Genomic DNA, 1,153,433 nt, shown 5'->3' with positions numbered 1-1,153,433 from the left:
GGCTTAAAGTCTTGCAACTGATTGGTTAAGTGTCCAGAGGTCACACTCGTAGCATACAGGTCAAACACAAATGGCCAGAACATAGCTTTTACATTAACTATTTCTTCGTTGCTTATCCCCTCAGAACTACCCCACAATCTAGTCAGTCCCTGCAACCTGCACCAGATTGCAACTTGCTGCAGCCAAGAAATTATTTTAGCACCACACATCATTCACAGTTCCCTCAATGCCTCTCGATTGTCAGTTAACTCAGCCATGGTCCATAGTCATAACCAGTATGTTAAAGGTTTAACTGAAGCCACATCACCAATTCTTTTAGTCCCTGGGTCAAAAAGCATGTGGCTGAGGGGTGTACTGGTCAGGACCGGGGTAAGAGCTCTAACATAATTATTCTCATGAACTGTAAATTTATGGGCATCAGCGTGACCTCAGATCTCGTCTCCTAAGAGCACAGTGCTTTGGGCTTTCCACAATAGACTTCTAGTGCAGGAGTTATTGATCACGTCTGGGCATACTTAAGGAATCACAATACCCCCAAATAATCAAAGCTCTTCACCCTCTCAAGTGGTTTGGGTGATTTTAACTACCCATGTTCTAAATGTGCCTTTTCCAAATACCATTAATTTTGTTTTATCTATGTTAAGTTCCAAGCCCCTAGATAGACAAAAAGCCAGGAATGTATCTAGTAGGTTTTGAAGGCCTATGGAGGGTCTTTGAAAAAAGTAGGGAGCAGTATTTCTTCCCATTCAAAACAAGCAAATCGCTTCTGCAGTCCATGAGTTTGTTGACCACCTCATTTATGTACAAGGTGAATAAGATAGGTGCTAAAACACACCCCTGGTGCACCACGCATTGGATAGGATGTCTTGCTGGTTAATTCTCCCTGCTTTCCCATGGGACCTGGATATAATTGCCCTCATGCAGTCTTCCTATCAGATTTACCAAGTTTTCAGGGGCTCTGATTCTTAGTAGAACTTTCCATAGGTTCTACTGGGGCACAAGATAAAACGCTTCTCTTAGGTAAACAAATGGTAGATGCAGTTCCTGATTTTTTTAGCAGCACGTATTTTCAATTAAGTGAAGACATGGTCACATGCTCGTTTTGGCATGGAAGCCCCCTTGATAAGATGACAAGATTTCATTATTATCCATTTTCATTATTATCCATCTAAACTTGCAGATTGTCCAAGAGTTGTCTAGCGAAGATTTTCTGTAAGATCTGGAAGATTGTCGATTCACCTGATTGGCCTATAATTTGATGGAATTGATGCATCTCCCTTCTTATAAACTATAATTATCTCAGCCCTCCTCTAAGTCTCAGGGATTTCACCCCCAGCAGCGATTGCGTTGCCTAGAAGATTAATGTACAGTTACGGGGCCCAAATTGAAGGCTATGTCTTATTCAAATCACCAGGTATTCGATGTGGGCCAGGAGCCTTTGTTGATTTTTAATCTATTGATGGCCATATAAGTATCATCATTAGTAAGGGGCACGTTACCTGTGCTGCGTGACTGCAGGATGACTCTTTTTGGGCGAAGGGCCTGTTAGAGCTCTCCCCGGTCTGTGGTAGTGGCAGCCATCTATGAGTGAGGGGACGGGTGGACAGTCTAGTCGCTGTTCTCAGGGCTCGGCCTGACCGCTAATCGGCATTTAAGCCAATGGGGAGATGGCCGCGCAGTTGAGGTGCTGTAAGTACCGGGGTGGTTTGTTACACTTACTATACTTTTTAGCTCTTATGTATGTTCTCCTTAATATTGAACCATTACCATACTCATCGCTCATCATGTGTGGCCTTTTTTATCTGCATTATTTATTATTGGTGCCTAACTATTTTAGTGGTCCTCTTTTTGCTTTTAGTAAGGGGCACGTTACCTGTGCCGCATGACTGCCAGATGACTCTTTTTGGGCGAAGGGCCTGTTACAGCTCTCCCCAGTCTGTGGCAGCGGCGGCCGTCTATGATGTAGGTGACGGGTAGGAGGTCTAGTTGCTGTTCTCAGGGCTTGGCCTGATCGATAATCTGCATTTAAGCCGATGGGGAGACGGCCACGCAGCGGACAGGAGCAGTGGCCACACCAGGTGCGCCTAAAGCAAGCCCGTCTGCAGCCGTCCGAGCCCGACCTGGCCCGGGGCCCAGACTTTCTGAAGCAGAATATCAAACCCCCACACCTCAAAAGTATTCCAGACAGGAGCTTTTAGATATTTTAGCTAGGAAGACCTATGAGGTATTTGATCATGTTGATCCCAACCGGATTAAGGGATGGAAGTGTGGGAAATGCAACTGGGAACCTAAAATAATGGGCCACAGAGACTGCCCAGCGGCTTAAGCAACAAGCTCCGAATCTGCAACTGAAGCCAGGAGATAAGAGCCTACAATACATCAAATATGCCCTGATTAACGCTTGCTCATTAAGCAAACATTGTGTGGAAATTAGGGAGATGATCCAAGCCTTTAATTTAGATTGCCTTTGTATTACAGAAACATTTGTTAGAGAGGACTCTAACCCCGATTTTCTGGCTGCCTCCCCCCCCCCCCCGATTACTTGTTTTCCAGGCTTGACAGGACTGGGAAGAAGGGAGGGGGTTTGGCATTAATTTTCAGGAATAATTTGTATTGTACACTTTCACCCATCAAGGCCAGCCCGGCCGTCTGCGAAGGGGGCTATTTTAAAAAAAGACAACAATATTCCATACTTTTTGAGGGTTTATTAATTTACCGCTCTCCATGCCCGAAAAATTCCTGGCCTGCTCTGATTGAGCCTATTGCCATGGCCCCCAAGGCACTAATATTGGGCGACTTTAATATTCATCTTGAGGATACAAAGGACTTAGCTACAGAGGAGTTTCTAAATCTGATGGTAAGCATGGACTGGGATGGAACAGACACATCCCCTACACATTATGCAGGACTTAAGCTAGATGCTATTTTTATTCAGCATGATAATTTTTGTAGACTAGATAACACTCCCCTGGAGTGGACAGATCACCATCTGCTGACCATCAAGGCTGCATACACATTGGCCCCCACTAATGTCTCTCCAACCCTCAAATTCTCTAGACAATGGCACAAGATTGAGGAGCAGAGCCTGGCTAGTGCCCTTAAGGCTGGCTGGGATCAGGCAAGAGAAACCATCACCTCAGAGTGGGAGGGTTTTGAGCGAGGGCTCAGAGCGGCCATCGATAGGTTGGCCCCCCTCGTTAAATTGGGCCCAAAGCCTGAGAGCACCATATCTTCCGCATGGTATTAGGAGGAACTAAAAAACGTACAGAGATTATACAGATGCCAGGAAAGGAGATGGAGATTCCACCAGAACCCGGAGGAGAGAGCCAAGTTAAGGGCTCTGCCCGAGAATTATAAACCAGCAATCAAAAAAGCTAAATCAGATTTCTTTACCGGCAAAATTAAAGAAGTGGACAATGATCCTAGAGAATTTTTTAAGGTGGTCCGCACCCTAACTTCTCCTCACTCCTCCCTGGCACTGGAGAACTCCTCAGACTTTTGTCAAAAGGTCACTGATGTCTTTAAGAATAAAATTATCCAGCTTCACACTAACTTCAAGCAGCCCCCCATGGAGCTGAGAGAGGAAGATCAAAGGACAGCTTTGGCCCTAGATTCTGGACCAATGTTTACCTGTTTCTCACCCTTGCAGGCGTTCAAAATTAAAGAATTATTGTGGGGAGTGAAATCAGGGTCGCCCAAGGACCCTTGATCTCCTAAGATCTTAAAATTAGTTCTTGATCTGGTTTCGACTGCCCTCGTACCAGTGTATCAAGAAATTCTGACGGAAGGGCATTTTCCTCCAGCATGGAAGGAATCCATTGTGATTCCTCTCACTAATAAACCGGGCGGTAACCCTAATGATTTAAAAAATCTACAACCCATTTCTCTACTCCCTGCCACAGCTAAAATTTTGGAGAAACACCTTAACACCAAATTGGCTGGTTTCCTTCAGACCAGTGGGGGCCTGGACCCATCTCAAAATGGGTTCCACAAAGCTCACGGAATCCGCTCTGGTCTCCTATGTGGATATCATTCAGAGGAGAGTACATCAGGGGGTAGGTGCTATCCTTGTACTTCAGGACCTTTCCGCAGCATTTTATACCATATCTCCACATTTGTTAGTACAACGTCTTTATCAAGCAGGTGTTAGAGATAAGGCCCTTGATATACTAAAGTCTTTCCTGGTGGACAGATCAATCACGGTCAGCTGCGGAGATTACAGGGCTCTTCTATTCCAACTTCCCTGCTGGGTTCCACAGGGATCCTCACTTAGCCCCACCTTGTTTAATTTGTATGTGGCCCCATCAGCCAGACTTTTCCACTCATTTGGATTTCAAGTGGTGTCTTATGCTGATGACACCTAGTTGATTATACTGGTCAACCAGAACTGGGAGGAGGTGGCAGATAGATTTCACACATGCATGAATGAAATTAACAATTGGATGAGCAATAATTGGTTGAAAATGAATGGAGAGAAGACTGAAAGTCTCCTCTTCGGCCTGGACACCAGTATATGGAGTTCTCGATGGTGGCCAACATCTTGTAATGAATGCCCAGTTCCAAGTTCCTCTGTAAGAAACCTTGGAGTTTTATTTGACAGAACTCTCTCCTTCGAGCATCAAATTAATCGAACTGTCAAATGCTGCTACTGGTGCTTGAAATTATTAAAGAAAAATGTCCCCTTTCTTCAAAAAGAACTCAAAATTTTGGTGACTTTAGCACTAGTTATTTCTAAGCTTGACTATTGCAATGCACTGATGCTTAATATCAAGAAGGTCTCTCTCAATAGACTGCAGTTGATTCAGAATGCTGCAGCTCGCTTAGTTTTGGATCTTCCACGTTTTTCATCGGTGAGCAGTAGCCTAAGACAGCTGCATTGGCTAGCTGGGGAAAAACAGATTACATTTAAAACACTCTGCCTTTCTTACAAGGCGCTTCATCAGGAAGGCTGTAAATATCTCAGCTCGGCCCTATGGCCGTATCAGCCGGGAAGTCAGCTCAGATCGTCGGCTCTGGAGCTCATATGTATACCTTGCTGCCGCAGGGCTAGATGGAGGGACAAAGCCATCTCTGTTACCTGGCTATTTTCAGACTAGGGTAGGCCTCCCTTTTCTTTGCTTCTTGTCCCCACTTTGACACTTTTCTTTTTAATAAAATTGGCATCTGGCCTCTCTCTTTACTCTGGTAAAGGGCCCCCTCTGACTTACTGTTAGTCATTAGCGCTTCGATGCTACGGCCGGAATGCGCTCCATAAATACTCTAAAGTACAATACAATACAATGATCGTTATGGGACCGAGGTGCAATTTCCATGTCTTTGAGTTCTGACCATATTCTAACATCTACCAAGATGCAATCAATAACACTACTGGTAGGATGACTCTTGACTGTGGACTGTCTGTCTAAGTCAGAATAAGTCTGTTATGCGTCCTTAAGCTCCTCCCAAACACCAGGGAAGTAAGCTGAAGAGCAGCATTGGAAGTGTAATGCTGGGCTTTACTTGACAAGTTGGGGCTACATCAGAGCTCATCCTCCTCCTCTGTCAGAGTGATAATTAGAGGAGATGGCTCAAATGAAATGTTACAGTCCCCTCCAATCACAATTTTAGACTGCTGTTGGTAAATGCCAATCCAATTATCTAAAATAGCCAATACAGGAGAGTCAGTACCAGAGGGGACAGACCTGACAAAAACATTAAGAACAGTCAGAATTAATCCTGTGTGAAAATTGAGCTGGATTCCCATTAAGTCAGGGAGATCAATTTTTAACTGCTTGTGGTACAGGCAATGGTATTTTTTTAGAAGATAGCTAAGTCCCCAATTGCTCTTCCTGTTTTCTTTGAAGCAATAGCTTAAATTCTATAGGTGGAGTAGCCATTAACAAAATCTTTACACACAGCCCACATATCCTGAAAAATACAGACTTCATTTTCATCAATAAATGCAAACCAACCAGGATCAGAGAGTTTTGAGTACATTTCTGCCAAATTCCAAGAGATCATAGACAATCCCTCTTGGACCTCAGTATCAATCTCATTTATACACCCAGCAGCCTCAACCTCATGCTGGCAGATGACATCTAGGTTGAGAATATCCTCTATCAGCTCTGGCTCTCGGCCACTTCCAGGGCATCAGAGGTGGAAAGAGTAATTGCAGAAGTAGCAGGAGCAGTGACACCCTTAACAGTATGCTCATAAGGGAGTCAGTCACCCGAGTTTAAATCAGTTCTTGGGTTGCATGGTTCAAACTCATGAGTTGCAGGTCTTGTTCTGACTTGGTGAACAGCCTGCTTCAGAGAGCATTGATGGGCAGAGGTATCTGGGCACAATGGTGGGGGAGAAAGTTTCAGCTGAATTCCAGAGGCAGTGGGACCATCTACGGGACTTTTGCGAAGCTCAAAGTTAATTAGGCAGTCTAGCAGCGATAGTTTATTTAGAGACACCATTATATATTCATAATTATTTGATCTATTGTTGCACCTCTTAACATAATCAATGTGAGATCGCACCACTGATGTACACCCATCCTTGACCCTAACACAATAGATTACTTTATCGGTTAGCGATTCGGTATCCTCATAAGCATTCCTATCCAACTTTGAAACTGAGGTTAAGTATACCAGACTCCAAGAGTGAATTTTATACTTAGAAGCAGGTGTCCTAGTTGGTTGTTTTGGTATGAAGATTGAGGTGCAGGAAAAATAATGTTAGTGTCTTGTCTTGCCCTAGATAGTCAGTATACGGATACTTGGGAATCAGATACTGGGATTTCATTCCTACACTCTTGTCTCCTCTATCACTAAAAGTCCTAACACTGACAGCGGTACTAGTGATTTGTAGACCAGAAAGTGATTTACAATTGGTTGATGGCCGGTACTGATCCCTACTGTAGGTGTTTATATTCATGGTGATGCTGTGATTGTCCCCAGATGAAGGTATGTTATTAGACGGGCAACAGCATGTGGTGTTAACAGTTCTACTATGACCCAAAATGCTCCCCTCTACTAGCATGGTGTCCAGGGTCAGCAGTTTATCCATTTTAGAGTGAAGAGAAGACCTAGATGGGAAGATGGGAGTAGCAGTTTCCGGCATGGGTGGAGCTGTAAACAAAGGTTCATTAATTGCAGGGGATAATGCTGTCATACCCTCCTCAACTGCCAGGGGAGAAAATCTATTAGTACAAGAGAGACTTGTAATGACGACAATGGTAGGGGACGGCGGCAAGTTTGAGGCATATTGTAAAGTACCTTCACCATGAGTTGGGGTTTCTCCCATTTCAAGGCCAGATTTAGCCTTAGCAGCATTCTTTTTAAACATTTCTGAGATTTTCCCTTGTGCTACAATACTTTTAGATGTCTTAGTATTTAATATGATTTCAACCTCCTCAATTAGGTGGTGAATAGCTTCCATTGTTCTTGTCCCACTGGCATTGTGACTCGTGCATACTCCCCCCTGCTCCCGGCTTTTTGGTCTCTCTAGCAGTTGTATTTGCTGTCTCTGGGGCTTTACTTTTCCCCATGCTGACAACAAAATTTTAATACAGAAGAAGTGAAATAGAATTGAAAATAAAATTAAAAAGGCTCTTCAAAAGTACTTACATTGTCCCAGAAAGGGTAGTTAGGGAGAAGGCATTGGAGGGTGGGCCTGCTCATGGCCTGGTCTTCTCTCGAGTGCAAGATGGGTGCGTCCTGGACTGTGGTGTGCTGTAGCAATTTTAAAGTGCTTTGGGAGTGTGGGTCCACCTCTTGGCAGCAGAGTCAGGTGTTGCAGAGGTGCCTGCTGGGGGAAGTAGTCCCATTCCTGCAGGTCAAGGCAGTCCAAAGGCACGTCCCATGCTGCGGTGTGCTGTAGCGCTTTTAAAGTGCTTTGGAAGCATGGCCCCACCCCCTTGGACTGGCAACAGGATCAGGTGCATCAAAGGCATCTGCTGGGGGATGTAGTCCCACCCCAGCAGGTCAAGGCAGTCAAAATGCACATCCTGAACTGAGTTGTGCTGTGGCATTTTAAAGTGCATTGGGAGCGTGGCCCCTCCTTCTTGGGCTGGCAGCAGAGTCAGGTGCAGCAAAGGGCCCTGCTTGGGGATGTAGTCCCACCCAAGCAGGTAAAGGCAGCCAAAATGCACTTCCTGTGCTGCGATGTGTTGTAGCACATTTGAAGCACCTTGGGAGTGTGGTCCCTCCTCCTCAACCTGGCAGCAGGTTCAGGTGCAGCAAATGGATCTACTGGGAGACACAGTCCCACCCCAGCAGGTCAAGGCAGTCGAAATGCATGTACTGTGCTGCGGTGTGCTGTACCACCTTTAAATCACTTTGTGAGTGTGGCCCCTTCTGCCTGGGCTCGGAGCAGGGTCAGATGCAGTAAAGGGGCCTGCTGGGGGATGTAGTCCAACCCCAGCAGATTAAGACAGTGAAAATGCTTGTCCCCAGGATGGTATATGTAGAAGTGTGTCAGTCCACCATTCACCATTGACAAGACACTATCCAACCACATAAATGCAGCGACCAAACTAGCAGCCCAAGAAAAATTAGTCAACCTTCCAATCTCACACCTGAATACCCTGCCCTCTATTCTGTTCCCCACGCTCGGTGCATGGATGCAGGTATAGATCAGGGTCAAGATCTATATGTAATCATGTCTCATGGTGCTGCTGTGCAACACACAATAGGCTACAGTAAACCTGCACACAATGTCTGTGGAGTAAACAACCACCACAGATCCCCCCAAGAGATCAAGATATCTGATTCATGACTGAAGGATCCCAAAAGTGCTTTCAATAATGACTCGGACATGTATGTGTGGCCTATTGTATTGTTGAGCAAGTGTGGTTGGAAGTCTGTAGGGTGTAAGGAAATGGGGAGAGATAGCATACCCAGAATCGCCTGCAACAAAAACAAGTGAAATGGGGTCTCTATTCTGAATGTACTACATCATGCATATATATATACAATAAGTGGGTGTCAGGGTAATGAGTGTGTATCCTGTTGTAGTGATCAATGAGGACATTTGAGATGCCACCCTCCAGATGCACATGTAGCCCCAATGTGAGTTGTTGTTACGTACCAATGAGCTACAAGTCACTGAAATCCCCAGCAAGCAAGTGATGTGCAAGAGGTGACTGAAGGAAGATGTAGCTGTTGTGTGTGCTTCCAGGAAAGGCAGCATACACATCAGAGAAGAAGCCTCTAGCAGCATAGACACCTTGAATGTTGATGGAGTGCCAGCGGTGTCTGTTGTGGAAAAGGTATTTGGAGGTTGAGGTGGCTAAAGTGCCATGAGGGTGCTGTCAATTGCACCTACCACACAAGGAAAGAGGGAAAAAGCATAAAATTCCCTTGTCACTACTTAACTTTCCACCAGTGACTGTGCAATGGTGTCAAACTGGTACACTCTTCTGTTTATGCATCCCAGACTTGATGCAAGCATAGAGGCTCTTAGACATGCATTTTTTGTGAGAACTGACCCTCTGGAAAGATCCAGTATCCTTGAAATGAGATGCAACATGTCTTGTGACATAGGCAAGGATATCCTAGGAGTGAACTGTTGGTGAAAACGCTCCTGCTTCCAGTCTGTAACAGTGTCAAGAAACACACCAGATGATAACCAGCATTTGGAAAACTGATTACTTTGACATCCAAAAGCCACTGATCATTTACTTGTGAACCATCTCTCTCCTCCTAAATAAATATGCCTCAAAATGATAGGTGAAGTGACAAACAAGTTCACTGAAATAGTGGGACAGAAAACGTTGTTTGGTAGGTGAGTTCTTTTCTTACCTGGCTAGCCCATATATGATTGGTTAGGACTGAAATGTGCTTCAGCTTTAGATGGCTGGTGGAGTTTAGATCAATCAATCCTTGCATTACCAGGTGAGGTGCAAGTGTTGTAAGCCTTGTTAGAAATTTAACAGGATGGCTTTTCAAAAACAGTTTACAAAATTAGTAGCTCTTTAAAAAAGGTTCCTTTATTTTCCAATATATTTCTACAGGTTTTTGGGGGCTCCATTATTTTTGTGATAGTGTGTTGCAGTGCCAGTGGCTGCCCATGTGTGGTACACATGCAATATCTAAGCTGGAGTATGCTTACTACTGTTTTAGGCTCCTTTTTTGGTCATAGTAATTTCAGAAGTGCATTTGTGAATGGTCTTACTCTTTTGTGGATGAATGTTTGGCCCTCCCTAAATCTCTCCTTATCCTTCCTTTAACCCTAACATACTCATCCCTAAGCGCCTCCCATGTTGTATGAATTATTCACTATTTTCCAGCAACTCTCCTAAATCCCTCCCACTTGTACTACAAAAACATATGCATACTTGTGTGAAGCTCTCTGCATAGAAAAGATCGGAGAGACAGAGACGTCCGCATGTTGATCTGTGAATAGCATTTAAAAAAATATGTTTTATTGATTTTATAAACAGACAAGAATACGTGCACAATAAGCTCAGACTTTCCCCGAACACCACATCATGATTCTCCTCCCCCTGCTTCCCTACAGCAGGCTACCAGCATCCCATCAGAACCCCATAAATTGTCTCAGATCAAGGTCCATGCATGGAACCATCTCTTTGATGACAGTATCAAGTTGGAGTCTCATCACTTGATATAATATCCAAACCATCTATGAGGCCGTGGTAAGACCTCCATTTCCCCCAGATTTTCTCAAATTTCCTGGGTGAGCCTCTGTTGTCATTTACCACCCTCTCTGCCTCTATGCAATGATTCACACCATCTCTCCACATCTCTCGTGAGAGCACTGCTCCCCCCTCAAAGGCTGGCCAGGTCCCTCTTGTCAACAACAAAGCCTAGCATACAGAACTGCAATTGCTTCCTCGGGGAGACCACATCATGAGGTATGCTTAGCACAATCAATTGAGGCATCCTGGGAATAACAGTACCCACCACCTCCTCCAATTCTTTAATGATGGACTCTCTATATTTTGTTGTCCCTGAACAGCTCCAAATAGTGTGCAGGAAGATACCCTCTTCCTCACCACAGCGAAGGCTCAACAGGCTTTCCACCCTTTATGGAGGTGGTACCTGTTGTAATAGGACCTATTCAGTATTTTGAACTGGATCAGGTGGAACTTTGCCCTGATGGCTACCTCTCTAGGATGCATCAACACAGCCTCCCAATCCACATTCTCTAGAAGGCCCACATCTGCCTCCCACTTCTCCCACAGCCTCCCCGGTGTATCAGGCATATTGCTTATGACTGTGGAGTACAGCCGGGAGACCACCTGATGGGTAAGTGTGTTGTTCAGCACCCAACTTTTAAATGGGGAATGGTCTAAAAGTCATCTCCCAAGAATACACCCCCCAGTGTTTCAATCCCAATTTGCTCCCAACCTCGGAAGCTTGTGAGTCTACCTATATTAGACAACTCTGTACCTCTCCAAATAGGATTAGCTTGAGTGAGTCTCCTCTTCCAGTTTATGGCAGTTGTAGCATTATCCCAGCCCACAGTGAGACCCTGGTTGGCCCGACAGTCGTCTTCTCACCTTTTTCCTTTCCAGTAGACATAGTGAATATGGGACGCTCCCTCCATGGCCATTCTCTCTTCCTATAGGTTGGCTCGGAGTAAGAGCTGTGACTTCAGTTATTAATCACCTGCAAATGTTTCACCCTGTGAGATGCTCTAACATCAAGGAGTGTAAGGCCACCATTATACGTAGATCTGTACAGAGTTTTCAGGTCTATTATCAGGGGACCCCAATCCAGAGAAGGGTGCACAGTGTTCTGTCTAATTTATTGTGAATAGCATTTTGTAGTATGTGAGAAGTACTATTGTACTACGAACACACTACACAGTGCCATTTGTGAATGTGCCCTTTTGTCTCAGAGCAATAGCTTATATAAAAAAACTAGAATAACACGGAAAGGTTGAAACTATTTTAAAAGCGATTTCTAATATAAGAAATTATCCTGGGGCTTCCCCGAAGAAAATGTATTTGAAGAATCAAGCCAAGGATGGATCATTCTGTAAGATGAATGAGATTGAACCTGATTTTATGCTTACTTGAGTTTTCCATTCTGCCATTGTGGTGTGATTATGTCACAGAGCGAGCAAAAGCAGGCCTTTGGGTTGCTCAGGACGACGTCACGGTGAATACAAAACAGTAACTACCTTAGTAGTCAACGTTCCAGATACTGCTTTAGGGGAGTAGACGAATAAATGCAATTAAAGAAAAAGGATCAAACTATTTAAAAGATGTTTACAATAATAATTGATCCTGTTTCTGAGAGCAAACTGACATGTATAATCAAACCAACTACCGATTAACTACCTACATAATCAAAGGGCAAGGGGTTGGCCCTAAAAAATGGGCTAACCATCCATACTTGCATATTTTGGATATTCACAACTGTTTTTTACGAAGCTACATACCAAGATGTACAATCAAACCTGTGACAATGTCAAACTAGAGCGAGGCTTTTGTAGTTGGGAATGGAAAAGAACACCCCATAGTTAATGGGGGTAGAAGAAGCAAATTGATTTCTTTCTGGTGACTATATTTTCTGACGTAAACGAAAAAGAAAGCTTAAATGTGCAAATGCATATTTGTACTGTATTTGCCCATGCAATTTTGTACACCAGTTTACAATTCTGCATACAGAAAATGTGCACATCTGTGTATTTATGGAAACTCTTATTGTCCTAGATTTCCTTGACTACTATAAGGATTCTTTGTGAAACCTATACAAGTTTGACGTCTACTCAAATATGGGATTTATACTGTGGGAGAAAATCTCTGTATTTTTAAATGACTATATATAAATCATGCTATTATGTTTTACCTTGCAATTTTCAATTCATACTACTACTAAATTTCAACACTTTCAGTCTGCTGGTATGGGAACTAATAAGTTTGCCTATTCAGGACATACCTAGGGTATGCCTGTTGAAATGCACTTAACAATTATCTTAACAACTGTAATTCATTCCAGGGTTCCTACTTTTTTTCTAAAAAGTTTTAATTGTTTAACTTGGATACCCAAGGTTTATAAGGAAGCACTACAAAGAAATAATTGTTATATGCACATGGCATATTATGTCACATGGAGCCAGGGAACTGTTTCCGCGCTAAATTCTGGAAAAACACATATATGCCAGGTTATGTCATGTTGAGGGACCTTCCTGGATTAAACGTCACTTTTTTTGTAACAACAGTGTAATTCACAATGCATCAGAATCTACCTATCAGAGCCACATGCCTGAATTTGTATGACTCACCTATTTTAGGAATGGCTTGAAAGTATGCCTTAAGCATGCTGTTTTCTCTTGTTCTGTCCAGCGAGAATGTCACGAGCATCACATTGCTTGATGATGTGAGACGCATCATGGGAAGATTCCAAGCCATTGGTGGTCCGCACCACCTGAAAGAAGTCAAGATCTGCTCTCATTGAATTTATCAGAGAACACAAATGCACACTAAGATACAAAAATTGACTTCCACACACAGTCTTAATACATCCAATACTCATACATTTATGGTGTACGAAGTTACAAACTTAACAGTTGCTAGAGCTTAAAATTTAGTGATGCCCCTCATGTCATAAAAGTTATCAGAAGTTGACCATTTAAGTTTTACGAAAGTAAAAGAGTGAAAACCACTGTAGAAAGCTGCACTGACACAATTTAAACATGCAACAGCTTGTATTTCAGAGTTCAACGTAGGTGCCTTTTGATTTAAGTCATGTTAGAAGAATAGAACTGATAAAATGTAGTTTAGACTCTAGACTAAGTGTGTAAAGCAAGGATATTGAATTGCTTATGATTAGTAAATTATTGATGAGTTTTAAAATGCATGCAAAGTAAGAAAAAATCACTTCTCTATTGTACTTGATGAAATGCTGTAACAAACTTTCCTACTTTGAAATGAAATGTATTATTCATACTAAAGAAATATTATTAATGTTGAATTTATTAGTTTGCATATAACACATTTTACTAAAACACTTAAATTGAATGCATTATTATGACTTTGTGTTAGCATAAGTGAGTCCTGCAGTGTTTGCATTTTGCAGTCATTTAAACGTGTTGAATCATTATTGTTTTCATAACGTGAAGTCTTCTTTCAGATTTTGTTCCCATGAGAAGCATAGTCCTCTTATAATAGACCCCATTGTTTAAATGTGGGAAGATGTATTCCTTTGCCTTGAAAACATTACATTGCAGGAACATGAATCGAGTTTGTATACATTTGTTTCAAACCTGTTTGGATTCACACGGAAGAGAGATGTTCCCATGACAGACTTGGAAAAGAAGTGAACTGTTTCAATTTGGATCCATACGATTAATTTCCATTGGACGATGCCTATTCAATGTGACATGAACTGATACCTTTGACAAATCAGAATGGTTTGTGAGTACTAAAATATTGATGGATTGTTGAACTTTGAGACAGTCTGAGCAGTCCCGAGTGGACCTTTGCAGTCTCCTGATGCTTGCTGATGATTGCTGATCCTGGCGATTTGCTGATGAAGATTCCCTGGGTGCTGTATCCCTAGAGAGGTATATTCCTCTCTGCCATTTTCCCTTTGAGATGCCCTTTGAAATTTAGTATTCCTTTTTAACTTTCCCATTCAGAAGACTCTTGACAGCTTCTGAGATGCTGATGTTTTCCCTTTTTACTTATCTTTTGGCTAACTAAGTTAGTGACCTGCAGTCCAAGATTTTTTCTTTCCAAATTATTTTTGTCCTTTTTATGGTTTTTGTCATTTGCCTGTACATGTATGTCCCCACACATGCTAGCCAATGATAAGGCCATGATAGGGCTATCCTTTTGGTCCAGAAATCCTATTTGAAATTCTGTTTAATTTTTATTGATGCATGATCAAACTAAGCAAAGATGTATATCTCTGTTGCCATTAATTCTTTTACTGTTCCGTATTGTGGCCAATGAATGGTTAGGTTTGTTAATGTTAGTGAGACTAAACTTCTTCTGTCGTTTTGGACAACCCTTGGTGATAATGTGTGTTTATAACTTTGTTTTGAGAATTATTTACATGACTTTGATTCTGAGCTTGTAATAAATCCCTTACTTTTATTTTTGATTGGAGTTTTCATTGTGTGGTCAAATAGGTCATACCGCCTAAATTAATAGTTGCCTGAATGTGGTTGTGATAGATGGTTCTACCACTCGCTATTGCTGGGTCAATATGTCTGTTGACCCCAGAAAGCATTTACTTCCTGAGAAGGATAAAAAACGCTGCTTCACAGTGTATCATTTGAATATGTGGTTCTGTTCTGATAAAAAGTGTGTGCGTTGTTTTTCTTCACTGCACATATATTGACAGATTTGAGATAGTCTACAGAAGAGGGCTTAATGCACGTTTGAACCAATAACAGAGGATTTGGAGGCAAAAAGTTAACAGTCGGTCAGCCATTCGTACCAGTAGTGTTTCTACTTTTTCTTCGATTTAATACATTTTCTATTCAATCTGGACAAATCATGGACACTTTTCACCCCAAATGATTTGAATTTCTTTTCTTGCAGTTTCTCTAAGGTGTCTTTCCACCTATGTTTTATCTTGGACTTCACCAATTAATAAATTGAAACTCCCTCCTGCCTGTCATTTTACAAATGAGTCAGTGCAATATTTTTTGTTTTTTTGTAGGGCTTACACCAATGTGCTGGGCTCTTGGGATGTGTGGCTGTATTAATTCCCTAAGAATATGCAAAAATGACACTAAGGCAGTTGTGGTGTTCACTGTGGTAAAAATTATTATGTTCACAAGGTCAATGCAGCAGAAGATCAAAGTCTATGTATATATCTCAGCACTGTGGTATTGAAGGCAGTATCCATTTAACAAATGTTGATGGGTTGGACTTATCAAAAGGCCACCAATGCCCAGTTATTTTAACATTTTGTGACTTTAGTTTTTATTGTTATGATATTGTTGATGAATGTTATCAGTCTGTCTTTTTAACAATTTGAATGTTACAATATGTAATTTATTTTTAATCTTTGTACTTATCCATGAATTGCTCAATTCGAACTGACAACAAATTTGGATTTGCATTTCTGATACAGGGAGATATTATGATATCCTGTTGATTGCCTAATACCATCACAAAAATGACTAAGGGATAACATTGGACCTAATTCACAAACATTTACTTTTCAATACACAAATAAAAATATATTTAAATAATTCAATTTCACAAAAACATTCAGGCCCTCATTACAACCCTGGCGGTAAATCCCGTTTTCTGCCGTGCAGAAGACCGCCAACATACCACTGCGGCCGCAGAATTCCGCTAAAGGTATCACAACCCACATCTCATAATCCGGCACAATACAGACACCCACACAAGTCCACCACACCAAAGGTCAGTGAAAAACTGGCGATACCAAAACCTCCACCGTCACGCCAACAAAAATACGCCCACAGTATCACGACCCACGAATCAACGCAGCGGTCAATCAACCACGGTAAACTATTGGCGGTACACACCGCTGCGCTCAAAATACACACACATATACAAAATACAACCACATTGGACAATTCGAAATACACACACCTGATACACATACACACACCACACACTCAATCCAATATAAAGCACACACCCACATCACCCACAAACCCTTACAACCAATAATTTGAAAGAAGGCCAGAGAGAGAGACTACCTAAAACAACACCAGCATCCACAGACACACAACACCATCACTTACACAACATCCACACACCTCAAACAACACACACCAACACATCCCCTCACACATCACAACCGACACCACCTCACAAATCACCCACACCACATCATGGCACCTCAAAGACACCCCAGGTTCTCTGAGGAGGAGCTCAGGGTCATGGTGGAGGAAATCGTCTGGGTAGAGCCACAGCTATTCGGATCATAGGTGCAGCAGACGTCCATTGCAAGGAAGATGGAGCTATGGCACAGAATTGTCGACAGAGTTAACGCAGTGGGACAGCATCCAAGAACACAGGATGACATCAGGAAGAGGTGGAACGACCTACGGGGGAAGGTACGTTCCGTGGTATCCAGACACCAGATTGCTGAACAGAGGACTGGCGGTGGACCCCCTCCTCTTCCCCCACAACAAACAACATGGGAGGAGCAAGTCTTGGCGATCATGCATCCTGAGGGCCTCGCAGGAGGACTGGACTCTGGTAAGCCATTTCTTACTTTATCCCCCCCACCCCACCCCACCTGCATGCCATCACATACCGCCACGTTTACCCTCACACCCATCACCCCAACAACCCACAGATACCCCACTAACACAACGCACACATCCCAAAACCAAGCCCTGCATGTAACACCAATGCATGGACACCCATCACCAAAGCATGTCCAGTAGAGAGACTCACTCATGCCCCAAAATCACCAATCACACACGGGCTACGACAGTAATGCAAGCACAGGAGTAGAGGGTCACTAATCCATTGCACAGGATGGCACACACAGATACAATAACTATGCATTTACACCCCAACAGGACCCCTACCCAACGTCACCAGACAGGAGGTTCCAGACATATCCAGTCCCCCCACAGAAGAGACCCACAGTGACGACAGCAGCTCTGCACGCCTGGATCAAGATGACCAGCCCGGCCCATCAGGGACCTCAGGACAGTCGGTTCCCCTGACACAGTCACAAACCACTACTGAACCTCCCCCCTCAGGAAACACCACCACAGCACCCACCCAGTGGGCCCATCCCTCTGTCCCCAGGACACATCAATCAGCAGTGTGTCCACCACTACAGGGAACCCAGGCAACCCCACTAACACAAGACAATCAGGGACCTGGGGGCAGTGGCAGTGGGCACACGGTTCAGGGGACAGACGCACAGCACAACAGGGAAGCTGGGAGGGCTGCTGTGCGTCAGGGGGAAGGACAAGCCCAGGGAACCGACACTCCACGAGGCACTCTCCAACATCATGGGGGCTTACCACCATTCCCAGGAGACCATGGGCACGGTACTGGCCAAGTTTCAGGAGACCCAGCGGCTACAGGAGGAACACTACCTGGGGATCAGGGAGGACTTGAAGTCCATCAACACCACCCTGGTCACCATTGCAGGGGTGCTGGCAGACCTTCTCAACACCAGGAGGGACACAGTGGCACACCAACGGGCCCCTGACACTAGCCTGGACTATGAGCAGCCCTCCACCTCCGCCGGCGCTAGAGGACAGAAGGCACCACCACAGGAGCAACAGGACACCAGCACCACACCCCCTGCAGATGGAGAACCACCCCGCAAACAGTCCCTGAGATCCAGGAACAAGACAGAGAACATTGCCAAGACCCCCGCCAGGAAATAAGACACCCCTGAATGTCACCCTTCTGTCCCACTATGTCACCCTGTCCACCTTAAACTGCCATTGCTCCACTTCCTATGCCCCTTTGTACAATGCACCTGTGAAACAAATAGACTGGACTCTGCCATGGACATTCCTCCTACATCACCCCAGCCCATTTTACAACCCCCTCCACTTATTTGAACAGAAATAAACACACTTCAATCACAAAACAATCTGGATTCGGTCGGTGCTTTCACAAATGTGTAATTGCAATATCTATGGAATATAGCAATGTCAATGTACTTGTTCACATACCAATGTAACACAGCTGTAGGCCAGCAGTAAGCATAGCAGAGGGCACAAAGTGGGACCCAGATCTGTGAAATGGAAAGTCAAAGTGACAAGTCAGGGTCCATACACTGAGTGGAAATGACAGACTTATGCTAGCTCCAACAATAGTATGAGATGTGGGAAGCAGTTACTTCTTCTTACCTGTGTCTCACTGGAAGTATTGCATGATGATGTTGTTTCGGCTGTCGATATCCTCTTCTTCTGCCTCCTCTTCTTTACTGTCAACAGGCTCCACAGCTGCCACAAGACCCCCATCTGGCCCACCCTCCTGCAGAAAAGGCACCTGGCGTCGCGAAGCCAGGTTGTGCAGCATACAGCAGGCAACAATGATCTGGCACACCTTCTTCGGTGAGTAGTATAGGGAGCCACCTGTCAGATGGAGGCACGGGAATCTGGCCTTCAGGAGGCCGAAGGTGGGTTCTATAATCCTCCTAGTTCACCCATGTGCCTCATTGTAGCGTTCCTCTGCCCAGCCCTTGTCCTGGGATTCCTCACTTGGGTCAGTAGCCATGACAGGTTGTGGTAACCAGAGTCACCTGCAAATGTCGAGGGACAACTGTTAGACACACACTAACCCTTAGGGACAACCCCATACCCAGACACCTATGTCAACTGTATTGGGATGGTGGCCTCACCTATTAGACACACACAGTGCCTCTGTAGTTGTGCCATCACATGAGGGATGCTGCTATTCCTCAAAATGTAAGCGTCATGCACTGAGCCAGGATACTAGGCATTCACATGGGAGATGTACTGGTCTGCCAAACACACTATCTGCACATTCATCAAATGGTAGCTTTTCTGGTTTCTGTACACCTGTTCATTCCTGCGGGGCGGGGACAAATGCCACATGTGTACCATCAATGGCACCAATGATGTTGGGGATATGTCCCAGGGCATAAAAGTGAACTTTCACTGTGGGCACATCCTCCACCTGAGGGAAAACGATGTAGCTGCGCATGTGTTTCAGCAGGGCAGATAACACTCTGGACAACACATTGGAGAACATTGGCTGGGACATCCCTGATGCCATGGCCACTGTTGTTTGAAAAGACCCACTGGCCAGGAAATGGAGTACAGACAGGACCCGTACTAGAGGGGGGATTCCTGTGGGATGGCAGATAGCTGAAATCAGGTCTGGCTCCAACTGGGCACACAGTTCCTGGATTGTTGCACAATCAAGCCTGTATGTGATTATGATGTGTCTCTCCTCCATTGTCGACAGGTCCACCAGGGGTCTGTACACCGGAGGATGCCGCCATCTCATCACCTGCCCCAGCAGACGTGCCCTATGGAGGAGAACAGCGAGCAGAGAGTCATCCAACACCGAGGTATCACAATGTGTTATTTGCAGAAAGGTATGTAATTCCCAAGGTCCGGGTATCTGTCTGTATTCCCAGCCTAGATAGGTGTGACGCAGTTTGTATCCATCCCATGTGGCCCCCCTGAAATGACGGCTGCCTGACTTGTAAGGTGGGTCAAGGGGAAATAAGGTAACTGCACTGGCATTGTACACCGTCGCGGTGGGCGGTCACAGACCGCGGCGCAATTCAGCATTGGTTAACATTGGGTCCTAAGGGTTCCAGGAGCCAAAGACGATGTACGCCGGCGGTGACGGTACGCACCGCCGTGGACGTGACCGTCATTTTCTGTCTGTTCACTCACTTGATACCTGACCTTCAACAGGAGAGGACCTACACTGCAAGTGCTGCTGTGACCTGTGTCTGGCAGCGACGATGGCTACAGTGTCTGGGAAAAGGGCCCCTGCCTTCACTTTGGAGGAGTTGGAGAAACTAGTGGATGGGGTCCTCCCCCAGTACACACAACTGTACGGTCCTCCAGACAAACAGGTGAGTACACTGTGATCATGCTGCGTGGGCAATGTCTGTTTTGAGTGGTGTGGATGGAAGATACATGGGGGGGGGGCTGAGGCCTGCATGTGCGGATGTTGAATGTATCTGCGTCAGGGCATGGGAGGGAACTGGTGGGCAATGAGTATGATGGTCCAGACGGGTGAGTAGTTTCCTTTCCCCCTGTACCATTCCTTTAGGTCAGCGACCACCAGAACAAGGGTATTTGACGTGCCATTGCCAAGGACGTCCAGACCCTGGGGGTCTACCATAGACAGAGCACCCACTGCCATAAAAGATGGGAGGACCTGCACAGCTGGAGCAAGAAGATGGCGGAGGCCCAGCTGGGGGTGGCCTCCCAACATGGAAGGGGTATCCGTCGTACCATGAACCCCCTGATGTACCGGATCCTGGTGGTGGCCTATCCAGAGTTGGATGGGCGCTTGAGGGCATAACAGCAGCCACAAGGGGGTGAGTACACTCTCATTCAGCTGACTCTGTGCACATAACAAGGTTTCTGGGTGGGGGAGGTGGGCAGTGGGTTCCCCTAGGCCAGGGCGAACTTGGTAGGCAAGGTCCCTTGTGAGGCAGGCTCTGTGGCACCACAACCCCACTAGTTGTAATAGCCATCTACACCTAGTCAGGCTCCTGTGACTTCCAGGTGTGCAGCAATTGGGCTTAGGCCTCGTACCCCATGGGCATGTGAATTTTCTAGGAACTGTTAGTGCATGGAGTAGTGCTGAGGGCTGCTACCTGTGTGTTGTGTCCACCGACGGTAGTGGTGTTGCATGCACTGAACATGTTTTTCTTCTGCCCCCCCCACCCTTTTTGTTGTCTCCCTGTTCTTGTGTGCAATAGCATCATCAGGCGGAGGAGCAGTGGCACCGGAGCAGGAGGGAGCTGCAACCCACGTGGCCCTGGAGGGTGAAGCAACGGAGTCTGAAGCCACCAGAGGGACAGAGGGCGAGGGGAGCTCCACGATGGGGACAGGAGCATACACCAGTGACAGCGACTCCTCCTCTGATGCGAGCTCCCTTGTAGTGGCGGGCACCTCTGTGCCCACCGCATCAACAGGTACAGCCGCCACTCCCCCTACCAGCACCGCCCTCCCAGCAGCCCCTCAGCGTGTGTCCCGTGCCCGCTCACCCAGGAGGGTGGGCATCTCCTTTGCCCCAGGCACCTCAGGCCCTCCCGCTGTCAGCCCTGCTGCCCTCAGTGAGGAGGCTATTGACCTCCTGAGATCCCTCACTGTTGGGCAATCTACCATTTTGAATGCCATCCAGGGTGTTGAGAGGCATTTGCAACAAACAAATCCATACCTGGAGGGCATTCATTCTGGGCAGGCGGCCCAACAGAGAGCATTTCAGGCTCTGGCCTCAGCACTGATGGCAGCCATTGTACCTGTTTCCAGCCTCCCCCCTCCAACTTCCACTACCCAGACCCTATCCTTTTGTCCTTGCATTCTTCCAGAGGTGGGGGGGGTGTATCTGTAATGTTGCTGCATGTGCTTGTGTGTATGTTGTGGGTGAGGGTGGGGGTGGGGGTATTGCATGTTGCATGTGTGTGTCACTCTCTTTTCCCTCCCCTGTGTTGTAGGTGCAGTACTCACGTGGTCGTCGACGGCGTCTGTCCTGCTCCTGATAGAGCAGGAGGAAGAGCAGCATAGGCAGTACGTGTAGTTCGGGCTCCATGGCATCCTGGTTCCTCGTTGGGTGTCGAGAAGTGAGTGGTTTCCCTTCTGTGTACTGTTTCCACTGTGCTTTTGAGAGCGTTGGTTCCGCCCTGGAAAAGGTGCCGGACAGGCCTGTTGTGACAGGGTGGGTGGTACTTTGTCCTCCACCTGTCTGCAGGCGGTGACCACCGCGGTGTTTGTTTCTACCGCAGTGGTGGTCGGAGTGTTAAAGTGTCTATGTTAGAGGTTTCCACCATGGTAGCGATTCAATTTTTTTTCCGCCGGCCTGTTGGCGGTATTACCGCTGCTTTAATACCGATCGCCAGGGTTGTAATGAGGGCCTAATTCTCTATCTATTTATTTTACCAGGTACCAAAAAAACTGATTACAGTAAGGCTATTGTTCCTAAATATTAATTGCTCCAGCAAGTACAAAAATTACAAGAGTGTTAATTCAACCTTTATCGTGTCAATCTATGCAACTGATCTGCAACAGCAGTGATATATTAACTTAAGCGCATGGACTTCCGGACCATGCTTCCCTCCAAATTTACAGAAGCTAACAGGTGGTATAAGCCACTGACGAGAGTTGTAGTGTAATCGTCAGATAAACACAAAAAGTCTTAGACTGAAAAGCCTATTATTGGGGGGAGGTCAAACCAGAGAAACATTCTCTTTTGTGAAAAGGGTGATTTATTTGGGAGCAAGATAAACTCACACAAACACCATCCATACACTTGGCCACAAAATCTAAACTGCCAGAAACAATGGTCTGTTGTCAATAACCATCTTACCTCTCTTCTATAGGCTACTCAGTCCCTAAAGCTCAACACCCCCTCACCCCCAGTATCAAATTTCAGATGCATGTATACAGTTACGTTTTTTGGGCTTGCTCATCTCCACTGTTTCTTCAGCATTTACTTCATTTTCACTGCCAACATTCCTCAAAGCCTGACCCACATGGCACTAACTGCATTCTGTTTCACTCTTTAATACACTCTCTATCCCCACTTTCTGCTCTTGACTTTCATTGTCTGAGCTCTCTTTACCTAGCACCAGAAACCAGAAAATTGAAAAATGGCCAGAGCCACCATGTCCTGTGTGACTTTGAGGCATTTAGGGACAAGAGATATGGCTAGTTATGGTTAACAGGAGTACACAAGAATGAGGGGAATGAGGAGCAGGAGAGTATTTTGACCTGAGATTGGAGATAGTTAGGAGTAGGAAAAAGTTGTTGGGGTTGCGAGAGTGTTTAAAAGGTGGCTGCTGGTCACCAGTTAGCTTCAACAACCATTCCTTTAGGAGGAGGACAATGGCTGAAGGCTACTATTTGGGTTCAGGACAGTGCATGCAGAAGGGGTTTTGCATATCCCAGCCAAAGTTTGTAGGTGGTTATGTTCATCCCAGGGAGTAACTAGGAGTCTTGTCAATGCTAGTGAGTCTTTTTATTGACATGGTCAGGGAGCTGAGGAGTCGGAAAAAAGAGGGTTGGACAAGCAGCCCTTCAATTTTGAACCAGGCCTGGGAACATGCAGGGAGACAATGATATGGATAATAACTGGGGTTGGATCAAGCTTTGGGGACCACTATCAACCCCACAGGAGTTGAAGATAGGCGGGTAAGACTTGAAGAAATGTTGATTCATGTGGAAGAGAACAGCCTGGACCAACTCTCCAGGTTGTAGTTGAAAAGATGCTCAAATGGGATTTCAGAGGGGACCAGTGCCAACAGGTTGAGGTCTTTTGTACTATTTATCCCAGAAGAGTTTGACAGTCACCAAGAAAACAAGCATACATTGACAGGGTGGTAAAGGAAGTCAACAATGATCTATTGAGCTTCTCTACAAATAGAAACATTAGAGTTGTGCAGTGAGTAGGCACTGTTAACAAAAGGTTATGTTGTTTAGCCATAATGGACTGTATATTAGGAAATAGTATGCACCTGGTGAAAGGAGGTCCCAGAGGGTTGATTGGAATAAACAGTGAGGTTATGGGGGAAAGAAAAAACACCTCAGGGGAATGGTTTTCTGACAGAGGGTAAAGAGAGCTTATACTAACACAGTGGGGCAGTGGCATCATGATCCCCCGCTTTAGCAGCTAAAGTGGGGCAGCAAAAGCGGGGAGGTGTTCTTGATGGGACTCTTCTGTCTGCAGCTCAGCAGACAAAGGCTCAGAAATTAGGTGAAAGGGTGAATGGTTAGTTTATTGAGTAGGTGAAACGAGTGATGTATAGGTGTGTGAATGAAAGGGGGGATAGGTGGGTGAAAGGGTGGATGGATGGTTGAATGAGTGAAACATGAATGTAAGGATAGATAAGTGAAAGAATGAATGGATTGGTGAAGAGGAGGGTGGATGAAAAGGTGGACGAAAGGGTGAATGGCTGGATAAGTGAAAGGGTGGATGGATCATGGCAAATGATGGATGGATTAGGGAAGGATGGATGGATGGGTGGAGTGAAAGGGTGGATAGATTGACAGAACGAAAGGGTGAATAGATATATTAGTAAAAATGGATGGATGAAGGGATGAGTGAAAAGGATAGATGCTGGGACGTCATGAACTCTCAGCTTTAGAAGCTTTGGAGGGATCTAGTTCTTGATGGGTCTCTTTTGTCTGCAACTTAGCAGACAAAAAGGAGTGAGTAAAAGATGGCTTCATGGATGTTAGAGTGAAAGGCTGGATGATGGGTGAGTGGACGGATAGATAAGTAGATTGATGGACAAATTACTTAAAGGATGAGTGAAAGGATGGATGGATGATGGAAGAAAGGATGGATGGATAACTGAAAGAATGGATGGATGAGTGTAAGGTAGGCTGGATGGATGAATCAGTGAAAGGGTGGATGGATTATGAGAGAAAGGATGAATAGAGTGAGTGAATGAAAGGATAGACGGACGAGTGAAAGGGAGGGTGGACGAATTGATGGATGAGATGAGTAAAAGGGAAGATGGACAGGAGGATGGGGGAGAGGATGGCTGGATGGAGTGGAAGAGTTGATGGATGGATGAGTAAAAAGGTGGCTGGATGAGGGAAAGGATGGATGGAGAGATGAGAGAAAGGATGGAAGAATAAAAGAATTGGTAAATGAGTGAAACGGAGGGTGGGTAGATGAAAAGGTGAATGATGGATGAGTGAAAGTAGGGATGAGTGAAAGGGAAGTTGGATGGATGAAAGGATGATTGGATGAGTGAAAGAATTGATGGATGAGTGAAAGGAAGGGTCAGTGGATGGACAGATGAGTGAAAGCATGGATGTATGAGTGAGTGGATGAATGGAAGAGTGAAAGGGTAAATGGATGGATAAGTGGTTGAGTGGAAGGATGAATGAAAGGATGGATGATTGTATAGGATGAGTGAAAGGGAGTATGGATGGATGGAAGTGCAAGGATCAAAGGAGTGAAAGTCTTGACAGATGTATGACAGAAAGGATGAATGCAGTCCCTGCTGGCGACTCTGCAAAGTGGCAGGGGAAGCAAAAACAACAACAAAAAAAGAAAATATATATATATATATTGAACTTACCTGGTCACCCCGCTGCTGCTGAGTCGCCGCCACCTCACTGCAAGGCACAGGCTCCCATCCTGTCCTGAGTCAATCATGACACTGCTCAGTGCAGAGTTATGATTGGCTGGAGCGCCCTGGCTGGGCGGGGAGTCATGGAGGATTTAGGGCCTCATGACGGGTTTGACGGTCATGAGACTGCCAAACTCATGGTGGCAGTTGGACCACCACACTCCTGGGGGTCTGACCACCAAATATGGCGGACAGACCGGCAGGAGATCACCACCAGGATCACAGATCCCACCTGGTTGGCGGCTGCTGAAGTCATAGTCAGCTATGGCGGCGCTGAGTTCAGCACCGCCGTGCTTATCATGACTTCCCTTTCCACCAGCCTTTTCATGATAAGGTCCCTGCCACAAAAAGGCTGGCAAACAGGCAGTACTGGGGTTCCCCTGCCATAGCAGACAGTGCGCATTCTGAGGGTGCTGGGGGTACCCTTTGTGCAATGGCATTGGCCTCAGCACCCTGTGGAGCCGAGGCCAAGGCCGCTTCACTTTTCCACCGGGCTGACTCATAGAAACCTCCTAATATGGAGGTTTCCGCGGGTCAGCCTGGTGGACACACTGTAATAGGGCCGGGGGGAGACCTCCAGCTTCATAGCAGTCTCCTCCTGCCAAACTCATAACGAGGCCCTAAGTTCTTGCACAGTCACATAAATAGCTAAGATGCATAAATTCAATAGGGCTCTAAAATTAATTATGAAAAATATTTAATGATACTGAGCATGTCTGGTTATCCAGAGGGACACTGCTAGCAATGTAGGGACAAGTCAGTGTGCATGTTGAAATATTTTCCCCTTTTTGGGAAACTAAGATAAACTTGAATTGATCTACACCACATCTTCCCTTTAAAAAAAAATATATACCTCCTTAAATTGAGTGGCTCTGCTTTTGCTAATAGATGCTTCTTGATACACACCTGAAATGTATTGGTAGGAATGAAGTAGACAGCAGAAGGTGAAGAGCTAGAAGCAGCCCTGTAGCATAGAGTATTTAATTTTTATTTTTAAATATGGCTCAGTTCATGTATTGGTTGTATGTGTGCTCCGTTGCAACAATGACAGAGTATACATACTGCTAATATGAAGGCCTGCCACCTGATTTAAATGCTGGGGCTTTCAGTTTTGCCAAGGCGGAGACCACTCCTTTTCCGCAGTGGCAAGCTTTTCCAATGGCCCTGGGGCAAGGGCTATGGGAAAAGTGGCTACATGTCCCCCCACCCAATTTGGATGAGCTCTAATGTCATCATTCATTACTGTTTATTTGCTGCCAGATAAAACTTGGTGGTAAGGAACAGTAAAATCATTATACTGCTCCCTCCACCATGGAAGAAAACTCCCATGATGAGGGGAGCATTATATTTATTCTTTTCAAAAAGAAAATTAAGTTTTGGGATTTTCCTTTTGAAAAAAAATGCCCACCGATGCAGCCCTGTAGCAGAGAGTAAAATGCATTCACAGGAACCATCAACACAGTGGTTCCTGGCAATGTTTTTATAAATGACTGCCAGCCTGCCTGATGGTCATTTTTAAATATGGCGGGCATTCTTTCCTCCAGGTCAACTGAGTAATTTGCTCTGTTGCCCTGTCGGACTCTCTGGCTGTCCACAGGATTTAAATCAGGCCCAAAGACTCTAAGATCCAGATGATGAGCAAATATGACATTGAAGAACAGTAGTGGTGGAATCGTTTTTCATTGTTTTATATTTACTGCAGCAAACATATTTAAAATAAAAACTACACAGTAGTAATTGTTTTCTTTTAATAGGGAGAAAAATAACATGATACCTGTAGTACCTGTTTTAGTATGTGTTTCTTTAAGCTGTGCCTTTAAATAGTTTGTTGTCACCATGTTCCAAATGTGTCAAAAGATTCCATGGAATCTTATGACAGGCAGTTGGTTGTCATGTGCTGGAAGGGATGGGAGAGTTACTGTCAGCTGGTGCTTCATGTCGTGGGTTCATCTACTCTGAGAAATAAAAGACACAAATAGTCTTTTACCTTTTTACTGTCTTGTGTCTCACTGTGATCATCGCTACATTTTTGGTACCAGGAGTGGGGTTAAGTTTTTCCTGAACCCACCGACAAAAGAATACTTCTTGCTTTGAGGAAAGAAACCGGCCCTGGGAAGCATTGGCTATCGGTGAGCCTAATTTTGTCTAAAATAGCAGGGCAGCTATTTTGTTTCCTTAAAAAAAAAAAAAAGCTGCTTTCCTTCAGTTTCTGAGTGTCTGAGGCCTCGTTGCCTAGCAACATGCTATTGCTTATCTCTGAACAAGCCTCTGAAGGATTCCACGTTGCCTAGTAACCCACTATTGTTTCTGTCTGAGTAAGCCTCTGAAGGATTCCAGAGTTTCCTTAGCAACAAGTGACAGCAGTCTTCTTGCTGGCAAGCTTCCCTAGCAACTAGTGACAGCAGCCTTACCTAACAACTACTGATGGCAGTCTTCTCATTGGAACAAAGCCTTTGAAGGATTCCACGGGTTGTTGGAGGATTTCTGGCAACCATTGTCAGATTGTGAAGATCCTTATTTATCCTCTGTGCTTTCACTCAATGGCTACAGTACAAGGAGCTGTACAAACACCTCCCTTTTTGCAGCAAGCTGGCAAACCTGAGATTAAATGGAAGGAATGGCTCCGGATTTTTGAGAACTACCTAATGGCCATTGATGCCACTAACTATTCACCTGCTAGGAAAATGGCGTTATTATTCAACCATTTAGGTGTTGCTGGACAAAGAGTATTTGACAATCTGCCAATTATCTCTAGGCCAGATGGTGATGAGGCTGCTTGGAATGTTTATTTGGAGGCAAAAACTTGTATGGGCAAACAATATACAGAAGAACCTAGCATTCTCTTGGAAAGACACAATTTTTTCAAAGCCAAGCAAGCCAGCGATGAGTTGGTGGAGGAGTTCCTTGCTACATTGAGGGTATTAGCGTCCAGATGTGAATTTGAAAATAATGTGGTTATCTACATCAGGGACCAATTTGTCTTCAACTATTATTCGAAGAAAGTCCAAGAACGTCTTTTGACCTGCAGAAACCCTACCTTATCAGAAACGATAGACATTGCTAGAGCCATAGAGAGATCCATCCTAACAACACAAGTACTTTCTGGTCAGAGTGCACATGGCAGCGGTAACCAGGAAGGTCTTTCTCCATTCAACCTAGTGGTTGACGACTCCTCTATTTGTGCAATCAACAAAGTTTTTAAAGGGAAGAGGGGTTCTGGTTCTGTGTGCTACAGATGTGGCTCAAGGAATCATTTAGGAAATTTTCCCTCATGTCCTGCACTAGGGAAAAAATGTTTACGATGTCGGAAAATTGGTCACTTCCTGGTAGTTTGTAAAAGTTCTTCCGGTAATGGTAACAAGATGATTAGTAACGTGAATGTTAATGACAATGATGATCATCTCCAAGACTGCCTTGATAGATTTTCTAATGTCTTGTTAACCATTGACATTCATGATTTGAATCATATCAATCTGGCTCCTGACAAGAAAATCAAAGGGCCTTTTTGTCACGCAACTATTGATTGGAAAATCTATTACTGTTATGGCAGATTCTGGGGCCCCTGTAATGATTTTAGGTGATGTGACATTTCGTAAGTATTGGCCTTCTGATACGTGTCTTATTTCACCTGATATAAATCCAAAAGCTTTTGGTGAACAAGATGTGGACTTATTAGGGTTTTTCATTTCAACTTTGGAATGTTTAGGGAGGAATGTCGTAACAAAAATTTACATTGCAGTTAAAGGTCTTGACATTGTTGGCTGGAAAGATTTAGCAAGACTCAGCATTCATCTGCGTCCTGGACACATTGAACCTATTGTTCTTGGTGATATGCCTGTTTGCTATTTATCATCAGACAGTGATATAGTGGATTCGTTATTGGGGACATTTCCAGCTGTTTTCAAGGATAACATTGGCAATGTAAAGGGGTTTGAGCGGGAAACATCCTTTTTTACTACTTTTTTTTCCCGAAAGTTGTGGTTAACGAAAGCGCAACAACGCTTTTTTAACCACGACTCCGTTTTTTTGTGCCTTAACTACGAATGTGTTGAACAACGAACATGCGTGGTTAAGGTACAAAGAAGGGAGTTGGTGAAGGTAAGTGGTGGGTTTAGTTTTTGGGGAGGGGGTGGGGGGTCAGGGGGTTTTAGGTTTTGGGGTGGGGCGTTTTTGGTTTTGGGGAGTGGGTGGGGGGGCAGGGTGTTTTAGGTTTTAGGGTGGGGTTGGGGGGGTGGGGCGTTTTTGGTTTTGGGGAGTGGGTGGGGGGTCAGGGGGTTTTAGGTTTTAGGGTGGGGTTGGGGGGGTGGGGCGTTTTTGGTTTTGTCGAGTGGGTAGGGGGTCAGGGGGTTTTAGGTTTTAGGGTGGGGTTGGAAGGGTGAGGCGTTTTTAGTTTTGGGGAGTGGGTGGGGGGGTTTTAGGTTTTGGGGTGGGGTTGGGGGGGTGGGGTGTTTTTGGTTTTGGGGAGTGGGTGGGGGTCAGGGGGTTTTAGGTTTTAGGGTGGGGTTGGGGGGTGGGGCGTTTTTGGTTTTGGGGAGTGGGTGGGGGGTCAGGGGGTTTTAGGTTTTGGGATGGGGTTGGGGGGGTGGGGTAAGGGATGTAGGGTGAATGGTGCCTATTGCTAATGATTTTATCAGGAATGCCTTTACAACGAAATATCGTTGTTAAGGCATTCGTGGTAAAATCATTAGTAGTAGCAACGAGGTCGGTGTTCCGACCTCGTTGTTAAGTCAGTAGTTGTTTTTTAATTTGTTGTTTCGTCGTACAATCGGTTTAAGCATGTGATTAAGTTAAAAAAAGATGCCGTATCCATCACACATAAAGTGAGGCCTGTTCCTTTAAGTGCCAGAGCTGATTTAAGAAAACTTTTAGACAAACTGGTTCAGGAGAAGGTTATTTCCCCTACTGATTCTTCGGAATGGGTTTCTCCAATTGTTTTGACCAAGAAACATTCTGGGGATTTAAGGTTATGCGTTGACCTCAGGTCGTTGAATCAAAATTTAATTGTAGACTGCCATTCTATTGCACATATACAGGAGATGGTGGCTAATGTGGGTAATGCAAAATACCTTTCCACAATAGATTTGCGCTCTGCCTATCACCAGGTACCTTTGAGTGAAGAGTCTCAGGCTTTGACTACGTTTGTGACACCATTTGGTGCCTATAAGCATTTAAGGTTGCCTTTTGGTCTTGCATCTGCTGCCAGTGTGTTTCAAAGACTTATGGATTCTTTGTTTGGCCATGAGACACAAATCCAGGCTTTCCAGGATGACATTCTGGTATTCACAGAAACTATTGAGGAACATGTTGCTAAGTTAGAAAAAGTTTTTAGTACTCTGATGAAGTGTGGCATGACAGTAAAGTTGAATAAATGCAAGTTTATGCTACAAGAAGTTGAGTATTTAGGCCATACTATCACTAGTGAGGGCATCAAGCCTGAGGCCTGCAATGTGACGGCTATTAAGTTGGCACCTCCCCCCACAGACAAAGACTCTCTCAAATCATTTCTTTGGTTGTGTGACTATTATGCACGTTTCGTGCCGGGTTATGCCATGTTAGTACAACCTTTGAGATCTTTGCTCAAAAAAGGGGTTAAATTTGAATGGTCCACACAAATTAACAAAGCTTTCGAAGAAATGAAGGAGTTCGTTATTAATGCACCCATGTTGCAGCCTTATCAGTCTCAGTATAAATCATTCATATCCGTTGATGCTAGTTCCAAGGGGCTGGGGACTGTTTTTGGACAGTGGGTTAATAATAAAGAGAACACAGTTGCATTTGCTTCTATGTCCCTCAGTGAAGCAGAGATGAAATACAGTACCATTGAACGAGAGGCTCTTGCATGTTCTTGGGTGGTGGAGGAATTCAAAACTTACGTTTGGGGTACATCATTTGAATTATTTACAGATCATAAGACTCTTGTTTTTCTTTGAAGTGGTAGTGGTTTGGGAAAAGCTTCTGCGAGGTTAGTTAGACTTCTGTCCAAATTACAAGAGTACAATTTTAAGATCAAGTATATACAAGGTGGAAAAAACTTCAGGGCAGACTGTTTATCCCGCTTACCTCTCAGGGAAGCTCACAGTGAGATTTGCAAAGAAAAAGAATGTGTTGTAGCTGTTGTTGATGTAATATCAAGCTCAGAAGGTATTATTTCTGAACAAGAGTGATTGGAGGCTATGGATAAGGATGAAGTATTAAAACAAGTATTACATTTCATAAATGTGGATTGGCCTCAAGATAAGTTACTTTCAGGGGATCTCAAATGTTTTGCACAAGTGGCATCTGAATTGTCGTGTGAAAATCAAATACGTATACGCAAAGATTTAATTGTACCACCTACTGCAATAAGGAAACGTTTGTGTTCGATGGCACATGAGGGACACTTAGGAATTTCAGCCACTGTTAAAAAACTTAAACAACATTTTTGGTGGCCAGGTATAGACAAAGCAGTTTCTCAATTTGTTGAACTTTGTCCTCAGTGTATTGCTTCGGACAAACATTGGGAAACTACACACAAACCTTTATTTCCTGTGGAGATGCCTGAATCTCCTTGGGTGAAGGTGGATTTAGACTACTCTGGTCCTTTCCTTTTTCTTCCGAGACAACAACGTTACCTTATTGTGCTAGTAGATTATTTTTCAAAATGGATCTATTACGATTTTATTGAATCACCTAGTACGAAAACAGCTATTGATTGTTTAAAGAAGACCTTTCAAATTGAGGGTTCTCCACGCTATATTGTCACAGACAATGGTATGCATTTTGTCTCAAAAGAAATGAATGAGTTTTTGACAGGTCTAGATATTTCACACATAAAAGTGGCTCTATATAGTCCATCTTCTAATGGCTTAGTAGAGTGGGCTAATCGGATACTGAAAGGAGGTATTCAGACTGCCTTTCATTGAACATTGACGTGGAAACTTTTCTAAAAGAAAAAATCTGGGCGTATGTAACAACTCCTCATTCCACAACAAATTTTTCTCCTTTCAGAGTGCTTCGAGGCAGAGATCCTAAATCTAAACTTATTCCTCAGTGGTTGAGATTAGCCCCTAATAGTAATGACATTGCTATAGATTGTGAGACTATTAGGAAGAATGCACTAGTTAAACAGATCAAACAGAAGGACTATTATGATAAAAAGAATAATGTTCGCGAAGTTAAAATAGAAGTAGGTAATTGGGTTTTAATTAAAAAACCCAACAAATGTTTAAAGGGGGGAACAAAGTTCATGTCCCCTGTGAAAGTACAAAAAGTTACAAAAACATCACTTTTGTTACAAGGGAAAGGGTGGTGGAACAGAGATAGTGTGGTTCTTATTTCTGATTTGCAGGCTCACATTTATCAACATGTTTGTAAAGCAAAACATCCAGAAGATTGTATGCTTTCCACTGATGTTTGTCTGGATTTTAAATGTGTTGATGATAATTCTGTTCTCTCACAACAAAATAATCAGCATCTCGCCAGTAGCGGTATTGCATGTAATCAAATGGCAGGAAAGTTACATGACACTCTGTGTTCAAGTACGAGATCCGTTGGTGTCCGTCAAGTAAAGGTGCCAAGCAAATTTAAAGACTTTGAATTGTATTAGCGAATTCTAAAGTTTTTGTATTACTATGTTTTAAGATTTGAATTGTGTTTTATTTGGTATTTTATCATTTTATTTTTTTATTAGCTTTTAAAGGGGGAAGGTGATGTAGTATGTAGTATCTGTTTTAGTATGTGTTTCTTTAAGCTGTGCCTTTAAATAGTTTGTTGTCACCATGTTCCAAATGTGTCATAAGATTCCATGGAATCTTATGACAGGCAGTTGGTTGTCAAGTGCTGGAAGGGATGGTAGAGTTACTGTCAGCTAGTGCTTCATGTCGTGGGTTCATCTACTCTGAGAAATAAAAGACACAAACAGTCTTTTACCTTTTTACTGTCTTGTGTCTCACTGTGATCATCGCTACAATACCATTCACTACCGGCTGGACATTTCCTTCCCATATCCTTCCCTATTAATTTTGTGTGCATTGGTTGAATGACTACGGCCTCTGAGGCAGTTGAATTATCAGAGATGATTAGACACAGTTGAGGTAATTAATGTGGTTTGGTTAAAGTCCATGGCTTGGGTTACATTTCATTGCATGATCCAAACCTATTTGGAAACTGTTATGACATGCAGTTACAAATAAAATGTTAGTACACCATCTGGATTAGATGTAAGAGAGATTGTATGTGTAAGGGTTCCTGATTGACAGTTTTTCCTTTGTGTTGCTGCTCATTTTAGATGCACTTGGGGAGGATTGACGATTAATTTACTCCAATACTTTAGTTTGTGTGTGGTTGTTTCAATACAGACACCACCACAGAATCAAAAATAAATATCCTTGGAATACAATTAAAAAATAAAAGCATGAGTACTGTTAAGGGTTAGAATTTTCATAGTGTTTTAAGACAATAGTAACAGGGAAATAGGCATGTAGGGCATGGTCTAGGAATGCTTATGTGGAACCTTCGGTTCCGAATGTGGAATAGTGGAAATTAGGAAGTAGAGCAGCATGCGGAAGCAAAGATCAAAGGTTGAAGGGTGGGAAACTAAAAACCAGCTGATGTCATGTTGCTCAAATGTGAATTAGCTTTAAAAACAAAAGACAGGAGGCATCTGGCAAAGCAGTAATAGTTGGTTTCATTAAACATTACGGCTGAGAGAGCGGTTACAGAACTGAGGTCTGAGGACTGTCTCGCAAAATACATCAGTTTGCAGTGAGGTTTATGTATTTCTCTGAGTACCATAAAGTAATCATAAACATTCCTTTTTTGTTTAAGAACGCAAACAGTTGTCATAGAGTCATAAATAAAGTTCTGATGACACATGCAAGTGGGCCTCGATCTTGCATTGACACAATGTGGGCCAGCGAGTACATATCCAGATAGCTGGCCAGATGGGTGTGTGATTCCTATTTGCGCTTTTGTCTGCTGGTTACATGTCACCCAACCTTTCACCTCTCAGAGCCTGCTTGACCATGGATCTAGTTGTTGGGGTTGACAGAGAGTTTACAACAGGGGACTCTAATAACAGTGATGCAACTTCGTTCATGAATATGAATGCTTTGAGTGTGCATCAACATTGATTACTCGAATATTAACATTCACCCCCAGTTGAATTTTCAACTACTCCATCAAACCCATACATCATGACAGTCACATTGTTGGGGGCTTGTTGTCCCACTTCCCTAGCTACTTGCATTCTACCCAATTTTAGGACTGGTATTTTACAGCAGGAAATCCCCACATGCACGAAACCACACAAAAACAGAAATATGATGAGAATGGGCAACAATGACATGCAAAAACAGGTCTGCCACCGGGGGAGCCAGGAGAACCTGTTTGTGAACCATTCCTGCTCAGAGGCACCTCTCTCTTCACTCATGCCTATTTGTAGTTGTTGCAATGCTAGGACGGCAAGAGTCAGAGTCATTGCCAGGTATGAATGTACAGCAAGATGCACCGATTTTCATGCATATGCCCCTCCATTGCGACGTCAAGTCTAACAAGTACCGATGTTGCATCACCGTGAGGCAAACGGCTCTCGGTTCTTCCTTGATTACATTAAGGCCGAGCACAGTGCTGTTCATCATTTTTAGCATTTCCCACTGGGTTATTTGCAACCAGTGGTTGTTCACTTTTGTCTGCAAGGTGAAGAAGGATATGGACCCTCCCAATAATACTTGTGCATTGGTGAACAGTCTAAATTCCTCTAGAATGCCTTGTACTGAGCCCAGCCAATATAATTAGCAGTTTTTTTCTCTTGAGTCTGATGCAACAGAGTTGTCTTCTTCATTAGTGGGTGTTTGTACAGTTCTGACAAATCTTCTCCTGAGATGACCAGAGTTGAGCCGTGTTTGGTGATGAGGGAGCAGAGGCCAAGCCATGCAGGGACGAATTGAGTGTATGCAAACTTGCCACATTGCCAGTAAGTGTCCATCAGTGTGGAGGTGCCCCCTTGCATGTCAGGATTGTGAAGGATTGTGCCACAGTTTTTATTTGTGCCCATCGGAATTGTTCTTTTGCCTCTGAAACATAAGGAATACAGCATGTGTTTCCGTACAGTTAGAGGTTGTCCCTTCCATTTTGTCCATGTATATCTATCTATCCCAGTGTCCCAGATCTCCTGTCACCTGGTATCTTTGCTGTTATTCAGCCCTCCCCTACAAAACCCATTTCCCTTCATATTATCAAGTTGGACGGCCCTGCACTGAAACTCCATGTCTGGGATCCACTTGTTGGTTATGAAGACAGCCCCAGATATGCAAGGGCCACCCTATGACAATGGATGGAGATAGGAATGGATGTGTTTGTGCACTGGTTAGGAGGTTTGCTTCCTCCAAGCATTTCTTCTCTGGCAATTCTTAGGGCAAACGGTATCCCCTCCTTATAGTTCCCTCTCTGCGCATCCTGTCTAGCTCAGTTTTGATATCACTAGGCTCGATAAGAAGGTACTGTGCTGTAGGATTGGTCTCCTAGCAGGTCAGAGTTATTACTACCCTATGGGGCAGTACTCAATTAAGTTGTATTTTGGCCCTACTCCTAAATAGGTATAGATGGAGAAGGTATGTTGCTTTTTCAGAGGCTACCTCTCACTGTAAGTAAAGCCTATCTGTACCTACTGCATGGAGTATCAGCGAACAGACGTAACATGACCCTGCTGATATCTGCAAACCTGCATTGGTTAGGTGCTGATACCAAGTCTTATGTAAAGGGTGCTGTGTAGTGCATGTGGAATGCTAGTGTTGTGTGCGGTGTAATTATAGGTGATGTGGGAGAGGTCCCTATGCACATGCGGTGACATTTTCTGAATAGAATCCATTAGACTATGCTGTTTCTTGGAAATGCATGGATGCGGGAGCACCCATAGTAAACAGAGGGTGTATAAATGCATGAAAACATATAACTTTTTATCCGTGGTCTTCTGGTAATGAGAGTTTCTTGGTTGTAAACAGTTTGGAAAAAAGTATTTGGAGAAGTGTGGAGTTCGGCATCCCATTGGGTGTACTGATGTGGAAAGTTCTAGGAGTGGGTTATAGCTCTTCATCCTATTGGGGGTACTGGTGCCGAATGTTTTTGGAGCAGTTTGTGGCTCTCGATCCTGTTGGGGGTACTGGTGCGGCCTTGGAGAAAGCAATGGTCTGCTGTAAAAGTGATGAACTTAGTGGCTTGACTGCAGACCTGCTGGACAAGAGATAGGTTTGGTTGTTATAAAAGAAAAAAACATTACAACTGTCCATATCACCAATTATTTCTAAGGAATTCTTGCATTTCTGTGATTTTAGTAAGGCACTGGAAGGTGGTCCCACTCGGGATACGTAGCTTTGGAAAAATGGGTTATTGTATATAAATGTATTGAATTTTTTATGGGTTGTTGACCACCCCTTTGTACCTAAGTATACATCTGTATGTATGTTTTACCAGGTGATTCTCATGAACATGTGGGTAAATTCAAATTTTTACTGGTGCTCTTTTAGCATCTCCAGCCCTCTAGTACCCTAATGTGTGCATGGGGGTGCCTTTGGTGTAGGCGGTGTTTTCAACCTACACGTTCGCGGGGGTTGTATAAACAGGAGGCATGTTGCACTGAACGTTGGTTGACGATCACAACGTGCCCTGAAGTCAACCCTCTACTGCCGGCATGTGGCATGCAACATGACTCTCCAAAGTTGCGCCAGGTGTCTTGACTACATCCTTTTCTAGAGGCTTCCTTTGGGCTAGTTTTTAGCTTCTTTTATTTTGTCTATGTACACTTCCCTAGACCATTCATGATCTGTTATCTTATTTTTTGTGAACCAGAGGGGTCAGAGAGTTTTCTGTGGCCTCCATGTTCCTCTGATTTGCGGTGTTCGAAATTGGGATTTTTGCTCCCTTCGGACATTGTGTGCGAGGCCTTGCATGCTAGCTGATTGCTAGGCATGATGAGAGGTTGACCATATTTCTGTGTTCTTATCTGCTCACAGCTATGATGGATCCATTGGACTCCCATTTCCCCGGCATCCACCTCTCCCTTGGACCATCTCTTATTTGGCTGCCACCAAAAGAGGGCCCCTAAGAAATAATACTTAAGGCAGCTACGCAGGAACTGCAACAAGAGAACAAAGTCAAGCTGCTTCAAAAAATAAAAACTTACAAGCACAGATAGTAACTTTAATTTATATATAACACGTCATTTGGGCAAACATGATAAAGGAAAGAGGCAAATGAACAGGGCAAAACTAATTATTGAATACTAGGTTTCAATACATCTGTTAAAAGAATTCTGGTTTCCAACACATAGTTAAAAGATAGTCAAATGGTATGGTGCAAAAACTTTACATATACATACACATACATAACAGAAGCAAAAGAAGCTGTATATATATACATGGACAAAACAACACCGAGAGGCAGAGGCAGAGGATGAGGACAAGGACGTGGAGCAGCAAATATACAAGAAGAACAAAATGGAGAAAGACGAGAAGGGGTCCAGGAAAAACAAAAGGCTACCCATTGCGCAACAAACAAAGTAATATTGAAAGAGAATGAGGACAAGGGTGAGGATAACCTTGTCATTAATCTATCCAAGCACAAACTCACACAGCAAGAACTAAGTCTACCTCGGAGGGGCCTAATATTCTGCCCTGAAAGACATTTTGACTATGTAGTATCTAGGATTTACCTTTATAAATGTATTCTCAAATTGAAGTTAGCGAAGTTCTTCTCTAAGATGGAGCAAAAAACAAGATTGGAACCCAATCAAATATATGACAACCTTGAACTAACTATTGAACAGAAAGCTGACCTGAAAAATGTGTTTGACTTAGCGCATAATCTACGAGGAGATGAACTTACAGAAACAAAAGTATTAACAGAACTAGTTAGCAACACAGAGGGCCATCACTATACCAAGTTTAAGCCAAAATCTAAATTTAACCCTAACTTGACACCGGGAAAGAAGATTGATACCTTTTATGAATTAGTGCTGACAGACTTAGAAAAAGTAAAAAATATGACACATATGAACCATAAGAAAAATGTAAGTTGTGGTGAGCGAAATGCACTGAAGAAACTGGTGGACAAGAAGTTAGAAATTAACCCAGCAGACAAGGGAGGGAATATTGTTATTATGAAGAAAAGTGACTACCTAGAAGAGGCCCTCAGGCAATTAAATGTAACCTCTAACTATTGTAAATTGTTTGGAAAATACTCTCAAAGACTTGACCATGGATCTATACAAGAGACTTCAGAGGTGGCATTCAGAAAGTCTGATAAACGATGATTAACAGATATTTTTAATGAATGAGAGTCCAGTCATTCCAACAATGTACTTTCTATCGAAAATACATAAAACATTAACCAAACCTCCAGGTAGACCTATTATATCTAGTTGTGGGTCTTTGCATGAAAATCTGTCACTATATGTGGACTACTTTCTTGCACCCATGGTGAGGAACTTAAGCTTATAAATAAAAGACACTGGAGAATTTCTGAGGTTGCTGAATGACATATCATGGCAAGAGGGCTACCTATTAGTCTCCATAGATGTAGTGTCCCTTTATACATCAATCCCACATACAGTTGGATTAAGAGCAGTAGACTATTTCCTGCAACAAAGAAGCCTTCATGAGCTAAAGCACGCGGAGATGCTTTTGGAGTTGGTAGAGCTATGTCTGAGGAACAATATTTTTATCTTTAATCACCAGATTTACTCTCAGACGTGTGGTACAGCCATGGGAGTTTCCTTCTCTCCAAGCTGCGTTAACCTCACCATGGGTTGGTAGGAGAAACATGTTGCTTCGAGAGAGGAAAATAATGTAAATGTGGAAAAAACTGTCATGTGGCTTTGTTACATAGATTACCTATTTCTGATTTGGAAAGGCTCAGAAGGACAATGCAGGGAATTTATTGACAGACTGAATGTAAATAACCTAGGTCCACAGTTTACACACAAAGTGAGCTGCACACTGATTGAATGTTTGGATGTGACAGTGTATATCAAGGAGAACAAAATACAGACAAAATTACTGTCAACACCAGAGCAGTACGCGCTCTACTGGCGACAAAAATGCAAAAACCCAGCACTCTCAAAACAACGTAATTTATGCATTGTGCTGATATGTTGTGGTTTAACCTTTTGCATTGCAGAATTCAATGCTGAAAACTTATTTTTAATATGCTTACAAATACTGTTCCTTTGCAATGTATTGCTGCAGCTTTTCAGAGTGTGTTAGGGTGTGGCCCCTTTCCAGGGCCTTCCAGAGACTTTCCCTGCAACATGCCTGGGCGTGGTTCTGGACTGGGCCAAGACTCTATAAAAGAGAGCCAGCCCAACTCCCAGTGCTCACTATTCAGAGGTCCCGGTGCAGAGCAGCAGCTTTTTCCTGAGCTCCTGTCCCGGCGGCCTATTTGGATCTTCCAGACTTCTGCCCTTCATCCTTCATTGGTGATCATTGTTCCAGCCGGTAAGACGGTGGTTGGACTGTCCCGACACCGTTATTGAGAATTTTCATATTCTTGTTTTAAATCTTAAATGAGTAACAGATTACTAGCGCACTACCATTTCTTGACATTTATATGGTAGTTTACAAATAGGCAAGACGCGCAATTTATTTCATAAAGGTTTGACTTTGTTATTCATTGCGTGCTACCATTTCTTGACATTGGCATGGTGGCATAAGAATCGGCAAGACGCGCGATTAGTTTAAACATTGTTGTCCATTGCGCGCTACTATTTCTTGACATTTACGTGATGTTTTATGAATTGGCAAGACACACAACTCGTTTCATGAGGATTTAACTTTGTTGTTCATTGCACGCTACCATTTCTTGACATTTACATGGTGGCTTAAGAATCGGCAAAAGAAGCGCGATTCGTTTCATTGTACTTTGATCTTGTTATTTATTGTGAGCTGTTATTTCTTGACATTTACATCGTGTTTTACGAATCGGCAAGACGCGCAATTCGATTAATGATGATTTGACTTTGATATTCATGGCATGCTACCATTTCTTGGTATTTTACATGGTGCCTCTCGAATCGGCAAGACGCACAATTCTCTCCTCGAGTTTAATTCATGTTGTTTATTGTATGCCACTTACTATATATATATATATATATATATATATATATATATATGTATATATATATATATATACATATATATATATATATATATATATATATATATATATATATATATATCTGTAATATGAGCAATTTGTGTTGAAACATTTTAAGAGTACACAGAAGACCAGAGTTTCTAGATGCAATATTGTATGGTCCTAGTATACATTCTCAAAACAGGATTTATATGACTGGTTTAAAATTTAGTCAGAATGTTTTTTCTGATTCTCATGTAAAGGAAAGTACTTGAATAAGAAAGTTTTCATTTAATTCATCTTGATTCCCCTACAGGTATCCGGCCATCTTGAAACTTATTCATTTTAAACTTAACTCTTTGATTGTTCATGTTTTCAGAGTGACTAGGTTTAGAATCATAGTCTAGTATTGATTTCAGGAGATATAATTTTTATATTGTGTGTTCTAACCTTTTTCTTACTACAGGTCTCCTTCCCAGCTGTTCCCTTCCTAATCCCCTCTTCCCCTCTTGAACTCTCTCAGTCTCTGTGATTTATCTATCAGAGTCTTGGAGCTGTTCAGTGGTGGACGTGTTGGGAACGTGCACAGACCCCGAGGATCTGGTGACTCTGACAGAATAGTGAGCCCACAAATTATTATCCTCCTGGCTTGTGTATGTTCTCAGCATGGCCACGCTAGACGAGTTAGTCAAGGCTATCACCCAGCTCCAAGTAGCGTTCAGGTTATCATATCTGTCTGGGGATGCAGCTACTTGGGCAATTCCTCTTGTGCGTAAAAATAGTCCCTTGTTGTATAACTGGAGAAATTTTGTTTGTGAATTTGAGAGAGTTTTTGATCATAGAACTGTAACACAGTCAGCAGATCGTGAATTATTAGATTTACGCCAAGGAAATCAAGACCTAGTGTCGTATTTAGCCAACTTTAACCGGCTGGTTGCCGAGACATCCTGGCCTGAAGAAAAACAAGCGGTCTTGTTTTACAAGGGACTCAAAGAAGTATTAAAAGATATCTTAGCGCAAATCGACCCACAACCTACATACTGTCAAGAATTAATAAATCTTGTCTTGAGACTTGATCTTCGTTTAGCAGAAAATAAAGGAACGCACAAAAAGATTGAAAAATATTCATGGCGCGTTCATGATAACAGAGACTCAAGAACTCCGAAAGAAAGAATGCCGGAACCGATGGAAATTGGAACCATCAGAAGACCTTTGACCAAAGATGAAAAGGACATACGCAGTAAAAATGGACAATGTCTTTATTGTGGGCAAAATGGTCATTGTCCAATCAAACCAAAGAACAAGCAAGGTCCAGTTCAGGAGGTCGCAGTCATTGCACCAGTCGAGTTGGAAAACTAAAACACCCGAGATGCAGAGAAGGGTTGCTCTTGGGTGTCACCGTGGACCCTTCACAATCTTGACATCTTAAACTGGAAATAAGAGTTCAGGTCAAGAAAAAAATCTATTTAAAAAAAGCTCTAGTCGATTCTGGGGCTACTGGGAACTTTGTTGATGTCCAATTGGTTCGTGCATGGGGGATCCCATGTATTGAAAAGAAGACCCCAGAAATCATCCAGGCAGTCGATGGAAAACTTTTGACTGGAGGTCCGGTAACTCTTCAGACTATCCCCTTTTCGATGATTTGTGAAAATAAGAATCAAAGAAAGAAACATAAAGAGAAAATCATCCTTGACGTGATTCATGCTCCTCCATATGGGATTATCCTCGGCTTGCCATGGATAACTCATCACAATCCGGAGATCAATTGGGCAGAACGAAAAATCGTGTTCTCATTTGCGCTATGTAACGAACAATGTCTCCAAAAGATTGAAGTACCAAAAGTTTGCAACTCTTACATAGCTACTGCCGCGGAGAAAGAAATTCAGCTGCCCAAACAGTATTCCTCTTACAAAGATGTATTTGATGAGAAAGGAGCAGAGACTCTACCTCCTCATAGATCTTATGACTGTCAAATTGATCTAGCTCCAGGTGCGATACTTCCCAACTGTCGTTTATATGCCCTGTCAGAACATGAAAATCAACATTTACAAAATACCTGGATCAATTTTTGGAGAATGGCTTCATTCGCCCCTCTAAGTCTCCTGCAGCTTCGCCTTTGTTTTTTGTTCCAAAAGCTAACAGAGAACTTCGAACTTGCATCGATTATAGGGGTTTGAACAAAGCCACCATCAAGAATAAATATCCTTTACCCTAATTCCGGTCTTATTGGAACAAGTAAAGAGAGCAAAAATCTACACGAAGCTTGACCTTCGAGGTGCTTATCATTTGGTCAGAATGAGAGAGCGTGACGAATGGAAAACAGCGTTCAAGACAAGATATGGCCATTTTGAATACACCGTCATGCCTTTTGGTCTGTGTAATGCTCCAGCAGCATTTCAATTTTTCTTGAATGACGTTCTTAGATAGTACCTCAACATATTTGCCATAGCCTACATCAATGACATTTTGATCTACTCAGACAATGAAAACAAACATGTCAAACATGTCAAGAAAATTCTTGCAGCCCTTCGAAAACACCATTTATATTGCAAACTAACCAAGTGTGAGTTTCATGTTACCACAGTTGAGTTTTTAGGGGTAATTCTTACCCCTCAAGGTATGGTGATGGCAGAAAAGAAAGTAAAAGCCGTATCTGATTGGCCCACCCCAAAGACTGTTTGTGATGTACAATGTTTCCTGTGGTTTGCAAATTTTTACCGGAGGTTCATAAATCATTTCTCCCAGACAGTGGCTCCAATCACTAAGCTACTAAGAAAGAAAGAAAAGTTTGTATGGTCCCCAGAAGCTGATCAGGCCTTCTCGACTTTGAAGGAAGCTTTCTCCACTGCCCCTGTCTTGACTCATCCTGATGCGAATCAACCTTTCATAGTGGAAGCTGATGCTTCAGATGTAGCAATAGGAGCCTTCCAATCACAACGAAATAAAGACACTGCTCAACTTCATCCTGTAGCTTATATGTCTCGGAAGTTGAACGAAGCCGAACAGAACTATGTCATTGCTGAAAAAGAGCTTCTGGCGATTTGTGACGCCTTTAAAGAATGGAGACATCATTTGTTGGGTGCCAAATACACTGTTACAGTATATACTGATCATCGTAATCTTCAAGTTCATGAGTTCCGCCCTGGGCAATTACGCTGGATGCTTTTTTTTGCCGAATTTGATTTTGTAATAACCTTCCGGCCTGGTAAAGATAATCGCAAGGCTGACGCCTTGTCCCGTCAAGAGTCTACCACGTTGCCTGCATTTCAAGCCTCCAGAGCTATCATTGCTCCTGACTAGGTTCTATGTATCATAAAAACTGAAGATTTCTTTGAAGAAATTCGCAACTCTTTCACTGTTGAAAAATGGCAAACATGGGCCCAAGCAGATCCCAAAAGGTCAATCAAGCAAAGTTGACCCTTTCATGACACTCGTTTGTTCGTACCCACTACCAAACTCCGCAAGATATTGTTTCATTGGTTGCATGTTATACCTACGGCAGGTCACCCAGATACTCCTAAAACTCTTGAACTGATCCAACACTACTTTTGGTGGCCTACCCTAACAAAAGATGTAAAAGCAATGGTAAACAACTGTGAAGTTTGTGCTCGCATTAAAACAAGTCATTCAAAACCAAAAGGGTTGTTACATCCACTTCCAACCCCAAGTCCTCCATGGGAGCACATTTCTTTAGACTTTTTTACCGGTCTGCCAGTGGTTTAACAGCATTCAGTAATTCTGGTGCTAGTAGATAGTCTCACGAAATATGGACATTTCATTGCCTGTAAAAAATGGCCCACTTCTAGTGAATTGGCAACTATTTTACTGAACAGAGTGGTTCGTTATCATGGACTGCCAAAGGTTTTCCTCTCCGATCGGGGTTCACAATTTTCCTCCAATTTCGGGAAGACATGGTGTAAAACACTCCAAGTGACATCTACGCTATCTACTAGTCACCATCCTCAAGCAGATGGTCAAACAGAGAGACTAAATCAGACTTTGAAACAGTACCTACGTGCCTACGCTGAAAAGGCACTTCATTCTTGGACATCTATGCTCTGCTTAGCTGAGTTAGCTTACAATAACTCATTCCACACTTCTATTGGCGTTACACCCTTTTTTGGTTTATTTGGCTATCATCATGACACCTTGCACATTACAATTCCTCAAGAAAGTTCTCTTACTCCAGCTGTGTCAGAAACCATTCAGCATTTACATCAAACCCAGAAACTGATTCAACAGCATTTAGAAAAAGCCAAACAAAAATATAAAAGGCATTATGACAAGAAACATTGTGAGGGACCGCAATATCAACCAGGTGACAAAGTGTGGCTTTCCACAAAACATATAGACTTCAAGAAGAAGCACATGTTTAACCCCAAATTCATAGGTCCTTATACTGTCCTTCAGCAAATCAATCCGGTGACCTATAAACTACAATTTCCCAGATCCTTACGGATTCATCCAGGGTTCCACACTTCCCTCTTGAAAAAGGCAGTCCAAAAGGTCCACCCTCATCCAACTCCTGTTCTAGTACAAGGGGAAGAAGAATACAAAGTCAAGAAAGTGTTGGATTCTAAACTGAGAGGGCGTAATCTATGGTACTTAATCTCATGGAAAGGTTATGGTTATGAAAGTAACTCATGGGATTCGGCATTCGATGTTCATGCTCCAGTACTTGTGAGATGCTTTCATCGTCTTAATCCAAGCAAACCAGGCCCTAGAGAGCGTCTGGGAGAGGGGAGCACTGTCAACACCAGAGCAGTACGCGCTCTACTGGCGACAAAAATGCAAAAACCCAGCACTCTCAAAACAACGTAATTTATGCATTGTGCTGATATGTTGTGGTTTAACCTTTTTCATTTCAGAGTTCAATCCTGAAAACTTATTTTTAATATGCTTACAAATACTGTTCCTTTGCAATGTATTGCTGCAGGTTTTCAGAGTGTGTTAGGGTGAGGCCCCTTTCCAGGGCCTTCCAGAGACTTTCCCTGCAACATGCCTGGGCGTGGTTCTGGGCTGGGCCAAGACTCTATAAAAGAGAGCCAGCCCAACTCCCAGTGTTCACTATTCAGAGGTCCTGGTGCAGAGCAGCAGCTTTTTCCTGAGCTCCTGTCCCGGCGGCCTATTTGGATCTTCCAGACTTCTGCCCTTCATCCTTCATTGGTGATCACTGTTCCAGCCGGTAAGACGGTGGTTGGCCTGTCCCGACACCGTTATTGAGAATTTTCATATTCTTGTTTTAATTCTTAAATGAGTTACAGATTACTTGTGCGCAACCATTTCTTGACATTTATATGGTAGTTTACAAATAGGCAAGACGCCTGATTTATTTCATAAAGGTTTGACTTTGTTATTCATTGCGTGCTACCATTTCTTGACATTGGCATGGTGGCTTACGAATCGGCAAGACTCGCGATTCGTTTAAACATTGTTGTCTATTGCGCGCTACTATTTCTTGACATTTACATGATGTTTTACGAATTGGCAAGATGCACAACTCGTTTCATGAGGATTTAACTTTGTTGTTCATGGGCGCTACCATTTCTTGACATTTACATGGTGGCTTAAGAATCTGCAAAAGAAGCGCGATTCGTTTCATTGTACTTTGATCTTGTTATTTATTGTGAGGTGTTATTTCTTGATATTTACATTGTGTTTTACGAATCGGCAAGACGCGCGATTCGAGTCAAATGATGATTTGACTTTGATATTCATGGCATGCTCCCATCATTTGGTATTTTACATGGTGCCTCTCGAATCGGCAAGACGCACAATTCTCTCCTCGAGTTTAAGTCATGTTGTTTATTGTATGCCACTATTCTAAGATATTTATTATGTAATATTCGAGTTGACGAGTTATGTGATTTGTTTCCTGAATCCATATTGTGTTATTCATGGTGCACAATCCTTTATGGTATTTACTATATATATATATATATATATCTGTAATTTGAGCAATTTGTGTTGAAACATTTTAAGAGTACACAGAAGACCAGAGTTTCTAGATGCAATATTGTATTGTCCTAGTATACATTCTCAAAACAGGATTTATATGACTGGTTTAAAATTTAGTCAGAATGTTTTTTCTGATTCTCATGTAAAGGAAAGTACTTGAATAAGAAAGTTTTCATTTAATTCATCTTGATTCCCCTACAGGTATCCGGCCATCTTGAAACTTATTCATTTTAAACTTAACTCTTTGATTGTTCATGTTTTCAGAGTGACTAGGTTTAGAATCATAGTCTAGTATTGATTTCAGGAGATATAATTTTCATATTGTGTGTTCTAACCTTTTTCTTACTACAGGTCTCCTTCCCAGCTGTTCCCTTCCTAATCCCCTCTTCCCCTCTTGAACTCTCTCAGTCTCTGTGATTTATCTATCAGAGTCTTGGAGCTGTTCAGTGGTGGACGTGTTGGGAACGTGCACAGACCCCGAGGATCTGGTGACTCTGACAGAATAGTGAGCCCACGAATTATTATCCTCCTGGCTTGTGTATGTTCTCAGCATGGCAACGCTAGACGAGTTAGTCAAGGCTATCACCCAGCTCCAAGCAGAGGTGGTATCATCCAAAGAATTGACAACTAGCTTAGCAGAGAGAGTGAGTCAGTTGCAAGATAAGGTAGAGAAGAAGGAACAAAGTCCCACAGGTGTGTCTTGGCCAGGTACTCCTTCTCAGGCTTCTGGAAGTAATCCGATTTCCCTAAATGTTCCTTCTGCAATTCCTTTAGCTCCCCCAGAACGTTTCTCAGGTGACCCTTTGAAAGCGCAATCGTTCCTGGTTCAAGTGGAACTACACTTCACCTGCAGACCAAATACTTTCCCCGATGCCCAGTCCAAAGTAGCTTTCTTGTTATCATATCTGTCTGGGGATGCAGCTACGTGGGCAATTCCTCTTGTGCGTAAAAATAGTCCTTGTTGTATAACTGGAGAAATTTTGTTTGTGAATTTGAGAGAGTTTTTGATCATAGAACTGTAACACAGTCAGCAGATCGTGAATTATTTGATTTACGCCAAGGAAATCAAGACCTAGTGTCGTATTTAGCCAACTTTAACCGGCTGGTTGCCGAGACATCCTGGCCTGAAGAAAAACAAGCGGTCTTGTTTTACAAGGGGCTCAAAGAAGAATTAAAAGATATCTAAGCTCAAATCGACCCACAACCTACAGACTGTCAAGAATTAATAAATCTTGTCGTGAGACTTGATCATCGTTTAGCAGAACGTAAAGGAACGTGCAAAAAGATTGAAAACTATTCATGGCACGTGCATGATAACAGAGACTCAAGAACTCCGAAAGAAAGAACGCCGGAACCGATGGAAATTGGAACCATCAGAAGACCTTTGACCAAAGATGAAAAGGACCTACGCAGGAAAAATGGACAATGTCTTTACTGTGGGCGAAAAGGTCATTTTGCCAAAGATTGTCCAATCAAACCAAAGAACAAGCAAGGTCCAGTTCAGAAGGTCGCAGTCATTGCACCAGTCGAGTTGGAAAACTAAAACACCCGAGATGCAGAGAAGGGTTGCTCTTGGGTGTCACCGTGGACCCTTCACAATCTAGACATCTTAAACTGGAAATAAGAGTTCAGGTCAAGAAAAAAATCTATTTGAAAAAAGCTCTAGTCGATTCTGGGGCTACTGGGAACTTTGTTGATGTCCAATTGGTTTGTGCATGGGGGATCCCATGTATTGAAAAGAAGACCCCAGAAATCATCCAGGCAGTCGATGGAAAACTTTTTACTGGAGGTCCGGTAACTCTTCAGACTATCCCCTTGTCGATGATTTGTGAAGATAAGAATCAAAGGAAGAAACATAAAGAGAAAATCATCCTTGACGTGATCCACGCTCCCCAATATGGGATTATCCTCGGCTTGCCATGGATAACTCATCACAATCCGGAGATCAATTGGGCAGAACGAAAAATCGTGTTCTCATCTGCGCTATGTAACAAACAATGTCTTCAAAAGATTGAAGTACCAAAAGTTTGCAACTCTTACATAGCTACTGCCGCGGAGAAAGAAATTCAGCTGCCCAAACAGTATTCCTCTTACAAAGATGTATTTGATGAGAAAGGAGCAGAGACTCTACCTCCTCATAGATCTTATGACTGTCAAATTGATCTAGCCCCAGATACGATACTTCCCAACTGTCGTTTATATGCCCTGTCAGAACATGAAAATCAACATTTACGAAAATACCTAGATCAATTTTTGGAGAATGGCTTCATTCGCCCCTCTAAGTCTCCTGCAGCTTCGCCTTTGTTTTTTGTTCCAAAAGCTAACGGAGAACTTCAAACTTGCATCGACTATAGGGGTTTGAACAAAGCCACCATCAAGAATAAATATCCTTTACCCCTAATTCCGGTCTTATTGGAACAAGTAAAGAGAGAAAAAATCTACACGAAGCTTGACCTTCGAGGTGCTTATCATTTGGTCAGAATGAGAGAGGGTGACGAATGGAAAACAGCGTTCAAGACAAGATATGGCCTTTTTGAATACACCGTCATGCCTTTTGGTCTGTGTAATGCTCCAGCAGCATTTCAATTTTTCTTGAATGACGTTCTTAGATAGTACCTCAACATATTTGCCATAGTCTACATCGATGACATTTTGATCTACTCAGACAATGAAAACAAACATGTCAAACATGTCAAGAAAATTCTTGCAGCCCTTCGAAAACACCATTTATATTGCAAACCAACTAAGTGTGAGTTTCATGTTACCACAGTTGAGTTTTTAGGGGTTATTCTTACCCCTCAAGGTATGGTGATGGCAGAAAAGAAAGTAAAAGCTGTATCTGATTGGCCCACCCCGAAGACTGTTCGTGATGTACAATGTTTCCTGGGGTTTGCAAATTTTTACCGGAGGTTCATAAATCATTTCTCCCAGACAGTGGCTCCAATCACTAAGCTACTAAGAAAGAAAGAAAAGTTTGTATGGTCCCCAGAAGCTGATCAGGCCTTCTCGACTTTGAAGGAAGCTTTCTGCACTGCCCCAGTCTTGACTCATCCTGATGCGAATCAACCTTTCATAGTGGAAGCTGATGATTCAGATGTAGCAATAGGAGCCTTCCTATCACAACGAAATAAAGACACTGGTCAACTTCATCCTGTAGCTTATATGTCTCGGAAGTTGAACAAAGCCGAACAGAACTATGTCATTGCTGAAAAAGAGCTTCTGGCGATTCGTGACGCCTTTAAAGAATGGAGACATCATTTTTTGGGTGCCAAATACACTGTTACAGTATATACTGATCATCGTGATCTTCAATTCATGAGTTCCGCCCTCGGCAATTACGCTGGATGCTTTTTTTTGCCAAATTTAATTTTGTAGTAACCTTCCGGCCTGGTAAAGATAATCGCAAGGCTGACGCCTTGTCCCGTCAAGAGTCTACCACGTTGCCTGCATTTCAAGCCTCCAGAGCTATCATTGCTCCTGACAAGGTTCTATGTATCATAAAAACTGAAGATTTATTTGAAGAAATTCACAACTCTTTCACTGTTGAAAAATGGCAAACATGGGCCCAAGCAGATCCCAAAAGGTCAATCAAGCAAGGTTTACCCTTTCATGACGCTCGTTTGTTCGTACCCACTACCAAACTTCGCAAGATAGTGTTTCATTGGTTGCATGTTAATCCTACGGCAGGTCACCCAGGTACTCCTAAAACTCTTGAACTGATCCAACGCTATTTTTGGTGGCCTACCCTAACAAAAGATGTAAAAGCAATGGTAAACAACTGTGAAGTTTGTGCTCGCATTAAAACAAGTCATTCAAAACCAAAAGGGTTGTTACATCCACTTCCAACCCCAAGTCCTCCATGGGAGCACATTTCTTTAGACTTTATTACCGGTCTGCCAGTGGTTCAACAGCATTCAGTAATTCTGGTGCTATTAGATAGTCTCACGAAATATGGACATTTCATTGCCTGTAAAAAATTGCCCACTTCTAGTGAATTGGCAACTATTTTACTGAACAGAGTGGTTTGTTATCATGGACTGCCAAAGGTTATCCTCTCCGATCGGGGTTCACAATTTTCCTCCAATTTCGGGAAGACATGGTGTAAAACACTCCAAGTGACATCTACGCTATCTACCAGTCACCATCCTCAAACAGATGGTCAAACGGAGAGACTAAATCAGACTTTGAAACTATACCTACGTGCCTACGCTGAAAAGGCACTTCATTCTTGGACATCTATGCTCTGGTTAGCTGAGTTAGCTTACAATAACTCATTCCACACTTCTATTGGCGTTACACCCTTTTTTGGTTTATTTGGCTATCATCCGGACACCTTGCCCATCACAATTCCTCAAGAAAATTCTCTTACTCCAGCTGTGTCAGAAACAATTCAGCATTTACATCAAACCCAGAAACTGATTCAACAGCATTTAGAAAAAGCCAAACAAAAATATAAATGGCATTATTACAAGAAACATTGTGAGGGACCGCAATATCAACCAGGTGACAAAGTGTGGCTTTCCACAAAACATATAGGGCCTGATTACAACTTTGGAGGAGGTGTTAATCCGTCCCAAATGTGACAGATTTACCACCAGACGTATTACGAGTTCCATAGGATATAATGGACTCGTAATACGTCTGGTGGTATATTCGTCACATTTGGGACGGATTAACACCTTCCTCCAAAGTTGTAATCAGGCCCATAGACTTCAAGAAGAAGCACATGTTTAACCCCAAATTCATAGGTCCTTATACTGTCCTTCAGCAAATCAATCCGGTGACCTATAAACTACAATTGCCCAGATCCTTACGGATTCATCCAGTGTTCCACACTTCCCTCTTGAAAAAGGCAGTCCAAAAGGTCCACCCTCATCCAGCTCCTGTTCTAGTACAAGGGGAAGAAGAATACGAAGTCAAGAAAGTGTTGGATTCTAAACTGAGAGGGTGTAATCTATGGTACTTAATCTCATGAAAGGTTATGGTCCTGAAAGTAACTCATGGGTTTCCGCATCCGATGTTCATGCTCCAGTACTTGTGAGACGCTTTCATCATCTTAATCCAAGCAAACCAGGCCCTAGAGCGCGTCTGGGAGAGGGGAGTACTGTTAACACCAGAGCAGTACGTGCTCTACTGGTGACAAAAATGTAAAAACCCAGCACTCTCAAAACAAGGTAATTTATGCATTGTGCTGATATGTTGTGGTTTAAACTTTTGCATTGCAGAGTTCAATCCTGAAAACTTATTTTTAATATGCTTTCAAATACTGTCCCTTTGCAATGTATTGCTGCAGGTTTTCAGAGTGTGTTAGGGTGTGGCCCCTTTCCAGGGCCTTCCAGAGACTTTCCCTGCAACATGCCTGGCCGTGGTTCTGGGCTGGGCCAAGACTCTATAAAAGAGAGCCAGCCCAACTCCCAGTGCTCACTATTCAGAGGTCCCGGTGCAGAGCAGCAGCTTTTTCCTGAGCTCCTGTCCCAGCGGCCTATTTGGATCTTCCAGACTTCTGCCCTTCATCCTTCATTGGTGATCATTGTTCCAGGTGGTAAGACGGTAAATGGACTGTCCCAACACCGTTATTGAGAATTTTCATATTCTTGTTTTAATTCTTAAATGAGTAACAGATTGCTTGCGCGCTACCATTTCTTGACATTTATATGGTAGTTTACAAATAGGCAAGACATGCGATTTATTTCATAAAGGTTTGACTTTGTTATTCATTGCGTGCTACCATTTCTTGACATTGGCATGGTGGTTTAACAATCGGCAAGACGCGCAATTCGTTTAAACATTGTTGTTCATTGCGTGCTACTATTTCTTGACATTTATGTGATGTTTTACGAATTGGCAAGACGCACAACTCGTTTCATGAGGATTTAACTTTGTTGTTCATTGTGCGCTACCATTTCTTGACATTTACATGGTGGCTTAAGAATCGGCAAAAGAAGCGCGATTCGTTTCATTGTATTTTGATCTTGTTATTTATTGGGAGCTGTTATTTCTTGACATTTACATCGTGTTTTAAGAATCGGCAAGACGCACGATTCGATTAATGATGATTTGACTTTGATATTCATGGCATGCTACCATTTCTTGGTATTTTACATGGTGCCATTCGAATCGGCAAGACGCACTATTCTCTACTCAAGTTTAATTAATGTTGTTTATTGTATGGCACTATTTTAAGATATTTATTATGTAATATTTGAGTTGACAAGTTATGTGATTTGTTTCCTGAATCCATATTGTGTTATTCATGGTGCACAATCCTTTATGGTATTTACTATATATATATATATATATATATATCTGTAATATGAGCAATTTGTGTTGAAACATTTTAAGAGCACACAGAAGGATGCAATATTGTATGGTCCTAGTATACATTCTCAAAACAGGATTTATATGACTGGTTTAAAATTTAGTCAGAATGTTTTTTCTGATTCTCATGTAAAGGAAAGTACTTGAATAAGAAAGTTTTCATTTAATTCATCTTGATTCCCCTACAGGTATCCGGCCATCTTGAAACGTATTCATTTTAAACTTAACTCTTTGATTGTTCATGTTTTCAGAGTGACTAGGTTTAGAATCATAGTCTAGTATTGATTTCAGGAGATATAATTTTCATATTGTGTGTTCTAACCTTTTTCTTACTACAGGTCTCCTTCCCAGCTGTTCCCTTCCTAATCCCCTCTTCCCCTCTTGAACTCTCTCAGTCTCTGTGATTTATCTATCAGAGTCTTGGAGCTGTTCAGTTGTGGTCGTGTTGGGAACGTGCACAGACCCTGAGGATCTGGTGACTCTGACAATTACACGGCATGACAACAGCAACCAATAGTGTGTTGCACGGGTCAAGTTTTTATCCTGGATCGTTAAAGAAAAGTATTCCCTATGGTGAGTTCATTAGGATGAAAAGAAACTGTTCTAATGTAAATCAAATGGAAATAAAGTTTAGGGAAACACAACAGAGGTTCCTCAAGAGAGGATGTAAATATCAGGATATAAAACAAGGGGAAAAAAGAGCAAGATCAATGACATGTGCACACACACTTACAATCAGACAAAACTCAGCTAAAGAGGTGGAAGACACAACCATTAGGCTGATTCTGACGCACAGCAAAGAGAATCATAAGATCATAAATATCTAAAACAAATATTGGACTGTGATAAAAAAATATCAGAATATTGGCTAGCTCATAGGGATGCGATCAGATGTGACCTATAGGAGGGCACCCTTGCTGAAGTATCATCTAGTAAAGAGCCACTTTGAGTTAAAAACATCAGACATTTGGTTACAGGAGTATAGCATCCATTTTAGGACATCTTAATTCCTCACTTCTCATCCCTACTTCACATCCCTGCTTCTCATCCATCATCCCTACTTCTCATCCATCATACATCCTCCCTACTTCTCATCCATCATCCCTACTTCTCTTCCATCATCCCTACTTCTCATCCCTGCAAATCATCCCTGCTTCTCCTCCATCATCCCTACTTCTCATCCATCATATATCATCCCTACTTTTCCTCCATCATCCCTGCTTCTCATCCATCCATCCATTATCCCTACTTCTCATCCATCATACATTATCCCTACATCTCCTCCATCATCCCTGGTTCTCATCCATTATACATCATTCCTTCTTCTTCTTCTAATCAATCATCCCTGCATCTCTTCCATCATCCCTGCTTCTCTTCCATCATCCCTACTTCTTCTCCATCATCCCTGCTTCTCTTCCATCATCCCTGCTTCTCATCCATCATCCCTGCTTCTCATCCATCATACATCATCCCTACTTCTCATCCATCATCCCTACTTCTTATCCATAATCCCTCCTTCTCTTCCATCATCCCTACTTCTCATCCATCATCCATGCTTCTCATCCATCATACATCATCCCTACTTCTCATCCATCATACATCATCCCTACTTCTCATCCATCATACATCATCCCTACTTCTCATCCATAATCCCTGCTTCTCTTCCATCATCCCTACTTCTCATCCCTCATCCCTGCTTCTCATCCCTACTTCTCATCCATTTTACATCATTCCTAATTCTCATGCCTCAGCCATCTTTCCTACTTCTCTTCCATCATCCCTACTTCTCATCCATCATACAGCACCTGTACTTCTCATCATCATCGCTACTTCTCTTCCATCATCCCTACTTCTCATCCCTGTGTCTCAACACTGCTTCTCATCCATCATCCCTACTTCTCATCCATCATCCCTACTTTTCCTCCATCATCCCTGCTTCTCATCTATCATACATCATCCGTACTTCTTATCCATCACCCCTGCTTGTCTTCCATCATCCCTACCTCTCATCCATCATCCATCATCCCTACTTCTCATCCATCATCCCTACTTCTTATCCATCATTCCTGCTTCTCTTAGATCATCCCTACTTCTCATCCATCATCCCTGCTTCTCATCCATCATACATCATCCCTACTTCTCATCCATCATACATCATCCCTACTTCTCATCCATTAACCATGCTTCTCTTCCAACATCCCTGCTTCTCGTACATCATCCCTGCTTCTCTTCCATCATCCTTACTCCTCATCCCTTATCCCTGCTTCTCATCCCTACTTTTCTTTCATAAGCTCTACTTTTCTCCCATCATCCCAACTTCTCTTCCATCATCCCTACTTCTCATCCTCATCCCTGCTTCTCATCCCTACTTCTCATCCATTTTACGTCATTCCTGATTCTCATGCCTCAGCCATCATCCCTACTTCTCTTCCATCGTCCCTACTTCTTATCCATTATACAGCATCCCTACTTCTCATCATCATCCCTACTTCTCTGCCATCCTCCCTACTTCTCATACCTGTGTCTCATCCCTGCTTCTCATCCATCATCCCTACTTCTCATCCATCATCCCTACTTCTCCTTCATCATCCCTGCTTCACATCTATCATACATCATCCCTTCTTCTTATCCATCATGCCTGCTTGTCGTCCATCATCCCTACTTCTCATCCATCATCCCTACTTCTTATCCAACATCCCTACTTCTTTTCCATCATCCCTAATTCTCATCCCTTACACATCATCCCTACTTCTCATCCCTCATCCCTGCTTCTCTTCTATCATCCCTTCTTCTCATCCATCATCCCTGCTTCTCTTCCATCATCCCTACTCCTTATCCCTGCTTCTCATCCCTGTTTCTCTTCCATCATCCCTACTTTTCTTCCATCATCCCCACTTCTCATCCATCATCCCTGCTTCTCATCCATCATCCCTACTTCTCATTCATCATACATCATCCCTACTTCTCATCCAATAACCATGCTTCTCTTCCAACATCCCTGCTTCACATACATCATCCCTGCTTCTCTTCCATCATCCCTACTCCTCATCCCTTATCCCTGCTTCTCATCCCTACTTCTCTTTCATCATCTCTACTTTTCTCCCAACATCCCAACTTCTCTTCCATCATCCCTACTTCTCATTCTCATCCCTGCATCTCATCCCTACTTCTCATCCATTTTACGTAATTCCTAATTCTCATGCCTCAGCCATCATCCCTACTTCTCTTCCATCGTCCCTACTTCTTATCCATCATACAGCATCCCTACTTCTCATCATCATCCCTACTTCTCTGCCATCATCCCTACTTCTCATACCTGTGTCTCATCCCTGCTTCTCATCCATCATCCCTACTTCTCATCCATCATCCCTACTTCTCATCCATCATCCCTACTTCTCCTTCATCATCCCTGCTTCACATCTATCTTACATCATCCCTTCTTCTTATCCATCATCCCTGCTTGTTGTCCATCATCCCTACTTCTCATCCATCATCCCTACTTCTTTTCCATCATCCCTAATTCTCATCCCTTACACATCATCCCTACTTCTCATCCCTCATCCCTGCTTCTCTTCTATCATCCCTTCTTCTCATCCATCATCCCTGTTTCTTTTCCATCATCCCTACTTTTCTTCCATCATCCCCACTTCTCTTCCATCATCCCTACTTCTCATCCCTCATCCCTGCTTCTCATCCATCTTCCATCATTCCTATTTCTCATGCCTCAGCCATCATCCCTATTCTTTTCATCCATCTTCCCATCCTCCTCATTCCTCATCCCTCAGTCATACCAACACATTTTCAGTTTTGTGAAACACACCTTCACAGTGATTGGTTTGGAACAGCCAATCAGAGTTATGAGAGAGAGCAGCAGTCTATTTCACTGAAAAACAGCCTTCTCATTGCATTTGCTGGGTGAAGATGGAGGAGAGAAAATGCAATTGTGTGTTTGTTTCCAGTGAATCCAAGGCTATATAACATTTCTTTTTATTTAACTAAGTGTTTTCCTGTTTACACAGGCCTCTGCAGAAAACTCTGCTGGTTTGCAAATACAAGGAGCCCACATCTTGGGCCATAAATCAGCTCCTGGAGAAAGGGTTATAGAGGTCATCTACAGTTCAACAGAAGTTCTGGTTTCAGTTTCATATGTAGAAAGAACATGTTTAAAATCAACTCTTGTGATAGTGCAATCCAATTCATCCAAACATTTTCTGGTTTAATTTTTATTTGTAACAAATAAAATGTTTAAATCTGAACCTGCTTTTTATTTGTAACAAATAAAATGTCTAAATCTGAGGCTGCTTTATCTCTGAGAGTTGTTGTTTTTGCTTTTCTGAAACCAGAAAGATTTTCAATTAACTGTATAACCCTTTCTCCAAGAGCTGATTTATGGCCCAAGCTGTGGGTTCCTTGTATTTCCCAAACCAGCAGAGCTTTCTGCAGAGGCCTGGGTAAACAGAAAAAAACACTTAATTAAATAAAATGAAATGTTGTGCAGCCTTAAATTCACTGGAAACAAACCCACAATTACATTTCCCCTCTTCTGTCTTCACCCAGCACATGCAATGAGAAGGCTGTTTTTGAGTGGAATAGAATGCAGGCCTCTCTCATAACTCTGATTGGCTGTTGCCAACCAATCAGTGTGAAGGTGTGTTTCAAAAAACTGGAAATGTGTTGGTATGACTGAGGGATGAGGAATGAGGAGCAGGGTTGATGGATGAGGAGTAGGGATGATGGCTGAGGCATGAGAAGTAGGAATGATGGAAGAAGGATGTGAAGTAGGGATGAGAAGCAGGGATGAGAAGTGGGAATGATGGAAGAGAAGTAGGGATGATGGAAGAGAAGTAGGGATGAGAAGCAAGAATGAGGGATGAGAAGCAGGGTTGATGGGTGAGAGGAAGGGATGATGTATGATGGATGAGATGTAGGGATGAAGGATGAGAAGTAGGGATGAAGGATGAGAAATAGGGATGATGGAAGAGAAGCAGGGATGATGGATGAGAAGTAGGGATGGCATATGATGATTGAGAAGTAGGGATGATGAATGAGAAGCAGGGATGATGGAAGAGAAGCAGGGATGATGGATGAGAAGTAGGGATGATGTATGAGAAGCAGAGATGAGAAGCAGGGATGAGAAGTAGGAATGATGGATGAGAAGCAGGGATGAGATGCAGGGATGAGAAGTAGAGATGATGGAAGAGAAGTATGGATGATGGAAGAGAAGTAGGGTTGATGGATGAGAAGTAGGGATGATGTATGATGGATGAGAAGTAGGGATAATGAATGAGGAGTAGGGATGATGGATGAGAAATGGGGATGATGTATGATGGATGAGAAGTAGGGATGATGGAAGAGAAACAGGGTTGATGGAAGAGAAGCAGGGATGATGGATGAGAAGTAAGGATTATGTATGATGGATGAGAAATAGGGCTAATGAATAAGGAGTAGGGATGATGGATGAGAAGTAGGGATGATGTATGATGGATGAGAAGTAGGAATGATGGAAGAGAAGCAGGGATGATGGATGAGAAGTAGGGATGATGGATCATGGATGAGAAGTAGGGATGATGGATGAGAAGCAGGGATGAGAAGTAGGGATGAGGAGTGAGGAATGAGGATGTCCTAAAATGGATGTCGTACAGGAGAGAAACAAAGGCTTTGTGCGATGCAACAAATGTAAGGCATGTCTAGTCAGTATCAACAAGAAGGATTTTTCTTGATTTTAAAGGAAAGAACATACCCATAGAGAAGAGGATAACATGTGACACTTAATTCGTTGTGTACATTATAGTGTGCCTATGCGGATAGTTGTATGTGGTCAGCACGATCAGCCCTCTGAAAAAATGGATACTAGAACACAGAAGAACAGTCCAAAATAAAGACATGAGCTATGCCGTAACCAAGCACCTGCAGTGTTATGATGGAGAAGATTGGTTTCACATGTGCTATTATAATGTAGCCTGTGTTATGAAACAAGAAAGAGGAGGGGATAGGATACTCAAACTGAGACATCTGGAGTCAAACATTATTATCAGACTCAAAACTGAGGTGCCATATGGATTAAATGGGGAAGAAGAAATGCACAGTCATCTATAGAAATTGAACAATCAGGGTATCAGCTGTAACAGCTAACTGTGTACTCAGGCTACAGATACAGTCGCATTGAGACAATTATGTAGCATAATAAGACCGAAATATGTACGCAGTGATAGGTTTACATAAAGAAAGGGAACTGTTTGGCAAATAGCAATGAGGTGGATGCTCAATGGTTATATCTAGACCGACAACCTCCCGATATATAGAAAGTAATAGTTATGAAAGAGACTTTCCTTCACGAGAATAATGAATGACAAGTCCCATATTGTGTGGAGGGGTATTGGATTTGTTAGAGTGAACTCTGAGTGATTTATATGGCACATTAAGGGGGCAATGGGTAAATCTCTGATGTAAATTAGAGTATAAACATGGTTAAGTCTCCATAGTGGGTAGAGGGACACTGGATTGTGACAGTGGGCCCGGATGATTAATTATAGCTATGGAGTAATCCAAAAGCAAAAAGGGATATACCCAGGGTCCCAATATGTTACAACAAGGTGGACAGGGGGAAGGTAGGGATACTATATCCGACTACTAATACCAGTGAAACAAACTACCCGAAGATGGGGGACCCCAAGATACCCATTGTTGATAACCGAATTTAATTTAGGGGGATACTACATCTGATATTGAACAATAATTGCAATAATTGCAACACTTAATAATATTGCAATAAGGCCAGGATATTAAATGAGAGGAGCATGTATCATCAGAATAGAAACCTCACTTCACATAAGGCTTATGGAAAGATGGATGAAAACTATAAGTACTTACGTTTGCTTTAAAAGGAACTGCTTGAAATATATTGCTCTACCCATGGTTTACCACAGTCTACTCATCACATATGATTGGAAAAAAATAGAACTGTTCTGTTAAACTGTGGGGAGATGAAATATGGGCCCTCATTACAACATTGGCGGTAAAAGCCGCTTACTGCCGTGCAGAAGACTGCCAACACACCGCCGCGGCTGCGGAAATCCACCACAGCTATTATGACCCACAGCACGGAATCCCCACAAAATTCAGACACTCACACAAGTCCGCCACACCAAAGGTCAGTGATAAACTGGCGAAAACAAAACCTCCACTGTCACGCCAACAGAAATACACCCACACTATCACGACACACGAATCCACGCGGCGGTCTTTCAAACGCGGTATTCCATTGGCCGTACACACCGCCGCGCTCAAAATACACACACATTTACAAAACACATCCACATTGGACAATTCAAAATACACACACCTGATACACATACACACACCACTCCCACACACCCAATACAATTTAAAACACACACCCACATCACCCACAAACCCTTACGACAACAAATCACGAACGAAGGCCAGAGAGAGACACCACCATCAACAACACTAGCATCCACAGGCACACAACACCATCACCCACATAACTTCCACGCACCGCATACTACACACCACTATATATATCAGCACACTTATCACCCCACACACCACCCCACACATCACTTACACCACCCCATGGCACAGCAAAGACACCCCAGGTTCTCGGAGGAGGAGCTCAGGGTCATGGTGGAGGAAATCGTCCGGGTAGAACCACAGCTATTCGGATCATAGATGGAGCTATGGCGAAGAATAGTGGACATGGTCAACGCAGTGGGACAGCACCCAATAAATAATCAGGAGGACATAAGGAAGAGGTGGAACGACCTACGGGGAAGATGCGTTCTGTGGTCTCAAGACACCACCTGGCGGTTCAGCAGACTGGTGGCGGACCCCCACCTCCTCCCCCACAACTAACAACATGGGAGGAGCAGGTCTTGGCGATTCTGCATCCTGAAGGCCTCGCAGGAGTATGTGGAGGAATGGACTCTGGTAAGTCAAATCTTAACTATTACATCCCCCACACTACCTTCATGCCAACACATACCCCCACCCTCACCATCACCCCCATCACTCTAACTCCTCACAGATGTCCCAACATCACAAACCACACATCCTAACACCAAGCCCTGCATGCAACAACAAAGCATGGACACCCATCACCAAAGCATGCCCACTGCACATACCCATACACCTCTCTAAACCATCATCACACGAGGTCCCACACAGGAATGCAAGCACTGGGGTACACAGTCACCCACCCATTGCACACCATGACACACACAGATGTAATAACCATCCTTTTATACCCCTGCAGGACCCCTACCCAACATCACCTGACAAGAGGGTCCACACATGTCCACACCACCAACAGAAGAGGCCCACAGTGATGACAGCACCTCTGTTCAACTGGATCTAGATGACCAGCCCGGCCCATCAGGGACCTCTGGACAGTCGGTTTCCCTGACACAGTCACAGGCTACTACAGAGCTTCCCCCCTCTGGAAACACCAGCACAGCACCAACCCAGCGGGCCCATACCTCCGTCCCCAGGACACGTCAATCAGCTGTGTGTCCACTACTACAGGGAACCCAGGCTAACCCACCACCCCAACAACAACAGGGACCTGGGGTCAATGGTAGTGGGCACACGGTCCAGGGGACGGAGGCCCAGGAACACAGGGGAACTGGGAGGGCTGCTGTGCGACAGGGGGCGGACAGGACCAGGGAACCCACTCTCCACAAGGCCCTCTCCTCCATCATGGGAGCCTACCACCACTCCCAGGAGACGATGGCAACTGTACTGGCCAAGTTTCAGGAGACCCAGCGCCTGCAGGAGGAACAGTACATGGGCTTCAGGGAGGAACTCAGAACCATGAACTCCACCCTGGGCACCAATGTAGGGGTGCTGAAGGAACTTGTGAACACCAGGAGGTACACTGTGGCAGTACAAGGGGCCTGACACTAGCCTGGACGATGAACTGCCCACCACCTCCTTGGCGCTAGTGGACAGGACGCCCCGCCACAGGACCACCACACCAGCACCCCACCCCCTGCAGAGGGAGAACCACCTCAGAAATGGTCCCTGAGATCCAGGAACAAGACAGAGAATGATGCCAAGAGCCCCGCCAAGAAATGAGACCACCCTGATTGTCATCCCACTGTCCCACTTTGTCACCCTGTCCATCCTTAAACTGCCCCAGCTCCACTTCCTATGCCCATATGGGCAATGCACCTGTGAAACTAATAGACTTGACTCTGCCATGGACATTCCTCCACCATCACCCCTCACCATTTTACTAACCCCTCCAATATTGAGCACTTAAATAAACACACATAAAGCACAAAACAATCTGGAGTCTGTCTGTGATTTCGGAATACTGTATTAGCAATAACTGTGTCAAAAAGCTTTTTCATTGGTAATGTCAACATACCTATGTCACACAGCTCTAGTCCATGAGGAATCAAAGCAGATGTCACACAGTGGGACCCACATCTGTGAAATCATAAGGGAAAGTGACAACTCAGTGACCACACACTGGGTGAAAACGACAGACAGTTGAGAGGCAGTAGTGTTTAAGTACATGTAGTAGGAAGGTCTGTATTCTTACCTGTGTGTCACTGGAAATATTGCTGGATTACTGAGTCCCTGTTGTCCATGTCTTCTTCCTCTGCTTCCTCGTCTTCACTGTCCACAGGCTCCACAGCTGCAACAACACCACTATCTAGAGCATCCTCCTGCAGAAAAGGCACCTGTCGTTGCAAAGCCAAGTTGTGAAGCATTCAGCAGGCTACAATGATCTGGCACACCTTCTTTGGTGAGTAGAATAGGGATCCACCTGCCATATGGAGGCACCTGAACCTGGCCTTCAGGAGGCCGAAGGTCTGCTCGATCACCCTCCTAGTTCGCCCATGGCCCTCATTGTAGCATTTCTCTGCCCTTGTCCTGGGATTCCTCACTGGGGTCAGTAGCCATGACAGGTTGGGGTAACCAGAGTGACCTGCAGATGGCGAGGGACAACTGTTAGACACACACTAACCTGGAGGGATATCCCCAGACCCACATAACCATTCCCACTGACTAGCTTCCAGGTGCTCACCTAATAGCTACACACGGTGCCTCTAGAGTTGACCCATCACATAAGGGATGCTGCTATTCTGCAGGATGTAGGCGTCATGCACTGAGCCAGGGAACATGGCATTCACATGGGAGATGTACTGGTCTGCCAAACATACCATCTGTACATTCATGGAATGATAACTCTTCCGGTTTCTGTACACCTGTTCACTCCTGTGGGGGGGGGGGGGGGAATCAAAGCCACATGTGTCCCATCAATGGCACCTATGATGTTGGGGATATGTCCCAGGGCATAGAAATCACCTTTCACTGTAGGCAAATCCTCCACCTCAGAGAAAACGATGTAGCTCCGCATGTGTTTCAGCCGGGCAGACAACACTCGGGACAACACGTTGGAAAACATAGGCTGGGACATCCCTGATGCTATGGCCACTGTTGTTTGAAATGACCCACTTGCAAGGAAATGGAGTACTGACAGCACCTGCACTTGAGGGGGGATTCCTGTGGGATGGTGGATAGCTGACATCAGGTCTGGCTCCAACTGGGTACACAGTTCCTGGATTGTGGCACGGTCAAGCCTGTATGTGATAATCACATGTCTTTCCTCAATTGTCGACAGGTCCACCAACGGTCGGTACACCGGAGGATGCCGCCATCTCCTCACATGTCCCAGCGGACGGTGCCTATGAAGGACAACAGTGAGCACAGAGTCAAACAACTCAGAGGTACGTACCCACAGCTTACACAGAACACCATTCATAATCTAAAAAGTGGTCTGTATGTGTGTTGAGTCTAGGCCTAGGTATGTGTGACGTAGTTGAAATTTTAGGCATGTGGGCCCCTGAAATCGCGGCTGCCTGACCTGTAAAGTGGGACAATGGGATGTGAGGTAACTGCGCTGGCGTTGCACACCGTCGCGGTAGGCGGTCGAAGACCGCGGCGCAATGCTGCATTGGTTAACATTGGACCCTATGGGTCCAAGGAGCCAATGACGATGTATGCCGGCGGTGACGGTACGCACTGCCGCAGACGTGACCGCCATTTTCTATCTGTTCAATCACTCGATACCTGATCTTGGACAGGAGAGGACCTACACTGAAAGTGCTGCTGTGACCTTGGTCTGGAAGAGACAATGGCTCGAGTGTCTGGGGAAAGGGCCCCTGCCTTCACATCGGAGGAGTTGGAGAAACTTGTGGACGGGGTCCTCCCCCAGTACACGCTACTCTACGGTCCTCCAGACAAACAGGTAAGTACACTGGGAGCATGCTGTATGGGCTATGCCTGTGTGGAGAGGGGTGGATGTAAGAAGGAAAGGGGAAGAGTGCGGCGTGCATGAAACGACGGCTTAGTGCATGTGCCACATGGCAAGGGTAGGAATGGGGGCCAATCACTTTGACGGTGCAGTTTGTAATAACTTTCTCTTCCCCCTGTACAAATCATGTAGGTCAGCGCCCACCAGAAAAAACATAATTGGCGCGCCATCGCCAAGGACGTCCGGACCCTGGGGGTCTACTACAGACGGAGCACCCACTGCCGGAAAAGATGGGAGGACATTCGCCGCTGGAGCAAGAAGACGGCGGAGGCTCAGCTGGGGATGGCCTCCCAACGTGGGAGGGGTGCCCGTCGCACCATGACCCCCCTGATGTTCAGGATCCTGGCAGTGGCGTACCCGGAGTTGGATGGGCCCTTGAGGGCATCACAGCAGCCACAAGGGGGTGAGTACACTCTCATTCTGCTGATTTTTCACGCAGTGGAGGGGTCTGGGTCGGGGAGGTGGGCTGTGGGTTTCCCCAGGCCAGGGCGAGTTCCGTAGGCGAGGTCTCTCCGTAAGGCAGGCCATATGGCACCCCACCTCTGTAGAGTGCCAAGTACACCTAGTCATGCCCCTGTGTCATCCATGTGTGCAGATGTCGTCCATAGCCTAGTAGGCCATTTCCCAGGAATTAAACAGTGGAGCCCAAGAGCACGGCGCAGTGCAGGGGGCTTCTGTGTCTGTCATGTCCGCCAACGGTAGCGGTAATGCATGCACTCAACATGTCTTTCTTCTGTCGTCCCCCCCCTTTTTGTGGTCTCCCTGTTCTTGTGTGCATTAGCATCATCAGGCGGGGGAGCAGTGGCACCGGAGCACGAGGGGGCTGCATCCCACATGGCCATGAAGGGCCATACTACGGAATCGGACTTCACCAGTGGGACGGAGGGCGAGGGGGGCTCCACGACAGGGACAGGAGCTGAGACCAGTGACACAGACTCGTCCTCTGATGGGAGCTCCCTTGTGGTGGTGGCAACATCTGTGCCCCCCCCATCCACAGGTACAGCACCACCCTCCCAGCAGCCCCTCAGCCTTCGCCCCGTGCCCGCTCATCCAGGAGGGTGGGCATCACCTTCGCCCCAGGCACATCAGGCCCTGCCCCAGTCACCCCTGCTGCCCTCAGTGAGAAGGCCATTGACCTCCTCAGGTCCCTCACTGTTGGGCAGTCTACCATTTTGAATGCCATCCAGGGTGTAGAAAGGCAGTTGCAACAGACCAATGCATTCCTGGAGGGCATTCATTCTGGTCAGGTGGCCCTTCAGCGAGCATTTCAGACTCTGGCCTCAGCACTGATGGCAGCCATTGTCCCTGTGTCTAGCCTCCCCCTCCAACTTCCTCCACCCAGACCCAATCCCCTGTACCTCAGCCTATCCCAAGCACACCTACAGACCAGCATGCACACACCTCAACACACAAGGGTAGCTCTGGCAAACATAAGCACCACACATCCCACAGGCACTCACGCAAGCATCACACACATGCAGACACACCAACATCCACTGCCCCCACTGTGTCCCCCTCCTCCTCGTCCCCCTCCTCCCTCCCTGTCTCGTCTACACTCACACCTGCATGCACTACCTCTACAGCCACTACTACCATCACTAGCACACCCACCACCACACCCCGCTCACGTGCAGTCACCACCCCCACTACCATTCACACGTCCCCTGTGTCCTCTCCCAGTGTGTCTGTGACGTCCCCTCCCAAGATACACAAACGCAGGCACACATCCACCCAACAGCCATCCACCTCACGACAGCTTCCAGCGCATGCACCTTCACCCAAAGTCAGCAAACGGACACCTCCTACAACCATAAACTCTTCCTCCACTCCCAAACCCCCTCCAGCTACCCGTCCCAGTGTGTCCAAAAAACCTTTCCTGTCCAACCTTGACCTCTTTCCCACACCTCCCCCACCCCGTCCGTCTCCTAGGGCCCGAACTAGCACCTCAGCCACAACATCTGTGGGACCAGTGGTGCCTGTAGTCACCGGAATCTGGAGTGCACCGGCCACCAGGGCAGCCAGTGTGGCACGGAGCCACAGCACAGACAGTCCCCCACCTCTGTCCCTGGCAGGATGAAGCACTCTGGGCACCATGCCCCCTCCAGAACCAGTGGAGAGATCCATCCACTACCTCTGTCCTTAGCAGGATGAAGCACTCTGGGCACCATGCCCCCTCCAGAATCAGTGGAGACATGCATCCACTACTTCTGTCCTTAGCAGGATGAAGCACTCAGGGCACCATGCCCCCTCCAGAACCAGTGGAGACTGTCATCCACTACCTCTGTCCTTAGCAGGATGAAGCACTTTGGGCACCATGCCACCTCCACCATGCCACCTCCAGAACCAGTGGAGAGATCCATCCACTACCTCTGTCCTTAGCAGGATGAAGCACTCTGGGCACCATGCCCCCTCCAGAACCAGTGGAGACAGTTATCCACTTGAGAGACTGTGGCTTTGCACTCCCCAGGATTGAACAGTGGGCAACCCACCCACTGTAGAGACTTGAGAGACTGTGGCTTTGCACTCCCCAGGATTGAACAGTGGGCAACCCACCCACTGTAGAGACTTGAGAGACTGCGGCTTTGCGCTCCCCAGGATTGAGCAGTGGGCAAGCCACCCGCTGTAGAGACTTGAGATACTGTGGCTTTGCACTCCCTAGGATGGAACAGTGGGCAACCCACCCATTGTAGAGACTTGAGAGACTGTGGCTTTGCACTCCCCAGGATTGACCAGTGGGCATGTGGCCCTCTCGTGGATTTGGCGTCGTGCACTCAACCGGCTGCGGTGCCCCCCCTTTCCCTCCCCCTGAGGTGGCTGTTTTCTTGCTCTCTGATGGCCCTGCAGTGTTCTCTCCGTCATGGTCGGGGATCTTGTGTGGGCCTCGCCCATACCGTGTGGGCCCAGTGTTCCACGGACTTAAATGGAGCACTACCTAGACTACTATGCTTGGTATATATTTTGTACATGGTGTATATTATTTATTTTTGCCTACTTGCTTTTAATATATTACAATGGTTACACTCACTTTCTATTGTCTTTGCATTTTTCCAGGGCGGTTGGGGGTGGAACTGTGATGTACCATGCTGTATTAGTGTGTGTGTTGTAGTGGGTGGGGGTGTTGCGTGTTGCGTGTGTGTGTGTCTGTTTTTTCCCTCCCATGTGTCGTAGGTGCAGTACTCACTGTGGTCTTCGCCGCCGGCGTTCTTGCTCCTGGTAGAGGAGCAGGAAGACAATCGCAGGGAGTATGTGAAGTTCTGGGTCCATGGCGTCCTCGTTCCTCGTGGGGTGTGTAGATGTGAGCGTTTTCCCTTCGAAGTCCTGTTTCTGCCGTGTTTTTATCCACGGTGAATCCGCCCCGAAAAGGTGGTGGATTGGCCTGTTGTGATACTGTGGGCGGTACATTGTCCTCCGCCTGTCTGTTGGCGGTGACCGCTGTGCTGTTTGTTTGTACCGCCGTGGCGGTCCGAGTGTTAAAGTGACTGTCTTTATTGGCGGTTTACGCCACGGTCGTAATTGCAAAATTTTTACCGCCGGCCTGTTGGCGGTCTTCGCCGCTTTAACATCGACCACCAGGGTTGTAATGACCACCATAATGTCTCTTAACATGTATTTGGCACCTTATTGGTGCTTTGTCAATTTATATTTTATATGTGTTTGTATTGCGTCTTAAAATGTACTATATTTCCCAGAATGCTTCATAATGGCATAGATTGGGAGGAGATATATATATATATAGGTAACATAGAAAATGCACTCACTTACTGTGATCAAAACCGTGGGAGTCGAAACGCGTTGGTGATGGTTCGCTCTGGTGACCATTAAATATGGATATAAAGTCTTTTGGAGTGTTGCATACCTATTTTGAAGAGAATATATATATATATATATATATATATATATAAATATATATTATTCTTTTTTAAATATATATATACATATATATATATACATATATATATATATATATAAATACACACACACACACATATATGTATATATATACACACACACACATATATACATATATCACTCAAACTAAAAAACTTCTACTTTCATCCACTCATACCCAGCGATACCACATATATCTCATGAAAAAACACAAAACAAAACCATACAGCCAAAAAGGTTACAAACACACTATACAATCAGGGTAATATAAGGTATTTTCATTTGTACAAAAACATAGATACTATCAACCATAAATATACCTTTAAATAGATTTGGCTACATCCTATGACAGTAAGGTTGGTTCTATGATCGTAATCCATCTGAATAGGATACTCTAGACAATATGACATATTACAGTATAGATTGTGATCCTTATATCCCCTGTAATGTGTCAACATGCTTTTCCGTGGGACCACCCAGGGGAGCTACCTTCTTCAGGCCACAAGGATTCAATGATGAACAGGGTCAGAGAGAGCAGCAACCCAGAGTTGAGACATAAAAAAAAATTGGATAATAGGGTAACCAAATACAACAACTTTGAAAAACCATATGAAAAAGCTCCTCGAAAAATGCCTCAAGGTGCCCCTATGGGAAAAAATACCAAACCAAAATGAACTAAGAAATGAGAACCTAAATCCTAAAGGGGTATCAGTGTACTACAAAGAGGGAAAATAATTATTTGGATCTGTGGTTCCCAGGTGCTACTTGGAGAAATTTGAGGGAAGAGGCAAATATATTGCCACATGGAGAGTCTGGAGCAAGTCCATAAACGTGTTGAAGTTTCCCCAAACTATGGGAATGGACCAGGATGGCTGGATGTTCTGGTAGATGCCTTCTACTTACTTGGTGCCATGTGGTATTTCGCAATCTGTCAGAACTCATGCATGCACTATGGCGGTTATGGAGCCTTCGCTAACCCAAACAAACGGGAAGCCTGGCTCCTGACACTGTAGGACAGCTTTGTTTCAGAACTAAAAGGGGGCCTCCATTTGGCTGGAGGCCATTAACTTTCTGTGGGCTCTATTGCTGCTGGGACTATGTGCCAAAAGGAACTCTCATCTCTGCTAGGTGTCCAGGAATGGGGACCTTTTGACCTTGTTATAGGAACCCATCCCATTTGACTGATGGGTGCAGGAACCTCAGTTCCTGCTGTAAAACAGAGGTTGGGGAGCCATTCTGCCCCCTCATCAGACTGCCCTCCCCCTGTGGTGAGGCTGAATAGCCCTACCCTTGGGGATCAGCAGCGTGGGCCTAGGCTCCCAAAGGCACTCTGGATAGCAGATTCTAGTGAGGATATCCAATTGACAGCTGCACAGCAATCCTCAGCTTCCTGAATGCAAGTAAAGGTTTAAGTGCCACATGTACGTAGCTTTTTTCTTGTTGCAAACGCCCCGATTCACAGAATCGGGTCATTTGAGACAAGAAAAAAACATTTTGGTATGTACAAACCCTATTTTTAGATTTGGTAATCAATTTACCGAATAGCAAAATAGGTTTGCGATACGCAATTAGGAAAGGATGTTGCCTACATAATTGCGAGTCGCAGTGCGATGTATGATTGTATTATGACAGTGAATGCGGTCACAAAACAATCACAGTTAGCTCCAATTTCAAACTGGTGCAAACCCATTTGCAAACGGGAAGGGGTCCGAATATTCTCATACTGCTTGCGATTCCCAATGTGAATGGCTGCACGCACTCACAGAGATGGTGGCCTGCTGGGGACAGCAGACCACCATGACTGTGACTGCTTTTAAATAATGCAGTGTTTTTTTTAAAGCAGCCCATTTTCCCTAAAGGAAAACAGGAAGTATTTTAAAAAACAAAAGCAAAAAGTTTTCTTTTCATTTTTTCAGAGCAAGCAGTGGTCCAGGGTGCAAGCTCTGTCTCTTGCTCTCCTTAATTTATGCCTTTCCTCTAAATCCTACCTAGATTGTCCCCTTCGTTCTGAGCTACTAGCTGTTCTATTTATTCGGGACCTGCCCTCAAGCTCACCTTCTGTTGTTTCCTCAGCTACCTGAGCATACGTTTTGGCTCCTCTCATGTCATTGGAACCTGGAGAAGTGCGACCCCTCTCCTGACCCCCACTTGTTATCTTACTGTTTGGAACTTCTATGAATCTCTCTGTCACTCGGGTGTATTCCTTGGAACCAGCGGGAGCATGTGTTCTCCATGCAGCTGAGGTTTGGTGGCATGAAAGCAACGGATGGGGGGGGGGTCAAACTTCGAGGGGCCTGTTAGTCTGTCATGTCTAGACCTGAAAGCTTGTTGTTCAGTATGTGCCCATTGGTCTCCCTCAACTGACAGACTAGTGTATCCTAATGTGGGATAGCAGGCATCAGGGAGAGCATCTCCATACTTACATATGGTGGGGTAAGTGCGGGCACCTTGCTTGCTGATTGTGGTTTAGTGTTATCAGCCGGGCTTCCTCAAAGATGGCCATAATTCTAGTAATGCTTCTCTTTTGTCCTTCTTTTGCCCTGTGTATTTTGTTCGTATGTGTGTTTTCATGTGCTCAATTACGTTGGTGTTGAAGCTTTCCTCTTTTGGCCAGGGGAACATGTATGCCTTATTGTGTGTGTGTGTGTAACCCATTGCAAACCTTGCTAAGCTTTTAAGCCTTTGTGGAGAACCACTTTTAAGCATGTTTTAGTGGTGTTTCAATGATAAATTTGGGTAGTATTTTAGGGCCTAGTTACTCTTTTAGCGTTTATGTTTTTAAGGGATCTCAAGTTATGCTCAACTAACAAACACAAATATCAATGCTTATGAAGGATCACAACCTAGGAACAAGTGCAATTGTTAACTCAAACAGAATGAGAATTGGCATCAAAATGGTGGGCCATACTTTGGTATCAAATAGTAATTTGTGAGAATCAGTAACACTGTCATAGCACATAAATCATCAACAAAACACAAAACTTGAGACAAAAAGTTAGATTAATTTACCAATGTGTCAGTATATTAAAACTACACCATTTCAACTGGCACAAAGACAAGCTGAGAAAGCAGAAAAGAAATAAACGGAACGGCTTTGTCAGAAATACCTTAGCCCGCTCCTAGTGCATGCTATCCTGTGGTCAGGGGAAGCTCTGTGCAGTACTCTGGACTTGGTGAGCCTGATAATCTCATCGATATCGGCTCCGGGTAAAGATAACAGCAATTTATGAGGAGAAAGAAATGAATAACTTCTACAACCATAGGTCCTTCCATATGCCTAACCTCCTGGATCCCAGTTGTTATTGCTCCCTAACAACTGACTCACATCCGATCCAGGGGTTCTGCATACCATCTGTGTCATGCTCAGAGGCCCAAGCGAACACAACTCTCATTACTTTCAGATACTAGCAGTATTAAGAAACCGGTACCACTGAGAAAATCAGTTTAGCCTAATAAAATTGAGGTGTGGGCCCTATCTAACACACGGAGTGTATGCGTATCATCTGTGGCATGCTCAGCGATCCAAGCGAAAGGCACCTCCTAAAACAGAGGTGCTGACCGTATATCACACCCAGGGCCTATGCTTACCATCTGTGTCGTGCCCAGCGATCCAAGGGATATGCAACCCAAGCAAAATTCAAAACACTTCAAACAAAATTCACCTTTCCTATCCATCAAAAAAGGTGATGGTTCGCATACACCAAATGCTAGAACTAAGGCTCTGATGTAGTCTCTTACCTTCTGATAGCAGCTTCAGGGCTGACTTCTGCCCCACAGATTCAGCAGAACTTTCAATCAATTGCGGCATCTGCTCATCTATCTTGATGCACAAATGTGAATCTGTCTGGGTGGAATCCCCTTCCTTCGGTCGCAGTCGGTCTGATGAATCAACCAGCTCCTATCTGGCTCACAAAAATGTTGCTTGGATGTGAATTTACCTTAAAAAACAAAAGACAATAGGTGTCTGGCAAAACAGGGACAGTTTTTTTAATTAAACATTGTGGCCGGGAAGGCAGCTACAGAACCCGGGTCTGACGACTGTCTTTCAATGTACATCAGTTTGCAGTGAGGTTTTATCCATTTCTCTGAATGCCATAAAGTAATATAAAACATTCCTTAATTGGTTAAGAATGCAAACAGATGTCATGGAGTCATAAATAAAGTTCTGATAACAAATGCAGGTGGCCTCGACCTTGCTGTTGCCCAGCTAGTATGTGTCCACATGTCCGGCCTGAGGGGTACGTGGTTGCTGCATGTGCTGTGTTCTGATTGACTACGTGTTCCTAACTACATGTGGAATCTAACTTTATGGTGTTTATGGGAATGCATGCACCCCTCTGACCATGTGTGTTTTATTGGGGTCGTTCTCCTGGGACCATCTGCGGGATTTGATGTAAGTTCCCTGTTTGCGCATTTGTCTGCCGGCTACGTGTCACCCCACCTGTGACCTGTTAGTTAATAACCCCAGGCCTAAGTCTCAGAGTCTGCCTGACCAGGTATCTAGTTGTCGGGGTTGACGGAGCGTTCTTGACAGGAGAATCTAACAATGGTGATGCAACTTCATTCATGCATATGAATGTATTGTTGTGTGCATCACAATATATCACAATAAAACCCCGGGTCTATGGCCAGAATGATTAAAGGCAGGAAGAGAAGAACAGAAAGCACTAACTAAAAACTGTGCCTATGACGTTGCCTAGCTTTAATAAAGAGATCCTCTTTGTAGGACAAATTCCCTCGCCTATCTAGAGGTGGCGTGCTTCATCATATGGAACCTCCTCGCCCCGTGATAACTAATCATGGTGAGGGGGAGCTAACCTCTGCCGGTCTCTAAAAATTCCCCTAGCCCTAAGGCTGTGAAAGAATCGCTGTGTGCATCGACATTAATTACAACAATATTAACAGTCACGTTTTCTTGTTTTGACTACCACTACCTGGAAACACAAGTGTATCTGTTTGACTACATTTGAAGCAGAACCCAGAGACTTTGGGAAGAGTCTGTCCTAGGTTGTACATTTGGGGTGTATCGTATGCAGAATGCAGTGTTGTTGATAGTAATCAGCAGGCATCTTTAAGGGCATCTTAAAATGGAGGTGGTATGAATAATTGTAGAATATAAGGCGATATTATAATTGGAGGCAGCTGGAATAAAGCACCTCCAGGGTTGATTGTCGTTACCTTATAGTATATTAAAAACTTGAAGTGTCTACAAAAGAAGTCTGCTTGTTTCATTGGCAAGAAATTGAAGCTTCAAAAAATGCTATATACAACTCCTGCTATCTACTCTGTCCATCCACATGATGAAACAGGTTAAGGGTAAAAATAACAATAGGTAGTGCACGTGATCTCATGGTTCTTTGCTGTACGAGGAACAGTGTGTGGAGGTTTGAGGAAGACATTGACTCAGTACTCGATTGGTTTGAGGCACATGATGTGTAGTTGGGCCTGATTAAATTAAATAATTGCACATACATAGCTGTGAGGCAACATGCTTAAGTGTCTCAACTGTATGCAAGAACAGCACACAGCAAGTCACAGTGCAAGAACATGCATGTTTCAGAGATTAATATCTGTGTCACGTGACCACATATTTACCGAATTGCAATATAGGTTTGTGTGTCGCAATTAGGAAGGAGTGTTCCCTACTTAATTGCGAGTCGCACTGCGATGTATGATTGTATTGTGACCATGAATGCGGTCACAAAACAATCGCAGTTAGCACCAATTTCAAATTGGTGTTAACACATTTGCAACCACATGACCATGGATACAAATTCAAAGTGTGAAAAAAGAGTTCAAGAGTCTCACCTGCTACTAAGAAGATCGTGCAGCCAGATCATTCATCATATGAAGCCCTACTGTACGACTGCTGCTGTGCTACAGGACAGAATTACCTGTGTATGCAGCTTCTGGTGCAAAGTGTCGAAACCGAAGAGTGGCCCCTGGCCATTTCGCTCCCATGCTCCCTCGAAACTCAGATGCACATGAAACACAGAGCATTTGAATGATGCCACATCCCGCCAAGCTCAATCTAATTGTGAATAAAAAATATAAACAAAACTATTGGCTGGACATACTTTGTATAAGGGAACACATATAATGAACAAGAGCAGTGATTGCTATTTGTGTGATGTTTAATTTGAATTTGCATAAATAAAAGGACTACTTTTTTTAAAAACACTACATAAAAACAGGAAGTAAAACTAGAAGATCTCTCAATCACATTATTGTCTAAGACAATCATGACTATATTGTTTAATCTAGAAACTTAAGCTGAGCCAACGGTGGGCAATGATGACTACTTAAGTAAAATTTGATAGTGATTGTCAGAATTGGGGAGTCTGAATGTAATCTATTGATCTGGAAATGTTTTTGTAGAAAAGATGAATCAGTGGTAGCCCTCAACAAATTTTAACAAAGCCCTGGTGTGGGAAGGTTGGAGGGTGGCTTTTGAGACATACTTAGACACAGTGGTTGGAGATGTATGTTGCAAAAGAAAAGTGGGCAATGCTGAAGCATAACCTGGGAGTTAAAGAGAAAAGGATTATTAAACCTCTCTACTATCTCATGGAAGAAGCAGGAAGAATGATGATGAGTTTGACATTTAGGATAAATCTGATGATGATTACAAGGATAATTATAGCATAAGTGAAGAATTTTGGAAAAAAAATAGACACTGCCATTAAGAACCAGTATTGTTTTATTGGTATGGTTATCTGGGTAGACTGTAGAGGAGTACATAGATGTTCTATGCACATTGGCTGTGATGTGCAAATTTAAGGACTTACATGAGGAGATCAGAAGGAAATCAGCTCATTAATAAGAAAGAATAATTAAAAAATGTAGAAAACATGTCTAGGTGTGAGAGAACCATCTATGGAAAAGGCAATTAATGTTACAAAATGAATGGTAATACATCATGATACTTGGCAGAATTAAACTCCAAAACAGTTTGAGAAGAAAGGACACTAAGGGGGTCATTATAAACATGGCGGTAAACGATGGTGAACAGAAGACCGTCATTGGCGGTGAACAGAAACCCGCCATATAAAGATGCCAAAAACAGAAACCGCCAACATTTCTGTTTCCACCAGCCACCGCCAGGGCCTTGTTGGCAGAAAGGCTGTACATCCCACCCCACCACCACAAAGCACACAAATCCCCCACCCTCCAAATAATGATGCAGAAATCACTGCAGCTGTTAGTGGATGATGAACGACCATTGGCGGTACAGACCGCCAAGGCCAGCAATGGGACCCAAAAGCAAGAAATGCACACATTGGCAAGTTTGAAACCCACACACCTGACACACACCCACAACACTATAAAACATGCACAGACACACCCCACGATCCTATGCAACGCCAATAGGATGAGCCAGACTGACAACACCACACGCAGACACTGAACCCTACAACACACAACTCACACTCCCAGCCACACAACAGCACCCTCACCAATATCCACACAACACAGCATCCACAACACACACCATGGCACCCCTTAAGCACCCACGCTTCACAGAAAGGGAGCTAAGAACAATGGTGGATGAGATACTCAAGGTCGAGACACAAATCTTCGGGGCACAGGTCCAGCACACACCCATCGCCAGGACGATGGAGTTATGGCAGACCATAGTGAACAAAGTCAACGCAGTGGGAAACCATCCAAGCACGAGGGACGACATCCGCAAGAAATGGAATGACCTGCGTGGGAAAGTGAGGTCCATGGCACTCAGGCACCACATTGCTGTCCAGAAGACTGGTGGAGGACCCCCACCTACACTCCCCGAATACCCCGACTGAGAGAAAAAGTTACTGCCCATCCTGCACCCTGAGGGCCTCAGTGGACTCACTGGAGGAATGGACTCGGGTAAGTCATCTACAATTACCCCATACCCACCACACCTTGAAAGCATGCACCACCTCACCCCGCCAACTACCACCAGGCGCACACCCCACCCTGGCCTCAATCACCACATCAAGTCACATTGCATGCCCACAAACCCACCAACAGGCCCCCATGCCTCCCCCCTGTGCACAGCTACCCACCCCTACAAGGTATCACAATGGCACTACACCACCCACAACGCACCACCACATCCTATGCAAAATGCAATGACAACCCCACAAAAGGTCCCAGCATGCCCAACGGGGGAATAAACAGCACAAATTAGGCCAGAGCTGTGCACCCTTATCCAAATTAGTAAATGTAACATACATGTCCATTCACCCACACAGGCACCGCCACCCATGCCACCCTGTCGGAAAGGACAAGGAGTATCAGCACCCCACATGGAGACAGAGGCACCACACAGGACAATGGAGAGGGAACTGTGGACACTGAGGAATACCCTCATCCGTCACACAGTCTTGGACTGTCATCCTCCAGCAGCCCCACCCAGGACACCACCCCTACCACCCAGCCACCAACATCAGCACATGCCAAATGACCCCACACCAGTGTATCCAGGCCACAGACTGGTGGAACACAAGTACAGAGGTCACAGTCTCCACCTACCAACAGGCAGGATGACGATGGCCCCAGTACAAGTGGTACCGCCAGGCCTGTACAGGGGACACAGGCACAGGGGGGCTAGGCCCGGTGGGAGGGCATCGGTGGCCCAGGGGAGGCCAAAGGATGGATGCTGCAGCCCAGGAGGTGATCTCAGAGGTCCTCGGAGCATGCCACCATATACAAGACAGGATGGGCCAGATCCTGGCCACCCTGGAGCAGAGTCAAAGGCTGCAGATAGCCCAACATCAAGAGATCATTGAGCAGTGGAAACAACTCAATGCCACCATGGACACTATTGCAGGGGTGCTGCAGCACCACAACCCAACCCAGCCTGAGACCTCCACAAACCAGGAAGCCCCTACCACTGCCCATTACACAGACCAGCCATCAACATCAGCAGCAGCAACTGGACTGGTGTCACTGTCTGAGGACACACAGGAGATCAGCACCCCTACCCGTACAGCCCAGCACCAGACACTCAAACGGTCCCTCAGACCCCGACATGGCACTGGAACACCTGCCAAGACCAAGGCACCCTCAAAGAAGTGACTTTGACCTAAACTTTCTCCCAAGTGTGCCACTGTGCCACCATCCTCACCCACCAATAGCAATCCAACAACTTGCAAGGTACAGACGGAACTATACCCACTGCCACCAATCGCTGAGACCATGTAGCCAGTATCGACATCCATCATCAGCCCACTCCCTATCACTGTAAAGAGCACCAATGCATCCCCGATAACTATTAAAACACATGTACACCAATTTCAATGTCCCCTGTCATTATGTTGATTCAATTGTAAGTGTGAATGCATTTGCCAGTAAATTTAAAAATGATACCTTTTTTGCTGGAATGGCACCCCATGCACAACATTGTGTGGAGTGACCAGAAATGTAAACCATGTGGTTATCATGTCATATGGCACCTGAAATTCATGTAACAGTGTCAATGGCTACAGACCCCCCACACCCATAGTGAATAAGTCAGACTGACATTATGCAGTGCAGACAACATCATTAGTGAACAGTACCTCATAGTCACTGGAAGTATAGTTGGATCAGTTGGTTCCTGGAGTGAACATCTTCCCGCTCTTCATCATCACCATCACTCTCATCCCCTCTCAGAGGAAGCTGGTCTGGATATAAGGCACCCTTCACCTCCAGTAGGGGGTTAATTTTCCTCACAGCCACGTTGTGCAGCATGCAGCAGGCCACCACTGTTCTATACACCTTCTCAGGGCCATAGCACAGGGATCCCCCAGAGAGATGGAGACAGCGGAATCTAGCCTTCGGGAGACCTATAGTGCGCTCTATCACTCCTCCTAGTACGTCCATGGGCCTCATTGTAATTCCTCTCAGCATTTGTTCTAGGATTCCACACTGGTGTCAGGAGCCAATGCATGTTGGGGTAGCCAGAATCACTTGCAAAAGTGGGTGAAACAGGACTGTAACTAACTACCCTCAGTTGTAGACAGCCTCAGCTATGTACAGAAAAAGTGTATTGTATGTTCATGGAGTGGAGGTTCTTCCTGTTTCTGTACACCTATTCACTTACACTTGGTGGGATGAGAGCTATGTGGGTGCCATCGATGGCACCTATCACATGGGGAATGTTGGCAAAGGCATAAAATTCTGACTTGATGACAGGTAGTTTAGCACTTTGGGGAAACTTCACATATGTCTGCAGGTTTTTGTACAAATGCATCCAGGAATCTGGACAGGATAAGGCAAAACATTGGCTGTGAAAACCCTGCACCCATGCCCACTGCCCGCGGCCAGGAAATGCAGTACAGAGAGCATCTGCACTTTAGTAGGGATGGCATGTTGATTCCGATTTGTTGGTCTCAGTAAAGGATCCAGTAATGCACAAGGTTCCTGGATAGTAGCACAAGTGAGTCTGTAATTGATAATGATGTGATGTTCCACCATGGTCTCTAAATCAACAAGAGGTCTGTACACAGATGGGGCCCTCCCTTGCCACATAGGTCTGTACCTAGGAGGAGTGGAGAACACATGTGAGGGGCACAAATTAATTTGCACAACCTGTTGTGTATTAAACACTTGTTTCCAACATGTAGGTTACACATAAGCATTGTAGGATGTACAACCGGAGTGACATGTCTTAACTGATACTTCTGGACTGTTGTGGTGAGTAAATAGTCATTTGGGCGTGCAAATGAGGGCTGGGGTCCATAGGGCCTGCATGGGGCCCGTGACCAAGACATATCTGCGTAGTACTTGCAAAATGGCAGCCCCCTGTCATCCAGATATGTAGCAAAAAGATGACGCAAATGTCGCGCTAAAAAAGCATAAATATGGGCCTGAGTGTGCTGCTGTGTCCTGACTCTGGTTACTCAAATGGCACGACTCACAGGAGAAAGGGCCTCGGCCTTCACCACAGAGGAGCTCGACAAGCTGGTGGACGGGGTCCTACCCCTGTATGACAAGTTATATGGGCGACCAGAGGTGCAGGTGAGTAGGCGGATGGGGTGCATGGATGTGTGTGATGGTGGTGGATGCCTGTGTGCATTTGTGCATGATTTGTCAGTGCACAGGCGTTGAATGTTTGACAATCAGCATGAGTGAGGTGGTGGAATGATGTTGTTAAGTGTCGTCCCATAGCCAGCGGTATCAAATGGGCATTGTCTGACCTCTGTTTTTCTTTTCTGTGTGTCCCCTACAGGTCAGTGACCATCAGAAGAGGGGACTCTGGCAGGCCATCGCCAGGGAGGTGCGGACCCTGGGGGTCTACAACTGGTGGAGCACCCACTGCAGGAAGCGGTGGGAGGACCTGTGGAGCTGGGCCAGGAAGACCTGCGAGGCCCAGCTGGGGAAGTCCTCCCAACGAGGAAGTGGTGCCCGTCGGGCCCTGACCCCCGCATTCTGGCTGTGGCATATCCAGACTTGGATGGGTGCTGGAAGGCTGCACAGCAGACACAAGGGGGTGAGTACAGAGACCCTTTTATGCCTCCTTGATGGATGTCTGAGGGTGCTGTAGTACATATGCTGACTAGTGGCAGGGACTCTGACTGGCGTGTTATAGCAATACAGCCACCATGGACAATTAGATGACATGGGGTAGGTCTGCAGTTCCTCAGGTCTTTCTGTAATGTGGAAGATGGTTGTATACTAGTGGCATAGGCATGACTATAGGTGTAGGTGCTGCATGTTGGTGGATTAGCTGGGTGGGAGTATGAGTGAACCAAATATGTACATCCATTCAGGTTTTAATATTTTTCTCTCCTGGTTTGCCTCCCGACCCCTGTACTCTTATGTTGTCTGTGTACATCAGCATTATTTGGCAAGGGAGCAGTGGCACCGGCGAGTGGGGATGCAGTGGCCCACGGTTGCAAGGAGGTAGAGTCTACCGACGCCAAGGGGACCAGTGGGTTGGAGGGCGAGGGGTGTACCACAGGGGAGGCAACTACCATTGGAGGTAGTGACTCTGATACCTCCTCCGATGGGAGCTCCCTGGTGGTGGTGGACCCTAGTGGGCCCACCCAATCTTTGACATCTTCTGCCACCACCAAACCATCCCCACCCTCCCAGTTGCACCCCACCCAGTTGCACATGCCCGCTTACCCAGAAGGGTCTCCTTCGCCCCAGGCACCTCATCCCCGGCCCCAGTCAGCCCTGCTGCCCTCACTGAGGAGGCTATTGACCTCCTGAGGACCATCTCTGTAGGGCAGACAACCATTGTGAATGCTATCCAGGGGCTAGCATCCCAGATGCAGCAGTGCAATGCATACCTGGAAGGCATTTACAGTGCCATGTCTGGCCTACAGAGATCTTTTCAGGATCTGGCCTCCTCTTTGATGGCAGCCAGTGTCCCTGGTCTTTACTTCCCCCCTCCAACTACCTTTACCCCTTCCAGCACCCCATACCCTTCACCCATCCCAAGCACACGTTCAGACAGCCATGCACACACCTCAACACACAAAAAACATACAGAGAAACACAAGCACCACACTTCCCACCACAGGTATACACACAGCCAACATACAAAGGCACACACAACAACATCCACTTCCACCACTGTGTCCACCTCTTCCACCTCCCTGTCCTTCTCCTCTACATGCACACTTACAAGCACTGCACCCTCATTCACTGTTGCTGACCCCATTCTTGCAGTCACCACAACATCAGACATCCAGTCATGCACCCCAGAGAGCACACCTGCACTCACCACAATGACTTTGAGTAACACTTGCAGCACACTCACCAAACTTTCAGACAACATCCATTTACACTGGCAGCCTGTCTTGTCCCTCTGTGTCCACCCCCCTCCTCCCATTACACTCAGACGTCCCCAGCCTCCCACCCAACACACATCCACCACACCTCAGCATACTTTACAGGCACCTGCATCCAGTCGCACACACCTACACCTCTTACAACCACTCCCTCTACCTCCACTCCCACACCTTCCTCCATGTCCACCCCGACTGCCCCATAAAAACTTTTCCTGTCCTGTGTAGACCTTTTTGAACCCACTGGCCCATCCTGTCTCGTCCCTAAACGTGCCCACCTCCTTGCCCTGTCCACTCCTTCCACGTCCAAGTCCGTCCCTGTCCACCCTTCCCATTCCCGTGCCCTTTCCCCAGTGAGCAAGAGGCCCCGTGCTGGCCCTGGTCCATCTGCCACCCCCTGGTCCAAGCCCGCTCCCCCACCTTCCAAGGCTAAACCAAAACCCCTTCCACCTCCCAAATGGAAGTCCAAACCCCCCCCTCCCAGACGTAAGTCCCCACCCCTGCCTCTGTTCTCTGAGGTTCCTGGCTGCCCCATTGATGTCCCTTTATGGTGGAGTACCATGTGCACATGCGGGATTCAAGTTCGGGCCATTTGGAGCCATCAGCCTTTTTGATTTGGACTGGCCAATGGCCTAATTTGGACAATCTGTTGTTACTGGAGCTGTAATAAATTTTGTGTGCCCAGTCTTGGTGTTGGCACACTCTGGATATGTGGTTCATCGTTTCATTGTGGGGGGGTGTTGTGCACATGTGTGTACTTTGGGCAAGTTGTCTTGGCCTTTTGTCAGGTAAGTACCTCTTGTTCAGGTGTGCATGGCTTGTGATATTGTGAGGGGTTCTGGGTGCGTTGCGGGGTGGGTGGAGTGGGTGGGTATGTAACTGTGCCCTTTCTTCCCTTGTTTAGTAGGTGCAGTACTTACCATCGTCATCTTCGTCGGCTGTCACGGTCGCAGAGGTTTATGGCAAGGAGCAGGACTGGCATGATTTCCAATTCTCTCTTCATGTCAGCTTCGGCGTGTTGTGTGTGCCTTTGGTGAGTGTTTCCTTTTATTTGGTTTGTTTCCGCCAGGCTTTGAGTGGTGGTGGTTCCCACCCCGGAACTGACAGCGGTCTAGTGCTTCATTATTTGTTGGGCGGGTAGGCTCTTTCTGTCGGCCTGTGGGCAGCCTCTTCCGTTGTTGTCGACACTCCACTGCAGGCGGTGAATGTTTTTCAGGCTGCATGTTTTTCATGTGCTTCTTTATTTGATGGTCCAGACCGCCAGCCTGTTGGCGGTAGTTACCGCCACCGCCGGCGGTGCGTTCTTTCCCGCCGTGTTCATAATGAGGGCCTAAGTATGACATTGAGAATACAGGTGTAGTACAATTAACAGGGATGCATAAAGTGAGGGAAAGTAAAAAGGAAAAGGAGCCATTAATTGTGATAAATGACAGTGTTACAGGTGTGGAACTATAAAACATTTAGGGCCTGATTTAGAGTTTGGTTGATGGGGTTAGTCTATCACAAACATGACGGATATCCTGTCCGCCGTATTACGATTTCATTACATCCTATAGACATCTTAATACAGTGGACAGGATATATGTCATGATTGTGATGGAGTAACCCGACCACCAAACTCTAAATCAGACCCTTAGTTACTTCAAGTGGCTGTCCAGCTACAAAAGCAAGGTGTAACAGATGCAAGAAAATGTGACATATTTTAACTGCTTGTTAGGGTGATTCAAGTAATGGTCAAGTGAGTGTCAACATGGTGCGAGCCAAAAAAGATAGTGAAAAGAGTAAGGATAATGATGGGGAAGTGGAAGTTATATGTGATGCGGATGAATGTGAAGAAGATGTGCATAGTGTTTTAGAATGTTACTGTGCTTCAAGTGTTCTGTGCACATACAAGGTGTATGAATAAAAATGTGTATGACTCATATTTGCCTTATACTTTAATCAGTAGAGATACATGGACATTACTCTGGAAGAGGGATCTTTTAAGTGCTGTTATCAATCCTGAATGGCGTTGAAGGGAATAATTACTCATAGTGGGATATTTTGCGATAGGGTTATCATACAAAGGTCAATGTACAACAAATAAGAACTAAGGGCCAGATGTAGCAAAGTTTTGCGAGTCGCTAATGGCCCAATTCGCTATTTGCGACATCGCAAAATCCGAAATGGGATGCAAAAATCCCATTTCCGAAATGCAAATAGCAACGCAACCCATTACCGACTCGCAAAAATTGTGACCTGATTTTGCGACCCGCAAATAGGAAGTCGCAAATTGCGAGTCGCAAACCATATGCAAAAGCCAGTTGCAAAAAGCCCATTTTGCACATTCAGATTACCACTGATTCAGAGCAGGTGGTAACCAGAACCAAAGTATAAAAGGGGACCCAGAATGCATCTGGGTGACTCAAAATGGCTGAACAGTAAGTAATAGGATGGAGGAGGGGAGTCCAGGCCACCCTGCAGAGGAGGAGGAGGCAGAGACAGGAGAGCATATACAGAGTCAGGCAGACACTATTTCAACAAACTGAGGAGGAGATATATGACAAATATAGACTGAGCAGTGCTGCAATCTTAGAATTAATTGAACTACTGAATCCTCAGCCTGAACGACAGACAATGCGCCGCAGCGCCATCCCTACACATGTGCAAGTGCTATGCTCACTGCACCTCTTGGCCTCGGGTAGCTATCAAGGGGTGATTGCTGTGGCAGGTGGGGTATCCCAAAGTGCACTCACGATTCTTCAGATCTTTCCTAGATGCCATACTCACACACATGTCCAGATATATATACCTTCCCAGGAATGAGGCAGAAGTTAACAGCACCAAGTTGGACTTCTACAGAATTGCCAACTTCCCCCATGTAATAGGGTGTGTGGACGGGACACATATACAAATTTGCCCGCCTGCAAATCTGGAATATGTGTTCCGCAACAGGCAATGTACCCACTCACTAAACATCCAGGTGGTATGTGACGCCCATAATGTCATTACTGACATTGTTGCTAAATATCCGGGGAGTACACATGACTCATACATATTCAGGCACAGTGGGATACACCAACGCCTAGAACGTGGGGAGTTTGGAGACGGATATCTATTAGGTATTGCTGACTACACCCTGAAGCCATACATACAGGTCACTGTGTAACCCTGTGATGTCCTGCTAAATTTTCCTTTTTTGTCAAACAGGTGACAGTGCATATGCCCTGAGACCATGGCTACTCACCCCATATCTAACACCTGGCAATCAGAATGAGAGGTGATATAACAGTGCACATCGGCGGACCAGAACTGTTGTGGAGCAGACCTTTGGATTTTTAAAGGCAAGATTCAGATACCTCCACAAAAGTGGAGGTGCACTCTAGTATGCCCCAGGAACAGCATGCAAGATCGTTGCCGCCTGTGCCATCCTAGACAACATTGCCACCAGACATGGGCTACATCTCACCCCTGAAGACACAGACACAGAGGATGAGGAGCAAGAGCTACCACAATGACAGCCTGGGTTTAGAAGCATCGCAAATTAGGGCAGACAGAGACGTAACCACGTTGCCACCCAATACTTTGGCAGGTACTTGGCAACCGTCACCACACTCACTAATGTCAGACACACATAGCTGAGTTATGTAGTGAAACAAACAAAACCTTTTTATTTCTAAACTATGTGGAACAAGAATATTGCTGTATGTCACAGTCTCAAATTGTCCATTTGCATTAAATTCATGTGCCTTATTTACAGTACAGTCTGGTGGCTCACACCCTCGTCCTAGTGCGGCCACCATGGCTCATCCCTGGTGGGTCCCCTGACCCCTGCTGTGCACTGCTACTCCGTAGCACACGGGACTCACTGGCAGACACACTACTAATGGTTGACCCCTCTTCGCTGTCATGAGGGGTCTTCCCTGTGCCCCTTGCAGCCTGCCTGCTCTCCATAAGGTCCACTGGATGGTTGATGCGGCCAAGTCCTCGCGCCACATCTCCTGCAAAGTGCCCAAGTTCCACCTGGAGGCTGACTGTACGTCTTGACAGGCCTGTTGTATTTGTGGCAAGGCGCCCAATAGATGCTGCCAGTCGATCAAAGCATGCAGCAGTGTGGCGCTCCCTGCGTCTTGCATGTGCTCTGTATGCCACAAGTTCAGTCACCAAATGTTGAATGGCCTGTGTCAAGTCCCCCAGATGTTCATTCATGGGGTTGAACTGACTGTCCACATTTGCCATCCCATGTGTCATTGTGCTCTGCAGTCCATTGAGGGTTCTTGTGATGGACCTTAATTGTCTGTTTTGCAGGCGCTGACCCTGAATGAGCGATGCCTCCAAAACCGCAAACTCTGCTTCTCCTACATCATCCTGGGGCAGCGACTGAACTCTGCGCCAGCATCTGCGCACTGGTCCAGCTGCTGGCTCTGTGCGCCTCTCTGTGGGGCTGGACCCTGGTGTTGTTTCTGCTGCACCCATGTCCTGCGGTTGATCTTCAATGGACCCTGGTGGTGTTCTGCTGGGCCCTGCAATGTCACCGGCAGCCTCCTGCAGTGGGTCTGGCCCGTGTTCCTCTCCCTGCCTTATGTTGCTGCTGGGGGTGTCTTGTGGGAGACCTGTGGGACATAGGAGATACACTGTCAGTCTCACACATCTGTTTTATGCCTCATAATAAACATTTGCCTATATTTGGACTACTGTACTACATTGCCCATAATGCACTATTCTAGAGGTTGCTAGACTGGAATGGAGCTAGTCTGGTGGTGCCTGCTGCTGTATACTGGGGTAGTGTGTATACTGCATTTGTGGGTGTCAAAGCATATCTCATGGTACTCACTTTTTGATGTCCCTGGCGCTGAACCGTCCAGTTCTCCCATGCCCAGTACGGCCTCTGGCTCCAGTGTCTGCTCCACCATGCTTTCCAGGGCTGTGGGTGGTGGGACGGTGGATGGGCCTCCTCTGGTGCCCCTCATCTCCCTCATGCGCTCCGCAACCCTCTCCTTGGTCTTGGAGCGCAGGTCATACCACCTTTTGCGGATTTCCTCGAGGGTGCAGTGGCTCACCCCTATGGCATTGATCTTCTCCTGTATCTGCTGCCATATTCTTTTCTTCTGAGTGTCTGGGACACTCATTGCTGCCTTTCCAAAAAGTTCATCATGATTCAGGCAGCATTCTTCTCTCAGAACCTCCAACTCCTTGTCAGAAAATTTCATTTTCCTCCTTCTGCCAGCACTGCCTGTCTCCTCCATGGTTGCTGCAGCTCCTCTCCCCTGGGTATGGCTCAGAAGTTTGAAATGGGTGTGGTCTTCCCTCCTCCCAGGTCTATTTGATGACTTCCTGGTTCTGATGTCATCACCAAGAGCCAGGAAGTGGGTTTCCAAACTGTTGTGCTGCACCTGCAGGCAATTTGCGAGTCAGTTGCATTTTGCGACACCCTTCTCACAAATTGCGACCTCGCTAAAAGCGAATGTCGCAAATTGATGTGCGACAGCTCCGCAACTCGCAAATTGGTATCGCAAGTCTTTCTTGCATTTGATTTTGCGAGTCGGAAATAGCGATTCGCATGGAGTCGCTATTTCCGATTTGCAACATTTTTCTTACCTACATCTGGCCCTATGTTATGAAAGGATGCAAGCTCTTCTAGAGCAAAAGGATCTTGCAACGTTTATGGATTGCCTTCATCACTGATCACCCAGAACAGGTGTTGGTAACTGTAGGTTTACAGCTCATTTAACTAGGTAAGACAATCTGCAAAGGTATTTAGCAAATAATAGAGATATTTAAAAATAATCAACCACTAAATTATATCAAAAGCTGGCACTTGGACCAGTGTGCACCTGGTTGGAAATGTTCTTTTAGCCTTAAAAATGTATTGAGGTAGGAGCTATATAGATATGTTTGACCTCCAACTCCTTGTCAGAAAATTTCATTTTCCTTCTTCTGCCAGCACTGCCTGTATCCTCCATGGTTTCTGCAGCTCCTCTCCCCTGGGTGTGGCTCAGCAGTTTGAAATGGGTGTGGTCCTCCCTCCTCCCTCTATTTGATGACTTCCTGGTTCTGATGTCATCACCAAGAGCCAGGAAGTGGGTTCCAAACTGTTGTGCTGCACCTGCAGGCAATTTGCGAGTCAGTCGCAATTTGCAACACCCTTCTCGCAAATTGCGATCTCGCTTTTAGCGAGGTCGCAAATTGCGGTGCAACACCTTTATGACTCGCAAATTGGTATCGCAAGTCTTTCTTGCATTTGATTTTGTGAGTTGGAAATTGTGATTCGCATGGAGTCGCTATTTCCGATTCACAAAACTTTTCTTACCTACATCTGGCCCTATGTTATGAAAGGGTGCAAGCTCTTCTAGAGCAAAAGGATCTGCAACATTTATGGATTGCCTTCATCACTAATCACCCAGAACAGGTGTTGGTAACTAGGTTTACAGCTCATATAACTAGGTAAGACAATCTGCAAAGGTATTTAGCAAATAATTGGGATATTTAAAAATAATCAACCACTAAATTATATCAAAAGCTGGCACTTGGACCAGTGTGCACCTGGTTGGAAATGTTCTTTTAGCCTTAAGAAATTTATTGAGGTAGGAGCTATATAGATATGTTTGACAATAAAGTTAAGGAGTCTATCAAATCATCTGAGTGGTTGAGTCCCATAGTCATAGCACGCAAACCGACTGAGAAGATAAGAATGTGTGTTAACTTACAACACATGAATGTATGCATAATGGTGAACCACTATCTACTTCCCAATATTAATGAGATATTAGCTGCGGTGAGCAATGGCAAAGTTTTGTCACCCCTGAATTTGCTGAATGCTTACCACCAGGTCATGCTGCATCTACAGTCAAGAGAGCTGACGTCTTTGATAACACTGCATAGTGCCTATCAGTCCATACTAATGCTAATAGCTTTGCATCTGCAATATTTCAATGTGTTATACAGTGGCTCTTGGTAAAACTAGAACAGGCGAAAATGTTACAAGAGAATGTTTTAGTAGGGGGATTTGACAAGAGAAGGATGACAGAGTTCTGCGTAAGTTTTGGAAATTGGGTTTCCGATTGACAGAGGTATGCACCCTGATCAAGCAAGAACCACAGTCCTCCTAGTCAGGGTAAGTCACAAACACATCCTAAAATAGCCTGTGCTCAACCTCTGGTAGCATGGCGCACAGCAGTCAGGCCTTGGAGGCAATGTCTAAAGTATTTGTGAAACACTTCATACAGTTTAACAGTAAAAACACCATACAAAAATATACCACACCTGGTTAGAAAAACAGAATTTAATTTAATAAATAAAACAAGACTAAAACAACAAACGTCCAAAAAGCAGAACTATGATTTAATGATTAAACTGTAAAAAGGTGCTTAGAAACAATAAGCGTCAACCAGCAAATTCTGGTGCTGCGAGCAGAGACAGTCAAAAGTTCAGGCTGACTGCAATGGAGCGCAGGCCAGCTACAGGGACCTTATTGGGTTCGGTGAACAAAAGTAGTTTAGTTCTGGTTGCGTCAATGTCAAAGATGCGAGGAGCAGACATAAACAATCCATCTGTGTTGATCCCCACGGTGGTGGCGATGATTTGAATCTTCCCAGGCAGTAGTGAAGATGTGCAAATTTTCTTCACACAACTGCGGTGATGTGTTGGGTCCGAGATGCAGCAGTTCTGAAGGCGATTCACTGACATTGAGCTGTGCTGGAGAGGAGATACATTGATTCGATCCCCACAAGGGGGCTGATGTGCTGGTTCCAATCCTTACGACAGGGGAATACACTGGTTACAGTCTGGGCAGCTCAATGATGCATCACTTCTGCTGCGGCAAACACCTTAAGCCCACTTCTAAGGTTCCAGGACTCCGGTGGCAACACTTGGAAGGGTAAACTCACAGATGGCAGCATGCAGGTGTAGATGTATGTGGGTTGATAGTTTCTTGTGTCCCAAAGATTTTGATCAGGAGACCAGTTAATAGGGCCTTGGAGTCACTCTGAGTTCTGGTCTGGAGAGATGCAGGTCCAGTCCTCTTCACTACCAGGCAGCAGGTCAGCACAGCAAAGCAGGAGTTCAGCAGGGTAGCAGTCCAGCAGAATGGCAGTACTTATATGAGCACAGCAGTTCTTCTCTCTAACAGAGTATACACAGGTCCAGAAGTGTACTACTTCATGGTGTCGGAGGTCCAGTACTTATACCCAGTTTGACTTTGAAGTGTGGGATACATTAAAGACATGCCTTTGAAGTGCACAGAGGTCCTGCCCTTTCTGCCAGGGCTCAAGACTCACTAAAAGAGGTAATTCAGCTCTTTGTGTGGGGACAGGAAACAGCCTATTCAGATGTAAGTGTGAGGCCTATTCAGGTGTAAGCGTGAGGCTGTGTCCAGCCCCTGCTTCCCATCCTGCCCAGGATGGCCCAACAGGATGGGGATTGCCCATCATGTTACACCTAATCTCCCATAGTGCGTGGCTGCCTAGGGGGAATACACAAAGCCCAGCTGTCACCTACCCGCAGACAAGTGACCAGAGACAGGCAAAAGGTGCCAAATATTTAAAGTGAGAAAATGACAACTTTCTAAAACTTGCAAAAAGAGCGGTTGATGGACGGAATGTAGACCAAATCAAACATTCACCCCAGTCACAGATCTGGGTTTGATCCATCAGCTTTTTTCCTCACCATGCCATTCCCGTTTGTACCCAGCCATATGCAAATCAGTCTTGACCCTGTTCCTCATGGGAACAGTCCAGCCCGAACTGCCAGGCCAGGCCCTTCCTGGACCAGAAACAAGCATCCTGGGACCAGTTTCGGGGTATCACCCCTCTTCTGGCAGGCTAGCTTGAATCTAGTGGCATAGTGTGCACAGGACCTACTTCTGGGCATACCCTTCCCACTTGAGGCGACAATTGCAAAAAGAACAGTCGATGGACGGAATGTAGACCAAATCAGACATTCACCCCCCAGTCACAGATCTGGGTCTAATCCATTAGTCTTTTGCTCATCCTGCCATTCCAGTTTGGACCAGCCATATGCAAATCAGTCTTGACCTTGTTCCCCATGGGAACAGTCCAACCTGAACTGCCAGGCCAGGTCCTCCCTGGACCAGAAGCAAGCATCCTGGGACCAGTTTTGGGGTATCACCCCTCTTCAGCCAGGCTTGCTTGAATCTGATGGCATAGTGAGCACAAGACTCACGTCTGGGCATACGCTTCCCACTTGGGGCGACAATTGCAAAAAGAACTGATGGACTGAATGTAGACCAAATCAAACATTCACCCCCAGTCACAGATCTGGGTTTAATCCATTAGTTTCTTTGCTCACCATGCCATTCATTTTGGAATGTCAGTTTTTAAAAGTGGCAGTTTCAAAATTACAATTTAAAACCCCACTTCATCATAAATTGTGATTCCAGAGACATCAAACTTGAAAAACGAATCTCTTCCAGATTGCACATTTGTGTAACAAGGTAATCCCAATGTTATCCTATGGAAGAGATAGACCTTGCAGTAGTGAAAACTGTCTTTGGGGAGTTTTTCACTACAAGGATAGGTGAAACTCAAACATACATGTCCTGCTTTTTAAATACATTGCACCATGCCCTCTGGATTGTCCAGGGCCTACCTTAGGGGTGACATATGTATAAAAAGGGAAGGTTTGGACCTGGCAACAGGGCTATTTTGCCACGTCGTCATGGCAGTATAAACTGCACACACAGCCTCTGCAATGGCAGGCCTGAGTCATGGTTAGGGGGCTGCTTAAGTGGATGGGATGTCGTGGATCCATTTTAGTTTGCGTGGGTATAGGAGTTTAGATTAGCTTCGGCATGCAGGCCTGTGCCCTTTTACCTAGATAAATATGATCTGTTTTATTATTCATTTGTATTCATTTTAGCAGTACTTGCAGTTCTTGCATGGTGTGAGAAATGTTTTTATTTTATAATCAGTTGCCATTCCGTGAATGAGTCATTAGGAGTAATGCATGTACTGGATTGTCATCATGTCCTTTTGCTTCACGTTAGACAAGAACAGAATGTGAGCATGTTAGACATTTTGTTATAATATTGCTGATACAAATTTGCGCACACAATCGAGCGCGTAGGTACATACCCACTTCAGGATGTCTGCACAAACAATGACATGGGCCTTTTAAAAACACTTTGTGAGACCAAGGCCATTAGAGGGGCTCAGCCCAGAATATTCCATCTATAGTGCACGTCACTTTGCAGCAGACCTCAGCCTTTGTGTCTCTACAAAGCATGACTGGAGGCTGACCTTGTCCTAAGATAATTGGTGTTGGGGCACTTCCCATGGACATGGCTTGGGCAGATGAGGTTTATGTACAGTACACAATACACTTTAGGGGGCAATTTGCATATTCATGTTTTTTGCAAAATGTTGGGATTGTTCATATTCACATCACTTATTTTCACAATTCTGGTTTTGGCTCATCGTTATCCTAATCATTTAAGCTCCTGCATTTTTTTCATAGAATGCAATTGGTTCAATAATTGTATTGAAAATTGTCATGCATTTTCTTTCCTGTCTGTGTGTGTGTATGAGACTCACTTCTAACGACATGAAAGGATGACTTGTTGCACTGCAATTTCCTCGAAAGGATTATACAGTCCATGTGCTAGGCTGCCAGAAATAACCTTCACCGTTTGAGTTTGGGTAGGGTGCTGCTAGAAAGCTGGAAAGGTTGGGCCGACAGTTGCCAACTGATGTAGGAGTGACTCAACCACTTATGAGCAGAGGTGCTGCTGCCCCCTAATCCAGCAGTCTTGTAGAGATACAAGAGTCCATACGACAGCACAATCACTGCTGCAGGCCCATAAGTAGCATTTAATTTACAGGTCCTAGGCAATGTAGTGCACTGTACTAGGGACTTGTAAGTAAATTAAATATGCCAATTTGGGATAAGCCAATATTAAATTGTTAAGGGGAGAAAGTACAAGCACTTTAGCACTAGTTAGCAGTGGGAAGGTGTAGGAAGGTGGCCTGATTTGTAGTGGGTACCTAAGGCACTTGCACCTTGTACCAGGTATCCCTTATTAGTGAAATGTAGGCACTGTTCTAGCAGCTTAGGCTGTCTAGAGGTATATGTAGCAGAGCAGCTTAGGCTAAACTAGGAGACATGCAAAGCTCATGCAATAACACTATAGTTGCACAGTACTTACACACAATAAAATACAATACTCAGTGTTACCAAAAATAAAGGTACTTTATTTTAGTGACACAAGGCCAAAAATATCTTAGAGGCAATGCTCCTTCTGGAGGTAAGTATTATACGAAATATATACACTAGAAACCAAAAGTAAGTACTCATAAAATAGTGCAAACATGAGAAAATAAAATAGATTGCAATGGGCCTAGCAACAAAAACCATATACTAAATAGTGGAATGTGAATATCGAATTCCTCCCTAGGCAGGTGTAGTGTGTAGAGGGGCGCTGGGAGTGTAGGAAAACACCAAAAGTAAATAAAGTACCCCACCCCAGAGCCCAGAAAAGCAAGAGTAAAGTACATCAAGTTTCGTCAGAACACACTACAAGTCGTGATAAAGGATTTTGCAATAACCAAGCAAAACTGCAAGCAACCAACAATGGATTCCTGGACCTGAAGACCTGTGGAGAGAGGAGACCAAGTCCAGAAGTCAGAGAAGAGTCCAGGAAGGACAGGAGCCCCTGCCAACCTAGAAGAAGGTGCAAAAGTGGATTCTCTGGTCAGAAGAAAAGTACAGAAGAGCACCAAAGAAGATGGCTGCAGATTCCTGCTCGGTGCAGGTGATGTCCCACGTCGAGTTGTTGGATGCAGGCTGTTTGCGTTGCTAGATTCCACTAGCAAGCCGTGGTTCAAGCAAGTACGCCGTTTGCGTTAAAAAGGAGCTGCCTGGACCCAAGAAGGACCTGGGGGTCTCAACTTGGACTGAGGAGACAAAGGGGGCTCTCAGCACTTCAGAGAGCCCTCAGAAGACCAGGCAGCACCCACGGGAGTCCCAGAACACTTGGTTAAAGAAGATGCAAAGTGCAGTTGTCGCACGACTACACAGGAAGGTCCCACGCAACCGGAGAACAACTCAGGGAGCCCTGCATCACAGGATGGAGTGCTGGGGACATGGGCTATGCTGTGGGTGAAGGATTCTTGGAAGAAGTGCACAGAAGCCTAAGGGCCTGCAGAAGATGCGGTACACAGGGGTACTGTCGCAACACGGGATGGCAAGCTCTTACCTCCACCAAATTTGGACAGCTGGACCTTTGGACAGTCGGGTCACTTCAGTCCACCACCTGTGTTCCAGGGAGCACGCTCGTCCTCAGGAGAGGAGTCCTAGAGTACTGGTTGTTGTTGCAGAAGGGTGCAGAAGGGTTGTTGTTGCAGTTACAGAGGTTCCTGGAGCAGTCTGCTGTTGATCCGACAGTCAGAAGCTAAAGCAAACGATGCGTAGGAATCCTGTAGGAATCTTGCAAACCAAATCTGAGGAAAAACCCAGAGGAGAGACCCCAAATAGCGCTGAGAGGGGATTGGCTACCTACCCAGGTCTCTGAAGTTACCTGCTAGCACTGACCACTTAGAGATCTCCTGAGGGTCCCCAAACCTAGGAATCCAAGATGGCTAATGCCAGGGACACACTAGAGGAGCTCTGGGCACTTCCCCTGGGGTGGTGATGGACAGGGGAGGAATCACTCCCCTTTCCTTTGTCCTGTTTCACACCAGAGCAGGGACTGCATAAACCAGTCTACACCACTGAACTGGTGTAGACTGGTTTATGCAAGGAGGGCACCGTTTGTGCCCTTCAAAGCATTTCCAGAGGCTCTGGGAGGCTTCCCCTCCCAAGCCTGTAATATTTATTTCTAAAGGGAGAGGGTGTAACACCCTCCTTTCAAAGGAAATGCATTGTTCTGCCTTCCTGGGGCTGGGCCTCTAAGTCCCCAGGAGAGCAGAAACCTGTCTGTGAGGTGGCAGCAGCTGGGGCTGCAGTGGCACCTCAGAGAGCTGGTTTGGAAGTACTGGGGGTCCATGGTGGAGCCCCCAGGGTGCATGTGATTGGCCAAACCAAAACCAGATTTGGATTGGGGGGACAATTCCATGATCTTAGACACCTCACATGGCCATGTTTGGAGTTACCATTTTGACGCTATATGTACGTATTGACATATATGTAGTGCACGCTTATAATGGTGTCCCCGCACTCACGAAGCATGGGGAATTGGCCCTGGACAACGTAGGGGCACATTTGCTAGTGCAAGGGTGCCCTTACACACAGTAACTTTGCACCTAGCCTTCAGTAAATTAAGGTTTAGACATATCGGCGACTTATAACTGCAGAAAAAATGGCTGTGAAATAGTGTGTGCACTATTTCACTCAAGCTGCAGTGGCAGTCCTGATGAAAGGTTTGCATGAGCTCCTTATGTGTGGCAAAAGAAATGCTGCAGCCCATAAGGATCTCCTGGAACCCCAATGCCCATGGTACCTAGGTACCATATACTAGGGACTTATAAGGGAGGGTCCAATGTGCCAATTAGGATTGGACTATGGAGTCACTAAAGTGTAGTGACAAATTTGGTAAGTAGAGAGAGTATAAGCACTGGAGTTCTGGTTAGCAGAACTTCAGTGACACAGTTCAGTATACTGACAACACACATAGGCCACAAACTATGAGTACTGGGGTCCTGGCTAGCAGCATCCCAGTGAGACAGGCAAAACACAACACTCTGACAAATAGGATTTTCACAATTTGCACTGGGGTCCTGGCTAGCAGGATCCCAGTGATAAAGTAAAAACACATTGATAAACACTCACAAACAGGCCACAAATGGAGGTAACCATGCTAGAAAGAGGCTACTTTCTCACAGAAAGTGAGTCCTAAAGTCAGCAAAAATGAGGTCAGAAAAATTGAAGACATAGGCAAAAGGTTGGGGGGAAGACCACCTTAAGGCTGTCTAGTCTACCAGTAAGGTCTTAAACATTCTAGAGGAGAGGATAGATGTCTTACTGACGGAATAGAAAAGTGCATGTTTTGATAAAGTAAGTGAAGTTGAGTATTTAGGACATATAAGCCCATATTTATACTTTTTTTGCGTCGCAAATGTGGTGCTAAAAAAGTATAAATATGGGCCATACTGTCAAGTGAAGGGATCAAACGAAGGTGAGAATTGCTAAGGGGAGTGATAAAAGTTCTAAAAGACAAAGGTCAGCTTTCCTTTCTTAGCCAAGCTGAGGTCATTGCCACATTCGTTGACCTTTTATCAAAGCGAAGTAGGCCACTGAGAATACTGATGAAAGGAGACATGTTTTTATGGTCAAATGAATCTGAGAGGAGGTTTAGTGACATCAGAGAGAGCACTTTCAGCACAGTAGAGTTGAAGCTGTACAATCCTAGTGATTAATTTGTCATTATCACTGCTAGTATTCGTGACTTGGGGGATGTACTGATGCAATCACAAAATTGGCAAGAGTAGGTTGCAGCATTCACTTTGAAAGGTCTCAAGGCAGCTGAGGTGAGATATTCAATTACAGAAAAGGATGCTGCAGCATACTATTGGGTTTTTCCGACATATTTATGCAGACCATCTTTTGAATTAAGGACTGATCACAAACTGTAGGTTGATTTGTCCACTTTTACAAAATGGTTTGTAACAATTTCTAAAGGTTGCTAGCTAGAGATGTGGGAATGAATAGTTACACGCTGGTTGTGCCAGAGTTTTCAGAGGATAAGATAGCTGCATGAAGAGCTAACTGGTTAGTAGTCCCAGAACGTCTATGAAATAGGATGATACCATTGTTTCAACAAGCATTGACAAAGACAATAGGTCTTGCCTACACAATTGTGTTTTAACCATGTTGTACACCAATGTGGCTGCTGTCAGCATGGCTAAAAGTTAGAGGTGTGGGGTGGGGGGCAGATTGGAGTGGGGTAGAGTGGAATAGGATAGATTGGGAGACAGTGGAGTGGGTTAGATTGACACAGAGTGGAGTGGAGGTAGAGTGGGGTAGAATGGAGTGGGTGGATAAGGGTAGACAGGAGTGGGGTAGATTGGAGTGGGGGAGTTGGGTAGATTAGCATAGTATACTGGGGTGGGTGAGATTAAATTGGGGTAGATTGGGGGAGTGAGGTAGACTGGGGTGGAGTGGGGTAGATTGGAGTGAAGTAGATTGGGGCAGGTTAGAGTGGGCTAAATTTGTGAGGGGTAGATTAGAGTGGGGTGAGGTGCATTGGAGTTGAGTGGGGTAGAGTGGAGTTGGATATATTGGTGTAGATTGGAGCAGAGTGGGGTAGATTCGGAAAATATACAGGTCAATGGATTGTAGTAGATAGGATTGTGGTAGATTGGAGTGGGGTAGATTGGAGTGGAGTAGATTAAAGTACATTGGATTGGGCAGATTGTATGGGATAGATTGGAGTAAGGTAGTTTCGGGTCGAGTGGGGGAGGGTAGATTGGAGTGGGGTGGATTTGAGTGAAGCAGGTTAGATTGCACTGGAGTGGGGTAGAGTTGAGTGGCATGTGGTAGCATAAAAGTGAAGTGGAGTAGAGTAGACTGGGTAGAGTAGAATGGAGTGCGGAAGCTTGTGGTAGAGTAGATTGGGTAGATTGGAATGGGTAGAGTAGAGTAGATTGTGCTAGACTGGATTGGGGTAGATTGGAGTGGGGTAGATTGGAGTGGGTGGAGCAGAATTGCATAGATTGGAGTAGTGTTGAGATTGAAGTGGAATGAAATAGGGAAGAGTATAGTGTAGTGGGGTAGATTAGGGTGGCATGGGATAGATTGGGTGGATTAGAGTACTGTAGATTGGAATGGAGTGAGGTAGACTGGAGTGGGGTAGGTTGAAGGGGGCTTATCTGAGTACGGTATTTTTGAGGGGGATAGGTTAAAGTGGAGTGGGGTAAATTGCAGTGGGGTAAATTGGAGTGGGGTAAATTGGACTGGAGTGGTGTAGATTGGAGTGGGGTAGAGAAGAGTGGTTTGAAGTGGGGTATAATGGGGCAGAGTAGACTGAACTGGAGTAGAGTGGAGTTGGGCAAAATGGGTGGAGTCAGGTGGGGTAGATTGGACTGGAGTTGAGTAGGGTGAATTAGGGTAGAGTAGGTTAGATTTGAATGGAGTGGGTTAGATTAGAAGGGAGAGGAGTAGATTTGGGTAGAGTAGAGTGGGATAGATTGGAGGCGTGGGGTAGACTGAAGTGGTGTGGGGAGATGGGGATGGTGTGGGATAGATTGGTATGAGGTGGGGTGGGGAGAGTGGGGTAGAGCGGGATAGATTGTAGTGAAGTGGGGTAGATTGTAGTGGGGTAGATCAGGGTAGGGTGGAGTGAGATATATTGGGGTAGATTGGAGCAAGGTAGAATGGTGTGGGGTAGATTGGGATGGTATGGATTAGATTGGTATGGCATGGAGTGGAGTAGTGGGGGGTAGACTAGAATAAAATGGGGTAGATTGGAGTGGAGTGGGGCAGATTGGGTTAGAGTGGAGTGAGATATATTGAAGTAGGTTGGAGAGGGGTAGATTAGAATTTAGTGGGGTAGATTGGAGTGGAGTAGGGTAGAGTGGAGTTATGTGGGTGATTGGGACGGAGAGGAGTAGATTGGAGCAGAGTGAGTTAGATTACAGTGGAGTTGGGGTAGAGTGTAGTGGGGTAGATTGGAGTGGGATAATATGAGTGGATTATGGTGAGGTAGATTTGAGTGAAGTGGGCTAGTGTGGAATGAGATAGATAGGAGTGGGGAAGTGGGGAAATATGCAGATTTCAGTGTAGTTGATTAGATTATAGTAGAGTAGATTGGAGCGGAGTTGGACAGAGTGGTTTGGGGTAGACTAATACTGGAATGTAGTAGATTAAATTTAGGCAGATTGGATGGGGTAGATTGGAGTTGAGTAGTTTGGGGTGGAGTGGGATAGTTTAGATTAGTAGATTAGAGTAAAGTGAGATGGGGTGGAGTGGGTTATATTAGAGAGGAGTGGGGTAGATTTGAGTGGCATGTGGTGTTTAGAGTGAAGTGGGGTGGGGTAGATTGGATAGAGTTGAATGGAGTGTTGTAGACTAGGGTGGAGTGGAGTGGGTTAGACTGGAGTGGGGTATATTGGGTAGAATGGAATGGAGTGCAGTAGATTTAGGTAGCGTGGTGTGGGGGTAGATTGGGTGGATTGGAGTGAGTAGACCGGAGCGGAGTAGATTGGGGTAGCATCAAGTGGGGTAGATTGGAGTAGAGTGGGGTAGAGTACAGTGATATAGATTAGGGAAGAGTGTGGAAGAGTGGAGTGTGTTAGAGTGGAGTGGAGTTTAATGGGATGGATTATGGTGGATCACAGAAGGGTGAATTGGAATGGAGTGGGGTAGATTGGAGTAGGGTAGATTTAAGAGGGATGACTGGAGTGAGCTAGTTTGGGGTGGGTTAGATTGGAGCGCAGTGGGGTAGATTGGAGTGGAGAGGGGCGGATTGGAGTGGGGTAAAGTGGGGTGGAGTAGATTTCAGGTGAGGGTGGAATGGTGTGAAGTGGGGTAGCTTGAAGTAGACTGGAGAGGAGTGGAGTACACTGGAATGGAGTAGATAGGAGTAGATTTGGGTGGTGTAGACTGTGGTGGGGCAGATTAGAGTAGGGTAGATTAGGGTAAAGTAGGGTGGGGTATGTTGGAGTGGAGTGGGTTGGACTGGAGTGGAGTGTAGGTGATTTGAGTAAAGTGTGGTAGATTGGAGTGAAGTAGATTGATGTGAATTGGAGTGGGCTTCTTTGGGTAAAGTGGAATGGAGTGTGGCAGATTGTGGTAGTGGAATAGGGCAGACCGGAATGGGGTAGATTGGGTAGAGTGGAATGGAGTGTGGTAGTTGGGGGTTGAATGGTGTGGGGCAGATTGGATGTACTAGAGTGTGTAGACTAGAGTGGTATATATTGGGGAAGAGTGGAGTCGGGTTGATTGGAGTGGAGTGGGCCAGAGTAGAGTTGGATAGATTGAAGAAGAGTGAGATAGACTAGGGAATAGTGAAAAACAGTGGAGTGGAGTGGGGTACACTGGAGGGTAGTGGGGTGGATTAGAGTAGGGTAAATTGGAATAGAGGGGGTAAATTGGAGTGGGGTAGATTGGAGTGGGAGGGATTGGAGCGGGGACAGATTGATGAGGGGTGATTGGAGTGTAGTACTTTGCAGTGGGTTATATTGAGTGGAGTTTGGTAGATTGGGGTGGAGGTGAGGTGGATTGGAGTGGAGTGAAGTGGGGTGGGGTACATTGCAGTGGATTTGAGTGAAGTGGGGTACAATAGGGTAGATTGGGGTGGAGAGGATGGGATAGGCTAGACTGGGGAGGGCCACATTGGAGTAGGGTAGATCAGGGTGACGTGGGGTACATCGAAGTGGGATGGGCTGGGTTAGAATGGAGTGGAGTGTGGTATATTTGAGTGGAGTGGAGTAGATTGGAGTGCAGTGGCATGGGGTAGAGTTGGGTAGAGTGGAGTGGAGTATGATAGATTGGAGTGGGGTAGATTGTGGTGGAGTGGGGTAGAATAGAGTGGAGAGGACCTGGATTGCTTACAGTGGAGTTTAGAGTTGAGTGGGGTAAACTGGAATGTAGAGGGGTAAATTGGACTATGGTAGAGTGGAGTTGAGGAGATTGGAGTGGATTTAGATAGATTGGAGTGGGTTCGATTTGGGCACATTGGAGTGCAGTAGATTGGGATAGATTGGCGTGGGTTAGATTGTAGTGGATTGTAGTGGAGTGGAGCAGACTGGGGTAGATAGAAGCAGTGTGGGGTAGGTTTGAGTGTAGTGTAGTAGATTGAAGTGGAGTTGGGTGGGGTCGATTGGGTTGGATTGAGTGGAGTGGAGTAGATTGGACTGGAGTAGTTTGGCATGGAGCGAAGTGGGGAAGATTAGAGTGATGTAGGATGTAATGGAAAGGGTTATATTAGATCATAGTAGAGTGAACTGGAGTAGAATGGGTTGTAGTGGGATAGACTGAGTAAAAGTGGGGTAGGTTGGGTTAGACTAGGGTAGATTGGATTAGACTGCAGTAGATTGGGTTAGAGTGGGGTAGATTGGAGTGGTGTGGGGTAGATTGAGGTGTGGTGAGTAAATTAGGGTGGGGTAGACTGGAATGAAGTGTGTGGAGTGGAGTGGGGCAGACAGGGTGGAGTGGAGTATGGTAGATTTGAGTGGAGTAGATTGAGGTAGATTGTAGCGAAGTGGAGTGGGATAGAGTGGGGTAGAGCGGAGTCAGGTGAGTAGTGTGAAGTTGAGGGGCGTACAGTGGAGTGGCTTGTTGTGGCATGGCGTGCGTGACATAGATTGGAGTGAAGAGTAGTTGAGTGAAATGGTGTGTCGCATAGAGTGACATGTTGTAGAGTGCAGTGGAGTCTCATAAAATGGAGTGGCGTAGCATAGAGTGGAAGGGCATAGAGTAAAGTGGCATGGTATGCAAGGTGTGGTAGCACAGTGCCCATAAAGAAACAGATTTTAATTGAAAAGACCATTACATTTACACCAAAATATGGTTTTACTGTACCCAAATGATAATGTGTGCATATGTCATCACCCATTGTATTGATGAGTTTTGATCGTATTCAAATATTTGTTTCCACCACACTTCAGAATTACAAAAAAAAGTGGGTTTTTTTGTACTAATTTAGTTATATTCTGAAATATCACCCCAGTTAATTTGTGTTGTTGTGTGCTTGAAAGAAAAAGAACAACCCTTCTTGACTTACATGGGTACTCAGGAGGATTTTCACATAAAATGTCTCACTTTGAAGTGAAAGAAAGAAATATAAAAGACAAGCTCCATGGAAGACAGAGCCTGATATTTGACCTCTGCCTTTGAATGCACTGCAAATGTGACAAGATAAGAACAAGATTTAAAGGCCTGTTTATAGAACGTGAGTTCATGGAACAATACAGTAAACATGGTCTAGGCAATGGGAGGGACGAACTGAACCCGGAGAGCCTAAATCGAATAAAGCCAACAAATAGAAAGTCCCAAAATGGGATTACCAAACCACAAAGCCAATGGTAATCAACAAGCTAAATGCATTCGTAGGTTTGCTTTCTGAAAGCCCCCAAGATGTCTTTAGTGCTCTGCCTGGTAGGCTGTGGCGTAAAAAGGGCCTGGAGGCATACCTGCTACAAAAAGAAGAACTCACATGGAGCGATTTGGTGATCAGTGGTGGATTGCAAGACTGAAAGATTAATCTGAAGGTGCATTACCTGCGCCTGAAGTAAGAAAATGCATATGGAGAAGGAGACACCACTTGTGCTAACAGGATTTCGCAAGCAGGATAGGCAAAATGTGGTATAGATATTTGTAGTCCATTCTTCAGTCCTGGTCTGAAAGCAAAATATGTGATTGTGAAGATGTATTATTTCTCCAAATAGTTCCAGATTGGTTTCAGCAAGGAAATCAAGCCAGTGAATGTGATTGGTTTTTGTGAGGAGATTTTCAGAAGGGAGGGATGTCCAGACAAAGTACTTACTGACAAAGATTCATAATTGTGTTTGAAAAATTTAAGACAGAGCATCGCTTATCACAAGACAGCACTTTAAACCTTGACAGAATAGATTGATGGGGATCATCAATGGGGTGTTAGGTGGTTGTGTGAAGCTGGCTGTGCAAAGTGGTTTGACTGAAGAATCTCTGTTTTTTACACAAGGAGAGGAAGTCAAACAAACATGCATAACGTCACAATAGGAGGTTAAAGGGCAAGAGGAGAAAATGCGGGTGAGAGATACAGAATGTGCAAACACTGGAACCATAGGAAAGAAAGGTGTGTTTAAATGGATGAAACCAAAGGTTGTAGAAAGGGTAGAGGGCAATCAGGTTATTGCAGAAAAAGGAAGAAAATATGAGTAGAGTGACTGTGCAGTAAGCTGGGACAGGTAGAATCGGGCAATGATAAAACCAAGACTGGAGATGTGAAAAGTCGAAGATGCCAAAGAGTCAGGAGATTGATAATATATGGCAATTATGTAATTAAAGTGTGAAGTTGAGTGGATTAGACATTATGGGGGTCATTACAACATTGGCTGTAAATGCCACTTACCGCCGTGCAGAAGACCGCCAACACACCGCCGCGGCAGCGGAATTCCGCCACAGCTATTACGACCCACAGCACGGAATCCGCCAAAATCCAGACACCCACACAAGTCCGCCACACCAAGGGTCAGTGATAAACTGGCGATAACAAAACCTCCACCGTGACCCCAACAGGAATACGCCCACACTATCACGACCCACGAATCCACGCGGCGGTCTTTCAACCGCGGTATTCCATTGGCGGTACACACCGCCGTGCTCAAAATACACACACACTTACAAAACACAACCACATAGGACAATTACAAATACACACACCTGATACACATACACACACCACTCCCACACACCCAATACAATATAAAACACACACCCACATCACCCACAAACCCTTACGACCACAATTGCGACTGAAGGCCAGAGAGAGACACCACCAACTACAAACTAGCATCCACGGGCACTCAACCATCACTCACACAACATCCACGCACAAAACACCACACACCCCTAAACATCACCCCACACCTCACAACACACACCACCCCACACATCACCCACACCACCCCATGGCACCGCAAAGACACCCCTGGTTTTCTGAGTAGGAGCTCAGGGTCATGGTGGAGGAAATCAACCCTGGTAGAGCCACAGCTATTCAGATCACAGGTGCAGCACACCACCATAGCTAGGGAGATGGAGCTATGGCGCAGAATCGTGGACAGGGTCAATGCAGTGGGACAGCACCCAAGAACACAGGATGACATCAGGAAGAGGTGGGACGACCTACGGGGAAGGTACGTTCCGTGGTGTCAAGACACCAGATTGCAGTTCAGAGGACTGGCGGCGGACCCACACCTCCTCCCCCAGAACTAACAACATGGGAGAAGCAGGTCTTGGCTATACTGCATCCTGAGGGCCTCACAGGAGTAGCTGGAGGAATGGACTCTGGTAAGGAAAATCTTTAAATACTTCATCCCCCACCCTACCTGCATGCTATCATATACCCCCACCCTCGCCCTCACCCCATCACTCCAACTCCTCACACATGTCTCACTATCACAAACCACACATCCCAACATCAAGCCCTGCATGCAACAACAAAGCATGGACACCCATCACCAATGCATGGCCACTACACATACCCACACACACCCCTAAACATTTAGCACACAAGGTCCTACACAAGAATGCAAGCACTGGGGTACAGGGTCACCCACCCATTGCACACCATGGCACACACAGATGCAATAATCATGCCTTTATACCCCTGCAGGACCGCTACCCAACGTCACCGGACAGGAGGTTCCAGACATGTCCACTCCACCCACAGAAGAGGCCCACAGTGATGACAGCAGCTCTGTCCAACTGGATCTAGATGACCAGCCCGGCCCATCTGGGACCTCGGGACAGTCAGTTCCCCTCACACTGGCACAAGCCACAACATAGCCTCCCCCCTCTGGAAACACCAGCACAGCACCCACCCAGTGGGCCCATACCTCTGTCCCCAGGACATTTCAAGCAGCAGTGTGTCCACCACTACAGGGAACCCAGGCTAACCCACCACCCCAACAACACCAGGGACCTGGGGGCAGTGGCAGTGGGCACACCGTTCAGGGGACAGAGGCACAGGAACACAGGGGATCTGGGAGGGCTGCTGTGCGACAGGGGGAGGACAGGCCCAGGGAACCCACTCTCCACGAGGTCCTCTCCAACATCATGGAAGCCTACCACCATTCCCAGGAGACGATGGCAACGGTACTGGCCAAGTTTCAGGAGACCCAGCGGCTGCAGGAGGAACAGTATTTGGGGTTCAGGGAGGAACTCAAATCCATCAATACTCCCCTGGGCACCATTGTAGGGGTGCTGAAGGAACTCGTCAACACCAGGAGGGACACTGTGGCACAACAAGGGCCCCCTGACACTAGCTTGGATGATGAACTGCCCACCACCTCCGCCGGTGCTAGTGGACAGGAGGCACCGCCACAGGACCACAACACCAGCACCCCACCCCCTGCAGATGAAGAACCACCCCGCAAGTGGTCCCTGAGATCCAGGACAAAGACAGAGAACAATGCCAAGACCCCCACCAAAAAATGAGACCAACGTGATTGTCATCCTTATGTCCCACTTTGTCACCCTGTCCATCCTTAAACAGCTCCACTTCCTATGCCCCTATGGACAATGCACCTGTGAGACTAAAAGACTGGACTCTGACATGGACATTCCTCCACCATCACCCCTGACCATTTTACAACCCCTCCACTATTTAGCACTTAAATAAACACCCTTAATTCACAAAACTATCTGGAGTCAGTCTGTGCTTTCGAAAATGTGTATTTGCAATAACTGTGGAAAACTGCTATATCCATTGTATTGTCAACATACCTATGTCACACAGCTCTAGTCCATGAGGAAACAAAGCATATGCCACACAGTGGGACCCACATCTGTGAAATTGAAAGGGAAAGTGACAACTCAGGGTCCATACACTGGGTGAAAGTGACAGACATATGAGAGGTAGAACAAGGGTATCAGATGTAGCAGGCAGTGATGTCTTCTTACCTGTGTCTCACTGGAAGTATTGATGAATCACTGTGTTTCTGATGTCGATATCCTCTTCATCTGCTTCCTCGTCTTCACTGTCCACAGGCTCCACAGCTGCCACAAGACCTCCATCTGGACCATCCTCCTGCAGAAAAGGCACCTGTCGTCGCAAAGCCAAGTTGGTAAGCATACAGCAGGCCACGATGATCTGGCACACCTTCTTTGGTGAGTAGAATAGGGAACCACCTGTCAGATGGAGGCACCTGAACCTGGCCTTCAGGAGGCCGAAGGCCCTCTCTATCACCCTCCTAGTTCGCCCATGGGCCTCATTGTAGCGTTCCTCTGCTCTTGTCCTGGGATTCCTCACTGGGGTCAGTAGCCATGACAGGTTGGGGTAACCAGAGTCACCTGCAAATGTCGAGGGAAATCTGTTAGACACACACTAACTCTTAGGGATATACCCAGACACCTAGTCACACTGTATAAGGTCTATGTTCTCACCTAATAGCCACACACGGTGCCTCTGGAGTTACCCCATCACATAAGGGATGCTGCTATTCCTCAGAATGTAAGCGTCATGCACTGAGCCAGGAAACTTGGCATTCACATGGGAGATGTACTGGTCGGCCAAACACACCATCTGCACATTCATCGAATGGTAACTCTTCCGGTTTCTGTACACCTGTTCACTCCTGTGGGGGGGACCAAGACCACATGTGTCCCATCAATGGCTTCAATAATGTTGGGGATATGTCCCAGCGCATAGAAGTCACCTTTCACTGTAGGCAAATCCTCCACCTGAGGGAAAACGATGTAGCTCTGCATGTGTTTCATCAGGGCAGACAACACTCTGGACAACACGTTGTAGAACATAGGCTGGGACATTCCTGATGCTATGGCCACTGTCATCTGAAAAGACCCACTTGCCAGGAAATGGAGTACTGACAGGACCTGCACTTGAGGGGGGATTCCTGTGGGATGGCGGATAGCTGACATCAGGTCTGGCTCCAACTGGGCACAAAGTTCCTGGATTGTGGCACGTCCAGTCTGTAGGTGACAATTACATGTCGCTCTTCCATTGTCGACAGGTCCACCAGTGGTCTGTACACCGGAGGATGCCGCCATCTCCTCACCTGCCCCAGCGGACGTGCTCTATGGAGGAAAACAGCGAGCAGAGAGTCAGCCAACACTGAGGTACGAAAACACAACTTTATTCCACAAATGTTTAAATCCGCTATGTGCCTGTCTTAGTGTGTATGCAAGGCCTAGATATGTGTGAGGCATTTAAAATTAATGCCATGTGGCCCCCTGAAATTTCGGTTTCCTGACCTGTAATGTGGGACAAGGGGATATGAGGTAACTGCGTTGGCATTGTACATCGTCGCGGTAGGCAGTCGAAGACCGCTGTGCAATCCTGAATTGTTTAACATTGGACCAAATGGGTCCCAGGAGCCAATGACGATGTATGCCGGCGGTGACGGTACGCACCGCCGCAGACATGACCGCCTTTTTCTCTCTGTTCACTCACTTGATGCCTGATCTTCGACAGGAGAAGACCTACACTGCAAGTGCTGCTGTGACCTCAGTATGGAAGAGACAATTGCTCATGTGTCTGGGGAAAGGGCCCCTGCCTTCAGCACGGAGGAGTTGGAGAAACTAGTGGATGGGGTCCTACCCCAGTACACGCTACTCTACGATCCTCCAGACAAATAGGTAAGTACACTGTGAGCATGCTGTATGGGCAATGCCTCTGTGGAGTGGTGTGGAGGGAAGATGTGGGGGGGAGAATGAGGCGTGCATGAAACGACGGTGAGTGGATGTGTGTCATGGCAAGGGTAGGGATGCGGGCCAATGACTGTGACGGTGCGGACAGTTAAATCTTCTCCTTTTCCCTGTACTATTCCTGTAGGTCAGTGCCCTCCAGAAGAAGGATATTTGGCGTGCCATTGCCAAGGAAGTCCGGACCCCGGGGGTCCACCACAGACAGAGCACCCACTGCCGGAAAAGATGGGAGGACATTCGCCGCTGGAGCAAGAAGACGGCGGAGGCCCAGCTGGGGATGGTGTCCCAACGTGGGAGGGGTGCCCATCGCACCATGACCCCCCTGATGTTTCGGATCTTGGTGGTGGCATATCCGGAGTTGGATGGGCGCTTGAGGGCATCACAGCAGCCACAAGGGGGTGAGTACACTCTCCATTCAGCTGATTCAGCGTGCGTTGGAGGTGTCTGGGTGGGGGAGGTGGGCTGTGGGTTCCCCTAGGCCAGGGCGTGTTTAGTAGGCAATGTCCCTTTGTAAGGCAGGCCATGTGGCACCCCCCCACCTGTGTTCAGAGGCAACTACACCTAGTCAGGCTCCTGTGACTTCCATGTGTGCAGCAATCTGGCATAGGCCTTGTAACCCATGTCCCTGTGATTAATTAGGGTACTCAAAGTGCACGGCGTAGTGCAGGGGGCTTCTGTGTCTGTAGTGTCAGCCGACTGTAGCGGTGTTGCATGCACTGAACATGTCTTTCTTCTGTCTTCCACACCCTTTTTGTGTTCTCCCTGTTCTTGTGTGCATTAGCATCATCAGGCGGAGGAGCTGTGCCACCGGAGCAGGAGGGAGCTGCATCCCACATGGCCCTGGAGGGCGACACAACTGAGTCTGAAGCCACTAGTGGGACGGAGAGCGAGGGGAGCTCCACGGCGGGGACGGGAGCTGAGACCAGCGACATCGACTCCTCTGATGGGAGCTCCCTTGCGGTTGCGGGCCCCTTTGTGCCCCCGCATCTACAGGTACAGCCGCCACCCCCACTACCAGCACCGCCCTCTCAGCAGCCCCTCAGCGTGTGCCTTGTGGCCGCTCACCCAGGAGGGTGGGCATCTGCTTCGCCCCAGGCACCTCAGCCCCTGCCCCTGTCAGCCCTGCTGCCCTCAGTGAGGAGGCCATTTACCTCCTCAGATCCCTCACTGTTGGGCAGTCTACCATTTCGAATGCCATCCAGGGTGTAGCGAGGCAGTTGCAACAGACCAATTCATACCTGGAGGGCATTCATTCTGGTCAGGCAGCCCAACAGCGAGCTTTTCAGACTCTGGCCTCAGCACTGATGGCAGCCATTGTCCCTGTGTCCAGCCTCCCCCTCCAACTTCCTCCACCCAGCCCCAATCCCCTGTACCTCTGCCTATCCCAAGCACACCATCAGACCAGCATGCACACTCCTCAACACACAAGTGAAGCTCTGGCAAACATAAGCACCATACATCCCACAGGCACACACATAAGCATCATACCCATGCACACATACCAATATCCACTGCCTCCACTGTGTCCCCCTCCTCCTCGTCTCCATCCTCCCTCCCTGTCTCGTCTCCACTCACACCTGCATGCACTACATCTTCATCCACTACGTCCATCACCAGCACACCCATCACTACACCCCGCTCACGTGCACTCACCACCCCCACTACCATACACACATCCCCTGTGTCCTCTCCCAGTGAGTCTGTGAGCCCACCTACCAAGGTACACAAACGCAGCCACACACCCACCCAACAGCCATCCACCTCACAACAGCCTCCAGCCCATGCACCTTCACCCAAATTCAGCAAACATGCACCTCCTACAACCACTACCTCTTCCTCCACTCCCAAACCCCCTACATCTACCCATCCCAGTGTGTTAAAAAAACTTTTCCTGTCCAACCATGACCTCTTCCCCTCACCTCCCCCACCCCTTCAGTCCCCTAGGGCCCGCCTTTCCAGGTCCCAACCCAGCACCTCAGCGACCACATCACCGGGAACAGTGGTGCCAGCAATAACCGGCTTCTGGAGTACGCCAAGCAGCAGGACAGCCAGTGTGCCAAGGAGCCAGACCACGGACAGTCCGCCACCTCAGAAGCATAAAAAGTTGGCCACTGCCCGGTGGGAGAAAGGCAACACATATGGCACCAAAGGCTCTCCCAGGAGTACAGTTGGGAGTGGGAAGACAGCTGTGCCACCATCCAAGGTGGGGAAGGGGCACAGAAAGAAAGGCAAGTCGCCACAAACCTGCACCGCGGACAAGACAGCCACCAGCACCGCTGCCAAGGACCCCGCGGCCACCAGCACCGCTGCCAAGGACCCCGCGGCCACCAGCACCGCTTCACAGGACACCGCTGCCACCAGCACCGCTTCACAGGACACCGCCGCTACCAGCACCCCTGCCAAGGACAGCGCTGCCACCAGCACCGCTGCCAAGGACACCGCCGCCACCAGCACCGCTGCCAAGGACACCGCCGCCACCAGCACCGCTTCACAGGACACAGCCGCCACCAGCACCACTGCCAAGGACACCGCCGCCACCAGCACCGCATCACAGGACACCGCCGCCACCAGCACCGCAGGCCAATGAGTGCAGAAAGCTCCGATGCTACTGAGTCTGCCACAAGCAGGTTGTAGCACTCTGGGCACAAAGCCCCCTCCAGAACCAGTGGAGAAAGACATCCACTACCTCTGTCCTTGGCAGGATGAAGCACTCTGGGCACAACGCCCCCTCCAGAACCAGTGGAGACTGTTATCCACTTGAGAGACTGTGGCTTTGCACTCCCCAGGATAAAGCAGTGGGCAATCCATCCACTGAAAAGACTGGTGAGACTGTGGCTTTGCACTCCCCCAGGATAAAGCAGTGGGAAACCCACCCACTGAAAAAACTTGTGAGACTGTGGCTTTACACTCCCCCAGGATAAAGCAGTGGGCAACCCACCCACTGAAAAGACTTGTGACACTGTGGGTTTGCACTCCCCAGGGTAAAGCAGTGGGCCAACCACCCACTGGAGAGACTTGTGAGACTGTGGCTTTGCACTCCCCAGGATAAAGCAGTGGGAAACCCACCCACTGGAGAGACTTGTGAGACTGTGGCTTTGCCCTCCCCAGCATACAGCAGTGGGCGTGGATCCCCTCGTGGATCTGGTGTCGTGCACTTATCCGGGTGAAGTGCCCCCCTTTCCCTTCCCCCTGAGGTGCCTGTTGTATTTCTATCTGATGCCCCTGCAGTGTTCTCTCCGTTTTGATCGGGTATTGAGTGTGGGCCTCGCCCATGCATTTTGGGCCCAGTTGTCCACGGACTTTAATGGTGCAATACCTGGACTTGTGTTCTTGGTGTATATATTTGTTTGTAGTGTATATATATTTTTGAGTACTGGATTTTAATAGATTACAAACGTTCAAATCATTTCCTGTTGTCTTTGCATTCTTCTGGGGGGTTTGGGGGGAAGTAACTGTAATGTATCAATATATATTAATGTTTGTGTTGTAGTGGGTGAGGGTGGGGGTGTGGGTGAGGGTGTTGCGTGTGTGTGTCACTCTTTTTTCCCTCCCCCCTCCCCTGCGTCGTAGGTGCAGTACTCACTGTGGTCGTCGCCGCCGGCGTTCGTGCTTCTGGTAGAGGATCAGGAAGACAAAGGCAGGGAGAATCTGGAGTTCCGGTTCCATGGTGTCCTGGTTCCTCGTGGGGTGTGTAGAGGTGAGCGTTTTCCCTCCCAATTCCTGTTTCCGCCGTGATTTGTTCGCGGTGAATCCGCCGCGGAAAAGGTGACGGATTGGCCTGTTGTAATACTGTGGGCGGAACATTGTCTTCCGCCTGTCTGTTGGCAGTTACCGCCACTGTGTTTGTTTGTACCGCCGTGGCCGTCGGAGTGTTAAAGTGGCTGTGTATGTTGGCGGTTTCCACCACGTCGTGATTCAATTTTTTTTACCACCAGCCTATTGGCGGTTTTACCGCCGCTTTAACACTGACCGCCAGGGTTGTAATGACCACATATGTCTATAACGTTTTTCTTTCATTAAAATTGTGCAGTTTTCAGTATTAGTTGTTCTCATAGTTTTGCGATTTCCATAGTTGTTATTTTTCACTGTGATTCCCTAGCACATTATACATATATTATAGTAAACATTTACAGTATTGAAAGCAGGACGTGCTATTGTCAGAATGTACTGTTATTGGTGGTAATTACTGATCTCATTCAAAGGAGTCTTAGAATTATGCAGTTATGAAGAATGCTATACTGTACGGTGATGATGGAACTATGAAGCAGCTGTGAGAAACCACCTCCAGGTTTGGTTGTCACCACCTTATGCAACGTTAAAATGTTATCTTTCATACAAAAGAAATATTTTTAATTACTGTTTTTGATTTATGGAGCCCAACCAGACATGGGAGGCATACCGAGTGCTTTACACATGACCACTTAACCTAGTACAAGAGATACATAAAGACAGGGGAGGGAGGAATGACTTTATATTAATTAAAGAACCTAGAATCTACACAGATCTATATGTGAGAAGGTTTCATGTCTACTAAATAGGCTGAATGTTTAAAACGTGATCAGGTCACATTGTCCATATCAATGTAGTCGTTGTTTGGAATATGCTAGCATTGGGTCAGAAACATACTAGATGTGTTTCGAGCTGTTTCCAAAAAGTAGTAAGAACCATGGGCTTTTTAAGGTTATAGGTAGAGAGTTTCATGTGGTAATGCCTGAAGAGAATAATTGTTTTCTTGATAACAAAGACTTAGGCCCTCATTGTGAACATGGTGGCAATCACCGCTCCGCCGGCGGTGGCGGTAACTTCCTCCAACAGCCTGGCGGTCAGGACTGCCAAATAATGTAGCACATGAGAAACAGGCAGCGGGATATAAACACACTGCCAGCATTGGAGTTCTGACGACGGAAGAGGCCGCCCAAAGACCGACGGAAAGGCCCCACCCACCCAACAAATAATGAAGCACAAGACTGCCGTCAGTTTCGGGGCGAGAACCACCGCCAGACAAAGTATGGCGGAAATGAACAATAGAAAAGGAAACACTCACCGTAGGCACACACAACACGCCGAAGCAGACATGGAGAGAGAGTTGCAAATAATGCCAGTCCTGCTCCTTGCAATATACCTCCACGACTGTGACCGCCAACGAAGATGACGATGGTAAGTACCGCTACCTAGTAAACAAGGGAAGAAATGGCACAGTTACATAACCACCCACCCCGCCCACCCCAACCACCCTGCAATGCACTTCCAACCCCTCACACCATCTCAAGCCATGCACACCAGAACAAGAGATACTTACCCGACACAAGGCAAATAAAACCTGCCCAAAGTACACACATGTGCACACCACCCCCCCACAATGAAATGATGAACCACGTCTCCATATTGTGCCAACAGCACCACTGGGCACACAAACTTTAATAGAACAGTCAAAAGTAATGTCCAAATAAGGCCAATGGCCAGTCCATGAGAAACAGCCTGAAGGGCCCAAATGGCTCCCACATTTGCACATTGTACTCCACCGTAAAGGGACATCAATCAGGCAGCCAGGCACCTCAGGGGCAGGGGTGGTGGAGGTGGGGACTTACGTCGGGGGGTGCTTGGGCTTACGCTTGGGAGGTGGAGGGGGTTTGGGTTTGCTCTTGGAATGTGAGGGAGCGGGCTTGGGCCAAGGGTAGCAGATGGAGCTGGGGCAGCACAGGGCTTCTTCCACTCTTGGGAAGAGGCACAGGAATGGGAAGGGGGGACTGGGGCAGGCTTAGACGAGGAAGGAGTAAACAGGGCAAGGAGATAGGCACGTTTAGGGTCAAGACGGGGTGGGCCAGTGGGTTCGAACAGGTCAACACTGGACAGGAAACGTTTTTTAGGGGCAGTTGGGGTGGACATGGAGGAAGGTGTGGGAGTGGAGGAAGAGGGAGTGCCTGTAACTGGTGTAGGTGTGCTGGACGTGGATGCAGGTGCCTGTACAGTATGCTGAGGTGTGGTGGATGTGTGTTGAGTGGGTGTCTGGGAACGTTTGAGTGTCTTGGGAGGAGGGGGGGTGGAGACAGTGGGACAAGACAGGCTGCGAGTGTAAATGGATGTTATCTGGGTGTCTGCAGGTCTGGTGAGTGTGCTGCATGTGTCAGTCAATGTCGTTGTGGTGAGTGCAGGTGTGGTGTCTGGGGTGCATGACTATATGTCTGATGTTGTGGTGATTGCAAGAATGGACCGGCAGCAGTGACTGAGAGTGCAGTGCCTATGGGTGTGCATTTTGAGGTGACAGACAGGGAGGCGGGAGAGGTGGATGCACTGGGGAAGTGGATGTTGTGTGTGCCTTTGTATCTTGGCTTTGTGTATACCAGTGGTGGGAAGTGTGGTGCTTGTGTTTCTCTGTGTGCTTCATGTATGTTGAGGTGTGTTCATGGCTGTCTGAATGTGTGCTTGGGATGGGTGAAGGGAGTGGGGTGTTGGAAGGGGCAGAGGTGGTTGGAGGGGGGATGGAAAGACCAGGGACACTGGCTGCCGTAAAAGAGGCTGAAAAGATCTCTGTAGGCCAGACATGACACGGTGAATGCCCTCCAGGTATGCATTGCACTGCTGCAGCTGGAATGCTAGCTCCTGGATGGCATTCACGATGGTTGTCTGCCTTACAGAGATGGTCCTCAGGAGGTCAATAGCCTCCTCGGTGAGGGCAGAAGGGCTGACTGGGGCAAGGGATGAGGTGCCTGGGACGAAGGAGATGCCCACCCTTCTGGGTGAGTGGACACGTGCAACTGGGTGGGGAGCAACTGGAAGGGCGGTGATGGTATGGGGGTGGCAGAAGATGACACAGAATGGGTGGGCCCACTAGGGTCCACCAGCACCAGGGAGCTCCCATCGGAGGAGGTATCAGAGTCACTACCTCCAGCGGTAGTTGCCTCCTCCGTGGTACTCCCCTCCCCCTCCAACACACTGGTCCCTTGGCGTCGATCGACTCTGCCTCCTTGGATCCGTGGGCATCTGCATCCCCACTCGCCGGTGCCACTGCTCCCTTGCCAGATGATGCTGAAATCTGTAAATACCTGGATGGATGTACATACTTGGTGCACACACACTCCCATCCAGCCTACACACCTACACACAGCACCTAAAACAATAGTCATGACTATGACCCTGACTAGTGGCCACTACCCCAGACTATAACATATTTCACACATGACACACGGACCTGATGAACTGTTAGACCTGCCCCTAATCATTCCTATGCTACATGGGGGACTGGACTGCTGGAAGACACCTGTCAGAGTGCCTGGCACTAGACACCATACATACTACAGCACCCAAACACATCTATCAATGTGGTATGAAACGGTGTGGGTACTCTCTCCCTTGGGGCTGCTGTTCTGCCTTCAAGCGCCCATCCAAATCTGGATATGCCACCACCAGAATGCAGCACATTAGAGGGGCCAGGGTCCGATGGGCACCTCTTCCTCATTGGGAGGCCTTCCCCAGCTGGGCCTCACAGGTCTTCCTGGCCCAGTGCCGCAGGTCCTCCCACCGCTTCCTACAGTGAGTGCTCTGCCGGTTGTAGACCCCCAGGGTCCGCACCTCCCTGGCGATGGCCTGCCAGAATCCCCTCCTCTGATGGGCGCTGACCTGTGTGGGACACACAGAGAAGAATGACAGACGTCAGGATATGCCCATTTGATACAGCTGACATACCGTCCCTTATGGGACGGACACTTCACAAGGTCATTTTACCACCCCACTCACAGTACTTGCCACACAATCTACGCCTGTGCAGTTACATATTGACCACACATGCATACAGGCATCCGCCACCATCACACACATCCATGCAAGGCAACCGCCAACTCACCTGCTAATCTGGTCGCCCATATAACATGGCATACAGGGGTAGGACTCCGTCCACCAACTTTTCCAGCTCCTTTGTGGTGAAGGCCGGGGCCCATTCCCCTGTGACTCATGCCATTGGAGTAACCAGAGTAAGGACACAACAGCACACTCAGTGGAGTAATTTCATGCACGGGATCCGGGAGTCAAGTGAAACTGGGCTGACAACATGGCGTACACTCCGCAGCGGTGTGCACAGTCACCCCGGGCGGCGATCATGATAGGCCCAGGTTCCCCATTGACAACCATGTAAACCAATGAAGGGGTGCACAGTGGTGAACACCGCCTTCCGCCATGACAACTACCACTAGCGGAATGAGGTAACTTCCACTCCTTCATATCTGGATGGCAGGAGGCTGCCATTTTGCTAGCACCACATACATATTTCCTGGTCAGGTGCCCCATTCAGGGCCTTCAGGTCACAGCCCTTTGTTGCCTGCCCACATGAGGGTCAATTCCTCACATCAGTCGAGAGGTGTCACTGCATACATGTCCCAAAACCTGTCCACCATACATCGCTTGTGTGTGTAACCAAAGTATTGTACACCAGTTATTCATACACAACATGTGGACCCATGTGGCGAGGGAGAGCCCCATCTGTGTACAGACCTCTTGTTGATTTGGAAACCATGGTGGAATGTCACATCATTGTCACCTACAGACTCAATCATGCAAAAATCCACGACCTCTGTGCTTTACTGGATCCTGTACTGAGACAGGCTAATCGGAATCAGCATGCCATCCCTACTGAAGTGCAAGTGCTCTCTGTACTCCATTTCTTGGCTACAGAGTCATTTCAGGTGACAGTGGGCATGGGTGCAGGGTTCTCACAGCTAATGTTTAGCGTCGTCCTGTCCAAATTCCTGGATGCAGTTGTGCAACACCTGCAGACATATGTTAAGTTTCCCCAAAGGGCTGAACTCCCTGCCATCAAGTCTGAATTCTATGCTTTTACTAACATTCCTCATGTTATAGGTGCCATTGATGGCACCCACATAGCTCTCATCCCCCAAGAGTGAATGAACAGGTGTACAGAAACAGAAAGAACTTCCACTCAATGAATATACAATTGGTGTTGACTGCTGACCAGTACATTTCACATGTAAATGCCATGTTTCCAGGATCAGTTCATGATTCCTTTGTCCTGAGGAACAGCAGTGTGCCACTCATGATGGAACAACTACAAGGGGACAGAGGTTGGCTCATAGGTGAGTGTGTATGACACTGGATCTGTACATAGCTGACAGCCAGGCTGTATGCAAGTAATGGCAGTTTGTTACAGTCCTGCTCCACCCACATTTGCAGGTGATTCTGGCTACCCCAACCTGCAATGGCTCCTGACACCTGTGAGAAATCCCAGGACAGATGCAGGGAGGAATTATAATGAGGCCCATGGATGTACTAGGAGGGTGATTGAGCACACTATAGGTCTCCTGAAGGCCAGATTTTGTTGCCTCCATCTCTCTGGGGGATCCCTGTGCTATGGCCCTGAGAAGGTGTGTAGAATAGTGGTGGCCTGCTGCATGCTGCACAACGTGGCTGTGAGGAGAGCTATCTCTGTACTAGAGGAGGAGGGTGCTGTACATCGAGACCTGCTACCTCTGAGAGGGGATGAGAGTGATGGTGAGGATGAAGAGGGGGAAGATGTCCACTCCAGGAACCAGCTGATCCAACTTTACTTCCAGTGACTATGAGGTACTGTTCACTGATGATGTTGTCTGCACTGCATAATGTTTGTCGACTCATTTGTTTGGGGATGTGGTGTCTGCAGTCATTGATCTGTTACCTGAAGAATAAGGTGCCATGTTCCATGGAAACAAACATGGTGTACATTTTGGTTTACTCCAGATGGTGTTGTGCGTGGGGTACCATTCCGGCAATAAAGGTATTAATTTGGAAATGACTGGCAAATGCATTCACAATTACAAGTGAATCTTCATAATGACAGGGGACATACGAATTGGTGTTAAAATGTTTTATTTGGTGTCACAAATGCATTGGTGCGCTGTGCGCTGTACAGTGATAGGGAGTGGGTACATGAGCTCAGCGATTGGTGGCAGTGGGTATTGGTCCATACATCCCTTGGAAGTTGTTAAGTTGCTATTGGCGGGTGAGGATGTTGGCACAGTGGCACACTTGGGAGACAGTTCAGGTCAAAGCCACTTCTTTGTGGGGGCCTTGGTCTTGGCAGGTGTTCCAGTGTCATATCTGGGTCTGAGGGACCGTTTGAGTGTCTGGTGCTGTGCTGCACAGGTAGGGGAGCTGGTCTCTTGTGTGTCCTCTGCCAGTGTCCCCAGTCCAGTTGCTATTGCTGATGTAGAGGGCAGGTCTGTGTCCTGAGCAGTGGTAGGGGCTTCCAGGTTTGTGGGGGTCTCAGGCTGGGTTGGGTAGTGGTGCTGCAGCACTTCTGCAATAGTGGCTATGGTGGCATTGAGTAGTTTCCACTGCTCCATGGTCTCTTGATGATGGGCTATCTGCAGCCTTTGACTCTGTTCCAGGGTGGCCAGGATCTGGCCCATCCTGTCTTGTGTATGGTGATATGCTCCCAGGACCTCAGAGATCACCTCCTGGGCTGCAGCATCCTTCCTTTGGCCTCCTACCTGGGCCACTGATGCCCTCCCACCGGGCCTAGCCCCCTGTGCCTGTGTCCCCTGCAAAAGTCTGTCAGTCCCACTAGCACTGGGGCCTTCATCATCCTGCCTCTTAGTAGGTGGTGACTCTGGCCTCTGTACTTGTGGTCCACCAGTCTGTGGCCTGGAGACACTGGTGTGGCCAAAGCTGATGTTGGTGGCTGGGTGGTAGGGGTGTCAATGGTATCCTGGGTGGGGCTGCTGGAGGGAGACAGTCCAAGACTGTGTAACAGGCCAGGGTAATCCTCACTGTCCATACTTCCCTCTCCAGTCTCCTGAGTGCGGCCTCTGTCTCCATGTGGGGCACTGGCACTCCTTGGCCTTTCAATCAGGGTGGCATGGGTGGTCGTGCCTGTGGGGGGAATGGACATGTATGTTACATGTACTAATTCGAATTAGGATGCACAACTCTTGCCTATTTTGTGCTGTTTATTCCCCTGTTGGGCCATGCAGGGACCTATTGTGGGGTTGTCCTAACATTTTGCATGGGATGTGGAGGTGCATTGTGGGTGCAGTAGTGCCATTGTGATTCCTTGCAGGGGTAGGAGGCTGTGCACAGGGGGATGGATGTGGGCCTGTTAGTGGGTTTGTGGGCATGCAGGGTGACTGGATGTAGTGATTGTGTCCTGGGTGGGGTAGTGGTCCTGGTGGTAGTTGGAGGGGTTGGGTGGTACCTGCATTACAGGTGTGGGGGGATACAAAGTAATTGTAGATGACTCACCCAAGTCCAGTCCTCCAGTGAGTCCAGTGAGGCCCTCAGGGTGCAGGATAGCCAGTACATTCTCCTCCCAGTCAGTGTATTCAGGGGTATAGGTGACGGTTCTTCCACAGTCTTCTGGACCGCAATGTTGTGTCTAGATGCCATAGACATCATCTTCCCACGCAGGTTGTTCCATCTCTTGCAGATGTCGTCCCTTGTGCGTGGATGGTTTCCCACTGAGTTGACCTTGTTTACTATAGTCTGCCATTACTAAATTTTTCTGGCGATGGGTGTGTGCTGGACCAGTGCCCTGAATATTTGTGCCTCGACAGTCAGTATTTTGTCCACCATTGTTCTTAGCTCCCTATCTGTGAAGTGGGGTGCTTAGGGGGTACCATGGTGTGTTTTGTGGGTGGGGTGTTGTAGGATTACTGGTGAGGGTGCTGCTTTGTGGTTGGGTGTGTGACTTGTGTGTTGTTGCGTTCAGTGTATGCGTGTTGTGTTGTCAATCTCAGTTGTCCTATTGGCGATGCAAAGGATTGTGGGGTGTTTGTGTGTGTGTTTTATAGTGTTGTGGATGTGTGTCAGGTGTGTGGGTTTCAAACTTGCCAATGTGTATATTTCTTGCTGTTGGGTCCACTTGCTGGCCGTGGCGGTCCGTACCGCAAATGGTCGTTTGACATCCACTATCCGCTGCTGTAATTTGTGCATCATTATTTGGAGGGTGGGGGATTTGTCTGCTTGACGGTGCGAGGTGGGGTGTGCAGCCTTTCCGCCTTCAAAGGCCCTGGCGGTGGCTGGAGGCAGCAGAAGTTTTTGGAGGTTTCTGGTTTTGGCATCATTATATGGCAGTGGTATTCACTGCCACTGGCAGGCTTCTGTTCACTGTTGCCACAGCGGTCGGCAGTGTTTCCCACCATGTTCATAATGACCACCTTAAGCTTGGGAACCACTAGCCGTAGTCTTTGTTTCACAAGCACTTAGATTCCCCCCAGGTGGTTAAAGGTGCTGCTAGATATGAAGGACAGTTGTCAAATATCATTTTAATGGTCAAAACACACAGTTTGAAACACATCCTAGATTTTTTAAGAAGCCAATGGAGGTCAATAAGAGCTGGAGTCACGCAGTCTTTTTCTTTACATTATGAACCAGTCTCACCGCTGAGTGAAAGACAACTTTAAATGGAGCCAGATGTAATTGGAGAACTCCATCTAGAAAGGTGTTACCAAAGTCTTGTCTATGACATGAAGTTTGCAGCTTGTTTCAGGATGGTTTATGTAAGGCCAATCTGTGTAGATCTAACATTAAAAACATCATATGGTCACCACTCATTCCTCTAAACAACCAAATTACTCAGTATTTAGGCTCTCTGTAAGACGGCTTCTAAAAAGCTAAGGGCTAATTCACGAAGATGGTGTTGGAGATGTGATGTTTCCTTGTGGGTTCATAGGTGTGGTAATGGTCTGCTCCATGGTATAATTTCAGTGGACAATATTGCCATGTTCTCAATCACTATGCATTTCATCGTTAAGGTATTTTTTATCTGTCTATACACTTTTTAAAATAGTTTACATTGTGACATGCCAAATGTCACAAACATCAAACAATGGGATGCTACTTTATTATTAAAGAAGTGTCAAAAATATAAAATAACACTGCATGCATTTGTAAACCACATATTTATCCATAGATGTCATGGTGTTGAAGAATAGCTGTCAGTTGTCACTCAATGTGATAGTAGTCCTTGTATTGACCTCAAGGAAATGAAAGGTCAAAGACCATTCGCCTGTGGAGAATACAGAACAGTTTTACGATGTACAATAGACAGGTTTGCTAAAGATTCCTGCATCTCATGAGAGGTTAACTGAACACCATTAGCTGTTATAACCTCCTAAGGAACTCCTTTGTGGAAAAATTCTTCTTTTAGAAAGTTGATTACACCTCGGTGGCTATTAAGCTTACACATTTCATCACCACCCAGTTAGACATATAGGCCCTCATTTTAACATTGGTGGTAAAAGCGGCCTATTGCCGTGGCGACGGCTGCCAAAAGACCGTTGCTGTGGCTACCATCCGTTCATCAAATTATGACCACAGCTGGATTTCCGCCACAAGATGGGTGGAAATCTGGCTGTGGCCATACTGCATTTGGTGGTAAGGTGGCACTGCTACCACGAGCAGCACCACGCCAGTAGACCTCCGCCAGCCGTATCATGACACATGATACGACCTGGCGGTGTCCTGCTGGTGGGTGCTGATGATGGTAGCAGCACCCCATCCCGTTCCCTGCCAGAAGACCACCTGGATGCAGGTAAATTGGGCTTCCAACAGGGGATGGTGTGGTGGGGGGGGGTTGTGTGCATGTGTGTATGCGTGGTGCGTGTCTGCGAGTGTGCATGAATGGGGAAGTGGGGGATCGGAGGGGGGAAGTGTGGATGGAGTGGAGGTGGTGAGTGTTTGGGGGTGTGGGTGAGCCTCCTACCAGTTACAGGGAAGGAATTCCCTGTCACTGGTAGGGCCTATCGCCATGGTTTTCGTGGCGCTGCGAACGCCACGAAAACCATGGCGGTGAGCAGGCTCCAAATGCCACCGGCGGTACTATTGTTATTGTTATCTCCGGCCCGGCGGCTGCTACCGCCATGGCGGTAGGAGCAGTAAAATGTCTCTATCACTCACCTTCAAATTAGAAAAAGGTATGAAAGTAGTTATATCAAAGAAATTATATTAATTAACAATATGACTTCTATATATATGTCTTCACCATAGGAGTAGTTGGGCACCATAAGTATGGAGTTTGCGAAGTAATCGTAGTAGATTGCGAAGTCCAGGAAGCTAAAACCACTATCTGGGCACTTTTGGATCTGTAGATTCTTTGGTCCTGAAGAAAGCCTATGACCCTTTTGGGCAAGAGGGGCTGAAACATGTCAACCTGTAATATGTAAAGGACACGTAATTAGTTCCTGTCATATTATATTTGTTTTTAAACATACCCTATCCCAGCCACAGTGAAGTTGGATTGTAGCTGAGTGATAGAGGCATTTTACATCAGTTTCTCCCTTTTACTGCACTTTTAAGTATTTTTGTTTATGGATCCCTAATAGTTTCCTGGACTTCTGTGGAAACCACGCCCTTAGCTAGGGGAGGGGGGATCCCCTTTGATGATGCTATTTAGCTATGAGTACACTGGAGTAATAATATACTTGTGGTAGAAAATAGCTGGTGAGGGTCTCTCAAAAGAAACTAGAGGGACTCCTTGGTGAATACTGGGGCAAGTAGTCACACTCCTGTTGATATTAAAACATTTAATACTATATCCTTGCTTCAGTATTAAATGATAATTTCTTGTATGAATTGACCTATGACGTAATGATGTGTTTTCATATTGCATGATTTTCATTAGTCAAAAAACAAACAAATCAACTCAACTCTAAAATGTGTAAGTTGCTAGTTCTTATTAAATGTATTCCTCATGTGACCTGGAGCTGGTTCCACCCCAAAAAGACGATGGGCCAGTGGAGGCCTGTGTTCTAGGGTAATAAACGTAGCTCTGATTAATTAAATGATTTCAGGGATATGTGTGTGACCTGCGCTGTTTAGCTTCAGCACTGGTAAGGTCAGTGGTCGAAGTTCATTTGAAAAAAAGTATGGGAACTGTGATGCTGCATGCAGTGTGGGCAGGGTGAGTTAGCATGGGGGTGGGGTCAAAGGCATGGTTGAAAAACAAATTATTCTGTAACATTTTCGTTTTTTCACCTTCAGGTAACTATATATAAAATAATGCATAGCTTAAATGAAAAAAAAATGTGAGTTAAGTTAAACAGTGGGAAATGCACTCTCTTACATTATGAAACCTCTATCAGTTAATGCACTGCAGAGTTGTTCTACCAGCGAGCCACAGAATTGGTTCCTTGTTGGTGCAGTGGAAAACAGTGACTTGTATATTTTTTGTGCTATGGAGACTGTGCCAGTAATCACTGTGAATATGTAAGTATTTAATTTAAACTCACTTTACACACAATATACAATAGGTTGCTATAAAATGTGTAAATAATTTTAAGAAAAAAGCACTTACAAAATATAGATTTGAATACTACCCAGACAGTACGCAGAGCAATTTTTTAATGTGTCCTTTAGAAGCACATACTTCAAAATTTAGCTGGAAACTCCCTTGTAAAACCACTCAAAAAGTCTGTGTCATCAGAAGTTTCAAGTGATTCCATCAATTAAAAACAGTACTGGCTTCCAAGCAGACTTTACATTTGCAGATTAACCAGTTGCACAAGGAAGGGAATACTTGTTTAGCTGTAGAGGTGAGCAAAGAATTCCACTCAGCCTGAAGAGTTTGCAGAGTTTTGCCCACTCCACAAAAAGTTCTGAAAAACTCTGCGAAGTGATGCTGAGTTTTTTTCCTTGAGCAGCCTGCCAATATTAAGTTGGCGAGTGCAATCAACAGTAATCAGTATGTTTGCGAGTTGGAGCAAGGTTTCTGAACATGGGTAGTCGTGGCAGGTCACTACCACCTGCATTGAGAAATCTGCCACTCATGTTGAGGAAGCTGCTGCTTAAGTAGGAAATCTACTCCACTGGCAGAAAGAAGTTAGGATCCTTTGGCACTCTGCTTTATGTCATTTGGACTCATTTTACAGCACGGGAGAAACTTCTGGAGCTGAAAAATTACCCAAACGGTGCTGCTTGCGGAACTTCACGTAGCACAGCACACTTTTTTCAGCACTTCACATTGTTCCCCATAGCAGAACTCTGCCCAGGCCTATTTCCTCCCCCTCATCCCTCCCTCGGTTTCACAGCACAGGAGACTCACTGCCTTACACTTCTGCTGAAGCATTTCAACTATTGACATTAACCGTACCAGGGCGGTTGTATTTCACAAAAAGTGGGGGAACTGTTTTCCTTATATTAAAAAAGTTTGAGCATGTTGTGCCCCTCAGATTCCACCAAGTAGGTCAATGGGTTAAGGAACTTGCTGCAGAGATGTGCAAGCAACCTGCACACTTTCGGTTCTAAGTTAAAATGCAAGCACAAGAAGAGATCTGTATGCAAAATAAATTATTCTCATTTGAGCAAATCAGAGGATTAACATGTTAGTTGCATAGATCTGTGTGATATTTGTAGGGCACAGGTTTGAAACGCTACAGGTCTCGTTTAGCATTAATCCTTCATTGAGTTGTCAGAACAAGTTCCTTTTAATGTGATACCCAGCGCGCCAAACTAGGTGAATGTGACAGAAAGAGTTACATAAAACAATGCATGATTTATAATCATTATTTCATGTATTCTCATTTACCTTTTGTGGATGCAAGGTATACACACATTCATACAACACCATTTTGGGAGCATGAGGATGAAACAAAACATTCATTCAGTGGCATAAAAAAGGCCCCCGCAACCCCTGCGAAGCGGGGTGAAGGGCGAGCTCAAGGGCACCCCCTTAGCACAGCACACTGCCCTGAGAGCTCCTGCATTAGTCCGGGGGGCTTTCATGTTCGTTGCGGGGGGCCACCAGTTTCGTCATGCCACTGCATTCATTATTCACAAGCTGTCTGTTCCTATTGCGGATACCATTTTTCAATAAAATCAGGTGTTATTATAAGTACTGAACCATAACAGGGTATTAATTACTTGCCAGGGCAATTATTGGTCATTACAGTCTAAGACCATTCAATATGCCTTGAGGACTTTGATATAAGTGTTGCCTGTAGTCATTGAAGTTCATAACTGTATATGTAATTTGGGCTATTTACTCCTTGAGGCCTTTAAGGTTTATTACAGGCATGAGCATGAATAACTGGGGTCTGTGTGCATGGCTGCCAATAGATCTCTGTGCATCCATACTGACATCGATCTGCCTGCATACCTTCATAAATGTGCTTTCTGTGTCACTGTGTGAATGGACATTGTGCATTAGAAATGCCGTACAAAATTCAGATTATAGTCTTCTGACAGTGTTTGCTTTGTTTCCATCTCATATTGAACAAGCATTTGCAATGCAATGGGTCTCACGTTAGATCGAGGCAGAGCGAGTAGCTTTGTAAATTCCTAACTCGACTTTTCTTGTTCCACAAACTGAAAATAAAAAGTAAAACAGATGACATAAGCAAGTCGATTCAAAGCTCCACTGTGTCAGTGAGAGACAGACAAAAGGAACAAGCGTTTGCAATGCAATGGGTCTCGTGCTTGCTCGAGTTATGGCTATTAGCGTTGTAAACTCCTAACCAGACTTTTCTTGCCACATAAAATGAAAATGAAAAGTAAAACAGTTTCACAAAACTAACCAGACTTTTCTTGCCACATAAAGTGAAAATGAAAAGTAAAACAGTTTCACATAAGCAAGACGATAGCCGCCATGAGCACAAAGCAGACACACAAAAGGAAACAGAATTTGGGCTCGTAGTGAAACATATCGGCAAAAGTGAAATTATACGTGTAACCGGCAAAAGTGCAATAATCCATGTTACCGGCAAAAGTGCAAATATCCATGTAAGAGGGTCGATGTTATGCAAAGTGCTCAGCTAGTGCCCAGAGAGATTGCACAGCCTACGTACTAAGAGAAAAAGTAGTCCAGAAACGCTGAAGCAGCGTATGTTTTCAGTAGTTGGCTGGTGCGCTCGAGGAGAGCTAAACACCGGAAAAGGCATGACGTATGCATGCCTTTTACTAATTAAATCAGGCAAATTTTAAAAGGCAAGCCCACAAACCGATCAACCTGATGGGCATAAAACGGGCGTGGTTACAAGCCCACAGAGATTACACCAGGGATAGGGCGCTTTGTGTTTGACCCAAAAAGAAGTTTGCTCACAGTCAAAGTTATCGGAAAAAGTGCAATTATCCATGTTACAGGGTCGATGGCCAAGGCGGTAACAAAACCGCCCTAAGGAGGGACAAACGTAAAGCAGTTACCAATGGAAATAAGGGATTTTTGAAAGGCAAGCCCATGAACGTGTGATAGTGATGGGCATGCAGTGGGCGTTGTTAAAAGCCCTGATACATACCAACACATCGAAAAAACAGAGCATGCACGCTGCTATGCTCGACGAAAAATTGCGAAATTTCTCACATTTCTTATTGGATAATACATTCAAATGCATACCTGGTAATGATTTTATTCTGAAGAGGAAGCAGGAAGTCATAAGCTGATAACCTATATGAAACACAGTTTCCCGTTGTGGCGCCGTTCATAGTGATTACGATGAGCCTTACAACGTGGTTTTGGGGAACTCTCAGTCTCCACTGATAAAATGACTTCTTTGGATTTATCAGACTTAACGTTCTGTTGTTACCTGGCCTTGCGTACAAGTCAAATGATATTGCTAGAACAAATCACATAAAAATCAATATAGTAGAGTGTGCTATCTAGAGTTTGCACATGAACAACATGACCATTGGTATAACATCAATACTGGTAAAACATAACAAGATATATTAGAAAATAAATGAAAAACTAGGCAACGCTATTTTAAGAACTTTTGTTTTTAATTTCATGTTACAAGTTTCAGACTATTGAACAATCAACCATAGACAGGTCCGGAGTATGTTAGCTGTGCCCTAAGGATTTGTAGAAAAAATGCCCCGAATGTAAATTTTTCATCACATTTTAATCCTTTTTTTTATAATAGCACTAGCAATACAAATAGTCTGTGTTGTAAAACTGGTCAAAAGGAGGATTTACACATGCATTTTCTCAGTGTATTCGGATACTTAGCAATACTTTTTCTTGCACTCATCCTATCAGTACGGGCTTGCTAAGGCCCACATTCTCACTTTTATTTGTCCTTCTGTTGTTTATATGTGTCACTCAAAACACCTAAATGGATGCACTCACCCATAGACAGCCCATCAGACCTTCTGAACTACCTGAAAGAAAAAGTTATCTTTCAAGCCTTGGCCCTCTCCCACCAGACTGGCTGTAATGCCCAGTTTGTTCTGTTCTGTTATGCAGATCTGTACAGTGCACTATCATCCAGGAGGTTATCCTTGTGCTGAGCAGGGATGAGCATAGCCAATGCTAAGGCCTAGTAGGACTACTCGAAAAGCCAGCGATTCAGCTTCTTGTGGAATTTAAGAAGTGAGGAGGAGTTTCTTATGTGTAGTGGCAGGTCAGTCCATGCCTTAAAAGCAAGAATATGAGATGGCTCAAACAGTGGATATGATTTTCTGTATGTGTAGGATGTGTGCGAGTAGGAGTCTAGATGAGATGAGGAGTCTGAAGGTTTGTGAAAGCAGATGTGATTGTTGAGATATGGTGGGCCAGTGTTATGTAGTGCCTTGAAAGTTTGGGTGAGGGGTTTGAATTGCGTTTGTGTAAGGGGAGTGAGTAGAGCTCCTTCAGGTATAGTGTGATGTGAGTGAGAAGTAGGAGGTTAAGAGCGATGATTCTGGCTGGCAAGTTCCGAGTGGTTCGCACCCTTCTGGTGAGTATTTTATTGATCCTGGCATACAGAATGTTTGGAAGGAATCATGTGTCCCCACATTTCAGAGTTCTTCACTGGCTCCCGATAAAGAAAAGGATTTTCTTTAGAACTCTTGCACTGGTTCACAGGGCTCTCCATCAGACTGGTGCAGGCTATCTCAGGGTAAGAATTAGTTTCTATGTCCCTTCAAGGTACCTTCGCTCAACCAATGTTTTCCTGGCCAGAATCCCTAGGATTTTGCACCCTAGGGCTGGAGGTAGGTTCTTCTCCTACTAGGGTCACTAGCATGGACCAAGCTTCCACTTGAGTTACGGGCTACTGCAAATACGTCTCTGTTCAGAAAGAAACTGAAAAAGAGGTTCTTTAATCAGGATTAACTATATTGGAATATATTGGGCAATGATGGCCAGTGTACAGAGTGCCTGGACACTCCTAAATAAGTGACCCTTCATGCATTCATTCATTCATAGTCCGGCACATTCAGGGCATGGAGTATGAGGTGGTGACAGCATTGACTATTATGGTCCATTTTGTTGTCGATGACAATCCCAAAGTTTTTGGCATGAGTGGTGGGAGTGGGTGTCAATTATAGTTCTTTTGGCCACCAGGTGGAGTCCCACAGTGAAGTGCTCTTCCAGAAGATCATACTTTTAGTGTTGTCAGTGTTGAGTGTCGGTCTTCATCAAGTTGGCATATCTGACAGCCACCTGGCGGCACATTACCTTGATTCAGAAAATGTAAAAGAGAAGCTAGAAGTTAGTGTTTGAGAAAGTTTTGTCCGCCTTACTATTCAGCCATATTTGTATGATGAGAAGCCCGGAGGTGTACTAAATTCTTTTTGAACCCTTCCACTTGGTATTTCAGTGAGGTGTCTTCTAATATTTTACTTAAAAAAGCAATTTGTTAATTCCTTCATTTAGAGAAGTTTGTCTTATGGCTAGAAACATTTTAGTGAGTTGTACATTGTCTTTTGTGTTTGCCTTCCCTTCTGTTTCTGTGTAGGTTGTTTTTTAACACTTCTTGGAAATATTTTCCCATAGTCTTTCTTTGTTTTGCACTTAATCAATGTGGGTGATGGTGGGTATTATTTCCTTGCATGCTACATAGTTAAAAAGACAGCTGACAACACAAAAGAGCATCCTTTATGTGGCTTCAAGATTCATCAAAGACAAAAGATGCATGGCTTGATCATTCAGATGTTTCCAGAGCTCCGCTTGTTCATGCTGCCGAATTGCATCGCCTTGAGAAACTGACAATACACTCTTTCTGTATGCTGAGCTTGTTTTTGTTGGTTGTAGGACTCTGTGGACTTCACCACTGCTAACCAGTGCTAAAGTGTTTGTGCTCCCTTCATAGAATATGATTTAACTGGCCTACCCATTCTTGGCCCATTCAATTTACTTGCAAGTCCCTAGTAAATTGTACTACATGCACCCTGGGCCTGTAAATTGAACCCTACTAGTGAGCCTTCTAAAGCATACAAAAAGTGATGGATGGAATGCTTGAATTAAACTAGGGCCGCAACCATCATTATTTTGCACACCATGCCACCTCAGTTTGCTCCCCAGCTATATGAAAATCAGTATTGACCCTGCTCCAGTCGGAACAGTCTAGACCGAACTGCCAAGCCAGGTCCTCTTTGAACTGGAACACAAGCAACCCAGGACTGACTTTGCCCTTATTATGGACTCATCAGCCGGGTATAGCTTGATTGCAGTGACACAGTGTGCACGGGACCCACGTCGAGCATAACCATCTCACACCACGTCGAGCATAACCATCTCACACCCTATTGGGCCTGAAGCACAGATAGTGTTACCCACTAATATAGCCATTTAAAACATGTCCCAGGCCTGCCACAGCAGCTTGTAATGCAGTTTCAATCTGACTTTTTGACCTATCAAAAAAGGTCTTTTGTCGGGCCTAAACCTTCCTTTTTAATATTTATGAGTCACCCTTAAGTTAGGCCCCAAAGGCTCATATGGCAGGGTGCACTGTATTAAAAAAGCAGGACATGTGCACTTTTCCATGTCCTGGCAAGATAAAACTCTGAAAATCATTTTTCGCTATTGAAAGATTTATCTGTCAAATAGTTAGCACTGGGTTCCCTTATTACATTTAATAAGTGATAATTTTGGATGTGGAACAGATAGAAATATGATGTTTAGGTTCAAATGAGTTATAATTTAAGATTCTCTTTAACAGTTACGTTCTATTTTGAATCATAATTCTGAAAATGCGACTTTTAGAAAGTTGACAATTTCTTCTACCAACCATTTGTGCCTTCTGCCAGTGTCCAGGTCACATGCCTTTGAATGGCTCTGCTGTTGGAGCCTGTTTTATGCTTCCAGACAGTAACACAAAGGGGGCTTAGGTGTGAACAGGGCAGGCTATGCGGACAGTATGACTGTACCAAGCCCTTTCTTACACTTCAAAGGTCTTTGCCTCCTATGCAAAAAAAGGAATCTGACCTCAGGCCTGCCCTGCCTTTTGTCACCCTAGACATTTTGGAGTATTAATAAGAGAAGGGTAAGAACTTTTCAGAGCCCCATGTGGGAGTAGAGGAGATAGCCCCTCACCCAAAGACTGGCACCAGCTATAAATATTAGACATTCAGAGACACTTTTCAGAACACTCCTGAACTTGTGAAATTTACAGAAGGAGGATTGCTCTGTTGCCACAGGACTGCCCTCCTGCTGCTTGATGACTGCTTTGCTCTCTGAGAAGGAAGACTGGATCTGTTTGCCTTCACCTCAAGATAATCATGGTAAATCAAATGGTCAGTTGGCTGACCTCCTGTAGGAGCTATAGGGATACTCAAGCTTCAAAGGCCTCCCAGCAGATCTGCTGCAAATGGACCTGCATGGACCTGCAAATCTGCTGCAACTAGACCTGGCTGGACCGGCAACTGGACTTGCCTGAGCCTTGCTGGCCTCTGCTGGAGGTACATCCCCAGATACTGAACCCTTGGCTGGTATTGCTCCTAAAAGAAAAGGTGAAAATTCAGAAGGTTTGGGCTCCACGTGATAGTGAACGGGCCTGTTCACGCTTAGAGTCTGCCACCCACAATGACTTCAAAAGTGAAGCTCCAGTGAGACCTGCTCTTTGAGATACAGCCTCCGACAACGTTAGGTAATGCGAGAGCTGCGCTTCGCACTACAGCAATGGCAGCCTGTGATGACCACCAATGTGAAGCTACAGCCATGACTGTTCACAATGCCTCATTGGCTCTTCACACTACAGCAATGACTGCCCCTGGTGCCCAACCTGCTCTTTGCACTATAGTGACGACCTACCGCAATGATCTACATGCTCCTCTCAGCCTCCTCCACAGCGAACAGTACTCTTTACTCTGGACTCAGATGGTAACTCTTCAGTAGGACTAACCTGGTTCCTGTGTTCAAACGACGCTCCATCGCGGTCAGCATGAACTTGTTTCTTTCTCCCTGTCTAGGGCGACGAGATGACAACGAGTAGCGATTTGAGCTTTTAGGCTCCATTTTCACTTAAATATTTTAAATTGCAGTATAGCCGGTTCTGCTGATTGTTTTTTTTCATTCTGGTATTGTTTTATTTATTAAAATGTGCTCTATTTTCGTAAATTTCTCTGCAATTTTTCTTGTGTTGAGTTTTCACTTTATTACTGTTTGTGTGCTTCATAAATACTTTACACGTTGCCTTTAGGTTTTGCCTCACTGCTTTTGTACCAAGCTACCAGAGGGTTAAGCACAGGTAAATTTAGTAACTTATGTGATTCACCCTCCTAAGGCTTGTTGTTGTTGCCTGAGTGATGCTTCTAACCCTCTCCACCAATAATCCAATTTCTCACACAAGCATTTTTTCTATTTTGTACCAATGACGATGGAACAACATATCAACAAAGACCCACCAAGAACTATCATTGTTCCACTTCAGGAAGGAATTAACCATCCACCTCTCCAAGAACCATCTCATAGACAAAAACCAAATCATTCAACATTCCCAGCATCCAACGTCACTGAAAGACTGACCATTCTACCTGCCAGCTTCCTGAGGGGGTGACCAGTGTTACTCACGTAGGTGTTGTCACAATTACAGATCATCACAATCAAAATGTCGGGAGAGGCAGAAGTCTGACACTATTGTCTTTTAACAAAAAGCTCCACATTCAGAAAGATAATAACAGTTTAGCTACAGCTCAGTACTAAGGCAATGTGCAACATGTTTTTATTCTCATTGTGATAGTTACAAGTTACAATACATAGTCGCTAGATTTGCGATATTTAAAAAAATATTGTTATCTAATACTATTAACAGGCTTTGATTTAAGCAAGTATTTCAGTAGACAACCTTCAACTGCTTTCTCAAAATGTGCTTCTATTAGAAATAGAGTCAGAGTTAGTTATCCTGTCTCATTGGCTTATAAAAACACACACTGGTTTGCCGAATAACTGATGTTTTTTTCACAAATACAATAATTGCAACGTGTATGTATTCTAATTTCCTCTATAAAACAAGGGTATTTCCTTTATGGCTCATGAAATGTCAGAGCTTTATAACCACAGAACCATAGTTTGTTTGAAGGGAATAATTTGTAATTGTGAAAAAAATCAATATGGATACCTTCATTTGCCCTTCCATGGAACACACCTATGTTGTTGACAAACCTATCTAAAAAAAATCAAAATCAAACAGATTACTTAAACTTTATGGAAAAAAGAGAACATTGTGTGCCCAATTCATGAAGGTACTTATGTGTTGTAAAGTTACGAGTGCGTAACGGAGAGCGTTTGCACTACTGGTACCAACAAACCTGGTGGGTGTTAGGCATAGGGGACAGGTGCAATAGATATTTTGCAGTCGCAAAGTCTGTTACTAACAAAATAACCGGGTTTGCAACTGCAGAAGCCCCTTGGACGAAACGTTTGTCTGATTTGTAAAAGGCCTTTTCTCACCCTATTCAAACTTCAAGTAGGTGGTGCTGTGACATTGATTTGGAGTGGAATGTAACAATAGTTTATGACCACAATTACGTCCAAAAACCATTGATTGGATACCAGCACCTCAAAGGGGGTGGTATCACATTGAGAAAGGGAAAGTTGTATCCTTAAGACATTGCCCCCTTTGGGAATTGTGATAACAGCATCATGAGGAAAACGCTGTGGTGCACACGACCAGTGTCTGCTCTTACCAATATCTTTCCTAACAGGAAACCATTAAAAAACAAGCATTTTTAATGTAATGGGTCTCGCGTTTGCTAGCGTTAGAGCTATTAACATTGTAAACTCCTAACCGGACTTTTCTTGCCACATAAATTGAAAATGAAAAGTAAAACAGTTTCACATAACTAACTGGACTTTTCTTGCCATATAAACTGAAAAGTAAAAGTTTCAGACACACAAAGAGAAATAAAAGTTCCCTCTCAGTGAAACCTATCGGCAAAAGTGCAATTATCTATGTAACTGGCAAAAGTGCAATTACCTATGTAACAGGATCGATGTCACACAAAACGCTTGATTACTGCCCAGCGAGATCGCGCTGCGAAAATAAGAGAAAAAGTAGTCCAGAAACCAGATGGAAAACATCGAGCCTTGTATGTTTTCAGTAGTTGGTCGATGCACTGCTTTCACTAATGAAAGCAAGCGGATTTTAAAAGGCAAGCCCACGAACCAATGATAGTGACTGACGTGCCATGTGCGTGGTTAGAAGCCCAAAGAGAGAATGCAGCAGGGGACGGAGCGCTTTGTGCTCGCCCCTAAAGATGACTTGGTTTAAAAGCTTGAAAAACTTCCTTGTGCGTCCAGCAGTTTCATTCAACAACAAAAATGATAACTGGTGATTAACGTTCCTACTGGTGAGAGATCGCTTTTTTATCTTGTGGTAGTTTTTGCTACTACAAAGCAGCACAGAGGGTTAATGTGCCTGCTGCAAAGAACGTGTGCTCTGCAGATCACAGAACTGAGTGTGAGTGAACTATGAGTAGCGCCATAAAAAAAGAAAAAATAGAATGCATGTCAGAGAGGGGCTATGGAGAGATGAGGTGCACTGTTGGAGAGAAATAGTGAAGGAGATAATGGAAAAGGTTTTTATTTTTTTTGGGGTGGTGCAAACAAGACTGGTGCATCCGGCGCTACCAGCATTAAAGCCCGCCATGGAAGAATGCTTACCTGTCCTTGATGACAACACTCTTGGAGGTCATGTGGCAGTCATGCACTGCAGCAAACAATTGCCACGTTCACTACCCTCCATTCATGTGCCTTGCTAACCACACATGCAGACTTAACCGTGCAACGGCTCCTGGGCAAGTCTGCAGCATCCCTGTGCCATGACACCAGTCAGTGTGTGCTATACATGCAGCAGATAACATATTCTGAAATCCCACCTAATTATTCAGATTTTTCTCTCCATTCCTTTCGGACTTGGATTTGTGGTTCCAGATACTTTTGAGTTACGGTTGTGACCTGAAGTGAATTCTGAGAAAATTTAATTGGCAACGTATCAATTTTATGATGGCTGCTTTGACTCAAAATGTTTCTTTTGAATTTAAAACGTTTAATACATTTGTGTTCAACTTTCGGACAGGATTTTCACGTTTATTTGTATCAGCCTTCCTTCCTCCAGCCTCACGAGATGTGTGGTGAAAAAAAAGAGGTTTACAGTCTCTGGTGGCAAATACGATGTCCATATTAATGAAATAATAAAAGAAAATGCTTACGCTAGATTAGAAAAAAACATGGCGCATTGGTGTACAGCCTCGCCTCTCCTATAGATCACATCAAAGAGCTATGCTGTACCTCCAGACCGTCTCCATTTATGTAGTAGCTATAAAAGGTAACAGCAAGAGGCGTAGTAGATTTGAATAACTGTTATACCTCACAGCGACTGTATTTCTTGTAATTCTTCTTTCTGTCTCTTGTCAACGCTGGGATTGTTAAACCTACTCAAGTAGGGAGTTACATTATGATCACGGACTCCAAGCCTGCAGAAATAGACATGCAGATTTGAACCGAGTACCTCAGCCAGTCCACCAGACAATGCAAGCACCCTAATTTGAATAGTAATAAGGAGCTGGGAGATTAAAAAACATGCTTCTTGCAGTATTTCGGACGGGACCTTTTGAAATTCTGACTATAGCAAGATTTCATGCAAGATTCCACAGGATCCTGTCTTGTCAGATTTTGGCTGCTGTTGTGTGAGACGCTTGTATTTAAGCCCTATCAAGTGTGAATTACTCAGTTTTCTTCACGAGATACGCAGTGTTTGCAGCGTGCCCTCCTTGGAAGGGGCTTTTTGACCTCTGTGCCTCCCAGCAAGCACTTCGTGACTCTCCACTCATGAGCTACATGGATATCGCACGTCGAACTCTTGAGAAAAATAAAATAAGCATTTGGAATGCAATAGTCTCATGTTTGCTCGAGTTAGAGCTCAGAGCAGCACTGATCGGCGAAGGGTCGGAATGTGCTGCTCCCTCCGTCCAGCTCTCCTCCCAGTGATTCTGCTGTGCCCCTTAAATGGTGACATGCTGCGAATGGGCAGTGGGAGAGACCAGCTGTTTCATGTTTCTCGGGTCCATTTGCGAGACATGTATCCAGCCGAGGATTTGTTTCTGAAATCCGGGATATGTTTTAGCTCATAAAAGCAGGAAGACATCTACCCGGATGTCAAACAAAAATAAAGCAAGCATTTGGAATGCAATAGTCTCGTGTTTGCTCGAGTTAGAGCTCATAGTGTTGTAAATTACTGACTGGACTTTTATTGCCACACAGACTGAAAATAACAAAAGGAAGAGAGTGAGGGTGAGCTGGCCCTGGAAAAGCCCCCCTCTGCTGTTGGTTTATGTTTACAAAGGGAGCTAGTGGGGAGGAGTAACTGAACAAGCACCCACACTGTTGAGGTGAAACAGGCAAATGCCAAAAAAAGTCCCTTACAAAAGAGATAAACAGGACATAGCGTAATTACACAGTATTTTGTGCTGCTCCCAAAGTGAAAAAAGGCAGGACAAAGAGGCAGAACTGACCACTAGCAAGCAAGGATTTTTGAAGGACACTGCAACTAACAAATGAAAATGCTGGAACTCACTCTATAGTATACTACAAAGTATACAGCAGGCCGAACGCTACCACTCGCCCTAAAAAAATAGTACCAGGCCCTTTAATGGAAATTGCCTGCTTCTAAAAATGTGTGCCGTTTCAGGAATGCAAATGGAGAGACAGCGGTCAGCTGAAAGTTGTAGGATTTCTTCACTGCATTTGTCACCGATCCCAGAGGGTTACAAATAGCACATCACTGATATGCAAATTAGAATAATACATCAGGCCACTAGAGACCTTCAGTTAAGGATTTAGAATATTTTCTTTGATAGAATGATTGTGCTTTTTATGCTAACCTGTAAATTTGTTTGTACCATTTGGGACTTCTAAGATGGCTTAAAGTTGTGCTAACCAAATTTTTTGTTTTTGTTTTGTTTCTTCACCTCAAGTACATAAACTGAATAATTTCAGATCCAATATGTCAGTTTATATATGCCATTGTTTACTTAACATGGATTTGATTGGGTCACTTCATCCCTTGTGTGCTTCAGATGGTTTGGAGCCGTCCGACGCCATCGTTGGAGTGTGCATTGGACGGCTACAAGCTGTTCTTGCACACACCTAAAGGGAAAGTGCTGGCGCTCCCCGTGGCCCACCTCCTAAACTCCCCCAACAGGGAGGCAGCAGAAGCATTTCCATTTCCACCCCAACCTTTTGGTGATCTGATGAAGTCAAAACCCATCGGGACCATTTTGGAAACCATTTGCTTCCAGTGCGGTGTGAAAAAGGTTATTTTTTTTCCTCTGAGGAAGGTCGGGGGCAGCCACAGAGGCATAGGGAAAAAGGAAAGGGTTTTTCTTTCCCCCAATGTCTCTTTGAAGTGCATTCCTGCTGCACAGTTGTCAATGGGGAGGAGATCGTGCAGCAGGAATGCCCACTAGACCACCAAGGATTTAGCATTTTTTAAGGTGATGATGCTATGGGGAGTGGTCCCCTGGCTAAAGGTTGTCAGTCATTTGGGGATGAATGTGCTGGCCATTCCTGACCCCCTTAGGGGAAGATCGGCCTTATATTTTTATGCCGCCAGTGGGCCACCAAGGATTTAGTAAATAAGCCATTTTGTTGTTTTGGGGAGTGGCTCCTTGGGCAAGGGTTGCTCCCCTTTTGGGATGAATGTTTTGACTGTTTCTGCTACCACTAGAACACCAGGGATTTATTTATATAGCAATTTTGTTGTTTTGGGGCAGTCCCTTGGGGAAGAGTTTCTCCCCTTGAGGGGGTGAATGTTTTGACATTTCTGCCCCCCCCCTTGGAACAGTTTGGCCATATATGTTTAGGTCCTTCTGCCCCCAAGGGGGGCTGAAGATACTAGACCACTAGAGATTTTTTTATGAAGGAAGTTTGTTGTTTTGGGGAGCGGCCCCTTGGGCAACGGTTTATCCCCTTTTGGGGGGTTATATGTTTTGGCCATGTCTGCCACCTTGGGGGAGACTGGCCCGATATTTAGGCTCATCGGACCCCTAAGGAAGTGCCTGTATGTGTGTGAGCTAGAGTTCAGTTGGTGGTCTTCATGTACTGGCGTTTGGCTGGCTGTGTGTGATGGGCATTTGGCTGTCGGTGTGTGTAGACTTGCTGTTGGCTGGTGGTGTGTGTAAACTTGAGCCTCCCTGGCAGTGTGTGTGGACTGGCGTTTGGCTGGTGGTGTGTGTGGACTTGCACCTGGCTGATGGTGTGTCTAGACTGGTGCTTGCCTGCCGGTGTGTGTGGACTAGTGCTTGCCTGACGGCATGAGTGGATTGGTGCTTGACTGGAGATGTGTGTGGACTGGTGCTTGGCTGGCGTGTGTGTGGACTGGTGCTTGCCTGGCGGTGTGTGTAGACTGGCATTTGGCTGATGGTGTGTGTTGAATGGCTTCTGGATGGCGATGTGTGTGGCTGGTATTTGGATGATGAATTGGCAGACTTCATTGTGTTTTATCATATTTACTGTTTTATTTCTTATCATCATTTGCTTTTGTGATCATAATGTTTTATTTCTCTTTCTTATTCTGGGGCAAAACTTTTGATATCCTTTGCTTTGACTCCTGCTTGTGGTTTCAAGAAGGGTAGATCTTCAGTATGTGATGTTGCATGTGTATGGTAAGAAAACCTTTTTGTACTGATTACTACAAATGAGTATCATTGCCTTGCATGAAGGCTTTTTTGGTAAGTGGTGTAATAATAGCAGCATATTTAGCTTCTGTTTTAAGGTGTGTGAGATTCTTCTTGGATTTGTGCATGATGTGTATTGTATTGTCTTGTGTGTAATTTTCTTTTGTTTTTCCTTTCTAGTGGGATATCATTGGTTTTTGCTATGTCTGTGCTGAGAGGGAGCAAGTGATCCTGAGTCTAGGTGTGTTTGGCGGAGTGAGTGGCATCATATTTGAGTATATAGGTGTTTGTGTGCTTTGTGTTGATTGATTCTTCCTTCCATAATACGATATGCCAGCAGTTTTACTTTCTGTTTGATAAAGCCACACTTTGTTTATTACTTATTTTACACAGCGTTGGTTATTGTTGACTTATTTGTTGTGTTACTTTTAGTAGTAAGGATTATGGCTAGCTGCAGGATTACCGCTCAGCAGGTTCTTGGTAGGCTTTTTAATTCTTCCTCTAACCCTGCATCTCAGGCAGAGTAGGAAGTCCAAGGTTTTGGCAGTGAATTTTCTGTCCGAGAGGTATCATCTAATGATGAAGCCACTCTCAGATTGGAGGAAGTGCCTGGCGTTGTAAGTGGAGTGGTGTGCCAATTGTGCAGCAAGCGGCTTCTGGATTGCAGCCTGGGGCTGAAAGGCTTCCCATTAGAAATGCTGAACTCTGGGTTTCCCCAAACATGGTGCAGCTGGTATTGCCTTCCTTTACTGGTGTCGCAGGGTGTAGAGTGAATACTGAAAACTTTTAGCCTATACATTTCTTTCAGTTGTTTATGGATGATGTATTTTTAGATGAGAATGTTGGCCACACTAATTGGTATGCTGAACATTATGTGATGGACAACAGTGCCAGACTGAAGCCCCTCTCCAGAGCTATGCATTGGCTCCCACAAATCTGGATGAGTTGAAAATGTTCTTGGGTTTATCTTTGTTTATGGGCTTGATAAGGAAGCCATAGCAGTCTTCATATTGGTCTACTAGTCCCTTGATGACAACAACTATATTTCCTGCAACCATGAATCATGATTGGTATTTGCTTCTGCTCTGAACGCTGCATTTTGTTGATAATGATTCCGGGCTGCCACATGATCACCCTGATTGTGACTGTCTTCTTAAGATACAGTTTGTCCTTGATCACTTTGTGGATTGATTTTCAGAGATCTATGTTACAGAGAAAGAAATAGTTGTGGATGAGTCTTTGGTACTGTTCATGGGCCATTTGGTAGACAGTACATTGCTAGCAAGAGGGCATGTCATGGAATTAAGATGTATCTGCTGCCTGAGAGTAGTACTGGATATGTCTAAAATTTCAGGGTGTACACTCGAAGGGATTCCACTATTGACCCCCCTAGTTGTCTGTCCACTTTTGGAGTTAGTGAGAAACTTATGTGGGCACTTGGTAGGGGACTTTTTAACAAAGTTCACCAATCCATTGTAACCACAAATATTTCCTGTAGGAAGTTGGCTCTGTATGCACTATTTCAAAGTAAAGAATAGTATGCACAGAGTACAAGGGTTCCCCTTAGAGGTAAAATAGTGGCAAAAAGAGATAATTCTAATGCTCTATTTTGTGGTAGTGTGGTTGAGCAGTAGGCTTATCAAAGGAGTAGTGTTAAGCATTTGTTGTACATTCACAAGCAATAAATGAGGAACACACACTCGGAGACAATTCCAGGCCAATAGGTTTTTGTATAGAAAAATATATTTTCTTAGTTTATTTTAAGAACCACAGGTTCAAGATTTACATGTAATACTTCAAATGAAAGGTATTGCAGGTAGGTACTTTAGGAACTTTGAATTAGCAAAATAGCATATACAGTTTTCACATAAATCACATATAGCTATTTTAAAACTAGACACAGTGCAATTTTCAACATTTCCTGGGGGGAGTAAGAGTTTGTTAGTTTTTGCAGGTAAGTAAACCACCTACGGGGTTCAAGTTTGGGTCCAAGGTAGCCCACCGTTGGGGGTTCAGAGCAATCCCAAAGTTACCACACCAGCAGCTCGGGGCCGGTCAGGTGCAGAGGTCAAAGTGGTGCCCAAAACGCATAGGCTTCAATGGAGAAGGGGTTGCCCTGGTTCCAGTCTGCCAGCAGGTAAGTACCCACGTCTTCGTAGGGCAGACCAGGGGGTTTTGTAGGGCACTGGGGGGGACACAAGTCCACACAGAAAGTACACCCTCAGCAGCACGGGGGCGGCCGGGTGCAGTGTGCAAACACGCGTCGGGTTTTCAATAGGTTTCAATGGGAGACCAAGGGGTCTCTTCAGCGATGCAGGCAGGCAAGGAGGGGGCTCCTCGGGGTAGCCACCACCTGGGCAAGGGAGATGGCCTCCTGGGGGTCACTCCTGCACTGGAGTTCGGATCCTTCAGGTCCTGGGGGCTACGGATGCAGTGTCCCTACCAGGCGTCGGGTTCTTAGAAGCAGGCAGTCGCGTTCAGGGGGAGCCTCAGGATTCCCTCTACAGGCGTTGCTGTGGGGGCTCAGGGGGGGCAACTCTGGCTACTCACAGTCTCGCAGTCACCGGGGAGTCCTCCCTGAAGTGTTTGTTCTCCACAAGTTGTGCCGGGGGCACCGGGTGGAGAGTAGCAAGTCTCACGCTTCCGGCGGGAAACGCAAGTTGTTTTAAAGTTGCTCCTTTGTTACAAAGTTGCAGTCTTGGGTGAACAGAGCCGCTGTCCTCAGGAGTTCTTGGTCCTTCTAGATGCAGGGCAGTCCTCTGGGGATTCAGAGGTCGCTGGTCCCTGGGGAGAGCGTCACTGGAGCAGTGTCTTTAGAAGTGGGGAGACAGGCCGGTAGAGCTGGGGCCAAAGCAGTTGGTGTCTCCGTCTTCACTGCAGGGTTTTTCAGCTTAGCAGTCCTCTTCTTCTTAGGTTGCAGGAATCTATCTTGCTGTGTTTTGGCTACACCCTCTTTGTGCCTTCTCCCTGAGGGGAGGGGGGCACATCCCTAATCCTATTGGGGGAATCCTCCATCTGCAAGATGGAGGATTTCTAAAAGTCAGAGTTACCTCAGCTCAGGACACCTTAGGGGCTGTCCTGACTGGCCAGTGACTCCTCCTTGTTTTTCTCATTATCTCTCCTGGACTTGCCACCAAAAGTGGGGGCTGTGTCCAGGGGGCGGGCATCTCCACTAGCTGGAGTGCCCTGGGGCATTGTAACACGAAGCCTGAGCCTTTGAAGCTCACTGCTAGGTGTTACAGTTCCTGCAGGGGGGAGGTGTGAAGCACCTCCACCCAGAGCAGGCTTTTGTTTCTGTCCTCAGAGAGCACAAAGGCCCTCACCACATGGGGTCAGAAACTTGCCTCTCAGCAGCAGGCTGGCACAAACCAGTCAGTCCTGCACTGAACAATTGGGTAAAATACAGGGGGTATCTCTAAGATGCCTTCTGTGTGCATTTTTTAATAAATCCAACACTGGCATCAGTGTGGGTTTATTATTCTGAGAAGTTTGATACCAAACTTCCCAGTATTCAGTGTAGCCATTATGGAGCTGTGGAGTTCGTTTTTTTGACAGACTCCCAGACCATATACTCTTATGGCTACCCTGCACTTACAATGTCCAAGGTTTTGCTTAGACACTGTAGGGGCATAGTGCTCATGCACCTATGCCCTCACCTGTGGTATAGTGCACCCTGCCTTAGGGCTGTAAGGCCTTCTAGAGGGGTGACTTACCTATGCCACAGGCAGTGTGAGGTTGGCATGGCACCCTGAGGGGAGTGCCATGCCGACTTAGTCATTTTCTACCCACCAGCACACACAAGCTGGCAAGCAGTGTGTCTGTGCTGAGTGAGGGGTCCATAGGGCGGCATAAGACATGCTGCAGCCCTTAGAGACCTTCCCTGGCATCAGGGCCCTTGGTACCAGGGGTACCAGTTACAAGGGACTTACCTGGGTGCCAGGGTTGTGCCAATTGTGGAGACAATGGTACATTTTAGGTGAAAGAACACTGGTGCTGGGGCCTGGTTAGCAGGGTCCCAGCACACTTCTCAGTCAAGTTAGCATCAGTATCAGGCAAAAAGTGGGGGGGTAACTGCAACAGGGAGCCATTTCTTTACATTTCCCAAAATAGCTTGTTTACAAAAATACTTGAGAGGGGACAGTGCATTGCCTTGTGTAGGGATGAACTTTTAGCTGTGAACTTTGCAGACAGGAGAGATGTTTATATGCTGACTACATCCATGATTAAAGTATTTCACCTGTGACTGATTGGGGTCTGGTTGCTGAAGTGCACAAACCAGTGAGCATTTTAGACTACGATGTGCACATGGGTGGTGTAGATAGAGTAGATCAGAGACTTCAACCTTACACAGCTGTCCGTAAGGCTTACATTTGGTATAAAAAGTTGGCTATCCATTTGTTCCATTTAACAACCTTCAATGTTTTTGTTGTATTTGAGTATTGTTCTCCAGATTCAAAACTGACATTTGTTTAGTGTCAGCAGTCTGTGATAGGCAGTCTTGATGTAGTGGAACAGGCAAGTGTTCCTAAATTTGGAGTAGTGGAGGATGTGGCTAAATTGAAAGATCACCACTTTCCAGATTACATTCCTCCCATGCCCCCCAAAAAACTATCCCTGTAGAGAGTCTGTGTTCGAAGAGGTGTGCAGAATGAGAATCATATGTACCTCCCAGAGTGTCCTTCTAATGCTGGGATATATGTGCCTGCATGTTTTAAATTGTACTGCAGGCAGCAGAGTTATTGGGATCAACCGTGAGCGTAAAAGTGAACTGACTGGTCTGTATGTTTTTATATTTTTTGTTCAGATTTCACAGATGCCATTGGTGTGATGCATTTAGTTAGAACTATTGTGTTTGTAATTATAGTTCTGCATCTGCTTCCAATTTGCTTGTGTTTTATTTTTTGTTAAGAAAAATGTGATGGTGGTGTGCGTGGACTAGTGTTTGGCTGGCGGTGAGTATAAACTGATGCATGACTGTCGGTGATCATGGACTGGTGCTTGGCTGGTGGTGTGCATAGATTGGTGCTTGGCTGGCAGTGTATGTGAACTGGAGCTTGACTGGTGGTGTGCATGTACTGGTGCTTGGCTGGTGGTGGTGTGTGTGTGAGCTGGTGCTTGGCTGGCGGTGTGCGTGAACTGGTGTTTGGCTGGCAGTGTGTGTGGAGTGGCGCTTGGCTGGTGGTGTGTGAGCTGATGCTTGGCTGGTGGTATGTGTGGACTGGAGCTTGGCTAGCTGTGTGCATGGACTGGCACTTTGCTGGTGGTGTGCATGGACTGGTGCTTGGCTGGTGGTGGTGTGTGTGTGAGCTGGTGCTTGGCTGGCGGTGTGCGTGAACTGGTGTTTGGCTGGCAGTGTGTGTGGAGTGGCGCTTGGCTGGTGGTGTGTGAGCTGATGCTTGGCTGGTGGTATGTGTGGACTGGAGCTTGGCTAGCTGTGTGCATGGACTGGCACTTTGCTGGTGGTGTGCATGGACTGGTGCTTGGCCGACAGTGTGTGAGTAATGGCTAGCTGCTGGTAACTACCATACTGCTAGCCACAAGCCTGACCACACACTCCATCAGCTGGTGTGATTGCTATACCATTCATGTGGGCATATGAAAGTGATGGGCCCTTGAATGGTGCTGTCTGTTGATGTGAGTTATGTAATGTGCTGGGCCCATGGCTGGCAGTGTGAATGGAAGTGTCACACAGGAATGTGTATGAATGGCCTGTAAAATGGTTGGTGTCTTGATGCACCTTTACAGTTCACAAGCTGTGAGTCATTGAACCTTTCACTCACCCTCATGTCAAATTCAACCAGTAAGCGTATGTGCTTGAGGAATAGATGGTTGTGAAATAATATTTGTCTTTTCCAGGTTGTACATTGTTTCTAGGGTAAATCTTCCAACTCTAGATATTTTCGTAAACTAGACACCCGGGGCAGTATGGGGTGGTGTGCTTCTCATGGATTTCCAATAAATATTCTTACCTATAATGCCCTGCAAACCTTAAAATGTGTCTAAAATTACACATTTACCTTGTAATTCTGTGCCAAATTCTTCCAGAATCAGATGGAAACCACACAGTTCCTACCACACAGGGTTCCCTACATGTCCCAATGAAAAAGCTGCCCACTTGTATGGCTGGGTCTAGTGCCCATGACAGGAACTGATCAAACTAACATCAATGAGAGTCCTTGCAAAGAGACCCTCCTTGACCTTGGCTTGATTTGTTCTGGTGCAGACACTAGCACTAGCCACACAAGTGAGGTACCACCACAGAAGCAAACCTTGGAAGGCATATGCTTGGTGCAATCCCACAGGGGAAGAGCTTGATGGAAGGTTGCACAGGATTACCGGCATACCTGTAAATGGCACGCCACACCATCTACGCCTTTCATATTCTGGTGACCGTGATATCGATAAAATGCACACAGCGCCGTCTGCTCTCTCATGAAGGCCTTTCATGTTTTGTTGACAAATTGATAGTTGTTGGTGCCCAAGCTACACTTTATCACTGTGTGCCTTTGTCCTCAGTGTTACAGGATGTGATGTTTCATTATATGTCTTTATATCCTGGTGGGCTCATGAATATATTTCAGGATCTGCCTAGGGTGCACTGGGAGAGTAATGTTTTTCATGACTGATGCAAAGGTGTAATGGTTCTTCTATTTGCACTCATTATGATGGTGGTGATTTGACAAGTGCCTGTTTGGCACAATATTACTGATTCATGTAGTTTTTGGTCTAATGATTTTTATGTAATACAGGTTATTTTTATATAACTTGTTGTAGACTCTCTTCTCGGTATGTATTTATTGTTCCATTGGTGTGAGTGCATAGTGCAAGTGCTTTACATATTGTCTCTGGATAATCCTGACTTCTTGTGCCAAGCTACCAAGGGGGTGCGCAGAGATTATCCTAGGTGGGTTGTTCTCTTGCCCTGACTAGAGTGGCGGTTCCTGCCTGGCTTAGGTGCCTAACTTAGCCAACCAGGAACCCCATTTCTAACAATACCCATTTTTCACTGCCTATTTCACTCTAAGAATTGGTCTTTAATCTGTACTCAATGAAAAATCATTATACGATGCAGCTCTTCTGGTTGCTCTGAGTGCCTTGGGTTCTTAGAGAACCTACAAACCCTATGTATCCCTGCAACCAGAATGGTCTAGCAGACGTTATGGTATATTGATCATTTCAATTGGCCATTGTGACAAAAATTACAGATGAAAATGTTGCCAAAAATGCCCGTCATTTTCTTACTCATTTTCAATATTTGTTTATTCAAAAGTTAATTTCTTTGTGGGAGCTACACATATGACCACATGCTGAATTTGGAATTTTGTCTAGTTTTCAGAAATATATACGTTTTCTGTATCAACCAGAGGTTTCACAATGGTTTTCACCACAAACTGGAGGTAGCTTCAGAGCACAAAAAATAGGGAAAATACGCTAAACCTGTGGTACAAGATTAGATTTTTTGATTGAGCTCTGCATGTTTCTTAAACCTGGGAAGATGGAGGCTTCAGTACAGTGAACTGTTTTTGGATGCCATTTTAGGGGGAAAAACAGACACTTTTATCGGGAGTACTTTTTCCCAGTTTTTTCCTCTCCAAAACTCAAAATTATGCTATATTTTGCCTATTTTCTTGGTCCCTCCAGGGAAACCCACAAACCCCGGAATCTTTAGAATGCCCAGGATGTTTGGAAATAAAAAAGCTAAGTTGACCTGGATTCCTTATCTAGAAATTTTTTATACATTCCTAAGTGCAAACTAACCCAAATATCCAAAAGAGGGCTCAGCATGGGTGAGGGGGGTTGGAGAGAGTTTGGGGGGGCTAGCAATGAAGGGATTAAGGAAGCTTGTGTTTGTGGCATGCAGTCTAGTGGGCTGTCACATACCTGCACTAGCAAGCCTGATCTGCCATAAAAAATGGGCCAATGCGCAGACGAGTTTTTGGTGTACCAAAGACCATGTCAGTCTGCACCCAGCCATGCTCAGATGGTGGCAGGGTTCATGGATTATGCCTGATTATCTAAGCATTATACTTTTTCTCAGTTGCGAGTCATCTGCTCCACAGCGTTTACAAGCTGTTACAACTCACTGGACCTTGGGTAGGGGAAAGGTAATTATAAGTTGTGTGATTTCTCCTTGTATCAAGGCAAGTAAGTGTGGCCCTAATGAGAATGGGGGGAAGTAATTAACCTCCACATGTTTAGGTTAAATTGTCATTCACTTGTTTGCCTTTATGCTGGGAATATCATGGCCTACTCAGTGGGAACTGGAGCCCCCACTAAACATATGTCTTGAAGAATTTGAGCCTCTTGCATTAGATGGGTTGAATACCTTAACACGTAAGGTAAAATCTGGATCTCTGATGACACAGAGCAAGTATTTCTCTTTTTCCTATATTCCTCAATTTGTTAAATTTCTCCGTTTTGGCTGTGGAAGTGACTTGCATTTGGAAGTATGTGAAAGTGATTTTGCCTACAAAAATTGAATGTCTTCCAATAGACACCTTCTCTTTGTCAATCAAATACTACCTCCTTTAAGGTGCTGGTAACTGATCAATGGTCTGCAACCACATTGATACACACAATTGTGACTCACATTTAGCAGTTGTCCCCCTTGTCATGCATATTTGTGATTCAGAATGGATCAGAAAAAACATTTGTGAGTCAGAAGCGCTTTTATGACTCACAAAATAGGTTGGGCACAAAAACAAAAGTAATTGTGTGGTTGGAAACCTGTGATTTCGCGAATCACATGTTTTCAAGTCGTGAAGTGGGTTTGGTCCTCATTGAGTTAACCAGACTCTCCGGTAAACTCCTCACTCTCTAGAAAATACTGTAATGGAACTCGATTTTGCACTGATGTAAATTTATCAAGTTTTATATACCTGTCCTTGAATGAATTAAGGATGTGTTTTATTACTTTCCCTATTTATTTATAATTTTTCTTATACATATTTATTACTAAATGTGCTATTACTTGATACTTTTATGGCTTGTTGAAAGTCGAATAAAGTCTGTTTGATGATGATGATGAGTTAACCAGATCTCAATCAGTCAGCTAACTAATCAATCAACCATTCAGTCAACCAACACATAGACCCTCATTATGACACTGACAGTAAATTCCACTTACAGCCCCACTGACGGCCACCAACATACCACCGAGGTGGCGGATATCTGTTCACCATATTATGACACACACACAGCAATCTGACAGAAATCAGCCACATACAGAAATCCGCCAGACCAAAGATCAGTGATAAAGTGGCAGTACCAAAACCCATACCGTTATGCCAACAAAACAACGTCCATCACATTATGACCCACGAATCACCACGGCGGTAAACCATTGGCGGTACATACCGCAGCAGTCAGAATGGACACCCACATCCAAAACAACACTACATTGGCCAATACCAAAAAACACACACCTGACATCCATACACACACCACACCCACACACCACTATAAAACATACACTCACATTACCCACAACCCCTTACGAATAACAATGGCCACCAGGAGACTGAGAAGAAGAGCACAGAGACAACTAGACACACATATGACTTACACCCATACACCCCTCACGCACTCCACATCACAAACCCCACCACATCATCCAACACACCCTCACCAACACACATCACACAACACCCATGGCACCACAAAGGCACCCCCGTTTAACTAAGGAGGAGTTAAGGTGCGTGGTTGAGGAAATTGTCAGAGAGAGCCTCAGCTCTTTGGAGCACAGGTACAGCATCTATAGCAAGGAAGATGGAGCTATGGCAGAGAATTGTGGACAGGGTCAATGCTGTGGTACAGCACCCAAGAACAAGGGACGATATCAGGAAGAGGTGGAACAACCTACGGGGGAAGGTACGTTTAATTGCAGCAAGACCTGAGCTCACCATACAGAGGACTGGCGGTGGACCCCCCACCTCCTCCCCCGCAGCTCACAGCATGGGAGGAGCAGGTACTGGCAATACTACATCCTGAGGGACTCGCTGGAGTTGCCGAAGGACTGGACACTGGTAAGTCAACAATTATAATTTATCACCTCCCATACCTGCATGCCATCTCACACCGTCACCCTCACTACCATCACTCCACCCCACACACTGCACCTACACATCTCACTAATCCCAATGCCAAGCCCTGCATGACATAACAATGCATGGACACCCCTCCCAGGCCTGCATGGACACCCTCACTAAAGCATGCACAGCATGGGGAAACTAACAATCCCACAACACATCCCCATACACAAACAAAGGTGGCAGGCAACAACAACCATAGAGGGAAAGCTAGGAAAGTACAAAGGTCATACACGTGAAGCATAATACATCATTTACAACCCCACTGGTACCCCAGCAAATGTCAGTGGAGAGGAGGTGCCACCACTATCCAGTCCCCCAACAGAAGAGGCCCCCAGTGATGACAGTAAATCTGGACTTCTGGATCTGGAGGACCTACCTGGCCCAACAGGGACCACTGGACAGCCGGTCACCCAAGCCCACTCACAGACCACCACAGTGCCTCCCCCATCAGGAACCAACATCACAGCGCCCACCCAGTGAACCCACACCACTGTCCCCAGGACACATCAATCAGCAGTGTGCCCACCTGTACAGGGACCCCAGCCCACACCTCCCCCCCAAGACAATCAGGGACCTGGTGTAAGTGCCAGTGTTCACACCCTTCAGGGCACAGAGGCACAGGCCAACAGGGACACTGGGGGGACTGCTGTGTGCCAGGGGGAGGACAGGACCAGGGAACCGACTCTCCAGGAGGCACTATGTGAGATCCCCAGGATACAATGGGCCAGATCCTAGACAAGGTGCAGGAGAACAGGTGGCTGCAGGAGGGACAGTGTCAGGGGATCAGGGAGGACTTGCAGGCCATTAACAACACCCTGATCTCCATAGCAGGGGTGCTGGCAGACATGGCCAACATCATGAGGGAGACAACAGCACACCAGCGGGCCCCTACCACTAGCCAGTCAACTGAACAGCCCTCCACTTCCGATGCCACTAGTGGCCAGGAGGCCCCGCCATAGGACCCACAGGCCACCAGTATCCCTCCTCCTGCAGAAAGTGAACGACCCCACAAACGTTTCCTGCGGCCCAGACAGAAGCCAGAGACACTTGTCAAGACCACCACCAGGAAATGGGACTCTCCTGATTGTCCCCCTTGTGTTCCACTCAGTCACCTTGTCCCCCATAAACTGCCATTGCTCCCCTTCCTATGTCCCCTTGGACACTGCCCCTGTGCTACAAACAGACTGGAACAATACCCTGGACCTTCCTATATCATCACCACATTCCATTGCACTTTCCCCTTAATTTCTTAGCACTATAATAAACACCCTTGGATAAAACTTGACTACTAGTATTTCACATATTGCAAATTTGTATTGTTTGAAACAGCTACATCCATTGTAAATGAACTGTACATAGTGAGAGCATTGAATGAATGACCTGTTGCTGGCTGTAGTGATCACATCAGGACATTGTTGTCATATCACCAACATCTGTAAAATGATAATCCATAGGTGACAGTAAGTAGAAGTAACAAGTGGGAAATGCCAGAATGCCACTGCCACACAGAATACAATAGTCATAGGAATGTGAAGTTGCACTGTCTCACCTGTGTGTCATTGGAAGTACTGACAGATCACTGATGTTCTGTTGTCCACATCCTCATCCTCTGCCTCCTCGTCCTCACTGTTCTCAGGGTCCACTGCTGCCACAGAGGCATCTCCAGTTTCTTCCTCCTGCCGAAAAGGTACATGGCATCTGAGGGCCAGGTTGTGCAACATGCAGCGTGCCACTACTGTCTGGCACCCCTTCTCGGGTGAGTAGCACAGGGATCCACCTGTCAGATGGAGGCACCTGAACCTGGCCTTCAGGAGGCCAAAGGTCCTCTCAATGATCCTTCTGGTTCGCCCATGTGCCTCATTATAACGTTCTTCAGCCCTTGTCCCGGCATTCCTCACAGGGGTCAGCAGCCATGATAGGTTTGGGTAGCCAGAGTCACCTGCAAGTATTGAGGGACAACACTTAGCCACACAATATCCTATTTGGCTAACATCAGAGGCATACACTAACATACACTGGGTGGGAAGGCACACCCTGTGCCTCTCTAGATGGGACATCACATTTGGGATGCTGCTATTCCTCAGGACAAAGGCATCATTCACTGACCCAGGATATTTAGCACTGACGTGGGAGATGTACTGGTTCACCAGGCACAGGATCTGCACATTTATGGAGTGGAAACTCTTACAATTCCTGTACACCTGTTCATTCTGCTGGGAAGGGACAAGCACAATATGTGTTCCGTCAGTCGCACCAATAATATTGGGGATATGTCCCATTGCGTATAATCCGGCCTTCACTGTGGCCAAATCTTCCACCTGGGGGAAAGCAATGTAGCTGCATATCTATTTTACCAGGGCAGACAACACTCTTGCCAGCACGATTGAGAACATTGGCTGTGACATTCCTGCTGCCAAGCCCACTGTCACTTGGAAAGGATCATTTTGCCAGGAAATGGAGCACTGATAGAACCTGCACAAGAGGGTGGATCCCAGTCAGATGACGGATAGATGAGATCAAGTCAGGCTCCAACTGGGCACACAGCTCTCTGATTGTGGCCCTGTCCAGTCTATAGGTGAGTATTATGTGCCTGTCCTCCAGTGTAGCTAGGTCCACCAGGGGTCTGTACACGGGGGTATGTCTCCATCTCCTATTCATCCGCAGCGGTAGGTATCTGAGGTGCGCAAGAGTGAGTAGGCTGTCACAAATTGAACAACTATACCACAACAGCAGTCTACATCGTGCAATCATGTATTGGGACAGTGTAATTTTCAAAGTATGTGCCTATTTATCCTGTGACACAGCAATTATCGATAGGCCTGTTCACCCCACCCTGAAATGGGGACCACTGGTCCTGTGTGGAGGGACAGGTGAAAGTGAGGTAATTCCGCCGACGTTGTGCATGGTGGTGGTAGGTGGTCGTGAACCGCTGTGCAAGTCCTCGGTCGATAATATTGGCCTTTATGGGGTACAGTAGCCAATGGGCATGTACGCCGGTGGTGACGGTATACACGGCCATGGAAGTTACAACCATTATCTCAATCATTCCTCACCTGTTTCCTGACCTTCAACAGGAGAAGACCTACACTGCATGTGCTGCTGTGACCTGTGTCTGGGACCTACCATGGCCCGTGTGACCGAGGAAAGGGCCCCAGCCTTCACTTCAGAGGAGTTGGAGCGACTGGTGAATGGGGTCCTACCTAGTACGGACTGTTGTATAGATCTCCAGACCAACAGGTGAGTACACTGTGGGCACGATGCATGTGGAACAGATACATGGGGATGTGTGTGAAAGTATTGTATAAGGGTGGATTATCTGTTGGTGGTGTACCTGTCGTGCGCTGGGCAATGTGTGTGTGTCAATGGTGAGGGAAACGGGCATGCTGGGCCATTTGTGTGACAGTCTGGTCTGTTAGTTTAATGGTGTTTTCCTGTCTTTATAGCTTCTGCAGGCCATCAAAAGAAGGGAATATGGTGTGCCATCACAAAGGAGTTGTGGTCCTAGGGGTCTATGGCAGACAGAGAACCTACTGTCGGAAACGGTGGGAGGACCTGAGACGCTGGGCAAGGAAGACCGCGGAGGCCCAGCTGGGGATGGCTGCTCAACAAGGAAGGGGTGCCCACTAACACTGTGTGTTAGTCGGTGCCCTTAAGGCCAGGCCAGACATTGCAGCGTGGGTCCTCTGAGGGGTAATGGTTGCATGGCAAATACAGGTAACCTCGCATGTTTGTAGTCACAACTAGGCAGAGCTGCGTGGGTCCCAGGTGTGATGCAGTTGGCCATTTCACTGGTAGTGCAATGCATAGTGTGTAGGCCTGTTCCCATGTGTGTGAGGGTGCTGTGTACGCCAACGGTGGTGTTGGTGCAGTTATTGAGCGAGTGTATCCTTTGTCTCTCTCCCCCCTTTCTTGTTTTGTTATCCTGTCCGTGTGTGCATTAGCATCATCTGGCATCGGAGCAGGGGCACAGGTGACAGAGGGAGCTGCATCCCACATGACCCTGGAGGCAGAGTCCACTGACGCCGAGGGAACAAGTGGGACGCAGGGCGAGGGGATCACCACAGCGGAGACTGGAGGGGACAACACAAACTCATATACATCCTCCGATGGGAGCTCCCTGGTGGTGACGGACACCTCTGTGACCACCCCAGCTGCAGGTACAGCCGCCACCCCCGTACCAGCACCGCCCTCCCAGTAGCCCCTCAGCGAGTTGCCCGTGCCCGCTCACCCATGAGGGTGGGCATCTCCTTTGTCCCAGGCACCTCAGGCCCTGCCCCAGTGAGCCAAGCTGCCCTAAGTGAGGAGGCTATTGACCTCCTGAGATCCATCTCTGTAGGGCTGTCAACCATTGTGAATGCCATCCAGGGGCTGGCATCCCAGATGCAGCAATGCAATGCATTCCTAGAGGGGTTCATGGTGGATTGGTGGCCCACCAGAGATCGATTCAGGCTCTGGCCTCCTCTCTACATCTACATCTACATCCACTATCAGCTTCACCACACCAAGCAGGGCACACACCTCACGAGCAGACACCTCCACAACAGGCATGCATGCGTCCCCTCTGTCCTCTCCCACCATGTCTGTCCCCCACTCCTAAAGGACACAAACGCAAGCACTCAGACACCCAACAACCATCCACCTCACATTAGCATACAGCCCATGCACCTGCACCCAAATTCAGCAAACATACACCTCCAATAACCACTCCCTCATCCTTCACTCCCATTACTCCTCCCTCCTCCCACCCCACGGTGCCTAAAAAGCTTTTTCTTTCCCAATTTGACCTCTTCCATCCCCCTCTCCCCGTCCTGCATGTATGGGCAGGGTACCAATGACACAGCCCAGCACCTCAGTCCACGAGGACAGTGGTGGCACCACCTACTCATGGTGGTAAGGATACCAAACCTACAACACTGAAGGGAAAGGATCCAGCACCACCAGGGAAGATAGGGAAGAGTCCTGCACCAGCTGTGAAGAACGGGAAGGGGCCTGCACCAGCTGTGAAGATTGAGAAGGAGCCTGCACCAGCTGTGAAGAAGGGGAAGGGGCCTGCACCAGCTGTGAAGAAGGGGAAGGAGCCTGCACCACCAGGCGGAGAGGGGAAGAGCCCATCCACCCCTGCCAGGAAGGTGAAGGGATCCCTGACCTATGGACAGGAGGAGACGAGGCACTCTACGCCAGCGGAAGCTGTCAGGCTAACACTGCCACCACCACCACCAGCTGACACTGGGCCCCCAATGCCAGCTGTGGATATGCAGCCATCAGTGAGTGCAGGGGCTGCCCAGAAGCCTCCTCCAACCACCACCACAATGCAGCCATCAGTGAGTGCAGGGGCTGCCCAGGAGCCTCCTCCCATCACCATCACAATGCAGTCGTCAGTGAGTGCAGGGGCTACAGCCTGTTGGCTGTATTACCCCCACTTTATCACCCACTGCCAGGGTCGTAATGAGGGCCATAGTTTTTATGAACTTTACTCAACAGAAAATTATTTTCTATTACAACACCTCATGGCTATTACAACTGCATGTTTAAAAAGAAATTGATGATGGTACAGTTAAAGGAGAAAGATTTGCATGGAAGCAGGGTCAGTGTAGCCTGTTCATGGATAGCAATTTCAGTCCCTTGGTTACAATGATAAAATTATCCACTGCTAATTATTGGGGTCTCACTGCAGACAGCAATAGCCATCTGATACAGACAGAATCATAAGCAATGCTTCTTAAAGTGGGCTTTTGGTCTGTCCCTTACTTATGATTGGATGACTTTCTCATCTTTCTCGAGTCCCTACTCTTGACATGATAGCATTTCTCCCTATTCATGTGTGTGTTCAGCCCCTGGAGCATTTAATTCTTGCTGTCATTTTTTATTGTTTCTATGTATTCTTCTACTTTATACATTAAGAAACTGGTTTTAGTTTTGTTTGAAAAATGATTTACAACTTAGCACTCCGTATAGGTCACACCTTACTAGTACCTCTCTCTCTTTCTAGGCTCTGAAGGCCATGCACGCTTAGTCCTTCACTCCCACAACCCTCTCTCTCTCTTCCTCTTTCTCTTGCCCCACCTCTTCTGTCTTGCTCTGTTGCCTACTGTCTCTGATACTGAGAACTGCTCTGACTCAGTGTCACACTCTCTTTCTCTTTCACCTCTTCCACCACTGACTTCTTCCTCCTACATTCTCTTCCTTCAAGTTTGTCTTCCCAGGGCACTCTTTCCCACCACTTGTCACTATTGGCTTTGCCAAATCAAAATGCTTTTAAAATTGCATTTGCCTTCTGCAAAGTGCATTTTCCATACCTCCATGTTGCATAAAACACCATAGTATGACGCAACATGTCATGAGGCTAAGTGGTGACTATTTTAGGAATATAAAAAATAATTTTCCAAGCTATCCAATATTTTTTTTCTAATAATTTGAAAATGGTTGCCATGTTATATGTACATGCAATGTGGCACCCTTCTTGAAAGAATATAATACCTCAGCGTTTAGGTCTAAGTAGGCCAAGACTAGTCTGAGATTATTTGTTTTCCTATCTGAAAGAAACCTAAGCTGGTAGTTTGGTCTAGACTGTTCCTATTCAAGTAGGACAAAGACTGATTTGCATAATACTGGTCTGCTTCTAGAGTATCATGGTGGGCAACAATCAAGTTACCTTTGATGATTGCCAGTGACGAAGATTAATTCAAGCATTTATTCCATTACTTTGTTGTTTGTGGCATAATTGTAAAAGCATTGGCAAAGTCAATAATAGCAAACTCAAAACACTGGCAAACTGAAACTGATTGGCTTTGCCTGTCTCTTATTTTACTGCAGTCTCCTGTAACTTTTGGGGGGAAATAATCTGATTCTGTCTTAACCTGCAAGTGTTGATTCAGACCACAGATGTTTCTTGTATAAACTTGGTGGTGTGCCTGGTCATGTCCTCCTACACCAAGGGACCCACAATGTATCATTTCCTAGTATTCTCAAGTTTCTAATGTGTCCTAAAGTTGTGCAGGTAGCCTCCATTAGAGAAACCAGTGACGCAAAAAAACAGGAGGAGTGGTCTCATTTGCTGAGGTGTGCCTAGGTGTGCCACCTCCAGTTTTGTAATCCAGATGCCTGCTGCCAATCGCAGAATGAGTGCAAGGGTAACACCACAAGAATTTAACTTACTTTGTTGTCTCTTGAAACTGCAAGGAAAGTCAGAACCACTCCAGCAGTAATGTAGACCCCATATCAGCACTGGATTACTACACAGTTTATCTTTCGTAATAGTAAGATATTTGCAAATTGTCACTAGTACTGCTACACATCTTTGACAGTGTTGCTATAATCTCTTTCATTTTAAAGATCTGGTATTTCAGTCATATAAGGCACATTCCACTAAGGCACACTGTAGAGACATATTTAGCAAACATAGGTACATGTCTATATGTTTAACATAGACTTCACTGTAAAAAAGGTGGCTTGGCAATTCCTTCAAACACTATTGATGTATCTACTATCAACATGCAGTTGAATCTTGACTCATTCATGATTACAGAGACATTTTAAAACAACTGTCTTGTGTTTACCTTACCTGATTTTACAGCCACGTCAAATTCTCCAGAACCTGAAGCTTTAATGACAACAAAAAATATGTCAGTATGCTAAATAGAACATACCAAAATACATAACTGAGGATTTTTAGTTGTAATTGAGATAATGTTACCAAAAAGTTCTGTGGTAATCACATCAAGATCATCTTCAAAGAACAGTGCTTCTGCAGAAGAATTCAGAGTCTGTGGCACATGCTTCCTGTCAAATTGTCTCTGCTTGAAGGTGGTAGATTCCTTAAGTGAACTGTAAATGTCTTCAGGTGCCAGGAATGTACTCCAGTAGTAAACTCTAACCCCATGCGGTTTTTCACTAAGGGAAAAAAGGTTGAGTTATTTAATTTGTGTGAACTAAGTTGCATCATGCGACTCTAATAACAACAAAAGCATGTACATGGTCTGCTGCTGATGCCACAAATAGCCTATGTTATGAACGTACATCAGAGCTAGTATAGCTTATTGCAAGAAAGTTCTAACATTGCAGAGACTCTTATTCTGCAGTACTAGGAGAGAGCAGAAGCTCGCTTGCTATCAGGGTCTGGCTATAGACATTTTTAGCAAGGAAGGACCTCACTAGGTGCTGCATCCACTATGCCACTATGCCGTATCATAAAGAGCATTGGAGGGGTGGAGTTACAGGACGTGATGTCACAGAACCGAGGAGCTACTGCGCTCCATATCCACTGCTGCCAGGTGCCCTCTGCTGAGTTGGCAGAGGCGGGAGAGGCCCTCCGTGCAGGTTTAGTTTACTCGGTCTGCTGTCTGAGGTGAGGCGCGCCCTTCCCATAACAGTCATAACAGTCCTCTCCCTAACAGGAGATGCGCATAAGTTTGGCAAGCACCAGCTCAGCAAGAATCAGCTCTCCATCAGCTCTGCAATCGTCTGTAGTCAGGTCTGGTTTTGGCTGCGTGAGTCCCTGCCCCACCTTGCCTCTCCTCACCTACTCTATTTTACCTTCCACCCGGCCGTCTTCCCCTCTGGGCCATCCATCATATAAACACTGCAAGGGGTGTTTCTCCTGAGTGTAGGGCTGTAGTCAGTCTCCACAGAGTGGGTGCCCAGCCTCCCTGCGGAACCGGCCCAGCTAGGTTTGGGTGCGGCTTGTCGGGTAGGCTGCTGTGCTGTGCTCAGCACCCCTCCAGAGCTCCTGTGCTGCTGTGACCTGTTCAGCTCCCTCTCCTGAACATCTGTGCTGTTAGGCTGCTGTTGTAGTGCTGTGCAGCCGTGGCCTATGAGGGGCACCCTATATTCACTCTGGAATTACTCTGGAACCACTCTGAGTTTAAGGAAGGGCCTGGCCAATTGCCGCCATTGATGCTTAATAATAATCATTACAGCCTCCAGCACAGCCACACCAAGCGGAACACTCTGAACAACTCGAGCAACCTGAGAAACCTGAGAAACTTGAGGAGTAGCTTCAAGAAAGGCTGGCGCTGGGGTTGAGGCATAGACATAGAAGCCTCATAGACAGCAGATTACAACAACTGCCTTGATTTTCTACTCCGGCTGGAAGGTCTCAAATATGGTCTTTGTGGCTCAAAGGCAGGTGGTTAGGCTACAAAGTCTATTGAGAACACAGGGAATACCAAGATACTAAGAAACCAAAAATCCTTCTAGCTATTGCAAGCATCCGACAGAGTTGGCTCATTGGTAATAAACAAAATGGTTAAGCCTAATGAGAGGAAGAACAATACCATTGGAACAGGGGCAATGGTGGGTGATGAGAGGCAGCAGAAGCAACTTGTCTCCCAGCGAAACATGGAAACGGGCAAGGGGAAGATATTCCTAAAGGCCATAACATCCACCATAGATGCAGAAGGCAATCAGCTCACAAAAAATTATTTACACAAGTACTTCACAAGAAGAAAGATGGAGGGCAGGGAATTAACCGGGACAGAGGTATTGAATCCTGAGGTGGTGGGGTCAGCATATCAGGAAGTGGCCAGGCATTATGCAGCCTCTGACGTAGTAGCCTAGAAGAGTCTGTAATTGCAGAGATGGTGGAGTTGGCAGACCAAGTGATGACCTTACAGAACACAAATATGCATGTTGCCAAGGCAGAGGGGCCTGAAATCCGAGAGATCTCTTAACACTTTATGATGGAGGCATAAATCCTGTAAACAATCTTATCAACAGAGTAAAGGAGTGCAATTTAAACCCTAACCCAAGAGCACAGAGTTCACATGCTGAGAATAGCAATCAGGGCAGCCAGGAATAAGTCCATAGTCCGAACTCAGCAGATCTGAGGCCTGCACCATAAGGATCAGGTCACAAGTTCATAATGGAGGCAATGGTACTTGATGTGCTCGACACCATATGACAGTTTGAGAAGAAATAAAGGGGAGCTGGGTTGCCCTTAAAAGTCTCAAAGCACATCGCTTCAACCATTACCCATCCCTGGGAGAAGGAAATGGGCATTGAGGAGGAACAAAGGATACCCCAAGGCACTAAATCAATAGACAACTATTCTCTAGACCTCAAAGCATTTGATGATGGCACTGCAGATCGCATTATTGCCACCATCAACTGTTCCTTACTGGCGGCTGTCAAGGCTCTTTCATAGCAGTCACACAAGTTTGAAGTTTAGGTAGAGTGTCTTGTCGCTGGAGAAGAAGATGGACAGTCTGAGTACTGAGGTTGATTACTGGTTTACTCAAAAACACAATGATCACAAAGTAAACCGTGCCATCATCAACAAGCTTACTACAGTACCAGGGCTATTGTCGTCATCATTAAATCATTGTAAAACTACATGCTTGGATTCCCCAATCAATGATAAATCTGCCATTCAACCCTGCAGGAGGGATCAGCACATGTAGACCATATGGACAAAAGCTTTACAGATAGCGGTGCCATAGAGAGGGCTCAATCTTTCAGGGTATTAAGCTCAGAGAAAAATTAGCATAGTCAACAGTTGGACCCATCCACACTGAACATGGAAGATGATGAACATGGTTATCACGAAAGTCAGTTCAAAGGGCCCGCAGAACAAGTTGAGGAAATCTAATATGAACCACAAGGAGGCAATTAAGCAAGTGGGTTGATCTCTAAAATGAAGAGGGGCAATGGCTTATTCTCACGCCGTCAAAAGAAAAAAATAAGAAAGGCTATGAAAAATAGCAGAAGACTAAGTCGCCACTCCACCACATCTCACACCACCCACACCACTCAGAAAGCGTGTCGCACTGCCATCAAATGCACTGATGGACAGATTGATAGCACTGGTTCCACAGCCTCAATGCTGTAATGGCCCCAAAACAATGGGAGATGATAATAACAGCCCTACACAAGGTCTTATCCATTAAAGAGCATAGGAAGCAATCAACACAAAATATGGGTAACCAGTGTACCATTTTCTCTGGAACTAAAGACTTCTGAGAGAGTAAAAAAAAACTGTTGCCTTACCATGGTTCACCACAGAATCTAGAAGAGTTGCTATAAGGAAGAAAAAGTAAAAAGTGCTAGGGAAGCAGATAAGAAATTGGTTTGGCAAATGAAACAGATACAAATAGAGAAGGAATGGTTATATATACATTCCCTGCTAGCACCAAGTAAGTCAAGCAAATTCTGGAATTACATCAACAACTTGGCAAGTAAGTAATTTGTCAAGCATGTGAGAAAGTAGCCTCTTCTTAGCATGGTTACCCCCACTTTTGGCCTGTTTGTGAGTGTGTGTCAGTGTGTTTTTACTGTGTCATCAGGAACCTGCTATCCAGAACCCCATTGCTCATAGATTAAAAACCTGTATGTCACTGTGTGTTGTGCCTGTCTCACTGGGATCCTGCTAGACAGGACCCCAGTGCTCATAGTTTGTGGCCTAATTTATGTGTTGTCAGTAGTGCTTGACTGTGTCACTGAGGCTCTGCTAATCAGAACCTCAGTACTTATGCTCTCTCTGCTTTTAAATGTGTCACTGTAGGCTAGTGACTCCATTTACCAATTTCAATTGGCATACTGGACCCACTTATAAGTCCCTAGTATATGGTACCTAGGTACCCAGGGCATTGGGGTTCCAGGAGATCCTTAGGGGCTGCAGCATTTCTTTTGCCACCCATAAGGAGCTCAGACAAACGCTTCCACAGGCCTGCCATGGCAGCCTGCATGAAATAATTCACACACTATTTCACAGCCATTTTCACTGCACTTAAGTAACTTTTAAGTCACCTATATGTCTAACCTTCATTTGATGAAGGTTAGGTGCAAAGTTACTAAGATGCCCCCACATAGTTCAGGGCCATTTCCCCAGACTTTGTGAGTGCTTGGACGCCATTACATATGTGCACTACATATAGGTCAATACCTATATGTAGCTTCACAATGGTATCTCCGAATGTGGCCATGTAAGGTGTCTAAGACCATGAAATTGTCCCCCCATTCCAAATCTGGTATTGGGGAGCAATTCCATGCATCCTGGGGGCTCCACCATGGACCCCCAGTACTGCCAAACCAGCTCTCTGAGGCTTGCACTGCAGCTACAGCTGCTGCCACCCCACAGACAGAGTTCTGCCTTCCTGGAGTCTGAGCAGCTCAGTCCCAGGAAGGCAGAACAAAGCATTTCCTCTGAGAGCAGGTGTTACACCCTCTCCCTTTGGAAATCGGTGTTACAGGCTGGGGGAGGTAGCCTCCCCCAGCCTCTGGAAATGCTTTGAAGTGCACAGATGGTGCCCTCCTTGCATAAGCCAGTCTACACCGGTTCAGGGACCCCATGTCTCCTTCTCTGGTGCAAAACTGGACAAAGGAAAGGGGAGTGACTACTCCCCTGTTCATCATCACCCTAGGAGTGGTGCCCAGAGCTCCTCCAGTGTGTCCCAGACTTCAGCCATCTTGCTTTGCAAGGTGTGGGGGCACTCTGGAGGGCTCTGAGTGGCCAGTGCCAGCAGCTGACGTCAGAGACCCCTCCTGATAGGTCCTTAAATGATAAGGTAGCCAGTCCCCCTCTCAGGGCTACTTAGGGTCTCTCCTGTGGGTTCTCTTCAGATTCTGCTTGCAAGTTTCCTTGAGGAATCCTCTGCAACTATGGCTTCATCCTCTGACCTTGGATCGACCGCAGCCTGCTCCAGGAACCGCTGTAACAGCAACAAAGTATCCACAAGGGATACTTTTCCTCTGCAACTTCAGCTCCAGCCAGCAACTGCAACAGTTTCCATGGTGTGCACGCTCTGAGGACTCCCTGTCTTCACCCTGTACCAGAAGACCTGAAGAAATCTCCAGTGGGGTAACGGAGTCACTCCCCTGCTCACGCAGGCACCTTCCAAGACGACGACCGGTACCTTTGGACTCCTCTCACAATGACGAGCATGCTCCTAAGGACACAGAGAGTGGACCCCATCGACATAGACTGTCCTGAGGTCCTGCTGACACAATTTGGAGGAGGTAAGGCCTTGCCTTCTCTGAGAGCGATGGTACCCCTGTATACTTCATCTTCTTCACCTCCTGAGGCCTCTGTGCACTATTTGCAAAATTCCTTCATGCACAGCCTGGCCCAGGTCCCCAGAACTTCATCCTGCGGCACTCAACTTGCTGAGTTTTTCTCCGGCAGCGTGGGACCTTCCTTTGTTGTGCTATACCAACCGTGTTTTGCAACTCCTTTGTCCCCATGTCCTGGGACTCCCGTGGGGGCTGTCTGGCACCCTGAGGGCTCTCTAAAGTGTTGAGAGACCCCTCTTCCTCCTCACACAGAGTTGAGGCCCCAGGTCCCTCATGGGTCCAGCCAGCGCCATTTTAATGCAAAACGCACTTTTGTCGTAACCAAGGCTTATTGGCAACTTCCAACACGAAATCATGTCTGCATACATCTTCACGTCGTGAGACATCCTTTGCATCATGCAGGTACCCGCTGGCATCTTCCTAGGGTGCATTCCTGCAGACTTCATCCAGCGGGGACTCTTCTTTTGCACCCTCTTCTGGGTTGGCAGTGGCTCCTGCCCTTCCTGGAACTTCTTTCAACTTCTGGACTTGGTCCTCTTTTTTTGCAGGTATTCAGGTCCAGGAATCCAGCAGTTATTGTTTGCAGATTTGGTTGGTTACTGCAAAATCCCAATCACGAGGTAATTGTGTCCTAAGGAAACTTGCAGTCCTTTACTCCTGCTTTTCCGGGCTCTGGGGTGGGGTAATTTACTTACCTTTTTCTGTATTCGTACTCTCCCAGCGATTCTGCACACACTACACTTGTCTAGGGGGGAATTTGTGATTCGCATTCCACTCTCTTAGTATATGGTTTCTGTTGCCCCGGACCTATTTTCTCCCATTGTATTCTATAGCATTTCCTATTGTTTGCACTAACTTATGTCTAATTACGTACCTTATTTTGGTGTCTAGTGTATATATTGTGTATAATACTTACCTCCAGGAGGAGCATTGCCTCTGAGATATTTTTGGTACTGTGTTACCCAAATAAACTACCTTTATTTTTTGTAACACTGAGTATTGTCTTTACTTGTGTATAAGTACTGTGTAACTATAAGTGGTATTGCATGAGCTTTGCATGCCTCCTACTTCAGCCCAAGCTGCTCTGCTATGGCTACCTCTATCAGCCTAAGCTGCTAGAACACTACTACTTCACTAATAAGGGATAACTGGACCTGGTATAAGGTGTAAGTACCCAAGGTACCCACTACAAACCAGGCCAACCTCCTACAAAAGACAATACAGTTTCAGCAGATAGGTGGTGCGCATATGTAACAACCTTATACTTTGACACAGATACACATAATACAGCAAAGTGCCTTCACAATGAAGTCTTGGATGACTTGAAAGGTGATCCAATATGCATCACTGAGCACGTGATATCAAGCATTCTTAAAGGCCTTAGGGCCGATGGGGCACCGGGTCCTAATGGGCTGCCAGGGAGCAATTTCATGGACGAATGGGCCTCTTGGACAGCACACGTGCATAGTTTAATTAAAGAGTGTGTTTTATCATCTATTATTCCAGAATCATGGAAAGGTTCCATCTTGTTTCAGATTCAAAGAAAGGGCACTTGTACTGCCCCTTAGAATTACAGATTAATTGCACTGCTTCATGGCAATGGAAAGACGTTTGCGAAGGTGCTGCTGCTGGAACTTGAGGCATGGATTTACGAAAGCAACATCATCCAGTATTATCAGACTGGATTCAGGCCAGAATCATAAACCATCGACAATGTGATTGCTCTCTCTTATTTGGTAATAAGGCTCCAGAAGCACGTATGCCCAGGTTCTATGCCTGCTTCATTGATTATAGCTCTGCTTTTTATTGTATTGATTGGAATATCCTCTGGGCCAAACTTGCTATGTGAGTCATTCCAAAGCCATTATTGGCAGCAATCACAGTTTTGTATAAGGACACATGGGTGAGAATTAGGATCTCCCACAGCCACGCAACTGAGAAAATACACATCAGTAAGGGGTTCAAGCAGGGTTGTGTCATTGCCCCATCTCTTTTCAATCTTTACACAGCAGCCCTGGGTGCATAGCAGTTGAAGGGTCGAATATTTCCACCCACATTAGCCCACAGTATTCTTCCTATATTGCAATATGCTGATGTTTTAGAAGTGCTCGATCTCACCCAAATTAGCTTAACAAGCGCTGGAAATACTCCATGCATATAACATCAAGAACGCCTTACACTAAATGCTCAAAAATCAAAAGGTTTGGTGTTCAGGGAAACGAGCAAACAAAGACAGCAAGAATGTCAGCTGGGCCCGCTCAAGCTAAGTACGATTGGTAAATACAATTACCTGAGGGTCTGGCTGTCGAACTCTGGAAACCCCACTTGGCATGCCGAAGCACAAACAGGAAAAGCCGCAACGACAGTTTATGCGCTATGTAATTTGCACTATGGCTTACATGGTGGAGGGCATCTTAAGAGTGACACGCGCCAAGATTTTACCTCTTGCAACTAACGGCCACCTGGCTTTTCCTGACATGTTCTTCAAGATTCTGGAATGCTGCCATACACCGGCATACAGAAAGATTTTTGGCATCCTTAGAGGGACGCAGCACACGTTGATTCGCCTGGAATTTGGGCTTGAAAATATGGACATCTTTTGAAAAAAAAAAATATAATCAAGTACCACCACAAGGTATCTAGGGCTACTCTGGGCGCACTGAGAGCTGCTCTAAGACCCACCTTTACTTGGTCACGATTTTTAGTTGCGGCTGCAATCACACTGAACGTGATCCTTGAGGCCACAGACAACACTCTTTTGACAATGGAAGCCTTAAAGAGGTGGCTACAAGCACAAGGCAAACGGTTATCAAGGGAACAGGACATTAGAAAAATCAAAGGTAGCCATTGATTAGAAGTCCTGGTTCAATCATATCATCCACTTACAACTATATTTCAAAGCTTCCCTGGGGAAATCAGCTTTAAGGAATATATCAATGATTCTGTTACCAACTATGCCCAAAACCGACTACAGGGTACATTGGAAAAATATTCCCAAAGCTACCAAAAACTGTCGACTATGTGGTACCTCTCCAGAATCTGCCATTCATATAATATGTTGTTGTCCTGCACTGCTCGCTCAGAGATGGATTTATCTTAAGACCGTTTTGCTACAAAATGGTATAAGAACATGCAATGAGGTGATGGCATTTATTTACTCAGCAGTGACTGTAAACGATCTGGCACAGACCAGTAAGTTCATGGCCATGGCTAGTTGGATCCTGCATGGTGCCATGGTGCCAGATTATTGACAATTAAAGGCCCTTGTTGTATGCTGACAGTTTTTATGCCTTACCACTGCCGACTACATGCACAATTAGGCATGTATTTTAAGGGGGCCTAAGTCCAGTAGAATATGATTTCAGTATTGCACCTTGCAGTAGCAGGCATGATTTGAAAATTAGTGTAGCAGCTACACCTGAATTTTAGCCAAAGGGTTTTCTTATCTTACAAATTGCACTTTAGGTAATGACCCTGTAAAACACAACCACTTTGGGACTTGCTTTTTAATTTACTATTGATTTTTGATACTACCGTTATCCTAACAAATGTATTTGCTGCCATCAGCAAATTACCTTTTGTCTTTGGGTTTTATTGACAGTCTTGTAATCTTTGCAGCTTTACAATGCTTGTCAATGCCATCATGCAAAGTCATCTTATGGAATTCAAGTTGTTAATGGATTATTGACATCTCTATGCAACGACGAACAATCTTTTATATTATTACTTGTGCTGTTCTAAACTGGTGCTGATGTTATTTCTGTTATCTTGCACATGTTCTGATCTTTTTGTAATGGTTTTAAGTAACTACATAATAAAAAATATTTAACTAGAAGCTATAGATATCTTTAGCTGTCTTCCACGTAACATGCCAGCATTACACAACATCACAATAACATGCATACATGTAGCAAGGGATTTTGAGTCAGTACTTTCAGCCATTGGCTAGTTTGAGTGAGCCCAAAGCGAGTTGACGACAACAGTAGCACACAGCCTCTTAGAGAAATTATGCATGAAGTTGATTGCTGAGTTTATGTTTGGCAAGACCTGTCTAAGAGGATACTACCTTAAATAGGGCCACATGCTAACTGTATTGGTTGGGCATGGCAGAGCATTGAGCCCGAAGTGAATTTCAAAAGGATTGAGCCCATCGAGAATTCCAAAAGAATTGTGCCCATAGATAATGTCAAATAAAGCAGCCTTTTAGTGGTGCGTCAAAGAATCAAGACGTTTGTGTCTGTGGTTTGTCAATGTTTGCTAAATAGTCTCTACATTAGCTTTTAGACCCATGTAAACATGACTGCCATGATTGCATGGCATCATTTTCATTTACTCCAACAAGATTAGAAAGTAGAGCATGCCTCTTCACTTCCAGGTGTACATGAGATGAGACATTGCAGCTTTCACCCACACCAGGTTGTTTGCACTGTCAGTGCACCACGTTGGGGCTGGAAGAACCCTGCAAGGCTCTAAATGCACCTGCACCCCAAATTCTCAAGGTAGGCTAGTGCCATTGTGAAAGCTGAAATAATTTCTAATAACTTTGCATTAGTTAATAGCTAAGAATTTACATGAATTAGGATAACATAGAAAAAATGGTGTGTCTTGGAGAGTGTGCCCACCTGAGTGGCCACCATTCACGTATGGCAATTAATAAAGAATTTACACGTATAGTTTAAATAATGTGCACATGTAGAATAAATTGTGTTAGTGGATCCTACTAATGTATTAATGTTATGTAGTTGCGTAAATATAGTAGGCATTGATTAATTCTGAGATTTTGGGCGTAGTCGACAGAACCTCATGTTAAGCTCCGTGGCATGAAATAAATGTTCATAAATGTTTTGTGAAAGCCAAAAATTAACATTGTCCATTGTTCACACGGTGCTGACCAAGTGATTTGTAAATGTCTTAAACTTTCTCATGAAAACTGCTTGCTGAAACATCCTGTACTAGAAGTTGATACTTTGTAGATTTGACGTGTGAGAAGAAGATGTTCCCAGGATTCAACAGTGGCTGCACTGAATGCAGCTAGGATTGCAACTAAAAAGTTGCCTGATGAAGCTAGTGATGGGAACGAGAGAAGAGGAGCCAATCATCGATATGTGAAAGACTGTCTAGTTTTATTTTAGATTCAGAATTTAGTATCCATTGATCCTCCTGGGAACGTACGATATTCTGACCAATGACAAAGTGACAAAATGCTTTATAGATTTTTAGTATATCCAGACTACACTTTGCAGTACGTGTCAGTCATTCTTTCATTTTAGTTTTGTTCAAGTCCCGTTCAAGTAGCTGAGCAGTTCCTGGTGTCTTCTCCTTCCTAACTTTAGCTTCATTGCTTAGTTGTTAATGCTGTGGATGCTGTTTCCTTAGTTCAATGTTTTCTAAGTTGGTTCAGTTAACTTAAGGCACAATCATGTCTGAGCCAATCACTTTCATTGTCATTTGCTGAAGCTAACCAGACGGATGTCCAACTGACAAAGTAATTGCAGCTTACTGATCTATTCAGGCGAGGTATACGAAATGTTATTACTTCTGTTGTAGATGTTGTTCTTTTCTTTTAGGTACCAACCACTATTTTGATAGAACCTTAGTTAGATGTTTTCCAAATTACTTTTGCATGAAGCCCAAACATGCTATTTTAACTGGAGGGTGACCAATGTGTTGACAAATGTTATTAACAAAGGATTGATTTTTTTCACCTGTTGAATCTAGATGTATGCTATCTCTGTTGTTGATAGCATTTATTTGTACTGTAACTATTGAATGTCTAATAATAAATGTTTTAGTTAAATTGAGGTTCTTCCACCGCTTTGGTCAGCCTGTGTTGTTTGTATATGGTTATCAATCAGTTTGAAATTAATTTATGTGATATTAGCATTTTTAACATAGGGAAATAAACTTTATAAATCCCCTAAAAGGCATGGTTATTCATGGCCGGATGGGTCATGGTTCGTAAAAATTATTGACTCAAAGCTTCTGATAATTGATTTGTTGCATGTTATATTGTTTTGATTGGTTTATGTATAAAGATTTTGTACATGATGGAATCACTCTAAGCACTGTCAAAAGGTCCATCGAACCTCTAACGCGTCCCTTTATAAATAAATGATCAGAGATCAAATAAGGTCAGACGCGCTCAAACTATCTGTAGGCTTCAGGGCTGCATCTCATGCACGAACTTCCGACCACATAAAGCAGTCTTTTAGTAGTACTTACGGGGTACTCCAGTTAACCACTGGAATTATGTGTCTTTAGCTATTTTCCCTGTCCTGTTGAATAGCACAAACTCAATTTTTACGATCTTGCTTGCAGTGTTAACCGTGTGTCTCTGATCTTAATTTATCCCATACTATAACAGACACATCAAGTGAGATTGGGTCAGCCCCTTGGGCATGACAGGAAGACTTTCATGTCTACCTTAGTGTCCTGCTCCTTATTCAACAGCTTTCCCCCCCATTTTTCTGCTTGCACCACCACTGGAGTATTCCTAATTTGTCTTGGATTCTGATTGAATGAGTTGCATTTGAGTGTAACAAAGAAATCTGAGGTGGCCATCAGTGCAGCAGCCCACAGGCGTGGTTGGCCATCATGGAATGCTTATTGTATATTTTTGCCCAATTGCCAAGTGTAAGAAATTGGGTTATAAATTAAGTGGGGTGGTAACCCCATCCAGGCAACAACCATAGTCCTTGTCAAAGTGAACCACAAAAGTCACTAAATCAACGGGTGCTTAACCTTCTGGTAATTTGGATCAAAAGCAGTCAGGTTTAAATTGGAGGCAATGTGCAAAATCTTAATACAGCTCACAAAAAAGTAATAAAGTGAAAACACCACAGAAGAGAAACCATAAAGAGGGGCATGACTAGTGGCCAATGTGGTGAGAAGAGACCTTGCAGGCTCCTGCCCCCAATCCCGTATCCCTGGCCATCCCGACATCCAAATAACCTCATTACCAAAAACCCCCCCAAACTCTCCTGACTGGACACCTCCCTACAGAAACTCCCTTAATGCCGGGGGGGGGGGGGAAACTGCAGTTTTGGCTGCTTGAAGCAGATCACCAGTGGAGATCCAAGATGGCGGCACCCAGGGTGGCCGTCCACATGGAGCCCCGGGATGCACCTGAACTGATTACAGAACAGAGGGACGGAGAGCTGAGCCGGATCCCTTGTGCTTTGTGAACCTGGAGACCCCAGCTAACATGGTGAACTCTGAAACTCAGCACTTACAAGCAGCAGGGGGCAAGTAACGGCCCACAAATATGGCCATGCGGCATCCACAGGGCATCATGATGAGAACCCCTCCCCCCAGGAGAGCAAGGTCGAGGGGCAACAATTCAAGTGCCCGCACTACAGCCATGCTACATGGGTTGTATGAGGTGAGCGGACTGGCTGTGCTTTCACAAACAGGGGGCAATATTTCTGTTTCTATGACAGGGCGGAAGGAGAAAAATCCACATTTGGTGAGAGGTACAACTCTCCTCTGGATATCTGGCACTATTGGGTGACTCCTCTGGCCCTGGGTGTCATAACCCCTGCATTAGCGAAGAAGCCAGGAATAAAGTGTAGTCTGCACCACCCACTGTGACACAATCATATTGAGGGAACTACCAGGCTTCTTGATGCCAGGAACTCGGCTACTGTAAGGAGGAAGAAATCACTGTTGCATGTGTGCAATGGGACAGGCCCCCCTTCACACACTCACAGCTGCCATCCATGACTGAGCTGGACCTTGGGGGCCCACCTGTACTACTGCTGCACCCTAAGTCTGGAAGCTCCCTGCAGGTGATCTGTGCCCAGTAGCACTACAGAGATAGTTCGTGCTGTGTGGCCCGGCTATTGCGATGACATTAAAGCATCCACTGGCAGACTCGGAAGAGGGCATACAGGAGCAGCAATACCACTGATCAAAGCAGAGAAGCACTAAGGGTGCCCCCCCACCGATTTAAAGAGGAGGGGCAACGGGCTCCCATGAGCCACTGAGCGACCCAGCACTGAAGACCTCACTGCACTCAGAAGCCCATTGTGAGGCACTTGTTGTTCTTTCAGAGCAGGGGCTACCAATGCGCTAGGAAAAGAAGATCCCCAATGCCAGCCAACGAAGCCCGAGGGCTGTCCCTTACTAACAATGAGAAAGGCGTAGAGGAAATGGGATTTAGATGCAAGCACCCTGGCGTGGGGAGAGACTGCCTTGAAAATACTAGTGTTACCTCCAGTAGAACCAGCCCTGGGACCCACCCTCCAGGACATCCTTCAGGCCATCACTGCTACCACAACAGAATTACTTTCATGGAAAATAAAGTATGTGTGCTGGAGCTCCGAGAAGAGGACAGTGAAAATAGATCGTGGAGGAACAACATACGAGTACTTGGTCTTCCAGAATGCATGGAAGGGAGGAATGCCCTGACTTTCCTGGAGAAATGGCTTCAAGAGAAGATGGCCCCAAAGGGCCTTTCCCCCTTGTATGCATTGGAGCAAGCCCACAGGGTCCCTACCCGATCACCAACTACAGGGGTGCCACCACATCCCACAGTGGCTAGACTTCTCAATTACTGGGACCTCAATCAAATAGTGACCTGTGCCACAGCAAAAGGAGACATTCTCATAGACAATCAGAAAGTAATGATTTTTCTGGACTGAACCAAAGCCATTCAAAAACAGTGAGCAGAATTCACAGAAGCTAAAAGACAACTTGCTCAACTAGGCCTTCATTATTCCATGCTGTTTCCCGATCGTTTACGTGTGGCGACCCTGGAAGGTGCGCATCTGGAAGTGTAGGACTAGTTAGATATGCAGGCACACACCAGCCCCAGCCGGGAGCGTCCCTGGGGGAGGCTTGACCATGAGAGAGGACAAAGAAGAAACTCAAGCAGAACCATTGGGGCTGCACCCCATCGGGTGCAGATGCCCACAGGGATCAGCAATGGGCAGTGGAGACTGTAGCAGTAATGAGCAGAGAAGGAGGGGGCATGCCTACTTTGATGGTGGCGGACGATGCTTGAGACTCTGCTCTCTCCGGTAATGACAGCTTATCTGGTCTATCAGACAATGAATTACCTAGGGTCACATCACGCATAGCAGATGATTTGTTTTAACACAAAGGGATGTGGCATAGTATTGTCCTATAACTACTACAGTTAGTTGCAGGGATTCCTTTACCTGATATGTTACCGGAAGAGTTAACTTTTCTCTGACCGACTATGATGATACACCTGTCACAGATAACGTAACGGGTCTGTTGCATACACACTGCTGCCAGTGGGTGGGGGTTGACTGGGAGGGGCATGACTTGCTTGCCACTGACACCCTCAATTAGACACTTTGTGGGTACTCCCACTACAACTTGGTTGAGATACGAATGTTTGAATGAGGGAAGTTGGCCTACTTGTCCTGGGGTGGGGGAATTTAGGGGGGGCTTGGGGATCAGGTTCTGATACATGTTTCCAGTATCAGAGGGTGGCCCCAGTCTCTATCACACAATCACATTATGGCAACCCTCATGACATATAACATCCTCACTTGGAACATCCAGTGGGTGCACTCTATAGCCAAGAAGTACAAAGTCTACTTGTATCTGCAGTATTGATGGGGGTGCAGATTGCGCTCCTTTAAGAAACACATTTAATTGCTAAGGAGTTATCTGTGCCATCTGTGCTGAGTTGGGCAATGCAGCACAGCTGGCGGGGATAGGTTTATTACATGACATGCTCAACTTAGGTGCGAGAAGTGCTAATTTGGATTCAGACAGGATTCCCTTTTCAGCACACTGGCTACGTGATTGACCTTGCTGGTTGGTATGTGGTTGTTACGGGGCGTCTTGATGGCCGAGACATTATCCTGGACAGCATATGTGGTCCCAATGTGGATCAAGTGCATTTCTTTGTGGAATTATCTTGTGTATTAGCCCCTCATTTGATAGGGTCATTTTGGGTAGGGATTATAACTGTGTAGCAGACTTGAACCTGTACCACTCTCACCCACCTCTTTGGGAAGTGCAGATCACAATAGTAGCTTGGACGTTTGCAAACTGGCAAGCAGAATGGGGACTAGTTGACTCCTGGCGACTTCACCATCTACGAAACCTTGATTACTCCTTGTTTACCAGCCTGCATGATCTCCACATGAGGCTGGATGCCCTTTGCTGCAGCCAGGATGTCCATGCACAGGTCCACACTGCTGAATACCTCTCCTTTAGCATTTCTGATCATAATCCCCTCCTGATGGAGCTAAAGTGGGTGCCCCTGTATACCGATCTGGCATCTGTGACTAGAGGCCCTGGAGGACCCTGTCTTCTGAGAAACAATAGGCGCAGGCATTAATCAATATTTTGAGGACAATACAGAGACCACTGCATCCCCTTTATCGGAATGGGATGCTTTTAAGGTAGTACTTAGGGTTAGGTACATCTCAGAAGAGGTGGGAATCTGGGAAACTCTTCTTCTGGAGACTTTGGATGCTGAAGGAATACTAAAAACATGTGAAATGGGCCACCTGGGCCACGCAGAATTGCAGCCTGACCTTAATGCAAAAGAAAAAGTGGCCAAAAGTTTGAACGATCGCACTGCTTTGATTACCGAAACTATATGGCACCAGCTAATGCAGAGAGAGACCACACCGGTCTCCTACTTGCATGGCTGGCTAAGTGAAGATTGGTAATTGTGGAGCTGGTCACAAAAGACGGCTCCAGGGTGTACCGCCAGGAAGATATGAACAACAAATTCAATGCGTATTACACTCAACTGTGTAGTAAGAGCGCGGGACCCCTTTTGGTGCAAATAGAAGCCTTCCTGGTCGCTTTGCATCTCCCAATACTTTCTCGAGAATGTGTGGAGGCCCGAGTGGACGAAATCACCACCCAAGAAGTCCGGGCCGCTATTAAGACCGTGGCTCAGAACACGACGCCTGGAACTGACCGGCTCCCCTTAGAGTTCTACGGCACATACACTGAGACTTTAGCCCCCAATATAACAGACATGTATAATGCTGCCAAAACAACAGGACTCTTCCAACAATCCACTCGCGAATCCCTGATAATATCCCTTTTAAAACTGGGGAAAGAGCCACATGGTAAACAAGCCTATTGGCTGCTAAAAATGTGAAACAGTGTTTATAAAATACTGAGCAAAATCCTGGCCACATGACTTATATCCCATATGTCCACTCTTATCCATTAGGACAAGGTGGACTTCATACCAGGCCATAATACAGCTCAACAATGCACGATTTTCGTAGCTGATACTTATGACAAAACAAGGGTGGCAATTTTAGTGGTGGACATGGAGAAAGCCCCTGATAGCCTGGAACGGCTCTTTCTTTATAGCATTGTGGTGCAGTTGGCGTTGGGCCAGGATGTCTTTGCTGCTCTACACAGATCCATCGGCTAGGGTCCGTGCCGAACGGACAATCTCAGAGATATATTGAGTAGGCAGGGTTGCCCCCTCTACTGTTTACCCTGGCTATGGAGAACTTGGCATCCTACGCCCGGATGGGAGCTGCGTATCAGGTCCCTGAGACGGAGGATCATATGTTTTACATCGCATTGTATGCAAATGACTTATTCCTCCTCTTCTGTGATGATCAGGATAACCTGAGGGACACTCCCACTATGTTGGAACACTTCGGATCCCTATTCAGACTCTGAGTTAACTGGTGCAAATAATGCTTGTTTCCTAGTAAGGCATCCAGAAACCCCCAGAGGAGTTGGGGTCCCTTTTCTGGGAACCCAGTCCCCTCCAATACCTAGAAGTCAACATATATCATGACTCAGCTGACCTGCTTGAAGGAAATATAGGAAAAGTTATTAGGTCCCTCTGGGCTAGTACTACCATTTGGGAGACACTACCGCTGTCTGTGGCGGGAAGAGTGGCGTTGTTGAAGATGGTGGATCTTCCCTGGCTACTATACTTCTTTGTGATGCTCCCAGTCTGGATCCCTAGGTCATATTTTGGGAACATTGACAAAGTAGTCACGAGTTTCCTTTGGGATTCAGGCCATAGGAAGGTAGCCTTAGCAGTTGGAAGGTAGCCTTAGCAATGTTTCAACGACCAATGACTGAGGGCGGTCTCTGACTTTGAAACCTACTATTTGGTGGCTCAATTGCAGTGGCTTATGCAATGAGTGGCAAGAAGACCCATACCGGGCAGGGACATACCTCTCGCTGCCCCTGGGATCGCTAGGCTGGCAAGGGCTCTTCTCAGTTTTCTGACCGCTGGAGCCGATGACACTGCTGAGTTTCAAGTTTTGCAATCATGCTGGGCAGGAAGCCTCCGTAAGTCATGAATACGGTCCCCATATTCCCCGGATATACAAATAGGATTTCTTGAGGAGCTACCCAATGGTGAAAATAGGGGTGGACTAACGACGTGGCGAGAGGCAGGGGTGACCACAGTAGGAACACTTTCAAGGATGAGGTGCTCCTCGCCTTCGAGGAGTTTCACCCCAGATGTGACCTATTCCGCTGCCACTTCCTTCTACACAGTGCACTCACTACAGCCATTTACAAGCACTGGAAGTCTGGATGGCAGAACCATAACAGGCAGTTGTTACCAGTATGTGCTGAATGCCTCGGGGACACATACAGTGGTCACCTCTCTATATAGATGATTACGAGGAGACATTACAGACCTGCTGACTTCCCTGAAAGACATTGGGAGACAGATCGTTACACGGCTATAGGAGACAGAGACTGGAAAGACATCTTGTACAACACGACAAAAGCATCTAGGGATGCAAGGTTCAAACCTATCAATCTGTATGTATTACATAGGTCATATATTACCTACAGGGAAGGTAAGCAGGTATTATCAATTGGCAGATGCGAAATGTGCCAGGTGTGGAGAAGGTGGGGCAGAGTTTCATCATATGTTTTGGGGTCGTCCTGTGTTATCCACCTTCTGGGGTGACATCACGGGGACAAGGTCTGCTATTATTGAGCGAGAGGTCCCATGTATAACGAAGTGCTGTTTCCTGGGCTGATTTCCTCACACAGCTAAGAATAAGGCTACTAGTTGCTTTCAATACCCAGCCTTAATTCTCATCAAGACGGACATAGCCTGGAGCTGGAAGTGCCCGAGAGGCCCCGCACGTCAATGTAGAGAATAGAGTTCAGTAAATGGTAAGGCTCTGAGATGCTAAGAGAGGATGGGGCCCTATTGACATGGCTCGGGCCTGGGAGACTCTGGTGGATTCTTTGAGTGACCCAGATGGTCAGCCATCTGACGACAGCTAAAGTGTCCCCTATGCTGTTCATATTATTTACACTGCAGAGGAAAACCTCTTACCTTCCAATGATTGTTTCACATGGATGATACCTTGGATTCCTACATACTGCGAACCACACATCACTATACACTGTTGAACGATTTCCCTTTAGAACATCACAACCATGGATGTTACTATTAAAGCAGTCCTACCATAGGACACACCACACGGGGGTATTCTATGGGGATTGTTTGTTATTTGATTAAGCCCACCCAGTACAGGATACTCATGCTAGCTACCTGCAACTGACCCTTTGTATGGGCTGCTACTACCGATAGATCCATGATGAGGGTGATCCTAGCAAATATTAGTTGTTATTGTACACGTTGATGCTTTCTATATAAATACTATGCAAAGTCCCATTCAGGATGTATTTGGCCAATTGAAAATGCAATAAAATCTGTTTAAAAAAAAAACACAAATAATGTACAAAATTAGAGTATATTTTAATAAATAAAAGGATACCAGAGTGAAAAAATGTAATCAGTAAAACAGGACATTTGCAATTTTAAAGTTTTAGGTAGAAAATAGCGCCTAAAATCAATAAGCGCTAGACCAATGGAAAGTCGGAAGTTCAAGCCAACTATAAGGGAGCATAGGCTAAAGAAAGGGACCAGGTGAGTCCCTTTGAAAAAATAACCTTCTCAAAGTCCAGCATAAAGAGATCTGTTTGTGGTGGCGGGGGCTGAGAGTAGCTACAACAGCGTCAAGGATGGCCATTGCTGTAGAGCGAAGGGCAGGCTGGGTGTCACTCAAAGTTTTTGCTGGAGCTTCTTGTTGGCGTTCATTGCAGGCTGTCATTGATGTAGAACAAAGCTCTGATCTCCTGTTGCTGGTCATCACTGGTGTTTGCTTTAGTGCGAAGAGTCTGGTTCATCAGAGCATCACATTGTTGGTTGTCACAGGCTGCAGAGCCTTGATGCAAATGGTAACATTTGCAGTCACGAACAGCCACAAACTTCAGGATTTCACCTTTCTTCTTAGGAGGAGCTCAAAGGATGTCATCCTGCCTTCTAGCTAGTAGCTAGTAGCTAGTAGTCAGGGTGAACCATCAGTGTTTCATGCAGGAGATAAACCTAGGTTTAGAACATAGAAAGAATGTGAAACAGTTCCCATGCTGAATAAAAACCATGCCTGTGTCAGTGTTATCACTCATAAAATGAATTCGTCTTTTTCTACCCTTACTCCAAGGTCATGGTCCCCTATCCGATTTAAAGGTAGGGAGAGCAACAGTATGCTAATGATAGCGCCATCGCTGACAGATTCCTCTGTAACCCTAACAGTGTACAACTATTGGAGGTTATCCTTATCCATCTGGCTTTCTCCCAATTAAAACTGGACTGTCTGATTTTTTTTTTTTTTTTTGCTGTCCATCACTCCCAGGTTTTATGAAGATAGACAGTAAAAATAAAACAAATTATCCCCACTGTATGGGATGAAACTCCCATGATTTGGCGGGTCATTTTTTATTATTCCCCAAAAAAACTCCCACTTTGGGAGTTTGTTTTTGAAAAAAATAAAACTATGTAAACGTTTGAGGCACAGACACCTGGTTTGATGGATCTATCCATCAAACTTTTACAACATTGGTAGTAATCGCCATGACGGCAAATCTTGCAATGTTAGGAGATGTCAGTGGTGTTAGGGAACATCTCTAGATTTGGGCGAGGGAATGTCCATTAGGGTGATGGAGTAATTTACTCTTTCACCCTGATGGACATTACTCCGTACTCCAAACTCTAAATCAGGCCCTACATTTTAGACTAAACTATTTGATACAAAACCACAGCCATTTTGTTGGGCCATAATCAATGATAAAACAAGTAGTGATGAAATTCCTTATGAATTTCTCTTCCATGGATCAAAATTTCCAATATGGGCCCCTCAAACAGGCATGGCATACCTATCCCCAACTGACTGATTGACTATTCACTTACTGAAGAGTTCCTTTTAGAGTTTTAGGGGACCGCCTGTCATGATGAATGCTCCAGAGTTCTTATAGCCAGTGAGAATAGGCAAAAATATGTTTACCCTAAATTGCGGTCCTGCAGTGTACAGATTCATTCACATGAATAGGGGGATCAATAAAGTATTTTCATGTTGCCTCTCTTACACATTTGACAGCATAACTTCTGCTTCCTCAGGGGATTTGAGTGTATGGATGGAACACAATTCACTTCTCTGTAAATTGCTACTTGGGGAACCCACCATGTGTAGCTTGATGTCACCACATTGAGAAGCTTCATGTCACCGCATGAGGAGGGGCTGGATGATGAACCATGTCATCTTGTTGAGTGAGGCCCTCATTGTTTTTTTTAAAAGAAACCACAATGTGTATTTTTTTCTTCTTTGGGTACAATTCTGCCTGTGAGGGTCTCAGTACTTCTTTGCTGTTTTGTGCCAGGTACTGTGGTGTGTCATAGTACTGAAAGTGTATTCTGACAAATAAAAGTTAGATTTTTCCTTTTCACTCACTCTTGTCTGAGTCGGAGCTGAAATACACATATTGAGGTATTCTGTTTCTGTGTGTTTCACCTATGTACACATATATCCATATGTTACCTCATCCATTTGGAAACTGATATGCTTTCACGGTCCTGACTCTTAACATTTTCAAGTATCAAGAATACAATAATTTTTTATTCTATATTTAAATGTTTTCATCAAACATGGATTAGAGCAACACCTATTTCAGGCTAAGTGACATATCGACAGACAAGCTTACCAAACTAATATAAACAAATCAGCAGGGAATTTGCAAATTGGGCCAAATATAAACAGAAGCAAGAAATCCTTGTTTGAAGCAGGAAAACATGCATCACAGAGTTGGACTATCCTTAGGCAAGAGGGAGCAGATTTACTATTTTTTCATGGAAAGTAACACAAGAACAACATCTGCTGCACTGCATTATGAAAGGGCGAAAACAGTACAAAACCATATCCATTATGGTGGGCCTTCTGCTGCTAACATCCCCGCGACTGTATGATAAATAGGCTGCCTTGAGTGATGCACAGCCATGCACCACTATGCAAAGGTATTTGCACTGTCTAGCATAGGATTTGCACTAGAAGCGTACGCATGTTTAGAGCCAAATGTGGTAGTAGGGAGCTCCTGATGCTTATTCCATCTTTATCATATCCCATCGCCTGCCAAAGCTTCCAGTAGAAATTCCTATGCATAACACCGTTTCAGAAAGATGCCGCGCATTGATTGTGAGTTGTGCTTTCAGCACACATGCAGTGCCTGTTTTTTTCAGTAATGAAAAACATTTGCTACTGATAACGCCGCTTCAAGTGGGTGTTAGTTTTTCGATGCATGGCCCGTTTTGGGTAATGTAGAAGATCAGATTTTGCCCCAAAATCTATGAGTATTTGTGGTGATCCACCCATATAATGCCCCAGTAATGCCTCCTTAATGCAAAGCGATGCAAAGGAGAACAAAGTGTTTTTTTTGTGCTGGTATAAAGCCACTTTTTCAGCCCAAAATACCTTTTGAGTTTGAAAGCAACTACCAATGTGTCTATTTGTATCACTTTGTGTCAATTTGTCATTAGCAAATTTGGGCAGAGGTGTCTCTCTTTTGGGATTCATATGACCCGCTGTATAAAATGTGCTTCCTTTTCTATGCATTTTACTCTTGACATATGGAAAACAGAATTCAGGCACAGCGCTATAATAAAGCCCAGAAGGCCGCCATTGAGCATATTTGGAATATGCAAGTAAAAGTGCATTAGTGACTTACCTGAATGCAGAAACAACAGTTTTCATGTAGTATTTCCCTAAGATTGAAGATTCATATAATTCTGCGAGCTGAATAATTAGAAAAGAAAACAGAAGATTTAAAGTTTAAAGTTTTTGTGAAACTTTCAAATCAAATGGAACACAACCCCATTTTATATAAAAAAATAAAGAGTAACAATTAATGAGCACAGAATATTAAAGTCACACAGGTTTAGTTTATAAACATACCTGATTACCTATTGCATATACATTTGTTTTATCACCCTTTCCTTAGCCTCTAGGTAACTGAGCTTTTTAGACAAATTCCGTGCAATAGTTCGTGTTAGGGAAATAATAAATAATATTACTACAGACCAATTAAGCCTTCTAACCTTCAGAGGTCGATACCTTGCGAACCATTACATTGGGTAATACTAGTAAGTTAGAAAGGCCATCAGCTGTGATATATTTGATATCAGGCGGTGTATAAAATCAAGACATTGATATTAATATAATAATTTATAGGAACTTATTTTAATGTATTGGTTGATCTGTTTTTAGTTGCGTGGCTTATGTTATGTCTATCTCCTAGAAAACCAAGAGTGCTAAAATTAAACATTTTCTTAATATGTATTACATTTAAATGATGAAAAATGGCAAAAAATATATTGCTGTAAAAATGCAGCTCTGACTGTCGATTAACCCGACATTCTCTTTACCGCCTGAGGGAAAAAAACAAGAAATCTTCAGGAGGTGGCTGTGCTTTCAACGCACAACACGCAAGGAGAACCACTTATTGGAAGAAACGCCTTCTGCACAGTGAGTGACTGTATGGGGAAGTGGCACGGTTTCAAGTGAAGAGTGAAAGAAAAGCTCCCAGAGCAAATAAAACGGGCAGCGTGCGGTAGAGGAGCACGCCCTGGTGTCATTTGTTCGGCGCTGGACGAGTCTGGCATTCCAACGCTTCACCTTGTGGGCGGGGCTGAAGAGACAAGGGATTGGAACCAGAGCAGCAGTCAGCAGCTGGCAATCACCTACAAAGAACCATCATAAAACATTTCACTTCCGCTGTTTTATGTCCTTGGTGGCGCAGTAGGTTGCTTTTTATTTTGCCTTTATGTCATCAGTAATGCATGCAGAGTGTGGGCAACACTTGGTGTGAAGCTTCACAGCCGAGTTTACTTGTCTTCGTCTGTCAGATGCCTTCTGACAGTGATGAGTTTTTGGATACCGAGGCATCTGCCTCATTACTCCATATTCATTTTGAGTTATTTTTTAGGCGCTGTTTCGATTTTCTTATTGGTGTGTGACACTTTGTCACAATTGAAGTTTGTTCACAAGGTCAGCACTGTGATGAGTCGCAGATAGCGGTCTAGCGGGTTTGCAGGATTCTCAGCAAGTTTTTTCCCAGAGTCTTGACTTTGTTTTTCAAGATGCCTTCTGGCAGTGATTTGTTTTGGATTCCTGCCTAGGCTGCAGCCTTCAGGCAGTGATGGGGTTTGGATGCCGAGTTGCTGTTTTCAGTTTCACAAGGTTAGCGCTGTGATGGGTCGCGGGTAGCGGTCAAATGGGTTTGCTGAAATGTCAGCAAGTTTCCTGATCAGTGGATTTTCTTTTTGATCCAATCCTTTGTAGAATGCCTCGTTGAGTTTACGGAGATGGTCATCCAGCATCTCAACGCTTAGGTCTCTGTGGAGGTCTGCTGTTCTTGCAAAGATAGGAGCACCTGCTGCGATCCGTAAGGCCTTGCTCTGCAGTCTCTGCAGGTCCTTCCGATACTGCGGGTAGCAGCCACTCCAAACTGGTGAAGCGTATGTCATTGTTGGTCGAATTATTGCAGTGATTGCACGTACCTTGCTCTGCATAGGCATTGACTTGGTCTTCAGGAGTGGGTACAATGCAGCCAGTTTTGTTGTTGCTTTCTGGCAAGTCATCTCTATGTGTTTCCTCCAGCTGAGTTTGTGATCCAGAGTCACCCCCAGATAGCAGCTGCTGTTTTCCCATTTAATCTCCTCTCCATTGAGTAGTATCTGGGGATGCTTCCTGTTCACCTTTTTGGTGAATAATGTCGCTGTAGTTTTGCTTGTGTTCAGGGTGATCTGCCAGTCGCTGTACCATTCGGAGAGTCTGCTGAGTGATCTCTTAAGGTTCTTAGCCACTTCTTTTTCGCTGAAGGATTGGGAGATGACTGCAACATCGTTGGCGTAAAGAGCAAGATCAGTCTTTTTTAAGTCCGTTGGGATATCGTTTGTGAATATGTTAAAGAGGAATGGTCCAAGAATTGATCCCTGAGGCACTCCAGCAAGAATAGGGCGTGATGTTGAACATTCTTCTCGTACCGCCACATGAAATGTCCGTTTTGACAAGTAGCTAGATAGCAGCTCTTCACAGCTGGACTGCTTACACTATTTATAACATGCAAGTGACATAAAGACACCATGGTGCTCTTTTGAGACTAACAATGGTGACAGCAATTTTGGATCCATTGAATAAACGTTTCCTGTGCTTCAGAGAATTCCTTTCTATGCAGTCATTATACTTACTTGCTGCAGCCAGAACCTTGCCACCAGGAGTTGTGAATTCCTTGTGCTTACATTGAGAATTATCGTGGACCTTGGTTTCAGAAAAATATTCTGAATAAGCATAAGAGACTAATGGCCGTATGTATGATCCCCTTTGCATTGCTTGTGCATCACACAATGTGGTGCAAGAGCAACACAAATGAAAAATGAGATTTACAAAGCCACGCACGGCCACCTTGCGTGGCTTCATAAATCTCAAGTAATGTAACACAGAGCAACTTCCTGCATTGCATTATTCTGCACCATAGAGGCGTTTCAATGGGTGTGCCCAGAAGCGTCCCGTGCTGGCTATGCCACTGGATTCAAGCTAGCCTGGCTGATGAGGGGTGGTACCCCATAACCAGTCCCAGAATGCTTGTTTCTGGTCCAGGGAGGACCTGGCCTAGCAGTTTGGGCTGGACTGTTCCCATTGGGAGCAGGGTCAAAAATGTTTGCATATGGCTGGGTCCAAACTGGAATGGCATGGTGAGCAAAAAAGCTATGGATTCAGGCTAAGGTCTATGACTGAGGGTGAATGTTTGATTTATTTACCATTCCATGCATTATCTGTACTTTTTGCATTTGTCCCCCTAAGTGTATGCCCAGACATGGGTCCCTTGCTCGCTATGCCGATAGATTTAAGCTAGCCTGGCTGATGAGGGGTCATACCTTGTAACTGGTCCCAGGATGCTTGTTTCTGATCCAGGGAGGACTTAGCCTGTTAGTTTCGGCCAGACTGTTTCCATGGGGGGCAGGGTCAAGACTGATCTTCGTATGGCTTTCTTCAAACTGGACAAAATGATGGATTTAGGCCTACTTCTGTGACTGGGGTGAATGTTTGATTTGTTCAGCATTCTGTCCATCAGCTGTTGTTTTTGCATGTGCTGTCCTAAGTGGAAAGGGTATGCCCAGATGTGGGTCCTGGGCTCGCTTTGCCACTGGATTCAAGCTAGCCTGGTTTATGAGGGGTTAAAACCCCAAACCATCCCAGGATGCTTGTTTTCTGTCCTGGGTGGACCTGGCCTGGTAATTCAGGCTGGACTGTTCCCAAGGAGAGCGGGGTCAAGACTGAGTTGCACATGGCTGGGGGCAGACTGGAATGGCATGGCAAGCAAAAAAACAATGGATTTAGGCCCAGATCTGTGACTGGGGGTTATTGTTTGATTTGTTCAGCATTCTGTCCATTATCTGTTCTTTTTGTATCTAGAAATCAGGCCCTTAGCTTTGATTCACACTTAGTATCGGAGTCATATTTCCAAGATTTACAAACCCCATTCATGGAGTCATCCTTCCAGGATTAAAAACTGTTTTGCACATATTCACTAGAAGATCTAATAAATCCTCTATTTTTACAGACTTTCTTTAAACCCTGAATCACATATGGCATTAACGTATTGTCAGTGTTGGAGAACTGAATGCATATTGTCACAACAGCCTAAAACTAACGATAATACTAATAGTGGTAATATCAATGAGTATTCCTTATGTTTCAGACAATGAACTATGTGTATTCAGAAGCATTCAAATCACAGACTTGAATTAAAACTTGCTGAAGGTAGTTGAAGATTCAAGAACAGGTATTAGAAACTTACCCTTTTGGCAGGGTCACCCAAGATTTTTGCATTCTCTTGCTGAACCTGTTTTTTGTTGGCCACAGAACTCTGCACTATAACCTGCCAACCTGGACAAAATGCCCCCTTGGTTAGGTAGAGGCTAGGAATTAGTTCCACCCACAGGCTGGCACTGGACATAAATGTGGCACTCCCAGCATCCTGCTCATAACACTTCTGGACCTGTTGAGAAATAGAAGAATGACTATCCTGCTGTCTAAAGAATCTGAAGAAAGACTTAAGTTGCTTGCCTTGAACCCAGGACCTCAGAGATGCCTGTAAGGATGAGTTGTCAACATCCTGTTTGGGTTACAGGCACTGAACAAGCACCAATAGGCTTTTTTCCAGTATTTCCAGCTGCCCAGGACCCTGCTGATGGGCTCTACTGGAGTGAGTCTTGGCCTCCAAGTGCAGTCCCCAAGGTTATTGAGCCTTGGCTGGTATCAAAGTGTACTCCTCCTAAAGCTTCCTGAAACCTGAGACTTAAGAAACTTTTTGCCAACTTTCGCTCTGAGAACTGATGGGGGACCAGTACAAACCTGTGAAGCCAATCTGACAAAGGTGCATCGCATCTGGGGAAAAGAATCAGGTTTCTCCTGCGTCATTATTCTGCGCAAAAACAAATCTGATTTAGCAGGACATCACGTAGTAGGCGTCCCGCCTTGGGGAGCCGTCTTCGGTTAGAGACTCAGCCTTTCCCTGCTAAAAGAATCCCCCCCAAAAAAATGACTACATCAGAAAGTAGAAACCTTCATTATGCAAAGACGTATGTATTTGGCTAGTGAGGAACCTTCTCTGGACGTGAAATTCAAATTTCTGCCATCAAAAGTCTGCACCATTATTGAAACCTCATACAGCAGCTATCAGGTGATGTGGAACCCTCTTTGCCTACACCCTGCAGCCTTTCCCTACAAGAAGAATCTAAATTCCAAAAAAGTGACTATGTCTGAAGGAAGAAATACTCATAGGCCGGAGATACAAAAAGTATTGATCCGGCAAGGGATCTTTTCTGGACGTGAAATAAAAATTTCTCCTGTCAAATGCCCACAACTTTATTGCGACCTCATCCAATAGCTATCTGATGTCTGGTGCCCTCTTTGACTACAGCCTCCAGCCTTTTCCCCCTGGAAGAATCTAAACTCCAAAAAAGTGATTAGGTCTGAAGGTAGAAATCTTCACTAGGCATAGACGTGAAAAGCATTTGACCAGCAACGGACCTTCACTGGACGTGAAAGTTAATTTTCTCCCTCCACAAGTGAACAGCTTCATTGAGACCCCATCCAGTGGCTATCTGATGACGAGGAGCCCTCTTTGACTACTGCCAGCAGCCTTTCCCACTTGAAGAATGCAACCTCCTAAAAAGTGACTAAGTTTGAAGGTAGAAATCTTTACTGGGAGAAGACACGAAAAATATTCAGCCAGTGAGGGACCTTCTCTGGACGTGAAATTAACATTTATTGCAGCAAAGGTCAACAGCTTCACCAAGGCCTTACCCAGCTGCTATATGATGGAATGAAGCACTCTTCAGACACAACCTGCTGCTTTGCCCGCTGAAGAGTTTTCACTTATATTCCAGAGACGAAGTCCAAAGGTAAAACTTTTCATTGGGTCCCAGGTCCCAGTATCTGACCAGCCTTCATCTTGTTCGACCATAACTTTTGACTTTGACCTGGTCTACCATGACCAGATAACTGCAGGTGGCACTTTGTGCTTTTTGGTGCTATTTTTATTTTCAAGCTTTAAAAAGTAATATCTCTGGTTCTACTTATTGGATTTTTCTAATTTTTATGTAATTTTATTTATTAAGAAATCTCTATTTCTCTATTATTCTGAATTGGTTAGGACTTTTCTTGTGCTTTGCTGTCCAACTAGAATAATTTTCAAATCATGTTTCAAGCTTACTTTAAATAAGTCATCTATCCTAACTGAATCCTGGTCAGAGCTTTAGTAAAATGTTTTGCAAAATTGCAGCTTTCTCAATGGATGCCCCGCACAACACACTTTGGCCTGACGAATAGCCATGAACTATCATTGCTTAAAAGAGAGCTTAATAGATGCATAAGGGCAGTACGCAAGGACTCAATTAACCCAGCACAGAGAGAAAAGATCCAATTAGTACGCAAGAGATGCAAACGTCTTTTTTTTTTAAACTGCAAGATTTGTATTCACAATGATTAGCCATCTTCTCATCAGTAAAAGCAAGGGACTTTGAAAAAATGTGGCATCTTGTCCATAAGGTGAATGGGGAGCAAAAACAAGAGGAGCTGTTTAATATCGCCATGGCTAACTAGTCAGCATATACATCTACATTATATGTTGACCAATCTTTTGTTCACAAGGCTTCTCAGCCGTCCCACTCTGATGAAATGCTTAGCCCTGCAAGCAGTCCTGTGATTCATTTTATGGACGAAATGGTCCAGGATGCCATGGCGGCAATTCACTCTGCAGGGGCCCCTCATCCCAGTGGCCTTCCTGTAAGCATTTTAAAGGCATAACTTGACAAATGGATTACCCTCTTATCACCCCTGTTTAATACCTGCCTTCAGAATGTGAGAGTTGGCGAGGATCTCCCCAGTTGTAGAACAGAACCATGCATGCAATTACCACGCATGCCTTTACAATGCGGAAATTAAAACTCATGCGTCATTACCATGCATGCACTTACAACAAAAGTATTTTACCACGCAAATGCCTTTACCACGCATGCCTTTACCATGAAAATTTTGATGTAACGGTATGGTTGATAAAGACATATACATAGTAAAAGGTAATTGATCAAGGCCGCAGAGTCGGCCGAAACACGTCGTGTTTGGAGTAAATCCCTGCTTCCATCTTCCTGCGTGAGCGTATTTCTTCCTTTGATTTGACATTATTGCCGTGTGTGCCACCGGTTGATGCTCCACCCTCCTAGGGTAGTGGGCCCGTTTGGAGCGGAGTACTGTTTGCAAATTTATTATATATATATATATATATATATATATATATATATATATATACATATATAGACACACACCTTGCCACCCACAAACCCTACCGACCCTAAACACTAGAAATTCCCTTGCCAACTAAAAACTAATACCTACCCTAAGCCCTCAACACTCCTTACCACTCCTCCAAAACCCATATCCACACTAAAACCTAAAACCCCTTACCAAGTCAAAACCCATACCTACCCTAAAACCTAAAAATGCCCTTACCACCACAAAATCCATAACCACCCTAAAGCCTAAAAATGCCCATACTACTCTAAAACCCACACCCACCCTAAAACATAAAAAACACTTACTACTACAGACCCATACCCAACCTCAAACCTAAAAAAAGCCCTTACCATCCAAAAACCTATACCCACCCAAAAACATAAAAAACCCTTACCACCCCAAAATCCATACCCACTCTAAAACCTAAAAATGCCCTTACACCCCAAAAACCATACCCACCCTAAACCCGAAAAATACCCTTCCCTTCCTAAATCCCATACCCACCCTAAAACCTAAAAATGCCTGTTACACCCCAAAACAATACCTACCCTAAAACCAAAAAATGAAATGCCCTTACCACCCCAAAACCCATACCCACCTTGAAACCTAAAAATGCCTTACATCCCAAAGCCCATACTCACCATAAACCCTAAACATACTCTTACTTTCCTAAATCCCATACCCACCCTAAAACCTAAAAATATCCTTTACATCCAAAACTCACACCCACCCTAAAACCTAAAAATGAAATGCCCTTAACACCCCAAAAAACCAATACCCACCTTAAAACCTAAAAATGCCCTTACCACCCAAAAATCCATACCCAGACTAAAAACTAAAAATTGCCATTACACCCCAAAGCCCATACCCACCCTAAACCCTAAAAATACTCTTACTTTCCTAAATCCCATACCCACTCTAAAACTTAAAAATGCAATTTACACCCAAAACTAACACCCACCCTAAAACCTAAAAATTAAGTGACCTTACCACCCCAAAAACCCATACCCACCTTGAAACCTAAAAATGCCCTTACCACCCCAAAACCCATACCCACCCTAAAACCTAAAAATTGCCATTGACACCCAATAACCATTACCCACCCTAAAAACCCTATATATGTATATACACACACACATATATTCACTGAAAAAACAAAGGTTACAGCGGTGTTATAGTTAGAAAATAGAATTTAACAACCTTAGAAATTAGCTGACAAAATTCATAGGTTACAGGGACATTATTGTTAGGTCCTGAATTTACTTCAACAAAACTAGAAAAAATCAGCAGTCATAGTTACCTGAGCTAACTATAACTTGTACCCATGTAATGCACTGCTTATGACATGAGACATTCCTCCACGATTATTGGATGCAATCAGGAGCCTTTATACAAATACATGGGTCAAAGTATGAATGTCCAGCAAGTGGGCCCACTCTGCCAAGATTTACATTAACCGTGGCCTTAAGCAAGGTTCTATTTTGGCCCATTTACTCTTCAACTTGTATCTTGCAGATTTGAATGACCACCTCAGCTTAGTAAACTGTTTCCCACCGAAACTTCAAGGGAAGAGGGTGCATACGTTACAATTTGCTGATGATACAGTACGTCTGGACCAAACTTCAATTGGTCTCCACAGAGCCTTGACATATCTGGCTGAATACTGTGAGTTAAACAAACTCAGTATCAACACATCAAAAACTAAGATCTGAATCTTTGATAAAAAGACAATCAAAATAGGAGTTTGGATTATAAATACCCAGAAAGATTGAAAGAGTACCTAACTTCAAGTACTTAGTAGTCTGCTTTAATGAACGCGGCCTTACAACTCTTCATATCAAAGCTCTGAAACTTCACCTAAGGCTATTACCTTCACCTTTCAGCGCCTTAGCCAAAAGCTTTCTGGACTGGATCTTACTACAAAGTCATTATAAGCAAATTGGTGCCCACATTTGCTTATGGAGCATTTATTTATTTAAATCCTATTACAAACTGGCATGACCGGACCCAATGTCAATGTTACAGGTGATTATTCAAGCTGCTGGGGTGGAGTGCACAAGCACAAATCTGTTTGGAGTTTAACCTGGCTTGTGAAAACTATGTTTAATCGAGCAGCTTTTTATCCATGTGCTCCAATTCGGCAATAGCTGAGCAGAGGTTGGAAAAAAGACTCTTGTGGGTCATCAGACAGGATCCAAAATCAGATCTCTACAAGCTCATCCAGGCAGCCACTGGCCAACTTGCTGCCAGAGATCTTTTGAAGACTGCACAGCCCCCGAAACGTCTTTCAAAGCTACTGATGTAGCAAGCTAGGCTTTCAACAGCTCAATATCACTTAAATATTATTATTATTATCATATATTAATGTCAAGAAGCATGCAGATCTGAAAACTGTTTTATATCAACCAGTACCTCTTCCAGTGTACTTATCACTCCCTATCATTTTTAAGTAAATTCACAACCTCTCCACTTGAGACTTGGCTTAATACCACTTAAAGCGTACAAGAACAGCCACCTGACTGGCACCTTGGATACTTCTTGCAGGGGCTGTGGTTTTAAACAGGATTCACTTTTACATGTTTTATGTTTGTGCCTCTTTTTATCTCTACTCATACACTGTTATCTCTTTCCAATGTTTAGGCAATTAAGCATCAGGGCCTGTAACACAGCTGTAATTCAATGTTTGAAAGGTGATTCATGACAATTAAAGCAAGATTTGTTGAGTTCATGGCGATTGCCTCATCTATGCTTACAAATGTTACACATTGAAAGTAAATTTAAGCATCCAATATTTATTTCACAAAGCAATAGGACCCTTGCCCAGTTTGACAAGCTTTTCCCTCGATAGCCTGCAGGTCCTATGGTCAGTTGGTTCACACTTTTCATAGGCCGTCTGCGACCTCTGGGCTGCTGCTCATATGAATGTTTGTCTTCTGCTGCTATTTTACATATTTTTAAATATTTTTAATTATTATTTTTTCATCTTTTGTGATATTTCTTATAAGTGGTATGGTACAGGTTTTTTAGGTTTGTGTGCATTCCTATGTTGTAATACTTGCTATGATTCTAATTAATTTTGCAATCTGAATAAAGGTTTGTCGCTGTATAACTGTTTGAGTCCTACGTGGATACTTTACACATTGGCTTCAAGTTAAGCCTGACTGTTTTGTACCGGGCTACCAGAGCCAGGTTTATTTAGTGACTTTAATGCTTCAATGAGCCAAAACTAACAGAACTGTCTGTTGCTTTGGATGTCTTTGAACAAGTTTGAGTCCAGCAGTAAAAAATGGAAAGGCAAGGTTATACTCTCTCCCATTCCCCTTCACCTCGTTATACTTCTGGCAAAATATATATTCTTTGCATGGTCGTCAATGGGCTCAGGGAATTGTGGATACTGTAATCATTAATATTGGATCCAGACTTCCCAGTTAGGTTAGTGGAAACTTGACAATTTACTTTGTTGGGAGAGTACATTACTTTTGTCACCTACAGCCAATGCTACACATTTTTCTTATTTGAATGTTTTCATTTATAGTTTTTTTTGCTGTTTCTAGTTGTCAGTACCTCTTCATATTTTAGCATAGAACAGAATGACATTGATAGAGACTTCTTATTTGCAGCGGAGAGCAAGGTTGAGGGATGCAGAGTCTATGTGATGGAAGCCTTGGGTTGACTGTGGACTTTGAGGGACCAGAGTGAAATTTATCAAGAATATGTAAAGGAAATCCTTCCGGTAACAATTTACATTTCACAGTGAAATTTTAGATAGCTTTCTTGAGCACGCTTTACCTCCAAGTGCCTTACCAAAGAGGGACACATACACACGGCATGTACAAGATTACACAAAGTAGGAACAAGGTATAGAATGAGATTATGGAAAATTAAATATTACAATTAGTACTAATAAGTGGGCTTCCAATCTTGGCCAGCCTGTAGCCATATTTTCACATTTAAAAAATTGATGAATAATTACCCAGGTGGTGCAAAATATACTATTAAAATTTTATATTCCTGGATTTAGGTCGTGAGATACTCTTTTCGCGTGGACTCATTGTACATTTGCATCTTTTTCAGATTTGTTTCTTTGTGGTTGTTTATTACATATGCAATTAGTCCTCCACTGTGGAGTAGAATGTAATTTGGCATGTCCAATAAAATATAGAACATTTATGCAATTTTCAAATTAAGAAAATATGGAACGATTATCTAAAAAAATGCTACTCTTTGTTGATAATGATTTTGATTAATACCTTCATAACTGCTAGGCTGTCTGTAGTATATACAGGCATATTGCCATCTTTTTGTTGTAAAATGCACAGCTAAATTATTTCAGTAATTTTCCACGCATGCATGTGCCATTTTTCAGAAAATATCTTTCAGCGTGACAAATTTGAGTAGAAATGAAAAGGACGTAGACCATCCCAAAGTGATAGCTTCTGTCAGGATCCCTCCATTTCCTACGCATCAGCCGAGGACACACCCAAGTTGCGAGACCCAGCGCGGTGTAGAGCAGCGGCGTACAGGAGGGTTCCAGCCGCAGGGGTCACAGGGGACGGCTGTCTAGAGCAGCCAAGGGGACCAGCCGTGTAGTCATCCATCTGCGGTACAGTGAGCAGCTGGTTGTTGCGAGCCTGTGCAACCTCGTTTTCAGGCTCCTAGTACCCGTGACTTCGTTGGACCTCTCCTGGACCCATCGCGAGTTGAACTAGAACAGTGCAATGGCCCACATTTTCATCTGTTGTGTGCATCGGTCTGTAGTTTGCTGTGAAGCCTAAATACCTTGCCTGATGCAGGATCGACAAGTGCTTTTACCGCTCACCTGTCCTCAATGATCTCTATAGAGCAAAGAGCATCGACAGTGAAGGTTGCCGCAAGCAGAATCTCAATGATTTGAGAGGGGGCAGAAGAGACAGAGAACCATCACAGATGATAATTATTATGTGCTGTCGAAGTTCTCTGGTATTCGATATGGATGTTGTTCGACAGGTGTTTAGCGTTTTCAGCTCACCAGCGGCAGGACTCCATTTCCCAGTGTCCCGGCCAGGAGGCCTGGGATGCTGGAAAAGGCGGAAAAAGGCGGAAAGCACATCGCAGCGCGGGTCGAGCTTAGCCATTTCAGATCACCAGTGGCAGTACTCCATTTCCCAGAGTCCCGGTCAGGAGGACAGGAATGCTGGAAAAGGTGGCAAGCACACCACTGCAAGACCCGTCTGTGCCCATCCACAGCCGGAAGAGGCTGGCTGGGCCACCCCTCTAACATTTGGTAAAGCAGGGTGAGTGACACCTCCAGTTATCCTCACTGGGATAAAGTGGAAGGGGGGTTGTTTTTCTCTCCTAAAGCCGTAACAAATCAGAGCATAAGAGAACTTTCTGGCATTCCGCAAGATGGTGCTAGGTGGGTCAGTAGGATGGGCAGGAAAAGGACTCTGCAGAATGGTGATCAAGCAGCAGGGGGTAACTCGACATTAGACTCCTTTCTAGCCCGCACGGTTGGAGTAGTATCAAAGAAGACAGTTTTGGCAGAAAAACAACTTTCAATGCAAATGACTGACTGGCTATGAGCATCAGCCCATGCAAAAGGTTCTAGGATTTCTGAAAATGAAGACTGTCTGCTAGTTGTGCCTCAGGTAGACCTGCCTAAGCCCCCCTGGCAGTAGTTGGAAATATTGAGGTGGAAGCTCCTCCAATAAAGAGAAAGAGGGCACTCTCCGACTACCCCCTTGTAGGAGGCTGGCCTGGCATATGGTGGGTACCTTGTGGTACTTACACATTGTGACTGGTTATTATTAGTAGAATAGAGGTGTTCTAGCAGCTTAGGCTGATAGAGGTAGCTATAGCAGAGCATATTATGCTGAACTAGGAGACATGCAAAGCTCCTACTATACCACTTATATCATACAGCACTATATCATAAGAAAACACAATACTCAGAGTTACTAAAAATAAAGGTACTGTATTTTAGTGACAATATGCCAAAAGTATCTCAGAGGATACACTCCCTTAGGGGGTAAGTAATATACACAAATTATATGCACACAAACCAAAATCAGGTAAGTAACAGTTAGTTAGAAAAGTAGTGCAAACAATGTAGAATCACAGTAGAATGCAATAGGGAGAAATAGGCCTAGGGGCAACACAAACCATATATTCCAAAAGTTGAATGCGAACCACGAGTGGACCCCAGGCCTAGTATGTTGTGTGTAGAGAGTGTTAGACCTGACAGCCTTTGGGTGGTCACCCCTAACTTTTTGCCTGCCTCCCTCCACTTTGTGGACTCTGTTTTCGCTGGCTTTTAGACTCTGCACTCCTTACCGCTGCTAACCAGTGCTAAAGTGCATATGCTCTCTCCCTTTAAACATGGTAACTTTGGATCATACCCAATTAGACTATTTAATTTACTTTTAAGTTTTAAGTCCCTAGTAATGTGCACTGTATGTGCCTAGGGCCTGTAGATTAAATGCTACTAGTGGGCGTGCAGCACTGGTTGTGCCACCCACTCAAGTAGCCCCTTTTAACTTGTCTCAGGCCTGCCATTGCAAGGCCTGTGTGTGCAGTTCCACTGTCACTTCCACTTGGCATTTAAAAGTACTTGCCAAGCCTAAACCTCCCCTTTCTCTACATATAAGTCACCGCTAATGTGTGCCCTAGGTAAGCCCTAGAGCAGGGTGCTGTGTGGGTAAAAGGCAGGACATGTACCTGTGTAGTTTTCATTTCCTGGTAGTGTAAAACTCCTAAATTAGTTTTTACACTACTGTGAGGCCTGCTCCCTTCATAGGCTAACATTGGGGCTGCCCTCATACATTCTGATCTGAAGGGAGTAGGAAGGTCATATTTAGTATAGCCAGAATGGTAATAAAAAATCCTGCTGACTGGTGAAGTTGGATTTAATATTACTATTTTAGAAATGCCACTTTTAGAAAGTGAGCATTTCTCTGCACTTAAATCTTTCTGTGCCTTACAATCCACGTCTGGCTAGGTTTAGTTGACAGCTCCTTGTGCATTCACTCAGACACACCCCAAACACAGGGTACTCAGCCTCACTTCCATACATCTGCATTTTGAATGGGTCTTCCTGGGCTGGGAGGGTGGAGGGTCTGCTCTGACACAAAGGACTGCCACACCCCCTACTGGGACCCTGGCAGACAGGATTGAACTGAAAGGGGACCTGGTGCACTTCTAAGCCACTCTTTGAAGTCATCCCCACTTCAAAGGCACATTTGGGTATAAAACAGGGCCTCTGCCCTACCACCTCAGCCACTTGCTGGAGAAGAAACCTGAACCAGAACCTGCACCCTGACAAGAAGAGCTGCCTGGCTGCCTAAAGGACTCTCCTGACTGCTTTCTACAGAGGACTGCTGCCTTGCTGTTGCCCTGCTGCCTTTCTGAACTCTTGCCCTGCTGCAGAAGTGCTCTCCAAGGGCTTGGATAGAGCTTGCCTCCTGTTCCCTGAAGTCTCAGGGCCAAAAAGACTTCTGTCTTTCAACTGGACTCCTTATGCGGAGAACAATTTGACGCACAGCTTGCTCTGCGGTGAAAAATTCACCGCACGCCGAACCGGAAAGACACCACTCGACCCCCGAGGAAAAGATCAACCAGGTACTTTGTGCTTGAAAGATACCTTGTTTGCTTTTTAAAGACTTAAGACACTTTATATCACTTTCCAGTGATATCTTTACAATTTCTTATTGCATCTTTTATCATTTTGACCTGCAAATATCCAGATAAATATTATATATTTTTCTAAACACTGTGTGGTGTATTTTTGTGATGCTATATTGTGTTATTGTATGATTTATTGCACAAATACTTTACACATTGCCTTCTAAGTTAAGCCTGACTGCTCAGTGCCAAGCTACCAGAGGGTGGGCACAGGATAATTTGGATTGTGTGTGACTTACCCTGACTAGAGTGAGGGTCCTTGCTTGGACAGGGGGTAACCTGACTGCCAACCAAAGACCCCATTTCTAACAGAGGGTCACTGGGAGTGTAAGAAACCACCAAGGGTGTCCAAGATACCCCACCCCAAAACCATGAAAAGTAGGAGTAAAGTTACCCTACTACCCCAGAAAGACAGTAAAGTCGAGAGAGGCGATTCTGCAAGGACAACTGACTGCAAAACACTGAAGATGGATTCCTGGACCTGAGGACCTCTAAAGGAAGGGGACCAAGTCCAAGAGTCACGCAAGTGTCAGGGGGCAGGAGCCCACTAAACCCCGGATGAAGATGCAAAAGGGCTGTCTCTGGGTGGAAGAAGCCAAAGATTCTGCAGTGAGGGAAGGTGCCAGGAACTTCTCCTTTGGTCAGAAAATGTCCCACGGCGTGCTGGAGGATGCAGAGTTGTTTCCACACAGAAAGACTACAAACAAGCCTTGCTAGCTGCAAGAGTTGTAGTTGAAGATTTTGGGTGCTGCTGGGGCCCAGGAAGGATCAGGAGGTCGCTCCTTGGAGGAGGAGACAGAGGAGGCGGCCTGAGCAGGCACTACGAAGATCTGAGGACAGCAGTCAACTCAGAGTCACAAAGGAGGGTCCCACGATGTCGGAGTCAAACTCAGCGAGTTGGGCAATGCAGGACAGAGTGCTGGGGACCTGGGCTAAGCTGTGCACGAAGGAAGTCTTGCAAAAGTGCACAGAAGCCCGAGCAGCTGCAGTTCACGTAGTACACAGGATTACGTCTGGCATAGGGAGGCAAGGACTTACCTCCACCAAATTTGGAAAGAAGGGCCACTGGACTGTGGGAGACACTTGGACCCAGCTCCTGTGTTCCAGGGACCATGCTCGTAAGGATGAGAGGGGACCCAGAGGACCTGTAATGCAGAAGTTTGGTGCCTGCGTTGGCAGGGGGAAGATTCCATCGACCCACAGGAGATTTCTTCTTGGCTTCCAGTGCAGGGTGAAGGCAGACAGCCCTCAGAGCATGCACCACCAGGAAACAGTCGAGAAAGCAGTCAGGATGAGGTGCTACAATGTTGCTGGTAGTCTTCTTGCTACTTTGTTGAGGTTATGCAGGTGTCCTGGAGCAGTCAGCGGTTGATCCTTGGCAGAAGTCGAAGAGGGAAGTGCAGAGGAACTCTTGTGAGCTCTTGCATTCGTTATCTGGTGAGATGCCCACAGGAGAGACCCTAAATAGCCCACAGAGGAGGATTGGCTACTGAGAAAGGTAAGCACCTATCAGGAGGGGTCTCTGACGTCACCTGCTGGCACTGGCCACTCAGAGCTGTCCATTGTACCCTCACACCTCTGCATACAAGATGGCAGAGGTCTGGGACACACTGGAGGAGCTGGGAGGTGCTGGTCAGGGGAGTGGTCACTCCCCTTCCCTTTGTCCAGTTTTGCACCAGAGCAGGGCTGGGGGATCCCTGAACCAGTGTAGACTGGCTTATGCAGAGAGGGCACCATCTGTGCCCTTCAAAGCATTTCCAGAGGCCAGGAGAGGCTACTCCTCCCAGGCCCTTCACACCTATTTCCAAAGGTAGAGGGTGTAACACCCTCTCTCAGAGGAAATCCTTTGTTCTGCCTTCCTGGGACCAGGCTGCACAGGCCCCAGGGGGAGAGAAACCTGTCTGAGGGATTGGCAGCAGCAGTAACTGCAGTGGAGACCCCGGAAAGTTAGTTTGGCAGTACCCGGGCTCTGTGGTGGAGACCTTAGGGATGCATGGAATTGTCCCCCCAATACCAGAATGGTATTGGGGTGACAATTCCATGATCCTAGACATGTTACATGGCCATGTTCGGAGTTACCATTGTGACGCTACATATAGGTATTGACCTATATGTAGTGCACGCATGTAATGGTGTCCCCGCACTCACAAAGTCTGGGTAATTTGCCCTGAATAATGTGGGGGCACTTTGGCTAGTGCCAGGGTGCCCACACACTAAGTAACTTTGCACCTATCCTTCACCAAGTGAGGGTTAGACATATAGGTGACTTATAAGTTACTAAAGTGCAGTGTAAAATGGCTGTGAAATAACATGGACCTTATTTCACTCAGGCTGCAGTGGCAGTCCAGTGCAAGAATTGTCTGAACTCCCTATGGGTGGCAAAAGAAATGCTGCAGCCCATAGGGATCTCCTGGAACCCCAAAACCCTGGGTACCTAGGTACCATATACCAGGGAATTATAAGGGTGTTCCAGTGTGCCAATCAGAATTGGTAAAATAAGTCACTAGCCTGCAGTGACAATTTTAAAAGCAGAGAGAGCATAAACACTGAGGTTCTGGTTAGCAGAGCCTCAGTGTTACAGTTAGGCACCACACAGGGAACACATATAGGCCACAAACTTATGAGCACTGGGGTCCTGGCTAGCAGGATCCCAGTGACACATATCAAACACACTGACAACATAGTGTTTCCACAAAGAGCACTGGGTCCCTGGCTAGCAGGATCCCAGTGAGACAGTAAAAACACCCTGACATACACTCACAAACAGGCCAAAAGTGGGGGTAACAAGGCTAGAAAGAGGCTACCTTCCTACACAACCCCCCCCCCACAACGAAGGACAATAAGGCTAACCTTGGCCAGTTGAGTCTTTATTGTCTAAGTGGTGATAATTGGAGAGTAGCTCTGCAATAGATAGGTTACTCCCTTTATCATCCACTAAATGGTTACTTCCCTGTGGGGATTTAACCACACTGTTTGAAGTTTTTTAGCTAGCCAACAATGTGAAGTTATATTCTCAGAGTTCCTATTAGTATGTTTAAGTTTAGAGCAGTGGGAATTGTCCACTGGACCTATATCAAATGATGAGAATGCCAGACAGGGATGCTGTCTCAGTAAAGCCATAACTGGGCAAAAACTATGTCCATATGGCTGTAAGAGAGAACAGGTTTGCTGTTTCTCTTGAGTTGGAGCAGGGCAGGGCTCCACACTAGGGCAGGGCTGCTGTCCTAAGTGTTGTGAGGCAGTGCAGGGTTGTTGCACTAAAGTTTCTCTGGGAGTGTTGGAGGGATGCTCCATGTCGACTAAAATGGTGCACATTTTCTCACCAATATTAGTTATCCCACAGAGAGGTACTTCTACCTCAGGGAGTACAGCTGTGTTAGCTGATGGATCCCTCAGTACAGGTGCCACCCCAGGAGAGGTTTCTCTTACCACAGGAATGGTATCCTGAATGGCAGGTGGGTAAGGGATACTTTGATGCACTTTTTCCATGTTGTTGGAGAGGGATCCTGAGATTTCAGGCCTTTTTCTCTGCTTTGCTTTTTCATTTCAGCTGAAATGAGAGGAAGCAATTCCTCAGGGATACCCAGCATTGGTGCATGGGTATTAAACTCTACCTCAGCCCAACCTGAGATCTCTAGGCCATTTCCTAAGAGACAGTCTACAGGTAAGCTAGGTGATACTACCACCTGCTTAGGGCCAGTAACTCCACCCCAACTAAACTGAATTATAGCTAAGGGAAGGAACTTAGTGCCAGATGTAGCAAACTTTTGCGAGTCACAAATGGCCCGATTCGCCATTTGCGACCCCGCAAAATCGGAAATGGGATGCAAAAATCCCATTTCCGACTCGCAAAATGCGATGCGAGCCGTTACTGACTCGCAAAATTTGTGACCCCATTTTGCGTCCCGCAAATAGGATGTCGCAATTTGCGAGTCGCAAACCATATGCAATAGCAACTCGCAAATTGCGACTAGTCGCAAAAAGCCCATTTTGCACTTCCAATTTACCACTAACTCAGAGCAGGTGGTAACCAGAACCAAAGTATAAAAGGAGACCCAGAAGGCATCTGGGTTACTCAAGATGGCGGAGATATACCTGATAGCAGTGAGGAGGAGAGCCCATGCCGCCCAGCAGAGGAGGAGGAGGAGCCAGAGACAGGAGAAGATATACAGAACAAGGCAGACACTCTTACAGCAAACTGAGGAGGAAATTTATGATAAATATAGACTTAGCAGCGCTACTATACTAGATTTAATAGAATTACTCAAACCACAGCTAGAACGCCAGACTGTGCGCGGCTGCGCCATCCGCCATCAGGGGGTCATTGCTGTGGCAGGTGGGGTATCCCAAAGTGCACTATCACGGTTCTTTAGGGCATTCCTAGATGCCTTGCTCACACACATGTCCCGATACATATACCTACCCAGGAATGAGGCAGAAATCAACAGCACCAAGTTGGAATTTTACAGGATTGCCAACTTCCCCCATGTCATAGGGTGTGTAGATGGGACACATATACAAATATGCCCTCCTGCAAATCTGGAATATCTGTTCCGCAATAGGAAGTGTACCCACTCACTCAATATTCAGGTGGTATGTGACGCCCATTGTATCATCACTGACATGGTTGCCCAATTTCCAGGCAGTACTCATGACTCCTACATTTTTAGGCACAGTGGGATACACCAACGCCTGGAACGTGGGGAGTTTGGAGACGGATACCTCCTAGGTAGAGCTGAATACACCTTGAATACATGCACACAGGTCAATGTGCAAACCACCCATGCCTTGCTAACTTTGTACGTTTTGTGCCAAACAGGTGACAGTGCATATGCACTACTTCCATGGATACTAACTCCATACTTAACACCCAGCAATGATTGCGAGAGGCGATACAACAGTGCACATAAGAGGACCAGGAACATGATAGAACGTACCTTTGGACTGCTGAAAGCAAGGTTCAGATGCCTCCACCGAAGTGGAGGTGCCCTCCAGTATACCCCAATAACAGCTTTCAAAATAGTTGTTGCATGCTCCTATACTGCACAACATTGCCACCCGACGTGGGCTACCTCTCTCCCCTGAAGACCCAGATTCTGAGGATGAAGAGCAAGAGCAACCACATCGCCATCATGGGGATAGGAGCATCGCAAATCAAGGCAGACTGAGACGGGAACACATTGCAAACCAATACTTTGGAAGGTACGTGCCAACTTTTACCATACTCACCAATGTAACACACCAAGAGTCCATGTGTTAATTGGAAAGAACAAGTGATTTAATAAGTGCAAATAACCAAACTATGTACAATAGGAACAGTTCAGGGGCTTCAATAGTCCACCTGGCATGGGACACATTGACATCATGTGCCCCAAACCCAAGGACAGTGTGGAGCTCACACCCTACGGCGGGCTCGGCCAGCCTGGCTGGTACTAGGGAGGTCAGCAGTGCTCTGCCTTGTGCCTCCACTACGTAGCACCCTGGTGTCACCGGCAGAGACACTGCTGACAGTGGAGCCCTCCTCACTGTCCTGTGGCGTGTCGCCTGTGCCCCTGGCCACCTGCCGTGCCTCCATGAGGTCCATTGCATGGCTGAGACGGCCAAGTCACCGTGGCACATCACCTGCAAAGTGGCCCATGTCCACCTGGAGGCTGACTGTGCGCCTAGACAGCTCTGTTGTGTTGACAGCCAGCCTAACTATAGAGGAGGCCATCCTGTCCAGGCGTTGCAGCAGCTGGCGGTCCCTGCGCCGTGCACTGTCACTCTGCTTTAGCAGTCCTGCCACTAGTTGGCGCATAGACAGTGCAAGGTTACCCATGTTGGTACCGATCACCTGCAACTCCAAATGTACCTGCTGCATACCGATGGCATGATTGCGTTCAAAGCGCCACAATACCCCACTAATCCTCCTTAATTGTTGGTTTTGCAGGCGCTGACCCCGTAGCAGTTGGGCCTCGGTTGGTGATGTGGAGGCATGCCCTGACTCTGCCTGCCACTCTGCTGTTGATATTCTACGTCGCCTGCGAAGCGATGGAGGCCCTGTATTGTCTGCCGTGGCACTCTGGCTCGTACCTGGTGCAGGCTCACACACCACTGTTGCAACAGGTGTTTCCTGAGAGGGCATGGTGTCGGTGGTGCAGGTAGCAGTGGTGGCTGGTCCTGTTGTCTCCTGTGTGTGCTGGCTGACCATTGGCCCCTGGCTGCTTGGGCTGGTGGGGGTGTCTTGTGGGAGACCTGTGGGACATAGGGAACACACTGTCAATGTCTACTATCTGTTATCAACTTCCTAATAAACTATTGCCTATGAACTGCCTACTTGACTACATTGCCCATAATGCATCATTCTGGTGTTTGCTACTCTAAAATGGAGCTATCTTGGTTGTGCATGCCCCTGTGTACAAGGTGGGTGGGGGTATGGCATTGATGAGGGTACATGAATGTCACATGGTACTCACCGGTTGATGGTCCTGGCTCAGAGGTGCCCAGATCTCCCATCCCGCTTACAGCCTCAGGCTCTAGGGTCTCTTCTACCCTTTCCTCCAGGGGTGTGGGTGGTGGTACCGTCGATGGTCCCCCTCCTGTGCCTCTCATCTCCCGGAGCCGCTCTGCCACCCTCTCCTTGGTCTGGGAGCGCAGGTCATACCACCTTTTCTTCAGTTCTTCCACACTCCGGTGGCTGACCCCCAGGGAGTTGACCTTGTCCTGGATCTCCTGCCAAATTATTTTCTTCTCTGTGTCTGGCACGGTAAGGGCTGCCCTGCCAAACAGCTCGTCATGGTGCTGACAGCACTCATCAGTCAGCACCTCCAACTCCTTTTCAGCAAACTTTAGCTTCCTTTTCGTAGGATTGTCAGCCATGGTTGCAGGAGCTCTGTTTGTTAGCTGTGCTGAAGTTGAAATGGGTGTGGTCCTCCCTCCTCCCAGGTATATTTGTAAACTTCCTGGCTGTGATGTCATCATCATGTGCCTGGAAGTGTTTTCCTGAGTGTTCTGAAGTGTTTTCCAGAGTGTTCTGCAGCACCTGCATTCAATTTTCAGCACAGTCGCTATTTGCGACGCACACTCGCAAATTGCGAGTCCGTTTTTTGCGCGGTCGCAAAAAGCGACCTCGCAAACAGTGGACTCGCTATCTGCGGTGCGACTCCGTGTGCGAGTCGCAAATTGTCCTCGCACTTTCTACCTGCATTGCAGTTAGCGACTCGCAAATTGCGAGTCGCAAATACTCGCAATTTGCGAGTCGCTATTTTTTACCTACCTACATCTGGTCCTTAGTGGATTTATGGACATCAATAATCTTATACTGTTGTCCAATGATGTGTTGTGTAGGAGACACTAGGTTTTCAGTCACCAAAGTGATACTGGCACCTGTTTCCCTGTAGGCCTGAGCCTCAACACCATTTATTGAAACTGTCTGCCTCTACTTATCCATTGTAAGGGGACAAGCAGCCAGTGTGGCAAGGCCAATGCCACTAGGTGTGTCAGAAACTCTCTTGGGACTGACTACCCCAGTTTCTATGATGGACCCAGAAGTGAACCCAACTAACCCCTTATTTTGACTGTTGCCAGCAGTCCCACCACTATTACCACTACTGCTAGGGGCACTAGAGTTTGATGTATTAGTGGTGGTAGGCTCAGGGGGTTTTCCTGGGCAGGACTTATCCCCTGGCCTATATCCTTTATTTTTACACACATAGCACCAAAGCTTTTTAATGTGTGTGGGTTGTGAAGAAGAGGAAGAAGTTGATTTATCCCCACCCCCTGAAGAGTGTTTAGTATTTGAAGAAGGATCTTTAGTTTTACCCTTATCCCCGTGATTATCCTGAGATTTCTCACCATCTTTCTTCTTGCCATCCTTGTCACCTCTTGTACGAACTTTTCTGTTCACTCTTGTTCTGACCCATTTCTCTGCCTTCTTTCCCAATTCTTGGGGAGAGGTCAGATCTGAGTCAACCAAGTACTGGTGCAACAAATCAGACACACAATTGTTCAAAATATGCTCTCTCAGGATCAGATTATACAGGCTTACATAGTCAGTCACCTTACTGCCTTGTAACCAACCCTCCAAGGCCTTCACTGAACAGTCTACAAAGTCTGTTCAGTCTTGAAAGGACTTTTTTCTGGTGTCTCTGAACTTAATCCTGTATTGTTCAGTGGTTAAGCCAAATCCATCCAAGAGTGCATCCTTCAAAACTTTGTAATTATTAGCATCACTTTCTCTGAAAGTAAGGAGCCTATCCCTACCCTTACCAGTGAATGATAGCCACAAGATAGCAGCTCACTGCTTTTGAGGGACCAACTGTACCATACAGGCCCTCTCAAGTGCAGCAAACCACTTGTTAATGTCATCCCCCTCCTTGTAAGGGGGGACTATCTTATGCAGATTTCTGAAATCTTGCTCTCTAACAGGATTGCTATCAGAAATACTGCTGCTGCCACCATGTGGAACCAACCCCAATCTCTGTCTTTCCCTCTCTACATCCAGGGATTCCCTGTCTAAGGCCAGCTGCTGCTGTTTGAGCTTCAGCCTGGCCTCTTCCAACCTCAGCTTTCTGAGTTCCCTTTCCATTAAGTAATCCTCAGGGTGGGAGGCTTGGGAATGTTTAGATACAGAGGAAATGTAGGAATTGGCAGAGCGAGACTTGTCCCTAACTGGCTGGACCCTAGTAACCTGGCCTTTAGGAGTGAAAGATGCCCTACTAATGTGTGACCCTCTCCCACTACCAGTGTCACTAGGAGGCCTGTCAGAGGGCAAGTCTTTGTAAGAACCCTCCCCAATGTCTTCAGGGAACTCCTCTGAGTCTGACTGGGTACCTTTCCCTCCTACCTCCTGTTTCTGTGATGGGCCAGACTGGTTCTGCTCACTTTATAGGAGAAGGTTAAAGAGAAAGGGCCAGATGTATCAAGCAATTTAGCACTCGCAAATGGTGCGAATTGCAAAAATCGTCCATTTGCGAGTGCAAAAACGTGGTCTGCGATGCATGAAAGGCATTCCCAGACCAAAAATTAGAAATCACAATTTTTGCGATTTTTTGCATGCGACCTGGTTTTTTGCGAGTCGCATTTTGCGATTCGGTATTTCCAGTAGGAAAATGCGAGGCGCAAAATGCGATTCGCAAAATCCAAGTCGCAAACAGATGCATAAAAAAATCGCAAATTGCGATTTTTCGCAGAATGGCGTTTTGCACATGCAAAATACCATGAACTGAAACCAGGTGGTAAACAGGTGCAACCTATATAAAGAGGCCCGCAATGCCTCAGACTCTTTTCCACAATGGCTGCTCTCTACGTCATGGCAAGGAGGATGAAGATCTTGGCAGGTTTCAGGAGAGGGAGGAGGAGACAGGAGCGCATTTTCAGAGTGCGCATAACTCTTTTTGACCTGACAGAGGAGGAAATATATGAGAGGTATAGGTTGAACTCAGCCATGATACTTGACCTGATAGCTGAGCTACAACCCATACTGCAGAGCGCAACACATAGGAGTCATAGCATACCCACCCATGTGCAGGTATTATGCTCCCTACACCTACTCGCCTCAGGGAGCTATCAAGGGGTCATAGCAGCAGCTGGAGGGGTCTCACAGAGTACCCTCTCCAGATTTTTTAATTCTTTCATCAACGCCATGCTGAGCAAACTACAACAGTACATCAGATTCCCCCACACCCCACAGGAAATACAGCAGACAAAAATAAAGTTTTACCAGATAGCACAGTTCCCCCTCGTCCTAGGTGCCATAGATGGCACACATGTGGCAATATGTCCACCATCAGCCACAGAGTATGTGTACCGAAACCATAAATACCAACATTCCATGAATATACAGGTGATATGCAATGCCTCCTATATCATAACTGATCTCGTGGCCAGGTACCCAGGGAGCACACATGATTCGTACATCTTTTGCCACAGCGTCATTCACACAAGACTGCTAGCTGGGGAGTTTGGTGAAGGACATCTACTAGGCAATGTCACTCTATACACTGGTGCATAGATGGTGAACCCATGTCAGATGGCACAGTTACTCATCACACCCTCTGTCCCTTCCCTTCCAGGTGACAGTGCCTACGCAGTGCACACCTACATGATGACGCCCTAACTCAATTCTACAACACCAGCTGAACGGAGATACAATGCAGCACACAGGGCAACCCGCAACGTGGTGGAGCGCACATTTGGACTACTGAAGAGTCGCTTCCGGTGCCTCCACAAAAGTGGAGGGGCAGTACAGTACAGTCCAGAGACGACATGTAGAATAGTGGCTACTTGTGCTATCGTGCACAACATAGCTACAACCAGAGGCATACCTGTGGAAATCAGTGATGCTGAATCAGATGAGGATGACGATCCCATAACACTTCTACAGCCAGCAGACAGGACCAGTGCAGCAGGGGGAAGGCAAAAGCGTGCCGACATCACACACAACCATTTCAGACGTGAGTATTAATGACACAAATCCACTGACAACTGTACCTGTAGTGATATAAATGTATTACCTTACGTCAGGTAATGTACGAGTGAGTAATAAATGAAACAGGTGATGTGACAAACGCAAAACAATAAATAATCAGAGTGATGCACTATTTCCTCATAGTGGCAACAGCAGTCTAATGGCAGCAGGAGTCATTTTATTCTACCACGCACACCACTCGGGTGCCCAGTTACGTCACTGGCACCTCTATTGTCACCTTCAGTGGCAGTGCTGTGCCTGGCACTGCGCCGTCTGGTGTCTGCTGCTGGTACAGCAACACTGCTGAGGCTGGAACTGTCCTCAGTGTCCCCCAGTGCTAGCTCACTTGGAGTGGCTGATCGTGGTCCCATGATGTGTTCGATCACATTTGTGATCTGAACAAGTCCTTGGACAACGTCCCGGCTGCTATGTGCAGCCTCCACTTGTGCAGCCACTATGCGACGGGCAATCAATGCAGTCGAATTTGCCATCCTGTTAGAGGACCGGAAGTAGCTGCCAAACATTGTCCGGAATCTGCGCTCCTGTCTGTGCCGGCTCACCCTCTCATGGCGCAGCTCCTGGCACAGTTCACGGACTGCACTTGTAAGGTCCCTGGTATCCTGTGAAGCCTGCATCTGTCCCTCACGCAGCTGTACATTATTACCATTGAGTGCGACAGGTTGGCGATGCAGACCCATCATGTTGCGGTTGTGTTTGCGCAGGTTTCGGTCTAAACCAAGGATCGGCTTATTTTGCAGACGCTGCTGCTGCAACATAGCAGCTTCAAGGCCCCTGAATAAGGAGGGACCCTCACCTGCCTCATGCTGTTGTGCCCGGGACTCCGTCGCAATCCTGCGTGGTGCTGTGGTTGGCTGACCCCTGCCCTCCGGAATCTGGCTGTGCCTGTCTGGTGCTGATAGTGTGCTTGGCCCTTCCTGCTGCTCATCAGAGTCGTTGCTGAGCTCTGGCAGTGGCAGTGTCCTGGACCTGCGTCAAACAGTCGACATGTGGAGGGACCCACTTGTGTTGGAATCTGAGGGCAGATGGGTGTCTGTCTCTCCTACACATGCAGATGGTGTGGCTTCTGGGCCTCACCCACCTGCAACAACAATATGCAGCATGTCAGTTCTGTAAACTGTAAACTTCGTACTTGTATAGCGCACTACTCACCCGTTAGGGTCTCAAGGCGCTGTACGCATACCGCTGTGGAACCCCTCCTGGCTTTTCCCTGTGAGGTGCCCACTCCTGGGCAACCTCCAAAGTGAAGCCAGGCATCCCAGCGCTGTTGGGGCCGTTGTGGAGATTAAGCAAGCTATTGCCCAGAGTTACAGAGTGGGGCCCATGAATTAGATTAGGCACCGATACGAGAATGATCAGGTCCGAGGAAATTGAGCCCAAGACCCGCCGAGGCGGGAATTGAACCCTGGTCCCGGGCCAGATTTCTGCATCAGGGTCTGCCGCTCTAACCATTGAGCCACACTTCTCCACTACTGTATGTTACATTATCTGTCAGACAATGGCAATAAAGGTACAGGTACTGCTCTACACGGTGTTGTGTGTGTTGTGTTACTTTGGGTGTCACTATACTTAATTACATTGTTGTGCTACTTTCAGTTCTAGGTTGTGGACTGCCACTCCCATAATGCATTGTTGTGCTGCTTCTAAGATGTGGACTGGACTACTTCACACACTGTTTCACATTACATGCTAATTCCTAAGGGGCTTTTGTGCATATACATAAACAATATACAGAATTCCTTAACCAATCATTAAGGCTCCAGCACTCCACGAAGGTTTCAAGGATTTATTATAAACAAAACAGGAACGCGTTTCGGCGTAACCGCCTTCTTCAACCTGCGGGCCGCCATTTTGGCACCCTTTATATATCCCTTGTGTTACCATGCATTTAAAGTAATATACTGCCTTTTCAAACATACTGACTTCTGTAATGTCATACATGTGAAAAAATATATATATGATACATATAGCAAAATAAATTAATGTAACGAAATAAGCCAGTGTATAGTGCTAAAACACAAAATGTTATTTACCAATCTAACTAAATCTTTATAAATCTGAGTAAATTAGAATTGATGACAAGGAAACTAATTACGTATAAATCTTAAAATAAATCTCCTAGGAGAGGCCAACCAGGTCCAATCAATAAGCATAGATGTTACATTAGACATTATTGCTATGAACAATCATGAATAAGTTAAATCTCATATATACTAGCAAAATCGTACAATGACTATATCTATGTAATGTATGTGTTTTAGTTGCTGTATTACTATACATTAATCAACCACATCAGCCTAAATGAATATATAACTCTTCACTGGAGTTCAATCCTCCTGGCTCTCTAGTATCTAATGCCAATATATATCTGGACTCTAATTTCCTCAGATGTTTTTCCCTATCTCCTCCACGGATGTCCTTTCTGATGCCATCTATTACACTATACTTGACATCTTCTACACGACCTCCATGAAACTCATGCATATGTCTGGCAACCGGATAAGTCTCATCTCTATTAACTATAGCCCTTAGGTGTTGTAAAATTCGTTTATGTACCTGAAGTTTTGTACTACCTACATATAGCTTGGGGCATGTGCATTTGAGAATATAGATTACGTAATCACTTTTGCAGTCATATCTGCCTTTGATGGTATGTATTCTTTTGTATGGGTATTCAATCGTTTTAATATTTTCCCCATTCTTACATGCTTTGCATTTAGTACATTTATAGAATCCATCCTGTGTCTTTAGCCAACTCATTTTCAAAGATTTCTCTAGTCTCACATCATTTTTGACCATTATTTTTTCACACTAATAAGTAACAGACCCATGATAACCTATAGAAAAGCAACATCGATGAGGGATATTTTGGTCAAAAATGATGTGAGACTAGAGAAATCTTTGAAAATGAGTTGGCTAAAGACACAGGATGGATTCTATAAATGTACTAAATGCAAAGCATGTAAGAATGGGGAAAATATTAAAACGATTGAATACCCATACAAAAGAATACATACCATCAAAGGCAGATATGACTGCAAAAGTGATTACGTAATCTATATTCTCAAATGCACATGCCCCAAGCTATATGTAGGTAGTACAAAACTTCAGGTACATAAACGAATTTTACAACACCTAAGGGCTATAGTTAATAGAGATGAGACTTATCCGGTTGCCAGACATATGCATGAGTTTCATGGAGGTCGTGTAGAAGATGTCAAGTATAGTGTAATAGATGGCATCAGAAAGGACATCCGTGGAGGAGATAGGGAAAAACATCTGAGGAAATTAGAGTCCAGATATATATTGGCATTAGATACTAGAGAGCCAGGAGGATTGAACTCCAGTGAAGAGTTATATATTCATTTAGGCTGATGTGGTTGATTAATGTATAGTAATACAGCAACTAAAACATATACATTACATAGATATAGTCATTGTACGATTTTGCTAGTATATATGAGATTTAACTTATTCATGATTGTTCATAGCAATAATGTCTAATGTAACATCTAGGCTTATTGATTGGACCTGGTTGGCCTCTCCAAGGAGATTTATTTTAAGATTTATACGTAATTAGTTTCCTTGTCATCAATTCTAATTTACTCAGATTTATAAAGATTTAGTTAGATTGGTAAATAACATTTTGTGTTTTAGCACTATACACTGGCTTATTTCGTTACATTAATTTATTTTGCTATATGTATCATATATATATTTTTTCACATGTATGACATTACAGAAGTCAGTATGTTTGAAAAGGCAGTGTATTACTTTAAATGCATGGTAACACAAGGGATATATAAAGGGTGCCAAAATGGCGGCCCGCAGGTTGAAGAAGGCGGTTACGCCGAAACGCGTTCCTGTTTTGTTTATAATAAATCCTTGAAACCTTCGTGGAGTGCTGGAGCCTTAATGATTGGTTAAGGAATTCTGTATATTTGAAAGACGAGGTGGCGTGCGTCCCACTCCAGCACCATTGACGATTAGGTGCAGAGAGTAACGCTGACCGGAGTGTTAATACATAAACAATATTGCACCTACCTTGGCTGGTACTCGGTGTGCCAGAGGTGTCGATGTCTGTGACCCCAGTCACAGCTTCAGGGAGGAGTGTGTACTCCACTAGGTCCTCCAATGGTCTTGATGGTGCCTCTGTTGGTGGACCGCCACCTGTACCCCTGGCCTCCGCAAGTCTCCTTGCCACCCTCTCCTTTGCACGGGACCGCAGGTCGTACCACCTTTTTTTGATCTCTTCGATGGAGCGCCGTGCCACTCCAATGGTGCAGATTTTGGACTGTATGTCCAGCCATAGTCTCCTCTTTTCACTCTCAGGCACCTGGAGTGAGCTTTTTCCAAACAGGGGGTCATGGCTCCTCACCACCTCCTCAGTTAGTACCTCAAGCTCCTGTTCGCTGAATTTCAGCTTGTGCTTCCTTTCAGCCTTCTCCTGTGCTTGGCCTGGGGTGTTCATCCTGGCTCAGGTGTTCTTGCTCCTTCTAAGTGCTGCTCAGTGTGGCTAGGCTGCTCTCTCTCAGGATGCTGGTTTGGATGTGGTACCTGAAACTGCCTGGGATGACTCATTTCCTGCTGGTGATACCATCAGGCTCCTCCAGGTGTGCATTCTCAAACTTTCTTGCAATTTGCGATTTTTTACCGAATCGCAAAAAAATCGCAATTTGCGATAATGCAATTTGCGATTCGGTAAATGGGCCTCGCAAACCACAAATAGCGATTTTTAAGAAATCGCTATTTCCGAATCGCAATTTTGTTACATGGCCAATTGCGACTCAGAAATAGCAATTTCTTAAAAATCGCTATTTGCGATTCGCAAGTGCCAGTTTTCATACATATGGCCCAAAGTATTTTGTAGGATTCTTACCAATGCTTAAAACTCTTTCTATGCAGAGACCCCTCAAACTTTTAAAGTATAAACTCTCATAGTTTGCTTGAACAATTTTAGGAGTGAGCTCTACTAAAGACATGATAGAAAAGGTTTAAGACAGAGAGAGAAAAAGTTTTAGAACTTTTGAAAGCACAGAGAAAAAACTTTTTCAAACTTTTTGAAAACTTTTTAAAAACTTTTCAGAAACTTTGTAGAAAGTGTTAGAGCAGAACAGTAAACTGTTTTGGTTCAATGTGCATATATTGAAATATTTGGTATATGTTTTTCTTATCAAAAGCACCAAATGACAAAGTGGTAAACCAGTTACAAGTACTTATCCCACTGCTGCACCACCAATGTAGGAGGCTGGCCTGGCTTATAGTGGGTACCTTGTGGTACTTACACCTTGTGCCAGGTCCAGTTATCCTTTATTAGTAGGTTAGAGGTGTTCTAGCAGCTTAGGCTGATAGAGGTAGCTATAGCAGAGCAGCTTAGGCTGAACTAGGAGACATGCAAAGCTCCTACTATACCACTGATATCATATAGTACTATATCATAAGAAAACACAATACTCAGAGTTACTAAAAATAAAGGTACTTTATTTTAGTGCCAATATGTCAAAAATATCTCAGAGGATACACTCCCTTAGGAGTTAAGTAATATACCCAAATTATATGCACACAAACCAAAATCAGGTAAGTAACAGTTAGAAAAGTAGTGCAAACAATGTAGAATCACAATAGAATGCAATAGGGCGAAATAGGCCTAGGGGCAACACAAACCATATACTCCAAAAGTGGAATGCGAATCACGAGTGGACCCCAGGCCTAGTGTAGTGTATAGAGGGTTGCTGGGACTGTAAGAAAACGCTAAGGGTGTCCAAGAGACCCCACCCCAAGACCCTGAAAAGTAGAAGTAAATTTACCCTACTACCCCAGAAAGACAGTAAAGTTGAGATAGAGATTCTGTAAGGACAACAACTGACTGCAAAACACTAAAGATGGATTCCTGGACCTGAGGACCTCTAAAGGAACGGAACCAAGTCCAAGAGTCACGCAAGTGTCCAGGGGGAGCAGGAGCCCACTAAACCCCAGAGGAAGGTGCAAAAGGGCTGCCTCTGGGTGGAATAAGCGAAAGATTCTGCAATGATGGAAGATGCCAGGAACTTCTCCTTTGGTCAGAAAATGTCCCACGGCGTACTGGAGGATGCAGAGTTGTTTTCACAGAGAAAGACAGCAAACAAGCCTTGCTAGCTGCAAGAGTCACGGTTGAGGATTTTGGGTGCTGCTGCGGCCCAGGAAGGACCAGGAGGTCGCCCCTTGGAGGAGGAGACAAAGGGGTGCTCAGCAGCTCAGAGAGCCCCTGCAGAATCAGGCAACACCCGCAGAAGTACCTGAATAGGCACTTAGAAGATCTGAGGACAGCAGTCGACTAAGAGTCAAAAAGGAGGGTCCCACGACGTCATAGTCCAACTCAACAAGTTGGGAAATGCAGGACGGAGTGCTGGGAACCTAGGCTAGTCTGTGCATGAAGGAAGTCTTGCAAAAGTGCACAGAAGCCCAAGCAGCTGCAGTTCACATAGTACACAGGATTACTGTCTGGCGTGGGGAGGCAGGGACTTACCTCCACCAAATTTGGACAGAAGGGCCACTGGACTGTGGGAGACACTTGAACCCAGCTCCTGTGTTCCAGGGACCACGCTCATCAGGATAAGAGGGGACCCTGAGGACCGGTGATGCAGACGTTTGGTGCCTGTTTTGGCAGGGTGAAGATTCCGTCGACCCATAGGAGATTTCTTCTTGGCTTCCAGTGCAGGGTGAAGGCAGACAGCCCTCAGAGCATGCACCACCAGGAAACAGTCGAGAAAGACGGCAGGATGAGGCGTTACCATGTTGCTGGTAGTCTTCTTGCTACTTTGTTGCGGTTATGCAGGTGTCCTGGAGCAGTCAGCGGTCGATCCTTGGCAGAAGTCGAAGAGGGAAGTGCAGAGGAACTCTGGTGAGCTCTTGCATTCATTATCTGGTGAGATGCCCACAGGAGAGACCCTAAAGAGCCCACAGAGGAGGATTGGCTACTGAGAAAGGTAAGCACCTATCAGGAGGGGTCTCTGATGTCACCTGCTGGCACTGGCCACTCAGAGCTGTCCATTGTGCCCTCACACCTCTGGCAGAGGTCTGGGACACACTGGAGGAGCATTGGGCACCTCCCCTGGGAGGTGCTGGTCTGGGGAGGGGTCACTCCCCTTTCCTTTGTCCAGTTTCGTGCCAGAGCAGGGCTGGGGGATCCCTGAACCGGTGTGGACTGGCTTATGCAGAGAGGGCACCATCTGTGCCCTTCAAAGCATTTCCAGGGGCCAGGAGAGGCTACTCCTCACAGGCCCTTCACACCTATTTCCAAAGGGAGAGGGTGTAACACCCTCTCTCAGAGGAAACCCTTTGCTCTGCCTTCTTGGGACCAGGCTGCCCAGGCCCCAGGGCGGCAAAAACCTGTCTGCGGGGTTGGCAGCAGCAGTAGCTGCAGTGGAGACCCCAGAAAGTTAGTTTTGCAGTACCCGGGCTCTGTGGTGGAGACCCGGGGATGAATGGAATTGTCCCCTCAATACCAGAATGGTATTGGGGTGACAATTCCATGATCCTAGACATGTTACATGGTCATATTCGGAGTTACCATTGTGACGCTACATTTAGGTATTGACCTATATGTAGTGCACGTGTGTAATGGAGTCCCCGCACTCACAAAGTCTGGGGAATTTGCCCTGAACAATGTGGGGGCACCATGGCTAGTGCCAGGGTGCCCACACACTAAGTAACTTTGCACCTAACCTTCACCAAGTGAGGGTTAGACATATAGGTGACTTATAAGTTACTTAAGTGTGTGTAAAATGGCTGTGAAATAACTTGGACGTTATTTCACTCAGGCTGCAGTGGCAGTCCTGTGTAAGAATTGTCTGAGCTCCCTATGGGTGGCAAAAGAAATGCTGCAGCCCATAGGGATCTCCTGGAACCCCAATACCCTGGGTACTTAGGTGCCATATACAAGGGAATTATAAGGGTGTTCCAGTGTGCCAATCAGAATTGGTAAAATTAGTCACTAGTCTGCAGTGACAATTTTAAAAGCAGAGAGAGCATAAACACTGAGGTTCTGGTTAGCAGAGCCTCAGTGATACAGTTAGGCACCTCACAGGGAACACATATAGGCCACAAACTTATGAGCACTGGGGTCCTGGCTAGCAGGATCCCAGTGACACATATCAAACACACTGACAACATAGGGTTTCCACTATGAGCACTGGGGCCCTGGCTAGCAGATCCCAGTGAGACAGTAAAAACACCCTGACATATACTCACAAACAGGCCAAAAGTGATGGTAACAAGGCTGGAAAGAGGCTGCCTTCCTACACACCTTGGCATAGCAGCCCTCCTAATAAAAAGAAAAAGCCTCTGAAAACAATCCGTGAAAAAAGCTAAAGTGGCTCTCCCTGACAAATTGAGCTGCTCTGGCATCCGGAGGGTTTCTGTACAGGTCAGAGTCAGGTCTACGGATTTGAAAATCTATTGGAGAAATTTAAGGAGGTGATTGAGGCCCATTTGTTGCCCCTAAAGGAAAAATTGCAGTCCTTGGAATCTGCAGTATCTTTGCTGCTTTCAAGGGGGGTCCTTTCTAGCCCAAGTATGTGGGTCTTTGGAGCTTAGGCGTCATGATTTCATCCCAGTGAAGGGGATCCTGACGGGGGCCATTTCAGTGGTGCAGGAGGGTGCTATCCAGCAGCCTGCATATCATCCCTATTCTAACACAGGCATCCTTCCTGTTACCCTTGTGACGTAGGCCCCAACAAATTCAATCAGTATGCCAGGGGAACCTGGTAGAAATGGTGTTGGGAGGAGATCTACAAGCAGGTCTGAAGGCGAAGCAGTGCAGATACATGAGCGGATGAGGGATCGAAATCTGGTTTTATGTAAGGGGCCCCCAATCACCTGATTGGAGCTTCCTCCTGACTATGCCCCTTATGTGGTAATCCTTACAAATGTACCACTGGTATCTTCAGGTGGAAGTGAATCAGCTGAAGAACAAGACAAGACATTAGTTGAGCAAAAACTGTGACTTTAACTGCAATGATTTAGTGGGCATTTTGTTTTGTAGACTGGTTGGGTGGGTGGGCCTCCAGGAAAAAGAAAGGAAAGGGGATTGTATTATAATAAACTGTAGATATCCAGGCCTGGTCCGCCGCTTAATACTGTCATGCTACGTTAACCCTCAGCCTCGTGAGAAGATTTGCCTGGCTCCCCTAGGCTTCTTTTATAGGCACAGCCGACCTTTAAATGCTTTTCTAGGTGGGTTTACCTCTGTTTAGTCTGAAAAATAGATTGACTGTGCTCTTGGACTTGTGGTTAAATGACTGACAGCCTGGACGGGTGATCTTGTCCATTCAGGAGGTAAATGACAAGGTGGTTCCCTTGGGGCCCTTGGCTATAAACTCAGGTCTAGGTGGGTTGAGAGAGGAGCCTCCTCTGTCTCTGTTAATTTCTTGGAGTGTGGTGATGTATGATGCCAAGCTACAAGAGACTTGGTCAGTAGGGGCTGTGGAATGGAATGGTTTTCAAAGTTTCGCCGTTCTGGCAGTATGGGTGCCCGGCCACCGCTCTACGGGGGTTTATTCACCTTGTTCCATATCTCCAAGATCTGTAGAGCATATCAGATTAAATTTAGCCATCGGGGAATCCTCATTATCTGGGTTGTGTTTCCAAACAAGTATAATATTTTCCTGGTAAACCTGTATAATGCAGTGTGGGATTCTGGATGCCAAATTATGGCCCTTTTTTCTGCTTTGCAGATATTGAAGGGAAGGTTGGAGTCCTGCTGTATGGAATTTCATGTGACTGTAGCTGGAGATTTTAATGCAAAGACATGCAGCTATCACACTGCTGGGAATCCTTGTGAGCAGGATCATAGTCTGTAGACAAAGGTTTTCAACCAGGTTCTAAGGGCAGGACCCTTATTAAGTGGCTGCAGAATCTGGGTTTGTTAAACATCTTTGACCTGGAAATTGCTTCTGACAAACTGGCCCCAAGCTTTGTGGGTAGAGGGTTTGGGTCCATAATTGATTATGTGTTTTTGTGTCCAGCCCAATGAGAAATTTGGTCCAAAGATAGAACATCAGTGATCACAAACCCCTTACGGTGTCCCTGAATTTTCCGTGCAACAAGTTGACATCACCAGGTGTTCAGCCAGTTTGCTTGAGAACAAAAGATCAGAGTCAAAAAATATGTTGGTGGCTGTTAGAAATGGGGTCTTTGGTTGGCAGTCAGGTTACCCCCTGTCCAAGCAATGACCCTCACTCTAGTCAGGGTAAAAGAGAATCATCCTCAGCTAACCCCTGATTACCCCCTTTGGTAGCTTGGCACGAGCAGTAGGCTTAACTTCAGAGTGTTAGGTGTAAAGTATTTGTACCAACACACACAGTAACTTAATGAAAACACTACAAAATGACACAACACAGGTTCTGAAAAATAGAAAATATTTATTTAAACAAAAAGAGTCTTCATGTAATTTTAAACACACACCAACACAGCATGAAAATGTAACTTTGGGTGCGTCAAAAAAAACCCGCACAGGCGAGAGTGTGTCAAAAAGGGCTTGCGATGCGTTGATTTCACTCACGAGCGAGACCTTGCGGTGTTTCTCCTTTTATCGGGTCGGAGTGTGTTGTGTCGATCTGGTCAGCACTCTCAGGTCCGGGCAGGCCTTGCGTTGTTTTTACACGCCCAGCGATACTTGCGTCAGAAATCGAGCCGCACAATGATCCAATGATCAATGAAAAGCACGCATTGCGGGTTGCGATCTCACCAGCCTCCGTCAGCGATGCTGTGCGTCATTTCTCCAGCCCCAGGCATCGATCTCCAAGTCGTGTTGCAGGCGAGCGTTGATTTTCAGCCACGAAGCCAACAGCGCGTCAATTTTTCAGCCGCAGATCGGAATTGCGTCAATCTTTTCCCCGCACGGCATTCTGTGAGTGGATTTCTTCCTCTTAGGCTGCCAGCTTCTCCTTTCAGGGTCCCAGGAATTCGATGGGCACCACTTGGCAGAGTAGGAATCTCTCCAGAGACTCCAGGTGCTGGCAGAGAGAAGTCTTTGCTGTCCCTGAGACTTCAAACAAAAGGAGGCATGTTCTAAATCAAGCCCTTGGAGATCTTCACAAGAAGGAAGGCAACACAAAGTCCAGTCTTTGTCCTCCAGGCAGAGGTTCCTCTTGGTTTTCAGAAGTGTTCTAAAGTCTGTGGTTTTGGGTGCCCTTATTATACCCATTTTGCCCTTTGAAGTAGGCCTACTTCCAAGAAAAGTCTCTCTTGTTTGTGAAATCCTGCCTTGCCCAGGCCAGGCCCCAGACACACACCAAGGGGTTGGAGACTGCATTGTGTGAGGACAGGCACAGCCCTTTCAGGTGTAAGTGACCACACGAAATGCAAGCTACACCCTAGCTCCCTTTGTGCCACTGTCTAATGAGAGGTGCAACCAGCCCAACTGTCAAACTGACCCAGGCAGGGAATCCACAAACAGACAGACACAGAAATGGTTTAAGCAAGAAAAAGCCCACTTTCTAAAAGTGGCATTTTCAAACACACAATCTTAAAATCAACTTTACTAAAAGATGTATTTTTAAATTGGGAGCTCAGAGACCCCAAACTCCACATGTCTAAGGGAATCTACACTTTAATCATATTTAAAGGCAGCCCCCATATTAACCTATGAGAGGGATAGGCCTTGCAACAGTGAAAACCAAATTTGGCAGTATTGCACTGTTAGGACATATAAACACATTAGTATGTGTCCTACCTTAACCATACACTGCACCCGGCCCATGGGCTACCTAGGGCCAACCTTAGGGGTGTCTTACATGTACGAAAAGGGATGGTTTAGGCCTGGCAAGTGGGTACACTTGCCAACTCAAATTTGCAGTTTAAAACTGCAAACACAGACACTGCAGTGGCAGGTTTGAGCCATGTTTACAGAGCTGCTAATATGGGTGGCACAACCAGGGCTGCAGACCCACTAGTAACTATTGATTTACAGGCCCTGGGCACCTCTAGTGCACTTTACTAGGGACTTACTAGTAAATCAAATATCCCAATCGTGGATAAACCAATCAACCATACAATTAATACAGCAAGCATGTGTACTTTAGCACTGGTTAGGACTGGTAAACTGCTCAGAGTTCAAAAGCCAACAGAAACAGGTCAGAAACAAATAGGAGGCAGGAGGCAAAAAGTTTGGGGATAACCCTGCAGAAGGGCAAATTCCAACAGTGGCAGGCCAACATCCCACAGGTAGTGGAAAGGGTGGTGACCCAAACTCTAAACCTGATAGTAGAGATTATCTTTACTCCTTTAATGGGGGAGGTGATGGAGGCTGCAGACAAAATAAATGGTTCCATATTGTGACTAAAAATGGAGAGGCCACTTTTATGATCGTTTATTAAATCCTGCCACAGTCAACATAAACTCTGAAGAGGGCACTGAAGATGGAGCCTAGAGATAAGGGTTATGTGAGTAGCATGGGGCCTCAGAATATGCTTGCTCTGAAGGAGAGAAAGCGGCATCTTAACCTGTTCTGTGCCTTGGACGAGGTGACCTCGTCCAAGGCACAGGGGAACTTGGGGGAGCGCTAGCGCGCCCCCCCGTGCACCCCCCTTCCTCCCCAAGGCGGGGATGGAAGGGGAAGACCTTCCCCTTCCACCCCCGACCCCCCCGGCAATCCGATGACGTCAGCGCGCGCACAGCGCGCCAACATCATCTAGTGTTGCTGGGCACGCTGGAAGCCATTTGCTTCCAGGGCGCGAGGAGGAAAGGTGAGTCCTTTCCATTTTTGGGGGGCGGGGACGGTGAAAACAGACACGGAGGGAAAGGAAAGGGTTTTTCCTTTCCCCCTGTGCCTGTTTTCACAAGATTCCTGCTCCACGATCGCGGGCAGGGGGGGGGGCCAAAACCACTAGACACCAGGGATTTTATTTTGGGTGTGTATTTTGGGGGCGACCCCTTTTTAGTATTTCGCCCCCCCTTGGGAGCAGATCGCCTTTTTGTCGGCGGATCTGCCCCCGGGGGTGGGGGGGGGCAAAATCCACTAGACACCAGGGATTTATTTTTATTGTAAAGTTTCTTTTGGGGGCGACCCCTTGGGCAAGGGTCGCCCCACTGGGGGGCTATTTTTTTTGTATTTGCCCCTCCCCCCCTGGGGGCAGATTGACAATTTTTGGGCTGATCTGCCCCCAAAGGGGGGGGGGGGCGAAATCCACTAGACACCAGGATTTTGTTTTTATTGTTTATTTTGGGGGCAACCCCTTGGGCAAGGGTTGCTCCCCTGGGGGGCTATTTTTGTTTTCTGTTTCTGCCCCCCGATGGCAGACCAGCCATTTTTTGGACGATCTGGCCCCCGGGGGGTGGAAGCACACTAGGCGCCAGGGATTGTGTGGTATGTGTGTGTGTGTGGTGTGTGTTTGGGGGCACCCCTTGGGCAACGGTCACCCCCCTAAAGTGGGGAAAGTTCTTATTGGCCATCCCTGCCCCTATTTTTGTAGGCCCATCTGCCCCCAAGGAGGGAAGAAACCACCAATACGGCAGGGATTTTTTTTTTTTTTTGTGTTGTGCTGGGGGTGCCCCCTTTGGGAAGGGTCGCCCCCTAAAGGGGGCACAGAGGTGTTGCCCATTTCTGCCCCCCTTGGGGGCAGATTGGCCAATTTTTTTACACCCATCTACCCCCGAGGGGGGCAGGATCCACTTAGGTACCAGGGACAACTTCTAAGTTCTTGGTGGTGGGGTGTTTGTCAACTGGCAAAGTATTTGTATTTGTGATTATAACAATGTATTTCTTCTTTTTCTTCTAGTTCAATGCTTTTGCTTCCTTTGCTGTGGATCTTTGCGGTTTTGGCAGTAGTTGTCCTGCGGTTTTCATAGTTGCATGTTTTAGGTGAGTGAAAGCAATTTACTCCAAAGGAGTATTGTTGACATGCATGAATGACATGTTTGTAGGTGGTGTACTAAATGCAGTATTGTGTGTTTGACATTGTCCTTAGATTTGAGCACAGTGATGTTTGTGTTGTCATATGTCTAATTTTCTTTTTTTTTTTCTTTTTAGTGGGATATCATTGGTAATTGCTGTGTCTGTGCAGAGTAGTTGCTTGGTGAGTAGCTTTTTCAGGCAAGTGAGTGGTATAGTTTTTTGTAGTACATAACTCTTTGTGATAAAGCTACACTTTGTTTATTATTTATTTTAGTGCTAGTTGTTGTTGGCAATCCATTTGTTGTTAGGATCATGGCTAGCTGCAAAGTGACCGCTCAGCAGGTTGTTCGCATGCTCTTTGAGTCGTCTTCAGACCATGATTACGACACTGACTCTGCATCTGAGGCAGAGGAGGAAGCAGGAGATTCTGGAAGTGAGTTTTCTGTCCGAGAGTATTCTTCTGATGAGGAAGCTACTCTCAGTGCAGATGAAGGGCCTGTGTTAGAGGAGGACATTGATGTGCCAAGAGTGCAGCAGCCTGCGGCTGAAGGGTTTCCCATTAGAAGACCTGACACCTGGATTGCCCCAAACATGGAGCAGCCACAGTTACCTGCATTTACTGGTCTCCCAGGGTGTAGAGTTAATACGGAAAACTTTTTGCCTGTCCATTTCTTTCACTTGTTTATGGACGATGTATTTTTGGAAGAGATTGTGGAGCAGACAAATGTGTATGCAGAGCAATATTTGCTGGACAACGCTGCCAGACTTAAGTCTCAGTCTAGAGCTACTCAGTGGGTTCCCACATAACTGGAAGAGATTAAAAGGTTTTTAGGTTTGTCTTTTTTTATGGGGTTGATCAGGAAGCCGTCACTGGCTTCTTATTGGTCTACTAGTCCCTTGATGGCAACTGCTATATTTCCTGCAACAATGACACGTAATCGGTATTTGCTTCTTCTTCGTATGCTGCATTTTGTAGACAATGCTTTAGCCTTGCCAAGAGATCACCCTGATTGTGACCGTCTTTTTAAGATTAGGCCTGTCCTTGATCATTTTGTAGATCGGTTTTCAGAGGTCTATGTTCCAGGCAAAGAGATAAGTTTGGACGAGTCTTTGGTCCTTTTCAAGGGGCGTTTAGTTTTTAAGCAGTACATTCCTAGTAAGAGGGCACGGTATGGGATTAAATTGTATCTGCTGTCTGAAAACAGTACAGGATATGTGTATAATTTCCGGGTTTACACTGGTAGGGATTCCAGTATTGACCCTCCTGGTTGTCTGGCCACTTTTGGAGTTATCGAAAAAATTGTGTGGGAACTTGCTAGACGGCTGTTTAACAAAGGTCACCATTTGCACGTAGATAATTTCTACACTGGAGTGCAGTTGTTCAAGGAGTTGTTTAGGGTGGACACTGTTGCTTGTGGCACAATCCGTTCTAACCGGAAAGGCTATCCAAGGGAGCTTGTCTGTAAAAAACTTGAGAGAGGACAGTGCAGTGCCTTGCAGAATAATGAGCTGCTAGCTCTGAAATTTTCAGAGAGGAGGGATGTGTACATGCTATCTACCATCCATGATGAGAGTACTTCCCCTGTGACTGTTTGGGGTCAGGTTGCGAAGTGCGCAAACCTGCGTGCATTTTGGACTACAATAGGCACATGGGTAGTGTTGATAGAGTAGATCAGAGGTAGGACCCTTACACTGCTCTTCGTAAGTCTAACGTGTGGTATAAAAAGTTGGCCCTACATTTATTTCATTTGGCAACTTTTAATGCTTTTATTGTGTTCAAGGATTGTTCACCTGAGTCAAGGATGACATTTGTTAAATTTCAGGAGTCAGTGATAGAAAGCCTTATTGGGGTGGAACGGGCAAGAGTTCCTAGAGTAGAAGTGGTGGAGGAAGTGGCTAGATTGAAAGATCGCCACTTTCCAGATCACATTCCTCCCACTCCCAAAAAAGACTTGCCCACAAAGAAATGTAGAGTATGTGCCCGGAGAGCAATCCGGAGGGAGAGCCGGATGTACTTCCCGAATGCCCTTCAAAGCCTGGGCTGTGTGTGCCCGGCTGTTTTAGAAGTTACCAGACTAGGAAAACATTATGGGAAATACCGTGAGCATAAACTGCCTGTTTTATATTTGCATATGTTCAGTTTCACGGTTGGCATTACTGTCATGTATTTAGTTAGAGCTTTTGTGTTTGTAGTTTTGTACTTATTTTATAATTAGTTAGTGGTTTCTTTGTTGTTTATAAACAAAAAAAAAGTGATGGCGTTGTGCGTGGGGTGGCGCTTGGCTGGCGGTGTGCGTGGGGTGGCGCTTGGCTGGCGGTGTGCTTGGGGTGGCGCTTGGATGGCGGTGTGCTTGGGGTGGCGCTTGGATGGCGGTTTGGGTGGTGTGGTGCTTGGCAGGCGGTGTGATTGGGGTGGTGCTTGGCTGGCGGTGTGCTTGGGGTGGCGCTTGGCTGGCGGTTTGGGTGGTGTGGTGCTTGGCTGGTGGTATGGGTGGTGTGGCGCTTGGCTGGCGGTGTGCCTGGGGTGGTGCTTGGCTGGCGGTGTGCGTGGGGTGGCACTTGGCTGGCGGTATGGGTGGTGTGGCGCTTGGCTGGCGGTGTGCTTAGGGTGGCGCTTGGCTGGCGGTGTGTGTGGGGTGGCGCTTGGCTGGCGGTATAGGTGGTGTGGCGCTTGGCTGGTGGTGTGCTTGGGGTGGAGCTTGGCTGGCGGTATGGGCGGGTTGGCGCTTGGCTAGCGGTGGCAGCCAAACGCCAGTCCACACACTCATCAGCTGGTGTGATTGCTGTATCAGGCATGTGGGTGTATGAAAGTGATGGGCCCTTGAGTGGCGCTGTCTGTCGATGCAAGTGTTGTAATGTGCTGGGCCCGCGGCTGGCGACGTGAATGGTCTTGTGCATGTCATGTATGAAAGGTGTGTGAATGGACTGTAAAGCGGTTAGTGCCTTGCCGTGGCTTTACAGCTCACGATCTGTGAGTCATTGGTTCAGTTTTTTGGCCTTTCAGTTATTCCCAGTGCATTTCACTTTTGTGAAATCTCTTGTTAATAAAATTTGATCTACTGAACCATCACTCACCCTTGTGCCAAATCCAACCAGTATGTGTGGTAAAAATTAAAAAACCTGCTCCACTGTAATCAGGCGTCTCAGCACACTTGTGACACGCTAGGTGTCTCAGGTGGGACTCCAATGATGAAGCATGCCACCAATTTGGTTGGTGGGTGAGGGGTCTTTTTCACGTAACCCAGGTGCGTTTCTTTTCACAATTTTAGTGTTTGGCACATCACAGACGTATGTGGACACATCAAAATGATATATTACAAAACTACCTGTGTTTGGGAGGGAGGGGGCACCTATGTTTTTGGTCCTGGGTGCGGCCTTCATCTAGGGAAACCTACCAAACCCAGAATTGTTTTTAAACTAGACACCCCAAGGAGTCCAGGGAGGTGTGGCTTGTGTGGATCCCCCAACATTTTCTTACCCAGACTCTTCTGCAAACCTCAAAATTTGCTTAACAAATTATATTTTCCTTACTTTCGTTTGTACGATCACCACTCCAGCACAAAATTCCTACTCCCCAGCGTTCCCCCTCAGTCTCCCAAGTAAAATGACACCTCACTTGTGTGGGTCCCCAAAGCAGAGGGAGCCTAAAGATGTATAAAAGAAGAATATGTGCTTATCAACTCGCTGTGCTATCCCCATAATCTCTACAAGTTTGTGGACTTTTTCTGTTGCAGGCACCAGGCCCACCCACACAAGTGAGGTATCATTTTTATCGGGAGACTTGGGGGAACGCTGGGTGGAAGGAAATTTGTGGCTCCTCTCAGATTCCAGAACTTTCTGTTACCGAAATGTGAGCAAAACATGTTTTTTTTAGCCAAATTTTGAGGTTTGCAAAGGATTCCCCTAGGTCTCTAGTTTTTAAAAATGCACAGGTTTGGTAGGTTGCCCTAGGTGCCGGCTGAGCTAGAGGCCAAAATCTACAGGTACGCCCTTTGCAAAAAACACCTCTGTTTTCTGTCAAAAAATGGGATGTGTCCACGTTGTGTTTTGGGGCATTTCCTGTTGCGGGTGCTAGGCCTACCTACACAAGTGAGGTGTCATTTTTATCGGGAGACTTGGCGGAACGCTGGGTGGGAGGAAATTCGTGGCTCCTCTCAGATTCCAGAACTTTCTGTCACCGAAATGTGAGGAAAATTTGTTTTTTTAGCCAAATATTGAGGTTTGCAAAGGATTCTGGGTAACAGAACCTGGTCAGAGCCCCACAAGTCACCCCATCTTGGATTCCCCTAGGTCTCTAGTTTTACAAAATGCACAGGTTTGGTAGGTTTCCTTAGGTGTCGGCTGAGCTACAGGCCAAAATCTACAGGTAGGCACTCTGCATAAAACACCTCTGTTTTCTGTCAAAAAATGGGATGTGTCCACGTTGTGTTTTGGGGTATTTCCTGTCGCAGGCGCTAGGCCTACCCACACAATTGAAGTGTCATTTTTATCAGGAGACTTGGGGGAACGCTGGGTGGAAGGAAATTTGTGGCTCCTCTCAGATTCCAGAACTTTCTGTCACTGAAATGTGAGGAAAACGTGTTTTTTTAACCAAATTCTGAGGTTTGCAAAGGATTCTGGGTAACAGAACCTGGTCAGAGCCCCACAAGTCACCCCATCTTGGATTCCCCTAGGTCTCTAGTTTTCACAAATGCACAGGTTTGGTAGGTTTCCCTAGGTGCCGGCTGAGCTAGAGGCCAAAATCTACAGGTAGGCACTTTGCAAAAAACACCTCTGTTTTCTGTCAAAAAATGGGATGTGTCCACGTTGTGTTTTGGGGCATTTCCTATCGCGGGCACTAGGCCTACCCACACAAGTGAGGTATCATTTTCATCGGGAGACTTGGGGCAACGGTGGGTGGAAGGAAATTTGTGGCTCCTCTCAGATTCCAGAACTTTCTGTCACCGAAATTTGAGGAAAATGCGTTTTTTTAGCCAAATTTTGAGGTTTGCAAAGGATTCGGAGTAACAGAAACTGGTCGGAGCCCCACAAGTCACCCCATCTTGGATTCCCCTAGGTCTCTAGTTTTCAAAAATGCACAGGTTTGGTAGGTTTCCCTAGGTGCCGGCTGAGCTAGAGGCCATAATCTACAGGTAGGCACTCTGCATAAAACACCTCTGTTTTCTGTCAAAAAATGGGATGTGTCCACGTTGTGTTTTGGGGCATTTCCTGTCGCTGGCGCTAGGCCTACCCACACAATTGAGGTGTCATGTTTATCAGGAGACTTGGGGGAACGGTGGGTGGAAGGAAATTTGTGGCTCCTCTCAGATTCCAGAACTTTCTGTCACTGAAATGTGCTGAAAACGTTTTTTTTTTGCCAAATTTTGAGGTTTGCAAAGGATTCTGGGTAACAGAACCTGGTCAGAGCCCCACAAGTCACCCCATATTGGATTCCCCTAGGTCTCTAGTTTTCACAAATACACAGGTTTGGTAGGTTTCCCTAGGTGCCGGCTGAGCTAGAGGCCAAAATCTACAGGTTGGCACTTTGCAAAAAACACCTCTGTTTTCTGTCAAAAAATGGGATGTGTCCACGTTGTGTTTTGGGGCATTTCCTATCGCGGGCACTAGGCCTACCCACACAAGTGAGGTATCATTTTCATCGGGAGACCTGGGGGAATGCTGGGTGGAAGGAAATTTGTGGCTCCTCTCAGATTCCAGGACTTTCTGTCACTGAAATGTGAGGAAAATGTGTTTTTTTAGCCAAATTTTGAGGTTTGCAAAGGATTCTGGGTAACAGAACCTGGCCAGAGCCCCTCAAGGCACCCCATCTTGGATTCCCTTAGGTCTCTAGTTTTCAAAAATGCACAGGTTTGGTAGGTTTCCCTAGGTGCTGGCTGAGCTAGAGGCCAAAATCTACAGGTAGGCACTTTGCAAAAAACACCTCTGTTTTCTGTCAAAAAATGGGATGTGTCCACGTTGTGTTTTGGGGCATTTCCTGTCGCTGGCGCTAGGCCTACCCACACAATTGAGGTGTCAATTTTATCAGGAGACTTGGGGGAACGCTGGGTGGAAGGAAATTTGTGGCTCCTCTCAGATTCCAGGACTTTCTGTCACTGAAATGTGAGGAAAACGTTTTTTTTTAGCCAAATTCTGAGGTTTGCAAAGGATTCTGGGTAACAGAACCTGGCCAGAGCCCCACAAGTCACCCCATTTTGGATTCCCCTAGGTCTCTAGTTTTCACAAATGCACAGGTTTGGTAGGTTGCCCTAGGTGCCGGGTGAGCTAGAGGCCAAAATCTACAGGTACGCCCTTTGCAAAAAACACCTCTGTTTTCCGTCAAAAAATGGGATGTGTCCACGTTGCGTTTTGGGGGCATTTCCTATCGCGGGCACTAGGCCTACCCACACAAGTGAGGTATCATTTTCATCGGGAGACTTGGGGCAACGGTGGGTGGAAGGAAATTCGTGGCTCCTCTCAGATTCCAGAACTTTCTCTCACCGAAATTTGAGGAAAATGCGTTTTTTTAGCCAAATTTTGAGGTTTGCAAAGGATTCGGAGTAACAGAAACTGGTCGGTGCCCCACAAGTCACCCCATCTTGGATTCCCCTAGGTCTCTAGTTTTAAAAAATGCACAGGTTTGGTAGGTTTCCCTAGGTGCCGGCTGAGCTACAGGCCATAATCTACAGGTAGGCACTCTGCATAAAACACCTCTGTTTTCTGTCTAAAAAAAATGGGATGTGTCCACGTTGTGTTTTGGGGCATTTCCTGTCGCGGGTGCTAGGCCTACCTACACAAGTGAGGTGTCATTTTTATCGGGAGACTTGGCGGAATGCTGGGTGGGAGGAAATTCGTGGCTCCTCTCAGATTCCAGAACTTTCTGTTACCGAAATGTGAGGAAAATGTGTTTTTTTAGCCAAATATTGAGGTTTGCAAAGGATTCTGGGTAACAGAACCTGGTCAGTGCCCCACAAGTCACCCCATCTTGGATTCCCTTAGGTCTCTAGTTTTAAAAAATGCACAGGTTTGGTAGGTTTCCTTAGGTGTCGGCTGAGCTACAGGCCAAAATCTTCAGGTAGGCACTCTGCATAAAACACCTCTGTTTTCTGTCAAAAAATGGGATGTGTCCACGTTGTGTTTTGGGGTATTTCCTGTCGCAGGCGCTAGGCCTACCCACACAATTGAAGTGTCATTTTTATCAGGAGACTTGGGGGAACGCTGGGTGGAAGGAAATTTGTGGCTCCTCTCAGATTCCAGAACTTTCTGTCACTGAAATGTGAGGAAAACGTGTTTTTTTAACCAAATTCTGAGGTTTGCAAAGGATTCTGGGTAACAGAACCTGGTCAGAGCCCCACAAGTCACCCCATCTTGGATTCCCCTAGGTCTCTAGTTTTCACAAATGCACAGGTTTGGTAGGTTTCCCTAGGTGCCGGCTGAGCTAGAGGCCAAAATCTACAGGTAGCCACTTTGCAAAAAACACCTCTGTTTTCTGTCAAAAAATGGGATGTGTCCACGTTGTGTTTTGGGGCATTTCCTATCGCGGGCACTAGGCCTACCCACACAAGTGAGGTATCATTGTTATCGGGAGACCTGGGGGAATGCTGGGTGGAAGGAAATTTGTGGCTCCTCTCAGATTCCAGAACTTTCTGTCACTGAAATGTGAGGAAAATGTGTTTTTTTAGCCAAATTTATGAGGTTTGCAAAGGATTCTGGGTAACAGAACCTCGTCAGAGCCCCACAAATCACCCCATCTTGGATTCCCCTAGGTCTCTAGTTTTCGAAAATGCACAGGTTTGGTAGGTTTCCCTAGGTGCCGGCTGAGCTACAGGCCAAAATCTACAGGTAGGCACTCTGCATAAAACACCTCTGTTTTCTGTCAAAAAATGGGATGTGTCCACGTTGTGTTTTGTGGCATTTCCTGTCGCTGGCGCTAGGCCTACCCACACAATTGAGGTGTCATTTTTATCAGGAGACTTGGGGGAACGCTGGGTGGAAGGAAATTTGTGTCTCCTCTCAGATTCCAGGACTTTCTGTCACTGAAATGTGAGGAAAATGTGTTTTTTTAGCCAAATTCTGAGGTTTGCAAAGGATTCTGGGTAACAGAACCTGGCCAGAGCCCCACAAGTCACCCCATCTTGGATTCCCCTAGGTCTCTAGTTTTCACAAATGCACAGGTTTGGTAGGTTTCCCTAGGTGCAGGGTGAGCTAGAGGCCAAAATCTACAGGTAGGCACTTTGCAAAAAACACCTCTGTTTTCTGTCAAAAAATGGGATGTGTACACGTTGCGTTTTGGGGCATTTCCTATCGCGGGCACTAGGCCTACCCACACAAGTGAGGTATCATTTTCATCGGGAGACTTGGGGCAACGGTGGGTGGAAGGAAATTTGTGGCTCCTCTCAGATTCCAGAACTTTCTGTCACTGAAATTTGAGGAAAATGCGTTTTTTTAGCCAAATTTTGAGGTTTGCAAAGGATTCGGAGTAACAGAAACTGGTCGGAGCCCCACAAGTCACCCCATCTTGGATTCCCCTAGGTCTCTAGTTTTCAAAAATGCACAGGTTTGGTAGGTTTCCCTAGGTGCCGGCTGAGCTACAGGCTATAATCTACAGGTAGGCACTCTGCATAAAACACCTCTGTTTTCTGTCTAAAAAAAATGGGATGTGTCCACGTTGTGTTTTGGGGCATTTCCTGTCGCTGGCGCTAGGCCTACCCACACAATTGAGGTGTCATTTTTATCAGGAGACTTGGGGGAACGGTGGGTGGAAGGAAATTTGTGGCTCCTCTCAGATTCCAGAACTTTCTGTCACTGAAATGTGATGAAAACGTTTTTTTTAGCCAAATTTTGAGGTTTGCAAAGGATTCTGGGTAACAGAACCTGGTCAGAGCCCCACAAGTCACCCCATATTGGATTCCCCTAGGTCTCTAGTTTTCACAAATGCACAGGTTTGGTAGGTTTCCCTATGTGCCGGCTGAGCTAGAGTCCAAAATCTACAGGTTGGCACTTTGCAAAAAACACCTCTGTTTTCTGTCAAAAAATGGGATGTGTCCACGTTGTGTTTTGGGGCATTTCCTATCGCGGGCACTAGGCCTACCCACACAAGTGAGGTATCATTGTTATCGGGAGACCTGTGGGAATGCTGGGTGGAAGGAAATTTGTGGCTCCTCTCAGATTCCAGAACTTTCTGTCACTGAAATGTGAGGAAAATGTGTTTTTTTATCCAAATTTTGAGGTTTGCAAAGGATTCTGGGTAACAGAACCTGGCCAGAGCCCCACAAGGCACCCCATCTTGGATTCCCTTAGGTCTCTGGTTTTCAAAAATGCACAGGTTTGGTAGGTTTCCCTAGTTGCTGGTTGAGCTAGAGACCAAAATCTACAGGTAGGCACTTTGCAAAAAACACCTCTGTTTTCTGTCAAAAAATGGGATGTGTCCACGTTGTGTTTTGGGGCATTTCCTGTTGCTGGCGCTAGGCCTACCCACACAATTGAGGTGTCAATTTTATCAGGAGACTTGGGGGAACGCTGGGTGGAAGGAAATTTGTGGCTCCTCTCAGATTCCAGAACTTTCTGTCACTGAAATGTGAGGAAAATGTGATTTTTAGCCAAATTCTGAGGTTTGCAAAGGATTCTGGGTAACAGAACCTGGTCAGAGCCCCACAAGTCACCCCATCTTGGATTCCCCTAGGTCGCTGGTTTTCAAAAATGCACAGGTTTGGTAGGTTGCCCTAGGTGCCGGCTGAGCTAGAGGCCAAAATCTACAGGTACGCCCTTTGCAAAAAACACCTCTGTTTTCTGTCAAAAAATGGGATGTGTCCACGTTGTGTTTTGGGGCATTTCCTGTCGCGGGTGCTAGGCCTACCTACACAAGTGAGGTGTCATTTTTATCGGGAGACTTGGCGGAACGCTGGGTGGGAGGAAATTCGTGGCTCCTCTTAGATTCCAGAACTTTCTGTCACCGAAATGTGAGGAAAATGTGTTTTTTTAGCCAAATATTGAGGTTTGCAAAGGATTCTGGGTAACAGAACCTTGTCAGAGCCCCACAAGTCACCCCATCTTGGATTCCCCTAGGTCTCTAGTTTTAAAAAATGCACAGGTTTGGTAGGTTTCTTTAGGTGTCGGCTGAGCTACAGGCCAAAATCTACAGGTAGGCACTCTGCATAAAACACCTCTGTTTTCTGTCAAAAAATGGGATGTGTCCACGTTGTGTTTTGGGGTATTTCCTGTCGCAGGCGCTAGGCCTACCCACACAATTGAAGTGTCATTTTTATCAGGAGACTTGGGGGAACGCTGGGTGGAAGGAAATTTGTGGCTCCTCTCAGATTCCAGAACTTTCTGTCACTGAAATGTGAGGAAAATGTGTTTTTTTAGCCTAATTCTGAGGTTTGCAAAGGATTCTGGGTAACAGAACCTCGTCAGAGCCCCACAAATCACCCCATCTTGGATTCCCCTAGGTCTCTAGTTTTCACAAATGCACAGGTTTGGTAGGTTTCCCTAGGTGCCGGCTGAGCTAGAGGCCAAAATCTACAGGTTGGCACTTTGCAAAAAACACCTCTGTTTTCTGTCAAAAAATGGGATGTGTCCACGTTGTGTTTTGGGGCATTTCCTATCGCGGGCACTAGGCCTACCCTCACAAGTGAGGTATCATTGTTATCGGGAGACCTGGGGGAATGCTGGGTGGAAGGAAATTTGTGGCTCCTCTCAGATTCCAGAACTTTCTGTCACTGAAATGTGAGGAAAATGTGTTTTTTTAGCCAAATTCTGAGGTTTGCAAAGGATTCTGGGTAACAGAACCTCGTCAGAGCCCCACAAATCACCCCATCTTGGATTCCCCTAGGTCTCTAGTTTTCGAAAATGCACAGGTTTGGTAGGTTTCCCTAGGTGCCGGCTGAGCTACAGGCCAAAATCTACAGGTAGGCACTCTGCATAAAACACCTCTGTTTTCTGTCAAAAAATGGGATGTGTCCACGTTGTGTTTTGGGGCATTTCCTGTCGCTGGCGCTAGGCCTACCCACACAATTGAGGTGTCATTTTTATCAGGAGACTTGGGGGAACGCTGGGTGGAAGGAAATTTGTGTCTCCTCTCAGATTCCAGGACTTTCTGTCACTGAAATGTGAGGAAAACATTTTTTTTTAGCCAAATTCTGAGGTTTGCAAAAGATTCTGGGTAACAGAACCTGGCCAGAGCCCCACAAGTCACCCCATTTTGGATTCCCCTAGGTCTCTAGTTTTCACAAATGCACAGGTTTGGTAGGTTGCCCTAGGTGCCGGGTGAGCTAGAGGCCAAAATCTACAGGTACGCCCTTTGCAAAAAACACCTCTGTTTTCTGTCAAAAAATGGGATGTGTCCACGTTGTGTTTTGGGGCATTTCCTGTCGCGGGTGCTAGGCCTACCTACACAAGTGAGGTGTCATTTTTATCGGGAGACTTGGCGGAACGCTGGGTGGGAGGAAATTCGTGGCTCCTCTCAGATTCCAGAACTTTCTGTCACCGAAATGTGAGGAAATTTTTTTTTTTAGCCAAATATTGAGGTTTGCAAAGGATTCTGGGTAACAGAACCTGGTCAGAGCCCCACAAGTCACCCCATCTTGGATTCCCCTAGGTCTCTAGTTTTAAAAAATGCACAGGTTTGGTAGGTTTCCTTAGGTGTCGGCTGAGCTACAGGCCAAAATCTACAGGTAGGCACTCTGCATAAAACACCTCTGTTTTCTGTCAAAAAATGGGATGTGTCCACGTTGTGTTTTGGGGTATTTCCTGTCGCAGGCGCTAGGCCTACCCACACAATTGAAGTGTCATTTTTATCAGGAGACTTGGGGGAACGCTGGGTGGAAGGAAATTTGTGGCTCCTCTCAGATTCCAGAACTTTCTGTCACTGAAATGTGAGGAAAACGTGTTTTTTTAACCAAATTCTGAGGTTTGCAAAGGATTCTGGGTAACAGAACCTGGTCAGAGCCCCACAAGTCACCCCATCTTGGATTCCCCTAGGTCTCTAGTTTTCACAAATGCACAGGTTTGGTAGGTTTCCCTAGGTGCTGGCTGAGCTAGAGGCCAAAATCTACAGGTAGGCACTTTGCAAAAAACACCTCTGTTTTCTGTCAAAAAATGGGATGTGTCCACGTTGTGTTTTGGGGAATTTCCTGTTGCTGGCGCTAGGCCTACCCACACAATTGAGGTGTCAATTTTATCAGGAGACTTGGGGGAACGCTGGGTGGAAGGAAATTTGTGGCTCCTCTCAGATTCCAGAACTTTCTGTCACTGAAATGTGAGGAAAATGTGATTTTTTAGCCAAATTCTGAGGTTTGCAAAGGATTCTGGGTAACAGAACCTGGTCAGAGCCCCACAAGTCACCCCATCTTGGATTCCCCTAGGTCGCTGGTTTTCAAAAATGCACAGGTTTGGTAGGTTGCCCTAGGTGCCGGCTGAGCTAGAGGCCAAAATCTACAGGTACGCCCTTTGCAAAAAACACCTCTGTTTTCTGTCAAAAAATGGGATGTGTCCACGTTGTGTTTTGGGGCATTTCCTGTCGCGGGTGCTAGGCCTACCTACACAAGTGAGGTGTCATTTTTATCGGGAGACTTGGCGGAACGCTGGGTGGGAGGAAATTCGTGGCTCCTCTCAGATTCCAGAACTTTCTGTCACCGAAATGTGAGGAAAATGTGTTTTTTTAGCCAAATATTGAGGTTTGCAAAGGATTCTGGGTACCAGAACCTTGTCAGAGCCCCACAAGTCACCCCATCTTGGATTCCCCTAGGTCTCTAGTTTTAAAAAATGCACAGGTTTGGTAGGTTTCTTTAGGTGTCGGCTGAGCTACAGGCCAAAATCTACAGGTAGGCACTCTGCATAAAACACCTCTGTTTTCTGTCAAAAAATGGGATGTGTCCACGTTGTGTTTTGGGGAATTTCCTGTCGCAGGCGCTAGGCCTACCCACACAATTGAAGTGTCATTTTTATCAGGAGACTTGGGGGAACGCTGGGTGGAAGGAAATTTGTGGCTCCTCTCAGATTCCAGAACTTTCTGTCACTGAAATGTGAGGAAAATGTGTTTTTTCAGCCTAATTCTGAGGTTTGCAAAGGATTCTGGGTAACAGAACCTCGTCAGAGCCCCACAAATCACCCCATCTTGGATTCCCCTAGGTCTCTAGTTTTCACAAATGCACAGGTTTGGTAGGTTTCCCTAGGTGCCGGCTGAGCTAGAGGCCAAAATCTACAGGTAGGCACTTTGCAAAAAACACCTGTTTTCTGTCAAAAAATGGGATGTGTCCACGTTGTGTTTTGGGGCATTTCCTATCGCGGGCACTAGGCCTACCCACACAAGTGAGGTATCATTGTTATCGGGAGACCTGGGGGAATGCTGGGTGGAAGGAAATTTGTGGCTCCTCTCAGATTCCAGAACTTTCTGTCACTGAAATGGGAGGAAAATGTGTTTTTTTAGCCAAATTCTGAGGTTTGCAAAGGATTCTGGGTAACAGAACCTCGTCAGAGCCCCACAAATCACCCCATCGTGGATTCCCCTAGGTCTCTAGTTTTCGAAAATGCACAGGTTTGGTAGGTTTCCCTAGGTGACGGGTGAGCTAGAGGCCAAAATCTACAGGTACGCCCTTTGCAAAAAACACCTCTGTTTTCTGTCAAAAAATGGGATGTGTCCACGTTGTGTTTTGGGGCATTTCCTGTCGCGGGTGCTAGGCCTACCTACACAAGTGAGGTGTCATTTTTATCGGGAGACTTGGCGGAACGCTGGGTGGGAGGAAATTCGTGGCTCCTCTCAGATTCCAGAACTTTCTGTCACCGAAATGTGAGGAAAATTTGTTTTTTTAGCCAAATATTGAGGTTTGCAAAGGATTCTGGGTATCAGAACCTGGTCAGAGCCCCACAAGTCACCCCATCTTGGATTCCCCTAGGTCTCTAGTTTTAAAAAATGCACAGGTTTGGTAGGTTTCCTTAGGTGTCGGCTGAGCTACAGGCCAAAATCTACAGGTAGGCACTCTGCATAAAACACCTCTGTTTTCTGTCAAAAAATGGGATGTGTCCACGTTGTGTTTTGGGGTATTTCCTGTCGCAGGCGCTAGGCCTACCCACACAATTGAAGTGTCATTTTTATCAGGAGACTTGGGGGAACGCTGGGTGGAAGGAAATTTGTGGCTCCTCTCAGATTCCAGAACTTTCTGTCACTGAAATGTGAGGAAAACGTGTTTTTTTAACCAAATTCTGAGGTTTGCAAAGGATTCTGGGTAACAGAACCTGGTCAGAGCCCCACAAGTCACCCCATCTTGGATTCCCCTAGGTCTCTAGTTTTCACAAATGCACAGGTTTGGTAGGTTTCCCTAGGTGCTGGCTGAGCTAGAGGCCAAAATCTACAGGTAGGCACTTTGCAAAAAACACCTCTGTTTTCTGTCAAAAAATGGGATGTGTCCACGTTGTGTTTTGGGGCATTTCCTGTTGCTGGCGCTAGGCCTACCCACACAATTGAGGTGTCAATTTTATCAGGAGACTTGGGGGAACGCTGGGTGGAAGGAAATTTGTGGCTCCTCTCAGATTCCAGAACTTTCTGTCACTGAAATGTGAGGAAAATGTGATTTTTTAGCCAAATTCTGAGGTTTGCAAAGGATTCTGGGTAACAGAACCTGGTCAGAGCCCCACAAGTCACCCCATCTTGGATTCCCCTAGGTCGCTGGTTTTCAAAAATGCACAGGTTTGGTAGGTTGCCCTAGGTGCCGACTGAGCTAGAGGCCAAAATCTACAGGTACGCCCTTTGCAAAAAACACCTCTGTTTTCTGTCAAAAAATGGGATGTGTCCACGTTGTGTTTTGGGGCATTTTCTGTCGCGGGCACTAGGCCTACCCACACAAGTGAGGTATCATTGTTATCGGGAGACCTGGGGGAATGCTGGGTGGAAGGAAATTTGTGGCTCCTCTCAGATTCCAGAACTTTCTGTCACTGAAATGTGAGGAAAATGTGTTTTTTTAGCCAAATTCTGAGGTTTGCAAAGGATTCTGGGTAACAGAACCTCGTCAGAGCCCCACAAATCACCCCATCTTGGATTCCCCTAGGTCTCTAGTTTTCGAAAATGCACAGGTTTGGTAGGTTTCCCTAGGTGCCGGCTGAGCTACAGGCCAAAATATACAGGTAGGCACTCTGCATAAAACACCTCTGTTTTCTGTCAAAAAATGGGATGTGTCCACGTTGTGTTTTGGGGCATTTCCTGTCGCTGGCGCTAGGCCTACCCACACAATTGAGGTGTCATTTTTATCAGGAGACTTGGGGGAACGCTGGGTGGAAGGAAATTTGTGTCTCCTCTCAGATTCCAGGACTTTCTGTCACTGAAATGTGAGGAAAACGTTTTTTTTTAGCCAAATTCTGAGGTTTGCAAAAGATTCTGGGTAACAGAACCTGGCCAGAGCCCCACAAGTCACCCCATCTTGGATTCCCCTAGGTCTCTAGTTTTCACAAATGCACAGGTTTGGTAGGTTGCCCTAGGTGCCGGGTGAGCTAGAGGCCAAAATCTACAGGTACGCCCTTTGCAAAAAACACCTCTGTTTTCTGTCAAAAAATGGGATGTGTCCACGTTGTGTTTTGGGGCATTTCCTGTCGCGGGTGCTAGGCCTACCTACACAAGTGAGGTGTCATTTTTATCGGGAGACTTGGCGGAACGCTGGGTGGGAGGAAATTCGTGGCTCCTCTCAGATTCCAGAACTTTCTGTCACCGAAATGTGAGGAAAATTTGTTTTTTTAGCCAAATATTGAGGTTTGCAAAGGATTCTGGGTAACAGAACCTGGTCAGAGCCCCACAAGTCACCCCATCTTGGATTCCCCTAGGTCTCTAGTTTTAAAAAATGCACAGGTTTGGTAGGTTTCCTTAGGTGTCGGCTGAGCTACAGGCCAAAATCTACAGGTAGGCACTCTGCATAAAACACCTCTGTTTTCTGTCAAAAAATGGGATGTGTCCACGTTGTGTTTTGGGGTATTTCCTGTCGCAGGCGCTAGGCCTACCCACACAATTGAAGTGTCATTTTTATCAGGAGACTTGGGGGAACGCTGGGTGGAAGGAAATTTGTGGCTCCTCTCAGATTCCAGAACTTTCTGTCACTGAAATGTGAGGAAAACGTGTTTTTTTAACCAAATTCTGAGGTTTGCAAAGGATTCTGGGTAACAGAACCTGGTCAGAGCCCCACAAGTCACCCCATCTTGGATTCCCCTAGGTCTCTAGTTTTCACAAATGCACAGGTTTGGTAGGTTTCCCTAGGTGCCGGCTGAGCTAGAGGCCAAAATCTACAGGTAGGCACTTTGCAAAAAACACCTCTGTTTTCTGTCAAATAATGGGATGTGTCCACGTTGTGTTTTGGGGCATTTCCTATCACGGGCACTAGGCCTACCCACACAAGTGAGGTATCATTGTTATCGGGAGACCTGGGGGAATGCTGGGTGGAAGGAAATTTGTGGCTCCTCTCAGATTCCAGAACTTTCTGTCACTGAAATGTGAGGAAAATGTGTTTTTTTAGCCAAATTCTGAGGTTTGCAAAGGATTCTGGGTAACAGAACCTCGTCAGAGCCCCACAAATCACCCCATCTTGGATTCCCCTAGGTCTCTAGTTTTCGAAAATGCACAGGTTTGGTAGGTTTCCCTAGGTGCCGGCTGAGCTACAGGCCAAAATCTACAGGTAGGCACTCTGCATAAAACACCTCTGTTTTCTGTCAAAAAATGGGATGTGTCCACGTTGTGTTTTGGGGTATTTCCTGTCGCAGGCGCTAGGCCTACCCACACAATTGAAGTGTCATTTTTATCAGGAGACTTGGGGGAACGCTGGGTGGAAGGAAATTTGTGGCTCCTCTCAGATTCCAGAACTTTCTGTCACTGAAATGTGAGGAAAATGTGTTTTTTTAGCCTAATTCTGAGGTTTGCAAAGGATTCTGGGTAACAGAACCTCGTCAGAGCCCCACAAATCACCCCATCTTGGATTCCCCTAGGTCTCTAGTTTTCACAAATGCACAGGTTTGGTAGGTTTCCCTAGGTGCCGGCTGAGCTAGAGGCCCAAAATCTACAGGTAGGCACTTTGCAAAAAACACCTCTGTTTTCTGTCAAAAAATGGGATGTGTCCACGTTGTGTTTTGGGGCATTTCCTATCGCGGGCCCTAGGCCTACCCACACAAGTGAGGTATCATTGTTATCGGGAGACCTGGGGGAATGCTGGGTGGAAGGAAATTTGTGGCTCCTCTCAGATTCCAGAACTTTCTGTCACTGAAATGTGAGGAAAAATGTGTTTTTTTTAGCCAAATTCTGAGGTTTGCAAAGGATTCTGGGTAACAGAACCTCGTCAGAGCCCCACAAATCACCCATCTTGGATTCCCCTAGGTCTCTAGTTTTCGAAAATGCACAGGTTTGGTAGGTTTCCCTAGGTGCCGGCTGAGCTACAGGCCAAAATCTACAGGTAGGCAACTCTGCATAAAACACCTCTGTTTTCTGTCAAAAAATGGGATGTGTCCACGTTGTGTTTTGGGGCATTTCCTATCGCTAGCGCTAGGCCTACCCACACAATTGAGGTGTCATTTTTATCAGGAGACTTGGGGGAACGCTGGGTGGAAGGAAATTTGTGTCTCCTCTCAGATTCCAGGACTTTCTGTCACTGAAATGTGAGGAAAACGTTTTTTTTTAGCCAAATTCTGAGGTTTGCAAAAGATTCTGGGTAACAGAACCTGGCCAGAGCCCCACAAGTCACCCCATTTTGGATTCCCCTAGGTCTCTAGTTTTCACAAATGCACAGGTTTGGTAGGTTGCCCTAGGTGCCGGGTGAGCTAGAGGCCAAAATCTACAGGTATGCCCTTTGCAAAAAACACCTCTGTTTTCTGTCAAAAAATGGGATGTGTCCACGTTGTGTGTTTTGGGGCATTTCCTGTCGCGGGTGCTAGGCCTACCTACACAAGTGAGGTGTCATTTTTATCGGGAGACTTGGCCGAACGCTGGGTGGGAGGAAATTCGTGGCGTCCTCTCAGATTCCAGAACTTTCTGTCACCGAAATGTGAGGAAAATTTGTTTTTTTAGCCAAATATTGAGGTTTGCAAAGGATTCTGGGTAACAGAACCTGGTCAGAGGCCCCACAAGTCACCCCATCTTGGATTCCCCTAGGTCTCTAGTTTTAAGAAATGCACAGGTTTGGTAGGTTTCCTTAGGTGTCGGCTGAGCTACAGGCCAAAATCTACAGGTAGGCACTCTGCATAAAACACCTCTGTTTTCTGTCAAAAAATGGGATGTGTCCACGTTGTGTTTTGGGGTATTTCCTGTCGCAGGCGCTAGGCCTACCCACACAATTGAAGGTGTCATTTTTATCAGGAGACTTGGGGGAACGCTGGGGTGGAAGGAAATTTGTGGCTCCTCTCAGATTCCAGAACTTTCTGTCACTGAAATGTGAGGAAAACGTTTTTTTTTTAGCCAAATTCTGAGGTTTGCAAAAGATTCTGGGTAACAGAACCTGGCCAGAGCCCCACAAGTCACCCCATCTTGGATTCCCCTAGGTCTCTAGTTTTCACAAATGCACAGGTTTGGTAGGTTGCCCTAGGTGCCGGGTGAGCTAGAGGCCAAAATCTACAGGTACGCCCTTTGCAAAAAACACCTCTGTTTTCTGTCAAAAAATGGGATGTGTCCACGTTGTGTTTTGGGGCATTTCCTGTCGCGGGTGCTAGGCCTACCTACACAAGTGAGGTGTCATTTTTATCGGGAGACTTGGCGGAACGCTGGGTGGGAGGAAATTCGTGGCTCCTCTCAGATTCCAGAACTTTCTGTCACCGAAATGTGAGGAAAATTTGTTTTTTTAGCCAAATATTGAGGTTTGCAAAGGATTCTGGGTAACAGAACCTGGTCAGAGCCCCACAAGTCACCCCATCTTGGATTCCCCTAGGTCTCTAGTTTTAAAAAATGCACAGGTTTGGTAGGTTTCCTTAGGTGTCGGCTGAGCTACAGGCCAAAATCTACAGGTAGGCACTCTGCATAAAACACCTCTGTTTTCTGTCAAAAAATGGGATGTGTCCACGTTGTGTTTTGGGGTATTTCCTGTCGCAGGCGCTAGGCCTACCCACACAATTGAAGTGTCATTTTTATCAGGAGACTTGGGGGAACGCTGGGTGGAAGGAAATTTGTGGCTCCTCTCAGATTCCAGAACTTTCTGTCACTGAAATGTGAGGAAAACGTGTTTTTTTAACCAAATTCTGAGGTTTGCAAAGGATTCTGGGTAACAGAACCTGGTCAGAGCCCCACAAGTCACCCCATCTTGGATTCCCCTAGGTCTCTAGTTTTCACAAATGCACAGGTTTGGTAGGTTTCCCTAGGTGCCGGCTGAGCTAGAGGCCAAAATCTACAGGTAGGCACTTTGCAAAAAACACCTCTGTTTTCTGTCAAATAATGGGATGTGTCCACGTTGTGTTTTGGGGCATTTCCTATCACGGGCACTAGGCCTACCCACACAAGTGAGGTATCATTGTTATCGGGAGACCTGGGGGAATGCTGGGTGGAAGGAAATTTGTGGCTCCTCTCAGATTCCAGAACTTTCTGTCACTGAAATGTGAGGAAAATGTGTTTTTTTAGCCAAATTCTGAGGTTTGCAAAGGATTCTGGGTAACAGAACCTCGTCAGAGCCCCACAAATCACCCCATCTTGGATTCCCCTAGGTCTCTAGTTTTCGAAAATGCACAGGTTTGGTAGGTTTCCCTAGGTGCCGGCTGAGCTACAGGCCAAAATCTACAGGTAGGCACTCTGCATAAAACACCTCTGTTTTCTGTCAAAAAATGGGATGTGTCCACGTTGTGTTTTGGGGTATTTCCTGTCGCAGGCGCTAGGCCTACCCACACAATTGAAGTGTCATTTTTATCAGGAGACTTGGGGGAACGCTGGGTGGAAGGAAATTTGTGGCTCCTCTCAGATTCCAGAACTTTCTGTCACTGAAATGTGAGGAAAATGTGTTTTTTTAGCCTAATTCTGAGGTTTGCAAAGGATTCTGGGTAACAGAACCTCGTCAGAGCCCCACAAATCACCCCATCTTGGATTCCCCTAGGTCTCTAGTTTTCACAAATGCACAGGTTTGGTAGGTTTCCCTAGGTGCCGGCTGAGCTAGAGGCCAAAATCTACAGGTAGGCACTTTGCAAAAAACACCTCTGTTTTCTGTCAAAAAATGGGATGTGTCCACGTTGTGTTTTGGGGCATTTCCTATCGCGGGCACTAGGCCTACCCACACAAGTGAGGTATCATTGTTATCGGGAGACCTGGGGGAATGCTGGGTGGAAGGAAATTTGTGGCTCCTCTCAGATTCCAGAACTTTCTGTCACTGAAATGTGAGGAAAATGTGTTTTTTTAGCCAAATTCTGAGGTTTGCAAAGGATTCTGGGTAACAGAACCTCGTCAGAGCCCCACAAATCACCCCATCTTGGATTCCCCTAGGTCTCTAGTTTTCGAAAATGCACAGGTTTGGTAGGTTTCCCTAGGTGCCGGCTGAGCTACAGGCCAAAATCTACAGGTAGGCACTCTGCATAAAACACCTCTGTTTTCTGTCAAAAAATGGGATGTGTCCACGTTGTGTTTTGGGGCATTTCCTGTCGCTAGCGCTAGGCCTACCCACACAATTGAGGTGTCATTTTTATCAGGAGACTTGGGGGAACGCTGGGTGGAAGGAAATTTGTGTCTCCTCTCAGATTCCAGGACTTTCTGTCACTGAAATGTGAGGAAAACGTTTTTTTTTAGCCAAATTCTGAGGTTTGCAAAAGATTCTGGGTAACAGAACCTGGCCAGAGCCCCACAAGTCACCCCATTTTGGATTCCCCTAGGTCTCTAGTTTTCACAAATGCACAGGTTTGGTAGGTTGCCCTAGGTGCCGGGTGAGCTAGAGGCCAAAATCTACAGGTACGCCCTTTGCAAAAAACACCTCTGTTTTCTGTCAAAAAATGGGATGTGTCCACGTTGTGTTTTGGGGCATTTCCTGTCGCGGGGTGCTAGGCCTACCTACACAAGTGAGGTGTCATTTTTATCGGGAGACTTGGCCGAACGCTGGGTGGGAGGAAATTCGTGGCTCCTCTCAGATTCCAGAACTTTCTGTCACCGAAATGTGAGGAAAATTTGTTTTTTTAGCCAAATATTGAGGTTTGCAAAGGATTCTGGGTAACAGAACCTGGTCAGAGCCCCACAAGTCACCCCATCTTGGATTCCCCTAGGTCTCTAGTTTTAAGAAATGCACAGGTTTGGTAGGTTTCCTTAGGTGTCGGCTGAGCTACAGGCCAAAATCTACAGGTAGGCACTCTGCATAAAACACCTCTGTTTTCTGTCAAAAAATGGGATGTGTCCACGTTGTGTTTTGGGGTATTTCCTGTCGCAGGCGCTAGGCCTACCCACACAATTGAAGTGTCATTTTTATCAGGAGACTTGGGGGAACGCTGGGTGGAAGGAAATTTGTGGCTCCTCTCAGATTCCAGAACTTTCTGTCACTGAAATGTGAGGAAAACTTGTTTTTTTAACCAAATTCTGAGGTTTGCAAAGGATTCTGGGTAACAGAACCTGGTCAGAGCCCCACAAGTCACCCCATCTTGGATTCCCCTAGGTCTCTAGTTTTCACAAACGCACAGGTTTGGTAGGTTTCCCTAGGTGCCGGCTGAGCTAGAGGCCAAAATCTACAGGTAGGCACTTTGCAAAAAACACCTCTGTTTTCTGTCAAATAATGGGATGTGTCCACGTTGTGTTTTGGGGCATTTCCTATCACGGGCACTAGGCCTACCCACACAAGTGAGGTATCATTGTTATCGGGAGACCTGGGGGAATGCTGGGTGGAAGGAAATTTGTGGCTCCTCTCAGATTCCAGAACTTTCTGTCACTGAAATGTGAGGAAAATGTGTTTTTTTAGCCAAATTCTGAGGTTTGCAAAGGATTCTGGGTAACAGAACCTCGTCAGAGCCCCACAAATCACCCCATCTTGGATTCCCCTAGGTCTCTAGTTTTCGAAAATGCACAGGTTTGGTAGGTTTCCCTAGGTGCCGGCTGAGCTACAGGCCAAAATCTACAGGTAGGCACTCTGCATAAAACACCTCTGTTTTCTGTCAAAAAATGGGATGTGTCCACGTTGTGTTTTGGGGCATTTCCTGTCGCTGGCGCTAGGCCTACCCACACAATTGAGGTGTCATTTTTATCAGGAGACTTGGGGGAACGCTGGGTGGAAGGAAATTTGTGTCTCCTCTCAGATTCCAGGACTTTCTGTCACTGAAATGTGAGGAAAACGTTTTTTTTTAGCCAAATTCTGAGGTTTGCAAAGGATTCTGGGTAACAGAACCTGGCCAGAGCCCCACAAGTCACCCCATCTTGGATTCCCCTAGGTCTCTAGTTTTCACAAATGCACAGGTTTGGTAGATTTCCCTAGGTGCCGGTTGAGCTAGAGGCCAAAATCTACAGGTAGGCACTTTGCAAAAAACACCTCTGTTTTCTGTCAAAAAATGGGATGTGTCCACGTTGCGATTTGGGGCATTTCCTATCGCGGGCACTAGGCCTACCCACACAAGTGAGGTATCATTTTCATCGGGAGACTTGGGGCAACGGTGGGTAGAAGGAAATTTGTGGCTCCTCTCAGATTCCAGAACTTTCTGTCACCGAAATTTGAGGAAAATGCATTTTTTTAGCCAAATTTTGAGGTTTGCAAAGGATTCGGAGTAACAGAAACTGGTCGGAGACCCACAAGTCACCCCATCTTGGATTCCCCTAGGTCTCTAGTTTTCAAAAATGCACAGGTTTGGTAGGTTTCCCTAGGTGCCGGCTGAGCTACAGGCCATAATCTACAGGTAGTCACTCTGCATAAAACCCCTCTGTTTTCTGTCTAAAAAAAATGGGATGTGTCCACGTTGTGTTTTGGGGCATTTCCTGTCGCTGGCGCTAGGCCTACCCACACAATTGAGGTGTCATTTTTATCAGGAGACTTGGGGGAACGGTGGGTGGAAGGACATTTGTGGCTCCTCTCAGATTCCAGAACTTTCTGTCACTGAAATGTGATGAAAACGTTTTATTTAGCCAAATTTTGAGGTTTGCAAAGGATTCTGGGTAACAGAACCTGGTCAGAGCCCCACAAGTCACCCCATATTGGATTCCCCTAGGTCTCTAGTTTTCGAAAATGCACAGGTTTGGTAGGTTTCCCTAGGTGCCGGCTGAGCTACAGGCCAAAATCTACAGGTAGGCACTCTGCATAAAACACCTCTGTTTTCTGTCAAAAAATGGGATGTGTCCACGTTGTGTTTTGGGGCATTTCCTGTCGCTGGCGCTAGGCCTACCCACACAATTGAGGTGTCATTTTTATCAGGAGACTTGGGGGAACGCTGGGTGGAAGGAAATTTGTGTCTCCTCTCAGATTCCAGGACTTTCTGTCACTGAAATGTGAGGAAAACTTTTTTTTTTAGCCAAATTCTGAGGTTTGCAAAGGATTCTGGGTAACAGAACCTGGCCAGAGCCCCACAAGTCACCCCATCTTGGATTCCCCTAGGTCTCTAGTTTTCACAAATGCACAGGTTTGGTAGATTTCCCTAGGTGCCGGGTGAGCTAGAGGCCAAAATCTACAGGTAGGCACCTTGCAAAAAACACCTCTGTTTTCTGTCAAAAAATGGGATGTGTCCACGTTGCGATTTGGGGCATTTCCTATCGCGGGCACTAGGCCTACCCACACAAGTGAGGTATCATTTTCATCGGGAGACTTGGGGCAACGGTGGGTAGAAGGAAATTTGTGGCTCCTCTCAGATTCCAGAACTTTCTGTCACCGAAATTTGAGGAAAATGCATTTTTTTAGCCAAATTTTGAGGTTTGCAAAGGATTCGGAGTAACAGAAACTGGTCGGAGACCCACAAGTCACCCCATCTTGGATTCCCCTAGGTCTCTAGTTTTCAAAAATGCACAGGTTTGGTAGGTTTCCCTAGGTGCCGGCTGAGCTACAGGCCATAATCTACAGGTAGGCACTCTGCATAAAACACCTCTATTTTCTGTCTAAAAAAAATGGGATGTGTCCACGTTGTGTTTTGGGGCATTTCCTGTCGCTGGCGCTAGGCCTACCCACACAATTGAGGTGTCATTTTTATCAGGAGACTTGGGGGAACGGTGGGTGGAAGGAAATTTGTGGCTCCTCTCAGATTCCAGAACTTTCAGTCACTGAAATGTGATGAAAACGTTTTTTTTAGCCAAATTTTGAGGTTTGCAAAGGATTCTGGGTAACAGAACCTGGTCAGAGCCCCACAAGTCACCCCATATTGGATTCCCCTAGGTCTCTAGTTTTCACAAATGCACAGGTTTGGTAGGTTTCCCTAGGTGCCGGCTGAGCTAGAGGCCAAAATCTACAGGTTGGCACTTTGCAAAAAACACCTCTGTTTTCTGTCAAAAAATGGGATGTGTCCACGTTGTGTTTTGGGGCATTTCCTATTGTGGGCACTAGGCCTACCCACACAATTGAGGTATCATTGTTATCGGGAGACCTGTGGGAATGCTGGGTGGAAGGAAATTTGTGGCTCCTCTCAGATTCCAGAACTTTCTGTCACTGAAATGTGAGGAAAATGTGTTTTTTTAGCCAAATTTTGAGGTTTGCAAAGGATTCTGGGTAACAGAACCTGGCCAGAGCCCCACAAGGCACCCCATCTTGGATTCCCTTAGGTCTTTAGTTTTCAAAAATGCACAGGTTTGGTAGGTTTCTCTAGGTGCCGGCTGAGCTAGAGGCCAAAATCTACAGGTAGGCACTTTGCAAAAAACACCTCTGTTTTCTGTCAAATAATGGGATGTGTCCACGTTGTGTTTTGGGGCATTTCCTATCACGGGCACTAGGCCTACCCACACAAGTGAGGTATCATTGTTATCGGGAGACCTGGGGGAATGCTGGGTGGAAGGAAATTTGTGGCTCCTCTCAGATTCCAGAACTTTCTGTCACTGAAATGTGAGGAAAATGTGTTTTTTTAGCCAAATTCTGAGGTTTGCAAAGGATTCTGGGTAACAGAACCTCGTCAGAGCCCCACAAATCACCCCATCTTGGATTCCCCTAGGTCTCTAGTTTTCGAAAATGCACAGGTTTGGTAGGTTTCCCTAGGTGCCCGGCTGAGCTACAGGCCAAAATCTACAGGTAGGCACTCTGCATAAAACACCTCTGTTTTCTGTCAAAAAATGGGATGTGTCCACGTTGTGTTTTGGGGCATTTCCTGTCGCTGGCGCTAGGCCTACCCACACAATTGAGGTGTCATTTTTATCAGGAGACTTGGGGGAACGCTGGGTGGAAGGAAATTTGTGTCTCCTCTCAGATTCCAGGACTTTCTGTCACTGAAATGTGAGGAAAACGTTTTTTTTTAGCCAAATTCTGAGGTTTGCAAAGGATTCTGGGTAACAGAACCTGGCCAGAGCCCCACAAGTCACCCCATCTTGGATTCCCCTAGGTCTCTAGTTTTCACAAATGCACAGGTTTGGTAGGTTTCCCTAGGTGCCGGGTGAGCTAGAGGCCAAAATCTACAGGAAGGAACTTTGCAAAAAACCCCTCTGTTTTCTGTCAAAAAATGGGATGTGTCCACGTTGCGATTTGGGGCATTTCCTATCGCGGGCACTAGGCCTACCCACACAAGTGAGGTATCATTTTCATCGGGAGACTTGGGGCAACGGTGGGTGGAAGGAAATTTGTGGCTCCTCTCAGATTCCAGAACTTTCTGTCACCGAAATTTGAGGAAAATGCATTTTTTTAGCCAAATTTTGAGGTTTGCAAAGGATTCGGAGTAACAGAAACTGGTCGGAGCCCCACAAGTCACCCCATCTTGGATTCCCCTAGGTCTCTAGTTTTCAAAAATGCACAGGTTTGGTAGGTTTCCCTAGGTGCCGGCTGAGCTACAGGCCATAATCTACAGGTAGGCACTCTGCATAAAACACCTCTGTTTTCTGTCTAAAAAAAATGGGATGTGTCCACGTTGTGTTTTGGGGCAATTCCTGTCGCTGCCGCTAGGCCTACCCACTCAATTGAGGTGTCATTTTTATCAGGAGACTTGGGGGAACGGTGGGTGGAAGGAAATTTGTGGCTCCTCTCAGATTCCAGAACTTTCTGTCACTGAAATGTGATGAAAACGTTTTTTTTAGCCAAATTTTGAGGTTTGCAAAGGATTCTGGGTAACAGAACCTGGTCAGAGCCCCACAAGTCACCCCATATTGGATTCCCCTAGGTCTCTAGTTTTCACAAATGCACAGGTTTGGTAGGTTTCCCTAGGTGCCGGCTGAGCTAGAGGCCAAAATCTACAGGTTGGCACTTTGCAAAAAACACCTCTGTTTTCTGTCAAAAAATGGGATGTGTCCACGTTGTGTTTTGGGGCATTTCCTGTCGCTGGCGCTAGGCCTACCCACACAATTGAGGTGTCATTTTTATCAGGAGACTTGGGGGAACGGTGGGTGGAAGGAAATTTGTGGCTCCTCTCAGATTCCAGAACTTTCTGTCACTGAAATGTGATGAAAACGTTTTTTTTAGCCAAATTTTGAGGTTTGCAAAGGATTCTGGGTAACAGAACCTGGTCAGAGCCCCACAAGTCACCCCATATTGGATTCCCCTAGGTCTCTAGTTTTCACAAATGCACAGGTTTGGTAGGTTTCCCTAGGTGCCGGCTGAGCTAGAGGCCAAAATCTACAGGTTGGCACTTTGCAAAAAACACCTCTGTTTTCTGTCAAAAAATGGGATGTGTCCACGTTGTGTTTTGGGGCATTTCCTATCGTGGGCACTAGGCCTACCCACACAATTGAGGTATCATTGTTATCGGGAGACCTGTGGGAATGCTGGGTGGAAGGAAATTTGTGGCTCCTCTCAGATTCCAGAACTTTCTGTCACTGAAATGTGAGGAAAATGTGTTTTTTTAGCCAAATTTTGAGGTTTGCAAAGGATTCTGGGTAACAGAACCTGGCCAGAGCCCCACAAGGCACCCCATCTTGGATTCCCTTAGGTCTTTAGTTTTCAAAAATGCACAGGTTTGGTAGGTTTCTCTAGGTGCCGGCTGAGCTAGAGGCCAAAATCTACAGGTAGGCACTTTGCAAAAAACACCTCTGTTTTCTGTCAAATAATGGGATGTGTCCACGTTGTGTTTTGGGGCATTTCCTATCACGGGCACTAGGCCTACCCACACAAGTGAGGTATCATTGTTATCGGGAGACCTGGGGGAATGCTGGGTGGAAGGAAATTTGTGGCTCCTCTCAGATTCCAGAACTTTCTGTCACTGAAATGTGAGGAAAATGTGTTTTTTTAGCCAAATTCTGAGGTTTGCAAAGGATTCTGGGTAACAGAACCTCGTCAGAGCCCCACAAATCACCCCATCTTGGATTCCCCTAGGTCTCTAGTTTTCGAAAATGCACAGGTTTGGTAGGTTTCCCTAGGTGCCGGCTGAGCTACAGGCCAAAATCTACAGGTAGGCACTCTGCATAAAACACCTCTGTTTTCTGTCAAAAAATGGGATGTGTCCACGTTGTGTTTTGGGGCATTTCCTGTCGCTGGCGCTAGGCCTACCCACACAATTGAGGTGTCATTTTTATCAGGAGACTTGGGGGAACGCTGGGTGGAAGGAAATTTGTGTCTCCTCTCAGATTCCAGGACTTTCTGTCACTGAAATGTGAGGAAAACGTTTTTTTTTAGCCAAATTCTGAGGTTTGCAAAGGATTCTGGGTAACAGAACCTGGCCAGAGCCCCACAAGTCACCCCATCTTGGATTCCCCTAGGTCTCTAGTTTTCACAAATGCACAGGTTTGGTAGGTTTCCCTAGGTGCCGGGTGAGCTAGAGGCCAAAATCTACAGGTAGGAACTTTGCAAAAAACCCCTCTGTTTTCTGTCAAAAAATGGGATGTGTCCACGTTGCGATTTGGGGCATTTCCTATCGCGGGCACTAGGCCTACCCACACAAGTGAGGTATCATTTTCATCGGGAGACTTGGGGCAACGGTGGGTGGAAGGAAATTTGTGGCTCCTCTCAGATTCCAGAACTTTCTGTCACCGAAATTTGAGGAAAATGCATTTTTTTAGACAAATTTTGAGGTTTGCAAAGGATTCGGAGTAACAGAAACTGGTCGGAGCCCCACAAGTCACCCCATCTTGGATTCCCCTAGGTCTCTAGTTTTCAAAAATGCACAGGTTTGGTAGGTTTCCCTAGGTGCCGGCTGAGCTACAGGCCATAATCTACAGGTAGGCACTCTGCATAAAACACCTCTGTTTTCTGTCTAAAAAAAATGGGATGTGTCAACGTTGTGTTTTGGGGCAATTCCTGTCGCTGCCGCTAGGCCTACCCACTCAATTGAGGTGTCATTTTTATCAGGAGACTTGGGGGAACGGTGGGTGGAAGGAAATTTGTGGCTCCTCTCAGATTCCAGAACTTTCTGTCACTGAAATGTGATGAAAACGTTTTTTTTAGCCAAATTTTGAGGTTTGCAAAGGATTCTGGGTAACAGAACCTGGTCAGAGCCCCACAAGTCACCCCATATTGGATTCCCCTAGGTCTCTAGTTTTCACAAATGCACAGGTTTGGTAGGTTTCCCTAGGTGCCGGCTGAGCTAGAGGCCAAAATCTACAGGTTGGCACTTTGCAAAAAACACCTCTGTTTTCTGTCAAAAAATGGGATGTGTCCACGTTGTGTTTTGGGGCATTTCCAATCGCGGGCACTAGGCCTACCCACACAATTGAGGTATCATTGTTATCGGGAGACCTGTGGGAATGCTGGGTGGAAGGAAATTTGTGGCTCCTCTCAGATTCCAGAACTTTCTGTCACTGAAATGTGAGGAAAATGTGTTTTTTTAGCCAAATTTTGAGGTTTGCAAAGGATTCTGGGTAACAGAACCTGGCCAGAGCCCCACAAGGCACCCCATCTTGGATTCCCTTAGGTCTTTAGTTTTCAAAAATGCACAGGTTTGGTAGGTTTCCCTAGGTGCTGGCTGAGCTAGAGGCCAAAATCTACAGGTAGGCACTTTGCAAAAAACACCTCTGTTTTCTGTCAAAAAATGGGATGTGTCCACGTTGTGTTTTGGGGCATTTCCTGTTGCTGGCGCTAGGCCTACCCACACAATTGAGGTGTCAATTTTATCAGGAGACTTGGGGGAACGCTGGGTGGAAGGAAATTTGTGGCTCCTCTCAGATTCCAGAACTTTCTGTCACTGAAATGTGAGGAAAATGTGTTTTTTTAGCCAAATTCTGAGGTTTGCAAAGGATTCTGGGTAACAGAACCTGGTCAGAGCCCCACAAGTCACCCCATCTTGGATTCCCCTAGGTCGCTAGTTTTCAAAAATGCACAGGTTTGGTAGGTTGCCCTAGGTGCCGGCTGAGCTACAGGCCAAAATCTACAGGTACGCCCTTTGCAAAAAACACCTCTGTTTTCTGTCAAAAAATGGGATGTGTCCACGTTGTGTTTTGGGGCATTTCCTGTCGCGGGTGCTAGGCCTACCTACACAAGTGAGGTGTCATTTTTATCGGGAGACTTGGCGGAACGCTGGGTGGGAGGAAATTCGTGGCTCCTCACAGATTCCAGAACTTCCTGTCACCGAAATGTGAGGAAAATGTGTTTTTTTAGCCAAATATTGAGGTTTGCAAAGGATTCTGGGTAACAGAACCTTGTCAGAGCCCCACAAGTCACCCCATCTTGGATTCCCCTAGGTCTCTAGTTTTAAAAAATGCACAGGTTTGGTAGGTTTCTTTAGGTGTCGGCTGAGCTACAGGCCAAAATCTACAGGTAGGCACTCTGCATAAAACACCTCTGTTTTCTGTCAAAAAATGGGATGTGTCCACGTTGTGTTTTGGGGTATTTCCTGTCGCAGGCGCTAGGCCTACCCACACAATTGAAGTGTCTTTTTTATCAGGAGACTTGGGGGAACGCTGGGTGGAAGGAAATTTGTGGCTCCTCTCAGATTCCAGAACTTTCTGTCACTGAAATGTGAGGAAAATGTGTTTTTTTAGCCAAATTCTGAGGTTTGCAAAGGATTCTGGGTAACAGAACCTGGCCAGAGCCCCACAAGTCACCCCATCTTGGATTCCCCTAGGTCTCTAGTTTTCACAAATGCACAGGTTTGGTAGGTTTCCCTAGGTGCCGGCTGAGCTAGAAGCCAAAATCTACTGGTAGGCACTTTGCAAAAAACACCTCTGTTTTCTGTCAAAAAATGGGATGTGTCCACGTTGTGTTTTGGGGCATTTCCTATTGCGGGCACTAGGCCAACCCACACAAGTGAGGTATCATTGTTATCGGGAGACCTGGGGGAATGCTAGGTGGAAGGAAATTTGTGGCTCCTCTCAGATTCCAGAACTTTCTGTCACTGAAATGTGAGGAAAATGTGTTTTTTTAGCCAAATTCTGAGGTTTGCAAAGGATTCTGGGTAACAGAACCTCGTCAGAGCCCCACAAATCACCCCATCTTGGATTCCCCTAGGTCTCTAGTTTTTGAAAATGCACAGGTTTGGTAGGTTTCCCTAGGTGCCGGCTGAGCTACAGGCCAAAATCTACAGGTAGGCACTCTGCATAAAACACCTCTGTTTTCTGTCAAAAAATGGGATATGTTCACGTTGTGTTTTGGGGCATTTCCTGTCGCTGGCGCTAGGCCTACCCACACAATTGAGGTGTCATTTTTATCAGGAGACTTGGGGGAACGCTGGGTGGAAGGAAATTTGTGTCTCCTCTCAGATTCCAGGACTTTCTGTCACTGAAATGTGAGGAAAACGTTTTTTTTTAGCCAAATTCTGAGGTTTGCAAAGGATTCTGGGTAACAGAACCTGGCCAGAGCCCCACAAGTCACCCCATCTTGGATTCCCCTAGGTCTCTAGTTTTCACAAATGCACAGGTTTGGTAGGTTTCCCTAGGTGCCGGGTGAGCTAGAGGCCAAAATCTACAGGTAGGAACTTTGCAAAAAACCCCTCTGTTTTCTGTCAAAAAATGGGATGTGTCCACGTTGCGATTTGGGGCATTTCCTATTGCGGGCACTAGGCCTACCCACACAAGTGAGGTATCATTTTCATCGGGAGACTTGGGGCAACGGTGGGTGGAAGGAAATTTGTGGCTCCTCTCAGATTCCAGAACTTTCTGTCACCGAAATTTGAGGAAAATGCATTTTTTTAGCCAAATTTTGAGGTTTGCAAAGGATTCGGAGTAACAGAAACTGGTCGGAGCCCCACAAGTCACCCCATCTTGGATTCCCCTAGGTCTCTAGTTTTCAAAAATGCACAGGTTTGGTAGGTTTCCCTAGGTGCCGGCTGAGCTACAGGCCATAATCTACAGGTAGGCACTCTGCATAAAACACCTCTGTTTTCTGTCTAAAAAAAATGGGATGTGTCCACGTTGTGTTTTGGGGCAATTCCTGTCGCTGGCGCTAGGCCTACCCACTCAATTGAGGTGTCATTTTTATCAGGAGACTTGGGGGAACGGTGGGTGGAAGGAAATTTGTGGCTCCTCTCAGATTCCAGAACTTTCTGTCACTGAAATGTGATGAAAACGTTTTTTTTAGCCAAATTTTGAGTTTTGCAAAGGATTCTGGGTAACAGAACCTGGTCAGAGCCCCACAAGTCACCCCATATTGGATTCCCCTAGGTCTCTAGTTTTCACAAATGCACAGGTTTGGTAGGTTTCCCTAGGTGCCGGCTGAGCTAGAGGCCAAAATCTACAGGTTGGCACTTTGCAAAAAACACCTCTGTTTTCTGTCAAAAAATGGGATGTGTCCACGTTGTGTTTTGGGGCATTTCCTATCGCGGGCACTAGGCCTACCCACACAATTGAGGTATCATTGTTATCGGGAGACCTGTGGGAATGCTGGGTGGAAGGAAATTTGTGGCTCCTCTCAGATTCCAGAACTTTCTGTCACTGAAATGTGAGGAAAATGTGTTTTTTTAGCCAAATTTTGAGGTTTGCAAAGGATTCTGGGTAACAGAACCTGGCCAGAGCCCCACAAGGCACCCCATCTTGGATTCCCTTAGGTCTTTAGTTTTCAAAAATGCACAGGTTTGGTAGGTTTCCCTAGGTGCTGGCTGAGCTAGAGGCCAAAATCTACAGGTAGGCACTTTGCAAAAAACACCTCTGTTTTCTGTCAAAAAATGGGATGTGTCCACGTTGTGTTTTGGGGCATTTCCTGTTGCTGGCGCTAGGCCAACCCACACAATTGAGGTTTCAATTTTATCAGGAGACTTGGGGGAACGCTGGGTGGAAGGAAATTTGTGGCTCCTCTCAGATTCCAGAACTTTCTGTCACTGAAATGTGAGGAAAATGTGTTTTTTTAGCCAAATTCTGAGGTTTGCAAAGGATTCTGGGTAACAGAACCTGGTCAGAGCCCCTCAAGTCACCCCATCTTGGATTCCCCTAGGTCGCTAGTTTTCAAAAATGCACAGGTTTGGTAGGTTGCCCTAGGTGCCGGCTGAGCTACAGGCCAAAATCTACAGGTACGCCCTTTGCAAAAAACACCTCTGTTTTCTGTCAAAAAATGGGATGTGTCCACGTTGTGTTTTGGGGCATTTCCTGTCGCGGGTGCTAGGCCTACCTACACAAGTGAGGTGTCATTTTTATCGGGAGACTTGGCGGAACGCTGGGTGGGAGGAAATTCGTGGCTCCTCACAGATTCCAGAACTTCCTGTCACCGAAATGTGAGGAAAATGTGTTTTTTTAGCCAAATATTGAGGTTTGCAAAGGATTCTGGGTAACAGAACCTTGTCAGAGCCCCACAAGTCACCCCATCTTGGATTCCCCTAGGTCTCTAGTTTTAAAAAATGCACAGGTTTGGTAGGTTTCTTTAGGTGTCGGCTGAGCTACAGGCCAAAATCTACAGGTAGGTACTCTGCATAAAACACCTCTGTTTTCTGTCAAAAAATGGGATGTGTCCACGTTGTGTTTTGGGGTATTTCCTGTCGCAGGCGCTAGGCCTACCCACACAATTGAAGTGTCTTTTTTATCAGGAGACTTGGGGGAACGCTGGGTGGAAGGAAATTTGTGGCTCCTCTCAGATTCCAGAACTTTCTGTCACTGAAATGTGAGGAAAATGTGTTTTTTTAGCCAAATTCTGAGGTTTGCAAAGGATTCTGGGTAACAGAACCTCGTCAGAGCCCCACAAATCACCCCATCTTGGATTCCCCTAGGTCTCTAGTTTTCACAAATGCACAGGTTTGGTAGGTTTCCCTAGGTGCCGGCTGAGCTAGAAGCCAAAATCTACTGGTAGGCACTTTGCAAAAAACACCTCTGTTTTCTGTCAAAAAATGGGATGTGTCCACGTTGTGTTTTGGGGCATTTCCTATTGCGGGCACTAGGCCAACCCACACAAGTGAGGTATCATTGTTATCGGGAGACCTGGGGGAATGCTAGGTGGAAGGAAATTTGTGGCTCCTCTCAGATTCCAGAACTTTCTGTCACTGAAATGTGAGGAAAATGTGTTTTTTTAGCCAAATTCTGAGGTTTGCAAAGGATTCTGGGTAACAGAACCTCGTCAGAGCCCCACAAATCACCCCATCTTGGATTCCCCTAGGTCTCTAGTTTTCGAAAATGCACAGGTTTGGTAGGTTTCCCTAGGTGCCGGCTGAGCTACAGGCCAAAATCTACAGGTAGGCACTCTGCATAAAACACCTCTGTTTTCTGTCAAAAAATGGGATGTGTCCACGTTGTGTTTTGGGGCATTTCCTGTCGCTGGCGCTAGGCCTACCCACACAATTGAGGTGTCATTTTTATCAGGAGACTTGGGGGAACGCTGGGTGGAAGGAAATTTGTGTCTCCTCTCAGATTCCAGGACTTTCTGTCACTGAAATGTGAGGAAAACGTTTTTTTTTAGCCAAATTCTGAGGTTTGCAAAGGATTCTGGGTAACAGAACCTGGCCAGAGCCCCACAAGTCACCCCATCTTGGATTCCCCTAGGTCTCTAGTTTTCACAAATGCACAGGTTTGGTAGGTTTCCCTAGGTGCCGGGTGAGCTAGAGGCCAAAATCTACAGGTAGGCACTTTGCAAAAAACACCTCTGTTTTCTGTCAAAAAATGGGATGTGTCCACGTTGCGTTTTGGGGCATTTCCTATCGCGGGCACTAGGCCTACCCACACAAGTGAGGTATCATTTTCATCGGGAGACTTGGGGCAACGGTGGGTGGAAGGAAATTTGTGGCTCCTCTCAGATTCCAGAACTTTCTGTCACCGAAATTTGAGGAAAATGCGTTTTTTTAGCCAAATTTTGAGGTTTGCAAAGGATTCTGGGTAACAGAACCTCGTCAGAGCCCCACAAATCACCCCATCTTGGATTCCCCTAGGTCTCTAGTTTTCGAAAATGCACAGGTTTGGTAGGTTTCCCTAGGTGCCGGCTGAGCTACAGGCCATAATCTACAGGTAGGCACTCCGCATAAAACACCTCTGTTTTCTGTCAAAAAATGGGATGTGTCCACGTTGTGTTTTGGGGCATTTCCTGTCGCTGGCGCTAGGCCTACCCACACAATTGAGGTGTCATTTTTATCAGGAGACTTGGGGGAATGGTGGGTGGAAGGAAATTTGTGGCTCCTCTCAGATTCCAGAACTTTCTGTCACTGAAATGTGATGAAAACGTTTTTTTTAGCCAAATTTTGAGGTTTGCAAAGGATTCTGGGTAACAGAACCTGGTCAGAGCCCCACAAGTCACCCCATATTGGATTCCCCTAGGTCTCTAGTTTTCACAAATGCACAGGTTTGGTAGGTTTCCCTAGGTGCCGGCTGAGCTAGAGGCCAAAATCTACAGGTTGGCACTTTGCAAAAAACACCTCTGTTTTCTGTCAAAAAATGGGATGTGTCCACGTTGTGTTTTGGGGCTTTTCCTATCGCGGGCACTAGGCCTACCCACACAAGTGAGGTATCATTGTTATCGGGAGACCTGGGGGAATGCTGGGTGGAAGAAAATTTGTGGCTCCTCTCAGATTCCAGAACTTTCTGTCACTGAAATGTGCTGAAAACGTTTTTTTTTAGCCAAATTTTGAGGTTTGCAAAGGATTCTGGGTAACAGTACCTGGTCAGAGCCCCACAAGTCACCCCATCTTGGATTCCCCTAGGTCTCTAGTTTTCGAAAATGCACAGGTTTGGTAGGTTTCCCTAGGTACCGGCTGAGCTACAGGCCAAAATCTACAGGTAGGCACTCTGCATAAAACACCTCTGTTTTCTGTCAAAAATGGGATGTGTCCACGTTGTGTTTTGGGGCATTTCCTGTTGCTGGCGCTAGGCCTACCCACACAATTGAGGTGTCAATTTTATCAGGAGACTTGGGGGAACGCTGGGTGGAAGGAAATTTGTGGCTCCTCTCAGATTCCAGAACTTTCTGTCACTGAAATGTGAGGAAAATGTGTTTTTTTAGCCAAATTCTGAGGTTTGCAAAGGATTCTGGCTAACAGAACCTGGCCAGAGCCCCACAAGTCACCCCATTTTGGATTCCCCTAGGTCTCTAGTTTTCACAAATGCACAGGTTTGGTAGGTTGGCCTAGGTGCCGGGTGAGCTAGAGGCCAAAATCTACAGGTACGCCCTTTGCAAAAAACACCTCTGTTTTCTGTCAAAAAATGGGATGTGTCCACGTTGTGTTTTGGGGCATTTCATGTCGCGGGTGCTAGGCCTACCTACACAAGTGAGGTGTCATTTTTATCGGGAGACTTGGCGGAACGCTGGGTGGGAGGAAATTCGTGGCTCCTCTCAGATTCCAGAACTTTCTGTCACCGAAATGTGAGGAAAATGTGTTTTTTTAGCCAAATATTGAGGTTTGCAAAGGATTCTGGGTAACAGAACCTGGTCAGAGCCCCACAAGTCACCCCATCTTGGATTCCCCTAGGTCTCTAGTTTTAAAAAATGCACAGGTTTGGTAGGTTTCCTTAGGTGTCGGCTGAGCTACAGGCCAAAATCTACAGGTAGGCACTCTGCATAAAACACCTCTGTTTTCTGTCAAAAAATGGGATGTGTCCACGTTGTGTTTTGGGGTATTTCCTGTCGCAGGCGCTAGGCCTACCCACACAATTGAAGTGTCATTTTTATCAGGAGACTTGGGGGAACGCTAGGTGGAAGGAAATTTGTGGCTCCTCTCAGATTCCAGAACTTTCTGTCACTGAAATGTGAGGAAAACGTGTTTTTTTAGCCAAATATTGAGGTTTGCAAAGGATTCTGGGTAACAGAACCTGGTCAGAGCCCCACAAGTCACCCCATCTTGGATTCCCCTAGGTCTCTAGTTTTCACAAATGCACAGGTTTGGTAGGTTTCCCTAGGTGCCGACTGAGCTAGAGGCCAAAATCTACAGGTAGGCACTTTGCAAAAAACACCTCTGTTTTCTGTCAAAAAATGGGATGTGTCCACGTTGTGTTTTGGGGCATTTCCTATCGCGGGCACTAGGCCTACCCACACAAGTGAGGTATCATTGTTATCGGGAGACCTGGGGGAATGCTGTGTGGAAGGAAATTTGTGTCTCCTCTCAGATTCCAGGACTTTCTGTCACTGAAATGTGAGGAAAACGTTTTTTTTTAGCCAAATTCTGAGGTTTGCAAAGGATTCTGGGTAACAGAACCTGGCCAGAGCCCCACAAGTCACCCCATCTTGGATTCCCCTAGGTCTCTAGTTTTCACAAATGCACAGGTTTGGTAGGTTTCCCTAGGTACCGGGTGAGCTAGAGGCCAAAATCTACAGGTAGGCCCTTTGCAAAAAACACCTCTGTTTTCTGTCAAAAAATGGGATGTGTCCACGTTGCGTTTTGGGGCATTTCCTATCGCGGGCACTAGGCCTACCCACACAAGTGAGGTATCATTTTCATCGGGAGACTTGGGGCAACGGTGGGTGGAAGGAAATTTGTGGCTCCTCTCAGATTCCAGAACTTTCTGTCACCGAAATTTGAGGAAAATGCGTTTTTTTAGCCAAATTTTGAGGTTTGCAAAGGATTCGGAGTAACAAAAACTGGTCGGAGCCCCACAAGTCACCCCATCTTGGATTCCCCTAGGTCTCTAGTTTTAAAAAATGCACAGGTTTGGTAGGTTTCCCTAGGTGCCGGCTGAGCTACAGGCCATAATCTACAGGTAGGCACTCTGCATAAAACACCTCTGTTTTCTGTCAAAAAATGGGATGTGTCCACGTTGTGTTTTGGGGCATTTCCTGTCGCTGGCGCTAGGCCTACCCACACAATTGAGGTGTCATTTTTATCAGGAGACTTGGGGGAACGGTGGGTGGAAGGAAATTTGTGGCTCCTCTCAGATTCCAGGACTTTCTGTCACTGAAATGGGAGGAAAACGTTTTTTTTTAGCCAAATTCTGAGGTTTGCAAAGGATTCTGGGTAACAGAACCTGGCCAGAACCCCACAAGTCACCCCATTTTGGATTCCCCTAGGTCTCTAGTTTTCACAAATGCACAGGTTTCGTAGGTTTCCCTAGGTACCGGGTGAGCTAGAGGCCAAAATCTACAGGTAGGCCCTTTGCAAAAAACACCTCTGTTTTCTGTCAAAAAATGGGATGTGTCCACGTTGCGTTTTGGGGCATTTCCTATCGCGGGCACTAGGCCTACCCACACAAGTGAGGTATCATTTTCATCGGGAGACTTGGGGCAACGGTGGGTGGAAGGAAATTTGTGGCTCCTCTCAGATTCCAGGACTTTCTGTCACTGAAATGTGAGGAAAACGTTTTTTTTTAGCCAAATTCTGAGGTTTGCAAAGGATTCTGGGTAACAGAACCTGGCCAGAGCCCCACAAGTCACCCCATCTTGGATTCCCCTAGGTCTCTAGTTTTCACAAATGCACAGGTTTGGTAGGTTTCCCTAGGTGCCGGGTGAGCTAGAGGCCAAAATCTACAGGTAGGCACTTTGCAAAAAACACCTCTGTTTTCTGTCAAAAAATGGGATGTGTCCACGTTGCGTTTTGGGGCATTTCCTATCGCGGGCACTAGGCCTACCCACACAAGTGAGGTATCATTTTCATCGGGAGACTTGGGGGAACGGTGGGTGGAAGGAAATTTGTGTCTCCTCTCAGATTCTAGAACTCTCTGTCACTGAAATGTGAGGAAAACGTTTTTTTTTAGCCAAATTCTGAGGTTTGCAAAGGATTCTGGGTAACAGAACCTGGCCAGAGCCCCACAAGTCACCCCATCTTGGATTCCCCTAGGTCTCTAGTTTTCAAAAATGCACAGGTTTGGTAGGTTTCCCTAGGTGCCGGCTGAGCTACAGGCCATAATCTACAGGTAGGCACTTTGCAAAAAACACCTCTGTTTTCTGTCAAAAAATGGGATGTGTCCACGTTGCGTTTTGGGGCATTTCCTATCGCGGGCACTAGGCCTACCCACACAAGTGAGGTATCATTTTCATCGGGAGACTTGGGGCAACGGTGGGTGGAAGGGAATTTGTGTCTCCTCTCAGATTCCAGGACTTTCTGTCACTGAAATGTGAGGAAAACTTTTTTTTTTAGCCAAATTCTGAGGTTTGCAAAGGATTCTGGGTAACAGAACCTGGCCAGAACCCCACAAGTCACCCCATTTTGGATTCCCCTAGGTCTCTAGTTTTCACAAATGCACAGGTTTGGTAGGTTTCCCTAGGTGCCGGGTGAGCTAAAGGCCAAAATCTACAGGTAGGCACTTTGCAAAAAACACCTCTGTTTTCTGTCAAAAAATGGGATGTGTCCACGTTGCGTTTTGGGGCATTTCCTATCGCGGGCACTAGGCCTACCCACACAAGTGAGGTATCATTTTCATCGGGAGACTTGGGGCAACGGTGGGTGGAAGGAAATTTGTGGCTCCTCTCAGATTCCAGGACTTTCTGTCACTGAAATGTGAGGAAAACGTTTTTTTTTAGCCAAATTCTGAGGTTTGCAAAGGATTCTGGGTAACAAAACCTGGCCAGAGCCCCACAAGTCACCCCATCTTGGATTCCCCTAGGTCTCTAGTTTTCAAAAATGCACAGGTTTGGTAGGTTTCCCTAGGTGCCGGGTGAGCTAGAGGCCATAATCTACAGGTAGGCACTTTGCAAAAAACACCTCTGTTTTCTGTCAAAAAATGGGATGTGTCCACGTTGCGTTTTGGGGCATTTCCTATCGCGGGCACTAGGCCTACCCACACAAGTGAGGTATCATTTTCATCGGGAGACTTGGGGCAACGGTGGGTGGAAGGAAATTTGTGGCTCCTCTCAGATTCCAGGACTTTCTGTCACTGAAATGTGAGGAAAACGTTTTTTTTTAGCCAAATTCTGAGGTTTGCAAAGGATTCTGGGTAACAGAACCTGGCCAGAGCCCCACAAGTCACCCCATCTTGGATTCCCCTAGGTCTCTAGTTTTCAAAAATGCACAGGTTTGGTAGGTTTCCCTAGGTGCCGGCTGAGCTACAGGCCATAATCTACAGGTAGGCACTTTGCAAAAAACACCTCTGTTTTCTGTCAAAAAATGGGATGTGTCCACGTTGCGTTTTGGGGCATTTCCTATCGCGGGCACTAGGCCTACCCACACAAGTGGGGTATCATTTTCATCGGTAGACTTGGGGCAACGGTGGGTGGAAGGAAATTTGTGTCTCCTCTCAGATTCCAGGACTTTCTGTCACTGAAATGTGAGGAAAACTTTTTTTTTTAGCCAAATTCTGAGGTTTGCAAAGGATTCTGGGTAACAGAACCTGGCCAGAACCCCACAAGTCACCCCATTTTGGATTCCCCTAGGTCTCCAGTTTTCACAAATGCACAGGTTTGGTAGGTTTCCCTAGGTGCCGGGTGAGCTAGAGGCCAAAATCTACAGGTAGGCACTTTGCAAAAAACACCTCTGTTTTCTGTCAAAAAATGGGATGTGTCCACGTTGCGTTTTGGGGCATTTCCTATCGCGGGCACTAGGCCTACCCACACAAGTGAGGTATCATTTTCATCGGGAGACTTGGGGCAACAGTGGGGGGAAGGAAATTTGTGGCTCCTCTCAGATTACAGGACTTTCTGTCACTGAAATGTGAGGAAAACGTTTTTTTTTAGCCAAATTCTGAGGTTTGCAAAGGATTCTGGGTAACAGAACCTGGCCAGAGCCCCACAAGTCACCCCATCTTGGATTCCCCTAGGTCTCTAGTTTTCACAAATGCACAGGTTTGGTAGGTTTCCCTAGGTGCCGGGTGAGCTAGAGGCCAAAATCTACAGGTAGGCACTTTGCAAAAAACACCTCTGTTTTCTGTCAAAAAATGGGATGTGTCCACGTTGCGTTTTGGGGCATTTCCTATCGCGGGCACTAGGCCTACCCACACAAATGAGGTATCATTTTCATCGGGAGACTTGGGGCAACGGTGGGTGGAAGGAAATTTGTGTCTCCTCTCAGATTCTAGAACTTTCTGTCACTGAAATGTGAGGAAAACGTTTTTTTTTAGACAAATTCTGAGGTTTGCAAAGGATTCTGGGTAACAGATTCTGGCCAGAGCCCCACAAGTCACCCCATCTTGGATTCCCCTAAGTCTCTAGTTTTCAAAAATGCACAGGTTTGGTAGGTTTCCCTAGGTGCCGGCTGAGCTACAGGCCATAATCTACAGGTAGGCACTCTGCATAAAACACCTCTGTTTTCTGTCAAAAAATGGGATGTGTCCACGTTGTGTTTTAGGGCATTTCCTGCCGCTGGCGCTAGGCCTACCCACACAATTGAGGTGTCATTTTTATCAGGAGACTTGGGGGAACGGTGGGTGGAAGGAAATTTGTGGCTCCTCTCAGATTCCAGAACTTTCTGTCACTGAAATGTGCTGAAAACGTTTTTTTTTAGCCAAATTTTGAGGTTTGCAAAGGATTCTGGGTAACAGAACCTGGTCAGAGCCCCACAAGTCACCCCATATTGGATTCCCCGAGGTCTCTAGTTTTCACAAATGCACAGGTTTGGTAGGTTTCCCTAGGTGCCGGCTGAGCTAGAGGCCAAAATCTACAGGTTGGCACTTTGCAAAAAACACCTCTGTTTTCTGTAAAAAAATGGGATGTGTTCACGTTGTGTTTTGGGGCATTTCCTATCGCGGGCACTAGGCCTAACCACACAAGAGAGGTATCATTGTTATCGGGAGACCTGGGGGAATGCTGGGTGGAAGGAAATTTGTGGCTCCTCTCAGATTCCAGAACTTTCTGTCACTGAAATGTGAGGAAAATGTGTTTTTTTAGCCAAATTTTGAGGTTTGCAAAGGATTCTGGGTAACAGAACCTGGCCAGAGCCCCACAAGGCACCCCATCTTGGATTCCCTTAGGTCTCTAGTTTTCAAAAATGCACAGGTTTGGTAGGTTTCCCTAGGTGCTGGCTGAGCTAGAGGCCAAAATCTACAGGTAGGCACTGATGTGTCCACGTTGTGTTTTGGGGCATTTCCTGTCGCTGGCGCTAGGCCTACCCACACAATTGAGGTGTCAATTTTATCAGGAGACTTGGGGGAACGCTGGGTGGAAGGAAATTTGTGGCTCCTCTCAGATTCCAGAACTTTCTGTCACTGAAATGTGAGGAAAATGTGTTTTTTTAGCCAAATTCTGAGGTTTGCAAAGGATTCTGGGTAACAGAACCTGGTCAGAGCCCCACAAGTCACCCCATCTTGGATTCCCCTAGGTCTCTAGTTTTCACAAATGCACAGGTTTGGTAGGTTTCCCTAGGTGCTGGCTGAGCTAGAGGTCAAAATCTACAGGTAGGCACTTTGCAAAAAACACCTCTGTTTTCTGTCAAAAAATGGGATGTGTCCACGTTGCGTTTTGGGGCATTTCCTATCGCGGGCACTAGGCCTACCCACACAAGTGAGGTATCATTTTCATCGGGAGACTTGGGGCAACGGTGGGTGGAAGGAAATTTGTGGCTCCTCTCAGATTCCAGAATTTTCTGTCACCGAAATTTGAGGAAAACGTTTTTTTTTAGCCAAATTCTGAGGTTTGCAAAGGATTCTGGGTAACAGAACCTGGCCAGAGCCCCACAAGTCACCCCATCTTGGATTCCCCTAGGTCTCTAGTTTTCAAAAATGCACAGGTTTGGTAGGTTTCCCTAGGTGCCGGCTGAGCTACAGGCCATAATCTACAGGTAGGCACTTTGCAAAAAACACCTCTGTTTTCTGTCAAAAAATGGGATGTGTCCACGTTGCGTTTTGGGGCATTTCCTATCGCGGGCACTAGGCCTACCCACACAAGTGGGGTATCATTTTCATCGGTAGACTTGGGGCAACGGTGGGTGGAAGGAAATTTGTGTCTCCTCTCAGATTCCAGGACTTTCTGTCACTGAAATGTGAGGAAAACTTTTTTTTTTAGCCAAATTCTGAGGTTTGCAAAGGATTCTGGGTAACAGATTCTGGCCAGAGCCCCACAAGTCACCCCATCTTGGATTCCCCTAGGTCTCTAGTTTTCAAAAATGCACAGGTTTGGTAGGTTTCCCTAGGTGCCGGGTGAGCTAGAGGCCAAGATCTACAGGTAGGCACTTTGCAAAAAACACCTCTGTTTTCTGTGAAAAAATGGGATGTGTCCACGTTGCGTTTTGGGGCATTTCCTATCGCGGGCACTAGGCCTACCCACACAAGTGAGTTATCATTTTCATCGGGAGACTTGGGGCAACGGTGGGTGAAAGGAAATTTGGGGCTCCTCTCAGATTACAGGACTTTCTGTCACTGAAATGTGAGGAAAACGTTTTTTTTTAGCCAAATTCTGAGGTTTGCAAAGGATTCTGGGTAACAGAACCTGGCCAGAGCCCCACAAGTCACCCCATCTTGGATTCCCCTAGGTCTCTAGTTTTCACAAATGCACAGGTTTGGTAGGTTTCCCTAGGTGCCGGATGAGCTAGAGGCCAAAATCTACAGGTAGGCACTTTGCAAAAAACACCTCTGTTTTCTGTCAAAAAATGGGATGTGTCCACGTTGCGTTTTGGGGCATTTCCTATCGCGGGCACTAGGCCTACCCACACAAATGAGGTATCATTTTCATCGGGAGACTTGGGGCAACGGTGGGTGGAAGGAAATTTGTGTCTCCTCTCAGATTCCAGAACTTTCTGTCACTGAAATGTGAGGAAAACGTTTTTTTTTAGCCAAATTCTGAGGTTTGCAAAGGATTCTGGGTATCAGAACCTGGCCAGAGCCCCACAAGTCACCCCATCTTGGATTCCCCTAGGTCTCTAGTTTTCACAAATGCACAGGTTTGGTAGGTTTCCCTAGGTGCCGAGTGAGCTAGAGGCCAAAATCTACAGGTAGGCACTTTGCAAAAAACACCTCTGTTTTCTGTCAAAAAATGGGATGTGTCCACGTTGTGTTTTAGGGCATTTCCTGTCGCTGGCGCTAGGCCTACCCACACAATTGAGGTGTCATTTTTATCAGGAGACTTGGGGGAACGGTGGGTGGAAGGAAATTTGTGGCTCCTCTCAGATTCCAGAACTTTCTGTCACTGAAATGTGCTGAAAACGTTTTTTTTTAGCCAAATTTTGAGGTTTGCAAAGGATTCTGGGTAACAGAACCTGGTCAGAGCCCCACAAGTCACCCCATATTGGATTCCCCGAGGTCTCTAGTTTTCACAAATGCACAGGTTTGGTAGGTTTCCCTAGGTGCCGGCTGAGCTAGAGGCCAAAATCTACAGGTTGGCACTTTGCAAAAAACACCTCTGTTTTCTGTAAAAAAATGGGATGTGTTCACGTTGTGTTTTGGGGCATTTCCTATCGCGGGCACTAGGCCTAACCACACAAGTGAGGTATCATTGTTATCGGGAGACCTGGGGGAATGCTGGGTGGAAGGAAATTTGTGGCTCCTCTCAGATTCCAGAACTTTCTGTCACTGAAATGTGAGGAAAATGTGTTTTTTTAGCCAAATTTTGAGGTTTGCAAAGGATTCTGGGTAACAGAACCTGGCCAGAGCCCCCACAAGGCACCCCATCTTGGATTCCCTTAGGTCTCTAGTTTTCAAAAATGCACAGGTTTGGTAGGTTTCCCTAGGTGCTGGCTGAGCTAGAGGCCAAAATCTACAGGTAGGCACTGATGTGTCCACGTTGTGTTTTGGGGCATTTCCTGTCGCTGGCGCTAGGCCTACCCACACAATTGAGGTGTCAATTTTATCAGGAGACTTGGGGGAACGCTGGGTGGAAGGAAATTTGTGGCTCCTCTCAGATTCCAGAACTTTCTGTCACTGAAATGTGAGGAAAATGTGTTTTTTTAGCCAAATTCTGAGGTTTGCAAAGGATTCTGGGTAACAGAACCTGGTCAGAGCCCCACAAGTCACCCCATCTTGGATTCCCCTAGGTCTCTAGTTTTCACAAATGCACAGGTTTGGTAGGTTTCCCTAGGTGCTGGCTGAGCTAGAGGTCAAAATCTACAGGTAGGCACTTTGCAAAAAACACCTCTGTTTTCTGTCAAAAAATGGGATGTGTCCACGTTGCGTTTTGGGGCATTTCCTATCGCGGGTACTAGGCCTACCCACACAAGTGAGGTATCATTTTCATCGGGAGACTTGGGGCAACGGTGGGTGGAAGGAAATTTGTGGCTCCTCTCAGATTCCAGAACTTTCTGTCACCGAAATTTGAGGAAAATGCGTTTTTTTAGCCAAATTTTGAGGTTTGCAAAGGATTCGGAGTAACAAAAACTGGTCGGAGCCCCACAAGTCACCCCATCTTGGATTCCCCTAGGTCTCTAGTTTTAAAAAATGCACAGGTTTGGTAGGTTTCCCTAGGTGCCGGCTGAGCTACAGGCCATAATCTACAGGTAGGCACTCTGCATAAAACACCTCTGTTTTCTGTCAAAAAATGGGATGTGTCCACGTTGTGTTTTGGGGCATTTTCTGTCGCTGGCGCTAGGCCTACCCACACAATTGAGGTGTCATTTTTATCAGGAGACTTGGGGGAACGGTGGGTGGAAGGAAATTTGGGGCTCCTCTCAGATTCCAGAACTTTCTGTCACTGAAATGTGATGAAAACGTTTTTTTTTAGCCAAATTTTGAGGTTTGCAAAGCATTCTGGGTAACAGACCCTGGTCAGAGCCCCACAAGTCACCCCATATTGGATTCCCCTAGGTCTCTAGTTTTCACAAATGCACAGGTTTGGTAGGTTTCCCTAGGTGCCGGCTGAGCTAGAGGCCAAAATCTACAGGTTGGCACTTTGCAAAAAACACCTCTGTTTTCTGTCAAAAAATGGGATGTGTCCACGTTGTGTTTTGGGGCATTTCCTATCGCGGGCACTAGGCCTACCCACACAAGTGAGGTATCATTGTTATCGGGAGACCTGGGGGAATGCTGGGTGGAAGGAAATTTGTGGCTCCTCTCAGATTCCAGAACTTTCTGTCACTGAAATGTGAGGAAAATTTGTTTTTTTAGCCAAATTTCGAGGTTTGCAAAGGATTCTGGGTAACAGAACCTGGCCAGAGCCCCACAAGGCACCCCATCTTGGATTCCCTTAGGTCTCTAGTTTTAAAAAATGCACAGGTTTGGTAGGTTTCCCTAGGTGCTGGCTGAGCTAGAGGCCAAAATCTACAGGTAGGCACTTTGCAAAAAACACCTCTGTTTTCTGTCAAAAAATGGGATGTGTCCACGTTGTGTTTTGGGGCATTTCCTGTTGCTGGCGCTAGGCCTACCCACACAATTGAGGTGTCAATTTTATCAGGAGACTTGGGGGAACGCTGGGTGGAAGGAAATTTGTGGCTCCTCTCAGATTCCAGGACTTTCTGTCACTGAAATGTGAGGAAAACGTTTTTTTTTAGCCAAATTCTGAGGTTTGCAAAGGATTCTGCGTAACAGAACCTGGCCAGAACCCCACAAGTCACCCCATTTTGGATTCCTCTAGGTCTCTAGTTTTCACAAATGCACAGATTTGGTAGGTTTCCCTAGGTACCGGGTGAGCTAGATGCCAAAATCTACAGGTAGGCCCTTTGCAAAAAACACCTCTGTTTTCTGTCAAAAAATGGGATGTGTCCACGTTGCGTTTTGGGGCATTTCCTATCGCGGGCACTAGGCCTACCCACACAAGTGAGGTATCATTTTCATCGGGAGACTTGGGGCAACGGTGGGTGGAAGGAAATTTGTGGCTCCTCTCAGATTCCAGGACTTTCTGTCACTGAAATGTGAGGAAAACGTTTTTTTTTAGCCAAATTCTGAGGTTTGCAAAGGATTCTGGGTAACAGAACCTGGCCAGAGCCCCACAAGTCACCCCATCTTGGATTCCCCTAGGTCTCTAGTTTTCACAAATGCACAGGTTTGGTAGGTTTCCCTAGGTGCCGGGTGAGCTAGAGGCCAAAATCTACAGGTAGGCACTTTGCAAAAAACACCTCTGTTTTCTGTCAAAAAATGGGATGTGTCCACGTTGCGTTTTGGGGCAGTTCCTATCGCGGGCACTAGGCCTACCCACACAAGTGAGGTATCATTTTCATCGGGAGACTTGGGGGAACGGTGGGTGGAAGGAAATTTGTGTCTCCTCTCAGATTCTAGAACTCTCTGTCACTGAAATGTGAGGAAAACGTTTTTTTTTAGCCAAATTCTGAGGTTTGCAAAGGATTCTGGGTAACAGAACCTGGCCAGAGCCCCACAAGTCACCCCATCTTGGATTCCCCTAGGTCTCTAGTTTTCAAAAATGCACAGGTTTGGTAGGTTTCCCTAGGTGCCGGCTGAGCTACAGGCCATAATCTACAGGTAGGCACTTTGCAAAAAACACCTCTGTTTTCTGTCAAAAAATGGGATGTGTCCACGTTGCGTTTTGGGGCATTTCCTATCGCGGGCACTAGGCCTACCCACACAAGTGAGGTATCATTTTCATCGGGAGACTTGGGGCAACGGTGGGTGGAAGGAAATTTGTGGCTCCTCTCAGATTCCAGGACTTTCTGTCACTGAAATGTGAGGAAAACGTATTTTTTTAGCCAAATTCTGAGGTTTGCAAAGGATTCTGGGTAACAGAAGCTGGGCAGAGCCCCACAAGTCACCCCATCTTGGATTCCCCTAGGTCTCTAGTTTTCAAAAATGCACAGGTTTGGTAGGTTTCCCTAGGTGCCGGGTGAGCTAGAGGCCATAATCTACAGGTAGGCACTTTGCAAAAAACACCTCTGTTTTCTGTCAAAAAATGGGATGTGTCCACGTTGCGTTTTGGGGCATTTCCTATCGCGGGCACTAGGCCTACCCACACAAGTGAGGTATCATTTTCATCGGGAGACTTGGGGCAACGGTGGGTGGAAGGAAATTTGTGGCTCCTCTCAGATTCCAGGACTTTCTGTCACTGAAATGTGAGGAAAACGTTTTTTTTAGCCAAATTCTGAGGTTTGCAGAGGATTCTGGGTAACAGAACCTGGCCAGAGCCCCACAAGTCACCCCATCTTGGATTCCCCTAGGTCTCTAGTTTTCAAAAATGCACAGGTTTGGTAGGTTTCCCTAGGTGCCGGCTGAGCTACAGGCCATAATCTACAGGTAGGCACTTTGCAAAAAACACCTCTGTTTTCTGTCAAAAAATGGGATGTGTCCACGTTGCGTTTTGGGGCATTTCCTATCGCGGGCACTAGGCCTACCCACACAAGTGAGGTATCATTTTCATCGGTAGACTTGGGGCAACGGTGGGTGGAAGGAAATTTGTGACTCCTCTCAGATTCCAGGACTTTCTGTCACTGAAATGTGAGGAAAACTTTTTTTTTTAGCCAAATTCTGAGGTTTGCAAAGGATTCTGGGTAACAGATCCTGGCCAGAACCCCACAAGTCACCCCATTTTGGATTCCCCTAGGTCTCCAGTTTTCACAAATGCACAGGTTTGGTAGGTTTCCCTAGGTGCCGGGTGAGCTAGAGGCCAAAATCTACAGGTAGGCACTTTGCAAAAAACACCTCTGTTTTCTGTCAAAAAATGGGATGTGTCCACGTTGCGTTTTGGGGCATTTCCTATCGCGGGCACTAGGCCTACCCACACAAGTGAGGTATCATTTTCATCGGGAGACTTGGGGCAAAAGTGGGTGGAAGGAAATTTGTGGCTCCTCTCAGATTCCAGGACTTTCTGTCACTGAAATGTGAGGAAAACGTTTTTTTTTTAGCCAAATTCTGAGGTTTGCAAAGGATTCTGGGTAACAGAACCTGGCCAGAGCCCCACAAGTCACCCCATCTTGGATTCCCCTAGGTCTCTAGTTTTCACAAATGCACAGGTTTGGTAGGTTTCCCTAGGTGCCGGGTGAGCTAGAGGCCAAAATCTACAGGTAGGCACTTTGCAAAAAACACCTCTGTTTTCTGTCAAAAAATGGGATGTGTCCACGTTGCGTTTTGGGGCATTTCCTATCGCGGGCACTAGGCCTACCCACACAAGTGAGGTATCATTTTCATCGGGAGACTTGGGGCAACGGTGGGTGGAAGGAAATTTGTGGCTCCTCTCAGATTACAGGACTTTCTGTCACTGAAATGTGAGGAAAACGTTTTTTTTTAGCCAAATTCTGAGGTTTGCAAAGGATTCTGGGTAACAGAACCTGGCCAGAGCCCCACAAGTCACCCCATCTTGGATTCCCCTAGGTCTCTAGTTTTCACAAATGCACAGGTTTGGTAGGTTTCCCTAGGTGCCGGGTGAGCTAGAGGCCAAAATCTACAGGTAGGCACTTTGCAAAAAACACCTCTGTTTTCTGTCAAAAAATGGGATGTGTCCACGTTGCGTTTTGGGGCATTTCCTATCGCGGGCACTAGGCCTACCCACACAAATGAGGTATCATTTTCATCGGGAGACTTGGGGCAACGGTGGGTGGAAGGAAATTTGTGTCTCCTCTCAGATTCCAGAACTTTCTGTCACTGAAATGTGAGGAAAAAGTTTTTTTTTAGCCAAATTCTGAGGTTTGCAAAGGATTCTGGGTAACAGATTCTGGCCAGAGCCCCACAAGTCACCCCATCTTGGATTCCCCTAAGTCTCTAGTTTTAAAAAATGCACAGGTTTGGTAGGTTTCCCTAGGTGCCGGCTGAGCTACAGGCCATAATCTACAGGTAGGCACTCTGCATAAAACACCTCTGTTTTCTGTCAAAAAATGGGATGTGTCCACGTTGTGTTTTAGGGCATTTCCTGTCGCTGGCGCTAGGCCTACCCACACAATTGAGGTGTCATTTTTATCAGGAGACTTGGGGGAACGGTGGGTGGAAGGAAATTTGTGGCTCCTCTCAGATTCCAGAACTTTCTGTCACTGAAATGTGCTGAAAACGTTTTTTTTTAGCCAAATTTTGAGGTTTGCAAAGGATTCTGGGTAACAGAACCTGGTCAGAGCCCCACAAGTCACCCCATATTGGATTCCCCGAGGTCTCTAGTTTTCACAAATGCACAGGTTTGGTAGGTTTCCCTAGGTGCCGGCTGAGCTAGAGGCCAAAATCTACAGGTTGGCACTTTGCAAAAAACATCTCTGTTTTCTGTAAAAAAATGGGATGTGTTCACGTTGTGTTTTGGGGCATTTCCTATCGCGGGCACTAGGCCTAACCACACAAGTGAGGTATCATTGTTATCGGGAGACCTGGGGGAATGCTGGGTGGAAGGAAATTTGTGGCTCCTCTCAGATTCCAGAACTTTCTGTCACTGAAATGTGAGGAAAATGTGTTTTTTTAGCCAAATTTTGAGGTTTGCAAAGGATTCTGGGTAACAGAACCTGGCCAGAGCCCCACAAGGCACCCCATCTTGGATTCCCTTAGGTCTCTAGTTTTCAAAAATGCACAGGTTTGGTAGGTTTCCCTAGGTGCTGGCTGAGCTAGAGGCCAAAATCTACAGGTAGGCACTGATGTGTCCACGTTGTGTTTTGGGGCATTTCCTGTCGCTGGCGCTAGGCCTACCCACACAATTGAGGTGTCAATTTTATCAGGGGACTTGGGGGAACGCTGGGTGGAAGGAAATTTGTGGCTCCTCTCAGATTCCAGAACTTTCTGTCACTGAAATGTGAGGAAAATGTGTTTTTTTAGCCAAATTCTGAGGTTTGCAAAGGATTCTGGGTAACAGAACCTGGTCAGAGCCCCACAAGTCACCCCATCTTGGATTCCCCTAGGTCTCTAGTTTTCACAAATGCACAGGTTTGGTAGGTTTCCCTAGGTGCTGGCTGAGCTAGAGGTCAAAATCTACAGGTTGGCACTTTGCAAAAAACACCTCTGTTTTCTGTCAAAAAATGGGATGTGTCCACGTTGCGTTTTGGGGCATTTCCTATCGCGGGTACTAGGCCTACCCACACAAGTGAGGTATCATTTTCATCGGGAGACTTGGGGCAACGGTGGGTGGAAGGAAATTTGTGGCTCCTCTCAGATTCCAGAACTTTCTGTCACCGAAATTTGAGGAAAATGCGTTTTTTTAGCCAAATTCTGAGGTTTGCAAAGGATTCTGGGTAACAGACCCTGGTCAGAGCCCCACAAGTCACCCCATATTGGATTCCCCTAGGTCTCTAGTTTTCACAAATGCACAGGTTTGGTAGGTTTCCCTAGGTGCCGGCTGAGCTAGAGGCCAAAATCTACAGGTTGGCACTTTGCAAAAAACACCTCTGTTTTCTGTCAAAAAATGGGATGTGTCCACGTTGTGTTTTGGGGCATTTCCTATCGCGGGCACTAGGCCTACCCACACAAGTGAGGTATCATTGTTATCAGAGACCTGGGGGAATGCTGGGTGGAAGGAAATTTGTGGCTCCTCTCAGATTCCAGAACTTTCTGTCACTGAAATGTGAGGAAAATTTGTTTTTTTAGCCAAATTTCGAGGTTTGCAAAGGATTCTGGCTAACAGAACCTGGCCAGAGCCCCACAAGGCACCCCATCTTGGATTCCCTTAGGTCTCTAGTTTTAAAAAATGCACAGGTTTGGTAGATTTCCCTAGGTGCTGGCTGAGCTAGAGGCCAAAATCTACAGGTAGGCACTTTGCAAAAAACACCTCTGTTTTCTGTCAAAAAATGGGATGTGTCCACGTTGCGTTTTGGGGCATTTCCTATCGCGGGCACTAGGCCTACCCACACAAGTGAGGTATCATTTTCATCGGGAGACTTGGGGGAACGGTGGGTGGAAGGAAATTTGTGTCTCCTCTCAGATTCTAGAACTCTCTGTCACTGAAATGTGAGGAAAACGTTTTTTTTTAGCCAAATTCTGAGGTTTGCAAAGGATTCTGGGTAACAGAACCTGGCCAGAGCCCCACAAGTCACCCCATCTTGGATTCCCCTAGGTCTCTAGTTTTCAAAAATGCACAGGTTTGGTAGGTTTCCCTAGGTGCCGGGTGAGCTAGAGGCCAAAATCTACAGGTAGGCACTTTGCAAAAAACACCTCTGTTTTCTGTCAAAAAATGGGATGTGTCCACGTTGCGTTTTGGGGCATTTCCTGTTGCTGGCGCTAGGCCTACCCACACAATTGAGGTGTCAATTTTATCACGAGACTTGGGGGAACGCTGGGTGGAAGGAAATTTGTGGCTCCTCTCAGATTCCAGGACTTTCTGTCACTGAAATGTGAGGAAAACGTTTTTTTTTAGCCAAATTCTGAGGTTTGCAAAGGATTCTGGGTAACAGAACCTGGCCAGAACCCCACAAGTCACCCCATTTTGGATTCCCCTAGGTCTCTAGTTTTCACAAATGCACAGATTTGGTAGGTTTCCCTAGGTACCGGGTGAGCTAGATGCCAAAATCTACAGGTAGGCCCTTTGCAAAAAACACCTCTGTTTTCTGTCAAAAAATGGGATGTGTCCACGTTGCGTTTTGGGGCATTTCCTATCGCGGGCACTAGGCCTACCCACACAAGTGAGGTATCATTTTCATCGGGAGACTTGGGGCAACGGTGGGTGGAAGGAAATTTGTGGCTCCTCTCAGATTCCAGGACTTTCTGTCACTGAAATGTGAGGAAAACGTTTTTTTTTAGCCAAATTCTGAGGTTTGCAAAGGATTCTGGGTAACAGAACCTGGCCAGAGCCCCACAAGTCACCCCATCTTGGATTCCCCTAGGTCTCTAGTTTTCACAAATGCACAGGTTTGGTAGGTTTCCCTAGGTGCCGGGTGAGCTAGAGGCCAAAATCTACAGGTAGGCACTTTGCAAAAAACACCTCTGTTTTCTGTCAAAAAATGGGATGTGTCCACGTTGCGTTTTGGGGCATTTCCTATCGCGGGCACTAGGCCTACCCACACAAGTGAGGTATCATTTTCATCGGGAGACTTGGGGGAACGGTGGGTGGAAGGAAATTTGTGTCTCCTCTCAGATTCTAGAACTCTCTGTCACTGAAATGTGAGGAAAACGTTTTTTTTTAGCCAAATTCTGAGGTTTGCAAAGGATTCTGGGTAACAGAACCTGGCCAGAGTCCCACAAGTCACCCCATCTTGGATTCCCCTAGGTCTCTAGTTTTCAAAAATGCACAGGTTTGGTAGGTTTCCGTAGGTGCCGGGTGAGCTAGAGGCCAAAATCTACAGGTAGGCACTTTGCAAAAAACACCTCTGTTTTCTGTCAAAAAATGGGATGTGTCCACGTTGCGTTTTGGGGCATTTCCTATCGCGGGCACTAGGCCTACCCACACAAGTGAGGTATCATTTTCATCGGGAGACTTGGGGGAACGGTGGGTGGTAGGAAATTTGTGTCTCCTCTCAGATTCTAGAACTCTCTGTCACTGAAATGTGAGGAAAACGTTTTTTTTTAGCCAAATTCTGAGGTTTGCAAAGGATTCTGGGTAACAGAACCTGGCCAGAGCCCCCACAAGTCACCCCATCTTGGATTCCCCTAGGTCTCTAGTTTTCAAAAATGCACAGGTTTGGTAGGTTTCCCTAGGTGCCGGCTGAGCTACAGGCCATAATCTACAGGTAGGCACTTTGCAAAAAACACCTCTGTTTTCTGTCAAAAAATGGGATGTGTCCACGTTGCGTTTTGGGGCATTTCCTATCGCGGGCACTAGGCCTACCCACACAAGTGAGGTATCATTTTCATCGGGAGACTTGGGGCAACGGTGGGTGGAAGTAAATTTGTGTCTCCTCTCAGATTCCAGGACTTTCTGTCACTGAAATGTGAGGAAAACTTTTTTTTTTAGCCAAATTCTGAGGTTTGCAAAGGATTCTGGGTAACAGAACCTGGCCAGACCCCACAAGTCACCCCATTTTGGATTCCCCTAGGTCTCTAGTTTTCACAAATGCACAGGTTTGGTAGGTTTCCCTAGGTGCCGGGTGAGCTAGAGGCCAAAATCTACAGGTAGGCACTTTGCAAAAAACACCTCTGTTTTCTGTCAAAAAATGGGATGTGTCCACGTTGCGTTTTGGGGCATTTCCTATCGCGGGCACTAGGCCTACCCACACAAGTGAGGTATCATTTTCATCGGGAGACTTGGGGCAACGGTGGGTGGAAGGAAATTTGTGGCTCCTCTCAGATTCCAGGACTTTCTGTCACTGAAATGTGAGGAAAACGTATTTCTTTAGCCAAATTCTGAGGTTTGCAAAGGATTCTGGGTAACAGAAGCTGGCCAGAGCCCCACAAGTCACCCCATCTTGGATTCCCCTAGGTCTCTAGTTTTCAAAAATGCACAGGTTTGGTAGGTTTCCCTAGGTGCCGGGTGAGCTAGAGGCCATAATCTACAGGTAGGCACTTTGCAAAAAACACCTCTGTTTTCTGTCAAAAAATGGGATGTGTCCAAGTTGCGTTTTGGGGCATTTCCTATCGCGGGCACTAGGCCTACCCACACAAGTGAGGTATCATTTTCATCGGGAGACTTGGGGCAACGGTGGGTGGAAGGAAATTTGTGGCTCCTCTCAGATTCCAGGACTTTCTGTCACTGAAATGTGAGGAAAACGTTTTTTTTTAGCCAAATTCTGAGGTTTGCAAAGGATTCTGGGTAACAGAACCTGGCCAGAGCCCCACAAGTCACCCCATCTTGGATTCCCCTAGGTCTCTAGTTTTCAAAAATGCACAGGTTTGGTAGGTTTCCCTAGGTGCCGGCTGAGCTACAGGCCATAATCTACAGGTAGGCACTTTGCAAAAAACACCTCTGTTTTCTGTCAAAAAATGGGATGTGTCCACGTTGCGTTTTGGGGCATTTCCTATCGCGGGCACTAGGCCTACCCACACAAGTGAGGTATCATTTTCATAGGTAGACTTGGGGCAACGGTGGGTGGAAGGACATTTGTGTCTCCTCTCAGATTCCAGGACTTTCTGTCACTGAAATGTGAGGAAAACTTTTTTTTTTAGCCAAATTCTGAGGTTTGCAAAGGATTCTGGGTAACAGAACCTGGCCAGAACCCCACAAGTCACCCCATTTTGGATTCCCCTAGGTCTCCAGTTTTCACAAATGCACAGGTTTGGTAGGTTTCCCTAGGTGCCGGGTGAGCTAGAGGCCAAAATCTACAGGTAGGCACTTTGCAAAAAACACCTCTGTTTTCTGTCAAAAAATGGGATGTGTCCACGTTGCGTTTTGGGGCATTTCCTATCGCGGGCACTAGGCCTACCCACACAAGTGAGGTATCATTTTCATCGGGAGACTTGGGGCAACGGTGGGTGGAAGGAAATGTGTGGCTCCTCTCAGATTCCAGGACTTTCTGTCACTGAAATGTGAGGAAAACGTTTTTTTTTAGCCAAATTCTGAGGTTTGCAAAGGATTCTGGGTAACAGAACCTGGCCAGAGCCCCACAAGTCACCCCATCTTGGATTCCCCTAGGTCTCTAGTTTTCACAAATGCACAGGTTTGGTAGGTTTCCCTAGGTGCCGGGTGAGCTAGAGGCCAAAATCTACAGGTAGGCACTTTGCAAAAAACACCTCTGTTTTCTGTCAAAAAATGGGATGTGTCCACGTTGCGTTTTGGGGCATTTCCTATCGCGGGCACTAGGCCTACCCACACAAATGAGGTATCATTTTCATCGGGAGACTTGGGGCAACGGTGGGTGGAAGGAAATTTGTGTCTCCTCTCAGATTCCAGAACTTTCTGTCACTGAAATGTGAGGAAAACGTTTTTTTTTAGCCAAATTCTGAGGTTTGCAAAGGATTCTGGGTAACAGAACCTGGCCAGAGCCCCACAAGTCACCCCATCTTGGATTCCCCTAAGTCTCTAGTTTTCAAAAATGCACAGGTTTGGTAGGTTTCCCTAGGTGCCGGCTGAGCTACAGGCCATAATCTACAGGTAGGCACTCTGCATAAAACACCTCTGTTTTCTGTCAAAAAATGGGATGTGTCCACGTTGTGTTTTAGGGCATTTCCTGTCGCTGGCGCTAGGCCTACCCACACAATTGAGGTGTAATTTTTATCAGGAGACTTGGGGGAACGGTGGGTGGAAGGAAATTTGTGGCTCCTCTCAGATTCCAGAACTTTCTGTCACTGAAATGTGCTGAAAACGTTTTTTTTTAGCCAAATTTTGAGGTTTGCAAAGGATTCTGGGTAACAGAACCTGGTCAGAGCCCCACAAGTCACCCCATATTGGATTCCCCGAGGTCTCTAGTTTTCACAAATGCACAGGTTTGGTAGGTTTCCCTAGGTGCCGGCTGAGCTAGAGGCCAAAATCTACAGGTTGGCACTTTGCAAAAAACACCTCTGTTTTCTGTCAAAAAATGGGATGTGTTCACGTTGTGTTTTGGGGCATTTCCTATCGCGGGCACTAGGCCTAACCACACAAGTGAGGTATCATTGTTATCGGGAGACCTGGGGGAATGCTGGGTGGAAGGAAATTTGTGGCTCCTCTCAGATTCCAGAACTTTCTGTCACTGAAATGTGAGGAAAATGTGTTTTTTTAGCCAAATTTTGAGGTTTGCAAAGGATTCTGGGTAACAGAACCTGGCCAGAGCCCCACAAGGCACCCCATCTTGGATTCCCTTAGGTCTCTAGTTTTAAAAAATGCACAGGTTTGGTAGGTTTCCCTAGGTGCTGGCTGAGCTAGAGGCCAAAATCTACAGGTAGGCACTGATGTGTCCACGTTGTGTTTTGGGGCATTTCCTGTCGCTGGCGCTAGGCCTACCCACACAATTGAGGTGTCAATTTTATCAGGAGACTTGGGGGAACGCTGGGTGGAAGGAAATTTGTGGCTCCTCTCAGATTCCAGAACTTTCTGTCACTGAAATGTGAGGAAAATGTGTTTTTTTAGCCAAATTCTGAGGTTTGCAAAGGATTCTGGGTAACAGAACCTGGTCAGAGCCCCACAAGTCACCCCATCTTGGATTCCCCTAGGTCTCTAGTTTTCACAAATGCACAGGTTTGGTAGGTTTCCCTAGGTGCTGGCTGAGCTAGAGGTCAAAATCTACAGGTAGGCACTTTGCAAAAAACACCTCTGTTTTCTGTCAAAAAATGGGATGTGTCCACGTTGTGTTTTGGGGCATGTCCTGTCGCGGGAGCTAGGCCTACCCACACAAGTGAGGTATCATTTTTATCAGGAGACATGGGGGAACTCTGGAGGGAAGGACATTTGGGGCTCCTCTCAATTTTCAGAACTTTCTGTCACAGAATGTGAGGAAAATGTGTTTTTTTAGCCAAATTTTGAGGTTTGCAAAGGGTTCTGGGTAACAGAACCTGGCCAGAGCCCCACAAGTCACCCCATCTTGGATTCCCCTAGGTACCTAGTTTTCACAAATGCACAGGTTTGGTAGGTTTCCCTAGGTGCCGGCTGAGCTAGAGGCCAAAATCTACAGGTAGGCACTTTGCAAAAAACACCTCTGTTTTCTGTCAAAAAATGGGATGTGTCCACGTTGTGTTTTGGGGCATTTCCTATCGCGGGCACTAGGCCTACCCACACAAGTGAGGTATCATTGTTATCGGGAGACTTGGGGGAACGGTGAGTGGAAGGAAATTTGTGGCTCCTCTCAGATTCCAGAACTTTCTGTCACTGAAATGTGAGGAAAATGTGTTTTTTTAGCTAAATTTTGAGGTTTGCAAACGATTCTGGGTAGCAGAAACTGGTCAGAGCCCCACAAGTCACCCCATCTTGGATTCCCTTAGGTCTCTAGTTTTCAAAAATGCACAGGTTTGGTAGGTTTCTCTAGGTGCTGGCTGAGCTAGAGGCCAAAATCTACAGGTAGGCACTTTGCAAAAAACACCTCTGTTTTCTGTCAAAAAATGGGATGTGTCCACGTTGTGTTTTGGGGCATTTCCTGTTGCGGGAGCTAGGGCTACTCACACAAGTAAGGTATCATTTTTATCGGGAGACATGGGGGAACGCTGGAGGGTAGGAAATTTGGGGCTCCTCTCAGATTTCAGAACTTTCTGTCACAGAATGTGAGGAAAATGTGTTTTTTTAGCCAAATTTTGAGGTTTGCAAAGGATGCGGAGTAACAGAACCTGGCCAGAGCCCCACAAGTCACCCCATCTTGGATTCCCTTAGGTCTCTAGTTTTCAGAAATGCACAGGTTTGGTAGGTTTCCCTAGGTGCTGGCTGAGCTAGAGGCCAAAATCTACAGGTAGGCACTTTGCAAAAAACACCTCTGTTTTCTGTCAAAAAATAGGATGTGTCCACGTTGCGTTTTGGGGCATTTCCTATCGCGGGCACTAGGCCTACCCACACAAGTGAGGTATCATTTTCATCGGGAGACTTGGGGCAACGGTGGGTGGAAGGAAATTTGTGGCTCCTCTCAGATTCCAGGACTTTCTGTCACTGAAATGTGAGGAAAACGTTTTTTTTTAGCCAAATTCTGAGGTTTGCAAAGGATTCTGGGTAACAGAACCTGGCCAGAGCCCCACAAGTCACCCCATCTTGGATTCCCCTAGGTCTCTAGTTTTCACAAATGCACAGGTTTGGTAGTTTTCCATAGGTGCCGGGTGAGCTAGAGGCCAAAATCTACAGGTAGGCACTTTGCAAAAAACACCTATGTTTTCTGTCAAAAAATGGGATGTGTCCACGTTGCGTTTTGGGGCATTTCCTATCGCGGGCACTAGGCCTACCCACACAAGTGAGGTATAATTTTCATCGGGAGACTTGGGGGAACAGTGGGTGGAAGGAAATTTGTGTCTCCTCTCAGATTCTAGAACTTTCTGTCACTGAAATGTGAGGAAAACGTTTTTTTTTAGCCAAATTCTGAGGTTTGCAAAGGATTCTGGGTAACAGAACCTGGCCAGAGCCCCACAAGTCACCCCATCTTGGATTCCCCTAGGTCTCTAGTTTTCAAAAATGCACAGGTTTGGTAGGTTTCCCTAGGTGCCGGCTGAGCTACAGGCCATAATCTACAGGTAGGCACTTTGCAAAAAACACCTCTGTTTTCTGTCAAAAAATGGGATGTGTCCACGTTGCGTTTTGGGGCATTTCCTATCGCGGGCACTAGGCCTACCCACACAAGTGAGGTGTCATTTTCATCGGGAGACTTGGGGCAACGGTGGGTGGCAGGAAATTTGTGTCTCCTCTCAGATTCCAGGACTTTCTGTCACTGAAATGTGAGGAAAACTTTTTTTTTAGCCAAATTCTGAGGTTTGCAAAGGATTCTGGGTAACAGAACCTGGCCAGAACCCCACAAGTCACCCCATTTTGGATTCCCCTAGGTCTCTAGTTTTCACAAATGCACAGGCTTGGTAGCTTTCCCTAGGTGCCGGGTGAGCTAGAGGCCAAAATCTACAGGTAGGCACTTTGCAAAAAACACCTCTGTTTTCTGTCAAAAAATGGGATGTGTCCACGTTGCGTTTTGGGGCATTTCCTATCGCGGGCACTAGGCCTACCCACACAAGTGAGGTATCATTTTCATCGGGAGACTTGGGGCAACGGTGGGTGGAAGGAAATTTGTGGCTCCTCTCAGATTCCAGGACTTTCTGTCACTGAAATGTGAGGAAAACGTTTTTTTTTAGCCAAATTCTGAGGTTTGCAAAGGATTCTGGGTAACAGAACCTGGCCAGAGCCCCACAAGCCACCCCATCTTGGATTCCCCTAGGTCTCTAGTTTTCAAAAATGCACAGGTTTGGTAGGTTTCCCTAGGTGCCGGCTGAGCTACAGGCCATAATCTACAGGTAGGCACTTTGCAAAAAACACCTCTGTTTTCTGTCAAAAAATGGGATGTGTCCACGTTGCGTTTTGGGGCATTTCCTATCGCGGGCACTAGGCCTACCCACACAAGTGAGGTATCATTTTCATCGGGAGACTTGGGGCAACGGTGGGTGGAAGGAAATTTGTGTCTCCTCTCAGATTCCAGAACTTTCTGTCACTGAAATGTGAGGAAAACGTTTTTTTTAGACAAATTCTGAGCTTTGCAAAGGATTCTGAGTAACAGAACCTGGCCAGAGCCCCACAAGTCACCCCATCTTGGATTCCCCTAGGTCTCTAGTTTTCAAAAATGCACAGGTTTGGTAGGTTTCCCTAGGTGCCGGCTGAGCTACAGGCCATAATCTACAGGTAGGCACTCTGCATAAAACACCTCTGTTTTCTGTAAAAAAATGGGATGTGTCCACGTTGCGTTTTGGGGCATTTCCTGTCGCTGGCGCTAGGCCTACCCACACAATTGAGGTGTCATTTTTATCAGGAGACTTGGGGGAACGGTGGGTGGAAGGAAATTTGTGGCTCCTCTCAGATTCCAGAACTTTCTGTCACTGAAATGTGCTGAAAACGTTTTTTTTTTGCCAAATTTTGAGGTTTGCAAAGGATTCTGGGTAACAGAACCTGGTCAGAGCCCCACAAGTCACCCCATATTGGATTCCCCGAGGTCTCTAGTTTTCACAAATGCACAGGTTTGGTAGGTTTCCCTAGGTGCCGGCTGAGCTAGAGGCCAAAATCTACAGGTTGGCACTTTGCAAAAAACACCTCTGTTTTCTGTCAAAAAATGGGATGTGTCCACGTTGCGTTTTGGGGCATTTCCTATCGCGGGCACTAGGCCTACCCACACAAGTGAGGTGTCATTTTCATCGGGAGACTTGGGGCAACGGTGGGTGGAAGGAAATTTGTGTCAACTCTCAGATTCCAGGACTTTCTGTCACTGAAATGTGAGGAAAACTTTTTTTTTAGCCAAATTCTGAGGTTTGCAAAGGATTCTGGGTAACAGAACCTGGCCAGAACCCCACAAGTCACCCCATTTTGGATTCCCCTAGGTCTCTAGTTTTCACAAATGCACAGGCTTGGTAGCTTTCCCTAGGTGCCGGGTGAGCTAGAGGCCAAAATCTACAGGTAGGCACTTTGCAAAAAACACCTCTGTTTTCTGTCAAAAAATGGGATGTGTCCACGTTGCGTTTTGGGGCATTTCCTATCGCGGGCACTAGGCCTACCCACACAAGTGAGGTATCATTTTCATCGGGAGACTGGGGGCAACGGTGGGTGGAAGGAAATTTGTGGCTCCTCTCAGATTCCAGGACTTTCTGTCACTGAAATGTGAGGAAAACGTTTTTTTTTAGCCAAATTCTGAGGTTTGCCAAGGATTCTGGTTAACAGAACCTGGCCAGAGCCCCACAAGCCACCCCATCTTGGATTCCCCTAGTTTTCAAAAATGCACAGGTTTGGTAGGTTTCCCTAGGTGCCGGCTGAGCTACAGGCCATAATCTACAGGTAGGCACTTTGCAAAAAACACCTCTGTTTTCTGTTAAAAAATGGGATGTGTCCACGTTGCGTTTTGGGGCATTTCCTATCGCGGGCACTAGGCCTACCCACACAAGTGAGGTATCATTTTCATCGGGAGACTTGGGGCAACGGTGGGTGGAAGGAAATTTGTGGCTCCTCTCAGATTCCAGGACTTTCTGTCACTGAAATGTGAGGAAAACGTTTTTTTTTAGCCAAATTCTGAGGTTTGCAAAGGATTCTGGGTAACAGAACCTGGCCAGAGCCCCACAAGCCACCCCATCTTGGATTCCCCTAGGTCTCTAGTTTTCAAAAATGCACAGGTTTGGTAGGTTTCCCTAGGTGCCGGCTGAGCTACAGGCCATAATCTACAGGTAGGCACTTTGCAAAAAACACCTCTGTTTTCTGTCAAAAAATGGGATGTGTCCACGTTGCGTTTTGGGGCATTTCCTATCGCGGGCACTAGGCCTACCCACACAAGTGAGGTATCATTTTCATCGGGAGACTTGGGGCAACGGTGGGTGGAAGGAAATTTGAGTCTCCTCTCAGATTCCAGAACTTTCTGTCACTGAAATGTGAGGAAAACGTTTTTTTTTAGACAAATTCTGAGGTTTGCAAAGGATTCTGGGTAACAGAACCTGGCCAGAGCCCCACAAGTCACCCCATCTTGGATTCCCCTAGGTCTCTAGTTTTCAAAAATGCACAGGTTTGGTAGGTTTCCCTAGGTGCCGGCTGAGCTACAGGCCATAATCTACAGGTAGGCACTCTGCATAAAACACCTCTGTTTTCTGTAAAAAAATGGGATGTGTCCACGTTGCGTTTTGGGGCATTTCCTGTCGCTGGCGCTAGGCCTACCCACACAATTGAGGTGTCATTTTTATCAGGAGACTTGGGGGAACGGTGGGTGGAAGGAAATTTGTGGCTCCTCTCAGATTCCAGAACTTTCTGTCACTGAAATGTGCTGAAAACGTTTTTTTTTAGCCAAATTTTGAGGTTTGCAAAGGATTCTGGGTAACAGAACCTGGTCAGAGCCCCACAAGTCACCCCATATTGGATTCCCCGAGGTCTCTAGTTTTCACAAATGCACAGGTTTGGTAGGTTTTCCTAGGTGCCGGCTGAGCTAGAGGCCAAAATCTACAGGTTGGCACTTTGCAAAAAACACCTCTGTTTTCTGTCAAAAAATGGGATGTGTTCATGTTGTGTTTTGGGGCATTTCCTATCGCGGGCACTAGGCCTAACCACACAAGTGAGGTATCATTGTTATCGGGAGACCTGGGGGAATGCTGGGTGGAAGGAAATTTGTGGCTCCTCTCAGATTCCAGAACTTTCTGTCACTGAAATGTGAGGAAAATGTGTTTTTTTAGCCAAATTTTGAGGTTTGCAAAGGATTCTGGGTAACAGAACCTGGCCAGAGCCCCACAAGGCACCCCATCTTGGATTCCCTTAGGTCTCTAGTTTTAAAAAATGCACAGGTTTGGTAGGTTTCCCTAGGTGCTGGCTGAGCTCGAGGCCAAAATCTACAGGTAGGCACTGATGTGTCCACGTTGTGTTTTGGGGCATTTCCTGTCGCTGGCGCTAGGCCTACCCACACAATTGAGGTGTCAATTTTATCAGGAGACTTGGGGGAACGCTGGGTGGAAGGAAATTTGTGGCTCCTCTCAGATTCCAGAACTTTCTGTCACTGAAATGTGAGGAAAATGTGTTTTTTTAGCCAAATTCTGAGGTTTGCAAAGGATTCTGGGTAACAGAACCTGGTCAGAGCCCCACAAGTCACCCCATCTTGGATTCCCCTAGGTCTCTAGTTTTCACAAATGCACAGGTTTGGTAGGTTTCCCTAGGTGCTGGCTGAGCTAGAGGTCAAAATCTACAGGTAGGCACTTTGCAAAAAACACCTGTTTTCTGTCAAAAAATGGGATGTGTCCACGTTGTGTTTTGGGGCATGTCCTGTCGCGGGAGCTAGTCCTACCCACACAAGTGAGGTATCATTTTTATCAGGAGACATGGGGGAACTCTGGAGGGAAGGACATTTGGGGCTCCTCTCAATTGTCAGAACTTTCTGTCACAAAATGTGAGGAAAATGTGTTTTTTTAGCCAAATTTTGAGGTTTGCAAAGGGTTCTGGGTAACAGAACCTGGCCAGAGCCCCACAAGTCACCCCATCTTGGATTCCCCTAGGTACCTAGTTTTCACAAATGCACAGGTTTGGTAGGTTTCCCTAGGTGCCGGCTGAGCTAGAGGCCAAAATCTACAGGTAGGCACTTTGCAAAAAACACCTCTGTTTTCTGTCAAAAAATGGGATGTGTCCACGTTGTGTTTTGGGGCATTTCCTATCGCGGGCACTAGGCCTACCCACACAAGTGAGGTATCATTGTTATCGGGAGACTTGGGGGAACGGTGGGTGGAAGGAAATTTGTGGCTCCTCTCAGATTCCAGAACTTTCTGTCACTGAAATGTGAGGAAAATTTGTTTTTTTAGCTAAATTTTGAGGTTTGCAAACGATTCTGGGTAGCAGAAACTGGTCAGAGCCCCACAAGTCACCCCATCTTGGATTCCCTTAGGTCTCTAGTTTTCAAAAATGCACAGGTTTGGTAGGTTTCTCTAGGTGCTGGCTGAGCTAGAGGCCAAAATCTACAGGTAGGCACTTTGCAAAAAACACCTCTGTTTTCTGTCAAAAAATGGGATGTGTCCACGTTGTGTTTTGGGGCATTTCCTGTCGCGGGAGCTAGGGCTACTCACACAAGTGAGGTATCATTTTTATCGGGAGACATGGGGGAACGCTGGAGGGTAGGAAATTTGGGGCTCCTCTCAGATTTCAGAACTTTCTGTCACAGAATGTGAGGAAAATGTGTTTTTTTAGCCAAATTTTGAGGTTTGCAAAGGATGCGGAGTAACAGAACCTGGCCAGAGCCCCACAAGTCACCCCATCTTGGATTCCCTTAGGTCTCTAGTTTTCAAAAATGCACAGGTTTGGTAGGTTTCCCTAGGTGCTGGCTGAGCTAGAGGCCAAAATCTACAGGTAGGCACTTTGCAAAAAACACCTCTGTTTTCTGTCAAAAAATAGGATGTGTCCATGTTGCGTTTTGGGGCATTTCCTATCGCGGGCACTAGGCCTACCCACACAAGTGAGGTATCATTTTCATCGGGAGACTTGGGGCAACGGTGGGTGGAAGGAAATTTGTGGCTCCTCTCAGATTCCAGGACTTTCTGTCACTGAAATGTGAGGAAAACATTTTTTTTTAGCCAAATTCTGAGGTTTGCAAAGGATTCTGGGTAACAGAACCTGGCCAGAGCCCCACAAGTCACCCCATCTTGGATTCCCCTAGGTCTCTACTTTTCACAAATGCACAGGTTTGGTAGGTTTCCCTAGGTGCCGGGTGAGGTAGAGGCCAAAATCTACAGGTAGGCACTTTGCAAAAAACACCTCTGTTTTCTGTCAAAAAATGGGATGTGTCCACGTTGCGTTTTGGGGCATTTCCTATCGCGGGCACTAGGCCTACCCACACAAGTGAGGTATAATTTTCATCGGGAGACTTGGGGGAACGGTGGGTGGAAGGAAATTTGTGTCTCCTCTCAGATTCTAGAACTTCCTGTCACTGAAATGTGAGGAAAACGTTTTTTTTTAGCCAAATTCTGAGGTTTGCAAAGGATTCTGGGTAACAGAACCTGGCCAGAGCCCCACAAGTCACCCCATCTTGGATTCCCCTAGGTCTCTAGTTTTCAAAAATGCACAGGTTTGGTAGGTTTCCCTAGGTGCCGGCTGAGCTACAGGCCATAATCTACAGGAAGGCACTTTGCAAAAAACACCTCTGTTTTCTGTCAAAAAATGGGATGTGTCCACGTTGCGTTTTGGGGCATTTCCTATCGCGGGCACTAGGCCTACCCACACAAGTGAGGTGTCATTTTCATCGGGAGACTTGGGGCAACGGTGGGTGGAAGGAAATTTGTGTCTCCTCTCAGATTCCAGGACTTTCTGTCACTGAAATGTGAGGAAAACTTTTTTTTTTAGCCAAATTCTGAGCTTTGCAAAGTATTCTGGGTAACAGAACCTGGCCAGAACCCCACAAGTCACCCCATTTTGGATTCCCCTAGGTCTCTAGTTTTCACAAATGCACAGGTTTGGTAGGTTTCCCTAGGTGCCGGGTGAGCTAGAGGCCAAAATCTACAGGTAGGCACTTTGCAAAAAACACCTCTGTTTTCTGTCAAAAAATGGGATGTGTCCACGTTGCGTTTTGGGGCATTTCCTATCGCGGGCACTAGGCCTACCCACACAAGTGAGGTATCATTTTCATCGGGAGACTTGGGGCAACGGTGGGTGGAAGGAAATTTGTGGCTCCTCTCAGATTCCAGGACTTTCTGTCACTGAAATGTGAGGAAAACGTTTTTTTTTAGCCAAATTCTGAGGTTTGCAAAGGATTCTGGGTAACAGAACCTGGCCAGAGCCCCACAAGCCACCCCATCTTGGATTCCCCTAGGTCTCTAGTTTTCAAAAATGCACAGGTTTGGTAGGTTTCCCTAGGTGCCGGCTGAGCTACAGGCCATAATCTACAGGTAGGCACTTTGCAAAAAACACCTCTGTTTTCTGTCAAAAAATGGGATGTGTCCACGTTGCGTTTTGGGGCATTTCCTATCGCGGGCACTAGGCCTACCCACACAAGTGAGGTATCATTTTCATCGGGAGACTTGGGGCAACGGTGGGTGGAAGGAAATTTGTGTCTCCTCTCAGATTCCAGGACTTTCTGTCACTGAAATGTGAGGAAAAGTTTTTTTTGTAGCCAAATTCTGAGGTTTGCAAAGGATTCTGGGTAACAGAACCTGGCCAGAACCCCACAATTCACCCCATTTTGGATTCCCCTAGGTCTCTAGTTTTCACAAATGCACAGGTTTGGTAGGTTTCCCTAGGTGCCGGGTGAGCTAGAGGCCAAAATCTACAGGTAGGCACTTTGCAAAAAACACCTCTGTTTTCTGTCAAAAAATGGGATGTGTCCACGTTGCGTTTTGGGGCATTTCCTATCGCGGGCACTAGGCCTACCCACACAAGTGAGGTATCATTTTCATCAGGAGACTTGGGGCAACGGTGGGTGGAAGGAAATTTGTGGCTCCTCTCAGATTCCAGGACTTTCTGTCACTGAAATGTGAGGAAAACGTTTTTTTTTAGCCAAATTCTGAGGTTTGCAAAGGATTCTGGGTAACAGAACCTGGCCAGAGCCCCACAAGTCACCCCATCTTGGATTCCCCTAGGTCTCTAGTTTTCACAAATGCACAGGTTTGGTAGGTTTCCCTAGGTGCCGGCTGAGCTAGAGGCCAAAATCTACAGGTAGGCACTTTGCAAAAAACACCTCTGTTTTCTGTCAAAAAATGGGATGTGTCCACGTTGTGTTTTGGGGCATTTCCTGTTGCTGGCGCTAGGCCTACCCACACAATTGAGGTGTCAATTTTATCAGGAGACTTGGGGGAACGCTGGGTGGAAGGAAATTTGTGGCTCCTCTCAGATTCCAGGACTTTCTGTCACTGAAATGTGAGGAAAACGTTTTTTTGTAGCCAAATTCTGAGGTTTGCAAAGGATTCTGGGTAACAGAACCTGGCCAGAACCCCACAAGTCACCCCATTTTGGATTCCCCTAGGTCTCTAGTTTTCACAAATGCACAGGTTTGGTAGGTTTCCCTAGGTGCCGGGTGAGCTAGAGGCCAAAATCTACAGGTAGGCACTTTGCAAAAAACACCTCTGTTTTCTGTCAAAAAATGGGATGTGTCCACGTTGCGTTTTGGGGCATTTCCTATCGCGGGCACTAGGCCTACCCACACAAGTGAGGTATCATTTTCATCGGTAGACTTGGGGCAACGGTGGGTGGAAGGAAATTTGTGGCTCCTCTCAGATTCTAGGACTTTCTGTCACTGAAATGTGAGGAAAACGTTTTTTTTTTGCCAAATTCTGAGGTTTGCAAAGGATTCTGGGTAACAGAACCTGGCCAGAGCCCCACAAGCCACCCCATCTTGGATTCCCCTAGGTCTCTAGTTTTCAAAAATGCACAGGTTTTGTAGGTTTCCCTAGGTGCCGGCTGAGCTACAGGCCATAATCTACAGGTAGGCACTTTGCAAAAAACACCTCTGTTTTCTGTCAAAAAATGGGATGTGTCCACGTTGCGTTTTGGGGCATTTCCTATCGCGGGCACTAGGCCTACCCACACAAGTGAGGTATCATTTTCATCGGGAGACTTGGGGCAACGGTGGGTGGAAGGAAATTTGTGTCTCCTCTCAGATTCCAGGACTTTCTGTCACTGAAATGTGAGGAAAACTTTTTTTTGTAGCCAAATTCTGAGGTTTGCAAAGGATTCTGGGTAACAGAACCTGGCCAGAACCCCACAATTCACCCCATTTTGGATTCCCCTAGGTCTCTAGTTTTCACAAATGCACAGGTTTGGTAGGTTTCCCTAGGTGCCGGGTGAGCTAGAGGCCAAAATCTACAGGTAGGCACTTTGCAAAAAGCACCTCTGTTTTCTGTCAAAAAATGGGATGTGTCCACGTTGCGTTTTGGGGCATTTCCTATCGCGGGCACTAGGCCTACCCACACAAGTGAGGTATCATTTTCATCGGGAGACTTGGGGCAACGGTGGGTGGAAGGAAATTTGTGGCTCCTCTCAGATTCCAGGACTTTCTGTCACTGAAATGTGAGGAAAACGTTTTTTTTTAGCCAAATTCTGAGGTTTGCAAAGGATTCTGGGTAACAGAACCTGGCCAGAGCCCCACAAGTCACCCCATCTTGGATTCCCCTAGGTCTCTAGTTTTCACAAATGCACAGGTTTGGTAGGTTTCCCTAGGTGCTGGCTGAGCTAGAGGCCAAAATCTACAGGTAGGCACTTTGCAAAAAACACCTCTGTTTTCTGTCAAAAAATGGGATGTGTCCACGTTGTGTTTTGGGGCATTTCCTGTTGCTGGCGCTAGGCCTACCCACACAATTGAGGTGTCAATTTTATCAGGAGACTTGGGGGAACGCTGGGTGGAAGGAAATTTGTGGCTCCTCTCAGATTCCAGGACTTTCTGTCACTGAAATGTGAGGAAAACGTTTTTTTTTAGCCAAATTCTGAGGTTTGCAAAGGATTCTGGGTAACAGAACCTGGCCAGAAACCCACAAGTCACCCCATTTTGGATTCCCCTAGGTCTCTAGTTTTCACAAATGCACAGGTTTGGTAGGTTTCCCTAGGTACCGGGTGAGCTAGAGGCCAAAATCTACAGGTAGGCCCTTTGCAAAAAACACATCTGTTTTCTGTCAAAAAATGGGATGTGTCCACGTTGCGTTTTGGGGCATTTCCTATCGCGGGCACTAGGCCTACCCACACAAGTGAGGTATCATTTTCATCGGGAGACTTGGGGCAACGGTGGGTGGAAGGAAATTTGTGGCTCCTCTCAGATTCCAGGACTTTCTGTCACTGAAATGTGAGGAAAACGTTTTTTTTTAGCCAAATTCTGAGGTTTGCAAAGGATTCTGGGTAACAGAACCTGGCCAGAGCCCCACAAGTCACCCCATCTTGGATTCCCCTAGGTCTCTAGTTTTCACAAATGCACAGGTTTGGTAGGTTTCCCTAGGTGCCGGGTGAGCTAGAGGCCAAAATCTACAGGTAGGCACTTTGCAAAAAACACCTCTGTTTTCTGTCAAAAAATGGGATGTGTCCACGTTGCGTTTTGTGGCATTTCCTATCGCGGGCACTAGGCCTACCCACACAGGTGAGGTATCATTTTCATCGGGAGACTTGGGGGAACGGTGGGTGGAAGGAAATTTGTGTCTCCTCTCAGATTCTAGAACTCTCTGTCACTGAAATGTGAGGAAAACGTTTTTTTTTAGCCAAATTCTGAGGTTTGCAAAGGATTCTGGGTAACAGAACCTGGCCAGAGCCCCACAAGTCACCCCATCTTGGATTCCCCTAGGTCTCTAGTTTTCAAAAATGCACAGGTTTGGTAGGTTTCCCTAGGTGCCGGCTGAGCTACAGGCCATAATCTACAGGTAGGCACTTTGCAAAAAACACCTCTGTTTTCTGTCAAAAAATGGGATGTGTCCACGTTGTGTTTTGGGGCATTTCCTATCGCGGGCACTAGGCCTACCCACACAAGTGAGGTATCATTTTCATCGGGAGACTTGGGGCAACGGTGGGTGGAAGGAAATTTGTGGCTCCTCTCAGATTCCAGGACTTTCTGTCACTGAAATGTGAGGAAAACGTTTTTTTTTAGCCAAATTCTGAGGTTTGCAAAGGATTCTGGGTAACAGAACCTGGCCAGAGCCCCACAAGTCACCCCATCTTGGATTCCCCTAGGTCTCTAGTTTTCAAAAATGCACAGGTTTGGTAGGTTTCCCTAGGTGCCGGGTGAGCTAGAGGCCAAAATCTACAGGTAGGCACTTTGCAAAAAACACCTCTGTTTTCTGTCAAAAAATGGGATGTGTCCACGTTGCGTTTTGTGGCATTTCCTATCGCGGGCACTAGGCCTACCCACACAGGTGAGGTATCATTTTCATCGGGAGACTTGGGGGAACGGTGGGTGGAAGGAAATTTGTGTCTCCTCTCAGATTCTAGAACTCTCTGTCACTGAAATGTGAGGAAAACGTTTTTTTTTAGCCAAATTCTGAGGTTTGCAAAGGATTCTGGGTAACAGAACCTGGCCAGAGCCCCACAAGTCACCCCATCTTGGATTCCCCTAGGTCTCTAGTTTTCAAAAATGCACAGGTTTGGTAGGTTTCCCTAGGTGCCGGGTGAGCTAGAGGCCATAATCTACAGGTAGGCACTTTGCAAAAAACACCTCTGTTTTCTGTCAAAAAATGGGATGTGTCCACGTTGCATTTTGGGGCATTTCCTATCGCGGGCACTAGGCCTACCCACACAAGTGAGGTATCATTTTCATCGGGAGACTTGGGGCAACGGTGGGTGGAAGGAAATTTGTGTCTCCTCTCAGATTCCAGGACTTTCTGTCACTGAAATGTGAGGAAAACTTTTTTTTTAGCCAAATTCTGAGGTTTGCAAAGGATTCTGGGTAACAGAACCTGGCCAGAACCCCACAAGTCACCCCATTTTGGATTCCCCTAGGTCTCCAGTTTTCACAAATGCACAGGTTTGGTAGGTTTCCCTAGGTGCCGGGTGAGCTAGAGGCCAAAATCTACAGGTAGGCACTTTGCAAAAAACACCTGTGTTTTCTGTCAAAAAATGGGATGTGTCCACGTTGCGTTTTGGGGCATTTCCTATCGCGGGCACTAGGCCTACCCACACAAGTGAGGTATCATTTTCATCGGGAGACTTGGGGCAACGGTGGGTGGAAGGAAATTTGTGGCTCCTCTCAGATTCCAGGACTTTCTGTCACTGAAATGTGAGGAAAACGTTTTTTTTTAGCCAAATTCTGAGGTTTGCAAAGGATTCTGGGTAACAGAACCTGGCCAGAGCCCCACAAGTCACCCCATCTTGGATTCCCCTAGGTCTCTAGTTTTCACAAATGCACAGGTTTGGTAGGTTTCCCTAGGTGCCGGGTGAGCTAGAGGCCAAAATCTACAGGTAGGCACTTTGCAAAAAACACCTCTGTTTTCTGTCAAAAAATGGGATGTGTCCACGTTGCGTTTTGGGGCATTTCCTAACGCGGGCACTAGGCCTACCCACACAAATGAGGTATAATTTTCATCGGGAGACTTGGGGCAACGGTGGGTGGAAGGAAATTTGTGTCTCCTCTCAGATTCCAGAACTTTCTGTCACTGAAATGTGAGGAAAACCTTTTTTTTTAGACAAATTCTGAGGTTTGCAAAGGATTCTGGGTAACAGAACCTGGCCAGAGCCCCACAAGTCACCCCATCTTGGATTCCCCTAAGTCTCTAGTTTTCAAAAATGCACAGGTTTGGTAGGTTTCCTTAGGTGCCGGCTGAGCTACAGGCCATAATCTACAGGTAGGCACTCTGCATAAAACACCTCTGTTTTCTGTCAAAAAATGGGATGTGTCCACGTTGTGTTTTAGGGCATTTCCTGTCGCTGGCGCTAGGCCTACCCACACAATTGAGGTGTCATTTTTATCAGGAGACTTGGGGGAACGGTGGGTGGAAGGAAATTTGTGGCTCCTCTCAGATTCCAGAACTTTCTGTCACTGAAATGTGCTGAAAACGTTTTTTTTTAGCCAAATTTTGAGGTTTGCAAAGGATTCTGGGTAACAGAACCTGGTCAGAGCCCCACAAGTCACCCCATATTGGATTCCCCGAGGTCTCTAGTTTTCACAAATGCACAGGTTTGGTAGGTTTCCCTAGGTGCCGGCTGAGCTAGAGGCCAAAATCTACAGGTTGGCACTTTGCAAAAAACACCTCTGTTTTCTGTCAAAAAATGGGATGTGTTCACGTTGTGTTTTGGGGCATTTCCTATCGCGGGCACTAGGCCTAACCACACAAGTGAGGTATCATTGTTATCGGGAGACCTGGGGGAATGCTGGGTGGAAGGAAATTTGTGGCTCCTCTCAGATTCCAGAACTTTCTGTCACTGAAATGTGAGGAAAATGTGTTTTTTTAGCCAAATTGTGAGGTTTGCAAAGGATTCTGGGTAACAGAACCTGGCCAGAGCCCCACAAGGCACCCCATCTTGGATTCCCTTAGGTCTCTAGTTTTAAAAAATGCACAGGTTTGGTAGGTTTCCCTAGGTGCTGGCTGAGCTAGAGGCCAAAATCTACAGGTAGGCACTGATGTGTCCACGTTGTGTTTTGGGGCATTTCCTGTCGCTGGCGCTAGGCCTACCCACACAATTGAGGTGTCAATTTTATCAGGAGACTTGGGGGAACGCTGGGTGGAAGGAAATTTGTGGCTCCTCTCAGATTCCAGAACTTTCTGTCACTGAAATGTGAGGAAAATGTGTTTTTTTAGCCAAATTTTGAGGTTTGCAAAGGATGCGGAGTAACAGAACCTGGCCAGAGCCCCACAAGTCACCCCATCTTGGATTCCCTTAGGTCTCTAGTTTTCAGAAATGCACAGGTTTGGTAGGTTTCCCTAGGTGCTGGCTGAGCTAGAGGCCAAAATCTACAGGTAGGCACTTTGCAAAAAACACCTCTGTTTTCTGTCAAAAAATAGGATGTGTCCACGTTGCGTTTTGGGGCATTTCCTATCGCGGGCACTAGGCCTACCCACACAAGTGAGGTATAATTTTCATCGGGAGACTTGGGGGAACGGTGGGTGGAAGGAAATTTGTGTCTCCTCTCAGATTCTAGAACTTTCTGTCACTGAAATGTGAGGAAAACGTTTTTTTTTAGCCAAATTCTGAGGTTTGCAAAGGATTCTGGGTAACAGAACCTGGCCAGAGCCCCACAAGTCACCCCATCTTGGATTCCCCTAGGTCTCTAGTTTTCAAAAATGCACAGGTTTGGTAGGTTTCCCTAGGTGCCGGCTGAGCTACAGGCCATAATCTACAGGTAGGCACTTTGCAAAAAACACCTCTGTTTTCTGTCAAAAAATGGGATGTGTCCACGTTGCGTTTTGGGGCATTTCCTATCGCGGGCACTAGGCCTACCCACACAAGTGAGGTATCATTTTCATCGGGAGACTTGGGGCAACGGTGGGTGGAAGGAAATTTGTGGCTCCTCTCAGATTCCAGGACTTTCTGTCACTGAAATGTGAGGAAAACGTTTTTTTTTAGCCAAATTCTGAGGTTTGCAAAGGATTCTGGGTAACAGAACCTGGCCAGAGCCCCACAAGTCACCCCATCTTGGATTCCCCTAGGTCTCTAGTTTTCACAAATGCACAGGTTTGGTAGGTTTCCCTAGGTGCCGGGTGAGCTAGAGGCCAAAATCTACAGGTAGGCACTTTGCAAAAAACACCTCTGTTTTCTGTCAAAAAATGGGATGTGTCCACGTTGCGTTTTGGGGCATTTCCTAACGCGGGCACTAGGCCTACCCACACAAATGAGGTATAATTTTCATCGGGAGACTTGGGGCAACGGTGGGTGGAAGGAAATTTGTGTCTCCTCTCAGATTCCAGAACTTTCTGTCACTGAAATGTGAGGAAAACCTTTTTTTTTAGACAAATTCTGAGGTTTGCAAAGGATTCTGGGTAACAGAACCTGGCCAGAGCCCCACAAGTCACCCCATCTTGGATTCCCCTAAGTCTCTAGTTTTCAAAAATGCACAGGTTTGGTAGGTTTCCCTAGGTGCCGGCTGAGCTACAGGCATAATCTACAGGTAGGCACTCTGCATAAAACACCTCTGTTTTCTGTCAAAAAATGGGATGTGTCCACGTTGTGTTTTAGGGCATTTCCTGTCGCTGGCGCTAGGCCTACCCACACAATTGAGGTGTCATTTTTATCAGGAGACTTGGGGGAACGGTGGGTGGAAGGAAATTTGTGGCTCCTCTCAGATTCCAGAACTTTCTGTCACTGAAATGTGCTGAAAACGTTTTTTTTTAGCCAAATTTTGAGGTTTGCAAAGGATTCTGGGTAACAGAACCTGGTCAGAGCCCCACAAGTCACCCCATATTGGATTCCCCGAGGTCTCTAGTTTTCACAAATGCACAGGTTTGGTAGGTTTCCCTAGGTGCCGGCTGAGCTAGAGGCCAAAATCTACAGGTTGGCACTTTGCAAAAAACACCTCTGTTTTCTGTCAAAAAATGGGATGTGTTCACGTTGTGTTTTGGGGCATTTCCTATCGCGGGCACTAGGCCTAACCACACAAGTGAGGTATCATTGTTATCGGGAGACCTGGGGGAATGCTGGGTGGAAGGAAATTTGTGGCTCCTCTCAGATTCCAGAACTTTCTGTCACTGAAATGTGAGGAAAATGTGTTTTTTTAGCCAAATAGTGAGGTTTGCAAAGGATTCTGGGTAACAGAACCTGGCCAGAGCCCCACAAGGCACCCCATCTTGGATTCCCTTAGGTCTCTAGTTTTAAAAAATGCACAAGTTTGGTAGGTTTCCCTAGGTGCTGGCTGAGCTAGAGGCCAAAATCTACAGGTAGGCACTGATGTGTCCACGTTGTGTTTTGGGGCATTTCCTGTCGCTGGCGCTAGGCCTACCCACACAATTGAGGTGTCAATTTTATCAGGAGACTTGGGGGAACGCTGGGTGGAAGGAAATTTGTGGCTCCTCTCAGATTCCAGAACTTTCTGTCACTGAAATGTGAGGAAAATGTGTTTTTTTAGCCAAATTCTGAGGTTTGCAAAGGATTCTGGGTAACAGAACCTGGTCAGAGCCCCACAAGTCACCCCATCTTGGATTCCCCTAGGTCTCTAGTTTTCACAAATGCACAGGTTTGGTAGGTTTCCCTAGGTGCTGGCTGAGCTAGAGGTCAAAATCTACAGGTAGGCACTTTGCAAAAAACACCTCTGTTTTCTGTCAAAAAATGGGATGTGTCCACGTTGTGTTTTGGGGCATGTCCTGTCGCGGGAGCTAGGCCTACCCACACAAGTGAGGTATCATTTTTATCAGGAGACATGGGGGAACTCTGGAGGGAAGGACATTTTGGGCTCCTCTCAATTTTCTGAACTTTCTGTCACAGAATGTGAGGAAAATGTGTTTTTTTAGCCAAAGTTTGAGGTTTGCAAAGGGTTCTGGGTAACAGAACCTGGCCAGAGCCCCACAAGTCACCCCATCTTGGATTCCCCTAGGTACCTAGTTTTCACAAATGCACAGGTTTGGTAGGTTTCCCTAGGTGCCGGCTGAGCTAGAGGCCAAAATCTACAGGTAGGCACTTTGCAAAAAACACCTCTGTTTTCTGTCAAAAAATGGGATGTGTCCACGTTGTGTTTTGGGGCATTTCCTATCGCGGGCACTAGGCCTACCCACACAAGTGAGGTATCATTGTTATCGGGAGACTTGGGGGAACGGTGAGTGGAAGGAAATTTGTGGCTCCTCTCAGATTCCAGAACTTTCTGTCACTGAAATGTGAGGAAAATGTGTTTTTTTAGCTAAATTTTGAGGTTTGCAAACGATTCTGGGTAGCAGAAACTGGTCAGAGCCCCACAAGTCACCCCATCTTGGATTCCCTTAGGTCTCTAGTTTTCAAAAATGCACAGGTTTGGTAGGTTTCTCTAGGTGCTGGCTGAGCTAGAGGCCAAAATCTACAGGTAGGCACTTTGCAAAAAACACCTCTGTTTTCTGTCAAAAAATGGGATGTGTCCACGTTGTGTTTTGGGGCATTTCCTGTTGCGGGAGCTAGGGCTACTCACACAAGTGAGGTATCATTTTTATCGGGAGACATGTGGGAACGCTGGAGGGTAGGAAATTTGGGGCTCCTCTCAGATTTCAGAACTTTCTGTCACAGAATGTGAGGAAAATGTGTTTTTTTAGCCAAATTTTGAGGTTTGCAAAGGATGCGGAGTAACAGAACCTGGCCAGAGCCCCACAAGTCACCCCATCTTGGATTCCCTTAGGTCTCTAGTTTTCAGAAATGCACAGGTTTGGTAGGTTTCCCTAGGTGCTGGCTGAGCTAGAGGCCAAAATCTACAGGTAGGCACTTTGCAAAAAACACCTCTGTTTTCTGTCAAAAAATAGGATGTGTCCACGTTGCGTTTTGGGGCATTTCCTATCGCGGGCACTAGGCCTACCCACACAAGTGAGGTATCATTTTCATCGGGAGACTTGGGGCAACGGTGGGTGGAAGGAAATTTGTGGCTCCTCTCAGATTCCAGGACTTTCTGTCACTGAAATGTGAGGAAAACGTTTTTTTTTAGCCAAATTCTGAGGTTTGCAAAGGATTCTGGGTAACAGAACCTGGCCAGAGCCCCACAAGTCACCCCATCTTGGATTCCCCTAGGTCTCTAGTTTTCACAAATGCACAGGTTTGGTAGTTTTCCATAGGTGCCGGGTGAGCTAGAGGCCAAAATCTACAGGTAGGCACTTTGCAAAAAACACCTCTGTTTTCTGTCAAAAAATGGGATGTGTCCACGTTGCGTTTTGGGGCATTTCCTATCGCGGGCACTAGGCCTACCCACACAAGTGAGGAATAATTTTCATCGGGAGACTTGGGGGAACGGTGGGTGGAAGGAAATTTGTGTCTCCTCTCAGATTCTAGAACTTTCTGTCACTGAAATGTGAGGAAAACGTTTTTTTTTAGCCAAATTCTGAGGTTTGCAAAGGATTCTGGGTAACAGAACCTGGCCAGAGCCCCACAAGTCACCCCATCTTGGATTCCCCTAGGTCTCTAGTTTTCAAAAATGCACAGGTTTGGTAGGTTTCCCTAGCTGCCGGCTGAGCTACAGGCCATAATCTACAGGTAGGCACTTTGCAAAAAACACCTCTGTTTTCTGTCAAAAAATGGGATGTGTCCACGTTGCGTTTTGGGGCATTTCCTATCGCGGGCACTAGGCCTACCCACACAAGTGAGGGGTCATTTTCATCGGGAGACTTGGGGCAACGGTGGGTGGAAGGAAATTTGTGTCTCCTCTCAGATTCCAGGTTTTTCTGTCACTGAAATGTGAGGAAAACTTTTTTTTTAGCCAAATTCTGAGGTTTGCAAAGGATTCTGGGTAACAGAACCTGGCCAGATCCCCACAAGTCACCCCATTTTGGATTCCCCTAGGTCTCTAGTTTTCACAAATGCACAGGCTTGGTAGGTTTCCCTAGGTGCCGGGTGAGCTAGAGGCCATAATCTACAGGTAGGCACTTTGCAAAAAACACCTCTGTTTTCTGTCAAAAAATGGGATGTGTCCACGTTGCATTTTGGGGCATTTCCTATCGCGGGCACTAGGCCTACCCACACAAGTGAGGTATCATTTTCATCGGGAGACTTGGGGCAACGGTGGGTGGAAGGAAATTTGTGTCTCCTCTCAGATTCCAGAACTTTCTGTCACTGAAATGTGAGGAAAACGTTTTTTTTTAGACAAATTCTGAGGTTTGCAAAGGATTCTGGGTAACAGAACCTGGCCAGAGCCCCACAAGTCACCCCATCTTGGATTCCCCTAGGTCTCTAGTTTTCAAAAATGCACAGGTTTGGTAGGTTTCCCTAGGTGCCGGCTGAGCTACAGGCCATAATCTACAGGTAGGCACTCTGCATAAAACACCTCTGTTTTCTGTCAAAAAATGGGATGTGTCCACGTTGTGTTTTAGGGCATTTCCTGTCGCTGGCGCTAGGCCTACCCACACAATTGAGGTGTCATTTTTATCAGGAGACTTGGGGGAACGGTGGGTGGAAGGAAATTTGTGGCTCCTCTCAGATTCCAGAACTTTCTGTCACTGAAATGTGCTGAAAACGTTTATTTTTAGCCAAATTTTGAGGTTTGCAAAGGATTCTGGGTAACAGAACCTGGTCAGAGCCCCACAAGTCACCCCATATTGGATTCCCCGAGGTCTCTAGTTTTCACAAATGCACAGGTTTGGTAGGTTTCCCTAGGTGCCGGCTGAGCTAGAGGCCAAAATCTACAGGTTGGCACTTTGCAAAAAACACCTCTGTTTTCTGTCAAAAAATGGGATGTGTTCACATTGTGTTTTGGGGCATTTCCTATCGCGGGCACTAGGCCTAACCACACAAGTGAGGTATCATTGTTATCGGGAGACCTGGGGGAATGCTGGGTGGAGGGAAATTTGTGACTCCTCTCTGATTCCAGAACTTTCTGTCACTGAAATGTGAGGAAAATGTGTTTTTTTAGCCAAATTTTGAGGTTTGCAAAGGATTCTGGGTAACAGAACCTGGCCAGAGCCCCACAAGGCACCCCATCTTGGATTCCCTTAGGTCTCTAGTTTTCAAAAATGCACAGGTTTGGTAGGTTTCCCTAGGTGCTGGCTGAGCTAGAGGCCAAAATCTACAGGTAGGCACTGATGTGTCCACGTTGTGTTTTGGGGCATTTCCTGTCGCTGGCACTAGGCCTACCCACACAATTGAGGTGTCAATTGTATCAGGAGACTTGGGGGAACGCTGGGTGGAAGGAAATTTGTGGCTCCTCTCAGATTCCAGAACTTTCTGTCACTGAAATGTGAGGAAAATGTGTTTTTTTAGCCAAATTCTGAGGTTTGCAAAGGATTCTGGGTAACAGAACCTGGTCAGAGCCCCACAAGTCCCCCCATCTTGGATTCCCCTAGGTCTCTAGTTTTCACAAATGCACAGGTTTGGTAGGTTTCCCTAGGTGCTGGCTGAGCTAGAGGTCAAAATCTACAGGTAGGCACTTTGCAAAAAACACCTCTGTTTTCTGTCAAAAAATGGGATGTGTCCACGTTGTGTTTTGGGGCATGTCCTGTCGCAGAAGCTAGGCCTACCCACACAAGTGAGGTATCATTTTTATCAGGAGACATGGGGGAACTCTGGAGGGAAGGACATTTGGGGCTCCTCTCAATTTTCAGAACTTTCTGTCACAAAATGTGAGGAAAATGTGTTTTTTTAGCCAAATTTTGAGGTTTGGAAAGGGTTCTGGGTAACAGAACCTGGCCAGAGCCCCACAAGTCACCCCATCTTGGATTCCCCTAGGTACCTAGTTTTCACAAATGCACAGGTTTGGTAGGTTTCCCTAGGTGCCGGCTGAGCTAGAGGCCAAAATCTACAGGTAGGCACTTTGCAAAAAACACCTCTGTTTTCTGTCAAAAAATGGGATGTGTCCACGTTGTGTTTTGGGGCATTTCCTATCGCGGGCACTAGGCCTACCCACACAAGTGAGGTATCATTGTTATCGGGAGACTTGGGGGAACGGTGGGTGGAAGTAAATTTGTGGCTCCTCTCAGATTCCAGAACTTTCTGTCACTGAAATGTGAGGAAAATTTGTTTTTTTAGCTAAATTTTGAGGTTTGCAAACGATTCTGGGTAGCAGAAACTGGTCAGAGCCCCACAAGTCACCCCATCTTGGATTCCCTTAGGTCTCTAGTTTTCAAAAATGCACAGGTTTGGTAGGTTTCTCTAGGTGCTGGCTGAGCTAGAGGCCAAAATCTACAGGTAGGCACTTTGCAAAAAACACCTCTGTTTTCTGTCAAAAAATGGGATGTGTCCACGTTGTGTTTTGGGGCATTTCCTGTCGCGGGAGCTAGGGCTACTCACACAAGTGAGGTATCATTTTTATCGGGAGACATGGGGGAACGCTGGAGGGTAGGAAATTTGGGGCTCCTCTCAGATTTCAGAACTTTCTGTCACAGAATGTGAGGAAAATGTGTTTTTTTAGCCAAATTTTGAGGTTTGCAAAGGATGCGGAGTAACAGAACCTGGCCAGAGCCCCACAAGTCACCCCATCTTGGATTCCCTTAGGTCTCTAGTTTTCAAAAATGCACAGGTTTGGTAGGTTTCCCTAGGTGCTGGCTGAGCTAGAGGCCAAAATCTACAGGTAGGCACTTTGCAAAAAACACCTCTGTTTTCTGTCAAAAAATAGGATGTGTCCACGTTGCGTTTTGGGGCATTTCCTATCGCGGGCACTAGGCCTACCCACACAAGTGAGGTATCATTTTCATCGGGAGACTTGGGGCAACGGTGGGTGGAAGGAAATTTGTGGCTCCTCTCAGATTCCAGGACTTTCTGTCACTGAAATGTGAGGAAAACGTTTTTTTTTAGCCAAATTCTGAGGTTTGCAAAGGATTCTGGGTAACAGAACCTGGCCAGAGCCCCACAAGTCACCCCATCTTGGATTCCCCTAGGTCTCTAGTTTTCACAAATGCACAGGTTTGGTAGGTTTCCCTAGGTGCCGGGTGAGGTAGAGGCCAAAATCTACAGGTAGGCACTTTGCAAAAAACACCTCTGTTTTCTGTCAAAAAATGGGATGTGTCCACGTTGCGTTTTGGGGCATTTCCTATCGCGGGCACTAGGCCTACCCACACAAGTGAGGTATAATTTTCATCGGGAGACTTGGGGGAACGGTGGGTGGAAGGAAATTTGTGTCTCCTCTCAGATTCTAGAACTTTCTGTCACTGAAATGTGAGGAAAACGTTTTTTTTTAGCCAAATTCTGAGGTTTGCAAAGGATTCTGGGTAACAGAACCTGGCCAGAGCCCCACAAGTCACCCCATCTTGGATTCCCCTAGGTCTCTAGTTTTCAAAAATGCACAGGTTTGGTAGGTTTCCCTAGGTGCCGGCTGAGCTACAGGCCATAATCTACAGGTAGGCACTTTGCAAAAAACACCTCTGTTTTCTGTCAAAAAATGGGATGTGTCCACGTTGCGTTTTGGGGCATTTCCTATCGCGGGCACTAGGCCTACCCACACAAGTGAGGTATCATTTTCATCGGGAGACTTGGGGCAACGGTGGGTGGAAGGAAATTTGTGGCTCCTCTCAGATTCTAGGACTTTCTGTCACTGAAATGTGAGGAAAATTTTTTTTTTTAGCCAAATTCTGAGGTTTGCAAAGGATTCTGGGTAACAGAACCTGGCCAGAGCCCCACAAGCCACCCCATCTTGGATTCCCCTAGGTCTCTAGTTTTCAAAAATGCACAGGTTTGGTAGGTTTCCCTAGGTTCCGGCTGAGCTAGAGGCCATAATCTACAGGTAGGCACTTTGCAAAAAACACCTCTGTTTTCTGTCAAAAAATGGGATGTGTCCACGTTGCGTTTTGGGGCATTTCCTATCGCGGGCACTAGGCCTACCCACACAAGTGAGGTATCATTTTCATCTGGAGACTTGGGGCAACGGTGGGTGGAAGGAAATTTGTGTCTCCTCTCAGATTCCAGGACTTTCTGTCACTGAAATGTGAGGAAAACTTTTTTTTTTATCCAAATTCTGAGGTTTGCAAAGGATTCTGGGTAACAGAACCTGGCCAGAACCCCACAATTCACCCCATTTTGGATTCCCCTAGGTCTCTAGTTTTCACAAATGCACAGGTTTGGTAGGTTTCCCTAGGTGCCGGGTGAGCTAGAGGCCAAAATCTACAGGTAGGCACTTTGCAAAAAACACCTCTGTTTTCTGTCAAAAAATGGGATGTGTCCACGTTGCGTTTTGGGGCATTTCCTATCGCGGGCACTAGGCCTACCCACACAAGTGAGGTATCATTTTCATCGGGAGACTTGGGGCAACGGTGGGTGGAAGGAAATTTGTGGCTCCTCTCAGATTCCAGGACTTTCTGTCACTGAAATGTGAGGAAAACGTTTTTTTTTAGCCAAATTCTGAGGTTTGCAAAGGATTCTGGGTAACAGAAAATGGCCAGAGCCCCACAAGTCACCCCATCTTGGATTCCCCTAGGTCTCTAGTTTTCACAAATGCACAGGTTTGGTAGGTTTCCCTAGGTGCCTGGTGAGCTAGAGGCCAAAATCTACAGGTAGGCACTTTGCAAAAAACACCTCTGTTTTCTGTCAAAAAATGGGATGTGTCCACGTTGCGTTTTGGGGCATTTCCTATCGCGGGCACTAGGCCTACCCACACAAGTGAGGTATCATTTTCATCGGGAGACTTGGGGCAACGGTGGGTGGAAGGAAATTTGTGGCTCCTCTCAGATTCCAGAACTTTCTGTCACTGAAATGTGCTGAAAACGTTTTTTTTTTAGCCAAATTTTGAGGTTTGCAAAGGATTCTGGGTAACAGAACCTGGGCAGAGCCCCACAAGTCACCCCATATTGGATTCCCCTAGGTCTCTAGTTTTCACAAATGCACAGGTTTGGTAGGTTTCCCTAGGTGCCGGCTGAGCTGGAGGCCAAAATCTACAGGTTGGCACTTTGCAAAAAACACCTCTGTTTTCTGTCAAAAAATGGGATGTGTCCACGTTGTGTTTTGGGGCATTTCCTATCGTGGGCACTAGGCCTACCCACACAAGTGAGGTATCATTGTTATCGGGAGACCTGGGGGAATGCTGGGTGGAAGGAAATTTGTGGCTCCTCTCAGATTCCAGAACTTTCTGTCACTGAAATGTGAGGAAAATGTGTTTTTTTAGCCAAATTTCGAGGTTTGCAAAGGATTCTGGGTAACAGAACCTGGCCAGAGCCCCACAAGGCACCCCATCTTGGATTCCCTTAGGTCTCTAGTTTTAAAAAATGCACAGGTTTGGTAGGTTTCCCTAGGTGCTGGCTGAGCTAGAGGCCAAAATCTACAGGTAGGCACTTTGCAAAAAACACCTCTGTTTTCTGTCAAAAAATGGGATGTGTCCACGTTGTGTTTTGGGGCATTTCCTGTTGCTGGCGTTAGGCCTACCCACGCAATTGAGGTGTCAATTTTATCAGGAGACTTGGGGGAACGCTGGGTGGAAGGAAATTTGTGGCTCCTCTCAGATTCCAGAACTTTCTGTCACTGAAATGTGAGGAAAATGTGTTTTTTTAGCCAAATTCTGAGGTTTGCAAAGGATTCTGGGTAACAGAACCTGGCCAGAACCCCACAAGTCACCCCATTTTGGATTCCCCTAGGTCTCTAGTTTTCACAAATGCACAGGTTTGGTAGGTTTCCCTAGGTACCGGGTGAGCTAGAGGCCAAAATCTACAGGTAGGCCCTTTGCAAAAAACACCTCTGTTTTCTGTCAAAAAATGGGATGTGTCCACGTTGCGTTTTGGGGCATTTCCTATCGCGGGCACTAGGCCTACCCACACAAGTGAGGTATCATTTTCATCGGGAGACTTGGGGCAACGGTGGGTGGAAGGAAATTTGTGTCTCCTCTCAGATTCCAGGACTTTCTGTCACTGAAATGTGAGGAAAACTTTTTTTTTTAGCCAAATTCTGAGGTTTGCAAAGGATTCTGGGTAACAGAACCTGGCCAGAACCCCACAATTCACCCCATTTTGGATTCCCCTAGGTCTCTAGTTTTCACAAATGCACAGGTTTTGGTAGGTTTCCCTAGGTGCCGGTTGAGCTAGAGGCCAAAATCTACAGGTAGGCACTTTGCTAAAAACACCTCTGTTTTCTGTCAAAAAATGGGATGTGTCCACGTTGCGTTTTGGGGCATTTCCTATCGCGGGCACTAGGCCTACCCACACAAGTGAGGTATCATTTTCATCGGGAGACTTGGGGCAACGGTGGGTGGAAGGAAATTTGTGGCTCCTCTCAGATTCCAGGACTTTCTGTCACTGAAATGTGAGGAAAACGTTTTTTTTTAGCCAAATTCTGAGGTTTGCAAAGGATTCTGGGTAACAGAAAATGGCCAGAGCCCCACAAGTCACCCCATCTTGGATTCCCCTAGGTCTCTAGTTTTCACAAATGCACAGGTTTGGTAGGTTTCCCTAGGTGCCTGGTGAGCTAGAGGCCAAAATCTACAGGTAGGCACTTTGCAAAAAACACCTCTGTTTTCTGTCAAAAAATGGGATGTGTCCACGTTGCGTTTTGGGGCATTTCCTATCGCGGGCACTAGGCCTACCCACACAAGTGAGGTATCATTTTCATCGGGAGACTTGGGGCAACAGTGGGTGGAAGGAAATTTGTGGCTCCTCTCAGATTCCAGAACTTTCTGTCACTGAAATGTGCTGAAAACGTTTTTTTTAGCCAAATTTTGAGGTTTGCAAAGGATTCTGGGTAACCGAACCTGGGCAGAGCCCCACAAGTCACCCCATATTGGATTCCCCTAGGTCTCTAGTTTTCACAAATGCACAGGTTTGGTAGGTTTCCCTAGGTGCCGGCTGAGCTAGAGGCCAAAATCTACAGGTTGGCACTTTGCAAAAAACACCTCTGTTTTCTGTAAAAAAATGGGATGTGTCCACGTTGTGTTTTGGGGCATTTCCTATCGCGGGCACTAGGCCTACCCACACAAGTGAGGTATCATTGTTATCGGGAGACCTGGGGGAATGCTGGGTGGAAGGAAATTTGTGGCTCCTCTCAGATTCCAGAACTTTCTGTCACTGAAATGTGAGGAAAATGTGTTTTTTTAGCCAAATTTCGAGGTTTGCAAAGGATTCTGGGTAACAGAACCTGGCCAGAGCCCCACAAGGCACCCCATCTTGGATTCCCTTAGGTCTCTAGTTTTAAAAAATGCACAGGTTTGGTAGGTTTCCCTAGGTGCTGGCTGAGCTAGAGGCCAAAATCTACAGGTAGGCACTTTGCAAAAAACACCTCTGTTTTCTGTCAAAAAATGGGATGTGTCCACGTTGTGTTTTGGGGCATTTCCTGTTGCTGGCGCTAGGCCTACCCACACAATTGAGGTGTCAATTTTATCAGGAGACTTGGGGGAACGCTGGGTGGAAGGAAATTTGTGGCTCCTCTCAGATTCCAGAACTTTCTGTCACTGAAATGTGAGGAAAATGTGTTTTTTTAGCCAAATTCTGAGGTTTGCAAAGGATTCTGGGTAACAGAACCTGGTCAGAGCCCCACAAGTCACCCCATCTTGGATTCCCCTAGGTCTCTAGTTTCCGAAAATGCACAGGTTTGGTAGGTTTCCCTAGGTGCCGGCTGAGCTACAGGCCAAAATCTACAGGTAGGCACTCTGCATAAAACACCTCTGTTTTCTGTCAAAAAATGGGATGTGTCCACGTTGTGTTTTGGGGCATTTCCTGTCGCTGGCGCTAGGCCTACCCACACAATTGAGGTGTCATTTTTATCAGGAGACTTGGGGGAACGCTGGGTGGAAGGAAATTTGTGTCTCCTCTCAGATTCCAGGACTTTCTGTCACTGAAATGTGAGGAAAACGTTTTTTTTTAGCCAAATTCTGAGGTTTGCAAAGGATTCTGGGTAACAGAACCTGGCCAGAACCCCACAAGTCACCCCATTTTGGATTCCCCTAGGTCTCTAGTTTTCACAAATGCACAGGTTTGGTAGGTTTCCCTAGGTACCGGGTGAGCTAGAGGCCAAAATCTACAGGTAGGCCCTTTGCAAAAAACACCTCTGTTTTCTGTCAAAAAATGGGATGTGTCCACGTTGCGTTTTGGGGCATTTCCTATCGCGGGCACTAGGCCTACCCACACAAGTGAGGTATCATTTTCATCGGGAGACTTGGGGCAACGGTGGGTGGAAGGAAATTTGTGGCTCCTCTCAGATTCCAGGACTTTCTGTCACTGAAATGTGAGGAAAACTTTTTTTTTTAGACAAATTCTGAGGTTTGCAAAGGATTCTGGGTAACAGAACCTGGCCAGAACCCCACAAGTCACCCCATATTGGATTCCCCTAGGTCTCTAGTTTTCACAAATGCACAGGTTTGGTAGGTTTCCCTAGGTGCCGGCTGAGCTAGAGGCCAAAATCTACAGGTAGGCACTTTGCAAAAAACACCTCTGTTTTCTGTCAAAAAATGGGATGTGTCCACGTTGTGTTTTGGGGCATTTCCTGTTGCTGGCGCTAGGCCTACCCACACAATTGAGGTGTCAATTTTATCAGGAGACTTGGGGGAACGCTGGGTGGAAGGAAATTTGTGGCTCCTCTCAGATTCCAGAACTTTCTGTCACTGAAATGTGAGGAAAATGTGTTTTTTTAGCCAAATTCTGAGGTTTGCAAAGGATTCTGGGTAACAGAACCTGGTCAGAGCCCCACAAGTCACCCCATCTTGGATTCCCCTAGGTCTCTAGTTTCCGAAAATGCACAGGTTTGGTAGGTTTCCCTAGGTGCCGGCTGAGCTACAGGCCAAAATCTACAGGTAGGCACTCTGCATAAAACACCTCTGTTTTCTGTCAAAAAATGGGATGTGTCCACGTTGTGTTTTGGGGCATTTCCTGTCGCTGGCTCTAGGCCTACCCACACAATTGAGGTGTCATTTTTATCAGGAGACTTGGGGGAACGCTGGGTGGAAGGAAATTTGTGTCTCCTCTCAGATTCCAGGACTTTCTGTCACTGAAATGTGAGGAAAACGTTTTTTTTTAGCCAAATTCTGAGGTTTGCAAAGGATTCTGGGTAACAGAACCTGGCCAGAACCCCACAAGTCACCCCATTTTGGATTCCCCTAGGTCTCTAGTTTTCACAAATGCACAGGTTTGGTAGGTTTCCCTAGGTACCGGGTGAGCTAGAGGCCAAAATCTACAGGTAGGCCCTTTGCAAAAAACACCTCTGTTTTCTGTCAAAAAATGGGATGTGTCCACGTTGCGTTTTGGGGCATTTCCTATCGCGGGCACTAGGCCTACCCACACAAGTGAGGTATCATTTTCATCGGGAGACTTGGGGCAACGGTGGGTGGAAGGAAATTTGTGGCTCCTCTCAGATTCCAGGACTTTCTGTCACTGAAATGTGAGGAAAACTTTTTTTTTTAGACAAATTCTGAGGTTTGCAAAGGATTCTGGGTAACAGAACCTGGCCAGAGCCCCACAAGTCACCCCATCTTGGATTCCCCTAGGTCTCTAGTTTTCACAAATGCACAGGTTTGGTAGGTTTCCCTAGGTGCCGGGTGAGCTAGAGGCCAAAATCTACAGGTAGGAACTTTGCAAAAAACACCTCTGTTTTCTGTCAAAAAATGGGATGTGTCCACGTTGCGTTTTGGGGCATTTCCTATTGCGGGCACTAGGCCTACCCACACAAGTGAGGTATCATTTTCATCGGGAGACTTGGGGGAACGGTGGGTGGAAGGAAATTTGTGTCTCCTCTCAGATTCTAGAACTTTCTGTCACTGAAATGTGAGGAAAACGTTTTTTTTTAGCCAAATTCTGAGGTTTGCAAAGGATTCTGGGTAACAGAACCTGGCCAGAGCCCCACAAGTCACCCCATCTTGGATTCCCCTAGGTCTCTAGTTTTCAAAAATGCACAGGTTTGGTAGGTTTCCCTAGGTGCCGGCTGAGCTACAGGCCATAATCTACAGGTAGGCACTTTGCAAAAAACACCTCTGTTTTCTGTCAAAAAATGGGATGTGTCCACGTTGCGTTTTGGGGCATTTCCTATCGCGGGCACTAGGCCTACCCACACAAGTGAGGTATCATTTTCATCGGGAGACTTGGGGCAACGGTGGGTGGAAGGAAATTTGTGTCTCCTCTCAGATTCCAGGACTTTCTGTCACTGAAATTTGAGGAAAACTTTTTTTTTTAGCCAAATTCTGAGGTTTGCAAAGGATTCTGGGTAACAGAACCTGGCCAGAGCCCCACAAGTGACCCCATCTTGGATTCCCCTAGGTCTCTAGTTTTAAAAAATGCACAGGTTTGGTAGGTTTCCCTAGGTGCCGGCTGAGCTACAGGCCATAATCTACAGGTAGGCACTTTGCAAAAAACACCTCTGTTTTCTGTCAAAAAATGGGATGTGTCCACGTTGCATTTTGGGGCATTTCCTATCGCGGGCACTAGGCCTACCCACACAAGTGAGGTATCATTTTCATCGGGAGACTTGGGGCAACGGTGGGTGGAAGGAAATTTGTGTCTCCTCTCAGATTCCAGGACTTTCTGTCACTGAAATGTGAGGAAAACTTTTTTTTTAGCCAAATTCTGAGGTTTGCAAAGGATTCTGGGTAACAGAACCTGGCCAGAACCCCACAAGTCACCCCATTTTGGATTCCCCTAGGTCTCTAGTTTTCACAAATGCACAGGTTTGGTAGGTTTCCCTAGGTGCCGGGTGAGCTAGAGGCCAAAATCTACAGGTAGGCACTTTGCAAAAAACACCTCTGTTTTCTGTCAAAAAATGGGATGTGTCCACGTTGCGTTTTGGGGCATTTCCTATCGCGGGCACTAGGCCTACCCACACAAGTGAGGTATCATTTTCATCGGGAGACTTGGGGCAACGGTGGGTGGAAGGAAATTTGTGGCTCCTCTCAGATTCCAGGACTTTCTGTCACTGAAATGTGAGGAAAACGTTTTTTTTTAGCCAAATTCTGAGGTTTGCAAAGGATTCTGGGTAACAGAACCTGGCCAGAGCCCCACAAGTCACCCCATCTTGGATTCCCCTAGGTCTCTAGTTTTCACAAATGCACAGGTTTGGTAGGTTTCCCTAGGTGCCTGGTGAGCTAGAGGCCAAAATCTACAGGTAGGCACTTTGCAAAAAACACCTCTGTTTTCTGTCAAAAAATGGGATGTGTCCATGTTGCGTTTTGGGGCATTTCCTATCGCGGGCACTAGGCCTACCCACACAAGTGAGGTATCATTTTCATCGGGAGACTTGGGGCAACGGTGGGTGGAAGGAAATTTGTGGCTCCTCTCAGATTCCAGAACTTTCTGTCACTGAAATGTGCTGAAAACGTTTTTTTTTAGCCAAATTTTGAGGTTTGCAAAGGATTCTGGGTAACAGAACCTGGTCAGAGCCCCACAAGTCACCCCATATTGGATTCCCCTAGGTCTCTAGTTTTCACAAATGCACAGGTTTGGTAGGTTTCCCTAGGTGCCGGCTGAGCTAGAGGCCAAAATCTACAGGTTGGCCCTTTGCAAAAAACACCTCTGTTTTCTGTCAAAAAATGGGATGTGTCCACGTTGTGTTTTGGGGCATTTCCTATCGCGGGCACTAGGCCTACCCACACAAGTGAGGTATCATTGTTATCGGGAGACCTGGGGGAATGCTGGGTGGAAGGAAATTCGTGGCTCCTCTCAGATTCCAGAACTTTCTGTCACTGAAATGTGAGGAAAATGTGTTTTTTTAGCCAAATTTCGAGGTTTGCAAAGGATTCTGGGTAACAGAACCTGGCCAGAGCCCCACAAGGCACCCCATCTTGGATTCCCTTAGGTCTCTAGTTTTAAAAAATGCACAGGTTTGGTAGGTTTCCCTAGGTGCTGGCTGAGCTAGAGGCCAAAATCTACAGGTAGGCACTTTGCAAAAAACACCTCTGTTTTCTGTCAAAAAATGGGATGTGTCCACGTTGTGTTTTGGGGCATTTCCTGTTGCTGGCGCTAGGCCTACCCACACAATTGAGGTGTCAATTTTATCAGGAGACTTGGGGGAACGCTGGGTGGAAGGAAATTTGTGGCTCCTCTCAGATTCCAGAACTTTCTGTCACTGAAATGTGAGGAAATTGTGTTTTTTTAGCCAAATTCTGAGGTTTGCAAAGGATTCTGGGTAACAGAACCTGGTCAGAGCCCCACAAGTCACCCCATCTTGGATTCCCCTAGGTCTCTAGTTTTCAAAAATGCACAGGTTTGGTAGGTTTCCCTAGGTGCCGGCTGAGCTACAGGCCAAAATCTACAGGTAGGCACTCTGCATAAAACACCTCTGTTTTCTGTCAAAAAATGGGATGTGTCCACGTTGTGTTTTGGGGCATTTCCTGTCGCTGGCGCTAGGCCTACCCACACAATTGAGGTGTCATTTTTATCAGGAGACTTGGGGGAACGCTGGGTGGAAGGAAATTTGTGTCTCTTCTCAGATTCCAGGACTTTCTGTCACTGAAATGTGAGGAAAACGTTTTTTTTTACCCAAATTCTGAGGTTTGCAAAGGATTCTGGGTAACAGAACCTGGCCAGAACCCCACAAGTCACCCCATTTTGGATTCCCCTAGGTCTCTAGTTTTCAGAAATGCACAGGTTTGGTAGGTTTCCCTAGGTACCGGGTGAGCTAGAGGCCAAAATCTACAGGTAGGCCCTTTGCAAAAAACACCTCTGTTTTCTGTCAAAAAATGGGATGTGTCCACGTTGCGTTTTGGGGCATTTCCTATCGCAGGCACTAGGCCTACCCACACAAGTGACGTATCATTTTCATCGGGAGACTTGGGGCAACGGTGGGTGGAAGGAAATTTGTGGCTCCTCTCAGATTCCAGGACTTTCTGTCACTGAAATGTGAGGAAAACGTTTTTTTTTAGCCAAATTCTGAGGTTTGCAAAGGATTCTGGGTAACAGAACCTGGCCAGAGCCCCACAAGTCACCCCATCTTGGATTCCCCTAGGTCTCTAGTTGTCACAAATGCACAGTTTTGGTAGGTTTCCCTAGGTGCCGGGTGAGCTAGAGGCCAAAATCTACAGGTAGGCACTTTGCAAAAAACACCTCTGTTTTCAGTCAAAAAATGGGATGTGTCCACGTTGCGTTTTGGGGCATTTCCTATCGCGGGCACTAGTCCTACCCACACAAGTGAGGTATCATTTTCATCGGGAGACTTGGGGGAACGGTGGGTGGAAGGAAATTTGTGTCTCCTCTCAGATTCTAGAACTTTCTGTCACTGAAATGTGAGGAAAACGTTTTTTTTTAGCCAAATTCTGAGGTTTGCAAAGGATTCTGGGTAACAGAACCTGGCCAGAGCCCCACAAGTCACCCCATCTTGGATTCCCCTAGGTCTCTAGTTTTCAAAAATGCACAGGTTTGGTAGGTTTCCCTAGGTGCTGGCTGAGCTACAGGCCATAATCTACAGGTAGGCACTTTGCAAAAAACACCTCTGTTTTCTGTCAAAAAATGGGATGTGTCCACGTTGCGTTTTGGGGCATTTCCTAACGCGGGCACTAGGCCTACCCACACAAGTGAGGTATCATTTTCATCGGGAGACTTGGGGCAACGGTGGGTGGAAGGAAATTTGTGTCTCCTCTCAGATTCCAGGACTTTCTGTCACTGAAATGTGAGGAAAACGTTTTTTTTTAGCCAAATTCTGAGGTTTGCAAAGGATTCTGGGTAACAGAACCTGGCCAGAGCTCCACAAGTCACCCCATCTTGGATTCCCCTAGGTCTCTAGTTTTCAAAAATGCACAGGTTTGGTAGGTTTCCCTAGGTGCCGGGTGAGCTAGAGGCCATAATCTACAGGTAGGCACTTTGCAAAAAACACCTCTGTTTTCTGTCAAAAAATGGGATGTGTCCACGTTGCGTTTTGGGGCATTTCCTATCGCGGGCACTAGGCCTACCCACACAAGTGAGGTATCATTTTCATCGGGAGACTTGGGGCAACGGTGGGTGGAAGGAAATTTGTGGCTCCTCTCAGATTCCAGGACTTTCTGTCACTGAAATGTGAGGAAAACGTTTTTTTTTAGCCAAATTCTGAGGTTTGCAAAGGATTCTGGGTAACAGAACCTGGCCAGAGCCCCACAAGTCACCCCATCTTGGATTCCCCTAGGTCTCTAGTTTTCAAAAATGCACAGGTTTGGTAGGTTTCCCTAGGTGCCGGCTGAGCTACAGGCCATAATCTACAGGTAGGCACTTTGCAAAAAACACCTCTGTTTTCTGTCAAAAAATGGGATGTGTCCACGTTGCGTTTTGGGGCATTTCCTATCACGGGCACTAGGCCTACCCACACAACTGAGGTATCATTTTCATCGGTAGACTTGGGGCAACGGTGGGTGGAAGGAAATTTGTGTCTCCTCTCAGATTCCAGGACTTTCTGTCACTGAAATGTGAGGAAAACTTTTTTTTTTAGCCAAATTCTGAGGTTTGCAAAGGATTCTGGGTAACAGAACCTGGCCAGAACCCCACAAGTCACCCCATTTTGGATTCCCCTAGGTCTCTAGTTTTCACAAATGCACAGGTTTGGTAGGTTTCCCTAGGTGCCGGGTGAGCTAGAGGCCAAAATCTACAGTTAGGCACTTTGCAAAAAACACCTCTGTTTTCTGTCAAAAAATGGGATGTGTCCACGTTGCGTTTTGGGGCATTTCCTATCGCGGGCACTAGGCCTACCCACACAAGTGAGGTATCATTTTCATCGGGAGACTTGGGGCAACGGTGGGTGGAAGGAAATTTGTGTCTCCTCTCAGATTCCAGAACTTTCTGTCACTGAAATGTGAGGAAAACGTTTTTTTTTAGACAAATTCTGAGGTTTGCAAAGGATTCTGGGTAACAGAACCTGGCCAGAGCCCCACAAGTCACTCCATCTTGGATTCCCCTAGGTCTCTAGTTTTAAAAAATGCACAGGTTTGGTAGGTTTCCCTAGGTGCCGGCTGAGCTTCAGGCCATAATCTACAGGTAGGCACTCTGCATAAAACACCTCTGTTTTCTGTCAAAAAATGGGATGTGTCCACGTTGTGTTTTAGGGCATTTCCTGTCGCTGGCGCTAGGCCTACCCACACAATTGAGGTGTCATTTTTATCAGGAGACTTGGGGGAACGGTGGGTGGAAGGAAATTTGTGGCTCCTCTCAGATTCCAGAACTTTCTGTCACTGAAATGTGAGGAAAATGTGTTTTTTTAGCCAAATTTTGAGGTTTGCAAAGGATTCTGGGTAACAGAACCTGGTCAGAGCCCCACAAGTCACCCCATATTGGATTCCCCGAGGTCTCTAGTTTTCACAAATGCACAGGTTTGGTAGGTTTCCCTAGTTGCCGGCTGAGCTAGAGGCCAAAATCTACAGGTTGGCACTTTGCAAAAAACACCTCTGTTTTCTGTCAAAAAATGGGATGTGTTCACGTTGTGTTTTGGGGCATTTCCTATCGCGGGCACTAGGCCTAACCACACAAGTGAGGTATCATTGTTATCGGGAGACCTGGGGGAATGCTGGGAGAAAGGAAATTTGTGGCTCCGCTCAGATTCCAGAACTTTCTGTCACTGAAATGTGAGGAAAATGTGTTTTTTTAGCCAAATTTTGAGGTTTGCAAAGGATTCTGGGTAACAGAACATGGCCAGAGGCCCACAAGGCACCCCATCTTGGATTCCCTTAGGTCTCTAGTTTTCAAAAATGCACAGGTTTGGTAGGTTTCCCTAGGTGCTGGCTGAGCTAGAGGCCAAAATCTACAGGTAGGCACTGATGTGTCCACGTTGTGTTTTGGGGCATTTCCTGTCGCTGGCGCTAGGCCTACCCACACAATTGAGGTGTCAATTTTATCAGGAGACTTGGGGGAACGCTGGGTGAAAGGAAATTTGTGGCTCCTCTCAGATTCCAGAACTTTCTGTCACTGAAATGTGAGGAAAATGTGTTTTTTTAGCCAAATTCTGAGGTTTGCAAAGGATTCTGGGTAACAGAACCTGGTCAGAGCCCCACAAGCCACCCCATCTTGGATTCCCCTAGGTCTCTAGTTTTCACAAATGCACAGGTTTGGTAGGTTTCCCTAGGTGCCGGCTGAGCTAGAGGCCAAAATCTACAGGTAGGCACTTTGCAAAAAACACCTCTGTTTTCTGTCAAAAAATGGGATGTGTCCACGTTGTGTTTTGGGGCATTTCCTATCGCGGGCACTAGGCCTACCCACACAAGTGAGGTATCATTGTTATCGGGAGACTTGGGGGAACGGTGGGTGGAAGGAAATTTGTGGCTCCTCTCAGATTCCAGAACTTTCTGTCACTGAAATGTGTGGAAAATGTGTTTTTTTAGCTAAATTTTGAGGTTTGCAAACGATTCTGGGTAGCAGAAACTGGTCAGAGCCCCAGAAGTCACCCCATCTTGGATTCCCTTAGGTCTCTAGTTTTCAAAAATGCACAGGTTTGGTAGGTTTCTCTAGGTGCTTGCTGAGCTAGAGGCCAAAATCTACAGGTAGGCACTTTGCAAAAAACACCTCTGTTTTCTGTCAAAAAATGGGATGTGTCCACGTTGTGTTTTGGGGCATTTCCTGTCGCGGGAGCTAGGGCTACTCACACAAGTGAGGTATCATTTTTATCGGGAGACATGGGGGAACGCTGGAGGGTAGGAAATTTGGGGCTCCTCTCAGATTTCAGAACTTTCTGTCACAGAATGTGAGGAAAATGTGTTTTTTTAGCCAAATTTTGAGGTTTGCAAAGGATGCGGAGTAACAGAACCTGGCCAGAGCCCCACAAGTCACCCCATCTTGGATTCCCTTAGGTCTCTAGTTTTCAAAAATGCACAGGTTTGGTAGGTTTCCCTAGGTGCTGGCTGAGCTAGAGGCCAAAATCTACAGGTAGGCACTTTGCAAAAAACACCTCTGTTTTCTGTCAAAAAATAGGATGTGTCCACGTTGCGTTTTGGGGCATTTCCTATCGCGGGCACTAGGCCTACCCACACAAGTGAGGTATAATTTTCATCGGGAGACTTGGGGCAACGGTGGGTGGAAGGAAATTTGTGGCTCCTCTCAGATTCCAGGACTTTCTGTCACTGAAATGTGAGGAAAACGTTTTTTTTTAGCCAAATTCTGAGGTTTGCAAAGGATTCTGGGTAACAGAACCTGGCCAGAGCCCCACAAGTCACCCCATCTTGGATTCCCCTAGGTCTCTAGTTTTCACAAATGCACAGGTTTGGTAGGTTTCCCTAGGTGCCGGGTGAGCTAGAGGCCAAAATCTACAGGTAGGCACTTTGCAAAAAACACCTCTGTTTTCTGACAAAAAATGGGATGTGTCCACGTTGCGTTTTGGGGCATTTCCTATCGCGGGCACTAGGCCTACCCACACAAGTGAGGTATAATTTTCATCGGGAGACTTGGGGGAACGGTGGGTGGAAGGAAATTTGTGTCTCCTCTCAGATTCTAGAACTTTCTGTCACTGAAATGTGAGGAAAACGTTTTTTTTTAGCCAAATTCTGAGATTTGCAAAGGATTCTGGGTAACAGAACCTGGCCAGAGCCCCACAAGTCACCCCATCTTGGATTCCCCTAGGTCTCTAGTTTTCAAAAATGCACAGGTTTGGTAGGTTTCCCTAGGTGCCGGGTGAGCTAGAGGCCAAAATCTACAGGTAGGCACTTTGCAAAAAACACCTCTGTTTTCTGTCAAAAAATGGGATGTGTCCATGTTGCGTTTTGGGGCATTTCCTATCGCGGGCACTAGGCCTACCCACACAAGTGAGGTATCATTTTCATCGGGAGACTTGGGGCAACGGTGGGTGGAAGGAAATTTGTGGCTCCTCTCAGATTCCAGGACTTTCTGTCACTGAAATATGAGGAAAACGTTTTTTTTTAGCCAAATTCTGAGGTTTGCAAAAGATTCTGGGTAACAGAACCTGGCCAGAGCCCCACAAGTCACCCCATCTTGGATTCCCCTAGGTCTCTAGTTTTCAAAAATGCACAGGTTTGGTAGGTTTCCCTAGGTGCCGGCTGAGCTACAGGCCATAATCTACAGGTAGGCACTTTGCAAAAAACACCTCTGTTTTCTGTCAAAAAATGGGATGTGTCCACGTTGCGTTTTGGGGCATTTCCTATCGCGGGCACTAGGCCTACCCACACAAGTGAGGTATCATTTTCATCAGTAGACTTGGGGCAACGTTGGGTGGAAGGAAATGTGTGTCTCCTCTCAGATTCCAGGACTTTCTGTCACTGAAATGTGAGGAAAACTTTTTTTTTTAGCCAAATTCTGAGGTTTGCAAAGGATTCTGGGTAACAGAACCTGGCCAGAACCCCACAAGTCACCCCATTTTGGATTCCCCTAGGTCTCTAGTTTTCACAAATGCACAGGTTTGGTAGGTTTCCCTAGGTGCCGGGTGAGCTAGAGGCCAAAATCTACAGGTAGGCACTTTGCAAAAAACACCTCTGTTTTCTGTCAAAAAATGGGATGTGTCCACGTTGCGTTTTGGGGCATTTCCTATCGCGGGCACTAGGCCTACCCACACAAGTGAGGTATAATTTTCATCGGGAGACTTGGGGCAACGGTGGGTGGAAGGAAATTTGTGGCTCCTCTCAGATTACAGGACTTTCTGTCACTGAAATGTGAGGAAAACTTTTTTTTTTAGCCAAATTCTGAGGTTTGCAAAGGATTCTGGGTAACAGAACCTGGCCAGAGCCCCACAAGTCACCCCATCTTGGATTCCCCTAGGTCTCTAGTTTTCACAAATGCACAGGTTTGGTAGGTTTCCCTAGGTGCCGGGTGAGCTAGAGGCCAAAATCTACAGGTAGGCACTTTGCAAAAAACACCTCTGTTTTCTGTAAAAAAATGGGATGTGTCCACGTTGCGTTTTGGGGCATTTCCTATCGCGGGCACTAGGCCTAACCACACAAATGAGGTATCATTTTCATCGGGAGACTTGGGGGAACGGTGGGTGGAAGGAAATTTGTGTCTCCTCTCAGATTCTAGAACTTTCTGTCACTGAAATGTGAGGAAAACGTTTTTTTTTAGCCAAATTCTGAGATTTGCAAAGGATTCTGGGTAACAGAACCTGGCCAGAGCCCCACAAGTCACCCCATCTTGGATTCCCCTAGGTCTCTAGTTTTCAAAAATGCACAGGTTTGGTAGGTTTCCCTAGGTGCCGGGTGAGCTAGAGGCCAAAATCTACAGGTAGGCACTTTGCAAAAAACACCTCTGTTTTCTGTCAAAAAATGGGATGTGTCCACGTTGCGTTTTGGGGCATTTCCTATCGCGGGCACTAGGCCTACCCACACAAGTGAGGTATCATTTTCATCGGGAGACTTGGGGCAACGGTGGGTGGAAGGAAATTTGTGGCTCCTCTCAGATTCCAGGACTTTCTGTCACTGAAATATGAGGAAAACGTTTTTTTTTAGCCAAATTCTGAGGTTTGCAAAAGATTCTGGGTAACAGAACCTGGCCAGAGCCCCACAAGTCACCCCATCTTGGATTCCCCTAGGTCTCTAGTTTTCAAAAATGCACAGGTTTGGTAGGTTTCCCTAGGTGCCGGCTGAGCTACAGGCCATAATCTACAGGTAGGCACTTTGCAAAAAACACCTCTTTTTTCTGTCAAAAAATGGGATGTGTCCACGTTGCGTTTTGGGGCATTTCCTATCGCGGGCACTAGGCCTACCCACACAAGTGAGGTATCATTTTCATCAGTAGACTTGGGGCAACGTTGGGTGGAAGGAAATTTGTGTCTCCTCTCAGATTCCAGGACTTTCTGTCACTGAAATGTGAGGAAAACTTTTTTTTTTAGCCAAATTCTGAGGTTTGCAAAGGATTCTGGGTAACAGAACCTGGCCAGAACCCCACAAGTCACCCCATTTTGGATTCCCCTAGTTCTCTAGTTTTCACAAATGCACAGGTTTGGTAGGTTTCCCTAGGTGCCGGGTGAGCTAGAGGCCAAAATCTACAGGTAGGCACTTTGCAAAAAACACCTCTGTTTTCTGTCAAAAAATGGGATGTGTCCACGTTGCGTTTTGGGGCATTTCCTATCGCGGGCACTAGGCCTACCCACACAAGTGAGGTATCATTTTCATCGGGAGACTTGGGGCAACGGTGGGTGGAAGGAAATTTGTGGCTCCTCTCAGATTACAGGACTTTCTGTCACTGAAATGTGAGGAAAACGTTTTTTTTTAGCCAAATTCTGAGGTTTGCAAAGGATTCTGGGTAACAGAACCTGGCCAGAGCCCCACAAGTCACCCCATTTTGGATTCCCCTAGGTCTCTAGTTTTCACAAATGCACAGGTTTGGTAGGTTTCCCTAGGTGCCGGGTGAGCTAGAGGCCAAAATCTACAGGTAGGCACTTTGCAAAAAACACCTCTGTTTTCTGTCAAAAAATGGGATGTGTCCACGTTGCGTTTTGGGGCATTTCCTATCGCGGGCACTAGGCCTACCCACACAAGTGAGGTATCATTTTCATCAGTAGACTTGGGGCAACGTTGGGTGGAAGGAAATTTGTGTCTCCTCTCAGATTCCAGGACTTTCTGTCACTGAAATGTGAGGAAAACTTTTTTTTTTAGCCAAATTCTGAGGTTTGCAAAGGATTCTGGGTAACAGAACCTGGCCAGAACCCCACAAGTCACCCCATTTTGGATTCCCCTAGGTCTCTAGTTTTCACAAATGCACAGGTTTGGTAGGTTTCCCTAGGTGCCGGGTGAGCTAGAGGCCAAAATCTACAGGTAGGCACTTTGCAAAAAACACCTCTGTTTTCTGTCAAAAAATGGGATGTGTCCACGTTGCGTTTTGGGGCATTTCCTATCGCGGGCACTAGGCCTACCCACACAAGTGAGGTATCATTTTCATCGGGAGACTTGGGGCAACGGTGGGTGGAAGGAAATTTGTGGCTCCTCTCAGATTACAGGACTTTCTGTCACTGAAATGTGAGGAAAACGTTTTTTTTTAGCCAAATTCTGAGGTTTGCAAAGGATTCTGGGTAACAGAACCTGGCCAGAGCCCCACAAGTCACCCCATCTTGGATTCCCCTAGGTCTCTAGTTTTCACAAATGCACAGGTTTGGTAGGTTTCCCTAGGTGCCGGGTGAGCTAGAGGCCAAAATCTACAGGTAGGCACTTTGCAAAAAACACCTCTGTTTTCTGTAAAAAAATGGGATGTGTCCACGTTGCGTTTTGGGGCATTTCCTATCGCGGGCACTAGGCCTACCCACACAAATGAGGTATCATTTTCATCGGGAGACTTGGGGCAACGGTGGGTGGACGGAAATTTGTGTCTCCTCTCAGATTCCAGAACTTTCTGTCACTGAAATGTGAGGAAAACGTTTTTTTTTAGACAAATTCTGAGGTTTGCAAAGGATTCTGGGTAACAGAACCTGGCCAGTGCCCCACAAGTCACCCCATCTTGGATTCCTCTAGGTCTCTAGTTTTAAAAATGCACAGGTTTGGTAGGTTTCCCTAGGTGCCGGCTGAGCTACAAGCCATAATCTACAGGTAGGCACTCTGCATAAAACACCTCTGTTTTCTGTCAAAAAATGGGATGTGTCCACATTGTGTTTTAGGGCATTTCCTGTCGCTGGCGCTAGGCCTACCCACACAATTGAGGTGTCATTTTTATCAGGAGACTTGGGGGAACGGTGGGTGGAAGGAAATTTGTGGCTCCTCTCAGATTCCAGAACTTTCTGTCACTGAAATGTGAGGAAAATGTGTTTTTTTAGCCAAATTTTGAGGTTTGCAAAGGATTCTGGGTAACAGAACCTGGTCAGAGCCCCACAAGTCACCCCATATTGGATTCCCCGAGGTCTCTAGTTTTCACAAATGCACAGGTTTGGTAGGTTTCCCTAGGTGCCGGCTGAGCTAGAGGCCAAAATCTACAGGTTGGCACTTTGCAAAAAACACCTCTGTTTTCTGTCAAAAAATGGGATGTGTTCACGTTGTGTTTTGGGGCATTTCCTATCGCGGGCACTAGGCCTAACCACACAAGTGAGGTATCATTGTTATCGGGAGACCTGGGGGAATGCTGGGTGGAAGGAAATTTGTGGCTCCTCTCAGATTCCAGAACTTTCTGTCACTGAAATGTGAGGAAAACTTTTTTTTTTAGCCAAATTCTGAGGTTTGCAAAGGATTCTGGGTAACAGAACCTGGCCAGAACCCCACAAGTCACCCCATTTTGGATTCCCCTAGGTCTCTAGTTTTCACAAATGCACAGGTTTGGTAGGTTTCCCTAGGTGCCGGGTGAGCTAGAGGCCAAAATCTACAGGTAGGCACTTTGCAAAAAACACCTCTGTTTTCTGTCAAAAAATGGGATGTGTCCACGTTGCGTTTTGGGGCATTTCCTATCGCGGGCACTAGGCCTACCCACACAAGTGAGGTATCATTTTCATCGGGAGACTTGGGGCAACGGTGGGTGGAAGGAAATTTGTGGCTCCTCTCAGATTCCAGGACTTTCTGTCACTGAAATGTGAGGAAAACGTGTTTTTTTAGCCAAATTCTGAGGTTTGCAAAGGATTCTGGGTAACAGAACCTGGCCAGAGCTCCACAAGTCACCCCATCTTGGATTCCCCTAGGTCTCTAGTTTTCAAAAATGCACAGGTTTGGTAGGTTTCCCTAGGTGCCGGGTGAGCTAGAGGCCATAATCTACAGGTAGGCACTTTGCAAAAAACACCTCTGTTTTCTGTCAAAAAATGGGATGTGTCCACGTTGCGTTTTGGGGCATTTCCTATCGCGGGCACTAGGCCTACCCACACAAGTGAGGTATCATTTTCATCGGGAGACTTGGGGCAACGGTGGGTGGAAGGAAATTTGTGGCTCCTCTCAGATTCTAGGACTTTCTGTCACTGAAATGTGAGGAAAATGTTTTTTTTTAGCCAAATTCTGAGGTTTGCAAAGGATTCTGGGTAACAGAACCTGGCCAGAGCCCCACAAGCCACCCCATCTTGGATTCCCCTAGGTCTCTAGTTTTCAAAAATGCACAGGTTTGGTAGGTTTCCCTAGGTGCCGGCTGAGCTACAGGCCATAATCTACAGGTAGGCACTTTGCAAAAAACACCTCTGTTTTCTGTCAAAAAATGGGATGTGTCCACGTTGCGTTTTGGGGCATTTCCTATCGCGGGCACTAGGCCTACCCACACAAGTGAGGTATAATTTTCATCGGGAGACTTGGGGCAACGGTGGGTGGAAGGAAATTTGTGTCTCCTCTCAGATTCCAGGACTTTCTGTCACTGAAATGTGAGGAAAACTTTTTTTTTTAGCCAAATTCTGAGGTTTGCAAAGGATTCTGGGTAACAGAACCTGGCCAGAACCCCACAATTCACCCCATTTTGGATTCCCCTAGGTCTCTAGTTTTCACAAATGCACAGGTTTGGTAGGTTTCCCTAGGTGCCGGGTGAGCTAGAGGCCAAAATCTACAGGTAGGCACTTTGCAAAAAACACCTCTGTTTTCTGTCAAAAAATGGGATGTGTCCACGTTGCGTTTTGGGGCATTTCCTATCGCGGGCACTAGGCCTACCCACACAAGTGAGGTATCATTTTCATCGGGAGACTTGGGGCAACGGTGGGTGGAAGGAAATTTGTGGCTCCTCTCAGATTCCAGGACTTTCTGTCACTGAAATGTGAGGAAAACGTTTTTTTTTAGCCAAATTCTGAGGTTTGCAAAGGATTCTGGGTAACAGAACCTGGCCAGAGCCCCACAAGCCACCCCATCTTGGATTCCCCTAGGTCTCTAGTTTTCAAAAATGCACAGGTTTGGTAGGTTTCCCTAGGTGCCGGCTGAGCTACAGGCCATAATCTACAGGTAGGCACTTTGCAAAAAACACCTCTGTTTTCTGTCAAAAAATGGGATGTGTCCACGTTGCGTTTTGGGGCATTTCCTATCGCGGGCACTAGGCCTACCCACACAAGTGAGGTATCATTTTCATCGGGAGACTTGGGGCAACGGTGGGTGGAAGGAAATTTGTGTCTCCTCTCAGATTCCAGGACTTTCTGTCACTGAAATGTGAGGAAAACTTTTTTTTTTAGCCAAATTCTGAGGTTTGCAAAGGATTCTGGGTAACAGAACCTGGCCAGAACCCCACAATTCACCCCATTTTGGATTCCCCTAGGTCTCTAGTTTTCACAAATGCACAGGTTTGGTAGGTTTCCCTAGGTGCCGGTTGAGCTAGAGGCCAAAATCTACAGGTAGGCACTTTGCAAAAAACACCTCTGTTTTCTGTCAAAAAATGGGATGTGTCCACGTTGCGTTTTGGGGCATTTCCTATCTCGGGCACTAGGCCTACCCACACAAGTGAGGTATCATTTTCATCGGGAGACTTGGGGCAACGGTGGGTGGAAGGAAATTTGTGGCTCCTCTCAGATTACAGGACTTTCTGTCACTGAAATGTGAGGAAAACGTTTTTTTTTAGCCAAATTCTGAGGTTTGCAAAGGATTCTGGGTAACAGAACCTGGCCAGAGCCCCACAAGTCACCCCATCTTGGATTCCCCTAGGTCTCTAGTTTTCACAAATGCACAGGTTTGGTAGGTTTCCCTAGGTGCCGGGTGAGCTAGAGGCCAAAATCTACAGGTAGGCACTTTGCAAAAAACACCTCTGTTTTCTGTAAAAAAATGGGATGTGTCCACGTTGCGTTTTGGGGCATTTCCTATCGCGGGCACTAGGCCTACCCACACAAATGAGGTATCATTTTCATCGGGAGACTTGGGGCAACGGTGGGTGGAAGGAAATTTGTGTCTCCTCTCAGATTCCAGAACTTTCTGTCACTGAAATGTGAGGAAAACGTTTTTTTTTAGACAAATTCTGAGGTTTGCAAAGGATTCTGGGTAACAGAACCTGGCCAGAGCCCCACAAGTCACCCCATCTTGGATTCCTCTAGGTCTCTAGTTTTAAAAAATGCACAGGTTTGGTAGGTTTCCCTAGGTGCCGGCTGAGCTACAGGCCATAATCTACAGGTAGGCACTCTGCATAAAACACCTCTGTTTTCTGTCAAAAAATGGGATGTGTCCACGTTGTGTTTTAGGGCATTTCCTGTCGCTGGCGCTAGGCCTACCCACACAATTGAGGTGTCATTTTTATCAGGAGACTTGGGGGAACGGTGGGTGGAAGGAAATTTGTGGCTCCTCTCAGATTCCAGAACTTTCTGTCACTGAAATGTGAGTAAAATGTGTTTTTTTAGCCAAATTTTGAGGTTTGCAAAGGATTCTGGGTAACAGAACCTGGTCAGAGCCCCACAAGTCACCCCATATTGGATTCCCCGAGGTCTCTAGTTTTCACAAATGCACAGGTTTGGTAGGTTTCCCTAGGTGCCGGCTGAGCTAGAGGCCAAAATCTACAGGTTGGCACTTTGCAAAAAACACCTCTGTTTTCTGTCAAAAAATGGGATGTGTTCACGTTGTGTTTTGGGGCATTTCCTATCGCGGGCACTAGGCCTAACCACACAAGTGAGGTATCATTGTTATCGGGAGACCTGGGGGAATGCTGGGTGGAAGGAAATTTGTGGCTCCTCTCAGATTCCAGAACTTTCTGTCACTGAAATGTGAGGAAAACTTTTTTTTTTAGCCAAATTCTAAGGTTTGCAAAGGATTCTGGGTAACAGAACCTGGCCAGAACCCCACAAGTCACCCCATTTTGGATTCCCCTAGGTCTCTAGTTTTCACAAATGCACAGGTTTGGTAGGTTTCCCTAGGTGCCGGGTGAGCTAGAGGCCAAAATCTACAGGTAGGCACTTTGCAAAAAACACCTCTGTTTTCTGTCAAAAAATGGGATGTGTCCACGTTGCGTTTTGGGGCATTTCCTATCGCGGGCACTAGGCCTACCCACACAAGTGAGGTATCATTTTCATCGGGAGACTTGGGGCAACGGTGGGTGGAAGGAAATTTGTGGCTCCTCTCAGATTCCAGGACTTTCTGTCACTGAAATGTGAGGAAAACGTTTTTTTTTAGCCAAATTCTGAGGTTTGCAAAGGATTCTGGGTAACAGAACCTGGCCAGAGCTCCACAAGTCACCCCATCTTGGATTCCCCTAGGTCTCTAGTTTTCAAAAATGCACAGGTTTGGTAGGTTTCCCTAGGTGCCGGGTGAGCTAGAGGCCATAATCTACAGGTAGGCACTTTGCAAAAAACACCTCTGTTTTCTGTCAAAAAATGGGATGTGTCCACGTTGCGTTTTGGGGCATTTCCTATCGCGGGCACTAGGCCTACCCACACAAGTGAGGTATCATTTTCATCGGGAGACTTGGGGCAACGTTGGGTGGAAGGAAATTTGTGGCTCCTCTCAGATTCCAGGACTTTCTGTCACTGAAATGTGAGGAAAACGTTTTTTTTTAGCCAAATTCTGAGGTTTGCAAAGGATTCTGGGTAACAGAACCTGGCCAGAGCCCCACAAGCCACCCCATCTTGGATTCCCCTAGGTCTCTAGTTTTCAAAAATGCACAGGTTTGGTAGGTTTCCCTAGGTGCCGGCTGAGCTACAGGCCATAATCTACAGGTAGGCACTTTGCAAAAAACACCTCTGTTTTCTGTCAAAAAATGGGATGTGTCCACGTTGCGTTTTGGGGCATTTCCTATCGCGGGCACTAGGCCTACCCACACAAGTGAGGTATAATTTTCATCGGGAGACTTGGGGCAACGGTGGGTGGAAGGAAATTTGTGTCTCCTCTCAGATTCCAGGACTTTCTGTCACTGAAATGTGAGGAAAACTTTTTTTTTTAGCCAAATTCTGAGGTTTGCAAAGGATTCTGGGTAACAGAACCTGGCCAGAACCCCACAATTCACCCCATTTTGGATTCCCCTAGGTCTCTAGTTTTCACAAATGCACAGGTTTGGTAGGTTTCCCTAGGTGCCGGGTGAGCTAGAGGCCAAAATCTACAGGTAGGCACTTTGCAAAAAACACCTCTGTTTTCTGTCAAAAAATGGGATGTGTCCACGTTGCGTTTTGGGGCATTTCCTATCGCGGGCACTAGGCCTACCCACACAAGTGAGGTATCATTTTCATCGGGAGACTTGGGGCAACGGTGGGTGGAAGGAAATTTGTGGCTCCTCTCAGATTCCAGGACTTTCTGTCACTGAAATGTGAGGAAAACGTTTTTTTTTAGCCAAATTCTGAGGTTTGCAAAGGATTCTGGGTAACAGAACCTGGCCAGAGCCCCACAAGCCACCCCATCTTGGATTCCCCTAGGTCTCTAGTTTTCAAAAATGCACAGGTTTGGTAGGTTTCCCTAGGTGCCGGCTGAGCTACAGGCCATAATCTACAGGTAGGCACTTTGCAAAAAACACCTCTGTTTTCTGTCAAAAAATGGGATGTGTCCACGTTGCGTTTTGGGGCATTTCCTATCGCGGGCACTAGGCCTACCCACACAAGTGAGGTATCATTTTCATCGGGAGACTTGGGGCAACGGTGGGTGGAAGGAAATTTGTGTCTCCTCTCAGATTCCAGGACTTTCTGTCACTGAAATGTGAGGAAAACTTTTTTTTTTAGCCAAATTCTGAGGTTTGCAAAGGATTCTGGGTAACAGAACCTGGCCAGAACCCCACAATTCACCCCATTTTGGATTCCCCTAGGTCTCTAGTTTTCACAAATGCACAGGTTTGGTAGGTTTCCCTAGGTGCCGGTTGAGCTAGAGGCCAAAATCTACAGGTAGGCACTTTGCAAAAAACACCTCTGTTTTCTGTCAAAAAATGGGATGTGTCCACGTTGCGTTTTGGGGCATTTCCTATCTCGGGCACTAGGCCTACCCACACAAGTGAGGTATCATTTTCATCGGGAGACTTGGGGCAACGGTGGGTGGAAGGAAATTTGTGGCTCCTCTCAGATTACAGGACTTTCTGTCACTGAAATGTGAGGAAAACGTTTTTTTTTAGCCAAATTCTGAGGTTTGCAAAGGATTCTGGGTAACAGAACCTGGCCAGAGCCCCACAAGTCACCCCATCTTGGATTCCCCTAGGTCTCTAGTTTTCACAAATGCACAGGTTTGGTAGGTTTCCCTAGGTGCCGGGTGAGCTAGAGGCCAAAATCTACAGGTAGGCACTTTGCAAAAAACACCTCTGTTTTCTGTAAAAAAATGGGATGTGTCCACGTTGCGTTTTGGGGCATTTCCTATCGCGGGCACTAGGCCTACCCACACAAATGAGGTATCATTTTCATCGGGAGACTTGGGGCAACGGTGGGTGGAAGGAAATTTGTGTCTCCTCTCAGATTCCAGAACTTTCTGTCACTGAAATGTGAGGAAAACGTTTTTTTTTAGACAAATTCTGAGGTTTGCAAAGGATTCTGGGTAACAGAACCTGGCCAGAGCCCCACAAGTCACCCCATCTTGGATTCCTCTAGGTCTCTAGTTTTAAAAAATGCACAGGTTTGGTAGGTTTCCCTAGGTGCCGGCTGAGCTACAGGCCATAATCTACAGGTAGGCACTCTGCATAAAACACCTCTGTTTTCTGTCAAAAAATGGGATGTGTCCACGTTGTGTTTTAGGGCATTTCCTGTCGCTGGCGCTAGGCCTACCCACACAATTGAGGTGTCATTTTTATCAGGAGACTTGGGGGAACGGTGGGTGGAAGGAAATTTGTGGCTCCTCTCAGATTCCAGAACTTTCTGTCACTGAAATGTGAGTAAAATGTGTTTTTTTAGCCAAATTTTGAGGTTTGCAAAGGATTCTGGGTAACAGAACCTGGTCAGAGCCCCACAAGTCACCCCATATTGGATTCCCCGAGGTCTCTAGTTTTCACAAATGCACAGGTTTGGTAGGTTTCCCTAGGTGCCGGCTGAGCTAGAGGCCAAAATCTACAGGTTGGCACTTTGCAAAAAACACCTCTGTTTTCTGTCAAAAAATGGGATGTGTTCACGTTGTGTTTTGGGGCATTTCCTATCGCGGGCACTAGGCCTAACCACACAAGTGAGGTATCATTGTTATCGGGAGACCTGGGGGAATGCTGGGTGGAAGGAAATTTGTGGCTCCTCTCAGATTCCAGAACTTTCTGTCACTGAAATGTGAGGAAAACTTTTTTTTTTAGCCAAATTCTAAGGTTTGCAAAGGATTCTGGGTAACAGAACCTGGCCAGAACCCCACAAGTCACCCCATTTTGGATTCCCCTAGGTCTCTAGTTTTCACAAATGCACAGGTTTGGTAGGTTTCCCTAGGTGCCGGGTGAGCTAGAGGCCAAAATCTACAGGTAGGCACTTTGCAAAAAACACCTCTGTTTTCTGTCAAAAAATGGGATGTGTCCACGTTGCGTTTTGGGGCATTTCCTATCGCGGGCACTAGGCCTACCCACACAAGTGAGGTATCATTTTCATCGGGAGACTTGGGGCAACGGTGGGTGGAAGGAAATTTGTGGCTCCTCTCAGATTCCAGGACTTTCTGTCACTGAAATGTGAGGAAAACGTTTTTTTTTAGCCAAATTCTGAGGTTTGCAAAGGATTCTGGGTAACAGAACCTGGCCAGAGCTCCACAAGTCACCCCATCTTGGATTCCCCTAGGTCTCTAGTTTTCAAAAATGCACAGGTTTGGTAGGTTTCCCTAGGTGCCGGGTGAGCTAGAGGCCATAATCTACAGGTAGGCACTTTGCAAAAAACACCTCTGTTTTCTGTCAAAAAATGGGATGTGTCCACGTTGCGTTTTGGGGCATTTCCTATCGCGGGCACTAGGCCTACCCACACAAGTGAGGTATCATTTTCATCGGGAGACTTGGGGCAACGTTGGGTGGAAGGAAATTTGTGGCTCCTCTCAGATTCCAGGACTTTCTGTCACTGAAATGTGAGGAAAACGTTTTTTTTTAGCCAAATTCTGAGGTTTGCAAAGGATTCTGGGTAACAGAACCTGGCCAGAGCCCCACAAGTCACCCCATCTTGGATTCCCCTAGGTCTCTAGTTTTCAAAAATGCACAGGTTTGGTAGGTTTCCCTAGGTGCCGGCTGAGCTACAGGCCATAATCTAGAGGTAGGCACTTTGCAAAAAACACCTCTGTTTTCTGTCAAAAAATGGGATGTGTCCACGTTGCGTTTTGGGGCATTTCCTATCCGGGCACTAGGCCTACCCACACAAGTGAGGTATCATTTTCATCAGTAGACTTGGGGCAACGTTGGGTGGAAGAAAATTTGTGTCTCCTCTCAGATTCCAGGACTTTCTGTCACTGAAATGTGAGGAAAACCTTTTTTTTTAGCCAAATTCTGAGGTTTGCAAAGGATTCTGGGTAACAGAACCTGGCCAGAACCCCACAAGTCACCCCATTTTGGATTCCCCTAGGTCTCTAGTTTTCACAAATGCACAGGTTTGGTAGGTTTCCCTAGGTGCCGGGTGAGCTAGAGGCCAAAATCTACAGGGAGGCACTTGGCAAAAAACACCTCTGTTTTCTGTCAAAAAATGGGATGTGTCCACGTTGCGTTTTGGGGCATTTCCTATCGCGGGCACTAGGCCTACCCACACAAGTGAGGTATCATTTTCATCGGGAGACTTGGGGCAACGGTGGGTGGAAGGAAATTTGTGGCTCCTCTCAGATTACAGGACTTTCTGTCACTGAAATGTGAGGAAAACGTTTTTTTTTAGCCAAATTCTGAGGTTTGCAAAGGATTCTGGGTAACAGAACCTGGCCAGAGCCCCACAAGTCACCCCATCTTGGATTCCCCTAGGTCTCTAGTTTTCACAAATGCACAGGTTTGGTAGGTTTCCCTAGGTGCCGGGTGAGCTAGAGGCCAAAATCTACAGGTAGGCACTTTGCAAAAAACACCTCTGTTTTGTGTAAAAAAATGGGATGTGTCCACGTTGCGTTTTGGGGCATTTCCTATCGCGGGCACTAGGCCTACCCACACAAATGAGGTATCATTTTCATCGGGAGACTTGGGGCAACGGTGGGTGGAAGGAAATTTGTGTCTCCTCTCAGATTCCAGAACTTTCTGTCACTGAAATGTGAGGAAAACGTTTTTTTTTAGACAAATTCTGAGGTTTGCAAAGGATTCTGGGTAACAGAACCTGGCCAGAGCCCCACAAGTCACCCCATCTTGGATTCCTCTAGGTCTCTAGTTTTCAAAAATGCACAGGTTTGGTAGGTTTCCCTAGGTGCCGGCTGAGCTACAGGCCATAATCTACAGGTAGGCACTCTGCATAAAACACCTCTGTTTTCTGTCAAAAAATGGGATGTGTCCACGTTGTGTTTTAGGGCATTTCCTGTCGCTGGCGCTAGGCCTACCCACACAATTGAGGTGTCATTTTTATCAGGAGACTTGGGGGAACGGTGGGTGGAAGGAAATTTGTGGCTCCTCTCAGATTCCAGAACTTTCTGTCACTGAAATGTGAGGAAAATGTGTTTTTTTAGCCAAATTTTGAGGTTTGCAAAGGATTCTGGGTAACAGAACCTGGTCAGAGCCCCACAAGTCACCCCATATTGGATTCCCCGAGGTCTCTAGTTTTCACAAATGCACAGGTTTGGTAGGTTTCCCTAGGTGCCGGCTGAGCTAGAGGCCAAAATCTACAGGTTGGCACTTTGCAAAAAACACCTCTGTTTTCTGTCAAAAAATGGGATGTGTTCACGTTGTGTTTTGGGGCATTTCCTATCGCGGGCACTAGGCCTAACCACACAACTGAGGTATCATTGTTATCGGGAGACCTGGGGGAATGCTGGGTGGAAGGAAATTTGTGGCTCCTCTCAGATTCCAGAACTTTCTGTCACTGAAATGTGAGGAAAATGTGTTTTTTTAGCCAAATTTTGAGGTTTGCAAAGGATTCTGGGTAACAGAACCTGGCCAGAGCCCCACAAGGCACCCCATCTTGGATTCCCCTAGGGCTCTAGTTTTCAAAAATGCACAGGTTTGGTAGGCTTCCCTAGGTGCTGGCTGAGCTAGAGGCCAAAATCTACAGGTAGGCACTGATGTGTCCACGTTGTGTTTTGGGGCATTTCCTGTCGCTGGCGCTAGGCCTACCCACACAATTGAGGTGTCAATTTTATCAGGAGACTTGGGGGAACGCTGGGTGGAAGGAAATTTGTGGCTCCTCTCAGATTCCAGAACTTTCTGTCACTGAAATGTGAGGAAAATGTGTTTTTTTAGCCAAATTCTGAGGTTTGCAAAGGATTCTGGGTAACAGAACCTGGTCAGAGCCCCACAAGTCACCCCATCTTGGATTCCCCTAGGTCTCTAGTTTTCACAAATGCACAGGTTTGGTAGGTTTCCCTAGGTGCCGGCTGAGCTAGAGGCCAAAATCTACAGGTAGGCACTTTGCAAAAAACACCTCTGTTTTCTGTCAAAAAATGGGACGTGTCCACGTTGTGTTTTGGGGCATTTCCTATCGCGGGCACTAGGCCTACCCACACAAGTGAGGTATCATTGTTATCGGGAGACTTGGGGGAACGGTGGGTGGAAGGAAATTTGTGGCTCCTCTCAGATTCCAGAACTTTCTGTCACTGAAATGTGAGGAAAATGTGTTTTTTTTAGCTAAATTTTGAGGTTTGCAAACGATTCTGGGTAGCAGAAACTGGTCAGAGCCCCACAAGTCACCCCATCTTGGATTCCCTTAGGTCTCTAGTTTTCAAAAATGCACAGGTTTGGTAGGTTTCTCTTGGTGCTGGCTGAGCTAGAGGCCAAAATCTACAGGTAGGCACTTTGCAAAAAACAGCTCTGTTTTCTGTCAAAAAAATGGGATGTGTCCACGTTGTGTTTTGGGGCATTTCCTGTCGCGGGAGCTAGGGCTACTCACACAAGTGAGGTATCATTTTTATCGGGAGACATGGGGGAACGCTGGAGGGTAGGAAATTTGGGGCTCCTCTCAGATTTCAGAACTTTCTGTCACAGAATGTGAGGAAAATGTGTTTTTTTAGCCAAATTTTGAGGTTTGCAAAGGATGCGGAGTAACAGAACCTGGCCAGAGCCCCACAAGTCACCCCATCTTGGATTCCCTTAGGTCTCTAGTTTTCAAAAATGCACAGGTTTGGTAGGTTTCCCTAGGTGCTGGCTGAGCTAGAGGCCAAAATCTACAGGTAGGCACTTTGCAAAAAACACCTCTGTTTTCTGTCAAAAAATAGGATGTGTCCACGTTGCGTTTTGGGGCATTTCCTATCGCGGGCACTAGGCCTACCCACACAAGTGAGGTATAATTTTCATCGGGAGACTTGGGGCAACGGTGGGTGGAAGGAAATTTGTGGCTCCTCTCAGATTCCAGAACTTTCTGTCACTGAAATGTGAGGAAAATGTGTTTTTTTAGCCAAATTCTGAGGTTTGCAAAGGATTCTGGGTAACAGAACCTGGTCAGAGCCCCACAAGTCACCCCATCTTGGATTCCCCTAGGTCTCTAGTTTTCACAAATGCACAGGTTTGGTAGGTTTCCCTAGGTGCCGGCTGAGCTAGAGGCCAAAATCTACAGGTAGGCACTTTGCAAAAAACACCTCTGTTTTCTGTCAAAAAATGGGACGTGTCCACGTTGTGTTTTGGGGCATTTCCTATCGCGGGCACTAGGCCTACCCACACAAGTGAGGTATCATTGTTATCGGGAGACTTGGGGGAACGGTGGGTGGAAGGAAATTTGTGGTTCCTCTCAGATTCCAGAACTTTCTGTCACTGAAATGTGAGGAAAATGTGTTTTTTTTTAGCTAAATTTTGAGGTTTGCAAACGATTCTGGGTAGCAGAAACTGGTCAGAGCCCCACAAGTCACCCCATCTTGGATTCCCTTAGGTCTCTAGTTTTAAAAAATGCACAGGTTTGGTAGGTTTCTCTTGGTGCTGGCTGAGCTAGAGGCCAAAATCTACAGGTAGGCACTTTGCAAAAAACACCTCTGTTTTCTGTCAAAAAATGGGATGTGTCCACGTTGTGTTTTGGGGCATTTCCTGTCGCGGGAGCTAGGGCTACTCACACAAGTGAGGTATCATTTTTATCGGGAGACATGGGGGAACGCTGGAGGGTAGGAAATTTGGGGCTCCTCTCAGATTTCAGAACTTTCTGTCACAGAATGTGAGGAAAATGTGTTTTTTTAGCCAAATTTTGAGGTTTGCAAAGGATGCGGAGTAACAGAACCTGGCCAGAGCCCCACAAGTCACCCCATCTTGGATTCCCTTAGGTCTCTAGTTTTCAAAAATGCACAGGTTTGGTAGGTTTCCCTAGGTGCTGGCTGAGCTAGAGGCCAAAATCTACAGGTAGGCACTTTGCAAAAAACACCTCTGTTTTCTGTCAAAAAATAGGATGTGTCCACGTTGCGTTTTGGGGCATTTCCTATCGCGGGCACTAGGCCTACCCACACAAGTGAGGTATAATTTTCATCGGGAGACTTGGGGCAACGGTGGGTGGAAGGAAATTTGTGGCTCCTCTCAGATTCCAGGACTTTCTGTCACTGAAATGTGAGGAAAACGTTTTTTTTTAGCCAAATTCTGAGGTTTGCAAAGGATTCTGGGTAACAGAACCTGGCCAGAGCCCCACAAGTCACCCCATCTTGGATTCCCCTAGGTCTCTAGTTTTCAAAAATGCACAGGTTTGGTAGGTTTCCCTAGGTGCCGGCTGAGCTACAGGCCATAATCTACAGGTAGGCACTTTGCAAAAAACACCTCTGTTTTCTGTCAAAAAATGGGATGTGTCCACGTTGCGTTTTGGGGCATTTCCTATTGCGGGCACTAGGCCTACCCACACAAGTGAGGTATCATTTTCATCGGGAGACTTGGGGCAACGGTGGGTGGAAGGAAATTTGTGTCTCCTCTCAGATTCCAGGACTTTCTGTCACTGAAATGTGAGGAAAACTTTTTTTTTTAGCCAAATTCTGAGGTTTGCAAAGGATTCTGGGTAACAGAACCTGGCCAGAACCCCACAAGTCACCCCATTTTGGATTCCTCTAGGTCTCTAGTTTTCACAAATGCACAGGTTTGGTAGGTTTCCCTAGGTGCCGGGTGAGCTAGAGGCCAAAATCTACAGGTAGGCACTTTGCAAAAAACACCTCTGTTTTCTGTCAAAAAATGGGATGTGTCCACGTTGCGTTTTGGGGCATTTCCTATCGCGGGCACTAGGCCTACCCACACAAGTGAGGTATCATTTTCATCGGGAGACTTGGGGCAACGGTGGGTGGAAGGAAATTTGTGGCTCCTCTCAGATTCCAGGACTTTCTGTCACTGAAATGTGAGGAAAACGTTTTTTTTTAGCCAAATTCTGAGGTTTGCAAAAGATTCTGGGTAACAGAACCTGGCCAGAGCCCCACAAGTCACCCCATCTTGGATTCCCCTAGGTCTCTAGTTTTCAAAAATGCACAGGTTTGGTAGGTTTCCCTAGGTGCCGGCTGAGCTACAGGCCATAATCTACAGGTAGGCACTTTGCAAAAAACACCTCTGTTTTCTGTCAAAAAATGGGATGTGTCCACGTTGCGTTTTGGGGCATTTCCTGTCGCGGGCACTAGGCCTACCCACACAAGTGAGGTATCATTTTCATCGGGAGACTTGGGGCAACGGTGGGTGGAAGGAAATTTGTGTCTCCTCTCAGATTCCAGGACTTTCTGTCACTGAAATGTGAGGAGAACTTTTTTTTTTAGCCAAATTCTGAGGTTTGCAAAGGATTCTGGGTAACAGAACCTGGCCAGAACCCCACAAGTCACCCCATTTTGGATTCCCCTAGGTCTCTAGTTTTCACAAATGCACAGGTTTGGTAGGTTTCCCTAGGTGCCGGGTGAGCTAGAGGCCTAAATCTACAGGTAGGCACTTTGCAAAAAACACCTCTGTTTTCTGTCAAAAAATGGGATGTGTCCACGTTGCGTTTTGGGGCATTTCCTATCGCGGGCACTAGGCCTACCCACACAAGTGAGGTATCATTTTCATCGGGAGACTTGGGGCAACGGTGGGTGGAAGGAAATTTGTGGCTCCTCTCAGATTCCAGAACTTTCTGTCACTGAAATGTGAGGAAAATGTGTTTTTTTAGCCAAATTCTGAGGTTTGCAAAGGATTCTGGGTAACAGAACCTGGTCAGAGCCCCACAAGTCAACCCATCTTGGATTCCCCTAGGTCTCTAGTTTTCACAAATGCACAGGTTTGGTAGGTTTCCCTAGGTGCTGGCTGAGCTAGAGGTCAAAATCTACAGGTAGGCACTTTGCAAAAAACACCTCTGTTTTCTGTCAAAAAATGGGATGTGTCCACGTTGTGTTTTGGGGCATGTCCTGTCGCGGGAGCTAGGCCTACCCACACAAGTGAGGTATCATTTTTATCAGGAGACATGGGGGAACTCTGGAGGGAAGGACATTTGGGGCTCCTCTCAATTTTCAGAACTTTCTGTCACAGAATGTGAGGAAAATGTGTTTTTTTAGCCAAATTTTGAGGTTTGCAAAGGGTTCTGGGTAACAGAACCTGGCCAGAGCCCCACAAGTCACCCCATCTTGGATTCCCCTAGGTACCTAGTTTTCACAAATGCACAGGTTTGGTAGGTTTCCCTAGGTGCCGGCTGAGCTAGAGGCCAAAATCTACAGGTAGGCACTTTGCAAAAAACACCTCTGTTTTCTGTCAAAAAATGGGATGTGTCCACGTTGTGTTTTGGGCCACTTCCTATCGCGGGCACTAGGCCTACCCACACAAGTGAGGTATCATTGTTATCGGGAGACTTGGGGGAACGGTGGGTGGAAGGAAATTTGTGGCTCCTCTCAGATTCCAGAACTTTCTGTCACTGAAATGTGAGGAAAATGTGTTTTGTTAGCTAAATTTTGAGGTTTGCAAAGGATTCTGGGTAGCAGAAACTGGTCAGAGCCCCACAAGTCACCCCATCTTGGATTCCCTTAGGTCTCTAGTTTTAAAAAATGCACAGGTTTGATAGGTTTCTCTAGGTGCTGGCTGAGCAAGAGGCCAAAATCTACAGGTAGGCACTTTGCAAAAAACACCTCTGTTTTCTGTCAAAAAATGGGATGTGTCCACGTTGTGTTTTGGGGCATTTCCTGTCGCGGGAGCTAGGGCTACTCACACAAGTGAGGTATCATTTTTATCGGGAGACATGGGGGAACGCTGGAGGGAAGGAAATTTGGGGCTCCTCTCAGATTTCAGAACTTTCTGTCACAGAATGTGAGGAAAATGTGTTTTTTTAGCCAAATTTTGAGGTTTGCAAAGGATTCGGAGTAACAGAATCTGGCCAGAGCCCCACAACTCACCTCATCTTGGATTCCCTTAGGTCTCTAGTTTTCCAAAATGCACAGGTTTGGTAGGTTTCCCTAGGTGCCGGGTGAGCTAGAGGCCAAAATCTACAGGTAGGCACTTTGCAAAAAACACCTCTGTTTTCTGTCAAAAAATGGGATGTGTCCACGTTGCGTTTTGGGGCATTTCCTATCGCGGGCACTAGGCCTACCCACACAAGTGAGGTATCATTTTCATCGGGAGACTTGGGGCAACGGTGGGTGGAAGGAAATTTGTGGCTCCTCTCAGATTCCAGGACTTTCTGTCACTGAAATGTGAGGAAAACGTTTTTTTTTAGCCAAATTCTGAGGTTTGCAAAAGATTCTGGGTAACAGAACCTGGCCAGAGCCCCACAAGTCACCCCATCTTGGATTCCCCTAGGTCTCTAGTTTTCAAAAATGCACAGGTTTGGTAGGTTTCCCTAGGTGCCGGCTGAGCTACAGGCCATAATCTACAGGTAGGCACTTTGCAAAAAACACCTCTGTTTTCTGTCAAAAAATGGGATGTGTCCACGTTGCGTTTTGGGGCATTTCCTGTCGTGGGCACTAGGCCTACCCACACAAGTGAGGTATCATTTTCATCGGGAGACTTGGGGCAACGGTGGGTGGAAGGAAATTTGTGTCTCCTCTCAGATTCCAGGACTTTCTGTCAATGAAATGTGAGGAGAACTTTTTTTTTTAGCCAAATTCTGAGGTTTGCAAAGGATTCTGGGTAACAGAACCTGGCCAGAACCCCACAAGTCACCCCATTTTGGATTCCCCTAGGTCTCTAGTTTTCACAAATGCACAGGTTTGGTAGGTTTCCCTAGGTGCCGGGTGAGCTAGAGGCCAAAATCTACAGGTAGGCACTTTGCAAAAAACACCTCTGTTTTCTGTCAAAAAATGGGATGTGTCCACATTGCGTTTTGGGGCATTTCCTATCGCGGGCACTAGGCCTACCCACACAAGTGAGGTATCATTTTCATCGGGAGACTTGGGGCAACGGTGGGTGGAATGAAATTTGTGGCTCCTCTCAGATTCCAGAACTTTCTGTCACTGAAATGTGAGGAAAATGTGTTTTTTTAGCCAAATTCTGAGGTTTGCAAAGGATTCTGGGTAACAGAACCTGGTCAGAGCCCCACAAGTCAACCCATCTTGGATTCCCCTAGGTCTCTAGTTTTCACAAATGCACAGGTTTGGTAGGTTTCCCTAGGTGCCGGGTGAGCTAGAGGCCAAAATCTACAGGTAGGCACTTTGCAAAAAACACCTCTGTTTTCTGTCAAAAAATGGGATGTGTCCACGTTGCGTTTTGGGGCATTTCCTATCGCGGGCACTAGGCCTACCCACACAAGTGAGGTATCATTGTTATCGGGAGACTTGGGGGAACGGTGGGTGGAAGGAAATTTGTGGCTCCTCTCAGATTCCAGAACTTTCTGTCACTGAAATGTGAGGAAAATGTGTTTTTTTTAGCTAAATTTTGAGGTTTGCAAACGATTCTGGGTAGCAGAAACTGGTCAGAGCCCCACAAGTCACTCCATCTTGGATTCCCTTAGGTCTCTAGTTTTCAAAAATGCACAGGTTTGGTAGGTTTCTCTTGGTGCTGGCTGAGCTAGAGGCCAAAATCTACAGGTAGGCACTTTGCAAAAAACACCTCTGTTTTCTGTCAAAAAATGGGATGTGTCCACGTTGTGTTTTGGGGCATTTCCTGTCGCGGGAGCTAGGGCTACTCACACAAGTGAGGTATCATTTTTATCGGGAGACATGGGGGAACGCTGGAGGGTAGGAAATTTGGGGCTCCTCTCAGATTTCAGAACTTTCTGTCACAGAATGTGAGGAAAATGTGTTTTTTTAGCCAAATTTTGAGGTTTGCAAAGGATGCGGAGTAACAGAACCTGGCCAGAGCCCCACAAGTCACCCCATCTTGGATTCCCTTAGGTCTCTAGTTTTCAAAAATGCACAGGTTTGGTAGGTTTCCCTAGGTGCTGGCTGAGCTAGAGGCCAAAATCTACAGGTAGGCACTTTGCAAAAAACACCTCTGTTTTCTGTCAAAAAATAGGATGTGTCCACGTTGCGTTTTGGGGCATTTCCTATCGCGGGCACTAGGCCTACCCACACAAGTGAGGTATAATTTTCATCGGGAGACTTGGGGCAACGGTGGGTGGAAGGAAATTTGTGGCTCCTCTCAGATTCCAGAACTTTCTGTCACTGAAATGTGAGGAAAATGTGTTTTTTTAGCCAAATTCTGAGGTTTGCAAAGGATTCTGGGTAACAGAACCTGGTCAGAGCCCCACAAGTCACCCCATCTTGGATTCCCCTAGGTCTCTAGTTTTCACAAATGCACAGGTTTGGTAGGTTTCCCTAGGTGCCGGCTGAGCTAGAGGCCAAAATCTACAGGTAGGCACTTTGCAAAAAACACCTCTGTTTTCTGTCAAAAAATGGGACGTGTCCACGTTGTGTTTTGGGGCATTTCCTATCGCGGGCACTAGGCCTACCCACACAAGTGAGGTATCATTGTTATCGGGAGACTTGGGGGAACGGTGGGTGGAAGGAAATTTGTGGCTCCTCTCAGATTCCAGAACTTTCTGTCACTGAAATGTGAGGAAAATGTGTTTTTTTTAGCTAAATTTTGAGGTTTGCAAACGATTCTGGGTAGCAGAAACTGGTCAGAGCCCCACAAGTCACCCCATCTTGGATTCCCTTAGGTCTCTAGTTTTCAAAAATGCACAGGTTTGGTAGGTTTCTCTTGGTGCTGGCTGAGCTAGAGGCCAAAATCTACAGGTAGGCACTTTGCAAAAAACACCTCTGTTTTCTGTGAAAAAATGGGATGTGTCCACGTTGTGTTTTGGGGCATTTCCTGTCGCGGGAGCTAGGGCTACTCACACAAGTGAGGTATCATTTTTATCGGGAGACATGGGGGAACGCTGGAGGGTAGGAAATTTGGGGCTCCTCTCAGATTTCAGAACTTTCTGTCACAGAATGTGAGGAAAATGTGTTTTTTTAGCCAAATTTTGAGGTTTGCAAAGGATGCGGAGTAACAGAACCTGGCCAGAGCCCCACAAGTCACCCCATCTTGGATTCCCTTAGGTCTCTAGTTTTCAAAAATGCACAGGTTTGGTAGGTTTCCCTAGGTGCTGGCTGAGCTAGAGGCCAAAATCTACAGGTAGGCACTTTGCAAAAAATACCTCTGTTTTCTGTCAAAAAATAGGATGTGTCCACGTTGCGTTTTGGGGCATTTCCTATCGCGGGCACTAGGCCTACCCACACAAGTGAGGTATAATTTTCATCGGGAGACTTGGGGCAACGGTGGGTGGAAGGAAATTTGTGGCTCCTCTCAGATTCCAGGACTTTCTGTCACTGAAATGTGAGGAAAACGTTTTTTTTTAGCCAAATTCTGAGGTTTGCAAAGGATTCTGGGTAACAGAACCTGGCCAGAGCCCCACAAGTCACCCCATCTTGGATTCCCCTAGGTCTCTAGTTTTCAAAAATGCACAGGTTTGGTAGGTTTCCCTAGGTGCCGGCTGAGCTACAGGCCATAATCTACAGGTAGGCACTTTGCAAAAAACACCTCTGTTTTCTGTCAAAAAATGGGATGTGTCCACGTTGCGTTTTGGGGCATTTCCTATTGCGGGCACTAGGCCTACCCACACAAGTGAGGTATCATTTTCATCGGGAGACTTGGGGCAACGGTGGGTGGAAGGAAATTTGTGTCTCCTCTCAGATTCCAGGACTTTCTGTCACTGAAATGTGAGGAAAACTTTTTTTTTTAGCCAAATTCTGAGGTTTGCAAAGGATTCTGGGTAACAGAACCTGGCCAGAACCCCACAAGTCACCCCATTTTGGATTCCTCTAGGTCTCTAGTTTTCACAAATGCACAGGTTTGGTAGGTTTCCCTAGGTGCCGGGTGAGCTAGAGGCCAAAATCTACAGGTAGGCACTTTGCAAAAAACACCTCTGTTTTCTGTCAAAAAATGGGATGTGTCCACGTTGCGTTTTGGGGCATTTCCTATCGCGGGCACTAGGCCTACCCACACAAGTGAGGTATCATTTTCATCGGGAGACTTGGGGCAACGGTGGGTGGAAGGAAATTTGTGGCTCCTCTCAGATTCCAGGACTTTCTGTCACTGAAATGTGAGGAAAACGTTTTTTTTTAGCCAAATTCTGAGGTTTGCAAAAGATTCTGGGTAACAGAACCTGGCCAGAGCCCCACAAGTCACCCCATCTTGGATTCCCCTAGGTCTCTAGTTTTCAAAAATGCACAGGTTTGGTAGGTTTCCCTAGGTGCCGGCTGAGCTACAGGCCATAATCTACAGGTAGGCACTTTGCAAAAAACACCTCTGTTTTCTGTCAAAAAATGGGATGTGTCCACGTTGCGTTTTGGGGCATTTCCTGTCGCGGGCACTAGGCCTACCCACACAAGTGAGGTATCATTTTCATCGGGAGACTTGGGGCAACGGTGGGTGGAAGGAAATTTGTGTCTCCTCTCAGATTCCAGGACTTTCTGTCACTGAAATGTGAGGAGAACTTTTTTTTTTAGCCAAATTCTGAGGTTTGCAAAGGATTCTGGGTAACAGAACCTGGCCAGAACCCCACAAGTCACCCCATTTTGGATTCCCCTAGGTCTCTAGTTTTCACAAATGCACAGGTTTGGTAGGTTTCCCTAGGTGCCGGGTGAGCTAGAGGCCAAAATCTACAGGTAGGCACTTTGCAAAAAACACCTCTGTTTTCTGTCAAAAAATGGGATGTGTCCACGTTGCGTTTTGGGGCATTTCTTATCGCGGGCACTAGGCCTACCCACACAAGTGAGGTATCATTTTCATCGGGAGACTTGGGGCAACGGTGGGTGGAAGGAAATTTGTGGCTCCTCTCAGATTCCAGAACTTTCTGTCACTGAAATGTGAGGAAAATGTGTTTTTTTAGCCAAATTCTGAGGTTTGCAAAGGATTCTGGGTAACAGAACCTGGTCAGAGCCCCACAAGTCAACCCATCTTGGATTCCCCTAGGTCTCTAGTTTTCACAAATGCACAGGTTTGGTAGGTTTCCCTAGGTGCTGGCTGAGCTAGAGGTCAAAATCTACAGGTAGGCACTTTGCAAAAAACACCTCTGTTTTCTGTCAAAAAATGGGATGTGTCCACGTTGTGTTTTGGGGCATGTCCTGTCGCGGGAGCTAGGCCTACCCACACAAGTGAGGTATCATTTTTATCAGGAGACATGGGGGAACTCTGGAGGGAAGGACATTTGGGGCTCCTCTCAATTTTCAGAACTTTCTGTCACAGAATGTGAGGAAAATGTGTTTTTTTAGCCAAATTTTGAGGTTTGCAAAGGGTTCTGGGTAACAGAACCTGGCCAGAGCCCCACAAGTCACCCCATCTTGGATTCCCCTAGGTACCTAGTTTTCACAAATGCACAGGTTTGGTAGGTTTCCCTAGGTGCCGGCTGAGCTAGAGGCCAAAATCTACAGGTAGGCAGTTTGCAAAAAACACCTCTGTTTTCTGTCAAAAAATGGGATGTGTCCACGTTGTGTTTTGGGGCACTTCCTATCGCGGGCACTAGGCCTACCCACACAAGTGAGGTATCATTGTTATCGGGAGACTTGGGGGAACGGTGGGTGGAAGGAAATTTGTGGCTCCTCTCAGATTCCAGAACTTTCTGTCACTGAAATGTGAGGAAAATGTGTTTTGTTAGCTAAATTTTGAGGTTTGCAAAGGATTCTGGGTAGCAGAAACTGGTCAGAGCCCCACAAGTCACCCCATCTTGGATTCCCTTAGGTCTCTAGTTTTAAAAAATGCACAGGTTTGATAGGTTTCTCTAGGTGCTGGCTGAGCAAGAGGCCAAAATCTACAGGTAGGCACTTTGCAAAAAACACCTCTGTTTTCTGTCAAAAAATGGGATGTGTCCACGTTGTGTTTTAGGGCATTTCCTGTCGCGGGAGCTAGGGCTACTCACACAAGTGAGGTATCATTTTTATCGGGAGACATGGGGGAACGCTGGAGGGAAGGAAATTTGGGGCTCCTCTCAGATTTCAGAACTTTCTGTCACAGAATGTGAGGAAAATGTGTTTTTTTAGCCAAATTTTGAGGTTTGCAAAGGATTCGGAGTAACAGAATCTGGCCAGAGCCCCACAACTCACCTCATCTTGGATTCCCTTAGGTCTCTAGTTTTCCAAAATGCACAGGTTTGGTAGGTTTCCCTAGGTGCCGGGTGAGCTAGAGGCCAAAATCTACAGGTAGGCACTTTGCAAAAAACACCTCTGTTTTCTGTCAAAAAATGGGATGTGTCCACGTTGCGTTTTGGGGCATTTCCTATCGCGGGCACTAGGCCTACCCACACAAGTGAGGTATCATTTTCATCGGGAGACTTGGGGCAACGGTGGGTGGAAGGAAATTTGTGGCTCCTCTCAGATTCCAGGACTTTCTGTCACTGAAATGTGAGGAAAACGTTTTTTTTTAGCCAAATTCTGAGGTTTGCAAAAGATTCTGGGTAACAGAACGTGGCCAGAGCCCCACAAGTCACCCCATCTTGGATTCCCCTAGGTCTCTAGTTTTCAAAAATGCACAGGTTTGGTAGGTTTCCCTAGGTGCCGGCTGAGCTACAGGCCATAATCTACAGGTAGGCACTTTGCAAAAAACACCTCTGTTTTCTGTCAAAAAATGGGATGTGTCCACGTTGCGTTTTGGGGCATTTCCTGTCGCGGGCACTAGGCCTACCCACACAAGTGAGGTATCATTTTCATCGGGAGACTTGGGGCAACGGTGGGTGGAAGGAAATTTGTGTCTCCTCTCAGATTCCAGGACTTTCTGTCAATGAAATGTGAGGAGAACTTTTTTTTTTAGCCAAATTCTGAGGTTTGCAAAGGATTCTGGGTAACAGAACCTGGCCAGAACCCCACAAGTCACCCCATTTTGGATTCCCCTAGGTCTCTAGTTTTCACAAATGCACAGGTTTGGTAGGTTTCCCTAGGTGCCGGGTGAGCTAGAGGCCAAAATCTACAGGTAGGCACTTTGCAAAAAACACCCCTGTTTTCTGTCAAAAAATGGGATGTGTCCACGTTGCGTTTTGGGGCATTTCCTATCGCGGGCACTAGGCCTACCCACACAAGTGAGGTATCATTTTCATCGGGAGACTTGGGGCAACGGTGGGTGGAAGGAAATTTGTGGCTCCTCTCAGATTCCAGAACTTTCTGTCACTGAAATGTGAGGAAAATGTGTTTTTTTAGCCAAATTCTGAGGTTTGCAAAGGATTCTGGGTAACAGAACCTGGTCAGAGCCCCACAAGTCAACCCATCTTGGATTCCCCTAGGTCTCTAGTTTTCACAAATGCACAGGTTTGGTAGGTTTCCCTAGGTGCTGGCTGAGCTAGAGGTCAAAATCTACAGGTAGGCACTTTGCAAAAAACACCTCTGTTTTCTGTCAAAAAATGGGATGTGTCCACGTTGTGTTTTGGGGCATGTCCTGTCGCGGGAGCTAGGCCTACCCACACAAGTGAGGTATCATTTTTATCAGGAGACATGGGGGAACTCTGGAGGGAAGGACATTTGGGGCTCCTCTCAATTTTCAGAACTTTCTGTCACAGAATGTGAGGAAAATGTGTTTTTTTAGCCAAATTTTGAGGTTTGCAAAGGGTTCTGGGTAACAGAACCTGGCCAGAGCCCCACAAGTCACCCCATCTTGGATTCCCCTAGGTACCTAGTTTTCACAAATGCACAGGTTTGGTAGGTTTCCCTAGGTGCCGGCTGAGCTAGAGGCCAAAATCTACAGGTAGGCACTTTGCAAAAAACACCTCTGTTTTCTGTCAAAAAATGGGATGTGTCCACGTTGTGTTTTGGGGCACTTCCTATCGCGGGCACTAGGCCTACCCACACAAGTGAGGTATCATTGTTATCGGGAGACTTGGGGGAACGGTGGGTGGAAGGAAATTTGTGGCTCCTCTCAGATTCCAGAACTTTCTGTCACTGAAATGTGAGGAAAATGTGTTTTGTTAGCTAAATTTTGAGGTTTGCAAAGGATTCTGGGTAGCAGAAACTGGTCAGAGCCCCACAAGTCACCCCATCTTGGATTCCCTTAGGTCTCTAGTTTTAAAAAATGCACAGGTTTGATAGGTTTCTCTAGGTGCTGGCTGAGCAAGAGGCCAAAATCTACAGGTAGGCACTTTGCAAAAAACACCTCTGTTTTCTGTCAAAAAATGGGATGTGTCCACGTTGTGTTTTGGGGCATTTCCTGTCGCGGGAGCTAGGGCTACTCACACAAGTGAGGTATCATTTTTATCGGGAGACGTGGGGGAACGCTGGAGGGAAGGAAATTTGGGGCTCCTCTCAGATTTCAGAACTTTCTGTCACAGAATGTGAGGAAAATGTGTTTTTTTAGCCAAATTTTGAGGTTTGCAAAGGATTCGGAGTAACAGAATCTGGCCAGAGCCCCACAACTCACTTCATCTTGGATTCCCTTAGGTCTCTAGTTTTCAAAAATGCACAGGTTTGGTAGGTTTCCCTAGGTGCTGGCTGAGCTAGAGGCCAAAATCTACAGGTAGGCACTTTGCAAAAAACACCTCTGTTTTCTGTCAAAAAATAGGATGTGTCCACGTTGTGTTTTGGGGCATTTCCTGTCGCGGGAGCTAGGCCTACCCACACAAGTGAGGTATCATTTTTATCGGGAGACATGGGGAACGCTGGAGGGAAGGAAATTTGGGGCTCTTCTCAGATTTCAGAACTTTATGTCACAGAATGTGAGGAAAATGTGTTTTTTTAGCCAAATTTTGAGGTTTGCAAAGGGTTCTGGGTAACAGAACCTTTCCAGAGCCCAACAAGTCACCCTATCTTGGATTCCCCTAGGTCTCTAGTTTTAAAAAATGCACAGGTTTGGTAGGTTTCCCTAGGTGCCGGCTGAGCTAGAGGCCAAAATCTACAGGTAGGCACTTTGCAAAAAACACCTCTGTTTTCTGTTTAAAAATGGGATGTGTCCACATTGTGTTTTGTGGCATTTCCTGTTGCGGGCGCTAGGCCTACCCACACAAGTGAGGAATCATTTTTATCGGGAGACTTGGTGGAACATAGAATAGCAAAACAAGTGTTATTGCCCCTTGTCTTTCTCTACATTTTTTCCTTCCAAATATAAGAGAGTGTGTAAAAAAGACGTCTATTTGAGAAATGCCCTGTAATTCACATGCTAGTATGGGCACCCAAAAATTCAGAGATGTGCAAATAACCACTGCTCCTAAACACCTTATCTTGTGCCCATTTTGGAAATACAAAGGTTTACTTGATAGCCATTTTTCACTCTTTATATTTCAGCAAATGAATTGCTGTATACCCGGCATAGAATAAAAACCCATTGCAAGGTGCAGCTCATTTATTGGCTCTGGGTACCTAGGCTTCTTGATGAACCTACAAGCCCTATATATCCCCGCAACCAGAAGAGTCCAGCAGACGTAACGGTATATTGCTTTCAAAAATCTGACATTGCAGGAAAAGTTACAGAGTAAAACGTAGAGAAAAATTGCTGTTTTTTTCACCTCAATTTCAATATATGTTTTTCCAGTTGTTATTTTCTGTAGGAAACCCTTGTAGGATCTACACAAATTACCCCTTTCTGAATTCAGAATTGTGTCTACTTTTCAGAAATGTTTAGGTTTCTGGGATCCAGCATTGGTTACATGCCCATTTCTGTCACTGACTGGAAGGAGGCTGAAAGCACAAAAAATCGTGAAAATGGGGTATGTCCCAGTAAAATGCCAAAATTGTGTTGAAAAATTGGGTTTTCTGATTCAAGTCTGCCTGTTCCTGAAAGCTGGGAAGCTGGTGATTGTAGCACTGCAAACCCTTTGTTGATGCCATTTTCAGGGAAAAAACACAAGCCTTCTTCTGCAGCCCCTTGTTTCCATTTTTTATAAAAAACAAAATTTTCACTGTATTTTGGCTAATTTCTTGGCCTCCTGCAGGGGAACCCACAAAGTCTGGGTACCTCTAGAATACCTAGGATGTTGGAAAAAAAGGGCGCAAATTTGGCGTGGATAGCTTATGCGGACAAAACGTTATGAGGGCCTAAGCGAGAACCATTCAAAATAGGCAAAAAAAGGCCTGGCACAGGAGGGGGAAAAGGCCTGGCAGCGAAGGGGTTAAAGTTCCAGTATGGCTACCACATTTAGAACCAAGGCATGGGCCATCTTGGAATGGTAAAATAATGGTACTCTATGGACAACATCATTCCATAATGGTCTCCTGATTTAGAGGAAATGTCTATGTTGGGTGCAGCACACTGCAAATGAAGTGAACAGCAAGCGAATTACGTGTTAGCACTGCCTGGAGTGCTGTAGTAACATCTTAAAGAAATATTAAAATAAACAGAATAGGAACTATAAAAGAAGATATTTGACAATTGAAGTACTGGCCAACCAGGGACACTGAAGCCTATCCATTTTCAGGTAGCTATACAAGTGATCAAAAATTGCTGTTGTTCTTAGAGCAAGAGAGCCAATGACTGATGTGGACTGAACATTACATGTTATGTGAATCCATTTTGGATGAAAGCAGAGAGTAAATGACACTTGTTGGAAATTGGGTTACTGGTTGAGGAGAGGAAACACAACTCAAGCAGGATCCATAATCTCTGTCAGGGTGAAACACAAGCAAACCCCAAATTAACCTGTTCTTAACCATATGGTAGTCTACCACAAAAGCAGTTAGGCTTAACTTACAGGCAATGTGTAAAGTATATATGCAGCACTTCAAACAGTAATAAAGTAAAAACACAACACAAGAAAAATCCCCATCCAATTTAGAAACAGTAAACATTAATCCATTCAGAACCATACATATGCAATTTAAAGATTTAAGGAAAACTAGTAACTTGAAATACAAGTACCAACTGTGGTTATCTGGTCACACCATACTGGGACAAAGTCGCAAGTTCAGGCTGACTGAGATGGAGCAAAAGGACCAAGATAGGTCCGCTAACAAGAGTACCTTAAACCCTGTTTTGTGGAGCATTGCGAGATCCTGCTTCAAGGTTGCGTTACTCAGCAGCAGTTTAGAGGAGCTACTTGGTTGTGATGCGAGATCCTGCATCATTGTCAAGAATGCACTCGATGAGGGACTTGCAATGCAAAATCATATGCTGAAAATGCATTATGCACTGGCTGATTCCAAAGAAGCTGGGAGGCTGAAATGTGGAGTTCTGTGTGGTCATCAAGAATGGTATTGATGAGGGGCTTTCAATGCAAAAGCCTGTGTGGAGGTTGTGTCATAAATTCGCAGTTCATAGGAGAGTGTGGGCTGCAATACAAGGTTCTGCATTGGGGATGCATAGGGAATGTGCTATGCCACGGCGGTTCTGAATCAGCTGCAAAGTGATGTGTCATGCTGCATCAGTTCTGCTCTCAGAGCACCTTCAGGTTCACATGCAAGGATTCAAGACTGCGGTGACACCACTTGGGAGGGGCATGACTCTGGTGGTGGGTTCAAGGGGGTGGGGCCTGTTATGTCCCTGATCAGGAGGTCAACCAATTGGTCCTTAGAGTCGATCCAGTGGTCCTGGGTTCAAGATGCTGGTTTAGTAAAAAAAATAAAGTTAAAGTTAAAGAAATTTGTAAAGCGTACTTATGCCCAAAGGCATCTATGCAATAGCATCTGTTATGAAAGCAGCTATGGATCTAACCTGATAAAGGGCATGAAAGCTACTCCTCTCTTCTCTACTTTTGAAGTAATCAGGACCCGCATTATGAAGGGTTTTATGGGCTAGAGAGAGGGCTTGAAACAAACACACTTGAGGACTGGAAGCCAATGTAGGTTGTAAATGGATTGGGAGACTGAATTATGTTTGGGAATTTTCATGAGGAGGCAGGCTGCCGAGTTCTGAAGAACTTGTAGTTTGTTCTGCAACAACAGTTGTTAAATGCCCAGATAAACAGCAGTGCAGTAGTCAATCCTAGAGATAACTAGAGCGACAATCTCTGTCTTTTGAAGCTCAAGTGGGATAAAGGTGAAGATATTTCTTAACATCCTTAAGAGAAAAGGACAAGAAGATTTGACATGACTGATTTGGTAGGAAAAGGTTAACTTTCCGTCGAAGAGAACACCCAAGTTCTCAGCTTTTTCTACAGACGAGGGAAGTGGGCCTAGATCTTGAGGTCACCTGGTGGAGGTCCAGAAAGAAGTGGCATTTCCAAACAAAAGAACCTAGGTCTTATCAGCATTTAATTTAAGGCAATTTTTTTTTATCCAGCAACAGTCTGTATCATGCAGTTGTTGAACCGTTTGGCTACCTCATTGTAGTCTGACAAGATTGAAACTACAATGTCTGTGTAATTGGCATAGGAGATTATAGAAAAACCACAGGATCGAATCAAGTTTGCCAAGTGTGTAACATGTATGTTACATAGTGTGGGACTGAAGGATGATCCCTGAGGGACCTCAAAGGGAAGTGAAAATGGTTTGGAAGTACAATCCCCCTGAGACACCATTTGTTTTCTGTTGGCAAGAGATGAGTTTAAGAAAGTTAAGGCCAAGTCTTAGATATCACTCTCTCTAGCTGATCGATAAGTAATGAGTGGTTGGCGATATTGAATGCGGCCAATAAGTCCAGAAAGATCATAGCTGCCTTACCACCATTATAGACTATGGTCCTCGTTTCTTCTGTTGCTGCAAACAAGGCTGATTCAGTGTAATCATTAGATCTAAAACCATACTGGGAGCTATCAAACAGATGGTTCACTTAAAGAAAAGTTCAGTATTCATGGCTTTCTCAAGAATCTTGGCCGGCAAGGGAAGGCAGGATATAGGACAAAAGGTCTTCACATCTTAGGTGGTCAAAGCATTTTTTTTTGCAGGGATAGTACTGAGGCCTTTTTCGAGACTGAAGGGAAATGTCCAGAGGTCATTATTCTGTGTAGAAATTCGGTGAGGTGATCCACCACAGTTCTTGTGACACAGTGGAGAATATTCGAGGGGACACGGTCCGTAGAGGCTCATGATTCAGTGTATTCGGTAAGGTGAACAACCTTTTCTACTGTGAAGGAAGTAAAGACATTAAGAAAGTTAGTTGTGTCACCTAGGCTTTCTTTGGTTGGGTCATCAGACTAAGGGGCGTATTTATGCTCTATTTGCACCGGATTTGCATCATTTATTTAATGCCTGGGTCAGGGCAGGCGTTAGGGGACCTGTGGGTCATTTTCCATGGTCAGAGACCATGGAAAGAGCCCACAGGTGCCCTTGCCTGCACCCAGGGATGCCCCCACCCACCCACACCCACACCTGGAGGACACCTAGGGATGGGGGAACCCATCCCAGATAAGTCTAGGTAAGTATTTTTGGCTTTTGTTTAAAAGTGCCATGGGGGGACCTAACTTGGGTTCCCCTACATGGCACTGTGCCCAATCGCCATGCCCAGGGGACATTAGTCCCCTGGGCATGACCATTGGGCTGGGTGGCATGACTCCTGTCTTTATTAAGACAGGAGTCATGTCCATGGGGGTTGTGCATCAAAACAATGACGCTAGTCAGGTTAGAGTCAATTTTTTTGACTCTAACCTGACTAGCACCATTCTTTCACGCACAACCTCCAGGTATACCTAAGCCTCCCCTACCCGGTTAGCGTCATTTATTTTTACATTTACCGGGCCTTAGTGCCAGCTTGTGCCATTCCTTAAATATGGCGCCCGGCTGGTGTCCTGGAATAACGCTAGCCGGCGCTATACTTTTTTACGCAAACCTGCCCTAACTCAGAATATCAAAAAGAATAAATCTGGGCCTTAGTATTTTAATAGGAAGTAAATTTGCTGAGGATTAAAATTACCTCCAGTTGAAAGAAATCAACTAACTTGTCAAAAAAGGTTTGATCAGTGGCAATAGTGTTCTTGTAATAAAGGCCAAGGTGTCAACTGTTTTAAATAGCTCTTTAGAAGAGTTTTTCGCAGTGGTGGCATTTTTCGGTAAAATAGTTGGATTTTTCTGCTATGATCATGGTCTTATAGTCTTCGATTCATTTTTTTATTATTATTTTTTTTTCCTCAAGGCTGCAGTTTTTTCTCCGTTTTTATTCTTGACATTTACATTTTTGTTTTAAGGTCTTCAGATGTTGTGAGTACCAAGGAGTGGATGGCTTCCTTCTGAAGTTTCTAAGAGTCTTCAGAGGGGCTAGATGGGTGACTACTGAGTCAATTCAATCAGTAAAGTTATTGGTAGCTGAGTGTACTTCATTTCCAGGTAGAGTTTGAGAACCCAAGAGAGCTTAAGTCAGGATTGCTGGTTAAGACTTCATCAAGGGTATGAATAGCACAGCGAGATCTTGTAAATTATACTGTGCCATTTTTTCAGGCCTCCCAGCAATGGAACACCCCCTTGCATACATTATGCCTGGCGCAGGCATAATGTGGTGCAAGGGGTTACAAAGTGGCGCAATGGGTTACAAGGTGGCGCAATGTAAGCATTGTGCCACTTTGTAAATATGGCACATCAGAAATGCCTACCTAACACCATATTAGTGTAAAATAAATGCCGTTAATGTGGTGCAAAGAGGCATAAGGTGCTTGTAAATATGCCCCTATCTTTTTTAACAGGGTTTACCAAGCATTCTCACAGAGCAAATCTTCTACACCCATGGTTTGCCACAGGCTTAAAGAACACCCAAGCACTTGCCTACTAATGTAGTCTGTGAGATTCCATGAATGCTTTAATTCAGAGTAATAACAATATACCGTTAAATGTCTATTTACTTTAACATATGCTTTTCACAATCAATATGCCAGGCCTACCACTTTTATCATAACCTTTCATAATAAACATTCAGGCCCATAGATATCATTAGCATATCACCAAAACCAACTCAAGCCTTCTGTCCTGAGCGTAAACTTCGCACAAAGCAATCATGCACTATAAAGTCATAAAAGGACAAATGTATACAAAATTAGTGGTCATAGCAAAATACTATCTCTCCAAATAGATTTTATCAAGGTTCATTCTAGTTCATATCTTCTAACCCGTGGTTGTTTGGGTAAATCCCAACACCAACTCCCTTGCGTACTATGGCAGTCATTGAAATTCCATGTAACACTATACCTACAAACAGGCTTTAGCAGTGATAAACAATCCATCCTTAAAAGGCTGTTGTCTTTAACACATGTTACTTCACAATAAGTAGGTCAGGTCTACTGGCTTTTTTTTAACATTTCATAATAAATAGATCAAACCTCTGAAATGTGACATGACTTTTTGCAATGAATTTTCCCAATGAACAGATGAAGCCTTTACCCTGTACTATGTGATTTGCACTAGGGGTGGGTGAGACTTGCATTACATAAAAACTCTGTGAGATTCTGCGGAGTCCTACCAACATGGGGAAATAGGCATGTCACACTGCTTGTGCTGTGATTTAGTGCCGGGAGACTGTGTGAAACAGACTCCCTGCGCTAAATCACAGCACAGGCAGTGCGACGTGCCTATTGCCTATAACTGCAACAACAGCAAGGTGATAGATGGAATCCTTAAATGAATCTCACCCACTGGCAACAACTCATGACCACATTCCTGTCCATCATTTTTTGGCCACCATACCATCCTCAACTAAGGCCCTCCTTCTGTGAATCAGTACTGGCTCTGCTCCTCATAGAAACAGTCAGTCCTGATCTGACAGGCAAGACCCCTCCGGAAGGGATTACAAGCAACCCCAGATCGGTTTCAACCTACTTAAGTCTCTTCAGTGAGATATAATTTGAGTCCTATGGAACAGTGAGCATGGTAAGCATGTCTGGGGACATTCCTCACACTTATCGAGTAAACAGTAACAATAAAAAGGTAATGAATGGAATGCTTGAATTAATCTCAGCCACTGGAAATCACTTGGCCGCATTTCTGTCTATCATTTTCCACTTACCCTGCTACTCTAGACAAAAGCCTGCACCCCTGCTCCTTAAGGGAAAAGTCCTATGTGGGTCCCATGGGCATTTTCTTGCTTAACCATTCTGTGCCTTTTCTGTCTGTGGAACACACATCTGGGTCAGGATGACAGCTGGGTTGTTTGTGTATTCACTCTAGACAGTCACACAAAGGAAGCTGGGGTGCACTCTGCATACCCTGATGGCCCATCACCAGGCTGATGGGTCTTCCTGAGCTAGAAGGGTGGGAAGAACTGACACTTGCACCTGAATAAGGCTGTGCCTAACCTCACACAAAGCAGTCTCCGACCACCTGAAGTGTGTCTGGGGCCAGGGCAGGGAAAGGCAGGATCTTGTGCACTACAAAGACTTCTCTTTGAAGTTTGCCAACTTCAAAGATACAAACGGGTATATGTACTGGATCTCTGATACCACAAAGTTAGAACACGTCTGGACTGAGGACATTCTGCCAAGAAGAAGAGCTGAATGCTACAGGAGAGACTGTCACTCTGTCAGTTGCTTTGTTGTGCTGGCCTGCTGCTTGCTGCTTTTGTCCTGGGAGTGAAATGACTGGACTTTGCTTTCTGCATCCTGCTTTCCAAGATTCTCCAAGGGCTTCAGTTGAGCATGCCTCCTGTTAAGATGCCTCAGGGACATCAAATACTTCAACTGGTAGCACCTGGGCTCCTCTAATGAGAGCCCTGCCCTGCTAAGTGGTGCCAAAACCAGTTTGGGGCTTTGAAGGAGGTTTTTGGTGTTACAAGAAGAAAATCCATGCATCGACTCACTGAGTGAATCTGAACTGACGCATTGCTCTAAGGATTCGATGCATTGCGGCTTGACTTCTGACGCATCACTGATGCATCATCACTGGGTACCATTTTCTTCATCGACACCTCACAGAAGTAAGGAACCGATGCTTTGCTCCGCAAAAGACGCATCACCTCCCCTGTGGCAATAAGGAACTGACTCATCACCTCCCCTGTCTAGCAGTAAGGAACCAACGTATATCTGGCTTTACAATGCATCACCTTGCCTGCGGCCTGTATTGTCTTTTTTTTTTACGCATTTCAGGTACTTTGCCTAAGTAACACACTTAATTTCAAAGAAGTACAATTACATTTAATCTTTTAAAAGTTATATCTTTGCTTGTGTAGGTTGGATTTTTCTCATTTTGGTCTTGTTTTAATCAGATAAATATTGGCTATTCTTCTAAACTGGTGTGGAGTATGTTTGTGGTGTTTTCACTGTGTTACTTTGTGTGGGTACAAATACTTTAGGCATTGCCTCTGAAATTAGTCTGACTGCACTTGCCAAGCCCCCAAGGAGGTGAGCAGGGATTATGTTATCTGTGTGACTCCCTTGCCCTGACTAGAGTGAGGGTCCCTAGTTGGACAGGGTGCAAACCACTGCCAACTAGAGACTCCATTTCTAACAGTGTGTATGAAAATGAAAGTACAATAATGGGTGTGTCTGTAGTTTGTATGTGTAACTGTGTGTATCTGTCGATGTGTTGTTTATACGAATGCATTTGTGCCTTTATGATTGTATTTTTAGTTTACATGTGTGTAGTACCCTGTGTTTGTGTGTGTGTGTCTGTCTGTATTTGTGCGTGGGTGTGCGTGTTTGTGTGTGTGTACACCTGTGTTGGCCTTCTGCTTCTAGAATATTTAACGCTCATGAATATTCTGCAATAGTTATAAGGGAACACCATCATTCTTTCGTCAGGCCAGAAAGTGAGAAGAGAGGACATGTTTGTCCTCAGACATTCACAACAGATTTAGTTAGTATTGCAAAAGTCATTCGAAGGTCTTTACTCTTTCATTACATTTTTCAAATCGTTTGGATATTTACAGAAGTAAAGCATCAATTGAGACACTTAATTTCTGTTATATATGCATTTCAGCCTAAAAAGAGAACAGTAGACCAGTTAGTATCAAATGTCTACCCAAGAGAAGTTCAGTTCAATTGGTTGATTAGTAAGTTCTTTGTTGGGGAGCTTCACCACTAGAAGTTAACCCGGGTCCTGCTTATGAACTCTATGTACATTGAAAAGAGTTGGACTTGTTAGTTTCTGACAAACATGCACGTGCCAACTGCATCCCACTAGAAAAGGAAATAAATGAGCTGATACAACAACACCTTTATCCAATAACCATTGTAAAATATAAGGAGTATAAATAGCTGCTGGTGGGACGAGAGACAAATGGAGAGAGGTAGTGGGGAGACAAATGCATGAAATCGAGGGCAAACAGTCTGGGGTTGGGTGGGAGAGAGAAAGGGGAGAGAGAAAGATTACAGAGATTGACAGAAACAGAGAGAGGACATTGAAGAGGGGTGAGAGAGAAGACAGACTTAACGAAAGAAAGACCCAGAGAGAAGAGAGGAACAGACAGCAAGAGAGAGAAGGAAAGAGAGGTTAAGAGAATGTGTGAAAGAGAGACGGACAATCAGGTAGCGAGACAGAGAGAGATTGGTGGACAGAGAGATGAGAAAAAGTAAGTGCTATAAAAAGTGACACTAAAGATCTGTGTCAAGGAGCACATATCAAATGCAGGTGCCATTGTTTGGTAGCTTTAGAACATATGGTGTCCTGGGCATTAAATTACTAAATACAATAGCAAATTATTACAAGGGTAATTGTCAAGCTACCTATGACAGCTCAAGGGATTAAAACACTTGCCATGCTCTTTATGAAAAACTAAACAATGTTAGACTCTAAAACATTCTCCGATGCAAGTTGAGCTGGAGGATGTGACCAGTATAAAAAGATATGGAAAGCAAGGCATGCACGAGCTGTGGTCTCAAGGGCTCCACTTTTCCCGTGTGAGTTGGTGCGTGTCACTCAGGAGTAAGTCTAACATCACTGTTGTTGGGGCTGTGCCAGGCTAGCACTGTCCACCCCTATCCACCCCTCCTCGAACGGATCTATGCTGGGGTATTACATGGAACCTTACTTTCTCTGGCCAGGTCCATAGCATGACATGGGCAATTGCTGTAATATTACTGCTGTAATAATATAACATGTTCCGGCTTAGTGGAAGTTCCAGTCTGTGCCATCTGGGAAAAGTAAGGTTGTCAGTAGCAGGGTGCAGACTTGACAATGAAGATGGTGGGAAGGTAGAAGGAAGGAGATGGGTAACGACCTCTTGGGCTATTGTTGTGATTCAAGAGATTTCCGGTGGTGGAAGCCGCCCGTCTGGCGGGAACCGCCAGAAGACCGTACCGCCGTCAAAAGACCGCGGCGGTCATTCTGACTTTCCCGCTGGGCTGGCGGGCGACCGCCAAAAGGCCACCCGCCCGCCCAGCGGGAAAGCACCAGCAACGATGAAGCCGGCTCCGAATGGAGCCGGCGGAGTTGCTGGTGTGCGACGGGTGCAGTTGCACCTGTCGCGATTTTCAGTGTCTGCCAAACAGACACTGAAAATCTTAATGGGGTCCTGTTAGGGGGCCCCTGCAGTGCCCATGCCAGTGGCATGGGCACTGCAGGGGCCCCCAGGGGCCCCACAACACCCGTTCCCGCCATCCTGTTTCTGGTGGTGAAAACCGCCAGAAACAGGATGGCGGGAAGGGGGTCGGAATCCCCATGGCGGCGCTGCTTGCAGCACCGCCGTGGAGGATTCCCTGGGCCAGCGGGAAACCGGCGGGAAACCGCCGGTTTCCTTTTTCTGACCGCGGCTTTACCGCCGCAGTCAGAATGGCCCCAGAAGCACCGCCAGCCTGTTGGCGGTGCTTCCGCGGTCGTTGGCCCTGGCGGTCCATGACCGCCAGGGTCAGAATGACCCCCATAGTCTTTAATAATGGCAGACACATTAGTCTCACAAGAGAACTTAAGGTACTACAGTGGCCATCTTGATTGTGCTTTTTCATACATGAAATAGGCAATATGGTGGTATCTGCTGTTTGACCACTATAACATACATATATGAAAACAAAGCCTCATTATTTGAGAACGGTGATGCTTGTTCAAACCTCGCTGCCACTGCACTGATTGCTTCGCTGGAAATGCGTGTGTGCTGGTGGCAGCTGGAAGGACTCAGTCACCTAAGGTTCAGGCACATTCCTCATGCACACAATGACACTAAGCAAGTTAAATGCCAATAATCACACTGCTTGATGCTCCAAACACTGAATTACTGCCTTGTGGGCTGCTCTAAAATGTGAATGACACTGGCAACAACATCAATGGTTAAAGGAGATTGACCCATTTCTCCGCACTATGGGACTGATTTACTAAAAAATACCATAACGCAGCACAGCAACCAGACTCATGCTAGATGGAGACAGAAGTGCACAGTAGTTCAAAGTAGCCACAGCCCTATTTGCGTTACTTAAAGAGCTACTCTCCAGCACAACAAAAAGTTTTGCCCTGGAAATAATACTTTATCAAACCTTTGTGCTAAATTGTGGTACTATGCATGACTTTGTAACTGGTGAGAAGCCTTGATAAATATGACTCTTACGGGCATATTTACAAGCCCCTTGCGCCGCCTTAGTGCCAACGTAGTGGCATTCTTATGACGCTAAGACGGCCTTAAAGTGACCATTTCAAAAGCCATATTCACAAGTGGTGCAATTCATGCTTCCGCCACTTTGTCACCCCTTGCACCACATTATGCCTGCACCAGGCTTAATATACGCAAGAGGGGCGTTCCCCCTTTAGGAGGCCCAGAAAAATGACACAGTGAAATTTACGAGATTTCACTGCACCATTTTTCCCATCATTTCTAACGCCTTCTCAAGGCAGGCTTCAAAGTGACGCTCCCATTGTTTCCAATGGGCCTCCCTATGCATTTCTGGACTAGTGCCATAACTTTTGGCACTAGTTGACCAATGTGCCACAATGGGGTAAAAAATGTTGATGCTATTGTGCTAGCGTGCGCCATGCTGTGCTGTACTGTAAATGCAACACTACCATGGTAATGTTAGGGGGGGCAAGAAAAGTGGAGTATCATAGCTGATGCACCACTTTCTTGTAATATGCCCCTTAGCGTGCTAACTGTGGGCTGAATCAGAATGTGAAAATCACTTAAACAAAAGCATTGACGGAAGAGGACTGAGTTAAAATCTATGTACATATTTGCATTATTACCACTATTTTATGTATTATTATTGTTAGTACTTACAAAAGGCTGGCTTAAAGATCAAGGTGTCTATCAACTGGAACATTTTATATCCACTATGCTACTCCAGGCAATCTAGACATATGCATGACAGTCGTGGCCCTGCTCCAAAAGGAGCAGTTCAACTTGAACTGAGAGGCCAAGTTCCTTATAAGGAAGGACACAAGCAACTCTAGACTGAATTCAGCCTCATTTCACCTCATCAATGAGGTGCAGTGCAGCATGAGTCCCGTGGCACAGCGAGCATAAGACCCATGTCTGGTAAACATTGGACTTCGAACATTTTACTAAACTATCAAGTTGATGGGTTGAAGTCTTGAAATGTTTGTGTGGAGTGACAAAGTGAGCAAAAAATCAATGCACTCGAATATGGCCTAGTAATTGCCAGTGGAATTTTGTTTGCAAGCATGACACTGATCACCTTTACGTTCTAATCAGTCTTGTGACATCATAAGGTAATGAAAGGATCAGTGATGAATCTGTTAGTGAATCAGCCCTATGAATAAAGAAGTTTGAAAGTTGTTTAGCTATACCTAATCTTTAACCTGCAATTATTGTAATAGGGTACCCAACTAAACTGCTGTAACCCATCACATCTTTAGTGGTATATGTTAAATCAAAATATCATCAACACACCAGATTGTTTTGAAAAAAAAGAAATTTGTGATCTAATGAGACATGTGAAAAATCATCGGTTCCTTCTAGGTCCACCAATATGATGATAAACCCCTCCTGCTATCTAATTAGAATCGTGTAAACTACGCAAACTACTCACCCGTTTGCTTTTCTTGTATCCATTCAGACTGTATTTCTGTGTGTCTGTGTATCACATCATTTTGCTAAGAGTGGGGGTCTGATTTTCAAAGGGCCTCTTTCAAGATCAGTTTCCTTGTACATTTCAGAAGTAAAAGCTAAATAAAGGACACATCGCTCCCTACTTGTCAGTAAAGCTCGTGAGTGTAATTCACAAATTTCCAGTCTCACTTAGCATTATCTTTGTGTTAAAAGGGCATTTGCCATGCACTTCGCCGTACATAAGAGCATTTTGCATTAATACATTTTGTTATGTTTTACATTGATTTCTTTCTATTTGAGATCGGGTTTTGGATTCATTTTATATGAAGGAATGTTCTTCCTGTATAAAGTATTCATTGAGATAAAGTGTGAAGTTTTGGAAAGCATCATGCTGGAGAGGAAAGCTTACGTTTATTGTAATACATGCATAAGATAGTTTGAACTTCTTTATCATTGCTCATGAACTACATATGGGCCTTAGGTTTTACACTAATGCATTCTGCTTGACTTCCCAGGATAGGCCTATCTGACTACGTGCAAACTGGTTCATGTTTGGACAATATGTTTAAGGGCTCGTTTACAAACATAATAAAAAGGTATTGCAAACTACGAAGATCTAAGTTTAGGAGGTCCACGTTTTCAAAACGGTACTGCCACCTTTTGCATTTTTAAACACTGTTTAGCAATTTACGGATTGTATGACTACTATTAAAGATTAATTATTGGATGGAGAGTTTTTACTTAAAATGAAAGCAAGCTTTAGTGCGCATTTGAAGTGCATTTCAAATTGTTTCCTCAAGGGTGCAAAATGAGGATTTGGGAGGCACAATACAAATGTGGCAAAGAATCATAATTCAGTTAACAAATAGTATTATATGATCTTATTGATATCTTGATATAAGTGGTAGTGCTAATAAAATGGAATAATGCATTGCCTGCTGAGTACATCACTCAGACGCAGAAGTTCTGTGACATGAAGTACTTTATAAATAAAAGATATTATTAGTGTAACAAATTAGTAGAGGAAAATAATAATGAGGTTAGCACTGTGGAACAGAATGTCTTGCTGTATGGAATGTGGTGCAGTGGGAGACCAGAGTATGACTGAAAATATACAAGCACTGCCCCACAGATATTTCATTGTGATGTAAAGTAAAGATATATTAAATAAATTAACAACAGAGGTTACTTGCTTCGATTTTACAGTCATTTATTGTTGTTACTAGGGTTATATTTAATGACATATTAACATAATGTTTTAATAAACCTTACCAGATTACCTCAATCCTCTTTGGTGTGATATACATTTTTAAAAACCGGTTATAACGCTAAGAGCCCTGTTTATGTAAAGAGTTACAGAATAAGTTAAAACCGGTACTTTGGGATCTCTCACCCTCTAAGATTTCTTATATCGAACATGTCTGCATTTTCAGAGCGGCGTATACATATACATATACATTTTTAGACAATCGCCATTTTTCAAGTCCTGTCACTAGATAGGTACAAATTAATGTTTTCCACAAATGCACGTCCAGTTTGAATTTATACCAGCGTCTTACACTTAAAAATTAGTCACAAAGCAACAATATTGTGTGCACTTTTCATTATCTTAGACACCCCAGACATTTTCTGCATTAAAAGAAGGTCAAATGCAACCCATGTCAGGCATGCACAAAAGCTGCTTTGAAACACAAGCACAACTCTGTTGGGAAATACATATCAACAGAAGGCTCCTTTGTGTGTCGGGTCCCTCTGTTAGCAGAGGAAAAGGGCACCTTAATGAACTCCTAAATCTAAAGGTGTATGGAAGTGCCAGCAAGGAATAGCTGCTTATCAACACCAACGTAGTTCACTTAAAGAATGCCTCTAAGCACTATCCAAGGACAGACACAAACCCAAAAAGTAATCAAATCTGTCTGATGAATTGTGATGAGAGCATCGACCGAAGAAGATTTGACCTTCAAAACCTCTTCTTGAAGTTTGCAGATTTGTTGGTAAACATTGGAGAACTTTATCAATGTCACTTGCCCGCACCAGCGTTTCTGCTCCACCAGTCTACTTGCATTACGCCATGTAATGGAAATCCCTTCTAAGTCACCCCCTTTGTATCTTTTTTTACTCTAGATAAATGATAAGGGTTTAAGGTTTCAAATCTCACGTTTCCGATCAGGGGTTTTAAGCAGGTACTAACAACATCCCTTTGTGTAACAAAATTGGCAAATCTTTATTTCAGACACAATTCATAGGACACGAGAACTTACATAATTGCGCGTAGCTTCGGCTTGTAAGATGAATGTCGGCGAGTCTGGATCTGCTAGGTCACTCGTGTAGGTCTGATTAGAAATGTCTACACTTCCACCCACATAAAAGACCGTCAGTACTGGAGCTATTAAGAAAAGATCACATTTTGCCAAGAAAAATCAACTACTGCCAAGTTTTGCCTGCACTTGCAGCAGAAAAAAGCAAAGCCAACAAAAAAATATTCAATGCAATTTGATATGATAAGGCATTCTGTACATGCTTCAAGGACTGAGGCCAGCGTAAAAGAATTCAAGATAACAAAACACTTACTGTCCCAAGGAATACATACTGCAGCATCGTGATAACAATGCATGGCAACAATGCCAAACTCTTGTCTGAAATTATAATAACTTCTAGGGTACCAATCAAATGAGTCAAACTTGCCTAAACTTTCAATTTTTTAATTCATTCCAGCATATGAAATGGAACAATGAATTCTCCATCATCTTATTTTTAATATACACTGGTACGCTCGTGTCTATTTCTATCTATGTATAACAAATAAGCAAATTCACATATAAGCAAGCAAAAGTATCCTATGGCGGTAAAGCACAAAGGAAGGAATATTCCCTTGCTTAGGACAAGAGCATCAAGGTTTAATGTAAGCACGCTCACGTTTTAAAAATCAGTGTAAATGCATTACAATAAGATTAAATAAAAAATACCACGGATAAATTAAACTTACATGAACAGTAGTACAGGACCAATATAATTATAATAGCTGCCAAGGAAATTATTGGAAATACCCTGACAAGTTCTCTTTTCAACGACAGTAAACTCCTCACTTTCAGAAAGGCAAGCTGGAGGTTTTGCTGCTCTTCTTTTCGATTCTCAACATTGTTGAATGTCAGGCTCTAAGGAAAGAACATTGTCTTACACATCCAAAAATAGGTTGATGCAAATTAAGTGAAAATCTTTCTATACAGAGGGAATAACATTTTGAACACCTAACTTTAACTTTCAGGAAGACTGTCTTTGTACGTTAGCTAAACTTCGCACACGTCAATGTATAGTCTATTAAATAGCAACGCAAAATGAGACATTTACATGTCAAAACCGTACATAAAGAAACAATCAGTTAATTGTTTAGAAAACTAAAGGCTTTCTTACCTGGTCAGACATAGGTTCTGGGTCACCAACAATAGGAATGCTATAGATAACAGAAATCCTTTCCTTAGAAAAAGATAGCATCCCTTTGCTTCCCCGAACCGTCTGTGAACAGGAGGACATAAAACACAAATCTAACAGTAGACTAAACTACAGTGGCTTTTTAAAAATCTCCGTTTTAAAAGGGTTTGTTCATGTTTTCTGGTGTCTCCCCATTTCTTCTCCACTGTGCAGGCTGACATTGCCGAGCCTGCCCATCTAGCGTGTCTGCATCCAAAGTAGGCTGGGAGAAAAGAATCCAGAGAGTAACTCTTTGTGTGCCAAGCAAGAGCAAGGCTGTGTGTTGCAGTGTGTTCAGAGGAAAAACGGCACTGTAGTGTAGCACTAATAAAAAAGAAGGTAATTACTAGCATTGTTAATATTAAACAATGACTCTTAAAGTTATATATGTTTGATTACTGGAGCCTAAAATAATTGAAAATCAAACAGCCGAGCTAAAAAAAGCACAATTCAATGGAAAGGGGAAATATTTAAATTCCCAAGTTGAATGTACACAAAAGAAACAGGGTAATTGCTAAATTAAGGGCTGGATGTGTTGGAGTGTAGCTTTATAATAAAAAATGAACATGAAACAAGCTTGCGAATTAATGTATAATGATGTTGCATAGAAAATGTAATGCTGTGCTTTTAGTATACGTGTGTGAAATGTGCCCAAGGGGAGTGGCCACCAATGTATACAATGATAAATGAAATTGACTAATAATGGATTATTGATGTACTAATGTGTGGTTCTGTACTAGTATTAAGAGTTATATGTCAAGATTGTTTGCTAAATTAATTACTAGGCCTTAGTTAGCATGAGTCGGGGCCTAGCTGCCCGGTCACATATTAATGCGTTTTTCTAATCTGCAATGTGCTGACTTGCTGAAGGACATGTAGCCGTACTATTCCAGAAGCTAGAAGATGTGTGTAACTGTAGTAGATTCTTTCTCATGAGACTCGACTTGCTCAAGGAGACATTCTTGCTGAATGCAACAGTGTAAACTTGCAACAGGTACAAGGTCGTCTGAACTGGTAAAGACAATTGGACTACTGACTGAGACCGCGAGAGTAAAAGTTTGTACCTGACATTCTACCTGTTTGAGATGTCAATTACAGGAGCCAATAAACTACGTGAGAACTGTTCTAAAGTGAAAATCCTAGTGAGGTGACAAGTCAATTATTGGATGGAGATAATGATGCACCAACATTTGCCCAATTGGAAATTAGGAGGCAGTATAGCAAGAGTAATATAACCCTGTGTCACAAGGAGAAATCAGCCATTATGTGCCATTCTTTGCTATTACCTAGCCACTTTCTCACTCTGTCTTAAAGACTTTGCTGTTTGACTCTTCAAACCATCCTCACCTTTGCCTTGCCCGATTCATACTTTTCCTCCTTATGAGGGAAGTGTCCCTTATTACCCTGTCTTGTTGAGCTTTGCTGCTTATCCTGGCTGATGGCGAATCAACTGATGTCGTCAGGACGAAGACTGACTCTGTATGCTGACCCATTACGGAGGGTAACTATATATTGATGAAATTGTAATTGTCTGTTTGCCTTTTCTTTCTAGGTACCAACTGCTTCTTTTAATAGAGACCGTAGTCAGATGTTTTCAAAATTTGTGTTGCTAAATTGTTTTGCATGAAGCCCAACATGCTAATGCTAATTCGAGGTTAGTTAAGGGATTCACTAAACGGACGCAAATAGACAAATGACTGAATCTATGCTTTGTTGAATAATGCGCTAATGATACTCTGCTAAAATTAATCCATGTTGACGTCGTGCTTTGTTCTAATGTTTATGATCTTTGCTTTGATGAAATCGTATTCGAGTTGCCATATTGTGACATTGCTGATGTGTTTTCTGGTATTGAGACTCATAAACATGCTAGTAGAGTGTAATTAATAGGGAATAAATATTGTAAATCTTTCTAAAACTCTGTGTGGTTATTCATGACTGAAAGGTCATGGTGTGTTTCGATTCTCATTGATGCCATTAACTAAATTGATTGGTTTGCTATTGTGAATGTTTGTGAGGTTATTGATCTATTGATTGACATTTTGATTAGTTATCTCGTCTTAAGGTGTCTCCAATCAGGGTCAAAAGATTAATTGGCCTAAAACGAGTCCCAGAGTAAGTAAATTACCTAGGTCGGGACGCGTAATCAGATGCAGAGTGGGGTGCTAACAACAGTTCTGTGAAAAACACAACAGCAGTCCCCTCCTATTCTTTTCTTTTCCCCACCTGATTACAAGGATGGGGGAAGAGGGCTCTCCTACTTAACCTGGTACTGCTCAGCCATCTAGAATGCCACTGATGTCAAAAGCTGTTCAGTCTATTTCCATTTTTGACGACTAAGGGGGTCATTCCGATCCCGGCGGGCGGCGGGCGCAGCCCGCCGGGCGGAAACCACCCAAAGACCGCACCACGGTCAAATGACCGCGGGGGTAATTTCAACTTTCCCGCTGGGCCGGCGGGCGATCTCCAAAAGATCGCCCAGCGGGAAAGCCCCTGCAAAGAGGAAGCCCGCTCCGAATGGAGCCGGCGGATTTGCAGGGGTGCGACGGGTGCAGTGGCACCCGTCGCGATTTTCACTGTCTGCTAAGCAGACAGTGAAAATCTTTGTGGGACCCTGTTAGGGGGCCCCTGCACTGCCCATGCCAGTGGCATGGGCAGTGCAGGGGCCCCCAGGGGCCCCACGACACCCGTTCCCACCAGCTTCTTCCTAGTGGTGTAAACCGCCAGGAACAGGCTGGCGGGAAGGGGGTCGGAATCCCCATGGCGGCGCTGCAAGCAGCGCCGCCATGGAGGATTCCCTGGGCCAGGGGAAAACCGGCGGGAAACCGCCAGTTCCCCTTTTCTGACCGCGGCTTTACCGCCGCGGTCAGAATGGCCCGGGAAGCACCGCCAGCCTGTTGGCGGTGCTTCCTCTGCCCTCCACCCTGGCGGTTTGAAACCGCCAGGGTCGGAATAAGAGCCTAAGTCTCCTTCCAAGAGCACCATGTAAGTCATTAAGGTTTCCCTGCAAGATGCCCCTGACATACTGCGAGAGAACTCTCAGCACATAACAGACATTTCTCATTTGTATATTGGACATATATTCTTGTTTAAGGGGTATCTTTCCACTGAATACAAATTACTGGAAGCTGGGAAATCTGGGAAATGGTAGGGTACAGACACATTCAAATAACTTGATGGAGCATGTGAGTGAAACACGTGAGCCTCACCACATTTAGGGGAGTTCAGGGGATTCTTCCCCAAGAAATATTTATTAAAGGAAACAGGGCCAAATTGTGAATTGTGAGGGACATTGTTTTGCATACATTCAGTACAAATTCAAGAATTCTTAAAGGGCACTACATAAATATGCCAATACCTCTGTGATGCATCGACAAGCCTTACTCTCTTTACCCAGGGATGAAGTGACTCATATGACCCCAAAGTGGTGGTAAAACAGTTACTATCCTTGTATTGGCGGCAGTTAAGAACATCTGGTTATGTAAGATCACATGGACAATCATGTTTTCAGAATGGTATATTGCATCTTTTCCATCAGGATTCTACATGCTAGAGACACAATGAACAAATCTATTATAAAAGTCTCAGAATCTCAGGCTATACACATTATAACTAAATTATTCGTAGAGGCTCTTACAGCAATGCTACTCGTAAATTAGGCAGCACAGGATCAGACAGCAGATGGATGACACCTACCTTACTTGCTCATGGTTCAGACAGAAGTAGTAATAATATCATACAAAGTTATCAATGTAAACAATAAATTGCCTCCTCGGTAGTCATGACACAAGGTCCATGGCAAGAAGTGCATTCTAATAACAAGGAACCTGACTCAGAAATATTTCTCTTAAACTCAGCACAAATTATCACTCAAATAGCATCTTTAATTTTTTGAAGAATTGCATTTGTTTTATTTGAAACGCTAGCTCACACGTTTCTTAAAGTACAGATATGTCCCCAGTAAGTATCCATTTTTTGGGGGGGATAAATAATCTCAATTCCTAAACCCAATGTTTGACATTTCCATAAAAAAACATGACTTCCTCCCCTGCGGTGTATACAGAGACCTACTTAGTCATGCATCTGGCTGGAGGCAAGATGCTTGTGCACATGCCATCCCTCCAATTGGTTTCAATAGAAGAATGCTCAGGTACACCATCAGACAAAACCTCGGAGAATGACTTACTACTAACTGTATCATGGGAACTGCCATGCTACATATGAAACAACTATCTAGCATTGATAGGATTTGGGGCAATTCTGACTTGCAGATGTTCAATCATAGTCTCAGAGATAGGAGCTTTGCTCCACTGGCCACCTCGGCCAAGCCCCTATGTCAATCACTTTGTTTTGTCTCTTAGTGAGCAAAATAACGTGAAAAATGAGTGTGTCACATAATGCTGGTTCTGGATATTTGGAGTCATAAGGATGAACCCCATGGAGCTTCTCCATCCCTCCAGGAAGCCGAGATACTTCACACTTACCTTAGACCTCCTGCTTCTACTCTCAATGTGAGTCTGCATTGAAAGCTGACAAAGTTTTCCTTATTTCTTCTGCTAAGCATAACCAGATGATTGTTGTTTGCCGTAATAGTAGGTAGGGACATTCGGAATTTCTTAATCTATCCATGTTCATCACTAATACCACATGAAACACAGTATTAAAGGTATAGCTAGTTGGTAAGAAATTGGGTTGTTAGTTGGGAGAGGTGGCAGTTTGGCACAAAAGCAGTCAGGTTTAACTTAGAGGCAATGTGTGAAGTATTTATGCAGCACAGAAACAGCAATGCAATGAAAACAGAACACAAGAAAAAATTCTAGCAAATTTAGTATAAAAGAGTACATTTTATTAAATAAAATGACACCAGAATGACAAAAATCAGTAGAACCCGGGATATTGAATGTTAACGTTTTTAGTCAAAATAGTGTCACGAAGCAGAAAGCTGTGGGTTCCTGCTTGTGCTGGATTGGGACAAAGTCACAAGTTCAGGATGGCTGGGAAGCAGCGTTGGCCGGGCACAAGGCTGAGTTTGGCCCACTGGGATTTGTACCTTATGTCCCTGATTTCAGGTCTGCACGGTATTGCATTGCAAGGCTTTGCGTTACTCAGCGTTTGTTTTGAGGAAACCTTTAGCTGTGTGGGGATGCTTTATAGGGCTTCACGCCACTCGGTGGCAGTTCTGATAAAGCTTTCAGCTGTGTGGCAAGGCTTTGAGGGGCTCTGTGTCCCTTAGCATCGATTCGCATGAAGCTCACGGCTGGGCAGCAAGGCTTTGCATCACTCTGCACTGGAATTGGCGTATTAGTTGAGGTGTGGGTGGCAAGCCTCTGCAAGTCTTTGTATCACTTGGCATTGGTTATGATGAAGCCTTCGGTTTGGAGCTGCACCGCTTAGCGGGGCCCTGAATTGCCTATCACTGAATCTGATGGAAGCTTGGGTTAGGGAGGGAGGAGTGCCGTCTAATGCCAGCTAGGGGCCAGGACCTAGGGGGCACTTCTTGAGGATAAGGACTCACTTCATTAGAGGCCAGCAGCAATGCTCAGACATGTCTAGCCAGGGTGGGCAGTTGCAGGGCAGGCCTCTAGATGCTTTTGTGTCATTGTAGTTCACATAGGAGGCTAGAAAATCTAACCTTGTAGTCACTGTTGGCAGCCTTGGATAAAGGCAGGCACGTCCAATCTTCCTTTTTTATGCAGCCAGGCAATATTCAAGCAGCATGGCAGTCTTTCTGGCAGCAGAGCGGTCCCTCTTCGGAATCTTTCACTGGGCCAGGAGCGTACTGATGAGTGGTTCTGAGGGTCCTCTTTTTATACTTGGTGTGCCAGCCTTTGTTTGGGGAATTCCCTGGCGTACTCCGAAACTGTGTTTAGTTAGGGAGCATGTTCATTTGTGTATGTTGTGTGCAAGGTCCTTTGAAATGTAATCAGGGCAGGGTACAGCTCCTCCCAGTCACCCTGCCAGGAATACCTTCTCCCACCTACTCCCAGGCCTCATTGTTCACTGCCTGGGCTCAATACACATTTTTGATGGAAGAAAAATGAACCGGCCCAATTAATAGGCCTAGGCAACTGAAAACTCATAGAAAAGCCTTTAAAAATGGGCAGGAAAAAGCCAATGTTATAAAAGTGGCATTTTCAAAATTATAATCTAAATTCTGAATTTACTATTAAAGAGGATTGTAAATTATAATTTATTTGAGTTTAAACATAATTTCTCTATGTGCTCCTAATCTGAAATTAACATTTATTAACTGAAATAAGGTAATCTAGTGGTAACCTTTTGAGGGAAAAAGACAACAGTGAAATAAGGCTTTGAGATTTTTCCCTGCAAGACTTGTAAAATGTAAACACACATGTCTTTTAAATACCATGTCCCTCGTCCATGAGGCTTTAAGGCCTACTTAAGTGGTGACTTACAAGTATTAAATGGGAAAGTTTAAACCTTGCAAATGGTTTACTTTACTAGGTTGAAATGGCATTCTAAAACTGTGCTACAGGTTGCCGTGACAGGTCTGAGACATATTTTAAATGGCTACTTTAGTGAGATGTACAATGAATGCTGCTACCAACCAGTATCATTTAATATACTGTCCCTGGGAGAATGTAGTACCATATATTAAGGACTTACAAGTCAATTAAATGTTCCAATTAGGTGTAAGCCAGATACGTGTTGCAAAGATGAAGCATAAGCATTTTGTTACTAGTTAGTAGGGAAAACATGCACGTCTTAGAAGCCAACAAAAATAAGTTCATGAAAGTAAGGCAAAGCAAGGCAAAAATCGGGAGTGACTGCAGAGAGGGCCAGGTCCACCATTGATTTTTAACAATTAAAGCAGTGGGCAGAAATCACATTTCATCAACACTCACAATGAGCCTTTATAATGCTTTGCTTTAGTTAAACAATTAGAATCCCTGGATTCACAACAGGTTCTGGCTGAGGAAATAATGTCAACTATATACTCTGTGGGTGCACAAAGAGAAACTATTACCCATGTAAAATTTTAGATCAGGTTGAGATTGCTTGATGCTCTGTGTATCTTCTGATTCATTCTACTAGATATATATGAGTTTCCAAGTACGTTTCGTGAGGTGAATGTTGGGCGGGAACCATGCACTAGATGGCTCAATTAATCTTTCAGTCATGTGCCCTGGTAAGATGATCAATTTGCTCATCATGACCACTTAAGACTTCTACAAAAGCTTCTCCTGACTTTGCCCAGCAAAGGCATTGTTTATTATCATTTGGGTCTCATTCCACATACTCATGCTTGTCCTCTCTGACAGACTGGCAAAATAGAACTATGGTTTGTACACCACATAGAGAACTTATATCAGCCATTCATACTGGCTCTCACCTTCCTTGCACACATGGTTTGGTCAGTCCTCCAACTGATCCTTATGTACAACTTGTAGGCCTATGTATTATGATGGGTTTGGCAGGTAACACACATTGTTGACCAAAGCACCTGACTCTCTACCAAATGGCATAATGCAGTTAAGGTTCACTGGGAACAGTTCACCACACATTATCATCCTCAGGCTCACAGACACTGCAAAACTGCTGCCAGAGAGCAGAAGCATTCTTTATAAAAGGTGAGAGAGATCTGCCCCTGAAGCCTACATAACTGAGTTGGAGTTTAAACAACACACTTCCACAAATGAAATTCACCCTGTAAAGCCTGAATGTATCTGTGTGACAATCCTGTGGATGAGGTCACCCTCCTAGGCAACCAACCTTCTAGTCATTTTCACTCCTCTAAATAGCATGTAATGTCTCTATCCTTCTACCTGTCTTTGGTTTCACACCCTCTTAAACGTTGTACAGAATTGTCAACTTTCCTTTTAAGCACAAAGACATTGGCCCTATAATCACTAGCATTTGTGAGAATGGCTAGAAATGCCAAGAGGTTGGGTGGGACAATCAAGTGTTCAAAGCCAAGAGTTACTACAAGGGAACAGGTACTATATACCTGGCAATGGAGGAGGGTCACTCCACCAGCACATTGGCTGTGCCATCATTGGCCAGTGTCTGGGCTTTAACTTTGCATATAGAATGCAATATGCTCACCCTGCAGTCCAAAATGCACTAGTGTGCTGGATCCTGAATGTGAGAGCTGTTCCCCTGACATTCAGAAACTCACTGGTTTCACCCATGGAAACCCAGAGTGGCAACAACAGCTCCCTAGTTGTGAAGCATCATTGGGGCGCAGCAAGGAATCTCATTCAAGAGGAGCTGAACTTCTCGCATTACTGTTGTTTTTTTCCAGCCAGGCTTTCGAGCTTTTGAATTAATTCATGGCTGAAGGAAACTGTGATTATGTTCTGTAGATTGTGCTGTATGAGCAATAGTTCTGTTTCATAGGATCATTTCTGGGATTGGGACTCACACAGGCAGTGGATTTCCCCATACTCCTGTGTATGTCTGCAGACCATCCAATATGCACATTACTGGTACTGGACTATGACTGGTTTCAACTCATTCCCAATGTTGAGCAGGTGTCACCGCTCAGACTGCTCCATCATTAATTACCCTTCTACAGGTTCACTGACAGCAATGTTGCTGTGACTCTACTTTTTCTATGTAGGCAGGGCTGACTGACATGTTGGTGTTTAAATAGTACTGCTGTCATTTGCACTGCTGATGTGAGGAATGTAATAAGCCACCCAATAGGTTGTATACAGAACATTTTAGAACATAACAAACAAAAGTATAACAGGCAGTTACAGGGACATTTTCGTTCATGAGATATAGTTGCAATACCTATCCCCTCCAAGGGTGGTTGGGTCTTGGTGGGGGGGGGAGGTAGTGGGTTACCCACACCTGCTAGTGAAGAACAGAAGCATCAAACCCTACAGTGTAACATGCAACATTTAATGGCATTACAGACTACTTATTTTGCCATACTGTCTGGCTGAATAATTCTTATCCTTCTTTAAAAAAATTGGCACTGTTTGCTTGTAGCATCATAACTGGTTAGCGTGGAGGAGCGTAGGGGCGGCTACTCCGCATTGGTGGATGAGCGCCGCACCCCTGGCCAGGGGCCAAGAGATGAAAAAAAAAAACAATACTTGACTTTTGTTTGTATTTTTCATCTGCTGGCTCAGCCAGCAGTGCAGGGGGGGGCGAGGCTGGGTCACGAGAGGTAGGAGGGGATGAGGAGAGAGTGCCCCCCTTCATATTTGTGGCAGCCGCAGCTGGAGGAGACATGTTAATTACTGGTCCCCAACACAACTAACAAGAAATAGCTTTCAAGCCTTTAATAAATTCCACACTAAGGCAGGGGTGACGTTTCCTGTGTGGAGCCAACTGTAGCCGAAATCTCCCCTTCCGGCAGTGCCATTTCTGTCAATTATTCAGTTTTTAGCTTTGTAACATACTCCCCTGCTATTAGCCTCCTGGGCTTTGCTTTACAGGTCAAGAGAATAATCCTGCTGAATTCCTAGTCAGCTTTTGTATGGCATGAGCAATGCTGGAAATGACCATCCTTTGTGTGGTATTCTCCCTGATGTATGTCTTCTGTAGCTGAACCCATTCTTACTGGCATTACGGCCATGGGCAACTGCCAACCTTTGTTAATGAGTGTGTGCTCTTTTCCTTAAAGATGGTAAAATTTGCATACACCTGAACTGCACATTAAATGTACTTAGTCCCTAGTATATGGTACTACCAGAACTCAGGGCCTGTAAGTTTAATGCTACTAGTGGTATGCAGCACTCATTGTGCCAACTGCCAAAGTAGCACTGAATAACATGTCTCCATTGTATCATTTCAGCTTGTAGTGCAGTTATATAACGACTGTATGAACCTTGCAAAATAAGCATTTTGCCAGGCATACATCTTCCTTTTTAATAATTATGTCACCCCTAATGTAGGACCTAAAGGACCACAGGGCAGGGTGCATGGTTTTTAAAAAGTAGGATATGTACCTTTAAAATTCTACATGACCTGTCAGTGAAAAACCTCCAAAGTCGTTTTTTCATGGTAGCAAGGATGGCTCTCCCATAGAAAAGCAATGGATTACATTATAACCCCTTATAAATCTTAAGGTCGCGGTGGGACTAGCTAGAAAAATAATTTAACAACTCATTGTGAAAGGAATTTAAAATCCAATCTGATGGTCAAGTTGGATTTTAAGTTAATATTAAAAAAATTGAACTTTTATAAAGTTGTCATTTTCCTGTCTAGGGCAAATGTGCCTTTCTGTTAGTGTCCGTGTTCACATGGCTGTTAATAGCTCTCCTGTAGTGTTATGTGTTTTGGATCCAGACAGTAAACTAGGATCTAAGTGTAGAGGGGAGTAGGCCTTCCTGAAGGGATGGTCGGGGAGGAGCTGTGCCCCTGCCTGATCACGCTTCAAAGAGTAGCCGGGGAGGCTGTACCTAACCCTTCCTGAACCCTGTCACTGCCATATGCAGCTCACACCTCAACCTCCCTGCCCTTTGATTCACCAGACAGGCTTGAGCGAAACCCAGAGGAAAGAGAAGAACAGACCAGAAGAAATTTTAGGGTTTGCCAAAGTGGTATCCCCTTCCCAAAGGCTTGCACTGGGTATAAAACTTGCACCCCCAGAACCTTAAATCAGGGCACTCCTGGACCTAAGAAGATTCAGAAGGACTGACCTGCTTGTCTTGAATCCAGTACCCCAGAAGTGACTCCAAGGGACAGTTAACTGCTAAAGGGAGTTACAGGGACACAACAAGCTTCCAGAGGCCTTTCCTGCTATCCAGTTGAGCAGATCTAACTAGACCTGACTTGGTTCCCATTGCTGGCTTTTTTAGGAGTGTGTCATGACCCCAAAGTGCATCCATCAATGTCTTAGACCTTTTGCTGGAGTCAAAGTGTAATTCTCCCTGCTCAACTGAAGATTTCACCAGATCCAACGCAGAACAATGCAGATTGACACAGGGCCTTGCATCACAGTACTGCACAGCTCCTCATCAGTGGCTTCAGTAGACCTGATGCAGAGCCTCACATTGTAGCACCATACAGCCCCCACAGCAAAGGCAGAAGGTAAAACTTCCAGAGGTTTGAACATGGTCTCGTACCCAACCCGCACTCCATTATGGTTGCCCTTTATTTTTTATTTTGTCTAGATCTGGAACACATTCCCGCAGTTGGAACTTTGAGCCTTTTGGTGCTTTTTTCATCTTAAAAAGATGAGAAATCCAGTTCTATTGATTGGATTTGTGGTGGTTTGTTGTCATATTGTTTATTAAAATATCCTCTATTTTTTTAAATTGATGTGGGCTTGTTCTTGTGCTGTGTTGTCACGTTATTATAGTTTAAGTGCTGCACAAGTAATTTACACATTGCCTCCAAGTTAAGTCTGACAGCTTGTGTGCCAAGCTCACAGAAGGTTAAGCACATATTTAATTATTGACATATGTAGTTCACCATGACAAGGTTTGTGATTATTACTTGACTTGTATTCCCACCCCTCTCTACTAATAACCCAATATGTTACAGGCAACATCATTAGCCAATGGTCTCCAGATCTGTAACATTGGCTTTTGATTAATTAAAGTACTCTAGGCAAATGACTTCCTTTTGATTCAAGTTGTGCTGATTCAATATTGTCACCTGAACAAAAATTACAAAATAGATCTGGTGTCCTATTGTGGTATCATTAGATGGACTACTGATAGAATAACCTGCCTTGACTATGCAGATCTTTTTAAGTTAAGCAGGGTGGAACCCAGGACTCTCTGAACAGAGAATCATTAAAAAGGTTGTAAAAAAAGAGATGCCATTAGAAGAAGCAACACACATCTAGCTCGATCCCAAGATCCAATCATGAACTTTTAAATTGGTTCTAGAGATGGAATTATCATGAATGGTAGCAGCAGACATGCCCAGCACTGGGCTCTTTTTAGACAGTTTAAACTGTTCTTATTCCTGTTACAGAACCTCCAAAGAGCTCTGGATTGTTTTTTCATCACTACATCCTCAACTCGGAAGCCATATTTTGGTGTGCCAGTGAAATCACTTGTTATGCAGATATTTTTTGGGATATGTTTCTGGACTCAAACACTGATTCTCGATTACTCATGGTCACATGACATAAAGTACCAATGGCACTTGGAAAGCCAATAATTTGAATGAGTCACCAAAGCATAGGGAAACCCTAATGTACCTTAATCTGACAAATTCATGGATACCTCTAAGTGTGGCCTCTTCACATGTAATAGCTCTTTAATTATTGCAGTAGGTCTAGCTGCATAAAAGAGTCAATTACGGAACAAAAACTGATTAAAACTGTTCTCAATTTAAAACATATATCCACCAACATAGGAGATATTAAAAGCATGAGATAAAGTCAATCATTTTTCTGTAAACGTTTTCAGGAAAAGAACATTGCCAAAACATTCTCAAAAAATGCAAACCAGACAATTTTACAAGCAGTTTGATACCTAATTATATTCAAAATGGAATTCAAAGGTTGCTCTTCATTGTTGAGGGTTTTAATTTTTAATTATTTTGTTTTTATTTGACCGAGTGTTTGAAGCACTGACTGAGCCTTAGAAGACAATGAAGACTGCTGGTGGAGGCATAAACAGCAAACACACATGATAACTATAAAAACAGGATTGGAAAGTCGTGTGAAAATCGTTTTATAGGTGTTAGACCTGGCATACTTGCCATGGTTTCCCCTGACTTTTTGCCTTCTGACCTCCTGTTTTGCTGACTTTATTTTTGCTTCTTTTAGGATTTTGTGCACTTTACCACTGCTAACCTGGTGCTCTGTACTCTAAACATGGTGACATTGGCTTATCCTCAATTGGCATATTTCATTTACTCGTAAATCTCTAGTACAGTGCACTGTATGTGCCCAGGGCCTGTATTTAAATGCTACTGGTGGGCCTGCAGTGCTGATTGTGCCCCCCTCTACAGTAGCCCTTTAAGCATGCCTCAGGCTTGCCACTACAGAGCATGTGTGCGCAGTTTTAAATTGCCATTTTGACCTGGCAATTTCACCCACAGGCCAGGCCCAAGGTCAGGGTGCAGTGTATTTAAAATATTGGACGTGTACTTTGAAGGTTAACATGTCCTAGTAGTGAAAAACTATTACATTCGTTTTTCACTACTCCAAAGCCTGTCTCTCCCATAGGTTAACGTTGGGATTACTTGGAAAAAGTCTTTACGTGTAATTTCCAATTGAGAAAAGATATAAATTAGGAGTTTGGTATCTCTGGACTCACAATTTGAAATCACAACTTAAAGTGAAGTCAGATTTTAAATTGTAAGTCTGAAATGCCACTTTCAGAAAGTTGGCATGTCCGTACTTTAACCATTCTGTGCATCTACCTATCTCTGATTAAATGTCTGGAGTGGGTGACAGCTGGGCTTTGTGCATTCTCTGTAGATAGGCAAACACAAAGGAAGGTGAGGTGTTACATTTACATCCTGATGGCCTATCACCATGTTGATCGGCCTTCCTGGGCTAGATGGGAGGGAGGAGCTGACACTTGCACATGAATCGGACAGTGGCTATCCCCACACAAAAGCTGCATAACCCCCTGTAGAGTGTCTGGAGCCAGGGTAGGAAGGTCAGGTACCTTGTGCACTTCAAAGGCCTCTCTTTAAAGTCTCCCCCACTTCAAAGGGGCAACTGGGTGTAAGTACTGGACCCCAAACCCAACCAAATCAGTATACTTCAGGATCTGCGGACATTCTACCAAGAATGAAGAACTGCTGTGCTGCCAGGAGGGACTGCCACTCTGCTGAACTGCTTTGCTGAGTTGGTCTGTTGCCTGCTGCCTCTTGCCTGGGAGTGAGAAGAACTGGACTTGCCTATCTACATAATATAGAGAACTTAAGTGACCCCAAGAGCTTGTTGGCTTGCCTCCTGTTCTGAAGTGTAGAACCATGCTCTGCTGCTGAACTCTGTCAACTGTGAGTTCTGTCCTTCCAAGAGGTGCCAATTCAGCCCTGGTTTTTGAAACAGGACTCTGCAGCTGTTTCCGTGAAAAACTCACCGCTGAGGACTTTTCATCGCTGACTGTCTGATTCTGGATTGAGGCATGTAGGAAAGTAGCCTCTTTCTAGCATTGTTACCCCCACTTTTGTCCTGTTTGTGAGTGTGTATCAGTGTGTTTTTACTGTGTCACTGGGATCCTGCTAGCCAGGACCCCAGTGCTCATAGTTTATGGCCTACTGTGCATGCCTGTGTAGTGCCTAACTGTGTCACTAAGGCTCTGCTAATCAGAACCTCACTGCTTATGCTCTCTCTGCTTTTAAATTTGTCACTGTAGGCCAGTGACTTAATTTACCAATTTCAATTGACATACTGGAACCTCCCTTATAAGTCCCTAGTAAATGGTACCCAAGTACCCAGAGCATTGGGGTTCCAGGAAATCCATATGGGCTGCAGCATTTATTTTGCCACCCATAAGGAGCTCAGACTAACCCTTACACAGGACTGCCATTACATCCTGCGTGAAATAGTGCACACACTATTTCACAGCCATTTTCACTGCACTTAAGTAACTTATAAGTCACCTATATGTCTAACCTTCACTTGCTAAAGGTTAGGTGCAAAGTTACTAATTGTGAGGGCCCCCTTGCACTAGAAAAGGTGCCCCCACATAGTTCAGGGCCAATTCCACGGACTTTGTGAGTGCGGGGACACCATTACACGTGTGCACTACATATAGGTCAATACCTATATGGAGCTTCACAATGGTAACTCCGAATATGGCCATGTAACATGTCTAAGATCATGGAATTGTCACCCCATTCCAAATCTGGTATAGGGGAGCCAATTCCATGCATCCTGGGGGCTCCACCGTGGAACCCCAGTGCTGCCACCCCAGCTCTCTGAGGCTTGCACTGCAGCTACAGCTGCTGCCACCTCACAGACAGGGTTCTGCCCTCCTGGGGTCTGGGCAGCCCAGTCCAAGGAAGGCAGAACAAAGCATTTCCTCTCAGAGCAGGGTGTTACACCCTCTCCCTTTGGAAATAGGTGTTACAGGCTGGGGAGGGGTGGCCTCCCCCAGACTCTGGAAATGCTTTGAAGGGCACAGATGGTGCCCTCCTTGCATAAACCAGTCTACACCGGTTCAGGGACCCCTTCTCCCCTGCTCTGGCGGGAAACTGGACAAAGGAAAGGGGAGTGACCACTCCCCTGTCCATCATCACCTCAGGGGTGGTGCCCAGAGCTCCTCCAGTGTGTCCCAGACTTCAGCCATCTTGCTTTGCAAGGTGTGGGGGCACTCTGGAGGCCTCTGAGTGGCCAGTGCCAGCAGGTGACGTCAGAGACCCCTCCTGATAGGTCCTTAGCTGATAAGATAGCCAATCCCCCTCTCAGGGCTTAGGGTCTCTCCTGTGGGTTCTCTTCAGATTCTGCTTGCAAGTTTCCTTCAGGAATCCTCTGCAACAACTTCAGACCTCAGATCAACCTCAGCCTGCGCCAAGAAACGCTGTAACTGCAATAAAATGTCCACAGGAGACACTTTTCTTCAGCAACCTCAGCTCCAAGTCAGCAACTGCAACAGTTTCCATGGTGTGCATGCTCTGGGGACTCCCTGTCTTCATCCTGCACCAGAAGGACCAAAGAAATCTCCAGTAGAGTGATGGAGTCACTCCCCTGCTCCAAGCAGGCACCTTCCAAGACGATGACCAGTACCCTGGGAATCCCCTCACAGCAACAAGCTTGCTCCTAAGGACACAGATGGTGGACATCATCGACATAGACTGTCCTGAGGTCCTGCTGATTCAATTTGGAGGAGGTAAGACCTTCCCTTCCCCAAGAGCGATAGTACCCCTGTGCACGGCGTCTTCTTCACCTCCTGAGGCCTCTGTGCACTCTTTGCAAAATTCATTCATGCACACCTGGCCCAGGTCCCCAGCACTCCATCCTGCGATGCTTAACTCGCTGAGTTGTTCTCCGGTGGCGTGGGACCTTCTTTTGTTGTGCTGCATCAACTGCGTTGTGCAACTCCTTTGAAACTGGGTCCTGCGGCTCCTGGGGGTGCTGGCTGGCATCCTGAGGGCTCTCTAAAGTCCTGAGAGCCCCCTCTTCCTCCTCACGCAGAGTTGAGGCCCCCAGGTCCCTCCTGGGTCCGCCCAGTGCCATTTTGACGCAAAATGCACTTTTGTCATAGCCAAGCCTAGTTGGCGCCTTCCAACACGAAACTCATCTGCAACTATCTTCTCACTATGGGACATCTTTTGTATCATGCGGGAACCTGCTGGTATTTTCCTGGGGGGGATTTCTGCAGTCATCAACTAACCAGGGACTCTTCTCTTGCACCCTCTTCTGGGTTGGCAGGGGCTCTGGTCCTTTCTGAAACTTCTTTCGACTTCTGGACTTGGTCCCTTTCCTTTGCAGGTCTTAAGGTCGAGGAATCCAGCAGTTGTTCTTTGCAGACTTAGTTGGCTGCTTCAAAATCCCCAAAAATCCCACAAATGAGGTGTAGTGTGCCCCAAGGAAACTTGCAGTACTTTACTCCTGCTTTTCTGGGCTCTGGGGTGGGGTAATTTACTTACCTTTACTGTATTCTTACTCTCCCAGCGATTCTGCACACACTACACTTGTCCAGTGGGGAATTCGTGATTCGCATGCCACTTTCTTAGTATATGGTTTGTGTTGCCTCTAGACCTATTTTCCCCCATTGCATTCTATAAGATTTCCTGATGTTTGCATTGTTCTATGACTATTTACTTGTCTAATTTTGGTGTCTAGTGTATATATTGTGTATAATACTTACCTCCAGAAGGAGTATTGTCTCAAAGATATTTTTGGTACTGTGTCACCCAAATAAATACCTTTATTTTTGGTAACACTGAGTATTGTCTTTACTTGTCTATAAGTACTGTGTAACTATAAGTGGTATTGCATGAGCTTTGCATGTCTCCTAGTTCAGCCTAAGCTGCTATAGCTACCTCTATCAGCCTAAGCTGCTAGAACACTAATACTTCATTAATAAGGGATAACTGGACCTGGTATAAGGTGTAGGTACCCCTAGGTACCCACTGCAACCATGCCAGCCTCCTACAACGCATTGCCCCCAGCCCTGGCTCATCGCCTTTGCATCGCTGGCTGTGTGGCTTGAGGTCGACGCATGGCTTTCATTGCTAAGAGTCTGATGCTGCATCTCAAGGACACCGCTTCGAGCATGGCTTGACGACACTACATCCCCTGGACTGCCTGGATTGAAATAAATGCATTGGCTGTGCATCACCTCATCAACACAGATGCAACCCTCCATCCAAAGTAGTTTTCAGCAGGCCCTGCGTGAACCTTCAGCCGGCATCAACTCCATTGCATTCAAGCTGAACTTTGTATTTTCGAGTTCTACTTATTGGATTTGTGTAATTTTGGTCTTGTTTTACTCATAAAAACATTCTTCATTTTTCTAAGCTGGTGTGGAGTCTTTTTGTGGTGTTTTCATTGTGTGTGTTGCACAAATACCTTACACTTTGCCTCTTAAGTTAAGCCTGCCTACTCTGTGCCAAGCTACCGGAGAGTGAGCACAGGTTAATTTAGGTTGGTGCAGGGAGACAGAGGTTGGTTGTTTTTTCAGGCATGCGGTTTAGAACTGGTACTGTTAGTTTTAAAAAAAAACTTTAAGTAGAGGTTCTGTCTAGGGGATCAACATATTTTCCAGGCGCTCACCAGGTGATCCTAATGCATTTTGGCATTTGGAGTCCCAATATTTTTTAACTTCATTTTTCTGTAAATAACTGTAATGCAAACATCCTATTTTTTACCTTCAAGTGTAACAATTTTTCAAAACACATTTTGCTGTGAAAAGTAAGGCCTGGAATGCATTAAAAAAACTTACATTATATCCCTGAGCCAAGGCCGTAAGTGCTATCTGCAAAAATGCTCAATGGTCCTACGCGCTCCCTCCTTAAAACACATATTTTTAAGAAGGAAAAACAGATTACAACTGGGAGGAATTATTATAAACGATTGCGACAGCCAACATGGAACTTATCAGGGTGACACAAAGCACTTTAAACCAAGGGTAGAAGCAAGGGAAGGGTGGCTTGCATCTATTATGTGGAGGGAGTCACTGACCATCTGTGTACTGATGACTTTGGTAATGCAATGAGGCTAGAAGCTTATTGGTAATTAGCCTTTCAATTATTTCACCAGGGAAGAGGAATTTGAAATCAACTCTAATTTCTGACGTTTTAGGGGGTTGAAATTAGTGGCCCTTACTTACAAGGCCTTAGCAGCACACTGCACCACCTGAGTGTCTTTTTTTTTACGCTACGGTGGTGCAGTGTGCTGGCCTATATTTACAAGGCCACACAAAGCAACCTGCATGCCTGTGAGTGGTACACAGACCTGAGAGGACTTTTGGCAGTATTTCCAGCAACCCTACAGACAAAGCTGCTCTCTGCTGATGAAGGGCTTAACCAGAAACACGTGTCCAGAGATTTAAAGCACTTGCTGCACCTACTAAGGTGAAAAACTTTAGATTTACTTTATGGATAAAAAACAAACTTGTACTGCACTGACCATGATGCACTGGGGTTGACTGCATGCTGGAGTGTGAGGCAGGGTGCTCTCTTTCTGGTTTTCGCCTGTAAAGTATGCTTATGTGTGGTGGATGTGTGTGGTGTGGATGTCTGCGAATGTTTGAGTGTTTTGGGAGGAAGTGGGGTGGACACAGTGGGACAAGACAGGCTCCCAGTGTAGACGGATGTTATCTGGGTGTCTGCAGGTCTGGTGAGTGTGCAGCAAGTGTCTGTCAATGTGGTCATGGTGAGTGCAGGTGTGGTGTCTGGAGTGCATGAATGGATGTTAGATGTTGTGGTGACTGCATAAATGGTGGCAGCAGCAATGACTGAGGGTGCAGTCTGTCTGGGTGTGCATGGTGAGGTGACAAGCAGGGTGGCGGGGAGGTCGACACACTGGGGGAAGTGGATGTTGCTGTGTGTGCTTCTGTATGTTGGGTGTGTACATGCCTGTGGTGCTTGTGTTTTTCAGTGTGCTTCTTGTGTGTTGATTTGTGTGCATGGCTGTCTGTATGTGTGCTTGCGATGGTTGAAGAGAGTGGGGTGGTGGAAGGGGTAGAGGTGGTGGGAGAGGGAACGGAAAGTCCAGGGACACTGGCTGCCATCAAAGAGGAGGCCAGAGCCTGAAAAGATGTCTGTAGGCCAGACATGGCACCCTGAATGCCCTCCACGTATGCATTTCTGCATCTGGGATGCTAGCCCCTCAATGGCATTCATGATGGTTGTCTGCCCTACAGAGATGGTCCTCAGGAGGTCAATAGCCTCCTCTGTGAGGGCAGCAGGGCTGGCTGGGTGAGGTGCCTGGGGCAAAGGAGACGCCCACCCTCCTGGGTGAGCGGGCACGGGCAACTGGGTGGGGAGCAACTGGGAGAGCGGTGATGGTATGGGGGTGGCGGAAGATGTCAAAGAATAGGTGGGCCCACTAGGGTCCGCCACCACCAGGGAGCTCCCATCGGAGGAAGCATCAGAGTCACTACCTCCAGTAGTAGTTGCCTCCCCTGTGGTACTCCCCTCGCTCTCCAACCCACTAGTCCCCTTGGTCGCTCGACTCTGCCTCCTTGGAACCGTGGGCTGCTGCATCACCACTCACCGATGCCTCAGTTCCCTCGCCAGATGATGCTAATGCATACAGGACACAAGAGCACAGGGGTGGGGGAAACAAAACAAGACAGAAGTATGTAAATTCCTGGAAATATGCACATTTTGGCTCACACTCACTCCCATCAAGGTCACGCACGTACACTCAGCACAGACAACATACGAAATGACTGTGCCCCTGACTAGTGGTCATGACCCCAGAATACACCACATAACCCTCATGAAACATGAACCTGATACACATATGGGGTACACCCATGAGAGACCATGCCCAGCCAATGCACTTACAAGTCCATAAGGCCACAATAATTACCAGAGGACAGAAAGGGGACCCCTCATAGGCCTATAGAGACTGCCCAAACTAGCCCTTATACCATCCCAAGGACTTGGAGGGGGCAGGACTGCAGGAACACACTTCTCCAAGTGTCTGGCACTACAATGCATACATACTACAGCACCAACATACTTCCATCTAAGCGGTATCACAACAGTGTTGATGCTCACCCCCTTGTGGCTGCTGTGCTGTCTTCAAGCGCCCATCCAGATAGGCCACCCCCAGAATGGGGGCCATTAGGGGGGTCAGGGTCGGACAGGCACCCCTTCCGCGTTGGGAGACCTTCCCCAGCTGGGGCCTCTCTGGTCTTCCTGGCCCAGAGCCTCAGGTCCTCCCACCACATCCTGCAGTGGGTGCCCTGCCTGCTGTAGATCCCCATGGTCCGTACCTCCTTGGTGATGGTTTGCACAGGTCTTTCTTTTGATGGGAACTGACCTGCATGGGTCACACTGAGCAAAGAAACAGAGGTCAGTATGTGTGCACCGAATACAAATGACATGTCGTTCCATATGGAACGGCCATTGTTGACAGGCATGTTTTTAACTCACAGGCAGAACGTGCCAGACAATCTACGGCTGGACTGTCACACATCAGACACACATGCATACAGGCATACACCACAACCACACACATCTAAGCATGACATATGGCAACTCACCTGCTCCTCTGGTCACCCATACAACTTTGCATACAGGGGTAGGACCCCGCCCACCAGCTTCTCCAACTCCTCTGTGGTGAAGGCCACGGCCTGTTCCCATGTTACCAGCGCCATCTCAGGGACCAGAGTCAGGACACAGTAGCACACGTAGTAGAGTACTACCCCTTCTGGGAATCAAGAGTCAAGGGTCTGACAAAATGGTGTAGGTACAGAGGCAGTGTGCTCCGTCACCACTGGCGACAACCATTGAAACTAATGATGAGGTGCACGACAGTGAACATCAGCTTTGGCCTTGACAACTAACGCCAGCGGAATGAAGTCACTTCCACTCTATCATACCTGGATGGCAGGAGGCTGCTATTTTGATACCACATCATCACCATAGCCTGGCCAGGGCACTCATCCAGGGCCCCAATTGCTCTCACCTTTGTTGCTTGCTGACATGATTCTACAATCCTCACATGTACCCATCTTTGTAAGTGTGTCCACACTATGAGGCTATAATGACAGAGTTAACTCAGCACACATTTGCCTGACGGTGTACCTCATACTTTCAGTTTGTGTGTGTTACCTACGTGTCACACTTGTTAAAATACAGTGACATCATGAAATGCAAGTGTAAGTTGACAGTCAGAATGAGTTTTTTCGTCCCCCATAGGTACAGACCCATGTGGCCAGGGAGGGCCCCATCTGTATGTAGACCTTTGGTAGATCTTAAAACTATGGAGGAACGTCACATCATTATCACCTATAGACTCAATAGAGCCACAATCCATGACCTCTGTGCATTAATGGATCCTGTTCTGAGACCGGCAAATCAAAATCAACATGCCATCCCTACAACTGTGCAAGTGCTATCTGTACTCAATTTTTTGGCTACCGGCTCATTTCAGGTGACAGTGGGCATGGCTGCTGGGACGTCACAGCCAGTGTTCAGCCTCATCCTGTCAAAATTCCTGGATGCCTACGTTCAACCTTTGCAAGCATATGTCCAGTTTCCCCAACGGGCTGAACTTCCCACCATCAAATCTGGATTTTATGCCTTCGCTAATATCCCCCACGTGATAAGGGCCATTGATGGAACCCAAATAGCTCTCATACCCCCAAGAGTGAATGAACAGGTGTATAGGAATCGTAAGAACTATCACTCAATGAATGTACAATTGATGTGTATTGCTGATCACTACATATCACATTTAAATGCCATGTTCCCAGGCTCAGTCCATGATTCATTTGTCCTGAGAAACAGCAGTGTGCCACACATGATGGGACTTCTACAATGGGACAGACGATGACTCATAGGTGAGTGTGTATGACACTGGTTAGTCCATAGCTGACAGCCAGGCTGTATGCAAGTTAAGGCAGTTTGTTAAAGTCCTCTTTCGCCCACTTTTGCAGATGATTCTGGCTACCCAAACTTGCAATGGTTCCTGCCACCTGTGAGGAATCCCAGGACAGATGCAGAGAGGAATTACAATGAGACCCATGGACGTTCTAGGAGGGTGATTGAGCGGACCGTAGGTCTCCTGAAGGCTAGATTTTGTTGCCTCCATCTCTCTGGAGGACCTCTGTGCTATGTCCCTGACAAGGTGTGTAAGATAGTGGTGGCCTGCTGCATGCTGTGTAACTTGGCTGTGAGGAAAGCTACCCCCCTTCTGGAAGAGAAGGGTGCTGTGCAACCAGCCCTGCAACCTCAGAGAGGGGATGAGAGTGATGGTGAAGAAGAAGAGGGTGTAGATCTCAACTATAGGAACCAGCTAATCCGCCTATACTTCGAGTGACTCTAAGGTACTGTTCAATGATGCTGACTTATTCACTGAATAGTTTCAGTCTGACTCATGTGATAAGTAATGTGGTGTCTGTTGTCAGTGACAATGCTAACTGATGACTGAGGTGGCATGTGCCAGGAAACCCAATATTAGCTACAGTGTGACATACTTCAGACACTACAGTCCATTGGATCCCCTCCTGCAATAAAGGTCTGATTCTGATACTATCTGTCTAATGCATACACACTCACAATTCATATGTCATATTAATGAGGGACATACGATTTGAGTGCATATGTGTATTTATTGAATGTCAAAATACATAAGTGTTGTGACAGTGGAAGTGAATGGGCACATGGTGCAAATACATACTCAGGTACATATTCTCAGCTGTTGGTAGCACTGGGTTTTAGTCCATGTGGCAATTGGAAGATGGTGTGATGGCAGTGTCATGTCAACAAGATAGCTCTGCAGTACACAAGGGAGACAGGTCAGGGCGGAGTCACTTCCTGGTGCTAGGCTTGGTCTTGGCTGGTGTTTCAGTGGCATATCTGGGTCTGAGGGCACGTTTGTGAAGGTGAAGCTGGGCTGAGGGGTAGAGCTGCTAGTTTCCTGTGTGTCCTCTGGCAGTGCCACCAGTCCAGTAGCTGCTGCGGATGTAGTAGCTAGGGCAGTGTCCTGGCTAGTGGTCGGGGCTTGCCCGTGGGTGGAGGTTTCAGACTAGCTGTGGTACTCGTGCTGCAGCACCACTGCAATGGCAGCCATAGTGGCATTGAGCTGTTTACATTGCTCCATGGCCACCGGGTAGTTTGCTACCTGCAGCCTCTGATTCTGCTCCAAGGTGGCCTGATCTGGTCCATCCTGTTCTGGGTATGGTGGTATGCGCCCAGGACCTCAGATATCACCTCCTGGGCTGCTGCATCCATCCTTTGGCCACCTCCCCGGGCCACTGATGCCCTCCCACTGGGCCTTGCCCCTTGTGCATGTGTCCCCTTCAGAGGTCTGGCAGTCCCACTTTCAGTTTGCCCTTCGTCATCCTGCCAGTTGGTGGGTGGAGACTCTGGCCTCTGTACATGTGGGCCGCCAGTCTGTGGCCGGGGGACACTGGTGTGGGGTCGTTTGGCCAGAGCTGATGAAGGTGGCTGATGAAGGGGTGCCACTGGTATCCCGGGTGGGGCTGCTGGACGTTGAGAGTCCAGGACTGTGTGATGGGCCAGGGAGTTCCTCTATTTCAAGGCATCCCTCTGCACTCTCTTGAGTAGGGCCTCTGTCTTCAGGTGGGGCACTGCCACTCGCTGACATCTCCGTCCGGGTGGCATGGGTGGTGGTGCCTGTGTGTGGGGGAATAGACAGGTGGGTATTAGGTCTCCTCAATTGCAGCACTGCTCTGCACTATTTGATGGTTATATTCCCCTGTCGTGGCATGCAAGGCCGCTTTGTGTACATTTAGTTGCATTTTATGTGGGGGTGGAGGTGCATTGTGGGTGCTATAGTGCCACTGGGAATCTATGCAGTGGTAGGAGACTGTGCCCTTGGGGCAGGATGGTGGTCTGTTTGTGGGACTGTGGGCATGCAGGGAAGTTGGATGTGGGTGTTGTGGACTGGGTAGGGGATGGGGTCATGGTGGTAGTGAGAGGGAAGGAGTGATACATGCATTACAGGTGTGGTGATTGTTAAGGTATTGTAGTTGACTTACCCGAGTCCAGTCCTCCAGTGAGTCCGGGGAGGCGCTCCGGGTCCAGGATAGCCAGGACATTCTCCTCCCAGTCAGTGTATTCGGGGGCAGTAGGTGAGGGACCACCACCAGTCTTCTGTACTCCGATGTTGTTCCTGGATGCCATTGACCGAATCTTCCTGCGCAGGTCGTTCCATCTCTTCCGAATGTCAGCCCTTGTGCGTGGATGGTTTCCCACTGCGTTGACTTTGTTGACAATCATCTGCCATAGCTCCATCTTCCTGGCCACGGTTGTCTGCTGCACCCGTGCCCCGAATGGTTGTGGCTCAACCCTGAGTATTTCGTCCACTGTGGTCCTCAGCTCCCAGTCTGTGAAGCAGGGGTGCTTAGGGGGTGCCGTGGTGTGTGTTGTGGGTGGTGTGTTGTGGGTGTATTGGTGAGGGTGCTTTTGTGTGTGGCTTGTGATGGTGTTTGGGGTATGTATGTGTTTTGGTGGTGTATTTGTGTGTGTGACTTGTGTAATTTGGTTCAGTGTATACTTGTGTTGTCAATATCTGTCGTGCTATTGGTGATGCAAAGGATTGTGGGTGTGTATGTGTGATTTTTATAGTGTTGTGGATGTGTGTCAGGTGTGTGGCTTTCAAAGTTGCCAATGTGTGCATTTGTTGTTGGTGGGTCCCATTGCTGGCCGTGGCGGTGCATACCGCCAATGGTCGTTCGGCATTCACTATCCACCACGCTGATTTGTGCATCATTATTTGGTGGGCAGAGGATTGTCTGCAAGGGGGTGGCATGGTGGGGTGCACTGCCTTTCCGCCGTCATAGGGCCTGGCGGTGGGTGGAGGATGCAGGATTTTTGGAGGTTTGACTGTTTGGCATCATTATTCAGCGGTGTGCGGTCTACTGCCACTGGCGGTCTTCTGGTCACCGTCGCCACGGCTGTCGGCGGTGTTTACCAACAAGTCTCTAATGAGGGCCATGGACGTAGACTATGTTCTTAAAACGTTCTGTAATTGCTACTTTGTACACCTCTTAAGTATTTTAACATTTTAATCTGTATTAAGTGGATTTGTTCTTTAATGGCAATTTGCAGAATAAAGCATTTTGACTGACTGACTGACTAAAACAGCTTTTATGGCAGTTTTCCATTTGAAAAGATGAATAATGTGTAGGAAAAACAAATGTTTAGTATTTAACTCAAAACTTTCTTTTGTGCTATTATACTAGTGTACATATGTGATCACATGCACATCAGCAAAACAAGAGAAGTGTTAATACAGGAGCTCAGTTCCTGTACGTAATTACTGACACAAATGAGGTAGTTCTTAGAGGAAGGAAGAAAGTTGAGACTGCTAGGCCACCGAAAGACAGTCACTATCTTCTGGGACTTCTTTCTCCATGTGAAAGGCATGGCTGTTTGGGAAATAATGAGAGAGTGAAGGAGGAAGAACTACTGAAAGGTTAGGAGTCATTTCGGTATCAAGGAAGACGATATTTGTATTTTATGTTTTATTTTTACTACTGTAGAGGGGTGCTATACTACATCAAATACTTTTAATTGCCAAGATTCAATCCTACTGTTCTTTTATGCCAACCTTAGTGATAGTATTTCTGATATAATGTTATTTCTGTGTTTTTTCTAATTCTTTCAACAAAGCATTTTTTAACTAAAAAAAGGAAAAACGTATTTAAACCATGAGAATTTCCCACTTATAATGTTTATTTTGGGGAGAACTGGGATAATGTGCCAAGTCAATCAAAGAAAGAGTGCTTAGAGCTTTTGAGTGCCAAGTTCAAGGCCACATTTGAACCTCAACAGTAACATATGGAACTCTGTGGAATCCTATTAAGTTACACCTTTCAGGTTTGCCCCACAAAAGAACTTAGACCTCTCCAAAAACTGTTGACCATGAGAAATGGCTCAGTCTTACCTGATAATTGATCTACCAATGGTTGAAACCAAATATTGACTGCCAGGAATCCAGGGTACAGGGTCGCTAGGCACAGAGAGGGCACTGGGCTCCAATTGTAACAATTGGGATCAATCGCCACTGGTCTTCTAAAGGCCAGCATTGTGGAGCCCTTTACTGAACACCCCATTAAGCACCTGACTCTTAGGGTAGAGAGGCAGAGCAGCCCAAAGCTTACTTTTAGAAGGCACTGTGGGAGAGACTGAGCACACAGAAATGCAACAAACAACACAATATATCACTGTACATCAGTGCTTTTCCTTACAAAAAGAAAATGTATTTTACTACACATACTACTAAATATTTACAAACTATATATAGAATTGCAGGTAGAAATTCTTTCAATGACATGATCTAAAGAGCTTCACAACCAACAGTCGGTTTATAACGAATAGAGGTCTCATGGGCCATGTAAACTGTATGCCCTGTGCTGGGCACCTCAAAAAGTCTGCACACCTGCAAAACCCTGAGCCCTTAAATCACATTAACCCCTCATATACTTAACACAATTCAGTGGGCACAGTGAGTACGAGCCAGGCTTGCTGGTTTTGTTAGGGTATCACCACAATAGTTAAAAGCAGAGCTATGAGATTAAAACATAGGCCCTCATTTTGAACATGGCGGCATGGCGGGCCGAACCGCCATATAATGAACATGGTGATGGCCGCCAGCCATCACCCACCGCCAGGCTTCCGCCGTCAGGCAGCCTGGCGGTGGGAGCCTGGCGGTGGGATGAAACACCATCCGCCAGGGTAGCAGTGCTGCCCTGCGGATAATGTTTCATTTTCCGCCAGCCTTTTCCTGGCAGGACATCCCGCCAGGAAAAGGCTGGCGGATGGTGTGCTCTGGGGCACCCCTGGGGGCCCCTGCACTGTCCATGCACTTTGCATGGGCAGTGCAGGTGCCCCAGTGCAGAGCCCCCTAATGCAGGTCACTACCTGATTTTCGGGCAGTGATCTGCGCGACAGGTGCAACTGCACCTCCCACACAGAGGCATTGACAGCGGGTAGTCGCCGTCAATGTCCCGGCCAAGCCTTTCTGTGAGCCGGTGGGCGGAAACAATGTTTCCACTCGCCGGCTCTCAGAAAGGTTCATAATCTGGCCGGCGGGGTTCCGGGGTCGCTGGTGGTCAGCGTTTTGACCGCCAGCATGAACACGGCGGTTGTTTCCGCCGTGTTCTTGATGAACCGCATAGTGCCATCAATATAAAATATTTCAGGGTGGTACCTTCTTTCAAAAACATTCAACAATATATGCAATGATTTACTATTAACACTGTCATTGTCAATAGAACACACAATGTTCAATTATGTGCATTGCATGAGTCTTTTTTCCACTTTTGCACCTGTTGCAAGCATCCCTTAGGACATAGAGACAAAGGTCCTACACCGAACCATGGGACTTTACAAAACGTACAAAATGTCAACTTCAGGTGGTCACAGGTCATAGCTCTCCAAGCCTCACTCCTAAATGTCACAGCCAAACTGTTACCTTCCCTCCAAAAGTCAAAGGGATCTCCGAAAGAGAATAGAGGCAAAGTTCTGACTGCATCCCCATTGTTTCTATGGAAAGGACCATTCCAGACTTGTCAGGCAGTGAACGAAATTAACACTGCACCGCTTCCTCTTCCAGGAGCAGGCTTAATCCCTTTGTGATGTGGCTTTCGTATGAGGAAAAGTTTGGTCTACCTATTTGCCACCGGAGCTATAAATGTGGTGCAGCAGGTCAGCACATGAAAGAGTTTAATTATGATTAAAGTAAAGATACAGTTGCAATGTGGACCCTTATTTACCTAAGGATACTCACCCCTAAAACAGACATACAACATTACATTACTACTCCTAAACCGTACAGACCACTTAGCTATGTTTTCCTTATCCCCCACAGCCCGTGTTTCTCCATGCAGTACAACCTACCAATGAATTCATCAAATCCTTCAGGCAACCTCCTATCTATCCCTGCAACTGGCTGCAACTGTTTATTAAGAACTGCTAATAGATGGTTAGCTAATTATGACATACATATAAACAGAAAGCCCATTTTTCCTGAGACTTAAGCCTCACATGGCCCCTCTTGCATCCATCAACAGGGACCACAAACTAAACATTGTCTCCTATGCCGAAGATACCCAGCTGATCATCTCACTGACTGAAAACCCCACTACTGCCAAGAAGAATTTCCACAAGGGGATGGAAGCAGTGGACACCTGGATGAAGAACAGCTGCCTCAACCTCAACTCTGACAAGACCGAGATCCTCATCCTGGGACCATCCACATCAGCCTGGGATGACTCCTGATGGCCATCGACCGCCAACACACCTCCCACCCTAACAAACCACGCACACAACCTCAGCTTCATCCTGGACTCATCACTCACTATGACCAGCCAAGTCAACTCAGTCACATCCTCCTTCACATCCTCCTGCTTTTACACACTCTGACTTCTCCGGAAGATCTACAAAAGGATCCCAAAGGACTGCCACAAAACTGTAACCCATGCCTTGGTTACCAGCAGACTTGAATATGACAACACCCTCTACACCGGTACCACCCAGAACAACATCAAGAAATTACAACACATCCAAAACACCTCCTCCAGACTCATCCTGGACATTCCCCAAGCGAACATATCTCCAATCGCCTAAGAGACCTCCACTGGCTCCCTATCAAGAAGAAAATTAACTTCAAGCTCCTAGTCCATGCTTACACCTACCTCAACCACTGCATCACCTTCTACTCCCTCTCCAGACCTCTCCACTCCGCTCAACAAGCACTAGCCACCATACCCCGCATACGGAAGACCTCGGTTGTTGGGAGAGTAGATGAGTGATGAAATATCGGTCTGAAGTAAGAAGAATCTTTAGTAATAGACTTCCCAGGGTGCTGGATGGTCACCATGTGTCCTTTGGGAGACCCTACTTGAAAAGGTTAATCATCGTAATGAACATCAGATTTTCTTTTGTGTATCTGTTGAGCAATCAGCAAATCTCCTTTTCTTTTACATGTCACCTCTGGTCTGCATAGATTTTTATTTTTTGTTTATGAACCAAGGGTCATATTTATGAAAAATGGTGCACAGCTGCCCTAACACAGTTGTGCATCATTTTTTTAACGCTGGCTAACGCCATTCCTTAAAGCCATCCATGTGCCACATTTATGAAATGACGCACAATGGCGGTAAGGAACGGCTAGTGTCACAAAAAAAGACGCCAGCCAGTGGGGGATGGTGTTAGGGGAAATGGAGCTAGTGGGTCAGTTAGGCTGGTTAGCGGCAACATTTCTGCTGCTAATCAGCCTAGTGTCATTTCTTGACACACAAGCAGCCAAAAAATTACTCTTGTCTAAATATAGACAGGAGTTATTACCACCACCCCAATGCTCACCACAGGTGACCAGTATCTCCTGGGCTAGCCCTACAAACCAAGTGCCAGTCAGGGGGCTTCATGTAAGGGGCCCCCAGTGGCACACCTCACACATACACAAACGGTTACCTGCTACTTACCTAGGATGGGCTCCCTCCTCCTGTAGTGTCCCTGTGGTGTGGGTGGTGGTGGTTTTGCTCTGGTTTGGGGTGGGCATCTTTGTGCCCATTCCATGGTGTTTCAACATGGAAATGGGCCTACCTGCAATTTAACGCCTGGTCTGACCAGGTGTTAAATAATGGCGCTAAGAGGGCTTAGCACCATTATCTAGGCACGCCTCCCACCCACGCGTTGTTTCTGCGCCAGGGGTTAAATATGGCGCTGGGGGGCTAGCGTCATTGTTAAGATGGGAATGCCGACCTTCCATTCCATTGAGGCAAGGTGGGTTGGCGCATCTTAAAAATGGCGCAACTCCAATATTTTGATGCTATAGGGGTCTAGCGTCAAAATATGAATATAGAGTTAAGTTAGCGCTGCTTCTAAATAATTGCCACTAAGTTGACGTTAAGCTTTCATAAATATGGGCCCAAGTTCCTTGTACGAATCATGTTTTCACTTCTATCTCTCCTGGTGGTCCATTGAGGTAACTTGGTTGTCGTTGCTCTCCCGTACATCAAAGTTGCAGGACTTTCACCTGTGTTTGTGTATGATGTTGAATGATAAGTTCGTAAAGTAGAATTCAATACAATTATTAATTTGAGCTTCTCAAGAGTTGCACATTGTACTGCTTTCTTTATCTGACTCATAAAATGTTCAACAAGTCCATTGGCCTGTAGCCATAAGGGTGTGATCTTTTTATGCTTTATATTTAGATTCTCCAGAAATTCTTTCAATTCTTTGCTGTTGAACGGTGGACCATTGTCAGACTTCTACACATGTTGCAAGTGTGCCATCAAGTTTTATTAATTACGAGCTCATGTGTTGTGGATGAAAGATCTTGACTGAAGGAAAATATGACTATTCATCTACAATCACCATTAAGTGATGTCTATTGTCAAGGGGACCAAAGATATTGATGGTTATTCTCTCTCATGCATGCTAAGGAAGTTCTAACATGTTTAGAGTATATTGAGTGACTTTGTTTGACAGGCAATTACATATGTGACAGGCCTTGAGTTCCTTTTCAACTCTTTCACCTAAATTTGGAAAACAAACTCAGTCTTGAAGAACTCTCTTTGTAGAAGCAATACCATGATGTCCTTCATGAGCCACTACAATCACTTTTTGTTGTAGACTCTCCGGAGTCAGGATCGTCGCAATATAACTCCTTCCTGAGTTATGGACAATTGATATTTGACAGTTTTTGTATTTTTTTATAGTCACCATCATTATTGAGAGGCTGAATGTGTTTATTTCACAACTGATATGTAATGTCTTTAACTTCAGCAGGTCACTATCATGACTTGTGGCAGTGACATTCTGGGCTAACGACACAGGAGGTGGTGTAGTTGACAATTAAATTGATGTAGGCCTCAGCTGCCTTGGATGGAGTTCCATGAGCTTAAATGGGCACTCTCGAAAAGTAGTCAGCAGGATTTTGATCCTTTCCTTGTAGATGCAGAATTCTATAAACGTACTCTTGCAATAATGTCCCCATCTTTCAATCCGAGGAGGCAAGATGGTCATAAACACTTGCTGATTAGTTACCAGCATAAAAGGCTTTCCGTACAGGAATAAATGCAGATGCTCAAACGCCCAAGTCACGGCCAAACTTTCTTTCACAGGCTGTGAGCATGCATGTTCTGTTTGAGACAAACTTCCACTAGCATAAGTCACAGTTTGCTATGTAGCATTTGGGTGTCCACTATGCTGTGCAAGTATCACGACTAACCCGACCAGGCTAGCGTCAACCACACTCTCCGTATGAAACTTTGGTTTGAAGTACGCCATTTCCGTAACATTTTCAATGGTGTTTTTGATTCTCTTGAAGCTTTTTTCACATTCTCTTGACTATTTGAAAGAAACATTTTTCTTCGTTAACTCTTGTAATGGAGCACTAATAGTGGCAAAGTCCTTTATGTAGCTTGAACAGTAACTGGCCATTCCAAGAAATGAACGTACCATAGAAACATCCTGTGGGGGTACAGCATTTGTCAAAGCTTGTACTTTTGCAGGATCAGGCATCATACCCCCATCAGAAAAGATATGACCAAAGAATTGCAGTTTTGTCTTGTTTAACTCACACTTGTCTGCATTTAAAGTCAAGCTTCATTGACTAATTGACATACTTGTGTGAGGGCTCTTACGTGCTCCTTAGGTGTAGCTCCAAAAACAAATGTCATCACTATAATTAAATGCATTCACAACAGGTATGAGGCATCGCGTGACTTCTTGGAAAAACTCTGCAGCCGATGACAGACCAAAACTAAGGGTCGAAGTTAAGAAAAGTGGTGCTGCATCCAATGCAGTAACACTTTTCTTGTGCCCCCCGTAACGCCACCATATGTGCGCTGTATTTATGATACGGTGCACAATGGCAGTGTTAGGAACAATAGAGTCAAAGTTTTGTTGATGCTATTGTGGCGCTTTGCACCACGAGCATCAAAAATGTTGATACTAGTGGAGCAAAGTGCAAGGGGGCCCATTGATTACAATGGGTGCGTCCTTTTACCGCCTATTTTCATCAGGAGTTAAAAATTATGTAAAAAATTGGGCAATGAAATCTTGGAGATTTAATTGCCCCATTTTTTCAGGCCTCCTTGTGGTGGAACGCCCCCTTTGCATACATTATGCATGGCGCAAACGTAATGTGGCATAAAGGGTTACAAAGTGGTGTAATACATGCATTTTGCCACTTTTTAAATATGGTACGGGGAAAAGGCCACCTTAGCATCAAAAAAAGACACTAAGGTAGCACTAAAGTGGCACAAGAGGCTCTTAAATCTGCCCCTTAGTCTCTTGTATCTGAACAAACATGAGTAGAAAAAGTTGTCATATGTCAAGTTGAGAAAAGACCTTGGCACCATTCAATGCGGTTATCATGTTATCAATGTGTGGTCCTGGATGTGTTCTCTTTCAATTGCTCTGTTCGCCTGGTCCACGTCAGCGCATATGCGCACAGCTCCTTCACAGTCCTTTGTAAGCATTATTACTGTGGGAGAAACCCATGGTTTTGGAATGTTCAATAATGGATCCTTAAGTAATTATTCATGTTCTTTTTCAACAGCTTCTTATAAATGAAAAGCAACTCATCTATGTCTCTGAGCAATAGCACGAACATCCTCAGTAACATGCAGTTTTACTTTCATATTCTTTAACTTTACTAAATCATGAAACACTGAAAGAAATTGACTTACTGTCTCCTGATAAGCATACATGTTGTAATTCACAGATATCAGTCCTATGTCAGCAGCAGTGTTGAAACTGAACAAGCAAGCACATGCTGCTGTACCCTGAAGCGCATGGATCAGTGCTTGTACTTTTGTTGTCTTATGTTTTACTGTCACTACCAATGAAACTCGACTCTTCAAGGGCATCAATTCAGCCCAATTTTGCACTTGTGTCTTTGACAGGATAAGCCTCGGTAACAGAGAGAGTTCATTGTCCTTATCTTCAAGTATTATACATATTGATGCACCGCTGTCAATAATGAAAAGTGCTCAACATTCATTCATTTTTAATGTAATCTTTGGGCAGTTTGTATGATTTTGTTACTTTGACATGTCAACTTTTCTTTGTCTGATTTTTCTCCTTACTTGTGACCAATCCGACATGTGTACATTTATCTGAGGAAAGTATTGACGTGGCACAATCACTTTCTTCAATTTCACTTCTTATTGAGGCATCTTTTTGCCTTAACTGATAACACCGCTTGGCCTTGTGGGCTTGCGTCGAACGTTGCTTCTGAAACGTTCTGGCAGCCATTTTGTCTTTATGCCATGATGCACTTCCTTTTTGCTTTGCTTTGCACATTGTCACAAAATGACTCTATTTACCACAACCTTTGCATATCTGACTAATGGCGGGACACTTTCTTTCATGTTGAAAAGCCTCTGAAACACAACTTTCTTCTGCATGTAGACATCATTTTGTGTCCTTCAGTCTTTTGTTTCAAATTACTTTTCACACTCATGACTGACTCTGAGCACCTCCGGCCTCCATGGTGGCCGCTTGCCTTTCAGCACATTCTTCAGCTCTGACAGCCATCAACACTCGCTCCAGATTTAAGAGTATCTACCAGAATTCATTGCCTGAATTAATCAGACATGCATCTACCTATAACTCTAAGCAGCATGGCTTATTCATCATTAAATTCATTGAACTTACAGTGCTTGATGAGTGTGTTGAGTCTTTCCACAAATTAATCAATTAGTTCACCAACTTTTTGATGTTCTTGACTGAAAACATATTGCTCATAATCAATGTTTGGTATTGAATTGAACTTGAGATTCAACGTATTTGTAGTCTGATGGTATGTGACTTCTTCGCCAGTTCTTGCCATTTTCTTTATGACTTCTTTCACACCATCACCAGCAATATTTTTAGAGATATTTGATAATCTTCCTGTTATCAGTCTCTTCAAGTGCATCTATCAAATCTTCAAATGTTTTTATCCAAGTTTCCATCTATCACCAATATTTTGCTTTTTGGCAGTGTTGAATGGTGGTTTCAAGAAGGTGGCAACATTGTATATCAATGTGGAACTCACTGACATTGAGAGTAGCGTGCTTCCTGACGATATTGAATGATCATGATTGTGCAAATCCTCTTTAAAGTCTTTTGACATATGAACTTCAGGATCACTTTTAATGTTAATGGGTATGGTATCTTCTTTCTTAGTTGCAATCTTCAAACTTCACAGAACTAACTGTTTCCTTCAACCTTTTTGCTCTTGGAAGATCTATGAATTTGTTCTGAGTCCCACTCAGCATCTTGCTGAGGAACTGCTTCAGGGAAGGACAGCTCTGTTATCACAACCTGAGTACCTCTCCTTGAGGCACTTCAGTGACTGATGTGGCACAATGACTCTCTTTAATGGCTTCAGGAAAGCAAACAATCCTTTTATATACTTGACTAATCTTGTTCTCAGTCCCTCTTTCTTCATCTGGTTGATCTCTGCCTTGCAGTGCTTCTGTTCGCAGCGTTATTTGATAAGTGATAATTGTCTTTAGCTGTTCTTTGTAAACCTGGTTGAATCTGCCTTTAGCGTTAATGCTTCGTATACTGTATAACCTTAATTTGCATGGCAGCGGGGTACCTTTTCACATGATCTTGGTTGTAACTTCTTGACCAACGATGCTTGACTTTCCTGTGAAGCTCTTTTTCCATTCCCATTTGCATTTGCATTTTGACTCCACATACACCAACTATTGACTCAGCACTTCGATGAAGGCACACATGGCATTCACAAGCATTCTGCTTGGACCACGGCAACTCTCCTGAACAGCATTTTCTTCTTCGGGTTACTTATCACCTATCTCATCACAAGTTGTAGCGTCTTCCCCATCCTGGTACCTGCGAAATTACTAGGCCAGACATGGCACTGTAAATCACACGTCTTTATTCCTCTGTGTGTACCTGTTAAATCCAACATTTTAAACCAAACTTTCCTTACATTCCATTCAAGCGATCACATCATACTGATACAGAGTCCGAGGGGAGCCAGAAAGGTTCCGTTTTAAATCATGCAAGACAAAACATGAGTATGTTCCCATTACTCAATGTATTTATTTTACCTTTTAGTTCTTGTGTTAGCACATTCCCTCACATCCATTGCATCCTTTGTCGAACTCCTGTTGAATTTTATTTTTTCCATAACAAGAAATGTTTTGGGAGCTGAGAATGTTAATGTTCCCATGCTTCACACCACTTGGAGTTGCACTTTAACTCCACATACACCAACTATTGACTCAACACTTCAATGATGGCACGCGTGGCATGCACAAGCAGTTTGCTTGGAGCACGGCAAACTCGCCTGAACAGCATTTTCTTCGTCGGGTTACTTATCACCTATCTCGTCACAAGTTGTAGAGTCTTCCCCATCCTGGTACTTGCGAAATGACTAGGCCACACATAGCACTGTAAATCACACGTCTTTATTCCTCTGTGTGTACCTATGAAATCCAACATTCTAAACCAAGCTTTCCTTACATTCCATTCTAACAATCACATCATACTGATACAGAGTCCGAGGGGAGCTAGAAAGGTTCAGTTCTAAATCATGCAAGACACTACACGAGTGTGTTCCCATTACTCAATGTATTTATTTGACCTTTTAGTTCTTGCATCAGCACATTCCCTCGCAACCATAGCATCCTTTGTCGAACTCCTGTTGAATTTTATTTTTTCCATTACAAGAAATGTTTTGGGAGCTGCAACTGTTAACTTCAGTGTTTCTTTAAAATGCAGAAAAGTCTATTGGTTCATGCTGAGATTTTAGATTTGGAGTAATCAGATGAGGCAAACCATTCACTCTACTCAAAAAGCTTGAACAGTTCATCAACGTGGGTCCTGACTGCTTCTTCTCCTATCTATAGTTTTTTTTTGCATAGCTATTGCTGGATGATGAAAGCATTGTCATCTGAAATATTCCTGACCATTTGTATGGGTATGGAGGTGCAAAGGTTGGTACCCTTGAATTATGAATAAATCAACATTTGCCATGAGATTGGAAAGTATCTCGATTTAAGAGTCAGCATGTGAATTTTTTTGTGATATAGAGTTAGTTCATCTCTGTATGGTACTGCTTCATTTGGGGGCAGCGTGTGTTTGTCCACATGAAATTCCCACAATTTGAACAGAGCCGTGCTTTCATGTCACTTTAGATTAAATACACTGAAAGAAAGAATAGTTTATAACCCTTTAAAGGAAGGTATTCTAATATGCTCAAAATCTGCATTTGTATTTTACATTAATGCATCTGAAGCTGCAATGCAATGAACTCTAAATTGGAAAAATAATAGTTCAAATGCAGCGGCGGCTGGTGACCTTTAAAAGTCGTGGGGCATAATCCTTGATGGCTTCTCTCAACCTTTCTTGCACTAAGTTTACTGTCTCACTCTGACTCACTCAGTTTCACTCAGTCTCACTAATTCACACAGACTCACTCATTTTACTCTGACCCACTCTGTCTTACTCAGTCCCACTCATGCTGAATGACTTGGCCTTACTGTGACTCATTCAGTCTTACACACAGCAAGACTCAGTTCCACTCACTTCCATTCTCCCTCACGCACTCAAATTCATTTTCACACACACACACTCATCCTTACTGTCACTCATTCTCACTCACTCTGACTTACTCCTTCACTGACTATCTCACTTTAACTTACACACATAATCACAGAAACATGGTCACAGTGCTGGGATTTCACCAGCTCTGAACAATCTCTCTGAAGGCTGGTGCAGGCACCTTCATTCACCTGTGTCAGCAATCAGACAATGTCATTAGATGCCATAGTTTGTTGCTGAATTCCGAGGCAGGTCTACATTTTATTTTATTATATCAAGAATGAATACGAGTGAATAATTATTGATACAATAAAAATGGACCACAAAACAAGGAGGGCGTAGTGTAGCTGTGGAGCCCGTAAAGGAGAGCCGCCACTGGTCCAGGGACAACTATACACCATACCAATCCACCCACTCATCCTTTCACTCATCCATCCACCTTTGTGTTCCATTTATCCAAGCTTTTACCCCATTCATCATCTTCCCTTTCGTTCATCCATCTCGCCACCCTTTTACTCAGCCATCCATCCTTACATCCATCTATCCATCTTAGTCCCATCCATACATCCCTCCATTTACCCTTTCACTCAGCCATCCATCCTTTCACTCACTTATCAATCTACCCATCTATTCATCCATCCATCAATTTACCCTTTCATTCATCCATCCATCCTTTAATCTAGACATTCATCTACCTTGCCTTTCACTCATAAATCCATTGTTTTACTCATCCACCTTTACATAAATTTGTTCACTCATCCATCCATCCTTTCTTTCATCCATCCATAATTCTTTATCCATCCATCCACTCATCCATCCATTTACCCTTCCACTTATCCATCCAGCCAACCTTTCACTCATTCTACAACCCATCCATATTTTCTCTCATCATCTATCAACTCATCCTTACCCTCCCTCCCTCCACCCATCCACCATCTATCCATCCATCCACTCACCCTCCCTTTCACTCATACACCCTCTCTACGTTTTACTCTTCCATTCTTACGTCCATCCATTCACTCATTCATCCATGTATCTATCCATCCATCATTTCATCCATCCATCCATTCACTCATCCTTCCTCTCACTCACTCACCCTCCCAAGTTAATTATGAGCCTTTGTCTGCCAAGCTGCAGACAGAAGAGGTTCATCAAGAACTCCACCCCACCCCACTGTAGCTGTTAAAGCAGCAGGGGTGCTGACAATGCCCCTGATGTAGAAGCTTAACTGCACACTTACCTCTTGGTCCAGTAGTGCAACTGGGTCTCTACGGAGTAGAGATAAGGAGCACTCTTTGTGCTCAGCTCTATAATTGTTTTTTCAACGTGAAAGCAAATGCAGTGCTAAACATTTTTGAGGAGAGAAGCATGTGTACGGAGAGAATCCCTCTGTCCCCTCCTGCAGCCTGCCCCTCTGAGATGATTGTTGCCACCCACTCCCTCCTTGTCATCCTGTCCCACTCTACCCCAATCATTGAAGTTAATGGAGCTTTGTAACTCCTCCAAGGGCCACTGTTCACACACCCCAAAAGCAACCAGATCCACAGCATTTTAATCCAGGGTTCCCTCTATATGATGTCACTGCTGTAGCTAGTGCCTGCAGGTCAAAGAAAACCTCACCCGGCTGACACTTGCGCAGTAGGACACCTGCAAGGTTCACTAGAGTTCACCCAAGAAATTCAGCACAGTGTCTCAGAGCAGTAATTTATTTTCAGAGGCTCTGTTCTTATTTCCCTTTTCTTGCCCCTTTTTCCCATGCACGCCAGTTACCCCTGTTCAAATTGTAGCATACAATCCTAGTTACTAATTACATAATTACATGTGGAATTTATATATTTGTCCGTATTGATACTTGTTGTTCGATAAATACATTTCTCTGTATTGATATAAGATCCCAATATGTGTCAAGTTAACAGAGATAAAAATAGAAATTCTGAGTTAAATATTGTTCTATGTCCTTGTCAACGCAGTTACTTCACCAGCAAACCAATTGTCCTAGTGCAAACAAACTCACATATAAAATGACTGAATTATATCAACCAAACCAAAGGTATTAGGGTTGGAGTGAGAAGGGAGGCAAAACAGTAGCTTGGTGTCACACCATTCTAAAATGTCTTAAATCCTTTATGAGCACATTTGAAGAGCAACAAAACAACCAGGACATAAACCCCATTTGGCTCATAATGGAACAATTACAATGGCTTTGGCAAAGCAGATATGACAGATACCAGCAGTATGCTTCAATTAGTTCATGTCCCAGCAAACCCAGGATGCTCAGTCTGTCTGGTATCCAGGAAGGTTGTGGGATGAGTGTGGCTTTGGTGCCACTTAAGATCTCGGAGCTCCGCCACACGCTGGACCTTCAACACATTTTCTGTGCCTTACATGGACCTTTCCTGAGGGACATTATTTATCAGCAGCAGAGTATCTTAGGGGAAATACCTAGAGTTACTTTCAGACTCAGGTAAAGCCTGTGTCTTAACTTTGCTTCCGCAATATGGCAACCATGATGCTCACATCCACAATTTCAATTTCTTTCATGCTGCATCCTGCTTGACAAAGTTAATGTGAAATATTTATGGGCATGTTTGTTCACCGAAAATGAAATCGTCTGCCTCCTACTTCAGAATACAAGTGTCATGTTGACTGTTGTACATATATGGTTTATTTGTATGCAGTGATGTGATTTGTTTACTGGCAAAACCACCTCTAAACTTGGCTCCTAAATAATTTAGACCTTCCTTTGCTATTACTTTAATTGCCTGTCCCAGTTCCATAGTATACCTGCCCAACTGACAGCACTACAGGTCATACCAGACATTTACCTATTATTGACTTCCATTCCGTGTTTTTAGTGTACATGGGTAGACTGAAGAAAGTGCATATCTTAACTACCTGTAAGACGCAGTCCACCCCCAGCTCCAGGCATACTCCTCTAACAGTTTATTGATAGATAAATTGCATTCTCCTGGCAACATGGCCCAATTGTCCACTCCTCGATCTTCATCCGTGACCCGCTCTTCAGTTAACGCTCATCTGAGCCTTATGTCCTTTTGTAGAGGACACCAATAAATGCATCCAACATCTTGATGATGAACAGTCTCTCATGGAAACGGGTGAGTCCTTGATGGAGCAACAGGTTGTTGAACTGCATGATGAAACCAGTAAAACTGCAATTTTAGAAAAGGAGGTTCTCCAGATAAAGAAACATTCAGAAGACTTGGAAAACGGAACAGGTGCAATACTCTCTGTAAATATAGTCTTCCAGAAGGTACAGAACAAAATTATCCTGACTCCTTTTTTGCATCCTGTCTTCCACAACTGTTGAACTTGCCCCCTCCACTGCTCTAAATATACAAAGCGCACAAAAATTGGGTCTTCGCCTTTCTACGCCTATGTCAAATGTTAAACTGAGAGGAGTTATTCTCCTATTTTCAGAATTCACAGATATTTTAAAAGTTAATAATGCCACAAAATAAACAAAATATCACATGGTTGGGCAGAAAGACTTTTCTGTCACAAAATGTATACAACACTAGCAGACAGAAAAAATGTATCTGTCTTTGTCAAGCTTTGCACAACTTGGGAGCCCATTATGTACATTTTTTAATCCATGCCTCTTTAAGGTCACTTATCAAAATAATACCACATCGTATGAAGATCTGGCTAAACTTAGGAAACGTATCTACTATCACATTGTGGACACTATGGAAACCGCTAGCCCTTCTATGCTCTTATTTCATCTGTCCTTAACTTGCAAGTTTACATAAAATGCTTATTCTGATGTTGTTATATCTGTGTTAAGATGTTCTTTTCTTTCTTTTGTTTACAGATCCATATTATTTGTGTGCCTTGTTCATTTACCTCCTGCTTATTTACTGCCCTGCTGTGGTCCACTTAACGTCTGTGCCATAGTCATCTGTATTGTCACCACCATTCTCCCTTGTCAAAATTATTTAGGTATGTCTTTTCAGTCATCATTTTCATTGCATGTACTGTCTTTTTTTTATATTCTTTCTTTTTTCCCTTTTTTTTCCTCACCTTTTTTCCCTTTTTGCCTTTCTCCTCCATATATTATTGTGAATTTCTATTTGGTTTTTCCTTCTCTTATACACTGTTTTGACTCTTATTATAATTGTGTTACACACTGGATAGTCCTCATGATTTCTTTAGTATAGTTATGTTGTAATATTCAGAGTAATCACATTTGATATTAAAGGATGTATAAATCCAGTTAAACAGCAGATAATATTATCCCATTTAGGCAGATCTGATCTGGATTAGGTTTGCTCCTTGATTCTCACCTTACTGAGTCTGAAGCTTTAAATTGTAAAAGTGGTTGGGTGGATTCAGTGTTTGTATCCCCCACCTCCAAAAAAAAGAATGGGGTAGTTGTCTTATGTAAGAAAACCCTCAATATGTCTGTGCTCTCACAAAAAAAAAGATGGCATGAGTAAAAGATGGCACGGGTAGATGGATTATTCTTAACTTTTCTAATTAATAAAGTTCCATTAACTGTTTAATATTCATGCTCTAACACAACCGGATTACAGATTTTGGTTCACAATAGTAAAAAAATGCATGCAATATCATCATTCATACTTTTTATTTTAGGAGGTGACTGCAATCAAATCATGGATTCCGTTCCTAGATAGACAATCCCCAGTTCATTATTACCCAAAATGCTCTGGTTAAGTCTCAGAGAATCTCTAACCCTATTTCCTGGGATTATTCTTTTTAATCCACTCCACATGGTACACTCAAAAGATTGTACCACATTTTTATCTTTAAACCCCTATCACAATCTATTGTCCAATGATTCATTAGCCCCGTAGTACTCTCGGATCACGTCATAGTCACCATAGATTTAGACTTGGTTCCGTCCAATCTGTCAACCATAGATGAACATTTGACAATTTGTTGTTAAAAGAAGAACAATTTCCTCATCCTTGTCAGCCAGACTTCAGGCAGATGCTGTATTTCTTAGTTTTTAATAAAAATGCTGACCAAATAAATGAAACTAAAGTATGAAATGTCTATTGTATTGGTAAATGTGCTTGACGGAAGCTTTTCGTGAGAATCAACTGTTAGGAGATGATGTTCTTGCTAATGTAACATTTTAAGTGTAATGTGTGTGAGACTGACTTTCCCAGGACAAGAACAATGAAGATACTGACTGGAGTGAAAGCTGCACATTATTGTTACCTGACAAGCCGGATGATGAGAACATCGTAAGACGGACCAATCAACTGTATGAGAACATAGAAATATTAGAATTCATAGATTTGGTATAGTAATGTTATTGGACAAAGTGTGGACATACGATTAATTGACCAATAGGGAATTAGGGGATAGATTAGGTGACTTTAATATAACAACGCTCATTCTGAGGAAGACAGCCATTCTGACATTCGGAGAGAAGACAGCCATTGCCCTTATTTTTCCTGACCGAAAGGTTATTATCTTCTTGTGCGTCTTTACTAGAGAAGTGCTTATCTTTAATGCTAAATTACTTTGCCCATACTTTCCTGACTGATGTCCTGAGGACAAAGAGTGATTATGCTTTGCTGACCCATATCGAGGAATAGGTATAATGCAATAAAACTGTGATTAGGATGCATTTTAGCTTTTTCTTTCTAGGTACCAACTGCGCTGTTTTGTCTATGACTCTATCATAGTTAGATGTTTTCCAAATTTGTGTTACTAAATTGTTTTGCATGAAGCCCTACATGCTGATGATAGTCTGATATTAGTTGAGGCTTCTGACTTATGACGAAAGAGACTGATGACTGATGGATTTCTCTGCTTAATTACATGTATTACATCTCGTTAATGCAGCTGACTCTGCTATTGATTTCCACTGTAACTTTAGAATGTGTTGTAATTCAAGCTTTGATTAGATTGCGTTTCTTCCGCCACTTTGGACAACCAGTGTTGTTTTTATATGTGTTAATATAGGGAAATAAACTTACTAAACTTTTACTAAAAGTGTGGTTATTCATGGCTGAAAGCTCATGGTGCATGACAATTACTGACTCCATTGATTATTGATTACTAATGATTGTTGATTATCGTGTATTGAATATTGATTTTGTACCGGAGCTATGGTAAGAACTTCTTAATTGTAAGTCAAAAGGTTCATCAACGTATTCGCTTCCCCTTATAAGTATACTTATTAAGGTCTGAAGTGCTAACACAATGTATGAATGACTCATTATTTAACTTGCAGGGTGTGTCAAAGACAAAATATCCAGATATCCTAACTGAATTTGTTAACTTCTATAAAACTCTATCTACTCCCGAAATTCTATTGTGTCAGTGTCACATAGACGAACACCTGCATCAAACCTCCCTCTCTATTCCTTCTCATTTCAACTTTGATTCTTTAGAAACAAATGTTATTCTTAAAGTTGCCCAAGATTCGAGCTCATAAAAAAAAAGAACACACCAGGACCAGATGTCTTTACATAAGAATTTTTTTATACTTCTATAGTGCTATTCTTCCTCACATGTTTATTTTATAAACTGCAAATCTGCTGCTGGTACGTTTCAAGAAGCCATGATCTGTCTTATTTTTAAAGGCGGTAAATACCCCGCACATTGTAAAAATTACAGACCTATTTCACAGGTAAATGTAGGCCACAAGAGTTTTGCTAAGCTCTTAGCAATCTGGATAGAATAATTTCTTACACATCTCACTGGAATAGAACAATCTGGTTTCATTAAGGGTAGATTAGATAATACAAGATTGTTTCTAAATATACTTAGTAAATCTCCTCTCCTAAAAACTCCTCTTGCAGCAATTACAACAAATGCAGACAAATCATTTGACAGGATACATTGGGATTTTATGTTAAAATCTTTAGGTTGGCATGGTTTTGGGCCTAAAACAATAGATTTAATCTCCCTTCTCTATCTTGCACGACATGCATCTGTTCTTGTCAATGGGAAGGTTTCTACATACTTTTTTCTTCAGCGTGGTGTGCAATAAGGTTGTCCTCTTTCCACTTTGTTATTTGTTTTAGCACTTGAACCTTTCCTTTCCCGCAATCATTCTAATTGGTACATGGCTTTCGGCATGGAGATAATCAGCTTAAGTTTATGATGATCTTGCTGATGATGTTTTCCTTTTTAGCTCTTTTCCTTTTTAGCTCTTCTCCAGAAACATCCTTACCAGAACTCCTTCACGAAACAGCTCTCTTTTCCGAAGTCTCTGGGTATAAAATTAATAAAGATAAAACTGAAATTCTTCCGCTTAACAAAGATACCATCCCACAACCTTTTATGGAAACTAGTTTTTAATGGGCAGCATCTTCCAAAATTAAATATTTAGGTATTTGGTTAACGAAAACAGTACAAGAATCCATTCCAGTTAAATTTAATGATCTTCTCACTAAAATGTAAACCCTACTTTCTTCTTGGAATCCTCTATTTCTGTCATGGTAGGAAAGTTTAGACTCTACTAAATTGTTATCTTCTCTTTAGCTCAATCTTCTTTCTATGATGCCAGTTCTAATTCCTAAGACTATTTCTAAACAAAGTAATTCCATACTTACTACATTTTTATGGAATAATTAAGAAAGCAAGAGTTTCTCTATCTCTGTGACAAATAGACGGAAGAGTAGGTTTCCCAGATTTTTATCGCTGTCATAAAGCTTTTGGTTAACGTCAACCATCCATTTGGATTTCTGACTCATCCTCCCCCTTCTGCCCCTTATAGTTAGATGTACAGAGAACACTCCTTTATCCCTCTTTTCCAAAAGAGGTGTTATCTTTTTCCTCTAAATCATTACCTCTAACTTGCCCCCTTTTTCAACATACTATTTCCCTGAACAAAACTATGTTCACTCCTAAGGTATCAACATCTTCTGTGTTTCTTCATATGTCTGTAGGGCATAAACTTATTAAGAATAATAAAAAACTGTTTTTTTTACATTTTTGAAAAAATAAAGGTATTATGTAGCTTGTGTAATAATTTGACAATGATGCTCCTATTGCCTTCCCCGGTCCTCAATTTTTCCAAGCTTGTTTTGTATTGCCTGTTTATGCTGTTTTAGATGCCTACTTCCATTAGCCAAATACTTCCATCATTATTCCTCACACATCTGACTTTACCAAATTTCTTACTGTCTGCTGTACATTTTCTGCTCCATAATTTTTTTTTCACTTTCAGATAATCCTCAACCCAATTCCAAAGATGAGCTCCTTTGGGAACATGATCTTAGAGTGCAATTGCAGATTTCATTTTAGAATAAAGTTTGGTCATATAGTTATAACATTTCTACAACAGCTAATACTATACAGTTCATATTTTTCCTCTACCACAGACCATGAACAAATACCTTGTCTAAATGTTGGTCTTGCAATTACCCCAGAAGCAACATTATACATATGCTGTTTAGATGTCCCAACACACTATCCTTTTGGCACACAGCTTGGCCCCAGATTTGAAAAAAGTTCAACATACATCATTCTTTTAATATTCTTCATCTTTTTTGGGTACTTTATCTAATCAATTTTTCCCTTCTTTCCCTGAATGCACATTATTGGACATTTACCTGGTGATTTCAACAAATTGCTTTTAACTGGAAATGCTCATCTAAATTATTGTATAAGTCTTGGTGGGATAGTGTTTGTTTACATCATAAATTAGATTGCACTTCTCTGTCTCAATATTCCACCTCTCAAAATGCTCAAAAGTTATGGTCACCTTTGACCTCCATTCTTAAACATACTGAGGAATATGTATCATCTAACAGTTGAACCATGTCTGAAAATTTCCAAACCCCATGAATAGAAGTTCTCTCAGTTGTTCTCTGTTTCTTGCAGGTTATACTTATTATACCCTTCACAAACTCACAGGAGTGAATATTTGCAGGCTTTGTGGTGTCCTCCAAAACTTTCATGTGAGCCTAAGTTCGTACCATTCTGGTGACTACACACTTCTTAAAATCACATTGGCCATCATCATCAATTCCAGTACACGTGATCAAGTCTTTATCTGGGAGACATAAGATGTCACTTTTGCAGTTCTCCCTCAGTTTTCACCAAATTCTTATACGTAGATGCTATTGTACTCTTGTGTAATGCTCTTAAAATGAAAGACGTATTACCTGTGTTTGATGCATTTTGGTCTTTGCATTTGTTCCCTTCATGCAATTCTTCTACTTTTGAATGGGGCTGCAGTTTTGGGACCAAAGCATCTCCTTTTTCTATTTGCCATATTTTCTTTGTGGGGCATTTCATACAGGCTCTAACACTGACTCTGTATAGAAAAAACTTACTGTGTTGTGCTTCGTAGTGGGAATTAGAAATCCAAGGCATCATTCAATGGCTCAAAGCCATCTGTCAGCAGGGCAAAGCTCCATGTTGTTCTCTAGCATCACAACCCATCCTCTTCTCCATCCCACATCATCAAAATTATCCAGATGCAGCAGAGTCATCCAAAGTTGGCCAACTTCCACTCAGGATCAGCTTGCTCTTCCCTCCTTCTGAAGGCACCAATCTACAGTGTCATCTCTGGTGTATCCTTGTTGAAGCCCACATCTCAGTGGCCCACCATCTGAGGTGTCAGCACATAAGGGGGACCACACTTCTCTTTTCTGGCAACAGCCGCAAAGCTTTGAATGGCAGTGATAGGTCCTCCAGATCTGCAAGGGAACCAATGACACACCAGAGCATTGTGGCCATTACACACCAGACTGTCACCTGAAGAGCTGTTCCTGAGCTCTGATTCATCATATTTGCTCCTGCAACATCAAGCCTCACCTCAACAAAACTAGAAATTATAACCAAACTATTTGACTTTTTAAATAGTTTTGAGTGTGTGATGAATCAAATTCAGCCAAGGCCCATTTCAATAATTTCTAATTTACAAGGCTATGGGGTGGAGAGTGTGAGTGTGAGTGTGTGTGTGTGTGTGTGTGTGCTGACTTTTTTTCACATCTTTTCTAAACTCCAAGATGATAAACCTGGTTGTTGTTCACCCCTGGCATCCATCTTCTCTTATGCAATGGGACAGTAGATGCCTATAACAGTCACCAAGCACGTAATATACAAAGCAATACAAAGGAGGATTCTTGACAAAGGCTGCATGAAATAATATTGCATACCTACTCTTTGGGAACTTAAACCCTTTTTCTGTATCATTGCTATTATACTTAGATTTCTCATTCATACATGCACAGCTTTCACATGTAGGAAAGTGTCCTGTTTGCTATGTACAGCACACTGTGCCCTCTGGGGCTAGGTCTGGTCTTTAAAAGTAACCCCAATAAAATAGGATACATTGAATGGAAATAGACCTATACCACCCAGTCCCCAAATTCCAATTTCTGTTTGTGCAAACCATTCAATGCTTACATTTCCAGGAAATCATTTCTCATCTGTAGGTTATCCTCTGGTCAATGAGTGATGAAATATTGCTGGTCACCAACATCATCTAGCTTCTCCTGCCTAGTCCTGGAACAGAAACGTTTTTTACAGAACTTCCTTCACACCCATCTTTGACTCCTGGACCTTTCTTTGTCAGGGGCAGACAGTCATGTTTAATGTGCCTGTCTCTACCGCTGCTTGCCTCTAAAGGGAGAGGTCATTCCTAGATCTTTCCAAGAATCTAATCAGAATACAGGATCAAAGGATTAGAACAAAGTCACTCTCTAGATCAGATAGATATGTGTAGTACATTATGCTTTACCCTATCGCCTGATCTTTGTACTTCCATCTTTGGTAACTCATTCTTTTCAGATTCAGATGCTTGACGTGGGGGGAGAGTAGCACCCATTATTTACCAGTCGCAGCTTCCAGGAATTAAAAGGGGTGGGGCGGCGCGTGGTGGTGGTGGGGAAAGTGGGCAAATAATAATATATATTTTTTTTAATGTAAAACATAAAAACTTAGCTGCCTCGCCTCGCTGCTGCCGCATCACTGCTCCTCTTTCCCTCGATCCCTCCAGGCACAGGCTCCCTGCCTGCCCTGCGGCCAGTCCTGACACTGCTCAAAGCAGCATCAGGATTGGATGGGAGCACCCAGCCTGGGCACTCCCAGGCAGACAAGTAGCCTGTGCAGGCTCTCTCCAGCCTGGCAACACATTGCTGGGTTGGAGAAAGCATACTGCGCAGTTGTGTTTGGCCAGCATGAGACGGCCGGCCAAACGCACATGCACGCTGTGGGGAGTGCACAGTGCACTACCCTCATTCCCCGCCATACCCTATGGCCCGCCACTTTAACAACCGAACGATAATAAACATAGTTTCTTATTATTTGGTTGGTAAAGATTTACAGCGGCTGCTGAAAGCGGGGGTGGCGACGACGCTCCTCCGCCCTAACGCAGGAGCTGCAGCTGGTATTTACCTAGCATAGTAGCCAAATGGCAAATCCGCAGTGGGGGGACTATTTACAAAAGTACATTGCTAAACACCTTTGTGGAGTCAAATAGCTAAAGCAAACAAAACACACACATATATTGTTGCTTTTCATATGAATATTTTTTTTTTTATTCCAAACAAAGGTTAGTTACAAAAGAGAAGGTAAATGCTGGTGAATCCATGAATCAAAGTTTGACACTCGTGTGTAAACTCCAGGAAAATTGGGTCTTCCGCACCCATAACCCCAGCTAACGATGCCGATGAGAAACCATTTTCCGTCTAAGATCCTTTGACATGCCAGGGGTCCCCCAGAATCACCCTAAAATTTAAAAAAATGCATCAGTTGTAATTGGTCTCTCTGCAAGCATCACGTGCATTCAAGAGCAGGAAAAAAAGACAAATCTTCATGATTTTAATTTAGCTTCATCAGTGTGCCTCGAGGTTTATTTACTAATGCCAACATTTGCATGTTGCAAGTTAATCACACATTCGAGCCAGAAGTTAATAAACATAGGAGCATGAAGAGCATGAACCTTGGCAAGCAGATGCCGCTGAGGCTGATACACATTGAAAGGATCGAAAGTGTTTATATTTTCAAAACAGTGCAATCTTTTTCGGGTTTCAAAACATTAGTTTTAAATTATATTACTTTCAGAGATAGGTATAATTTTATGTGTGATTCTTTCTTTCTTATTTATTTAGCAGTTTTTTTTTATAATACGCAAACATGGCCAGTGGATGTCAAAACGTTGTACATGAGAACAGTTTCATACTGCAACAGCAGTTTACAAATTAACATTTTCCACTTACAGTTAGTGCAAAACGCATTTTATATCAGATTTTATGAATGATGCACAAAATCACAGATGCTGATTGAAAAATTGCTGTTACAACTTGTTAGACTTGGCATCCTTGGTGTCTTGCCTAATGTTTTTGCCTCTGTTTACCAGGTTGTTGATGTATGCTGGACTACTAGTGGGCCTGCAACACTGGTTGTGCCACCCACATTAGTAGCCCTGTAAACATGGCTTAGACCTGCCACCGCAGTGTCTTTGTGCAGTTTTAAACTGCCAATACGACTTGGCAAGTGTACACACTAGCCAGGCCCAAACCTCCCCTTTTTATACATGTAAGGCATCCCTAAGGTAGGCCCTAGGTAGCCCCATGGGCAGAGTGCAGTGTATGTGAAAGGTGGTGCATGTACTTATGTGTTTTACATGTCCTAACAGTGAAATACTGCCAAATTCATTTTTCACTTTTGCAAGGCCTATCTCTCTCATGGGTTAACATTGGGGCTGCCTTAAAATATTATCAAAGTGCAGATTCCCTTTGGGAGCAGATAGAAATTTGGAGTTTGGGGTCTCTGGGCTCACAATTTAAAAATATGTCTTTTAGTGAAGTTATTTTTTAGGCTGTGTGTTTGAAAATGCCACTTTTAGAAAGTAGGCATTTTCTTGCTTAAACCATTCTGTGACTCTGCCTGTTTGTGGATTCCCTGTCTGGGTCAGTTTGACAGTTGGGCTGTTTGCACCTCTCTCCAGATAGTGACACAAACCAAGGAGAAGAGCTGAAGAGCTGAGGAGAAATACTGCCCCTGCCTGTGACTGTGCTTTGTTGGGCTATCCTGCAGTTGCTGCCTCTGCTCGTGAAAGGGGACAAAGACTGGACTTTGTTGTGCATTCCTGCTTGAGAAGAATCTCCAAGGGCTTGAACTGAGCTTGCCTCCTGTTGTTGAAGTCTCAGGGCCATCAAAGACTTCCCCTGCCAGCACCTGGACTCTCTGCTGAGACTCCTGCCAAGTGGTGACCTATCCAGTTCCTGAGCCCTTGAAAGGTGAAGTTGGCAGACAAAAACTAAAAATCCATGCACAGATGCTGTGCAGGGAAATTTTCGACACACCTTCTGTGACACAGCTGATATACGATGCCCTGCCAGCTTTGTGGCTGAAATCAACGCTCCACCTGCAAGATCGATGCAACACGGCTGGAGAAACGACTGTTTTCTAAGGATTAAGGCCCTCATTCCAACCCTGGCGGTCATGGACCGCCAGGGTGGAGGGACACGGAAGCACCGCCAACAGGCTGGCGGTGCTTCCAGGGCCATACCGCCGCGGTCAGAAAAGGGGATCCGGCGGTTTCCCGCCGGATTTCCCCTGGTCCGGAGAATCCTCCATGGCGGCGCTGCTTGCAGCGCCGCCATGGGGATTCCGAACCCTTTCCCGCCAGCCTGTTTCTGGCGGTTTACACTGCCAGAAACAGGATGGTGGGAACGGGTGTCGTGAGGCCCCTGGGGGCCCCTGCACTGCCCATGCCATTGGCATGGGCAGTGCAGGGGCCCCCTAACAGGGCCCCATAAAGATTTTCACTGTCTGCTTTGCAGACAGTGAAAATCGCGACGTGTGCAACTGCACGCGTCGCACACCTGCAACTCCGCCGGCTCCATTCGGAGCCAGCTTCATTGTTGCAGGGTCTTTCCCGCTGGGCCGGCGGGCGCCCTTTTGGCGGTCGCCCGCCGGCCCAGCGGGAAAGTCGAAATGACCCCGCGGTCTTTCGACGGGGTTACTTTGGCGGGCGGCGTCCGCCGCCCGCCAAAGTCAGAATGGCCCCCTAAGACTCTTATTCTTTTGAAAATTCGTAACTTGACTTGGGTATGTTGGATTTTTGTCGCTTTAGTCTTGTTTTGTTTAGATAAATGTTACCTATTTTTCTAAACCTGTGTTGTGTCATTTTGGAGTGTTTTAACTGAGTTACTGTGTGTGATGGCACAAAAATTTTACACATTACTTCTGAAGTTAAGCCTGCCTGCTCGTCCCAAGCTACCAAGGGGATACGTGGGAATTAACTGAGTGGGATTCTCCTTCACCCTCATTAGAGTGAGAGTCCTTGCTTGGACAGGGGGTATCCTGACTCCCAACCAAATACCCCATTTTTAATGCAACTGTTTTAAACATACGTTTCACAGTAGTAAAGCTCTACAAAAACACCATGTTGAGCTTTTCAAGGACAAGATCTTTGTTTTTACGCACAGGGATCTTTCTTCACACCGCTTTGTTGTGAACTCATTGTTTTGAACTTTTCAAACTAGCAGGTTGAAAGTATTAAGAATTAACATTTCATTTTATTCACACAGAATTAATATTTAATCCTTGTGCATTGTGCATCAATCAACAGAGCGCATTAAACAACCATGCTAACGCACTCATGTTTGATTGGATTTTGTTTTCTATGTTGGAATGGGAAAGTAATTCAAAGGGGTTCTTCTTTAAGTTCAGGAAAATATGATTTTCTAGAATAAAAAGCTTCAGCACAAGAAATTCATGATTCTGGATGTGTTACAATAATTTGTCATTCTGTGCGATGTGCTGCTACAGAAAAGGGAAGGTAATGAGAGGTCATTGTGTTTGTTTTGAATTGGGCCATGAAGGAAGTTTGAACTTTAGAGGTCTCTATCAGTCATAGAGGAAAACATACATTTACAGGCATGTGCAATTTGCATGTTACCATCATATTTGCGAACATCTGAAGGCAAGTTCATTGTGATTATATTCAACTCAATCATATGTGAATAAATGGTCATTTCAATCAGGAGGAGTGAATTCGATCTCTTCATAAGCCAAGCCAAGGAAGTCCAGGGCCAAGGTCCTGGAAGGAAATCTCAAAGGAAGAATATTTCAAAGGACTAGTCGTTCCTCTCTCATGAGCTGTGAAATATCTGGAATGACTAACACCTGATTAAGAACTAGGATATGGTCTAGTTAGAATAGGGTCATAGTGACTAGAGATCAAACCAACCATCGAAAGGTTGTTAAATCATATTAATGACACATATTTGATGTCATAATTTTTATTCTGTTTACTAATGGGTACAACTTGCATCTCAAACTCAAACTTTCAAGGCATGGGTTGGGTAATCTATCTATCTATCTATCTATCTATCTATCTATCTATCTATCTATCTATCTATCTATCTATCTATCTATCTATCTATCTATCTATCTAACTAATACTACTGACGGTTGCCAGTAGGTAGTTATAGTTGGGACCTAGTTTCCATAGAAAAAGTGTTTTTTTGACTTAGCTATATATTTGGCCCTGTTTAATGAATCTTCACAAAGTTTTCCCTAAAAACTTGTTGTGCATTGAAAGTTTCAAGGTGATCCATCAAGTGAGGGCCAAGAAAAAGGAGGGTCAAAAATGTGTGTTTCCCATTTTTCCCATTTTAATTCCCATAGAGATTTAGACAAGACTAAAGCCTAAATTGCCAAACAAAATGACACCAATTTTGGCAGGAAGGTAAATCTTGGTCCTGAAAGAGTGCTTTTTGTGATTTGGTGTAAAACCGTTTATTAGTTTTACCGAAATTAAAGGAAAAAGAAATGTGTATATCTAGTCGAGCCTAAGCACAGATCTCAAGGTGAGATCTGATTGGCTGTCAACACTTTAACCAGAAAGAGATGGCAACAATCTTGGGACCAATATACATGATAGCATCTGATTGAAATGTATTGTAGTGAACGGCAAGTTTTGAGGGTCTGAAAAAGGAGAACATATAAAGATTGATAACACCTTTTGGTAACAATTTAAATAATTTGTTGATGGTACCATAAAACTTGTAGATATTGTGGTGTGTTCCAAGGTGATTTTACCCTGCTGGGATTTCATAAATCATGTTTGAGAGAAATCTGTTTTCTCATGATTTTCCCATAGAGGTTATTGAAGGAGCTCCAGAAGCTAAAATGAGAGCATTGTTTTTGTAAATTCACACTATCTTTCTCAGTCATGTGAGAATGAAGTCAGACATTCTCAGTAAAACATGTACTTCCAACAGGAGGAGCCTGCCAGTTGATTCCCATGTGTTGTACTGTCGCCTGCCAGAGTGTTTTAAATAACAACTAGAGCCCTAACAGTCTTCTTATGACAAAAGTGTGGCACACCTGAAGCCATCTTGATTGAATCAAAATAATGGAACTTAAAACATTTAGAGGGTCATTATGACCCCGGCGGACGGCGTTAATATGGAGGAAATTACTGCCAACAGGCTGGTGGTACTTTTCTCCATATTAAGACATTGGGGGTTTGGCTAAAACCAAACTGCCAATGTACCACACTGACCGCCAAGGCGGTAATGACCGCCGGGCTGAAGTATGACGCCGCCTACCGCCATGGTTTTCGTGGCAACCTTACTGCCACGAAAACCATGGTGGTAGGCACTATCAGTGACAGGGAACCTCTTCCCTGTCACTGATAGGGGTCTTGACGGCCCCCCTCCCCAGATGTCCCCCACCCCCTCTTCTTCTCCAGACCCCCCCACTACATACACACACCTTCCTTCACACACGCATACACACACTCATCCCTACATTCATCCACACATGCATACATCCATTCACACACACACCCACACACACTGACATACATACAAGCACACACACATTCACACAACTCAACTACACGCACTCACACATCCATACATGCAAACACATACAACACACAACACCCCCTGCATACACGCACGCACAGACATACACACACACACCCCCACCCACACACACAACACCCCCCAGCCCCTCCTCTGTTGGAGCACCCGACATGCCTGTTGTGAGGGGGTCCTCCGGCAGGAGACAGGACGGCGTGCTGCTGCCAGCAGCATCGTCCATCAGCAGAACACGGCCAGGCAGCATCATGGGTCATGATATGGTCTACAGCGGTCTACTGGCATGGCGCTGCTGCCTTACCGCCATCCGCCGGCATGACCACAGACGGATTTCTGCCATCCTTCTGGCGGAAATCAGGCTGTGGCCATAATAGGGCGGATGGCTGGTAGCCACGGAATGGTCTTTTGTCAGCCGTCGCCGAAGTGGTAGGCGGTTTTTACCACTGGGGTCATAATGTGCCTCAATTTAGAAAGGAAGAAAATGAGGGGGTTCTAAAATACCTTCCTGTTGCACTTCCAATAGGAGCAGCCTGTCAGTTGATTCCCTTGTGTTGTACTGCAGCCTCCCAGAGTGTTCCGAAGAACAACTAGAGCGCTAACTTGCTTACTTATAAAAAAAATTGTGGCATACCTGAAGCCATCTTGATTGAATCAAACTGATAAAACTTAAAACATTTCATTTAGAAAGGAGCAAAATGAGGGGGTCCATTTTGTCGCAGAAATTATGGTTTGTGCTATGGAAAGAAACATTAGCATGTTTTAAGTGAATTCTCATTTATTTTTCTCTTCTACTTTATTGAAACATTCTGACATGCAGACTGAAGCATGGAATTTCAACGCCAGTAGCAGACTGACAGTTAACTCCTTGGTGATCAGCAGATTACAGTGTTCTCAATACTTCTCCGGCCCAGCGGTTCATACCACCATGACGGTATGAGTGGAGATGTTTCAGGTTGGCAGTGGCCAACCCACCACACTCATTATGTGGCGGTATACACAATCAGCCTGTTGGCGGTAATACCGCCACATTAACCCTGGACCACCAGGGTCTTAGTGAGGGCCTTAGGGGGTCATTCTGACCCCCGCGGGTGGCAGAAGCCGCTCGCCTGGTGGGAACCGCCAGAAGACCGTACCGCGGTCAAAAGACCGCGGCGGTCATTCTGACTTTCCCGCTGGGCTAGCGGGTGACCGCCAAAAGGCCGCCCGCCCGCCCAGCGGGAAAGCCCCAGCAACGAGGATGCCGGCTCCGAGCCGGCGGAGTTGCTGGTGTGCGACGGGTGCAGTTGCACCCGTCGCGATTTTCAGTGTCTGCCAAGCAGACACTGAAAATCTCAATGGGGCCCTGTTAGGGGGCCCCTGCAGTGCCCATGCCAGTGGCATGGGCACTGCAGGGGCCTCCAGGGGCCCCACGACACCCGTTCCCTCCATCCTGTTTCTGGCGGTGAAAACCGCCAGAAACAGGATGGCGGGAAGGGGGTCGGAATCCCCATGGCGGCGCTGCTTGCAGCGCCGCTGTGGAGGATTCCCTGGGGCCGCGGGAAACCGCCGGTTTCCCTTTTCTGACCGCGGCTGTACCGCCGCGGTCAGAATGGCCCCAGAAGCACCGCCAGCCTGTTGGCGGTGCTTCCGCGGTCGTGGTCAGAATGACCCCCTTAGTCTCTTATGTATCTTGGGTAAAGTATAGATCACAGGTAACCTAGGGTGTTCTCTAGTGAGGAACAAATACTCATTGTTACTATTTTTAGAACTGCTCAGCTGTTGATAGAGTCTGGAATAGGTGCCAGGATAAGGTCACTTTAATAAAATAAGATTACCCTGGTTACTTTATTTTGAGAGGAAAAGGTTGATGAAACTTTGTGTTTAACTTCCAAATTTATTTTTGACTGTAGGGGGCACAGGTGAAATGTAAATGCCTATTAAAATATAACATTCTTATTGATGGGTTAGATGCTCAAATTTTGGTTGGCTCTTGTGAATGGATTACTATTCTAGGTACAACCTTTGTTTAAACATAATGGAAGGAAAGAAAACTGTTGCACATTGACACTTGGCTGAGAGACTACATTCGTCACAAAAACAACGTTTCAGTAAAGTTTTGGAGTGATATGAACTTTGAGAGACCTAGGACCTATGGTAAGATTTATGTTACCGAATAATGCACCTCCCTTGTGGGCTTGTCACAGCAAGAAGAGAAGGGGATCATACTAGATCCAATAGCTAATAACCTTTGTGATGGGTTCAGTAGAGAACAATACTTTGGAGGAAGAGGTTTATGTAAAGGGGTTAAACAATGTGGGAAATACGCAATGTTTATTCTGTTATTCTGTTGATACATTTGGAAAGTACAGGGATTTGAGCATCTCATACTGTTAATAAATGGGGTATTTCTGTAATGCATTTGGGGAAGAACGTTCCCCTATTTATTAGGGGAAAGATCAAGAAGATTCTTAAAGATCTTTGCTTAGAACCAAATGAATCCTCAACTTGGGTCACCCTTCTAGTGTGTCTCTGAAAAGCTCAAATCACCTATACCAAAGAATAGATCAATGCATTCTGAATAATGCAATTTGGCTAGACCATCACCCTCTTTCAAACAAACATAAAATGATATCAACACTAGGTGGTGCAACTGCAATTTCATCAGTCGACCAGAAAATTGGCAACCATAAGATAATTTTGTAATCTTCTACATCTCTGATACAAGTTAAAATGAACACTAAAACAACCTTATTTCAGGCCGGTTGTTCAGGGCTTGGTTCTTTGTCCTCCTGATGATGTAAAGGCCATCATGGCTGGTATCCTCACCATATCATCAGTGTTATGAAAGACTTACCTGCTTTGTGCAGGTGTTAAAAATCTGATCACATTAACCCATTCAAAAACTACTTCCTCAGCCTATCCAAAAAGGGCAGAATCACATTAAAACTGCTCCTGAATGACGTACAAAGCCATACATCTACAGTGCAATTCAGGTCGGAGAATGCTCATCTGCTAGAATCCCCAGGTGGTGGATTGTTTGGGAGTGGCAACTACACCAACAGAGAGCCTGTTGACTTCCAGGCGTGGCGCGGATGGTCTACGGCCTGCACGTCGACCATGTGCCCCGGGGTGACAGGGGCTGTGGGAGGGCTTGAGGCACAGGCCGCCAGGCTGGCCAACACTCCATTCTTCCTGCGGGCGGTGCCAGTAGAGGGCTGGCCGAGGAGCGTGCCAGCCCGTGCGCCGGGGCCACGGATGTAGAGGCTTGCATCGGTGCCTGCATCATTGGGCAGGTGCACCCACAGTGCACCATGGAGCAGCCCGGCCCTGGCATTCATGCCATCGACCCTGTCAGGTATGAGCTTTGTGCCTGAGCCTCCGCAGACTATGCTGCTTCTCCACTTGCTCTGACCTTGTCACCGTTGTAGAGCCGCGTGGCCATGATAACCTCAGCTGCACTCATTACACACAGGGCAGGAGCCATAACTTATTTTTCCCCTGCTTATTTGCTGAAAAGACGACGCTTACAAAGCCTCCCTGCTGCGCGGCTGGTCATCACATGGACGGACTGAAGACTGCAGCTTAGGCATCTCCTGGTAAGGAGGACTTGCCTGCCTGTCAACTGTGCCACATTTGTCTGGACACAGTGCCCCTAGGAGGAAATGCACACTACACTGCACTTTAGAACTTACTGAAAAACTGCCCAAACGTCCAGACCTTCATAAATCCTTTATTCACACCATATGCACACCGAGTGACCGTTCCTTGCCAGGCAGATAATGGGTAAATGGGACCCCAGGCAGCACAAAATTGCATTTGACAAATAAAAACAAACACTGTAACAGAGGGCGTCAACAATGGCCGAGCTGTCCATTAATGCCACCACAATCATGATGGAACTTCGTGCTAGCTTTAAGGCTATTGAGCCAGATTCAACACCCTAGCTGGTCGCCTTGACCGCATGGGCGAGCTTCTCGACCGACAGGATAAATGGCTGGATCACGCAGAGGACCAGATATCCAAAGTGGAGTACAATGCTAATAACATTACCAAAAGATGAGAGATCTTGGAATCCTGTTTGCACACAGTGGCAATCAAAAATAAAAATCTTGAGACACAAAGCCGGCACAACAACATCCGTATCCTGGGGGTGGCAGAAACAGCAAACACGGGGCATATGGACCTCTTTGTTGAATGCCTGCTAACTGACCTGTTTGATTGCTCCAATGTCACCCCCACATACGTGGTAGAATGTGCCAACTGATCACTCATTGAGTGCCCCGTACCTGGGGCCCCCCACATCTGATCGTTGCCCTGCCCTCTAATCTTCAGAGACCTTGACACGGCACTCCATCTGGCTCGTGAAAAGACCCCTCTACAACATCAGGGCACCAGTTTCCATCTACCCCGACCACACCATTGCAGTACAGGAGGCCAGGTAGAAATTTCAGGATGCCAAGGCAGCTCTCAGGAAACAAAGACTTTGTTATGGCATGCTTTACACCACCAGGCTCCATGTCGATGTTCAAGGGAAAACATGTATCTTCAACAAATCCACTGAGTCAATGGACTTCTGAAAGAAATACTCCAGAGAATCCCTGTGTCTGGACCGCAAATCGCCAGACCACTCACCAACCAATGCCTCTGGCGCTCCCAGCCAAGAACTTTTTTTCCATGACCTGAATGCAGACTGGTGCTGCAATCAATGCCCGGCTGGAAACCCCTTAAAAAAACTGGGGCCAATGCCCGATGCATGACTTTTGGCCACGCTCCAAGGGGCACTCACCCCACCGGATCAGAAGGTCTGGCCTATTCCGAAGCTCCTCATTAATAATCACTCTACTTTAAACATGTGTCTATGACATGGGCTACATCCACGGTAGCGATGTCACCCCTGTTTTCTTTGCTTGGTTCTGTTTTGGGTATTACCTGTCCTTTTCCTGACAGGTATGGGTGGGTGGCATAGGATTAATTGCACACCAATAGTTTTGGTAATATTTGTTTCTTATTTTGTTACTAAACAGATGCCTGAGGTATGGTCAACACCTTGGCCGACACTAAATGTTACACTACTCTCTTGGAATATCAGAGGCCTACGTTGCTCTAGCTGGGTTACACAACCCACCTCCTGCTCAACCTGTCCGATCCCTCCCCTGACCTCCTTGAGCTTCACATCCCTTGTGTGGACTACTTGGAATGCCCATGGCATTTCCCCGCAATGGCTTTACACAACAACACCTTCTGCTCGGACCTCCAATAGGTCATCACACAATACTTTGCTACTAACGCACCCACAGTGACTTCCAATGCAAAGCTATGGGAGGATTTTAAGGCATATATGAGAGGGATTATCATATCTAAACATTCAAGGTTTTATGCTCCAATTCAAAGGACATAGGTCAGGTGGAGGCAACCCTGAATAGGCTGGACCGCGATGAGGCCGCAGGGACTGGGGGAGCATACGGGACCGGTCCCATCTTATGTACGGGTTCCGGGAACTTGCAGAGTGCAAGACCAAGTTCATGGGCAAATATCCTAGCGCACCTCGTTATAGCGAGGGCGATAGGTTGAGTTGCACACTAGACTGCCTTATCTGACCCCCAGATCACTCTCTTACATCCCAGAGATGCGTCTGCCCGATGGCTCACAGCTTTGAATACCTCTGATATACATGCACATCTCCTTAGTTATTATAACCAACTTTACACCACCCGGGTCACGCCCTGCTCCTCTGAGCTGTTGCAATATCTTGGGAAGTAGCCATGGTATGGATGAGATAAGCACAACAGCAATACCTTAGGGAACCCTTTTCCTAGGAAGAAATCCTGCTCGCCATTGATGCCTTGGATGGCTCTAAGGCGTCCGGGTCGGACGGCTTCACAGGCGTCTTTTATAAAACCTACAAAAGTCTACTGACCCCTCATCTACTTGATATGTATCAGGAGGCAGTGGAGAGTGGGATGCCACCATATATGCTCACAGAGGCTGTGGTCACACTACTATTGAAACCGGGTAAGGATCCCACCCTGTGCGGCTCATACAGGACTCTATCCCTACTAAACTTTGATGACAAGATTCTGGCAAAATTACTCGCCAACTGCCTGTCGCTGCTCTTACATCAGATCATTTCACCAGCCCAATCGGGTTTAGTGCCTCACAGATCCACATCAATCAATTTGCGCACAGTCTTTGCAACTTTTCAGAGTATCGTCTAAGGTTCCTATAGCAGTTGCCCTACTAGACACAGAGAAGACCTTTGATACTCTGGAATGGCCTTTCCCAGAGACCACCCTCCGCAAATTGGGCATACCTCGTGGCTTTACCTCTTTGATAATGTTACTGTACTCCTCCTCGACCGCACAGCTCCACATTAATGGTACATTGACCCTGGACTTCCCCATCACTAGAGTAACGAGGCAGGTTTACCCCCTTCCCCTCTCCTCGTTATAACTGCCATGGATCCCCTTGTCTGACACTAACAGAAGAGGCTCCTACCTAGAGGACTGCAATGTGAGACTGGTCCCTTACTTGTTTCCCTTTGTGCGGATGACGTCCTCCTATTTCTCTGACACCCCACTACCAACTTGGTTCCAGTGGTCTAGGAAATAGCCCAATTTGGAAGGTTTACATAACTAAGGGTAAACTGGAACAAGTCATAGCTATTCCCCCTCAGAGAGGTAACTGTTCCGTTAACCTGTGAGTTCTCACTCTCCTCGTGTGGAGACCAGATACTTTCATACATAGGGACGGTGAACAAATAATCCACCTCAACTACAGCCCCATAATGGCTAAATTAAATACCCATATTGACAAATGGATTTGCCTCCCACTGTCCATGGAAGGTCGAATCGCTTTGAGCAAAATGTCGGTACTTCCACAATTTTTGTATCTGTTTGTCAATATCCCGATTCCCCTCACAAGCTCTTTTTTAACATCTCTCCAGGGCTCCCTGAAATGATTGATCTTGCCTGGCAGACCCCCCCTCGTAGGCTGGGAGATATTGACCCTCCCATATGAGCGCAGGGGCTTTGGTGTTCCTGATTTTCGATTATAATATTTAGCTGCCCAGTGCCACTACACATACTACTGGCATCACCCGAATGCTCGGTTACCATACTAGCTGGAAAGAGATCTGGTGCTCCCTACCTGATTGCCCTTCCTACTCCCATCTGGTGTCCCACTGGACCCCACGGACATCCAACCCCTGGCCACGTCTTGCCAGGCATGGCCTTGATTGCCACGCCTACTGGCACAGTCCCTACTATATTCACCAGCTCTCCCCCATGAGACAACCCATGGCTCCCACTCACACAATAAAAAATGGTACATCTCAACCTCTGCTCCCGTAACCTTTTCACTATGGGTGACCTCTTTCAAGATGGCCATATATTGTCGTGAACTGAAGATGTCTGCTTTTGGACTGCAATCACTATGGATCACTTTGAGCTTAACACTTCGCACACGAATCCCCACTTATCCGCTTACGGCCACTGACTTTGTACCCCTTACCTTGATCATCACCGCTGACTCCAACCACAACTTAATCTCTAAGCTGTGGTATGCATGTTGCTCCCAGACACGTGCAGTATTTCTCAATTACAGATACAAGCTTATTCTTTACAAATGTCTTCTCCGAATATAATTCACACCTAGCGCCATGGCCAGATTTGATCCCACACAATCCTCCACTTGTCTGAAATATGATATGGAAAATGCCGACTTTGTGCACTTCACATGGACATGTGGCCGGGTGTCGGAGTACTGGAGGGATGTTTTTGGTGCATTTTTTGCAATGCTAGAAGTCTCTGTTATCCCTGATCATTTGATGGCTGTCATAGGCTATGTAGACACTGTTGCTAAACCACTATGTCAATTCACAGCCATAGCCCTTCTACTGGCCAAGCGTGAAATAGCCCTCCACTGGGGCTCCAAGACTCCTCCCACAGATCTATGCCTTTCTCCAACCACCCACATCACGCCCGAAAGATATCTGGCAACCACTCCGTGCTTACCTTTTAACACTCAGTGATTCAGGACTAATAGATGCCCAGGGAAATTACCGCTCCCCAGTGCCCCCCCCGCCCTCCCTCATGATCGGCACACTCTCATGAACTAACGCCTCGACTTCGCAGCACTGACTAAGCCAGATCACCTGCCATTGGACCACCTCGGCCTACTGATATTTTCTCAATGTGTAACTTATCTGTATGCATTCTCATGTACTGGTGATTTAAATGTATCACAATTGCTGCCCCATGCTGGGCATTCTACTGTCGGGCTGTGGTGCTTATTGTTTAAAAAAAAATGTACGGTTGGGAAATTTAATAAATTTTTTTTTTTTTTAAACTGACTTTCATAGAGCGCCCCCCCAACCAGCTCTGGGCCATAACAAGGGTGGGGAGGGGGGGATTTGAGTGCCAGGCTACCCCATATCAGTCTTTTTCCGCCCCTAAATGAGCAAAGTAGCTGGCACAGACTATATGGAAACTCATTTTAAACTCAGTTTAGCTAAAGAAAATGCATTCACATTTGAAAAAACATGCTGGATTTCAGAAGGTGACTGAGCATTAAAAATGCTCTTTTTATCTTGTTACATTTGCTGTATGTTCAAAGACAGATGTTAAATGTCAGGCTATGACCTGACAAATTTCTGTTTATTCTTTACAACATGAAAATCTTGATTACTTTTCTTTCTCAGACTGCAAAGTGGATTTTATAAAGTGATCTATGTGACAATTTATCTGGGGTACAGGCAGGGCCACTGGCATTATGTAGCAGGAGAGGCCCAAATTATGCAGCAAGTTATTTATATTTTTTTAATATTCTGCAAGTGTTATCACTGTCTAGGATACCATTTTACTTCAGTAGTACCAGTTCCACAACCAAATACAACTATTAGTAACTGGAAGGTGACCAGTGAACCTTTACAAAGGACCTTCCACTGCACTGTGTTGCAGCATTTATAGTAATTTTGAGTCATTAGAGATAAAAACAAATTTGTTTGTTAAAATATGCAGATTACACAACAAATGGATTATGTGGAAAAATTCATAATTATAATGAAAATGCGCAGCTGCAATATTGTGTAATTCCATTAGCCCCTCGTACAGGGCATTAGAAAAGAAAGACTGTAGGATGTCAATTTGTTTCTAATACATAAAAAATGTAAACACATGTAAAAGAACTGTATAAATATTTCAACATATAGCAGTTGTTATAAAAGCACAAATGAAGCACATTTTGTTTTGTCATTCTGAAGTGTGATGGAAACAAATATTCCAATACGTTCAAAACAAATCTTGGTGATGCACAAATGATAAATATTGTATTGTATTACAGCATTTGTATGGCGTTTATTACCCCAATGTGTGGCACTGAAGTGCTTCCTTTCATGGGCAGCAAGCTATGCCATAGAGGATAGTTTATGGTTGGAAGGGTCTTGTCTTTATCCTATGATCTAATATGGGAAATATTTCCATCTTGTGCATTTTGCCCACTGAGGTATGGTTAAAGTGTTATGAGACACAATACATAGCAGTGTGGTGGATGATGAGGTGTGAGGGACACAGATGTGTAGTTTATATTTTTTCAGTATTGTACTTCTTATGATTATAGTCTGCTTAGATAGTTACTGCACTGGGTTGTCCAATTAGGAATGTTGTGTGTAGTGTTGAGTCTGAGCTGGCATGGTTGTAGGAATAGAAAAGTGGAGAAATCTGCTGTGCGGCGATGGTTGGATTAACGTTTAGTAATGAAAGTTATTATACGTTAAAAAAACATAGAAATTCACAAAAAACTAAGGTTTACAGGGAGCTTATAGTTAGGAAATAGAATTTGAAAAGCCATAGAAATTCACTGAAAAAAACAAAGGTTCAAGGGACGTTATAGTTAAGCTCACATTTTTAACATACAGAACCACAGAAATTCACCAGTTATAGTTAAAGTTATCTCAAGTAACTATAACTCGTGACCTAAGGTAACTATAACGCATGCCCTAGCCATGCACTGCTAACTACCCCACAAGTTACGGCACTCATGACATCTTTGATAACATCATTGTTAATATAAATGTAATATTTGCAGTAAAAATTGTGACCAAAAAACTATGCATGGCGGGGGAGCTGTTAAAGCAGCTGTCTGCTTCCTGGAGCAATGGGACCGTGGTGGAGGGCCTGAGGCTCCCACCTGTGGTCCCTGATAGCCCGTAAGGGGCATATGATAGAACAAATTAGGCAGGGGAGGCCTTGAGACTCTACCCCTCCACCCGTGTTCCCAGATAACCCATAAAGGGCTAAAAGAATACATATATTTAAGAAAATAGCGTAAGTGTGAAGGTCACGGATTTTTACAATGAGCGTTGAGGGTTCGAGTCCGGTTGTATCACTGGTCATTTTTCTCCTTTTTTGTTTCAGCTTAACATGTGTGAGGCTCATACTGAATGGTTATCTTACTGTTTTTTATTGACAAATACATTTTTCTTTTCATTGTGTAGAAATATCTAATTCTAAATGTCTCATTCATCAAAGCCTAAAAAACTCTCCATCTATCTCCATCACTCTTTCTCTCTCTCTCTTTTAATCTTTCTCCACTCACACACCGACTCTAACCTTTACGCACCCACTCACAGACCCACTCACTGACCCACTCAGATCCTCATGCACCCACTCACACCTTCACGCAGACCCTCACTCACCCACTCACAGCCCCAGTCAGACACTCATGCATCCACTCGCAGACCCACTCAGACTCCCACACACCCACTCACAGACCCACTGACACCCTCATGCAGCCATTCACAGACCTGCATAGACGTTTACACACCCACTAAGACACTGACGCATGCACTTACATCGAGAAAAGAGATGCAGAAATGAACTGAAAGGAGTAGTACAGAAAAGGTTGAGAGAGGTAGTGCGGACAGAGACTATGAGATGGGGAGAGAGTACAAGAGAGCTTTCAGGAGCAAAATGAAAGACAGATACATGTGGAGAAAATTGAGGATGTCAGGAGGAATTTATGGCTTATCAAGTTTGGCCAATACACCTGGGCCAATGTGATTTCAATACACAATTTTGCACTCCAGTTCCTAAATGTAAAATCACCTTGCATGGCGGTCTTTACCATTCTAATAGGGTCTAGTGATTGTTACTTGATTCACATTGTATTTGTAAATTGTCTAACAGTGGCACCCTTGCTATTAATCACTAAATTCTTTTGGAGACAAGTGCTGATGCCTCCTCTTTTAATGCATATCAGCCATGTCTACATTTGCTGGTATAGTCATTGGAAAGTACAACTTGCTGAGAAGTCCAAGTTCTATTACAGAGATGATGTCACCTTCTGGTAGACATTTAAATATGTTAGAGGCATATTTATGAGAGGGGTTGGGTGGCTCTTGCACCATGCAATGCGGTGCATGCAAGACGCAAACCCAAAATCTGATAAATCAAACCCTGCAAGGCCACCTTGTGTGGCCATGAGTGGCTTGATGAATCTGGAGTGTTGCAAAACCCATGGGATTTGATGCATTGCCAGGTTTCCTACATCTTCCCAGGTGAGATGTAACAAGGAGAAATATCTTTATTCCTCCTCCTTACTTCCTCTTTCTATGTGTGCTGTATTCTGTAACACACAAAGAAGGAGGGAAATGCCTCAAGGGTAGTTTTTTTTTGCAGGAAGCTGCCACTTCCTGAACAAAAATAATCCTACTTGCAACTCAGGCACCCTTGCACCATAGTGCAAGGGATGCCTGCATGTGCGCAAGGCAGCCAATATGACACCAGAACAGGTACAAAGGGCGGAATGCACTGTATTCTTTTAAATACAGCACATTAATGCCCTTTCCCTGTCATACAGCGCAGTGCAGCAATGTGTCTTGCAGCACTGCATGACTATTATAAATATGCACCTTAGTCTCAAGCGTTTTACAACATGAAGCTTGACTTTTATATGCATCTGCAGTAATGCAAACAATTTCTCAGCACATAAATGTTTTCAATTTCTAGTACATATGGCAGGCTTCCAGGCTCCTGCATTCACCACTCTGAAAAAAGCTTGCTTGTCCTAGCAATGTTAGCCCCATAGAGCGTGCCACCTTGAGGATTTTATGTAAAGAGTTTACTGGATGTGAAAGAGGGCAGAATGTCTGTAATTCCAGAAGTGGAGGACTTCGTAGCATCCAAATGGGGGGTACAATGCAAGCAGCCTCATACAAAGATATTATCACAGAGCAGTTTTCTAGCGTGAAAATACCGCACATAGCTTTGGAGGCAGTGCTGCTGCCAACAAATCTATGGCTCCTGTAGCTAGAGATGTAACTAGTGTCCTCAGCTAGGCCATGGGCATCAAATGGAACCATCCCAGGCTCACACAATCACCTAACTTTTACCACGTCTACTGGTTTTGCTGATCGATGTCTAAAAAAGGTCTCCTTTTGTACAATACATTTTGTACAACCTACTTCTAACTATGAGTGTTGTATGCCAATGTCGGAGCCTGCTTCAAGCCCATGCAGTTTTGACTGGTGCTTTTGATCAAATGCAATTGAACTATTCACCTTTTGCCTCAACAATATAGTGAAATTTATTGAGGGACCTTTCCAACTTCCCCGGTAAAATGACATCTAAATTATTTGTAGTTTTCTCCCTTGTTGTAGCCCTAAAATGTTAAAACACATTGTTTGCCACTAACTTCCCCACATGCTCTTGATGACTTTGCTTGAAACTCTTGGTAAAGTTATTTTAAATTAGGGACAAATTAAATTAAAACTTCATGTACAAAGTTCGGTGGAATTGGGAAACTCCATACTTCATGGAGCAGATGAAGTTTCCTAACTTTACCTGAGGTAAGGTTTATCCTTTCAGGATTTCCTGATACAGAATGTCCTAAGTAGGACATCCTCCAGCAAAAGAAATGTTGAGTGTGGAGGCTGGACATCTACCACCTGGGGTAAGAAGTGTGGGAAGAAGGGTTCTAGGCTGAGGCCGGCTTAAATAAGCTTAGGCAAGGTTTATCCTTTCAGACCCTCCAGGAGTGATAATTTCTGATGCAGAATGTTCTAGGTAGGACATCCTCCAACAAAAGAAATGTTGAGTGGGAGGCTGGACATCTACCACCTGGGGTAAGAGGTGTAGGAGGAGGGGTTCTAAGCTGAGGCCAGCTTATTGAAAAAAAAACTTTATAAGATTAGTATTTCACAGAGCTCAGACAGTTAGGAAATACACAAAGTTGCGAGTCAACCCACTTTACTCCCATCTACTTTAAATCCCATCTAATTGATAGAATTTAAAGTTGGGTTGTGGAAAGTTGATTAAGTGTGCTTTAATATGTACTTAAAAATCCATGTATTACTCCACATTTAATCACATAGGGGGTCATTCCGACCTTGGCGGGCGGCTACTGCCGCCCGCCAGGCGGAAACCGCCATGCGGCCGCCAATGCGCCCGCACTCACGCGGCCCCCATTCCGACATTCCCGCTGGGCCGGCGGGCGCAAACCAAGTTGCGGCCGTGCGACGGGTGCAGTTGTACCCCTCGCGCTTTTCACTGTCTGCAAGGCAGACAGTGAAAAGCTGGCCGGGGCCCTGGTAGGGGGCCCCTGGACACCCCTTACCACCAGCCTCTTCCTGGCGATGAAAACCGCCAGAAACAGGCTGGCAGTAAGTGGGTCATAATCCCCAGGGTAGCGCTGCAAGCAGCGCTGCCCTGGTGGATTATCGCCACCGGGGTAGAAATGGCGGAAAAACGCGGGCCCCGGCGGTCCGACCGCGGCTTTACCGCCGCAGTCAGAATGGGGAAAAAAGCACCGCCAGCCTGTTGGCGGTGCTTTCAGTCATACTAGCCCTGGCGGTCTCGGACCGCCAGGGTCAGAATGACCCCCATAGTGTGCATGCTGAATATTGAAACCAAAATATCGATGGAAGGGGATATTCAGAATATCCAGGACATAATACTGAACTCAAAATATCAACAGGTAAGTATAGATTTTCTGTGACTTATTTCACATATATATACCTATGCAATTAATGTATATAAATCTTCAAGGAATGTACATGTAGAGTTAGGAATCATAAACCTATACTTCAATATATGCACTCACCTTTCGATATTCTGTCCTGAATATTTTTGTACCACGATATTCTGGAGGTCGATAGTTAGTAGTACAACCAGTATTTGGGAAAGAATGCACTTATAGACCCCAGCTTAAATGTTTTGTCAAGGATAAGGGCCATGCACACCTAAAAATATACTTCTGGCTCCTGGTTTGACCAGCCCACCTGATTACACTCATTGTTCTGCTTCAACTACAGATGACTGCTTTGCGGACATGGATGTAGAAAGCAATGATGATGCTGGCTTGAAGAGCTAAGTAGGGGGAGACACTTTAAATGGTGAGGTTATGTATGTCCTCGGTGCTCAAGCTGTGTGAAGTTGCAAAGCTTTTCTATGACTAACTTCCTGTCATTTGCAGATGCTTTCATAATCCCCATAGTTTATAGTGTTCTGCATTTGAGCTTTTACAATTAAATGAGTAATTTTGTGCCCCTGGTAATTTGTTCTGGTGGGAAAAGATGGCCAGAATCAAAGTTCACTCTTGTGAAAATAGCACGTCCCTTTTCAGGTTCCCAGAAAGCCCAAATCGTATGACTAATTCTTCTTCTCACACCACTATTCAGTTTGAAAGAGATCAAATGTACATTCCTTCTGACAGTCCTTCACAGCTTCATTATTCTATGCACTCCTTTTTTATTCTTTTTTTTGTTTTAGAATTTATACCCGGAACATTTCCTAGCAAAAGCTGAATGTGTGTATAAAAAAGTGCATTAGAGATAAAGGGAGAGATAAGGACATCACATCACTGTATTTCAAGGGTAGTTTATATTTAATGGGTATTTAGCATGCAAACACTGCGCTTCACTTACTTTGCAAGCATCTTTTTTTCCAGACATTACTCCTGCACAAACCATCCTTGGTGTTATAATTCCGTATGTAGAACGACATATTGTTTGGTTAACAATTTCAACCTCAGCCTTTTGAAGAATTGTTGAACCTCTCACTCCTGAAAGACATATATATGGCATTTTTTATTAGTTCATCAAAAAAATGACATTTCAAGGTGATTACAACTGTTTTACAAACACATGCTTTAAATTATTGCACTGTTTTGATCATTTATACAGAGCACAATTCAAGTTGTACTGGCTCTTGAACATAAGGCTTTCCTTTCATGTAACTCTGGCTGTGCTACCTTACGTTTCTTGGTTCTACCGTGTTAGCGCGTCCTTCCTTAATAAGTAAAGTTACAAGGGGACGCGAATAGGTCGATGAACCTTTTGATTCGCAATTAGGATGATCCCACATTAATTCCAAAACATGCAGATCAGTAATCAATAACCAATACACAATATCAATAATCAACAATAATCAATGACATTAATAATCAATAGAGTCAGTAATTGTCACACACCATGACCTTTCAGTCATGAATAACCACACCTTTTAGAAAAAGTTAGGATATTTATTTCCCTATATTAAAAATGCTAACACCATGTAAATTAACCTCAAAATCAAATGATACACTTACAGAAACAGCACTGGCTTTCCAAAGCGACGGAAAAACGTAATCTAATCAAAGCTTGAACTAGTACACATTCTAAGGCTACAGTGCAAATTAATAACATGAACAATTGCACAAATGGGATCACATACATTTAGATTCAGCAAAGAAATTCATCAAGCATTATTCCATATTAGCAGATTTTCGTTGGGCTTCATGCAAAACAATTTGGTAACATGAATTTGAAAAAAACATCTATCTATGGCTCTCGCAAAACAGTGCGGTTGGTACCTAGAAAGAAAAAGCAAATATGCAGAACAGACACATAGGTACCATTACTACCTCTCCTCAATTGGATTGGCAAGACAAGATAGTCTTTGTTATCAGGATATCAGTTGATCTGCAAGGCATTAGGATTCAGTATCAGAGTTCAGAAAACACAAAGGGCCTGATTACAACTTTGGAGGAGGTGTTAATCCGTCCCAAAAGTGACGGTAAAGTGACGGATATACCACCAGCCGTATTACGAGTCCATTATATCCTATGGAACTCGTAATACGGCTGGTGGTATATCCGTCACAGTTGGGACAGATTAACACCTCCTCCAAAGTTGTAATCAGGCCCAAAGTCTTTAAGCAGTAAAGTTAAGCACGTCTCTTGTTCAGACTGACAAGAAAATATTGACCTTTCGGCCAGCAAGAAAATGGGCAATGGGCTGTCTTCCCTCAGTGCATTTTGGTTAAATTAAATTCCCCAAAACTACTTCCCAAATCCCTATTGGTCAATGAATTGCATGTTCACACTATGTCCAATAAAACCAAAACTCAAAATCTATGAATTCTACCATTAATTTCTTCACATGTCGCTGATTGGTTTTTCCTGCAATGTCCTCATCATCCGGGTCGTCAGGTAACAATATTGTTGAAGCTTCTACTCCAGTCAGTGTCTACATTGTTCTCCCCCCGAGAAAGTCAGTCTTACACACATTACATACATATTGTTACATTTAGCAGGAACAGCATCTTCTATCAGTCGGTTCTCCTGTGAAAAGATTCTCAGCTATGAGTACATTTACACAACACAATGGAAAATCACAGTTTAACTCTCTAGGACAGCCATTTGTTAAATGCTAAGAAATACAGCTTGACATGAGGCCTGGCAAGTAAGCCAAGTCCTTCGCTAAGTTAAAGCCTACAGCCAATACATAAAGCACAACCTTTAATATGACATATTACTACATTAGTCAAACATATGCTCCACATTTCATAGTATTAGATTATTAATAAGTACACTTCGTGAACATTGGGGGCCACTCATCGTAATCACATTTTCAAATGCATGCATTATTTTTCTGGTTATTATATGTTCTACACAAATCCATTACTCAGAATACAAAAACTTCTCATTAATAATTTTTATTAGAACACCTGCGCTAGCAACCACAAGAGCTACAAACCAAGTATATTAAAATGCTAAAAGTTAGGTAGGACATCACGCTTTTCAAGACAATTACGTAACTGTCTTCTGTATTTACAGCAGCATGTTACGCAGTTTTGGCACACCCATTAAGAATGCTCCACCTCCTGCCTGAGATTTCCTGGAGTTCAGTATTTTTAACAGCAATGTTTGGCAGAGCATTAATCCCTAATTTGGGTGTTATGTTGACATTTCCTCCTTTAAATTCTCGTTACACATTCCAGACTTTAGAGTCCCTGTTGCACATTGTACATGGCCCTTACAGCACGCTTGTTGCTCATGTTACTCATCTGATGTTTTTAGAAGAATGTGATATGTCTTCAAGTGTTGTATTCTAAATACAGTTTTCAGTATATTTGGCATTTGCAGTAACCTTGTCCAGAGGTATCCTGAAATGTCTGCACATTGGAGCAATGGGTTAAGACACTGAGGTCACCTGTTGAGGGAAGGGCATAAAAGGAAAGTACCTCACAGAGTTTTTTTGTGAAAATGTACTTTTGTCATTGCTCAAAGTTGAGGAGCTAGAGAAAGAGAAAGCCAGAGAGAAAAAGAGTTTAGCAGGATTCTCAATTTTGTGTTTTTAAGGGAAAGATGGTTTAGCAAGCATCTAAATTTTGTGTTTTTTAATATTCCACAGATAATATTAATGTGTGGCACACCATGAAAATAATAAGGCTCTTAGCGTGTGACTGACCTAAGCAGTAGTGGCTTGTGGCAGGAAGGGGTAAGGGTGGGTGGCAGCGCACAGAGCAGGGGGCAGCGCATGGAGCAGGAGGCACAGAGGGGGGAATGAAAAATCATATGTAAACTTACCTGCCGCCTCCGTGTTCTGCCGCTCCAGCAGGCTCTAGTCTTCTTCGTCCCTCCCAACCAATTCAGAGGCCCTCTCATGCTGTTACACAGCATCAAAGTAGTTCTGGGGTTGGCCTGAGTGGGCAGAAATGTGGCTCAGGGAGGGAGTGGGACACTGTGCTTGGTCTCCACCCGGCTGTGCAACACAACCGGGTGAAGAGTTCTAAGTGCATTAGATCTCCTCCTCCACTTGTTGAAGTGGAGGAGGCTAGCCCTGCCCACCCTACAAAAGTGGAAAAATACTTTTATCATCCCTTAATCTCTCTGCCTCCACCAGCGGACCGACGCCCCTCAGCCATAGAGGAAAGGCCGCTGCTGGATATCTGATGAGAGTGGAAAAAAATCACTCTACAGGCTCATGTTGTATAGTGGAAATCACGAGGAAGCCAGTGAGGTGTGAATAATCCAAATGTATCTGTAAAACATGAAGTAACAGGAGCCGCAAAGCCAGAACTAGAAGCAATCAGACCAGGGTTACCATTATGTCCACCAGCATCACACTACAGGAGCGTGGCAGGCAGCCATGGCAGCCACTGCACCAAGCACAGAGCTTTAGTTCCAAAACTAGGAAATTACAATGGAACTACATTACAATCTACATGGTGAACATTTTATCAGCAGTACCCAGGAAAGACACCATGAAAATAGCCATCAACATCCACATCCACGCAACTGCAACTTCGCCCATGCTGTGTGAGTGAGTCGTTCATCATAGGAAGCTCACTGACTAGCATACTCTGATGATCTGCCTGTTGCTTTGCCACAGAGAGGGGCTCTGCCAAACAGAAGGAAGGGATACAGAATTAAACATTGCAGGTGCAGCTTGGGGTTTTTAACATACTAAATGATTTGACAATAAATGCTTATTGACAGTCACCAGAACACTTTCAGGAGATTGTTACTTTTATAAATACTGGTAAAGACTGAATGATTTTTAAATAAAAGTTGTATCTTCTAACATCATTCTCAAAAGGGAGGTCAGTTGGACTGCAACTAATTCACATTAGTTCTAGAAATATTTTCTGAAACCTCACTATCTGGTGTGTGTTTTACAATTCCCAGTACCTGATGGGTTCTGTATGTGCTTTTAGTGTATACCTGTACCATGATAAAATGACCTCGTAATTAGGTGGGTTAATGTTGTGCTGCATAGATTTGATCACCACAAAAGTCATGGCTAAAAATATTAAGTCTTAGCCATTTATAACTCTAAGGTGAACAGAATAGGAACAATTTTGATATTTACCATCAATAATTATTAGTTAACTTGCTATTGAATCAATCTGGGATTAATGCAACAAGCACCACATTATAAATTGTATGACGTATTTCAGCAAGAACATTATTTCGCTTACTTTCCATAAGCGTGCTTATGACACCAAGATGTCTATCCATCGACTCATATATTTCTTCTAGAAAATGTGACTGTGGCCATGTGAACTGAGTGCCAGCATTGATTGCAATACATTTGTGTGCTAAAAGAAACACTACAATTCATACAACAATATGGCAGGACCATATTGATTCTGGGAAGCTACATTTCCTTTTTATGTCATCTGTTTGACAATTGCGCACAAAAATCATAGGCCATATAAAAAGAGACATGAGCAATTACAAAATGCTGAGAACCACATCAAACTATTTGCCCCTCGAAGGACAAGTATCAATTATGAGCACTTTCTTCTGGGGTAAAAAAAAAAGGGCACTACTATTTGTGCATTTCAAATGAAATAGACATTAGTAAATCAAATGTTTGGCTTATACATACAAACACAAAACTGTCTACTCCTACACACATTGTGGGCTGGTTCTCTAGTACTACACTAACCAGAATCACTTGGTTATGGAGGAGGGAAGGAAACTCCATTTTAATTACATTATTTATAGTTCTCCTGAGATGTGGGATGGGCATGGTCAAAGTCTGGGTCACAAGCTGGCATGTCTGTGGCACATAAGTGCCCAGACAAAACTGGCATACCTCCATCTCCCATTCGTCATCTGGCTCACCTTTCTAGTTATGGGGAAAGGCTGTTTCACCTCCTCATAATTCCTATGAATCTGGTAAGTTAAAAAAGACACTTTTGTTGTTGGACAATTCTCTTGCTAAAGCTGTTGAGGCTATTAATAATGGAATGCAGAGCAGTTGACTCATTTCTTCTTTCCAAGCAATCAGTGCTTGACAAGGTCAATGAATCTTTGAACCCAGCATAAGGGTGCCGAGAACAAGCCATACAATTTCCACACAAGCTAATTTAATTACACAGTATTACCATGTAGCCTTACAAGGAATACTCCAGTCAGAAATAAAGATAAGGAGATTTATTACAAGCTTAGACTAAAAGTCATGTAAGCAACTCTCAAGACAAAGTTATAAAGATACAAAATCACCAAGGGTTGACCACAGCAACAAAACAGGTTCAGGTAAATTAACATTAGCAGAACCAGACACTCAACAAATACCATACAGAACATCAGCAAAATAACTTGATGTACAGAAAACAAGTGCTGCTCAGTTCTAATAGGCATTAAGGCAATTTAAATCATCTAGGCTCTGCTAGTTTAGGCATGGGAAAACCCTACAGATTAGCCAATCAGAGATTAACATGTGCTTGACTGAACACATGCGGGCATAAGACAAAAGGACAGTAAGAGTTCTGAAAAATAAATCTTGGGCAACAGGTCACTAACTAGAGTGGGTAAAAGGTAAATGAAAAGGGAAGGTGTCAGCATTTCAGAAGCTCGATCAAGGGTCTTCTTCTCTGAGGCAGGAGAAAATCTTTAAGTCCCAGCAAGGCATTTCAAAAGCTCAAGGGCTAAGAGGATACCTCTCAGAGCCCAAGAGATTCAGCACACAGCGAAGAATGGCAAAAAGGTTTCTTCAAGGGGAAATGCAAACTCAGCTTCTTAACTTAAGTCCAGCTGAAGAACAATATATTAAAGTTCAGAGGGCAAGATGATTCATCAATCCATCATCTCACATGAAGCTTTAACATCTAATAGGAATCGATCATATGACTCATTCTTCACCATTTGCAAGATGTCCCAGATTTGCCACGAGAACGGTGTCCAGCTGTAATCTTCCATGGAAGATTGCAACAATTATATGTATTGCCAGTCCACAGTCCTGGATGTTGCTCACTCAAGGACAGCTTTTCATACTCACTATGTGTAGAACAATAGATATCTATTACCAAGTTAGCATTCTCATAAGAACGAAATCTGAAAGAAAGGTTGACGTTAGCAAGATGACTTGATATTTTCTGCACAGTCACAAATACAGGGCCTAGCAGGCCTCACCCAGGTTAATGCAAGTGAATCAAAGAGCACATTATATCATACCAATAAAACACATATAATATAAAAGTTATGAATTCAAAATTAATAAACTTCCATTAGCATTCATGTTACAGTAACAAAATAACATTGTTAATACATTTCGGTAAATATGGGGCAGAACTACATTTCTCTATTTTTGCATGCAAATTTAAAACACTTTTTTTTATCAGAAATCTAATATCATTTTAATGCAGACTATTAGTGTACACTCTAAAATAAAACACAATAACAGATTAATTCTTCAAACATGAAATGTAATCTCTGTACCACAGGGGTTTTGATAACTAGTCTAGAGTGATTACACACTAATATGGCTTCCCAGTACATTACTTTACAATCAAACTATTAGTAATTTGATTAACATAATGCAAAAGCTGTCACATTTAGATGAGCACTGTGACATGAGGAAAACACTACATTTTCTGCTACATCAGCCCCCCTCTGATGGCGCATCAAGCCATCACACAAAACTCAAACTCTAATTTTCAATGAGACGGTTCAATATTTTAGAGGTCATTCCAGGTAAGGTCTTCTGAATTTCACTAATAGCTTGATGCTACTATGGTATATGCTCCTCCTAGTGTCCATCGCAATCTCTTCTTGTCTCCATTTACTCTTTGCTCTTCTCTCTTTCAGCTTCTTGAACAACCTGTAAAGACCATCTGCAACCAGGGCACACAAGGCCAGTATCAATAGGGGTCTCAAAATGGTTCCAACAGTTCCACTCCCTAGACTTCCAAACCACTTTCCAATTGCTGAAAAACATAAACCAAGTGCTTCCCAGGCACCTGTCGCTGTTAATTCCGTCAGGCCATGTCTCAAGTTTGGCATATTTGCAATGTACTTTCTTACCTCCTTACTATTTTCAGGAATATACATACAGCAGTGTTGGCCTTGCAACATTTTGCAAACTCCGCCCTCCTATGTGAGAAGAATGTCGAAATCAAGGTGATTTTGTAAAACCATCTTACGCCAACCATTTCTGTGTCCATCAGCAAGATGTCACCTGCAGTGTCTTTAGGTAACGTATTCACTATCGTTGGCAACTCTCTTATCTTGCGATCATTCAAGAGAACACCTACTGATAGAATTATGGCACCAAAGATATCTCCTACAGTCTCTGAGCACAAGCACCTCTCTTAAGTCTGGTGTTTGATTTCTCATCCCAGACTGGATCATTAAAATGCTCTACATGATACATTTCTGGAACAACTACTCCCAGGTAACATATATGTGGTATTCTGATCCTCTGCATTCCAGGGTGATGTCAACCCTGACGTGGCTGTGGAATGCTGAGGACGGAGAGTGGAGAGCAGCGAGAGCGGTAGTTGGTGGCTCCGTTTTATGGCTGAGCTTTATTAAATTGTTACCTAGCAGCAATAAACAAGTATCCTGTGTTTCCTGTGCCTCGGACTCACTTTCCTTCTGTGGCGACGAGTTGGGTTTAGAGTTGAAGCTCAACATAATCGTGGAAAGAGCGTTTTTCAAAAGATTGGATTCAGCCAGATGACTGCATTTTTTAAACCGGCTTCTTGATGGTATGTTTGATTAGACTTTCAGCTCCCTGGGAGGCTTAACTTTCCCTTCACGCTTCACTGACTATATTGATTCAGGCCTCATTATCTCTTCACGGTTGACTGGCTGGCTGTTTGTTTACATTCAACCCAGTCCCGTGGAGTGTCTCCATGGTAACCAAACAACTGTGACTCTCTCACAGCTGACTCCTGATTAATGTTTTTTTTTTAAGACTGAATGTTTAACCCTTTGCTGGGCTTTCTCCCTGTCAATTACAGGTGCATTTTTTTTCTCTTTTTCCCTTTTCTTATCAAACATTCGATATTAAGAGAGAACGGAAATAAACAGTGGGAAACTATACTGGGAAATAAATACTGAGAGACTTCAATGAGTAATATCCTCATATGTTGATGAAACTTCCATGCTGCTGCCCAATTTTCTACTTTGGTAGAATACTGTTTTTTCTTTTTTTTTTTTTCCTACTGGATTATACAAAGAACTCTGCCTGTTCTTTCTTCTTGGTGTCCTACGGTGCTTCAATACTCACCTCATTTTTTCTGTACAAAGGATTCTACCCGAGTGCGCAAGTCCTAACTTGCTTCGTCATGGATCGTCACCATCTCTGGTTTTAAGGATCTCGCTGAGGTGCACCTTTTCTTCCCCAAAGTGCACAACTTTCTAGCATGTGACTGCCGCACTTGAACTATTAACTTCAATTGGCGTCTGTTATGTACATTGTGAACCTTTGTAATCTGTTTAGTTGTTAGTACCTCCTGTAACTCGTACATATTTTCCTCATTATGCAGAACGTACCAGCACCTCAATTTTTCCTCTCATCTCCTGGGGAGCCGTCCATTAAATGGGCTAAGTGGAAAAAAAGTTTTTGAACGGTATGCAAAGGTTTGTGGAACCTCCTTGAGTGCTGAAAGGAAAACGGCCCTGTTGCTTCACTGTCTAGGCTCAGAGGGGCAAGAGGTGTTTGACCATTTGCCTGACATTCCTGACAGTGAGGCAGTAGATCTTAATGAATATGAAACTTGTATACGCAAGTTGGATATCCATTATCTTCCCAAGGTCAGCACAATTTTAGAGCGTTACTACTTTGGGAAGTGTTTGGAAAGAGAAGGTGAATGCATTGAAAATGATGTTACTGATCTTCGTCGTCTTGCTTCTTCCTGTAAGTTTGGAGACGAAAGGATCAGGGAACAATTTATGTTGGGGTGTCACATTGAAAAAATACGGGTGGAGCTATGGCTTAGAGATGATCCTCCTCTTGAAGAAGTGCTGGTTATTGCAAAAAAAATCACACATTCCTTAAAATGTGTAGATGCAATCAAGAGTGATGTTTCCAATCAGGTGTGTGGTTACGAAAAACACTGGTAGCTCTTTGGGTGTTAAACAGAGATATAACAAAGGACCTACTAAATGTAAGAGATACTTCAGGTGTCACAGGTTGGGCCACTTTGCAAATGATAAGAGCTGTCCTGCTATTAATGCGACATGTACTTTTTGTAAGAAACGGGGTCACTTCTTCTCAGTTTGCAAGCTAAGAAAGTGTAAGCAATCAGTATATGAAATTAACACCCAAGATGGTGGAGAAGTGTCCCCTATGGATTTCGACTGTGGGCAAATTATCTTGCATATAAAAACTGGCAAATGTGTTGGTCCCCTGGATTTCATTCAGGTTGAGGGCAAAAGAACCAAAGTTTTATTTGATTCTGGTGCCAAAATCACAATTATTTCTAATGATTTTTTCCACCTTCAGCTAAAAGACACAGTTGTGTTACTAAAGCCTGATATTAAACCACACGCCTATGGAGGTGAGCTTATACCATTACATGGTTACTTCATAGGCTCAATTGAATATAAGGATCGCCACATCTCCGGTAAGATTTATGTGTCAAAGAAGGGCGATAGCATTATTAGTTGGTGGCCCCAAAGAGATTTAGGAATTATGTTAGATCCCACTCTGGATAATCCCATTGTGTTAAAAGAATTAAGCCTGGTCAACGCAGTTACACAGCAAACAGATTTGGACTTACAACAAGCCCTACCTTCTGAATTCCCCAAGGTTTTCAAATGTGAACTGGGTTGCTTAAAGGGTTATAAACACAAAATTTAAATTTGTCCAGGTTCTGTGCCGGTTTGTAGCAAGGAAAGGAGTATTCCAGTGAATTTACGAGAGGAGGTTCAGACGGAACTACACAAACTCCGAGATCAGGGTATCATTGAGGAAGTGGAAGCTACTGATTGGTTGGCCCCTGTGGTTACTGCTAGAAAACCCAATGGATCTCTTAGATTATGCAGTGACCTTAGACAGCTCAATAAGTGTGTAGTGGTTGACAAGTACCCTCTACCCAATATTTCTCAACTGCTCATGATGTTGGGGGATGCCAAGGTATTCACCACCATTGACTTGGCATCTGCCTATCATCAGATTCAACTTGATGAAGAGTCTATGGATCACACAGCCTTCATCACCCCTTTTGGCACCTTCAGATACACTTGCCTCCCTTTTGGCCTAATTTCAGCTGCCTCGGTTTTTCAAAGGGTCATGGAAAAAGTGTTGGCAATCCTAGAAGGGGTTTGTGTTTACCAAGATGACATTTTGGTACATGGCAGTAACAGGAATGAACACGATGCAAGAGTTCGGTAGGTTTTGAGGAGGTTATGTGACCACAATTTAACTGTTAAATTTGAGAAGTGCAAATTTGGCATGGAAACCATTGACTACCTTGGCCACACAATAACAGGTGAAGGGGTCATACCCAAAGCAGATTTGGTTGACACTATTCAAAACATGGTTTCCCCCACCTCCAAAGAAGAACTTATGTGTTTTCTGGGGATGGTGGAATACTATCATAAATTTGTCAAGAACTTCGCTGAGGTCACTTATAATATGAGGGGTTTATTGCGAAAGGGCACCAACTTCCTATGGAGTGAGGAGTGTGAGAAGGAATTTAAAGTGATCAAGAACAAGTTAGCCTTGGCCCCTAAACTTAAGAATTTTGATCCAAAGAAGAAATCCATAATTACTACGGATGCCAGCCAAAAGGGCCTGGGCGCAGTCTTACAGCAAGATGGGTGTGGTCAAGACAACACCATTATGTTTCTGTCTAGAAGTCTTAAAAGTGCTGAATCTAGATATTCAGTGATTGAAAGAAAAGCCCTCCCGGTACATTGGGCTATTAAGAAACTCAAAACATTTTTATGGGGCACAGATTTCATAATTAAGACTGATCACAAACCTTTGTGTGAGGTTTTCAATAAAAGAGGCATTGATTCCATATCTTCTAGGATATCCAGATGGGTGATTGACTTGCAAGAGTATAACTTCAAAGTGAGATACATTCCTGGTGTGGAAAATGTGATTGCTGATACCTTGTCCAGGTTAGTGGATGAGAGCAAGAGCAATGACACTACTGAAACCCAGTTTGATATGTGTGAACTTGACCAGTTTGATGTGTGTGAACTTAGTACTGAAACTATTTCAAAGGATAGATGGCTCGAAGAGGTCCGAGGTGATGCCACTATACAAAACGTAATTGATCTAATAAGTCATGGATGGTCGCACAAGGGTCAGGGAGGAGATCTGTGCAAGGGTTATTGGATGGTTAAAGATCAACTGCCCGCTAGGGAGGGTCTTCTCCTTCGTGGTACGAGGCTGATTCCCCCGGTTAAGCTAAGATTAGACTTACTCAATATGGCGCATGAGGGTCATTTGGGTATCTCTAAGACAAAGGAGAGACTACAGGCTAGCTATTGGTGGCCAGGTATGGATGCCCAAATTGAACGCCTGGTAAGAGAATGTATGCAGTGTGCCATAAGTGAGAAGAGGAGTAAGCCCAAAGTCCAACCAATGGTGATAAGAGATCGCCCGGACAAACCATGGGAAGATATTGTTTTGGACGTTTTAGGGGCCATACATAATGGCGGGCAAGAAATCTACGTCATTGTTGTAATAGACATGTTTTCACATTGGCCAGAAATCTGTTTCTCCAGAGGAATTGAAACTGGACAAGTTGTAAAGTTTTTGAAAGATCTGTTCATGAGGGAGGGCATTCCTGAGACATTACTTACTGATAATGGGGTGCAGCTAATCTCTAAAGAAATTAGTCGTTTCTTGCTGAGTGTGACATACGGCACAAGAAGTGCGCCCTATATCATCCAGAATCCAATGGAATGATTGAGAGTGCTGAAGGAGACAATTTCCTTGGCGAAGGGTAGTGGTAGGGGTTGGCAAGATGAGGTTATCAAAAGAGTAGGCGTATACAGATTGACACCCCATACTACCACAGGTTTTTCACAGTTTGAGTTGTTTAGGGGTAGACGCCCCAATACTGTGCTTGAGCGATCGTGGGTTAACGTGTTCTTGGGAAATGGAAATTTAACTGTTGATGATAATATCAGAAAGGCAAGAGAAAATGTCAAAGTGAATAATCGCAAGATTTATTTTGATCATAAACATTCTGTTAAAGCAACCAAGGTAAATGTGGGGGATTGGGTCATGATTAAGAGTCCAGGTTTTCAGTCTGGTGGCAACAAGTTATCTAAACCAATGAAAGTCATTAAAATCTTCAACAATGCCATCAGAACGGACGATCACCGTGTATGGAATCTTAACCGCATGGTTCCATATAGAAGAAAGGAGATGCGTGATGCAGAAGATGCAGAAGAGAATGACAACTCAAGTTTGGGAAAAGACCACGGCTCCACTGATGACTTCTTAAGGAGATCTGATCGGAAAACACGCAGACCTGTTTATCTAAAGGACTACATGTAACTTGTTTTTTTTAATTTACTATGTACCCTCATTTGTCATCATCCTTATGTATATAATTTGTGTAGTATATAAGGGGGGGGGGTGTGGTATTCTGATCCTCTGCATTCCAGGGTGATGTCAACCCTGACGTGGCTGTGGAATGCTGAGGATGGAGAGTGGAGAGCAGCGAGAGCGGTAGTTGGTGGCTCCGTGTTATGGCTGAGCTTTATTATATTGTTACTTAGCCGCAATTAACAAGTATCCTGTGTTTCCTGTGCCTCGTACTCACTTTCCTTCAATATACCATACCAGCCTTTTGGCATCTTGTAATAGCCGCTATTTCCACATATGAAATAAACACCTGGTGTGGCGGGATCGTGTCCATTTAACATAAAGGTCCAAACACTCTTAAACAAGAACACATTCACTAGTCCTTACCAAATGTGTGTCAATCTTGGACTTCGGTCTATATACAAATAACTTCCCTTCATGTTGCCAATCTAAAGTAAGAGATCCTTGACTTCCAGCTAATTAATGTGTCCAATCCCTTCCCCATTTTTTTAAAACTGTTCCCTTTCCTAGTTTAGCCTTCGTAGCTCTTCTCTTTTCTTGGACTTGTCCAATAAACTCTTTTTCTACTGGGGTAACAATACAGGTCAGGTTATTTTTATGAGCGTAACCTGTACCAGGTCAATGTAGACTCAAAGAAACCTCCCAGTGTGCAAGTGTTTTTCACTTTTGCAATGTTGCTCAAATGTTTCATGATCAGAACAATTGAAAACACAAGGTCATAACAGGAGCAATAATATGGATAATATTCCTGCTACTACCAATGTGTTAGCAACAGGCTACAGTAAATTTCATGGGTTAGGGGAAGACTATGATAGGTGATTCCCTCACTCACTGATTAACTCAATTTTGTGCAAACATAACAGTCTCTAACGTCCATGGTATGTACATACTCATACAACTTTGCAGACAAATCACCTCTGGAATCATCATTGTGTAAGTACTTCTCATCATTGTATGAGAGCTCTGGATCTGCCATGGCATTTGCTGAACCTGTGACACTTGTAGATGTAAGTTTCTTAGGATCATTTGAATTAGATATGAGTCCAATGAGCAAAAATGTAATCATCATAACTGTCACAACTTCTAAGCCTACACATATGTACTTACACTTACTACTTGTATTTCTATTTGACTCCATGAGTTCTCTAGTTTTGGACCAAAATGTTGAATTCAAAAATCAAAAACTGCAAAGCGGCTTCAATGTTTCACTGTCTCTTTCCGGTCCTTTTTATTCATGAGGACAGCAAAAAGTCAAAAATAGTCTTTCAATTTTTTTTAATTATTCACAAAAAGTTCCTTAATCTTCTAAAAAATTCATCAAGCGTTTCTATACTTGCAAATGTTCAAAAAGCCTCTAAAGAAAGTTCATATATCTCTGATAAAAGCACAGCTAGTAATCACTAATAATCACTTCTAAAACGTAATGTCTTTGTTCATCAAGCAGCAATGAGATTTCAAAATTCAGTTCCACGCAATCTCAAACTCAAGAATAATGAACTGGATTTGAATTGTCAAAGCAAAACATTGCAAACTCCTTCTCCCAGTCATATGCAGCAAATGATGTGTCCATTCAGGTGCTGAGTATTTTTGGCTTGGTACTCTTCTTCTCTTCAATGTTCTATTTTCTCGACCCTCAGCATCACGGCCACTTTGACTTGACTCCTCAGTCTCTTCAGCAATTGTTGGAGGCACTTTTACAGCTGGCACTGTTTTTTCATTTAGCCAATTGTCTCCTGGTACAGCTCTTTTATCTACAGCAACAGGACCTCCGTCAGCATAAGAGCTCCCATGAGTCAACTGATTCTGTCTTGACCCTTCTGTACTGAACACTGATGTTGACTCTTTCAGACCCACCTCAGACTGTACTTGTGCTGTAGCAGCCACTTGTCCAGCCCTAACAGCTTGACTAACCTGATCCCTTTCGCTCACTGTAACCAACCCTTCAGGAACAGGTGCTGTATCATCTAGGGAACCTGGAACTTTGCGAGTGTGGCACATATACCCAGTTAGGGACACCATTGTGCTTCACAGCTGTAGTAGTGACAAGCACTACCTTCTAAGAGCCTTTCCAATGCGACTCCAAGCAGGACATCCTTACATGCTTCTTCACCATGACCCAATCACCTGCACGTAGGCAGAGCTCCTGATGTGGCTGTACTGTAGCTTCTCCAACCTGATGGGACACAGAACAAACCATGTCACCCGGTCCTTTGCAATAATCCAGCACCAAGTCATTTTTAATGTTCACAAGCATGTTTGCAGGCACAGCTGGCAATCACATGGCTCTCCCCATGATTATCTCATAGGGGGACAAACCAGTTGTTTTGTCAGGCATACTGTGCATACTCATCAAGACAAGATGCAATGCGTGTGACCTTTTCAAAGTGGTAGATGCACCTGCTTTCACCAGTCTAGATTTCAGAGTACCATTGACTTTCTTCACCATTCCGGAAGCCTCAGGTCTGTAACAACAATGTAATCTTTGCTCAACTTCCAATACCGCACATTATAATTTCAGGTCCTCACTGTTGAAGTGTGCCCCTCGGTCTGACTTTATAGAAGTCAGGAAGCTGAATCTAGGAATCAATTCCCTAACTAACAGCTCTGCTGCTGTGAGACTATCATTCCTCCTGGTCGAGTAGGCTTCAGCCCAATGAGAGAAGATGCACACAATGACCAACACATATCTCAGTCCATTTCATAAAGGTAACTCTATAAAATCCAACTACACCCTGTTGAACGGTCCTCCTGATCTGCCTCTGTGACTCAGTGTAACTACAATGTGCATTTTCCTCCATTCATCTGCTGGCACGTGACACACCTGTGACATACAGCGTCTGCTATCACTCTGAATCTGTGGTTAAACCATACCTCTCCAAGGGCCAGATGTACCAAGAAGGCCTTTTGCGAGTCGGAAATAGCGATTTTTAAGAAATCGCTATTTCTGATTCGCAAAAATGCAATGTATCACAGTTGCGATTAGGTAATAGCGATTTCTTAAAAATCGCAAATGCTATTACCGAATCGCAAATTGCGATACCGGCCCCATTCGCACATATGGGCCTGTATTTGCATATTTTTTGCATTTCCAAAATTGCGATTTCTTAACTGGAAATCGCAATTTTGGAAATGCAAAACCCAGGGGTGCTGGGGGCCTAAGGCCCCCTCTCCTGCACCCCAAAAAGTTTTTTAAGACATGTAAGGTGCACACATGCCAAAAGGGCATGTTTGCTTTACATGTACATTTTAAAAATGCATTTTAAATGCATTTTTAAAATTTGCACATGTTTACCACCAAGTTCAACTTGGTGGTAAATAGCGATTCCTTAATGCCCAATTCGCATTAAGGAATTGCTTCTTACCTGTGCTTAGAAATCGCAAATAAGGAATCCTTATTTGCTATTTCTTATTTAGAGAGTCGCAATTTGCGACTCTCTAAACAGGGTCTCAATTTTAAGGAATCGCTATTTTAGCAATTCCTTAAAATTGCTTTCAGAATGCCTTTCATACATTCTGAAATGGCTTTTTGCATTCGCGAATACAAAAAGCCCATACTGACTATCATCAAAGATTTTCACTTTCAGCTTTACAAAAACACAGCATGCTCTAGTAAGAACAAATTATTTAGCTACTTGGATGGGAAAGACTACTCAAAGCCAGGAAGCTGCAATCACACCTGAGATGTGCACACTGCATATCCAGCTCTCAGTGTACCATTTTTGTCTCTTACACAGGAGCCATCAACAAACATGACATATTCATTTTTGTTTAGGGGAATGTCTTGAAGGCCAGGTCTTGGTTTGGTTTGGTCATATACATTGAGACAGTCATGCTCATCCTCATCCATACAATTATTGGCATTTTCAACTGGGAAAGGTAACAGAGTAGCAGGATTTAGAATGATACATCTCTTGAGATTTACGTTAGGTATGGCGAGGATGACCTGCTCATAGCTAGGCCTGGGCGTAGTTCGCATAGAAGAGCTATGCTGAACTACATGGAGTGAAGAAAAAACTCTGTTGTGCTATGCGGAGTTCCAATAGCAGGCAGAGTTTCTTGCTGCTCGCGTTCGCGTGGCGTTTAATGTCACTGGCAATGTGAAGTTGTACCCTGCGTTGGAATTTTTGCACAAACCATCTTGTTTCTTTTGCTTGTGGTGCTGGGGCCTACTTTCTTTTTTCTTTTTCACTTTTTTTCCTTCCTTTTTCCTAATCCATCCTTCCTTATCTCTCCCCCACCAAGTCCCCAGCGCCATGGCAGAGCAGGGGAGCGGCAGCACCAGGCCCCCATCCATCAGCCACCTTCCTTGTGGGCAGCGGCGACATCAAGCGGTGCAGCCCGTGCCATATTTCTATAGGTGGAGGTGGTTGCCTTGGTGTTCTATGTGAAGCGCCACCTCCCCTCCACCTTGGCTTCAGGACTAACTCTGGGTATGTCCTCCGGGAATACCAGCAGCGTTGGGAGAGGGTGCGTGGGGCTGTGCAACACGGCCCTGGGGTCTGGTACACCCAGCAACAGCTGACACACGGGTGGGCCGACATCCTCAATCGGGAGACGGACCTGCTCAACCTGCTAGGTGTCAAGGTTAGGGAGCTCGGTGAGTAAAAATTCATTATTAGTTGTGCTCTATGCTAATAGTTTCTTCCCAAATAGCAAGCATGCTGCTCAAATGGAAGTAATTTAACTTTATGTTACAAATATAATATTATGTGATCGTCATCTAGACAGCTGATCAGCGCTACCTAATTGCACTTGTTTTTGGTGCTTGCTTGGGCTGATTAGGAAGTAATGCAGAGACTTTTTCTGTGCCCTGTCTTCGATAGTCATCGTTAATGTATTAATATTATTGATTTTGCATGTTCTCTCACTTCTCTGTGCCTTTCTTTTTTGGAACTCGTACAGTGCCAATTACAAAGCAGTTTCACAGTTATGTGTAGTAGTATTGCATGCATCCAATCTATGCATTGCGAGATTGAGGTTGAGATGAGATCTGTAGAAATCATTCATTGCAATTTATTAGTAATTCCAAAATGTAGTTTAGGAAATTAGGAATAGGGTTAGGAAATTAGGTATAAGATGGTCCATGATACTAGTATTCTTATTATACAGGTGCTCTGAATCTCTGATGTAGAAATGGTTCTGTGTTTGCGTTTTCGTTTAAAGAAATTAATATTCTTGCTGCAATTATTCATTAACAGTACCACTAATATTTTCAATTTTTTTCTTACATCATCCACCATCCAGGGGCATGAGGAGAGCAGGTGTTGAGGAGGGTGAGGCAGCTGCAGATGGCTCCTCCACAAGTGCTGAGGCAGATGGCTCTGCTGGCCCCAGTAAGTCCTCCTGTTGTTGGTATTCATATTAATATTTATTTCCATAACTTTTTCCCCTCCACTACCTTTTTATTGTGCCTGTCTCCTCATTTTTCCCAACTCCACTTCGATTTATTTGTTTGGTAAATTCTTCTTATTCTTGCATTATCCTATTTAATTATTTTCTATATTTCAAATGTCTTTACTTCAAACTGTCTGGCTATGCTAGTCAGTTTGTAGCTTTCTTTCTTCTGCTTTGTCAGTGAGCTTTCACTCTCCCCTTATGTATCTTATCTTGTGGAGTGGTGGTAAAGCTTAGTGAACACATGTACTATAGATTGTATGCCCATGTAAGGTATTCTATACATGTTTTGTGAGAAGGCTTTCTTTTTCTTGTTCCTGCTCAATCATTAAAAAAAGGAAAAAAGTTGGTTTTGAACACAGTCATGTAATTGGTTGTACCCTCCAATGTTGTGTAAGTATTTATAGTATACTAGCAGTTGATGACTGTGCACCATGGTTGGAAGTATGAGGAGGATGGCCCCATTGCATTAGCCAACCAAGACCATGGGGGTCATTATGACCCCGTCGGTTGGTGGAAATGTGGCCACATGTGGGTACGTACCGCCACATTATGACATGGGCGGGTTAGCTGAAGCCAACCCGCCAATGTACCACACTGACCGCCATGGTGGTAGCAGCCGCCGGGCTGGAGAAAACAATTTCCAACCCGGCGGCCGCTACTATCCCGCCAGCGGCATTATGACCCTGCCTACCGCCATGGTTTTCGTGGCGTTCATAATGCCACGAAAACCATGGCGGTAGGCCCTACCAGTGACAGGGAATTCCTTCCTTGTCACTGGTAGGAGGCCCAGCACCCCTCAGACAACCCCCTCCATCCACACTCCCCCTTCCAATCCTCCCCCCATACACGTACACTCGCAGGCACATACCACGCATTCACTCACTCACACAGGCATGCACGCATTCATACATGCATGCATCCATTCATTCATGCATACATCCGTACACACATCCAAAATTACACGCATTCACATTAATTCGCATTAATTTCCATTCATTCACTCATTCTCACATATCCACACACACACGCAAGCAACATTACACAATCATTCACATTCACGCATGCACTCACACATTCATGCACACACACCCCCACACACACACATCACCCCCCTCCCTCCTCCCCTGTCAGAAACCCGACTTACCTGAATCCAGGGGATTTTCCGTCAGGGGACGGAGCGCTGCTACTACCAGCAGCACCACCAGCAGAATACCACCAGGCCCTATTATTTGGCATAATACGGCTGGCGGCGGTCTACTGGTGTGATGCTGCTGGTGGTAGCAGCACCACCTTAACACCGTCTGCCAGTGTGGCCACAGACGGATTTCTGCCCTTCTTGTGGCGGAAATCCAGCAGTGGTCATAATTTGGCGGACGGATGTTAGCCGTGGGGGCGGTCTTTTGGCAGCCATCGCCGCGGCGGTAGGTGGCACTTACCGCCAATGTTGTAATGAGCACCAATATGTCCTTCATTTAACCAATTATTGCACCTTTTTATTTCTCTTGCAAATACTTAGATTCATCAATAGCTAGTTCTGCCCCTCCATTACCATTTTTTTACTTGAGTTCCAGGCTTTTAAAAAATTGCCAAACAACAAAATACCCACCTGATATTTTGCCAGTCATGGAGCAGCAGGAACGCAGCCCCAGAGCCTTCAGTGCAGAGTCCAAAATGCAGAATACCTCGGGGAATTGTGGCACTTCCCAGATATAATCAGTAGCATCCCAGAGGCTTTAACGTTATACCTAAATTAAGGCCATCAGTTTTGGTCACTGATAGTTTTAGCACTCACCAGCAGACAGGGCTGTGTATTTTCACAGCTGAAACTCCTCCTATTTTAAAAAGCGACAAAATAGTGCTGCAGGTGCAGTGGTGCCAGGGCCCAGGTCTGCACAGTACCCCGTGGTGGCTCCTAAGTTAAAGTTTGATTCAAAACTCCTCTGATTTTCATTGTTGCAGATTTTCATAGTTTAAAAAAGAATCTGTAAAATTGATCCTCACAGTCCTTCTACTTAGGTAATTATCATTTCAGTGTCTTCCATTCAAAGAAAGGGCTAGGTACCACATTCCTATAACCTTATAGTCAGGGCCACTAGAATTATTTGGCCAGTGTGCACCACATTATGTGGCAAGGTGGAGTGAATAATGCAGCAAGAAAAGGCAAATTGTGCTGCACAATGCTGAACATTTTGTGATAGTATTGCTTCCTTATTTTGGCATTTTTGCACAGTTTAACACGTCTGGACAAACAGATCACCTAATTAGTAACAGTTTAACACCTGAATACAGCAATAAACAACAGAAAGGGAGGCAAGTAAACCTTTGCAAAAGGTCTTCCGCTGTATGACAACAGGCTTTGCTGCATTTTTAGTAACATATGATCTGTTTGAACTAGAAATAATCTTTTTTTGTTAAAATTGGCAGCCCATGTAGCAAATGATGGATTATATGGCAAATGTGGCAAAACCACAAATATGTGGGAAATGTTGCAACTGCAAAATTGCTTAATTCCAGTGGCCCTGCTTATAGTCTGCAAATGCTTAGAAAAAAAGCAAGAACCAGAATCCTTTGCAGCACTTTTTGTAATTTTTTTTACTAAAGTTGACAACTGTGAAAGTGAATCAACAGATATTTGTAATCACATTTGTAATTTTATAACTTTATGCATGCTGGTTATAAGCTTTTGTGCACTCTGCCAGATATGGTGTGAAGCCAAAGGAAAATGCTATAGACCTGATTCGTGCAATGGGAAATGTTATGTCGGATGCTAAATATCTGATCTGTTTATTATAAAAAATTATGACAAAGGCAGTAGGGCTGGCTTGATTAGTATGAAAAGCATTTGTTAAAATCAATATACCTATAATGGGGGATTGTTATAATATTGAGCTAAAGCCTGCAGGCAGACATTTACTTGCATAGAATTTCATAGATTGCCATAAAAGGCAAGGGGTTTGTTGTTGGTGACTGACTCAAACTAAATTGTGGAGATAGAAGATTTCCATTATGATGACCCTTGGTAGGCCGCCTTAGTTTTTTTGGGCTTTTTAAAAAAACTTAGACAATGGCAGTTTTGCATATATTTGCAATTTTATTGATGGATGCCTTGCAGGAACGTTCATGCTTAGTACAGTTGGCCTGCCTCTATTACAGTGATGAGCTACTACCAAAAGCTATAGACCTGATTGATTCAATGGGAAAAGTTATTTCATATGCCATAGGTCTGTTCCGCCTCTTAGGTAAATTTCTGATACAGGCAGTAGACCTGACCTATTTATTATGAAATACAAACAAATGTGTCAAAGCCAATAGGCCCTCCAGGGTGGATTGTTATTGCACCCTATTAAAGCCTGCAAATGTATTTTGTTGTAGGCAATCTCACAGATTAGTTTTTAGCGAGGGTTTTTGTGTTGATTACCCCTTTAAAAAACCTTAGGGGTTCAAGATTTATACTGTAGTAGGCCTTCCTAGAATCTTGTCGGAAGGTCTGGCAATCTTAGTTGTCTGCAAGAGACCTCATAATAAAAACATATATACCACACCTATACATACCAGTGATATACCACTTCAATCATTGACTCTTGCTACGTGAGTGACATTAGTCTGATCACATGTGCACAGCCACATGAAAATGAGTGCACTTCAGTGACAAGGCTAATGGGCCAGTGCTTTAGTTTTCTGTTTTGTAGTTACAGGCCGTTTTCATTCGTTTCAACCTCCCCTTTATATTTTCATAATTAAAGCATGCTACAGCTCCAAAGATTGACTGCTTTTTTGTCGCTGACAGTGTACCGTAACATGTACAGACACTGCATCTACACCATCTGACCATCATGGAAGGATATTGTCAATAAGGTTTAATTGTTTTTACCATTGCAAACTGGGCAACATATTGGTTTCTAAATTTGGCAGTCAGATGGAACTATAAAACTATACAGTATGTACAGTACCATTGCAAGACAGCCACTCTCTTCTTGGTTTAAGTTTGTTATTGCAAGCATATGTCTGACATTTGTAGGTGATAGCATGTTTTCATTTTTGTACTTTTATGTTTTTCATTTATCTTGCTACTGAGTTTGTGCATGAATTTCTTTTCAGTTGTGTAAATAAGTGAATGTAAGAGTGTCAGTGATGAATGGATGCATGAGATCAGGGATGAGAAATAGAATACATGTATGATGACTTAGGGCCTGATTATGAGGCTGGCGGTCTTGAGACCACCAGCTTCGCGGTGGTGGTCAGGACCACCGCTGCTGCCCTGCACCACATTACGACCCTGGCAATCACACCGCCAGGGCACCACCGTCTCCGCCAGGATTGGTGATCCTGATGGGCTGACAGTGGTGGAGGTCAGAATTCGCCATGGCAGCGCTTCATGCAGCCCCACCCTGCTGATTTCGACCTGGTTCTCCGCAAGCCTTTTTATGGTGGTATCACCTCAATGAAAAGGCTGGTGGAGAACAGATGCAGGGGGCCACAGAGGGGCCCCTACACTGCCCATCCACTTTGTATGGGCAGTGCAGGGTCCCCTGCCCAGCACCCTGTGCAGACAGTGAGCAATGCAAGGGTGATGGTGCACCCTGCGGCAGCAACCGCATTACGAGACGGCGACAATGCTGCTACCACTTTCCCGCTGGGCTGACCCGGGAAAGTCGTATTGAGCCAGTGGGGAGGTAGCCAGCATGGCAAAAAACCTCCTGTTGGAAGTTCAGCAGACAGGTTATTCCGTCCGCCGAACTCATAATGAGGCCCTTAGTCGTTGATGGGTTTAGGCACAGAATAAGGAGGCACTTTCATTTATGAGCCAGACCAATTGCCGTTGCCAATGCTTGTGGTTAGTTGGCCATCTGATCACTCATCTGCACACACAAGTTAGAAAGGTGTGCACGCAAACATTCTGTTGCCACGCACGAGGAATTAAAATTAGAGGGAACATTGCTTGACTCAACAGTATTTTTCAAGCGAGGCAGGTCATATGCATCCCAGCATCCATTTGCCATCGCCTCCTTCCCTCGCTATGGTCTTCCACCAGTGCCACCCATGACGACCTAACAGCTATATGGTTCAATTTGGCAGAATCGGCACTGCAATGTTGGCTGTGCAATGTGCGTCTGTCAGCTTATGTTAAGGCAATGTGTCAAACACTTTTCAATGCATAGCAATGCACAGAAAAGGTGTGTTTCCCTTTCTTCCCAGTGCCCACTATGTCAGTCACTTCCTAGTCGATCACCCTTTTAATTTTTCTTAATTCTGTCCCAGACTTCTGAATAATTTGTAAAATAAAATTTTTGGTTGCGCAGCATTTTTCTAGCCAAGTGATAAATATAATTCATTATGGCTTCCATTATGGATTTACTTCTGTTCTAATTTTTCCCTTTCAACATTTGCCAACCACAGTGATTTACACTACTAGCCAAACCTAAGGCACATAATGATGATGATGAAGAATTGATTGATCTGTAAAGTGTGTATTGTTCCTACCCATCCTAATCCACTCTACCTGACCCTGCAGTTGAGTATGTTAAGAAGATTACTTTCCCTACTGCAAAGCAAATGTATTTTTGGGGAAAAAGTAGTTATTATAAAGTGTGGTGGAGGAGCGGCATGAGGACAGTGAGTAAAGTGGTCCATAAGTAAGTGCCTTGATTTTCCTGAATGGATAGCCTGTGACGATGCGAATGCGCCAAATACAATCTATATCCCATTCCGTAATCCTTTCCCTCTACTACAGTGCATTGCTTCTCCCACCACCTACTTATGGCAAGATGTCTGCATGATTAATTATATTGTGTGGCGTGTTTCATTCTTAGTATTCATTGGTCTTGTACGTACAAATAAGAACAGGACAACTGGAATAAAATACATTTCTAGTACAGCTGTGTTAGAAATGGGGTCTTTGGTTGGCAGTCAGGTTACCCCCTGTCCAAGCAAGGACCCTCACTCTAGTCAGGGTAAGTCACACACAATCCAAATTATCCTGTGCCCACCCTCTGGTAGTTTGGCACTGAGCAGTCAAGCTTAACTTAGAAGGCAATGTGTAAAATATTTGTGCAATAAATCATATAATAACACAATATAGCACCACAAAATTACACCACACAGGGTTTAGAAAAATATATAATATTTATCTGGATATTTGCAGGTCAAAACGATCAAAGATGCAATAAGTAAATGTAGATATATCACTGAAAAGTGATATAAAGGCGGTCATTCTGACCGCGGCGGGCGGCAGTAGCCGCCCGCCATGCGGTCACCGCTATTTGGCCGCTCCGCGGTCAAAAGACCGCGGAGGCCATTCTGGCTTTCCCGCTGGGCCGGCGGGCGCCCGCCAAAGGAGCCGGCGGTGTTGCAGGGGTGCGATGGGTGCAGTTGCACCCGTCGCGATTTTCACTGTCTGCTAAGCAGACAGTGAAAATCATGCTGGGGCCCTGTTAGGGGGCCCCTGCACTGCCCATGCCAGTGGCATGGGCAGTGCAGGGGCCCACAGGGGCCCCACGACACCCGTTCCCGCCATCCTGTTCCTGGCGGTAAAAACCGCCAGAAACAGGGTGGCGGGAAGGGGGTCGGAATCTCCATGGCGGCGCTGCTTGCATGCGAGATTCAGCCCAGACAGGGGAAATCCGTCGGGAAACCGCCGGATCCCCTTTTCTGACCGCGGCTTTACCGCCGCGGTCAGAATGGGCAGGGAAGCACCGCCAGCCTGTTGGCGGTGCTTCAGTGGTCATCCACCCTGGCGGTCGATGACCGCCAGGATTGGAATGACCCCCAAAGTGTCTTAAGTCTTTTTAAAGCAAACAAAGTCTCTTTTAGCAGAAAGTACCTGGTTTGCGTGAAAAATCTCCGCAATGGGCCGCAGAGGAGAAGCGTGGAAACAAAGGAGGTGTGCGTCGATTTCTCTGGCCGCACACAGTGATGTTTAGTTTCCACGCAGGCACAGCTGTGCTTCAATTTCCGGACTTCGGTCGTGGATCCTCTTCGGGTTGCAGGGTTTTCCGATGCCACGGGGTCTGTGCGTGGAATCCTGGGCTTGTAGAGCGAAGACACAAGCGCTGCGTTGTTCTGGTGGGCGTTGCGGAGAAGTTTCTCCTGCACGGCAGGCGCTGCATCGATTTCCCCTCTGGAGGTCGGGCTGCATCGTCCCAGGTCGGCTGTGCGTCGATCCGGTGGGCCGTGCGTTGAAGCTCCGGTTGCAACGCTGGCGCCACGTCGATCTTCTCCTTGCCAAGTCGGGCGGCGTTGTTCCGGTTCGGCGTGCAGTGAATTTCTCACCCCGGGGCAGGCTGTGCGTCGGTTTTAGCAAGCTGGGCGTTGAATTTTCACTGCACAAGGAGTCCAGTTGCAAGAGAGAATTCTTTTTGGTTCTGAGACTTCAGGGAACAGGAGGCAAGCCCTATCTAAGCCCTTGGAGAGCACCTGTAAACTACATAGGCACATGTCCTGCCTTTTGCCTACACAGCACCCTGTCCTATGGGTTACCTAGGGCAAACCTTAGGGGTGTCTTATATGTGGAAAAAGGGGAGTTTTAGGCTTGGCAAGTACTTTTAAATGCCAAGTCGAACTGGCAGTGAAACTGCACACACAGGCCTTGCAATGGCAGGCCTGAGACAAGGTTAAGGGGCTACATAAGTGGGTGGTACAACCAGTGCTGCAAGCCCACTAGTAGCATTTAATCTACAGGCCCTGGGCCCATTTAGTGCACAGTTCTAGGGACGTATAAGTAAATTAAATAGTCCAATTGGGTATGATCCAATGTTACCATGTTTAAAGGGGGAGAGCATATGCACTTTAGCACTGGTTAACAGTGATAAAGTGCGCAGAGTCTAAAAAACAGCAAAAAGTGTCCAAAAAGAGGAGGGAGGCAGGCAAAACGTTAGGGGTGACCACCCTAAGGCTGTCAGGTCTAAGAAGCTGCTCTAGCTGCAGACAGTAACGAGTACGACTATGGTGCCAGCTGAGCTAGCATTGCCACCATTAATTTAGCAGAACAGTAGAGAGAAGAATACTTGCACTCCATAGTCCATATTATGGCTGTGACAGTTATCACCTAAAAATTTAGGCCCGTATTTATACTCCGTTTGTGCCGAATTAGCGTCGTTTTTTTCGACGCAAATTCGGCGCAAAACTAACGCCATATTTATACTTTGGCGTTAGACGCGTCTAGCGCCAAAGTATGAAGAAAGAGCGTCATTTTTTTGCGTGAACGCCTTCCTTGCGTTAATGAGATGCAAGGAAGGCGTTCCCGTCTAAAAAAATGACGGCGACGCAAATGCGTCGTATTTATACTCCCGGGCAAAAATCACGCCCGGGAGGTGGCGGGTCAAAAAAACCCGCATTTGCGCCTGAATTTAACGCCTGGGTCAGGGTAGGCGTTAAGGGACCTGTGGGCTCAGAATGAGCCCACAGGTGCCCTCCCCTGCCCCCAGGGACATCCCCTGCCACCCCTGCCCACCCCAGGAGGACACCCAAGGATGGAGGGACCCATCCCAGTGAAGTACAGGTAAGTTCAGGTAAGTATAATTTTTTTTATTTTTTTATTTTTTTTGTGGCATAGGGGGGCCTTATTTGTGCCCCCCTACATGCCACTATGCCCAATGACCATGCCCAGGGGACACAAGTCCCCTGGGCATGGCCATTGGGCAAGGGGGCATGACTCCTGTCTTTACTAAGACAGGAGTCATGAAATGGCGTCTGGGCGTCGAAAAATGGCGCAAATCGGGTTAAGACGATTTTTTAGCGTCAACCTGACTTGCGCCATTTTAAGACGCCCTAACGTCATTTTTTCCCAACGTCGGCGCTGCCTGGTCTACGTGGTTTTTTTCCACGCACACCAGGCAGCGCCGGTCTGATTGCGCCGTCTAACGCCATTCCATAAATACGGCGCCCGCATGGCGCTTCAGAATGGCGTTAGACGGCGCAAAATTTTTTGACGCTAAACTGCGTTAGCGCAGTTTAGCGTAAAAAAGTATAAATATGGGCCTTAATGGTCTGAGGTGACCACCAAATGTACTGCTACCTTGCCACTACACTACATGATTTTACACACATGTTTTGCTCACAGCATTGTTTACAATTTCTCTTTCTTTCTTTCTTGATATAGCTATTCCTTATGGTCTGCCATCATGGCAGGACATAGCAGCCCAGCTGCATAGGACAAAACTGGAGCCCATACGGTTCGAGTACCAGCAGCTGTTGGTGCTTGAGGAAGAGGCAACAGCAGCGGTCGCTGCTGCCGGTACTCGGGGGACCCAGTGCCTCCAGCCCAGCAACACCTATGCCGCAGTGCCAGGGCAGCCACCCGCCGTCACATCATCCTTGCTGCCCCCCTCCAGAGACCATCTTCCAGCGCTGCGTCCTTCGGAGGGTGGTGCAGTTTGAGGTCCGTCAGGCACGTGTGGAGGGGCTCCTCAGGAGAATCTTGGCCCTCTTTTAGTGCCCTCCTCTGCCCCTTTTTTCATCTTTTAATTTGGTGAGTGGGACTTTTTGTGGGTTGTGAGAGTGGGAATGGGTTTTTGGAGGACTTTATTTCTTTTTTATGCGACATTGGACATTTTTTGTTTTGAACATTGGTTGGGGAAAGGGACATTTGTTTGGGGCCAGGGGTGGGCCAGTTGTAGGTGGAAGGTTGGTACTTATTTATTATTTTTGTTAGGGATGGGGTAGGACAAATAATTATTTACAGTTCTTTATGCCTAAAATATTTTTTGGGGGGTGTTTTACTTTGCACTGCTGCCTTTACGCTGCCTGTCTTCAAAATCTGCTGATAGTGTATTCCTTTTAGTGCAGCATGTTTTAAAAAAATCTGCCGATAATGTATAACAGTTATTTATGCAGTAAGGTAACCTTTTCCCAATACACTTCTACTCTCTGCAGTGCATTCTGCAAAATGACGCATAGAAGTGGGGCAGAGAGATTTGCCATTGCCAATTAAATTGCCTAAACTAAAGGTACAAAAATGCTCCATAATTCTCTTACCTGAATGGATGAAGCGAGGGCTGCATGGTTTCTCAAGGTACCATGGTGGTGTATTAGTAGCATTCTGGTGCACTAGCAGCGAAGTCATCAAAAGTGAGGTCCCACTCCACCTTGGTGAACTCAAATGAGATCCTGCATACTGAGTTAAGGTTGCTTATACCACATCCGCCCCACCAAGTGTGAGATGAATCAATGGTGCAAATTGTTAAGTAACACCTCAATCAATCACACATCCCTGGGGAAGAGGGTTAGCGATGTGATGAATAGATGGGAAAAGGATTTTGGGAAAGGTGTGAGAAAAAGACAAACACAACGCAAACACAATATTCATTAGGGAAATGATCAGCAGCCTGTTGTAGGAGGAATAGAAAAACATGAATATGTATGACACAGACAACTTTACATTCTGTCAGCCCAAGTGAGACCCAAGTTGTATATATCTAAAAATGTTCGGTCAGCTACGTTGGCAAAATAGTACATATAATTAATCTTGGGGTGAAGCTAACACACACAGCTCTATAAAAAGAATATTGAAAGAAAAATGATACTAGTCAGTATTGCCAAAATGGGTGGTGCATCTGGAAACGTCTTGGATTGCCCCATCAACCTTCTTCGGTGCGTCCCTGAAGCGGTCTGATAAGGTAAGCATGAGTGTTATGGTGCAGGAGAAGAGAAGGCTGTGGATTGTAAAACAGAAATGATTAACACCATGATATTGTAGAATCAAGAAGGATGAAACGCAAGGTAAGCTTCATGAGGAGTAGTGTACCAAGAAGACTCAACGGTGGCAGAGCAAAAGCAAAGTCCTTTGCGATCATCCACCAACAAACTCAGACAATTCTCAGCATGTATTAGGATGATCAAACTCACAACTGTCATACTCATCATAACATTTAGCCTAGAGCACTGCATAATGTGACATTATCATCATCACATGTCTGTCTCCTCCAGTTTCCTACAACAGGCCCCCTACCCAACCACATAGTTTCAAGTTTGAGCCAGCCAGCAGACACACTCAGAAGCATTGCATTTCCCAAATCAAGTAATTGATGTACCTCTCACCAAGAATGAATCGCGCACACTGTTGCCGATTCAACCTTCAAGATTCAAGTACCTTGAAATGATCGCGCACTCTGCCGATCCGAACTGCAAGGACTAATTGCCAAGAATGAATCGCGCACACTGTTGGCGATTCAACCATCAAGATTCAAATACCTTGAAATGATCGCGCACTCTGCCGATCCGAACTGCAAGGGTTAATTGCCAAGAATGAATCGCGTGCACTGTTGCCGATTCAACCATCAAGATTCAAATGCCTTGAAATGATCGCGCACTCTGCCGATCCGAACTGCAAGGGTTAAGTGCCAAGAGTAAATCTCACACACGGTAAATCACAAAGCCAAAAACTCAAATGTTTCTAGAAAACGGAGTCGAGGTTTATCCCGAACTCCGTCTTACCGCCCTGCTTGAAGATCAGCAAGATAATGAGGACAGAGCCAGGAAATGTCCAAGTAGGCCTCTGGAACAGGAGCTCTGGAAAATGCTGCTGCTCTGTACCGGGACCTCTGAATAGTGAGCAGGTGGAGTTGGGCTGGGTTCCATAAATAGACCCAAGCCCCGCCCACCTGCCACACCCAGCCACATCCAGCCAGGCTGCAGGAAAGGCTTGAAAATTAACAATACATTGCAAAGAGTATTAAAGATATTTCAAGATAAATACCTGCAATGCAAAAAGTTAATGTGTAATATCAGCACACAATGCATGAATTATTACATTGCATAAGGTTTGTCATTTTGCATTATGTTGCCCGTAGAGCGTGCACTCTCCTGGTGTTGACACATTCTATTATCACGCTGGCTAATTCTCAACAGCTTGCGGGCCTTAAAAGAAATGGCTAAAATGAGTGCAGGATCTTCTGCAAGTGGAGGGTTAGTTACTGACTTGAGGTTATTTTTTGAGGAAGTCCTGTACAATGATGTTTATGCAGTGCGCCAAACACAGGACCCTGAAATAGCCACCATCCGACATGGCCTTAACTGTATTACTGCCATTGTCCGTGGCAACAAATCCAATGTTAAGCCCTATGGGGCGTAGCCATTCACAGACCTTGTTGTTAAAGTCATCCAAGATGTTTGTAGCTGTATGGGATTTCTCCATGGCAAACATAGCTACTGTTGCATGCTTCCGAGCACCATTATCAATTTCAGCTGTGTCAACACCTGCAGATACCATTTCTCTAAGCCCCACAAAAGAGATCCAGTGTGCAGTGATACACATGTAATCAGTGGCTTGGCAACTGGTCCAAATGGCTGTCATCAGATGGATTGTTTGGACACGACTCTGCTGCAAAGCTTGCCCAACCAATTCCAGCACATCGTGATGTAGCGCTGGAACAGCAACTCTGGTGGACTAGGTCCATCTGGGGACCTTACATTTCGGGCAGATAACAGCCACAAGTTGGGTGGTTGTGTTTGTACTGCCCCTCCTGCCTAAACCTGGCAGTAATAGAAGCCTGGATTTTTTTCTTTGCTGGTGCCACTGATGCAGGTGACTTAAAAGGTGGTGGTAGGCTCAATGTGTTTCTCAGGGGGGCAGCCACTGTAGGTTCTTGCCTTGGTGTTTTAACCTGACTCTGAGTCTTCCTGTGTCATTACGATGTTGCTGATGTGGGCAACGATTCTACTGCACTGCTGAAGACAGGGCTGATCTACGTAACAAAAATGTCACCCTCTTCCTCACCTTCCACCGTGATCGGATCAGATTCCCTGATTTCAACACCTTCACTAACACCATTTGCAGGCTTTTCCTTTTAGCCACTAGGGTGCACCTCCCAGCAGATTGCGTGGTGTTTTCTCAAATGGGTTGTTTGGCCTCAGGTTTCATAGTTTGTACCAAGCTTGCCTCGACTAACACTTGCTCAGCAAATGGAGCATGTGGCAATGTTTAGCTCCTTTTCACTAACTGCAAAGAAGACCCAAACTGGGGAGGTCAACTTTCTAAGACTGGTGCCACTGCCAATGTCTGAAGAAGTGGCAGTAGGTGGATGTTGTTCTGATGATGATTGCCTCTCTGCAGTGCCTTCTACTAATGAGGTGGGTGTGGATGTAGGTTGCACCCGGGGCCTTGTAAACATAGAAGCTGGTGGAGGTGGTGGTATCACTGCCACATCTCTTGGAGCAGGTTGAGAAGATGGGGTAATGTTTGACTCCACTGGGGCTGGGCTAACATCCATGATGACTGTCTCACCATCAGACTCATCATCCTCCACTTCTTTACCCACAACTTTAAGGCTTTCAGGAACCTTCCTTTTCACTCCTTGCTACTCCTGACGTGACTTAGACAGGTGGCGTTTAATTGGAGTCTTGATCATCAGAAGAGAAGCTTGAGGAAGAAGATGGCGGAGATTTGGAAGACAGTGGATCTTGTGAAAGAGGGGCTTCTTCGGCTTTCTCCGCATGAAGCTCAACATTCTGATGTGCTCCTACTTCAGGAAAAACTGCTATTGCTGGCTGCAGCTGTGTTATTCACTGGCCTGAGTTTCCAGCAATGATTGGGTACTACTTTGAGAAAGAGATCAGTCCAATTCAACACCACTCTCGTTGGGGTTCCTGTGAATAGGGAGGCTACCTCTGTTCCAGACATGGGCTTAGGCCTACTTTGGAAGGCGACCGCTGATGCGGGAGTGGTGCTGCCAGTTTGCTCCCAAGAGGCTGGTGCAGCAGGCACATGTCTTTGCCCAAAAAAGGTCTGGGACGACATATGAGTGGTGGGAAGCTCCTTCTTATCACTGGCCATTTTCTTGGTAGCAGCTTTCTTTGGGGCTATTTGAAGCTGTCAGTTGACAGAAGAACTTAGCTTTACCAGCTGATGAGTTGTCTGTGTGGTCAAGCACAGGCCTTGAGTCTGGCAGTACTGTGGGTGATGTCTCTTTTTCTTTGTGCACCTAGAAGCAAACATGCAAGAAGTATCAGTGAAATGTGGCAGTGTTGTTGCAGTTGCCTTAGTAGTAGAAACAATATCATAGAATGGTTATTTAAAAAAACATATAAATAATTATGAAATACATTGTATCCATTTTTAAAAACAACACACCAACATTAACTTTCATTAGCATGTACAGTCATGAAGGATAAAAAAAACAACAACTAGAATATACAGAATGTAACTGTTAGCTTTATCTGTCTGCATTAAAATGGCATGTGGCACTCAGAGAGGAGTTGGTGACAAATGAAATAATAATAATCCTTGAATAATGTAATGTTATGTAATGTGTTTCAGCTGTACACCTATAGCAGACATGGGGCTAATGGGAAAAACAGATAAAAAACATTTTTTTGCAAAAATCGAAAAGCAAGAAAAAAAGTTTAAATATATTATTATTATTATTATTATTATTATTATTATTATTATTATTGTTATTATTATTATTAGACTGATATTATATAATAAATACAATAAAGGTTGTGAAAACAATTGGAAGAAAAGGATTAAAAACAATTAAAATAGATAGCAATTGATGATGTAATAGGGGAAGGGGACTAGCACTAAAAACCACAGGGATTTGGGAAGCAAGGAGTGGTGGAGGTGAAAAATGCAAAAAAAGTATATAATAAAATATAAAAAACTGCTCATACAGTCATTTAGTAATAGGCATTGACCTACTAGGCCCAAATAAACAAACAAAATAGCTGCAAGCCACATAGTCAAACAACAGCCAGCAAGGAGGCATGGCCACCACAACAAAAAAGAACACATGCATCCCAAAAGCAGACTGGATGCTTACACAAAATGTCCGCCAGCCCCATGGTCAAACAACGAACAGCAAGGAGGCATGGCCACCACAACAAAGAAGAACACATGCAGCCCTAAAACACACTGGCTGCCTACACAAAATAGCCAGTAGTCACATGGTCAAACAACAACCAGCAAGGAGGCATGGCCACCACAACAAAGAAGAACACATACAGCCCTAAAGCATACTGGCTGCCTACACAAAATGGCACCAGCCACGTGTTCAAACAACAACTAGGCAGGAGGCATGGCCACCACACAAAGAAGAACACAAGCAGCCCTAAAGCACACTGGCTACCTACACAATATGGCCACCAGCCACATGGTCAAACAACAACCAGCAAGAAGGCATGGCCACCACAACAAAGAAGAACACATGTAGGACTACTGGCTGCCTAAACAAAATGGCCACCAGCCACATCAACCAACAAGCAGGATGAGTAGAAGACAAAAAACATATGTAGGTATAGACAATAATATTGTCTATACAAAAATGGCCCCTGTACACATGGCATTGGGAACAAAGACTAATGGTGGCCTATGACAAACACTCTCACACACTGGCCAGACAAAGAAGGCATTCGGTACTGGAGAAAAAAAACAGCATTAAGTCAGTATTAGTAATTCAAAAAAACTAAAATTTAAGAGGCTAAAAAATTTCACAACAACAACACACATCATACAAAAGCATCCCTCATATACTGTTTGCAGAAAAAAACTTGAAATACCGCTAAACAACATTTTGTTATCTTTAATCCAATGCCATCCATAGTGTTTCGGTTCCACAGACACCACACACAGTTGTTTTTCACCATGCACCCATGACTAGTACCGGGCCTACAGTTGCAAGGCCTATTACATTAGCAGGTAATGCCACTTAACATTAACATTACATTTAATGAATATTCCAAATTTACAAAACAAAACATGGAGTAAATGTAGTGAACTGTTAAATGTTTTTCCCTTTGTAGAACAAAAATTACAAGTAAAAATATAACTAGGCCACAAGTGCAGGCCACCCACCAAAATAAGTTTTAAAAAACAAATAAAGGCATGCCCCGATCTAACAAACAAGTTGTACAACACCCTTATACAAGTGTTTTTTAACTTCCGTGTGAAAACTCAAATACAACAGTCCTTAAATCCAATGATATATCCAGGAGACAAAAAAAAGGGATCCTTCCAGCTCGAAATCCAAGTGAAAAGTGACCAGGAGATGGACAAAGCAGTAGAAAGAGCCTGCTGGACAGGCACAGGAAGTTGGAGTCTCTCAGGCACTTCCTGCTGTTGGGAAAAAAAAGTACTCCTCGCACAACAATATCAATGCGAACATTCAATTAGAGAAGATTTTTCACTCAAAGTAGTAGATTTTAGCTGCTTCAGCTTTGTCATGTTGCAGCGCCGGAAGTCACTGGCACAGCGCTAATTACCACGAGAGGGTAAAAAATCTCGTTTGTGATCACAAGAGAGCGGAAGTCTTTTGTCTCACATCTCGAGCGTGCGAAAATGAGAGGAAGCATGGGCCAAAGGGGGGAAAAAAAGAAAAAAACTCCACTACTTTGCAGAGTATGGAGTCTATTGGTAACTCCACGTTTTCCGCGGAACAGGGAGTTGCCGAATTCTGCAAACTCCACCAGGAGCAGAGTTGTTCACCCAAGCCTACTCATAACAGGTCAAATGTGCACTGGTGAAATACTGCATCTAGGTTCAGATTAGCAAATTTCAAAAACATTCAAATGGTGACTAATAACATTGCCTTCACACTGTTCAATGTTGTAACAGCCTTCAAACAACCACACAATTCAAAAGCCACAGATGAAGTGTGGCAGAAAAATAGGCAACAAGCTTGTTTACATTTGCATGTAACTAAGTCAAAATTGAGAGAGCTCATCCTTACCTCTCACAACAATATAAAGAAAAACATTTGTTATAATCAGGCATTCTCAGAGGTAGGGCCTGACAAAGGCTTTCTGTCAGCTCTGTGAAAGCACATATGCAGTTGTCATCCAATGGTACTGGATAAGACACATATTTGTGTGTGAGCCTCTGTAAAGGCTTGGCCAAAAGGGAAAAGTTTGGAATCGACTGACGACAGTAGCCAAACATTCCCAACAACATTCTGACTTCTTTCTGAGTGACAGGGGGATTCCTTTTTAAAATTGCTGAGATTCTTTCTAGCAACACCTTACACACACACCTTTCTCAATGTGGTGACCTAAATACAGGACTTCTTTCTTGCAAAACCTGCAGTTTTGCTGGGGAAACTGTATGTCCATTCCCTCCTAAATGATTCAAAAGAGCAATGGTGTCTCTTGTGAATGCTTTTTGAGTGTTTGATGCCACAAGTAGGTCATCAACATACTGGCCTAAGACTGAATGACAGGTCATTTTAAGTGACTTCAGATTCTTTTTAAATTAAATCTGATTAAAAATTGAAAGGCTCTCTGTATCCCCTTGTGGAATTCGGCACCATGCCAAAACACGACTTCCAAACTAAAACACGAAGAGAAACTGGCTCTCCTCATGCAACGATGTGATGAAAAAAGCTTGTGAAAGGTCAATCATGGTGAACCATTCTGTTTTATATGGAAGTTGGAATAAAATCACTGTGGGATTTGGTACCACTCGATAACATGGGACAGCTATTTTGTTAACCTTTCTCAGATCCTGGACTATGCAGTACTTTCCAATGGGCTTAGGCAGTCCTAGAATGGGAGAACTACACGGACTCCCCATTATCTCCTTCAGAATACCTTGTTCAATTAAACAGTGAATTAAGGTTGTTATTCCAACAGTTGTCTTGGGCACCATACTATAAGGAGGAATTTTGGGATATCTGCATTTGGCTTCACTGTTATTCTTACGGGCTCAACTCCTCTAATGAGTCCTATCTCTTTTCCTGAAAAATTCCATATTTCAGGTGTCACTGTGTCTTTTAAATCTTTGGGCAAATCATTATATGCAAGCATTGGGTACGATGTGACACTCGGGTACCACTTCACAATTTTACAGGGCACATCTTCTTCATTGGTCTAGAGGGCGAGTCCTCAAGGTGCGCAGCTTATGGAACAGTTTAGCTTTCATAGTAAGTTGCATCCAAGCAAGCTTACATGACTTGAATCGCATATCACAAATTGGTGCTCATCTTCAAAAAAACTATTTTTACAGGGACTGGTTCTGTCACAGGGTTGGTCAATTGTTTGTTTGTGACTCCTACAACCTGGATTTGGTAATTCTTCTGTTCTGACAGTGGAGCGTGGAGCCCCTGTGTCAACCAAAAATGACACATGGTGGCCCATCACATCAGCATTTACACAGGGACCACATTTGTCTACTTCTAAGGATGCATTTAGTATGCAATCCTTAACAGCTGAGCTGTCTACCTGAAGACATTCTGAAAATTCCTCATCACTCAGATCCATTAAGGGAAACTGTGATGCTAACTGACAACACTTGCATTTGCAATTTGATTTAGACCCTGCTTGGGAACAACCACTTGTTGTTGAGTCATAGGGGCTTGTAGTATCTGCATCTGCTGCTCTTGGGGCATATTAACATTCTGCACTCAGGATCTTTGAACTCTCTGCATTTGACTCTGACTATTACCTTCTACTTGAGTAGCTCCAATATTCTTTATCTGGTTATTCACAATATTAAGGGGACACCCCAGTCTCCAATGGGCATGAATCAAGTCTTTAGATTCCTGTGTCATTCTGTCAAGCCTCTGCCAATCAACAACTTTTGGAGATACTTTGTTTTTCACAGACTTGATTACCTTATAATATATTTTCATCACTTCTTCAGAAGGTGCACCTGTTCCTGGGTCTCTTGGGGGTTCTCTGTATGGCCAGTCAACATTGACTTCACATTGAGTCCACAAATCACTTAGAAACACAATGTCAAACAGTGTATTCAAATCTTCCTATATGCATTTTGAAAGTTTCACAAATCTTTCAGTCTGCTTGTAACACTCCCCTAGTTTCTCTCTCAAACTCTGGTAATCGATTGTGAATGACAAAATATCACTCCTACTTCAAGGCACATGAACATACCCACCACCTGGTATTTCTCTCATGGGCAGTGTTTTTACATTGGCCTCAACTTGATTTACTCCTGCTGTAGGCACATATGATTTTGCTTTCCTCTGATCTCTTTTCTTCACCCATCTACATTCCCTCTTGTCTATGGCTCCCTATTTCTGAATGTACGTGATTAATTCTTTAATATGTAATTTCATTCCAGGGGATCCCATGTTCACTATGTGTCTTTTGCTGAACTCCAATTTGTAACATCTCTTTAAAGGCCCACATCATATTTCTCAGCTACTTCAGCTGATCTCTCATAAGCCGGTCCTGCATGCTGTGTAATGTGCACACGAACCATAGTTCATCGTCGGTGTAAATTTAAATTGTGCTATATCTAATGTTCCTAATATCATTTAATTTAATTCCATTTTCAATCTGGACGCATTCAATGATCCATCTCTCTCTCTGGGGTCTCTTCTGTTCTTGCATTCCAATTTGTTACACCTGCCGCGCCTTCTGGACTCAAATTATTTAGCCAGTCATTTAATTAATGTGTAGTGAAACCTCTCAAACTTACTGGATTGTTCTGCAATCGTTCTGCTCTTGAAGAACTTACAGTCTGCTGATTCGGAGAATTAAAAATACACATATTCTCTGGCGTGTTAAAAGGTATTCTTCCTTGTGGGGTACAGCAATTTACATTTGGGATCTGCTCTGGTCTGGACACAAAATAAGGTGAGGTTCTCTGAGGAAACCTTGCATCAGGAGTAAATCCTGTCTGACTTGTCATTGGAGTTGGATCTACAATCCACATAGGGCTTGATTATCTCACAAGAGAACCCTTTCTCTCCATCTGTGAGTTGTTAGAATATACTGATCTCTGCACTTCACATGGGGACATCTCATCGAATGTAGCTGGTGTATCAGGGACTGTCATGACATTTAATAAATGTATATTACTCCCAGACATACCTGGAGCATACAAGGGAACAAGGGAACCCATAGTCATGGGAACTGTCAATACATCTGGACCAATATGATTTGTCTGCCTCTGAGGGATTGTCATTCCCACACTCTGTCCTGACAAGACAGTACTGAAACTTCATCCGATTTTAGTCTGTGAAACACTTGGCATTGACTGATTTGGAGTAAACACTGGCACAGATTGATTTGGAACACAATTTAGGACAGGCAAATTCACATAAGGTGACTGCACTGTCTGGTTCACATTAGAATTCAGCACAATTTGACTTTCAATAGGATTCGGTACAGGCTGAACTGCATTAAAATTCTGAACTGGTTGATTCACTTCAAGAATTTGTGTAACTGAATTTGTAGGGGTACCTTATTCGGGGTTCGTGCAACTGGTGCACTAGGCACATTCGGGGTTACATTTTGTACAGCTTCACTTCTGGCTCCTACCTCAACAGAATGGTACATAGGCGGATGATCTAACAAGATCTGATCTGATCTGAATCACTCTCGTTTGTCACTGCCTTTTTCTCTTCAGTATCTATTGCCTGTTCTGTTTTTCCTGCTTTTCTCTTAACCTTAGGTTTATTGTTTTCTCTCTCATCACTAGAAATAGTAGATTACAATCTAGTTCCTACAATTATGTCTGCTTTCCAAGCTTTCTACTCTTTATCACATCTTGCCTCTGCAATTGTCTTTAATGTTTTCCACACTCTATTCTCATACTGGGTTTATAGTTTCTGTTTTGCTATGTATTCTCAAATATTAAGCGCTTCAAACTGTACAGGTCTCGGAGGCGGTTTCATCTCATGCATCTCTCGCCTCAGATTATCTAGAATCCTTGAATTAAAAGTTCCATAAAGGGGAAGTGCTAATGCACCTTCTTTCTCAGTACTTTTGCACCACTGTTCAGGCAAAAAGTATGCATGAAGACCTTTTTAGACATGACATAATTGCCTGGTGTACCTTCAGGTGGCGTTTCTACTCCCACTCTAACTGGAATAAACACATATCCTTTTAATACACTTTTTAACACTTTGAAGAACTTCATTTTCAATCAATTCAACATATCACAATAACTTTTCATTGGACTTAGAAAGTAACTTCAATCCCATAATCCTTTCCTCTCGATGTCCTCAACCAACCGCAATTCAGTACTGTCCACCAATACCAGCGTGGCTTCTCACCAACTGACTTATCAATCAAACATTTATAGAGCACGGCAAATCACCCATGAGGGTCTTGAGGTGCTGGAGCTACATGCTGCTGTGTGGAGGAATGATCATTTGAACATCAATCAATCACTCAATCAGTTTTTGTAAAGCGCAACTACTCAAGCGTGAAGGTCTCAAGGCACTGGTGGTGAGTCTGGGCCTCATTCAAAGAGCTATGTTTTGAGGTTCTTCCTGAAGATGGTGAGAGATGTCTGAGGTGTGTGGGCAGATTGTTTCAGCTCTTAGCTGCAATGCATGTGAAATATCTTCCACCGGCAGTGGTTTTCCAGATGTGTGGGATAGTAGTTAGAGCCTACTGGGCTGAGCGGAGGGGTCTGGTGGGGTTGTGGAAGGAGATGTGATGGTTGGGTTGTACCGGTCCGATGTTGTACAGGGCCTTGTAGGTGTGAGTAGTTTGAAGTTGATTTGCTTCTCTACTGGAAGCCAATAGAGGCTCCTCAGGTTTTGGGAGATGTGTTCTTGGCGGGGGAGGTTCAGGGCGAGTCTTGCGGCAGCATTTTGGATGATTTGTAGTTTCCTGATGTTCTTTGTTGTGGTGCTGGCGTAGAGTGCATTGCCGTAGTCAAGCTTTCTAGGGCGTGGGTGACTGTTTTGAAGAAGTCAAGGAGTATGAGTGCTGCGGAGTGCCTGCAGTCGAGGGGTGTGCAGATGCCATCGGTGGCTGCAAGAAGAGCTGTCTCTGTGCTGTGGTTGCTGTGGAATCCAGACTGGAAGGTATCCAGAGAGTTGTTGTCCTCGAGGAATTTCTACAGCTGCGAGTTTATGGCTTTTTCCGGGATGTTGGGTGGGAAGGGTAGCAGTAAGATGGGCCAGACGTTCTTGAGCTCTGGTGGGTTGTCTGTGAGTTTCTTTAGGAGAGGGCGGACATCGCCATGTTTCCAATCTTCGGGAAAGGTGGCTGTTGTGATGGAGCAGTCCAGCGTCTTGCGGAGTTAGGGGGCGATGGATGCACTGGCTCTGTTGTAGATGTGGTGAGGACATGGGTCTGTTGGCACTCCGGAGTGAATGCTGCTCACGATGATTCCAGTCTCTTCTGTGGTGAGCGTGGACCAGCTGTGAATGGTTTAAGTGGGGTTCTGGGGGGCTGGGTCGGTCATAGGTTCTGACGCTGGGTGGGTTCTGCTGGAGGAAGCTGTCATAGATGTCCTTAATCTTGCAGTGGAAGAAAGTGGCCAGTTTGTCGCAGAGTTCTTGCGACGGGGGATATTGGTGGCTTCGGAGGGAGGGTCTGTGAATTTGTTGATTACCATGAAGCGTTCTCTTGTGTTGTGTGGGGAAGGTGTTGATGCAGAGTGTGGCTTTTTTTGTGTTCTTGATGCGTTGATGATGGGTGGCAATGGCGGCTCTGAAAGAGGCGAGGTCTTCGCTGGTTTAGATGTTTCTCCATTTCTTCTCTAGGAGCCTGCAGGTGTGCTTGACTTCTAGGAGTTCGGCGGTGAACCAGCAGGCTTTTTTTGGGACGTGCTTGACCAAAGTTGATCGAAGGGGGACTAAGGAGTTGGCGCATTCGGTGACCCAGGAGTTGAGTTTGCGTGCTGCGACGTTGCCGTGGTCGGAAGGGAGCGGGGTGATTTGGCAAGGGTTGTGGTGAGTTGCTCGTCAGTGATTCCATATCAGAGTGGGCTGTTGGGTGCGGTGATGGCAAAGTGTATGCAGCAATGTTCGGTCCAGTCAGGAGTGGAGGTATTCTTGACGGTGATCTGCTTTCCTGAGGCACAAATGGGGTGTAGTGTATGTCCTGTGGTATGTGTGGGCGTGGTGATCAGTTGCTTGAGGCCAAGGATGGTGAGATTGTCGAGAAGGAAAGTGGTGTTTCGGTCGTTGCAGTCCTTAAGGTGGAAATGTAAGTCACCCAGGAGGAGGTATTAGTTGGACACCAGAGTGTGGGGGCTGCCGATGTCTACAATGGCGTCGATGAAGGCTGGGTGGGGGCCAGGCGGTTTGTAGATCAGGGTGCCACAGAAGGAGTTGTGAGTGGTGTGGATCAGGAAGTGTAGGTGTTCCTTTGTGGTGCAGTGTTCCTCCGTGTGGCCAGTGATCCAGACTGAGGACTTGTGTATGATGGCCAGCCTTCCACCTAGATGGGAGGGTTGGTCCTTCCTTAGGAAGTTGTAGCCGGCCGGGATTGCGATGGCAGTGTCTGGTCCAGAGGTAGGGTTGGTCCACGTCTCGGTTAGGAAGGTGATGTCTGGACTGGTGAAGTCGATAAGGTCCCAGAGTTCGGTGGTGTGCTTGTGGAGGGAGCGTATATTCAGAAGGAGGCAGTTGATGAAGTTGTAGTGGGCGTCAGTGGTTTCCGTTTTGGGGTGTTCCAGTTGTCTGTTATGGCTGAAACTGAGGTTGCAGTTCCAGAAGTAAAAAGGTGCGTGGGTGTCCTTAGGAGATGCGGTGCAGCAGGCGCTGGGACGTCGGGTGTTAAGCAGGTGTTAAGGCGGTGGAAGGTCTTGGCGTCGTCATGGAGGGTGACCAGGGAATGGCTCATCGGAGATGCAGGGTTTTTGGCACTGGATGCGGTGCAGGCACGGATGGGTGCAGATGAGCTGCCTTTGGCGCACCAGCAGCGTGCCTGCTGCCCGTGGCCACCATTAAGAAAGGGAGGAAGGTGGTGGGTCCGGTCAGCCGGGTGGCGGGAGAGTGGGAAAAGCACTTTGCGGGGCAGGGGGCGGGGCAGGGGGCTGGGCAGCAGGGGCAGCTGCGGTGCAGGGGCAACGCGGGAGGGAGAAGGGGTAAGAGGATAAAAAATAAAAGGAGCCAGAAAATGTTAAAGAAGAAAGACAGAAGTAAAAGGCAGGAGTAAAAAGAGACAGTGGATACTTTCGTGCAGGTGGCCACTAGATAACCAGGGATGAGGAGCAGGCAGGAGCTTGTAGATGGAGGAGGGCCTCGAACTGAGAGTCAGGCAGGCTCTCAGTTTGTTCCCTGCGGCAGAGGCAGCAGCAGAAGAAATAGCAGCAGCAGGAGGAGCTGAGGGGGCAATAGATACTGGCCAGGAGGTAAGTGAAGTCATCCTCTCACAGCGCTGCAACCACCATTAAAAAGGGGAGGGAGGCTGGCAGTCCGGTCAGCCAGGATTTGGGAGGGCAAGAAAAGTGCTTTGCGGGGGCAGGGCCACAGGGGCAGCAGCTGCATGGGGGAACGCGGGAGGGAGTAGGAGGAACAGAGAAATAATCAATAAAAAGAGCCAGAAAAAGTGAAAGAAGAAAGGCAGGAGTAAAAGGTAGGAGTAAAGAGAGACAGATTGAGACAAGGATACTTATGTGCAGGTGGCCACTCGACCACCAGGGATGAGGTGCAGACAGGAGTCTGCAAGTGGAGGAGGGCTTCGAACTGGAAGTCAGGCATACTCTGAGTTTGTTCCCTGAGGCAGAGGCAGCAGCAGCAGCAGGAGGAACTGGGGAGGGCAACAGACACTGGCCAAGAGGTCAATAGAGTTGCCATCCCGGGCTTTAGTTCTCTTCTGAATTGCTGGGGTGACGGTGTGGTCTTGAGGTGCAGATGGAGGTTGTTCCAGGCCTTGGCTGCCAGGTGCGACAAGGAGCGCCCTCCGCTGTTGGTTCGATAGATCCCTGGTGTGTCTGTGAGGAAGAGGGAAGCTGATCGTAGGTGTCTGGTTAGTTGGTGGAAAGTCAGGCATTTGTTGGTGTATTCTGGTCCTTCGTTATGCATGGTCTTGTAGGCATTGGCCAGCATTTTGAACTGGCATCTCTTCTGTATTGGTGTCGTTTTTTGAGATGGGGTGTGATGTGGGTCCTTCTGGGGAGGTTGGGTATGAGTGTTGCTGCTGAGTTCTGTATTGTCTGGAGTTACTTCAGGAGGCATGATGTGATTCCTATGTAGAGCGTGTTTCCGTAGTCCAGTCTGCTTGTAATGAGGGTCTGCATGACGGTCCTTCTGGTGTCTGCTGGGAGCCACCTGAAGATATTGTGGAACATGCGAAGGGTGTGGAAGTAGACGGATAACACTGCGTCGACTTGCTTCTTCATGATTATCTTTATATCCAGGATGAGGCCGAGGTTGCGGGTGCGATCTGTGGGGTGGTGGCTGTGCCGAGCTCTGCGGGCCACCATGTGTCAGTCCATAACGAGGTGTTGTTCCCAAAGATGAGGACTTCAGTTTTTTTGGTGTGAGTTTGAGACAGTTGTCTTTCATCCAATCTGCTATGTTCATCATGCATCTGTGGAAGTTAGCTTTTTTGGTGGAGGGTCTTCGTGCAGTAAGAGGATGAGCTGTGTGTCTTCAGCATAGGAGATGATGCTGAGTCTGTGTGATCTGACAGTGACGGCCTGAGGGGTAAGGTAGGTGTTGAAGAGGATCGGGCTGAGGGACAATCCTTGGGGGACTTACACCAGCATGGCACACAATGATGTCAAGCTTACTCCTTTCACTTTGCAATTGTTTCTCACACAATCACTCATACACACCTAATGCAAAATACTGCGAGCGGAAACCAAAAAACCTACAGGATAAGGTAACCAAACACTTCAAAACAATACCAAGAGATACGCTTTCCAACCACAGCTTTGACAATCACACAACGAGTGAAACTCGACCAGCAATTCTCACTCTTGTTGATACAGGTTCTCCATGTGCACTCAAAACTCACTTAATACAACCAAACCCACCCTCATTCAAGGAAACTATTGTCACTGTCAACAATGTCTCATGACAAGCACATCACTGCAGACAATAACTTAACCAAGTGTCTCATACTCTTATGCATTATCCCGGTGTCTTAGGCTACCAGGAACCCATCAACAACAACAACAAGCGCTACATTCACATGAGCACCACGACTCCGCAAAACACTTCACAGCAACAGGTCAAAAGCAATGCAAGAGCAAAATCCTAATAATACTCGCACTTCCGTCTTCCATAGGAATGATGTTGGAACTTCATCAGTCTTCTGATCGAACTATGAGCCAGAATTTGGAGTGGGCAAAATTTGGAGTGGGGAATTTCATGGGATCAATCCTATCTCACTAATGCTATACCTAAATTGGTTCTCCCCCCTTGTGAGGCAAACCAGACCTCTGCTACCAAATTTGTTGACAAATTTCTTCCTTCACAGAAATCAAAGTTTGACAAGGTCAATTAGTCTTTGGAACCAGCATAAAGGTGTAGAGAACAAGACATAAAATTTCAATGCATCCCAATTCAATTATACAGTATGACCATGTAGCCTTACAAGGTTAACTGCAGTAAGTAATAAAGTTAAGGGGGTTTATTACACGCTTAGACTTGAAGTCATATTGACAATTCTCAAGACAAAGTTGTAAAGATACAAAATCACCAAGGGTTGACCATGGTGACGGAACAGGTTCAGGCAAACTAACATTAGTAGAACTAGACAAACAATATATACCATACAGAATATCAGCAAAGGAACTGGATGTACAGAAAACAAGCACTGTTCACTTCTAATAAGCATTAAGGCAGTTTAAGACATCTAGAATCAGCACGTTTAGGCAAGGGAAAACCCTACAGACTAGCCAATCAGAGATTAACGTGCTGGACTGAACACATGTGGTCATAAGATAAAAGGAGAAAAAGAATTTGGAAAAAATAACTCTTGGGGAATAGGTCACTAACTAGAGTGGGCAAAAGGAAAGCATAAAGGGAATGCATCAGCATTTCAGAAGCTTGGTCAAGAGTCTTCTTTTCTGGGTCAGGGGAACATTTCTAAGACTGTATGATATTTCAAAAGGGCACGGGCAAAGAGAATTATACCTCTCAGAGTCGAAGGGATTCAGCATGCAGTGAAGAATGGAAAAAAGGCTTCTTCAAGGGAAAATGCACATTCAGCTTCGGAACTCAAGCCCAGCTGAAGAACGATATCTTAAAATAGGGCAGGATGATTCATCAATCCATCATCTCTGTTGAAGGTTTTATGTCCAATATGAATCAATCATGCAACATGTGCAAGATTTCTAAGGTTTGCCATGAGAATGGTATCTAACTGTACTCTTCCATGTGAGATTGCAACAATTGTATGTATTGTCAGTCCACAGTCCTAGATGTTCCTCACTCAAGGACAACTTCCCTTACTCACTATGTGTACAACAATAGACATCTATTACTAAGCTAGCATTCTAATGAGAACCAAATCTGAAAGAAAGGTTCATGTTAGCAAGATGACTTGACAATTTCTGCACAGTCAAAAATACAGTGCCTAGCATACCTCACTCAGGCTAGTGAATTAAACAGCACAATAAAGCATAGAAATAAAATACATATAATACACAAATTATAAATTCAAAATTATTAAACTTTTATTAGCATTCATGTTACAGTAACTAAAAGGAAATAACTCTGTTAATAAATTTCAGTCAATATAGGGTAGAAGTAAATTTCTCCATTTAAAACACCTTTTACTAGAAATCTACTATTGTTTCAATGCAGACTGTTAGAGGCGGCATGTTCTGGTAAGCTGAGGTGAGGCCCTAGTCAGACAGAATCTACCACTCCCGTCGAGAGTGCGCAAATGCACTCACTGTATAACCTGTGCTCACCCTTGGGTATCTTGACACAGAGCAGTCAGGCTTCTCACAGGGGTAATGTGTAAAGCATTGGTACAGTACCACCACACAACAAATACACTGAGCATCACAAAAGAGACTTCACATGCAGTGTATGTATATAAAGTTTGTATTCAACACACTCAATAGCTAACACAACATGAACATCATGCAAATATGGGCATAAATCGCATTTAGGAATATCACTAGCAGTACTAGGCCCAACTGTGTTAAAATGACATTAGCAGTGTGTACACATAAGAAAAATAATACTTTCCCTCCCAGCACCCTCATGCAATGCCAAAACGTTGTCAGAACGAGACTCACTCTAGCAATGACCCCAATTCAATATCAAACAGTTATAGGGTGCCCTCCAGTTCACAACAATAGCAGCAATGTGTACATATAGAGGATTGCAGCACTTTTAAATAGCTCTGTGGCCTAGGCAGCACAGTTAAAACCCTACCACTGCTGGATGCCAGGCACTTCGATGGACACATTGGAAATAGCCAGAAGTTGCACCCTAGTCTGCTGGGCCAGTTGGTGTTGGTTGTGACTGGATTCATCCACCCGAGGGACACTAGCCTCCACCATAGGTTTGCACCATGATCGCTTTGTTGCAACAATGGAATCTGGCATTTACGCATTCGTCAGGTACATCAGCTAGGCACTTGTGAGGTACACTTGTGAGGAGAGCACAGTGTGGTAATGTGCAGAGATGAGCAGCAGATTAGGTTGTTATAGTATCATCATCAGCACTGAAGGTATTAGCCTACAGGAAGCAGTGGAAGAAGAAAGCTACTGCTGCATGCCTTCCCCAAGAGCAGGCTCAGCAGTCTGGACAGTCCATTAGACACCAGACTCATGACGGGGCCACCTTCTGCCCGCTTCTGGTCACTGCACGCAAATAGAGGCTGCTACGACCAGGGAGTAATGTTGCTGCTGCAGAGACTTTGTGACTTCCCCAGGCACACCACCAGCAGTTCTAATCCCTTCGTAAATGATTTTGCGTATTTCTATCCAAAACCAAAGCAGCGAATGGGAAAGGGCATCCAGTGCAGTGTATGCGCAGAGGAGAATAACACATCATAATTTTGTCAACGGAATTTTGCGATGACCAATAAATACCAGCACTGTGGCAAACCTACCCTGGTGACCCCTTCAGCAGGACTGTGTCAGTTCGATCTGGACCTTGCCACACATCAGCTTCTGTAATGTCATCAAAGATGTCATGTATAGCAAAATTGTTAACGCAGCCGTAAACGTCAATTTTCTGTGTACTTTAGGTTTTGGATGGTGAACAAAGTCACTTCAAATGAAACTTTCTATGTAAATGTATATTTTGCAAGGGAAACATTATGTTCCCTTTTGAGTAAAGAGCCTTCATTTCCAGCCATGGCTCCTCCGCAATGGCGGAGGAGCGTCGCCCCACTGGCTCAGAGCCAACAGTTGAAAAATAAAACAATATTTTATGATTAGTTTATTTCTGAGCTGCTAGCTGAGTCAGCATGTGCAGGAAGGCATGGGGCTGGGCCATGGGAGGAGTAGAGTGAAGTGCACTTGAGTGCACCTGTCAATTTGGCTGATCATCTGAGGCGGGCCAAACAGACATGCACACTTAGGTTTCTCCAACCCAGCTGTATTTGACAGCCGGGTTGGAGAAACACACAGATTCCCTGTGTCTGAGTGAGCGGTAAACAAGCCTGCTCAGGCCAATCTCCATGCTGCTCTCATGCTTGGTAATAGCATGAGAGCAGTTCTAGGATTGCACAGGGAGTCTCTGAAGTTGTCCCACTGACTGGTAGGATCAGGAAGCGGAGGAGCGTGAGGCATCCAACAGCACCAGGTAAGTGTTTAATATTTTTATAATTACTAACCTCCCCACATCTCCCCCATACAATCCCCCCCAGACTGCCTTCACCTGCCCCACTACTTTTAAATTGTGTCAGAAGCCACTGTTCATTTCCCTTTGACAGATCATTTTCAGTGATTTTTTTTTTACAGTCAATCGATCGTTCAGTCAAAAATCATTTTATTTAAGAATTGAAACAAAAGATACATATTTGTGTCAATTGAGAAAGGCTCCTGTAGTTCTGCGTCTTGTAACCACAAACGCCTTTGTGAATTAAATGCCTGATTTAGAATTCGGCAGAGGGGTTACTCCATCACAAACGTGACAGATGTCCCAGCTGATGTATTACTATTCCCATAGGAATACAGCAGAAGGGATATCCGTCACATTTGTGACAGAGTAACCCATTTGTCAAACTCTAAATCAGGCCCAAACTCTGAAATGTTCAACTCCCTGTCAGCAAAAGTACAAAGAGGGCACAATCCTTTCCAGTTGTAATAATTGCCTATATAAATGTCCATTTTATTTCCACTTAAGCTATTTTGGGACTGGATAGCTACTATAGAATCAAGCCAAGTTTTGTTTTACCAAAAACTTTATGTGGTTTAGGTGTGGCATGAAAGGTTTCATGTAGATGCATTCAGGGTTAAGTGAAGGCAGAATAAACAAGGATTTCAAAAAGTCAGCTTTTCCCATTCAACTCCCGCAGGAATATTTGCTCCACACCACAGAAAAAACACTGAACAGAATTGCTCATGGGAGTGCTTTTGTCTGGTTCGATCTACATTTGCTCAGTAGTTTTTGAGAAATTGGACTTACAATAAAATATTAGGTGGGTTTCAAAGTTAGACATTTCTGGACCATTAGTTCACAACAGTTCATGGACCGAATTAAAAAAAATAAGTAATTTCACTGGACAAAGTAACATTTTCTTCTAGCATTCATTTGAGGTCATAACACTCACACTTGGGTCACAGTCCTGAAGGCTCTAATGAGCAGTTCACGAGGAACAATTTTCTCTTGCAGTTTCATAACCTCTGTACCCCATTCCAGAACTTCTGAATAAGTTGAGGGGGCTGTCTGTCAAGTTTGTCAAAGTCTAGAATTAGTTGTGACAAACAATTATTTTTAACTTTTCCAATTTGAAGATGGATATAGCCTCTGTAGGGTTTCCCTCACCTATGTCCAGTGTTCAGAGTATGCCCACACTGCCCCTTGATGTGCCTTTTCATTTTCAGGATGCTGGACCCTGCCCCACGTCCTATAAAGGTGGATTCCAGCCAGGGAACGACAACTGTAAGGTGAATGCTTCGCTGCAGATGCTGATGCAGATTACAAGCCTTTGCTCAGGTATGAGGTTTGATGTCCTCCCAAGGGAACCTGAAAGGCAGGATTAGAGCTTAACATGCTGTGTTCAAAATATGATTTAGATAGGAAATAGTCATCATGAAACTTATAGACCCAAGTTGGGTCCCCTCCCTTACATTCTGTTCAGAGTTTGCAAGCTTTGAAACCTGTGGACTCATGTTGGGACCCCTGTTGTAGTTTGCAGACTCGGGACAGAGTTTGAGGACTACATTTGAAATATGAGTGTGTTGAGTCTTCAGCCTTGATTTGAAAGTTTCTAACTATGAACACATTTAGGTTCTGCTTAAGATGAAAAATACATAATGGGGGTCATTACAACATTGGCGGTAAAAGCCGCTTACTGCCGTGCAGAAGACCGCCAACACACCGCCGCGGCTGCGGAATTCCACCACAGCTATTATGACCCACTTCTCGGAACCCGCCAAATTTGAGACACCCACACAAGTCCGCCACACCAAAGGTCAGTGATAAACTGGCGAAAAGAAAACCTCCACGTCACGCCAACAGAAATACGCCCACACTATCACGACACATGAATCCACGCAGTGGTCTTTCAACTGCAGTATTCCATTGGCGGTACACACCGCCGCGCTCAAAATACACACACATTTACAAAACACAACAACATTGGACAATTCGAAATACACACACCTGAGACACATACACACACCACTCCCACACACCCAATACAATATAAAACACACACCCACATCACCCACAAACACCTACGACAAAGCACAGAGAGAGACACCACCAGCAAGTACAACAGCATCCACAGGCACATAACACCATCACCCACACAACTTCCACGCACCTCACACAACACACCACTACATATCACCACACTTATCACCACACATACCACCCCACACATAACCTAGACCACCCCATGGCACAGCAAAGACACCCCAGGTTCTCGGAGGAGGAGCTCAGGGTCATGGTGGAGGAAATGGTCCAGGTAGAGCCACAGCTATTTGGATCACAGGTGCAGCACACCTCAATTGCAAGGAAGATGGAGCTATGGCGAAGAATAGTGGACAGGGTCAACGCAGTGGGACAGCACCCAAGAAATCGGGAGGACATCAGGAAAAGGTGGAATGACCTACGGGGGAAGGTGCATTCCGTGGTCTCAAGACACCACCTGGCGGTTCAGCGGACTGGCGGCGGACCCCCACCTCCTCACCCACAACTAACAACATGGGAGGAGCAGGTCTTGGCGATTCTGCGTCCTGAGGGCCTCGCAGGAATAGTTGGAGGAATGGACTCTGGTAAGTCAAATCTTAACTATTACATCCCCCACCCTACCTGCATGCTATCACATACCCCCACCCTCGCCCTCACCCCTATCACTCCAACTCCTCACAAATGAACCAATATCACAAACCAGCCATCCCAACACCAAGCCCTGCATGCAACAACAAAGCATGGACACCCATCACCAAAGCATGCACACTGCACATAGCCATACACCCCCCTAAACCATCATCACACAAGGTCCCACATAGGAATGCCAGCACTGAGGTACACGGTCACCCACCCATTGTACACCATGCCACACACAGATACAATAATCATGCCTTTCTACCCCTGCAGGACCCCTACCCAACGTCACCAGACAGGAGGGTCCAGAAACTGCCCCTCCACCCACAGAAGAGGCCCACAGTGATGACAGCACCTCTGTCCAACTGGATCTAGATGACCAGCCCGGCCCATCGGGGGCTTCGGGACAGTCGGTTCCCCTCACACAGGCACAGGCCACAACAGACCTTCCCCCCTCTAGAAACACCAGTACAGCACCCACCCAGCGGGCCCATACCTCCGTCCCCAGGACATGTCAATCAGCTGTGTGTCCACCACTACAGGGAACCCAGGATAACCCACCACCCCAACAACAACAGGGACCTGGGGGCAGTGGTAGTGAGCACACGATCCAGGGGACGGAGGCCCAGGAACACAAGGGAACTGGGAGGGCTGTCGTGCGACAGGGGGCGGACAGGCCAATGGAACCCACTCTCCACGAGGCCCTCTCCTCCATCATGGGAGCATACCACCACTCCCAGGAGATCCAGAGCATGCAGGAGGAACAGTATATGGGCTTCAGGGAGGAACTCAGAACCATCAGCTCGACCCTGGGCACCATCGTAGGGGTGCTGAAGGAAGTACTCAACACCAGGAGGGACACTGTGGCACTCCAAGGGGCCCCTGCCACTAGAATGGACGATGAACTGGCCACCACCTCCGCCGGCGCTAGTGGACAGGACGCCCCACCACAGGACCACCACACCAGCACCCCACCCCCTGCAGAGGGAGAACCACCCCGCAAGCGGTCCCTGAGATCCAGGAACAAGACAGAGCACGATGCCAAGACCCCCGCAAAGAAATGAGACCACCCTGATTGTCATCCCACTGTCCACCTTTGTCACCCTGTCCATAATTAAACTGCCCCAGCTCCACTTCCTATGCCCATATGGGCAATGCACCTGTGAGACTAATAGACTGGACTCTGCCATGGACACTCCTCCGCCATCACCCCTTACCATTTAACTTCCCCCTCCAATAATTTGCATTTAAATAAACACACCTAAAGCACAAAATTATCTGGAGTCTGTCTGTGCTTTCGAAATAGTGTATTTGCAATTACAGTGACAAAATGTTCTTGAAATAGTAATGTCAACATACCTATGTCACACAGCTCTAGTCCATGAGGAATGTAAGCAGATGACACACGTTTGCACCCACATCTGTGAAACCGTAAGGGAAAGTGACAACTCAGTGACCATACACTGGGTGAAAACGACAGACAGGATAGAGGTAGTAGTGTAAAAGTACATGTAGTAGGCAGGAATGTATTCTCACCTGTGTTTCACTGGAAATATTGCTGGATAACTGAGTCCCTGTTCTGCATGTCTTCTTCCTCTGCTTCATACTCATCACTGTCCACAGGCTCCACAGGGGCCACAACACCGCCATCTGGACCATCCTCCTGCAGAAAAGGCACCTGTCGTCGCAAAGCCAAGTTGTGAAGCATACAGCAGGCCACGATGATCTGGCACACCTTCTTTGGTGAGTAGAATAGGGATCCACCTGTCATATGCAGGCACCTGAACCTGGCCTTCAGGAGGCCGAAGGTCCGCTCGATCACCCTCCCAGTTCGCCCATGGGCCTCATTGTAGCGATCCTCTGCCCTGGTCCTGGGATTCCTCACTGGGGTCAGTAGCCATGACAGGTTGGGGTACCCAGAGTCACCTGCAAATGGCGAGGGACAACTGTTAGCCACACACTAACCTGTCGGGATAACCCCAGACAACCATTCCCACTGTCTTGCTTCCAGGGGCTCACCTAATAGCCACACACGGTGCCTCTGGAGTTGACCCATCACATAAACGATGCTGCTATTCCTCAGGATGTAAACGTCATGCACTGAGCCAGGGAACTTGGCATTAACATGGGAGATGTACTGGTCTGCCAAACACACCATCTGTACATTCATAGAATTATAACTCTTCCGGTTTCTGTACACCTGTTCACTCCTGTGGGGGGGGGACCAAAGCCACATGGGTCCCATCAATGGCACCTATGATGTTGGGGATATGTCCCAGGGCATAGAAATCACCTTTCACTGTAGGCAAATCCTCCACCTGAGGGGAAACGATGTAGCTCCGCATTTGTTTCAGAAGGGCAGACAACACTCTGGACAATCCGTTGGAAAACATAGGCTGGGACATCCCTGATGCCATGGCCACAGTTGTTTGAAAAGACCCACTTGCAAGGAAATGGAGCACTGAAAGCACCTGCACTTGAGGGGGGATTCCTGTGGGATGGCGGATTGCTGACATCAGGTCTGGCTCCAACTGGGTACACAGTTCCTGGATTGTGGCACGGTCAAACCTGTAGGTGATTATCAAATGTCGCTCCTCCATTGTCGACAGGTCCACTAACGGTCGGAACACCGGAGGATGCCGCCATCTCCTCACATGGCCCAGCGGACGGTGCCTATGAAGGACAACAGCGACCACAGAGTCAAACAACTCAGAGGTACGTACCCACAGTTTACACAGAACACCAATCATACACAAAAGGTGGCCTGTATGTGTGTTGAGACTAGGCCTAGGTATGTGTGACGCAGTATAAAATGAATCCATGTGGGCCCCTGAAATGGTGGCTGCCTGACCTCTAAAGTGGGACAAAGGGATGTGAAGTAACTGCGCTGGCGTTGTACACCGTCGCGGTAGGCGGTTGGAGACCGTGGCGCAATGCTGCATTGGTTAACATTGGACCCTATGGTCCCAGGAGGCAATGACGATGTACGCCAGCGGTGATGGTACGCACCGCCGCGGACGTGACCGCAATTTTCTATTTGTTGAATCACTCGATACCTGATCTTCGACAGGAGAGGACCTACACTGCAAGTGCTGCTGTGACCTCAGTCTGGAAGAGACAATGGCTTGTGCGTCTGGGGAAAGGGCCCCTGCCTTCACATCGGACGAGTTGGAGAAGCTCGTTGATGGGGTCCTCCCCCAATACACGCTACTCTACGGTCCTCCAGACAAACAGGTAAATACACAGGGAGCATGTTGTATGAGCTATGCCTGTGTGGAGAGGGCTGGATGTAAGAAGGAAGGGGGCAGAGTGCTGCGTGCATGAAAGACGGTGGGTGCATGTGCCACATGGCAAGGGTAGGGATGGGGGCCACTCACTTTGATGGTGCAGTTGATAATGACTTCTCTTCTTCCCCTGTACATTTCATGTAGGTCAGCGCCCACCAGAAGAAAGATATTTGGCGTGCCATCGCCAAGGACGTCCGGACCCTGGGGGTCTACCACAGACGGAGCACCCACTGCCGGAAAAGATGGGAGGACATTCGCCGCTGGAGCAAGAAGACGGCGGAGGCTCAGCTGGGGATGGCCTCCCAACGTGGGAGGGGTGCCCGTCGAACCATGACCCCCCTGATGTGCAGGATCCTGACGGTGGCCTACCCGGAGTTGGATGGGCGCTTGAGGGCATCACAGCAGACACAAGGGGGTTAGTACACTCTCATTCAGCTGACTTTGCGCACAGAGGAGTTGTCTGGGTGGGGGAGGAGGGCTGTGGGTTTCCCTAGGCCAGGGCGAGTTCCGTAAGCTAGGCCCCTCCGTAAGGCATGGCCCTGTGGCACCCCACCCCACCTCTGTAGAGTACCAAGTACACCCAGTCATGCCCCTGTGTCATCTATGTGTGCAGATGTCGTCCATAGCCTTGTAGGCCATTTCACAGGAATTGCACTGTAGAGCCCAAGAGCGCGGCGTAGTGCAGGGGACTTCTGTGTCTGTCTTGTCCGCCAACGGTAGCAGTAATCCATGCACTCAACATGTCTTTATTCTGTCTCACCCCCACCTTTTTGTGCTCTACCTGTTCTTGGGTGCATTAAAATCATCAGGTGGAGGAGCAGTGGCACCGAAGCACGAGGGAGCTGCATCCCACATGGCCATGGAGGGCCACACTATGGACTCTGAATTCACCAGTGGCATGGAGGGCGACGGGAGCTCCACGGCGGGGACAGGAGCTGAGACCAGTGACACAGACTCTTCCTCTGATGGAAGCTCCCTTGTGGTGGCGGCAACATCTGTGCCCCCCACATCTACAGGTACAGCCGCCACCCCCCCTACCAGTACCGCCCTCCCAGCAGCCCCTCAGCCTTCGCCCCGTGCCCGCCCACCCAGGCACCCGAGGCCCTGCCCCAGTCACCCCTGTTGCCCTCAGTGAGGAGGCCATTGACCTCCTCAGGTCACTCACTGTTGGGCAGTATACCATTTTGAATGCCATCCAGGGTGTAGAAAGGCAGTTGCAACAAACTAATGCATTCCTGGAGGTCATTCATTCTGGTCAGGCGGCCCTTCACTGAGCTTTTCAAACTCTGGCCTCAGCACTGATGGCAGCCATTGTCCCTGTGTCTAGCCTCCCCCCTCCAACTTCCTCCACCCAGACCCAATCCCCTGTACCTCTGCCTATCCCAAGCACACCATCAGACCAGCCTGCACACACCTCACCACACAAGGGAAGCTCAGGCAAACATAAGCACCACACATCCCACAGGCACTCACGCAAGCATCACACACATGCAGACACACCAACATCCACTGCCTCCACTGTGTCCCCCTTGTCGTCGTCTCCCTCCTCCCTCCCAGTCTCGTCTACACACACACCTGCATGCACTACCTCTATAGCCACTACGTCCCTCACCAGCACACCCACCAGCACACCCCACTCATGTGCAGTCACCACCCCTCTACCATTCACACGTCCCCTGTGTCCTCTCCCAGTGTGTCTGTGACGCCCCCTCCGAAGATACACAAACGCAGGCACACACCCACCCAACAGCCATCCACCTCACGACAGCCTCCAGCGCATGCACCTGCACCCAAAGTCACCAAACGTACACCTCCTACTACCACCACCTCTTCCTCCACTCCCAAACCCCCTCCAGCTACCCGTCCCAGTGTGTCCAAAATAATTTTCCTGTCCAGCCTTGACCTTTTTCCCACACCTCCCCCACCCCGTCCATCTCATAGGTCCCGAAGTAGCACCTCAGCCACAACATCTCCGGGACCAGTGGTGCCTGTAGTCACAGGTAGGTATGTGGAGTGCACCGGCCACCAGGACAGCCAGTGTGGCACGGAGCCACAGCACAGCCAGTCCCCCCGTGAAGCCTCAGGAGTTGGCCAGTGCCCGGCCAACTCCCGTTAGGAGTGTGGAGTCAGCTGTTACACCTCTCAAGCTGGGGAAGGGCCACAAGAAACCCGGCAAGTCTGGGAAGAGCAGCACGGCGGAGAAGACCGCCATCATCCCTGCTGCCCAGGAAGCCACCGCCAGCCCCATCCCAGCTACGAAGGAGGCCACCGCCAGCCCAATCCCAGCTGCCCAGGAGGGCCCCGCCAGCCCCAGCCCAGCTGCCCAGAAGGGCCCCACCAGCACAGGAGGGCCCCACCAGCCCCAGCCCAGCTGCCCAGGAGGGCCGCCCCAGCCCAGCTGCCCAGGAGGGCCCCGCCAGCACAAGCCCAGCTGCCCAGGAGGCCACCGCCAGCACAAGCCCCGTTGGGCCATGAAGGACCGCCAGCACAAAGCCCCGCTGAACAGGGCACCGCCAACTCAAGCACCGCTGAACAGGGCACTGCCAAATTAAGCACCGCTGAACAGGGCACCACCAACTCAAGCCCCGCTGGGCCATGAAGGACCGACAGCACAAGCCCCGATGGGCCATGAAGGACCGCCAGCACAAGCACCGCTGAACATGGCACCGCCAACTCGAACCCCGCTGGGCCATGAAGGACCGCCAGCACAAGCCCCGCTGGGCCATGAAGGACTGCCAGCACAAGCACCGCTGAACAGGGCACCGCCAAATCAAGCACCGCTGAACAGGGCACCGCCAACTCAAGCACCGCTGAACAGGGCACCGCCAAATCAAGCACCGCTGAACAGGGCACCGCCAACTCAAGCACCGCTGAACAGGGCACCGCCAACTCAAGCACCGCTGAACAGGGCACCGCCAAATCAAGCACCGCTGAACAGGGCACTGCCAACTCAAGCCCCGTTGGGCCATGAAGGACCGCCAGCACAAGCCCCGCTGGGCCATGAAGGACCGCCAGCACAAGCACCGCTGAACAGGGCACCGCCAAATCAAGCACCGCTGAACAGGGCACTGCCAACTCAAGCACCGCTGAACAGGGCACCGCCAACTCAAGCACCGCTGAACAGGGCACCGCCAACTCAAGCACAGTTGAACAAGGCACCGCCAAATCAAGCACAGTTGAACAGGGCACCGCCAAATCAAGCACCGCTGAACAGGGCACCGCCAACTCAAGCACCGTTGAACAGGGCACCGCCAACTCAAGCACCGCTGAACAGGGCACCGCCAAATCAAGCACCGCTGAACAGGGCACCGCCAAATCAAGCACCGCTGAACAGGGCACCGCCAACTCAAGCACCGCTGAACAGGGCATCGCCAAATCAAGCACCGCTGAACAGGGCACCGCCAAATCAAGCACCGCTAGCCCATGAGCGGCAGGGGCACTGACACAACTGGGTCCGTCACGGGGTGAGTGATGCACTCTGGACACCAGTCCCCCTCCAGAACCAGTGGAGACATCCATCCACTACCTCTGTCCTTCACAGGATGAAGCACTCTAGGCACCAGTCCCCCTCCAGAACCAGTGGAGACTGTTATCCACTTGAGAGACTGTGACTTTGCACTCCCCAGGATTGAACAGTGGGCAAACCACCCACTGAAGAGGCTTGAGAGACTGTGGCTTTGCACTCCCCAGGTTTGAACAGTGGGCAACCCACCCACTGTAGAGACTTGAGAGACTGTGGCTTTGCGCTCCCCAGGATTGAACAGTGGGCAACCCACCCACTGTAGAGACTTGAGAGACTGCGGCTTTGCACTCCCCAGGACTGAACAGTGGGCAAACCACCCACTGTAGAGACTTGAGAGACTGTGGCTTTGCACTCCCCAGGATTGAACAGTGGGCAAACCACCCACTGTAGAGACTTGAGAGACTGTGGCTTTGCACTCACCAGGATTGAATAGTAGGCATTGAGCCCCCTCGTGGATCTGGCGTCGTGCACTCATCCGGCTGAGGTGTCCCCTCTTCCCTTCCCCCTGAGGTGCCTGTTGTATTTCTAACTGATGCCCCTGCAGTGTTCTCTCTGTTTTGATCTGGTATCGAGTGTGGGCCTCGCCCATGCATTTTGGGCCCAATGGTCCACGGACTATAAATGGTGCAATACCTGGACTTGTATTATTGGTGTATATATTTGTTTATAGTGTGTATATATATTTCGGAGTACTGTATTTTAATAGATTACAATGGTTACAATCATTTCCTTTTGTCTTTGCATTCTTCCAGGGGGCTTGTGGGGTGTAACTGTTATGTATCAACATATATTAGTGTGTGTGTTGTAGTGGGTGAGGGTGGGGGTGTTGCGTGTGTGTGTCCCTGTTTTTTCCCTCCCCCCTCCCCTGTGTCGTAGGTGCAGTACTCACCGTGGTCTTCGCCGCCGGCGTTCGTGCTCCTGGTACAGGAGCAGGAAGACTATCGCAGGTAGAATTTGGAGTTCCGGGTCCATGGTGTCCTCGTTCCTCGTGGAGTGTGATGAGGTGAGCGTTTTCCCTTCGAAATTCCTGTTTCCGCCGTGTTTTTATCCGCAGTGAATCCTCCCTGGAAAAGGTGGCGGATTGGCCTGTCATAATAGTGTGGGCGGTACATTGTCTCCCGCCTGTCTGTTGGCGGTGACCGCCGCGCTGTTTGTTTGTACCGCCATCGCGGTCTGAGTGTTAAAGTGGCTGTCTTTGTTGGCGGTTTCCGCCACGGTCGTAATTGCAAATTTTTTACCGCCGGCCTGTTGGCGGCCTTACCGCTGCTTTAACACCGTCCGCCAGGGTTGTAATGAGGGCCAATATCTTCATTTAACTGTTGGTTTAGAATGGGCTTGGATAAGATTGTGATTTAGGGGGTGCAATGTTGGTGGTCTGAAACTTTTTTTGGAATTTGCTGAGTCTGGCTCAAACCTAAGTCCATAGACTGGGCACACATAGCGAGGAGGACTGAAGTCTGTTGACCTGGTACAGAGTGTGCTGACTTTTTGAACAGCTAAAGAACAGTTTAGACTTTTTTAGTAGCTGAAACCTCAGGTATCCTTCGAACACTTTAAAAAGTTGTGTTTGTCCCACAGAAGCATGAGCTATTTTATGAAGAGGAGTAGGCCTTTGCTGGTTCTTTTCTTAGTCACTGCTGCATCACGCTGCTGTATTTCACTTAGTCATGGCAGACAGAACAGTGCAGGACAATTGCTACAATCAAAGATAGATCATCTGTAGTCAGGTAACGTAGGTTTTATGATGACTTTTATTCGAAGAATAAAGCCTTAGTTACAGGTTGCAGGTGTCATCTCAAAGTCATATCAATGCCATATTGATGCCCCACCAGGAGCTGCATCCTGCTGCCCAGCCCACTCTCTCCAACTGATCTGTCCAGACATACATAAACATTCTATGACATCACACACACACACGCTGAGTAGCAGGTATCACGGAAACTAGGGAGAGAGAATGCATTACACCTAAATCAGGATGTAACACATTTCACCCTTTAGAAAATAATAAAATACAATATGTATCTTTCAACCCTCATCAAACAAGTAAGTAAAGGGTCTTTTTCAACCCAACAGCATCTTGTGCATGATAAAAAGATTATTTTTCAACCGTCACTGCAGTACACAAAGTAAAGGTATTTTTCAACCTGCACTCATTCCGGAAATTGAGGGCATCTTGTGGCCATAGAAAAGGGTCTCTTTCACCCCACACTCATCCCTGAAACACTGGGCATCTTGAGACCATAGAAAATGATCTCTTTCCCCCTACACACATCCCCAAAACACAAGGCATCTTCTGTACTCAGGTACAGGCAGCAATACAGAAAAAAGGTCTCTTTCAAACAAGTAGCAATTCCTAAAAGGGTCTTTTCCAACCATACTCATGCATAACAACAGTAGGCAAAGGGTAGCTTCCAACCCTCACTCATCCTTGAACCACAGATACTACATAAAATTAGAACCAAACCACACTCCCTATCACAAAATGGGTATCATACCACCCTCACTCATGTATAACAAAACTAGGCAAAGGGTAACTTTAGCCCTCGCTCATCCCAAACAACAGGATACTACAGAAAATTGAACTTAACAGGTGTCTTCCACTTACCCTAACTCAAACAGTAGGCAAAAGGTATCTTTCAACCTACATTTCTCCTTGTACCACAGGTTACAACATACACTTAGAACACTCACCCCAAAATAAAGTACCTTCTCTCTCTCCATTATATACTATGCAGAACCAGGGACACTATACGTACACACATCCTATTCTGCATATGCAAACTCATCATGGCATTAATAAAAATATGCAACAGTAACTAATTCAGAAAACATCAAAAATATCATCAGGAAACCAATTCAGCATGACATTACATGATCAGGTAACAAATTCAGAATAGCATTGAAGACATACTCAGGCATCAAATCTAGCAAGGCATTACTAAACACATACACATGCAGAAAATCCAGAATAGCATTGAAAATATACTCAGCCAGCAAACGTAGCATGGCAGGCATATAAATACAGAGGCATCAAATTCATAAGTTCATTCATAAATGCACTCAGAGATATACTTAGCATGGCATTACAAACAAACTCAGAATGGCACACAATAATATCCACCCAAAATCCCTGGTGAGTGACCTCTCACCCGAAATTGCTCTCAAAGCTCCAGCACCTGCATTAAGTCACTGTATCAATCCTTTCTCTATTCTCTACCATAATGGCTGATGAATGATCCTCCTTGTTTAGTCTATACTGCCACTAAGAGGATAGTCCCTCATCTGTTTAGACTAGGGAGATGGCAAGCACAACATTCACTCCTCTCTAAGACGGGCCACTCAGTAAGGATTCAAGAGTTTTCCTTTCCTAATCAGCGCTACACAGGAATTGCACTAATGATGATAGGGCTGAATTGGGTGTGTTTCCTCATATGAGCTACAGTTCATGCAGAAGCTTGGCATGTTCCTTCAGACTAGTCATGGCATAACAGTGCACACGCACACAGTGCATCCTCCACTGTCCTGCTGTTACTATAACATCCGGGGGCATTCACACCTATACGGCACCTGCACCCACATGCAGTGCCTCTTCAAACTTTCACCACAACTGCTCAAAAGTGCTTGTGGCAAGCAGTTACAGCACAGCACTATAACCGCTTCCTACAGCTCTACAATCCTGCTGCTATACAACTCTATTGTTACATTAACATAAGCCCTCTGACATCTACAAACTCTTGCCGCTATTCATTACTGTTACTCACAGTGTACCATAAAGTTGCACTTCATCGTTTCATATGGCTGAAGCTATTCACTGCCTGTTAACTCTTCATCACAAATGCTGCTACTATGTTCTTCTGTGAACTGTTAAGTAGATCACCCTCACAATCCACAGGGTGCCTGATGGTTTGAGACACTGGTGTGGCTTATGTTGTCCACTCTTCCTCTTTAAATGTCCTTGTTTTTCTCTGTAATTTCACCTCCTCTTCATTCTCCTTCTATGCGTAAGTTAGTTTCCAAAATGTTGCCATTGTTACAATCAAAGATAGATCCTTGGTAGTCAGGTAACGTAGGTTTTATGATGACATGTATGTGAAGAATAAAGCCTTGGTTACAGGTGTCATCTCAAAGCCATATCAAAGCCATATTAATGCCTCACCAGGAGCAGCATCCTGCTGCTCAGCCGACTCTCTTGAACTTAACTCTCCTGGCGTACATAAACATTCTCTGACATGACACACACACACAGGCTGAGCAGCAGGTCTCATGGAAACTAGGAGAGTGAATGCATCATACATAAATCAGGATACAACAACAATCATCAGCCTCCTCTTATGAATTAGAAGTTACTTGTGCCGGAGAAACTGTGGAATGATTTGCATGGATAAGACTGGAATCAGATGAGGCACATCAAGGATTCCATCATTTGAGACAGACTTCTTCCTCTATCCCCCAGGAATGTGGAGAGGGTAACTTGCAAGCTATTTGATCAGAAACTAAGCAGAGAGATCCCACTTTGACACTGAGCATGACACATGTTGAGCTGAAGCATGAAGAGAAACATGCGAAGATCTGGGAAGAGCAGAAGAAAGCAAAGAAAAAACAGTATGCACAGAGGTCCCAAAATGTACCAGATAAGAGGCTACAGGGTGCTTAAGAGAATAGTCACCACCTCAACATCTTTATAGTTTATAACATAGATTGCTAAACCAATACCTGGAATAGACAGCAGAATGTAAGGACTGGGAATGAAAAGATGGCAAACAATGAAAAAAATAGGGGTGGGTGGAACTAGCGAAGTTTCACTATGCAGAATTCTGTGGAATTATATAAAAACTCCATAAGATTCTACTGAGTTCCACCAAAGGGCTAAAAATATGCAGCTCGAGCTGCTCACACTGCAATTTAGGGCCAGTAAAGTGAGCAGTGCTGAAAAATCAGTGTGAACTCCACCATGCGTTGCACAAGAGCCCATGGCCATTTGAGTTAATTTTGCTGCCACTTGAGTAGAAAATCACCTCAAGCTGCAGCAAATCCACTCAAGCATTAGCCCTCTGACCGCAACCGTCACTACCACCTGCCGTCATTAGAAAATTCACTAGGAAAAGCCAAATCTTGCTCGCAAGCTTGTGTTGTTGGAACCTTGCCAGAGAAACATTCCACCATGTGTCGATTCAACGAGTTTGGCCGGATGCCGCATTAAAGAGTAACGGGTAGTGACCAAAATTCTGCCAATTCTGTGGATGGAATAAAATATTCCAACACCCCCTACAAAAACTATCCCACTTATCAAAAGGCTAAAAATTTATAACTGACTATGCACATCATAGTTGCTAGAAAATGTAGTAAAAAACACAAAATCCAATAAAAATTACAAAAATCCCCAAAAGAAAATAAGGCTTCTCTTGAGAGCTACCAACAAATCTTTATAATAGGGCTTGTATCTATTGTTTTGTAAGCTCTGCAAGCCCACTCATGGTAGGTTGGGCACAGGAAATGTCAATAGGTTGGGCCATGCATCTAACCCAGCTGTGCACTGCTGAAGGCAATATGCAGTATCTGTTCATTGATTGTGGTGGGTTGGGTACAAGGTCTTGCTGAGGGACAGAGGCATTGGCCAAGCCCTAATGTGCACAACCAACGTTTTGCATGGGTAATGTGTGAGTTTTGGATTGTGGAGGTAACCATAACTGATGTAGTTCAGTGTTTTTTAGATGTTTTGAAATCACAACTTTACTTTAACTGTGTTTTAAGTGAATTTAAGAGTTTTTTTAAATCTACATTAAGATGTTCTACCCAGACCTAACCGTTGTCAGTCAAATTCTGTTTGTATGATGATAAACTACATCCACATTCTTTAAAATCATTACCTTCCAGGCTGCGCACTTGACTAAGACCTGCAGCCATTACTTTGGCCATGAGCAGTGTTAGCCACAGGACCTGGCCTTCGGCTATGTCCTGCACCGAACCACCTGTGCCTAATCTGTAGTGGACAATAAACCCAAGCTATGCATAGTGTTTGGCTATCTTCAGTGGGATTTGGCCACCAGCCAGGTCCTGCACCTGAGGTGGGTTGGGTACAGGGTCCAGCTGTAGACCACGCTCTGTTGCCAGTGCTGCTATGTATGGGAAGGTGTGGAGCAGATGATGACTGTCAATGGCAGTTTGGGCACAAGGTCTTGGCCCAAGAATGGCACCCCAGCCAAACTGGCTGCAAAACACCCAAGCAATGGAATCCCTGATGTTCTTCTCTTATTCCAGCTTCTTGTCAGTGCAGATTATGGCCCTCATTATGACATTGGCGGTAAATCCCACATACCGCCATGCTGACGGCCACCAACATACCGCCGCCACCGCGGATATCCTCTAACCTTATTGTTAGTCACACAAATCAATCGGTCACTATTCAGCCACACACACATATCCGCCACACCAAAGGTCAGTGATAAACTGGCGGTATCAAAACCCACACTGTTATGCCAACAGAACTGCACCCACAACATTATGACCCACGAAATACCACAGCAGACATTCAGTGGCAGTAAACCATTGGCGGTACATACCGCCTCGCTCAAAATACACACACTCAAACAAAACTACACCACATTGGTCAATTCAAACTACACACACCTGACACACATACACACACCACACACCCGCACCACTATAAAACACACACCCACATTACCCACAACCTTTTACGACTACAAACAATTGTAACAAGAGAGATAGCAAGACCACAGACAAGACCACAGCCACACACCACCATCACCTATACACCACCCACGCACCCCATATCACACACCCCAACACATCACCCTACACACCCTCACCTACACCACTCACACTACACCCATGGCACCACAACGACACCCCAGGTTCTCTGAGGAGGAGCTAAGGGTCATGGTGGAGGAAATCATCCGGGTAGAGCAACAGCTATTTGGATCACAGGTGCAGCAGATATCTGTTGCAAGGAAGATGGAGCTATGACAGAGGATCGTGGACAGGGTCAACGCCGTGGGACAGCACCCCAGAACAAGGGATGACATCCGAAAAAGGTGGAATGACCTATAGGGGAAGGTGCGTTCCATTGCAGCAAGACACCAACTGGCTGTACAGAGGACTGGCGGTGGACCCCCACCTCCTCCCCCACAACTAACAACATGGAGGAGCAAGTCTTGGCAATCATGCATCCTGAGGGACTGGCATGAGTAGGAGGAGGACCGGACTCTGGTAAGTCAACTCTTTACTACTTTCACCTCCCTACCTGCATGTCATCACATACCCTCACCCTCAATCCCATCACTCCACCACTTCCCACACACCCCACCATCACATCTCACTCATCCCAATGCCAAGCCCTGCATGCCATACCAATGCATGGACACCACTCACAGCCCTGCATGGACACCTATCACCACAACATGCACACTAGAAAGAATCAGTTAGCCCACCAAATACCAACTCACACAAGGCAAAGCTTCCAGGGCAATGACAATCATAGAGGGTAACCCACCCATTCACAAGATGTCACACACAGAAACAATAACACTGCATTTACATCCCCACAGGTACCCCAGCCAATGTCCCCGGAGAAGAGGTGCCAGCAACATCCAGCCCCCCCCCCCCAGAAGAGGCCCACAGTGATGACAGCAGCTCTGGTCACCTGGATCTGGATGACCAATCCGGCCCATCAGGGACCTCCGGACAGTCGATTACCCAGGCATATTTGCACGCCACGACAGAGCCTCTCCCCTCAGGAAACACCACCACAGCACCCACCAGTGGGCCCATACCTCTGTCCCTAGGACACGTCAATCAGCAGTTTGTCCACCACTACAGGGACCCCAGGCCAACCCACAAACCCAGGACAATCAGAGACCTGGAGTCAGTGGCAGTGGGCACACGGTTCAGGGGACAGAGGCACAGGACAACCGGGAAGCTGGGAGGACTGCTGTGCACCAGGGGGAGGACAGGCCCAGGGAACCGACTCTCCAGGAGGCACTCACCGTGATCCTGGGAGCATACCAACATTCCCAGGATACTCTGGACCAGATCCTGGACAAGATGCAGGAGAACATGCGGCTGCAGGAGGGACAGTACCTGGGGAACAGGGAGGACTTGAAGGCCATTAACACCACCCTGGTCTCCATTGCAGGGGTGCTGGCAGACATGGCCAGCAGTATAAAGGAGGCAGTGGCACAACAGCGGGTCCCTGCCACTAGCCAGACTATTGAACAGCCCTCCACCTTCACTGCCGCTAGTGGACAGGAGGCCCCTCCACAGAACCAACAGGCCACCAGCACCCCTTCCCCTGCAGACGTTCCCTGCGATACAGACAGAAGCCACAGACTATTGCCAAGACCCCCGCCAGGAAATAAGACTCTCCTGATTGTCACCCTTGTGTCCCACTCTGTCACCCTGTCCACCTTGAACTGCCATTGCTCCCCTTCCTATTCCTCCTTGGACAATACACCTGTGCAACAAACAGAATGGATTCTAACCTGGACTTTCCTCCATCATCACCCCAGCCCATTGCACTTCCCCCTTTTCTTCAGAGCACTGCAATAAACACATTTTTTAAAAATACAAGTATGGAGTATGTCAAATGATTTAAATATGTATTTGTTAAATAAGGTTCAAACATTGCAATTCAACTGTACAGTAATGTTTACATAGGAAAGACCTGTAGATGGTTGCAGTGAACACACCAGCAGCAATAGTGGGGCACCAACATCTGCAAAAAGAGATGCCAGTGGGTGCAGGGAGTGGGCATAGATGTTGGAATTCACAGTCTGCCAGTGACAATGTCACACACCAAACTGTCAATGAAATGTGAAATAACACTGTCTTACCTGTGTGTCATTGGAAGTATTGATGAATTACTGCACTTCTGTTGTCCTCATCCTCATCCTCTGCCTCCTCATCTTCACTGTCCACAGGGCCCACTGTTGCCACTCGGCCATCTCCAGCCTCCTCCTCCTGCCGAAAAAGCACATGGCATCGCAAGGCAAGGTTGTGCAACATACAGCATGCCATGATGATCTGGCAGATCTTCTTGGGGGAATAGCACAGGGATCCAACTGTTAGATGGCGGCACGGAAAAGTGGCCTTCAAGGGACGCCGAAGGTACTTTCAATAATCCTTCTTGTTCGCCCATGTGCCTCATTGTAACGTTCCTCAGCCCTTGACCTGGGATTCTTCACAGGGGTCAGTAGCCATGATAGGTTGGGGTAACCAGAATCACCTGAAATATCGAGGGACAACTGTTTGCCGTACACTAAACCTTATGGCCCACTTCATACCCATACACCAACCTGGATACTTAGCATTGACATGGGAGATATACTGACCGCCAAACACACCATCTGCACATTCATTGAGTGATAACTTTTACAATTTCTGAAGACCTGTTCATTTTGCCGGGGGGACGAATGCAATATGTGTCCCATCAATCGCACCAATGAAGTGGGGGATATGTCCCATTGCATAGAAGTCAGCCTTCACTGTGGCCAGATCCTCTATCTGGGGAAAATTATGTAGCTGCACATGTGGTTAATCAGGGCAGACAACACTCTGGTCAGCACTACTGAGAACATTGGCTATGACATTCCTGCTGCCAAGCCCACTGCCACTTGGAAAGAACCTGTTGCCAAAAAATGGAGCACTGATAGCACTTGCACAAGAAGGGGGATCCCAGTGGGGGGACGGATAGCAGATATCAGGTCAGGCTCCACTTGGGCACACAGATCTGGGATTGTAGCCCTGTTAAGTCTGGTGAGGATAATGTGCCTGTACTCCATTTTTGCCAAGTCCACAAGGGGTCTGTACACAGGAGATATCTCTATCTCTATCTCCCATTCATCCGCAGCAGTTGCAACCTATGGGGCAAAAGAGTGGGCAGCTGGTCATGATCTGTACACTATAACCACTACAGTTCAATGCATATTGTGATTGTTACAATATTTTGGTGGCATATGTCCAGAATGTGAAATTGTGAACTGTGACGCAGTTGGGATCCATGACCTGCCCACCCCCGAAATGGCATTCGCATGTCCAGTATGGAGGGATAAGTGGAAATGAGGTAATTCCGCTGACGTTGTGTGCCGTTGCGGGAGGAGGTCGAGAACTGCTGTGCAACTCCTCATTGGTTATCATTGGGCCCTATGAGGTACAGTGGCCAATGGTGATGTACGCCGGCAGTGACGGTACGCACTGCCGCGGACGTGACCACCATTTTCTATCTGTTCACTCACTTGCTACCTGACCTTCAACAGGAGAGGCTCGTGTGACTGGGGAAAGGGCCCCTGCCTTCACCTCGGCAGAGTTGGAGCGACTGGTGGATGGGGTCCTACCCCAGTAACAACAGGTGAGTACACTGTGAGCACGATGCATGGGGCATGAATGCATGGAGTGCTGTGTGTGCAGACCTCGTGTAGGGGGGGTGGTAGATGTCCCAAGGGCAGCGTGCAGCTTGTATTCAGGGCCATGTCTGTGCTAATGAGGCTAGGAAGGGGCATGGTGGGCCATGAGTGTAACAGGTGGGACGGTCTGACTAACACCTTTCCCTGTGTGTATTTCTCTGCAGGTCAGCGCCCATCAAAAGAAGGGTATATGGCGTGCCATCGCCAAGGATGTGCGGACCATGGGGGTCTACGACAGTCGGAAACGGTGGGAGGACCTGAGACGCTGGGCACGGAAGACGGCGGAGGCCCATCTGGGGATGGCCTCCCAACGAGGAAGGGGTGCCCATCCAACCCTGGCCACCCTGATGGCCCGCATACTGGCAGTGGCCTATCCAGAGCTAGATGGGCGCTTGACGGCATCACAGCAGCAACAATGGGTGAGTACAGTGCCCTTCATTACAACTTATGACTGGTGGGGTGGTACCCGGGTGGGGGAATGTGGGCCTGTGGGTGCCCCTAGGCCTGGCCTGGCATTGCCCAGTAGGTCCCACATTGGGCATGGTTCTGATGTGAAATTCCTCCAACCTAGCTAGTAGGCATCCCCTACTGGACAGGGGTGTGTGGGTCCCAGGTATGCTGCAGTTGGCAGTATGTGTCCCTACCCATGACTTGGTGACAAGCATTGTAACTGGTAGTGCATTGCCTGTGTGTAGGGCTTCCCCCTGTGTGTGAGTGTGTTGTGTACGCCAACAGTGGTGTTGGTGCCACCATTGACCAAGTGAATCCTTTGTCTCTTCCCCACCCCTTTTTGTTTTGTCACCCTGTTCTTATGTGCATTAGCATCATCTGGCGGAGGAGCAGAGGCACCAGCGACAGAGGGAGTTGCATCCCACAGGACCCAGGAGGCCAAGTCCACCGACGGTGAGGGCACCAGTGGGATGGAGGGCGAGGGGAGCACCACGGCGGACACTGCAGGGGACAGTTCGGACACGGATACCTCTCTGATGGAAGCTCCCTGGTGGTGGCAGACACCTCTGTGCCCACCCCAGCTACAGCCGCCACCCCTTGTACCAGCACCGCCCTCACAGCAGCCCCCCAGCGAGTTTCCCATGCCCGCTCACCCAGGAGGGTGGGCATCTCCCTCGCCCCTGGCACCTCAGGCCCTGCCCCAGTTAGCCCAGCTGCCCTGAGTGAGGAGGCTATTGACCTCCTGCGATCCATCTCTGTTGGGCAGTCAACCATTGTGAATGCCATCCAGGGGCTGGCAGCCCAAATGCAACAGACCAATGCCTTTCTGGAGGGCATTCACACTGGCTTGGAGGCCCAACAGAGATCAATCCAGGCTCTGGCCTCCTCTCTAATGGCAGCCATTGTTCCTGTTTCCACCCTTTCCCCTCCAACTTCCTCTGCCCAATCCCATTCCCCTCAACCCCAACCTATCCCAAGCACACAGGCAGACGAGCATGCACACAGGACAACACACAAGAGTGGACATGGCAAACACAAGCAACACACTTCATCCCACAGGCACTCACACAGACACCATCCTGATGCAGACATACCAGCATCCACTGCCTCCACAGTGGCCCCCTCCTCCTTGTCGCCCACCTCCTTCCCAGTTGCGTCGCCATCACACCTGCATGCACTACATCCTCATCCACTCCCACCATCACCAGCACACCTAGCAGAACACACACCTCACTGGCAGTCCCAACCCCCACATCCATGCACATGTCCACTGTGTCCTCTCCCACTGTGTCTGTGCTCCCTCCTCCCAAAGTACACAAACGCAAGCACTCAGACACCCAACAGCCATCCAGCCCATGCTCCTGCTCCCAAACACAGCAGACTGACACCCCCCTACAACCACTCCCTCTTCCTCCACTCCCAAACCTTCTCCCTCTCCCCGCCCCAATGTCCCTAAGAACCTTTTCCTCTCCACCATTGACCGGGTGGTCAAAACCGAGGCAAGCACCTCAGCCACCCAGTCCACGGGCACAATGTTGTCCCCAGCAACTCCAGGTGGGAAAGGATCCCGGCCACCAGCCAGCCAGACAGAAAGGGTGCCTGCCCCAAGTGCTGCAGGAAAGAAGGGCAAGGAGCCAGCCCCAAGTGCTGCAGGAAAGAAGGGAAGGAGCCAGCCCCAAGTGCTGCCGGAAGGAAGGGCAAGGAGCCAGCCCCAAGTGCTGCAGGAAGGATGGACAAGAGGCCTACACCAGCAGGCAGTAAGGACAAGGGGTCTGGTGCCGAAACTCATTCAGAGACCCCACCACCAACCATGGTGGTGCAGCCGTCCGATGGGCTGTAGCCTCCTCCCACGACCACCACCAGAAGCAGCAGCACCACCACCAGCACCACCAGCACTGCCACCAGCACCACCACCAGCACCATTGGGCAGCCTTCCAAGGCTGCAGGGGATGGGCTGCAGCTTCCCCCCAACACCACCAGAAGCAGCAGCACCAGTGGGCAGCCATCCGAGGCTGCAGGGGATGGGCTGGAGCTTCCCCCCACCACCATCAGAAGCAGCAGCACCAGTGGGCAGCCGTCCGAGGGTGCAGGGGATCGTCTGGAGCCTCCACCAGCAGCAGCAGCACCACCGCTGCCACCACTAAACAGCCGTCACTGCCAGCGGACATTCTGTAGACCTGCGTCCATGGGCTGTTGTGCAGCCTGCCACCTGCAAATCGAGTGGGTATGACCCCCACCTGAGAGACGGTGACCTTGCACTCCCCAAGATCTGCATCACAGGGCACGATGCCCCCTTCAGAACCAGTGGAGATGCCATCCACTCACCCCATCCTCCCCAGGATCATGCACAGGGCATGCTGCCCCTCCAGAGCCAGTGGGCAAGTCACCCACTTGAGAGACTGTGGCCTTGCACTCCCCAGGACCAAGTACAGGGCATGTTGCCCCCCCCAGAGCCAGTGGGCAAGTCACCCACTTGAGAGACTGTGGTCTTGCACTCCTCACGACCAAGCACAGGGCATGTTGCCCTTTCCAGAGCCAGTGGACAAGTCACCCACTTGGGAGACTGTGGCATAGCACTCACCAGGACCAAGCAGAGGGCATGTTGCCCCCTCCAGAATCAGTGGGCAAGTCACCCACTTGAGAGACTGTGGCCATGCACTCCCCAGGACCAAGCACAGGGCATGTTGTCCCCTCCAGAACCAGTGGATTTGTTCCATCTGCTGCCGGTTGATTTGCAGCTACATCGTTTTACCCCAGGTGGAGGATTTGGCCACAGTGAAGGCTGACTTCTATGCAATGGGACATATCCCCAACATCATTGGTGCGATTGATGGGACACATATGGCATTTGTCCCCCCCTGACCAAATGAACAGGTTTTCAGAAGTCGAAAAAGTTATCACTCTATGAATGTGCAGATGGTGTGTTTGGTGGACAAGTACATCTCCCATGTCAATGCTAAGTATCCAGGCTCCGTGCATGATGCTTTTATCCTGCGGAATAGAAGCATCTTAAATGTGATGGCCCAACTCCAGAGCCACAGGGTGTGGCTAATATGTGAGCCCTGGTTCCCACCCAGTGGATGCTGGTGTATGGGTATGTTGTGGGCAATATAGGATAGTGTGTGGCTAACGATATTTGCAGGTGATTCTGGTTACCCCCACCTCTCATGGCTACTGACCCCTGTGAGAAATCCCAGGACAAGGGCAGAACAACATTACAATGAGGCACATGGGCGAACAAGAAGGATAATAGAAAGGACCTTCGGCCTCCTGAAGGCCAGGTTTCGTTGCCTCCATCTAACAGGTGGAATCTGTGCTACTCACCCAAAAAGGTCTGCCAGATCATCGTGGCATGCAGTGTGCTGCACAACCTTGCCTTGCGACGCCATGTGCCTTTTCTGCAGGAGGAGGAGGCTGGAGATGGCCGTGTGGCAGCAGTGGACCCTGTGGACAGTGAAGATGAGGAGGCAGAGGATGAGGATGAGGACAACATAAGTGCAGTCATTCGTCAATACTTCCAATGACACACAGGTAAGATTGTGTTATTTCACTTTTCATTGACAGTTTGATGTGTGACATTGTCACAGGCAGGCTGTGAATTCCAACTTCTATACCCGCTCTCTGTACCCATTGGCATCTCTTTTTGCAGAGGTTGGTGCCCAACTGTTGCTCCTGATGTGTTCAGTGCAGCCAACTACAGGTCTTTCCTATGTTACTCTTACTGTACAGTTGAATTGCAATGTTTAAAGCTTGTTAAGCAAATACACACTTAAGTCATTTGACATACTCCATACTTGTATTTTTTTCGAAGTGTGTTTATTGAGGTGCTCTGATGAAAAGGCGGAAGTGCAATGGGCTGGGGTGATGATGGAGGAAAGTCCAGGTTAGAGTCCAGTCTATTTGTAGCACAGGTGCATTTTCCAAGGGGGCATAGGAAGGGGAGCAATGGCAGTTCAAGGTGGACATGGTAACAGAGTGGGACACAAGGGTGACAATCAGGAGAGTCTTATTTCCTGGTGGAGGTCTTGGCAATAGTCTCTGGCTTCTGCCTGGATCGCAGGGAACGTTTGCGGGGTGGTTCTTCTTCTGCAGGGGGAGGGGTGCTGGTGGCCTGTTGGTCCTGTGGCGGGGCCTCCTGTCCACTAGCAGCAGCAGAGGTGGAGGCTGTCCAGTGTTCTGCCTAGTGTCAGGGGCCCGCTGTTGTGCCACTGCCTCCCTCATACTGTTGGCCATGTCTGCCAGCACCCCTGCAATGGAGACCAGGGTGGAGTTAAAGGCCTTCAAGTCCTCCCTGATCCCCAAGGACTGTCCCTCCTGCAGCCGCATGTTCTCCTGCATCTTGTCCAGAATCTGGTCCAGCGTATCCTGGGAATGTTGGTATGCTCCCAGGATCTCGGTGAGTGCCTCCTGGAGTGTTGGTTCCCTGGGCCTGTCCTCCCGCTGGCGCACAGCAGTCCTCCCAGCTTCCCTGTTGTCCTGTGCCTCTGTCCCCTGAACCATGTGCCCACTGCCACTGACCCCAGGTCCCTGATTGCCTTGGGTTTGTGGTGTGCCCTGGGGTCCCTGTAGTGGTGGACACACTGCTGATTGATTTGTCCTGGGGACGGAGGTATGGGCCAGGTAGGTGGATGCTGTGGTGGTGTTTCCTGAGGGGGGAGGCTCTGTGGTGGTGTGAGACTGTGCCTGGGTAACTGACTGGGTGGGCCACGTTGGTCATCCAGATCCAGGCGACCAGAGCTGCTGTCATCACTGTGGGCCTCTTCTGGGGGGGGCTGGATGTTGCTGGCACCTCTTCTCTGGTGACATTGGGTGGGGTACCTGTGGGGATGTAAATGCAGTGTTATTGTTTCTGTGTGTGACATATTGTGCATGGGTGGGTTACCCCCTATGGTTGCTATTGCACTGGCAGCTTTACCTTGTGTGAGTTGTAATTTTGTGGGCTAGGTGATTGTCTCAAATGGGCATGTTGTAGTGATAGGTGGCCTGTCTGTTAGTGGTGTCCATGCATTGTTAGGGCACGCAGGGCTTGGCATTGGGATGAGTGGGTTGCGATGGTGGGGTGTGCGTGAGGTGGTGGAGTACTGGGAGTGAGGGTGAGGGTGGGGGTATGTCATGGCATGCAGGTAGGGGGGAGATAGTTATAGGAGTTGACTTACCAGAGTCCAGTCCTCCTGCTACTCCTACCAGGCCCTTAGGATGTATGATTGCCAAGACTTGGTCCTCCCATGTTGTTAGTTGTGGAGGAGGAGGTGGGTCTTCCCTTCCTGATGTCATCCCTGTTTCTTGGGTGCTGCCCCATGGCGTTGACCCTGTCCGCGATTCTCCACCATAGCTCCATCTTCCTAGTAATGGATATCTGCTGCACCTGTGCTCCAAATAGCTGTGGCTCTACCCGGATGATTTCCTCCACCATGACCCTTAGCTCCTCCTTAGAGAATCTGGGGTGTCATTGTGGTGCCATTGGTGTAGTGTGATTGGTGAGGATGTGTAGGGTGATGTGTTATGGTGTGTGATGTAAGGTGCGTGGGTGGTGCATTGGTGATGGTGATATGTGGCTCTGGTTGTGTGGGTGCTCTTGCTGTCTCTCTCTGCTGGCAATTATTTTTTGTCATAAGGGGTTGTGGGTAGTGTGTTTTATAGTGGAGTGGGTGTGTGGTGTGGTGTGTGTATGGGTGTCAGGTGTGTGTTATTCAAATTGCCCAACGTGGTGTTGTTTTATTTGAGTGTGTGTATTTTGAGCGCAGCGGTATGTACCGCCAATGGTTTACCGCCATTGAATGTCCGCCGTGGTGATTCGTGGGTCATAATGTTGTGGGCGTAATTCTGTTGGCGTAATGGTGTAGATTTTACTACTGCCAGTTTATCACTGACCTTTGGGCTGGAGGATTTGTGTGTGTGTCTGAATAGTGACGGATTGGTGTGTGTGTCATAATACGGTTAGTGGATATCTGCCGCCGCGGCAGTCAGCATGGCGGTAAGTGGGATTTACCGCCAATGTCATAATGAGGGCCTCTGTACCAAAACAGCAGATTATGGAACACGAGAGGAAGGATATTTTGCTCCTCAGGGTCTGTAAACCTGTTCTTGGACTCGGCAAGACGATTTCTATTTACATTTTGACTTTGGGGGGAATGCCTTTGGGAGTTTCCCCACTGAGACCCAAGGGCCAAGGTGTCCCCACCCTGCTCCCTTAAATGGCCTCTTATATTTTTCCAAGGTTTAAGGACTGTGACCTGCTTCCTGTAATGGGGACCACAAGGGAAAGTATTGTCATGCAGCCAGTCATCCAGAGAATTCAGATCCACAATTCCAGGCTAGAGTTTGCATACCAGAAATGGATGATGGGAAAAAAGCTCTCTCATCTAATCAAGTATATTTTGGGGGTTTTTTTCTCGCAAATTTGGATCTACTAACTGTCTTTGAACTCAGATGGATGTATACCAAACCAAACAAAGCCGTTTCCTTGAGTAAAATTTTAGTTTCCCACCAAGTGTGGAGTAATATGGTTTACCATTTTTTCATTAGAAAAGAGCAAACACTTCTAAGACCCTGATTATAAGTTCTGCATATTGGTAATTACTGCATGCTGGGGTAAATAGGGCACAACTTTAACAAATCATCTGATCACAAGTTAAAAACCGCATGTGTTATTTAGCACATGTGATAAATTCCCCATGTCTGTAGTGCATGTGTGCTATTTAACACACGCGTTTTTTAACCACATAAAAAAATAAGGCATGTGATAAATAACACTCAATTTTAAATATGAAATGTCATTAAAAAACAGTTGAAAATAACACGTTAAAATACCACCAGTCAAACGCAGATGGTAAAAATTCACGAAAGTCTAGGGTATGAAAGAAAAGTTGTAAAACAATAGAAAAAAATCAAAGATCAACACAATAATGCAAAAAACACTATACCTTCAATGTTTGAGCTGAAAATAATAAAATATCACATAAATCTGCAGACACGGCAAGACCTGCGCAAACATCCACAGGAATCTATTGCTATGCTCCCTTCCTGAAAAAGCAAGAAGATCTAGAATTCTTTGCAACAGGCACCACACAGCAAACAGTAGGATTGGCATGTGACATTTCTCAGTCAAAGTTTAGCAAGATCCTCTGCTAAGTGATGGATGCTTTATAGCGAGAGATTGAGCAGCATATACAGCCACAGTGAATGCCAGCAAAGCAAACAACTGTGCTACAGCAAGATTTCATGATATCCTAGGGTCTATTGGCTTCATTCATGTATATGTGGTGACATCAGGTAGACAGGAATAAGTGTGCTTAAACCATAAAATGAAGCAGTCTATGTATGTGCAAATGCTGTGGGATGTGGATCTGGGCATACTGAACTGGTGCTCTGTACGTAACCACAATGTTATGATGTTTACGAAAAGCAACATTGGTCATCCTATGGTAACACATCACCCTCAAGGTTCTGGGCAGACAAATCAGCCCTTCATCATCAGGATTACAGTGCATTATAATTGTTGTAGACCAATCTCTACACAGGTCAGCAGTACCATTGAAGAGTTGTTAGCCCCTATGACATATACATAGATCAGTGTGAATATGTGTAACAAGTTATTTCGGGCACTCTTCACAACAATGACAATTCTCAGCCAAGTTAACTTTTTAACAGCCATTTGCATTTTTATTATGACTCTCATGACCTTGAGGCCTTCTTTCATTTCTTCCACTCCAGACATATCAAGAATGGTCATAATTGGTTATTCCCTCAGCTTGAAGTAGAGCTGAGGTGCAGAACCACCACCATTTGCCATGCTTTAGTGCTTGTTCTTGGCCACTCACTTAAGTGCCTAGAATTTCAAATTGAAGAATTTATTGTTAATGTTCTCAAAATCAAACAGATATGTTGATTCATTATTGATTTTGGACATTACCTCCTTCATCAAGCATGATTTCTTTGTGTTTGGTGGCATCTTCAGTATGAGATGACACATTAGATGGTCATGGTGTTGTACCACCTCTTTGCCCATGACCTCCTACTGAGGATTCATAAAACTTGTACATCTTTTTCCTGCCTGGGTCCATGATGGAAAAGATTGGCAGGTTTCTACGTGTGGTGACTGAGTGATATTAGAGGATGAAGGGTGGAACTACATCCCTAATTGGTAAAGACCTTACTGATAGGCTTAATATTAGATATCTGAGGGGTCACCTCCTGCACAACTTTTGTGCCATGCTTCATTATCAGTGGCCCCGACACTGGAGTAAGAATTTACTACATCTGTGGACTCACCTAGAACTGGGACTAAGTGCAAGTGACTATTTGTTACATCAACTTGAGGATTGCCAAGTGTCGGCCAGTATAGAATCTTTGGTAACTAAAAGGATGTTTCACACCTTTGGCTTTCAGAGACTGTAATTTGTCTTTGCGATATTGTTATAGGAAAAGGAAAGAATTATATTTAATAGCAATGTATTCTTACCTGCTTCTTGCTTCATGCCCCAGCCGGTAATCCAACATCTGGTACCACCACCTGCTTTTTGTGCTGCTGATGGGATGCAAATTGGCTGAATCAGTCCCTTTGCTGAACTAGACCATGCTGTGCTGAGTTGTAGCAGTGCTATGTCATAATCAAAATTTCTATTATCATAGTATTCATGAGTTATGATTCTCTTAATTGTTGAGACAAATTTAGCATAGCCTTGAACACGCATTCCCAAATGAGCTGTCCATTGTCTAGGGTCAGATAACCTAAGTAGAGAAGAAATAATAAATAATAATCATTGTTCACACATTGTAATATTTGCAGTAAGCATTATATTTCTAATGATGTCAATATTACATTTCTTTAAACAAATATTTTGGCTTCCTATCTCATAGGTTGGAGAGTCTAGCCCCTTAGGAGGGCAGCCATACGCACTATGCTATGTGATGTTCAGGGCCATTATGCAGCAAACACTATGTGATTTGTTTGCCCTCTCAGTTCAGCCTGACATCCAGAGAGCTGACCCAAAACAGCTGAGGTCTCCATAGCATATCAAAATAAGCAGCATGTTAATATGATGAGTTTAATTTGTTATTGTTGGTTTCTCTGTTTGGGGGTCATCACCTAATCTTAATCTTAATAGTATTTGGTATTGGAGAGGTGTTGCCGGAGGGCAATACCGATGTTTACCCATATCTTAAAAGTGGCAACAGTCCTGATTCTGAACAAGCACTATTGGGCTCTCTGTATGTCTCTAGGCCTTCTTAAACTTTCTAGGAGTCTCTAATGCTGTGCACTTTCTTACCCATGTCTAATACATGCCATATTCTATGTAGTCAGATTTTACACTGTGGTATCTAAGAGGTTCCTCACAATGCTACCATTGGTTGTTTTGCCACGACAAGCATTAGAAAATTAACTTCTCTAGCTTTTGTCCCAGTGGGTATGTGTATTCTGACATGAGTCTCAAAAGTATAGTTTCAAGCTCTTGTAGGATTTTTTTTCCTGCAGTCACCTTTATATCTTCAACGCTTCACACCTGAACTCCTGCAGTTTTGATCACCCCAATAAAATGTGTGTAAGGGATCTCTTTTTCACATAACATCCAACAAGTTTCAAAACAAGTTTGTTTATTGGTTGTAAGCAAAGTGGAGTATGATGTCACCCATAGAGGATGGTAAAATATGTTTACCTGCTTTGTGTGTGATTGGCAATGTTGTTTTCTGTCTGTAGTGCAGTCTGCCACTGCTCCTCATCATAGGTTTTACCCACCCCCATCTCTGGATACTGAGCTTTACATTTATTTTGACCCAATACATTGAAATTATACATTTAAAACAGTCAAAACTCAAAAAAGAGACTATTTATTTTGGAATGGGAAATCATGAGAATAAAACGGTATGGGTTCATCCTAACAATGAATAACAAATCTAAATGAAGAGGGGGAGGAAGAGGAAAAAAGTAGACATGGGAGTTCACTCGGTGGAAATACAAGATCAGCTCAAACAACAGGGAAGGAGACAGGGAAGGAACAAAGTTGAAAATGGAAAAAAAAAAAGCAAGGAAAGGGAAAAACTAAACAGATAGGAAGAAAACAACAAGGGTCTGAGAAAGTATAACACAAGTAAATAAAAACGGTGGAGAAGCACTGCCACAGGGAATATTTTGAAGTGATAAAGATGAAGTAAAAAAAAAATGGGAAGTAAACAATGAAGTGATGAGCTGCGCTCATTTCTAATAAAATCATATGTGCACTCTGATTTGCTTGACAAATACTTTTCAAAGGGGCCCTCATGCTTGATAGATTCATGTAGTGCCCAACATCCATCTGTATTAAAAAAACATCTAGGTTCGGGAACATTAAAGGCTTGCTTTGACTAAGCAAGTAAGGACTTTATCACTCCTTTGTGAAATCTATTTGCTGTTGTTGTCTGTTCTTTCCATTTATGGTAGTCTATCCTCTCTAGCCTTGGAGAAAAGTCTTAGGCCCATGTTTATACTTTTTTAGCGCCGCATTTGCGTAGTTTTTTTGCGGCAAAATCTGTGCTAATACAGTTGTATTTTGTAAGTTTGCACCGATTTTGCCCCAAAAAACGAAGCAAATGTGGTGTTAAAAAAGTATAAATATGGGCCTTAGTTTCCATATATTGATATAAGCTGATGCAGTGAGATAAATGTTTGCTATCGCTATTGGGGATGTATCAAGCTTGTACCATCCCTGATTGTTTGGTAACCATAGCACTTTTCATTCCAGGCTTTCTGATTGTGTATTGTCTTGCACCCATTCTAGTAGTGTTTAGGTCTCAGCTACTAGACAGAGCATAAGCTGCTTTTTGAGAGATGTATTGGTAAGTTACAGTGGATTTAAAGTCAGCCTATTGCTTTCTATTGGTTGGCTTTATTGTCACTTCCATTTGATTGCTTCCTATTCATTAGCTTTGTTGGGATTTCCATCCTTTTCTTGTGTGTGTTCCTCCCCTGGAGCAAGCACCTATTACTTTCAGTGCTCATTTTTCAGGTGCTACTTTTTTCTTGAAGGACTCCAAGAAGGTACGTGTGTTTTCCAGACGTTTCTCTCTGTTTGTTTCCCCCACCTGTGCTCTCTGTGCTAGTTCCACCACCAAAGCCACATGTTGCTTCAAACCCCACCCTGACCCCCTGTAGTTTCTGCCTTCCATGGTCCCCTCTGTTACTTCCACTTCCTCCACTTTTTCCACCTCCCTGTGTTTCTTCTCCCAATACCAATCCAATGTAGATCAGTAACTAAAAAAGAAAAAAAAATCCATGTCATCTTGTAGCTGCACACACCACACATGGGTATGACTACAATATGATGGCTGCTTTTTTCATTTTCAGCCACAACGAAAGCTTTTTCTTCTAATTTCTTAGCCGTACTTCATAGTCTCAGGGATGGTGTGCAGCATGGCAAGAAATGATTGACAAATCAAATAGGTTCCAAAGGTGAGGATTATTGCTATGCCAATGCTTAACTGTAATTTATGGTTCACCTTAGGTGTTCTATACCTTACTTGTGTGGTTATAGTGTCCTGTGAGAAATTGAGAGCTATCTATCTATCTATCTATCTATCTATCTATCTATCTATCTATCTATCTATCTATCTATCTATCTATCTATCTAAATTCACTAATAAACCAAAGGTTACAGGGACATTATAGTTGGGTTCCAATGTTACACATACAAAACCTTAGAAATTCAGCTGATATGGTTAGTTATTTCAAGTAAATATAGCTTGTACCCCAAGGAAGCAATAGCTTGCACCCTCACCATGCACAGTTTTCTCATTAATATTTTTACTGCAAATGTTACAGTGATATTATCAATGATGCCACAGAAGATGTCATGAGTGATGTACTATCAGTGCATGGCGATAGTGTGAGTTATAGTTGCCTTAAGGCACTAGTTATAGTTATTTAAAAAAAACTCTAACTATAACTGCTGAATTTCTATGGTTTTGTGTGTGTAAAATCTGAACCTAACTATAACGTCCTTGTAACCTTTTTGTAAGGTTTTTTTACATTTTACTTCCTAAATATAATGTCCCTGTAATCTTTGATTTTTTTTTTGAATTTCTAAGGTTTTTTATTCCATTTCCTAACTATAATGTCAGTGTACCATTTGTTTTATTCAGTGAGTTTCTAGGTTGTTTTTTAACAATAAGTAAAATGCACAGTGGCGGGGAGTTGGACTCAGGGCCTTGCTTGGCATTGTACTGCCCCCACCAAAGCTTGCCACTCCTGCCCCTCCCCTCCTTCCGATTCATTGTCCAAGTCAATGCCCATGCTCCCTCATTACAGCCCTTCCTGGCCACTGTTCTGTTACTGCCCATCCTGCCGGCCCAGAACAGTTAGCCTGCTGCCCCACCCAACTCCTCCCTACCCTCTGTTGTCTGAGTCCATGCACCAGCCCCCTCCCTCCTGTCTCACCTGGTCTGATGTGCTGCCACTGCCCTCCATTTAGCTTGATATTCCTGCCCACTCCTCCTGCATTCCGTTTCCCAAATCTATGCCCCATCATTACCTTCCTGCTTAGCCCCTGTGCTTAGTTTGCTGCCTCTACCCTCTTTACCCCTGCCCTCCGATGTCTGCGTGCTTGGATGGGGCAGTCCCTGCTCTCCCCTTTTTGCCCACCATGTTCCAGGGATGTGCCACTTCCTATCTACTCTGAGTGTTCTGTTGAGCTCCTACTGCCCCTTCCACCTGCCTAACATGGTCAGATGACTTCAGCTTGTCCCTGCCACCTCCACCTTGCCTGTCCGAGTTCCATGAGACTAGCCCCTTCCTCCTGTCCTCCAGAGCCCATTTGCTGCCACTCCCTTCTGCCCTCCATGCTCTGTTGTGCCACAACTGGTCCTCCTGCCTAGCCTGTGTAGTCTGTTGTGAAACCCCTTTCCCTGCCCTGTCTTGTCTGTGTCCAGCCCCTACCCATCCCTTCTGTCCTTCATGGTCCTTTGTGCATGCCCCTGCTCCCTCCCTCTTACCCAGCCATAGTTGTTGTGCTGCCACTAACCCTCCAGTTTGCCATGCATGGCCTTCTGTGCTGCCACAGCCCCTTCCACCGGCCCTGAGTAGAGGGAGATTTTGAAAAAAAATCGGGGGAACTGATTTTCCCCATTGACTTACATTGAAAAAGATAAGTTTTTAGGCAGAAGACAGATGAAATAAGGCCCTTTTGGGTTTAAAACCATCAAGAGTCTCCTGCCTGAATCGAGTCTGTTGGCATGTATGAATGTACTGCCAATGCCTCTTCCTTCTGCCCTTAATGGACTGTTACATTGCCACAGCCTCTCTTGCCTGTCCTGCATGGTTGGTTTGTTGCCTGACCCACTTTCCTCTGCCCTCTTTGGTCCGTTGTGCTGTCTCTGCCCCTCCGCCTCCCAGCGTGGTCAACTTGTTGCCTCTGCAAACTCCTCCCTAAGTTTTATTTGCGTCATTTTTTTCTGCACTTTTAACGTATACTCACAGCAGGCGGTAAAAAGAGGCAAACTATTGTTTTCAATGGACCTCTGGGTGTTAGCAGGATTACCGTAAAAAATATTTACGCTAGTCCTGCAAAGTTCCAAACTAGCATCACCAGTTTTGAAACTAGTTTCCCTAACTATCACCATGGTGTGCCGTATCTTAGATACGGCGCACACATGGTGCCGTTAATGGTCGCTAAGGGGCACAAGGAAAGTGGTGCTGCACTGGGTGCAGCCCCACTTTCCTTAAATCAGGCCCTAAATGTTTTAAGTTTTACCAGTTTGATTCAATCTTGATGGCTTCAGCTGTGCCACACTTTTGTCATAAGTAAGACTGATAGAGCTATAGATGTTTTTTAGGAAAATCTAGGAGGCTTTAGTAGAATACAAGGGTATCAACTGAAAGACTGCTCCTGTTGGAAGTACATGTTTTACTGAGAATGTCAAATTTCATTCTCATATGGCTGAGAAAGATAGTGTGAAATTAAAAAAAACATAAATATGCTTTCATTTTAGCTTCTGAAGCATAACCCCTATAGGAAAATCATGAGAAAACAGTTTTTTTTTTTAATCAAACATGATTCATGAAATTCCAGCAGACGGCTTTTTCTAGGGTAAAATCACCTTGGCATCAAATGATTTATATTGTAACTAAAATCTGTTATCACCCTCTATACGTTCTCCTTGTGACCCTAATAACCTGCCATTCACCACAATGCATTTCAATGGGGTGCTACCATGTACATTGATCCCAAGATGGCTGCCATCACTTTCTGGTTGAGGTGCTGACAGCCACTGAGTTCTCACCATGAGACTTTTGCTTTGGCTCTGCCCAGATATACAAATGTCTTTTTCCTTTATTATGTCAAAAACTACTGGATGAATTTACACCAAATCACAAAAGGCATGCTTTCAGGACCAAAAGCTACCTACCTGCCAAATTTGGTCTAATTCTGTCCAGCGGTTGAGGCTATAGTCCTGCCTAAATTCGCTATGGGAATTAACATGGGAAATGCACTTTTTTTGACCCCCCCTTTTTTCATTGCCCCCACTTGACGGATCACCCGTGCACAAAACCCGACTTGACACTTTTTTTGGAGAATTTCCTGAAGATTAGTCAAATGGCACCAATGATATAACCAAGTCAAAAAATGCTTTTCGTGTGGAAACTAGGTCCTAAGTACAACTACATACTGGCAACCGTCAGTAGATAATATGTACATTTCTATATATACATTTAAAAAAATACCTTAGAAATTCACTGAAAAAAACAAAGGTTACAGGGGCGTTATAGTTAGGTTCAGATTTTACACACACAAAACCATAAAAATTCAGCAGTTATAGTTAGAGTCATCTCAAGTAACTATAACTTGTGCCCTAAGGTAACTATAACTATAACTGCTGAATTTCTCTGGGTTGTTGTGAGTAAATTCAGAACCTAACTATATTGTCCCTCTAACCTTTGTTTTTTTAAGTGAATTTCTAAGGTTTTTTTAATTCTATTTTCCAACAATAATGTCCCTGTAACCCTTGTTTTTTTCAGTTAATTTGCATGATTTTTTTTTATGTGAAGTAATTTTCATTAATATAAGTTAATCTAATCACTGCCTTTGTCCATGCGCAGTGGGAGTTGGCAACAGGGCCAATCCCTATAACCTACGAACCTTGCTCCATGCACAGCCTTTGGTGTTTTGGCCACGGGGTCCGGCAGGCAGCTAGTCCCTGTGGCTAACCCCCCTAACCACCCAACCCCATGCTGCAGACGGCCTGTGGCCATGCACGGGGGAAGCTGGTTGCAGGGTCTATCTCCCTGGGTGTGAGAATAAGTGTGAGACGGTGTCTCTGGGTGTGAAAGTGACTCTGAGAGTGCCTGTCTGGGTGTGAGAGTGGGTGTGAGAGGATCTATGTGGGTGTTTGGTGTGAAAGTGTCTGATTGTGCTCTAATAGATGAAAGATACATTCACCTCCATAAAGAATTTCAGATCATTTTTCAATACGGAACTGCGCAGTAAGCACACTTGTCTTGCCTTCGCTAAGCCCAGGAGTTCCGATCATTTGTCCTTTCCAGAAGTGGAGCTTCAACTGGGGCACCTGCTACATTCATATTTGTAAGTGCTTCCTGTTAAGGTTTAAGGTTTAATTTCTGTGAAATGAGCATCATGGCCAGAATGGAAGCTCACCTGCATGTTTATCCAACAAGGGTGCACAGTTTCCACAAAGCTTCTATCCAACTGGAGCACTTTCTAATGGTTATTTTGTAAGTCTTACCTCATTGGGTAAATGGCCTGTGTGGCGGAGGGGGGCTGTGTGGCACCCATCCCCCGGGCCAATCTCAGCCCCGGTGACCCCATTCCCCAGGGCACGGCATTCAATAAATGTAGGGGGGATCAGTGCAGCTGATTTTGACCCTGGGGACCACATCCCCCGGGGCCAGACCTTAATATATTTATTTTCTTTGGAAGGGCCTTGCGGTCCTGAACCCCAGGCTGATCTCGTCCTCAGGGACCCCATTCCCCGGGGCCTGACCATCTGTCCCGGGTGCCCCGCAGGGCACTTAGTGTGCACGAGGCCAGCCGGCATTGCTGTCAAAGATAGGGAGCTGCTAAGCATGCAGCTCCCTGTCTGTGAGAGCAATTGTTTCCTCTGTTTCTCTGCTTGAATGTCTGTGGGCAGGACTAGCAAGTGAAAGCTCTCAGAGCTCCCACCAAGTCAGAGCAAACAGCTATGTCCCTGGAGTGGGAACCCAGGGACACAGCAGGAGTCGGCCCTGGAGAGTGGAGGTCCCCAGGACCCAGGGATATCTATGGCTTCATGAGGGGGGCCACAGGGCACCCCTCTAATGTTGTATTTGCCCCAGGGAGGTGGGGGTCTCCAGGGCCGGGGGTCCGCAACAGACCCTCTTTGTTCTTTTATTTCAACCCCAGGGAGGTGGCAGTCCCCGGAGCTCAAAGGGTCCCCCCCTTAATTTAAATAAATATCCCCAGGGACATAGCGGTCCCTGGAGCTGTAGGGGAGGCTGCAGGGACCTTCACCATTTGAAATTAATGTTTTGCCCTGGGGAGGTGGTGGTCCCTGTGGCTAATACAAACCCTAGGAGAGGGGCCCATGTGCCCCTCTCCTCTTTCAATCCCCCAATGCCCACATGACCTGGCCCACCCAGGACTGTCGTTTTTTGTCTTTTAAATCCGTGGATTTTCCCAACATTTAAAAAATTTTTTTTTAGCCCTAGTGGGGTCTGTAAGGGACCCCTAGACCAGGACCTGTGCCTCAGGGTGACCCTTCTCTGGCCCCTTTTCTTTTTTTCACTTTTTTTCTGGTACTCGGCTGAAGCCAAGATGGCTGCCAACACTTCCTTGTTGAACTGTTGACAGCCAATTAAATATCAGCACGGGGGCAGTTGAATCCTCAGATAATCCACTGCCCGAGATATCTATTGTTTTTATCTTTTTCTCCACAATTACTGAATGGATTTACACCAAATAACAAAAAGCACATTCTGTGCAACAAGATCTACCTTCATGCCAAATTTGGTGCAATTCCGCTCAGCAGTTTCGGCTGGAGGCGTGTGTAAAGACCCTTTGAAAAAATGAATGGGCAAATGCATTTAGGGTCCCTCCCCTTTTCTCAGTCCCTCTTGACAGATCACCCTGAAACTTTTAAGACACCAGCTGAACTGACCATAACATAAGGTTTGAAAATTTCATGAAAATTCATCAAGCGACGCCAAAGTTATTGGCAAAACAGAAAATGCCCTTGCTATTGAAGCTAGGTCTTAACTATAACTATCTACTGGAGACTGCTATAACTTGCGACCCTGCCATGCACAGTTTTCTCTTCAAAACCTTTACTGCATATATGATAGTATCAATGATGTTATCAAAGATGTCATGTGTGTTGCAATAAATGGGGTAATTAGCAGTGCATGGCAAGGGTGCCAGTTATAATTACCTTGGGGCATGAGTTATAGCTACCTGAAATAGCTTTAACTCTAACTGCTGAATTTCTATGGTTTTGTACGTTTAAAATGTGAGCCTAACTATAAAGTTCCTGTAACCTTTGTTTTTTTCCAGAGAATTTCTATGTGTTTTTTAAATGTTAAGTAACTTTAATTACTATATGTTAATTCATCCACCGCTGATATGGCCTTTGGCCGTGCACTGCAGGGGTTGGCTGCAGGGACTGCAGCCAACCCCCTATAATCATTCAACTCCGCATTGTGCACGCCTGAGGGTTGGCCGTAGGTCCTGTGGGCCTTCCACCTATAACCACCCAACCCCAAAGGTGGTGCGTGGCAGGGTTGGGTCTCAGCAGCAGCTCTCAAGAAAGAACTCACTCGTCACAGTCACTACATGAGATATTGCACTAAAAAAAGCAGTTCCATCAAGGATTACAGATAACCTTTCAAGGTGGAATTGCAGAAAAAACATATTTGCTTTCCCTTGGCCATGTGGACAAAGCTAAGATGAATAGTACATTACAGAAGTGGAGCTTCAACGTGGACACCTGCTTTGTTTATATATGTAACGCATCCCATTGAGGTTTAATTTCGGTGAGTATTGTTACGTACTGCGCTGGACTTCTCACCTCGGGATACCGGGTTGACGAATACACCAAGTCTTCTACAGGTTCTGGATACTCCCAGATAAGGGCGATCCCTTCTAGTAGCCACGGTGCCGCTTGACAGGCTATGCCAAAGCAGACCGTACCCTCCAGAAGGAGTCCCAGAGGGAAAAAAAACCAACACTGGGGAAAAAAACCTCAAACAGGAACTTCTAAAGAAAAACAAGAAAAAACAGGACTAAACAACAGGAAACAAAAATAGGCAAAAAATCTCCCAAGGCAAAAGCAGGAACAAAGAACAGGCAAAAATCTCCCAAGGCAAAAAGCAGGAACAAAGAAAAGGAGCGAACAGCACATCCAGAAGGAAGTGTTTGCAACGCAAGGTGGAACAAGACTGACTGACTTATATACTGAGAAAAGGGAAGTGACATTACAGGAAAAGGAAAGGGCACCATCTTGAATTGGGAAAGAGCCCATAGATCAGTATAGGAAAAAGAAAGTAGTATAAAAGAAAAACAGAGCATGCTGGGACAAAAACATGAAGAAGACAAGATGGACACAACATGGAGAGAGACAGGTAAAAGACCAGACAAACCCACCAAAAACAAAAAGAAGAAAAAAGGGCTACAGGTAAGTGTAGCGCGACCGGGAGCGAAATATATGCTTCCCAGAATGTGTAGTCAAAAAACGCGGGGAACGGCGCTCCGAGTATCGGTAGCGCGTTCCATCTGCGAGGACAGAAAAAGACGCCGCGTCTGAGCGCGGCGTTACAGTAGGTCCCCTCCCCGAGGCACCAGGTTTGTCAGGATGACTGTCAAAAAACAGGCGGTCCAAACGGGGAGCATGGACAGAGGAAGTATCCTCCCAAGAACAGTCACTGAGAGGGTATCCTTTCCAATGGACCAAAAACTGTAGTTTGCGTCAAAAAATTCTGGAGTCACAGATTTCTTGGACTTCATACTCAGGCTGTCCGTCAATGGAAAGAGGAGGCAGACGCTGGAACTGGCGATGGTATGGATCAGGAACAAAGAGTTTTAACTGGGACACATGGAAAACAGGATGAACCCTCCAGGTATGAGGTAAGCAGAGACACACAACTACAGGATTCAGGACTTGCGAAATCCGAAAAGGTCCATAAAAACATGGCTTGAACTTATTGGTGGAAAACCGGGAAGGTAGGAATCTGGAAGAAAGCCACACCTTGTGGCCCACTTGATACAAAGGTGCGGCTTGTCGATAACGATCCGCCTTTTGTTTCATTGCTTGTTTTGAAGCTAGGAGAGTTTTGTGAAGTAGGCCTTGGATTCGACGGATCTGTCATGAAAAAGAAGTGACAGCAGGCACAGAAGAGGATGTTCGGGAAACAGTAGTGAAAGTCCTCGGATGAAATCCATAGGTACAATAAAAGGGTGTGGTCTTGGTCGCACTATGTATTGTGTTGTTATAGGAGAACTCGGCAAGAGCAAGATACTCCGACCAATTGCTTTGTGTGGCATTGCAGTAACATCTCAGATACTGCTGAAGTTCTTGATTCACTCTTTCAGTTTGCCAATTAGTTTGTGGATGGAAACCAGAGGATAAAGAAATCTCAATGTTAAATAAGGCACAAAAGGCCCTCCAGAAACGTGATGCATATTGAGGTCCTCTGTCTGAAATGACCTCTTGCGGAAGACCATGGAGGCGAAAAATATCCCGCAGAAAAATGCGACTCATTTCTGGGGCCGTTGGTAGTTTCTTCAAGGCTGAGAAATGGGCCATCTTGGTGAAATAATCTTCGGTCACCATGATTACTTGGTTACCAGAGGAGGTAGGTAGAGAGCATATGAAATCCGTGGATATAGTACACCAAGGAGCGGAAGTAACTGGTAAAGGTCTTAATAAACCTGCCACCTTAGTTCGGGGTGTCTTAGTCTGAGCACAGACTGGGCATGCTGACACATAGGTCTCAGTGTCCGTCTTAAGCGAAGGCCACCAAAAAGATCGCTGAAGCAGCTCCTGGGTCTTCCTGATACCTCGATGACCGGCTATAGGAGAATCATGGCACATTTGTAGAGCTTCTGTCTGCACTTTCTTGGTAGGTAGAAAAAGGGCATGTTGATGATAGAAGTAGTTGTCCTTCTTCTGCAAAAAAGGAGTCACTCTATCCAATTCTGAAGCAGACAGAAACTGGTACTCGGAATGAACGCGTTCTTGAAAAGATTGAGTAGCTCCGATGATTCTGCTAGACTCAATAAGAGGTGGAGAGGAGTTCTGGGCTATGTCAGGATATCTGCGGGATAAGGCATCTGCCACTGAATTCTGGGAACCAGGTATGTACGTGATCACGAAATCGTACTGGCTAAAGAAGAAAGTCCATCGAGTATGACGACTATTGCAACACTGAAAACTCCAAAGACATTGGAGATTACGATGATCAGTCCTGGCTTCAAAAGGCTCTCTGGAACCCATCAAGAAATGCCTCCATTCTTTACAAGCTACTTTGAGCGCGAGTAGTTCTCATTCCAGTACAGAGTAATTGGGTTCAGCCTCTGATAGGATATGAGACAGATAAAAGATAGGATGTTCCAGTCCATCGTTGTCTTGTTTTTGTAGCAGAACTGCCCCAATAGCTCTGTCCGAGGCATCAGTCACAACAATAAATTTCTTGGTATTGTCAGGATGACGCAACACAGGTGCTTGGGTAAAGGCTGTCTTCAATTCCTGAAACGCGCTTTCGGCATCCTTGGTCCAAACGAAACCCTTCTGCAGGTTCTCTTTCTTAATTGTTTGTGTTATGAAACTTTGTAGGTGGGCAAAGTTCTGAATAAACTGACGATAAAAGTTTGATAAACCAAGGAAACATTGGGTTTCCTTAATGGACGTTGGAGAAGGCCAATCTAATATGGCACTGACCTTGTCAGGATCCATGGATATTCCGTGTTGATTAATACAGAACCCCAAATACTTTACTTCAGATTTATGGAACTCACACTTCTCAGGTTTACAAAACAATTGTTTTTTCTTGAGTCTTTCCAGGACTTGCAGGACATGATTTATATGTTGCTCAGGATCACGGGAATATATCAAGATATCATCCAAATAAATGACTACACATTGGTTGAGTACATCAGAGAACACTGAATCCATAAATCGTTGAAAAACAGAAGGGGCGTTGGTCAGTCCAAAAGGCATAACACGGTACTCATAGTGCCCAAAAGGGGTACGGAAAGCTGTCTTCCATTGATCTCCTTCCTTGATCCGAAAGGAGATGATAGGCACCCCGTAAGTCTAATTTAGTAAATATCTGGGCTCCTTGAATGGCATCTAATATATCTCTGATTAAAGGCAGCGGATATCGATCCTTAATCGTTATTCTGTTGAGTTCACAAAAGTCAACACAAGGACGCAGATCCTTGGTCTTCTTTGGGCCGAAGAAAAGAGGAGCCCCAGCCGGGGACGCGGAAGGAGCAATCAAACCGTTGTGCAAGTTATCGTCTGAATATTCCTTTAGCACCTTCTTTTCTTGGTCTGTCAGAGAATACATTCGACCAAAGGGGACGACTTCATGAGGAATTAAAGGAATAGCACAGTCATAACTGCGATGAGGCGGCAAAATAGGATTACTAGGTTTCTGAAAAATCCTGATATATTCCTGATAACAATCTGGAACTCCCTGGATCATATTGATAGAGTTAGTGTTATCCTTAGTTGACTGACAGGACCTTTTGGGAGTCCAATAAGAAGTAGTGGAATAACAATTCTGTTGACAAAATGAAGACGTTAGGGATATAGTTCTTGTTTCCCAATTGATATAGGGGTTGTGTCGGGCTAACCAGGGTATTCCCAAAATCATGATGTGATTTGGTGAGGCTATAAGATCAAAGGCAACATGTTCTTGATGCCCCCCAAATGTCAAACAAAGAGTAGAAGTCGAGGCCACCACAGGTCCTGAGGTTAACGGAGAGCCATCCACCGTGTGAACCTGCTCAGGAGTCTCTTTAAGAATGAGGGGAATTCCTTTACTCGTAGCCCAGGTCTCATCCAGATAGAGTCCACTGGCCCGACAATCAAGGAGAGCCAGAAGGTATTCTTCTTGATCTTGTGAACTTTGTAACTTGGCCGAGAGGATAAACAGGGTGGACATGCTTTCTTTGGAGGAACATATTGATGGTACTTCAGCTCCTCCCGTCTCCTTCCTCCTTACAGGGGACGGGAGCTGGCGTTTCCCGCAGGTCTTGAGGGACGTACCGGACAGCTACGGATCAGGTGGCCAGCCTTACCACAGTACAGACAAAGTCCCTTTCGCCGTCGTTCCTCTCTTTCTGACTCCGTCAATGGCCCACAAACCAGATCTATCTGCATGGGTTCTTCAGGGGGAGTTGGCAGGGCTTCGGATGGAATATCTTCCGTTCGCCGGCTGCTAGCACGAAAGGTACCAGACTGGTATGGAGCTTGCGTTCTACGTCTCTCCATCTTGCGCTCTCGAAGTCTATATTCGATATTCATAGATTGATCCATTAATTCCTTCAAAGAACAAGCTGGAGAAGAGTGTACAAGCTCATCTTTAATTTCTTCACGCAGGCCTCGGCGTAAAAGTGTTATGAAGGTGCGTTCCACCCAGGAGGTTTCAGCTGCCAGCTGTTTAAAGTGGGTTATATACTGCAGAACATCCTGATTACCCTGCTGAATGTCACATAAGGCTTCTTCAGCTGCTGCTTCTACCCCAGGTCTCTCAAACATTTGTTTGAAAAGAGTCAGGAAAGCGGAATAATTAGCCAGGACTGGGACTTCTGCAGAAACCAGAGGAGTCGCCCAAGCAAGCGCCGGACCAGACAAGGCGCTGATCAGATAGCCCACCTTAGCTTTATCCGAAGAAAACTGGAGTGGACGAAAGGCAAAGAAAACCGTCAGGGCGTCCAAAAAATCCTTCATCTTTAGAGGATCTCCAGAATATCAAGGAGTAGTGGCAGATACAGGTGGTATGTCCATTGATCAGGAAGACAAGACCTGTCGTAGCGCAGTGTTCTCTGCCCGTAACTGTTGTAACTCTTGGCCTTGTTGTTGGACAGTCTGCAACATGGCTTGAGCATTGTCTGACGCCTCTCCCTGTGGACCTTCCATGGCGATCTCGCAACGCTGAATCTTTTGCCGTTGCAATCTGTTACATACTGCGCTGGACTTCTCATCTCTGGATACAGGGTTGACGAATACACCAAGGGGTTTATTACAACTTTGGAGGAGGTGTTAATCCGTCCCAAAAGTGACGGTAAAGTTACGGATATACCACCAGCCGTATTACGAGTTCCATAGGATATAATGGACTCGTAAAACGGCTGGTGGTATATCCGTCACTTTACCGTCACTTTTGGGACGGATTAACACCTCCTCCAAAGTTGTAATAACCCCCCAAGTCTTCTACAGGTTCTGGATGTATAGTGCATCTCCTACTATACGGCTGCGTAGAGGATGTCAAGGAAATCTGTCCACTGACCTTATTTGTCTGTAACTTTGCCAATGCGATTGTTCCTCGAGCGTCTTCATCAGAGAATTTTCAAGGTGGAACTGCAGTTCCACCATGATTTTATTTATTTTTTTACATTTTGGGAGACTGTGAGTGAAGCCTCAAGGCCCAAGCAGTCCCAGTTGGTTCCTGACTCCTGCGGGAGCCGGTATTGCTCCTGCAAGCAGGGAGCTGCTTTATATAGCAGTTACCTGCTTGTGCAAGCAATGTTTTCATCTGAGAGAAAATCTCTGCTTTCAGCAAGCAGGAGCTGTTTCTTTATATATATATATATATATATATATATATATATATATACATCCCAGCAAAATGGCCTAAAAAGTGGAGCACTCTGACTGCCGGTGCCAACATAGGGTTAAGACCACAACCCTCGCAAAATATTCCAAACAAAAGGTGCTGGACTCCCCAAGGCTTTAATTTGTCAAATTCCATTTATTCACAGAGAAGCATTCCAAACACCACGACGCGTTTCAACTTTCCGTCTTTCTCAAGTGGTTTCAGTTTGAAGGCACACAGCGCCTTTTGTTTGGAAAATATATATATATATATATATATATATATATATATATATATGTATATTTATATAAGCAAAGGTTTTGCCGCTCGTACACAGGCACCAAAAGACCACACTCCAGAATTTGATGAGAATGCAATATTAAATGGCAACGTGTTTTGATCTTACAAAGATCTTTCTCACGGCCTCTATCATAAAATGTGCACTATCGCCGTGACCTGCACCGACCCCATGAAGGTGAATGAGGCCTGGTAATACCAGAACTCGCATTTGATATATCCTCAACTATATATATATATATATATATATATATATATATATATATATATATATATATATATATATACCAAAACAATACCTAGAGAGTACATCCACCCCACACCCCCAGGAACTATTTATCAAAAGTTACCCTGTATTTGCTAGGGCCCTTAGAATGTGACCTGAGGAAAAGTTTATGATGTCTTTAAGCATCCTGACCACTGGAGCATTTGCTCTTCAGCAGAGGATTGCAGGGGAGGTTGTAGTTGGTTTTATGGCTGCATTATATGGCCCGAAGAGTGCAATAGAAAGACTCTAACACATTTAATGCTGTTGTTTTAAATAAAATGCTTTATTTAAAGAGGTATTGACACACATTGCAATTCTTGTTATTAATAATGAATAGCTCTGAATAACATTTGCATTCTATTGGTTTTAATGATGGATCCTAACATGTGATAACTACTTAGTTAAGGTAGTCCTCATTTATGTATTGATGTAGTGGCCCTTTGGCAGAACTAGTAGGGCTGCTTTATTTAAAATGTCACTCCCTTATACTGTGATTTTACATCTTGGGGAAATGTTATTATAGAGGTCATGAGTCAATAGGGGTCAAATATGTTTGAGGGTGTCACTAAACGTGTTTTACATGTAATGAATGCTCATATTTTAATTTAATGTGTAGTATTTAGTAGAAAGTGTGCATGTGTAATGAATATAGTTTTTCTTTTTTCAAAGGAAAAGGCACTGCTTGGCTAATAATATTTAAGTGTTGATGTTGCGTGCCAGCAAATGGGGTTTAATAGTCAACACGAGCTTACCTGAGTAGACCTTCAACTGCTCTGCTTTGCTATCCTAGAAAGTGAAGTATTACAATGTGGTACTTGGTTCCCAGTAAGGAGAGAATTATGTATTTACTACTTTTAATAAGATCTTAAACTAATTTTTTTTTTAAACTTAAAAGTTCACTGAAAAACAAAGGTTAAAGTGATGCTATAGTAAAATTTAATAATAATATCTTTACATTAAAAAAACTTAGAAATTTACTGAAAAACTCAAGGGGAGAGTGAGGTTATGATTAGGTGAGAATGTTGGTTAAAAAATACAATTTGAAACAAAAAACACTGAAATTTACCAGATATAGTTAACTGAGATAACTATAAATGGTGCCCACACCATGCACTGCTTATGATCTCACATATTACATCGCTCATGACTTGTTCAATGACCTCTTTGATGGTATCACTCATGACATTTCAAATGACATCTTTTGACAGTGAGGGTACATTGTGGGATTCTTTGCATTAGGGCAAACAGGAACTGCTGAAAAAGTAGGGAGGATTGCCCAGGAACTTTTACCTTGTTGGTTAGGCGGTGCCCAGGAGTCACCCTCACCCACCAGCTGGTGCCAAACATTAGTGTGGCATCCCAAGAAACCATTCTTGGACCACTTTCTGGGCCTGCTCAAGATCAGAAGAGGACTGGACCTTTCTCCTGCTGTGTCTGTGACCTGAGGAGTGCCCGAAGGACCGGACTCCTGCCTCGTGTACCCAGGACAAAGGAGTGGAGTCCAAGGGTAATTCAACTGCAACAGGCCTTTTTCTGGCAATTTCCAGGTGATCAATGGCAACTGGGCCTGGGCTGCATTCTGCTTTTGGTCTCTGCCTGATACCCTGAAAATCTCTAAGTGCCCTCCCCTGAAGTACTGGGTACCTTAGAAGTGTACCCCTGTGGATGTTTGGGCACCAGGAGAACGTTTTTAAGCTTTAGAAAACTCTTCCTACAGAGCTCGAGAGATTCAGGGGGACCTGCGCGAAAAAGTATCCAACCACATTTTCACAGTGTTGAATTTAATTTCCGTTTAATCCTGCTGGAGGCACCCAGTGACTCCAAAAAAAACCAACTAATTCCCATTCAGCCTTGGGGCTTAGAAACTTTTCATCAATAAATATCTAAAGCTCCAGAGCTTCATCTGAACCAACCTGCTTCAAGTACCCAGTCTTCATGTCCACAGAGGTGGCTACACTTTCACTGGCAGTCCACGCAAGGATTTATCTTCTGAAAAAGTGACAAAGTCCCTTTCTGTGTTGGGATGTAGAAATGTTTTGAAATTTTTTGGCTTACTAACTTTCACCTGGACAAGTCCACTTGGTGTATCTGACCAAGCTCCATAGTAGTCCACAAATCCACGCCTAGGTCTCGGTCTAATGCTTCTATAGACTATCATTGGCACTTTGCTCTTTTTATTCTATTTTAAAATTGGATGTCGAGTTTTGTTATGTTTTAGGAGACGTTTTCTAATGTGCATGCAGGGCTTAAATATTCTACATATGCCTTTAATTTAAGTCTGGCTACTTTGTGTCACATTACCAGAGTTTGAGCCCAGGTTTTTTTTAGTTAATTTGGGTGACATCTGGTATGTGATGGTCTTATCCTTTGAGGTGGGCACTTCTCCACTGCAAACATTAATGCATTTTCCTACAAGTAAGAAGCGTTACCTATGGCTGGACTGAAAGGATATAATGCAAAGGCCAGTGGATAGAAAAAATTACTCTATACTATTCAAGTGAACATCCCCAGAACGTTGCAAAAGGACCTAGATTTCAGAATTTCAGAATAAAATAAGTTAATTCAGAGTAGTATACGACCCTGCTACAGAAGTATCATTTTTACTTACAGCAATAACATACACACACACATTTGTACTTAAGGTGCAAGTATTGTTATTAAAAAGATACCATACCTATCACCTTGAAAGCAATGAGCAGCAGAGATTAGCCAGTCCTTGGATACAACTGAAGCACCGCAATACGCTCCTCCAGAAAAGTGGAGACTGACTTGCCACGGCCATTCCCCGTCCACTGAGTCAGAACCTCCAACAATGCGGTCACGAATGTTAGACTTCTGACCACAGTCTACAACACAACACACCATTTTAATTAGTACATGTCCTAATGAGCGTAAAGCATATAGAAAAATACTTTACTAAGGAATTAACATAATATTTTTTTTCTATTAAGGCCCTTTGATGAATATGGTTAATCCATGTATTTGACTGGCATTGGTGACTTTATCAGTTTATAGCCTGAGATCACAATATTTCACATTATTCAAATTACCATTCTTGTTGTATGAGCAACACAATATAGGATATTGACTTCTGCCTGTCTAAGATCATCCTCAAATATGTGTGCAATAAGAGTTTTAGAATTTGGTTACAAGTTAAAATTAGCTTCTCAGGAATCAAAGACGAATTAAAGGGCAACTGTCATGAATGGAAAAAGAAAACAAATGATGTCCCACCAGTGCCATTGAACACCAGGCAGCCCATATAACAGCAACAGAAAACAAGCATGGGCAAAACCAGTAGGTCTTGGTTTTTGCTAGAATTGTTTGCCAATAGTTGGGAAACTTTGTGGCACCCAGGAGTCTTAAAACAAAAGAAACTTAGCGTGTTTGATATAGCAAAAAAGTAATTGCTAATGTAGTTATACCAAACTATGATTCAGTAACTTGTTACTGAATTACAATTTAGCATTGTGATTCGGTACTGAGAAAAGGCATGTTTATGGCACCCTTTCCAAATACAGATTCGTAGTGGTATGTAGGAATGTTTTGAGGCCGAATTACGGCAAGAAAACATCCATATTTTACCAACACTTCAAAGAAGGTTGTAACCATTCGCAAATGGGAAGGGGTCACCAAGGGACCTCTTCCCCTTTGTGAATGTTGAAACAAATATTTTTTAAGAGCAGGCAGTGGTCCCACCAAACACTGCCTGATCTTAAAAAGTGAAACTTAAACACTTAATTTTATTTTATTGAAGCACATTCCATTTCCCTATAAGGAAAAGAGGCTACATGTGAAAAAAAATTGCTTTATTAAAAAGCAATCACCAATATGGCAGGCCACCATCCCTGTGATGGCTGTGATTTCTAATGGATCGCAAATGGCGACCTGGAGGTGAGGCGATTTGCCACCCACTAGGAATCACTATTTAAAAGATTTTAGTTTTCTTACATCAGGAATTGCAATTTCCTAATTGCAATTTGGTAATAACCGTAATTAGGAAATCACAATTCTATTTTTTTGTACAGCTGCCCCAAAATTCCTCATGAGGCAATATCTTGGATTGCCACAAAATGGATAAAAAAAAAGTCCCACAGGTAGATAACCCGGTAGTGAGCAGGACAATGTGAATCTTAACAATTATGCCATTTAACTGCCTAAATAATTGTCTTTTTTGCTACTCGTCATTCATTATTAAACTATCCAAGTAGATCAATTTGTTTAGGAGCTGAGTAAGATTTGGTCAGATAGTTCCCTACTGTACTCAACAGTGCAGATATAGTGGAATTATATAACCAACCATCACGTATTTCACTTGAGATCTTCAAGACGTGGCCGGTTCTTGTTGATCACTATAGGGTACTTCTCAACTACAGCATCAGAGTATCACTTAATTCTCTGTCTATTAAGTGGAGCAATATATATATTCATTTTATCAGCCAGGAGAAGCACTGATGGACTTGAATAAACAGGTAGCTTCACCAAAACCGTTAGGTTTGAAAGGCCATGATCACTCCTGACTCTCTTAATGACTTTAAAACCAGCAAGTAGCCCCCCAAGCATAAGAATATAATCAAGCCAGAGTCTCGTTCAGCATTCAAACCTTTCTTGATTGCTACATTGAACAATTGTTGGGCAACTTTTGAGAAATATAGAGAACTTGATAATGTTGGCTCAGGAATATTTATATCGTTATCCACAGTCTCGCTCAGAAGAGAACCAGTGTGTTTCAAGAAAAAAATGATAATACCCACGAGAATGCAACACAGTTGTTGTACGAGCCACAAGGACAGTCAGCAAATTTATTATGTTTTATTTTTTTAAGATCTTTATTGATTTTTTCCCAATAGTTAAACATTATAACAACCTGTTCTATCAACAATGAGCTTGTACACACAGGTTATTACCTTTTGTCTCTCATTCATCTTTTGCCTTTCATTATTATCTTTCTGGCAAATATATTTTCTCACCTATACCTGTATATTTAAAAACACCACAACTCCTTGAGGCTGTGTCCTTCTGTTCTATTTCATGTGTGTATCCCTGCTTTTTCTCTATTTCTCTCTTTCGTTTAACCTATGGGATGTTCAAACACTATTCCCCTCTCCTCCCAGGATACTTCTATGTGACGCTTGTGCCTTGAACAGCATTGTCCTCTAAGGTGTCTACCATTTTTTTCATCATCTCTGCCCAGCTGATTTACTCCTCTACTGCTCTCTCATCTGTTCTGACCACTCTCAGATGTATGTCTTCAGCTAGAGTCCACTCTGACATACTATTTTACAAGTCTGTGTTAGTTGGTCTCTTGTCTGAAAGCCAATATACTGCTGTACAGTGTTTTACCAAGAATAGATCTAGCACTGTAAATTTATGTTGCACATTCCTCATTTTGGATTTGGATGTACCACTGTTGGATCTGGCTCTTTCTACAGGGTCATCACAGATACTTTACTTTCAATTAGACAATGTCTAATTGTCTCCAATTGAATGTCTGTTACCTGTCAGAGTTTTGTCACCACATCCCTCACTATTCAGATATTATCCTACTTGTCCAGGTCACATGCATGAATGTGGCTTCTCTATGTCTACATTTTGGCCATTCTCCAGGTCTTTTGTAGTATATGATGTGTAACTAAGTGGGTGTCAAGTATGTTTGGTGTAGGTAATTGAAGTGGATCAGTTCAAATCTGGTATTGCTGGTTATTTTCTTGCATTTGTGCAGAGGTGCTTTCCCCTTCTGCATCACTCAGGGAGACCTGCAGCTCTCAGTCCTATGCTTGTCTCACTTTCAAGGGGGCCTGTGGTGTGTCCATTTGCAGAGTTTTATGTATCCATAAAATGATTCTCCTACCATGTCATGCCTCCAGCAAAGTCTTTAGAGTTGCAGAGGCCTTCAGTTTAGTCGTCAAGTCTGTCCATATCTCCTTGTTTGGCTCAGTTTGGCGAACAGGTCCAACCCCAAATTACTTTATATATACACAATAAATGGGCAATGGAAGTATCAATTACAGAAAATGTTACACAGCTGTATAACATTTTCTGTAATTGACACTCCCCAAGCCCACTCATTGTCCATATATAAAGTTGTCAGCCAGAGGGGAAACTGGTAAAGTGGGCAGAGAGTGCAGGACCATTTGTTCTGTTATACCCAAAATTAAAATGAATGTGCAACCCCAAAGGACTGTTAGGCCTCTTTGAAAGTTAGAGACCTGTCCCCAACATTCAGATCACCCATTATTGGCACCCCTTGCCCTCCAGACCATTAACAAAATACGTTCACATATCTGCTGAAATGGTTGCGAGAACTCTATCTGGAATAATCTACTGAAGGGTGGCTGCTTCAGAACTCTCTTCACTGCACTCTCATGATGTTACCACATGCTGCATAGCATGTGGGGTGCCCTTCAGTTGGTTCAAGTCCCTCTTTGGAGAGATTTAGAGTGCCTCCTCCTCTACTAGAGCCCACTGATCAGCTTTTTCCTAACTTCCCACCCTCTTCATATCACCTTGCTGTCTAGCTTTATGGGAGAGCTTATGGTCTGGATAGCCTAACCCCCCACCCCACTTTCTGTCCAGTTTTAGGGTATGCAACAGTATTCTGTGCCTTTTTCATGCCCACGCCAGAGAGATCAGAAGACTGTCTATTTCTCTAAATGTTGGTTGTGGGATTGGGAACAGAGGGGCATATTTGTCATTAAATACTGCAGCGCACCAAGTAACTTTGCTGTGCTGCATGGTAGGGAAAGGGCAGGAATGCACCAGAATTGAAATGGACACCTTCCTGCACAACCACAATTCTGAAAGGCATTTTCCTTTTTCTGCGTGTCCTGCAGAATGCAGCTCACACAGAAAGAGGAAGTAACGAGGAGAACTAAAGATATTTCTTCTCATTACGCCTCACCTGGGGAGGTATCGGTTTTTGATGCAGTCCCATGTCTACCACTAGGGGTAAATCTGGGAATGTGCCAAAATCCATGGGAGGGTATGTTGGAACACCCATGCTCTACTCATGGAATGCCTCCCCAGGGCAGAATTATACAATGCAGGGTTTTACGCTGTGTTGCACTACTCTAGATTTATCAAGCCAGGCAAGACCACTGAAGGTGGCCTTGCCTGGCTTGAAAAATCTAACTTGAGTTGTGTTGCTCTTGCGCCACTCTGCATGGTGCCAGAATTATTCAACTCTTTGATAAATATGCCCCACATTGTTTTGTAGTGTGCATAGGCAATCAGGGAGAAGCACAATTTTGGCCACTAAGCCCATAACAGAGAGTGAAAGAGAATTCAGGAAGTGGATTGATGCCTTGTGCCTCCACAGTACCATTCCTATGTTATATTCATATTGCAGCTTTGCTGTACAAGTTAACCCAAAACCCCAGGTATCTGAAGCCCTCAAGCTCCCATTGAGTTCCTTTCTCAGAAAGCTGTACCTTGGGTTTCCCTTCCAAGCCTGAAAATGAATATAGGACAATTGTTTTCCTGTTAGTACAGAAACCAAAGGCTTCCACAAAGTTGTCGAGTTACTGGAGAAGGGGGTCCATGTTCCTGTGGGAGTGTTGAGTGCACTAATGTACCATTTGCATTCACTGGCACTTTATGTAATGTGTCACCTGTTTGTTTTGCCCAGGTCTGATTACTACTCTCAGTCAGACTGCCGGCAGTTTGACTGCAAGATTGAAAAATAATGGTAGTAGGGGCCATCCCTGCCCGGTACCCATTTCTATGCTTCACCTTTCTGATATCATGACCCTTGCCATGAGTTTCTTATACAGCAGTCGAAGCCAACTAAGATAATTATATCCAAAGCCTATTCTCATGAGAACTCAGTCATATATTATCAACTGAGGATGTCAAATGCATTCTTGTTTGTATCTTCAATGTGGCGTCTATTTTATGACTCAGGCATCTTAAGTTAATTAGCGTGCAGCTGGTCCTCATGTACTAAGTTCTTGCCCATCCTCAGTAGTCTCTTTTCAAGAATTTTAGAGAGCACTTTTGTATCCATGTTTAACATGCAAAGCGGTATGTACGAGCATTTCTCTGCTAGGTCATTGTCAGGCTTAGAAACGAGGGGGCATATTTAAGTAAAGTGGCACTGCACCTAGTGCAGCGCCACTTTCCTTGCGCCCCTTAGCACCCCCCTACCGCCACCATGTGTGAGCCGTATCTAAGATACGGCACATCATGATGCAGGGTAGGGGGCAATAGCGTCATTTTATTGTTGCTATTGATGTACTGTGCAGGAGTAGTGCCAAAATATTGGCGCTACTCCTGCAGAGTACATAGGGACCATTATAAATAATGGAAGCCCCCTTTTAACGTCTGCTCTGATCCAACATTAAAAGTGCTGTAAAAAATGATGCAAAGAAATTTGATTTCCTTGCATCATTTTTTCACACCCACCCCCATAACAGGGTAATGACCCTTTTCATACAAAATGCCTGGTGTCAGGCATAATGTAGTGCAGAGGGTTACAAAGTGGTGCAATACATGCTTTGCGTCACTTTTTAAATATATGCTGCGAGGATTTTGGCCTTGTTGAGCCACATTAACGTTAAAAAAAAGGCCGCTAATGTGGTGCAAAGTGGCACGAGGGGCTAACAGCTTCCCTCATGGGCTCTGGTAATGTGCTTCTTTTCTGAGCTTCTACAGAAGTGTCCAGGAGTAGGTCGGGGCATGAAAAAACACATAAGGAAAGCCATCTGCTCTCAGGGTTTTCTAGGGAGTAGTCCATGCATAGTGGCCACAACGTTCTCTCTCATATCTAGTTCCATTCTCCAGGAATCATTCCATTTGTGACGTACAGTAAAATACCATTTTCTTATGCAGATTTGCCAGGTATTCAGAGAGAGTTTTTTTTATTCCGATTTGTGTCACTACCAAAGTTCCATATGGTTTATTTAGGGTCAGTATTAAAGGGAAGGGAGGCTCCCTTTTTCACAGCCAGGCCAAAAATCTCCCAGATTTATCTCTCTTCCTGTGTAATATTTATCAGAATTATGTCAGAATGTACCTCTCTATTGCACCCCATACCTTCTCTGAGTCTTGCCTAACTTCCAATCATTCCTTGGCTTGTTCTGGATGTATGGATTCTTGTGCCTGTAGTTGTGCTAGCCTCCTCTGCTGCTGGGTCAAAGTATGCTACAATTCTCGTTTTGTACCATATATTCTACTCATGCATTCCTCTCTTATCACTGCCTTCAAGGCCTTCCATTCTATCACTCTTCTATACGTAGACCCCCAGTTATTTTCCAGGTAGGCTTCCAGTGACACCCTAACATCTGTGCGGAAAGACAGGTATCAGAGAGCTTCTGGGTTTAGCCCCAGATTGGAACCTGCCTCTTCCACCTGCCCCACCTGCCCCGCCTGCCCCAGCCCACTCTATCATAAGTGGAGAATGGTCAGAGAGCAATCTATGTAAGTATTGTGCACTCTGTACCCTGACACTCAAGTCCCTAAACAGCAAGATGTGGTCCAATTTTCTATATGTACCATGGGTCACCGAGGGGCACGAGTATTGCTTGTGTATTGGGTGCATGGTTCTTCAGATATCAATGCATCCCTGTCTTTCCATTACTTCCGATGATGTACCTGTCACTGCAGGCTTCGTATGGTACTTGTGAGGTTGTCTATAGATATACCCATCCAAAACACAATTAAAGTCACCCATCCAGATCAAAGTAGATCAACTTAGGGAAGTATCATGTCTAATAACTTTGAGTAGTAAGTTCTGTGATCTGTGTAAGGAGCATATAAGTTTAGGAGTCATACTTGAACCTTGTTTGGCATTCTGTACACTAGAACATATCTTCCATCTCTGTCAGCCTGTGAATGCTTATGCTGAAAGGCCACACCGGGTGCCAACCAAATTGACACTCCTTTTGGTATATTAGGAGTGTGTGAAGAAAAACATCTGAGCCCTCCACTTTTTTTTTTCACGTTCTCATCTGCCATATACATCTCATAGAGGAGGGCAATTCCTACATGGTGGCCCCAAACATCTGTGCATGTCCTATATTCTTTCATAAATCCATTCAGCCCGTTAACATTTCATGTGGCTATTTTTATTGATCTAGTCACAATGTTCATCATCTATATGCCCCATTGTTAGTGCACTGGAATCTGTCAGGTGTCCTCCCCATGTAATCTGTTCCTCATATATAGGTCCCAGATCGCCCCTCTCCCTTAGCATTGGTGCATGTTGAATGTCAATTTGCACATCGACATATAATTCAGCCTTGAGTCAGTGTGTATGAGCCAACCAACCTTTCTTCCTCCCCTGGGTAGCCGCTCAGCTCACCACTGAACTAATTTCTCCCCATTCTGCCCCTCAACTAGGGATCACAAAACTGTTAAATACTTCCTATGTTTACTTACTCGCATTGAACATGTGCAATTACTAAACTATTTGTGATATAAAGTGTTTGAAATGGGGTTTCTGGTTGCCAGATGTATGCACCTTAAACAGGCAGGAACCACAATCTCAGTTTGGGTAAGTCACAAACCCACCCTAATGCACCCTAAATTAACCTGTGCTCACCCTCTGGTAGTTTGGCACAGAGCAGACAGGCTTAACTTAAGAGGCAATGTGTAAAGTATTTGTTCAACAATTCAAACAGTAAAACAGTGACAATGCCACACAAACAGATACCACACCTTGTTGGAAAAATATAACTTAATTTAATAAATTAAAGAGGATCAAAAGAATAAAAATCCAACCAGTAGAAGTTATGAATACATTGTAGAAAAGCGCTTAGAACCAAGAAGTGTCAGCCAGTTGCGCCAAACCAAGATACAGTCAAACTTTCAGGCTCATTGTATGGGAGCACGGGCCAGCCACAGGGACCCAAATGGGCCTGCTGAACCAAAGTACCTTAAGTCCTAGTGTTGGTGCAATGCTCTGGTTCCGAACCACATTGTTGAGGGAATGTGTCGATGTTCCCCATGCATTTGAGGAGATGCCTGGAAATTCCCCATGTAGTGGTGCCGTTCCTTCGGAGATCAGATGTGATGGAGTTCATGTGCGCGTGCCAGTTGCATCGATGTTGAGGCGACACGCTGATTCCGCTGAGTGCAGTTAGTGTGATGCCGAGTTTGGTGCCATTGTAAAGGCTGCTGGAGATGGAGAACAGGGACCTTGCACCAACGGAAACACTGTAGTGCTGGTTGCAAATGTGGTGCACTGGTTTTATCCACGAAGTGGCAGAGATTCACCAGTTCTGTACATGCAATGGGGGAGATGCAGTGGTTTTGCTGGAGCAACCCATGAAGATCTATCTCCAGGGGCCCAGCACTGGGGCACCACTTGACAGGTCAGACTCATAGCCGGCAGAATCCAGTTGCAGTGTTGGTTGGTTGGAAGTATTTTGTGTCCCTGAGACTTCAGATCAGGAGACGAGTTAGTTGGCCCCTGTAGTCACTCTGGGTTCTGGTTTGGAGAGTTGCAGGTCCAGCCCTTCTCACCTAGGCAAGAAAGGCAGTTGGCAGCAGGTTAGCACAGCTAGGCAGCAGTTGTTCCAGAGCAACAATCCAGCAGAGGTGCAGTCCTTGTAGAACATCTGTCCTCCTTCCTGGCAAGGTATCCACAGGTTCCTAAGTGTACTAAAGTAGTAGGGTATAAGGTCCATTTCCCATACCCAGTGGTGCCGTTGAGGTGGGGGAGACTCCAAAGGTGTTTTTAAAGTGCACGGGGGTCCCCCTTTCTTGCCTTTGCTCAAGACTCACTACAGGGGGGTATGCAGCCCTTTGTGTGGGGACAGGACATAGTCTATTCAAGTGTAAGTGTGAGGCTGTGTTCAGATCCTTCCTCCAATCCTGCAAGGAGGCCCATCAGAGCCCATGAAATCACACCTAAGCTCTCATTGTGTGGCTGTCTAGAGGGAATACACACATGCCAGCTGTCACCCACCCCAGACAAATGATCAGAGACAGGCTGCAGGCACATATGGTTAAGGGCAGTAAAATGTCAACTTTCTAAAAGGGTAATTTTCAAAATTGTAACAATAAATCTGACTTTACCATTAAAGAGGATTCAGCACTGCAATTCCATAGGTACTACACATGAAAGATCTACCCCTTCTCAATCATGAATTACAGCATATTAAATAAATAAGGAATCTACAATAATCTCCTTTGAGAGGGGTAGGTTTCACAGAAGAAAAAATGCATGTGGGAGTTTTTCACTACCAGGACACTTAAACCTGAAAGGCACATGTCCTACCTTTCAATAACATAGTACCATACCCTATGGGTTACCTACGGCCTACCTTAGGGGTGACATATATAATAAAAGGGGAGTTTAGGCTTGCAAAGAGTTTTAAGTGCCAAGTAGACATGGCAGTTTGACACTGCATTCAGGATGCCATGGCAGATCTGGGACATGTATAAAGGGCTACTTAAGTGGGTGGCACAAGCAGGGTTGCAGGTCTACTAGTAGCATTTAATATACAGACCCTGGGCACATATAGTGCACTTTAGTAGGGACGTACAAGTAAATTAAATATGCAATTTGGTTACATACCAATCAAACCATGATTTAGGGACACATCACAAGCACTTTAGCACTGGTCAAGTGCACAGAGTCCTTCGGCCAACACAAACAAATTCAGCAAAATTGGAGGCAAGCAGTAAAATTATTTGGGGAAGACCACCTTAAGGCTGTCACTTCTAACTTAATGCATGGATGGCCCAAGTCTGGCTGGCCAGACAAGCTTGGCCCTGGAGAGTCAGGCCCTCGACTACCCTTTGTTAGGCCTTGCCCCCTCGAGCCATTGACTTGAATGTTAATGTCCTCCTCTCTCTTACTCTCAACCTGGGGGCCCATTCTTGGTTTGTGCTTCCATTCTCACTGTTTATATTTTTCTTTGGGTGTGCTTCTCTTGTGATAAATTATCCCTTGATTGCTCTGAACCATGATTTTATTATCCTTCCCCTGCCTTCATTTCCACAAATCGCACATCATATTATATTTATCACATAATGATTAGTTCATTTTGGTGCTTGTGCACTTTTATTCCATATAACTTTTGTGTCCATCATTTGCACTTAAGTACCTAATCGCCATTTGTTTAGCTGATTCATTCCTCCATAATGTCCTCATTTTGTCACCCAGAGTGTCCATTTCGGCTCCTTCACCATCCTGGCACTCAAAGTCCAGCATTCCATCTTGACAGACCACAATTCACTCTTTATTCCATGGCAATCCACTATATCTTTTAGCAAAGGGGGCGCTTCTCTTTGGTAATCACCTATGTGAGATTTTCCTACTCCGCCAGAAATAGACTCTGCGTCTGTTCTTCTGTCCATCTCAAGACATTCCCAGCCCTCAAATGGATTCGTAAAAAGTGGGATTTGCCTTTGTGGATGGCCCTCAACTTGGAGGAGAACAACAGCATGTGCTTCAGGTTCATAGGTTTGACTTTGCACTTAACACCCACAAAGAATTCACACAGTCTTCAAACCTTTTGTGTGTTCTCAGGGAACATTCTTATTGTTTCAGCTTCGTATCGTGGGCCTCCTTTGTTAGAGCCATTCTCATGAGTGCATCCTTATTTCAGTAGTTGAGAATGATGAGATGATTGACGTTGAGGATGTGGCAGGCGATGATTTCAGGGACAATGGCCTTTGTGCTCTGTCAGAAAAAAACTGTGAAAGACCTGTGGGTCATAGAGAGTTCTTAGCCTATGAAATTTCTCTGGGCTGTTCCCCTTCTCCCTCTCTGGAAACCACACAATTGGGACATTATTCCACCTCGATCTGCCCCCGCTTCTTCGAGTCTGTCCTCCAAGAAGCGGGCCTGATCAGAGACAGATCGCACCATAGCTTTTAAACCAGCAATCCCTGTTGTGGGGCAGTGTCTAACTTTCTCTCTTTCTAGTGAACTTTTACTGAATATGTAGAGGTCAGCCCACGTAAGGTTCACTTCATCCTCCCTGGTGTTTATGTTCTTCTCCAATGCAAGCTTGAATTGGTCTATTGGCACTGAGATCTGTGCCCCCATTGGCTTAGGCGGTGTTGATGTATAGCGGCCAATTTCCGTGCCTTCATTGCTTTTGTTGCTTCTGGTGCCTCTAGTATACAGCTCAGTCCAGTTTTCATGTAGTGGTCAGGGGTCAGGGGTCTATCTCTTCCCATGCAGTCAGGTGTCCCCCTGCCTGCTACTGGAAGATCTCAACCTCTGCCTTGGGACACCAGCCCATCCCTGCAGTCAGGGATCCTATTTCCCTTGCATTTTCACATCTTGCCAGTCATACACCTCGTATTAGGCCCTACATCATCAGTGGTCCTTATCTCTCCCAGCCAGCTTTGAGGACTGGCTCACTCTTGATTGTGAGTATTTAGGCTTATTTATTATGCTGGGCCCCTCAGGTGGCACTTGAAATGTGGCCATCATTTTCCAATTGTTCAGTTATAGAGGGGTGGGACAGGGTTCTCAATCAGTTTCCCTTCAGGTGCCTGGCCCAATAATTCCAGGGCTTTCTTCTGCCCTCCACGCTTGGAACTTACTCCCTCATTTCTTTAGGGTCCCAATCTCACTTACTTCCAGTGATTCTGAGCTGTGTAGTTATAGGAGTTTGTCTCAACCCAGGCCTTCAACTAGGCCCCAGTTGCTATGCCTCCAGTTGTCCATTTGGCGGCAGAAGTCCAATGGCAGTCCCCTTTTCAGCAAACATGCATGCAGGGTCAGTGCCTTCTGAGTGTCCTCTGAAATCCACTTTGCATTGAAGCGGCTTCCGCTACTCAGGGGAAGGTACCCTCCAACTCACCCCCGGCTCGGCCACTGCCACTAGATCTCTTTGTGCACAGGCACTGTCTTGTTACACTGCATATGCTGCAAGATGCTGCATCCACGACCAAAACTGCTCTCTTCCCAATAGTCTGATGTCTAATATCTGGTTGGACTTTCTAATGTCCCCTTCTCATCATCAGGATATCGCAGTCTGTTCTACCCATCAAGGTACGGTATGACTATTGATTGTTTAGGGAGGGCACAGGAACTCAGCTCAGAACGTGGGTTCAGCTACGTTGCCAGGACATGCCCCCACTATCAAAGCTTAATAAACAATCTAACTATTGGAGAGTGTGAAGGCAAAAAAACAATGGGGATTAATTGGTATCACAAAATTAGGAAACGTGTGGTACACAAGGTCTTCTCTCCTTTGAAGGCTTACACGCTGAGTACAAGTTGCCCAACAGCCAATATTTCTTATATATACAAATAAAACATGCCTTAGCAAAATTCAAGAATGATCCGAGGGATGTGGCGAAAGCCCTTCTGGAGTACTGTGCTCTCATAGCCCCTTTGCACAGACACGCTGTGTCACAGATTTATAAAACACTACAATGCAATAGCCAGATACCCCTTGCCACTTTGCGACAAAAATGGGAATGCAACTTGGGGAGGCTGGGAGATGATGACTAGGGGAAGTCTGCCACCACCCCAGCGAGGTAGTCATAAAAGTAGGATTCCGACAAGTACAACTGAAAATGCTGTACAGTTTGTGAAGACCGAAAATAATAAATGTTTACACGGCTGTGGGTGCCAAGGGACACTAATGCATACGTTGTGGGATTGGCTCAGGCTGGGGGAATATTGGTGGCTGGGCCAGTGCATCTTGAAAGTCATTGAGGACGGAAACTGTAGTCATCAAGGCTAAACTGGCAATGCTAAGCATCTGGGGGGAACTACATTTGACTGTTCTGCAACGTGGCTCTTGCAGTGGCCAGAACAGACACTCTCCGCTTATGGGTAGGTGGTTAGCCTCCATTGCTCGAGCAGTAGATGGCCGGTCTGGACTGGTGCATGAATGCTGAGGATACAGTGTATAGAGCCAGAGGCCATCATCAAAAGTTCAAAACGGTGTGGGGTGCCTGAAAAAAGTATGGAGACATGTTTAAAACCAGGATAGATACGTTTCGAGATATACAAGGATTCCCTAGCCCTGGTTGGTTTGACTATGAGGTTTCCATGTAAAAATGGGTTATAATGTTAGGTTTTAGATGATGCTACTAGTAAACAGCAATAACATGTTTAAAAAACAATTGTAGAGGGGAGAAAACATTTGAAAATGCACTGGTCTGTTATACAAACTATAAATTCTATAGCTGCACCCGAATGATCCCTTAAATCATCACCATATTTATAAAAGGATTTATTAACAACAGGTACTTCACACAATAGATTCCCCAATGTCTAGAGGCCATAGCTAGAATGAGTCAATCTACTTCATTTAGGTTGTTACTTAGTGACATTGATGCATCTCAATCACCTATGAAACCTTCCAGGATCAAGTTTTGTCATAGACATTTCTCATTCTTTTTTATGAATCTTAATGGCACAGAACCAACAATGTTATCTTGTGACATTACAACCTTGACCCATGCTTACCTCATTAATAGGTTCCAGTGTTCCTCTGGGGGCTACAGGAATATCAAGTAATGAAAAATATATAAACTAAACAGTGATCCTGGCTATGCCTTTATAATACAAGGAACCAGCCGTAGGTAGCTTTAGCCACAGGTACCAAAGGGCTTTCCAAAATGCAAACCCCAGTGAAATGACAGGCTTCCCCTATTTGGCATCCATTCATTATCCACTTCAACCAAGTTTATTTCATAGACAAGACTGCTTAAAAACAGATATAGCACAAACTACAAGAAAAGCTATAACAATACATTGTGAAGCTATAAAAAATTAGTTAAAAGTACTAAAATGATGTTTACCATTAAAGCCATATTCCTATTAGGATACACACAGCCTATATGTTCTCAAACATATAAAATGTATATACAAAAAAGCAAAAGTTGGTGGCTGGCAATGAGAGCGCACACACTACAGTAACCAACAGTTCCAGTTCTCTATATCCCAATATGCTCTTAAGTATCAGGTGCTCAAGGAAGAGGAAGAGCCAGCTAATGTTCCCTTGATGGAATATGTTCAAATGAAACAAAATGAGACCTCCAAGCACTCCAAATGAATAAACATTGAGCATGTGGTATTAGCAATCTTTATTTTCACAAGAGTCTCTTAAATTTGCCCATACCCCAAGTGTTTCGTCTGAGGCTGAAGATGTCACAGCAGACTTCTTCAGGGCTATAATTAAAATGCACATGATGTTAGGGAGGAGTTCCAAACAGGATGTTGTAAGACAACCATTACCCAGGTCAAAGTAATGTGATGCGGGCTTTGAAACACAGTACATTACCTTGTACTCTCAACACAAGGTCTCCATCGTGTGACAGGTCAGTTATAATTATATTCTCTTTGAATACTCTACGAACAAAGACAATGCCCAGAGTATTAATACAATATGATGTCCATTGAGACTCACTACTTTTGAGTCCCTCTTTCACTTCTAGATGGCACACATTATTGGTATTAAGTATTAATAGGTATACAAAGATGATGAAATTTAGCACACTTGGGCCCATATTTATACTTTTTGTAGCGCCCCAGTTGAGTCATTTTGTGACGCAAAAGCGGCGCAAACTTGCAAAATACAATTGTATTTTGAAATTTTGTGCCTTTTTGCGTCAAAAAGCTTCGCAAATGCGGCGCTAAAAAGTATAAATATGGGCCTTAAATTGACATAGTGCTTGAAACACAAGACATTACTTTGTACCCTCGACACTAGGTCTCCGTCGTGTGATATATTAACTATAATTATATACTCTTGGATTAATCCAAGTACATGAACAATGCCCAGAACATTCTTAGAACATGGCGCCCATTGAGACTTGCGATTTTCAAGGCCTTTGATATCTGGAAGGCGCACATTATTGGCAACTGGTATAAATATACACCTTGTGATGTTGTATTATTTTACAATTTGCCTTAGAGGATATGTATGCTCAGTAAACTCTTTCACTTAGGACTGGAGGCATTTTAGCTGTGGATGAGCGACATGATCACCTACGCACTGGAAGCCATAGAGATGTTATCTCTATTCAGAGATTGGGCACGCAGATATCTTTACTTTACTTACAAGGACATTTATTAATTTAAAGAGATCGGACTAAGGGCCAGATGTAGCAAAAATCTAATTTGCGACTCGCATTTTGCGAGTTGATGCGACTCGCAAAATGTGAGTCGCAAATTGGAATGCCAGAAAAAAAAGCGATCCGATTTTGCGACTCGCAGCCGGACTCGCAACGCTGTGTGCGAGTCCGCAGTTTGCGAGGTCGCTGTTTGCGAGTGTGCAAAAACGAACTCGCAATTAACGAGTGGGTGTCGCAAATTGCGAATACCTTCAAAATTGCTTGCAGGTGCAGCAGAACACTCCAGAAAGCATACCAGAACACTCTGGAAACACTTCCTGGCACATGATGATGGCATCACAGCCAGGAAGTTAACAAATACACCTGGGAGGAGGGCTCAACAGTGAGCAGTGTCTCTGCCACTCATAGTAGGGTGCTGAGGAGTGGTAGGCACAGCACCATGGACGCAGCAGGGACCAGCCAGGCTGGCAGAAGGGGCAGGAGATCATAGATAACAGCCAGGACAGATTAATGTGGCACATGGCGTTAATGTGCCACATGACTGGTTGGCATTTTCCTGCCCATGGACAATTTCAAATTGTATATAGTTTCTTCATGACATTAATAAAACAGTTATTTTTGTTCCACTTAACAAATGGTTAATAGGTGAGTATGGTGGGAGTTGACACGTACCGTCCAAAATATTGCGTTGCAATATGGTCCCGTCTCAGTCTGCCTTGATTAGCTAGACTCCTATCCCCATGATGGCGATGTGGTTGTTCTTGCTCTTCATCATCAGGATCTGGGTCTGCAGGGGTGAGAGGTAGCCCACGTCGGGTGGCTATGTTGTGGAGGATGGCGCATGCGACCACAATTTTGAAAGCGGTAATAGGGGTGTATTGGAGGGCACCTCCACTGCGGTGGAGGCATCTGAATCTTGCCTTCAGCAGTCCGAAGGTGCGCTCGATCAGGTTCCTGGTCCTCTTATGCGCACTGTTGTATTGCCTCTCTGATTCAGTTCTGGGTGTTAAAAACGGAGTCATGATCCAAGGCCTGAGAGCATATGCACTGTCACCTGTTGGGCACAAAAGTACACGGTTAGGAAGTCCAGATTGTCATACACAGTGACCTGTGTGTATGTCTGCAAGTGTCTGTGGCTCTACCTAGGAGGTAACCGTCTCCAAATTCCCCACGTTCCAGGCGTTGATGTATCCCACTATGCCTAAAAATGTATGAGTCATGGGTACTGCCAGGAAACTTAGCTACGATGTCCGTGATGACATAATGGGCATCACAAACAACCTGTATGTTGAGTGAGTGGGTACACTTCCTGTTGCGGAAAATGTGTTCCAGATTAGCAGGGGGGCATATTTGAATGTGTGTCCCATCTACACACCCTATGACATGAGGAAAGTGGCCAATGCGGTAAAAGTCCAGCTTGGTGCTGTTAATTTCTGCCTCATTCCTTGGTAAGTATATGAAGTGAGACATGTGCGTGACTAAGGCATCTAGGAATGCCCTGAGGAACCTTGACACTGCACTTTGGGATACCCCACCTGCCACGGCAATGACCCCCTGATAGCTCCCTGAGGCCAAGAGGTGCAGTGCGCATAGTACTTGCACATGCGTAGGGATGGCGCGGCCACGCAGAGTCTTGTGTTCTAGCTGTGGTTTCAGTAAATCTATTAATTCTAGAATGGCTGCGCTGCTAAGGCGGTATTTGTCATAGATCTCCTCTTCAGTTTGCTGAAAAAGAGTCTGCCTGGTTTTATATATCTTCTCCTATCTGTGGCCCCTCCTCCTCCTCTGCTGGGCTGCGTAGACTCTCCTCCTCACTGCTATCAGGTATATCTCCGCCATCTTGAGTAACCCAGATGCCTTCTGGGTCCCCATTTATACTTTGGTGATGGTTACCACCTGCTCTGAGTTAGTGGTAAATGGGACATGCAAACTGGGCTTTTTGCGACTAGTCGCAATTTGCGAGTTGCAATTGCATAAGGTTTGCGACTCGCAAATTGCGACTTGCAATTTGCGGGTCGCAAAATGGGGTCGCAACGGATGCGACTTGCAAACGGGTCCCATCGCTTTTTGCGAGTCGGAAATGGGCTTTTTGCATCCCATTTCCGATTTTGCACTGTTGCAAATTGCGAATCGGCCCGTTTGCGAGTCGCAAACGTTTGCTACATCTGGCCCTAAGTTATGAAGAAGATAGACATAACAAGTAATCCTCAATCAAGCGCAGCAAGGTAAGGGACAAAGGCTTGCATTGAACCTAATATGCCAGACCTATTAATATGACATAATTAAAAGGAAAGCCCTTGTAATTTTATGAAATACAGTTACCTACGCGTGACAGCAGGGAGAATTACATGACAGAGGGACACCTGACCAGGTGAGGCCTGTTCTGTTAATGACATCTGAATCCGGGTGCCTTTTTGGAATAACAACCTCACCTGGACAGAATGTGGTAAATTTGGACTGTGGATGCCTATGGATGAATTAGGAAACCTATACCAATAGGTGTCATATCATGATTAATAGAAATACACTATTGACTAAGAAAGCTCACTCCAGCTTTTCGTGCACAGGGTGATTTGGGTTACTTTGACCTGGGTGATGGTTCTTTTACATCATCCTGAAACCTCCCTAGGATCATGTACATTTTAATTATAGCCCTGAAGAAGTCTGCTATGGCAGCTGCGGCGTGAGACGAAACACGTGTTGGCATGGGCGAATTTGAGAGACTTGTGAAAACAAAGTTTACTGACACCACGTACTCAACGCTTATTCATTTGGAGTGCTCGGATATCTCATTTTATAAAAATATACAGACATTTCCCCTGTGCAGTCAGCATCTTCCTGCGGCTGCTATAATTAAACCTGAAATAAAGTATGAACTCTACACTGGGTGTCATGAACGTTTCATAATAAACCACACACAATGAAGGAATCTGCTTAAAGTAAACACAGTTGGATGGGAGGTTTGAAAACCTTAAAGTAAGCAAACACTGGAGGGCCCCAAATGGAGACAAATAGGATGAATCCAGTTCCTCCTAGCTATAAAATAGGCCGGGCAGAAGAATAATAGATGTGCTATATTCTCGATTGACAAACACTCACATTTATGACATCCTGTGTTGTACCATAAATTGCTCTTCCTAATAGCGAGCGAAGTAGGTGGTGGAACATGAATAGGTTGTTAGAAAAGCTTTCTTAATTGATCAAATACTTACTTACTAGTGGAGTATACCTATAGGGATTTAATGCTCTCAAGGTCAACATATGGTGCACGTGCCAAGGAAAAGAGTTTATAAGTCTGAATTTGAATTTCATTGTTTGCTAGCACCTTTGGCCACTTTATTGTTCTATAGGCATTACTAATAAGGGGCTCTATTTGTTTGAACCACTTTGCACAGAATATGGCATAATTCCACCAGGGGTTGGACTACGTTGTAGTCAGTACTAGGGATTACTAGGAAATCGAACATCTTGTCCCACAAAGCCATATCTAAAAGTAAGCAAACTAGCCCACTTTTATATGTATCTTCTTTCTTCTTCCAATACCAAATATATACTTTCTAGTGGCTCAAAGATGCCATTAAAAACACCTCCAATCAAAAGGTGTGGCTTAAACTTTAAATTAGAAAGATGGAAATCAAAAAGATAAGAAAAGATAAAAAATAGTTGGGAACTCCTTATTATGAGGGAGAGGATAGTTGTAAATTGAATAAAGATGAACCCTAAGGCTCAGGCCACAACGTCCAGAAACATTCAGGCTCATAATAACAGAGGTGTCAATATGCAAAGGTTTTCTATTACAGTTCAGTGATATCTTGACCCAGGTGATAAGCCCTCCTGAAGCTCTACCCGATGCGGAAGGACAAGCACCAATAAAATGAGTAGTGCACCCATTCTGTGAATAGGTTCAGTTGCCCAACTTTCCTGGAACATACATACGTGATAGTGCTCTGCCCCCCAAGTCAAATAACTTGGAGCATAAACCTTGCAACATTCCAGGATAGTAATTTGAAGGACTGTTCCTCAGATGGCTCCTGTGAGAGAGAAAAAGAACTGGAAGAGGGCGTGCTCAGTACTCTCTCTTCAACCTCATCTGGAGAGATCAAGAGAATGTGAAGAACAGGTGTATGTGTAGTTGCTACAGTGAGATAAGCTGTGGGTTAACAATCAGTCTTCCATGGAGAGCAGTTATCTAAATTGTGGGGTGGGGGACACCAGGAATAAGAGACAGTCAATACTTTTCTTTCAGTGACAAAGCAAAGGGACTTAAATTAACAGGAGATATTCTCTGTCCAAGGGACACTTCATTGAATTTAACTAGGGACAAATATGAAACATGGGAGCAAAGGATAGGAGAATGATGCAATTTTAACTGAATTCTCAGGGAAGTTGGGGGAGGGAGGGTACAAAATGAGCATCTAGGGAAATTAGTTCATCTACTAAATTATGATCTTCTAGAATTAACTTGAATGTGTCATATAATTCCCCCCCTCATTGATGTTCTCAATACATCCATCATATCAGAGTGAAATGGGAAAGGCAGCCGCGCTGCTTCCGAATCCAATAGATGATTATTCTCAGAGAATTGCTGTCTTCTCTTGTTTGTTCTTCTAGCTTGAGAACATTGAGTATGTAAGCCACAGCTACCCTATTGACATAAACCCTTCTACTAGATATGTCCCCACATATGACTTGTCTATATATCCTACAATCGTTACTGACTGACTGTAAACAGAAATAGTCACAGGAGTCCACCTTCCCGCACGAACCACCAGCAGGAGCAACAGGAACTTCCAACAGAGCAGGCAATGTGTACTTCTTATGGCCTTAAAAGAATACTGCATATTCAGAGGTGACTTTCAGTATGTGCTCGTAGGAGATTTTGGGGTTAGTCATAACTGAAGTAGACTGAGTTCTAATTGAAGAAGAGGAATAGCCCTTGGTCTTATTTGGTCCAGTCTGTTGTGTACTAGCAGACCAAAGTGGTGATAAGGAACTTATAGTCATGAAAATATTCTTTGTCCGCTCTAATAGCTTCTGAATTAGAGCTGTTTAAGCTCCTTCGGGTCTTGTGTTAAGGCATCACGTTTTAGATTTGCAGATTCGTGGATCATTATCCACCCACTGTATATCTTTTACAACTTCATTGCAGAATACATCACAAACAAACACAATTTCTTGCAGTACCTGAACAACTCTACGACGAAACTCATTTTCACAAATGTGCCTCCCAGATTAATCACTAATTACAATGTAGAGAGAGCATACAACCAACTACACCGCGGACAATACACTGGTTTCCTTTTGTTTTGTTAGATAAACAAATCAAACAAGTGTCCCTGTTCACCTTTCTGAAAGCCTGGCAATTTGTTCTCCGCCACGTTTCTCTTCAAGTAACCCTATGCTATTCAAATGTACTTCCATCGGGTGTTGAAGATTCATAGTCTTTGAATCAGCCTTTTTGTTCATTTCTCATGCGAACTCTGAAAGGATTTCTGGACCTCCTTCCATTCAGGAAAAAGGTGAAATCATGGCTGGACAAAAAAACTCTCTTTTCGTGTTCTATGGTGGTATTCAAAATCGTTCTTTCTTTATTGAGATGTTGAATTCTTGAAATATGCCTCACTGTTATAATGCATTGTTTATAATTTTATTTTGCGAAAGCCTCAGGTTCTGGTGATGTGTTGCACCTTACAAACGTCCAAAAATAAATACAACCAAAATAAAAATACGTCTTCTTTCCATCATTGTATGCCAAGACGTTTATGATCTGGTCCTAAAAAGATGACCATTAACTCATCCTGTGATACATGCCCAGCACATATAGCTAATCAGGTCACCTCTATTCAAAGACTACATTTTCCTACTCCCACCCCAATCTCTCTAAATTCACAGGGATACTCTATGCATCTGCATCTTTAGTTAATTATTATTATTATTGTAAGAAATTGGTTAATTTGTTGGGGGGCTGGGTGTCCATCACATGTAACAAAATCACTACCTTGTTAGGTCCAGCCAAAGGTTCCAGTAATTTGAACCTGAGCTCAAACCCTAGTAGCAGTGGCACAGAGCAGACAGGGTTAAATGTGTAAAGGAAATAGCAAAACAGTTAACACAAAATCAAAAACACAACACGCTAAAAACCCCAATCTAATCTATAAAAAGAGAGAAAAATGTCTTAAGAAAAATGAAACAAGTGTCAAAATTCCAATTACAGAAACCAGATATGAATTTTTAAAGACTTAAGTGGAAAAAAACAACAAGAGCACAAAGTGTCAATGCTTGTCAATGGTCTCAGTAAACCAAGACATAGGCACAATTTAAGGCATCCTGCAATAGAGCACAGGTCAGATACACCAAGAAGAGCTAGTGCCTGGAGGTAGGGAAGTTTGAAAAAGTTTTAAAGTCCCAATCTAAAAAGAGACTTCGTAGTTTGTCTGAGGAAAAACTCTTATACATAAGCGACAAACCTGAAGTGAAATCCAAAGCTGTGGAACTACTGGTCAGATAATCTTTTCATAGTTGGTTCCTTGAAGCTGTAGAACTAAAGCTTTGACAAATTTCTCAGACTTCCTTTGGTGTCCACACAACCACAGAAGTACACTTCCAAAGCCTCCAGGTCCTCACCCGGAGCGCTTAGAGACTCTCAGGATGCCTGACAGAGGGAAGCAGCAAAGTCCAGTCCAGGAACAGTTGCTGCTGGTCAGCTGGGATTCTTCACAGGAATGCCGTTTTCAGCCTTGTTATGCTCTTGGAGCCATCCAGGGGATCAGCCTTCTGATCCTTGGAGATCTTTCTGTCCTTGGATTTCAAGTGGAAGGGGGTCCAAGCAGCTTAGGTCCTTCTCACAGGTCACAGATGCCAAGTGCAGCAGGTTCAGTCCACATGGAATCCTTTTGCAAGTCCAGCAGTTTAATGAGGAAGGCTGGGTGAGGGCCCGGCTTTGTAGGGTTCATCAGCCTGTAAGTGATCACCTAGTTCCTAACTTGTGACCAATGCAGTAAAGGTTCCCTGGTCCTGGCCTACATATTTTTGCAGAAGATGCTATATGCCTTACTTCAAACAGGCCCACACTGTAATGTGTCAGGGCAAATCAATGATGGTCAAGGTCCTTGTTTGAACTTAATGTGGGTTCTGGTGCTGGGAGAGTGAGTGAGAAGTGTAATCCTAAGGTTCTCTCCCATCTAACACTAAAATCCAGTTTCAATCAGGCACAACAAACCGAGAGAGAGAGATGTCTGGTAGGACAAAAGCAGCGTCCTTCAGCAAGCAGACAGGAGATACTCAAGATTCGTTGTGGCATTCTGTTTGATTCTTTTCAAGGGCGCAACGCTTTTACAAGTGCTTTAGATATGGTAACATACATTTTGTACATGTCCCACAATGCACCCTACTTTCGCTACTTTGTCAGAAATTAGGTTTATGGTTGACAGAGGTGTGCACCCTGATCAAGCAGGAACCACAATCCTAGTCAGGGTAAGTCATAAACTCACCCTAAATTAACCTGTGTTCACTCTATGGTAGCTTGGCACAGAGCAGTCAGGCTTAACTTAAGAGGAAATGTGTAAAGTATTTGTGCAATACTTGAAATAGTAAAACAATTAAAACACCACACAAAAAGTTACCACACCTGGTTAGGAAAATAGAGCTTACTTTAATGAATAAAAAAAAGACCAAAACAACAAAAGTCCAATAAGTTGAACCTGAGGTATGATTTTTTTAAAGAATAAACTGTAGAAAAACACTTAGGAGCATGAAGCGCCAATCGGGGTTACATGGTCACGATGGACCTGGACAAAGTCAAGAGTTCAGGCTGGCCTCGATGGAGCGTGCCAGATACAGAGACCCACTTAGGCCCATTGAACAAAAGTGAAAGGTACAGCCGTGGTCATGCATTTATTTGGATCCTGCAACAGAAGGAGATGTGTCAGTTTTCTCTTTGTTAAGTTGGCGATGCATTGGTTCTGAGGGAGATGCACAGGTCCTAAAGGCGATGCGTCGGTTCTGCACCTGTAGCAGAGGATTCTTCGATACCAAGGGCGATGGGATGTGCTGATTCTGAAGGCGATGAACCAGGCCTGCCACAAGCAGCAACGAGGATCTGTCTGTTCCGATTCATGCGAAGGAGAAGGTTCCCCAGTTCAGATCTCCATAACTATGGGGATTCCAATGGGAAAGCATGGGCTGACTGAAGAAGCAACTTAGGTCTCACTTCCAAGGGTCCAGCAGCCCTTCTTCCTGGCAGAGTGTCTACAGGTCCAGAAGTATACTGAACTGGTGGTGTCAGAGATCCAAGACTTACGCCCAGTGATGCCTTTGAAGCGGGGTAGACTTCAAAGAAAGACATTTGAAGTGCACAGATGTCCTCCTTTCCATCCATTGTTCCAGACTCAGTATGCAGCCCATTGTGTGGGACACCGACACAGACTATTCAGGCTTAAGTGTGAAGCTGTGCCCACCTCCCCCCTCCCACCCTGCCCTGGATGGCCCATGAGGAGGTGGATGGCCCATAAAGTCACACCTAAGCTCCCTTTGTGTGTAGCTGTCTGGAGGGATTGCACAAAGCCCAGCTGCCACCCACCCCAGATGCGTATTCAGAGGCAGGCACCAAATTGATAAAGTATGACAATGCCAACTACTAAAAGTGGCATTTTCAGAATTACAGTGTAAAATCTGACTTCACCATAAGTTGCAATTTTGAATTGTGATTCCAGAGACACCAAACTCAAAAAACGTATCTCTTCCAGATTGTGATATACACTTATAGGATGTAATAAAATAATCCTATGGGAGAGATAGGTCTTGCTGTAGTGGAAAATTACTTTGGGAGTTTTTCACTACCAGGACATGTAACTTAAAAGGACAGGTCCTGCCTTTTAAATACATTGCACCCTGCCCTGGGTTGTCCAGGGTCTACCTTAGGGTGACATGTGTAACCAGGGAAGGTTTGGGCCTGGCAGAAAGATATTTTGCCAGGTCGACATGGCAGTGTAAAACTGCACCTTCAGGCTCAGCAATGGCAAGCCTGAGACATTGGTTAAATGGCTGATTAAGTGGGTGGCACAATCAGTGCTGCAGCCCCACAAGTAGCATTTAATTTACAGGCCCTGGGCACATGTAGTGCACTTTACTAGAGACTTATAAGTAACTTAAATATGTCAGTTAGGTATATGCCAATTCTGCCATGTATTAGGAGAGAGAGCACAAGCACTTTAGCCCTGGGTAGCAGTGGTAATGTGCAGAGAGTCTGATAGCCAGCAAAAACGAAGTCAGTTAAAATAGGAAGTGGAAGGCTAAACATTTTATGGTGACCCTGCAGAAAGGGCCATTGCCAGCACTTGGGCAACAAGGCTTATATATGGCTGACTTTTCATATTTAAAGGAAGGCTATTACCTTTTAAAAAGGGTTATTTTACTGGTAGCAATGCAGCAGCCAGGCTACAATGGTAGGCCTGAAGCCATGTTTTCCTTTGTCACATTAGTAGATGGCACAATTAATGCAGCAGTCTAGAGGTGACATTTTAATTTCCAGTGCCATAGGTGTATTTTATGCTCCATTTACTACAGCCTTATAAGAAAGTTAGATCAGCCAATCAAGAATTTGCCAATGTCTACGTATTTTAGAGGTCAGAGTGCATACACCGGGTGCTAGAAAACAGTGCACCAGTGTGCAGAGTCTAAAAAACAGCAATTCGTTTTTTTTGCAGTTTTATATAGTGCGAACTCAACCAGAAGGTATTGAAGCGTTTTACATGAGCAGCAGCTGTGTTACACAAAAACACATTCATTTTGGGTGGGCACAGAGAGATTAACCCCAGCGGTAAAAACTCCCTACCACCGCGGCGACGGCTGCCAGAAGACCGTCGCCGCGGCTGCCAGCCGTCCGTCAGATTATGACCACAGGTGGATTTCCGCCAGAAGGATGGCGGAAATCCGCCTGTGGCCAATGCCGGCGGATGGAGGTAAGGCGGTGCTGCTGCCAGCAGCAGCGCCACAGCAGTAGACCACCGCCGGCCGTGTTATGTGAATAATAAGGTCTGGCGGTCTTCTGCTGGCAGACTCTGCTGCTGGCAGCAGCGCCCCAAACCGGCTCCTGCTGGGTGGACCACCTGGACACAGGTAAGTGGGTGCTCCGACAGGGGAGGGGTGGTGTTGTGTGTGTGTGTGTCTGTGCATGCGTGTATGCGGGGGTGTTGCGTGCTGTATGTGTGTCCATATTTGGGGGTGTGAGTGCGTGTATGTTGAGTTGTGTGAATGCGTGTCTACGTGTATGTATGTAAGTGGGAGTGGACGTGTATGTGAATGGATGTATGCATGCATGAATGAATGTAGGAATGGGTGTGTGTGTGAGTGTGTGAAGGGAGGGGAGTGTATGAAGGGGGGTCAGGAGAGGTGGGGGGCTGGAGGGGGAACCTGTGGAGAGGGTGGGGGGTGGGGAAGACCCCTATCAGCGACAGGGAAGGGATTCCCTGTCACTGATAGTGCCTACCGTCATGGTTTTTGTGGCGGTAAGGAAGCCACGAAAACCATGGCAGTAGGTGGGGTCATAATCCAGCAGGTGGGCAAGTGATGGCTACCGGGCTGGAGATTTTTGTTTACAGCCCGACAGCGGTTACCGCCGTGGCGGTCGGTGTTGTACATTGGCCAATGTCATAATATGGAGGAAAGTACCGCCAGCCTGTTGGCAGTGCTTTCCTCCATATTACTGCCGACCGCCGGGGTCATAATGTCCCCCTAAGTGATTTGTCCGGAATAACAGGATGTTGAGCTGACGCAGAGGCTCAAACCTGGTTCCCCAACTCCAAAGTCGGCAGCTCTCTCCATTACGGCACTGCAATTAAATTCAGTAACAAGATGTGGGTGACCAAGCAAAAAAGTGTCATTTTCTCTCACATAAACAGTGTATAATCTGTAATTAAGTAAATACAATTAAATACATAGCTGTATTTCTATATTTGCCTATCAGAAATGCTTAGTTTATGGTTGGTATCACTAGATGTGGAAATTCGTAATCAAAATATGGGTAAGAATTCATTGAGGTATGAAACAAGATAATTTGTCATTTCAAACCAAATGATCTGATTCATTCTGTGACTTTATTGTCTAGCAAATATGTAATTTTAATACAGATATTTATTAATATAAAAAGGATGGCAAAGCTGCAGTAAATATATGGATTTTAATTTATGTTGAAGCACAGGAACAATATTGTCTCCTATACTTGTAAAAAACAGTTAAAAAAAATATATGCAATGCTGCACCAAAAAGTACCTCCATGTACAAACTTCTGGAAATGCTAGGTTTGCCAAAAGTATTCCGTCCTTGTTGTCTGATTCACAAACCGTCTTCTAGTACACAGTGTCAGGCTTATTGTTTTATCATACCATGGTTCTTCTCCGAGCACCCCGTTTCCACCAGGAAACATCCCTACTGAAAGTATTGTAAATCCCATGTAAAATTATTTATCGGTCCCAACTAAAGGCACACTACCATTTAAGAAAACAGGAAGTAAAGAGATGCAGAATGTGGTGTTCTAAATTATGATTGCCACCTTCAATTAGCTGCTGTTTGGAGAATTCTATGTCAGGACTGGAGGCTTCGGATCATGCTTTCTCTTTCTTTACTGAAAAATTACAGGAGCCAATCAACGTTAATTAAACAAAAAAACTACATCTCCCAACACTCCTTGTAATCCATAACATGCCCAGTCCCAGACCTGGTCTCTTATAAATGTCTCTGCCTCCTTTGTCCTTCCTCTTTCTCTGCTGTTCGCAGCCAGAGATAAGTTCTCCCTTCCTATATTGCTATTTGTTCAACTGTTAAGTGCTTAATTGTGTCATTTTACATCTATGGCCGTGGAGTGGGAGTGGGGGTTTGAACGGCGCTCGCTACGAGAACAGTTTTTGTTCCCCTTGCATGCCGTCGCACTCGCTCGGTGACTGATTTGACATTTTAATTAGGAGTACAGTAATTCGAGGTGAGCGCTGATGTGCTTCGATTTATGGCCCTAGGAGCGCCCCTTCAATCGGAGCACTCCGTTATTCTGCCAAGTGTTGTGAAGTGTTGCAGGGTTTAACCGGCTCCCAGAGGAGCCGGGTGAGTGCCGGACACAGAGGACGGTGTCCTCTTTCTATGTTTATGTACGAACCACTCTCTGACCGCGATTTCAGGCAGAGATTGAATCATGTGCTGTGCGGCATATGATAAACACATTATTTCACCCTGTCAAAACGCCCCGCAAAAGCGTATCAAGCTTCAATCATTGAGCAGGTGCTTCCTCCACCTTTGATTCAGGCTGATTTAGAGATATCAGCTCTCTTTGGATTAGGAGATTTCTCCTCTATTAACCTGCTGGGGCTCCCCCCTCATCCCCTCCTTTGAACTCCTCCACTCCTCTTGCGTTTCCAAGCATGGCATACTACGCAGAAGAGGATGAATTTTACCAGGATGACAGAAATGCCCTATGAGCATCAGATGGAGGAGAGACTAGTACAGGCCCTGGGTCACCATGTACAGGACTCTGTTAACCAGGCTCTGATAAAAGCTTTGAAGCCTTTTACTCATCCTCTAGTGAGATTTGGTCAAAGGGAATTAATGGAGTGAACCCCCTTTGAGTCGCCGATTAGAGAAAATCAATCGTCTGATGCGGGCTTTGCCCAGCGAGCCACAGTGGGACCTGCTTCCTCTGCTGAAATTTTCATGCAAATGGCTACCTCTGTCCTAAAAGATCATGAGTATGATGCCGTGGTCACTTTAGATTCATCTGAGTTTTTTCCTAACCTGACGGTACCTCGCGCTGCGTTTCCATTCCTTCGCCTCACATACTTCCGACTCTGTTCAAGTGGAAACGGAACCCAACCAGCCTACCGAACGCAAGAGCCATCATACCATGTATGAATCTACTTCTCAAAAGAATCTTCTTTTTGATCTGAAAGACATTATACACCGAGGTCTACGGAATGGGTTCCATGTGTCGAAGTCGCACACTATGTGCAGGAACGCCTGCATAAAGGTTCTGATAAAGATGTGTGCAGCACCTTACGATCCGAGTGTCTTTGCTCTTCCCTACTTGGCAAAGTGGACCCGAGTTCTGGCCCGCTAATTAAAAAATTCACCAAAAGACCCGAAGAAGGGCCTAGATCGGGCCTGGAGAGGCTGCCAAGACAAGCTCCTCGACATATCCGGACCCATTTACCAAGATTCTTGAAATAACAGTACAGGCAAAAGACTCCAGTACACCGTTAGATCCGGAACCCTTTTTGGAATGGACACAGAGGGCAATTTTCCTCCTGGGCAATGCAAATTGTGCCATATCCACGGAATGGCGTAAATCATTTTTAATTAGAATAGATCCTAAATTGGCTGAACTGTCCCCATCGCAACCAGGTACCCTTGTGAATGGCCTCCTTTTTGGGGAGAAATTTGTCAAAGACTTGGGCAAATATGTCTCCACCTTTTCAGCCCTGGAGAAGGCTCAAACTTCGATTAAACAAATGTTTAGCATGGGCCTTTTTACTAGGGCCGGACGCTATTGAGGCTGAGGGTGAGGCTGAGGCTTCTATCATGCCTCTTCAGATTATACCCAGAGAGGTCGCAGCTCCTACCAGGCTGCTACAGGATTAAATCCGGACCAGGAGAGGTATACAGAGGTGGGAACCGAGGTGGTTTCAACGTCACTGACGCCACAGCACAAGGTGAAAATAATTCAATTTTCAGAGTTTATTCTGGGGGAGGGCAGGTTAAAATGGCATCTAGCCACTTTGGAATAAGTTTCTCAGGATCCTTGGGTTCTGCCGACGGTTCAAGATTACGGACTGGAGTTTTGCTCTCCCCCCAAACAGGAAGTGTTTCCTCTTCCACTCTTTTTTCACAAACAGAGAGTAGTTCTCATAGACGACAAAATTGCTTCTCTCTTTCGTAAATACGCAATTGCTTTGACGGTTCCCCATCTGGCAGGTTTTGTCAGCACCATTTTTCTGGTGCAGAAAAAAAAGGGGGGAGGTTACCGGTTAGTTCTCAACCTAAAATCTTTCAACGCCTGGATAGTGTACCGCCATTTCAAAATGGAGGGTATTCATCTCTTAAGAGATCTTTTACAAGACAGAGATTGGCTGGTTTGGTTAGATCTCAAAGACGCTTACTTAATGGTGCCGGTTTTTCCCCCTCATCAATGTTTTCTTCAATTTTGTTGGAGAAGTCAGTGGTACGAGTTCTCCATTCTTCCCTTCGAGCTGTCTTCTGCGCCCTGGTGTTTTACCAGACTGCTATGGCCAGTGGTGCAGTTCCTACGAGAACAAGGTGTTTGTCTTACTATATATCTAGAAGACATCTTGATTATGGCCCAAATCAAGAAGTTGGTGCTAGTACATCTGTCTTGACTATTTAAGTTCTACAAGATCTGGGTTTCCTAATAAACTCTGGCAAGTCAGTTACAGTCCCCATGCAATGTATCAAATTTTTAGGTTTCCAAGCAGACTCCATAAAAGCGCAGTTGAAATTGCCTCTGATGAAACGCGCCTTGAGAGAGAGTTACAGAGAGCCCTTGCCTCTCCAACTATATCATTGAGGACCCTTGCTTGCCTGGTAGGTCTTTTAGCCTCGTCCATCCAAGCAATATTTCTGGGGCCCCTGCATTATTGGGCCCTTCAACATCTAAAGATCTTACATCTTCAGAAGGGGCTGACCTGCTCAGAGCAGATTACATGGTCGTTGGTTCACATGGGCCATTTTTGCATCCTCTCCAGAGATAATAATAAAGTCCGACGCCAGTCAATGGGTTTGGGGGGCTCGGTGCGGAACGATGGAAACGGGGGGCCGTTGGTCCCCAGAGGAGTTAACTCTCCATATCAATTGTTTGGAGCTCCTTGCAGGAGCTTTTGCGATCCTTTTTCTCCATCCCCACAAGGCCAGTTGTTGCATACTACTTCGTATGGACAACATCTTGGTGGTCAGCTATATCATTCGCCTAGGAGGAACCAGATCACGGATTCTAGTGGAGATTGCCAAGGAGTTTTGGCATTTTTGCCTCCAGCACCAAATGTGAGTGACAGCGGAGTACATTCCGGGGTGCTCCAATGTGGTGTCGGACTGGAACTCTCATTTTTTGAGGGATGGTAGTGATTGGAAACTCCATCAGTCTGTCTTTCACTGTCTGACGAGTCGATGGGGCAAATGCTTGACAGACCTCTTTGCGTCCCGACTCAGTAACCAGCTTCCACAGTTTTACAGTTGGGGACCAGATCCATTAGCCCTGGGGTCGGATGTATTTCTCCAGGATTGGTCCCTGAGTCTTCTTTATGCTTTTCCTCCATTCGCTATGATTCAGAGAGCACTCTCTCATGTGACGGCGGAGATCATTTTAGTGACCCCTCTTTGGAAAGCTCAGTCATGGTTTCCGGTTGGGATGTCGTTGTTGTGTGCTCCTCCAGTGGTACTTCCCTCCTTCCCATCCCTACTGCTAGATCCGTCAGGTCTCCCTCATCTTCTAGTCTTACCAATTGATCCTCATAGCTTGGAGACTTTCGGGAGATGCTGGCAAGTGCCAGGTATTTCGGAAGACGCTAGGTTCTTCTTATCCCAATCTTGGGCGCCTTCCACCCATAAACGTCATGAATCCTCTTGGAAACAATGGATGGATTGGTGCGGTGAGCGAAGTAATGATCCCATGGGGGCCCCTGTTAGCATGATGGTCAGTTTTCTTTCAAATTTAGCAACTCATTGCCTAGCGTATGGGACCTTTAATAATATTAGATCAGCTATTTCTGCAGGACATCCTCATATCGACGGTAAACCGGTGGCCAAGCATTCTTCAACTGGTAAACTTTTGAGAGGCATTCGAATGCTCAGGCCCCCTCAGCCCAAGTATACAATGTTATAGGACGTAGATATTGTTTTCCATTTGCTGAGAAACTGGACATGTGACGGGGATCTCTCTCGTAAACAGTTGTCAGCCAAACACTGTTCTTTTGTGCCTCATCTCCTGTTGGAGGGTGTCTGATGTTCGAGTCCTGGATTTGGCAGGTATTTACTCCTTCTGGAGCTTCTTTCACTATTTCTAAACATACAAAGTCAGCATCTATGTGCATTTCATATCCAGCTTTTCCTCATAATCAGAAGTTTTGTGTTGTGAAATGTGTAAAAGCTTATGAGGATTGTAGTCGAGAGACTTGCAGAGATGTGTGAGGCCAATTACTGATATCTCCTCAGAGTCCTTTTGCTCCAGTGTCATCAGCTACTTTGGCCAGATGGGTCAAATGGCTAGTGGAAGAAATGGGTATCGACATTACCACATTTGGAGCACATTCTGTGTGGGGCGCCATGCCTTGTAAGTCTTTTGCAGCTTGTTCCAGCTTAGAGAATATTATGACTGCCGCAGATTGTCCATCCGACAATACGTTTAAGATTTTCTATCATAAACGTATTGTTGATGTGGCATCTGCAGTGGTGGAGCAGCTTTGAACTAGCATAATTTGAAGCCTCTGGTCCTGACATAAAATAAAAAATGTTCTAGCTATTGAGTAAAGAATTTTCAATTCTACTAAGGACACGGAGGCAAGGATTATCCCACCCATATCAAGAGATTCATTTCCATGATGTTATTGCAACTGTTCTGTGATGAAATGATAAGAAGTTTGATGTCTATACATGATCTACTGTTCTCATGTATTTTATTTTATACCCACCTTTGTTTTGAATGGTCATTCTCAGTTTATTAGCACATGTTCTTTCGTTCATAGGATCAGACAATAAGGGCGCATGAATACTCTAGAAGTACACATAAGGATGGATGGTCGTTCGAGTTCAGCTACTGGCTACAGTTCGTTGTTCCCGTTGTGACTTGGATAATACAGTTCGTGGATGTCAGGTTGTCTTCGATTTATTATTGCAAAGAAAGAGGAAGGACTAAGGAGGCAAAGACATTTATAGAAGACCAGGCCTCGGATTGGGCATGTTATGGACCACAAGGAGTGTTGGGAGATGTATTTTTTCTGTTTAATTAATGTTGATTGGTTGCTGTAATTTTTCAGTAAAGAAAGAGAAAGCATAATCCTCGTCTCCGTGTCCTTAATAGAATTGAAAACTCTTGACTTGATAGCTAGAAAATTTGTTATGCTATGATTTTAATTGGTATCAGATTTCAAAAAAACATTTTTACAACAAGGAACGAGCAATTCTTTCCACCATGTTGAAATGTATTTAAATATGCCTTTTTGTTTCTTTTTGTACTTTTCCCAAAATATCCACTAGGACTATTATAAAATTAAGGTGAAATTTTCACTCACTATTATAAAATTAAGGTGAAATTTTCACTCACTTCGAGCCTGATGACAGTATTTAGCAGGTGAGTGGCCAATTAAATGTGCAATGTATCAGAGGGTTAACTGGCAACTGTGTCCATGGAATCATATATTTAATGTGGACCTGAAATTAAGAGATTATAGGATGATTTATGGGCATTATATTGTGATGCTAATGCTACACGTTTAAAAAAAATGCAAATGCAATAGTGAATAAACTGTCTTGATAGTATGGTAAAGTGTCACTTTACAAAAACTGGTGTACTAGAGGAAAGCATACACAAACTGGTGTTACACAAACGTCGGATTTCATCATTCAGTATTTTTGCATTCATATTTTTTTTAGAATGAGAGACCAATACAACAGCCTTCTTGGGGGATTCACTTCCCATCCAATCTTACTCTGAAGAAACTGTAGTCGAATTTTTTTTTTTTATTTCTACTATAAAGGTTTATTGGTTTTCGAGACATGCTGTCAGCTTTTGTAAGTCACTCACTTTGTGGTCCTTTTACAAGATCCTCCATGTAATACTCCATCAGTGATATTTTAACCTTATAACAGATCAAGGCCTTCAATGAGGCTCTAGTAAGAGACGTTTTCCAAAATCACATGATCAAATAAACCCGTAATGGGAGCAAATCGTCTTGCCCTCTCCAACAACGGCAAATGAACCTCCTCACTGTAAGAGCTACTAAAACAAGACACGTCCTGCGCACAACAAGTGTAAAATACGACAGCTTCGATGATAAATTATTACAAATGCTCAAATAGAGCATTCCCGACCTGTCACTATAGCAACAAAAAAAAACAAAAAAAATCCCTCACAGGCAATGTCAACAGATAAAAAGCAAACATGGTCAGAAGTGAATCTTACACAAAATTACTTATAAATCACCCTAAATGCTTAACATGTCACTATTGAACCAAACTGAATAAGATAGTTTATACACCTGCTTGTTCTATCTCATAAATATCAGTAGCCTTAGCAATGTCCTCCACACGTTGTAATTAAAGCTATTAACTATCAAAATATGTGTCCCATATTTTACATTGAATGTACTACATTATTGAATTAAATTTGTTGACCTGTCCCAAATAACTTGTTGTGGCTAAGGACTTGAATGTTTGTTTTGAAAAAAATTGAAATTGTTGATGTTTTTCTTGAATATACCGTCATCTCTTTCACCTTTTTTTTCTTTTGGGAGGAATATCCATGTCTGAGCTGACTACTCATGCTCTTCAGTTTTACAAATAGTTATTTCTAATTTGAAGCATTTATCCTGGTGGCCATTGTGCTCTTCTACCATGACGTACCTCCTCACTTTTTCCCCTTCCACCTTCTGAGTAACACACTAGTATTAGTGCCTCTCTTTACTTGTAACAGGGTGGCTAAGGACTACCAGTGCTTCTGCTTCCCCCAAACACTTCCACACAGTTAATTAGACCTGTGCATAGGGGGATGATCAGTGCATTAATGCATCAGGAGAAAAGATGAAGTGGTCAAACCTTCCCCTGGACTTATGCTCCATTATCACGCCTAACCCCCTAGACTTTCCTTCTGCAAGCGTGCCTGGTCCTTAGTAAGTAAACTTACAAGGGGACGCGTATAGGTCGATGAACATTTTGAATCGCATGGATATCCTAGTCTTGCAGTGACCACTGGTGACAACAATAATCAGAATAAACTACCATTAATAAAACATCTTTCATATGGATAACCACAACTTACTAAAGAGTTAAACAGTTTTTATATCCCTATTGATTACAATTCTAAAATCATCCGTTAGCTCAACCTTTATTCAATCCACTCTATTATTATTTTGTTAATGGAAAACATCATAACATAATTTGAAGAAAACCATATGCGTAAATGCACCTATATATGCAAAGAATACCAAAATCAATAGCAGAGTTCAGCAAATAGCTTGTCAGTCTATTGTCTCTGTCAACGTCACCCTTAACAGCCTACCTAACGAAGATTCGCATTAGCATGTGGGCCTTCATGCAAAAACAATTTAGAGAAAAACATTAATTGGGAAAAGATCTATCTAAGTGAGAATTCTATAATCGGCGCAGTTGGTACCTAGAAGAAAAGGCATACATTTATCAGTCATATTTTCATAGCTACCTATCCAGGATGGATCAGCAACAAGCCAGTCTTCGCCTTGAGGTCATCAATTAGTCGGTCACACATCAGGCTCACAGAGTATGTGTCCAACGACAGAACATCGGACAGCGTCTCCTGACATCATCAATTCTTCCTTCGCATCTCTCGCATCTCTCTCTATAGCCCCTTGTCATGACTTTTTATTAGGGTCTCCCAGTCCATCCCCCTAACTCCTAATTGGTCAGTCAGTCAGCAGATATGACTTTAACCTATAGTTTTTGTTTACCAAATCTACCAATTTCAATATCAGTTCGTTCACAAGATGTGGATTGGTCCGCTATACCATGTCCTCATCATCCGGCTCTTCAGGTATCGAAATTGTTGCATGTTCCTCTTCAGTCAGTGCCTTCACTGTTCAAGTCCTGGGAAAGTACATTTAGCCTACTTTACACATAATTGTATCAAATTGTCTTCATCCTCTCCTGTCCGCTGGTACATTGCAGAAAACTCTAGTTAAACAACTTTAACATCGGGTGAGTCAAGGACAGGCCGTAGCTTCTGCAAACGCGGTTATTATTTCTGCTCTCAGTGTGCAATGCCTAGGAAGTCTAGGCCTTAAATTTAGCTAAGTTAACACTACAAATTATAGTAACACATAGGTTATACATTTTAATGTGACATATTACTACATTTTTCACATATTTTTTCATTATTCATAAAGTTCCAGTTATATAAGTACAATCTCGTACACATGGCTGACATGCCTCAAGGGCACATTTTCAAACGTGCACATTATTTTCTCTATGATTAATTTCTCTACACACTTTTTGTTATTCAAGCACATAAACATAATTAATAATTTCTCTAATTAGCATATCTGCTTCAACACTTCCCTCTCACCTTCGTCACAGTGAGAGGCTCAGGTCGTGGATGTTGGCAAGTTTGGACCATCAGTGTGCTAAGTTTGAAACTGCAACTCAATTTCCAACAAATGAACCGGGTGGGATTAAGTGATGTGAGGATGGAAGGTCATGAATCAGTGTTCCAGAAGGTAGTGAGCATGAGCATGGAGTGTCAATGCATTGCATTATTAGAAGGAGGGTGGCTGGTCATGAGATACGCAGGTAGAAGCAAGACCTAATTCAATAACTGGTAGTCCAAAATGTTTTCAAGCCAATGTTATAGTAGTTAACAACTGATATGAGCACTAGATATCCACCTGCCTTAAACTGGAAAAGCACACAGAATGAGTGAAACAAGGCAAGGTGTAAAAATATTTACCTACCACAACTTATTTCATCGCTTTCATCAGGGCAATCCACAGTTCCATCACATTTAGCATTTTGTTTTTTGATGCAAATGTCAATATTGCACTTAAATGTGACACTATTGCAGGGAACACCTGAAAGAAAAAGCTTGTGTCAGGTGAAGTCGCTACAATATGAACTTTCATTTCTAGTCATTCACACCTTTTCACATTCCACCATTTACTCTCCACAGTCAACACGCTGCAGCCTTTAATTAATTTAGTGCTTTAAAAAATTTTTTAACTTGTGTTTGTTCGTGCTATTTCTGTGCGTAGTACACCCGTTGAAGAGGCTCCCATAAGTTACTTAAGACTGGGGCAAGGGTTATAAAACAAAACACTACATAAAGACATGTTAAGCCACCTTTTCATTTAAAATATGTGCTACTTCCCCTTGCATGTCACAGATGTGTTTCATTGTTTGAGTTCACTAGCACAATCTTGAACCCATGAAGTGTAATTAGTAGATAAAGGCCCCCTGCCGTTTGTGCATTCTGATTATCCCTGGCTACGGTTACACTGGGCAGCCATATAATTAATTGAGCCAGCCATATAATTAATTGGACCATTCATCGTCGCTCGCTGCCTCAGTGTGTGGAACCTGAGAGATACAGAACTGAATACTCGCATTCTTTTAGACTTGTACACTGAGGGTTTATTGCTGGACTCTAGTATTATTAGGGATCATTTGTCAACTTGGAGTCTGAGGTGTAATAAGCATCCTATTGTAGTGCACTATTGAGAATTACGCAGCAGAAGTGTCTTACTGGTCTAGTGAATTAAATGGCTGTCCATTGTGGATCCAGTCGGGCATGATTCCGGATTGGGTTGAGAAATTATAGACGCTTTTTCCGGATGATGATGGACGTATGATTTATGAAATTGGCAATATTGGGCGTGAAGACGTCTTTGTTCAATATGACACGACAAAACACTTGGTTAGATTGTAACCAGTTGAAGTGTTACCCAGTGAAATGTCCTTAAAGAAGACTTGGTCACCCAGTCACACAAATACAATATATTTGTATGCAAGTCCTCACAGATTTCCTTAGAAAGATTACGGAAGATGAAACCTTGCTAAAATGTATTAGAGGAAAAGATCTGGAAGAAAGAAAACATCTGGAATGCAGTGTGTTACGTATCAAATCTTCATGTTATGTCTCTTTTCCAAGTTGAAAACTCACAATAAAGGATATCTTTCCACACCTGGTAAATTCATCACCCTATAATAATAGTAGTTAATGGATGTGATAAGCAACCCACCTATTCCATATAACAGGTTATCTAGGCCTCCGGGTTTACTGCTGGTTTAAACATTGATGTACAGAACACTGCTGGAGAGATGAGGGCGCTAATTTCAGGTCCAATCCGTTTAAACGTCTGCTAGTTCATCCACACCACAAAGAACACTATCTGTACATATGTGGTAGGGCAAGCATGAAATATTGGGCCATCACACGTGGACAGTTTTTCCCTGACACTCCGAACGTCTGGAGGTATGTGGGATGGCAGAGAATGCATACCCCAGAAAGGCAGAAAATATTTATATTGGTCTGCCGCCAAAACCATCTCATTTGCAAGCGCACTGCTGGTAGGCAAAAATTATACCAGCAAAGGTGAACATTGTGTACATGTGCATGATCTTGAGTGGATCTTTTGTCTACCCCCTGTAGATAGGTATAAATAGAGTTGGAGGAGCAACAAAAGTTTATTTTAAATAGTTTTGTGGTGAAAGCAACATTTCAGTGAGCAAATGCACTAGTTGATAAGCACAAGTGTTTATTACAGTATTGAGCATATGCCACGGGACAAACTATACATACATACAGCCCGCTGAGGTCAATGTATCGTTTTCAAATTTTAAGGATATTTTGTATTGGACAATCACCACTTACTGTCTGTACAGTTCACTTCATCTCTGCCATCTTCACAGTCTTTTATTCCATTACAATCATATGAATTATACCGGTTTAAGTGACGGCTTTGGCAATCTTTTTTCATCGAAGCTAAAATAGAGAAAAATTGGATTAAAACATTTTCTAACATTAAAGACATTCATCTTTCGAGGACATAATGCCAATAGCATCACACAAACCCAAATACAGGTACATTCGTTTTGTGAGCTTGAAGAAAACAATATCTTCATATTAACTAGTGAAAGTGTGATGAATCCCTATTGTACAATGAACTGTAGAAATTGGGGATTTCACGTAATTTGTCATTCATAATTCATGTGCATGTTAGGCCGACCTTTACATAGTGTCGCACTGTAGAATATATGCACAAAAAGGCAAGCAGGGATGTGTTCTTTAGGAACTAAGGCCCACAGAGCACAATGATGTGTAAATTAATATTTTATTAATATTTTGTTTATTGATAACAAAAATTGAACGAAAGTTATTCACGCCTCTTTGTCTAAATGCATACATAGGTTAATTGAATGTACTAAAGAAAAACTGTCCCCACAACTTTTGTTTAATGCTCAAGAAAATTATGATCTTTGGGGTTAAATTTAGGGAGCCGAAGTTAGTTTGGGGTTAAATGATCAAGGAGTACTCTTTTGAGGTTAGTTGATCCAACGTTGCTGCGCGGAGCTAGGAGGAATCAGCAGAACTCTGGGGAATATTTAAGAGCCCCTACTGCCACCTACCGGCACATTAGCGTCATTTTTTTGACGCTAATGTTTTGTTAGATGGCCAAAATCCCTGCAGCATATTTATAAAGTGATGCAATGCATGCATTGCCCCACTTTGTAAACCCTTGCCCCACATTATGCGTGTTCCAGGCATAATGTATGCAAGGGAGCGTTCCCCCGTTAGGGAGGCTGAAAATATGGCCCAACCAAATCTTACAGATTTTCTTGCACCATTTTTTTCAGCACTTTTAACACACACTAAGAGCAGGCGTTAAAAGGGGTCATACCATTATTTATAAAGGGCACCTATGTACTTTGCAGGAGTAGCGCAATATTTTGGCACTACTCCTGCAGTGTACATCAATAGCGTCATAAAAAATGACTCTATTGCCCCATTCCCTGTGCCATGGTGTGCCGTATTTTAAATACAGTGCACACGTGGTGGAGGTGTGGGGGGGTAAAGGGCGCGAGAAAAGTGTGCAGCAGCACTTTTCTTAAATATACCCCTATATTTTCTAAATATGCACTGCTCCTGCTCTCTTCTACTGCGCTGGTGCACAAACCAACTGCTTAGCACCATGCTAACCGCTTTGCAACATAGTGCAAAGGAGTGTGCGTCATGTATAGCATAAATTTTGTTTGACATGGAAAGATACCCTTCCAGTACAAAATTCTATGCCTCGGCAATTTTGTTTTAACATTTCACACATTGGCTTCATAATATACAGTGCAGCAAACATCAAAAGTGTGAAATATAGGAGAAATAATAAAAAATTTGCTGTGCACCTACCGCAAGTACATTTTTTCAGGCTAAACCTGGTATGACAATCTTTGTAGAACTGGCTCAGCATCACAAAATCGAGGGTTGTAGTGTTGGAATGCCCAAGTACCACCCAGGGAACAACCCCTTGATGCAATGTAGCACAAAGTGCTATTTACATTATAAAATGGCAACTGTTCGGTGCAACTAAGGTTTTGTGCTGTAGAAAATATATACTTTATCAAGACTTTGCATAGCTGTGCACCACAGTGTGACTTTGGACCAGTGCAATGTCTTGATAAATCTGCCCCATGCATAGGTTTTGAAATTTACATCTTTCAGTGTCCAGGTTGGAAAATTTGAGATTTGTTAACAAGTTGGCAGCTGGAAAATAAAAGACCCCCTTTCCTTCTGGAAAACTCTACAGAATATGTTATTCTATTCATCCAGCAATTGAGAGTACAACTTTTAACTACTACAATGGCCAAGCATCACAAGCTTTGGCACTCAACCTGGCAGAAAGGTTAGAATCAGTGGCCAGTATTTCAAAAAGAGCCTTGGTCAGGTTTTCTTCATTGCCTCAAATGCACACCATTATCTAAGGTCCTTGCAACCACTTTATCCTAGAGTAGTTACAGGTCCTTGCAGGTTTTCCCACTGCATCTGTAACTGTTTCACCAAAAGTTGTCCAATAGAAGGGTGAGAGTCAACAACCATATGGGTGACACTCAGTCACTATTTGAGCTGTCAAGATATTATACACAGGATACCCAGACTTTAAGGGATCACTTTGGGTCGGAACCACAAATACTGGATTAAATGTGACTTACTCTTTTAGTACTCCTGGCTTACTCATGAGTTTCAGAGGTGAGACAGAAATACTCTTGGATTACGTCTGACTTATTTCTGGAACTCAGGAGTACTACAAGTTTAAGCCACAGCATAATCTTTGTGCATCAGACCAAGTACGGCGGTAAAAAGTTGGCTGAAAAAAGATTTGTTGTAAATGCTTGCAAAACTGATTGTGGCAGGATCTAATAGTACGCCAGCCCATTTAGAAACAGTCTGCACATTCTTTGTCTGGATTCAACATACATATGGTTCAAAAAGTAAAAAAATCTGGGAGTCACACTTTAGACTTGCATGTATGTGGAACAACAAATATATGTACTCTCACATAGCTATAGTGTAAGAATTTGGTTTAGTGGCAGAGCAGTGTGAATCCCTATTCAAGCAGCAACCACAGTCCTTGTCAGAGTGAAGTCACAAGCAAACCCTGAATTGGTCTATGCTCAACCCTCTGGTATTTTAGTACAGAGCAGGCAGGCTTCACTTAGAGGTAAGGCATAAAGTATCCATGCAGCACTTCAAAGAGTAATAAAGTGAAAACACATCATAAGAAAAATCCCACACCAATTTAGAAAGCTAGAGGACATTTTAGTAAAAACAAATCAAGACTGAACAACAAAAATCCAATGGGTAGAACTGAAGATATGCAGCTTTAGAAATTACAGTCAATTTAGAGCCAAAAAGCACAAAGCTCCAACTGTGGATATCTGGTCCTGCTAAACTCGAGCAAAGTCACAAGTTCAGGCCGACTGCAATGGAGTGTGGGATGGCTACAGCGTCAGACTTAATTCCATTGTACACAGTACCTCAATCCTGGTTATGAAGAATTGCGGAGTCTCACATATGGGAAGCAGTTTGCAGCAGAGGCAATGCAAGGTCTGGGCAAGGAGATGCATCATGCAGCTGTGGTTCTGGAGTCTGGAGAGCTGCTTTTGCCAAGCAATGTTCTTGCGTGGAGAGGTGTCGCAGAGTGGCGGTTTCAGCAGGCTGCTGTAGGTGATGAGGAGCCCTTGTGTAGAGATGCAGCATTACTTCCAGCAGGCTGCTGTAGGCGATACGGAGTCCTTGCATCAGGAAAGTCCTTGCAGCAGAAGTGATGCATCAGGTATTTCTCGGGTTGTGCTGTGCAGCAAAGGAGACGCTTTGATTCTGCTAAGTCCACAGATGGGCTGGCAGAGTGCATTCAGGCTCACTTCTGAGGGTCCAGGACTGCTGTGGCTGCAGTTGACAAGGCCGCTCTCATAACAGCAGAGTCCAGGTGCTGGTACAGTGGACTAGCCCTTGGAGTCACTCTGGTCGTCCTGGGTCAGACTGCAAGTCCAGTCCTTCTCACCCAGGCAAGAGGGCAGCAGGGTAGCAAGTCAGCACCACAGAGCAGCAGTCCAGCAGAGTGGCAGTCTTTTCAGCAGCACTGCAGTCCTTCATCCTGGTAGAGTCTTCCACAGGTCCAGAAGTGTACTGAAGAAATGGTGTCTGAAGTGCAATATTTACACCTGGTACCTTCTTTGAAGTGAGAGAAGCTTCTAGGGAATTCTCTTTGCAATGCTCAGGTTTTCTGCCTCCCTTGTCCTGGCTACAGCCTAACATCAGGGGGTATGCAATCCTTTGCTTAAAGGCAGGACACATCCTATTCAGGAGTAAGTGGAGCTGTGCCCAGTTCTGTCCCCCATCCTGTCAGTAATTGCCCATACAGGCATACCTAAGCTCTCTAATGTGTTTAGCTGTCTGGGAGGCATACACAAAGACCAACTGCAAAGTACACCTAGTCATATGACTCAGAGACAGGTTGCAGGCACTAAACGGCTAAGGTAGGAAATTGGCAACTTTTGAAAAGAAGCATTTTCAAAATTGTAATTTGAAATCCGACTTTACCATAAAAGGGGACTGCTCATTACAATTCCGAAGACACCAAACATGAACTGCTTACCGGTTCCCATTGGAAGTTATACTTCATAAATGCCACACGGTAAGATCAATGTTATTCTACAGGAGAGGTAGGGCCTTGCAATAGTGAAAAACAAATTTATGAGTTTTTCTCTATTAGGATATGTAAAACTTAAAAGTACATGCCATACTTTTTAAATACATTTGCACCTGTCCTGTGGGCTGTTTGTATCCCAGGGGTGACTTATATGACTATATAAGTCACCTCGACCTTTTGGAAGGTTTATGTCTGGCAAAAGGTTGATTTTGCCAGGCTGAAATAGAAGTTAAAACCTCACACACAGCCTTTGCAATGGAAGGCCTGAGCCATGGCTAGAGAGGGCTACTAAAGAGGGTGTCTCAGCAAATGCTGCAGGCCCATTAGCAGCACTTTACTAGGGACTAATAAGCAAATTAAATATGTCAGCTTGGGATATAATAGTGTTACCATGCTTTCAGGAGTGAGGACTTGCACTTTAGCACTGTTTATCATTGTTAAAGTGCACAGAGTCCTAGGGCCAGTAAACAAGATCAGAAAAATATGGAGGAGTAAGTCAAAATGTTTGGGGGACAACCACCCTGAGGGTGACAGGTCTAACATGTACTTACTATCTAAGAATACTGTTCAATGAAAATGAGAGTATAATATTAGGGGTACACTTTAGGACACATCTTGGTTACTGCAATGCACGTCTGCCGCTACTCCAAATTATATTATAAATATATTACAGAAGATTCAAAATTCTGTCACTGAGATAGTGTGTAAGACATTACACAAGAAACATAGGTGGTCATTCCAACCTCGGCGGTAAAAGGCGCTTACCGCCGTTCAGAAGATCACCATAACACCGCCGCGGCAAACCGCCACGGTCATTCTGACCCACAACAGGCAAACCGCCAAAATACAGACATCCACAAAAGTCCGCCACACCAAAGGGCAGCGAGAAACTGGCGATGACCAAACCTCCACCGTCACGCCAACAGAAATACACCCACACTATCACGACACACGAATCCACGCGGCGGTCTTTCAACCGCGGTATTCCATTGGCGGTACACACCGCCGCGGTCGAAATACACACACACTTACAAAATACAACCACATTGGACAATTCAAAATACACACACCTGAGACACTTACACACACCACTCCCACACACCCAATTAAATATAAAATACACACCCACATCACCCACAAACCTCCACTCCTAGAGATTTGTGAACACGCACCGAGAAAAGACATACGAGCACCCAGACGCCCAATTCACTGTCACCCAGCAATATTTGCACGCACTTCACACAACACAACAATACACATCACCACACTTAGCACCACACAATCCACCCTACACATCACCCACACCACCCCATGGCACCGCAAAGACACCCCAGGTTCTCTGATGATGAACTCAGGGTCATGGTGGAGGAAATTGTACGAGTAGAGCCACAGCTGTTCGGGGCACAGGTGCAGCACACCACCATTGCCAGGAAGATGGAGCTATGTAGCAGAATAGTGGACAGGGTCATCGCTGTGGGACAGCACCCAAGAAATCGGGACGACATCAGGAAGAGGTGGAACGACCTACGGGGGAAGGTGCGTTCCATGGTATCCAGGCACAACATCGCGGTGCAGAAGACTGGCGGCGGACCCCCACCTCCTCCCCCAGAATTTACAACATGGGAGGAGCAAGTCTTGAAGATCCTGCATCCTGAGGGCCTCGCAGGAGTAGGCGGAGGAATGGACTCTGGTAAGGCAAATCTTAACTACTTCTTCCCCCACCCCACCTGCATGCCAACTCATACCCCCACCCTCCCCCTCACCCCCATCACATCCTACTACTTGCAACTGTCTCACCATCCCAACCCACCCATCCCAACACCCAGCCCTGCATGTGTCCACAAAGCATGGACACCCATCACCTAAGCATGCCCACTGCACATACACATACAACCCCCCCCAACCACCGTCACAACAGCCCCCACAAAGGAATGCCAGCACTGGGGTACATGGGCACCCACCCATTGCACGCTATGACACACACAGAAGCAATAACCATACTTTTATACCCCTGCAGGACCCGAACGCCACGTCACCGCGCAGGAGGGTCCACAAATGTCCACTCCACCCCCAGAAGAGGCCCACAGTGAGGACAGAAGCTCTGTCTCCCTGGATCTAGATGACCAGCCCGGTCCATCGGGGACCTCGGGACAGTCGGTTCCCCTCACACAGCCACAGGCCACAGTAGACCTTCCCCCCTCTGGGAACACCAGCACAGCACCCACCCAGTGGGCCCATACCTCTGTCCCCAGGACACGTCAATCAGTGGTGTGTCCACCACTACAGGGAACCCAGGCTAACCCACCACCCCAACAACAACAGGGACCTGGGGGCAGTGGAAGTGGGCACACGGTCCAGGGGACAGAGGCCCAGGGAAACAGGGGAACTGGGAGGGCTGCTGTGCGACAGGGGGGGGACAGGCCCAGGGAACCCACTCTCCACGAGGCCCTCTCCTCCATCATGGGAGCATACCACCGCTCCCAGGAGACGATGGCGACGGTCCTGGCTAGGTTTCAGGAGATCCAGCTTCTGCAGGAGCAACAGTATATGGCGTTCAGGGAGGAACTAAGAAACATCAGTTCCGTCATGGGTACCATCGTAGTGGCCCTGAATGAGGTAGTCACGACATTGCGGGACACTGTGGTACCTCAAAGGGCCCCTGACACTAGCATGCACCAAGAACTGCCTACCACCTCCACCGGCGCTAGTGGACAGGAGGCCCGACACAAGACCAACAGGCCACCAGAACCCCACCCCCTGCAGAAGGAGAACCACCCCGCAAGCGGGCCCTGAGATCTAGGAAGAAGACAGAGTAAGATGTCAAGACCCCCGCCAGCAAAGGATACCGCCCTGATTGTCATCCCACTGTCCCACATTGTCACCCTGTCCAACCTTAAACTGCCCCTGCTCCACTTCCCACAGGCATTTGGACAATGCACCTGTGAAACTGATAGTCTGGACTCTGCCATGGACAATCCTCCACCATCACCCCTCACCGATTTGCAACCACCCATCCAACTTAGAGCACTTGAATAAAAACACTTATTGCACAAAACAATCTGGAGTCTGGCTGTGATTTAGAACAAATGCATTAGACATGACCGTGCCAAAATGTTCATTCACATTGTGATGCTAACAAACCGCTGTCACACAGCAGTAGTCCATGGGGAAACAAAGCAGATGTCACGCAGTGGGGCCCACATCTCTGAAAACGGAAGGGAAAGTCACAACACAGTTACCATACACTGGGGGAAAAAGTCAGACAGTAGAGAGGTAGGAGTCATTAAGTAAATGTAATATGCCGGTGTCTACTCTTACCTGTGTGTCACTGAAAATACTGCTGTATTACTGTGTTCCTGTTCTCTATGTCGTCCTCTTCGGCTTCCTCCTCTTCACTCTCCACAGGCTCCACAGCTGCTACAACACCACCATCTGGACCATCCTCCTGCAGAAAAGGCACCTGGCGGCGCAAAGACAGGTTGTGAAGCATACAGCAGGCCACGATGATCTGGCACACCTTCTTTGGTGAGTACATTAGGGATCCACCTGTCATATGGAGGCACCTGAACCTGGCCTTCAGGAGGCCAAAGGTTCGCTCGATCACCCTCCTAGTCCGCCCATGGGCCTCATTGTACCGTTCCTCTGCCCTTGTCCTGGGATTCCTCACTGGGGTCAGGACAGGTTGGGGTAACCAGAGTCCCCTAATAGCCACACCCAGTGCCTCTGGAGTTGACCCATCACATACGGGATGCTGCTATTCCGCAGGATGTAGGCGTCATGCACTGACCCAGGGAACTTGGCATTAACATGGGAGATGTACTGGTCAGCCAAACACACCATCTGTACATTCATGGAATGATAACTCTTCCGGTTCCTGTACACCTGTTCACTCCTGCTGGGGGGGACCAAAGCAACATGTGTCCCATCAATGGCACCTATGATGTTGGGGATATGTCCAAGGGCATAGAAATCACCCTTCACTTTAGGCAAATCCCCCACCTCAGGGAAAACGATGTAGCTCCGCATGTGTTTCAGCAGGGCAGACAACACTCTGGACAACACCTTGGAAAACATAGGCTGGGACATCCCTGATGATATGGCCACTGTTGTTTGAAATGACCCACTTGCTAAGAAATGGAGTACTGACAGCACCTGCACTAGAGGGGGGATCCCTGTGGGTTGGCGGATGGGTGACATCAGGTCTGGCTCCAGCTGGGCACACAGTTCCTGTATAGTGGCTCGGTCAAGCCTGTATGTCAGTATGACATGTCGTTCCTCCATTGTCGACAGGTCCACCAGTGGTCTGTACACGGGAAGATTCCTCCATCTCCTCGCATGTCCCAGCGGACCGTGCCTATGAAGGAGAACAGCGAGCACAGAGTCAAGCAACCCACAGGTACGTAACCACAGCTTGCACATAACATGATTCCCAATGCATTGAATGGCTTGTATGAGTGTTGGTGCATGGCCTAGGTATGTGTGACGCAGTTGGTAAGTAGGCCATGTGGGCCCTTGAAATGGCGGCTGCCTGACCTGTGAAGTGCGACAGTGGGATGTGAGGTCAATGCGCTGGCGTGGCACACCGCGGCGGTAGGCGGTCGAAGACCACGGCGCTAAGCCGTATTGGTTAACATTGAACCCTATGGGTTTCAGGAGCCAATGACGATGTGCGCCGGTGGTCGCGGTACGCACCGCCGCGGTACGCACCGCCGCGGGCGTGACCGCCATTTTCTATCTGCTTAATCACTCGATACCTGATCTTCGACAGGAGAGGACCTACACTGCAAGTGATGCTGTGACCTCGGTCTGGAAGAGACAATGGCTCATGCGACTGGGGAAAGGGCCCCTGCCTTCACTGCGGAGGAGTTGGAGAAACTTGTGGATGGGGTCCTCCCCCAGTATGCGCTACTCTACGGTCCTCCAGACCAACAGGTAAGTACACTGGGACCATGCTTAGTGGGCAATGCCTGGGTTGAGTGGGGTGGATGAAAGATGGTGGGGAGGGGAGCGATTGAGGCATGCATCAAACAACAGATGAGAGCATGTGCCACATGGCAAGGGTGGGGATGGGGGGCCACTCACATCGAGCATGCAGAAGGTGATGTCAATTTTTATCTCCCTGTACATGTCACATAGGTCAGCGCCCACCAGAAAGTCGCGATTTGGCGTGCCATCGCCAAGGACGTCCGGACCCTGGGGGTCCACAACAGACGGGGCACCCACTGCCGGAAGAGGTGGGAGGACATCCGACGCTGGAGCAGGAAGACGGCGGAGGCTCAGCTGGGGATGGCCTCCCAACGTAGGAGGGGTGCCAGTCGTCATTTGACCCCCCTGATGTCCCGGATCCTGGCGGTGGCCTACCCCGATTTGGATGGGCGCGTGAGGACATCACAGCAGACACAAGGGGGTGAGTACAAATACATTCTGCTGACTTTGCGCGCAGTGGAGGTGTCTGGGTGGGGGAGGAGGGCTGTGGGTATCCCTAGGCCAGGCCGATTTCTGTAGGCTAGGCCCCTCTTTAAGGCATGGCCCTGTGCCCCCGCCCCCCACCTCTGTAGGGTGCCAAGTGCAGGTATCCATGGCCCTGTGTCATCTATGTGTGCAGTTGTCGTCCATAGGCTTGCAGGCCATGTCCCACGGATTGCGTAGTGGACCCCAAGTGCGCGGCGTAGTGCAGAGGGCTTCTGTGTCTGTCTTGTCCGCCAACGGTAGCGGTAATCCATGCACTCAACATGTCTTTATTTCTCCTCCCCCCCTTTTTTGTGGTCTTCCTGTTCATGTGTGCATTAGCATCATCAGGCGGAGGAGAAGTGGCATCGGAGCACGAGGGAGCTGCATCTCACATGGCCATGGCGGGCCATGCAACTGACTCGGATTTCACCAGTGGGACGGAGGGCGAGGGGAGCTCCACAGCAGGGACTCGTGCTGATGTCAGTAACAGCGACTCGTCCTCTGAAGGGAGCTCCCTTGTGGTGGCGGCAACATCCGTGCCCCCCGCAACAACAGGTACAGCCGCCACCCAGCGCACCAGCACCGCCCTCCCAGCAGCCCCTCAGCGTTTGCCCCGTGCCCGCTCACCCAGGAAGGTGGGCATCTCCTTCGCCCCAGGCACCTCAGGCCCTGCCCCTGTCGCCCCTGCTGCCCTCAGTGAGGAGGTCATTGACCTCCTGAGGACCATCATTGTTGGGCAGTCTACCCTTTTGAATGCCGTCCAGGGTGTACAAAGGGAGGTGCACCAGAGTAATGCATACCTGGAGGGCATTCATTCGGGTCAGGCTGCCCATCAGCGATCGTTCAACGCTCTGGCCTCAGCACTGACGGCAGCAATTGTCCCTGTCTCTAGCCTCCCCCCTCCAACTCCCTCCACCCAGACCCAATCCCCTGTACCTCTGCCTATCCCAGACACACTATCAGACCAGCCTGCACACACCTCAACACCCAAGGGAAGCTCATCCAGACATAAGCACCACACATCACACAAGCATTCACACAAGCAACATCCACATGCAGACATACCAACAGCCACTGCCTCCACTGTGTCCCCCTCCTCCTCGTCTCCCTCCTCCCTCCCTGTCACGTCTCCACTCACACTTGCATGCACAACATCTTCAGCCACTACGTCCATCACCAGCACACCCACCAGAACACTCCGCACACGTGCAGTCACCACCCCCAGTACCATTTACACGTCCCCTGTGTCCTCTCCCAGTGTGTCTGTCACCCTCTCTTCCAAACTACACAAACGCAGGCAGCCACCCACCCAACAGCCATCCACCTCACGACAGCCTCCAGCCCAAGCACCTGCACCCAAAGACACCAGACTTCACACTCCTACAACCACATCCTCTTCCTCCACTCCCATACCCACTACACCTACCCGTCCCTCTCTTTCCAAATTGCTTTTCCTTGCCAACCTTAACCTCTTTCCAACAACTCCCCCACCCCGTCCATCTCATAAGACTCCAATCAGCACCTCAGCCACCACAAAACCGGGACCTGTGAAGACTGTTGTCCATGGACTGTGGAGTACCCCACCCTCAAGGGCATCCAGTTCAGCTAGGAGCCAAGGCACGGCCAGCCCACCACAGGAAAAGCATCCTAAGATTGCCAGTGCCCGGCACGAGCGACCAAAGACCCCAGGGACAAAAATCCCTACATTGGCTCCGGCAGGAAGTCGGGTGCCACCTGGCACACCGCCAAAGGTGGGAAAGGGCCACAAGCGTGCAGGGAAGGGTGGGAAGGGCAGCACGCCCGACAAGTCCGGCAGCAGGCCAGCTGGCCAGGAGGGCCCCACCAGCCCCATCCCAGGTGTGCGGGTGAACACACACAGGCCTGGTACTGCAGCCCAGGAGGGCCCCGCAAGCCACGTCCCAGGTGGGCAGGAGGACACCCACAGGCCGAGAACTGCAGCCCAGGAGGGCCCCGCAAGCCACCAGACAGATGGGCAGGAAGGCCCCGCCAGCCACATGTCAGATGGCGAGTGACATCCATGCCTGGGCCGGATCCGCTGACCAGGACACTCATCTCAAGCACCGCTCCGCTGGGCACCGCCGTCTCAAGCACCACTGAACAGGGCCCTTCATCTCAAGCACCGCTCCGCTGGGCACCGCCGTCTCAAGCACCGCTGAACAGGGCGCTTCATCTCAAGCACCGCTCCGCTGGGCACCGCCGTCTCAAGAACCCCTGATCAGGGCACCGCCGTCTCAAGCACCGCTGAACAGGGCCCTTCATCTCAAGCACCGCTCCGCTGGGCCCTTCATCTCAAGCACCGCTGAACAGGGCACCGCCGTCTCAGGAACCGCTGAACTGGGCCCTTCATCTCAAGCACGGCTGAACAGGGCACCGCCGTCTAAAGCACCGCTGAACTGGGCCCTTCATCTCAAGCACCGCTGAACAGGGCACCGCCGTCTCAAGCACCACTGAACTGGGCCCTTCATCTCAAGCACCGCTGAACAGGGCACCGCCGTCTCAAGCACCCCTGAACAGGGCACCGCCGTCTCAAGCACCGCTGAACAGGGCACCGCCATCTCAAGCACCGCTGAACAGGGCACCGCCGTCTCAAGCACCGCTCCGCTGGGCACCGCCGTCTCAGGAACCGCTGAACTGGGCCCTTCATCTCAAGCACCGCTGAACAGGGCACCGCCGTCTCAAGCACCGCTCCGCTGGGCACCGCCGTCTCAGGAACCGCTGAACTGGGCCCTTCATCTCAAGCACCGCTGAACTGGGCACCGCCATCTCAAGCACCGCTGAACAGGGCACCGCCGTCTCAAGCACCGCTCCGCTGGACACCGCCGTCTCAGGAACCGCTGAACTGGGCCCTTCATCTCAAGCACCGCTGAACTGGGCACCGCCGTCTCAAGCACCGCTGAACAGGGCACCGCTGTCTCAAGCACCGCTGAACAAGGCCCTTCATCTCAAGCACCGCTGAACAGGGCACCGCCGTCTCAAGCACCGCTGAACAGGGCCCTTCATCTCAAGCACCGCTCCGCTGGGCCCTTCATCTCAAGCACCGCTCCTCTGGGCACCGCCGTCTCAGGGACCGCTGAACTGGGCCCTTCATCTCAAGCACCGCTGAACTGGGCACCGCCGTCTCAAGCACCGCTGAACAGGGCACCGCCGTCTCAAGCACCGCTGAACTGGGCCCTTCATCTCAAGCACTGCTGAACTGGGCCCTTCATCTCAAGCACTGCTCCGCTGGGCACCGCCGTCTCAAGCACCGCTGAACTGGGCCCTTCATCTCAAGCACCGCTGAACAGGGCACCGCCGTCTCAAGCACAGCTGAACAGGGCCCTTCATCTCAAGCACCGCTCCGCTGGGCCCTTCATCTCAAGCACTGCTCGGCTGGGCACCGCCGTCTCAAGCACCGCTGAACTGGGCCCTTCATCTCAAGCACCGCTGAACAGGGCACCGCTGTCTCAGGAACCGCTGAACAGGGCCCTTCATCTCAAGCACTGCTGAACAGGGCACCGCCGTCTCAAGCACCGCTGAACTGGGCCCTTCATCTCAAGCACCGCTGAACAGGGCACCGCCGTCTCAGGAACCGCTGAACTGGGCCCTTCATCTCAAGCACCGCTGAACAGGGCACCGCCGTCTCAAGCACCGCTGAACTGGGCCCTTCATCTCAAGCACCACTGAACTGGGCACCGCCGTCTCAAGTACCGCTGAACAGGGCACCGCCGTCTCAAGCACCGCTAAACAGGGCCCTTCATCTCAAGCACCGCTGAACAGGGCACCGCCGTCTCAAGCACCGCTGAACAGGGCCCTTCATCTCAAGCACCGCTCCACTGGGCACCGCCGTCTCAGGAACTGCTGAACTGGGCCCTTCATCTCAAGCACCGCTGAACTGGGCACCGCCGTCTCAAGCACAGCTGAACAGGGCACTGCCGTCTCAAGCACCGCTGAACTGGGCCCTTCATCTCAAGCACCGCTGAACAGGGCACCGCCGTCTCAAACACCGCTCCGCTGGGCACCGCCGTCTCAGGAACCGCTGAACTGGGCCCTTCATCTCAAGCACTGCTGAACTGGGCACCGCCATCTCAAGCACCGCTGAACAGGGCACCGCCGTCTCAAGCACCGCTCCGCTGGACACCGCCGTCTCAGGAACCGCTGAACTGGGCCCTTCATCTCAAGCACCGCTGAACAGGGCACCGCCGTCTCAAGCACCGCTGAACAGGGCACCGCTGTCTCAAGCACCGCTGAACAGGGCCCTTCATCTCAAGCACCGCTAAACAGGGTACCGCCGTCTCAAGCACCGCTGAACAGGGCCCTTCATCTCAAGCACCGCTCCGCTGGGCCCTTCATCTCAAGCACCGCTCCGCTGGGCACCGCCGTCTCAGGAACCGCTGAACTGGGCCCTTCATCTCAAGCACCGCTGAACTGGGCACCGCCGTCTCAAGCACCGCTGAACAGGGCACCGCCGTCTCAAGCACCGCTGAACTGGGCCCTTCATCTCAAGCACCGCTGAACTGGGCCCTTCATCTCAAGCACTGCTCCGCTGGGCACCGCCGTCTCAAGCACCGCTGAACTGGGCCCTTCATCACAAGCACCGCTGAACAGGGCACCGCCGTCTCAAGCACCGCTGAACAGGGCCCTTCATCTCAAGCACCGCTCCGCTGGGCCCTTCATCTCAAGCACTGCTCCGCTGGGCACCGCCGTCTCAAGCATCGCTGAACTGGGCCCTTCATCTCAAGCACCGCTGAACTGGGCCCTTCATCTCAAGCACCGCTGGCCCATTGGCGGAAGGGGCAGGCCCGCATCTGTGTCGGGGAGGGCTGCACGAAGCACTCTGGGCACTAGTCCCCCTCCAGTACCAGTGGAGACTGTTATCCACTTGAGAGACTGTGGCTTTGCACTCCCCAGGATGGCACACTGGGCAACCCACCCACTGTAGAGACTTGTGAGACTGTGGCTTTGCACTCCCCAGGATGGCACAGTGGCCATGGAGGCCCCTCGTGGATCTGGCGTCGTGGACTCATCTGGCTGAGGTGCCCCCCTTCCCTTCCCCCTGAGGTGTCTGTAGTTTTCCTATCTGATGCCCCTGCAGTGTTCTCTCCGTTGGAGGCAGGTATCCTGTGTGGGCTTTGCCCATGTGTTGTGGCCCAGTGGCCCACGAACAATGGCTGATAGACATGCATTGATGTGTGTGTTGTAGTGGTTGAGGGTGAGGGTGGGTGTGTCGCATATGTGTGTCCCCGTAATTTTTTGCCTCCCCCTCCCCTGTGTCGTGGGTGCAGTACTCACCGTTGTCTTCTGCGCCGGCGTTCATGCTCCTGGTAGAGGAGCAGGAAGACAATGGCTGGTAGGATGTGTAGTTCGGGTTCCATGCTGTCCAGATTCCTCGTGGGGTGTATGGAGGTGAGCGTTTTCCGTTTGAAATGGCTGTTTCCGCCGTGTTTTTATTGGCAGGGCTACCGCCCCGGAAAAGGTGGCGGATTGGTGGGTTGTGATAGGGTGGGCGGTACATTGTCTCCCGCCTGTCTGTTGGCGGTTTCCGCCAGGGTCGGAATTGCATTTTTTTTACCGCCAGCCTGTTGGTGGTTTGACCGCCGCTTTAACACCGACCGCCAGGGTTGAAATGACCCCCATAGTTTCTAGACTCAGAGAAGGCTAAAGTGCTTCTTGAAGAAAAAAAAGAAGATTCAAGACAGCAGTACTCTGGTCTAACAATCACCTTTTCTTAAAACTTGTTCACATGGGGCAGTCGGATGAAAACTCCCCCAATAGGCGTAGGGTAAAATAAATGAACGGAAAGTTGTAACAGTCGTAATTCCTGTTGAAGAAGGCTTCACCCCTCCTCTTGTGAGGGAGTCAAGACTTGCTAAATCCTAAAACTAAGTGGTGATGCCCACCATGAATTGGTCAATACTATCCAATCAGAGAACTTTGCGTATTTGTAGATATACATCTACATGCAAAGAACTCAGCACATATAATTGTCTTTGTGAAATGGCCCTATGTGTTGAAATTTCATTTTGTCTTTCTTGCAGGAAACCCAAAATTCTCAAACATTGAAGATTATACATTATGAATAATTCTATGAGAAATGTAAGTTAACTGTGAATTTAGTAGTTTAAGAATGGAAGGTTTTACTGAATTGTTTCAATGCATCCAACCATAAAACATGGGGCCTGATTCACAAAGAACATTTTCTCACTTGAGAAATTAGAGATGTTACCCATTGTAACTCAAAAGGTGATGTTTCCTCCATGTGGAGCCCTTGAAATTTAATATAAATTGGTTAAAAGGCCTACAAAGGCAAACACAGTATATGACAGCATCAGATGGGGGGTCCTAGACACACTTTTGGAGTAAGACTACCATAAACTACAGCATAGAGCAGATGAAGGGTGTTTTCACCAGAATATAGATACCGGTCCTCAGACACCACCACATCAGTACACTTATGGACCTGTGAACACTCTGCCAGGAAGAAGAAAGTTTGTGCTGCTGAAAGGACAGCCACTCTGACTCTCCTGGACGGATACATTGGTGGACTCCTGCTTTGCTGTGCTGACCTGTGTCTACAGCCCTCCTGCCTGGAAGTGAGAAGAACTGGGCCTGCATCTCTACAACCCAGAAACCTGATAGACTCCAAAAACCAGCTGACTGGCCTCCTGTTTTCTGACGTCTCAGGGATACAAAAGCCTTCCTGCACTTGAACTCAGCTATCTGTGGTGCTCTGCCATCTGTGGTCCTCACTGGAACTGCTGCAAAGCTTTGCAAAACAATGCTGCACAGACCGCTCACCAGGATTTAAGCTACTGTGTTCAGCAGGCTTAAGAGGCTCCTTGTATCCGGCCTGAACTCTATTGTGGTTGTCCTGAAGTCTTGCCCTTGTCCTGATCCTGTGTGACCAGATAATCACAGTTGGTATTTTGCTGCACTATTTTCACCTAATTTTTTTAATTACATATGTCAGGATCTACTGATTGGATTTATGTCACTTTGATCTTTTACTCTTAAAAATGCTCTCTATTTTTCTACACTGCTGTGGAATCTATTTGTGGTGTCTTCCCTGTGTTAGTGCAATTTAAGTGTTGCACAATTACTTTACACATTGGCTCTTAAGATAAGCCTGAGTGCTCTGGGCCAAGATACCAGAGAGTGAGCACAGGTTAATTTAGGGTGTGCATCTGACTTAACCTGACTAGGATTGTAGTTCCTACTTGGACAGGGTGTATATCTTTGCCCAATAGAGACCCAGTTTCTAACAATGGTGGCAGTGGTGGAATAGGACTTGTGTTTGTGCAGTACCTTACAGTTCACATCTAAAGACCATTACAAGTTGTTTTCTCCTTTTTCTCTCAGCTTGTCATTTTTCTAAATTTTACTACTGCTTCATCTTCATCAACTTGGGACTCTTTTGCTTGTTGTTACACCTGTGAGACCTGGTCAGAATTAAAAAGGATCTCAAATGCCTGGCATCCTACACTAGGAGGGAGTTGATAAAGTTCTACAAGGAGAGGGAGCTTCCTGTGAAGAGAGGATCCACTAATCTGGACCTAAAGCAGACCATACATGAATTGAATTCAAACGCTGGGGTGAATCAATAACAGAGGACTCTGGGTAGAACTGTGAGGAGGACCCCTTTGAAATCCTAAAGAACCTAAAACCTTGGAACCTCCTGGATGATTAGAGGCCCAAGCGGGCAGTGGCTCCAAGAAGAAGGCAGAGGAAAATAACTTTGGAGAGGCTCCAGAGCAGAGAGAGAGTACCTGCTAGATCTACTGCTCGAATCAGTGTCTTCTCACACACCTTGTCCCCTGAGGAGTTAAAGAACAGACACGCTGAGAGGGACCTGCAACTGTAGCTGGACTAACTGGCTGCAGAGAAGAGAAGAGCTGGTGCTGACAAAGTCCTGGCAAAGGAGAAGAGGGCGGAGGCTGAGAAACCCCAAGCCAAGTATAGACTGTCGATTGTGGAGAAGACAATGGCCCATGAGCTCAGTCTCAAGTAGCTGTACTTGAAGGCTAAGCAGCTGGAGGAATCTGGCAGTAATGGTGACAGCGAAAGTACCATGTCTAGTGCTGAAGGAAAGGTTCACACATCCAGAGACTTGGTGCTTGACTTCAGGGAGTGGGATGACATAGGCAGGTGGTTTGAAGTGTATGAGGTTACTGTAGTAGCACACAGGATCCCTGAGAAGGATTGGGGGGCTGCCCCATGGATGAATATATCAGGTGGTGGTAGGAATGCCCTATTGTCCTTAGGGAAGGGGGAGAGGCATAGCTATCCCACCATGAAGGAGACCCTTGACAAGAAGTATGGCTTCATCCCAGAAGAGTGCATGTTGAGATTCATGGGAAGTCAGAATCTTTCTCACCAGTCCTGGGGAAATCTTTTGTGTCACTTTTGCAGGGCACTGGTTGGTTGGGTGAAGGGTAGCATGGTGAACACTTTTGAGGGGCTGGACAGTTTGATTGCTAGAGAGCAGATGTTCAGTCACTGTTTTTCAGAGCTATGCCAGCACTTGCTGGATTGTAAGTTCTCTGACCTCAGGGAGCTTTCAAAGGAGGCAGACCAGAGTGACTAGGAAGGCAGTGGGGAGTGATCCTAAGGAGGGTGGCTATGGTTCCCCCAACAGAGTGAGGAGGTGGTACACAGTGAGCCAGACAGGTCCCAATAAACTAGTGGGGGAGAGGGTCCCATGTCTTTTCCAAGAGGAGGAGAAGGGGTGGAGTGGGCAGAGGCCCGGGGAGTCCTATTTCCTACTTCAATGCTTGGATTACTCTCAGAGGGGACACAAGTAGGTGGACCCTGTCTGTACCAGGAGACGATCCACTGATGGGAGTCCCATAGTGTTATGGGAGCTGGGAGGGTGGCCGCCACTCGTGTCCTACCAGTTCTGTTTTCTGGTGGTACCTCTCAACAGCAGAGGGTACCAAGGCCCAGGTGAGTGTCAGGAGGTGGAAAACGTCCACAGTGGGAGGACTAGAGAGTCATGGGTTGCCGGCTCTGAGATCAGAGCACCCCAACACTGAACTTGGCGAGGCCACTTATGGCCTGGGGGTTGGTTCCATGCACTGTCACTGAGATAGAGGACTGGGACCTGTGCCAGGCAGACTATTGCACAATACATGCAGAATGTGTTTCCCTGAAAGTCCTGGCTTGCCAGACACATATTCAGCCACAAGGTAGAGACCCTGGGTTGAAGACTGAGTGGCTTGGGGCCTGCGTGTTGACACCACAGCTGTCAGTGGCCTCTGTTGGTTGTTGCACTTCTGGACAGAATTTTTCTTGAGTTGGAGACAGAAGTGAGACTCAAGGACTGGAATGGGCCATATCACTTTGTTGGCCAAGGTAGAACTATCTGCTTAATGGGATGCATATGTGAGCAAATCAACGTTATATGCTGCACAGGTGGGGTCCACAGATGAGGAGAAGGGTTCCCCATGGGACAGTTCAGTGGCCCAGGAGAGTATAAGCAGAGGTATCCAGGTGAGTTCAGTGAGGCAAAGTACTGACAAATGCCCCTGAATAGAACTGAGAAGTGCCCCTGCAGTAGTGGACCGTTGTCCAAGTGATAGAGCCTAAACAAGGAACTTCATCAAGTTAATGATTAGTCTACCCTGGCTTTTACGCTGGAGTGGGATTGTGCTGGAAATGACCCTTTCTACAGGGTCGCCCCCAAACCTTTTGCCTTTCTCCTCCCCTTTTTTCTGAATTTATTTTGTTGGCTTTAGTACTCTGGGCACTTTACCACTGCTAACCAGTGCTAAAGTGCCTATGGTCTTTCCCTAAAACATGATGACATTGGCTTCTCCACAATTGGCATGGCAGTTCGGGCTGGACTGTTCCCATGAGGAACAGGGTCAAGACTGATTTGCATATGGCTGGGTCCAAACTGGGGTGGCATGGTGAACAAAAGAACGATGGATTAAACCCAAATCTGTGACTTGGGGTGAGTGTTTGCATTGTTCAGCACTCCGTCCATCATCCTTTTGTTTTACCAAATAATACATACAGGACCTCAGACAGAACCACTTCAGCACACTTCTGGACCTGTAGATACTCTGCCAGGAAGAAGGACTGCTGTGCTGCTGAAAGGACAGCCACTCTGCTGGCCTGCTACTTTGCTGAGCTCCTGATTTGCTGTGCTGACTGACCTGTGCCTGCTGCCTTCTTGCCTGGGAGTGAGAAGGACTGGACCTGCATCTCTACAACACAGAACTCAGAGTGACTCCAAAGGCCAGCTGACTGGCCTCCTGTTTTCTGAATTCTCAGGCGATCAAAAGACTTCCAAACAACCAGCACCTGGACTCTGCCATCTGTGTGTCTGCCCTGCCAAGTGGTGCCACCCCAGTCCTGGACTGTTGGAAGTGGGCCTAATGTACTCTGCCCTCTGTGCTTCTCACTGGAACCACTGCAAAGTCTCGCAAAGCACCAGGATTTAATCTATTGTGTACAGCGGGCCTAAGTAGGTCCCTAGTATCTGGCCTGCGCTCCATCACGGTCAGCCTGAACTCTTGACTTAGTCCCAGTCCGGTGTGACCAGATAACCACATTTGATGGTTTGCACTTTTATGCGCTATTTTTATTGAAATCTTTAAAATTGCATACGTCAGGATGGACTTATTGGATTTTTGTAGCTTTGGTCTTCTTTTACTCATAAACATATTCTCTATTTTCCTAAACTGGTGTGGAGCCTTTTTGTGGTGTTTTCACTGTTACTGTAATTTAAGTGCTGCACAAATACTTTACACATTGCCTCTTAAATTAAGCCTGAATGCTTTGTGCCAAGCTACCGGGGGTGAGCACAGGTTAATTTACGATGTGTATCTGACTAACCCTGACTAGGACTGTGGTCCCAACTTGGACAGGGTGTACACCTCTGTCAGCTACACACCCAATTTCTAACACAAGGAAATAGTTTTTCCTTGAATTCTTATTTTAATACGATGCATCCTGATGAAGACCCTTTCTTTAATTACACAATCAGTCGAAACATCACCGCAATAACATTTTAACTAGCTAACAACTGTTGGGTCTGAACAGTACTTGAATTTTTGAGTCTGTTGCAAAGAACAGTTATACTAAAATAGTCAGCATTGTTAACAGGTTGTTAGTTTTTAAAAGATCCCCAGCACACTATATTTACCCTATGTAATTCATTACTTTAACTGAGCCATTCACTAGAGCATCTATTGAAAGTGGTTTCCTACTCGTTTTGAATATTCAATGATTAACATACTGTTTGATCATACACAAGTGTGTATTATTTTGGTTTGGCCACAGAAGCCTAGGCTTAACGCTTCTTCCAAGGGAATCACTGTTCCTTTGTAAATGCTTTGTCACCACTGCGATTTCAGCTTCTGCTTACTTCATTAAATCTTTTCTTCATGAGTTGTACAGTTGTTCCCCTGACTTCCTTATCATTACTGTTTGCATCTTGGCGAGGATCAGCAACAAGTCAAAGAACTTGATCACTAGTTTCATTTTTTTATTTTTTCTGATCTGACCATCAGTACTAATAAGCAAGTATCCTTGTGTGCAGGTTGGGCATCCCATCGAGTGTCCTGGTCCTTTGTATAATTTCAGCTCAGTATTCTGCAACTAAGAAACTGTCCCAAAACATGTGTGAAATGTTTATTGCTCCGTCATGTGCCTTGTATTCTTGTTGAGACACATTTTTTCATCTAATTTTCTCATAACGGTAGAGTGGATTTTCTGGTCTTAAATTGCATGCATGAATGTGTGGTTGCGAACAGTGAATGTAATGTCCTTTATATCCCAGTCAACCATTTTTTTAGTTCAGGAGAACAATGGCATTCGCTTTTTCCAGTGAGTTTTAAGGTACATGTAGTCACCTTCTGGGATTAACTGGCAAGTACATAAGGCTTGAGCATTGCAATGTGGATGATACTCAGATATATTTACAGATCTCATTGGATCACTAATACATTTAGCCCCAGTTTAATACTGACAAATCATCCAAATGTGAGCGATTGAAAACTGCTTTCAGTTGAATTGAGGCAAACCATAGACTATTGTTTTTAGTAGTAAAGCTGTGCAAGGTAAGCAAATTGCCATTCTCTTATGCAATTTGACACATCACATCTTCTGACTAAAAACAATGTAATTTGACGGAGTGCCCAAAGTCAGAAAATCTACACTTATTTTTGAATAAGTAAAAAGGCAGTTTTCCTAGTTTTTCTTACTTTCGGAATAGAGGATGTTTAAAGATTTACACATAGTTGTGAAACACCCTCGAAGGCCTTGATGATTTTCCACAGTCACAAATAGCGTTAATGAGCAAGTTAAATCAACAAATATATTTATTTTTGGTCTCAATTCAGGTTTTCCAGCCCTGAAATTAAAAATGCTGTGAATGCCAGTGGCACATAGGTGCAGGAAATGTTTTATGAACTGGCTCATTTGAAGCTACCTTGCTGAGCTCATGTACGTATGATACACATTTTGCACGTTTGCAGTCACTGTGGGAACAAAACAGTTAAAGTAATGAACTGAAAACCCCAATTGGTTGATTTAGATAGTAATGGAAAATGTATGCAAATTCTGGAAGATGTGCTTCATCTGGAAAAGTACACATAGGAAGGATTTTCTCCATTATAGGGATGAATAGAGGATAACATGTTTCCAGTATATATGTTTTTATTTATGTGGTGAAACTGTATAGGGCTGTCCTATCAGGAAAGCAAATGTGCAGAAGGGTTAAACAGTAGTGTCCTAAAGTATGTTGACAGAGAGTCATATAGAGTTTGAGTACCTAATTTGTGAGGTGATGCTGTTCTAGGAAGAAATGTCTCTTAAGTTTCTATCTGAATTGCATGAGGACAGAGGCAATTATGTTGTCAATGTTGATACTGTTCTAGAATCTGGGTACATAGACTGAAAAGCCGTTTTACTTGTGCATATCACTGATTTAAGTAATGTCTTGGCCTTCAGAGTAATACTGTCTGCCTGAGATGACTCGCTTATTAGCCAGATATGCAGCTGTGTTATTTCGGAAGGTCTTGTAATGCATGTAGCTGGTATTGCAAGTGGCATCGCCTGGGGGGGAGTCAATGATTTTCTTTAGTATTGTGTGATGTGAAAAAAAATCGCAGGCCTTTGATTAGGAAGCCATAGCATGTTGCATTAGTTTACAGAATGCCTGTGTGGTGTCAGTGTGGAGCTGAGGTGTTTCTTCCATTGAGGTGGGAGAGGTTTATTGCTTGCACTGTTGAGCCAATTTTAGGTGGGAATGGATTCACATTTTTCAGAAGGCAGAGTTGGTCCCATGTAGTCTTGTTTTTTGTGGTAATGTGAGGTTGGTGTTAAGGGCAAATCCAAGTGATTTTGTGTTAGGTGTCAGCTGGTGGGTGAAGCCCCTGAGGTTCATGTCTAGCTTTTAAGCAAAGTTCTTTCATATGATGGAGAACAAGATTTCTATCTTTGTGGAGTGCCTTTAGGTACACCCTGGACATCCAATGATGAACACGCTTTTGGCAGGGATGTATGTACGTATGTAATGTTTGCTTGGTGCAAACCTAGCTGAAAATCAGTGGAGTTTCATATAGTGCCAGATGTAAAAATGTAATCCTTGAGTAATTGGTGGGATAGCTGGATTTTAAGTGTGAGAGTGTATTGTTACTGCATCGTGATGTAGTGTTCTTTGACAGGGACACCTCCAGCTGTCCTAAACTGAAGTAGGGTAGGTGAGGTATTAATGGGTATGGGGATGTTGCTATTGGTCTTCAGTGCATTAATGAAGAATTGCTCTTGCCTTCTTTCTTGGTCTTTGCTGTCTTCAGTTTTTTGGTGTGTTGGTTTTGGGTGTGGCAACATAGTTAGATTTGCAGAGCTGCTGGTTGTGATGGCTTTGTAGATGATGGAGCTTGTTTTGAAGAAGATGCAGTCTGGCAATAGGAGCGAGTGATGTTTTATCAGGATGGGGATAATGTGGTGATGTTACTTTGAACCCTTGAAGTGGCAAGCTTCAATATATATATAATGCGCTGAAGACCGGCCAGTGTGGAGCCCACGGAAGAGGGTATTGCCAGATTATAAAGTGCTTAAATGGCAGTTCTGATGTCACTTTCTGGGAGGAACAGTTTAACTTTCTATAGTAGAGAGAGCTGGTACCAGGACATCTTGGATTCCTTTAAGGTGAGGTAGGTATCCAGGGCTAATCCAAGGGAGTTAGCTATGGGTGAAAGATCATCTAAGTTCAAGTCAATGAGTAAATTTTGAGCTAGGTCGGGCTAGATTGTCAAGGATACTGACCTGTCTCAGTTTCTTTTCTTGTGTTTGTATGGTGCATTTGTACACAGACAATATGGGTTTACACTTTGATGATTTAGTTTCACATGTATTTTCAAGGGCCATTCTGATACAATGGATGTCACAATTCAAAGGACTGACTTGCACTGGAACTCCTCTAGAAGCCAGGTGATTTGTTGGTACCACTCTTAATCAGACTCAAAACTTCGATACTTACACAAAATAGAGAAGACTATAATAGGGAAGATTAATCACATTTTGTACATCTTTTCTTGTACGTGTATTGGCCTTTCTTTTTTTTTCTTTTCACATTAAGTAGGATTGTATCAGTAATACAAATATAATGAACAAAAGGCGTATTGGGGTACACATTCCTGCACCATAACCAGGTGACAAGTGGATCATGTAGATCACGGACACTGCAGCATCTTCCTGCTGTACTGATCAGTAATCACAATTTGCTGCAAGAGGTTTTCACAAGAGAAAAAGTCATCCGCAATTACCTTGCAACACAGTGAAATACACCTGCGTTTTGAATGAAGCAGTCCTCTCCCCAATGTTTCTAACCCTTAGAGCAACTCGGGGCGTGCTTCTGATGAGACTGAGAAGGGTCATGGAGCGTAGCAGTGCCACTCGCGCATGCTGGAGACAAGGATCCTCTCCAAAGCTTACCGACCCAGCAATTTCGAACATTTTTCGTCAGCATGGGTATGACTCTCGGAGAGGTCACGGCAGGCTCACCCATAACTAATATAAAGTTTGATGAAAGATCGGTAAGATTTAAGGACAGGTAATTTGGTCTGGAAACAGAGGACAAAGGGCTTTAGTGTTTCATCACCTGTAAATCACGTTGTTCTAATATTCATAACTGAAATGGGAGCCGCGGAACTAAAAAAGCCAGTTATGAGCAAGCAAGAATGACTGTCATGTGGTGAGTTGATAGGTATCGCATAATCAAGGCCTAACAACCTTTTCTGCATGAGTACTTGTGATGGCATAACTAACAGAGGCCAGGGTCGTGCATTAGACATCACACAGGCGACATCTGTTGTGTAAAGTGTACTGATTACATAGATAAACTGTAATGAGAGTTGTTAAAAAGCGAGGTAGAGTTACAGTGGGAGGGGAGAGGCAGATATCAAAAGGGGTAGGGTAAAGAGAGAGAGCAGTAGTGTTTACGTCCCTTATGTGTGAGGCGAAATGGCATAAAGTTCTTGCCGTTTACTTTGCTCTTCCTATTAACTGCTACTATACCAAATACAAAATCACAGAGCTCAATAAAATAATAAGCGCCAGGGTCTAGGGAGGCCACCAGGGTCAGACTGAGAAAAAACATAGGCCGGGACACCAAAATGAAACCGGAAATCTAAAAAGCAAACCAAGATAGTTTGAACTTGTAAAGACATTTTGAAAGATATGGGAGAGAATGGGAGAGTGTATGAATATATGTTTGCTGTAGGCAATATTTGTGGTAAAATCAGGGGGTTCAATAATAAACATGCATTTGCAATGCAATGGGTCTCGATTTGCTCGAGTTGAAGCTATTAGCGTTGTAAACTCCTAACCGGACTTTTCTTGCCACATACAATGAAAACGAAAAGTAAAACAGTTTAACTTAAGCGAGCCGATTCAAAGGGCCACGTCCGCCATGAGCATGAGCTCGAAGGAGAGACACAAAAGGACAAAGAAGTTTGCTCGCAGTCAAGCATATCGGCAAAAGTGTAATTAGCCATATAAAGGGGTCGGTGTCAAAGGCGATAACCAAACCGCCTCAAGGAGGGACAAACGTAAAGTATTTACCAACAATAACAAAGGATTTTTGAAGGGCAAGCCCATGAACGAACAGTAGTGATGGGCATGAGGTGGGTGTGGTTAAAAGCCCAACTAGATTACAACACGTCAGAAAAAACAGTGCTTGCAATGCTCGACCTAAAAATGACAACATAATGAAGTAATACTATCACAAAATGTGCCACCTTATGCCACATAATTTTGCCTTTCTTGATAAAATTTACTCAACGTTGCCACATAATTTGGCCCTCACTGGCTGCTTAATTCCAGTGGACCTGTGTATATGCCTTGACAGCCATAAAAGGTGTTGCTTAGTATAATGTATTGATGTATATGCCTTGGTACTCCCAAAAGATGTTACTTAGTATCTTGTACTATGTAGCCATGACCTGTATTTTCTTCACTTCTTCCTTTTGCACTTATCAAAAAAATAAAGAATTGAATCGTTGAAAAGATGTTCTAAAAATTGGTAGTGCATTAATACACTTGTTTTTCTTTTACCAGTAATAACACGTTTTCCACGAAAAATATACTTTTTTTAATACTGCTTACGTTCCCAAGTACAATGGACCACCAACAAAGGAACGTCTTGTGGAACAAGATGAATCTGAGCAGATTTTTGGTGATATCGATGCCTATTGAACGGGGCATACATTGGGTTCTCTCCGCAGTATTTACCCTTTTCTGTTCAGGTTTTACTATTACAGAATTATTCAGCAGCACTGTGTGTCTCATCACGTGTGCCATTAACCCAATTCTAAACATGGACCCTGGGTGAAAGCTTTGTCTCTCTGGCTAAGGTCTCTTTCAAGGAAATTAGGAAAGTTTATGTTGGAAAACCCTTTAAAGAACCAGTTTTGTTCAGAACTTCAAACATACAAAAGTTAAATTAAGCAATTATAAAAAGAAAGGTCACTCATTAAACAAGCTCTTTTACATCTATAAAACTAGGGAACCTGGGTACTAAGATTCTGCACATTGCCCGTCTTTCCAATGACATCACCCATCATTGATGACATAATTGACAAAATCACATTTTTATGCCGGGTATGTACGTTCTTCAAGAAGCCTATTCAGAGGGCAACAAATACACACCCAGAACACAAAATAGCTTTATTAGGGTACCTTCAGCAGCATTAAGGCTACTGTCAGAGGAAAGGCCTGATTGACCAGGGAACCCTAGAAATGATGCGTATGAGCCCCCGTAAACAAGGCTATGGTTTTACCTGATAGGGACCCACTATAACCCAGAATTCGGCAGTTTCCTTCACCAAGGAAACATACCACTTAGGGTGACCACCTGGCATTGAGGCAAATTCTGGACAGGACTGTTAAAAATTCAGGACAAAGGGTCAAAATTCAGGACAAAAATTCAGGACAAAGGGTCAAAATTCAGGACAAAAATTCAAGAACAAATGTCAGTTTTACAGACACGCGCAAGAGAGGCCATGCCTCACTATGTTTTCAGTGCATTTATTTACTCTTTTTTAACATAGCACTATTTATTCAATGTGGACCTTTTGTGATTGCCTCCTGGTATGCTACATTCAGGTGTCACATTACGTCCTTGTTCAGTAGTAAATTAATGCCCTTCAGTACTGCGGCAAGGCTATCACCCCTACCCAAATCTACCCGATCTTTCCTGAAGAGAAAGTAACAGCAACATTTTGATTATGTTTCTGAACATTTTAAAACCCCTGGCAAACAGTTTGGGACACATTAAGGTAATTAACCTTATGCTAGTTTAAACAAATTGAACAAAAACATCTGGCTTACCCCAACCACCCATGGACTTCCAATCTTTTTTTTTTTTAAAGAGGCAGGGCAGATGGTGTGGGCGACAGTCTCACACCTAATGTCAGGATGTGATGTACCCATAACTTGTCTGTAGTCTCACTGCACTAGAGTGTATGAATGGAACTCTACATTTATCTCAGAAATGGGAGCCCGGACTACCAATCAAAGATAATCAAAGCGGAGGATTAAACTGAGATCAAATGGGAGATCTACGGCAAGTAATTCAAAGGGTTGTTGCTAAGAACTGGATAAATAAAGAAGAGAAGAACAAGGTGGGACAATTCCCAAAATCAGACAAGATGGGTCCACCAAGACTATTTGAAGGTATTGGGTACCTGGGGAGTTGTCTCTGCACACAGGAGCGAAACAGAAGGGGCACTGTCAAGTGGTTGAACAAGCAACACCCATCCACCTTGGCAAACTCTTCTGGTGCAATGGTCCGCTGTTAGTGCTTTTGAAGGGTGAGCAGGGGCCAGACCCCTTGCAAGGTTGTGCAAGGCAATTTCCCGCTTTGTCCATGTCTTTATATGGTTTTGAAATTGAACAAAAGCCAAACTAGAGATCTGGGTTATCCCTATGTGTCAAGTACACATAGAATCTTCAAAATATTTGGGATGTAAATTGCACAAACAAAACTTAGAAATTTTAAAATTTAATTTGTGTTTCTTTAACATATGGCACTGTTTTCGCCTTCATATACAATTAGATCTCAGATTGAACTGGGAACCAGTTACCTTTTGATACCTAGTGATGAATATATCTACCATTCTTACACTGATTTCCAGGATGAAAATCTCGGCAGAGCGAATGGTCCCTCCAAGCCCAGTTTGCTTTTTGGTCTTCTCTTTTGCTTTCTGTAAAGGCCACATGGCACTAGTGAAGATGGTGTGCTACCCCAATGATAGTATTATTTTGCAAAACTTCCACTGCTCGTCCTTCATTCCTTCTTCAGATAGGCCACACATCTGATTTGGTCACTGCGGCGCCATCGGGAGATCTTTCCACCCTAAAGCTAACTGTGACTGCGGGTGGATTAGGTCTTCTGGACTTAGAATGCTATTATTCAGCTGCACAGGTCCAATGGGTGGCTCACTGGCTTTCTGCCCACCTCCCTGCATGAGATGGGGTTTACCAGAAAAGACTTTTAAGGAAGGCTTAATGCACTGCTCATTGTTTCCTACTGTATCACTCTCCTTTACTCCACTCCATGCCACTGCACTCTTCTCTATTCGGAACCACTCCACATTATGCCACTGCACTCTATGCTACTTCACACTATGCCTCTCTATTCTCCTCTGTACCACTCTACTCTATGCCACTGCACTTTAAGCCTCTCTACACCACTGCGCTCTGCTCGTCTGCACGCCATACCACTCCAGTCTAGGCAACACCAATCTAATCCGCACAACTCCACTCTCTGCCACTCTGCAACACTGCACTGTACGCCACTGCACTCTAAGCTAATACACTCTATGCTAATGCACTTTACTCTGTAACACTCAACTCTATGCCCCTGCACTCTACATCAGTACACTGTACATCACTCTAATCTACTCTGCACCCCTGCACTCTATGCCACGGCACTCTACACTACTTTACGCCATCACACTCTATGCCACTTTATGCAACTCCACTATAACCTGCACCTCTCCACTCTAAGCCACATCACTCTACTGTGAAATAATCTACTTTATGCCACTGCACTCTGTGCCACTGCATTCTATTCCACTGCACTCTCCCTGCAGCTCTCCACTCTATGCAACTGCACTCTACTCTGAAACAATCTATTCTACGCCACTGTACTCTATACCACTCTGACCACTGCACTCTGGTTCAATGCACTCTACACCACTGCACGCTGACACTCTGCAACACTGCACTGGCCGCCACTATATTCTACACCACTCTGCTCTGTACTACTGCATTCTGCACCAATATTCTCTATTCCGCTGCATTCTATGCCAATCTACTCTGCCCAATGCCACTATATGCAACTGCACTCTACACCAGTGCACTCTAAACAACTGCACTGTATGCCAATGCCCTTTACTCTGCACCACTGTACTCTATGCCACTGTTCTCTGTACCACTCTACACCACTACACTGACACTCTACTCTGCAGCGTTGCACTCTCCACCACTGTACTATACACTGATGTACTATGTACTACTGCATTCTATGCCACTGCACTCTATGCACTCTACTCTGCATCACTCCACTCTACAGCACTTTGCTCTACTCTGCACCACTCCACACTACGCCACTGCACTCCCTGCAACGTGAGTCTACTCTGCAATCTATGCCACTGCACCACTCTACGCTACTGCTCTCTCTGCCACTCTAATGTATGCAACTCTACTCCACTGCACTCTATGCCACTCTACTCTGTCCCACGCCACTCCATGCCACTGCACTCTAAACTACTGCACTCTACGCTAACACACTCTAAACAACTGCACTGTACCCCACTGCACTGTACTTTGCACCACTGGGCTTTACGCCACTGCTCCTATGCTACTCTACTCCACACCACTATGCCACTAACTTTAAGCCATGCTGAACAGCAGCTACTCTGGTTTATAACATGGCTAATGGCTAAAACCCATTAACAAAGCCAATAACTCTTTCGTAGATGAGACCTACTGCTTTGCCAATGTTTGTTAGTACTATGAGGTACCGAAGTACCTGAAAGAACTGTGAAAAATACAATTACATCATAATAAAGGCTGCTACAAAATGCGCAAATACATTATGGTTAAATAAAAAAAAGTGCTTCTGAAATACAGATTTGAATAATATACAGTTTATACCTAATACTAAAAAAACGTATAACACTCCATTAAAACCACACACTCCACAGCTCACCTTGGAACACCATTACAACACCTCTCTAAATGTAATGTCTTTGCCATCAGAAAACTCCAAGTGACTCGTTTTAGTAAAGTCAATGCAGGTTTTCAAGCCCCTTTGTATTTGCAGATTTACCAGTTGGGCACATTTGCATGTCTTTAGGGAAGGAGACCCCCTGGCAAGAAGGTCTGATTCTTATCTGTCTGCCCCTCCCTCAGAGCACAGGAGACTCCCTGCCTTCCAGTCAAGCTGGGGAAACTGATCTGCCCGTAATTTCGCCCTGCCTCCGTTGCCCTTTAGGTGAAAGGCTAAAATTACAGACAAATGCCGTCCGTTAAAGTTTTCATCATGGACAACGGACAGCAGGGCGAAATTACGGACAGTCCGTGAAATTTACGGACGGGTGGTCACCCTAATACCACTGCGTCTGACCCTTAAGCAGTCCTTACTATCATTGTTTTAAGATGTGCTTGAACGGTACGGTCTTTCATCATAAGTGCTACACGTTGAAAAAGAAAACTGCAGATCCCGTACAGACAGTCTGCGCCAGGAAATGCCTTTTTTCGATCTACAAACAATAAGTACTTATATACATTTCCAAACGCTATGAGAGAGAGGCTAGAGCCTCAAAGCCCACCTCACAGCGCCAGAGTTCTTCGATGCAGTTGCTACCTGCTTCTTTTCTGACACTGAGCACAGCTACTGTTCTATGGAAGCAAACAGCGTAAACACAGCCAGGAGATCTTGATAAGGAGCAGGTGTGTATTTCTACAATCAGAACTCAACACTTTATATTACAATCATTTTCAATTAAATGGGTCTCGCATTTGCTCGGGCTAGAGCTATTAAGTTGCAAACTCCCTCTCCGTGCAGAACTTTAGTACCTTTAAACAAGGGGTGGGGGTATGGGGATAGGGACGGCAAAATTACAAATAAATAAAAAAACAACGAGCGCGATCGCACTGTGTAAAACCTTGAATCAGCGTGGTAAAATCCTAAGGCCCCTTTCCCTGCAGAACTTTAGTACCTTTAAACAAGGGGAGGGGCAGGTGGGGGTGGGGATAGGGCCAGGGAAATTACAAATACATTTTATTTAAATGAGCGTGATCGCGCTGTGTAAAACTTTGAATTTGCAAAGGAGCACTAGAATAAACAATACAATTAAACTGGTAGTCATGCAAAGCGCTCAATTACTGCCCAGCTAGATCATGCTGCATAGGAAATAAAAATAAATAGTAGTCCAGAAGCCATGCGGAAAACATGGAGCCTCGTATGTTTTAAGTAGTTGGCTGGTGCGGTCTAGGAGGGCTAAACACCGGATGTATGCATGCCTTTCCAAAATGAAATCAAGCAAACGAACCACCAAAAGTGACGGGCGTGACATGGGCGTTGTTAAAAGCCCACACAGAGATTACAACAGGCCAGAGCGCTCGCGGCTCGACCCTTAAAATGGCCCACAAGAGCATAACGTAAACTCAAAAACAGTCAGAAAACCAGCCCACGCACTCACTTGTCAGACCAGCCGTTCCGGATTTCCCCATATGCCATTCCGACCCTAGATGCCATCTTGGATGATGCCCCGTACCAGCTACACCTGCTCTGCTGAAAGCCATCACCACCCATTGGCTAGCCCATTTTTTTTGTCCAATTCTGTGTATTCTGAATTTTTGATTCAACCAAAATAACTGCACTGTAGCATTACTAGCCCCAGAGTGGCAAAGGCACACTGTGCTTGTTTTTGTGGGAGTATTATTTTTCCGGTCTGCAATGTCAGACGTGCACTGCATGCTTGCCAATTAAAACAAAACATTCAGAGTTCAGTAGAGCTAAAAGGGGTGCAGTGTAAGGAGATGCAGAAGTAAACAATTACACAGAAGTCATGTACATGCAGTCTCTCTTTCACTCTCTCTAAAACACACACAACACACACACACATGCACACGCACACACCAATCCCATCACAGGCAGATCATTGCAGTATGCAGCATTAGCCATCTCATTCGGATTGAAACTTTTGCCTAAATGTGTTTCCTTAAACATTCTATTGCCTGCTTATTTCAAGCTGTTTTCATAGCTTGGACAGATCGGAGTAGCTTCAAGCAATCATTGCCAGTACCGTTTTCTTGGAAAATGGGTTATTGGTAGGGCAGGTAGGTACCTACACCTAGCAACAAGCCACCAACCTCCACATAGGTACAGTTAGGTCTCAGTAAATTAATCCCAGCTCAACCCTTGGTAGCTTGGCAACGAGCGTCAAGGCTTAATTTAGGAGACAAAGTGTAAAGCATTCAAATATCACAAAACAGTAATTAAATAAAACACAGGAAACAGTTTAAAAATCCAAAACCAATTTATAAAAATAGTTTATATTTTTATCTTTAAAATGACACAAAAACGATTAAAATCGGTTCATGGGGAACCGGAGATATGAATTTTTAAAGAATTATTACTTTTCTAGCGCTTAGAAACAAAAAGCGCCAATCGGGTCATCTGGTTGCACCTCGACCGGGGCAAAGTCAAACTTTCAGGCCGACCGCGATGGAGCCCTGCTCGGCTACAGGTCGCGGGAGGCCTCGGTTAAAAAGTGACCTTCTGACTTAGTCTTTATTTTGAAGTTTTTCTTCACCGGGACGAACCTGCCAGTTGAATCCGACCTCCTGGAGCCCTTGTCCGGATACGCGATGTGGGTTTCCTCGGTGGAGACTTTTACCTTCGGACTTAGTCGTTTTTTCGAGATGAAAATCCTTCGACCGGGGTAAACCTGGATCTTGATCCGACGTCCATGGAGCCCTTCTCGGATACGATGGCTGGGAGGTCCCGGTCAACTTTTTACGTTCGGACTTAGTCTCTTTTTTGGATGTTTTTCTTTACCGGGACGAAACACGAAGTCAGGCCGGGTCGCGGTTGAGGCAAGCCGGCTAGAATTTCCGCGGCGGGTCGGTCCCTCTCTGGAGCTTTTTTCCAAAAATTCTCAAATCTTTTCCAAACTTCTGGGGCTTCACCCAGATGTTCTTTTAAGGTTCTTTTGGGGTCCACAGCTCACCCCAAGGGTCCAGAAGTTCTGTGATGGTCCTTGGGGGGTGCGGACTTCAACTCCCAGAATGCACCTGGCGCAAACTCCTTTTTGGCCACTGGGCAGTGGTAGGCTGGTCGCTTTCTTCAGGAGTTGGTGCAGGGGACTCTGGTTTAGCAATTTTTCACCTGTAGCAAACAGGGAGTCCCTCCTTGAACCAGTTGAAGCCAGGCAAAGTCCTTCTTGTGGTGAAGCCCAAGTGTGCAGCTGGTGCAGTCCTTCTGAGTGCAGGGTCCAGGTGCAGGCCAGGGGTCCAGCAGGGCAGTCCTTCTTCTCCTTAAGTTCTTTCTTCTTGAAATTTGGTGGGGATCTGAGGTGTGGGTGCAGGTCTGCCAGTTTTATCCTTGCTCCTGGGTGAAAAGCAGGGGGGCCCTGGTTCTCCAATCAGGGACAGGGTCGTCCCCCTGTGATGACCACTTCCTGGGAAGTGTGGCAAAAATCCATCCCAGAAGGGAACAGTCTCTAAAAATCCAACATGGATGAATCTGATTTTTGGAGGTTACATCTGGCTGAGCCCACCCACTAGTGTGGCTAAAACTCATAAACACACCCCTCTCCTGCCCTCTCCTAATCTAATCAAGGGGGCACCTAGCTGTCTGGGGTTGCAGGATGTGGGGGTGTTGCTGGGTGCTGCAAATGTCCTTCTCTGCCTTTGAAGACCAGTTTGGCAGCCCTCCCCCTTCCTGCCTCACCATCTGCTGAGGGGAGATTCTCTCCCCCAAGCACATTCCTTTGTGTGAAGCCCGGCCACTTCACACCTCATCAAGGCAGCCTGGCAGAAGCTGCTGCAGGCTGGCCAATCAGAGCACAGCAGCAAAAACAATGCAGAGCTGAAATTGGCAACTTTTTAGGTAAAGTCTAAACTTTTTACCTGGACAAGTTATATTAAATCCAACAACTGGAAGTTGTGGGATTTATTACAACAATCAATTTGATACCAAATTCTTGGTATGTAACATTTAAGGAGACTTTAAAATTTAAAATAAAGTCTGCCCATTCTAGCCTATGAAGGCCATTTACTTCAATGAGGGAAAAACGAATTTGGCTGTTTTTACCTCACCAGGGCTTATAAATCTATTTTTATAAAGTCCCTGCTTATAGTTACATGGCACCCAGCCCTAGGGGCACATAGGGCACACCTTAGGGGTGATTTATATGTAAAAATAAGGTAGTTTAAGACTTTGGAAGTACCTTTAATTCCAAAGTCGAATTTGCATATAACTTTAATTTAAAAGCAGCCAGCAAAGCAGGCCTGCCTTTAAAATGACACTGGGCACCTCAGCAGTGCACCTAGGTGTGCACCACCTATGCTGTGGTCCCTAAACCTACATGCCCTACCATATACTAGGGACTTATAGGTAGGTTAACTTAGCCAATTATAATTAGCCTAATTTGCATATTGATTGTACACAGAGCACAGGCCCTGGGACTGGTTAGCAGTACCCAGGGCACCATCAAAGTCAGGAAAACACCAGCAAAAAGATGAAAATGGGGGCAAAAAGTTATGGGGCCTCTTCAATCAGCCCTGTTTTCTCACACAACCCCCCCCAGCCCACATGCCCAGGAGACTCAGCCCAACCCTGGGATAGTCTTCCTGGCTTGTTAGGCGAGGAAGACAGTGAAGAAAACTGGCTGTCCCTTTGCAGGGCCTACTCTGCCTTATATCCTCCTGTCAGGGTCACTCCCTATGGGTAGTGAAGCCATCCCAACAGTAAAAGGACCCAACTCAAACTGAAACTTCCCTCTAGGGGGGTCTTCCTCCTTTCTCTCTGCCAACTTGGGTAGTGAGGTGCCCACCTCCCCTACTCCAAACTTTGCTAGGGCAACACCTAGCTTACCCAAAGAGATCACCCAACACTTGAGCAACCCCACCATGACCAATAGGGTCAGGGGGCCTACTTTGCTATTGGCTTTGGGGTCTGCCTCCCAGGCCAAGTACAGTGCTGCCAGGAAGGCTAGCACCCAGCAGAGGCTACTGACAGCTGTCAGTACCCAGAACCACACCCTAAGCTCTCCACTGACAGGTGGCTGAGCTGCTTTAGGGGCAACTTTGGGGTCCTGGCACCCCTCTTGCTGTCTAGAGTGGGGGGCTACCACCTCCTGTGGCAGACACCCTCCTTCCACTCTCCCTTCTGTCAGTGCAGGGGCAACACCCTGCATCTGGACAGCTGCCTGACTACTCAGGACTTCCTTAGGGTCAGGTGAGGCCTCACCAGTGCCAACTCGGGGCTCCCCCCCTACTGGGGCAGAAGGCCTTTGGCTCCCTGGAACTCTCTTTAAGAGTGGCCTACCCTTCCTTTTCTTCTTTCCTTTTCTTGGGGACCCTTGTCTCCTAACTGTAGGGACTGACTCCCCAGGACTTTGGCTTGGGGGGGCGCCCTGGGCGACCACCCCATCTGTGACCAGACTCATCTCTGGGAGGTCATTGCCCAGAATACAATCTAGGGGAAGGTCAGCACTGACTACCACCCTAATCCAGTCAAGGATACCCTCCCTCTCTAGGGGCACTATGGCTACAGGTTTGGAGGTGACCTCCCCTGTGGCTATCCTGACTTTCTTTGTCTTTCCTGGGACATACATGTCTGGGGTCACTAACCGGTCACTCACTATAGTGTGACTGGCACAGGTGTCTCTCAGGCCAGTGGTAGGGATCCCATTCACTTGAATGTGGTGGAAGTGCCTACTCCCACCCTCAGGGATCACCAGCTAACCATCTGGTCCTGTCTCCCAGCTCAATGCTAGGAGGACTTCATCATCTGAGGAATCCTCCTCTATGGCTACACTGGACAGCCCAGTGCCAACCACCTTCTTTGGACAGGCTGCATCTCCTCTGAAGTGACCTGTCTGCTGACAGTCAAAGCAAGCCCTACTGTCCAAGAGCTTTTTTAACCCTGGGTCTAACTGTCTCTGCTGGTCAGAGAGGGAGTGGGATTTACTCTCCTCCTTCTTAGGGTTCTGGGGTACAGAGGGAGTCTCTGTGGTGGGCTTACCACCTCCCTCCTTAGGTTTTTGGGGACCTGTCCCCCCCTTCTTGGAGTCTCCCCCCTGGGACTTGACAACCACCCTGGTTCTCAACCACTCATCAGCTGCCTCCCCTAGCTCTCTAGGGTTGGTCTGCTTAGAGTCCACTAGATGCTGGCGTAACCTTTCTTGGGTACAATTGGTCAAGATGTGCTCTCTCATGATCAGATTGTATAACCCCTCATAAGTATCTATTTTGTTACCAATAATCCAGCCCTCTAGTGCCTTTAGTGAAATGTCCACAAAGTCAACCCAAGACTGGGTACTGACCTTCTGGGTGTCCCTGAACTTCATTCTATATTGCTCTGGGGTCAGACCAAACTTCTTGGCTAAGCACCTCTTCATACTAGGGTATGAATCTGCCTCCTCCCCCCTTAAGGTCAGAAGCCTATCCCTCCCTGAGTTGGGGACCAACTCCCACAAAAGGGAACCCCAGTATTGAGGCCTAACCCTTCTCATTTGGAGTGCCCTCTCAAAGGCCCCCAGCCACTTATCTATGTCATCCCCCTCTACATAGGCAGGAACCACCCCTTTGGGTAATCTGGGGCAAACTCCCCCACCCATGGACACCTCAGCTTCTTTATCGCTGCTTCCATCTCTTTTCTCTTTGTATGCCCACTTTTTCTTTTCTAGGGCCAGCTTCTCTGCTTCCAAAGCTATGTATGCTAGCTGGGCCTCCAGCTCTCTTTCTCTGATGGATGGGTTCTCTCCTCCTGAAAGGACCCCATTCCCACCACTAGCTTTGGGTCTGCCCCTAGTGACTGTATTTACTGAGGACCGTTCTTCCTCATCCTCACTTGGGCTCAGATGCCTTCCCTCCCCTGAGTGGTTAGAGCTTGCATCCTCCCTTCTTTCTCCCTCCTCTGGAGCTTCTTCTGACTCTACCTCTTGGGCCTCAGCCCATGCTGTCAGGGATGTGATCAGGATTTGCTTCCTGAGATCAGTGGTTGCAGGCAACCCTCTTTCAATACACAACCCCCTAAGTTGGACTACTGTCAGTGTGGGTAGGCTAGCCAGATCAAGCTCCATGGTTCCCTAGTTTTGTGTCAACAAAAACTTTTTGCAAAAATTGGAAACAAGAATTTAGAAAAATTACAAAAATTCAATAATTGAAATTAATCCTAATTAAAAATTAAAAACAATTTTTGCACTAGGACAATTTAAAGGATTTTTAATTTGTTTTACCTAAAACTTTAACGTGATATTGAACACAAGTACAGGATCCCGTCGCTGCTTCCAATTATGTTGGAAAATGGGTTATTGGTAGGGCAGGTAGGTACCTACACCTAGCAACAAGCCACCAACCTCCACATAGGTACAGTTAGGTCTCAGTAAATTAATCCCAGCTCAACCCTTGGTAGCTTGGCAACGAGCGTCAAGGCTTAACTTAGGAGACAAAGTGTAAAGCATTCAAATATCACAAAACAGTAATTAAATAAAACACAGGAAACAGTTTAAAAATCCAAAACCAATTTATAAAAATAGTTTATATTTTTATCTTTAAAATGACACAAAAACGATTAAAATCGGTTCATGGGGAACCGGAGATATGAATTTTTAAAGAATTATTACTTTTCTAGCGCTTAGAAACAAAAAGCGCCAATCGGGTCATCTGGTTGCACCTCGACCGGGGCAAAGTCAAACTTTCAGGCCGACCGCGATGGAGCCCTGCTCGGCTACAGGTCGCGGGAGGCCTCGGTTAAAAAGTGACCTTCTGACTTAGTCTTTATTTTGAAGTTTTTCTTCACCGGGACGAACCTGCCAGTTGAATCCGACCTCCTGGAGCCCTTGTCCGGATACGCGATGTGGGTTTCCTCGGTGGAGACTTTTACCTTCGGACTTAGTCGTTTTTTCTAGATGAAAATCCTTCGACCGGGGTAAACCTGGATCTTGATCCGACGTCCATGGAGCCCTTCTCGGATACGATGGCTGGGAGGTCCCGGTCAACTTTTTACGTTCGGACTTAGTCTCTTTTTTGGATGTTTTTCTTTACCGGGACGAACCACGAAGTCAGGCCGGGTCGCGGTTGAGGCAAGCCGGCTAGAATTTCCGCGGCGGGTCGGTCCCTCTCTGGAGCTTTTTTCCAAAAATTCTCAAATCTTTTCCAAACTTCTGGGGCTTCACCCAGATGTTCTTTTAAGGTTCTTTTGGGGTCCACAGCTCACCCCAAGGGTCCAGAAGTTCTGTGATGGTCCTTGGGGGGTGCGGACTTCAACTCCCAGAATGCACCTGGCACAAACTCCTTTTTGGCCACTGGACAGTGGTAGGCTGGTCGCTTTCTTCAGGAGTTGGTGCAGGGGACTCTGGTTTAGCAATTTTTCACCTGTAGCAAACAGGGAGTCCCTCCTTGAACCAGTTGAAGCCAGGCAAAGTCCTTCTTGTGGTGAAGCCCAAGTGTGCAGCTGGTGCAGTCCTTCTGAGTGCAGGGTCCAGGTGCAGGCCAGGGGTCCAGCAGGGCAGTCCTTCTTCTCCTTAAGTTCTTTCTTCTTGAAATTTGGTGGGGATCTGAGGTGTGGGTGCAGGTCTGCCAGTTTTATCCTTGCTCCTGGGTGAAAAGCAGGGGGGCCCTGGTTCTCCAATCAGGGACAGGGTCGTCCCCCTGTGATGACCACTTCCTGGGAAGTGTGGCAAAAATCCATCCCAGAAGGGAACAGTCTCTAAAAATCCAACATGGATGAATCTGATTTTTGGAGGTTACATCTGGCTGAGCCCACCCACTGGTGTGGCTAAAAATCATAAACGCACCCCTCTCCTGCCCTCTCCTAATCTAATCAAGGGGGCACCTAGCTGTCTGGGGTTGCAGGATGTGGGGGTGTTGCTGGGTGCTGCAAATGTCCTTCTCTGCCTTTGAAGACCAGTTTGGCAGCCCTCCCCCTTCCTGCCTCACCATCTGCTGAGGGGAGATTCTCTCCCCCAAGCACATTCCTTTGTGTGAAGCCCGGCCACTTCACACCTCATCAAGGCAGCCTGGCAGAAGCTGCTGCAGGCTGGCCAATCAGAGCACAGCAGCAAAAACAATGCAGAGCTGAAATTGGCAACTTTTTAGGTAAAGTCTAAACTTTTTACCTGGACAAGTTATATTAAATCCAACAACTGGAAGTTGTGGGATTTATTACAACAATCAATTTGATACCAAATTCTTGGTATGTAACATTTAAGGAGACTTTAAAATTTAAAATAAAGTCTGCCCATTCTAGCCTATGAAGGCCATTTACTTCAATGAGGGAAAAACGAATTTGGCTGTTTTTACCTCACCAAGGCTTATAAATCTATTTTTATAAAGTCCCTGCTTATAGTTACATGGCACCCAGCCCTAGGGGCACATAGGGCACACCTTAGGGGTGACTTATATGTAAAAATAAGGTAGTTTAAGACTTTGGAAGTACCTTTAATTCCAAAGTCGAATTTGCATATAACTTTAATTTAAAAGCAGCCAGCAAAGCAGGCCTGCCTTTAAAGTGACACTGGGCACCTCCGCAGTGCACCTAGGTGTGCACCACCTATGCTGTGGTCCCTAAACCTACATGCCCTACCATATACTAGGGACTTATAGGTAGGTTAACTTAGCCAATTATAATTAGCCTAATTTGCATATTGATTTTACACAGAGCACAGGCCCTGGGACTGGTTAGCAGTACCCAGGGCACCATCAAAGTCAGGAAAACACCAGCAAAAAGAGGAAAATGGGGGCAAAAAGTTATGGGGCCTCTGCAATCAGCCCTGTTTTCTCACACGTTTTACATAACATTCCAGTGTCTTAAGCACCAATAATTTTGATGTTTTGCAAGCCTGCTTCACAAAAACACAGGCTTTGTGACCACAAAGACTAAAGTTGCAATATACCAAAGGCAGATTACAATTCATAAATGTCTTCACGAGTCACAGTCTACACTGTGAAATACATTATGAAGCGTTTGGAAAATTGGCTGAAATGGGAGTTTTCTCTTCCTAATGATTCACAATAGAATCTAACAATGGTTGGCCATCACAATGACAAATCACAGATTGGCCACCAACACCTAAATGTGGAAGGTAATAATTAGCAAAGTGAAAACTGTCTACTAGGCACAACTTCCACTTTCTGAATGCGGGCTCTGGGAATTGGTGACAGCATACAATAGTTGTGGGGAACGATGCATACCTCTCCCTCCCCCCATCAAAGTCCTTTGTGTTATGCCAGATTTACTTTCTGACAATGTACCTGTCACTTTAAGACAAAGGTGTGTAACAGATACCTACCATCCGGCCTTACATCAGGAGGGAATTATGTTAATTTTACAGCTCTTTTAGCATAAGAGATATGTGGCACGTCCAAAATCCTTGCTTTCCCTGTACATGTCGTGCCTAAAAGTTGTAACACACACTTGACTCGCTCTAAAGTAGATAGTACATTAATGTCAAACTGTACCAGTGAGACAAACAGAACCATAAGGAATGAAATCAATTGATAGCACCGAAAAGAACTTTAAAACAAGTAAAATCAATATTTAATCAAATACAAGAATGATTTAAAAAAAATATACATGATTTACAATATAAAAGAACTGTGAAGTTTAACTCTTTACAAAATTATGGGAATTTAAAAATCCCAAGACCACCACGTACTAAACACTGAAACATCAACCCTGGAAAACGCATTATCACTGATAATGTCAGTGCAGTGGAATGAAGTACTCTGTAATGAATGAGGCATGTGTTCTACAGTGTACGTGCTAGTTCACCCTGGGCCAGATGTCTAAAGCATTTTAATAGACGCAAACACCCCAATTTGGCATTTTCATCCATTAAAATGGATTATCATGTACTGATTCCATTTTAGGAATCAGAAAAGTTTCTTTGAATCCTAAGTGGTACTAAATGGATATGGTTCTCGTATCTGGAAGGAGCATGTTGGAGGCATCCCTTCCAAATACCGAATCCGCTTCTTAGGTATCAATGATTTCTGACTGAAATCCGGTCGCAAAACATTGATATTTTATTGAGACATAAAAAATGGTGGTAAAGCATTTGCAAAAGTAAAGGGGTCCCCCTGGAACACCTTGCCCTAACTAAAAGTAATAAAAAAGGTTTGGTGAAGAGCAGGCTGTGGTCCAGAGAAGCACTGTCAACTCTTAAAAACCAAAAAAAGGAAACTTTTTCTTTTAAATGCAGTTCTGTTACTGGTAAACAGGTTACACTTAAAAAAGTTTGCTATATTAAAAAGCAATTACAGACATGGTAGAATATTGACCCCAGTAGTCCACCACCCCACCGTGATTTTTTTTAAATCAAAGTGAGTTGCAATTTGCAACCTACCTCTTTAATAGTCATGAGCAGGTCGGATTCTGACCCACTATGATTCAGATTGTTAAGAACTGACCTATTAACCCATAGCTCGGTTCTTCAAAATTTGTACTGGTCACAAAAATACTGGTTGCAGAATAGACAAGAATTTCCTTGGCAGATATTCTTACAACCGTCCCTGAGTTATCAAATGCATTACAAACAGCACAGAATGGTAACAGTGAATTGTGATTTCACCTTTAATTCTGAGTTGCTGTGCACGTAGTCCACTGAACCTTGAGGGGGCCGGACACATACAAGGGAGGGTGCAGCCAAACATTAATGGAAGACTGCAGGGCATCCAGCAAGCGCTAGCTAGGGTACTTTTGCAGACAGTGCAGCTCCTATTGAGCTGTCATTGTCTCTACAGGGACATCTCTGGGCTTCATTTAGAAGAGAGTCAAGGGTTGAGACTCCACTCTTGTGAGGGGTTCCATGGGAGGAGCCTGAAGTTTCCTGTTCCCTCTCACAGTGAGTGGACTCAGGGGGCCTTTTACGCTCCACCACACGGGATAAGATGTGATGTTGATATAGTTCACGGTGACTTTCATCACATATCGCCCCCGCACTCAATTGCTTGGTGGCGTCCTCCAAAGGTGCATTACATATCTGCTCAGACAACCTCACCGCTGGCAAGCCGATATAACACAGACTCGGTTTGTTTCTGTGCTTCTGTGCTGTGGCCCAGAGAAAATAATTAAGAAACAGAGCCACAAGCACGACAGAAATAATCTACAAGTATTTTGCTGGCTCAAGTAAAAAAAAAAAAAAATGTATATGGAATTAAAGCCTAATTCTTAGAGTTGGTTGGTTTTGTTTTGCAGTGTACAATGTCATTCCCAGCATGCAATGGTATTAGGAAAACAACACAAACTGAAGAGAGAAAGCGTTACATGCATTATTTGGGTTAAGTAAAGAATGAATGTGGATCATACATAAGATGCTCATTTATTCAGGTGCACATAGGTACTTGTACCGTGCCCTCAACAGGGGTCTGTCACTAACACGAAGGGCACAGGGTTCATGTCAGGAGGCAATCCCATTCTTTCAATCTCCTGACATTAATAAAATGTTTGTCACCTAGTTAACTAACAGGCATGCTCGTTATTTACAGTGCTGCGGAAACGAGACAAGTGAATGTATGTTTTAAAAAATGAAAAATACGCAATGGGTTCTTCGTAAGTAAAGTTTATCACTTGTGCAGCTTACCTATAAACAAAAACTTAAAACCATAACATAGGCTTCTTACTTTAAAAATACTTCACAATGCAGATCCTGAATATGCATGGTCCGTGATGTGATTTATGAAGTCTCCGAGAGCGTTCATAATGAGTTAAGGGCTTGCAAAGCACCATGATGTATGAATTTCATTTTTAAGAACAACTGAACTGAAGTATGTCAGCACCTTTGTATCCACTGTAATCGTAGTTGAAAACGTTGTAATAGGGCTCCGACTGAAAGCTGTGCAGTGCAGAATTCTTGTCTCAAATTCCGTTCCACATAAATATAAATGTCTCCGTGCTTCCGCATCTGGATACTGCACCCGGAAAATATGGCTGGTAAAATCAGGAGGCTCAGATTGCAAGCACAGGTTAGGCTTGACCCTTGGGTCCTTGAATGTCAATTCGCCAAAACCAGGGGTAGCGGAAGTGACATTACATGACATTTGACCTTTACATTAATTCACACACGTTTACACATACACACACCGTCTCACATAAACATACTCACCTGTATGCATTCACACAATATAAATTTAAAAACATTTTTTACTTAACCTCAGCTGCCAGGGAGATTTATATTTCAGCTGGTTGTACTCGATTTCTTATTACACTAATAGCAATTAATGTATTATTCACTATTACCATAATACAAAAATTACCAATAACGAGGAAATTCAAGCCTCAACCGATGTCCATAAGGACGAGCTGCCCGTTTTGCTGCTACTGAGGTGAGGGGTCGCAAATGCAGTGCCAGGAGTCTCAAGGGCAAGCCTTGGGACCCCCTAAATGACGAACCCTTTGCAAAGAAGCGGAAGAGCAGGGAGCACTCTCCTTGTTGCCTGTCCACAACTGCACCAGGTCCCCCTGCTCCCTTTCACCACCTGCTTATAGCAGATGACAAAGGAAGTGGTATAGTCCTTGGGAGGAGGACTTCACATGCAGATTTGGACGTGATAAATCTTGGTCTGCTTGTTAATTTCTATTGTAGGTACATATACTCATAATAGCTGGGTTTATGCTTGGGGATACAGGCTGGAAACATTATTTCATCTAATGAGAATACCCGAGCATAAATTCGGCCAACGTGTAATCAGGGCCTACATGTATGACAGTGACTGAGTGAGTGGAGGTATGGGGTGGACAGCAGGGAGTAGTCCAGTTTAAAAATGCATTCGTTGTGTATTTGTTTGTTGGAATCCACATCAATATTTTTTCTTGAATGAGTATGTCTTTTGTTATGAACCATTATCCTAGTAATAAATGCAAACAGACCCCATGCAGATACTGCTGGAATATACATATGCTTCAGCAAATATGTATTAATTGTTTTAAATGCATATTCTTTGGTGCAAGCCAACTTTCATGGATTCAGATACACTTAATTGGTTAAAATGTGCATGCCCTTATGTGCATTCAGCACAGCGAAAGTACATTAATTTATACTCAATTCCTTTTGCCCCATTTTAATTGAACTGTTTCGAGACATTTGTGCCTTTACGTGCTGTGTGAATAGTTTTAAGGTAAATAGTGTTAAAAAACCCAGCTTGAAAATCATGTTTTAATCTATGAAATTGGCGATCACGGTTCCCCAGTCTTTAAATTTGTAAACAAAACTATTCCCTCTCAAAAGAGTATGAAGACTTTATCTATAGCGATCCTATTGTGGCACAAAACATTTTGTGTCTATCTATATTGATGATAAAAAATAGGTACCTATGCTTTTTGGCCGTATTGTGCCATTAAGGCATTCTGGTGGATGAAAATCAACCACTGTGGGCATGATTTGCAAAGGTAAACTCACACTTTTGTGTGAGTTTACAATTGTTTGCTATTCACAAAGGGATTTACAAGTAGTATCTTTATGAGTGCAGAGTCTCTGTACATAAAAATATCTGATCAGAGGAAGAGAACTAAAAGTCTCTGCATGGCTTCTGCGGGGGGCATATGAAATGAAGATGTCCATTTCAGCATATTAACCTTCACAATTGCCTTAGAACGAAAGACTGAAAATGTGCCATTGTCTTACAAAATATTAGGTGTGGGCAGTTTATCAGGTCTCAATATTTTTGTCTTTGTTATCTAGCACTTGTTATCCTGCATTAATACTTGGAATTAAGAGTTGCAAAATGTAAAGAAAACATCTGGACTGCTCACACCTAACACTAGGCAAGGTGGGACATTTCTCACATCACTCTATGCCCACCCATGACACAGCAACAAAATGCCCTATTATACATCCCCATGTGCCTTTATTGAATATCACCATGTCCCTTAGCGTGTATCACTCTGTGGTCCCATAATGCACACCACATTATGGTGGTCATTACAACCCTGGCGGTTGGTGTTAAAGCAGTAGTAAAACCGCCAACAGGCCGGCAGTAAAAAAAATGGAATTATGACCGTGGCGGAAACCGCCAACATATACAGCCACTTTAACACTCCGACCGCCACGGCGGTACAAACAAACACCGTGGCGGTAACTGCCAACAGACAGGCGGAAGACAATGTACCGCCCACAGAATTACAAGCCACCAATCCGCCACCTTTTCCGGGGTGGATTCACCGCGAACAAAAACACAGTGGAAACAGGACTTCGAAGGGAAAACGCTCAACTCTACACACCCCACGAGGAACCAGGACGCCATGGAACCGGAACTTAAGATATTGCCAGCCTTTATCTTCCTGCTCCTCTACCAGGAGCACGAACACCGACGGCGAAGACCATAGTGAGTACTGCACCTATGACACAGGGGAGGGGGGAGGGAAAATACAGTGACACACACACGCAACACGCAAAACCCCCACCCTCACCCACGACAACACACACACCAATACATCATGATACATCACAGTTACAACCCCCAACCCCCCCTGGAAGAATGCAAGGACAAAAGGAAATGAGTCGAATGATTGTAATATATTCAAATACATGAATCAAAATTATTTACATATATACACATTTACACTATGAACAATTATATACACCAAGAACACAAGTCCAAGGGATTCCACCACCATAGTCCGTAGACCACTGGCCCCAAAAGGCATGGGCGAGGCCCACACTCAATACCTGAACAAGACAGAGAGAACACTGCAGGGGCATCAGATAGAAATAAAACAAGCACCTCAGGGGGAAGGGAAGGGGGGGGCACCTCAGCCGGATGAGTGCACGACGCCAGCTCCACAAGGGGGCTCCATGCCCATTGATGTATCCTGGGGAGTGCAAAGCCACAGTCTCTCAAGTCTCTACAGTGGGTGGGTTGCCCACTGTTCAATCCTGGGGAGTGCAAAGCCACAGTCTCTCAAGTCTCTTTAGTGGGTGGGTTGCCCACTGCTTTATCCTGGGGACTGTAAAGCCACAATCTCTCAAGTGGATAACATTCTCCACTGGTTCTGGAGGGGGCTTGGTGGCCAGAGTGCTTCATCCTGCCAAGGACAGAGGTAGTGGATGTAACTCTCTACTGGTTCTGGAGGGGGCTTGGTGCCCAGAGTGCTTCATCCTGCAAAGGACAGAGGTAGTGGATGTAACTCTCCACTGGTTCTGGAGGGGGCTTGGTGCCCAGAGTGCTTCATCCTGCCAAGGACAGAGGTAGTGGATGTCAATCTCCACTGGTTCTAGAGGGGGCTTGGTGCCCAGAGTGCTTCATCCTGCCTGTGGCGGCCTCAGTAGCGTAGTAATCATTGGCACTCACTGTCCTGCGGTGGTGCTGGCGGTCTTGTCCTGGGCAGCGAGGCTGCTGCTGGCGGTCCTGTCTTGGGCAGAGGGGCTGCTGGCGGTCTTGTCCTGGGCAGCGGGGCTGCTGGTGGTCTTGTCCTAGGCAGCGGGGCTGCTGCTGGCGGTCCTGTCTTGGGCAGCGGGGCTGCTGGTGGTATTGTCCTGGGCAGCGGGGCTGCTGCTGGTGGTCCTGTCTTGGGCAGCGGGGCTGCTGCTGGCAGTCCTGTCTTGGGCAGCGGGGCTGCTGGCGGTCTTGTCCTGGGCAGCGGGGCTGCTGCTGGCGGTCCTGTCTTGGGCAGCGGGGCTGCTGGCGGTCTTGTCCTGGGCAGTAGGGCTGCTGCTGGCGGTCCTGTCTTGGGCAGCGGGGCTGCTGGCGGTCTTGTCCGCCGTGCTGATCTTCCCAGACTTGCCGGTTTTAATGTGCCCCTTCCCCAGCTTGGATGGTGTCGCAGCTGTCTCCACACTCCCAACTGTACCCCTGGGAGCGGCTTTGGTGGCTGATTTCTTTCCCCTCTCCCGCCGGGCACTGGCCAACTTGTTATGCTTGACATGTGGGGGACTGTCCGTACTCTGGCTCCTTGCCACACTGGCTACCCTGCTGCCTGGTGCACTCCACAGTCCGGTGACTACTGGCACCACTGGTCCCGCCGATGTTGTGGCTGAGGTGCTAGGTTGGGACCTGGAGAGTCGGGCCCTAGGAGGCTGAAGGGGTGGGGAAGGTGAGGGAAAGAGGTCAAGGTTGGCCAGGTAAAGTATCTTCTGAACACTGGGACAGGGAGCTGGAGGGGGTTTGGGAGTGGAGGAAGAGGTAGTGGTTGTAGGAGATGTACTTTTGCTGACTTTGGGTGAAGGTGCATGGGCTGGAGGCTGTCGTGAGGTGGATGGCTGTTGGGTGGGTGGTGTGTGGCTGCTTTTGTGTACCTTGGCAGGGGGCCTCACAGACACACTGGGAGAGGACACAGTGGACGTGTGAATGGTAGTGGGGGTGGTGACTGCACGTGAGCGGGGTGTGGTGGTGGGTGTGCTGGTGATGGACGTAGTGGCTGAGGATGTACTGCATGCAGGTGTGAGTAGAGATGACACAGGGAGGGAGGAGGGAGACGAGGAGGAGGGGGACACAGTGGAGGCAGTGGATGTTGGTGTGTCTGCATGTGTGTGATGCTTGCATGAGTGCCTGTGGGATGTGTGGTGCCTATGTTTGCCTGAGCTTCCCTTTTGTGTTGAGGTGTGTGCATGCTGGTCTGATGGTGTGCTTGGGATAGGCTGAGGTACTGGGGTGTGGATCTGGGTGGAGGAAGTTGGGGGAGGAGGCTAGAGACAGGGACAATGGCTGCCATCAGTGCTGAGACCAGAGTCTGAAATGCTCGCTGAAGGACTGCCTGACCAGAGTGAATGCCCTCCAGGTATGCATTGGTTTGTTGCAACTGCCTCTCTACACCCTGGATGGCATTCAAAATGGTAGACTGCTCAACAGTGAGGGACCTGAGGAGGTCAATGGCCTCCTCAGTGAGGGCAGCAGGGGTGACTGGGGCAGGGCCTGAGGTGCCTGGGGCGGAGGTGATGCCCACCATCCTGGGTGAGCGGGCACGGGGCAAAAGCTGAGGGGCTGCTGGGAGGACGGTGCTAGTAGGGGGGGTGGTGGCTGTACCTGTAGATGCAGGGGGCACAGATGGGCCCGCCACCGCAAGGGAGCTCCCATCAGAGGAGGAGTCCGTATCGCTGGTGTCAGCTACTGTCCCCGCCGTGGAGCTCCCCTCGCCCTCCGTCCCACTGGTGAATTCAGACTACATAATTTCACCCTCAAGGGCCATGTGGGATACAGCTCCATCCTGCTCCGGTGCCACTGCTCCTCCGCCTGATGATGCTAATGCACACAAGAACAGGGAGACCACAAAAAGGGGGGGAAGACAGAAGAAAGACATGTTGAGTGCATGTAATACCGCTACCGTTGGCGGACACGACAGACTCAGAAGCCCCCTGCACTACGCCGCGCACTTGGAGTCCACTATTCAATCCCAGGGACATGGGTTAGAAGGCTATGGCCAATTTTTCCACACATGGATGTCACAGGAGCCTGACTAGGTGTAGTTGGCACTGTACACAGGTGAGGTGGGGTGCCACAGGGCCTGCCTGAAGAAGGGACCTTGCCTACTAAACTCGCCCTGGCCTAGGGGAACCCACAGCCCACCTCCCCCACCCAGACACCTACAATGCATGCTGAATCAGCAGAATGAGAGTGTACTCACCACCTTGTGGCTGCTGTGATGCCCTCAAGCGCCCATCCAACTCCGGGTACACCACCTCCAGGATCCTGAACATCAGGGGGATCATGGTGCGACGGGCACCCCTCCCACGTTGGGAGGCCATCCCCAACTGGGCCTCCGCCGTCTTCTTGCTCCAGTGGCGAATGTCCTCCCATCTTTTCCGGCAGTGGGTGCTCCGTCTGTGGTAGACCCCCAGGGTCCGGACTTTCTTGGCGATGGCACACCAAATGTCCTTCTTCTGGTGGGCGCTGACCTACAGGAATAGTAGAGGGGAAAAGGAGAAGATATTACCACCCGCATCGTCACAGTCATTGGCTCGCATCCCTACCCTTGCAATGACGCACATGCACTCACCGTCTTTTCATGCACGCCTCATTCTCACCCCCCCCCATCTTTCATCCACCCCACTCCACACAGGCATTGCCCATACAGCATGCTCACAGTGCTATCTGTATGGAGGACCGTAGAGTAGCGTGTACTGGGGGAGGACCCCATCCACGAGTTTCTCCAACTCCTCCGTGCTGAAGGCAGGGGCCCTTTCCCCAGACACACGAGCCATTGTCTCTTCCAGACTGAGGTCACAGCAGCACTTGCAGTGTAGGTCCTCTCCTGTCGAAGATCAGGTATCAAGTGATTAAACTGAGAGAAAATGGCGGTCACGTCCGCGGCGTACATCGTCATTGGCTCCTGGGACCCATAGGGTCCAATGTTAACCAATGCAGGATTGCGCTGCGGTCTTCGACCGCCTACCGCAACGGTGTACAACACCAGCGCAGTTACCTCATATCCCCTTGTCCCACTTTACAGGTCAGGCAGCCGCCATTTCATGGGCCCACATGGCATTATTTTTTACTGTGTCACACATATGTAGGCCTTGCCTAAACACTCATACAGGCTAATTTCGAATTGCTAATATTTTCAGAGTAAGCTGTGTTTACGAACCTCAGAGTTGGTTGACTCTCTGCTCGCTGTTCTCCTCCATAGGCAACGTCCGCTGGGGCATGTGAGGAGATGGCGGCGGAGCGACATGTGATCATTAACTTCAGGCTTGATTGTGCCACAATCCAGGAACTGTGTGCCCAGTTGGAGCCAGACGTGATGTCAGCTATCCGCCATCCCACAGGAATCCCACCTCAAGTGCAGGTGCTGTCAGTACTCCATTTCCTAGAAAGTGGGTCTTTTCAAACTACAGTGGCCATAGCATCAGGGATGTCCCAGCCTATGTTTTACAATGTGTTGTCCAGAGTGTTGTCTGCCCTGCTGAAACACATGCGGAGCTACATTGTTTTCCCTGAGGTGGAGGATTTGCCTACAGTGAAAGATGACTTCTATGCCATGGGACATATCCCCAACATCATAGGTGCCATTGATGAGACACATGTGGCCTTGGTACCCCCCGCAGGAGTGAACAGGTGTACAGAAACCGGAAGAGTTATCATTCCATGAATGTGCAGATGGTGTATTTGGCAGACCAGTACATCTCCCATGTTAATGCCAAATTTCCTGGCTCAGTGCATGACGCTTACATCCTGTGGAATAGCAGCATCCCTTATGGGATGGGGCAACTCCAGAGGCACCGGGTGTGGCTATTAGGTGAGCACATGGACCCAATACAGTGGGAATAGTTTTCTGGGTCTAGTTGTCCCTCGCCATTTGCAGGTGACTCTGGTTACCCCAACCTGTCATGGCTACTGACCCCAGTGAGGAATCCCAGGACAAGGGCAGAGGAACGCTACAGTGAGGCACATGGGCGGACTAGGAGGATTATAGAGCGGACCTTCGGCCTCCTGAAGGCAAGGTTCCGGTGCCTCCAAATGACAGGTGGTTCCCTATTCTACTCACCAAAGAAGGTATGCCAGATCATTGTGGCCTGCTGTATGCTTCACGACTTGGCTTTGCGACGACAGGTGCCTTTTCTGCAGGAGGATGGTCCGGATGGAGGTCTTGTGGCAGCTGTGGACCCTGTGGACAGTGAAGATGAGGAAGCAGAAGAAGAGGACATCGACAACAGGAACACGGTGATCCTGCAATACTTCCAGTGTGACACAGGTAAGAAGACAACACTGCCTGCTACATCTTATTTAAATGTACTACCTCTCTACTATCTGTCATTTTCACCGAGTGTATGGTCACTGAGTTGTCACTTTCCCTTACGATTTCACAGATGTGGGTCCCACTGTGTGTCATCTGCTTTGTTTCCTCATGGACTATAGCTGTGTGACATAGGTATGTTGACATTACATTTGAATGAGCATTTTGCCACTCTAATTGCTAATACACTATTTCGAAATCACAGACAGACTCCTGATTGTTGTGTGCTTTAAGGGTGTTTATTTAAGAGCTCAATATTGGAGGGGGTTGTAAAATGGTGAGGGGCGACGGTGGAGGAATGTCCATGGCAGAGTCCAGTCTATTAGTCTCACAGGTGCATTGTCCAAAGGGGCATAAGAAGTGGAGCTGGGGCAGTTTAAGAATAGACAGGGTGACAAGGTGGGACAAAAGGATGACAATCAGGGTGGTCTCATTTCTTGGCTGGGGTCTTGGCATTGTTCTCTGTCTTTGTCCTGGATCTCAGGGACCATTTGCGGGGTGGATCTCCCTCTGCAGGGGGTGGGGTGCTGGTGTGGTGGTCCTGTGGCGGTGCCTCCTGTCCACTAGTCCAGGCTAGTGTCAGGGGCCTCTTGTTGTGCCACAGTGTCCCTCCTGGTGTTCACGAGTTCCTTCAGCACCCCTACAATGGTGCCCAGGGTGGAATTGATGGACTTGAGTTCCTCCCTGAAGCCCAAATACTGTTCCACCTGCAGCCCTTGGGTCTCCTGAAACTTGGCCAGTACCGTTGCCAACATCTCCTGGGAATGGTGTTAGGCTCCCATGATGTTGGAGAGGGCCTCGTGGAGAGTGGGTTCCCTGGGCCTGTCCTCCCCCTGTCGCACAGCAGCCCTCCCAGTTCTCCCTGTGCTCCTGTTCCTCTGTCCCCTGAACCATGTGCCTACTGCCCCCTGGTCCCTGGTGTTGTTGGGGTGGTGGGTTAGGCTGGGTTCCCTATAGTGGTGGACACACTGCTGCTTGACATGTCCTGAGGACAGAGGAATGGGCCCGCTGGGTGGGTGCTGTGCTGGTGTTTCCAGAGGGGGGAAGGTCTGCAGTGGCTTGTGCCAGTGTGAGTGGAACCAACTGTCCCGAGGTCCCAGATGGGCCGGGCTGGTCATCTAGATCCAGTTGGACAGAGCTGCTGTCATCACTGTGGGCCTCTTCTGTGGGTGGAGTGGACATATCTGGTCCCTCCTGTCCAGTGACGTTGGGTAGGGGTCCTGAAAGGGTGTAAAAGCATGATTATTGCATCTGTATGTGCCATGGTGTGCAATGGGTAGGTGACCGTGTACCCCAGTGCTTGCATTCCTGTGTAGGACCTTGTGTGATAATGGTTTAGGGGGGTGTATGGGTATGTGCAGTGGGCATGCTTTGGTGATGGGTGTCCATGATTTGGTGTTGCATGCAGGCTTGGGTTTGGGATGTATGGTTAGTGATATTGGGATGCGTGAGGAGTTAGAGTGATGGGGTGAGGGCGACGGTGGGGGTATGTGATGGCATGCAGGTAGGGTGGGGTATGAAGTAGTAAAGATTTGTCTTACCAGAGTCCATTCCTCCAGCTACTCCTGCGAGGCCCTCAGAATGCAGTATAGTCAAGACCTGCTCCTCCCATGTTGTTAGTTGCGGGGGAGGAGGTTGGGGTCCGCCGCCAGTCCTCTGTACCGCGATGTGGTGTTTTGAGACCACGGAACGCACCTTCTCCCGTAGGTTGTTCCACCTCTTCCGGATGTCATCTATAGTTCTTGGGTGCTGTCCCACTGCGTTGACCCTGTCCACGATTCTTCGCCATAGCTCCATCTTCCTAGCTATGGAGGTGTGCTGCACCTGTGATCCGAATAGCTGTGGCTCTACCCGGATGATTTCCTCCACCATGACCCAGAGCTCCTCCTCAGAGAACCTGGGGTGTCTTTGCGGTGCCATGGGGTGGTGTGGGTGATGTGTGGGGTGGTGTGTGTTGTGATGTGTGGGGTGATATTTAGAGGTGTGTTGTGTGAGATGCGTGGATGTTATGTGGGTGATGGTGTTGGGTGCCTCTGGATGCTAGTTTGTTGATGGTGGTGTCTCTCTCTGGCCTTCTGTCGCAATTGTGGTCGTAGGGGATTGTGGGTGATGTGGGTGTGTGTTTTATATTGTATTGATGTGTGGGAGTAGTGTGTGTATGCTTATCAGGTGTGTGTATTTCGAATTGTCCAATGTGGTAGTGTTTTGTAAGTGTGCGTGTATTTTGAGCGCAGCAGTGTGTACCGCCAATGGATTACCGCGGTTGAAAGACCACCTCGTGGATTCGTGGGTCGTGATAGTGTGGCCGTATTCCTGTTGGCGTGACGGTGTCGGTTTTGTTATCACCAGTTTATCACTGACCTTTGGTGTGGCGGACTTGTGTGGGTGTCTAGATTTTGGCGGATTCCGGGCATTGGGTCATAATGACCGTGGCGGAATTCCGCAGCCGCGGCGGTGTGTTGGCGGTCTTCTGCACAGCAGTAAGAGGCTTTTACCGCCAATGTTGTAATGACCCCCTATGTTCTTGAACTATATATCACCCAGAATTCCTGTGATGAACAAAATCTAATGCTCCCCTGATGCAAAACACCCAGGGGCATATTTATACTCTGTTTGCGCCGGAATTGCGTCGTTATTTTTTTACGCAAATCCGACGCAAAGCTAACTCCATATTTATACTTTGGCGTTAGACCCGTCTAGCGCCAAAGATTTTGGAGTTTGCGTCATTTTTTAACGTGGACACCTACCTTGCGTTAATGATATGCAAGGTAGGAGTTCCCGTCTAAAAAATGACTCCAAGGCATGTGCGCCTTATTTAAACTCCCGTGCAAAAATGGCGCACGGGAGTGGGTGGGTCAAAAAAAATGACGTCCAGCCGCTTTAGCTAAATTTTTTAACGCCTGGTCAGGGCAGGCGTTAAGGGACCTGTGGGATCGGAAGGAGCCCAGAGGTGCCCTCCCATGCCCCCAGGGACACCCCCTGCCACCCTTGCCCACCCCAGGAGGACGCCCAAGGATGGAGGGACCCATCCCAGGGAACTTAAGGTAAGTTCAGGAAAGTAATATTTTTTTTTTTGTGGCATTGGGGGGCCTGATTTGTGCCCCCCTACATGCCACTATGCCCAATGACCATGCCCAGGGGACATTAGTCCCCTAGGCATGGCCATTGGGCAAGGGGGCATGACTCCTGTCTGTGCTAAGACAGGAGTCATTTCAATGGGAGTTGGGAGTCAAAACAAATGGCGCAAATCGGGTTGAGGTCAATATTTTGTCTCAGACCTGACTAGCCCCATTTTTTGACGCCCAGGCTCCATTTTCCCCTACGCCGGCGCTGCCTGGTGTGGGTCATTTTTTTTGACGCACACCAGTCAGCTGCGCCGGCTAACGTCATTCCATAAATAAGGCGCCCGCATGGCGCTTTGGAATGGCGTTAGCCGGAGTTAACTTTTTTGACGCACAACTGCGTTGGCGCAGTTGTGCATCAAAAAGTATAAATATGGCCCCCAGTGCTTCCCTAAGGTCTCCCCGGTGCATGTGACATTTGGTTTATATGCTTAAGCCTAACTGCAGCCTACACGACAGCCGACGAAAAAGAAAAACAATCATTTTGAACTGTCACAAACAGTATAATAAAAAACCTGATGACAGCACGTGCATCACGTTTACCTTCAGAGGATTGTTCAATAGATGAGATGGGTTTTTAAAGCGATCCAGAGATTAGAGACCATAAAAGAGAAATTAACATTTGAGGCAGCAAACTTTGCATTTGGGAGTGCATAGCAAAAATGAATAGAAATAGATGGTGGTGGGTATTGTACAATTAGCATTTGAGCTGGATAGGTAAAGGCTATGAAAGGGGAACAAATCTGTATAGATTGGGAAATTGAAAACATAGGCCGAATGTAAAGGAATCAAGTAAAGGATGTTTACCTGGCAGATGTCCAGTAAGCCTTGGACTGCAAAATACCAGAATATGTATAAATAGAATATAGAGGACCAGGTGAGTAAGTTAGAAGTGCAATGAATAAGAAGAACCAGTTATCTAAGGAGGAAAAGAATAAAAGCAGGTTAAGTATTTTACAATTCTAGAAGGCAGGAAGAGAAAGTATTTAAATCATTTTATAGCTGTGAAAAAACAGGTACACATGTTGTGTGAGAAGTACTGAAAAAAGGTTACAGTTAAAGAGGATGCCAAGATTTTGAGCAAAAAACAACAAATAAATGTGTTCTGAGGTAAAAAAAAATAAAACTAAATAACGGAAAGGATATAAATGGAGTAAATTAGAATAGTGTGCATTGTTATATTTGGAAGTCTTCATAGAGCTTGTGGCTGGTTAAACCTTAAAGGCAGATTTATCAAGACATTACATCTGGGCAAAATTCACACAAAGTGACAACTATCAGTGCAAAGTCCTGATAAAGTATTTTCTTTCCACCTTAATGTTTTTTATGCTGGAAAGAAGCCCTCACAGTGTGTTTTGTGCTGCTTTGCACTACTTTGTGTCAAGGGGGACCCCATGTGTGGTATATAGGCAATCGCTCCTTACCACCCATGGTTTTCTAAATAAAGCCCTATCTACTAAAATTGTTAGACGGGGCTTTGCACCAACAAATAATGCCACCTTGAAGAAAGTTCCTGCTAATGTAAATTGTCTAGTTTCTCCTAATGTTTCACACTTTGCATGTGTACTACACTGTACAGTACACATCCATTGCATGAAACGTTTTGAAGGTTGTCTAGGCAGAGTATGTTGTACTGGAAGAATAACCTTGAAATGCAAAATCAAATGCTAGACATCAAACACACACACTTTTCATTGTATTGTAAAGGTGTATGCATGGTGCTAGGCAGCCAGCTTGTTCTCCACCACTAGTGAAGCGAAAAGCAAAACTAGATCATAATAGATAATGGCTCTGTGTGGGTATCTTCCCCAGTGCAATACAGTGCAGCACAGCAACTTTGGTTGGTGGGCTGTATTGTGTTATTATTTAGTAAATGTGCCTTCCAGCCTTGGAGATATGTTGCCTGAGATTTGCCCAGATCACAACTTCTCAGGTGTTACTTAATCTTCAGACCTCCTCCCAAGTAATAAAATGTTAGACCTGACAGCCTTAGGGTGGTCACCCTGAACTTTTTGCCTGCCTCCCTGCACTTTTTTGACACTGTTTTTGCTAGTTTTAGGACTCTGCACCCTTTACCACTGCTAACCAGTGCCAAAGTGCATATGCTCTCTGTCTTAAAACATGGTGACATTGGCTCATACCCAATTGGCTTATTTAATTTATTTATAATTCCCCAGTAAAAGTGCACTACATGTGCCCAGGGCCTGTAGAGTAAATGCTACTAGTGGGCCTGCAGCATTGATTGTGCCACCCACATAAGTAGCCCCCTAACCAGGTCTCAGGCCTGCCGTTGCAAGGCCTGTGTGTGCAGTTTCACTGCCAATGCGACTTGGCATTTAAAAGTAATTGCCAAGTCTTAAACTCCCCTTTTTCTACATATAAGTCACCCCGAAGGTAGGCCCTAGGTAACCCACAGGGCAGGGTGCAATGTAGGGAAAAGGCAGCACATGTACCTCTGTAGTTTATATGTACTGGCAGTGCAAAACTCCTAAATTCATTTCGCACTGCTGTGAGGCCTGCTCTTTCATAGGCTAACATTAGGGCTTCCCTAATCCACTGTTTGAGCGGTAGAGTCTGATCAGAAAGGAGTAACAAGGTCAAATTTAATATGGCCGGAATGGTAATACCAAATCCTGCTGACTGGTGAAGTTGGATTTGATATTATTATTTTAGAAATGCCACTTTTAGAAAGTGAGCATTTCTCTGCATGTAAATCATTCTGTACCTTACAATCCACGTCTGACCGGGTTGGTTGACAGCTCCCTTATGCATTTCATTCAGACAACCCCAAACACAGGATGCTCAGTAACACCTCCACAAATCTGCACACTGAATGGATCTTCCTGGGCTGGGAGGGTGGAGGGCCTGACACTTACATGTCAAAGGACAGTGACCTGCCCTCACACAATGGACTGCCAAACCCCCTGCTGGGACCCTGGCAGACAGGATGGAAATGAAAGAGGACCTTGTACACTTCTAAGCCACTCTTCGAAGTCCTCCCCACTTCAAAGGCACATTTGGGTATTTATACAGGGCCTCTCACTCTACTAACTCAGACACTTCTGGACAAGATACCACTGGGGAGGAAGCTCTGAACCAGAACCTGCAACTTGCCAAGAGAAGCTGCCTGGCTGCCCAAAGGACTCACCTGACTGCTTTGCTGAAAAGGACTGCTGTTGCCCTCATGCTTTGCTGCCATCTGGTTCTGCTGAGAAGTGCGCTTCAAGGGCTTTGATTGAGCTTGCCTCCTGTTTCCTGAAGTCTTAGGGCCAAAAAGACTTGATCTCTGCAAATAACTCCTTGTGCATTGACAAATCGACGCACAGCCTGCCGGAATCAACGCACAGCCTGCATTGCAGTGAGAAAATCACTGCACGCCCAACCGGAACGACGCAGCTCAGCTCCCCAAGAGAAGATCAACGCAGTGCCAGCGTTGTGACCGGAACTTCCATGCACGGCCCACTGAATCGATTCATAGCCAAGCCAGAACGACGCAGCCTGACTTCCTGCAAGAAGAATCGACGCAGCATCTGCTGTACAACAGATATTTCCCTGTGTCACCCACTAGATCGACGCAGCTCCTGTGACTTCGTTCCACATGCCCAAGATTTCTCCGCATCGCCCCCGGGGCGTCCAAATACCCTGCAACCCGAAGAGGATCCAGATCCACGCGTCGGAAATCGACACAAGGCCCTTGCTGCGTGGAAAATAACGACGCATTGTCTGTGTGCGCCCGGAGAAACCGACACACACCTCCCAGTTTTCTACTCATCTCCTCCTCTTCAGTCCCATGTGGATAATTTAGACGCAAACCAGGTACTTTGTGCTTGCAAGAGACACTTATTGCTTTTTAGGAACTAAAGACACAATACAAAAGTGATATCTCAATTTATACTTATCAAATCTTGATCTTTTTGACCTTATTCTGCTCAGATAAATATTCTATATTTTCTCAAATCTGTGTGGTGTATTTTTTGGTGTTTATACTGTGTTATTGCATGATTTATTGCACACATACTTTACACATTGCCTTCTAAGTTAAGCCTGACTGCTCAGTGCCAAGCTACCAGAGGGTGGGCACAGGATAATATGGATTGTGTGTGACCTACCCTGACTAGAGAGAGGATCCTTGCTTTGACAGGGGGTAACCTGTCTGCCAACCAAAGACCCCATTTCTAACATAAAATAAGTATTTAACTGATATTGACCATTCCAGCGGAAAAAGTAAAGTAATATCTGTTACTTATAGTAGCAGTTTATTAGCCACTGATTCATTTTGTGGCCACCTGTGTTATCGGAAATGATACCTATGTGCATGTTATTAAGATAAACATTTTTCTAACCTATAAAGGGATAGAAGTGTCAGAAAAAACGAAAAAGTAAACACTAGTTTAAATGTAAAGCTCTAGCAATAATATTCTTTTAACCCTGTTTGTACCAAAGTGAGTTTTATATAAAGAGGTGGCACTTCTTCTATTAAATATCTAAATTAAGATCTACTTTTCACTTTGACTTTTTCTCAATCGTAATAGCCTGTTCCACTTTACAAACATATTAGTTGACCTAAATGTTAAACTCGGGGATCATGAAGCTTTTCACAAAAATTCAATTAGTTGAAGTTGGGTATTTGATGTGTTTCTGTGCAAGTATTGTATAATTTCAAATATATAAGGTGGTAGGGTAGGGATACACTGCCCCACCAGGCCTTGTGGGGGGCAGGGGGCGACCTGGAGAGAGCCCACCTAGACACAAAATAAAAAAGAAAATAAGTGGGTTTTGCTGAAATCCTGCAAGACTCCAGTGGGATTCTGGCAAAAAAAAAAGAAAATAGCAGTCACCATTTTTTAATTTAAATATTTTGGGAGGGGTTATGAGTGGGGCCCTCTTCCCTGAGATCATTTTGGTAATTTAAGTAAGGGGAAGGGGGTGGCTAGCCCCCTCCCTAAGCTGATTGCCTCCCCGGGAACCTTGGTCCCCATGTCCCAATGCATTAATTAAAGAGAGGAGGAATATGGCCCCTTCCCCAGGGCCATGTTAAGCCCTCTGGAATCCATCTCCTTGGGTTGAAAACATATACAAAGTTGAGGGGGGGCACATGTCCCCCTCCCAGAGCTTAAAAATGTGCCAGGGACCCCATCCTCTGGGGCTGTATTCAGTAAAAAAACAGGGGTGAGGTATTGCAGGTTCTGAGTACCCCATCCCCTCAACCGAAAATAAGTTCATAGTGAGGGGAGACATGCAACTCCCTCCTTCTGAGCCTTTAAAAGTCCCTGCAACCCCATAGCCCCAGGACCAGCACATGTACTGTGGCCTAGGGAGCCCCACCCCAGGTCACAGTATTTTCCCTGCCAGCACTACAGATTATTGGAGTTTGGCCCCAGGGAATGGGATCCCCAGGACAATTAAGACTTAGGGAGGGGGGCTGCATGCCACCTCTCATTAGTATGTATGCTTTGGCCCAGAGGGAGGAATGAAATCTCAGGGAACTGAATTCCAACCCTTCACCTCTCATGCAAAAGGCTGTGTGTGGCGTAGGCTTAGCAGCCTGCCGGGGAGTTGGCCACAGGGCCTGGCAACAGGCCAAGCCTGTGGCCAACCGCCAAAGGCCATGTTCAGCGTGTGATTGGCTGCCTGCCGGGAGTTGGATGCAAGGCCTGACTGCACGCCAGGCCCTGTGGCCAAGCTCACACACAATCAAAGGCTGTGTGTGGTTCGCTGCCTCCAGCTGGATGCTTGCAGGGAGTTGGACACACAGCCTGGCTGCAAGCCAGACCCTGCAGCCAACCTCATGCCTTGCAATATAAAATGTCATGCCCAGATGGGTTGGGCGGGGTCCTGGCGCAGACTTAACATTGTGAAGTTGTGGCAAACTTAAAAAAAAACTTTTGGCCCTAGGTAGGGAACACCCTCCACCAGGCCAAGGGGGTCGGGTATCCCTACCCTGCCCACTTCTGTAGTGTCTTCCTCAGCCTGGGTATGTGCCAAAGAATACGCCACACATTGATCTATGTATTACACATCTTTATTGTTCAGAGAGAAATTCCAAACTCAACATTCTAAACCTGCTTCATTTCACCACCTCCTAACATTTATGTTACAGCTCTACAGAGGTCTTCGGGAGCCAAAAGGGTTCCATCATTAATACTCATGCCACACTACATCTCCCCCTCTGTTAAATAAAAAATTAAAAATTTTTACAAACATCTACACAATCATAGCTCTTTGATAAGCCTTCGTGACACTTTGGTTACTCATCCTGATCGTGTCTTCGGAAACTGGAAATCAGCAACAGAGGTGCCCATGATCTGTGTTGGCGATGTAGGAGCAACGGCAGTCTGGGGTTTTCCAAATGTCCTTTCTGAACCAGTCTCTACTTTGACCTTAGCATCTGACATGTGATGAGTCACCTGTCTGAAATGTGAGGAATCTTGTGTAATGGATTTCCTAGGATGTTGGGCAGTCACCATGTGTCCTTTGCTGGTTACAACATTGAAAGGTTTGGCATCAAATAGAGCATCAGACTTACATTGTCTCTGCTGACGACGAGCACTCAAACTCTTCTTGTGAAGACAATGGCCCTCATTACAATTCTGGCAGTCCGCAGCGGTCAGACCACCACAATATGACCGTGGCAGTTCGGCCACGGTCAGACCGCTAGCACTGCCAGTTTCCCTCCACTGGAGGGACTGGCAGTGCTGGCGGTCCTAATCCGCCTGCCCTGGGGATCACAACCCCCCTCTCCGCCAGCCTTTAAATGGGTGCAACCGCTATGCAACTGCCATGTAAAGGCTGGTGGAGACAGGGACAGATTGCCCCATGGGAGACCCTGCACTGCCCATGCACTTGGCATGGGCAATGCAGGGGCCCCCATGGACAGGCCTGTGACGCTTTTTACTGTCTGCTTTGCAGATAGTGAAAAGCGCGGTGGGTGCTGTGCACCCTACGCACCGCAACATTACCACTGACTCGTATATGAGCTGGCGTCAATGTTGTGGGCTGTTTCCCACTGGGCCAGGTGATGGCCTGACCGCGGTACTTCGGTGGGTGGCCTTTTCCACCCGCTAAAGTCATAATGAGGGCCAATGTCTTTTGCATGCTATCTCTGGTCTGCAAAGGCCTTCATGTTCTTTTTATGATCCAAGTCTTCTTCAGTTCTCAATCTTGTGTTGATCCATTGAGTTAATTTGGTCACCATTGCTCTCCCAAATATCAATGTTGCAGGGCTTTCACCTGTGGCTGAGTGAGGAATCAAACGGCAAGCTCGTAGGGTAGAATTCAAGACAGACTTGAGGTTGTGCTTTACCAATGCAGCATGCTGAACAGCTTTCTTTAATCTACTCATGAAAACTTCAACAAGGCCATTTGCTTGTGGCCAAAGAGGTGTGCTCTTCTGATCCTTCAGATTAAGCAGATTAGGAAAGTCTCTGAATTCTTGACCATTGAAAGGTGGGCCGTTGTCAGATTTTAAAATCGCAGGAATGCCCAATGTCACAAAGAGTGCATCTAATCTCTCGATGACTCTTTCCTGAGTAATAGATGAGAGATCTTCTAGTAATGGAAAATTGGAGTATTAATCCACAGTCTCCATTAGGTGATGTCCATTGTCAAGTAAAAGAAAAAAGTCAACAGCCATTCTTTCCCATGAATGCTTTGGCAACTCTTACATGCTTAAGGGGTGCTGAATGGTTTTCGATGACAGGCAGTTGCATAGATGACAGGCCTTTAATTCTCTTTCAAATCTTTCGCCAAGATGAGGAAACCAAACTCGATCTCGGAGAGCTTGTTTTACGGCAACGATTCCACAATGTCCTTTATGGTCCACTTCAATTATCTGTTATTGCAGACTCTCTGGAATGCAGTTCTCGAACCCCTCAGGATAATGCCTTCCTGTGTCACAGACAGTTCATCTTTGACATTTTTAAACTTCTGGTATTCACTGGTAAGAGGTCAGTAGGTTGGTTCCATGACTGATGTGTAAAAATGTCTTTCAGTTGTAACATGTCAATATCTTGACTCATGGCAGTGACAATGTGTTCCAACAAAATGCAGCAGACGTGTGATTTCACAATGAAAATGATGTAGGCTTCAGCTGCCTTATAGGGGTTACCTTGACACTGTAAATGCACTCTGGAGAAATAGTTGTCTGGGTTTTATTCTTTCACTGGGCAATGCACAATTGTATAGATGTACTCTTGTAATTATAGACTCCAACAGTCAATGCATAGAGGCATCTTAGCCTTTGGAGTGCCAAAGATGGTCAGCAATGCTTGATGATTGTCACAAATGTAAAAGGTTTACCATATAGGAACATTTAGAAATGTTCACAAGCCCACACTACTGCTACACTCTATTTTTCAGGTTGTGAATAAGAACGTTTCATCTGGTTCACACTCTTGCTTGCATACGCCACATATATCTTCAAGCATTTGTGCTGTGCAAGGATTGCGCCTAACCTGACCTGGCTAACGTCAACAACAGCTTCTGTATGTATACTTGGGTCAAAATATGCCATTTCAGTAGCGTTTTCAATGTTTGTTTGATACTCCTAAAATGTTGCTCCCATTCATATGACCAGTGAAATGAAACAATGGAGCACTCACAGTGGCAACAATTTGTATGTTTCTGGAACAGTAACTGGCCACGTCAAGGAATGAGAGTAACATAGAAACACCTTGTGGGGGACTGGTTGTTGACAGTGCTAGCACTTTAGGTGGATCTGGTGTCATGCCCCCATCAGAAAAGATATGGCCAAATAATTTTAGCTTTGGCTGATTAAATCCACATTTCTCAGCATTCAGTGATAAACCAGCATCAATAAGTAAATGACACACTTTATCATTTTCTTTCTGTGTTGTTCTGAAAACTAAAATGTCATCGCTATAGATGAAAGAATTCATGACAGGTTGTATGATTCGTTTAATGACATCTTGAAAACATTCTGCAGCTGATTACACACTAAAACTGTCTTTTGTACCGAAACAACCATGTGTAAAAAAGGTTGTAATGTACCTGCAATCCTCATCCTTGGTGCATATCCACACAGATGCATACAGCTCCTTCACTGTCCTTTTCGAGCACTACCACGATGGGAGAAACCCAAGGCGTCGGACCAGTAGAATGCTCAATTATATCATGCTTAAGTAATGATTTGAGTACCTTTTCAACTGCTTTTTTGTAAATGAAATTCAATTCTTTATCTTTCAGCAAGAGGATGGACATCCTCATTAATATTCAATTGTACTTTCATAGTCTTAAGTTTTACTAATCCATGAATCAATGAAGGGAACTGACTTACTATTTTGTGATGAGCATTCATTTTGTAGTTTACTGAGATCAGTCCCATATCAACAGCTGTGCTAAAAATGAGTAAACATGCACTTGACTCTGTACCTTGAAGCACGTGGATAGGTGCTTGCACTTTTGTTTTCTTGTATTTCATAGTCGCTATGAATGAACCTTTAATATTCAAGGGTGTCAATGCAGCCCATGTGTACATATTAGTTTTCAATAGCGTCAGTTGTGACAATGGAGATAGCTCATTATATTTCTCCTCGGACATAATATTTATTGATGCACCACTGTTGAATATGAAAGGAGTTTATTTTCAGTGTAATTGTCAGACAATCAGATCCTCAGTGGTTAGGTGGTGATACAAGTATAGCACCTATTGGACCTTGTGCATTTTGATAAACCACACTTTTCCCCACTACTTATGTGTGCATTAGGGATGCGCAAACTTGTAAGTACAACCACTTGTTTTTCAGACAATGTTTGAATGACTTTGGTGCTTTTCTCATGTCGACTTTTCTTTGACTGGCATTTTTCTTCACATGCGGCCAGTCCAACATGTGAACATTTTTCTGAGGTAAACATCAACATTGCGCAATCATCTTCTTAGCTTTCAATTGATACTGACACTGACAAACTTTTTGTCAATGATGCACATGATGACTGGCTTCATTTGGTGTTGATTTGTCTCAACTCATGTTGCCACTTGGCTAGGTGGACGTGCATCAAATGTTGCTTCTGGAACGTTCAGTTGGCCATTTTGTCATCTCACCGTGCCAAACTTACATTTTTCATCACCTAGCAAACCATTACAAAATGGTTCTCCTTCCCACAGCCTAAGTATATCTGTCCAATGGTGGTACATTTACCTTTGTGTGAAACTGACAATCCGCTCCTAAAAAACAGCTACTTTTTCTTGGGAGACATCACCCTGTATCTTTCAGCTTTGTGTTTTTGCTTGCTTTTCATGCTCATGACTGACTTATTATGGACACTTCCAGCCTCCGTCCTAGCAGCTTGTTGATCAATACACTCTTCAGCCCTGGCAGCCATGAGAATTTTCTCCAGACTAAGGGCCTCATTAAGACTTTGGCAGTCCGACCATCAGACTGCCAAAATGGTGGTGGGGAGGCAGCTGCTAAGTCATATTATGAAATCCCCACTGAGCTGGCTGGCACTGAAAGTGCAGAGGCATTGGCTTTGGCTCTCAGGGAGATGCCATGGCAGACAGTGCGCATTCCATGTGTGCTGATAGGGGGCCCCTGCACTTCCCTCGACGTGCACATGGCAGTGCAGGGCCCCCCCCAGTGGCCCCATCTCTGCCTTTCCACCAGCCTTTTCATGGGCGTGACCCTACCATGAAAAGGGTGGTGGAAAGGCAAGTCATGATCAGCACTGCCATGCTTGTCCATGACTTTCACTGTTGCCAACCTATCGGGATCCATGATCCTGGTGGTGGCCATGGTCTTCTGGCAGTCTGACGAACAGCATTGTAATCTGGTGGTCGGACCGCCAAGATTGCGGCTGTCGGACCGCCACCATGGGTACAGTGGTCTTAGGGCCACCGTACTCATAATCAGGCCCTAAGAGTTCTTCTCAGAATTCGCTGTCTGAATGAATCTGACAGTCAACACTTAATAACACTGAGATGTTTGATGAGCATGCCCAGTTTCTCAACAAATTTGTCTATGGTATCTATGACTGAAAATGTACTTTTCTTAAGGTACATTCACCATTGGATTGAACTTGAGATTCAAAGATTCTTTAATTTGACAGTGCATAACTTCATCAGCTCACAGCATTCTCTTTATGACTTCTTTTACACCATCACCAGCAAGATTCTTGAGGTCCTTGAAAATCTTTTTGTTATCTGTTTCTTCTAGCACATCAATGAAATCATTAAACGTCTCTAGCTAGGCAGTCCATCTATTGCCAATATTTTGCTTTTCGTAGTATTGAATGCTGGTGGTGGTTTCAGGAAGGTGGCAGCAGTGTAACTGTTCATGGGATTGGATGACACTGTGACTGGAGATCTCTCCAATTCCACTTGGCAGACTTGATGAATTTTTTTATGCACATCATCTATGAGGCTTTGTGATGTGCTGGCCTCTGGGTCAACTTGGACAGTCTGTGGATCTGTGACCTCTTTCTTGGCCTCCATTGAAGCCCTTCACTTTCTGAAGATGTCTGGAGTTATGCAGAGTGACCACCTGGCAGCTTTGGTGGTGTCCCGCTTCAAGTCTGGGACAGTTCAGTGAGCACAACCCTGTGCTTCTTCTGGGGTCTCCTCGCCTGCTGCTGAGGTTGAGCTTTTCTGCTCAAGGCTTTGGTAAGTGTAACAACAGTATGGTTTATTATCATCTGTTCTGTCAGCTAGCACTCTTTTTGGTATATGTTTGTGGCCGCCTTTAGCATTATCACTCCATTTACTGTATAGCTTTATACTTCATAGTAGCACGATACCTCTCAATATGACCTTTCTAGTAGGCTGTAGATCAATGATGAGTAGACTTCTCACTGAAACTTTGTCTTCAAAATGCTTCAGACCGGCTGGAGCTGCACTTTGACTCCACATATGCCATACATTGATTCTGCACTTCAATGAAGGCACACATGGCACACACAAGTAGTTTGCTTGGACCAGGACAAACTCTCTGAGAGAGCACTGTCGATCTTTGGGTTATTTATTCCCTATGTTGTCACCAGTTGTAGCATCCTCCCCAGCCTTGGTACCCGCCAATGAATACACCAAACACGGAGCTATACACTACACATCTTTTATTCTTCTGCGTGTAACCACAAACTTAGCATTCTAAACCTACATTCACTGCACCATGTTCTAACACTTACATCAAAGCTCTGTGGAGTTCTTCAGGAGCCCAAAGTGTTCCATCATTCATACTCACACAATACACCGCCTGTTGTTTTTGTTTTACCTATAGAAGATGTCATGAGTGCTGTAGTATGTGGGAAAATTGTCAGTGCTTGGGAAGGGTGCATAGTTAACATAGGGCACGGGTTATAGTTAGTTGAAATAACTATACATTGAATTTCTGTGTTTTTTTTGTTTAAAACATTACACTATTACATTTCACCTAACTATAACATTACTTTAACGTTTATTTTCTTCAGTGAAAAGAAATCTTCCCAAAATGTTTAAAACTAGTTTGTAACCCACTTTAGCTGTTGCCTTCAAAGTTTCAGGGTAATTCATCACGCGGGGGCTGAAAAAAAGGGGGGTCCCAAAACGAGTTTTCCCCATCCAATTTCTGAGGTATTTGAGACACGACTACAACCTATTGCTGGACAGAATTACACCACATTTGGCATTAAGCTAGATCATGGTCGAGAAAGTGTGCTATTTGTAATTTGGTGCAAATCCCTCAGTAGTTTTGGAATTATTAAAGATACACAAATATATATATATATCTACAGATGCAAATTATCCCTGGATCCGACCGATCTCGTGCTGAGATCCGATTGGCTGCCAGCACTTCAACCAGGAAGTGGTAGCAACCATCTTGGGACTTGGACTCATCTGACCCCCATGACAGAATCATGAAAAAAAGCAGAAGAAGGGAGAGCCTCAAGGCCCCTGCGTTCCTAGCCGGCTCCTTGCATCCTGCTTTAAATAGCAACTCCGTGCTTGCAAGAGCAATGTTTTCATCTGTTTCCCTGCACAAGTATTTTAGAGCAGTGAAACAGATGAAAACTCAGCTTTCTGCAAGTGAGAGCTGTTTGACAGCTCTCACTTGCAGAAAGTGGAGTTTGTTTGCTTTTGCTGTCAGCTCCCACCAACCAAAAGCAAACTGCTATGCCCTAGTGTGAACACCACAGGACATAGCAGGAGCTTGCCCTGTGACGTGGGGGCCCCCAGGGCCATCATTGGCTCCTTGAGAGGAGCTACACTCCCCCCTCCAATCTGAACTAGCTCGGGGGAGGTGGTTGTTCCTGGGGCCGGGGTATGGGACTGTGTGTGTGAGGGGGGGTGAATGGCCCCCTGTATTCAATATTTTTTAAAGCTGCGGAGAGTTGGCAGTCCCCAGGGCTGCAGGGAGGCTGTGCGGCTCCCCCGCATTCAATGTAATAATTGACCTGGGGAGGTGGCGGTCCTCAGGGCTTCAGCAAGTCTAGGAGGGGGGCACCCTGGATCCCCCTCCTTATTTTTTACATGCTCCAGGACCTGGTCCATCCGGGGGCATCATTAAAAACAAGCCTGGGAGCCGAGTCCCAAGATGGATGCCAACACTTACTAGTTTGAAGTGTAGGCAGCCAATCAGAGCTCTGCAGCTCTCTGCTAGAGCTCATATTATTTGTGAAGTTGTTAGGGAGGATCCGCAAACCTAGATATCTCAGAAATATCTCAAAAACTACTGAACAGATTTACACCAAATAACCAAAATTACAATCTGCGGAACGAAATCTAGCTTTCTGCCAGATTTGGTGTAATTCCGTCCAGTAGTCTGGGCTGCAGATGTGTTCAAAACGCCTATGGGAGTTAACATGTGAACTCCCCCTTTTTCTCGGCCCCCACTTGACAGATCACCTAAAACTTCCCATGAGCAACAAGAATTACCGGCACACCTCCTTTGGAAAATTTTGTGAAGATTCATCAACTGTGTCAAAGATACAGGCAAATCAAAAAACGCTTTTTCTATGGAAACATCGTCCTAACTATAACTACCTAGTGGCGACCGCCACTAAGTAATGTATGTGTGTGTGTGTGCATATATATATATGCAATATATATATATATGCACATATATATAATGTTTTTTAAATGTTGAAATAAACATGTAATTAATTGAACTTTAGTTCTCATGAGTGTTATTTGATTTCCCTGTCTCCATTATTTTTTTTATGGGAATGTGTTGCAATAACGAGGTGGAAATATGTGGTGTTTGGCTTACTCCAAGGCTGGGCTGGAGTATTTTTGAATGTTTTTTCAACAGTTATATGGCTATAGTAACTTTGAAGTGTATTTTGTGAATTGAAATTGTCTTAGAGCCTCATAACAAGTTTGCCGGTCTTACGACCACCAAACTTGCGATGGCGGCCAGACAGCCGCACTCCTGGCGGTCCGACCACCAAATTACAACCCTGGCAGCGTTAGAGTGGAGATTTTGGTAATGCTTTAGTGGTACAGAAGTCAGCATTAGGCAATTTTATATTCACATTTACAAGCCTAACTGAGATTCACTAATATGTATTTTAAAGTGTACATGTGTTGTCTGATGGTGGACATTGTGCCTCTCATAGGTGGACATCAAGCTTACCATGGCAGACGTTGTGCTCAACTGTGTTTAATAAAATGCTAAACTGATTAATCACAATGTTTGAGAATAATTTATCATTAGAATTAATTAATATGAGTAGAAAATAGTTATGATTATGTTGATTTATATGAGTTATTAGTTTAAAGTTACATGTGTGCAGAAAAATAAATGCATGTCTCAGTCATATTTAGTGTAATTCATTAATAAAGATTGCAATTAATAATATTGAAATGCTTTACATATTTTATGATACATTAGTAATGAGATATATTCATGATTATCTATAATTTACATGTTTTATTCATGGTTATATTAATTCATTTAATCTCTTGTGTTAGCATAACTAGGCTGGAAGTTTCATATTTGCAGCAGTAATGAACCTGAATGTTTCCATTAGGCTGTCTCACATGTTTAGCAGAGGGTTCTATTGTATTATGTGTAAGCGTTTGACCTTGGAACTGGTACGTCCAGAGGTGGAGGAAATGGACATTAAGTCAGACCGCGCTGTCTCATGTGAAAGGAGAAAACTGTTGTGAACCACGTTAAGATTTTGGGATGTATCAACTAATGTACAGAGTTACTGGTTATTGTCATTGACACACAGAAGGAAAGATGACTTCACACCTACCCTGAGAGAATCTGAAGACATTGCAAACCTAGGGGGCATTCTAAATTTCATCGGTTATTGTTATTTTACAAAAAATGACCCTACATAGTGGACCAATCAAATAGCATTGGACATTTGTAGTTAGTCAGAGACTTTTGAAACTTTTAGTCAGTCCTCTTGCTCAGTTCCCACTTGCTGTTTCTATTACTTTGTTCCTCTGTGCTTTTCATGCTATTTAGTCTTTATTTTTGTATGTTCTTTATGTATTGCCAAATTGCCCTCTGAATTTAATTGTTAACTTGTCCCATGCATGTTCCTGATGTGCAGCTCATGTTCTGCACTTCTCCCTGATGGTGTTCCTGATGCACTCTGCTGGATCTGACATGTTTTGTGGTCAAACCTTACTTGAATGCTCCCGGAAAAGGTATAAAATTGAAATGTTATTTGTCCCCTTGCCTTATTTAATTAGATTAGCATGCTGATACGCGTTTAATTTTGAGTTTAAATTAGTCTAATCTAACCTGAGATAGATCATTGTTTTCTAAATAATTATTTGCCTGCATGTGTTAGTTCGTTCCAACACATGGTTGTCCTAATTTTTAATAGCAATAGGGAGAACCACCCTCATAAAATTGATGTATGAGTCTTTGAATTTGAAAATTGACTGATGTCACCATATTATGATTTGAAATCTGTTTCTGTTGCACAACTTGTATCATTGCTTGTGTGTGTAATTATGCTGGAATGTTTAATGGTATTGATGTTTAGGTGATTACATTTGTTTCACAGATTTGGTCAGCTTATGGTATTCATTTATCTTTATAACTTAGTTTTACACACTATTTACATGACTTTGGGTTTGTGGTTGTAATAAAGCTTTGAAACTTTTCATTTTGTTTCCATTGCCATATTGGTTATGGTGTTTAAATTTATTGTTGTATTGATTTAGAATTGAGTAAATGTGTTTGGTTTTAACACACTCTTCACTTGGTCCAAAGATCCCATCGATCTCAGTGTGAGTGTTTTTGAATCCTGGCCTGGTGTAGAAAACACTCTGTCAGCGGTCAGACTGCCAGGGGACTGCCACCACTTCCGGGATCACGGCTCCCAATGGGATGGCGGCAGTCTGAGTCATGGACAGCCACAGTGGTGCCCATGGCAGCACTGCCATGCTGATCACGAGTCCATTTTCCACAGACCTTTCCATGGCGGACCCCACCATGTGGGGCCCTGCACCACCCATGTCCATGGCATAGGCAGTGCAGGGCCCCCCTGCCAGCACCCTTGGAAGGCGCACTGTCTGCTCTACAGACAGTGCGTATCCGGAGGTTGCTGGTGTGTGATGACTTTGGCCTCGGCTCTCTTAAGGCAGCTGAGGCCAGTGGCATAGCACTGTTTCCGCTGGGCTGACTGGCAGAAACATCGTAATACGATGTTTCCGTCAGTCAGCCCATTGGATACATCATAATACGACTGCAGATGTGGCCGTCGATATGATGGCAGCCACACCCCGCGAGTTTGGCGGTCTAACGGTCAGACCGCCAAACTCATAATGAGGCCCTTAGTCTTAGGTGGGTGTAGGTTTGCATTAGCAAGTCCCTCCCTTAGCCCCTCCTTAAATTTCCCTAAGTCCCTCTTAGATAGCAGTAATATTCCTGATTTCCACTCAAATCCCTTTGTCCCACCCACATTCATTACAAAATGTACACTTATATGTGCAGAGATCTCTACAAAGAAAAGATAGGAGAGGTTGAGGTTTCCTGTTTCAGGTTTGTGACTTGCATGTAATAGTATGTGAGTAATACTAATGTAATACTACTTTATGTAGTATAAAATGCAGTTTGGGAATTGGCTCTTTGGTAATCACCTCCTTCAAAGGCCTTGTAAGAATCCTATGCATTAAAGATGTGAGCATAATTCTAAATATTTTCATGAACAGACACTGTTTACTGATTTATGACGTCTACCCGCTTACTCCTTTTTAACAAAGGTTTATTAAAAGACTAGTATGATTTTTCTCTTTCTATCAAGGGAACTTTGAATCAAATCAAATCACAAGTAGCATCATGGAGTTATCTGATGTATGGTATTGCCAGTGACATCTATTCCACCCCATGCCTTATGCTGATCGCTCTCTGACTTCTCTGATTTGAAGAAGATTAAGTTGCATTCTTTCTATTTCTTTACATATCCACCCTTTACCCACCCTGGGGAACCACTACTATGGGCTGAATAAGTCAAATGCAGCTTATGTGGACTATCAGAAGGGTTATTTCTATGTTTTATCTCCTGCTTCTGCCTCTATGCAGGTGGCTGCCTCAGACAAATTAATTGTCTAATAGTTTTACCATTGTCAGTTTTGCTTTCAGGAAATTCCTGTGCATAGGCATTACTTAGCATGCTGACCTCCACAACAGTTGTCTTAGTCAATTGTTAATTTCTTTCCAGCTTCTGGCGACCTCCTCCTGTCTCTCAAAGTTATTGCATGCATCAGGTTTTCTCAAGATGACTACCAAAAACTTGTGATATACTGATCAAGATCCCACAGCCTCTGCTCACTCAGGCATCACTCTTGTTGGGTGTCTGCTGAGAACATCAGTCAATGTAGTTGAGACATACCCTGTGTCAATCATTGGCTTGCAGATGACAGGGAAAAAAGCAGGCAAAGAAATCCATTCAATTCTTGCCTTTTGTATATTTGATACTCGTTGCCCTACTGTTTGGTCATTAATTATTCTGCAGAACCCACACCCACCACTTGCGGAGTGCCCCAAGGATCTTCCCTCAGCCCTAGGCTGTTCAACGTCTACATAGTCCTGCTAGCCACCATCGTCAGAAGATACGGAATCAACATCATCTCCTACGCCAACGACACCCAACTCATCCTCTCCCTCTCCAACGAACCAGACAAGGCCAGATACAACTTCCATGAGGCCATGAAAGCAGTCGCCAACTAGATGAGAGATAGCTGCCTTCAACTCAACACAAACAAGACCAAGGTACTCATCCTGGGCCCCCAACCCAACACATGGAGCGACTCCTGGTGACCACCCACCCTCGGAAACCCATGCCAGCCATGCCCACAGCCTCAGAATTATCCTGGACCCTGACCTTAGCATAAACCATCAGATCAACGCAGTCACCTCCACCTGCTTCCGCACCCTCCGCTTCCTACACAAGACCTTCAAATGGATCCCCCTTGAGCATAGAAAGACCGTCACACATGCCCTCATCACCAGCAGACTGGACTACGGCAATGCACTCTACACCGGAATCAACAAAAAACTCACCCGACGATCCTTCTCCTACCTCGCCGCCACCACCTGGAACACCCTACCCATCAACATCAGACAAACCACCTCCCTTCCTAGCTTCAAGAAGGAACTGAAGACATGGCTTTTCTAATCCACCTCTGTTACACGCTACACCCCTCCCCCCCAGCGCCTTGAGACCCTAATGGGTGAGTAGCTGCGCTCTATAAACTGTGATTGATTGATTAATCATACTTTTTGATGCATAAATTTGCTCTCTCATCTCCGTTCTGATCTCAGGAGAGCTGGTACTGAGCCCTAGAATTGAGCTGCATCTGCAAGGTGCCATTTTCATCTCCCTTTGTCCAGTGTGAGAACATTTGGCCAGTGCGACCACCATGGTGAAAGCTGCACACAAATCAAGTAAGATAGGCAAAGAGAAGGGAAGAGCATGTGATCAGAGGAATGAAGATGGCTGGAGACTGCCATGATGAAGGTTTTAGTAGAGTGGGTAGAAAGACAGTCAGATTGAATACATAAGAAAAGAAATGTGCTTCTATAAAGATTGACAATTTACAACAGTTCTGGAATAATAAGGAAGCAAAGAGATCAACAGAAAATGGAGGGTAGAGAGAGTGATAGGAAGATTCATTTCGTGAGGAAATATACCTTAAAAAATAAATCAACCTGGCAAGGTTTCAGCGGAAACAAAGAGCAAGAGAAAGGAACTGGAGTTTGTGGGTTAAAAGAAAATATGGTCACAGCTAGGGGTCGAGTAATATACACATGGAGACTGTTTGATTAATTTATATGCTCTGTGCCCCAAATAAGAATAAAAACAGAGAAAGTGGGTATCAGTGGTTGGTTCAACACAAACAGAAGCAGTCTCTTAAAGGCCAACATTCGAAGTAAAGAAAATGGCAAAATGAGATGCAGAGTGAGTAAAAAGGGCATTTGGGGCAAGATCACGAGCTAGTTAAACGCAGCAAATTGAAGGGAGGGTACAGGGAAAGAGTGGTCCTAAGAGTCTGAAAATAACTTTTTCTTCACCTTCCTGTGCTCCACTGATGCAGCTCCACCTCCACCTTCGGCTGCACACTGTTGTACATGACTGGTGACCTCTATGCATTGTAGTATATATATTTGCTTATCTGTGTTTGTGAATGTCTGTGTATTGTGTGTATTCGAGTTCAGGCACTACAGAAATGTATAACCTAATGAGCTTGCCAATACTTGCTTTAAAAGAGTCTGCCGAAAGGTGGGCATGAAGTCAACAATTTTGCATCTAAATACAAATATACGGACAGCAGTTAAAGATATGTAAACCATGCTTTCAAGAGGGGAGGGAGAGGGTTTCCTTTGCTATGGGCACTGTGCTTTTAGGAGTCTTTCGATTAAGTTACAAAATGTATTTCAAAAATAGAAAAGCAGGCCTGACCTGTTCCTTCCTGATGCATCAAATGCTGCCATATCACTAGGCGTCTGCTTAACATTTCTGGGTAATGAATATCCGAGAAAATAACTGCTGAAACAACAATTGTACGGAACACATTCCAAATGTGGCTTAAATGAAGTTAATTGCAGATACTAACCACAGTAAAGTTCATCACTTTCGTCAAAGCAGTCATCGATCCCATCGCATTGCTGAACCTTCTCAATACATAAACCGGTAGAACATTTGAAATAACCTGCTGGGCAAGCTGAAGAAATGGAAATACATGTTACAATGTGACGTGCAAGCCTGGATCACAATGCATGATGTACAATGTTAAGATAATTTCTTCTACATCACATTTGTGAATACCTCCAAGCACATGACGTACAATGAAAGTGAATGGCTGAATAATAAAAAAAACAGTAAGATTCAGATTTCAAGTATTTCTGCTGGCATGGCAGCTTTTACGCCAACCCTGTGACTTCTTTTGGGATTAGGTTTATACCTACATATATATCAAATTTCAAAATGTGGCAATTAAAAGACTGATAAAAGAGGTAACTGCCCATGATCAACAGTCAGCGAGACAATGCTGTATTCCTTCATTTAAAAAATATAGGTTAGACGGCACAAGGGGTATTAGCAATAATGACACTGCCAAGGGTAGAAAAAATGAAGGTTTTTGGCTGTTGCACCAAGTTCTACACTACATTGTGATGAAATTGTTTGTTTCTTGTTTAAAAAAATATATATGAGACAAGTGACACGTGTGCCTTGATGAAAAAAAGCATTCTTCTGGGTGGAAACATGAAAGAAGGTGGGGTTACGTATCTTAAAAGTATTTTCTAATCACCGAAAAGATGGCTTGGGCAAAAATAAACTACATGAAAAAGTTCAGAAACCTTGTGAACCCTTTGTTTCATTTACTCCCTTATTCAATTTGAACAGAAGTAGCATAAGTAGAATAACATCGGTGCTCTTATGTATTTCTGTACTCTTTGTAGGGGTATTTAACTTGCTATGCAGTCAGAGATTTTTGTGATTACTAGTGGCCCAACAGGTTCTCTCAAAACCAACTGCCTTAAACAGCTGAAGCAGAATTGAGCATGTTATTCTCTCTGCAAAAACATATGAGCAGAGGACAATGACTGACATGCTGTGGAAGAGGCTGTCCTTTAATATGTTTAGTGAAGTTCCTCTGACAGTCTTCTATCCTCTGAGCCATCAATTGATCAACGAGTCTCAGATTCCACTTTGTCCTCAATAGCCTCATTCCTTTTACTAATAATTATTTATTTAAATTGATCAGCTGCATCATTCCTGTTGATTAGTTTGCCAGCCTACATAGAACATTTATATTATGCTTGCATTTGCATTTTGACTTCATCTGTCAGTCTGAAAGACAGCATGAACCCTGTGCACTTTTGTACTGATGGCTTAAATGTATTTTATTATAGATTGTCTGCAACACACAGAGGACCTTGATTGGTTATTCTCATAATATGGCTTTACCGCCGCGGTCAGAATAGCCCCGGAAGCACCGCCAGCCTGTTGGCGGTGCTTCCTCCGTCCCCTACCCTGGCGGTCTCGGACCGCCAGGGTAGGAATGACCCCCACAATCCGGTTGTGCACTTGGTACAATCAGAAATTTGGCTAAGCCTTGCGAAAACCCATATGAGCTGGGTATACTTAGAGCTACAGAAAGCTAGTAAGGAGATTGATCCAATTTGTCACGTTAAAATATAAATAGGATAATGCACAGGATTTTAATATCTGAAAAAAGATATTTCAACTTGCTGTCTGTGAAAATAGCATCATGTGGGCAGCCTCTGCCTCATTTTGGAAACTGATGGCTAGGGGATTGTTGAAACAGGATATTTAAAAAATGGTCGAAACAGATGCAAATCTGAAACAATTGGTTGCAAATTAATCTATACTGCAAAGTGAGTGTGACACAAATACAGGACATTCTGGGCCTGACTTAGATATTAGCTAATAGGTTACTCTGTGACAACGGTGACGGATATCACGCCTGTTGAAATTCAAATCCCATAGGAGCCTTCCGCCAATATCTAAATCAGGCCCTCTATTTTTTCAGCATGTCATTGTGTTAGATTAATTAAATCGGGCAAGGGGGTTGCAGTATTTAACCAATTATATTTAAAGAGATATTATTAATCACCCAAAAGTTGCAAAACAAAATACCTGGTCTGCTTTACACAGGTGTTGCAATTGTGCTGTTTCAGTCTGCGAATTATCTACAATCTGCATTATCTGATTAAATTTTTGTGTGGTTAGATAAATGACATCGTACGGCAAACATTATTAAAACAAGAGTTATGTTTGTTAGCATTGTTACCAGTAGCGGCTTGCATGAGGGAAATGGGGTGGGGCGGCACGTGGCGGGGGCCCTGATTCTAATCCTAACATTGCTTTCATGCTGCTGAAAGAAGGGTTAGGATTGGATAGAGCACCCAGCCAGGGCGCTCCGAGGCAGAGTGAGAGTCTCTGCCTGCTCTCTCCTACCCGGCTACACAGTGCTGGGTTGGAGAGAGACTAGTGTGCATATATGTTTGACCAGCCCTGCTAATACATGCACACTGAGGGGGAGTGCTGTGCTCTCACCCTCTATCCCTGTCACACCCCATGGACCTGCCCATTTTACAGTAAAACCATAATAAACATAGTATATGTGTTAAAAAGATGCCTTCAGGTGCCCTAGGCAGTTCTACAGTGCCCTAACAAGGCAATACTTAAGATGTTGGGGAATAGGTCTAGCAGAGGGGTAGATAGGGGGAAGGCACGAATTTGGGAGCAGGGGGCAGGAAGGTGGGATGTCCCTCCCAGGGAGTAAGCCTATGACTGGTGGGGCTCCAGGGCTGGTGAATCCTGGGAGGGGGGCTGTTTGGTTTGGAATGGAGAGGGACAGGAGAAAGGGATGAGGTGTGGGGGTCAAGTTGCTGACAGGGGGAGGGGTGCTGAGCTAATGCAAATATTAAAACGATATAGCAATTTAACTAGAGGTCTCAGTGCCCTCTGTGCCTGTTTAAGCACAAGATTTTGTGGTATTTTGTTTCTATTTGATGGTCCATAGATTTCTAACTGTTTTATCAAGCAATGTGAATGGCTTCAATAGAAGATGCACATGAAGAGCAATGCTCACTTGGATTAAATCCTTCCAGGCTAGTATAATTTTGTTGTAAGAGACACACTTTAAATCAGCAGGATCCCCTATGAAACTTCCCAGATTCATACAGCATGCCTTTTTTGGCCCAACACAATCTTAGGGACCACTTCTTAGCTCAGGAGATAGTCATTCACAATACAATTTAACAGAAAAGCTATTAAGAAAATGAACATATAGGGAAATACCTGGCATGATCGGTCATGTATAAAGCTAACACTAATTGAATTAAACAGATTTTGATCCAGTACTCGCAACGCTTACATCTGACCCTCGAGAGATAGCTAAGGTCTTTCTTCGTCACTACACAGATTTATATTCTGACACATTAAATCCCCAACTAAGTATATAGAGAAATGGTTTGCAGGAGTGAGTATTCCAGCAATAATTCCCAGGCAGGGTGCCACAATAAGCAGTCCTATTACTCTACCAGAAGTCAAACAGGCAGTTGATGTGATCCCCACCACTAAAGCTTGTGGAGCAAATGAAACTTCTGCGGAGGTATGCAAGCTGTTTGCACCTAAGCTGAATACATTTTTTGTGTTTTTATTTAATAGCAGTTTGAGAGGCACTGAGATTCCAGACTTATTTACTCAAGCCGAGATGGTTAGTTTTTTGAAGAAAGACAAGCCAGCACAGGACACAAACTCTTATCGCCCTATCAGTTTATTAAACGCTAACTATAAAATGTTCATGAAGAACCATTGTTGTCTTGCCAAAAACTGATTATTGATACTGGGAGCATATGAGCACAGAAGTAGATATGTTGTTCAATTTATATCATTCACCATCATACTACATCAACGAGTATCATCTTTGAACTCCTTACAGATAACGAATAATGCACTGTCTCTAACCCAAATGAATTCTCAACTGATGGAGGATATAAAATGTAAAAGGTGTAGTTGGCTTTGTTTTGTTCCTATTATTCCATTTACACGCCTTCTAATTAGCAAGTCAATCAGCAAATACCATTGACTACCCATTTCAACAGATCCTTATAGAAATGATGCACTGAGGTTTTTAGCATATGCTAATGAGATGCAATACCCATTAACTGGCCAGCAAAGCCAATATACAGCATAGCTACATCTTCTGCCAACATACAAATCCTTCCCAATGTATCTTGGCTCCAACTTTTGTCACTGTTACCCTGTGTTGGACTTGGCCCCAAAGGTTTAGCCTTTACTCTCCACTTTTTGGTGAAATGTGTTTTCCTTGGCTCTACAACTCTATATACTTTACCAATGATAACCAGTGCTAAGGTGTTTATGCTCTCTTCCTTAAACATTGTAAAATTGGCTTACACCAGATGGCATATATAGTTTGTATATAAGTTCCTTGTAGAGTGGTGTACCACATACCATATACCTAGGGCCTGTAAATTAAATGCTGCTATTGGGCTTGCAGCACTTTTTGTGCCACACACTTAGGTAGCTCCTTAAAGCATGTCCCAGGCCTGCCATTGTAGCCTGAATGCAATTTTAAACTGCCAATCCGACTTGGCAATATAACCCCCTTGACAAGCCTTAAACTCTCTTTTTATTGCATATAAGTCACCCCTTGGGTGGGCTTTAGGTAGCACATGGGGCAGGGTGCATTTTCATTAAAATGTTGGACACATACTTTTAAGTTTTACCAGTCCTGGTAGTGACAAACTCCTAAATGTGTTTTTCACTACTGTGAGGCCTACCTTTCCCTTAGGATAACAATGGGTTAACTTATTACTTTTAACAAGTGCTAGTTTTTGATTGGGAACAGGTAAACGTTTGATTGGGAACAGGTAAACATTTCATGTTTAGTGTCTGAGAAATTGTAATTAAAAATCCTCTTTAACTATATGGTTGAATTTTAAGTTACAATTTTGAAAATGCTGCTTTTAGAAAGTGGCCATTTTCCTTCCCTAACCATTTGGTACCTGTAACCTGTTCCTGGGTCACATGACTGGGTGTAGCTAGCAGCTGGACTTTGTTTGCACTTCCCAGACAGCCCCACAGTAGAGGGATTAGGTGTGCCTGGATAGGTCATCAACTAGCAGGATGGGGTGATGGAACTGGACAAAGCCCCTCAGAGACCTGCCCTGCTGCTTAAGTTCTGTTTCATTACTTGAACCCAGGACTACAAGTGTGACTCCAATGGCTAATTGCTTGCTTTCTGATCAGAGCTGCAGGGACAGAAAAGGTTTCAACCATCTTGAACCCCTACCTGCACCCAACCTGAGTGAGTCCTAACCCTCCAAGTGGTGTCCACTGAAGTCCCAGACCCTTGGTTGTGGTGTTAACGGTGCCCAGAGAACCCAAAATCCGAGTCTTGGGAAAACATTTGGCTAAAACTGCTCTCAGAATCAAGGAAAGACTGGGACCAACCTGTTTGTCTATCCTCCCAAGGCTCATGTCGGTCGGCCTGACTTTGCGTTAGTCCCTGCTTTGTTCTTCTCCGCAGCAGTAAATCCTGCTCAGTGGTCCTTCGCCTAACAGGTATCGAGCTTTGTGGAATTCTTATCCACTACAGCCTCCTGTACCAACCTGTTGGAGATTTTTGACTTCCAAAAATGAGGCTAAATCCAAACTAAGAAATCTTCACCTGAACTACATCCAGCGGCTCCCCAACGAAGGCGATGGATCCTCCTCAGACACCACCTGTAGCCTTGCCACTTTGAACTTTACCTACTCAGAACATTTTCTTGAAAATGTCTTTCAAGTCCAAAGGTAAGTGCTGACCGGGCCCAATCCACTTCTTGTATCAAAATCGGCACTGCATCAGGGTTGACCATATTTCTTTACTTTGATCCAGTCTTGTGTGACTAGATGGCTGCGGTTGACACTTTCATTGTTTATGCCCTATTGTTTAACCTTAAACTTTAAGAATTCATAACTCTAGTTCTACTGATTGGATTTTTGTTGTTTTGTTCTGGTGTCAAATAATTAACTAGAATGTATTCTATTTTTCTAAATTAGTGTGGGATTTATCTTGTGTTGTGTTTTCACTTTTGTACTGTCTGTGTGTTGCATAAATACTTTACACATTGTCTCTAGGTTAAGCCTCACTGGTTTTGTGACTTTCTGTGGTTCACCCTTAACCAGGCCTTTTCCCTCTCCTGTGCCAAGCCTTTTTTTGGCTATTTGGGGCAGTTCGCGCTTAGGCCCTCATAACTTTTTGTTCACATAAGCTACCCACGCCAAATTTGCGTCCTTTCTTTCCAACATCCTAGGGATTCTAGAGGTACCCAGACTTTGTGGGTTCCCCAGAAGGAGAGAAAAAGGGGCTGCAGAAGAAGGCTTGTGGTTTTTCCCCCGAAAAGGGCATCAACAAAGGGGTTGCTAAAATCACAGGCTTTCAGGAACAGGCAGACTTGAATCAGAAAACCCAATTTTTCAACACAATTTTGCCATTTTACTGGGATATACCCCATTTTTACGATTTTTTGTGCTTTCAGCCTCCTTCCAGTCAGTGACAGAAATGGGCGTGAAACCAATGCTGGATCCCAGAAACCTAAACATTTCTAAAAAGTAGACAACATTCTGAATTCAGCAAGGGGTCATTTGTGTATATCCTACAAGGGTTTCTACAGAAAATAACAACTGAAAAAAAAAAAATGAAATTGAGGTGAAAAAAACAGCAATTTTTCTCTACGTTTTACTCAGTAACTTTTCCCTGCAATGTCAGATTTTTTAAAGCAATATATTGTTACGTCTGCTGGACTCTTCTGGTTGCGGGGATATATAGGGCTTGTAGGTTCATCAAGAACTCTAGGTACCCAGAGCCAATAAATGACCTGCACCCTGCCTTGGGTTTTCATTCTATACCGGGTATACAGCAATTCATTTGCTGAAATATAAAGAGTAAAAAATAGCTATCAAGAAAACCTTTGTATTTCCAAAATGGGCACAAGATAAGGTGATGAGTAGCAGTGGTTATTTGCACATCTCTGAATTCCGGTGTGCCCATACTAGCATGTGAATTATAGGGCATTTCTCAAATAGACGTCTTTTTTACACACTCTCTTATATTTGGAAGGAAAAAATGTAGAGAAAGACAAGGGGAAATAACACTTGTTTTGCTATTCTATGTTCCCCCAAGTCTCCCGATACAAATGATACCTCACTTGTGTGGGTAGGCCTACCGCCCGCGACAGGAAATGCCCCAAAACACAACGTGGACACATCCCATTTTTTGACAGAAAACAGAGGTGTTTTTTGCAAAGTGCCTACCTGTAGATTTTGGCCTCTAGCTCAGCCGGCACCTAGGGAAACCAACCAAACCTGTGCATTTTTTAAAACTAGAGACCTAGGGGAATCCAGGATGGGGTGACTTATGGGGCTCTGACCAGGTTCTGTTACCCAGAATCCTTTGCAAACCTCAAAATTTGGCTAAAAAAACACATTTTCCTCATATTTCGGTGACAGAAAGTTCTGGAGTCTGAGAGGAGCCACAAATTTCCTTCCACCCAGCGTTCCCCCAAGTCTCCCGATAAAAATGGTACCTCACTTGTGTGGGTAGGCCTAGCGCCCACGAAAGGAAATGGCCCAAAACACAACGTGGACACATCACATTTTTTCACAGAAAACAGTGCCTGCCTGTGGATTTTGGCCTCTAGCTCAGCCGCCACCTGGGGAAACCTACCAAACCAGCACATTTCTGAAAACTAGACACCTAGGGGAATCCAAGATGGGGTGACTTGTGGGGCTCTAACCAGGTTCTGTTACCCAGAATCCTTTGCAAACCTCAAAATTTGACCAACAAAACACTTTTTCCTCTCATTTCGGTGACAGAATGTTCTGGAATCTGAGAGGAGCCACAAATGTCCTTCCACCCAGCGTTCCCCCACGTCTCCCGATACAAATGGTACCTCACTTGTGTGGGTGGGCCTAGCGCCCACGAAAGGAAATGGCCCAAAACACAACGTGGACACATCACATATTTTCACAGAAAACAGTGCCTGCCTGTGGATTTTGTCCTCTAGCTCAGCCGGCACCTGGGGAAACCAACCAAACCAGCACATTTCTGAAAACTAGACACCTAGGGGAATCCAAGATGGGGTGGCTTGTGGGGCTCTAACCAGGTTCTGTTACCCAGAATCCTTTGCAAACCTCAAAATTTGGCTAAAAAAACACATTTTCCTCACATTTCGGTGACAGAAAGTTCTGGACTCTGAGAGGAGCCACAAATTTCCTTCCACCCAGCGTTCCCCCAAGTCTCCCGATAAAAATGGTACCTCACTTGTGTGGGTAGGCCTAGCGCCCACTAAAGGAAATGGCCCAAAACACAACGTAGACACATCCCATTTTTTTTACAGAAAACAGAGGTGTTTTTTGCAAAGTGCCTACCTGTAGATTTTGGCCCCTAGCTCAGCCGGCACCTAGGGAAACCTACCAAACCAGCACATTTCTGAAAACTAGAGACCTAGGGGAATCCAAGATGGGGTGACTTGTGGGGCTCTGACCAGGTTCTGTTACCCAGAATCCTTTGCAAACCTCACAATTTGGCTAAAAAAACACATTTTCCTCACATTTCGGTGACAGAAAGTTCTGGAATCTGAGAGGAGCCACAAATTTCCTTCGACCCAGCGTTCCCCCAAGTCTCCCAATAAAAATGGTACCTCACTTGTGTGGGTAGGCATAGCGCCCACAAAAGGAAATGGCCCAAAACACAAAGTGGACACATCCCATTTTTTTACAGAACACAGAGGTGTTTTTTGCAAAGTGCCTACCTGTAGATTTTGGCCCCTAGCTCAGCCGGCACCTAGGGAAACCTACAAAACCTGTTCATTTTTTTAAACTAGAGACCTAGGGGAATCCAAGATGGCGTGGCTTGTGGGGCTCTGACCAGGTTCTGTTACCCAGAATCCTTGGCAAATCTAAAAATTTGGCAAAAAAAACAAATTTTCCTCACATTTCGGTGACAGAAAGTTCTGGAATCTGAGAGGAGCCACAAATTTCCTTCCACCCAGCATTCCCCCAAGTCTCCCGATAAAAATGGTACCTCACTTGTGTGGGTAGGCATAGCGCCCACAAAAGGAAATGACCCAAAACACAACGTGGACACATCCCATTTTTTTGTTTACAGAACACAGAGATATTTTTTGCAAAGTGCCTACCTGTAGATTTTGGCCTCTAGATCAGCCGGCACCTAGGGAAACCTACCAAACCAGCACATTTTTGAAAACTAGAGACCTAGGGGAATCCAAGATGGGGTGACTTGTGGGGCTCTGACCAGGTTCTGTTACCCAGAATCCTTTGCAAACCTCACAATTTGGCTACAAAAACACATTTTCCTCACATTTCGGTGACAGAAAGTTCTGGAATCTGAGAGAAGCCACAAATTTCCTTCCACCCAGCGTTCCCGCAAGTCTCCCGATAAAAATGGTACCTCACTTGTGTGGGTAGGCATAGCGCCCACAAAAGGAAATGGCCCAAAACACAAAGTGGACACATCCCATTTTTTTACAGAACACAGAGGTGTTTTTTGCAAAGTGCCTACCTGTAGATTTTGGCCCCTAGCTCAGCCGGCACCCAGGGAAACCTACAAAACCTGTTCATTTTTTTAAACTAGAGACCTAGGGGAATCCAAGATGGGGTGGCTTGTGGGGCTCTGACCAGGTTTTGTTACCCAGAATCCTTGGCAAAGCTAAAAATTTGGCTAAAAAAACAAATTTTCCTCACATTTCGGTGACAGAAAGTTCTGGAATCTGAGCGGAGCCACAAATTTCCTTCCACCCAGCGTTCCCCCAAGTCTCCCGATAAAAATGGTACCTCACTTGTGTGGGTAGGCATAGCGCCCACAAAAGGAAATGACCCAAAACACAACGTGGACACATCCCATTTTTTTACAGAACACAGAGGTGTTTTTTGCAAAGTGCCTACCTGTAGATTTTGGCCTCTAGCTCAGCCGGCACCTAGGGAAACGTACCAAACCTGTGCATTTTGTAAAACTAGAGACCTAGGGGAATCCAAGATGGGGTGACTTGTGGGGCTCTGACCAGGTTCTGTTCCCCCACATTTTGCAAACCTCAAAATTTGGCTAAAAAAACACATTTTCCTCAAATTTCGGTGACAGAAAGTTCTGGAATCTGAGAGGAGCCACAAATTTCCTTCCACCCAGCGTTCCCCCAAGTCTTCCAATAAAAATGATACCTCACTTGTGTGGGTAGGCCTAGCGCCCGTGACAGGAAATGCCCCAAAACACAACGTGGACACATCCCATTTTTTGACAGAAAACAGAGGTGTTTTTTGCAAAGTGCCTACCTGTAGATTTTGGCCTCTAGCTCAGCCGGCACCTAGGGAAACCTACCAAACCTGTGCATTTTTTTAAAACTAGAGACCTAGGGGAATCCAAGATGGGGTGACTTGTGGGGCTCTGACCAGGTTCTGTTACCCAGAATCCTTTGCAAACCTCAAAATTTGGCTAAAAAAACACATTTTCCTCACATTTCGGTGACAGTAAGTTCTGGAGTCTGAGAGGAGCCACAAATTTCCTTCCACCCAGTGTTCCCCCAAGTCTCCCGATAAAAATGGTACCTCACTTGTGTGGGTAGGCCTAGCGCCCACGAAAGGAAATGGCTCAAAACACAGCGTGGCCACATCACATTTTTTCACAGAAAACAGTGCCTGCCTGTGGATTTTGGCCTCTAGCTCAGCCGGCACCTGGGGAAACCTACCAAACCAGCACATTTCTGAAAACTAGACACCTAGGGGAATCGAAGATGGGGTGACTTGTCGGGCTCTAACCAGGTTCTGTTACCCAGAATCCTTTGCAAACCTCAGAATTTGGCCAACAAAACACTTTTTCCTCTCATTTCGGTGACAGAAAGTTCTGGAATCTGAGAGGAGCCACAAATGTCCTTCCACCCAGCGTTCCCCCACGTCTCCTGATAAAAATGGTACCTCACTTGTGTGGGTGGGCCTAGCGCCCACGAAAGGAAATGGCCCAAAACACAACGTGGACACATCACATTTTTTCACAGAAAACAGTGCCTGCCTGTGGATTTTGTCCTCTAGCTCAGCCGGCACCTGGGGAAACATACCAAACCAGCACATTTCTGAAAACTAGACACCTAGGGGAATCCAAGATGGGGTGGCTTGTGGGGCTCTAACCAGGTTCTGTTACCCAGAATCGTTTGCAAACCTCAAAATTTGGCTAAAACAACACATTTTCCTCACATTTCGGTGACAGAAAGTTCTGGACTCTGAGAGGAGCCACAAATTTCCTTCCACCCAGCGTTCCCCCAAGTCTCCCGATACAAATGGTACCTCACTTGTGTGGGTAGGCCTAGCGCCCACTAAAGGAAATGGCCCAAAACACAACGTAGACACATCCCATTTTTTTTACAGAATACAGAGGTGTTTTTTGCAAAGTGCCTACCTGTAGATTTTGGCCCCTAGCTCAGCCGGCACCTAGGGAAACCTACCAAACCAGCACATTTTTGAAAACTAGAGACCTAGGGGAATCCAAGATGGGGTGACTTGTGGGGCTCTGACCAGGTTCTGTTACCCAGAATCCTTTGCAAACCTCACATTTTGGCTACAAAAACACATTTTCCTCACATTTCGGTGACAGAAAGTTCTGGAATCTGAGAGGAGCCACAAATTTCCTTCCACCCAGCGTTCCCCCAAGTCTCCCGATAAAAATGGTACCTCACTTGTGTGGGTAGGCATAGCGCCCACAAAAGGAAATGGCCCAACACACAAAGTGGACACATCCCATTTTTTTACAGAATACAGATGTGTTTTTTGCAAAGTGCCTACCTGTAGATTTTGGCCCCTAGCTCAGCCGGCACCTAGGGAAACCTACAAAACCTGTTCATTTTTTTAAACTAGAGACCTAGGGGAATCCAAGATGGGGTGGCTTTTGGGGCTCTGACCAGGTTCTGTTACCCAGAATCCTTTGCAAACCTCAAAATTTGGCTAAAACAACACATTTTCCTCACATTTCGGTGACAGAAAGTTCTGGACTCTGAGAGGAGCCACAAATTTCCTTCCACCCAGCGTTCCCCCAAGTCTCCCGATAAGAATGGTACCTCACTTGTGTGGGTAGGCATAGCGCCCACAAAAGGAAATGGCCCAAAACACAAAGTGGACACATCCCATTTTTTTACAGAACACAGAGGTGTTTTTTGCAAAGTGCCTACCTGTAGATTTTGGCCCCTAGCTCAGCTGGCACCTAGGGAAACCTACAAAACCTGTTCATTTTTTTAAACTAGAGACCTAGGGGAATCCAAGATGGGGTGGCTTGTGGGGCTCTGACCAGGTTTTGTTACGCAGAATTCTTGGCAAATCTAAAAATTTGGGTAAAAAAACAAATTTTCCTCACATTTCGGTGACAGAAAGTTCTGGAATCTGAGAGGAGCCACAAATTTCCTTCCACCCAGCGTTCCCCCAAGTCTCCCGATAAAAATGGTACCTCACTTGTGTGGGTAGGCCTAGCGCCCACGAAAGGAAATGGCCCAAAACACAACGTGGACACATCACATTTTTTCACAGAAAACAGTGCCTGCCTGTGGATTTTGGCCTCTAGCTCAGCCGCCACCTGGGGAAACCTACCAAACCAGCACATTTCTGAAAACTAGACACCTAGGGGAATCCAAGATGGGGTGACTTGTGGGGCTCTAACCAGGTTCTGTTACCCAGAATCCTTTGCAAACCTCAAACTTTGGCCAACAAAACACTTTTTCCTCTCATTTCGGTGACAGAATGTTCTGGAATCTGAGAGGAGCCACAAATGTCCTTCCACCCAGCGTTCCCCCAAGTCTCCCAATAAAAATGATACCTCACTTGTGTGGGTGGGCCTAGCGCCCACGAAAGGAAATGGCCCAAAACACAACTTGGACACATCACATTTTTTCACAGAAAACAGTGCCTGCCTGTGGATTTTGTCCTCTAGCTCAGCCGGCACCTGGGGAAACCTACCAAACCAGCACATTTCTGAAAACTAGACACCTAGGGGAATCCAAGATGGGGTGGCTTGTGGGGCTCTAACCAGGTTCTGTTACCCAGAATCCTTTGCAAACCTCAAAATTTGGCTAAAACAACACATTTTCCTCACATTTCGGTGACAGAAAGTTCTGGACTCTGAGAGGAGCCACAAATTTCCTTCCACCCAGCGTTCCCCCAAGTCTCCCGATACAAATGGTACCACACTTGTGTGGGTAGGCCTAGCGCCCACTAAAGGAAATGGCCCAAAACACAACGTAGACACATCCCATTTTTTTTACAGAATACAGAGGTGTTTTTTGCAAAGTGCCTACCTGTAGATTTTGGCCCCTAGCTCAGCCGGCACCTAGGGAAACCTACCAAACCAGCACATTTTTGAAAACTAGAGACCTAGGGGAATCCAAGATGGGGTGACTTGTGGGGCTCTGACCAGGTTCTGTTACCCAGAATCCTTTGCAAACCTCACATTTTGGCTACAAAAACACATTTTCCTCACATTTCGGTGACAGAAAGTTCTGGAATCTGAGAGGAGCCACAAATTTCCTTCCACCCAGCGTTCCCCCAAGTCTCCCGATAAAAATGGTACCTCACTTGTGTGGGTAGGCATAGCGCCCACAAAAGGAAATGGCCCAAAACACAAAGTGGACACATCCCATTTTTTTACAGAACACAGAGGTGTTTTTTGCAAAGTGCCTACCTGTAGATTTTGGCCCCTAGCTCAGCCGGCACCTAGGGAAACCTACAAAACCTGTTCATTTTTTTAAACTAGAGACCTAGGGGAATCCAAGATGGCGTGGCTTGTGGGGCTCTGACCAGGTTCTGTTACCCAGAATCCTTGGCAAATCTAAAAATTTGGCAAAAAAAAAAAAAATTCCTCACATTTCGGTGACAGAAAGTTCTGGAATCTGAGAGGAGCCACAAATTTCCTTCCACCCAGCATTCCCCCAAGTCTCCCGATAAAAATGGTACCTCACTTGTGTGGGTAGGCATAGCGCCCACAAAAGGAAATGACCCAAAACACAACGTGGACACATCCCATTTTTTTGTTTACAGAACACAGAGATATTTTTTGCAAAGTGCCTACCTGTAGATTTTGGCCTCTAGATCAGCCGGCACCTAGGGAAACCTACCAAACCAGCACATTTTTGAAAACTAGAGACCTAGGGGAATCCAAGATGGGGTGACTTGTGGGGCTCTGACCAGGTTCTGTTACCCAGAATCCTTTGCAAACCTCACAATTTGGCTACAAAAACACATTTTCCTCACATTTCGGTGACAGAAAGTTCTGGAATCTGAGAGGAGCCACAAATTTCCTTCCACCCAGCGTTCCCCCAAGTCTCCCGATAAAAATGGTACCTCACTTGTGTGGGTAGGCATAGCGCCCACAAAAGGAAATGGCCCAAAACACAAAGTGGACACATCCCATTTTTTTACAGAACACAGAGGTGTTTTTTGCAAAGTGCCTACCTGTAGATTTTGGCCCCTAGCTCAGCCGGCACCCAGGGAAACCTACAAAACCTGTTCATTTTTTTAAACTAGAGACCTAGGGGAATCCAAGATGGGGTGGCTTGTGGGGCTCTGACCAGGTTTTGTTACCCAGAATCCTTGGCAAATCTAAAAATTTGGCTAAAAAAACAAATTTTCCTCACATTTCGGTGACAGAAAGTTCTGGAATCTGAGCGGAGCCACAAATTTCCTTCCACCCAGCGTTCCCCCAAGTCTCCCGATAAAAATGGTACCTCACTTGTGTGGGTAGGCATAGCGCCCACAAAAGGAAATGACCCAAAACACAACGTGGACACATCCCATTTTTTTACAGAACACAGAGGTGTTTTTTGCAAAGTGCCTACCTGTAGATTTTGGCCTCTAGCTCAGCCGGCACCTAGGGAAACCTACCAAACCTGTGCATTTTGTAAAACTAGAGACCTAGGGGAATCCAAGATGGGGTGACTTGTGGGGCTCTGACCAGGTTCTGTTCCCCCACATTTTGCAAACCTCAAAATTTGGCTAAAAAAAACACATTTTCCTCAAATTTCGGTGACAGAAAGTTCTGGAATCTGAGAGGAGCCACAAATTTCCTTCCACCCAGCGTTCCCCCAAGTCTCCCAATAAAAATGATACCTCACTTGTGTGGGTAGGCCTAGCGCCCGCGACAGGAAATGCCCCAAAACACAACGTGGACACATCCCATTTTTTGACAGAAAACAGAGGTGTTTTTTGCAAAGTGCCTACCTGTAGATTTTGGCCTCTAGCTCAGCCGGCACCTAGGGAAACCTACCAAACCTGTGCATTTTTTTAAAACTAGAGACCTAGGGGAATCCAAGATGGGGTGACTTGTGGGGCTCTGACCAGGTTCTGTTACCCAGAATCCTTTGCAAACCTCAAAATTTGGCTAAAAAAACACATTTTCCTCACATTTCGGTGACAGTAAGTTCTGGAGTCTGAGAGGAGCCACAAATTTCCTTCCACCCAGTCTTCCCCCAAGTCTCCTGATAAAAATGGTACCTCACTTGTGTGGGTAGGCCTAGCGCCCACGAAAGGAAATGGCTCAAAACACAGCGTGGCCACATCACATTTTTTCACAGAAAACAGTGCCTGCCTGTGGATTTTGGCCTCTAGCTCAGCCGGCACCTGGGGAAACCTACCAAACCAGCACATTTCTGAAAACTAGACACCTAGGGGAATCGAAGATGGGGTGACTTGTCGGGCTCTGACCAGGTTCTGTTACCCAGAATCCTTTGCAAACCTCAGAATTTGGCCAACAAAACACTTTTTCCTCTCATTTCGGTGACAGAAAGTTCTGGAATCTGAGAGGAGCCACAAATGTCCTTCCACCTAGCGTTCCCCCACGTCTCCTGATAAAAATGGTACCTCACTTGTGTGGGTGGGCCTAGCGCCCACGAAAGGAAATGGCCCAAAACACAACGTGGACACATCACATTTTTTCACAGAAAACAGTGCCTGTCTGTGGATTTTGTCCTCTAGCTCAGCCGGCACCTGGGGAAACCTACCAAACCAGCACATTTCTGAAAACTAGACACCTAGGGGAATCCAAGATGGGGTGGCTTGTGGGGCTCTAACCAGGTTCTGTTACCCAGAATCCTTTGCAAACCTCAAAATTTGGCTAAAACAACACATTTTCCTCACATTTCGGTGACAGAAAGTTCTGGACTCTGAGAGGAGCCACAAATTTCCTTCCACCCAGCGTTCCCCCAAGTCTCCCGATACAAATGGTACCTCACTTGTGTGGGTAGGCCTAGCGCCCACTAAAGGAAATGGCCCAAAACACAACGTAGACACATCCCGTTTTTTTTACAGAATACAGAGGTGTTTTTTGCAAAGTGCCTACCTGTAGATTTTGGCCCCTAGCTCAGCCGGCACCTAGGGAAACCTACCAAACCAGCACATTTTTGAAAACTAGAGACCTAGGGGAATCCAAGATGGGGTGACTTGTGGGGCTCTGACCAGGTTCTGTTACCCAGAATCCTTTGCAAACCTCACATTTTGGCTACAAAAACACATTTTCCTCACATTTCGGTGACAGAAAGTTCTGGAATCTGAGAGGAGCCACAAATTTCCTTCCACCCAGCGTTCCCCCAAGTCTCCCGATAAAAATGGTACCTCACTTGTGTGGGTAGGCATAGCGCCCACAAAAGGAAATGGCCCAACACACAAAGTGGACACATCCCATTTTTTTACAGAATACAGAGGTGTTTTTTGCAAAGTGCCTACCTGTAGATTTTGGCCCCTAGCTCAGCCGGCACCTAGGGAAACCTACAAAACCTGTTCATTTTTTTAAACTAGAGACCTAGGGGAATCCAAGATGGGGTGGCTTTTGGGGCTCTGACCAGGTTCTGTTACCCAGAATCCTTTGCAAACCTCAAAATTTGGCTAAAACAACACATTTTCCTCACATTTCGGTGACAGAAAGTTCTGGACTCTGAGAGGAGCCACAAATTTCCTTCCACCCAGCGTTCCCCCAAGTCTCCCGATAAAAATGGTACCTCACTTGTGTGGGTAGGCATAGCGCCCACAAAAGGAAATGGCCCAAAACACAAAGTGGACACATCCCATTTTTTTACAGAACACAGAGGTGTTTTTTGCAAAGTGCCTACCTGTAGATTTTGGCCCCTAGCTCAGCTGGCACCTAGGGAAACCTACAAAACCTGTTCATTTTTTTAAACTGGAGACCTAGGGGAATCCAAGATGGGGTGGCTTGTGGGGCTCTGACCAGGTTTTGTTACGCAGAATTCTTGGCAAATCTAAAAATTTGGGTAAAAAAACAAATTTTCCTCACATTTCGGTGACAGAAAGTTCTGGAATCTGAGAGGAGCCACAAATTTCCTTCCACCCAGCGTTCCCCCAAGTCTCCCGATAAAAATGGTACCTCACTTGTGTGGGTAGGCCTAGCGCCCACGAAAGGAAATGGCCCAAAACACAACGTGGACACATAACATTTTTTCACAGAAAACAGTGCCTGCCTGTGGATTTTGGCCTCTAGCTCAGCCGCCACCTGGGGAAACCTACCAAACCAGCACATTTCTGAAAACTAGACACCTAGGGGAATCCAAGATGGGGTGACTTGTGGGGCTCTAACCAGGTTCTGTTACCCAGAATCCTTTGCAAACCTCAAAATTTGGCCAACAAAACACTTTTTCCTCTCATTTCGGTGACAGAATGTTCTGGAATCTGAGAGGAGCCACAAATGTCCTTCCACCCAGCGTTCCCCCACGTCTCCCGATACAAATGGTACCTCACTTGTGTGGGTGGGCCTAGCGCCCACGAAAGGAAATGGCCCAAAACACAACGTGGACACATCACATATTTTCACAGAAAACAGTGCCTGCCTGTGGATTTTGTCCTCTAGCTCAGCCGGCACCTGGGGAAACCTACCAAACCAGCACATTTCTGAAAACTAGACACCTAGGGGAATCCAAGATGGGGTGGCTTGTGGGGCTCTAATCAGGTTCTGTTACCCAGAATCCTTTGCAAACCTCAAAATTTGGCTAAAAAAACACATTTTCCTCACATTTCGGTGACAGTAAGTTCTGGAGTCTGAGAGGAGCCACAAATTTCCTTCCACCCAGTGTTCCCCCAAGTCTCCCGATAAAAATGGTACCTCACTTGTGTGGGTAGGCCTAGCGCCCACGAAAGGAAATGGCTCAAAACACAGCGTGGCCACATCACATTTTTTCACAGAAAACAGTGCCTGCCTGTGGATTTTGGCCTCTAGCTCAGCCGGCACCTGGGGAAACCTACCAAACCAGCACATTTCTGAAAACTAGACACCTAGGGGAATCGAAGATGGGGTGACTTGTCGGGCTCTGACCAGGTTCTGTTACCCAGAATCCTTTGCAAACCTCAGAATTTGGCCAACAAAACACTTTTTCCTCTCATTTCGGTGACAGAAAGTTCTGGAATCTGAGAGGAGCCACAAATGTCCTTCCACCTAGCGTTCCCCCACGTCTCCTGATAAAAATGGTACCTCACTTGTGTGGGTGGGCCTAGCGCCCACGAAAGGAAATGGCCCAAAACACAACGTGGACACATCACATTTTTTCACAGAAAACAGTGCCTGTCTGTGGATTTTGTCCTCTAGCTCAGCCGGCACCTGGGGAAACCTACCAAACCAGCACATTTCTGAAAACTAGACACCTAGGGGAATCCAAGATGGGGTGGCTTGTGGGGCTCTAACCAGGTTCTGTTACCCAGAATCCTTTGCAAACCTCAAAATTTGGCTAAAACAACACATTTTCCTCACATTTCGGTGACAGAAAGTTCTGGACTCTGAGAGGAGCCACAAATTTCCTTCCACCCAGCGTTCCCCCAAGTCTCCCGATACAAATGGTACCTCACTTGTGTGGGTAGGCCTAGCGCCCACTAAAGGAAATGGCCCAAAACACAACGTAGACACATCCCGTTTTTTTTACAGAATACAGAGGTGTTTTTTGCAAAGTGCCTACCTGTAGATTTTGGCCCCTAGCTCAGCCGGCACCTAGGGAAACCTACCAAACCAGCACATTTTTGAAAACTAGAGACCTAGGGGAATCCAAGATGGGGTGACTTGTGGGGCTCTGACCAGGTTCTGTTACCCAGAATCCTTTGCAAACCTCACATTTTGGCTACAAAAACACATTTTCCTCACATTTCGGTGACAGAAAGTTCTGGAATCTGAGAGGAGCCACAAATTTCCTTCCACCCAGCGTTCCCCCAAGTCTCCCGATAAAAATGGTACCTCACTTGTGTGGGTAGGCATAGCGCCCACAAAAGGAAATGGCCCAACACACAAAGTGGACACATCCCATTTTTTTACAGAATACAGAGGTGTTTTTTGCAAAGTGCCTACCTGTAGATTTTGGCCCCTAGCTCAGCCGGCACCTAGGGAAACCTACAAAACCTGTTCATTTTTTTAAACTAGAGACCTAGGGGAATCCAAGATGGGGTGGCTTTTGGGGCTCTGACCAGGTTCTGTTACCCAGAATCCTTTGCAAACCTCAAAATGTGGCTAAAACAACACATTTTCCTCACATTTCGGTGACAGAAAGTTCTGGACTCTGAGAGGAGCCACAAATTTCCTTCCACCCAGTGTTCCCCCAAGTCTCCCGATAAAAATGGTACCTCACTTGTGTGGGTAGGCATAGCGCCCACAAAAGGAAATGGCCCAAAACACAAAGTGGACACATCCCATTTTTTTACAGAACACAGAGGTGTTTTTTGCAAAGTGCCTACCTGTAGATTTTGGCCCCTAGCTCAGCTGGCACCTAGGGAAACCTACAAAACCTGTTCATTTTTTTAAACTGGAGACCTAGGGGAATCCAAGATGGGGTGGCTTGTGGGGCTCTGACCAGGTTTTGTTACGCAGAATTCTTGGCAAATCTAAAAATTTGGGTAAAAAAACAAATTTTCCTCACATTTCGGTGACAGAAAGTTCTGGAATCTGAGAGGAGCCACAAATTTCCTTCCACCCAGCGTTCCCCCAAGTCTCCCGATAAAAATGGTACCTCACTTGTGTGGGTAGGCCTAGCGCCCACGAAAGGAAATGGCCCAAAACACAACGTGGACACATAACATTTTTTCACAGAAAACAGTGCCTGCCTGTGGCTTTTGGCCTCTAGCTCAGCCGCCACCTGGGGAAACCTACCAAACCAGCACATTTCTGAAAACTAGACACCTAGGGGAATCCAAGATGGGGTGACTTGTGGGGCTCTAACCAGGTTCTGTTACCCAGAATCCTTTGCAAACCTCAAAATTTGGCCAACAAAACACTTTTTCCTCTCATTTCGGTGACAGAATGTTCTGGAATCTGAGAGGAGCCACAAATGTCCTTCCACCCAGCGTTCCCCCACGTCTCCCGATACAAATGGTACCTCACTTGTGTGGGTGGGCCTAGCGCCCACGAAAGGAAATGGCCCAAAACACAACGTGGACACATCAAATATTTTCACAGAAAACAGTGCCTGCCTGTGGATTTTGTCCTCTAGCTCAGCCGGCACCTGGGGAAACCTACCAAACCAGCACATTTCTGAAAACTAGACACCTAGGGGAATCCAAGATGGGGTGGCTTGTGGGGCTCTAATCAGGTTCTGTTACCCAGAATCCTTTGCAAACCTCAAAATTTGGCTAAAAAAACACATTTTCCTCACATTTCGGTGACAGAAAGTTCTGGACTCTGAGAGGAGCCACAAATTTCCTTCCACCCAGCGTTCCCCCAAGTCTCCCGATAAAAATGGTACCTCACTTGTGTGGGTAGGCCTAGCGCCCACTAAAGGAAATGGCCCAAAACACAACGTAGACACATCCCATTTTTTTTACAGAAAACAGAGGTGTTTTTTGCAAAGTGCCTACCTGTAGATTTTGGCCCCTAGCTCAGCCGGCACCTAGGGAAACCTACCAAATAAAGCACATTTCTGAAAACTAGAGACCTAGGGGAATCCAAGATGGGGTGACTTGTGGGGCTCTGACCAGGTTCTGTTACCCAGAATCCTTTGCAAACCTCACAATTTGGCTAAAAAAACACATTTTCCTCACATTTCGGTGACAGAATGTTCTGGAATCTGAGAGGAGCCACAAATGTCCTTCCACCCAGCGTTCCCCCACGTCTCCCGATACAAATGGTACCTCACTTGTGTGGGTGGGCCTAGCGCCCACGAAAGGAAATGGCCCAAAACACAACGTGGACACATCACATATTTTCACAGAAAACAGTGCCTGCCTGTGGATTTTGTCCTCTAGCTCAGCCGGCACCTGGGGAAACCTACCAAACCAGCACATTTCTGAAAACTAGACACCTAGGGGAATCCAAGATGGGGTGGCTTGTGGGGCTCTAACCAGGTTCTGTTACCCAGAATCCTTTGCAAACCTCAAAATTTGGCTAAAAAAACACATTTTCCTCACATTTCGGTGACAGAAAGTTCTGGACTCTGAGAGGAGCCACAAATTTCCTTCCACCCAGCGTTCCCCCAAGTCTCCCGATAAAAATGGTACCTCACTTGTGTGGGTAGGCCTAGCGCCCACTAAAGGAAATGGCCCAAAACACAACGTAGACACATCCCATTTTTTTTACAGAAAACAGAGGTGTTTTTTGCAAAGTGCCTACCTGTAGATTTTGGCCCCTAGCTCAGCCGGCACCTAGGGAAACCTACCAAACCAGCACATTTCTGAAAACTAGAGACCTAGGGGAATCCAAGATGGGGTGACTTGTGGGGCTCTGACCAGGTTCTGTTACCCAGAATCCTTTGCAAACCTCACAATTTGGCTAAAAAAACACATTTTCCTCACATTTCGGTGACAGAAAGTTCTGGAATCTGAGAGGAGCCACAAATTTCCTTCGACCCAGCGTTCCCCCAAGTCTCCCAATAAAAATGGTACCTCACTTGTGTGGGTAGGCATAGCGCCCACAAAAGGAAATGGCCCAAAACACAAAGTGGACACATCCCATTTTTTTACAGAACACAGAGGTGTTTTTTGCAAAGTGCCTACCTGTAGATTTTGGCCCCTAGCTCAGCCGGCACCTAGGGAAACCTACAAAACCTGTTCATTTTTTTAAACTAGAGACCTAGGGGAATCCAAGATGGCGTGGCTTGTGGGGCTCTGACCAGGTTCTGTTACCCAGAATCCTTGGCAAATCTAAAAATTTGGCAAAAAAAACAAATTTTCCTCACATTTCGGTGACAGAAAGTTCTGGAATCTGAGAGGAGCCACAAATTTCCTTCCACCCAGCATTCCCCCAAGTCTCCCGATAAAAATGGTACCTCACTTGTGTGGGTAGGCATAGCGCCCACAAAAGGAAATGACCCAAAACACAACGTGGACACATCCCATTTTTTTGTTTACAGAACACAGAGATATTTTTTGCAAAGTGCCTACCTGTAGATTTTGGCCTCTAGATCAGCCGGCACCTAGGGAAACCTACCAAACCAGCACATTTTTGAAAACTAGAGACCTAGGGGAATCCAAGATGGGGTGACTTGTGGGGCTCTGACCAGGTTCTGTTACCCAGAATCCTTTGCAAACCTCACAATTTGGCTACAAAAACACATTTTCCTCACATTTCGGTGACAGAAAGTTCTGGAATCTGAGAGAAGCCACAAATTTCCTTCCACCCAGCGTTCCCGCAAGTCTCCCGATAAAAATGGTACCTCACTTGTGTGGGTAGGCATAGCGCCCACAAAAGGAAATGGCCCAAAACACAAAGTGGACACATCACATTTTTTTACAGAACACAGAGGTGTTTTTTGCAAAGTGCCTACCTGTAGATTTTGGCCCCTAGCTCAGCCGGCACCCAGGGAAACCTACAAAACCTGTTCATTTTTTTAAACTAGAGACCTAGGGGAATCCAAGATGGGGTGGCTTGTGGGGCTCTGACCAGGTTTTGTTACCCAGAATCCTTGGCAAATCTAAAAATTTGGCTAAAAAAACAAATTTTCCTCACATTTCGGTGACAGAAAGTTCTGGAATCTGAGCGGAGCCACAAATTTCCTTCCACCCAGCGTTCCCCCAAGTCTCCCGATAAAAATGGTACCTCACTTGTGTGGGTAGGCACAGCGCCCACAAAAGGAAATGACCCAAAACACAACGTGGACACATCCCATTTTTTTACAGAACACAGAGGTGTTTTTTGCAAAGTGCCTACCTGTAGATTTTGGCCTCTAGCTCAGCCGGCACCTAGGGAAACCTACCAAACCTGTGCATTTTGTGAAACTAGAGACCTAGGGGAATCCAAGATGGGGTGACTTGTGGGGCTCTGACCAGGTTCTGTTCCCCCACATTTTGCAAACCTCAAAATTTGGCTAAAAAAACACATTTTCCTCAAATTTCGGTGACAGAAAGTTCTGGAATCTGAGAGGAGCCACAAATTTCCTTCCACCCAGCGTTCCCCCAAGTCTCCCAATAAAAATGATACCTCACTTGTGTGGGTGGGCCTAGCGCCCACGAAAGGAAATGGCCCAAAACACAACGTGGACACATCACATTTTTTCACAGAAAACAGTGCCTGCCTGTGGATTTTGTCCTCTAGCTCAGCCGGCACCTGGGGAAACCTACCAAACCAGCACATTTCTGAAAACTAGACACCTAGGGGAATCCAAGATGGGGTGGCTTGTGGGGCTCTAACCAGGTTCTGTTACCCAGAATCCTTTGCAAACCTCAAAATTTGGCTAAAACAACACATTTTCCTCACATTTCGGTGACAGAAAGTTCTGGACTCTGAGAGGAGCCACAAATTTCCTTCCACCCAGCGTTCCCCCAAGTCTCCCGATACAAATGGTACCTCACTTGTGTGGGTAGGCCTAGCGCCCACTAAAGGAAATGGCCCAAAACACAACGTAGACACATCCCATTTTTTTTACAGAATACAGAGGTGTTTTTTGCAAAGTGCCTACCTGTAGATTTTGGCCCCTAGCTCAGCCGGCACCTAGGGAAACCTACCAAACCAGCACATTTTTGAAAACTAGAGACCTAGGGGAATCCAAGATGGGGTGACTTGTGGGGCTCTGACCAGGTTCTGTTACCCAGAATCCTTTGCAAACCTCACATTTTGGCTACAAAAACACATTTTCCTCACATTTCGGTGACAGAAAGTTCTGGAATCTGAGAGGAGCCACAAATTTCCTTCCACCCAGCGTTCCCCCAAGTCTCCCGATAAAAATGGTACCTCACTTGTGTGGGTAGGCATAGCGCCCACAAAAGGAAATGGCCCAAAACACAAAGTGGACACATCCCATTTTTTTACAGAACACAGAGGTGTTTTTTGCAAAGTGCCTACCTGTAGATTTTGGCCCCTAGCTCAGCCGGCACCTAGGGAAACCTACAAAACCTGTTCATTTTTTTAAACTAGAGACCTAGGGGAATCCAAGATGGCGTGGCTTGTGGGGCTCTGACCAGGTTCTGTTACCCAGAATCCTTGGCAAATCTAAAAATTTGGCAAAAAAAACAAATTTTCCTCACATTTCGGTGACAGAAAGTTCTGGAATCTGAGAGGAGCCACAAATTTCCTTCCACCCAGCATTCCCCCAAGTCTCCCGATAAAAATGGTACCTCACTTGTGTGGGTAGGCATAGCGCCCACAAAAGGAAATGACCCAAAACACAACGTGGACACATCCCATTTTTTTGTTTACAGAACACAGAGATATTTTTTGCAAAGTGCCTACCTGTAGATTTTGGCCTCTAGATCAGCCGGCACCTAGGGAAACCTACCAAACCAGCACATTTTTGAAAACTAGAGACCTAGGGGAATCCAAGATGGGGTGACTTGTGGGGCTCTGACCAGGTTCTGTTACCCAGAATCCTTTGCAAACCTCACAATTTGGCTACAAAAACACATTTTCCTCACATTTCGGTGACAGAAAGTTCTGGAATCTGAGAGAAGCCACAAATTTCCTTCCACCCAGCGTTCCCGCAAGTCTCCCGATAAAAATGGTACCTCACTTGTGTGGGTAGGCATAGCGCCCACAAAAGGAAATGGCCCAAAACACAAAGTGGACACATCCCATTTTTTTACAGAACACAGAGGTGTTTTTTGCAAAGTGCCTACCTGTAGATTTTGGCCCCTAGCTCAGCCGGCACCCAGGGAAACCTACCAAACCTGTTCATTTTTTTAAACTAGAGACCTAGGGGAATCCAAGATGGGGTGGCTTGTGGGGCTCTGACCAGGTTTTGTTACCCAGAATCCTTGGCAAATCTAAAAATTTGGCTAAAAAAACAAATTTTCCTCACATTTCGGTGACAGAAAGTTCTGGAATCTGAGCGGAGCCACAAATTTCCTTCCACCCAGCGTTCCCCCAAGTCTCCCGATAAAAATGGTACCTCACTTGTGTGGGTAGGCATAGCGCCCACAAAAGGAAATGACCCAAAACACAACGTGGACACATCTCATTTTTTTACAGAACACAGAGGTGTTTTTTGCAAAGTGCCTACCTGTAGATTTTGGCCTCTAGCTCAGACGGCACCTAGGGAAACCTACCAAACCTGTGCATTTTGTAAAACTAGAGACCTAGGGGAATCCAAGATGGGGTGACTTGTGGGGCTCTGACCAGGTTCTGTTCCCCCACATTTTGCAAACCTCAAAATTTGGCTAAAAAAACACATTTTCCTCAAATTTCGGTGACAGAAAGTTCTGGAATCTGAGAGGAGCCACAAATTTCCTTCCACCCAGCGTTCCCCCAAGTCACCCAATAAAAATGATACCTCACTTGTGTGGGTAGGCCTAGCGCCCGCGACAGGAAATGCCCCAAAACACAACGTGGACACATCCCATTTTTTGACAGAAAACAGAGGTGTTTTTTGCAAAGTGCCTACCTGTAGATTTTGGCCTCTAGCTCAGCCGGCACCTAGGGAAACCTACCAAACCTGTGCATTTTTTTAAAACTAGAGACCTAGGGGAATCCAAGATGGGGTGACTTGTGGGGCTCTGACCAGGTTCTGTTACCCAGAATCCTTTGCAAACCTCAAAAATTGGCTAAAAAAACACATTTTCCTCACATTTCGGTGACAGTAAGTTCTGGAGTCTGAGAGGAGCCACAAATTTCCTTCCACCCAGTGTTCCCCCAAGTCTCCCGATAAAAATGGTACCTCACTTGTGTGGGTAGGCCTAGCGCCCACGAAAGGAAATGGCCCAAAACACAGCGTGGCCACATCACATTTTTTCACAGAAAACAGTGCCTGCCTGTGGATTTTGGCCTCTAGCTCAGCCGGCACCTGGGGAAACCTACCAAACCAGCACATTTCTGAAAACTAGACACCTAGGGGAATCGAAGATGGGGTGACTTGTCGGGCTCTAACCAGGTTCTGTTACCCAGAATCCTTTGCAAACCTCAGAATTTGGCCAACAAAACACTTTTTCCTCTCATTTCGGTGACAGAAAGTTCTGGAATCTTAGAGGAGCCACAAATGTCCTTCCACCCAGCGTTCCCCCACGTCTCCTGATAAAAATGGTACCTCACTTGTGTGGGTGGGCCTAGCGCCCACGAAAGGAAATGGCCCAAAACACAACGTGGACACATCACATTTTTTCACAGAAAACAGTGCCTGCCTGTGGATTTTGTCCTCTAGCTCAGCCGGCACCTGGGGAAACCTACCAAACCAGCACATTTCTGAAAACTAGACACCTAGGGGAATCCAAGATGGGGTGGCTTGTGGGGCTCTAACCAGGTTCTGTTACCCAGAATCCTTTGCAAACCTCAAAATTTGGCTAAAACAACACATTTTCCTCACATTTCGGTGACAGAAAGTTCTGGACTCTGAGAGGAGCCACAAATTTCCTTCCACCCAGCATTCCCCCAAGTCTCCCGATACAAATGGTACCTCACTTGTGTGGGTAGGCCTAGCGCCCACTAAAGGAAATGGCCCAAAACACAACGTAGACACATCCCATTTTTTTTACAGAATACAGAGGTGTTTTTTGCAAAGTGCCTACCTGTAGATTTTGGCCCCTAGCTCAGCCGGCACCTAGGGAAACCTACCAAACCAGCACATTTTTGAAAACTAGAGACCTAGGGGAATCCAAGATGGGGTGGCTTTTGGGGCTCTGACCAGGTTCTGTTACCCAGAATCCTTTGCAAACCTCACAATTTGGCTACAAAAACACATTTTCCTCACATTTCGGTGACAGAAAGTTCTGGACTCTGAGAGGAGCCACAAATTTCCTTCCACCCAGCGTTACCCCAAGTCTCCCTATAAAAATGGTACCTCACTTGTGTGGGTAGGCATAGCGCCCACAAAAGGAAATGGCCCAAAACACAAAGTGGACACATCCCATTTTTTTACAGAACACAGAGGTGTTTTTTGCAAAGTGCCTACCTGTAGATTTTGGCCCCTAGCTCAGCTGGCACCTAGGGAAACCTACAAAACCTGTTCATTTTTTTAAACTAGAGACCTAGGGGAATCCAAGATGGGGTGGCTTGTGGGGCTCTGACCAGGTTTTGTTACCCAGAATTCTTGGCAAATCTAAAAATTTGGCTAAAAAAAAAAAATTTCCTCACATTTCGGTGACAGAAAGTTCTGGAATCTGAGAGGAGCCACAAATTTCCTTCCACCCAGCGTTCCCCCAAGTCTCCCGATAAAAATGGTACCTCACTTGTGTGGGTAGGCATAGCGCCCACAAAAGGAAATGACCCAAAACACAACGTGGACACGTCCCATTTTTTTACAGAACACAGAGGTGTTTTTTGCAAAGTGCCTACCTGTAGATTTTGGCCTCTAGCTCAGCCGGCACCTAGGGAAACCTACCAAACCTGTGCATTTTGTAAAACTAGACACCTAGGGAAATCCAAGATGGGGTGACTTGTGGGGCTCTGACCAGGTTCTGTTACCCAGCATCCTTTGCAAACCTCAAAATTTGGCTAAAAAAACACATTTTCCTCAAATTTCGGTGACAGAAAGTTCTGGAATCTGAGAAGAGCCACAAATTTCCTTCCACCCAGCGTTCCCCCAAGTCTCCCAATAAAAATGATACCTCACTTGTGTGGGTAGGCCTAGCGCCCGCGACAGTAAATGCCCCAAAACACAACGTGGACACATCTCATTTTTTGACAGAAAACAGAGGTGTTTTTTGCAAAGTGCCTACCTGTAGATTTTGGCCTCTAGCTCAGCCGGCACCTAGGGAAACCTACCAGACCTGTGCATTTTTTAAAACTAGAGACCTAGGGGAATCCAAGATGGGGTGACTTGTGGGGCTCTGACCAGGTTCTGTTACCCAGAATCCTTTGCAAACCTCAAAATTTGGCTAAAAAAAACACATTTTCCTCACATTTCGGTGACAGAAAGTTCTGGAGTCTGAGAGGAGCCACAAATTTCCTTCCACCCAGTGTTCCCCCAAGTCTCCCGATAAAAATGGTACCTCACTTGTGTGGGTAGGCCTAGCGCCCACGAAAGGAAATGGCCCAAAACACAGCGTGGCCACATCACATTTTTTCACAGAAAACAGTGCCTGCCTGTGGATTTTGGCCTCTAGCTCAGCCGGCACCTGGGGAAACCTACCAAACCAGCACATTTCTGAAAACTAGACACCTAGGGGAATCGAAGATGGGGTGACTTGTCGGGCTCTAACCAGGTTCTGTTACCCAGAATCCTTTGCAAACCTCAGAATTTGGCCAGCAAAACACTTTTTCCTCTCATTTCGGTGACAGAAAGTTCTGGAATCTGAGAGGAGCCACAAATGTCCTTCCACCCAGCGTTCCCCCACGTCTCCTGATAAAAATGGTACCTCACTTGTGTGGGTGGGCCTAGCGCCCACGAAAGGAAATCGCCCAAAACACAACGTGGACACATCACATTTTTTCACAGAAAACAGTGCCTGCCTGTGGATTTTGTCCTCTAGCTCAGCCGGCACCTGGGGAAACCTACCAAACCAGCACATTTCTGAAAACTAGACACCTAGGGGAATCCAAGATGGGGTGGCTTGTGGGGCTCTAACCAGGTTCTGTTACCCAGAATCCTTTGCAAACCTCAAAATTTGGCTAAAACAACACATTTTCCTCACATTTCGGTGACAGAAAGTTCTGGACTCTGAGAGGAGCCACAAATTTCCTTCCACCCAGCGTTCCCCCAAGTCTCCCGATACAAATGGTACCTCACTTGTGTGGGTAGGCCTAGCGCCCACTAAAGGAAATGGCCCAAAACACAACGTAGACACATCCCATTTTTTTTACAGAATACAGAGGTGTTTTTTGCAAAGTGCCTACCTGTAGATTTTGGCCCCTAGCTCAGCCGGCACCTAGGGAAACCTACCAAACAAGCACATTTTTTAAAACTAGAGACCTAGGGGAATCCAAGATGGGGTGACTTGTGGGGCTCTGACCAGGTTCTGTTACCCAGAATCCTTTGCAAACCTCACATTTTGGCTACAAAAACACATTTTCCTCACATTTCGGTGACAGAAAGTTCTGGAATCTGAGAGGAGACACAAATTTCCTTCCACCCAGCGTTCCCCCAAGTCTCCCGATAAAAATGGTACCTCACTTGTGTGGGTAGGCATAGCTCCCACAAAAGGAAATGGCCCAAAACACAGCGTGGCCACATCACATTTTTTCACAGAAAACAGTGCCTGCCTGTGGATTTTGGCCTCTAGCTCAGCCGGCACCTGGGGAAACCTACCAAACCAGCACATTTCTGAAAACTAGACACCTAGGGGAATCGAAGATGGGGTGACTTGTCGGGCTCTAACCAGGTTCTGTTACCCAGAATCCTTTGCAAACCTCAGAATTTGGCCAGCAAAACACTTTTTCCTCTCATTTCGGTGACAGAAAGTTCTGGAATCTGAGAGGAGCCACAAATGTCCTTCCACCCAGCGTTCCCCCACGTCTCCTGATAAAAATGGTACCTCACTTGTGTGGGTGGGCCTAGCGCCCACGAAAGGAAATGGCCCAAAACACAACGTGGACACATCACATTTTTTCACAGAAAACAGTGCCTGCCTGTGGATTTTGTCCTCTAGCTCAGCCGGCACCTGGGGAAACCTACCAAACCAGCACATTTCTGAAAACTAGACACCTAGGGGAATCCAAGATGGGGTGGCTTGTGGGGCTCTAACCAGGTTCTGTTACCCAGAATCCTTTGCAAACCTCAAAATTTGGCTAAAACAACACATTTTCCTCACATTTCGGTGACAGAAAGTTCTGGACTCTGAGAGGAGCCACAAATTTCCTTCCACCCAGCGTTCCCCCAAGTCTCCCGATAAAAATGGTACCTCACTTGTGTGGGTAGGCCTAGCGCCCACGAAAGGAAATGGCTCAAAACACAGCGTGGCCACATCACATTTTTTCACAGAAAACAGTGCCTGCCTGTGGATTTTGGCCTCTAGCTCAGCCGGCACCTGGGGAAACCTACCAAACCAGCACATTTCTGAAAACTAGACACCTAGGGGAATCGAAGATGGGGTGACTTGTCGGGCTCTGACCAGGTTCTGTTACCCAGAATCCTTTGCAAACCTCAGAATTTGGCCAACAAAACACTTTTTCCTCTCATTTCGGTGACAGAAAGTTCTGGAATCTGAGAGGAGCCACAAATGTCCTTCCACCTAGCGTTCCCCCACGTCTCCTGATAAAAATGGTACCTCACTTGTGTGGGTGGGCCTAGCGCCCACGAAAGGAAATGGCCCAAAACACAACGTGGACACATCACATTTTTTCACAGAAAACAGTGCCTGTCTGTGGATTTTGTCCTCTAGCTCAGCCGGCACCTGGGGAAACCTACCAAACCAGCACATTTCTGAAAACTAGACACCTAGGGGAATCCAAGATGGGGTGGCTTGTGGGGCTCTAACCAGGTTCTGTTACCCAGAATCCTTTGCAAACCTCAAAATTTGGCTAAAACAACACATTTTCCTCACATTTCGGTGACAGAAAGTTCTGGACTCTGAGAGGAGCCACAAATTTCCTTCCACCCAGCGTTCCCCCAAGTCTCCCGATACAAATGGTACCTCACTTGTGTGGGTAGGCCTAGCGCCCACTAAAGGAAATGGCCCAAAACACAACGTAGACACATCCCGTTTTTTTTACAGAATACAGAGGTGTTTTTTGCAAAGTGCCTACCTGTAGATTTTGGCCCCTAGCTCAGCCGGCACCTAGGGAAACCTACCAAACCAGCACATTTTTGAAAACTAGAGACCTAGGGGAATCCAAGATGGGGTGACTTGTGGGGCTCTGACCAGGTTCTGTTACCCAGAATCCTTTGCAAACCTCACATTTTGGCTACAAAAACACATTTTCCTCACATTTCGGTGACAGAAAGTTCTGGAATCTGAGAGGAGCCACAAATTTCCTTCCACCCAGCGTTCCCCCAAGTCTCCCGATAAAAATGGTACCTCACTTGTGTGGGTAGGCATAGCGCCCACAAAAGGAAATGGCCCAACACACAAAGTGGACACATCCCATTTTTTTTACAGAATACAGAGGTGTTTTTTGCAAAGTGCCTACCTGTAGATTTTGGCCCCTAGCTCAGCCGGCACCTAGGGAAACCTACAAAACCTGTTCATTTTTTTAAACTAGAGACCTAGGGGAATCCAAGATGGGGTGGCTTTTGGGGCTCTGACCAGGTTCTGTTACCCAGAATCCTTTGCAAACCTCAAAATTTGGCTAAAACAACACATTTTCCTCACATTTCGGTGACAGAAAGTTCTGGACTCTGAGAGGAGCCACAAATTTCCTTCCACCCAGCGTTCCCCCAAGTCTCCCGATAAAAATGGTACCTCACTTGTGTGGGTAGGCATAGCGCCCACAAAAGGAAATGGCCCAAAACACAAAGTGGACACATCCCATTTTTTTACAGAACACAGAGGTGTTTTTTGCAAAGTGCCTACCTGTAGATTTTGGCCCCTAGCTCAGCTGGCACCTAGGGAAACCTACAAAACCTGTTCATTTTTTTAAACTGGAGACCTAGGGGAATCCAAGATGGGGTGGCTTGTGGGGCTCTGACCAGGTTTTGTTACGCAGAATTCTTGGCAAATCTAAAAATTTGGGTAAAAAAACAAATTTTCCTCACATTTCGGTGACAGAAAGTTCTGGAATCTGAGAGGAGCCACAAATTTCCTTCCACCCAGCGTTCCCCCAAGTCTCCCGATAAAAATGGTACCTCACTTGTGTGGGTAGGCCTAGCGCCCACGAAAGGAAATGGCCCAAAACACAACGTGGACACATAACATTTTTTCACAGAAAACAGTGCCTGCCTGTGGATTTTGGCCTCTAGCTCAGCCGCCACCTGGGGAAACCTACCAAACCAGCACATTTCTGAAAACTAGACACCTAGGGGAATCCAAGATGGGGTGACTTGTGGGGCTCTAACCAGGTTCTGTTACCCAGAATCCTTTGCAAACCTCAAAATTTGGCCAACAAAACACTTTTTCCTCTCATTTCGGTGACAGAATGTTCTGGAATCTGAGAGGAGCCACAAATGTCCTTCCACCCAGCGTTCCCCCACGTCTCCCGATACAAATGGTACCTCACTTGTGTGGGTGGGCCTAGCGCCCACGAAAGGAAATGGCCCAAAACACAACGTGGACACATCACATATTTTCACAGAAAACAGTGCCTGCCTGTGGATTTTGTCCTCTAGCTCAGCCGGCACCTGGGGAAACCTACCAAACCAGCACATTTCTGAAAACTAGACACCTAGGGGAATCCAAGATGGGGTGGCTTGTGGGGCTCTAATCAGGTTCTGTTACCCAGAATCCTTTGCAAACCTCAAAATTTGGCTAAAAAAACACATTTTCCTCACATTTCGGTGACAGTAAGTTCTGGAGTCTGAGAGGAGCCACAAATTTCCTTCCACCCAGTGTTCCCCCAAGTCTCCCGATAAAAATGGTACCTCACTTGTGTGGGTAGGCCTAGCGCCCACGAAAGGAAATGGCTCAAAACACAGCGTGGCCACATCACATTTTTTCACAGAAAACAGTGCCTGCCTGTGGATTTTGGCCTCTAGCTCAGCCGGCACCTGGGGAAACCTACCAAACCAGCACATTTCTGAAAACTAGACACCTAGGGGAATCGAAGATGGGGTGACTTGTCGGGCTCTGACCAGGTTCTGTTACCCAGAATCCTTTGCAAACCTCAGAATTTGGCCAACAAAACACTTTTTCCTCTCATTTCGGTGACAGAAAGTTCTGGAATCTGAGAGGAGCCACAAATGTCCTTCCACCTAGCGTTCCCCCACGTCTCCTGATAAAAATGGTACCTCACTTGTGTGGGTGGGCCTAGCGCCCACGAAAGGAAATGGCCCAAAACACAACGTGGACACATCACATTTTTTCACAGAAAACAGTGCCTGTCTGTGGATTTTGTCCTCTAGCTCAGCCGGCACCTGGGGAAACCTACCAAACCAGCACATTTCTGAAAACTAGACACCTAGGGGAATCCAAGATGGGGTGGCTTGTGGGGCTCTAACCAGGTTCTGTTACCCAGAATCCTTTGCAAACCTCAAAATTTGGCTAAAACAACACATTTTCCTCACATTTCGGTGACAGAAAGTTCTGGACTCTGAGAGGAGCCACAAATTTCCTTCCACCCAGCGTTCCCCCAAGTCTCCCGATACAAATGGTACCTCACTTGTGTGGGTAGGCCTAGCGCCCACTAAAGGAAATGGCCCAAAACACAACGTAGACACATCCCGTTTTTTTTACAGAATACAGAGGTGTTTTTTGCAAAGTGCCTACCTGTAGATTTTGGCCCCTAGCTCTGCCGGCACCTAGGGAAACCTACCAAACCAGCACATTTTTGAAAACTAGAGACCTAGGGGAATCCAAGATGGGGTGACTTGTGGGGCTCTGACCAGGTTCTGTTACCCAGAATCCTTTGCAAACCTCACATTTTGGCTACAAAAACACATTTTCCTCACATTTCGGTGACAGAAAGTTCTGGAATCTGAGAGGAGCCACAAATTTCCTTCCACCCAGCGTTCCCCCAAGTCTCCCGATAAAAATGGTACCTCACTTGTGTGGGTAGGCATAGCGCCCACAAAAGGAAATGGCCCAACACACAAAGTGGACACATCCCATTTTTTTACAGAATACAGAGGTGTTTTTTGCAAACTGCCTACCTGTAGATTTTGGCCCCTAGCTCAGCCGGCACCTAGGGAAACCTACAAAACCTGTTCATTTTTTTAAACTAGAGACCTAGGGGAATCCAAGATGGGGTGGCTTTTGGGGCTCTGACCAGGTTCTGTTACCCAGAATCCTTTGCAAACCTCAAAATTTGGCTAAAACAACACATTTTCCTCACATTTCGGTGACAGAAAGTTCTGGACTCTGAGAGGAGCCACAAATTTCCTTCCACCCAGCGTTCCCCCAAGTCTCCCGATAAAAATGGTACCTCACTTGTGTGGGTAGGCATAGCGCCCACAAAAGGAAATGGCCCAAAACACAAAGTGGACACATCCCATTTTTTTACAGAACACAGAGGTGTTTTTTGCAAAGTGCCTACCTGTAGATTTTGGCCCCTAGCTCAGCTGGCACCTAGGGAAACCTACAAAACCTGTTCATTTTTTTAAACTGGAGACCTAGGGGAATCCAAGATGGGGTGGCTTGTGGGGCTCTGACCAGGTTTTGTTACGCAGAATTCTTGGCAAATCTAAAAATTTGGGTAAAAAAACAAATTTTCCTCACATTTCGGTGACAGAAAGTTCTGGAATCTGAGAGGAGCCACAAATTTCCTTCCACCCAGCGTTCCCCCAAGTCTCCCGATAAAAATGGTACCTCACTTGTGTGGGTAGGCCTAGCGCCCACTAAAGGAAATGGCCCAAAACACAACGTAGACACATCCCATTTTTTTTACAGAAAACAGAGGTGTTTTTTGCAAAGTGCCTACCTGTAGATTTTGGCCCCTAGCTCAGCCGGCACCTAGGGAAACCTACCAAATAAAGCACATTTCTGAAAACTAGAGACCTAGGGGAATCCAAGATGGGGTGACTTGTGGGGCTCTGACCAGGTTCTGTTACCCAGAATCCTTTGCAAACCTCACAATTTGGCTAAAAAAACACATTTTCCTCACATTTCGGTGACAGAATGTTCTGGAATCTGAGAGGAGCCACAAATGTCCTTCCACCCAGCGTTCCCCCACGTCTCCCGATACAAATGGTACCTCACTTGTGTGGGTGGGCCTAGCGCCCACGAAAGGAAATGGCCCAAAACACAACGTGGACACATCACATATTTTCACAGAAAACAGTGCCTGCCTGTGGATTTTGTCCTCTAGCTCAGCCGGCACCTGGGGAAACCTACCAAACCAGCACATTTCTGAAAACTAGACACCTAGGGGAATCCAAGATGGGGTGGCTTGTGGGGCTCTAACCAGGTTCTGTTACCCAGAATCCTTTGCAAACCTCAAAATTTGGCTAAAAAAACACATTTTCCTCACATTTCGGTGACAGAAAGTTCTGGACTCTGAGAGGAGCCACAAATTTCCTTCCACCCAGCGTTCCCCCAAGTCTCCCGATAAAAATGGTACCTCACTTGTGTGGGTAGGCCTAGCGCCCACTAAAGGAAATGGCCCAAAACACAACGTAGACACATCCCATTTTTTTTACAGAAAACAGAGGTGTTTTTTGCAAAGTGCCTACCTGTAGATTTTGGCCCCTAGCTCAGCCGGCACCTAGGGAAACCTACCAAACCAGCACATTTCTGAAAACTAGAGACCTAGGGGAATCCAAGATGGGGTGACTTGTGGGGCTCTGACCAGGTTCTGTTACCCAGAATCCTTTGCAAACCTCACAATTTGGCTAAAAAAACACATTTTCCTCACATTTCGGTGACAGAAAGTTCTGGAATCTGAGAGGAGCCACAAATTTCCTTCGACCCAGCGTTCCCCCAAGTCTCCCAATAAAAATGGTACCTCACTTGTGTGGGTAGGCATAGCGCCCACAAAAGGAAATGGCCCAAAACACAAAGTGGACACATCCCATTTTTTTACAGAACACAGAGGTGTTTTTTGCAAAGTGCCTACCTGTAGATTTTGGCCCCTAGCTCAGCCGGCACCTAGGGAAACCTACAAAACCTGTTCATTTTTTTAAACTAGAGACCTAGGGGAATCCAAGATGGCGTGGCTTGTGGGGCTCTGACCAGGTTCTGTTACCCAGAATCCTTGGCAAATCTAAAAATTTGGCAAAAAAAACAAATTTTCCTCACATTTCGGTGACAGAAAGTTCTGGAATCTGAGAGGAGCCACAAATTTCCTTCCACCCAGCATTCCCCCAAGTCTCCCGATAAAAATGGTACCTCACTTGTGTGGGTAGGCATAGCGCCCACAAAAGGAAATGACCCAAAACACAACGTGGACACATCCCATTTTTTTGTTTACAGAACACAGAGATATTTTTTGCAAAGTGCCTACCTGTAGATTTTGGCCTCTAGATCAGCCGGCACCTAGGGAAACCTACCAAACCAGCACATTTTTGAAAACTAGAGACCTAGGGGAATCCAAGATGGGGTGACTTGTGGGGCTCTGACCAGGTTCTGTTACCCAGAATCCTTTGCAAACCTCACAATTTGGCTAAAAAAACACATTTTCCTCACATTTCGGTGACAGAAAGTTCTGGAATCTGAGAGAAGCCACAAATTTCCTTCCACCCAGCGTTCCCGCAAGTCTCCCGATAAAAATGGTACCTCACTTGTGTGGGTAGGCATAGCGCCCACAAAAGGAAATGGCCCAAAACACAAAGTGGACACATCACATTTTTTTACAGAACACAGAGGTGTTTTTTGCAAAGTGCCTACCTGTAGATTTTGGCCCCTAGCTCAGCCGGCACCCAGGGAAACCTACAAAACCTGTTCATTTTTTTAAACTAGAGACCTAGGGGAATCCAACATGGGGTGGCTTGTGGGGCTCTGACCAGGTTTTGTTACCCAGAATCCTTGGCAAATCTAAAAATTTGGCTAAAAAAACAAATTTTCCTCACATTTCGGTGACAGAAAGTTCTGGAATCTGAGCGGAGCCACAAATTTCCTTCCACCCAGCGTTCCCCCAAGTCTCCCGATAAAAATGGTACCTCACTTGTGTGGGTAGGCATAGCGCCCACAAAAGGAAATGACCCAAAACACAACGTGGACACATCCCATTTTTTTACAGAACACAGAGGTGTTTTTTGCAAAGTGCCTACCTGTAGATTTTGGCCTCTAGCTCAGCCGGCACCTAGGGAAACCTACCAAACCTGTGCATTTTGTGAAACTAGAGACCTAGGGGAATCCAAGATGGGGTGACTTGTGGGGCTCTGACCAGGTTCTGTTCCCCCACATTTTGCAAACCTCAAAATTTGGCTAAAAAAACACATTTTCCTCAAATTTCGGTGACAGAAAGTTCTGGAATCTGAGAGGAGCCACAAATTTCCTTCCACCCAGCGTTCCCCCAAGTCTCCCAATAAAAATGATACCTCACTTGTGTGGGTGGGCCTAGCGCCCACGAAAGGAAATGGCCCAAAACACAACGTGGACACATCACATTTTTTCACAGAAAACAGTGCCTGCCTGTGGATTTTGTCCTCTAGCTCAGCCGGCACCTGGGGAAACCTACCAAACCAGCACATTTCTGAAAACTAGACACCTAGGGGAATCCAAGATGGGGTGGCTTGTGGGGCTCTAACCAGGTTCTGTTACCCAGAATCCTTTGCAAACCTCAAAATTTGGCTAAAACAACACATTTTCCTCACATTTCGGTGACAGAAAGTTCTGGACTCTGAGAGGAGCCACAAATTTCCTTCCACCCAGCGTTCCCCCAAGTCTCCCGATACAAATGGTACCTCACTTGTGTGGGTAGGCCTAGCGCCCACTAAAGGAAATGGCCCAAAACACAACGTAGACACATCCCATTTTTTTTACAGAATACAGAGGTGTTTTTTGCTAAGTGCCTACCTGTAGATTTTGGCCCCTAGCTCAGCCGGCACCTAGGGAAACCTACCAAACCAGCACATTTTTGAAAACTAGAGACCTAGGGGAATCCAAGATGGGGTGACTTGTGGGGCTCTGACCAGGTTCTGTTACCCAGAATCCTTTGCAAACCTCACATTTTGGCTACAAAAACACATTTTCCTCACATTTCGGTGACAGAAAGTTCTGGAATCTGAGAGGAGCCACAAATTTCCTTCCACCCAGCGTTCCCCCAAGTCTCCCGATAAAAATGGTACCTCACTTGTGTGGGTAGGCATAGCGCCCACAAAAGGAAATGGCCCAAAACACAAAGTGGACACATCCCATTTTTTTACAGAACACAGAGGTGTTTTTTGCAAAGTGCCTACCTGTAGATTTTGGCCCCTAGCTCAGCCGGCACCTAGGGAAACCTACAAAACCTGTTCATTTTTTTAAACTAGAGACCTAGGGGAATCCAAGATGGCGTGGCTTGTGGGGCTCTGACCAGGTTCTGTTACCCAGAATCCTTGGCAAATCTAAAAATTTGGCAAAAAAAACAAATTTTCCTCACATTTCGGTGACAGAAAGTTCTGGAATCTGAGAGGAGCCACAAATTTCCTTCCACCCAGCATTCCCCCAAGTCTCCCGATAAAAATGGTACCTCACTTGTGTGGGTAGGCATAGCGCCCACAAAAGGAAATGACCCAAAACACAACGTGGACACATCCCATTTTTTTGTTTACAGAACACAGAGATATTTTTTGCAAAGTGCCTACCTGTAGATTTTGGCCTCTAGATCAGCCGGCACCTAGGGAAACCTACCAAACCAGCACATTTTTGAAAACTAGAGACCTAGGGGAATCCAAGATGGGGTGACTTGTGGGGCTCTGACCAGGTTCTGTTACCCAGAATCCTTTGCAAACCTCACAATTTGGCTACAAAAACACATTTTCCTCACATTTCGGTGACAGAAAGTTCTGGAATCTGAGAGAAGCCACAAATTTCCTTCCACCCAGCGTTCCCGCAAGTCTCCCGATAAAAATGGTACCTCACTTGTGTGGGTAGGCATAGCGCCCACAAAAGGAAATGGCCCAAAACACAAAGTGGACACATCACATTTTTTTACAGAACACAGAGGTGTTTTTTGCAAAGTGCCTACCTGTAGATTTTGGCCCCTAGCTCAGCCGGCACCCAGGGAAACCTACAAAACCTGTTCATTTTTTTAAACTAGAGACCTAGGGGAATCCAACATGGGGTGGCTTGTGGGGCTCTGACCAGGTTTTGTTACCCAGAATCCTTGGCAAATCTAAAAATTTGGCTAAAAAAACAAATTTTCCTCACATTTCGGTGACAGAAAGTTCTGGAATCTGAGCGGAGCCACAAATTTCCTTCCACCCAGCGTTCCCCCAAGTCTCCCGATAAAAATGGTACCTCACTTGTGTGGGTAGGCATAGCGCCCACAAAAGGAAATGACCCAAAACACAACGTGGACACATCCCATTTTTTTACAGAACACAGAGGTGTTTTTTGCAAAGTGCCTACCTGTAGATTTTGGCCTCTAGCTCAGCCGGCACCTAGGGAAACCTACCAAACCTGTGCATTTTGTGAAACTAGAGACCTAGGGGAATCCAAGATGGGGTGACTTGTGGGGCTCTGACCAGGTTCTGTTCCCCCACATTTTGCAAACCTCAAAATTTGGCTAAAAAAACACATTTTCCTCAAATTTCGGTGACAGAAAGTTCTGGAATCTGAGAGGAGCCACAAATTTCCTTCCACCCAGCGTTCCCCCAAGTCTCCCAATAAAAATGATACCTCACTTGTGTGGGTGGGCCTAGCGCCCACGAAAGGAAATGGCCCAAAACACAACGTGGACACATCACATTTTTTCACAGAAAACAGTGCCTGCCTGTGGATTTTGTCCTCTAGCTCAGCCGGCACCTGGGGAAACCTACCAAACCAGCACATTTCTGAAAACTAGACACCTAGGGGAATCCAAGATGGGGTGGCTTGTGGGGCTCTAACCAGGTTCTGTTACCCAGAATCCTTTGCAAACCTCAAAATTTGGCTAAAACAACACATTTTCCTCACATTTCGGTGACAGAAAGTTCTGGACTCTGAGAGGAGCCACAAATTTCCTTCCACCCAGCGTTCCCCCAAGTCTCCCGATACAAATGGTACCTCACTTGTGTGGGTAGGCCTAGCGCCCACTAAAGGAAATGGCCCAAAACACAACGTAGACACATCCCATTTTTTTTACAGAATACAGAGGTGTTTTTTTGCTAAGTGCCTACCTGTAGATTTTGGCCCCTAGCTCAGCCGGCACCTAGGGAAACCTACCAAACCAGCACATTTTTGAAAACTAGAGACCTAGGGGAATCCAAGATGGGGTGACTTGTGGGGCTCTGACCAGGTTCTGTTACCCAGAATCCTTTGCAAACCTCACATTTTGGCTACAAAAACACATTTTCCTCACATTTCGGTGACAGAAAGTTCTGGAATCTGAGAGGAGCCACAAATTTCCTTCCACCCAGCGTTCCCCCAAGTCTCCCGATAAAAATGGTACCTCACTTGTGTGGGTAGGCATAGCGCCCACAAAAGGAAATGGCCCAAAACACAAAGTGGACACATCCCATTTTTTTTACAGAACACAGAGGTGTTTTTTGCAAAGTGCCTACCTGTAGATTTTGGCCCCTAGCTCAGCCGGCACCTAGGGAAACCTACAAAACCTGTTCATTTTTTTAAACTAGAGACCTAGGGGAATCCAAGATGGCGTGGCTTGTGGGGCTCTGACCAGGTTCTGTTACCCAGAATCCTTGGCAAATCTAAAAATTTGGCAAAAAAAACAAATTTTCCTCACATTTCGGTGACAGAAAGTTCTGGAATCTGAGAGGAGCCACAAATTTCCTTCCACCCAGCATTCCCCCAAGTCTCCCGATAAAAATGGTACCTCACTTGTGTGGGTAGGCATAGCGCCCACAAAAGGAAATGACCCAAAACACAACGTGGACACATCCCATTTTTTTGTTTACAGAACACAGAGATATTTTTTGCAAAGTGCCTACCTGTAGATTTTGGCCTCTAGATCAGCCGGCACCTAGGGAAACCTACCAAACCAGCACATTTTTGAAAACTAGAGACCTAGGGGAATCCAAGATGGGGTGACTTGTGGGGCTCTGACCAGGTTCTGTTACCCAGAATCCTTTGCAAACCTCACATTTTGGCTACAAAAACACATTTTCCTCACATTTCGGTGACAGAAAGTTCTGGAATCTGAGAGGAGCCACAAATTTCCTTCCACCCAGCGTTCCCCCAAGTCTCCCGATAAAAATGGTACCTCACTTGTGTGGGTAGGCATAGCGCCCACAAAAGGAAATGGCCCAACACACAAAGTGGACACATCCCATTTTTTTACAGAATACAGAGGTGTTTTTTGCAAACTGCCTACCTGTAGATTTTGGCCCCTAGCTCAGCCGGCACCTAGGGAAACCTACAAAACCTGTTCATTTTTTTAAACTAGAGACCTAGGGGAATCCAAGATGGGGTGGCTTTTGGGGCTCTGACCAGGTTCTGTTACCCAGAATCCTTTGCAAACCTCAAAATTTGGCTAAAACAACACATTTTCCTCACATTTCGGTGACAGAAAGTTCTGGACTCTGAGAGGAGCCACAAATTTCCTTCCACCCAGCGTTCCCCCAAGTCTCCCGATAAAAATGGTACCTCACTTGTGTGGGTAGGCATAGCGCCCACAAAAGGAAATGGCCCAAAACACAAAGTGGACACATCCCATTTTTTTACAGAACACAGAGGTGTTTTTTGCAAAGTGCCTACCTGTAGATTTTGGCCCCTAGCTCAGCTGGCACCTAGGGAAACCTACAAAACCTGTTCATTTTTTTAAACTGGAGACCTAGGGGAATCCAAGATGGGGTGGCTTGTGGGGCTCTGACCAGGTTTTGTTACGCAGAATTCTTGGCAAATCTAAAAATTTGGGTAAAAAAACAAATTTTCCTCACATTTCGGTGACAGAAAGTTCTGGAATCTGAGAGGAGCCACAAATTTCCTTCCACCCAGCGTTCCCCCAAGTCTCCCGATAAAAATGGTACCTCACTTGTGTGGGTAGGCCTAGCGCCCACGAAAGGAAATGGCCCAAAACACAACGTGGACACATAACATTTTTTCACAGAAAACAGTGCCTGCCTGTGGCTTTTGGCCCCTAGCTCAGCCGGCACCTGGGGAAACCTACCAAACCAGCACATTTCTGAAAACTAGACACCTAGGGGAATCCAAGATGGGGTGGCTTGTGGGGCTCTAATCAGGTTCTGTTACCCAGAATCCTTTGCAAACCTCAAAATTTGGCAAAAAAAAAACATTTTCCTCACATTTCGGTGACAGAAAGTTCTGGACTCTGAGAGGAGCCACAAATTTCCTTCCACCCAGCGTTCCCCCAAGTCTCCCGATAAAAATGGTACCTCACTTGTGTGGGTAGGCCTAGCGCCCACTAAAGGAAATGGCCCAAAACACAACGTAGACACATCCCATTTTTTTTACAGAAAACAGAGGTGTTTTTTGCAAAGTGCCTACCTGTAGATTTTGGCCCCTAGCTCAGCCGGCACCTAGGGAAACCTACCAAATAAAGCACATTTCTGAAAACTAGAGACCTAGGGGAATCCAAGATGGGGTGACTTGTGGGGCTCTGACCAGGTTCTGTTACCCAGAATCCTTTGCAAACCTCACAATTTGGCTAAAAAAACACATTTTCCTCATATTTCGGTGACAGAATGTTCTGGAATCTGAGAGGAGCCACAAATGTCCTTCCACCCAGCGTTCCCCCACGTCTCCCGATACAAATGGTACCTCACTTGTGTGGGTGGGCCTAGCGCCCACGAAAGGAAATGGCCCAAAACACAACGTGGACACATCACATATTTTCACAGAAAACAGTGCCTGCCTGTGGATTTTGTCCTCTAGCTCAGCCGGCACCTGGGGAAACCTACCAAACCAGCACATTTCTGAAAACTAGACACCTAGGGGAATCCAAGATGGGGTGGCTTGTGGGGCTCTAACCAGGTTCTGTTACCCAGAATCCTTTGCAAACCTCAAAATTTCGCTAAAAAAACACATTTTCCTCACATTTCGGTGACAGAAAGTTCTGGACTCTGAGAGGAGCCACAAATTTCCTTCCACCCAGCGTTCCCCCAAGTCTCCCGATAAAAATGGTACCTCACTTGTGTGGGTAGGCCTAGCGCCCACTAAAGGAAATGGCCCAAAACACAACGTAGACACATCCCATTTTTTTTACAGAAAACAGAGGTGTTTTTTGCAAAGTGCCTACCTGTAGATTTTGGCCCCTAGCTCAGCCGGCACCTAGGGAAACCTACCAAACCAGCACATTTCTGAAAACTAGAGACCTAGGGGAATCCAAGATGGGGTGACTTGTGGGGCTCTGACCAGGTTCTGTTACCCAGAATCCTTTGCAAACCTCACAATTTGGCTAAAAAAACACATTTTCCTCACATTTCGGTGACAGAAAGTTCTGGAATCTGAGAGGAGCCACAAATTTCCTTCGACCCAGCGTTCCCCCAAGTCTCCCAATAAAAATGGTACCTCACTTGTGTGGGTAGGCATAGCGCCCACAAAAGGAAATGGCCCAAAACACAAAGTGGACACATCCCATTTTTTTACAGAACACAGAGGTGTTTTTTGCAAAGTGCCTACCTGTAGATTTTGGCCCCTAGCTCAGCCGGCACCTAGGGAAACCTACAAAACCTGTTCATTTTTTTAAACTAGAGACCTAGGGGAATCCAAGATGGCGTGGCTTGTGGGGCTCTGACCAGGTTCTGTTACCCAGAATCCTTGGCAAATCTAAAAATTTGGCAAAAAAAACAAATTTTCCTCACATTTCGGTGACAGAAAGTTCTGGAATCTGAGAGGAGCCACAAATTTCCTTCCACCCAGCATTCCCCCAAGTCTCCCGATAAAAATGGTACCTCACTTGTGTGGGTAGGCATAGCGCCCACAAAAGGAAATGACCCAAAACACAACGTGGACACATCCCATTTTTTTGTTTACAGAACACAGAGATATTTTTTGCAAAGTGCCTACCTGTAGATTTTGGCCTCTAGATCAGCCGGCACCTAGGGAAACCTACCAAACCAGCACATTTTTGAAAACTAGAGACCTAGGGGAATCCAAGATGGGGTGACTTGTGGGGCTCTGACCAGGTTCTGTTACCCAGAATCCTTTGCAAACCTCACAATTTGGCTACAAAAACACATTTTCCTCACATTTCGGTGACAGAAAGTTCTGGAATCTGAGAGAAGCCACAAATTTCCTTCCACCCAGCGTTCCCGCAAGTCTCCCGATAAAAATGGTACCTCACTTGTGTGGGTAGGCATAGCGCCCACAAAAGGAAATGGCCCAAAACACAAAGTGGACACATCACATTTTTTTACAGAACACAGAGGTGTTTTTTGCAAAGTGCCTACCTGTAGATTTTGGCCCCTAGCTCAGCCGGCACCCAGGGAAACCTACAAAACCTGTTCATTTTTTTAAACTAGAGACCTAGGGGAATCCAACATGGGGTGGCTTGTGGGGCTCTGACCAGGTTTTGTTACCCAGAATCCTTGGCAAATCTAAAAATTTGGCTAAAAAAACAAATTTTCCTCACATTTCGGTGACAGAAAGTTCTGGAATCTGAGCAGAGCCACAAATTTCCTTCCACCCAGCGTTCCCCCAAGTCTCCCGATAAAAATGGTACCTCACTTGTGTGGGTAGGCATAGCGCCCACAAAAGGAAATGACCCAAAACACAACGTGGACACATCCCATTTTTTTACAGAACACAGAGGTGTTTTTTGCAAAGTGCCTACCTGTAGATTTTGGCCTCTAGCTCAGCCGGCACCTAGGGAAACCTACCAAACCTGTGCATTTTGTGAAACTAGAGACCTAGGGGAATCCAAGATGGGGTGACTTGTGGGGCTCTGACCAGGTTCTGTTCCCCCACATTTTGCAAACCTCAAAATTTGGCTAAAAAAACACATTTTCCTCAAATTTCGGTGACAGAAAGTTCTGGAATCTGAGAGGAGCCACAAATTTCCTTCCACCCAGCGTTCCCCCAAGTCTCCCAATAAAAATGATACCTCACTTGTGTGGGTGGGCCTAGCGCCCACGAAAGGAAATGGCCCAAAACACAACGTGGACACATCACATTTTTTCACAGAAAACAGTGCCTGCCTGTGGATTTTGTCCTCTAGCTCAGCCGGCACCTGGGGAAACCTACCAAACCAGCACATTTCTGAAAACTAGACACCTAGGGGAATCCAAGATGGGGTGGCTTGTGGGGCTCTAACCAGGTTCTGTTACCCAGAATCCTTTGCAAACCTCAAAATTTGGCTAAAACAACACATTTTCCTCACATTTCGGTGACAGAAAGTTCTGGACTCTGAGAGGAGCCACAAATTTCCTTCCACCCAGCGTTCCCCCAAGTCTCCCGATACAAATGGTACCTCACTTGTGTGGGTAGGCCTAGCGCCCACTAAAGGAAATGGCCCAAAACACAACGTAGACACATCCCATTTTTTTTACAGAATACAGAGGTGTTTTTTTGCTAAGTGCCTACCTGTAGATTTTGGCCCCTAGCTCAGCCGGCACCTAGGGAAACCTACCAAACCAGCACATTTCTGAAAACTAGAGACCTAGGGGAATCCAAGATGGGGTGACTTGTGGGGCTCTGACCAGGTTCTGTTACCCAGAATCCTTTGCAAACCTCACATTTTGGCTACAAAAACACATTTTCCTCACATTTCGGTGACAGAAAGTTCTGGAATCTGAGAGGAGCCACAAATTTCCTTCCACCCAGCGTTCCCCCAAGTCTCCCGATAAAAATGGTACCTCACTTGTGTGGGTAGGCATAGCGCCCACAAAAGGAAATGGCCCAAAACACAAAGTGGACACATCCCATTTTTTTACAGAACACAGAGGTGTTTTTTGCAAAGTGCCTACCTGTAGATTTTGGCCCCTAGCTCAGCCGGCACCTAGGGAAACCTACAAAACCTGTTCATTTTTTTAAACTAGAGACCTAGGGGAATCCAAGATGGCGTGGCTTGTGGGGCTCTGACCAGGTTCTGTTACCCAGAATCCTTGGCAAATCTAAAAATTTGGCAAAAAAAACAAATTTTCCTCACATTTCGGTGACAGAAAGTTCTGGAATCTGAGAGGAGCCACAAATTTCCTTCCACCCAGCATTCCCCCAAGTCTCCCGATAAAAATGGTACCTCACTTGTGTGGGTAGGCATAGCGCCCACAAAAGGAAATGACCCAAAACACAACGTGGACACATCCCATTTTTTTGTTTACAGAACACAGAGATATTTTTTGCAAAGTGCCTACCTGTAGATTTTGGCCTCTAGATCAGCCGGCACCTAGGGAAACCTACCAAACCAGCACATTTTTGAAAACTAGAGACCTAGGGGAATCCAAGATGGGGTGACTTGTGGGGCTCTGACCAGGTTCTGTTACCCAGAATCCTTTGCAAACCTCACAATTTGGCTACAAAAACACATTTTCCTCACATTTCGGTGACAGAAAGTTCTGGAATCTGAGAGAAGCCACAAATTTCCTTCCACCCAGCGTTCCCGCAAGTCTCCCGATAAAAATGGTACCTCACTTGTGTGGGTAGGCATAGCGCCCACAAAAGGAAATGGCCCAAAACACAAAGTGGACACATCCCATTTTTTTACAGAACACAGAGGTGTTTTTTGCAAAGTGCCTACCTGTAGATTTTGGCCCCTAGCTCAGCCGGCACCCAGGGAAACCTACCAAACCTGTTCATTTTTTTAAACTAGAGACCTAGGGGAATCCAAGATGGGGTGGCTTGTGGGGCTCTGACCAGGTTTTGTTACCCAGAATCCTTGGCAAATCTAAACATTTGGCTAAAAAAACAAATTTTCCTCACATTTCGGTGACAGAAAGTTCTGGAATCTGAGCGGAGCCACAAATTTCCTTCCACCCAGCGTTCCCCCAAGTCTCCCGATAAAAATGGTACCTCACTTGTGTGGGTAGGCATAGCGCCCACAAAAGGAAATGACCCAAAACACAACGTGGACACATCCCATTTTTTTACAGAACACAGAGGTGTTTTTTGCAAAGTGCCTACCTGTAGATTTTGGCCTCTAGCTCAGACGGCACCTAGGGAAACCTACCAAACCTGTGCATTTTGTAAAACTAGAGACCTAGGGGAATCCAAGATGGGGTGACTTGTGGGGCTCTGACCAGGTTCTGTTCCCCCACATTTTGCAAACCTCAAAATTTGGCTAAAAAAACACATTTTCCTCAAATTTCGGTGACAGAAAGTTCTGGAATCTGAGAGGAGCCACAAATTTCCTTCCACCCAGCGTTCCCCCAAGTCTCCCAATAAAAATGATACCTCACTTGTGTGGGTAGGCCTAGCGCCCGCGACAGGAAATGCCCCAAAACACAACGTGGACACATCCCATTTTTTGACAGAAAACAGAGGTGTTTTTTGCAAAGTGCCTACCTGTAGATTTTGGCCTCTAGCTCAGCCGGCACCTAGGGAAACCTACCAAACCTGTGCATTTTTTTAAAACTAGAGACCTAGGGGAATCCAAGATGGGGTGACTTGTGGGGCTCTGACCAGGTTCTGTTACCCAGAATCCTTTGCAAACCTCAAAATTTGGCTAAAAAAACACATTTTCCTCACATTTCGGTGACAGTAAGTTCTGGAGTCTGAGAGGAGCCACAAATTTCCTTCCACCCAGTGTTCCCGCAAGTCTCCCGATAAAAATGGTACCTCACTTGTGTGGGTAGGCCTAGCGCCCACGAAAGGAAATGGCCCAAAACACAGCGTGGCCACATCACATTTTTTCACAGAAAACAGTGCCTGCCTGTGGATTTTGGCCTCTAGCTCAGCCGGCACCTGGGGAAACCTACCAAACCAGCACATTTCTGAAAACTAGACACCTAGGGGAATCGAAGATGGGGTGACTTGTCGGGCTCTAACCAGGTTCTGTTACCCAGAATCCTTTGCAAACCTCAGAATTTGGCCAACAAAACACTTTTTCCTCTCATTTCGGTGACAGAAAGTTCTGGAATCTGAGAGGAGCCACAAATGTCCTTCCACCCAGCGTTCCCCCACGTCTCCTGATAAAAATGGTACCTCACTTGTGTGGGTGGGCCTAGCGCCCACGAAAGGAAATGGCCCAAAACACAACGTGGACACATCACATTTTTTCACAGAAAACAGTGCCTGCCTGTGGATTTTGTCCTCTAGCTCAGCCGGCACCTGGGGAAACCTACCAAACCAGCACATTTCTGAAAACTAGACACCTAGGGGAATCCAAGATGGGGTGGCTTGTGGGGCTCTAACCAGGTTCTGTTACCCAGAATCCTTTGCAAACCTCAAAATTTGGCTAAAACAACACATTTTCCTCACATTTCGGTGACAGAAAGTTCTGGACTCTGAGAGGAGCCACAAATTTCCTTCCACCCAGCATTCCCCCAAGTCTCCCGATACAAATGGTACCTCACTTGTGTGGGTAGGCCTAGCGCCCACTAAAGGAAATGGCCCAAAACACAACGTAGACACATCCCATTTTTTTTACAGAATACAGAGGTGTTTTTTGCAAAGTGCCTACCTGTAGATTTTGGCCCCTAGCTCAGCCGGCACCTAGGGAAACCTACCAAACCAGCACATTTTTGAAAACTAGAGACCTAGGGGAATCCAAGATGGGGTGGCTTTTGGGGCTCTGACCAGGTTCTGTTACCCAGAATCCTTTGCAAACCTCACAATTTGGCTACAAAAACACATTTTCCTCACATTTCGGTGACAGAAAGTTCTGGACTCTGAGAGGAGCCACAAATTTCCTTCCACCCAGCGTTACCCCAAGTCTCCCTATAAAAATGGTACCTCACTTGTGTGGGTAGGCATAGCGCCCACAAAAGGAAATGGCCCAAAACACAAAGTGGACACATCCCATTTTTTTACAGAACACAGAGGTGTTTTTTGCAAAGTGCCTACCTGTAGATTTTGGCCCCTAGCTCAGCTGGCACCTAGGGAAACCTACAAAACCTGTTCATTTTTTTAAACTAGAGACCTAGGGGAATCCAAGATGGGGTGGCTTGTGGGGCTCTGACCAGGTTTTGTTACCCAGAATTCTTGGCAAATCTAAAAATTTGGCTAAAAAAAAAAATTTTCCTCACATTTCGGTGACAGAAAGTTCTGGAATCTGAGAGGAGCCACAAATTTCCTTCCACCCAGCGTTCCCCCAAGTCTCCCGATAAAAATGGTACCTCACTTGTGTGGGTAGGCATAGCGCCCACAAAAGGAAATGACCCAAAACACAACGTGGACACGTCCCATTTTTTTACAGAACACAGAGGTGTTTTTTGCAAAGTGCCTACCTGTAGATTTTGGCCTCTAGCTCAGCCGGCACCTAGGGAAACCTACCAAACCTGTGCATTTTGTAAAACTAGACACCTAGGGGAATCCAAGATGGGGTGACTTGTGGGGCTCTGACCAGGTTCTGTTACCCAGCATCCTTTGCAAACCTCAAAATTTGGCTAAAAAAACACATTTTCCTCAAATTTCGGTGACAGAAAGTTCTGGAATCTGAGAAGAGCCACAAATTTCCTTCCACCCAGCGTTCCCCCAAGTCTCCCAATAAAAATGATACCTCACTTGTGTGGGTAGGCCTAGCGCCCGCGACAGTAAATGCCCCAAAACACAACGTGGACACATCTCATTTTTTGACAGAAAACAGAGGTGTTTTTTGCAAAGTGCCTACCTGTAGATTTTGGCCTCTAGCTCAGCCGGCACCTAGGGAAACCTACCAGACCTGTGCATTTTTTAAAACTAGAGACCTAGGGGAATCCAAGATGGGGTGACTTGTGGGGCTCTGACCAGGTTCTGTTACCCAGAATCCTTTGCAAACCTCAAAATTTGGCTAAAAAAAACACATTTTCCTCACATTTCGGTGAAAGAAAGTTCTGGAGTCTGAGAGGAGCCACAAATTTCCTTCCACCCAGTGTTCCCCCAAGTCTCCCGATAAAAATGGTACCTCACTTGTGTGGGTAGGCCTAGCGCCCACGAAAGGAAATGGCCCAAAACACAGCGTGGCCACATCACATTTTTTCACAGAAAACAGTGCCTGCCTGTGGATTTTGGCCTCTAGCTCAGCCGGCACCTGGGGAAACCTACCAAACCAGCACATTTCTGAAAACTAGACACCTAGGGGAATCGAAGATGGGGTGACTTGTCGGGCTCTAACCAGGTTCTGTTACCCAGAATCCTTTGCAAACCTCAGAATTTGGCCAGCAAAACACTTTTTCCTCTCATTTCGGTGACAGAAAGTTCTGGAATCTGAGAGGAGCCACAAATGTCCTTCCACCCAGCGTTCCCCCACGTCTCCTGATAAAAATGGTACCTCACTTGTGTGGGTGGGCCTAGCGCCCACGAAAGGAAATGGCCCAAAACACAACGTGGACACATCACATTTTTTCACAGAAAACAGTGCCTGCCTGTGGATTTTGTCCTCTAGCTCAGCCGGCACCTGGGGAAACCTACCAAACCAGCACATTTCTGAAAACTAGACACCTAGGGGAATCCAAGATGGGGTGGCTTGTGGGGCTCTAACCAGGTTCTGTTACCCAGAATCCTTTGCAAACCTCAAAATTTGGCTAAAACAACACATTTTCCTCACATTTCGGTGACAGAAAGTTCTGGACTCTGAGAGGAGCCACAAATTTCCTTCCACCCAGCGTTCCCCCAAGTCTCCCGATACAAATGGTACCTCACTTGTGTGGGTAGGCCTAGCGCCCACTAAAGGAAATGGCCCAAAACACAACGTAGACACATCCCATTTTTTTTACAGAATACAGAGGTGTTTTTTGCAAAGTGCCTACCTGTAGATTTTGGCCCCTAGCTCAGCCGGCACCTAGGGAAACCTACCAAACCAGCACATTTTTTAAAACTAGAGACCTAGGGGAATCCAAGATGGGGTGACTTGTGGGGCTCTGACCAGGTTCTGTTACCCAGAATCCTTTGCAAACCTCACATTTTGGCTACAAAAACACATTTTCCTCACATTTCGGTGACAGAAAGTTCTGGAATCTGAGAGGAGACACAAATTTCCTTCCACCCAGCGTTCCCCCAAGTCTCCCGATAAAAATGGTACCTCACTTGTGTGGGTAGGCATAGCTCCCACAAAAGGAAATGGCCCAAAACACAGCGTGGCCACATCACATTTTTTCACAGAAAACAGTGCCTGCCTGTGGATTTTGGCCTCTAGCTCAGCCGGCACCTGGGGAAACCTACCAAACCAGCACATTTCTGAAAACTAGACACCTAGGGGAATCGAAGATGGGGTGACTTGTCGGGCTCTAACCAGGTTCTGTTACCCAGAATCCTTTGCAAACCTCAGAATTTGGCCAGCAAAACACTTTTTCCTCTCATTTCGGTGACAGAAAGTTCTGGAATCTGAGAGGAGCCACAAATGTCCTTCCACCCAGCGTTCCCCCACGTCTCCTGATAAAAATGGTACCTCACTTGTGTGGGTGGGCCTAGCGCCCACGAAAGGAAATGGCCCAAAACACAACGTGGACACATCACATTTTTTCACAGAAAACAGTGCCTGCCTGTGGATTTTGTCCTCTAGCTCAGCCGGCACCTGGGGAAACCTACCAAACCAGCACATTTCTGAAAACTAGACACCTAGGGGAATCCAAGATGGGGTGGCTTGTGGGGCTCTAACCAGGTTCTGTTACCCAGAATCCTTTGCAAACCTCAAAATTTGGCTAAAACAACACATTTTCCTCACATTTCGGTGACAGAAAGTTCTGGACTCTGAGAGGAGCCACAAATTTCCTTCCACCCAGCGTTCCCCCAAGTCTCCCGATACAAATGGTACCTCACTTGTGTGGGTAGGCCTAGCGCCCACTAAAGGAAATGGCCTAAAACACAACGTAGACACATCCCATTTTTTTTACAGAATACAGAGGTGTTTTTTGCAAAGTGCCTACCTGTAGATTTTGGCCCCTAGCTCAGCCGGCACCTAGGGAAACCTACCAAACCAGCACATTTTTTAAAACTAGAGACCTAGGGGAATCCAAGATGGGGTGACTTGTGGGGCTCTGACCAGGTTCTGTTACCCAGAATCCTTTGCAAACCTCACATTTTGGCTACAAAAACACATTTTCCTCACATTTCGGTGACAGAAAGTTCTGGAATCTGAGAGGAGCCACAAATTTCCTTCCACCCAGCGTTCCCCCAAGTCTCCCGATAAAAATGGTACCTCACTTGTGTGGGTAGGCAGAGCTCCCACAAAAGGAAATGGCCCAAAACACAAAGTGGACACATCCCATTTTTTTACAGAACACAGAGGTGTTTTTTGCAAAGTGCCTACCTGTAGATTTTAGCCCCTAGCTCAGCCGGCACCTAGGGAAACCTACAAAACCTGTTCATTTTTTTAAACTAGAGACCTAGGGGAATCCAAGATGGGGTGGCTTTTGGGGCTCTGACCAGGTTCTGTTACCCAGAATCCTTGGCAAATCTAAAAATTTGGCTAAAAAAACAAATTTTCCTCACATTTCGGTGACAGAAAGTTCTGGAATCTGAGAGGAGCCACAAATTTCCTTCCACCCAGCGTTCCCCCAAGTCTCCCGATAAAAATGGTACCTCACTTGTGTGGGTAGGCATAGCGCCCACAAAAAGAAATGGCCCAAAACACAAAGTGGACACATCCCATTTTTTTACAGAACACAGAGGTGTTTTTTGCAAAGTGCCTACCTGTAGATTTTGGCCCCTAGCTCAGCCGGCACCTAGGGAAACCTACAAAACCTGTTCATTTTTTTAAACTAGAGACCTAGGGGAATCCAAGATGGGGTGGCTTGTGGGGCTCTGACCAGGTTTTGTTACCCAGAATTCTTGGCAAATCTAAAAATTTGGCTAAAAAAACAAATTTTCCTCACATTTCGGTGACAGAAAGTTCTGGAATCTGAGAGGAGCCACAAATTTCCTTCCACCCAGCGTTCCCCCAAGTCTCCCGATAAAAATGGTACCTCACTTGTGTGGGTAGGCATAGCGCCCACAAAAGGAAATGACCCAAAACACAACGTGGACACATCCCATTTTTTTACAGAACACAGAGGTGTTTTTTGCAAAGTGCCTACCTGTAGATTTTGGCCTCTAGCTCAGCCGGCACCTAGGGAAACCTACCAAACCTGTGCATTTTGTAAAACTAGACACCTAGGGGAATCCAAGATGGGGTGACTTGTGGGGCTCTGACCAGGTTCTGTTACCCAGCATCCTTTGCAAACCTCAAAATTTGGCTAAAAAAACACATTTTCCTCAAATTTCGGTGACAGAAAGTTCTGGAATCTGAGAAGAGCCACAAATTTCCTTCCACCCAGCGTTCCCCCAAGTCTCCCAATAAAAATGATACCTCACTTGTGTGGGTAGGCCTAGCGCCCGCGACAGTAAATGCCCCAAAACACAACGTGGACACATCTCATTTTTTGACAGAAAACAGAGGTGTTTTTTGCAAAGTGCCTACCTGTAGATTTTGGCCTCTATCTCAGCCGGCACCTAGGGAAACCTACCAGACCTGTGCATTTTTTAAAACTAGAGACCTAGGGGAATCCAAGATGGGGTGACTTGTGGGGCTCTGACCAGGTTCTGTTACCCAGAATCCTTTGCAAACCTCAAAATTTGGCTAAAAAAAACACATTTTCCTCACATTTCGGTGACAGAAAGTTCTGGAGTCTGAGAGGAGCCACAAATTTCCTTCCACCCAGTGTTCCCCCAAGTCTCCCGATAAAAATGGTACCTCACTTGTGTGGGTAGGCCTAGCGCCCACGAAAGGAAATGGCCCAAAACACAGCGTGGCCACATCACATTTTTTCACAGAAAACAGTGCCTGCCTGTGGATTTTGGCCTCTAGCTCAGCCGGCACCTGGGGAAACCTACCAAACCAGCACATTTCTGAAAACTAGACACCTACGGGAATCGAAGATGGGGTGACTTGTGGGGCTCTAACCAGGTTCTGTTACCCAGAATCCTTTGCAAACCTCAAAATTTGGCCAACAAAACACTTTTTCCTCTCATTTCGGTGACAGAAAGTTCTGGAATCTGAGAGGAGCCACAAATGTCCTTCCACCCAGCGTTCCCCCACGTCTCCCGATAAAAATGGTACCTCACTTGTGTGTGTGGGCCTAGCGCCCAAGAAAGGAAATGACCCAAAACACAACGTGGACACATCACATTTTTTCACAGTAAACAGAGGTGTTTTTTGCAAAGTGCCTACCTGTGGATTTTGGCCACTAGCTCAGCCGGCCCCAAAAGGGGCAGAAATGGCCTAAAATAAATTTGCCCTCCCCCCGGGGAGCGACCCTTGCGCTCCCCTTGCGTGATGGCGCTAAAAAAAGATCCCCAGTGCCTAGTGGTTTCTGCCCCCCTTGGGGGCAGATTCACCTAAAATCGGCCGATTTACCCCCAAGGGGGGCAGAAATGGTCTAAATACAATTTGCCCCTCCAGGGGAGCGACCCTTGCCTAAGGGGTCGCTCCCCATCTCTAAAAAACAAACAAACACAAAAAAAAACACAAAAAAAATTAGCCCTGGCGACTAGAGGTTTTTGCCCCCCCTTGGGGCAGATCGGCCGAATACCAATAGGCCGATCTGCCCCCGGGGGGGCAGAAATGGCCTAAAATAAATTTGCCCGCCCCCCCCCCGGGGAGCGACCCTTGCCTACAAGGTCGCTCCCCTTGCGTGACGGCGCAAAAAAAAAGATCCCTGGTGCCTAGTGGTTTCTGCCCCCCTTGGGGGCAGATTGACCTAAAATCGGCCGATCTGCCACCAGGTCTTAAAAAAAAATGCCCCCCTGGGAGCGACCCTTGCCCAAGGGGTCGCTCCCTTATGTCAATTTCATTTTCCAAAAAGACATCCCTGGTGTCTAGTGGGCGTTTTGACAGCCGGATTGCTTTCAATCCGGCTGCCAAAACGCAGAGAGATACTTCAAAGGAAAGGAAATACATTTCCTTCCCTTTGAAGCCTCTCTCGGCCTCCCCCACGTGATCGGAAGAGAAATGCAAAGCTTCCAGCGCGATGGGGGAGGCTCTGTGATTGTCAGCACGCACTTGCGCGCTGACGTTACAGGGGCGGTGGGGGGGTCGGGGATGGAAGGGGAATGGCTTCCCCTTCCATCCCTGACTTGGGGGGGTGGGAGGGAACCCCGCGCTAGTGCTCCCTCTGGGCTGGGTGCCCAGGACGTAATGGTTACGTCCCGGGCACAGCAGCACTGTGCAGCAGGACGTAACTGTAGGAAGTTGGCAGCATTTCCTTACAGTAACCATTACGTCCGCGGCACAGAACTGGTTAAAGGGATTTTGGCTGTTGCTTGAAGAGGGTTCACACCCATTCAAACAAGTACCCATTTTCTAACACCCTGTAAATTAGGTCATCAAGTCTCTCCTCAGAAACCACTCTACTGGAACAGGAAACATTCCGCCTCTGTCAAGTGACTTATCTCAGGAACACTTAGAGCAGCTCACACATGATTTTCATTAGTTAACACTACCAGTTTTCCCTAGGTTTAAACATAATAAACATTTGCTGAACTATGACGAAATTGCATATTTCTGGAAATAGTCGTCTATGAGGTCCTTAGACATGGATCTGTTGTAATTGAGATATACGAGGAGAAGAATCAGCGTTATGCCAGAAGCCTTGTTGCAACAGATGGAATTACTCTTAAGTCAAGTATCAATTAATGGAGACAAAGAATATGAACTGAATTAAAATGGATGAGGAAGAGGGATGAGAGTGTACCAAATGTCCCTGATTGAAGCAGCAGTGTCAAGGGAGTCGATCAACTAGTTCCTGCAGCAGTTTGTGATTACAGGTATGTCCAGAAGGAGAAGGAATGGTTTTAAAATGAATGCCAGCTGTGTGCAGTTAAATGGGTGAGGGTGGATATATCTCAGTGGAAGGGAGCACTTATTTGACCTACTCTTAGCAAAAAGCATTAGGCAAAAAGCTGAAGTGTATCAGATGTTTACTTTCTTGTGCCATTCGTTGCAGTGGAGGCATGGCAATTTGAAATCTTTCTCCTGGTCTACGATCCTGAAATCTCTCAAACATAGACCCAGAGTCTCTTTAGTTGCACAGAGTCAGTCTAAGGAAGTGACATGTGGGCTTGATGTGCAATATATGAACATATCGTTATATGTAAGGGAGCTTGGTTTTGTAAATAATTTATTTGTTCTTTAAGGGGGATCTAGATTTATGCCTTGCTGAGAGTAGCCAATCTTTTCACTTGTAGATTGGGCTAAGTTACTAGTTCCTTGTGACCCGCATCCAGCCTGTCCCTTTTTGAGTGGAGTCATTTGTTGCTTCTGTGGTCTGCCACCATGGTGGCAACCTCTGTTTTGTACGGTGTGTTGTGTCCATGTCGCCTACGTCAAAGGTGTTGAGAAACTTCTTGAGCTGCCCAAGGTCGCTGAATTCCACTGTGTGGCCCTCTTTGGTAATTAGCATTCTCACAGGGTCTGGTAGGCCAAAGTGAATGTCCACGCATTTCAGGAGAGGCTGTCAAGCTAGAAACCATTTCTGTTTGAGCACAATTTTGTGAGTAAAGTCTTGGTTTATGTATACTTAATGCTACTTGTGGAAAAAAAGGGACTGATTTTTAGCCAGTTGGATCGCTTCCCTCGCCTGCTGGTGCCTAAAAATGCATGCTGATGGGGGCTGTCCTCGCCTTTGGTTAGTCGTGTTTTGATTCTATATGCCCTCTGTAGCTCAAGTGGCAGATAGAACTCTATTTTGGAGTGGGATGGAATGAATTGGAGCATAAAGGCTATCATAATATCCCCCTACTTTTTCTCTGGAATGCCAGTGGTGGGGAGAGGATCACTTAATCCTCCCTTCAGCATCAAGGACCATGGCGCTTGTCCAGTTGTGCAGTGCTGAGTGCTCGGGTACTCCCGAAGGAACCAATCCAGGTGAAGCTTTGGGTCTCCCGCCTTTAGCATGGCAATGCAAAGAATTTTACTGAGTGTACGCATGAAGTGCTCAACTTCCCTTTTGGCTTGTGGCCATTGTGGGGTGACTCAATGGTGGTGGATGCCTAAAGCCTTCATCATTTCTTGGAACTCTGTCCCTTGGAATGATGGCCCATTGTCCTTTTTGACCTCATCTGGGAGTCCAAACATGGCAAACGTATTCTCCAATACAGGTGCCACGTTGCTGAAAGCAGTTGACTTAATGACCTCCCTAATGGGGTATTTAGAGTGGCTGTCCATGAGCACTATGGTGATCCAGCCATCAGGGAAACTCCAAAAGTCAAGGCTCACTTTTGACCATGGCACAGTACATGACTCTTCGGTGATGACTTGTGCAGGCACATCCCCAGCACTCGTTAGATGACAGTCAGGGCATTGCTTCACCAGATCCTCGACTGCACATTCTAGCCCCGGGAACCATACCTTCTCCATCATGCGGGCTTTCATGTTCACCATGCCCTGATGTCCACCATGGGCTAGCATGGTCACCTTGTGCTGCAGGCTTTTCGGGATGACTAAACTATGCCCACATAGCAGGATGCCATCTTGGGCTGTGCTCAGCTTGCAGCGAACCCTCTAGATCTTTGCCAGCTGGTCTCTCTCTGCATTTGTCCAATGCTCTATGTTCCTCAGGAAGTCTTGCCATGATCCTGCTTCTAAGGCTTGCTTCACACTTGCCAGTACAGCATCCTCGCCGATGGCCTCAGCAATCTCCTTCAAGCTCATCGACTTGGGGCAGCTTGCAGTAACGGGCATGTGCACATGTGCTTCCGTTGCCTCCTCTTCCTGTCCTTGGTGTTCATCAGCCGGCTCCAGTGGGTGCCGCGACAGGATGTCAGCTGGATTCCTTGCCCCTGGTCGGTATATGACTTCCGCTTGATAGTGTTGCAGTTGCATGGCCCACCATTCTATCCTGAAAGGGGGTGTAGAGCACTTCCCTTGAACAGTGGCACAAGTGGCTGGTGGTCAGCTCTGAATGGCCTTCCACAGGGGTTCAGATGGAAGTCTCCACAGGCCCACTTTATCACCAGTGCTTCTCTTTCAATCTGGGAGTAGCGATGTTCCATTGACATTAGGACTTTTCTGGCATACGCAAGGGGAGCCCATTGCCCTGGGTCAATTTCTTGGGTCAACCCTGCTCCTAGCCCTACTGAGCTGGCATCCACAACCAGCTCTGTACTTTCCGTCAGATCAAAGTATGTCATGGTGGTGTCGCACAAGAAGGCCAATCTGAGTGCTTGAAATGCCTCCTCTTCCTGGTCTCCCTATGTCCACGGAGTTTCAGTCTTTGTGAGTTCTCCTAGGGGTTCTGACAGGGTTGCCAGATTTGGTATGAATGTGCCACAGTACGGGACTGTCCCTAGGAAACTCTTCACCTCTGTGACGCTTCTTGGCACTGGCGCTTGTTTAATGACATGTGATTTCCTCAGATTAACCTTGACGCCTTTCTGGTTCAACACATAACCAAACAATTCAATTGATTTTTGGAAGAAAGAGCATTTCTCTTTGTGCAGGGTGAGTCCATGCTCTGCCAGACATCTGAGGGTAGCTTTGAAATGACGGTAGTGCTCCACAGCAGTGGCAGAATGAATCAGGATGTCATTGCTGACATTTATGACTTCTGTTGCCCGGATAAGGTTTTGCGAATGGCGTCTTGGAATAATTCCGCAGCTGAAGAACCCCCGTAGAAGAGGTGTTTATACCTCCTGAGCTCAGAGAGCATTGAAAACATTGTTATGTACAGGCTCTCCTCAGCAAGATTAAGTTGGTGATACCCTGGATTTAAGTCTAATTTCAAACACCAGTTCGACCCATTCAGATAGGCAATGATGTCATCTATGGTTGGCATTATGTGCTGTTTTCTCCTAATCGTCACTTTCGGAATGCGCATGCCTATGCACAAACGTATCTTCCCAGGTTATTTAGGTTTTTCAGCAATGACAAGGGGTGACACCCAGGGTGTTGGTCCAGTCACCTTCTCTATCACTCTAAGCTCTTCCAGCTTGTGGAGCTCCTGATCAACAAAGGGTCGGTGGTGAAATGGAATGCGCCTATTCTGTAGGGCTACCGGTCTCACTACCTGGTAGATGGGTAAACGGATGGGAGGGGCCTTCAGGCACCCCAGTCCAATGAATAGTTCTTGGAATTGATCTAGCAGTTCATCAGTCTGCAATGACTTTACACTCCTTGCGAATTATACCAACCCTATGTCTTCTGCAGCATCACTGCCAAGGACGGTGTCAGCTTCTCTATCCACCACATGGAAAATGGCCTGAATTTCCTTGTCACCAGACCTGATGCAGACTGACATTTTCCCTTTCAGCGGGAGAGGTGTGTGGCTCCCATTGGTGAATATCTTCATGGTGGCTGCTGCACGGGCTGGTCAGGGTTGAAGGCGATGATATTGTTGTGACCTCATAACATTCACAGAGGCCCGGGTGTCTATCAGTGCCTTCACCATGGAGTCTTCTACATCAATCATACAGGTCAGTTGTGGCCTCCTGTGCCATTTGAGATTACTGGTGAATGATATTAGAAATACCTCTTCCCCATCTTTGTCATCCAGGGCTGATTCATCGAGTCAGCCATGAGTGGTTGGGCGGTAGGCCGTGGGAAACGTTGAATCCGCTGTTGAAAGTTGGTTAATCTTTCTTGTTGTCTTGAGCATGCGCCTCATTTGTCTTCCTCTTGGGACACTCCTGCAGACAGATTCAAAAAAGTTCAGCTTCCCGCAGTTAGAACATGATTTTTCTTGTGCTGGGCAGTTCTTTGGGGGATGTCCTCTCTCCCACAGTATTGGCATCACCCTCCTCATGCAGCTGTTGCATATGGTGGGGGCTTTTTTCTTGGACGTTGCCTCTGTACCATGTCCGCCCTTTCCACCTTCACCACTGGGGTCTTTTGGGGCGTTTGCATGATCGCCAGTTCGATTTCTGCTGCTCTAGCTGCTGATAGGTCATGTGATCAGGCAATGATAAAAATGTCCTCTAAAGTGAAATTGGGTTGTCTCAGCATGAGGTCCCTCAGTGTCTTGTTTCTGCAACCTTGAATTATTAAGGTCCGTATCTCCTTTGGCACATCATCTTCTATGCATGTGCTTGCAGGTTCCCTTAGCTGGGTACCGAATTGATCAATGGATTCTCCGTCCCGCTGTCATGCTTGATGAAGTTTGAACCTCTCTAAGTCTGGGTTGAGCTGCGGGTCCAAGTGGGCATTGAGCACCCTCACCGCCACATCATAGTCATCCACTTCGCTTATACATTTTGTTGCTCCCAAAGTGAAGTAGAAGTGATCTTTTGACTGCTCTGTCATGTTCATGGGTCGCTACAAGATAGTTCTCCAGCCTACCAACCCAAATTTTCCACTGTGGGGAAGCAATTGCTGGGTCTGCCAGCTCACTGAAGGGCGGAAGTGCCCCGAAGATGGCATGTTGCTGTGGTGCTGGCATTGGGTTTGCAGCACGTGCTTGATCGTCTGCCATGCCGCTTTCTGTGATTGCCTTCCCTCTACAGACAGTCTGTGAGTCCACATGTAAGTTGTGGCTTTTTCCTGGTATTACATTTATTTATTTCTCCTTTCATTATTTTTTCTTTCCTCAGTGACACAGGTTCAAATTACCAAGGAAGCAGTACTGGCATGTGTCTGTTGACTCGGACATAAGTGTCTTTGCAGCACATGCAGTTACTTTCATCCATGAGCACTAGTTGGTCTAGGGTGAATTTTTGCTTTATCTTATCGGTGCAGAGGGTGGTGGCAACGTGAGCAGCACTCCTCTCCTCATTACAGCTGGCAAGGTTGGTTGTTTGGCCAGCACCATATTGGCAAACAGTGCTCGGGGAGCAGTTGCGTGGCTCATCAGGCCCAAAGGCAGGTTCGTGGGTGGGGCCACAGTCAGCAGGCAAAGACATCCACAGGGAGGCTCTGATCACGAGCCTGTATGAGCCCGATTGCACCCATGGCAATCAGCAGTCTGCGGGCGGCGTCATCCTCATTTGAACCGCCAGGTGCTCATGGCAAGATGCTGGGCTGTAGAAGGGCTGATGCAGGGTGGTTCAGCAGATGTTACCGGTTCTTCTGACCCTGTAGGAAAGTACCCTCTTTCTTGGCATGGTTACCCCCATTTTCTGCTTGATGTCAGTGTGTTTGACTGTGTTCACTGGGATCCTGCTAACCAGGACCCCAGTGATTACGCTCTTTCTCCCAAAAGTCTGTATTTCACCCACAATTGGCATACTGGTGCCCCCTTATAAGTACCTAGAGTATGGGACCTAGGTGCCCAGGGCATTGGGGTTTCAGGGGATCCCTATGGGCTGCAGTATATCTTTTGCCACCCATAGGGATCCCATGCAAATGGTTCTGCAGGACTGCCAATGCAGCCTGCGTGGAAAAGTGCAAGCACCCTTTCACTGCCATTTCCACTGCACCAGGTCACTTATAAGTCACCCCTATGACAGGCCTTCCAGTCCAGAGGGCAGGGTGCAAAGTACCTGTGTGTAAGGGCACCCCTGCACTAGCAGAGGTAACCCCATGAATTCCAGGCCCATTTTCTCAGACATCGTGAGTGCGGGGACTTCATTTTACTAGTGTACTGGACATAGGTCAACACCTATGTCCAGCTCCATAATGGTAACTACGAACATAGGCATGTTTGGTATCAAACATGTTGGAATCATAGCCCAAGGCTTTTTCAGGCATTGGTTGTAGGATTCCATGAACTCTGGAGGCTCCTTAGATTACCCCAGTATTGCCCTTTCAGCCGTCTGAGGGTTTCCAGGCAGCCCAAGCTGCTGCCACCTCCCAGACAGGTTTCTGCCCTCCTGTTGCTTGAAAATCTCAAGCCCAGGAAGGCAGAACAAAGGATTTCCTTTGGGAGAAGGGTGTTACACCCTCTCCCTTTGGAAGTAGGTGTTACAAGCTTGGGAGGGGTTGCCTCCCCAAGCCACAGCAAATGCTCTGAAGGGCACAGTTGCTTCCCTCCCTGCATAAACCAGTCTACACCAGTTCAGGGACCCCCCAGTCCCTGCTCTGGCATGAAACTGGACAAAGGAACGGGGAGTGACCACTCCCCTGTCTATCACAACCCAAGGGGTGGTGCTCAGAGCTCCTCCAGAGGGACCCTGTGTTTTGCCATCTTGGATTCAAGGTTAGCAGGGAACTCTGGGAGCATCTAAATGGCCAGTGCCAGCAGGTGACGTGAGAGTCCTCCCCTGATAGGTGCTTACCTGGTTAGATGACCAATCCTCCCTGATAGGTGCTTACCTGGTTAGATGACCAATACCCTTTCAGGGCTATTTAGGGTCTTACCTTTGGGTGATTCCTCATATTCGGATTTCAAGACTCCAGCTGGAATCCTCTGCATCCTCCACTTTGACTTCTGACCGAAGAAACTACATCTGGACTCTTCGGGAACCTACAAACTGCAACAAAGAAGCAAGACAACTCCTAAAACATTTTGGGCCAGATGTAGCAAAGATTTTTACCCATTGTTAGAAATGGGGTTTCTGGTTGGCTAGGGTATGCACCTCAGCCAGGCAGAACTTACCCACTCTAGTCAGGGCAAGGGAGTTACACGTCCAAGATAACCCCTGCTCACCCCCTTGGTAGCTTGGCACGAGCAGTCAGGCTTAACCCGGAGGCAATGCGTAAAGCGTTTGCACAACACACACATACATGTGACGCAATATCACCACCACAAAGGAAACACAACACCAGATTATATGAAAATACACTATATTGTACACAACGTAATTATTAGACCAACATCACATAACAGTACTATCCTGCTACCTTAGCAGTTGTCAGAACGTTACACATTAGTTACTCTGCAAACTAGCAGTAGTCACACATAACACACAGGTTACTCAATATTCTGCAACATAAGCAGTAGTCAGGAAACACGTTATCACATTAGCACACTTGTCACAAGAATATCATAAAACGCCCATAGTAGGAACATTAGAAAATCTATGGCAAGTTAAACAAACATATTAGCAAGTCATGTCCATAAAAGGAACATGTGCACACATATGTAAAAGCATCATAGTACAGGCAGGTAATATAACACAATTAAGAAAGTCTGTAGAAAGAACTTTAAATCATAAATATATTTGTCCATTTAAAAAGTACCTGTTCTGATGCAGAGGCACTTCCAGTGCCTAAAACGAATAAATGGGGCCCCCGGCGCTCTTCTGCGCAAAACGGGGGCCTCCCTAAACTTGGAAGATAGAGAGGGGAGCACTAGGACCCGTGCTCATTGGGGGCCCAAATCAGGGAAATCCTTGGGTTAAGGAGGGGGGCGCCACGCACCCCCTCCGATCTGCGAGCGGGCCCCTCTGGGGGACCGCAACCTCCTGGGGTCTCCCGGGGCCTCCGTCGGCCCTTTCCGAGGGGGAGACCCCTGTATGATGGCCTTCGGCCCACGAGGGGGCCAACCCGAGAGCTGGCGGCAGGGGCGAGCCTCCGATGAGGCTGCCTCTCCGCCCGCACACTGCAGAGAGAGCCCTCTGGGGCTGGAACAGGAGAGGGAGAGGCATCCTCCTCTCCCTCCGGCTGAAACAACAACCGCCGGCACCAGGTCGGGCCGGCCGGTGCCCCGGGGGCGCTCCTCGGAGCGATCCCTACCCCGGGGGCACCGCTAGGAGCAGGCTTGCTCCTGGTTACCTCTGATGTGGATTTCTCGTGCCCCGGGGGCACGGAGCTGAGCGCGAACCTCGCGCTTCACAGCATTTATTTCCCCGGGCTGCGGCGGTGATTTTTATCCACGAAGTGCTTTTCACAGCGCTTAGGCAAATTATGCAGCCTGGGCTGCGGCAGTGATTTTTATCAATGAAGAAGCGCTTCACTAAGCGCTAGGACACAGTTTAAACCCCGGGCTGCGGCGGTGACTTCCTTGCATAAAAGAAAAGCGCCTTCACAGCGCTAGAACACATCCACAAGCTTGGGCTGCGGCGGTGATTTTTCTGTTAGCAAAAGAAAAGCGCTTTCAAAGCGCAATGGCCCCTCAGCAGCCTCAGTCATTAAAAGAGTGCCTTGTTCCTCGTAAAAGCATTCTGCCAAAGGATTGAAGGATCGTAGCAGGGGTCAGGGGCCACAGCACCCTGCCCCTGGGAACAATTAAACAAGAAGGAGCACAGGGCTGGTGGGCCCAGCTACAGGCCAGCACAAGGGGTGCAGATGGTGGCAGTTCCTCCTAGTGACCAGGCAGGTCACAGGTCAGCACAGCAGCAGCAGTCCATGGCGGTTTCCTGGTGAGTCCATTCATCAGCGTTCTGTGTCCAGTTTCAAGTTCCAAGAATGTTCAAATTGTGGGGAAAATTCCCCTGTACTTATAGTCCATTTTTACAGTGTTTTACAATGACAGGGAGAGGAGGTTCCAGCCAGTTACAACTGGTTCTGGGAGTGCCCCCTCTCTCCTTTCAGCACAGGCTCCAAACATCAGTGGGGGGTTAACGACCCTATTGTGTGAGGCCAGGGCACAGCCTTTACAAATGTAGGTGTGCCCCGCCTCTCCCTTCTCTCAGCCCAGGAAGACTATTCAGTGTGCAGATGCACCTTGGTGACACCTCCACCCTCCCTGTGTATAGGCTGTCTGAAAAGTATGCACAAAGCCCCAACTGTCACTCTGCCCAGACGTGGATTGGAGTCAAGCTGCAAAACACCAGAATCATAAGCACAGATAAATGCGCACTTTCTAGAAGTGGCATTTCTGTGATAGTAATAAAAAATACACCCACACCAGCAAGCAGTATTTATTATCACCATCACAACCATACTAAACACGCCTACGCTACCCCTCATAAATCAGACAATACCCTTTACACATAAAGCAGGGCATTTCTAATGCAACCCTATGAGAAGGCAGCACTCACAGCAGTGAGACACCAAGTTAGGCTGTTTGTCACTACCAGGACAGGCCATGCAATAGGGCACATGTCCTGCCTTTCTACATACATGGCACCCTGCCCATAGGGCTAGCTAGGGCGTACTTTAGGGGTGACTTACATGTAGTAAAAGGGGAGTTCTGGGCCTGGCAAGTAAATTTAGATGCCAGGTCCCTGTGGCAGAAAACTGCGCACACAGGCCCTGCGCTAGCAGGCCTGAGACAGGTTTGAAAGTCTACTTCAGTGGGTGGCGCAAGCAGCGCTGCAGGCCCACTAGTAGTATTTAATTTACAGGCCCTGGGTATAGAGATACCACTGTACAAGGGACTTATAGGTAAATTAAATATGCCAATTAGGTATAAGCCAATCATACCAACTTTAGATGGGAGAGCACCTGCACTTTAGCACTGGTCAGCAGTGATAAAGTGCTCAGAGTCCTAGAGCCAACAGCGAAAGGTCAGAAAAACCAGGAGGAAGGAGGCAAAAAGACTAGGGATGACCATGCGTATGGCCAAAAGTCCAACACCCATTCTGTGTCTATGGGAAAAAGTGTTCGTACATATGGCCCTTTATCTCTGGCTCCTTCCAGCAACAGTAACATTTCCCCGGTCATGCATCCTCTGAAGACATCCCGTCTTCAGCCTGCATCAGAAGGAAAACGGAATCTCCCTTGGGGTGAAAGAGTCACCCTCCTGCTTCTGCAGGCACCAACTGCAACGACGAATGGCTGAGTAGATCCCCTCTCCTGCTGAGCTGCGTGGATCCTGCATCACAGGTGGTAGACTGCAGTGGTCCCGACAGTCCTCTCTTCCAACTATCCAACTTTGGTGGAGGTAAGGCCTTGCCTCCCCATGCAAGACAGTGCCCCCACGCACTGGGTCTTTTGCAGCTACGAAGGCTTGTTGGTATCCTTCTTCCAAGATCTTCATGTATCTTGAAGCTCCAGCCCCAAGCACTCTATCCTGCGATGCACAGATTCCTGAGTGGTTCTCCAGCGGCGTGGTAGCCTTTGTTGTAGTGCTGCATGGGCCTCTTCTGCAACTTTCTTGTCCCCATCCTCCCAGTCATGTGGGACTCCTGTGTGCACTGCCTGGTGTTCTGTGGGCTCTCTGTGTTGCTGAGGGCCCCCTCTGGCTCCTCCTCCTGGGTAGAGTCCACCTGGGCCTTCCTGGTCCCCGGCATCGCCACTTTCTATGTGCCAAGGCTTGTTAGCAAACTCTGACGACGCAAACCTAACTGCAATCCTCCACCCAGTGTGGGACATCACTTGCACCCTCCAGGAACCCGGCTTAGTCTTCTTGGGTGCAGTGCTAACTTTTCTTCTCCACAGGTGGTTCTCCTTTTGAACCTTCATCTGGGTTAGCAGGGGCTTCTGCTCTTCCTGGACTTTTCTGTGCTTCTTGAACATGGTCCCCTTTTTCAGCAGGTCTTCTTGTCCATGAATCCACTGTTGGTGTCTTGCAGTCTCTTCTGGGTTTTGCATAATACTTCCTCTTGTTTGTGATCTAGGAAACGTGCTGTGATTTACTCCTGTTTTCCTGGTCGCTGGTGTGGGTTATGGTACTTACCTTTGGGCTTTCCTAGTATTCCCAGATCCCCCACACACTACACTTCGCTAGATGGGGAGACCGACTTTCGCATTCCACTTTCTTAGTATATTGTTTGTGCTCCCCCTAGGCCCATTTCTAACTTTTGTGATTTTCACTAATTGCACTGTTTTCTAACTGTTTTTATGCCTAGTTCTGCATATTTGTGTATTGCTTACTTCCTAAGGGAGTATAATCTATATGGTATTTTTGGTATTTGTGTCACCAAAATAAAGTACCTTTATTTTTGTAACACTGAATATTTTCTTTCATGTGTGTGAGTACTGTGTGACTATAGTGGTATTGCATGAGCTTTGCATGTCTCCTAGATAAGCCTCTGCTGCTGATCCACAGCTACCTGTAGAGAGCAGGGCTTATAGACACTGCCTACACTACACTAATAACGGATAACTGGACCTGGTATAAGGTGTAAGTACCATAGGTACCCACTACACGCAGTAGGCCAGCTTGCTATAGACCCTGGGCTGGTGCACATGCAGGCAAAACCCCTTGTCACCAGTGTAGCAGCCTACGCCATGCATATATACAAAGGCCTCTGTGTAGAAATAACTACAGGCACACACTGGTTATTTGAGGTGCGGATTGAACCACGAGGGTCCATTGTCCCATTTATTTATAACCCTTGCAGTCCGTGACCACCGGACATGCTCCTCGCATATCCGGTCGGACCAGGCAGTCTCGTGGATCACTAGATCGTCACGGAGTCATTACACCAGGGACCCTTTCATAAACATACGTGCTAGTTCAGAGCAAAGTTGATTGTCTATATTTATGCTTTTGAACGGTCTAAATAGTATATATTTAATACAACATTTCTCCAAGTTAGTACTAAATTAGAAATTCAAGTAATTAGCGTTCACGTAATAAGCACATTTTTGAGAAAATTATGCAAATTTTCACATGATTATGGCAACATGAAATCCATAATTTAGCACTACATTTTATTGTGATATGCATCCTTGCTACAATTTTTGACATAAGAATATATATTGAGGTAAAATATAGCATGACATCACAAGTGGCATGAACAATAGCTATTCATATTCTAGCTGTTCACATTAGCCCCACGCGCTCGCAGTAAAATTCAGCCACAAACGACAATGTGTTGTGGTGAAATGGCTTAGTTTCAGGAATTTCGCTTAGCAAGCATAATGCAAGGTTTCCCCAAATTACCTGAAATACGTCACATAATTTAAATTTCTTCAGGGCCTAGTTATTAGAAGAACGTCGCGGGTTGCATCGTGAACGTGTGTGTTAAAACAGAGCACAGCGGTGCACCTAGTTAAATACAATTGTACTTTATGCAAACCGCACATTTGCCTCGGAATTGCACCAAAGTAATATATACACTGCAGCTCCGAAATAGTGAGCAGTAGGTGCCTTCCTCTGTTTCCAACTTATGGTTTCTACTGTTCTTAGTAACTTAAATTGTAAGCTGTGCACTGTGCGAACCCTCGTGATATGACTCCAGATGGCGCAGCTCAAAAACAGTGAGCAGTGATCAGGGCCGGCCTTTGCGCTTGTGGCGCTTCCTGCGCCAATCTTTTTTAGTGTCCCTCCCCATGACGCACTCCTCGGATTCCCTCACAACCACCGGGCAAAACTGCTCCTCGTCTCTCCATAGACACTCTCCCACATACATTTCATAAGTTTTAAAGCACTGGAAAAGGCTGTCTTCACTAACCACTCTGGTATCCACATAAAATGCAGAGCTGATCTTTGCAGCAGGCATATTAACCCTCCGTGCTTCCGCCAAAACTCTGCTCTCTCTCAGGAACATTAATCAAAAGAGTTATCCTGACAATTTTGTTGCTTCCAGAAAGCTGGACGCACAAGGAGCTCGACCTCAGGAGTTAAATTATTGATAAACGCAGTCCTCCCTCCCCCACCCCTTGCTATCAATGCTCACCTCCAGGCCAGCGCCTAGTGCGACCTCACCGGTCGCACCCCCTAAAGCCGGCCCAAGCAGTGACTACCTATTTCCGTTTCCAAACTCTGTTGCCTGCAGGTCTTGCATCACCTCAAAGAAATTCCAAGTTATTGTAATATATGCGCTTTAGAAAGTGCAATCATACAAAAAAGTGCGCACCTTCATGATGAGTCCGCAGCTTGACATCTGTAGTTTATTCTGGTTAGTTTCAACAAAGAGAGACATATGACTCATGTTTAGCACTTAGCTCCACTAAAGGGCATCAATATTTCCGTGTGTGTTAGCAATCTTGTATAAGTCACAACATGCCACTCTCCTCCGGAGAGTGCCGAGGGTACCGTGAGTTCCTTCCTTCTACAAGTGACGCCGTGGCAGAGAAATGGCCCGTAATTGTTAAAACTGCCCCCGGTGGCCCGCGGTTCAAAGGGAAATTCAGAGAACTAAAGAAAAGGAACAGAGAGTGGATTGTTGCTGGAGTAGATTCAAGCTAAATCGGGATTGGGTGACCTTTGTGTATTTTATCAAAGAGTGCACTGTGGAGTGAGGTTCCGGGAAAAGAAGGACGCCTTCTCCAGGGGGAGCGGGCCTGGCGGAGCACCAGCTCCTAGAACTGCGCAGGTGGTAGACAGCGCGGCCATTCCAGGCGCCCGAGTCGCCTGTTGTGTGTGTACCGTGCCGCTTCTAGGAGGTCAGTTCCTCATTTATTGAGCTGGCACCCCTAGGCCGCCATGACAGGCACACACATTTGTGAAATTAATTGGCCTTGCGCCTTTGCCTTCCAGGAGCCTCACGCCACTGGGCATCCTGAAAGACTGAAGTCACCAGCAGGGACAGGTTGGCATTTATTTCCTTGTTGACTGTTGGCTGACCCAGTCACCTGCGTTCTACTTTGTGGACAGAATTGAGGAAAGGTCAGGGAACCTGGAAAACAAATTCTGATAACGCAGTGTGGACTGTAAACGCGTGCCTTTTTGACCCACTCTCTGACCCAAGACTCCTATATGATAATAATCCCGGTAAACTGGAATTTATGTCTGCTAATAACACCGCATTTGCCATTAAAGGTGCACATTGACGCTTTTCTAGCAGCCTGCAAGTATGTGATAAAAAAAACTTTAATTTACTTTTGCAAATTCTATGATTTACCCTTTGCATGTTCTATATTTTAAACCAGGCACTTTACTGTTTACATGTCAGAGCGCCTTTATATACTTTTTTTTTGTGTCCAAAGAAACTATTTGCACCACATTCACTTTAAAGCTGTGTGCCATAAGAACATATTTCACCATATTTACTTACTTATATGTTGTGTGAACGTATCAATGGGTTTTACAATATTTACTTAAATGTTGGGTAACCACATCAATGTAAGTGTTGTGTGTCCACATCGACGTTTTTTTTCCACATTTACTTCAATTTTAGATATGTGTCCACATCAACTATTTTTACCACATTTACGTATATGCGGTGTGTACACATCAACTTTTTTTTACCCCACCCTTACTTAAATGTTGTGTGTCCACGTCAACGGATTTTACCTCATTTACTGAAAGACTCCGCTCTGCCTTCGTTCTTTATTTTCTAGCTCAATTGACATTTCCTTTGCTGTTCTTTTTTTTCTGTACAGTTATCTTTATATACGTATCTCGTATCCAATATCACATCTCTGCTCGTTTTTCGATAATATATTCCTTACCACTTTTCATTTACGTGTCTATTTACATTTACCCTGACTCAATTTCAGGTGTGTCGGCACAAAAAAATGTAATTTCTGTTTTATTTTTTGTCTTCTAAGGTTCTCTTATTGGCTATTCTCGGTACCAAAAGTTCAACAATGTTTTGTTTAAATTTACATCGGTCTTAAGGTCACGTTTTTGCGGTTTCTATTTGCTAGCCTGCAAATATATTCATACTCCGGTTTTTGGTACTCAGTTTATTGATCTCTTTTGGTGGAGAAGCTAAGTTGGCTCTAATAGGATTGAACGCGAGACGCAGAGCTCAAAAAGACATATCAAACTTTTAACAGACAACCATCTTGTGGAGAATGAGCGCACTGGTGGCTGCTACCGACCACCTCTTCAGTTGGCAGCATAGGTGAAGTTTTCTAGAACCCTACCCTGCACAAAACCCCCAGTAACGAAGGCAAATTGTACTTAGGATATGCCCCTTAGGAATCAACATAAGCTGTGCCCAAACATTCCTTCTTATATTAAAGCTACATTACTAACAACGAAGGGCTCCCAATGTGGATCAGAGCAGTTACCAAATGCTTCGTATTCCAAAAAAAAAAGCTACCTGGGCTGATGGAAAAGACAACAATTTTGACGACTTAGACACATTTAACTTAAGAAGGTAAAATGCAAGACAGAAGATTCGACCGTCAAGGGTCTAGGGTACTTCATGACGGTGTCGAAAATCGTGGTTAGTTACTATTGCTGTGGTGCAGGAAACCTATATTAGGGCAGCAGAAGAAGACAAAAGTCTAGGTCTAAGATATGCACATGAAGATGACGGGGAAGCAAATTAAGTAACCCCGTTTGTGAATATTCTTTCAAATTGACTATATCAAAAGTATGGAAGGATGGTGCTGATTGAAGTAATTTGGCCAAAGTAGGTATTCAGTGAAACAATATAAAAAAGCTACCCAGGCAGGCCCAATGGGGACAGGGCTTCATGCTGTGTATGAATTGGAAAGTAGGATACACTAGAATAATTGTGTTGATAAACAGGAGAGTTTGGAATGTGACCTGCACGCAAAACCAGACAGACCTGAGAGTTGAGACACAAATTACTATACAATGCAAATTGTCTGGTAGTTCTTTATAGACTACAAACTGATTGGTACATCGATGCTCATGCACACATTGTACTTTCAGATTTGTAGGAGGCTGGACTGGCTTGTAGTGAGTACCAAGGGGTACTTGCACCTTGCACCAGGCCCAGTTATCCCTTATTAGTGTATAGGGTGTCTAGCAGCATAGGCTGATAGATAATGGTAGCTTAGCAGAGCAGCTTAGGCTGAACTAGGAGACGAGTGAAGCTCCTACAGTACCACTAGTGTCACTTGCACAATATCATAAGAAAACACAATACACAGATATACTAAAAATAAAGGTACTTTATTTTTATGACAATATGCCAAAAGTATCTCAGTGAGTACCCTCAGTATGAGGATAGCAAATATACACAAGATATATGTACACAATACCAAAAATATGCAGTATAGTCTTAGAAAACAGTGCAAACAATGTATAGTTACAATAGGATGCAATGGGGACACATAGGGATAGGGACAACACAAACCATATACTCCAAAAGTGGAATGCGAACCACGAATGGACCCCAAACCTATGTGACCTTATAGAGGGTCGCTGGAACTATTAGAAAATAGTGAGGGTTAGAAAAATAGCCCACCCCAAGACCCTGAAAAGTGAGTGCAAAGTGCACTAAAGTTCCCCAAAGGACATAGAAGTCGTGATAGGGGAATTCTGCAGGAAAGACACAAACCAGCAATGCAACAACAATGGATTTCCAGTCAAGGGTACCTGTGGAACAAGGGGACCAAGTCCAAAAGTCACAAGCAAGTCGGAGATGGGCAGATGCCCAGGAAATGCCAGCTGTGGGTGCAAAGAAGCTGCTACTGGACAGTAGAAGCTGAGGATTCTGCAAGAACGACAAGGGCTAGAAACTTCCCCTTTGGAGGATGGATTTCTCACGCCGTGGAGAGTTGTGCAGAAGTGTTTTCTTGCCGAAAGATTGCCAACAAGCCTTGCTAGATGCAATTCATGCGATTAGCGTTTTTGGATGCTGCTGTGGCCCAGGAGGGACCAGGATGTCGCCAATTACGTCTGGGGACAGAGGAGGTGTCGAGCAAGATAATGAGCCCTCTCAGAAGCAGGTAGCACCCGCAGAAGTGCCGGAACAGGCACTACAAAGAGGAGTGAAACGGTGCTCACCCGAAGTTGCACAAAGGAGTCCCACGTCGCCGGAGACCAACTTAGAAAGTCGTGCAATGCAGGTTAGAGTGCCGTGGACCCAGGCTTGGCTGTGCACAAAGGATTTCCGCCGGAAGTGCCCAGAGGCCGGAGTAGCTGCAAAAGTCGCGGTTCCCAGCAATGCAGTCTGGCATGGGGAGGCAAGGACTTACCTCCACCAAACTTGGACTGAAGAGTCACTGGACTGTGGGAGTCACTTGGACACAGTTGCTGGATTCAAGGGACCTCTCTCGTCGTGCTGAGAGGAGACCCAGGGGACCGGTGATGCAGTTCTTTGGTGCCTGCGGTAGCAGGGGGAAGATTCCGTCGACCCACGGGAGATTTCTTCGGAGCTTCTAGTGCAGAGAGGAGGCAGACTACCCCCACAGCATGCACCACCAGGAAAACAGTCGAGAAGGCGGCAGGATCAGCGTTACAGAGTTGCAGTAGTTGTCTTTGCTACTTTGTTGCAGTTTTGCAGGCTTCCAGTGCGGTTAGCAGTCGATTCCTTGGCAGAAGGTGAAGAGAGAGATGCAGAGGAACTCTGATGAGCTCTTGCATTCGTTATCTAAGGAAATCCCCAAAGCAGAGACCCTAAATAGCCAGAAAAGAGGGTTTGGCTACTTAGGAGAGAGGATAGCAACACCTGAAGGAGCCTATCAGAAGGAGTCTCTGACGTCACCTGGTGGCACTGGCCACTCATAGCAGTCCAGTGTGCCAGCAGCACCACTGTTTCCAAGATGGCAGAGGTCTGGAGCACACTGGAGGAGCTCTGGACACCTCCCAGGGGAGGTGCAGGTCAGGGGAGTGGTCACTCCCCTTTCCTTTGTCCAGTTTCGCGCCAGAGCAGGGCTAAGGGGTCCCTGAACCAGTGTAGACTGGCTTATGCAGAAATGGGCACCAAATGTGCCCATGAAAGCATTTCCAGAGGCTGGGGGAGGCTACTCCTCCCCTGCCTTCACACCATTTTCCAAGGGGAGAGGGTGTAACATCGTCTCTCAGAGGAAGTCCTTTGTTCTGCCATCCTGGGACAAGCCTGGCTGGACCCCAGGAGGGCAGAAACCTGTCTGAGGGGTTGGCAGCAGCAGCAGCTGCAGTGAAACCCCTGAAAAGGCAGTTTGGCAGTACCAGGGTCTGTGCTACAGACCACTGGGATCATGGGATTGTGCCAATCATGCCAGGATGGCATAGAGGGGGCAATTCCATGATCATAGACATGTTACATGGCCATATTCGGAGTTACCATTGTGAAGCTACATATAGGTAGTGACCTATATGTAGTGCACGCGTGTAATGGTGTCCCCGCACTCACAAAGTCTGGGGAATTCGCCCTGAACAATGTGGGGGCACCTTGGCTAGTGCCAGGGTGCCCTCACACTAAGTAACTTTGCACCTAACCTTTACCAGGTAAAGGTTAGACATATAGGTGACTTATAAGTTACTTAAGTGCAGTGGTAAATGGCTGTGAAATAACGTGGACGTTATTTCACTCAGGCTGCAGTGGCAGGCCTGTGTAAGAATTGTCAGAGCTCCCTATGGGTGGCAAAAGAAATGCTGCAGCCCATAGGGATCTCCTGGAACCCCAATACCCTGGGTACCTCAGTGCCATATACTAGGGAATTATAAGGGTGTTCCAGTAAGCCAATGTAAATTGGTAAAATTAGTCACTAGCCTGTTAGTGACAATTTGAAAGAAATGAGAGAGCATAACCACTGAGGTTCTGGATAGCAGAGCCTCAGTGAGACAGTTAGTCACTACACAGGTAACACATTTAGGCACACTTATGAGCACTGGGGCCCTGGCTGGCAGGGTCCCAGTGACACATACAACTAAAACAACATATATACAGTGAAAAATGGGGGTAACATGCCAGGCAAGATGGTACTTTCCTACAAGATTGCAACCATTTATGCAAAATAGGAGCATAAGATACAATCAAAAATATTTAAGAATAAAATACTAACTCAAGAATGACAGAAAATTACTAGAACAATTCAACAGAAGATTCGGAGTGTGGAGTACTATTTATCATACCTGTTCAATTCCAGGGTTAGGAGTTTAACAGGCGGGATAAATTGCTCATATGACACGTTCAGCCATTGAAAAGGGCATAACATGAAGATGTTGGTGCTTTATGCACCAGAATACCCAGGTCCTGGGATTTACAGTGCCTTTTCTCGCATTAAGTTTCAGGAGGTTTGAACTGCCAACATTTATTGGGGGTAAAATCCAAAGGTGTAGTCGTCTTTAATAAACATTCCAAGAGTAGCAGTAGCAAAACCCTGCAAAACAGGTATTTGGACAGGGTTTGCTAAACTATGAGGCCCTTATAATTGAGGTCACACAGGGTTAAACAAAAATTAAATTATAGTTTCACAAGCAACATTGTACTCTTTACTGAAACTGTGGACATAACATATTGAGCAGGGAGAGAAGGTATGACGACTACTGACAATGCAGTTAACTTGATAATAGGCAATTGGGGGAATATCTATATGAGTAAATGCACATTAAATATACTTGGTGAACTCATTAGACATCACAATGGTATTGACTAACCTCTACAAGAAACTGTATAGTTCAACTGTAGTTTTAAGTGAGGAGAAAGGGAATGCCATATCAGATTACCAGGAATATATCATGGACCAAAAAGGTGACAGAGGTTGATATTGGGGGAGCTTCACTAAGATTTCAAGGTCATAACTATCTGGCAGAAAATATGCCATTCTTTCTGAAACATATCAACTGGGTAAAAAATTAGCCCTTGGAGAAATAGGGAACTGTGTAAAAAGAAGAAAAAATGATGATTTATAAAAAAAAAATAAACAGAAAAATTGTTTTAGGCTCTCCAAGACCAGTATGGACTTTCCAAAATGAGAAAATTAGTGACCTTTATAATTTTGATATTAAAATACTAACCATTAGCCCTGTGGGTAGTATTTCTAAGAGTGGAAAACAGTCCCTTACAACCATATATTAATAGAGACTTATTAAAGGCAGAGTATCCCCCTCAACCACATCATTATGACATTACCATAAATGTTGATGGAAATAAAAACAATGTCAATATACACCATGATATGTGTGTGCATAGCAACAAACTTGCATTACTACTGTCAATTCCACCCAATGTGAGCTCCTCATCAACCTGGAGTCATAAATACATGGTCAGGGAAGCCCAACGACCTAAACATAAAGCAACTGATTGACAGATTACAGGTGGGGTGACACGTAGCCTGCAGACAAACGCTTGAACAGGAGAAACCCAGATCGATCCCTCAGATAAGCAGCAACTCGACAATGGGAGATTGGCCCCCAATAAAACCCTGTTGGCCAGAGGGGTGAGTGTTCCCAAAACACCATAAAAGTTAGACGCCACATGAAGTTAGGAACACTGAGCCAATCAGAACACAACACACACACAACACTCAGTGTTCACATGCTCCTCATGCCGGACATCTGGACATGCTACCTACTGGCCTGCATTTTGTTCACGCAAGGTCAAGACCCACCTGAGCACTTGATCAGATGGTCAGATTTACAAATCCATGACTAGGCCCGGATTCCTTTCTGCATAAAATGTATGAATTGCTTTATAACCCTTCAAGAACTCTATATAAGGGGGCTCAGTACTCTGGAAATTTGAGAGACAGTCATCAGACCCTAACTCTGTACTGCATTCTCTTGGCCGCTGCGTTTAATTAAACCAACTGTTCCTGTTTTGCCAAACATCTCTTGTCTTTCATTTCTTTAAGGTAAAGCAGCATTCGAGGATGTGGAACCTATCGTAGCACTATCTTTAGTTGTAGGAAGAGTTGAATGTTTAGAGTTGGGAGAGGTATTCTAGACCATGGAATAATCTGGACTGCACTCTAAACATCTCCAATCCATAGTCAGTATCACAAAGGCAGAGTTCATGATACACACAATAAGCTTTTGGAGGGTCACTCGGAAGGATACCTCTTTCAGGAGCAAACAAGGCAAACAGCAATTTTAACTTAATACCAAAAACAGATAATACCACTGTAAGGAAATGCCTCCTTGGCATGGTTACCCCCTGACTTATTGCCTTTGCTGATGCCAAGTTATGATTTGAAAGTGTGCTGATGCCTGCTAACCAGGCCCCAGCACAAGTGTTCTTTCCCTAAACATGTACCTTTGTTTCCACAACTGGCACACCCTGGCATCTAGGTAAGTCCCTTGTAACTGGTACCTCTGGTACCAAGGGCCCTGATGCCAGGAAAGGTCTCTAAGGGCTGCAGCATGTCTTATGCCACCCTGGGGACCCCTCACTCAGCACAAACACACTGCTTGCCAGCTTGTGTGTGCTGGTGGGGATAAAATGACTAAGTCGACATGGCACTCCCCTTAGGGTGCCATGCCAACCTCACACTGTGTATGGCATAGATAAGTCACCCCTCTAGCAGGCCTTACAGCCCTAAGGCAGGGTGCACTATACCATAGGTGAGGGAATAAGTGCATGAGCACTATGCCCCTACAGTGTCTAAGCAAAACCTTAGACATTGTAAGTGCAGGGTAGCCATACGAGTATATGGTCTGGGAGTCTGTCAAACACGAACTCCACAGCACCATAATGGCTACACTGAAAACTGGGAAGTTTGGTATCAAACTTCTCAGCACAATAAATGCACACTGATGCCAGTGTACATTTTATTGTGAAATACACCACAGAGGGCATCTTAGAGATGCCCCCTGAAAACATACCCGACTTCCCGTGTGGGCTGACTAGTTTTACCAGCCTGCCACACACCAGACATGTTGCTGGCCACATGGGGAGAGTGCCTTTGTCACTCTGTGGCTAGTAACAAAGCCTGTACTGGGTGGAGGTGCTTCTCACCTCCCCCTGCAGGAACTGTAACACCTGGCGGTGAGCCTCAAAGGCTCACCCCCTTTGTTACAGCACCCCAGGGCACTCCAGCTCGTGGAGTTGCCTGCCCCCTCTGGCCACGGCCCCACTTTTGTCGGCAAGGCCGGAGGAGATAATGAGAAAAACAAGGAGGAGTCACTGGCCAGTCAGGACAGCCCTTAAGGTGTCCTGAGCTGAGGTGACTCTAACTTTTAGAAATCCTCTATCTTGCAGATAGAGGATTCCCCCAATAGGATTAGGGATGTGCCCCCCTCCCCTCAGGGAGGAGGCACAAAGAGGGTGTAGCCACCCTCAGGACTAGTAGCCATTGGCTACTAACCCCCCAGACCTAAACACACCCCTAAATTGAGTATTCAGGTGCTCCCAGAACCTAGCAAAATAGATTCCTGCAACCTGAAGATGAAGATGCACTGCTGACCTGAAAGCCCTGCAGAGAAGACGGAGACACCAACTGCTTTGGCCCCAGCCCTACTGGCCTGTCTCCCCACTTCAAGAAAAACTGCCACAGTGACGGGTTCCCCAGGGTCCAGCGACCCCTGAAGCCTCAGAGGACTACCCTGCATCTAAAAGGACCAAGAACTCCCGAGGACAGCGGCTCTGCTCCAAAGAAGAAACAACTTTGCAACAAAGAAACAATTTTAAAAGGACTCCATGTTTCCCGTGAGACTTTGCGCTCTGCACCCGACGCCCCCGGCTCGACCTGCGGAGAAACAACACTACAGGGAGGACTCCATGGTGACTGCGAGCCTGTGAGTAGCCAGAGTTGACCTCCCTGAGCCCCCACAGCGACGCCTGCAGAGGGAATCCAGAGGCTCCCCCTGACCGCGACTGCCTGCTTCAAAGAACCCGACGCCTGGTAAAGACACTGCACCCGCAGCCCCCAGGACCTGAAGGATATGACCTCCATTGCAGATGCGACCCCCAGGTGGCCCTCTCCCTTGCCCAGGTGGTGGCTACCCAGAGGAGCCCCCCCCTTGCCTGCCTGCTTCGCTGAAGAGACCCCTGGGTCTCCCATTGATCTCCATTGTAAACCCGACGCCTGTTTACACATTGCACCCGGCCACCCCCGTGCCGCTGAGGGGGTACTTTTTGTGCTGACTTGTGTCCCCCCTGGGGCCCTACAAAACCCCCCTGGTCTGCCCTCCGAAGACGCGGGTACTTACCTGCTGGCAGACTGGAACCGGGGCACCCCCTTCTCCATTGAAGCCTATGCGTTTTGGGAACCACTTTGACCTCTGCACCTGACAGACCCTGAGCTGCTGGTGTGGTAACTTTGGGGTTGCCCTGAACCCCCAACGGTGGGCTACCTTGGACCCAACTTTGAACCCTGTAGGTGGTTTACTTACCTGCAAAACTAACAAACACTTACCTCTCCCAGGAACTGTTGAAAGTTGCACTGTGTCTAGTTTTAAAATAGCTTATTGCCATTTGTGTGAAAACTGTACATGCTATTTTGCTAATTCAAAGTTCCTAAAGTTCCTAAGTGAAATACCTTTCATTTGAAGTATTACTTGTAAATCTTGAACCTGTGGTTCTTAAAATAAACTTAGAAAATATATTTTTCTATACAAAAACCTATTGGCCTGGAATTGTCTTTGAGTGTGTGTTCCTCATTTATTGCCTGTGTGTGTACAACAAATGCTTAACACTACCCTCTGATAAGCCTAGTGCTCGACCACACTATCACAAAATAGACCATTAGAATTATCTATTTTTGCCACTATCTTACCTCTAAGGGGAACCCTTGGACTCTGTGCATGCTATTTCTTACTTTGAAATAGTACATACAGAGACAACTTCCTACAACCACTAACCAAGATCAAGATGACATATGTATATTGTAATATGATTTTATCTGGAAAAAGAAAAGGGGTGGGATATTTTGAATATGAACATGGAGCCATGATAAATAGCACAGCCCTTCCTAACACTGACTACTTTATACCCAGTAAGGCATTGAAATGGGGAGAATTAATACCCATTTGTAACAGGGGCAACATAAAAATGAAAACATAAGGAGTGGGTAGCACAGGAAGTGTACAAAAGCATAGAACCAAATGATCGAATTAGACTCACTGAAAGAAGCACAAAGATTATGCAATAAGCAATATTGTCAGTTTGTACAACTGAGAATTGCATTACACCACTTTTAATAAACTAGGGCCCATATTTATACTTTTTCAGCGCTGTATTTGTGTAATTTTTTGACAATTGTATTTTGTAGGTTTGCACCGCTTTTGGGTCAAAAAGAGGCACAAATGCAGCGCTAAACAAGTATAAATATGGGCCTAGGAGTCCATAATATTAGGGCACAGATCATCTGGGGAAACATAGAAACCTAATTGTCACTCACTTAAGCATTACAGAAAAGAAAAGAATGAGGGTAACCATGTAACACCAAATATGGATAAATGCAAGATGGCATAATTGAGGCAAGACAAAAGCTAGCACCATCTAAATTACTGCATACATGAATTTGTACCCAGTATATTGTATAAAGGTCTCTTAACTCCAGGAGAAAAGAGTACTAAATGCACACAACAATTCTGATATTTAGTTTGGTCTGTCAATGATTACAAAATAATTATATATTAATTTGTTTTTAGTTATGTTTTTTAAAACTTTATTTATGGCATTGCTCACTCTAGCCCACAAATTGAGCACTTTTAAAAGGTATGTTTGTGTCTTCTGACAATACAGTCACATAAATGTGATGTTAAAATGCTCACTAACCCTTATTTACAAAGTACCTACATCCAACATATTTGTGCCCATCTGAACCAGGATGGAGTTTGTTAATCATAGAAAAATGTGTGCTGTGCATTGTGTCAGCCATGTTAGCTTCAGGACTTTTGCAATTTAGGAATTCTACGCACCTTAGTTCAGTTAGCTAGTAGTTATGCTACCAGGTGTGATCCTAATTGTGTGGTTGTCACAATTACAGTCCCAGTGACATTTCAGCTAACATACGACCTGCTAATATAGAACATATTTGTGTGTTCCTGGTATGAGTACAGACTTAATTATTGCCAGAGCTTCTATTTAACATCAGACTAATATCTATCATCTTTTGCTGGTGGAGACCTGAACCTATGGTTTGTTATGAAATCTTAGTTCTCAATTCAATCAATGTAATTATAGACCTTAAGGCACAAGCTTTAAAAGTTTGGTTTGTACCATATTGAATAGGAAGAGGACTTATGGGACCATAGATGCACATCCATCTGTGAATCCAACGCAAGATGCTGGTCTATAAGATTCACTATTAAAAGGGATTTGTAACTTCACCGCAGTGAAAAGAACAAAGGTTAAAGTAAAGTTATAATTAGTTGAAAATGTTAGTTAAATAACATTTTAAACTAATAAAACCACTGAAATTCGCCAGTTATAGTTATCTTAAGTAACTATAAATCATGCCCTAAGGTAACTATAACTTGCGCTCTTGCCATGCAGTTTTCTAGTCTAGAATTTTATTGCAAATGTTGCAGTGTTATTACCAATGATGCATTAGAACATGCCACGAGTGATGTAATATGTGTGGTAATTAGCAGTTCATAGTGAGGGTATGAGCTATAGTTACCTTAGGGCACAAGTTATAGTTACTTGAAATAACTATAACTGGTGAATTTCAGCTAATCAATCAGTAGATTTGTAATGTGCTTCTTGTCACCCATGAGGGTATCCAGGAGTTAACAGGGTCCAGTTGATTAGCCGAATAGCCAGGTCTTCAATGACTTTAGGAACTCTGGGAGAAATGGGCAGGTCTGGAGATGAAAGTGTATCTCCTTCCATGTCTTCGCTGCTAGATAGGAGAAGGAGCGACCTCCACATTTGCTATTATGCAAATTATACTGGTGACTTGTGAGAGATAGATATCTTGGATGAATCAGTCAACAATAATACTCAAATTATTATTGGATGAAAATGTATATTATGTATATTATTTTCTGTTTCTCATTTAATTTTTTAATACATAAACCTTCCAGACAGTAAAGTCAGGTTTGCTCAATTCCATGAATGACCATAATCTTACAGTCCTCATATACAGCGCACAATACAATCACAAAAAGAAAACTCATTACAAAATTCAAAACAAAAAAACTGTTCCCACTATAGGGGGGCAAACTCCTCATAGCAGTTCATAACAATGTGGACGGTCTAGTTCATTCCTTTTGTATCTAGATCCGACCTAAGGTAGTTCTATAAACCAGCTCCAAAGAAGAACAGTCCAGGTATATTTGCTGAGGTTTGTCTTTTGCTAGTAGACTCCTTGCTGGTAAGAGTCAACACATTTCAGCTTTTCCCTTCTAGCCTTCTCAGGACAATATGAGGAGTGTGAACCTAATACTCTATACATGGAGTGGTATTCTAGGCCTTTTTTCAACACGTTCTTTAAGGCTTATTTTGGCTCTGAATCTTTGAAGAAATTTGCTACTTGCTATCTCGTTACTATGTGGTACCAATCTGGCTCAGGCTGAGCTGCAGGCGCCTGAACCAATCCTCCTTCTGGTGTCACAATGCTCTTCAAGATGTATATCCCATAAAGAGAGACTGAATCTCTAGGGGATACAAGCATTCATGGGGCTGTTTTACGGCTCTCAATTGCTTTTCTACTCTCTGAGACTAAGGGGCCATTAAGAGTTTGGCGGGCGACAATGGCCGCCTGCCAAATTCCCGCGGTCAGGTTGCCGCCAGTGTAGCCGCCTTCCTGCGGGCCCCATTAGGAGCTCCCCATTGAGTCAGTGGGCGGCAATGGTGTTTCTGCCCACTGGTCCAGCCGGAAACAGCCCACAATATTGATGCCGGCTAATAATTGAGCCGGCGGCAATGTTGAGGTGCGTAGGGTGCAAGAGCACCAGTCGCTCTTTTCACTGCAATGCAGACAGTGAAAAGTGCAACGAGGCTGTCCATGGGGGGCCTGCATTGCCCATGCCAAAGTGCATGGGCCCCCATGGGGGGGGAGGGGGATGAGAGTTAGAGAAAGGGAAGCAGAGTAGAGATATCTGGTGAGTTGATGGAAGTTCAGGCAGTGGTTCAAGTAGACGGGTCCCCAGTTTTGTAGGGCCTTGTATGTATGCGTCAGGTGCTTAAACCGGCATCTTTCCTATATAGGGAGCCAGTGGAGTTCCCTGCGGTATGCGGTGATGTGGGGTTGTCTAGGGAGATCCAAGATGAGCCTGACTGCAGCGTTTTTATATGGTCTCTAGTTATTGGAGGAGGTGAGCCGTGATCCCTGTGTAGAGAGAATCACTGTAGTCCAGTTGTCTGGAGATGAGGGCCAGAGTGATGGTGCACTTTGGACCTTGGCGTAACCATGTGAATATCTTACGAAGCATGCGGAGGGTGAAAAAGCAGGAGTAGGAGACAGAGTTTACCTGAGTCATCATGGTTAGCTTGTTGCCCAGAATGATGCCTAGGTTCCTAGCATGGTCAGTGGGGGTACAAGTAGGTTCAAGTTCAGAGGGCCACAAGAATGCATTTCATGGGGAGATTTTGTTTCAGAAGAACAGTACCTCTGTCTTGTCCACGTTGACCTTCAGGCAGTTGTCCTTCATTCAGTTGGTGATATCTGTCATGCACCTGTGGAAGTTGGTCTTGGTGTTGGTGGTATTGTATGTTTAAATTATTATGTTTTAACTAAAATTTTCACCTAACTATAACATTTCTTTAGCCTTTGCTTTTTTCACTGAATTGCCAAGGGTTTTTAATTTAAAGTAGGAAATAATTACAATTCTTAACTATAAGGTCACATTAAACTTTGTTTTTTTCAGTGAATTCATAGTTTTTTAAACACAAAATATTACTTTATTATTGTATGTAAACCCACCCGTTTACTGCATATGGACTGCAAGTCGTGGGGGGATGGTTCCAGGGCCTGACCTGCACCAGACCTTGCATTCATCTCCCTGTGGGCAGCCAACCACCAGCTGGACATGGCCTTTGGCGTGGGGTTGGCCTTAGGGCCTGGCCTGCAGCACGGCTCTGTGTCCAACTCTCCACAGGCAGCCATCCCTCTGCCACGCAGGGTCTTTGAGAGCCAGCAGGAGCCAGCATTGATTGCCTTTTTTACTAAATTGGGGAGTGCGGGCACACAACCTACCTCCCAGAGCCTTTAGTACCCCAGGGACCTCATCCCCTGTGGATGCTTTATTTAATTAAGGGGAGGAGGGCATGCAGCCCTTCTCCTGAGCCACTATGGGTCCCAGGAACCCTATCCCTCAGGCCTTTTTTGGATTTTAAGGGGAGGAGGGTACATTGCCTCCTCACCAAGCCAACAGTGGCCCCAGGGACCTTCAGGCCCTAAGCATAAATTTAAAGCGGAGGGGTGTGTGGAGCCCCCTTTCCCAAGCCTACAGTGGCCCTGTGGACCCAACCATTGTGGGGCCTAAACATATATTTAATGAGGAAGGGGTTCATGGCCCCCCTCCACAAGCCACTGCAGGCCCCAAGCACCGTGTCCTGGGGAACCTTTACAATCCTTTACAGATTTGGGGAAGGGGGTTGTGCACCCCCCTACTTCTTTAATAAAAGGGTGTCCCTCTGTGTCCCCCTCCACTTGAATTTCAGATTCTCCCCAGAGGATGAAGTCCCAGGGCCCTATTGAGGCTCGGGTAGGGGGGCTGCACACCCACCTCCTCTTTTTAATGATGTCAGCCCCAGGGGATGGGGTCCCATAAACAGTTGGGGTGGGGGCCGTTTCAGGCCTGGGGAAGGGGCCCTTGTGCCCTCTCCATTTAATGTAAGATGGATTCTGTGGTATGGGTCCCTGGGGCCTATTCAGGCTCGGGGAGGGTGCCCACATCCACTCCCCTTTCTATTCATGTCAGCCACAAGGGATGGGTCCCTGGGGCCTCCCAGAGGCTTGTGGAGGGTGTTCATATGCCCTTCCCTAAAAAAATGTATAGCACCTCCCCCCACTTTGTGAATTTGTCCAATATTTAAAAAAAAGGTTTTGGTCCCAGGCAGAGTCCCTCTGAGACCCCCAAAACTAGGCATAGGGGGTCAGGATATCCCTACCATGCCCCCTTAAAGGTTTTTCACCTTTTTTGTAGGACTCAGGACTAAGGTGGTCATTACAACCTCGGTGGTCTTTTTACAAGACTGCTGAGGGACGCGCCGTGCGGAAGACAGGCAGTAGTGGCGGTTTGCCGCTCGGCGTATTATGACTGTTGACTGCCCTCCGTCCTTTTACGGACGGAGAGCCGCCAACAGCCATACTGGCGGGCGGCGGGGAAGTGGAGGTTGCTCCACCATCATCGCCACGCCAACAGAACTCCACCCACCGAATCACGTCCTATGATCCGGCGCGGCGGTGTTCTGTTGGCGGTGTGGTGTCGGAGGAGCTGCCCCCATGGCTCCCGTCCCCTCCCGGAGGATCGACGGAACAGGTAAGTCGATCGTCCGTTAGGGGAGGGGGGTGGGGGGGTGTCTGTGTATGTAGAGGGGGTGTGTGAGTGCGTGTATGCTTGCGGGGTGTTGCGTGTTTTGGGAATGAGTGCGTGTATGTCTGTATGGATGTGTGCGTGTATGTTTGTATACGGGTGTGCGTGTCTGACTGAGTGTGTGGATGTAGGCATGTATGTCGGTGTGTGTGCATGTGTGTGTTGGTGGTGTCTGCGTGCCCGTCGTGTGTGTGAGTTTTGTGATGTTGGGGGTCGGGGTGGGGATGGGGGCACTGCCACCTTTGGGGGGTGGCAGGGGTGGTGGGGGGTGTAGGGGAGGTAGTCGGGGTGGGGGTGGGGGGTGGGGGAGACCCCTATCAGTGCCAGGGAAGGAATTCCCTGGCACTGAAAGTGCTTACCGCCATGGATTTCATTGCGGTTCCTACCGCAGGAAATCCACGGCGGTAAGTTGGGTCTAAATACCGCCGGCGATATAGTGACGGCAGCCGGGCTGGAGACCCAGGTCTCCAGCCCGGCGGTTATCTCCGCTCTGGTGGGCGGAACGGAGAAGCGGCGGATGACCATGGCGGTAACCGCCATGGTCATAATACGCTGAGGAAAGACGGCCAGCCTGTTGGCGGTCTTACCGCCGCTTCTCCGCCTTCCGCCAGGGTCGTAATAACCCCCTAAGTCTCAAGTCCTAAGATGGCTGCTGCACATCTTTTTTGATATGGTAGCAGCCTCTCAGACATCAGCATAAGATTGGTTGGGTCCCGAGAGCCACCACTGCATGATATGTACAAACCGTTTGAGCTTTAATTGCTCAAAACCTACTAAACAGGTTGACAGCAAAGCACTTTCTGGACCAAGGTCTTGCTTTCGGCCAAATTTGGTGTAATTTCGTTCAGCAGTTTTTGTGGTGTTGCTGTTCAATTTTCCTATGGAAAATAAATGGAGAAAATATGTTTTGGGCCTTCCCACCTTTTTTTCTGCCCCCTACTTGACAGATCACCCAAAACATTCTAGGAAAGAGCTGGGTAGATGAGACTTTGTTGTGGGAAATTTTGTGAAGATTTGTCAAACAGAGCCAATGTTATTAGGAAAGCAAAAATGGTTTTAATGTGCAAACGCAGGCCTTATTATAACTACCCAACAGGGACAACCCCCCTTTTCTCAGCCTCTACTTGACAGATCACTCAAAACATTCCAGAAAGAAGCTGAGGTGGATGAGACATTTTTGTGGAAAGTTTTGTGAACATTAGTTAAATGGAGCCAAAGTTATTTGGAAAACAAAAATGGTTTTCCTATGGAAACGCAGACCTAACTATAACTACCCAGTATATATATACTTGAGATTTACACAGATTGCAATGGCTAGGAGTAATTTGAGCACAGCCCAATACACAGCACTAGAACAGTTAAAATCAGACCCTTCAATTATCATTTGACAATCTGATAAAGGAGGGAATAAGGTTGTCTTGGACAAAGACAAGTATTTAGCAGAATATCTAAGACAACTCAATGATCCTATGTGTTACAGTCCATCAAGTTCTGATAAGGTCAGAGCAACTAATTTGAAATACTGGGAGAGGCTTGGTGACTGGAGGAAGAAAGGACTACTGAAATGTGAGTAGTATTTGTTTCTCAAATGTGATCGTCCGAGACATCCTATTTTGTACCTATTACCCAAACATTACAAAGATCCAGTAAACACACCAGGTAGTCCAATTGTATCTTCTAAACCATCATTTAAGGCTATTTGTATTTGCATTATCAACTTACATGAAAGATACTACACATTTTTGACAATCATGAAAGATATACATTGGGAGAATATTTTTTTATTAATGACGCATGATGTGATTGGTCTTTACACTAACATCCAACATGAGCTAGATATCAGGGAGATATTGCATTACTTGCGAAGAAGGTCTATCTCTCTTCTTTTGCACTCAGAAATGTTATTAGATATGCTTTATTGCTGCTTGACTCACAACTTTTTTCTGTTTATCAATCAAATCTACAGGCAATCCCATGGGACCACAATGGGCAGATGCTTTGCCCCCAGCTATGCAAATCTGTTTGTGCGCTGGTGGGAGAAGCAGGTATCCAGCAGTCTGGAGAGTTTTGAAAAGAGGATTGTTTTATGGACCAGGTTTATTGAAGATATATTTGTGAACTGTTGAGGTGATGAAAAATCTGCCTGGGAATTTATTGCTGAACTTAACAACCATACTTATAACTTGCAGTTTCATGACATTCCAGCAATAGGAGGATTGCATTTCTGGATGTGGGAATACTAGTGGAGAACAGAATACCCAACTATTTTGTAAACAGATAGCTGGGAATAGTCTCTTGTTTGCCAGCACTGCACATCCTGCTAAATTGGTGTAAAGTATCCCATATGAGGAATTACTGAGAGCTAAATGCAATTGCAGTTTTGATGTTGATTTTAAGAAACAGAGGTGTGTTATGATTTTTTTCCATAAATCTGTTTATTGAAATTTTTAAACTTTACATTGTTTCATATTTTGGCATTTGCTTCAAGTTAGCATATCTTGATGTGTGTTACTTACATCATTAAGAAATATTTAGTACATTGGCGACACATTAATGCAGTGTATTCTACAGCATATCTTTATAGTTGTTCGGGTGTTCATCACAACCACTGTGTTGCTTTTAGTTTTCATCCTGTATGGCTTTTATTTCCTAGTGTGTTGCGTTCTTGTTGTTCAGTTCTGTGGGTGCAGCTTAAGTGGTCGTTTGTATGCCTAGTGTCTGTTAGGTCGGCACAGCGCTTGGTGGCATTCATTAGTATAACATTTTTTCAATCATAAATGTTCGGTTATGGTACTATTGTTAAGAAAACAGACACTATGAGTTTTATATAGGTTAACATTTGAATATAGAAAAAACCTAAGGACAGGAACAACAACAATATTTGCCGGGGTCACACAGTTATGGGGTCATTTTGGGCATGACTGTTTCTGTGTCGGGGTGGGGGTCAATTACAACAGATTGGTTTACCAATAGAAAGGTTGGGTCAGTTATCTGGTTTGATGTGTGCAGTTTTCCCTCCCCATGGTGCCATAGTGTGTCTAATTAATGTCCGCATTGGCGGTGTGGCTCTATGTTACGCAGCTGCAACAAGAGCTCTTCCCAGCAGGTGGAGATCGGGAATTGTCGCAGCCCTAGGATTTCCTCTCGTCTCAGTGCCGAGCCCTCCGCTCCCGCCCATACCCCGAGCGAGCACCTCCAGGCTTACACCGGCGGAGGCTCTGGCGATTTCCACCTGTGGGTCACTAGTCTTTTCGCCACAATAAGTCCTAGGTCTGTAAAGCACGCCTCTGCTCTTCGTTGTTTGCTTCTGGGGAGCAGTCCTAGGATGCATGCCTCCCATGTGAAGGGTATCTGTTGTGCTATGCAGTTAGATAAGCTGTCAATCACTACCCTCCAGTAGGTGACCAGGCCAGGGCAGGACCACACCATGTGCAACAGGTATGCCCCAATTTCGCGGCATCGGGGATAGGCCGCATCTTGCCGGTTACAGTATCTATTAACGCGGGCAGGTGTGAGATAGGCTCTGTTCACTATATAGTATTAGATTAGGTGGAATCGGGAATTACGTGGTATGTTAAGGTGGCCTGAGAGAGCAGACCTCCATCGTGCTGTCGCAATCGAGTTGCCGGTGTCTCTCTCCCATGCCACGCGCAGTGTATCGTTTTCAGGGGTGGCCTGGTTTCTCAAGGCGTCCGCTAGCCAGCTAATTTGATGTTGGCCACGGCCCACCACTTGTAAGTACTGGACCAGCAAGTGGGTAGGTGGGGCTGTTGTGATGTCACCCCACTTGGACCCCAGCGTCTTCACCAGGGAGCAGTGTAAAAGAAATTGGCCAGATGGAAGTCCCATTTCCTGAAGCCTAACAAACGATAGTAGTTGGGCTTCTTCGTAGAGGTCTCCCAGTGTGTGTAGCTTTATTTCATGCCATGTACGCAACTCAGAGTCTGATGTGACCCTGGGGCCCCTTGTTGTGCCCGACAGCGCCAGCGCGGGTGCAAAAGGGATCACCGATCTTGTGAGGTAGAGCAATCTGCGAAAACATTTATGGGCTATTCTGAGGTACAGCTGCCGTGGGGTTTGTGCGTGCGTGAGCAGGTGGAATAAATGCTGTATCTGCTGGAGCGGCCATGGTTCCTCCTCTGATGCTGTGTCTGCAAGCTGTATGCCGGCCAACCACTGGATATCCACTGAAGCTGGGCTGCTAGATAATAGTGTTCCATGTTGGGGACCGCAAGTCCGCCCCTATCAGGCGGCAAGTACAGCTTCTTTAGGGCAACTCTGCAGCGTCCGACATTCCAAATAAACTCCCTCAGTCCCGTGTCCAGTGCCCTGAAGAATCTGGGAGGTACGTAATATGGGAGATTGGAAAAGGAGCCGTGGGAGAACCACCATTTTTAGGAGTGCTATCCTGCCCGCCACGGACAGTGGCAGCGTCCTCCAAAACGCCATTTGGGACCTGATTGAGGACACTGCTTTTACAAGGTTACCCTCAAATGTGTCCTCCTCGCTGTGGTAGATTCGGATGCCCAGGCATCTGAATGTGTTTGGTTGCCATGGGACTAGACTCCCGGCTAGGCTAAGTCCCGGGTCCGGGAGGTCCGGGTCGAATGGGAAGAGGCTTGACTTAGACCCGTTAACCTTGAGGCCGGATATCGTTGCGAAGCGTTGCAGCAGCGAACCGGCCACTGGTGGGATCTGCGTAATAGCTCTGAAATATAGTAAGAGGTCATCGGCATACAGTGACACTATGTGTAAGTCGTCTACTAGAGGGATTCCCCAGTTACCTCCCTCCCTACGCAAGGCTGCTGCCAGGGGCTCCATAGCAAGCGAAAATAATAGTGGCGAGAGAGGGCAGCCCTGCCTCGTGCCTCTGCCTACCTGGAGTGGTTCCGATATTTCTGCTCCTAGCCTCACCCGGATCAGTGGCTTGGTGTATAATAGTTTCACTAGGTGAATAAAGGATGGTCCCATGCCCAAATGTTGCAACACCTTGAACAGGTAGGGCCATTCTAGGGAGTCGAAGGCTTTTTCTATCTAGATCAAAAACAAGACAGCCCGCACACAGCGAATCACGCCTCGCATATTGCATAGCCCGGAATAGTCTTCTGATATTGAGGGAGGTGTCTCTGGCTGGTACAAACTAGTTTTGGTCAGGGTGTATTAGGTCTGGCACGCTTGGCGCAAGGCGCGTCACCAGTACCTTTGCTAATATTTTGTAGTCAGTGTTTAGCATTGCCAGTGGCCTATATGAGCCCATATCCACTGGGTCCCTCCCAGGTTTGGGAAGGGAGACCAGTAGCGCCTCCCTCTGTGTGGCCGATAAGGGGCCCTCCAGTTCAGCAGTCATGTATACCTGAAGTACCTTGGGTGCCAGCAGTATCGCAAAGGCTTTATAAAAGTCAGCTGGTAGCCTGTCCGGGCCAGGCGTTTTGCCAGATGTAAGTTCCCTGATGCTAGATTTGATTTCCTCAAGGTCGAGGGGTGCCTCGAGTTCCTCGATCTGGTTGTCTTCTAAGTGTGGGAGCTTCACTCCAGCAAGAAATTCAGCGCTGGAATCACACCCAGGGATTGCCTGCGAGGCGTAGAGCGCCTCGTAGTGTCTCGTAAATTCAGCATGTATCTCTGCGGGGGTGTATGCCAGTTCCCCTGTCTGTGAGTCAATTTCCGTTATCGGCTTCCTCTCGCAATCTCGATGTATCAGCCAGGCCAGGAGTTTCCCTGCTTTATCCGCTGGCGCGTGAGTTCTCGCAGAGTGTGCTGTGTAATGTAGACATCTCAGACGCTCTAGTAGTGACAGGTGTTCTGCGCGTATTGCGGGCAGTCCCAACCTTTCAGTTTGGTTATTTGCGATTTCTTCTTCTGGCCGCAGCATGGCCTGCTCTACCAGGGTCAGGTCGCGTTCAACAGAGCACATTGAGCCCCCAGGCAGTGGCCCCGGATGTATCCCATTCTATCAATCCAGAGGTAGCCGTGCCCTCGTTTTGCTCAAAGAATTCTGGGAATATAGCACAGAGTGACGCTCTGAAAGTGGCATCTTCTAGTAGTTCCGGCCTCAGTCTCCATGTGGGGACAGCCGAGCGCGGGGGTACCCAGCATAGGTGCGCTTTCAGTGGGTTATGGTCCGAGTGTGTGCGCCCCATGTATTCCGAGTTCACCACCACCGGGGCAAAACCTGCAGTTCAAAGTATACGGTCTAGGCGTATGTGTAGGGAGTGCGGGACAGAGTAGAAGGAGTAGACTCTGTCCCCTCTGTGTCGCTGCCACCACACATCCACCAAGTGCCATTGTTGGGTCCAGTCTACTAGGCCGCGCAAGGCAGCTACCACTGGCGATGTGGGCAATGGGGGAAAGGAGCGGTCTAGCTCAACATCGAGTACACTGTTGAAATCTCCCCCCAGTAGCCATGGAAGGACGCTCCAGCCCGCCAGATGGTGTGATAAACTGTGTAGGAAAGTGGTCTGGTCCATGTTTGGAGCATAGATAGAACCCAATACAACCGTCTGACCTGCCAGCCTTCCCCTGACGAGCACAAATCTGCCCTGTGGGTCTACAACCTGCTCCTCCGCCACAAAGGGGGTGCCTGCTCTAATCCAACTTACCGCGCCTCTAGCGTATGCTGAGTGTCATGTCGCGTATAATTGCCCTCTCCAGTGCTGGCGCAGTCAGGGAATCTCAGAACTTATTAGGTGCGTCTCCTGTAAAAATGCAATTTGGATTGAAAGCCTTTTAAGGTAGGAGTAAATACCGTATAGCCGCTTGGGGGCGTGAATGCCTCTTACATTCCAGGTAATTGCTGTGTATGTGGCCATATCTGGGGTATTGGGTATTTTTCCAAGTCCACCCGCCCAGTCTCAACATGTGGCCCCACCCCGTCAGTCTTCCGTTCCTAACTATTATTCAAAGGGTTAGTGGGTGTCCACCGGCAAGAACAGATCGTAACTAATGCCATCAGAGCGGTTAGACAACAGGTCACCGCCCAAACACTACAACAAAAACAACAATGTGCAATCGCACAACTATACACTATGGCCCTCATTCTGACCCTGGCGGTCGGCGGAGAGACGGCGGTCGGACCGCGAACAGACCGGCGGTATTAAAAATGGCATTCTGACCGCGGCGGTCCCCGCCGCGACCGACCGCTACTTCTCCACTCCGACCGCCGCGGCGGTCATGACCGCGGGGTTGGAGTTTGCGCACTCCGGCCCGGCGGTCGTCCCAAGACCGCCAAGGGTATTATGACCCTGCCTACCGCCGCGGTTTCTTGCGGGCGGGAACCGCCGTGCGAACCATGGCGGTAAGCACTATCGGGCCAGGGAATTCCTTCCCTGGCACTGATAGGGGTCTCCCCCACCCCCCACTACCCACCCGAGTCCTCCCCCCACACCCTCCACCCCCCTGCCACCCCCCAGAGGTGGTACGAACCCCCTCCCCACCCCCACCCCGACATGCACATACATGTACCCCGACATGCACACACCCCCAACATGCACATATACACACCCCCTACACACACATACACAACGGGGACACATACCCGCACACATACATGCCGACATGCGCACCTGCCGAACAGCACACATTACCCATAGACACAGCAGCACCCCCCGCCCGCATGCACGCACTCACACACCCCCTCTACACACTCACACGCACACCCCCATGCACGCCCACATCACACAACACCCCCCCACCCCCTCCCCTCACGGACGATCAACTTACCTTGTGCGTTGGTCCTCCGGGAGGCGACGGGAGCCATAGGGACGTGACCGCCAACAGAAGACCGCCAACAGAAGACCGCCACACGGAAATGTGGGTCGTAATTCTGTGGGCGGTGTTCTGCTGGCGTGGCGGTGGAGGTTGACCAGTCTCCACTTTCCCGCCGACCGCCAGTGTGGCTGCTGGCGGTTTTCCGGCGGAACGCTCCCAGCGGTCAGAATGCGCACAGCGGCACACCGCCGCGGTCGGCGGTCTTCACCGCGGCGGTAACTCAGCGGTCTTGCGAAAAGACCGCCAAGGTCAGAATGAGGGCCTATGTGTCTCCACTGGTAGGAGCGTGGGAGTGGGCCAAACATATAAGGGGGTAGTTTTAGTCTTGAACCAATTTGTTTGGCTGTGTCGGATAATTAAAAGGATAGGATAGAGGGGAGTGTAGGGGGGGTCTCTCCGTAATTAGTCACCAAGAAGCGCAGTGCACGGGGTCAGAGGCCGCACCTGTCAGTATGTACATGACTCCAATGGGTCCAACGCGCATTTTTCACAGCAAGGCCTGTTATTTGCTCGTCTCTTGAGGTACATCCGCGTAAATGTCTCTAGTTGGGTATTTCCTGCGGCATACAGTTCCTTTACATTGTACAGAGGTCCCTCACAAGAGTTCATCTGCGGTAGCCGGCGTCACAGGGGGCCCCCTGGCGAGGCCCGGCTCGGATATACTATCTGGTGTGGGAGGATGGTCGCTGGTCAGTTGGGAGAGTTCTGTGTCCGACCCCGAGCCCGGGGGGAACGCGCCCATCGCTGCTGCAGTGTGGATCACTTCTCTTCTCTCTTGAATTAGCTGTTCCAGGTCTGGGGTGCATTTTGTTGTTTCTGCGTAAATTGTGTTTCTTCTCCGGTCTCTTTTATTTCGAGTGCGTTTGGCTCGGGGCATCGGTCCGGCCCACTCCGGCGCGCCGTCAGTAGATAGTCCCCAGTACTCAAGCCACTCCCAAGTGGCTTCAGGTGTGGGGAAGAAGTGCGTTTTGTTTGCCACCACAACTCGTAGCTTGGTAGGGAACAGCAAGGAATAAGTTAGGCCAAGTGATCGTAGCTTGCGTTTCAGAGGGAATTAGCAGGCTCGGTCTCTTTGCACCGCCAAGGTGTAGTCTGGGAATAGTAAAATCTGCATGTCATCTATCCGGGGTGGTGGCGCAGCTCTTACCGTTTGTAGTATGGTGTAGGAAGTTGGCTCTGTATGTACTATTTCAAAGTAAGAAATAGCATGCACAGAGTCCAAGGGTTCCCCTTAGAGGTAAGATAGTGGCAATAAGAGATCATTCTAATGCTCTATTTTGTGGTAGTGTGGTCGAGCAGTAGGCTTATCAAAGGGTAGTTAAGCATTTGTTGTACACACACAGGCAATAAATGGGGATCACACACTCAAAGACAATTCCAGGCCAATAGGTTTTTATATAAAAAAATATATTTTCTTAGTTTACTTTAAAAACCACAGGTTCAAGATGTACAAACAATACTTTAAATGAAAGGTATTTCACTTAGGAACTTTAGGAACTTTGAATTAGCAAAATAGCATATACAGTTTTCACACAATTGGCAATAAGCTATTTTAAAACTGGACACTACAATTTTCAACAGCTCCTGGGGGAGGTAAGTGTTTGTTAGTTTTGCAGGTAAGTAAACCACCTACAGGGTTCAAAGTTGGGTCCAAGGTAGCCCACCGTTGGGGGTTCAGAGCAACCCCAAAGTTACCACACCAGCAGCTCAGGGCCGGTCAGGTGCAGAGTTCAAAGTGGTGCCCAAAACGCATAGGCTTCAATGGAGAAGGGGGTACCCCGGTTCCAGTCTGCCAGCAGGTAAGTACCTGCGTCTTCGGAGGGCAGACAAGTGGGGTTTTGTAGGGCACCGGGGGGGCACAAGTCAGCACAAAAAGTACACCCTCAGCTGCACGGGGCGGCCGGGTGCAGTGTGCAAACAGGCGTCGGGTTTGCAATGTAGTTCAATGGGAGACCTGGGGGGTCTCTTCAACGATGCAGGCAGGCAAGGGGGGAGGGCTCCTCGGGGTAGCCACCACCTGGGCAATGGAGAGGGCAACCTGGGGGTCGCTCCTGCACTGGAGGTCGGATCCTTCAGGTCTGGGGGCTGCGGGTGCAGTGTCCTTACCAGGTGTTGGGTTCTTAGAAGCAGGCAGTCGCGGTCAGGGGGAGCCTCTGGATTCCCTCTGCAGGCGTCCCTGTGGGGGCTCAGGGGGGTCAACTCTGGGTACTCACAGGCTCACAGTCGCCGGGGAGTCCTCCCTGTAGTGTTTGTTCTCCACAAGTCGAGCTGGGGGCGTCGGGTGCAGAGTGCAAAGTCTCACGCTTCCGGCGGGAAATGTGTGTTCTTTCAAAGTTGCTTCTTTGTTGCAAAGATGTTTCTTCTTTGGAGAAGAGCCGCTGTCCTCTGGAGTTCTTGGTCCTTTTAGATGCAGAGTAGTCCTCTGAGGCTTCAGAGGTCGCTGTACCCTGTGGAGCAGTTCTTTTGAAGTGGGGAGACAGGCCAGTAGAGCTGGGGCCAAAGCAGTTGGTGTCTCCGTCTTCTCTGCAGGTTTTTCAGCTCAGCAGTCCCTGTTCATCTTAGGTTGCAGGAATCTAGTTACCTAGGTTCTGGGAGCCCCTAAATACTCGATTAATGGGTGTGTTTAGGTCTGGGGGGTTAATAGCCAATGGCTACTAGCCCTGAGGGTTGCTACACCCTCTTTGTGCCTCCTCCCTGAGGGGAGGGGGGCACATCCCTAATCCTATTGGGGGAGTCCTCCATCTGCAAGATGGAGGATTCCTAAAAGTCAGAGTCACCTCAGCTCAGGACACCTTAGGGGCTGTCCTGACTGGCCAGGGACTCCTCCTTGTTTTTCTCATTATCTCCTCCGGCCTTGCCACCAAAAGTGGGGACGTGGCCGGAGGGGGCGGGCAACTCCACTAGCTGGAGTGCCCTGGGGTGCTGTAACAAAGGGGGTGAGCCTTTGAGGCTCACCGCCAGGTGTTACAGTTCCTGCAGGGGGAGGTGAGAAGCACCTCCACCCAGTACAGGCTTTGTTACTAGCCACAGAGGGACCAAGTCACTCTCCCCATGTGGCCAGCAACATGTCTGGTGTGTGGCAGGCTGCTAAAACTAGTCAGCCCACACTGGTAGTTGGGTATGGTTTCAGGGGGCATCTCTAAGATGCCCTCTGGGGTGTATGTTACAATAAAATGTACACTGGCATCAGTGTGCATTTATTGTGCTGAGACGTTTGATACCAAACTTCCCAGTTTTCAGTGTAGCCATTATGGTGATGTGGGGTTCGTGTTTGACAGACTCCCAGACCATATACTCTTATGGCTACCCTGCACTTACAATGTCTAAGGTTTTGCTTAGACACTGTAGGGGCATAGTGCTCATGCACCTATGCCCTCACCTATGGTATAGTGCACCCTGCCTTAGGGCTGTAACGCCAGCTAGAGGGGTGACTTATCTATACCTATAGGCAGTGTGAGGTTGGCATGGCACCCTGAATGGAGTGCCAAGTCGACTTAGTCATTTTATCCCCACCAGCACACACAAGCTGGCAAGCAGTGTGTCTGTGCTGAGTGAGGGATCTCCAGGGTGGCATAAGACATGCTGCAGCCCTACGAGACCTTACCTGGCATCAGGGCCCTTGGTATCAGGGGTACCAGTTACAAGGGACTTACCTGGATGCCAGGGTATGCCAATTGTGGAAACAAAGGTACAGGTTAGGGAAAGAACACTGGTGCTGGGGCCTGTTTAGCAGGCCTCAGCATACTTTCAAATCATAACTTGGCATCAGCAAAGGCAAAAAGTCAGGGGGTAACCATGCCAAGGAGGCATTTCCTTGCACAAACCCCCCCCCCCTCAAATGAAAGAGGATGAGACTAACCTTTCCTAAGAGAGTCGTCATTTTCGAAGTGGAAGAACCTGGAAAGGCCATCTGCATCGGCATGGGCAGTCCCAGGTCTGTGTTCCACTATAAAGTCCATTCCCTGTAGGGAGATGGACCACCTCAACAGTTTTGGATTTTCACCTTTCATTTGCAGTAGCCATCTGAGAGGTCTGTGGTCAGTCTGAACTACAAAGTGAGTACCAAAGAGGTATGGTCTCAGCTTCTTCAGGGACCAAACCACAGCAAAGGCCTCCCTCTCAATGGCACTCCAACGCTGCTGCCTGCGGAGTAACCTCCTGCTAATGAAAGCAACAGGCTGGTCAAGGCCATCATCATTTGTTTGGGACAAAACTGCCCCTATCCCATGTTCAGAGGCATCAGTCTGCACAATGAACTGCTTGGAGTAATCTGGAGCTTTGAGAACTGGTGCTGTGCACATAGCTTGTTTCAGGGTGTCAAAGGCCTGTTGGCATTCTACAGTCCAGTTTACCTTCTTATGCATTTTCTTGGAGGTAAGTTCTGTGAGGGGTGTCACCATGGATCCATATCCTTTCACAAACCTCCTGTAGTACCCAGTCAAGCCAAGGAATGCTGTGACTTGAGTCTGGGTTTTTGGAGCTGCCCAGCCCAGAATAGTCTGGATCTTGGGCTGGAGTGGCTGAACTTGGCCTCCACCTACAAGGTGTCCCAAGTACACAACAGTTCCCTGCCCTATCTGGCATTTGGATGCCTTGATAGAGAGGCCTGCTGCTTGCAGGGCCTTCAAAACCTTCTTCAGGTGGACCAGGTGATCCTGCCAGCTGGAGCTAAAGACAGCAATATCGTCAAGATAAGCGGCACTAAAGGACTCCAGGCCAGTAAGGACTTGATTCACCAACCTTTGGAAGGTGGCAGGGGCATTCTTTAAACCAAAGGGCATCACAGTGAACTGATAATGCCCATCAGGTGTGGAGAATGCAGTCTTTTCTTTTGCTCCTGGTGCCATTTTGATTTGCAAGTACCCTGCTGTCAAGTCAAAGGTACTTAAGTATTTGGCAGCACCTAATTTATCAATTAATTCGTCTGCCCTTGGAATGGGATGGGCATCTGTCTTGGTGACAGCATTAAGTCCTCTGTAGTCCACACAGAACCTCACCTCTCTCTTTCCATCTTTGGTGTGAGGTTTGGGGAGTAAGACCACTGGGCTAGCCCAGGGGCTGCCAGAGTGCTCAATGACTCCCAATTCCAGCATCTTGTGGACTTCCACCTTGATGCTTTCATTAACTTGGTCAGACTGTCTGAAAATTTTGTTTTTGACAGGCATGCTGTCTCCAGGTGTGTCTGACCAGGGGTTAGGGAAAAGAGCTCAGCAAACTGTTGCAGGACCTTCCTACAGTCAGATTGCTGTTGGCCAGAGAGGGTGTCTGAATAGATCACTCCATCAACAGAGCCATCTTTAGGGTCTGTGGAGAGGAGATCAGGGAGAGGTTCACTCTCAGCTTCCTGGTCCTCATCTGTTACCATCAACAGATTCACATCTGCCCTATTATGGAAGAGTTTTAGGCGGTTCACATGGATCACCCTCCTGGGGGTCCTGCTAGTACCTAGGTCTACCAGCTAGGTGACCTGACTCTTCCTCAAGAGCACTGGGTAGGGGCCACTCCATTTGTCCTGAAGTGCCCTGTGAGCCACAGGCTCCAGAACCCAGACTTTCTGCCCTGGCTGAAACTCAACCATAGCAGCCTTTTGGTCATACCACATCTTCTGGAGTTGTTGGCTGGCCTCAAGGTTTTTACTTGCCTTTTCCATGTACTCTGCCATCCTTGAACGTAGGCCTAGTACATAGTCCACTATATCTTGTTTAGGCTCATGAAGAGGTCTCTCCCAGCCTTCTTTTACAAGAGCTAGTGGTCCCCTTACAGGATGGCAAAACAGAAGTTCAAAGGGGGAAAACCCTACTCCCTTCTGAGGCACCTCTCTGTAGGCGAAAAACAGACATGGCAAGAGGACATCCCATCTCCTTTTGAGTTTTTCAGGGAGCCCCATGATCATGCCTTTCATTGTCTTGTTAAATCTTTCTACAAGACCATCGGTTTGTGGATGGTATGGTGTGGTGAATTTATAAGTCACCCCACACTCATTCCACATATGGTTCAGGTATGCTGACATGAAGTTGGTACCTCTGTCAGACACCACCTCCTTAGGAAATCCCACTCTGGTAAAAATACCAATGAGTGCTTTGGCTACTGCAGGGGCAGTAGTCGACCTAAGGGGAATTGCTTCAGGGTATCTAGCAGCATGATCCACTACTACTAGTATGTATTGGTTCCCTGAGGCTGTTGGAGGTTCAAGTGGACCCACTATGTCCACACCCACTCTTTCAAAGGGGACCCCCACCACTGGAAGTGGAATGAGGGGGGCCTTTGGGTGCCCACCTGTCTTACCACTGGCTTGACAGGTGGCACCGGAGACACAAAACTCCTTGACCTTCTGGGACATGTTGGGCCAATAGAAATGGTTGACTAATCTCTCCCAAGTCTTGGTCTGTCCCAAATGCCCAGCAAGAGGAATATCATGAGCTAAGGTCAGGATGAACTCCCTAAACTCCTGATACACTACCACTCTCCTAGTGGAACCAGGTTTGGGATCTCTTGCCTCAGTGTAAAGGAGTCCATCTTCCCAATAGACTCTATGTGTTCCTGTTATTTTTCCTTTGGACTCTTCAGCAGCTTGCTGCCTAAGGCCTTCAAGAGAGGGACAGGTTTATTGTCCCTTACACAACTGTTCCCTTGAGGGTCCTCCTGGGCCTAGGAGCTCAACCTGATAAGGTACTAACTCCATGGGCTCAGTTCCCTCAGAGGGCAGAACTTCTTCCTGGAAGAGAGGTTCTCTTTTTCTTGTTCTGTTGAAGCTGGTTCCCCAGTCTTCTTTCCTTTTCTCTTGGTGGGTTGGGCCCTTTTTCCAGGCTCCAACACCACTTTTTCACCCTGAGCCTTGCACTGTGCCCTTGTCTTGACGCACACCAGTTCAGGGATACCCAGCATGTCTGCATGGGTCTTGAGTTCTACCTCAGCCCATGCTGAGGACTCCAGGTCATTTCCAAGCAAACATTCTACAGGGACATTTGAGGAGACCACCACCTGTTTCAGGCCATTGACCCCTCCCCACTCTAAAGTTACCATAGCCATGGGATGTACTTTAGTCTGATTGTCAGTGTTGGTGACTGGATAAGTTTGTCCAGCCAGGTATTGACCAGGGGAAACCAGTTTCTCTGTCACCATGGTGACACTGGCACCTGTATCCCTCAGGCCTTCTACACTTGTCCCATTAATTAAGAGTTGATGCCTGTATTTTTGCATGTTAGGAGGCCAGGCAGCCAGTGTGGCTAAATCCACCCCACCCTCAGAGACTAATGTAGCTTCAGTGTGAACCCCGATTTGCTCTGGGCACACTGTTGATCCCACTTGGAGACTGACCATTCCAGTGTTAGCTGGAGTAGAGTTAGAAGTGGAACCTTTCTTGGGATAGGCCTTGTCTCCAGTTTGGTGTCCTGGCTGATTACAGCTACGACACCAGGCCTTTTTGGGATCAAAGTTTTTACCCTTGTACCCAAAATTGGATTGTGAAGAGGCTCTGGACCCTCCCTCCTGAGCAGGTTTTTGGGGCCCTATAGAAGACTCTTTACTTTTTCCCTTGGATGTCTCAACACTCTTCCCCTGGGGAGTCTTTGTGACCCCTTACTTTTGGTCACCCCCTGTGGAAGTCTTGGTCACCCTAGTCTTGACCCAATGGTCTGCCTTCTTTCCCAATTCTTGGGGAGAAATTGGTCCTCGGTCTACCAGATGCTGATGCAGTTTATCATTGAAACAATTACTTAACAGGTGTTCTTTCACAAATAAATTGTACAGCCCATCATAATCATTTACACCACTGCCTTGAATCCAACCATTCAGTGTTTTTACTGAGTAGTCAACAAAATCAACCCAGGTCTGGCTCAAGGATTTGTGAGCCCCCCTGAACCTAATTCTATACTCCTCAGTTGAGATTCAAAAGCCGTCAATCAGGGTAGCCTTCATGAGGTCATAGGATTCTGCATATTTTCCAGAGAGTTTGAGGAGTCTATCCCTACACTTTCCAGTGAACAGTTCCCAAAGGAGAGCACCCCAGTGAGATCTGTTTACTTTTCTGGTTGCACAAGCCCTCTCAAAAGCTGTGAACCATTTGGTGATGTCATCACTATCTTCATATTTAGTTACAATCCCTTTTGGGATTTTCAACATGTCAGGAGAATCTCTGACCCTATTTATGTTGCTGCCACCATTGATGGGACCTAGGCCCATCTCTTCTCTTTCCCTTTCTATGGCTAGGATCTGTCTTTCCAAAGCCAATCTTTTGACCATCCTGGCTAACTGGAGGTCATCTTCATTGAGGCTGCCCTCAATGCTTCCAGAGTTGCTGGACTCTCCTGTGAGAGAAGCAGCATCTCTGACTATCACTTGTGGAGACAGGGTTTGAGGGACCCTGTTCTCCCTAACTAGGAGTGGGGGTGGGAAATCCTCCACATCACTAGCTTCCCCTCTGGGAAGGTATCCTCAGAGGGGTTGTTATTAGCAAACTCTGCGAAAAGCTCCTGGAGCTGTACTTTGGGAGGGTTTAAACCAGTTTTAATCTTTTTGATTTTGCAGAGAGACCTTAACTCTGACATCCTAAGATGCAGGTAAGGGGTGAGGTTGAGTTCCATCACAATCTCTTCTGCAGCAGACATTATGTTTCTAAAAGTTGGAATACTTTTTAAGAATCTAAAACTATCTCTAGAACTTAATTCAAACTTTTAAAAAACTTTTAAACTCTAAAAGAAATGATAACAGGGACTAACACAAGGCCCTAGCAGGACTTTAGAAAATTTAGAAAAATAGCTCAAATTTCAAAAGTCAGTTTTTAATGACAATTTTTGGAATTTAGTCGTGTGATCAGGTATTGGCTGAGTAGTTCAGCACATGCAAACTCTTGTACCCCACCGCTGATCCACCAATGTAGGAAGTTGGCTCTGTATGTGCTATTTCAAAGTAAGAAATAGCAATCACAGAGTCGAAGGGTTCCCCTTAGAGGTAAGATAGTGGCAAAAAGAGATAATTCTAATGCTCTATTTTGTGGTAGTGTGGTCGAGCAGTAGGCTTATCAGAGGGTAGTGTTAAGCATTTGTTGTACACACACAGGCAATAAATGGGGAACACACACTCAAAGACAATTTCAGGCCAACAGGTTTTTATATATAAAAATATATTTTCTTAGTTTATTTTAAGAACCACGGGTTCAAGATTTACAAACAATACTTTAAATGAAAGTTCTTTCACTTAGGAACTTTAGGAACTTTGAATTAGCAAAATAGCATATACAGTTTTCACACAATTGGCAATAAGCTATTTTAAAACTGGACACTGCAATTTTCAACAGTTCCTGAGGGAGGTAAGTATTTGTTAGTTTTGCAGGTAAGTAAACCACCTACAGGGTTCAAAGTTGGGTCCAAGGTAGCCCACCTTTGGGGGTTCAGAGCAACCCCAAAGTTACCACACCAGCAGCTCAGGGCCGGTCAGGTGCAGAGGTCAAAGGGGTGCCCAAAACGCATAGGCTTCAATGGAGAAGGGGGTGCCCTGGTTCCAGTCTGCCAGCAGGTAAGTACCCACGTCTTCGGCGGGCAGACCAGGGGGGTTTTGTAGGGCACCGGGGGGGACACAAGTCAGCACAAAAAGTACACCCTCAGCGGCACGGGGGCGGCCCGGTGCAGTGTGCAAACAGGTGTCGGGTTTGCCATGTAGTTCAATGGGAGACCTGGGGGTCTCTTTAGCGATGCAGGCAGGCAAGGGGGGGGTCCTCGGGGTAGCCACCACCTGGGCAAGGGAGAGGGCCACCTGGGGGTTGCTCCTGCACTGGAGGTCAGATCCTTCAGGTCCTGGGGGCTGCGGGTGCAGTGTCCTTACCAGGAGTCGGGTTCTTAGAAGCAGGCAGTCGCGGTCAGGGGGAGCCTCTGGATTCCCTCTGCAGGTGTCGCTGTGGGGGCTCAGGGGGGTCAACTCCTGGCTACTCATGGGCTCGCAGTCGCCGGGGAGTCCTCCCTGTAGTGTTTGTTCTCCACAAGTTGAGCTGGGGGCGTCGGGTGCAGAGTGCAAAGTCTCACGCTTCCGGCGGGAACGTGTGTTCTTTCAAAGTTGCTTCTTTGTTACAAAGATGTTTCTTCTTTGGAGCAGAGCCGCTGTCCTCGGGAGCTCTTGGTCCTTTTCGATGCAGAGTAGTCCTCTGAGGCTTCAGAGGTCGCTGGACCCTGAGGAACGCGTCGCTGGAGCAGTTCTTTTGAAGCGGGTAGACAGGCTGGTAGAGCTGGGGCCAAAGCAGTTGGTGTCTCCGTCTTCTCTGCAGGTTTTTCAGCTCAGCAGTCCTTCTTCATCTTAGGTTGCAGGAATCTAGTTACCTAGGTTCTGGGAGACCCTAAATACTCGATGTAGGGGTGTGTTTAGGTCTGGGGGGTTAGTAGCCGATGGCTACTAGCCCTGAGGGTGGCTACACCCTCTTTGTGCCTCCTCCCTAAGGGGAGGGGGGCACATCCCTAATCCTATTGGGGGAATCCTCCATCTGCAAGATGGAGGATTCCTAAAAGTCAGAGTCACCTCAGCTCAGGACACCTTAGGGGCTGTCCCGACTGGCCAGTGACTCCTCCTTGTTTTTCTCATTATCTCCTCCGGCCTTGCCGCCAAATGTGGGGCCGTGGCCAGAGGGGGCGGGCAACTCCACTAGCTGGAGTGCCCTGGGGTGCTGTAACAAAGGGGGTGAGCCTTTGAGGCTCACCGCCAGGTGTTACAGTTCCTGCGGGGGGAGGTGAGAAGCACCTCCACCCAGTACAGTCTTTGTTACTAGCCACAGAGTGACAAAGGCACTCTCCCCATGTGGCCAGCAACATGTCTGGTGTGTGGCAGGCTGCTAAAACTAGTCAGCCCACACTGGTAGTCGGGTATGGTTTCAGGGGGCATCTCGAAGATGCCTTCTGGGGTGTATGTTACAATAAAATGTACACTGGCATCAGTGTGCATTTATTGTGCTGAGAAGTTTGATTCCAAACTTCCCAGTTTTCAGTGTAGCCATTATGGTGCTGTGGAGTTCATGTTTGACAGACTCCGAGACCATATACTCTTATGGCTACCCTGCACTTACAATGTCTAAGGTTTTGCTTAGACACTGTAGGGGCATAGTGCTCATGCACCTATGCCCTCACCTATGGTATAGTGCACCCTGCCTTAGGGCTGTAAGGCCTGCTAGAGGGGTGACTTATCTATACCTATAGGCAGTGTGAGGTTGGCATGGCACCATGAGGGGAGTGCCATGTCGACTTAGTCATTTTATCCCCACCAGCACACACAAGCTGGCAAGCAGTGTGTCTGTGCTGAGTGAGGGGTCTCCAGGGTGGCATAAGACATGCTGCAGCCCTTAGAGACCTTCCCTGGCATCAGGGCCTTTGGTACCAGGGGTACCAGTTACAAGGGACTTACCAGGATGCCAGGGTGTGCCAATTGTGGAAACAAAGGTACAGGTTAGGGAAAGAACACTGGTGCTGGGGCCTGGTTAGCAGGCCTCAGCACACTTACAAATAATAACTTGGCATCAGCAAAGGCAAAAAGTCAGGTGATAACCATGCCAAGGAGGCATTTCCTTACATATGGTATCTCTGTCTCCGTAGTGGAGGAGGCGGATGATGAATGGGTGTGGAGCACTTCCCGGTAGTCTCGTCCGAGCCGGAATTCGATGGGCACGCTCCACGGAGAAGAAGGGGGTAAGCACTCCATCGGGTACTAGTCCCTGCAGCCAACTCTCCGAGTAGGCCATCGGGTCTTTGCCCTCTGAGCCCTCCGGCAGGTTCACCATGAGGATGTTGTTTCTTCTGGAGCGGCCCTCTGCGTCCTCCGCTCGGCGTTTCAGCTCCGCCACCCTGGCCTGTATGTCTTCCATTCCTGTTTTTAGCTGGGCGGTCGCAGGCGTTAGGTCCTTTACTGTGGCTTCGATCTCCTTGGTTTTGTCTGTTAATTTGCGGTGGTCTGCGTGCAGCAGGACAAGGTCACTCGCCACCTAGTCTATCTTAGCTTCTAGCGCCGTGCGGGCACGTTCCAGGGAGTCTCCGATGCGTTCCACAGCAGCGAGCACCGCATCTAGTTTTTGGCTGTCTTGGGTTGGGGAGTCTTGTGCTTTCCCGGCTCCAGCTCCCGAGCGTAGGCGCCCTGTTCCGGCCATGGTTCAAATCCTTGGGGGTTTTTGTTTGGCTTCAGATCGATACTCTCCACTCAGTTAGCCTTTGTGTGCATACTGCTTTGTAGTTCAGTTTTGATTGGGATGGTGCGGGGCAGATACGCCATTTATCGCTATTTCCGGGCAGCTAGATGCCCGACCCACGGTAGTCGCTCCTGGTTCCGTAGCGCAGAACTCTATTTGCGGTCAGCTCTGTTAGGAATTGCACCTGATTGGGACCGTCATGAAGTGCCTCACTAGTCTTTGATCACCAGTGGGTCCTGTGTTTCCAACGCCATCCCTGCCCTTTTGGGCGCCCGCGCCGGTCAGGGGGAGAGCCGGACCCGCTTGTCGAGGGGCGACAGTTCGCCTCCCCACAACAGCACAAGCAGTCCGGCCAAACAGTTCCTCTCCCCTGGTCTCGGGTCACTTACTCTTGGCTTTGTGGTGCTTTGTGGCTTCTAGGAGGTTCCGGCAGGTTGGGGGGCTCAGCGCCAGTGTGGTTTTGGATCCGTTGATCCCCGCCGGCCCATCAGGTGACCAGAGTGCTCCCTCTCCCGGGATTTCCGGCCACCCCCAGGCGTGGGGCTCTGGCCATCAGGGGGGGCCCTCCTCTTCGTCGACCGCCTCGACCAGTGGCGGGGTTGAGGTGTTCCAAGTTTTGCCAGCCCGTCCGATTGTTCCCGCACACCACCGGGGCTCACCTCTGGTTTCGGCGCAGGTTCGGGTGGGCCCCGTGTTCGTCTCGCCACTCTGCCGCCGGGAGGCGGGTTCGTCTTTGCCACTACGGCGAGGTCCAACGCAGAGAAGGAGAGAGGCAGAGGCTGCCTCAGTTCAACCGCGCAGCCACGGCTGTGATGATTGCTTCATTTCGCGCAGCCGAGCCGCCTCGCACCAGCTCCTCAGGCCGGGTCCCGTAGGCTCCGTCAGCTCCCAGGAAAGGAGGGGGGGGCCCACAGGCGTCTCCCCGGCCTACCGCGAACCCAAGCTCGGCCCCCAGCAGGAGGCAGCCCCACCTTGTTGTTTTGTCGTCAGAAGGGAGGGGGGGCGCCGCCCCCCAGCAGGTCGCGTCGGCCGCTCAGCGAGGGCGGGCCGGGATTGCCCCAACTCCGGTGTGCGACCCCAGCCTCGTCTGTCGGCTCCTTTACAGCGCGTCCACCGCCCCGCAGCTCGGCCTTCAGGCCCAGCCCGCGCAGCCGCGGCACTGTTCCGTCAATGCAGGACGCCGGGAGGCCGCTCCTCACCCAGGCGGTCCCGGCGTCTCCACAGCTCCTGCTCAGCTTATGAGGAGCATTATGTCCCCCTGCATCCCCTCTGAGAGTGTGTTTTGGCCAAACGCGGCGCAGAGCTCTAACAGCTCGCACCCGCCATGTTTGATGGCTTGGCCACGCCCCCAACAGAGGTGTGTTATGATGCATAGATTTAGAGATAGAGAGTACAGTCAAAAAGTAATCCAACTTGCTAGTGCACATATGGATTTGATACCCAGGCCTCCACTGTTACAGACTAATTCAAAACAGAAAAAAGACAAGGGAACTGTCAGATTCATTGCAACCTTCTCTAACCAGGCTGTCAACCTAAGGAAGTTGTTTGGAAGGTATTGGCCTGTCCTTAGAAAGGATGAGGTTCTTAGTAAGTACATTCATGACAGCCCCCAGATCACTTTCAGATGCAGCCAATCACTTGGAGACAGCTTGAGGAGAAACCTGTTCACACGTTCATCTCCAAAACTATGTAATATGGTCAAAGGAGGTTTTTATTGTTGCATGAAATGAAAGACATGTGCCATTAACCTGAGTTGTTCTGAGCTACAGCTTACTAACACAACTCACAAGTTTAGGATCAGGAAGGTTCTGACCTGTAATACAGACAACTGCATTTACTAATTGATGTGTCCTTGTGGTAAACTGTATGTTGGCAGTACCATACACATAGGCAAGAAAAGGGTATTAGAACACATGAGGGCCATAAGACGTAACAACAGCCAGTATCCCATGGCCCACCATTTTGCCAAAGTACACTCCCAGAATGACAAATTACTTCATTTCATAGTAATTTACACCATTGTGAAAGATATGAGAGAAGGTGATAGAGAAAATAGATTGCACACTTTAGACTCATGTTACATCATTGATTTTGATACCCTAATCCCAAAGGGTTTAAACTATAACAAAGAATTATCTGCACATTTGGATTAGAGATAAACAATAGCATGTTCTGTTGATATACACACATATCTGTGAGTCTCCTCTTTTGCTTCCTTGTATGGAGGATAGTTCAGTGATAGCAGGTTTTAACAAATATTTTATTCTCTTGTTTACTAAGATTAGAACTCTTCTCCGCATACATGAGAGTCAACTGTCATTTTCAGTGGCCAGTGATTTAGTATGATGCCTGACCCATATGGCCATTTATTATGTTCATGGGGGTTTAGTGATAACATTACTCCCTAACCTTCATATCTGATCTGAGGGGTGGCACATAGTAATATAACATTTACTTGTGGACACTTCATTTGAAGTCTTGCCCACATGGGTTAGATGTAAAGTTCTAGGATATACTTCATCTCTATTAATCAGTCCAAACATGCTGTGAACTACTGCAAGGAGACTTGCCCACATAGGCATGTAATAATGTAAAGATGGGAAAGAAGCTTGTTAGACCTGGCATCCTTAGTTTCCCCTGTCTTTTTGCCTTTGCTTCCTGTATTTTTAACTGTGTGCTAGACTTTGTTTAGGATGGTTTTGGTACTCTGGGCACTTTACCACTGCTGACCAATGCTAAAGTGCAAGTCCTCCATGGGTACATTGTATTGGTGATTGCTTATCCTTGATTAGCAAATTTGATTTACTAGTATGTCCCTAGTAAAGTGCACTAGAGGTGCCCAGGGCCTGTAAACCAAATGCTACTAGTGGGCCTGCAACAATGATTGTGACAACCACAGGAGTAGCCCTGTAAGCATGTCTCAGGCTTGCAACTGCAGTGTATGTGTGCGCAGGTTTGCACTGCCCATTTGACCTGGCAAGTGTACCCACTTGCCAAGCCCAAACCATCCCTTTTACTTCACGTAAGTCACCCCTAAGGGAGGCCCTAGGTAGCCTCATGGACAGTGTGCAGTATATTTAAAGGGTAGGACATGTGCTGGTGTGTTTTACATATCTAATAGTGAAATACTGTCAAATTCGGTTTTCACTATTGCAAGGCCTATCTCTCTCATAGGTTAACATGGGGACTGCTTTTAAATATCTTTTAAGTGCAGTTTCCCATTGGGAGCAGATGGAGATGGGGAGTTTGGGGTCTCTGAACTCACAATTTATAAATATGTATTTTGGTAGAGTTGGTTTTTAGATTGTCTGTTTGAAAATTCCACTTTTAGGAAGTGGCCATTTTCTTGCTTAACCATCCTGTGCTTCTGCCTCCCTGTGGAATCCATATCTGGGTCAGAGTGACAGTTGGGCTGTTTGTGAATTCCCTCTAGACACTGACACAAAGGGAGCTGAGGTGTGTCCCAATGAGTCTTCCTGGGCTATAGTTGGGATGGAGGAGCTGACACCTGTACCTGACCTCACACAATGCAGTCTCCAACCCCTGGCATGTGTCTGGGGCCAGGCCTGGGCAAGGCAGGATCTTGTGAACAACAGAGACTTTCCTCTGAAGTCTGCCTACTTCAAAGGCAGACATGAGTATAAGTAGAGGTTCCTTTGAAGTTTGCCTATTTCAAAGGCAGAAATTAGTATAAGTAGTGGACCCAAACCCCCAGACTTTTAGAACACTTCTGGATCAAGAGGAACCTCTGCCAAGCTGAAGAGCTGGAGGAGGAGTACTGCTCCTTTGCTGTGTGTGCTTTGCTGGGTTGGCCTGCAGTTGCTGCTTCTGCCTTAAAGAGGACAAGGACTGGACTTTGCTGTGAATCCTGCTTGTGAAGTTTCTCTAAGGGCTTGGACTGAGCTTGCCTACTGTTAAGAAGTCTCAGGGACATCAAAGAGTTCACCTACCAGCCTCTGGGTTCGCTTGCTTTGGACCCTAACTCTCCAGGTGGTGCCTATTCCAGTTTCTGGGCCCTTGGGAGTGAAAGCTGGCCTAAAAACAAGAAGAGCCAGGCGCACCGACTCCTGATGACTCAAGGACCAACTAAGCTGCCGGACTCCGCTATGCTGTCTGCAACTAAAGCGATAGTCCCCTCTGGAGTGCGACAACTGCTACTCACATGGCCTGATGTTGTGGCAGCCCTGCTGATGTCCACAACTCATTGAGTTCCGAGTGCTGTGTACCGACGTCAGTGACACCTGACTCCGGCACAGCGCATGTAGCCCCGTGGTGTGACCATGACCCTGTTAGGTTGCCCAATGCATCTCAACCTGTCGGATTCATCGACCCCACCGGATCGTCAGGAACCAATGCCTCATACCAACGCTGCATAACCTCCACTGCTCTGCTGTGCGGTCTTTTCAGTGCCCAGAGGAGGGGCATTCTTTTTGTTTTACAATAACGGCTGCCGGTGGCCCTGACCTGCACCGATCCAGAGTAGTGGAAGTTGCTGGGTTATACCGGGATCTTTTCATGGCAGTTCATCATCTTGGCTCCTGCAGCCATTTGAGAACACCTGGGAACTGAGAAGCAGCTCACAGCGCTTGTAGAGAGTAAATCATGGAATGAGATGTCTACAAATAATGATACTTCTGCTTCAGTGACTAGTTACTTTCAATGGCAGGGGTTTCCGCTCGATATTTGTGGGAAACTAGCGGCAATGTTTGGATGCAGGAATGTAATATATTATCTGAGGTGGCGCAATAATAATAACATTTAGGGGCATATTTATACTCTGTTTGTACCGAATTAGTGTCATTTCTTTTTACTCTAATTCGGTGCAAAACTAACTCCATATTTATACTTTGGTGCTAGACCCCTCTAGCACCAAATTTATGGAGTTAAAGTCATTTTTTGAAAGTGGAGACCTACTTTGCCTTAATGAGATGCATGGTAGGCGTTCCCGTGCAAAAAATGACTCTATGGCCTTAACGCCATATTTAGGGGCATATTTATACTCTGCGGCATATTTATACTCTGTTTGCACCGAATTAGTGTCATTTTTTTTAACTCTAATTCGGTGCAAAACTAACTCCATATTTATACTTTGGTGCTAGACCCATCTAGCACCAAGGCCCTGATTTAAACTTTTTTTGCACCGCATTAACGTCATTGTATGACACAAAAGTGGCGCAAACTTACAAAATATTGGCCCTTATTTATACTTTTTGCTGCAAAACTGCACTAACTCAGTTTTGCACCAAAAAGTTTAGCACCGGCTTGCACCATTTCTGTGCACCAGCCGGGCACCATATTTATGGAATGGTGCAAGCTGGTGCAAAGGGTAGGCTAGAGTTTTAAAAAATGACTTTAGTCGGGTGGGGCTGGCAGTATGGAAGAAGAGGGTTTAGCACCAAACAATGGCTTTAGGCAGGTTAGAGTTAAAAAAAATGACTCTAACCAGATTAGCGTCATTTTATGGTGCTAAACCTACCATGCCACATGACTCCTGTATTAGAAAAGGCAGGAGTCATGCCCACCACCCCAGTGGCCAGCACAGAGGACAGGGTTCCCCTGGGCATGGCCATTGCACCTGGTGCCATGTATGGGGGCCCATTTCAGGACCCCCTATGGCACTTTCAAAAATAAAATGCACTTACCTGTACTTACCTGGGATGGGGTCCCCCATCCTCGCAGTCCCTCTAGTGTGGGTGGGGGTGCCCCTAGGGCCTAGGGAGGGCACCTCTGGGCTTATTCCATGGTGTTCCACCATGGAAATAGGGCCACAGGTCCCCTAACACCTGCCCTGACCCAGGTCTTAAAAAATGGGGCAAAGCAAGCTTTGCCCCATTTTTTGACCCCTCCTTCCTCCCTTGCACCATTTTTACATGGGAGTATAAATATGGTGTTAAGGCCATAGAGTCATTTTTTTGCACGGGAACGCCTACCTTGCATCTCATTAAGGCAAGGTAGGTTTCCACTTCCAAAAAATGACTTTAACTCCATAAATTTGGTGCTAGACGGGTCTAGCACCAAAGTATAAATATGGAGTTAGTTTTGCACTGAATTAGAGTTTTAAAAAAATGACGCTAATTCAGTACAAACAGAGTATAAATATGTCCCTTAGCGTAAAAAAATGCTGTTAATCTGGTCAGAATCATTTATTTTGACTCAAAACTGCCTAACGTCATTTTTTTTTAAGCTAGCCTACCCTTTGCACCGGCTTGCACCATTCCATAAATATGATGCCCAGCTGGTGCTAAAAAATGGTGCAAGCCGGTGCAAAACTTTTTGGGGCAAAACTGCCTTAGTGCAGTTTTGCACCAAAAAGTATAAATAAGGCCCTTAACATTTTGGGAGTACCAGAATAATGTGCTCCTCTCCCTTCATACATTTTTTTTCAACAGACGGCAATATTGAACATTCACTGGAGTTGATTACCTTTGAGATTGTGAAATCTCGTTAAGACAACTGCAACTTTTTTTAGAACTTTTTTCATAGCATACAGCTTTCCGGAGCCGGGAGGTTGTGTCTCGGAGTGTTTGTCACTTTCAATTTTGGCAATTGCTGAGAACTGTGTGCCAGAGGCGTTCTTTCATACCTTCAGAAATTATTGCAACCGGAAGGTTTTTTGTCACTTCGTTTGTCTCTAACAAAGTAGAAATACCAGCTGGGGAAGCTTAACAGCAGCGTTATCTCCGCATGATTTTTTGAAGGATTGACTTGCCGGAGAAAAGAACCCAGGTATAAAACTGTTTCATTTTCATTTTGGATGTGATGAAGATACATGTTTACCCTTGGAAGAAGCCTTTTAGAAAAATTAGCAACATTGTTGCGGATAAACAAATTCAAGTTACTTAGTGGGTGGCAGTCAAATCGAAGAGGTATGTTTAAAACGTGCAGAGACAGCACATATCATTTTCTGTGAAAAGGATGAAGAGCTTTATAATCCAGGGGGGTCAGTGAGTGGCAGTAACAGCAAAGTGAAAACTTTGAAACAGACTCTCTTTCAATATGAAAACCTTTTGAAAAAGGATATAAATCGTTGGTGGGAGACCACCTCTATGGATAATTATATTGAAGTTGGTAGAGTACCATGTGGTTTACGCATACTGATTAGTCCTACTTATCAGAACCCTAATCCTAAATTATTGGAAGAGTTGTCAGTACTTTTGGCATCTACGTGCAAAGGCATGTTGGGAATTTTATCGAAATATGCAAAATTGGAATTGGAACAAGTATGCAAAGAAATCTCTAAGGCCAAAACCATCCTTGAACAACATCCAGAGCAGGACGAAATTAAGACTTTTCTCTCTCAAGTGGACTATAGGTTAAATAAATATGAGCAATAAATTCAAAACAAAAAGAGGAGAAAATTCTTATGAGACAAACAAGATTATGCTACTGGACACATTTTAACTTTTGGTAGAAAATATGATAATGCAGTCAGACAATTTAAACAAGGGGGTGCACTTAGACATCCAGAGTAAGTGACATCAGAATCAGGATCTGAGACAGACTTGGATTTGGAGGAGTGGGTGCATATTTCCAGGAGGGAGGAACCACCATTTACCACATTGGAGGAGTACCATTTTTACAGCACAGCCGAGGTCCACACAAGAAAACTGGACCAGGAAGAGGCGCAAGCAATGCAAGAGGGGAAAAGTTAGGAGAGGGTGAGAAGGAAGACAACATAGATATGCCACATGGGAGGGCTACACGACAGATGAAGAAAAAATGATGGGTAAGGAATGTTTAACTGTTATATAAATTTGTCTACTCACTAGTTAAATGAAGGTGAACAATCCCTTCTGGAACTAGGCCTGTCCTTCTGCACTGTGGCCAATGTGGATTTTTGCAGAACAGGTATAGGCTTGTTTCTGTTTATTCATAATTTTAAATTGATGAATATCTTTTCCCAGCAAGATGGCTAACGAATGAAGCTTCTATCTAACCCCCTACATGTTGATCATACTTTTTATAGTTTATGCCTTTGTGATATTGAGGAATTTATGGCATTAAGTGACGTGGAAGGACGGGTGTTGGATTAGGATACAGAGAGAGATTTTCTGGTGTCTATGGATTTTGAATTAGATAGGACGGGTTCAAACTCTTTTAAACCTAAATCAAAATATATCCCCAATATACCACATGATAATATTGCCACTTTTCAGGAGGTTGTAGTTGGAGATCTTATGAAGATATGGGAAGAGAGCAAAAACCACTATGCGAAAAATTTGAATGGACCTAAAACATTTAGCCTTGAAATCATTGACACAGGATCCTACTATTGTAATCAAGCCCTCTAACAAAGAGGGCAATGTAGTTCTGTGGGATGTTCAAAAATATATACAGTAGGCAAATAGACAACTGACGAGGATTAATGACTATGAGATATCTAGGTATTAAGATTACAACCAATCCATTGTATAATACCATAATCTCTTGAGTGAATGGACAGGAAAAGGTCTTTTGACCACAGAGGAATTTCAATTCTAGCATGTCCAGAAACCTGTGGGACCTTGCTTTTATATGCTTCCCAAGATCCATAAAAACAAGAGTAATCCTCCAGGTAGACCGATCATTTTCAGCAAACAGTAGCCTTTTAGAACCTACTTCTATGTATTTAGATTTTTATCTGTTACCATATGTTCTAAATGTATCTTCTTATTGCAGAGACAGTGCAAACGTCATCACTAAAATTGAGGAGATACCCTGGCAACCTACATAACTGATGGCAACCATTGATGTGGTCTCATTATATACATGCATTGATCACGCATTAGGGATTGGGGCTTTTCTCGAGACAAGGCCATCTTTTTATATGATCACACAATGATGCCTTTGAATATGTCAACATTTTGCCTGGAAAATAACCATTTCTTATTTAATGATCAGTGGTATAGACAGGTTACTGGTACAGCGATGGGCAGCTGCTTTGCTCCAAGTTTTGCAGGTATTTTCATGGGATGGTGGGAGGAGCAACATTTCTGGACAGAAGAGAACATCAGATGGACTAGGCATATAATATTATGGACTAAGTACATTGATGATCTTTTTCTAATATGGGATGGTCCTAAGAGCCAATTGCTAGGATTCCTAGAACACATTTTGCATAATTGTAAGGAAATGGCTCCCTGTTGCAATTACCCCCCACTTTTTGCCTGATACTGATGCTGACTTGACTGAGAAGTGTGCTGGGACCCTGTTAACCAGGCCCCAGCACCAGTGTTCTTTCACCTAAAATGTACCATTGTCTCCACAATTGGCACAACCCTGGCACCCAGGTAAGTCCCTTGTAACTGGTACCCCTGGTACCAAGGGCCCTGATGCCAGGGAAGGTCTCTAAGGGCTGCAGCATGTCTTATGTCACCCTAGGGACCCCTCACTCAGCACAGACACACTGCTTGCCAGCTTGTGTGAGCTGGTGGGGAGAAAATGACTAAGTCGACATGGCACTCCCCTCAGGGTTCCATGCCAATCTCACACTGCCTGTGGCATAGGTAAGTCACCCCTCTAGCAGGCCTTACAGCCCTAAGGCAGGGTGCACTATACCACAGGTGTGGGCATAGGTGCATGAGCACTATGCCCCTACAGTGTCTAAGCAAAACCTTAGACATTGTAAGTGCAGGGTAGCCATAAGAGTATATGGTCTGGGAGTCTGTCAAAAATGACCTCCACAGCTCCATAATGGCTACACTGAATACTGGGAAGTTTGGTATTAAACGTCTAAGAATAATAAATCCACACTGATGCCAGTGTTGGAGTTATTAAAAAATGCACACAGAGGGCATCTTAGAGATGCCCCCTGTATTTTACCCAATTGTTCAGTGCAGGACTGACTGGTCTGTGCCAGCCTGCTGCTGAGAGACGAGTTTCTGACCCCATGTGGTGAGGGCCTTTGTGCTCTCTGAGGACAGAAATAAAAGCCTGCTCTGGGTGGAGGTGCTTCACACCTCCCCCCTGCAGGAACTGTAAAACCTAGCAGTGAGCCTCAACGGCTCAGGCTTCGTGTTACAATGCCCCAGGGCACTCCAGCTAGTGGAGATGCCCGCCCCCAGGACACAACCCCCACTTTTGGCGGCAAGTCCAGGGGAGATAATGAGAAAAACAAGGAGGAGTCACCCACCAGTCAGGACAGCCCCTAAGGTGTCCTGAGCTGAAGTGACTTCTGCCTTTAGAAATTCTCCATCTTTATTTTGGAGGATTCCCCCAATAGGAATAGGGATGTGACCCCCTCCCCTCCGGGAGGAGGCACAAAGAGGGTGTAGCCACCCTCAAGGACAGTAGCCATTGGCTACTGCCCTCCCAGACCTAAACACACCCCTAAATTCAGTATTTAGGGGCTCCCCAGAACCCAGGAAACTAGATTCCTGTAATCTGAAGACGAAGAAGGACTGCTAACCTGAAGCCCTGCAGAGAAGACGGAAACACCAACTTCTTTGGCCCCAGTCCTACCGGCCTGTTTCCCCACTTCAAGAAAAACTGCAACAGCGACGCATCCCCCAGGGTCCAGCGACCTCTGAAGCCTCAGAGGACTACCCTGCATCTAAAAGGACCAAGAACTCCAGAGGACAGTGTCCTTGTTCCAAAGAAACTGCAGCTTTGCAACAAAGAAACAACTTTTAAAGGACTCCGCGTTTCCCGCCCGAAGAGTGAGACTTTCCACTCTGTACCCGACGCCCCCGGCTCGACCTGCGGAGAAGCAACACTAGAGGGAGGACTCCCTGGCGACTGCGAGCCCGTGAGTAGCCAGAGTTGACCCCCCTGAGCCCCCACAGCGACGCCTGCAGAGGGAATCCAGAGGCTCCCCCTGACCGAGACTTCCTGCTTCAAAGAACCCAACGCCTGGTAAAGACACTGCACCCGCAGCCCCCAGGACCTGAAGGATCCGACCTCCAGTGCAGAAGCGACCCCCAGGTGGCCCTCTCCCTTGCCCAGGTGGTGGATCCGCGAGGAGCCCCCCCCCCTTGCCTGCCTGCTTCGCTGAAGAGACCCCTGGGTCTCCCATTGAAACCAATTGTGAACCCGACGCCTGTTTTCACACTGCACCCGGCCGCCCCGTGCCACTGAGGGTGTACTTTCTGTGCTGACTTGTGTCCCCCCCGGTGCCCTACCAAACCCCCCTGGTCTGCCCTCCGAAGTCGCAGGTACTTACCTGCTGGCAGACTGGAACCGGGGCACCCCCTTCTCCATTGAAGCCTATGCGTTTTGGGCACCACTTTGATCTCTGCACCTGACCGGCCCTGAGCTGCTGGTGTGGTAACTTTGGGGTTGCCCTGAATCCACAACAGTGGGCTACTTTGGACCCAACTTTGAACCCTGTCGGTGGTTTACTTACCTGCAAAACTAACAAATACTTACCTCCCCCAGGAACTGTTGAAATTTGCACTGTGTCTAGTTTTAAAATAGCTTATTGCCATTTTTGCCAAAACTGTACATGCTATTTTGCTGATTCAAAGTTCCAATGATACCTGAGTGAAGTACCTTTCATTTAAAGTATTGATTGTAAATCTTGAACCTGTGGTTCTTAAAATAATCTAAGAAAAGCTATTTTTCTATATAAAAACCTATTGGCCTGGAATTGTCTTTGAGTGTCATTTATTGCCTGTGTGTGCACAACAAATGCTTAACACTACCCTCTGATAAGCCTACTGCTCGACCACACTACCACAAAATAGAGCATTAGAATTATCTCTTTTTGCCACTATCTTACCTCTAAGAGGAACCCTTGGACTCTTTGCATGTTCTTTCTTACTTTGAAATAGTACATACAGAGCCAACTTCCTACAATAATGAATTAAATTTGACATTTACAAACCAGATACATAGCACAGAAATAGATTTTTTGGATGTGCATGTGGAGTTAGAGGGTGATAAGTTATTTACTTCCCTTACCTGCAAAAAAACAGCAGGTAATAGCTTATTACATACGAATAGTCATCATCCCACGAATCTCAAATGGAGTGTCCCCTATGGGGAACTGCTTAGAACCAAACATAACTACAGTACTGTGGAAGTATATATAAAGGAAGTAAAAACTATATTAGACAAATTCTGCTCCAGAGGCTATCCCTGGCATGTGTTAAAGGCTGCCAAGAAGAGAGTCAGAACTCGAAGTAGGCAAGACCTTTTTACTCATAGGATTAAGTTTAAAGAAGACGAACATGTAGCAAGAATGATTACCACCTATAACTCGGAGTTAGCTAAGATTAAGGGAATGATTATCAAACATTGGCATTTGATTTTTGGCATTGACAGGGTGCTGTGTTCTGCCAGAGGTGGTGACAGAGAGAGGAGGTTATGTGTAATGGAATCAGAATATATTGTCCGTCTTCATAGCCAGACCCCGATGGGATTCAATGTGGATGAGGAACTTTTTGTACATGTGGGTTGAGTCTGAAGTTTTTAGGACTTTCCTTATATGAATGTTTTATTTGTGGGCTTCTCAAAGTTATGATGGGAAGCATATTGTAAGAATATAAATGCTCCATAAGAATTTGAAAATAGATGTGCTTACACATGTACAATCTTTTGTGACAATAGTATTTGCAAAAATGTATTATTAGGACTTTTGTATATTATTATGGCTACTTGGCCTGATGTAAATTGAAATTTGAAAACTGAAGAATGTTATGAAAGAGATGATATGACTCGTCCTATTATAACTTTTTTCGTTGATTTACAATAAGTGGAAATGGGTGGAAATTTGATAAAATAATGAATTGATATTTTAATAATATAAGGTAATATCTGTGATTTAATATTATAACTAATTTAATTAACAGTCATTCTGGCCAATCATGACATTTAGTTATATATTTTTGAGATAATTGACATTTTTCTTTTTGTATTATGAATTATTGCCAAATCAAGGTATGTTCTAAAGTATTTTTACCATGTTTATTTGTGGGTGTATTATTTTTCTTTAAAGAGAATGGAGCACTGTGGGAAATATGGGTTATGATGAAGATCGTTTGATCGAAACGCATCACCATTAAATTTTAGTTTGTATTTACAACCTTAGAATGTGATCCTTCAGTGCCCGTGAGGAGTGGCATTCCTTTTGTTTTACAATAACGGCTGCTGGTGGCCATGACCTGCACCAACCCGAGTGATGGAAAAAGCTGGGTTATACCGGGATCTTTTCATAGATATATATATATATATATTCAATGAAAAAAACTAAAGTTACAACAACATTATAGTTAGGTTAACATTTTACTCACACAAAACCATTGAAATTCAGCGGTCTTAGTTATCTCAATTAACTATAACTCGTGCCCTAAGGAAACAAGAACTTGCGCTCCTGCCATGCACAGTTTTTTAATCAATAATTTTACTGCACATATTATAGTGAAATTATCAATGACACCATTGAAGATGTTATGAGTGATGTAATATTGTGGGGTAATTAGCAGTGCATGGCATTTTTTTTAATTCTATTTCCTAACTATGACGTCCATGTAATCTTTGGTTTTTCAGAGAATTTCTATAGTTTTTTAACTTTAAGTAATATTTAAATAATTTACTTTAATTCAACCACTGCTGAGTACGGCCTTCAGCCTGGCGAGGCGGGAGTTGGGCGCAGGGCAAGCCCTGTTGCCAAGCCCAGCGGCCAAACTCCTATAAGCACCTAATCCTGTGCCACGCATAGCTTTAGCTGTGTGTGGTGGGGTTGTCCGCAGGGACAGGTCCCAGGTCTGGCCATGGAGCCAACCCTATCATAGGGCCCTCCTCCCTACCCGATTTGGGCCCGGGGCCCCATCCCTACAGGCCTGTCCTATTATTGAAAGACTGAGGGGGCCCTGTAGCTCCCTGGGCCAATTCTGGCAATGGAGACCCCATCACCCAGGGCCTGGCTAAATATTAGAATGGGAGAGGGCCCCCAGGGCATGGCCAATGATTAAAAGGGGGAGGAGGGCCATGTGGCCCCTGCCCAGTCCCTGCGGCCAACCCTCCCATCGGAACCCTTCCCTCCCTTCTTTGGGACCTAGGGCCTCCATCCCTGGGCATCTGTCCTAATATTGAAAGAGGGAGGGGGCCCCATGCCCCCCTCCTTGGGATCATTTTGGCCCCAGGAACCCCATCCCCCAGGGCATGTCCAACTATTTTAAGGGAGAGGTGGGCCCTGGGAAATTAATGGAATATGAGGAGACCATGTTGCCTTCCTCCCTGGGCCAACTTTGGACCTGGGGACCCCATTTGCATAAACATGTATATTTTTAACATGACATAACAAAATCCAGTCCAGATATCAAATATGGTTACATTGATAGCGCAGTACTTAGATACAGAGCATATCGTACACATGTGAAAGGATAGGTAATATGGATGACCGTGAGGCTCTTCCCCAAATGGCAATAGCCAAGTGGCACAGTGATGTCTCCGTACTTGGTGCAAAATGCAGCCACTCCATGTCCCGCCCTTGCATGGCTGGTGGTTTTTTAGCCCGTGCAGACATGCCCCTAAATCAATACTGGGGCTAAACAGTGACTATAACAAAGTAATAAAAAGTGGAAGGACAGAAAAACTAACAACCGTGGCAGCAGCTGCAGTACAATGGCACATCACAGTCATTCTGTCACACTTCCAATCAGTCCTGGCAAGCCGGGCAGCGGCAGGGTGTAAGGGGAGGCACCAGACAACCTGAGGCAATGACATGCCCACTGGTGAGGGGAATGCCAAATGTGCATAAGGATAATTATTCCACAGCATCTTCAAATCCATCCATCAGTGATTAGAGCACATGGGCGGGCCCCTCATCTGAACTAGGGGCCAGCCTCTCTGCCTCCGCAACAAGTGCGATTAGGTCCGAGTGTTACAGACTTTCAATGGAATCCATCAGGGTTGGGAGAGCCTTATCATCCAGGCACTCCAGCATAGTGCCCTACTTTTTCAAGTCCCTTTCAGCTTATTCATCAGTGTGCTCTATTCTCAACCTACGCTCATCTGCCACCCCCCATTCACACATGTCTGTCAGCCAAGTGAATTCCTTTGGTGGGCTGGGTCAAATCCAGTGACTAGCAATGCATCGTTTGGCCAGCACAACGCCCAGCAGTGAAAACCTGATTCATCTTGGTTCCTCATTTGGAAGTCGGGAGGACTCCCAATAGACAGTGTGTAATTGATGCGTCCAATCAGACAAGAACGTCCCTCTGGTGCACCCACAATATTTCGCCCCAGAAAATCTGCAGCCTTGGACACTCCTAAGTCATATGTAGGAATGTTGCCAACTCCACACCTGGTACATGCCTCGGGCTGCGTTGCATCAATTCTATGTAGCTGCTTTGGCGTTAAGTATGTACAGTGTAGATAGTGGAATTGCGTAAGTTTGAAGCATGCGTTACTGGCCACCTATTTGATCTCTGCACATGCATGTTTCCACCCACCATCTGTGAGTGGCTTAGGTAAATCACCCGTCCACCTGTCATGGTCTCCTGGCATGTCTGTCTGAAATTCAGATTTCAGGGCCTTATAGAAATGGGAGATCAATCCCCTGGGTCCAGCAGTGGCTGAAGTGTTTGGGATTCCTCAGGTGCCACAGGGAAGTCAATCCAGACCTCACTCGCTGTGTGGGAGATCTTGGAGTGTAGTAGGAACTGGCCAAGTCCTTGCTGGAAAAGGTCCTGTTCCTTTCAAAACGTGAGAAAGGTACCATTGAGATACAGATTGGTGGCGGTGGTACAGCCTCCCTCGTACCATTGAGTCAGACCCATCACTGATTGGATCCGTCGGATGCATGGCAGCCACATAAGGAGCAGCTGCCTAGTGTACAGGGCCTGTTGCAACAGGTAGGTGACTGGTTGCTCTCAAACCTCCGCTACTTGGCGAACAATAAATGGGCAACCATGCAGGACTCTAGACTCACATATTAAGTATCTGGGAAGGTCCACGTCAGCTGCTTACTCTGCCAGCAATGCCTTTTGCTCATTTATTTTGTCTATGGGTCTATGTGCCGTGTACTGCAGTAGTCCGGCAGAGTAGTACATTCGTAAATCAGGAACACCGAGTCCTCCAAGCTCTGTATCTAGCTTCAGGATCTACAGTTTTACCCTGGTTGACAAGCACTCTTCCCATGTTCAGCTATTAATTGGCCTCTGGAGAGTGAGCCACCTGTATGCCCAGATAGCGGAAATTATCACACTCCCAGCGAAGCCCCAGCTCAGGATGGGATTCTCCAGGTGTATGTGTCAGGGTCACCAGGGGAAACAACACTGATTTCTGATGATTGACCCTCAGTCCGGATATCAGCCCGAATTCAATCATAATGTCAAACAGTGCCTGCATCGAACCCCAAGGGTGGGTAACATAGGGTAGCACATCCCCGGCATACAGAGAGATGCCGTGTATTTGCCCCTCCCCCACTATTATGCCCCAGCAGGCCCTATTGCAACACAATCAAATCACCAATGGCTCCATGGGTGAGGCAAAGAGGAGCAGTGATAGCGGTCATCCTTGCCTAATGCCTCATTCAATAGGGAACTGTTCAGAAACCACAGGTCCATTCCTAACCCATGCCACTGGGTCGCATGTGACAATTTCACCCATGACAGGAATTCCGGCCCTATCCCCATCCCTTTCAGTAGCTCCCGGAGGTACTCCTATCTGAGGGTATCAAAGGCCCTTTCAATATCCAATGCTACTGCGGCAGCTGGAGTGTGGGAGCAGAGTTACTGTTTACTCTTGTTTGGCGGGAGCTATCAAAGCTCCCGCCAAAATAAAGCTAACTGCTATCTCTCAAGGGTGGGCACCTCAGGGAATAGCAGGATCCAGCCCTGGGGAGTGGTGGTCCCCAAGGCCATTAATGACTCCATGAAGGAGGGGGGCACTATGCCCCCTCCTCTGATGTCACAGGGCTTGCCCCTGGGAGGTGGTGGGCCCAAGGCCCTCTCACTTGTATTTTTATTTCAGGCCCTGGGGTGGTGGTAGTCCCTGGAGCCCGGGGGTCTGTGCAGACACCTCCAAGCTATAAAATTAAGCTCTGGGGAGGGGGTAGTCCTCGGTGCTTGAAAAAGCCACTAAAGGGGGGCCTGCGCGGCCACTCCTTCACATTAGTATTCACGCCCTGGGAAGGTGGTGGTCCCCAAGGCTCAAAGAGGGAGGTCCATGCAGCACCCTCCAATTTCCAATAAAAAGCCCTGGGGAGGTGGTGGTCCCTAGAACCCTAGGAGGGCCTTTATTTATAATGCTGCATGCCCCTGGACCTGGCTCACTCTGGGGCTAAACTGTGAACAAGTGTGGGAGATCTTGCTTGTTTTTTTTTGTTTTTTTTAATTGCTGGAGTCCCAGATCCTCTGTGACTTTTTGGGTGAAGCCGAGTCCCAAAATGGCTGCCACAAATTCCTGGTTGATGTGTTGGTAGGCATTGTAAAAATTTGCACCATTTAAAAATATGGTCTTTAGTGCCAAGGTTTTATAGTGTGAGCACAGTGGAGGCTAATTTAATTTCATTCCAGCATGTACTGTTTCCATGGAAGAGTCACTCTTATGTGGTGCTTCAGTTAGATGAGATTTATAACAGAATTCAGGAAAGAAGAAAAAGAAAGCAGGATTGAAATGACTTACGCTGGTTGATGTGATAGTTGGCATATTCTGCAGTCAATGGTTGCTCTGAAAATTTGGAGCTGCATTGGAATTCAATGTTTACAACAGAGTTAGCAGCATAGAAAACTGTTGGATAATCAATGTAATATCCGCAGTACCTGAAAAGGAAATTCAATTTCATAAAAATGTGATTCACGTTTCTATCAAATCGAGAAACTGGTCGATACAGGACTAGCAGTGGCTCAACTGCATTTTATTCAGTAAGTTTGTATTCACTACACATTTGTTGCATGCCAGGTGAGAAAAAGTTCTTGATGGTTTACAATATTTGAAACAATTGTAGTAGAAATGTACATAAACTCATCACAAATAACCTTTATATAAACAAGATTCAATTTTGTCTTGCAAAGAAAGGAAAGGGGTGCTCTAAATATGGATACTGTTTGGCAAGGTGACTTTGATAGTCATAAAAGTATTATCACTCTGCATATTGAATGCTTAACCAAAACCTAGGTTTAGTTTTGAGCTATGATGATCTTGTATGTTTCATTTTCCATAGTATACATTAACATGACCAAGCTGAGGTTCTGGCTAGTTTCTTACCCAGCCAGAGACACTGCTAGGATGTTACAGCAGTGTTTTCAAGAAGGGTTCAGTTTGGGTTATCAAGGGCATAGACAGAGAAGGTCTGCAAACAATTTGAAATCAGGAAGCAAAATACTGCGAGTTGTGTGTGAGAAGTCATTAAAAGAGGTGGGAAGGGGAGTAGGGCAGGCCCATTCAATTATTGACCAATGCAGGACCTTATGGTTCACCTTTAGGAGTAGTTCCCACGAAAGCTGAAGGAGAAGTACAAATGATTCCTCATGTGTCACGGTCTGAAGGTTCTTCTGTGAATAGTTTCATTGCTAGAGACGATGCAACAGTGCAGTTTGCATCAATAGATTTTGCCACTGGGCTATTGAGGAGATGTGGTGGAGGCATGGAGTTGGCAAAATGTGATACAAAGTCAGATTTTCTTTGCTTCTGGACAGGCAGTGAATTTGGGAATACAGTTTAAAGGCTCTATATGCATTGACAAGGTGTAATAAATTGATCTTGCAATATTGTGTAAGTTGTTTGAGACTTTTAAGCACCTTTTTGCATTATTTGGATAACTTCTTGTTTCTTTGGGCAGCAGTCACAGGGGCATGCAGAAGGGACATGCAGCAGAGCATTGACAGAATTTAAAGCAGTGGTGGAGGACTTAGGCGTACAGAAAAAAAACGAGGGCCCTGTTAAAAGCTTTTTTAATATGAGCATTGAGTTGGACACGGTTGAGATGGAACTGAGGCTGCCACAGAATAAAATACAATAAATATTTGCATTATTGGATGGTTCTATAGCAGTTCCAAAGTTACAACTGCAACATGTACTGCTTCTGCCCTAGCATTTAAACCCCCTAATGTAGAGAGGTGAGTGCAGGTAGATCCTTTTGAAGAAGGTTAGGTTTTGTGACGTCCAGGGCAAAGCTATTGCGTCTCTGGGTGAGAAAATCGTCTGCAGTGCCGGCTAACCTGGAAGTCTGGATGTTGTTTCTGTGGAGCCATGATGGGGTGACAATCTGGTCTCTTGACTTGGATTTTGTATGGCTGATTCAAATCTTCTCAGGTGCAGCATGCTCAGATGGATGTTGGCTTTTCAAGGGATGGCAGGTGATTCTTGTGGAGGTGGCCAAGCAGGTGGAAAAAAGAGTGGAGGAGCATTGCTTACATGGAATTCTTTCCACGCTAGTAGTGACTTCCCTAAGGAGCTACCAAACCAGTGAGGGACTTTAAATGTGTAGACAATGAATCAGTTGTAGCTTTGGTGAATGGACATACAGGGAGAGCAGAATTATTAGGCAAATGAGTATTTTGACCACATCATCCTCTTTATGCATGTTGTCTTACTCCAAGCTGTATAGGCTCGAAAGCCTACTACCAATTAAGCATATTAGGTGATGTGCATCTCTGTAATGAGAAGGGGTGTGGTCTAATGACATCAACACCCTATATCAGGTGTGCATAATTATTAGGCAACTTCCTTTCCTTTGGCAAAATGGGTCAAAAGAAGGACTTGACAGGCTCAGAAAAGTCAAAAATAGTGAGATATCTTGCAGAGGGATGCAGCACTCTTAAAATTGCAAAGCTTCTGAAGCGTGATCATCGAACAATCAAGCGTTTCATTCAAAATAGTCAACAGGGTCGCAAGAAGCGTGTGGAAAAACCAAGGCGCAAAATAACTGCCCATGAACTGAGAAAAGTCAAGCGTGCAGCTGCCACAATGCCACTTGCCACCAGTTTGGCCATATTTCAGAGCTGCAACATCACTGGAGTGCCCAAAAGCACAAGGTGTGCAATACTCAGAGACATGGCCAAGGTAAGAAAGGCTGAAAGACGACCACCACTGAACAAGACACACAAGCTGAAACGTCAAGACTGGGCCAAGAAATATCTCAAGACTGATTTTTCTAAGGTTTTATGGACTGATGAAATGAGAGTGAGTCTTGATGGGCCAGATGGATGGGCCCGTGGCTGGATTGGTAAAGGGCAGAGAGCTCCAGTCCGACTCAGACGCCAGCAAGGTGGAGGTGGAGTACTGGTTTGGGCTGGTATCATCAAAGATGAGCTTGTGGGGCCTTTTCGGGTTGAGGATGGAGTCAAGCTCAACTCCCAGTCCTACTGCCAGTTCCTGGAAGACACCTTCTTCAAGCAGTGGTACAGGAAGAAGTCTGCATCCTTCAAGAAAAACATGGTTTTCATGCAGGACAATGCTCCATCACACGCGTCCAAGTACTCCACAGCGTGGCTGGCAAGAAAGGGTATAAAAGAAGGAAATCTAATGACATGGCCTCCTTGTTCACCTGATCTGAACCCCATTGAGAACCTGTGGTCCATCATCAAATGTGAGATTTACAAGGAGGGAAAACAGTACACCTCTCTGAACAGTGTCTGGGAGGCTGTGGTTGCTGCTGCACGCAATGTTGATGGTGAACAGATCAAAACACTGACAGAATCCATGGATGGCAGGCTTTTGAGTGTCCTTGCAAAGAAAGGTGGCTATATTGGTCACTGATTTGTTTTTGTTTTGTTTTTGAATGTCAGAAATGTATATTTGTGAATGTTGAGATGTTATATTGGTTTCACTGGTAATAATAAATAATTGAAATGGGTATATATTTTTTTTTGTTAAGTTGCCTAATAATTATGCACAGTAATAGTCACCTGCAAACACAGATATCCCCCTAACATAGCTAAAACTAAAAACAAACTAAAAACTACTTCCAAAAATATTCAGCTTTGATATTAATGAGTTTTTTGGGTTCATTGAGAACATGGTTGTTGTTCAATAATAAAATTAATCCTCAAAAATACAACTTGCCTAATAATTCTGCACTCCCTGTAAGGTGAAAGACAAGAAATTGCTGAAGTTGCTACAGAGCTTTATGCTATATTTCTTGATGCACACCATTTTGTTTCGAGTGAAGCATGGCCAGGAGTGGACAATAACAGTGCAGATGCTTTGTCTTGTTCATAGTGGTAGAGATTCATTGGTTTGGTACCCTGAGCAGATGTGCAGAAGACTGAGGTACCTGAGGAAGTTTGGAAGCTGGGAGACTTAGGATTCTGAGGTGGGTAGAGAATTTGCTGGCAGAAACCTCCACATCTGCCCATAGACAGGCCTGGGAAGAGTTTGTATCTAGTGGTGCGGTTAAATATGACCAAGACTGGAGGGATCTGTACTAAAGAAGGGAGGATTTTATATGTTTTACCATGAACAATATCTAAGGGGCAATTTCTTTCAGGGGTATGAGCCCACAGAGGGAGAAATGGGAAAGTGAATGCTGCAAGGTTGGGCAAAGGAGAAAAAGCAAAAGGGTAGGGTATGGGAGCATATAACTCTGCAGTTTGGTTGCGTTGGTGCGAGGTCTGCTGTTCCAAGTATGAGGTACTGGTATTCAAATTATATATGTTACAGTTATTCATTTTTGTGCATTTTGGATTACAGAGTTGTTGGGGAGTGACAGAGATTATTGCATTTAGGTGGAAGAGGTGGAAGGGCGGGGGCCTGTTCAGGGTTTTTTGTGAGTGACAGACAAGTGTAGGGCTCACACATTAGGTTGAAAGGCTTGTGGCCTTGTCAGGGGGACTTGGCAGATGGTGGACAGGGAAGTGGTGCTTGGCTCAGATGTGAAGGAGGGTAAAAGAAATGAAAGAAGGATTGTGTTGAATGGTTGGATGTTTTGTGGGGGGGTTGGTCAATTTTGGAGGGAGTTTTAAGGGTGTGAGAGGATAGGTTGATTAATTGTATTAGTGAGAGGGGATTGTTTATTGTGTTATGATGAATTCAAAGTTTCAGCTGCATACCCGTACCGATAAAGAGGCCTTTTCCTTTTAACTTGACCTGTTCATTCTGCGCCATATGTTGTATGGTCCTAAAAAACGCATACATTACCCCATCCATAAAGGTATTTGCTTTTTTGCTGATTTTCGTTCAACAAGGAAAAATACTTTAGAGCACTCCAAACTACTTTTTATTATTATTGGCATAGATTGGGCAAAAGAGGAAAAAGGGAAGGGCCTGAAGTAGCTTCTCTTACAATAGAGTTAGTTAATAACTTTAAGAAGAGACATAGGCCCGCATTATGACATTGACGGTAAATGCCGCTTACCACCGCGCTGATGGGCACCAGCTTACTGTTGCGCTGGCGAATATCTGTTCACCATATTATGACACACACACACCAATCTGACAGAATACAGCCACATACACAAATCCGCCAGACCAAAGGTCAGTGATAAACTGGCAGTCCCAAAACTCACACTGTTACGCCAACAGAACAACGCCCATCACATTATGACCCACGAATCACCACGGCGGACATTCAACGGCGGTAAACCATTGGCAGTACATACTGCTGCTCTCACAATGGACATCCACATACAAAACTACACTACATTGCCCAATACCAAATACACACACCTGACACTCATACACACACCACACACACACACCACACCACTATAAAACACACCCACATTACCCACAACGCTTTACCAACAACTCTTGCCAACCACGAGACTGGGACGAAGAGCACAGAGACAACTAGACACACACACCACTTACACCCATGCACCTCTCACGCACTCCACATCACCCCCCGCCACATTACGCAACACACCCTCACCAACACACATCACACAACACCCATGGCACCACAAAGGCACCCCCGTTTCACTGAAGAGGAGTTAAGGGTCATGGTGGAGGAAATCACCAGGGTAGAGCCACAGCTCTTTGGAGCACAGATGCAGCAGATATCAATTGCAAGGAAGATTGAGCTATGGCGGAGAATCGTGGACAGGGTCAATGTCGTGGGACAGCATCCAAGAACAAGGGACGACATCAGGAAAAGGTGGAATGACCTACGGAGGAAGGTACGTTCCATTGCAGCAAGACACCAGCTCGCCATACAGAGAACTTGCGGTGGACCCCCACATCCTCCCCCACAACTCACAGCATGGGAGGAACAAGTCTTGGCATTACTGCATCCTGAGGGAGGCGCCGGAGTTGGAGGAGGACTGGACACTGGTAAGTCTACTTTTAACAATCATCACCCCCCATACCTGCATGCCATCACACACCCTCACCCTTACTCCCATCACTCCACCACATCCCACACACTCCACCATCACATCTCACTAATCCCAATGCCAAGCCCTGCATGCTGTACCAATGCATGGACATCCCTCCCAGCCCTGCATGGACACACATCACCAAAGCATGCACAGCATAGGGAAACTAACATAACCACAATATACCAACATACACAAGCAAAAGCTGGCAGGGGAACAACAACCATAGAGGGGAAGCTACAGAAGTACAAGTGTCAGACACCTGAAGCATAATACATCATTTACATCCCCACAGGCAACCCCAGCCAATGTCACTGGAGAGGAGGTGCCACCACTATCCAGTCCCTCAACAGAAGAGGCACACAGTGATGACAAAAACTCTGGACTTCAGGATCTGGATGATCTACCTGGCCCATCAGGGACCACTGGACAGCCAGTCACCCAAGCCCACTCACAGACCACCACAGAGCCTCCCCCATCAGGAGCCAACACCACAGCACCCACCCAGCATACCCACACCTCTGTCCCCAGGACACGTCAATCAGCAGTGTGCTCACCTGTACAGGGTCCCCAGGCCAGACCTCGCACACAAGACAATCAGAGACCTGAGGTCAGTGGCAGTGGGCACACTGTTCAGGGGACAGAGGCACAGGCCAACAGGGTCACTGGGAGGACTGCTGTGCACCAGGGGGAGGACAGGAGCAGGGAACCAGCTCTCCAGGAGGCACTCTCTGAGATCCTGGGAGCCTACCAACATTCCCAGGACACGATGGGCCAGATCCCAGACAACTTGCGGGAGAACAGGCAGCTGCAGGAGGGACAGTATCAGGGGATCAAGGAGACTTGCAGCCATTAACAACACCCTGATCTCCATAGCAGGGGTGCTGTCAGACATGGCCAACATCACGAGGGAGGCAACAGCACACCAGCTGGCCCCTGCCACTAGCCAGTCATCTGAACAGCCCTCCACTTCCACTGCCGCTAGTGGCCAGGAGGCCCTGCCACAGGACCAACAGGCCATCAGCATCCCTCCCCCTGCAGAAGGTGAACCACCCCGCAAACATTCCCTGCAAACCAGACAGAAGCCAGAGACATTTGCCAAGACCCCTGCCAGGAAATGAGGCTCTCCTGATTGTCCCCCTTGTGTCTCACTCAGTCACCTTGTCCACCTTGAGATGCCATTGCTCCCTATTTATGTCCCCATGGACAATGCACCTGTGCTACAAACAGACTGGAACAATACCCTGGACTTTCCTCCATCATCACCCTATTCCATTGCACTTTCCCCTCTTTATATTAGCACAACAATAAACACCCTTGGATAAGACTCGACTATTAATATTTCATGTATTGCAAATTTGTATTGATTGAAACAGCTACAATCATTGCAAATGAACTGTAAGTAGTATGAGCATAGAATGAATGAACTGCAGCTGGCTGTTGTGATCACACCAGGAGAATGCTGTCATATCACCAACATCTGCAAAATGAATATCCATAGGTAACAGTAAGTAGGGCAAAGAAGTGGGTAATGCCAGCATGCCAATGCCACACAGAATACACCAATAGTCATAGAAATGTGAAGTTGCACCATCTCACCTGTGTGCAATTGGAAGTACTGACATATTACTGATGTTCTTTTGTCCACATCCTCATCCTCTGCCTCCTCATCCTCACTGTCCTCAGGGTCCACTGCTGCCACCGGGGTATCTCCAGTCTCCTCCTTCTGCAGAAAAGGTACATGGCATCTGAGGGCCAGGTTGTGCAACATGCAGCATGATGCTACTATCTGGCAGACCTTCTTGGGTGAGTAGCACAGGGATCCTCCTGTCAGATGGAGGCACCTGAACCTGGCCTTCAGGAGGTCAAAGGACCTTTCAATGATCCTTCTGGTTCACCCATGTGCCTCATTATAACATTCTTCAGCCCTTGTCCTGGCATTCCTCACAGGGATCAGCAGCCATGATAGGTTTGGGTAACCAGAGTCACCTGCAAATATTGAGGGACATAATTTAGCCACACACTATCCTATATGTCCAACACATTAGGCATACACCAACATATACTAGGTGGGAACCAGGGCTCACCTATTAGCCACACCCTGTGCCTCTGTAGTTGGGACATCACATTTGGGATGCTGCTATTCTTTAGGACAAAGGCATCATGCACCGACCCTGGATACTTAGCAATGATGTTGGAGATGTACTGGTCCGCCACGCACACCATCTGCACATTTATGGAGTAGAAACTCTTACAATTCCTGAACATCTGTTCATTCTGGCAGGGGGGTACGAATGCAGTATGTGTTCCGTCAATTGCCCCAATTATATTGGGGATGTGTCCCATTGCATAAAATCCAGCCTTCACAGTGGCCAAATCCTCAACCTGGGGGAAAACAATGTAGCTGCACATGTGTTTTATCAGGGCAGACAAGACTCTTGCTAGCACGAATAAGAACATTGGCTGTGACATTCCTGCTGCCAAACCCACTGTCACTTGGAAAGAACCAGTTGCCAGGAAATGGAGCACTGATAGAACGTGCACAAGAGGGGGGATCCCAGTGGGCTGACGGATAGCTGATATCAGGTCAGGTTCCAATTGGGCACACAGCTCAGTGATTGTGGCCCTGTCCAGTCTATAGGTCAGTATTATGTGCCTGTCCTCCAGTGTAGCCAAGTCCACCAGGGGTCTGTACACGGGAGTATGTCTCCATCTCCTATTCATCCACAGCAGTAAGTATCTAAGGGACACAGACTGAACAATAGAGCCAGAACAGCAGTCCACATTGTGCAAACATGTTATGGGACACTGTAATTTATAAAGTACGTGCCTATTTTTCCTGTGGCACAGCAAATATCGATAGGCCTGTTCACCCCCCCTGAAATGACGACCACGTGTCCTGTATGGAGGGACAGGTGGAAGCGCGGTAATGATGCCGACGTTGTGCGCCGTGGCGGTAGGTGGTCGTGAACCACCGTGCTATTCCTCATTGGTTAATATTGAGCCCTATGGGGTACAGTGGCCAATGGGGATCTACGCCAGCGGTGACGGTCTGCATCGCTGGGGACGTGACCACCATTTTCTATCTGATTCCTCACTTGTTTCCTGACCTTCCATAGGAGAGGACCTACACTGCATGTGCTGCTGTGACCTGTGTCTGGAACCTACCATGGCCCATGTGACTGGGGAAAGGGCCCCAGCCTTCACTTCTGAGGAGTTGGAGCAACTAGTGGATGGGGGCCTATCCCAGTACGGACTGCTGTATGGGCCTCCAGACCAACAGGTGGGTACACTGTGGGCACGATGCATGGGGCATGAATGCATGGAGTTGTGTGTGAAAGCCTCGTGTAAGGGGGGTGGGTGGATGACCTATTGGCAGTGTACATGTTGTGGGCTGGGCTGGCCTATGTGTGTGCCAATGGTGATGCAAACGGGTATGGTGGGCCATTTGTGTGACAGGCTGGACTGTTTGTCAAATGTGTTCTCCTGTGTTTAGTGCCTCTGCAGGTCCACGCCCATCAAAAGAAGGGAATATGGCGCGCCATCACCAAGGAGGTGCGGACCCTGGGGGTCTATGGCAGGCGGAGCACCCACTGTCGGAAACAATGGGAGGACCTGAGACTCTGGGCATAAAAGACCGTGGAGGCCCAGCTGGGGATGGCCTCCCAACGAGGAAGGGGTGCCCCTCAGACCATGACCCCCTGATGGTCCGCATACTGGCGGTGGCCTACCCTGAGCTGGATTGGCGCATAAGGGCATCACAGCAGCGACAAGGGGGTGAGTACAGTGGCTATCATTCAACTTACGGCTGGTGGGGTGGTATCCGGGTGGTGGTTGTGTGTTCTTGGGTGCCCCTAGGCCAGGCCAGGCCAGACATAGCAGCATAGGTTCTCTGGTGGTTAAGAGTTTGAATGTAAAATACTGCTTACCTAGATTGTTAGAATTCACTTCTGGCCAGGGGTGCGTGGGCCCCAGGTGTGCTGCAGTTGGCCTGTGTGCCCCTCCTCATTCCTTGGTGACTAGCCATTTCACTGGTAGTGCCATGCATAGTGCATCGGCCTGTTCTCTGTGAGTGAGGGTGCTGTGTACGCCAACAGTGGTGTGGGTGCAGTCATTGACCCTATGCATCCTTTGTCTCCTCTCCTTTCTTGTTTTGCCATCCTGTCCTTATGTGCATTAGCATCATCTGGTGGAGGAGCAGTGGCACCGGCGACAGAGGGAGCTGCATCCCACAGGACCCTGGAGGCAGAGTCCACCAATGCTGAGGGAACCAGTGGGTTGGAGGGTGAGGGGAGCACCACGGCGGAGACTGGAGGGGACAACACAGACTCTGATACCTCCTCCGATGGGAGCTCCCTGGTAGTAGCGGACACCTCTGTGACCACCCCAGCTGCAGGTACAGCCGCCACCCCCGTACCAGCACTGTCCTCCCAGTAGCCCCTCAGCGAGTTGCCCATGCCCTCTCACCCAGGAGGGTGGGCACCTCCTTCGCCCCAGGCACCTCAGGCCCTGGCCTAGTGAGCCCTGCTGCCCTGAGTGAGGAGGCTACTGACCTCCTGAGATCCATCTCTGTAGGGCAATCAACCATTGTGAATGACATCCAGGGGCTGGCATCCCAGATGCTGCAATGCAATGCATTCCTGGAGGGCATTCACGGTGGATTGGCGGCCCAACAGAGATCGATTCAGGCTCTGGACTCCTCTCTGATGGCAGCCATTGTCCCTGTTTCAGCCGTCCCCCCTCCAACTCCCACTTCCCAGTCCCACCCTACTCAACTCCAGCCCATCCCAAGCACACAGACAGATGTGCATGCACACAAGACAACACCCAAGAGTGGCACAGGCAAACACAAGCACCACACTTCATCCCACAGGCACTCACACAAACACCATTCAGTTGTAGACACAACATCCACTGTCTCCTCCTCCTCCTCCCACCCAGTAACATCTACACTCACACCTGCATGCACTACATCAATATCCACTAACAGCATCATCACCATTCCAAGCAGAACACACACCTCACTGGCAGATACCTCCACAACATCCATGCAATCGTCCCCGTGTCCTCTCCCACGGTGTCTGTCCCCCCTCCTAAAGGACACAAACGCAATTATTCAGACACCCAACAGCTATCCACCTAACAACAGCACACAGCCCATGCACCTGCACCCAAATCCAGCAGGCATACACCTCCGATGACCACTCCCTCATCCTCCACTTTCATTACTCCTCCCTCTTCCCACCGCAACATGCCGAAAAAGCTTTTCCTTTCCACGATTGACCTCTTCCCTACCCCTTCTCCCTGTCCTGAACGTATGGGCAGGGTAGCAAGGACCCAGCCCAGCACCTCAGTCCATGGGGAAAGTGGTAGCACCACCTACTCGTGGTGGTAGGGATACCAGACCAACAATACTGAAAGGGAAGGAGGCATCACAACTTAGGATAAAAGGGAAGAGTCCGGCACCAGCTGTGAAAAAGAGGAAGGAGTCTACACCAACTGCGAAGAAGGGGAAGGAGTCTGCACCAACTGCGAAGAAGGGGAAGGAGGCTGCACCAGCTGTGAGGAAGGGGAAGGAGCCTACACCAGCTGGGAAGAAGGGAAGGAGCCTGTACCAGCTGGAAAGAAGGGGAAGAGGAAGGCCATCAGGCAGAAGGGGGAAGAGCCCATCCACCCCTGCCTGGAAGGGTAAGGGATCCCCAACCCATGACCAGTAAGAGAGGAGGCAATCTACGCCAGCGGATGCCAAACACTGCCACCACCAACCAGCTGTCACAGGGCCTCCACCGCCAGCCGTGGCTGAGTGCAGGGGCTTCCAGGAGCCTCCCTCAACCATCACTACAGTGCAGCCATCACAGAGTGCAGGGGCTGACCAGGAGCCTCCCCCATCCACCACCACAGTGTAGCCATCGCCACTGGTGGACGCCATGTAGTCCACCTTCCAGGGGCTACTGTGCGGGCTACCCCCCTCCAGAACCAGTGGGCAAGTCAACCACTCGAGAGACTGTGGCCTTGCACTCCCAGGACAAAGCACAGGGCATGTTACCCCCTCCAGAACCAGTGGGCAAGACGCCCACTAGAGAGACTGGCCTTGCACTCCCCAGGACAAAGCACAGGGCATGTTGCCCCCTCCAGAACCAGTGGGCAAGACACCCACTTGAGAGACTGTGGCCTTGCACTCCACAGGACAAAGCACAGGGCATGTTGCCCCCTCCAGAACCAGTGGGCAAGACACCCACTTGAGAGACTGTGGCCTTGCACTCCTATGGACAAAGCACAGCGCATGTTGCCCCCTCCAGAACCAGTGGACAAGACACCTACTTGAGAGACTGTGGCCTTGCACTTCCCAGGACAAAGCAATGGGCATTTTTCCCCCTCCAGGACCAGTGGGCTTGTTCCAGTATCCGGCTGAAGTGCCCCCCCACCTCCCTCTGAGGTTCCAGCCTATTTGACAACTGATGCCCCTGCAGTGTTCTCTCCGGATTTGGGCAGGATTCAAGTTGGGCCTGGGACTGTGCCCTGTGGCCATGTGGGCTCTTTGAACTATGGACTGGGCAGTGTCCCTTTTTTATACAAGTGTACATATCTGTTTCATGGCCAAATCAGATTATTGATTTTTTTGTTGAACTGATTAAAATCACTTTTGCTAATTCCTGTTGTCCTTGCATTATTCTGCAGCTTTTCAGGGTCAAATTGTTTTCGTAATGCAGCTGGTTGTGTATGGTGTGTGTCGGTGTGTATTATGCATGTGTGTGTCACTCTCTTTTTCCTCCCACCCTCCCTTGTGTGCTAGGCGGCTGTACTCACCGTCGTCATCTTCGCCGGCGTTGGTATTCCAGGTGGAGCAGAACGTAGAAGATCATTGGGAAGACTTACGGTTCGGGTTCCATGGTGGTGTGGTTCTTCCATGTGTTTCCAATGGTGAGTCCTTTGACTTTTGTGCTCTGTTTCTGCCAGGCTTTTAATGTCGTTGGTACCACCCCGGAAAAGGTGGCGGTTTCCTGTGTCAAAATATGGTGGGCGGTACTTTGTCTTTCGCCTGGCAGTAGGCGGCTACAGCCGTGGTGACTGTTGTTTCCGCCCTGGTGGTCGGTGTGGTACATTGGCTGTCTATGGGAGATATCACTGCCATGGTCATAATTTGGTGGTAATTACCGCCAGCCTGTTGGTGGTATTACCGCCACTTTATCACCTACCGCCAGGGTCGTAATGCGGGCCATAATATTGTGAACTCCCTGGTCCATAATAAATGGGAAACATATACATTGATACAAAGATTATCTAAATGTCTCATCAAAACAGAGTTCTTTCAATGGCGGCTAATAATCTAAAACCATCACCTATAAACTTCAGCTACTTGTGAAATGTCCATGGACCTTTATAGTGGCATCGTATGTGAAGTGTGTGTGTGTGTGTGATGCTTAATACATTCGGCAATTATTACATAAATTGCTCAAGGAATTCTGAATAATTTGAGACCAGTTTATAGTGATTAAGTACTGAGATCAGTTTAGATTTGATTGTCCAACACATTTGTTGAAAGCAACAAGTGACAGGTATATCTCTGGTGCGACTTACTTATTGCGGAAGTGAGTTTGTGCTTGTGTAGCTGTTTTCAATACTGTGAGTCAAGCATGACATACTAAAGCTCAGTCCCGTATCTTTTCTAACCCAGATGCACGCTGGTTAATCCTGGACATTCTCAAATTTTCCCTTTTTCATGAGAATACCTAACTGCACATTCTGATCTCTAATAAATTGGCTTCAAAGGTTATAGTACTTTAAAAAACAATTATTCAAGGTTTGTTTAAAATGCTAAAAAGCCAACTTTTTAATGCAGGGCTTTGATCAATATATATTTTTAATCAAAATACAGAGACGCACACTTACATCTCTTCATTAATCTTCCACCATCCATGTTCGCAGCCATTAACATTCTTCTCCTTAATTGCATAATTATGAAATTTCAGTGCGATACCAAGGTCACTATGAGGAGTCTGCAATAGAAGAGTTAATTTAAAGTAAAAGATTTAATGTGTTCATTATAAGCGCATTTACTCATATTTTAACTCACTATCGGTTTGTGGGATGGCCGAAAAAGGAGCAGTAGAATATAGCAGTATAATCGTGTTGCTTGTAAAGAATATCAGGATATGTATGCAATGGCTTGGCATCAATGTTGTGATGTTTAGAAGCGGTAATACAAATACATGCATACACTCCTGGATCCACTAAACTATGTTAAGGCTTGTTGTCTTCCCTCAGACATACTGATATGCTAAATGGAAGTTAGTAAGTTTATTTTAGGTACCGCTTCACTTCATGTACCACCTTATAACTGCTGCAGAATGCTTTGTGGCATATATAGAATGTGTATAGATGCAGTGCATCATGGTGGGGGATACAGAGGGTTGCAGTCACACAGAAACTCAATGCCACATCATGGGCAAAGCTGGGTAAAGGATAAGTGATCAGAACAACTGGAATGAAGTGATTCCAGTGTGACCTATTGATTATATAGGGTTTGAGGAACATGGTTGTTTGTAGGTGTTTCTGATTAGTAAGCTTCCTAGAACCATCTACGCAAATGCAACTATCATCACCTCTAGAGGAAACCACACTGAGGACCTCACCATGGGACTGCCAAACTCACGTGGAGGAAGCCACCACCGTGGCGCTGGCATCCCCCCTGCCCTATTACAATATTCCTGCCGGTCTGACCGGTGGGAACATTGCAGTAGAGCATTCCAACATTGTTACGAGATAGCACTCACCTCCCTTAAAGGAGTCAAATGCTATCTTGAAGCACAGAGGGGGCCGACCATCACCCTCGGAATATGCACTGGCTGCAATGCAGACAGTGTGTATTTCAATGGTGCTGGGCAGGGGGACCCTACACTTCCCATGCCATGTGCATGGGCAGTGCAGGGCCTCCCCTGTGCCCCCCAGCACACCCTCACTGCCATCCTTTCCATGCCAACCACACCGCAATGGAAAGCCAGGCAGTGATGGGACTTCTAATCAGCCAGGCAGCGCTGAGTTCAGCGCCACCCTAGCTGACTACAGTTCTGACTGCCGTCATGCCGTTGGGAACCATGTTCGCCCGCCAGGGTTGTAATTGGGCAGTTGGACCGCCTGAAGTGTGGCGCTCTGACTGTAAACGTGAGTGTGCCGGTCCTCAGACCGCCACAGTCGTAATGAGGCCCTTATTCAGGACCACATGCATCCAGGAAGCACCTTGAGCTGATTCAGTTCAAAATGCCATGCTATGTAGGTTTTCATGTATACACTTTTTCATTCAGTTTTCTTTCAAGTAATTTGAGGTCCATGCTTGCTTTATCTTGATAAAGGACAGTATAGCTAGGAAAGAGTGGCCTTTGCATCATGTGATATGAACTAGCAGGCTTCTTCCATCCTAACCAAGCCCAGAAGACTGTCAAGTATGGACCAGACACCAATGAGACTACTAGTTATGGCACATCTGTGATACTCACTTAAAATAAAATTGCTTCCTTGGCTCCTGGGATATTATTATTATTATTATTATTATTATTATTATTATGTAAATACATAAAGCACATGGCTATCCCAAAGGCATTACCCCACTCGAGTATCTCTGAAAGGATTGAAATAGAAGAATTAGAAGAGCCAATTCTTTAAGAATTATTTTTTATTATCTAAAGATTTAAAGGATTTAAGTGAGGCAGGCAGAGAAATCCACAGTTTGGGTCCCAGATAGGAGAAGGAATGAGCACCTTGCCTCCCCTTATAAAACCCAGGGACAATCGCAAGGCTCAAATTACTACAGGGGGGTAATTAGTGTGGGAGGACTCCCAATGCACATATCTTTTTTAGACAAAGGAAGTTTACTGTATCTCCAGCAGAAAATGATCTCCAAAAACTGGCAGCCTTTGCACTGGAGAAGAAACAGCCAGCTCTGGCAGTTCAGGAGAAGAAGGCAGGTGCAACCCTGGTCACTGACAAGAAATAGGCAGCAGTCACACTTTCGTTGTAGGAGAAAAAGGTGACCTTAGAAGATCCCAAGGTCATATTGGCTCCTGAAAGGTGCCCGAGAAGGATGGAATTTCAGTCTCACTGAGTATCGTAAAGATGGAGGCATCAATTCAGAAGTGCCTAGTAGAGGCAACTATAAGCTCCACATCCCAAAGACCTGAGGGGTCATTACGAGTGTGGCAGTCTTAAGACTACCATATTGCAACCCTGGCGGTTACTCTAAGCGGGAACCGCCTGCTCTGCCAGGATCATGGATCTCGGCGGGTTGGCTGTAGCAGAGAACGTAATCCGCCTGGGCAGCGTTGCAAGCAGCACTGCCCTGCGGATTATGACCTCGTTCTTCATCAGCCTTTTCATGGCTGTAACACTGCCATGAAAAGGCTGGTGAAGAACAGGTGCAGTGGGCCACAGGGGTCCCCATCCACTGCCCATGAAATTAGCATGGGCAGTGCAGGCCCCCCCTGCACAGCACCATTGCAATGTTCACTGTCTGCTTTGCGGACAGTGATCATTGCGAGGGTGCTGGTGCAACCTGCTGGCTACAGCATTGCTGCAAGCTCTAATACGAGCTGGAGACAATTCTGTAGCCTGTTTCCCACTAGGCCAGTAGGTAGAAACTCAGGTTTCTGCCTGCCAACCTAGCGGGAAACTCATAATGACTCTGACAGGGAGGTTGACGCGTTGGCGGTGGACACCCTGTAGGGAGTTTGGTGGACGTGCTTTCCTGGCAGCCAAACTCGAAATTGCGCCACTGGTGCCTAATTATGTGGTGGGGAAAGGCATTGATAAGTAGTTTCCAAATTATAAAATGGCCTTGAATGTGTGGAGTGTCCCAGAGGAGGGCTGAGGGGTTACACTGAGGAAGCACATGCCCCTTGCTGAAGGGACATGCTGCTGTCCTTAGATGCAGTTGACCAGGTTAGGTATGTCTCTGTGAACGAGGCCCCCAAATGCAAATTTGGTTTGACCCTCTAAAAGGCTTGATTGAAGTTCAAGGATGCCCATAAACAGTCACTAGTCTAGGAAGGATTTTTTTTCCTTGTCCAGTAAAACACTGGATGAATGGGTAAATGGCAGTAAAGATTTATGATGGGCTGTATAATTTGATGATGCAAGAGCACATTTTGAGTAACTGCTTTACAGATGTAATTGCTGGAATGACATTCAGCACCTTATAGACTTAAAGCTCACAATTCCTAGGGAGCTTGGAAAGGAAGCCGACCTCTGATTTAGCACCAGATTGTCAAAGAAGATACCTGGGAGTGAACACAAAAAGGACTGCGGCTGAGTCTGACAATGATGCGGTACCATCAACAAGCAGTGGATGGTAGATAATCCCAGGAGAAAATCTAGTCCTTCTCCAAGCAGCTATATCAGTAGCTGGCACTGCAGAAGATGGAGAGAGGAGGAGCAGAAAGTGGTGAAGGAGAAGGAGCAAGCCGATGGGCATTGTTGGCCACACACAGAAATAATCATCCAAGGCCACCTCAAAGCTGTCTAGCAGTCTTTCTCTAATGTCTCTTCAGTAGAGATTTTGGAGGAATCTTTCTAGTATCCTGTAACCAGCTCAGTGGCCATTTCCACACAGCCCTCAACCTACTGGTACCTCAGTTGACTCTCCTACACACTCCTTCAAAGCAGGTGCCCCTCCAGTGTTTTCTCTGATGGAGGGGGTACCTCTCCCTTCTTGAATCTCACCTACTACAACCTCCCAGAAAGCAATCCTCTCTATGAAAGACAACTTGCTAGAAATGTCAGATGGTCATGCAGGCAGGGGGGAGGTGGTTGTACAGCACAGCATGGCCACACTCTGTCATCTATGAAGATGTATTTTTCCAACAGCAGTCCGCTGTGTGTGTGGGATGATTGTGACACTTTTTACTAACTGGTGATCTTAATTACTTGAATCCTACTTTTCCTTGTCACAGTCTGGGGTTTCTTTTGTTCACTCCTGTTGCATAAGGATTAATAATATTTCAGTGTTTTTTAAAGTGTTGGGTTGCAATGGGAGCAACTTTGTAGCACTTTTGAACACAGCCAGCTTGAAAAGCCTTCTTAGTTTTGGGAGCAATATATTCTAGACTTCAATCACCTAGGTCAATCTTTATTCTCATATATGACAACATTTTAACACCAAAAATATCGCAATACAAAAATATTGTGGTCCTAAGTATGGAGTTTACATATTTACAATGTAAATGTAAACTATGGAGTTTACATATTTGCAATGTAAACTACAAAAATACTGTCTACAAAATATTGTGGTGTTAAAAATTGAGGCTACATAGATAAGTATAGGTATATATTCAAAAGTATAATAACTTTAAAGATATATTTATTTATTACAAATGAAAATAATAAAGATATGGTTAAATACTATATATAATACTTAAAAATACATTTAATAAATATGTAAAAATATATAGGAATATGTTTGAAAAACTACAAAATCTTAATACAAATTTATAATAAAAAATGACAAAAAAATAAATATATACAATATAATTGTTAAATCATTTTATTTACAATTTTAATAATACATCATAACTAATGTGCAAAAAAATGGAAACAAATGTCAAACAATGAAACTCCATTACAAAAAATATAAACAAAAAAAAACAAAATTAACATTCCAATTGCCAGAAAAAATGCCAAACAAATTAACATTGGGAGGGATAACATTTTCTACTTCCACTCCAACCTAAACAATGGTAAGGAAAGTGTTGCGCTTCGGAAGGATGGAGTTTTCTATACACATAACACCCTAAGCTACATTAGGGAAATCATTGGTCTTTGAAGGGGTCAGATTTACTATTTTCACTCCACTCTAATCAACGGAAGGGAAGGTTTTTGGCTTTGAGGAGTCAGATTTACTATTTCTATTTCAATCTAAGTACCAGTAAGGAACGAGTTAGGACTTTGGCTAGGAGGAGTTAGATTCACTATTCTCACTCCATCCTAAGCAACATAAGTGAAAGTGTTGGACATTGGAGGGGTCAGATTTACTATTCCCACTCCAACTTCGGGAGCAGTGGTGAAAGAATTGGACTTTTTTTGTGGGGGATCAGGTTTAGTATTCACAGTCAAATCTAAGAAACATTGGTGAAGGGGTTGGCATTTGAAGGGTCAAGATTTACTATGCAGCAGTAGAGAAAGTGTTGGATTTTAGAGGGGTCAGATTTGCTATTTCCACTGCAACTTAAGCAACAGTAGAGAAGGTAATGGTAGGGATCAGATTGAATATTCCCATTCCAATGTAAACAGCAATACAGAAAGACTATAATATATAATAACTATTATACTATATCTTTAAAAAATCATAGCATAAATACTTCTAAAAATAATCAATTCAAATACATTAAAATATAAAAATATCAATTTCTATACACAATGAAATAATTTTAAAAATTACTTAATCAAATAAGTTAAAATTGTGCTTTCAAAAACATAGTAACCAAATTAAACATTACCTGCCATTTCAAAATAGTAAAACACTTCTCAAACCACTCCCTTACAATTCCAACAACCCATAAAAATGAAATAATGTTAAAAAAGATTAAATAAATCACGACAAATAGAAAAATTTAAAACAATTACCTTTAAACAATTCAACATTCGAATATAGCTAACGAATTTTATCAAACAAATAATTTACATAATTAATATGGAAGTTACTAAATTAAATTTATTATCAATTTACAAATATTAATTAAATAATTTGTCAATTAAATAATTTAAATAGTTGATACTCTAACTATGTGAAAGAAAAAATGAACATCAAAATATCAATTAAATAATGTAACAATTAAATTATTTACATAAATAATAATCTAAGCAACCAATTGTTTTTTTTTTAATATAAAAAACACAAAATACATGTTAAAATAGCTTTCCACCTGGCTCACCAACAAACCACTAACCTGCCAATATTAAAAAAAATAAGTAAACTCAAAAACATGCCAAAAATATTACCAAAGCAATAGGTCTACGCACCTGAATCTTGCCTTCAATAGGCCAAATGTCCTTTGAATTACATGCCTTGTCCTGCCAAGGGCCTCATTGAAACGGAGCTCCCCCTCCATGGCAGGGTACCTCAATGGTGTCAACAGCCAGTATAGGATAGCAAGAGTCACTTGTGTGCACATTGGTGGGACCTTTTACAATACAGGTACAGATAAAGGGAAGATTGTGATGACAGGTGCCGAAACAGAAACACACATCCAAATGCATACATACTAATGAGCCAAGCCCTCTCTCTCTGTAGATGTGCCATCATGTGTGAGACATTGCTGTTCGTCAGAATGAAGGAGTCCTGCACAGATCCTGGAAACTTGCTGTCACTTGGGAGATGTACTGGTCTGCACACACACCACCTGTAAAATTGATGGAGTGGAAGTTTTTCCTGTTTCTATACACCTGTTCATTGGCTCTGGGAGGGACCAAAGCTAAATGGATGCCATCTTTGGCCTCATTCACATGTGTCCCATCTCATAGACGTCTGCCTTCACATAGGCCAAATCCGATCATTGGGGGAACCTGATGTAGCTGTCCAGGTGTTTCAAGAAAGCACACAGTACATCCTTCAAAACAAGACTGAACATGGGCTGTGACATCCCTGCAGCCAAGCCCACTGTATTCTGAAAGGATCCTGTGGTAAGAAAGTGTAGCACTGACAGAACTTGGACTGTGGTAGGGATGGCATAAGGATTACGTATGGCAGGCAAGAGTTTAGGCTCAAACTGGATACAAGGATCCATGATGGTGTGATGATTCAGACGATAGGTCTGGGTGATATACCTCTCCTCCAGGGTTGCAAGGTCGACTAGCGGATGGTACACTGGTGCATGTCTCAATCTCCTCCTGAAAGGCCATCTAGGAAAGAGAACATGTCCTCATCGCACACACCTAACACTGTAGACATGCCTCGCACTGCTGACACACAGTATATTGGGCATGCTGTGCAGCATGGGCACCATCCTTGCTGCACATTGCTACCCCTGATCAATAGTTTGTGACACACAACACTTGTGTAATGTACCATATCTGGTACACTGAGTTGTCCTCCACTGAGCATGTATGTAGTCATGCTGTATACCTATATGGTTACACCACCTACGAGACTCCGAGCAACTGGACATGCACGTCATGTGACAACAGCCCATTTGACGTCACTGTGTCGTGAATGTCACATGTATCAGCCTAACCCTGATGCCACAACATAGGGCTGCTCCGCATTCTGATCACAAAAACCTGCATTGGTGCAGTAAAGCATGATATGTGCATAAAATGGCAGCTGCCTGCTGCACAGGACAGTTGGAAGTGACCTCATTTGCCAGAGTATTTCATCATCGTGGTAGGCGGTCGCAACCACTGTGGTACTTCTCATTGGTTAACATTGCTGCCTATGGGGGACTGGGGCCAATGGCGATCACCGCTGGCTGTGACGGTCCTGTATGCAGTGGCTACGACCACCATTTTTTGCAGCCTTGCTCACTTGACTCCTGACACTCTTGCAAGCAAGACCTCCACAACATGAGCTGCTGGGTACTGTCTCTAGGAGCCATCATACCACGTCCTTCACCCAAGAAGAACTGGAGAAGCTGGTGGAAGGAGTCGTACCCCTGTGTGGACAGCTGTATGGGGCACCAGAGGAGCAGGTGAGCCCAATGCTATAGTCATGTGTGATAGGGGTGTGTGTGTGTGAGGGTGAATGTCGTAAGCGTGGCAGTCTGGGAGTACATGCATGCAGGGTGCATGGAGTTAAGGTGTTCAAACCGTGACAATGGGAATGTGTGGCCATTTGGTGAGTCTGGTATTTATAGTCCACTGCTGTTGGTATGGTGCCAGCCTACATGACTTTCTCCTTCTGTCTGTGTCACCCATACAGGTAAACGCCCATCAGAAAAAAGGGATCTGGCATGCCATCACCAAGCAAGTGCGGACCCTGGGAGTCCATGCCCAGCAGAGCACCCATTGTCGCAAACGCTGGGAAGACGTGAGACGCTGGGTCCAAATGACCCTGACCCCCCTAATGTCCCACATTTTGGCGGTGGACTACCCTCAGGTGGATGGGTGTTTGAGGCAGCACAGCACCACAGTGGGGTGAGTACTGGCTGGATACTGGAACTTGGCTGGCCTTAAGTGGTATTGGGTGCCTCACTGCAGGCAATTTGACATTGTCGTTCATGCTACTTGTTCATCGTCAATTGATAACTGGTATTTGGCAACCTGGCAGAGTATCTTAAGTAGATATGGTGCCATGCTGTTTTGTTAGTGGATGTACATCTCACATTTCCATTCCTCTCCATGTCTGTAATATGGATATGCACTGAGGACATAGGCACATGTCTGACTCCATCCTGGCCATGCAATGGATGAGTGTTTGGATCACCGTAAGGATTGTGTATGACCAGCTCCATCCATCTGTATTAGTGGCTCTGAGGTGTCAGGCCACTCCCATCTGTGTTGCCAACCTGTAAATGCTACTATGTGATTCTCCTTTTATCACTGGGACTATGTACATCATGTACTGTATCTGGTATTGACAGGTTGTGGGGCTGCCAATAGAGTTCCACCACCGAAATGGCCCTCACGGGACAGGAGTATAGGCCTGATAGCTGACTAGGCATGTATGAGTGAGCTGCTGACTTTAGGGTTTTTGTAGGTAGCCAAACTGGGATACTGCAATATGTAGAATATATGTGGCCTGGTTGCACAGATCATGCATTCCTAGGAGTTATACTTGGCCCTCAAACCTATGGGATGGTTTTAGAGGTGGTAAGTGCCCTGGGTGATCCTCACTTTGCCACCATGGTGTGTACATGGCATGTATGACACAGCCCTAGCAATTCCTATGCTGCAATGCTGAGTAACTGCCTACATCATGTCAAGATGCAAATTTGGGGGCACAGCTTATGGCCTGTGACTATTACAGCTTGGCTTGGGCAATAGGTAGTGGCAGATAATGAGTGGTTTGGGTTTGCATGACACATGGCGTGTTGATGTGATTCACAATTTGGATTCAGTATCCTCAGTCTGCCTCATGTGGTAGTGGGATATGTAATTGGTGTACAGCCAGTGGTGTTTGTCAATTTGTGCCTAATGAATGCTAAACTTAACCCTCTGAGATGTGTGTTGTCTGGTCTCTGTGACAGGTTGTGTCATATGTGGAATGGTGTGTGCAAGGCTGGAGTTGTCATGGTGTGTAGTACAACTGTGTACCTGCATTTGTGGTGGCATTGTAAGTGGTCCATGAGTTTCACATGTGTGTTCCAGTGGTACTTCTGTAGTGATACTGCACTCAGTGGATGTGTATGGATGTGGTATATGTAGTACATGGCCTATTGTTGGTGTACTCAGCAGTGTGCTGAGTAGTGTTATATGTGTTGGGTGTCAGCTGCACTGGCTCTGTGATAGAGTCTGACTGATCACATGGCAAAACCACAGATTCACATGGTGCACATCAGATGTGAACTGTTTGGGTGTCTGACTTGTATTGGCTACCTCAGAGTTGTTCTCCATTATGGCATCACTGTACTGAGTGGCCAGCCATTTAATATGACAGGTAGGAGCAGTGTGATCTGTGAGTGGAGTTGTCTTCACTATGATTGACATGTCACAGAGAACATGGACTTTTCAGGTGTTGTTACTGTGGAGGTTTGATGTGTGTTCAGTCAGCTTTACATCCTATGGGTGAAAGGGGTATGGAGAGCTAAGATGTGTATTCAGGCACACCATTGATAGTGCATCAAGGCCATGCTGTGCCAGCTAAAAGGGCTTTGGGTGGCATCATGTGGTTGACTCTAGTAGTGCTGTCCTACTTAAGTATTAATGTAGGTGTAAGGGATAGCATACAGGTGTGGGAATAAGTAACGTGTAAAGACATGTTATAGATGAAGTGTAATGCCAATTGCCATTGCCTAGCTATGATATGTATTGTCACAAATTAACATGTTTGGCCGTGTCTATGGGCGGTATATATTGACCCTTTTCCCCCGTCTGTCTCTCTACCCCTCCCTCCCTCCCTCTCTCTTTGTCTAGCAAATGAGAAGGGGCACAGGCAAGTGGGGAAGCAGCAGCCCATAGGACCCATGAAGCTGGCACCAGTGTCAGCTAGGGACCCAGGGTGACAGAGGGCAAGGAGAGTGACACGGGGAGACCGGATCTATCACCTCATCTTTGGATTCCTCCTGCAGTGGACACTCCCTGGCGGTGGCGGACCCATCTGGGACCACCTCAGCACTATCTTGGTCCACCACCTACCTTACTACCACTGCCCTCCCAGTTGCTCCCCACCCAGTTGCCCATGCCCGCTTACCCAGGAGGGTGAGCGTCTCCTGGCAGTACTGGCGGTAGTTTGGCTCGGTTCTATTGGGAACAATGCCATGGTCATAATTTGGCAGTCTTCACCTCCAGGCCGTCGGCGATGCAACCGCCGCCAACAATATGGCAGTCCTGGGACCGCCAAACTCGCAATTACCTCCTTTGTGTGTTTAGCCAATTTGATAATGTTTGAATAGCAACACAGAACATTCTACGTTAGATGTCATGTTTAAGCACTCACAACCAGAGCTCTTCATATCATCTGACAAGCACCCCATTTGGATGGCCCTCAGTACATCCACAACCACAATTCCATAAGACTGGAATTAAAGAAGTGCAAAAGAGAAGAAATAAGGCAATGGGCCTTCTCCATCTAAGCATTCAGAATCTGGAAAACCGCCTCTCTGTTGACAGGACTACCCAAACCATGCTTAAGTTGAGGAAAAAACTGAAAATGGATACTACATCACGATGCAGCAGTGGCAGCTGGAGGGATATGAAAGTAGTGGGGTGTAAAAGTTGGGTATGACTTCTTATGTAGCGAGGAGCTTCATTTTAACGGAAAAACATGGGATTTGGGGAGGGATGGTCTTCCTCCTGAGAAGAAATTGAAAAAAGATTAGCAAATTATGCATTTTAAAGCAAATTATTTAGTCTGAAACTAAGGTTTAAAAAGCAGTAGGAATGTATAGTTCTGAAATATTAAACACATTAAAAACTGCCCCATATCTTACTGCATTAATATGTTCAACAGTTACTGTAATGTGCAAATTGTATAGCGCAACAACTTCAGGCCCTTTAACATGTGTGCTTGCCAAGTGTCTTGCACTGCATGCAGCATCGACTTTAGAAACAAATTCACTAATCAGGCTTCGGGAAGCAACCACAGCTGCTGACTGCAGTCAGTTATACAAAAATATATGCAGTAGGGTCTTTAAGTGGAATGAAAAAATGGAGGTTCTCTGAATGAGAACATGTAAAATACATTTCTGTGATTCCCCTTAGTGTGCCACCCTACCAGTATTTTGGGTCACCTCTGACATGTGATTGCATCCAGATATATAACACAACTAGTGACATACACATAAAACCTGCCAGCATTATTGGCTTTGTTAATGGTTGTTAGCTGTTTAAGTTCCATGGGTAACAACAATTTATTATAAATAATTAACATTAGAAATGTTTCAATTCTGAAATTGTGAGACTGGGAATTAAATATAATTGAGGCCTGTGAACTGAGCATTGACCTTCAGTTAGATACCTATGTCCTTCTCTGAACAGATTGCCTATCTGCTAATCTTGAATCTCATGTATTTCCACTTCAGCACTCTTTTCACACTTCTCCAAATATACTTCCTAACATCTCCCTCACTTCAACACCCGAAACCATACACTGGACATTTAAGCACTTTATTTCCCCTTACTTTTGCCTTTTAAGTATTGTGACATCTGTGTACCCCTTCACACACTTTTACACAGAATTTCAATTGCAACTGGAATACATGACATTCTTTTCTGCGCTCCACAGAGGTCAACCCACTGTCAAGCACTTTGCTTTGCCTTCAGCCTCAGAGCTCTCAATCAAAACCCATCATAAACACCTGGCATGACTCAGAGTATGCACTTTACAAGAGTAATAAGATGCACGAAAAAAATACAGAAACAAAATGTTATGAAACAGCAACACTCCAGGGGAGTGCAAGCCTCAGTAAAACATGTGAAATAAAAGTGGAATTAAACTGCTGGCATGCATTACCTTGACGTTTTTAACATTTATAGCTTGTAAATCAATCCATGTTTTTGAAAATATTGGTAAGGTATGAAGATAGGTCCATCTAACTGCATTTACTATAAACACATATTTCTCCCTTTGCGCTTTACTTGGATATTTGGAACAACTTTGAAAGGGAACAAAATGCTTATTTCTCGATCAATTTTGCAGGGGAACAAATACTGCAGCCACATTCCTAAAGGGTGCAGCGACTTGCAACAGGGGACTGGGGTGTCACAGTGGGGGAGAGGAGCATGACCAGGGATTGCAGCAAAATATACAAAACACAGAATTAGCATTATACCACTTATTACTACTGAAGACAAGGCTCCAAATCACACATGCTTGCATCCAATCCTACTGTGTGAAGAATGGGAAAGGGTGGGATCTATGCCTATGAATGAGGAATGTCTGGCCTCACGCAGGGATGCAGACTTCAATGTCCGAAACTGTGACACTGACAGTGTCACTGTCCTACAGTGGATATTACCATGAACTACAATGTCACTTTAGGAAGGCAAGCCCTGTGTTGTGAGTCACATTGCAGCAAATTGATTTACTTTCTGTCTTCTGTTTCAGAGCGAGGCAGAGCAGGCAGCCTCAGCAGATGGCCCAGACTTAAATACGTAGATTTTCTTAGAGCTACAACCATATCTCTAAATAAATCGATCGATTTAATATTTTTGAGGTATTTGTGTAGGGATTTCAGTGGGGCACAGCCCCACAGCCCTAATTGAAAAATCACCACTACAATACAGTAACAGTGTACTATAGATCCGAGAACCCACTACATCTCCAGTGTTTGCTTTTGTCCCTGTAAAGTACTCTTCTGTCTTTCCTCTAAGATTACACTGTACAAATATCACATGCATGCATAAATAATGTTGATATTACACCCTATTATTACACATGCATACCCGTAGGATGTCCTTGCCTATGGCTTCATACTGATGGATGCATAAAGAATTAAGGGGGTGTTGGTGGGGCTATGTGTTTTATAGATATACCTGCAGTACCAGCATATGTATGGTATGATGCTTTGTTCACATTTCATTTGTAAAAATGTGCACCATTTAATCAAACTATTTTCTCTTTGGATGGACAGAATGTTCGCATTCCTCCATTTTCATAGTCGTCATTTTCTCTTTCCAGGGAATGCCTCTTTTACATTTAACATTGCCATCTGAAACGGGGTTCCTAGGATCTAGATAGAGCCCCTTAGACCATAGGGTGAATTCTGCGTCCAAGGCTCCATTTCCCAATAGGGAGAATGGTAAGGTGTTTTTGACTCAGCTGGTGGGTATGTATGTAATGTCCTTTTGAGTCTTGCATATAGCCGGAAGGGGCATGATGTTGGTAAACAATGACTCATTCTTGGTACTTTCTCATGGAAAGAAAGTGTGAAAACTAAAAGGGAGAAATTGTAATATTCATTTTCTTTCTGGCAATCTTCATTACACTGTGGGCCTTATTACGAGTGCCTCTGTCAGAGAAATTCTAATCCCACTAGGATTACAAATCCTGGAAGAACACCTCGGGTGGTGGTTTCAGTTGGAGACTTCATTGCTGAAGCAGGCAAATGCTGATTCCAATATTGCATCCCCAACGCCTTGAAAAGAAGGAAATTCCAACTCTAGCCCACTTTCCCCCCAGATTTACTGATACCTACTGCATCCTTCACTGCAGGGGTTGGACGGAAAATAACCATGTCATTTTCTGGCACTCTTACAATGGACCCCTAAAATGTGCTCTTCAGCATTACAGCTGTGGATCCTTTTCCTCCACTCTACTCCATTTTTTGTCTTTAATCAGTGTGCAACTGTGTGTATCATTAACAGGTATTTCTAGTTCAGACGCCATTTAGGAGTGTCGGCAGGCCAAGGGGAAGTGGTAAAATATTGTGTTAATTTTAAAAAGCTAACGATTATGAATGTTTCATTAACAAGGCTGATTGATCAGCAAAAACATCCTATAGCAGCTCTAAATAAAAACAAAATGGTGCAGCAAGAATGAAAATAATACCACTGAAACTCAATGATATAACTATACACTTTAGGAATTACACTAGTTGCTAGTTAATTCGAATTCACCTATACTTAATTGTATAGATTCATGAAGGATTGAATTGTTAAACTGAGCGTTCAGGACATGGGTGGTGGGCCGCTGCTTGAGACCTATCAGAGGGCTATTTCTTTCTTTTTTAGCTCGAGCCTAGACAGCGCTTGAGCTGTCGCTTAGTGACCTGCTGAAGATGGTTTGTGAGGATCAGCTGCACCTACTTCCACTGACTCATTGTGATTTGTTCCTTTATGTGCCGATCAGAAATGCTGGCTTTTTATTGGTGCATTGGTTGTGTTTGTCCCTCATTTGGGTGCTTGGTTCCCTCCCATGGTGACTGCCCCTTTTACATGTAGGCATTTGAAGTCCTTTTCTGTTACTTTCGATGCAATTTTTTTAATTATCTAGCTCGATCTGCATTTATGAAAGATTTTCTAATGATATGCTTTAGTACCCCAGGTGGCTTCGATTTGAACAGTGCACACACCTTTCATTTGATCAGTATGGCACCTAGCTACATGGGAGCCGTGCTTCATGTTTATTTATTTTTGTTTTACATCGAGCTGCACACGCAGCTTTTCGCTGCGCTTCACATTTAATTTATTTTCATATTTCATTGACCAGCACGCGCAGTTATTCGCCACGCTTCACGTTTCATTTACTTGTATTTTTCATCGAGCAGCACACGTGGCTTTTTGCCGTGCTTTATGATTCATTTAAGTTTATTTTTCATTGAGCAGCACACACGGCTTTTCGCTGTGTTTTATGTTTCATTTATTTTAGTCGCCATCCCTGACATTCTTTTGCATTCATTCCCATCTCCCCTACCCCTTTGTCCTCATCTCTTTGCAGTTAAATCTTAGAAAAAACAGGGCTGCAAATCTCCAGAACTAAACATGCTAGTTATGGCCTCTCCGGCGCAACGGACGTAACCATTACGACCGATTACCGGCCCTCGGGGGAAGTGCTGGGGCCCCCCGAGGGCGGCACCCCCACCCCCACAGGTCAGGCCTGGAAGGGGAATCGCTTCCCCTTCCGCCCCCCACCCCCCATGACGTCAGTTCGCGCACTGACATCATGAAAGGGTGCAAAGATGCGCTGGAAGCCATTTGCTTCCAGCGCGTCTACCAGGAAGGAGGTAAGTTTTACCTCTGGGCGGGGGGGATCTCTCTGAAAGAGGTATCGAGGGAAAGGAAAGGGTTTTCCATTCCCTCGATGTCTCTTTGAGCAAATTCCCACTAGACACCAGGGACTTAGTGTGTGTGCGTGTGTGTTTTTATTGTATGGGAGAGCGACCCCTTGGGCAAGGGTCACTCTCCTTTGGGAGCAATGTATTTTCCACCATTTCTGCCCCCCTTAGGACAGTTTAGCCTTATTTTTAGGCCGATCTGCCCTCAAGGGGGGCAGAAAGCCACTAGAAACCAGGGATTTTTTTTTTTGCTTATTTTTTGTGTTGGGGTGGCCCCTTGGGCAAGGGTCACCCCCAAGGGGCAAAAAGCACTATTGGGCTTTCTCTGTCAGAGAGGAATCATCTGATGACCAAGCCACTCTCAGTGCTGATGAAGGGCCTGTTTTAGAGGAGGACACTGATGTGTGAATGGTGCATCAGCCAGCAGCTGAAAGGCTTCCCATTGGAAGACCTGACACGTGGGTTGCACCAAACATGGAGCAGCCACAGTTTCCCGCCGTTTACTGGTTTCCCAGGGTGTGGAGTTAATACGGCAAACTTTTTGCCTGTCAACTTTTTTGAGTTGTTTATGGACAATGTATTTTTGGAAGAGATTGTTGAGCAGACTAATTTGTAATCAGAGCAGTATTTGAGGGACATCGCTGCCAGACTTAGGCCACACTCTAGAGCTATTCGGTGGATTCGCACAAATCTGGAAGAGTTGAAAAGTTCTTGGGTTTAACTTTTTTGATGGGACTGATAAGGAAGCCATCACTCTCTTCATATTGGTCTACTAGTCCCTTGATGGCAACTACTATATTTCCTGCAATCATGAGTCGTAACTGGTATGAGCTTCTTCTTCGGATGTTGCATTTTGTGTATAATGCTTTAGCCTTGCCACAAGATCACCCTGATTCTGACCGTCTTTTTAAGATTAGACCTGTCCATGATCATTTGGTAGATTGTTTTTTAAAGATCTATTTTCCGGGCAAAGAAATATCTGTAGATGAGTTTTTGGTCCTGTTCAAGGGTCGTTTTGTTTTTAGGCAGTACATTCGTAGCAAGAGGGCATGGTATGGAATTAAGATGTATATGCTGTCTGAAAGTAGTACAGGATATGTTTATAATTTCTGGGTCTAAACTGGAAGGGATTCCAATATTGACCCCCCCCCCCCAGTTGTCAACCCACATTTGGAGTTAGTGAGAAAATTGTGTGGGAACTTGGTAGACAACTGTTTAACAAAGGTCTCCATTTATATGTAGATATCTTCTACACAGTTCGGTTGTTCAAAGAGTTGTTCAGAGTGGAAACTGTTGCTTGTGGCACAATCCGCTCTAATCGGAAAGGCTATCCAAGACAGCTTGTCTGTAAAAAACTTGAGAAGGGACAGTGCAGTGCCATGCGGAATGATGAGCTGCTAGCTCTGAAAATTTGTAGACAGGAGGGATGTGTACATGCTAACTATCATCCATGATGAGAGTACTTCACCTGTGGCTGTTTGGGGTCAAGTTGCTGAAGTGCGCAAACCTGTGTGCATTTCAGGCTATAATAAGCACATGGGTGGTGTTGATATAGTAGATCAGAGGTTGGAACCTTACACTGCTACTTGTAAGTCTTATGTTTGGTATAAAAAAATAGTGGTTCACCTGTTCCACTTGGCAACTTTTAATGCTTTTGTTGTGCTCAAGGATAGTTCTCCAGAGTCAAGGATGATATATGTGAAACTTCAGGAGTCTATCATAGCGAACCTTGTTGTGCTGGAACAAGTAAGAGCTCATAGAGAAGCAGTGGTGAAGGATGTGTCTAGATTGAAAGATCGTTATTTTGCTGAGCACACCTGGTGAGAGCCCCACAGGTCACCCCATCTTGGATTCCCCTAGGTGTCTAGTTTTAAAAACTGCACAGGTTTGGTAGGTTTTCCCAGGTGCCAGCTGAGCTAGAGGCCAAAATCTACAGCTAGGCACTTTGCAAAAAACATGTCAGATTTCAACGTAAAAATGTGATGTGTCCATGTTGCGTTTCCTGTCGTGAGCATTAGCCCTACCCACGCAAGTGAGGTACCATTTTTATCGGGAGACTTGGGGGAACACAGAATAGCAAAACAAGTGTTATTGCACCTTGTCTTTCTCTTAATTTTTTCCTTCCAAATCTAAGACAGTGTGTGAAAAAGACGTGTATTAGAGAAATGCCCTGTAATTCACATGCTAGTATGGGCACCCCGGAATTTAGAGATGTGCAAATAACCACTGCTTCTCAACACCTTATCTTGTGTCCATTTTGGAAATACAAAGGTTTTTTTAAAACTTATTTTTCACTCTTTTTATTTCAGCAAATGAATTGCTGTATACCCGTTATAGAATGAAAACCCATTGCAAGGTGCAGCTCATTTATTGGCTCTGGGCACCTAGGGTTCTTGATGAACCTACAAGCCCTATATATCCCTGCAACCAGAAGATTCCAGCAGACGTAACAAGATATTGCATTCAAAAACCTGACATCGCAGGAAAAAGCTACAGAGTAAACGTGGAGAAAAATTTATGTTTTTAACCTCAATTGTTTTTTTTTATTTCAGCTGTTATTTTCTGTAGAAAAACCTTGTAGGATCTACTTAAATTACCCCTTGCTGAATTCAGAATTTTGTCTGTTTTTCAGAAATGTTTAGCTCGCTGGGATGCAGTATTGGTTTCACACCCATTTCTGTATTTAACTGGAAGCAGGCTGAAGCACACAAAATAGTAAAAATGGGGTATGTACCAGTAATATACCAAAATTGTGCTGAAAAATGTGGTTTTCTGATTCATGTCTGCCTGTTCCTGAAAGCTGGGAAGATGGTGATTTTAGCACCGCAAACTCTTTGTTGATGCCATTTTCAGGCAAAAAAACACAAGCCTTCTTCTGCAGCCCTTTTTTCAATTTTGTTTGAAAAAAACGAAATGTTTTGCTGTATTTTGGCTAATTTCTTTGTCTCTTTCAGGGGAACCCACAAAGTCTGGGTACCTCTATATTCCCTAGGATGTTGGAAAAAAAAGGACGCAAATTTGGGGTGGGTAGCTTATGTGGACAAAAAAGTTATGAGGGCTTAAGCGCGAACTGTCCCAAACAGCCAAAAAAAGGCTTGGCACCCAAGGGGACATGGCCTAGCATTGAAGGGGATAACAAAACGTCAGTGAAATCAGTTACCTCGTTTTTTTTTTGTTGCCCTGTGTGGATTTCGATTGAGGTACAAAATGTGCACAGACTATTGCATTTGTTTTTCTTTTATCTTGTTCTTTTGCATACATTTCCTCCCACCTCCCCTTGTCCTTGTCTTCTGGCGGCTAAATCTTAGAAGAAAACAGGGCTGTTAATGTTACTTCGTAGCATATGCAGTTCATGCAAAGACAGAGTTTCCCCTGATGGCACCTGTGAGCTGGATTCCTTGTCAGGACCGGAGGCTTCAGATTATGCTTTCTCTTTCATTTACTGACAACACAGCAGACAATTAAAAACAATATCAACTTTAAACTATATATCACATGAACACTCAGCCATCCAATCATGGCTCTTCTCTGGTCATATAAATAGCCTAATCACTATTGTCCTTCCTCTTTAATTGCTGCTGCAGCAGCCAGTTATGTAATATGCTCTCATGCTTTATTACATGTTTTAACAGTGTATGTATGTGCGTTTGAAAGCGCATGCTCGCTCTCTAGGATTTGCGCTGCCGAGCTATTACTATTTTTTATAGGATCTGCAATCCTTTTTTAGTGGCCAGTGTAGAGCGGCAGCAAGGCCGTAGGAGAGTTTCTCTCCGTCCTAATTTCCTTTTGAGGATGTAGTCCATTTTCTGTTTCCAGCACGCGTTAAGCCGAATCAGAGATTTTCCTTCTCATCGGCTCAACGTGTGTGTTTCTGTGCGGGACACACGTACAAGTGCAGACCAGCCTGGCGATCACACGACGGGGCTGAAATAATACAAATGGGCCTCGCCGTGGGAGATATATTTTTATTATTATTGATAAAATTGAACATTTCAGTGAATTTCACTGCATTATAATAACAGGGGCTGCCTCCACAAATAATTTGCTGGTCTAACAGCTTCTAGCTATCTCTTTTCACAACTAGTGCACTTCCTTCAAGGTTTTTTCCCCCCTTAACTTCTCCATACCTCAAACTTTAATATCATGGCGTACTATGCAGATGAGGAGGAGCAGCATCAAGAACTGCAGGAAGTGCCGGTGGAGCACTAAATGGAGGAAAGATTAGTGGAGGCACTTGGTCCTTGTGTGCAGGACTCCGTGAACTTGGCCCTGATATAGGCCTTAAAACCTTTCACCCAGCCCTTGACCAAATTTTAGATTTCAGTGATAGCGGAGTACAATACAATGCTTTATTTCGGCCAAAAAGCCATAAAAGTATACAAATAGACACCATGTCATAGTTTAACAGCATATCAATTTGTAGGAAAGAAGAATACATGAATTACCACATTATACATTTAAAAACCCTAATTCAATTTTAAGATCACATAATTTTAAAACAATACAATACAAGCATTATTATTCTTAAAATCTTAAAATCCTATTGTGTTAAATAGAAAAAGGTTAGTGGCTCTTTATCTTATTCCAGTCAAATCAAAGAGCAGGTTATTATATTAAATAACTAGGATCAATATATTAAAACATGCAGTTATGACAATTCTCTAATTCTTATAGCCCATGCACTTTGCAGATATCTTGCAACTGAGAAAACTATTTTATCATTTGTATCAGTTATCATTAAACGTAATCCTATATTCCATTCCCTTATCCCCAATGACCTACATAACGGGGCAATCCACTTCTTCCTCGGAGCCAGGTATTTGGGGCAAAAGAACATAAAGTGCGCAAGTGACTCTGTCGTTTTTTTACAAAAATGACAAAATGTAAAATTCCAATCCTCCGCTCTCCATCTTGCAGTGAATGACTTGAGCGGGAGGATCCCTAACCTAAATTTAATATAGAGCGCTTTAGTATAGGGAGGATTAACATTGTCCATATAGGCCTCAAATTTGGGACTACATTTGTGGTCTAAAAACTGCAGGGTCCGACTACCTTTATTATTGTACCATGTTTGGACCAAAATATTCTCCCAATAGCATCTATTTATGCGCTCTTTTACTTCCTAGGTCAGATTCTGAGGAGCACCCCACACCTCTTCCATATTAAGGAGTTTACACATATCTCTAATGTGTCTAAACCAAGGGATCTTTAGTACACCATCATCTACTAAAAACTCGTCTAATGCAATATGGAGAGTGGACAAATGCTCAGAAGTCCAAAGCCGAACCCAATACTTGAGGGATCTTGATGCAATTACGTTATGTATCTCATTTAGAGCTAAATCGAATCTGAGGGGGATGAGAGGGGTGCTCATCGGCAGTCGCAAAAAGTTTCTTAAAAAACGATTTTCTACTGTAGTCAAACACCTAGAATTAGTGTGACCCCAAAGCTCAGCACCATAAATTGTAGCTGCAACTGCTGCTGCTTTATAAACAGTAATAGCAGGTGATATCTCCCCTTCTGAAATATTGGCAATTTTCCTCCCTATAACTGTTGACCTCTGCCTAAGGGCTGTCAAACTCTTTCCAATCTGCGCCAACCAACTTTGGTCATCACTTAGCCTTATCCCCAGATAATCAAAATGTCTAACTCTCTCCAGTAGTTGGCCTGCTATAGTCATTTTACCCCTAAAAGATTTGTGTGAATTAAAAACCATGAACTTTGGTTTGCTTGGATTTATTTCGAGTCCTCATTCCAAACAGAATTGGTAAAAGGCATCCAGTTTGTTTTGCAAACCCATAGGTGTTCTCGAGATTAATAAGGTGTTGTCAGCAAACATTAAAATGGGAACAGAAGATCCAGCTAGTTTTGGGGCATCATGGTTACAGTTTAGTAGTTGGTCCGCCACTCCATTGATGTAGAGGTTAAACAATGTTGGGGCCAGAATGCACCCTTGTCTCACCCCCCTATTAACAGGTATAGCTTGTGTCAAGTCCCCACATGTAAGTACCTTATCAACCTTAATAGTTCTCCATCGAGTTGATAACTCTCCAACATTTTCCACAATAGGTCCCTTGGGACCATATCAAAAGCGGCTTTCAAGTCGATAAAGGCTACATACAGATGGCATTTCTTTAGTGACAAGTATTTCCAACAGAGGAGATTGAATCTGAATACCTGGTCTATTGTACTCATTCCTTTTCTAAAACCTGCCTGGAAGTCGGAGAGAATATGTGATTCCTCTATCCATACCTGTAATCTATTCTATACCTGCTTGCTAAATATTTTTTGACTGACATCAAGCAGGCTGATGTGCCTATAATTGATAGGTTCTTCCCTTGGTCCTTTCTTATAGATGGGAACTATTATTGCTCCTTGCCACGAGGGGGGGAGTCCCCCCCCTTCAGTATCTCTTTACTAAGCGTGTTTAGATACAGGGACCAGGTTGTAGGTCGGGACAGAAATAAATCACCAGGGATGCCATTCAACCCAGGGGCCTTCCCTTTACGGACTGATTGAAGAGCACGAGTAGTTTCTTTCAGGGTGAAAAGGTCCAGGGCAAATTTGGGTGATAGAGGTCCCCCAGAAGTTGATGAATTTAATGAATTAGGGCAAAAATCGTTAGGTTTTGATGGAGCGATACTTGCACTACTGGTATTAGGATTCCTATATATGTTTTTAAAATGTGTCACCCAATTCCCTGGCTGGATTACAGGGTAATTCTCCGTGCCTTGAGGGCTACCTTTATCTGCCACTAATTTCCAGAATAATTTGGCGTCTTTCCCATGAAGTGCCTCTACCAACCTATTCCAGTATTTGGTTTCCCACTCTTTGTTTGCATTTTTTAGTACAACCTTATACGCAGTCCTAAATTCTCTTATCTCTCTGGACTTCCCTGCCTTCAGCGCTCCCAATAGTTGTAATTTGGCCTGACGGCAGGAGTTGGAAAACCAGCTTAACGATCTTTTCCCATTCTGTGTCCGCCTCCTTACTAACTGAAACTGTGATTTTAACTGGTTGGTCAAAGAGCCATGCAAGTGGATCAAGTCCACCAATATAATGTTTGCATACTTCAGTTGGGACAGTGTTCTTACAACTATTTGGTAAATTGATAGTTGAAAATTAACATCGCCCTCCACCCATTCCCATTTCACATTTTTAAAATCATTTGTCTTATCTGGGACATAGCCTTCGGCCCATGCTGTCATTGTTTTGCAGGTGAATAGAGAAGAAGAAAAGGTAGTGCTCAGGGCATAATGATCACTATCACTACGAGGGAGAGCGACCATATCTATGAGCGATTTCCAAAGAATATCATCTACCAATATATAATCAAGATGACTAGAATATACTCCTCTCCTATATGTAGGCGACGCCGGAGTATCTGACCTGGTGTTCCCATTTACTATTCTTAGCCCCTTTATTGCTATTAGGTCTTCTAATAAGTCTGACGCTTCCCCTTCTTTCTTATTTATGACCTTAACCGGCCCAGATTTGTCCCATATTTCTGCACACTGAGTTCCTTTTTGCTGGATATCATCAATGTAATTCAGTTTCATATTAAAATCTCCTGCGACAATTAAACTCTGCCTGCCCGGTAAAGAGTTAAGAAGGTCTGTTAGTATGTTCATCAATACTGTTTTAGTCCTATGGGTGCCAGGCCTGACATATATGTTTGCAATTACTATACTAAAGGACCCTCTAGCAGTACTAACTTCCACCTCTACAGCTAGCAAGTCCCTAGAAGGGGTTACTAGCTCCCTGACTTTTGGAAACAGATCATGTTTTAACCAAATTATCAAGCCCCCAGCTGCCCTGCCAGATAATGAAGGAAGCGCGGTCTTCTGGAAGGTCCAGTAACCTTCTCTATTAATCACCGATGAAGCCCATGTTTCCTGAAGTAAAATAATGTGGTGATGATCTATAAAACTACACCAGTCAGGGATAGTTGTTTTCTGGAGCAGCCCTGCCACATTCCAGTATAAGAGCCTGATCGGTGGGTCGAATCCGTCCCCCTTATCTATTTGTTTCTCTCCATTAATGCTTAAGCGAGGCTCGGGGCCATGTGCACTCCCCTCTATTGGAGCATTACAATATACCTTTGGCTCCACTCTCCCAGCGTACAGCATCTGGTTACTTTCTGTAATAGAATCTGGGTTGGGTCTACCCTCTCTCCCACCCTTCCTCATGGGGGCTTCATGTCAATCTATGTCCGAGGTTGAACTGCACTTTGAGTTCCTTTGGATCCTTCTGGAAATGTCTGTATGCAGGGTCGTTGGGATATTATGTCTCTCTGTAGGGAACTGATTTTCCAATGATTGAGGGAGTTTTTGGATAAGTAACACTTGAGATGAAGCGCCAGGTCTCTTTCTTAAATCTAATGACAGAAGGCCCTTAACTATGGTCTGACTCCTCAATTTAAGCCTAATAAAGTCTGTTGATGATCCTTCTATTGAGTATCTTTGTGCAGTGACTATGTCCTCCCTTATAATAGATCTACATTTCTTTATCCCCCTTATCCAATGGATTACTTTATTTATAAGGGAATCTCCTGTCTCATTATAACCATTGCTCAACTTGGGAACATTTGTCATGTATATATCATGTCCACTATGTCTGGTCTGAGTTGGGGGAGCATTACTCGAAGGGTCTGCTGCCCTCTTATCCAAAAGTTGAAGTCTATGTGTCTCACGGTTTACACCTCTGTTCCTAATTGTCTCCCAGTTTTTAGAAGTATCCACACCGAAGGGAGTGCCTAGGCCCCCATGAGAGTTATGAATTACCACATCGGTCCTTTTTCCCCTTCGCATTTCTGTCATAGATGGTTTGGCTAGGTGAGTTTTCTTCGCCGGGGAGTTAGAGTCGAATTTGGGTATTGATTTCCTTATGTCCCCAACTATAGCAGAGATACCATCCAACTTCTCATTTATCATGTGGCTAAAGGATATAAGATATTCTCTGAGACTCAATACTTCAGCTCTTATTTGTGCTAGCTGTTGTTCCGCTGGGTGTTCCTTCTGAGTAGGTGCAGATGTTAGCATCTCCTCGTTCTCCCTTAAGATACTCCTCTCAGGGTCACAGGGCTCCAGTGAAGCAAGGGGTGAAAAGCGGTTAGTACAATTTAATAGAGGGGTTACAGCACCCAACTGGGCAGGCGAACACAAATTAGAACTCTCGGGTGGATAATTGGGATTTTCTAACCTATTAGGTTCTGGGCCAGGTCCCTGTGAACTAGGTGCTTGTGGTGCTCTACTCACAGGGGCAAAGAAAGATTTGATGTCCTTAGTAGTATCATTAGCACCTTTTTTATAAGATTTTGAAGGCTTAGTAGCTAACACGCTTTCCACTTCCTCTATAAGATCATCAATTTGAGACAGTGTACAGTTTTCAGCAGAGTGCCGCAGTACTTTCTTTGCCCCCCCCCCCTGCTCAGTGGGGTTACCACTGGCTTTCCTTTTCCCCATCTTAGTTAGAATAAAAAGTTTCCCAAGTTCAATGTCACAAAAATGTGCGGAGAAGAACGGAAAGTGGAATCACTATAGCAGTATATACCTGACCTGATAACAACTATCTTGGTACTGGTACTGGTAAGTTGGGTTCTTGACTTAAGAGTTAAATCCAATCACTAAAAAGGAAGAAAAGATCCAAACAGTACCTCCAGGCAGCCGCCACACTCCTATGTGCAGCCTATCCTGGAGTCTTTAGGGAGATGTCAGGGGGGGGCCCTGCTCTGCCTCTTCCTGGCAATGATGGGCAAGGACTGAGTACATTCTGGGTCGTTCCAATACGAGAGCGGATTGGAATTCGCATTTCCTGCGGGATGGCTGCGATTGGAAGCCCAAACCTCAGATTTTTCATGCTCTTCAGGAAGGGTGGGGGATTTGTCAGGTAGATTTGTTTGCTTCTCGGTTGAACAACCAGGTCCTATGTTACTTCAGCTGGAAGCCGGACCCTCAGTCAAGGGGGATGGATGCCTTCCTTCAACCATGGTTGGGGGATCTGCTTTATTCGTTCCCCCCCTCCGCTATAATTCAACATGTTCTGGCGCAAGTACTGCGACATCAAGTGGAAATTATCTTAGTGACTCCATTTTGGAGAGCACAGCCTTGGTTTGCAGCTGTGATGGCGCTCTTGTGAGAAAGCCTGGAGAAAATGGTTGTGTTGGTGCAGTGAAAGGAGTTTGGATTTTGTGGGGTCAGAGATTCATGTCATAGCCACTTTTCTAGCCGAGTTGGCTTCACAAGGTTTGGCTTACAGGACAAAGAATAATTGTTGTTCTGCTCTTTCAGCTGGTCATCCTCATATCCAGGTATGGTAAAACTCCCTCAGCCAAAATATACATATTTGTGGGATGTTAATATTGTCCTTCATTTTCTTGAAAACTGACCCTCAATGTTAGTATGTTTATTATCCTGTAGAAGAGTTTCTGATGTTAAGGATTTGGATTTATCAAGTAGAGTATTTACTCCTGAAGGAGTAGCTTTTTCCATTACCAGGCTGTTAGAAATGGGGTCATTGGTTGGCAGTCAGGTTACCCCTTGTCCAAGCAAAGACCCTCACTGTATTCAGGGTAAGTCACACACAATCCAAATTATCCTGTGCCCACTCTTTGGTAGCTTGGGATTGAGCAGCCAGGCTTAACATAGGAGGCAATGTGTGACGTATTTGTGCAATAAATCATGCAATAATACAGTATAGCACCACAAAAATACACCACACAGTGGTTAGAAAATTATATAATATTTATCTGATAAGATGCAGGTCAAAACAATTAAAATGCAATAAGTATATGTTGAGATATCACTGTAAAAGTGATATAAAGTGTCTTTTAGTCTTTTAAAAGCAACAAATGTCTCTTTCAAGCACTAAGTGCCTGGTTCACGTTCAAAATCTCCACAAAGAACCGCAGAGGAGGAGATGCATGGAAACAAAGGGGGTGTGGGTCAATTTCTCAGGCCAAACACGGTGATGCGTTGTTTAGTTTTTTGCAGGGATAGCTGTGCGTTGATTTCTTGGAACTCGGTCGTGGATCCGCTTTGGGTTGCGGGGTTTTTGGACACCCCAGGGACGTTGTGTGGATTTCCGGCACTGACAGGGCGAAGTCACAGGGGCTGCGTCGATCCAGTGGGCATTGCGTGGAAAATTCTACCTCACAGCAGATGTTGCATCAATTCCTCTCTGGAAGTCAGGCTGCGATGTTCGGGCTTGGCTGTGCGTCGATCCAGTGGGCCAAGCATTGAATTTCTGGTCGCTACACTGGCGCTGCGTCAATCTTCTTGTTGCGAAGTCAGGCTGCGTCGTTCCGGATCGGCGTGTGGTGAATTTTTAACCGCAGTGCGGGATGTGTGTTGTTTCTGGCAGGCTGTGCATCGATTTTCACCTCACAAGGAGTCCTTCTTGTAGAGATAAAGGTGGTCATTACAACCCTGGCGGTCTGTGTTAAAGCGGCGGTAAGACCGCCAACAGGCAGACGTTAAAAAGTTTGCCATTACGACCGTGGCGGAAACCGCCAACAAAGACAGCCACTTTAACACTCCGACCGCCACGGCGGTACAAACAAACAGCGCGGTGGTCACCGCCAACAGACAGGCGGAGGACAATGTACCGCCCACAGTATCACAACAGGGCAATCCGCCACCTTTTCTGGGGCGGATTCCCGGCAGATAAAAACACGGCGGAAACAGGACTTCGAAGGGAAAACGCTTACCTCTACACACCCCACGAGGAACGAGGACGCCATGGACCCGGAACTCCACATACTTCCTGCAATTGTCTTCCTGCTCCTCTACCAGGAGCACGAACGCCGGCGGCAAAGACCACGGTGAGTACTGCACCTACGACACAGGGGAGGGGGGAGGGAAAAAACAGGGACACACACATGCAACACCCCCACCCCCACCCACTACAACACACACTCTAATACAGCATCATACATCACAGTTACACCCCCCAACCCCCCGGAAGAATGCAAAGACAATAGAAAAAGAGTGTAACCATTGTAATATATTAAAAGCAAGTAGGCAAAAATATATATATACGCCATGTACAAAATATATACCAAGCATAGTACTCGGGGAACACTGGGCCCACACGGTATGGGCGAGGCCCACACAAGATCCCCGACCATGACAGAGAGAACACTGCAGGGGCATAAGAGAGCAAGCAAACAGGCACCTCAGGGGGAGGGAAAGGGGGAGCACCTCAGCCGGTTGAGTGCACGACGCCAAATCCACGAGAAGGCCACATGCCCACTGTTCAATCCTGGGGAGTGCTAAGCCGCAGTCTCACAAGTCTCCACAGTGGGTGGGCTGCCCACTGTTCCATCCTGGGGAGTGCAAAGCCACCGTCTCTCAAGTCTCTACAGTGGGTGGGTTGCCCACTGTTCAATCCTGGGGAGTGCAAAGCCACAGTCTCTCAAGTGGATAACAGTCTCCACTGGTTCTGGAGGGGGCATGGGGCCCAGAGTGCTTCATCCTGCTAAGGACAGAGGTAGTGGATGACAGTCTCCACTGGTTCTGGAGGGGGCATGGTGCCCAGAGTGCTTCATCCTGCTGGTGACGGAGTCAGTAGCGTCAGTGCCATTGGCGCTCATGGGCCAGTGGTGCTTGAAATGGCGGTGCCCTGTTCAGTGGTGCTTGAAACGGCAGTGCCCTGTTCAGCGGTGCTTGAGAAGGTGGTGCCCTGTTCAGCGTGCTTGAGACAGTGGTGCCCTGTTCAGCGGTGCTTGAGACGGCGGTGCCCTGTTCAGAGGTGCTTGAGACGGTGGTGCCCTGTTCAGCGGTGCTTGAGACGGCGGTGCCCTGTTCAGTGGTGCTTGGAGCGGCGGCCTCCTTTGCAGTGACTCAGCTGCTGGCGGTCCTTCATGTCCCAGCGGGGCTTTTGCTGGCCGTCCTTCATGGCCCAGCGGGGCTTTTGCTGGCGGTCCTTCATGGCCCAGCGGGGCTTTTGCTGGCGGTGGCCTCCTTGGCAGCTGGGCTTGTGCTGGCGGTGGCCTCCTGGGGAGCTGGGATGATGGCGGTCTTCTCCGCCGTGCTGCTCCTCCCAGACTTGCTGACTTTCTTGTGCCCCTTCCCCACCTTGGAAGGTGTCGCAGCTGACTCCACACTCGCACCTGTACCCCTGGGAGCGGCTTTGGTGGCTGGAGTCTTCCCCCTCTCCCGCCGGGCACCGGCCAACTTCTGATGCTTCACAGGTGGGGGACTGTCTGTGCTGTGTTTCCGTGCCACACTGGCTGCTCTGGTGGCCGGTACACATAAGATTCCGGTGACTACAGGCACCACTGGTCCCGGAGATGTTGTGGCTGAGGTGCTAGTTTGGGCCCTAGGAGACGGACGGGGTGGGGGAGGTGTGGGAAAGAGGTCAAGGTTGGACAGGAAAAGTTTTTTGGACACATTGGGACGGGTAACTGGAGGGGGTTTGGGAGTGGAGGAAGAGGTTGTGGTTGTAGAAAGTGTTCGTTTGCTGGCTTTGGGTGAAGGTGCATGGGCTGGAGGCTGTCATGAGGTGGATGGCTGTTGGGTGTGTGTGTGTGTCTGTGTCTGTGTATCTTCGGAGGGGGCGTCACAGGGGACGTGTGAATGGTAGTGGGGGTGGTGAATGCACGTGAGTGGGTGTGGTGGTGGGTGTGCTGGTGATGGTAGTAGTGGCTGTAGAGGTAGTGCATGCAGGTGTGAGTGTAGACGAGACAGGGAGGGAGGAGGGAGACGAGGAGGAGGGGACACAGTGGAGGCAGTGGATGTTGGTGTGTTTGCATGTGTGTGATGCTTGCGTGAGTGCCTGTGGGATGTGTGGTGCTTATGTTTGCCAGAGCTACCCTTGTGTGCTGAGGTGTGTGCATGCTGGTCTGTAGGTGTGCTTGGGATAGGCTGATGTAGAGGGGATTGGGTCTGGGTGGAGGAAGTTGGAGGGGGGAGGCTAGACACAGGGACAATGGCTGCCATCAGTGCTGAGGCCAGAGTCTGAAATGCTCGCTGAAGGGCCGACCTGACCAGAATGAATGCCCTCCAGGGATGCATTGGTTTGTTGCAACTGCCTTTCTACACCCTGGATGGCATTTAAAATGGTAGACTGCCCAACTGTGAGGGACCTGAGGAGGTCAATGGCCTCCTCACTGAGGGCAGCAGGGGTGACTGGGGCAGGGCCTGAGGTGCCTGGGGCGAAGGTGATGCCCACCCTCCCAGGTGAGCGGGCACGCGGCGAAGGCTGAGGGGCTGCTGGGAGGGCGGTGCTGGAAGGGGGGGTGCGGCTGTACCTGTTGGTGGGGGGGCACAGATGTTGCCGCCACCACAAGGGAGCTCCCATCAGAGGACGAGTCCGTGTCACTGGTGTCAGCTCCTGTCCCCGCCGTGGAACTCCCCTCACCCTCCGTCCCACTGGTTAAGTCCGATTCCGTAGTGTGGCCCTCCATGGCCATGTGGGATGCAGCTTCCTCGTGCTCCGGTGCCACTGTTCCTCCGCCTGATGATGCTAATGCACACAAGAACAGGGAGACCACAAAAAGGGGGACAACGACAGACGAAAGACATGTTGAATGCATGCAATACTGCTACCATTGGCGGACACGACAGACACATAAGCCCCCTGCACTACGCCGCGCTCTTGGGCTTCACTGTTCAATTCCTGGGAAATGGCCTACTAGGCTATGGACGACATCTGCACACATGGATGACACAGGGACATGACTAGATGTACTTGGCACTCTACAGAGGTGGGGTGGGGTGCCACATGGCCTGCCTTATGGAGGGACCTTGCCTACGGAACTCGCCCTGGCCTAGGGAAACCCACAGCCCACCTCCCCCACCCAGACACCTCCACTGCGCGCAAAATCAGCAGAATGAGAGCGTACTCACCCCCTTGTGGCTGCTGTGATGCCCCCAAGCGCCCATCCAACTCCGGGTACGCCACCACCAGGATCCTGAACATCAGGGGGGTCATGGTGTGACGGGCACCACTCCCACGTTGGGATGCCATCCCCAGCTGAGCCTGCGCCATCTTCTTGCTCCAGCACCGAATGTCCTCCCATCTTTTCCAGCAGTGGGTGCTCCGTCTGTGGTAGACCCCCAGGGTCCGGACGTCCTTGACGATGGCACGCCAAATATCTTTTTTCTGGTGGGCGCTGACCTACATGATTTGTACAGGGGGAAGAGAAAGTTATTACCAAATGCACAGTCAAAGTGATTGGCCCCCATCCCTACCCTTGCCATATGGCACATGCACTCACCGTCGTTTCATGCATGCCGCACTGTCCCCCCTTCCTTCTTACATCCACCCCTCTCCACACAGGCATAGCCCATACAGCATGCTCCCAGTGTACTTACCTGTTTGTCTGGAGGACCGTAGAGTAGCGTGTACTGGAGGAGGACTCCGTCCACGAGTTTCTCCAACTCCTCCGATGTGAAGGCAGGGGCCCTTTCCCCAGACACTCGAGCCATTGTCTCTTCCAGACCGAGGTCACAGCAGCACTTGCAGTGTAGGTCCTCTCCTGTCGAAGGTCAGGTATCGAGTGATTGAACAGATAGAAAATGGCAGTCACGTCCGCGGTGGTGCATACCGTCACCGCCAGCGTACATCGTCATTGGCTCCTTGGACCCATAGGGTCCAATGTTAACCAATGAAGCATTGCGCCGGGGTCTTCGACCGCCTACCGCAACGATGTACAACGCCGGCGCAGTTACCTCACATCCCATTGTCCCACTTTACAGGTCAGGCAGCCGCCATTTCAGGGGCCCACATGCCTACAATTTTAACTAGACTCAACACACATACAGGCTACTTTTTAGATTATGGATGGTGTTCTGTGTAAGCTGTGGGTACGTACCTCTGAGTTGTTTGACTCTGTGCTTGCTGTTTTCCTTCACAGGCACCGTCCGCTGGGACATGTGAGGAGATGGCGGCATCCTCCGGTGTACCGACCATTGGTGGACCTGTCGACAGTGGAAGAAAGATATGTGATTATCACATACAGGCTTGACTGTGCCACAATCCAGGAACTGTGTACCCAGTTGGAGCCAGACCTGATGTCAGCTATCCGCCATCCCACAGGAATCCCCCCTCAAGTGCAGGTGCTGTCAGTACTCCATTTCCTTGCAAGTGGGTCATTTCAATCAACAGTGGCCATAGCATCAGGGATGTCCCAGCCTATGTTTTCCAACGTGTTGTCCAGAGTGTTGTCTGCCCTGCTGAAACACATGCGGAGCTGCATTGTTTTCCCTCAGGTGGAGGATTTGCCTACAGTGAATGGTGATTTCAATGCCCTGGGACATATCCCCAACATCATAGTTGCCATTGATGGGACACATGTGGCTTTGGTCCCCCCCACATGAGTGAACAGGTGTACAGAAACCGGAAGAGTTATCATTCGATGAATGTACAGATGGTATGTTTGGCAGACCAGTACATCTCCCATGTGAATGCCATTTTCCCTGGCTCAGTGCATGACGCCTACATCCCGCAGAATAGCAGCATCCCTTATGTGATGGGTCAACTCCAGAGGCACCGTGTGTGGCTATTAGGTGAGCACCTGGAAGCTAGTCAGTGGGAATGGTTGTCTGGGTCTGGGGATATCCCTACAGGTTAGTGTTTGTCTAACAGTTGTCCCTCGCCATTTGCAGGTGACTCTGGGTACCCCGACCTGTCATGGCTACTGACCCCAGTGAGGAATCCCAGGACAAGGGCAGAGGAATGCTACAATGAGGCCCATGGGCGAACTAGGAGGGTGATCGAGTGGACTTTCGGCCTCCTGAAGGCCAGGTTCAGGTGCCTCCATATGACAGGTGGATCCCTATTCTACTCACCAAAGAAGGTGTGCCACATCATCGTGGCCTGCTGTATGCTTCACAACTTGGCTTTGCGACGACAGGTGCCTTTTCCGCAGGAGGATGGTCCAGATGGTGGTGTTGTTGCAGCTGTGGAGCCTGTGGACAGTGAAGACGAGGAAGCAGAGGAAGACGACATGGACAACAGGGACTCAGTGATCCAGCAATATTTCCAGTGACACACAGGTAAGAATACAGACCTGCCTACTACATGTACTTAAACACTATTGCCTATCTACTGTCTGTCGTTTTCACCCAGCGTATGGTCACTGAGTTGTCACTTTCCCTTACGATTTCACAGATGTGGGTCCCACTGTGTGACATCTGCTTTGATTCCTCATGGACTAGAGCTGTGTGACATAGGTATGTTGACATTACAAATGAAAAAGCTTTTTGACACAGTTATTGCTAATACAGTATTCCGAAATCACAGACAGACTCCAGATTGTTTTGTGCTTTAAGGGTGTTTATTTAAGTGCTCAATATTGGAGGGGGTAGTAAAATGATGAGGGGTGATGGTGGAGGAATGTCCATGGCAGAGTCCATTCTATTAGTCTCACAGGTGCATTGCCCATATGGGCATAGGAAGTGGAGCTGGGGCAGTTTAAGGATGGACAGGGTGACAAAGTGGGACAGTAGGATGACAATCAGGGTGGTCTCATTTCTTGGCGGGGATCTTGGCATCGTTCTCTGTCTTGTTCCTGGATCTCAGGGACCGTTTGCGAGGTGGTTCTCCCTCTGCAGTGGGTGGGGTGCTGGTGTGGTGGTCCTGTGGTCCGCCCCCTGTCGCACAGCAGCCCTCCCAGTTCCCCTGTGTTCCTGGGCCTCAGTCCCCTGGACCGTGTGCCCACTACCAAGGCCCCCAGGTCCCTGTTGTTGTTGGGGTGGTGGGTTATCCTGGGTTCCCTGTAGTGGTGGACACACAGCTGATTGACGTGTCCTGGGGACGGAGGTATGGGCCCGCTGGGTGGGTGCTGTGCTGGTGTTTCCAGAGGGGGGAAGCTCTGTAGTGGCCTGTGACTGTGTGATGGGAATCGACTGTCCAGAGGTCCCCGATGGGCCGGGCTGGTCATCTAGATCCAGTTGGACAGAGGTGCTGCATCACTGTGTGCCTCTTCTGTTGGTGGTGTGGACATGTGTGGACCCTCCTGTCCGATGACGTTTGGTAGGGGTCCTGCAGGGGTATAAAAGGATGGTTATTACATCTGTGTGTGTCATGGTGTGCAATGGGTGGGTGACCGTGTACCCCAGTGCTTGCATTCCTGTGTGGGACCTCGTGTGATGATGGTTTAGGGGGGTGTATGGGTATGTACAGTGGGCATGCAGGTAGGGTGGGGGTTGTAATAGTTAAGATTTGACTCACCAGAGTCCATTCCTCCACCTACTCCTGCGAGGCCCTCAGGATGCAGAATAGCATGGGCGTTGACTACATGATAGTGTGGGCGTATTACTGTTGGCGTGACAGTGTAGGTTTTGCTATCACCAATTTATCACTGATCATTGGTGTGGTGGACTTGTGTGGGTGTCTGTATTGTGGCGGATTACGAGATTCGGGTCGTAATACCTGTAGCGGATTTCCACCCCGGTATGTTGGCAGCCTTCAGCATGGCGGTAAGCAGGATTTAACGCCAGGGTTGTAATGAGGGCCTTAGTGCAACTGTGTTAGACCTGACAGCTTTAGGCAAAAGGCAGGACATGTACCTGTGTAGTTTACATGTCCTAGTAGTGTAAAACTCCTAAATTCGTTTTTACACTACTGTGAGGCCTGCTCCCTTCATTGGCTAACATTGGGGCTGCCCTCATATATTGTTTTAGTGTAGCTGCTGATCTGAAAGGAGTAGGAAGGTCATATTTATTATGGCCAGAATGGTGATACAAAATCCTGCTGACTGGTGAAGTTGAATTTCATATTACTATTCTAGAAATGCCAATTTTAGAAAGTGAGTATTTCTTTGCACTTAAATCCTTCTGTGCCTTAAAATCCATGTCTGGCTGGGTTTAGTTGACAGCTCCCTTGTGTATTCACTCAGGCACACCCCAAACACAGGCTACTCAGCCTCACTTGCATACATCTGCACTTTGAATGGGTTCTTCCTGGGCTGGGAGGGTGGAGGGCTGGACACTTGCATGTCAAAGGACAGTAGCCTGCCCTCACACAAAGGACTGCCACACCCCCTACTGGGACCCTGGCAGAAATGACTGAACTGAAAGGGAGCCTTGTGCACTTCTAAGCCACTCTTTGAAGTCTCCCCCACTTCAAAGGCACATTTGGATATTTAAACAGGGCATCTGCCCCTACCAACTCATACACTTCCTGGAGAAGAGAACCTGAACCAGAACTTGCATCCTGCCAAGAAGACCTGCCTGGCTGCCCAAAGGACTCACCTGACTGCTTTCTGTGAACGAATGCTGCCTTGCTGTTGCCCTACTGCTTTGCTGCTCTCTGGCTGTGGTGAGAAGTGCTCTCCAAGGGTTTGGATAGAGCTTGCCTCCTGTTCCCTGAAGTCTCAGGACCAAAAAGACTTTGGCGGTCATTACAAAATTGGCGGTAAAAGCCACTTACCGACGTGCAGAAGACCTCCAACACACCACTGCGTCCACGGAAATCCGCCACAGCTATTATGAGCCACAGCTCGGAATCTTCCAAAAATCAGACACCCACACAAGTCCGCCACACCAAAGGTCAGTGATAAACTGGTGAAAACAAAACCTCCACCGTCACACCAACAGAAATATACCCACACTATCACGACACACGAATCCACGCGTCTTTCAAATGCGGTATTCCATTGGCAGTACACACCGCCGCTCTCAAAATACACACACACATACACAACACAGCCACATTGGACAATTCGAAATACACACACCTGATACACATACACAAACCACTCCCACACACCCAATACAATATAAAACACACACCCACATCACCCACAAACCCTTACGACAACAAATCACGAATGAAGGCCAGAGAGAGACACCACCATCAACAACACTAGCATCCACAGGCACACAACACCATCACCCACAGAACTTCCACGCACCGCATACTACACACCACTACATATCAGCACACGTATCACCCCACACACCACCCCACACATCACTTACACCACTCCATGGCACGGCAAATACACCCCAGGTTCTCGGAGGAGGAGCTCATGGTCATGGTGGAGGAAATCGTCCGGGTAGAGCCACAGCTATTCGGATCACAGGTGCAGCACAGCTCCATTGCAAGGAAGATGGAGCTATGGCGAAGAATAGTGGACAGGGTCAACACAGTGGGCTAGCACCCAAGAAATCGGGAGGACATCAGGAAGAGGTGGAATGACCTACGGGGGAAGGTGCGTGAGTAGCAGGAGGACTGAACTCTGGTAAGTCAAATCTTTACTACTGCATCCCCCATCCCACCTGCATGCTATCACATACCCCCACCTTCACTCTCACCTCCATCACTCCAACACCTCACATATGCCCCACCATCACAACCCACCCATCCCAATACCAAGCCCTGCATGCAACACCTATGCATGGACCCCCATCACCAAAGCATGTCCAGTACAGATACCCACCCAGACCCCAACATCACTAATTACACAAGGGCAAACACATTAATGCAAGCACAAGAGTAGAGGGTAACTCACCCATTGCACAAGAGGGCACACACAGATACAATAACTATGCATTTACACCCAAGAGGACCCATACCCAACGTCACCGGTCAGGAGGTGCCAGACATATCCAGTCCCCCCAGAGAAGAGGCCCACAGTGATGACAGCAGCTCTGCACGCCTGATTCAAGATGACCAGTCCGGCCCATCAGGGACCTCTGGACAGTCGGTTCCCCTGCCACAGTGACAAACCAGCACTGAACCACCCCCCTCAGGAAACACCACCACAGCACCCACCCAGCGGGCCCATCCCTCTGTCCCCAGAACACGTCAATCAGCAGTGTGTCCACCACTACAGGGACCCCAGGCAAACCCACCAACCCAAGAGAATCAGGGACCTGGAGTCAGTGGCAGTGGGCACACGGTTCAGGGGAAAGAGGCACAGGATAACAGGGAAACTGGGAGGACTGCTATGCAACAGGGGGAGGACAGGCCCAGGGAACCCACTGTCCATGAGGAACTCTCCAACATCATGGAAGCATACCATCATTCCCAGGAGACCATGGACACGGTACTGGCCAAGTTTCAGGAGACCCAGTGGCTGCAGGAGGAACACTACCTGGGGATCAGGGAGGACTTAAAGTCCATCAACACCACCCTGGTCACCATTGCAGGGGTGCTGGCAGACATGGCCAACACCATGAGGGACACAGTGGCACACAAAAGGGCCCCTGACACTAGCCTGAATGATGAACAGCCCTCCACCTCCACTGGCACTAGTGGACAGGAGGTCCCGCCATAGGACCAACAGGCCACCAGCACCCCACCCCCTGCAGAAGGAGAACCAGCCTGCAAACGGTCCCTGCGATCCAGGAACAAGACAGAGAACATTGCCAAGACCCCCACCAGGAAATAACACTCTCCTGATTGTTACCCTTTTGTCCCACTTTGTCACCCTGAGAACTTTGAACTGCCATAACTCCACTTCCTATGCTCCCTTGGACAATGCACCTGTTATACCAAGAGACTGGACTCTACCATGGACATTCCTCGACCATCACCCCAGCCCTTTGCACAACCCCCTCCACTTATTAGCACAGAAATAAACATCCTTGAATCACAAATCAATCTGGAGTCAGTCTGTACTTTCACAAATATGTGATTGCAACCTCTCAGAAACATAGCAATGTCAATGTTCATGTTCACATACCAATGTTCAACAGTTGTTGGACATCAGTAAACATAGCAGAAGGCAGAAAGTGTGACCCAGGTCTGTGAAATGGAAAGCCAAAGTGACATGTCAGGGTCCATACACAGAGGTAAAAAGGTAGATTCAGGCAATGTCCAACAGTAGTATGATATGAGAGGAGCAGTGCCAGTCTCTTACCTGTGTCTCACTGGAAGTATTGCAAGATGATGTTGTTTTGGTTGCCTATATCTTCTTCATCTGCCTCCTCTTCTTCACTGTCCACATGCTCCACAGCTGCCACAAGACCAACATCAGTCCCATCCTCTTGAAGAAAAGGCACCTGGCGTCGCAAAGCCAGGTTGTGCAACATACAGCATGCCACGATGATCTGGCACACCTTCTTGGGTGAGTAGTATAGGGAGCCACCTGTCAGATGGAGGGACCGCAATCTAGCCTTCAGGAGGCCGAAGGTGCACTCTCTCATCCTCATAGTTCGCCCATGTGCCTCATTGTAGCGTTCCTCTGCCCTTGTCCTGGGATTCCTCACTGGGGCCAGTAACCATGACAGGTTGGGGTAACCAGAGTCACCTGCAAATATCGAGGGACAACTGTTAGACATCCTCCAACCCTTAGGGCCTCTCCCATACCCAGACACCTATGTCAACTGTGTTGGGACCTTGGGCTCACCTACTAGCCACACACGGTGCCTCTGCAGTTGCCCCATCACAGAAGGGATGCTGCTATTCCTCAAAATGTAAGCGTCATGCACTGAGCAAGGATACTTTGCATTCACATGGGGGATGTACTGGTCTGGCAAACACACATTCTGCACATTCATAGAATGGTAGCTTTTGCGGTTTCTGTACACCTGTTCATTCCTGCGGGGGGACAAATGCCACATGTGTACCATCAATGGCACCAATGATGTTGGGGATATGTCCCAGGGCATAGAAGTCACCTTTCACTGTGGGCAAATCCTCCCCCTAAGGGAAATCGATGTAGCTGCGCATGTGTTTCAGCAGGGCAGACAACACTCTGGACAACACGTTAGAGAACATTGGCTGTGACATCCCTGTTGCCATGGCCACTGTTGTTTGAAAGGACCCACTGGCCAGGAAATGGAGGACTGACAGGATCTGCACTAGAGGGGGGATTCCTGTGGGATGGCGGATAGCTGACATCAGGTCTGGCTCCAACTGGGCACACAGTTTGTGGCACGATCAAGCCTGTAGGTGATAATGATGTGTCTGTCTTCCATTGTCGACAGGTCCACCAGGGATCTGTATACCGGAGGATGGCGCCATCTCATCACCTGCCCCAGCGGAAGTGCCCTATGGAGGAGAAGGGTGAGCAGAGGGTCATACACCACATAGGTTTCACAAGGGTGTTTAGAACAATTGTGATCTAATCGGTGTGTGGCGCTGTCTGTCCGTATTCCTCCTGAAAGTGCTGTAACGCAGTTATTTACCCTGCCTTTGCCCCCCTGAAATGGCGGCTGCCTGACCTGTGCGGAGGGACAAGGGGAAATGAGGTAACTGCGCTGGCGTTGTGCAGCGTCGCGGTAGGCGGTCAAAGACTGCTGCGCAAATCAGCATTGGTTATCATTGGGCCCTTTGGGTACCAGGAGCCAATGACGATGTACGCCGCCTGTGATGGTACGCACCGGCGCGGATGTGACCACTCACTTGATACCTGACCTTCAACAGGAGAGGACCTACACTGCAAGTGCTGCTGTGACCGGAGTCTGGAAGCGACAATGGCTACAGTGTCTGGGGAAAGGGCCCCTGCCTTCACTGCGGAGGAGTTGGACAAGCTGGTGGATGGGGTCCTCCCCCAGCACACGCTACTCTACGGTCCTCCAGACAAACAGGTGAGTACACTGTGAGCTTGATGCATGGCACATGAATGTATGGAGTGGCGTGGATGGAAAATACAGGGAGGGGCAGAGGCCAGCATGTGAGGATTGTGAGTGTTTGTTTTTCTGGGCTAGGGTGGGAGGTTTGTGTCCAATGAGTAAGAAGGACGGGGGGTAACATCCATTCTTACTTCACTTTTCCTCTAGGTCAGCGCCCACCAGAAGAAGGGGATTTGGAGTGCCATCATCAAGGAAGTGCGGACCCTGGGGGTCTACCATAGATGGAGCACCCACTGCCGGAAAAGATGGGAGGACTTGCGCCTCTGGACCAAGAAGACAATGGAGGCCCAGCTGGGGATGGCCTCCCAATGTGGAAGGGGTGTCTGTCGCACCATGACCCCCCTGATGTACCGGATCCTGGTGGTGGCATATCCTGAGTTGGATGGGTGCGTGGGGGCATCACAGCAGCCACAAGGGGATGAGTACAGTCTCATTCAGCTGACTCTGCGCACTTTATGAGGTTTCTGGGTGGGGAAAGTGGGCTGTGGGTTCCCCTAGGCCAGGCAGATGCACCAAGGTAGATCCATTGTTTGGCAGGCTCAGTGGCACTCCAAACCCAAAAGTGGTAGTGGCCCTCTACATCTAGTCAGGCTCCTGTGGGTTCCAGCTGTGCATCAAATGTGTCTAGGCAGAGTCCCCTATGGGCATGTGATTTTCCCCTGAACTGTTAGTGCATGGGCTAGTGCATAGGGCTGCTCCCTGTGTGTTGTGTCTGCTTACGGTAGTGGTGTTGCAGGCATTGACCATGTGTCTCTTCTGTCTTTCCTCCCCTTTTTGTTTTGTCACCCTGTCCTTGTGTGCATTAGCATCATCTGGCGGAGGAGCATTGGCACCGGAGCAGGAGGGAGCTGCAACCCACGTGGCCCTGGAGGGTGAATTTACGGAGTCTGAAGGCACCAGTGGGACGGAGGGTGAGGGGAGCTCCATGATGGGGACAGGAGGAGACACCAGCGACAGCGACTTCTCCTCTGATGGGAGCTCCCTTGCGGGGGCGGGCACCTCTGTACAGCCACCATCCCCCCTACCAGCACCACCCTCCCAGCAGCCCCTCAGCGTGTTTCCTGTGCCCGCTCACCCAGGAGGGTGGGCATCTCCTTCGACCTCAGGCACCTCAGGCCTTTCCCCAGTCAGTCCTGCTGCCCTCAGTGAGGAGGCTATTGACCTCCTGAGATCCCTCACTGTTGGGCTATCAATCATTTTGAATGCCATCCAGGGTGTCGAGAGGCATTTGCAGCAAACAAATGCATACCTGGAGGGCATTCATTCTGGTGTGGCAGCCCAACAGAGAGCATTTGAGGCTCTGGCCTCAGCACTGATGGCAGCCATTGTCCCTGTGTCCAGCCTCCCCCTCCAACTTCCACTACCAAGACCCAATCCCCTGTACCTCAGGCTATCCCAAGCACACCATCAGACCAGCATGCACACTCACCAACACACAAGAGTGGACATGGCAAACATAAGCACCACACATCCCACAGGCACTTTCACACAAGCACCATCCCCATGCAGACACGCCAACATCCACTGCCTCCACTGCGTCCCCCTCCTCCACGTCCTCCTCCTCTCTCCCAGTCTCGCTCCACTCACACCTGCATGCACTACATCCTCAGCCACTACCCTCATCACCAGCCCGCCCATCACTACACACCGCTCATGTGCAATCACCACCCCCACTACCATGCACACATCCCCTGTGTCCTCTCCCCGTGTGTCTGTGAGCCCTCCTCCCAAACTACACAAACGCAGGCACACACCCACTCAACAGCCATCCACCTCACAACAGCCTCCAGCTAATGCACCTTCACCCAAAATCAGCAAACGTACACTTCCTACAACCACTACCTCTTCCTCCACTCCCAAACCCCCTCCATCATCCCATCCCAGTGTGTCAAAAAAACTTTTCCTGGCTAACATTGACCTCTTCCCTACACCTCCCCCCGTCCTTCCCCTAGGGCCAGAATGTCTGATCCCAGCCCAGCACCTCAGCCACCACATCCTCCAGCACTGTAGTCCTGCAAGTCCAGTAACATGGCGGGCGGCACCCATCAGGGCTGCCAGTGTGCCACCTAGCGAGGCCAAGGATCACCCTATTCCACCACCTGCCAAGGTGAAGAAGGGGCCCACATGCCGTAGGTAAAAGCCACACCAACCACCCAGCAAGGCCTCCTCCAAGACAAAAGGGGACAATGCCAAGGTGCCAGCAGCGACTTCCAAGGTGGGGAAGGGACACAAGGCTAGAGGGAAGTCAGCTCAAGGCACGGAGCTTCTGGCTGAGGGACTGGTGTCACCCCTTCTGCCAAACAGGACAGCAACCTGTACCGTGGTGGACACCGCCGCAACCACCGCCACCTGCACCTCCACCTCCACCTGCACCTCCACCTGCACCGCCACCTGCATGGACGCCCGCACTGCCACCTGCACGTTTGCTGCCTCAGCAACAGTCCCCAGCATCATCCCCGGTGGGCAGCCGTCCGAGGCTGCAGGAGACGTCCTGCTGTCTCCCTCCACAGGTTCTGCCACATGCACCACTGGCAGCATCTCTGCCACAGACACCGCTGCAACCACCGCCACCTGCCCCACGACGTGCACAGACAGTGCCACCAAAGCCAACATGGATAACATTCCCAGTGGGCAGCCATCCGAGGCTGCAGGAGACATCCTGGACCCTGCACAGACTACATGAGGCACCACAAGCAGCACTGTTAGTACCAGTAGTTGGCAGGCAAAGTCGCAGCAGGGTGGGGTGTCTCTGTCTCCATGGAGTATCATGCTACCTGTTTCTAGGAAATCTCGTGGCACACACACACAGGTGAGGGAATGGGAACTGCCACACCCAAGGTGCAGCACTCTGGGCACCATGCCCCCTCCAGAACCAGTGGAGAACAGCATCCAGTCACCCAGTCCTTGGCAGGATGAAGCACCCTGGGCACAAAGCCCCCTCCAGAACCAGTGGAGAACAGCATCCACTCACCCAGTCCTTAGCAGGATGAAGCACTCTGGGCACAAAACCCCCTCCAGAACCACTGGAGAACAGCATCCACTCACCCAGTCCTTGGCAGGATGAAGCACTCTGGGCACAAAGCCCCCTCCAGAACCAGTGGAGAAAAGCATCCACTAGAGAGACTGTGGCTTTGCACTCCCCAGGACCAATCAGTGGGCAAACCACCCACTTGAGAGACTGTGGCTTTGCACTCCCCAGGACCAATCAGTGGGCAAACCACCCACTTGAGAGACTTGAGAGACTGTGGCTTTACACTCCCCAGGACCAATCAGTGGGCAAACCACCCACTTGAGAGACTGGCTTTGCACTCCCCAGGACCAATCAGTGGGCAAACAACCCACTTGAGAGACTTGTAAGACTGTGGCTTTGCACTCCCCAGGACCATTCTGTGGGCATGGAGCCCCTTCGTGGAACAGTGGCGTTGTCCCTTCATCCGGCTGAGGTGCCCTCCCTCCCCTTCCCCTTGATGTGCCTGTTTATTTTCATCCTGATTCCCCAGCAGTGTTTTCTCCGTTTAGAGGCAGGTATCATGTGTGGGCTTCGCCCCTGCATTTTGGGACCACTGGTCCACAGACAATGATTGGAACACCATCTGGACTTGTGTAGTTGCTGTACATATTTGTATAATGATCGGTTACAGACCTGTTTTAGATGATTACACTCGTTACGTTCTTCCAGAGGGTTACGGGGTGTATATGTAATGATGTTGCATGTATTTGTGTTTATGGTGTTAGGGGTGAGGGTGGGGGTGGGGGTGTTGCGTGTGTGTGTCACTCTCTGTTCCCCCCCTGTGTGCTAGGTGCAGTACTCACCGTGGTCGTCGCCGCCATCTTTGCTGCTCCTGGTAGAGGAGGAGGTAAACCAACATTGGTAGCACCTGTTACTCGGGCTCCATGGCATCCTGGTTCCTTGTAGGGTGTTGAGAGGTGAGTGGTTTCCCTTCTGTGTAATGTTTGCGGCGTGCTTTTGATGGTGTTGGTACCGCCCCGGAAAAGGTGGCGGATTGGTGCCTTGTAATACAGTGGGCGGTACATTGTCTTCAGCCTGTCTGTTGGCGGTTACCACTGCGGTGTTTGTTTCTACCGCTGTGGCGGTCGGAGTGTTAAGTTGGCTGTCTGTGTTGGCGGTTTCCGCCATGGTCATGATCCCATTTTTTTTCTGCCGGCCTGTTGGCGGTATTACTGCCACTTTAACACCGACCACCAGGGTTGTAATGAGGTCCTAAGACTTCATCAAAGTGTATTTCACATCCGTCTTTTCCACATAATAAAAAGCTATGTGTTGTTAAATATATAAAGGCTTGTGAGGATTGTACACGTGAATTCAGACAGGATGTTTCTGGTCAATTGTTAATTTCTTTGCAGAAGCCTTTTCATCCAGTCACTGCTGCAACTTTGGCTTGTTGGGTCAAATGGTTATTGGCAGAAGCAGGTATACATGTACACATCTTTGAGGCTCATTCTGTCAGAGGAGCTATGGCTTCTAAAGCTTTTTCAACAGGAGCTAGGTTGGAGGATATTATGGCAGCAGCAGACTGGTCAAATGACTCTACTTTCAAGGTGTTTTATCTTAAAACTATTGTTGATGTAGTAACTGATGTAATAAATAGACTTTAAACTAGCATAATCCGAAGCCTCTCGTCCTGACATAGAATTAAAGATTTTCTAGCTAACGCGTCAAGAATTTTAGATTCTATTAAGGACACGGAGGCGAGGATTATGCCACCCTTAGTAAGTATATGCTATATGCTTTATATGATATAACTGTTGTTTCTCAAATAAGATGTTAATAGTTGATGAAAGTACCCAACCCAAAGTGTATTTGTGGATAATAGTTTTTTGTTTTTCTTCTTCTGCAGGGGCGAGTAATACTGCTTCTTGAAATCTTCGGTCACAATGTTGGATCAAGTGGACGTTCTGTTCTGTGGATGAAGTAGCCGGAAGGAAGTTGGGATGGTTGGCTAGTTCCAAGAGGGCGTTTTACAGGCCAGTGTTCTGCAAGTTCCATAATGACTCTTCATATGTTGTTTTTTCGCTAAGAAAGAGGAAGGACTATAGTGATTAGGATATTTATATCACCAGAGAAGAGCCATGATTGAGTGTTTATGAGATATGTAGTTTAAAGTTTTTAATGTTTTTCATTGGCTGCTGTGTTGTCAGTAAATGAAAGAGAAAGCATAATCCTCGCCCCTGTGTCCTTAATAGAATATAAAATTCTTCATGCGTTAGCTAGAAACTTTTTAATTCTTCTGTCCACAAGACAGTGTCAAACCCTCCCCAATCCATTTCAGGTAATCATGTTTTTAAATCACTCTAATATGTAATCTTAAGTCCATGCATGATCTATGCACCCTCTACCCATTTCATGACTATGTCTCAAGGTACTTTCACTGTTGTGTGTGTCTTTCAAATGAACAATAGCAGTACTTTGTCTCACATTTCAGAGTATATTTTGTAAGATAAATTTCTATACAGCACTTGATGTTGTCTTTGTGGCACTAGAAATAATAAGAAGCCAGTATCTATTGACACAGTAATTCTGAATACAGACCTTATACTCATTTATTAACTCTGATGAAAGGTGCAGTTAAGATGAGAAGATGCGCACACCAGAGCACACCAAGCTGTCAGAAGCTACCTCAGTGAGCTGTACTTTGTTGTGATTTCATCTCTGTGTGCCTGCTCATTGGTAACAACGGGGTTCGCTTTCATAGTACCCCTTGTTACTCTCCTGTTTCGTCATGCACGTATCTGACAATGTCCATACCATATGTAATTGAACAGGAGTTTATCTTCAAAGTCGTAACTCAGACATGCCATGTGAGGAATGCTGCGTAGCAGAACTCAGCTCACAAAGTTGTGTGTACTTCTTCAGGTATCCTTTGCTCTCGGTTGGACCCTTGTCTTACCATGCTATGTTAACAGAACAGTGATCCACCGGTGGTGTATTAGAAACATGCAGCCAACTTGTAATTTTTGCTGCACATCTGTTTTGTGTTCTTTTTAAATAGGCAAGTGTAAGAGTGATCTGCTGGGAGTCACTGGTAGAGGTATCTTGCACACAAACGGTGGTCAGTACTGGCATCATTTATTCACAAGTCACTGTGAATCCTGCCAATTTAGAAAGCATTTTTTTCAGAGATGCTTGTTGATATTGCTAAAGCTGAAGTATTTCAGATATGTGCAAACGTGGTGTGAACATTTTAAAGAAATGTTTGTGAATTCAACAGTTGAAGAGTACATCTGCACCAAACACTGTGAACAGATGTTTTGTTCGATGGACCAATACCACATATGTGATCCTGGGCGCCTAGCATTCAGGGCATGATAGTGGAGATTGATATTGATATTGATACATTTGACTTAACATGTGTACAATGCATGATCCCACAGGGGCCGTGCACAGCTGTTACGTATGTTGAGGTTTCCCAGAAAAGTATTGTTTTAAAGATATCTTCCCTCTCCAGAATGAAATGAAGTTAGGTTTAAGTCACAGTACTTGAAATCAATGTTGTGCCTGTGGACAGCAGTGACGTAATGCAAAATGATGGGTCACTCTGTAGAAGGTGATGTGGGGCCCCTTGAGTCACCCATATCTGACAAACATTCATTTGCCTTGGGCTGAATGGGGGTTCATTTAAAGGGTGAGACCCCACCTGCGCCACAATGACCCTAGCAGGCAGTACAGAATAAAGTACACCAACTACTTCAGTCAATATCGACAAAAATGCCAGCATAAATATTGTACACCATCTTCATATTTCCCAACCCTCTATGATTCAGACTGCAAGGTACCACCTTTTCAGTAGCAAGGCAGGCTTTATTAGATTAATTTAACTTTAGTGGAAGCTTCTATTTGATCCTGAACTAGTGAAAGCCAGCTCTCGTGTCAAGTAGAGCTATGTAATATGCCAAATTGGATGCCTCATAGCAGCTACATGGGGGCAATTCCCATTCGTGCATTGGGTATTACCCCACCACTATTTTTCCCATCTCTCAAAGCGTCTCAAGGTGCAGTACCACCTTTTCAGCACAGCTTTTAAAGCATGATAGACTATTTTGCTTTACAATTTCTTTATAGCGTGAATACTCCAATCCCAACCTCTATCCCAATCCCAAATTCAAATCCAAATCACCACCACGAAACACGATATTCTAACCCACTGTACGCCACTCCAGTCCACGCCACTAACTTTTAGCCATGCTGAACAGCAGCTACACTGGTGTACAACATGGCTAAAACACATTGCCAATAGCTCTCTCATAGGTTTTGTACCTTCTCTGTGAGGGAAGCTTGCATTATACCTTCTGGTTGAGGGAAGCTTGCATTGTACTTTCTGTGTGAGGGAAGCCTGCATTTTACTTTCTCTGAGAGGGAAGTTTGCATTGCACCTTCTATGTGAGGGAAGTTTGCATTGTACCTTCTCTGTGAGGGAAGCTTGCATTGCACCTTCTCTGTTAGGGAAGCTTCCATTGCACCTTCCATGTGAGGGAAGATTGTATTGTACCTTCTGTGTGAGGGAAGCTTACATTGTACCTTCTCTGTGAGAGAAGTTTTCACTGTACCTTGTGTGTGAGAGATGCTGGCACCCTACTTTCCATGTGAGGGAAGCTTGCATTGTACCTTCTCATTGAGGGAAGCTTGCATTGTACCTTCTCTGTGAGGAAAACTTGCATTGTACCTTTTGTGTTAAGGAAGATTGCATTGTACCTTCCCCGTGAGGGAAGCTTGCATTGTAGCTTCTGTGTGAGCGAAGCTTGCGTTGTACCTTCTGTCGAGGGAAGCTTGCATTGCACCTCATGTGTGAGGGAAGCTTGCACCTGTTCCTAAATGAACTTCCTATCTCTCTCTATCTTCCTTTCTATCTATTTTATGTAACTCTCACCAGTATACATTCACCATGCTACATAATTCCACTGCACAAATACACTCTGTACCACACAATATTTAACACTGCACAATTCCCTAAGTAACAATTAAAACACAAACCACAAATTTCCACTCCACACCACATACATCCCATCCCCTACACTCCAAACCAAAACACATAAATAAAAAACATTGTTATTTACAACCCCAAGAGCTCTAACTCTCGCAAATGCAAGACCTATTACATTGCATATGCTTGTTGATTGAGTGGTGCCCATTTTGAGAAGTTTATGGTTGAGCTGTGTTTCTGACCTTGGTAGTGTCTCTTTGGGGCCCAATCACCCTCTGTGGAAACCTACAGCAAGAGTAGATGGAATCTCAAAACCTTCCCACCTCTTAGCAAGGTTTTGGGGGAGGGGGCTGGCAGCAATCTTATCAGTCCCCTTCTGGGCTGCCCCATTAATGTATGAAACTGGCTTGGGCCGTCTACGGATACACAATAATGTGTGTAGCTTGAGCTAGGGGAGGGCAGTGAGTAAGAGCAGCATGTTTGTAGCCCAGTTGTGAAGGGACATTTTTACCCCCTCTTTTCACAGTATGAGGCCAGTGTATTCTTATTTATAGCCCCACTGCCTGACTGGCACATGATAAGAGTGGAGTTGAGAGTAGTAGGGTAGGAGATTTGCTGGAGCCCAGGTTGAGGTGGGTCATTTCACCCCCTCACGCCCTTATACCATCAGGGTCCCTACACATGCAAGATCCCTGCAGTGCTGTCCATGCAAGCCAGCAGACCTTGGGACTACCCAAGGAGGCAAGGAGGGAGAACGTAAGGAGAGGATTTAACAAGGGCAGAGAAATGGTAGAAGGGAGGCTGAAGAGGAAGAAGAGATTGACAGAGGGGGGTGAGCTGCAGGATAGATGGGGAAGGAGGAAGGAAAAGACAGAGTAAGAAGCACAAAAAGACATGAAGAGCAAAGATTAGAAAGAGAGTGGTGCATGGAGAGAATACAATTGTGGTAAAGGAGAGGGTGAGTGTGAGAAACAGAGGCGAATGGAAGAGTGATTGAGAGACTAGAGATAATGAAAAGGGGAACTGGAAGGGTGAGAAGTAGAGAGATAGTGGTTGTGTAAGAAGTAGAGAGGTATTTATGTGGGAGAGAAGAAAGTTTTTTATGTGCACGTGCATAAAAGGGGGTGTATGAGAGCTAAGGGAAGGAGGCGATGCGCATCAGTAGCTGCGCTTCCAGGGGTATGTTAGTGTTATGTTTCAATTTTCTGTGATGCAAACTCTGTGGCTTACCTGATTATCTTTTATTTATTTATTTTTCTAAGCACTGTCTATAAAAGTGCCTTTTTAACCCAGTTTAAAACTACTCAGTAGTCCTACCTCAGAAGGGTAATTTAGTTGTGCCTTTATTAGAACACTTCACCAGCAGGTCACAACAGATGACAGCAGCAGTCACAATTCATCAAACCCTCTTGTAAACACACCATCGGAGACTCAGGAAACTGGAGACTGGCTGACACCCACATCCAGGAGTTGAAGGAAAAGGCCACCCAAAACTAAACCAAATAAAGATCAAGCAGCTGCCTCTCTCTGCTCTACCAACTCTTATGCGACCCTGCGGGATGAACGGGTGACTGACTCCGGTGGTTCTGACACAGGCGACTCACAGTCATCTGGCAATCCACTCCAGGCAGGGCCAGGGTTTACTCCAAGATCTGCAGATGATCTATAAAACTGTTCCTCCACTATATGTCGCATGCGTGTGAAGATCCCAAATCTGACTCGAAGGAAAAGATGATTGGTAAAACTAAGGACACAGCAATAATATTTTGTTATCATACACGGGCCCACACTTGGCGCACTCTGGCTCCTTCCCTGACTCCGCCCCCGGAGATCATTCTGCAAGGACCTGCATGCAGTAAGGTGTTGATTGAATATTTACTAATTTCCTTTTATTAAGGGTGGCATGGTGTGGTTAAGTACTCAGGCCTGTGGAATGGAGGTTGTTACTGGTGTTTGTGTTATAATGTTTTGCATTACTGTCTGGAACACGCAATGTTGGTACAAGGGTAATGGGGGGTTGCTGAGAGGGGGGTCAATAATAATGACATGCATTTTGATACTTCAACATGGTTTTTAAGAATGGAATGTATAATGTACTCACATGGAACATCCAGGGTATAGCAACACTAAACCAAAGACACAGAGTATATTCATAGCTCCGACACAACCATATTCATTTTTCATTCACTGATGATTATGCCCTTGAACTCAGCAGTGAACCAACCTAAACATACACTTCCCAATCTTTAGAATGCACTAGGGCATTTATAATATGTTCTATATGTTCAATAAGTACTGTCAATTCTAGGTAGTGCCACAGGCTTCCACTTTAAAGAAGCCTTTAATAAGACAGTAACAGCATTTCGAAACATGGTAATACTTTAATGGGACACTACCTGAATTTCTAATAAGGTTCTTAAAAATGTTGGGTGATGGTTGTGGTTCTCATCCCATCCCCAGCAGTAAGGGACATTCAAACCTCCTGCCTTACCTCCCTATTGCTCAGCCACCTTCTATACTTTCCAGCCTACCAGGGAAGGAAAACAGTTGGAGATGTTTTAAAGAATGGGCGATTTGGGCAATTGGAAATGCCTGCAGCTCTCATTGGTCCTTCCTGATTCAATTATTTGTTTTTCTCACCTATGACATGTTATAACAACCTCTCTCTCCCTGTTCCTCCTATCCATGTCTCACCACTTTCTGCCTTTTAGTCTACCTCTAAATCTCTGCTCTCCCATCACTTGCTCTAGTATCAGTCACTGCCATCACACTTCTTTACCTATCATGCCACTTTTTTGTCTACTTCCCTCTAACTTACTCTTCATCTTACTTCCCTCTTTTTACCTTGCCTCTTTCTTTATCCCCCTCATTGTACATCAGCTTTCTACTTCCTCTCTTTCTACCTATCTTTTTGGACCTCATTTCTTTCTCCCTTACCAGTCACCATCCCCCTGCTAATATCAATTTACCCTTCTCTATGACTACCTTTATGTCACCTCTTTTATAACTTTCTACCTATCTTTCCCTGCCTCACCTTTGTCTCACATCTCTCTCCTTATATATCTCTCCAGCTTTTATATCTCACACCTTTTTTTCCCTCTCTCTCCACTGATCTCTATACTGCCATGTACCTACTCGCCAACTTCTGTTTAAGCCTTTTCCTCCACAATTCTGTCTACATCACCTTGCTCTTTCAAATACACCTGTCCCACACCATATCCCACTGATCTCTCCCTCTTTCTCTCCTAGTGATGCTCACCTCTATATCTCTTCCTTCCTACCCCATCTCTATCGCACCTCTTTCTTAGCACCTCCTAGTCCTCCATCTACTTTACCTCTCTCTCAACATCAACTATTTCTTCACCTTGCCACTCTATCCCTATGTTTTGCCTTTCTCCACCTACCTTTCTCACCCCCTCTCCTTACTTCCTACACTCTTCCTCACGTCTTTCCCTACTTCACATCTCATACACTAATTAATCTTTCTCCCCTTACATTTCTCTTTCTCTCATTACCCAACGTCTAAATTCCCCTCATTTAACCATTGTTTCACCTCTCCACTTCTTTCTACCTATATTCACTCTATGCACCTCTCTCACAAACTTACTCCTTTATCACTAACCCTCTTTCTCTACCTCTAGACCTCTTTTTAAACTATAATTGCCATTTCTCTCTCTTGCTTTTCTCTCTCTCTCTCTGGACTAACTTTCAACACACCTTCTATGCCTTTTTCTTCTTATATCTCTCTACTTTAACTCCCGGGCTCTTCCTTATACTCACTCTTCTGTCTCAGTTCCCCCTCTCTTTTTGTATCTCACCTGTGTTTCTCTGCTTCACCTCTTTTCTCTACAAATATGTTTTTATAACGTTCTTTGCTCTCAATCTACCTTTTTATCTCTACTTCACTGCCCATTTTACCTAACCTATTTTTCTGTATCCTACATCGTATCCTGCCCTTCTCTCTACCTCACAATTGTGTCTAGCTTGCATTTCTCTATACTTATACCTAACCTTTTTACCTGTATACTACTACAGGTCTCAGTTTCTAGCTCTCCCTAACTAAACCTGCTTCCTCTATTACCATTCTCTCTATCTCACCCTTCTATTACCAACCCCTCTCTTTAATTTTTTTTATCAGTATCTCTATCTCTACATATCTACCTGTCTAGCTCCGTCTAAAATCTCATCTATCACTCAACCTCCCTTTTTCTATCTACATCTTTCTACCCCAAGACAGAAGTGGCTCACTGTTGGCCTGGAGGGGCTGCATCTTGCTGCTTCCCACTTGATGACCCAAGTAGACCATAGAACCCTGCCCTATTTGGCACTTACTTGTCTTTATAGTCTAGGTAGGTGGCACTGAAGTTCTCCAGTCCAGCTAGGACCTGATTTTCCAACCTCTGGATGGTGGCAAGGGAATTCTTCAACCCAAAGGGTATGATTAAAAAATGGAAGTTTCCTTCTGGTGTAGAGAGTGCAGACCTCTCTTTTGCCCCATCGGTCAAGGCAATCTGCCAGTACCCAGATGTTAAAAATGCATGCTTAGGAACTTAGCAGCCCCAAGCCAATCTATGAGCTCATCTGCTCTGGAGATGGGGTGCATTTCAGTCCTGGTGACTGCATTGAGTCCTCAGTAGTCCACACAGAACCAGATTTCAGGTGTGACACCTGGCACAGCAGCCTTCAAAACCAGCACCTCTGGGCTGTACAAAGGGCTGTTGGATGGCTCAATGACTCCAAGTTCCAACATTTTGGAGACCTCCTCCTTAATGTTAGCCCTCACTTTGTCAGACAACCTGTATATGTTATTCTTCACAGGCGAGCTGTCCCCAGTGTCAATATCATGGGTGCACCATGTAATGAGACCTGGGGTAAGTGAGAATAGAGAAACAAACTGCCCCAGCAACAAACAGCACTCTCTCTGTTGATCTAGGGTCAGTGAAGGGGAGAAGCTGACACCCTCCACTGATCCATTCCTGCTCTTTGGAATATAGGAGGTTGGGGAGAGATTCACCCTCCTCTTACACCCCATCATCGGATACCAAGAGCATGGTAATCTCAGACCTCTCAAAGGGGAGCTTGAGGCGGTTCACATGCAGGACCCTCAAAGGGTTCCTAGGAGTTTTGAGGGCCACCATCTAGGTGACATTGCTCTACCGCTCCTTTACCTCATAGGGCCAAGACAGCGGTCTTGCAGAGCACAGGGCTTCATGGGCCCCATGATTCAACTTTTTGGCCAGGTTGAAACTCCACGACAGTGACATTCTGGTTGTACAATTGTTTCATGTTGTTCTGGCTGGCTTCTAGATTCTCTTGGGCGACCTTCCTGAAGTGTGCGGTCTGGTTGTGGAGGGCCAGCATGTAGCTAACCACCAAGAACAGAATAAATCTGTTGCCCACGGCTGTCTTGGAATCCAAAGGCCCCACAATGTTGATACCAATCCGCTGAAAAGAGTTGCTAATGACAGGTAAAGGTTGCAGGGGGGCCTTGCTCTTCGCCCGTGACTTGATACTCACCTGGCAGGTAGGGCAGGATCTGCAGTATGCAGCTGAGGCCTTCCTCCTTTGAGCCCAATAAAAGTGGGTGACAAGCCTGTCAAAGGACTTGTCTTGTCCCAAATGACATGCCAATGGTACATCATGAGCCAGACCTAGTAGGAAGGCCCTGTAGCACTGGAGGACCACCATCATGCGTATTGCACCAGGTTTCAGGTTCCTTAGGATTGCTAAACAGGAGATCATTCTCCCAGTAAATCAGATGCTTGCCAGGGCCGTCAGCAACTGCCTGGACCTCAGCATTCTTCTGAAGTCCCACAAGAGTAGGGCGCTATTTCTGCACCTTCAAGAAGTCCTCCCTAGTGGGATCCCCTTCCTGATGCCAGTTGGACACCTGAGGCAGGTTCTCCAGTTTGGCTACATCTTTCCCTGTAGGTACTGGGGCGTCCACCTCAGGGTCATCCCCCTCCCGGTCCTGGGAATCTCAGGAGGTGGTTTTCCATGCCCACTGCCCTTCTTCTTGGCAGGACCTTGGGCCAGTTTTCCAGGCTCCAGGTCCTTCTGACACCCTCCCAAGCTGCCATGGACTGTGTGGTCAGGCACACCCAGTCAAGTAACCTCATCATCTCCAAGTGTGACCTAAGCTCCACCTTCTGCCAGATGGTGTGCTCCAGGTTGTTGCCCAGCAGACAATCCACAGGCATGGACAGACTCACAACTGCTTTCAGCAGAACTGAGACCCCAACCATTAAAAGGGAACCAGAGCCACAGCAGCAATAACTTGGTGGAACATGTTAGGAACTCCCTGCTCTGAAGACCCCAGATGACACTTGATGGTAGTCAGGCTGGCTCCTGTGTCTCTCAGAGCCTCCACCTTCTGCCCACTAATGGACCACACTGACTGTACTTCTTAGTATTGTCAGGCATGCAGGCTCTCTGTACCATCTCTCCATCTCTCCATCTCCCAAGGACACTAGGGTCAATTCTACATTCCCCCAAAACTATATAGGGTAATGTGTACCCAAGTAATACATTAGCCACACCCTGGGACTGCCCAACCTGTGGGGGGGGGGAGGGCTCTGCCCACTTGCTACACTTGGCATCTCCCTTGTAGAGTACTTCCTGCTGACACGAATAGCACTTCATGGGAACCTTCTCTGTAAACTTGTTCTTAGGGAACCATTTCTTTTTCTTCTCAGAGGGAGAAGGGAACACTGTCCCACAGAACTAATTTAGGGCCCTTTAGGGAACTCCTTACTTCTTCTGGTGAGGACCCTGTCCCCCCTTGTGATGATCACCCCAGATACCTTCTTATGGACCTGGGTGCTGACCCAGAGCTCTGCCTCCTTAGCAAGTTCTCTTGGGTCAGTGAGGTTCCTATCAACAAGCTGGTGCAGATATGCAAAACAAAGACTTAACAGGTGCTCTGTTGCAAACAAATTGTACAGCCTCTGGTACTACTTTACCTCACTACCCTTCACCCAATCAACCATTGCCTTGCAAAAGGAATTCACACAATCCACTGAGGTCTGTTGGGATTGCTTCTGGCTGTCCCTGAACTGCTGCCTGTACGTCTCTGGGGTCAGACTAAACCTCCTGATTAGAGCCTCCTTCATGGGGGGATAATTCATCCTGCGTCTCCCTTCTAGGGCCAGAAGTGTGTCCCTTCCTCTCACTGGGAATGTGCCTAGCTCTCCAATCCTCCTCAGGGACCCTGTGCATCTGTACTGTGATTTCATAGGCCTCAATTTCATTTGCCTAATGTTGCCTCCAACCACAAAGTCAGCCATCAGACTCCTGGGTATGTGAACCCTCCTGTCAGAGGGCACAAAGGAATTGCTGCCATCATCACTATTGGACTCAGGAGCAAAAATCAATTTTGTTTCCTCTAAAGCCAACTTCTTTTGGCTTTCCTCCATCTCCATGGCTAGCCTCTTCACTCTCTGTTCCCCCCCTGTGTGCTAGGTGCAGTACTCACCGTGGTCGTCGCCGCCATCTTTGCTGCTCCTGGTAGAGGAGGAGGTAAACCAACATTGGTAGCACCTGTTACTCGGGCTCCATGGCATCCTGGTTCCTTGTAGGGTGTTGAGAGGTGAGTGGTTTCCCTTCTGTGTACTGTTTGCGGCGTGCTTTTGATGGTGTTGGTACCGCCCCGGAAAAGGTGGTGGATTGGTGCCTTGTAATACAGTGGGCGGTACATTGTCTTCAGCCTGTCTGTTGGCGGTTACCACTGCGGTGTTTGTTTCTACCGCTGTGGCGGTCGGAGTGTTAAGGTGGCTGTCTGTGTTGGCGGTTTCCGCCATGGTCATGATCCCATTTTTTTTCTGCCGGCCTGTTGGCGGTATTACCGCCACTTTAACACCGACCACCAGGGTTGTAATGAGGTCCTAAGACTTCATCAAAGTGTATTTCACATCCGTCTTTTCCACATAATAAAAAGCTATGTGTTGTTAAATATATAAAGGCTTGTGAGGATTGTACACGTGAATTCAGACAGGATGTTTCTGCTCAATTGTTAATTTCTTTGCAGAAGCCTTTTCATCCAGTCACTGCTGCAACTTTGGCTTGTTGGGTCAAATGGTTATTGGCAGAAGCAGGTATACATGTACACATCTTTGAGGCTCATTCTGTCAGAGGAGCTATGGCTTCTAAAGCTTTTTCAACAGGAGTTAGGTTGGAGGATATTATGGCAGCAGCAGACTAGTCAAATGACTCTACTTTCAAGGTGTTTTATCGTAAAACTATTGTTGATGTAGTAACTGATGTAATAAATAGACTTTAAACTAGCATAATCCGAAGCCTCTCGTCCTGACATAGAATTAAAGATTTTCTAGCTAACGCGTCAAGAATTTTAGATTCTATTAAGGACACGGAGGCGAGGATTATCCCACCCTTAGTAAGTATATGCTATATGCTTTATATGATATAACTGTTGTTTCTCAAATAAGATGTTAATAGTTGATGAAAGTACCCAACCCAAAGTGTATTTGTGGATAATAGTTTTTTGTTTTTCTTTTCTGCAGGGGCGAGTAATACTGCTTCTTGAAATCTTCGGTCACAATGTTGGATCAAGTGGACGTTCTGTTCTGTGGATGAAGTAGCCGGAAGGAAGTTGGGATTGTTGGCTAGTTCCAAGAGGGTGTTTTACAGGCCAGTGTTCTGCAAGTTCCATAATGACTCTTCATATGTTGTTTTTTCGCTAAGAAAGAGGAAGGACTATAGTGATTAGGATATTTATATGACCAGAGAAGAGCCATGATTGAGTGTTCATGGGATATGTAGTTTAAAGTTTTTAATGTTTTTCATTGGCTGCTGTGTTGTCAGTAAATGAAAGAGAAAGCATAATCCTCGCCTCTGTGTCCTTAATAGAATATAAAATTCTTCATGCGTCAGCTAGAAACTTTTTAATTCTTCTGTCCACAAGACAGTGTCAAACCCTCCCCAATCCATTTCAGGTAATCATGTTTTTAAATCACTCTAATATGTAATCTTAAGTCCATGCATGATCTATGCACCCTCTACCCATTTCATGACTATGTCTCAAGGTACTTTCACTGTTGTGTGTGTCTTTCAAATGAACAATAGCAGTACTTTGTCTCACATTTCAGAGTATATTTTGTAAGATAAATTTCTATACAGCACTTGATGTTGTCTTTGTGGCACTAGAAATAATAAGAAGCCAGTATCTATTGACACAGTAATTCTGAATACAGACCTTATACTCATTTATTAACTCTGATGAAAGGTGCAGTTAAGATTAGAAGATGCGCACACCAGAGCACACCAAGCTGTCAGAAGCTACCTCAGTGAGCTGTACTTTGTTGTGATTTCATCTCTGTGTGCCTGCTCATTGGTAACAACGGGGTTCGCTTTCATAGTACCCCTTGTTACTCTCCTGTTTCGTCATGCACGTATCTGACAATGTCCATAACATATGTAATTGAACAGGAGTTTATCTTCAAAGTCGTAACTCAGACATGCCATGTGAGGAATGCTGCGTAGCAGAACTCAGCTCACAAAGTTGTGTGTACTTCTTCAGGTATCCTTTGCTCTCGGTTGGACCCTTGTCTTACCATGCTATGTTAACAGAACAGTGATCCACCGGTGGTGTATTAGAAACATGCAGCCAACTTGTAATTTTTGCTGCACATCTGTTTTGTGTTCTTTTTAAATAGGCAAGTGTAAGAGTGATCTGCTGGGAGTCACTGGTAGAGGTATCTTGCACACAAACGGTGGTCAGTACTGGCATAATTTATTCACAAGTCACTGTGAATCCTGCCAATTTAGAAAGCATTTTTTTCAGAGATGCTTGTTGATATTGCTAAAGCTGAAGTATTTCAGATATGTGCAAACGTGGTGTGAACATTTTAAAGAAATGTTTGTGAATTCAACAGTTGAAGAGTACATCTGCACCAAACACTGTGAACAGATGTTTTGTTCGATGGACCAATACCACATATGTGATCCTGGGCGCCTAGCATTCAGGGCATGATAGTGGAGATTGATATTGATATTGATACATTTGACTTAACATGTGTACAATGCATGATCCCACAGGGGCCGTGCACAGCTGTTACGTATGTTGAGGTTTCCCAGAAAAGTATTGTTTTAAAGATATCTTCCCTCTCCAGAATGAAATGAAGTTAGGTTTAAGTCACAGTACTTGAAATCAATGTTGTGCCTGTGGACAGCAGTGACGTAATGCAAAATGATGGGTCACTCTGTAGAAGGTGATGTGGGGCCCCTTGAGTCACCCATATCTGACAAACATTCATTTGCCTTGGGCTGAATGGGGGTTCATTTAAAGGGTGAGGCCCCACCTGCGCCACAATGACCCTAGCAGGCAGTACAGAATAAAGTACACCAACTACTTCAGTCAATATCGACAAAAATGCCAGCATAAATATTGTACACCATCTTCATATTTCCCAACCCTCTATGATTCAGACTGCAAGGTACCACCTTTTCAGTAGCAAGGCAGGCTTTATTAGATTAATTTAACTTTAGTGGAAGCTTCTATTTGATCCTGAACTAGTGAAAGCCAGCTCTCGTGTCAAGTAGAGCTATGTAATATGCCAAATTGGATGCCTCATAGCAGCTACATGGGGGCAATTCCCATTCGTGCATTGGGTATTACCCCACCACTATTTTTCCCATCTCTCAAAGCGTCTCAAGGTGCAGTACCACCTTTTCAGCACAGCTTTTAAAGCATGATAGACTATTTTGCTTTACAATTTCTTTATAGCGTGAATACTCCAATCCCAACCTCTATCCCAATCCCAAATTCAAATCCAAATCACCACCACGAAACACGATATTCTAACCCACTGTACGCCACTCCAGTCCACGCCACTAACTTTTAGCCATGCTGAACAGCAGCTACACTGGTGTACAACATGGCTAAAACACATTGCCAATAGCTCTCCCATAGGTTTTGTACCTTCTCTGTGAGGGAAGCTTGCATTATACCTTCTGGTTGAGGGAAGCTTGCATTGTACCTTCTGTGTGAGGGAAGCCTGCATTTTACTTTCTCTGAGAGGGAAGTTTGCATTGCACCTTCTATGTGAGGGAAGTTTGCATTGTACCTTCTCTGTGAGGGAAGCTTGCATTGCACCTTCTCTGTTAGGGAAGCTTCCATTGCACCTTCCATGTGAGGGAAGATTGAATTGTACCTTCTGTGTGAGGGAAGCTTACATTGTACCTTCTCTGTGAGAGAAGTTTTCACTGTACCTTGTGTGTGAGAGATGCTGGCACCCTACTTTCCATGTGAGGGAAGCTTGCATTGTACCTTCTCATCGAGGGAAGCTTGCATTGTACCTCCTCTGTGAGGAAAACTTGCATTGTACCTTTTGTGTTAAGGAAGATTGCATTGTACCTTCCCTGTGAGGGAAGCTTGCATTGTAGTTTCTGTGTGAGCGAAGCTTGCGTTGTACCTTCTGTCGAGGGAAGCTTGCATTGCACCTCATGTGTGAGGGAAGCTTGCACCTGTTCCTAAATGAACTTCCTATTTCTCTCTATCTTCCTTTCTATCTATTTTATGTAACTCTCACCAGTATATATTCACCATGCTACATAATTCCACTGCACAAATACACTCTGTACCACACAATATTTAACACTGCACAATTCCCTAAGTAACAATTAAAACACAAACCACAAATTTCCACTCCACACCACATACATCCCATCCCCTACACTCCAAACCAAAACACATAAATGAAAAACATTGTTATTTACAACCCCAAGAGCTCTAACTCTCGCAAATGCAAGACCTATTACATTGCAGATGCTTGTTGATTGAGTGGTGCCCATTTTGAAAAGTTTCTGGTTGAGCTGTGTTTCTGACCTTGGTAGTGTCTCTTTGGGGCCCAATCACCCTCTGTGGAAACCTACAGCAAGAGTAGATGGAATCTCAAAACCTTCCCACCTCTTAGCAAGGTTTTGGGGGAGGGGGCTGGCAGCAATCTTATCAGTCCCCTTCTGGGCTGCCCCATTAATGTATGAAACTGGCTTGGGCCGTCTACGGATACACAATAATGTGTGTAGCTTGAGCTAGGGGAGGGCAGTGAGTAAGAGCAGCATGTTTGTAGCCCAGTTGTGAAGGGACATTTTTACCCCCTCTTTTCACAGTATGAGGCCAGTGTATTCTTATTTATAGCCCCCCTGCCTGACTGGCACATGATAAGAGTGGAGTTGAGAGTAGTAGGGTAGGAGATTTGCTGGAGCCCAGGTTGAGGTGGGTCATTTCACCCCCTCACGCCCTTATACCATCAGGGTCCCTACACATGCAAGATCCCTGCAGTGCTGTCCATGCAAGCCAGCAGACCTTGGGACTAACCAAGGAGGCAAGGAGGGAGAACGTGAGGAGAGGATTTAACAAGGGCAGAGAAATGGTAGAAGGGAGGCTGAAGAGGAAGAAGAGATTGACAGAGGGGGTGAGCTGCAGGATAGATGGGGAAGGAGGAAGGAAAAGACAGAGTAAGAAGCACAAAAAGACATGAAGAGCAAAGATTAGAAAGAGAGTGGTGCATGGAGAGAATACAATTGTGGTAAAGGAGAGGGTGAGTGCGAGAAACAGGCGAATGGAAGAGTGATTGAGAGACTAGAGATAATGAAAAGGGGAACTGGAAGGGTGAGAAGTAGAGAGATAGTGGTTGTGTAAGAAGTAGAGAGGTATTTATGTGGGAGAGAAGAAAGTTTTTTATGTGCACGTGCATAAAAGGGGGTGTATGAGAGCTAAGGGAAGGAGGCCATGCGCATCAGTAGCTGCGCTTCCAGGGGTATGTTAGTGTTATGTTTCAATTTTCTGTGATGCAAACTCTGTGGCTTACCTGATTATCTTTTATTTATTTATTTTTCTAAGCACTGTCTATAAAAGTGCCTTTTTAACCCAGTCTAAAACTACTCAGTAGTCCTACCTCAGAAGGGTAATTTAGTTGTGCCTTTATTAGAACACTTCACCAGCAGGTCACAACAGATGACAGCAGCAGTCACAATTCATCAAACCCTCTTGTAAACGCACCATCGGAGACTCAGGAAACTGGAGACTGGCTGACACCCATATCCAGGAGTTGAAGGAAAAGGCCACCCAAAACTAAACCAAATAAAGATCAAGCAGCTGCCTCTCTCTGCTCTACCAACTCTTATGCGACCCTGCAGGCTGAACGGGTGACTGACTCCGGTGGTTCTGACACAGGCGACTCACAGTCATCTGGCAATCCACTCCAGGCAGGGCCAGGGTTTACTCCAAGATCTCCAGATGATCTATAAAACTGTTCCTCCACTATATGTCGCATGCGTGTGAAGATCCCAAATCTGACTCGAAGGAAAAGATGATTGGTAAAACTAAGGACACAGCAATAATATTTTATCATACACGGGCCCAAACTTGGCGCACTCTGGCTCCTTCCCTGACTCCGCCCCCGGAGATCGTTCTGCAAGGACCTGCATGCAGTAAGGTGTTGATTGAATATTTACTAATTTCCTTTTATTAAGGGTGGCATGGTGTGGTTAAGTACTCAGGTCTGTGGAATGGAGGTTGTTTCTGGTGTTTGTGTTATAATGTTTTGCATTACTGTCTGGAACACGCAATGTTGGTAAAAGGGTAATGGGGGGTTGCTGAGAGGGGGGTCAATAATAATGACATGCATTTTGATACTTCAACATGGTTTTTAAGAATGGAATGTATAATGTACTCACATGGAACATCCAGGGTATAGCAACACTAAACCAAAGACACAGAGGGCCTGATTCTAACTTTGGAGGACGGTGTTAAACCGTCCCAAAAGTGGCGGATATACCACCTACCGTATTACGAGTCCATTATATCCTATGGAACTCGTAATACGGTAGGTGGTATATCCGCCACTTTTGGGACGGTTTAACACCGTCCTCCAAAGTTAGAATCAGGCCCAGAGTATATTCATAGCTCCGACACAACCATATTCATTTTTCATTCACTGATGATTATGCCCTTGAACTCAGCAGTGAACCAACCTAAACATACACTTCCCCATCTTTAGAATGCACTAGGGCATTTATAATATGTTCTATATGTTCAATAAGTACTGTCAATTCTAGGTAGTGCCACAGGCTTCCACTTTAAAGAAGCCTTTAATAAGACAGTAACAGCATTTCAAAACATGGTAATACTTTAATGGGACACTACCTGAATTTCTAATAAGGTTCTTAAAAATGTTGGGTGATGGTTGTGGTTCTCATCCCATCCCCAGCAGTAAGGGACATTCAAACCTCCTGCCTTACCTCCCTATTGCTCAGCCACCTTCTATACTTTCCAGCCTACCAGGGAAGGAAAACAGTTGGAGATGTTTTAAAGAATGGGCGATTTGGGCAATTGGAAATGCCTGCAGCTCTCATTGGTCCTTCCTGATTCAATTATTTGTTTTTCTCACCTATGACATGTTATAACAACCTCTCTCTCCCTGTTCCTCCTATCCATGTCTCACCACTTTCTGCCTTTTAGTCTACCTCTAAATCTCTGCTCTCCCATCACTTGCTCTAGTATCAGTCACTGCCATCACACTTCTTTACCTATCATGCCACTTTTTTGTCTACTTCCCTCTAACTTACTCTTCATCTTACTTCCCTCTTTTTACCTTGCCTCTTTCTTTATCCCCCTCATTGTACATCAGCTTTCTACTTCCTCTCTTTCTACCTATCTTTTTGGACCTCATTTCTTTCTCCCTTACCAGTCACCATCCCCCTGCTAATATCAATTTACCCTTCTCTATGACTACCTTTATGTCACCTCTTTTATACCTTTCTACCTATCTTTCCCTGCCTCACCTTTGTCTCACATCTCTCTCCTTATATATCTCTCCAGCTTTTATATCTCACACCTTTTTTTCCCTCTCTCTCCACTGATCTCTATACTGCCATGTACCTACTCGCCAACTTCTGTTTAAGCCTTTTCCTCCACAATTCTGTCTACATCACCTTGCTCTTTCAAATACACTTGTCCCACACCATATCCCACTGATCTCTCCCTCTTTCTCTCCTAGTGATGCTCACCTCTATATCTCTTCCTTCCTACCCCATCTCTATCGCACCTCTTTCTTAGCACCTCCTAGTCCTCCATCTACTTTACTTCTCTCTCAACATCAACTATTTCTTCACCTTGCCACTCTATCCCTATTTTTTGCCTTTCTCCACCTACCTTTCTCACCCCCTCTCCTTACTTCCTACACTCTTCCTCACGTCTTTCCCTACTTCACATCTCATACACTAATTAATCTTTCTCCCCTTACATTTCTCTTTCTCTCATTACCCAACGTCTAAATTCCCCTCATTTAACCATTGTTTCACCTCTCCACTTCTTTCTACCTATATTCACTCTATGCACCTCTCTCACAAACTTACTCCTTTATCACTAACCCTCTTTCTCTACCTCTAGACCTCTTTTTAAACTATAATTGCCATTTCTCTCTCTTGCTTTTCTCTCTCTCTCTCTGGACTAACTTTCAACACACCTTCTATGCCTTTTTCTTCTTATATCTCTCTACTTTAACTCCCGGGCTCTTCCTTATACTCACTCTTCTGTCTCAGTTCCCCCTCTCTTTTTGTATCTCACCTGTGTTTCTCTGCTTCACCTCTTTTCTCTACAAATATGTTTTTATAACGTTCTTTGCTCTCAATCTACCTTTTTATCTCTACTTCACTGCCCATTTTACCTAACCTATTTTTCTGTATCCTACATCGTATCCTGCCCTTCTCTCTACCTCACAATTGTGTCTAGCTTGCATTTCTCTAGACTTATACCTAACCTTTTTACCTGTATACTACTACAGGTCTCAGTTTCTAGCTCTCCCTAACTAAACCTGCTTCCTCTATTACCATTCTCTCTATCTCACCCCTCTATTACCAACCCCTCTCTTTAATTTTTTTTATCAGTATCTCTATCTCTACATATCTACCTGTCTAGCTCCGTCTAAAATCTCATCTATCACTCAACCTCCCTTTTTCTATCTACATCTTTCTACCCCAAGACAGAAGTGGCTCACTGTTGGCCTGGAGGGGCTGCATCTTGCTGCTTCCCACTTGATGACCCAAGTAGACCATAGAACCCTGCCCTATTTGGCACTTACTTGTCTTTATAGTCTAGGTAGGTGGCACTGAAGTTCTCCAGTCCAGCTAGGACCTGATTTTCCAACCTCTGGATGGTGGCAAGGGAATTCTTCAACCCAAAGGGTATGATTAAAAAATGGAAGTTTCCTTCTGGTGTAGAGAGTGCAGACCTCTCTTTTGCCCCATCGGTCAAGGCAATCTGCCAGTACCCAGATGTTAAAAATGCATGCTTAGGAACTTAGCAGCCCCAAGCCAATCTATGAGCTCACCTGCTCTGGAGATGGGGTGCATTTCAGTCCTGGTGACTGCATTGAGTCCTCAGTAGTCCACACAGAACCAGATTTCAGGTGTGACACCTGGCACAGCAGCCTTCAAAACCAGCACCTCTGGGCTGTACAAAGGGCTGTTGGATGGCTCAATGACTCCAAGTTCCAACATTTTGGAGACCTCCTCCTTAATGTTAGCCCTCACTTTGTCAGACAACCTGTATATGTTATTCTTCACAGGCGAGCTGTCCCCAGTGTCAATATCATGGGTGCACCATGTAATGAGACCTGGGGTAAGTGAGAATAGAGAAACAAACTGCCCCAGCAACAAACGGCACTCTCTCTGTTGATCTAGGGTCAGTGAAGGGGAGAAGCTGACACCCTCCACTGATCCATTCCTGCTCTTTGGAATATAGGAGGTTGGGGAGAGATTCACCCTCCTCTTACACCCCATCATCGGATACCAAGAGCATGGTAATCTCAGACCTCTCAAAGGGGAGCTTGAGGCGGTTCACATGCAGGACCCTCAAAGGGTTCCTAGGAGTTTTGAGGGCCACCATCTAGGTGACATTGCTCTGCCGCTCCTTTACCTCATAGGGCCAAGACAGCGGTCCTGCAGAGCACAGTGCTTCATGGGCCCCATGATTCAACTTTTTGGCCAGGTTGAAACTCCACCACAGTGACATTCTGGTTGTACAATTGTTTCATGTTGTTCTGGCTGGCTTCTAGATTCTCTTGGGCGACCTTCTGAAGTGTGCGGTCTGGTTGTGGAGGGCCAGCATGTAGCTAACCACCAAGAACAGAATAAATCTGTTGCCCACAGCTGTCTTGGAATCCAAAGGCCCCACAATGTTGATACCAATCCGCTGAAAAGTGTTGCTAATGACAGGTAAAGGTTGCAGGGGGGCCTTGCTCTTCGCCCGTGACTTGATACTCACCTGGCAGGTAGGGCAGGATCTGCAGTATGCAGCTGAGGCCTTCCTCCTTTGAGGCCAATAAAAGTGGGTGACAAGCCTGTCAAAGGACTTGTCTTGTCCCAAATGACATGCCAATGGTACATCATGAGCCAGACCTAGTAGGAAGGCCCTGTAGCACTGGAGGACCACCATCATGCGTATTGCACCAGGCTCAGGTTCCTTATGATTGATAAACAGGAGATCATTCTCCCAGTAAATCAGATGCTTGCCAGGGCCGTCAGCAACTGCCTGGACCTCAGCCTTCTTCTGAAGACCCACAAGAGTAGGGCGCTATTTCTGCACCTTCAAGAAGTCCTCCCTAGTGGGATCCCCTTCCTGATGCCAGTTGGACACCTGAGGCAGGTTCTCCAGTTTGGCTACATCTTCCCCTGTAGGTACTGGGGCGTCCACCTCAGGGTCATCCCCCTCCCGGACCTGGGAATCTCAGGAGGTGGTTTTCCATGCCCACTGCCCTTCTTCTTGGCAGGACCTTGGGCCAGTTTTCCAGGCTCCAGGTCCTTCTGACACCCTCCCAAGCTGCCATGGACTGTGTGGTCAGGCACACCCAGTCAAGTAACCTCATCATCTCCAAGTGTGACCTAAGCTCCACCTTCTGCCAGATGGTGTGCTCCAGGTTGTTGCCCAGCAGACAATCCACAGGCATGGGCAGACTCACAACTGCTTTCAGCAGAACTGAGACCCCAACCATTAAAAGGGAACCAGAGCCACAGCAGCAATAACTTGGTGGAACATGTTAGGAACTCCCTGCTCTGAAGACCCCAGATGACACTTGATGGTAGTCAGGCTGGCTCCTGTGTCTCTCAGAGCCTCCACCTTCTGCCCACTAATGGACCACACTGACTGTACTTCTTAGTATTGTCAGGCATGCAGGCTCTCTGTACCATCTCTCCATCTCTCCATCTCCCAAGGACACTAGGGTCAATTCTACATTCCCCCAAAACTATATAGGTTAATGTGTACCCAAGTAATACATTAGCCACACCCTGGGACTGCCCAACCTGTGGGGGGGGGGGGAGGGCTCTGCCCACTTGCTACACTTGGCATCTCCCTTGTAGAGTACTTCCTGCTGACACGAATAGCACTTCATGGGAACCTTCTCTGTAAACTTGTTCTTAGGGAACCATTTCTTTTTCTTCTCAGAGGGAGAAGGGAACACTGTCCCACAGAACTAATTTAGGGCCCTTTAGGGAACTCCTTACTTCTTCTGGTGAGGACCCTGTCCCCCCTTGTGATGATCACCCCAGATACCTTCTTATGGACCTGGGTGCTGACCCAGAGCTCTGCCTCCTTAGCAAGTTCTCTTGGGTCAGTGAGGTTCCTATCAACAAGCTGGTGCAGATATGCAAAACAAAGACTTAACAGGTGCTCTGTTGCAAACAAATTGTACAGCCTCTGGTACTACTTTACCTCACTACCCTTCACCCAATCAACCATTGCCTTGCAAAAGGAATTCACACAATCCACTGAGGTCTGTTGGGATTGCTTCTGGCTGTCCCTGAACTGCTGCCTGTACGTCTCTGGGGTCAGACTAAACCTCCTGATTAGAGCCTCCTTCATGGGGGGATAATTCATCCTGCGTCTCCCTTCTAGGGCCAGAAGTGTGTCCCTTCCTCTCACTGGGAATGTGCCTAGCTCTCCAATCCTCCTCAGGGACCCTGTGCATCTGTACTGTGATTTCATAGGCCTCAATTTAATTTGCCTAATGTTGCCTCCAACCACAAAGTCAGCCATCAGACTCCTGGGTATGTGAACCCTCCTGTCAGAGGGCACAAAGGAATTGCTGCCATCATCACTATTGGACTCCGGAGCAAACATCAATTTTGTTTCCTCTAAAGCCAACTTCTTTTGGCTTTCCTCCATCTCCATGGCTAGCCTTTTCTCCTCTAAGGATGGTTTCCTTTGCTCTGTCTCCAGCTGTAGTGTGGAAAGTTGTAATTTACATTTACTCTCTTCCCTCCTGTCCTACAGTTCTTCTGGGGGCAGGCCTTTAGAGACAGCACTGCTTCCTGCTTAGGGGTGGGGGGTGGCGGGGGGGGGGGGTTGTCCATCTCTCTTCACAGGCTGGTTGCTCCCATCCCACAGGCAGTTCCAGATTCTCCACTGAATGTTGGTCCAGCTCATCATTATCCTCTATGTCCACACCAACCTCCTCTGAGGTCACACTGGCTGCATCTCTAGACTCCCACCAGTACCTCAGCACCTTTTGCAGCTCCACCTTTTTGTTCAAGCCTTTGGCAGTTTCTTTAAACCTCTTGCAAAAATCCTTTCTCCAGCTTGGACAACTCAAAATCCATGCTTGCAGGTAGAGGTGCAGTTATAGGGCCTCCAGTCAGAGACAGGATTTAGAATGAAAAGCAAAAATGCCAATCAGGGAAAACTGGAAAATAAAAAATGCCAGGTTGATAGAGTAGACAAACAAACCTGCCAATGGGGATCAGAGACAATTGAATCCACTTATCTAGATGTGGATGGTAGTGTACACCAAATTACTGTAAGGTACTGCACAAACACAAGTCCTATCCTCACTGCTGATCACTAGTGTTAGAAATTGATCCTCTAGTTGGCAGAGATATGCACCCTGTCCAGGTAGGGACCACAATCCTAGTCAGGGTAAGCTAGATAAACACCCCAAACTAGCCTATGCTCACCCTCAGGTAGCTTGGCATAGTGCAGGTAGGCTTAACTTAAAAGGCAATGAATAAAATAGTTGTGCAACAGCTAAATTACAGTAACATAGCTAAAAACACCACAAAAGACTCCACAACATTTTAGAATAATAGAGAATATTTATCTGAGTAAAACAAGACCAAAACTACAAAAATCCAATAACTAGATATTGATATGAATTTTGAAAGAATAAACTGCAATGTAGTGCTTTAAAGTCAATAGCGCTAAAAGGTTACTTGAGGTCACACTAGACCAATTAAAATCCAAAGTTTCAGCCGAACGCGACGGAGGGCAGGCCAGCTAAAGGACTCAAGCAAGAGCCCGCTAAAAAGTACCTTGGATGGAGCAAGTGTTGAAGTCAAGGAGCAATGCGAAAGTGATGAGTTGGTTCTGATCCACGCAGTCGGGTAGATGCATCAATGTCGAGCCTCGCAGTCGGGTCCCACATCAGTATTGAACTCCTTTGAGGTGTATGCGATGCATCATTGTTGGACTGCGCAGCGATGTCCTCAGATTGATGCTGCGTCATTGTCGAATCGGCAATGCATTGGTGTCGGTGGACACTACTTTGATTCAAAGTGGCGCAGCGGCTTGGATGCCTTGAATTTTTGCAGAGAAACAGATGCAAAATCCACATGTGAGGCCCTGGACTGGATAGGTACCTCAGTGAAGGGTAAGACTCACAAATGGCAGAGACCAGCAGCAGGAGCACAACTGCAAGAATTATTTGATGTTCAGGAGACTTCAGAAAACAGGAGGCAAGCCAGCAAGCTCTTGGAGTTACTTGGTTTTGTAGAGGATGTAGAGAGAAAAGTCCAGTCCTTCTCACTCCTAGGCGAGAGGCAGCAGGCCAACACAGGAAGGCAGTTGAACAGAGAGGTAGTCCCTCCTGGCAGCCCAGTTGTCCTTCTTCCTCCTGGTAGAATGTCCTTCAGATCCAGAAGTATACTGATTTAACGTAGTTTGGGGTCTAGTACATACACCTAGTTGAGCCTTTCTAGTGGGGGAGACTTCAAAAGAGGACTTTGATGTGCACAAGGTCCTTGACCATCTTTATCAGGCTCCAGACACTCTACAGGGGGTTATGCAGCCCTTTGTGTGGGGGTGGGGAGAGGCACAGCCCTATTCAGGTGTAAGTTTCAGCTTCTCCCTCCCATCTAACCCAGGAAGACCCATCAGCCTAGTAATGGGCCATCAGGATACAAATGTCATACCCCAGCTCCCTTTGCATGTGACTGTCTACAGGGAATGTGCAGAGCCCAGCTGTCACCCACCCCAGGCATGTATTCAGAGAAAGGCAGAGACACAGAATGGTTAAAGTAAGAAAATGCAAACTTTCTAAAAGTTGTGATTTTAAATTGTGAATCCAGAGACACCAAACTCCAAATTTCTATCTTTTCCCAATTTGAAGTTACTCTTAAAAGTTTCTTCAAGGTAACCCCAATGTTAACCTATGGGAGAGATAGGCCTTGCAGTAGTGAATAATAAATGTAATAGTTTTTCACTGCCAGGACATGTTAAACTTAAAAGTACATGTCCAACTTTTGAAATATACCGACGCTGCCCTTGAGTCTAGCCAGGGCCTACCTTAGGGGTGATTTAAATGTAAAAAAGGAAGGTTTGGGCTGGGGAAGTGGGTATACTTGCCAGGTTGAAATGGCAGTTTAGGGACTGCACATACAGGCTCTGCAGTGGCAATCCTGAAGTATGTTTAGAGGGTGGATGGCATAATCAGTGCTGCAGGCCCACAAGTAGCATTTAATTTACAGGAAATGGGCACATGTAGTGCACTTTAGTAGGGGCCGACAAGTAAATTATATATGCCATTTGTGGAGAAGCCAATATCACCATGTTTTAGGGTACAGAGCACCTGCACTTTAGCACTGGTTAGCAGTGGTATAATGCACAGAATCTTAAAATCAACAAAAATGAAGTCAGAAAAACAGGTGGTCATAAGGCAAAAAGTTAGGGGAAATCAAGGCAACGATGCCAGTGTAAGAGTCTCCATAGATTTCTTTCTGGCCACCTCAGATTTTTCTTTCTACTTTAAGTATCTCCTTATCTCACCTATCTCTCTACCTCATTTACAATTCTACCTCTCTTATTCCTTTACTTTACATCCCACTGTGATACTCTCATTACCTGTCCTTTCTGTTTTGTTTACTAAGCAGAGCTGACTATGTATCCAGCGAATGAACGAAGGGACAAGATAGGGGAAGAGAATTAGTCAGAAAATAAATTTATTTCACCTGATATAACAGTGAAAATCCTTAGAGCAGTGCTTTGATTTTCGCTTTTGCAACAAGAGGGCCAATGGTGAAGATGAGTTTATTTTTTATTGCATATATTCAGCTAGGCACGTTTTGTACTTCAAATAGTGTTTTACATGGCAAAATGATAAATCCAAATGAAAGAAATGACTGTATCAATACCTGTTTTTGGTCTAGAGCTGTATCAATACCTGTTTTTGGTCAAGAGCTCGCCCCCCACGTCCGCAGCACCACCTTGCTGTCTCGTGCCCCTGACCCCCGCCCACGCTGCTGCTAGCATGTTCGAGGCCCTCCTCCACCCACAGGCATCCTCCTGCGCCTCATCCCTGGTGTCTAGTGGGCTCTGGTAAGCTTCGCTAGACCCGTGTACTCTCTGCCGCTTTTCGCCGTATCTGTAAGTGTTTTTCTACTTTTCAGCGCCTTGCCTCCTTGCGCTCTTGCCCCCATTTGTGCCCTTTCTGATTACTGTATTCCGATTGTATTTTGTGCCATTTACCGTATTTTGTGACTGTTTTTGACTAGTGCCTTACTTTTGTCATTTTGTGCCTTGTTTATCCTGGTTTTCGCCCCTTAGGCGCTCCCCCTTGCCGCTTCCCCTGCCGCTACCTCCCTGCAGCCCGCCCCCCTCACGCCCCCATTCGCCGCTCCCTCCCGCCTCCCAGCTGCTCCTCCCTCCCCACCTCCCTTCTTAATGGCTGGCGCTGCGCGTCGCGGGTGAGCGACCTCTGACCTGTTTTTGGTCTAGAGCTCGCCCCCCACGTCCGCAGCACCACCTTGCTGTCTCGTGCCCCTGACCCCCGCCCACGCAGCTGCTAGCGTGTTCGAGGCCCTTCTCCACCCGCAGGCATCCTCCTGCTCCTCATCCCTGGTGTCTAGTGGGCTCTGGTAAGCTTCGCTAGACCCGTGTACTCTCTGCCGCTTTTCGCCGTATCTATAAGTGTTTTTCTACTTTTCAGCGCCTTGCCTCCTTGCGCTCTTGCCCCCATTTGTGCCCCTTCTGATTGCTGTATTCCAATTGTATTTTGTTCCATTTTCCGTATTTTGTGACTGTTTTTGACTTGTGCCTTACTTTTGTCATTTTGTGCCTTGTTTATCCTGTTTTTCGCCCCTTAGGCGCTCCCCCTTGCCGCTTCCCCTGCCGCTGCCTCCCTGCGGCCCCGCCCCCTCGCACCCCCATTCGCCGCTCCCTCCCGCCTCCCGCCTCCCAGCTGCTCCTCCCTCCCCCCTCCCTTCTTAATGGCTGGCGCTGCACGTCGCGGGTGAGCGACCTCTGACCTGTTTTTGGTCTAGAGCTCGCCCCCCACGTCCGCAGCACCACCTTGCTGTCTCGTGCCCCTGACCCCCGCCCACGCTGCTGCTAGTTTGTTCGAGGCCCTCCTCCACCCACAGGCATCCTCATGCGCCTCATCCCTGGTGTCTAGTGGGCTCTGGTAAGCTTCGCTAGACATGTGTACTCTCTGCCGCTTTTCGCCGTATCTGTAAGTGTTTTTCTACTTTTCAGCGCCTTGCCTCCTTGAGCTCTTGCCCCCACTTGTGCCCCTTCTGATTGCTGTATTCCGATTGTATTTTGTGCCATTTACCGTATTTTGTGACTGTTTTTGACTTGTGCCTTACTTTTGTCATTTTGTGCCTTGTTTATCCTGGTTTTCGCCCCTTAGGTGCTCCCCCTTGCAGCTTCCCCTGCCGCTGCCTCCCTGCGGCCCTGCCCCCCTCGCACCCCCATTCGCCGCTCCCTCCCGCCTCCCGCCTCCCAGCTGCTCCTCCCTCCCCCCTCCCTTCTTAATGGCTAGCGCTGCGCGTCGCGGGTGAGCGACCTCTGACCTGTTTTTGTTCTAGAGCTCGCCCCCCACGTCCGCAGCAGCACCTTGCTCTCTCATGCCCCTGACCCCCGCCCACGCTGCTGCTAGCGTGTTCGAGGCCCTCCTCCACCCGCAGGCATCCTCCTGCGCCTCATCCCTGGTGTCTAGTGGGCTCTGGTAAGCTTCGCTAGACCCGTGTACTCTCTGCCACTTTTTGCCGTATCTGTAAGTGTTTTTCTACTTTTCAGCGCCTTGCCTCCTTGCGCGCTTGCCCCCATTTGTGCCCCTTCTGATTGCTGTATTCCGATTGTATTTTGTGCCATTTACCGTATTTTGTGACTGTTTTTGACTTGTGCCTTACTTTTGTCATTTTGTGCCTTGTTTATCCTGGTTTTCGCCCCTTAGGCGCTCCCCCTTGCCGCTTCCCCTGACGCTGCCTCCCTGCGGCCCGCCCCCCTCGCGCCCCCATTCGCCGCTCCCTCCCGCCTCCCAGCTGCTCCTCCATCCCACCTCCCTTCTTAATGGCTGGCGATGCGCGTCGCGGGTGAGATACCTCTGACCTGTTTTTGGTCTAGAGCTCGCCCCCACGTCCGCAGCACCACCTTGCTGTCTCGTGCCCCTGACCCCCGCCCACGCTGCTGCTAGTTTGTTCGAGGCCCTCCTCCACCCGCAGGCATCCTCATGCGCCTCATCCCTGGTGTCTAGTGGGCTCTGGTAAGCTTCGCTAGACATGTGTACTCTCTGCCGCTTTTCGCCGTATCTGTAAGTGTTTTTCTACTTTTCAGCGCCTTGCCTCCTTGAGCTCTTGCCCCCACTTGTGCCCCTTCTGATTGCTGTATTCCGATTGTATTTTGTGCCATTTACCGTATTTTGTGACTGTTTTTGACTTGTGCCTTACTTTTGTCATTTTGTGCCTTGTTTATCCTGGTTTTCGCCCCTTAGGTGCTCCCCCTTGCAGCTTCCCCTGCCGCTGCCTCCCTGCGGCCCTGCCCCCCTCGCACCCCCATTCGCCGCTCCCTCCCGCCTCCCGCCTCCCAGCTGCTCCTCCCTCCCCCCTCCCTTCTTAATGGCTAGCGCTGCGCGTCGCGGGTGAGCGACCTCTGACCTGTTTTTGTTCTAGAGCTCGCCACCCACGTCCGCAGCAGCACCTTGCTCTCTCATTCCCCTGACCCCCGCCCACGCTGCTGCTAGCGTGTTCGAGGCCCTCCTCCACCCGCAGGCATCCTCCTGCGCCTCATCCCTGGTGTCTAGTGGGCTCTGGTAAGCTTCGCTAGACCCGTGTACTCTCTGCCACTTTTTGCCGTATCTGTAAGTGTTTTTCTACTTTTCAGCGCCTTGCCTCCTTGCGTGCTTGCCCCCATTTGTGCCCCTTCTGATTGCTGTATTCCAATTGTATTTTGTGCCATTTACCGTATTTTGTTTCTGTTTTTGACTTGTGCCTTTCTTTTGTCATTTTGTGCCTTGTTTATCCTGGTTTTCGCCCCTTAGGCGCTCTCCCTTGCCGCTTCCCCTGCCGCTGCCTCCCTGCGGCCCGCCCCCCTCGCGCCCCCATTCGCCGCTCCCTCCCGCCTCCCAGATGCTCCTCCCTCCCTTCTTAATGGCTGGCACTGCGCGTCACGAGTGAGCGACCTCTGACCTGTTTTTGGTCTAGAGCTCGCCCCCCACATCCGCAGCATCACCTTGCTGTCTCGTGCCCCTGACCCCCGCTGCTGCTAGCGTGTTCGAGGCCCTCCTCCACCCGCAGGCATCCTCCTGCGCCTCATCCCTGGTGTCTAGTGGGCTGTGGTAAGCTTCGCTAGACCTGTGTACTCTCTGCCGCTTTTCGCCGTATCTGTAAGTGTTTTTCTACTTTTCAGCGCCTTGCCTCCTTGCGCTCTTGCCCCCATTTGTGCCCCTTCTGATTGCTGTATTTCGATTGTATTTTGTGCCATTTACCGTATTTTGTGACTGTTTTTGACTTGTGCCTTACTTTTGTCATTTTGTGCCTTGTTTATCCTGGTTTTCGCCCCTTAGGTGCTCTTGCCCCCTTTTGTGCCCCTTCTGATTGCTGTATTCCGATTGTATTTTGTGCCTTTTACCATATTTTGTGACTGTTTTTGACTTGTGCCTTACTTTTGTCATTTTGTGCATTGTTTATCCTGGTTTTCGCCCCTTAGGCGCTCCCCCTTGCCGCTTCCCCTGCCGCTGCCTCCCTGCGGCCCGCCCCCCTCGCGCCCCCATTCGCCGCTCCCTCCCACCTCCCAGCTGCTCCTCCCTCCCCCCTCCCTTCTTAATGGCTGGCGCTGCGCGTCGCGGGTGAGCGACCTCTGACCTGTTTTTGGTCTAGAGCTCGCCCCCCACGTCCGGAGCACCACCTTGCTGTCTCGTGCCCCTGACCCCCGCCCATGCTGCTGCTAGCGTGTTCGAGGCCCTCCTCCACCTGCAGGCATCCTCCTGCGCCTCATCCCTGGTGTCTAGTGGGCTCTGGTAAGCTTCGCTAGACCTGTGTACTCTCTGCCGCTTTTCGCCGTATCTGTAAGTGTTTTTCTACTTTTCAGCGCCTTGCCTCCTTGCGCTCTTGCCCCCATTTGTGCCCCTTCTGGTTGCTGTATTCCGATTGTATTTTGTGCCATTTACCGTATTTTGTGACTGTTTTTGACTTGTGCCTTACTTTTGTCATTTTGTGCCTTGTTTATCCTGGTTTTCGCCCCTTAGGCGCTCCCCCTTGCCGCTTCCCCTGACACTGCCTCCCTGCGGCCCGCCCCCTCGCGCCACCATTCGCCGCTCCCTCCCGCCTCCCAGCTGCTCCTCCCTCCCTTCTTAATGGCTGGCACTGCGCGTCACGAGTGAGCGACCTCTGACCTGTTTTTGGTCTAGAGCTCGCCCCCCACGTCCGCAGCATCACCTTGCTGTCTCGTGCCCCTGACCCCCGCCCACGCTGCTGCTAGCGTGTTCGAGGCCCTCCTCCACCCGCAGGCATCCTCCTGCGCCTCATCCCTGGTGTCTAGTGGGCTCTGGTAAGCTTCGCTAGACCTGTGTACTCTCTGCCGCTTTTCACCGTATCTGTAAGTGTTTTTCTACTTTTCAGCGCCTTGCCTCCTTGCGCTCTTGCCCCCATTTGTGCCCCTTCTGATTGCTGTATTTCGATTGTATTTTGTGCCATTTACCGTATTTTGTGACTGTTTTTGACTTGTGCCTTACTTTTGTCATTTTGTGCCTTGTTTATCCTGGTTTTCGCCCCTTAGGTGCTCTTGCCCCCATTTGTGCCCCTTCTGATTGCTGTATTCCGATTGTATTTTGTGCCTTTTACCATATTTTGTGACTGTTTTTGACTTGTGCCTTACTTTTGTCATTTTGTGCCTTGTTTATCCTGGTTTTCGCCCCTTAGGCGCTCCCCCTTGCCGCTTCCCCTGCCGCTGCATCCCTGCGGCCCGCCCCCCTCGCACCCCCATTCGCCGCTCCCTCCCACCTCCCGCCTCCCAGCTGCTCCTCCCTCCCCCCTCCCTTCTTAATGGCTGGCGCTGCGCGTCGCGGGTGAGCGACCTCTGACCTGTTTTTGGTCTAGAGCTCGCCCCCCACGTCCGGAGCACCACCTTGCTGTCTCGTGCCCCTGACCCCCGCCCACGCTGCTGCTAGCGTGTTCGAGGCCCTCCTCCACCCGCAGGCATCCTCCTGCGCCTCATCCCTGGTGTCTAGTGGGGTCTGGTAAGCTTCGCTAGACCTGTGTACTCTCTGCCGCTTTTCGCCGTATCTGTAAGTGTTTTTCTACTTTTCAGGGCCTTGCCTCCTTGCGCTCTTGCCCCCATTTGTGTCCCTTCTGATTGCTGTATTCCAATTGTATTTTGTGCCATTTACCGTATTTTGTGACTGTTTTTGACTTGTGCCTTAATTTTGTCATTTTGTGCCTTGTTTATCCTGGTTTTCGCCCCTTAGGCGCTCCCCCTTGCCGCTTCCCCTGCCGCTGCCTTCCTGCGGCCCCGCCCCCCTCACACCCCCATTCGCCGCTCCCTCCCGCCTCCCAGCTGCGCCTCCCTCCCCGTCCCTTCTTAATGGCTAGCGCTGCGCGTCGCGGGTGAGCGACCTCTGACCTGTTTTTGGTCTAGAGCTCGCCCTCCACGTCCGCAGCAGCACCTTGCTCTCTCGTGCCCCTGACCCCCGCCCACGCTGCTGCTAGCGTGTTCGAGGCCCTCCTCCACCCGCAGGCATCCTCCGGCGCCTCATCCCTGGTGTCTAGTGGGCTCTGGTAAGCTTCGCTAGACCCGTGTACTCTCTGCCACTTTTCGCCGTATCTGTAAGTGTTTTTCTACTTTTCAGGGCCTTGCCTCCTTGCGCTCTTGCCCCCATTTGTGCCACTTCTGATTGCTGTATTCCAATTGTATTTTGGGCCATTTACCGTATTTTGTGACTGTTTTTGACTTGTGCCTTACTTTTGTCATTTTGTGCCTTGTTTATCCTGGTTTTCGCCCCTTAGGTGCTCTTGCCCCCATTTGTGCCCCTTCTGATTGCTGTATTCCGATTGTATTTTGTGCCTTTTACCATATTTTGTGACTGTTTTTGACTTGTGCCTTACTTTTGTCATTTTGTGCCTTGTTTATCCTGGTTTTCGCCCCTTAGGCGCTCCCCCTTGCCGCTTCCCCTGCCGCTGCCTCCCTGCGGCCCCGCCCCCCTCGCACCCCCATTCGCCGCTCCCTCCCACCTCCCGCCTCCCAGCTGCTCCTCCCTCCCCCCTCCCTTCTTAATGGCTGGCGCTGCGCGTCACGAGTGAGCGACCTCTGACCTGTTTTTGGTCTAGAGCTCGCCCCCCACGTCCGCAGCATCACCTTGCTGTCTCGTGCCCCTGACCCCCGCCCACGCTGCTGCTAGCGTGTTCGAGGCCCTCCTCCACCCGCAGGCATCCTCCTGCGCCTCATCCCTGGTGTCTAGTGGGCTCTGGTAAGCTTCGCTAGACCTGTGTACTCTCTGCCGCTTTTCACCGTATCTGTAAGTGTTTTTCTACTTTTCAGCGCCTTGCCTCCTTGCGCTCTTGCCCCCATTTGTGCCCCTTCTGATTGCTGTATTTCGATTGTATTTTGTGCCATTTACCGTATTTTGTGACTGTTTTTGACTTGTGCCTTACTTTTGTCATTTTGTGCCTTGTTTATCCTGGTTTTCGCCCCTTAGGTGCTCTTGCCCCCATTTGTGCCCCTTCTGATTGCTGTATTCCGATTGTATTTTGTGCCTTTTACCATATTTTGTGACTGTTTTTGACTTGTGCCTTACTTTTGTCATTTTGTGCCTTGTTTATCCTGGTTTTCGCCCCTTAGGCGCTCCCCCTTGCCGCTTCCCCTGCCGCTGCCTCCCTGCGGCCCCGCCCCCCTCGCGCCCCCATTCGCCGCTCCCTCCCACCTCCCACCTCCCAGCTGCTCCTCCCTCCCCCCTCCCTTCTTAATGGCTGGCGCTGCGCGTCGCGGGTGAGCGACCTCTGACCTGTTTTTGGTCTAGAGCTCGCCCCCCACGTCCGGAGCACCACCTTGCTGTCTCGTGCCCCTGACCCCCGCCCACACTGCTGCTAGCGTGTTCGAGGCCCTCCTCCACCCGCAGGCATCCTCCTGCGCCTCATCCCTGGTGTCTAGTGGGCTCTGGTAAGCTTCGCTAGACCTGTGTACTCTCTGCCGCTTTTCACCGTATCTGTAAGTGTTTTTCTACTTTCAGCGCCTTGCCTCCTTGCGCTCTTGCCCCCATTTGTGCCCCTTCTGATTGCTGTATTTCGATTGTATTTTGTGCCATTTACCGTATTTTGTGACTGTTTTTGACTTGTGCCTTACTTTTGTCATTTTGTGCCTTGTTTATCCTGGTTTTCGCCCCTTAGGTGCTCTTGCCCCCATTTGTGCCCCTTCTGATTGCTGTATTCCGATTGTATTTTGTGCCTTTTACCATATTTTGTGACTGTTTTTGACTTGTGCCTTACTTTTGTCATTTTGTGCCTTGTTTATCCTGGTTTTCGCCCCTTAGGCGCTCCCCCTTGCCGCTTCCCCTGCCGCTGCCTCCCTGCGGCCCCGCCCCCCTCGCGCCCCCATTCGCCGCTCCCTCCCACCTCCCGCCTCCCAGCTGCTCCTCCCTCCCCCCTCCCTTCTTAATGGCTGGCGCTGCGCGTCGCGGGTGAGCGACCTCTGACCTGTTTTTGGTCTAGAGGTCGCCCCCCACGTCCGGAGCACCACCTTGCTGTCTCGTGCCCCTGACCCCCGCCCCACACTGCTGCTAGCGTGTTCGAGGCCCTCCTCCACCCGCAGGCATCCTCCTGCGCCTCATCCCTGGTGTCTAGTGGGGTCTGGTAAGCTTCGCTAGACCTGTGTACTCTCTGCCGCTTTTCGCCGTATCTGTAAGTGTTTTTCTACTTTTCAGGGCCTTGCCTCCTTGCGCTCTTGCCCCCATTTGTGTCCCTTCTGATTGCTGTATTCCGATTGTATTTTGTGCCATTTACCGTATTTTGTGACTGTTTTTGACTTGTGCCTTAATTTTGTCATTTTGTGCCTTGTTTATCCTGGTTTTCGCCCCTTATGCGCTCCCCCTTGCCGCTTCCCCTGCCGCTGCCTTCCTGCGGCCCCGCCCCCCCTCACACCCCCATTCGCCGCTCCCTACCGCCTCCCAGCTGCGCCTCCCTCCCCCTCCCTTCTTAATGGCTAGCGCTGCGCGTCGCGGGTGAGCGACCTCTGACCTGTTTTTGGTCTAGAGCTCGCCCCCCACGTCCGCAGCAGCACCTTGCTCTCTCGTGCCCCTGACCCCCGCCCACGCTGCTGCTAGCGTGTTCGAGGCCCTCCTCCACCCGCAGGCATCCTCCGGCGCCTCATCCCTGGTGTCTAGTGGGCTCTGGTAAGCTTCGCTAGACCCGTGTACTCTCTGCCACTTTTCGCCGTATCTGTAAGTGTTTTTCTACTTTTCAGCGCCTTGCCTCCTTGCGCTCTTGCCCCCATTTGTGCCACTTCTGATTGCTGTATTCCAATTGTATTTTGTGCCATTTACCGTATTTTGTGACTGTTTTTGACTTGTGCCTTACTTTTGTCATTTTGTGCCTTGTTTATCCTGGTTTTCGCCCCTTAGGCGCACCCCCTTGCCGCTTCCCCTGCCGCTGCCTCCCTGCGGCCCGCCCCCCTCGCGCCCCCATTCGCCACTCCCTCCCGCCTCCCAGCTGCTCCTCCCTCCCCCCTCCTTTCTTAATGGCTGGCGCTGCGCGTTGCGGGTGAGCGACCTCTGACCTGTTTTTGGTCTAGAGCTCGCCCCCCACGTCCGCTGCACCACCTTGCTGTCTCGTGCCCCAGACCCCCGCCCACGCTGCTGCTAGCGTGTTCGAGGCCCTCCTCCACCTGCAGGCATCCTCCTGCGCCTCATCCCTGGTGTCTAGTGGGCTCTGGTAAGCTTCGCTAGACCTGTGTACTCTCTGCCGCTTTACGCTGTATCTGTAAGTGTTTTTCTACTTTTCAGCGCCTTGCCTCCTTGCGCTCTTGCCCCCATTTGTGCCCCTTCTGATTGCTGTATTCCGATTGTATTTTGTGCCATTTACCGTATTTTATGACTGTTTTTGACTTGTGCCTTACTTTTGTCATTTTGTGCCTTGTTTATCCTGGTTTTCGCCCCTAAGGTGCTCCCCCTTGCCGCTTTCCCTGCCGCTGCCTCCATGCGGCCCGCCCCTCTCGCGCCCCCATTCGCCACTCCCTCCCGCCTCCCGCCTCCCAGCTGCTCCTCCCTCCCCCCTCCCTTCTTAATGGCTGGCGCTGCGCGTCGCGGGTGAGCGACCTCTGACCTGTTTTTGGTCTAGAGCTCGCCCCCCACGTCGGCAGCACCACCTTGCTGTCTCGTGCCCCTGACCCCCGCCCACGCTGCTGCTAGCGTGTTCGAGGCCCTCCTCCACCGCAGGCATCCTCCTGCACTTCATCCCTGGTGTCTAGTGGGCTCTGGTAAGCTTCGCTAGACCTGTGTACTCTCTGCCGCTTTTCGCCGTATCTGTAAGTGTTTTTCTACTTTTCAGCGCCTTGCCTCCTTGAGCTCTTGCCCCCATTTGTGCCCCTTCTGATTGCTGTATTTCGATTGTATTTTGTGCCATTTACCGTATTTTGTGACTGTTTTTGACTTGTGCCTTACTTTTGTCATTTTGTGCCTTGTTTATCATGGTTTTCGCCCCTTAGGTGCTCTTGCCCCCATTTGTGCCCCTTCTGATTGCTGTATTCCAATTGTATTTTGTGCCTTTTACCATATTTTGTGACTGTTTTTGACTTGTGCCTTACTTTTGTCATTTTGTGCCTTGTTTATCCTGGTTTTCGCCCCTTAGGCGCTCCCCCTTGCCGCTTCCCCTGCCGCTGCCTCCCTGCGGCCCCGCCCCCCTCACGCCCCCATTCGCCGCTCCCTCCCACCTCCCGCCTCCCAGCTGCTCCTCCCTCCCCCCTCCCTTCTTAATGGCTGGCGCTGCGCGTCGCGGGTGAGCGACCTCTGACCTGTTTTTGGTCTAGAGCTCGCCCCCCACATCCGGAGCACCACCTTGCTGTCTCGTGCCCCTGACTCCCGCCCACGCTGCTGCTAGCGTGTTCGAGGCCCTCCTCCACCCGCAGGCATCCTCCTGCGCCTCATCCCTGGTGTCTAGTGGGCTCTGGTAAGCTTCGCTAGACCTGTGTACTCTCTGCCGCTTTTCGCCGTATCTGTAAGTGTTTTTCTACTTTTCAGCGCCTTGCCTCCTTGCGCTCTTGCCCCCATTTGTGCCCCTTCTGATTGCTGTATTCCGATTGTATTTTGTGCCATTTACCGTATTTTGTGACTGTTTTTGACTTGTGCCTTACTTTTGTCATTTTGTGCCTTGTTTATCCTGTTTTTCGCCCCTTAGGCGCTCCCCCTTGCCGCTTCCCCTGACGCTGCCTCCCTGCGGCCCGCCCCCCTCGCGCCCCCATTCGCCGCTCACTCCCGCCTCCCAGCTGCTCCTCCATCCCACCTCCCTTCTTAATGGCTGGCGATGCGCGTCGCGGGTGAGATACCTCTGACCTGTTTTTGGTCTAGAGCTCCCCCCCACGTCCGCAGCACCACCTTGCTGTCTCGTGCCCCTGACCCCCGCCCACTCTGCTGCTAGTGTGTTCGAGGCCCTCCTCCACCCGCAGGCATCCTCATGCGCCTCATCCCTGGTGTCTAGTGGGCTCTGGTAAGCTTCGCTAGACCCGTGTACTCTCTGCCGCTTTTCGCCGTATCTGTAAGTGTTTTTCTACTTTTCAGCGCCTTGCCTCCTTGAGCTCTTGCCCCCACTTGTGCCCCTTCTGATTGCTGTATTCCGATTGTATTTTGTGCCATTTACCGTATTTTGTGACTGTTTTTGACTTGTGCCTTACTTTTGTCATTTTGTGCCTTGTTTATCCTGGTTTTCGCCCCTTAGGTGCTCCCCCTTGCAGCTTCCCCTGCCGCTGCCTCCCTGCGGCCCTGCCCCCCTCGCACCCCCATTCGCCGCTCCCTCCCGCCTCCCGCCTCCCGCCTCCCAGCTGCTCCTCCCTCCCCCCTCCCTTCTTAATGGCTAGCGCTGCGCGTCGCGGGTGAGCGACCTCTGACCTGTTTTTGTTCTAGAGCTCGCCCCCCACGTCCGCAGCAGCACCTTGCTCTCTCATGCCCCTGACCCCCGCCCACGCTGCTGCTAGCGTGTTCGAGGCCCTCCTCCACCCGCAGGCATCCTCCTGCGCCTCATCCCTGGTGTCTAGTGGGCTCTGGTAAGCTTCGCTAGACCCGTGTACTCTCTGCCACTTTTTGCCGTATCTGTAAGTGTTTTTCTACTTTTCAGCGCCTTGCCTCCTTGCGCGCTTGCCCCCATTTGTGCCCCTTCTGATTGCTGTATTCCAATTGTATTTTGTGCCATTTACCGTATTTTGTTACTGTTTTTGACTTGTGCCTTTCTTTTGTCATTTTGTGCCTTGTTTATCCTGGTTTTCGCCCCTTAGGCGCTCCCCCTTGCCGCTTCCCCTGCCGCTGCCTCCCTGCGGCCCGCCCCCCTCGCGCCCCCATTCGCCGCTCCCTCCCGCCTCCCAGCTGCTCCTCCCTCCCTTCTTAATGGCTGGCACTGCGCGTCACGAGTGAGCGACCTCTGACCTGTTTTTGGTCTAGAGCTCGCCCCCCACGTCCGCAGCATCACCTTGCTGTCTCGTGCCCCTGACCCCCGCCCACGCTGCTGCTAGCGTGTTCGAGGCCCTCCTCCACCCGCAGGCATCCTCCTGCGCCTCATCCCTGGTGTCTAGTGGGCTCTGGTAAGCTTCGCTAGACCTGTGTACTCTCTGCCGCTTTTCGCCGTATCTGTAAGTGTTTTTCTACTTTTCAGCGCCTTGCCTCCTTGCGCTCTTGCCCCCATTTGTGCCCCTTCTGATTGCTGTATTTCGATTGTATTTTGTGCCCTTTACCGTATTTTGTGACTGTTTTTGACTTGTGCCTTACTTTTGTCATTTTGTGCCTTGTTTATCCTGGTTTTCGCCCCTTAGGTGCTCTTGCCCCCATTTGTGCCCCTTCTGATTGCTGTATTCCGATTGTATTTTGTGCCTTTTACCATATTTTGTGACTGTTTTTGACTTGTGCCTTACTTTTGTCATTTTGTGCCTTGTTTATCCTGGTTTTCGCCCCTTAGGCGCTCCCCCTTGCCGCTTCCCCTGCCTCCCTGCGGCCCCGCCCCCCTCGCGCCCCCATTCGCCGCTCCCTCCCACCTCCCGCCTCCCAGCTGCTCCTCCCTCCCCCCTCCCTTCTTAATGGCTGGCGCTGCGCGTCGCGGGTGAGCGACCTCTGACCTGTTTTTGGTCTAGAGCTCGCCCCCGACGTCCGGAGCACCACCTTGCTGTCTCGTGCCCCTGACCCCCGCCCACGCTGCTGCTAGCGTGTTCGAGGCCCTCCTCCACCCGCAGGCATCCTCCTGCGCCTCATCCCTGGTGTCTAGTGGGCTCTGGTAAGCTTCGCTAGACCTGTGTACTCTCTGCCGCTTTTCGCCGTATCTGTAAGTGTTTTTCTACTTTTCAGCGCCTTGCCTCCTTGCGCTCTTGCCCCCATTTGTGCCCCTTCTGATTGCTGTATTCCGATTGTATTTTGTGCCATTTACCGTATTTTGTGACTGTTTTTGACTTGTGCCTTACTTTTGTCATTTTGTGCCTTGTTTATCCTGGTTTTCGCCCCTTAGGCGCTCCCCCTTGCCGCTTCCCCTGACGCTGCCTCCCTGCGGCCCGCCCCCCTCGCGCCCCCATTCGCCGCTCCCTCCCGCCTCCCAGCTGCTCCTCCATCCCACCTCCCTTCTTAATGGCTGGCGATGCGCGTCGCGGGTGAGCGACCTCTGACCTGTTTTTGGTCTAGAGCTCGCCCCCACGTCCGCAGCACCACCTTGCTGTCTCGTGCCCCTGACCCCCGCCCACGCTGCTGCTAGTGTGTTCGAGGCCCTCCTCCACCCGCAGGCATCCTTATGCGCCTCATCCCTGGTGTCTAGTGGGCTCTGGTAAGCTTCGCTAGACCCGTGTACTCTCTGCCGCTTTTCGCCGTATCTGTAAGTGTTTTTCTACTTTTCAGCGCCTTGCCTCCTTGAGCTCTTGCCCCCACTTGTGCCCCTTCTGATTGCTGTATTCCGATTGTATTTTGTGCCATTTACCGTATTTTGTGACTGTTTTTGACTTGTGCCTTACTTTTGTCATTTTGTGCCTTGTTTATCCTGGTTTTCGCCCCTTAGGTGCTCCCCCTTGCAGCTTCCCCTGCCGCTGCCTCCCTGCAGCCCTGCCCCCCTCGCACCCCCATTCGCCGCTCCCTCCCGCCTCCCGCCTCCCAGCTGCTCCTCCCTCCCCCCTCCCTTCTTAATGGCTAGCGCTGCGTGTCGCGGGTGAGCGACCTCTGACCTGTTTTTGTTCTAGAGCTCGCCCCCCACGTCCGCAGCAGCACCTTGCTCTCTCATGCCCCTGACCCCTGCCCACGCTGCTGCTAGCGTGTTCGAGGCCCTCCTCCACCCGCAGGCATCCTCCTGCGCCTCATCCCTGGTGTCTAGTGGTCTCTGGTAAGCTTCGCTAGACCCGTGTACTCTCTGCCACTTTTTGCCGTATCTGTAAGTGTTTTTCTACTTTTCAGCGCCTTGCCTCCTTGCGCACTTGCCCCCATTTGTGCCCCTTCTGATTGCTCTATTCCAATTGTATTTTGTGCCATTTACCGTATTTTGTTACTGTTTTTGACTTGTGCCTTTCTTTTGTCATTTTGTGCCTTGTTTATCCTGGTTTTCGCCCCTTAGGCGCTCCCCCTTGCCGCTTCCCCTGCCGCTGCCTCCCTGCGGCCCGCCCCCCTCGCGCCCCCAATCGCCGCTCCCTCCCGCCTCCCAGCTGCTCCTCCCTCCCTTCTTAATGGCTGGCACTGCGCGTCACGAGTGAGCGACCTCTGACCTGTTTTTGGTCTAGAGCTCGCCCCCCACGTCGGCAGCATCACCTTGCTGTCTCATGCCCCTGACCCTCGCCCACGCTGCTGCTAGCGTGTTCGAGGCCCTCCTCCACCTGCAGGCATCCTCCTGCGCCTCATCCCTGGTGTCTAGTGGGTCTGGTAAGCTTCGCTAGACCTGTGTACTCTCTGCCGCTTTACGCTGTATCTGTAAGTGTTTTTCTACTTTTCAGCGCCTTGCCTCCTTGCGCTCTTGCCCCCATTTGTGCCCCTTCTGATTGCTGTATTCCGATTGTATTTTGTGCCATTTACCGTATTTTGTGACAGTTTTTGACTAGTGCCTTACTTTTGTCATTTTGTGCCTTGTTTATCCTGGTTTTCGCCCCTTAGGTGCTCCCCCTTGCCACTTCCCTTGCCGCTTCCTCCCTGCGGCCCCGCCCCCCTTGCGCCCCCATTCACCGCTTCCTCCCGCCTCCCAGCTGCTCCTCCCTCCCCCCTCCCTTCTTAATGGCTGGTGCTGCGCGTCTCGGGTGAGCGACCTCTGACCTGTTTTTGGTCTAGAGCTCGCCCCCCACGTCCGCAGCACCACCTTGCTGTCTCGTGCCCCGACCCCCGCCCACGCTGCTGCTAGCGTGTTCGAGGCCCTCCTCCACCCGCAGGCATCCTCCTGCGCCTCATCCCTGGTGTCTAGTGGGCTCTGGTAAGCTTCGCTAGACCTGTGTACTCTCTGTCGCTTTTAGCTGTATCTGTAAGTGTTTTTCTACTTTTCAGGGCCTTGCCTCCTTGCGCTCTTGCCCCCATTTGTGTCCTTTCTGATTGCTGTATTCCGATTGTATTTTGTGCCATTTGCCGTATTTTGTGACTGTTTTTGACTTGTGCCTTACTTTTGTCATTTTGTGCCTTGTTTATCCTGGTTTTCGCCCCTTAGGTGCTCCCCCTTGCCGCTTTCCCTGCCGCTGCCTTCTGGCGGCCCGCCCCCCTCACACCCCCATTCGCTGCTCCCTCCCGCCTCCCGCCTCCCAGCTGCGCCTCCCTCCCCCTCCCTTCTTAATGGCTGGCGCTGTGCGTCGCGGGTGAGCGACCTCTGACCTGTTTTTGGTCTAGAGCTCGCCCCCCACGTCCGCAGCACCACCTTGCTGTCTCGTGCCCCTGACCCCCACCCACGCTGCTGCTAGCGTGTTCGAGGCCCTCTTCCACCAGCAGGCATCCTCCTGCGCCTCATCCCTGGTGTCTAGTGGGCTCTGGTAAGCTTCGCTAGACCTGTGTACTCTCTGCCGCTTTTCGCCGTATCTGTAACTGTTTTTCTACTTTTCAGCGCCTTGCCTCCTTGTGCTCTTGCCCCCATTTGTGAACCTTCTGATTGCTGTATTCCGATTGTATTTTGTGCCATTTACCGTATTTTGTGACTGTTTTTGACTTGTGCCTTACTTTTGTCATTTTGTGCCTTGTTTATCCTGGTTTTCGCCCCTTAGGCGCTCCCCCTTGCCGTTTCCCCTGATGCTGCCTCCCTGCGGCCCGCCCCCCTCGCGCCCCCATTCGCCACTCCCTCCCGCCTCCCAGCTGCTCCTCCATCCCACCTCCCTTCTTATTGGCTGGCGATGCGCGTCGCGGGTGAGCGACCTCTGACCTGTTTTTGGTCTAGAGCTCGCCCCCCACGTCCGCAGCACCACCTTGCTGTCTCGTGCCCCTGACCCCCACCCACGCTGCTGCTAGCATGTTCGAGGCCCTCCTCCACCCGCAGGCATCCTCCTGCGCCTCATCCCTGGTGTCTAGTGGGCTCTGGTAAGCTTCGCTAGACCTGTGTACTCTCTGCCGCTTTTCGCCGTATCTGTAACTGTTTTTTCTACTTTTCAGCGCCTTGCCTCCTTGTGCTCTTGCCCCTATTTGTGCCCCTTCTGATTGCTGTATTCCGATTGTATTTTGTGCCATTTACCGTATTTTGTGACTGTTTTTGACTTGTGCCTTACTTTTGTCATTTTGTGCCTTGTTTATCCTGGTTTTCGCCCCTTAGGCGCTGCCCCTTGCCGTTTCCCCTGATGCTGCCTCCCTGAGGCCCGCCCCCCTCGCGCCCCCATTCGCCACTCCCTCCCGCCTCCCAGCTGCTTCCCCCTCCCTTCTTAATAGCTAGCGCTGCGCGTCGCGGGTGAGCGACCTCTGACCTGTTTTTGGTCTAGAGCTCGCCCCCCACGTCCGCAGCAGCACCTTGCTCTCTCGGGCCCCTGACCCCCGCCCACGCTGCTGCTAGCATGTTCGAGGCCCTCCTCCACACGCAGGCATCCTCCTGCGCCTCATCCCTGGTGTCTAGTGGGCTCTGGTAAGCTTCGCTAGACCCGTGTACTCTCTGCCACTTTTCGCCGTATCTGTAACTGTTTTTCTACTTTTCAGCGCCTTGCCTCCTTGCGCTCTTGCCCCCATTTGTGCCCCTTCTGATTGCTGTATTCCAATTGTATTTTGTGCCATTTACCGTATTTTGTGACTGTTTTTGACTTGTGCCTTACTTTTGTCATTTTGTGCCTTGTTTATCCTGGTTTTCGCCCCTTAGGCGCTCCCCCTTGCCACTTCCCCTGCCGCTGCCTCCCTGCGGCCCCGCCCCCCTCGCGCCCCCATTCACCGCTCCCTCCCGCCTCCCGCCTCCCAGCTGCTCCTCCCTCCCCCTCCCTTCTTAATGGCTGGTGCAGCGCGTCGCGGGTGAGCGACCTCTGACCTGTTTTAGGTCTAGAGCTCGCCCCCCACGTCCGCAGCACCACCTTGCTGTCTCGTGCCCCTGACCCCCGCCCACGCTGCTGCTAGCGTGTTCGAGGCCCTCCTCCACCCGCAGGCATCCTCCTGCGCCTCATCCCTGGTGTCTAGTGGGCTCTGGTAAGCTTCGCTAGACCCAAGTACTCTCTGCCGCTTTTCGCTGTATCTGTAAGTGTTTTTCTACTTTTCAGGGCCTTGCCTCCTTGCGCTCTTGCCCCCATTTGTGCCCCTTCTGATTGCTGTATTCCGATTGTATTTTGTGCCATTTACAGTATGTTGTGACTGTTTTTGACTTGTGCCTTACTTTTGTCATTTTGTGCCTTGTTTATCCTGGTTTTCGCCCCTTAGGCGCTCCCCCTTGCCGCTTCCCTTGCCGCTGCCTTCCTGCGGCCCGCCCCCCTCACGCCCCCATTCGCCTCTCCCTCCCGCCTCCCGCCTCCCAGCTGCTCCTCCCTCCCCCCTCCCTTCTTAATGGCTGGCGCTGCGCGTCACGGGTGAGCGACCTCTGACCTGTTTTTGGTCTAGAGCTCACCCCCCACGTCCGCAGCACCACCTTGCTGTCTTGTGCCCCTGACCCTCGCCCATGCTGCTGCTAGCGTGTTCGAGGCCCTCCTCCACCTGCAGGCATCCTCCTGCGCCTCATCCCTGGTGTCTAGTGGGCTCTGGTAAGCTTCGCTAGACCCGTGTACTCTCTGCCGCTTTTCGCTGTATCTGTAAGTGTTTTTCTACTTTTCAGGGCCTTGCCTCCTTGCGCTCTTGCCCCCATTTGTGTCCCTTCTGATTGCTGTATTCCGATTGTATTTTGTGCCATTTACCGTATTTTGTGACTGTTTTTGACTTGTGCCTTACTTTTGTCGTTTTGTGCCTTGTTTATCCTGGTTTTCGCCCCTTAGGCGCTCCCCCTTGCCGCTTCCCCTGCCGCTGCCTCCCTGCGGCCCCGCCCCCCTCGCGCCCCCATTCGCCGCTCCCTCCCGCCTCTCGCCTTCCAGCTGCTCCTCCCTCCCCCCTCCCTTCTTAATGGCTGGCGCTGCGCGTCGCGGGTGAGCGACCTCTGACCTATTTTTGGTCTAGAGCTCGTCCCCCACATCCGCAGCACCACCTTGCTATCTCGTGCCCCTGACCCCCGCCCACGCTGCTGCTAGCGTGTTCGAGGCCCTCCTCCACCCGCAGGCATCCTCCTGCGCCTCATCCCTGGTGTCTAGTGGGCTCTGGTAAGCTTCGCTAGACCCGTGTACTCTCTGCCGCTTTTCGCTGTATCTGTAAGTGTTTTTCTACTTTTCAGGGCCTTGCCTCCTTGCGCTCTTGCCCCCATTTGTGTCCCTTCTGATTGCTGTATTCCGATTGTATTTTGTGCCATTTACCGTATTTTGTGACTGTTTTTGACTTGTGCCTTACTTTTGTCGTTTTGTGCCTTGTTTATCCTGGTTTTCGCCCCTTAGGCGCTCCCCCTTGCCGCTTCCCCTGCCGCTGCCTCCCTGCGGCCCCGCCCCCCTCGCGCCCCCATTCGCCGCTCCCTCCCGCCTCTCGCCTTCCAGCTGCTCCTCCCTCCCCCCTCCCTTCTTAATGGCTGGCGCTGCGCGTCGCGGGTGAGCGACCTCTGACCTGTTTTTGGTCTAGAGCACGTCCCCCACATCCGCAGCACCACCTTGCTATCTCGTGCCCCTGACCCCCGCCCACGCTGCTGCTAGCGTGTTCGAGGCCCTCCTCCACCCGCAGGCATCCTCCTGCGCCTCATCCCTGGTGTCTAGTGGGCTCTGGTAAGCTTCGCTAGACCCGTGTACTCTCTGCCACTTTTCGCCGTATCTGTAAGTGTTTTTCTACTTTTCAGCGCCTTGCCTCCTTGCGCTCTTGCCCCCATTTGTGCCCCTTCTGATTGCTGTATTCCAATTGTATTTTGTGCCATTTACCGTATATTGTGACTGTTTTTGACTTGTGCCTTACTTTTGTCATTTTGTGCCTTGTTTATCCTGGTTTTCGCCCCTTAGGCGCTCCCCCTTGCCACTTCCCCTGCCGCTGCCTCCCTGCGGCCCCGCCCCCCTCGCGCCCCCATTCGCCGCTCCCTCCCGCCTCCCGCCTCCCAGCTGCTCCTCCCTCCCCCCTCCCTTCTTAATGGCTGGTGCTGCGCGTCGCGGGTGAGCGACCTCTGACCTGTTTTTGGTCTAGAGCTCGCCCCCCACGTCCGCAGCACCACCTTGCTGTCTCGTGCCCCTGACCCCCGCCCACGCTGCTGCTAGCGTGTTCGAGGCCTTCCTCCACCCGCAGGCATCCTCCTGCGCCTCATCCCTGGTGTCTAGTGGGCTCTGGTAAGCTTCGCTAGACCCGTGTACTCTCTGCCGCTTTTCGCTGTATCTGTAAGTGTTTTTCTACTTTTCAGGGCCTTGCCTCCTTGCGCTCTTGCCCCCATTTGTGTCCCTTCTGATTGCTGTATTCCGATTGTATTTTGTGCCATTTACCGTATTTTGTGACTGTTTTTGACTTGTGCCTTACTTTTGTCGTTTTGTGCCTTGTTTATCCTGGTTTTCGCCCCTTAGGCGCTCCCCCTTGCCGCTTCCCCTGCCGCTGCCTCCCTGCGGCCCCGCCCCCCTCGCGCCCCCATTCGCCGCTCCCTCCCGCCTCTCGCCTTCCAGCTGCTCCTCCCTCCCCCCTCCCTTCTTAATGGCTGGCGCTGCGCGTCGCGGGTGAGCGACCTCTGACCTGTTTTTGGTCTAGAGCTCGTCCCCCACATCCGCAGCACCACCTTGCTATCTCGTGCCCCTGACCCCCGCCCACGCTGCTGCTAGCGTGTTCGAGGCCCTCCTCCACCCGCAGGCATCCTCCTGCGCCTCATCCCTGGTGTCTAGTGGGCTCTGGTAAGCTTCGCTAGACCCGTGTACTCTCTGCCACTTTTCGCCGTATCTGTAAGTGTTTTTCTACTTTTCAGCGCCTTGCCTCCTTGCGCTCTTGCCCCCATTTGTGCCCCTTCTGATTGCTGTATTCCAATTGTATTTTGTGCCATTTACCGTATATTGTGACTGTTTTTGACTTGTGCCTTACTTTTGTCATTTTGTGCCTTGTTTATCCTGGTTTTCGCCCCTTAGGCGCTCCCCCTTGCCACTTCCCCTGCCGCTGCCTCCCTGCGGCCCCGCCCCCCTCGTGCCCCCATTCGCCGCTCCCTCCCGCCTCCCGCCTCCCAGCTGCTCCTCCCTCCCCCCTCCCTTCTTAATGGCTGGTGCTGCGCGTCGCGGGTGAGCGACCTCTGACCTGTTTTTGGTCTAGAGCTCGCCCCCCACGTCCGCAGCACCACCTTGCTGTCTCGTGCCCCTGACCCCCGCCCACGCTGCTGCTAGCGTGTTCGAGGCCTTCCTCCACCCGCAGGCATCCTCCTGCGCCTCATCCCTGGTGTCTAGTGGGCTCTGGTAAGCTTCGCTAGACCCGTGTACTCTCTGCCGCTTTTCGCTGTATCTGTAAGTGTTTTTCTACTTTTCAGGGCCTTGCCTCCTTGCGCTCTTGCCCCCATTTGTGCCCCTTCTGATTGCTGTATTCCGATTGTATTTTGTGCCATTTACCGTATTTTGTGACTGTTTTTGACTTGTGCCTTACTTTTGTCATTTTGTGCCTTGTTTATCCTGGTTTTCGCCCCTTAGGCGCTCCCCCTTGCCGCTTCCCTTGCCGCTGCCTTCCTGCGGCCCCGCCCCCCTCACGCCCCCATTCACCTCTCCCTCCCGCCTCCCGCCTCCCAGCTGCTCCTCCCTCCACCCTCCCTTCTTAATGGCTGGCGCTGCGCGTCGCGGGTGAGCGACCTCTGACCTGTTTTTGGTCTAGAGCTCGCCCCCCACGTCCGCAGCACCACCTTGCTGTCTCGTGCCCCTGATCCCCGCCCACACTGCTGCAAGCGTGTTCGAGGCCCTCCTCCACCTGCAGGCATCCTCCTGCGCCTCATCCCTGGTGTCTAGTGGGCTCTGGTAAGCTTCGCTAGACCCGTGTACTCTCTGCCGCCTTTCGCTGTATCTGTAAGTGTTTTTCTACTTTTCAGGGCCTTGCCTCCTTGCGCTCTTGCCCCCATTTGTGCCCCTTCTGATTGCTGTATTCCGATTGTATTTTGTGCCATTTACCGTATTTTGTGACTGTTTTTGACTTGTGCCTTACTTTTGTCATTTTGTGCCTTGTTTATCCTGGTTATCGCCCCTTAGGCGCTCCCCCTTGCCGCTTCCCCTGCCGCTGCCTCCCTGCGGCCCCGCCCCCCTCGCGCCCCCATTTGCCGCTCCCTCCCACCTCCCGCCTCCCAGCTGCTCCTCCCTCCCCCCTCCCTTCTTAATGGCTGGCGCTGCGCGTCGCGGGTGAGCGACCTCTGACCTGTTTTTGGTCTAGAGCTCACCCCCCACGTCCGCAGCACCACCTTGCTGTCTCGTGCCCCTGACCCCCGCCCACGCTGCTGCTAGGGTGTTCGAGGCCCTCCTCCACCCGCAGGCATCCTCCTGCGCCTCATCCCTGGTGTCTAGTGGGCTCTGGTAAGCTTCGCTAGACCTGTGTACTCTCTGCCGCTTTTCGCCGTATCTGTAAGTGTTTTTCTACTTTTCAGCGCCTTGCCTCCTTGCGCTCTTGCCCCCATTTGTGCCCCTTCTGATTGCTGTATTCCGATTGTATTTTGTGCCATTTACCGTATTTTGTGACTGTTTTTGACTTGTGCCTTACTTTTGTCATTTTGTGCCTTGTTTATCCTGGTTTTCGTCCCTCAGGCGCTCCCCCTTGCCGCTTCCCCTGACGCTGCCTCCCTGCGGCCCGCCCCCCTCGCGCCCCCATTCGCCGCTCCCTCCCGCCTCCCAGCTGCTCCTCCATCCCACCTCCCTTCTTAATGGCTGGCGATGCGCGTCGCGGGTGAGCGACCTCTGACCTGTTTTTGGTCTAGAGCTCGCCCCCCACGTCCGCAGCAGCACCTTGCTCTCTCGTGCCCCTGACCCCCGCCCACGCTGCTGCTAGCGTGTTCGAGGCCCTCCTCCACCCGCAGGCATCCTCCTGCGCCTCATCCCTGGTGTCTCGTGGGCTCTGGTAAGCTTCGCTAGACCCGTGTACTCTCTGCCGCTTTTCGCCGTATCTGTAAGTGTTTTTCTACTTTTCAGCGCCTTGCCTCCTTGAGCTCTTGCCCCCACTTGTGCCCCTTTGGATTGCTGTATTCCGATTGTATTTTGTGCCATTTACCGAATTTTGTGACTGTTTTTGACTTGTGCCTTACTTTTGTCATTTTGTGCCTTGTTTATCCTGGTTTTCGCCCCTTAGGTGCTCCCCCTTGCCGCTTCCCCTGCCGCTGCCTCCCTGCGGCCCTGCCCCCCTCGCACCCCCATTCGCCGCTCCCTCCCGCCTCCCGCCTCCCGCCTCCCAGCTGCTCCTCCCTTCCCCCTCCCTTCTTAATGGCTAGCGCTGCGCGTCGCGGGTGAGCGACCTCTGACCTGTTTTTGGTCTAGAGCTTGCCCCCCACGTCCGCAGCAGCACCTTGATCTCTCGTGCCCCTGACCCCCGCCCATGCTGCTGCTAGCGTGTTCGAGGCCCTCCTCCACCCGCATGCATCCTCCTGCGCCTCATCCCTGGTGTCTCGTGGGCTCTGGTAAGCTTCGCTAGACCCGTGTACTCTCTGCCACTTTTTGCCGTATCTGTAAGTGTTTTTCTACTTTTCAGCGCCTTGCCTCCTTGCGCTCTTGCCCCCATTTGTGCCCCTTCTGATTGCTGTATTCCAATTGTATTTTGTGCCATTTACCGTATTTTGTTACTGTTTTTGACTTGTGCCTTACTTTTGTCATTTTGTGCTTTGTTTATCCTGGTTTTCGCCCCTTAGGCGCTCCCCCTTGCCGCTTCCCCTGCCGCTGCCTCCCTGCGGCCCGCCCCCCTCGCGCCCCCATTCGCCGCTCCCTCCCGCCTCCCAGCTGCTCCTCCCTCCCTTCTTAATGGCTGGCGCTGCGCGTCACGAGTGAGCGACCTCTGACCTGTTTTTGGTCTAGAGCTCGCCCCCCACGTCCGCAGCACCACCTTGCTGTCTCGTGCCCCTGACCCTCGCCCACGCTGCTGCTAGCGTGTTCGAGGCCCTCCTCCACCTGCAGGCATCCTCCTGCACCTCATCCCTGGTGTCTAGTGGGTCTGGTAAGCTTCAGTAGACCTGTGTACTCTCTGCCGCTTTACGCTGTATCTGTAAGTGTTTTTCTACTTTTCAGCGCCTTGCCTTCTTGCCCTCTTGCCCCCATTTGTGCCCCTTCTGATTGCTGTATTCCGATTTTATTTTGTGCCATTTACCGTATTTTGTGACTGTTTTTGACTTGTGCCTTACTTTTGTCATTTTGTGCCATGTTTATCCTGGTTTTCGCCCCTTAGGTGCTCCCCCTTGCCACTTCCCCTGCCGCTTCCTCCCTGCGGCCCTCCCCCCTTGCGCCCCCATTCGCCGCTCCCTCCCGCCTCCCAGCTGCTCCTCCCTCCCCCCTCCCTTCTTAATGGCTGGTGCTGCGCGTCGCGGGTGAGCGACCTCTGACCTGTTTTTGGTCTAGAGCTCGCCCCCCACGTCCGCAGCACCACCTTGCTGTCTCGTGCCCCGACCCCCGCCCACGCTGCTGCTAGCGTGTTCGAGGCCCTCCTCCACCCGCAGGCATCCTCCTGCGCCTCATCCCTGGTGTCTAGTGGGCTCTGGTAAGCTTCGCTAGACCCGTGTACTCTCTGCCGCTTTTCGCTGTATCTGTAAGTGTTTTTCTACTTTTCAGGGCCTTGCCTCCTTGCGCTCTTGCCCCCATTTGTGTCCCTTCTGATTGCTGTATTCCGATTGTATGTTGTGCCATTTACCGTATTTTGTGACTGTTTTTGACTTGTGCCTTACTTTTGTCATTTTGTGCCTTGTTTATCCTGGTTTTCGCCCCTTAGGTGCTCCCACCTTGCCGCTTCCCCTGCCGCTGCCTTCCTGCGGCCCGCCCCCCTCACACCCACATTCGCCGCTCCCTCCCGCCTCCCAGCTGCTCCTCCCTCCCCCCTCCCTTCTTAATGGCTGGCGCTGCGCGTCGCGAGTGAGCGACCTATGACCTGTTTTTGGTCTAGAGCTCGCCCCCCACGTCCGCAGCACCACCGTGCTGTCTCGTGCCTCTGACCCCCACCCACGCTGCTGCTAGCGTGTTCGAGGCCCTCTTCCACCAGCAGGCATCCTCCTGCGCCTCATCCCTGGTGTCTAGTGGGCTCTGGTAAGCTTCGCTAGACCCGTGTACTCTCTGCCGCTTTTCACCGTATCTGTAAGTGTTTTTCTACTTTTCAGCGCCTTCCCTCCTTGCGCTCTTGCCCCCATTTGTGCCCCTTCTTATTGCTGTATTCCGATTGTATTTTGTGCCATTTACCGTATTTTGTGACTGTTTCTGACTTGTGCATTACTTTTGTAGTTTTGTGCCTTGTTTATCCTGGTTTTCGCCCCTTAGGCGCTCCCCCTTGCCGCTTCCCCTGCCGCTGCCTCCCTGCGGCCCGCCCCCCTCGTGCCCCCATTCGCCGCTCCCTCCCGCCTCTCGCCTCCCAGCTGCTCCTCCCTCCCCCCTCCCTTCTTAATGTCTGGCGCTGCGCTTCGCGGGTGAGCAACCTCTGACCTGTTTTTGGTCTAGAGCTCGCCCCCCACGTCCGCAGCACCACCTTGCTGTCTCGTGCCCCTGACCCCCGCCCACGCTGCTGCTAGCGTGTTCGAGGCCCTCCTCCACCCGCAGGCATCCTCCTGCGCCTCATCCCTGGTGTCTAGTGGGCTCTGGTAAGCTTCGCTAGACCTATGTACTCTCTGCCGCTTTTCGCCGTATCTGTAAGTGTTTTTCTACTTTTCAGCGCCTTGCCTCCTTGCGCTCTTGCCCCCATTTGTGCCCCTTCTGATTGCTGTATTCCGATTGTATTTTGTGCCATTTACCGTATTTTGTGACTGTTTTTGACTTGTGGCTTACTTTTGTCATTTTGTGCCTTGTTTATCCTGGTTTTCGCCCCTTAGGCGCTCCCCCTTGCCGTTTCCCCTGACGCTGCCTCCCTGCGGCCCGCCCCCCTCGCGCCCCCATTCGCCACTCCCTCCCGCCTCCCAGCTGCTCCTCCATCCCACCTCCCTTCTTAATGGCTGCCGATGCGCGTCGCGGGTGAGCGACCTCTGACCTGTTTTTGGTCTAGAGCTCGCCCCCCACGTCCGCAGCACCACCTTGCTGTCTCGTGCCCCTGACCCCCGCCCACGCTGCTGCTAGCGTTTTTGAGGCCCTCCTCCACCCGCAGGCATCCTCCTGCGCCTCATCCCTGGTGTCTAGTGGGCTCTGGAAAGCTTTGCTAGACCCGTGTATTCTCTGCCACTTTTTGCCGTATCTGTAAGTGTTTTTCTACTTTTCAGTGCCTTGCCTCCTTGCGCTCTTGCCCCCATTTGTGCCCCTTCTGATTGCTGTATTCCAATTGTATTTTGTGCCATTTACCGTATTTTGTGACTGTTTTTGACTTGTGCCTTACTTTTGTCATTTTGTGCCTTGTTTATCCTGGTTTTCGCCCCTTAGGCGCTCCCCCTTGCCGCTTCCCCTGCCGCTGCCTCCCTGCGGCCCGCCCCCCTCGCACCCCCATTCGCCACTCCCTCCTGCCTCCCAGCTGCTCCTCCCTCCCCCCTCCCTTCTTAATGGCTGGCGCTGCGCGTCACGGGTGAGCGACCTCTGACCTGTTTTTGGTCTAGAGCTCGCCCCCCACGTCCGCAGCACCACCTTGCTGTCTCGTGCCCCTGACCCTCGCCCATGCTGCTGCTAGCGTGTTCGAGGCCCTCCTCCACCTGCAGGCATCCTCCTGCGCCTCATCCCTGGTGTCTAGTGGGCTCTGGTAAGCTTCGCTAGACCTGTGTACTCTCTGCCGCTTTACACTGTATCTGTAAGTGTTTTTCTACTTTTCAGCGCCTTGCCTCCTTGCGCTCTTGCCCCCATTTGTGCCCCTTCTGATTGCTGTATTCCGATTGTATTTTGTGCCATTTACCGTATTTTGTGACTGTTTTTGACTTGTGCCTTACTTTTGTCATTTTGTGCCTTGTTTATCCTGGTTTTCGCCCCGTAGGTGCTCCCCCTTGCCGCTTCCCCTGCCACTGCCTCCCTGTGGCCCCGCCCCTCTCACGCCCCCATTCGCCGCTCCCTCCCGCCTCCCGCCTCCGAGCTGCTCCTCACTCCCCCGTCCCTTCTTAATGGCTGCCGCTGCGCGTCGCGGGTGAGCGACCTCTGACCTGTTTTTGGTCTAGAGCTCCCCCCCTACGTCCGCAGCACCACCTTGCTGTCTCGTGCCCCTGACCCCCGCCCATGCTGCTGCTAGCGTGTTCGAGGCCCTCCTCCACCTGCAGGCATCCTCCTGCGCCTCATCTCTGGTGTCTAGTGGGCTCTGGTAAGCTTCGCTAGACCCGTGTACTCTCTGCTGCTTTTCGCCGTATCTGTAAGTGTTTTTCTACTTTTCAGCACCTTGCCTCCTTGCGCTTTTGCCCCCATTTGTGCCCCTTCTGATTGCTGTATTCCGATTGTATTTTGTGCCATTTACCGTATTTTGTGACTGTTTTTGACTTGTGCCTTACTTTTGTCATTTTGTGCCTTGTTTATCCTGTTTTTCGCCCCTTAGGCTCTCCCCCTTGCCGCTTCCCCTGCCGCTGCCTCCCTGCGGCCCCACCCCCCTCGCGCTCCCATTCGCCGCTCCCTCCCGCCTCCCGCCTCCCAGCTGCTCCCCCCTCCCTTCTTAATGGCTGGTACTGCGCGTCGTGGGTGAGCGACCTTTGACCTGTTTTTGGTCTAGAGCTCGCCCCCCACGTCCGCAGCACCACCTTGCTGTCTCGTGCCCCTGACCCCCGCCCACGCTGCTGCTACCGTGTTCGAGGCCCTCCTCCACCCGCAGGCATCCTCCTGCGCCTCATCCCTGGTGTCTGGTGGGCTCTGGTAAGCTTCGCTAGACCCGTGTACTCTCTGCCGCTTTTCGCTGTATCTGTAAGTGTTTTTCTACTTTTCAGGGCCTTGCCTCCTTGCGCTCTTGCCCCCATTTGTGCCCCTTCTGATTGCTGTATTCCGATTGTATTTTGTGCCATTTACCGTATTTTGTGACTGTTTTTGACTTGTGCCTTACTTTTGTCATTTTGTGCCTTGTTTATCCTGGTTTTCGCCCCTTAGGCGCTCCCCCTTGCCGCTTCCCTTGCCGCTGCCTTCCTGCGGCCCGCCCCCCTCACGCCCCCATTCGCCACTCCCTCCCGCCTCCCGCCTCCCAGCTGCTCCTCCCTCCCCCCTCCCTTCTTAATGGCTGGCGCTGCGCGTCGCGGGTGAGCGACCTCTGACCTGTTTTTGGTCTAGAGCTCGCCCCCCACGTCCGCAGCACCACCTTGCTGTCTCGTGCCCCTGACCCCCGCCCACACTGCTGCAAGCGTGTTCGAGGCCCTCCTCCACCCGCAGGCATCCTCCTGCGCCTCATCCCTGGTGTCTAGTGGGCTCTGGTAAGCTTCGCTAGACCTGTGTACTCTCTTCCGCTTTACGCTGTATCTGTAAGTGTTTTTCTACTTTTCAGCACCTTGCCTCCTTGCGCTCTTGCCCCCATTTGTGCTCCTTCTGATTGCTGTATTCCGATTGTATTTTGTGCCATTTACTGTATTTTGTGACTGTTTTTGACTTGTGCCTTACTTTTGTCATTTTGTGCCTTGTTTATCCTGGTTTTCGCCCCTTAGGCGCTCCCCCTTGCCGCTTCCCCTGCCGCTGCCTCCCTGCGGCCCCGCCCCCCTCGTGCCCCCATTCGCCGCTCCCTCCCACCTCCCGCCTCCCAGCTGCTCCTCCCTCCCCCCTCCCTTCTTAATGGCTGGCTCTGCGCGTCCGCACGTAGCGGGCGCGCCGCTGGCGTGCCGGAGGCGCACCAGAGCTAAGCCCGTCTTTGCCCGTCCTCGCCTGGACCGCGCCCAGCGCCACCCCCCCTGGTCCCCACGCCCCGCACCACCAGCCTTCGCTACTCGGCCAGCGAACTCCTCGCCCTTAACCCTGGCTCCTCCACAGCCTACTTCCAGGCCACTCCAAAGCACACCAAAGGACCCTTCTCCTGCCGCACCTGCAACTTCACCTGCAACAGAACAAGGAAGCCTGCAACAACCAACATCAACCACCTCCACTGCATCCTCCTCAACACACGCTCCGCACGAAAGCACGCCATCGAGCTCTGGGACCTGCTCGACACCACCGCCCCAGACGTAGCCTTCCTGGCCGAAACCTGGTGGAACGACTCCTCGGCCCCAGACATCGCCATCGCCATCCCGGACGGCTACAAGATCACCAGAAGAGATCGCACCAACGGAATCGGTGGAGGAATAGCCATCATCCACAAATCCACCCTCAAGATCCACACCCACACGGACGACACCCTCAAGACAGCTGAACACCTTCACTTCCAGATCCACACAGACCCCAACACTACCCTCAGAGGAACTCTCATATACCGACCTCCAGGACCAAGAGCCCCCTTCAGTGACACCATTTCCGACCTTGCAAGCACCCACGCCCTCGCCTCAACGGACTACATCCTCCTTGGAGACCTCAACTTCCACCTGGAGAACAACAACAACGCCAACACCGCATCACTAGCCACCAACCTCTCCAACCTCGGATCAGACAACTGGTCAACACACCCACCCACATCGCCGGTCACACTCTAGACCCACTCTTCACTGCAAGCAACCACATCTCCTTCAGCCACACCACCGAACTCCACTGGACCGACCACCACTGCGTCCACTTCACATTCAAGAAACACACCGAACACCACCGCACCCCACTCCCGCCGCACCGCCGCTGGGGCAAAGTCACAGAGGACCAACTAACCAGCACCCTCGCCAAGAACCCACCGACCGACCCCACCGACCCGGACTCCGCCGCCATCAACCTCCAACAGTGGATTCTCAACTGCGCCAACACCCTCGCACCACTCAAGAGGCGCACCGTCAACCAAGAAAAGAAAAAAGCTGCCTGGTTCACAGACGAACTGATCACCTCCAAACGCACCTGCCAGAAACTTAAGAAAAAATGGCTTATCCAGCGCACACCCGAAAGCCTGGGAACCCACAAGGAAGCCACCCGCAAGCACCACCAACTTATCTGACTCGCCAAACGCTCCCACTTTACAGAACGCCTAAACAACAACACACACGACAGCAAGGAGCTCTTCTGCATCGTGAAGGAGCTCTCCAACCCCAGCGCCAACGTCAACGACGTCCCACCATCCCAGAAACTCTGCGACGCACTCTCCACCTTCTTTTACCAGAAAATCGCAGCCATCCACGACAGCCTCAACACCACACCTCTGCCAGACCCCACCCCCGACATCTCCTCCTACGCCGACCGCCTCACCACCTGGACCCACGTAGACGACGCCGAAACCCGAAAGACCATGAACCCCATCCACTCTGGATCCCCCTCAGAACCCTGCCCACACCACGTCTACAACAAAGCCGACTCCACCATCGCCCCCCAACTTCGTAAGATCATCAACCTATCCTTCGATACTGCTACCTTCCCGGACAGCTGGAAGCACGCCAACATCCAAGCCCTCCTCAAGAAACCCAAGGCTGACCTCAATGACCTCAAAAACTTCCGCCCGATCTCCCTCCTCCCCTTCCCAGCGAAGGTCATCGAGAAGATCGTCAACGCCCAGCTCACCCACTACCTCGAAGACAACTCCATCCTAGACCCCTCCCAATCCGGATTCAGACGCAATCACAGCACCGAAACTGCGCTCCTCGCCGCCACAGATGACATCAGACAGCAAATGGACAACGGCGAGACTTCAGCCCTCATCCTCCTAGACCTCTCCGCGGCCTTCGATACGGTCTGCCACCGCACCCTACTAACTCGTCTCCACGAAGCCGGAATACAAGACAAAGCCCTCAACTGGATCTCCTCATTCCTCTCCGGCAGAACCCAGAGAGTCCGACTCTCACCCTTCCGCTCCGAAGCCACCAACCTCATCTGCGGCGTCCCCCAAGGCTCCTCGCTAAGCCCGACGCTGTTCAACGTCTACATGGCACCCCTCGCACAACTGGCCTGTCAGCACAACCTCAGCATCCTCTCCTACGCCGGCGACACCCAGCTCATCCTCTCCCTCACCAATGACCCACACACCGCCAAAGCCAACCTCCATGAGGGATTGAAATCCATCGCCGAGTGGATGAGAAACAGCCGCCTGAAATAAAACTCCGACAAGACGGAAGTCCTCATCCTCGGACACACCCCCTCGGCCTGGGACCACTCCTGGTGGCCCACCGCGCTGGGACCCCCGCCTACTCCAGCCAACCACGCACGCAACCTCGGCTTCATCCTCGACTCCGCCCTCACCCCCTCACCATGTCCAAACAGGTCAACGCAGTCTCCTCCTCCTGCTTCAACACCCTTCACAAGCTCCATAGAATCTACAAGTGGATCCCGACGGAAACCAGAAAAACGTGACCCAGGCCCTCGTCAGTAGCAGACTGGACTACGGCAATGCACTCTACACAGGCATCCCAGCAAAAGACATCCAACGACTCCAACGCATCCAGAACGCATCCGCCCGCCTGATCCTCGACATACCCTGCCGATGCCACATCTCCCACCACCTGAAGGACCTCCACTGGCTCCCCGTGGACAAGAGGATCACCTTTAAACTACTCTCCCACGCGCACAAAGCACTACACAACGCCGGACCCGCCTTCCTGAACAACAGACTCAACTTCTACGTCCCCTCCCGCCAACTCCGCTCTGCCAACCTCTCCCTCGCCATCGTTCCCCGATTCCAACGCAAGACCTCCGGCGGCAGATCCTTCTCCTACCTCGCCGCCAAGACCTGGAACTCCCTCCCGACCCCCCTGCGCCAGACCCAGGACCTCCTCACCTTCAGGAGACTCCTCAAGACCTGGCTCTTCAACCAATAGCAGTTGCCCCCTCCCCCTCAGCGCCTTGAAACCCTAACGGATACATAGTGCGCTTTATAAATTTAATGATTGCTTGATTGATTGTTCAAGCTTTATTTTGGTACAATTTGGCTGGCAGATGTTGGGCAGCTTCAGCTTTTGGCTGAAATTGCATATCATGATTTCTGAAAGGCTAATTTATAATTCGGTGTTGTTTGACATCATGAGAGCCCTTCTTTAGTTGAATGAGTAAACACATTCACAGCTGTTCAGAACAGGGGATCCCAAAATAGGTCTTGCCTGGGGCCCCAAATATCCTTAAGATGGCACTGGAAACAGAAGGGCTTGAAGATTTTTGTCACAAGGCTCTAACCTCACCTCTTTCTCGTCTAGCCAGGAGTTTCTGGAAGGAAGGGGAGTGATAGTTTAAAGATTTCCTTTCTACCTTCTGATTTCCGTGCCCACGTTTGCCAGGTGAGTTAGATAAAAGACGCTGGGTTCTGCAGTGCTCACTAGCAGGATATTATACAAAGATCGCAGCAGGAGGACAAAGCAAAAAATTAACCAGCCCACAGGTGGACAAGAGACCATGCTTCACTTGACTACTGCTTTAGAACAGGTCTTCAACTCCTTCTGTCCCAGCCATCTCCTGCCCTTCCTATGTGGAAAGAATTCTGGCCTGGACCAAGGCCTTCAGTGGCCTAGGCAGAAGACATGCCACTCAGGGTCACCCAGCCCTTTGTTTTCTGCAAACCTGCCAAGCCAGGATAATCGCAGGGACAGAGCACCAAATCCAGAGGACCATCTAATTCACCTTTCACCCCACTCCCTTCCCCGGAGGGATGGCCGATGCAAGCGGACCTAAACTCTTCCAGCTTGGCTCTAGACTATTTTTCTGTGACTGAGTCCAGGACATTGTTGATTGGGTTAGGGTATCTCATTTCGTTGTGCAAGTAAGTATTCAAGCCCAGATTTACAATGTTTTGGCTCAGGGCAGAGCCACGAGCGTTCTTGATGTGCTGCCCTGCGTCAAAACAAAAGGGCAGGAGTGCAACATATCTATGAGATATGGCCCATCCCTACCCTTTTCCCCTGCGCTGGAGCACAAATTGCTGCTGTGCAACAATGCAGGCAGCCTTGCACCATGGTGCAAGGGTGCCTGCGTTGTGGGGGTGATAGTTTTTGTGCAGGAAGGGGCAAAAACAATCCCAAGAGGAGTTTTCCTCTTTCTATGTGTGCTGCAGAATACAGAAGTGGAAAAAACAGGGAGAAATAAAGATATTTCTCATTGTTGCGTCATTTCTACGCCACACCACGCCAAGGGTTTTGACATATTCACAGGTTTACAAAACATTGTAAATCTGGGAAAGCATCAAAATCCATGGGAACACCTTCGCAACACCCATGGAAACGCCTCCCAGACGCAAAGTAAGGCAATGCAGTGACTTGCTCTGCATTGCCTTACTCCATATCTACAAGGCTTTGTAAAGCCAGGCAAAGTGGCTTTGCTTTGCCTTGTAGATATGGGTCAGCAGCCTGCGCCACAAATGCGTCAAAAAAAGTGATGCATCGGTGGCGCACAGCCGCTTGTAAATCTGGGTCTCAGTTTTCGAATCTGCAGTGTTTCTAGTCTTGGCCAATGTTACTGATCTCATTAAGATTTACAATTGTTAATTTACCAAACATATTTGCAAAAACAAACCCCTGAATATTAAACTAGCAATGTTTAATGAAAGGCTGGAATCCGCGAACGTGGACCACTATTTTTGGTGTGCCCAGACCTATTTTTGATTCCTCTCCGACCCCGGGCACATACACATTGCACTATGCAGACAATTGTGGTATGCTGTTTCAGAGTGCGAGGTGTAGAAAAGCTAAAAGATTTTTTATAGACATATGAGGACGCTCTACAAGTCATTCAGGACGGCATCCTTTCAGAACATAAATTATGCATTACGATACCTACTTTGTATTGAAATATTTATTTTAAGAACATTGCTCCGATGGATTCATATATGTGTGTTGTCCATTATGCTTATTGATTACATCTTGTGACCAGAAAAAATGTTGAAAGCGAGACGAGGAAAGTGGTGGGGAAGACATGGCAACTATTTACATATACGAGCCAATACTGCCATCTAGTGGCTCAGATTAACTACACTGAATTGAAATTAGATACGTAGGTTTCACAGACATTTATGGTGACACTGTATAAAAGTGCAAAACAGAAAAGGATAGTGTGAACATTCTGTGACTATGGCTCCCTCTCACCTGACTATTGTTCTCAAAATGCGAAACAAAGACGATACACTAATACTTCTCGATAGAAAATGTAATGTTAGAATCAAATCGAGATTTTTTGCAGGACTAGTGTAAAATAATATGACGCAAATCCTGCAATGCACCCAGAGGCCCATTGTAATCAATGGGAGCCTCTTTTTAACACCTGCTGATAAAAATGACGCAATGAATCTCATAGATTCCTTTGTGCCATTTTTATGCCCCCCTTAGGGCCGCAACACCCCCCCTTGCATATATTATGACTGGAGCAGCATATTGTGGCGCAAGGGGTTACAAAGTGGCGCAATGCATGCTTTGGCCACTTTGTAAATATGGCGCAGCGTTTTTCCCCTTCCAACGCAACATTAGCTCCATGAATTTGGCCCATGGTGTTTTAACTATCTAGGTATGTATGAAAGTTTTTGTGCAACAATCTCAAACCATAACCATATCATAACACAGTCCCGTTTATAATAGTGTCTCCACATGTCTCCACATGTATCACTATTGACTCAAATCAAAGCTACATGTACAGGGGGCAAAGGAACAAAGGGTCTCGAATTACTGGCTCTAGAAATTTGGCCCCATTCACGGCTCCTGCGGATTACTGGGGGCAGACACGCGGGGGGGCTGTTAATAATTTGTTTTTTTTTAATGAAAAAAACTTGCCTCCTCTCCCGATCCTCACCTGCACGCAGGCACAGGCTCCCAGCTTGCCCGGCGGCCAATCCTGATGCTGCAGGATTGGCTGGGAGCACCCAGCCAGGGTGCTCCCATGCATACTGGGAGCCTGTGCGGGCTCTCTCCAGCCAGCAACTGTGTTGCTGGGCTGAGGACAGCCTTGTGCACATGTGTGTTTGGCTGGACCAAGAGGGCCAGCAAAACACACATGCGCTCTGAGGGGAGTGCACACTGCATTCCCCTCTGCTCGTCACTCCCAATGCCCTGCCCCTTTCACAGGGAAGGATAATAAATACAGTTTATTATCCTTTCCTTGTGAAATGATTTGCAGCGGTTGCTGCTGAAGGGGGGCGACGCTCCTCCGCCATAGCCAAGGAGCCGCCATTGTGAATACTGCTTTTGTACCATGCCATTTTGAAGAATTAACAGGTCCTTTGCAGTGTGTCACTACTGAGTTCCAGGTCTGTTTGTCACAGAAATATTCCACCTGCTTTCAGGAGGTGGAATTAGTGAGTAGAAACCTACGTGGAGTTACTGGGTACAAGTCCACAACTGGGAAGCATATCATTGTATAGGGTGGTAGTTCCTGTAGAGCTACTCCTCTGCACAATTCATAAAAAGGCCCTGCGTAAACTATTTGTCAAAAAGTGGATTATTAATTTGGGAAGGGGCTATGTTACCAACCAATTAAACAGATAGATCTCTTCAAAGTTCTATGACACTGGTAGATTTCTGTGTTAAATACAAGCAGTAATAACGATTTTAAAGTCAAGAAAACATCTTAAAATTCCCAAACCAATAAAAAAAAATACAATACACCTGTAATAAGCAAACCAACTCCATAACAATACAAATCTGATGAGGAAAGCAGAAAAATTCATGTTTAACGTTTTAATTAAAAAAATCCCTAGAAAATACAAAGTACCAAGTGCCAGATCTACTAAGATGATGCATTAAAATTGTGTCAAATTTTTGGGGCAACCCCAACGCAAAACCTATTTTGTGATTTACATAGTCACATAAAGAACAATGTGCATGGCTTTGTGAAAAAAAAAAGAATGTGAGGCAGTGCATAGTGCTGACTTGTGCTACATGAAGAAGCATAGGAGTTCTTGTGCATCCACCCGTGTATTATGATGCAACGCCTTATTTACTAAAATGAGTAAACATAGGTATGCGTTAAAGTAGTGCACCTACCTGAAGCTGGCGTAACAAGCAGAAATACCTTTATTTCTCCTTGTTACTTCCGCTTTACATGTGTGCTGCATTGTGCAGCACACATGCAAAGAGGAAAAACCTTTAATAATAATTTTTATGCAGGAAAGTATCCCTTCCTGCAAACAAAATCCTATTCTAACCATGATGAAAGCATCCCTGTGTCTTGTGGCATAAGGGTGCCTGCATTAGGCAGCCACAAATGCTCCAGGACAGGGAGAGAGCTGAACAGCAACATAGCTTTGTAAATGTGGCACACTTCAGCTCTCTCCCATTCACACAATGCAGTGTGGGAACTTGCCTTGTTGATCTGTGTGAACTGTTAGTAAATTGGACCCAAATATCTGTTTGCAGTCAGCAGGGGCAAAGGTGCAAATTCAGGTTGAAAGTGATGGAGCTGAGGTCAGCTACAAGTAGCTCTCACAGGATGAAGATTTCATCATGGGAGTTAGTATATTTTTGGAACTCCAAGCCCTCCAGCGGTTTGAGATCAGAATTTGAAGCAAGAGAGGGTACATGGAAGTAAGAAACACCCCTGAATCTATAGATTATGATGGCAAAAGCTCTGAACAGGACATAGATGAATTCTGCAGCCACTCAGGCTGCTTCTTCACTGTGTTAGATTGATTGCTTCACCACAATCCATGGCTTTACCTTTGAACTTAGTGACTTTTATGGATCTCAAAATCCACCATTTGGAGAAGACTGGAGGCTGTAGACGGGCAAGGCTACAGAAGGTCAAATATCCTTACCTTGAGGTCCTGATTAACCACTTTTCAGAACAACAGAAATCTCTGAACAGGTTGAATCTTGCTTGCCAAAGGCACATCCTCCCTGAGGAAGCAATGGCACCTTGTTCTAGTCTTTCAAAGGAGAGAAAATTGACTAAGGGGGTCATTCTGACCTCGGCGGTAAAAGCCGCTTACCGCCGGTCAGAAGGCCGCCACAATACCGCCGCGGCCGCGGTCAGCCGCCACGGACATTCTGACCCACAACTGCAAAACCTCCGAAAATCCGCCCTCCACTGCAGTCCACCACATCAGCGGCCAGCGGTAAACTGGAGAAGACCAAACCTCCACCGCCACGCCAACAGAAATACGCCCATCCCATTATGACCCGCAAATCCACGCGGCGGTCATTCAACCGCGGTATTCCATTGGCGGTACACACCGCCGCGGTCAAAATACACACACCTTTACAAACCCCTACCACATTGGACAATTTGAAAGGCACACACCTGAAACCCATACATACACCACTCCCACACATCCAATACCATATAAAACACACACCCACAAACCCCTACCAACAAAAACCAGAGACGAAGGAGAGAGAGACACACATCAGAGAATAGATAGCCAGACACACAGAGGCACACCGCAACATCACACACACCACATAGAAGCACAAAGCACCACACACCAACACACACATCATCACATACACCACCCCACACCTCATACACACCACCCCATGGCACCACAAAGGCACCCACGCTTTTCGGACCAAGAACTCCGTGTCATGGTGGAGGAGATCATAAGAGTGGAACCCCAGCTCTTCGGCTCACAGGTCCAGCACACCACCATAGCGAGGAAGGCGGAGCTCTGGCAGCGGATCGTGGACAGGGTCAACGCGGTGGGACAGCATCCCAGAAATAGAGAAGACATCCGCAAACGATGGAACGACCTTCGGGGGAAGGTGCGCTCGATGGTCTCGCGACACAACATCGCAGTGCAGAAGACTGGCGGGGGACCCCCACCCACTCCACCCGAATTCACAACATGGGAGCAGGAGGTACTCAACATCCTGCATCCTGATGGCCTCGCTGGAGTACACGGAGGAATGGACTCTGGTAAGTACAAGGCCAACCACTTCACCCCACCCCCAGCATGCTAACCCCCACCCTCACCCCCAACCCCCCAGCACACATCCTCCCTGAGAATGTCTCCCCAGCACAACCCACCCAACACCAACCCCTGCATGCCACCTCCCAAACTATGGACACCCATCACCTAAGCATGACCACTGCACATACCCATCACCCCCCCCCCACAAAACACCCTCACAACACCTCCCCCAAGGGAATGCCAGCACTGGGGGACAAGGGCACCTATAAAACGCAAGCTAATGCACACACAGAAACAATAACCATACCCTCTTACCCCATGCAGGACCCGAACGACAACACACCGGTCAGGAGGGACCAGAAATGTCCATCCCACCCCCGGAACAGGCCACTAGTGATGACAGCAGCTCTGTCGACCTGGAACCTGACGACCAGCCCGGACCATCGGGGACCTCTGGGCAGTCGGTTCCCCTCACCCAGACACAGGCCACTGCAGACCCAACCCCCTCTGGGAACAACCGCACAGCTCCCACCCAGCGGGCCCATGCCTCTGTCTCTAGGACAGGTCAAGCAGCGGTGTGTCTACCACTACAGGGCCCCCAGGGTAACCCACCAACCCAACAACAACAGGGACCTGGGGGCAGTGGGAGTGGGCACACCGTCCAGGGGACAGAGGCCCAGGGAAACAGGGCAACTCGGAGGGCTGCTGTGCGACAGGGGGGGGAGGAGAGGCCCAGGGAACCCACTCTCCAAGAGGCCCTCACCACCATCATGGCTGCCTACCACCACTCACAAGAGACAATGGCGACGGTACTGGCCAGGTTCCAGGAGATCCAGGCACAGCAGGAGCAACGCTACATGGGGTTCAGCGACCAACTAACCAACATCTCAACCGCTATGGGGAGCATAGTCCAGGCCCTGAACCGCATAGAGGACACGTTTCGGGACCATGTGGCATCACACAGGGCCCCTGTCACTACCCAGGAACAGGAACAGCCTACCACCTCCGCCGGCGCTAGTGGACAGGAGGCCCCACCACAACGACAGCCCCCCAGAACCCCACCTCCTGCTGAACAACAACCGTCCCCGCAAAAGGAGCCTGAGATCAAAAAAACCGACAGAGTAGGATGTCAAGTCCCCCGCCAGCATCACATACCCCCTGAAGTCCTCCCACTGTCCCACATGGCCACCCTGTCAAACCTTGAACTGCCCCTGCTCCATCCTGCCACAGGCGTATGGACAATGCACCTGTGAGACTGAGAACTGGACTCCGCCATGGACATTACTCCACCCCCACCCATCACTGTTTCACCATCATGTACCAATATCTATGCACTAATAATAAATCACACATTGCACTGAAATCAATCAGGACTCTGGCTGTCTTATTTACAAAAGTATGACACATTACATATCAATTACGTATTGTGAACATTGTGAATTACACATACCGAGGTAACTTAGCATTAGTCCATGGGCCAACCAAGCCGAGGTCACGCAGTGGCTCATACAGCACAGAAAAGGCAAGGGAAATTCAAACATCATGTCCATAGGTCTGGGGGGAAACCGACAAAGTGGAGATGCAGGAGGCTTTCAGGAAATGTAAAATGGCATGGGTGATCATTACCTGTGTGCTACTGGAAATACTGTGCTATTACTCTGTCCCTGTTGTCTGTGTCGTCCTCTGAGTCTTCCTCCTCTTCACTCTCCGCAGGCTCCACAGCTACTTCAACACCACCATCTGCACCATCCTCCTGCAGGAAAGGGACCTGACGTCGCAATGCCAGATTGTGAAGCATACAGCAGGCCACGATGATCTGGCACACCTTCTTTGGTGAGTACATCAGGGATCCCCCAGTCATATGCAGGCACCTAAACCTGGCCTTCAGGAGGCCAAAGGTCCTTTTGATGATCCTCCTAGTTCGCCCATGGGCCTCATTGTACCGTTCCTCTGCCCTGGTCCGGGGATTCCTTACTGGGGTCAGTAGCCAAGGCAGGTTGGGGTAACCAGAGTCACTTATTAGCCACACACGTTGTCTCTGTAGCTGCTCCATCACATAGGGGATGCTGCTATTTCGCATCACATATGCGTCATGCACTGACCCTGGGAACTTGGCATTTACATGGGAGATGTACTGGTCAGCCAAACAGACCACCTGGACATTCATCGAATGATAACTTTTTCTGTTTCGGTACACCTGCTCATCGTCTTTTGGGGGTACCAAAGCCACATGTGTCCCATCAATGGCACCAATGATGTTGGGGATATGTCCAAGGGCATAGAAATCACCCTTCACTGTAGGCAAGTCACCCTCCTCTGGGAAAATGATGTAGCTCCGCATGAGTTTCATCAGGGCAGACAACACTCTACTCAAAATCTTTGAAAACATAGGCTGAGACATTCCAGATGACATGGCCACTGTGGTCTGGAATGACCCACTCGCCAAAAAATGGAGGACTGACAAAACCTGCACCAGAGGGGGAATCCCTGTGGGTTGGCGGATGGGGGACATCAGGGCTGGCTCCAGCTGGGCACACAGTTCATGGATAGTGGCTCGGTCAAGTCGGTATCGTAGTATGATGTGGCGTTCTTCCATTGTCGACAGGTCCACCAGCGGGCGGTACACGCGAGGATTCCTCCTTCTCATCGCAAGTCCCAGCGGACGGTGCCTAGGAAGGACAACATGGAGCACAGAGTCAGCCAAACCACAGGTACGTACAGACAGCTTGCACAGTTAAAGAATGGCAATGGGTTGAAAGGCGTGTATGTGTGGCAATGCAAGGCCTAGGCCTGTGTGTCGCAGTCAAAATTTAAGCCATGTAGGCCCTTGAAATGGCGGCTGCCTGACCTGTGAAGTGGGACAATGGGATGTGAGGTCAATGCGCTGGCGGGGCACACCGTGGCGGTAGGCGGTCGAAGCCTGCGGCGCAAAGCCGCATTGGTTAACATTGAGGCCTATGGGTTTCAGGAGCCAATGACGAAGTGCGCCGGCGGTCGCGGTACGCACCGCTGCGGTACGCACCGCCGCGGGCGTGACCGCCATTTTCTATCTGCTTAATCACTCGAGACCTGATCATCCACAGGAGAGGACCTATACTGCAAGTGCTGCTGTGACCTCAGTCTGGAAGATACAATGGCTGCTGCGACTGGGGAAAGGGCCCCTGCCTTCACGTCTGAAGAGTTGGAGAAGCTCGTGGATGGGGTCCTCCCCCAGTATGCGCTACTCTACGGTCCTCCAGACCAACAAGTGAGTACACCGGGTGCACATGGAATGGGCTATGCCTGTGTGGATTGGGGTGGATTTAAGTTGGTGGGGTGGGGGGCGAATGAGGAGTGCAACGCCCGACACATGAGAGCATGTGCCATATGGCAAAGTTGGTGGGGGGGGCCAATCACATCTAACATGCAGGTCATTGATGAATTCCTCCTTTTCACCCTGTACATGTCAAATAGGTCAGCGCCCATCAGAAGATCGAGATTTGGCGTGCCATCGCCAAGGAAGTTCGGAACTTGGGGGTCCACAACAGACGGGGCACCCACTGCCGCAAGAGGTGGGAGGACATCCGCCGCGGAACAAGGAAGACAGCAGAAACACTGCTGGGGATGGCCTCCCAACCTAGGAGGGGTGCCAGTCGCACCATGACCCCCCTGATGTCCCGGATCCTGGCGGTGGCTTACCCAGAATTGGATGGGCGCTTTAAGACATCACAGCAGACACAAGGGGGTGAGTATCAGCACATTCTCCTATCTTTCTGCGCAGTGGAGGCATCTGGGTGGGGGAGGAGGGCTGTGGGTGACATTAGGCCAGGGCGCTTTCTGTAGTGTAGTCCTCTCCCTTAGGCATGGCCCTGTGCCCCCGGCCCCCACCTCGGTAGGGTGACAAGTACAGCCATTGAAGGTCCTGCATCTCCCATGTGCGCGTTTGACGTCTCTTGGCCTGCTGTCCTAGTCAGTAGTACTGAGTAGTGTACCCCAAATGCGCGGCTTAGTGCATTAGGCTCCTGTGTCTGTCCTCTCCGCCAACGGTGTTGACATTGCATGCACTCAACCTGGTCTTCTTTTTTCTCCCTCCACCCTTTCTCTTCATCTTCTTGTGCATGTGTGCATTAGCATCATCAGGCGGAGGAGACTTGGCATCGGAGCACGAGGGAGGGCCCAGGAACAGACACCGAGGGCACCAGTGATCCGGAGGGCGAGGGGAGCACCACGACGGGGACCGCTGGTGAGAGCAGCGAAAGCGACACGTCCTCGGACGGGAGCTCCCGAGCGGGGGCGGCAACATCCGTGCCCCCCGCCTCTACAGGTACAGCCGCCACCCAGCGCACCAGCCCCGCCCTCCCAGCAGCCCCTCAGTCTTCGCTCCGTGCCGGTTCGCCCAGGAAGGCGCGCGTCTCCTTCGCCCCAGGCACCTCAGCCCCTGCCCCTGTTGCCCCTGCTGCCCTCAGTGCGGAGCTCATTGACCTGGTAAGGACGCTCATTGTTGGGCAGACGACCCTTTTGAATGCCATCCAGGGTGTGCAAAGGGAGGTGCAACAGAGCAATGCGTACCTGGAGGGCATTCATTCGGGTCAGGCTGCCCATCAACGAGCGTTCACTGCTCTGGCCTCAGCACTGACAGCAGCCATTGTCCCTGTTTCCAGCCTCCCTCTTCTTACTGCCTCCAGCCTTTCTCTGTCTCCTGTCCCTCAGCCTATCCCATCCACACCATCAGACCAGCCTGCACACACCTCAACAACCAAGAGCAGCTCATCCAAACACAAGCACCACAGATCCCACAAACACTCACCCAAGCAACACCCAGATGCAGACATGCCAACAGCCACTCCCACCCCTGTATCCCCCTCCTCCTCGTCTCCCTCCTCCCTCCCTGTGACGTCTACACTCACACCTGCATGCACCCCAACATCAGCCAGTGCTTCATCACCACCTCACCCTCCAGTACAGTCCACACTCGTGCAGTCACCACCCCCACTGCCATTTACACGTCCCCTGTGTCCTCTCCCACTGTGTCTGTCACCCCCTCTTCCAAGACACACAAATGCAGGCAGCCACCCACCCAACAGCCATCCACCTCACGACAGCCTACAGCACCAGCACCTTCACCCAATGACAGCACACCTGACTCTCCTACAACCACCTCCTCTACCTCCACTTCCATCTCCACTTCTCCTCCCTTTTACCTTGGCCCTAAAAAACTTTTCCTGGCTAACCTTGACCTCTTTCCCCCCGATGAGCTCCCCCATCCATCTTCAAAGAGTCCCAAGAGCACCGCAGCCACCACCAGCCCAGCTTCGGGTGTCACTGTTGTGCATGGGTTCTGGAGCCCACCCTTTGCCAGCAGTGACACATCCATCAGCAGCAAGGACACGTCCAGCCCCCCCCCCGGCAAGAGGACCCGCAAAAACAAGGGCCGCCGTGCGAGGACCGACAGGGCTGCCCCCAAGGAGCAATGTGCGGCCACTTCACCACCCACACCATCTAGGGGAGGCAAGGGCCCGAGAGCCCCATCAAAGGAGCGGAAGGGCAGCAGGAGCGCGGAGAAGGTGGACCCCACATGCCACATCCCAGCTGGGAAGGAGGACACTAAGGAGGCCAGGAGTCCGTCCCCGAAGGGTCCAGAAACGTCACGGTCCGAGGGCGACTGAGACGGGAGTCCAGGCCAGGTCTGGCTCCCTTGACCTGCTGGATGAGCACCGCTGAACAGGTCCCGCGGTGCAGAAGAGCACCGCTGAACAGGGCCCCGCCGTGGAGATAGGCACCGCTGAACAGGGCCCGCGGTGCAGAAGAGCACCGCTGAACAGGGCCCCGCCGTGGAGATAGGCACCGCTGAACAGGGCCCCGCCGTGGAGATAGGCACCGCTGAACAGGGCCCGCGGTGCAGAAGAGCACCGCTGAACAGGGCCCCGCCGTGGAGATAGGCACCGCTGAACAGGGCCCGCGGTGCAGAAGAGCACCGCTGAACCGGGCCCTGCCGTGGAGATAGGCACCGCTGAACAGGGCCCGCCATCTCAAGCACCGCTCCGCTGGGCCCTTCATCTCAAGCACCGCTCCGCTGGGCACCGCCGTCTCAAGCACCGCTCCGCTGGGCCCTTCATCTCAAGCACCGCTCCGCTGGGCACCGCCGTCTCAAGCACCGGTCCGCTGGGCCCTTCCTGTCATGCACCGCTCCGCTGGGCACCGCCGTCTCAAGCACCGCTCCGCTGGGCCCTTCCTGTCATGCACCGCTCCGCTGGGCCCGCCGTCTCAAGCAGCGCTCCGCTGGGCCCTTCATCTCAAGCACCGCTCCGCTGGGCACCGCCGTCTCAAGCACCGCTCCGCTGGGCCCTTCATCTCAAGCACCGCTCCGCTGGGCACCGCCGTCTCAAGCACCGCTCCGCTGGGCCCTTCCTGTCATGCACCGCTCCGCTGGGCACCGCCGTCTCAAGCACCGCTCCGCTGGGCCCTTCATCTCAAGCACCGCTCCGCTGGGCACCGCCGTCTCAAGCACCGCTCCGCTGGGCCCTTCCTGTCAAGCACCGCTCCGCTGGGCACCGCCTTCTCAAGCACCGCTCCACTGGGCCCTTCCTGTCATGCACCGCTCCGCTGGGCACCGCTGTCTCAAGCACCGCTCCGCTGGGCCCTTCCTGTCATGCACCGCTCCGCTGGGCACCGCCGTCTCAAGCACCGCTCCGCTGGGCCCTTCCTGTCATGCACCGCTCCGCTGGGCACCGCCGTCTCAAGCACCGCTCCGCTGGGCCCTTCCTGTCATGCACCGCTCCTCTGGGCACCGCTGTCTCAATCACTGTTTATGGTTCACTGTGCCCACCATGCCTCCTCCTTGACCAGTGGAGACTGTCATCCACCTGATGGACTGTGGCTTTGCACTCCCCAGGATGGTCCAGTGGGCAGCCCACCCACTGTAGAGACATTGAGAGACTGTGGCTTTGCACTCCCCAGGATGGTCCAGTGGGCAGCCCACCCACTGTAGAGACATTGAGAGACTGTGGCTTTGCACTCCCCAGGATGGTACAGTGGGCATGGTGGCTCCTCGTGGATCTGGCGTCGTGGACTCATGTGGCTGTGGTGCCCCCCCCTTCCCTTCCCCCTGAGGTGCCTGTAGTTTTTACATCTGATGCCCCTGCAGTGTTCTCTCCAAAGGACTCAGGTCTCCTGTGTGGGCTTTGCCCTTATTTCTCAAGACTTTGGCCCACGGACATGATGAATTCGTAGGATGTGCAGGACTTGTTACTTCAGTTATACACTGATGTGTATGTCATTAGTTTTCTTGTGAATATCTTTCATGGTTGTACGATAATTTTCTGGAGCTTTTTGGTACATAAATATTTATTCCAAATTTGATTATGTCTTAGCATTTTTCAGGGGTGTTTGGGTGGTGTCACTGTGACTTGTTGCTCTGCATTGGTGTGTACATAGTTGGGGGGGGGGTCGCATATGTGTGTGCCCGTAACCTTTCGTCCTCCCCCTCCCGTGTGTCGTAGGTGCAGTACTCACCGTTGTCGTCTGCGCCGGACTTCGTACTCGTGGTAGATGAGAAGGTAGACGAGAGCAGGTTGGATGTTTAATTCGGGTTCCATGCTGTCCTCCTTCCTCCTGGAGTGCGTAGTGGTGAGCGTTTTCCCGTCCGTAGTCTGTTTCCGCCGTGTTTTTATCGGCGGTGCTCCCGCCCCGGAAAAGGTGGCGGATTGGTGAGTTGGAATAGTGTGGGCGGTACATTGGCTGCCGCCTGGCTGTTGGCGGTGACCGCCGCGCTGATTGTTTGTACCGCCGTGGCGGTCGGAGTGTTAAAGTGGCTGTCTGTGTTGGCGGTTCCCGCCAGGCTCAGAATCCCATATTTTTTACCGCCAGCCTGTTGGCGGGTTGGCCGCCGCTTTAACACCGACCGCCAGGGTTAGAATCACCCCCTAAGTCCCTGTTTTCTCCAACTGCTGTGAAAGTTCCTCCTTGTGGCTCCTGCAGCCCACAGATCCCTGGGAAAGCTTCTAAGTAATATCCCATCTTCTACCTGCTTCCCTCTGAGGCTATCTTTTTTTACCCTGCATACAGTTGGTGAAATCCCATTTGAAAGCAGCACATGCCCATCTGTCTTAAACACCTTTAAGGTCAGCACCACCCTGTTTCAGCTTATCAGTAGAGAAAGGATCTGCTCCCATGATTCTTTTTCATTCTCCAAGGTTCTCAAGAATGCCCTGTAACCAAGAAACACTGAGCACTCATCCAGTATCTATACAAATGTCTTCCATTGCCTTAGAGCATGTCCTCTCTTCTGCTAGGCACATTCTTTCAATATACTCAAATTACCTTTGACATCCGCTTACCAACACAAAGTAGGCTGACTTAAAGTGCAAATATGAGTCTTAAGCACATTGTTTACTGGTATATTGAAGTGATCCCAGGGTTTTTCCTTTTCTGCAAAGTTCGGGTCATCAACCCTTATACCTGCAGCTGCTGGCTAAAGGTGCTATTCTCTTCTCAAAAAGTAAACTGTAATCAAATAAAGTTACCACTTAAAATTAAATATAAAACAGAACTAGGCATTTATGGTGTTTATATTTTGATAGTTAACTAATTCTGGGTGTTTGTTTTGGCTGAAGTAAAGTAGAGCAACAAATTGACTCCATTCTATTTACTATTCTCATGTGTGATACTGGGTAAGCACCTCTTTGCACATATGGGCAACATTTTTTGTGCAATGGCAAAAAGTCTAGTGGCCTCTTTGTTCCTCTTGCTATAAGTTCTGCAATCTTTCATTTTGAATAAATAAAATGGAAATGAGTATGAAAACCAGAATTGTTATGTACATACTGAAGGTGCAAGTCTCTATTTTGCATTTCTAACATTTCAAGAAACATGATGAGAACATATTGAATGGCCTTTCACATTTGCCAATGAAGTATGTGTACTTTACATTCAAAGTGCTAAGTATTCAGGGTAAAACTGGGCAAAAAAGAAGCCTCATTGCCCCTTCAATGTTCATGGCTATGTACTGTACCCTATTTATGGCACAGCAGCAATAGTGGTGAGAGAGATAAAATGTTACTAATATATTAGTGGGATTGAAGTTAGCATATGGTGATGAATTATCCTAGGTTTAAAAGCCTAACAGTGAACGTGACATGAGTTGTAAAATGTGCGCGTTTGAATTATGGTGGACCATGTGGCTGCCATTCGTATTAAACACTACATTATAACATGAAAGGTTTTGCATTCATATTAAATGAAGTACTAATGTGAAAGAAAATTAAGAATGTTATTGAAAGTATTAAATCAATTTGAATTTAATGTACCTATATTGAATTAAATGAAATTTATTAATGCGGGTTACACGTGTGCAAAAACAAATGCATGTTTAAAATTATTCTAACATGTTATAAATAATGGTTGCAATTAAATCATTTGCATTGCATATTGGAATTGAATTGTATAATGCGCAATAGGTTTATTAATGCATTAAGTATGTTAATATTAAGGCTTCTTAGCTTGAATAGGCCTGAAAGATGTATTTAGTAGCAGTAATGGAAAATCCCTTGTTCATTTTGTTCCCTCTGACCTGAAATCTTTCCCTAGGCTGTTAATGTGATGTTGACTGTCCAATTATATTGAAGGCAAGAAATATGTCTTAGAATTAACAGTATTGCATTATTTGTTCTAACTGTTCAACAAGGCAGAAAACGCATGATTCTTATGTGAAACAGGTTTAGTTTTGTGAGAGAAAACTCTGAAGTAACAACTAACTAGAGAATGTAATATTTCATCGGAACTGTGTGAAATTATTTAAATGACAATGCAGTTTTGCTGAGAAGATTTGGAATAGTTGCAAATTTGATGGTGCCAATGACAGTCATTTGGCACTGAATCTGACATTTGGAGTGTGCCCACCTGAAGGACCAATGAATGGATCATGCATAACTCTGGAAATCAGAGGTTAGTCCTAGAGAATTCTTCTCCTGCCTCAAAGCTGCCCAAAACCATATTGAGTCTGCTGTCACACTCAGTGTCCTTAAGTCCCCAGATGAGTTTTCTCATCTTAGTCATAATTGCCCTATTCTATTATGTGGTTCAGTACTAATATGGCCAATTAAATCTGAACTTCTGATTTGTCCTATGTGCAGCTCGTGTTCTGCACTGTCCTGATGCTGCTGTCAACTTATGTCGGAATACGTGACCGCTCTTGCAGATGAAACCCTACTGTCGGCTGTCCAATGAGGAGAGGTATAACTAAATGTGGTTTCTTGTTTCCTTTTCAGTTTATTACACCAGGGTGTTTCTTTTATTTTTGATTCTGCCTGCATGTGTTAGCCCCCTCCCACACATGCAAGTTCAAATTCCTGTTAGTGATAAGAATGGCCCAGCTCTGAAACCTGAAATTTGAAAAATGTCATGTTAAACTGTATTTTAATGATTTACTGATGTCACCATCATCTGCATTGAAATCTAATAATCTAATAATAATGTACATATTGGGTTGTTGCTAATTTACATTATTCTTTTGGAGTGTTTAACAGTTTTGGGGCCAGATGTATCAAACATTTTTGCAATCGCAGAAATGCGTTTTGGTATGTAACAAGTTCAATTTGCGATTCAGTAACGTGTTACCGAATTGCAAATTGGATTTGCGACTATATACCGATTCGGTATTACGAAGGGGCATGCCAAGGGCATCCCTTCCTAATACCAAATTGCAGAGGTATGTATGATTGTTTTGTGACCGTGAATGCGGTCGCAAAACAATCACAGTTACCACCTACTTCAAGTAGGTGGTAAGCCATACACAAAGGGGAAAGGGTCCCCGAGGCACCCCTTCTCCTTTGTGAATGCATGCGAAAACGTTTTTTAAGAGCAGGCAGTGGTCCCATGGACCACCGCCTACTCTTAAAAAATAAAAAGAGAACTTTTCATTTTTCATTTTTAAACGCATTACATTTTCCTTTAAGGAAAACGGGCTGCATTTAAAAAAAAAGATTGAAAAGGAATCACAAACATGTGGTCTGCTGAGCCCAGCAGGCCACCATCCCTGTTATTGTAGCCATTCGCAATAGCTCGCAAATTGCAGCCTGCCTCATGAATATTAATGAGGTACATCGATTTGCGAGCCCTTGCGAATCGCGGTATGAACTCCTGGAGTTTCATACATTACATTAGCGATTACTTAATTGCGATTTGCTACAAATCGCAATTAGGTAATCGCTATTGTAAAAAATTATACATCTGGCCCTTGATGTTTAGTAGGCTAAGGGCCTGATTTAAGAAATGTGGCACTGCACACAGTGCAGCACTACTTTTCTTGCACCCCATAATGCCTCCCTAAAACTACCAAGTGTGTGTCATATCTAAGATACGGGGCACCATGGTGGCAGATAGGGAACTAGTGTCAGAATTTTTGACGCTAGTTCGGAGCTTTGCAGGGTAATCCTTCAAAGCACATTGAGGCCCTTGTAAACAATGCCTCCTTTTAACGCCTGCTCTGAGCATGCGTTAAAAGTGCTGAAAAAAATGATGCAAAGAAATCTCTTTGATTTTGTTGCGCCATTTTTTTCAGCCCCACTAACGGGAGAAGCCCCTCTTTGCATGCATTATCCCTCGCGCAGGCATAATGTAGCACAAAGGGTTAAAAAGTGGCACAATGCATGCATTGTGCCACTTTGTAAATTTGGCGCAGCGATTTTGGCCTTGTTGAGCCACATTAGTGTAAAAAAAATTATGCTTATGTGATGTAAGGAGGCTCTAGGGGCTCTTAAATCTGCCCCTTTTCAGACTTTTCCGTCAGCCTAGGGTTTTCATGTATGTTTATAACTTAGGGCTTCATTACGACCCTGGCGGTCTAATAACTACCACGGTCACAGTGGCAGTCGGACCGCCGCCAATGTGGTGGTCCGAGCACCATATCACGACTGCGGAGGTAGCGCTTCAGTCGGACCACCAGCACTGCCAGATTATGACTTAACGTCGGCCTAGCGGTGATGGCAGTCCTAATCTGCCAGGGTTCTCTGCCACTGGTTTTATGGCGGTAGTACCGGCATGAAACGGCTGGCAGCGATGAAGGGCAAGGGGCCCCGGGGGGCCCCCGCACTGCACATGCACTTAGCATGGGCAGTGCAGGGGCCCCCTGGCCAGCCCAGTCACAATGTTCACTGTCTGCTTTGCAGACAGTGAATTTTGCAACAGGTGATGATGCACCCTACACATTACAGTATTGCTGCTGGCTCTATTATGAGTCGGAGACAATGCTGTAGGCAGTTTCCTGCTGGCCCAGTGGGCAGAAACTGAGTTTCCGCCCGCTGGGCCAGCGGGAAACTCGTAAAGGGCCTGGCGAGGAGGCTGCCACACTGGCGGCCTACCTACCCGCCAGGACTTCGACGGACGTGCTTTTCCATCCGCCCAAGTCATAATAAGGTCCTTAGGCCACCATTATGACATTGGCGGTAAATCTCACTTACCATCATGCCGACTGCCACCAACATAACGCCGCTGCGGCAGATAACCGTCAACCATATTATGACACACACATACCAATCCGTCACTATTCAGCCACACACACAAGTCCGCCAGCCCAAAGGTCATTGATAAACTGGCGGTATTCAAACCCACACTGTTACGCCAACAGAACAACGCTTATCACATTATGACCCACGAATCACTGGGATGGACATTCAATGGTGGTAACCCATTGGCGGTACATACCGGCGCGCTCAAAAAACACACACACATACAGAACTACACCGCATTGGTCAATTCAAACTACACACACCTGACACTCATACATACACCACACCCACATACCCACACCACTATAAAACACACACCCACAGTACCCACCCACAACCCTTTACGACTACAAAGCATTGCCACCAGAGAGAGATACAGCAAGAGCACCCACACAACCAGAGCCACAAATATACCCTCACGCACCTTACATCACACACCCCAACACATCACCCCACACACCCTCACCCACACCCCTCACACTACACCCATGGCACCACAAAGACACCCCAGGTGCTCAGAGGAGGAGCTAAGGGTCATGGTGGAGGAAATCATTCAGGTAGAGCCACAGCTATTTGGATCACAGGTGCAGCAGACATCCATTGCTAGGAAGATGGAGCTATGGCGGAGAATCGTGGACAGGGCCAGCGCCGTGGAACAGCACCCCAGAACAAGGGATGACATCAGGAAGAGGTGGAACGACCTACTGGGGAAGGAGCGTTCTGTGGCAGCAAGACACCAGCTCGCAGTAGAGAGGACTGGCGGTGGACCTCCACCTCCTCTCCCACAACTTGGTAGGAGCAAGTCTTGGCAATCATGCATCCTGAGGGCCTGGCAGGAGTAGGAGGAAGACTGGACTCTGGTAAGTCAAATCTCTATTACTATCACCCCCCTGCATGCCATCACAAACCCCCACCCTTACCCTCACTCCCATCACTCCACCACCTCCTACATACGCCACCATCACAACCCACTCATCCCAATACTAAGTCCTGCGTGCAACACTGATGCATGGACACCCCTCACAGACCTGCATGTACACCTATCACCACTGCATTCACACAGGAGAGAATCACCTAGCCCACCAAATAACAACTCACACAAGGCAAATCTGCCAGGGCAATAACAAACATAGAGGGCAACATACCCATGCACAATATGTCCTACGCATAAACAATAACACTGCAATTACATCCCCACAGGTATCACAGCCAATATAACTGGAGAAGAGGTGCTAGCAACATCCAGTCCCCCCACAAAAGAGGTCCACAGAGATGACAGTAGTTCTGGTCTCCTGGATCTGGATGACCAACCTGGCCCATCAGGGATCTCCAGACAGTCGGTTACCCAGGCACAGTCTCACACCACCACAGAGTCTCCCCCCTCAGGAAACACCACCACAGCACCCATCCAGTGGGCCCATACCTCTGTCCCCAGGACACGTCAATCAGCAGTGTGTCCACCACTATAGGGACCCCAGGCCCCCCCCACAAACAAAGGACGATCAGGGCCCTGGGGTCAGTGCAGTGGGCACACGGTTCAGGGGACGGAGATACAGGACAACAGGGAAGCTGGGAGGACAGCTGTGCGACAGGGGGAAGACAGGCCCAGGGAAGCGACTCTCCAAGAGGCACTCACCTCGATCCTGGGAGCATACCAACATACCCAGGATACGCTGGAACAGATACTGGACAAGTTGCAGGAGAACATGCGGCTTCAGGAGGGACGGTACCTGGGGATCAGGGAGGACTTGAAGGACTTAAACACCACCCTGGTCTCCATTGCAGGGGGCTGGCTGACATGGCCAACACTATGAGGGAGTCAGTGGCACACCACCGGGCCCCTGACACTACCCAAACCGATGAACATCCCTCCACCTTAGCTGGTGCTAGTGGACAGGAGGCCCCGCCACAGGACCAACAGGCCACCAGCACCCCCTCCCCTGCAGAAGGAGAGCCACCCCGCAAACGTTCCCTGCGAGCCAGACAGAAGCCAGAGACTATGCCAAGACCCCCGCCAGGAAATAAGACTCCTGATTGTCACCTTTGTATCCCACTTTGTCACCCTGTCCACTTTGAACTGCCATTGCTCCCCTTTCTATGCTCCCTTGGACAATGTACCTGTGATACAAATAGACTGGACTCTATCCTGGATTTTCCTGCATCATCATTCCCGCCCATTGCACTTCCCCCTCTACTTCTTAGCACTTAAATAAACACCATTTGAAAAAGTACAAGTATGGAGTATGTCAAATGATTTAAGTATGTATTTGTTTATCAAGGTTTACACAGTGCAATTTAACTGTACAGTAATGTATACATAGCAAAGGCCTATAGTTGGCTGCAGTGAACACACCAGGAGTGATAGTGGGGCACCAATATCTGCAAATAGAGATGCCAAAGGGTACAGTGAGTGGCCATAAAAGTGGGAAAAGCAGCCTGCCAGTGACAATCTCAAACACAAAACTGTCAATTAAATGTGAAGTTACACTGTCTTACCTGTGTGTCATTGGAAGTATTGATTAACAACTGCACTTCTGTTGTCCTCATCCTCACCCTCTGCCTCCTCATCTTCACTGTCCACAGGGTCCACTGCTGCCATATGGCCATCTCCAGCCTCCTCCTCTTGCAGAAAAGGCACCTGGTGCCGCAAGGCAAGGTTGTGCAACATACAGCATGCCACGATGATCTGGCAGACCTTCTTGGGTGAGCAGCACAGGGATCCACCTGTTAGATGGAGGCAACGAAACCTGGCCTTCAGGAGGCCAAATGTATTTTCTATAATTCTTCTTGTTCGCCCATGTGCCCCATTGTAACGTTCCTCAGCTCTTGTCCTGGGATTCCTCACAGGTGTCAGTAGCCATGAGAGGTTGGGGTAACCAGAGTCACCTGCAAATATCGAGGGACAACTGTTACCCACACACTAACCCTTAGGGCCCACACCATACCCATACACCAACATATACTGGGTGGGAACCAGGGCTCACCTATTAGCCACACCCTGTGCCTCCGGAGTTGAGACATCACATTTGGGATGCTGCTATTCCTCAGGAGAAAGGTACCATGCACAGACCCAGGCTACTTTGCATTGATGTGGGAGATGTACTGGTCCGCCAGGCACACCATCTGCACATTAATGGAGAGAAAGCTCTTTCGATTTCTGAACACCTGTTCATTTTGCCAGAGGGGGACTAATGAAATATGTGTTCCATCAATAGCCCCAATAATGTTGGGGATATGTCCCATTGCATAGAAATCAGCCTTCACTGTGGCCAAATTCTCCTCCTGGGGGAAAACGATGTAGCTGCACATGTATTAAATCAGGGAAGACAACACTCTGGTCACCACTATTGAGAACATTGGCTGAGACATTCCTGCTGCCAAGCCCACTGTCACTTGGAAGGAGCCATGTTGCCAGAAAACGGAGCACTGACAGCACTTGAACAAGAGGGGGGATCCCGGTGAGGTGACGGATAGCAGAGATTAGGTCAGGCTCCAATTGGGCACACAGCTATGCCCTGACAAGTCTATAGGTGAGGATAATGTGTCTGTCCTCCATTATTGCCAAGTCTATCAGGGGGTCTGTACACGGGGGGGATGTCTCCGTCTCCTATTCATCCGCATGGTTGCAAACTATGGGGTAAAATAGTGAGCAGCTGGTCATTATCTCTTAATTCCAACAACTACAGTACAATGCATGTTGTGATTGTAACAGTATTTTGTTGGAGATGTCCAAATGGTGCATTTTTGTACTGTGATGCATTTAGGATCCATGGCCGCCCCCCCAATGAAATGGCGTCCGCCTGTCCTGTATGGAGGGACAGGTGTAAATGAGGTAATTTCGCTGACGTTGTGCACCGTTGCGGGAGGCGGTCGAGAACCTGCCGTGCAACTCCTTATTGGTTAACATTAAGCCCTATGGGGTACAGTGGCCAATGGTGATGTACGCCGGTGGTGACGGTGCGCACCGCTGCGGATGTGACTGCCATTTTCTAGCTGTGCACTCACTTGCTACCTGACCTTCAACAGGAGAGGACCTACACTGCATGTGCTGTTGTCACCTGTGTCTGGAACTGACCATGGCTCATGTGACTGGGGAAAGGGCCCCTGCCTTCATCTCAGCGGAGTTGGAGTGACTGGTGGGTGGGGTCCTACCCCAGTACCGAATGCTGTTTGGGCCTCCGGACCAATAGGTGAGTACACCGTGAGTACGATGCATGGTCCGTAAATTCATGGAGTGCTGTGTGTGAAGGCCTCATGTAGGGAGTGGGTGGTGGATGGGCCCTGGGCAGCGTGCAGCATGTATGGTTGGCCATGTCTGTGCTAATGGGGATGGGAAGGGGCATGGTGGGCAATGAGTGTAACAGGCAGGACAGGCGGACTAATACCTTTCCCTGTGTCTATTTCCCTGCAGGCCAGCGTCCATCAAAAGAAGGATATATGGCATGCAATCACCAAGGACGTGGGGACCCTGTGGGTCTACGGCAGATGGAGCACCCACTGTCGGAAACGGTGGGACGACCTGAGACGTTGGGCATGGAAGATCGCAGTGGCCCAGCTGGGGATGGTCTTCCAACGAGGAAGGGGTGCCCATCAAACCCTGACCCCCCTGATGGCCCGCATACTGGCAGTGGCCTATCCGGAGCTAGATGGGCACTTGGGGGCATCACAGCAGCCTCAAGGGGGTGAGTACAGGGCCCCAATTTACAACTTACGCCTGGTGGGGTGGTATCCAGGTGGGGGGGAGGGCCCTGTGGGTGCCGCTAGGCCAGGCCTGGCATTGCAGGGTAGGTCCCATGTTGGGCAGGGTTCTGATGTGAAAGTACTCAAACCAAGCTAGTAGGCATCCACTACTGGGCAGGGGTCTGTGGGTCTCAGGTATGCTGCAATTAGCATTAGGTGTCCCTATCCGTGGCCTGGTGACTAGCATTATGACTGGTAGTGCATTGCCTACTGCGTAGGGCTGTTCCCTGTGTGTCAGTGTCTCTTGTACGCCAGCGGTGGTGTTGGTGCCGCCATTGACCAAGTGTATCCTTTGTGTCTCCCCCCCTTTTTGTTTTGCCACCCTGTCCGTATGTGCATTAGCATCATCTGGCAGAAGAGCAGAGGCACTGGTGACGGAGGGAGCTGCATCCCACAGGTCCCAGGAGACCGATTCCACTGACTGTGAGGGCACCAGAGGGACGGAGGGCGAGGGGAGCACCACGGCGGGGACAGGAGGGGACAGTTAGGACACGGTTACCTCCTCTAATGGGAGCTCACTGGTGTTGGCAGACACTTCTGTGCCCACCCCAGCTACAGGTACAGCCGCCACCCCTGTACCAGCACCACCCTCCCAGCAGCCCCTAAGCGAGTTTCACGTGCCTGCTCACCCAGGAGGGTGGGAGTCTCCTTTGCCCCAGGCACCTTATGCCCTTCCCCTGTTAGCCCTGCTGCTCTGAGTGAGGAGGCTATTGACCTCCTGCAATCCATCTCTGTTGGGCAGTCAACCATTGTGAATGCCATCCAGGTGCTGGCAGCCCAAATGCAACAGACAAATGCATTCCTGGAGGGCATTCACACTGGCTTGGCAGCCCAACATAGATCAATCCAGGCCCTGGCCTCCTCCCTGATGGCAGCCATTGTCCCTGTTTCCAGCCTCCCCCTCCAATTTCCTCTTCCCAATCCCTGTACCCTCAACCCCAACCTATCCCAAGCACACAGTCAGACCAGCATGCACCCAGAACAACACACAAGTGTGGACATGTCAAACACAAGCACCACACTTCATCCCACAGGCACTCACACAAACACCATCCAGAAGAATCGAGCGAGGAAGGTGGAGAATGCCAACAGGTGCTCGCACATCAGCAACAAGTGTATCGGATGTTAAATCATAAAATAGTCATGTAAATGCAAAAACATGGTGCTGGGTGCCAGGCTAGCCAGAACACCTGCCACCACAGGTGTCAGAGGGCCACACACTAAGGAGTGGGTGGTTGCCTATACAATGAAAGAGAAATGGCCAGGGATCTACTTCTTTCTCCCCACTGGGATGCACTTACCCGTTCTCAATTCTTTAAAAATGTTGCTGTTATGGCTTAAGTCATTGCAATACCGCACATGATGTTGCATTCTGTTACCTCACTCCTGGTAGACTCAGCTGTCCATCGGTTGTAAATTTTATCCGTTAGCTGGTTACGGGACTCTGTGTTATTCTCGTGTTACATTTGTTCACACTCCCTCTTTGCGCATCCCCTTTCCAACTTACATCATCACATTAAAGAACTTTTGCACATTCTTTCTGTTTTTTTCTCACTCCGTTTTCAGGAAGGACATAGATGTCTAATTAATCCCTGTACAATGCCCATGTTACCGATTTGTACATACTGTTCATCTATTTTTTCACAGCCTTGAAAAAGTCTTGTAGACGAAACACGTGTTGGTTGTTTTTCTGTATGGACTATTGTTGCAATTGGTCATTCTGTTTGTAACTTTGACCATCTGATATCATTTGGCTGTTTGGATACATGGACTCACTGTACATGTAGTCTTTGGGATTTAAATTCTGACTACCCATCTGCATCTACAATAAATTTCGGAAACATCATTTTCTCTGACCGGACATCTAATTTATTTCCTGAACATCATCTGGATCTACGACACGGGTGTGCCCTGGCCATTTCTCTACCATCCAGAAGAAGACATACCAATATCCACTGCCTCAACTGTGGCCCCCTCCTCCTCGTCCTCCACCTCCCTCCCAGTTTAGTCTCCACTCACACCTGCATGCACTACATCCTCATCCACTACCCCATCACCAGCACACCTAACAGCACACGCCCTTCACAGGAAGTCACCACCCCCGCTTCCATGCACACGTCCTGTGTCCTCTCCCACTGTGTCTGTGCCCCCTCCTCCCAAAGTACACAAATGCAAGCACTCAGACACCCAACAGCCATCCACCTCACAACAGCATCCAGCCCATGCACCTGCACCCAAACACAGCAGACACCTCCTACCACCACTCCCTTTTCCTCCGCTCCCAAACCATCTCCCTCTTCCTGCCCCAATGTCCCTAAGAAGTTTTTCCTCTCCACCATTGACCTCTTCCCTACCCCCCGTCCCACACGTCAGGCCAGGGTGGTCAAAACCCAGGCAAGCACCTCAGCCACCCAGTCCACGGGCACAGTAGTGTCCCCAACTACTCAAGGTGGGACAGGATCCCGGCCACTAGCCAGGCAGATGGACAGGGTGCCAGCCCCAAGTGCGTCGAGGAAGGGCAAGGAGTCAGCCCCAGCTGCAGGATGGAAGGGGCAAGGAGGCAGCACCAGCTGCAGGACGGAAGGGCAAGGAAGCAGCCCCAGCTGCAGGATGGTAGGGCAAGGAGGAAGCACCAGCTGCAGGAAGGAGGGGCAAGGGGCCTGCAACAGCAGGCAGTAGAGACAAGAGGCCTGGTGCAGGGACTCATCCGGAGCCCCTACCACCAACCATGGTGGTGCAGCCATCAGAAGCCGCAGGGGAAGGGCTGGAGCCTCCCCCCACCACTGCCAGCACCACCACCTGCACCGCCACCAGCACCACTGCCAGCAGCAGCAGCCCCAGTGGGCAGCCATCTGAAGTTGCAGGGGAAGGGCTGGAGCCTCCCCCCACCACTGCCAGCACCACAATCAGCACCGCCACCAGCACCACTGCAGGCAGCAGCTTCAGGGGAAGGGCTGGGGCCTCCCCCCACCACTGCCAGCACCGCCACCAGCACTGCCACAAGCACCGCCACCAGCACCACTGCCAGCAGCAGCAGCCCCAGTGGGAAGCTGTCCGAGGCTGCAGAGGAAGGGCTGGAGCCTTCCACCACCACTGCCAGCACCGCCACCTGCACCACCACCAGCACTGCCACCAGCACCACTGCCAGCAGCAGCAGCTCCAATGGGCAGCTGTCCGAACCTGCAGGGGAAGGGTTGGACCCTCCCCCACCACTGCCAGCACCTCCACCTGCACTGTCACCAGCACCACTGCCAGCAGCAGCTGCCTCAGTGGGCAGCCGTCCAAGGATGCAGGGGAAGGGATGGAGCCTCCCCCACCACTTCCAGCTCCACCAGCAGCACCACCACTACCACCACTGGGCAGCCGTCACCGCCGGCGGACAGTGTGTAGTCCTGCCTCCATGGGCTGTTGTGTGGCCTTGCCCCAGCAATTTCTGTGGGTCTGACACCCAGCTGAGAGACTGTGACCTGGCACTCCCCAAGATCTGCATCACAGGGCACATTGCCCCCTCCAGAGCCAGTGGAAGAAGCCACCCACTCACTCCATCCTCCACAGGATGAAGCTCACTGGGCACAATGCCCCCTCCAGAACCAGTGGGCAAGTCATCCACTTGAGAGACTGTGGCCTTGCACTCCTCAGGACCAAGTGCAGGGCATGTTGCCCCCTCCAGAGCCAGTGGGATAGTCACCCAGTTGAGAGACTGTGGCCTTGCACTCCCCAGGACCAAGCACAGGACATGTTGCCCCCTCCAGAACCAGTGGGCAAGCCACCCACTTGAGAGACTGTGGCCTTGCACTCTCCAGGACCAACCACAGGGCATGTTGGCCCCTCCTGAGCCAGTGGGCAAGTGACTCACTTGAGAGACTGTGGCCTTGCACTCCCCAGGACCAAGCACAGGGCATGTTGCCCCCTCCAGACCCAATGGGCAAGTGACCCACTTGAGAGACTGTGCTAGTGCATTACACATGACAGAGTAATGGACATGTTGCCCCCTTCAGGACCAATGGCGCTGTACCATCTTCAGCTGAGGTGCCCCCCCATTCCCTGTCCCCCTGAGGTGCCTGGCTATTTTCGACCTGATGCCCCTGCAGTGTTCTCTCCGTGTTGTTGCAGGAGTGAGGTGGGGCCTTGGACAATGTGTTGTGGCCCTGTGGCCCACAGACATTGAGGACTGGGCAGTGTCCCTACATTTGTAAATATGTATATACTTGTTGATTTGGATGCATGTATTTATAGTATTTTATCTTATTACACTCACTTTAATCAATTCATTTTGTCCTTGCATTATTCCTGAGGGTTACGGGGTGAATATGTAATGTTACTGCATCTTCTTGTGTGTATGGTGTTGTCTGTGGGGGTGTTTGGTGTTGCGTGTGTGTGTCACTCTCTTTTTCCTCCCCCCTCCACTGTGTGCTAGGTGGCAGCACTCACTGTGGTTTCTTCACCGGCGTTGTTGTTCGAAGTGGAGCAGAAGGTAGAAGAGCATGGGGAACACATGCAACTCGGGCTCCATGGCGGCGTGGTTCTTCCTTGAGTGTCCAGAGGTGAGTCATTTCTCTTCTGTGCAATGTTTCCACCAGGCTTTTGGTGTTGTTGGTACCGCCTCGGAAAAGGTGGTGGATTGGTGTTTCATAATACAGTGGGTGGAACATTGTCTTTGGCCTGGCTGTAGGCGGTTACTGCTGTGGTGCCTGTTGATTTCACCCTGGTGGTCGGTGTGTTAAAGTGGCTGTCTATCTGAGCGGTTTCGGCCGTGGTCATAATTTCATATTTATTACCACAGGCCTGTTGGCGGAAATACTGCCACTTTATCACCAACTGCCAGGGTTGTAACAAGGGCCTTAGTGTTTTACACCATTTATATGACATTGATTTTTGGATTGTAATAAAGCTTTGAAACTTTATCCAGTTTGGAGTTTGATTTAGTGTTAAATTCTTATGATGTTTAGTATTGTTTGTGGTATAATGTTATTGATTTTTGATTGAATGATTCTGACTCCTACACTCTTCGCCAAGTCCAAAGATCTAGTTCACCTCTATAGGTGAGACTAGTGAGGGTGTATCATCTGCACGTTTGGGTTTATTCAAACCGGGGCGGGGAGAAAATCTTCCCAGCCCCAGCGCACCAACAGTGGTGTCACACTTGTATTAGAACCAACATTTTCATTTACCTCGACTAAACCAGAACCACACAAATGTATAATAATGAGATATAAGGCTCATTTTACATGAATAGGAAAGTCTATAAAACTATTTCAAAACTGAATAGAAATAATTGATGGAGCATGCACAAGAAATCCCCTGGTTCCTTCTTCCTTCACTATGGCAGTAGTTTTAAATATAGAGGTTAATAAGGTCCATATGTACGAACACATTTTCCCATAGACACAGAATGGGCAAAACTGTTTGGTACATCTGGCCCTAAGTATTTTAGGGAATGCATCAATAACTGTCATCCAATCAATATATGTAACATACGTTAAGTTTTAAACGTAATTGCAGCATAACCTCTTGGAGCTTTCTATGCCAAAATCCCAAACTCTTCCAGATATTCGTCTGTGACAGGTGAAACATTAAATAGGTAAGCCCTACACTTGCACGGCAATTTACTTAAACAGTTGAAGTTGTAATCCTGATGGCCTACATTCTAAGTTGGCTCTTGGTTACTATTCTCTATTGATGATTGGTCATCTCTATATTACCGAACTAGTCACATGGCCCACTGTAGTAATGTGAAGCACTGTGGGGGTTAGAGTTTCCTTTAAGGTTATGTAGTATGGAAGCTTATCTTTGAGATTCTAGGTTCCTGGAGAGGGAGAGATTCATGTCCCTCCAGGCTGTTGCCAATAAATCTTAACAAGTATTGAAGCCGCCTCTTTGCTCTTCTTCAGGCGAGGCCGTCCTTTAGGGCAGAGGGGCCACGGCCCCCACCTTTTGCCCCTCATGAAGAGTGTCTGTCAGGCTGAACAAAGGTCAGCCTGACAGACACACTTCATTTCAGCTCAGACAGCCAGGAGTGAGACATGCGCAAATTGCACAGACTCCTGGCTGCCCGAGCTGAACTTTGCTGGGCTGAGGAGGTCACAGCTCCTATGGGCGTGACCACCTTGGCTTAGCAAAGGTGCCTCGAGGCCCTCCCCTCGGTGACGAGGAAAGCGTCACCCATTGACACTCGCCCTGGGCGCTTCAGGTTTAAGCCCTGAAGCGCCCAGGGCGAGTGTCAATCAGTGACGCTTTGTCACAGAGTGGGGTGGGGTCAGCAGTCTCACTGACCCCATCCCACTCTTTGACGAGGCTGGGACTGCTGCCTTCCCTCATTGGCTGACCTCAAGTCAGCCAATGAGGGAAGGCAGCAGTCCTAGCCCTCCTGGGACCTCGAGGCTGAAGGTAAGTGAGTGTGTGTGTGATGTTTTAAAATTAATGTTTGGTGCGTGCATGCATGTTTGAATGTTATGAGTGTTAATGGATGTGTGTGCGTGTGTGAAAGAATGAGTGTGTGTGATGTTTTAAAATGAATGTTTGGTGCGTGCGTGCATGTTTGAATGGTATAAGTGTTGTTAATGGATGTGCGTGCGTGTGTGTGTGAAAGAATGAGTGTGTGTGTGCTTACCGCCCGCCCCCCTCCCCCCTAAAGCGGCCGGCAGCCACTGCTCTTCTTTACAACATTTTGGCAAGGTTATATGCCAGCCTTAACAGTAAAGCAGCCTGGAGAGTAATCAGCAAACCCATCTTATTGAAAAACAGCTAGTTGAAGCTCCTTGACCACGGAGGTTATGAGGAGCAAAAAAGATGGAAACAACACTGGCGGCCTTGAATTGTGTCTTGATGTTTTAAATCTTACTGGGCAAGAATTTTTCAAAGAGGCACGATTAATAACTGTATGATGTGCTCGAGCATTGAACAGAGGCCTTGAGAACCTGAAGCACAGGAGCCTAGTCAATGCACATGCATCTGAAGAAGGGGCCCGTGAGCTGTGACACCTGCGTGCAAAGCCGTGAGTTGTGCATACATGCACTGCCAAGAAAAGGAAACATACTTGAAACTAAAAGCACGCATGTGAACCATGATACATTCGTGCACTTCCACGAGCTGAGTATACTCACGCTGGCGACAAAAGGAGACCTGCCTAATATTAAAAGCGCGCATTGTACTCAGAAACTAAATAACTTTAAACACTTTATTTTAAAAACTGCAAAGGGCAGCACCATTACAATTTTTGTATATCTCACCAGTGATCCTAGGAGTGTGCAGAGAGCTCATGTCTTCCTTCTGCCCTATTACTTTTATCAACCTCAGAGAAGAAGTTTGTGCATAATTAATTCTTAGCCCATCCTGCTTCACAACTGTATTTTAACCCCAGAAATGAAATTTAGGGTATCCACAACGGCTAAATTTTCATTTTTAATTTTGTGTGTCATTATTTTTGAAGTGGTGCTCCTGGAACTATGTCTTCCTCTTCAATAGTTATTCCCACGTTTTGTTTGCCACATCACGAAACACCAGCAATTCAGTGGGAGGATTGGATTGATCTTTTTGAAAATTATCTGACTGCATTGGATGAGCAAGGATTTAAGCCAGAGAGGAAGAAAGCCTTGTTGTTGAGCACATTAGGCAAAGAGGGGCATCATATATTCAAGTATCTTCCACAAATTATGGATAATGAAGGTCAAACTCTAGAGAATGTATGCAAAGAAGCAAAAGTGCAGTTAGAACACAGGTTTGCTGAGGAGGAGAACATCGTGATGTCTAGATATAAGTTCTGCACTAGACCGCAAAAACCTAGAGAGACTATGGAGGAATTTGTTTCTGGTTTACAAGAACTTTCTTTCAAGTATTGCTTTGGGCAGATGACTGATTAACCTATTAGAGACCAGTTAATTGATAAGTGTAGAAGCAACAAAACACAGAAATATTTGTGGGCAGCAAAACATCCTTCTTTAAAAGATGCTCTGGGCATAGTCAAAGTCTTAGAGCAATATGAGCGGTATATGAAAGAGATGGGGAAAAAATTATCTGATTGGTGGTGGTGAGGAGAAAGCTTCTGTTAGCAATAAGGAAGATTGCCAAGATAACTTGGGGGCAGTGAACCACAATACTAAAATGGGAAGCAAGGACCAGAAAAGTGACAATTACTTCAAAAATAGCAAGACATGCAACAAGTGTGGAAGTTCCTTTTACACGTTTGAGTCAAAAACGTGCTTTGCTATCAGTAAGGAGTGTAGGAAGTGTGGACACAAGGGGCATTATGCAAACAGCCAAACAAAGCTCGGGTAGCAGTTGCTGAGGAGATGGGGGACAACAGACAAAGAGACCCTGTGTTGGTGGTAGACCAAGATACGCATAGGAAAAGAAGGAAAATCAGAGCCACAGCCACATTTAAATTTCAGATTGCAAAGTTGTTCTCATGGTAGATTCAGGGTCTCTTTTCACTATTGTCCCAAAGAGAATGTATGAGAGGGAGTGGCCTCTTATACTGCTGTTACTGAAAGACTTTAACCCCAGGGGTACCAAGGAGAAAGGATTGACATGGTCGGTTGGTATTAGGCTACTGTTCGGTTCATGTCAAGGCATGTGGAGGGGAAGGTGGATGTGGCAGACAATGGCCCGCCAATATTGGAGTGGGTGCAGCAGTGCGATCTACCCATTGTTACTGATCCACATACTCCAAGCCAGGTCTTGGTAGTTGAGGCGATTGGAGTGGAAGATGTGTTGAGTGAAATGGCAGCAGTATTCAAAGATGAATTAGGGCAACTGAAGGGTTATGCCCAGAAGATTGTTTTGAAAGATGGAACCAAACCAATGAAGCACATGTTGTGGAGGGTGCAGGTGGGTGTGAGGAGCAGAGTGAAAAGTGTGATAGACGATATGTTGAGAGAGGGCATCATTGAGCCAGCAGAGGCCACTAGCTGGATTTCTCTGGTGGTGATAACCAAGAAAAGTGATGGAAGGTTTAGATTCTGTGTGGCTCTGAGAAGTCTCAATCAGAACATAGTCAGGGATACATTTCCCTTGCCAAGTATCAATGAGATGCTGTTGCTACTCAATGGAGGAAAGTTTTTCTCAAAACTTGATCTCAAGAGTGCATACCACCAAATTCACTTGCATGAGCATTTGAAAAATCTAACAGCATTTAACACGATGGAGGGTGCCTTTATGTTTTTCTTCGGGTTTGTCCTCTGCTGCAAGCTTCTTTCAACGCATTATGTCGGAAGTATTTAACAAAGACATAAACATCATATACCTCCAGGATGACATCTTAGTGTTTGGTAAGATTGGTCAGGAACATAACACTACATTGAGGGCAATGCTAAGCAAACTACATCCAGCTTGTTTAACTCTTAGGGGGAAACAATGTTGATTCTTGGTTGAAGAGATTGAATACCTGGGCCGCACTACCTCGGGTGAGGGAGTTAAACCCAAGGTGGATCTGCTAAGAGCCATCGGATTGGCTTCCACGCCCTAGGACAAGGATCAGTTATGTTTCTTTATGGGACTTATTGACTATTACTCAAAGTTTGCAAACAACTTTGCCCAAAAACTGAGGAGTAAAGACATTTATTGAGGAAAGGGTGTGCGTTTGTGTCGGGCAAGGAACAACAAAATTCCTTTGACAAGATAAGAAAGGAAATATGTAAGGCAGGAATTTTGCAAACCTTTAATACCTGGCTTAAGACGATTTTGACGGTGGGTGCTAGTGCATGTGGAGTGGGTGCGATATTGCTTCAATTGTATAGGACGATGAACACAGTTGTGTTTGCATCACGCTCTTTGACTGAGAGTCAACATACCTACTTTGTCAAAAAGTGTGAGGTGTTGGCTGCAGCTTGGAGTGTGGAGTATTTCAGGACATTCTTTGGGGGTTGGAGCTTTGTTTACACATGGACCACCAACCTTTGGTCGAGGTTTTCACACCAGGATATGCGGGAAAACAGTCTGCTAGGTTGGCCAGGTAATCTTCCAGGTTGAAAGAATATAAGTATTAGATTGAGCAGGGTGGCGGAATGCTCAAGCAGACTATGTTTCACAGCTTTGGAGTGGTCAGAAGTTCACAAGGAGGCAGTCTTGGCAAAGGTGCAGGAAGGAGCAGTGGCATGGTAGTTTGAGGTGGAGGATTGTGCATGTGGGGCATTCACAGCAAAGGAATGGAGGGACTTATGAAGTCTGACTGAGTGTTAAATGTTGTGAAGCGAATGATGTTGTAAGGGAGCCTAGGGAAAACACAGTTTCTCCTTCTGTAAGACTGTTTGTGAAAAATTTAGAAGAATGACGATGTGTGGTGTGGAGGCTATTATGATAAATTAAAAGTTCATACCGCCTGAGTGATTGAAGGAGACTTTTCAAGTTAGCTCACAAAGGATATCTTGAACAAATGCTTATGAAGAAAAAAGCAAAGGAGAATTTTATGTGACCAGGGATGGAAGATCAGATCATATTGGGGGGGGGGGGGGAGGGTGAAAATTGCAAAGAGAGTGATGGGGGTGCAAGCTGTGACAGGACATATGGTTGACCCAGGTAAATCATGGAGTACATTATGTATGCACTTTATTGGTCCCATAAAAGGAGTGAGGTTAAGAATGCCTTTGTCCTGGTGGTTGCATACTCCAGGTGGTGGATTGTCAAGTTTATAAAGGAGGTGACCACCAAGTGTACCATTCAGATTTGGGAGAAGGTGTCTTTTGAGGAAGGGTTTCCACAGCTACTCATTACTGACAATGGGACACAACTCACTACATATGAAATTATGTCATATTTGGAGAAGTGTGGCATAACACACCATAACACAGCGCTTTCCAACCCCCAAGCCAATGTCATGGTTGAGAGGACCAATAGTTTGGTTAAAGGAGCTATTCGCATGTCGGTGCAGGCTGACCATGATGTTGAGAGTACGGTGAACAGCATGATGTGGCCCTATAGTGCCACTGAGAATGGTGCGACTAAGGTTTCCCCGTTTGAAAGAGTGAGGGGAAGGAAAACTTGCACTAAGTTGACCCCTGCTTGGTTAATGAATGATGATGACCAAGTGAAGCTGTGAAGGATGTTTCAGGAGGGATAATCTAAGTAGGTGATTGGTTGAAAGTGGGACATGGTAGTGTGAGTGGGGGTCTTGTCAAATTTTGGGGCCCATTTAAAGTGAAGGAAGTGAGTGAGAGTTACATTGAACTATGTAATGACAATAAATAGACTCGTTGTAAGGTAGCTTTGCACCAAAGGGGTGGAACTCTAAAGGAAAAGGAACACTTCAGTAGTGAGAGTGCCAACAGCGTCATGGTGGGGTCCTACAGTTGTATAATATATTATGAATGACGTTCAATGCATACAGTCAAGAATATTAATTAATAAAATAATTGTTTTTGTTAATATCAGTTTTGTTCCTTGACCCCTTTTGTTTAAATATCGTATGAGGGATTCATTTTTTGGAACCATTTCTGGATGTGGGTTGTTTCTGTTCTAGTTGTTTTGAGTGCCAACAGCTACTTTTTAATGGAGGATGCAGAGTTAATTGGAAATTCTGAGGTTGGAGCTGGGAAATGCAGTGACCATGGTGCAGGTGACCTGAGTGGTAGTGGAGTAGGCACTGTTGCTACTTAGGTGGGAGGAGGTGTACCATGTGTCTAAAGGTCTCAAAGTTCTCGCAGACCACCTGCATATTGGAAAGACTATGTGCAAAGTCAGTGATGTGTTATGAATTATCTACTTTTGTTTTATCTTTTTTTCTTTCATTGTTGTTTGTTTTTTTGTAATGTTTGTGTTTGGGTATTAAAGGAGGGCGTGTGTAGTAATGTGAAGCTTTGTGTGAGTTAGAGGTTCCTTTAGGGTTATGTAATATGGAACCTTATCTTTGAGATTCTAGGTTCTTTTGTTTCTTGGAGAGACTGATATTCCACTGGTGCCTGTTGAGGATTGGCTGGCTAAGGATGATGTCTCTTCAGGCTGCCGCCAATAAATCTTAGTAAGAGTGGAAGCTGCCTCTTTGTTCTTCTTTACAACACCCACGCTCAGAAGTCAACTAATGCACTTCCCACTGTTTAACGTATTTCTTGTGTCAATTCTGAGGCCGCTTGCGATGTCATGTCCAACTTCTTCAGTAATGAACTAGGCCGAAGTTAAAGTTGCTCAACAAACCGGAAAACTACAGTTTTTGAGTTAACATTTTACCGGACAGTATTTGAATCGTTAGAATTTTCAAGCTCAGTTCAGTGTTGTTTTGGCTGGTCGTTAATAGGTATTAAACTTCAAAATGTGTTGTTGTCTTTTGTGCCTGCATAAATACTTTTTATCTGCAAACCATTTGCAAAAATTCTTAACATTTTTCGAGAAACATTGGATCTTGATTTTTGAATGACAGTTAAACTTCAATTAAACTGTTGTCTAACCTCACAGTTTTTTACAAGAACATTATTCATTAGAAAATATTTTTTTTAACGTACCTGAAAGCTCCATCTACAAAGGCACTTGGGGGGATAGAAGCTAGGAAAATATGGGCTCACTATTTTTCCCTGGAATCCATTGATTTTCTTTGTTGGTATCCAATCTCCGCATTCTAACCGAAGAAAAACACAATTGTTTTCAGCATTATAGTTGCCTCTTATAATATATTTTTAGAACATAATTTCATAGCGATTCTGAATCACCACCGTACAACCAGATTGCTCATATAGGTTATATGACAAATGTCTTCAGTTGAACCCCCAGCAGTCGGGTCCTTTTCCCAATGGGCCATGTAGGTGTTCAGCCTTCACTGCACTTGTGCATCACTGGTGTGATGAAGGCCCAGGCTGCATGCCTAACACCAAACTGCCTACACAAGTATCCAATAATTTTATTATTGTTTATTGGTCTTTTTTGTTTAAGAGATAAAAGAAAAACAAAAACAGAATTACATCACGGTAACAGTATAGTTATAGGACAGTCGAAGGTTCATTTATAAACTACAATAATATTATTGTCTTCAGTCAAGTGTCACAGTGTTTCATACACTGAATTCAGTTTAAGCATTTAGCATGTATTAACACTTGGATAATTTCTAGCGGGATGTCACATCCAGTATCTATTCGTTCACATTGTATTGCTGATATCAATCACAACATTGAGTAAAACTATGAACAATAAAAATAGCGCCTATGGAACAACTCCCTGTGAAGGTGTGTAGTAGTGTTTGTAGGGGGATGGGAGTTGCTAGTTGATGAGGGCACTGACTCTGAGTTGTGTGGTCACCGGCAACGGAGGGAGATCTGACTAGATAGGTTCGGGTGGGTCCAGCATCTGCGTTCCTAGTTAGCCCACTTTGCGGCAGTGCATCACCTTCCTGTCCTACCCCTCCACTTCTGCTGGCACTCGTGCAGGCTGATAACTGCAAAGTGCTTGCTGGCTGTGGCCATTTCTCTGTGTCCCCGGCCCACGGGGGTATGGTGGGTCTCACTCAATCTGTTTGTGCCCTGTCCTCTGTATCCCTATCGCCCTCCCGCACCTGCGACTCCCAGTCCCACGTCTCCAGTATCTATGATGACTGGAGGGCTAGGGGGCGCACACGCACTCCGAGTGCCTCCCCCCCCGTTTCACTGTGCTAAACTCCGCCCATGCCCATCTCTTTACATCTTGCTTCTAGCCTATCAGAGTCAGGCCTGTGGGGGATTGCTGGGCTACCGCTATTCTATGTCTAGCCAGGACCAGGGCTAAATCCAAGAATTTGTTGCCAATTTTACTAGGGGCAGGTCTAGGGAATAGGCTCAACAGGCACCAAGCAGGGCTTGGCGTTAGGGGCATGTTCAAGACTTTCACCACAATTCTCAGGATCTGGCTCCAAAACTGCTGTACACTGGGGCATTCCCACGTGCTCAAAGTCTGGGTCCTCTGCATTGCATCTGAGGCACACCCTGGGTTACCCACCGTAGATTGCTCTAATTCTATGGGGGGTTAGGTATGTTCTATGTACATAGTTGTACTGAGTGTATTTGAATCACGTGTTACAGGACACCTTGTGGGGGGAGGCCAGTGCCCTCTGCCATTCTGTGTCCATTATCTCCCTTCTCAGTGTCACCTCCCATTTGGTTCTTACTGACTGTAGTGACTTCCGAATCTTCTCGCTGAGGGCCCTGTAGAGCCAGGTGACTAAATGAGTGCCCTCTCCCATCGTCAGCAAGAGCTGGAAGAGTTTGTGCACCTCTGGCTCTACCTTCACAGTATTCCATGAGCCCCCTACAGTGCCCGTTAGCAAACTATGGATAAGAAACGGACCCAGGGGTACTCCTGTCTCAGCAGCAAGTTCTTCGAATAGGATCAACACGCCAGACCGAAAGCAGTCTCCTAATGTCATCACCCCTGCCTCCATCCAAGGCTGCATTTGTCATGTCGTGAAGGAGTGGGTTGGGGTTGCGAGAGGTATGCCCATCAAGGGCAGCTCAGGGGCATATGGCACCATCACGCCAGTGAGCTTCAGGCTCCGGCGTCAGCAGGCCAGGGCTGTTGTGAGAAGGATATTCTGGGTTGGAAGAGGAGCCCTGGGATTGAGCTTCCTGGCTAATAGCAGGTCATTGCTAACCCTCCCCTGGGGTGTGTCTAGGTCTTGGCGGTTCCCACCCACAAGCCACTTCGCTATCCATTTCAGTTGTCTAGCCAGATAGCATCACTCGAAGTCTGGCACTCCGAGCCCACTTCACTGGTAGGTCGGCAGAGTGTGGAGAGGGAGGTCCTCTGTTGGCCTCCGTCCCAGAGGAGCTCCCTAACAAGGGTATCCAAATTCTTGAACCATCGGGTTGCTATGTTTACTGGGTGATTAATAAAGAAGAATAATAGGTGGGGTAGCATAATCATTTTAGATAATGACATCATGGAGAGACTAAGGTAGTGCCAGACGTTACTCAAGAACGCAGGGATCTAAGCGTTTTGCCTAGGTTTCCATCTCTAAGGTCCTGGGGCATGTAATATTTGTATCCCCATGTATTTGAACATGCAGGTAGACCAAGGGATGTCAGGAGGACAGGTGGTGGGCGTGCTGCACCTGCAAGCAGCAGAAACACACAGGTTTTTTCCCAATTTATTTTAAGGCCAGATGGCCTGCAAATTCCTCGAGTATGTTTAAGCCCCTGGGGATCACAGTTGTGCCATCTCACACATAAACTAAGAGGTTGTCTACATACAACGAGATAATATGGTTAGTGGTACCCCACTGCACTCCTCTTTCCCTTCCCTGCATGCAAAATTGAGCTGCCAGGGTTTGATGGATATAGCGAACAGTAAGGGGAAGAAGGGACAACCTTGCCTGGTTCATCTGAATATTCTGTAGGCTTCACTCTTGCCACTGGAAAACTATATAACAGCTCCACCCATTGCACCCATCATTCACTCAATCCCATTCTGATCATCACTGCCTTCAAGTAACCCCATCTCAGGGAGTCAAATGCTTTCTCCAAGTGGATTGACATGAGCATAGCACTGAGATGTTGTGTGTGTTGGGGGATTTGTAATAGTGAGTATAGGCGCCTAAGGTTCCGGGATGTATTGTGCGTGGTTATGAAACCATTTTGATTTCCGTTTATTAGGTAGGGTAGGGAGTAGTCGATTGGCCATGACTTCGCTCAGTATCTTGAAGATACAGTTCAGCATGGATAGTGGTCGGAAATCGGTCACCGGGGCCTCTTTGGTCTTGGTTTTGGGCAAGGGGATCACTAGCACCTCCCTCATTGTCATCAGAAGTATGCCCTTTTCGTATGCCCTTTTCGTATGCTTCCGTGTATTGTTCAACCAGTTGGGGTGCCAGGATCTCTGTGAATGACTTATAGAACTCCTTAGGGAGTCCATCTGTGCCCGGCGTTTTGCCTGTTGCCGGTTGATTAATGGCAGTTTTAATCTTCTCTAATGTTATTGGGTCACCCGGGAGGTCCCTGGCTGCCGGCCCGAGTGTTCGTAATGGCAGGGTCTGTAAGTGGTGTTCCAACGGCAGTCCATTTTCAGGCTGCCTATAAAGTGACGTGTAGTAGGTTTTAAATGCATTGTTTATGTCCTCCAGGGAATATACACATGTCGCGTCCACCATGTGGAGGCTTGTAATTGGGGTACCCTCATTCCCAGGGTGCACTAACCAGGCTAGCATTCTACCAGATCTACCCTCCTCCTCATGGACTGAAACCAGGTATTTGTGGTAGCTATGGCAGCGCAGCTTTCCCGCCGTCTCGTCATATGCCTCACATGCATGGTCAATGTCTCTGTCATGTATCTCCCTCTCTAGTCGGTTTAGGTCTCGCTCTAGGGTTCTCCATATCCCTACTGATTGGCCCGTACAGTATCCCCATGTCAATACCTACAGGGTCTCCCATTCTGTACTTTGGGCCATGGTGGATCCCTTATTAGTGTTAATGTGTTCAATTGAGTGAGTCCTTAGGGAGTCTCTATAGGTCTGTCTTCCAGTGCCTGCAGCTGGAGCCTCCACGTTGGAACTCGGGGTCTATCGATTGCGCAGCGCCATGTGAGCAACAGAAGGCTGTGGTCAGATAGAGTTCGTCTTAGGTATTCGGTGTGCACAATCTCAGGGCTGAGTGTCTTAGTACATAGCACCTGGTCTATTCTGGTATGTAGGTGGTGTAGGCCAGAATAATGTGAGTAGTCTTTGTCCTGTGGGTGCTGGGTCCGCAAGATATCCTCCATATCCGACTGAGTTACCCAGCCATGCAGTCACCTCAGCGTCTCAGTGTGTTACAGCCCTAGGCAAGGGAGAGTGGAAGCGGTCAAGTCTATATCAAGGGAGCAATTAAAGTCTCCTCCTATCAGTATTTGTTCCCCCCGGGAACCTAGCTAATCGGCTCGAGAGGGTGTGTAGGAATGGGACCTGGTCCTGGTTTGGTGCATAAATACATCCCAGGGTAATATGTCTCCCATGTAATCTGCCCTCCACCAGAACGTAACAGCCATCCTAGTCAATGTCTATGGTTGTGACCTCGATGGGAACTCCAGCCCTCACCCATATCAGTGTGCCCCATGCGAAAGCGGAGTATGTGGTTGCGTATATCTGGCCCCTCCATCTACGCCACAGCCTTTCGACCTCCTGTGCGCTGATATGTGTTTCTAGAAGTAATGCTATGTGGAACCCTCTTCTTTTCAGGTATGCTATGATCTTGTGACATCTAGTGATGGTCCCCATACCCCAAATATTCCATGTTACTAGCTTGTATTCCGCCATAGTGGTGGTTTAAGTTCAATGTAAAGTGTATGTCCCTGCCTGTGGACACACTCCATTGACTGTCCCTCCCATCTCCTCCACACCTGGGTCCTTGTCAAGACATAAATGTGTGTTCTCATTGGCACATTTTGGTAGAATAACAACAATCCCCAACTCCCATTCCCCTGGGCAATCCTGCAACTGCTAATTGCCCATATTGTGTTAACAAAACGTAACCATTGTAACAAGTCAATTAGTAATATTGCCATCAACTGAACGTTGGGCAAGAATCTAGGGGTGCGCTTGGCCACTGAAGCCCATCAAGTTGGGGGGATACCCCATTTGGGGCCACGTATAAGGTTTATGATGATGAGGACTGCTTTAACCCAGTTCATCCGCATTCTGGCGGGTCACTATTGGGGTCTCATCTGTCTGATGTGATTCCAAATCAGTAGAGGGTGCTCGTCTGTCAGTGTCCACCTTGCTGGAGTCTCTTGCCAGTGTGGAGTCCCGAAATGATGTTGCTATGCCCAGTGTCGCTCTCCTGTCTATTTCGCTTTGTGCCGGGGTGGGGTGATCTCTTGGTCTCCGGGACCTCCTGCATTTCCGCTGGGTCTTCTTCCCTGCGTTCGTGGTGGTGGTAATTCATGCTTTGTATGTTTCCAGCCAACCCCAAGCTTCTTCCAGCGTTTGATAGAAGTTTGTATGATCTTCCGTGATTACCCGCAGTCTGGCTGGGAACAAGAGCGAGTACTGTATGCCCTCCTCCCGGAAGGCTTGTTTCACAGATGCGAATGAGGCACTCTTTAACTGTACCTCAACTGTAATGTCTGGGAATAGAGTCACCAGGCTGTTTTCCACCTTTTAAGGCCCAGACTCTCTGGCACACTGCAATATTACATCTCTGTCCCTGTCTTGTAACAGTTTGGCCACCACAATGTGGGGGGACGGCCCGAAGCCAGAGGTCTTCAATGGCACTCGGTGTGCCCTCTCCAGTGCAAAGAAGGGAGTAAGTTGCCCAGGGGCCAGCACAGTTTTCACCCATTGCTCCAGGTAGGATACCATGTCAGGCCCCTCAGTGCCCTCTGGGAGGCCATAATATGTACATTGTTCCTCCGGCTGCGGCCCTCCGCATCCTCAGGACTGCGCTCCAACCTATGGACCCGTTCAGTCAGGTGTACCAGTTGGGTCTTCAGTTCCTGGTGTGATGACTGTAGGTCTGTGAGTGTGGTCTCAGTGTTCCAGACCCTATCAGCCAGCTTCAGGTAGTTGGCCCTCAGTAGGCCCAATTCGACAGAAACCTGGCCAAGCTCACACTGAAGAGTTGTTTTAGTGTCTTGGATGGCCCCCAGAATCTTGTCCAGGGTGGCTTGCAGTGGGGAAGGGACAGAGTCCATCCTGTCCAGTTGCGCCATTCCACTCACCTGTTGCTGACCTTGCGATTTGGCTCTGAGTATGCCCCTGTTAGTCATCCGCAATTCAGATAGGGAGTTCCCGGGGGTCCCAGTCTTGGCCCCACTGGGTTCACGGGCGCTCTCTGTCCCCTAGGCCCCCAGTTGGGGCCCACACAATATGAAGTAGGGCCACTGGTGTAACTCCTATTCTGCTGTCAGCCCACCAGTGGGGGACTCAGGCCAGGCCCGGCCCCGTCCAACAGTGCACCACTGCCCCCGGGAGTTGAAGGGCAGGGATGGGGGGTCAGGGCGATCGCTTGCCTTCAATGCCAGCTGCTACACTCAGCAATGCCAGGTGGATGGCAACTGGCAACAGGCAGTCCATTAAATGGTCCTGCACATCCATGTGTCTTCCCCCTACCTCCTCGCAGTGTCGTAAATTGGTGTGTTCCGGGGGTGGGGCCATTCACTTGACTTCTCATTCCCCATGGGCCCAGACGGGAACTGCGACCATGGCCTCTGCCTGCCTCCACTCAACTTGCGGTCCCCTTCGCAACAGAGGAACAGGCAAATCATTGCCCCAGTAGCCAGCCACTCCAGGGCTACTGCTGGCCATATCCCGTGTGCCACCCTGCGACCCCTCGGATAGTGGTAACAGGGGGCAGGTCTGCACACCACCTGATGCCCTCCACTCGTTTCGCTGCTCCTCAGCCGCCTATTTTACAGGCGACGTGTAGAAGGGGGGCAGGCTCAGCTTCTCATCTCTAGGATAGTCCAGCCTGCAAGGCCACATGCCGCCTCCCAGCTCTGGCCGTTGTGGCTGTTCTGGCCTGCTGGCTTTTCCCATCGACCGCCTCCTGGGCCCCAGCCTTCAGGTTCCCGCTATTGCGCTGCTGCGCCCGTCTGGCGCATCAGCTGCCCATGCGGTTCGGGGCTTCTCAGCAGCCCTTCCAGCGCTCGGTCGAGACACAGCTGGTGGTCCGCTTCTCAGGGGCCTGGGCCCAAACGAGGCACACAAGCCTTCTCCTTACCACCCCACGCACGTGTCAGGGCATATTCCGGGCCCGATGGGATAGCTAATGCAGGATATTTGTCGGGCTGGCGTGGAGCATAGGGCTGTTCCCCTTCCTGGCCACGCCCACCAATCAAAGCTGCATAAGGTTGCCAGCTTTGTAAAGAAAGACTGAGTGTTCAACTGAAGACTGCATGCAATCGTTATTGTCTGCAGAACTTCACCTATTATCAGGCCCTATACCTTAGTGTCAAACACCCTTTGCACACCACTTTTGCCTTGCACTGTGGCAGTTGGCCTGCACCCAACTGCCACTAATTATTATTGTATGTGGTCACTTAAATAGCAAAAACCCAGTCTGGGGGAACTTAACACTATACAAGGTAAACAACAAGATCAGTGATGACAAACAGCTTAACAGAGAGGGGGCCCGCTGAAGTCTCAAGGTGAAGGGCATGTAGTACGTTTTGGAGATGTGGTGTTCTTTGAGGAAGAACACCTTCCGTTCTTTCCTGAAATGAAGGTATATTAAGGTGGTCCTTGTGCTTATAGGGGTTATATTCCAGAAGCTGGGTGAGTACAGAGGGAAAGCCTGTTTCAGATTTTGAATTTATTACATAGCTTCATCTTCATCCTGGTGGTGTCCTTGACTGGGTATGCAATGTCCCGCCAACAATTTGTCAGTATCAGCAATAGTTTATTTACATGTTTGCCCAAGAGAAAAAAACCTGAATGCTAGGAAGGCTGTGCATGCATTTTGGGCAGGTACTGAGGCAGGTATTGAGGCAGGGACATGCAAGCTAATATACCTTTATCACGTCAATCATTAGGAGGCATCTCAGGTAGAACCTGGAGCTGAGTTGACAATGTGTGAAATTGAAGAAAACAAAACACATTACAAAATAAAATATAAGTTCAGACAGGGAAAGCAACTGAGAATGTTTGTTCATAGGTTCTACAGGAGACACAGGATAAGAATGACCTCTCTCTCTTGGTTGCATTGCATTGTATCTGAGTTGCAGAGGGCAGAATCCAAGGATTTATTCATAGACGATAGAAGTGTACTACAAAAAATCCACTAATAATTTGCAGACAAAAATATATTTTGGTGCCATTTATGATAAAAGGTGTAAACACAGTTATGCAAAATGTAAACCAAGTGTCAGAAAGCCTAAAAAAAAAAAAAACGACAAAATGTTTCTTATAACAATAACCTACTACTTCATTTTTTACTTCCACCTTCTCGGTTACACATGCTTTATAAACAGCATAGTATGTTTTGTCCAAGAACATATGTTTTGAAACTGGACTTTTAATGAAACACTGCACATGAAGGATAATGCATACTAGGTAGACAGCATTACCAAAGGCTAGGTTCTGTGACTGCTGTTGGGCACAGCTAGAGGTTGTGTACTGCAAGACTTGTTCACAGGGGTGCTTGGGTGAAAGGCCTGATCACAGAGCACCCCCTCACTGCCAAGAGCGAAGGGTCATCTGCAACAGAGGGTGGACAACCATTTGTGCATCAAGGCTTTGCTGCACACAGTCAAAGGCAGTGCACAGTTGAGGATGGAAAGTAGTAGTTTGGAACAGAGTCGGCTGGAAAGTAAAGCTCTGCGCTGGACACTGATGTGTGTGCCTAATCTCTTCTGTGCCTGGCTAACGGTCATGAAGAATCAGGGTTTCAGCATAGGTTCTGGAGCCAACCCCTGCTTCACAGACCCTGTGCTTAACCCCGCTATATGTTGCTGAATGCACTAGTACAAATAACCTTTGAAAAGTGAACCTACCGGAGAACACTGAAGGATCAAATGCCACATTGTATATTGAAAATTGGCACCGGAAGTGTCTTTGCAAGGCATCTTGCACATGGTCATGGTGGAATGAGTGCACCTTGTCCTGGTGCTGGACAAAAGACCCTGCCTGGAGCCCACCCAGACCAATTGTTGCAAACATATTTAACTTTCATGAACAGATATTATCCTTCAGAAAGCCTACCCTGTAACTTCCTTCACAATCAATAACTCCATGACTATGATCTTTCCTGACTACACCTTGGCTGTGCAATATCAAAGGGCCCCCTTCATGGGCATCAAAGGAAATTCTGCGACACTGACCTGTGCTATGCTGTCCTCTTCCTATCAAAGTTAAAAATCATAGCTGGCCAGGGAACCCACTTCGTTACATACCCGAAAGATGCCTGAGCATCGCTGGAGCAGTTCCAGTGCGCAACAAACACTGCTGGACTGAGTGTCAAGAAGAAGTGGTCACCGACAGAAGTGAGCCCCAAATGATGTACCAGGAAAAAACACTGAAAACCCTCCACAGCTGCCTGTCACACTTGAAGATAAGTGAGGGCCATAGGGCGGTCATTGCAATGGTGGGGGCTATCAGTGGGTTGGCTTCAGTTCCGCTCTCTGGAGACTCCTCAGGCCCCGTACCTGATTCACATTCAAGCTGAGAATCCTGTGCTTACTCCCTGGTAATGCCACAAACTGTAGATGAACTTATCTGATATGTGGAGGCTCTTTCAGAACCATTGGGCCTATGTTATTTTAGCACTTTCCAACCCATTGTTTTTTGTATTTGTCCTATACTGACACAGGAGCTGGCCTTCTAGAGTGATGAGTACAGCTTAACGAAACATTTCATAAAGGTGCAAACACTGTGAGAGAAAGAACTTTGTGCTCTATGCTCATTAGTCTACTTTGGTCCACTAAGTTGTAATTAGTATGATCAGTCAGTTTGTTATACAGACAGGTTCCCCTCACATTGATACCAGTGGATCTTTAGGTTTGTCACTGAATTAGGTCCCAGACAGTCAACTCTGAAAATTTGGCTCGAATCAACAAACACACCTATCCTCATGCTGTTGCCCACCCTATGTTAATACCTTCCATTTTTCAATTTGTAGACAATTTCAGTTTGTTTTTTATCAGTTTTTGGTCAGACCACAGTAGTGTGGCCGACTTGATGTTACAATGGAGATTTTTATTTCCTAGAAGTGTCAGATTCTTAACCCCCATGTGATGGTTAGCAGGAATACAGTGGTTGGGGCTACTGGGACCCCTAATGCACTGCAGAGAGAGAAGTAATACACACACAACACCTACCCCCTACCAATTAGGGAAAATATATCTTCAAAACGTGGAACGCATGAGGTCTGAGTTCAATCCATAGGCGGTACAGGTCCAATTAAGAAGACACAGGGCATAAACAGCATTTTTACACGACTGTCACTTGTACGGTGAAGAGGGCATCAAACTAAAGAATGAATGGAGAAAGTAATTCTTCCACGCTACCTAACCTGCATCTGTATGGGAGGAGATGCAGAGATTTGGTTAAAGCAAGGTATGCCCTTTAGTGTAGAGGAGTAATGGCTAGACCCCCAGGGACAATATGTCCTGCTTAGGGGCTGAATGGCTGGATGCCATATGGTACTGGGTAGCCAATACTTTCTTTATAGTTGAACTCTCATGGAAACTGGCTGATTGGGTGCTACCTCTTGGGTTCTGCAGGGAGACATAAACAGCATGCTTGACATACCTGAGAGATGCATTGCCCCGCCTCTTATACCAGTTTGTGAACTTGCCAGTGGTTATAACCTTATCCTACGTTTGCCAGCTGAACTTCCTCTTGATGGAATTGGTATCAGGTAGCCAAAGAGTGAACCTAGCCAAATTGAAACCGCTGCCTGCCAAAGGTGGCACAGGAGCCCCTGATTTTTGAGGGTACTACTTTGTGGTGCAGCTTCAATGGGTGGCTTGGTGGCAAAACCTTGGAGAGTCAAGTCTGGAGGAGGTTCAGCTCCAGAAGGGCGAACAATACAAAACCTTATTTCCAGGCACTGAGCTCAATTAAGACTTACCACTTTTGGTCCGAACAACAGTGACCATCCTGAGACTGCATCCATTAGAAATGCCCTACACAGCCATATGCATCCACCATACCACTGCAGGGCCTCCCTATTGGGTGGGGTGTGCCTTGGCCCCACAGGCTCACACAGAACTCTCCAATACTTTGAAACCTTAGTTGTCACACATGGTTTGCACAGCAGCCAATTTCTATTATATGAGAGAATGACACATGCCTTTCATACGTTACAGCGCAGAGCTGTTGTTAGCTCTCTGGTAGGAACAAGTTTTTCTATTGATACAGTTGCAATGATAATTGTATAATTTCATACTGTATGATAATGTGCAAGTCACATTGTACCCAGACTATCTTATTTGCTCTCTGGAATTTGTGTCTCGTGACATTCTATCAATAACTTCTTTTTGCTTGTCCAAAAATCAATAAAAATGTGTTTTGAGAAAAAAAAGCTGGAATTGGGTGCATGAAAGTGAGTGACGAATGTCATCAAAAAACCGCAAATTACTGATAGAACTAAGGAGCAGATTTACGAGAAAGTGGCGCATCGGTCCCAATGTGCCACTTTTCTTGTGTCCCCTTTGCCACCCATAACAACACCATGGTTGAGCTATATTTACAATATAGTGCACCATGGTGGTCGTTACCACAACAGCGTCAATATTTTTGATGCTGTTTTGGCACTTTGCTGCACTAGCATAAAAAATGTTGACGCTAGTGGAGCAAAACATAGGGGGCCCATAGATTATTAATGGGCGTGTCACCTTAACACCTGCCCGGAACAGGCGTTAAAAATGACTGACAAAATGGCACAGTAAAATCTTGTAAGTTTCACTGCGCCATTTTTTATGCCTCCCTGTGTTGAAACGCCCCCCTTGCAAACGTTATGCCTGATGCAGGGTTAATATTGTGGCAGAATGGGTTGCAAAGTGGTACAATGCATGCATTGTGCCACTTTGTAAATATTGCACGGGGGAATGGCCACCTTAACGTTGCCTTATCATCATAAAAATGACGCTGAAGGGGTTAAGGCTGCGCTAGGGGTTTGTAAATCTGCCTCTATGTGTAAGTTAATCTCTTTACTGCTGATAAGACATCAACTTATTTTGAGAAGTTGACATTAACTTTTTATTATAACAGTGGTAAAAAACACGGCAGAAATTCCACTTACGAAACAGCATTAAAGTGAACTTTTCTTTATGAAAAATACTAAAAACGGTGGAAATCCACCAGTAATTATGAGCTACAGATCCTATAACTCACACCACTGACACGTTGTTCACAACCCCACACATGACAATGCTACTGACATCACAGATGACATCACTTTAAAAATTTCTGAAAAGGTAACACCCAGATATTTATATCTGATGTTCTCCATCAAAAAACAGCCAAATTAGTATGATGTTTTGATTATCGAGGCAAGCCAGCTGATATAACTCTGACTGTAGATGACCATTCATAGTTGTGCAGGAAGCCTACCAGCCTGCTGAGTCAGCAGAGAGCATGGACCCCCCAGTTCCACAGTGGAGGACCACACACCATGTTTAGTGATCCCTGCCTACCATGTAGGGATCTCTTGGATGAAAATGCATCCACCACAATGGCCTGGCGCTTTGCATGGGCAGTGCAGGGGCCCCCATGGACAGCCCCATCACGCTTTTCCCTCCCCGATTTACAGGCAGTGAAAAGCGCAACAGGTAGTCGCAGCTGACGCACTGCAAAATTGCCGCCGGCTCAATTACAAGCCAATGTCAATGTTGTGGTGTATTTCCCTCTGGGCCGGCGGGCGGAAACATAGTCAGATGTCAGATTGATTACGGGATTGGCAGACGGATCCACATAGCAAAAGTGCCTAGAAGCCTCAAGCACAGGATCACCCACGAAGGCAGCTTCATCCATAGTGCCTGGTAGAGCCAAATAGTTCACAAGAGGGGGCTCGTATGTCGCCTTGCGAATCAGCCGCAGTCTCATGGTGCATGACTGTGAATGGACCCTTATCAGGAATATCAGCAGTTACTTGTCCACCAAAGGCACTGGCGGAAGAGCAAAACACACTGATCGAAGTGGCACCAAGTGCAATGAAAGACAGGTTGCATGCACCACAGGACTGATTGAAATGATAGTGACCAGTCATGCTTCAATTCCTCCAGCAGTAAAGCATCAAAGAACCGAACCATGCAATCATGGCAAAGCTAGGCTGGTGGTAGTAGCTCCATCACTCCACTTATCTGAAAAAGCACAATTACTGCGTATTAGGAATAGCAGCAGCATTATCCAGGCGTTCAGTGCCAAAGTCACAGCAAAGCAGCCAAACACACTTGAAAAGAGTGAATGGATAGCTGATGGAATGACTCCGAAGACAGTCAGGAAGATGAAAATGAATCCAGAACCAACAGCCTTAAGAAGTGTACAATCTCTGTAGTGCTCAGGGCATTAAACATTCTGAATACCAGCTCTCCAAAGTGCTAGGGGAAGTTGGTGTTTAATGGGGATTGTATCTCAGATGATGATCTTACTATCTGGAGAGCATACGTCTCTCTGGCCGATGTCAATGCCACTTGTTTTTGGAACAGTAGCGCCTTTAGTCACCTCGGCTTGTCATAATTTACATTATAAGTATCAATGTGAGGCCACATTTCTGCTACTCTTTTCTCTTGTGTAGGGGGGGGATAGAACATGTCCACAACAAGTTACAATTTGAGAGACTAAAATTGCCTAGGCAATTCCTGATCTCATTCCGCGACAGCTCTGATCATTCAGGACCACATAACTGCCATTTGAAAGTATATGAAATGCTGGACGAATCAAAGGACATGAGTACCCTTCATAAAGTATGCCAAGTTTGTGACCCCTGCATTGCAGAAACCGTGAAGTGACACCTGTTTGCAGATCATTGAAAGGATAACAGTAGTCTCACATTCCCTTCTGCTGAGAAAGACCTCTGTTTCGCCATTCAGACATTTGAACTCAAAAGGCAACTCCCACTGTTCTTTTATGCAGCTGTCTCCTAGCTGCTCATATCTCACCACAGCAAAATGTTTCAAATATTTGTGAAACGAAAGGTGGAAATTGGCAGATTTATAACATCATGTACGAGCCATACTGTCAATGGTGTTTCTGTTACGGTGAAAGGTAGTTTTTTAAACTTTTTAATTCTAAGCATATTGTAACTCGCTTCCTTTTTACCGATTATCTGTTGCTCCCTGGACAAATTAAAAGCAACAAACAAGTCACTACTGTTGATGTATTTAAATGGGACATGGCCATATTTAGGATCTGCAATGTCCAACCCAACTGCATGATGGAACTTTGCCCATGTTGTAAGAGGGGCATGTCATTCTGAATGATATCAATAGCAGACGATACAATACTACTGAGTGTATATATTCTGTTGCACAGAGTATTCATGCCATTATCAACAACAGCTAAAGCTTTTTCCATATTTTCCTTATCTATCTGCCTTAAACATGCAGCTGATTCCATTTGAGAAAGCTTCCAAATTTAATTGCATATGGCACACAGGAATCATTTCAAACAGGCTTTCTTGGACCTAGCAAGAAATCTTGCAAGTCTATTTCCTCTGATAGGAGACTCAGATGTTCTTTAACTGCTGCTGAGCTGTTAGTGCGTAACCATTGTTGGCAAGATTTACCCACACTGTATGTGATACCTAAGTGTTGACCCGAGACATAACGACAGTTAATCTTGAAACCCCCTCAGAAATTAACAACATGCGCCTAACACTCATTTGTGTCTATTGGCCACAATACCCACCATCCGGGACTTGAAAGTGTGGAATTATAGGTACCATCCAGAACCCAAGCATTTAGTTCTTCTGCGGTGACATTTAGGAATGATTGCCAATTGACGAATTTGGCTGGTGTGGGGATACGGGGCGAATTAATTTCCTTCATTTTTGCTAACCCTGGGCAGAATGTTTGTTGAAACGTTGGCATTTGAAAATGTCATTTGAACAGGAATAGGGCATGCTTTAAACAAACTTCTCTATCCTGAATTTACCAATCTTGTTTTCACCATACATTTTTCACATCAATAGTGCTCTTGCAGTATTCATAACCTTCAACCACAAGTCAGGAAACAAAGGAATCTGAATAGATCAATTTGTGTCAGTTAGCAAAAAGGTTTCGCATTTCGGAAGTTGGTAAATTGAAATAACATTACTCTGCATTTGTAGTGTCATGCCCAGAAAAGTATACACATTTTTTTACCTATGTTTTGGGACTCCCCACATATGGTGTTAAACAATGTTCCCACTGTGTGTAATTAAATACTGATCTGTGTCTAGTTGCTGGGTTCAAATAGTAGTGTCCCCAATGATTATAACAGAACATGTCCCCATAATTTGCTGTGTTCATATATACATCATCACTTCAAATACAGTGCAATCCTGCATCGCAGCAAACATAGAATCAACTGTTTGAACATCCCAGTCATCAGAAACAACACCAGGTGTAGTTACATCAGTCATTGAAATTTTGAACACATATGGAATTTGGATAACCTCAGTAGGCCAGTATATATAAAAAGAAACTTTATCCCCAAAAAATCCATCCAAAATTGCTACTGCTGAAATGTTCACAAGGGACAAGTCTCTTTGGACCGTATGCGAGGAAAGATAGGGTGTTAAAACTTCATCCACTGGCTCGACAGAAGAGCACTCAGAAAAATAATGACCATTTATCAAGAGAAAGAAAACAGTCACAAAATCAATCCATAACAGAAAGGCAAGTAATGTCAGAAATATCCACAGATAATATAATGGATTTACCAAATAGTTATTTTCAAGCCATATATGCAGCTTACGTGTCTTTGAAACAGTGTCAGTTGGAGGTGCAGATGAAGATGAATAAAATGCATTAAGGTCAATGAAGTAACCAGAAGCAGTCTCTGTAAACACAGGAGCTGGTGCATTACTGGTAGGTGGATCCATTTTGAGTGGAAGTTCATAATAGACTGTGTTGCCAGTTTATGTTCCATTGGAGTAAATGACAGCCACATCTTGGACAGTTCTTGTCGGCAAAGTGGTAACAGGAATCAGAAAGCTCAATCTCTGCCCCCCATGCTTGAGGAGGCATCTGTAGCATTGTTTTACATTTTGGTATATTCAGAAGTGTTTTTCTTTCTTCTTTGAAAAGGTATATCCTCTTGGGTTGTGAGAGGGGACCGGGGACTACCCAAGGGACCTGTGGGTCTATTGTGCTGGATCGGCCACATGGTACAGTTTGATGTTGTCGATGGAGACACATCTGTTCTCTTTGGAACCTGGCAACAGTGATATAATGGCAGTTCTGGTGCCTTGTATTCCCAGGATTGGAACTGTTTCTCTGTAAGATGGGCTGAATTCCTTCTTCACAGCAATCTCCTCACGATCCAGATCCCCCACTTTAGGAATCCAGCCTGTAGAAGTTGTTGGCAAATCCCTTATTCCTAAAGTGGCAGCAATGACAGACGAATTGTCAACACAAAATTGCTGAAGCTCCTGTAAGACAGTGAGACATTCATTTATGTCAAAAGGTGTGTCTGCTGCCACCATACCAGGACCAACTAGATCTGGGACATACACAGGTATCCCAAAGAGGACATCATAAGGAGTGCGTCCTCCCAAGGACTGTCTTGGCAGATTATTCAGTGCTCTCTGGACCCCGTATAGGCGATGAAGACAACTGCAGCCTGAACCTAATACTCTAGTTGTTAAGGACTGCTTTATGTCATGATTCCTCCTGTCTACAACAGCATTTCCCTGGGGATGATATGAGGAAGAGTAATGGGGTTCAACACCCATCATCCTCATGGTGTCCCTGAATTCCGTAGTGGCAAAAGCATGCCCCTTGTCCGAAATGAATGCTGCAACCGCATATGTACTGATAAAGACCAGCAAGTCTTTCATAACAGTTTGAGCATCAGCAAACAGCTGTGGCCATACCCACAGGAATCTAAAACAAGAATCTACAGTGACTAAGATGAATTTGTACACACCATCAGGTTGTAAAGGACCACAGTGGTCCAGGTACACACAATGTAGTGGCCTACTGGAAACTAAGAGGAATGTCTGTGGTGGGCGTTTGATGTTTGAGCCCTTTATTTGCTGGCAAATATCACAGCAAAGGACATATTGCTAGGTCTTTTTGTATAGACCCAGCCACCAGAAGCGTTTCTTTTAGAAGAATATTGTGGCTGCAACACCAGCATGAGCAGATGTAACACCCTCATGCACTGCTTTGATGAGATCTAATCTCTGGTCCTGGTTGGGGATCACTCAATCTCCAACCCCAGGAATTGTTGCAAAGGCAACATTCTGTGCACTGATATGGTAGGAATATATAGAAGGGTACGCTTTTGGGAGAGACTTGCCCTCAGCCAAAGCTTTCATGGCAGCCTGAATTTCATTATCCTTTCTCATGTGAGAAAGAGTCATTGCAGCGGATTTGGCCGCTTCATCAGTCAAGGTGTTTCTAATAATGTCAACTTCTACACGTTGATGGCCCAGTATATGTATTACATGAGCATCAGGCAGCTTATCCTTGAGATCAGCCACCCTCCCCCACAGAGGTCTGTTTTTTATGGTGTTCCTCTTTGAGTCTCTGAACCCGTTCAACTGTCAATGACCAAGATAATCGTTGTAGGACCGGACACAAGAGTACGAATCACACACAATCAACGTGAGCTGTTCTGGATGCGTATGTTCCAGTGCCAGGATGAGAGCCTTAAACTCAGCCAACTGTGCTGTGCAGTCCCCCATTGTCTACGTGTAAGTATTCTGAGGGTGGAGTACACCATCCTTCATCACTCCGCTCATGGCTTTGCAAGCGGCAGAATATTATTTTTTTGTAATTACAGCTGGTTGTGCAGAACCATCAGTGTAAATGACAGTATGATATCAAGTGGCAAGATGTTAAGCGGTGCGGGGAACTGTTCATATTGGAGAAATTCTTGTGTTTTAAGTTTTTTGTGAAAAATGTAATCAACATCAGAGGCAGTCAGGCATGTGGCCCATTGAATCCAACGTGGATGTAATGCTTTAGAGTTAGGAATGCTTGCTTTAGTGACAGCCTCTAAGGCCGGCACTGGGGTAATGAAAATGCATTTCCCTTGGGCAAGTGGCCTCTTCTTGATGAGAGCCATCTGTACAGCAGTCAGAATTTTTTCTGTGGGTGCAATGTATTGTTCTGCATTGGAATATAAATGGAGGTTGTATGCTATGGGCACTGTGTCACCCTCATTAAAGGTGACATACGTGAACCCGATGGCACCAGCAATTATTCTGATGAGCAAATTTGTTTTGCTGTCACTTGTGTGTAAGTGTTTTGCTTGTAGCATGTCTTGCTGCAATCCTCTAAGGGTGCACGTGTGTTCAACTGTCCAGTTCCTGCTTGAGAAATCTGGGTGAATTAAATCTATAGTGGTTTGATGCGTTGCGCATAATGTGGACGTAAGTTCTGCAAAAGTTAAAGAAACCAAGCAAAGACTGCAATTTCTTGATTGTGTTTGGGGGTTGGAGTTTAGCGCATTTTTCTAAAACGTGCAGGGTCAGGCTCTTGCCCTCGTTTGATAGCTCGTATCCCAGACACAATACAGTGAGGAGGACTAATTTACTTTTCTTGAAATTAAATTTGTAGCCAAGGGCTGCGAATCCTAGAAAGAACTGATCAAGCCTGGCAAGATGAATGTTGAGGTCCTCATCTGTGAGAGAGATGTCATCCACAAAGGACAATACCTTGGGATCAATATCATGCAATATTGATGTTACACTGGCAGCAAACAACCCTGGGCTGTTCCTCTAGCCCTGGGGCAAATGGCAAAACCGTTTTTGTGAGCCAAATGAGAATGCACCCAGGTCCCTGTACTAAGTTTTGGCAGAAAAAGCTGTTGGAAATATTCAAGGTTGTTTTGTATTTTTTATCCACTATGTTGTTAATTAGTGTGGTGCTGTGTGAATTTAGTATTGCACATGTGCCTGTATAGTTGTTTAGGTGTCTGTAATTTTTAGACTATTCTATATGAATGTTCAGATTTTGCAACAGGGAATAATGGGTTATTCATTGCAGAGACATAGGATTCTATTATTCCCTGATACTCGAGATGCGTGAGGATCACTCTCAGTGCATCTTTAGCATTGTGTTTAACAGGATATTGGGGCTGAGGATGGGGTGTAGGCCTGATATGGTTTACATGGTATGCGGAACCCTTATCCCAACCTACGTGGTTGCGGCAGAGTACCAAAGCCCAGTCAATAGCATAGGCTTCTTTCACCTCTTCCAGAACAAGATCAGAGAAAGAAGTTGAAATGACATCTTCCCCCTGTCGGAGCTTACGAATGTGTTTGGGTGGTCAGTCTCTTTCTGCCAATAGGATATCACAATTAAGTTCATCCCAGAATATTATACTAATGATGCGCTCTATGTCTCCCTTAATCTGGATATTTAAATCATAAACCCTATAGGGTGGGAGAACGCGCCCGTCCACAGTCTCGACTGCCAGAATGTTGTTAGTTGCTGTCGCATCCAAATGATCTTTCAGACTCTGGTGGCATATAGTGACTTCTGCTGCGCTGTTCGCCGGGTCACTGTCCACGTCTTGTTGTTCAGCAACATTCTCAAGTTTGCAGGCATGTTTAATTGAAATTGCTGGGACCATTTTCTTTTTAAATTGTGGCTTTTGTTGTGGGGATTTGTCTTCTTTCTTGTCTGAAAACCGGTGTAAGTCTTTCTTCTGTTTCACATAGTCAGGGCATTGCTCTGACCAGCCCACTCTCTCACTACATCTATCATGTGTGTCTTGAAAGGAACAAGAGGGACGTGAATCAGTACATCTGTCAGGAGCCTTTAAATGTTCTCAATTTCTTTCGGAGCTCTCCAGGTGTGGAAAGTCTACTCTCTGACTTTGTCTTTATTTATTTTTTGTGTATCCCATCAGCTTTTAGAAAGCTTTTGTGCTTGTTTAGTACTTTCCTTAGGGGTGGTACTCTGAATTTCAGGCTTTTTTGGCTTGACTCTCAAACTATTCGTCCTATACTAGTATAGGTTTGGGAAATAATTTTTGGTAGTTGACACTCCTGTTTCAATTGTGGAATTTCCCAGAGCTGCTGGCACATAGCCAATGCTATAACTTCCCCTTTAATGTTCCTGAGTATTACTGAGGAGACTGTGTCGCAGTTACACCTTAGGTTTCCTCCCTCAATCCAGGGCTGGAGTAGCTTCATGCTCATTTTGAATGTGTTTTAACACTTCTGGTAAATTGGCAAGTGTTGGGGTACTATGCGTGGTAGTGTAAATTGTAACAAAGTCTATACCGCATGAGTGCAGTCGGTTACTGAGTGAACCATTCTGAATGAAAAGCACATTGTGAGGATTCTATGTTTATCTTGGGCTCCCGTATGGGGAAACACTGCTTCCAGCTAGTTAGTTTTTTCTTCTATCCAGAACGGAATCTTCTGACGTTCTTTGCCCATGATAGAATGTATCTTTTGGGGGTTAATCCCACTAACGGCCAATTGGTGACCAGCTGGTGCAGCCTGTGCTGGGGCAGTATTCAATGTTCGCATAGCGAATCGTACTAATCGTCTGTAAAGTTGCACTAGCTCATTATAAAGGCGGTCATTACAACATTGGCGGTAAAAGCCGCTTACCGCCGTGCAGAAGACTGCCAACACACCGCCGTGGCAGCGGAAATCCGCCACAGCTATTATGACCCACATCCCGGAATCTGCCAAAATTCAGACACCCACACAAGTCCGCCACACCAAAGGTCAGTGATAATCTGGCGAAAACAAAACCTCCACCGTCACGCCAACAGAAATATGCCCACACTATCACAACCCACGAATCCACGCGAGTCTTTCAACGCGGTATTCCATTGGCGTTACACACCGCCGCGCTCAAAATACACACACTCTTACAAAACACATTCACATTGGACAAATCAAAATACACACACCTGATACACATACATACACTACTCCCACACACCCAATACAATATAAAACACACACCCACATCACCCACAAACCATTACGACAACAATTACTGAGAGAAGGCCAGAGAGAGACACCACCATCAACAATACTAGCATCCACAGACACACAACACCATCACCCACATAACTTCTACGCACCTCACACTACACACCACTACATATCAGCACACTTATCACCCCACACACCACCCCACACATCACCTACATCACCCCATGGCACGGCAAAGACAACCCAGGTTCTCGGAGGAAGAGCTCAGGGTCATGGTGGAGGAAATCGTCCGGGTAGAGCCACAGCGATTCGGATCACAGGTGCAGCACACCTCCATTGCAAGGAAGATGGAGCTATGGCGAAGAATAGTGGACAGGGTCAACGCAGTGGGACAGCACCCAAGAAATCGGGAGGACATCAGGAAGAGGTGGAACGACCTATGGGGGAAGGTGCGTTCCGTGGTCTCAAAACACCACCTTGCGGTTCATCGGACTGGCGGCGGACCCCCACCTCCTCCCCCACAACTAACAACATGGGAGGAGCAGGTCTTGGCGATTATGCATCCAGAGGGCCTCGCAGGAGTAGATGGAGGAATGGACTCTGGTAAGTCAAATCTTAACTATTACATCCCCCACCCTACCTGTATGCCAGCACATACCCCCACCCTCACCCTCACCCCATCACTCTAACTCCTCACAAATGTCCCAACATCACAAACCACACATCCTAACACCAAGCCCTGCATGCAACAACAAAGCATGGACACCCATCACTAAAGCATGCCCACTGCACATACCCATACACCCACCTAAACCATCATCACACAAGGTCCCACACAGGAATGCAAGCACTGGGGTACACGGTCACCCACCTATTGCACACCATGGCACACACAGATGTAATAAACATCCTTTTATACCCCTGCAGGACCCCTATCCAACGTCACCGGACAGGAGGGTCCACACATGTCCACACCACCAACAGAAGAGGCCCACAGTGATGACAGTACCTCTGTCCAACTGGATCTAGATGACCAGCCCGGACCATTGGGGACCTCGGGACAGTCGGTTCCCCTCACCCAGTCACAGGCCACCACAGACCTTCCCCCCTCTGAAAACACCAGCACAGCACCCACCCAGTGGGCCCATACCTCCGTCCCCAGAACATGTCAATCAGCAGTGTGTCCACCACTACGGGGAACCCAGGCTAACCCACCACCCCAACAACAACAGGGACCTGGGAGCAGTGGTAGCGGGCACACGGTCCAGGGGAAGGAGGCCCAGGAACACAGGGGACCTGGGAGGGCTGCTGTGTGATGGGGGTGGACAGGCCCAGGGAACCCACTGTCCACAAGGCCCTCTCCAACATCATGGGAGCCTACCACCACTCCCAGGAGACAATGGCAACTGAACTGGCCAAGTTTCAGGAGACCCAGCGCGTGCAGGAGGAACAGTATTTGGGCTTCAGGGAGGAACTCAGAGCCATCAATTCCACCCTGAGCACCATTGAATGGGGTGCTGAAGGAAGTACTCAACACCAGGAGGGACACTGTGGCACTACAAGGGGCCCCTGACACTAGCCTGGACGATGAACTGCCCACCACTTCCGCCGGCGCTAGTGGACAGGAGGCACTGCCACAGGACCACCACACCAGCACCCCACCCACTGCAGAGGGAGAACCTCCTTGCAAACGGTCCCTGAGATCCAGGACAAAGACAGAGAATGATGTCAAGATCCCCGCCAAGAAATGAGACCACCCTGAATGTCATCCTACTGTCTCACTTTGTCACCCTGTCCATCCTTAAACTGCCCCAGCTCCACTTCCTATGCCCATTAGGGCAATGCACCTGTGAGACTAATAGACTGGACTCTGCCATGGACATTCCTCCGCCATCACCCCTCACCATTTTGCTACCCCCTCCAATATTGAGCACTAAAATAAACACCCTTAAAGCACAAAACAATCTGGAGTCAGTCTGTGATTTCGGAATACTGTATTAGCAATTACTGTGGCAAAAAGCTCTTTCATTTGTAATGTCAACATACCTGTGTCACACAGCTGTAGTCCATGAGGAATCAAAGCAGATGTCACACATTGGGACCCACATCTGTGAAATCGTAAGGGAAAGTGACAACTCAGTGACCATACTCTGGGTGAAAACGACAGACAGTAGAGAGATAGTAGTGTTTAAGTACATATAGTAGGCAGGTTTGTATTTACCTGTGTTTCACTGGAAATATTGCTGGATCACTGAGTCCCTGTTGTCCATGTCTTCTACTTCTGCCTCCTCGTCTTCACTGTCCACAGGCTCCACAGCTGCAACAACCCCGCCATCTGGACCATCCTCCTGCAGAAAAGGCACCTGCCGTCGCAAAGCCAAGTTGTGAAGCATACAGCAGGCCACGATGATCTGGCACACCTTCTTTGGTGAGTAGAATAGCGATCCACCTGTCATATGGAGGCACCGGAACCTGGCCGTCAGGAGGCCGAAGGTCCGCTCGATCACCCTCCTAGTTCGCTCATGGGCCTCATTGTAGCGTTCCTTTGCCCTTGTCCTGGGATTCCTCACTGGGGTCAGTAGCCATGACAGGTTGGGGTAACCAGAGTCACCTGCAAATGGCGAGGGACAACTGTTAGACACAAACTAACCTGTAGGGATATCCCCAGACAACCATTCCCACTGTCTTGCTTCCAGGTGCTCACCTAATAGCCACACATGGTGCCTCTGGAGTTGACCCATCACATAAGGGATGCTGCTATTCCGCAGGATGTAGGCATCATGCACAGAGCCAGGGAACTTGGTATTTACATGGGAAATGTACTGGTCTGCCAAACATACCATCTGTACATTCATAGAATGATAACTCGTCCTGTTTCTGTACACCTGTTCACTCCTGTGGGGGGGGGGACCAAAGCCACATGTGTCCCATCAATGGCACCTATGATGTTGGGGATATGTCCCAGTGCATAGAAATCACCTTTCACTGTAGGCAAATCCTCCACCTGAGGGAAAACGATGTAGCTCCGCATGTGTTTCAGCAGGGCAGACAACACTCTGGACAACACGTTGGAAAACATAGGCTGGGACATCTCTGATGCTATGGCCACTGTTGTTTGAAATGACCCACTTGCAAAGTAATGGAGTACTGACAGCACCTGCACTTGAGGGGGGATTCCTGTGGGATGGCGGATAGCTGACATCAGGTCTGGCTCCAGCTGGGTACACAGTTCCTGGATTGTGGCACGGTCAAGCCTGTAGGTGATGATCACATGTCTTTCCTCCTTTGTCGACAGGTCCACCAACGGTCGGTACACCGGAGGATGACGCCATCTCCTCACATGTCCCAGCGGACGGTGCCTATGAAGGACAACAACGAGCACAGAGTCAAACAACTCAGGGGTACGTACCCACAGCTTACACAGAACACCAATCATAATCTAAAAAGTGGGCTTTATGTGTGTTGAGTCTAGGCCTAGGTATGTGTGACGCAGTTAAAAATGAAGCCATGTGGGCCCCTGAAATGGCGGCTGCCTGACCTGTAAAGTGGGACAATTGGATGTGAGGTAACTGCCCTGGCATTGTACACCGTCGCGGTAGGTGGTCGAAGACCGCGGCGCAATGCTGCATTGGTTAACATGGGACCCTATGGGTCCCATGAGCCAATGACGATGTACGCCGGCGGTGACGGTACGCACCCCCGCAGACGTGACCGCCATTTTCTATCTGTTCAATCACTCGATACCTGATCTTCGACAGGAGAGGACCTATACTGCAAGTGCTGCTGTGACCTCGGTCTGGAAGAGACAATGGCTCAAGTGTCTGGGGAAAGGGCCCCTGCCCTCACATCGGAGGAGTTGGAGAAACTCGTGGATGGGGTTCTCCCCCAGTACAAGCTATTCTACGGTCCTCCAGACAAACAGGCAAGTAGACTGGGAGCATGCTGTATGGGCTATGCCTGTGTGGAGAGGGGTAGATGTAAGAAGGAAGGGGGGAGAGTGCGGCGTGCATGAAACAACGGTGAGTGCATGTGCCACATGGCAAGGGTAGGGATGGGGGCCAATGACTGTCATGGTGAGGTTGGTAATAAGTTTCTCTTCCCCCTGTACTAATCATGTAGGTCAGCGCCCACCAAAAAAAATATATTTGGCGTGCCATCGCCAAGGACGTCCGGACCCTGGGGGTATACGACAGACGGAGCACCCACTGCCGGAAAAGATGGGAGGACATTCGCCGCTGGAGCAAGAAGACGGCGGAGGCTCAGCTGGGGATGGCCTCCCAACGTGGGAGGGGTGCCCGTCGCACCATGACCCCACTGATGTTCAGGATCCTGGTGGTGGCGTACCCGGAGTTGGATGGGCGCTTGAGAGCATCACAGCAGCCACAAGTGGGTGAGAACACTCTCATCCTGCTGATTTTGCGCGCAGTGGAGGTGTCTGGGTGGGGGAGGTGGGCTGTTGGTTTCCCTAGGCCAGGGCGAGTTCCTAGGCAAGGTCCCTCCGTAAGGCAGGCCATGTGGCACCCCACCACACCTCTGTAGAGTGCCAAGTAAACCTAGTCATGCCCCTGTGTCATCCATGTGTGCAGATGTCGTCCATAGCCTAGTAGGCCATTTCCCAGGAATTGAACAGTGGAGCCCAAGAGCGCGGCATAATGCAGGGGGCTTCTGTGTCTGTCATGTCCGCCAACGGTGTCGGTAATGCGTGCACTCAACATGTCTTTCTTCTGTCCCCCCCCTTTTTGTGGTCTCCCTGTTCTTGTGTGCATTAGCATCATCAGGTGGAGGAGCAGTGGCACCAGAGCACGTGGGGGCTGCATCCCACATGGCTATGAAGCGCCACACTACAGACTTGGACTTCACCAGTGGTACGGAGGGCGAGGGGATCTCCACGGTGGGGACAGTAGCTGAGACCAGCGACACAGACTCGTCCTCTGATGGGAGCTTCCTTGTGGTGGCGTCAACATCTGTGCCGCCCCATCCACAGTTACAGCCGCCACCCCCCCTTCCAGCACTGCCCTCCCAACAGCCCCTCAGCATTTTCTCCGTGCCCGCTCACCCGGGAGGGTGGGCATCACCTTCGCCCCAGGCACCTCAGGCCCTGCCCCAGTCACCCCTGCTGCCCTCAGTGAGGAGGCCATTGACCTCCTCAGGTCCCTCACTGTTGGGCAGTCTACCATTTTGAATGCCATCCAGGGTGTCAAAGGCAGTTGCAACAAACCAAAGCATTCCTGGAGGGCATTCATTCTGGTCAGGCGGCCCTTCAGTGAGCTTTTCAGACTCTGGCCTCAGCACTGATGGCAGCCATTGTCCCTGTGTCTAGCCTCCCCCCTCCAACTTCCTCCACCCAGACCCAATCCCCTGTACCCCAGCCTATCCCAAGCACACCTACAGACCAGCATGCACACACGTCAACACACAAGGGAAGCTCAGGCAAACATAAGCACCACACATCCCACAGGCACTCATGCAAGCATCGCACACATGCAGACACACCAACATCCACTGCCTCCACTGTGTTGCCCTCCTCCTCGTCACCCTCCTCCCCGTCACCCTCCTCCCTACCAGTCTCGTCTATACTCACACCTGCATGCACTACATCTACAGCCACTACTGCCATCACCAGCACACCCACCAGCACACCCACCACCACACCCCGCTCACGTGCAGTCACCACCCCCACTTCCATTCACACGTCCCCTGTGTCCTCTCCCAGTGTGTCTGTGACGCCCCCTCCCAAGATACACAAACGCAGGCACACACCCACCCAACAACCATCCACCTCACGACAGCCTACAGCGCATGCACCTTCACCCAAAGTCAGCAAACGAACACCTCCTACAACCACAACCTCTTCCTCCACTACCAAACCCCCTCCAGCTACCCGTCCCAGTGTCTCCAAAAAACTTTTCCTGTCTAACCTTGACCTCTTTCCCACATCTCCCCCACCCCGTCCATCTCCTAGGTCCCGAACTAGCACCTCAGCCACAACATCTCCGGGACCAGTGGTGCCTGTAGTCACCGAAATATGGAGTGCACCGGCCACCAGGGCAGCCAGTGTGGCACGGAGCCACAACACAGACAGTCCCCCACCTGTGAAGCATCAGAAGTTGGCCAGTGCCCGGCGCGAGAGGGGGAAGACTCCAGCCACCAAAGCCGCTCCCAGGGGTCCCGGTGGGAGTGTGGAGTCAGCTGCAACACCTTCCAATGTGGGGAAGGGCCACAAGAAAGCAGGAAAGTCTGGGAAGAGCAGCACGGCGGAGGAGACCGCCATCATCCCCGCTGCCCAGGAGGCCACAGCCATCATCCCCGCTGCCCAGGAGGCCACAGCCATCATCCCCGCTGGGCTAGAGAGGACTGCCAGCACAAGCCCCGCTGGGCTAGAGAGGACCGCCAGCAAAAGCCCCGCTGGGACAGAGAGGACCGCCAGCACAAGCCCCGCTGGGACAGAGAGGACCACCAGTAAAGCCCCGCTGGGACAGAGAGGACCGCCAGCACAAGCCCCGCTGGGCTAAAGAGGACCGCCAGCACAAGCCCTGCTGGGCTAGAGAGGACCGTAAGCACAAGCCCCGCTGGGACAGAGAGGACCGCCAGCACAAGCCCCGCTGGGCTAGAGAGGACAGCCAGCACTAGCCCTGCTGGGCTAGAGAGGACCATCAGCACAAGCCCCGCTGGGACAGAGAGGACCGCCAGCACAAGCCCCGCTGGGCTAGAGAGGACCGCCAGCAGCTGAGTCACTGCAAAGGAGCCCGCAGCTCCAAGCACCGCTGAACAGGGCACCGCCGCCTCAAGCACCGCTGAACATGGCACCGCCGTCTCAAGCACTGCTGAACAGGGCACCGCCGTCTCAAGCACCGCTGAACAGGGCACCGCCGCCTCAAGCACCGCTGAACAGGGCACCACCGTCTCAAGCACCGCTGGCCCATGAGCGCCAAGGGCACTCACGCTACTGAGTCCGTCACGGGCAGAATGAAGCACTCTGGACACCATGCCCCCTCCAGAACCAGTGGAGAGATACATCCACTACCTCTGTCCTTAGCAGGATGAAGCACTCTGGGCACCATGCCCCCTCCAGAACCAGTGGAGAGATACATCCACTACCTCTGTCCTTAGCAGGATGAAGCAATCTGGGCACAAAGCCCCCTCCAGAACCAGTGGAGACTGTTATCCACTTGAGAGACTGTGGCTTTGCACTCCCCAGGATGAAACAGTGGGCAACCCACCCACTGTAGAGACTTGAGAGACTGTGGCTTTGCACTCCCCAGGATATGGCAGTGGGCAACCCACCCACTGTAGAGACTTGAGAGACTGTGGCTTTGCACTCCCCAGGATTGAACAGTGTGCAACCCACCCACTGTAGAGACTTGAGAGACTGTGGCTTTGCACTCCCCAGGATGTGGCAGTGGGCGACCCACCCACTGGAGAGACTTGAGAGACTGTGGCTTTGCACTCCCCAGGATATGGCAGTGGGCAACCCACCCACTGGAGAGACTTGAGAGACTGTGGCTTTGCACTCCCCAGGATTGAACAGTGGGCATGTGGCCCCCTCGTGGATTTGGCGTCGTGCACTCAACCGGCTGAGGTGCCCCCCCTTTCCCTCCCCCTGAGGTGCCTGTTTTCTTGCTCTCTAATGCCCCTGCAGTGTTCTCTCCGTCATGGTCAGGGGTCTTATGTGGGCCCAGTGTTCCACGGACTTAATTGGAGCACTAACTGGACTACTATGCTTGGTGTATATTTTGTTAATGGTGTATATATATATATTTTTGCATACTTGATTTTAATATACTACAATGGTTACAATAATTTCCTTTTGTCGTTGCATTCTTCCGGGGGGTTTAGGGAGTGTAACTGTAATGTGTCATGATGTATTAGTGTGTGTGTTGTAGTGGGTGAGGGTGGGGGTGTTGCGTGTGTGTGTCCCTGTTTTTTCCCTCCCCTGTGTCGTAGGTGCAGTACTCAACGTGGTCTTCACCGGCGGTGTTCGTGCTCCTGGCAGAGGAGCAGGAAGACTATCGCAGGAAGAATTTGGAGTTCCGGCTCCATGGTCTCCTAGTTACTCGTGGGGTGTGTAGAGGTGAGTGTTTTCACTTCGGAATCCTGTTTCCGCCGTGTTTTTATCCACGGTGAATCGGCCCCGGAAAAGGTGGCGGATTGGCCTGTTGTGATACTGTGGGCGGTGCTTTGTCCTCCGCCTGTCTGTTGGCGGTGTCTGCCGCGCTGTTTGTTTGTACCGCCGTGGCGGTTAGAGTGTTAAAGTGGCTGTCTTTGTTGGCGGTTTCTGCCACAGGCGTAATTGCTAGCTTTTTACCGCCGGCCTGTTGGCGGTCTTTCCGCCGCTCTAACACCGACCGCCAGGGTTGTAATGACCACCAAAGTGTGCATACATCAGCTTTTTGCAGGGCCTGTATGCCAGAATGTGGTGTGTATGTGGCAAACATAGGCCACGTTGGTCCGTCATTACTGAAGGGACCTAATCTCAGGGGTTGTATTACATGTAGTAGAGTGCCATTGAACCAATTTGTATGTTCTTGTTAGGAATGGGGTGTCTCTAGATATTGATATGCTCTGTACCGCTGCAGTATGTTTGCTATTTTGCATTTGTGAAATGTATATGTTGTCTCATCTTCCTCAGGAGAGGTGACCCAGGAATAGATCGCTTCTGTTTGGTAAACTTCATGAGCTTCCACTATAAATGTGACATCCCGGCCTTCATCTGTTAAGCCATGGGCTATTAGATGTTCTGTCAATGCATGTCTGACATTTTCCAAAATGTCTATGGCGTTAGCCATGTTGAGCATTAGGAACAGAGAATGAACACCAATTGGGGTGAAGTCCTCTTAAGAGTTCAAGCTTGAACAACCTACAGCCTAATTGAGTGGTCACTATTCAGCTGAAAAGGCTTATCTCCAAGACCACGGAAATCTCTGTATAATGGTACCTAGGATACCTGCTGTGTGTGAGGCAGAGATACTCAGGTTATCTGTAAATTAGTGCCAAAATACCATTGTTGGTGGCACCATGTCGTAGTTGTATGCTTGCTCCTAGATGAGACTGCTGTTTTAGGGATGACAGCACTTTTGTTTGTAGGAAACTAGGTCGCTCCTACAACAAGTTACAATTGTCGGCCCCACCCTGCTGGCTCACAAGCAGTACTTCACCAAAAATACAAACAACAAAAGGTGATTTCTGACAGCCTTATGCATGAGAGTGCGACATCTCAGGGGAGTCGTGGTGGAACGGAAGTTACCCTTTTCTCGTGTTAATGATAAGTCTCAGTCACGCGAAGGCAGGTGCAGATGCAGGAACGTTTTCAGTAAGTTTATTGAAGAAGCTGCAATCTTTGGTAAAATGCATGAGCTGCAAAGATTAGGAAAATGAACAACAAAAGTAGCATAATTGTAAAGATGAGAGGGCATGGATACAAAGTCCCCACCATCTTGCAATAAACATAAAATTAAGAATTCCTAGCAAAGAGAAGCTAATCTCTCACCTAATGAGAGCTAGGTATGATAAACCTAATCTCCCAGTTCCATGTCCATGAAAAGAACCCTCCATCACTTGTTACCTTGGAATGAGGTCTCTAGATCAGACTCCGAGGGGACAGGATGGCTGATTTCTGCAGTGAGGTGACATGCAGCATAGATGGCATAAATGGCATCTGAAAGGAATCCCTCTGATAACCTTAATTACGTGAGATGTATTTATACAGCTCTTGTAGGACCCCTGATACAAGTATCTTCCCAAACAATTGATAAGGAGGTAGACTTGTGGCAGCAATTATGTAAACAATCCCTAACAAGTGTACATTATGTTCCTGTCACACGTAAGTGAGAAAGGGATATGATGTGAATACCTGCATACATCACTTGATTATGACCCTGAAAGTGACACCTTCACATAGTGGCACTGATAAAGCAAATTAAAACATTTCTCTAACTATAAACAATAGCAGCCACCTTAAAAGAAATAATAAAATAAATGGACTAAAACAGAGGAAGCTAAGTAGGTTAAAAATCACTAGGTGACGGGGCACAGGCCTGCAAGCCAAAAGGCTAAGCTAACCTCTTGAATCGTAATAAAAGCTAAATTGGATTAATTACAATGCCATTAAATTCGACTTACGGATCAAGTTGGGTTTAATGCCACAAATAAATTGATACCTTACCATGCCCATTCAGAAGTGAGGCGGCCTGAGCGATCAGCTGGTAGCTCTGTGTTAGCCAATGGGGCTACAAACTCTCCCACAGCAAAAGGACAATTTGAACTGTTACTGCCAAGACATATGTATATGAAATACATGCCATACTTAATAACACACAGCTCCCTGCCTTAGGACTTGATAGGCCTTCTTTAGGGGAGACTTACATATATTGTCATGTGGAGTGGGGCTTTGAATGGCAAAGTTGAACTAGGAACATGATCACTGTCCTTCCGGTTTTCAGTGGCAAGCAAGGAGCCATTTTGTAATTTATCACACACAGAGTGGCACAATCAGTGTGCAGCCCTGGGTGGACACTCTCCCTTACATGCCTTGGGTACTGTGTGTGGCATATGCTAGTGACTTATAAGTAAGACAGTCTCTGTCAACTGGGGATAGCCATTTCAACATACACTTTGGAAGCGATTAGAACACTGGCACTAAGGTCTGGTTAGCAGGCCTCAGTGTACTCTCAGAGTCGAAATACAAGCAGCATTAATCCAAAAATATGGGGTTGAACATGCAAAAAGAGACATTTCTTTACAAAGCTTTCTTACAAAACTCGACTTTAAAATCAATAGGTCTAGGGATATTTTCGGTTTTAGTGTTGTAATGCATGTTTATCTTTAGCAAGCTGAAATATCCTACATCTATTATTTATGTAATGGAATCAAAATGGCGTAAGCCTAAATATGCAAACATTAATTGAGCTGAAGAAGAATGCAATTTTCTCTGACAATGATAGAAAAACACCAATCTTTTTAAAGTGACAACAAATCAGCAAACATTTTGGATTCTGAGAAACTCTCCTTGGGAATTATTAAGAAATTTGGTCATTCTCTCCTCAAATCACCTGTTGTTCACAAATGAAATGGAGTATTTCATCAGCTTTTTTTCAGTAACTTCAAAGTTATCAGGAATCATATGCTGACAAACACAGTCCTGAAACCTTAAATCCAAGTTAAGGTGAAAGGCAGTGAAGCAAACCTGTGTTATTGTAAATTATTTTGATGATTTTCACCTCTTCTCCTCTTAGGACGTTCAGAAGCTAATACTTCCAGCAAATATGTATGATACCCACAGAAAATATATCCCCAAAGATCTTTGCATTAAGCACAACTGCCTATAGAATTAAAGGTTTCTATATTTGCCCCTCCTGAAAAAGCCCTCACATGGCCTTATGGACATAGTGAATTTTTGCCATACCCTTCCAAGCTCATCAGGAGGGTAGTAAAAGTTAAAATTCAGATTAAACATTTTGCAGTCCATATTTCCATCCTTGATTCCATTTATTCGCTTTCATAGCTGAGTTAGTGGCTATCTCTGTCTTTGATGGATTACAGTTGATTTCTAATGCTGACTGCATTTGTGACCTTATTAGATCTGTTAGTCATTTAACATCATTGAGAACACAATCCTCTTTCAGTGTCTGGCTGAGTCTGGGTTACATTTCAAATGACATGCGTAGGATTTAATGTTATAATTTACACATGCCAGATACCTGTCTGCACAGATGGATACATCCATACCATCCTTTAAACAGGTTACCTCAGAGTCAAGGCTCTGCACTCTCCCTACTCTTATTCAATATGTATTTAAGAACTTTAGTTCATCAGCTGCATATACTGGGTTTTTTCTTTGTTATATTCACAGATGACAAGATTTTCATGACTATGGGGGTGATTCTAACCCTGGCGGTCGGTGATAAAGCGGCGGCCAAACCGCCAACAGGCCGGCGGTAGAAAAAATGGAATTCTGACCCTGGCGGGAACCGCCAACACAGCCCGCCACATTAACACTCCGCCCGCCACGGCGGTACAGACAAACAGCGCGGCGGTCACCGCCAACAGGCAGGCGGCAGACAATGTACCGCCCACAGTATCACAACTCACCAATCCGCCACCTTTTCCGGGGCGGGAGCCCCGCCAATAAAAACACGGCGGAAACAGACTACGAACGGGAAAACGCTCACCAAAACACACTCCACGAGTACGGAGGACAGCATGGAACCCGAATTAAACATCCTACCTGCTCTTGTTAACCTGCTCATCTACCACGAGTACGAACGCCGGCGCATACGACAACGGTGAGGACTGCACCTAGGACACACAGGAGGGGGGAGGACGAAAGGTTACGGGAACACACATATGCGACCCCCACCCCCCCAAACAATGTACACACCAATGCAGAGCTACAATGCACAGTGACACCACCCAAACCGCCCTGAAAAATGCAAAGACATAATTAAATTGTGAAGAAAAATTTATATAAAAAATAGACTCTGATAAATATAGGTCAACTATGCAAAATATCCATACCAAAATAATACTATATACACTGCCATGGAGAACCGAGGCAATTAGTCCTCCACATCAAAATTAAATAGAACAGTCCGTGGGCCACAGTGTAGCGACACAAGGGCAAAGCCCACACAGGAGACCTGAGTCCTTTGGAGAGAACACTGCAGGGGCATCTGATGTAAAAACTACAGGCACCTCAGGGGGAAGGGAAGGAGGGGGCACCACAGCCACATGAGTCCACGACGCCAGATCCACGAAGGGGCCACCATGCCCATTGATGTATCCTGGGGAATGCAAAGCCACAGTCTCTCAAGTCCCTACAGTGGGTGGATTGCCCACTGTGCCATCCTGGGGAGTGCAAAGCCACAGTCTCTCAAGTCCCTACAGTGGGTGGCTTGCCCACTGTGCCATCCTGGGGAGTGCAAAGCCACAGTCTCTCAAGTCCCTACAGTGGGTGGCTTGCCCACTGTGCCATCCTGGGGAGTTCAAAGCCACAGTCTCTCAAGTCCCTACAGTGGGTGGCTTGCCCACTGTGCCATCCTGGGGAATGCAAAGCCACAGTCTCTCAAGTCCCTACAGTGGGTGGCTTGCCCACTGTGCCATCCTGGGGAGTGCAAAGCCACAGTCTCTCAAGTCCCTACAGTGGGTGGATTGCCCACTGTGCCATCCTGGGGAGTGCAAAGCCACAGTCTCTCAAGTGGATGACAGTGGGTGGGCTGCCCACTGTGCCATCCTGGGGAGTGCAAAGCCACAGTCCATCAGGTGGATGACAGTCTCCACTGGTCAAGGAGGAGGCATGGTGGGCACAGTGAACCATAAACAGTGCTTGACAGGAAGGGCCCAGCGGAGCGGTGCTTGAGACGGCGGGGCCCAGCGGAGCGGTGCTTGACAGGAAGGGCCCAGCGGAGCGGTGCTTGAGACGGCAGGGCCCAGCGGAGCGGTGCTTGACAGGAAGGGCCCAGCGGAGCGGTGCTTGACAGGAAGGGCCCAGCGGAGCGGTGATTGAGACGGCGGTGCCCAGCGGAGCGGTGCTTGACAGGAATGGCCCAGCGGAGCGGTGCTTGAGACGGCGGGGCCCAGCGGAGCGGTGCTTGAGACGGCGGTGCCCAGCGGAGCGGTGCTTGAGACGGCGGGGCCCAGCGGAGCGGTGCTTGAGACGGCAGTGCCCAGCGGAGCGGTGCTTGACAGGAAGGGCCCAGCGGAGCGGTGCTTGAGACGGCCGTGCCCAGCGGTGCCCAGCGGAGCGGTGCTTGACAGGAAGGGCCCAGCGGAGCGGTGCTTGAGACGGCGGGGCCCAGCGGAGCGGTGCTTGAGACGGCGGGGCCCAGCGGAGCGGTGCTTGAGGCGGCGGTGCCCAGCGGAGCGGTGCTTGACAGGAAGGGCCCAGCGGAGCGGTGCTTGAGACGGCGGTGCCCAGCGGAGCGGTGCTTGACAGGAAGGGCCCAGCGGAGCGGTGCTTGAGACGGCGGTGCCCAGCGGAGCGGTGCTTGACAAGAAGGGCCCAGCGGAGCGGTGCTTGAGACGGCGGTGCCCAGCGGAGCGGTGCTTGACAGGAAGGGCCCAGCGGAGCGGTGCTTGAGACGGCGGTGCCCAGCGGAGCGGTGCTTGACAGGAAGGGCCCAGCGGAGCGGTGCTTGAGACGGCGGGGCCCAGCGGAGCGGTGCTTGAGACGGCGGTGCCCAGCGGAGCGGTGCTTGAGACGGCGGGGCCCAGCGGAGCGGTGCTTGAGACGGCGGTGCCCAGCGGAGCGGTGCTTGACAGGAAGGGCCCAGCGGAGTGGTGCTTGAGACGGCGGGGCCCAGCGGAGCGGTGCTTGAGACGGCGGTGCCCAGCGGAGCGGTGCTTGAGACGGCGGGGCCCAGCGGAGCGGTGCTTGACAGGAAGGGCCCAGCGGAGCGGTGCTTGAGACGGCGGTGCCCAGCGGAGCGGTGCTTGACAGGAAGGGCCCAGCGGAGCGGTGCTTGAGACGGCGGGGCCCAGCGGAGCGGTGCTTGAGATGAAGGGCCCAGTTCAGCGGTGCTTGACAGGAAGGGCCAGCGGAGCGGTGCTTGAGACGGCGGGGCCCAGCGGAGCGGTGCTTGAGACGGCGGGGCCCAGCGGAGCGGTGCTTGACAGGAAGGGCCCAGCGGAGCGGTGCTTGAGACGGCGGGGCCCTCTTCAGCGGTGCCTATCTTCACAGCGGGGCCCTGTTCAGCGGTGCCTATCTTCACGGCGGGGCCCTGTTCAGCGGTGCTCTTCTGCGCGGCGGGCCCTCTTCAGCGGTGCCTATCTTCACGGCGGGGCCCTGTTCAGCGGTGCTTTTCTGCACGGCGGGCCCTGTTCAGCGGTGCCTATCTTCACGGCGGGGCCCTGTTCAGCGGTGCTCTTCTGCACGGCGGGCCCTCTTCAGCGGTGCCTATCTTCACGGCGGGGCCCTGTTCAGCGGTGCTCTTCTGCACGGCGGGCCCTGTTCAGCGGTGCCTATCTTCACGGCGGGGCCCTGTTCAGCGGTGCTCTTCTACACGGCGGGCCCTCTTCAGCGGTGCCTATCTTCACGGCGGGGCCCTGTTCAGCGGTGCTCTTCTGCACGGCGGGCCCTCTTCAGCGGTGCCTATCTTCACGGCGGGGCCCTGTTCAGCGGTGCTCTTCTGCACGGCGGGCCCTCTTCAGCGGTGCCTATCTTCACGGCGGGGCCCTGTTCAGCGGTGCCTATCTTCACGGCGGGGCCCTGTTCAGCGGTGCTCTTCTGCACGGCGGGCCCTCTTCAGCGGTGCCTATCTTCACGGCGGGGCCCTGTTCAGCGGTGCTCTTCTGCACGGCGGGCCCTGTTCAGCTGTGCCTATCTTCACGGCGGGGCCCTGTTCAGCGGTGCTCTTCTGCACGGCGGGCCCTGTTCAGCGGTGCCTATCTTCACTGCGGGGCCCTGTTCAGCGGTGCTCTTCTGCACGGCGGGCCCTGTTCAGCGGTGCCTATCTTCACGGCGGGGCCCTGTTCAGCGGTGCTCTTCTGCACGGCGGGCCCTCTTCAGCGGTGCACATCCAGTAGGTCAAGGGAGCCAGACCTGGGCTGGACTCCCTGCTCAGTCGCCCTCCGACCGTGATGTTTCTGGACCCTTCGGTGACGGAGTCCTGGGCCCTTTGGTGTCCTCCTTTACATCTGGGATGTGGCATGTGGGGCCCACCTGCTCCGCGCTCCTGCTGGCTGACTTCTCCGCCCTGCTTCCCTTTCGCTCCTTAGATGGGGCTCTCGGGCCCTTGCCTCCCCTAGATGTTGTGGCTGGTGAAGTGGGCGAACTTTGCTCCTTGGGGGCAGCCGTGTCAGTCCTCGCACGGCGGCCCTTTTGATTCCTGGTCCTCTTGCCGGGGGGGGGCTGGATGTGTCCTTGCTGCTGATTGAGGTGTCACTGCTGGCAAAGGGTGGACTCCAGAACCCATGCACAACAGTGACACTCGAAGCTGGGCTGGTGGTGGCTGTGGTGCTGTTGGGACTCTTTGCAGATGGAGGGGGTAGGTCATCGGAGGGAAAGAGGTTAAGATTAGCCAGGAAAAGTTTTTTAGGGCCAAGGTAAAGGGTAGGAGAAGTGGTGATGGGAGTGGAGGAAGAGGATGTGGTTGTAGGAGAGTCAGGTGTGCTGTCATTGGGTGAAGGTGCTGGTGCTGTAGGCTGTCGTGAGGTGGATGTCTGTTGGGTGGGTGGCTGCCTGCGTTTGTGTGTCTTGGAAGAGGGGGTGACAGACACAGTGGGTGAGGACACAGGGGACGTGTAAATGGCAGTGGGGGTGGTGACTGCACGTGTGCGGACTGTACAGGAGGGTGTGGTGGTGATGGAAGCACTGGCTGATGTTGGTGTGCATGCAGGTGTGAGTGTAGACGTCACAGGGAGGGAGGAGGGAGACGAGGAGGAGGGGGACACAGGGGTGGTAGTGACTGTTGGAATGTCTGCATCTGTGTGTTGCTTGGGTGAGTGTTTGTGGGATCTGTGGTGCTTGTGTCTGGATGAGCTGCCCTTGGGTGTTGAGGTGTGTGCAGGCTGGTCAGATGGTGTGGATGGGATAGGCTGAGGAACAGGAGACAGAGACAGGGTGGAGGCAGTCAGAAGAGGGAGGCTGGAAACAGGGACAATGGCTGCCGTCAGTGCTGAGGCCAGAGCAGTGAACGATCGTTGATGGGCAGCCTGACCTGAATGAATGCCCTCCAGGTAGGCATTGCTCCGATGTACCTCCCTTTCTACCCCCTGGATGGCATTCAAAAGGGTAGTCTGCCCAACAATGAGCGTCCTCACAAGGTCAATGAGCTCCGCACTGAGGGCAGCAGGGGTGACAGGGGCAGGGGCTGAGGTGCCTGGGGCGAAGGAGACGCCCGCCTTCCTGGGCGAGCGGGCACGGAGCGTAGGCTGAGGGGCTTCAGGGAGGGCGGGGCTGGTGCGCTGGGTGGCGGCTGTACCTGTAGAGGCGGGGGGCACGGATGTTGCCGCCCCCGCTAGGGAGCACCCATCCGAGGACGTGTCTGTGTCGCTGGTCTCACCACCGGTCCCCGTTGTGGTGCTCCCCTCGCCCTCCGGATCACTGGTGCCCTCGGTGTCTGTTCCTGGGCCCACCGGGGCCTTGTGACTTGCAGCTCCCTCGTGCTCCGATGCCAATTCTCCTCCGCCTGATGATGCTAACGCACACATGCACAAGAAGATGAAGAAGAAGGGTGTGGGGAGAAAAAAGAAGACCAGGTTGAGTGCATGCAATGTCAACACCGTTGGCGGAGAGGACAGACACAGGAGCCTCATGCACTAAGCCGCGCATTCGGGGTACACTACTCAGTACTTATGACTAGGACAACAGGTCAAGAGACGACAAACGCGCACATGTGTGAGGCTGGACCATCAATAGCTGTACTTGTCACCCTACAGAGGTGGGGGCCGGGAGCACAGGGCCCTGCCTAAGGGAGAGGACTACACCACAGAAAGTGCCCTGGCCTAATGTCACCCACAACCCTCCTCCCCCACCCAGACGCCTCCACTGCGCAGAAAGATAGCAGAATGTGCTGATGCTCACCCCCTTGTGTCTGCTGTGATGCTCTCAAGCGCCCATCGAAATCAGGGTAGGCCACCGCCAGGATCCGGGACATCAGGTGGGTCAGGGTACGACTGGCACCCCTCCTAGGTTGGGAGGCCATCCCCAGCAGTGACTCTGCGGTCTTCCTGGTCCCGCGGCAGATGTCCTCCCACCTCTTGCGGCAGTGGGTGCCCCGTCTGACGTGGACCCCCAGGGCCCGGACTTCCTTGGCGATGGCACGCCAAATCTCGACTTTCTGATGGGCGCTGACCTATGTGACATGTACAGGGTGGGAAGGAAACATTCATCAACTTACTGCATGTTAGATGTGATTGGCCCCCCCTCCCCAACCTTGCCATATGGCACATGCTCTCATCTGTCGTGCGTTGCACTCCTCATTCGCCCCCCACCCCACCAACTTACATCCACCCCACTCCACACAGGCATTGCCCATTCCATGTGCACCCGGTGTACTTACCTGTTGGTCTGGAGGACCGTAGAGTAACGCATACTGGGGGAGGACACCATCCACGAGCTTCTCCAACTCTTCAGACGTGAAGGCAGGGGCCCTTTCCCCAGTCGCAGCAGCCATTGTCACTTCCAGACCGAGGTCACAGCAGCACTTGCAGTATAGGTCTTCTCCTGTGGATGATCAGGTCTCGAGTGATTAACCAGATAGAAAATGGCGGTCACGCCCGCGGCGGTGCGTACCGCTACCGCCGGCGCACATCGTCATTGGCTCCTGAAACCCATAGGCTTCAATGTTAACCAATGCGGCTGCGTATAGCGGTCTTCGACCGCCTCCCGCCACGGTGTGCTCCGCCAGCGCATTGACCTCACATCCCATTGTCCCACTTCACAGGCAGCCGCCATTTCAAGGGCCCACATGGCATAATTTCTACTGCGACACACAGGCCTAGGCCTTGCATTGCCACACATACACGCCTTTCAATACATAGATAATCGTGTGCTATGCAAGCTGTGGTGAACGTACCTGTGATTTGCTTGACTCCATACTCCACGTTGTCCTTCCTAGGCACCGTCCGCTGGGACTTGCGAGGAGAAGGATGAATCCTCGCGTGTACCGACCGCTGGTGGACCTGTCGACAATGGAAGAACGCCACATCATACTACGATACCGACTTGACCGAGCCACTATCCATGAACTGTGTGCCCAGCTGGAGCCAGCCCTGATGTCCCCCATCCGCCAACCCACAGGAATTCCCCCTCTGGTGCAGGTGCTGTCAGTCCTCCATTTTCTTGCAAGTGGCTCATTCCAGACAACAGTGGCCATGTCATCTGGAATGTCTCAGCCCATGTTTTCAAAAGTTTTGTCTAGAGTGTTGTCTGCCCTGACGAAACACATGCGGAGTTACAATATATTCCCTGAGGAGGTTGATTTGGCCACTGTGAAGGGTGATTTTTATGCCCTTTGACATATTCCCAACATAATTGGTGCCATTGATGGGACCCATGTGGCCTTAGTCCCCCCAAAAGACGATGAGCAGGTGTACAGAAACAGGAAAAGTTACCATTCTATGAACGTCCAGGTGGTCTGTTTGGCTGACCAGTACATCTCCCATGTGAATGCCATGTTCCCTGGTTCAGTGCATGACGCGTATGTGATGCGTAATAGCAGCATCCCTTATGTGATGGAACAGCTACAGAGACAACGTGTGTGGCTAATAGGTGACTCTGGTTACCCCAACCTGCCTTGGCTATTGACCCCAGTGAGGAATGCCCGGACCAGGGCAGAGGAACGGTACAATGAGGCCCATGGCCGAACTAGGAGGATCATAGAAAGGACCTTCGGCCTCCTGAAGGCCAGGTTTAGGTGCCTGCATATGACAGGGGGATCCCTGATGTACTCCCCAAAGAAGGTGTGCCAGATCATCGTGGCCTGCTGTATGCTTCACAATCTGGCATTGCGACGTCAGGTGCCTTTCCTGCAGGAGGATGGTCCAGATGGTGGTGTTGAAGCAGCTGTGGAGCCTGCGGAGAGTGAAGAGGAGGAAGACTCAGAGGACGACACAGACAACAGGGACAGAGTTATCCAACAGTATTTTCAGTAGCACACAGGTAAGAATCACCCACGCCATTTTACTTTTCCTGAAAGCCTCCTGCTTCTCAAATTTGTCTATGACCCCCCAGTTCTTTTAAACTGATGTTTCATTTTCCCTTCCCTTTTCAGTGCTGTATGACCCACTGCGTGACTTCTGCTTGGTTAGCCCATGGACTAATGCTTATTGATCTCGGTATGTGTTCAGCACAAAGTTAACAGAACATAAGTGATCTGTAATGTGTTATACATTTGTAAATAATACAGCCTGACTCCTGATTGATTTCAGTGCATTGAGTGATTTATTTTTTGTGCTAGATAATGGTACATGATATTAACACGGTGATGGGTGGGGGTGGAGTAATGTCCATGGCAGAGTCCAGTTCTCAGTCTCACAGGTGCATTGTCCATATGCCTGTGGAAGGATGGAGCAGGGGCAGTTCAAGGTTGGACAGGGTGGCAATGTGGGACAGTGGGATGACTTCAGGGGGTATCTCATGCTGGCGGGGGTCTTGACATCCTACTCTGTCTTTTTTTTGGATCTCAGGCTCCTCTTGCGGGGTGGTTGTTCTTCAGCAGGAGGTGGGGTTCTGGTGGCCTGTCGTTGTGGTGGGACCTCCTGTCCACTAGCGCCGGCGGAGGTGGTAGGCTGTTCCTGGTCCGGGCTAGTGACAGGGGCCCTATGTGGTGCCACATGGTCCCGCAACGTGTCTTCTATCCGGTTGAGGGCCTGGACTATGCTCCCCATAGCGGTAGAGATGTTGGTGAGTTGATTGGTGAACCCCATGTAGCGTTCCTCCTGCTGTGCCTGGATCTCCTGGAACCTGGCCAGTACCGTCGCCATCGTCTCTTGGGAGTGGTGGTAGGCTGCCATGATGGTGGTGAGGGCCTCTTGGAGAGTGGGTTCCCTGGGCCTCTCCTCCCCCCCCGTCGCACAGCAGCCCTCCGAGTTGCCCGGTTTCCCCCGGCCACTACCACTGCCCCCAGGTCCCTGTTGTTGTTGGGGTGGTGGGTTAGCCTGGGTGCCCTGTAGTGGCAGACACACCGCTGATTGACCTGTCCTAGAGACAGAGGCATGGGCCCGCTGGGTGGGAGCTGTGCTGTTGTTCTCAGAGGGGGTTGGGTCTGCTGTGGCCTGTGTGTGGGGAACCGACTGTCCAGAGGTCCCCGATGGTCCGGGCTGGTCATCAGGTTCCAGGTCGACAGAGCTGCTGTCATCACTGGGGGCCTCTTCCGGGGGGGGGATGGACATTTCTGGACCCTCCTGGCCGGTGTGTTGGCGTTCGGGCCCTGCATGGGGTAAGAGAGTATGGTTATTGTTTCTGTGTGTGCTATTGTGTGCGATTTATGGGTGCCCTTGTCCCCCAGTGCTGTCATTCCCTTGGGGGAGGTGTTGTGGGGGTGTTTGGGGGGGTGGGGTGTGCAGTGGTCATGCTTAGGTGATGGGTGTCCATAGTTTGTGGTGGCATGCAGGGGTTGGTGTTGGGTGGGTTGTGCTGGAGAGACATTCTCAGGGACGATGTGTGATGGGGGCTTGGGGGTGAGGGTGGTGGTGGGGGTTAGCATGCTGGGGGGGTGAAGTAGTTGAGATTGTACTTACCAGAGTCCATTCCTCCGTGTACTCCATCGAGGCCATCAGGATGCAGGATGTTTAGTACCTCTTGCTCCCATGCTGTGAATTCGGGTGGAGTGGGTGGGGGTCCCCCGCCAGTCTTCTGCACTGCGATGTTGTGTCGCGAGACCATCGAGCGCACCTTTCCCCGTAAGTCGTTCCAGCATTTGCGGATGTCGTCTCGATTTCTGGGATGCTGTCCCACCGCGTTGACCCTGTCCACGATCCGCTGCCATAGCTCCGCCTTCCTGGCTAGAGTGGTGTGCTGCACCTGTGAGCCGAAGAGCTGGGGTTCAACTCTTATGATTTCCTCCACCATGACCCGGAGTTCTTGGTCCGAAAAGCGTGGGTGCCTTTGGGGTGCCATGGGGTGGTGTGGATGAGGTGTGGGGTGGTGTATATGGTGATGAGTGTGTTGGTGTGTGGTGCTTTGTGCTTCTATGTGGTGTGTGTGATGGTGTAGTGTGCCTCTGTGTGATGTAGCTCTCTATTCTGTGATGTGTCTCTCTCTCCTTCGTCTCTGATCTTCGGTCGTAGGGGTTTGTGGGTGATGTGGGTGTGTGTTTTATAGTTGATTGGATGTGTGGGAGTGTTGTTTGTATGTGTGTCAGGTGTGTGTATTTCAAATTGTCCAATGTGGCTGTGTTTTGTATGGGTGTGTGTATTTTGAGCGCGGCGGTGTGTACCGCCAATGGAATACCGCGGTTGAAAGACCACCGCGTGGATTCGTGGGTCAGAATGGCATGGGCGTGTTTGTGTTGGCGTGGCGGTGGAGGTTTGGTCATCTCTAGTTTTCCGCGGCCCGCTGATGTGGCGGCCTTCCTTGGATGTCGGGTTTTTGGCGGTTTCACAGTTGGTGGTCAGAATGACCGTGGCGGTTTACCGCGGCCGCAGCGGTAGAATGGCGGACTTCTGACCGGCGGTATAGGCCTTTTACCGCCGAGGTCAGAATAACCCCCTATATTTTTGGGGTAAAATAATTTTTTTGCTAACAATCTACCTGTCACTTTAAAACGTATTCATTGGTGGATGAGGTCTAATTACTGAGAACCTAACTCTTAAAAGACTGACACAGAATTCACCTAATCTCCAGGCAAAAAAAATCTGGAAAAAGGATTTTGGGACCCTACTGCACTCTTCATAATGTATTTAGTAAACTTGATGTCACAGATGACCCCACAATATTTCATTCAATTGCTATGAAGAACAGTCCAAGACTACTTGGGGATGTGCTGTGGGCTACTAACCATTCCTACCATTTCTAACCATAGACTAACCATTCAACAACAAAACAAACATCACTTAGTAAATCCCTGCCCAGCCAATACTTTTTCACATAAAAATGAAATGGATTACATTTAGGCTTCCTTCAAACCATCCGCAGGCACTAGAATCAAGGGCATAAGACTAAACATTCCCAGCCATGGAAAAACTGTCTTGTTAGGTCACTCTTTTGTGTACCTGGGCGACCAACGGTTGAACCTACACCATTTTTATTTAAGGCTCCTAGGGGGTTTCTCCAATCGCGGCAGCCCCCAGGAGCCAATATTACCCTTTCTGGTAAAGCATTTGCCACCCTGAGGTGTCACCAAGCCCAATTTGCAAATTCATGGGCCTACACAAGGGCAGATAGACCTTGTTTCAACACTTTACTGTGGGTGGGAGCCTTACTGTGATGTGCTTCCCCTTAACTCTGGGCACAGAGAGTGGGGGTGGCAGAGTGGGGGAGGCACACCAATGTGCTCCTGGGGAGTTGATAGATCATGGTGCACCATTTTACCCAAAGGGCACTGGTTTTTCCTTTGGGGTGTTGGAGGCTTGCAGGATGGAAACAGTGAAGCTCTCTATAATATGTTGCCCAAGCACTCCCAGGGGATGTCTATCAATGTGGAGTGGAGGGCATGCCCTGCTCGAAACCACTTTGCCTACCATGGCAATGGTTTTTCTCAGGTTCAAATAACTCTAACACAAGTACAAGTTTTACTACCTGGGAGCAACTACTTTGAAGGCTGATTTCTATCTATCCACGTATGGATCTGTAGTTTGTGTATGGCCGCACACAACACCAAAGAGCTCTTCACAGTGATTAAAGAGTTCTTCAAACCCCCTTCAGGAAACGGCAAATATCCCTCTATCATAAGACCTGTGACAGACTAGCCAACGTTTTCCACCGAAAACTTAAAGACATATATAAGGGCTTCGGAACCCAACAACCCCCAGCTCCGACCCTCCTAGCCATCACAGATCCTGCACCACTGGACCACCCTCACCATGGATGAGATCCCCTCCATCAGCATCCACTCGGGGACCCCCTGGGACACCTGTCCTCACCACATTTTCAACAAAACCAACACCTCCATCGCACCTGAGCTCTGTCACACCCTCAACTTTTCTATTGATACAGCGACCTTCCCAGAGGTCTGGAAGCATGCCGAGATCCACCTATTGCTGAAGAAATCCACAGCCAACCCCCTGGACCTCAAGAACTACCGCCCCATCTCTCTGCTGCCTTTCCCAGCCAAGGTCATTGAAAAGGCCAACAACACACACCTCCATAAGCACATCAAGGACAACAACATCCTGGATATCTCCCAATCAGGTTTCAGGAGCAACCACAGCATGGAGACCTCCCTCCTCACCATCACAGATGACGTCTGTTCACTCCTCCACCGCAACCAGACAGCAGCCTTTATCCTACTGGACCTATCAGCTGCCTTCCACATTGTTTCGCACCACACCCCCTGCTTTAGACTCCACGCAGCTGGCATCCGTGAATGGATATGCTTATTCCTGTCTGGCAGAACACAGAGAGTCTGACTCCTGCCTTACCAGTCAGAAACTAGGGAGATCAACTGCAGAGTTCCACTGGGCTCTTCCCTGAGCCTCACACTCTTCAACATCTATATGGCACCGCTCGCATCCATTGTCAGGAACTACAGGCTGAAGATCATCACCTATGCCGATGAACCAAAATGATTATCTCACTGACAGAAAATGCCACAACTGCCAAGAAGAATTTCCACAACGGGATGCAAGCCGTTGTCACCTGGATGAAGCACAGCTGTCCCAAGCTCAACTTTGACAAGAGAGAGATCCTCATCCTGGGACCTTCCACAACAGGCTGGGATGACTCCTGGTGTCTAGCCACCCTCAGCCCCTCCCCACCCCAACAAACCAAGCAGGCAACCTCGGTTTCATCCTGAATTCATCATTAACCATGACCTGCCAAGTCAACTCAGTCACATTCTCCTATTTTCACACAATCCAACTTCTCCAGAAGATCTACAAATGGATCCCAAAGGACTGCCACAGAAGCATAACCCATTCCCTGGTTACCAGCAGACTCGACTATGGCAATGCCTTTTACGCCTGCACCACCAAGAAGAAACTGAAGAAGCTACAGCACATCCAAAAAAATCTCTGCCAGACTCATCCTGGACATTCCCCGCTACAGACACATCACCAATCACCTAACAGAACTCCACTGGCTTCCTGTCAAGAAAATAATGAACTTCAAACTCCTTGTCCACGCATACAAGGCCCTCCATGACCTAGGACCTACTTACCTCAACCACCACATCACCTTCTTCTCCCCACCAGGCTCCTCTGGTCCACTCAACATGCACTAGCCACCTTACCCTCTATACGGAAGACCTCAGCTGGAGGGTGATCCTTCACCTACCTCATAGCAAAGAGCTGTAACACATTGCCCCTGCACCTCAGACAGTCACCATCGTTATCTCAATTCAGGAAGGACCTTAAAACCTGTCTCTTCAACGGAAGCACAGAGGACTAGCCCCCTCAGTGCCTTGAGACCCTTACGGATGAGCAGCTGCGCTCTATAAATCCTTATATGATTTGTTTGATTTAGAGTGCATGTCTCCCTCAATGGGGTTTCCCCGTGCTAGGTAAGAAACAGGAAGGCAGGAGCATAGTTCGAACAGCCAAGTTTTAAGCAGCTAGCAAAACTCCCATCTTCAAAGGCAAAGAGCTCCAGAAGGTGGGGCTGAGCAGAGAGGAGGACCTGCAGCCTTGCATAACACATGCATGTGGAACCAAGGCTAGATGAGAACTGCTGGAATTAAGGGTGTGACTGGGCACCACTGAACTCAAATAGCTGGGGCTACATCTACCCTGAGCTTTGAGGTTGTAGGACAGTGTTTTAGGCTGAATCCTCTTGGTAATTGGCAGTCAATCTACTACATAGAAATGAACAGCGGGCAAAGTAGATTTTGAAGCACATTTTGCACAATGTAATGCCTGTTCACAGTCTTTTTGTTGGACCCTAGATACAAAAGGTTTCAGTAGTCGAGCCTTGAGATAATCAAGGGCTGTACGAATGTTCTTTGAGCGGGGACTGGGAGGAGCCAGAAGATTTTCTGTAGACATTTTAAGAAGACTCAAGAAGCATGCCACAGTCTTATGGATGTGATGATCCATATTATGTTTGGCATCCAACCAGATACCCAGATTCTTAACCACTGGACTGGGAGTGGGGTGTAGTCGAAGGTCAGCCAACCTCCACTGTGAGCCCCATAATTGAGGTTTATTGTCAATCACCAGTACTTTTGTGTTGTTACCATTCCATTTGAGGTAGTTATTTTTCATCCAGCCTGTTACCTCAGTAAGTCAGAGTCTGAGATGAGTAGGCTTGATCCATCATATGCCTATGGGGAAACAATGATTTGAGGGTCATCGGCATAACAAAAATGGGTCAATCAATCAATCAATCAAATAAATTTCCTTAAGCGCACTGCTCACCCGGTAGGGTCTCAAAGTGTCCGGGTGGGGGGGTTACTGCTCAAAAAGCCATGTTTTTAGGTGCTTTCTGAAGGTTAGGAGATCCTGGGTCTTGGGTAGGTTGGTGGGGAGGGAGTTCCAGTGTTTGGCGCCAAGATGGGAGAAGGATCTGCCGCCGGAGGTGGTGCGTTGGATGTGGGGGACTGTGGCGAGGGCGAGGTCGGCGGAGCGGAGCGGAGCTGTTGAGTTGGTTTGTGGAAGTTGATTTGATCGTTGAGGTAGGCCGGTCCAGTGTCATGGAGGGCTTTGTGAGCGTGGACAAGGATTTTGAAAATGATCCTTTTGTTGATGGGCAGCCAGTATAGGGATCTGAGGTGGGCGGAGATGTGTTCGTGGCAAAGGAGGTTGGGGATGAGAGGTGCAGCTGCATTCTGGATTCGCTGGAGTTTTCTCTGAAGCTTGGCTGTGGTCCCTGCATAGAGGGCGTTGCGGTAGTCCAGTCTGCTGCTTATGAGGGTGTGGGTGACTGTTATTCTTGTTTCTAAAGGAATCCATTTGAAAGTCTTGCGTAGCATGCGAAGGGTGTTGAAGCAGGAGGATGATGTAGTGTTGATCTGCTGAGTCATGGAGAGAGATGAATCTAGTATGGTGCCAAGATTGCGTGCGTGGGTGGTGGGTGTTGGGGGTGGTCCAAGGGTGGTGGGCCACCAAGAGTTGTTCCCTGCTGTCTTGTTGGGACCGAAGATGATGATCTCTGTTTTTTCTGAGTTCCATTTGAGGTGGCTTGCTGTCATCCAATTGGCGATGGCGATGAATCCGGCGTGTAGGTTATTCTTGGTGGTAGCTGGGTTCCTAGTGAGGGAGATGATGAGCTGGGTGTCGTCAGCGTATGAAATGATGGTGAGGATGTTGGTGGGAGGAGCCATGTAGATGTTGAAAAGGGTGGGACTGAGGGAGGATTCTTGGGGGACCCCACAGATGGTCTTGGTGGCTGTAGACCGGAAAGGAGGGAGGCGAACTCTTTGGGTTCTTTCGGAGAGGAGGGGGTGAGCCAGTCCAGGGCTTTGTGGCGAATTCCAGCATCAAAAAGGCGTGTGTGGAGGGTTTGGGGGCATACAGTGTCAAAAGCTGCGGAAAGGTCTAGGTGGATGAGGGCGACGGTTTCGCCCTTGTCCAATCGCGTCCTGATGTCGTCTGTACAGGTGATGAGGGTGGTCTCGGTGCTGTGGTTTTTGCAGATTCCAGACTGGGAGATGTCAAGTATGTTGTTGTCTTCTAGGAAGCGAGACAGTTGTATGTTTACTATCTTCTCCATGACCTTTGCTGGGAAGGGGAGAAGATAGATGGGGCGGTAGTTTGTGAGTTCTTCAGGGTCTGCTTTGGGTTTTTTGAGAAGAGTGTTGACTTTGGCATGTTTCCAAATATCTGGGAAGGTTGCAGTCTCGAAGGAACTGTTGATGACGGCCCAGAGCTGGGGAGCGATGATTTGGCTGGCCTTGTTGAAGATATGGTGGGGGCAAGGGTCTGTTGGGGAGCCTGAGTGGATGGAGCTCATGGTTTTGCTGATTTCTTCATCGTTGGTGGGGGGCCAGGTGTTCAGTAGGTTGGTGCGGCAGGGTGTTGTGCTGTTGGTTGTGTTGGTGGTGGTGATGGTGGGTGCGGACGATGTGAAGCTGTCATGTATGTCTTCGATCTTGCGGTAGAAGTAGGTGGAGAGGGAGTTGCAGAAGCCTTGGATGTGTGGAGGGTTGATGGTGCAGGATTTGGGTTTGGTGAGTTCTTTGATGATGGCAAAAAGTTCCTTGCTGTTGTGTGTGTTGTTGTCTATGCGTTCTTTGTAGAAGGACCGTTTGGTGGTTCGGATGAGTTGGTGGTGTTTGCGCATGGCTGATTTGAGGGCGGAGAAGTTGCTCATTGAGGGTTCTTGGCGCCAGGCTTTCTCAATTTTTTGGCATTCTTGTTTGGAAGGCTGAAGTTCTGTGGTGGACCAGGGGGCGGGCTTGATGGTGCAGGTGTTGTTGTTTATTTTGAAAGGGGCGAGGGAGTCTGCGCAAGTTTCTAGCCATCATGTGAGGTTGAGGGAGGCGGCGATGGGGTCATTGGTGCTGGGAGGTGGAGCTTGTGCGAGGTTGGAGATCAGGTGTCCTTTGGAGATCTTGTTCCACTTGCGGTAGGGGGTAGGATTTTGTTTGTGGTGGGTGGTGGGTTTCAGGAAGGAGAAGTGGACGCAGTGGCCATGTTTCAGGCCTGCCATTGAAGCCTGTATATGCAGTTTTAACCTGTCATGTTGACCTGACAAATAAACCTTTTGCAGGCTCAAACCTTCTTTTTAATATATTTAAGTCTTCTCTAATGGAGGCCCTAGATATCCCAAAAGACGGAGTGCAGAATATCTATAAAATTGGACATGTAATTTTATGTTTTACATGTCTTGCTAGTAAAAAACTCTTCAATTCATGTTTCGCTACTGCAAAGCCCACCTCTCCCATAGGATAATATTGGAGTTGCCTTATTGCATTTTATAAGTGTATCTTCCAAGTGGGAAGCAATCAAACCTTCAAGTTTGATGTCTCTGGAATCCTAATTTAAAATCCTAACTTATGGTGAAGTCGGATTTTAAATTACAGTTCTGAAAATGCCACTTTTTGTAAGTTGATATTTTCTTGCCTTAGACATTTGGACCCTCATTACAACCCTGGCGGTTGGTGCAAAAGTGGCAGTAATGCCGCCAACAGAAATTATGACCATGGCGGGAAGATCTCAGATGGACAGCCACTTTACCACACTGACCACCAGGGCGGAAACAACAGGCACCAAGGCGGTAGCCACCTACAGCCAGGCTGAAGTTAATGTTCCGCCCACCGTATTAAGACATGTCAATCCGCAACCTTTTCCGGGGCTGAACCAACGACATCAAAAGCCTGGTGGAAACAGAAGTCAGAAGGGAAAGGACTCACTATTGGAGACACAGGGAACAACCACACCGCCATGGAGCCTGAGCTGCATGTCTTCCCCATGCTCTTCTACGTGCTGTTCCACCACGAACACCAACAATGACGGTGAGCACAGCTGCCTAACACACAAGGGAGGGGGGAGGAAAAAGAGAGTGACACACACACGCAACACACACACCACCACCCCTAACACCATACACACATACAGCTGCAGTACTAAAACATATTTACCCTGTACCTCAGATGAATTATGCAAGGACAACAGGATTTTACTAAAGTGAGTGTAATAAGATCAACACAGTAGAAATAAGAAATATGCAATGCAACATATATATACAATTGTACAGTTCAAGGGTCACTGCCCGTTCCTCATTTTCTGTGGGCCACATGGCAATAGGCCAAAGTCCAAGGCCCCACTTGTCACCTGCATCAACATGGAGAGAACACTGCAGGGGCATCAGTTGGTAAATAGGTAGGCACCTCAGGGGGACGGGGATGGGTACAACTCAGCCAGGAGATGGAACAACACCACTGGTTCTGGAGGGGGCAACATCAACATGCCCTGTGCTTGGTCCTGGGGAGTGCAAGGCCACAGTCTCTCAAGTGGGTGACTTGCGCACATGCTCTGGAGGGGGCAACATGCTCTGTGCTGGGTCCTGGGGATTGCAAGGTCACAGTCTATCAGGATGGGTGTCATACCCACAGGATTTGTAGGGGGCAGGCTGCGCAGCAGCTCAGGGAGGCAGGACTACATACCGGTGTTGATGGCTGCTCAGTGGTGGAAGTGGTGCTTCTGCAGCCGCTGGTGGGGGAAGGCTCCAGCCCATCGCCTGCAGCCTCAGATGGCTGCCAACTGGTGGTGGTGCTGCTGCTGTTGCTGGTGGGGAGAAGCTCCAGCCCATCCCGTACACCCTCGGATGGCTGCCCACTGGTGGTGGTGCTGCTGCTGCTGGGGGGGGGGGGAGCTCCAACCCATCCCCTGCATCCTTGGATGGCTGCACAACCATGGTCAGTGGTGGGGGCGCCGTCAGAGTTCCTGCCCCAGGCCCCTTTCCCTTCCTGCCTGCTGGTGCAGGTTCCATGGTCTTCCAGGCAGCATCTGGGGCAGGCTCCTTGCTCTTCCTGGCAGCAGCTGGGGCTGGCTCCTTACCCATGGGGCTGCCTGGTGCAGGCTGCTTCACCCTCAGGACATGTGCCCTGGATCCTTTCCCACCACGAGTGGATGTGGTGACTGCTGGGCCCGTGGACTGCATGGCTGAGGTGCTTGGCTGGGTTTTTGCCAACCTGGCCAGATGTGCAGGATGGAGGGTGCAGGGGTTGGGAAAGGCTTTTTAGAGACATTGGGGTGGGAAGAAGGAGAAGGTTTGGGAGTGGAGGAAGAGGAAGTGGTTGCAGGAGGTGTCTGTCTGCTGCTTTTGGGGGCAGGTGCATGGGCTGGATGCTGTTGTGAGGTGGATGGCTGTTGGGTGTCTGAGTGCTTGCATTTGAGTACTTTAGGGGGGACAGACAGTGTGAGAGGACACAGGGGACGTGTGCATGGCTGTTGTGGAGGTGTCTGCCAGTGTGGTGTGTGTTCTTCTAGGTGTGCTGGTGATGCTGGTAGTGGATGAGAATGTAGTGCATGCAGGTGTGAGTGTAAACTGAATAGGGAGGGAGGTGGGAAGTAGGAGGAGGAGGGGAGACAGTGGAAATTGTGGATGTTGGTATGTCTGCATCTGGATGGTATTTGTGTGAGTGCTTGTGGGATGATGTGTGGTGCTTGTGTTTGCCTGTGCACTCTTGTGTGTTGTCTTGTGTGCATGCTCGTCTGCATGTGTGCTTGGGATAGGCTAGAGTTGAGGAGAATGGGATTGGGAAGAGGAAGTTGGAGGGGGAGGGTGGAAACAGGGACAATGGCTGCCATCAGAGAGGAGGCCAGAGCCTGGATTTATCTCTGTTGGGCCGCCAAGCCAGTGTGAATGCCCTCCAGGAATTCATTAGTCTGTTGCATCTGGGCTGCCAGCCCCTGGATGGCATTCACAATGATTGACTGCCTTACAGAGATGGATCTCAGGAGGTCAATAGCCTCCTCACTCAGGGCAGCAGGGCTAACTGGGGCAGGGCCTGAGGTGCCTGGGGCGAAGGAGATGCCCACCCTCCTGGGTGATCGTGCACGGCCAACTCGCTGAGGGGCTGCTGGGAGGGTGGTGCTGGTACGGGGGTGGCGGCTGTACATGTAGCTGGGGTGGTCACAGAGGTGTCCGCCACCACCAGGGAGCTTCCATCGGAGGAGGAATCTGTGTCTGAACTGTCCCCTCCAGTCTCCGCCGTAGTGCTCCCCTCGCCCTCTGTCCCACTGGTGCCCTCACCGTCGGTGGACTCTGCCTCCTGGGTCCTGTAGGATGCAGCTCCCTCCGTTGCCGGTGCCTCTGCTTCTCCACCAGATTATGCTAATGCACATAAGGACAGGGTGACAGAACAAGAAGGTGGGGGACAAAGGACACACTTGGTCAATGGCTGCACCAACACCACCGTTGGCATACACAGCACACTCACTCACAGGGTACAGGCCTAAGCACTATGCATTGCACTACCAGTGATAATGCTAGCCAACAAGTCATGGGGAGGGGCACACACTGCCAAATCCAGCATACCTGGAACCCACGCAGCCTTGACCAGTAGTGGATGCCTACGACCTAGGTAGCAGGATTATCCCTTCTGGCACCTAGCCACCAGGGGGCCTATGCTGCAATGTCAGGCCTGGCCTAGGGGCAGCCACTGACACACATCCCCCACCCGGATACCACCCTACCATGTGTAAGTAATAATGATTTGCACTGTACTTGCCCCCTTGTGGCTGCTGTGATGCCCTCAAGTGCCCATCTAGCTCTGGATAGGCCACCATCAGTATGCAGCCCATCAGGGGGGTCAGGGTTCGAAGGGCACCCTTCCTCATTTGGGATGCCATCCCCAGTTGGGCATCCGCCGTCTTCCGTGCCCAGCGTCTTAGGTCCTCCAACCATTTCAGACAGTGGGTGCTCTGCCTGCCATAGACCCCCAGGGTCCACACTTCCTTGGTGATGGCATGCCATATACCCTTCTTTTGAAGGGCTCTGACCTGCAGAGGGAATACACACAGGAAAATAGTATTAGTCAGACAGTCCTGCCTGTTACACTTCTGGACCACCAAACCCCTTCACATCCCCATTTATACACACATGGCCCAGCATACAGCCTGTACGCTGCCCAGGGGACATCCACCCACTCCCCTTACACAATGCCTTCACACCCCACTCCATGCCTTCATGCCACCTGCATTGTGCCCACAGTGTACTCACCTGTTTGTCTGGAGGCCCATACAGCAGTCCGTACTGGGGTAGGACCCCATCCACCAGTATCTGCAGCTCCGCTGATGTGAAGGCAGGGGCCCTTTCCCCAATCACATGAGCCATAGTAGGTTACAGACACAGGTCACAACAGCACATGCAGTGTAGGTCCTCTCCTGCTGAAGGTCAGGTAGCAAGCGAGTAATCAGATAGAAAATGGCAGTCACGTCCGCAGCGGTGCATACTGTCACCGCCGGCATACATCACCATTGGCCACTGTAACCCATAGGGCTCCATTATAACCAATGAGGAGTTTAACGGCGGTTCCCGACCGCCTCCCGCAACGGCGCACAACGTCAGCGGAATGACCTCACTTCCACCTGTCATCCACATAGGATAGGTGGACGCCATTTCGGGGGGGCAGGCCCTGAATAATTACTGCGTCACTGTTTAATTTTGGACATACAGGACAATTCTCACTGACCCATTACAATATGACAGCATGCATCGTACTGTTGTAGCTTCATTGTTCAGTTTGTGACTGGCTCCTCACTCTTTTGTCCCTTAGATTGCTACCGCTGTGGATGAATAGGAGATGGAGACATATCCCGGTGTACAGCCCCTGGTGGACTTGGCAACAATGGAGGACAGGCACATCATCCTCACCTATAGACTTGACAAGGCCACAATCACAGAGCTGTGTGCCCAATTGGAGCCTGACCTGATATCTGCTATCCGTCACCCCACTGGGATCCCCCTTTTGTGCAAGTTCTATCAGTTCTCCATTTCCTGGCAACTGGTTTGTTCCAAGTGATAGTGGGCTTGGCAGCAGGAATGTCACAGCCAATGTTCTCAATTCTGCTGACCAGAGTGTTGTCTGCCCTGATTAAACATATGTGCAGCTGCACTGTATTTCCCCAGGTGGAAGATTTGGCCACAGTGAAGGGACATATCCCAAACATAATTGGTGCGATTGATGGAACACATATTGCATTTGTCCCCCCGTCAAAATGAACAGGTGTACTGAAATCGCAAGAGTTTTCACTCAATGAATGTACAGATGGTGTGCTTGGCGTACCAGTAAACCTCTCATGTCAATGCTAAGTATCCTGCATCAGTGCATGATGCCTTTGTCCTGCGGAATAGCAGCATCCCAAATGTGATGGCCCAACTACAGAGGCACAGGGTGTGGCTAATAGGTGAGCCCTGGTTCCCACCCAGTAGATGTTGGGGTATGGGTTTGGTGTGGGCCATATGGGATAGTATGTGGCTAAATGTTGTCCCTCAATATTTGCAGGTGGCTCTGCTTATCCCAACCTATCATGGCTACTGACCCCTTGTGAGGAATGCCAGGACAAGGGCAGAAGATCATTATAATGAGGCACATGGGCGAACCAGAAGGATCATAGAAAGAACTTTTGGCCTCCTTAAGGCCAGGTTTCGGTGCCTCCATCTGACAGGTGGATCCCTATGCTACTCACCAAACAAGGTCTGCCAGATAATAGTGGCATGCTGCATGTTGCACAACCTTGTGTTGAGACGCCATGTACCTTTTCTGCAGGAGGAGGAGGCTGGAGATGCCCGTGTGACAGCAGTGGACTCTGTGGACAGTGAGGAAGAGGAGGCAGAGGATGAGGATGATGACAACAGAACAGCAGTGATCAGGCAGTACTTCCAATGACACATAGGTAAGACAGTGTTACTTAACATTTCATTGTCATTATTTTGAAATTCTTTGGCACTGGCATGCTGGTATTTCCCACTTCTATGCCCACTTACTGCACCCTTTGGCAATTCATTTTACAGATGTTAGTGCCTCACAGTAGCTCCTGGTGTGATCACTGCAGCTAACTACAGGTCTTCCATATGTGCTCATTTACTGTACAGTTGATTTGCAATGTTTGTACATGGTTAAACATATACATACTTAAATAATGTGACGTACTCTGTACTTCTATTTGTTTCAAGAGTGTTTATTTAAGTGCTAAGGTATTGAGGGGTAACTGCAATGGGATGGGGGGATGATGGAGGAAAGTCCAGGGTAGAGTTCCAGTCTGTAGCATAGGTGCATTGTCCATGGGGATATAGGAAGGGAAGCAATGGCAGTTCAAGGTGGACAGGGTGCCAAGTGGGATACATGGGCAACAATCAAGAGAGTCTAATTTCCTGGTGGGGGTCTTGGCAATAGTCTATGGCTTCTGCCTGGATCGCAGGGAACGTTTACGGGGTGGTTCTCCTTCTGCGGGGGAGGGGTGTTGGTGGCCTGTTGGTCCTGTGGTGGGGCCTCCTGTCCACTAGCGGCAGTGGAGGTGGAAGGCAGTTCAGATGTCTGGCTAGTGGCAGGGGCCCGCTGTTATGAGACTGCCTCCCTCATAATATTGGCCATGTCTGCCAGCAGCACCCCTCCTATGAAGACCAGGGTGGTGTTGATGGCCTGCAAGTCCTCCCTGATCCCCTGGTACTGTCCCTCCTGCAGCCACCTGTTCTCCTGCACATTGTCCACGATCTGGCCCATCATGTCCTGGGAATGTTGGTATGCTCCCAGGATTTCGGTGAGTGCCTCCTGGATAGTTCGTTCCCTGGGCCTGTCCTCCCCCGGCACACGGCTTTCCTCCCAGTTTCCCTGCTGGCCTGTGCCTCTGTCCCCTGAACTGTGAGCCCACTGCCACTGACCCCAGGTCCCTAATTGTCTTGGGTATAAGGTGTGCCCTGGGGTCCCTGTCAGGGTGGACACACTGCTGATTGACGTGTCCTGGGGACAGAGGTGTGGGTACGCTGGGTGAGTGCTGTGGTGGTGTTTCCAGATGGGCGGGGGGACACTGTGGTGGTGTGTGACTGGGCTTGGGTAACCCACTGTCCAGAGGTCACTGATGGGCCAGGTTGGTCATCCAGATCCAGGCGACCAGAATTGCTATCATCACTGTGGGCCTCTTCTGTGGGGGCACTGGATATTGCTGGCACCTCCTCTCCCCTGACATTGGCTGGGATACCTGTGGGGATGTAAATGCTGTGTTATTGTTTCTGTGTGTGACATATTGTGCATCTGTGGGTTGCTCTCTTTGGTTTCATTTGCCCTGGGAGCTTTCACTTGTGTTGGTACGTGGTGGGCTAGCTGATTCTCTCTAGTGTGCATGCTTTAGTGATATGTGTCCATGCAGGTCTGTGAGTGATGTCCATGCATTGGTAGAGCATGCAGTGCTTGGCATTGGAATGAGTGAGATGTGATGGTGGGGTGTGTGGGAAGTGGTGGAGTGATGGGAATGAGGGTGAGGGCGAGGGTGGGGGTATGTGATGGCATGCAGGTAGGGGGGTAGTAGTAGTATAGAGTTGACTTACCAGAGTCCAGTCCTCCTCCTACTCCGGCCAGGCCCTCAGGATGCATGATTGCCAAGACTTGCTCCTCCCATGTTGTTAGTTGTGGGGAAGTAGGTGGGGGTCCACCACCAGTCCTCTGTACAGCGAGTTGGTGTCTTGCTGCAATGGAACGTACCTACCCCGTAGGTCGTTCCACCTCTTCCTGATGTCATTCCTGGTTCTTGGGTGCTGTCCTCTGTCGTTGACCCTGTCCACGATCCTACGCCATAGCTCCATCTTCCTAGCAATGGATGTCTGCTGCAACTGTGCTCCAAATAGCTTTGGCTCTACCGTGATGATTTCCTCCACCATGACCCTTAGCTCCTCCTCTGAGAATCTGGGGTGTCTCTGTGGTGCCGTGGGTGTTGTGTGAGTTGTGTAGGTGAGGGTGTGTAAGGTGATGTGTTGGGGTATGTGATGTGGGGTGCATGGGTGGTGTATAGGTGTAGGTAGTGTGTGGCTCTGGTTGTGTCTGTGGTCATGGTGTCTGTCTCATGCCAATGGTTTGTAATGGTAAAGGGTTGTGGGTGTGTGTTTTATAGTGGTGTGAGTGGGTGGGTGTGGTGTGTGTATGGGTGTAATATGTGTGTTGTTTGATAGTCCTATGTGGTGTTGCTTTGTTTGAGTGTGTGTATTTTGAGCGCGGCGGTATGTACCACCAATGGTTTACCGCCATTGAATGTCCGCCGTGGTGATTCGTGGGTAATAATGTGGTGGCATTGTTCTGTTGGCATAACTGTGTGGGTTTTGATACTGCCAGTTTATCACTGACCTTTGGACTGGCGTATTTGTGTCTGTGGCTGAATAGTGACGGATTGGTGTGTGTGTGTCATAATATGGTGAACGGATATTTGTGGCGGTGGCTGTGTGTTGGCGGCAGTCAGCGTGACGGTAAGCGGGATTTACCACCTATGCCATAATGAGGGCCTTGGTGCCTGCAGCCTGTCTCTGGTCACATGACTAGGTGTAGTTGCCACATGGGCTTTGTGTATTCCTCCTAGACAGCATCACACAGTGGGAGCTTAGTGCAACTTAATGGATCATCACTGGCAGGATGGGAGTGAGGAGGTGGGTCCAGCCTCACTTACATCTGTCTCCACACTCAGGGCTTCATAGCCCCTGTAGTTAGTTTGGAGCCAGGGCATGGAAGGCAAGCCATATGTGGTCTTTAAAGGCATGCCTCTAGAAGCTTGTCCCCAATTCAAATGCACAACTGTGTATAATAGGTGAACCTCAGACACCACAACTTAAGTTCACTTCTAGACCTGTGGATACTGTGCAAGGAGGAAGGACTCATGTGCTTCTAAAAGAACTGCCCTCTGCTGGACTCCTGCTCTGAAGGACCTGCTGTCCTGATGTGCTGAACTGCCACCCTCTTACATGGGTAAAAAAGACTGGACCTGCATTTCCTGACCCCCAAAACATGGGGTGGCTCCAAGGGCTAGTTGACTGGCCTTCTGATCTGAAGTCCCAGGGACATAACAGGCTTCCATCAACCTTGCACCTGCATCTGGACACTGCCATTTGTGAGTCTACGCTGCCAAGTGGCATCACCCCAGCACTGGGTCCTCCGAACTGGGCCTAATGTGCTTGATAGTGGAACAGATGCATTGCCTCTGCTGAGATGCAGATCCCCAAGCAGACCCAACCCATCTACTCTACGGATCGGTGGATCCCTAAGCAGAACTGACACTGCTGCCTGGATTGGGCCCATTGTGAAGGCCCCCATTGCCTCCACAGTCCTTGGAACTGCATCACCCAGACTGTGTAGCACATCCACAGCCCAGGTCTCCGCATCCCTCACCAACGGCAGCCTCAACGACTACGCCAGTTTCTGCATCGCAGTCTTGCAGCTCCTAGGAATTGACACATCACCGGCTGTGTGCCACATCCCCGACACCGGACTTTGCCTCACAATCCCGTTAATGGGATTTTCACTGACAACACAACAGGACCGTGCACCACAGCCTTGCTGCATCCTTGATCTGATGCATCAATTTGGATACACGGTGCATCTTCGACACGGTTCCACACAACACTCCACAACCAGGATTTAAGGTACTTTGTTCAGGGGGCCTAACTGCATCCCTGTAGCCAGCCAATCCTCCATTGCAGTTATCCTGAACTTCTGACTTTGTCCCTGTCAGGCGGTCCCTGGTTTTTAATTTATGCTTTTAGGGGTATTCTACAGTTTATTCTTCAAAAAATTCATAACTCAGGTTCTACTGATTGGATTTTTGTCATTTTTGTCTTGTTTTATTTTATTTATTAAATTAAAATCTATTTTCTTATTTGGGTGAATTTTTGTGTGGATTTTCACTGTTTTACCATTTGAAGTGTTGCACAAATACTTTACACATTTCCTTCAAGTTAAGCCTCACTGCTTTGTTCCAAGCTACCAGATTAATATGAGGTTTGCTTTTGCCTTACCCTGACTAGAATTGTGGTTGTTGCTTGACCAGGGCTCATATCCTAGTCAAATAACAGCCCAGTTTGTCACACAGTCAGAAAAATATTCTTTTTAAATCACTTTCCATAAAGCATCAGCATTTTTATATCTCAAGCAATTTGTTTTGGCTGAGCTAGTTTTGCAAACAAAGGTCTTGGGTCAATCTTCCCTCACCAGCCCAGTTGCTGCTGTTGTAAGCACCAAAATATAGACATGCAAGATTAGGAGGGGGCATTTAGAAAACATTTTCAGCACTGAGAAGGAACCATCTCCTATTGCGAAAGAAAATCAAACCATGCCTGTTTCATGAGGTTGACTAATATTGCCCCCTGGTGATCCAGACACTCGAACTTTGCACCCCCTGCCTTTAGCACCAAGAGCCACTTTCAGATCATAGCTTTATATGTAGCTTGGTAGTTTCCCTTTAGACTTATTTTACTATGCTCTGCTAGCTGATATTTTTTATGTAACATACAAAGCCATGCTTTAAAAATAAGTGCATTACAGTCAGCCAGTGTGCATTGATCAGGATTACATCACAGCAACTACATGCCTCAAAGACATATCTTTATTTGTTCGAAGTACACACTGAACTTTGTATCCATGGAACCACATACTCAACAAAAAATGCATCACGGGTTGTCATAGGTGAGAAAGCTGCCCCTCATCCAATCAGGAAAGTGTTTCCAAATCTCTAGCTTTATCGCACTCATTAAGCAAGCAATTATATGTCTCAATTACCCAGTATTGTGTATAACATACACTAATCTGGTATTTGATAATAATATTATTATTCATCATCACCATATTACATCTTTAAACAATATACTTTTTTAAATAATATGCATAAAATTAAACTTAAACATTGTGCTGTTCAGTAGATGGCAAATTAAGGGGGTAGTTAGGAGTTTGGTGGACTGAAACATCTGTCCAAATTCCCAAGGAAGAGAGCTCTGCAGTGCTGGCAGTCTCCCCAGCAGCCCCATTACAACTTTCCCACTGGGCTGACCGGTGGAAACCAAGGTTTCTGCCTTGAGCCCAGTGGGAAAGGTGCAGCAGCATTGTCCCCAGGTCTTAATCGAGCTTGACGGAATGCTGCCGCAGGCAGGGTGCACCAGTACCCTTGAAATGCACACTGTCTGTATTTCAAGGGTAATGGGCAGGGGGCATGGGCAGATGAGGGGTCCTAATTTGGCCCTCTGCACTTGTTCTCCACCAGTCTTTTCATGGTGGTGGAACCGCCATATAAAGGCTGGTGGAAAACAAGATTGTAATCAACAGGGTTGCACTGAGATTAAAACCAGGACCGCTGTCAGCCCATCGGGTCTGCCCGCCTACCTTATTATGTTTCAGTCGGACCACCACAGCCACAGCGGGCCGACTGCCACGGCGAGTCTGGTGGTCCTAGGACATCCAGACTTGTAATTGGGCCCTAAGTCATTAAAGTCGTGCTATCACCTTCCACATGCTGAAAAAGTGCTTATCATTTTAAGCGTCCTATATTATTTCATGTTTCATCTGTATAGATTCTGCTGCAGTTATAGTAAGATGTCTACTTCAAACAAGGGACATACAAAATATTGCAGCCAAATGTATCTATTCAGTTCAGTGCACAAACTTTATTTGGTTAATTTAAGATAGCCTTAAAAGTACATAAAACATTTAAGACAAATCAAAAACAGGCATAAAAGCATAAATACATATTTTTAAAAATAGCCCATCATTACCATATAATTGATACAAAATTATAATACATGACACTTTTCTGCACTTTGATAGCCTTGAGAATATAAAATGCAATATTAAAACATACACATGGATCATTTAGTGCAAGTAGAAACTTCAAAGAAGCATTGTAAGTTCTAATATTCTCAGCAATAAGTATGGGTTTCAGATAAAAACATGTCATGCAAATAAAATTTCCAAAACAACATAAAGGATGTTGTGCTTTGTTTACGCAGACCAATACATGAGCATGGGATCGTATCTGGAGGTCAAGATTTCCTGTTGGGAAAAGTCACCAAGTGATGCACAATACCAAGTCTAAATCTTGTCAAAACAAAATGATGCTGCATATTGTTAACACAGGATAAGTAGCGTATGCAGCCCTTCTCATGAGAGAGAGACATGTAGAAGGCAACTGTCAGCTTCATCATATCAATACCCATTCGCTGTTCCATCATATGCTGCAGAAAAGTTTCTTTAATGGACTTCTGGGTAAGTGATAGCACTTGGGGGGGGGGGATCTGACCATACTGCTAAAAGAGGAGGTAATATAAACTAGCCAGGGAATACGTGAGAAGATATACAGTTTTAAACAATCTAGTATAATTGATTTAGTAAAGCTAGTTTCCTCTTTTGCCTGTATGAAAAACCATAATAACAAAGCTCTTGCCAAAAGCTCATCCTCCAAATACTGTAAGTCAACCTCCTGGTGTATTATCACAGTTGATGCTGAGCTAAGTAGGCAGTGTGAGCCTTTTAAAAAACTATTTTCTTTGACTTGTAGAGGTGTGCGAGTGGTATAACCTCGTAGACCAGCCCCTTAGGTGGCAGTAGCCACAACTCTAGCCTTGTATATTTCCACCATTTCTCTAATGGGTCTACTACCTATTTACTTGAAAACCTAAAAATCCCATGAGAATTTCTACCAATTTGGGCTTTAACAACTGAAATCTGAGGTGCCCAGGACCTGTCGCACATAAATGAAACCCCCAGATAACAAAATGAGTTTACATTAACAATTAGTGCATTATTGATTAAAAAAAAGTTCTACATTTGTTTTGCTTTCTGCCCACAAATCTTTGTAAAAGTTTTAGATTTGTTAATCACCATTCCCTTAGGAACATAAAACCCCCAAAGGCACTCATCAGCTTCTGTAAACTGACTGGAGTTCTAGGTAGCAAGACAACGTCATCTACGTGTAACAACACAAGTATAGGGCACCCTGCAGCACTAGGGGCATCTGCCTGCAAGCGTTGCAAGAAATTGTCCACCCGGTTGATAAATTACAAAAACAATAGAAGGGCTAGAACACAGCATTGTCGAATACCCCTCCCAACTTTAAAGGAGGGTGAACACTTGCCCAGGGGGCCAAAACAAACTCTGCAGAATACATTTTTGTATAAATGTTCCAGAAAACTAATATTTTCCATTGGGCACCAAGTGTAAGCAGCGAAGACCAAAGTATAGTATGGTCAACTAGGTCAAAGGCACTGCTTATATCTGCAAAAGATAGATACAGTGCACCTTGTGTGGCTCTAGTATATTTACCAATCAATAGATTCAAGTTGACACATTGCTCAATAATACCAAGGCCCTTTCTAAAGCCAATTGAGCCAGTGTTAAAATAGAGTAATCTTGAACCCACTCCTTCAACCTCATCTGTTAGACCTGACAGCCTTAGGGTGGTCACCCCCAACGTTTTGCCTGCCTCATCCACTTTTTTGATACTGTTTTTGCTCGTTTTAGGACTCTGCGCACTTTACCGCTGCTAACCAATGCTAAAGTCTTATGCTCTCTCCCTTAAAACATGGTAGCATTGGTTCATAACCTATTGGCATATTTGATATACTTGTAAGTCCCTAGTAAAGTGCACTACATGTGCAGAGGACCCATAGATTGAATGCTACTAGTGGGCCTGCAGCACTGGTTGTGCCACCCACATAAGTAACCCCTTAACCATGTCTCAGGCATGCCATTGCCAGGCCTCTATGTGCAGTTTCACTGCCGCTTCAGCTTGGCATTTAAAAGTACTTTCCAAGCTTTAAACTCCCCTTTTTCTTAACATAATTCACCCCTAATGTAGGCCATAGGTAGCCCATAGGGCAGGGTATTGTGTAGGCAAAAGGCAGGACATATACCTGTGTGTTTTATATGTCCTGGTAGTGGAAAACTCCTAAATTTGTTTTCCACTGCTGTGAGGCCTGCTTCTTTCATAGGATAACATTAGTGCTACCCTCATATACTGTTTGAGTGGTAGATTCTGATCAGAAAGGAGTAGACAGGTCATATTTAGTATGGCAAGAATGGTAATACAAAATCCTTCTGACTAGTGAGGTTGGATTTTATATTACTATCTTAGAAATGCCACTTTTAGAAAGTGAGCATTTCCCTGCACTTATAATCCTTCTGTGCCTTACAGCCTGTCTCCAATCCATGTTTGGGCTGGGCTGGTTGACAGCTCCCTTGTGCATTTCACCCAGACAACCACAAACACCGGATGCTCAGTCACACTTGCACACATCTGCATACTGAATGGGTCCTCCTGGGCTGGAAGGTAGGAGGGGCTTACACAAAGGACTGCCACATCTCCTACTGGGAACCTGTCAGATGGACCTGTACTGAAAGGGGACCTTGTGCACTTCAAAACCACTCTTTGAAGTCTCCTCCATTTTAAAGGAACTTTTGGGTGTATAAACTGGGTCCCTGACCCTACCAACTCAGACACTTCCTGGGACAGATACTCTGAACCGGAACCTGTAACCTGCCAAGAGGAGCTGCCTGGCTGTCCAAAGGACTCACCTGGACTGCTTTGCTGTAAAGGACTGCTGCCTTGCTTTTGCCCTGCTGCTTTGCTGGCCTCTGGCTCTGCTGATAAGTGCTCTCCAAAGGCTTGGATTGAGCTTGCCTCCTGTTTCCTGAAGTATCAAGGCCCAAAAAGCTTCTTCCCTTCTAAGGAACTCTTTGTGTGGCAAAAATTGACACACAGCATCCCGGAATCGCCGCTCAGGAATGACGCAGCCCGGCTCCCCGAGTGGAGATCGATGCAGCGCCAGCATTGCGACCAGAACTTCAACACAGAGCCCACCGGATCGACACATCGCCGAGCCGGAACGACACAGCCTGACTTCCTGCATGAGGAATCGACCCAGCGCCTGCCGTGTGACAGAAATTCCGCCGCATCGCCCACTCGATCGATGCAGCACCTGTGACTTCATCCAGCATGCCCAGGATTTCCACGCATCGTCCCTGCGTGTCACAAGACCAAGCATCGGGAAGGAGATTCAAGTCCTTGCTGCATGTAAAAGAATCAACAGATCGTCTGTGTTCGCCCAGAAAGCTGACGCACACTATTCGTTTTCCACGCATCTCCTCCTTTGCGGTCTCTGTACGTGTAATTTTGACGCATACCAGGTACTTTGTGCAAACATGCAACAATTGTTGCTTTTTAAAGACTTAAGGCTCTTCTTATCTTTGCAAAAGTGACATTTCAACTTGTACTTATCCAATCTTGATCGTTTTGACCTTAATTCATTTGGATAAATATCTTATATGTTTTCTAAACCTGTTTGGTGTATTTTTGTGGTGCTTTCACTGTATTATTGCATGATTTGTTGCACAAATACTTTACACTTTGCCTTTCAAGTTAAGCCTGACAGCTCAGTGCCAAAACTACCAGAGGGTGGGCACAGGATAATTTGGATTGTGTGTGACTTACGCTGACTAGGATTGTGGTCCCTACTTGGACAACAGTGTATACCTCTGCCAACTAGAAACCCAATTTCTAACAGATCCTACTCAACCTCTTCACAGAGTAGTCCAAAAGCAAAATTAGGCAGTAATTTTTAGGGTCAGATTTATCTCCTTTTTGATAAATAGGTACAATTCTAGGAGTACCCCAGGAAGGTGGGATCGCACAGGCACCCTATTTGGACCCTATTTAAACACCCTATTTGGAGTAGGTCCCCATAGTTTAGTTGCTGATTTAAATACATCTACCAGCACCCCACCTGGACCAGGGACCCTACCCCCAGCACTATCAAGCAAGGCTGAGGGGGCCTGTTCGATAGAGATAGCCAAGGGGAGGGGATTCCATTTAAACATCACCTCACAGACTTCTAATCCACAATCCCTATTACTCTGTTTAAAAATGTCAGAGAAATGGGCCTTCCATGCATTACAAGAGACAAAAGAATTGAGCTCAGGGATAGTATCACTTTTTTTAGGAATGGTGCATTAACTGTATCCAAAATAACCTGTTATCTTTGGTTTCAACAGCTATGGCCAATTTTGCCCATGCTTCCTCCTGAAGAACTTTCTTCCTTATTGTCAAGGACTCTCTATACTTCAAACAAAGGGACTTGATTATTATGGTATCCTGGGGCGTGCTAGTTAAGGCCTATCTCAAACCCCTGGCTAACCTGGGAATATGCCTTATCAAACCATCTTCTATTTTTTTTACCTGGTGGACTTCAATCGACGTGTCAGAAATGTCTCAATAGACCAAATAATGAGATCAAAGCTTTCCAGCAACATAATAAGAGTAATTTCGTCCTGTAGGCAGTAGCTCATTTCCAAGAGGTCCTTGGGAGCTATTTTTGTAGTATACTGTGTATTTCAATATCTGTCCACTCAATTTCCACACCATTAGGGCCTAGCGGGAACAGTATTATTAATTGTAGAAAATACCTCACGTTTCTTACCTCAAAAAGAAAACAGGAGTACAATAGGGTCATGGTCACTTAATAGGACTTAACAATATTAGGGGTACCACATATAACACTTGCAGAGGTAGATACCAACACCAGAAGATGCATTTCTCCCTGTAACAGTTGGAATCTGCTCCCAACCGGCATCACATTCAAACTTTAGCAACAGTAGGTCATATTTTAAAATAAGGAGATCAGTGTGTCCCCATATTCATTATGTCTAAAGTGTACATGGCCCACCTCATCCTGATTAGAATATCCACAAACAAGTGTTGCCAAGAAAGGGCAAGTCTGGATATTGAAATCGCCTGCCAATAATAATACAAAATTACTGTGGATAGTATGTAAGGACATTTCTAGATCATGGTTATGGGCATTAGCTACTCTGCTAGTGTAGCATCAAACACATTATTCTTAAAGTTAACCAACAACAGGGCACTCCCCCTTTAATAGTAAACCACAACAATTGTGAATGAGGGCCCATGGATGAAGACTTTTTTAAACATTTATAGGGAGTTTATTAGAAATTAGAATCTCGAGCCCACCCTTGGCCATCCCAACTTGAGAAGGAGTAGCACTAAGGAAGTAAGATGAAAACCCTTGCACATGTATCGGTTTCACAGAACAAGTTTCATGGATACAGATGATATCAAAACCAGATAGGGTGTTGAACCAATCAACAGACCCTAACTTGTTCATTAACCCACCCACATTCTAGGTTGCAAATTTACAACACCCCTCCAGAATCTGGTTAGTATCACTCAAACTAAACTAATTATTATGCAGGCAGGTAGTACTAGGATTCTCCGCAATATTATTGACATTAAGAAAATTGTTACTGATATTAGGGCCTTTTACCAGCCCAGTGGTACCCAAAGAGTCAGCAGAAAACAACCTATCAGAAGTAGCCATCGTGTTACCCCCAACTTTTTCAGCACCACCTCTCAAGTTATTGTGCTTGCATTGTCTTGGCCTGTCATTATCATGTAGAGAGCTCAGAACCTGGTACCTATTAGACATGACCAATGGAGGGTAAGCAGGGCGGCTAGGCCCAGGCAATCTATGCAAATTTGATGTAGCACCCTATAATTGTACAGGAGTCTGTAGATGATGGTAAAAGAAGCCCGAAGGGAGGAGAGTCATAGCCTGAACAAACAGAGAAGGTGGCACTGCCCTTGCAAGGAGTTCCCCAACAAAGCTAGGGCATTGAATGTGAATAACTATACAATCCCCCTTTAGACGTTTCATTAAAGGCCCACCCCACCCCACTCTCCTTGTTAACAAACATTGAGGTGCTCTATCAGATGGAAATATACAATCTGAACACAGCCAATGCACTACTTTATTCTTCAAAGATTCAGGAGTTTCGTTTTGACCTGGTTTCAGAGGGGGAACATTAACCAGGACACCTACATACGAGCAGCAAGCTGGACTGTGACAGGATCACATGGAGGCATTCGGACATAGATCGAGCGTGATTCACTAAAAAACACTGGGCTGAATGCAAAAGATAGGCAGTGAATTCGAACAGGTAGAGGCCATAGCAACTAACTGTGAAGGATGCCTATGGTCTACCTCCCATACTTGCCCTTCCGCAGGGCCCTCAAGAGTCTGCCCTGTGGTGCATCCAATTGGCAGCCTGGGTCTAGAATAGTAGTAGGATTATCGTGCCCATGATTTAATAAAGGGGTCCCTGCAGCACTAGCATTTTCCAAATTCACGTTAGTCATTTTCTGGCAGAATGATATAACTTTCTCAATTTCACCAATCTTTCTCTAAGCAGTAGAAACAAACCTTTAATAGTGGCTAATAATTTGCTCTAAAATGGACTCCCGTGAAATTCAACCAAGGGGTAAGAGTAGTTAGTAGCCCCTGAACAGACCAAAGTGGAGGAAACGGGGGGACCCGAGTTAATGGCTACAACCTTTCTGCATTTCCTCTTCTGTTAGGCTGCAGGGGAATGAGTTACAGAAATGGTAGTCACAGTTTCAGATGGTTGATAGATATTAGGAGCATCCAATGTCTCATTAGAAGTAGTGCTATTCCTTCCCACTGGCTCACACTCCTTATCCTTGTCTGTGCCAGGATCTTTTTCCTCTGTAGGTACCACAGTTTCACAAGGCTCATCCATACCCAAGGTTAAACGACGTGCAGAAAAGTTTATTTCCTTGGAGATGACACCCACAGCCCGGGCTAAGGAGTCAATGGTTGTACTGTTTGTGTCAACTACTGCCTTAGCACTTTTAGTCTTGTGCTTACCCATACTGTCGAATAGAACCAAAACACAGCCTTGGAGTACAAAGGTAAGAGTCCGTAGCACAACAAAACACCTTCAGAGTAACCACAGTACTGTAGCAAGACTAAATATACAGTTAATCTAGGCGGACATATTTAGGCTCACTTACTTCAATAACCAATGTAAAATTTGGCCTGATACAAAGCGAGCCAAACATTGTCAAAATACCCATGGCTGGTAACTGGCAGCTAAACCAGAGAGAATGAAGATCAAAAGAGCAGGCCCAGCCCAGCGTCGCCTGGCAGCGGATTAGTGCAGATGGGCCCACTCTTCCCCTGTCTTCACCTGGTCATGATCCTGGATCCATCCCACACTGTGGGAGACCCAGCCTGGCTTTATGCGCCTCTGGGCACAGTGATGTCACAAGCATCTGCTGCGGTTTCCCCCGGTTGCTGTAGATACCTCCACTCTCCTCAGCTAGTGCATCCCATGCAGCAGGCGACCCAGCCTGCCTCTGTGCGCCTCCAAGCGCAGTGATGTCATCAGCGGCCAGGGCTAAAAAAAATCATAAATATTTTCCTAGACCTGCAGGTCGAGCAACTTAAATAATCTACTTGACCTAACTGTAATGTACTTGACCTGTAAATGGGTGTCTAATTGTGTGATCCTAGGCAAATGGTTTACAGAGTCGCCTTTTTCTTAATTCTCACATATGATTGCACCTTCAAATATGTAAGCTCAGCATTTCTGCAGTACAAAAAATCCTCTTTTGTTTGATTAAGTAAAGTTTGCTGCATGCATCACAAGAATGTAGCCTACATCACCATGACATCTAGCCCACATAACCTAGGACTTCTTTTAGTTTACTAATAACATTGCCATCAGGGCAGGAGTGTTCCTCAGTTTGTTTAAACACTCAAATGTAATAAATACATTACTAAACCATGATGTGGTAACATATTGTCATCTACACACAGTAACTTTCCAAGAAATGTCCAAGAATCTCTCCACTAACTTGCAGCTTTACTGATAAAACTATATAGTGTGTGAACAATCTGTGAAAACTGTTTCAGAAAACATATCCTTTGCACATCAACATGTAAAGTATTCTGATTTGTTTGAATCCTAATAAAATATTTTTTCATCACACAGAAATATAAAAAAGGGCTTTCACAACTACTGAAATATATTTGAAATGTTTGCACAGTTGACTTAGTCATTTAAATGTTGTGTGCTAGGAAAAACCTGACACCCTATATCCTTTTATTTTACATTCCAAGCAGCAGGTCACACAGTTCACCTTACAAAGTCCTGGATCTCTGCAAAATTAATGGTAAGAAAAGCTGACTTTTGACCTCTGTCTGTGAACACAGAGCAAATTAGAACAAGATTTAAAGGCCTCTTTTATTGCCCCTCCACTTTTCAACTAAACATAACACCTGTTCAGCGTGAATTCGCCAGAAGGGACGAGTAAGTATTAAAAATAGCTTGATCTGATCAAATAAGACTTGCCAATGCCAGTGGTCAAAGGGTTTTTTCGAGCCCTGAGTGGCACTTGCTGCGGTTTCCCACTGGTTGTTGTAGGCTCCTCCCCTCTTCTCAGCTAGTGCATCCTGTGCTGCAGGACACCCAGCCTGGCTCGGAGCACCTCTGGGCGCTGTGATGTCATCACTGGCATCTGTTGTGGTTTCGCGCTGGTTGCTGTATGCACCTCCCCTCTCCTCAGCTAGCACATCCCTACTCAATTCATCAGATGCTCTGTCAACTAATGAAGAAAGTCTGACAGCCATAACATTTTCATGTTAGCTGAGTGTGTCTTATCGTATTTTTAGGCTTATAAAACATCAAACAAAGGTTTTCCGCATTAAACTTCATCTAAAGCTTGGTAGAGGTGGACCTCACTTGTATGGATCGTCCTGCTAAACCTGGGGTTCTACCACCTCATTTAGAGGTAGGGAAATCTTAAGGTGCTCGATCGCAGAGGGTCCAGTGGCTCTGCCATAAGAAACCTATGAGTGGCAGCCCATCAGCCACATATCCTTATCATTTCCATGAATTCATGGTAGTCCCTTGTAGAAAAGAATATCGATGACCTCCACATGCAGGAATTAAACTCAGGCCCATTCAACTCAGGCCCATTAAATTATTTTCTGCAGACAGGACCCCCTTCATTAGTGGTGTGTTTATTACAGAACACCGTTAATGACGGGTGTGTTGCCATAATACGACAGCCCATCTGGTCTTGCACTTTTACAAAAGTGCTCTACTTTTTTAAACATTCACTGTCCAAGTGGATGTGTAGGGCAGTAAATACAGCAGGTGGCCTGCCACAAGGCAGGTGAAGGTGGAACCTCGGCCACCCTGGACGAATGACAAAACATCTGTCAGAGTCTAAATGGTCCCTCCCCTACGTTTACCACACAAACATGGAAAATAGGTACCACCCTTTCAAAAGAATTGCATTTATTATCAATCGGAATTATTCTAAAGCTTACTTTCTTGTGGAATCGCTTCAAAATATCCCTGTAGTCTTCTTATTTTGCTTGCATGTGTTGATGTGAATGTTGCAAGCATAATATTGTTTGTAGAAACAATTGATATGAATGACTCAGACGGTTCACATATTCTGAAAAAGAAACAAGGATGTGTGTGAGTAGTATCGTATACATTTTTCACATGCCAGCTCAAGAATTGCACGCATTAATCAAGCCCTGATGCACTGACATAATGAGGGCAAATGTGTAGCTTAACTGCAAATTATAACTAAAATAAACGGTGACGGGTGTTGCCAATCTCTAAAGTGGAATATCGTAGATTCCCAAATGAATTTGTTTTCACATGCGCAGACCCATGCCTTCTCAAAGATCAGAATGGAGTATATATATTAAATAATAATGTAGATCTATCTATTTTCCCAGAAGTTTTCACTCTTCAACTGTTTACAACAGTACTCTATACGTTTTACGTAGGTTCCTAATTTGTATTCTTCTTTGTATGTTGCATGTGCACCTAATTTGCCTGATATGTCAGCGTGAAAGTTAATTTCATGATGTTACATTTCTTGGATAAAGAATTATAGCACTCAGGACAATATTTACTAGAAAATGACACACCATGGTGCCGCAGGCCGGCTTGCTGCGTCGCACTGTGCCATTAGGAAAGTGCCGGGATGCATTTTATTTACAGCAATATGATGCATTCATGTGCTTTCTTTTATTATGGTGCACAATTGGCATCCTAGCACCAACGCAGGCACCCTGGCACCATGGTCCGCCATGGTGCAAGGGTGCCTGAGTTGCAGGGATGATTGTTTATATGCAGGAAGGGACACCTTCCTGCACATAAACAATCATTAATGATGCGTTCCTCCTTCTATGAGTGCTGCAGAATGCAGCACACATAGAGAGCACAAAGTTTATTTTAGTTTTGAGGATTTGTAGAGCGCATGGCTACCCGAAGGCCTCCCAGCACTGAGCGAGGAGACAAACACATTTCTCCTTTTTGCACCACTTTTATGCCACACCTGGAGTGACAATGGGATTCTGACGCATTGCCAGGTTTATGGATCCTTGTAAATCTGGGAATGCATCAGATTCCATGGGTGTTTCATGGGAACACCCAAAGCAACACCCATGGAACGCCCCTTTCATGTAGAGTTATGCGTGAAAGGGGGCCATATTTACAAGGCCACAATAGGCCACACAAGGTAGCTTTATGTGACCTTGTAAATATATTTGGGCACACTGCTCCACCAGAGCGTCAGAAAAGTGACACTCTGATGGTATTATTGTGCCACAGGGGCATTGTAAATATGCCCCTCAATTTGACAGACAACACGTTTTACCCTCTAATGGCCAATGAAAGTACAGCTTTCTCAATTCTGTAGACAGATGTACAAAATAACACAATTTCTTTATATAGTCTTTGCTATAAAACCCATTGAAATCAAATTTATGTGTGGCCCTGCAAATGGTGCATCACAACAAATGTGCTTTCATTTGTGTTGGATGTAGTGTTGTCCTAAAACATAAGCGCATTACTAGAAAAAGAACTGTAGCTGGGAGGTGAGGTAAGTGAGAGGTATAAAAGTACAATGTCACACAAGACCAGTTAGGGCATATATGTTTAGGGGTGCATATCAATAGCCTTGTAGGATCAAAATAATTGGTTATTATTATGAACTGCTACCTTATGTTAGTGGAGACCAATATCGTCAAAAGGAGTCCAGATAAATGGATGGAGAGCAATGGCAACACTGAAAAAAACAGCCCTCAGATTCTAACAAACAAATCAAATTGAACCAAACACGAAGCTCTCACTGAGCACATTGAAAACAGCACCAACAGCACCATGGGAGTATTCAGCATTGTGAAGTATTTCTCTACTCCCGCACTTATCTCTACTAGCATCATCTCCTCACACAACATCTGCACCTAGCACTTTTTAAGCAAGAACATTGGGTCCAAACCAGATATATCCACTCTAGCCACCCTCCTACCCTTTGAGACAATGCCCTGAATCCCACAATGGCCACTTGGCACATCACCACCCTTCAGGAAACCACAATAATCATGCAATCCAAACATTCTAGAACATCTTTGAAATCTTGCCCCAACCATATCTTTACCAACGGACTGCAATCTGTCAGCTCTAATTCCAATACTGACTAACACCATTGGCGCAGCAATCGTCCTTGTACCTGGAAGTGCGCCGTTATACTTCCTCTCCTTAGAAAACCCTCAGCAGACCCAAAGAGGCTGGAAAAATACTGCTTGATTTTCTTCCTACCTAATCCAGCAAAAGTCATGGAGAAATTTATCAAAAGGTGACTAGCCACTAGCCTCAAAAACAACCACCTCCTCAATACCACTCAATCTGGATTCAGACCAACCATAGCACATAAGCCACCCTCATGACTGCCACAGACATCTGAGTGATCACAGTCAGAGAAGACACCACAGCCCTCATCCCACTTGACCTATCTGTTACCGTCTCCTACACCATCCTCATTTACTGCCTCCACGAAACAGGCACAAAACGATCCATGCACTGCTGGATTTGCTCCTTCCTTATAGACTGTACCCAGACAGACAGCCTGGCTCCCTACACCTCAGCCACCACCAACATCATCTGATGAGTACCCAAGGATCATCTCTCAGCACCACGCTTTTCAAAGACTACATTGTCTTGCTTGCAAACATTATCCAAAATCATGGAATCAACATAATTTCATTTGCTGAAGACACCCAACTCATTCCTTTCTCTGGCGAAACACTGAACACCCAGACAAACTTCACCCCTCCTTCATGTTCAAAGTTACTAGATGATGAAAATCAGGTGATTAAAACTCAACACAGAGAAAGCAGAAGTGGTTCTCTTCAGCAGAGACACCTTGTTACTGAACTCCAGCAGGTGGCCTGCAGATCTAAAACCCACACCTGCCTTGCAACCTAATTCAAAAACCTCTGAGCCATGCAATCTACAAATGTACATAAAATAACATAACATAGCACAGCACAACACAACATAACATAACAAATGAAGAAAAGTAATTGGAATGACTTATTGCCCCAGGGAGCTGTCTGAACGCAAGGTATAAAGAAGGCTGTTTGTTTGTTATGAACTGAATAGTTGTGCACTTAATTAGCTCTGGGTGTGATGTAATTCACTAAAATAATTTTTTAATGGGGCGAAGGACCATAAAGAGCTGGTCGACTACCAGAAGGGGTGAAACTGGATCAGGATCACATCTGGGATAGAGTCTGGATGATGTCTGAGTACAGCAGTCTCTTCAGAAATTCCTTTGCATTGTGTCTGTACAGTCACTGCAAAGAGATGCGCTATTAGACCTGGTCCTGTTTGCAAGGTCAAAACAAACTTTTTGCTGTCACTCCCTTCATTTGCTGAGCCCGTTTTAGTTGGGTTTGAGGACTCTGTGCACTTTACCACTGCTAATCTGTGCTAAAGTGCTTGTGATCTCTCTCTAAACTTAGTGAAATAGCATATATCTGATTGTTACATTTAATTTTTCTGTAAGTCCGTAGTAAATAGTACTACATGTACCCAGAGCCTGTAAATGAATGCTAGTAGTTGGCCACAGCATTCCTTGCGCCACCCACTAAAGTAGCCCTTTAAAACACGGCTCCGGTCTGCCACTGCAACCTGTAGTGTAATTTTGAACTGCCATTTGGACCAGGCAAAATATACATTTTGCCAGGCCTAATCCTTGCTTTTTAATACTTAATGTCACCCCTAAGGTAGACCCTAAAGGCTAATATTTAAAAAGGAGCACATGTGGTTTAGCTTTAAGATGTCCTAGCAGTGAAAATCTCCCAAACTAATTTTTCACTGCTGCAAGGCCTATTACTCCCATTTAATTGAGTAAAACGGGCTTTTCATATTACACTTAATAAGTGATACCTTAGTATTAGGGGTAGGTAGAGATATGCTGTTTATACTCAAATTGTAATTGAAACCCCTCCATTCATGGCGGAGTTGGATGTTAGGCTACAATTCTGAACCTTCTACTATTAGGAAGTTGACATGTACTTGTCCTAACCATTTCTGCCTTCTGTCAGTGTCCTGGGTCACATGACAGTGAATGGCTCTGCTGTCCTCACAGTCAGTGACACAGAGGGGTCAAGATGTGGGAAGGATGGGCCATCCTGCAAGGGTGCCTGAAGGAAGCTGCACCCTGCCATACTTGCTGTTCAAAGGCTTGCCACCAGCACACACAAGAAACACCAACACTAGCATATGTTCACCCCAGATGTTTTAGAGCATTGACAGAGGAAGGGAAGAACTTTCCAGAACCAGATGTAGGGCTAGGACCAGGTGTCCCAGGGGTGTCCTCCCAAATACAAAGGTTGGCACCAGGTATAAATATTAGCCCTCCAAAGCCTCTCTTCAGAACACTCCTGGACCTGTGGAAGTTACAGAAGAAGGACTGACTATGGCTAAAGGACTGACCTGCTGCTTGAGGACTACCTTGCTGTCTGGGAAGAAACACTGGACCTGTCTATCTTCATCCCAGGCTACCAAGAGTAACTCCAGGAATCAGTTGAGTGACCTCCATTGTAAGACTCAGGGTCACACCAAGCTTTAGAGTTCTCCCTTCAACTGCCTACCTGATCTGCTGCACTTCACCTGCCTGGGCCTACAACTTGACTGGCCTGAGCCCTGTTGGTCTCTGTTGGAGTGAGTCCCTAATCCTCAAAAGGAGCCTCTCTAAGTCCTGGACCTTTGGTATTAGAGGATATTTCTCTGCAAGACAAATGTGATAATCCTCGCATCTGGGTTCCTCACGGCCGCAAATGGGCCAGTTCATGCCTAGACTCTGCCTTCTGCAATGGCCATCAAAGTGAAGCTCTAGTGAGACTGACTATTCATACTACAGCAACATCAAGCAAAGGCCCTCAATGAAAGAGCTACACTTCACTTTACTGCAATGGCAACCTGTGGTGAGTACCAGCGTGAAGCTACAGCAATGACCATTTGCAATGTCCAACCAGCTCTTCGCACTATGGCAATGACAGCCTGAGAAGCCTGGCCTTCTCTTCGCAGTATAGCAACAACCATCTGCAACGCTCTACCTGCTCCTGGCAGTCTCCTCCACCAGGAATGGAACTCTTTGCACCAGACACAGAAGGTAACTCTTCAGCAGGATTAACCTGGTCCCTGTATCCAACCTGTGCTTCATGACGGTCGACCTGAACTTGTGAATTGTCCCTGGTCTAGCAAAACCACATGGCTGTAAGTGGTGGCTTATGCTTTTAGGCACTTCTTCAACGTAAGTCTTTCATTTTGCATATCTCTGGTTATATTGCTCGAATAATTGGATTTTTGTTGTTCTGGTATCATTTTTTACTCTATTTTTCTACATTGGTTTGGGATTTTTCTTGTGTTGTGTTTTCCTTGATTAAGCATAGGTTAATTTAGTGACAAGGATTGTAGTTGTTGCCTGTGTGGGGCTTCCACCACCCTCAATCAATAACCCAATTTCTTAAACTTGCTGTTTCAAATGGCCTGATTATAAGGATCATGTTATCTAGCAGAGTCATGTCATTACATCAGGACATCATGGCAGTTGTTTAATGTTAAAGAAAATCAGTATTGGAGAGGCAATGTGTGTTCTTTGTTTCTGAGCACTTTTTCCTGCATCATGCTGATTGTATATAAAAAAGTTGTGGTGGCAAAGATTATTTTACAGAAGTGTTTCCTATTTGTGAGGGTTAGTGTTGCAAAACTAGCTAGATAATTCCATATTATATTAGCATGCAATGCAAGACTATTCCTTTCAAAGTTTAATGAATCTATGATGTTCAGATCACCATGTCATTGCATGCTATTTGGCTTACATTAAAGCAGCATTTATTTTTCTGGTTATATTGATTGGTAGACTCATTTGTCCTCATGCATTTGTATATTATTTACATGTTTACGTTTGACATCTCATTGCATAGTATGGATACACTTTTGACTTTTATTTTAAAAACACAGATTTTGACTTTTGTACACTTTCAAACTCCAACTCTTCTGTACAAAAAATTGTATTTTACTTTTACATACTGGCATGCTATTTGTGCAGGTCCATCTACAGGGGCATGAAAGACGTGTTTTTATTTTGGTACTGTTTTTCATTGGTACGGTTTCTAATAAATTCTAAGGCGTTTAAATATTGCTAGTTTGGTGACCAGTTATATGTACTCTTTTTGCATTAATATGCATAATTGATTAATTTTCAATTGCTTTTTCATATCGTAGCAAGCAAATTGATGTACAAAGAATATTGGGTTTACATGTGAGACACATATCTTTGCCATCTATTTTAGACAAATGTTCTGATTTAGAGTTTGGCCGAGGGGTTACTTTGTCACAGCAGTGAGGGATATCCCGCCCACCGTAATATAAATTCCATAGGATATAATGGGATTTGTATTTTGGCTGACGGGATGTCTGTCACTGTTGTGACAGAGTAACCCCTCCACAAACTCTAAATCAGACACAAAGTCTTATACGTATACCGAAACCTAGTGTCACATTATTCTACACATGTGCTCTCACCTGCCTATACTGAAATGTCGACAACATCTGTACAATGGTACTATTTCTGTCGTGGCATAAGGGTATTCACTGATAGCTGTTGTATTATTCTTGAGGGTTCTATATCAAATGGGTAAGGCTTAAATTATTAAAGCCAAGTTCTAAGGAGGAGCTGAAGGGATAAGTAAAAAATAGATAAGGAAAACAGAGAAAGAAAATGTCTGGCTGTGTTTCACTAGTTGACCAGGGCACGGTATACATTGGGCACACTGCCCCTGTTTGCCCATGGCACTCTTTAAAGCATGTGCACTAGACGCAAAGAGGAACAGTGTGCCCCATTACAATAAATGTGCTGCCCCTCTGGGCACAGCGCAGTCAGTGAAATATGCAGTGGCTGCTTCATAGCAGCTCTGTGTTTGCCTGTGCGGGGGGCAAACTGCCAGCACTTTAAAGAGGGCTTAGAGATCCCCCTGCTGGCGAATGCAGTGAATGACTGCACACACCTGCAGAGGAACTTCTGCTGGGTCCATGGGAGCTCCCTTTCACTCCTTGCGGGGGTTCACATCAGGGGTGGGCACACAGGCAAAGTTAATTTTTCAATTTCATGGGGGCCACAATTCCAAGCAAATTAAGGCATGCCCTCTCCGGATATCGCTGGTGCTAGATATGCACAAGCTTTTTTGGCCCCTAATACCATAGTGGCCTGGTGGTGCAAACAGAAGTCACTCACGCCTTTTGCGCCCTCAGCCACTATGTATAATTATGGCCCCAGATGTTAATTTCGCCATCAAACAGATGTTGTGCTGTAGTTTCTGATGAATAACTATTGTTTCGAGTTTTACACAACACTTTATAAACCTCTGATCTCTAGTAATTTATTAATTTGTTCTTTGTTTTTGTTTTTTTCGAAAATGGCAATGTTTTTGGAAAGTGTCTAACTTCTTTTAAACACATGACTGGTGTCCTCTCAGAAGACCTTTGACTGGCTCCAGAAACACAAGAGCATTGTCTCCATTTGCATTGTCTTGCATGTCATTTCACTAAAAAAAACTACAATTTCTGGTAAAACTGAACATTTTACTGAGCAGTAAAAATGAGAATTTAGCGGTAAATCTTGTGCGTTACTGCAACATTTACGAACTTATCTTCCATTCACGATGTGCTTGTTACACCCCTTTAAGAACAAATAATCACTAAAGGTTCTACTACATGGGAAAATGTGCGAACACTCTATCCAGTTCTTCATTTTAAAGTAACCTAGAGTAGTTGTTTAGATGCACATTTTGGTTTGCTACACATTCATATAGTCTTCAAGGGCCTGATTAGGAGTTGTTCGTTAAATTCTGTACTGCGGGTGAATCCGTGTTTATGCACCGGTAAGAATTACACGTTGTTAAGTATTTAACACATGCGATAACTATCGTATGCGTTAAATAACTCAATTATCATTAAATGTAGGCAGGTCAAACCATATCATGTGGATTTTGGTGAGTTTAACACTAATATCCGCATGTTATTCCTGAACAACATGCAATAAGTGGTATTTATCACACCTGATAAATAACGTACCCCATGTTATCGCTTTTATCATATGCAATAAATACCACCTATACTCATAATCGGGGCCTAAGAAGTGAGACTGAATATATACTCACATGTGCAAACAGATTTCATATTTGTAAGCACATGTGCATGTGCAAACAGCACAATGGCCATGTTAACTTATGCAAACCGATCAGGCCATACAAATTACAAAAATGTACGCTGTAGATCAATTGTAATATGTTATGTTGTCATTATTTGACATGGTGATAATGTTATTCTTTTACATTTGTCCTACAGGCACAACGTAGCAGATGTAAAGAGGAAAGCTACATTTGCTGGAGGTGGGCATGAAGTTCTGGTAGATAAAATCATACCTACTGACATCCAACTATTTTGAACCCATGTGGATATCGGACACCAATAAACAGTGCTTAAAAAGTTAATGAATAAGTGCCAGGCCCAAAGCTGTGCTTAGGAGCCCAGAACTGTTTTTAAATGCAGTGGTGAATGCCAAGGCTGTGTTCTCTTGATTCCACCTCACACCTCTTCAAAGCATCCCTACACACTTCCTGCTCCTTTATCTCATTCTTGCATGTTCCAGCATTTTCAGTTTGTCACGTTTTTTCCTTTTCCCCTCCTTGTTCTTTTTTCTTGTTCGTTTTTCCTTCACTGGCTCTGGGCTAAAGTCTGATGAATACAAATAAGTACCAATCCGAAAACATAAGTGCCAATGGGCCCACCCAGCATCCACTGGCAATTACAATCAAGAATAATATCTGGCTACAATCGTAGAACAAGTAAATCCTGTTGCTCCTGTGAGAAAGAATGAGAACGAGTATATGGAGCAAGGAGAAACATACAAAGAAATGTTATGACCTAGAAGGAAGAATTCAAAATAAGACAGTAAAAGCAAAACTACATAGTACAATAACAGGCGATGACCCCCCCGGAAATTGGAAATCAGTCCAAGTCAAGACACAGTTTTTTATCAATAATGAGCATATGGAGCCTGAAAGGAACTGATAATGGGATACCATAGCTGAGTGTAGAAGATAGTGGTGAACACAGTTTGCTCCCCGTTAGGTGTATGGGTGGTTGGTTGTTAAGCTTAATGTGAGAGACAATACTACTAAAACGCTTCCTTTGATTAAGTGTTCAAGCATATGTTTTTTATATTTTGTGGATGTGCTGAGTGAGAGACAGAGAGCAGTGAGCTACATGGGTGAAAAAGAGAAAGGAAGAAGCACTGGAGACTGGTGGCAGAGGTTAGGGAAGTTATTCACCAAAGTGTATTTAGAAGAAAATGGATTTAATTTCCTTTTCGAAGGAAGCCTAGCATGTTGTCATGAGTAGGGTTCAAGGAAGAGAGTTTCAGATCCTAGAAGCATTTCTGGGGAAGGGCTACTTCATACACCATTTAGACTTGAATTTTGGGGCTTAAGAAGGAGGGATTTTTAGTTTCTTAGTCAGGTGGGGGTGGAATTGTGAAGAAATCTGAGCTCTCCCAGCAGTTTTAAATTGTGCTCCTGCTTTGATTGGTTCCCATTGAAGAGTTAGAAAAACAGAAGAGATATGGTGACATTTCTTGTGTTAGACCCGGCAGCCTTTGCCTCTGAATCTTGTATGTTTGACTGTGTATTGGATTTCGTTTTTGCTGGTTTTGGTACTATGGGCACTTTACCACTGCTGATCAGTGCTAAACTGCAATTGCTCCATGTGTAATTTGTGACTATGATTGGTTATCAATGATTGGCATATTTGATTCACTAGTAAGTCCCTAGTATAGTGCACCCTGTATGCCCAGGGCCTGTAAATCAAATGCTACTGGTGGGTCTGCAGCACTGATTGTGCCACCCACATGAGTATCCCAGTAAACATGTCTCAGACCTGCCATTGCAGTGTCTGTGTTCAGCATTTTAAACTGCTGTGTTCACCTGGCAAGTGCACCCACTTGCCAGGCCCAAACCTTCCCTTTTAGTACATGTAAGACATCCCCACAGTAGGCTCAAGGTAGCCCAGTGGGCAATGTGCAGTGTATTTAAAAGGTAGGACATGTACTGGTGTGTTTTACATGTCCCGATTGTGAAATACTGCCAAATTAGGTTTTCACCATAGCAAGGCCTATCCCTCCCATAGGTTAAAATGGGGATTGCCTTGGAATATCTCTTAAGTGTAATTTCCCATTGGGAGTAGATAGAGACATAGAGTTTGGGGTCTCTGAACCCACAATTTAAAAATACATCTTTTAGTGAAGGTGGTTTTAAAATTGCATGTTTGAAAATGCCACTTTTAGAAAGTGGGCATTTACTTGCTTAACCATTCTGTGCCTCTGTCTGGCTGTGGAATACACGGCTGGGACAGGATGATAGTTGGGCTGGTTGCGAATTCACAGTTAAAGGGACCTGAGGTGTGTCCTGCATATCCTGATGGGTCTTCCTGGGCCAGAGAGGTGGGAGGAGCTGACACTTGCACCTGATTAGGGCTGTGTCTATCCTTACACAATGCAGTCTCCAAACCCCTAGAGTGTGTCTGGGACCAGGGCAGAAAAGGTAGGGTCTTGTGCACCACAAAGACTTTCCTTTGAAGTTTGCCTACTTCAAAACCAGAAATGAGTTTAAGTATTGGACCCCAAACCCCAGACCTTTAGAACACTTCTGGATTAAAAGAAGACCTGAAGAGCTGTGGGGAGAAGTACTGCCCCTTGCTATGTGTGCTTTGCTGTCTTGGCCTGCAGTTGCTGCTTCTGCTTTGGAGAGGACAAAGACTGGACTTTGCTGTGTATCTTGCTTGTGAAGTTTCTCCAAGGGCTTGGACTGAGCTTGCCTCCTGTTAAGAAGTCTCAGGGGCATCAAAGACTTCATCCACTAGCCTCTGGGTTCTCTTACCTAGGACCCTGACTTGTCAAGAGGTGCCCACTCTGGTTCCTGGGACCTTGGGAGTGAAGTCTGGCATACAACAAGAATAGCCAGGCACACCGCCTCCCGAACCTGCGCCGTTGCCCGATTCCGTGCCGCTGCCTGTACCCGAGGCTGTGGTCCCCGCTTAAGTGTGATGACCACGACCAACACCACAGGCTGATGCTGCCACAGTGCTTCTGAAGTCCTGCAACACTGTGAGCCCTGAGTGCTGTGTCACTGACTTCTTGTCACCCAACTCCACCAGGGTGCCTGTGGCCCTGGGGTATGACCCCGACCCCAAGCGGTTGCCCCATCGTGTCTTGACCTGCAGGACTCGTCGACTCCGCTGGATTGTAATGAATCAACAGCCTGCCGCCGATGCCGCCTCCCCTCTGCTGCCTCCATAAGGAACTGATGCCTCACCTCCCCTGCATAGCAGTAAGGAACCGACGCCTCACCTCCTGTTTAGCAGTACAGAACCGACCCCGCACTGGCTACAGCGATACCTCACCTTCCCGACTCGTGCCACGTCTTTGACTCTGCCTTGTTTCTAAGGTACTGTACCTGGGGTCAGTGCGACTTTGTGACTGGTGCTACACCCCCTCGGACTAGCATCGGACTGTTGGGGACAACTTGGTCACAATACTGTGATAGCACCAGTTGGAGCTATTGCGTTTCTAAGTACTTTATTGAGATTTAACCTTTAAAAATTCAAATCTTTGCTTGTGTATGTTGGATGTTTGTCGTTATGGTCTTGTTTTACTCAGATAAATAATGGCTATTTTTCTAAACTGGTGTGGTGTCCATTTGTAGTGTTTTTACTGTGTTACTGTCTGTGGGTACAAATACTTAACACATTGCCTCTGAGATAAGCCTGACTGCTCGTGCGAAGCTACCAACGGGGTGAGAAGGGATTATTTTAGGATTGTGGCTCCCTTACCCTGACTAGGGTGAGGGTCCATACTTGGACAGGGTGTAAACCGACTGTCATCTAGAGACCCTATTTCTAACATCTCATATTCTGATACATAGACTGTAGCTGCTCTGTGGATTATGGAGGAGAGCGGGCACGCTTTAGATTCCACGGATAACAACGTTCTATTAATGAGGCATCAGTCAGCCTGCGCTTCTTGCCACTTATCATAGATTTTTATTAGTTAAATGTTGACAGCTTACACTTTACAAAACCCTAGCACATATTCTTAGCAGTTGCTAACCATTACATTATTTGTCACCACAAATATGGTCACAAAGTATCTGTGAGTAAGTTTGCAAATGGCAAGAGATAGGGGACGCCCATTTGCCTCTTTTTTTACGTTGCAATTAGCAAATGGTCCTAATTTAGGCTTTCTTATTCATAGTTGCAATTACACTAAAAACACTGTAATGAGAGGTGGTTTCAAACTGTGCATTTGCAAAGCCAGTTACACTAACTTTATCAATATAATGTCTTTTGAAAATTAATCTGGTGACTTTTACACCGTAACAGAAATTTAGGTGTGTCTTAAAGGAGACTTTCAATGGAAAGATCGTAAAGAAAATTGCCAAGTGGTGCCAGGTTAGGTGTACAAATGTACTGTCTTCTGTGTGTTTTAGGGATAATGGCTGCTGCACAAGAAAGTAACCCAGATATAACCAACGCCTTCCATAGTTCTGTAGCATGTTCTTTTTTCATTCACAACATAACTAATGCGCTCCTCGAGATGGGAGTTTTCTCTTTGCACTCAAGGTACATTTCTAGGCTATTTCAGGATGGGACAACCATACTGAATATGCAGACTCAGACAGAATGGGCATACTTGGGAATGTCATCAGAGGGGCCATCTTAATTAGAATGACCCGACCTTGCACCATTTTCACAAAAACGATTGTTTTTACAAGAAGAGAGACTACAGCATTTCAACGATTGGTAAAATCACTTTCTCACACAAACTAAATGAAGTAGCAACCGAGTAAGAAGGCTTTCAGGACATCTGCAAATCTTTGGCGCATGCTCCATAACTTCCACTCTCTCAGAGTGATCCTAAATTTGCTGCAATGTCATGATGTAAACACTATTTAGGACACAGTATGTATGTCAGATGATATTTCAATAAACAATATTCTGATATACAACGTTTAGTAAACTTTTCTAAAAGGATTAGACTAGCTACCTCTTTTGCAAACCCATACCCTGCAAATCCTTATATTTCTGTTAGTGACACTGCGTACGTGTCTTTCAGTCTCTTCTTACAGCTGGTCTAATTCAAAACATTTGTCTCCAAGGAACATTTCCTGCCCAAACGATCATCCATTGTGGTCAGAAATGTAAAGATATATTTATTGAAGAGGATTTAAGAACAATAGGGGGAGCTATGGTAAAGTAAATGGGTTGGATTAACCTGGGGTACAGGATCAGCGTAGCACTGGTGTGACCCTGTGTGACACCCTTGTTGGCACCCCCAAAGGCTTCCTTCTCAACTGATTCTAGCACTGCCAACCTCCAACAGTGCCCCTCACCTCTCCATAGCCTTCTCAAATGTATTTTATTTGGTTCACCAGAGTTACCTTGACATGTTCAGTGTTGCTTGGAAATCGCTGGACACACAAGGAACCTTACAGCAGGTGCTTTTAAAGCCATAAAATATTTCAAAATGCACTGCCCTTCGTGCTTAACACCGGACGCATTGCCCTAAAGCCAGCCTTGCTGGGGTACTTTCGTCTTAGTGAATGACACCGTATAAGCGACCTGACATTGCATCTCTTCTTGGTTATTCTCAGTCACAATTATAGATTTTTGACACAGAAATTGCAGACTTGCACAATAACCCCAGTAGAGGTCACAATGCAACAGGTAAACAAGGTTTGGCTTGCGCAGTTCACGTTGTGTTAGTGGTTCTCCTCGGTCCCTGTTTTGCAAAACCAAATAAAGAGCACAAGCCCCACGAACAAAACAAAACTCCCAAAATGCACCCTTGATTCTGTTTCAATTGCAGACTGGGTTAAGATTGCTTTTACAGCCCAATTCCAGTCTGTGAGCTAATTGAAAAAATGCTGCATGTCACCTTTTCAGGATTTCAGCATTTTTTTTGTTTTGGTCTATCTCTCTATCTCTAGATGTAGACTTTAAATTGTCCAATCTAGCGGTCACATTACGCAGAAATACTGGTTATGTCCTAATGGCACCCCAGTGCTTAATTTGTGCTTGTTGTTTCCGGTGCTGAGCACCGGCATTTATTTATGGGGGCTGGTACTTATTTTTCTGTGTCAAGCATTTACTGCGAGCAAAAGACACATACGGGAAAGACGTAGGAAGAGAAAAACGGAAACGCGTCACAATGGGAGAAAGCAGAAAGGGGCAGGTGTGAGCTGAAGGGGCAGGGAGTGTCTGTAAATGGATTAAAGAGCCCCGAGGTGGCTTCAGGATTACGCTGCCTCAGTATTCGGTGCTCGCACATTTAATTGCAGATGCCGCGTGTTTAAGAGGAGGGAGCTTTACGCATCAGCACGTTTTTATTTATAAATTGAGCACTCTGTCACCCACATCTGGCCTGAATGTATGAGGTGTAAGAAAGATTTGACAACATGTTTTTGTTTTAAAATTGATTATATCTCAAAACATAAATAAGCTTAAACATTCACAAACAAGTGTTCATACCTGTACAGAATCTTGCTTTTGATTGGCACCAGTGAGTCAAAAATAGTTAGTGACTCGGTTACACAGTTATCAGCTTCAATCTGAATAGAGCTCAATGATAATCGAATTACGTGGCCAAGTAAAGCAATCAGTTTAATGTGGCAAATTGCTTGTTTTGAAGACTCGGATATGTCCAGAGGGAACTGATGACCAGGCCTATCAGCATACACGTCATATATACAACTGGAATCTGTAAAAATAACAGAGATGGGATGTTAATGAATTAAGCAATATTATGGCCAATATAGAGGGGGCTGGCCAACAAAATATATAAACAATAAGATATGTGTTGAAGCTCGGTGATATTGTAAATTATCATTCCAGTTCAAGAAGAAAAACAATCCACTAAGACAGTGCTTCCAACACTGTGGGTTGCAGCAAGTGGTGAGTATTGAGCCACTTTTTGTTGGGTTGAGACATTCCAAAAAATAAATAAGGGTGCCTTTCAATTCTGGGCTTATCTTGTCACATATGCTGCACTTCAAAGACAGAGCTCTAATGTCATACCATGTCTTCTGTCAAATTGCTGCTTATTTTTAATATGGGGCTGGTATTTACAAACGCCTACCACATTTCAGTCATAGAAAGAAAAGTAAAGTGAATACTGTGACAGTCTTGCTGGGGTTCAGGGTAAGTGAAAGGAAAGGCTGTAGGATGCCAGTTTATGTAACATACAAAAAATGTAAATACCGGTACATGAACTGTACACATTTAGCAGTTAGGAAAGGTAAAATGAGCACATTCGCTTTTTGTAATTCTAAAGTGTGATGAAAACAAATATTCAAAAAGGGTCAGAACAAATCAAGACTTGGTACTTTGGGATGCACAATGATAAATATGCACTGAAGCCCAATTTCTACACATTATCGTTTGTGTGCAAAAAACCTTTATCAGTAAAACTATATGTCTTTGCAAATTTAGTGATCATTTCAATGGAAAGTATGCTGTTTGTAAATGACAGTGTACTAAAACATTATGCTTTAATTACATTTAATATTTAAAAAGATCACCCACAGCATGTCTATAAAAGCTAATTGGGTGGCAAACATTTGTCATTCACATTAGGTTGTAGATCTAAAATGTTTGAGAAGCGCTGTACTAGGTCCTTAAGATTTATGGTCCCGAGATGTTTTCCATTCATATCAAACATCTGGTCAAGTAAAAAAACAACAAAAGCAGTCTAGAGCCTAAAGAGTTGCACCCATGAAGACCTCCTTTTCACTGTGTGCATCATTAGCAGGGCACTAATATGTTGTACTCGTTGCTGCCACTAGCTACACTAAGTGGTGAATGGCTGAATTTCTGAATTGCCACTGTGGTCCAGTGATGTATGTAATTTAAGAATGTATAAATGCTTAATTTGTGGACAATTTAAGTACTGTTGGTATTATGCTCAGCAGGTCAGTGTGAGGACTAGGTGCCAACATTGTTTATGTTTTTGCAAACGGCATTTGAGCGGCGATGTGTGTTAATGATATGCAAGGTGTGAGTGCCTGTTTGTGTCTCACACCTCACTTTTGGTGGGTTGTATGACAGACCCACACATGCCATTACCGCAGATACCTTTACAACGCAACCATTACCACACATATGCCTTTACCACACATATATCTTTACCACACATGCCTTTACAATGAGAATGTAAGTATTTCGCAGGTAAGTAAAATTTCCCCCCAAAAATGTGCCTGTAATTCTTGTTGCGCATAGGGAAGTTTTGGGGTGATCCCTTAAGCTGGGGCTGAGAAAAAAGGGGGGGGGGGGGGGTCAAAAAAAGTGCATTTCCCATAATAATTCCCATAAGAGTTTGGAACATGACTGCAGCCCAAACTGCTTGATGGAATTACACTAAATTTGTCAGAAAGCTAGATTTTGTTCTGCAGATTGTGCTGTTTGTTATTTGGTGTATATCCATTAAGTAGTTTTTGTGATGTTAAAGGGAAAATAAATGTGTATATCTAGGGCTGCGGTTCCTTTGATATGTTTTTGTGATTATCGTTGCAAATTCATGAAAGCGTTCGACAATGGGAATACTGTGATTGGCTGGCTGCAACCTGAGCAGAAAGTTGTGGCCACCATTTTAGGAAACGGGACACTATCCGTAGGGGTTAAAATTAAAATCAAAAGTACTATAAGGGGTCAGGGTAGAGGTACCCTGATCCCATGGCTGGAATACAGGGTCTTTGAGGAACCTCTGATGTGTAAAGTATTTTTAAAAACAATTTGAATTGGAAATGTGTGGGGCTCACGGAGCACAGACCTAGCACATCTGTGTGGTCATCTTGCCAGCTCACGCCCCTATATGTGGTAGATATAAGGCTGGTGAGGGTGCTAGCATATGGAGTACTTGAGAACTTTTTTTATTATTAGGTTGATGGGTGGGGGAGACAGGGGTAGATTTCTTTGTGCTGTTGATGTGGTGCTTGATTGTGTTTTTTGTTGTTGTACAAACAAGGGTCTAGCTTAATTATTGCATTCTAGCTATTATGTACATAAATATCGCTCTACTGAAGGCAATAATAGAAACCCTACAACAAATGAGACAATATTTAGGACAAGATATGTATGTTAAAGTTAATTTCTGTGTACAATATTCTGACATACAACCGCAAGAGTAGATTACGCAATCCTTGAAAGTTCTCGGTTCAAGCCCAGTGGAGTTACTAATCTACAGTAAAATCCAATGTATTATACACTCAGCAAAAAGGAGCACAGGTCTGGATTACCTGCCTGTGAAACATTACATACCTACCTGATAGATGCACACAATCCTGCTCACTTGGTTCAGGCAGTACCTAGAAGTAGCTAAAAGTTGGGGCCTCAGGCCTCCACCTAGGTGCAAAACCAAGGTATGTGCATTTCAAGAAACCTTTTAATACAAACACGTTTAGAGGCTCATTCAACCAAAGGTCTGATTCAGGACATTCCGAAAAGGGAACACTTCTAAACAATAGAAAGGCATAAATCAAGAGTTATATGTTAGACTATAATAAGTTGGTATGAGTGTGCAGCAGGCCTAACTAGAATTATACTATGGTACATTTTAGAATATAGCAGAATGGGATAAGAATGCATCAGAGCTAAACAAAAATAGTAAAATATTTACAAAAATAAATTACCTGATCGGGTTGTGGAAGTATAGTCTGACCGAAGTCCTGCTGTATTAAAAATAAAGTAACAAATTGTTTAAAATACATATTTTCAAAAGCACAAATGTTACAACTCATGATGTTTGTTAGAAAATCCACTTTATTGTGTGCTCATCCCACAGTTTTAATTTCATGGGTCTAGATTTGTGGCATTTTAGATCTCAGAACAGAAAGAGAATATGGAACACCTCTCACCTGATGTTCTGTATCACTAAAGCACAGTGGCTGATATGAAATAAAATATAACGGCCCATTGTGAAATGCATAAGAAAGTAAAATGATGCAAAAGAGCAAACAAGTAATACTGCAACACTGCAGACAAAGCTGAAGTGGTAACAAGCCAAACTAAAACTTTATGACACACCTAAGTGAATATCTGGCTTTAAGTAAGTCAGCTGTACAATATTCTTTCGAGCCTACAAGGCACTGTTGCAGAATGGTCAGGAAGAAAACATGGAAAAAATGGTAACATACATTTTTCTGCAAGAGAATGGATAACATAGGGCAATCATTTGATCTGTTCTGGCAATCTGGCATTGACAAAGTATGCCTTTCTTTAACCCCTTCACTGTCAGGCTTTTTCCCGCTCAGGTGCAAGGCCTTTTTTTGGCTATTTGGGGCATTTCGTGCTTAGGCCCTCATAACTTTTTGTTCACATAAGATACCCATGCCAAATTTGCGTCCTTTTTTTTCAACATTATAGGGATTCTAGAGGTACCCAGAGTTTGTGGGTTCCCCTAGAGGAGATCAAGATATTATCCAAAATCGAGCGAAAAGTTCATTTTTTTTTAAAATGGGAAAAAAGGGCTGCAGAAGAAGACTTGTGTTTTTTTTCCCTGAAAATGGCATCAGCAAAAAGTTTGTAGTGATAAAATCGCCATCTTCCCAGATTTCAGGAACAGGCAGACTTGAATCAGAAAACCACATTTTTCCACAAATTTTGGCATTTTACTGGGACATACCCCATTTTTACTATTTTTTGTGCTTTTAGCTTCCTTCCAGTTAGTGACAGAAATAGGCATGAAACCAATGCTGGATCCCAGACAGCTAAACATTTCTAAAAAGCAGACAAAATTCTGAATTCGGAAAGGGGTCATTTGAGTTGGCCCTACAAGGTTTTCCTATAGAAAATAACAGCTGAAATAAAAGAAATATTGAAATTGAGGTAAAACAACAGCCATGTTTCTCCACGTTTTACTCTGTGACTTTTTCCTGCAATGTAAAATTTTCAAAAGCAATATACTGTTACATCTGCTGGACTCTTCTGGTTGCGTGGATAAATAGGGCTTGTAGGATCATCAAGAACTATAGATACACAGAGCCAATAAAGGAGCTGCACCTTGCAATGGGTTTTCATTGTATTCCTGGTATACAGCAATTCATTTGATGAAATATAAAGAGTGAAAAATGGGTATCACGGAAACCTTTGTATTTCCAAACTGAGCACAAGATAAGGTGTTGAGAAGCAGAGGTTATTTGCACATCTCGAAACTCTGGGTTCCCCATACTAGCATTTGAATTACAGGGCATTTCTCAAATAGAAGTCTTTTTGAAACACTGTCTTACATTTGGAAGGAAAAAATGGGGAGAAAGACAAGGAGCAATTACACTTGTTCTGCTATTCTGTGTTCTCCCAAGTCTCCCGATAAAAATGGTACCTCACTTGTGTGGGTAGGCCTAATGCCCGCGACAGGAAACACAGCATGGACACATCACATTTTTACATTGAAATCTGATGTGTTTTTTTGGAAAGTGCCTAGCTGTGGATTTTGGCCTCCAGCTTAGCAGGCTCCTCAGGAAACCTACCAAACATGTGCATTTTTTAAAACTAGACACCTAGGGGAATCCAAGATGGGTTGACCTGTGGGGCTCTCACCAGGTTCTGTTAACCCAAATCCTTTGCAAACCTCAAAAGTTGGCAAAAAAAACCTATTTTTCCTCATATTTTGGTGACAGAAAGTCCTGGAATCTGAGAGGAGCCACAAATTTCCTACCACCCAGCATTCCCCCAAGTCTTCCGATAAAAATTGTGCCTCGTTTGTGTGGGTAGGCCTAGTGCCCGCAAGAGGAAATCCCCCGAAACACAACATGGACACATCACAGTTTCCCTAAGAAAAAATGCCAGTTTTTTGCAAAGTGCCTAGTTGTGGATTTTGGCCTCTAGCTCAGACGGCACTAAGGAAACCTACCAAACCAGTGCATTTTTTAAAACTAAACACTTGTGGGAATCCAAGATGAGGTGACTTGTGGGGCTCTCACTATCCAGAATCCTTTGCACACCTCACAATTTGGCAAAACACTTTTTCCTTACATTTCGGTTATAGAAAGTTCTGGAATCTGAGAGGAGCCACAAATTTCCTTCTAGCCAGCAATCCTCCAAGTCTCCCAATAAAAATAGTACCTCACTTGTGTGGGAGGGCCTAGTGCCCGCAACAGAAAATGCCCCAAAACACAACGTGGACACATCACATTTTCCCAAAGAAAATTGACCTTTTTTTGCAAAGTGCCTAACTGTGGATTTTGGCCTGTAGTTCAGCCGGCACCTAGGAAAACCTAGCAACCCTGGACTTATGAAAACTAGACACCAAGGGGAACCCAGGATGGGGTAACGTATGGTGCTCTCATCAGGTTCTGTTACCCAGAATCCTTAGCAAACCTCAAAATTTGGCAAAAAAACACTTTTTCCTCATATTTCGGTGCTGCAAAGTTCTGGAATCTGAGGGGAGCCACAAACTTCTGTTTACCCAGTGTTTCCCCCAGGTCTCCTGATAAAAAAGGTACCTCCCCTGTGTGGGTAGGCCTAGTGCCCGCAACAGGAAATGCCCCAAAATACTATGTGGACACATCAAAATTATCAAATACAAAACTACCTGTTTTTGTGGGGGGCACCTGCGGTTTTGGTCCTGGGCTCAGCAGCCATCTAGGGAAACCTACCAAAACCAAACCTTTCTGAAACCTAAACACGCAAGGGAGTCCAGGAAGGTGTGACTTGCGTGGATCCCCCAGTGTTTCCTTACCCAGAATCCTCAGCCAACCTCAAATTTAGCACAAAAAAAACACGTTTCCCATATTTCTGTGTGGGATCACCGACCGGAAGAAATTTCCTACCATCCAACGTTCCCCTCAGTCTCGAAGGTAAAAAAGATACCTCACTTGCATAGGTGGGTCAAGTGCCTGTGACAGGGAAGAGCCAAAAACATGTTGAAAATGAGGAGGAACCAAAGCGGGTCCAAAAGGGCAAAAAAACGTTTTTAGGCTTACAAGTGAGGAAGAATTTTTATTGGTATAGATGCAACAATGCTGGGTGGTAGGGATTTTGTGGATTCCTGCGGAGTCCGGAAGGTTCCATCACAAAAATGTGTGGAAAAATGTGTGATTTCAAGCAAAGTTGGAGGTTTGCAGGGCATTGCGGGTAAGAAAATTGTGCGGGGTGCATGTGAAGCACAGTACCTTGGACTCACCCAGATGTTTAGTTTTCAGATATGTCTAGGTCTCGTAGATTTTTCTACATGGCAGCGTCCCAAAGTCCAAAAAGTGCACCCATCACTATTCCAAGTGGGACGATTTTGAGAGTTAGAGAAGCTCTCATGGCCCAAATGTAAAACCAAAACCCAAAATAATGAAATGTCCTCTTGCTTGCCGTAGGATAACATGTTTTAGTGTGCGGGGGGAGAGCTGAAAGACTGTTACCCCCTTCAGTTGGGTTGGGGGAATAACCATGCCCATTCTGGTTGGTAGCCACCACCCCACTATTTTTTTTTTTTTTTAATTCCCTGGCATCTAGTAGGCTTTCTGCCCCCCTGGGGAGTGGATCATGGGTATTTGTCCCATCTGCCCACCAGTGCCCTGAACAACTTTTCCCCCATTTATTTAAAAAAAATATCTTCCCAGGTCTCTGGTGGGCTTTCTGTCCCCCTTGGGGGCACATGGGCCTTTCAAAAATAGGCCAATCTGCCCCCAAAGGGGGCAGAAATGGCCAACAGTAATGTGCCCACATGGGGAGCGACCCTTGCCCAAGGGGCTTCCCCCCCAAACAAAACACAAACACACCAATCCCTGGTGCCTAAGTGGTTTCTACCCCCGGGGGGGCAGATCGGCCTAATAGAAATAGGCCAATCTGCCCCCAAGGGGGGCAGAAATGAGCTAAAATAAATTTGCCCCACAGGGGAATTACCCTTGCCTAAGGGGTCCCTTCCCTTGAGTGAAATTGGCGCCAAAAAAAAAATCCCTGGTCCCTAGTGGTTTCTGCCCCCTTGGGGGCAGATCAGCCTAATTAAAATCCCTGGTGTCTAGTGGTTTCTGCCCCCCTTGGGGGCAGATTGGCCTAATAAAAATAGGCTGATCTGCTCCCTAAAGACAATTACCCCCCCCCCCCCGGGGAGCGACCTTTGCCTAAGGGATCGCTCCCCACATGTGAAAAAACAGTAAACAAAAAAAAAGATCCCTGGCGAGATCGGCCTAATAACAATAGGCCGATTTGCCGCCAGGGGGGGTAGAAAAGGCCTTAAAAAAATTGCCCCCCTAGGGAGCGACCCATTTTCAAGGAGTCGCTCCCCTTATAAGTATAAATAGAAAACAACAAACTCCCTGGTGTCTAGTGGGCATTTCTGCTGCCCGATCTTGAAGCGATCGGGCAGCAGAAACGCTCAGAGAGACATCAAAGGAAAGGAAAGGCCTTTCCTTTCCTTTGATGCCTCGCCCGCCCCCAGCAAGTGATCAGAAGAGAAATGCTTTTGCATTTCTCTTCGGATCCAGCGCGGTGGGGGCGGGCTCTGATGAGGTCAGCGTGCGATCACGCGCTGATGTCATCAGATGTCACTGGGGAGATCGGGGTGGAAGGGGAAGCGATTCCCCTTCCATCTCTGCCCATGGGAGGGGGTGCTTGGTCATCAGGGGGAGCGCTAGTGCTTGCCCCGATGGCCCATAGCAGGACATAACATTTACGTCCTCGACACCCGAGCAGTGCAAACAAGGACATAACTGTTGTATCCTGGGCACCCAAGGGGTTAAAAAAAACAACTGTTTGTATTCTGTGTTACGAACTATCTACAAAGTGGATCCGTACACTATTTTACTAGGGATTAAAAATCTAATTCAGTGGTGAACTTGGACTTATACCATAAATTTTACAAAAACTCTTGAAGTCTTAAATTCAGTTTTTCCTAAATAGGAGTTAAAATAATTTGTCCAGCCAAGAATTAATATACTTAGATGTTTCCATTGCCCAGAACACTGGTAAATTGTGTGAGGTAATTGCCTAATTAGGATGCAAGGTTCCTGTTGTGGCACACCATCAACAGAAACAGGAAACAGTACCGGATTTAAGAAAGGTGCTGCTACTGCCAGTGCAGCACCACTTTCTTGCGCCCCTTAGCACCCCCCTATCACCACCATGTGCGTGCCATATCTAGGACACAGCGCACTATGGCGGTAATTAGGGAATTAGTGTCATCATTTTTTACGCTAGTTCGGCACTTTGCAGGATTAGCGTGAAGAATGTTGACGCTAATCCTGCAAAGCCCATTGAGGCCCATTGTGAACATTTATGTGCCTCCTTTTAATACATGCTCTGAGAAGGTGTAAAAAGTGCAGAAAAAATGTATGCAAAGGAATCTCTTCGATTCCTTTGCACCATTTCTTCGCTCCCCCCCAATGGGGGGATGCCCCCCTTGAATTCATGATGTCTGGCACAAGTATAATGTAGCGCAAAGCATTACAAAATGGTACAATGCATGCATAGTGCCACTTTGTAACTTTGGCACTGTGATTTTGGCCTCGTTTGGCCACACTAGGGTAAACAAAGCGACCCTAATGTGAGACAAGGACGCGCTAGGGGTTCTTAAATCAGCCCCTTAGTGATATAGAGTTTGGGAGAGGTGGGGCATCTGCAATAAAATGTGAACGTCCAGTTAACCAAACTCCAAGCTCGGCCATCTAATTTAAAATTACCGCAAAGCATCTGGATTTCAGTTATCCTTCAACTGCAGACTCCAAGTTTTGGCATTTTATTAGTGAAAAACACATCATTGTGCAGAGCAGTTGAACCAAACAGTGCAAGTGAATTAGACCACCTAATTTAGAGGTGGATTTCTTACTACCCTGTGTGGTATTACAGCAGGAAAGCAGAGGTCTCAGCCTCTGCTGACATGTTGCTGAGTGGTCCAACCACCATAGTCTAAATGATCTTCTTAAATGTAGACACCAACGGTAATTCCTGCTTTGCAGTTGTTGTTAGAGAGGGGAGAAGATCTGGGAAGCTATCTCACACAAAGGCAGATATTATTCTCACTTACAATTTAAAGGAAGGTGATAGCAGTGATGGGACTTTAGAGACCGTCTTTCCATGAATATACTGGCACCTCATTTGAGGAGTGCACTCCAAAAATGGGGGTGGAGGGGTGCAATAGATGGGTATCTTGCTTTACTGGCCTTCTCTTTGATGGGGTGAAGAATATGGGCCTTATTACGACCTTGACGGAGGGGTTTTCCTCCATCACAAATAGGGCGGATATCCTATCCGCCGTATTATGATCCCATTATATTCAATGGAGATCATAATAGGGCAGACAGGATATCTGGCACATTTGTGATGGAGGAAACCTCTTCACCGTGGTCATAATAAGGCCCTATGTCTGAGTAGTGTGGGGTGCCCAAATGGTAGGAAAGCCAGCCAACCAAATGAGCTTCCCTTCTGCCTTCTGAAAAACCCAGGAATGGTGCCTCTTAGACCAGATTCTGCCAGAAAATGAAGGAAGTGCTGTCAAATATAGGTAGCTGCATCAAATTCTGAAGGAATAGGTTTAGGGACACCACTCAAACTTATTCTTACCCCTATAAATTAGGGACCACAGGGAAATCACAGTGCTTCTAAAACCTGGGAAGACTAGAAGACACTGCAGATGTGTAAGAAATTGCCTCTTTTTGCATGAATGCTCCCATTTTTTCAGGAATGTTGTAGCAGTTATTCTGACTTTGTGCACTGAGAATCTGCTAACATGCTTAGTGAGTATGCTGTGACCCCTAAAACATGTACAAATTGGCTGTTCTCTTAATTGGCATGTTTAAATTACCTATAAGTCTCTAGTATGTGTCACAAAGTGTATCCATTACCTGTAAGCTAGATGTCACATGCGCACTGTAGCACTACTACCACCAATAGAGTGTCAATGCAAACCATAACTGCAGGCCTACCACTGTAATCTGACTGTTCAATTTTAAAACTGCAAATATTACCTGCAAAAAGAGCCACTGTTGACAGGCCTAGAGATTAATGTCACCCCTAAGTAGGCCTTAAATGCCCATAATGCAGGGTGTATATACATGTATATATATATATATATATATATATATATATATATATATATATATACATATATATATCTACATATGTATGATAAATCCTTCAGCAATGCAACACCAAAAGAAAAAGCCACACTCAGCGTGTCTTCATCTTTTCAAAAAGCTTTTATTCGACTTGGCTACGCGTTTCAACCCGAAACGGTCTTCATCATGGCCTAATTTGAAAACTTGTGCCCAATCCACCGTAAACATATGAACACTGTCTTAAACAAACTTAGAAAAAATACATATATACTCTCTCCACCTTTTTAATCACCCACATACATAATTTGTGCAATAGCTTTTCAGTCCTAAAAAAAGAAGAAAAATCTCAGTATAATATATCTTCCTTCAAAATCAATAATCAAATGACAAAGAATTTCTAATATTTCTCAAAAATATATATATGTATACATATGTATACATATCCCACAAGATATGGTTCTTTTTATAATATCAACATTAATTAATTTAGATATTTAAGCTTCCTTTAAAAAATACAGGCCTAGTGGCCATACCTTTTATTTTATACATATCATGATGAATCACTTTGTCAATATCATATTACTCATGGCACTTTGCCACTTAGCGTTATTTCAGTTACAGATCACTCCACAATTTCTTTTGTAAATATCTGACCTTAAATAATGCATCAGCCATATAAAATAAGAGAAATAAACAGAAAAGAAAAAAGGCTAAGACAAAAGAAAAAGGAAAACACCCTAACTCCAAATAAAGTGAAACCTAGAATGCACAATTTCCACTTTTCATTGTATGTGATTCAGTGTAAGCGTATAAAAAGTTCAATAAGGGAAAAACTTCTTTTGATATAAAACTGGAAACTCCAAATGAACAAAATAAGAAAAGGAGACAAAAAAGGGAGAAAAAGAAGCAAAATAAGAATAAAAACACAGTAACAGTAGCACAAAGAATAACAGAAGTGGTATCTGGTTGGCATCAATGCCTTCCAGCGGACTGTGGACTTTATCAGCTTTGAGTTTTCCCTGCCTTTGTTGGCAACTTCACAAGCCCTCATCCTCCATCAATCACTGTCAAAGCGGTTGATTTCATATCCAGCCTGCAGCCTTTCCCCTTGAAGACTCTCCCTTTTCTAACAGGGACAAACCTGACCAGTTGCACCTGACCCACGCTCCATTGTGGTCAACCTTAAACCTTAACCTTGTATAGGTCTAGTGTGACCAGTTGCTCTCAACTGGCACCTTACGCTTTTTGACACTTTTTTATTTAAATCTTTGAAATGTATATCAAAAGTTACCATTTTTGGATATTTATCAGTTCAATGTCATTTTAATTGCTACATTATTCTCTGCCTGTATACATTAAAGTGGGATTTTTATTGTGCTGTATTTTCAACTTTTTAACTGTTTGAATGCTTCTAAATGCTTTACATATTTTAAGTTAAGCCCATCTGCTATGTGCCACAGCAACCAGGTGTTGAGCTCAGGTTTAAATGACTGAAAACTTTACTGGAACTAACAAGAAGAGTGACATTATTACCACCCACCCCAACTTAAAATCCACTTTCTCACAGAATGGCATGCTCCTCCGATCTGGTGAAGTACTTAGTCATCCTCATGAATCTAAGAGCTGATCGCCTTTCTTAGAACCAGAGAAGCTGATCTCATAGAGGTGAAGAAAATGACAAAGAACATTTTTCAATACCAACAAACAGTCCAGTGGGAATGAACGTTGGCTGTAGCCCTTGCCGATGGAAGTAGTTGTGGAGCCTCTCTACTACTGCAGTATGTGGCTTGGTACTCTAGATTATGTTTTTTTATTATTCAAGGACTTTGAGCATGACAGGGAAAACATTTCAGCTGTTGTGTAGTTGGAAAGTTGAACATTTTCAGCTGCCAGAAGATTAGGACAAGGGACAGAGGCACTGGAGAAAGGTGCACTCATGTGACACATGTGGTAAATTAGGAATAAGGTATCTGAAATTGTCAAGATTCGCTTAGACGTGGCTCTCAGCCATGCCCATCTAAAGAATTCTGTGCTTCAAAAAAGGGACCAAATCTAAAGTGGCTAACCCAATGATGACAAGAACATGGCAATTACTGTTTTAAAGTTTGTCCTGCTTGGAGCTTCTGATGTCAAAATTTAATGTTTCAGCAGGACTTCAGAATTGAGGTAGATGGCCTCATTAAGCTCACCTTGTTCGCAACATTTTGCACTGCCCCACTGGAAAATGTTGATATCCATCTCACAGAAGGTAAAGACCGGGTGAGACACTAGGGTCCATATTTATACAATTTTTGCGTCTCATTTGTGTAATTTTTTGACGCAAAAGCGGTGCAAACTTACAAAATACAATTCTATTTTGTAAGTTTGCACTGCTTTTGCGTCAAAAAATGATGCAAATGCGGCACAAAAAAAGTATACATTTGGGCCCAGGTGTGAGAGAACAGGGCTGATTGCAGAGGCCCCCTAACTTTTTGCTCCAATTTTTCACTTTTTGCTGGTGTTTTCCTGACTCTGATGGTGCCCTGGGTACTGCTAACCAGTCCCAGGGCCTGTGCTCTGTGTAAAATCAGTATGCAAATTAGGCTAATTATAATTGGCTTAGTCAACCTACCTATAAGTCCCTAGTTTATGGTGGGCATGTAGGTTTAGGGAGCCCAGCATAGGTGGTGCACACTTAGGTGCGTGCTGCTGAGGTGCCCAGTGTCATTTTAAAGTCAGGGCTGCCTTGCTGGCTGCTTTTAAATACGTTACATGCAAATTCGACTTTGGAATTAAAAGTAGTTTCAAAGTCTTAAATATCTTATTTTTACATATAAGTCACTCCTAAGGTGTGCCCTATGTGCCCCTAGGGCTGGGTGCCATGTAACTATAAACAGGGACCTTATACAAATAGTTTGGCGAGGAAATACCTGGTGAGGTAAAAAAGCCAAATTTGTTTTTCCCTCATTGTAGTGTATGGCCCCCATAGGTTAGAATGGGAAGACTTTATTTTAATTTTAAGAGTCCCCTTAAGTAATAGATACCACACGTTTGGTATCAAATTAATTGTTATAATAAATCCCACAACTTCCAGTTGTTGGATTTAATATAACTTGTTCAGGTAAAGAGTTTTAAACTTTACCTGAAAAGTTGCCAACTTCAGCCCTGCACTGTTTTTGCTGCTTTGCTCTGATTGGCCAGCTTCTGGTAGCCTGGCCAGGCTGCCTTCATGAGGTGTGAAGTGGCCTGGCTCAACACAAAGAGGTGTGCCTGGGGGAGGAGATCTCCCCTCAGCAGATGAGGAAGCATGAAGGGGGGAGGGCTGCCAAACTGGTCTTCAAAGGCAGGGAAGGACATTTGGAGCAACCCCAGATAATTAGGCGCCCTCTTGCTTAGATTAGGAGAGGGGTGTGTTTAGGATTTTTAGCCACACCAGTGGGTGGGTTCAGCCAGATGTAACCTCCAAAAATCACTTTCAGCCAGGATGGATTTTTGAGGAATTTTGCTCCCTGGGATTGATTTTTGCCACACTTCTCAGGAAGTGGTCATCACAGGGGGGAGGACCCTGCCCCTGATTGGAGAACCAGACCTCCCTGTTTTTCACCCAGGAGCAAGGACAAATCTGGCAGACCTGCACCCACACCTCAGATCCCTATCAGATTCCAACAAGGAAGAACTACAGGAAAAGAAGGACTGCCCTGCTGGACCCCTGACCTGCACCTGGACACTGCACTCTGGAGGACTGCACCAGCTGCACACTTGAGCCTCACCACTAAAAGGACTTTACCTGTCTTCTAGTACTTCAAGAAGGGACTCTGTGTTTGCTACAGGTACAAAGGAGCTGCCCAGAGTCCCCTGCATTAAGTCCTACAAGCAGAGCCCAGCTGACCAGCATCCAGTGGCCATTTGAGGATTCTGACCAGGTGCATTCTGGGAATTGTAGACCCAACGCTCAAGGAGCAACTCAGAGCTTCTGGAACCTTGGATCAAGTTGTGGATACTTCAAGGACCCAAAAAGGACCTCTGGAAGAAAATCCAGACGTTTGGAGACGTTTGGAGCAACTCCATAAGTTGAAGAAGTGCATTGTGGGAGTTGTAGTCTCAGCCCCCAAGAAGCAAACCAGAGCCTCTGAACCCTTGGCTGGTGCTGTGGACCACTTTCCTGAATCAAGCAACACTTCTGAAAGTAAGTGTGACAGTGTTACCTCGTGGGTGGCCTGAATTCTGGACTTTGTTCCTTTCCAGTGTGACCTTTTTTTTTAACACTTTGAGCACTAGTTGCTTCTATGCGCTAGAAAGCATTAATTGTTATAAATTAATATCTCCGGTTCCCCTTATCCGATTTTATTCGTTTTGGTGTCATTTTAAAGATAAAAATACAATCTATTTTTATAAAGTGATTGGATTTTTAAACTGTTTCCTGTGTTTTATTTAATTACTGTTTTGTGACATTTGAATGCTTTACACTTTGTTTCCTAAGTTCAGCCTTGTCGCTCGTTGCAAAGCTACCAAGGGTTGAGCTAGGTTTAAGTTACTGAGACCTAACTGGACCTAAGTGGAGGTTAGTGGCCTATTGCTAAGTGTAGGTACTTACCTGCACTTACCAGTAACCCACTTTCAAACACCAGGCCTCACCAGAACCTCGCTCTAAGGTGGCCAAAGTGACAAAGCACATTGGAGCCGGTCATCTGAACCCCATAGCCTTACATTGACATTTGCCATTGGTTAATAGGGACAATTTATATAATTTCTTTAAATTATATCCCCATGATCACCTTTAGCATTTGCTGTTGTTTCTCTGCTGTTTTTAGACGTGTTTTTATATTTAAATTTACTTTTTTCTAAATTGTTTTATTTCTTAACTTTAAATTATTTTGGTGCTGCTGAATGCTAGACAAGTTCTTCTTTGAGTAAAGACTATATCTTGAGCCCATCTCTAACGAGCAAGCCCATGTTGTTATTTTCTAGTAACTAAGGATCAGGTGTATTAAGGGACAGGTTGAAAAAGGGGTTGCAGATTATGCACTAATATTTCGCAGCATGTCTCTGATTTTGTGATGTGACCTATGTATTAATAGGTCTTGTCACAAAATATCCACTCATTGGGGATCAAAGAACTATATGTCTTGGGCTGATTGATATTCATTAGGCAGGTCTGTGATTATCTAAAAAAACACAGGATGGTGCCCTGCAATAAATAGGATGGTGCTATCTCCGAGTTTGCATTTCCAAATGGGAATTTTTTAAAACAACTTTTGTTCTGTGGAGGAACCAGACCTGCTTTAAAAAAAAGCTATTCCCTGGACCACTTCCTACTCCCTTGCTGCAAGGGTGTCCACAGAGGACATCTTCCCTTTCATGAATCCCTTACATTCTTCTTTGACAAGCTGATAAATTATTACAATTGGGGTCACAGACCATTTATCCATGGCTCACAATGGATACGTGGGTCACAATAAGCAGGAGTCCACCTCTTCATGACCCATTCTAACTACGATTCTGTAGGGGCTACTAAAGCCATGTTGCCAGTCTGAGGATCTCTCCAGCTCAGAAAATAGATTGAGTAAATACCCAAAATCCATTTTGTGAATTTGCAATTGCAAACAAAAGTTGAATATCTGGCCCTAAATTAGTTAATTTTGCGGGATTTTTACCTTCTAAGTTACCAACACAGTTCCCTTCATTGTTTAATTAATTCACATGTCAAAATTGCTCATTTATTATAGGTGCAGTTCTTTTTGTGACCATATCTAAATAGTTTACTAGTAAAGTAAGGAGTCTGTTCCCTTTCCCATATGGGAATACATAGAAATGGAGGATATTTTTGTGTTCACTCGCCCATATGGAAATATATAGAAATGGAGGATATTTTTGTGTCTATGAATGGGAGGAGAAAGATTTACAACATTCCATATGTTCTTTATATTTTGTTACATTTCTCAGTTTATGAGCCTTTTCTTATGTATCTATTTGTAAGAGGCCATGTTATATAATGTGCAGTAGGAAAACTGCTGATAGCAGTTAGAAATTACTGCTCTCAGAGTTGCGTGCGCACAGAAAACAAGATGGCCACCTCCTGATAATTCCCAGTGATGCCCGCATTAATCAATGAATTATATAAATTTTCCAGGCTACCTTTACCTGTAATTGGTGGCATAGGTAAATGTCTGTAACCCATGCTTCCGGGGAGACCAAAATTTAAGCTTTGCATGCAGATTTGAAGGCATTTCTCTCCTTGATCCTTCCACTGAACTATCCTGTGAAGTGCTGCTGAAGTTTCCTGTCAGGAGGGAGGAGTCATTTTCAGGAAGGGGTGTGGCTGAGGCTTAAACCACTCCCACAGCTGGTTTTAGCTGCTGCACAGTCTACAATTGGGGTGATTTTCTTGTATACCTTTTTTTTTCTTCCTTTAAAGTACATTTTAAGTCATTTTGAGAAATATACCGAATAGATATTAATATGGAATAGAAGAATGAGCATGTTATAAATAAACATACACAAACAAATTCTCCTCTGCCAATCAAGTAAAAAATTGTGGATTCTAATGAGCCCTCCTTATCCACTTTTTTGGAGGAATTACAAGCAGTACGCTCTATTATAGATAATATTGTGTTAGAAATTAAAAATATTCACAAATACATGGCTAGTGTCTCAATGAAAGTCTCTGACAATGCAATACAAATTCAAGATAGGCAAAAATTGATAGTGTGATGCTATTACTGAATAAATTGGACCCATGAATACTCTATTAGTTGACTGAGAAAATCGTAATAGACAGTATAACCTGCGCATCTTTAATTTACAAGAAGATGTTAAAGGCAAAGACAGGAGGAAATATTTGGAAACCTTTCTGCATGGTCTTTTACATTTAAAATTTCCAGAAAATGGGAAATTGAGACAGGCACATGGAATTCTTTCTCCTCATAATCCAAGCAATGCTAAACCACGTCAAGTCATCTTTAAAGTTATGCTTCATCATCATTTAATACTGATCTGGGAAAGCGGCAACAAAGATTCCAACTTTTATAGTCAATGTTAATAACATTTTTATACATCAAGACTTTGCCAATGAAGCTAATAAAATTAAAAAATAAATCACTGAACTTCGACCAAGACTAAGAAGCTGTGCTTTTCAATATGGCCTTTTTGATCTATCTATTATGAGGATCTGGAAAGATGGTTTCTCTAAATCTTTTCAACATCCTGATGATCTCTGTGCATTTTTAGATCCATGGAGACGAATGACACTACTACTTAATTCCTATGTTTAATTTTTTTTATATTTAGCCTTTTCCTATTTTCTCTATGAGGGCATTGTTTTGACAGGTCAATGTTTCACATGCATGTGTGCGATTCTGAATTACTATTTTTGTTTCCATGTTGTCCTTGGTCCTTCCTTTTTCTCCTTCCATCTACTTTCAGAGATATGTTTCAGTTATATAAGCTGTTTTTTTCCTTCTTTTTTGCCTGTCTTTTGCCTTTTATGAATATGGATAATGTTAATAGAGTTAAAGTTGTTTCTTTTAATGTTAAAGGTTTACGACAACCTCCTAAATGTACTAAAGTTTTAGATTTAGCAAGACATAAAGTAGATACATGCTTACTGCAGGAACCTCATAAATATGATACATATCTATCAAATATGAACAAAAATGGTTTGTTAATTGTTAGACCTGACAGCCTTAGGATGGTCACCCCTAACTTTTTGCCTGCCTCCCTCCATCTTTTTGACACTGCTTTTGCTGGCTTTAGGACTCTGTACACGTTACCACTGCTAATCAGTGCTAAAGTGCATATGCTCTTTCCCTAAAACATGGTAACATTGGTTCACACCCAATTGGCATATTTGGTATACTTGTAAGTCCCTAGTAAAGTGCACTACATGTGCTCAGGGCCTTTAGACTGAATGCTACTAGTGGGCCTTCAGCACTGGTTGTGCCACCCACTTAAGTAGCCCCATAACCATGTCTCAGGCCTGTAATTGTAAGGCCTGTGTGTGCAGTTTCACTGCCACTTTGACTTGGAATTTAAAAGTACTTGTCAAGCCTTAAACACCCGTTATTCTACATATATGCCACCTCTAAGGTAGGCCCTAGGTAACCCATAGGGCATGGTGCAGTGTAGGTAAAAGGAAGGACATGTAGATGTGAGTTTTATATCTCCTGGTAGTGGAAAACTCCTAAATTCATTTTCCTGCTCCTTTCATAGGCTAACATTAGGGCTACCCTCATATACAGTCTGAGTGGTAGATTCTGATTAGAAAGGAGTAGACAGGTCATATTTAGTATGGCCAGAGTGGTAATACAAAATCCTGCTGACTGGTGAGGTTGGATTTTATATTTCCATTTTACAAATGCCACTTCTAGAAAGTGAGCATTTCTCTGCACTTAAAATCCTTCTGTGCCTTACAGCCTGTCTCCAATCCACATCAGGGTTGGGCTGGTTGACAGCTCCCTTGTGCATGTCACACAGACAACCACAAACACAGGATGCTCAGTCACACCTGCACACATCTGCATTCTGAATGGGTCTTCCTGGGCTGGAAGGGTGGAGGGCCTGGCACTTACATTTCAAAGGACAGTGGCCTTCCCTCACACAAAGTACTGCCAAACTCCCTACTGGGACCCTGGCAGACAGGGTTGTACTGAAAGGGGTGCCTTGTGCACTTCAAAACCACTCTTTAAAGTCTCCCCCCACTTCAAAGGCACTTTTGGGTATATAAACTGGGTCCCCGACCCTACCAACTCAGACTCTTCCTGGCAAAGACACGCTGAACCAGAACCTGCTGCCTGGCTGCCCAAAGGACTCACCTGGACTGCCTTGCTGTGAAGGACTGCTGCCTTGCTGTTGCCCTGCTACCTTGGCGGCTTCTGACTCTTCTGGGAAGTGCTCTTCAAGGGCTTGGATTGAGCTTGCCTCATGTTCCCTGAAGTCTCAGAACCACAAAGACTTAATCTCTGCAAAGAACTCCTTGTGCAGAGAAAATCGACGCACAGCCTGCCGGAATCGACGGTGAGAAAATCAGCAGTGAGAAAATCACTGCATCACGACCAGAACGGCCCTGCCCGGCTCCCTGAGTGGAGATCGACGCAGCACCAGTGTTGCCACCAGAACTTTGACGCACAGCCCCCGTAATCAACGCATCGCCAAGCCGAAACGACGCAGCCCGACTTCCTGCAAGAGGAATCGACGCAGCGCCAGCCATGCGACAGAAACTCAACCGCATCACCAAATGGATCTATGCAACAGCTGTGACTTCATCCCGCATACCCAGGATTTCCACGCATCGTCCCTTGGCGTCAAAAGACAACACATCGCAAGGAGAATTCATGCCTGCGTGTCAGAAATTGATGCAAAATCCTTGCCGCATGGAAAAGAATTGACACAGCGTCTGTGTACGCCCGGGAATCCGATGTACAACTACCCTTTTCAACGCATCTCCTCCTCTGCGGTCTTCGTACATGTGATTTTGACGCAAACCAGATACTTTGTGCTTGCATGAGACAATTGTTGCTTTTAAAGACTCAAAACTCATCTTATCATTGCCAAAGTGATACTTCAACTTGTATTTATCAAATCTCGATCAGTTGGACCTTAATTCACTCAGAAAAATATTCTATATTTTTCTAAACATGTGTGGTGTAATTTTGTGGTATTTTCACTGTGTTATTGCATGATTTATTGCACAAATACTTTAAACATTGCCTTCTAAGTTAGGCCTAACTGCTCAGCGCCAAACTACCAGGGGGTGGGCACAGGATAATTTGGACTGTGTGTGACTTACCCTGACTACAGTGATGGTCCTTGCTTGGACAGGGAACCATAGACCCCATTTCTAACAATAATATTATTTCTTCTCCTGCAGTTAACAAAAAGAATTGTGTTGCTCTTACTTTTGCAAAAAACCTACATCTTCAAATACTAAGCAAATGTTCTGATATAGATGGTCATTATCTTATAGTGAAAATTAAAATTGATACTACCATTTTTCACTTAATAATGTATATGGTTCACCAAATTATGATCCTCATTTTTTATCTCTCTTTATCTCTGAAGTGCTCAAACTAGGTAAAGGTCCACTTATCATTGGAGGTGACTTTAACTGAACATGTGACCCTTTATGGTATCTCCCAAACTCTTTTTTCACTTTTAAATCTTGTTTTAGATCTATCCAATTGGTAGATATTTAGTGTTTCACCCAAAGGAGTAACAGTTTATATTTTTCACTAATCCTCATAATTCCTATTCTCAAAAAGATTATTTATTAATATCCTGGTAACTAATCATTTTCTGATCCTATAATTCACAATATCGATATTTCTGATCATGCACTTATTTCAGGTGTTCTACAACTTATCTCCACTCAACAATCCCCCTTTTGATGGTGCCTGAATACAAATATTGTCGGTAAGGACAAAAATAAATCAAAACTATTGTCACCAATACATGATTATTTTTCTTTTAATCCAGAAGGATCTACTTCATGTGTAAATCGCTGGGATGAATTTAAGGGATATGTCAGAGGGGTAACCATATCAATTATGGCACATGATAACACACCTTTTAACTCTAAACTTAAAGAATTACATAAACAAGTAGCAAAGCATGAGCGTCTTTTTATTATGTCTAACGGTAATAAATACAAAATGCATTTACAAAAATTTCTGGATGAATTAAACTCCCTTTTAAGCACAAGAGCCTGCATACAAATTTCAAATAATAAGGCAACATTTTATTTCAGTGCTAATAGATCCAGAAGACTTTTGGCAAATTATCTCTGTATTAAAAACGATACAGTCCAGATTAATGCAATTCATGGTTTAAATGGTAAAACTCCATTATCTCACAAAGAAATAGTCAATGTGTTTTTTTTTAATTACTTTTCAGATTTATAGGATCATCCTCCAGCTACGGATCCATTTACCATTGATAATGTTTTGCAACTTACCTAAAATGTCCCAATCATTGAGAGATAAATTGGATATATCAATTTCTTTGGAATAAATTACATTATGTATGAAATCACTTAAATCGCCAGGTCCAGATGGCATACCTGCTGAATTGTATAATTAATGTTCTCCTTGCTGTCTGCCTCATTTTCTTAAACTTTTTACCCAATTTAGCATTTCTGGATCAACGTCAGGATCCCTTACTGAGGCTTTGATTACAGTGCTCTCAAAACCTAACTGAGATCCCACTATTGTTTTGAATTATAACCCTTTATCTTTAAATTCATCAAAATTGTAAACTCTATGCAAAAATACTTGCAACCAGGTTGGCTTCTGTGCATGGTACTATCATTCACATTGATCAATCTGGTTTCATGAAACAAATGTTTTTGACAAAGTACATTGCCAATATCTATTTTGTACCTTATCGGCATTCAATTTTGGTAATTCCTTATTCTCATGATGTCAGCACTCTATTCGTTTCCTTTTTAGAGGCACCAGTCAAGGTTGTCTCTTCTCACCTTTACTTTTTCTCCTAGCTACTGTACATTTACTCATTGCCATCAGAAACTGTATGGAAATTGAAGGCATTATAATTACTGATGTTGCTATAAAAACCTCAGCATATGCTGATGATGTATTACTGTATGTTAGTAATCTTGATTTTTCTATTCCTCCTCTATTAAATCTAATTCAAACATGCACTCAGATTTCAGGTTATACTTTAAACACTACTAAGACAGAATTTTGTCCTTTGAAATGATCATTGTACCTCAGATAGGCTACCCAACAATGGGCAAAAGAAAAAACTTAATTATCTTAGTATCCTATCTTACCATGCCATTAAACAATTGATTACATTGAATTGTGAATGCATTCTTAAACATTTCAAAGACCAATTTCATTAAAGGTCTTCTTTACACTTATCATGGTGTGGAAAAGTTGATTCTATTAAAATGGTTATTTCTCCAAAAATATTTTGTATCCTTTCTATGATATTTACTCAACTTCCTCTTATGTTTTATAAAAATTTAGATAAACATTTATCTAAATTTATTTTGAATAACAAAACACCCTGTATAAGCTATAAAACAATTCAAAATTGCAAAGTGTAATGGCAGTTTTGGTTTACCAGACTTTTTCAATTATGTGTTTATTTTAGAACAAAGCTCCTTGTGGTTCAATAATACATACTTTAATAATGCACCTTCATAGCTTCTCATTGAACAAAGTTTGATATCACAGTTTCCTTTACCTGCTTTACTGACTATATCTACTTCTACCACTTTAAAAAGAAGATCCATAATACAAAATTAATATTACAGGATCTAGACTCTCTTTCCCAATTATTTATTTCCCATACCTCAACCCCTTGTTAAAACTTGCTCAAAATATAAAATTTGGCAACCTTGTTTGACAACCTTGCATAAATGCTAGTATTTGTTATCTGAAAGGTATGAACCATAACAAAAACTTCTTGAACATTTGAAGAATTGCAACAAAAATGGTTTATGCCTCCTTCAGATATTTGTTAATATGAACGTCTTTGCAATGACGTCCTTGATTCATTTCCCAAATGTTTCCCTATAAAAAGCACATCTGATAGAGAAATTTACATTTAAACAATAGCTGCTTCATCACATGCTAGGTTAACATATTATAAAAAATGGAACAAATTTGAAAGGAATAATATTATTTTCTCGCTACTTTTTGGAATAAAGAAATTTATATATCTATTTCACAAGATGTATGGAACAAATATGGTTGAATGGTGTTTCTGGATTCTTCTAACTGTTGGCACTTCAATTTGAATCCAGACTTGTTAAAGCAAATGCTTTATGTATGTAATATTGTTCCTGAGTTTTGTATACAGGTTTGAGACGTTATTGCAAACATATTATTTCTCATATAAACCTTCATTTAACATGTTGATTTGTAAATCTCTTATTCTGTTTACAAAAATGTCTAATTCAAATAACAGACTCCTTGATTTCTTAACATCTACTGCCTTAAATTCAATTATTGCCAGTTAGAAAAACACTTAATTATTGTTAATTCATAAATGGTGGTCATGGATACATTTCACTAGAAAAGGAGCCAATCTGACTATGTTGGGTGTTTTTCACAACACATCTACTTATCAGTCCTTTTGGAAACCTATTGATTGTTATAGAGCATTATATTTATGGATAAGTATTATTAATATGTTATGTAGGCATCTAATACATAAAGACTTAAGTAAGAGTGAGTGCCGCAGATGCTAAATATTTTACAGCAGGCAATATTTGTATTGTACGGCAAATGTTATAATAGGAAATAATAACACTTGTAAATGGTGAATTTACTGCCACAATAGAAAATGTCAAGTTGGTCATAAAATCAGAATAACCTCCTTGCACATGAAATTTGGGTTACATCTGATCATTAATTGTAAGTAGAATGATGCATTAATGTTTTTAACATGTAGCGGTCCTACCTCTTTCCCTGCAACACAAGTAGTAATTTGCTCATATAAATTTAACCTATGTGTTAAAATGGCATTTTGGAATCAAAAAGTATTTTTTGTGATTCCTGGTCATTTAAGGTTTGGCCAATTTCCTACAAAGACAAATATGTGGTTCCATTGTCTCAGATGTCGGGGCATTACCAAAGCGGATTTGCAGCAACCTTATTTTGTAATAGCGTTTATAATTATCTGCCATATACACCTGTGGAGTCAAGTGTTCATACGTATTGATGGTCATCCACGCATAGCTTCTGCTTCCAAATATTTTCTTGTCTGAGGCAAGTGGGAAAGTTTAATTTGTTTATTAATAAGATGAGTATGTCTTACAGTGCAGTTACCCAGGCATTCTTATATGAATTTGTTTGTATTTTTTTCCAAATTAGCACCTTCCAGGTCTCGATGTCTGCACTTAACAAAGAAAATAAGTAATTGAAGAGCCCAGATTTACAGGTCATTTAAGGCATTTCTTGACAAGCCCAAAAACTTTGCATTGCAAGATGTTAATTTATTCTGGAAAGCTTCTGCTCCAGAGGACAAAGTTGGTATTAGCTTTGTCTTCCCCACACATATCATCGGGCTTAAAGATGGATTGCTGTATTAGCTAGCAGTTCCGGAAAAGCAAAAATGAGCAAAGCGAGCTTAGGCTTCAGGGCATTCAGATGCAGAAGATGGGCAGCACAATCACAAGCCAGAAGTTCAGATTATTATACACATTTGTCCTTTTTACCTGCACCCCACCTAGGCGTCATGAGTTGTGTTCTGAAAATGAGAATGTTGGTTTTTTCAACATTGACTGACATTACATTTTCTTTGCAGTACTCATCCAGGAAATCTAGAAATCTCTGGAGGCCGACCAGTGTTTGGTTCAACAAGACCACATTATCTGCATATTATAGCAATAACACTGCCCAATTTTGGAGAATGCGAATCTGCTTGATTTAATCGAGTTGTGAGGTTTAATAGAAATAGATTACGCCCTTGCTTTATTATTTAATTAGTATGAATTTTGGAGGAGAGCAACTGGTTTTCACCTGATTTGATATGGACTAATGCATTTGAGTACAAGTGCTCGAGTGCACAGAGGCAGTTGGAAAAAACATTCCTATCTTGAAGTTTCTTCTAAAGTGGACCCCAATTAATGAGGTTGAAAGCTTTTGAGAAGTCAGTGGAACAGGTGTAAAGCAGGCTGGCTTTTGCTGATTTAATTTTCCAGTAGCTAGAGCCCTATAAAACAATCCAAGGGGATTAGCTGGCTCTAAAGCCATTCTGGTTGAAAGGAATTAATGTTATAGACACAGCCCAAGTATGAGATATCCATGATTGTTGCTCCACAATATTGCCTACAAGTCCTGTGACACCTCTTTCAAATCAGCTGATCTCACACCAGAATTCTCTTTGATTTTTGCTGGTGTATGTCTTATGAAGTTCTAAACTGACCGAATTCTCTTTGATGCTCAAAAAGATCTTTAAAGTTTTTCCTTCATATTTTAATCTTATTTTTTGCCTGGTTGGGTCTTTTAAGGCTTGAATTACCTTGATTTCCTTATCCATTCTTTTTTTCTTATTTGTCAGGGCTTTTGTGTACCATTTTTTATGTTGAGGCTTTCTTTAAGTGTGTTGAAAACTTGTGTGAGTTGCATGAAACTGCTTACATTCTACTTAAACACTTCCCCAAGTTTGAAGAGGATTTCCTTCTGCCCAAATTGTGGCTTCAGTGGCTGATTGCCATTCCTTGTAGCATGCTGGTGATAAGATATTTGAGGGCACTCACTCTCTTGAACATGTGTTGACTTGAGAATGAATATGCAGTATGGAATAATAAGAATTATGATTTTTTGTTTACTATTTTTTGTGGATGGTTGTCTTTTTCACATCTCGGATTTATTTTGAAGTTGCTAATCTTAAAGATCAGAGGCAGATATACAAAGGTGTAATCAATCACTTATCTGCTCTTACAAGCTTTGTGAGTATAAGCCATTGGTATATCTGGGGGCCTATGGCCATTGAGAGCACAAAGGCTAAATGCCTCTAGAAAAGTGGCAAATGGATGGCAAGGTGTAGTTTGATCTATAAAATCAGAGTCTAATTGTGTAATTCCCCATTTTGCATCTATTCCTTTCAAGTGTCCATCTCTGCAGTTAGTGGTTAGCCAGGTTTAAATTAAAATCCCCTTTTAGGACCCATGAGATGGACTGATGGCCTACTAGCAGCAGGTCGAGAGTGTCCATGTAAGGAAACAGGATTTTTGCAGGGTTCCTGGAATGTTTTGCTGAGGAAAGTTAGCAGTCCCATTCACTACCACAGAGTTGCAGGATGGCACCCCAGCCTAGCTACCTTCCTAATAGGACTATCTAATAGGGTACTGTAAGGTATTAAATTGATTGAGGCATTAAAAGCAACTTGATGATCAAGTTAACATTTATGTTTCTTTTAAAGTTAAGCAACTTTTGAAAAGTTGCCACTCTGTGCCCCAGCTAGTCCCTTCACCTCACAAAGGCCCTGGCACACAGGCAGCTTTTGTGAGAACAACTTCTAGGCTCAGGAACAAAGGCAGCTGCTGCAGACTGAGGTGTGATCTCCTCCCTCAGGATGGCCACTCCGTACACATTACAGGAACTTCCTCACCCAAGAAGAGGGTACCCACTAGTCCATTAGACAGTGACCACATTGTCCGCTCGGGCTCTTTCCTGGAATAAATATGGCACCTCTGGCACCATGCCCCTCTGTACACCCTGAATTTGGAGAAGGGACCGAAGGAAGAGCGTCATGCTGTTGTTGAAAGTACTCAAAGATAGGCTGCACCATCGGAAGGACTGCATCTGCTGCACTTTGGCTAGTAAAGTTTGAATCATGCCTGTGGCTCCTGCTCCAGGTAAACCAGGCCCAGATTGAAGCAGTGACTCCAAAGGGTCAGCCGGCTGACCTACTAGAACAGCACTAGGGACATTAAAGTTGGAAGAGCCCAATTTGGCAAGTTGGTAGCCACTGCAGAAGTTTTGCTGCTACCTGCTGCCAGGCACTTCAACACAGCTATCTGAGACTAGCTAAAGTTGCACTTGTATCTGCTGGACCCACAGGTGTCGGCTGTTCTCAGATTCATCACCCAAGAGGGACACAAGCCCCCATAAAATATTTGTAGCCTGACAGATGTGTCACGAGAGCCGAAGGCCTGTAGCATCTGTCCTTCTACCATTGTACAGAGGACTCTGTGGGACTCCCAGCCCAATGGAAAAAAGTCACCCCACCCGACCTGTGGACAGAGGATCAGCCAGAACTTACCCCCATTGACTGCACAGCACCAGGAGCATCTTTGAGCATCTTTTCCTCTTCCATCCCAAGCATTAGGACCACTCCATTGTTGTTTAAGGCAGTTGTTTCCTAAATGCTGGAAGTGGACTGGAAAAGGCTCTAGTGGCCAGGTAACTGCACAAAGTATCCTTCTTGGCCTGCTAGACCTCTGTTATGTCGGAGCTGGTCACCTGACCCAGGTCAGAGTTGCTGGGCAAACTCTTTCAAACTTTTCAATAGTTTATCAACTTTTTGTGGACCACTGCTTCTTTGCAGCTGGATTAACAAGTTATTTCATGTTTAAAAATTCATTTCTTCAGAACTCTCAAGTGGATTTTGATGATCGAGGAATCTAAAATTCATAACATGTGCTTTTTTAAATAGATTTGTGTTGTGTTTCTTTCTTGTTGTGGACCTTCTTATTTCATGGTTTGGTGCTGTTAAATGCTTTACACTAATTTATTTTGTCAAGCCTTATTGCTTGCAGCCACTGCTACCCAGGGTTGATCTTAAGGAAATGAGGCTGACTGGACCCAAGGCATAATTTCAGAGAGTACTGCATGATAAGGCCCCACTGCCATTTCATATAGTACACCCAAATCCTCACAGTTCTTTATAGTCTTTATTATTTCTGCACAGGAACAATAATGCACAATGGGTGGGCATGACACAGCAGCCAGACTCCCATTACAACTTTGATGAATGTGCTAGTGCTCCATTGGCAGAAGCATTTTTACCAAAATGATCTCCACCATATTGGTGACATCTCTTATTACGGTAGGGTTCCAATGCCAGGTTGGTTGATGGGGCACAAACTATGGTCTAAATGACCAAGTTAGTTTAACACTCCTTAAAAGAATTACTCACACATACATTTTGGATTAGCAATTATTCTTCCAGCAACAGGAAGTGGGTGTTCTAGAGCCAGAATGCCTTAGAAAGTTTGGTAACAAAGTTTACAACTTTCCACAACATTTGTGGGCATTCACAAACCTTTACATGGCGAGTTCCCACCTAGGAAACAGTTAGATGTTTATTCCTGTTCATTGCAGGAGTAACCGCGTTTCAAATGAAATGAAAAAACGCTTCCTAAAAATGGTGGGAATGTTTATACATGTCCACAGTTCACATTTAGACATGTTTGTTTGTTTGATTATGTTTTATTGCGTAACTACTTAAAATCATTGCAACCGTACAAGAGGAGACGTTAAAAACACCATAAAACAATATATTCTTGCTTTCTTTGTGGTTTTTAGTCCAGTTAAGCCCTGTTCATGTGTTGATTGTCTTGGGATGTATAGTCTTACTTACTGGACAACACTGAGTTACTGACTGTTAAATTAGACGTTTCTCAAAGGGAATCTAGATGAAAAATATCAGAAAGTGTTTTTTTGTTGTTTTTGTTTTCTTGTTTTAACTGCTAAAATATAAAAGGTTCAGTCCACTGGTGGATTATCCAGAGTGCCGTTGGTGTGAATGCTGCGGCCATTACTCATAAGCCTGTGGCTGCCAGTGTTCATTTCCTATGCCAGTTGACGGCTTGTTTTCTCATCTTGTTCTTTTGTGGCATGTTTAAAGGGATGTTCTGTTTTAAAAAAATAAATTGTGAAACAGGCCATGTGTTGCGGAGTCAATCCTTTCAGACTAAACAAGGTAGCCTGCTGGCATGTTCTGATGCCCTTGATGTTGAAAATGTTTTTCAGATACAGCTTTCTCCAGGGTAGTAGAGCGTGGCAAATACAAACGATGTGTCTGAAGTCTTCCCGGTGATGTGCTCAAAGTCTGCATCATCTGTTGTTTGTGGGTCAAAGCCATTTTGGTTCGGCCTCCAATGCAGGTAGTAGTAGTAGTCAGGCGTGTAGCACCTTTATTTTTCGTGACGTTTTTTATATTTCGCCATATAAAGTTGTGCTGTTGGAGCCTTGTATGTGTTAATTGTCATCCAAGAGTGAGATCGATTTATGAACTTATCTTTGTCCTTACTCAAGGAGAGCATCTTGATTTGTTTGTTTAGAAGTTGCTTGACATTTTTATGGGGTAAAGACTTTTGCCATAGCTCCTCTGCCTGCAGATGCTTTGTAGCGAAAGTGATTCTCTTTAGCCATGGATTTGTTTGTGTTGATTTCCTCCCAAATCAGTGCCTTTAGTGTGTTTAGTTGGGCCTGTCTTAGCATGGATGCATATTTGAGCAATGTCTTGTACTAATGTTTGATATTGTTATCTAAATTCCAACCTAATCTGCGCTGGCGAGGAGCTGTGTGGAAGGCGGAAGAGAAGGCGAAAGACCTTGCTTTGTGCAATGTTCATGAAGTCGTTCAGTTTGCTTGGATATATTTCCAAACCATATGTTAGGGCTGGCAGGAATTTTGCTTTTATCACTGTAAGGAGTGGACACCAGATTGGGGTTTGTAGTTTTGAGGCCAGGGCTAGGACTGATGCAAGTGCGATGCCAGCCTCGCTTTCAGGGTGTTTAGGTGCAGGTGATGCGACCAGTGCTCCTATAGCCAGACACCAAAGCATTCATAGCTTCTCCTTCTTTCCACAGATTGATTCCCACAGAAACAGTTATTATTCTTAATTATCTGCTTGCCAAAGATGATTACCTTGGTTTTCTCCGTGTTTACCACCAGCTCATTAGTTGTGCAATATTGATTGAAGGTGTTTAGCACTTTTTGGAATTCTGTACCTGAGAAATTCAGTAAGAAATTTAATCTGCATATAGTAATGCTGATAGGGGATGGTTACTCAGTTTGGATAGATGGGAGCTAGTGGTGTTTAGCTGTGTGCACAGATCTGCCAGGTAAAGGTTGAAAAGCATTTGAGCCAGAACACAGCCCTGCTTAACACATCTGTCTATCTGAATTCTGTCCGACACTCTTACGTTATTTCCAACTTTCCCCCTTGCCCAATTTTCTGAGTACAGAAGATGTATTCCTTTTAGCAGCTCTAGTGGGATTTTGCTAGTTTACCCCCCAGCTTGTTCCTGTCCACAGAATCAAAGGCTTTGGACAAGTCCTCGAAGGAGGAGTAAAGGGCCATTTTTTTGTTTGTATATTTTTTAGTGAGCATGGCTAGCATTATCAGGTTGTCAGAAGTGCTTGCTGATGGCCGGAAGCCGGTTTGATTCAGAGGTATTAGATTGAATTTGCTATCCCATTCTTTGAGGTCCTCGAGCAGGAGACCCGCAAATATTTTTGCATCCATGTCAAGTAGTGATATTAGTCGATAGCTGTCTGGGTTCCCATAGGGGCCCTTCTTGTATATTTGAAAAATTGCCCTTTCCAGGAATCCAGAATTTTGTTTTCTGTGCTGCTGACATTGAAAAGGTTGCAGAGCAGGCCAGTCCAAATGGCAGGGTTGTGTTTTAGTATTCCTGCGGGGAGATCATTTGGCCCAGGAGCCCCACTCTGCCTGCAGCGTCACAGTTGTTCCTCAACGTTTTGTACTTCGAATGATAATGGCTTTGCCTCGCTGCTTGCAGTGGGAGATGGCTCCTCTGTGTTGAGGCTGCCGTAGAGGTTGGAGATGTGTTCAATCCATTTTCTCTCCGGAACTGCATTACTTTGGATCCCGGTTGTCTGCGTGAACCAACCTTTTTTGCTCAGTAGTGGGCCGGCCTTGAATGGTTGATTAGGCTCTAGCTGGTTCCTTAATGATCTTAATGTAGCCTCCCATTTTGAAATTATGTCCACCTGTTCCATCTGAGCCGACTTTAAGTTGGCTTTCCATACTTCATATTTCTCCTTGCACTTGTTGGACCATCTTATGCGATGAATGTGGCTTCCTGGGTCTTGTTTGCCTATCCTGAGTAGTGGAGAAGCAAGAACGTTATTGACGCTATTTTCATTGTTTGTGGGTGGTGGTCACTTTCGCATCTCACCTCTATGCTGAAATCTTGGAAGTACTTGAAGATGTCCGTTGAGACAAAAGTGTAGTCTAGGGTGGAAGTGGACTTCTTGGCAGTGTGACTCGGGTTCATTCGGATGTCTTTAGGGAATCTGCCATTTAGGGCCCTTGGTCCTAGTGCCTCTAGGAGTCTGACCAGGGGGTGATCACATTGGTCCTTGTTCTTAAAAGGCGATTCTTGTGAAGAAATGCCCAGACGGTAGTCCAGGGCACCTTCTCTAGAGCTTCTTTTGTCGTTGTTGGCCATGTTAAAGTTAAAATCACCTGTGATGATCCAGGGGGTGTTTTTAAATGCCGTTTTTAGAGATAGCAACTCTTTTTCGGTTGTGTTTAGAAGGTGCTGATTACGCGTCATGTAAATATTTATTATTATGATGGACATGGGTATTTGTTCCAACATCCAGTTTTCGATAATGATAGCTAACATGTGATCTGACTTCAGGTTTATGATCTTGGCATTGAAAGATTTGCGTGTGGTTATGGAGATTGAGAGGCCGCCTTTTGGGTGCCCTTTGGGGTTAGGTCTGGCTGCCGGGTTTAGGAATTCTTCAAATCCAGCTAACGGATTTTTGCATACTTTCCAGGATTCCTGTAGGCAGATGATGTCGAAATCATTCAAGTAGGCCTCCAAATTTGGTTCTTGCATGATTTTGCTGGCCTCTGCAATGATCCAAGATATTATGTTTGTGACCCACAACTTGCTTTTGGACAGCATTAGTTTAGTTGGGATTGTTTTGGCAAAGCAACTTCCAGATCTGACATTATGCTGCAGGGTTCCGTCAGGATCGAGAAGTGGATCTGTACCAGCTGCATCCCTCGTCTTGCAGTCCACCTTCCTGACAATGCCTTATCTGTGAGATGCACTGGGCGATGGATATAGTGATCTCTCTTGGGCTCTTGGTAAAGGTAGGGGATGCCCCTTTAGCGTGTTGCAAAAAAGATTGCTGATTGGCTGCTCGGGAGACAGTTGTCCAGACGTTGTCCCTTTTATTGGTCTCTTCTTGCGGGATTAGAAAGGAGGGGTATTTTGCTTTACATGCTTCCCTTAGCTCTATGCCCCAGTCTTCAAATATCTCTGATTTGGACCGTACTAACTGTGCTAGCTCTGTGATGTTGAAGCAGACTTTGGTACTTTCCCCTATATCACCTTTTTTGGTATTATGAAGGCCACATATTGCAGATCTTTACTACTTATTGTTTCTAGCCCTTGGATTGCGCTGCAGATTCTCAGAAGATTTCCTCAATTAAGGATGTCCCAAGGGCCCGGAGATTTGTAGGAAGGGCAGAAAGTAAGAGTGCTAGCACCCCCGACTTTTGGGGGGCGTGAGCCCTAATTGTTGATTTCACACCGTTTGTGGTGTGCTGGGCTGATGTAACCGCAGCGTCTATGGTTGCCTTTTCTTCTGATTGGGCGATCACTTGATTCTAGGTATTTGTGTGATGTTGGTCATTTGGAGGGTTTGGGTAGGACATCATTGATTTTGAAGTCCAGTTGTAGTCCCCGAGCAGGTGGAATCACCGATCCGCTTGCTGGTGCACTCTGAGTCCCTTCCGAGGAAGGATACCTATGTGAGCGCCTTGCGTTGGTCTGAGTAGAGCTGGTTCTTGCTATGTTCTTTTCAAGTGTGTCATTGAGCTGGGGATGGATTGGTGATTTAATTCAGAACCGCCTGTCTTCTCCATTGATGGAAGGTGAGTGGTTGCTTCTGGGGCTGCGGATTGTGTCTCAGTTTTGGGTCCTGAGTGGTTTGATTGTAATCCGTTTGAGTCTCCTATTGTGATTTTCAGGCTGAGTGCCTCCATGATCTTATGTCCGGTTTGTCCTGTTCTTCCTTCTTCTTGAAGCCTTGTAGGATTGTTCCTGGGCAGTAGGGACATCCGCTGGTCTGTTGTGGTTTGCGACTTTGAGTCACCCGGTTGGGCGGCTGTGGATTGCTTTTGTTTTGCCCTGGAGTTTCCTCTTGGTGAGATGTGATTGCCGTGGCTGGAGGGGTGTGACTATTTACTTTCCGGCTCCATCACTGTTTTATTGTGCATTTCACTGAGGCGTTATTTGTTTTTCCTGGAAAGGACAGGAATGAAGGGGCCTTTTGTGGCTGTGTGTTCCTGGTTTGAGCCTTCAACTGAAGATTCTAAAGACTGTGCTGGACTTGCTGGGCTTGGTGGACTTGCTGCTTCCTGGGCGGAGTGGATAGATGTTCTTTTTTGTGGGTTGTTTGCCCCTTGTGGGCACTGTGGGAGCTGCTTGACATTTCCCCGCTGGAACAATTCCTGTTTTAGATCTGTCACTAATATGGACATGACTGATGGCAGTTCTTGGAGTTTATCCAAAACTGGGCTACAGTGACACTGGTACTTCTGATTTACCTTGCCCTTGTCAGGCTCCATGTGGGACTGTGCTCTTCAAATGAGCGTGTTTAACTTGTCCAGCTTATTGTCTATTGCCATTGTGGTGTTTGCCAAACTTTGCAGAATTTCGATTTGGATATCTAATTTGTCTGTATTAAAGATCGTTGTATTGGTTATGGCCATTAGTGTGTTGTTTAGGGCATCCCATCCGGTCAGCAGGGCGTCCTTCGTGTCTTTGGGGCTGTGGTTTTGTGCTGTTTCAAGTGCTTGTTCCCCTATAGTACTAGGATGATTTACGCTCTTTTCTGTGTGTGTGAGGAGTGCGCCCTCTCCCTCTGCACACTGCTCTTCTTCTTTGTTGAAGACCTCCTCTAATTCTTCCTATGTAAGTGAGACCTCCCAGCGGGGGGGGGGGTGTTGAATGCTTTGCTATGGCTGGTGCTGGTGATACTCGGCCCAGTTTTTCCTGGCTTCCTTCTTTGCTGTTTTCTTTGGGGTCGTGGTTTCAGGGTGTCCCGCCCCCCCTGCCTTTTATCACTATGATGGGAGATACAGGGGGTTTCCACTTTTGAGGCGTGATGATGTGCTCGAGTGAATTGTCATGAGTTATATGGAGGGGTTGTGTGCTTGACGCACTTGGGCTGGACAAGTCCGGCATGGATTCTTGTGCCGTTTTACTTGAAGAAGCAGCTTCCCAGGAGGTGCCCAGTGTAATGGCACTGTCACTGAAGGATCTCCCATTTGGCTCTGATCATGAAAATGTTCCTCCTGGGGGGAGTTTGTGGCTGACGTTTTTCCCCAGTGGTGTGAAGTACTTGTCAATTCCTTGGCCCCTTGGTGTTTCGGCTTCCTCCTTGTGCCTGCTTATGTTCTCCGGGTGTGCACACCTTTGGCTCCTCAGACTCGTTGGCCTTCTGCGGGTCTGGCTCTATTGTATTGTGTTTTGATGCCTCCTGGCACGCATCATGTTTCCCCCACCCTGCTTGTTGGGTGCTTCTTTCTCTTTTTTCATTAGGTTTTGGATCCTGTCATGGGCACTCCGGAGGAGGGTGCTGTGTGTTCTCATAGTCACTTACTATTCCTACCCACCCACTCTAGGTGTCTGTTGGTTGTGGCTGGTAATGTCGCTGCTGATTGGGGAAATGGAATTCGGTGGTGTGGCGGTGCAAGTACCTCGATTCCTGGAATGCACCCCCCTCTGGTCTTGCTGTAGGCCTGCTGGTCTGCTGGGCAGCTGATGGGCTGCTGATGTGGCCATCTGAGCCCTTCCGGATCCTGCTGAGCCCTGCTGGTTGCCCTGCTGTGGTCCTGCCGTAGTCCTGGTTGGTCCTGGTGGGGGCCTGGTGGGGACGGTTGGCTCCTGCTGGGTCCTCTTCCTGGCCTTACTCTATGTCCTGAGGCAGGAGTGCCTTGTTTGGTGCCTTTCATGGGGCCCCCAAGAGAATGCGGCTGGTGAGAAGGTCTCACCGACCCCCCCCCCCACAAGCCGCACCCAGACCTGGCTGGGCCGCTTCCGTGGAGGGCTGGGGCTCTCTCGCTGTGCTTCACCTGCTTCACTTGCCTTCCCTCTCCCTTTCTCCTCCTGCCTCCTGCCATGTACTGCTCCGCTCCGAGGAAAGGGAGGCTGGGGGAAGCTAGAGGCTATGGGGGAAGTGGGGGCTGTGGGAGCCCTCCGCTGGGCTTTTTGGGTCAGACCGCGGCTCATCCGCTGTGTCTTGCACAGCCTGATCCGCTTCCTCCTTGTGCTATGTTTCATGCTGCTAACTGCGCGGTGCCCTGTTACGGGGAATACTCAGTGCCTCGGTAAGAGCTGCACGCTTGATATCTGGCAGCAGGCCTCGCTGCTCTCTGACTCCTGCGCTGCCCTGCAGCCACAACCTGCTGCGGCCACCGCATCCTCTTGTCTGGCGCTAACCGAGTCGTGGCACTCGCTGACGTCACTTCCTCCTACCCCGCACAGTACATTTAGACATGAAGAAATTCCTCCACATTCTCATAAATGGAATTCCCAAAAGTTGCCATTTAATAGTCTCGGGAAACCTTGGAGGTCAAAAATCAGAAAAATAATTCAAGCATAGCGTCTTGCCATCTTGCAAACATATAAACTACTATTTCTTTATTTGCTAATAGGGCCAGTGTTTTTCCCATCTACCAGGACTGCAATGCTAGAGTTCTAATTTATGACTGGTAGAAGATCCTACGTGATGAGGGCCTATAGTGTAACTCCTGCTTTCATTAAGCAGGCAATTGATCTATCTGACCATCAAATCAATCACCTTACACAATATGCATTATCTTATATCTACAATGCATACATCTCCTAAATAAGATTTTACTAGCCAGCTAAACATGGAAAACAGGGACTATCTTAAAGCTTTTGTCATAGGTGTTTTTCATCACTGAATTTGCATTAACTTAGTGTCCATATCCTTCGATGTAATAATGCCCATTCATGAATATTATCAATAGATTAAAATGGTGCATAGCCTTCCAGGCCAGTGTTAAATATTAACCTTAGTAAAAGTATTATTCTTTTTAAAGTCACACCGAGGACACAAGGAATACAGTTTGTAAAAAAGGAAAGCTAATACTACTTCATGTATGTTTCAAAAAGATGCCTGTGCATGTTTTTTTGCCCAAATATCTGACATGGCTCCTGTGGCATATACACAAAATTGTATTTTTGTTTTGGTGGCCCATAGCATTAGAGGTTGGGTAACAGTTATTTAAATTCAATATTTGCTGTTAAACCACAGACTTTCCCATAGGATGATGAGAGGAAGTACCTTCGAAATCCCTTGCAGGAGTTCCACTGCCCACCTTTAGGTGAAAAAGGAATTTTACAAGCTGGGCAGAGAAAGGTGCCACCAACATATAAAGGAATAAACACTCAGGATAAAAAAAAAATCCTAACAGAGAAAATACCCATGCTTTCATTCTGACTATCCCAAAATTCTGTTTAAGACGCAGACAGCAATTTGAGCACAAATTAAGATTCCGAAATCTGCAGTAATTATTCCACCCACAGGGCTAGCCTGCACAATTTTTGCCTTGAAAAGCTTGGCACAAATTATGGGGACAATCAACACACACTCTGAGATTGTGCACATCTTGACAACCGAAAACACACAGTACCACAGAAAAGTGTGGGAATAGTGCATCCGAAAAATACCACTCCCTGACATGTAAGTATTTATTGCATGTACTATTGATTTATTGATTAAAGACAAGAATCAAGTATCTACATCAATCACGGGAAGTCATCCTAGAAGAAAAACAAGCATTTGCAATTCAATGGGTCTCGCGTTTGATCGAGTTAGACTTATTAGTGCTGTAAATTCCTAACTGGACTTTTCTTGCCACATAAATTAAAAATGAATACAGTTGACATTAGCGAGCTGATTCAAAGCACCACGTCCGCCAGGAGAGCGAAGGAGGGACACAAAAGGAAAAAGAAGTTCACTTGCAGTCAAACGTAACGACAGAAGCGCAATCATCCATGTAACAGGGTGGGTCCCAAGGGCGGTAACTAAACCGCCCTAGGGAGGCACAAATGTAAAGCATACACAAGTGATAAGAGATTTTTTAAAGGCAAGCACATGAACGAGAGAAAGTGATGGGCATGAGGTGGGTGCGGTTAAAAGCCCACATTGATACCAAGACTTCGGAAAAGCAATGCTTGTGTGCTGCTATGCTCGACCTAAAAATGAAACCACAACCAAACAAAATAATATTGTGGTGCACATCACTTATTTTCTTAACAGCATGAGTTCTTAGTTGTCTGCACAAAGAACCTGTGTGTGGCCTAACTACACAAATGAGGAAACAGCCTTTTTACAAAACTGTTCAATCTACAAGGCCTACGCAAGTCTGCACTCACTTATCACCGGGGAGATCACATTCCTGGTCTCACATCCCAAAAAAACACAAAAAAAAATCTAAGTAGGCATGTATTAAGATGGGTCTTATAAATCTGATAAAATAACACCCCACCCACGTTTATAATGGTTTGGTGGTAGGGGCAGTTTTTCAACCACGGCAATGAGATGGAGTCTCTTCTAGTGGGACCATGGGGTACTCCCTTCAACCAACAAATGAGGCCTCATGCTTGAGATGGTCGAGGACAAATCTAATTTTGCCAACTAACGTTGTAGAAGACCTGTGTGGTTAGCAAAATGTGCATTTGTGTTATTAAAAAAAAGAGGCTATCGATCACCTTCGCACAAATTAAATAGAGTGGGTGCCCCCTTCCTCAACATTCAGTTAATAATTGGGATAAAGCTGAGCTACTGCATAAGACTGATGATAACTGGAATTCTGAAAGAAGCAGGACGTTTGAGGGTGACTACAATGAAGGTGGCCAGTCATTGATGGGATTGGGGTTGGACGTACAAGAAAAGAAAATGTTTGTAGTCGTCTTAACCACGATTACTTACTTGCCCGCAATTTTGTTACACAGCATCGCGAGCTCCATCACTTTGGGTTTTGAGAGAATGCCTATTCTTCGCATGCAGTTAGCCACACAAACCCCTTTGTGCCAACCCAGTTTACTGGAGTGGGGCAAGTTATAGTGCGATAGGCCCTTATTTCCATCCTTTCAGTTTAATGTTCTCGTTTTCAACTACGTATATACCAGTGTGATTAATAATGCGTACAACTGGGTGAAAATAAAATGGATATTATTTAAAAATAAAAAGCCTCACTGTAACTTCTCCATCCCAGAGTAGCGTTGGACAGAGAACATATTATGAGCAGATGGTCCTGTGAAATCTCAACTGCCTGCGTTACAAAGTGGAAGTTAATTGTGAAACCCTTACTGAATTCTGCAAATTGTTTTCTACCACTGAATACACATTTCTTTCCAGTAGTCCGAGATCTATTTTAAGAATTCACCAAACCACTGTGGGGGTCATTCCGACCCTGGCGGTCCATGACCGCCAGGGCCGGGGACCACGGAAGCACCGCCAACAGGCTGCCGGTGCTTCCTGGGCTATTCTGACCGCGGCGGTAAAGCCGCGGTAAGAAAAGGGGAACCGGCGGTTTCCCGACGGTTTTCCCCTGGCCCAGGGAATCCTCCATGGCGGCGCTGCTTGCAGCGCTGCCATGGGGATTCCGACCCCCTTCCCGCCATCTTGTTCCTGGCGGTTTTTACCGCCAGGAACAGGATGGCGGGAACGGGTGTAGTGGGGCCCCTGGGGGCCCCTGCACTGCCCATGCCACTGGCATGGGCAGTGCAGGGGCCCCCTAACAGGGCCCCACAAAGATTTTCACTGTCTGCTTAGCAGACAGTGAAAATCGCGACGGGTGCCACTGCACCCGTCGCACCCCTGCAACTCCGCCGGCTCCATTCGGAGCCGGCTTCATTGTTGCAGGGGCTTTCCCGCTGGGCCGGCGGGCTCCCTTTTGGCAGTCGCCCGCCGGCCCAGCAGGAAAGTTGGAATGGCCGCCGCGGTCTTTTGACCGCGGTGCGGTCATTTGGCGGTAACCGCATGGCGGGCGGCGACTGCCGCCCGCCGCGGTCAGAATGACCGCCTGTGTCTTTTCTTTACGCACAGGTTTTATTATGGGGATTGCTTGCGTTAAACGTAGTGCTTTCTTTCGTATAACTGAGTTATACGTACTGTACCAAAGAGTCAGGCTTTTATCTGCCACTCCTTCCACTAAACAGGTTTTCGAAAAGCAATTTGTTTAATGCATGAAAAGCAATCCAGATTTCTAATACCGCATGGAAACCTATATCATTACATTTGAAATAATGCACATGAATGTCCTTGAACAATGGAAAAACATGCATTTAATTCGCAGGCTCCAGATCCAGATTGAGAACATTCATGTTTGACCAACCTTTTCAGATTTCCGCTGTCAAATTACAAATCAGTAAATGTGCACATTGTGATTTACCTGCTGTGCTCAATAAAATGAATAAAAGGCAGCCTACTGTAAAGTAAAACACCTTTGTAAGTGGTTAGTGCCGACGGGGGTGGGGGGGGGCATCTGACAGATCAACCACTAAGGAAAGCGCTGTCATGGAAATAGAGAACTAGAACATGTGACTAGGGGCCAGATGTAGGAAGCAGTATACATGTCGCAAACAGCGAATTTCAATGTTTGCGATGTGCAAACTGCACTTTGCAATGCACAAAACCTGTTTTGCGATTCTGTAACCTGGTCACTGAATCGCAAAACTGGTTTGCGAGTTGCAATTAGGAAGGGGTGTCCCCTTGCTAATTCCGAGTCGCAGTGCAATGCAGGATTGCTTTGTGACCGCGAACGGGGTTGCAAACCAATCACAGTTCGCCCCCATTTTAAATGGGTGCTAACCCATTCGCAAAAGGGAAGGGGTCCCCGTGGGACCCCTTCCCCTTTGTGAATGGCATTAAATATATTTTTTCAGAGCAGGCAGTGGTCCTATGGACCACTGCCTGCTCTGAAAAAATGAAACGAAAACGTTTCATTTTTTAGTTTTGTAATGCATCTCTTTTTCCTTTAAGGAAAATGGGCTGCATTACAAAAAAAAAACTGCTTTATTTAAAAGCAGTCACATACATAGTGGTCTGCTGTCTCCAGCAGGCCACCATCCTTGTGAGTGCCGCAAGTCTCAAGGAAGTTGCAAATTGCGACCCATCTCATGAATATTCATGAGGTGGGCATTTGCGACCCACTTGCGAGTCCCAAACAGTGTCAGGGACACTGTTGTGCATAAGATTTTGTGACTCGCAATTTGCGAGTCACAAAACCCAACTTACCTACATCTGGCTCCAGGTCTCTAGATGGAGAGTGGTGAGCTACAAAAGCATTAAAGTAAAACTCGAAATATATTTCAACACTGCAGACTTTGAGATTTTAAGAGAAGGCTCTGGAGGCATACAGCAGACTCATGACAGACAGAATGCTTTATTATGTGCATGTTTAACCACAGCTAAAAAAGCATTTGTAGTGCAATGGATGTTGCATTTGCTCGAGTTAGAGCTATTAGCATTGTATACTAGAGGACGCGTGGCAATGCATATGAGCAGCGTTGCCCCGAATATCTCCAGGGGAGGGCGGGCAGGGGTTTGGATGGGGACAGGGGAAATTTATAAAAAAAAAAATTAAAAAATGAGCGTGATTGCGCTGTGTAGAAAATAATAAAAAGAAAAAGTAGTCCAGAAACCATGCTGAAAACATGGAGCCTCGTATGATTTCAGTAGTTGGCCGGTGCGCTCAAGGAGGGCTAAACACCAGAAAAGGCATGACGTATGCATGCCTTTCACAAATGAAATCAAGCAAATTTTAAAAGGCAAGCCCACGAACCAATGAAAGTGACGGGCGTGACATGGGCGTGGTTAAAAGCCCATAGAGACATTACAACAGAGGCCAGAGCGCTTGCATGCTCGACCCTAAAAAGATCCAAAGACAGTTCTCTAACAGATGAATATCCATCTCTTAGCAAAATTCTGAAAATACAATTCTTGTTCTTTTACTGTTCATTGTATTTACTACATTTTAAAATCTGTGCTGTTCTACACGCTTAAACTCTAACACTGGGAAAAGATACAAACACTAACCATTTAAAACCACAGAATCTATATCCACAGCAAGGCTCTGGAGAGTTCCAATGGACGTGCGGTTCAATATACTAGTTTGAATGGAATCCTTTAAGATGGCCCCAATACAGTCTTCACAAAACACTTGGCCTTCGGTGTGTGGCACCACAAATTGCAGCCAGAAATGCACAAGCAGGCCACCATTGTTGTTATTGCTGAAAAATATAAATAATGATTGATGAGTAATACTCTCAAACCACATGGCATGACTAGCAGATTCTACAGACTGCAATGTGACGTACCTGATACAATCAAGATGTGTTTAGATATGATGTCTGTGGAGAGTAAAGCTATTAACACACCAGTGATTGGTTTAGACTATTGAAAAACGCACAATTTCGAGGAAAACGAAATGTTATCAATGACATGACTATATTTTCTGCGATCAATGGAGCATTCCAGGCAATGTACAAACAATGAAAGATTATTTACAGATATCTGTGCTCCTGAGAAAATGTGCTGTGGTTCCTCTCATTGGGCAGAAGGTTGGAACTGAGGTAAAAATGGATGGATTTTATTGAATTGCATTCTTCCAGCTTAGATTTTGATGGTCATAGTCTCATAGAGTCCTTCAAGTAAATGTATGCAAGCTGGTTGAATTACTTCTCTCCATCTAGGAAGACAGGTATTTGTTTAATCCCTTTGCTTCTGTTGAGACCAGAATACATTGGCAAGGTAGTCCATTGAACACTGCAATCAAATTGTTTGCAGTTGAGATGTATCTCATGAATGGCTAGAGTTTGTGTTGCAATTCTGCTTTGCTGACACATGAAGTAAAGCAAAATCAAACAATAGTAGTTTCTCTTGGGAAGGATTTTGGCAGATTCAGGGAACCCTTGGAGAATTTGTATCCAATGATTTCCATCAGCTTTGTTGTTTTGGTTGAAACCAAGATATCTGCATCAGAAGTTAACAGTCGTACAACTTTTGTTTCAAAACGTTTTTAAGGAGACCCAATGCAATTTTCACCCTAGATCTAACAAAACTCCTCCCAGAGTAGTTGACTGCAACATCGGTTTTGCTGAGGTTTTGTGGCATTTAGTATTTCCATCAAGGTTTGATGATCCTATCCATGCTTAGATATGCAGCCCCGGATTTACTTAACACAGGATGACAACATTTGTGGAATTACTAATACCTGCTGGAATCTTCACATGGAATGTCGGTAATTATGAATTAAATTCCAAAGAATGGAGAATCACTGTGCTGAACTGGTCTTTCCAGGTGGTGTTGCTTAAGGAATTTCTAATTCTGTGGGGTTTCACCCTAACCAAGCATTTCTACATTCTTCTGCCATTAGCTTGAATCAAATCAAAATAGCCAAACCTTTTGCATTGTAAGTGAACAACAGCTAAAACATGCTTTAGAATATGTTTTTAATACGTATTTATATTATTTGCTTTGTGTTTCACTTAAAATCTTGCACCATAGCCACAAAAAAGCATTTGTTTCATCTGTCAAATTATTAACATAAACAAATTGGTGAGTTTGTAAAGCTAGTAATGGTAGCACATTTCGCAATATATAGAACACTACAAACTAGAATTGTCTTTTAGCGCCTGCAACATTGGCATAATGGGCTAAGCCGAGTGTAACAACTTTATTCGCCTAAAAAGGAAAACAGTTTGAAATAGTAATTTCTGTTTCTCTGGGAAAGGGCTAATCCCACTAAAAGACACTATCCACCATATTGTGGAAAACTAGGTCTGCTAGATAAGTGACATAAGTTGCAATGCCATTGTAGACCACCAGAGCATTCAAGGAGCATGTGAGTGGGAGATGAGGTACGATCCTTCTTTCCGTGAGTCCCTTGTAATTGTTCCATTATTAGTTATAGGTTTTTCAATACCTTTTTGATCAGAGCCATTTTAAAGAGAGTACTAACAAGAAACTATTATGGTTGTGTAGTCATGGCCTATTCCAAATAATTCAACATTCTAAGGTTGTGCATGCATACCTCTGTGTCTGATTAATTTTGAATTCCTTTGGCAGATCGCCTGGGTATGGCATTACGTCAGAATGCTTGTGAGGACAAAGAGGGGCAAATTTGTTGGTAATCAGGGACTCTTCCAAAATGCCTAATGCACTGCTAGGAGTATCATACATAAGTCCATAAGCTGTCATTTGAGTGACTTTGGGGAAGGTTTCATTGTTAATTTTCTCTTTATGCTAAAACACAGTTTCATTTCTACCATTAAATTGTTTTCATACCTCTTCATGAGAATTTCATGAAGATGTAGTGCAATATATTAGACACCCTCACGATGATATATCAGTTGATAAGTACTTCAAAGGTCCGCCTTCAATATCTGCTGAGAACACACCTCTCAAATCAATTTTAACTTCTGAGGCGGATAGGCTAAGTTGAGGCGACGGCAATACTGTGATGGCATAGCGTTTGCCTTTGAAGATTTCATCACCATTATCTTCAGTTATCACCAACAGTTTCTAAGTTTTGGTGCCTTCTTCATACAATGTCTACTGATGTTCTTTTCTACCTTCTATAAAATCATACCTCATCAATGAGCATCAAATTGGGCTACCACAAGTTCTCTATGTCTTAGTAAACCCCATCTACAAGTTGAATTAATTCGGCTAGCACCACAAACAAACCCACACATTAGAAGGCTGAGAGTTGTGTGAGTCTCATGATAAACAAAAAAGTTTTCCTCCTATCCTCCTAGTAAAAAATGTCATTGCTTCAGTATAAAGGGTAGATAGAATGGAATTGCAGTATATATACATATGTATCAATGCAAGATTTAAAACAAGCCGCTTAAAAAATTTATCACCCATCTTTTCTGCTTCTGGTGCAGCATGGTGACAGCTGACAGATCTGCTTTCAGATGTGGGTTGCTGATAGTGTGGACCCTTTACAAAGTATTTCAGTCATGTATCACCTAACACTGGGCACTTTGGGGAGCCCCGTTCCATGCATACAATAGGGCATTGTCTGTTTTAGGGGCAAACAAATCTGGGCTAATCTGAGGTGACTTTCTGCCCTCCTAGGCCAACAGTGTAACTGCAAAAGCGATAACAGCATAGGGCTGAAAAGGGGCAGAACACCCAGCACAGCCAGTGTGTACAGCCAGTGTGTGTCTACCACCTCTGGTTGGCAACACAAGTTTCTGCTCAGCAGTAATGAACTGTCATTCTCTAATGAGAGGTGAGAGTCTTATTGAAACAGGCATTCTGAAAACATTGGTAAATCTCAAGAAACCCCAGATCCAGCAGTCACAAGATGAATAAACATGTTGACTACTATGTTAACACTTAGACTGTGAGGTGCACAATTCTGCAAGGGTGAAAACATCAGAGTCATAGCAGAACAAAAACTAAGAATAAAAATAGCCTACATGTACCTGACATCTGCGACAATGGACTGCTTATAAAATTTTGAAAATGGTGATGTCTTGTAAACGAAGTTCATCTGAAAAAGAAAAAAAATGCTCAATAATTTTCAAACTAAAATATCACAAATTACAAGGTAAATTCATATTATGACATACCTCAAATACTATCAAAATAACATGTAGCAATCAATGTTTCAGTACCAATCTCCAAGTGGTTTTTATTGGTGTTTCAGCAGCTGAAATCTGTGTGAAACATCACAAAATTGTAATCCCGATAGGGCAGTAATCTCCTCAAAGGCCTCATCTGAATTACCTGGGATTCTTGCAATAAGGCCCAACATGCATAAACACAGACTTTTTGATATATATGATGCTAAAGTAGTCCACCACAAAGAAGTCCTATCAACTGCAATTTGGTAACAGACATGAGCAATATGGTGTATTCACTTTTCTTTGAAATGTCCCCTCATCCGAAAATTACTATTTTGTTCTTATTTATCCTTTCAGCAAAGCTGTTTTTTAATCCTATAACTAGATGATAAATTAAAATTTATTTCTCTGGGAATAGGCTTAACAAAAAAGAAATCCGGATTTCCTACAGAAATTGCATTATTTCTTACCAGACCAGAATCCAGATTGTTTTCTTATTTCAGTATATGTATTGGGTATTAATGTTAAAGATGTAGGCAAGAATATAATGATCTCCTTCTACCTTTAATTATTTCAGCCTTTTAAAAAAAATATAAAGTATTTTAAATGGTCTCCCTAGCCATTGTTGGTCTTTCCAATTCAGCTTTCTCTCTTTTTTATTGTTATTTATTTAATGAGCAGAATATAAGAAGAAGAAAAAAACTGACAAACAACCTACAAATATATCACATAACGAATAACCAATATTACGGCGACTACAATTGATTCAGTAATAAATGACAATATTAGCAGAAAATCACCCGTATTCCTCTCCCCTTGATCAAAGTGCAACAGGGATAATAAAGTATTAGAACAATACGTCTTTGAAAAAATCATGAATAGACAAGAAACAATTTCATCACATAGTGACTAGCTATTGATTCCAGCAAACACATATTAATATTAGCAGCAAATCCCTTGCATCCCTCTCGTCTTGGGTGCAATAGGAATAATAAAGTGCACTGATGATGCATCTTTGAAATCTAATGAATATACAAGAAACAATTACATCACATAATAAATAGCAATTAGCAGCAAGTGGAAGGGCATGTTACAGGATACTAAAGTGCTACAATGATACTTCTTTTGGGACAGTATAAATATACAAAAATTGCAAAAGAGGTCACCAGAGCATCCATGGGGTAGCTCAGCTCTTATGGGCTGTGCCTCCAATCCACTATTCGCTAATGAAGCTAACTCCACGCCATTGTCTTTTGAATATTGAACAATAAATGATAAAGTGTAAAATGTGCAAAAAAACTGTGAAATTGGATATAAACACATACGCTACCAACCCGTTAATAAAGTTCTTTAGTGTCTAGTTCAAGTGCGGGTTGTATATTATTCATGGAGATGAACTATACCCACAAAGCTCACATGATTTCCAAATTGCTAAAAACCTCAACAGACTCCCAACTCGTTGAGTGTATGGCTCATCAAAGGCTTTAGTCCTTTCCATTTTGGCATATAAAAGTTTATAGTTTGTGATATTTTTTGTTCTCCAATTTGGTAATATCAAGGAGTGTGCAACTGATATAGCTATAGAAATTAAATATTGCACATGCTACTGATTGCATAGGAAGAGCCAAATAATACTAAAGTGGTTTCAGGCACTATCACCACTTGAGCACACTTACTTAATTCTTGAATCAACTTATACCAAAATTGGATAAGAGCAGGAATTGTAAAGAAGATATGCAGCCATCTCCCCATGTAATTTAGCTGGCACCAAAAGCGTTGATCAGGAATAGACTTATACAAAGTATGAGAGAATATGCTAACCATCTTGACATAAACAACATTAACTTACAATTGGCAGCCCTCAGATATTTACAGCCCATTTCTGAGATATATTGCCATTCCCCAGTTGTTATCTTGGAATTAGTCATGCAATAAATTTTACCCAGAAATTCAGGAATCAAAGCCTGGTTAGAGTTTTTACGCAGCACCCGACACCAGTTATTCACTCCTGTCACTTTTTTAGAAAGAGCTTCATTATCGCGTATGCCTCGTCACTCATCCCTTAGTAATTTGACTTTAGGAGACCATTTATCTGGTTAAAACTATACCATAATTAGCAGCTTTCTGTCCCAAATGTACAGTTATTTGCTCCCATAATACCTGTTTTTGGGCTATAGAAATGTGCCCATGCTATCAAACCCCTTACTCTTCCAGGATTTCATAGTGGATTTCATAGTGGATCTCAGCAAAGTGAGTTTGAGATATTTACAGTCCTGTATTGACATGAATGCATGGCATGCTGGAACCTGCCATGAATCAGAAGAGAGCCATAATACAACTTTCCAATGCATGAAGCACCTTATACTATGTCTTTTTCAGAAACTCTTCTGTTTTTAAACAGGCTGGCAAATCAATTGCAGACTCTTTCACCATGTGTAATAAAAAATTATCAAAAGCTCTGGTGTCTCAAGAAAGTCTAAGCACATTGTCTAATAGCACACCCTGGTAATAGTTAAGAAAATTAGGCAGTGCAACTCCTCCTTGAGCTTTATCCAAATGCAAGCTTTGCCCTGGAGTGTTTATTATTCCAAATAATTATGCTATAAGAGAGAGTAGCTCTCTACAGTATGCATTGCTGATCTTAATAGGGAGGTTTGAAAGAAATGAATAAAAATAGCTGCAAAATAGACATTTTAATTTAAGACACTCAATAGCAAAGAGAGAACCGTCTATCTGTCCAGTAGGGCTTTAACTTTGCTGAGCATAGCACTGTAATTTAGCTGAACCACATGAGAATAGTTATTCCTAATGCATATTCCCAAATAGCGAATTGAATGCTGGAGAATGAACTGGTGATGAAAGTCGCGAGGGAGACATAAGTGTTGCATTAGTTACTAGAAGCTCAATTTCTGCTTGATTTACTTTATAACCCCCTACACCAGTATACTCTAAAAATGAATTCCCGTTCATCATCCTTTGGATATTCACCTTTTAAATACAATATCATATCACCTGCAAAAAGTTAATTTTCAACATCTGTTCCAATGATGGAACAATAGCATCTTGATTCTGTATTTTTATGGGCGATTGCTCAATGAAAAGAGTAAAAAAATTGGAGACATTGGACATCACTAACTGGTACCTCTATTAGTTCTAACTGAATCTACTTCCTTTAAATTAATAATAACTCTAGCTTAAGCACTGTCATATAGGTTCTAAAGCATTTTTAAAAAATGCCCGGGAAATCCAAACTTAGCCAAGGTAAAGAATAAGGTCACCCAGTTTACTAAATCAAAAAGTATTTCCACATCCAGCATAAGTTTAGCAGCTTTCACTTGATTACCAGAAAAATAATCAATGGCTTGGATAAAAAAAAGTGGGATTCACAGTTAGAGACCTATTACTGATGCTCATGAAACATAGTTTGTGCAATGAGGATAATTTGTGGTGCCCAAATTTTAGTAAGTAACTTATAATCAAGTTAAAAAGGCTTATTGGTCTATAGGAATTGACATTCATAGGTGACTTAGCCCCTTTAAAGAAGGTAACTCTAAATGACTCTTGAAAAGATTTAGGGATATCAGCTCCCTCTCTGATTTGATTGAATAATTCAATTACAAAGGGAAGAAGTTCCTTTGCAAACATCTTCTGTACCTCAGTATGGATGCTATTGTTCCCAGACTTTGCATTAGCCATATTCTTGAGTGATATTGCTACTTCAGGGACCTCTATTTTATCTAAACAAATCACTTTGCAGCCTCGACATTTGGGGCAGGGAAAGAGAACTAAAATATTATTCTAGCCTGGATGTGGGCACTAAATCAACTTGCTCATACAGATTAAAATAATGATGCAAAAGGACCTCTATAATCCTAATGTCCCCAGCTGTTAATCTTTGGATCTCTGGGTTCTGAATCTCACTGATATGTTGTTTATTCGTCTTCAACCAAGTTGACCTGGGAAGAAATGTACCTACTTGCTGACTTTCTTTCTACACTCTGCTTGGATGCTCTGTGATTACTGATCTCCTCAACTGAAAAAACCTCTAAGATCCTCAACCATCGTAGCAAGCTGCTCCTTTTTATGCTTGCTGGAAGGCTCACAAGATCTTTCATCGAATTGCCTGCCCTACCCCTTGTGCCCCACATCCTATATCTGGCTCTCTGTCTCTGCACTTAGGTTACCCCTAATTTTCTATAGCTATGGATGGATCCCTTCCTCTCTACTGCATATTACAAAAGAGTTACATAAATGCAAAGTAAAAAAAAACACAATTAAAATTGAGTGACCCTGCCCTTCTGGATGAGTGCTCCGGCCGAGATATGGATTGTCAACAGGCCCGTGTGTCCCCTGCCTCAGAAAATATATGAAACTGACCTTCAAACAAGACTTAAGATTTGATTGCTTGACTAAGGAGCCCTGAGTACCACCAGACGTAAACTGTCCCAGAAAACCCAAGGTCTCTTTTCATCAGCTAGCTACTGTTATTGGCATGTCAGAATAAACACAAAATTGTGACCCATGCAATATGTTAAATGCTGTGCCCTTTTTTGCTGTAGCCAGGATCTGTTTCTTGATTTGATAATTGGAAAAATTAGCAAGAATGGTGCGTGGATAATTCATGTTGGGTGAACGTTGAGCTAGCATTTGATGGACTCTCATGATGGTTAAATCTTTGTCACAGCCAGGCAAAACATGTGTTTTAATAAATTTTTTCAACTAGCTGAATAGAGCTGGTAGAAACTGTTTGGTACTGTATGGTATATTAGATCGACTATTATAATTTTTTTAAGTCTTTGATATTGTTAGATAGTAGCAGAATATCCTTCTGACCAGCTGCCAGCTCTTTTGTTCGGACAACTATTTTGTCTTCCAGGACTGAGATTCTCTTTTCGGCCTCCCAAAATCTGATGGGTAGCTGTGTCAAGGTTTGGTCTAATGTAGCAAATCACTGATGAAGAATAGCAGTCTCCTCTTTTTGAGGCTGTTTCAGATCTCTGATTTCTTCAAGGATGACTTCCAGTAGATGCACTAATGTCTTAGGATGTTCCTGTGGGCTTATCTGCAATTGGTCCTGGTCTTGGTTTAATCCCAGTAGAGGCCCCTTGGGCCCTCCCTGGATATCAGCCCCAATTGCTGTCACTGGGCTACTGAGCCCTGTAAAAGCAGGATCTTCAATCAATCTCAACAGCTCCTTTATCCGATTGTGATCAGAGCTTGATGGTGTGGGTCCTTTTGCCAATACAGGCAAAAAAGATTCAGGTGTGACTCCATCATTCCCAACCTGATTAAATACCGGGCTGGTCTACTAGCAGTCACTGAGGGCCTCTCTCTCTAGTCCCGGCTTTTTGAATTTTAAAATAAAGGGGTAATCCTTCATGCTGACCTCCTTATTTGATTCTCCTTAGATTGGGTTACCTGATCCAATTGATCAATTAAAGAATTTGACAGCTTCTCGGCTTGGACACTTTGGATTGAGGTATTCTCTCCCAGTAGAGCAGGGCTGATATTCTGGTTACTAATCCTCTCTTGGACATGAATTTCACTTGATACAGTGACCAGTTTGCCAGGCATTGGGGGGCGGGATTGCTCTTCAGAAGAGGAATCAACTTGAATGCTGACAGGGCTGTCCACTGTTTGTTGCTTCTTAACCAAGTCTCCTCTAATTAGGGTAATCCTGTGTGTCAAAGCTGTACAAAGGGAACATTTCTTAAGTTTTTCATGGACCAACCTTCCCTGAATTATAAGTTTTTTCCCTTGCTCCAGGATCACAATACTGAGATCTCATCATCTGCATCTGATTGCTATCACTTTTATTGGAGGAGCCAGGGACTATGCCACCTAAGCTTAACCATCAGAGTAATTTGTTGCTCCAGGTACAGTTCTGTTTCCTTAACACTAAATATGTTGAAAAATCATGTCTGAGTGTTTGGAATTTATGGTCAGTTCAAAAACCAAGCAGAAATACTTATAGAAGGTGGCATTGCCACCCCCCACCCACCAAATAAAGAGCAGTCATCAGTCCTAGCCGTGAGGGTTGGGGTCAGGAAAAACATAGCAGAGCTCCCCAAAACGAGTGAAAAATGAATGATGTACTCACTGACAATTGCGTTCCCAAATGAGGCAGAAGTGTGTTCTCCTGCATTACTTACCGCCATCTATGCTGCATGGGATGTTGTCTGAAGCCTATAGCTCCTACTGCAGCGAAGGCAAAAACAAGTGGTTGTAAGCAAGCTCCCTTGATGCCGAAGAGAGAGGCAGCCTTCTCCAGATCACAGAGTTCACAATCCAGCATGTGTTCTTCCCATTTCTCCACCGCTCGGCTTGCTGTAGGCTACCTGAGCACACGCTCGAAACAAGAAGTGCAAAGTGGGAGGGAGGGAGGAACAACCTAACTGCCAAGCATACAGTCTCCATTTGGCCGGCCCCAATTCAGCTTTCTCAATTTTATTTTTGCCCATAATTCCACCATTTACTGATATCTTTGTGAGTGGCAACATTTTCACCTTTTTGCAGTTACCATTAAAGATGTGTGACTATAAATTAGCTGGCAGGAATTGCCATCCTAAGCAAAATTCACATTTGAGCCACCACTATTTCTATTTATTGTTCAGTTTGATTTTTTTGGCATCTCACTTAACATATAGTTCATATGTATTGGACAAAAAACCCTGACCACAGATATTTCTCCAAGTGAACAGACTTCCAGTGAGAGCAAAATGTGTAATTTATTTATCTCTGGCTCCTCATTTGAGGCAAACTTAGCTGAGTAGGGGTTGAAATTTCAGTAGACCACGAAGTAGATGCAGCATGGGTTGTGAGAGAGACCTGTAACTGCTCCCTAATCTTTACACAATGCTTTGTTTCAATATATCATGTCTAGTACAAAAATGCATCTCTGTCTATGTGTGTTTCCTTAATGCAAAGAGCATGTTTCATATGCCCTTAGTGCTCAAAGCTCTCAATGTAAAACGCACCACCCGTATAGGTAGTTGAAACATATTAAACAGTCAGTCTGTTACATTGTGACACATTTTGTGTCCTTTGAAAACATGCCATTTCAGCCTTGGTAATGTTGCTCACACCATCTACCTCCCAGTAGGCTATAGGTTCAGTAATTTCATGGTAAGCTCTGTTGTCATGGGCATCAACTTGTTTTATATGAGTAAGCTGATCATGGATATCTAGTCATATGCCTGATGCTACCCAAATGACAGTTTTACTGTCCAAAGCTTAGGCCATTATGAGCTTTTTAACCTGACCACCAATTATTTCGCTGATACCCCAGTTTGTATTATTTCTAAAACCAGAATGGTACGTTTTCTCTCTGAAGTCTTAGTCTGTACAATTGCTTCAATGTGAGACCTTGCTCTGCTGTCAAAGTTCTGAGCTAGCAAGATCTATTTAACACTGGGTACAATTTTGACCATAGTTGCTTGATACAGGCCTGAATCTTTATGATCTATTCTCAGTGTGACTTGATGAACAGCTGTGCTGTGAGAGGCATGAGCCTGTAAGACCTCTGTACCCCAGCTCATTGGTCAGCTATCACAACCATGAATGCAGATGTAACACAAATCTGTGTTACCCACAAGATAGGTCAGTTATCAGAGGTCTGAGGCTGAAAGAACTGTGTAACTGGAGCAAAGTTTTGTTGTCTGATTCCTGAGATTGTAAAAAAATGAAGAATATTTCAGCTGTAATAGGCATGAAGTTTAAGGTATTTGTGATCTGTTGTTGTAGGCATTACAGAACAGTCTAGTCTGAGGAGAAATATTAATGAAAAGCTAAAATAAAGCCAGCATTTTGCTAGATTAATTAAATTAAACAACATCACTCAAATACCTTTCATTCTGGAGGCTAGTACTCAAGTCTGTGCTCTATGTCTCTGTAAAGTCTAACATTTAATAAGTCTAAAAGTTCCAGATGGGGTGTGGGGGCGAGGGGCACCAAGTAGCCCTGCCCCAAGGACCCCTGATGCCCTTGACTTAGCTTTGCAGCCAGGCACACATGTAACCACATGATACAGCACTATGGGCCAGATGTAGCAAACAAATAATTTGCGACTCGCAATTTGCGAGTTTGTGTGACTCGCAAAATGCGAGTCGCAAATCGAAATGCAGGCAAAACAACAGTGCCGAAATTGCGACTCGCACCCAGACTCGCAACGCAGTGTGCGAGTCCGCCGATTGCGAGGTCGCTTTTTGCGACTGTGCAAAAAACGAACTCGCAATTAGCGAGTGGGTGTCGCAAATTGCGATTAGCTTGTTAATTGATTACAGGTGCTGCAGAACACTCCAGAAACCACTCCAGAACACTCTGGAAACACTTCCTGGCACATGATGATGACATCACAGCCAGGAAGTTTACTAATACACCTGGGAGGAGGGAGGACCACACCCTTTTATAACTGCTGAACTGCACACAGGAGAAACAGCAGCTGCCATGGAAGGAACTCCAAGGAAGAGAAAGCTGAAGTTCTCTGAGAGGGAGCTGGAGGTGCTGACAGACGAATGCTGTCAGCACTATGACGAATTGTTTGGAAAATCAGCCCTAAATGTGCCTGAAGCCACCAAGAAACAGCTGTGGTAGGACATCCAGGACAAAATAAATTCCCTGGGGGTGAGCCACAGGAGCATTGATGACATCAAAAAAAGGTGGTATGACCTCCACTCCTGGACCAAGGAGAGGGTGGCTGAAAGGCTCCGGAAGATGAGAGGCACAGGAGGGGGACTCTCGTCTGTGCCACCACCCACACCCCTGGAAGAAAGGGTGGAGGAAACCCTGGAGCAGGAGGCAGTCTCTGGATTTGGGGACCTGGACACCTCACAGCCCAGCACATCAACCGGTGAGTACCATGTGACATGTCTGTACCCCTATCAATGCCATACCCCCACCCACCATGTACACAGGGGCATGCTCAACCAAGATAGCTCCATTTCAGGGTAGCAAACGCCAGAATGATGCATTATGGGAAATGTAGTCAAGTAGGCAGTTCATAGGCAAATGTTTATTAGGAAGTGTGCAACAGATAGTAGACACTGACAGTCTGTTCCCCATGTCCCACAGGTCTCCAACAAGACACCACCACTACTCCAATCAGCCAGCCCCATGAGGACACCTCAGAACCCGCCAGCACTCCCACCTGCACGGGCAACAGCATCCCTGCAGTATCCACACCTGCTGCAACTGTATCCCAAGAGGCTGCGCCAGCAACAGGCAGGGATGAGGCAGTGGTAATCACAGGGCAGCCACCGCTGCGCAGGCGACGCAGGTCCAGGACATCAGGGCTGCAGTCTGCATCCGGCCAACTACCTCCCAGCACCAGAGAGGCACAGCTGCTGCATGGTCAGCACCTACAAAATAGAATTTTAGGGAGGATTAGTGGTGTGCTGCACCGCTTCGTGCGCAATAACCAGGCCAGCATGCAGCAACTGAACTCCAGGATGGACATGATATGCACGAACACTGGGGACCTTGCCCTAGCCATGAGGGAACTGGCGGGAGGACTACTGGCCCAGGCCGAGGGTGGGCGGCGCAGGGACCGTCAGCTCCTGCACAGACTAGACAGGATGGCTACATCCATCGGCAGGCTCGCCATGAACACCACAGGCCTGTCGAGGAGGACAGTTGGGCTGCAGGTGGAAATGGGCCATTTCGCTGGGGATGTGGCTAGGGGCCTGGGACGTCTCACCCACATCATTGACTTGATGGAGGCACGGCATCTGTCTAGGGGCACAGGGGAAACACCCCAGGACAGTGAGGAGGGCTCGACAGTGAGCAGTGTCTCTGCCACTTACTGCAGGGTGCTCAGGAGTACCAGGAGAGCACAGCGGAAGCACCAGGGACCAGCCAGGCTGGCAGGAGGGGCAGAAGGTCCTAGAGATTACCCTGGTCCTGTAGAAGTGGCACATGACGTCAATGTGTCACATGCCTGGTTTGCAGTTTCATGCCCATGGACATTCATTACTTGTATATAGTTCAATTTCTGCACTAATAAATTAGTTATTTTTGTTCAACTTAACAAATGGTGTTTTTGGTCAATAGGTGAGTATGGTTGGAGTTGACACGTACCTTCCAAAGTATTGGTTTGCGATGTGTGCCCGTCTCAGTCTGCCTTGATTAGCTATACTCCGATCCCCATGATGGCGATGTGGTTGTTCTTGCTCTTCATCATCAGGATCTGGGTCTGCAGGGGTGAGAGGTAGCCCACGTCGGGTGGCTATGTTGTGGAGGATGGCGCATGCGACCACAATTTTGAATGCTGTAATGGGGGTATACTGGAGGGCACCTCCACTGCGGTGGAGGCATCTGAATCTTGCTTTCAGGAGTCCAAAGGTGCGCTCTATCATGTTCCTGGTCCTCTTATGTGCATTGTTGTATCGCCTCTCACATTCATTGCTGGGTGTTAAGAACGGAGTCATGATCCATGACCTTAGAGCATATGCACTGTCACCTGTTGGGCACAAAAAGTACACTGTTAGAAAGTCCTGGTTGGTGTGCACAGTGACCTGTGTGTATGTCTGCAAGGTGTCTGTAGCTCTACCTAGGAGGTATCCGTCTCCAAACTCCCCACGTTCCAGGCGTTGATGTATCCCACTATGCCTAAAAATGTATGAGTCATGGGTACTGCCTGGAAACTTAGCTACAATGTCAGTGATGACATAATAGGCATCACAAACAACCTGAATATTCAGTGAGTGGGTACACTTTCTGTTGCGGAAAATATGTTCCAGGTTTCCAGGGGGGCATATTTGAATATGTGTCCCATCTACACATCCTATGACATGGGGAAAGTTTGCAATCCTGTAAAAGTCCAGCTTGGTGCTGTTTATTTCTGTCTCATTCCTTGGTAGGTATATGAAGCGTGCCATGTGCGTGACTAAGGCATCTAGGAAGGCCCTGAGGAACCTTGACACTGCACTTTGGGATACCCCACCTGCCACAGCAATGACCCCCTGATAGCTCCCTGAGGCCAAGAGGTGCAGTGAGCATAGCACTTGCACATGCGTAGGGATGGCGCAGCCACGCAGAGTCTGGTGTTCTAGCTGTGGTTTCAGTAAATCAATTAATTCTAGTATGGCTGCGCTGCTAAGGCGATATTTATCATATATCTCATCCTCAGTTTGCTGAAAAAGAGTCTGCCTTGTTCTATATATCTTCTCCTGTCTGTGGCCCCTCCTCCTCCTCTACTGTGCGGCGTGGACTCTCCTCCTCACTGCTATCAGGTATATCTTTGCCATCTTGAGTAACCCAGATGCTTTCTGGGTCTCCTTTTATACTTTGATTGTGGTTACCACCTGCTCTGAGTTGGTGGTAAATGGGACATGCAAACTGGTCTTTTTGCGACTAGTCGCAATTTGCGAGTTGCAATTGCATAAGCTTTGCGACTCGCAAATTGCGACTTGCTATTTGTGGGTCGCAAAATGGGGTCGCAACTGTTGCGACTCGCAAACGGCTGACATCGCTTTTTGCAAGTCGGAAATGGGGTTTTTGAATCCCATTTCCGATTTTGCATTCTCGCAAATAGCGAATCGGGCCATTTGCGACTCGCAATTTTTTGCTACATCTGGCCTGTTTTCCCTCTCAAGATTCCTCTTTCTCATTCACCTTTCATGCAATCAATAGATACTGTGTAACAGCACCTCAGATTGCAAGCGATACAAATGTTTGTGAAACTATCTACTTTTGAAAAATCAAATGTTTTGCATCTTAGCCTGATGCTTGCTCAAAAGTGTGCTTTAATGACTACTTTTCCCTGCATGATAAATATACTTGTCTTTATACACTGGGGCCTCATTACAAGTTCTTCGGTGTAACTGGCAGACAGCCGCTGTGCAGGCCGCCAAAAGACCATCATGTTGCCGGTCATACAGACCACCGAATTACGAGGCCTGCCAAAATACAGCCAATATCCTGACACTGCCAGTTCTCTGGAGGGCAGGAAAGAGGCAGTCCAGTCACCGACACCGCCAGCTAGTCAACCAACCACCAAACATATTACAAGGCAAAAATCACCATGGTGGTCTTGCCATGGCAGTCTTGCCATGGTGGTCTGTTAATGGCAGTTCAAACTGAGGCAGTCGGCGGTCCCCACAGTAAAACAGCACACTACACTGGATAGATTTGAAATTCAACACAGCTGACACACGTTAATATGTTCGACACACCAACCAACGATACTATAAAACACAACCCTCAACATACCGCAAACCTTTGCATCTTCCACGTCAAACACAGAAGCCAGAGCAAACCAAACCAAAGATTAGGCACCCCATCATCTCACACAAAGCACATATCACACATCCTCACAACACCCGCAACACGTATATTTGCACCCTATCACACTATTTACTCCCTGTCACCCTCTCAGCACACAGCACCTACAAATTATTTTCTTCATCACTTCTTTACCACCACTATGTCACAACAGAAACATCCCTGTTTCACATATGATGAGTTAAGAGTCATGGTGGATGAAATCATTAGAGTAAGGGCACATATATTTGGAGCCCAAGTCCAGCAGACCACTAATGCTAGGAAAATGGAAATGTGGCAAATGATAGTCAACAGAGTGAATTCTGTAGCCAGCTTCCTGTGCACAAGGGACAACATCAGGAAGAGGTGGAACAACTTCAGGGAGAAGGTCCATTCCATGTCTGCCAGGCACCAGCGGGGGGTCCCCCATCTCCTCCCCCACAGTTCGCTTCATGAGAGGAGAAGGCCTTGGACATTATGCATCCTGAGGGCTTGACAGGAATAACTGGGGGAGTTGAGTTGGGTAAGTCACATCAACAAAATTTGTCTGCTGAAATGGATTGGCATGCATGCTCACAGATCACCTTTCCCCACCTACAGTGTCACACCACAAAACAGTCCAGTGTCCACCTGCCCATAAAGCCCTTTATGGCCTCCTACATGCCAATCACACCCACCTGGGGGGACAACATCTCTGTATAGTGGGTGTAGTACAAGGATTGATAGCACTACAACTCCCAGCAGGCATTGTTCCACTATCACTAATACCAGAACAGTGTAGCCCAGTCCAAATCACCATCTTTGTCAACTCCACATTGGAGGGTACCCACCTGAGAGGATCTAAACTGTACAGTGTGTTGGTAGGATGGGGAAAGACGGCAATGCCAAGGTCAGCAAGCACTGGTAATGTCACTCCACTCAGCCTATACTATGTTCTCTGCTACTAGGACCATTCTCCCTCTACACAACCTTTGCCATGTACTCACCTATAGGGATATCAGCAGGATAGGGTATGTGTAGGATAGGCAAAGACAGCAATGCCAAGGTCAGCAGGCATTGTTAATCTCACTCCACTCAGCCAATACTGTGTTCTCTGCTACTAGGACCATTCACCCCCTACTCAGCCTTTACCATGTGCTCACCTATGGGGATATCAACTGGATAGGGCATGGGTAAGAAAGGCAAAAACAGCAATTCCAAGGTCAGCAGGCACTGGTAATGTCACTCCACTTTGCCAATACTGTGTTCTCTGCTTCTAGGACCATTCTCCCTCTACTCAGCCTTTGCCATTGAATCACCTATTGGGATGTCAACTGGATAGGGCGTGGGTAAGACAGGCAAAGCCAGCAATGCCAAGGTCAACAGGCACTTGTAATGTCACTCCACTCAGCCAATACTGAGTTCTCTGTCACTAGAACCATTCTCCCTCTACTCAGCCTTTGCCGTGTACTCACCTATGGGGATATCAACTGGATAGGTTGTGGATAGGACAGGCAAAGACAGCAATGCAAAACACATGCTCACTGTGCTTCTTTCCTAACATCTGTGTACATCAACTCGCTATGAAATTCTTCTCATCTGCGAGGATGACTTCTGTATGCTGTGTATAGTACTTTGTATAACATGACTGTAATTCCCAGGAGGAACAGTCCCTCTAACTCCAATAACCAGGACACTGTCCACAACGACATTGTGATGATGTCTGTTACTTCACAAATGCAGGTTACCTTCCTAGGAGGGACCAACATACAGATCATGGTACACTCTGTGATCTGCCTAATCAACCAGATACATCTTGAGAAGATAATCCACGATGAAAATAATGTGGACAGGAAGGACAGCCCAACCTATGTGCCAATTGAATGTAGGGCAACTCTAAGGTACCAAGATGCATCATCTAAATGTTTGTGGAAGAACACATATTCACAGTGCACTGACCACATGAAGACAACTAACACATACAACAACAAGGATCCAAGGCCCATATTTATACTTTTTTAGCACTGCATTTGCGTCATTTTTTTATGCAAAAGCAGCGTAAACTTACAAAATACTATTGTATTTTGTAAGTTTGCACTGGTTTTGCGTCAAAAAGCGGCGCAAATGCGGCTCTAAAAAAGTATAAATATGGGCCCAAGTATGCCCGCATAACAGCCTATTAGATCTTGAGATTGTATATTGTAAGTTTGCGCTGGTTTTGCGTCAAAAAGCGGCGCAAATGCGTCGCTAAAAAAGTATAAGTATGGGCCCAAGTCTGCCCGCATAAAAGTCTAATAGATCTTGAGATGACCTAAGCCACATAATGCACAGCCACTCTTTTCACTGTACTGCTAGAAAGGTAGGAGTCCATGAACAAAAATTAAAGTGCCAAGATACTCAGACATCATGTAGCAAGGTGACTTGAAATGGAATTAGACTGTTCCCCAAGTGTCAGGTCTATACAGTAGATAGCAGGTATGCCTCTCACATAAGGCACAAATGCAAACCCAATGTGTACATGCCCTATATCAAATGTCACTGGAAACTGTTGGAGGTACATGTCACAATACATTCTGTCTCTCACTTCAACAGGTCTACCTGCAGCTGGAGACGCAGACACCCATCAAGAGACTGCTGCTCCCCCATGAATAAAGCCCTCAATGAGGATGCCACTCCTGGGCATGAGGACGTTTGGGATGGCACTGTCCCATATGGGGAAAGTGGTCAGATGATACCTGTCAGCCTCACTCTGACCACATTGACTCCTCCTAGACCTGTTGCATCAACATCTCAGGCAACCATTCTCCCCCAAACCTGGGTCTAGAGGACAGAATCAACAATCTTGTGCCCCCCTCGACCCGTTACCTGAGTTATATCTAGACACCTCTGACAATGATGGACCTGGACCCAGTGGTAGGTATCAAACTGTGCAATGCGTGCAGACACGTGGGGGTAGGGTATGTGAGAGGGATGGTGTGGGCCAGCAGCACATGGCTGCTGGGGATGGGTCTGGCCAGGACTCCATCACCCAAGTTTTGGGAGCCTACAAACAATCCCAATGCTTGATGGGACAGGTAATCACTGAACTCAGGAAGATCAAGCAGCTGAAGATGGATCACCACTATTAAATATTGCAATATTGCCATGTTGCCCTCCCTAAGAGGGGTGCTGAGGGACATGAACATCACCGTGAGCAGGGATCGAGAACAACACCAGACCCCTCACATTGGCCTAGTCACATCTGCCCCTTTGATCTCGGTGGCAGCCAGTGGAAGGGAAGCCCTGACAGTGGAAGGACTGCCACAGACACCCCTGCCTCTGTAGCTGAAGAACCCCCCTGCAAGCGGGGATGTCCACCCAAACAACCAGGTGGTACAGATACCAAGACCTCAACCACTGCCAGAAAGTGACCCCTTCATAATAGAACCCCTTTGTGTGCCACAGAATCACTCTGTTGACTGTTCTTCACACACTATCCATTTTCCGGGATAGTAGGACACTGTATTTTGGACTTCAAATGTTGTGGCAACTTCTCCAATGATTACAACCACTAAGACTGATTCCTTCACTATTTGACATTTTTTGTAAAATCAAATTCCACCTTTATGTTCAGAGCACATGTGAATAAACACAACTAGTACACAATCAATGCCTACAGGTGATTTTGTATCACTGTGGTATATACAATGTGAAATGCATGTAATGCAAATGAGGTACAATCAAGATGGTTATGTAAGGAGGGATATGTCACGGGCAGTGTCAGGTTGAGGATTACTAGCAACAAAACAACACAAGTGGTCACTCACACCAATTTTTTTATTTACATTGTACAGCCCATAGACTGCTAATGTTTGGACTGTCATTGCGAAAAATGAGTAAAGTTTGTTGCCTCTGGCTACAGATCTCAATGTACCATCCCCCTGTCCACGGAAGAAAGGGCTATGTCAGACCTTGTCCCATAGTGTAGGCAAACGGATTGGTGGATTTTGTCCCCAGCTTGACCCTTATCACACACCAAAACCAGGTCTATCCAACTTAACATACCCCATGACACCAACAGAGAACAGTACAACAGTCCCTAATCAGAGGCCTATCCTATTACAATTATTAGGTGCATGTTACACAACTATGTCAGTGTTGTGGCACAGGCACTATGGCCTGCAATAAGGAAACACATTGGCATCTACAAACAGGGCATACAGGATCATTATCAACACAGTGTGAAGGGAGAACGGATGGATTGCACAGGATGACATGTTACAAGGACAAATGATCATACACATGAAACCAATGGACCAATTTACCAGGGCAAACAGGTCTATTCTGGAGCTCAGATAACTGCTGTCCCACTGTCCAGGCAGTCTGGGCATGGAACTCACACAGCCCACAATTGCGACAAACACTACCTGGATCAATTCCATGTCCCCTTCACATGTCAGACCAGCTACAGCCACCTGTCAATTACACAACTCTGAAATGCCCAAATGAGGATGGCATGGTGAAGAGTCCTGGAAGGAAAAAATGACATACAAGGAGTTTAGGCAGGCAAAGGCATACATTAAACACAAATGTAATTTTAAACTTATGTTGTTTCTCTGACAGTGCAATGTGACTGCCTGAAACAAAGGAGATCCTCAAGAGAGACACATCTTCAAGTCTAATGAAGCGAGCAAAACTGGTCTGTATGATACACAGCATGAGATGCCCTGTTTCATGGTGACAGAGATACCCTTCTCCTCTAATCCTAACCCCTACAGTCTTACACTCAAGTGAAGTATTGATTGATGAGATCTACCCATATGTCTCCACCTTCATCCTCATTACTGTCATCCCCACTTGACATTTCAGGAGGCTCACCCTGTGGCAATACCAGATTCCCACTCATCAGGGATGTATGGGCTTTTTCTCCAAAGGGCAATGCTGTGGAGCATGCAGGAGGCTACAATGAGCCTTCAAACTTTTGTAGGTGAATAGAGGTGGGCTCCACCTGATTTTTCTATGCTGCAGAATCTTACCTTCAGGAGCCTAAAAGCCGCTCCATGACACGGCAAGTTCTTCCATGTGCCTCGTTTAAGCGGACTTCCCCTGGCATTGTTGGGTTCCTCACTGGTGTCAACAACCAGGGATGGTTTGGGTAGCCTAAATACCCTGTGAGGCAATGCGACATGCATCCAACCATCAGTCCAGAGCAACGTCTTATTAGCAGCAGACATGGCATACAAACACATATTACATATGTGACTTACCAACCAGCCAGACCCTCTCTGGGTACAGTCATGTCATCTGCTGGGGAATTGCGATGTTCTGCATGATGAAGGCATCATGGACTGAACCCAGGTACCGGGCACAGACTTGAGAAATGTAGAGGTCCGCCAAACACACTACTTAGAGATTGATGGAATGGAAGTTCTTCCTGTTCTGATAGACCTGGTCATTGCCATGCGGTGTAACCAGGGCTACATGGGTACCAACACTGGCTCCCATAACATGTGGTATGTGTGCCAAACCATAGAACTCTGCATTCACATGGGCAAAATCCTCTTGTTCAGGGAAACAAATGTAGCTGTCCAGGAGTTTCAACATTGCTGAGAGAACATCCTTCAACACAAAACTGAACATAGTCTGGGACATCTCAGTGGTTATGTGGTTATGAAGCAGAATGTGTACAATGCACGGCCTGGTTTCTCTTTAAGTACTATGGGTTTTGTGAACACATATGTGTAGATGTGTGTCCCTAAATGTTGATGTGACACACTGACCACCATCACCAGATTATGCAGGTACCTGCATCTGTATATGCACATGTGCACACATGGCCAGGCTTGCCTCTTTGTGTGCTCAATTTGTCACACCCTTCAATGTGGTCCAACACAATGGGTCTGTATGTAGGCTTGCTGTGACATTTCATGACTGTATGCAGCGGGTGACATTTAAAGGTAGTGGATGCATTTGTGAATTGTTTGCAGTGTGCTTTACCTGTCAACTGCCACTTTGTGAGATGCTTTCCATTGTGTTATTGGTCAATGTCACGTGCTTAACTCACGTCCCATCAAAGTTACTGCTTTTTTATCTGGTCAGTGCAAGGCCTAAGCTGGGGAGTATGTATTGGGAGTGTTTGCAGTCATGTCTCTGACTCCAATGCATGCTTTGTGCCACAGGTGGACAGGATGTTCAGGACCAGATGTAAATAACTAGATGCACTGACATGTATGTGACTCAACCATTTTGTATGGGACTTGTGGACATAATGTTATGTCTTGTCATTTGCATCCATGCAGGTCAACGCCCTTCAGAAGAAGGGGATTTGGGGAGCCATCGCCAATAAGATGCGGAACCTTGGGGTCCACAGCCGGCGGAGCACCCACTGTCGGAAGACCTGGAAGACCGCAGAAGCCAAGCTGGGGATGTCCTCCCAATGAGGACGGGGTTCCTGTCAGACCATGACTCCCCTAATGGCCTATCTGGCCTTGGATGGACATTTGAGGCCAGCACAGCAGCCACAAGGGGGTGAGTGCATAGAATAATCATGATTGAGTCTTCAGCAAGTGATTGAGTGAGGGACAGACTGCTCCCCCTGACAATGTAGCATGTGTCATGTGTCATATATCTTCTGGGAGCCATTTGATGTACTGGACAACTGGACATGTCTTTCCAACTGGGGTGCTCATCCTTTTGGAGCTGGGACTTAGGACTAAACTATGGTACACCCTCAGTTTTAATGCCCAGAATGGAACAGATATGACAGTGTTTAGTGTTCAGATATCCTGTTTTAACTGCCCTGGTGGTTGTTAGTTTCCTCCAACAGATCACTCCAGACAAATGTTACAGTCTAAAGGTAAATAGGATGTAGGTCACTGTCCTCTGTCATGTGTCTGGGGGTATGTGTAGGTTGACATCTTCAAGCCAGGTGCAAGTGTTTGTCATTGTATATTGTGTGCTGGTGCCTCACAGCAGTCTGTGATGCTTGGGTGTCTATCATACATGTGACATGACGTACATGGTAAAATCTTGGCAGCTGTAGCATACTACTTTGCCTTGATAAGTGGGGAATGTGCGTTGTCATGGGTGATGCCATCAGTGTAGTAAACATAGCTTGTGCCAACGTGTCTGCATGTGCTCTATTCTCACTAGGGTACAAATATATGCAGTAGATGTATGGCATGTGCTAGCCATGCATATGGGATGATGTTGTGAAACTCTTACATGTATGTTCATGGGGTCCTGTTGTTGTTATGATACATCTGCAATGGTTGTCCAGTTACTGTGATATCCCAGACAGGACTCTGTCGCCATCATATGTGGTCAGACAGGAACATTCAAGCCTCATAGTATGTCTTAAGTGATGTGTAACTGTAGTACCTAGGATGGAAATGACATCCTAGCTACTACAGTTAGTTGATCCCCTTTGATGATGATTTGTACCACTGATATGGTATGATGGTTGTAGGTCCACAGCACCTGTGTGTTATTTGGGAATTGTGTCCTGACTGTATGGATGCATCATGGATTGAACTGCAGTGCTGTTTGCATGACGTGTTTGGACTCAGGGATTCATCTACATACAGATGCCAAGCTTGTCCTGTCTGATATGTGGGTAGTGATGTTGATTCCTATTATACAATGCTTTGGTTTCCTTCTGATAGTGATTGCGAGGTATGTGCCCCTCCTTCCTGCACCAACACTCAGAAGCAAACATGGAATTGGCTGTGAGACACTGGTGGGGGATATCTTGGGCCTAACAGGGCCATTCTTGTTTTTATTCTGGAGACATATCTCCGTGATGTTTGGTACCTGACTTCATTGTTGTTCCATGCAAAACCACATGTGGTGCCCATCTGGGTGACCTTGCTACTACCTCCTTACCTCATTTATGAAAAATATGACTTATGGAGCTGTACATTGTTGTGAGGTGTCCATTATGACATGGATGTTTTCATGTCACCTAATCCAGGTATAGCATGTTTGAACCAGTGTTGTCTGCCTTTCGTTACTAACATCGCTTATTGTAGAGACATCATACTAGTGGACGTTAGATGTGTGCAGAGGCTTGTGTTAGTGTAATTGGTAGGGTACCTTACAATGGTATCCAATTGTTGCCTACTGGTTCCATGTGGTGGGCTACATGTGGCACAAGGTTGGTGTGGAGTGGTCACCTAGTTAGGGGTATGGTTAGTGTGGTAGCTACACTTCATCCATGCTATTGTAGTTATCTGAGACCAAGATTTGCTCATGTGTTACCTTTGTGATTCCAGATGACATGTATGGTCCTGTATTGGCACAAGATGCTGGCACTTTGCTATCACCTTAGGCGGTGGGCCACATGGCCTGATGGTATGTTTTACCTCTCAGAGTTGTGATTGCTGTGTTATCATGTATATATTATGACCTTACTTCACCTTCTTCTGACAGCCTTAGCACTGACAAGGCTGGGCCAAGTGGGGAAGCATCTGGCCATGGGACCTCAGGTCATGAGACCACCAAAAGCAAGGGACCTAGTGAACAGGAGGGCGAGGGGAGTGCCACGGGCGAGACTGGATCTGGCTCTACATCATCGTATTCATCCTCCAGTGACCACTCCCTAATGGTGGCAGACCCATCGGAGACAACCCCAGCACCATCTTTGTCCGCCACCCCCAGTCTATCACTGGCCTCCCTGTTGCCCCCACCCAGTTGGCTGTGCCCACTCACCCAAGAGGGTGTGTATCTTGTTTGCCACAGGCACCTCTGCCCTAGTCCCTGTTAGCCCAGCCGCCCTCAGTGGGGAGGTTATTGACCTTCTGAGGTTGATCTCTGTGGGTCAGGCAGCCATCATGAATGCCATTCAGGGACTGGCAGGCCTGATCCAGCAAAGCAATAGGTTCCTGGAGAGCATTTACGATGCAATCTCTGGCCTACAGAGATCATTTCAGGCTGTGGCCTCCACACTGACGCCAGCCAGTTACCTCTTATCTTTTGTCCCCCCTCCACCTTCCTCTTTCCAGTCCAAATCCCCCCTTCCCCGATCTACCCAAAGCACACAGACAGACTTGCATGCATCCACCTCATCAGACAAGGCTAGCACACACAAACATAAGCACCACAAGACACACCACCAGCATACACACAAACAACATCCACCTGCAGACACAGCACAGTCATGATTTCCCCTGATATCCCTCCTACCCCAACATCACACACACAACATATGGCACACCTACAGACACTGCATCACCAGTCACTAATCCAGCCACCAAACCTATGATACCAGCAGACAGCACCCTAGCAGACACTCAGGCATCCACCCCTGTCACCACACCTGCAGATACCACAACCACAGATACACCTACATGCACCAAATCCACCATACCTGCAGTTACCACCCCAACTGATACCCAACCACACACCGTAGCATCCCCCAGCACCTCCACCCCCTCAGCCCCAAGCACATAAACGCCCTCATTCACCCACCCAACAGACACCCACCACACACAAGCACACTTCCCACAAACATGCCACACTTACACCTACAACCACTCCCTCAACCTCCAAATCCCAACCTCCTCCTGATGGCGTCTCTGTGTGTCAATGAAACTTTTCCTCTGTGAACTTGACCTTACCCCTGTTCTCCCCCCCACCGTACCACCCACTAAAGGTCTGTTTCCCTCACCAAGGTCATCCTTTCTACCTCCAAGGCCTCCCATGCCCTCCCCTGCAAGCACACAGACCCCTTCCCCTGCCAAAAAGAAGTCAATCCCTCCAAAGAAGGTTAACCCCCTTCTGAGCCCAAACCCCTCTGCCACCGATTGCCCTCTTGATGCCCCTACCTGTGGAGGATACATTGAGGGGCCCAACACTGTGTCTTTTGGGCAGACATTTGTGGACAGGCCTATAGCCTTGGAGTACAAAAAGTTTATTTAATAAACTCAACCAGTTGTTGGTGTTTTGGATACACCTTTGTCCTGCATTTTCTCCCCTAGCTTTTCGTTTTTTCTGGCTGACTTTGGCTGTGTGTCTGTAGTTGTGTATGGTTGGCCTGCTTGCTGATCCATGTGGTGTTTTTTGCAGTTTGTTAGTTTGTGTGCAGTGCTGTTGTCCAAGAAGGGAAGGGTGTGTGTTATGTGATGGGTATGTGTGTGTTGCTGCAATGTTGGTGTAATGGCATTGTGTTGTTTTTGTAGTGGTATGTGTATTTTTTATTGTGCGATGTGGGCACGTATGGTGAATGACTTGTCCTCTAGTATGCCTATTGTCTACATGTGGTGTGTGTGTGTTCTTGAGTTTTGTCAGTGCAGACCTAGAGTGGGGCTGCTGTCCTTGGCGTCCCCTCGCCTAAATTGTGTTTGGTATAGGTATTACATTGTTATACATGTTAATAATACAGGTAGGTGTGTGTATTTATGGTTGGTGTGGTCATCTTTGGCGCTGTATCCCTTGTCTTTCAGTGAGCAGGAGCAGCGGCATGAAGTTTAAGAATGGCTCCATGGTGGCTCCGGACGTGTATTGCTGTCTGCAGGCGGGTGTCTCCCTTTAAACTACTCATTTCCTCCTTCTGCTATGTGGTGGTTGGACTGTGGCGGTTGGACTCTGGGGGTCACATTGGTGGTGTGCAACCTCGTAATGGGTCCTGCAGAAACATGGTCTCTGCTGGACTGTTTGTGCCTCCACACGACCGCAGCAATCTGTGCTGCCAGGCAGTGGCGATGGACCGCTGGCGCTCTTCTATTTCCTCAACTGCAAAACCCATAGTACAGCTGTCTGCTCCGCCACACTGTTGGCAGTGGGACTGCAACTACCAACATGGCAGTCACGGGACGGCCAAACTCGTAATCAGCCCCTAAGTACTCATTTTAACAGGCACTATGAATACTCCTTTAATGATCATGAGGCAGGGGTGATTACCCCTCTTTATGACATGATTCTATTCACAATTACTCAAGACAGTACTACATTCCATTTTGCTCCCAAAAACAAAATAGTTTAACAACGTAGAGGCAATTACAGATTATGGCACTGCTTTAACCAGGAGTCTGTATTTAAGTGAAGCCAATATGTTAACCATATGAACTAAACCAATTTGTAGCCCTGTGTAAAAATGTGTATAAACAAGAGCCATGTTTCTATATGTTCCTAACCAAACTAAGGTGAAACTTTATAAGCTATTCTTCATCACACTTGGAATGACCAACATCCAAGGATCCTAGTCCTAATGAGGATCTTAGCTATTACAAAAATCCCACATGGAGAGTAGGTGCGGAGTATTTTAAATTTCATGGGGATAACAGTGTCCCCCAGCACTTGTGATATAAATTATTATTTATTAAAACTTTTTTTTGGACCCTCAGCTGGAACGATTAACTCTTTTAATTTTAATATATAAACCCCCTTCTAAAGCCACAGTACCCTTGCAGTATTCTTTAAGGCTAAACACTGCTGTATTTCTCTATGTTTTTGTGATTACGTTGAATGTATTAATGTATTAGCAAGTCTTCATGACATAGTAATGGAACCCCTTGAGGGGGTAGACAAATGAGGTAATCACATGGATTATTATTCAAAGGCTTCCTTTTGTTTATATGTTTACTATAAGATTTTCATTTAAAAGCGAAAACTGCAAACGTGGAAAACTGTATTTATATATATATATATTACTATATTTATATATATTTGGACTAGGCAATATACATGAGGATATTTGTTGCTCTGGAGAAACATATTTTATTAACTTGTGCTCTCAAAATTTCCAAATTGTCTATATTCCTAAAATGTTGACTCATCCTGCTGAATGATGCACATGTAGAAAACATGTTACATAACACTTTTCAGGAACATTCAACTCCCTTGTTTCACTTTGTTTCTGAGGGTGGAACCACATTCTCCCATTATTCCTCCTTCCACTTTAAAATCTCTTTCTTGTTTGAGGGAAACCCCTCATAAAACTCCCCTACTTTGTCTCCTACTCTTCACCTCTCTTCCTATACCTAGTCTAGTTTCGCCCCTTTTAATTCAGCTATCACTTTACCTTACACTAGCCCACAACCGTTATCCGTAATTGATATGTATATGCTGCATATATCCATGTATGGCTACCCCTACCTATACCTTGAGACTGGTACCCGCTGTTAGAAATTGGGCTTCTGGTTGGCAAGGGTATGTACCCTTTCCAAGCAGGAATGGCAACCCTAGTCATGGTAAGTCAGTTACATACCATAAATTAATCTGTGCTCACTCTCTGGTAGCTTGGCACAGAGCTGGCAGGCAATGTGTAAAGTATTTGTGCAACACTTAAAACAGTATGCAGTGAAAACACCACACAAAAATAATCCACACCTGGTTAGAAAAATAGAGCCTAATTTAACAAAACAAGACCAAAACAACAAAATTCCAATAAGTAGAAGTCAAGATATGAATTTATAAAGAATACATACAAATGTACTGCTTAGAAATTTCAAAGTGCCAACCAGGAGTGATCTGGCTGCGCTACACTGGTGTAAATCCAAACGTTCAGGCTGACCACAATGGAGTACGGACTGGGTACAGGGACCAACCCTGTCCTGTTCAAAAAGTACCTTGTGTGGAGGGGTGCCTCGTCGTCGAAGATCCGATGCAACATGCAGAGGGGATATTGGGAAGATGATATGTCTTCTGATCCGACCAGTCAGGGATGCATCGTCATTGAGGTGTCCAGTCCTCAATGTGATGTCCTTGCGCAGCGGTGTGGTGTCAAACCCTTTGTGATGAAGGGGATGCATCATCATTGGGGTCTGGGACCGGTCGATGCGTTGAGACTGAAAACGATGCACTAGTTCTGAGTCACGCAGTTGGTGCTATGATGTCTCTGTTCTCAGCGGTGATTCATTGGTGTTGAGGAGAAATGAGGCAGTTCCAATTGGCGCAGTGGTGACAATGAGTGGATTTCTGTAGAAAACAGCTGTAGAACCCAGTACCAAGGGCCCTGGGCTGGATTGTCACCATTTGGCAGGGTAGGACTCACTGTTGGCAGAGTCCAGAAGCTGTAGCAGAATTGAATGAAGTCTTTGATGTACCTGACACTTCAGAACAGGAAGCAAGCCAGCAAGCCTTTGTAGTCACTTTGGTTCTCGGGATGTAGAGTTGCAGGTCCAGTCCTTCTCGCTCCAAGGCAAGGCAAGCATCAGGTTTGGCACACAGAAGCAGGAATCCAGCAAGGTCCAGCAGAGTCCAGCAGAGTGACAGTCCTTTCAGCAGCACAGCAATCCCTCTTCCTAGCAGAATGTTCTCCGAACCAAAAGTGTAGTTATTTGATAGGTTCAGAAGTCCAGTTCTTATACCCAGTGGTGCCTTTGATGTCTGGGAGACTTCAAAGAGAGGCCTTTAAAATGAATAAAGTCCATGCCCTTCCTGCCCTGGCTCCAGGCACATTATAGGGGCTTATGCAGCCCTTTTTGAGGGACCAAGACCCAGCCCATTCAGGTGTGTCAGCGTCTTCCTCCCGTCCTGCCCAGGATAGGCCATCAACATGCAGATGGCCACTCAATCACACCTAAGTTCCCTTTGTGTATGGCTGTCTGGAGGGAATGCATCAGACCCCAGATGTCACCCACCTAGACACGTACTCAGAGACAGGCAGAAAGCACTAGATGATTTAAAGTAAGAAAATGCCAATTTCCTAAAAGTGGCATTTTCAGAAATACAATTTAAAATCAGACTTCACCAGAAGTTGTGGTTTTAAATTATGATTTCAGAGACACCATACTTGGGGTTCTATCACTTCCCTATTGGAAGTTACACTCATAAAATATAATAAGGCAATCCCAATGTTATCTTATGGGGGAGATACGTATTGCAGTAGTGAAAAATTAATTTAAGAGTATTTAACTACTAGGACAAGTAAAACGTATGAGTACATTTACTACTTGTTAAATACTCTGCACTGTGCCCTTGGGCTGTGGAGGGCCTAACTTAGGGGTGACATATTTATTAAAAAAGAAGATTTGGGCCCGGCAAGTGGGTTAACTTGCCAGGCCAACATGGCAGTTTAAAACTGCACACACAGTCTCTACAATGGCAGGCCTAAGTCATGTTTCAAGGTCCACTGAAGTGGATGGCACAATCAGTGCTACTGGCCCAGCAGTAGCATTTAATTGACAGAACCCTGATCACATGTAGTGCACTTTACTTGGGACTTATAGGTAAATTAAATATGCCATTTGTGGATACGCCAGTGTTACCATTTCTTAAGCAGAGAGCACATGCACTTTAGCACTGGTTAGTAGTGATAAAGTGCCCAGAAGGCTAACGCCAACAAACACGAATTCAGTGAAAAGGGAAGAAGTAAGGCAAAATTTTGGGGGTGACCCTGCAGAAAGGGCCTGGTCCAACACCCACCCAACCCTACCCCTAACCATGCTTGTACCATGACTTACACATTACATTGACCCTCCCTGTGCCATAGCACTTTACCTCTAGATATACCCTAGAACATCTACCCATAGCTTTCTGCTCCTCTAACTATTGTAGCCAAATACTTTAACTCACCATGAGATCTGGCACTCATGAACCTGTGCTTGACGTTTGGACATCATCTGGTGCTAAACTCCATGCTACATGTGTGTGATTCTGCTGTATGCCTCTGGGTGCTTGCACCAATTGATTCTGTCTTTGCTTGTGTGACGTAGAACCTGCTTGACTTAAACTGATATCCTCATTTTATGTTGCCTACATTCTGCACACAAATGAGTTCAATGAGCTCATGGAGTTGCAGTTTTCTAAAAAAAAAATGCACTCTGCACAGGACCAGAAAACCTGGTTGTAGAAAAAGGCAAAATTTCAATACCAAATAGTAAAATATTTTAGTCTGCTTGCCTCTTTATTTTCCTGATAGACGATCCAGCAGAGCAAATATTATTTATGTTTCTCTATAAACACTACTTGTCCCATAGAACACATCCATTTAATTTATTAGGTGGTAGAAATATTTGCTCCAACCTAATGTAGAATGAAACAGACCTAAACCTAGAAACAAATTGTGGGGGCACTGACTTGTTTAATGTCAAACACCAAAAGGTCTTATGAAGCCAAACTAATACTCAATAAAGACGTGAGCAGCTGCCAGAAATACTAAATCTTAATTTTGAATGGCTAGATAATAAAACACACTTTGCCTGACATGTAATCCCAAAAATATGCCTTTCCATGAAGCTAAACAATGGTATAAGCAATCAACTCGAACCAGGATGAGCACCCAAACAGCATCACATATGGTTCTTGGCTACAGCTTAAAACTACAAAGTATGAACAAAGACCAATCTATTAAATAATCAAATAGAGAAACAATTCTCCAAAGAAATTAAGATGTACTTTGACATTGATAGTTGTCCGAATGTAACATTTTCAAAGGGAAGACTAAAAACTACACCCTGAAATGACTTCTGGATAAAGAGTTCAGCATTGCCAAGCATGAGCAGAAGGGAGTAAAATATCTAGGAGTAGACAATGGTATACGAAGCCAGATACAAACTCTGAGGTGAAAAATGAAGATTAAAGAACCTGTCCAGAAGAGAGTACATAAGTTCCCAGGAGTAGGTGCAAGCATGAATAATACTCGAAATACAGGGTGTATATTTAATAGCGACCCTGGTTCTCGCCTAAAATTTACAGTGTGGCCAATAAATACTGGTTAAATGTGAAAACAGTCAGGATACTGCATGCCCATGATATACTTTTAGCAGAAGGACTACACCTCAAATTTAAACGTTTCAAGATCTGATAGAATTGTAGAACTTTTTGAAACTGCCTATGCATACAGACTGATTAGGGAATTGTTTTGACGGTTCTAAAATACTAAAAGGTCTTTAGCACAGAAATTAATGCAATATGAAAAGCAAAGGCCTAATTTTACTACCATTATCAAACTTGCAGAAGCAATCTGCAACATGATAGTCATGACAGACAACACTTCAATCTAGGGGAAAAAGAGGTACCTAAAGCAACAAAATAGGAAAAGCAACAATTCAAGAAAAACTAACCAACAGAAAATACATAGTAAAAAAATCCTTAAAGAATGGAAAATAAAAGAAATCTATAGGCAAATCTCATGTTGGCCAGGAGTAGAGAGCAAGTGGCTAATAATGTCAACCCATACTTGCAGTTTGCAGCGAAAATGTGCATACATATACAAACCTGGTCTTCATCAGGTTACGGGCTAGTTAAATTATTGTTTTGTTTTACATTAAAACCATATGCTGTAAAATACAGAAAAGAAAACATTCAGCGACTTAAACGTTGCCACCATATCTTTGCAACAAAACCTTTTAAAATAAAAAATGGCAATTAACATTCAACAGAACACCTGAAGCGCAGACAAAAAAGATAGCTGGTATTTAAGGAAAATATACAAAAAAACTAACTTTGAACCAGATGTTTCACTGCAGAGAGAACTATTTGCAGGTGGATGTGAACAACATGCACAGAATGTGTGCAGTAATTGAAACTGAAGGGAGCCAACAGGTATAATAGGCTGACCAACTGCCCAGTGCTGTATGCTTTGGTGGGTGTAGGCAAAATGTGAATGACAGTTCAACAGACCAATGGATGAAGCCCACTGACAAGAAAGCCCTCTATGTGTGCATATTATGTGTGATCTTTTTCAGAAAACATACATCTGGTGAGAATCTCAAGGATCAGATTTAAAAAAAAAGCTACATTGGATATTTGCAGAAGCAGCACAGTAGGTTGCTTTAGCCACAGTAAGTATGAAAGTGTTCATCCAAATAACAAGCAACACAATGCTTCTCATGAATAAACTGGAACTAGTAGTGAAAGCGAGACGAGTAAATAAGGTTGTTACCTTAGAAGAATTTGTTCTTCTCTTGGACCAGGAATACAGATATCTGTATAATAGTACACCCCGGGCACCATGCATTTATATTTTACCCAAAGTTCACAAATCTGGGGTGTTCCCTCCTGGTAGGCCTATCATTTCTGGTATAGGCTCACCTACTGAACAAATCTCAGAATACATTGACTCATTTTTGCAACCACTGGTACGTAATTTACATTCATATATACAGGACTCCAGGGATCTATTTTGTCATTGGAGGATATAGATTGGACGGATGAGTGCACCTTTGTGACCCTTGACGTTAGCTCATTGTACACCTCCATTCCTTTGGAAAAGGGTTTAGATATGCTTTCCCTTACATTTGCCGATCGTGATGCAACTTTATATGAACATACTCAAATGCTTCTGGATCTCACTAGACTGCTTCCTGAGAATAATGTGTTTTTACATAATGGATGATGGTATCAGCAATGCCAGGGGGTGGCCATGGGAGCCAAATTTTCTCCTTCCTATGCTAATCTCTTTAAGGGACAATTTGAAAAACGACATCTCTGGTCCAACTGCCCCACTTACATTACTCAAAACATTCTGTTCTGGGGCAGATACATCGATGATATACTTACTATTTGGACAGGTAGCATCCAGGACCTCAAACTATTTACAGACCACCTTAACACTAATGATTACAATCTAACCTTCATTTACAAAAGTGATAGTGCCCAAATTGAATTCCTTGATCTTTTGTTATACATTACCGGGAATAAGATTTCATCTAGACTGTATAGAAAACCTACAGCTTGTAATTCCATTCTCCACACACATAGCGCACATCCTAAGTCTCAGATTCAAGCCATACCTTATGGGGAGATGGTACGAGTACGCTGAAATAGTAGTGATAATAAAATTTTCACAGAAGCGCTTGGGGACCTAGCACAACAATTTCCGTGCTAGGGGATACTCAGAAGATTTGATTTCCAATGCTAGCAAACTGATTACTTTGAAACCACGACAATCTTTACTCATCAGAGGCTGCACTAAACAGACCCACTCGGACAAAAAGAAGGCCATTCCATTTATTACTAGGTTTAGCCCTGCTGGTATGCCAGTTTACCGGATATTGAAAAAACACTGGCATTTTTTATTTTTAGATGCTGGCTTGGCTCCTGCAATTAACAAATCATCTATTACACACAGCAGGGATAAAAACCTTAAGAAACCTTCTATGTCCCAGCTTTTTTGCACCACTTACCAAAACACCCCAGCTTACTTGGCTCTCCAATAAACCTATTGGCTTTTATAAATGTGGTTGCTGTATGTCATGTTCCATGGCCCTCAACAAAACGACAACTTTTTCTTACAATACGGATGTTACCCACCATATCAGACATTTCATCAACTGTAACAGCAAGTACACTGTTTACTGCATTATTTGTGTGTGTGGACTGATATATGTGGGTAGCACCATTCGTCCTTTGAAAGAACGAATACAAGAACACATTAGAGTGATTAGGAACCATACTCTAACTTACCCTCTTGCAACACATTTCAACCTACTGCATGGAGAGAATGACATTCTTAACATCAGATTTCATGGGATTGCCCATGTAGATACTGCACCCAGATTTGTCAATAGGACAAAGGGCTTACGTAGATGTGACGCCAAATGGATATTAAAACTTCGGGCTGTAGAAATGGGCCACAACATGGACCGAGAGTTACATGTATTTCTTAACTAGCCAGGTCTTATGTAACACAGTTCCTTCATGTATTATTGTCCCCTCCAACACCCATGGTGCAACTGTAACTTGGATGTTCTTCCTTTTTTGACATCATTAACAACGTCTATACTGGTTTTCATTGTTTTAGTGTTTGGGCCTTGGGGTGTCTAATTCTGCGTGAAGTAACATTATGGGACAGTAACCACACTCCTTTGTGTTGCTGGAACAAGTATTATACCAAAAAATAATTATTTTTGTACATGTATAACTTGTTTGCCGAACATTGTATGTTGCTTCTTTTATAAACATCCTTTTACTCATCCCTTCACGGTGTACATAGTTGCACTAAAATATATGTTTGTGCCATTATGTTTACTTTATATTTGACTACTGTTCAGTTTACGCAACAACTACTGTTCTGGCTATTTTACATATAATTTTGGCTTACGTTTATTTCTGGTGTCTTTGTACAACACATATATGTCTTCCATATTGTTCGTTATCATTACCATGTATTGCGTTGTATTTTTTCTTTATTACTATCGTTGCTCGCATTTGAACTCTTTCATGACCAGGCCTGACGGGGACCTGTTCTTTTCACTTATCTTGTCTTTTTCACAATGCGGTGTTTTTCTCTTCTTTTTCCAGCTGTTCCTTTTACGCTTAGTGTTTCAGTCATTTTTCTTTTATTTAGTTCCCTTTTCTTTTAGTTATTATTTGAATTTTCCAATTTGGTCCGTATATTTCACATTATTGAGGTCCCGGATTCAATATGGCTGCCATGGAGTTAATGGCACCCAAAATGTCTCTTTTTTCTTTCATCTTTTCGTTAGTCCTACCTCGCTTTCTATGACTCTATAGTCACGTGATGACGCAGACTTTAAGTCGCACGTTCAACGTTTCACCGACTGCAACAGATTATGGGCTCACGGCACTTGACCTAAAAATGGTGAGTTGGAGGTTGGGTTTCCAGCACATTTGTAACATGGAACGGGTATTTTTCATTTAGCACTGTTTCTTTGGGTGAATGGGCGCCCGGAGGGAGTGCGATGCCTGCATTTGACGTTCTTTACGTGTAGCCTGTGACCTATGGCGGCACTAGTCGTTTCATTTTGCGACTTCAAATGGCGATCAAAATTTGGGTACGCTGATTGCCTATCTAACCCCTTGGAGGGTTGTAATTTTATATATTTCTAACTTTTTTAGCTATACATAATGACTACTCTGATTAAATATACCCAGCATACGCCTGTGTCTCCAGGCATATTTGTATATGGTTCATTGGTCTGCTGACATAATTAGACATTTGTCTTTCTTTGGTATTGTGGGATCTTTGATCTTTGGAATAGACATTTGGGGGTTTACCGGTTGGGGCTCATATACATTTAATTTACATTTCTCCTTGGCCGTTTGGAAGTGACTTATTTGGTTGGCTTGCCCTCATTTCTTATATTTTTCTCTTAGTAATGGCCTTTTAACTTATCTTAGAGTTTGGTTCTTGGACTTATCATGGTCCATAACTGGTTACCCTTCATCGATTTTGGACGCTTTTACCAGTGAGGCACACTGATACCGGATAACCTGTTCACAGGTATTTCTCAGACTTTTGGGTGATTTGTGGCCCCCCCGCCCCAGTTTTTGCCTTTATTTATGTTTTACAACATGTAACTTTTTGAATTTATTTTGTTTCTTTTTCTTCTCATACTTTCAGACGCAAAGACTCACTTTACGTTGTGATTCGCATACTTATTTTGCTGTTATTACTTCGCTTAATAGGTATGATCTGAGGCGGAATGGTTTACTCTGCAATCTGACCAATGCTTTCTATGCATCACTCACTGTCTCCTTTTTTTTCGTTTTGTTTACCATTCTGAGCTCTCCCTCTTAATATTACACTTAGTTACTTTGGGTGTTTCTAAATTGTACATCTTTTGGAATATTATATGGCATCTGTTGTCTTTTCACCCTCTTTTGCCCGGCTGTTACTTGGCATGTACATATGGTGTTTCTTTTGTAGTTTTCTGTGATTTTTGGTAGTTTGGCCATGTTCACAGTTTGCACATCTGACTGCTTTTCATTGGGACCCTCTCACTTTCTGCATGGTCCCTCTACAAAGACCACAAACTATTGTGGATGATGGCTTTAATTGGTCGTGTCTACTAGTCACAATGTTCTTTTAGAACCAAACATAAAGTATGGATGTATATGTTTTTCTGCAGCCTTGAAAAAGTCACCAGTGTGACGAAACACGTGTTGGCTGTGTTTGGAGTGATGTTCTCTTTTTACTGAATGCAACTTCGCCTACAATAAAATAATTCATATTTCAAGACAAGATGTGAATACCGACGTGCCTGTTCTCTTCATTTATTCAACAGAAACCATATACTACGGAGTGTAAAGATTTGTGTCTTACTATTGCTTATCGTGTGCTGTGATCAGTTTTTGCTTAACCTTAGAAGTTTTAGTGACCTGCACTTATTCATGCATACATGGAGAAACACAAAATTGTGTTGCAGTCCCCAAGGAAATAACATCAGTCCTCGCAAGTGCAACAGAATTAAGCAACAAAAGGTTACAGGACAATGTAAACGGGTTCTACACAAAGTCCACAATGTATGAACTCTGGAAATAAGCAATTTTTGGCGCAATACAAATATTATCAACAGCAAGTGCAGCAAACAGAAATTAAAATTAAACATTATCCAAATGTGCTGTGTCTCTGAAATTGGCTTCCTTCTTGCCATGGCATATGTTTAAATCTAATCTCAGGCTTGAGGAGCACCAGGAAATCCAAAACTAGTGGTACAACATTTAAATTTATCACATCACGTAATGCACTTGTATTTCCTGCTAAGCATGGATCAATAGGTCTACAAACAGGAAATTCCCAATATTATTAATGTTATATCCGCAATAAGTCATGGGACTCCTCTTATAAGCCATTTACCTCTTCAAATCCAAGAAAGTTTGACTTTTTCTTTAATGTGTGCACATGTGCAGAAGCCATCCTACTTTGTGTAAAGGTTATCCCTGAGTGTCTATCAGCTAACTGAAATTGTGGCATCTCTGCCTTTTCTGATCACTGAAGGGTGTTTGGACAAAATTTTAAGTTTGAGCTACAGAAATTTCGGAAATAAATATTGTGATCAAAAATATTGTGATGCAGAAATATAATTGCTAATACTATTGCTTTTTTAGGTAAGTAATACCTTTTTAAAGAATATCTTTGTTGTAATTATTGTTTTTAATAATAATATAGTTTTATAAAATATCGTTTTCAAGTATCTTTATGTGTTTTAGTTCATATATTAATTTTCTGTGTTAAGTATTGTTTATTTATTGGTAACAATATTTTAAATATAGTTTGTAATTTTAAGTGATTTATAATTTTTAATTTAATTGTTAATTGTAATTTATACAGTTGTGGCAGGTTGCGAGGCTTGCAGAGGCACAGGGTGGGAAGTTATTAAATATAATTAATAAACAATTATTATGAATTTATCATTAATTCTTTAATTCATTATTAGTTATGTAGATTGTATAATAATTATGTTTTAAGTTATATATTAGGTGTGGGCTGTTGAATTTGTAGGGGTACAGGATGGGACGTTTATTAACTAATACTTAAACAACAATTAATCATTATTTTATTTTTAATCATTTAATTGATTATCAATTATGCAAATGGTGTAACTGTTATATTTTTGTTGTTGTATAGTAGATGGGGGCTGTTGGTTTTGTTGGGGTGCCGAGTGGGAATTTAATTAATACCTAATTAACAATTCATTTATTATTAATTATTTATTTGGCTATTAATTATGTAAATTGTGTAATGTTTATATTTTAAGAGATATATTTAGATGTGGGCTCCTGGGATTCTAGGGGTGTAGGGTGGGAAGTTAATTAAGTAATAATTAATTAAAAAATAATTATTAGGTTGTTCTTCATTTTTTGTAAATAATTATCCATTATGTAAATTGAGCAATAATTATATTTTGTAAGTTAAATATTTGGTGCAGGCTTCTGGGTTTGTAGGGGCATAGCGTGGGAAGTTATGTAAGTGATAATTAACAATTAAAAATAAAATGTATTTATTAATAGTTGTTTAATTGAGTATTATGTTAGTTGTGTTATACTTACTAATTTTAATTATATGTTAAGTGTGTAGTCTGCTAGGTTGGTGGGCTACAGTGTGGGAAGCTAATTTAATAATAACTAAACACCATTTTTAATTGCCAACTATTTATTGCAGATTTAATAAACATGTAAATTGTAGAATTATTTTTTATTTCTATATAGATAATTTTCCTCTTAGGAGTTTTATATTTCTTGTAAACTAATAAGGGTATTCAAATACCTTATGTGTTTGAAGTGAGGTATTTTTTCTACTCCTGCACAGACTGGAGTGGGAATAATAAATAATACCCCTCCAAAGTTCAGTGCTTTCATTATTATTGCACAGACAAGAGTGGGAATAGTAAATATAACCCCTCTGAAGTCCAACACTTTCTCTACTGTTGCACAGACTGGAGAGGAAATAGTAAATGTAACCCCTCCGAAGTCCAACGCTTTCCCTACTGCTGCACACACTTGAGTGGGAATATTAAATTTTATCCCTCCGAAATCTAATGCTTTCCCTCTATTGCACAGACTAGAGTGGAAATAGTAAATCTAACCCCTCTGAAGTTCAATGCCTTCCCTACTGTTGCACAAACTGGAGTGGGAATAGTAAATGTTACCTCTCCGAAGTCTGATGCTTTACATACTGTTGCACAGACTGGAGTTGGAAGGCCAAATTTAACAAGTGCGAAGTCCAACACTTCCCCTTCTATTGCACAGACTTGATTGGGAATAGCAAATTTAATTGTTCTGAAGTCCAACATTGCCTTTGTTGTTGCACAGACTGTATTGGGAATAGTACATTTTATCTCTTTGAAGTCCAGTGCTTTCCCTACTTTTACAAGGACTGGAGTGTGAATATTAAACTTTACCCCTCCAAATTCCAATACTTTCAGTACTGTTGCACAGACTGGAGTGGGAATAGTAACTCTTACCCCTTCGAGGTCCAATGGTTTCCTAAACTGAACCCCTTCAACGTTCAACACTTTCCCTACTGTTGTACAAACTCGAGTAGGATAGTATATTTAACCCCTTCAAAGTCCAAGCCTTTTCCTACTGTTGCACGAACTGAAATGGAGATAGTAAATTGTAGCCCTCCGACATCCAGTGCTCTTCCTTCTGTTGCACAGACTGGAATGGGAATAGTAAATGTAACCAATCTGAAAACTATCGCTTTCCATACTGTTGCCTGACTGGAGTGCGAATGGTAAATTGAACCCCTTTGAAGTCCAAAGCTTTCCCATATATGTGTACAAGTAAATATTTATACATAGTATTCAATATTATTTAAATGTACTTAATTGACATATATTAATGTTATACAATAAAATATTTGATCTGTACTATTTTAAACTATTCCTAATATATATATGTATACATTAAACAATGACATTTTTTATGTTTTTTAACAATATTAGTGAGAAATGATGTTTTTTCCGAAATCTTTGTACGTATCATTATAAGTATAGGAAAGCATTATTTTTGTTATCAATATTTTTGACACAGTATTTCTGTATATCAATATGGTTTGTTTCAATATTCTGTCAGTGATCCCACTGAACTGCTGCATTGTTATTTTAATTTCCTAACTGACACTGTGAGTCCTCAATCATGTGTTTAGGGCCTAGGTCTCTTACATTAATGTGTGTATGTTAGACAGGATAGTATATATGTTTACTACGGCTTGAGTCCCTTCAATTCCCCTTCTCTTCATCCAATACACCTCCTTCCGTGCTCCTTCTCACCCCATTTGTCCACTTTCTATTGTGTATGAGGTCCGGCTGAGATAAGACATATGACAAAGTTTAAATACAAGTTCAATTTGAAAATCATGCCTATTTAAGAAGAAATCATTAACCATATTGGACTTTAGCAACCTAATAACTTCTTTATCTCACCATCTGAACCTTGAACCTGTACTAAAGACTGACTAGCCCACAAAAGCGACGAAAACTTACTAAATATACTTGTATTTTGTAAGTTTGCGCCACTTTTGCGTCAAAAAGAGATGCAAATACATTGCAAAAAAAGTATAAATATGGGCCTGCAGGATAGAACACCCAATCTGAGCAGCAACCAGTGCACATCATTCTAGTAACTTAAATATGCACCAGCTTCCAGGTAAGACACAGCTTTCCTGTAATATTCATGACCCTTGTCTTTATGTACACCCTTCACGTTAAGGTAACTAAATTTGTTAAAACCAAAAACTAGGAGGTCAGAGAGGCACTCCAACCATGTGGTAACAATCATAGTCACGGAAGCAGATGCTCTTCTTCTAGTGTTTATTAGCAGGAATTTAAAAAGACAATTTTAGAAGTAGGAAGCCCTGCTAAATCTTTAATGCAACATTACTAGAAACAAGACACTGTGGGCCTCCTTACGACTTTGGCAGGCTTTTGGAAGGACTGCTGTGGTGGCGGCAGTTAAAAGACCCCCATGTTGGCAGTAATACGACCACTGTATTATGACTCACATTGTGAAGACCGCCAAAAAACAGCAAAAAATCCAAAACTGCCAGAACACTGTAGGACAGAAAAGAGGTGGTCCCACCACTAGCACCGCTAGTCAGACAAAAATCCACTCACTAGATTATGAGCCACAAATCACCACAGCGGTTGTTCCATGGAGGAAAACCATTGGTGGGGCGAACTGCAGCGGTCTCAAATCACTCAGTCAGAACACAACACCACATTGGATAGTTTGAGTACCCCACACCTGACACACTTCCACACACCCATTCACTGCACTATATAACACGCCCCTACACAACCAATAATCCTTTGCAACTGAAACCTGATTCAGATACTCAGAGAAGGCAAAAATGTAGAAATAGCACTCTCACACTGTAGGTACACATACACCTCTCACTCAGCACACACCCCACAGCAGCACAACTATCACAATATACACATCACTAGCACACACAAACTGCTACAACCGTCTCCCACTCAAAACACAGCACCCACACCTCACCAATTACCCAACACTGCACACTTACACTCACAACATCTTCACATACTATCTACAGAACCACTACAATGTCCCCACAAAAACACCCACGTTTCACAGATGATGAGTTGAAGGTTATGCTAGATGAAATTGTCAGGGAAGATTCACAACTGTTGGGAGCACAGGTTCAACAAACATTTATTGCCAGGAAAAAAGAGTTGTGGCAAAGGATAGTCGATAGGGTAAATTCTGTAGGCAGTCATCCACGCATAAGGGACAACATCAGGAAGAGGTGGAATGACCTATGCGGGAAGGTCCTTTCCATTGCATACAGGCACCAGATAGCCGTGCAGAAGACTGGCAGTGGGCCCCCATCTCCTCCCCCACAGTCCACATCATGGGAGGAGAAAGTTATGGACATACTGCACCCTGAGTATCTGACTGGAATTCCTGGGGGACTGGAGTCTGGTAAGTACCCACGACATTCATGTCACACTATTGACTAGTCCTGCATGCTTGCTCACCAGCCAAATCCTCCCTAATTATCTAAACTTTTCTATTACACCTTTCACCTAATCACCTAGGGGGGTTATTACAACTTTGGAGGAGGTGTTAATCCGTCCCAAAAGTGACGGTAAAGTGACGGATATACCACCAGCCGTATTAAGAGTCCATTATATCCTATGGAACTCATAATACGGTTGGCGGTATATCCGTCACATTTGGGACGGATTAACACCTCCTCCAAAGTTGTAATTACCCCCCTAATGCCACTCTCTTGCAAGCCACCTCTCCACTGAGCCCAACTGCCCTCACAGCCCTTGGCAATGGCACATTAACAACAGACTGATCAGATCACTACAACTTGCAGAATGTACTAATCCATCATTGTGAGAACGTGGATTGCGCACATCACATCACATTTCATGCATGCATGGCGAATGTACTAGCTACACCAATTAGATTGTTCTACTGAGGAATAGTACATGGCAATGACAGCAATGCAATGGCACATTGTTAGAAATGGGGTCTCTGGTTGCCAGTCAGTTTGCACTCTGTCCAAGCAGGGACCCTCACTCTAGTCAGGCTAAAGGAGAAACACACCTGGTTAGTGACTTACTAGTAAATCAAATATTCCAATTAGGAACAAGCCAATTACACACACAGTTTACACAGGAGCACTTGCACTTTAGTACTGGTCAGCAGTGGTAAAGTGCCCAGAGTACCAAAAACAGCAAAAACAGAGTCCAGTACACAGTCAAAACATGAGAAGCAAAGACAAAGAAAAACAGGGGAGACCATGCCAAGGATGCCAGTTCTAACACACACAATACCAACCAAAGCAAAAACACAACTACAGCTCAGTGACCATTCCAAATGGCCACAGATCAAAGATACCAAACCTGAAGTAGACAGAACTAGTTTGGAAAGCAAGATGGCAGACTCCATGCACATGCACAACATCTAGTTACAGGGCAATTTCCACTGCATACTCACACATTGTGTACCCACTAGAACACCACAGTGCATTGTGCAGTTCTAAAGTGAGAAAACTAGCAAGCCTGACTATTCACTAGGTAACAGAGCTGAGCAGTCATGTCATGTCATGTATCAGATATAATCAGATTGCAACTGCACAAAAACCTGTACACAATTAGTATGACCGTTGACAATATGGATTAAGGTAAACAAGTCACAGAGTTGTATGTACAAGTAATTTATGCTGTGATACATCTGCAATGTCATTATACGGAATAATGTGAAGCCACTGTCTGCATCTTGCAAATAAGCAACACATTCTAACCAGACCTCTGTGTCCCTGTAGCCTTGCCATTACCACCATGGAGAGGATACCTGAGACTGTCAGCCCCCCCTGAGGATGAAGACCCCAGTGAGGACAACACCCCTGGATGTATGGACACTGACAAACTACCTGGCCTATCTGGTACACCTGGTCCTTCTACAACTCTCAGCCTCACCCTGCCCACCTCAACCCATCCCACCCCTGTGGCATCAACATCATAGGCAACCATTCACCCCCAAACCTCACCCCTGAAAAAGATGGACCTGCGACCACTGGGAGTGGGCACACTGTGCCAGGGGCACAGGCACATGCAGGTAGGGTGCGTGTGAGGGATACTGTGGGCCAGAGGATGGAGCTTCAAAGGGACACAACTGACCAGGAAACCATCTCCCAAGTCTTGGGAGAATACCAAAGTTCCTAAGACAGCATAGGCCAAATCATCACCATGTTGGGGGAAAATCAAAGGCTGCAGAGGGAACACCACCAGGAAGTCATGCAGCAGTGGCAGGAACACAATACCCACATGGCTACCATTGCAGGGGTGCTGAGGGACATCAATACTACCCTGATGCCCTTCCCTACACAACATGAGGCCCAATAACATTGCTACATCTGCCCCTTCTACATCTGCAGCAGCTAGTGGAATAGAGGCCCTGCAAGGGGAACCTCATGCCTCAGACAACCCTCCCTCTGTAGCTGATGAACCCCCACACAAACGTGGACGTCCACCCAGACATCCAGCTTGAGCAGATGTCAAGACCAAACCCACCGCCAGGAAGTGAACCTCTCCTGATTTGTCACCCTTGTGTGTCACAGATACACCCTGTTTACTGTTCAGAAACAAAACTCCATTTTCCCATGGTACAAGGACACAGGACTTGTGCAACCAAGTGTTGTAGCAGATACCCTGATGAATACATCAACCATGACTTCACTCATCACGTTTATTTTCATTTATGCACTTTAATTGTTACTAACAGCCTTTTGATATGCCCAATGAATCACACCTAAACACAGCTATTGTGTATTTGTCCTTTATAATACATGTACAATAGTCATGGTTGCCCACTGTGGTCTGGTCATGCCTCCCTGTATCGAACAGCCAATGTAATGGTCATCAGACGGAGGCACTGTCAGCAGCAATTGTATAGTCAGTATTCCAATCTACAAATAGAGCATGGCAGAGAGTACCATCAGGATGTAATCCATGGTGTTATACATTGCACATTTACAGGTTATAGAAGTCAGTCTCATTGTAAACAACATACAAAGCAGGGGCACACAGATAGGTCCTCTGTATGACCAGGTAGAGGCTATTCACATACCCATACCATAGCTACAAATTCACATATCCCATGGAACACACAAAGAACACAACAGAGGAACCCAGTACTCAAAACATACACTAACATAAGCCCCATTCCTGTAGGATTGTCAGACACCTATGTCAATATACAGTTACATGTACCATGGACAGTGAAGTTAGAACACAAACACAGCTAGGCTGAATGGCCATCACAAAGTACTCTACCCATTGTAAAGTGAGAGGCCATGATCAAACCTTCACACATGTGCCACAAACTTCACTTGGCACATCATACACCATTTAACATCCCCTCCAACCCCACAGGTGAGTGAAAAGGACTAAGCATTAACAACCCTACTTGTATGGACAATAAACTATCAAGGTGCCACCCCACCGAAAGTGAACTCATGTAACCAAGTATCTGTCAGGTACACCTCTCCTGTCTGTTCTCAATCAGCATTGGCTACTGACAATGAATACCTCAAGTCTAGGTTGCAGAGTCAAACATGACATAGCCAAATCAGTGAGTGGAAGGAAAAGACGATAGGAGAGTGCACAATACATACCTCAAATCTGAGATGTCTTTAGCAGAAGTGTATGTTAGCATCTGCTGTAACAATACATGAACAAGCAGAACATATTGTCCTGCACACATTACAAACTATCAATATGCATCCACAACTCACACATAGGCATTGAAGCTCCTGAAACCCCCACTGATGAAGCAAGAAAGGAGGTGTAATGGCAGCCATCTACTTGAAGTTCGGCACATTCATCACAACTAGAGCTCCACTTCACATACCTCTATGTCAGATGAAGTACTGATTGATGAGATCTGCCCTAGAATCACCTGCTTATTCTTCTTCAGGCTCATCATCACTTACCATATCAGCATTTCCAAACACTGGTCCAGCTGCCTCCCCCTCATCCTCTAACAATGTTATCTGATGTCTCAGGGCTAGATTGTGCAGCATGCAGCAGGCAACGATAATTGGGCATACCTTGTGGGGCGAGTAAAGAAGGGCTTCTCCAGATAGGTCCAGGTACCTGAATCTTGCCTTCAGGAGCACAAATGTTCTCATGATTACACGCCTTGTCCTCATTGTAACGGAGTTCCCCTGGCATGGTTGGGTACCTCAGTGGTGTCAACAGCCAATGATGGTTTGAACAGCCTGAGTCACCTGTGAACACAATAGCTGAACAATTCAAAAATGCATGTGGTACTGGCTACATTGTGATGAAATGAGACATAACTCACAAACACACACTGCAATGGAAGCTTACTAACCAGCCAGGCCCTCTCTGTTTGGAGCTGTGCCATTAGCTGTTGGGCATTGCTGTTACGCATGTTATAGGAATCATACACAGATCCTGAATACTTGGCTGTGACCTGTGAGATGTACTGGTCTGCCAGACACACCATCTGAACGTTGATTGAGTGGTTGTTCTTCCTGTTCCTATACACTTGTTCATTGGCACTGGGAGGGACCAAGGTTACATGGGTGCCGTCAATGGCTCCTACCACATGTGGAATGTGTCCCATCTCATAAAGGTCTGCCTTCATACAGGCCAAATCCACTCGGTGGGGAAACCTGATGTAGCTGTCCAGGTGTCTCAACAATCTATACAGTACATCCTTCAAAACCAGACTGAACATGGGCTGAGACATCCCTGCCGTTAAAGCCACTGTATTCTGAAAGGAGCCTATGGCCAGGAAGTGTAGCACTGACAAGACCTGAATGATGGGAGGTATGCCATAGGGATTGTGAATTGCAGACATCAGAGCTGGCTCCAAATGAGTACAAAGTCCATGATGGTATGACAATTAAGACGATATGTCTGGATGACATGCCTTTCCTCCATGGTGTCCAGGTCTACTAGTGGACAGTACACTGGTGGTTCTCTCTCTCCTCATGGCAGCATAACTATGTTGGGAGAAATGAAGATACAATGAGTTATGCAGTATGCACACATCATGTACACTTTGTTTATTACCTCACACGTAACATCTGTAGAGAATGTCTAGGACATCTGGTATATATAGTACAGTCCATAGATATGCTCCGATTTCACCCTCCTTGGTTCACATTGGAACTATAACAATGGTGTGTGTCCAGAAGACGGAGAAATAACCCATAACCCAGGCACCCAGGCACCCAGGTATACAATATATCGGACACAAATGGTCCCTAAGAGGGAAGTGTTATCATAGACTACCGGTGAACTATGAACCTCTGAATAGTTGTACAAAGTTATCACCATATTCACTCACTCAACACAACTTTTACTTCACATTTGCACAATATGTTACACAAACGTGATGGCAGTACATACAGATGTACAGCATTTTAGGGGAGTAAGTGAATGAAACAGATTAGCATACACTGCCATCTATGAAAAGTGCACAAAATGGCAGGCGCGAGACCTACTGCACTGTACAGGTGGAAGTGACCTAAGTCTACCGGAGGACGTCGTCATGGCAGTAGGTGGTCGTAAGAGCCGCTGTGCAACTCGCCATTTGTAAACACTGATGCCTTTGGTAAGCTTGGGCCAATGGCGATGTCCGCCGTTGGTGAAGGTCATGTACGTGGCCGCTGCGACCGCCATCTTAGCTCACTTGACTCCTGACATTGTTGCCAGCAAGACCTCCACTAGGTGAGCTGCTGTATACTGCCTTTGGGAGCCATCATGTCACATGCTGCAGGTGATAGGGCCCCTGTCTTCACCCTGGAAGATCTTGAAAGGCTAGTGGAGGAAGTCCTACCCCTGTATGAACAGCTATATTGGGCACCAGAGGAGTAGATGAGTCCAAAGTCTAGCCATGTGTGATAGATGTAATGTGTGACATTGCATCGGGCATATGAACTTGCGAGGGTGTTAATACATGCAGATGGAATAAAGTGAAGACGTGTGCAAAGACAATGGGTACGTGTGCCTACTTGCTGTGACTGATGTGTACTGACCACTCATATTGGTATGTACATGACTTTCTTCTTTTGTTTCTGTCATCCATGCAGGTCAACACCCGTCAGAAGAAGGGGATTTGGCATGCCTTCAACAGGCAAGTGTGGACCCTGGGGGTCCACAGCTGGTGGAGCACCCATTGCAGAAAGCGGTGGAAGGACCTGAGGCACTGGGCCCGGATGACTGCTGAGGCCCAGCTGGGGATGTCCACCTATGAGGGATGGGTACCCGTTGGACCCTCACCCCCATAATGGCATCGCATTTTGGCAGTGGCCTACCCTCAGATGGGTGGGCGTTTGAGGGCAACACAGCAGCCACAAGGGGGTAAGTATTGACTGACTCCATGTACTTGACTCTGGTAGTTAGGTGTTTGCTTTCACACTTCAGCAGCTGTGACACTGTAGTAGATGCTACATGTATGTTGACTACTGGGAATACATAGTACTCAAGTTGCCTGACCTTAGGGTTGCGCATGTGTACGTTTAAATCACCAGTGTCAAGGAATTTCTATGACTGCATGTGGAGATGCACAATTCACAGTGCCACCTGTGACTCTACCCAGCCATATAAATGTATATATGTATATGTATGTATGCTGATGTATCATCCTACCCATCTAGTATTTCCAGGTCCATTATTCTGAATATATGTATATGTAGCTCTAAGGTGTCTGACCACTCCCATCTGTAAAGATCAGCTGTTATTTACTACATAGTGCCTGACATATTTGTTATAGGGCCAAGTTTGAAATTTGGGCAAATTACTTTTATCCCTATGCCTTTGCTTTAGAGGAGGTAAGTGGTTGGGCTGTCCTACCCTTTGAAAATGTGCAATATCCATGCTATATGTGCCAATGCCATACCAATAACAGTGCAACATATGGCATTAGCTTCCAATATCATGTCACAATGGTTACGTGGGGGCAGAGCTTGTTGAGTGGGACAATCATTGCTACCCTTACCCTAGCTGATGTGGCCAGTTTGGACAGGAATTGGTTTTGGCTCACCTCATGTTTCGAGATGTCATGGTTTAGCAGTACTACTATTTATTATACAGGTGTTGTTGTTGTGGGATATGTTGTCAGTGCAATGGCAGTTGTGTAGGTCGATGTGTACATCATTCGTACATGTCTTTTCAGTGGGATATGTGTGTTGTCTGGACTTAGCTACTAGAACTCACATGTCAGGAATGGTGTGAGTGATGTTGGTGTACTCATGTTGTCATCTTATAGCTCTGTTTCTGCATGTCAGATGGAATGTGATGTGCCGTGTTAGGAACTAGTAGGCTGTCCTTCGTTTAGTTGTTTCAACACTGCTCTCTGTGATAGTCAAAGATGTGTGCTAGGTAGGCCACTGAAGCTATGCATGCATATATGGTGTGATATGGAGTATGTGTGAATAGTGACTGCAGCTATTCCTCTAAGATTTGGTAAATGTAGTGACATAGCTGTTCTCCAGACATGGAATGTAAAAATGTGATGGCACCTGTATGGGACTGCCACATGTTGTGTCTTCATCAGAGATTGTATCCATTGTGTCATATATGTATAGAGGAATCAGCTAGGGTTGTGATTGCAATGGCAGGTGCTGTGTCGTTTGTAAGTAAAGTTGTCTTTACTTGCATGGAACATGACTTATGGGCATGAACTGGTCAGGTGTTGATTCTCAACATGCATGATATGGTGTTATCAGTCAACTGCATTTCCTAAAGGTGATAAGATTATGGAGAGTTATGACCTGGATTAGGACGGAATAACAGCTTTAGACAGAACACAATGTGCATGCTGACATAGGTTTACAGGTGATTTGGTGAGAGCTCCTGTTGTGCACCCTTACATGGATAATGACACCAGTGAAAGAGATGACAATAAGAGGTGGATAGAAGTAACATGTTTTGACATGATGTAGGATCTGTGGTTTTCTATATGGGATTCCATAACAAGGAGAGATTTACAGGTGTGCATGTTGTATGTGAAGTTTGTGATGACCCTCTCTCTCCCTCTCCCTACCCCTCTCTCTGTTTGTGTGCATCAGCATTGGCAGGTGAAGGAGATGGGGCACAGATGAGTGAGGATGCTGCCTTCCACAGGACCCGGAGTGCTGATACCACTGACAGCGAGGGACCCAGTGGCCTGGAGGGAGAGGGGAGTGCCACAGGGAGACTGGATCCAGCACATCATCTTTGGATTCCTCCTTCAGTGGACACTCTTTGGCAGTGGTGGACCCATTTGGACATCTTTGTCCACCACACCCCTTACCACCCACCACCCTCCCTGTAGCTCCCCACCCAGTTGTCTGTGCCCGCTCACCTAAGAGGGTGGGTGTCTCCTTTGCCGCAGGCACCTTTTCCCCTGCCCCTGACAGCCCTGCTGCCCTCAGTGAGGAGGCTATTGACCTCCTGAGGTCAATCTCTGTGGGTCAGTCGACCACAGTAAAAATCTTTCACTGAAAAATCCAATCACCACGTCTCAGCAGGCAGAAACAAGGAGTATAAAGAGAGACACTAACCTGCAGGCTGCCTTGTAAGTCCTTGGCCGCCATGGAGCCCATTACACACATCCTGCCGCTGCTCATCGAAGGTGCACAAAATCCACATTGCTGTGGGCCCAACTGACCACAAGTACACACACCTATGTGTCATTTTGCTCAACAACAGATTGTTGCACCATCCTCAACATGATATGGGGGTCACACAATGGGCATCAAGTACAAGTCATTGTGTCCTGGTTCGGAATCATTCACAAAGAAGTACACAATCACAGTCACAAAACACCCCCTTTGGGCAGGTCGATCACACTGTACCACAACATTACTCAAGAACATACAGCTTTTCATCTCATGTACAGGAACAGTGAAGTGTACACAACATTGTGTCACACAACACCAACACACCAACATCACATCTATAAATACAACTCAAACACCCACATTGCACACATGCCATGGACTGCCATCACATTCAACACACATATGTATGGATGTGTTATGGAACACAAATGCCACTCCCATTTAACTGCTCTGCATTGGACACACACATCACCCACATTGCAACACAATGGAAGGAAAATGGAATGCACAATAGTAAGAGAGACAAATATCCCAAGCTCACTATGCAAACAATACTTGCACAATAGGGATGGGGCATCAGGAGAACTCAGAGAAGGATGCTGCCTGGGGCACATTTTACTTTGCACATACCCCATAAACACCAGTTACAAAGGAACTGGCCCTATATGTATCTTAGGAACAAATAATACTAGAGCCAAGTGACCTGCCAAGCTACACAATGTGGAAGTGCATATCAACAAAGCAAATACAGCTCCAACTGACATACATCTAGATAAAGTAGCTGCAATGTACACACAGCTGAATGGACACATACACAGACAAATGCAAATAAAGGTAGAACAACGGAACACCCACCATGTCTGCACAAACATAACTCAAGCTGCCACACACAAGATGAATCTACAGTCCATATCAGGGGCACAAGTCTAACACCATACATGTTCACATTGGACATCACAAGATAAAATACTTACCATACCAAACAGAACACAATGCTATGACACAAAAATTGCATTCAAACCCACATTACCATACAGTCAACATCTAGCTTTGTCTTGGGTGACATCGGCAATACCCACCAAGTCAGATATTGCAAACAACAGCAAATGGCTCAGCAAGCAGGCTGAAACTCACACAACTGTAGGCACACCACACCAATTAATCAGGAACAACATAAAGGTAGAAAATGAAAAGCATAACAAATGTGTACCCAAACAAAGTCACCTGTTTGAGTTTATTGGCCAATCCATTTCATAGTCTTTCATTGCACAGTACTGTGACAACATTGGACTCCTATTACTGCCATGGAACCTCAGGGATCATCCTTGGGGGGGGGAGGGTGAATTTTGGATTTGGGAGGGGTGGTCAGCTTTTTTGGAAGGGTGGGCTTCTTCTTGGGGGGAGTGGTATGGGTGCTTGCAGGGAACAGGTGTGACAGGGAAGGACTTGGAGGTGAAAGGGATGGGTTGGGATGTGGGTCAGGACCTCTCAGGTTTGGGACGGTATTGAGGGAACAGGGGAAAGGGCAAGTTCAAACAAAAAATCTTGCTTAGGAACACAGGGATGGTTAGCAGAAGAGGTGGGGATTTGGAGGGTGAGGGAGTGTTGTCTGCTGTGTCGGTGTGGACGTCTTGGGGGTGTGTGTGTGAGGTATGGTCATGTTTGGCTGGTGCCAGTTGCATGTGTGAGTGTGGGCATTTGAAAGTCTTGGGGGTGAGAGGTGGAGGTGCTGCATGATGGAGTGGTAGATGTGTGTGTGTCTGTTGGGGTTGTGTCTGTGGGTATGATGGATGTGATGGGTCTGTGTGTCTGGTGGTGTCTGTGTTATGGTGGATGTCTGTGTGTCTGTTGGGGTGGTGTCTATGGGTATGGTAGATGTGGTGGGTGTGTCACCGACTGTTGTGGTGGTGCCTGTGGGTATGCTTGATGTGGTGTGTGGAACAGTGGGGGTGGTGGGGATACCTGGGAAAGTGGTGGCTGATGTGTGTGAGGGTATCTGTTGAGTGCTTGGGTCCCTGTGTCTTGTGGTGTTTGTGTTTATGTGTGATGCTATTGTATGTTGAGGTGGGTGTGTGTGGATCAGTCTGTATGCTTCGGATAGGTCGGGAAATGGAGGATTTGGATTGGGAAGAGGGAGGGGAAGAAGGGGAAGAGAAGAAGGGGGTGATTGGCTTCCATCAGTGGAGAGGCCAGAGCCTAAAAAGATCTCTGTAGGCCAGACATTGTTCTATGAATGCCTTTCAGGAATGCATTTGTCTGCTGCAGTAGGGTGGACAACCTTAATCACATTCACAATGGCTGTTTGACAAACAAAGATACTCCTCAGTATTTGTTCCACCTCATTCTGATGTGCTCCCTTGTACACAGGATGGTGCCTACAGCATTCACTCTGTCAACGATCCAGTTCCCCTTTTCAATTTTCATACTGGGAGGAGTATGCTGGACTTGTCCTCCAAAAAATTGTGGATCTACTCCTATGATTTCATCCACCATGACTCTTAACTCATCTTCATAAAAATTGGGATTTTTTAAAATGTGACAAGGTGGGAAAGAAACTACAGGTGACAGTGAGTTACTAAACAGGGGAAGTGCAAAAGGGTATGAATGTACAAAAGTGTGTGCAGGGTGTTTGATGGGTTGGTGAAAAAAGGGTGCATAATATATGGGCTCTGTAGTGAAAAAGCATTCTGGCTACTGTGTTTTGCATTGATAATGCAATGGATTGTGGTGTGGAAGGGGTGTGTTTTACAGTGTCCTTTGCAGGTGTACCCAGTGTGGCAATGTGTGCCCGCTGTGTTTTTTTCAAATTCATCCAGCGTGCAGTTGTGTATTACTTTGCTGACCACGATCTGCTGTGATTGGGACCGACATTGGCTGACCACCATGGGGGTCAACCAAGGCGACTGCATGCTTTTAATACGGTCGGTGGTTGGTCATGGTGCTGTCGCCGCTGGAGGTCAGACTGCCTATATCCAGGCAGCCACGCCACAGGCGGTCTGCCTTTTTTGGTTGGTGGGCAGCAGTCCTGCTTTAATGACTCATAATAGGGCAGTCTGAAAGACCACCAGCATGGTGGTTTTTTTAAGACCGCCAACAAGGAGGTCTGACAGTCTAACCGCCAAACTCGTAACGAGGCCCTTGGTGTTCCTATCTTACTAAGGGTCAAATTTATTATTTGATTTATTTATTTTTGTTAAAACTAGAGTTAGCTTAGAACTACTTCAAGGTATTTTATTTAATTGTCTCTTTCAGCGTCTTTGATGTTGTCATTTAGCTAAGGGTCCCAGTCACTCTTGATTTTGTTCTGCAGAGAGAGTTGTTGATTTCAATGTCACTTTCTGGCACAGTTCAAACACAAGGACTGTAGAAAAGCTTTAGTAATTGTAATTGTGTCCGATTTGCTGTGCACTATTAGATAAGCAGTATAATATGATATATAATATAAGATGATATACAATTATATAAGATTAAATAATATAGGCTAATAAAAGCAGTCATACACCATTTTGGTTTGCACAGGGTACTGTGTTTTCTTCTCTGTAAAGGACAGAATAATCCTCTATACAGGTCTGATTTGTTGCAATCTGATTATATTACAGTCTGTCCAAGTTTTCCAACTAATGGGCTTGTTTGCAGATAATTATGCAAGCATGGAGCCTGACATCACCTTTTACTTGCCATAAAAGGTGCAATTGCTTTTGTATGCTGTACACAGGGCAAGATGCTGTCACAACCAGAAGACCAATGATTGAATGGCTGTAGATTGTGGTATATCCTTTCACTCTCCAGACCAAGCACCTTAATTACAGTTTGGTGGGTGGGTACTTATTGCAAGTGCATTAGGATGTCATACACTTGTAATAAAGCTAGCAGGAAATCCCTCACTTTTGTGATGGAGTAGCCCATCTTCCAAACTCTAAATCATTCCCCAGGTTCTACTGTTACTGGCATTGTGCTTTTCATGTGACAGTTGCAGCACAGACTGCCACAGATTTTCTCACACAAAGACAGGGTAAGGAAAGAAGCAGTGCAAACTCCACACACAAGCAGAGTAAAAAATATAAAGGGAACAGCAGTTTAAGGCTATCTTAAACACAGTACACAGTCATCTACAGATGTTAGGATCGACCGAAAAATGAACACACTGACACCAATGTATCAGTAGTCTATTATTTAATATTGAAACCTTCTCTGTCATTGTTGTTCCTCTACTACTGAGGAAGTTTGTCTCCCCCCATGCTGTCCCTGTTCTCCTCTGACCTGGGATGCTACGCTCCTCACCACACTTTCTGCACAGGCCCCTGGGCAGGAAGTGGTGTCCAGTGTTCTGGCTGTGGACCTGGGGAGAACTTTGTCTGCTGGGTCCTAATGTCCTCGTTATACAATAACAATGTACAAAAAAGACAGCAAAAGCATAAGAAGCATTAGCATAGCCAATAGGTCTCGCCTGTGGGACCTTAAAAGTGTTTAGTTGGAGCTATTGGTTGTTCCAGTGTTTGTAAGCTATGTTACCACCATGTAACCTTGCATAAAGATCAACAGTATTGTTTATGTGAATGTGTATTACAAAACAGTATTCTACTCGAAAGGTCCAAAAAATGAAAAAATGGCTCACTCTAGAAACAGTTTGAACACTATAAGGTATCAATCAGAGGTCTCCAACCTTTTCTGTAGTATGAGCTCCCTATGTTCAATGAAAGTTATTAGAAGCTACTAATATTAATAGGGTTGTAGTAGTGACAGAATCAGAAATTATTACCTTCGTAGCCACCCTACGCAATACTACCAACAGCGATCACCCCAGTGCATCAGGCAAGGCTGCGAGCAGTAATTTAAAAAAGGTGTTGTCAATTTAGGCTGCCTTTACATAGGTAATACATGACAGCCATAGCTGCAATGCTTGTGGCAACAAGGTAAAATTAGTAATAAAACTCCCCAACTCCACATGATGCATCAATGTATCAGGTTTAAAAGTGTCTTGGAAATTCAACCATTTTTTTTCAAACATCATGTTATGAGTTCTGAAAATATACACATTTTTATCCTGAATACATACTTTTCAGTTTTGGTATGAATATATCTATTTAGTTAACCAAAAGCGTCTAATTTAGTAGGTTGGGCTGAACACAGGATAGGCTACTCAAAGGCAGGTGGGGAGCTACCAGTAGCTGACGAGCTACTCGTTGGAGAAGACTGCTATTAATAATATTGGGGCAGCATGCAAAAAGAGATTATGTTAGGTAACTGTTTGTTTGCAAAAATGCTTACTAAATATATTAACAAAGTCTACTGAAGCAAACACCCGCCGTCACCTTTCGCAGAGTCTTCCCCCTTCTTTTGCTAAAGCCAGAACCAGGATGGTGCCACATGTGGCCTAGAAAAGTAGAGAATCTGACTGTTTTCTTTTGAAATAAGCCAGCTGGAACAGATTACTCACAATATGAGCATGGCCATAAAGACTGTTGTCTTCTTTACTAGCTGCACTTTTATTTTTTCACGAAGCCAAACGCTACTCAAGCACGAGGTAATTCAAATATGTTTTACTCAGAAGGCAATAGAAAAACAACAGTACTCAAAGAATATATTAAACGAGGTAATCCAAGCGCGTTTTACTAAAAATACATTTAAAGGGCCAGACCTCAAAAATGAAATGCCATCGCAAAAGTGCGTTAGTCAGAAAGCAAAAAAAAGCAGCAGTACTCAAACACGAGGTAATCCAAGCATGTTTTAATCAGAAGGCCAAAAAAATGCCATCACAAAAGTGCGTTAGATAAAAAAAATAAAAAAAACAATAAAGGGAATCCAAGCTTGTTTTACTAAAAATAAATTAAACGCGCCAGACCTCTAAAATTAAATGCCATCGCAAAAATGAGTTAGTCAGAAAGCAGAAGAAAAAAAACACTACTCAAACATGAGGTAATCCAAGCGCGTTTTAGTCTGAAGGCAAAGAAAACCCAACATTACTCAAAGACCAGCTAATCCATAGGAAAAAAACAGTGCACCCAAAAAAACATAAATAAACAAAAGTGGCAGAGGACATGTAACAGGAGCAGTCTCCAGGGGAGGAAACCAAACAACAAAAGGAGGCACCAAAAAGAAAAAAAAACCTCACCATTTAGAAGCAAGAATTTCCGAAGGGCACTACAAACTACAAATCACAAGAGAAGGGCGAGAAAGGGCATGATCAAAGCCCAGAGGATGAACACAGCACCTCTCAAAGAGACAGCGCAGGCGCTGCCTAGACAACACCTATAAATGGCAAGTATTTACGACTGAAGCATTGAGGAGCCTTAGACCTGGCTACCCTTTGCTGACAAGCTAAAACGAAAGAAGATAAGGCTGGAAAGAAGCTTGTATACTCCGTGGGGGGACACTCAAGAGCGAGAGAGGCGTATGGTACTTCTTGCAAAACATGTGATAGACATGAAAATTAAAAACCCAACTTTCAGTTTTAAACCAACCGCAGCACAAGAGCTCCTCCAAAAACGAGTGCCAATAGTTAACTGGGGCCACAAGAAAATGAATGCCAGGCTGCAAGTGGCTCTTTGGCTATTTAATTATTACAGTTGCTCTAAATGTTACAGAGGAACATGTTTGAGAATATTTTTTACCCCCTCAATTGATGGCATACAGCAACCTGAGTGAGATAAGAGACACTAAAGGAGGAAATGTATGTGGCATACAGCATCTACTAAATAGCCGCTTAATTCCAGTCATCAATTCAATCCAGAGAGATCTGAATTTCTGTCATGCCTCTGAAATTGTGTAATTGAGGTGTGCCAGCGTCTATGCACAAAAAGCACTCATCAGTTGAAAGAATATTATTAATAAATGTGTAGAATAAACTGATACCTTAGCAGGAGCAACTGCCAGCAATTTTTGGCCTGGTCCATCCGAAGCCTGTCTCACTCAGTTCTACAATGAAGGAGAACTATGGACTATGGAAAAAGACAAAGCCTGGAAATATGTTGCATAGGTACTGTACACATTAAAGTTTCAGTTGGGTAATCTCACAAGACATGAAACAATGAATCTAAGGCATACAACATGTAAGCTCTCGTTATGAGTGGTCTGTTATAATTCCTGTTATTTCCCCGATCCTGAATTAGCATTACTGGGGGTCTCTGTAATTCCTGAGGCAGGGAAATAAAAGGAGCTGAGAGTTGTAGGGAATAATATGAAAAGGACTTACTGTTCAATTTCTGCATATTTTTCCCCAGTATTCTTCCAGAGCCCTAGCCCGTGTGCAATAGGTGAAAACTACAGGTGAACCATCATGTAGCCGAAGTGTTCTCGCAAAAACATCCAGTGGGAACAGTAACTCCCATTACTAGCCCTACCAGAATTACCACTCCACTTATAATGAGGGGCACAGACTATCGATTAGGCCATAGCTTGCGGCCAGGATCTAAATTCCCATAGCCTCTACTCCCCCTGGTGGAGGACTGCCAGGCAATGCCGTAGTTGCAGACACGTCTTCTTGGTTGGTATGTTAAGCCTACAGGGCCATCTGTTCCACACTAGGATGATCAAAATGCCAGGTGGGTGCCATTTTATTTTAATCCTGCTCTGCATCTCTGTTTGTTTTAAGCAAACTCCTAAAGTGGAAAGACAACAAAGAACCACTAACCCGGACACACAGGGACATTTCTGCCTGCACAAGGGGTGGGGAGAAGTGATGAATCTCCGTGCCTCTGAATTCTCTATAAGTCATAGCAGTCCTGTTCAAGGGAATGTAGTGATGGTTACCAAGCCCACAAAGGGCGAAGCAACCATCACTACTATCCAATGGTCCAGTGGTGAATGAACAGCCATGTCAAGAGATTCTTGTGGTTGTACTAGCTGTGGCTCCACCACTGGAATTCCTGGTCTTAGCTCAGATCTAAATTATACGGTGAACCGTACGTTTGGCCTCCTTAGCTGCAAGCAGGTTTGATTTAAGGTTTGGATTCATAGTTAGGGTGTGTGAAATTCACGTTAATATGCATAATAACGCGAACTCCATCCAGCTAAAAATTATTCATAATGCAAAAATGGCATTTCGTGCTATTATTTAGAGGAAAATGTTCCCTTGTGTCTGTTTTGGATGCAAGAATGCATTTGGCGCTCAAACACAAATAGCACAGAAAACATAAATGCCCGAACAAGAGCTCCTGGCATGATGACCCTTAGCGTTGTTCCCTTGCTTCCACCTACAATTGTTCTGTGTGGTGCAGTGGTGGAATTTAAATTTTTTTACAAAAGAAGCGTAATGTGAAATTACACATGATTATGCCACCTTAACAGAAATTATGCCCACGCTAATTTGGAGTTGCATGCTAATGAAAAATACTTAGAGACGTGGATGAAGTGCAAAATCTGAATTTGCTATATTTCTCTAAGCAGTACCAGCCTGCAGTGTGACAAAATACTCTTAAACTTTCCCCCATATTTATTATTTTTTACACAATGTAGCATGAGGCGTTGTTTTTTTACGCAAATGCCCAGTCTGGCTCTCTTAGGATCACGCTCTACATCACAAACAATAGGTGCTTGCTTCGATACGCCCAAAATGCTCCCAAGGACGGTCCATTTGGCACAAAGTGGTGCAAAGCAATGCAAAGCGCTATTTGCACTGAAAAAAGGGAACATTTCAAGTGCAAAATACATTTACACTGGACATTAAATACCCTTGCAAGATGTTGTTTTGATTTCTGTCACTTTGTGTGGCGATGAGCCGGGCCAAACCCGTTGTAAACATAGGCCTTAGTTCTATTTAGCTTTTTTAAGCCTGATGTTATGTAGCAGCTTCAATTTTTAGTGGGGTGCTACAACTATAGTAGCTTTCCATTCATACATTAACATGATATTTATGACAAACCTTTAAGATAAGGTGTAGAATGAATCTTGTATTTGCTTCAACCTTATTCTGTATCTTCAGCTTTCCATGTACTCATGGATGAAGTTGATTTTCGAGGGTCACAAAACCGACAGGGTAAACCTATGCTGAATGTCTTTGCGTGTGTAAATTAACTGTGGTCTGAAGACCCATTATTATAGGGCTTCAAGGCCACAGCAAACAGCAGGGTCTCTCACGTGACCACTATCTGAAAACATCATACATTGCACATAAGCTATACAGTAATTGTAATTGCATCATTTTAGCACCTGTTTCGGCAGTCTCCAAACTGGGGAAAAGAATGAGTAATGGAACAGGTGATATTTGTTATTTGCTTATTCTGTCTTAACCCAGCTGCTGTATCTCTTTAAGAATTTGACAGTGCTATTAAAGTGAAACATGCAACGTCTCACTTCCTCACCACTTTTCATATAGTTGTAGAAAACACTTTTCAAACACATAAGCCACTTCATGAAGTGGTGCACCCTTTTGTACAATATTTATCGAAGGGTAATATCAGAACGAATGGATTACATGCAATCACTGATAACTATCACAAGTTTATGGGGGGAAATGTAGATCCCGGTACTACAGAGGGGAGAAGAACAGAGGAGCATTGAAACGGGAGTGTATTTTACATCCTGAATAAGCATTCTTATATGTTAACTGTTTTTAAAACCAGTCATGGAGTAAGGATTAACTTACCACTTGGTGAACTTTATCTGATATTGTCAGAAATTCCTTTGAGTCCTTTTGTCTGTATTCAGGAAGGAATTCAGTGTTGGCAATGCGAAATAATCCAACAAAGTACAACACCTCCTTGTTTTCTGTCCGAACTGTGAAATGTAAAGATAAGTCAGAACTATATGTCACAATCATCTCACATATTAATGGGCGACCAGCTTCTTAATACAACATTTTGTAGAAGATGCCCTGATTGTGCATCATATTTTCTTGAAATTACACTAAATTCGTCATTTGAAACACTTTAAAGCAGTAAAGTACTTAGCATCATTGTTTAAACCTTCGAGAATGCGAGGCATATTTACAAGGCCTCTGCAGCACAATTATGCTGCTGGTGCGTCACTTTTGTGCAGTGTGCTCGCATATATTTACAAGGCCATTTAAAGCTACCTAGTGTGGCTTTTCATGGCCTTGTAAATATGGCCCCCTTCCATGCATAACTCTACGTGAGAGGAGCATTCCATGGGTGTTTGCTGTGGGTGTTCCCATGCAACAACCATGGAATCTGTCGCATTCCCAGATTTACAAGGTTTTGTAAAGTTGGTAAGGCGTCAGATTCTTACCTCATCCAAGGGGTGCCATAAAAGTGGCGCAATGAGGATAAATACCTTTATTTCTCTTTATTTTGTGGTCTTTCTGTGTGTGCTGCATTCTGAAGTACCCATAGAAACAGGAAAATGCCATTAATGATTGTTTAGTTGTAGGAAGGTGTCCCTTCCTGCACATAAACAATCATCCCTGCAACACATGCACCCTTGCACCATGGTGCAAGGGTGCCTGCTTTGGCGCTAGGCAGTCAATTGTGCACCAGCACAGAGGATAGTACAGGGAAGCATCATATTGCTGTAAATACGATGCACCCCTGCAGTTTGCTAATGGTGCAGCTTGCAGAGCCACACTGTGTCATTTTCTTGTAAATGTGGGCCAGAGTAACAAAAATAAACTAGTAAACAGACTCCAACAAAGACTATAGCACTAGAACTAAATGCTGGTTCTCTGATTCCACCACAACACAATAGTATTGCAAATTCAAAATTAGAGGATCAACATGATAGCCAGAAGGGTTTTCTACAAGGATCACTATGATAGTCAGAAGAGTTTTCCATAAGGAAATCAACGGGATGTGGTACTATTATCACAACACATTTATCAGTGCAAATATTATCTATGTTCAAATTAACAGACGTAGAAATAGTAAGCATAGGTGAAGGTGATGCATAGCTGATCCGGATACAGCTAACACTGCTCAACCAGATTTAAAAAAAGAGGGGCTTCTTTCTAATGGAGGTTATTTTCAAATTCGATACATGCAACCCACAGTGAATCTTCCACATACAAGTACATTGGCACTCATTGGACTTTTGAGATAGTCTAACCTTTTGCCTATGCTGCTCTCAGAGTTAAGATTTAATTTGTTCTGACCATTCAATAAAATAGAAGTGATTTCATAATCTGATTTTTGTAGTTAGTTCTTCACCACATTGACTCTGGTAGATTGCAGGTTTAATACTAGAGTGAACCATAAGCAAAATGCCAAAGGAGGTCAGGAAGTAACCCCAATACTTGTAGGTGGTCTTTTATGGTTGCAGAAAATGCATATTTTCTCCCTCGTTGTCATGTTCCTCCTTAATACTCTGCTTAATTGTCTATTTTTCTTCAAAAGCTCCATAGATAGGAGCACACCCTCTAGATGAACCCAGTGACAATTTACGGATTCTCTTGCCACACAGTAAGAGGTAAATATTTAGTTTTCTGGAGGAATCTTTGCATAGATAACCATGTAGAAGCAGAAGCTAGTCACTCCAGACTTGGACACCACAATGAAAAGAGTTGCTAATAGGCCCTATAGATGATAACTCCATGAACTGAAAGCTTATTCACTTATGCTGCAAAAGGGTGTGCGGTCTGACTTCCATGACTATCTATTCAATTTCTCTATAGCTTAGTGCAGAACAAACAATTATTTTCTTTCCATGTGCATTGCTATTGTGAGGACTTTAATCTTTTCTTCTGTTCTTTTCTGTCTCAAAGGGGTGGGGGGGAGTCTGCATTCACCACCGCCCAGCATGAGGTTAGGGAACATCTGTCTTCAGTGTTTAAAAGACTGGAATAACTGTGGCCATCAATAATATGTATATGTGCTGGGGTCAAATAGAGATGAGTGAAACTCTTTGTTTGAAAAATAGCTGCAATTTACAAATCATATGAGATTGCCTCTCCTAAACTATGAAGGGCAGCAAGGAGAGGTGTGGATGGGGTAGAGGTGAGTGAGAAGTGATTATATAGTGTTGGACAGGGAGTAGGTTCCAATTCTTTTCTATGTTATATTTGACCTGTGCAGTCATGACAGACCAATGAAGTTGATAATATTATAAGAAATACTATGACTCCCTTGGGCCGAACTAATCAGTTCCCTGTATTCCCACTATAAAGCTGGAAAAGAAGCAACATTTAGACTTTCCTATAATCCTACATCAAGTAAACCATCAGAAAAATGAAAGGTCTTACTTCTGACTAGGACCAAAAGTATCTATGGAAACACATAGCCACAACTGAGGTCCACCACAACGAAAGATGTGAAAACAATTTAGTTCAGTCCTTTCAACCCCTAATCATCAAATCTTAATGACATAAATATTGCTGCATTCTGATAAACAAACTGAATGATGGTAAAAGAAGCCATCTTGGCCTTTATATTTTAAACTAACAGACTAAAGATCTATAGTTTTATAAATCTATGGTTGGAATGTTTTTTTTTTTTTAGAAGCTCAGTTACCTTCCTAAAACTAGTGAAGCTGCAAACGCTTGACAAATTTGGTAAAACCTTTCTTCGGATATTTGACAAACTTTAAGTTCATTTTTTGAACTAAGAAACTGAATCACCTAACCCGAGTAATGTGTATTTCTATTATATACCAATGAAGGTATGAAAAACAATGCAAATATAAATGTAAAGCAGCAATGTTGATCCATGGGACTTCATCAATTAGCATTTAGCATTAGGAAAGTAAATTTGACAATTTTGCCCTTTGTGCTCTGCTCAAGAATGGTTAAAAGTAAAATCCAGGATTAATGTGATAACTATGTTACTGATTGAATTGAAATCGGTAACATTACATAATAAGCCATTTCATAGGCCAACAACCAGCTGAGCCAAACCCACTGACAAGCCTTTCTTACCTACTATTGAAGTCAATCATTCATTCCCATGGGACTGTGACATAATTTGTTTTCCTCTAGTAGAATACAATTTTGACTATAAATCATGAATGAGGACATTGACTTTTTAATAATTTTGCAGTCATCATATTGTAATGAATATCTGACTTTAAGGAGAGGTAAGTGACTGATCTGGCTGTAGACAGAGCTTTTCCATCCAGGGGAATTTCTGATAGACTATATTGTCATATACTTTAGAACATGGACTTTTGCTTGTGAAACCGTGCATCAGTATTGCAACGTGAGAAACTCTAGTCTGCCCCTAAACTGTGCTCCACTTAAATATAGTGCACAGTGAGATTCAACATATAACAACTGTGCAGCTGATGATTGGCTTACGGATACAAATTTCATATAATGTAAACATCAATTAAAAATATTGCCTTCACTTGCAAAATAAAACAGGAGTGATTAGTGGGCTACCACACCTGTGAATTAATCAGCATATCAACTGTGCTGTGATTAATTGGCTAAGAGACTAAGACATTGCATGCCTTTGTGTTGCACAAGGTGATGCAGGGCAACACAAAAGCCTGTTTGGGATTTAAAAAGTCACGCAAGGCATCATTTGCATGGCCTTGCTTGGTTTTCTAAAGAAATGTAAGGCAACTCAGCAGTTTGCACGACATAGGCGTTCCATGCATGGATCATGGGAATTTCCATGCATTCACCCATGGATTTCATGCCACTCCAGATTTACTATGGTTTTAAAACTGGGATTGTGTGAAATTGATATGCCTACCACAGAGAGGCAGTACGAGAAGAAGTATGATTTTTTCTCTCCTTGTTACTTCATCTTTAGACTGTTTTTGTTAGGGAAGGTATCCCTGCCTGCACAAAAACAATCCTACCTTTAATTTGGGCAAGTTTGCAACATGGTGCAGGAGTGTTTATGTTGACGCCAGGCTTCCTCAAGTGCACCAATGTTAGAGAGAGCTGAATTGTGCCATTTCCTAATAGAAATGGTGCTTTTCAGCTCGCTCTCATTCGTGCAGCATAGCAACATTGCTTGCTGCCCTGTACTAGGTAAATATTTGATAATTTTGTCCCCACGTCTTTTGCCATATTTTAGAGTCTGACAATGTCTTTTATACTAGACATGTAGCCCAAAGATCAGAAAATGTAGTATTGTGTAAATCCATCAATGTATTCATGTATGAATGGATATTATATGCTACATTTACTTCAACGATTTCACAAGTGCTAAATCCACATAGTGCCGAAATTAGAACTCACGTGGTAATACCGCACATTTTGACTGCATGAAAAATCTAGTGGCGATACCCAAGAGCTAATTTAAGGTATTGATATTTACTGTATGTATGTGGTAATACCAACCGAATATCAATGCTTGTGGAAGGAGGCCCAAACTGAATTTGTCTTGAAATTGTTTTGCATTAATATTATTTTCACTCAAACAATGTGAATAACATACAACTCACAGATGAAGACCCAAAGCAAGGACCATGTTATCACAGCTATGACAAACAGGATCACAGTGAAAAGTATCATTTTGTTTTGAAAATTCCAAAAATCCGCTCTTCTGGCGTTTTTGTTTGATTTCAATTTGTGGTGACCTTTCCGACGAACTCTCTTTTTTGACACCTTTTCCTCTATGCTGGAGACCTGAACGGACACGTTGGAGACCTAATGTAAAAAGAAAATATGACATAAGCATATCACAAGTTGCTTCATTGTACGATTACATTAAAATGGGAACACATACTCTTCTTTGCTTTATTTATTTTTGATGATTTACCATAATAAAAACATATGAGAAACAAGTATTTTCAAATCCAATAGATCTTGCCTTTAAAGGGCAAATACTGATCTGCTGGCTTTACCAATGGACTTGTGGGGAGGTGGGGCAGCCAGTGTGTGTGTGTGTGTGTGTGTGTGTGCACGCTAGAATGAGACAGTTTTTCAGATGATGACATCCATGAATTGCCCTGGGCTGATACCAATACTGATGGACAGCCCTGCCAAAAGCCAACTGAGCCACATTAATCAGTGGCTGATAAGGGCTGTCCAAGATCACATTATTGCATATATATATATATATATATATATATATAGCATTTACTGGCTGTCACCAGTAGGTAGTTGTAGTTCAGACCTAGTTTCTATAGCAAAAGTGTTTTTTGTTTTGCCAATAACATTGGCGCCATTTGGTGAATCCTCACAAAATTTTCAAAACTAGTTCACACCTGAGTTGAGCTGCTGTCGTAAATGTTTTGGGTTGATTCATCGAGCGAGGGCTGAGAAAAAGTGGTAGCCCCAAAATGTGTTTTCCCCATTCAATTTCCCATAGGGATTTTAAGCAACACTGCAGCCTGAACTGCTGGAAAGAATTACACCAAATTTGGCCGGAAGCTATCTCTTGGTCCAGAAAGAGCCTTTTTTGTGATTTGATGTAAATCCGTTCAGCAGTTTGTGAGTAATTACAGAAAAAAACCAAAAATGGCATATCTAGGATGCTCACCCTCTGTGGATCCAACAGATTTCATGCTGAGATATTACTGCCTACTAACACTTCAATCAGGAAGAGTTGGCAGCCATTTTGGGGCTTGGACTGAGCCAAGTCTTAAAAAAAAAAGTTAAATGAAATTTTCCAAAATCCACCCGGGAAGGGGAGTCATGCTGGCCCCTTCACCTTTCAATAATTGTCCGGGCCCCAGAGGAATGGTCCCCAGGGCCAAAATAGGCTGAGAAGGGGTGGCCACATGACCCCCCTCCTGTTTTACTAATTGTCTGGGCCTCAGGGATAGGGTCCTGAGGCCAAAATTGGCCCGGGGAGGGGGCTCCCCTCCTCTTTTAGTAATTGGGTGGCCTGGGGGATGAGGTTCTTGAGACCTTAATGGGGCCAGGGAGGGGACTGTGTGCCCCTCTGTCGGGTTTCCTAAATATGGAGGGTGGGCAACAGGACCTGGTCACCTGCCCGGCCCTGTGGCTAAGTACCTTGGCACACAGCCAAAGGCCATGCATTGCACGGGGTTGAATGTTTACAGGGGGTTGACAGGCCAGCCTGTTCATGGCGGGGATGGGATTAACATAAGGTGATTAAATATTACTTAACATTAAAAAAACATGGAAACTGACTGAAAAAAACAAAGGTTACAGGGACGATATAGTTAGGAAAAAGAATTAAAAAACACCATGCACTCACAGATCCACTCAGACACTCATGCACTCACTCACAGACCTGCTCATATACTCAGGCAATCACTCAGAGACCCAGGGACATTATAGTTAGGAAAAGTAATTTTAAAAAACATAGAAATTCACTGTAAAAAACAATGGTTACAGGAACGTTATAGCTATGTTCAGATTATAAACAAACAAAAGCATAGATTCAATAGTTATAGTTATACTTACCTGAAGAAACTAAAACTCGTGCCCTAAGATAATCATAGCTTGTGCCTTCGCCATGCACTGCTGCTTACCCACATATTACATCAATAATGACATTATTCAAAATATAACTGCAGCATTTGCAATAAAATTTGTGATGTTAAAACTGTCCATGGTGGGGACATGAGATATAGTTACTTAGGGCACGAGCTACAGTTTCTTGAAATAAGCAAACTATAACTATTGAATTTCTATGGTTTTGTGCATGTAAAATTTGATCCTAACTATAATGTCTCTGTAACCTTTGGTTTTTTTTTTGTGAATTTATATATGCTTATGTGTGTGTATGTGCATGAGCTGGCTGTAGGTGATACCTAAAATGGCTTTTTAAATGTTTCTGTTGTTGCTCTTGTTCTAGCTAAAAAATTCTGCATGCGATCATAATAGGAGAGTAAACTAATACGCATTTTCTTGAAACAGCTTTCTTAACAATCTCCTTCCCTGGATAGAAAGGTCCAGATTAATTCCAACCCAACTAAAAATAGTCATGACATCAGGATGTGCAGTCTAGCTCTCAGTCTCAAATCCACACATTACTGCTGACATGAAATTACCAAGCAAACACAGCCAACTTAACCTCAGTGCTTACTCCACCAGGGAGTAGAGCGGAGATGCACTGAGGACAACCATTCTCAAATCCAATAGGTTTGTGTTAAATATGCTATCACTTGGAGTTAGCACCCACATTAGAGCACGACACAAAAGGGGAAACCAGAAGGAGTAAACAGAGATGACTATATTTGTAAAGTAGTCTCTCATGCAGTTCAAACTATCACTCAAGAGGAGTTGAAAGAATATCACCTAAATAGCCAATGGCATTGGGTTGGCGAACCTGTGGCTGGTACTGCTACCAGTGAGAGTGTGCCAGAATGAAATGAGGCACTTTTTTTCGGATGTTCACATCTGCAAAATGCTCTGGCATGATACCAACATTGGCCTACAGCCTTCTTACTTAATATCTAAAGCTAGCTGAACCACAGTAGTCAATGGCATATAAAGCCCCTTTCTGTATATGCATGTGTATGTATGTTTATGTGGTGCTTATTATGTGTTGTATGTTGAGTTGTGTGGTGTGTGCTATATGACACCAATACCTGCTGCCTCTAGGTGAGACTAAAAATACTTCTAAACCGGTCCCAGGATACTTGTTTCCAGTCCAGAGAGAACCTGGCTTGGCAGTTCAAGCTGGACTGTTTCAATGGGGAGTAGGGTCAAGACAGATTTGTATATGGCTAGGTCCAAACTGGGGGTGTGGTGAGCAACAAAACGATTGATTAAAACCAGATCTGTGACTGGGGGTGCATGTTTGCATCGTTCAGCATTCTATCCATCATCTGTTCCTTTTGCTTTTGTCACCCTAAGTGGGGACGGTATGGCCAGACGTGGGTCCCATGCTCACTGTGCCACTGGATTCAAGCTAGCCTGGCTGATGAGGGGTGATAGCTCCGAAACTAATCCCAGGATGCTTGTTTATGGGCCAGGGTGGACCTGGCTTGGCAGTTTGAGGTGGACTGTTCCCATGGATAACAGGGTCAAGACTGATTTGCATATGGTTGAGTCCAAACTGGGGTGGCGTGGTGAGCATAAAAAGTGATGGATTAAAAACCCAGATCTGGGACTGGGGGTGAATTTTTGCATTGTTCAGCATTCCGTCCATCTTCTGCTCTTTTTTATTAATGTGGTATCCCCTGAGCCCTCCTCAGAATGCTGTGAATCTGTGGAAGATCAGAAAAATTATTTGCCTGCTGATCTCTGAGAAGAACTGAGGGGCTGGACTACTCCTACTTGTATTCAGGACTAAGAAGTGGACTCCAAGGGTCTGTTGGCTGACCTATTAAGCTAGAGGGCCACAACAAGCTGAAATAAGCCTTTCCCTCAGGGACCCAGCTCACCATTTCCAACTGGATCTGCTCTGGACCCTGCTGGCAGCTTCTGCTGGGGTGAGTCTTGAGCCCCGGGTACTTTCCTTAGGTCCTGGGAACCCTGGGTGTGTCAAAGTATACTCTTCCTAACATCTTGAGAAATCTGGATGTAGAAACATTTGGCTTCAAGACCTCTGGAGGACTGGGAAAAACCTGTGTGTTTCTGCTGAACTGAAGATTCAGTTTCTCTCTCTCTGAGCTTTTTCCCAAGATCACACTAAATCAGTTTTCCAATTGAAATACTGCAAATGTTGTATATGCCATTTGTTTGTCCTTGTAACGAGATCTTTATTGGACAAACTACACACACAATCTGGATTCAGATTTGCCAGCATGGATGTCGTCTTTGCTGCAGAATTGTCAATGCACCCTTGGTCAACCACTTCCTGGAGAAAGGACATACTGAATATGACCTCCGGTGGCAAGGGGTTGAGTTTGTCAAACCACCTGAGAGAGGAGCAAATATCACATCCCTACTCAACAAGGAGGTGCTGAAGTGGATTCTGCATACTAACAGTTTGAACACTGGCCTGAACAAGATAGAGGAGTGGACTACACTGGTGTAATTTCCATTTTTGATTGACTCTTTCTTGACCATACAGTGCTGGCCTTTCATATCCAGGTTGCACACTTACCATGTGTACTACAATCCTTAATTAATTTCGGGGTATCTTTTGGACTAGGAAAATATTTAAATAATTATAGACGGGATGGCAATGTATGTGATATCATATATTCATAACTGTACTCGAAAGGGCAATGTATATAACACCATACTTGGATTTTGTGTTAATATTGGTCTGTTTCGGTAATGAGCAAGTCATTTTAAATTGCAGAATAATGGAATTCATCCTCCCTCATAATTTTTCTTTTTTAATATCATGCTGCTTCCTCTATTTTGGGTCTTATCACTATGTCCACGCCCCTCCTTTTCATGTTGTTGCTGGATTATTTATAGCTATCTGTGCATGTCAAGTTGGATCACACGATCCTCACTTCCTGGTTTTTAAGCCGCTGGCACAAGGTTAGTTACTTCCTTCATGTGCGACCTCACTACTGTCACTGGTATCACTGTTTGGCGAGCCACAGACTTCTTCACACTACATCGCTGGATGCGGCGCACCTTTCTGCTACTATTCTCCACTTGCTTGGTTAAGTACACTTGCCAGTAGGCTCCGCTGACATTACTAGTTACATTATGCAGTAATTACCAATCAGCAATTTTTGTCTCAACAGAGCTGTAAGAGATCGGACGCGACCTGCGCTAATATTTTCACATATCATGGACCATTGTGATTCTAACTTTAGGCACAATTTGGTTCCACATTTAAAATTTTATGTAGTAACCTTTGTTCTCTTCTCCTTTTCTAGTTAATATTGTTGTTCCTTGGATTGATTCCGGTTTATTGATTTGATTGAGGTCAGTTTCCTTGAATGAAGACCAAATCCTTGGTCATTGGTTTTAATTGTGACTTTGCACAACTCACTGTGCATTCTTTTCCTGTGCATGTACGTTTAACTCAGTAGCCCTAATGGTGTGTTTGCCACATTCTTTACTTGCACATTAATAGTTACTAGGACCATTTCCATATGGTGATTTACGGTGTGTAATTGTGAGGTTGCCCAATTGTGTGGGACCTCAGTAGTGCATGGCTCACTCTCAGTAAGCCGCCGGTTTGATGTGCATGTTGGGTGAAATTCTATAATTATTGTGTGCGTCTGTTTTTGATCGTCTTCACTTATGGCCATACCTAATTTCACCTTTCTTATTTTTCTTCCCCCTGTTCTTACCTCTTCTTTTTCTACAGCAGGCTTTAGTGACTTAAGTAGTAATCCTGTAGGCCTCTTATGCGGATTCTTATGTCCTGATGACAAGCCCGGTAATTTGTAAGGGATCAAACCATTGTCAACAAATTTACCATGACTGGTGGATTATAAATAATTTAATTTGTGATATGAGCATGAGTACAGCATGCTTGTGACTTACTTCATATACTACTGTCATGTCACAGTGAATCTGCCTGATGTAGTTGAAGCCAATGGCCCCATATTGAGCTTTGTTTCTCACCATTTTGTGCTATCTATGACTTAATAATCACATATTATTGTTTAAATTGTTATTTGAAAAGCCACTATAGATTTCATTGTAATTCTATGATTATTTTAATTTAAAAGTTTTCTTTTCTCAGGGACCACTGTTCTTCTAAAGAAACTGAGCTTTTTGCCAGCATCAGGAAATACATTTTAGTGAATTGCAGCCTTGTCCTGCTGGCGGAATCCAAGTTCCAAAAAAGTGATTAAGGGGCTAATTCGGAGTTTGGCAGATGGGTCATTCAATCACAAATGTGATGGATATCCCACCCGGCGTAATACAAATGTATTATATTGAATAGCACTTGTAATATAGTAGATGGGATATCTGTCACTCTTGTGATCGAAAAACCCATCCACTGAAATTTTAATCGGCCCTACATTTAGGTGAAGATGGCATAAGTGTCCGGCCAGTGAGAGTAGTTCTCTGGGAACTAATTTTTATTTTTTCCCGCTCTGAGCTTTTCCCACCTCAACCAGCACATTCTCCGGGGCCTTGTCGAATGCTTATCCAACATTGAAGAGCTCTTCTCAGTGCCCCACTGAAGCACTTTGATTTCTATTTTCAAGACTAAAGGCCTGATTTAGAGTTTGTTGGAGGGGTTACCTGTCACAAATGTGGCCGATATCCCATCTAATGGATATGATGGAATCATAATTTGGGCAAACACATTTGTGATGGAGTAACCCCATCCGCGAAACTCTAAATCAGGCCCCAAGTCTGAAGATAAAATCACCGACCAGGTCTATCCTAGTTGGTGTAGCAAACCTGCACTCCATAACGGCTGGCCTCAAGTTATGCCTATGTCCCGGTCTACTGCAGTCAGTTGACTTACATTAGCACTTAATGCATTTTGATGCTATTTCGTTTTTAATATCTAAAAATTAATATGTCCTGTTTCCCTTGTTGGAATTTTGTGGTTTGGGTGTAATTTTGTTCATTAAATTATTATTTTTTAATAAATTGAAATCTATTTTTTTCAGTTGTGTTTCTGAATGTTTAACTATTTGGGTACTTCTAGATGTGTTACATATTTTCTGAATTTACACCTGTCTGATCTGTGCCATAGCAATAAGTGTTGAGCTCATGTGTAAATTATTGACCTACCAAGATAGAGACATTATTACTTGTGGAGGACACTCATCTTCTCCAACTAATAATCCACTTTCTCAGACACATGCAATTAACGTCTAGTTCTAAAATAATGGACTAAATAGCGAGACATTTTGTTCCTATTCTTACTTTTTAAGCAGCCAAAATAACAATGACATACCCAAAGTGCAAACTTTTCATACAAGTACTGTCTTTATCTAAAACTCAAATGAAGCTTTTGGTGGTGTGTAATAGAGTAGTAAATGTCATATCAAAATATATCCTGCTGTCCCACCATCTGGAATTGTAAGATTGGAAATCTGTGTCCAGTAGAAAGCAGTGTGCGTTAAAAAATAGCCACAGTGAGCATTAAGATCACCTTCAGCCTTGTCTTGCCACTCATGTGGACAGACCATGCTATTGTAAACTTCTACATCAGTGCACCCCCACCCCCATATACTCACACCGACCAAAAAACGTAACTGGAGCAACATACCAGAATCAGACTGGACTCTCACTTTCAGATCAGGCCAACCAACCCTCACTTGTGAACTACAGAAAGACATACCCACCTTTGACAACTGGATCTCAGACTGCATCAGCAACCTGGCCCCTATGAAAACATCTGACAAACAAGAACTCACGCCCAAGCATGCTGGTCCATCAAGGACCTCAGAGACAAGTGCCACTGCAAGCAACTAGAAAGAAGATGGAAGACAAGCCAAGACAACACCTCCAGAGACACATAAAATCTGCTCTAAGAAGGTACCACACACAGATCAAATAAGCAAGGAAAGCTGCTCTTGTGACCAGACTTGAATCTTGCTCTAACACAGATAAAGAACTCTTCAACATAATCATGGAATTCACCAATACAACAGCTGCTACCAATGCCCTCTGTGACAGCCTGTCAGACTCATAACAAAATCCCCGAGATCTACTTCAACTTGATATCACAACACATTCTCCCACAGCCACCTGGAGTTCTCTAACTAACTGGAACCCAGTCACCATATAAGGCACTACCAGAATAAGGCAGCCCATCCACTCAGGATCCCCCTCAGACCCTTGCCCTCACCAAGTGTACAACCTGGGAAGCACACTGATCAGCAGCAACCTCACCACTACCATCAACTCTTCCACCTCAGTGGATACTTCTTAGACAAATATAAAACACATGGAGGTCACTTCTCTGCTGAAGAAACACTCAGCTAATCCTACAAATCTGAGCAAATACAGGCCCATCTCGCTTCTTACCTTCTCAGCCAAAGTCCTCGAGAAGGAGACCAACAAGCAGCTCGCTGCCCATTTTGAAGAGCAGCACCTCCTGGACTCTACCCAGGCAGGCTTCTGCAGCAACCATTGCACAGAAACTGCCCTCCGAGCAGCAACAGATGACATTCACTCAATCAGGGACAGAGAAGAAACCACTGCAAACATCCTGCTTCTCCTTTCGGCAGCATTCCACACTCTCGTCCACAGCACCTTCATCACCAAACTTCAAAAATCAGGAGTCCAAGGACTCGACCTAAGATGGATCTCCTCCTTCCTCTCCAACAGGACACAACAGGCAAGACTCTCCACTTTCACCTCCAAACCCAAGAAAATTATCTGCAGAGTTCCTCAGGGATTCTCTCTCAGCCCGACCATGTTCAACATTTACCTGGCACCTTTTGATCGCATCATAAGAATCCACAACATCAGTGTTGTTTCCTACGCCAGTGACACTCAGCTCATCCTCATCAACACAAACAATACAAGCAGGAACAAATCCACTGCCTGCATGTCAGACATAGCAAACTGGATGCAAGAGAACTGGCTCAAGCTCAAAACAGAGACAACAGAGGGCCTAATCTTCGGAAATAAGAACTCGGCCTTGGACTCCTCCTGGTGGCCATCCGACCTGGGTCCTACACCCACCCCCACTGATCACGCCAGAAACCTGAGAATAATCTTTGACAACAAGCTCTCGATAAACAGTCAATGTTGTGATCTCATCCTGCTGCCACATCCTCTGAATGCTTCGCAAAATCTTCAAATGGCTCCTCACACATACTAGAGGAACAGTCACTCATCCCCTCATCACCAGCAAACTCAACTACAGCAAAGTACTTAACATTGGCATCTTCAGCCATCTCATTCAAAGATTCTAAACCATCCAGAGCACTACCACCAGACTCATCTTAAACATCCCCAGAAGTGCACAGATCACGCCGTACCTCACAGAACAGCACTGACTAGCAAATCCATAATAGCTGAAAATTCAAGCTTTTCATCCATGCCTACAAAGCCCTCCACAACGTAGGACGAGCCTACCTCAACAACGGAGTACAACTCTACCATACCCCCGACACCTGTTCTCCACTTCTCTCTGCCTCATTCAAGTTCCCCACATCCACAGAAGCAAGACAGGAGGTCGCGTTTTCTCTTTCATTGCAGCCATAAACCGGGCTGAACTCCCTTTACACATCAGAACCATCACTCCACTTCCGCAAGATGCTGAAGACCTAGATGTTCAACTAGGAGCACCTCCAGGCCTGCTCTCCTGCTCTGGCATCTGGATACCCTCATACGTGATAATCCGTGCCATACAAATCTAGATTTCATAATATAACATAACATAACATAACATACCATAACATAACATAACATAACAGAACATAACATAACATAACATTTCATAACAGAACAGCCCTTACGGGAGAATGAACGTTTGCACAGAGTCTACTGCTGAACAAAAAGAATCTCTAGATACAATGTTTTTTTGGGTAAAGAGTGAAACTGTACTATTTAGATAAAATACATATAAATATGTTCAGACAACCAAGCCTTAGTAACGTTTTCGCTTGTGCTGACCCATTCTACATTCAAACCAAATAGTGTATGAGCACCCCTGTATTGGGAGAGATGTTATTTTTGTGGTATATTTGTACAGTGTGTTATGTGTATATTGTGCAACACCTTTAAGACAATATTTCATTTGGGGAGCGTCCATTTAACTCCCTAAAAAGGCCCTTTACATTAAATAGGATTTATGTTTCACGCTGTCCCCTCTCTGAATCACTTATCAGAGCCCATTGCCGACACCATGTGACCCTTTCTGAATAAATGGGCCAATGCATGCTTCCCTCAAGGCGCCTTACCTATACACGAATCGGTAGTTGACAGCATGCGTCTCTTAAAAATCATACATACACTAGGTGAGTGAAAACTACAACACACAGACAGATATCTTTTAAATTCTCCTATTAAGAAACGCGGTATAGACATAACCGATTTTACACCGTTAGAAGGGGAAATATAAAGCAAAACGTGCATACACTGACTTAAAAGTACAACATGTAAGCGTTTCTCTGCACATATTTTTAAGAGCACAGGCATTGCGGTCAGGTACAGCAGAGAGTGAACAAAATTCAGGAGTCGGTACCTACACTCAACGCCTCTTCTGGCTTTGGTGATTGGTCGTCGTTTGTTTTTTCCATAGCAGGGAGTTTTATTCACAATGTGGAGCCGGAACGCCGTAAAAACATATTCCTCGCACTGTAGCAGGCCCTGGCGCGGCGGAAGCAGCCGCTGACGCCGGTGTTGACCAGGATCAGGTTACTTACCTACACCAAGAGCTTCCTGAAACCGAACCCTTGGGGGTCACTCTATTATTGATGCACCACAGTTTAGCAAGTCATGGAGGGAACCCTTTCCGAACACAGAATCTAATTTCGTTGCGGAAAATTATCGTGCATGGGGCAAGATAAATATATTTTTTTAAGATTGTATATGTTGAACTATGCAAATTAAACCCATTACTTAGGTCAGTGTTCGGAATTGAAGCTGTGTACTCGTTTATATACGCACCACCGGTTTCCCTTTGTGACCTAAATGATGCAGCTAGGTCAGGTTGCCAAAGTCCAGTAAATCAGAACTTAAAGTATAATGATGCATCATGCTACGTGTCAGACTTAGGCCTTCCTCCACCCAGTTCCACCGCAGGACATTTGTCCCACGTTCCCCAGTCCATCACAGGACGTTTGCCTCACCTCTCCCAGTCCACCACAGTAATTTGTCCAGTGCCATGCTCACATGATCTCTTTAACAGGGCATCCAAGCTGCTCTTTACTTTAAGCTTAGGTTTAAAGTGGACTGCTCCGCTGGAAGCCACAGACAGTATGGATCAGAAACATTGAGATTCACGAGGGATAATAATGATCATGATGAATAAAAAACGGTTCTAAGTGCCAGGTGTACTATTATTGTCACAAAAAATTGGTTGCAATTTCCGACCAGTCTTTTTGCAACCAGAATTTTATTCCGCAAATCAACCTATGAACCAATATAACCAATCAATCTAAGTAAGTGCAGCCCAATCTGCCTAGTAAATACTAATTAGGTTGTTGTAAATTGTGTCTTACTCCGAGAAGCGAAAATCAAAGTGATGATGGACCTCGGGGAACAGAAGACTACAATCCCTGTGATTGTTTAAAAAAAGAGATCAAGCAATGAAAACAGTACTACCAACCCATTTTGCAAATGATTTTTTAGTTAAGCTTTCAAAGTTTTATCCTCCCTTTGAAGTAGAGAGTAAATCTGTCCTAAAGATACAAAAGTGCCAGACTCAATTGGTATTATACAATCATATTCCTTATGAGAGGGAAGTCAAAAAATATTTGGCTTGGAAACACTAAAGAATAAGCATAGTACAGTGTTGGTTGCAAGAATACACTAGCCAAAACTAAGGCAGATGTAGAATTCTTTATATCTTTCATGGAAGTCAATTACTTCCTGAAGTATAACAATAATTATAGCAGTACTGTGATGACAAAGACATTGGTAGAATAGACAAACTTACATATGGGTTTATGCCTCTTTAACCAAGAAATTCCAAAACAGTATAGCAGAATGAGGAGAGGCATTTATCAAAAGTTAATACTTTTTTATCATCTCCCAAAAAAACTTTCAATGGGAGAGAAACCTCCCGAATTGAACTATAAATTAAGGGAGAACCATCAACCGTTTCATTTACCTCATATGCCTGTCTAGCCTCAATACTGACCAATAAATATAACATAGGTATAATTATCCAACAAGGCAGACGTATTAACAGCCTTTCCTTCTTCTGGTCTTGAGGTGAATTGGTAATACAAATAAATGTTTATCAATTGTATTCATAGATCATTCATCTAAGGTGGCAAGTTTGTTCTGGCTTCTTCTACAGCAAAGAATAAGACCAATCAATGTTTTTGTGAGACTGTATAGGACAGGCTTGAATCATTTGTCTAGTATTGCCATAATATAAACCTAGACCACCCTTACTTCACTATTCTATCTCATGTTTAGTCCAAGGACCGTGTACAGCTCCTACAGATCCTGATTATTCTTGAATCAATGGATCCTCTGAGACCTCTGACCAGCCAGACAATGAAGCCCAGGAGAATTATAATTAATTCCTTGTAACTTTTTTCTTTTCAGTTGTCACTCCTGTAACCTATGTTCAATTTGCAGCACCAAATCAATAAGTTCAGCAAAAGTAGTAGGGTATTGTGAACACATTAATTCATGCTTAGTTTCAAACCATGTTGAAAAAGAGTCACCTCAGTTTTATCCTCACGGGGTGCTTCAGATGACAATTGACAAGAATGAGTCACATATGTCAAGACATCCATCCCACCTTGTTGAATATCACACAATGATTCCTCAGCACAATGTAACAAATCAGGCCATTGAGAAATCTTCCTAAGTGCTAACAAGTAAGTGTCACAAGACTGTAATCAATGTTCAGAACTTGTTACTAAAGGCCGAAACAGACCCACTACGACATCCAAACAGATAAACAGTTTGGCATTGTAGGAGGCTGGCCTGGCTTGTAGTGGGTACCAAAGGTACTTACACCTTGTGCCAGGTCCAGTTATCCCTTATTAGTGTAGAAGAGGTGTTTCTAGCAGCTAAGGCTGATAGAAGGTAGCTATGGCAAAGCAGCTTAGGCTGAACTAGGAGACATGTAAAGCTCCTACTATACCACTGGTGTCATATGCACAATATCATAAGAAAACACAATACACAGATATACTAAAAATAAAAGTACTTTATTTTTATGACAATATGCCAAAAGTATCTCAATGAGTACCCTCAGTATGAGGATGACAAATATACACAAGATATATGTACACAATACCAAAAATATGCAGTAATAGCAAAAGGAAGTAATGCAAGCAGTGTAAAGTTACAATAGATTGCAATAGGAGCACAGAGGTATAGGGGCAACACAAACCATATACTCCAAAAGTGGAATGCGAGCCACAAATGGACCCCAAACCTATGTGAGCTTGTAGAGAGTCGCTGGGACTGTAAGAAAACAGTGAGGGTTAGAAAAATAGCCCACCCCAAGACCCTGTAAGGTAGGTGTAAAGTGCACCTACAACCCCCAGAGAGCACAGAAGTCGTGATAGGGGGATTCTGCAAGGAAAACCAACACCAGCAATGCAACAACAGTGGATTTCCAGACCTGAGTACCTGTAAGACAAGGGGACCAAGTCCAAGAGTCGCGACAGTGTGGAGAGTGGGCAAGAGCCCAGGAAATGCCAGCTGAGGGTGCAAGGAAGCTGCCATCGGATGGTAGAAGCTTGGTGTTTTGCAAGAACGAAGAGGACTAGGAACTTCCCCTTTGGAGGATGGATGTCCCACGTCATGAAGAAGCTTGCAGAGGTGTTCCCACGCAGAAAGACTGCAAACAAGCCTTACTAGCTGCAAGGGTTGCGGTTAGGGTTTTTGGATGCTGCTGTGGCCCAGGAGGGACCAGGATGTCGCCACTTGGATGAGGAGACAGAGGGGGCACCCAGCAAGTCAGGGAGCCCTCACAGAAGCAGGCAGCACCCGCAGAAGTACCGGAACAGGCACTTAGAAGAGGAGTGAACCGGAGTCCACGCGAAGTCACAAAAGGGAGTCCCATGACACCGGAGGATAACTCAGAAGGTTGTGCACTGCAGGTTAGAGTGTCGGGGACCCAGGCTTGGCTGTGCATGAAGGAAATCCTGGAAGAGTGCACAGGAGCCGGAGCAGCTGCAAATCACGCAGTACCCAGCAATGCAGTCTAGCATGGGGAGGCAAGGACTTACCTCCACCGAACTTGGACTGAAGGGTCACTGGACTGTGGAAGTCACTTGGACAGAGTTGCTGAGTTCCAGGGACCACGCTCGTCGTGCTGAGAGGGGACCCAGAGGACTGGTGATGCAGTCTTTTGTTGCCTGTGGTGCAGGGGGAAGATTCCGTCAACCCACGGGAGATTTCTTCAGAGCTCCTGGTGCAAGAAGGAGGCAGGCTACCCCCAGAGCATGCACCACCAGGAAACAGTCGAGAAAGCCGGCAGGATGAAGCGATACAAGGTTGCAGTAGTCATCTTTGCTACTTTGTTGCATTTTTGCATGCGTCCTGAGCAGTCAGCGGTCGATCCTTTGGCAGAAGGTGAAGAGGGAGATGCAGAGGAACTCTGGTGAGCTCTTGCATTCGGTATCTGAAGAATTCCCCAAAGCAGAGACCCTAAATAGCCAGAAAAGGAAGTTTGTCTACCAAGGAAGGAGGATTGGCTACTAAGAGAGTTAAGAGCCTATCAGAAGGAGTCTCTGACGTCACCTGCTGGCACTCGCCACTCAGCAACACCTATGAATCCAAGATGGCAGAGGTCTGGGGCACACTGGAGGAGCTCTGGGCACCTCCCCTGGGAGGTGCAGGTCAGGGGAGTGGTCACTCCCCTTTCCTTTGTCCAGTTTCGCGCCAGAGCAGGGCTGGGGGATCACTGAACCGGTGTAGACTGGCTTATGCAGAGATGGGCAGCATCTGTGCCCTTCAAAGCATTTCCAGAGGCTGGGGGAGGCTACTCCTCTCCAGCCATCACACCTATTTCCAAAGGGAGAGGGAGTTACACCCTCTCTCAGAGGAAGTCCTTTGTTCTGCCTTCCTGGGCCAGGGCTGCCTGGACCCCAGGGGGGCAGAAACCTGTCTGGGGGGTTGATAGCAGCAGCAGCTGCAGTGCAAACCCTGAAAAGGCAGTTTGGCAGTACCCGGGTTCTGTGCTAGAGACCCAGGGGATCATGGAATTGTGACAATTCCATGATCTTAGACATGTTACATGGCCATGTTCGGAGTTACCATTGTGACGCTATACATAGGTAGTGACCTATGTATAGTACACACGTCTAATGGTGTACCGGCACTCACAAAGTCCAGGGAATTTGCCCTGAACGATGTGGGGGCTCCTTGACTAGTGCCAGGGTGCCCACACACTAAGTAACTTTGCACCCAACCTTCACCAGGTGAAGGTTAGACATATAGGTGACTTATAAGTTACTTAAGTGCAGTGGTAAATGGCTGTGAAATAACATGGACGTTATTTCACTCAGGCTGCACTGGCAGGCCTGTGTAAGAATTGTCAGATCTCCCTATGGGTGGCAAAAGAAATGCTGCAGCCCATAGGGATCTCCTGGAACCCCAATACCCTGGGTAGCTCAGTACCATATACTAGGGAATTATATGGGTGTACCAGTATGCCAATGTGAATTGGTGAAATTGGTCACTAGCATGTTATTGACAATTTGAAAAGCAGAGAGAGCATAACCACTGAGGTTCTGGTTAGCAGGGCCTCAGTGAGACAGTTAGGCATCACACAGGGAACACATATATATAGATCACAAACTTATGAGCACTGGGGTCCTGGCTAGCAGGATCCCAGTGACACATAACAACCACACTTACAACATAGGGTTTTCACTATGAACACTGGGCCCTGGCTAGCAGGATCCCAGTGAGACAGTGAAAACACCCTGACATATACTCACAAACAGGCCAAAAGTGGGGGTAACAAGGCTAGAAAGAGGCTACTTTCTCACAGGCATGATCGTGACCGAACGCTGCTAGGCAAAAATGAAAATGCAAAAATGTTTCTAATTTTTCAGAGACCCCAGAAATTAGTGGGATGTGACGTAAATAAGAAAGCGGGGAGTGTGATGTACTGCCCCACATGGTAAGGTGACATCACCTTTGATAGACATGATGTCCGAGTCTAAAACTCCATTATTTACAGAAGAAAGGTAGTATATAATGGTTGCATTGACAATGACAGCAGTTCACTGATACAGTGCAAAAGTAATCGCAATGAGGAAGACATCATTTAGGGTTAACAGGCTCAAAGAACAGTTGTGAATAGACTTAAAAAGGGTGCACGTCAAAGCATAAGGACCAAGCTAATGTCCCACTGCAGCATTTTAATATGTGCAGAAGGAAACACATATGTAAGCCCCCTCAAAAAACGCATTGCAACTGGTGATGTGAACAGAGAGAGCAGATCAGACAGATTCAAAAAGTCCAAAAGGGATGAGAAATACCCTTTTATAGTCCCACCATAAAGCCTCGTTGGGCCAAAAACAGGACAAACAGTGCAACAGAAAGTTTCTCCTCAAGCAGATCAACCCACAGTCCTCACACCAGGTCGACACTGTTCAGCGGCAAGAATGGATTGACTTTAGGGACAAGCAGAAAGTGACCAAAACATATCCCCCATTTCAGCAGGCATACTGAATCCACTTGGCCAATTCTGCTCTGTTTCCACACATGAAGGTATAGGTTGTGGAGGTTCAGGTGCAGAATCCTGCTCTTTTAACAATACAACAGGTACTCCTAAAGAGGTAGAGGAAGCTGGGGCAGATGCTCAGACTCAGTATGTTGTAGTGCCAGACCTTCTGAATATTCAAAACTCAAAGCTGGGCAATGACTTAACTTTTGGAGATAGAACTTGGACTGTGTGAGGTACGGGCAACAACTTCCTGAAGGCACAATGTAATCACACAAGTGGACCATGTGATAAACAGGTTCCTTTGAAAAGCTGTCACTGTTACAAAAAGAAAAGCTGTAGGCATAAAAGGACACATTACAGGAAGAAGAACTTCAAAATGCTGAGTGGATTCAAGTATAAGAAACAGGAACAACAGGTAGCAAGAGCAAGCAACTGCCAAAGAAACATGGCTGCACTGTGATGCACTCTCCAACCAAACTGTTGCCCTCATGCATGGAGAAAACAGAAACAGGAAAGGGTGAATCACCTCATGTGACAATTCCCATGATGAATTGGGAAATTAATAAAAACTAAAGGAAGAAACAGCCATATTGGAGAGTGAAGAAAACTTAGACTGGGCTACTAGTGGAGCTCCTCTAAGGTCCACTAGCAAACATTCAGGCAAACTATTGCTTTTTTGGAGTTTAGCCCCTGGAAAGAAAGACAGCAGGTCCAGCAGTAACAAGGAGCTGGGAAGCTCTGGTAAAACATGCCTCAGGTAAGTGTTTAACTTTGCCTACTGCTGCAGGCTTCAGAAAGTATCTCACGATTCCTGGGTACTGCTTTAAGGTGGCTCCTGGGTCCGACTACACCGCAGTACTTAAACACCAACTAAAACCTAGTCCAGGGTTATCAGAAAGAGCTAAGCCCAATCTATTCTGACCTTCAGAACCCAGGGAAGCAGAGTGCAAAAGGCTCAGCATTTTTTTAGAGATAGCAAAAAGATAAACCCAAGGTACACACAGGTTGGCAGAGGCGCCTTGCACTACCTTCAGGTGCCGGATACAATTTAGACCTTGTAGAGGACATTGGCGTAGCTCATCAGCACCAGCATTTAGGTACTCTGCCAAATGGTAGACAGTTAAGGAAACTCCCGATGGTGTAGCCAGTGTGACAGCCTCTGCTCCTCCTAGTAAAGCACACATGGAGAGACAACTCTGTTTGTTCAACACCACATGTATTATGTATGTTGCATTATGTTTGAAAAATTACATAGGAATACCCTTGATAGAAGGTTGAAAGAGCTAACCAGATGGCACGCAGCTCCAGAACATTGATGTGCTGCCAAAGCCCCAGATCAGCATTTCATCCAGGTGGTTTTCCACAGCAGTTGCATCCATCACCATTTTGAGCACTTGAGTTAAAGAGACAACCACATCAAAGAAGGCACTTTCCTTTGTAGGAGGCGGCAAAGGGGACTTCAATTCCATCTGTAGTCTGGTATCACACCCATCAGCATTTTGAAGGTCTACGTTCAGTCAGTGCAGTGAGAGGGCAATACATTGTCTACCTCTTCACCATTACCCCCGTGATGTGGAACATACTGCTGGTCCGCTAAGATTTCTGAGTCTGTGGTCCAAGATTTGCATCAGGGTTGGATCCAGGCCAGTGCCACAGGAAATGAGGCTACCACTGACCCAGCTGGAACCAGTGCCGCCTCCGTCAAAGTAGTGGAAGCATGGCCCGGTGGCTGTGAGGAGGTGGATACAGAAGTCTAAAAGGGTTAGTAGGCACAGGGGTAGGACACTGAGAGATCCATGTGGCTCTATGTGCTTCATAGGGATCCAAAATCATTGGTAAATGCTGCCACATTGACTCCAGTTCACACAAACAAAAACATTTCCTGGGGTGAAGAAGGGCTTGAACATATGGCCAATCTGCCCCCACTGGGGGCAGAAATGGCCACAACAATCACCCCCAATCGGGGAGCGGCCTTTTTCCTATGACCCTCTTTTTAATGTTGACATGTTTCAGCCCTTTATTCAGGCCAAACAATGGTCCAAGGCTTTCATCAGGATGAAAAACAGAGGAACCCTGGCACCTTACCTATTCATCAAGTCGTCTGTCTGTAGAAGATCACAAAAAAGGTTTTATTAACATGTATGCAGGGAGCACACTAACTCGCCTGGAGGTTGTGAATTAAAGAAGGTTCCCCTTTTGGGTAGCCATCATGCTTCTTGGCGGAAGACGGAGGATGTGTCCCTGTAGTGCCCCCGATGCCGCCACCGCTATTGTACAGGTATTGTTTACATTGTGAGCTTTGGATATTTGCCTCCAAAAATATTGTGCATCCCATTGACCTTCCATTGTGTTGCAATGTGGGTGATATGTGTGGGTCCATCACAGGGATGTTTCATGGAAGGTGTGTTTGGGTTAAATGACACATCCACTCATGATGTGTCTTCAATATCATGATAGGCCATGGCATGTGAGCAATGTGAGGGTGTCTGTTTAATTATGTGCGATGTTGATGTGCTGTTGCTGTTGTGTTAATATTCAGTACACTTAACTGTCCCTGAAATTAAAATGAGCAGACGTGTGTTTTTGTGGAGTGGGCAGAGCAGTGTCAGTGACCTGCCCAAAGAGGGCATCATGTGGCTGTGTATGGGTCATTGGTTGTGAATGACTCTTACCTGGGACAGAAAAGGGTGTACTTGGTCCACGTTGGGTGACCCACGTACCAGCTAGATTGCGGCACGTCGATCGGATGTTGAGTTTTGGAACACGAGTAGGTGTGTGTCTTACCCTCAGTTGCGTCCATGTGGTGTGGATTTTCTACTCCAGCTAAGAGCAACAACAGTGGCAGGACATGTATCATCAGCTCCATGGCAGAACAGGATGTGTGACACTGCTTGACGGTGAGCTCCTTCCTTTATTATCTCTGTTTCTATCAACTGGGACATGGTGGTTGGACTGCCACAGTCATGTCAGCAGAAGTCAACATCATAATCTGTCCAACAGAAACACTGGCTCCAACGGCCTCATTGGCCTATCTTACCACTGTGGCAGTCTGCATTGCCTGGCAGTGCCTGCCGGACAGTACGGTCTTTCATTTATAGAACCATATGCATCTTAAGACGGTGGTCTGACTGCCAAGCCGATGGCGGTCAGAGCACCGCTGCCGCCATTGCGGTCCCCGGAGTGCCAAACTCAGAACCAGGCTCTTAGTAATACTAGTATAATTGTGAGGGGAATTTGAAGACACATTCCTTTATTGTGGGCATTCTTATGTATGTGGACACTGATTTACATTAGTTCTTGAGTCTTATTGTGTTGGTAATACATCATTTTTTCACATGTAGTTCTTGGGAACAGGTATCAGGTGTTGGAGATTAAAACATTTTTTATTTTAGTTTAATTTAGGAATTGGTAGAAATACAGAATATAACACCTTCTTCATTTTTCCTGACAAGTCCAGGGATACCTCCAATAATGGAAAAAAGTTTTTGAAAGTTATGCCAAAGTATGTGGTGTTGATTTAAGTGCAGAGAGGAAAAGTGCATTATTAATACACCGTTTAAGCCCTGAAGGTCTTTGACCATTTACCTGAGATTACCAGTGTGGAGTCAGAGGATCCTAATGAATATGAGGCATGTATAGTGAAGGTGGATAAGCATTATCTCCCTAAAGTGAGTACCATATTAGAAATATACCACTTTGGTAGACACAATCAAAAGGAGGGAGAGTCTCTGAAAAACTATGTTACAGACTTTAGAAAATTGGCTACTTCATGTAAATTTGCAGGGTTGATAGAAGAAAGAATTCAGGATTAATTTATGTTGGTTTGTAATTCTGAGCCAGTAGAGAAGAACTTTAGGAAAAGCATGATCCACCTTTGGATGAAGCACTAGTTGACCACTGAGCACTCACTTAAATGTGTGGAGACTATAAAAAGGCAGGGAAATCAATGAAGAAGAAATCACAGTAATTAATAAATCTCTGAAAAAAGAAGATAAAAGTAAATTCACAAAACTGAGAAGAAAAATGAGTTCTCAGGCACATGCTATAGGTGTGGGAAAACTTCACATTTACCTAATGACAAAAATGTGTCCTGCCAGTAAAGCCTCATGTTGTTACTGAGAAAAAGAAAGGTCACTTTGCTGTGGTATGTAAGAAAAAGCCTATTCCTGGAAAAAAGGTTTAGGGTTTGAAAATGTTAACAGTGAATGTGATAGTGACACTGAATATGAATGTGGTCAGATTGTACGTCAGGTGGGAAGATAAAAAAAATATGTCCATAAATAAGGGGAAATTGAGAAAATACCAAAATGCTGTTTTATTCAGAAGCAAAGATTGCCAAAATTCCCAGTATTCTATTGAAACAAAACTCAAGGAGAGTGTTGAGATTCACAATATGGACATTAGACCATATGCATACGGGGGTATGCCCAGTGATTTACATAGTTACTTTGAAAGCAAGATAGAATATGAACAAAGATATGCTAATGCAAAAATGTATGTGTGTAAAAAGGGAGACATTATATTTATTTGGTTTCGCCAATGTCTTCTTGGTATCATGCTTGACCTGCATAGTGTACCTCCTATTCTACTAAATGAAAACTATATGATTCATGGAGTGGAAATTGAGGATGAGACTTTCCTTCAAGATGCACAAAATTTTATAAGGGTTTCCAAAATAAATTGGAATGCTTGAAAGATTATATACATAAAATGTGCTTTTTGCTAGAAGCTAAGCCTGTTAATGGTAAACTTTGTACTATGCCGATAGCTATCAGGGAAGATGTGGAATGGAACTGGAGATACTTAAGTAAGAAGGAATATTGAGGAGGGCAACGGCACCAAGTGGTTGGCTCCAATTGTGGTGGTCAAGAAAGTGAGTCTTTATTTATGTGTAGACCTCCAAAAAATTGAATAAGTATGTAGTGATTGACAGATATCCTCTTCCAAATATTGCTGATATGTTGTTACTTGAAGGGGCTACAGTATTTTCAACTATTGGTTTACCCTCAGCATATCATCAAATCGAATTAGCTAGGCAGTACAGAGATCTTATGACTTTCATTACCCCTTTTGGCACCTTTTGGTATGTTAGATTACTGTTTGGCCTTGTTTTAGCAGCCTCTGTTTTTCAGAGGGCCTTGGAAAAAGTATTGAGGGGTCTCAAAGGTATCAAAGTCTATCGGGATGATGTACTGGGGTTTGGAAAAGATGTTGGCGAGCATGATTTCAGAGTGAGACAGGTGTTAGGGAGACTTAAAGAAAGCAATGTAATGGAAAAGATGGAACAAAAGTAAGTTTAGGAGAAATTCCATTGATTGTATAAGGCATACCATTACTGGGGAAGGCATGAGCCCCGAAGAAAAACTAGCAAATTCAATACACAAACTAAACTCGCCCTGCAACAAAGAAAAGCTAATGAAATGTTTAGAAATGCCTGAAACAGAAACCAGCTATTGGAAAGAAAAGCATTAGCAGTGCAGTGGACAACAAGAAAACGTAAAAGATTTTTATGGGGAGGAAAATTTGAACACAAAACTCTGTGTGAGGTTTTTAAGAAAAAGGGAACTGATTTTGTCTCAATTAGAATCACAAAATGGCTGATTGCACTTCAGGAGTGTGATTTTATAATTAAGTACATGCCTGGTGCAGAGAACATTGTGGCAGATTCCATGTCAAGGTTAGTCAGAACATGCCAGGAACAAGACTATGAAGAGTTTGAAGATGAAAATTATTTTGATCAGGAGATTGTTTGTGGTATGGATACTGCAGTAATCTCAGAAGAGAAATTGTGCTCTGAATTATAACCTGATGAGGTTATACAGGAAGTATTGTCATTTATGAGAGAAGGATGGAGTACAAAAACCAAAGAAGGTAAATAAAACTAAGGAGTTTTGAGGCCTGATGTACGACCATTACAGATTGCGACTAGCAATTTGCATTTTCTTGTGAGTTGGAATCTGTAATGTACAACCGTGTCTGAGACACTGTTGGGGATTCCTAAAATGAGTCTCAAAAGACCTGCCTCATTAATATTCATCAGGCAGGTTGCAATTTGTGACCCATTTGTAAATGGCCGCACACGCAGAGGTGGTGGTCCCCTGGGGTCAGCAGACCACTATGTCTGTGACTGTTTTTTCAATAAAGCAGTTTTTAAAATGCAGCCCAAGTCAGAAGCATATCAAAAATAAAAATGAAAAAAGTTTTCTTATTATTTTTTCAGAGTAGGCAGTGGTATTTTCACTACCATTCACAAAGGGGAAGGAGTTCGATGGGGACCCCTTCCTGTTTGTGAATGGTTTAACACCAATTTGATATTGGTGGTAACTGCAATTGTTTTGCAACCGCATTCATGGTCACAAAACAATCATACATGGGCCTGCAAGCGGCAATTAAGAAGGGACACCATTAGCACGCCCCCATTCTAATTGCAGGTCGCAATCCATATTTTGTGAGCCAGTAACAGGATACTGACTCCCAAAATAGGGATGGTACATTCTACAAGGCCATTTTGTGGTCACAAATGGCGAAATTCACCTTTTGCGACCGCAAAATAGCTTTGCACATTGGGCTATAGGTGTATTAAAGGTTGAATTAGAGCAAAATCAAGGATTACTCTTTTGCGGTATGAGATTAGTTGCTCACAATTACTCAGAGACAAACTGATTAATCCAGCACACAATGGACACCAAGGTATGTCTAAAACCAAAGAGCGACTCAGAATGGCATACTGTTGACCAGGTATGGACGTGCAGGTGGAAAGTACAATAAGGGAATGTCTACAAGGTTCCCTCAATGAGTAGCCAGTGAAATCTAGAATTCAACCTATTGGCCATTAGAGAATGTCCGCTATCTCCATTGCGGGATATTGCATTGGATATACTAGGTCCAATATATGGTGAAGGCCATGAAAGTTACACAATAGTAGCCATTGACAGATATTCTTAGGAGCCTTAGACATGTTCCATGCAAGATATTGAGACCAAACATGTGATAACATTTTTGAAACAGGTGTTTGGAAGGGAAGGTCTGCCACAGTTCTTGTTGACTGACAATGGAGTACAATGTGTACCACAAAATGAATAGTTTTTTGCAGGAAAGTTGCATAAAACATAGGAACTGTGCATTCTATCATCCTGAAACTAATGGAATGGTAGAGCGCTTCAACAGAGTTTTGAAAGAGACCACACACAAGGCCAAAGACAATGGCCATGGTAGAAAGAAAAAATTGACAAAAAGGTAGAAGTGTATAGATTCACACCACACTCCACCACTGGAAAGATTCCCTTTTAATTACTTTGTGGTAGACAGTCCAATACTCAAGTGGTTCCAGGTTGGGTGAATAATTTGATAAAAGTATCTAATACATTTGAGATAGGTGATGATTGCAAGTGGGGAGAGGAAAAGAAATTTAAGATGTGTAAAGAAAACTTTGACAAAAGTAAATCAGTGACAAAAACAGTAGTGAAAGTTGGAGATTGGGTAATGATCAGAAAATTGTGTGGCAAAGAAAGAGGTGTGAAACTTTCTAAAGCTTTGAGAATCTTTACACTATCTACCAATGCTGTGAAAACAGAACATTCCTGTATATGGAACTTAAGCAGAGTGGTTCCATATAAAGGGAAGATACATCTAACTGAAACTATGAATCATCAATATTCATCCAGAAAGAGAGAGATAACAAACTAAAGTGGAGTGGGTGACAAGAGTAACAAATTATTTGATGACGCTTACAACAAAATACCACAGAGAGAAATTAGGTCACCAGTTTACTTGAAAGATTATGTGTACCATAAGATAGTAATGTGTATAGGGCCCAATCTAGCGTTTGCTGAAGGGATTTACTCTGTCACAAACATGACGGTTAGCCCACCCGCCTTATTAAAATCTCATAACAGCCTATGGAGATCATAATATGGCAGACGAGATATCTATCACCTTTGTGATGGAGTAACCCCCTCCAAATTAGGCCTTGTTGTCTGATTTAATGTATTTGTGGGGTTGTGTCACTGTGTTTGGCCCTTGAAGCTCGAGAGTATCAACCCACCAGGTTGCTAGGAGACAAACTCCCTTTTACCAGCTTGGATTTTCAGGTCCTTGCTGGGTTCACACTGCCATTTCCTTGGCTTTCTTGTATTGCATTTTACCCCTGTTGTTCGAGGTTGGGCCCTCCTTAGTTTTGGCCCAACACTTTGGGAAGCCAGAGGCCTGTGCAGGTATCCCAGTTGGATGTTGTGCATACAGCCCAGTTGGGTATCGCATGTATAGCCCAATTGGACTATGCTCTAGCAGTCCTTTGACTATTTCATCAGCTGGTCAGTCAGTTACGTGATCAGCTTTATGCTCAGTTTAAATTCAGATGCCTCGTCTCGGGCTGAAATAAATGAGGTTTGCCAAGACGGCAATTTAGAGCAGTGGGCACGCTCTTTGTATTATTGTGGCTTTTCCCTGACATCCTATACCACAGAGAGAGCTAGGGGTGCAACAATTTCATTACAGGTAACCCTGAGGAGTTGTGGGCTGTCAGCTTGAACTAGTCATTTAGTCATTCATAAATATATATATATATATATATATATATATATATATATATATATATGCTGCCCTTTTTGGGGTAGCTCCCTCGTACCCTCCATATTGATCTAGCAGCATGACGGGATGGAATAGGAGCCTTTTCGAAGAGAAGGAGTATAGCTTGTGTGATCCCCAGGCTGATCAGGATCATGGCCTGGAAGATTATTTGGTAGAGGAAATGGATGCATCGGTTTAGCAATCTGTTATTAGGGTGCCAGTGGTGGCGCTGAAACCATTTGGAGTCATATGCCAAATGACATGGGTTAATGAATCCTTATGACATCAGAATCCCCATAGTGAGCGTGGGCAATCCATGCAAAGCAAAAGCCAAATCACAGGAATGGCCTCATGATGAGGCGCTGTTCAAATTAAAATATCTCAGTCACCTACGTCCAATTCAGATTCAGGATCTGCCTCAAACCAGTCATGTTTATCAGATGGAGAGCAGGCTTCTACCAGCAAGCGGAGGTGAGTTTTTCCACCTCACTGATCTAACTTCCCCCTCCCTCAGTTGACAATACTTTTTCATTCGACCCAGAGGCCATCATTCACCATAGGTCCTCCAACTGGGCAGAGGCATCTCTGGTAGCAAAGTACCTACACTCTAAACTGCGGAAACCCTTTGATAAGGAGGTGGGAAGTAGACTCAGTGTGAAGTGCCCCCATCTGAACTTACATGATAAAGTTGTGGATGCGCTGGAGATAGATCCTAGCATGCTTACATTTTTGGAGAAGTACTCCAAGGACCTAAAGAAGAGGATTGATAGGGTTTGGCAAGCTTGCCAAGATAATCTCTTAGACATATCAGGTCCTCTCCCCAAGGTAATTGAAATGGTCTTAGGAGCCAAAGGGAACAGTACAGTGATCAACCCTGATGTTCTGGTTGGACGGATGCCACACGCAATTTCTCTCATGAACAATGCCAGTTGTGCCATTTCGGCAAAAAGATGGAAGTTGTTGCTCATGAGGGTCAACCCAAACCCGGTAGAGCTAGCTTAGGCAGAGGCTGGCCGCTTGGCAGAGAGGCTTTTGTTTGATGACAAATTAGTCAAAAACATTGGAAAATACATCAATACCTTCATAGCCTTGGATAAGGTGCAATAATCTCTAAAAAAGGTTTTTCAGACTAATCTTTTTAGAAAGTCTGGGCTAGGTCAGGCTGCTCGCTTGGCTGTCAGCAATTTTCAGGTGTCCAGAGAGGAGCGGCTGTGTGAAGAAGTGATGGATGGCAATACTGCTCCAGAGAGGGCCCCTTCTTCCAATTACCTAGAGCTCCTAGCGGGTTCCTTCACAATTCAGACTCTCACCCCAAAGAGAATGTCTTGTTGCATCTTGCTGAAGATGGACAACATCTCAACAGTATGTTACATTAACAGGCTGGGGGTACAAGATTGAAGTTGTTGCCACAGATTGCCAAGGATTTTTGGCATCTCTGCCTGATCTGCAAGATCTCTGTGGTTACAGAGTACAGCCTGGGGCAATTGAATGTGATTGGCAATTGGAATTTGAGATATCTGACAGACCCCAGTGACTGGCAGTTATATCCTCAGACTTTCAGTATTATTCAGGACAGCTGGGGCACTGCAGGACAGATCTCTTTGAGTCCAGATTAAATCAGCAGCTGGAGGAGTTCCTTAGCTGGAGGCCAGAACCATTGTCAAGGGCAATGGATGCCTTCCTTTCAGGACTGGTTGAAGGACCTCTACTATGCTTTTCCCTCCTTCACGAGGATATCACGAGTAGTGATGCAAGTGAAGCGTCAGTTAGCGGAGCTTGTGTTAGTCACTCCGATATGAAAGACACAACCAGGTTTCCAGTCCTCCTGGAACTGACAGGAAACTTTCAGGTGGGTGCTTCCTTGCTTCCTGGAAATGTTCAAATGTCCTCTGGGGGAGTTGCACCAGATGGACATGTCAGGGCAACTGTGTCTGATGGCCTGGAGGCTTTCCAGCAACAGTGGTGCTTACCAAGCATTTTGAGTACAGCTACAGCATTCATTAAACAGACATGGGCTTCTTTCACCAAAAAACAGTACTTGTCAGCCTGGAAGTGATGGGTGGCTTGGTGCGTGGAATGACATGTGGAACTCGTGGAGGCATATATAACAGACATTGTCAATCTCCTAACGCAGAAGGTCACTAAAGGTCAGTAAATAATTTTCATTCGGTAATTTCAGCAGGGCATGCATAGAAAGGGGCTGTTTTTGTGGGTATACATCTGATATTTTGTAATCTCCTGAAGTGTAGGGCTGAAAACCCCTGTGACAAAGGCATTCCTCCCTTTGGCATGTGAATTTGGTGTTTGCGTTTGTTTGAGTCTCAATTCTCAATGCACCAACTGACCAGGTAACAATTACAAGCCAAACTGGCTATGTTACTCTGCCTAATCTCTTGCAAGAGAACTTTAGATGTAAAGGCTCTGGATCTTGCAGGGAGAGTATTTTCTCCTGACCGAGTTTCTTTTTCTATTACTAAGGGAACTAAATCATTTACTAGGAGTACTGGTTACCCAACTTTTCCTTTTGATGATCAGTTGTGTGTTGTGAAATGCTTGAAGGCCTATGAGATTGCACCAAACCTCTGGGAAGGATCCTCAGGGCCAATTGTTAATTTCTCTGCAAAAACCTTTTCCTGCCAGTTACTGCAACCAGAATACCTTGATGGCTAAAAGGAGTAATGTTACAAGCTGAGATTGATATCCAGATGTTTGGGCTCATCGCTATGAGGCACCATGGCCTCTACAGCTTTCACACTGGGCTCTTCAATTCAAGATATCATGAGAATAGCCAACTGGATTTCGGATTCAACCTTTAAGCATTTTTATTATAAGCCTATACTGGAGGTTGCTTCAGTGATTGTGAATAAGCTTTGATCTAGCATAGTCTGAGCCTCCGGTCCTGACACAGAATAAAAAATGTGCTAGTATTCAACCCAAGAATTATAAATTCAATTAAGGACACTGAGGCAAAGATAATCTGACCCTTTGATTGTAGAGGTTATGGCTTTGAATTATTTGTCAATCTGGCGTTTTTCAAGTAAACTGTTTTGATATTTGCAACAGTTTGTTTTGAGATCGCAATGTTAATGTACACTCCCCCATATATATTTTGTTTTGTTTTGACTTTATGATAACATCATTCCCTTTTGTTGTAGGATCTGAGCAGAAACAAGACTAAGGACGCACATGTTCACAGTTTTGGAGATGCAACACTTCGTGCAGTGGTTCCTGGCTGGTTCCGGTTCATTGAATGGTTATCAGTGAAACTTGACAGAGCTCATCCTAAACACATTTTAGTTTTTCTGTTGCAACAGTTATCTTGAACTGATGATTCACAAAGAAAGAGGCAACTAAGATGGTGCTTGTTGTATTAGAAGGGACAGATTGACCATGATTGGTGGATATGATGTGTTGAGGATCATGGGAAATGTAGTTTGATGTTATGAATGCTTTTATTGGCTGCTGTTAAAATTGCAGTAAAGGAAGAGAAGCATAATCTTCGCCTTTGTCCTCAAAAGAAATTAAACTTCTTGGTGTGAATGCGAGCAATTTTATTTATTCCTCAGCGTATCCCCAGTACCTGCAACTCTTTTTCTTCCTCTGGCTCTGCCCTTGTCACACCTCCTCACCTTCACCTTTTTATCCTTCTTTTCAGCTTTCCCGTGCTCTTGTCCTTCTTCGCTTTTGACTGTGTCATTTTCTTCCTTTTCAGGATTCTGGAGCTATGCAGACCAGTGAAGGAACTCAGGTAAGTCTTCCATTTCACTTTCTAGATTCACGGAGCCCCTTTGGTGACACATTGATTCCATTGGGAGCTGTTGAGCTTGTAGAGGAGTCTGTGAGGTCTTCAGTTACATTAAGTACTTCTATCTTTGCCATGCAGTAAGGGTAGTTATGATATCTAGCATTGTCTGGTATTTTGTTAACAGTGGTGGTCCTCCAATGACATACTTTAGAATAATATTTGATTCACTTAAAGTGAATGAGCTTCTCAAGAGTGTTCTCATTGCTGTAGGTTTATCCCAAATATGTTAAAAGAGATTCCCCCTTTTAAGGAGTGGTAAAGCTTGGCTCTGTGGACACTGTGGAATCTGTGGGTGATATAAATGGAATATAAATAGATGCCTTTACATGGCTTCTTAAATTTAGAAGTTGGATATTTTGGGGCCTATTCACAAAATGGTTTTAAGAGTATGAAAGAGTACTACTGGAGTACTATTTTATGTGCGCCAAAATGCCTTTATGACTAGGACCTGCTTTATTTGTTTTTTTAAATACAATGCTCCACAGGGAAGCGCAGTCGGTGATCAGATTGAATTATGAACTGACTATTGACAAACACACACCAGACAGATGTATGGATTAAGCTTCTTCTACCCTTTGCCAGTAGGATTGCCTAGATTAAAATGATTGTACTACTGAAATTTTTATACCTCTTTTTGAACATTCCAGTCTCACTCTTCAAAAGCTTTTCTCCACCCTTGTGACATTATTGATTACGTTGATATGGGCCAGCTCGGAAAGTTTTGGAGATGTTTACATTACAATGTCGGGGCTTTGAAGTCCAGTACCTTGAAACCTATTCATTAGTAGCACAACATCACTTCACAAGACACTGGTTCACCCAGACTTGTACCTACCTAATCCCTGAGAGAGAGCTAGCAGGGAGGATACCCCTTTTCTCTGTACTCCGGGGAGACTTCTGGGGCCACTGCAGAAGGTGAATACAGTAGCCACGATTATCTGGGCCTAGAGTGCACTGAACTGGAAGATGGGAGGAAGTTTCTTATACTCACCAACATTACACATCTTGCAAAATCCACTACTACTGCTCATTACTCCCTCGTCCATCTTCCTCAATCCAGTCCTTAGTACACATGAAATAACATTTCTTCTTTGCAGACATTGTTCCCTAACTAGCTCCAAAAACTTCCCCCAATATGGTCACCATTACCCAGGTGCCACTACAAAGGGGAAGGAGTAACTCTACACATCCTGTAATTTTTTATGCAGAAAAGGGTTCCCCTAGCTGACTCAGGTAAGTGGTGCTGGTTTCATGTATTTTGTAAGCATATTTTTACATTATCATGATTCAGAAGACACTGCCTTAAAGTCCTTTTGTTTCACTTTTCTTTGTTATGCTTGAGATTGCCCAACAAGGCAAGAAGGGATAATTTTTTGCGTTCCTGGACTTACTTCAGCGGTCTATTGAGTCATGTCGGTGTTTTTTTCAGCGGGCTGGGTTTCGCGCTTCTTGTCTTGGTTTATATATGTTTGAGGAGGCGCTTTTCACTTTTTCTTACTCTCACTGCTTATCCGCCAACTACGTACTGAGCGCTACAGTCAGCATTTAGATGAGCATTAGTTCACTGCATATGAAGGGGCCTATTTTGTAAGCGTTATGCACTTTTTGTTACAAATTAGGTGTACGTTCACCTTGGCTTTGGGACTCAAGACCATTCAAAGATGGCGCCCATTCAAGAAGTCTCACAAAACTTTGCGTAAGGGGGATAAGTTGCTTGGAAACAGGCCGGACATACAGAGAGTTGGTCGGTTTCAGCGTGTTTTGGTGTTTTCCTGTGTTGAGATGACAGAGATTGCTGGTGATAATAGGTGTCCATCTGCTGAGGCTCCTGCACAGCCATCCCTGCAGGAAATTATTGCAATGGCAGAAGAGATGCTTTTAAAGCTTGTGAAGGTCCTTCTGCCCCTAAAATGTCTCTGATTCAGGAACCTGAGGGCCCAATGGAGGACATTGGGATGTGGAGGAAAAGAACAAGAAGGGTCTTTTTGTGCAAGGTGTTGACCTGTCTGCAGTATTGCAGCATTTACACACTAATTTAGATTTTCCTGAAGTTGACTTAACAGCTGAGGATGGTGTCTTTTAAACCCCAATATTTAAAAACTGAATCAGAGTCAGTTCCTTTGCATTCCACAATTAACGGGGTATAACAGCATGAATGGAAATACATTGATAAGTCCTGTTTTCCATGTTTCATATCCAAACAGTATCCCATTGAGAAAATGTCAGAAGAATTTCCATCTGCTGTTAACGTGGATAACCTTATGGCAGGATTGTCCACCCAGGGTAATGTCATTTCAGAAGATGCCTCACCACCAGACTCTCTGGATATAAAAGTGGATGGGGAAGTGAAAAGGGCATATGAAGCATTTAACTTTGCCATCAGTGCTAACGCATATTTTATTTACTCAGTACAATCCCTGCTCAAGGATTTTCAATATTTGGCCGATTGCAAAGTGGAGGGTTTGGACTGTTCAGCGTTGTTAGCTTTAATGGAACAGCAGGTTTGCTTCTTGTTGGATGTGTCCTTCGATAACTTATGTTCTTCTGCAGCAGCCTCAGGGGTTATGGTCTCGGCCCGCCATCATTTGTGGATGCGGACATGGATGGCATAGGCATCCCAAAAGGTGGTATTAATGAAGCTTCCCTTTGAAGGCTCTAAGTTGTTTAGCCAGCAATTGGAGGATGTGGTTAAAAAGACTGCAGAAAATAAGAAGTTAATTGCTCCTGTCAAGCCCTAAGCTACAGGTAGAGGTTTTTCCTATAAGAGGACCTTTCCTTTTTCTTCAGCCAGAGGGGTGTCCCAGACATTTCGAGGCAGGGGTCATGGCCAGGGGACCCCTCACTCAGATAAATCCCAGTTCCAAAGTGCAAACCCTACTCCCTCTGGTTCAGGACCAACAAAAGCATGACTATGGTCTGGATTTTCCAGCAGGGGATTGTTTGAGGCATTTCAAGGAGGTTTGGGCCTCAAACATTTCAGATGCATGGCAGGGGCATTCAGGGTGGTCTCTGAGGGTTATCAGTTGGACTTCCACGAAGTTCCTTTAGATTTTGTCAAAGTTACGCCACTGCCCAGAGAGTCTTTGAGATGACACGCCCTGTTGGACAGGGTCCAGACGTTGCTTTACAAGCAGGTGGTTATCTCAGTTCAACTGCAGGTCAAGGTTTTCATTCAGTTCTGTCCCTGGTTCAAAAGCCCTCTGAAGACTTCCATCCAGTCTTGGACTCAAAATCCTTAACAAATCACAGGTTCATCAGACATTCAAAATGACATTGCAGAACATGTTTCCTTTGGTAAGACAAGGAGAGTTTCTATCCTCCCTGGATATGATGGATATATATCTGCATGTGCCAATCTTCCACACACACCAGAGATTTCTATGCTTTGCCATTGCAGACCAACATTACCAGTTTAAGGTCCTACCCTTTGGGCTCACTTCAACACCAAAAGGTTTTACAAAGCTTTTGGCTCCTTTGGTTAGTATTCTACATTCTCAAGGCATCTTGGTATACCCCTATTGGGATGACTGGATAATCGGTTCTTTATTTTCCAAGTCAAAAGACAACATATTGGAGGTATGTCACGGCCCGAGGAGTCATGTGTTCTTGTTTAACCTGGCCAAGTCTAATCTTCAACCTGCAAAGACGTTCCAGTTCACTGGGGCTCTGTTTTGTATGGACATGGGGTGGTGTTTCTTTACCTAGACAGGTCCTCCAGACAGACAATGCATCTTTCAGATCTTTTGGGGAGAACTTAGGCATCAGCCCGCATATGGTTACGAAGTCAGCAGGAGCTAGCTTCAGCCCTGGCTCTGCTTCCTTGGAGCCGTTTATATCTTTATCCCCTAGTTCACCATTTGTTGAGTGACTGGGCTCCCCTTTTCCAGGACTTCGAAGCCTTAGTCCCGGTCCCTCTTCAGATCAAGGTAGACTTGCAATGGTGGTTGGTCCTGGAGAACCAGCAGAAGGGATTCCAGTTGAAGCAGTCCTCTCCCTTCGTTATAATGACAGATGCCAGCAGGGAAGGTTGGGGTGCGGTGTTTGAGAAGATCAAGGCTTAGGGGCAGTGGTCTCCTCAGGAAGCCCGGAATTTATCCAATTGGAGGGAATTGGCTGCTGTCAGAGAGGCTCTTCTATGGTTCCTCCCACTGATACAAGGGCAGCCGGTCTGTGTTCAAACAGACAAACAGATTGTGCAGGCATATATGAAGAGACGGGAGGATGGTTCCATCTCTTTATCTCCTGGCAAAGAAAATATGCCTATGGGCAGAACTCCACATTCTTTCTCTCTGGGCAGTTTATCTTTTGGGGAGGGAGCATGGGCCTGCCGATCAGTTGAGCACCCATCAATCTGCTTATGTCTTTCCCCTCTAATCTTTCAGGAGATAGTTCAGAAGTTCAAGTCCTTTTGGCTGAATCTTTTTGCCACATCAGAGAATACGCTTCTTCCCCAGTTTTGCTCTCTAGTTCGAGACAGGGGGGCTTGGGCATTGGATGCTCTTTCCGTGAAGTGGTCATGGGGATTTCAATATTGCTTCTCTCCATTCCAGTTGGTTCCCAGGGCACTCTAGAGGTTGGGAGAATCATCCTGTGTTCCCCAGGTCGGTGAGGAGACCTTGGTTTCTCCATTTACGGGAGATGGCAGTTGCTCCTACATGGCATCTGCCCCTTCAACCATCCCTGTTGGGTCAGCCTCTACTGTCACTGGGCTCTCTCAGACATATGAATCTGGGGGCTTGGTTGCTGAAAGGTTAAGGTTATTGGGTCAGGGCTGTTCTTTAGAGGTGGTGGATTCTATTCAGCTCTCCTGTCATGCTGTCACTAGAAAATCTTACAATAGGGATTGAATCGATTTTAGGAAATGGTGTCTCCCTAAGCAGTTACAGTGAACCGATTGTGACCCGGTCAGGGTTTTGGATTTTTTGAGGGACATATTTGTTCTGAGGTTAGCAGTTTCCACCATTAGGACTCAGTGGGTAGCTATCCAAGCTTGTAGGGGCAATGATGTGTTGGCACTTGCTCCTTTGGTTTCTTGGTTGTTGTGGAGTTTATTTTCTCCAACACCCTGTCACTGGGTCCAGGTTGCCTCCCTAGGATTTGCCATTGGTCTTTCATGCTTTGACAAAGGTGCCTTTCGAACCCAGGGATGTGGTGGAGCTGGAGCTTAAGTATCTTGCTCAGAATGTGGCCTTTTTGGTAGCAATTTGTTCAGGGAAGAGGTCTGGTGAGATTGGGGCATTGCTGTCCCTGTCCCCATCATACTTTTCCTTCTGGATAAGGTAGTGTTTCAACCAAATTTGTCTCTCTTACCCAACCTTTTTTCACTGTCCTCAGGATTTTATGCTTCCAGTGTTTTGTCCAGATCCTTCCTCAGATGAGGAAGTTTGTTTACACCTGTTGGATGTGCAAAGAGTCTTGACAATCTATTTACAGCGTACCTCTTCCTTTTGTAAATCAGATTCTCTCTTTGTTACTTTTGGGCTTGGTCATAGAGAGTCACATCCTCCTACATCAGTGGTTACCAAACATTTTAATGCCGCGCCCCTCCCCCAGTTGAAAAATAAAAATCATTGGGGCCCCCTCAGAATTTTTCACAATTATTTTATAAAGATAGCAAAGTTTAAGTATGTCTAGACCTATTTAAACATTGCAGTTACTTGCTGTTAACCTTTTTAAAAATGCAATAACATGCTTCTGCTTAAAACAAAGGCCTGTTATCTGTATAATGCTTCTTTTGGCCAGAGTCTGGCACCCCCCCGGGACCACTTGAGGCACCCCTAGGGCCCCCCCCAGTTAAAGGCCTCTGTTCTACATCTACTCTTTCCCGGTGGATAAAATCAGCTATTTTGTTCACCCATGATCTATCCCATTGTGCTGCCCCCCCAAAGGTGACAGGTAGGTCTACCAGGGGTATGGCTGCCTCTTGGGCTTCATTTAAAGGGGCATCATTGAGAGACATTTGGTGTGCAGCCATTTGGTCCTCCTCACATACTTTTCTTTCACATTACAGTATTCAGTTAAGGGAAAGTTTTTCTATTTCATTTGCTGGCCATGTTTTATCAGCAGTTTCTTGTTGGCTTTTGTCTTTGATGGGTTGTTCAGTTTTCACATTAGTTTGTATTACATTTAACTATATTTGCAGAAGCAAACTTTTCTTTTTTTCTTTACATATATACTCAATCTCTGTTGCTTGGGCATGTCTCACATGTAAGGCCTGGATTGGCGAAGATGGACGAGAAGGTAATGCACCAGTTGTTTAACGGTATTCTTCATTACTCCAAGTCCAAGTCTTCCCCGATACATTCCTAGGGTTCCCATCCTACCCACCCTGGGGTGATTGATTATATGAGTCTTCTCTTTGTTATTTGGCTTGGTACTGACAGAATGTGTAGAGTTACTACTTCCCCTTTGTAGTGGCAAGTGGGTAATTGCAGCCATATTGGGAGACATGCTGTTGATGGGTCACTCCAAGGAACTCTCCAAAGGGCGTGCAGCACATATGGAAGCGGCTCTGGAACACCAGACAATACTGAACCAGTCAATGTGGTGGCAGCAGTAAACACAGACAAAAAAGCCTGTCATACTGTATGAGATTTTAGATAATCTTTTGTCAAAATGACTTGCTTTTCTCAGATTGTACCTCTCTCCTTTCTCTCCGCTTCCTCTTTATCCATCCACAATCTCTGTCTTTTTCAGAGTGTTTCTCATTCTCCTTTGTCAACTTTCTAAAATGTTTCCATTCTAGCTGCACATCGCTTCCCTCACTCTTTCCATTTTTATCACTAGCTTTCCCTATTTTGAACTTTCTTCCCTTCCTTGCTATCGAGCTCCCGTCTCACAATGTTTACTTTCCCTTCGTTTCTCTCACCTGTTTCTTCATCTTCTTACGTGTCTCATATTATGCACATTCACATCTTCCTCTCCCACAGCTCATCTTCTCCAAAGCCTCTCCCCTCCCTTGTGCCTTAATCATAGAATCTATTGTCTTCCCTGCTTTCTTCTTTCTCCCTCTTATCTCTGTCGGTAATAAATGTAATATCCAGTTCCAAATGAAAAAATGCTTATTTGATAAAAGTTGTGTAAAGTGAAAAATGCCTCGTTTTTTTACTGTCTGAGCCCACCCTGTGTCTTTGGCAAGCCACCTGTACACTGTAAATGTATTTTTCTGAGACTGACTAGTGCTTCTTTACTCTTCTTGTACGTGTCAACAGACACTGAACACCTGTGGAGCAACAGAAGACTGCACACCAACTGGGTCTTGTGAGCTGACTTCCATTTTTGCAGTGTATGTGCATTCACAGACCACTACTGCTTAGGAACTGACTGTGCCTTCGTATTAAAGAAGTACTTTGCACTGAAGCAGTTTGAAGTTCAAGTTTAGGCCCATATTTATACTTTTTGATACAAAACTGCGCAAACACAGCTTTGCAGTCAAAAAGTTTACCGCTGGCTTGCGCCATTCCTAAGCGCAAGACGAATGGCATATTTATGGAATGGCACAAGCTGGCGGTAAGGATCAGCAACGTCAAAAGAAAAGACGCTATCTGGGAGCTGGCGGTAGAGGGAAATGGCATTAGGGCACCAGTAATGACTCTAGGTTGGCCAACGCACAATATATGTGGCGTTACCAGCCTAGTGTCATTTCTTGATGCATTAGCACCCAAAAATGACTCCTGTCTTACTAAAGACAGGAGTCACGCCCACGACCGCAATGGCCATGCCCATGGGACCAGTGTCCCCTGGGTGTGGCTATTAGGCCCAGTGCCATAGAGGGGGGCCCATGTAAGGGGCCCCCGATGGCACAGCCAAAAAAAATTGTATACTTACCTATACTTACCGATACTTACCCAGGATGGGGTCCCCCATCCTCTGGTGTCCCTCTGGTGTGGGTGGGGGTGTTGCTGGGGCATGGGGTGGGCATCTGTGGGCCCATTCCATAGTGTTTAGCCATGGAAATGTGTCCACAGCTACCCTAATGCCTGGTCTGACCCAGGTGTTAAATAATGGCGCTAAGCAGGCTTAGCGCCATTATTAAGATCGGCCTCCCACCCATATGCCATTTTTGCACAGGGATAAATATTGTGCTACGGACTTAAAGTCATTTCTTAGACGAGAACACCTACCTTGCATCTCATTGACACAAGGTGGGTTCACGCATCCAAAAAATGGTGCTAACTCCAATGACGTGTCTAGTGTCAAAATATAAATATGGACTTAAGTTTGCGCTGTTTTAGCATCAAAATAAATGATGCTAAAATGGTGCAAACAGAGTATAAATATGCCCCTTAGTTTATTAGTAAATTACTTAGTTAATTAAAACCATTAATCATAGAATTTAACCATTAGCACAATAAATATATTTAGTTCAAATGTATTTACGTTATTAGGTTTGCAAGTATTCTAATATCCCAAGTCTGCCTGTCTTAAAAAGTTGTCAGATTCCAATAATAAGACTGCTTCCATTCAGAGTTTCAGTTCATCACGCTGCCAAGCAGAACTTGGCAGAAATTGAAATAATAGGGCCAGCTTAAAAGTTTTAGTTCATCACATTCCAGGATTAACAGGCCCTTCTGTTTACCAGGGCCGCATTATTGTGATTATGTGTAGATGGATGTCAGTATCCCTGTGAATCCAGGGCAAATGTGGATTGGGAAACTGGCATTTAAAATGTTATTTGAGTTCTCTCCATTATAAACCTTTACTTTTATCTCAGACAGGTGTACAAATTTCATGGTACCACACTAAGGTAGGGCAGTCAAGTGATCCACACAAGCTAATTGGGGAATCCCAAGCCCTAACTAACCTGGTTCCCTACTTTTCTTCCAAGGCCACCAGTTGTTTATGGACGGAAATGCCTCATCCACATTGTTGAGGCATGCTTAATCATTGACCAGTCTGCCCCACCTGGTTAAGACAATGCCGACCCAGTGGTATCAGCCTTAACCTGAAAAAAAAATCTTTGGGAAAAGAGAGATTAAAAAAAAAGTATTCTCTGGTAAATATAGCGATCAAGATACTCAGTCCTGGAAGTACCTCTGTGTTCCCAGGACATCTCCTTTATTAGTGTTGGCACACAGGGTAGGGTTAAAAATGATTGTTCCACCTTCAGAAACAACCAGGGGTATATAAGAGTGATAAAGACTCACCACACCCTAACGTACTCTAATGCCAACATGTTTCGTCCCTCAATCCGGATACTAAGCTAGAAAAATATGCAAGTATGTTTTGTGAGGCCTAACTCTAGAAGCAGCTGGGACTATGAGATATAGTTTGGAAGTTTGAATACTAGCCAGTATGTGTTAGCCATCATTTAATCTAAAAAGCTTGCCTGTTGTAATTTCAGTGCCACATGCTATTGTGGGTATGAATTTTGCCACCATGCCTTTTAGTATGGGCCCTAAGATAGGAAAGTGCAAGGTTTTTGAAAGCTGCCGAAATCCTAACATTAGTGAGACAGCCTTTGACTTCATGGTATTCATGTTTGGGTTAAAGGATGCTCCGGAATCAAAGACAACTCCGAGATACTTGTACATTAAGGTACATGAAAGCCAGAGATCACCAATAGTCCAAGCGACTAGTGTTCTAAGTCTCTGTGAATGTAACAGCTTTGGTTTTAGTGAGGTTAACTTCTAGTTTGTTCAGCTGTGAGTAAATAAAGGAACCATTTTGAAGGCCCTGCAGCCCTACAGCTGTCAAGCTTAATAGCAGCAGAACATCTGCATATAAGATGTGTGTATTTGGAAGACCACCAAGTTTTAGAGAGTGTGAATTTAAAGAGTTTAAATCACATGACAGGTCTGAGTTATAAATATTGAACAACAGCGGGTTGAGAATGCAACCCTGCTGAAGGCTTTCTTGTGGTAAAAATCTTCCCCGAGTCCCGTGAGCCATCTCCCGATTTTACACGGAGACATGTTCCAGTATCCAGGAGTTGGGTTGCTCTCAGTATGGCACTTGGGATCTCGGCATATGTTAATTTCCGCCATAATAGTTTGAATGGGATCCTATCAAAGGTCACCTTCAAACAGCCAAAGGAGGTGTAAATCGTGGATTTAGAAGCAAGGATGGTTCTCATATAGAAGGCAAGGGAGCAATGTTTGATAATTTACCCTGTTCTGAACAAAAGCCTTTTGAGAACTTGTGTTCAAGGATGTAGAGAGCAGGTCCAGTCCTTCTCACTTCCAGGCACTTCCAGGCACGAAGCCACAGGCCAACACAGTAATGCAGGTGGCAAAGTGGAAGCCCACCCTACAGCACTGCAATCAGCAGGGAGCAAGCCTACATAGCAATGCAGTTAGCAAAGTGACAGTCACTTTTGGCAGCACAGCAGCTCTTCCTTCTGGCAGAATAATGTTCTTGGTTCCAGTAGAGTTCTGATTTGGTGGGGTTTAGGGTCCAATATTTATACCCAGCTGAGCCTTTAAACTGGGGGAGAATTCTAAGAAAAGCCTTTGAAGTGCACAGGGTTCTGGCCCTTCCTTCCCTGGCTCCAGGCACTCTACAGGGGGTTATGCAGCTCTTTTTGTGGAGACAGGCAGAGCCCTATTAAGATGTAAGTGTCAGCTCTTCCCTCCCATCTAGTCCAGGAAGGCCCATCTACTTGCTGATGGGCCATCAGGATGCAAGTGTCAAACCCCAGCTCCCTTTGTGTGTGACTATCTAGAAGGAATGCACAAAGCCCAGCTGTCACCCACCCCAGATGTATATTCAGAGACAGGCACAGAATGATTCAAGTAAGAAAATCCCACTTTCTAAGAGTGTCATTTTCAGACTTACAATTTAACATCTGACTTCATCACATTTGATTTTAAATTGTGAGTCCAGAGACACCAACATCCAAAGTTGTATCTTTTCCCAATTGGAAGTTACACTTAACGGCTGCTTTAAGGTAACCCCAATGTTAACCTATGGGAGATCAAGGCCTTGTAGTAGTGAAAAACAAACTTAATAGTTTTTCACCACCAAGACATGTTAAACTTGAAAGTACATGTTCCACTTTAAATACACTGCACCTGCCCTTGTGGCTACCAAGGGCCTACCATACAGTTGACTTACATTTAATAGAAAGGAAGGTTTGTGCCTTGCAAGTGGGTACACTTGCAGGTCGAAATGCAAGTTTAAAACTTTATCTACAGGGTCTGCAGTGACATGTTTACAGGACTACTGTATTGGTGGCACAGTCTTTGCTGCAGGCCCACCAGTAGCGTTTAATAAATGGGCCCTGGACATATATAGTGTTCTTTACTGAGGACTTATAAGTAAATTAAATATGCCAAATGTGGATAAGCCAATATTACCATGTTTAGAGTACAGAGCACCTGCACTTTAGCACTGGTCAGCAGTGGTAAAGTGCACAGAATATTAAAGGAAGCAAAAATGAAGTCAGAAAAACAGGAGGTCAGAAGGCAAAATGTCAGGATAAACCATGCCAAGGATACGAGACCTCACAGTTTCTGTGTGTGTGTAGATCTTAGTCTTGGGGAAATGTCTTACTAGCATTTTGCAATATTGTTCCCACTTGTTGATCGCATTATGTGCTGTGAGATGCTGCTTGTCTAATATATTTTTGCAAATTTGCCAAGTCTGTTTCTAGATCTTCCCTTGCTACCTTAGTATCTTCAGGTTGTCTGTGTTGATATTAGCAATAAAAATGTTGGTGGAAGTACATGTGGACAGAGTTTTAGCACTGTTATCTGAGGATTATGATCACTATCCTCACGTTCCTCTATCTGAAAGTCTACATTATATTTGAAGAGACGTAAGGAGGTGGCTGTGTAGTCAATTATAGTTGTCTACTTTTGAGAGATGTGTGTCTAAGACGGGGGATTTTCCTCTATGAAAAATTCTATTCAGAATGTGGAGCAGTGCATGCAAGTAAAGATGGGAGCTGAGAGGCACTGTAGTATTTTTGTCTCTATGCCAGTACTGTCTGTTCTGCTATATTCCAAATTAGATTTTGGCTAATGGGTTCTCATCATGTATCTCCAAGTGAAAAAGATTTGAATTAGTCCCCAGATATTATTATGTAAAATGCATACTTCTTGATCACTGATCTAGTTATTGTTTCTTCCAGGAGCTTTTTTGTGATCACCTTTGCTCTCAAGATCTGGTTGATCTATACGTCAAGTAACTGTTCTGATCCCTGTGCCCAGTTCTCTATTTTATCAGCCTGTAGCCAGTTCATAGGGCTCTGTCTTGATTTTAAGGAGAACTGAGATTTATATTGCAAAATACCCTAAGGACAACCTTTGTGGCTGGATCTTTGTGCATTTTTGTTAAATTCCAAGTGCCCTATCAATGGCACTGACTGTTCAGCCCACGTTTCCTGCAAGAGGATAATATGAAATTTTCTCAAGTACTGTAAACCTCTGGTTCGGAGGCCTTTTTAATGAGGCCCAATATGTACCATGAGCAGATGTATATAGTAGATAGTTGTGGGCTGGATACTATTGTGGCTCCTGATAACCAGTCGGTGTTTTGAGCAGGTATTTTTTGTCCACTATTCATGAATTTCTGTTGCCTTCCAGGACATGGCGAAGTCATGAGCAATCGTTTTTACAGAGGCAGTGGGAGGATACAGCCTTTCCATTGACGAGTTAGTTGTTTTTCTTAATCAAGGTTTTTCCTTAGTGCTCATCCCTTCTGAACCTGTAGCATTCCGTAATATAGAAAATGTACAGTGGGCATTCTTCGCTGAATGAGAGGTTTGAGTGATTATTCTCTGTATTTTTCCATTATTTGCCATTGATGTGGTTTTGGAGATGTTATTGTAAAAATGGTTGGATAGCGATTGGCTACGTTAAATGTCATCTTAATGCCCCAGTCCTAAAATGTGTCTTTTTCTCTGTATACTTTTAAAGCGAGTTCCAGGGTTGCAAATTATATCAGGTTGGGCTCCGTCACTTGCACTCCTCTAGGCTCAAGGAATGATACCCTTAGGATATCTAAAGATTTGACATTTTCTAGGATCTCACAGTGCTTAAATAATTTTAACACGTTGCCACTGTTCAATAAATTGTGTGGCCCCTGGGAAGAATGTTGTTGAACAAATAGAAATTAAACGTCTATTAACGGGTGGTCAGCTGCAATTGTGAAGTCCATGGGGTTATTGTTCCATTATCATGTGCAATAGAATAGGTTTTATAAACAGAGATGTTTCCATTTTCCACAGGAGCCATATTGGAATGCTCTTTCACAGCATCAATTTGTGTTGATTTCGGAGCTTGTTTAACTGGCGATTTTGACCATATGATCATGTCCTGTGAAGCCAACATGTGATGTGGTAATCCGTGTTTGCGGTCTCCGTCTTAACCGATCTTCTGTTGTTGTACTCGTTGTCCTACCTCTCTCTACCAATCGGCAGCATAATTCGTGACCCGGTGGAGGTGATAGCTGAAGATAATTCTTATGGGAGCAAGATATTGTATTTATCAGGAGAAGAGATGATTGGCTTAATGCTGATTAACTTGATTGGCTCTAGGAAGGGCTGGCCACTGGGGAGTAGTATAAGGGGATACCTTCCATCAAACTTTTGACAGGTGTCCTGCCCCGTGGTGATGTTGGCAATGACGTAGGTGTAGGTGTGTCACGTGGCTTGTGACATCAGGGGGTCATGTGTTAGTCATGTGGCAGGGTCCTAGCCCCTGTGTCTAGGTCTATGGGCTGTGTAAAATGAGGGCCCAGCCGGTGTGCAACCTGTTTCAGAGCCTAAGAGGACAAGTCTGGACATGTCAGACATTCAGGACCAAGTGGCTGCTTGGGGGCCTCCTCACAGGGCAGAGCATTGGGAATATAAGGCCAAACCTCCACACTGCTGGCTAATCCAAAAAGAGGGGATGGGCAAATGTTGCAGAGGTCGTGACATATGGTTAGAGTTACGTGTAACCCTTCAACGTATCAGAATCATCAAGGCGAGTATGTGACCGCTATGTGTTGTAGAGGGGTACACCCTTTTTGAACCACTGAATACATATAAGGAGCAGCTAAAGCAGCATGCCAAACCGTGAACCATTGATGAAAGAGGTTGCAAAGCAATATGAAAAGATACAATCCGCTCACCAGAAAGGCCGCCTCCTCAGGAGCCCAACACACTATCAATAGATATTATCGGACTCTAACACCTCTGGTGTTGGATGAGAATGCACATCAGGCTGCCCCTAAAGATGGGGGTTCGATGTTACCGGTTTTCAAGAGGAACTTTGCTACTGGCTTGGAAAGGTCAGCCTCAAGGATTTGCCGCAACTGACATCCCCTATTAAGGTTGACAGCAGCGGCAGCGAAGCCTCGAAAGGCAAATTAAATGATGTAATCAACTTCATCGATACTGAAGATGATGAAGAAGGTATAGTACCACCGAATTCGCCAGTCTATGACGATATGGGCTTTCAGGATGACCCTGATCCAGAGGCAGTCGTCCTACAGCCGGCAAGTGCAAACTCCAAAGCCGCATATACACCAAAGGACCCATGTGACTCGCAAGATTTCAGAGCTGCCGCTGAGTGTAGCAAAAATGCTGAGGTTAGTAGAAAACTCTATTGTGTATACGCTGATATCTTACTTTTAAGTAATAGTTTGTCTTTTGCTTTATGTTTGAATTGTAGAAAACAACTGCAAAAAGAGATGCTCTAGAGGGGTCTACGCCAAAGTTAGCAACATGTGTCGTACTATGTATACGTAGTCAAAAGGTGTCACAGTATCCAGCAGCGTTGACAGCTATAAGCTGTGTACCGTGATATGTCAAGTACTGTGTGATTATGTTGTGCTGACACACTCTTATTTTTTTGTGTTTAATAAAACGACCTTACACAAAACAAACATCTTTCTTTTAATGGTTGCGGTGTGTGACAGCATGACAGGGGCTGGTTTAAGGAAGTTTTATTACGATATATTAGTGTTAGAAATGGGGTCTTTGGTTGACAGTCCGGTTACCCCCTGTTCAAGCAAGGACCCTCACTCTAGTTAGGATAAAAGAGAATCACCCTCAGCTAACCCCTGCTTACCCCCTTGGTAGCTTGGCAGAGCAGTAGGCTTAACCTCAGAGTGCTAGGTGTAAAGTATTTGTACCAACACACACAGTAACTCAATGAAAACACTACAAAATGACACAACACCAGTTTAGAAAAATAGGAAATATTTATCTAGACAAAACAAGACCAAAACGACAAAAATCCAACATACACAAGTCAAGTTATGATTTTTTTAAAGGTTTAAAATAAAAAGAGTCTTTAGGTAGTTGTAACACCACACTAGCGCTGCTAGCGTGAAAATGTACCTGGTTTGCGTCAAAAATAACCCCGCACGGGCGGTGTGCGTCGAAAGTAACCCTGCACGGCTGTGTGCGTCGAAAACAACTCGGCACGGCGGTGCGTGTTGAAAAAGCCAGCCACACGACGATCCGAAAGTCCCGCGGCGCAGGGTGCGATCTCTCAGCCTCCGTCAGCGATGCTGCGTGTCGTTTCTCCTGCTCCGGGCGTCGGTTTTTCGGTCGCGTTTCCTGCGGCGTCGTTTCTCAGCTGCGGAACCGGCGTCGCGTCGTTTTCTCAGCCGCGATCGGATTCGCGTCGATCTTTTCTCCGCACGGCGCTCGGTGCGTGTATTTTTGTCCTTAGGCTGCCAGCCTCTCCTTTCAGGGTCCCAGGAACTGGAAGGGCACCACAGAGCAGAGTAGGGGTCTCTCCAGAGACTCCAGGTGCTGGCAGGAAGAAGTCTTTGCTATCCCTGAGACTTCAACAACAGGAGGCAAGCTCTACATCAAGCCCTTGGAGATTTCTTCTTCAAGATGGAAGGCACACAAAGTCCAGTCTTTGCCCTCTTACTCTGGCAGAAGCAGCACTGCAGGAAAGCTCCACAAAGCACAGTCACAGGCAGGGCAGCACTTTTTCCTCAGCTATCAGCTCTTCTCCAGGCAGAGGTTCCTCTTGGTTCCAGAAGTGTTTCTAAAGTTTGTAAGTTTGGGTGCCCTTCTTATACCCATTTTAGTCTTTGAAGTCACCTTTCTTCAAAGGGGACTCACACCTTCTTGTGAAATCCTGCCTTGCCCACGCAAGGCCTCAGACACACACCAGGGGGCTGGAGACAGCATTGTCAGAGGCAGGCACAGTCCTTTCAGATGAGAGTGACCACTCCACCCCTCCCTCCTAGCAGAGATGGCTAATCAGGAAATGCAGATCACACCCCAGCTCCCTTTGTGTCACTGTCTGGTGTGAGGTGAAAAACAGCCCAACTGTCAAACTGACCCAGACAGGGAATCCACAAACCAGGCAGAGTCACAGAATGGTTTAAGCAAGAAAATGCTCACTTTCTAAAAGTGGCATTTCCAAACGCACAATCTTAAAATCAACTTTACTAAAAGATGTATTTTTAAATTGTGAGTTCAGGGATCCCAAACTCCACATGTCCATCTACTCTCTAGGGGAATCTACACTTTAATCATATTTAAAGGTAGCCCCCATATTATCCTATGAGAGAGAGACAGACCTTGCAACAGTGAAAACGAAATTGGCAGTATTTCACTGTCAGGACATATAAACCACATTACTATATGTCCTACCTTATCCATACACTGCACCCTGCCCTTGGGGCTACCTAGGGCCTACCTTAGGGGTGCCTTACATGTAAGGAAAGGGAAGGTTTAGGCCTGGCAAGTGGGTACACTTGCCAAGTCGAATTTACAGTGTAAAAATACACATACAGACACTGCAGGGGCAGGTCTGAGACATGATTACAGAGCTACTTATGTGGGTGGCACAACCAGTGCTGCAGGCCCACTAGTAGCATTTGATTTACAGGCCCTGGCACCTCTAGTGCACATTACTAGGGACTTACTAGTAATTCAAATATGCCAATCATGGATGAACCACTTACATACAATTTAAACAGGAGCACTTGCACTTTAGCACTGGTTAGCAGTGGTAAAGTGCCCAGAGTAACAAAAACAGCAAAATCAGAGTCCAGCACACATCAACAACCCGGGGAACAGAGGCAAAAAGTTAAGGGAGACCACGCCAAGGAAGAAAAGTCTAACACGTGTCCCCCCCAGCTAAAAGTGGGGAGCAACTACCCAACCTCATGGGAGTTCTCATCACTAAGGCGGAAGAACCTGGACAGACCATCAGCATTGGCGTGCTCTGTACCGGGTCGATGTTCCACCGTAAAGTCCATCCCCTGTAGGGAAATGGACCACCTCAACAGTTTTGGGTTCTCACCCCTCATCTGCATTAACCATCTGAGGGGTCTGTGGTCGGTCTGAACTCGGAAGTGAGTCCCAAACAAGTAGGGTCTTAGCTTCTTCAGTGCCCAGACCACAGCAAACGCTTCACGTTCTATAGCACTCCACCTACGTTCCCTGGGTAGTAACCTCCTGCTAATGAAGGCTACGGGTTGATCTAGGCCCTCTTCATTCAGCTGTGAGAGTACTGCTCCAATACCATGCTCTGAGGCGTCTGTCTGTACAACAAACTCCGTGGAGTAGTCAGGTGCCTTCAGCACAGGTGCTGTGCACATGGCAGCCTTCAGGGCATCAAAAGCGCTCTGGCAAGCCTCTGTCCAGATCACTTTCTTGGGTTGCTTCTTAGAAGTCAACTCAGTTAAGGGGGTAACAATGGTACCATATCCCTTAACGAACCTCCGATAGTATCCTGTGAGACCTAAAAAGGCTCTCACTTCAGTCTGGGTCTTGGGAGGCTCCCAAGCCAGATTCGTGTCAATCTTAGGCTGTAGGGGTGCCACCTGGCCACTCCCCACCTGGTGTCCTAAGTACACAACAGAACCCTGCCCTATTTGGCACTTGCTCGCCTTAATAGTGAGGCCTGCCTTCTGCAGGGCCTCTAACACTCTCCAGAGGTGTTGCAGGTGTTCCTCCCATGTGGAACTAAACACAGCAATGTCATCCAGGTAGGCGGCACTGAACTCATCCAGTCCTGCCAACACCTGGTTGACCAACCTCTGAAAGGTGGCAGGGGCATTCTTCATCCCAAAGGGCATCACATTGAAGTGGAAGTGCCCATCGGGGGTAGAGAATGCTGACCTCTCCTTTGCCCCTTCAGTTAAGGCAATCTGCCAGTACCCAGATGTTAAATCAAACGTACTGAGGTACTTGGCAGCTCCTAACCGATCAATGAGCTCATCAGCTCGGGGGATGGGGTGTGCGTCAGTCTTGCTGACCGCATTGAGACCCCGGTAGTCCACACAGAACCTAAGTTCTGGAGTGGCACCAGGAGCAGCAGCCTTTGGGACCAAGACCACTGGGCTGGCCCAAGGACTGCTGGAGTGCTCAATAACCCTGAGGGCTAACATTTTGGAGACTTCCTCCTTAATGCAAGCCCTCACCCTGTCAGTCACCCTGTAAACCTTATGTTTAACAGGTGTACTGTCCCCAGTGTCCACATCATGTGTGCACAGGTGTGTGACTCCTGGGATCAGGGAAAACAGCGAGGCGAACTGTCCCAGCACGTGGCGACAGTCCCTCTGCTGTTCCTCAGTCAGGGAGGGGGAGAGGATCACTCCCTCCACAGACCCATCTTTCTCTCCTGCAGACAGGAGGTCAGGAAGAGGCTCACTCTCTTCCTCCACCCCGTCATCTGTCGCTAGGAGCATGGATAGCTCAGTTCGCTCAAAGTGTGGTTTGAGGCGGTTGACATGTAGGACCCTCAAGGGGTTCCTGGGGGATTGCAAGTCTACCAGATAGGTGACCTCGCTCTTTCTTTCCACCACCTCAAAAGGCCCAGTCCACTTATCTTGGAGAGCCCTAGGCTCCACTGGTGCCATGACCCACACTTTTTGTCCAGGCTGAAACTCAACCAGAGTGGCATTCTGGTCGTACCACCGTTTCATATCCTCCTGGCTTGCTTCCAGGTTCTCCTGAGCGAGACTCCTGAAGCGGGCAGTCTGGTTTCTTAGTGCCAGCATGTAGCTAAATACATCCTGGGGTGGTTTACTAGGAGCTTTCTCCAAAGCCTCCTTCACCAGACTGAGCGGTCCCCTCACAGGGTGGCCATAGATGAGCTCAAAGGGGCTAAAGCCAAGTCCCTTTTGAGGCACCTCCCTGTAAGCGAACAGAAGGCATGGCAAGAGGACGTCCCACTTACGCCTCAAGGGCTCTGACAGGCCCTGAATCATGCCTTTCAAGGTGCGGTTGAATCTCTCAACCAGACCATTACTTTGGGGGTGGTAAGGGGTGGTGAACTTGTAGGTTACCCCACACACCTTCCACAGAGACTTCATATAAGTGGATATGAAGTTTGTACCCCTATCAGATACTACCTCCTTGGGGAACCCCATGCGGGTAAAAACCCCCATCAAGGCACGTCCCACCACGGGGGCGGTGACCGTCCTTAGAGGAATAGCTTCTGGGTACCGTGTGGCATGGTCCACCAAGACCAGGATGAACCTGTTGCCCATGGCTGTCTTGGGATCCAGAGGCCCCACAATGTCAATTCCTAACCTTTTAAAGGGAGTACTGACTACCGGTAAAGGTTGGAGGGGAGCTTTGCATTTCCCCCCACTCTTGCCACTTGCCTGACAAGTCTGACAAGATCTACAATAAGCAGCTGACTGCTTGTTCATCAAGGGCCAGTAAAAGTGGGAGACAAGCCTCTTATAGGTCTTGTCCTGCCCTAGATGTCCTGCCAAAGGCACATCATGAGCCAAACCCAGTAGGAAGGTCCTGAAGCCCTGGGGTACCACCAGCATACGAGCTGACCCCGGCTCAGGAACCTTAGGCTCACTATACAGGAGGCCATCCTCCCAATAAATCAGGTGAGTACCTGGCGCCCCGCCAGCCGCCTGGGCTGCAGCCTGCTGCCGCAGTCCCTCAAGAGTAGGGCACTCCTTCTGCGCTGTGCAGAATACTTCCCTGGTGGGTCCCCCTTCCTGCTGCCACTGCGACAGCTCAGGGACCTCCCCCAGTTCAGCCACCTGTTCCCCTGTAGGCTCCGGTGCATCACCCTCAGGCTCTGCCTCCTCCCGGACCGTGGGAACTTTTGGGGCGGGTCTCCCGCGCCCCCTGCCTTTCCTCTTCTTGGCGGTCCCCTGGGCCACTGTTTCAGGCTCCAGGGGCTCTTGACTACCCTGATTGGCTGCCATAGACCGGGTGGATACGCATACCCACCCAGGCAGACCCAACATCTCCAAGTGAGACCTGTGTTCCACCTCCTTCCAAGGGGAATCTTCCAGGTCGTTGCCTAGCAAACAATCAACAGGCATGGTTGGACTCACAGCTACTTTCCAGGAACCTGAGACCCCCCCCCATTCAAAGGGAACCTGCGCCACTCTGCAGAGGCGCTCAGAATTGTCTACTGCAACTACTTGGTGAAGTACCCGGGGATCAATCTGCTCTTCAGACACCAGGTGACTCCTCACTGTAGTCACACTGGCTCCTGTGTCTCTTAGAGCCTCCACCCTCTGTCCATTGATGGTCACCCATTGCCTGTACTTCTTAGTGTTATCAGGCACTAGGTTTCTCTGGACCATCTCACTGTCCCCTAGTGAGACAAGGGTCATTTCTGCTGGTTCCCACCCACCTGAAACCAACTCCTCCCCAAGCGCTACACTGGCCAAACCCTGGGACGGTGCACCAGTGGGTGCCGGTGTACTTTTGGGGCATTTGGGGTCCCCCCTCACATGACCCACCTGGTCACATGAATAGCACTTACGTAGGGGACCACCTGCCATTGGCTTCCCTTTGGAGAACCATGGCTTCTTTTCACTGGGGGGTTGGGAATCCTTACCCTGGGAATCAGTTTGGGGCCCTTTAGAGAACTCATCCTGTTTGCCCTTACCCCCCCCTTTCTTCTGAGAGGGACCCTGCCCACCCTTGGCGTGGTCTCCCCCATACCTCTTTTGGACCCTGGTGCTCTCCCAGCGGTCCGCTTCCTGTGCAAGCTTCCTGGGGTCAGTCAGCTTGCTGTCAATGAGGTGCTGGCGCAGCTCTGGAAAACATAAACTGTACAAGTGCTCCCAAGCAATTAAATTGTAAAGCCCCTCATACGTGTTTACCTTACTGCCCTTCACCCAACCATCCAGTGACCTGCAACAAGAATCAACACATTCCAACCATGTTTGGGATTCCTTTCTCTTGTAGGATCTAAACTTCTCCTTGTACTGCTCAGGGGTGAGACCATACCTGGTAAGTAAGGCCTCCTTCATGGCAGGGTAGGTGAGACTCTGAGCATCCCCTAAGGCCGTCAGTGTGTCCCTCCCCTCTGCCTCAAAATGCTTCCACAGGGCTGCCCCCCAATGAGCTTCAGGGACCAGGTTCATGTGGAGAGCTGACTCATAACCCTTGAACCACAAGTAGATATCATCCTCCCTCTTATAATCCCTCACAAGGTCTTTTGGGATGTGTACCCTTCTCTCAGGCTGCACTGTAGAATTGCTGCCACCATCCCTACTGGACTGACTCCTCTGATCAATCTCTTTTAAACTGAGCTCATGAGCCATGTTTATCTTCCTTTCCTCAAGGGCCAGCTTTCTCTGTTCCACCTCTAGACTGAGCTTTTTCAGCTCCAACTGGTACTCCCTCTCTGCCTGTCTGTCCTGTAACTCTCCAGGTGTCAGACTCTTGGAGGACACGCTGCTACCTGCCCTGGAGATTCTCCCCTGAGACATAGCAGGCCCACCCACTACATCAGTGTGAGTGACTTGCAACTCCTCTTCCCCCTCTGGCTCCTCATCTGTGTGCCCCTCAGCTGCTTTGGCTGTCACCCAGGCCCTCAGCGCCTTTTGCAGCTCATCCTTCTTGGATGAGCTCTTAATGGGACAGCCAACATTACTACAAAACTGCTTCAACTGAGCCACTTTGTAGCTCTCCAATTTCTCCAAGTCAAAAGCAGCTTCAGCTAGGGCATCTCCAGACTGAGACATGATGAGAGGTTAAAAAAATATGCACAGTTCCAAAAACAGAAAAGCAAGTTCTCAAATGAAGTTCCAGAAAAGTCAATCACGGGATCAGCGAAAAAAAGAAACTGAATGCAGAGAAAAACAGTCCAAGTAGAAAAAAACAAAAATCACAAGACTAGTAGTATGTGGTCACGTAGTGGTCTGAGATCAAAACAGTAGTGTACACTTAATTACCGTATGTCAAGTACAAATACAAGTCCAAATCCCGACCGCTGGTCACCAATGTTAGAAATGGGGTCTTTGGTTGACAGTCCGGTTACCCCCTGTTCAAGCAAGGACCCTCACTCTAGTTAGGATAAAAGAGAATCACCCTCAGCTAACCCCTGCTTACCCCCTTGGTAGCTTGGCAGAGCAGTAGGCTTAACCTCAGAGTGCTAGGTGTAAAGTATTTGTACCAACACACACAGTAACTCAATGAAAACACTACAAAATGACAAGACACCAGTTTAGAAAAATAGGAAATATTTATCTAGACAAAACAAGACCAAAACGACAAAAATCCAACATACACAAGTCAAGTTATGATTTTTTTAAAGGTTTAAAATAAAAAGAGTCTTTAGGTAGTTGTAACACCACACTAGCGCTGCTAGCGTGAAAATGTACCTGGTTTGCGTCAAAAATAACCCCGCACGGGCGGTGTGCGTCGAAAGTAACCCTGCACGGCTGTGTGCGTCGAAAACAACTCGGCACGGCGGTGCGTGTTGAAAAAGCCAGCCACACGACGATCCGAAAGTCCCGCGGCGCAGGGTGCGATCTCTCAGCCTCCGTCAGCGATGCTGCGCGTCGTTTCTCCTGCTCCGGGCGTCGGTTTTTCGGTCGCGTTTCCTGCGGCGTCGTTTCTCAGCTGCGGAACCGGCGTCGCGTCGTTTTCTCAGCCGCGATCGGATTCGCGTCGATCTTTTCTCCGCACGGCGCTCGGTGCGTGTATTTTTGTCCTTAGGCTGCCAGCCTCTCCTTTCAGGGTCCCAGGAACTGGAAGGGCACCACAGAGCAGAGTAGGGGTCTCTCCAGAGACTCCAGGTGCTGGCAGGAAGAAGTCTTTGCTATCCCTGAGACTTCAACAACAGGAGGCAAGCTCTACATCAAGCCCTTGGAGATTTCTTCTTCAAGATGGAAGGCACACAAAGTCCAGTCTTTGCCCTCTTACTCTGGCAGAAGCAGCACTGCAGGAAAGCTCCACAAAGCACAGTCACAGGCAGGGCAGCACTTTTTCCTCAGCTATCAGCTCTTCTCCAGGCAGAGGTTCCTCTTGGTTCCAGAAGTGTTTCTAAAGTTTGTAAGTTTGGGTGCCCTTCTTATACCCATTTTAGTCTTTGAAGTCACCTTTCTTCAAAGGGGACTCACACCTTCTTGTGAAATCCTGCCTTGCCCAGGCAAGGCCTCAGACACACACCAGGGGGCTGGAGACAGCATTGTCAGAGGCAGGCACAGTCCTTTCAGATGAGAGTGACCACTCCACCCCTCCCTCCTAGCAGAGATGGCTAATCAGGAAATGCAGATCACACCCCAGCTCCCTTTGTGTCACTGTCTGGTGTGAGGTGAAAAACAGCCCAACTGTCAAACTGACCCAGACAGGGAATCCACAAACCAGGCAGAGTCACAGAATGGTTTAAGCAAGAAAATGCTCACTTTCTAAAAGTGGCATTTCCAAACGCACAATCTTAAAATCAACTTTACTAAAAGATGTATTTTTAAATTGTGAGTTCAGGGATCCCAAACTCCACATGTCCATCTACTCTCTAGGGGAATCTACACTTTAATCATATTTAAAGGTAGCCCCCATATTATCCTATGAGAGAGAGACAGACCTTGCAACAGTGAAAACGAAATTGGCAGTATTTCACTGTCAGGACATATAAACCACATTACTATATGTCCTACCTTATCCATACACTGCACCCTGCCCTTGGGGCTACCTAGGGCCTACCTTAGGGGTGCCTTACATGTAAGGAAAGGGAAGGTTTAGGCCTGGCAAGTGGGTACACTTGCCAAGTCGAATTTACAGTGTAAAAATACACATACAGACACTGCAGGGGCAGGTCTGAGACATGATTACAGAGCTACTTATGTGGGTGGCACAACCAGTGCTGCAGGCCCACTAGTAGCATTTGATTTACAGGCCCTGGCACCTCTAGTGCACATTACTAGGGACTTACTAGTAATTCAAATATGCCAATCATGGATGAACCACTTACATACAATTTAAACAGGAGCACTTGCACTTTAGCACTGGTTAGCAGTGGTAAAGTGCCCAGAGTAACAAAAACAGCAAAATCAGAGTCCAGCACACATCAACAACCCGGGGAACAGAGGCAAAAAGTTAAGGGAGACCACGCCAAGGATGAAAAGTCTAACAATTAGGGTCTGGATTCTTCGGAAGTGCCGAAGCTCTGTTTAGAAGGGCTCAAGTTGAAAATTAATCTGTTAACCGATCAGGGGTGAAGTCTTGGTTATCGGGGGAAGAGGTGTATTCACTCCACAAACCAACCAGGAGATGTTTTAAGAAGAGGGCCACAGATGTTAGCGCGCTGCTAGATTATCAGTGGCAGGCTGACATAATCAATCTTCAAAACCTAGCAAAGCATAACAACGGCTCAATGTATATATTAACAGTCAAAGACGTATTGGCCAAGTACGCCTATGCAGAAGGAGTGAACACTAAAAGGTGGTACCAGCATCACCGCCGCCCTTAAAGTCATCTTCACGAGAGGTCGAGTACCTCAAAAACTACAAACAGACGCTGGAAAAGAATTGTTAAACAAACCTTTTCAGAAATTATTAGAGCAGTGCGCTGTTCAGCATTTTGTAACGCCCACTGAGTTAAAAGCGCCGTTTGCAGAGCATTTTAACAGAACTTTGAAATCAAAGATGTGGCGATATTTCACAGCCAACAATACCTACAGATACGTGGATGTTCTACAGTCTTTTATAGATGTTTATAATGCCAGTTACCATAGGACCATCAAAATATCTCCTGTGGAGGTAACGGTTGATAATTTGTTAATGGTGTGGAGAACTGTGTACGGGAGTCGTCTTGCGGCAAAGGTCAAGAAACCTGTTGTAAGGGGATCATGTCAGGGTTTCAAAGTTGAAGGGTGTCTTCACAAAAGGCTACCAACAGACATTTAGCGACAAGATATTTATAGTAGAAAGTGCGGAGTTTACAGAAGGGGTATATATTTGCAAGTTGAAGGACTACAACCGGGAAAAGGTAACGGGTTTCTTTTACAACAAAGAGTTACAAAAGGTGCCCTACGATCCGAACAGGGTGTGTAGGGTTGAAAAGGTTCTGAAAAGGAAAGGCAGTGGAGCTAAGAGACATGCGCTGGTCAAATGGTGGGGCTGGCCCGAGAAATTTAACAGTTGGGGTTTGGATAGCTCGCTGCACAGGGTGTGAGGTTGCACTGTAAGCGCCGAGGTGGAGACCTCACCTTTTTATATTACGCTACCATCCAACGCCTTGAAGGACATGTTCCCCGACAATCAGATTTCTAATTATACAGTGAAACTGGCTTAACCGGTGGGCCTGAATGGGTCCTGGGAGGTGGCCCTAACGGAGATACAGTACCCTAGAACGTGGAATACATTTACAAAGCAGGAGGCTAAATTTATCAAAAAGCACTCTCAGGACTTCTTGAGCTCCCCCGTGAGTTTCCTGCACGGGTATCACACCCCTGTCGCGATGGTGGTCGACAACATCAACAGAGCCATAGTTGGCATTGAAGAGTATGCGAATATACATCTGGTGTCGACTAGCGTTAGAAGAAAAATGTTTCCTAAAGCCCCGCTGCTCGATACCAAGTTTACCTGTACTGGTAAATTACATAGGGTTTTAGGGACCATACAACGTGTGAAAAGACAGGTGGATCCAGACCCTATGTGACCCAATACTAACGGCAGATTTTATACACTCTACGTGTATAGCGACATTATAGAACCTCAGAGGATAGGGGATAGATATTCACCGTTGTTGAGATGGGTCCCGGTGAAGGGAGAAAATAACACAATGGTTAATATACATCGCAAACTCGACTACGTGGCAATTTCCAAAAAACATTTTGACACTATAACCATCATGGTCTACGACAATAAGTCGGAGCCGGTAGCCTTTAAATACGGGAGAGTTATTGTTAAGCTTCATTTAAGGCCGTGCCGCGACAGTGACTATTAGGCAGTTCCGATGGTCATCGTGAAAACATATGGGGATCCCTCAATGTACAGGGACTATTATAGAGTTCAGGTTGACTATGGAGGGCCACCGCCCTATTTTTAAGGGGCCCCTGTTATGCATGGGGCCGGTTTGTGGGCTTCTTTTGGAGTTTTTTTTTTTACAAGAGCCATGCCTTTTTTGAGAAGAGGGTACAAAATTGCAAAACCTCACTTTAAAGCGGCTGCTACGAACATAGCCCATTATGTTGTGGGCTCTGTAACGTTGGTTGTCGCTGAGCGCATGAACAAACAGCCCCAAGAAGGAGCTGGGATGATGTACACTGCACATGCGGGTGTTAAAATGAAGCAAAGGGCTTTGAGGCGCAGGGGCCCACCAATGCCCTATAAAAAACAGAGGAATTCTTCAAAAGGCCCACATAAAAGAAAAGTCATAAGACGGAAGAAATCTTCCAAGAAGAAGAAGAGAACACGCTCTAGTGCGCATATTTTTTAAATCAGCTATCATGGCCTCGTACACTGCGCCTCGGTTGAATGCGCCAAATCTGAGCTAGATTTGTTTTCTCTTAAACCCACACAGACCAGCATTGAGAACAGTTTTTTCAAGGAAGTATTGCCTCTAGCCGCTCTGACGCTGATAGAGTTTTATGTGTCGGTGTCCACAGATATGTATTTGGATCTCAACAACACACTGCTACACCTTGTCTGCAAAAAGCGAATGGCACCAACATCGAGGCTGATGCTAAAGTGGCGCCGATCACCTACCCTGTTGCAATCATGTTTAATTAAGTGGACATTAACCTGGCCGATCGACTCATCACGCAAAGTGATAACATATACGCATACCGGGCCTACATAGAGAGCATTCTGAATTACAGTCGCGAAGCCCTGGACACACAGCTTTCAGCTGGGCTGTTCTACAAAGGTACTCAAGCGCCATTTGAGGACACGCGTTGGACGGGGGCAACTGTGGTTTTAAAAAAAGGGCCAGCTTTGTCGCCGGCAGTAGACAGTTTGACCTCCTGGGGCGCATACATTCAGACCTTTTCTTCCAAGATAAGCTTCTCGTCAACGGTACAGATCTTAAGATCAAACTCAACTTCAACAAGGATGCGGTCTGTCTCATCAGCGGCAATGTGGATCAGTATAAATTGGTTATATTGTCTGTGAGCCTGTTTGTAAAGAGAGTGAAAGTGTCACCGAGCCTCAGACTGGCCCACGCCGAAGCTTTACAACTATCGAACGCCAAGTACGCCATTGAAAGAGCTCTATCTGAAGATATTCAGCATCCCGCCGGTACTAGATTAACACAACAGCAAAATCTATTTCTGGGGCAACTCCCGAAACTCATCATCATAGGGTTGGTGAACAATACAGCTTTTAGCTGGCTCTACACCTCTAACCCTTTCAACTTCAAGCACTACAACATCAACTATGCCGCTTTGGTCCATGAGGGAGCTGTTATCCTTGCAAAACCGGTCACCTGGGTTTTGGAGCATCCAATTTTGTCAGGGAATAATTCAGTCTGGTCTCGATAACGGGGAAACATCTGCATAACTCAGGAGTCGTTGTTTCAAGAAAGGGGTATGGGGCCGGCTACACGCTGTTTGCGTGCAACCTGACTCCTGACATGGAAGACTATGACCGCTACAACTTGATCAAAAATGGAAATCTAAAATCTGAAATACGCTTTACACAGGCGCTGGCTACCAACGTGAACATGGTTGTATTCTCTGTATTCTACAGCATCATCCAAGTCAATCACGCCCAACAGATTATTTTTGACTTTCATTAAAAGATTGTAAAATGGACACTGTTCAGATACAAGACTTCTTCTTAAACAGGCATAAATATGCTATAAAATACTTTTTAGGTGTATTTCCCAGCGATGTGGTACTGGGGGAGATAGGCCCAGAAAGACCCTACACCCTCGTCTTTAACACCGACCCACATTACAAGGGTGGTACACATTGGGCGGCCCTGTTTCTGGATGTAGACAAGGTTATAGTGTTGACAGTTTAGCAGAGTTCCCAGAGCATAACATTTATACAAAACCGATATTCAAATATGTTAAAAAAAGCATTGCCCAGGGTTGAATATAACAAGATGTATGTACAGGATTCTCTAGCCATCACATGTGGGAAACATTGTATATATTTTATTAGTAAAATGTCTGAGGGTATGACGTTTAGACATTTTTTTAATCTGTATTCTGCTGATCTAGTAAACAACAATGGTATTGTTATGAAATATGTGAATGAAAACGCAAGGACGATGTTGAGCAATTGTTGTTTAAACAGAATACGGTGTTTGTCAAAAGTGTAAGGCCTTGTAACGCCTCTATTTGTACTGATGACTGTCTAAATTAAAAACATTTTAAACATGAATTCAGACTAAGCATTTTCTGGTCACCCACAACACATTTTAAAACCAATTTAAAAAAGATGCCTGACGATCGTTGAAAAGTTAAAAGTGTTTATTACAAACAGTTTTCAGCACAAACATTTACACAGGTTAAGAAATAAATGATGCAAAAATCTTTCAAGTTCCTTTTAACAAAACTTTACAACTGTTCCAATGTCATGATAACATTAGAGCAGTAGCCAAGTGTTCATTTTGAACAATCTCTTTTTAGGCGCCATAGGTAGAGCGTCGCTGCTCCTAGACGATATTAGCTGTGGAAAGAAAGGCGATGTCAACACAGTGGGACTCATGGTAAAAACACCAGGGGTTGTATCTTTCAAATTTCAAGCCGTCGCTGGTGGTCGGTGGTACCGACGATCGTGGACGGAATGTTGAGTTCCGCAGAGGCTCGTAGGAACTGCTCTCATCCTCTAGGAGCTTTTTGGGTCAATAGTGTTTTGCTATGCGTGAGACTTCTGACCAGATCGTGCAAGTGTGATCCAGCAACCGGTTGTCTCTTGCAAACAAATTCACCCCTGTCACTCCAAGAGGTCAGATCTTTAGTAGCAGTCATTTTACTGAGCAGCATTTGCACCGCCCCTCTATACCTCTGACTTATATTTTTTAAAAGGTCTTCAACAAAGGCGTAGTCCTCGGTCAGGACCCTTTTGTCAAACACTACTCGCAGGGTTTTATACAGCGGCTGTGTTGCAGTTTACCACCTTTTTTGGACCTGACTATACTAGGGTGGTTTACAACTATTGCTTTATTATTTTTGTGATCGCTCGATGCGTAGTACTCATGCACCAAATCCTTCACACTGTCAAAATTTATTTTAACCATATTGCGGACGTTTAAGGTGATACCCTTGACTTTCATGCAAACCTTGTTGTTAGAGGTTTTGTAACTATAGGTCTTGGGCCCGGAGGAGGTGAACTTGAGTATTTACTCATCCTTCTCGAGCTTGCTGGTCAAATCCCCTAAGTAGTCACTTACCGCAGGATCTTCATCACCCTCTTTCCTCACAAAAGTAACTGAGTCGGTGTTGTGGTACAAACAATGATCCTGAAGATTATCCAGCAACCTGTAAAGCTCTAGACGAGCGTGAACTGTTGTGAAGCACACTATGAAGATGTTTATATTGTTACACGTACTTCCAGCATAGAACGGCTGTCTCATTGTCGATAAATTCGCAACTGGACAAGTAGATGCTTAGAAAGATCATGTGGATCTGTGACGATGGATGTGTTTGACAAATTGATATGCTGTGTGAATTTTCCCCAGAAGGAATTGAGACAGAGCTTAGCTAACTGGCATCTGGAGGGGTTAACCTTAATGAACTCGGGTCTCAGCGTAATACCCTTGTGTTCGTGGTACTCAGCGATGTACTTTTGCTTCGAGTGCTCATCGACGCACCAGTCGGGATACCCCCATGCCTTCTGTTTCTCTCTAAGAAACAAGCTGATATACTCAGAAAAGAGTCAGGTTGTGGTGTATGGAAAGTACCAAATTTCCAGTATTTTACTGATGTTGTACCCTTTCTCGAGGGCCATTTATACCTCGATGGTATACCATGTCCCCTCCAGCAGCCTTTGCTCATCACTATGTCTACACTCGCTAGTCTATTTACTTTCAGCGCATGTTTGACATAGGGGGAACATTATCTTGCCGGCGACTCTGTACGGGAACACCGGGAACTAAAGTAAAATTTCCACTGACGGTGGATTTGACACTTAGCACGACCAAAGTACTCGTCTAGGGACTTAAAGTTCCTATATGTGATCCTGGGATTCCCCACCGGGTACAACTTCACCTTGTTCACAAACGGATGCAGACTGATGAAGTCATAGTAGTGTATTTTCTCACCCTCATCAGCGACAGCTATATGGCGTTTGTACGACCGCCGAATAAGGCATCACGGGGTTCCAATGGTGCTGGTAACTGCTGGCTCTTAATGAAAGCGCCGAGTTCCACATCTTTTGTTAGCTCGTCTGACCACTCTTGCTCCCAGATATACTGGGCCTTCGCCAAAGTACGACGGTACAGATGTTCAAATGTGGTGCCCTAGAGTCTATTAAACTTGCGGGGTTTGTAACAACGCGGACACCCATTGTAAAAGCAACCTTTGAACTCAAAGGTGGTTGGTAACCCATTAATTACCACATACCTGTCTAGGTAGTAGCGACCCAAGCGGTATTCACAGCCCTGCATTGCGTGTTGAATGAAGATGTTCTCTTTCTCTGAGAAGTACATGAGTCACTGAATTGACGGGGTGGAGTAACATTTCTGTTTACCGTTATAGAGGTCAGGCGGTACTAGAGTTATGGTTTCAGATTTTTTTAAACGTGCTGATAAATAGACATGCACATGGATGCCAGAGTAATGTTCTTAATTGGGTCTAGGTATTCGACAATTTCTTTCCTCTTACGGGATTTGGTTTCGATAATCCTGACCCATTTCGTCATCTCCACCACAACGTCTCTGAAAAGGTTGCACGCTTTTCGCATGATCATTACATCTGCCTGGCAGTAAGCTTTCAACTCGGTTTGAAAATAAAACCTATTTTCACAGTTTATATTGTACCAGTGTAGAAAGCTCTCTTTTTCAGAAGCATCATGCACTCGATGCCGTAACTGTCGGGCAGAGGCATGGGACCGATGTAATTCTGATTAGCCCTTGTGTTAAAAAAGTGAGGGAAATAACCTTTACAGCCTTCAAAAGGTTTTGGCAACTTGCTCAACTTCGTGGGCAGAAAATTCAAGGTGTCGATGAACCTAATTTCAAGAGGCACAACCTTTAACAGCATCAGTTTGGAACCCTGGGAGATGAGCTCCATGTCCAGCTTTTCACAAATCAGGTCCTGGAGAATAAAGAACAAGTCATACGCTTTCGAGTTATGAGCCAGCATTGTGTTCTCGCAGTATTTTGGCTGCATGAACGTGTTGAGGAAATCCTTCACCCTCGAGCGGCTTTCAAACTCCCAGTTTTCATCGGCTGTTAGATGATGGGCGTAAATGTAGTTAGGCTGGTGCACACCCGTCTCTTGCGTACACTCTATATTGAATACGATATAGCCTTCTGTTTTTTTTTTCTAGGGAAAGCCTTTGAGCGTGTAACACTCGTGTGCTGTTCCGGCTATTAAATACGCTCTACACCACGAACATTGCATACCTTTACAATCGTGTTTGAGTGCCTTGTAGCGCCCACAAGCCTGACAGTCTGATTTGTGGACGCACTGTTTGAGGCTAATGTGTACATTCAAGCAGTATTGCGACCGACAAAACATCTTACAAGTTGAGCAGTTCACCTTCTGTGCGTTGCCATCAGCGTACCCATTCCTCTGACACATTTTACAGTGCATTTCACATTGGTGTCTGGTCTGGTTGTTGTATATGTGGCCGCAATGCTCGCACTTGTACTTGGCTCCTAGAAAACCCTCCCGGTTCAAGATACCGTAAAAGTGGTTTTCGTGATGTAGCACATAACAGTCTTGTTTTTCCCACGCTCATCGGTAGTGAAGTACTTCCAAGAACCATCGTGGGACAGAACTTCTACTGTAATGGCAAAATGGTTCTCAAAAAGGCCCAGGTCCCCTAAACCAACCAGTCTGTCGGGCGGTATTTGAAGAGTCTCGTAGGCTGCCACCGCCATAGACATAATGACGTCTGGGATAGCTCGGTCTACCAACAACCCTGCGATGCTCGCCGCCAGACACATATTGGTAGCTCCAATTTTAAAGTCGAGCAACCATTGATGTTTGTTAACGATGATTTTACTGTACATGACTCTCTTTAAGGTTCCGGAAGCACCGTCCTCATGACCCCTAACAACGAGGGTGATGATTCTGAAGGTCCCGTACGCCATGAATTCAGCCTTGCTCTGTAAAAGCTTAGACAGGTTTTCTAGAAACTTCACAGTGTCAAACACATCTTGAGACAACCGTCTGGTGAACAGAGGACTGTTGAGACCCTGCCCCTGAAAACGTAGCTGGAAGAAATGATTAGGCCCCACATCATGTAACAATCGTTCTATGAGTGTTTGTATGGCCTGGTGTACAGCTATAACACCCTGATCGGAGGAGTTTAGACGGTCTAGGTTAACAAACCTAAACTCCTTAGTGCTCTGTAGCGTTAAACCTCTCTACAGTACGACTATACCTTCTGACACTTTCTAAAAACACTGGTTCTGAATCCTCAGCTTGAGGATCACTGCAGGATGGAGGGCTCCCTGTGGTATCATTCAGCGGTAGTTGACTACGAATCATTGTTGGGGTATTTCTATGCCACCTTGTAACACTTAGGGGGTGATTCTAACCCTGGCGGTCGGTGTTAAAGCGGCGGCCAACCCGCCAACAGGCTGGTGGTAAAAAAAATGGGATTCTGAGCCTGGCGGGAACCGCCAACACAGACAGCCACCTTAACACTCCGACCGCCACGGCGGTACAAACAAACAGCGCGGCGGTCACCGCCAACAGACAGGCGGCAGACAATGTACCGCCCACACTATTCCAACTCACCAATACGCCACCTTTTCCGGGGCAGGAGCACCGCCGATAAAAACACGGCGGAAACAGACTACGGACGGGAAAACGCTCACCACTACGCACTCCAGGAGGAAGGAGGACAGCATGGAACCCGAATTAAACATCCTACCTGCTCTCGTCTACCTTCTCATCTACCACGAGTACGAAGTCCGGCGCAGACGACAACGGTGAGTACTGCACCTACGACACACGGGAGGGGGAGGACGAAAGGTTACGGGCACACACATATGCGACCCCCCCCCCCAACTATGTACTCACCAATGCAGAGCACCAAGTCACAGTGACACCACCCAAACACCCCTGAAAAATGCTAGGACATAATCATATTTGGAATAAATATTTATGTACCAAAAAGCTCCAGAAAATTATCGTACAACCATGAAAGATATTCACAACAAAACTAATGACATACACATCAGTGTATAACTGAAGTACCAAGTCCTGCACATCCTACGAATTCAGCATGTCCGTGGGCCAAAGTCTTGAGAAATAAGGGCAAAGCCCACACAGGAGACCTGAGTCCTTTGGAGAGAACACTGCAGGGGCATCAGATGTAAAAACTACAGGCACCTCAGGGGGAAGGGAAGGGGGGGCACCACAGCCACATGAGTCCACGACGCCAGATCCACGAGGAGCCACCATGCCCACTGGACCATCCTGGGGAGTGCAAAGCCACAGTCTCTCAATGTCTCTACAGTGGGTGGGCTGCCCACTGGACCATCCTGGGGAGTGCAAAGCCACAGTCTCTCAATGTCTCTACAGTGGGTGGGCTGCCCACTGGACCATCCTGGGGAGTGCAAAGCCACAGTCTCTCAATGTCTCTACAGTGGGTGGGCTGCCCACTGGACCATCCTGGGGAGTGCAAAGCCACAGTCTCTCAATGTCTCTACAGTGGGTGGGCTGCCCACGTCCATCAGGTGGATGACAGTCTCCACTGGTCAAGGAGGAGGCATGGTAGGCACAGTGAACCATAAACGGTGCTTGAGACGGCGGTGCCCAGCGGAGCGGTGCTTGAGATGGCGGTGCCCAGCGGAGCGGTGCTTGAGAGGAAAGGCCCAGCGGAGCGGTGCTTGAGAGGAAGGGCCCAGCGGAGCGGTGCTTGAGACGGCGGTGCCCAGCGGAGCGGTGCTTGAGAGGAAGGGCCCAGCGGAGCGGTGCTTGAGAGGAAGGGCCCAGCGGAGCGGTGCTTGAGAGGAAGGGCCCAGCGGAGCGGTGCTTGAGACGGCGGTGCCCAGCGTAGCGGTGCTTGAGAGGAAGGGCCCAGCGGAGCGGTGCTTGAGAGGAAGGGCCCAGCGGAGCGGTGCTTGAGAGGAAGGGCCCAGCGGAGCGGTGCTTGAGAGGAAGGGCCCAGCGGAGCGGTGCTTGAGACGGCGGTGCCCAGCGTAGCGGTGCTTGAGAGGAAGTGCCAGCGGAGCGGTGCTTGAGAGGAAGGGCCCAGCGGAGCGGTGCTTGAGAGGAAGGGCCCAGCGGAGCGGTGCTTGAGACGGCAGTGCCCAG

General features: G+C 46.0%; 2 protein-coding genes across 2 annotated transcripts in view; both read right to left on the bottom strand.

Moving 5' to 3' along the window:
* LOC138249086 (suppressor of tumorigenicity 14 protein homolog) overlaps window positions 1–353,542 on the bottom strand; it is a 605,612-nt gene extending 252,070 nt beyond the window's left edge. The window contains exons 1-8 of the mRNA XM_069203127.1: window positions 353,275–353,542; window positions 352,850–353,018; window positions 352,125–352,249; window positions 176,285–176,352; window positions 153,969–154,165; window positions 153,837–153,875; window positions 124,705–124,924; window positions 13,225–13,367 (exon numbers count right to left, since the gene is read on the bottom strand). Coding sequence (XP_069059228.1) covers window positions 13,225–13,367; window positions 124,705–124,924; window positions 153,837–153,875; window positions 153,969–154,165; window positions 176,285–176,352; window positions 352,125–352,249; window positions 352,850–353,018; window positions 353,275–353,394 — 1,081 coding nt within the window. The 5' untranslated portion in view covers window positions 353,395–353,542. The remainder of the gene's footprint in view (window positions 1–13,224; window positions 13,368–124,704; window positions 124,925–153,836; window positions 153,876–153,968; window positions 154,166–176,284; window positions 176,353–352,124; window positions 352,250–352,849; window positions 353,019–353,274) is intronic.
* Window positions 353,543–401,412: 47,870 nt separating this feature from the next.
* TMPRSS7 (transmembrane serine protease 7) lies at window positions 401,413–1,095,884 on the bottom strand. The gene is made up of 18 exons (XM_069203470.1): window positions 1,095,801–1,095,884; window positions 1,089,923–1,090,127; window positions 1,085,223–1,085,353; window positions 1,029,034–1,029,101; window positions 1,025,633–1,025,826; window positions 987,756–987,794; window positions 984,601–984,829; window positions 969,975–970,105; window positions 899,837–899,949; window positions 764,213–764,319; window positions 750,690–750,826; window positions 628,654–628,761; window positions 554,318–554,428; window positions 552,402–552,518; window positions 516,392–516,563; window positions 497,835–498,103; window positions 421,597–421,733; window positions 401,413–401,583 (listed from the first exon to the last, which is right to left on the bottom strand). Exons 1-18 carry the CDS (start codon window positions 1,095,882–1,095,884, stop codon window positions 401,413–401,415), a joined length of 2,523 nt encoding a protein of 840 aa, XP_069059571.1.
* Between the last annotated feature and the right edge of the window lie 57,549 nt (window positions 1,095,885–1,153,433).

Source organism: Pleurodeles waltl, chromosome 8 (genome assembly GCF_031143425.1).
Source record: "Pleurodeles waltl isolate 20211129_DDA chromosome 8, aPleWal1.hap1.20221129, whole genome shotgun sequence".
NCBI lineage: Eukaryota > Metazoa > Chordata > Amphibia > Caudata > Salamandridae > Pleurodeles > Pleurodeles waltl.
Note: the sequence above shows the minus strand (reverse complement) of the source record. Positions and strands in the feature narration are given on the sequence as shown.

What these genes read in the sequence shown, in the direction of transcription:
- TMPRSS7 (XM_069203470.1), bottom strand. Translation starts at nt 1,095,884, where the DNA reads ATGGTGAGAAACAAAGCTCAATATGGGGCCATTGGCTTCAACTACATC. An exon ending in ACATGACAGTAGTATATGAA is followed by an intron (nt 1,090,128 to 1,095,800) that starts GTAAGTCACAAG and finishes TTTTTACATTAG; the next exon opens with GTCTCCAACGTGTCCGTTCA. An exon ending in AGATTCTGTGGTTTTAAATG is followed by an intron (nt 987,795 to 1,025,632) that starts GTTAGTGTTTGT and finishes TTTTTAATACAG; the next exon opens with CAGGACTTCGGTCAGACTAT.